Genomic DNA, 835,000 nt, shown 5'->3' with positions numbered 1-835,000 from the left:
TACACACACAATCCTTTAACAACAGATTCTCACAACTGCAGTGAAGCACCTGAATCAAATGAGGAAAAGGAGGAGAGAGTATGAAAGCTTATTATTGGGAATAATAGCCTACGAAAGGGCAGAATTGGACACTGTTGGCCATTGTGCCCCAAGTGCCATCAAATCACCGTGTGATTTCAAGCATGTTTCTCCTAGCTTCTGCATGTAGGACCTCCAATCTAGGACCTCTCAGTTTGAAGAGGGAGAGACTGGGTCTGGGAAAGAGGAAAGGTCAGTGTTGAGTGATCATGACTGATAACTTACCTTGTGACCAAAGCAGAACAGCAAGAACACACAAGATTATTTTCCTCATTGTTTTTCTGGAAACAGATTGCCTGCAATCAAGAGTTGGAAATCGGGATCGTTAGATATTCAGAGTATCGTTTTTTTTACATTTTCACAAAAGATTCTGTGTTCAATGAATCTGGAAGACGCACCTTAGTACATAACACAATTTAATATTCGGAGATATTCAATATGTTTAAGATCAATTAAAATATATACCCTCACAAGACCATTATCTTAACTGTGTTTTAAATGCTTTGTGACATTATGTTTTAAGAATTCTCTATATTTATAATGGGAAATGCTCCTCATAAAAAGATCCTGATTCTTAAATAGAAAAGGTAGCAAAATGTAAACCTCCAGCCTAGCCAATGTTAATAGATGCTGGAACGTGTGGTCCACCATCATCTGGAAACAGTGCAACAGCCCTCCTTAGTTCTTGCTATAGGATTTTTCTCTAATATGTTCAGGCTAAGGAATATGAAATAATTCAAAATAATACTAACAATCATAATAATTGTAACACAGTAATAAAATTAAAACCTTGTTTTCTTTGGCATAGTAAGCTTGGCTTTCTTCCTCTAATTTAGAATATGAGGTCCACTCTCTGTAAGAATTTTTGTTCTATATATTTATGGTATAAATAAGAACAGAACGAATTAAATCTATGCCCGAAAAAAAACTGAATCTTACCTTTGGTGCAGCTGAGGTAAAAACCGAGCTATGGCTAGCTAACCCTTTGTACAGTTGCATATATATGTGCATTGATTCTACTGCAGGAGTGGTAATAGAAACAATTCAATGGGTAAATAACTTTGCACAGATCACAGTGCAAAGTTTTGGACTTGCAAAGTTTTATCTATGGAGCTCGGCTGATAAGATATCAAAGAGTTTCTTATTGCTGATTCTTTGCCTATTCCTGACTGCTTAAAATGAAAATATTTTCTGAAGTATTCTAAATATTTGATATCCTGTTAAATATATACGCTATGGCCATTTCCTCTTTAGATTGAATTTATGTGCAAACACATAAGCTATACTTAATGTAATGGAAATTATTCAATAAGCTGTAACTGGAGGGCTGTCATTGTTTCAAATTTCTCGTCCTGGTTAAACAAAGATTAGCAGTGAGGTGATTCAAGAACAATGTCTTGCAGTCAGACAGAGATCTGGATTATGGGGCCATTGTTGTTGAGGGTCAGGGAATAAAATAAAGGAGCATGTGGTTCAATTAACCCTATAAAGAGCTTAATGGGTCTTCTAATACTATCTATCTAGTTTAGGGTCTCAATGATTTGGAAGAGGTCAATGGCCACCTGTCCTCTGAATATTTAAATCTTTCCAAACTCAATTCATTTGTTCATTTGTGTATTTGTTTATTTATTTGTACAGTGTATTGGCCACCCAACATAGCACAAGAGTAACTATGAGCGTCTTACAATATTAAAAGATAAAACTATGCAAAACCTAGATGATAGAAATAAAATACTAGGATCCAATTATTCAGCCCTAACTAAAAGATGAGGAGGGATGGAGAGAGTAGGATGAGAAGTGAGGAGGTTGTATCTGTTATTAATCTATCAACCACCCCAAATTTGAAAACCCTCCACTGGAGCTCCAAGTCAACAGGCAGAGTCAAGTCTTTAAGCTTTAGTGGAAAGTCAGGAGGGTTGGAGCCAACCCCACTCAGGGGGAGGGAGGGCAGGATGTTCCAAAGGGAAGGCTCAGCCTGTGCTGGCAGAGAAAGCCCTTCTCCTGGACCCCACCAGCCAGAACACTCTGGCTGATGGGGCCCACAGCACATCTCCTCTGCCAGCACAGGTTGGGCGTGCCAATCCCAGTGGGATGAGATTGTCTTTCAAGTAGCCTGGATGTTGGACCAATGCCATGAAGGGCTTTAAAGATGATTACCAACCCCTTGAATTATATCTGAAAGCAAACCAATAGCCTGGGCAGCTCACTTAGTGGTGTTACATGGGCCACCCTTTGGGCCCCAAGAACTGCCTGCCCTGCTGCACTCCGTGCTACCTGTAGCTTTCAAATATTTTTCAAGGGCAGCCCCATATAGAGTGTGTTGTAATAGTCCGGCCGTGAGATGAATAGGGCTTGAGAGACCAAGTGCAGACACTCCTGACCCAGGAGGGGCTGCAACTGGTACACAACATGACATTGTGTAAAAGCTCTCCTAGCTGCAATTGCCATCTGTTCTTCAAGCAGGAGTCACGAGTCCAGGAGACCCTCCAATTTGAGGTCTGGATCTGCCTGGGGTAGTGCTAAGCAATCCAAAGCTATAGATGTCAAAATCCTGGATCTTGTGACACCATGCACCCAAAGCCATTTGGTCTTGCCAGGGATCAGTCAAAGCCTGTTGTCCTCCTTCCAGGCCTACACAGCCTCCAGGCATCATGAGAGGGTAGCAACAGCATCACGTGGGCCACCAGAGGTGAAAAGTAGAGTTGGATCATCATAATTTAGATACCTTAAATAATGGTTACATATGGTCTGACCCAGTGACTTCATGTAGATGTTAAAATGGAATGGAGACAGTACTGAGCCCTGCTGCATGCCACAGGATAGTGGCTGAGGGCTGAATCTCTCACTCCCTATTGACACTGATTGGGAACAACCTGGGAAAATGAATCAGCACAAAACAATGCCACCCAGCCACAGCCCTCATAGGCAGCAAAAAAGGATACCATGGTCAATGGTACTGAAGGCCACTGCCAAAGAGTGAAAGAGAGCAAGGATGGTTGCATTACCCCAATCACACTTTCATCAGAGACCAAGCGTGACCATTGTCCATTTTGGTCCAATAACCAAGCCTGAATCCTGATTGAAAGAAGTCCAGGTAATCTTTTTTATTTAGGACCCTCTGAAGCTGCCAGGCAACCACATTTTTCACCACCTTACCCAAAAAGGGAAGATAGGAAACAAGGTGAAAATTGTCCAAGCAGGCGGGTTCAAGTGATGGTTATTTAATGGGGGGGTTGAGCCAGGGCCTCTCTAAAATGCCCCAGAAATTTCCCCTCCTGTAGTGATGTGTTAATCACTGCCTGAATTAACCTGCCAGTCACTATCTTGGAAGCTTTCACCATCCAAGTGGGACAAGGATCTAACTGACAGGTGGTGGTGCTGGCAGCATCAAGGACCTTGTCCACTTTCTCAGGTTCAACAGCGTCAAATCGTTCCCGCATAACTGGGCAAGACTACTCCTCAGGCATCTTGCATGAACTTGCTCCACACATGGGAATGAATCTGGTTGACTTTATCTGTCAGAGGTTAAACAAATTCTGCTGCACAGCCTGGCTGAAGATGATCACCTGAGCCGCCCTGTCTCAGGTGGGGCCAAATGATCTGGAACAGGGCCATAGAGTGACACTCCGAGGACACAATAAGCAAGGAGAAATAAAGCTGTTAACCACTTGTAAAACCATGAGGTAGGCCTTAATAGCATCTCTATGTTGTGTCTGGTTGGAATTATCCTTCATTGATCCCTAGAAGGCCATAGTTCTGTTAGGGGAACATCTCATTCTCGGCACAGCCAGAGATTCATTCTAAATGTCAGGTTTGCTCCATATCCCCACCAAAATGGTAGGTTTGAGACAATTTATTGTAGACCAACTTGGCATTTAAAGGCAGCATCTGAAGCCCAGGGCTTCCCCAAAAATCTGCTAACCAGCTATTGAAGTTGGTAAAGAGTAAGAAAAATGATGGAGATATGAGCATGCATATTGCTGTGAAATAATGTTGAGGCTCTTTTTTCCTTTTCATCTTGAGTTTTGATAACTGGCATAGTGTTGTGATGTTCAGGCATATTATGTACACTTGTGTTAGCTTTTGGTGCAACATGATCAATACCTGAGGAAACTCCAAAAACATGATTTGGTGTAGACACAAGATAGATAAAAACAAATCTTTATTCAAAGTTCACAATGAAAGATGACATGCTTTATTTATTTTCCCATTCATATAGGACGGATTGAGAATATTACTGAGCAACACATTCCAAATCGCTCTTCAATTTCAGACAAATCACAAACAATGCAATCAGTTGAAGCCAATGATGTCATCAAGAAGGTCTCCAGTTGAAAGTGAACACTAACGGTTGCATCTGTCATAGCCACAACAAACGGCTCTAACTCCTGCATTTGGCACTGAATTCAGAACTTGACACTCATACTGAGAGCCGCACCTCTTAGCATACCTTGGTGGCTGGAATCCTACAGAAAAAAAGCCGTTGTGGTTGCTTATGGAAAAAAATAAATTTAATTTTTCACTTCACCAACATTGTTCTTTGTTAACAATGGAAGCTCCAGATAGATTACCCTTCCTTCATTTTGGAAGCTGGACCAGGCATGCAGCACAACACATTATTTGAAATTCTTGGTTCTTTCATGTGAAAAAAACATGTTTCACATTAACAGCAAGACTGAGACTGTGGAAAAGTGGTGAGATTTGAAAGTGATCTTGAAGTACTGTATTTTTCAGACTATAAGATGCACTTTGTTCCCTCAAAAAAGAGGCTGAAAATCTGAGTGCGTCTTATACACTGAATACAGCAGGTTTTTTTCCTCCCCAAACTCTGCCCCTTCACCAAAATGGAAGTGCAGAGCTTCTAGGAAGCTTTTAGAGAGCTCCAGGGGGCTGGGGAGGGCAGAAATGAGCAAAAAATGGTCCATTTTTGCTCAATTTTACCCCCCAGCCCCCAGGAGCACTCTATAAGCTTCCTAAAGGCTATCCATGCCCTTTTTTAAAATGAAAAACAGACCTGCTTTTTCAAAAAAAAATAGGCTGTTTTTTTTTTGCTTGCTTTTGCGCCACCTCAGGAGCACTCTGCAAGCCGCCTAAAGGCTATTCATGTCTTTTTTTGGAGGAAAATGGGCCGTTTTTGGGAGAATAGCATCCTTCATAGAGCTGCATCTTTTGTAAAGTTTGTGCAATTTGGAAACTTGGAATTTTCTCCCAACCGGTTCTGTCCATTAATGATTCTCCATAGCCTTTTTCAAAGCCCAAAATAATTAAGGAACTAAATATAATTTTTTCACACTATTATACTTACCAACTCCTTTAAAGAATATGGACATACATTGATCTTGATTACCAGAGCAGGTAGTTGTGCTAAAACACCTTCCTCCATTGGGACAATAATAACATTCCAGAGCATCCACAGCTGAAAGAGAGGAGGCAAAATAGCAACTCAATTTCTAATTTTCATCAGTCATATTTCCATATTTTTAGCTAATATCACACCAATGGTATTTGCTAGTAAAAAAGTTTAAAATTATTTGCATCAAAGATTTTGGTAATTTCAAAAACTCCATTTCAAATTCGTTAAGATTTTAGAATTCAGACCTGGGGGAGAGGGGAATGGCAAACTGAAGAAAGCTGTGCTAAAAGTGGAATTGTTGACCAGGGCAGAATGAAAAGCCACACAGTAGACGGCTCTTTGTAATTCCACTCCAGAAAAAGAAAGGACTTGAGATTGCCCACAAGGACTCCAGACAATTCCTGCTTACAAGAGACCCATAAGACAGTGTTCTCTCTGGCATGTTTATGGCTATGGGAGAAGAGGGAATAGCCATCTTGCTCAAACTGTTAGAACGTTGTGTTTGCATACTTCCTTTTCAATTCATATTTAAAAAATGTTTGTTAACTGCTTTTCAGCTCTTGGGAACTTTGGGATAAACGTCTAAAAACACCAAATGAGTCTCCTACACCTAGTGAAAGAACTGCAAAATACAAGTTTATTAATTATTATTTTTTTAAAAAAACAGCGTAAGGATGATTAGAATTTTGATTTGGAAACTTATAAATGGAATAAAGGTCCATGTTGATTTAAAATAAGAGATTGGAATTAATTGTAAGAATTCTTCCTGTGGGACAATGCTTTTGCTTTTAATTCTTTTGATTTTTAAATGATAGGATGGGAGTTTGAAGATGGGGCAGTAGGGAGAAGTAGAACAAAGTAAAGATTACATTCAAAGAGAAGAATGCTTAAATTTGATTTGTTTGTTTCAGAATGGGGTAAAATATTTTAATATGGAACATGTTGAAGGATATTTCGGAACAACAGACCCAGAAGTTAATTTTAAGAGTTACGACCTAAATAGATAGAATGTGTGAGGTGGCATATGGGAAGATGGGATAATCTGTTGTGTTTTAAATAAAACTGATTAGTTATTATAATTGTTTATATTTGTTGAGAAGTGGGAAGTCATTTTTTATATATTTCTTTTCTTTTTCCTTATTCTATTCTTACTCTTATTTTTTTCTCTTTCATTTTTTCCTGACACTTTCATTTTCTATTTATTATTTTATTTTTTAGTTTGTATGTTATTTTATAATTGATAGTATAAATTTTATTTAAAATTTCTATTAGATAATTCAAATATGAATCTTCCTATTTAAGAATCTAACAATTATAAAAATACATTTTCTTCTGATGTTATATTATTATTGAAGGTATAAATTTTGACAAAATTGCTATTAGAGATTTATGATATGAAACTTCTCTTTAGGAATTTAACAATTTTAAAAAATAATGTATATACTTTTTCTGTTATACATTCTTCTGCATATGTTACATGTCACACAATAATTACATAGGGCCCCAGGGAGGCAATTTATACCACACAAATGTATGTGCTAAATATGCTGATGAGGAGAAGGGGAAATACAGATTGGAATCAGAATTGTACATTCACAACTTTCCTGCCTAGCAGATTAAAATGTTAAAAATGTTATTTCTGACATGTTTTAAGAAATGGAGAAGGCATTCTAGACAGATGGTCCATGAAAGATACTAGGTGGAGACAATAAATAGCCTAAATTACAGTTTTCAGTGGAAAGCAGTGGACAAAATCATTAAAAGCAAGAGATAAGGAAACTGTCGTATTTAAATAATATGCTTTGAGTTCTTTGACATTCCTTGACTATGAAAGTTTAAAAAGTCAAGTCCATATAGCTTTAGGCAAGGCAGGAAAAATATTCATCTTTGACGTAGCTCTGTTGTACACAATACTTTAACAACTGGTTCTTGTAATTGCAGTGAAGCACTTGAATTGGACTGCCATGAGTACGGTAGAATTGGTGAGTGCTGGGCATTGTGCCCCAAATACCACCAAATCTCCTTCGATCTCAAACATGCTTCTGCTAGCTTCTGCATGTAGGACCTCCAATCTAGGACCTCTCAGTTTGAAGAGGAAGTGACTGGGTCTGTGAATTGGAAAAGGTCAGTGTTGAGTGATCATTGCTGATAACTTACCTTGTGACCAAAGCAGTACAGCAAGAACACACAAGATTATTTTCCTCATTGTTTTTCTGGAAACAGATTACCTGTAATCAAGAGTTGGAAATCGGGATCATTAGCTATTCAGAGTATCATTTTTTTTTACATTTTCACAAAAGATTCTGTGTTAAAAAAAAAAAAGAATTTGGAAGACCCACCTTAGTACATAACACAATTTAATATTCGGAAAAATTCAATATGTTAAGATCAATTAAAATGTATAGCAATACCATTATCTTAACTCTGCTTTAAATGCTTTGTGACATTATGTTTTAAGAATTGTCTATATTTGTAATGGGAAATGCTCCTCATAAAAAGATCCTGATTCTTATATAGAAAAGGTAGCAAATGTAAACCTCCAGCCTAGCCAATGTTAATAGATGCTGGAACGTGTGGTCCACCATCATCTGGAAACAGTGCAACAGCCCTCCTTAGTTCTTGCTATAGGATTTTTCTCTAATATGTTCAGGCTAAGGAATATGAAATAATTCAAAATAATACTAACAATCATAATAATTGTAACACAGTAATAAAATTAAAACCTTGTTTTCTTTGGCATAGTAAGCTTGGCTTTCTTCCTCTAATTTAGAATATGAGGTCCACTCTCTGTAAGAATTTTTGTTCTATATATTTATGGTATAAATAAGAACAGAACGAATTAAATCTACGCCTGAAAAAAGCTGAATCTTACCTTTGGTGCAGCTGAGGTAAAAACCGAGCTATGGCTAGCTAACCCTTTGTACAGTTGCATATATATGTGCATTGATTCTACTGCAGGAGTGGTAATAGAAACAATTCAATGGGTAAATAACTTTGCACAGATCACAGTGCAAAGTTTTGGACTTGCAAAGTTTTGTTTATTTATGGAGCTTGGCTGATAAGATATCAGAGAGTTTCTTATTGCTGATTCTTTGCCTATTACTGATTGCTTAAAATGAAAATATTTTCTGAAGTATTCTAAATATTTGATATCCTATTAAATATATACGTTATGGCCATTTCCTCTTTAGATTAAATCTATGTGCAAACACATAAGCTATACTTTATGTGACTTGAATTTATTCAATAAGCTGTAACTGGAGGGCTGTCATTGTTTCAAATTCCTCGCCCTGGTTAAACAAAGATTAGCAGTGAGGTGATTCAAGAACAATGTCTTACAGTCAGACCCAGATCTGGATTATGGGGCCATTGTTGTTGGGGGTCAGGGAATAAAATAAAGGAGCATGTGGTTCAATTAACCCCATAAAGAGCTTAATGGGTCTTCTAATACTATCTACAGTTTAGGGTCTCAATGATTTGGAAGAGGTCAATGGCCACCTGTCCTCTGAATATTTAAATCTTTCCAAACTCAATTCATTTGTTTATTTGTATATTTGTTTATTTATTTGTACAATGTATTGATCACCCAATGTAACACAAGGGTAACTCTGAGTGACTTACAATATTAAAAGATAAAACTATGCAAAACCTAGATGATAGAAATAAAATACTAGAATCCAATTATTCAGCCCTAACTAAAAGATGAGGAGGGATGGAGAGAGTAGGATGAGAAGTGAGGAGGTTTTATCTGTTATTAATCTATCAACTACCCCAAATTTGAAAACCCTCCATTGGAGCTCCAAGTCAACAGGCAGAGTCAAGTCTTTAAGCTTTTGTGGAAAGTCAGGAGGGTTGGAGCCAACCCCACTCAGGGGGAGGGAGGGCAAGATGTTCCAAGGAAAGGCTCAGCCTGGACCCCTCCAGCCAGAACACTCTGGCTGATGGGGCCCACAGCACATCTCCTCTGCCAGCACAGGTTGGGCGTGCCAATCCCAGTGGGATGAGATTGTCTTTCAAGTAGCCTGGATGCTGGACCAATGCCATGAAGGGCTTTAAAGATGGTTACCAACCCCTTGAATTATATCTGGAAGCAAACCAATAGCCTGGGCAGCTCGCAGAGCAGTGGTGTTACATGGGCCACCCTTTGGGCCCCAAGAACTGCCTGCCCTGCTGCGCTCTGTGCTACCTGTAACTTTCAAATATTTTTCAAGGGCAGCCCCATGTAGAGTGTGTTGTAATAGTCCGGCCGTGAGATGATTAGGGCTTGAAAGACCAAGTGCTGACACTCCTGACCCAGGAGGGGCTGCAACTGGTACACAACATGACATTGTGTAAAAGCTCTCCTAGCTGCAATTGCCATCTGTTCTTCAAGCAGGAGTCACGAGTCCAGGAGACCCTCCAATTTGAGGTCTGGTTCTGCCTGGGGTAGTGCTAAGCAATCCAAAGCTATAGATGTCAAAATCCTGGATCTTGGGACACCATGCACCCAAAGCCATTTGGTCTTGCCAGGGATCAGTCAAAGCCTGTTGTCCTCCTTCCAGGCCTACACAGCCTCCAGGCATCATGAGAGGGTAGCAACAGCATCACGTGGGCCACCAGAGGTGGAAATGTAGAGTTGGATCATCATAATTTAGATACCTTAAATAATGGTTACGTATGGTCTGACCCAGTGACTTCATGTAGATGTTAAAGTGGAATGGAGACAGTACTGAGCCCTGCTGCATGCCACAGGATAGTGGCTGAGGGCTGAATCTCTCACTCCCTATTGACACTGATTGGGAGCAGCCTGGGAAAACGAAAATGAATCAGCACAAAACAATGCCACCCAGCCACAGCCCTCATAGCCAGCCAAAAAGAATACCATGGTCAATGGTACTGAAGGCCACGGCCAAAGAGTGAAAGAGAGCAAGGATGGTTGCATTACCCCAATCACACTTTCATCAGAGACCAAGCATGACCATTGTCCATTTTGGTCCAATAACCAAGCCTGAATCCTGATTGAAAGAAGTCCAGATAATCTTTTTTATTTAGGACCCTCTGAAGCTGCCAGGCAACCACATTTTTCACCACCTTACCCAAAAAGGGAAGATAGGAAACAAGGTGAAAATTGTCCAAGCAGGCGGGTTCAAGTGATGGTTATTTAAGGGGGGGGGGTTGAGCCAGGGCCCCTCTAAAAGGCCCCAGAAATTTCCCCTCCTGGTCCTAAGGTGACCAGATTTTCAGATTGGTAAAGAGGGAAACCTTTGACCAGGGGGGTGGGGGGGCTTGGTTAAAAATTTTATATGGAGCAACAAAAATTTTCATATAATGCAAAAATAGTTTGGAATATTTTTTTTTTATTGCAGCATAACTACAATTTACAAATATAAATTGTAACTGTTGCCAAACATCAAAATTTTCATCACGTGACCATGAGGATGCTGCAATGGCTGCTAAGTGTGAAAAATGGTCATCAGTCACTTTTTTTCAATGCCATTGTAACTTTGGTCACTATACCACCTTTCTTGCCATGTTCTTAAGTGAATAACTGCAGCTGATAAGTTAGTAACATAAGTGAATCTGGTTTCCCCATTTGACTTTGTCAAAAGGTCACAAAAAGCAATTGCATGACCCCAGGACACCGAAACCATCATAAATACGAATCTGTTGCCAAACATCAAAATTTTGATCGCGTGAGGATGCTGCAACGGTCGCTAAGTGTGAAAATGGTCGCTAAGTGTGAAAATGGTCATCAGTCACTTTTTTCAATGCCATTGTAACTTTGGTCACTATACCAGCTTTCTTGCCACAGTTCTTAAGTGAATAACTGCAGCTAGTATTTTGTATTTTGGATAGAATCTTTTTTAAATAGTGTAAGACAATTTAAAAAAAGAATCCACACAGAATAAATTGAAGTAAAATATTTCAAACTATTCCACACAGAATAAATTTAAGTAAAACTATTTTTAAAAATTCTATGCACAATATATTTCAAAGTATTAGCTGTTCAAAGAATTATTTTTAAAAAATCACAAAAGATTCTGTGTCCAATGAAAGACCCACCAAAAACACCCACCAAAAAACATAACACTATTTAATATTCCAAGCTATTGGATATGTTGAGATCAATTAAACTTTATATCCTAGCAATACCATTGCCTTAACTGTGCTTTAGACTCTTCAGGATATATGTTTTAAGAATTCTCAACATTTGTAATGGGAAATGCTCCTGATGAAAAGGTCCTGTTTTTTACATATTAAAGGTAGAAAACTGTAAAACTCTAGTCTAGCCAGTGTTAATAGATGCTGGAACATGTGGTCCACTATCATCTGGAAACACTGCAACTGCCTTCCCTAATTCTTGCTATAGTATTTTTCTCTAATATGTTCAGGCTAAGAAATCTGAAATAATTCAAAATAATACTAATAATCATAATAGTTATAACACAGCAATAACTTTAAAACCTTGCTTTCTTTGGCATAGTAAGTTTAAGATTCTATTTTAGAATATATTATTTTCCCCCCCTGTGTAGTCATTGTATAAATATGCACATAATGAATAAAACATATGTGTTAGAAAAGCTGAATCTTACCTTTGGACAGCTGAGCTATGGTTTGGTACCTGGTGGTATAACTGCAAGTATATATATATATTTCTCCTCTCTCTTTTTTTCTTTGATTTTGGGAAATTCTTGGGAAATTCTTACTCTAAAATCCCTTATTCTGCAACAATTGTGACGTAGGAGATCTTAACATAAAGGGAAATCCATTTCTTACACAATGGGTAAATAACTTTGTAAGGATCATAAAGCAATGTTCTTCAAAGCACAGGGCATGTTGCAATCAGGTGATTTGTAAAAAATTTATGGAGTAAGCTGACAAGCTGACAAGATGTCAAGATTACTGCTGATGCTTTGTCTGTTCCCAATCGCACAAAAAGAAAAAAAAAATTCCTCCACCTGCCCCTCTAAAGTACTCTAAATATTTGTTCTCCTGTTAAATATATACTGTGGGAAGAATTTATAAATTTGTATAGGTTGTAGAAATATATAAGGAGTCATATGTTAACTAACCCAGGACTCCACAGATTTACAACAGCGTCTGAAATCCTTTAAACCCAAACATAAGAATTAAACACTTATTTCAAGTTATAAAAATATACAAGCAAACACCCAAAACTCAATTAACACAAGGTAAATGTAATTATAATGATCACAGTTCAAACAAATAGACTCAACCCAAATCACTTGATCTAATCAACCACTTCACTGGCTCAACACATACACACGCCCATGCCCTTCAAGTGTCATCCTAGAATCAGCACGTACACACTTCCACACGCAGGAAAAGCTCCCCTATAAAACAACTTTTATGTACCCCATTTTCTACCGGTATGTATCTACCCCCATAGGCAAACCACTTTGCTTTTGGGAATAAAAGAATTCTCCTTTCCTCACAACTATCTGGATTTCATTTTATATTTATTCTTGCACAACTCTGGCTTAGGTTGCAACCTCAAATTATTCTTCTGAGAATAATATATGGCCACTTCATCTTTGAATTGAATTGGCACAAACACACAAATCTGTGTTTCACTTAACTAGGGCTTACTTAATTAGCTATAGCTGGTATAGCCTGTACAAGAATTTTGCCATGGTTTCATGGTTTCCCAACTTGATTAAAAAAGACTAGCAGTGAGGTGCTACAAGAGTCCCAGTCTGAGCCAGACACAGATCTGGATTATGGGGCCATTGCTGTGGAGGGTTGGGGATAATATGAAACAGTGTAGTTCAGTTAGCCTACCAAAGAAACCTGACGGTCCTTTTAACACCACCTGGAGCTTAGATTACTATGTGAACCTGGCTTCTGTCTAACCTGAGGCTACTCTCAAGCTTATGTTGGCTGTTCCACCGTGTGAACGGACTTAACCATGCTAATGTATCTATATCTTTGCAAATTATCTATTATGTTGATGGGAAAAGAAAGGTGGATATAAGCAAAGAATCTATAGTAGTGATGGCTAACCTTTTTATCATTATGTACCACAAGTGTATGTGCATGCTTGTGACACCCCCCGCATGCCCCACCTTCCTGCACACATGACCCCCTGTGCTCCCCCGCCCTGACGTATGCACACATGTCTCCTGCATAAGCCCCACCCCCTGCGCATGCGCAGCAGAGACCCAAAAATCAGCTGGCTGGAGGGGGCATGTGTGCATGCCTGGTGGAACTGAGCTGGGCAACAACTTGAATGCCTGCAGAAAGGGCTCTGTGTGCCACCTGTGGCATGCATACCATAGGTTCGCCATCACGGCTCTAGAAAAAAAATCTGGATATTTTTTTTATAACTACTGGTAATTTTTATCTGAATTATAATTTTTGTGAAAATCTATGTTCTCGAATATAAAATTATTCAATCTTGTGTCTGTGTCAATGCGTCACTATATATGATCAAGTGTATCTCCACAAACACATATATGTATAAACAATTTATTTGTTGTTTCTTCTTTTGTTTCCATATTGTACTAAGATTGGTTCCAATATTTTGACACACTGAGTGATCTTAAATAAATGTATGTTTGAAATTCATAGTAAAAGAAAAATGGTGAACCAAAGCAATCAGATAAAGCGAATAAACTCTGCTTCTCAAGATTTCAGATATGATTGAGATTGCTCTTCTAGGATTTTTATTGTTAAACTAAATATACATGGTAAACTAAAGGAATAAATGATCTAATCTCAGTAAGAACCTGCTTTCGTTGGGATGTGATACAAGTAAGTTATGATCCCTTTCTGTGCATTTTTCAAAGCAGAAACACTTAATACATACATATTCCTCTGTTATAGTATTTAATATTTTCTTCAATTTGCTTTGGCTTTTGTCTCTGCTCATTGTTTTTTCCCACTGTAAATTATATTTTATATTTTGTTGGTTGTTCCTGTTAGATACCAGAAACATTGGTAATGGTTTACACCAAGGTCCTCTGTTCTGGTGGGAACAGAGATTCAGTCTGATTGGTCGAAGGATCTGACAGTTCCCTATAAAAGAGCTGCTGTCAGACTGAACCTTCGCTGGATTGTACATAGTTGACTTGTGCTAATAAAGAGCTGTTTGTTACTCTGAAGCCTGAGTGTGCCTTCATTCACCCGATTTAACACTGGCGACGAAGATGGGATTGGAAGGCAACTAGGCAGACAAAAAGAGCATGACAATCCAGCAAGTAAATCCAGCCTCATCTTTGAGTGGCAAATTCAAACGTGCTCAGGAACACAAGATGACAACGCACACCCCACCGACTCCGTACAACCAAGCCACCGAGCACTGGGAATCTTACATGATGAGGTTTGATTGCTTCCTCTAAGCCAATGACCTCATGGGCTTTTCTGAAGGCCGGAAAAAAATATATGTTCCTGAGCTACTGCAGACCAGAGGTGTTTGAGATGGTGAAGGATTTGTCCAAGCCAATGCCACTCCAATCGGTCGCTTGGTCGGTTCTACAACAGACATTGAGGACACACTACATTCCCAGACCATCTAAATACATCCAGAGGCACAAATTCAACATCCATAACAAAAAAGAAGGGGAATCCATCAACGAATACGTTGCGGCGCTCAGAAAGGCTGCAGCGTACTGCGAGTTTAGAGATCTTGATGAACTACTACTTGACCGCATCATATGTGGTGTTAGGGACATTGGCCTGCAGAGGAGGTTATTAGCAAAAACTAATCTTACTCTCCAAGTTGCCCTAGACGAAGCCAGGGCTACTGAGTCTTCAATTAAATCAACGGAAACCTTGCAGTGCCAAAATAGTCTAAAGAGCGCGCGGAAGAGCGCAGGCGGGCATCGTGAGGCCACAGAGCCTGAAGGCTCGGAGAGCGAAGATGACAGCTACCACATGCGCAGTAATTGCACTAAGCTGGCACGAAAATGTGAACTGCGTTTCTCGCCTTGTTCCAGCTGTGGAGGAAACCAGCTCAGAACACGTTGCTGTTTCCGCAATGCCATCTGTCAATGCTGCGAACGCAGGGGGCACATCATCAAGGTCTGCAGAAGCGATCACCCCGCTACAACCTGGAAGCCCAGAAGCATACCTAACCACCATCAGAGGCCCAACCAAGGGGCATGGCAGCCTCCACCACGGCGAACAGAAGGCGATACCAGAGTCATCTACCACACCTCCGTAGGCCAAGTCTGCACGAAGCGGCCAAAAAAGCTGAAAGTCACAGTCCTCATTGAGGACTCTCCATGCAATATGGAGATTGACATGGGGTCGTCCTTGACCATAAGGTCTTGGGCAGCGCTCAAACAGGCTATCCCTAGCCTTAAAAAGTATCAGCTGTGGATTCCAGACATCTGCCTTCGCGACTACCAGGGGAACTGAGTCCCCATTGTGGTCCAGGGGACCTTCCGGGTGAGGTTAGGGTTAGGGTTAGGGTTAGGGTTCGAAGCCCTGGGCCTAGAAGTGACGGGAATCAACGCCATACGAGACGAAAGCACTGAGGAATTTGAGGAGGTCTTTGGCACCAGTCTAGGTAAGTATGAGGGGACTCCAATATCTTTTAACTTGGACCCCAATGTAGCCCCCATCAGGCTAAAACCCAGGAGAGTACCTTTCGCTCTCCACCCTAAAATTGATTTGAAACTCGACAAATTGATTGGCCAGGGAATCCTAGAGCCGGTAGATCATGCACACTAGAAGTCCCCTATAGTGACACCTGTCAAGCTTGATGGATATGTCTGCATCTGCGCAGATTACAAGTGCACAATAAACAAAGATTTGCAGCAAAGCACTTCTCCTGTATCCATTGTACAGCATTTACTGCACTCATTAGGCCCCGGAAACGTTTTTGCAAAATTAGATATGGCTCAGGCATACCAGCGGTTGCCTGTAGATGGCACCACGGCAGAGGCTTAAACCATCGTGATGCACAGGGGTGCATTCAAATGCACCCACTTTCAATTCAGAGTTAGTATCACCCCTGGACTGTTCCAAAGCGTCATGGAATGGCTTTTGCAGGGGATTCCAGGAGTTGACATATTGGTATCGGCTGCAAATAAGGCGCAATTATTTAAAAGATTTGGAACTGTTCTGGCCAGAATCAGAGACAAAGGCCTCCACCTCAAAAAAGAAAAATGCCAAATTAATGTGCCAAGGGTTGAATTCCTAGGGTACCTCATTGACAGCTATGGGATTCACCTGACCAACAAAAAAATTTAGGCAATCCAGAATGCCCCTACACCTCGCAATCAGACCGAACTGCAGGCGTTCCTCGGGCTCCTTAACTTCTACAGTGTTTTTCTCAAGCAGAAAGCCACAGTTGCTGAGCCTTTGAATCGGCTTCTCAGCAAACATGCCAAGTGGTCCTGGGGCAGAGCTAAAGCAGCTGCATTGGCTGCAGTGAAGAAACTGCTGTCAGCAGACACGTTTTTGGTCCAATATAGCCAGACCCTGCCACTTGTCCTAACGTGCGACACTTTCATGTTTGGCGTCGGAGCTGTCCTCAGTCACCGCATGCCCAATGGAACCGAGGCGCCCATTGGCTACTACTCATGAATATTGTCTGCTGCCAAGTGGAACTACAGCCAACTGGACTGTGAGGCTCTGACTGCAGTCGCTGGTGTGAAACAGTTCCACGAGTACATCTACGGCCGTGACTTTGAACTTATCACGGACCACAAACCATTGCTGGGATTGCTGGCTGGGGACCGGCCTACCCCTGTTTCTTTGTCACCGCTAATGACCAGATGGACCATCTTCCTCGCGGCCTACAGTTATCGCCTCGTCCATCAACCTGGCTCTACCTTGGGGCATGCCGACTCCTTGAGTCGATGCCCACTGCCTGAACTGCTTGCAAACCTACCCCCGAGATGCCAATTCTCCTCATTGACTGTCTTAAGGCTGGTCCTGTCTCGTCTTGTGATGTCACCTGCCACTCATCAAAAGACTCTACATTCAGACAGGTTTTGAACTGGGTGTGGAGGGGGTGGACAAAGGGGCCTGCGGGGTCTGAATTTAAAATGTTTTACTGCAAATGTGATGAACTGTCAGTAATAAATGGTTGTCTACTGTGGGTGGACCAGGTCGTTGTTCCACCCAAACTGCACATTGTAGTATTAGAGGCCTTGCACATGGGGCATCCTGGAATTGTCAGGATGAAATCTTTGGTCAGGAGTTACGTGTGGTGGCTTAACATGGACAGGGAGATAGAAGAATGGGTGGCTACCTGCACTTCATGCCAGGAGTCCAGACCAGCTCTCCCAGAGGCGCCTGCTAAGCAGTGGGAGCGACATCAAGCACCATGGTCTAGGTGCACATAGATTTTGCTGGCCCTGTTCATAGCCAGACCTTTATGGTAGTTGTGGACGCCTACTCAAAATGGATAGAAGTAGTCCTCATGACCTCTCCACAGCAGAAGCAGTCATCAAGGCACTATGGAGACTTGTCTCTACTTACAGCCTACCCGATGTATTGGTCTCTGACAACGGGTCCCAATTTACGGCCATTCAATTCAAGACCTATTTAGCAGCACAGGGAATCAGACATGCCCTGGCCGCTCCATTCCATCCGACATCCAATGGTCAGGCGGAGAGAATAGTGAGATCTGCCAAAGAAGCCCTATCCAGGATGGGCCCGGGAGATTGGCAAACATGAGTTGATCAATTCCTCCTCATACAGCACATCACCCCAAGTGCTACCACTGGTAGAAGCCCTTCCGAGCTTTTAATGGTCACCGGCTAAGGTCCCACTTAGGCCAGCTACACCCAAACTACTCTGCCGTGTCGCCCCCAGATTCAACCAGCAAAATAAGAAACTTTAGCATAGGGGATCAAGTTTACGGCCACAATTATGCTGGGGGAACTCTTTGGATTCCTGCCACAGTAATAGGCATCACCGGGCCTTGCTTTTACCTATTAGAGCTCGAGGTCGAAATTGGAGATGGCACATTGACCAACTCTGTGGCCGCATCTCCAACTCCAATCTTAGGCAACCAGAGGTAATTCCTGCACAAGTTAGCTAAAGCCTTACACAAAAGAAGCACGAATTCACGCCTTCCACAGATACATCAATCCCGAAGGTACCGGGACATCTGTAATTGTTGCAGGCCTGCAGCAAGTTCCAAGCGAACCAGCTCCAGAAACTCCAGCCAGGGGCTATGAGAAGTTTCAGGAGCTTCCACCAGGCAAAGCCACGGAAACAACAGGTCCATCCGACCCTGACTGAAGAAATCCACCAATTGAACTGCGCAGGTCTGGGCGAGCCACGAGAAAGCCCACCTATCGGTGTGATTACGTCACAAGTCAGTTGAGCCCATCTAAGAGGGGATGGGTGTTAGATACCAGAAACATTAGTAATGGTTTATACCAAGGTCCTCTGTTCCGGCAGGAAGAGAGGTTCAATCTGATTAGTCGAAGGGTCTGACAGCTCCTTTAAAAGAGCTGCTGTCAGACTGAACCTTCGCTGGATTGTGCATAGTTGACTTGTGCTAATAAAGAGCTGTTTGTTACTCTGAAGCCTGAGTTCATTCACCCGATTTAACAGTTTCCTTCTTTTTTTTAATTAAAAAATGCATTATGCTAAACTTTGGGAATTGCTTTCCATCCGCCTATCCTTCATTGAACATGTGGATTTTTTCTTAAATTCATTCTTTTATTACTTTTTAAAATAATGTTAAAAAGAAAGTGTATTGTACTTTCAGCAGTTCGGCAGCTGAATGTTTGTTTTGCAGAAAAAGTGGGTCTTGTTACAAAGCTAAAAGCTAATTTGTTATTAGATAGGCTTTCACAGACTACAGTCCATAAAACGTATACAAAATATATTTGCACATGATAATGGTAAATGATTAGCCTTTTGCTATTTACAATACTTAATACTTTTAAAGAAGTATAGATACCATAACCTTTCTCACTTTTTTCTGTGGCACTTGTACACATTAAAAATGAAATTCTGATGCCCTCTTTCAAAAGAACATACATACCACATTTTTTGCAGTATGAGACTCACTACCCCCCCCCAAAAAAAAAACCGGTGTGGAAATGTCTGTGCATCCTGTTTTGGGCCTCCCTGGCCCCAAGAAGCACTCTGCTGGCAAAAAAACAGGCACGTTTTTGGCCTGCAAGGTGCTTCTGGGGGCTGGGGAAGCAAAAAAAAAGGATGTGCGGAGGGGTTGGGAGGCCAAAAATGGGCCCATTTATGGCTGACAGTGGTTCTGGGGCCCAGGGAAGGCTGAAAACGGGACACACAGAGCTCAAAAACTATTTTTTTCCTCCTCTAAACCTAGGTGCATCTTATGGTCCGGTGTGTCTAGTGTAAAAAATACGATCTATACCCATACTCACACACACATATACGTATGATATATATGACACACAGACACACACACAGACACACACACACACACACAGAGTATATATTAATCACAGTCCATTTTGAGTACATAGCAAAAAAAAGTCTTGAGAGTTAACAAGGTTGATACTGTATGATACAAAGCTATTACAGAATGTGGTTCTTCTGCTTCAGATACTACAATTCCTCCTCCCAGAAAGTAACAAATAAAACCAGACAGGGAGAGACGTGGAGTGTCCCTGACCATACTGTGGACCTTGATCAAGCAGTTATGCATATGCCATGCCTTGAAAAGAAGGAAGTGAACTTCGAGTAATCTTTTCCCACATCCTAACCACTTTCTGCATAGCCTTCCTGTCCGAAATAGTAACACTTCCAAACCACACAATAAAACTATACAACAGAATGCTTTCAATCACCTCTCTATAGAAAGGGGTAAGGACAGGGGAAGGAAGATGTTTTCTTCTCATATGACACAGAAAATGCAGGCACTCCTGCCCCTGCTTCACCAGTGTCTCACTGTTGTGAGACCAAGACCATAATATTGAATTATGAGTTCAAGAATTTTAGAGAGCAAAGGCTCAAACTGCAAGCATATTATGTCAACACTGAAGGGAAGACTCCACTTTTACATCAACATTATTGGATTTGCGACTAGCTAACCAACCACACTCAGCATATGGAATTGCTACAAGGTGGGAAGCATGCTGTGGGCTATGTCAAGTTTCTGTCTTAGCCCAGTACTCTTCAACATTTTCATAAATGATGTAGATGGGGAGACACAATGGGCACACACCCAGAATCCTCAGTTACCATAACTCAAGGTGGCGCAGTGGTTAAATGCAGCACTGCAGGCTACTGCTAGATCAGCAGGTCAGCGGTTCAAATCTCACCGGCTCAGGGTTGACTCAGCCTTCCATCCTTCCGAGGTGGGTAAAATGAGGACCCAGATTGTTGGGGGCAATAGGCTGACTCTCTGTAAACCGCTTAGAGAGGCCTGAAAGGCCTATGAAGCGGTATATAAGTCTACTGCTATTGCTATTGCTATTGCTGAGAATTATGTATATTTGGAGGGTGGTGCCCAGCAGTGGTGGGATTCAAATAATTTAACAACCGGTTCTATGCCCTAATGACCAGCTGGGTAGGCGTGGCTTGGTGGTCATGTGACTGCATGGGCGTAGCCATCTCAGTGTCACTCATGTCCATGGGCACTTCGCCTTAGCTGTTACAATGTAATAAGGGTTAACCGGAGAGGCAGTTTCTGTAAGCAGGGCAATAAAGATTAGGCTAAAAACAACAACAGAATGTTTCCTTCCTGCTTTCCTTACAGGATTAGCCCTGTGAAGTGGGAAAAAAACAAAAGATTTCTTCCAACAACTGGTTCTCTGAACTGCTTAGAAAGTTAGCAACCGGTTCTCCTGAATAGGTGAGAACTGGCTGAATCCAACCACTGCTGCTCAGGCTGAAAAAGGCTATTTTTAGGCAGATAAAATACTCCTTCAAAAAGTAGTCAGAGCTGTTCACTGGAAGAAAGCACAAGTGTATGCACACCTATTGCTGTCCAATCTGGGATGTCCCCCTGGTCTAAATCATGCCAGTTCTTCTGTTATTTCCCTGCACTCTATCAAATCAGATCATATTTGATCTGGCATCTAATGTACTAATTACATTTAATACATTAATTGGGGAGTAAATGGCTAAATAATTACCTCATTCTCAATAAAAGGGGCAATAACAGCTAGACCTCAATCACCTAGCATTTGAACTGAGTCTAAATATACAGGTAGTCCTCAACTTACAACCACAATTGAGCACAAAATTTCTGCTGTTAAGCGAGACATTAGTTAACTGAGTTTTGCCCTATTTTCGTGCCATAGTTATTAAGTGAATCACTGCAGTTGTTGTTAGTCACATGGTTGTGAAGTGAATCTGGCTGTCCCATTGACTTTGCTTGTCAGAACGTCATAAAAGGGGATCACGTGACCCCAAGACACAGCAACCGTCACAAATATGAGTCAGTTGCCAAGTGTCTGAACTTTTATTATATGATCAAGGGGAAGCTGCAAGGGTTGTAAGTGTGAAAAATGATCTTATCACATTTTTAGTGCCGTTGTAACTTCAAACAGTCACTAAATGAATTGTTGTAAGTCGAGGACTATCTGTATATAAATAATACTGCTAGTATATAGCTGTTGGGGGTCGGGGAATAAGATGAAGTGGCATATGTAGTTCAATTAACCCTGGAAAGAAACCTAATGGGTCTTCCAATACCATCTATGATTTGCAATGCATCCATGGCCACCATCCTCTGAATATTTTAACCATTCCAAACTCAATTTCTTTCTTTCTCTTTCTTTCTTTCTCTCTTTCTTCCTTTCTCTCTTTCTTTCTTTCTCTCTTTCTTTCTCTCTCTCTCTCTTTCTTTCTTTGTAAAATTTATTGGCCACCCACCTTACCACACGGTAACTCTGGTCATCTTACAATATTAAAAGATAAGACTACGCAAATCCCAGATGATATAAATCAAATACTATAAAATTAAAATCCAATTATTCAGCCCTAACTTTAAGATGAGGAGGGGTGGAGGGAGGAGGATGAGAAGTGAGGAGGTGGCATCAGTTATTAATCTATCAACCACCCCCAATTTGAAAACCCTCCATTGGAGCTCCAAGCCAACTGGCAGAGTCAAGTCTTTAAGCTTTTGCCGAAGGTCAGAAGGGTTGGAGCCAACCCCACTCAGGGGAGAGGGAGGGCAAGATGTTCCAAAGGGCAGGGTCAGTGGCAGAGAAGGCCCGTCTCCTGAACCCTGCCAGCCAGAATACTTAATCTAGTCAATTCTACTGTTTGGATTCCTGAGTCACTAATGCAAATTTTGGTGTGCTGTGAAAGCTACTTATTCCAGGATTCTTTCAATCCTGAAAAGTGCATCCTGGGCCACCTGGACATATTATTGCCACAATGACTCATTGACCCCATAATGATTTGAGTACAGTATTGCCTAAATCCAGAGAGAAGCAGAAATAAAATCTACCCCACGACTCCTGGGCCTCTTGAAGTGAAGGTTATTGCCTTAATAGAGCTAGTAAAGATCAGGAGTCAGAAGGCAATGTACTCTGCAATCACTTCCAGGAGAAAATTCAGTCATCATATTGGTGGAAAAAATTATCTTTAGTTTGGAAAGTCAGTTAACAGAGAGTACCTTTCATGTTCAAGCCAAGTCCTTATGTTTTGAAGGTCATTTATTTGAGTCATGCATGTGTGGGACTTTCCAGAAAGTAATTAGGTGTATTTTTCCCATATATTGTTGAATACGTGGCACGACAAAACCGCGCTACGCAAAATAGCGGAGATTAAATCGCGTCACTAAAGTCGCGACGTCATCACCGCGCGTCATCACCGCGGGGACAACAGCGCGGTGACAGAAGGGCGTTCTACATGCTTCGTTCTTTGCCTCCAAAGGTAGCCCTCCTCCTCCAGCTGACAGCGGAAGCGGGCACGGGGCAAAGCGGGCTGCCCAGCAGCAGCAGCCCGCGGGAAGGGTCCAGCTCAGCCGCGGGGGGCAGCAGGAAGCCCGCGGGGGGCCCGAGCAGGGCCGCCGACGGCGGAGGAGGACGCAGCGGCGGCGGCTGAGGCTCTCCCGGGGCCGGCGAAGCGGGCTTGCCCGGCAGAGGCAGGCCGCCCTCTTCTTCCTCAACAACATCTCCTTGGATGGGCGGCCGCCGCCACCGGGCAACCTGCTTCGCCGGCCCCGGGAGAGCCTCAGCCGCCGCCCGCCCGCCCGCCCGCCCTGCCTCTTCCTCCGGGGGAGGCGCTGGCGGTGGAGGCCGCCCGTCCAAGGAGATGTTGTTGAGGAAGAAGAGGGCAGCCTGCCTCCGCCGGGCAAGCCCGCTTCGCCGGCCCGGGAGAGCCTCAGCCGCCGCCGCTGCCGCGTCCTCCTCCACTTCCTGCTGCCCCCTGCGGCTGAGCTGGACCCTTCCCACGGGCTGCTGCTGCTGGGCAGCCCGCTTTGCCCCGTGCCCGCTGCCGCTGTTAGCTGGAGGAGGAGGGCTACCTTTGGAGGCAAAGAACGAAGCATGTAGAACGCCCTTCTGTCACCGTGCTGTTATCGCGGCGGTAGGGTCGTTTTTTTCTTAGCGCTTCAGACGCCGCAGATTTGCCTCCGCACTTATGTCGGCGCGGATAAGGACATCGCGGTTTTGTGGTGGAACCGTTGAATAAGGCCTTATAGAGCCTTTGAAAGAGGCATTCAAGTGGAAAATAGCATCCTTCATAGAATCTTTTGTAAGGTATGTACAACTTGAAAACTTGGAATTTTCTCCCAAATGGTTTCATGCATTATTAATGAGTCTCCAGAGCCTCCTTTGAAAGCTCATTGAATTTGTATTTAAAGAACTAAATATAATTATTTTTTCACACTATTATACTTACCAGGTCTTGCAAAGAACATGGTCATACAGTGGTCTTGATTACCAAAGCAGGTAGTTGTGTTAGAACATTGGAATTCTTTGCAGCAAATATAACATACCAGAGCATCCACAGCTGAAAGACAGGAGGCAAAACAGCAACTCAATCTCTAATTCCCATCAGTTATCTTTTTGCTAACATATTGCATCAATGGGATTTGGGAGTAAAAATGCCAAAAATTATTTGCATCAAACATTTTGGAAATTTCAAAATCTCAATTTCAAATTCGGTAAGATTTGAGAATTCAGATCTCTGTGAGAAAAATGGCAAACTGAAGATAGCTCTGTTAAAAATGGAACTGTTGACCAGGACGGAATGAGAAGCCAGACAGTAGATGGCTCTTTGTAATTCCACTTCAGAAAAGGAGAGGACTTGAGATTGCCCACACAGTTCCTGCTTACAAGAGAACCACAAGATAGTGTTCTCTCTGGCATGTTTATGGTTCCAGGAAAAGAGTAAACAGCCATCTTGCTCAAATTGTTAGAATGCTACGTTTGCATCATTGGCATTCTTCAGTCTCAAAAGACAATTGTGCTCTGGAAAGAGGTCCTAAATCATCATCTGGTTTGGCTAAAAAGACCAATTCGAGAGTGGCAATCCTTTCCACTCTGAGGGCAGATACATTCTGTCTTCCTACCCAGCCCCAGATTTTGCAGGTTCTGGGACTGCCTCTTTGCCTCAGCCTGGTGAACGAGTGTCTCTTGGAATTGGAGAAGACCATGCTGTGTCTTTAGCCTCCAAGCTGAGGGTTTCCCAGCTGTTAATGTCCATTCCCAAGGCCTTTAGATCACTCTTGAAGATATCCTTATATCGCAACTGTGATCTCCCTCTGGGGCGCTTTCCCTGCACTAATTCTCCATACAGGAGATCTTTCAGAATCCAACCATCAGCCATTCTCACGACATGCCCAAACTAGTGTAGACGTCGCTGTTTCAATAGTGTATACATGCTAGAAATTGCAGCACATTCCAAGACTGCTATTTGAAACTTTGTCATGCCAGGTGATGCCGAGAATACATTGGAGACGGCGCATATGAAAGTTGTTCAACTTTCTCTCCTGCTGTGCAAAAGGGTCCAAGACTCACTGCAGTACAAGAGTATGCTCAGGATGCAGGCTCTATAGACCTGGATCTTTGTATATTCTGTCATGTAGCGGCCACGTTTATTGAGTTAGGTATCTAAAGAGAGACTGTCGGAGATAGTTGAGCTGAGGTACACAAAGTCATGGACAACCTCCAGTTCTTGTGCAGTGATTGTAATACAGGGAAGTGAATCCACGTCCTGACCCATGACTTGTGTTTTTTTCAGACTAGACTTTTTTTCCAGGCTGATTGTTAGTCCAAAGTCTTGGCAGGCCTTGCTAAAACAGTCCCTAAGTTGTTGAAGGCTTCAGCAGAGTGAGCAGTAACAACAGCATCGTCAGCGAAGGGGAAATCCCGTAAACATTTCAGCTGGACTTTAGACTTTGCTCTCAATCTAGAGAGATTAAAGAGTTTTCCGTCTGATCTGGTCTGGAGATAAATACCCTCTATTGCAGTTCCAAAAGCATGTTTCAGCATGACAGCAAAAAAGATCCCGAATAGAGTTGGCGCGAGGACACAGCTCTGTTTCACTCCACTTCAAATGTCAAAGGAATCTGATCTTAAGCCATCAAATGAGTTTGCATACTTCCTTTTAAAACATATTTTAAAATGGTTTCTAAACTGCTTTTCAGTTGTGTGGAACTTTGGGATCAACAAGTCTAAAACACAAACTGAGTCTCCTGCGCCTAGTGAAAGAACTATAAAATACAAGTTTAAGATTTTTTATTATTATTTTAAATTAACAAATGGCAAAAGGATGACTGCAATTTTGATTTGGAAACTTATAAATGGAATAAAGGTCCCTATTGATTTGAAATAAGAGTTTGGAATTAATTGTAAGAATTCTTCTTATGGGAAAATGCTTTTGCTTTGAATTGATTTTTAAAGATAGGATGGGACACTAGGGGAAAGTAGAACAAAGTAAAGATTACAATTAATGAGAAGAATGCTTATGAAGGAGTATAGTGATCAAACTAATATTGGCTTGTTGCTAATGCCACCATATATTTGTTAAATTTGCTTTTATTATGGATTGCCTATGCATATATATATATAGCAATAGCAATAGCAGTAGACTTATATACCGCTTCATAGGCCTTTCAGGCCTCTCTAAGCGGTTTACAGAGAGTCAGCATATTGCCCCCAACAATCTGGGTCCTCATTTTACCCACCTCGGAAGGATGGAAGGCTGAGTCAACCCTGAGCCGGTGAGATTTGAACCGCTGACCTGCTGATCTAGCAGTAGCCTGCAGTGCTGCATTTAACCACTGCGCCACCTTGGCTCATATATATATATATATATATATACACACACACACACACACACATACATATATACATACATACATATATATATATATCATACTGCTTTCCTTTCTCTGTCTATCAGCTCATCACAAGAGACCATCCAGACAGAAAGCCATTATTTTTACATTTGCAACACAAAGGTAACAAAGGCAACAGTAAAAATAATGGCTTTCTGTCTGGATGAGCCGATAGACAGAGAAAGGAAAGCAGTATGCTTCCTCCCATATTTGGGCATACCAGGGGTTGTGACACAATATACATATCTATTTCCCTGGCTTAGCTGATAAAGGAGAAGAGCCTGTGGCTTAGTGGCTAACACAACTGCCTAATATGTAATACAGCACAGGTTCAAATCCCAGTAAGGGTATGGCTAGCTAATGAGAGCTAAATAGCTTGAAATAGATCTATACTAGTCTCCCTTTATTTATTTATCAGCACAAATGCAACACACACACACACACACATGTTATTGATTAAACCAATATTTGCTGTTTTCTTCTGATATGATATATTGTTAGAAATCATTTGTTATGAATTAACCTTTGTTTTTAGCTCCTGATCAGAAGTGGGTTTCTGCTGGTTCTCTCTGGATCCGGTGAAGTGGTGGTGGCAGGAGGCTCCACCCACCCACCCGAAAGCTTCTGCTCATGTGCAGAAGCATCGCGCAAGCACATGCACAACTGTATTAGTAGTAAGATAAATTGAAACCCACCTCTGCTCCTGATTATACTGTCAGAAATTAGCTGTTAGGAATTAATCCTGGCTTGGTAAGAATTGTAATTTTGATACTGGTTGCCATTAGTGCAAAACTTGTTATCTCGTTTCTGTGTCTCTCTTCTGTCCTTTGCTACTTACATCCTTGAAAACATAAATTGTTACCCAGGAATAACAGGCCCATAGATAAAGGAACAGAGTAGAGAATAATGCAGCAGGGAGTTATCTGAAAACACTCTGCTGAATAAATAACTTGGCCAGGGAGAGAAAAACCCCCCCACCTTATATAGGGCTATAGGGATGCACCATAAATAAAATACACAGAGATAGAGGCCTGAATAAGGAATGCTTTGAAGATAAAGACCTATGTTGATAATGAAACTTTGTCTCTGATTGGGTAAACTTTGTCTCTAATGGGCCACTCTCACAGAGGCGTGGCTATTCCTTATATGCTTTTGCCTGTGTTTTGGACATAGAATTCCACCCAGTTTTTGCTTTTAGCCAAAAATAAAAAGCTGCTGCTTTTTTTGCAAGCCTTGTCTTGAGTCTTGCACTCTTTGGAATCTTGGTGGCGCGGGAAACTTCTGGGACCTAACACTTAAATTTGATTTGCTTTTTCAGAATGGAGTAAAATATTTTAACATTGAACTTGTTGAAGGATATTTTGGAACAAAAATATTAATTTAAAAGTTAAAAGTTAATTTTAAAAGTTACTACCTAAATAGATAGATTGTGTGAGGTAGGATATGGGAAGATGGGGTCATCTGTTGTGTTTGAACAAACCTGATAAGTTATTAAAATTGTTTATATTTGTTGAGAAGAGGGAAGTCATTTCTTTATATATTTCTTTTGTTGCAGAAAATCAAAGGACCCAGACTTTGAGATCAAGAAAAGCTTTATTTTGACCAAAAGGCTCAGACAGTGTAAACCCACATCTGACGTCTGAGAGAGGTGCTTCAAGACTCAAAAGAGGCTTTTGCACCTTACAAATAGATAATCTAGTCTGACCCTGGACAATTTCACTCTTATGTCCAAATCTCACTTTACGTCATACTTTACTTTTCTTTTGCCTTACTATATTCTTTTTTTTCTATTTTATTTTTTCCTGCATTTTCATTTTCTATTTATTCTTTTTTTACTGTGTATGTTATTTTATCATTGATGATATAAATTTTAATTATAATTACAATAAGAAAATTGAAAGTATAAATTTTGATAAAATAGCTGTTAGAGATTTAAGATATGAAGTTTCTCTTTAGGAATTTAACAATTTAAAAACCCAATTTATATTTTCTTCTGTTACACATTCTTCTGGATGTGTTACATGTCACACAATATTTACATAGGGGCCAAGGAGGCAGTTTAAGCATATACATAAGTGCATGTGCCAAATATGCTGATGAGGAAAGGGGGTAAATACAGATTGGAATCAGAATTCTACATTCACAACTTTCCTGCCTAGCAGATAAAAAATTATATTGTTGTTATTTCTGACATCTTTTAAGAAATGGAGAAGGCATTCTAGACAGATGATCCATGATATTGGCTCCACCAGATACTAGGTGGAGCCCATACATAGCCTAGAGAAGAGTTTATAGCATAGCCTAAATATAGTTTCTAGTGGGAAGCAGTGGACAAAATCATTAAAAACAAGAGATAAGGAAACGGTCATATTTAAATATGACATCATGAGAGGGCAGCAACGGTATCACGTGGGCCACCAGAGGTAGAAATATAGAGTTGGATATCATCATATTTTAGATATCGTAAGTCGTAGTTACATATGATCTTACCCAGTGGCTTCATGTAGATATTAAAATGGAATGGAGACAGTACTGAGCCCTGTTGCATGCTACAAGATAGTGGCTGAGGGCTGAATCTCTCACTCCCTATTGACACTGATTGGGAACAGCCTTGAAAAATGGAGCAAAACAAGCACAAAACCATCTCACCCAGACACAGCCCTCATAGCCAAGAAAGGATGCCATGGCCAGTGGTACTGAAGGCCACTGCCAAAGAGTGAAAGAGAGCAAGGATGGTTGCATTACCCCAATCACACTTTCATCAGAGATCAACAAGCACGACCAATGCCATTTTGGTCCAATAACCAAGCCTGAATCCTGATTGAAAGGAATCCAGATATTCTGTTTTATTCAAGACCCTCTGAAGCTGCTAGGCAACCACATTTTTCACCATCTTCCCTAAAAAGGGAAGATAGGAAACAGGATTAAAATTGTCCAAGCAGGTGGGTTCAAGTGATGGCTATTTAAGGAGGGGATGAGCCAGGCCTCTCTAAAAGGCCCAAGAAATGTCCCCTCCCTGTAATGGTGTGCTTGAATCCACCTGCCAATCACTGTCTTATAGGCTTTCACCATCCAAATGGGACAAGGATCTAACTGACAGGTGATGGCGCTGACAGCATTGAGGACCTTGTCCATTTTCGCAGCTTCAAAAACGTCAAACCATTCCCGGATAACTGAGCAAGACTACCCCTCAGGCATTTTGCATGAACTTGCTCCACACATGGGAATGAATGTGAGTAACTTTGTCTGTCAGGGTTTGAACAAATTCTTCTGCACAGCCCTGAAGATGATCACCTGACACCCCCACCTCCCATCCCAGGAGGGGCCAGATAATCTAGAACAGTGCCACCAGGTGACACACTGAGGACAAAATAAGCAAGAACAAATAAAGCTGTTGCCCACTCTTACCACCATGACGTAGGCCTTGATAGCACCTCTGTGTTGTGTATGGATGGAGTCATCCTTACTATAGTTCAGTTACGCAACATCCCTTTCTTAGCCCATCCAGAGATTGGTTCTACATGCCAGGTTTGTTCCATAATATCCCCACTAAAACGGTGGATAAGAGACAATGTATTGTAGATACTTTTAAATTTGGCATTTAAAGGCAGCATCTGAAGCCCAGGGCCTCCCCAAAAAATCTGCTGACCAGCTATTGAAGTTGGTAAAGAGTAAGAAAAATGATGGAGATATGAGCATGCATATTGTTGTGAAATAATGTTAAAGCTCGTCTTTTCCTTTTCATCTTGAGTTTTGATAACTGGCATAGTGTTGTGATGTTCAGGCATATTATGTACACTTGTGTTAGCTTTTGGTGCAACATGATCAATACCTGAGGAAACTCCAAAAACATGATTTGGTGTAGACACAAGATAGATAAAAACAAATCTTTATTCAAAGTTCACAATGAAAGATGACATGCTTTATTTATTTTCCCATTCATATAGGACGGATTGAGAATATTACTGAGCAACACATTCCAAATCGCTCTTCAATTTCAGACAAATCACAAACAATGCAATCAGTTGAAGCCAATGATGTCATCGAGAAGGTCTCCAGTTGAAAGTGAACACTAACGGTTGCATCTGTCATAGCCACAACAAACGGCTCTAACTCCTGCATTTGGCACTGAATTCAGAACTTGACACTCATACTGAGAGCCGCACCTCTTAGCATACCTTGGTGGCTGGAATCCTACAGAAAAAAAGCCATTGTGGTTGCTTATGGAAAAAAATAAATTTAATTTTTCACTTCACCAACATTGTTCTTTGTTAACAATGGAAGCTCCAGATGGATTACCCTTCCTTCATTTTGGAAGCTGGGCCAAGCATTCAGTACATCCACATTATTTGAAATTCTTGGTTCTTTCATGTGAAAAAAACATGTTTCACATGAATAGCAAGACTGAGACTGGGACAAGGTGGTGAGATCTCAAAAGGACCTATCTGCTCCCCTGAAAATAACCCCAATATCTGAAAAAAATCAGCAGGCTGTCTGGAAATGCATTGGCAATACCACTATTAAGCATTTTGCTTGCACTATCATCAAAGTCTTGTAGAGGAGACTGAACTTGAAGAAATTAGTAACATTGCATAAACTGTTGATAAAGAATTGTCCATTGTGGTTCTTCTTGAGCAATACTTAGGGCAACATTTGCCTTTGTTCCAGGGTCCAGAATAATCTAGTCAGTTCTCTTTGTTTGGATACCTGAGACACTAATGCAAATTTTGATGGGCAGTGGAAGCTAGGTATCCTAGGGTTCTTTTGATCCTGAAAGGTGCATCCTGGGCCAAATGATCCCTGGACAATGGCTGGCTTAATAACAATAATAAAAACCTATTGCCTAGGTTCAGAGAGAAGTTGAAATAAAACCCACCCCAGAACTCCTGGGCTTCTTAAGGTGAAGGCTATGGCCCTTACACAGATAGAGCTAGTAAAGATCAGGACTCAGAAAGCAATGTACCCTGTGACCATTTCCAGAAGAAAATTCAATCATCATATTGTTGGGGTAAAAAACATTTTGTTTTTAATTTGGGAAATTGGTTAGCATACTGAGTTCATTTCAGATTCAAACCAAGGATCATTATGTTCCATGTTTGAAGCTCATTTATTTGATTCATCTATCTGTGGGACCTTCCAGAAGGTGACTACATTCCACCCAACCATTATGGAATAAGGTTATCTTTGAAAAAGGCTTAGCAACTCAAGTGGAAAATAGCATCCTTCATAGAGCTTCATCTTTTGTAAGGTTTGTGCAGTTTGTAGTGCTGGAATTTTCTCCCAACTGATTCCTTCTGCTAATGATTGACCATAGCATTTTTCAAAGCTCATTGAAGTCCCTGTCCCCACCCCCAAAATTAAAAAACTAAATATAATTAATTTTTCACACTTATACTTACCAATTCCCGCAAAGAATATGGACATACATTGGTCTTGATTACTAGAGCAGGTAGTTGTGCTAAAACATCTTCCTCCATTGGGACAATAATAACATTCCAGAGCATCCACAGCTGAAAGAGAAGAGGCAAAACAGCAACTCAATCTCTAATTTCCATCAGCTATCTTTTAGCTAATATTACACCAATGGTATTTGGGAGTAAAAATGCTGAAAATTATTTTCAGCAAAGATTTTGGTAATTTCAAAATCTCCATTTCAAATTCAATAAGATTTGAGAATTCAGACCTGGGGGAGGTGGGGGGAGAGAATGGCAAACTGAAGACAGCTCTGTTAAAAAATGAAACTGCTGATCAGGATTGAATGAAAAGCCAGACAGTTGACCGCTCTTTATAATTCCACTCCAGAAAAGGAGAGGACTTGAGATTACCCATAAGTGCTTCAGACAATTGCTCCTTTTAAGAGAACCACAAGACAGTGTCCTCTGGCATGTTTATGGCTATGGGAGAAGAGAGAATAGCCATCTTGCTCAAACTTTGTGTTCTATTTCCTTTTCAAAACATATTTAAAAATTGTTTATTAACTGCTTTTCAGCGGTTTGAAACTTTGGGATCAACAAGCCTAAAGTCTCCTACCCCTAGTGAAAAAACTGTAAAATACACATTCAATATTTTTTAAAAAAATAAAAATAAAAAGCAGGATGATTAGAATTTTGATTTGAAAACTTATAAATGGAATAAAGGTCCATATTGATTTCAAATATGAGTTTGGAATTAATTGTAAGAATTCTTCCTGTGGGACAATGTTAGGATGGGACTTTGAAACTTGGACAGTATGGGTAACAAAGTAAAGATTACAATTAATCAGAAGAAAGTTTAAGTTTGATTTCCTATTTCAGAATGGAGTAAAATATTTTAACATAGAACATGTTGAAGGATATTTTGGAACAACGGACCCAGAAATAAAGTACTATAAAAATAGTAATAAAAATAGTACTAAAAATACTATATTCTTATTTTTTTCTATTTTCTTTTTTCCTGCATTTTCAGTATTGTGCGGAGCAGCTCTCCCTCCTCCTTCCGCACCATTGACTATCTTAACCGTACTTGCGCAGTGCTCCGCACATTTTAGGAATGTAGTGTGAATAGTGTGCCTGGCTGATGTTTGTACCCACCTTTTTAACCTCATATTGTTGTATTTTTTGTGTTTAATTAACATACGTGGGGAATGCATGGATGAGTGCCTGTGTATGTATGAGAGGATTGAGAGTACAGCCTGGTGCCTCCTCCACTGAGTGCTATTGCAGAAGTGGTAGGGGGGGGCAGGCCTACCTCCCGTCCCAGAATGAGTGACAAAAATCGCCTGCCGGAAGGAGCAGAGGCTGTGGGGGGAGGGATATGGGGTCTACGGGCGCGGGGGTGGCCCAGAGCATTACGGTCACTATGGGGAGAGGCAGGTACGACGGGAACTTCAGGGCTAGCCATTACCGGGGAAGGAGGGTTCGCTACATCACAGAGATCCCTCCTTCCAGCCCTGCTAGTTCCACTCCAGGGCCAGATGGCGAGAACTGTCAGGGCCCTGGTCTCAGGCTGTTGTTGCTAAATGCCAGGTCTGTGGTTCACAAAGCTCCCCTAATTTTAGACGAGGGGGCAGACCTGGCATGTATTACTGAAACCTGGCTGGGCCCGGAGGGAGGAGTCCTCCTCACTGAAATGTGCCCAGAAGGATTTCAGGTGCTTCATCAGCCGCGACCCCAGGAAAGGGGTGGGGGAGTGGCGGTCATCGTCCGAAAGTCTTTAGTTACTTGTAGGATCCCTGCTCCGGAGCTTGTCGGGTGTGAGTCCCTGTTGATGAAGTTGGACCTTGGTGGTCAAGTGGGTTTGTTGCTAACGTACCTACCTCCCAACAGCGTTGCAACAGCCCTCCCCTCGCTCCTCGAATCAGTAGCCGAGTTGGCGGTAGAGTTCCCCAGGCTTATGGTTCTGGGGGATTTCAACCTGCCTACACTTGGTGAACGCTCTGATGGGGCGCAGGAGTTCATGGTTTCCATGACAGGCATGGACTTGACCCAAGTAATTCGGGGTTCGACTCATTCAGGGGGTCACATGCTTGACCTCGTATTCCTCTCGGAGCAGTGGAGACGTGATCTAGAGTTGAAGGGCATTAAGACCTTGCCCTTGTCATGGTCTGATCACTTCCTACTGAGGCTTGACTTTCGGAAACCAATCCCCCACTGTAGGGAGGTGGAGTCGATTAGGTGGTTCCGCCCCAGGTGCCTGATGGATCCTTTGGGATTTCAGACGGCGCTTGGAGAGATACCTGACACTCTTGTCCACAATCCGGTGGAGTCCTTAGTCGCTGCCTGGAATACAGCGGCGGCGCGGGCTCTAAACCGGATTGCGCCTTTGTGACTTCTCCGAGGCAGCGGATCCAGGAGGCCCCCTTGGTTCACTGAGGAACTCTGGGAGATGAAGTGCCAAAAGAGACGCCTAGAGCACCGCTGGAGGGCCAGTAAATCTGAGTCAGACCGAGCACTGATGAGAGCCTTTATCAGAGCCTATCTCGTGGCAATACGGGCGGCGAAATGTTTGCATTTTGCCGCCCTTATTGCATCTGCTGAATCGTGCCCAGCCACCTTGTTTAGAATAACCCACTCCCTCTTGAAAGGGAGGGATGCGGATGACCCTTTACAAGGTAGAGCTGAGGAATTTGTTCAGTATTTAACGGATAAAGTCGCTCGGATTCGGAGAGAGCTGGACTCCAATTGCACGGTACCAGCCGAGGTACCGGGGGAAGGTCTTGAGCATACTTTATGGATTGAGTTTCAACTTGTCTCTCCTGAGGAAGTGGACAAGGCCATGGGAGCGGTGAGTACCTCCACTTGTATACTGGACCCGTGCCCCTCCTGGCTGGTCTCGACCAGCAGGGAGATGACACACGGCTGGATCCGGACGATAGTTAACACCTCTCTCCAGGAGGGAATTTTCCCGCTCCTCCTAAAGGATGCGGTGGTGAGACCCCTCCTGAAGAAACCATCTCTGGACCCAGCCATTTTGAGCAACTATCGTCAAGTCTCCAAGCTGCCCTTTGTTGGGAAGGTTGTTGAGAAAGTGGTGGCCTCTCAACTCCGATGGTCCTTGGATGAAACCGACTATCTGGATCCCTTTCAGTCAGGTTTCAGGCCTGGTTACAGCACGGAAACTGCTTTGGTCGCGCTGATCGATGATCTCTGGCGAGCCAGGGATAGGGGTCACCCCTCTATCCTTGTGCTCCTTGACCTCTCAGTGGCCTTCGATACCATCGACCATGGTATCCTGTGGCGGTTGCAAGAGGTGGGAGTGGGAGGCACTGTTATTCGGTGGTTCTCCTCCTACCTCTCGGACAGGTTGCAGTCGGTGTTGGTCGGAGGGCAGAGGTCGACCCCAAGGCCTGTCAACTATGGGGTGCCGCAGGGTTAGGTCCTGTCCCCGCTCCTATTTAACATCTACATGAAGCCGCTGGGTGAGATCATATGCCGGCATGGGATCAAATACCACCAATACGCGGACGATACGCAGTTGTATCTGTCCATCCCGTGCCAACTCAGCGAAGCAGTAGAAGTGATGTGCCAGTGCCTGGAGGCTGTTAGGGTCTGGATGGGAGTAAACAAGTTGGCACTCAATCCAGACAAGACCGAGTGGCTACTGATGTTCCCTCCCAAAGATTGGCCAAGTATTCCATCTCTCAGGCTGGGGGCTGAAATTATAGGCCCCTCAGAGAGGGTTCGCAATTTGGGAGTCCTCCTGGATCCCCAGCTGACTTTAGAACACCATTTATCGGCTGTGACCAGGGGGACCTTTGCTCAGGTTCGCCTGGTGCACCAATTGCGACCCTACCTGGATCGGGAGGCCCTTCAGACAGTCACTCACGCCCTTGTGACCTCAAGACTGGATTACTGTAACACGCTCTACATGGGGCTGCCCTTGAAGAGTGTTCGAAGACTTCAGGTAGTCCAGAATGCAGCCGTGCGAGCGATCGTGGGTGCACCCAGGTACACCCACGTTACACCTATCCTCCGCGAACTGCACTGGCTACCCATTAGTCTCCGGACTCGCTTCAAGGTGCTAGTCATTACTTATAAAGCCCTACATGGCATCGGACCTGGGTACCTGAGAGACCGCCTCCTGCCAATTACCTCCCATAGACCGATCAGATCGCACAGACTAGGCATCCTCTGGATCCCATCTGCCAGCCAATGTCGGCTGGCGGCTCCCCGGGGGTAAGCCTTCTCTGTTGCAGCTCCAGCCCTCTGGAACGAGCTCCCCGTGGAGATCCGGACCCTTACTACTCTCCCGGCCTTCCGCAAAGCCACGAAGATCTGGCTGTTCAGGCAGGCTGGGGGGCTGTTGAAATAGCCAGCCCCATGGGAACTATGAATGTTGTGTATTTTAAATTGTTGTTTGTCTATTTATCTATTTACCCCCTTCCTTTGTTATTGTAAGCCGCCCAGAGTCCTTCGGGAGTGGGCGGCAGACAAGACTAATAAAACTAAACTAAACTAAACTAATTTTATATTTACAACTTTCCTGCCTAGCAGATTAAAAATTACATTGTTGTTATTTCTGACATGTTTTAAGAAATGGAGGAGGACAGATGGTCCATGACAGATACTAGATTTTAGAATTTAGAATTTTATTAATATTTATAGGCCGCCCTTTTCCCTGAGGGGACTCAGGGCAGCTTACAAAGTATAGGGGGGGGGGGACACAAAAACGATGAACATAAACATTACATGAGTATAAAATAGTACACACCATTCATTCATCATTCGGGTGGGGATAGATTACGATCTTCATCCCCAGGCCTGACGGGATAGCCAGGTCTTAAGGGCTGTGCGGAAGGTCTGGACGGTGGTGAGGGTACGAATCTCCACGGGGAGATCGTTCCAAAGGGTCGGAGCTGCTACTGAAAAGGCTCTCCTCCGTGTAGTTGCCAGTCGACACTGACTGGCGGATGGAATTCGGAGGAGGCCTAATCTATGCGATCTGATAGGTCGCAGGGAGGTAATTGGCAGGAGGCGGTCTCTCAAGTACCCAGATCCACTACCATGGAGGGCTTTAAAGGTGGTAAGTAGCACCTTGAAGCGCACCCGGAGATCAACAGGTAGCCAGTGCAGCTCGCGGAGGATAGGTGTTATGTGGGCGAACCAAGGTGCGCCCACAATCACTCGCGCGGCCGCATTCTGGACTAGCTGAAGTCGCCGGATGCTCTTCAAGGGCAGCCCCATGTAGAGCACATTGCAGTATTCCAGCCTAGAGGTCACAAGGGCCCGAGTGACTGTTGTGAGGGCCTCCCGGTTCAGGTAGGGTCGCAACTGGCGCACCAGGCGAACCTGGGCAAATGCCCCCCTGGTCACAGCCATCAAATGATGGTCGAAGGTCAGCTGTGGGTCCAGGAGGACTCCCAAGTTGCGAACCCTGTCTGAGGGGTATAGAGTTCAGTATAGAGATCAGACAATACATAGCCTAAAGAATAATTTATAGCGAGAAGCAGTAGACAAAAACATTAAAAGCAAGAGATGAGGAAACTGCCATATTTAAATAATATGCTTTGAGTCTTTTGGCATTCCTTGATCATGAAAATTTAAAAAGTCAAGTCCATATTGCTTTAGGCAGGGCAGGGAAAAGATCTTTGACTTAGCTCCATTGTACACACACAACACTTTAACAATAGGTTCTCACAACTGCAGTGAAGCAACTGAATCAAATGAGGAAAAGGAGGAGAGAGTATGCTAGCTTATTAGGAGTGGGCAGAATTAGCCACTGTTGACCATTGTACCCCAAGTACCACCAAATCTCTCTCTGATCTCAAACATGCTTCTGCTAGCTTCTGCATGTAGGACCTCCAATCTAGGACATCTCAGTTTTAAGAGGAAGGGACTGGGTCTGTGAAAGAGGAATGGTCAGTGTTGAGTGATCATAACTGATAACTTACCTTGTGACCAAAGCATTACAGCAAGTACACACAAGATTATTTTTCTCATTGTTTTTCTGGAAACGGATTGCCTGCAATCAAGAGTTGGAAATCTGGGTCATTAGCTGTTCAGAGTATCTTTTCTTTTGATTTTCACACAAGATTCTGTGACCAGTGAGCCTGGAAGACCCACCTAAGTACATAATACTATTTAATAATCTGAGATATTCAATATATTAAGATCAATTAAAATGTATATTGTAGTATAGAATATGAGCCTCAGTGGCACAGTTGTTAGGGTGCAGTATTGCAGTCTATTTTTGCTGATTGTCAGCTGCCTGCAATTTGGCAGTTCAAATCTCACCAGGCTCAAGGTTGACTCATCTTTCCATCCTTCCAAGGTGGGTAAAATGAGGACCCAAATTGTTGGGGGCAATAGGTTGACTCTGTAAACCGTTTAGAGAGGGCTGTAAAAGCACTGTGAAGCGGTATATAAGTCTGCTGCTATTACTATTGTTAGTAAAACCATTATCTTAACTCTGCTTTAGACTCTTCGTGACATTATGTTTTAAGAATTCTCTATATTTATAATGGGAAATGCTCCCAATAAGAAAGTTCTGATTTTTAAATAGAAAAGATAGAAAAAGTGTAAGCCTCTAGCCTAGCCAGTGTTAATAGATGCTGGAACGTGTGGTCCACTATCATCTGGAAACACTACAACTGCTCTCCCTAATTCTTTCTATAGTATTTTTCTCTAATATATTCTGACTAAGGAATATGAAATAATTCAAAATAATATTAATCATTATAATTATAACACAGCAATATCATTAAAACCTTGTTTTCTTTGACATAGTAATCTTAAGCCTTTAATTTAGAATATAAGATATATAAATAAGAAAGTTTTCTTGTATATTTATTGTATAAATACCACATAATGAATAAAAAATGTGTGTGAGAAAAGCTGAATCTTACCTTTGATACAGTTGAGGTAAAACGAGCTATGATTTCCTACCTGGGTGGTACAACTGCAAGTATTTATAGAGTGAGGTGCTTTCTCGTCTCCTCCCTTTTTTTCTCTGATTTTGGGAAATTCTTGGGAAATTCTTACTCTAAAATCCCTTATTCTGCAACAATTGTGATGTAGGAGTTTTTACCAGAAAGGGAAATCCATTTCTTACTCAATGGGTAAATAACTTTATAAGGATCATAATGCAATGTTCTGGACTTGCAAAGCACAGAGCATGCTGTTGTCAAGGTGTTTTGTTTATTTATGGAGTAAGCTGATAAGATGACAAGCTGACATGATGTCAAAATTACTGTTGATGCTTTGTCTGTTCCAGACTGCATAAAATGACAATATTTCCTCCACCCACCCCTCTAAAGTACCTTAAATATTTGTTCTCCTGTAAATATATACTGTGGGAAGAATGTATAAATTTGTATAATTTGTAGAAATATATAGGGAATCATATGCTAACTAATCCAGGATCCACAGAGTTACTGATCAACAGCCTCTGAAAGCCTTTAAACACAAACATAAGAATTAAACACTTATTTCAAGTACAAATATACATAAGCAAACACACAACACTCAGTTAACACAATGTAAACATAATTATAATGCTCACAGTTCAAATGAACAGACTCAACCCAAATCACTTGATCTAATCAACCCCTTCACCTCCTCAATGCATACACACAAGCCCATGCCCTTCAAGTGTCATCCTAAAAGCAGCACGAACACACTTCCACACCCAGGACAAGCTTCCCTATAAAATAATCCTTCTCTACCCCATGTTCTAGGTATCTACCCCCATAGGCAGACCTCTTTGCTTTTGGGAATAAAATAATTCTCTTTGCCTCACAACTGTCTGGTTTTCCTTTTTTAATTATTCTTGCACAACTCTGGCTTAGTTTGCAACCTCAAATTCTTCTTCTGACAATACTACAGTGTTTCCCTAAAAATAAGACAGTGTCTTATTTTCTTTTAAGATCTTATATTTTTTAGGTGTAGGTAGGAGGTGGCGAGCGTGGTCACCTCATGGCTGCTGCTGTGTTGCAATATTTTCAGGGAGGCCTTATTTTTTGGGGAGGGCTTATTTTAGCGCATGTGCTCAAAAGCCCGATTGGGCTTATTATCCAGGGAGGTCTTATTTTCAGGAAAATTGGGGATAGGGCCACTTCCTCTTTGAATTGAATTGGTATAAACATACAAATCTGTGTTTTAACTGGGGCTTACTCAATTAGCCAAAGCTGGTGGGCCTGTACAAGACATTTTGTCATGGTTTCATGGTTCCCCATCTTGGTTAAACAAAGACCAGCAGTGAGGTGCTACAAGACTTTATTCAACAAGCAACAGCAAGAACAACTTCAGAACACGGACAGTGCTCAGGCCGCCTGACAGCTATTTATATATGACAGCTGTCAGGCGGCTGGCCAATAGGTGGCCAGTGATTTTCCCGCCAGCCGGCAGGTGCACCTGGGCCAATCAGGAGCCTGCAGCTCTGGCCCCGCCTGCTGGCTGCATCGGAAGGACACAACACGAACAAACTCTGCTTCTCAAGATTTTTGATATGATTATGATTGCTCTTCCAGGATTATTATTGTTAAACTAAATATACATAGTAAACTAAAGGAATAAATGACCTGATCTTAGTAAGAACCTGCTTTCATAGGGATGTGATACAAGTAAGTTATGGTCCCTTTCTGTGCATTTTTCAAAGCTGGAACACTTAATACATACATATTCATCTGTTATATCTGTACTTAGTTTCAAATCTTCCTGTCACACAATTCTTACATACAATCAGAATTTTACCGCCACTTCCTTGTGCTTTCCCAAGCCATTTCATTTTAATAACTTAAAAAACACCTGAATCCAGTTTCTGAGATACAAAAGCCCCTCACTATCTAAAATATGTACACAATCCCCCAGAGCTTACAAAAACTAAATGTAATGGTTTTCTCTCTCTTGCACAAATTTTTCTACAACATGACGTATCAGTATTACTTAATCTATAGTATATCCCCCTGGTCTAAATCATGCCAGTTCTTCCACTAATATGTTAGTTCCCTGCACTCAATCAAATCAGATCATATTTGGTTTGGCATATAATGTATTAATTATATTTAATACAATGATTGGGGAGCAAATGAGCTAAATAATTACCTCATTCTCGATAAAAGGAACAATAACAGCTAGACCTCAATCACCTAGCATTCGAACTATGGAGTCTATATATATATACAGGTAGTCAATGGCATGCACTCAGGGGAGGCAGGGGAGGCAGGGCCTCACCACTGTCATCATGAAAAGAAAAGAAAATGTAAAAGGCTGAGGTAGTTGCTGCCAGAGTCACAGTGGATGACTCTGCTTAGTGCTTAATTGTTTTAAAAAGCCTCTAAAAAAAGTGCCCTCTGCAAGAGGAGGCGAGAGAACCATGTGCCTCATTTAGTCTATCTTTATGATCACTTGAGCAGAGTTAAGCAAGGGTTAAAAGGCGAAAAATTCCTTATGTAGATGAGGCACATGGTTCTCTCGCCTCCTCCTGTAGAGGGCACCTTTTTTAGAGGCTTTTTTTAAACAGTTAAGCAGAGTCATCCATTAGAGACTCTGGCAGCAGCTAACCCAGCCTTACTTCAGCAGCTCTTGCTTTTTTCTTTTTACATTTTTTACATTTTCATCATGGCAGATAAGAGAAGAGTTGAAATCCTCTGTGAAACAGCTGGAAAAGGTATGTGCGTTGGAGGGAGGGGGGAGGAATTCAAAATTATTGTAATTTGTAAATAATTGTAATTTGTATTATTATAAGTAATGTGTGTGTGTGTGTGTGTGTGTGTGTGTGTGTGTGTGTGTGTGTGTGTTTTACCCACCTCTACTGGTGCATGGGCTGGCACTTTATTTTTAATTTTTTAAAGCCCTGCTGCCGCGCCCACCATAGAGCAGGACACGTTCTGCTCTATGGCCGGTGCAGCGCTGGGACTTTAAAGCCCTGCCACCGCGTCTGCCATAGAGCGGGATGTGTCCTGCTCTATGGCCGGCGTGGTGCCAGGATTTCAAAGCCCTGCCGACACGCCCGCCATAGAGTGGGATGCATCCCGCTCTATGGCCAGTGCGGCGCCGGGACTTTAAAGCCATGCCGCTGCGCCCGCCATAGAGCGCTCTATGGTGGGCGCAGTGCCAGGACTTTAAAGCCACGCTTAGAACTAGATCACCTTCGGGGAGAAGGTAAACGATTGCAGGCTGCAGCCTTAAGCCCTGTCACCTGGTATAAATGGCTTCAAGCAGCCTCTGATAGAGAAGCTGCCTTCACGGGAAGCGGTGGCTGGATTGGGGGTGTTCCTTCCAGCTGACCGGCCTGAGGCGGGGCCCTTTGTGGGAGCGGTAGCCTTTGCAGCGGCTACGAGGCAAGGATCACACAGGAGACAGTTGATTTTGGGTGCGGAGCCTGGGAGAGCTGGAGCCATGGTGCAGGTCTACAACTTGCACCCCTTCGGGTCGCAGCAAGTCGTCCTTCTGAAGTAGGAACCAGCGCTCTTCTGCTGCGGGAGGATGTACTCCTGGTGGCCTGCAGCTCCGTCACCTGCAAGGTGGAAGTGTTTGCCCTGTGGGGCGGGCAAAAGCCGAAAGAAAGCGCCCCGCCACTTCTGTCTGACATAGAGGCGTCCGTGCCCCGCAGCTGGGTCGGACATAGCTGTGGGGTGTGAGACGCCTCTATTTCGGACATAGCTGCGGGGCGGGCAAAAACAGCTTTCTTTCTTTTTGCCTCACCAGCCATAAACTTCACCGCACATCACTGCAGATAGTCCTTAACCTACGACCACAATTGATCACAAAACTTCTGCTGCTAAGTGAGTCATTTGTTAAATGTCAGTTTTGCCCTATTTTACGACCTTTCGTGCCATAGTTGTTAAGTGAATCACTGCAATTGTTAATTGCATAGTAGTTAAGTGAAATCTGGCTGTCCATTGACTTTGCTTGTCAGAATGTCACAAAAGGGGTTCAAAACAAAATAAGATTTCTTCCAACAAACGGGTCTCCAAATTACTTAGAAAGTTAATAACTGGCTGTCCCAAATAGCTGCGAACTGGCTAAATCCCACCACTGTTCAGGATTTTCAAGTCTGTGCTGTGGCTTTAGTATCACCAATTGCAAACGTTTGGGGAAATGTTATGTGGTCGGTTTTAACCAGTCTTTTCTAGAGTTCTCCTCCATTCCCCTCTAATATTACTTCTTCTTTGATAACAGGAATTATATTATGACTGATCCTAAAGCAGTCTCCAAATTTCTATATGTGAGTTTCTAATCTTTTGTAATAAAAAAGACATTTGGCATCTTGTTTTATTTATATGACTCTATTTTAACTAAATATAATGTAAAATACTTTTTATAATGTACTCAATTTTGTGTACTCTTATGCTTTATGCTTTCTAAAGATAATTAGATCCACAATATCTTGGAAAGTAACTCAAACCTCTCAAGAAAAGAAAGAAGAATGAAGGAATGGGAAAAAAATCATAAAAGAGCAAGTGTTTCAAATTCTACAAAATCATCAAAGCTATCAAAAATCAACAGATATGCTGGCCCAGGGAAACCTTCAGTGTTACCGTAAGTGGTTTCACAGAATATCAACAGCTCCTGAAAGCACATCCTCTGTGTAAACATTTATCTTGTTCTGACAGAAGAAGGGGGAAGGATTTGGAAGTCTCCCTCTCTCTCTCTCTCCCTCCCTCCCCCCCTCTCTCTTTCTTTCTTTCATGGTGGGCGTGGCCTAGTCCGCCTCCTGCACCACCGAGGGGGGGGGCAGCATTTTTGTCTTCCCCAGGCTCTGGAGGCTTTCCTTGAGCCTCTGGGACAGTGGTGGGTTCCTACCGGTTTGGACTGGTTTGGCCGAACTGGAAGTAGTTTGGTGGCCTGGGTCACTGGAACCAGCAGTGACCTAGACTTGCCACACCCCTGAACCAGTTTTCCAGGCGGCGCCATCGGTGACACCATCCTGTTTTTTGCTTCTGTGCAGAACAATTTTAATTGTATTGCACATATGCATGCATGAGGACATCAAGTGCGCAAAGTGTGCACGCATGCACACCGTGCACACGAGCGAACTGGCAGTAGTGCCTGCTGGAACTCACCCCTGCTCTGGAAAGGCAAAAACTGCTTCCCCCAGCCTCTGGAGGCTCGCAAAACGAATTGGTACCAACGCCAGTAGGAACCCACCCTTGGACAGAAGGAATATCTTCCAGAGGATGGGTGCCACAGCAGAAAAGGCCCTTCTTTGACACTCCTTGGCTGATGGTAACTGCCAGATTGGATGGGTCAAGTAGAAACAATCAGGAAAAGGCAGTCACATAAGTAAGGTTTCTATACTGATTTTAACATAAATCTAGGCTTTCTTATTTTAAATTTTTTTATAGAAACACAGTAAGGTTCTGGCAATATCTAAAACGAATCACTCTGCCGAAACCTGTTCTGGAATTTTCTACCTCTCATAAAAATGGAAAAGCTCACATGTCATTTATGCCAAGTCAAACTGTATGAGATGTGGGGGATCTGTAATCAAAAAGAATTTTTGGAAGAAGAGAGGCAAAGAGGAGTTTTGAAAGTATTCTAAATTAGCTCAATAGCTCCCTCTGGCAATGCCTTTTTCCAGTTGCAATCATAAGAAAACTATTAGTTCAACTTTTTCTACAATATAAGGCAAAATAAAAAGAAGTTCTTGGGAACTACATTAATTGGTATGTTAAAATATGATAGAGGCTGGCAGCATCCAGCACCTAGTTGGGTAGAATAGGAATTAGGCAACATGATCAGCTAGCAGTACCTGAACACACTTGTAAGTAGATCACAAGCTTCCTAACAGACAGGAAGCAGCAGGTGAAGCTAGGCAAAATCACATCAGATACCTGTACAATTAGCACAGAAGCCCTCCAGGGCTGTGTGCTCTTGCCACTTCTCTTCTCTCTGTATACCAATGACTGCATCTCAGATGATCCATCTGTTAAATTACTGAAGTTTGCAGATGATACAACAGTGATTGATCTCATTCAAGACAACGATGAAACCACATACAGACGGGAGGTTGAACAACTAGCCTCGTGGTGCGACCAGAACAATCTGGAACTGAACACACTCAACACCATAGAAATGGTAGTAGACTTTAGGAGGAACCCTCCCATACTACATCTTACAATACTAGACCTACTACAATAGAGACCTTCAAATTTCTAGGATCTATCATAGCTCAAGACCTAAAATGGACACCTAACATCAAAAACGTAATCAAAAAAGCACAACAAAGAATGTTCTTTCTGCGCCAACTCAGAAAGCTCAAACTGCCCAAGGAGCTGCTGATACAGTTCTACAGAGGAATTATTGAGTCTGTCATCTGCACTTCTAGAACTGTGTGGTTTGGTTCTGCAACCCAAGAAGACAGACACAGATTTCAGAGAATAATCAGAACTGCAGAAAAAACAATTACTACCAACCTGCCTTCCATTGAGAACCTGTACACTGCAAGAGGCAAAAGAGGCCCATGAAAATAGTTATTGACCCCTCACATCCTGGACATAAATTGTTTCAACTCCTGCCTTCAAAACGATGCTATGGAGCACTGCACACCAAGACAACTAGACACAAGAACAGTTTTTCTCTGAACACCATCACTCTGCTAAACAAATAATTCCCTCAACAATGTCAAACTATTCACCAAGACTACATTACTATTACTATTAATCTTCTCATCGTTCCTATCATCCATCTCCTTCCACTTATGACTGCAGGACTGTATCTTTGTTGCTTGTATCCTTACAATTTATATTGATATTGATTGTTTCCTGATTGCTTATTTGTACCCTATGACTATCATTAAGTGTTGTACCTTATGATTCTTGACGAATGTATCTTTTTTTATGTACACTGAGAGCATATGCACCAAAGACAAATTCCTTGTGTATTCAATCACACTTGGCCAATAAAGAATACTATTCTAGTCTATCTATTCTATTCTATGATTACAGATTTCCTGCCCTATTTGACTTTTTAAAGACTATTTTTCCCTTAAAAGAATGAAATTGAAATAGGAAGATAGCTTTCTTCAAATTAAAACATCAGACTTTAACACTGTATTTATTTACATAACTTTTTTAATGCTTTGAGTCAGCATTGACTCTTGGCAACTACATGGACTAGTCTCTGGAGTTTGCTTGGTAGCATTTTCCAAAGTGGTTCATCACTGTTTCCTTCCTAGGGTTGAGAGAGAATAACTCTCAAGTGCATTTCATTCCAATACCATTCATCCAATTCTCTGTCCAAGAAGTACAAAACTTTCATTAATATCAGCTGATTAAAAATGATTGATCAACAATGAGAAAGAGGGTCTGGAGCTCACTTACCCATCTGTATATCCATTTTTTTCTATACTCCCACAAAAGTTATTTCTCTGAGACTGGAAGAAAGGACAGACATCAGAGGAGCTACTCTCCCTCCCACCTTACTGTTTTTCATGGAAGGAGAGAAATGAAGCAGAGCAGTTCTTTCACTACCAGCATCAAAATAGCATCAGATAGCATCAAAAACCAACGTAGGACACCTACTTTCTTTTGTTTTCTATAGTAAGAAATCAGGATATTTTGGTGCTGGAAAATACTGGTACCAAAAGATTCACTTCTCATCCTGATCTTCTTTCTTTGCCTGCCACTCATGAGTTGGGAAGAGAAGTAGGAGAGATGGCTTTCTGAATTGTGGGAGAGTATAGTTTCTTCTCCTGCCAAAATGCAAAGGGGCCTTGAACATCCATAGGAACCAGAGAGAATGTGTCTGCACCCACCTTAGGTAGTCAATGCATCAGGGGTGGGTTCCTGCCAGTTCTAACCTCTTCTATAGAAGAGGTTCCACAAATCTACAGTGCCGTTTAGAACTGGTTCCAGCTCCCTCCCCCGCCTGTCTACACATCATCAAGATGAAGCGAGAGGAGGAATTCTGGGAGTTGAAGTCCACAAGTCTTAAAGCTGTCAAGTTTGAACACCCCTGGGGGCTTTTTTCTAAAGGGTTAGGGGTGCAAGGATCTGGTAACTTGACAGCTTTAAGACTTGCGTGCTTCAATGCCAGAGTTCCTGAGCCAACATGACTATCAACTTAAGAGTTCACTATGAAAAGATTACAGAGAAGCAATATCCAGCAATTAATAACTTTATTTTGGATTTGCTATTGTATCCAATGAGAAAGAAAGAAAAAGAAAGAGGGAAAGGGAAGGAAAGAAAGGAAGAAGAGAAAGGGAGAGGAAAAATAGAGAAAAACAGAAATGAGAGGGGAAGAGGAGAGAGACCCCATTCTCACAGAAAACATTGAGCCATGAAACCTTGGTAGGCATTTCTGGAGGGGGGGATGTCATGTGACTGGGTGGGAGTGATCTTGAGTTGGCCACACCCACCCAGGTTTTGTGGCTCCCCGTGTTACATAGTAGCAACGAAAATAATTTTATGGTTGGGGGTCACCACAACATGAACTGTATTAAGGGGGAGCGGCATTAGGAAGGTTGAGAACCACTGCTGTAGGCCATCTAGTCCAACCCCCTGCTCAAGCAGGGGATCCTATACCATTTCTGACCACCAAAACACTCCTCCTTTTCCTGATGCTCTCTGGGTGGGTTACAACTCAACATCACCCCCAGCCAGTATACCCAGGGACACTTCCGTTTACAAAGGACCTTCCGGTTTCTTGCCCAGCGTCTCCATTCCGTAACAAACTTTCCGCCTGCACTTTCCTGACCACGCCTCTTGGGGGCGCCTCCTGTGTGCGCCTGGTCCGTCGAGGGTTACTTTAGGCAAGCGAGGGCGTGGTCCGGAGCCCGCCTCTGCTTTTTCCTTTGCCCGCCCCGCCCTGCCTCCTTCTCCGAGGACTGTCGCGAACTTCGACGCGAGCAAGGGGGGCGAAAGTTCTTTGGTGGGGCGAAACCGCGAGCCGGTTGCGGAGGTAAGTCTGGAAAAAGTGGTTTAAAGGCTTTGGGGTCGCCGGTGGGCTTTTCTCGGAGTCGTTTGGTCCGCTGGGACTGAGTCTTAAGGGCTTCGCATTTATTTAATTTATTTTTCTTTCGCCCTGGCTTCAGCCGAGCTCCGCAGAAACTTCTCAGGGCGTTTCGCTTTAATATGGATAACAAACCTAAAGGGGCGCCGTTCCCTTTGGAAGGGGTTTTTGTGCCCGTTGGTGTTTGCTTTCGTTCGGAAATCCACCGCGGCGACGGGCAAAAGCAGAACGGGCGTTCAGCGGGTGCCACAAAGCCTGGAGCTTTGACGTGGCTGATGGGAATCTAGACTGTTTCAACAGATGGGGCGTAGGAGCGTCTTGCTCTTGTAAAACGTAGTATTAGGAAGTTTATGACCGTCATTGAGCCCAAAATTTCTGTTGTTAAGGGAGACATGTGTTAAAGGAGTTTTGCCCCATTTTACGACCTTTCTTGCCACAGTCGTTCAGTGAATCACTGTAGTTGATGAGTTAGGAATCCAGTTAAGTGAACCTGGCTTCCCCATTGATTTTGGTTGTCAAGAGGTCGCAGAAAGGAATCACATGTCACACACACACACACACACACACACACACACACACACACACAAACACACACACAGAGGTATACTGTGACCATCATAAATTTTAGTCCGTTGCTAAGTATCCAAATATCGATCAGATGATCATGGGGATGCTACAAAGTTTGTAAGTTTAAAAAATGGTCACCAGTCACTTTTTTTCTGGGGGCCTTGTAATTTTGAATAGTCCCTAAATGAGTGGTTGTAAGTCAAGGACTACCTGTACTTCTGTTGCCCCAGGTCCATACGAGGAAGCAGTGTGTGAGCGATTACTTCTGCTGGCAAGCTTTCTGCACATGCTCAGAGGCTCTCTGGTGTTTCTGTTTAGCTGACGTAATTATGTGACTTGTGACACAGACTTTGTCCAGAATAAGCCTAGCTCAGCGGTTGTCATTTTGTCAACCTTTTCTTCACCACATACATTTTGTGCACCACCAAGGTTTAAGATTAAAATCATAACATTTATTTAATCTTTCCTGGACCCCCTGTGACGACATTGCCCCCCCCCCCGGGGTCCGTAGACCACAGTTTGAGAACCACTGGCCTAGGTGATTTCCTCAGGGGTCTCCTGTATAAGAAGCTGTAGTTGTTAATAGGAATGGGAGGTTCTCCATTTTGCTTGCTGCTATGGAAATGTTTCATGGTTTGTTTGAGATATTGGACAGTGGCTTTATTTTGATTTGCTCTCTGGCTTTCTTTATGATGGGTGTGGTAGCTCTATCAAGGCCAGCCTCCGTGTGCTCCCTATCGCCTTTAGTAGGCATTTATCACCAGGCTCCATCCAGGGTATGGCTGGAAGGGAGAGGCATCAATTCTAACTGCAATGCTGTCCCTAGGGAAATTCACGTGCTTCCTATTGTGATATGGCTTGGGCCCAGGGAAACATTTATACTTACGGCTCGATTATCTAATTGCCTGATTTTAATCCTGGCTTTGTAAATGTGGTATAAATTCCAAAGACAACTAACAGAGTTGGACGACATGCGTATACCTATTTGACCACATTTAACTTACATGTTTTACAGTAGTTTTGTGAGCATATTATTTATATGTGGCGGTTCTAATGTTGATAGCTGCCCAAATAATTCATTGAAGGGTGAGTATCAGTTCTTCAAGTCAGGGCCATGGGCCCCTTTCACACCTGTGTTCTCCAGCCTGGAACTTCCATCCTGAGTCAGTGGTGGCTGGTAGGCATGAAGGAAGGCTTAATAGTTTATAATAACATCCTTGGGTTTTCCCGTTGGGGCAAGGCTCCTTTATGCAGCAAGAAGTGTTGATTGGAAAACGGAAGGAGAAGGAATCTGCATTTCCTCTATGGAAAGTCCCAGGAGCAATAGCAGCAATAGCACTTGGACTTATATACCACTTCACAGTGCTCTATAGTCCTCTCTAAGCGGTTTACAGAGTCAGCCTATTGACCCCAACAAGCTGGGTCCTTATTTTACCCACCTCGGAAGGATGGAAGGCTGATTCAACCTTGAGCTGGTAAGAATCGAACTGTTGAACTGCTGGCAGCTAGCAGTCAGCAGAAGTAGCCTGCAGTATTACATTCTAACCACTGCACCACCATGGCACTTGGAGGCTTCCAAGCTAGACTGAGCTAATGCAGAGTATCTCAGAAACTAATAATTAGGGATAGAAGACGCCACCCCAAACTTGGTGACCATTAAGAATGATGTAATGGGTGGAACAGGACCTTCTCTGAATTTCATTGGCCAGCATTGCCTAATCCTTAATTTTGCCACATACTAGCAAGAGCAGTGAAGTTTCTGACTTATCCAACCTGATCCTAAACTTGGTAACTTTAGGTTTCTTTTTCAGTCTGTTACACAACAGCGTACCTGGAGTTATGAAACCAGCGAAAAGTGTCTAGGGAAATATGGAACTACAACTAGAAGACAATTTGTTTAATGACATCTAAGTTATGATGGCAGTGAAATAAATGACTTGCGATGGGTCCACTTAAAACTGTTGCTGTGTGCCTGCAATCACATGATCAGAATTTGAGCACTTGGCAACTGGCATGTATTTATGCCAGTTGCAGCATCCCAGGGTCACGTGATTCATCATTTGCAATTTTCTCGGGGGAATTCACACAGTGATGTGCTTTAAGTCATCACAAGGATTGTCCGGCTGCCATTGTGGAAGTATTGGCTGACTGTGTCATTACTCAGGGGACACCCAAGTGTACGATTCCTATACATTTGGGGAGGCTTCTTCCCTGTCCCCATATGAGCACATATCGGGGATTGGGGGGGAACCCTGAGACTTTCTGTTTGCAACTCCATCTTGTATTAACTATATAAATAGTCTACCTTTGGATTTGTAAATAAAGTAAATCGTTTCATATTTGCTCATTGGGAGTGTCACTGTGATGTGCTTTTTAACAATTGTTAACATGTGCTAAATAAATAAAAACAGGGGACTTCAGACAAGCAAAGTCAATGGGGGAAGTATTTCTATTTGTTTATTAACCATGAACTTAAAGACCAGGGCAAAAAAAGTCATAAAAATTAAGTGCAATGCAAGGACTGCATTGCTTAGCGATAAACATTCCAGACCCATTTGTGGGTTGTAAATCGAGGACTACCTGTAATGTTTTGAGACTGAAGCTGCTTCATTGTGGATTTTAAGAAACTAGTACAGTGGGTGGGTGCTGGCAATGCTGAGAACATGGATGCTCTGGTCAGCTCTCCTACATAAAGCATTTGGCTTGTTCATACCAGTTTGACCTCTAGACATTGGCAGGTGTAATTGTATGTTACGTACAACTTGTAGTAAATTTAGGAAGTGAGCTACAATAGTGACTTGAAACCAGACTGGGGTTTCCAGACAATTAGCTTCCTTTGTCCCTTTAGAATGCATTATGACAACATCATTGGAAGAAGTCAAAATATAGTGCAAAACATGAATAATATATGATATGATTTTAATGCAAAGCCCTGCTGGCCACCTTCTCAGTTTGAAGCCTGGGTCAGATTGGACCAGACTTTTTCAAGATGATAAATTTCTATTAACCAGAATTCCTTCATGGAAATAGTTCTTCCTTATATGTGTTCTCTTCTCTCTTCCTACCTCCTGAATAAGAAGAAAAGGAGGCAAAATAAGAAAGGCGGAAATACGTCCAGATTTTTCATTCTGATTTACTCCACCTTGCCTATTAATCAGAATACTTGTTTCCCTCTGTGGGCTTTGTAATTAAACTCAACTAGGGAGCAGGGTTGAAGGACTGAACACTTTCCAGTTTCTAAGATCTTCAGAAGCGAGCATAGAAAACAACTCTTCCGGTTTCTGGAAGAATGACACATCCATACCGCACTTAAAAGCAGGAGGTGTGCTATTGTTTCTTTCTCCTGAAAGAGTCAATGTGGAACCACACCTTATGCTGAAGTTTTCCTTCACGAATTCAAATATTGACTTGCTTTTGATTTTTAAAAATCTCCATTAAAAAAAAGGCGAGGAAAAATCAAATTCTGGCCCCTTTAATAAGAATCTTGTCCCTGCGTGGCACCCTTTTTTTTAAAATTAACATTTTTAAGGGCAGAGGAATTGCCCTTTCTGTCTCTTTCTCTGTGGTACATGAGTGTTTAGTCGATTTCATATGTCATCTAAAGTCCTAGTCTGCTAAACTGGTTTATTAAAGTAGAACTGCCAGGTTCACGCAACGTGTTCAGTCAGAATTTTAAAAATATTTTATGCCTAAACATAATGGTGATCAGACATGAATGTAAGCAGCAATAAGCAAGGGGAGAGGAAATCAGCATTTTATAAATTCACATGGATCTAATGAATGTAGATGGAAATACACTTATGAACAGAAGTATATAATAATAGACCATAAGCTGCATCTAAATAAGGTTTTCCATCCAGTGGTTTGGGTGTATATAAGAGGAAGCTGTTCAGACAGAACAGTGGATATGCCCACTACCCTACCTCTCACTCATGCACTGTTTTTTTAATTAGTTATTTTAGAAGAATATAGTTATACCACATGGTGCTCAATATTTGAAAGTGATAAGAAGCAGGTGGCTGAATGAATGAGGAGTGAAATTCAAAGGACCAAGGTTTAGTGAGAGAGGAATGAATCAATAAGAGTCCAGCTTTTAACTATTTCTGATATCTGTTACATATGTTCCATGAGTTACATTTTAAAGCGCATGCTATGTTTATAGTCAATCACATGCAATACAAATTTGCAAGCATTCCTTGTTTTTAGACATCTCTCTTCTCCTGCTGTTCTCGGATAAGATGGGAACAGTCTTGAAACAGGAACTTGTGAAGAAATGCAACCAGTGTCCCCTCCAAAGCTTTCTTTTAAGAATGCTTGATTGTTTCAGCCGCAACATGTGTGGAGGTTGGAGTGAATAACATTCATTAATGGAAGTGAAAGATACTATGTCAGAGCAGAAAACCATGTTGAGATAAGCAGAAAGACTTCTTTCAGACAAATTCTTATGAGAGCATTTCTTAGGGCAGAAAACCATTAAAAAAAATGATGCCAGCATTTTGGAATCCTTTTTCTTTTTTCTTTTCTTTTCCATTGGATATGATGATTGTACCATAAGACATTTAAGGGGAATACATACAACCTTGTGAATTTTAATAGCTGTTAAATAACTACCAGCTCTAACTAGTTTGTGGCCATTTCAAAGCAGATGAATTGGATGCATTCACTGTGTCTGTAAACATTTAGTTGTTTGTATGACTCAAAGGAACTGCAGACTGCTTGTAGTTATATAAGTAGGTCTGGCATTCTTTGGGGGGAAAAACATTTTGCATGGTTGGCTTCCAGATAGAGCAGCAGAATACAGCTGAAGAGGATTATCCATCCATCAATTCTTTTTAGCTATGCACAATTTTTCCCCCCACTAAGCACAAACTTAGACTTAAAAAAACAAGACGGAGAAAAAAATCATCATATGAAAAGGCCCAATTTTGCATGGATTTCTTTTGGACAAATAAATGCCACGTGTCTATCACATGTAGGTGCATTTCAACAATTCCTGCATTTGTTTAATCTGAGCAGCTGCCTACAGGTCAGAACATGGAATAACAGAGTTGGAAGGGACCTTGGTATCATGTGCCACAGCTCTTGGGTCAAAATATCTCTTGCTGTGTAGTTTTCCTTCTTGAATTTCATCCCTTTAAAAAGTCACAGAGGTTTGCCTGGGAAAGAAGAATTTGGATTCCAGTTCATATTTTGTCTTTTAGGCCTCAACCCCCTGTCTGTGGACCAGCACCGGTATGCAGCAGGCCAGCGATTGGACCGCAGAAACAACTGAAGCCCCATCTGCGAATACAGGAAGCTTGCAAAACCATGCCCCCTCCCTGTGGTCCATGGAAAACCTTTCTCCACGGAATCAGTCCCTAGTGCGCAAAAGGTTGGAGGCCACTGTTTTAGGCCGTATAAAGGTGAACCTTAGCTTGGGGCACTTTTCCTCCACTGAAACGTCCACAATAAAATGGATTATAAATCCTGTCAATCTCAGTTTGAGATTGCATTCTTTCTGCATTTTTTTAAATTATATAGTGACCAGAACTGGATGAATTCTCTTCTAAAATGTTATCCATCTGTAGTCCATGGGATTCTTCTAAGGCAGACCTGAGCATTTTATAGCCCATGGACCACATCCAGCTCTTCAACTGTCTCTCTCTGGCCCACAGTGGTGGGTGGGATGTTGGCATGGGTGTCGCAGGGACATTGGTGGGGGAACTGTGTTGGCAGGGGCAGGGCAGTGTCGGCAGCCTTCCACAATACTCCCAGTTTCTCATTTGGCTTCTTGGGAAAATTAATTACCCATCCCTACCCTAAGGAGTTGCTGTTTTATTTTATTTTTTATTGTATAAATAAGAGAATGACTAATACTTGAGCATGTATGCTGAGCACATGAAATTTTTGTAAAAGACACTAATGTTGTATGGATATTCTTTTTTCTTCTTGGGTTTGGAATAGTATTTGTATTAACGGAATCCCATGGCTTGGAAAGAATGACAACTTTCAATGAATTCAGTGAATGTTGCCCCACTTTATTTGAGACTAATTCAGTTTCTAGGCATCAACATCAACAGTTAGCAACAGTTAACTTCTTTATTATTGTGTCCAGTTCATAACCTGAAACACAATTTATTTCCAACTCTTGATTTAGCTTTGATAAGGAAACCAGCTGACATATAAAACCAGAAGACATTTATAAGAAATATTTTCTAAATGGTTTCTTATCAACATTTTTTCCTGCTTTGCTTTTGTTTCTAGAATTAGCCTCTGTTCATCTGTGCCTGTGGTGTGTCCACTATCCCCCCAAGTATGTAAATGTATGTATCACACTTAACTATCATGGCTTCACTTACTGAGGAACAGATGAAGCTGCTATGGTGATAGAATGTGGCCACACATGATGAATAATTTAAAACAACTGTATATTCAACAAATAGCTTAATCAGATGTTTGACTATACAGTATGCATTTTACCTAGTTAAAATTCAATTGACTTGAATTTGTTGGCAATAATTATTTGTATAGGATTAAGGTAGCTGTTAGTTTCCTGTTCCCTGCACCCCAGTACTGTATGGATGAATTATTTTATTGGTTAACCAATGACTTTCAGTTGCGACTGATTGCCCAGGGTCAAGGCAGACTCAGCCATTCTTGTTGCTACAAGTAGCTTTTGTAATGAGTGCTTCAACAAGCACAATAATCAGCCTGCATTCTGAGTTGCTGTTTTGAACTGAGATGCAATATTCTCATAGCCTGTAATTAAACCAAGTTGTTTTGGTCAGTGAATACAGTGTTGGATTTGAGTTCAAAATTTAACTTTTACCATGAACATAGTAAGTTGTTTGGGATAATCAACTTACCAGGTTATTAAGAATAAAAAGTCGGTGGTCCTCAACATTTTTGGACTGGTGGGCACACTTGGAATTTTGAAAGCATGTTATTTTGAGTGCTCTCATAAAATAGTTGCCACTGTGGATATAGCCAATCACAAAATAACCAAATATCAGAAGGCAAACAATGTCATGGAGCCCAGCCATCTTTAGTTTTTAGAAGAATACCTTGTGGGTGTTGTTACTACACACTGCAGAATTTTTGGGAGAGTGAAGAGGAATTCTCTTCTTAAAAACATATAAATAGAGAACAATGGATACAGAGAACCTTTATCTTCTAAATACACTGCAAAATTACAGCTTCTATAAACTCCAGGAGGCATTTTAAGATTATAAGAGGCATGAGCTAAAAGGAATAAAAATATTGGGCAAAGAGCAGGTGTCAATTACACTGGCATCATCTCAAGATTTCATCAGCATAGAGCAGGCTTCAAAATTAGGATAGTGAACAGCAGTCCAGCTGCTGACAAGCAGAGTAGCTAGCAGTATGTGCTGAAGAGCCAGTGAATACTGCCCATCAGATTAAAGTTGCTCTGGGTGAGGCATCCTAAAAAAGTAGCACCCTTCAGATGTTTTGGACTAGAATACTTAGTCTACAAGATTATTATGGAGATGATAAGCATTGCAATTCAATACAACCTTCTCTCATGATGGGTTGGTCATCATTTCCCATAATTCCATGGCACCATTGATTGATCTGGAAAGATTGATCTGTCACATTGTTAGATACAGAGAAGTTTCTCTAAAAGCACATTGGTTTTCAGGTTTGTAGCGTTAGTGCTAAAGTGTTAACTGAACCATTCCCTGAATTCAGGGTCTGGTGACATTCAGTAATTCATGAAAAATAAACAATTGTTGATTAGGAGCGTCATAAACTATAGTGGTTGGAACACAGTCCTGGAGTACAGAAGGAGAGAGATGCTACACATAGATGTAGAGGTGGTATTTTTGCTTTGTTTTACCCTAACAAATAGTCTATTATCTTCTTCTGCCAGAAGCATGACTGTGAGTTGAAACCATGCTTTGTGTCAGGAAACAATGGTTGTCTCAAGAGGAAGAGAAAGGCAGCTTGTAATAGACTAACCTGGAATGTGCAACAGAGCTTTTGAAAAGGATGGTAATGCAGGAAAAGAAGGCAGCAAGAATCACCAGGCTCAACCCTGGTAAAGCTTAATGTTTGGGAGATTGTTATCCCACCCTTATTATTTTTATAAATAACTCAAGATGGCAAAAATGCACAATACTCCTTTCTCCTCCTATTTTCCCCAGAACAACAAGCCTGTGAGGTGGGTTGGCCTGAAAGAAAGTGACTGACCCTAAGTCAACCAGTTGGCTTTCATGCCTACGGCAGGACTAGAACTCACTGTCCCCTGGTTTCACTGCTGTGCCAAACTGGGTCTCAGCTATGTTGGCTTAGGACTTCAACTATATAGTGTGATGAAGTAGTAACATAAAATGCACCAAACTTCAACTGTATAGTGTCAACTATATATGACTTCAACTATATAATGTCATGAAGAAGTAACATGAAATGCAGCAAGTTAGACAGATGGATTTTATTCAGGGTAAGATGGAGCAGTCTTTTCCAACCAGTGTGTTCTGACCCAGCTTCTCAAACACCACAAACCTTCTGAAATTAACTCAAAGATTTTTTTATTAGGAGCACCAGCAGCCCTGGCAAAAAGTTTCACCACAGGCTAACAAGTCAATCCGGCAGGGAGATGAATAGTTGTCTTCCACATCTATTTATCTCCGCTCCCTGCCTTTTATACTCAAAGCTAGGGTGGGGCTTCGCTAGTGGTGGCTCTTCCTTCCCAAGGATTGGCCCACAGATTTCCATTGCTCTCCTCTCCTCTGCCTTCTATACATCCGTGCGTCAGTTACTGGACCCAGCTGTTCCTACTCTTCCTCATCAGCCACCCCCAGACCTGGGGGCTGTTGACTCCCATCTGAGAGCTGATGGACAGCCCAGGCTCCGCCTCTGTCTCTCTCTCTCTCTGCCAGCTTAATTCCCTCTTCCCCCTCTGAGCTCTCAGGTTGCCTTGATGCTGACTCTGACTCCCATGCCGCCTCTTCCTCCTCCTCTGATTTGGCTGCTGGAGGGGCCAGCGGCCGGCAGGCCACAACACAGTGTGCTGACCTCGGTGCCCCGAATGCCACAGCTAATGTGGTCATTGCTGAGAGCTGCAGTACAAAGAAAGGCATGAGGATGGGAATGGCAGGTTTAGTTGCTGTACTCACTCACTTTTGGGAATTTGGTTGCACCCTGGCCTTCCTCCCCACCCCCCTCTGGGTTTCTGCCACAGAGAGATATTAGTTGTTTTGTCCTCTTTCAAAACTCTGCCTGGGGAACTGTTGTGACATGATTAACACAGCTACTGTTAGAATGAGTATGCAGTTCTGAGATAAAATATTGAGTAAACCAAGATAATTTGCAATGAACAAGTTGATGTGGGTCTACTGGTTTTACAGCTGACAACACTTCTTTAGTGCTACAATAGTGCCTTTTTTTCTTCCTATAGCTACAGGTAACCTGAGCAATTCTCACTCTTTTTAAATGTTCTTTAAGGCAGAAGCAAGGAACTTTTGAGGACTTTGGACAACAGTATCCACTGTTATATGTCAGAGACAAAATCCCTGAGTTGAACTTCTAGATTGTGGATTTGCCTGTTGAAATATATAGATTTTAACTGTACGTGCAATTAAAATAAATTAATGCAATTATTCAGCATACATGTAATAATTTCGTTCTTCTCAACTACAACTCAGCAGGAACTCCTTCCTAGTTTTCTCAAAGCAAAAAATTGTACATCCTTGTTCCTAAAACCATATGAATCTTCACACTCTATCTGTTCATTATCTGCTTTGTTAAAGTGTGTCATTTCTTTTTTAACCTGTAAAAAGTTAGAAAAAACACCACCACCCCACTCCCCATGTTCTGGCATTGGGAGAAAAGAAGCTTCCTGGGGAAAATACAAAAGTAGGAAATAAGCATCCTGGCATACTTGCCCCAAATGACTGTTTTTCCTCTCTCAGAGCTTGAACCAAAGAAAGGATAATATATATATTTGAATTAAATATATTTTGCCATGGATTCAGTGGTAGGAAAAGAAAGTTAAGTCTGGACAAATACTCTGGTGTCAACTTGTGTTTGGTGGACTAATTACATAATATTTGTTTACATGCTGTCACATGGATCTGTGCCAGTCTTCTAACTTGGCACTTCTAGATGTGTTGGAGTACTGTATGACTCTCAGGCTGTTCAACACATTTTGATAATATCAGATTGAGCAAGACTGGCTCAAATCTGAGAATCTGTGGGAAGTGTAGTCTTTGGCATCAGGTAGGTGTCAAATTAGGAGGGAAATAGATATATAGCCTAACCTAGGAATCAGCAACATGCGGCTCTGGAGCTGCATGTGGCTCTTTCATCCCTCTGCTGCAGCTCCCTGTCTCCAGTTGGCATCACAATTTTGAGAGGAGCTTCCAATTTGGGGGGGGAAGCAGGGCACGCCAGGAGGAGACTCCATGGCAAGGGCAGGTTTTCCAGTCAGCTCCACAATTGATAGGGCTTTCAGTTAGGACAGGTAGAGGAAAAAGAACTCTATGGTGGGGAAACTGGACCCCCAGAATTGAATGGGGGACTTCCGGTTACGACCTTTGTGGCTCTTTTAGTGTTTAAGGTTGCCGACCCATGGCCTAATTTTGTTAAACCGCTGAGTCAGTTTCCCAGATACTGAATTGCCCTGAAATTCTCTTAGTTTTGTTTTATCTTCCATGGTCCCGTACGGCATCCTGAAGTTGAGTTGCAGAATCTATAGTCCTTCCCTTAATTAAACATTTTCTCTGGGCAAAATGTCACACAATCAATCATCTTCCTGAGTACTTTCCCCCCATCACCAATTTTAGTCAGAAAATCAGGCAGCCTGGGTTGTAATCAATTACAAACCTTCCAATTACTAGCCAAGCCTCCTCTGTAAATGGGGGAAGCTCTCTTCTTTGGATTATAGTTGTAGTGCACCAAAGCAAAGAATGCAACATATTGTGCACAGTGTGGTCTGAGTGCATACCAGGGAGACTTTCAGTATACAACTCCATCCTGTATTGACTCTAATAGTCTACCTTTGAATTTGCAAATATGGTAAATAGTTTCATGTTTGCCCATTGAGGATATAATTGTGATGTGCTTTTTAATACTTTTGCCATACGCTAATTAAATAAATAAATTAGTTGCAATGTATGTCTATGAAAGTTGGACCATAAGAAAGGCTGAGCGCCAAAGAATTGCGGCCTTTGAACTATGGTGTTGGAGAAGACTCCTGCGAGTCCCTTGGACTGCAAGGCGATTAAACCGATCAACCCAGACTGCTCCTTACTTTGGCCACCTAATGAGAAGGAAGGACTCACTGGAGAAGAGCCTAATGCTGGGAACGATTGAGGGCAAAATAAGAAGGGGATGACAGTAAATGAGGTGGCTGGATGGAGTCACCGAAGCAGTAGGGATGAGCTTTAATGAACTGCAGAGGATGGTAGAGGACAGGAAGGCCTGGAGGAATGTTGACCATCGGGTCGTGATGGGTCGGACAAGACTTCGCAACTAACAATAAAATTAAATAAATACCCTTTTACCAGACAGACCAGGAGAATCTGTTTGCAGTAGAAAAACACGGACTGCAAGGCCTCCAAGCAGCATGCTCTCCATTGTGTTCTGCCTTGCAGTTGCTGCTACCACTGCTATCATCTCCTGAGCATTTCCCCCCGCCCTGTGCTCTGTGTGCTAGGAGGCCACTCCCTTTGCTCAAGCAGCCAAATGCTTTAAGCGTGACTCAGAGGGGTGGGCCCCTGGGTAAGGGAAGCCGGGAATAGAACAAACTCTGTAGGAAGAGACAACAGTAGTGCATTTGGTAGCAGTGTTCATAGCAACTGAACGTGCTTAATAGTTTTAGGAACTCAACCTCCCCCCTCCCCAAAGTCATTGTGTACTGGGCTGTATCCGGTAAAGAGTTAATCTTTCCAAAGTACACATTTAGAGACTCAAATGCCAGAATGCTTTGTTTCTAAGTTACAACTGACTGCTGCAATATATTGAATAAAAATGTTTGGTGAAGACATAAATATAACCCTCATATCTAATTCTGGGACAAAAATATATAATAAGGGCAAATATGCCCTTATTATAAATGTTTTTAGAATAGCAAACTACCTTAAGAAACTTTTATATTGAAAGATGGCACGTAAATTGTTTTTAAAAATTACCACCTCCCCTCTGTCATAAATTGGACTTCCAAGGCAGTGATCAACAAATTCTGTTAAGCAAAGAATATACAAATGATAAATTAAAAGGGCTGGAATACATCAGCAGAAATATCTGATATTTCAAATTTTCCAAAATTATTTTTATTTGGAATGAGGAAAAGCTTTAGAAAAACTGAATAACAATAGCAATAGCACTTAGACTTATATACTGCTTCACAGTGCTTTACAGCCCTCTCTAAGCGGTTTACAGAGTCAACCTATTGCCCCTAAAAATCCGAAGGATGGAAGGCTGAGTCAACCTTGGGCCTGGTGAGTTTTGAACTGCTGAACTGCAGGCAGCTGGCAGTCAGGAGAAGTAACCTGCAGTACTGCATTCTAAATAGAGCGCCACGGAGGCTCTCCATTAACTCACCAAATGTTTTCCTTTAACTTGTTTGTGGACATTTTCCCTCTTTCTTATAGACCATCCCTGAGGTGTCTCGAAGGCAGCATCCAAAGTAAACTCAAAAGAATTCTAGATTTTTTTAAGGACTTTTAGATCTATGGCAATGATTGTTTTACCTTATTTGGTCAGTTTTCAAGGGAGTGGATATAAAAATAAACAAGTGCCTTTTTTTTAACCTGTGCTAAATATTTGATGGTAGGTCAGGGTGGTAAAAGAGTCATTGTGGAAATATCCAGTTCTTGCTGTGTAAGAAAACACACCTAGACGTATGGTTTCTGTACAAATATTTTGGGATGAAGAACATCCACCCATCCTTGCGCCTCTCTATTCTTGGTTTTAGGAGCCAACATTGAAATTTAATTCTTGGATCAATGAGAAGGTCATGTCAGTGTTTCCCAACATTGGCCCTTGAAGAATTGTGGATTTCAACTTCAATTCTGATCCTTGAATCCACACCTGTTCAAGTGGAAATACTGTCTTAATTAGCAGTAGACTTATATACCGCTTCATAGGCCTTTCAGGCCTCTCTAAGCGGTTTACAGAGAGTCAGCATATTGCCCCCAACAATCTGGGTCCTCATTTTACCCACCTCGGAAGGATGGAAGGCTGAGTCAACCCTGAGCCGGTGAGATTTGAACCGCTGACCTGCTGATCTAGCAGTAGCCTGCAGTGCTGCATTTAACCACTGCGCCACCTTGGCTCTTAAGTGAAGGCATCACTTCACTGAAGTTTAGTTATTGCCTCATCGTTAAAATATTCTTAGTACTTATTTTGCCTTGATCCTCTTTATGTTGCTTCTTAGTATCTCACAGAACAAACACAATACATGGAATAAATCGCAGTGGTGCAATGATTAGAGTGTAGTGGTACAGGCTACTTCTGCTGCCTGCCGGCTGACTGCAATTTGGCAGTTCAAATCTCACCAGCCCAAGGTTGACTTAGCCTTCCATCCTTCCGAGGTCAGTAAAATGAGGATTCAGATATGTTGACTCTGTAAATCACTTAGAGAGGGCTGTAAAGCACTGTAAACTGTAAAGTGTTATATAAGTCTAAAGTGCTATTGCTATAAGGCCTGGCTAGACTCAGAATTCTGAGGGTTGTTCCTTTTATGCAGCTTGTGTTTTAGATCTGCAATCTCCAATATATCACCATTAGTCTCCTGTGTGCCCACAAAATCTTGAATCAGTCAGTCCTTTACTCCACTGAACTGGTCATGCTATATAGGTAGCCCTTGATTTACAATCACATTTGGGACTGGAACATATATCTCTGAGTGATGTGGTTGTTAATTGAGACATCACATGACTGTGACCAATTTTATGATTTTTTTTTGCCACAGTTGTTAAGCGAATCCAGCTTCCCCTATTAACTTTGCTTGTCAGAAGCCAACTGGGAAGGTTGCAAATGGTGATCAGGTGACCCTGGGGCACTGCTACCATTGTAAATACAAGCTAGCCACAATCCCATGAGCATAGGGATGCCCTGATAGCCATAACTGCAAGGATTGGTTATAAGTCCCTTTATTCAATGTTGTAACCTTGAATGGTTGCTAAAGAAATGGTCATAACTCAAGAACTACCAGTAAAGGACTATCAGTACAAGTGAGTCTCTCAAAGGTGCCTTTTTTCCAAAAGGCATCTGGACTTTTCTTGGTTGCTTTTCCTTGAAAACATTTCACTTCTCATCCAAGAAGCTTCCCCAGTTCTGACTGAATGATGGAGAATAGAAGGATTTATATTCTTTGCAGTCATCTGGTCATTAAAACTCTGAAGGTCAGATCGTTAGCTCTGAGTTGTTGAACTCACTTAGGGGTTTATCTGTACCCTCAGAGTACCTGAATCAGATAGCCATGACCTGGATGATTGAGGATCTCCATAGAGTCTCCATAGACATGTACAAGTTCTTTATTTTTTTATCTTTTTTTTACTTTTTTTTGTTCTTTTTTATTATATTTTTTTAAACATATTTTTTAATTTCCATTTTCACAACATACAATCACATGTATACTATACATAGCCAGTATCATATAGTAACAAATAATGATCACATCAGTTCCTCTTGTCCACCCCCCATAAAATAAAAACCCATGTACAAGTTCATAGTTCTACTTAGAATGCAAATGGAGTTTGCCATTTCCCTTTCCTTTAACAAATGTTTGTGCATGTCTTCTTCCATGCAGGAATTTTCCAGTTTTGTTTAACTGGCATCATCCTTCCCCTTCTGGTACTTTGAGCTCTGCTTGTACATTAGATTTATGACACCAGGAGTTGTTTATTATTATTATTATACAATTGTATCACAGCGGCCAGTTGTTTCGCCGGATTTGGCATTGGTTACTAGTCGGGCCCCACCCAGGGGCCTAGGACGTCGTAACGTATTTTCGTAATATGCGTGCAGATCCAAGCAGTGCGGCTTTTTGCATTTGACTGATGGTGATTTTGTCAATTTTTAACTGTTTTAAATGTAATTCCAGTGCTTTTGGAATAGCACCTAGTGTGCCAATTACCACTGGAATTACCACTGCTGGTTTGTGCCATAGTCGTTGAATTTCAATTTTTAAGTCCTGGTATTTTCTGATTTTTTCATGTTCCTTCTCAGCGACCCTGCTATCACCTGGTATTGCGATGTCTATGATTGTGACCTTATTTTTCTCAACCAATGCGATGTCTGGTGTATTATGCGCCAGTATTTTGTCTGTTTGTATGCGAAAATCCCACAAGATCTTGACCATCTGACCCTCGGTGACTTTTTCAGGCTGATGTTCCCACCAGTTTTTTTGCTGTTTTAATAATAATAATATTATTATTATTATTATTATTATTATTATTATTATTATTATTATTATTATTATTATTATTATTATTATACAATTGTATCACAGCGGCCAGTTGTTTCACTGGATTTGGCATTGGTTACTAGTCGGGCCCCACCCAGGGGCCTAGGACGTCGTAACGTATTTTCTTAATATGCGTGCAGATCCAAGCAGTGCGGCTTTTTGCATTTGACTGATGGTGATTTTGTCAATTTTTAACTGTTTTAAATGTAATTCCAGTGCTTTTGGAATAGCACCCAGTGTGCCAATTACCACTGGAATTACCACTGCTGGTTTGTGCCATAGTCGTTGAATTTCGATTTTTAAGTCCTGGTATCTTGTGATTTTTTCATGTTCCTTCTCGGCGACCCTGCTATCACCTGGTATTGCGATGTCTATGATTGTGACCTTATTTTTCTCAACCAGTGTGATGTCTGGTGTATTATGCGCCAGTATTTTGTCGGTTTGTATACGGAAATCCCACAAGATCTTGACCATCTGATTTTCGGTGACTTTTTCAGGCTGATGTTCCCACCAGTTTGTTGCTGTTTTAATATTATAATTTTTGCACAAATTCCAATGGATCATTTGTGCTACTGAATTGTGCCGCAATTTATAATCAGTCTGCGCGATTTTTTTACAGCAGCTGAGTATGTGATCAACACTTTCATCAGCTTCTTTGCAAAGTCTGCATTTGGCATCATCAGAGGATTTTTCGATTTTGGCCTTAATGGCATTTGTGCGGATAGCTTGTTCTTGCGCAGCCAGGATTAGTGACTCTGTTTCTTTCTTTAATGAACCTGTTGTTAACCATAACCAAGTTTGTTCACTGTCCACTTTATCTTTTATTTTTTCCAGAAATTGGCCATGCAGTGCTTTGTTCTGCCAACTCTCCATTCTTGATTTTATCACATCTTTTCTGTATTCTTGTTTCGTCTGTTGGGCCTTCAGTAGATTTTTGTTCTTTACTTCGATTAATAGATGTTCTTGACTTTCTTTTAAATAATCAGCCAGTGCATGTTTTTTATTATTATTATTATTATTATTATTATTATTATTATTATTATTATTATTATTTGCTATTTAAGAACTACCAAACTTTATATTGCTGCTGGTATTTGGGAGAGAGAATAAATGTGCTTCAGAATACCCACTTTTTCATATCACTGGATGGGGATTTCTTTTACCCCACTTTTGTTATTTTGTTATATATCAAGATGGCTAACCTATCTAATATTCCTTCCTCCTCATCCTATTTTCATGTTTTGTTCATGTTTTGTAATACTTCCTATGTTGACCAAAACTGTAAACATTGAAAGACGCAGTATTGGGCATATATATATGCCCTTTATTTATTTATCAGCACAAATAAAACACACACACACACACACACATCTATCTTTCTTTCTTTCTTTCTTTCTTTCTTTCTTTCTTTCTTTCTTTCTTTCTTTCTTTCTTTCTTTCTTTCTTTCTTTCTTTCTTTCTTTCTTCCTGGCTGGACTTTCATAATTTGCCTGATTTACGCTCAAAAGTTCTAACAGGCACTCCATGTGCTCTAAAGGGCCACATCTTTCTTCTTCTCTATAATGTTAGTTTAGGAAAGTGTTACATTTTGAACAGCTCTCAGAAAGCAAATTTGTTTCCCAAGTTTTCTTTAACAAGATAGACCTTTAGGAGAAGTTCCAGAAATCTCAAAAACTTAATTCCTTTCATTTTAGATTCTGGGACAATAAACATCTCCCATCAATCTCTCTAACATGGAGATTTATTTGAGTTTTTAATTCATGGGTTTCTACATGAACTGATAATGAAACTGTTTTTATAAATGATAAGTAAGGTGTGTCAGAATGTGAAACTCTCTCAGGCAGTGAACATGCGAGCTTTATGAATCACTGACATTACAGAATAGATGGAAATAGACGTCTTAAAATAGCACATGCTCCCAGCGATTGTACCGTCTGTATGAGCCCACACACTTTGCTTTGCACACATCCACAATGCATACTTTCATACACACAGAATTCTCTCCAGCATATACCATTCATTCATTTCTCCTTTACCTTTCTTTCCCGCTATTGGTTTTGATGAAAATTTCTAAAGGAGAGCTGAAGTGAGGCTTGCTTTCCACTTATGGATACTTCTTCCCAGAGGCCTTGCCACTCTGGAAAGCCAGTGGTCCCTCTCACAACAGCTGGTTGCCTGCAAGACTTCTCTTTATTCTACTCATCTATTACAGATTGTTAGCTTCCTGCTGCAAGCAGTAGTACTTAAGGATAAATACAGATAGTATTTGAGTTATGAAGGCAATTAAGCTGAAAATTTCCATTGTTAAACAATGTGATCATAAAGTGCAATATCATGTAGCCACATTACTTAGCAATGGCAATCCTGGCAGTTCCTGTTGCCATCATTAAGCAAGGACTTCACATGATCACCACAAAGAACAATCTCAAGCAAACAGGCTGGTAGGCAAGAGTTACTGGTGGGTTGATGCCTCAAAGTGCAGGTGGCTGCCATGGTTGGGCACCACAAAGAACAAGATCCCCATTCTGATGGGAGCTCCTTGGGAGAAACAAAAAATGGCAGCAGCAACTTGTGACTTCCTGCCAGCTTCCCCATTGACTTTGCTTATGGGAAGCCGGCAGGGAAGGTTGCAAATGGCAATTTTATGACTGTGAGATGCTGCAAACATCATTGTGAGCTGATTGCCAATTGCCCAAATTTCTTAGAGTCAGTTTGAATAGCGGGATGGGCAGCATATCAATTTAATAATATGTAAATCACAGTCATGGGACCACAGGACACTACACTGTCCTTGCAGCAGCTGCAATTTAAGAGCTGATTGTTAAATTCCCCTCATTCAGCACAGTCGTAACTTTGAACAGTTAGTGGACCTAACCCAAGGCCTGCTTCCTATGGAGAATGGCCTTCCTTGCCATTCTCCAATAAGCTGACCGACAGAACCCTGGATGTGATTCCCTGGCAGGCAGGAAGTAGTAGGTTGCTGCTTGTGGGAGGGGCTCCCCAATTCTCCAATGACTGCACCTGTGAGCCATAGATTGGTCTGCCATGAAATAAGGGCTGGCTTAATCTTAAACGTCTAAAATAAACTAAGTCTCTAAAACATATATTGCATCCAATTTTGTAGATTTATAATGCTTTTATATTTTAGCACTGAGATACTGTTTTGATTGTAGCCACAGAATTGATGTGGCCCAGGAGTCTTTGCTTAGTCTAGGACAGAACAGTACCATCCGGCACTGTTCTTGATCCTGCATTGGCTCCCAAATGCAGATTTACAATATCAGGGGTTAAACTAATTAGCAGTCTGAGTGGATAACATTTTTATACATCATCCCAAAAATAAGATAAAAGAAGAGTTTATATTATGCTACTTACTTTGGTAATGAAATGTCTGCAAGAAAACAACCAATCTCAGAGAGCACCAAGGACTCCTTGTATTATATTAAACCTGTGAATCCCATTGTGTAAACACAATGGTTATTGTTTCAGTAGAAAGATAGCATGTATCATCACGGCAGGGAAAGTGTGTAATCCAATTATTAATGGTCCTGTTATTGATGGGCCACTTTGAGGCTGCCATTCTTTGTTCTGATAGCTGATAGCCCTTTAAACAGAGGATGTTTCCTCTTGAGCAGAGCATATGTGATGGTGAACTTATGGCACGCGTGCTCTCTCTGTGGGCATGTGTGCCATCGCCAGCTGCTTTTCTGGTTTCCGATGCGCACATGTGCGCTGGCCAGCTGGTCTTCAGAGCACCTGAAAATGCCCCCCAAAACACCCCAAAAGGCAAAAAATGGATTTTCAGGCCGTTATTGGTAATTTTGGGAGGCTAAAAACAGCCTGAAAATGCTCCCAAAAAACCAGCCCAAAAGCAGGCATGTGCGTGCCGACCAGCTGGTCTTCGGGTTTCTGGTGCTCCAGCATGCACGCACACACACATGCACGCACACACACATGCATTCCAGTTTGGGCACTCGGTACCAAAAAGTTAGCCATCACTCCCCTAGATCTTATTCATATCAGGAGTAGGATCTACCCTACTATGCAAGTGGTTTCATTAACCATTTCAGCCATGTTATTTAACACATACTTCTAATCTTTAAAGGATCAAAGGTGTGCAATGTATGGTCTTTTGCATATTAATTTAACATAATGGCAAACCATACATGGAATAGCAATGTATATTAACATTTGCACAAATGTTGTTTGCATAAATGACTCCATTATGCATCTGTTCAAATTTTGATTGTGTAACCTTTGCAAATCTGCGGCTTATACCTTATTTCTTCCCTCTTTAGCTCTGTTAAGTGTTTGATGAAGTGAGATCCTTGTAGTCCTATCTGAATGATATATGTGGTCTATCTTCCATTGGTCCAGAATGCAGCTGCGCGAGCGATTGTGGGTGCACCCCGGTACACCCACGTTACACCTATCCTCCGCGAGCTGCACTGGCTACCTATTGGTCTCCGGATACGCTTCAGGGTGCTAGTTATTACTTATAAAGCCCTACACGGTATTTGACCTGGGTACTTGAGAGACCGCCTTCTGCCGATTACCTCCCACAGAGCCATTCGATCCCACAGATTAGGCCTCCTCCGTATTCCATCTGCCAGCCAATGTCGGCTGGCGACTACTCAGAGGAGGGCCTTCTCTGTGGCCCTTTGGAATGAGCTCCCCGTGGAGATTTGGACCCTCTCCACCCTTCAGGCCTTCCGGACGGCCGTGAAGACCTGGCTGTCCCAGCAAGCCTGGGGTTGAGTTCCCCCCCCCACTCGAATTTGCTGTGTCTGTTGTGCTTTTAAACTGTTTGTATTGTCTGATTGTCTTTGTCTTACTTTTTGTAATTTCCCCTCCCTTGGCTTTGTTCAGCCGCCCTGAGTCCCTTCAGGGAATAGGGCGGCCTACAAATTGAATCAAATCCAAATCCAAATCCATTAGCTCCAAGAGTAGATAGATATAGAAGTGACATTATGTTGGGCTCCTGAGCCTCGGGTTGGCGGGGAGATAACTTTTATATGATTACACAGTACATGTAGTCCTCAACTTACAACAGTTCATTTAGTGACCATTCAAAGTTACAGTGTCACTGAAAAAAGTGACCGATGACCATTTTGCACAGTTGCAACCTTTTCAGTATCCCCATGATCATGTGATCAAAATTCAGATGCTTAGCAACTGGTTTATACTTATGACCATTGCTGTGTCCCAAGGTCATGTGATCACTTTTTGCAACCTTTTAACAAGCAAAATCAATGGGGAAGCCAGATTCACTTAACAGCTGGGGTGCTAACTTATCAACTGCAGTAATTCATTTAACAACGGTAAGTTGGGGATTCATTTAACAACTGTGGCAAGAAAGGTTGTGAAATGGGGCAAAACTCACTTAATGTCTCACTTAATAACATAAATGTTGGGCTCAATTGCAGTCATAAGGTGGGGACTACCTATATGTACACAGAATGTAACAACCTTTTGCCTCTTTTTAAATGTCAGCCCTTAGTCATGCTAGGCAGTCCAGAAATGAGCTTGCAGTGTTCTTGGGTGCTTTACTTCCATGTAGTTACACAATAGATAAGATATGCTAAAAAGGCCATTTTCCGTTTTCTGTGATAGATACTGTATATACTCGAGTATAAGCCTAGTTTTTCAGCCCACTTTTTGGGCTGAAAAAAGCCGCCTCGGCTTATACTCGAGTCAGTGAAAAATTTGCCCGAAATGGAGGAGAAAAAAGGGCAGGGCCATGCCGCTGGGTGACACTCGTGAATGGCCCAGTGCCCCTGTGAGTTTCCCCTCCCTCTGTGTCAGTTTGCCGCGCAGCGCGCACCGCACCATCCCCCCTCCTCACGTTCTAATGTAATGCAGGGCTGTCTTACGATTCCCCTTCCTCCCCCTCCTGCCGCTCTGCAACGATGTCCCACCTCCTCCTTGTTATGGCAAGCAGCCACATAGCGATGTCCCACCTCCTCTGGTACAGTGATCCAATGATAGGAATCACTGTGCCGTGTGTCATAGGAGGCGGGACATCGCTCCTGCGGCTGCACGGGACATCATCATCACAGCGGGACATCATCATCATGAGGTGAGTGAAGTATTTCATTGAATACACCGCTAGTTTACTGTTTTTCTTTGAAATAAATATTCAAAAACATTATTGGTATCTATTTTTATTTTTGAAATTTACCGGTAGCTGCTGCATTTCCCACCCTAGGCTTATACTCGAGTCAATAACTTTTCCAGTTTTTTGTGGTAAAATTAGGTGCCTCGGCTTATATTCGTGTCGGCCTATACTCGAGTATATACGGTAAGTGATCCTTTCCTGGCCTGACTTCCTTGTTCTTTTTTGTTTAACTTTCTGAATAATTATAATGCTCTTTTGTGGTGCCAAAGTCTCTTCCACAAATGAGGAAAATTAAATAATGTATAAACCAATTCTGGGTGGAAGTTGAAGGCAGCGTCAATGCAGCCTCACCTTGGAATCATTCTGATAAACTTTTCACTGAAAACTTTTCTGTTATGATGCCAATTACTTTCCCTTTATTGTTCCCTGCCTTCCCCCTTTCTGTTTTACTTTCACACACACACACGCACACACGCACACACAAATGCTTGTGCCAAATTTCTCCTTCATATTATCTTCCTTTTCTGGATCCATATTTTCATGTGAAGTAACTGTTCGTTCTACATGTGACCAAAGATTCCTACTTTCCTTCCACTGTTCTCTTACTCACAATTAACTAGTTTGTTGGGGGAAAGACCTGTGAAATATTTTGCATATATGCCACTTGTCTCCCCTTTGCAATAAGCCCATGTTCTTGAAATAGAACTGGGTATATATAACGAAGAGGAAGACTAGGGGTGACATAGTAGCCATCATCCCATATTTGAGGGGCTATCACAGAGAAAAAGTGGGTTAACATATTCTCCAAAGCACCTGTGAGCAGGACATGAAGCAATGGATGGAAGCTTATGAAGGAGAGATCCAGTGTAAAACTTCCGGACAGTAAGAACAATTAATCAGTGGAAGAGATTGCTGCCAGAAGTTGTGGGTTGGAGGTTTTTAAAAAGAGATTGGACTGCCATTTGTCTGTAATGGTACAAGGTCTCCTGCTTGAGCAGGTAGTTGGAGTAGAAGACCTCAAGATCTCCTGTCTGTTAGAAAAGAGAGGAAGAATGGCTAGTTCCTAACCACAAGGATGCCAAAATGCATTTATAATCACAATGCAAGCATGTTTCTTTCATGCTAGCGTTGCAACCTCACATGCAAATACATCAGGGGTGTAGTTTATGTTGGGATGTCGTGCTGTGTGTTTCACACACACACACACACACACACACACCTTGTTCCTTCTATGGATGCCTATGAATGGATGGCGTAGCTTGGAAGATATCAAGGCTCGTTCCTGTAGTTGCTTCCTCTGAAGAAATGTACATCCCCTTTACAAGGTGCTCTTGGTTGAGCTCAACATATGCCACTTTCTTCAGATATACTTCTGTTTAAAGCAGAGTTCCTTAAACTTTATGTCATCATACTTTCTTTTAGCATAATCTTAATGTTTATACTTCTTCTCAATTCCAGACATCAAAATGAACATACACATGAACAGTGAAAACAATATGATGAAACTTTATTTATATTTTTAATAAAAACATTAAAAAATATTTACACTATTCTAAACTCTGTCTGAACCTAATGCGGTTACAGCCTCCAGTTTGGGATATCTTGGTTTAAGAAGAAGGAATCCGTGATGAAATGAGTTTTGTTTTTTCCCTAAAGGGAAGCAGGAGCTGCTATATCCATATAGATGAATTTTAAGTAGTGTATTATTTGTTTCTTGAATTTCTGGTAACTAATTATTCATGAAGTGTGTAGCTCCAGTAAATTTACTCATAAACTGTTTTTCTCTAACAATGTAACATAAACATAAGATATAAATGTAAGAGTTTCCTTTCCAAAGAAAAATGCTTGTTGATTTTTCCAATTTAGAAAAGAAATTTATAAAAGTATCAACTGGGCTTGTGAATGCTTTCTATGTGTATGTTTAAGTTTGGAAATGTTCCACAGGTTATCTACACGCAAATATGTACCTGCCATTCTCGTATCTTCTCACTTATTTTTTTTTAATAATTTATTTCAATTAAAAAAGGAGGACACGGAATGTGGCAAAGCCCCCAAACCCAGCATAACTTCATTTACAAGAATGCCTCTTAGGTATGCTTTAGAAATTGGTGGATGAGGATAGGTCAGTGGTCTGTTAAGAAGTTACCCTCTGCCAGAAAAAACAAAAAAATAAAAGGATCAGTTGAGATCGAGAAGTAAGATAGTAGGAGTAGGAGAAGGTGCTTTATGGGCTTGACCAGCACGTATGCAGATAACTGAACTTCCCTTGGCAGACATTTTAGATGAGTGCCCATAAATATGCTATAAATTCATGTAAATGTAAAAATTGGCTAAAAAAATTAGGAACCCTTGGTTTAGAGACTGATAACTTATCAATGCTCTGACCCAGAAGCAGCAGAGTGAGGGAGGAGAACTAGCTCTCTCCACCCTCCCAATTCTTTCATGTTCCACTTGAGGTGATTCAGTTTCCAGGAAAATCATTGCACAAAATTTGGGAATGAAAGCATTCTAGATATCTATTACAGCAGGGGTTCCCAACCCCCGGGCCATAGACCGGTACCCTATCTATGGCCTGTTAGGAACCAGGCTGCACAAGCAGTGGGCAAGCAAGCAAAGCTTCATCTGCACATGCTCAGGATCTAGGCTGCATGCGAACCCCCGCCCCCGGGGTCCATGGGAAAATTGTCTTCCACAAAATCAGTTCCTGGTGCCAGAAAGGTTGGGGACCGGTGTATTACAGCACAGTCCCACTAGGGAGAAGATCCTGAAGCAGTTTATATTTCAGTCGAGTTAGACCACGATGTGTGTCAGCCTTCAAATAAACCAGACAAGGAAACACAACAAAATGAACGAATTATATTTTATTGCAAGGCTAACTTAACAAAATCTTGCAAGTCTGAAGGCACACATTTTCTGCCTCCACTTTGAACGGCTTGATCCCTTAGGGTGGGTCCTTCCTAGGTTTCTCCCTCTGACCGTTAATCGATTGCTGCGCTCCTGCCTCTCTGGTCCGATTGTTTCCTAGGCAGCGCCTCTTCCCCTCTTTCCCCAATGTCATCCATTGACATTCCATTACAATTTGTCACCGGGCTTCTCTTTGCTCTGGTCACACAATGTTCCATGATAATTGAGGAGCGCCTGATGGACTTTCCCTGGAAGATGGCGTCCCAGTTCGTTAAGTAAATAAATGCATCTGTGCGTCTATTCTGGGCATGAATAGCCCCTTTGGAACATTTTATAGGTTTGCTTAAAAGAACAAGGATGACATGAAACATACATTTAGATAAGCTACTGCCAAAGGACTAGATATGAGATATGCTAACAAGAAGAAATTACCTGTTTTCTCAATTCACCCAGGAACTGTGACCTGTTTCTTCCCCTCTGCCCTAGTAATAATTCCTAATTGCCACCATTTACAAATGTCACAATTGTGTTACATTAGTAATACAATATCTCACATGCCTAGCAAATCTTCTAAGACTACTAAGTATTTTCTGCATTGCACCCTATGTTGAAGGAGGACTGTTTAACATTTTGGCTGATCATACAAGTGTTTGTAATAAAAGGAGGAACTGCTACATTGGGTCTGTTGAAATGGAAATGGGGAATGAGTTTTTTCTGTAGTTCCTGTTCAGATGGACTGCCCACTGGGCAGCCAGTTGGCTCAAACCAGTGTGTCAGTAAAATAACTTCTTAAAGTCTTTTTATTTCCAGAGGTGCCATATTTCAAATGTTTGAATAAGCTGTATTGGTCTAGGACGCTTCTATAAGAACAATGAAAACAGGCTGTTCTATCTTCCAAAGATATTAGGATAAAGGGTCTAATTATGAAAAAGAAATAACATTTATCTAAGGGACATTCCTGAACTTTTTCTGTGACTACAGAAAAACATTCTGTTTTTTAAAGAAACATTGATTGTTTTCTGCATTTAATAATACTATAAAACAAAATGCATCATATTCTGGCAGGTTACATAGTGTGTACGTGTGTGCATGCACATGCATAAATCTATATATATAAAAGTGGCTGTGTGTGTGTATGTCCGGCAAAACTCTGGAACGCCTCGAGCAATTTTGATCAAACTTGATACACAGATGACTTACTCTCTGGAAAAAAATACTGTGGGGGTAAGACATCCCTAACACCCCTCGGGTTGTGTGTTCTGTTAATATACAGCCTGTTGTGCCTTAAATGACTTCTTCTGTATTGCCATAAAATGGCTTCTACTGTACAGTGCAGTGGAGTTACCATGGTAACAGCTTCATAGTACTCCACAAGGGGGCTCCCTCTGGTAAGGGAGAAAATCCAACATTAGAAATTACATTTGGTCAAGACATTTTCCCCCTATAAATAAATACCTGGGCAATGCTGGATTATCAATTGGTACATAATAGAACATTCACTTAAGGAAGAAAAAACTTCCACTCATTCCCAGCATTCAGAATAATGTCTGAACAATAATAAAATGATAAAAATCTAGCATAATCAGCACTTCAACTAAGCAAGAAGAAAAGCAGCTTGAAATCAGTCATACCCACCTTCCTCATTTTTAAAAACAAAAAACTATCCTGTATCTTCTTTGTAAACCTTACGCCTTCTTTTCCCCCAAGGATTTATATTTTTTCTACCATATTATTTATTTTTGTTGGTTGCACAGTAAGCCAAATGTTTAGAGTGAAATGAATTTGGCATTTTTGTCAACCGAATTCTTCTCATGGACCTGGAATAGGCAGATGTTGTTTGATGGTGCTTAAGGTATCATTGCAAGATGTAACCTGTTCCAAGTAAAGCTACCTTTTGCCATTGACTGATAATTGTCAATACCTGTGGTGTTCAAGAGGGACACGGTGGCTCATTGGCAAAGACGCTGAGCTTGTCGATCAGAAAGGTCGGCAATTCGGCAGTTCGAATCCCTAGCACCATGTAATGGAGTGAGCAATTTGGCAGTTCGAATCCCTAGTGCCGCGTAATGGAGTGAGCTCTCATTACTTGTCCCAGCTTCTGCCAACCTAGCAGTACGAAAGCATGTAAAAATGCAAGTAGAAAAATAGGAACCACTTTTGGTGGGAAGGTAACAGTGTTCCGTGCGCCTTTTGCATTTAGTCGTTTAGCCACATGACCACAGAGATGTCTTCTGACAGCACAGGCTCTTTGGCTTTGAAATGGAGATGAGCACTGCCCCATAGAATCAGGAACAACTAGCACATATGTGCGAGGGGAACCTTTACCTTTACCTTATGGTGTTCAAGTGGTGCTCCAGGTTTTTTCAAATTGCACCCCAGGCACTGATTACCATTAGTACTATTTTTACTTTAGTTTCCCACAGTTGTTCTATTTCTATTTGTGGGTCTATGTAATTTGTGAATTTTCCCCAGTTCTTTCTCTTTTATTCTTCTGTCTCTAGGCAACTGCAACATCCGCTATCCATACTTTTTCTTATCAACAATTATTAAGTCTGGGGTGTTATGTGGTAGGTGCCTGTAGGTTTGAATTTTGGATCCCAGAGTACTTGAGCTTCTTCATTTTCTATGACTTTGTCTATTTTGTTCTTGCTTGCAGACAAATGGCAGTTCCAATGCATGTTGCTACTTTGTCATGCTGTTGTTTGTAGTCTATGCAATCTTCTTGTGGCAGCTAACTGCTGGTGCATTGCTTCTTTCACCTTCGTTGCAGAGACAACACTTATTGTTTGTTGCTATCTTCTAAATTTTGGGTTTATATAATTTGTTCTTAAGACTTGGTCTTTTGCAGCGCCATCTTTATTCAATTTTCTTGCTCTTATTCATTACTAGGTCTTGTTATCTGCTTGCCTATATTTTTTTATTATAAAAAAAGGTTTTATTTTTAGACAAACATAAAACATACAGACATAAACACACACAAAATAAAAATCCTTCTCCAATTACTTACAGTATGTCGATTGGTTACAAAACGTTTATGCTTTCTCACAATAGTCTTCACTTGCAATTTACATAAAGACTCATATCATCATTCTAATATATATGTATACAGTTGTTATGGTTATTAAACATTCATTTGCCTATAACTATTATTACATCCTTTTTATTTAAAGTATTCTGAATTTAAGATAAATTTATATTATGGCATTCTGAAATCATCCAATAGTATTACAGCTTTATATTCTATTCTATATAGAATTATTTATTTTTATAACAAAGCTTTGAAACATCCTCTCCATAGTCCTCACTTACAATTTATATAAAATGTCATACTATCAATCTAGTGTATATACATGCATTATTATCATTATTAATCATTTATTTAGCTATAACTATTATTACTTTATTTTATACATAATACTCTAAATTTAACTAAGTTTAACTTAATTTTTATTCTAACATTTCATTTCTCCATCCTGTATCCTTCCAGTAGTAGTGCAGTCCTATATCTCTTGCCATTTGTGGTATTTGTATTCTAATTATTTTCTTGATAAGTCTTATGTGGACTTCTCTTGGCACCTTGTTGTTCCTTGCATATCTTGTAAAAACTCAAAATCTGCCATCTGTTCCTTCCATCCGCTTGCCTTTAGTTATCACCGGTGCTTCTGCCAAAATTTCACTCATTGTTTCTGCCAAATCTTCTCCCTTTTCTTCTTTCATGTTTTGAACTTTGAGATAGGGTTCCAGTTTGTTAATCTCTCCTTTCAACATTCCACTCCTGTCGTTTCCAACCATGCTCGATTTGCTGTCAATATCAACAATTTTCTTATCACTTTGTTCATATTTTTCTTCAATTTTTTGAACTCTATTCTCAAATTTCATCATCATTTTATAAATATTCTCAACTCTTCCCTCTATTTTTTCTGTTTTTTGTTATATGTTCTCCATCCTCTTTTCAATGTTTTTTGTACTTATTTGTACTTTTTGAACTTCAAACATAATCATTTGCAATGTTAATTCTTTTTCTTCTTCATGATGCGCCATTCTTCCAGGTTATAAACACTGCCACTAAAACATCCAAAGCTTTTTGTTAAGTTTCAAACAAGTTCACTATAAACTTTCAAATCAAGGTTTTCTCCTTATTCCAGTCCAGCTATTGATAGTACTCCAGAAGAGCACCTGCATAAACAATCCGTACTCTTCCCACTATCCTTTTCAATAAACAAAATCAGGAGCTTTGAAGTATTAGATATAAGTCAAATGTTCAAAGAAATAAAAAAGGCAATGTTTCCATGCCTCCAGCCTCTAGATGGCAGTGTTGCTTCTTTTCCCTCTACCTCTACCCCTCTTTTTAAATTCCGGACTTAAGAAAAAAAAGGTGCTTAAAAGCAAACAATCCAGCCGAGCGTTGTAAAAAGAAAAGAAAGAAAATCATAATACATAAATATGAAAAAAGAGGAAAAATAGAAGAAGGAAAAAAGAAACCAGTTCAATTTAAAAAGTAAGAGGCATTTGTAAAAGTTCCATTCATAAAAAAAGCAAAATTAAAAAAAGATAACACACTAAGTTTAATTCAGGTTTAATTCACCGCTTGCTCTCTTCTGTCTTCAATTTTAATTTTACTCTGTCTTTTTGAGTGTTCTCTAATAGTAACATTTATCTCATCATTTCGACACACTCTCTCTTCTGCTTTTCTTCCATTCAGGGGCTGTCCCAACCTTCTGCAGCTTAATAGCTGCTTCTCTTTCTCCGGAAAAAAGAGCTTCTCCTGGATCAATCAGGGACTTTGCAATGTCCCTGAGATCAGCAGGAAGTGCCCTTCTCTATCACCGTCTCTATGGGATGGTTTAGGTCCAAAAGGACCATCCAGCAGCAGATATCGACAGCAGTCCTGGAACTCCAAGATTGCAAGTCGTGTCATAGCGACGTCAGCCCTGCCCTCTCGCCTATATTTTTTTAATGTACTGGCCAAGTAATATTTTATGTCTCTTTTGCATTCTTCACTTGATCTTTCTTGTAGGCCAGTTTGGTCTCTCCAGTAATCAATCAGCATTTGTGATACTGTAGCTTCCGTGCCTCTTCTTCAATGTCCTTTAGATATTCTTCCAATGCTCTTTTTTCTTCTTCAACTGTCTGATGTACTTGTAATATTCCACTTCCACTTATTTTTCTGACTAAGTAGAGTCTGTCAACATTGTTGCATGGATGAAGGACATGAGTCATTGTCATTATTTTTCTGCTTTCCTTATACAGGGCTTTTAGTTCTGCTTGAATCCTATTCACTGCCCCAGCTGCATCTAATGTCTGGAAATCCCCACATGTCAATTGAACTTCTAACCTTCTTCTTAAGTTCAGTGTGCTTGATGCCATCAGCTTGAAGTATGCCGAAGTATTTGTGGTGATTGTGTTCAGGTTCTTGATGGTATTTCCATAGGGCATCTTGATTCTTTCAGTTTGCTATTTTCCCCTCTTGATGGTAAGGGTGACATATTTCTCCAGTCCAAACTCCTTTGCAATATTTTGGCTATATATGTGGACAATATGAGCAACTATTCTATTTCAGATTGTGTTTTTCCATACAACTTCATATCATCTATGCAAAGTGATAGCTTGGCTGTTTTTGAGGTATGATAGCTATAACCTGACTTGTTCAGTATTGTTGACAGAAAAGTCAATGCAATAACAAACAGTAGTGGTGAGAATGAATTTCCTTGAAAGATTCCTGTCTTGATATTAGCCTCTCCTGATCCATCACCATTGACCCACAGCCATGATTTATGTTGAATTGTTAATCTTTCCACAAAGATTTGATGTTTCTACTGACCTCTGTTATTTCAAGCCACCTAATTATCTAATCATATAGCAGCAAGACAAATGCCTTCTTGTAATTAATCCAAGGAACATTCAAATTGGTCTTATTACTGATATTATTCTTCAACAAAACAATTCCAAATCAATCAAAAAAAGTTAGCCCGGTATCAAATGAGCAATTCAATATAACAGTAAGTTTAAAACAGTACCATGAATTTATACTGTATCTATGATTATTTAAAATAGGTGGTAACTTGGTGCTGACAGCCAAATATGAGTAGGCAACCACCGGACCCTGCACTAACCCATTAATCGAAGAAAAAGCTGTTTAACCACTTTAAAATCTCAAATGGCATTTCCAGGGATGAAAGGAACTGGTTCTAGAATTGTGTGGCCACATCTCTAAAGCTCAGATTCTGGATACCCTGATGCTAGAGAAGGACTCCACTAGTTTGGTCTCGTGGTTAAGGCAGAATTCTAGAAAGCAGAAGACTCTGAGTTCAAGTTCCACCTTAGCCATGGAAGCCAGTTGTGTGACCTTGGGCCAGTCATTTTGTCTCAGCCCAACTTACATCACAAAGTAGCCATTGTGGGGAAAATAGGAGGAGGAAGAGATATTGGATATGTTCACCACCTTGAGTTATTTGTAAAAATAATAAAGGGTAAATATAAATAATATATCTAAAAAGGTCTCCACTCAGAATAAATTAAATAATTGTATGGAGGGCCTGAATTATAGTAAAGGTAAAGGTATGTGCTAGTTGTTCTCGGTTCTAGGGGGTGGTGCTCATCTCCATTTCAAAGCCGAAGAGCCAGCACTGTCCGAAGACGTCTCCATGGTTATGTAGCCTGCATGACTAAACGCCAAAGGCGTTTAGTCAATCTTTCTGATTGACAAGCTCAGCGTCTTAGTCACTGAGCCACCACGTCCCTTTATTATAGTTACCAGCAATTTAAAATAGACTCTGCATTGTCTGCATTGAGACATGAAAACAATGGAGATGATCCAGAATAGCTCAAATGCCACTACTCTGATCTAAGAGCAAGGGACAGTAGGAGATTATTACAATAATCCAGGCACACAACAAGCAAGACACACACCAATAATGTTGCAGCATCCTCTGTCAAACAAACCAACCCTGCACCTAACAAATATCCATCAAGTGAAAATTAGAAAACCCTAATAAGATATTCCATCAACTGTTGATGGTAGGCTGTTATCAAGGCCACAAAGTACTAACAGCTGTGTAAATGTTATAATGAAGTTGAAAGCTTTGATCATGAATCAAGGGAATCAAGGGAAGAACATAAAAAGTGCACTAAATATTACAGAACCTTTGATGAGGGTGAATAAAAACATTCTTTGGATTGCAGGTTTATTATTATTTTTTCTGTTCCTGTCTCTGGTTTTGTTTTTGTCATCCTTGCTTTCATTTAAATTGCCATCTAATCAGTGGTGGGATTCAGCCAGTTCGCACCTATTCGGGAGAACTGGTTGTTAACTTTCTAAGCAGTTCAGAAAACAGGTTGTTGGAAGAAATCTCATTTTGTTTTTTCTCACATTACAGGGCTAATCCTGTAAGGGAGGCAGGAAGGAAACATTCTTGTGTTGTTTCTAGCCTAATCTTTATTGCCCTGATTACAGAAACTGTCTCTCCGGTTAACCCTTATTACATTGTAAGTCCATCGATGTGAGTAATGTTGAGTTGGCCATGCCCACACGGTCACATGACCACCAAGCCACGCCTACCCAGCTGGTCTTTAGGGCAAAGAACCGGTTGTTAAATTATTTGAATCCCACCACTGCATCTAATAAATAAATAAATGAATGGATACAATAATAATAATTAAAATAATAAAAAGAAAAGAAAACAAGAACAAACAAAAACCTTAAAGACTTGATGGACCACTGGGTCTTTTTCAGCTGTCAGTTTTCTATATTTCTGTTTCTGTGTTCCTTTACTCTTCATTTTGTCTATTGTTGCATTTTTTGCAGCAATTTTATTTGCAACCACCCAGAGCTGTTGGAGTTGAGCAACGTGCACATTTTAATCATCATCATAATCATCAGAGAAAGGAAAAACTAACTTCCAAATCCACCCCCAAACTTAACCCTCCTTGTGTAAATGATGTCATCCTAACATTGACCTTCTCCATCTTGGAAATGTTAAGTATGGATCCTGGTTTCCAGAGGGTATCCTTCCTTAATCTAATAGGAAAAAGACAGAGAATTTAGATCTGGCCAGCTAGGACATTGCATTCCAAACAGATCTGTGGTTGGGCAAAACAGAATGCCTCATTAAAGGGCTATTATTTCCTTGAACTGCCAGCAAGTGGAGGCACATGTTGTGCTGTTCTCATTGCCTCTCGTTATTCTGCCATAGGAACATTCTGAGGCCATCCTTGCTGATTTAAAATGGGACAAAGATTTGTCCTGATTTACGGGAAATGATTGGTGGAGTCCTCTGATTCATTTTGTTGTTGTTGTTATCGCCTCCCTTCGGGAGGGGTTCTTTCCCCCCGCTTTAAAGGCGGCGGTGGTGAGACCCCTCCTGAAGAGGCCATCTTTGGATACAGCCGTTTTAAATAACTATCGTCCAGTCTCCAACCTCCCCTTTGTGGGGAAGGTTGTTGAGAAAGTGGTGGCCTCTCAGCTCCGCGGTCCTTGGAGGAAACCGATTATCTAGATCCCTTTCAGTCGGGATTTAGGCCTGGCTACAGCACGGAAACTGCCTTGGTCGCACTGACTGATGATCTCTGGAGAGCCAGGGATGGGGGTCATGCCTCCGTCCTAGTGCTCCTTGACCTCTCAGCGGCCTTCGATACCATCGACCATGGTATCCTTCTGCGACAACTGCGGGAGGTGGGGGTGGGAGGCACCGTTCTACGGTGGTTCTCCTCCTACCTCTTGGACAGGTCGCAGTCGGTGTTGGTCGGAGGACAGAGATCGACCCCTAGGCCCCTGAATTATGGGGTGCCGCAGGGTTCGGTCCTGTCCCCACTCCTGTTTAATATCTACATGAAGCCGCTGGGTGAGATCATTCGACGGCACGGGATAAAATACCATCAGTATACGGATGATACACAGCTGTATCTGTCTGCCCCGTGCCAACTCAGTGAAGCGGTTGACGTGATGTGTCAGTGCCTCAAGGCTGTTAGGGTCTGGATGGTGGTTAACAAGCTTGCACTCAATCCGGATAAGACTGAGTGGCTGGTGTGTTTCCCTCCCACTAATTGGCCAAGTTTTCCATCTCTCAGGCTGGGAGGTCAAACAGTACGCCCCTCAGACAGGGTTCGCAATTTGGGTGTCCTCCTGGACCCACAGCTGACTTTTGAACACCACTTGTCGGCTGTGACCAGGGGGGCATTTGCCCAGGTTTGCCTGGTGCACCAGTTGCATCCCTACCTGAACCGGGAGGCCCTCACAACAGTCACTCGTGCCCTTGTGACCTCAAGACTGGACTACTGCAATGTGCTCTACATGGGGAAGCCCTTGAAGAGCATTCGGAGACTTCAGCTTGTCCAGAAAGCAGCCGCGCGAGCGATTGTGGGTGCACCTCAGTACACCCACGTTACACCTATCCTCCGCGAGCTGCACTGGCTGCCTATTGGTCTTCGGATACGCTTCAAGGCGCTAGTCATCACTTATAAAGCCCTTCATGGTATTGGACCTGGGTACTTGAGAGACCCCCTGCTGCCAATTACCTCCAATAGACCGATTAGATCCCACAGATTAGGCCTCCTCCGAATTCCATCCACTGGCCAATGCCGACTGGCGACCACCCGGAGGAGGGCCTTCTCTGTGGCTGCTCCGGCCCTCTGGAACGAGCTCCCCGTGGAGATTCAGACCCTCACCACCCTCCAGGCTTTCCGCAAAGCCCTCAAAACCTGGCTGTTCCGACAGGCCTGGGGCTGATGAGTTCCTGTCCCCGCTTGAATGGTGTGTCTGTTGAGTTGTTTTTAAAATTGTGGTATTGTTTGTCTATGTCTTTTTCCCCCCTATTTGTACCCCCTATCCCCCCCCTGACTTGGGTTGTGAGCCGCCCTGAGTCCCTTCTGGGAAAAGGGCGGCATAGAAATATAATAAATTCAATTCAATTCATTTGTCTTCTTATTAAGCATCACCTGCCAGTGGAAAAACAACCACTGTACTAAGCACTTTAATCTAGACTCAGGCAAGAAAAGGCAGGTGTTTATAATCACACATTTGTTTTTATTTATTTATTTGAGGTGTTTTGCATACTTCCTCAAACCACAGGGACTCTAAAGTTAGAGGTCCTAAACCTCGAGTTGTCAGTAGGATTATTTCTGGACATAGTTTAGTGCTCTTCTGAAGCTAAACTTGTGTTTAAAATTAATCTGACTTATGGGTAAACAGTGTGTTGGTCATCATAACATTAACAGATTTTTTAAAGAAATACAGGTTTAATACTCTTTCAAAAAAGCTCTAAACTATAATTGAGAGCACTGGCAGTGCAGAGTGCAGTATTGCAGACTACTTCTGCCGGCTGCCTGCAATTTGGCAGTTCCAATCTCACCAGGCTCAAGGTTGACTCAGACTTCCATCCTTCCAAAGTGGGTAAAATGTGGACCCAAATTTTTGTCATATTAACATTTTCTTTTATAAACTTTCTCCCCCTCCCTCTTCCCTTCCTCTCACAATTGTAGTTAATAAAATATATTATGAAAGAAACTGAATACTCATATGTTCTCATCAAAGCAAGCCTATAACAGACTTCATCTTCATTTTGGCAAACAATGACTTGATTGTAACTAGATTGATAGGTATGTCCTGGTCCAAAGCTGGGGGGGAGGGGTCTTCAAGTATATTTGCATCGTTCATATTTTGCACTCTGTTTTAAAATAGATTTAGACAGTGCAGAACCAACCATTTATTTCATGAATCAGCCCTGAATCCAAGTGTGACCCACAGGAAGCATCAGAGAAAAGCCCCTTTTCTGACGTTTCTATTGCCATCTCTGGCCACACTGAACCAGGAAACAGTGACAAACTACTGCGTAAACCTTACAAGACACCTCTTACTTTGATGGTTTGCTGTTGGCTCCCTCTTCTGGCCATTTTGTGGCATGTTCTTGGAATGACAGGATGTATAAACAGGATACAAAGGGTGGGAAGGGAGATTTGGATGGTATTCATTTATGGCAGTTCTGCTTGATAAAGAAATGCCTGTTTGTTTTTCAGTGCTGAGACAATATGTCACGCCCCTCTGCTCCTCCAAGCTATGAAGATCGAAATCCCCTCTATCCTCCACCAGGAGGAGGATATCCTGGATCTTATCCGCAACCACCACCCTATAGCGGTGGGTATCCTGAGCCTGGAGGCTACTCCCACCCAGGAGGGTATCCCCAGCCATTTCCTCCTGTGCCTGCAGCACCTATGAATTTTGGTAATGCTTAGTTTTTTCCTTCATTCTCTCTTGATAGGATGTGCGGTGTAATGAGTGGGGCAGTGGCAAAGGGAGAGAAGAGAAAGAAGTGGAAGCTTCCATAATTGCAAGTTTTAAGAGCAGACAGGGTTAAAATTTGACACTCTGGTTTTATCCTTAAAAACCAACCATTTAGACATGCAGCAAAGATATTCAAAGGCAGGAGACTGTCTGCATCCTATTCTAAAGTTTGCATTTTTAAAAAAGATTTAAAAAGAGAGTGTTTGGGAGAGTAAAGAAGTATAAAGGAGTATATATATATGTATATAATATGTCTGAATATTTAATTTCATAATTTTAACCCAAATTATAGAGAATACATTATGTCATCTGCGGCTGTATCTGTTTCCTCTCCAATCACTTCTCCTTGCTTAAATTGCAGTGACTTGCCTTATGCAAACAAAGAATTAATCTCAATTTACTGATTCTTCTGCTTGTCTTGCAAAGCAGAGGCTGAACTCCAGCATTGAGGAAATGGGTTTGGTTAGGTCAGGGGTTGGCAACCTTAAACACTCAAAGAGCCACAAAAGTCCTAACTGGAAGCCCCCAGTTCAATTCTGGAGCCACCCCACTCCTCCTGTGCTTCCCCCCCCCCCCCCAAACCGGAAGCTTCTCTCACAATTGTGGCATGATTGGAATGTCTTACATCACTCTAAATATGACAACAGAGATTAGTTCATTCTTATCAACTTTTAATCACCCAGGTACAGTTTCAGTCAGACTGGTTAAAACCTAGTGTTTACTACAGTATTCCATGTATTCTGACTGGTCTTAGCACTTTCTAAACATGAAACCATGAAGTAATAGTAATAAATTTCAGCTTATTATTAGTAGGATCCAAGATTAATGTAAAATTAAATATGATACAATATGAGTTTATATTTAAAAGAGTTTGTATAAAGATAGTCCTTGATTTATCACAGGTTGCTTAGTGACCATATGAAGTTACAACAGACCCCTCCCAAACCAACAAGTCTAAAGTTCTGATAGATGCCCACCATCACATGACCATCTTTTGGGTGCTCATGACCTGGCCTGTGTTTTCAGGCATTTGTAGGTGCCATGGTCACATGACTTCATTTTACAACATTTTTGCCAAAATCTGTCCCCATAATTTCCATTTGCTGGATAAAAAACATTGAAAAACCAGGTCTCTTTATGACTGTTACAGCTTACAACCAGCATAGGCAACTCCATTATGGTTATAAGTTGAGGACTACCTGTAAAGATTTTATCTTCTTTTGTGAAGAAAGAAAAATAAAAGTTTAGGTAAAAACACCTAGCAGTCGTTCCTAAGAACCAGAGGAATGACCCACTGAATATACGGTCCCTCAAAACAAAGATCTTGAAATAGAAATGCCTTTGAAAAGGAACTTTATACAATAAATTTGTGTGAAGAGAATTTGTAAGGAAGAAGATTCTGCAGTTGCGAGCAATAACTTGGTGCTACCTAATCTTGTGATCCATGCGAAAGGAGCATGAGGCAAATTAATCTGTCATGGATGTCAAGGAGCTGCTGTAGGTAGAGTGAAAAGTCCTTTGAATTATTACGAGCCTTTTATAGAAGTAGTTTTGTATATGCATCTATCTCTCTGTGTTTACGGTATGCCAGTTTTCAAAAAGACCCTATCACTTTAGGAGAGAAGAGCTTGCCGGCCTATTCTTCTTTTTCGTTTGAAGAATGGCATTAATATGCGAGGCCATGAAATCTTGTCTCTCTATGTCATTGATTCAGGAGGCGACAGTGAGTTCCATGCGGCCGATTGGGATGATAAGAAAGTGAGGCACACTTTTATCCGCAAGGTAAGCTAAAAGTACCTGCCGTGCACTGATCTTGTTGAAAATTGCTTTTTTGAATGCTGCTTTTGAAAAACTCTGGGTTCACATTTTACACACTTGTCCAGGGAAGATCAGTGTTTCAAATAGTCTTTGAATACAAGACCAAGATATCTCTACTTGCACTGGAAGATGAAAAACGGTGATCAACAGGAGGGATTTGTTCTTGGAAGGTTTGGGAATAACTACTGGGAAGTGAAACAGGGTTATTAATAAGAAACACTATTGTACCAGTGTGCATTTGGGATTTTTTTTTCTTTTGGTTTTGGATAACCCACTTTCCCAAGTGCTTGCTCCAAAACCCAGGATTTCAAGAAGAAGCAGCTTTTAAAATATCTTGGGAGACAAAAGGCTATTTGAAACTGCATCCCTAGCTTTTCGTTTGAATGAACATGATAGATGATAGCCATATAGATTTGCCTGCCTCTTAGACAGGGGTAGTCAATCTGCCATTCTCCATGTTCAGGCCTACAACAAATACAATCCCATGCTGTTGTCATAGGACTTATAGCATCTGAATTCCAAAAGACTTATAGCATCTGAATTACAAAAGGATAAGAGACAAGGTTAAGGAAACAGTGGTTTTTAGCCCAAAGAATTTGTAGTCAATAATGTTTATATAAAAAAGGAGTGGTTGCAGCAAGCCAAATTCTCTTTTTCCATGCTGTTTTTATGTACACTCAGAGCATATACACCAAAGACAAATTCCTTGTGTGTCCAATCACATTTGACCAGTAAAGAATTCTATTCTATTCTATGTTAGTATAACATTGCACATAATTCTAAGGAGGTCCTTCAATTATAGTGGTATAACTGAAAGGCTTTTTGACTATTTGAAACAATCCATTCTTACACAGATGCACTTTATCTGTTGATTCTCAGGTTTATAGCATTATCTCCGTGCAGTTGCTTGTGACAGTAGGCATCATTGCAATCTTCACCTTTGTGTAAGTATTTCTGAGATCAGTTCTGCTTTTCTCTGGCTGTGAAAGTCTGTCAACTATCCTTCCACGTCCTGCTACAAACCATGATTGAATGGAGGCACGTTTAGTGAGAATAGAAACACTGGATACATGTGCATTTGTGTGCAAGGAGGAGACAATTGGATTGTTGCAGGGCCACCTCTGATGTTTGTCCAAAAGGTTTTTCACCCCCAGGGCATCGTCACATTAGGTGGCAGCAGTGGTTTCCCAGTGCTTTGTTCTTCTTTTTATTTTATAGGACACATCCAGACTCACAGATTAGTAACTAGGTGGGCTCCTTCTGCTATCATTCTCATCATGTGGCACCAACCTCTCCCATGTCATGGCACCTTTGTGCAGTGCATAACTTGCATACCTGCTTGTGGTGCACTTGGCCAGGTTGTGTCTGCTTTCGGCACTTACTAAATATATATTATGTGATTAAATGCGGCTTCTGGCTGAATTTTGACTAGTGTCAGTTTGTTTCTGAAATTTTTATGATACATGGGAAACTTAGTGTAGGTTTGGGTTTGGGGTTGTTGTTGTTTTAAACTGGGAGAAAGAGATTGGAAAATCTCTATTTGGAAAACAACCAGATATTCTTAGAATACCTGAATGGAGAGGGGAACAAAATATTATTTGTTTAAATCATATCTAATTTAACCATTGGTAACTTATTTTCTATGTGATTTTTCAATCTTCACAGTAAACCTGTGTCAGATTTTGTGAGGAATAATACTGCTGTGTACTATGCATCCTAGTAAGTACCATTTTTTAAATCTTATATGCTTAGATGATTTGTTCTATGCTTCATATCTTTATAGCAGAATTGGGAAACCCACAGCTGTATAAAGGTTTTGCAATCTCAACTCCCAGCATTTGTGCCCATTGCCTATTCTGGAAAAACCTATGATAAACTTACAGTTTAGCAACATTTAGAGGGCTAGAGCTTTATACAATTTACCTGAACATTGGCTTAAGTTATATTATGTAAGTTCCCTTTGTACAGAGCATGACTATAGTGATGCATCCATATCTTGGTAGATATGAATGGATGTGTTCTACCATGTACACCTCATGGGAAGCTGGTTACTTCATGCTGGAAATCTTTGCCGCACTCTATAATATTCTTGTTATACTTTCAAGGCAACCTTGACTCCTGGTGACTACCTTTTCATAAGTAGCATGCTATTGCATACTTCCCCTAGCTGAGAGTGATGGCCCAAAGTCCCCACACTGGCTTTTTCCTAAGACAGGACTAGAACTGATAGCATTCCAGCTTCTAGCCTTTAACCACTGTGCCCAGGCACTGAGATAAGGGTAAAGTTAACACTGAATTTTTCCTAGGAAAAGGACATTATGTTAGAGATGATTCTTTATGCAAATGTATTCTGACTCCCCCACCCCCCGGCACGGTGAGTCACGCCGACACAAGATTACTGCTAGACAATTTATTCACAGTAAATTAACACACTGACAAGATTTTGGCAGCAACCCAGACTTCCACAGATAAGAAATACACACCAGAGCTTCTCCAGTTTTAGTATAATAGTTGAATCCTGCAAACAGCCTCCTCCCAAAGTATCTCCTTATATACTCTCTTGGGAGGAACCCACCTGGGTCCAATTATCTTCTGTATCTGCGTAGTTGCTGTCGGCGCTTATCTGCCCGCCTTTGCCTGGCGTCCGGGACCAACTCCCTTAGCTCCTCCCCACTGCTCCAGGGCCTGACGTCAGGGACCAACTCCCTTTGGCTTTCACCACTGCTCCATGCCTCAGGTGCCTCTTGATGGCCAACCAGCCTCTCTGGTCCCTGCTCGGAATCTGAACCGTGTCCAGGGTCCTCCACATCTTCCAGAGCCAACTCATAGGGCCTCTCGCTGTCTGAGTCTGTTTGCAGCTCCAACAGCTCCTGCTGGGCCACAACACAAATGTATGAGACTTTTTCTATCAGAGACATCACACACAAAAAAGGGTTTCAGAAGCTTATATAATCGCATACCATGTTGCAAATTTTTAACTGTATTTTGATAAAAAATTAAATTTGTGTAGTCCTAGAGCTATTAGTATCTTCTGAAGCTTGGTCTGTTTAGGTTAACTGCTAGCAGTAGCTGTCCTTCTAACCAAGAAAACTATCTGCTGCTTTGACCTTAGAGGCAAAGAAGAATTTATCCTGCTTCTTCTATCAGATGATGTGACTGAAAGATTTTCTGAGCTTCTCGTAGTAATTATAAAAGCACTCCCCCCTCCCTTAAAACCCCTTCTTGATATCTACAAAGAGTTGGTGAAAACTGGATGAAACTAAATATGGGACTTGGTCATGACCTCAGGTTGGGCAAAGCTACAGAATAGAGAATACCAGAGTTGGAAGGAAGTTTTCTAGTCCCAACACCCTGCCCATGTAGGAGACCCTGAGAAATGATTAGCCAGTCTTTTCTTAAAAACCTCCAACCCACAACTTCTGGAGGCAAGCCCTTCCACTCATAGTTCTTGTTGTCAAATTTCTCCTCAGTTCAAGGTTGGCTCTTTCTTTGATAAGTTTCCATCCATTACTTTTTGTCCTGCCCTCAGGTGCTTTGGAAAATAGGTAGTCAACTTCTTTATGACACCCTCCTAAATATTGGAAGACTCTTATCATGTCACTCCTAGTCCTCTTTGGCAGACTAGACTAGGGATGTCAAACTCACGGGCCGGATGCATCACACACTTGTCACACCCACCCACAGTTTAGCGAAGAGGGGAAAAGTCACAATACGTCACGTGATGACAACATGACACCACGAGTTTGACACCCCTGGACTAGACATATCCAGTTCCTGTAACCGTTCACTTGACTCTGTGCTATAGCCTGTCACCCACAAGTAATGGGATAAAAGCTAACATTAAAAAAAAATATTTGCAGTGAGGCCAAACTCTGCTGAGACATACAGGATGCAAAGAAAAGCACAGAGCACTTCTTGATGTTGAAGATGTGAGGCAAAGTGCTCTCAAGTCCCCTGATAATACCACGGTGTAGAAGACTTGCAGAATGATTGTCCATGGGCTGGGCTTTGTCATATTATAGCCATTGTGTTTTTGCAATAGCTCTTGCCAAGGATGTATCGAAAATAATATAATGCTTGTTTTACTTTCCCAGTGCTGTTTTCCTGGTCACTTACCTGGTGCTGGTGTGTTGTGAGGGCCCACGGTGAGTTAATGTTAGATATATTGGCATTTTGATTTGAGTGTGAATCAATTCACTTTACTTGATTTATGTTAATTGATCAATACTTTTTGACATAGATGGACATCTAAGAGCAGAAATCGTAACATACGTCTTGTATCCCCTTGAAATAACCCTATTGCTGAACTGATCTGGTTTTGTTGATTTCTATGCAGGAGACGTTTTCCATGGAACCTCATCCTTCTGTCTGTCTTTGTAAGTGAATGCTTTTGTTGTGAATTTTGGCTGGAATTACATAAATTTCCCTTTGGTAGGATGGTTGGATTTTAACAATGTTTCATTACTACAGTAAGGCATTGTTTTGCCCTCTTTTTGAAATATTGCACTGTGCTTTTCAGTTTCCCATGTATCTCAAAAGTGCAAATAAGGCCAAATTGAGAGGTTCAAAGTTGAAATCAAGGACTATAGTATTAGGGCACAGATCCAGCCATGGCCTGAAAGTAGAATGAGATGGATATTTAGGGTGATGCATTTTTGACACTGAAATGGACAGCAGTAAAACTAAGTACTATGGACTAAAAAGGTCATAGAAATATTGGTTTGAGAGGGGGGAAATCAGAGGTTGCTAATGGTAATAAAATTCAAGGATAATACAAATTTACCCTAAAACCAAACAAAAATCCATAATATGAAATACATACTGAAAAATAGTAGCCATCAAGTCAAGAATTGCTTCAAGATAGTAGTCAGCACAGACAACCAGTATCATCTTGGATAAAGAGAAGTTTTCCTGCATGTACAGACAAAGGGAGACATTTGGCCTGCCATTTGAAATCTGATGTTTATAAATCAAACAGACTAGATAGTAGAAGCCAAGATTATTGGTGTATATGGGTGCCTATGTGCATGGGGACCAGCTGATCATCATTTTCTTGTTCTCCCTTAGACACTAGCGATGGGATTCATGACAGGAACCATTGCTAGGTAAAGTACAACAGTAGTCTATGTTTATTCTGCTTCTGTCTGCTCAATTAATCTTGGTTTCTGTCTAAATATTTTTAACATATAGTTTGTGAAAGGCTATCCAATACTTCTATGAAGAAAACAAACCTCAGTTCTGGGTACCCATTTAACCAACATCTTTGTTATAATTGTATTCAACACTTCCCTAGCAATTCAATTTTTAGAAAATAACTTTACTAAACAGATCCCTAAGGGAGAATTGTAGATAAAATGATGCCCCCTTTTGCTATATAGGGAAGTTCCATTTCCATAACAGCTCTTCCCTCATTTGTATCTCTTGGTTGACAGGGAGATGATACGCACATTGTTACTACTGTGTTCACTTCCATTTTATCCAAAATATTTGGGTGTGTCTTCAGATCTTTAAAAAAGTGAAGAAAAATCACCCTCCTGATCTGAGATGCTGCAAATCCTGAAGCTCTGAAGCAAGCTTCTTTCTTCTCTTTAGAGAGGAAAGGAAATAAGCAAGTGATTAGCCATCCACTCACTGATGACTCAAACTGGCTAGTAAGGTTAAAAGCAACAAAGAACCAAATAATTACAATCCAGGGAGGAAAAAGAAAATGGGAAAAAAGAACATGTGTACATCTGTAGTGTTGAGGCCAACATTCATTTCACAATTTATGTAACATTCTGGGCCTATGTGTGGAGGAAGAGACAGGCCTCACCAGCAAGGTTGCACCATTTAGATCTGAGGGGGAATACTGTTCTGCAGGACAGAGAAAGCATGCTTTGTAGATCCTATCACAGTGTTGGTGAACCTTTTCAGCACCAAATGGGAGAGCTGGGGGAGGGAGGTGACGCCGGAAACCAGAAAAGCAGCTCCCTGGCTCACACACGTGGGAGTGCCAGTAACTGGAAGAGCAGTTCCCCAACATGCATGTATGTGCTGGGAAGCCAAGTTTCTGGTGCTCATGAGTATGCAAAGATCAGCTGGCTGGCGCACATGCACGCACTGGAAACCAAAAGCTAATCTTCCCGGCACACACATGCATGTCGGGGAACTGCTCTTCCAGTTACTGGAACTCATGTGCACATGAAGAGTAGCTGGCCGGCGTGCATGTGCATGCCGGAACCTGGAAGTTGCCTGGAGAGAGGGCTCTGCATGCCACTTCTGGCACACATGCCATAGATTCACCATCATGGTCCTATCAGATGGTACTTGTTAACAAATGGGACCTAGAGCAGGCCGATCCCATCTAATTTTGTTAAGTGGAGACAATGGGCGATAGATCCTTAAATCCTGGTTCTGTGCGAGATCTGGTAGATGACAATCAGCACCTTAATTTTCAACTGAACGTCTCAAAGTCATCATTGCAGTTCACAGAGAACTGCAATGGTATTTTGTGAACCTACTCTATGGCTGCATTCTAGATTTGTGTAGTTTTCAAGCGGTCTTCAAGGGCAGCCCCACATAGTACATTGCAGTAATCCAAGCAAGAGGTTACTAAGGAATTCTAGCAAAGAAGCTCTATTCTCAAATTGAATTGCCTATTTCATATTCCACCATGCATATTTATTCAGAATCAGGATATAAGTGAAAGAATCTCAGGTATCCCAAATTGTGTATGAACCCGAACAGACAACTTTGCCTAAAGTGCCGTTTTATTACTATATAGTTCCTCCATATCTAACTAAGAAAATAACCACTGAAATTATCATGTGATGAAATTATTCTATTTGACTTTTTCTTTGCAGCATGTACTCTACCAAGGCTGTTCTAATTGCTCTGATCATTACAGCGATTGTGGCCATAATTGTTACCATCTTCTGTTTCCAGACAAAGGTGAGAAATGTCTTTCTCTGAGGCAATATCAGTATGGTTTGATGATACATAGATTGGATTCCTCCACTGTGACACAAAAAGTTTCTTGTCTCTTTTTGATAAGTGAAAGTTGAAAATCTGTGCTTTGGATGGGCTGTATTTGGATCTTAAAATTTGGCTGATTCAAAGTCAGAACCTTTCTGCTGGAGATGAAAGATGGCTCAGATTCAAGGATTTCATACACTTCTATAGAATGACTATGCAAAAAAGGCAACTGTCTTATAATTCCCAATATACATTAAATATAATGAAGTTCCTTTGCCATTAGGAAGAGCATATGGTCAGTCTCAGCAATGTAGAAATAATGAGAACACTTTCTAATATATTTTTTCAATGTTCATCACAATCATAATCTTCTCAGTTTAAAATAATATTTAGCAGGCATAGTAAAATGTATATGAAGTATTTATTGTATTATGGTTTTTTTTTAAAAAAAAGTTCCCATTCCTTCCAAGATTCTTACATAGTTTCAATGTTTCTTTAAAAATTATTGGTTGCATAATACATATGAGAACAAAAACTTAAAAAACTTCCTCCTACACACTTTGCATTTTGTGTACCATTTCAGTAGGGTGTTAATGTTTCTATGCATATGCATGGGCACTTTTTACATAATGGAGTGGTGAAACTAAGGAGTTTCCTACAAGGGACACTAATACTCTGTGCCCAAAAGGTGACCTGCTATCTGCCAACTTCTCCCAAACCATGTCTTTTTTTCATTGGCAGGTGGATTTCACATCCTGCTCTGGTTTGTTCTGTGTGCTGGGCATTGTTGTCATGGTGACTGGAATTATCACAGCCATAGTCCTGTCCTTCAAATACGTAAGAAATTATTAGAAATCTAATAGGTTTGTGGTCAATGGTCATTTTAGATCAGGGGTGTCAAACTCAATTTCATTGAGGGCCGCATTAAGGTTGTGTTTGACCTGGGGAGGCTGGGTGGACGTCAGAGGTGGTATTCAGCAGGTTCTGACCCGTTCGGGAGAATGGGTAGCAGAAATTTTGAGTAGTTCAGAGAACCTGTAAATACCACCACTGACTGGCCCTGCCTCCATCTGTTCTCTGCCTCCCGAGTCCCAGCTGATCAGGAGGAAATGGGGATTTTGCAGTAACCTTCCTCTGGAGTGGGGAGGGAATGGAGATTTTACAATATCCTTCCCCTGCCATGCCCACCAAGCCACACCATGCCCACCAAGCCACGCCCACAGAACAGGTAGTAAAAATGTTTGAATTCCACCACTGGTGGGCTTGGCCAGGGTGGGCCTGCGGGCCTTGAATTTGACATCCCTTTTTTAGATGTAAGACCTTGAAAATTTTTATTGCATTTTGAAGGGTATTCCTTTCCTGGAATCTCTCCTAAAACAAGGATATAGTGGTTAACATGTCGCTTCTGAACTGGGATACAGTTTCCAAGTTCATTTATCCCATTTTCAACAGCACAGTCTAACCACTATGATTCTCCCACAGTATGGAGATCAAAACAACACAATCTTATGACAGCTTATAAAGATTAATAAATAAACAGAAGCATATACTATTTCCCACAGCAAAGATGTTTAATGTTGATGTTTAATAAATGTATAGGCTGCCCAATCCCGAAGGACTCCGGGCGGCTTACAACAATACATTTAAAAATAGAAGTTAAAAACACAAAAACATAGATTAAAAAAACCACAACATACACCCAGTCTGATCTGGGCTGGAACTCAATCGTGAGTTCAACAGCCCGGGGCCTGCCAGAATAGCCAGGTCTTAAGAGCCTTACAGAAGGCCATGAGAGTGGGTAAGGTCCAGATCTCTGGGGGCAGTTTATTCCAGAGGGTCGGAGCGGCTACAGAGAAGGCCCTCCCCCGGGTAGTTGCCAGACAACATTGTCTGGCTGACGGCACCCAGAGAAGGCCCTCCCTGGGCGATCTTATCGGTCGTTGGGAAGTATGTGGCAGAAGATGGTCTCACAGATATCCGGGTCCTAGGCCATGTAGGGCTTTAAAGGTGATAACCAGCACCTTGAATTGTGCCTGGAGACCAATGGGAAGCCAGTGCAGCTCACGGAGGATAGGTGTGATGTGGGTGTACCTTGGTACACCCAATATCGCTCGCGCGGCTGCATTCTGGACTAGTTGTAGTCTCCAAACACTTTTCAGGGGCAGCCCCATGTAGAGCACGTTACAGTAGTCAAGCCTCGAGGTAACAAGGGCTTGAGTGACCGTGTGAAGTGCCTCCCGATCCAGATAGGGCCGCAACTGGTGCACCAGGCGAACCTGGGCGAAGGCCCCCCTGGTCACAGCCGACAGGTGATGTTCTAATGTCAGCTGTGGGTCCAAGAGGACCCCCAAGTTGCGGGCCCTCTCTGAGGGGAGTAGGTTTTCACCCCCCAGGCATAAGGATGGACTGATCGAACTGTCCTTGGGAGGCAACATCCATAGCCACTCGATCTTGTCAGGATTGAGTGCGAGTTTGTTCACCCCCATCCAGACCCTGACAGCTTCCAGGCACTGGCACATCACTTCCACCACTACACTGAGTTGGCACAGGGCGGACAGATACAACTGGGTATCGTTCGCATATTGGTGGTATTTGATCCTGTGCCGGCGAATGATCTCACCCAGTGGCTTCATGTAGATGTTAAATAGGAGGGGGGACAAGATCGAGCCCTGTGGCACCCCATATTTAAGGGGCCTAGGGGCCGACCTTTGTCCCCCAACCAACACCGACTGCGACCTGTCGGAGAGGTAAGAGGAGAACCACCGCAAGACGGTGCCTCCCACTCCCACCTCCTCCAGCCGTCGCAGAAGGATACATGGTTGATGGTATCGAAGGCCTCTGAGAGGTCAAGGAGCACAAGGATAGAGGAGTGTGCTCCATCCCTGGCCTGCCAGAGATCATCAGTCAGCGCGACCAAAGCAGTTTCGGTGGAGTATCCAGGCCTGAAAGAGAAGCACAGATGGTTAAATTGACTTTTTTATCCAAAGAAGAGAATATATTTAATTTTGTTTCTATTTGGAAATTGCTTCCGGATTTTATGTTTGCACTGGGGGGGGAAAAAGAAACTTTGATTTTGTATCTGCTGTTTAGATAGGTCTGTTGCTATAGAAATGCCTAGTGTATATTGTTGTGTAAAAGTAAAAAGTTGAGTTTGTAATGTTACCTTCTACTATGCTAAAGAGAGTTGGAAGTCGGTGTCTTTTTCTTTCCTTTTTCCTCTTTACACCATGTTTTCTCCTTTCTTCTTTTTCTCTTCCCTTCAGTTTTCTATTACATTTTAAAATTTCTCTTTGTATTTTATACTTCAGTAAACTAATAAAAATGTATTATAACAAAAACCCAGCAATCTTTGTATCTACTGCTTTAAGAGAGCACTCTTAAGAACAAACAGGGAGACAGGATCTATTGTTGAGTAATTAATAGCCTTAAACTTTTGTCTCTGAAAATGAGTGATGAGTTTGATAATAGTTTCCTTCTTGTATTATTTGTGCTGTACTCTGGAAAAAATCTGTTGTTACAGTTAATTCAATTCAAACCACTAAATACATGTAGATCACATTCATTTTTTTCTTCTTCTTGCAGGTTCCTTGGCTCCATATGCTCTATGCATCTATTGGTGCAATCGCTTTCACCCTGGTTAGTAGGAACTTGCCTTCTGTTGACTTAGTTATCCATCAGTGGTGGGTTGCAGGCGGTACCCCCCGATATGCACATACCAGTGCCTGCCAGAAGCAGCAGCCACCATACCGGAACGGTGCTTTGGAGGGCCCGCCCGCCCTCATTCCTTACCTGTATTTGAAGGAAATGGGCCATTTGTGCCTGCGTGACACTCCGCCGAGCAGCTGGAGTGTCGCAGGCAGTGGGTATGCATACGTGCTCAGCGCACATGCCTGTGGTACATGCCCGGCTCCCGTTGTAGTGTACCAGTTGCAATGGGAGCCGAAACCCACTACTGTTACCCATCCTCTGTCACACAAAATAAAAATTAAGCAAAATATGTGCAAAACTAGAATTATAATTAAAATCATAATGGAGAAAAGGAGACAGGGATTTTGAATAATGGAATGAATCAATATGCTGTGATTACAAATAGAACTGGAATAATTTTCTTTTATTACTCTTTGCTGCATCTACTCTTTGCTGTGTAGATTAAATCCAAGTGCCGGAATAGTAAATTCTGGGTTTATTTTTACATGATTCTATTTTTGGCTTCAGAATTATACTATTCCCAAGTGTCTTTTGAAAATATTTTTATCCAGTTGTAACTTTCCTGTTGTCTTTAAAGGAATTCGTGCTTGTTTTGTTTCAATTAAATTTTGTTTGTTTGTTTTGAGCATTTTGTAAAAACTTGCATTTGAAATTTGGAGGAATGGGATGGGGATGCAGAAGGGAAATGGCTCTTCTTTAAAATTGAATGGAAGTAAATATGGAGAGAGAGAAGAACTTTTGAAAACTCTTGGATAGATTTAGGCATCTGCCCTTGCCATCCTGCATCCTTTCTCCTTTTGACCTAAAGATATTGGGGGGGGGGGGTGTTCCTTCTTTCGTGATGCAGCTCTTGGCAAGGAGAATGTTTTTTTATTGTTGAATAATTTGTTGCCCCTTATAACTAACTGTTACCTTGTGGCTTTTTACAGTTTCTTGCCTATGACACTCAATTGGTTTTGGGCAACAGGAAGCATACCATCAGCCCTGAGGAGTACGTCTATGGAGCCCTCAAGATCTACACAGACATTGTTTATATCTTCACCTTCCTCTTGCAGATTGTGGGCAGGAGCGATTAGATGGATGAAACTATTTAAGACTTTTGACAATCTTCCCCAGAGATCAGGAAGTAACACCTTTCTGGCTCTAATGTACTGTTATGTGCTTGCCTGCAGTCCATGTATAAATGCCAAGAAAGGATTCACAGAGTGGACCCAGAAACATAATGAGGAACCATATATTGTATTCAGTGAGATATGGATCTTAATCTTTTTGTTTTGCTTCTGCATTTCCACATTTCCACATTTAACTTGTGCCCGGGAATAATGAATGTAGTATGTATTACCACTCTGATATGATGTATTGCAGTCTTTCAACTTACCCATTTATTTGTATTTTTGTCAGCCTTTAAGGTGCAGACGATTCTTCTAATTAAAGAAAAAACCTATTGTTACAAGGCTCTATTACATAAGTGCAAATAAAAAAATATATTTTTGAATTAGGCTTTTGTGTATTTATGTAAGGAATCATCTGAATTATCTGAAGGAGAGGTTTATTTGCCTTGCCTTGAAGGAGGAATTTACTGTGTGATTGGAAACCAATAACCAAGCTTATTGAAGTCCTTATTCACAGTTTCAGTTGCATTCAAGACACAATGAGTATAGCCACTCCTTTGTCAGCTTATATGGCAACATTAAAAACTGAGGGAATTGGAACAAGCAGACATAGCCCAATGTCTTTTAGGCAGATTTAAATTTTTGCTAAGGCATATTCCTGATTACCTATGGTTTAGCTTTGTTTAGTGCTGAGCATAATTCTTAAACTACGGGTCCTTTTTTTACTAGAAAAACCTATTTTGGCCAAATTTCCTCTCCCGCCCCCCATCTTTCTCTCATTCCTTCCTTCCTTCCTTCCTTCCTTCCTTCCTTCCTTCCTTCCTTCCTTCCTTCCTTCCTTCCTTTACTTCTTCATTGTTCGATATGGTGCTTACTATCAACTTCCAGAGTCATCTGCCAGGGTTCTCAGTCTACTTGTCTCACCTTGATTAGCAATGTGGATTGTAACCCAAAGAAATAAGGATGTGGGCAAACAGTATCATCATGCAAAGAGATGGGCTATTCAGGAGATGGTTCCAACACTCCTCCAAAATCTGGAACTAACATTAGTAACTGGATTTTAAGAGAGACATCTAAAATGATTCTCACTGGGATGCATATCATAATCATAAATGTGTGGTATGTCATTTTCTCAAACAATAGGACAACTTGCAAGTTTCCACTAAATGCTAAGATTAGTAGAAGACAGTTGTTGCAATTACATTTTTTGGATACATCAAGGGGTTTTCTGACCAGCAAATTACTGCATCAAGTTTTGACTTTTTGACTTTAGATAAATCTTTGAAAATATAGAGGGATAAATGTGGAATAAAAAGCAAGGGCAATGGAGAACAAAACCCAAAGTCTTTAATAATTGTTTCAGTTTGTAGGTTGATTAGAGGATTTAAGCACATGCAATATAATTCTTTTAACTTGACAATTTACCACTGGATGGACAGCCAGTGTAGGGAATGTATAAAGATGTTGATTTGAGATGAACTTTGGAGAGAACCAAGTTATGACAGCTTCTCCCTGCTTACCACAATAAACAAAACAGTCTTCAATGTGTCTTGGCTGGTTATTGGCCAGGCAAATTTGCCATTTGTTGCAAAGTAAAGTAGTTGAGAGCATAACATTGAGGTACTCCATCATTTAGGCTTAAGACATCAAATGGCTATAATAAAACAGTGTACGCATGTAGGTAGTTCACAGTTGAAATGTTGAGATTTGGGTGTTCCTTGCTTACTTTTTTCCTTGCCAATATTTAACGGCCAAAACTAGGGAATATCAGTGCTTTGCAGGAACAACCACAGATCACACATACAGGCAGGCTAATCAGTAATAGGCATAAAACAATTCTGATTAAGATACTAAGTCAAACAGATTGGCAATGAATGATTGGAAAGAAGAAAACTGAACTGAGTAAAACGTCAACATCCCAGGTCTAACAGTTGTTGCAATCGTTCTGCATTGCTTACACTATCTTTTGATTTAAGCCATTTGGAATCTTAAGGCTAAATATCTCAAGAATCCTTAATATCTCTTGGCCTCAACACTGCACAGAATCGGGTGCAGCCTCACAATTCTTTGTTCCGAAATCCTATTGAATAGGAGCTTGCAACCATTACTTTCGCCTCTTAGAGGCACTGGAGTTGCATCTCGGGGTTTCGCTTTCTCTCTCCCCCACCCCAAAGAAAAGCAATAGGAAGTTGATCGAAAAGTCCCTTGAGCGGGGTTCCCCACGCAGGCATATTTTTGCTCCCCAGTTGTCTGAATTCCACCAATCCACGATCGACCGCAATTTAAAAGCAGCAAAGAGCTTCCGTGGAGGCCTGGAGGAAGGGACGCGCCGCGGGTAAGGATTCTGGTAAGGAATCATCCAAACAAAGGTTACTATGCCTAGGAGGAGGAGGAGGATGGGAGCCTTTCGCCTCGGCGTGAAGAGCTGGCTCTTTACTTCTTATCTGGGATTCGAGAACGATCCCAGAGTTCGATCAGGTTCGATTCCACGGGGGTAGCAACTAGGCTGCCGTTACTGGAGCTTCGCAAGTAAACAGACCGTACTCGGTGTCCGTGCGCGATCCCTTTAGACTGGGTGGTACGTAACTTATCCTGCGGAGCGGGGTAAGAGGTGGCAGAAGTTGCCTCATGTAACGGATGCAACTTGAATTGGGAGCCTACGGTGGATTCAGTATTGGGCTCCGTCGCTCTTTTCTCGCGGTGCAGTCCGTTAAATTAAAGATTAGATAGGGATGGAGGAGTTCACTCAAAAGGCATCTTGTCTTTCCCTCTGTAACAAATGTTGAACTTGGGGAAAGGAAGGAGGGGAGGGAAGAAGTAGAGTGAGAGAAAAAAGGAAAGAGAACCAACAGGAAGGAAATTCTGGTAAAATACCACTAATGATTTACAGCAATTGCATGATAACCACTGGTTAGCAAAGTTAGATGTGGTGGTAGCAAAAAAAAGGTGGGGAGGGGGAGTCAGGCTTAGTCATGTTAGACTTGCATTAGGTTGTCCCAGGGACTCCTTGGATAAAGGAACACAACATTGTTGATTCTCAACACAAGGATGGGTAGAACTCACAGGCTAAGAGATGGTTCCCTATAGAACATTATACAGTGCCAACAGATTTTGGGTCCTAACTTTGAAATCTTTTATCAGAAGATGTTTAAATCTGATACTTTGACAGCTTCTTTTAATGAAGTTTATCCCAGATAAATATGAATTATACAAGTGATTGGCCTGTTTCCTTACTGAATCTGATTGTTGGCATACACCTATATATTTTTATTAGAGATCTGAAGTTTAAAATGTAATATTGGTTCCTGTGATGTAATCAGTACAGTAAAGTTTCTTTTTAACAGACATACGCTTGTTTCATGCATTACAGTAATTTTATTCTGGAAGGTTCATGGGATTTTCTAGAAGATTTTTCGAAAGTGTAAGAGCATAACAGAGTTGGAAGGGACCTTGGAGGTCTTCTAATCCAACCCTCTGCTCAAACAGGAGGCCCTATACCATTTCAGACCAATGGCTGTCCAATCTCTTCTTAAAATACTTCCAGTGTTGGAGTACCCACAACTTCTGGAGGGCAAGATCTTCCACTGAGTAATGAATATGTATATGAATTATCCATCCTTCTGAGGTTGGTAAAATGAGGGCCCAGATTGTTGGGGGCAATATGCTGACTCTGTAAATCACTTAGAGAGGGCTGTAAAGTACTGTGAAGCAGTATATAAGTCTAAGTGCTATAATTGCTATATGAATGGTTTGGAAATTGATAAGAGAGCAGTAGAAACGGATGTTGAACATTCTTATAATTGTCAAGAAACATTCAAAATGTAAGTCTGGAAAGTCCTGCATTTGTGATCATATCACAGCTGCAGATTTTACAACAGAGATCCCTCCAATGACACTTTCTCTTTCTCACTTGTGTGATCTGATATTTATGTGTGGTCAATTTCAGGAGGTAAAGCTTATTGGGTTCAATCCTTATATCTAAAGTAGTTGTTACCCAAGAGGAAGCATGACGAACAAAAATCTGAAATTTGGGTGTATGCTTCATTTTTACTTTTGCTTCCTTAAAATGGAGTTAGAAACATTCTAACCCACAAGTATGGTGGGGGAGGTTTCCTCAGTTGCTGTGATTTCATCTTTTTATGGCAAGTAGACAATAGGTCACAAATAACTGAAAATAAGTGAATGTACTGAATAGATACTCATATTTATTTAACTGGCCTGTTTTTCTTTCTTTTCATTTCTTTTCATTTCTAATAGGAGAAACATGCCGGTAGGAAAACTGTGACTTAGGACTGTAAATAGAGGGCCAAACTAGACAGGAAGTGTTAAATGCATATTTTTATTTAGAATTGAGATGAGGCTGTTACTGAGGTTTCAGTGTACTAATCCGTGGATAATCAATTATTTTAAAAAGGAGTAGGTTCAGCCATTGTCGTAATTTGTATCCAGATAAATACATAAAGCACTGCTACAATCATGCCTAGGAGATCTACTATGGAACCATCCTATCACAACTACAATTGCCATTTTTTATCATAGATAGGGTTCATCAATGTTGCCCTTTTTCCTCCTCTCTTAACAGGTGATAGAATTTGCGAGATGGAAGAAGGGGACCTCCGAATTGCATATTGGGAGGAAAAAAATGTTAGGCAAGCGTTCATTCGCAAGGTAAGTCTGACACCAGCCCTCTGACTTAGGCCAGAGCAGGCAATCAACTATGAGATTGGCTAAAATAACAGAATTTTACAAATCTGCTTTTCCTGCTTTTTATACCGTAATCCATTGAATGGAGGAGGTGTCTGCCTGAAGAACTTTCAAATGTTAGTGCATTATTCTGGGCTTAAAAAATGTTTCAAACCCTTTTGCTTAGGCAATAGCTCCTGTTTATTTCCCTCAGGTAGTCTTCCTTACATTCTACGTATATTTATGCAAACTACAGAATAGAGCTGAACAACGTACGGCCCACCAAGCAGCCTTGTGTGATCTGCTAGTATTTTTTTTAGTCAGTAATTTTGCCCCAAAGATGTGTACCTAAGTGCTTCCAGTGCCTTGATGTTGCCACTCTGCTAATAGCTAAACAGCTGACTGACGCACCGGGTATTTCTCACTTGAGAAAACATGGCAAGATTAAAATATTCCATATAATTCAGCAAAAGGCTTTCATTCTTGTACCAATTCTTGCTACACTGCTGCGGGAGCATCTGAATCTGGTCACCCACAACTTTGTTTTGGGTCTTTGTTTTGCATTTTGAATTCGCATCTCTTTTGTCTTCACAAACAGGTTTACAGCATCATCACCCTTCAGTTACTACTGACTGTGGCAATTGTTGCTATCTTCACCTTTGTGTAAGTGTTCATGGGTCCCAGAAAGACAAAGCCATGTGGGTGGACATGGGACTGAGAACGTGTGATGAGCAATGACTAGTGATACTCCTCCAGACTTGTATCTGTCAGGCTCAAACACAGAGAAGGGATGCATCTTTCCTCCATTTTTGGCTTCCCCCTTCCCCTTTATCTTACTACTGTGTCTGATTGTATGAAAATAAATTATATTAACTCCAGGGGAGCAGGGGGAACCTTAGCTCCTGATGCTCCAAAGCCTTCTGAAGCTTGCCATGTTATCAAAGAAGCAATGGTGATAGCAGTAGCAGTTATATACCGTCTCACAGTGCTTTTACAGCCCTCTCTAAGTGGTTTACAGAGTCAGCATATTGCCCCCAACAATCTGGCTTCTCATTTTACCGACTTTGGAAGGATGGAAGGCTGAGTCAACCTTGAGCCTGGTGAGATTCCATCTGCCAAATTGCAGGCAGCCGGCAGTCAACAGAAGTAGCCTGCAGTACTGCACTCTAACCACTGTGCCACCACAGCTTATCATTGTATGATGCTTTCAGTGGCAGACTTCCCTCTCTATTTTTGGACAATAGATTTTTTTAGATTCCTGCAAAGATTATTATTTCTGAGATGTTCTAAAGATAGGGATTAGAATTTGTTTCTTTACTTTCATTTGGGTTTTTTAAAATCCCACCTTTATTGTTTTATAAATAACTCAAGGTAGCAAACATACCTAATGCCCCTTCTTCTTCCTATTTTCCTTATAACAATAACCCAGTGAGGTGGGTTGGTCTGACTGGCCCAAGGTCACCCATCTGGCTTAGATGGCCTAAAGCCATAAATTAGAACCCTCTATGGACTAGAAGAGCCATTGGTATATACAGTGCATTCAAGCAACAGTGAAGAAATGTACTTCCCTTTGGCTCCTTTTTATTCATATACGAGAAGCTTATAGACATGCAAAAATGTAGGTAAACTTGGTAAGGAAATATCTATTTGCTTGAAGGTCTCTTCTTTGCATTAGGTATATGTTTCAGCAATTGCATAGGAAAAATCCATAGTGAATACAGGCTAATCAGCAGCTAGATACAAGCCAAGTTCTGGGTGTAGTCCAGTTAATGGGTAAGTTATTAGTGTTCTTGACCACAAAAGGGAAAATGAAACTGTAAAATAATCTTAATGGAATTTTGGGCTAATTTAGGTCAAAAGTGGTTGACAGTCCAGTAATACTTGATCTCATGTCATTCTTCTCCACAGGACTCCTGTGAACACTTATGTGATCAATCACATTCCAATCTATTATATATCTTAGTAAGTATTAGTCAAAATGTCATTGGCGATCTATTTCTTTGCTGTAATCTTCCCTAACTTAGTGCCTTTTACATATATTGATAATACAGTCAAAGAACTCCAAGCCATAATGGAAAGTACAGGTAGTCCTCAAATTATGACTGTTCATTCATCAACTGTTCAAAATTATAATGGTGCTGAACACGGGGACGTATAACTTTCCACATGAATTTACAGCCATTGCAGCTGCCCTGCAGTCATATGATTGTGATCTGGACTCTTGACAACCTATTTGCATTTAAAATGGGTTGGCAAGTCCTCCATCATATACTTGCCATTTGCAATTTTCCCTGTTGACTTCTTCAGAAAGCAGCAAGGAAGCTGGCAAGGAAGATGGCAAGCTGCTGCCATAGGACATCTTCTGGTTTCTGGGGGTTGACTGGAAAAGGTCCATCAGGATCCTTCAGGATCTTTTTTTCAGGGAACATCTTGGAAAGTGGAAGGGCTTTCTGCCAGATTGATTTCACCCCACGTGGGGTGGAATGCCTCTGCAAAGCAGCCCTTCTCAAAGAAGATGATTGGAATCGTTCATGGTGAAAGCAATAGCAATAGCAGTTAGACTAACATACCAGTTCATACTGCTTTACAGCCCCTCTCTAAGAGGTTTACAGAGTCAGCATATTGGTCCTAACAATCTGAGCCCTCATTTTACCAACCTTGGAAGGATGGAAGGCTGAGTCAATTTTGAGCTGGTCAGAATCAGACTGCTGGCAGTTGGCAGAATTAGCCTGCAGTACTGCATTCTAACCACTGTGCCACCACAGCCAAGAATAATTTTAGCCTGGGGTGGTTGTGGGGAGGCTGGCTGCAAACACCTCATGCTTCAAAGACTCCCATGTTAAAATCCCTCTTGACTTTCACCATGGACTTTTGCAGCCATAATTTTTGAGAGTGACAGCTGCCTGTCAGATAGATTTCATTGCTCCAATTCAGTGCAAGAATTCCCTTCTCTGCACAAAGGGGACCCTCCTCCTTCTATTGGCAGGCAACTCTTTCCCTCACTGTTTAATGACCCACACAGTTGCCTAATGATTGCACCTGGGAGAGCCAGGATACCAGTCACTGAGCTAAACGATCATGTGGGTACCTCGCTTAATGATCCCCATGACTTACAGCTACAACGGGCATGCTCTAATATAGTTGTAAGACAAGAACTTCTTGTACCATAATGAATACTTGACAAGTTGTATCCTTTAAGATTCTCTGCTCTACTCTGACTTCCTTCACCACCGCTTGTAAGTACATTTGATATCACTTTTCAGAGGAAATACTGTATTTTTCAGAGTATAAGACATACCTTTCTCCCCCCCACCCAAAAGAGGGTGAAAATCTGGATGCGTCTTATACACTGAATACAGCATTTTTGGCCTCCCAAATCCCCACCCCCCTTCACAAAAATGGACATGCAGAGGGTTTGGGAGGCCTGCAAAGAGCTCCTGGGGGCTGGGGAGGGCAAAAATGAGTGGAAAATGGACTGTTTTTTCCTCATTTTTTGCCCCCAGGAGTACTCTACAAGCTTCCTAAAGGCTATGCATGACCTTATTTTGGCCAAAAAATGCGCCCATTTTCATGAAAGACAGGCTGCTTTTTACTCATATTTGCTTCCCCCCCGAAGCCCCCAGGAGCACTTTGCAGGCCTCTTAAACTCTCTGCCCCATTTTTCACAAACAATGAGGAGTGCAGAGGGTTTGGGAGGTCTGCAGAGTGCAAAAACTTTTTTTTTAATTTTACCTCTTCAATATCATGGAGCATCTTATACTCTGGTGCGTCTTATACTCCGAAAAATATAGTATGCCCTACCTTCTTAATTTGGCATAGTCTCATAAAATCTCTGATAAAACTGTAATATATATGTTCAATTGTATGGAGTAAAGGACTTTCATTGAAAAAAAGTTTACTAAATGTAAGAGGGCAGCTTGCTATTTGCAATAATTTGTCTTTTTCTATCTTCCCAGTGCTGTATTTTTGATTTGTTACCTGGTGCTGGTGTTTTGTCAAAAGATCCAGTAAGTATCCCTCACAGGTACCATCTGTGATTTTATGATGAATCACATTCTAAATCTGCTGGGAATTCTAGAATGAAAGATAGAGAAATGGTTTAAAAGGATGGCATTCTGGCTGTGGAAATACAGCCTTGATAGATGATTTCTACCCCCCTCCCCCCCTCCTTTTTTTTGCTCTGCAGTAGAAACGAGAGATGTAAAAAAATAAATAAAGGTACAGTAGTCCTCGACTTACAACCACAATTGAGCCCAAAATTTATGTTGCTAAGTGAGGAATTTCTTGAGTTTTGCTCAAGTTTTATGACTTTTCTTGCTACGTTTTTCAAGCCAATCGCTGCAGTTGTTAAATTAATAACACCGTTGTTAAGTGAATCTGGTTTCCCCATTGACTTTGCTTGCCAGTAGGTCCCAAAAGATGATCACATGGATCCAGGATACTGCAACTCCCATAAATATATAAACCAATTGTCAAGCATCTGAATGTAAATCATGGGGGCCTGGGGATGCTGCAACAGTCATAAATGTAAAAAAAAGGTCATAAGTCACTTTTTTCAGTGCTGTTGTAACTTTGAATGTTGTAAGTCGAGGACTACTTGCAATGCAAATTTTGTCTATAGGATGGTTATACACTAGTATTGCAATGAAGGTGCACTGTCGAAACCCAGCGATCCAAAAGACTTCAGGAAAAAAAGTTCCGTATTCAGAGGAACTGTAGTGTAAAACAACTTTCTATCATAGGGAATCACCTATATAATCCTTTTAAATATTGTGTTCCTCTGAAAATACGACCTCTCCTGAAAATAAGTCCTACCCTATTTTCTGTATGCACCTAATATAAGCCCTACCCCCCAAATAAGCCCTAAGTGTAAGGGGTGGGCCTGGCCAGCATAGGAGGTGGCAAGCGTGCAGGGACCAGCGATGTCTGGTAGCAGCTGCAGCCTGCACAGCACAGGTGAGTTGAGTACATGTGCAAGCAGAAGCAGAGGCAGGCCATCCAGATGTGCTGCGCAGGCTGCGGGAAAGCCGAGTGGCGGTGGGCTGATCTTTGCACTTCTTGACTTGCCTGCAACTGACACAGCCCATTGGGATCACCTGCTTTACGCTTCATGCGCAGCCTGAGTGCTCTGACCAAGGGACCAGCGGGCTGCGGCTGCTGCCGAATACCGTTAGTCTTTAGTAGGGAAGCCGTTAACTTTTTTTTCTAGATGACTTTAAAAGATTTTCATTCTATTACTTTTTCCGCCTATTGTTCCTTTTAGTTTTTACAGTTTCTGTGCAGGCTTTTAAAATATTTTTTTTAATTGTTTGTATCCTTTAACAGCTCAAGGTGGCAAACATATCCAGCACACCTTCCTCATCCTATTATCCCACAACAATAACCCAGTAAAGTCAGGATGCAGAATATTTTTCAGGTTAACATTTTAAAGTTACAGTGGCTTTTCTTATGAATGATGAAGCCAGAAATCAAAACGTAGCTTTTTAAAATCTTGGTTTGGGAGCTTTCTGCTGCTAAATAACTTACCAATTTTGCTCTGAAGAAGCTTCTAATAGAATTGTCCTGCTAAGGAAACTGCTTGGAATAGAATAGAACATGTGGAAGTCTGGTATAACTTTGAAAACATTTTACCAAAATATACTTTTCCTTAAAGTGGGACCATTTGTATGGGCACTGACTCATTCTTTGGTCTTTTTCAGGAGACGATATCCATGGAACATAATCCTTATGACAATTTTTGTAAGTGGTAGATTGATGTTACAGGTTGGGCTAGATTTAGTAGATATGATATCCCTAACATGGGGAGATCTGAATTATTGGCAAAAGAGCCTATGATAGGAATTAAAGGGTGAATTATTATATTTGCATTATTACAAAATATTCAAGTAAAAAATAATTTCAGATTATTATAACACTTGGCAGGAAAATGATTTCATTGCCTCCAAACTACGAATGTTTCCTTACATTCAGAGAAATTATCTATCTAAACAGTGTGTCTTTCTCTTTTAAACAAATACATTGACAAAGTTTGTTATTGAGGGGGAAAATGGCACAATCTAATGCTAACAATTTGGAATTGGGTTAAACTGGAACACCTAGGCCGTTAACCAGTACAAGTTTTAGAAATCATCTAATATCTGTACAGAAAGATCAGTATTAATTGCCAGTTGTTAACTGCCCAATTTAAGGTATTAATATTAATGGTATATGACCTAATTAAGAATAACCATTTCTTTCATTATGGGAGAATGGGAGATGCCTCGGGGTCCCTGGTCTAGAATACATATAGATTTCGCTGGCCCCTTTCACGGTCAGACTTTCCTTATAGTTGTGGACGCGTACTCGATGGGTGGAAGTATTGCTCATGCACTCCACCACATCTGACAGTACTGTGCGAGCCTTGCGACGATTGTTCGCAACCCACGGATTGCCGGACACAGTAGTGTCCGACAACGGCCCGCAATTCACTTCCACAACGTTCCAAACATACCTGGCCGAGCAAGGGGTCTGCCACGCGCTGGTTGCCCCTTACCACCCGGCCAGCAGTGGCTGAGTGGAAAGCGCGGTTAGATCTGCCAAGGAGGCTTTAGGCCGTCTACACCGTGGAGACTGGCAGGCAAGGGTGGATGCTTACTTATTGGCACAGCACTCCACACCTTGCCCCCTGACACAGAAAAGCCCCGCGGAGATGTTGATGGGCAGGCGCCTGCAGACCACCCTGGATAGATTGCATCCCGTCTATTCAGGAATTCAGTCTGGCAACCTGGGGCCTCCAACCCCCTCCCGCACTTTCAAACCTGGGGACCTGGTTTGGGCTAGAAACTATGGAGGAGAGACGAGATTGGTGCCTGCAGTTATAACCGAAGTAACAGGGCCCGTTTCCTACAGGATTCGAGTTTCAGACGGATCAACCTGGAGAAGACACCTGGATCAATTGAGACAACGACGGTCATCAGAAAATAATTCTCAAGCCGACACGCAAGGTCCTGGCTTAACCGTTTCTCAGCCAGACCTGAATCCGCAACCGCAGTTAAATAACCACAACTCTCCAGCCTTCTCCAATCCAGGCCAGCCTAGCTCAGTATCACAGCCCAGCGTTGCTTCTCAATCCGGAGTCGAAAACCCCAACCCATTACGTTTAGGCCAACATAGACCTAGCCTTCCCCTTCCAGAGGCCGCCTACCGGCCTAGTCACAAGCTGACAACATCCTCGGCCGTGCCCCCTTCGCCCAGCTTACCATTCAGTGGGAATCATCCATTCAGGGTTCCTCGGCCATCAGACGTCACCTGGAGCTTCACTCCCGGAGGGGAGGAGCTCAGACAGGGACATCACTGCGATGATCCGCCTGCAATGCAATTGCGGCGTTCGGGGCGTGTCCGCCGTTCTCCTATTTACTTACAAGACTACGCGTGCGCAACCATCACGCATGCGCACAGCTGGGGGGGAAGAAGTGTTGTATAGTTAAAGTTAGTCCTCGCTGTTACGAATGACATTTCGGCAGCAGCCAGTTCGGCGGAACTATAAAAGGCAGACTTTTTCAAACTGTCAGTTGTTCAACACCAGAGCAGACGAACTCTCCGGTCCAGCTGGAGCTGCTTCGCTGCCTCTCTACACAGAATATCCTTCTGTTTGTTACATTGTTCAACCAGCACCATTGCCTGGTCGTATCCTGTTAATGTTACAAGTTGTGTTATAATAAATTGGTTACAGAGTTACCGGACACGAGCTTCTGTCTTCATTCCTGAATATATAATACTGGCGACAAAGGTGGGATACCTGTAACCAGAAGAAAAAAAAAATCAACTGCCACTTCTAGTCAGATCGTCTACACTTCAACCAACTGCCATGGCCGGAATGCCAACTTTTGCCCCCTTTGGGGTTGGAGGTGAAACGTGGGAGGCATTTCTTGAACGATTTGAATGCTTTTTAATCGCGAACAACCGTCAGGGTTATTCTCAAGCGAGGAAATGTGGTTTCTTCCTTACGGCTTGTGGTCCGGAAATGTTTGCCACCGCAAGGTCCTTTGCCACCCCAAGAGAGGTGTACGACCTCACCTGGCAAGAACTAACAGACGGACTTCAGGCATATTACGCGCCTACTCCCTCTCAAATAGCCAGATGCTTCGCTTACCGCAGGCGAGTCCAAAAGCCTGCAGAGACAGTTAATCAATTTTTGCAAGCCTTGAGAGTTGCTGCAGCACAGTGTGAGTTCCCAGATCTGGAGGCAAACCTCGCAGAGCAATTTGTCTGTGGCCTGAAGGATATTTTCCTTAGGCGTAGGCTTTTGGGCAAGCCTAAGGTCACATTAGTCTATGCCATAGACGAGGCTCGCGCTGCGGAGTTGGCAGATTCATCGTCCAGCGAAATAGAACGCTACCTCACGCAGATGACAGTTGCTGGAGGGTTACCTGCCACTCAAGCCTCAACCGCTCCAACGCCTCCTCCGCTCCAGCAGCCAACTTACATTACAAATCTAATTGATGAGTTAGCCCCCCTGCCTATCTACAACAACTTCAGGTAGATAGACTCGGGGCACAACCCCGCCGTCAGCAGCCTTGACAAAATCAAGCCATCAGCCGTTTCCCTTCAAACTCCTCTGCTTGCATTGGCTGTGGCGGAGCACACGCCCGGGCTAATTGCCCCTTCAAGGCAGCGGTTTGCCGCCACTGCGGAAAGAAAGGACATTTAGCCCATATCTGCAAAGCCTCACTTCCTACTCCTTCTGCAGCAATTGAGCCACCTCCTCCATATGGTCCTCCTCCACCCCCGCCGAAGAGCTCGCAGCAGCGGAAACCTGCTCAGCGTCAAGACGAATGTTTTAATATCAATCAAGCTTCTTCGTCTCTGCATGACACTTCCATCAACTCATCCTCACAGGGTACGGACAAAGTCAATATTAATATACTGATTGAAGGGAAGCTGTGTCAGATGGAAGTGGACTCCGGCTCCTCAAAATCCCTTCTTTCATGGGACACTTTTTCTCTGTTGTGCCCCCACGTAAAACGTTGTCACTTGTCACCCCTTAACGCAATTTTAACAGACTATCAAGGCTCCCATATCTCTATCCTTGGTTCATATGCCTTGAGGGTTTCTTATGGCAAGTTTTGCGCTGTTTTACCTGCTTTAATTGTTCAGAAGCCCTTACCAGCAATTCTGGGGTTAGAATGGTTTTCTCCCTTGGGTATCTCCCTTCAGGGGATTCATTCTACTGTGGACACGCCCCCAGACATAGCAGCAGTCTTGTCAGACTACGCTGACATTTTTGATGGCCAGCTAGGCCATTACAAAGGTAGCCCCATTTCCCTTAGCTTGGATCCCCAGGTTGCACCAATCAGACTGAAGGCCCACAGGGTGCCCTTTGCCTTAAGGCCAAAGGTTGAAGCGGAGCTTGATAAGCTCGTGGCGCAGGGCATACTGGAGCCCGTCGACCACTCACCTTGGGAGACCCCCATTGTGATTGCAGTGAAGGCCGACGGCTCCATTAGGATCTGCGCCGACTATAAGTCGACCATCAACCTTGGCCTTCAGGCAAACCCCTATCCAGTCCCTGTTGTACAGCACCTGCTCCACTCCTTGGGGCAGGGCCGTATTTTCGCCAAACTGGATATGGCGCAGGCCTACCAGCAACTCCCTGTGAATGACGATGCGGCGGCTGCCCAAACCATCGTCACCCACCGGGGGGCTTTCCGTTGTCGCCGCCTTCAATTCGGCGTTTCCGTTGCCCCGGGGATTTTCCAGAGCCTCATGGAACGTCTGCTCCATGGGCTCCCTGGAGTGGTACCTTACTTTGATGATGTTCTGATCGCTGCTGACAGCCGCTCAGACCTCATCAAAGTACTGAGGAAAGTCCTCGACCGTTTCAGGGGCACGGGTCTTAAATTTAAACGCAGCAAATGTTTCTTTGCTGTGCCCCAAGTGGATTTCCTGGGCTTCACAATTGATGCCCAGGGAATTCATCCTACCCCTTCTAAATTGGCAGCTATCAGGAACGTTCCCACTCCTACTTCAAAGGCGCAGCTCCAATCGTTCCTGGGGCTTTTAAATTTCTACGCGCCTTTCATCCCTCACAAGGCATCACTAGCCGAGCCGCTACATCGGTTGCTCGACCGATCCGCGCCTTGGCAATGGGGCAGCCGCGAAGCGCATGCGTTCGCAGCTGTCAAATCCCTGCTGACGTCAGAGGCAGTCTTAGTGCAATATAGCGACAAGATGCCCCTGACTCTAGCATGTGATGCCTCCCCCGTCGGTTTGGGGGCTGTTCTGAGTCACGTCCTGCCCAACGGCTCAGAAGCTCCCATAGCTGTTTATTCCAGAACACTGTCCTCGGCTGAGAGGAACTACAGCCAGATCGACAAGGAGGCTCTGGCTGCAGTGTCAGGAATCAAAAAGTTTCATGACTACCTATACGGGCGGCACTTCACCCTATTCACAGACCATAAGCCACTCCTTGGGCTACTGGCTGGTGATAGACCGACCCCTCCTATCCTGTCCCCAAGGATGACCCGCTGGACGGAGTTCTTAGCGACGTATTCTTACGCCCTGTGCTACCGTCCGGGCAAGCAAATAGGGCATGCAGATGCCCTTAGTCGCTGCCCTCTTCCGGACACGGAAGATCAAGCGGTTCCTTGCCGTTCTGTTCTGGCAATTGCTCAGTTAGAATTGCCATTGACTTCTACCGATGTGGCCGCCTACTCTCGGTCTGACCCTACACTGTCACAGCTATTGAACTGGGTCCTGAGAGGCTGGCCTGCGGGTGAGTTACCACCACAGTTCAAGCACTTCAAGAACAGACAGTGGGAGCTTTCTATACATTCAGGCTGCCTACTGTGGGGTGACCGTGTGGTCATCCCAACGGTCCTCCAACAACAGATTCTGCAACGCCTCCATGAAAGTCACCCCGGAGTCAGCAGAATGAAGGCCCTTGCTCGCAGTTTCGTTTGGTGGCCAGGTTTAGATGCAGAGATCGAAGCCTGGGTCGCCAAATGCGAAACCTGCCAGCAGTCCCGACCATCTCCTCCTTCCTCTCCCTCCAGGAGAGGATAAAATACATGGATAAAATACATGTGGAAATCCCATTGCCAATGAAAATGAAATTAGGATTAGGGTTAGGTCTATTTGATGTCATGGCCGAAAACTAATTCTAGGGATAGATTCTTAATAGTTTCCTAAGGAAAGGGTCAGTTGCGGCTTTCATTTCAAACTTGTTTGTGGCCCAGAATAAAATACATGGGGAAATCCCATTGCCAATGAAAATGAAATTGAGTTTAGAGTTAGGGTTATGTCTACTTGGCATCATGGCCAAAAACTAATGCTAGGGATAATAACAGTTTTCTAAGAAAAGCTTCAGTTTCAGACTTGTTTGTGATCCAAAGTAAAATACATGCGAAAATCCCATTGCTAATGAAAATGAAAGTAGGGTTACGGTTAGGTCTTTTGGCTTCATGGCCACAATGTAATGATAGGGAAAGATTCTCAACAGATTTCAGTTAGGATTTAGGATTAGGGTTTCAAAGGGTAGGATCAGTTACAGCTTTCATTTTGGAATTGTTTATGGTCCACAGTAAAATACATGGAAAAATCCCATTGCCAATGAAAATGAAAGTATGGTTAGGGTTAGGTCTACCCTACCTATAGGTAGATCTAACCCTATAAGTCATAGCCGAAAATGAATGCTAGGGATAGATTTTTAATGGCTTTCTAAGGCAAGTATCAGTGATGGCTTTTCTTTCAAAGTTTTTTGTCGTCCAGAATTAGATACATGGGGAAATCCCCTTGCCATTGAAAATGAAAGTAGGATTAGGATTAAGTCGGTTTGGAGTCATGGCGAAAACTAATGCTAGAGATAGATTCTTAGCGGTTTTCTAAGGAAAGCTCAGATAAACCTTTTTTTCAGATTTGTTTGTGGTCCAGAATAAAATACTTGGGAAAGCTGCATTGCCATTTCAAATGAAACTAGGGCTAGTGTTAGAGTTGAAGTTAGGTTTAGCGTTAGGTCTACTTAGAGTTAGGACGGAAAAATAATGCTAGGGATAGATTTAAGAATTTTTCTTAATAAATTGATATTTGCACATGTAAAACAGGCGGCCACTCCTGCAGTATTTTTCATCTGCACTGAATTAAAAGAATCTCTAAATTAATTATTCAGGTGTCATAAGTTTTATATTCATTCCATTTTTTGGTTACTATTTCTTCAGCAAAGGTTAGTGATTTCATCTTATATTTTTCAAAAAGAGACGTGTTTAATTTTGTATAATTCACTCCTCCAACACAATATTTTGAATGAAAGTTCTTCAATCTTTAGCTATATAGTAATGATATTTTTGAAATTATGAAGTGATGTGGGGAATTTGCTCTTATTATTACTGTCTGTATGGCAGCTCAATTTCTATGGAATGTATTTGATTAAACAAACTGCATTTTTAATAGGACTGATTATTCTTATTTCAAATGATACAAATGCTTAAATCTAGGCTTCCTTGTTAATTTATGTATGTTCACTTCTGAATGGGGAGGGAAAAAGCTGCAATGGAATAATAGATATAGCCAATATTGTACTATATACATAATACTTTGCTAATTTTCTATTTTGTTTTGCTTTTTTCCCTAGACATTGTCTTTGGGATATATGACAGGCACCATTGCTAGGTACTGTACATTGGGAGTAAATGAGAGTGATAAGTGTACAATGGGGATAAGCAAGCTGGATTTTCTCAAAAGATAATGGCACAGTGTTGAATAATTATTACTAGAAAATGGATAATAGTCATAGGCTTGGCAAATAAAGCCTCTTATTTCCTTAAAAGTACCAACAAGCTCTTTTTTCATTTTTTGTTATAAATACATCATTGCCATCAGTTATTGGGCATTATATTAAGATACTTTATAATGGTTTTGTTATTAGCTGTTGGATGGCTAAGGCCTCTTTTAATATAAAAATAAAGCAGATTTCCTTCCTGTGTAAGATTTTGTACTAAAAGCATTATAGAATTTGCATCTGGAAACATTCTGAAGAATGATTGAATGGCTTTATTTAAGAGACTGTTGTGAACGTTTTAAAATAACTGTTGAAAAATAGCACAGTATCATTTCTGGAAAAGTTCTGCCTTAACTTGAGTAATATGTTTCTTAGTAAGGTGAGATTCGAATGAGTCACATGGTGCATAAGAATATCTTGAACGTTTCTTCAGAAACTATAGTGTCTTAGATTGATGTGGAGAATATTTAGGTCATCTCTTTATCCTACAGTAGTGCCAGTAATTGATACCAATTGGTAGTTTTTATTTTTAAGAAGTATACTGGCTTGGATTGGAAATATCTACCAGTTTTGCAGTCAGAGAGGCCTTTCTCAATATCCATTGAAGATTGCAAGTAGAAGTTTGGATATCCTTATTATGATCACTATCTATGTGTCTTATAAGAATTTTTATAATCTTTGTAAATCTTATATAATAATAAAATTGATTAATGATATCTTTTTTAAATAAAGTTTTTTATTTTTTCATTTTCATAACAAATAACCATATGTATACTATTACATAACCAACATTATATTATATTGTTAAATGTTTACATCAATTCGTCTTACCATCAACTCCCAAAAACAATTATTGGCTCTTCTGCTCTTCATACACTGTATTTGTACCCTATCCACCAGTATCTTCTCCCTCTCTCCTCCTCCTCCCTCCCTCTTTCTTCCCTCTGTCGTCCTTCTCTTCTGTACTTCTCCTTCCTCTCTCCTTCTCCTCTCTCCCCTTTCCACTCCTTTCTCTCCTTCTCTTCCCCCCCCCCCGCCCTCTCTCCTATCCTTCTCTTCTTCCCTTACCTTTCCCCTCTACTTCGCACTCTTCATTTCATTTACTTGGTGCATTTCAGCCTCTGAGAGAGCTCAATTTTATGTTGATGGTATTTATAATTCCATTTCAATATACATATTTAAAAGAAAAAAGGTATACATATATAGTAATTATATTTTTCACACACCAGCCTATTTTTGGCCAAGGTGTAGATCTGGTTACGATTCCCAGCTATTCTCATCATATTTAGATAGTTATGCATCCTTACATGCCCCAAATTTGTAGTTCTGTCTTTATAATCTCAATAATTTTCCATTATAAGTATATTTCATGTTCCCCCTCTATTTTTCTATATCTTAACTTACCCTTAATTATCTTTAAATAACAATCCTTACTGTTCAATGTTCATTACAATTCCATTAATCTACTATGTAAAATAAGAAGCGGTACACACCTCACTTTGTTCATCATCTTATGTGTCCATATTTCAGATATTTTAACCTTTATTTAATTATCTTTCCATTATCATATTCAATCAGTTAGCAAGTCAGTTTAATTATCATATACAGGAGTAAACCACATATCTCAACTTTGTATTTCCCATATAACAATTTCTAATTGTCTGATTTTTTTCCTAGTAAGTCTTTTGTCCCACTTCTCTATTCCTGTCTTCTCCCTTTTCTTTGTTCTGACATGTCCACCCTCTTCAATTTTCCCCAAGCCACTGTCAAACCCAGTTAAATCTTTTGTATTTCCCTTTGTTGGGGCATAACCCTGCTCTTCAGTTTTTCTTATGCCACTGTCAAACTCAGATCTTTTGCCTGCTTTTTTATTTCTTTTTGTTGGGACACATCCTCCCTTTTCAATTTTCCCTATACCACTGTCAAACCCAATGAAGTTTTTTGTCTGCTTTTTATTTTCCACCATTTCTACTCCTTCATTATCTCCCCTATTCTTCCTTTACTTCCTGCTTCTCCTCAATATCTAACTTCAAAATTCTATTTAGACTGTATTTTAATGATTTATGTATATTTTTTATAATTTCACGTAGTTCTTCAAATTCCCACCTTTCCATAATGTCCAGTTCCAAAATTACAGTTAGTTATACAGTTCTTATTTCAGAGTTCTGATACCACCTTAAATTTAGCTAATTTAGTTAATGGGAAGAGGAAGAGAGGTGGGAGCCATCTTGATCCTTTGTTTTCCCTCCAGCAAAAAAAAAAAAAAAAAAGCCCTTCGTATTTTACCAGCTCTTGATTTTATCCCCCACCCCCCCTTGTTACCTTAATGTCTAGTTCCAATATTACTGTTAGTTATGCAGTTCTTATTTCAGAGTTCTGGTCCATCTTAAATTTAATTTAACTAATGTGAAGAGGAAGAGAGGCGGGAGCCATCTTGATCCTTTGTTCTCCCTCCGGCAAAAAAAACCTTCATATTTTCCCAGTTCTTGATTTTATTATTATTATTTTCCCCTTGTTACCTTCCACCTCTCGTTGGTTAGAGTTACTTAATATATATCAATCGGAACGAACTCAAACATGGCAAATCTCCTTGGTATGTTTCTCTTTGCCTCCTGCTTTTTCCAAATTCGGATTTATGACAATTGGTTAATTAAAACTCCTGCTCAGGGTTTCATATTTCATTCGCTGCACAGACAAGATTATGTTATAAGTGAGAAAATAGTGTTTTTTTCTTGATTCCCCCCCCCCTTGTTACATTCCATCTCTCATTAATTGGAGTTGCTTAAGATATGTTAGTAGAAATTAGAACGAAGCAAATCTCCTTGGTATGTTTTTTGTTTCTGTTTCACCCTCCTAATCGCTTTTAAAGACACAATCTTTTCAAATCCAAATTCAAAGTTTGTGTTTGAATGGGTTTTCACTTCTCTGCTTTCTCCTTTCTCCAAATTGTTTAAAGCAAATGTCTCATTTTGGGCTAGTGATTTAACCCTCCATTTCCCCCTCCTTTCTTTCTTCTCTCTCTCTCTCTCTCTCTCTCTCTCTCTCTCTCTCTCTCTCTCTCTCTCTCTCTCTCTCTCTCTTTCTTTCTTTTTCTTTCTTTTTCTTTCTTTCTGCCAAAATCCTGATCTGTCCATCAATATTATTTATACTCTTAAGGTTCTTTGCCTTTTCCAAATTCTGATTTTTGACTGTTGGTTAATTAGATCTTCTTACCAGGCTTTTCATCCCGTCTCCTGCAAGCTCCTGCTCAGTTGCTTTGGCCAGAAGCCAGCTTATTGTGCAGCCATGCTACCTGCCACGACGCCGATTCAGAAAGCAAATCTCTAACCTACGAGGGACCTGTTGCACTCCCTCTGGGTCTGATGAGACGCTGCCCCTTCTTCACCCATCCCCCACAGGGAGGTTCTGATACAAAAGGATCTCAGCATTGGTTTGTCAGACAGAGTTCATGTGAGGCTCTTCAGAGCTCACACTTCCCTCGTCTGTCCAGCTGAAGAACTTCCGGTCAAATCTGATTAATAATATCCTTAAAGCATTTTTTTAACATTCTTATTTTGCAGCATGCATGACACCAAAGCTGTAATCCTTGCCATGATCATCACTACGGTTATAACAATCACTGTCACTGCTTTCTCTTTCCAAACAAAGGTGAGTTGTCTTTGTCATTTTAATATAGTGTAAAAGAGCAAATAGGATAGTCAAGAATGAGTAAAACAAGAAGGGTAATCAAGAATGAATTGGCTGCCGGATACTGTACAAAAGTGAGCAGCTAGTATGAAAGAAGTACTTCGAGAATATTTAATTATGTCACAAGAACTAATGAAGATCAAATTACAAAATAAGCATATGAAGAAAGAAAGAGGAAGAGGAAAACCAAAGAGGTCGCGATTGGATGGTGTTGAAGAGATCCTGAAAGAGAGGCAAGAAGTTTAAGGAACAAGAAAGTGTGTGAAGCAGCATATGAACATGATGGAAGCAAGGATGGTTTTCAAGGATGAAAAATGTGAAAAATAGTGCATGGTGTTAGTACAAGCTAGATCAACTTACATTTGTTTTTTTTTTCTTTTCTCATGACATGACTTTAAATTCTGTGTCTCATTTCTTACTCATTTTGCATATATTGGCTACTGTATGTATGTATACATGTATCAATGTGTGTGTAAGGCATTAAAATGGTGTCACTTATGCTATAATGTATCATTCTCATTGACAGGTGGATCTCACAACCTGGACTGGTTTTTTCTGTATACTGTCAATTGTCCTCTTTGTGACGTCTATCACCGCTATTATTGTCCTGACATACAAATATGTAAGTGGCTGGAATGGATGACTGGCTTTCATAAGTGTGTGCATTAATTAATATTTACATGTGTTTATATTTGGAACATATCTGCTTTAGTAGCCGCTGTGGCGCGATGGTTAGAGTGCAGAACTGCAGGCTACTTCTGCTGACTGCCAGCTGCCTGCAATCTGGCAGTTTGAATCTCACCAGGCGCAAGGTTGACTCAGCCTTCCATCCTTCTGAGGTCGGTAAAATGAGAACCCAGATTGTTGGGGGAATAGGATAACTCTGTAAATCGCTTAGGGAGGGCTGTAAAGCGGTATATAAGTTTAAGTGCTACTGCTATTTAATTGGGAAGCTATGACAGATAATGCCTCCATTTTTTCCCCTAAATAATTGTTTCCCCTTGATTGAGGCATTTTGAAATTGAGCTTTGGCCTTAACAGATCCCTTCTATTCATAAGTTGTTGTCCCTTAATAATTTCAATGGGGATTCTCACAGACTGCTTAAACTTCCTCTTGCACAGCCCTGTAATTAACTGGATCTTACTTATCTTCTGCAGATCTATTGGGTCGATATGCTTTATTCAGCCATTTGTGCCATCATCTTTACCCTGGTTAGTAAAGAATTACTTTCTATGCCCCGAGATGCTTTTTATGAAAATAATAAGTTTGCAGCACTTTGTATGCTCATGTGCTATGCAAAATAAGTTTATATAGATAGTCCTCAATTTATGACCACAATTGAGTCCAAAATTTATATTGCTAAGTGAGATATTTGTTAAATGAGTTTTGCCCCATTTTAGGACCTTCCTTGCCACAATTGTTAAATGAATCAGTTCAGTTGTTAAGTTAGTAACCCTGTTGTTAAGTGAAACTGGCTTCTCCATTGATTTTGCTTGTCCGAAGAAAAAGTGATCACATGACACCCCCCTCCCCCAGGACATGGCAACCCATCACAAATATGAGTTAGTTGCCAAGCGTCCAAATCGCATGATCGTGGGGATACTGCAAAAGTTATACGTGTGAAAAACTTTCATAAGTCACTTTTTCCAGTGCCATTGTAACTTTGAACGATCACTAGGCAAACTGTTGTAAGTCAACAGGACTTCCTATTTCTCAGTAAAACAACTCAGCAGCTCATTTCCTGACTGCCACTGATTCATTAGAACCAGCCTTTCACTGACCTGTCGTAAATGATAATATGCAATGCCTAAAAGACAGATGAAGTTTATGACTTTAGCCTTTCAAAATATCAAGATTTGTTCATTAACCCCAAATTACATATGTATGTATGTATGTATGTATGTATGTATGTATGTATGTATGTACACACACAAGTGGGGAACTTGCTAAAATTGTAAATTATTTGATGTGATGGAATCACTTCTTTGAGCACTTCCAATTAAAATATGGAGAGTGATTAAAAAGTGGATCATTAAGAAGCATCTCCATCCTTGACATGGATTATAGGATTGTTAGACACTTGTATGTTTTCTGTGAGTGTACCACTTTGGTACATTAAAAATTGACTGCATTAAATAAAACAATGATCTGGAATTTTGAAATGAAGCTAAGGAATTCAACAGACAAAGAGTGTGTGGATAGGATTACAAAAAACATATTGATCTACACATTTAAAATGAAAATTAAGGAACTGATGAAGGATGCATGACAAGAAATGATTGGCTGGACACTTGCATCTTTAGAGGTTAGGGTTTTTTTTGAACTATGAGACTAATTGTTTCTATTTGATTTCCTACAGTTCCTTGCATATGATACCCAGTTGCTCTTGGGGAATAAGAGGTTTTCCCTCAGTCCTGAAGATTACATTTATGGAGCAATTCAAATCTACGTAGATGTCATCTACATATTCCTTTCTATTTTAAGACTTGGGAGCAGACGTTAGGGATTTTTTTAAATGGCAACTTAAGGGACATGTTTTCAGAATATTAGTATCTTTGCCTTCCCCCATATGAATCTTTTTTGAATAATATTATCATATACACATACTTATACATTTCCATATTGCTCTTATTTTACTATGCTGTGTGCAAGCTTTGTATATTGTATGGAAATATATTAAATATTAAGTTTATTCAACCCAAAATTCAATAAACTTAAGTCTCGTGACATAATTAGTACACTGTCAAAGTGAACGTATGTCCTATGACAGGGATGGCGAAATCTTTTTTTGCTCGTGTGCCATAAGTGGGGGAAGTGCAGGGGGGGTTGTGTGCAGGCTTGCCATACCCATAATGCAATGCGCGACTCCCCAGTGCGCATGCCCGCACTACAGGTGCGACCCCCCCACTTTTGCATGCTTTTTTCACCCTCCCCAGGCTCCAGAGGCTTTATAGGATCCTGGGGAGGGTGTAAACAGCCTCCCCCACCCCCCAGAAGCCCTCCGGAGGCTTTGGGGACCTTCAGGAGGCTTCCCTGAAGCCTCCGGAGCAGTCAAAACGACCCTCTGAGCAAATCGGAAGTGACTTCCGGTTTGCTCAGAGGGTCGTCTTGAGCACTCCAAAGGCTTCAGGGAAGCCTCCTGAAGGTCCCTGAAGCCTTTGGAGCAGTCAAAATGACCCTCCGAGCAAACCAGAAGTCCGTTTTCAAACTTCCGGTTTGCCCGTAGGGGTGGTTTTTTGCACTCCGGAGGCTTCAGGGAAGCTCATGAAGCCTCCAGAGGGCCTCCAGGGGGGCGGGGGAGGCTCTTTTCACCCTCCCTAGGCTCCTATAAAACCTCTGGGGAGGGCGAAAAATGGCTTTAAAAAAGGGTGAACTCAGCTGGCCAGTGCAGTCAGCTGACAGGGCAGCGCCTTGCATGCCCTGACAAATTGCTCCGCATGCCACCTGTGGCACGCGTGCCATAGATTTGCCATCACTGTCCTATGAGATTCATTTGGATTTAATAAGTTTTCCTGCATCAGCATCCATGCCAAAGCTCTTATCTATTAAAATTAATTCTTCAGTTAACATAAAAGAATACAAGTAGTACATTAATATAGCATACAGCATATAGCCATTTTTCTTTTTCTTTCATAGTACATTACATTGTACATCTAAATCTCCATGTATTATGTTCATAGGAGGCTTTGTCTAGCTGTTATCTTTATTAGAATTCTTAAATTAGACCAGAGGTTCCTGTAGGGACTGCCAAACTTGGTAACTCTTATGACTTGTGTACTCCAACTCCCAGAATTCCTCAGCCAGCCATGATGGCTATGGATTTCTGGGACTTGAGGTCCACAAGTCTTTAAGTTTCCAAGTTTGGAAACCCCTGCTCTAGACCAAGATTCTGTTTTACATAGAGGATTCTTGGATGCTGTTACCTGTTTTACTTTTGCTGTGAGCCGCCCAGAGTCCCAATGGGAGTGGGCGGCATACAAATCTTATTAAAGTTGAAAGTTGTAAGAATCTCACAGAGACAGAGCTGCTGTTGTTTTTCAGTGGTATGACTCCCAATAAGGAAGGGACGAATCCTCTAATAACATAATTCTACCCTGCACTTCCCGGAAGTTACTGTACCAAGGGTGGGTTCCTACCAGTTTGGACCGGTTCGGCTGAACTGGTAGTAACTTGGCAGCCTGTGTCACTGGAACCGGCAGCGGCCCAGGCCTGCTACATTCCTGAACTGGTTCTGTTGGGAGCACTATAGGTACCACTATCTTGTTTTTTGCTTTTGCATATGCGCAGAGCATTTTTCGTTGCATTGCACAAGCACATGCATCAAGCGCGCATGCGTGTTGCGTTCTTGAGCAAACTGGCAGTAGCGGTAGCCAGAATCCACCCCTGTACTGTACACTATAGAAACATCTGAGAGAGACAGTGTTGAAGATTCAGAAGGTTCTGGGTTGAAACCTCGTCTTCCAGCTTGTAGGCTGTCATTTGTTATATTAGTATAAATAAATTGTATGTTCTTATATATATAATGCTGGCATTTTTATTTGTAATTCCTTTATTAATGATTGTCACAATGAAAAAGATGGTAGGAGTAACCTCCAAGACAGACAATGTGAAGATCCAGAGGGTTCTGCGTTGAGATCTCCAGTCTTCCAGCTTGCAAGCTGACATTTGTTATATTAGTGTTACAAATAAATTGTATGTTTTTTCATATATAATGCTGGCATTTTTATTTGCAATTCCTTTATTGGTAAAAAAAAAAGCAGGCTAGCTACGGTAATTCAGGATAAGGAAGGGATTACAATGGATAAATAACTATATGGTTGGTATTCTTCTATCATTGCGCTTTCTTCCCCTTCCCCTGCCCAACTAATTTTACAAGAAACCATTAAGGTGCAAACCACCTTAGATTTATTTCTGAAAGTGCAATTCAGTTGTTTGTTTTTTTAACATGTATTGGTCTGAGAAGTTACATATTAGTTGTGAAGTAGGAGGTGTTGATTGCTTTTATATTCAAGTATCCAACTAAGAATAATACATTTTAAATGAAATTTAAGAGTATTGATGGTTTGGGGTGGGGGGAGAGATGTCCTACTAATGAGAATAAAATCCATGTTCAAATAATGAGAAGAATATTTGCATTAAACTATGTTATTTATTTCCTATACTCCTGCAGGTCCAGAGAAAGTAAGATCTGGGCCATAATGTTCGGAACAGTGGTAAAGACAAAACAGGGCAAACATCAGTTCCCAGACTAATTAAAATTCACCCATGAACACTGGTCTGTGTCATATAAATTCTTTCCCATTATAACCATTTGGGAGAAATTAGGCAAAGAAAATTTGCAACAGGAAGAACAAATCAGTGGGGAATAAATCCTTCGAAGTTTTGAAAAAGCCTTAGTGGTCTCATTTGCAGTCAACTGTTTTTTCTTGTGCAGTATCTAAGCAATGAATGGTTTATGGAACTGTCTAAAGTGACATCTGTTCCTTTTGTCTTGTGTCATAGGACCGTGTTACCATGATACTACGAATTGGAAGCTGTGAGTTTAGCTGGGCCAATGTTGCATTTTCATGAAATAAATGAACATAAAACTTCTGTAGAAAGCAGAAAGTTTAATGAGATGGAAAAACAGTAGTAACAATTTAACAGCAATTACTGCAAACAGAATTTTATTCCTAACAATGTACTGTTCAGTTTGATACATTAAAAAGGACCCTATAATTTTATCACTATTTTTAGGATCCTAAGACTAGGCTAAAACCTGCAGGTAAAATCTGGGTGTTTAGCTTGCCTAACTCTTGGAATGGAATCAATTAGCTTGCCAATCATTCAAAATTACAAATTTGCTTGGATTCTTCTCAAGTATCTATAATAAACTAAACTGCACTTTAAAAATTTTCAAGTATTTTAATAAGTTCAATGTTTCACATACATTTTGGTAAAGTAGAATGGTGTGATCTGGTTTCATTTGCTAGCCCCAATATGAAGTGGTATAACTGAAAGAACACACAATTATTCAGGGAATATTGCTCACAAAGTAGGAAAAAATAAAGTACAAACTGCTTTGTTGAGTTCTCATGACCCACATTATCACAACTCCTGCGATTTCATCTTCAGTTATCCAGATTTAGCATAAAATGCTTTGGATGCAAGAAACCATAATACATCTAAAGCAGGCCACTGCTTCTTGCTTGAGATACCTCTAATGTTGAGGATTATTGTGGTAATCTTGATGATAATTTATTGTTAACTTTGATACATAGAAATGCAGACTGAGAAATCAGAAACGCTCTGCAGCACAGCACTATGCTCCAATTAAGTATTAGAATTTGAGAATCTGAAGATAGTAACTTAATGATTGAAGTATACAGTTCAACTGGTCTTCGTGTCTAAATGCTTTCCTGTTCTTTGTGTCAAACTATCTTCTTTACTGGCTGCCATCATCTGTCGGCGAGCTTTCATCTGTTTCACACGTTTGTTTTCCACTTGTCTCTTAGCAAGGAAGAAAAGGGCAAATGCAGAGGGCAAACCAATGACCCTAAGGAGATGAAAATGAGCTAAAATCACCTGGGATGTAGGTTGCAAAAGACATGTGGCTCAAAAGAGACAATGATTTCCTCCCCTTGCACTAAGAAAAAAGTTGGAATTGTATTTAGTTTTCTATTTATTCAATATAAGTTAAGGAATTTGTGGGAAATATAAGTACAATTTTAGAGTGGGAAGATGTAGGTTTTAGGTCACTATGGACTTCAACAGGGTGATTTTTGGCCAGTCGCTATCTCACAATTGATTCTGAAGATAAACATACCTACCATCCTTGGTTTCCAAAAGGAAAAAAGACAAAGATCATTCTTTTTGCTAAGCACTAGGATTAAATCAAATTTTATCATCTTGTTTTTAAAATGAAAAGATTTTAGAGTAGAATGGGGGAAAAAAGCTGTTTCCATTCCTACTCTAGGAAGCTCCCAAAGGACAAATTTCCACTGTTAAAATTCTCCAAGTTTTTTATAGTTTCTTCAGTGTCAAAATGGCCAAATGTTGATGAACAAAAGTTCATCAAAGTTGGGCCACTGCAAGAGATTTAAAGGGTGAGAATTATAGGGATTTGCTTCCTTACCCCATTTTTAAAAAATGCTAAAAGTGAGCCATTACAAATCAGTCGTTTTGTCATTGAATTCTGCCAACACAACCTCAGAGGGAAATCATGGGATGCCTACCTTGCTTTGGATCACAGAATGATAAAAGCAATGCTCACCAAGCAATAGCAACGGGGTTAGGACCGATCTTGAACCTTCTTGGGGGATTATATTCTACATGTCTGTATGTTTGTTCACCAGTCTGTGCTTTCTTCTGCATTTCTTCCAAGCATCTTCGGCTACTGTGAAAAGATTGATTGTCCATTCGAAAAGGCACCATTATGCATGATGACTGTTTCAATATGGCAGGAAGGAAGTCTGTAAAGGAAATAAAAAAATAAAAATGCCAAGATGTGAAAAACCACATTAAACTTGGTATGCACAGTAGTTAAAATGCAGTAATCTGGGCAAACTGTGCCCCCAGCCAATACTGACTGGGCTCAATGTTGACTCAGCCTTCCATCCTTCTAAGATTGGTAAAATGAGGACCCAGATTGTTGGGGGCAATAGGCAAATAATGCTTCTACATTGTGCTGCAGTGCTGCAAAGTGCTATGGGGGCAGTATATAAGCCTAAATACTATCACTATTCTTTTCTTACAGTGATTAGTAGCTCAAAAGCCTTGTTTTACTCACCTATTTATTTTGCCTGACACTCTACAAAGAAAAATGTCTCATCATAATTATTTCCAGATTTTGAAAAACAAGCCTCAGTTTTTACATGTGGAACAATTATAGGATGTTCTAATAGAAATGTATGTTTTTAGCTCAGGGTTGAACTGTGGAGTTCTTGCTATGCTCTGAGATTGGTTGAGCTTGGAAGACATTTCATAAATCAACTAGGTAATATCAGTGCAAATGGGGGGGGGGGGGTGTGTGTGCCCTGCCAGTTTTCATAAGATGTACTTCCCTCCTAGTTGGGTTCTTGATTGGTGTATTGCCTTCTCCTGATTGTCTGGTGCTGATTCCTGCTGCTTATCTGCTGCTTATCTGAATGTGGGCTGCTGAAGGAGATGTGTTCTAGTCTTTCTGTTTATCCTTCCTCGGCTTTTCATTGCCGTTTTGAATGGTGTATAAATGTGGTTTCTATAAGTAAACCAAACTTAGAACACCAAGAATTTCATACCGGTAATTATAGCATGTGGTCATAATTGGAACACTGTAGTGGCACATTACAAAGCATTAAACAATGGTTGCAGAATATCCATCATACCATTCTCTAAGTCAGCCATGTGCAACTTGTGGCCTGGATAGCTAGTAATGTAGATGGCTAGTAATGTGGTCCCACAAGGTAGTAAATATATTTTAAAAGTTCGTTATTTATTACATCAACTTGATTATGTATTTTATATGCAGCCCAAGACATTTCCTTTTCACAGACCATGCAAGTCAAAAGATTGGTGTCCCATTCTCTAAGTCATGGCTTGCATATATATAAATGCTATTGCTATTAACTAAATGGCTGGATGCACATGACAACCTAAGGCTAAGCCATAATCCCGTTTCCCAAACCTCAGTATCTGGCATCTGGCTCTCCTTCACACACATAAAATATAGAAAGCCAAAGCTGCCGCTTTATTTGAACAAATAAGTCTCTCTCTTAGCTACTCTACCTCTAGGGTAGAAAACATGAGCAAAGCCTATGACCGTCCTCCTGAAAAGCAATAAAAATTAGCAAGCAAGGGGGAAAGGTCTCTCTTTCACCAGCAGATACCCCCGGAGATTACCTTGGAGAAACTTTTGGGAGATTTTACAACACGTGCAAAAAGATGCTTTGAGCCTGAGAAACAGGAAAAATTAAGAGGAAGAGCCGTCGATTGATTCTCCCCTGATTCTCCCTGAGAAATAAAGAGGGAGGAAAGGACGGAAAAATAACAGCCAGGCTTCTCAGGAATCTATCAGTTCCTCTATAGCCTATATATTAATAAATGCAGTTCGGGTCAAATTTGCAGAGTCTGTTCCAGATCACTCTCAAGAAACAATGAAACCTTTCCCTTAACTCGCCCAAGCCAACCTCCCTTCTTTCCGCTATAGGGACACCCAAAGGTCGCGCCTTTCCTACCGAGCTTCCGAAAGCAAAACGATGCCATCTTGACGGGCACCTCTCTCCCCTACTGCCTGCTGGGTAGCAAACTAACGGGGAGGAGGAACCTGAAACTACAACTCCCATGACGCCCTTCGCCTCCTTGGTAAACGAAGGCCGGTGAAAGGGCGGGGGGGGGGTCTTCCCAGGCACGTCAACTGAGAAATACACCGAACCTTCGTTTTTCAGAATGTGAAAGTAGCCAATGAGGGAGAGCGTGTTGGCCGCTCCGATTGGCTAGTGGGTTGTTTTATTTGTTTCCGTTCCTTCGTGAGATTGGCACCCGGGGCTCTGGCTCCACCCCCGCCACAGTGGGCGGGGAGCAAGGAAGAGAGTCCCCAGCAGGAGACGCGTGTCCTCTGACGGCGGGAGTCAGCATGGCGGATCCCGGAGAAAAGGAAGAGGTAGAGCCGGCGCCCGAAGCGCTGTTGCTCATGGCCGGCGGCGATGGGGAAGGGGATGCAGAGGAGCTCGTGGAAGTGGTGGATCTCGAGCCGCCCGGACCGAGTAAGGGAAAAGAGAGCGACTGGGGAGGGACCCTGGGAACCAAGGGTTTGACACAAGGCACGAGACTTGGGACATGGGCTTTCCTCGTAAGAAATTTGGGGATTGAGGGAGAAAAACTGTCCCGGAAGTCAGGAAAACTAAGAGGATAAAAGTTTTGTTTTTTATTTTCTTAGAGGGAAAGATAATGATGATATACAGTTGTCACTGTTTAAGGGGTGTCCAAACTTGGGAACTTTAAGACTTGTGGACTTCAATTCCCAGAATTCCCCAGCCAGCATGGCTGGCTGGGGAATTCTGGGAGTTGAAGTCCACAAGTCTTAAAAGTTCCCAAGTTTGGACCCCCTGGTTTAAATTGTATTCTTATAGAAATACTTCCTTTTACAAGGCATGCAGCAAAACAAGTAGTGTTTCAGAAGTGTCCAGATAGGTTGACTCAGCCTTCCAAGGTCGGTAAAATGAGGACCCAGATTGTTTGAGGGCAATATTCTGATTCCGTAAACCGCTTAGGGATGTAAAGGACAATGAAAGTGGTATATATATAAGTCTTAAGTGCTATTGCTATTAGTTTTCAAGAAACTTACAGTCTAACATTCTTTGTAACGGAGAAACAAGCAAGATCTTCTTGGAGGTAGTGTATTTTGGAAGTAGAGCAGTTTCCAAACTGCTTTTTTTCCTGTTTGTGATGCAGCTTTTTGACTTGTGCTTTTTTAATGAAAAATAGTGAAGCAGTTTCGAGTTCGAGTTTCGAGTTTCATTTTATTTATATGCCGCCCTATTCCCGGCGGGACTCAGGGCGGCGCACAAACTCAAGGAGAGGAAGGGAAAACACAAAAACTACAAAAGTACAGGGCATTTAAAAACAACCAACAGCCACACGATTCGAGAGGGGAAGGGAACTCATCGACCCCAGGCCTGCCGACACAGCCAGGTTTTAACGGCTTTTCGGAAGGCCTGGAGAGAGGTGAGGGTCCGAATCTCTGCGGGGAGTTCGTTCCAAAGGGCCGGAGCCGCCACAGGGAAGGCCCTCCCCTGGGTAGTGGCCAGATGACATTGGCTGGTAGACAGAACCCGGAGGAGGCCTACTCTGTGTGATCTAATGGGTCTTTGGGAGGTAATTGGCAGCAGGCGTTCTCTCAAGTACCCAGGTCCAATACCATGAAGAAAGAGCCAATGGAACAGAGCTTGCCTTCGGAAGTTGTGGGACTTCATCACTTGAGATTTTGAAGAAGAGATTGGACAGCATCTGTCAGAAATGGTGTAGGGTTTCTTGGGGTGGTGTTGGTGTTGGACTAGATGTCCTATAAGGTCCCTTTCAGTCTGTTAATCTATTATCTGTTAATCAGCCTGCTTTATTTTCCCTCTTTAGAAGGGTTCATGGAGAGATGAAACAGATTAGGGAGAGAACAGAGAGATTTTTTACTACATCTGTTTCACATATGACTCTAAGAAAGAAGAGTTGGCTGATGGGTAATTTTAAATTACCTTTTTCTCTCTCCCTGCAGATGATCTGGCTGATGAAATAGAAGATGTGGATTTAGAAGAAGACTCTGCTTGGGAGGAAGATGAGGGGGTGGAAGAAGGCATGGAGGCCCATGATGACAGTGAGGTCACATTCTCTAAGCATACAGGTGAGCTATTAAAGGGATAAAGGAAAGGCTTTTTCCCAAATTAAATGTTTCAAATTAATTGTCTTGTCATCAAGAAACTGAGGAGGATTCTGGTTATTAACTGCCAAGGCAGGAATTGAGCAAGAAGTTTGGGGTGAAAATCTCTCTCCATGAATCAGAAAAATGGATGCTTCTGTATGAATGTGTATATCAACATATTTTCCATTGGCAATATTTGTGACAGCCAAATGCATACACACAGACACATTCTGTGCTGTCTCTTCAGTCATTTATTTAGTGATCATGGTGTGTACATCATATACACCAATATTTGTTATGTATATGTGCAGTATAATGGTCACTGAGCAATAGTCTCCAACACAATTATCCTGGTTGGCGTGAATCACTTGTCTATCGCTGACTTGTGTCAGTACTTATTAATGGACCAATTGTTATTTATTATAGTTACTTCCATCCACAGTTTAAGAGAAACCTCTCAGACCAGCTTACAAGAAATATAAACACTTTAAATAAAAGTACAATAAATACTTTGCAAAACTCAAGGAAAAACAGTCTTCTAGGATTTTTGTCACATAATAGTTGGCAGTTAACAGCAATATGCCTGAGAAAAGGGATCTATGGTGGTTTTCTCTCTGCTTTCCACTGGACTGTTGGCAATAAGGATCTTTAGGTTGTAAACCATAAGAGCTAAACTAAAACCAAATCATACGATGGCTTGCATTAATGTGTGAATCAGGCCACTAGCTAGTTAGCTTGCTCTGGAGCTCCATCTTGGCCATTGAAGTAAGTGGTAAAATGAATTGCGCTGAATTCTAAGCTGAAAATAAATGTCTTAAATGACTAGCTATTCCTTAGCAACAAAACATGTGAAATTTCTTATAGAAAAGATTAGCACTTGAAGAACTATGTCAGATTTCTTTGTTGCTTTCCATAAAGTGCTTTTGGATCTTTGAAACAAAAAAAGAGGGGGTGGGAGAGCTGGCTTCTATAATATTTTGCTAGGTTTCTATTTGGTGACAAAGACAAATCCAGTTCTAGCTTTAAACAGATAAATTTAAAATAGTAATCCCTGAGAGAGGACAAGAGTCCTTTCCCAGTCTCTGGCTTTCATTGATTTGATTGTTCTGAATTCATTGACTACATCTGTTTATAAGGAGATTTCTTCTATTGCCATTGTTCTGTTGATTCTCCACAGCTTCAGTTTTCTGTGTCAGTCTTGACCCGAAAACCAACACGCTTGCTGTGACAGGTGGTGAAGATGACAAGGCCTTTGTATGGCGTGTCAGTGATGGCGAGCTCCTTTTTGAGTGTGCAGGTGAGGCGTGCCAAAATTAGTTATATCTGCAGAGTATTGACTGGCAACATTGCTTCCAGTAGGTCTCATATTATCACACTTGCAAAAATGACTGGTACAGTAAACATCTTTCTTGATACCTCTCTTGATCTATTGAGTAAATGGCAAGACATCAAAACAGAAGCCATCTCCCATAGTTCTAAGATGGATTCATTAGTCCCCACCCTCATTTTTGCTTTTCACATTTGTGTCATTTACCACAGTAGACCATGTGGAAATGGTGAATTCCCACATTTTCCCCAACTTTTGCATTCCCTAGATGTGTGGGGTTACTGTTTTCCCAGCTTTGTACAGGTAGTCCTGGACTTACGTTCATTTAATGACCGTTCAAAGTTACAACAGCACTGAAAAAAGTAACATAACTGTTTTTCATACTTACAACCGTTGCAGCATCCCCATGGTCACATGATTAAAATTCAGATGCTTGGCAAGTGATTCATATTTATGATGCTTGCAGTTCCCTGGGGTCATGTAATCAGCTTTTGTGACCTTATGACAAACAGAGATTCACTTAACCACCACATTACTAACTGAGCAAATGCAACTGCAGTTGTTCACTTAACAACTGTGGGAGGAAATGTAAAATAGGGCAAACTCACTTGTAAATTATCCAGATTATCTGGATCCCTTTCAGTCGGGTTTCAGGCCTGGTTACAGCACCGAAACTGCTTTGGTCGTGCTGATCGATGATCTCTGGGGGCCCAGAGATAGAGGACATTCCTCTATCCTTGTGCTTCTTGACCTCTCAGCGGCCTTCGATACCATCGACCATGGTATCCTTCTGCGACGGTTATGGGGGGTGGGAGTGGAAGGCACCGTCTTACGGTGGTTCTCCTCCTACCTCTCGGACAGGTTGCAGTCGGTGTTGGTTGGGGGACAGAGATCAACCCCTAGGCCCCTCAAATATGGGGTGCCACAGGGTTCGGTCTTGTCCCCCCTCCTATTTAATGTCTACATGAAGCCGCTGGGTGAGATCATATGCCGGCACAGGATCAAATATCATCAATATGTGGACGATACTCAGTTGTATCTGTCCGCCCCGTGCCAACTCAGCGAAGCAGTGGAAGTAATGTGCCAGTGCCTGGAGTCTGTCAGGGTCTGGATGGGAACGAACAAGCTTGCACTCAATCCAGACAAGACCGAGTGGCTATTGATGCTGCCTCCCAAGGATAGTCCAGACATTCCACCTCTTAGCCTGGGGGGTGAAATTATACACCCCTCAGAGGGCCCGCAATTTGGGTGTCCTCCTGGACCCGCAGCTGACCTTAGAACACCATCTGTCAGCTGTGACCAGGGGGGCTTTTTCCCAGGTTCGCCTGGTGCACCAGTTGCAGCCCTACCTGGACCGGGAGGCACTTCAAATGGTCACTCATGCCCTCATCACCTCAAGACTGGATTACTGTAACGCGCTCTACATGGGGCTGCCTCTGAAGAGTGTTCAAAGACTACAGTTGGTCCAGAATGCAGCCGCGCGAGCGATATTGGGTGTATCTAGATACACCCATGTTACACCTATCCTCCGCGAGCTGCACTGGCTCCCCATTGGTCTCCAGAAGCGCTTCAAGGTGCTAGTCGTTACTTTTAAAGCCCTACGTGGTTTAGGACCTGGCTACCTGAGAGACCGCCTCCTGCCATTTACCTCCCAACGACCAATAAGATCGCACAGGTTGGGCCGCCAACGACCCAGGCCTGCCATACCCCTGAACTGGTTCCCTCACTGCCACTGGGCTGTCGCCATTTTGGTTTTTAATGACTGCGCATGCGCAGTTCACTGTAAATTGTTCTGCACATGCACAAAGAACAATTTACATTGAACAGCGCACGTGCGTGCTGAACAGCGTTGCACATAGGTTGCAAACCATAGTAAAACTGGCAGCAGCCCACCCCTGGATGGCATGTGATAGACCTGTCCACATTGAATTTATCTAATCCCTCTTTAAAGTCATCCAAGATACTGCAATAGGTTTACGCTTGTAGCCAACGTAGAAATTATGGCATATTGATGGAATAAGGAGACACCAGCTGGACATTCTGGACTTATGGCACAAAAAATAGTAATGCTAAAGCTTAAATTAAGTCTTGATTCATCTCACTTTTGCAGCTGTTTGCTGTACAAATCTGTCTTCCACCGTTTGGTATCTCTAAGACCCGGCTGCTCCAACACATGATCATTTTCTTCCCACTATCTCTAGGTCACAAAGATTCTGTCACTTGTGTTGGTTTTAGTTATGACTCCACTTTCGTGGCCACGGGTGACATGGGTGGACTCATTAAAGTCTGGAGAGTCGATGCCAAAGAAGAGATTTGGTCATTTGAAGTGGGTGACCTGGAGGTGAGCCTGTGAGTGCCATGGCAAAAGCTTTGCCTGAAAAAGACAACTGACTTTCCCAATGTGAAGCAAACTTGATAAACTATGGAGGCGTTACCATAGTTAGGAGTGGGTAATTCGCGACCCACGTGAGGAACTGCTAGTACCTTTTTTGTAACCCACATAGTTTTGTTAGAGTTATACTACCAATAAAGGAGAACATTTGTAGCTCCAGGTTGAATTGACAGGTCTTTGATGCTCTCTGAGTTTGGTTGTTTCTTGTAGATGTTGCATGAAATATCTGCAAGAAAACAACCAAGGTTAGAGTGCACCAAGGACCCCTCATTTGCTAGAGTGTGTATATTTTATCCTCTTTTTCACTCATGGGGGGCTTTAAGGATCAAAGCTATTGTGAATCACCTAAAGACATCCAAAACATCCTTTAGAATCCCTGAAGCATTCCTTCCCCGTGGAGAGGTACTTAAGGGACAGAATAGATGCCTAAGCTTCTGCAATTCTTAAAATACCAATTCCACTCTTAAAACCTCTCCAAAGCTGAAAACAATTAAATGTCCCAAGAGAGCCGAGGTGGCGCAGTGGTTAAATGCAGCACTGCAGGCTACTTCAGCTGACTGCAGTTCTGCAGTTCGGCTGTTCAAATCTCACCGGCTCAGGGTTGACTCAGCCTTCCATCCTTCCGAGGTGGGTAAAATGAGGACCTGGATTGTTGTTGGGTGCGATACGCTGACTCTGTAAACCGCTTAGAGAGGGCTGAAAGCCCTATGAAGCGGTATATAAGTCTAACTGCTATTGCTATTGCTATAAAAAATTTGTCCCCTCTTACACTTATGAGATGAGATCATCTCTGCTCTGCTCTCTATAGCTCCCAGATGGAGTAGGAAGGGAAAGATGGTCCACCTGCCCTGATTAGCTCCCCTTGCACCAAGGAAAATGCTGGAGAACTTGATAGACCATAATGTACTGATGTGTTCAAAATCATATTCTTGGACTCAAGAAGTTGCTGTTATATGCGGTTTTCTCCTTGTTGAAGAAGATCACTTTCCTTGCATGATTTTCAGGCAATGTAAAAAGTGGCCTTTTCAGAATTGGATGAGATTAGTCATTCCAGGACAAAATTGTCACTACAAGTGAGGCAAGGAAGGAGGGATGAGCATGTTACCCCTGCATCGACCACCGCCACCATCCAGTGAAGCTCTCCATACAACTTAGAAACCGGACTTATTTCAAGCCTCTTTCTACTAAATTGTTCTTCATAATAAACTGTATCTTTCGGATGTTATTTAGTCTAAATGCATTAGAATAACCTTGTATGATTATGATCTTCCTGGGTGATCTTTAGGAAGCCTGTAGCTCTTTAAGATGCTATCTGAATCCCAGATATTAAACTTTTTAGAGATAGGTTTAGGTTTTAGCTGATGATTTCTCACATTGACAAGAGTTCACACTTGGCATTAAGCCATAGTGTATATATGCGTTGCTTTGACTTAGCACACATGAATCCAAGCATTAAATGTTTTATGGTTTAGCATGAAGTTTGACTCTAGCCAGTGTAAAGTATTCAAAGTTAAAATAAATCAGATCATAAGTGAAACAAGTGAAGAATGGGTTGACTGACTATACAAACAGCCATATCCTTTCATTTCCCAATCTGTTGCTTGCTTTCTTCTTCCAGTGGACCGAATGGCATCCCCTGTCCCCTGTCCTTCTGGCTGGCACAGCTGATGGCAACTGCTGGATGTGGAAGATCCCTAGTGGAGAATGCAAAACCTTTCAAGGGCCAAATTGTCCGGCTACATGTGGCCGTGTCCTTCCTGATGGTGAGGAGTATTGTTTTTGCTGTTAGAATTGCTTCAGGAATGGAACTGCCCCATTGCTTGGCACTTCCAAACACATCCTCTATTTCCTTTCACAACGAGAAACGGCATTGTGTTGCTTGGAATTTTGGTATGGGATGGGAAGGTCCTTGGGCCTCTTTAAAACTAAATTTGCCTGAGTACCCTAGAAAATAACTAACACAAAAATGCTTCATGCAGGAAGAAGGGCCGTTGTCGGTTATGAAGACGGAACAGTGCGCATTTGGGACCTGAAGCAGGGCAACTCACTACATGTTCTGAAAGGTACTAAATATTATGTGGAAGGAAGCCTATTGAACCTCTGGCTCACTGGAACATAATACCTGTATCCTGGTCATCTCACCTCTGCATAAAAACCTGGGTGTTTTGCCCATTTCTGTTGCTTTAGATTTCCTGCAAAGTAGGGTCAGCCTCAAAAAAAACCCACCATGTTCTCTTTGGAAACAAGATACAGGTTCTCAAGGAAATACAGGATCCAAAGATACTGATAGGGCAGGTGACTAGTCATACATTTCATTTTGCAACCAGCTCAGGTTTCCATTTCTGTATAGTTCAGCAAGTTGGAGGTACCAGAAGAGCAACAAAACCTGGCTCTGATAGGATCAGTTGTTTAATTGTAGAAAAATTGTATTTGTATTTAATAAATTTATAGGCCGCCCAATCCCGTAGGACTCCGGGCGGCTTAATTAAATAAATCAGCATTTCTTGTAACTTTGCATCATTAACATGGCATTGTGGTGTTTCTGTTCACAGAAATCGGGAGTTTGGGAATCAAGATGTTAGCCAAGATAGCACATGAAAAAGGAAAAGGAACCTTTAACAGGGTCTTTCATTGGATGTGTCTTTTTTGTCTTTCCAGGTAATGAGGGGCACCAGGGCCCTTTAACATGTGTGGCCAGCCAGAAGGATGGCAGTCTAATCCTGACAGGTTCTGTTGACTGCCATGCCAAGCTGATAAATTCTGCAACTGGAAAAGTAAGTGCTTCCCTCCCCCTTCCTGTTACTTGTCCAGCTGTGCAAAGTATCTGTTTGGTTCATTTGGATAAGGTTGTTTAGTAGTGCTGACATTTATATTTTTGACCCAAGTTTACTTCAGAGTTTGAACTTTCTTCCCCGTTATTTATCCAATTGCCCTATGAACTCATTTGAAGAGAAGGAAAAAGCTGGTTCAGAGTTACCCAATAAACTTCTCTGGCGAGTAGGGATTTGAACCTGGGCTCCGCAGTTCTTGGGCCAGTTTGGTATAGTAGTGCCAGGCTAGAAACTGGGAGACCTGGCGTTCTAGTCTTGCTCTTAGCACAAAACCAACATGGCGCCTTTGTGCCAGTTGCCCTCTCTCTCTCAGCCAGTGGCAAACCACTCCTAAAACTAGTATAACTTGAAAGCACACACTTTCTCACTACTGGAAAATTACTTTGGCATCTGAGAAGATTATCCCATTTCAAACCTGGAGAAAAGTTTGCCGTGTAATCAGGCTCACCCATGATTGCCCCACATTTTGTCACTTCGAGTAATGTCTGAGCAGAAGTTAGCTTTCATTTCCTATATCTCCAGATCCAAATTTAAGATGTGGAATTGTAGATAAACATGAAATATTTTTTTTGCCATAAACTCTGATTATGAATGGAGTCCTGATTATAATGACCATTTTGTAAGCTAGAAAATCCATCCAGAAATTTGTTGATGCCCAGTAACAATCGGTGTGTACTTTTCCAGACTTATGTTTTGCGTTCTTGGCCAAGATTATAGCATTGTTGATTTTATTACATGCAGCATATCTCCAGCCTGTACTTGCGGCAAAGTATCTGTCATAATGTTCTGCTTCATGAATGCACAGAAAAGCTATTGTTGGCTGCCTCTTTCATGCAGGTGGTGTCTGTGTTCAAGGCAGAGAGCAAGCCTGCAGCTGAGGAGGAGGCAGAATCCAACTCAGTGGAATCCCTGGGTTTCTGCAATGTGTAAGTACTCAAGGGGAAAGGATATGAGTCTGGTTACAGATGGCTATTTATTTTTTTATTTTTATTTATTTTTTTGAGATAGACACAGTGAGTAAGAGTAAACAAATAGTCAGTTTGGCCCAGAAAGGCACATTGTTTCTCTGACTTGGCTGAGGTTCTAAGTCTCCTTCCCAGATCTTCATGATAGCGGATCTGGACACGGACCGCAAAGATGAAGGAGATACGTATTTTCTGGCATCTTATTTCTTTCTGATTCCAGAAAAAAATTACTCAATTCCTCTTTGGCTTTTAGAAACTCCTGCGAGTTGATCACATTCAGAGAAGGGAAGGAACAATTGCCATGAAATCCTCGCTGTATATTGGTTTGCATTTGGCAATAACTACATGCTTTAAAACCATTTCCGCTCTTAGGGCTAGTGCGTTGTTTTGAACCAGCTATCCGCAAGCCAGCTGGCCAAGTCATCTCTAACCATCATCAATCAGACAGCAATTGAAGGAGGATCTTGGGGAAATGATCTGTATGGCCTGTAACCAGTTCTGCCCTGGTAGACATCTGCTGATGTTCCTCAAAGCCAACATCATATGATACATATCTAAGCTTCCACAAAGGGGGGGGGGGGGAGGCTGATAATGATGTGAACCAACCTAGATAATATGCTTTTCTGATGATCATGAATGATTTCCCTCCCCACAAAGTGTGCAAGCCATATAAATTCTTAGTGCCCACCTTATGTGGATGAGCCAAGGATCTCTTTAGCAAAGCAAGAGGGACTAATGCTCTGATGATTTATTTAATTACTGTATATTATAGGTAGTCCTCGACTTACAACCATTTGTTCAACAACCATTCAAAGTTACAACAGCACTGAAAACAGTGACCTATGACCGGTCCTCACAATTATGACCATCATTAGCATCCCCACAGTCACACAATCAAAATTTGGGCCGTTGGCAACCAGCATATATTTACGATGGTTGCAGCATCCTGCAGTCACCTGTGATCACCATTTGCAACTTTTCCAGCTGGCTTCTGAGAAGCAAAATCAATGGGGAAAGTCGAATTCACTTAACAAACATGAGATTCACTTAACAACTGCAATGATACAGTTAATCATGGCAAAAACAATCACGTTTGTCACAAACAAACCAACATGCAGTTAATCATGGCAAAAGGAAGGTCATTTAACAATCCTCTTGCTTAGCAATGGAAATTCTGGTCTCAGTTGCAGTCGGACGTAAGTCAGGGACTACTTATATCTTTCCTACAATACTGTACAAGTTCCAGTAAAAATCCTTCTCTACTGCTTTCCTGTTGCAGGATGCCACTGGCAGCAATTGGCTATTTGGATGGGACCTTGGCTATTTATGACCTTGCCACGCAGACTCTGAGACATAAGTGCCAGCATGAGGTAATGGAGCATATCGTGATCACCAGGGGGCACACTAGAAAGGAACATATTACTCAGAGGCATTCTGGCATAGAAGCACACTAGCATTTAGAGGCTGCTTCTCACAATTTTCTGGGTGCTACTTGAGAGTCATGATCAGGAGGAAGGAACTAGATAAGCCTTCCTTCCTTTTTTGATAGAGAGAAAAAATAATAGGCGTCTGAAAAAATGCTGTGGTTTAGGAAGAAAGCTTTGTGTAAGTTGCTACAGTTCAAGGCATGTCAGCTTTACCGATTGGCCTGTCTGCCTCTACTTCTGCCTCTGTCATTTCCCCATTTGTATCATGATTTGGTGCTTTTTGCCTTTCAGAAGAGTAAATGTGGCAAACATTTTGGAATGGCCAGACTTGTAGTTAAGCCCTTGCCTGGTGCCATTGAGTAGAATGAACTCTGTGAAGACAAAGGAGCAGGCTGGCAGGGAAGGAATAGCAAGGTGCATCCCTCTATTCTGGGCCACCTGAAGACCAAATGGCCGAAGCAACTCAGAGGTTGGCATTCATCCTAGGCATAGTGTACACAGGCAAAAGATACGGGTTTCACTCTTGTTTGCTTCTCCCAGCCAGTTCAGTAGAGATATTTGCAAGCTGTTAACTTTAATGGTCAGAGTGTCATATGTCTGTTTCTATTTGATTCATGTCCTGTTGTTGTTTTTTAATTAGCATCGCTTTCCCATGCCAGCCTTGATTTTGGCATGCCCTGGGTTTATAGGCCAGACATTTTGCTTATTAGGCAATTATACACATATATGCATACACATACTCTCACCATGGCTACTTCATTCATTTATTCCTTCATTCATGTCTACTTATTTCCATAATAATTGCTTGTGCAATTTCATTGTGCAATTAAATTTCAAAGAAAGCAATGTATATCAAGGGAAAGAAACACAGCTATTTGGAAAATAAATAGAAATCAACCACCATCCTAGCCCAAAGGAGTCAGGCCCTGTGTCATGAAGACCTTAATAGGTAGTAATCAACAACTTGAACCCCCCCAGAAGGCAATTTATAACTAGTGCAGGATACATGAGCATTATCAATCACTGTCCACACCTCTGCTCCTGGACCAGCTGTAGCTTCTAATTGATCTTCAAGAGCAGTCCTGGGTAGGAGTGTGCATTACAGTAGTCCAATCCGGAGCAAGGCTGATTGCCTGAGAGGCCTCCTGGTCAGGATGGGCGCAAATAGTGTATCCCATATGCCTGGGCAAAAGGCCTCTTGGGCACAGCTGTCACCTGCTCCTTGAGGTGCACTAGTTTCTCATTGGGAATTGCAACCCTTTGAAAGACTAGAGACGGGAATGTTCTGGGATCAGACAAACAAAGACACTCAATCCTATCGGAATTGAACTTAATCCAGGCCCACATGGCTTCTAGTACTGGGTCAGGATTTCAATAGCATCGGCTGGTTGGTTACACATGAGGTATAAAGTTGTCTTCAGACTGACTCCAGTCAGATGACCACATCCACCCAAAGCAAGTCCTGTAAGATATTGTGGGCTGGAAGCCACAGAGAGATCAAGGAGTACTAGGATGAACACACACTGCCACTGTCCCTCCTCCATTACAGGCAGGGGTGGCCTTCAAAAATTTCAGCAACAGATTCTCTCCCTGGTTGCTGGGTGGGCGTGGCCAGGGTGGGCGTGGTCAAGTTGGCCTCCTGCACCACAGTCGGGTGGGGGGAAGGGGATTTCACCTTCCCCAGGCTCTGGAGGCTTTCCTCAAGCTTCTGGGAGGGCAAACACTACTCCCCCCAAGCTCCGGAGGCGTTTCTGGCGTTCCGGAACTTCCATGAGGTCCATTTTTCCCCCACCCTGAGCCTCCGCAGGGGCCCTGCACTTACCTCGCATCCAAAACGGGCCGCGTGGAGATTCCTGGGAGGGGAGGGGCCAGCCAGAGGTAGGATTTGGGTTTCCAGCCATAACGTTAGCTAAGGAGCTCTCCCGAACCCAGGCGAACCTGTAGCAGCCCACCCCTGATTACAGGTCATCACCAGGCAGGGCTAGTGCTGTCTCCATACTGTCCTGACACTCAGTTGAAGGAAAGGTAGTCATCTGCTTTCTCCAGGGCCTTCTGGAGCTGAAGCCCAACCATTCTCTCCACCACCTTCCCTAGAAAGGGAAGGTTGGAGACTAGCTGGAAATTTGATGTGATGGCCTCTTGAGGAGTGGGCAATCAAAAGAAAGTATGATGAATTTTCCTGGATTCATACCAAGAGGATGGGAATGCTCCTCTAATGCCTTTTCCACCTCCGTTTACAGTCGGGTATTGTGCAGCTCCTTTGGGAAGAAAGTTCACCTGTGGTCTACACTTGCAGTCTGGACGGGGCTGTGAGGCTTTGGGATGCACGCTCGGGAAAGCTCATTAGCGAATACAGGGGCCACTCGGCTGAAATTTTAGACTTCGCTTTGAACAAGTAAGTACTTCAAGAGCAATTTTTAGATTGGAGGATGCTGGTGGAAGGTGCTGTGGGGGATAAAATGGAAAAAGGGATGTAGAAAGCTGTTACCTCAAGGTTTAGGTTAAGTAATATTACTCCAGTAGATGGGCACTGGAATCTCACAACAGGCTATGGTTTCAGCAGGGCTCAGACTGAAATGTGTAGCAGGTTGAGATATTTAGGAATTGGATTGAATGGGAAGAAGACATGCTGTTTCTGGAGTGATTCTTTTTGTTAAGGTAATGACGATTTAATAGCTGACCAGCTATTAATGCTGTAAGGCTGTAAACCGAGATGATGCAATGAGAATGAGGTAACGTGTTTGTGTGTGTGTGTGACACTTTTCATAGTAAAATAGTTTTCTTCTTTCCAATTCCCTTGGTGGCTCTCATCGTTTATTTTCATGTTAGAATTGTATCCCATATTTTCCTAAGTGGCCATGGCAGTATATATAGTACATTGTTCCATCCTCCCATTTTCTCGCCACAATAACAACCTTATTACATGCTCAGCTGAGAGAGAATGATTGGCCCAAAGTCACCCAATAAATATCTGTGACTGAAGATGCACTAGACTCCAAGTCTCTCTAATGCCAGCCCAACACCTCTCAGTAACGGCAAGAACAAGAAAATAAAATGGACGATTTGTCAGAATCATTGGCTTAGCACAGGGCCTCCCGAGCTCTATGACTTTTTGACTTTCAGCTTGTGATTTCTACTATGTGATTCTTTTTTTTTTTTACCCACACTGGTGTTGTGAAGATTAATTACATATCTACTTGGGAGTAAGTCCTGCTGAATTCCATTGGATGGATAAGCATAAATGACTGTGATTATTGGTCAATATTTTAAAGGACTTTTCTCTATTAATGGTTTTGATAAATCTTAGTTGAAAATTTTTTCCTGTTTTTTTTCTGAGGCTGATGCTGCATTCCTGCATCTAAGTATTGATTTTTAAGGCATACTCATTCAAAGCCTTTTGCCGCATCTTTTAGCCAAAGAGTCCCCTGGCTTAGAAATATTGTCATTAAAATACTGCTTGCCTTTAGATTTACAATTAAAAAGACAGGATGTGCAAGGAAAGGGAAATTGGATGAAAGTGGAGAAAAATAAGCTGATTATTAAAAACCAGCATTGTTTATATTATCCAGTGGGATGAAAATACTTTGTATAATTTGATAAAGAGTTGCTGATAGTTGTTAATTGAGGAATTCCCTAAACTAGCTGGAGTCTCAGCAGAAATAATAGGAGCCTATTTCTCTTGCCTCCCTCTTAGTATATCTTAATGTTTTATTTCCAGTATCATCATATTTTTTTCTTTTTCCTTTTGTTCTTTGTTTGGTTTAAACATACATATTAAGACATACAGTATATATGTGAGTGTATGTGTATTTATAGGACGCAGTGGCTCAGTGGCTAAGACACTGAGCTTGTTGATCAGAAAGGTCGGCAGTTTAGCGGTTCGAATCCCTAGCACCGCGTAACGGAGTGAGCTCCTGTTACTTGTCCCAGCTTCTGCCAACCTAGCAGTTTGAAAGCACTGCAAGTAGAAAAATAGGGACCACCTTTGGTGGGAAGGTAACAGCTTTCAGTGCACCTTCAGCATTTAGTCATGCTGACCACACGATGAGGGAGACTTCTTCAGACAGCGCTGGCTCTTCGGCTTTGAAATGGAGATGAACACTTCCCCCTAGAGTCAGGAACAACTAGAGCATATGAGGGGAACCTTTACCCTTATACGTATTTTAATAATTTCTCTCTCTCTCTCTCTCTCTCTCTCTCTCTCTCTCTCTCTCTCTCTCTCTCTCTCTCTCTCTCTCTCTCTCTCTCTCTCTCTCTCTCTCTCTCTCTCTCTCTCTCTCTCTCTCTCTCTCTCTCTCTCTCTCTCTCTCTCTCTCTCTCTCTCTTTTGCAGAGATGCTTCGCTTGTGGTTACTACTTCTGGTGATCACCAGGCCAAAGTGTTTTGTGTGCAGCAACCTGACCGCTAGCATTTAGGTGACTGGGCACTGCAAGAAAGCGTGCCATGGGACTGATGGCAGATATACCCATGGGACTGTGAGCAGGGTGGATGGAGTTAGCCTAATAACTTCCTGCAGGGATGCAACTAAGCATTTTATGATCATCCTTATTTTGAAAAGAAAGCTTTGTCACCTTATCCCCAATTGATTGCTGGAGTTTTCTACAATTATTTACATCCCTGGTGCTTCATACACAAAGCGATGAGAAAACACAAGTGGGTGGGGCCTGGATCAAGATCTGGGCAGCGGTAGGCATTGAAGTGAGGTATCTCAGAAGAACCTCCATACTTCTCCCAGGTTCAAAGAGGCCTCCTTGCACATAATTTTTGAAGATATGTTCATGGAGGTCAGAGATATCACCTATGTTCCTCCCGTTAAGATGGGGACAAATGGACTGTTACGTAGCCTGTGAAGTGACAGTAAGGCTCATCCTTCCCTTGGTCATTTTGAGCTTGTGCTTCCCCTTCAAACAAATCATGTGGATTTGTTCAAAGCCAATCAAACGATGTTCCTGAGATGATGCACAGGCTTTGGAACTCTGGTGGAGACTGAGCACATCGTCCTGGACTTCAATGCGTGGACCTCTCAGTGACAATAACAAGACAGCTCGTTTTTACGTCACTAGATGTTACGACAAAATAAAAAAAAGGCTGTCATTTGGAGGGCTTGTTTGAATTTGTGGCTTGCTAGACTATTATTGCTAGATATCTAGTCTGTTTGGTAACCAAAGACCAGCCTATTGTCCTGGAACGGGCAAGAGGGAAAAACATAATAGCGTTGCATTGAAATATGATAGTAAGGAGTGGAACCATGTAGCCATTCATTTTGTGTGAAAATCTTTCAGGAAGGCTGGGTACAATGGATACCTGAACAATGGAAGGGGATGTCACACAAATACTCCCCACTTCTCAGAGAGCTGCTCGTTGCTAGGTAATGTAAACTCAAATTAGCCAAGTACTGTGTTTTCCTTGGTGTTCAGATAAATTTAATTCCAGACCGAAACAGAAGGTAAAAAGGCTAAGAATATAAAAGCAATTCTACAATGTGCTTTGGGTGGGAGATGTTGGTGTGTAAGAAATCACTACAAGATATAATTGATATTTAAGAGCCTACTCAGCTAGAAAACCAAAAGCTAAGAGTGAAACATCTTACCTGTGGGTGATCAGGGTTTGCTACCAAGCTGTCCTTTATCTATCCCTGCAATCTATGTCATTGAGTGCAGTAGGCCTGGACTGCATTTCTGCCATGGACCTTCTGGCATTGCACCAGCCATCTTTAGCAGCTTATTTCAACTTGCTGCTAGCAGCCGGGGGTCCTCCTAAACATCTTGTGCCATCTCGAGTGGTTTTCCTTCCTAAAACTGAGAACCCAACAGCTCCGGGGACTACACTGATCTCTTGGAGGGCATACTGAATGAATTGACCCAGGCACCGCTTAAGCCTTATCAACGGCTTAGGCTATTGAGATAGCATCCATACTATTGTGGGCTTTGCATAAAACCTTTGCAAAGCGTCTCTGTGACACGCTGCAGCTCTCCCCATTCCAACATGCTTTCCTTCAGCGGGATGGCTGTCTCGAGGCAACAACCCTTCTCCATACCATCTTACGGAGGGTCCATACCAGTCAAGTGCCTTGTGCGATGTTGTTTCTCGACGTTGCCAAGGCATTTGATAGGGTTTCACATCATTCCCTTTTTAGGGTTGCCACTGGGGCAGACCCTCCTCCTCCGCTGCTTTCTTATTTGGGTAGCCTTTATCAGTTTTCCACCATTCAACACACAGATACAGTTATTCAGTGCGGGAGGGGTTTACGGCAAGGAGATCCCCTTTCGCCTCTTATTTATTCTGGTCATTGATGACATCTTACGGCTTCCCTGCCCACAATTGGGTTTAACCTTGGTGGCCAGAAGATTGACTTTCTGGCTTATGCAATAGCAATAGCAATAGCAGTAGACTTATATACCGCTTCATAGGCCTTTCAGGCCTCTCTAAGCGGTTTACAGAGAGTCAGCATATTGCCCCCAACAATCTGGGTCCGCAGATGACCTAGTACTCCTGGCAGAACGACCAGCAAAGTTACAGGAAAAACTTGATTGTGTGGCAAATGCCCTCCATGCAACTGGATTGTCCTTTGACCTTACGATCGCCAAAAGTGGGAAACGTAAGTATATGGCCCTATTACCAACTTCCTATACTTACACAGGTGCTTCTATTAGCCCGTTAGGGCCAGACAACTCAGTGTAGTATCTGGGCATCCAGTTTAACTGGAAAGGCCGGGTTGTCCCAAAGCACACTGATCTCTTGGAGGGCATACTGAATGAATTGACCCAGGCACCGCTTAAGCCTTATCAACGGCTTAGGCTATTGAGATCTTATTTGGTGCCAAAGTTCACACGCGAGTTGGTCCTTGATCACGCACACCGTAATACACTTACGAGGCTGGACAGACTGATGAGATCTGCGGTGCGGGTCTGGCTCCGTCTGCCAAGTGATATTCCATTGGGATTCTTCCACTCCCTAATTAAAAATGGGGGGTTGGAAGTGCCCTGCTTCTCTACCTCGATACTACTCCTTCAGAAGGCACGATTCGAGAAAGTGGCATCAGGAGCTACCCTGGTGCCTACTGCCGTTTTACAACAGGAGGCGTTCCAGTCACTGATGACTCAGATAAATTGACCGTGCATGATGGCCTCTGCGTCGTTCCCACCAAGGTGGAGGTCCAATTAGAGTAGAAAGATATCCTCACACAATCCATCGATGGCAGAGACTTATGTATCACAGATGTTGATAGAGCTAGCCACGAGTGGCTGTTGCACCCCTCTCGGGTGTTCTCCGATTGTTTATACGGGGCATCCAATTGAGGGGCGGCATACTCAACACCAAATCTAGGAGTGTGCGTGGTTCCAGTCACCAGGTGGTAGACAAGAGTTGTTGAGGTGCCTGCTGATCCCCAGAAACTCTGAATCATATTCTACAGGTTTGTGAGATCGCCCACAATGCGTGGTGCGCCCATCACAATCAAGTTCTCTGTCACCTTGCGTACCTATTACAAGGGAATGGAGATCGTTGTTGGGTGGAGCCCATTATACCATCTGGGCCATCTTTTATTAAGCCAGACTTGGTGGTGGAGCATACAAAGGAACTATGGGTCCTGGACGTGGCCATTATCTCAGAATATAGGCTGCGAGAATCCTGGGACCTTAAAATTGCGAAATATGGCCGGGAAGATCAGGACAGAGATATCCTGAACTGGACAGCTGCTACAGTTCTACTGACCCAACTGCCAGTTATCATTTCACATAGAGGACTATGTTTTGAGCCATCTGGTGGAGGCCTGCGGACACTGGGCTTGAGCCGCAGGGACGTTATGGACCTTTCGCTTTTGACGGTTCACAGCTCGCTCCAGTGCTACGATTTATACCATTGCAGAACTAAGCTGGGCTGAACCACGGACTGGAAGACCATCATACTGGAGTCTTCAATGGACAATGACTTGCCAAAAGCAAAGCATAATGATGAAAGTCACCTTGGGGGATATGGTATGGTGGTGGGTTTTTCCTTTCCTGTACAGACCCTTCCAAAAAATAAATGTAAATTAATTAGAGGTAGTCTGGTAAAGATTGCTGTTGTTCAATGTCTTTGCTTTTCAAATGACTTTAGGCAACCCAAATACACTACCTGTTGGGTTTGCAGAAGTGGTCCAGTACAGGACATTGCTCAGATTACTTTATTCCAGTCTCACCAGGGAGCCCTTGCAGTATTAGCCTTTTGGAAGGTAGGGTTTAGAAGGGAGTTTTATTTATATAAATATAAAGAAAAACATGATGGGATGCAGTGGCGCGGTGGCTAAGACGCTGAGCTTGTCGATCAGAAAGGTCGGCAGTTCAAATCCCCAGTGCCATGTAATGGAGTGTGCTCCCATTACTTGTGCCAGCTTCTGCCAACCTAGCAGTTCGAAAGCAGGTAAAAAATGCAAGTAGAAAAATAGGGACCACCTTTGGTGAGAAGGTAACAGCATTCTGTGTGACTTAGGCATTTAGTCATGCTAGCCACATGACCACGGAAACATCTTCGGACAGTGCTGGCTTTTCGGCTTTGAAATGGAGATGAGCACTGCCCCCTAGAGTTGGGAATGACTAGCACATATGTGTGAGGGGAACCTTTACCTTTACTAAAGGAAAACACAATAGTTGCCTAGTTTTGAGTTCACATTACCTAACAATTAGCAGCTGTCTGAAAAGTGGAGAGCATTCTTGGTAGTTCCTGGATGTCTGTTTTTGTCAGATGGAGCCCAATATTTCTGATTCTGGCTTTCCCTGCAATCCAGTAGATTGTACTTAAGAGGATTTTTGGTCTCATAAACATCTTTCGGTTTCTACTTTCAGCTTTCACCTACTATTCTAAAACTTTTATCATTGACTGAAAAACAGGAATATGTATATCCCAAGACAATGTACCAATCAATATCACAATTGGGTTAGCCAGAATTTCTCAGTAGAGTTCATCTTTGAAGTACTTATCCTTTCTAAATTTGGCCACCTAAACTCTTGTGAAATCAACAAAATGCAGTTTCCCCTAACACTGATCAGCAGATTAATTGCGATTGTTTACATAATCTGATAGTTTAAAATCCTTAATGAGACTGTCCTATGAGATTTCCTAATCTTTTGACATCATTTTCCTTTTCATGAATAAGATTCAGTTCATAGTATGAAGAATAGGTTCAATATTCTTAATTCTATGCTGGTTAATGACTGCAATAAAACTATTTGAATTTCAGTATTGTTAATTATTATAAATAGCATTGTTCCATATACAGTATGCTTTATATCTTCAGATCTATAGGAAGGGTAGATGATTTTGACCCTTTAGACTTTTTCACTGGCAGCTCCTATAATTCTTTGCCATTTCTATGACGGATATAGCTGATGAATTCATTAGTGTGAATAAAGAATTCCCCTAATAACTTCTGCTAAATTGGACCCAACAAATTAAATTAACTGGTGGGAAATAACACCTTGACAACTACTATATGATCTGAAAGCATGATGCTAGAATTACCCCTTTTCCCTTTTGAAAATAGAATATGTCTCAGTAGGGACCCAAAGAGTTTTAAGTCTTTCCAAATTAATTAAGTCTATGAACAGAGTTTGGATTAATATAACAGGACCTAATGGGATGCGGTGGCTCAGTGGCTAAGATGCTGAGCTTGTCAATCAGAAAGGTTGGCAGTTCAGCAGTTTGAATCCCTAGTGCCGTGTAACAGTGAGTTCCCATTACTTGTCTCAGCTTCTGCCTAGCAGTTTGAAAGCATGTAAAAATGCAAGGAGAAAAATAGGAACCATCTTTGGTGGGAAGGTAACAGCGTTCAGTGTGCCCTCAGCATTTAATCATGTTGGCCACATGACCACGGAGACGTCTTCAAACAATGCTGGATCTTTGGCTTTGAAATGGAGATGAGCACCACCTCTTAGAGTCAGGAATGACTAGCATATGTGTGCGAGGGGAACCTTTACCTTTACTTATGAAGAAACGAGTTGCAGAGCTCATAATTAAAAACAGACGTGGAAGAAAATACAAAAGCCTTCCTCTGCTTAAGCTTTGCCTCACACACCACTGCGTTTAAAAAAAAAAGATGAGAAACTATTAGATGTGATTGGAGGCCCAACAGCCAGGCCTGAGTTTGCTAACCCCAAACTGCCCAAATGCTAGGATGAAGGAAATAGGAAATTGGTTTGATGTTTTATCGCTAAAGATGGAAAGTGGGAATTCCTAATCTGGAAGATTGCAAGATAAGAGGTCGTAATGGCTCCCAACCTCAATTGTTTAAAAAGGGAATTAGACCAATTAAGATCATGAGAACTATATTAGCTCTTTAATGAGGACATTATGTCTCGGTCCTAAGTATTAATAAGCATAAATGGCAAACCAGTTTGCTTCTGACCTCACAAAGCATCTGCTTCTTCTCAGAAAAAGATTATGGTAAATGGATGTGTAAGTAAACCCACAGGCTAAAAAAAAAAACCCAGCCCAATTTCACCTTAATTAAATTTGTCACCAAGTCATCAATCCTTAACTATTTCTTGCCTCTCTTGGCAGCCTTTATCATCAAGGTTCACATCAAGAACAGCTATAACAATGTTTTTAGAAGTTTAATCCTCCGGTCAGTAGTTAGCAGAAGCTTCATTGACTTAAGACAGTTTTAAAAATTCTTTTATTGCCAACAAAAACTGGTATTTACAATGAAGAGTTAATTATGGCAGGACACAACAAAGGAGCCTAGCATACAGTATTAGCTTTATAAGGTATAAATTCTTAAGCTTTTTATCTTAGTATTTTCAATCAGTGAACATTTGTCCATTCTCTTCCCAGCCTTGAGTTGGGAGTTTTCTGCTCAGGGTTGATCCAAGAATTCAGATTTGCTGAAATAGCATTAGCTCCTTCCTCATCTGTTTCGGTCCTTAAAGTCTCAGGTATCAACTACAGACCTCAACTACAGAGGGGGGCATGTGTTGTTATTGATGATGTTGAGAATACCAGGAAAATGGGAGTGTGCCTCAGTGTAGTTTTCCTTATTTGTAAACATGTGAATAATTGGGCCTTGTCTATCTCATGGGGTTGTTGTGAGAGGCAGCCAAGGCCAAGATAATGGGAAATGGAAGATTTATTTATGTACTTGCATGCCTTCATAATGAATGAATCTAGATCTTTTCAACAGAGATTAACTTACATTGTAAGGGTTTGATTTTAGAATGTGGTCAGTATTTGGTTTTGGTTACTCTGCTTGTGATCCCATTTCACATATTCATATGAACCTATGGTTCATTGTAAATCCAGCCTACTTGATATACAAATGTCCCAATATCCTTCAATTGCACTGCAAGGAATTTAAGGAACAAGAATTGCTAAGGCTGCTGAAATTCAGGTGTTATCTTCTATTCTGACATTATTATAATGGAGAACCAGGGACTTTTTTCCATGTCAGGAGAAAGGGGGGTTAATGTAAGCAGCAGGTCTAGAAGTTAGGGATTTAGGAGGAGGGGAATTCAGGAATAGAGCTGTGTAGGAGAATCTATTCCCAACTGTTCATTGTTTTTCAACTTCTCCATTTTTTGATAGCAAATCAAAGTTAATGTGTTTTCAAGGCATTCCAACCTTCTTTGTGTTCCCAGGACTGCCAGCAAGGAAAAGAAAAAGAAATGTCCTTTCTATATTTAGCTGAACCTTTGAATGGCATTAGATCCCCAACAAACAGCAGAATTCTGATCTAAGTTATGGGAAACCATGAATGGAAGCACACATTCCCATTTCATTCCAAGCAGAAGGGAGAAGATTGAAGCATTTGTGCTGCTAAATGGCTGGATGAGGGATTCGATGACTTCCCACTGCAAAGCATCAGTCTGCAATTGTAGGAATTTCTGTATTATTGCCACGGGGCTGATTATTTTGTTTTTGTTTGCACCCCTGTCTTTGGCAGCAGGTTCTATAGGCTTTCATGGCCATGTCACTCCAAAATTCAATGTATTGATGATTGCCAAGACTGAGGATGATGGGTATTACAGCAGCACTGGCAGTTCCTATGCAGATAACAATAGCAAGAGTGCTATTACCTTTTATTTCTAAATGTAGTGAGATATTCAAACAAACAATATATGGCACCCAGCAGACCAGGAAGATGAGAGAGACACTGGCGATACTCTTTGCATGCCTCAGTTCCAGTTGTTGTTCCAATTCCGATGGGGTCTGACTTTGATTCACTGAATTAAGCAGTTTTTTAATGTTTTTAAGCTGCTTTCTGGCTATACAGAGTATTCGGATACCCATTACAGCTATTGCAAAGATGATTGGGATGATGAACACATAGGTTTCTACAAAGAGGTAAGGCAACGTTAAGACTTGTTCAGCAGAGCACTTCTGACTGGAATTCCCTTGGTACCAAGCCAATGGCATGGAAGCAAAAGTCAAGGGAGACACCCATGCTAAGCATATGTAAAGACCAGACCAGCGATAAACCCAGGACTGGCGGTAGTGCAGTGGTTGGATGATGCATGTATATTTAGCATAATGCATCACCAGCAGATTGGCTAAAAAAGAGAGAAAAAGGAAATTGGGCACAACATAACGTGCTAAGCACGAATAGCTCACATGATCCTTCTGAAAGACATGGGGAAGAGCTCCCGCAGCCAAGAGGTCAGCAATGAGCAGACTCAGGAAGAACCAGTTGATGGTTCCATGGAGCTTGCGATTAAACAGGATCCCAAATATAATGAAAACATTGGCCAGAATGATGAAAGCTGACAGGAGCCGAGATAATATGAATATAAGATGTTCATTCAGTTGGGAGCCCATCTGAGCGTCTGATAAAGAATCCACAATCTTCTGGGCTTCGGAAAGGACTTCCTGAAGGAAATAGTCTAAATAAATAAAACCAGGAGATGTATGGCTTAGCATTTATCTTTCTTTTTAAGATAATGACCGTAGCTATAGAAAGAGTTCAGTTATGATGCATTTCTTAGCTATGGTAATACATGTTATGATAAATTACACAATGATATACATTATATAAAAATAAAATAACTCTTGATGTGAATAGCATAATAATGTACTAATTAAGTATAAGTATAATCTTTATTGTCATTGTACTTAAATACAATGAAATTGATTAGTGCAAAACTTCCATGACTTTAGGTAAACCGTGTAAAAGAAATCTTTTAAAAAGTATTGCAAAAATGTTAAAGATATGATGAACCACAACAGAGAAGTGAATAATTGCAACTCGACATTTCAGAGATTTAAATGCAGTCCTATTTAAAACAATCCCACTAATAAATTGTCAACCACACATATGTACAGTAAATACTACTACAGAAACTTTGCAACAAATCTGTTCCAATTACCTCCACGGTAACCACTGTGACATTTTTGGAATTTCAAATGTGTCTCCTGTCCAATCCCGAGTTTTATACATCTAAAGGAATTGTTATTTTTAACACTGAAGAAAAGCATGATGTTAACTTAAAATTGCCAGTTTCATTTTTGAACTGGCCTTGAAATCTAAACACGTCAGAGAACAGATCAGAACTTGTGTCTTCAAGAGGCTTTTCTGGTTAAGGAAATAAGTAAGATAAAAAATATCTCCCTTTGCTCTTCCTGTGAACTCCACTGTTTCTTAAATCCCCTTTCACATACCCAGCTATTGCCAAGTCATGCTTTCCTTTGAGGCACACATCTACGCACTTAAGAAAGCCATGGAGGACATCCAGATTCCAGAAAAGATTGCTGAACATTTAAACTTATTACTTTTATTAGGACATAGATGTGCACCATGCTAAGGGTCAAAGACCGTACATGGTCTTTTGGAATGTGACTTCACATCACCACAAGAAAAGTGCAGCCAGTGCAAAAACAAACTAGTGAGCGGTATGCAGATCTCCTTCGGTCAGATTTTCGATATCATCCCATGTGGTTCTTTGCATAAATAGCCCTTTCCCACTAACTTTTGGAACCAGAAATTTTAATTTTAACTTACTTGGAAATCACCAGAAGCAGCTGTTCTATCTATAGCTTGACTTCTCCGAGAGCCATCTACTTAGAGAATGCTCTTGAGTGTAGCCATGTAGGAGAACGAGCAAGGGCGGTGGGGAGGGCAGATACTGTGCACCTACTATCTTTGGTAGTAAAACCTCCACTCTTCTTAGCAGTGCAGGAATAGATCAGTTGCTAAGAAAGGTGTCAGGAAATTGGGGTGGGGAGGAGACTTCCATGGCATCACCTGTGGTTGCAGTCACTCTACAAGGAAAAACCACAAACATCAGGAATGTTATTTTAACAAGCTCATAAAGAAGCAGCAAAAGGCACTTAGAAAGAAACTCTTACCATCTGGCTAGGTATAACAGGAGTCAATTAACCTATTACACTGACTGAATGGCCAGCAAGAGAAACCATCCTCAGTGTGATCCCTTCTCAAGAGGGAGAAAACAAATTGGGACTTTCTTGATGGAAATGCTCTGAACATCGGGAAAGAGAGAAATGTGGAAATTCCCACTTGTCCTTTGAGAAGCCTGGTAAAAATGGCTGTTCAGGTGAGACTGTCTTCTGTCCTGTTGAAGCTGCTTTCCAAATTTCTAAGGAATGAGAGATGTTTCATTTTGTTTTTTTTCTGATCAGAAATGGGGACCCCAATTCACATTTACATCACTAAAATATATATTTTATAGGCTGCTGGTAGTTAAAGTGTGAGGCAAAAGTTGCTTCTTAGGCAGAGGTGTTATCTCACAGGTTAAAAACTAATAGTGGAATATGGCACTTGGATGTTCCCATTGCTCATTATTTTCTCCCTTTTCAAATGTAAATCCGATTGACCAGTAGAATATTCAAATAATTGTAGCTTAGGATATATTGTGGTAAAAGTACTTGTAGAATACAATTATGTATTTTTTTTACTTTGCAGTAAACTATATTGTAATGTACTCAGTAGGGCTTAACTTCTGACGATTATGCCTAGAGTTGAATGAAAAATTCAGTATTGAAGCAGGTGAAATTAGCTGAGAAATATATATTTTTTCTGCATATAAACACTATTATTCTTCTTTGGAAGATTCCCAGCTCGACTCTCTTCCTCTGTATTAAGCATAAAGTTACTGTAACTCTGTTTTAGAAGTGTTTTCTTAAGCACTCTCTTTGAATTATATTATCCCAAAGCAGCAAGTACAGTGGGATAATATGATTCGCACATGACAGGAACTGTCATCTGTCAATGATCAAAAGGGCTACTGGAGGCTTGTGTGCGCTTAATCCCAATCAAACCCAATACTGTATTCAGAAAATGATAAATTAACTTACCTTTTGCAAGTCTAGGCACAACAGGAATCCTGTGGATAACATCATCACTCATTGCATCCTAAATGTAAGGAGAAGGGAGTCAGCACACTCTGGGGAGACTTTCTTCTCTGCCAAAAGATGATCTTTCTTCAGCTTTAAAACAGTGACGCCACCTCCTTAGTCAACCCAGAGAGCAGGCAGTCAAAAAAAGTCCTTTCTGAGGAACAGGAAAAGTCTAGATTGCTATCAAAGGACAATGCGTCTGTTTCTCGTTCACTTCCCTTATTATCTCTCTAGCCCAGCCTTGAACATTGCTTCCCTCAGATGCTCAGATGCCTCCTGGTGGCTCTCAGTTATAGTAGAAAGTGCATTGTTGGCAGCGAAGAGATGGGAGAACATTCTTTTTAGCGTGAGGTGCCATCAACATCTGTCTGCTGAGTAGCAGACTAGTGATGTTATATATTATTTGCTTTAGTTATCATTTTAATCTAATGAACCAGTTAAAATCAATCTCTAGCTTTGCTGAGATATAGACTGGGATGTCCCTTTACTTGTGCTCTCTGCCACACTGAGATTTTGGATACTTTGCCCTTGACAAAAGACCAGCTAAGAAAGAATAATCACCTTTGGGGTTTCAGTCTGAAAGATGGGAGAGAAGCAGCCATTGATCTTTGTTCTGCAAAGTAATTAATATATAAACAGAATATGTAGTAGATGTAACATAAGTAGGGCAACACTACCAATGTATTGCAGTCTCCATGTTAAAAATTCATTTTGGACAGAAGATGTTTGAAATAGCTGCCTAATTTTGGGGGTTTTCTCCTCCCTTTAAAAAAAAATCTGATAAAAGTTTCTGAAGAACTCAAAAGTCTGCCATTTATGCCATTTGATTTTTAAAATGGATATTGTTATGTATTGAATGTATGTATGTATGTATGTATGTATGTATGTATGTATGTATGTATGTATGTATGTATGTATATTATGTGTTAAGCCCTGCTAAAGTGAAACTAACCTTTATATAACCCTGTTAACTGCAACTGTTTTGGAGGGAAACTTATAACATTCATATTTGGGCCTGCTTTTTCAAGTATTGTGATTGGTTAAGGCCCTGTGGGCCCCAGTATAAATTACAGGAATTTGCCAGTTGTTCCATAATTCCAGTTTTGAGTCAATACATGCTGTTGTAGCTGTGCTGGTCTGTTCTTGCCTACTGAAGCCCACTACACAACAGATATTATTTTGTAAAAAATTCCTCTAGAGTGCTTTTGCTTTCATAAAGGAAAACACTTAAAACAGAACTTAAACTGAGTTTAACACTCAGCTGAGAAGCCCCAATCAGATCTTTCTTTCTCTTCTGCTTTTATTGAGATTTTGAGTTTGTTGATACCCTCTTAAAAATTATTTTATTTTGCAACATGTTTGGTTTGCAAGATAGTTTGTTATTTCGTTCTCAAATAAATAATCAGAGAGGGATGACACTCTTTTCTCCATGTTAGATGTGGGTTCAGCCAAAGCAGTCCTACCTCTCTCTTTTTGCAGCTTCTACCCTTTACTCTTGTCTTCCTGCTGAAAGCAGAGGGAGATTAGAGAATTTCTGGTTATTCAGTGTAATTTAACTATTCTGCAATTTATAAGGCTCATTTAAAACTTCACAATTGTTTCTTTTCATTTTGCTTTTGAATCAGTGTTGATTTCTGGTGATAGCCTGGACAAATCCCCCCAGTTTCTTGGTAAGGTTTTTTAGAAGTGGTTTGCTATTGCCTCCTTCCTAAGGGAGAGGGAGAGGGAGGGAGAGAGAGACTGGCCCATGGTCACCTAACTGACCTGCCTAAGGTGAAACTAGAACTCACCATCTCCCAGTTTCTAGCCAGGGCCTTAATCATTACCCAAGCTGGCTCCACATCTAGAAAGCCATAAATGCCACATACACCATAAGGGTGATTTGGCAATTTAGATAAATATTGTGGTTATTCCAGAGATGAGGGTTTTAGGATATAAACATCTTACCTCATTTACAGAGTTTTGGGGAGTTTGTGGCTCAGAGAGAAATTACTTCGTATTTGCAATATGTTTGAGTTTTCGTTTCTTTTATATCTATGTGTGTGTTCATTCTTTCTATAAAAATAAACATTCTTCCTTAACTGAAGGAGAAAAAATGGAATCCAGTATCCATATGATGATATGGTTTCCATAGGACTATGAAATTGATGTCTTCCTACAACATATCGAGCTGCAAGCTATCCAACTGTATGTTACCCTAGTCTGCAAGTTGTGTGAAGCAGGCAATAACTTTTAATTGGTAATCCACCAAGATACACTCAAGGTTTTTAAACCACTGGTTGAATGCAATAGAAAAAAATAAAAGTGACAGGTTATGGCTATAAGACTAAAGCGAGTGAGTCCCACAGTGGTTTAAGGAACAGTGCTTCCATTTATAGAAATGCAGTTTAGTATCATTTAACTGTACAGATAATGCAGTGTTCTAATTTTCATAATCTGTCAGTCTGCATGGCTACTGGCCAGGGAACCTGGCCTTTAATGGGAGTTGATCAGGGAGACTGACCAGTGATTGCCTAATACTTTTTAAAAAGCCTTTTATCTTCCTTTATTTTCCTGTTATATTCTCAACTCTCAGTTGTTAAAGAAATTGATTAAACATATTTAAAAAATCATAATGGTAAGTCAGTCATTATTCTCACCTACATCATTCTTTTGAAACCTTCCTAAATATTAATATCTGTTTTTATCCACATCTTGAAAATTAAACCATCTCTTCCAATGTTGTTCTTAAATTTCCTATGAACTCAAAACTATGTAGGTTGAAATAACCTATTATTCCTACAATGATTCTGTTTACTTCTATCTCTTAGTAATTTCAGAAAACCTCTTGAAAGACAACCTCAAAAACTTTAGAGTCAGATTGTTATTTGTCAGCCAAAGTTTGATAATTTCTGGTTTTTAAAGGAAAGGAGCTTGCTTCTATTTTGTCTTTATAGGATGACCATATGCCCTATTCTTGTAGGGAAGGAGAAGACAGTCAACTGCCTCCTCTCCTTCTCCTAAATGATATAATGGTGATCTGCTTTGCCCTCACTTTCCCATTTCTAGAAGTCTTCAAAAAAGTTGGTGTCAAAAACATGTTTAGGGAAATGGTGGATGTAACTAGAACTTGGGAAATCAAGGCTAATGGACAGAGTTAAATATTGGGGGGGGAATGGCAGAGGTAGAGGCTGACCTCCTGACCCCTTGCTGGTCACATCCACTATTGGTCATTTGAGTTGGCTTCTAAGATAATGGATAATGAAAGATCACAGGTTTTACTAGTTTTGGTAAATGCTTTTTCTAAACCAGTACAGATAATGATAATAGAAGGCATTCTTCTCGTGAAATATGGCAATATCATAGAGACGAAGAAGAAAGATGACTTTATGTTACAGTTAAGTATAAATGGAGACCAGGATTCAGTGATTCCTCTCTTCTTCAGATTCTTTACCAATTTTCTCTAGAGGACTTTCAAGACAAAAACCTCAGCTTTTGTTTACTCAAGAAGCCAAGTCTGTTTTACAGTCTAGCTGAGGAGGAAAACAATTCAAAAAACATGAAAGATCTAATTGATGAATATGAAAGGCACCAAATTCAGAGCTTCTGAGGCATCATTATTGCTTTGGGAAGGGAATGATGTCTCAGAGAGTTAGGGCTGAAGGCCTGTGGCCAAGATATCTGGCTTCGATGTTTTATCAGAGGGAGAAAGTCAGCCAAAGAAGCCTAGACTTTTAAATTCAAAACCTCTTCAACAGGATCAAATCAGTTGATTGAAAAGCATGAAAACAATTCTTTGTTCTACCTCAAGTGTGTTTGCTTCCATTTGCAAAACAGGCAAGAGTTCCATAAAAGTCAAATGTACTATTTTTAAATTGAATGAAGAAAGATTGCTTCCATTGCTTCCATCATCTATTCCACAGTTGGGGGAAGGGGCGTCTTATAATATGCTAATCTAGACTAAAATGGAGCTCTGTGTTTCATCATACTGTGGAAATTCAGTCATTGCTTTAGCATGTTGGATGAATATTAAACCGCAATACAGTTTGTTTGGGCATATTGCAATATGACAACATCAAAAAAGCATTTTCTTAATTCAAGTTTATGATTAAATATGAGGCCACAGTATATGAACCTTCAGCTCTGCCTGAATGCTATTTATGCTACATCATTTCCTGAAAAATGTTTTCTACTCTCCGTGTCACTGAACTGTGGTTTTGCAGCCACTGTAACTTTTTCACATATTTCCACATATATCTGTCTCCACTTCTGAAAAGGAAAACATTAATTTGTAAGCTTGCTTCTCTTATGCTTTTTTCCATAATAATTTATTTAGGCAATTTCAGTTTGTGATGAAGCTTCATAAGAATGTAAACATTTTTATTTATTGTTCAATTATATATAAGCGCTTATCTCACAAAACAAGTGACTCTGGGCAGAGTACAACAAAGTTTTTAAAAAAAACCAATTCACAGAGCTTGAAAGAAAATTTGGAACTTTGTTTCATACATGTTGACAATGGTGATAACTTATATACACATAAATGGAAGGACTCATTAATTCCCACAATGGAAGAACAGATGGTGAAGGCAATGGAGATGGAAGAGATGGCAAAATTGATTGTTCTAATTAAAGAGAAAATTCTATCTACCGTTTTGTTTGGAGTATAAGATCAACCTCAAAAAAGAGGTTGAAAATCTGGGTGCGTCTTATACACTGAATACAGCATTTTTGGCTTCCTGAAATCCTGCCCCCTTCACCAAAATGGCTATGCATAGCTTCAGGAGGCTTTCAGGGTGCTCCTGGGGGCTGGGGAGGGCAAAAATGAATGAAAAACAGGCCGATTTTTGCCCTCCAGCCCCCAGGAGCACTCTATAAGCCTCCTAAAGGCTATGCATGCCATTCTTTTTGACAAAAAACGGGCCCATTTTCACGAAAAATGGGCTTCTGTTGGGAGGTCTGCAGAGTGCAAAAACTTTCTTTAAAAAAATTGCCTCTTCAAAATCTTACTGCGTCTTATACTCTGGTGCACCTTATATTCTGAAAAATACGGTAGTTTTGTTTTGAAAACCCCTTCTGGACTTTGTACTCAAAACTGAAAAAAAATAAATTTTATTTTTATTTTTTGATGACTATATTGACTTTATTGTTATAGAAATGACTTGAAATTATTTAGAAATGTAAAACATAATTTTTTCAACAGTAAAACATCTGCTTTGAATGCAGATAGTCCAAATTCAGCCCATAGACCCAAAACTCCTGAATAGTAACAAAAACACTGTGAAATACATTAATACTCTAACTGAGAAGAAAACATCTTCTTGAGCTACTGTTTCTAAAAAGTCAGTATAAAAATATGTCAGAGGAAGATATGTGAAACATTTCAAAGTTTGTGTGTTGTTTTAAAAAGGCAGCTCTCTAAAATAGGTTTATTTTCTCTTCCATTTAATCCCCTACTTGAATGTTGTAAACATTTTAAATGAAGACTGTTGTTCTTTCTTCCCATTCTGTGGCTAGTGCTCCTCAAGGGCTGACGTGATGCAATACTTCCATTGCAAAGGTCTAATTAGCCTTTTAAGGACAAATAATGGCTTTAGCTTCTCAAACTGTCCTGAACAAAAAAGAAAAGCTCTATTCCTGCTCTAAAATAAACTTACCTACATCACTACAAGCAATGTGGTAACACATTGTCCATGATGCCTTACCATCTTTCATCTTTCAGTACCCAGTCACAGTTGTTGTCACAAGAAGAACATGACCTGTCTCTTATTTGCTCTGTTCTATCAATCTTAGAGTTGACATGGAAGACTTAATTACCTGACTAGATACCACACTCCTTAAAGTAGGGAGAGGAAAGTTATGGAGCTCCAGCAGAACTACAAGTCTCAGCAGGCCCAGATGGCATGAGGCATTCTGGGAGTTGTATTTTCAAAAGATAGGGAGGGGTTCAGGGTCTCTTACCTTTTACATTCCTGCCTTTTCATATTGCATTGTAAATTGGTAGTCTCCTGTGTTCTTAGCCTTTTGAACCCTCTTATAAATCGAAGGGATAGACACAGACAGGCTATAAGTATTTTAACAACCATCATCTCTCCACAAAACTCTGGGATCTAGTATTCCATAACAATATTTAGGAATGTGCAGTGTGATTTCTGCAACCTCCCTTATTTCTCTCTATCTTGCTTTCTTTTGACACGATTATCTACACACACCCAATATAATTCCCAGGTTCTTAGAAGTAACTATTATTTTGTAACATTAACAGAAATGTATACCATAGAAATACCTTAATGTTTGATCTTTCACACAGACATGGCAGGAATTTAACTGATAATTTGTCAAAAAGAAATAAGAAATACTTGCCTAGGCTGCGTCAAGCAGGAAATCCAGATCAGCCTTCGACAAAGATGGACCAAGTGCATCATAAAAGCCAAAAGCTTATTCAAGGAGGCAATAAATAATTAGTTTATCTGGGCTGGTTTGTTTGTAATTGTATATTTATGTGATTATTAACTTCACTTGTTACCTTTCCATTTTTGGTATATTTCCCCATGCCCAATAAATTCATTTTTATGTCTAGAGATTTGGCATCACTGGCTTTATATACAACACTACATGGTTACACAGCCACTGCTTGACCAAGGCTGATTTAGTTCTATATTCCTGGCTTTTGAGCTGGAAGATCCCAAACACTTTTCTTCCAACAAGTTTAACTAAGAGTTGTTAGGAAGACCAGACTGATGGCTGCTTATTATAATTAAATTTAAATACCAGGAAACTCTTAAAAACTGCCCTCCCAAATTGTAACAATTATATATTATAATTGTTATTATATATTAACTTACTATACTACTATGTATATGTATATGTATATGTATGTGTATGTGTATGTGTATGTGTATGTATGTATGTATATTATATATATTAAACTTAAAATTATTTTGATTTTAACTCATAGAGCTGAACAAGAGTCTTTGGAACTGAGTTTCTCTGATCCTGTTAGTCTATTTATGGGTTTGTCTTCCTAGTCATCACTAGATGAGGCCTCTCTCAAAATGGCTCCTGAAATACTTCTGGACCATAAATTTCGTCACTTCTACTAATCTGGATCCCAAAACATCCAAGGTCAAGATTGGGAGAGACTATAATTAGGTATAGCAAAGAGACACAGGAAATAATTTAGTACAGTAACAAATGTCTGGGTTGCAGCAGAAGGAATGCTATTCATATAGGGATGTATTTTTTCCTTCAGCTATTTCCCAGTATATTCTCCAGGCTTCATTTTGTGGCAGAAATGATCTTATCTTGAAATTTCCACTCCTCTTAGAATCTGAGAATTTGTGTTCTTGGCACACTTCTTTGTATATGTCTCACTTAGAAAGATCAAAACTTCCTTCCTTAACAAAGAAGAGAATAAATATATGATACAAACTACGAAAGGAAGTCAGAATATGGGGTTGAGCAATGGTGTGCATAGGGCTGCTGACCAGTGGTGGGTTCCGGATTCCGTTCCAACCAGTATGGTTGGAATGGGCCCAGCGTCACCCAAATGGACCCACACGGGTGCATGCATCGCACTTGCCTATGATGTTTCCCCAGGCCCCTGTGACGCTCCAGCTGCTCGGCGGAGCATCATGCAGCCGCTGTATGCGCCATGTGCATCCGTGGAAGCGCCAAAGGCTTAAAGCACAGGTAAGGAGCTCGGGCGGGCGGGTAGGCCCTCCGGAACACTGTACCGGAATGGTATCTGGTGCTCCGGGCAGGCTCTGATATGCCCGTACTGGGGCGTACCACCTGCTACCCACCACTGCTGCTGACAGAACCCATGAAGAAACTAAGACCAACAACACATTTTTCAGCAGGTTTAATGTAAATTGGTAAATAGAACATTATCTGCATTGTTTTATTGGGAAGGTCAAACTGAACCCTTGTAGCTTGAAAAAGAAACAGCACTGCCTGGGAGAAAATGTGGAAAATGTGGAGGTTATCATTAGAGGTTATAAAAACAATCCATTTTATGAATTTAAGATACATTTTTGCTGCTTCTATTCCAGTCACTTCTCTGAAAAATGACTGGCCTCTGAAATGACTTTCCCATCCTTGGTCTCAATGGTCTTGATCATCAAAGGCCTTTTCAATGAGCTGCTGTTGGAGACCAAAATCCCTGCAGCCCCAATGTGAGAGGGAAGAGTCAGGAATCCAGCTGCAGAAGCAATGGGTGGATTTCAGAATTGATAGAGGAATCAGAGGAGGAGGAGGTCTCAATGCAGAAGTTTTTGATTGGCTCACCAAAACAATTTGGCAGAAGAGGAAGCCAGGGAACTCATGCAAATTAAGTCAGCAGGCCAATGTAACAAAACAAAAAGAAAACAAAATGTCAACTGACCACATGCAATAAGCAACAGCTTCCTTAAATTTTCCTTCTCCATTCTGCTGTTCTTCAAATGTGTTGGGCTTCATCTGTTATTATTCTAAACTATGCTAATTGGGCTGGCCTTGATGAAACTTGTTTTCCCACACACCTGCTGAATGGTTTCTTGGTGAAAGGTGGTTTTGACAGAGAAAGTCAAATGCAGGCAATAATTTCAGACTGAGAAACATTTAACCAAACACTGATTCTTCACACTTTACAAGACTCACAGAAGAATCTAGAGTTCTGGTCCATTATCTCAAATGGGCAATGCAGAGAAGTTAGCATTATTCAACAATCAAAAAGATTAGATGAATTAGATTGAAAGCATTATTTTGCATGAATAATAATACATTTTTGCAGCATCTTAAGCAATGGAGAAACATTTAGGCAATAACTTTGAGAATAGGTTTTACACATTTCTGCCAATTTTTGGAGAACATTTCAGTGGTAATTGCATGCAGTATGAAGCAGCAGCAAAGTATACTACAAACTACTGTATATACAAACTATACTTCCAGCTTTGACTTCACCCATTTCATTTATTAACAGAAGGCTAAGTGGCTGGCAGTTCTATTATCACTAATTCCATGGACATGCATCGAGTGAGATTCAGAGGCAGAACAAACATGTATAAGTTTATATTGGGCTAATGTCCCATTCAGTCTTTAGATGAAATCTGCAACTTCAATATTTGAATTCAGACTGCTAAAATTAAAAATCCATATGCTTTACATTTCTTTGTATTTGTTTGTTTTGACTGGTTTCAAACATTGACTGTGAAATACTATTTCTCATTGGTTATCTGGTTCTAAATAACATTACATGTCCTCCATTAAATGCCATCAATATATAGCAATGGTCTTTCAACTAAGATTTTAGAGACTTCAGAGCTATCCTAAAAATGTAACAGCAGTTCTTCAATGAACTAATAATTAATAAATGTCTCTCAAAATCCTGTTATCCAACATAGATGTTTTTCTACAATATATAAGTAAAGAACAGCTTCCCAATAGATAATGGTAATGTTTATGTAGGCAAAATATTCTCCAGATAAATCCTCCAACATGGGCAAGAAGCAGATATGTTGAGATCTGTGAAAGTTTAATGTTAACTACTGCCACTGTTTATCACCAATTACTAGTGTTAAACTGCACTGTACACCAGTTTTTGAATTTGTAAATTAGATATCATTGCAGCATACAACAAGTGATACCTGTATCTAACACATAATTTAAAATTCAGGGATATGGAATGGCAAAGGTGGCAAAAGAGGATTTTAGGTAAGCCTTTGCCCTCAATTTGTTTCACCTTTTTTCAGGACATGAAATACCCAGATGAAACTCAGGACACTGCAAAAAGTTCACAGAGAATTGGGAGGTAGAATAAGGCTTCCATAATATCAACAACCTCAGAAGGAGAAAGATCAGCAAGAGACAGGTGCTTGATTTACCTCAACCCATCAGAACAGGAAGGCTACTTACCTAACGTGTTAATGGCATTGACCCGTTGTGGTGGAACCTGAGCAATCATCCTGGGAGAAATAAAAGGAGCATGTTTGTGAAGTTGGAAAACATGTAAAAGACAGCATGGGTTCTTTTGGAGAAAAAGCCTTACCTTATTGGTACAGACTGTAAAAAAGGTTCCAGGGCCAGTTTGGGAACCTCCAAGTAGGACTAGAAAATATGTCTGAAACCTTGGAAAACTTTATCAGATTAATGGTAAAGGTTTCACTCGCATATACAATATGTGCTAGTCATTCCCAACTCTAGGGGGCAGTGCTCATCTCCGTTTCAAAGCTGAAGAGCCAGCACTGTCCGAAGACATCTCTGTGGTCATGTGGCTGGCATGACTAAACACCGAAGGGACATGGAACGCTGTTACCTTCCGACCAAAGGTGGTTCCTATTTTTCTACTTGCATTTTTACCTGCTTTCGAACTGCTAGGTTGGCAGAAACTGGGAAAAGTAACAGGAGCTCACTCCATTATGCGGTGCTAGGGATTCGAACTGCTGACCTTCTGATCAACAAGCTCAGTGTCTTAGCCACTGAGCCACTGCGTTCCTTTTTATCAGATTATACTCTCCTAAAATGCTCTTGTTATCCCATTCCAAATGACAGTAACAGTCTAGATTCACAGCTGTATTTCTGCTACCTGTTCTTGAAGGAATCAAGTCCTTTGTGTCCTGATTACATCCTCATTTGGGATGGGATAATCTGTATGTTAATATATTTGCAAGCCAGCACATGACAGCATCAAAGGGCCTATCCAAAGCAGCATACCATCTACCGAAGTTGTCCCTTAACCTGCCTCAAAATGTTATCCTCCAGCACTATCTGGAAACTGACATCCAACTTTTTGGGAGGGCCCTAGGCTCTATGTTGCCCTTAGGGGATCAAGTGCAGAGGAATCCATTCATATCCATCCACAAAAAAGTCCAAGCTGACTCTTGCTTACCGGTTTTCTTCTCCTTCCAGCAGCTTTCTGTAGGTGGCAATTTCTATATCAAAGGCCAGCTTGAGGTTCATCAGTTCTTGGTATTCTCTCATTTTGGTGGCCATGTCATGTTTGGCTTGCTTCAGAGCCTCCTCCAGATCTTGGACGGTACTTTTAGCACTTTGCACAGCCTGTTCTCCTTGTTCTTCTGCTGAAGCCACAGCATTTTCCAAATTGGCTCGCTGGGCAGGACGAAAGAGGAACATTTCCATCTCCACTGTCTGGGTGGAAAGACTTATGGAGAACTCAGCAACTAAAAAGAGGCAGCAAAGCCTCAGAAGCAAAGCCTCTCTCTTTAAGTATGGTGGGGGGGGGGTGGACTGACCTCTTTTGAGCTGCATCTGCTTGCCTTCCATTCTGCAAAGGTATTGTGAATAGCCAAGAAGACTGTGAAGACGTTTCAAGGGAAATAACCTCCCAATGAAGAAGCAGATAAAAGTCAGCCAAGAAAAGAAGGTATGGTGTATGGCAGTGATGGCGAACCTATGGCACGCGTGCATGCGCGCGCTGGCCAACTGAGTTCACCCTTTTTTAAAGCCATTTTTCGCCCTCCCCAGGCTCCAGAGCCTTTATAGGAGCCTGGGGAGGGTGAAAAGAGCCTCTCCCGCCCTCCCGGTGGCCCTCCGGAGGCTTCATGAGCTTCCCTGAAACCTTCAGAGTGCAAAAAAACCAGCCCTACAGGCAAACTAGAAGTTCAGGAACGGACTTCCAGTTTGCTCAGAGGGTCGTTTTGACTGCTCCGGAGGCTTCAGGGAAGCCTCCTGAAGGTCCCTAAAGCCCCCGGAGGGCTTCTGGGGGGCGGGGGAGGCTGTTTTCACCCTCCCCAGGCTCCTATAAAGCCTCTGGAGCCTGGGGAGGGCGAAAAAAGCATGCAAAAAATGGCTGGTCATGTCTGTAGCGCTGCATGCGCACTGGGGAGGGGGTTCACGCATTGCATTATGGGTGCAGCACACCCACACAACCCCCCCCCTGCACTCCCCCCACTTATGGCACGCGAGCCAAAAAAGGTTCACCATCGCTGGTGTATGGTATGGCATATGGTATGGTGTATGGCCATGAGCCCTCTCTGTGGGCACGCGAGCTATCGCCCCAGCTCAGCTCTACCACACATCCGTGTGCCTCCCACCGGCCAGCTGATTTTTGGGTCTCTGCCACACATGCGTGGGGGGTTCATGCGGGAGACGCACATGCATGCGGGGGGAGCAGGAGGGTTGCGTGCAGGTGTGCAGGGGCGGGGGGAGTTCAGGGGATGCGGCACCCTCCCCATGGCCCGTTTTTGCTCCCAGGAGGCTGCAGGGAGACCTACTAGGCTCAAAATGGGGTGCTTGCACCCATAATGCAATCCACGCATTGCATTATGGCTGCACATGCACATGCACATGCTTTTGGCATGCGACAACAAAAAGGTTAGCCATCACCTGTGTATGGTGTATGTTTAGTATGGTATCCAAAGCTATGCAACTTTTTTTTCGGCTGACGGCTGTACTTGATCTTTGAATAGTATGGCCATGTTTGCCTTCCAAAAAGTGGTAGGATCAATAACTACTTCCAATCTGTATTTGTTTTAATGCCTTTGTCACATTAGCAAATATTATTGGTAATCACTGTTAGAGGGGAATAGCAATTTGTTTGTTTTATATCTCATAGGAGCTCAGCACGATTTACACAAGGATCACTCATCATTTTAACTTCCTAACAACCTTCTAGGACTTGGGCCAAAATTGCTCAGCAAGTTTCCATAGCTGAATAGACTGCATCCAAGACTTTGGAGGCACAGAGGTTGTTTATCCCTATGCCTATTCCAAACTACACAAGCCACATCACAGCTTCACACAATGTATGAGCCCAGACAACATTTGGGGTTAGAAGACCTTTGGAATCAAATGCTGGCCTCCTGGATTCATCTATAGTAGTGTTAATGGAAGAGAGTAAAATTTACAGCTGGAGATTTTGAGAAGCCTGTCCCGTTCTAAGAAATTGTGCCCTCTTGCATTTTATTTTTTAAAAAAGGAGAGGACATGTGCAGCTGGACAAACTAAAGACAGATAGGAAGATAGTTACAAAAGAGAACAAAATGAACCATTGGCTGGATCCCAAGGCTGGATCACAGAATGGGTTGTAGCTAGAGCCTCTGTGGCATTTCCCCACCAGCCTTGTGTGTGCTCTGCTGTTATGAATATTTCTGGTTAAGATGTGTGATTCTGTCTAGAGACGGGCAGCTTACTTGATTCTTTAAGGCTTCAATTTCTCCATTGACATGCTGAGCATAGCGAGTCAATTCGGCAATTTGACTTTTGATGCTTTTCATCTCATCATTATGTTTCTGAGTTTGTCTTACAATGTCATCAATCTGGAAGGTAAGAGAGGGACAAACACGAATCATTATGATAGTATATTCAGAGGAGTAAGACACAGCATCCATAGCAAGAATACCAGGTCTCAGGTAGGCAAACACATAGGCAGATTTTGCATCCTCAGATCTTCCAGATATGCGGGATATCATATCACATACTGGATTCCTTCTAGAACAAGCATGGAATAAAATCTAGGGCATGGATGGCATTAGAAGTCAGAGAAGTTTCAGGCATCAACCAAAGTCCTTTCTGGTTGTGCAAAAGATTGGGTCCAAGTCATGATACTACAACCATGTTTAAATATGCATATGCTTCGTTATTACAACTAGATGAGAATTGACTGGCAGTAGACTATGGAGCATTATTAGCCCCCGAAATATTACAATATTAGAATGAAAGAACTATCCTGAAAATTCAGGCATTGGTTGAAGGACTCAGGTTGGAATGAGGAAAGTTTGTTAAAGGAATTGCCAAGGCAGAAAGCTGCAGCTGTGATGAATATAACGAGATTAGTAATGAATGGTGGGACACTATTGCCTAGCAACAAGAAAGTTACAAATTAGAAGGACACAGAAGGATGCTAACTAAGGGACATAGTGCCAACTTTGGTAACGTCTAGCTTATTATAATAATAAATCACACACCTCTTTTGATAAGAAAGCTTATTAATGTATGAAGGAGGATAAAGTAGAAAAAACAATCAAAAGAAACATGTGTCAAGGAATCAATGATTGATTCTTAGGGTGTTAACTTCCTTAATCATAACTGTATAACATTTGTGTTTGTGTATTGTTTGGGGTCCTGGCTCCTTTAGCTGCTGAGGTCCTTTTGCTCCAATAAAAGCAGCTGAAAATACTATTCCTTGTGTCTGGTGATCTTTATTGGCTTCAGTGCCTGACTGGGACCCATATTGGGAACATGTTAGGCCTTACCTAGAAGATTACAGTAGCTTAGTTGAAATAGCAATAGCACTTAGACTTATATACCGCTTCACAGTGCTTTACAGCCTTCTCAAAGTGGTTTGCAGAGTCAGCATATTGCCTCAATAAACAGGGTCTTCATTTTACCCACCTTGGAAGGATGGAAGCCTGAGTCAACCTTGAGCTGATGAGAATCGAACTTCTAAACTGCTGGCAATCAGCAGTCAGCAGACATAACCTGCAGTACTGCATTCTAACCACTGTGCCACCACAGCTTAATAGACCTCTGCTGGTTGTGAAAATTCTGAAATACTTTCCTAGACTCCCCTGAGTTGCAAAACATTGCCAGATTCTTTTTTCCTTGTTTCTAGAATCTGATTATTATGTGTATTTGAATCTGAAACTAGTTTGCTTTAATCTTGTAACAGTTTGTATTGGGAAGCTGGATTTCTGAGTTTAATATGAAAGAGATAGCAAAATAAGATTGCCCTTTACCAATGTTTGCATGTGTATAGTTTATACTTTCATGATGTGGATGCAGGGATATAAGTGAACCAGTTACCTTGTTTTTGTACCACTGTTGAGCCTCATCACGGCTCTTGGCAATCATGGTTTTATATTGTTCTTTCACCTCATCAATTACATTTTTCATCTCCAGTTCATGGTTGTTGTCCATCTCCACAGTGATCATTGCATTTTGTATCTGAGATTGCAATTCCTTGATCTCCTGGATGCGGGCAGGAAAGGCATAATACATTGTGTATAATATTGCAATTGTAGCCCTTTTTGGGGTAGGGCAGGGGTGTCAAACTGGTGGGCCCATGGTCCAGGCACAGGCCACGCCCACCTCACCATCATGAAACATCATGTGACAGCAACATGGGTTGACACCCATGGTGTAGGGGAAGCTTAATCATGAGGTAAAATTTGATCCCAGCCACTACAATATCTGTTCTTTACTCAGGGCTCTTGCAAGGAGCTACTAGCAAACAAATAAAAAGGAGAGAAAAATAATGCTCCCAATAATTTTCATCACATATAATGAATATATCAATCATTTGTTCATTTTTGTCTCTGGTACTCACCTCTTCAAAGAGCTGCTTGAGGTATTTGATTTCATTTGTGATGCTCTCCAGCTTGGATTCAACATCTATTTTCTGCAAGTAAATATCATCCAGGTCCTGCCAGAAGAGAAAAGTACACAGCAGGATTCGCCTCTGGATACCTATCATATGCCTTGAATTTCACTAAGTACTGTATGAGGTAGAAGTTTTCCAATTTTTGAGTTAATACAAGGTCAAATGTATTATCCTAAACCTTTTGGTGAGCCTTTAACTTGCCTCCAAATCATAATATTTAATGTGTGATTGAAGAGGAGAATTATTAAATGCACACTGTGATTAATCAAAATTATGGTATGTAATTTAATTTAATTATAACTACAGTTATATTTCATTGAGTCAAATTTAGTTCTTTTCCTGCTCTTATCCATTTTTTTTTCATGGTGGACATTAGCAGTTCATGCAAAATTTGGCAAGCCCGCACCTTTTTAACCATTCAGAAGGCCATTACCACTCAGGTGTTGGAGTAGACATAAGATGTCTGGAGTGAGGCGTCCCAGGAGATGATTGAGGCACTGAGTTTTTATTTGGGTTTGGGTTTTTTATAATGATTGCGAGTTGCCTAGAGTTGGGTTTTTTTTTTAGATGAGCAGCCATACTAATATTTTAAACAGACAAATACAACTAGTTACAACAGTTCATTTAGTGACCATTCAAAGTTACAATGAGCACTGAAAAAATGGACTTTTGACTGTTTTTCCTACTTATGACCATTGCAGTATCCCCATGGACACATGATCAAATTCAGATGCTTGGCAATTGACTCACATTTAAATTGATTGCAGTTGATAACTTGGGGTCATGTGATCACCTTTTGCAACCTTCTGACAAGCAAAGTCAATGAGGAAGCCAGATTCACTTAACAACCGTGTTCCTAACTTAACAACTGCAATGATTCTCTATTTGACAAGCTTGGCTGGAAGCCTGAGCCATCTTGCATATAGCAAAACAATGCTGTTTTCAAAAATTCTGGAATCTTGAGCAAATCTATGCATTTTCTCTAGTGTGCAGGAAGAAGGAATAGTTGAAGTGAACTTCACTTGGTTCTCTCTAGTTAAAGTTAAATGAGAATGGAAATCGAGTCAGGCTAACTCTAATCCTAACACATATATCCACCTTGTGTGCACTTTTCCTATTTCACAGACGGGTGTGCAGTGTGGAAGCAAAAACATTTAACAATCCCCCTTCCGTCATACCAACAGCCCTCTGTCATATTGCTCAGAAAGAAAAGAAAAAGTAAGGGGAATGGGTGAATATGGAGAAGGAAAGCTGACACTGAAAACAGTTTGAATTCCCCAGGAAAGAAAGTTGTATTAGCTGGAAGTTGCAGAAGAGAGAAAAACAATCCCAGATTAATCAAAGGTAAGAAGGGCTGGTCCCACTAATTTTTAGTGCTCCATTACTCCTTTTACCTTTTTCGTCACCACAAATTCATTTTCCAGTTGGTTACGGTGATTTATTTCCTCTTCATACCTATAGATTAGAGGACAAGAGACAATAGTTGTGAGGTGCAGTGGGGAACAAATTAATGTAATTGTTGAATTGGCATGTACCAATTACCAACTTCCTTTTCTCTAGCGGCCTCTACAAGACCTGTCTTCAAAGCATCCAACTTGTACCATTTTATATTAATGTTATAAAATAAACAGGAAACTAGCTATTTATAGTTGTAATTGGGAATTCAATATATGGCATATTAAAACTGAGCTGAGGTAAAATAAAATGGAACATAAATTGCTTTTCCAAATTTTTCATCTAATGTGCGGGCAGGGAAATGAGTGGGTGATTTTTTTTTCCAGGCAGAAGAATAAATGCTCAATAACTTCACAAGGGAACAACCGTCATCTAGTGGAGACATTTGCACTGCTCCTGAAAATGCCCTCTAGCTGGATTCCCCTCATTAGAGTATGTCTTCCCTTAGGATTTAATGGAATGTGGGAAGCCAAATGTCAGTTTTCTGCCAGCATGCTGAACTGGAAACAGATAAGCTCTCAAGTTTCAAAACCTCTGCTAAGTAAATGTTCTGTAGAAAGGCTAAAGAACTCCAGTATCTGTTGTGTATCAATTACAAGACCTATTTATAAATAAATTATTGTTCAAATTTTTGCATCTCTTTTTCTTATCAGTATAATATAATGGTTGGCCTCTTCTGGGAAGGAAGGACATTTTAGTAACAGACAGATCTGCTATCAGGCTACGTGCATTTCAAAAGCAGTTCTCACTCCAAAGGAGCTGCAGATGGATTGGTGTGCTACCCTTCATTATACTTTCACCCATCCTGAGCACTTTATACACTAAAGACACACCTACCACATTCTACTCATAAGTTCATTGAAAAAAAAAAAGCTTGTTCCCTTGAAAAAAATTCTGAAGTCAATTCCTGACACACACATGTACTCATGCATACAAACAGAATACTAAACTAGAAATCTCCCATTCTCTCTCATGATTTGCTCACTGGCTTTTTAATTCCTCCAGAAAGGTCTGTGTTTGGCCCAGCTCATTTTGCAATTTCATCTTATCTTGATTGAGCAGGTCTATCTGCTGCTTAAGGGGCTGGCTGTGGGCTGTCATAATACGCCTCACATTGGATTTGTATTGGTCTTTGCCCTTCAGAAGTTTCAGCTGTGTCTCCAGCACTTTATTCTGCTGCTCAAGCTTGCGTACCTTGGAGAGGGAAAACAGAGAGACAAACTAGAAAGAGAATCAGGAGAGGCATTTAAAATTCTTTGATCAGGATACAAGAGTTTTATTTGGCCATTTATGTGTAGTCCCAGACATCCACTGTATAAGAATCTGTGGAATTTGCTATCAGATGGAATTACTTTTAACCACTGGTTTTCAGTTATTTACACTTTTGCTTGCTTCCCACATCAGTTTTCTGGTTTTCAGTTATTTACACTTTTGCTTGCTTCCCACGTCAGTTAAACTTTAACAGAAGATATCCTTAGCAAATTCTTTTCTAAACATAAAATCCCAACTGGCCCAGAATGTGGCACTATGAACATTTTTGGCCACCCCATTGTTCACCTGTGTACACTGTTGCTGTGAGAGCTATACTTGATTATGATTATGAACAATCAAGTTGTTTCAACTCCTAACAACCACATAGCTAGATTTTTTTCCATGATTCCCAAGTTAGGTTCTTAACCTTGACCTTCAGCACTTCCAATGATCCATCCCTTAAGTAACTGTATCTACCTTGTTGGTGGTTATCCCCTCTTTTCTCTGTCCTTCCACCTTTTCCACCATTACATTCTTCTACAGGAATATAACTCTTTGCATAATGGGCCCAAAGTAGGAAAAGTTGGACCCCATCATTTGTGCCTCAAACCAGAACTCTGGGTTGATTTGTTCAATGACCCATTTGTTTGTTTTCTTGGCTGCCTACGATATTCTTGGGAGTCTTCTCCAACACTGGAATTAAAAAGCATCAATTCTCTTTTACTTCTTCAAAATCCAACTTTTTCTTCCATAATCACAGGGAATACAATGGTTTGTATGATTCTGATCTTTGTAGCTATAAAGACATCAAAATATTTGAATATCTTTTCCAAGACCTTCATGATCTACCAAGTGCTAGTCAGTGACAGATATCTAGGCTGCTCATTCCTTTATTGTTGATGGTTGATCCCAAAAGGCAGACAACCATCCACCACTTTGATCCCTTCATTGCCAGTTCTAAGCTGGTTATTCTATGTTTCTATGTTTTGTCATTAGTTTGGTGATCAATTGCATTGGCTTCTAGATTTTACTAAGTAGAATTCAAGATGCTGGTTTTCACGTTAAATCCTTTAAAAGCACAGAGCCAGTTTATTTGTGGGACCCCCTCTCCCTGAAGGTATCTGCCTGTTTCACTAGGTCTTATAGGGTGGGAAGTTCCAAGTTACTTCCCTTAAATCTAGTTGAACCTAGACATGCACTTTCTCAGTACCCATCCCCTGCCCTTTGGGATATCCTTCCACTTGAGATCCTGCTCCCACTTAGTCTTCCAAAAAGACCTAAAGAAAACGATGGGACAGTATGAAGCTGCTGCACAGAACTGTGGATATATAGGAAAGTGTTATAGTTGGAGGCACTGCAAATTTCTCTCGCTATTTTAAAAAAAATATTTACTTGTGTTTATGTGCCATCTAAAATTAGAACAACAGCTATACTGTGTAACATACATACTATTGGCAGTCAGGGAATCTGCAAAGAAATTGAAAGTTGTGTGCAGAAAAGGAACCTTATGAGGGTTCCATCTATCCTGTTTTTTTTTCAAGCTAGCCTTGAAAATCATGTGACACTAGAACCGTAGTGAAAAGAGAATTAACCCTGTTTCCTGCACCTCTTTGGTCACACTACCAATGTCCAGTTTGGAAACTTTTACGGTATATTGGTTTGCATCTTTTCTCTTCAGTTATTAATGGAAAGGAGGATTCCTGAAAACTATTATTTTACCCTCCCATGTTGTATCACTGTCTGTGTATAGGTTTATTATACATTTTTCTTCTTTTTGCACTATTTTCACTCTGCTCCATGGCTGCTGGAATCCTTATGTCAGTGCTTATCAAATCTGCGTAAATTATTCAAAATTGGGTAAAAGAGTGAGTTGGGGGGGGATAACAAATGAAAACTACCCAATCACAAGGATATTTAAATGAGGACTTTCTTCTAAGTGGCTTTGGATAATAAAGGAAATGGTTTGGGAAACATTCCATCTACTGATTATAGTTGCATCCCTACATTATTATGGTCACTTTCTATTATATTCGATTTTGCTTTAGAGATTTTTCTTGGGGAGGGGGGATAAGCACCATTCTTTTGCAATAAAAGTAGCTTTAAAAAGACCACAGTTCTTAAACTTTAATGCAATCCTTGATGACTTTATGGAGATATTTAAGTAGTTTTCTGCGTTACAAAATATAAGAGAATTACCACTTCCCTTTTTTTCCTGGACTTTATTTTCTTTGCAATCTGAAGTACAGCTTTAAACTACCCGTATTAAAACGGTGTCTCGGCTAATGGAAACACTAAACGTGACAAACAACTTCGAATCCATGCAGCTCTGTATTACAACTTTTTAGACATGGTGTCTCTTTCACTACCCTCTTTATTACCAATCGCGAAAGCTCCAAGCAAGCACGGATGCAGTTACTCTTCCCTCTCCCACACACGCTCGCCTTTAGCCCATCTGCGAAGCCGCACCTTGTCAATGAAGGAGGCGAACTGGTTGTTGAGCCCCTTGATCTGTTCCTTCTCTTCCGTGCGAATCTGGTGCAGCTTGGGATCGATCTCCAAAGCGGACAGCGAGGAGAGGAGGAAAGGCGTCGAGGTAGAGAGGGGAGAGTTGGACAAAGCGCTGAAGGATCCTCGGAAGAGTCCCGGCTGAAAGCTGCCCGAATTGGCTCGGTAAAAAGAGCTTCGATTCGGAACTGATCCGAGGGATCGGCTGCTAAAGCTCGTACTCCTCGGGCTATAGTAATTGATGCTCATGGTGCAAAGCGCGCTTGTGAGTCTCCAGAGGCCACTAAAGCGAAACACAGAACTTCGGTGCCCTATACGAAATAAATACCTGAGAAGCTCTTGACCCCCACCCCACCCTGGCGTATCGTGGCGTCTTATTGGCTGAGACGAAAGCCCACCCAATCTTCACCCCACCTGCCTATTTACTTTCGCCTATAATTGTATCCCGCTTCCTCATTTGCATACCTCATTTGCATCCCCAACCAGTCACGCCCACGGGGGGGATACCTGAGCAGCCGGACTTATCCCAAAGCAAGACGAGTCTTTTTCCGTATATCCCACCCCATAGAGTCTGAATGTTGAGCTTCTCCCGACAGTCTCCCTAACTTGGTTTTCCAAAGGAATCTTTTATGAGATCTCAATAAGTTGCTTGAAAACTCTCGGTTAAGGTGCTGACTTAAAGATGCTTTTTTTCCTTCTCTTGTCACTAATAAAAGGCTTATGCAAATAGAACGCCTCTTTATTGGCTAGCTTCCCTGTGTGCATGCAAATTGCGAAGATCTGCGGATGTCGTTCCACCAAAGAAAATCGCAGCGTTTTCCTCATTGGCTGACCGCTACCTGGGCATGCAAATTAGAAACCCCGGAGATATAACAAGGCAATAGGGCCCCAAAGGCGCTCAGGTAGCAGCGCAATGGCTTTCTCTCTTCCCCATCCTTGGAACGGCTCCGGGCGACTCTTTCTCGGTTCCTCTAATGCCTCCGTGCGTGGCAACTCCGGCGGCTCCGACATTCTGTTAAGCCGGCTCCGCGCGGCGCTCCCGGCAGCCCGAGTGAGCATAGCGGCGGCTCCTCCTTTGCTGGGCCCGGCCCGGCAGCAGGAGGCGCTGCAGGGGTTGAACGAGCGCCTGGCTGGCTATCTGCAGCGGGTGCGGGGGCTGGAGGCGGCCAACCGAGCCCTGGAGGAGGAGATCGCCGCCACCCGGTCGAGCAGAGCCGGGACGGTTGGCCGTAAAGACTGGGAAGCCTGCGAGCAGCCTTTGGCCGCGCTGCGCAAGCAGGTGAGGGGAGTAGTAAAATAGGACGGGCTGAAAGAGCTCCCCAGTTAAAAACCGGAGAAAATAGGATGCAAAGAAAGAAACGCGGCTGCGGCGAGAACTTTGGGGAAAGCGCCGGAGTTTGAGCAAAGGATTATCTTCAACCTGGTTGAAGTTATGGGGATCGAAATTGAGGCTGAGTGGTCAAAACAGAATCATTGGCAATGATTGGATTTGGGTCACAAGTAATGGCCCAAACACAGTGGGAGAGAGAGGAAAGGCAATTAGGCTAACTGTTTATAACCATTCATTTTACTGTGTTAGTTTTACTTTAACTTTTCTTCTTAAGCAAATTTAAGTATTAGGTGGCATAAGCATATCCCGTTTTACTCCTGTAGTGATTTTATAATCTATATCTCTATATAATCACAACATACAATAATTTTTAAATAGGTGGTGGTAAGTTACATGAGTTATGCCTACTGCCTTGGGTTAAAAAAAAATATAAAAAATAAAAATGCTACCGTGGTCTTATATGCTCTTGGAGCTTTCAGTGTTGGATTTCAAAGACTTCTTTATCATATTTATATCCTATGGCAATCATAAATAGTCTCTTGGTGGCTCATAACACAAGAAAACAATACCTAATAATAAAAATTAAAAGTACAGAAGTGTGTAAATGATCAGATAAATGATCATATTTTAAAGAAATAGTGAATCAGGATCCTCTGTCAAATCCAGATGAGTCAGACAAACAAGCTGGGCATAATGGAGTTGCAGGAAGGGTATTCTTAATCTCAAATATTTCATAGTATTTTAAAATGCCATTGAACAGATTGTTCTACCTGGTATTTCCAGATGTGTCCACCCCATCACTCAGGCTATGCTGATTAGAGAACAAAGATTGGAGAAAACTGTTCCAGAGTCTTCAGAATCCTTTAGATACTGTTGTAACCTCAAAACAATCCTAAGAACTAGATGAAGCTGCTAATCGGGCAATTAGTAGAGAAAAAGTTAGAATAAACACATTCCAAATTCTATGTAGGAAGGGGAAAAGGGAAACTTCATGGGAAATCAACATCTTATAAATGATGGGCAACAGTATATATTGAGGCTGCAGAGCTACAATTGAAAGATTTAAATTGGATGCACATTTTTTAAAAAAATATGAATATGAAAAAGTGGGAACATCTCTAAGGAAGACTTGGTTTAAGATTTAAAAATACAAACAGTAACTGTGTGGGATGAGAAAGATGCATCTCTGCACTGAGCTTCTTTAATAGATATTTGCTTATCTCAATGATTTGTTTGTAGCAATGAGGATCTTTTGGTGAATTTGTGGTGACTGTAACAAACTGTTGGGTGATCTGTTTCTATACTTGGAGGAACCACTCTTATCACCGCAGCTCTGGAGACTGGGCTGCAAGTCTTTTGGAGGGATGAATAGCTTGTTGTTTTTCTTTTAATCCTAATTCATATGAACAGCAGGACGATTCTTTTTGCAGGTGCCTGAACAAATGCATAGAACAGGAAGGTCATAGGCAAGTGGGTAGATTAAGGGGAGTTTTATTATTTCAGGACCTACTGCAACTCAGGGCAATGGTGGTGATATTTGTTCTTTGCTTGTTTTGTGATTAGCAGGTTGGATTGCTTTGGAAAACATGGGGAATAGGAGTGGTATACGTATAAAACTGCCCTTAGTTGTGACTATGTCCTGTTGCAGTCAACAGAAAAGCACTCATGCAAGATACCACACCCTGTTTTCAACCGGATTTTGCTATATAGTAATATTTACTTGAATAAGCCTCAAACAAAGAAGGGAATTAAATAAGAGGGCAGCCCAAGTACAGGATGATTTTTCCATTTTTGCCCAAGACAAAGTTTTTTTTTTTTTTTAAAAAAACTGACTTTCTTTTCTTCCTTGTAGTTTGCCAACCCTCCCCCCCCCCAAAAAAAGGATCTTGGATTCAGACTCACATTATATCTTGCCTGTAATTACTTATTTGGCATCAAGTTGTTCTCAGCTCCTAGTAACCACAGATAGATTTTCTCCATGAGGCTCCAGCCCTAAACTCAGGTCTTCCAATCATGCCTCTATCACCATTGTAATGGAGTCCATCCATCTTGCTGCCTGTCATCCTTTTCTCTTACCTTCCACCTTTTCTAGGGTTAAGGGCTTTTCCAAGAGCTGAGTCTTATGTGGTTAAATAGTTGTGTAAAAAAGATTGCAATCGTATTCTCTAAAATACCCTTCTTTCCTGCCTTAAAATACAATCATTTTAGTTTACTTTAAGCTTACCAAATCTGGACTGCAATAGAGAGTAGAGTAGAGTAGAGTAGAGTAGAGTAGAGTAGAGTAGAGTAGAGTAGAGTAGAGTAGAATTGAATTCTTTATTGGCCAAGTGTGATTGGACATACAAGGAATTTGTCTTTGGTGCATAAATTCTCAGTGTACATAAAAGCTATAAGTGATAATAATCATAGTCATAAAAATACATTCATCATAAATCATAAAACACTTAGTGATAATCATAGGATACTAAATAAGCAATCAACATAAATCATATTGGGAAACTAAATAAAACAATATAAATCATAAAGATACAAGCAACAAAGTTATAGTCATAAGAGGAAAAGGAGATAGGTAATAGGAAAGATGAGAATAATAATGGTAATTCAGCCTTACTACAGTAAATATTTTGACAATGTTGTTGGAATTAGTTTGTCATGCCTGGAAGTCATCTTGGGAACTTGATCTTCACACCTGTCACATTTAGCCTGTGAGAAACTGGAAGGGGCATGTATAGAGCTGGAGAGATATTGAGTCATAATAACATTCCTTTCTCTGAGAGTCAAGGACATTCTGCCCTGCACCTTGAGGGATGTGACTGGGAGGCATCTCCAGTTGGGATGGTGATTTGATTGGACCATGTGATGGGCATGTGGGTGCTGGGTAGGTGCTTAGACTTTCTTTTGGGTGGGGAAAACCTGGAAGCTTTCAGATTTGGGTTTTCCCAGATGTGCCAATATGACATCTCTAATAAAATGGAACTTTGAGGAACTTCAAGCCTCAGAGTCTTCTTTTGTTGGGGGTGTTGCTTGGAACCCTGACATACCGTATTTTTCGGACTATAAGAAGCACCTTTTTGTCTCCCAAAAGGGAGTGAAAATGTCTGTGCATCTTATAGACCAAATATTGCCAAAGTCCCGCCCACCCATTAGCCATTTTTGGTCTCTGAACGCCGCATTTTCGGGTCTTTTTTTGGCCTTTTTCAGGCCTTATTTTGGCCCATTTTTGAGGCTTTTTTAGCCTGTTTTTTTGAATGAATAAAATAATCTAATAAAGTAATAAGCCATTGGACAGATTCAAGCTGCCAATAGAGGCTGATGATTGGCAGACACTGAAGCCCTGTCCTTTGTGTGGGAGCCTGACTGAGGCGCAAGCCTAGTGATCTGCTGCTTGCCATCTATTCCTATATTTTAATTTCAAGAGATATATTTAATTAGAATAAATTTTCAGTGAGAATTCAATTTATTACAATTTACTGTCTCACTTGGTAATTTAACTACAGCTCCTGATATTAACTTTTAGCTCAAAGCTTAGCCATGATTCATAGTCTTTTACAGTGATATTTCAAATTATTCATAATTCATTAATGATATACTGCATTAGGAAATTTTTAGATCCCTTGTGTGCTAATATGTATTTTACTTATTCTTTTTGCGAGTCATTTATTTCTATTTGATTATACTTTTTCTTGAAAATGTCTATATAAATAAATACCCAAAACCTTTCTCTCACAACCAGACTTTCATACAGATAGTTTATTTATGCAACAAGGATGATGTTTAAAGCATGGGCACCTTGAACAGCAGGGCTGATTTAATATGCTGTGAGACATAATCCAGTTGAGATACTATCAGCCTGTAGGATAAAGTTAATTTATGTGAGAGAACAATTTGAATGCTTGAGTTATTGATAGTCTTACCAGCTAGGTTACTTATCAACCAGATGGCATTTCATAAGTGCCTCACTCTGGTCAATATAATAGTTAATCCTCCCTAGATTTTAATAAAGCAGGCCGTGCAGATCAAAACAAAGATATTAGTTTGTTTTGCAAATATTTCACATTATTTGGATAGCAACCCAGTGTTTGATTCCAAGATCGGACTGGTTTCAGCAGGAGTCGAGATTGACCTGGAGGATGGCATAATACGTCAAGGCAAAGTCATTATAGTAAATTAAATCAACCTTACATCTTGGACTACCTAGCTCCATATTGTTGACCCTTGATTGGCAAGAATTTCCTAAGGTTTTTTTCCATTCTTATCTGAGGATCCATGGAATGAACTTGAAGGAATGTTACATGCTCCTTTGGAAATAAGAAAAACAAAGTTTGAGAAATTGCAAGCCAAGTTTCAGTGCAGCTGTTGTCCAAATACAACAGGATTTGTTCCGAAGACTTTCTGAAATCAAGCAATATACAAACTTCTCATTGCTAGTCCCACAAAAATCATTATGTTCAGGAATTTTAAGTATTCTAATGAATACACCACTGACTTAAAAGACATTTGTGCATCTTCTGATGGAAGAAGAATGCTTGACTGTATATACTTTATAGATTAGATCCCGGCCCTTAAATATGACATATGTATACCATTATTCTGGCTATTTTATTAGAATTCTACACATCAATTTTAAGTAAAACAATGTTTCTATAGTCTCACAATTCATACAAATGAAAAAATCAGGCTTAGGACATTTAAACAAAATGAATAAATAAATCAGCTGTTTATTTGGACAGATCTAAAGCATGAGAAGACGGTAAATTTGCCATGAGTGTTCTTTATCTGGAGCTAAAATGGAGTGAATGCAGTGGCCCTGTTTTTACCTAGGTTGTGCCATGATGTTATATTTTAAGAGTTCTGTCTCTATGACAGGTTGAAGAGCTGAATATGGAGAATGTCAGGCTGCTTCTGCAAATTGATAATGCCAGGCTGGCAACAGATGACTTTAAGCACAAGTAAGCAATAATGTTCTAGTATCTTTGTTTACACTGTCAGTAAGTGCTGTATCATACAGGGCTGCCTATATATTCATCATGGCTTCCTTTTGTAATCTCTTACTCTTAGTTATATTTGATTTTCCCATGCCAAAATTCTGATCTGTGCAGTTCAGGAATAAACATGTATTTTGGCTTTGAATTAAAATCAGTTCTAGATTAATGTTTAAATCAAAGTTAGGCTACCTCTTGGAGGCCAAGAGCTACATTTAATAATTTTTTTGGGGGGATCATTTTTATTTTAATTTGCAGGAAACTCTGTGTTGACTAAAAAGAACTTGGTTGCAGGATAAAGACTTTTGAAGAGCTGATTCAGTTCTTCAGACATCTCAATTATAGGGTGCTAGTCTTGTTATTCAGCACCTTGAGAAGTTGCATTTCCATTAGCTAAAATGTATATTAGCTGACAACTTGGCAGAAAAAATGAGATACTCTATACTTTGTAAATATACAGTAGTTGTTGACAGCCTCTTTTTCAGATCTGTAGTAATAATTTATGTTAAAAAAAGACATGCATCTACATTGCTATGCTTTTCATCCTGAATGAACTAAGTCCTGTATCTCGTTTGGATTTCTGACCTCCCATTCTAGGTTGGAAGTAGAACAGGTTGCATGTGACACTGTCCAGAAAGACACACAAGGATTGCGCAAAATCATAGATGACACCAACTTCCTACGTTTGAAGCTAGAAGGAGACCTGGACTCCCTCGGGGAAGAACTAGCACACTTGCGCAAATGCCATGAGGAAGTAAGGCCCATCTTTGCACTTCATTTCAAAAGATGGCTGTCTGTCTCTAGTCCATGTGTCCATCCAGCACCCATGACCTCTTAAAAATGTCAGAGATAGCTTTCCTCTTAAAAATGACAGATATAGTTTTCCTATCCAACCAGAAATCAAGAACAGAAGAAAGGGAGCAATTGTAAACATAAAAGAACCTGCATTTGTTTCAATAAATTCATGGCATAATACACAGGCTGGTTCCAGTAGGTGATAGGAATTAGGGTGTGATGTTGGAAGCTGCTTATTCCACTTCTGCCCACTGCAGGAGGTGGAGGCTCTCACTGCTCTGGTGGCCAACTCTGATGTAACAGTTCAAGTAGACAACCCACAGAAGAATGACCTGAGTGAGACTATTGCTGAGATACGCAACCAGTATGAGCAAGTGGCTGAGCAGAATCGTGCTGATACCCAGGACTGGTACAGAACCAAGGTGAGGACTGGCAGAAAGTGGCTAAAAGAAACAAAGGCTGGATTTTTTTTAAAAACATCCACCTACCCAATTTCTGCTGTCTCTGGCTCTTGCAGGTTGACACCATGTCCCAAGAAGCCAGCATGAACACTCAAGCCCTTGAGCAGGCCAGGAATGAGTTGTCAGACCTTCGAAGGCAGTTGCAAGGCCTGGAGATTGAACGCCAGACTCTCCAGAAAATGGTACGGAATGCTCTCTTCCCTTTCGGTCTCTGTAACAGTTATCGATCCTGTTGGGCAAAGCGTTTTTCCTTCCAGAATGACAAATAACTTGAGTGCTAGAGCACTCTACAAGTTGTTGGGTCTTGTTTAACAGAATAAGAGAAGACCTTGGAGGTCTTCTAGTCCAACCCTCTGCTCAGGCAGGAAACCCTATACCATTTTAGACAAATGAAATTAGGCTGCAATTGTGAACCCATCTAACTGAGATAAATCTGGAGAAAATCAACAACATTTATCTTATTTTCACTTCGTGCCAGGAGTATTATCATTCTGAGGATGAGTCTAACCTGACTTCTTGTGCTCTTAATTAATTGCACACACCTGTCATTTTTGACCATCGTCTGTTTTGTACCAAATTATTTCTGGCTCCGCTGCGGCAGCAGTGTGTGGTAGCAATGTGCGGCAGCAGTAGCAGCCAAAAGAGCTAATGCAATCCTTGGTTGTATAAACTGAGGCATAGAATCAAAATCACATGAAGTATCTGTACCACTTTATAAATCCTTAGTAAGACCACATCTGGAATACTCCATCCAGTTTTGGTCACATTATAAATGTTGAGACTTTGGAAAAAGTGCAAAGAAGAGCAATTAAGATGATTAAAGGTCTGGAGGCAAAAATATATGAAGAATGGTTGCAGGGACTGGATATGGCTAATCTAGAGAAAGGAAGGACTAGGGGTCACATGGTAGCAGTATTTCAGTATCCAAGGGGCTGCCAGAAAAAAAAAGGGTGTGGGTCAACTTATTTTCCAAAGCACTAGAAGGCAAGACAAGAAACAATGGATGGAAACTACTCAAGGAGAGAAGCAACCTGGAATTAAGGAGAAACTTCCTAACAGTGAGGACAATTAACCAGTGAGAACTTCAGAAGTTGAAGGTGCCTCATCACTGGAGGTTTTTAAGAAAGGACAGGACATCCACCTATCTGAAATGGTATAGGATCTCCTGCTTGAACAGGGGGTTGGACTAGAAGACCCCCAAGATCCCTTCCAGCTGTGATTGATATTTGAATCTGCATTATTTTTTTTAAACCAAATACCTGTGGATATTTTGTTTTCATATTTGCCAGAAATTATGCCTCAACATACCATTGGCTCCAGTTGCCCTAACTGATCTTTCAAGAGGAATGCAGTTTTAGACCCCTTCGTAGCAAAATTGGGGGTGGGGATGAGTTGCATACAACCAGATATATGCTTCCAAGTTTAGACATGGGTTTGTGGGTATTTTTTTTAAAGATTCTAAGGCCTTGCATTTTTCAACTCTAGATTAACACAAGGTACTCTATGATACAGGTGGATGCTCTGGAGAACACGCTGAAAAACACAGAAGATCACTATCTCAGTGGCCTGGCCAATCTGAACCAAATTATTGCTAAACTGCAAGAGGACTTAGCAGCCTGCCAGGCTGATCTGGAGACCCAGTCCCGAGACTATGAGATACTTCTGGACCTCAAGACAAAGCTAGAGAATGAGATTGAACACTATCGTGTTTTGATTGAGGGTGTCCTAGACAGGTGATAATGGGATGGGTCTCTCTTTCCCCTATTCATCTTTCTTGGGTCCAAACCCATTTTGGAGGCATTATATTTCCTGGTTATTCTACTAGGTCCACAGAGAGTTGCACAAAACTGCAGCCAAGGGTTGATCCAGGACTATTTTCTAATATTAGCCATTAAATGGAGTAACTGCCTAACATAGCAACAATTACAGTAGCTATAAAGTGAGCCCTCGCAACATTTGTTTATTTAAAATAAAACTTTTAATATAAATTTGGCCCTGCATTGTGATATAAGACATTTGCTTACTCAAAGGGAAAACCAAAAAATATATGGTTATCCCAATGAAGGCTATATGTACTTCTCCATTTACAGATAACAATAGGGCAGAAAGTATGTCAGGGTAGGCATTTCCAAAATCGGAAAATTCTAATCAGTGAAAAGAGACATCACAAACTCTTTGTTGCTCTTAATGTAAAAAATTAAGTCGTTAAAATACTTAACATAAATTTCTTTGCTTCCCCATTCAGATATAAATAAATTTTTCTATGACTCAAACCATGATTTTTTTCCATTTCTATTTAAGGTTGCAGCCAAGTATATGATTGAACAAGTGCTCCCTAATTTAACCATTCTCTAATCAGATCAGATATGAAGGGGAGAAAACCATTCAACTTATCAATGGAATATATGTTCAGATGCAGAGAAAGATTATATATATTTTAGAATGGCAGAGATAAAAAATAATAATCTCAAGAGTCTTTCTTTTCCAACCTTTAGAGTGAAGCTGCTCTCAAGTGAATTTTATCCTATTGATGGTTTAAAGACTCTTGCAGGATTTACTTGTGGCTACCTTGTGAAGTCAGGAGTGAACAGTTTTGTCAATTATTCTAAATTTCTTAAATAGCACCTAGAAAACATTCTGTCTTCACTAAGGTAGCAGGTGTTTGTAGAACCTGATCTCATGGGTTTTGTAACACAGGGATAAACAAATATGTAGCAGGAAGCACTCCGAGTAAGCAAATTGTCTGGTGACAAAGCACACAACATTTGCCATGTTTTGTATTTGCAGAGGGGATGTGTTGAGCTCAGGAAAAGCAGGTAAGTAGCAGTGGAGACATTAGCACACATAACTATCTGCTTCTGGCATCTGCTATTTGTCATTCTCATGGTCCATTCTCCTGAGCTTTGGTGCTGCTTTCCTCAGTCATTTTAAAAAGGCAGAGGCTAAAGATTGTTGGACTGAATCAGTTCAAGTCCACAGGGACTGTAAGCATTTGCTCTTGCCAGAAAAATAGCACTACTTCTTTTAAGAAGTCAAAGATTGATATCCATATGCTCACAAAATCAATAAAGCCAATGCATTTGATAGTAGTTTCCTTCCGAGAAGTAGTGCATGTAGCCTCCATATAAATATAGAAAGATTAACAAAGCACTCTTGCTCGTTTTTTAAAGGGGAATTTCAAACTCAACGTTAATTCTTTTAGAACCTGTCTTAGTCCCGACAGCACACACCTTTTCAATTGGTTATTCAGTTAGCAAATCTAGCTTTAAAGGATCTACATCATCTGGTTCAGATAAGGGGCCTATGCTTGCCAGATGTTCTTCATAGTCTGTAATTCTTATCTGTTCCTTATGGCCTTCTTTCCAATCACCTCCCCCATATGCCTCAAGAAATCCTACTTAATGGGAAAGGACACAGACATACAGTATACAAGTTTTAGGGAAACTTAAGATTACAAATGAAAGAGGACAATCAGTGTAAGAGGAATTTGTTATTCGTTTCCCCTGCATACTGTCCTTCCAGCATCCATGCAAAAAACATTAGTAGCATATTCCCAGATCTGCTAAACCTTTGGGAGGTGACTTTGCTGCTGCTGCTGCTGCTACAACTGCTGACTTGTAAAAATACTATAGCTAATTTAATCCTAGTTCAAACATGGTCTGTCTCTAATCAATTCATATTTTTTCCACTTTCTGCAGAGATCAGGAGCCAAAGAATTAAAAAGGTGGTGGTCTTCACACACAAAATTGTGAACGGGCAAGATGTGACCCAGAGATCTGAAGAAATAACTCAATAGGACTTCCTAATACTTTACCATCAACATTTTTTTCTGTTGACTAAAATAACAACAAGGAATTCAACATCCTGTTGCGATATTTGCTAACTGAGTCATGCTAAGTTTTTTAAATTTTTTTTTTACTTATAATAGAGATTGAAAGTTACTTAAATGATAATCATATTACTACTGATATTGTGTTGTTTATTTCTCTTCTGCTCTTCATAATCTTTTGAAAATGTGGGCATAATTCTATACATTTAAAAGGAGTGGAACCCTCAAGTCCATATATATCCTCCAAAGACACAAAGAAATCCAAGTGTTTCAATGTAATTTTTTTCAGAGTTAGTACATACTGATAATTTTCTATTGCACTGAAAATACAAAATAAACCTGACTTACAAATAAAAGGCATCTTATTCACTATAATAGCATTTCACTTATTTACGTGTATAAAGTCTTTGGTTCAAACTCAACAGATTTTTCCATCTTTGCAACCTGAGATTTTTATCTATTGAGGGCGTGCATTAAATTTTATATACACAGTTTTATATTTCTTTCCCATAAACCTTTTCTGATTCTGTTGAACACAAACAAGTAACAATGAATACCCCATTAACCATGCTGGGTAAGATAGAAAGATCTCCTTTATTAATGAACCCAACAATATTTCTTCAGATACAGGAATTGTGAACTCAAAATACTTGGAAGAAAAACAAGTTAATATTGCATTATTACCTTAAGAAATACTGCAACTCATAACCGGTAAACATATTGCAAAGCAAAACAGCTTGAAAAAAGGGGAGAGGGAAGGAGGAAAGAAAAGAAAGAAAATGGATCAAAATGGAATTAAAGGATGTTTCATTTTTTTAATTAAGTCCTTGCAAGCACAGCTCGATGCCACAGATCACTTTCCAAACTTGTGTAGAAAACATCACCCGATTACTTCCTTAAGAGCCCAGAGAGGTGCAATATTAAAAAGCTACGATTATCAGGTAGCAAGTGCTCCAGCCTTCTACCGCAGTTGTTCGATTCCACCTTGCCTCAGGCTTTAACGGGACGCAAAGGTCTTCCCCCTGGCAAGAAGTCAGAGAATGCAGGGTGAGGGTGGTTTATGATTTTGGGGTTCTAAGATTTACCCATGTCCCATTCATTTTATCCAGCAACAATCATTCAGAATATCATAATCTTACATTTCAGACTTAAATACCTACTATTCTTCTTGCTAACGTAAAATTTCTTCAATGAGCATGAAGACAGGAATGGAATGGTTTGATTATCAAAAATACATACTCAACATGAGTAACTCATAGTCATTAAGAATTGTGGCAATCTAGTACATTTCACTTTCCCTTCTTTTCAAAATCAGTAGTTACTTTGACCCCTTTCATTTTCATTTCACCCCAGTCTTGTTCACCCCATATGTTCAATAGGTCTTTATAAATTAGAGATGAGTACATATTAAGCTATTTTGAATGAAGTGTCCTTATGTGGTACAGATAGGTCCCTGACTTATGACCAAAGACAGTTCAAAGTTGCAACCTGTACTCATATTTATGATGGTTGTACCACCCCAGCAGGCATATGATCGCGATTTGGGTATGTGACAACTGGCTCGCATTTATGATCAGTTTGCCACTTTTTTGGCAGTTTTCTGTAAAAAAAAAATCTCTACTGGGGAAACTGGGTTCACTTAATGACCAATGTGATTGACTTAACAATCATGTGATTTGATTTATGACTGTCCTAAACCTGGTTGGATTTGGTCACACAGTGACTTCACTTAGAACTACACTGACTTACTACTGAAATTCTGGTCCTAATTTTAGTAATCGTAAGTTGTGGAGTACCTGTATCGCAAAAAATTATGTGCACCGCACTTCTAGAAATATTCTTATATTTCTAGTTTACACATATAGACTGTGCCTGAATTCATGCACTTTGGTGAACAAATGTGGCTAATTACAAATATGAGAGTGAAGGTTCATTCTCTGAGCTTGTGGGTTGGTTTCTGAATGTTTCATATCCAGGCTAGGTAACATCTTCAGAAGAGTTTAGGAAATGTCAGTGTTCTTCTGTTTATAAGGGCTTCAGGTGTGTGGGTGTGTTACATCAGGTCAGGGTCATTGGAGGGTGAACTGGTGGGTGAGAGGGTTGCATGGGTTGGTTGAGGGCCGGTGCTGTCTCTGGTTGGCTATGCAGTTGATTTGGATTCTGAGGGGTTGGTACCCCATACAACTCCCCACCCCCCAGCAGTTCAACCCTCAATAACCTTGACCTGATGTAACTTCCTTATTACAAGACTCACTGACAACTCACACCTGACCCATCACAAGACCCTCACTTGACACACCCACACCTCAAGTCCTTATAAACAGAAAAACATTGACACTGACATTCCCTAAAATCCGCTGAAGATGTTACCTAGCCTGGTAACAAACATTCAGAAACCAACCCACAAGCTTGAAGAATGAACCTTCACTTTCATCCTACACCCGAGCTACAAATATTCACCACTATTGCAAATTACCAATATCTTTTGTTGTTTTTTTCTAATTTCAATAAAAATAGCAACTGATGTAACCCCAGGTCCTTAAAGCTTTTTATTTTAACAAAGAAATGAACAATTATCTGTATCATGAACACTCACACTTCTTTTGTACTCTGGTTCGCTTGTTAAAAGATTAATGTAGCATAAATTTCCAACTGAAGGGAGCAGCAAAAGAACCATAGTGGCAGTGTAAATAATATCTAGTTGGGCTGATCTTACCAAAAAGAGTTCGTATTTATAATTCAAAGATGAAGGGAATTCAGGAATATAAAGCGTTATTCCCCCAAATAAGAGAACTTAATTTTTACTTAGTGAATAAGACTTAGATTTCAGTCTCTCTCAGCAACAATATTAGGGATTTATGTGAAGTAAGTGTCATGAACTTAAAAGCCTGGAAATATCGTACAAAGGGGGTACTAGAAAAGCTAAAAACACACAAATTATGCATTGACACTTTAGCGTGCAAATATTTCGGATTCAAGGCTACAGCTACTAACCCAGCAAGATAATGCAATGGAGGTGGAGTTCTACAATTCAAAAAGAGCTTGCTAAAGTAGTTGCATTTTAGATAACCAATAATGATTTAATTTGTAGCATTTATTCTTCTTCTGGAAAATTAACTGTGTGATCTATTTTGGTAAACACTGACTTGTTTGTGAACTTGTTCAGTTTCAATTCAGTCCTATATGACATGAGTGAATTATTTTATTTTGATCATCTATCCATATATTACTGCACTAGGTTAGCAGGAAGTTCAATCAAATTATTTCATTAGCTGAACCACAAATAAAGCAACTGTTTGGGGGATATATACATACATGCACCAACATAGATGAAATGTGAGCAATAATAAAATGTTAAGTCTATGTTGTTCACATTGTCTTGTTTTTAAGCAGATCCAATTTATATATGCATTATCCTAATTTAAACACTAAAACATGACTATATGCGTTGTGTTCTTCAGGATTGCATTGTATCGGCTATTGAATAGATCATGTAATGCTAAGAAAATTGAGTGCACTATCCTGCAGATTTTGCAATAATTTAAAATTGTTTTACTGCTTTTTATTGTTTTTAGTTTTGAATGATTTCTTTTTACTGTGCACTATTTTATGTTTTTCACTTTGGACGCCATTCAGACTAACATATTTCAGATGAGCAGCTATGCAAGTTTACTCCATAAATAAATCAGAAGAAAGAAACCGCCCCTTTAAAACTCACGTGATTGTTTTCATTTCTTTCTTTTCTGCATCAGGCCGGGCACGATTCAGCACTTTGAGAAAATCTGATGTTTTTGCCCTCATGCGCGTGTGAATGTAAGCCTGCATAAAAGAAGAAAAAAACATATGTAAGGGCTCTTCATATTTCTTAAAATTCAAGCTACCGTATTTTTCGCAGTATAAGATGCACATTAGTTTTGGGGGAGGAAAATAAGAAAAAAAAATCTGCCTCTGCCTACCAGCATCCATCTGGCTAGCGTCCTTAGCCAACAGCCTGGTCAGCTTCAGCACATTAGCCTGATTCCGCACGAGCAACTGATTGGCAGGTGGATCAGCCTCCCGGAATACCCCCAATCAGCTGTTCCCAGAGGTGAATTTTAGCAACAGATTCGCTGGTTGTGAGCACATGCTCTAGCAATCCACACAGCCTTGAACAGGTCTGAAATGGAGTATTCAGAGGCTGAAAATATGACGTGAGGAGACCAGCGGGTGGATGGGGCTACATTCGGTGTATAAGACACACCCAATTTTTCACCTTTTTTTGGGGGGGGAGTGTGTCTTATACTCCGAAAAATACAGTAAATGTAAATATACCCTGTGAACACATGACCACACAGATGGTGCAACAGTGGTAATTTCAAGGGTGGGATGTAAGTAACTTTTTAAAGTTACTGTCATAACCAGTCATTTCCTTTTCCCAAACTACATGAGGCATTTGCATCCCCGGGACTCTAGATACCATTCCTATACCTTGGAGCATTTGATGTGATAGTGCAGGTAGTCCCGGAATGTGTGGATCAGATTTATGGTATTATCTCTTGCGGCAGCATTGGTATGGCGGGGAAATAACACTGCAAAGAGAAGGCATCAAGAAATGTTTATTCTTTAGCAATCACTGCATAGCTACATTAGACAATGGCTAAACTGACATATCTTATTCTTTGGCTCAATATTCATCTGCATCATCTGCATAATTTCCATAATTAATAAAGGCATTTGTACAGAACAGATATAATCAAGTTTTCTCCAATTGGTTTCTTGAAAACCAATTACCAACTGCATTTTGATCATTCTAATTGTGTCAGGTACACAACTAAGAGAACACTTAGTTATATCAGGTAGACAACTAAGATAACACTGAGCCCAACATTTTCTTTATGCAGATTTTCATTAAGTACAGTTATAATTCAGCTAGCACTGATAGAAAGAGAGAGAAAATTACAATAATCTATTTGTGACAACAGTGCTAAGTATTCATCTCATCTGTATGCAGACACTGAAATAATTCTTGGCAGATTGTGCAACCTTTTTCCAAGATTCATGACAACATTTTAAGTTAGTCCTCTTTTATGATTTATTAAAACAAGCTAAGTACCTCGATACTATTTCATTTTCTCTTTGTCACAGTGGTATGGGAAACTTTACTATTTCAATGAAATACACATTTCAGTTGATGAAGGCCCCCTCTCAAAATATACAATTCTGAAAATTCAGGGGTTTAACATCGTCCAGAAAGCCTTAAAAAGATAATAAATGATTTCACAGTACAAATATGGAAAGATAGATAAGCTATGGAAAGAGAGAAGCGAAGTTAGCCGTCTCATTTTCTCTCTGCCCACCCCACAAATCATGTAGTTGGAAGGGCCCACGTAGGATAAGTTCAACTCTTTGCTTAGTGCAGGTATCCAAGTTATGGTATCTATAAGCATTGTGCATTTAGGCCCTGCCTCAAGACATGCTATGGTGGGAAGCTCCCTACCTAACTATAGAATTTGTTTTACTATACAAGGGCTTTCAGCATAGCTGTCAGCCTCTACCTTGCTGCTGCTTCGGCTGCCATTGAAACGGGGAGGGGAAGCATGGTATTTGGGAGGGGAATCATTATGTGCTGGAGGACTATTCTAGAAACTGTCCTGACCATCTCATTGCGCATGTGGAGGAAGGGAGTTTCCCGCCAAGGTTAACTGTCCAGCATTCCACCCTGATTATGTTTTTTGAAGATATCTCCCACCTGACAGTTGGGTGAATTATAATTGGACTATGGACTGGGGTGCCAAGGGGAGGGGATTGACCTATACATGATATTCATTGTTTTCACACCCAATTAACCAGACTCAGCTTAGCTTTGCTACTATTCGTTTGTAATTAGTAAAAGTACACTTAATTTCAAACAAATGGAGTTGAGTGGTTTCTTTCCTGATTATTAAATGAAGCAGCACCTGACATTAGCATTCCAGTAACTAATTTTTCCACATTCTGCCTGTCCGTCAATACAGAAGAGTTGACTTTCTTTTGTGTGACATCCCTTCATGTACTTCATATTCCTCCCCAATTATTCACTGAATGCTTTTAACAAACGCCAAATATGACATCTCTGAGTTATTCAATATTTTGAAACTGGACATTTTGTGCAGTGATGACACATTAAAAAAAAAAGCTAAAGAACAAAGGGATTGCTATGCAAGAATCAAAGGCTTTCCAGTGGAAGGAAACTGTCATTCCCTGGTGCCTGAGACATATTATAACTGACCATTATTATTACTGCATTCTCTGATGATATACCGCTGTTGGGCTGTCACAGATACGACCCAGCCTATACTGGAATTAAATGCCGCCTGACTCCCAAGTTCCAACAAGTGACTTTTGCTGCTTTGCAAACCAGCTATAATTCATGATGGGCTGTACCCAACATTGTATTATGGTTTTAGGGAAGCAAGCACAAAGGCTAATCTCTCAACATATTACTTTTTATATGCAGAAATTCAAAATATACTAAAATTTCAAAATATACTAAATTTTCTTAATTTGAGTGAATTAATAAGATGGGATGCACACAGTGCAGCAAGCATATTTTAACCTATGAACTTTCTACCAAAGTTACTGGTCTTTAAAATATTCAGATCAGCTAAAAATCAGGATCAAAGAATCATAAATCCTTCTATGAGCAACATTAACCTGTAAGATCGATCATTACAACCAGATCAGAAATCAGAAACTTGGTCCTGAAAACCCCCATCAGAAAACATTGCTTGGAATTGCTCAACAATTCAATTGCTCATTTAACTTAAGAAATGGAATACTTATGATCGAATGATAGCTCAGGCAATCTTCAAGGTTCACACACAAATTCCTTACAGATGGTTTCATAGGTACTTTCTTGAAGACAATTAGCCCTTCTTAGGAGAAATACTAAGTCCTAGTGCTGGCTGATCAATCTTAGTTTATAAATTTACCAAAGCCAAATGAAGTAATCTTTATTTAATCAATGATCAGCTCAAAGAAAACAAAAAGACAAAATGCATAGAAAGTACAGAGCTACAACCCTGACCTAAAAACATTTAAAGCAGAATAAGTAGCGTAATAGTATATTACAACATCAATAGAGTAAATCTCAGGAATACAACATTGTTAGCATTAAAGTTATAATCCTAAAGAGTCAAAAACAATAAAACTGAAACCCATACAAAATCCAAAAATATAAAAAGGTAGTGTTTTCACAACATAATCTGTAAAACTACAGAAAAATGAGACCGGGGATTGAAGGGGGGGGGTCAATAAAATTACCTCTGTACCAGCTTTTGCTTTATTCCCATTGTGGCAATGTAAAACCTAGCTACTGAGCAGGTAATGAAGATTTCAACTGCTCAAAAAGGAACTTCAAAAGGTATTTGACCAATTTTCCAACATGATTACATAACTGGGTAAAATTAAATCAATCTGATGTCCTATAAAATATACAGTGCAGTAGTGAATGGCTGTCTGTTTCTAGCTCATTAACACCACATAGGCAGGTATACACAATTTGTGGAGTTTCAGCATTAAAGCAATCTAAAAGGCAGGATGTTATGTCCTGGCTTTAAAGAATCTCTTTCTTAGTTTGGGAAAGATGAGAGGATATAAATAATTTGCTGGTTTCCATACACCCGTATCAATCTAAATTCTATTATTCTGGAACAGCCTATTTATTTCAGCCTGATGCTCCATAACATTCACTCTTAAGAGTAGAACCTGCATAGCCTGATTGTATCCGAACAATATTAAAAATGGTTCCAAAAGCTACGTGATGCAACTTTCGGCTCCACAACCAATTTCCAATTTAAGAAGTAATCAGCAAAAATTAAAGGTGGCAACCCTATTGGAAAGAATCGAGTTTTCACGAATAATTAGTCATCAGCCTCCAAGATCATACCTGTATTTTGGAAATTTCTGCCTCCAATCTAACCTGGGCATTTACTGTCCTGGTAGGGGCAACAAGTATAACTCTCAAGAAAGAATAATCTTTTCTTCAAGTATCTTGTCAACAACAGAAGAGTGGCTCAGTGATAGTCTATAGATGCAATTTCTGAGGGCATTTGCTTAAGTAGTGACCTGCAAGGTACAGCTATATACAAAGCATATTAAGAATTGTGTATCACAATGCTTTAAAAGAAACGTGTGCAGCTATGTTGTTTGGACATAGTTTGGTAATTTCTGAGAAACAAAGAATGTTTTGGGAAAAACAGCTCTTATATAGTTACCATCCAATCCTAGCCTGGCTGGGAACAAGTTCACTTACCAAATGTGATATATCCAATATTATCTCCAACTGCTGCGTCTGTATCTTTCAGTTCCAAGGGAGGTTCCCTGTGACTGAAGAGCACTTGAGGGGCTGTGTGACTTGCACGACGGCCCTCCTTAAATTCCTAGGGTAGCAAAAGGCATGAGAGTGTTGGGATCGTGAAAAATAACACACTGAAAACATGGAATACAAGTTTAATAAAGATTAAAAACTATACTGTTAGTTGTTATTTATTAGTTAACATAATAATTTGCTTGTTTAAATCAAAGTGAGAAAATAGGTCACTTTTCTTAACACGGAAGTAACTAAATTCAAAAGCTCGGGTATAGTTGATAAGAAAGCCAAACTCCTTCACACCCTTCCCAAATAGCTTTATTGAGGGACACATAAAATCATGCGCACTACCCGTGCCATGACTATACTGATAACTAAATTATGGGGTTTTATAAAATATGCTATATTTCCTCAGTAATGTAAAGAAAGCAATTTTACTGTTCTCCCCAATGTTTATTTTATTTAGATTTAAATGATATTTTTGTCCTATTTTTTCTTTTCGTTATTTAAATTTATTCCTTACATTAAAGTTCTTACACCTAAACATAAACATGATGAAATAGTATTTGGCTGTTCTAGTAAAATGGGAGTAGAGAGCCCCCTCCCGTGGAACAGTTTACCTGCTGAGCTGTAGGTGAGGCCCCAACCTTTATGGTTTTTGAGAAGGTAAAAATATGGCTTTTCTGAAGAACCTTTGTATATTAATCATACCCACTGTTCACCTTTTCTGTCATTCTAGCTTCTCTAACTACTCTTCTAAGTAATTTTTTCCTGATTTTTGCTTTTGTTATCTTGACTTTTGCTTTTATTATATAAGTACTATAAAAGGCTTACATCCAAAAGGTTTCAGGTGATCAGATAAATGTTATAAATAAATTTCATAAATATGTAATTCAAACCACAGGAATGGAAACAATTCAGGAAATCCAATAAAAGAGTCTCCAGTATCTGATACTGGGATAGTACAAAACACAATTGTGCCTCAACAGAGCAATTGAAATTCTCTTTTTCATCTTCCACTCTGCATCCTGCAGGAAATGTTGCCAGCCAGCCAGCTGTTCAGAGCAAACAGATAATGTCTCAAGTGAGCATTTGCTCTTCTATTCAAACTCCCCCTTTTCTTCAGTCTTCATGCAGATAGCAAGACAGATGGTAAGTATTCTTTTATTTGTATAAAAAATAAGTAAATTTCAAGAGGCACCAGTATTAGCAGTTAGTTTTAGTGGAGAAGAACTTCACTTTAAGGGCAATAGCAAACTTCTAAGAATAGGAACGTCAATCACAATCCACTAAATCTCTACAAAACAGAAATGGTCCTACCTGCATAAACACCTTTCCAATCACAACGTCATCGTCATCCTTAAATACCGTGCTGAAAACCACTGTGACACGATCCTTCTTTGATTCCACGTACCTAGAGGGAGGGATCAAAAAAGCCAACACCTTAAGAAAGTTACTTCAATACTAAGAGCTTAGTTTACAAACAGAAACGTTTGTAAACACATACCTCAACTCCAATGTGAGTATACACAACAGCCTGAGAACTAGTACAGTACCTCTTTGCAGTCCTTAATCCTTTTGGAGTTTGGCATATGCATTTCTGGAATGTTGAGAAAGTGGTAGGACCACCACCACAAAACAAAAGTTTTTACACAATATGGTTGTCCTTGTTAACATGGCCAGTAAAAAACCAACTTCAGTGAAAAGCTAAACAGAGAAAGATCCTACTCCCAACTCTTTCCTTCTCTCATTCTCAATACATACACTTGCCATTCAAGATCCTCTCAAGAACTGCCCCTCCACCCACTTCTTCACCTTTCCTCCTAAAGCATCTCATTGTTCTTCATAGTTTTCTTCAATACACTCTTCCTCCCACTTCTTCCTTTTTCATGTTGGCTGCTGAGACTCTGATTATGCTACTTCCCCCTCCAGCTGCATGAGATCACCTGCTACAATCCATGTGTACATTTTTCCTTCATATGAAAGCAAAAATTACAGGGTTAGGGCTTTTTTTTAAAATTCTAGGCAACCAGTAATATTTCAAAACTGAGCTCACTGGACTTGAGTTCCTCAGCATCCTCAGTAGCAGTTGGAGGTAAGGCTGAGGAAAGAAAGTGGGCAAGACTATTTTGTTTTTAATATGCTACTGTATGCTTATTTTAAGATCTACAGGGATTCTCTGATTCAACAGCAAGAAAATTTTAGTTTTTAGCAATCAGGGTTGGAAGAGACGTAGAAGAATAAAATTGGATTCAGGGACCACAGGCTACCATTTCTACTCCAGTATAGGGGGGACAGTGCTTCATGATTTTAATCCAATTGGCGTTAGTGTATAGTACCCTACATATGATGATGTATTTGGGAAATCCGTGTATGTTGATTTGTACTGCATGTTTCAGACAGGCTTTAGCTTTAACCGGCTGTCTACATTTATCTATTAAAAGATTTGCCATTTCCTATCTAAAAGAGCTTTTGGATGCCAAGTGATAATGGATAAATGAAGATGGAATGTTTTGAACAACTTAAAATCTGAGGGTCTGGAAACTGACTAAGTCGCGAGGCAAGAAAAAGACAGCACTTCTTACATTGTCTCATCATCTCGGTAGTGGATGACTGCTCTTTTCTCTCCATCTTTGCCTTCCTCTTGGAACTTGAAATATTTCTCAAACACCGAAGCAAAACAGTTGCGTTTCAGCATGCCTGCTTGGTGGACAATGGAGTCTTTGGTAGCCGGGAGGTTTTCCAAATCGTACAACAAAGAGACATTGTAACCTAGAACAGGTAAATAATAAGAATATTTGCAGATTTCCTTTTCAATCTTAATTCTTTTTGGAGAAAGCAATACTGGCCAGTCATACACAGGTTCTTTCCTTCCAATTCCCCAACAGGAAGATATTCAAATAAAGTATTGGCAACATTAAACATGCTTTTCTCCTTCAATCAGGCAACTGTTTCTCCTCCTTTCACCAACTGTGAGAGAAAGCAATTCTTATCCCTGCATTTTGGGACAAATGAGTGGGAAGCAGTACTGTTGAAGGTAACCATGGTTTTCCAGAGCTTCTGAATGCCTGTCACTCTCTTTACACAGTACAAAGAATCCCTAACTAGATAAGCGGGGCCTTGCTTGGGGGTGGATCCAGAAGCTTATGCGGCAGAGAAATAGAGCTCTGATGTTCTCAGATCTCCATGAAGAATGCTGAAGGGAGGCGGGTATTTTTTTAAAATAGCACTGCAACAAGAAGAGCCCAACTGTGAGCTGGATTGAAAACATGGAGAACAATTTCTCTGTTTGAAATGCAGATAATAATTACAATTTAACAACAGGTTGAATAAGAATTAAGGCACAAATTATGCTTAGGCTTACCCGACTCTGGAGTTACCAAGTAGTTTCCATACACTCTCTTTAATAACTAGGAGACAGAAAAAAAATATTATGAGCCTTAACATGTCTATTTATTTGGTCTCTTCAGAATTTCTTGTCCTTAAAATCTCTAAATCTTTTCTAGTCAATTCTAGGACAAATCATTTTTTGGGATGCCCCAATTATTAGTTCTAATCATCTCAAATTAAAATTCAATTAAAGAATGGAGATAGATCTAAGGCACAATGGGAAAAAACATCCTGTCACCACTGTTACTCTATTCTCAAGATTCATTTCGATATTGCTGATCTCAAGATATGACATATAAATGTCACAATTTATTGCTGCTAGTGAGGGCATGTCTCCTTTCATTTCCAAAAAATGAGAAGCCAAGAAGGTGAGAAATAAATAGGTGAGCTCTATACAACCAAATCTACCAATAAATTATTTGTGATACAATTTGCATAGTGCATAATGTCTCTTTCTTCATTTTCTCCAAGGAGGAAATGAATATAATATATCCTTCAAATTTTAGTATTTCTCATACTCAAGTCTTGAGAATATGAAATTAGGCTTTTCCTTTCAAGTTAACAGAACTGCAATTTTAGGTTATCACCCCATAAATCACCTCCAAAGAATTCTATAGTGTTTTAGTTAAATACACCCAGGATGTTTGCTATCCTGAAGTTATTTGCTGGTCAATGAGTTTTTGAACAATGAATTTTATATGTATACCGTAAGTACATTATTTACCATAAAGTTTTCATTTGAAAAAAAAAAGGCAAAAGGGAGGGGCAGAGATTTTTCCAGTGTTTGTGGAAGCCAATCATATCCTGAAGTGGAAGAGAACCATTTTTTTTTCTCAGAAACAAATCAATCTCAAACTGACTTTCTCAGACAAAACAGGCACCAGGTTTTCATAGTAGGTACAGGGGTTGACATGGGCCTTATCTCCTGGACTTTCTTTTGGCTCTTCTTAGGTGACCCTCAAAACGAATCTAGCAATGTTATAAGTGTCTATGTAAACCGACACCAACTGCAGCACGAACGCTACAATTATGAAACATCTGAAAACCATTTCAGGAACTGAGTCACACTTTCTGCTGAGACATTTAACCACACAACACAGAAAGGAGTATTTTTTCTACCATAAATGGTTATCTTCAAGAAACCTGCAATACAACACAACTTTATCAATTCATTCTTCAGGAGCAGAAAGAGCTAAATTTAAGCAGACCCGTAGTATGAGTCTCTCTATTCTAAATGGTTCACTAGAAGCTTCCTGGTTTAATACAGAATACCATTTAATGCTAGTGCACCGGTGAACAGGAGAAGGACTGAGGTCCTTCTCTCCATTTAGTTTTTACTTTGCTGTCAGGACCAAAGTTATTAACCGAAACACACGTAATGTTGGAAATTCAGCTTAGCAGATAGCAATACCAAACTGACCCCTGTGATTCAAATGCTAAGCAAGATTCTCCTGGCTGATGCTTAGATGGGGTACGGGGAGAGACATAATTTCAAGGCTGTAGGCTAGACAGGGAAGTTGAAAAAGACATCATAGCAGAATGTCTATGGAGATTCTCAAACATTCAGGTCATGGTTGTTCCAAGGGTTTTTTTTTTAATAAAAAAAAGGCAACTGTACTTTCTTCATTTTTTCCTTTGAAAACATTTTGCTTCTCATCCAAGAATCTTCCTCAGTTCAGGTCAGTCCAGTTCATTTGATGAAAAGCCAAACATTTTCAAAGGGAAAAAAAAAACCAAGAAAGTCCAATTACTTTTTGAAAAAAAGCACCTTTAGGAAGAAGGCAGAGCAAACCATTTATAGAACACAGGCAAGAACATCGCATGGATGCAATCATAAGAAGTTTTGTTTGTCTTGAAGGTGTATTTACCATTGTTTCATACTTGGAAATAAAATTTAATTTGTTTAAGAATATGTTTGTTCTACAGAAGGGGGGGGGCACGAAACCACTGAACTTTCAGCAAGTCAGGAAAAGGAGAATGTCTAAGGCAATGCTTTCACAAATATTGCACTTAAACAACTGAGTCAGACCTAACATCCTAAATGTTGTAATATCTACCTATGTAGCTACCTATACCTACCTACTACATATTTTATATTACTGATTGTATATGTACACACCAGTTTATCCTCCGTTTATGCAAATGAAATTTTAGAACACTCCTTTTTAGCTGGATGTGTCAGCCTCTGCTTCGCTGCTGTTTTTCGGCTGCCATTGAAACGCGGAGGGAGGACATGGTAATTGGGAAGGGAATCATTCTGTACCGGAGGACTGTTTAATTAGGGAGTTATTCTCACCATCTCTTTGCGCATGTGGAAGGAAGGGAGTTTCCCGCCAAGGTCAACTGTCCAGCATTCCATCCTGATGATGATTTTCAAAGATGTCTCCCACTTGACAGTTGGGTGAAATATGATTGGACTATGGACTGGGGTACCAAGGGAAGGGGATTGAATCTTGTATTGATATCTATTGCTTTCGCGCCTTTTATTCAGATTCAGCTTTGCTTTGCTTCTTTTCGTTTGTAGCCAGTAAAAGTACACTTAATTCTGAAATATGGAGTTGAGTGGTTTCTTTCTTGGTTATTAAATGAAAGGGCAGTGACAGGATGCATCTGTTTAGTTATTTATTTAACTGTCTTAAAAATTCATATATGACCACCCCCGCCCCAAAGACTTTAAGGAGGAGGAAGCAATGAAGTTAATGCATTTAAATACTAATAGCAAAATGCATATAAATAGAGACAATATTGATGACATCATGATTAACTTACAAATAACTAATTGATGAATATGGGGAAGCTTTCATATAAGACATATGGAATACACCTAATCTCACCTCATCAGCGCCATGTTCCTGGAGCTCTTTGTAGAATTTCAGAGAAATACTGACCATAACCTTTGTTTTATCACCATTTGGATTGGAAATATGGTAAAGAACTCCATCAAAGTCTAGAAACAAAAATTTGAAAATTTGAAGTGCTTGCATATTTTCAATTTAGGCATATATTGAAAGATGAACCTACCTAAACAAAGACAAAACAACTGTTTACATTGTGAATCTGTTATCAATACAGAGTTTATAAAACAGAAATTTAAAAAAAAACAATTACGTGTACCCATTACCTATAAAAATATATAAAAACCCATTGGTCCCTGGTGCCCAAAAGGTTTGTGTATGTGTGTGTAAGTAAAAATACAACATGCCATTTTCTGGATTTGCATACTTAGCTTTGCAGACTCTGGATTGTGGTTTATGGACCTTGTGTTGAAATCTCTGCATTGGGTTGGTGAACTGACTTTTGTTCTGTTTAGGGGCTTGGTTCTGGAGACTATTGGACCCAGTTAGTGAGACTGGGTTACACTGAGTGTTGGTGGTTGTTTTGTAGGGAAAAGTATAGTGGAGTTTCACCAACATCCCTGTGGCTGGAGGACCCTCAGTTGTATTTAAGAGTGTAATCAACAACGTAATTGGTGCCTGCATCCGCCTATGCAATCTTGTTCAGAACATTTCTCTTCCTTTTACACCAGTAAGTTTTTTAAAATAAAAAAGTACAGAACGTACCTGCGAATGTTACTTCTACTGCCTCTGGTTTGTTTCTGGGGAAGGGAAGAGGAAAATAAAAGGTGCATTACTTATAAAAGGTTGAAAGGAGTGAGCAAGTTTTAGAAAGGTTGAAGTTTAGGCTTTCCTCTATAGCACCTTTTCAAATATGCTCATAACTATTATGCATTTGTCATGTTCTAGCTTTTAATTAAATCCTCTCTGCCTCCTCTACAGTGAAATGACAAAATTGTAACTTAATACTGCCAAATACATTTTTATAAAAGTAAATAGAAATCAAATACCCTTTTCCTCTCATTTATACAGGTGGTCCTTGACTTACGGCAGATTTTTTTTTAATGAGTTCACATTCACAGGTGCTTTACAACCCACAAAATATTGTAAAGCGCTTACCTGTAGCCCATTCACCACCACCACCACCACCACCATCACAAAATTGCATTTTGGTAATTGGCAACCTGTTTGCATTTATGACTGGTTGCCAAATGCCTAGGAATCATATGATCATCATTTGCAATCTTCTCTGCTGGCTTCCCCAGAAAGTCAATGAGGAAGAAGGCAGGGAAGGTTGCAAATAAAGGGAACACTGTATTTGAGGTCCATTCCCCCAGTACATTGAATGTTTTCCCCTCCTCTATACAGGGAGGAGAAATCCTCCTCAGTGTAGGAGGAATGGAAATAAAATCTTGTGAAAACACTAGTGAATGCCACTGTTCTAAGCCTTTAAGAATGCAGGCATTTGCTAGTGTTTCCCCTGCCAGAGGGGGATAAATATTGGCTTGTTCTGTCATGTTTTCCCTGACGGGGGGAAAATACTAGCATTTGCCCCTCTAGAAGAAAAAAGGCTAGCACATACCATCATTATTGCATACCAGTTGGGGGGAAGGGAAGTCAGGTTCTCTTTCCACCCCATTACACCGAGAGGCCTGGCCCTTTCCCCAGTGCTCCACTTAACAACTAGAATAACCAGGATTGCAATCATTAAATGAAGTAGCCATGTGACCTCTCGCCTAACTGTCAGTTTGCTCAATGACCAAGATTCCGGGCCCAATAGTGGCTGTTAAGTAGAGAAATATTTGCATAGGACAGCTTATTGAGAAAGATTTCTAATATATTTTTGTCTGGATTAAACAAACATACAGAGTTGTAAAGCAGCCTTGGAAGACCAGAATTTCATATACCATATCAACAAATTTGAGTACTGCTTTCCTGACTGATAAAATTTATTGTTTGATTACTTAGAAACCAGGATACATTGGCTACCAGCAAATTAGATCTGCTTGTTCCATTACATTTTCTACCAAATGAAGCTTCCAAATACTCTTCAAGGGCAGCCCATGTGTAGAGTGCATTACAGAAATCCATATAGGAGGTGGACACAGAATGAATGATAGAGCCACCCGATCCAGATATGGGCGCAACTGGCACACAATCTGAAGCTATGTAAAGGCCTTCCTAGACATGATGGCCACCTTTTCTTCAAGTTATAGTCATGACTCCAGAAGGACATCCAAATTGTATGCAGGGTCTGTCTAGGGCAATGCAACTTCATCCAATTCCTAGATCCCAAAACCCAAAGCCACTCAGTCTTAAGAGGATTGAGTCAATGCCTATTGTGCCCCATCCACTTACACAGAATGTTGGCAGCACTGTTTATTTCATGGGTGTGGAGATTTAAATGGATGATCTTACTTAGTGGCTTCGTGTAGATGTTAAACGGGAGTGAAAATAGTACTAAACCCCAAGGCACTCAAAAATTAGGAGGCCAAGAGCAGGACATCTTGCCACAAATTAAGATCAAGTGACACTGGCCATTGGGAAAGGAATAGAACCAACTCACTACAGTGCTGTGCACCCTCAATCCCCACAGCTATTATCCAGAAGAATATTATGGTCGATGGCACTGAAGGCTGCTGAGAAGTCCTGAAGAGCAAGGATGGATATGTTATCCACATCCTTTTCTCACTAGAGGTCATCAAAAAGCGCAACCAATACTGTCTCAATCCCATAACCAGGGCTGAAGCCCAACTTAAAAGGGGGCTAGATAAACCATTTCATTCAGGACCTTTTTAAGTTGTTGCACAACCAAGTTCTCAACAATCCTCCCACATTTGCACACATGCATACTTTTATAGCATTTGTAGAATAAGAGGTAAGGAGAAAACCAATGAAAAATAGAAATAACAGAAATAGAAATAAGGCATGAATTATGGAAATTAACAACACTCTTTTTATACTAATTACAGAAGATCCATTTCAAACTTCCTTGTTTTAGCATATAAGAATATACTATCTATATCTGTGATGGTGAACCTATGGCATGCATGCCAGAGGTGGCACACAGAGCCATCTATCCAGGCATGTGAGCCATTGCCCATTGCTTTTCTGGTTTCCGGCATGCGTTTACACGCCAGTCACTTGGTCTTTCAATTTCTGATGTGCATGCGCACTGGTCAGTCTTTGTGTGTGCATGCATGCCAGAAATTGGAACATCAGATGGGCGGTGCACATGCGCACACCAGAAACCAGAAGATCATCTTCCCGGTGCACACATCTGGTGTTCCAGTTTATGGCGTGCATGCATGCGCGAACACCAGCTGGCTGGTGCGCATGCCAGAAACAGGAAGAGCAGCTGCCCAGTGTGCATATGTACACTGGGCTTCTGGTTTCCTGTATACACGTGAGCTCCCATTTCAGCACTCAGTGCCGAAAATGTTCGCCAACACTGGTCTATAAAGTCGGTGCTTGTAATTCAGAATTATATGAAATGAAGAGGCAAAGAATTATCTTGGTGAAATCCCCTTCTGCCTATATCAATAAGTTCTCCAGACAGTTTCTGCAAAGAAAATACTGAACGAAAGATATACACTAGGAAAGACTCTCTGCATAACCGTCTAGTTTTTCAGTTCTCATAACTGTGCAAAAAACAGTAGAAGTAGTTGGATGCCTTCTGCTATTAAAAGATGAGAAAATGGTTTCCTTACTTAGTTTTTCATACCATGCACAGAACGTAATCACTTGCAACCACTTCCTGTTACAATTTCACAAAAAATTTATTTGTTCTTCCTGCTCGTTTATTCTATGTGGAAAGTTCCCTGGAATCTGGAGAAGGATTGTATCATTCCTGATTTATCAATAATTAATGTAGCAATTTACTTAAATAACAAAAACACCTTGCTAGAGGACTGTGCACTAACACACATAATAAAGACTAAGGAAAAGAATGAAAAAATTATTCCTTCATGGCCTCTTTCAATAAACACTCCGATATAAAGATCTCTAGATTCAAGAAGGCAGAATAAACAATATCAACCTATCTATAGTCCACATTGTTCCAATAATCACCAGATACAGACACCTTATCTACAAATGATCCACTATGAAAAACAGCAATTAAGGTATGAAGTCTAAGCCTTTGTCCCATTTACAGTGGATAAGATAAAGTGGTACATAAAATATTAAAATTAAGATGTGGGATCTTAATTTTTCTTTGGACAACATACCACATGTTCAGTACAATTCTTATATTTTCCGCATTTTATGCTAGACTTTGATGAGGTCTTCTGCCAGACTATGAAAATGTGTTGGTCATACCCAGAGAGATTCTACCCTGTATTTATTGCATTCTCTGGAATATTCCTATCATATTCATTATACATTCACAACTCTACCAAGATAAATTATAATTTGTATAGGCTTCTTTTCCATTAGCAATTCCATTTTTCCTAGAATCGCAACCAGTTATATATAGCATTTTTTCTCCCCAGAGGAAGGCAATATCTGGGATTTCATTTTCAATCTCATATTTGCAAGTGTATCAGCGAAATCCAAAAATAATAGTCTTTATGTCTCAAAACCAACCTTATTCTTGCATAGCACAACTATAGAAGAAACACTGTTTAGGTGAAATTATAAAATACTACCACTTTTATAAAGCAAACTCTTGAATATGTAACTATTTTAATAAGCTACTGTCTAGTTAAAGCCTAGATCATTTATTTTCACAACAGGAAAACATTATACAATTAAAATGTTGTTTTATATAATTGGGAGCTACTGGAAAGAAACTTGTGATGATCTTTTTTTTTTCATTTGCACTATATCTTTTGGGATTCCATAGGATAGCAAGAAAATGCTAATTAATAAAATGTGGCTTCAAATGTGATATTTGAAGCTGATACTGGACAATTGGAAAACACTTAACATTTCCAAGATTCATTACAAAAAAAAGCTGGTAATAAGTGTCAAAAGTTCCTTATATGTATAGCCTCCATAAAAGAGAATGCCTGTGAATGAAAATGTACAGCCCAAAGATATTTTTAGTAATATTAGTTATTTAATCATATTTAGAACAATATGCAGGTAATCTTCAATTTACAACTGGTTGCTTAATCTCTGTTTGAAATTATGACAGGCTAGAAAGTACTTTATGCCCTATAAAGCACTTCTGGCGAATGCCCCTTTAGAAGAATAGGTTCACACTTAGAACCTTGCCTTTCACTTAATAACCATAGCTTCACTTAATGGTTGATTCTCTAAATCAAGGGTGTCAAAATTACAGCCGGCGCCCCAGATGCATCACACACTGGCCATGCCCATCCCTTGTTTAGCGAAGGGGGGGGGGAGTTGTGATATGTCATATGACAATGTGCTGTCACAAGTTTGAAACTCCTGCTCTAAATGATTGTCCCCCAAAATGTCAAAAAATTGGGACCAATCATATGGGTATCTTGTCCTGTCTTACAACCTAATGACTTACAACCAGAAATCTGGCCCCAACTGCATTCATTCTGCATGCTGGGCTCCCCTTCTTTCTTTTGGCCCCACTGATGAAGGAGGAAGGCTAGGCTTGGGCGATGGCCCACACCCCTCAAGATCCGCCCCACTGTTCTCTCCCAGCCCTTTTTGCTGGGGGCAACAGCAAATTCCACAACCAAGATGGAATCCTGTTGCTGCGCAAAGGCAAGTACAGGGGTGCTTCACTCCCACACTAAGACTCCACCCATTGCCACCGCCTTGACAGGGCAATAGCTCTTTCATCCCTGTTGCAACAGGGATACAGGGAGCCACAGCAGAGTGGTGAAAGAGCTGCATGCAGCACAGAGCCACAGGTTGCAGACACCCAACGTATACCATCAGCTCTCTGCTTGAAGGAAAAACCAATAAGGCATATAAACCCAAAATACCACTCAGCAGGCAGCTGCCTTCCTATTTCTCACTCTAAATGCAAGAAAGATGTGTTTTGACAAGCTCATCTGGACTCAGAAGATAAGATCAGCAGACTTTTTTTGGCTAAAGGTGGTTCTCCATTTTTCTCATTAGCATAAACAAACATTGTATCCTTTTAAAGTATTCCTTGAATCCACATTTACCCTACTGCTGGGATGAGAATAGGATCTGGCTGGTCTACTCTCTTCCTGCTGTCCTCTTTCTCTCTTCAATCAACCATAATTGCATACTATTTTTATACAAAATTACTGATCCACAAAAGGGGTATACTGGGTTTTGGAATATATGGTACTGGCAAGCTTACATGTTACAATCCTAAGCAAAATTATTTGGGGAAGAAATTTTTTGTTCCAAATGATAAAGATACAAGGCAAAATCAATCATATTTTTTTAAAAAACAAGGAATCAACATGAGCATTATATTTTTGAGGAGGAAGATGAGTCAATGCATTCCTCTAATAAAAGAATAATATTGCTAATTCAGCTATCACTTTGCCATCTCTTCAGTTGAGTGCTTCTAGTAGATTTACATATTCGTTATACAGCAAGCTGATATCTCCAATCAAAGGATTGATTGAAACCTTATATTAAAGCGTCCACATGGCAATAAGTGCCAATAGTTGCATTTTCAATTCACAGTACATTTCAGAAATCAATCACCTGAACTGCAGTGCCTAGCAAGGATTATAACATATGTTGTGTTCTTTTTCATTACATTTCTTTTTTATTCATTTCAATATTTTTCTTTGATATAGTTGTTATGCAGAAAATGAATTCAGAAGTCACATAAAAAAGGAAAAGCAGAATGGCAAGCAAACAAAGGAAAATATTTTTTAAAATTTATATGCTTTACAAATTACACTTTTTCCTTTAATTGTGCTCAAACTAATAATTGCAGTCAATATATTGTTAAACATTAGGAATTGCTTCTGATTTCTGTTTAAGACCTTCTATTTTTCTCTCTCTTAGAAACAGTAGTTTAAGATTTTAAGTTTGCCTTGTTGTGTAATACAAATGTTGCAATTGCAACTGGATATTGAAGTGTCTTAGCAAAGAAATTACCGTATTTTTCAGAATATAAGACACACCGGAGTATAAGACGCACCAAGATTTTGAAGAGGCATTTTTTTTAAAAAAGTAGGAAGGTAGATAGAGGGGGGGGGGAGAAAGAGAGAGAAATATAGTAGGGAGGGAGGGAGAGAGAGAGAGTAGTTAGGTAGATAGGTGGATAGAGAGGTAGGGGGAGAGAGCGTGTAGGTAGGTAGATAAAGGGATAGAGAGACAGAGAAATAGAGATAGAGAAATGCAGTAGGTAGGGAGGGAGTGTGTGTGTGTGTGTGTGTGTGTGTAGGTAGGTAGGTAGAGGGATAGATACAGAGAAATAGAGATAGAGAGAAATACAGTAGATAGGTAGGTGTTTCTGCTGGAACAGCACTTGATCAATGTAATTCTCATCAATCAGTTAAAGAGCTTTCCAAAAGGAAAAAAAAGTTTTTGACTCTGCAAACGGGCCCATTTTTTAAAAAAAGGCCATGAATAGCCTTGGGGGACTTGCAGAGTGCTGGGGGGGGGAAGCAAAAAATGACCTGGTTTTTGTCAAAAAAATTGCATGCATAACCTTATGGAGACTTATAGAGTGCTGCTGGGGGCTGGGGGGGGGGGAAATGGCTCCGGTTTTTTTGTTCATTTCTTCCCTCCCCAGCCCCCAGGAGCTCTCTGAAAGCCTCCATAAAGCTATGCACAGCCATTTTGGTGAAGGGGTGGGGCTTCAGGAGGCAAAAAATGCTGTATTCGGTGTATAAGACGCACCCAGATTTTCAGCCTCTTTTTTGAGGAAAAAAAATGCGTCTTATACTCTGAAAAATACAGTACATATTTGGAATGCTAGCATAAGCATTCACTTTATTGACATTCTTATATACTGTAAAATTCCTTGTGAGAAAATGAAGACACCAGCTTCTATGCAGAAGTTCTAATATTAAAAATTTCCATTTGGTCATTTTTAGCAGACTTTCTAAGATAAACTACAATAAACTGAAACTAAACTGAAACTGAATTTGCAGACTAATCAATGACAACTGCCTATATTCAAAGCTATCAATCATTTGTGATTACAGCGATCAAGCAACTGTCAACTCTTGCCAACTACATAGTGTTTCTCCATTATGATCTATCCTACCTAACCTAATAGGCATGGCAAATTTGACAATTTTTTTACTTGTTAATATTTTTAAATAACCAGATTTTGTCCTAAATTGATTACAGTAAATTATTTATAATTAAGCCTAAATAGAATCTGATACTATAAAGCTTAAAGAACCATATGGAGTATTTTTTTTAAAAGGTATGCCAGGAGCTCTGCAGATAGATTATCATGAAATCTTAGAGCCGAGGTGGCGCAGTGGTTAAATGCAGCACTGCAGGCTACTTCAGCTGACTGCAGTTCTGCAGTTCGGCTGTTCAAATCTCACTGGCTCAAGGTTGACTCAGCCTTCCATCCTTCCGAGGTGGGTAAAATGAGGACCCGGATTGTTGGGGGCAATATGCTGACTCTGTAAACTGCTTAGAGAGGGCTGAAAGCCCTATGAAGCGGTATATAAGTCTAACTGCTATTGCTATTAAATGCTACACTTCTTCACAAAAATGCAAGATATTTCATTGTGTATTACTTTCTCATGTTAATTCTAATGTGGGAAAGAGTAACATGTGCCCTTTATAAATACACTAAAATTAAAGTGAAAATTGCTAAATAAAGCAGCAGGGTATGACTTAGCACAGCATAAGAGGTGTGGGCATAATGTTCGCAAATTAATACATCCACCAACACTGGATGATTAGCATTCTGGGCTGCTCTAATGCTCTGACTTTAATTTTTAAAAGTACCTATTATTTAATATTCTTGGACACTGAAGAAGTCATGCAAGTGTTCCGCAAAAATGCAAAGAAAGCTAAATATTAAAAAAATGTAAGCCAGATATACTTCCTAGAACTTCTTTGCCCTTTGTTCTCTATTATACAAATTTAAAGTTTAAATTTGTTGATTTGATCCAACAGTGAGCATAACCCTTCTATAACACGATTCAAAAGAGATAAGGAAGAATGCCCTTGCTCCTCTATCAAACAAAGGGAATGAGGGGGTTCCAAATTTTTAATAAGAAATGTAATCATTGAATCACAACTGTTACATATTAGTCTTATTACTGGATTTTATCTAAAAAACCCTATTAAGAAGCCAGCAGCCTCAAATGTAAGTCAAATTTTATACTCATGTTTCTCAAGTGCATTATAGCCTCCTATTTTGTAACAGTTACTTGATTCACTCAGTTCATATTTGCAATTATAAATAATCTTATTATTTTAAGGAGACTCAAACCAGTACAATATATTGTTTACAAATTTAACGAGTAGCTTTTTTTAAAAAGCACCTTGAATATAGGGAAATGTGGCTGATTTTTTTCTCTAATAAATATAGGAAACAGCTCACTGTACACACCCATTAGGTGTATTTTAAGAAATGACTCAGCTTGAAGCAAATAGATTAGCATTCATTTCAGTTCTTTGTCTTGGCTCTGAGCTTGTCAGGACATGGTTTCTGTCCTTAAAAATGCAGAAGTAATAACTTCCTTTCCGTTTATATACTAGTAGTATTAATGCTTGTTCTCAAGAATGCTTTTTGTATTAACAGGTAGATGTGTTATTCAACTGGATGCTACTAAAAGTTGCTTAATAAAAATTAACCTCACCAAACATATAAATTAATAAAATAAAGATGATACTTTGAATTAACCAGAGCAAAGGCAGTGTAAGACAATAAGCACACACAACTGCATGTAATAAAGAAGGATAATCATAAGCTCTATAGCAGGGGTGTCAAACTCAAGGCCTGGACTTAGATCTCGCCCACAGGGCTGCCCTGGAAACAGCAAAGGACCGGCCTGCGGTGCCTCTGCCAGCGAAAACTGAGCTCAGGAGGACCATGGGAGGCCCTTGCAAGCTCCATTTTCGCTGGCAGAGCGCTCGGGCCACCCCCGACACGAGTGATGTCGAGCTGGCCATGCCCACCCCGGCCCTATGAAGTCAAACACAACCCTGATGCGGCCCTCAGTGAAATTGAATTTGACACCCCTACTCTATAGGACTTCTGGCAAAAATGAGTTTAGTGCATCAAAGACATTCATTAATTTTCTGCAATCTTCAGAAGTATCCACTGCAAGCAACAGAGGAATTTGCATACATATTTACCTGAAGCAACATCTATGTGAAAAATGCATGCCTACAAATATGAAACTTCCAATGACATGATTCTCCAGAATCTCATGTTATTTGGGACTGTTGCTACAAACTTGTGAATATTCAGAACCAGCAGATATGGCTACAGCTAATAAAACAGTTGAATTACATATAGGACTGCACACTTCCCAGCAGCCCAGTAAAAGTTTCAGGTAATCAACAGGGCATCTCTTCTGATTCCCACAACAGATGCATTGGACATGAACAGTTACAATAACTACATTCTCTAAGGCTGAGAATACATTATGGAACAAATGACACTAAAGATGATGAAACTGCCCAGAGATGTTAAAATAGTTGGCACTAGCATTTTTAAAATAAATCTAGATTTCGCTACACAATATTATCATAGGATATACTGTAGTGTTGTATTGCATGGGAAATGAACTTAAAAGTGCTGCAAATTCAGCTATATCTACAGCATTAGAGAAACGGCTCTTTTCCATTTAAGCTAAGTTCCTGAATATATTGATTTATTTAATAGCTTTAGTTAAGCAGGTAATATTTATGCATAGTTGGTAGATGCAATAATTTTATCAAAGTTAAATTTAATGTTATCAAACTTAAATTTATCAAAATTAAGCATCAAAGATATGCTTCTATTAAACACTGGAATATAACATAATGCTGGCACAAATATTTAGAAGAAAAGTGACCCAAACGGTCTAAAATCATGTTTTAAGTACCACTAGAGGGGTATGTAATAGACTGCATCCTAATTTCCAGCAAACCAATTAAAATGGGGGTGGTGGTTTTTGATGAATAGTGAAATATATATTTCATTTTTATCCTGCAAGGCGTTTCTTGACTATTCATTATAACAAATCCCTTGCTAGATATGCCTTGTTGACAGCTATGTCACACAAAATGTTTTCAAACCACAACATTTGTGTACATTTGATGGTATGTGGACCACCAAAATTTTCTCATGGACCACCAGTGGTCTACGGGCTACCAGTTGGTGACCACTGGTGTATACCACACACAAAACAGCCAAGAGACTAGAAGATAACAGATCAGGGAATAGAGAAAGACAAACCACACCCAAGATATATTCAGTAGGCAAAAAATTGGGAATTTGAATATTTGTTTGCATTTTTCAAGTGTGACTATTAAGACCTCCCTCTTCTAGATTTTCTTAGATGCTTCACTCTCTCCTCTTGAGAAAATGCTGAAAACACCCAACTTTCCTATTGGGTTAAGTGAGGTATTATCTAAAACAGCGGTCACCAACCGGTGGTCCACGAGAAAATTTTGGTGGTCCGCAGAAAAAGTATTTGCATTTTTAAAAAATATTGCACTAAATACTATTTATCTTTTTAAAAAATTCATATTGGTGGTCTGCGGGATTTAAAATTATGAATGTAGTGGTCCCTGTGATCTGAAAGGTTGGCAACCCCTGATCTAAAACATATACACCGTTCACATAAAGGTGGGAACGCACCCAGATTTTTAAAAAAGGTGACCGACTCAATTCGGGAAAAGGGCACTGTCTGAGGAACAGAAAATAAGAAGAAGCAACACTGAAAGTCTGTAGAGATTCTCAGCCATCCAGGTCATGGCTGTCATTTTTTCCCAAAAACACTTTTGGGACAAGCAGCCCCCCCCCAAAAAAACCGCACCCCAAAACCCCCGACCAGGAAGCCGGGCAGCAATGTGGTGCGAGTCGCCCTTCAGAAGCGCTTCTGATACCAAGTACGGTACTTCTCTTCCTAAGGGAAAAAAAACAAAAAACTTCCACCGACTTGAATCTCTTTCGAGGCCCGGAAGGAGAGCTACCAACGTGTTGACAGTGGGAGGGGAGAAATGCCAGAGAAACCGCGCCTCTCTCCGTGCTGGGCTTGATGGTTCAACCACCGAGTCACTTCGAAATGGCGAGCGGAAGAGCAGCAGCCGGGGCCTGGCTCCGCGCCCTTCCCCCTTCATCGGGGCCAACAGTCGGTGCCTCCCCCCACCCACCGAACCGTTCCCTACTCGAAAGGGTCTCTCCCCACCAAGAGTCCCACCAGCGGGCAGGGAGAGGGGAGCTAGGCCTGATCACATATCCCCGTCCGGTCGCTCGGGAGCCCTGACAAGCCTCGTCTTCCTTAGCGGGCAAGCCGGCCGGTGGTGGCGCCTGGGCCCCGAGCGCCCGTTCCCTTTTGCCCGCCCGTCCGTCCACCCGCTGCCACTCCCACTCTCCCAGCCTCTCTCACCCAGCGGCCGCGCCCTCGAACTTGAGCGCGAGCGTCTCCTCAATGATGCGGTTGTTGACCTCCAGCAGGATCATGGCGATGGCGATAGTGAGGAGGGGGTACGGAAGCCGGGCGGGGGAGGAGGAGGAGGAGCGGGGGGGGAAACAGGGAAGGGGAAGGGAAAAAAATCCACCTAAGCCGAGGAGCGCGCTGCACCGGGGACCCGCCCGACTCCAGTCGCTTCCGCCACTAAGGGTTCTACCCCACCTTCTCCGAGCCGGCACTGTGCGTCACTTCCGGGTAGGGAGGGGGGGGAGAGAGAGAGAGAGAGAGAGAGAGAGAGAGACGGAGTTGTGCGCACGCGCTCTTTCGCCTTCTCCACCTGAGACTCGCCTCGGGAAGTGCAGGGAGTTTTTCTGCGGGCGCTTCTTCTCTTTACCGAGCTGCGCGCGCGCAGTTTACTTAATCGCGGGCTTGGAATCGCAAAAGGGAAGTCGCCCCTGCTTGTTGGGTCGTCTGTCCCCTTTGACATCGCACGTGGGATTGGATAATCCTCACATTTCAAGAGACGAAAATTATAGAGATAAAGTTGAACTGTAGATCCCTTGGTGCTGAGCTGTGTAAACTGAGTTATGAGCTCTGAGCGTTCCACAACCCTCTCCACAAACACGCATGCTTGCCTTTCCTGACACTCCTACGCCTGCAGTCGCACAGGCTATCGGGCACACGTGATCTTTGTGAATTGGCAAGTGGAGACATTTCCTATCTGCAAATAAATTATTTCTGTATCGTGCAGCTGAAGCGACTGCATACTGGATTTTCACCGATTCTGTTTCCTTGTCCTTTTGTATGGCAAGAGCCTTAAGTTAATAATTGTATTATCCTAATTGTACAGTTCCTGTTGAGGGAATTATTAATACAAATAAAAGTGTATGTTTTTCTCACTAAATTATTGCAACGTTAAATAAGAGGGCCGGGTATTATTTATTGTATTGTGCAATCAGGGTGTACTTTCTAGAACCAAACAGCAAATATTGACAGACACTGAAAAATTAAAAGGTATGTGAGATGATGTGAGAAACCAAGAGCAGTAAAACCTGGCTGGTATTCTTTCCCATTGATTAGGTGTTTGTTAATTTATAAATGAAAATAAATCAATTTTACAATAATGAAAGGATTTCTTTATCATTTTATCAGACAAATTTATTTAATGAATAAGAATGGAACATATACTAGGTCAATACAGAAAGCATAGTTAATTCATATTTCTATATCTTTGGGGAAAATGTATAATAGTAAGAGTTGGAAGGGACCTTGGAGGTCAACTAGTTCAATCCCCTGCTAACGTATACATCTTTTGGATCTTCTATCTGTTATATCATGGTATATTTAATATACAATTATTGAATACAATAAAATATACTGGTAGTTGGTTGATTTACACAATGTAAATCACAGTACCTCTTAAAGCATTGTAATACACAGCACTTTCTTTGAGTTTATATTCCAGAGGGAGAAGGGAATTGAGGGTTTGGAAGGTATGAGTAGAAGATTGAGTTCAAGGGAGGCTCAGACTTGTATCCCAAGGAAAAGTTTCTATCTGTCAGAGAGACAGGGGAAGGCAGAGATTGGCAGCCTATGGATATATTGTAAAATCCAGATTCACTATAAATGTTCTATCGAACTTAAGTTGAATTGTAATAAGGGTACCTGATACCTATCATATTTAAGTTGTTAAATAAAAGTTAATTAACTTTCTTGTTTAAACATTAGAAAGTGAATATGTAATTTGATTTCTTCCCCACATTTCACCAAATCACTGGTGGAAAAAAGAAATTCGAAATTAGAGATGGATTAATAGGATTATACTTTAATTTTTGAATTAAAATATATAAAAAAAGATCCCCCATGATGAAATCTCCAAATCTGGGTGGTCCACATATGAGTAGCCACTGTCAGAGTTGAACGTAGTGTTTCTGTCCAGACAGACTAGTTCATCTTCCAAAGACTTGGACAACATTTTTAACAGTATCACCTGGTTGGCCTAATGTTAAGATATTACAGCTAGGAATCATCTACATATTGGTGATATCCAATCCCAAACTAACAGGGTTTGTAATTAATCACTACATTCACTGTTGAAGAATATGCCAACTCTCTTTGGTATAGATCAAAACATGCAAAACAGGTGGACAGGGACCTAAATGACACTACGAGACAGGTCATGGGGTGTCTAAAATTGACCTCAATACAAAAGGTGCATTGTCTACCTGCTATCCCCCCTCCAAAGTTCCACTGGGAAAAGTGCTGTGCAGAAAGAGTGGGTTAAAGCAACATCTACAGAAACACACTGTTACACAGTCATCAATCTTCAAGGTAGAGACTGAGATTGAGAAATAGCTTCCTCAAAACTTCTGCTCCTCCTAACAATGGTCCTAGAATTATGGAAGGCAAGTAAGGAGCTACTAAATATCTGGGCACAACCACATAACTGTTTGCCACCTACTCAAGAACAACATTGACTTGTATAGAAATAACTAAATATACTGCAGGCCAGGTGGGAAGATCAAAGGACAATGTAAGAAAACGGCACTTCCCTATAGAAGATATTCTGTGAATGTGGAGAAGAACAATTTCTCACACGATATCTTTCAACATGTACTGAGGAAGACCTCATGCTGGCAAAAGAAAATGCTCTTAGTGTGGCCTAATAGTGGGTGAATAGTTTTAATCCTATTTATTTTGAATATTTTTTACAAGTGCTATATTTTTATGATCTGTTTTATGCTTATTTTACTTGTGTTGAATATTACATGTCCATAATTTGAAGGTGCTTTTGATAAAAAATTTTTAAAAACACACATTTACTTTTTTATATGTACATGCTATTTGATGCATACATATTTTATTCCACTGTGAAATTTTGAGTTATTGAAAAAACTACAGTTGGTTGAATCACACATTGTATTAAGTCATAAAGTAGGTTCATACAACAGGTTAAGCCAAAATCAGATTACATTATAGCATGATATTGAATTGGATTATTAGGAACCTTAACTTCTTCCTTTTATTGGTTTAAATACATTCCATTAAATACATTCCATGTAAATATCAAATAAATATTTGCTTTGATTTCTGTAAAATGATACTGCAATCTTATCTTCTGCTATATTTGCTGTCAAAATATTTATGGTACCACTCCCAAAGCAGATAGAATTAATTGATACTGAAACATTTGACGTCCTGAAAATTTATTCCAATATAATATCAGATGTTATTTGTATAGTTATAAAGTTTTTTTGTTTTCTCTAACTAGAAAGTGACATGTTTAAACTTTGATTTTATCTAACATGACTGCAACAATGCCCTCAAAAACAACAAAAATGGTCACCATTCAATGGGAAGGCTCAACAACTCCTTCATATTCTAAGGGTCTATGGTGATTTGCTGATTTGTGGATATCCATAATTAAGATAGGAAGACATGCTGCCTCCTTCTAGAACTGAGAGAACACCTTCAAGGAAGCCAGAGAAAGGAACCCTCATTGGCAGATACACCAATGGACAAGGATGAGAAGATTCTGTCTCTTTCCTTCTAGTTGAAAGTCTATTGGCTGTGGCTTCTGACAGCAAGTTCACATAGGAAGCTACAGAAAGGCAGATAGGATGCCAAGTTCATGGAGAAGTTGATGATACATCAAATGCATTTTAGGATCCGACCACCAAAATGAGCATACATATAGAGAGGAGAATATGCATGACCTTTATTGTTTGGGTGCCTCATATTTCAATGTGAATAGCAATAGTACTTAGACTTATATACTGCTTCATAGTGCTTTTACAGCACTCTCTAAGCAGTTTACAGAGTCAGAATATTGCCCTCAACAATCTGGGTCCTTATGCTAAATGCTAAAATAAATTTCATTTAATGCCCTATGATGAATATTCAGTACTTGATTTTTGTTTTGCAAGATTATAATTCTGTTGCTGCAAAATAAATTTCAACTGAATCCCAGTTTGAAATCTTAAAGTTAGGGGGTTAGATTTAATTTTTCAATGACATTGAAATTGTTAACCAACATGGCTTTAATGAACAAAAATATGCAATCAATTTTTGCCCTATTTGCATTCACTGTTCATTTTTTTTTAAAGTGTGGCATATTACTCTGTTTTGAAATGCAGTACCTGATGTGTGTAATTCAAGTGCCTATATGGTGTTCAGTGTGACAAAGATTATGTACACCTAACTTAGTGTATAATTGTGTAGTCAGGATTGTTGGGATTAGTTTACCATTAGCCGGATGGCAGTTATAACTATGTCAGCTCTGCAATGACCAACTAAGTAGCTTACAGTGTTTAAGAGCTTTTGTCAATTATAATAATAATATTGCTATATTATTCTGTACTTTGGAAACATCTTGAGAAATCGGAGCCAAACAAGAATCTGTCTGCCACAGAGTTGGATCTCTCCTCCTTTCTCCAACAGCTTTCTTCAGTAAGAAAACAGGTGGAGACTAATTTCCTTAGTGTGTAAAAGGGTTTGCCTCATGGGAAGATTGTTCTCCTTTTTATTATTATTAATAAACCAAATAAATATTTATTTGGATACTTAACAGATAAAAAACACTGCCATTTACTCTGAGGAGGGATGGGTGGGATAAAATTAGTAGATCTGATGTAAAATTAAACTAAGTCAATAGTTCCAGCAAATTTAGCAAAGATATCAAACATTGTAATGCCTTAGGCTTAGGGAGTCTCAGTCCTGGGTGAACTTTATGTATTCCTCTGAATTTAGAAGCACCTATATCTGTGTTCAGAGTTAATATGAACTTACTCAGAAGTAATTCATCATTGAGTTCAGAGACTCTTACTCCCAGTAGCAAATATGCAGAAAAGTGTTTCTCAACAGCAATAGCACTTAGTCTTATGGTATATACCGCTTCACGGTGCTTTACAGCCCTGTCTAAGCAGTTTATATATTGCCCCCAACAATCTAGGTCCTCATTTTACCCACCTTGGAAGAACGGAAGGCTGAGACAACCTTTTAGCCAGTGAGACTCGAACTGCCAAACTGCTGGCAGCCGGCAGTCAGTAGAATTAGCTGCATTACTGCATTCTAACCACCATGCCACTGCAGCTCTCAACCTGGCACCCTCAGTGTAATCAAACTAATTCAAATATTCCCATTTCTATAAGCATAATGATTGTGGGAATGGGTTTGTTCTCTAATATATTGTAAAGTTTAAATTGAAAAAGATTAATGAAAATGATTACTGTCTTTAGGTGGATAGATGATAGATAGATGATAGATAGATAGATGGTAGATAGATAGATAGATAGATAGATAGATAGATGATAGATAGATAGATAGATAGATAGATAGATAGATAGATAGATAGATAGGCAGGCAGGCAGGCAGGCAGGCAGGCAGGCAGGCAGACAGACAGACAGATAGATAGTGATAGAGATACAGAGAGAGATAGAGAGGTGATAGATAGATAGATAGATGATAGATAGATAGATAGATAGATAGATAGAGATAGACAGACAGATAAATAGATAGATATTGATAGAGATAGAGACAGAGTGTCAGGTGCTCCTTCATTTAATAATCAGGAAAGAAATCACTCACCTCCATGCTTAGAATTAAGTGTACTTTTACTAATTACAAACGATGAGTAGCAAAGCAAAGCTGAGTCTGAGTACATTGGCGCGAAAGCAATGGATATCATGTATAATTCAATCCCCTCCCCTTGGCACCCCATTTCATAGTCCAATAATAATTCACCCAACCGTCAGGTGGGAGATGTCTTCAAAAAGCATCATCAGGCTGGAATGCTGGACAGTTGGCCTTGGCAGGAAACTCCCTTCTTCCACATGCGCAGATAGATGGTCAGGACAGCTTCTAATAACAATCCTCCAGCACATAATGATTCCCCTCCCAAATACCATGCCCCCCTCCCCGTTTCAATGGCAGCTGAAAAGCAGCAGCGAAGCAGAGGCTGACACAGAGGGAGATATAGAGATGATAGATAGACAGACAGATAAATAGATAGATATTGATAGAGATAGAGATAGAGAGATGATAGAGAGTTGATAGATAGATAGATAGATAGATAGATAGATAGATAGATAGATAGATAGATAGATAGATAGATAGATACTTAAATATATATAAACTTAAAGCAGATTGTTTATGTAATGTATGGGACAAATCAACTCAAAAGTTCTCACTTGAGGCACAAATGTCCAGGCTCAATTTTAAAAAATGGTGAAATATAGCAACCATGTTATAGATCCGTGATGGCGAACCTATGGCACAGGTGGCACAGGTGGCACACAGATGGCGAACCTATGGCACAGGTGGCACAGGTGGCACACAGATGGCGAACCTATGGCACAGGTGGCACACAGAGCCCTCTCTGCAGGCTGTTATCCAGCACTCGTGCCTCCCACCAGCCAGCTGATTTTTGGGTTTGTCCTGCAGGCAGGAGACATGCGCTCATACATTTCTCCTCACTTTCTGCAGCCCGTGCTCTCCCAGATCTCTGGAGATTCCCCCCCCCCAAGTGCTTCTTTTGAATAGTGAGGCTTTCCCCCCTCTCAGTGCTGTTTTGAGACAGGAGGCTTTCCCCCCTCCCAAGAATTGTTTTGGGATGGGAGCCCACCCACCCCTATCATTTTTAGCCAGTGGCTACATGAACTTTGGAGCAACACTTAGAAAACAACAAGCTGAAGAAAACGAACACTATAGGATTGTTATTGCATCCATCAAACCAGCATTTTGTCACATATTTCTATTTTAAGAAACTGTGCAAACTGCCTGACTATGGCACAGCAAGGGAGAGACAGAGTTCGTAAGGAAATGAGAGCCTTCTCTGCACATATGTTAATTTGCACATTGGAAATAAGCAATCTGTTGCCTCTCGGTTTAGGGGGAAGCAACTCCCCTCAGCTTGCAAATGTGACCTTTTGCACAGGTTTAATGCTGGTGCTGCCTATCAAAATACAACTTCCATTGTGGGAGGGTGCAAATCTGCACAAAGATACTTGTTGAAAGTTAGTTTGGATTCTTAAGCTCATTGATGTTGATCACCTTAAATGCAAGAGGATGAGGTTATTTTAAAGTCAATGATAAGACAATCAGTTTGGAGATAATTAGAGCTGGGAAGCATTTCATAAATTTGCCCCTGGTGTAGGAAGGTAGCACCCACCCCTCTCCCAGGAGAATGAAATATTCTAGGTAATGTTAAAAAGACAGAATATTTCCCCTAAAAAGAGAAGTAGAAACTCAAGAGAGGCAGAAACTGAGCCGCCCCACCTTTGTCAATGGCCTTAGGGGTCTTGAGCCACTCTATTCTACATAACAAACATCTACTCACTTTAGGCAGAGCCATCTAGAAAACAGAAACTCTGGTATCTGGGAACACAACCAACCTTGGGATTCAAAAGACACACAACCTACAAAGTTAGCTAAGACCCCCCCACCCCACCCCTGGGAGTCTGGCAACCAATCATAATACATTTCTTACACAGGAACAGGAAACAGAGAGGTGGGGCTGAACAGAGAGTATAAAAAACTCAGGAACTCTAAGCAAGCCTCTCCCCCCTCTTTTCTTCTTCACCCAACATCTTGAAGCATGTGATGATTAAGGTGACCAGATGTCCCGCTTTTGGCGGGACAGTCCCGATTTTTTAAAAAAATTGCCCTGCATCCCATGGCGTGTTCAAAAAGTCCCGATTTTCCAGTGCTCGGTCCGGTGCCAAGCGGTTCAGCCATCGGAAGTTTTTTTTTTTTGCCCGCTTCTCTTGGGCGCTGCTCTCCCTGCAGCCATGCCGGTCTTCCACACCCGCACCATCGAGAACATCCTGGAGCCGGTGGCCCAGCAGATCTCCCACCTGGTCATCATGCATGAGGAGGGCGAGGTAGACGGCAAGGCCATCCCAGACCTCACCACCCCGGTGGCCGCCGTGCAAGCTGCCGTCAGCAACCTGGTCCGGGTGAGCCAAGGGGAGGCAGGCGGTGATCCGGTTGGGAGAGGCTGGTGATGGGGGTGGCTTTTGAAAGGGTTGGGGGCGTTGGGGGAAGGCAATCGGGGGAAGGCTGCTTTGCAACCGCCAGCGAAGTCCCATCTAAACTTCTTGGTTCGCCCTCCCCGGCCAGGAGCAGACCGTTCTCGGGAAACCCGGGTTCTTCCTCCCTCCCTTCTCTTCCCTCCCTCCCTTTTCCCTTCCTCCCTTTCGCCTCCCTCCCCTCTTTCCTTCCCTCCCTTCTTTCTTTCCTTCCTTTCTTCCTTCCTTCTCCTCCCTTTCTCCCTCCTTTCCTCCTTCCCTCCTTCTCTCCTTACTTCTTGGTGCTACTTACCATCCATAAAGCCCTCCATGGTAGTGGATCTGAGTACTTGAGAGACCGCCTCCTGCCAATTACCTCCTTCGACCTATTAGATCGCACAGATTAGGCCTCCTCCGAGTTCCATCCGCCAGTCAGTGCCGACTGGCGACTACACGGAGGAGAGCCTTTTCAGTAGTAGCTCCGACCCTTTGGAACGATCTCCCCGTGGAGATTCGTACCCTCACCACTGTCCAGACCTTCCGCACAGCCCTTAAGATCTGGCTATCCCGTCAGGCCTGGGGATAAAGATTCTAATCCGCCCCACCCGAATGTTGAGTGAAAGTTGTGTTTTATTGTTTATTTTTTTATTCACGTACTGTCTTATGTTTTGTCTTGCACACCCCCTCCCATGAATTGTAAGCCACCCTGAGTCCCCTCAGGGAAAAGGGCAGCCTATAAATAATAAATAAAATCTAAATAAAAAAATCTAAATCTTCCTTCCTTCCTTTCCTCCCTCCTCCCCTTCCTGCTTCCCTCCTTCTTTCCTTCCCTATCTACCTTCCCTTCCTTCCTTTCTTCCTTCTCCCTTCCTTCATCCTTCCCTCCTTTCCTTCCCTATCCTTCCTTCTTTCCTTCCTTCCTTCTTCTCCCTTTCTCCTCCCTCCCTCCTTCCCTCCTTCTTTCCTTCCCTACCTTATCTTCCTTCTTTCCTTCCTTCCTTCCTTCCTTCCTTCCTTCCTTCCTTCCTTCCTTCCTTCCTTCCTTCCTTCTCCTCCCTCTTTCCATCCTGTAAACTGTTCAGAGAGGCTGTAAAAGCACCATGAAGCGTTACCCCTGCCGCCACTGTCTCCTCCTCTGCTGTGCTTTTGAGGAGCCATGAGGCCGCAGGAGCCAGTGGGAAGGCAGCGGAGGGGGCGGGAGCAGGAAAAAGAAAGGCCCCATGGCTCCTCAAAAGCACGGCGGAGGAGGAGGCGGTGGCGGCAGGGGTAACGCTTCATGGTACTTTTGCAGCCCTCTGTTTTTTTTTACAACTCAGGTGCTCTGAGCCCCCCCCCCCCGTCAATGGTGTCCCGCTTTATCCATCTTAAAATCTGGGCACTTTAGTGATGATCCCCCTTTTCTGTTCAGGAGCTCAAGCCATGTGATCCTGTCCATCATTAAACCATCTTTCCAAACAGCCTCCATGTTTTCAGTGTCTTTTTCCCCACTTGGAACTGAACCCAGAAGGACATTTCTTCCAACACTGGCAAAGGAGAGAACTCAGAACTCCCCCCAAAGATCAACATGTGATAGGTATAGAAAAACACAACTTAAAAAAAATCTCTCCACCAATAATTAAAGTCAATTAAGAAAACTACAGGGTTTGACTAGCCAACACCAAGCTCTCTTCCCTTTCCTCTGTTTATCCTGGGGAGGGAAAAACCTCTTTGAGGCTTCTGTAATATCCAACCACTTTGTCAGAGACTTAAGTGGTCATCATTTTGGATATCCATATTCACTCTAGAATCCATAATTTTAATTTTTTTGCCATTAAAATATCTTGCTTATGTAGAGGTGGTCACTGAATAAAAGTGACTTCTGAAACTCAATTACAGAGTCCCTGGCAGAGGACAAATTTGTACTGTGGAGTTCTTGACTTGTAGCTTTCTTTCTTAGGCATGTTACTAGATACTTCCATTCTGATTAGTAGTTGCATTTCTGTGCAGAGGAAAGCACTTTAATTCAGAAATCAATAACTCTAATGTAGTCTCTAGTAATACACTTTCTTGGGGAAAGAATGGAAAAATATGTACAGGAAAGTATAACATATAGTATATTAACTAAAGGATCCTGTCAAAGTCTTTCCACTTGGTCTGCCTTGTTCTTAACTTTAGCACTTTGACCCTGGCTTTTGCTTTCTGGAGGAAAAGAGGTTGGCTGCATTCCCATCTGATATCTTGTGGCATCTGGTTTAAAAGCTCTTCATGGTTCATTGGCTACAACTTCACTTCCTTGTTTTGTGACTCAGAACAGTGGTGCTCATAAAACCAAGTTATGCATATAGTATAAAGGTTTGGCAATGTAAGAATGTAGCTTTATTGGTTTAGAAATCCATTCCTTTGACTTTGATTTTAATATGGTTTCTGGATGCAAGTTTTTTTCAGAACTGCTTGGTCGGAACTGGAATATACAAGGTGCTGGTTTTGACCTTCAAAGCCCTACATATGAGATCAGGTTATTTGAGGGAATATCTTCCTAGTTACATCCACCAATCCCATCAGAGCAGCAGAAGAGGCATGCTCCAGATCCTATCTGAGAAGAAGTTCCATCTAATGGCACCCAGGAGACATACCTTTTCTGTTCTAGCTCCTGCTCCCTGGAACATTCTTCCTCCTGAAGGGAGATTAGCTCCATCTCTGTTAGCCTTTCAGAAAATCTTGAAAACATGGTTTGTCTGTCAGCCCTGGCAATCCATGGTAAGCCTGCAAAATGGCTAAATCAAGATATAAATAAAATAAATAAAAATGTAAATGTTTGTTTGTTCAAAATCTTAAATCTCCGAAAGTTCTTCACCGATTGCTTTGAAATTTTAACACAATGTTGCATTCGAATACGCACGTGTTTTTATACACCTATATTTTATTCACCTATATTATATAGGCTTTAAAGTGACGGCAGGGCCCCGGCGGCATCCGCCATAGAACGGGACCGGGTCGGGACTTTAAAGTCCTCCCGCCAGGGCTCTGAAGTGGAGGCCCACTCATCTCGCCGGCCAGCGCATGCACGCTCCGTGAGGGAGAAGAGGGCGAGCATTCAGGTGCTCCCCAGGGAGGGGCTGCAGCAGCTCCTGCGGTCCCCTGGCTGAGGAAGCACTCGCTCGGCGGCCACTCCGATTGGGCAGGGAAGCCCCCCCACACACCAACTCCCCTTGGCGCACTTGAACGCCTCTCCTGCCGGCCCAGACATTGCCCTTCCCCAGGTGCCTGGCCAGGTATTCCAGGGTTAAAGTCCCCCACCACCGGGGAGATCGTCCATCTCCCTCCGGGGAAGAGGTGCAGCCATGGAACCCATCTCGATGCGCAGGGCGCGGGGAGGGGCGCAGGCCTTCTGACAGGCCCTGATGGCGGGTGATGGCTGCACCCTTCTCTGCTGCCTGAGTGACCCCGAGAGCGGTGTGGGCCCCAACTCCATCTTCGACACTAGCGATTCCCACGAGTGGCAGCAGTATCGCTCCAGTGCCCACCAGCTGAGTGCATGGGGAGAGAGCGTGCGGAGTGGGGCCGGCCAGCTTCACGGAAAAAGAGAGGGCAGCAGCTGTGGACGCGGAGGTCCCACTCCCAACCTGCCCCTTCTCCCTCTGCCGGGGTAGGGAGCTGGGGCTGGGAAGGCCGCCCACCCCCAGAGGCTGCCCCATGGCTCAGGCGGCTGACCCTCCACCTTCTCTCCGCAGGGCTGTGGTCTCTGACCTATGAGCAGGAGCTCATGACGCTGCTGCACATCACGGCCAACCGCGGCTACCTAGACTGTTTACACCACCTGCTGCTGCGCGGAGCCGAGGTGGATCTGGCGCCCGGTGGACAGACCGCCCTGCACGCGGCTTGCACAGGGGCCACCACCGACTGCATCCGGCTGCAAGAGCAGGAACCGAGTGCTCGCCCTGAGCAGCTAGCTGTGGAAGAGGAGGGGAGGGGGCTTTGGAAAGCTTTGGGGTGTTTGAAAGTACCCAGCTGTTAGGTCGCCAGAGCCGGGTTTCCCTGCCGCGTTTCCCCCCTTTTGGCTTTTTGAATTGTTGCAAAATGGGGCAGCTGCACTCCACGCAGGCAGGCAGGTAGGCAGCCCCCTCCCTCCCTGCCACTTGCTGTTCGCCTGGTCGAGATCGAGCCTTGATCATCGAGGTCTATCTTGACATGCCCCTGAAGGCCAAAAAGGCAGCATGCCGTTCCCTCCGGCCAGCGCTCCGCTTACCTTCCGCTCGGGGTGAAGTTTGCTCGAAGAACTGACTCCTCCCGCCCAATGTAAGCATGCTCAACCAAGGCATGATTCGCTGCTCCCCGATCAGGAGGCGGGAGAATCAGTGCCTCCTTTGCATATGAAAGTTTTTGCTTTTTAACCCTTTCTTAACTTTTAAAAGGCGAAAAATTCCTTATGCAAAGGAGGCCCCGAGTTCTCTGGCCTCCTCCTAGTTAATACTGAGAGCAGACACCAAGCCACTGTGACTTGAAATCTGGTAGCAACTACCCTGGCTTTAATTATTTTTAAAAAATTATTTAAAATTCTTTCCTTTCCCTCAGGACACTTGTGAGGCCCCGCCTCCCTTGCCTCTAGTGACTGCACGTCCCTGCCTCCTTTGTAGGTGTTGCCAGATATTTCCCTCTCTGTGTACAATAATTTGGGTTCAATTATCATTTAAAAAAAAGTAAGTTCCATGACTTTTTTTTCAACTTTTTATCCATCAATCCTGAAGAAAAAAATATGGCTTCAGTTGTATATTAATTTTTTTAATCCTCTGAACCAGTGTACCCATTTGAATGCAAAACCTTCTAGCTGTTTTACACATCCACCAAGCATGATGGATGATATAATGGTCCTTCTTGTTTTTTAGACTTCCAACCTCGACCCGAAATACCTTTATACATTCCAGACAATTTTTTGATGTCATATACCAATGGTGCATCATTTTATAAACTTTTCTTTATGATTGAAACATAGTGTAAATTTCAGTCCTTTGAATAATAAAGTTTCCCATTGTTCCAACTGTACACTATAACAAAAAAAATTAGCCCACTTTATCATATATTTTACTAGTTCTTTTTGAATTTCAATAAAAGTATATACATTTTAACAATCACGTGTTCATTATTTGTACTCACTTCTGTTTCAAAAGCAGTCTTAAAATATACACTATGGTAAATTCTTTTGTCTACTTTGAATCTTTTTGATAACTAAATCGAAAAACTATTTACAGCTATCTCTCTTTACCTTCAGATGTTCTCTTGATTTCATTTTGTCTTCTCCGTGATGAAATTCTAGTATCTCACAATATGTTAATCATTTCTCTGTGTGCCTATTATTTCTCCTTTATAAAATGCTTTTTTGTGCTGGGAGCCACAAAGGTGTTTTCAGTCAAAACCTGGATTTATATCTATTCCATATTCTCAACATGGCATGTCTAGCATAATGATTTTTAAAATCATTATGACTAAAACTAAAAAGAACATGTTTCATTGTTGTAGCTGAAATGAGGAGACTTGTAACTCTCTAAAGATTAACAGATGTATAACAATTCATAGATTAGAGCAGCGGTCCTCAACCTTTGCTGTTTGGCGGCCCAGCGGAGGGGACAGAGGGGAACGGGACCAGTGTGCACACAGCTTGACTTGTGCAAGCTGAGCTGCATGTGCATTTGCATGTGTGCCAGCCTGCCACTCCCACAAGTTGAGATGCGCCCGCATATGCACTGGCCTGCTGCTCGCATGGCCCGGTTGCAAATAGGCCATGGGCCAGTACTGGGCTGTAGCCCGGGGGTTTGGGACCCTTGGATTAGAGGTCATAGCACAATACATGCAAAACATACCACAGCAATTCCATTTATATTATATGTAAATGCATGCACAGAGTATTCACAGACTGAACAATAAATCCATTTGGTTTATTTTTCTGTTCATTTGATTTTTTAATGTAGAGATGCTCAGAAACAAAAGAAGCCAACTCTTGATACATTGCAATGAATGAAAAAAGTGGAACCATTGTTACATTTTTCTAAAAAAAAATTTTTTTCCCCGTTTTGTGAGTGTCATTTAGTACAATATTCCAATCAGCCATAGACTTCCTTCGGGAGTGGGTGGCATACAAAACTAATAAACAACAACAACAACAACATTTCTTGCTATCTGAAAATCTGTTAAATTAACCAACAGTTCCCTCTGCTGGTTAGAAGGTGCTTTGTAAATGACTCAGGCAGTTCTGATATGGAAATGATTGCCTTAAACAACTTTGTATAATCTCTCTATTCCTAGCTCTGTTACTGCTTCATACACATGTGCTGAAAGGACAATTCTGATAAACAATTGTAATCCTAAAACATCACAGGACAAAGTGCACTGGAAAGTGGAAACTTCAACTGTTCCACAATTTGTCCCACGTTTTCTGTGAATGTTGGCCTAGAATCTATAAATAATATAATCTATCAATAATAATTATAATACATATGAAATAATTTAAGCTTCAGATTGGTATGCCTTTGAGCCAGAAAGGTATTTCCTTCAACAAAGTTATTCAGAGAAAGATGCAACAAAATATACAGCTGGATAGTGGATCTCATATTCCTTAGGACTACTGCATTTAACTTCCATTCTCCTATTATTGAGGCTTACTTTGCATTCTTTGATTCTTTTCATGTATGTGATTTTATTGCTGAGAGAATCCCTCCTTTTGAACTTTGATCTGAAACTTCCATCTTTTCATGAATAATTTATCATTCTCACTCAAATTCTGTGCCTAGATGGGGGATTTAGACTAAGGTGACCAGATTTTCAGATTGGTAAAGAGGGGCACCTTCGACCGGATTCTCCTTCTTTTATAAAAGTAAGTAAAATGGGTGGGTGGGGGGGGTCCATTTTCTTGCTTTAACATTTTATCTTCAATGAAAGTACTGAGACAGAGAGAGGGTTTAGACAGAGTGTCTTTTGTCTTGCCTCGGTTAGGATTTCTTAAGCAAATCCACTGGGATTTCAACATGAAGCCAGAAAATCGGGACCTTTTTAAAATTCCCCGGGACACGGGAAAAATTGTTATAAATCGTGACTGTCCCGCCAAAATCGGGACGTCTGGTTCACCTTAATTTAGACAGAAGACCTTATATAACCATTGGATTTATCACAATCTTATGTTTTTATAATTATTGGCAGGGCCTAGAATTAGGCTGAATGGGATCACTGTGCTGGTGTTGGCCAGTAGAAGACATAGGCAATGAAAACATCCGGTGCCTCCTAACAGTAGATAATGGTACAGCTAATGTAGGTGACTGGAATGATCTGGATTGAATGGTCTTATGTTCCCCATAGTACTTAATCACACATTTGTCTCTTATTCCTCTCTGCTGTTCTATGAACTTCAACTGTGTTTCCATTCCTGATCTTTCAGAGTAAACCAGAGAAACTGTTTGCCACTTTGGGGAGGGAAATATTGTAAAAAATTTCAGTTTCATAATTTAAATGCCTCCCCCCCACCCCTGTGGCCCATTTTTGCTCCCAGGAGGATGCAGGGAGGACTAATAGGCCCAAAATGGGGGGAGGGTTAGGGCGGGCCCATTTTTGGTCTCAGGGGGCATGAGGCTGAGTGCTGCCTGTCACTTCCCCTGGCCATGCCCACAATGGCCACGCCCACCCAGCCAATTATTAGGGCAGAGAACCAGTTGTTAAATTATTTGAATCCCATCACTGATCCCATACCATTCCAGACAAATAGCTGTCCAATCTCTTCGTTAGAAACCTCCAGTAACAGAGAACCCACAACTTCTGAAGACAAGCTGTCCCACTGATTAATTGTTCTTACTATCAGGAATTTTCTCCTTAGTTCTAGGTTGGATCTCTCTTTGATAAGTTTCCATAAGGAGAGAGCTTTAAATCAAATAAATGTTAAATGCAGTTGTCCACTGCTGAAAAAGTTGGCACCAAGTATTAGTCAAGCATTTAGCAAACTCCTAGAGGGGGCAAACTGCAACTCCATAGTTACAAGTTTATATTGCTGCTTGTTGCCTAATTTCAGTTTGCCTTTTCTCATCTTCCCACCTAGAGATGAAGCATTGAGTGCCAGTTTGAATAAGAACATAGGAAAGTCACAAAGCATATTGTTTTCACTCTGCAATCCTTGAGCAAAATAGTCATCACTTTTTGCAACATAAATAGATGGTGTCTCATTTATTCCAATAGCTTTCCCTTTCCTTTCCTTTCTTGTTCTTTCCTGTCCTGTCCTTTCATTTCATTTCATTTCCCCCTTTCCCCTTTCCCCTTTCCCCTTTCCTTTCCTTTCCTTCTACAGCAATCTTCCTAACCTAGTACCTACATTGGTAGCTAAGAAATTCAGAGAGGTGCAGATCTCAGGAATCCATCTTGCAAAGATTAATCTACAAGCACTAGAGCAGCTGTGATGTCCACCTGCTAAACAGTGTGAACAGCTTCCTGTTGCTTTATTCACCAGTTCTCTGAAGAAATACTTAAAAGGGTCTAATGTTTTTTTCTGAGTAATGTGGAGGGAAGTTTTGCAAGGATCAGTTCCTCCTGGTAAGGTTGAATGTTCAGAATCAAAATTTGTGTTCTGATAAAAGGACTCTCCAGAGCAGGCAGGTAAGTAAGGAACACACTCTCGATCATTTTACTTAACTGTGTAATCAAGAATAAGCAGGAAATTTGGGCAGATAAGAGTGAAATTGAGTGTGAGTGTGAATTATTCAGTAAAATGTATTCTGTGGACAGGCTTTTGAATGCCAAAGGTATTAAAGACTCAAGCTGTTCTCTCTTTATACCTCCAAATGCAATTATTACAAAGCTAGAGCACCTTTCCCCAATATAGTACCCTTCTGGTGAGCTGGATTACAAGTCTCATCATCTGCAGCCAAAATACTTAGATCACACAGGATTCTGGAAGACATTTGTTCAATGCATCTGGAGGATATCAGGTTGGGAATGATGATTAAACATTTTGATGAAAAGATGGCTAATGAACTACTACTGCAATAGTAATTAATTGCAATTAATCTGTAATTAAGTGTTAAATATTTCATAAGGTGGGATTCCCTTCACTTGGTTATGCATTTTGCTTGCATGGTCAATCTTACCAATAGATTAATTGAAAAAGCAGCAGGGGTGAGAATTGATGGAAAAAGAGAAAGGGAAAAGCTACTGGGCTTATAATGACGAATCCATGTTTTTCTGTTGAGCTTTTTAAAATCCTTCATTGCATTGAGAAGAAAAGCTATTGTTCTCATCTGGAGATTGTTGGCCACTGGAAGTATTTTAGAGCCACTAGATTGAAGAAAACCTTTGGAAGCCTTGATCTACAAATCGTATCATTTCCAGTGTCTGGTCATATTGTCTGGTTTTAATATCTGATTGGAGAAAGCCAAATATTTAAACAATTCTTATGTACTATCTTCTGGATTGTTTATGTTCTCTATTTATCAAATACATCCAGAAGATAGTAGTTATAATCTGGACCTTAGAAGATATCATGCTGAGGAAGACAAGTTGCCTGAGAGCTCACATCCCATTAAGAAGCTGGCATGAAGGCAAAATCTAGGATCCTTATCTCAATCCTTCCCAAAGATATAAAACATCAATGATACTGCTAATGCAAGCAAGGCAAGACATGGGAGTCAAAACAATCACAATATAAATTTAATAAAACAAGAACTCAATAAGCTTTCTTTACAGAATAAGAAAAGAATTTGCATGATGTTGTGGCAGTAAATAGCAGCAGTGAAATCTTCCAGATGAGGGTAGTTCCAGAACCAGCTTCTTTGGTGAATATGGCTTGTCACCTTTGTTCTCACCACTTTTTTTTCCTAGTCTAAGTAGAAAAAGAGCTGCACAATGTCTTTTAATTGTTGGTGTTTGTGTTTGGAATCAAGCATCCTTAGGTAGATAGAGAATTAACCTTTACTTTAGATTAAAAATAAGGATTTCCAAGGATAAGCCCTTGATTATTTCTATTATGAAGGATCCTTGGTGCTCTGTGAGCTTGATTGTTTTCTTGCAGATGTTTCATTATGCGTTTTTTAAGTTTTTTATTGAACACAAATTAAAACATTGGACACAGTCCTGGCAAAGTCTTTGCCATACATACGTACAAGATATAAAGTTATACATTATAACCATCATGCTTATTTACATTTGGTCTATTCAGTATTTACAAATATAAAAATATCATCTTTCCAACCATGTTGCTTTGTTTTTATCTTATACATTTTCACTGTTATAGTTTCATACATAATTCTAATATCCATTCTATAAATCTTAGTCATTGCTTATTTTGGGTCATTCCTTTTTAGTTCGAACCATCGATCAAATTTGTCCCAGATCTTATAATATTCTAATTTGTCTTTATTCTTCAATTCCCATGGCAGACTTTTCATTATGGATGATGGCTTGCACAATAAAACATCTGCAAGAAAACAATCAAGCTCACAGAGCACCAAGGACCCTTCATTTCAACCCTGAGCTAGCAATATTCTCATCAGTATTTCCATTATTTCATTAATGCTGAAAAGAAATATTGAACACCAAATTTGCAAAACAATAGGAACATCCCTATGGGACATAAAGTTTTTAAAATCACTTCAATCCATATTAAAAGAGAATTTCCTTGTTTGAAAGTAGCTGTAGAGTTTCTTCAGATCTCATAGTAAGATAGCTGATTGTGGTTCATCTTTTGCTTTTGGGTTATAAGGATAATCCAATATCTCTGGAAGTCACCAAGATATTATACAAAGCTATTCAGTCCCCCCCACCCACATCATATGATACACAACAGTTGTAATTATGTACAGAAGATGCTCTGAAGTGCCATTGAATATTTGCGTAGTAATTTCTTTATATGCATTGGAATTGAACCCTCATTTGTTTTAGTGTGTATTGATTTACCAGATCTATAGTGCTGCTCAACACAAACAATGTGGCTTTGAGTGATATACAACAAGAAAAAACTAGCCAAAACCTTAAAAAACCCACATAACATTAAAACATACAGTATATAAATATAAAATATAAAGGATTGTTAGGACCTTTCCATTCTTAAACTGTATGGGAAAAACTTGGCTGGATGCTTTTGTTGGAAATGCTATCGTATAGTTTAGACTTCCTTGCAGGACTTTGTTGTCTTATGAAAGATCTTAAATGGCCATGGGCTTATCAATTGTCAAACTCCCACTTCATGACTATTAACTAGGCAAAATAGTGCATCATAGGGCAACAATTTTTGAACCGAGGTACCTCAGATGGGCTGACTTATAGAATATACCAAAATCCAGGACCTATGACTCTTGAGGATGTGAAAAATGGGGGTGTTGTGTCTTCTTCAGTGCTATTGGATGTTTCTACACTGCTGTGTTGCTATTGTGGTCATATGATTTTCAATACTCCATGACAGTTTCCCAGCCAATCTCTCAATCCCTCACTTCCTCTCCTATCCAGTAGGCTACATGTCTAGGGAAGGGAAGGGAAGGATGGAACCTCAGGGTACCTTTTCCAACCTATGTAGCCCAACCCTCTCCCCTATGCATTCTGTGCTGCCCCTGCGCTTCCCTAAGTGCCTTCCCTAACTGATGCAATGCCTCTTGCATGCCCCTGTGCATCAATTGCCTATGAATCTACTTATAATAATTATATAAGCAATAAATGTCATAGTCTGGTAAAATCAGAGACTGGAAAAAAAGAAAAAAAACACACACCAAAACAACTATGATTTATAATTGTTATATGTCAGAATGAAGCCAAAATTGACAGTCCTTCTCTAAGTAGTGTCTCTTATCATGCATGTTTCACAATTTAAACCTGTCAATCAAACTCTGTCAGACTGAGGAAATGAAGATGGTGTAATGTTTCACAACACATCATTAAAAGCTCCTTACCTTGATGTTAAAGTGTTTTGTGATAACATCCTTGCACCAAAATCAATCTAAAAACCTAAAATCAATCCCAGATCTATGGGATCCCATGTTGTTTTCTTTGTTCAGCCACTGAGCTGATTTTTTAACAGCTACAGGGTATCCAAAAATGAGGGTGGTGGGGGAATTTTTTTTTTCATTTGCAAGTTTGAGTTTCTGCAGAGCTTGTATATGCTTTCCTATTGGAAGGAACCTGCCTCAGTCTCATTTAGTCAGCCTCTCCATACCTCCCTTCAACTACCTTAGTATTTTGGAGTGATCTTTTACTTTGACCATACAGGATATCATAGAAGGAATCTAGAAAAGCTGCAGTGTTTCTCTCCTGCCCTCATTTATGATGCTATAAATAAACCCAGCCTTCTGCAGTCATCTGTGATTTCAGCTGGGTCTTGGTCATGTAGAAGTCATCCTTCACACATGTGCCTACATCCTGCACATATTTATGCTGGATGCCTAGATGATACACTGGCTTAGCATCATTAACAGAGAGGCAGGGTTTGCCAGTGGCATTCATGAGATGAGCATTCTGCAATTTTAACAACTATATGAAATTGTGTATGCCCAGTGCCATGTTCAAAGTCTATTAGCTTAACTTTCTTTTGACCAATTTTGATCTCTGTTGGATGCCTTAAAGAATCACTTTATGATCAGGAGGTTCCCTTTTGTCTAGAAAAAAGTTATTGACCTGTCTTTGCTTCATGTTCTACACAGATCTACAGCAAGATTCAAGATGGGGGACAACATATTCAATTGGGACGATATTGTGCTTTCAGGCATTCTAGATAACTATAGTTATTCCTTGAATGATACTCCAGATTACCTAGATGGACTTACAGAACCTTGCAAACTACAGCATACAACAGTTACAATGAAATATATTGTAGCATTTATCTATTTTCTAGTCTGCATTTTGAGCCTGCTGGGCAACTCCTTGGTGATTCTGGTGGTGAGCTACAGCAAAGGAAATCATTCTGTTACTGATGTTTATCTCCTGAACCTGGCTATTGCCGACCTTCTCTTTGCAGTCACCTTGCCCATCTGGGCTGTGTATCGAGCTCATGAGTGGATCTTTGGCACCTTCATGTGCAAAATCGCCTCAGTCCTGAAGGAAGTCAACTTCTACAGCGGTGTTCTCCTATTGGCCTTTATCAGTTTTGATCGTTATTTGGCAATCGTTTATGCTACTCGGGCAGCCACTCAGAAGAGGCACTGGGTCAAATTTGTCTGCATCGGCATTTGGCTCTTTGCCTTCCTCTTCTCACTTCCTGTGATCCGCTTCCGGGACGTTTTTACAGTCTCAATTTCCCCACACAGGGTTTGTTATGAGAACATTGGTGGGAATCAAACAACTAAATGGAGGGTAGTACTGAGAATTTTACCTCAGGTGTTTGGTTTTCTCCTCCCCTTGGCTATCATGATGATTTGCTATGGAATAACAGTGCACAGACTCTACCAGACAAAAAATAAGCAAAAGAAGAAGGCAATGAAAGTAATCTTGGCCGTAGTGCTGGTCTTCGTGATCTCTTGGCTGCCTTATAACATCGCCCTTCTTTTTGATACTTTGTTGAGGGTTAATTACATTAAGGAGACCTGCTCTATTCGAGACAGAATTGATGATGCTTTGTCAGCTACCGAGATGTTGGGAGTTGCTCACTGCTGTATCAACCCCATCATATATGCCTTCATAGGACAGAAATTCCGGAACAACTTCCTCAAGATCTTGGTCTCACAAGGTATTATCAGCAAAGAGATCCTGATTCGATATAGGAGGGGATCAGGCTTTTCATCTTCATCTGGTAACACTTCAACTACCCTGTAATAAACTTGCTTGGCAGAAGAAAAGGCAACTGAAAAAATTCTTTGTCTGGACAACCTGGAATCTTCTGTGGTGATACATCAAAAACTGTAGAGATGACATTTTGCTTTGCTCTGGGAATGCTATTAATGTTGTTGTTAAAAGCTCCGTTTATTTCTCTGAAAAGAAATTTCTCTGAGTTGTGTGATTGGTCTTTTTATTTCCTTCCTTCCCCTAATTTTGATCACTTTTCTTATTTTAATATGGTGGTTGAGGACAGTGGCTCCCTAAGCAATGTATTAAGAACTGTACCTACTTTGATATAAAAGCTTGACTTATGGATTGCAGCTGAATAGATTTTGCATATAATCAAACTACATTTAGTTTTGACTTCATCTCCATTAAGGATTTGTCTGTTAAACAGGTTTTATTGCAAATGGACCCATTTGTATCAAATTATTACACAAATGACCTAACTTTAATCACATGACATGCATTTGGTTTTAACAGAAATTTGGATTTAATGGTCCCAGCCTCACCCACATACTGAGGAAGTGGGGGGAGATGTTTTTTTAATTCATTTATAAATAAGCTTTAATTGACCACAAGTGCAATTGCAGGCACAAGCTGGTTGAATATTGGAACATCTGTTAAATCAACCAGTACTTCCCTCTGCTGATAGAAGGTGCTTTGTAAATAATTTAGGCAGTTCTGATAGGAAAGAATTGCCTTGGACATCTTTCTATAGTCTCTCTATTTGTATCAATTCTAAAGAATGATTTTAATCCTAACATGTCATTGACAAAGTGCAGTAATTCAACTTTCAACTTATTTCATAATTTGTCCCATATTTTCTATGAATGCTGTCATAGAATCCATAAATAATTATAATACATCCAAAATAATTTAAACTGTAAATTGGCATATCTCTGAACCAGAAATATATTTTCCTCAAGAAACTATTCAGAGAAAGATGCAACAAAAGATGCAGTGTGTTTCATACTATTTAGGGCTACTTGACTTCCATTCTCCTGTTATAGAGTCTTACATGGCAGCTCTTCATTCTTTAATATGTATGATTTTTTTAGCTAGGAGAAGTCCTTCTGAACTTTGATCTGAACCAGAGATGCTGTCCTCTCAAGTTCCATCTTTTCATAATTAATATCCCAGAGGGATTACTAAAATTCTGTGATTGCTTAAATGGGGGAATTTAAACAGGTGACCTTATATAACTCTTTGATTTTCCACAATCTTGTGTTTTGTTGATTAATGGCACAGCCTAGTATTAGGCTAAATGAGGCTACCACTGTTGGTGTTGACGTAGAAGATGTAGCATTGCATTGCATCAGCATCCTTCAGTCTCAAAAGATATCATGCTCTGGAAAGAGGTCAAAGCTGGAGTGTCCTCTCCAGCACTGGGTAGATTAATATGGAGGATAGACTATTACCCAAGCAGCAGATCCCTCCTTTCGACATTGCTGAAATAGTCCAAAGGAACGGCAGAGCCGATATGATTGGTTCCACCTGCATTGTAGATAACAAAAATATCCTGTGCTTCCTACTGCATGCACAGTGGAAATTTGCCTAGTTTTTATTAGCTTATTAATAAGTAATTAGAAGCTTTTTGTAAGCTATGAATTAACTTTAGACAGAACTATTAGTTGTCCTTTGCCTACTAGGGGACAATTTTAACACCTGCCAGCAAGAGCTAGAGGGGGCGACCAAAAACACTCCATAGGCTGACCACAAATGTCTACTGTATAGACTAACAGGTTGTAGATGTGTCACTCAACTACGACACCTTGCAAGCAAACCCATTACTGGATTCAAGGAAGGTGACATGGAATTTAGCTTAAGCAATGGTTACAGGTGTCCAGAGAAGAATCCCTGGAAGTGCAAAGTCTATCATTAGCATAATAAAAAATATACTGAGGGGTAGTCAATGTATATGATAATGAAGTAGGATTAACTAATTAATAGAATATTATGGGATGACTTTGTTTTGTGCACATCAAGTAACTTTGTAACCAATTGGCAATTCTCTTACTTCAGTTTCCAGTGGTAAATTGTATAAAAAAAACTAAACCTGATTTTTATTGTGCTCCTTGGATGTGAAACTCAGAAGTGTCTTCTTCTGCTTCTGAACAGAAATAAAAGAATTTCCTTGATCTTGTGTGGACATTAGCTTCTTCACAATGGGTTCTTGTATCTAGCCAGCCTTCTGGCCAACACTATAGCAATATAGGAGATAGCGGTACAGGTAATGTAGATAACTTCAGAATCTGGAATGATCTGGGTAAATGGTCTTATGTTCTCCACAATACATAATCAAACATTTCTCTCTTATTCCTGTCTGCCATTCCATGCAGACTTCAATTGCTTCCCTGTTCCCGATCTTTTAGAGTAAATGAGAGAAACTCTTTGCTAGTCTGGGGAGGGAAATATTCTAAAACTTTCTGTTTCACAATTTAAATTCACCCCAGTGAAAGGACTCTAAAGAACACTGCTCTTATGCGAAGCATAAAGTATGCACTGTTTATTCCAGAAAAGTTTAAGCTATCTAAAAAGTTTAAATAAAAGAAAGCCTCTCCAACCATGCACATGATGTGTGAGTTTTTTCCTAATTATAAGATTTTTGAAAATTAAGATTTTTTTAAAATAACAAGAAAATATTTGGTTAAGACAGTCTAAAGTGCTGTCACCAAACATATTAGACCTACCACAATTATCTGCTGCTATTTAGGTGGTTGCTTGGTGTCTACTGGGCAGTAGGCTGGAGCACAGAAATCAAGATACAGGTTTTGTTTCAATAAATATACAGTATTCCTTTTCCCACACTATACAACCACATCTCGACTCAATTTCGAAAATAAACAAGACACTAAACGTCTTCTAAATTTCTGGAGCTGAAGGTCAAATGTTGGTTATGGGCTATATTATGCATGCTAGAAGTTCTAGCTAGGGTAATAAGAGAGCAATCATTTTTTTTCTAAAAAGCCCCTATAGATATTCAAATAAAACAATAGGAATGACAAAAGAGTTCTGAGTGAGACAAAGGAGAGAGTTTTGAATCAAATAAATATTACATGCCTGTGCTGAATTGTTGTCCACTGCTGAAAATGTTGTCACAGTATTACTGACTATTTGCTGGTCAAGCATTTAGCAAGCTCCGGATGTGTGGTGTTGAGATAAACTGAAACCACAGATTAAATGAAACCAAGTTTTACAAAGCAAAATGATTTTTGTGCACCAGTCAGAAAGTGATTTTCTAGCTCTAAAAAACACAGGGAGAAAAAGTTTTACAAATGAGAAGTCACTTCTGAAGAGATTGTCATGTGCTACTAATAAATTCAAGAACCTGCTGAATACCACCTCTTTTCAAACATACGTTTGGTGAGTGGCCTTCTATTACAACATTCATGCCACCCAAATGCTTGTGATAAGCAGGCCTTGGTTGAAGAAATGTTTATCTGTCTCAGAGGTGGTATTCAGCAGGTTCTGGCAAGTTCTAGAGGACTGGTAGTGGAAATTTTGAGTAGTTTGGAGAACCGGTAAATACCACCTCTGACTGGCCCCGCCCCCATCTAATCTCTGCCTCCTGAGTCCCAGCTGATCGGGAGGGAATTGGGATTTTATAGTATCCTTCCCCTGCTATACCCACCAAGCCATGCCCACCAAATCACGACCACAGAACTGGTAGTAATTTTTTTTATTGAAAATTTTTGAAATTTTTTTTTTACAAATGTTTACCTCCCTCCCCCTCCCCTCCCCCCCCAATCCCCCCCCCCCGGACTTCCCAGAATAAATACAGGGTATAAATCTTTAACAAATATATTCTAAAATAAACTTTAAAAAAGTTAGTATCATCTTTCATTTGACCTTTAACTCCTCTTTGCTAGGCTAACTCTAAACAGATTATATCATTCCTTGTTTCTTCAGTCATAAACTATCTGGAATTTCTTAGTCCCATATTTATTTTGAGTATAGTCAATCCATCTTCTCCACTCCAGTTTATATCTTTCATTTGACTGATCCTTGAGATATGCTGATATTTTAGCCATCTCTGCTAGGTTTGTTACTTTTAATGTCCATTCTTGAATAGTAGGTAGATCTTCCTTCTTCCAGTATTGCGCCACCAACAGTCTTGCTGCAGTTATTAAATGCAGAATCAAGTTAGTCTCTGTAACTGTACAATCAGTAATTATACCTAACAAAAATAACTGAGGGGTAAACTTTATCCTTTTTTAAAGAACATTTTGCATAATCCACCATATTTTTATCCAAAATGCTTTTACCTTTTTACAAGTCCACCATATATGATAGTATGTAGCATCGAGACAATCACATCTCCAGCATTTAGGTTGTAAATTCGGATACATAGAGGCCAGTTTTTCAGGATCTAAATGCCATCTATAAAACATCTTATAAAAGTTTTCTCTCAAATTTTGGGCTTGTGTAAATTTTACATTTCTTACCCATATCTTTTCCCATGTATCCAACATTATTGGTTCTTCAAAATGTTGTGCCCACTTTATCATACAGTCTTTAACTAATTCTGTTTCTGAATCCATTTCTATTAATACATTATATAATCTCTTTATATGCATTGGAATTGAACCCTAATTTGTTTTAGTAAATTATCCTCATTTTGCATAAAACCAATTTTTTAATCTTTTTTCCATCTGGCCTGTAACTGCCCATACTGAAACCATGTTTGAATTACTTTTTCCTCTTTTAGTACATTTAAGGGTTTTAATTGTAATACACCTCTTTCTAAAGTGAGAAGCTGTCTGTATGTGATTACATCCTGTCTTTGTACTATATTTATGTTTTCTATTGCGTGTCTAGGAATTGCCCACATAGGTATCTTGTCGTTTAGTTTGTATTGATATTTTTTCCAGACCCGCAGTAGAGCATTCCTTAAAATATGACTTTTAAAATTCTTATCTACCTTTTTATCATATAGCAGGTAAGCATGCCAACTATATACCAAATCGTGCCCTTCTATATTAAGTATTCTATCATCTATTAAGTTAATCCAGTCACTGATTACTGATAAAACTACTGCTTCATAATATAGTTTTAAATTTGGCAATTTCAAACCTTCTCTCTCACGCACATCTTGCATTATTTTTAGTTTTATTCTCGGCTTCTTCCCTGCCCAAACAAATTTATTAATGCCCTTCTGCCATTCTAGCAAATTTGCGTCCTTTTTAAGTATTGGGATCATTTGAAAAAGAAATAAAAATATAGGTAGAACATTCATTTTCACTACTGCTATTCTTCCCAACAAAGATAATTGTAATTTTTCCCAATTTTTCATCTCCGTCTGTATGTTGCGTCATAGTGGCTCATAATTATACTTATATAGTTTCCCATTTGAGGTTGAGATATAGACTTCTAGATATTTAACCTTTTTAACTATTTCACATCCTATTATTCCTTCTAATTCTTCCCTTTAATTAGTGTTCATATTTTTAACTAGCATCTTTGTTTTCCCCAAATTTATTTTAAATCCGGACACTTGGCCATATTGATTAATCATATTCATTAAAACCTTGCTAGATTCCTGTGGTTGGGTTAATGTTATAACCAAAACATCAGCAAATGCACATAGTCTATATTCTTGATGCCTAATCTTGATTCCCTGTAAATCATCTGATCCCCGTATTTTATTCAACAATAGTTCCAGGGTTATGATAAACAGTAATGGGGATAGGGGACAACCCTGCCTTGTACCTTTCTCAATTTTAAATGGGTCTGTTAAACTTCCATTGACTATAATTTGTGCTGATTGTTCCTGATATATTGCTTTAATTGATTGTAAAAAATGTTCTCCTATTTGCATTTTTTGCATTACTTTCATTAAAAATTGCCAGTTCACTCGATCAAAGACTTTCTCGGCATCTAAAAATATAAGCGCTACAGGGATTTGATTATTCTTTCCCAAGTATTCCAGTATATTAACAATTTGTCTTACATTACTTCTCATTTGTCTCCCTTGTATAAAACCAGTTTGATCACTATGAATCAATTGCTGAATAACCAACATTAACCTATTCGCTAGTATTTTAGTGAAAATTTTATAATCTATGTTAAGTAATGATATAGGTCTGTAATTTTTTGGTTGACTAGGATCTTGATCTTCTTTAGGTATCAGGGATATGAAAGTTGTCTTCCAAGATGGGGGTACCTTCCCTTCCATTTGGATCTTATTAAATAGTTCCTTAAGGGGTTCTACCATTTCTAACTGTAAATTTTTGTAGTAAGCCGCTGTCAGACCATCTGTACCTGGTGCTTTCCCTACCTTTAGCTGTTTAATTACCTGAAGAATTTCTCCCGAATTTATTGGTTGATTCAATCTCTCCCTCTGCTCATCATTAACTATGAGTATTTTTTCTTTATCCAGGTATCTATCTATAGCTGAACCTTGTATTTTGTCATTCATATACAATCCTGTGAAAAGTTCACGAAAGACCTTTTGAATCTCATCCTGTTGATACATGCGTTTGGATATTTTGCAGGAGACCCTTCTTATCTTTCTTGGTATCCAAAACACTGTTCTACTCACCCAATAATATGCAAGATCTATAGTCCCAATGTATTAACAGTATGGAGCATTTTGTAAAATTTGTCTTGTTGTTGATTGGGAGCATATATTCCCATCTTTTTCCCTTCTAATACCAGTTCTATTGCAATATATCTTCCTTGAGAATCTGCTTCAATTAATTCAGCTTTCATGTCCTTTCTTAAGTAAATAACTACACCATTTTTCTTCCCTGGGGCGGAGGCTACAAAGTGTTGTCCAAGTCTTGTATTGATCAAATATTTCTGGTCCGTTGATCTAATATGAGTCTCTTGCAGGCAAATTATGTCATTCTTAAGTTGTTTCAAATAATGATTTATTTTCTTCCTTTTCTCTGGGGAGTTTAAACCGTTAACATTCCAGGTTAAGAACTTAGTTGCCATCTTTAGCTCCCTGAAGCTTTTTAAGAGCCATCTGGAAATCCTGTAGTTTGGCTTTCGGCCTGGCTCCTCCCACTGCTTCTGTTACTAAAACCTGTGAGTTCTTCGATGGTAACGTGTGTTTGTTGCAAAGCTTGTTGCTTTTTTAACTCTTGTTCCATTCGCCTAGTAATCGCGCGGGTTTGTCTTTGCTCCTTCGCTCCTTCTAGTTCTGAGAGAGGAAGTTGATCCAGCCTTGGTGATCCTTGGGTAGCTTGCTGTGTATCCTGTCCTTCTTGTTCTCTTTCTCTAGGTCCTGGGGGGGGGATGTCCAGCCTTCAGTATATTATTATAAAAATCTTGAGCCTTCCATACTGAGTTAAGATGATATCTTTGCCCCTGATAAGTAACTGCTAACCCGGCTGGGGCCTCCCATCTGAAACTGTAGCTGACGATTTCTGAGCTCATTGACTAAGAAGGCATAGTCTTTTCTCGATCTCAACATTTTGGGTGGTATTTCCTTCAAAACAGTCACCTCCTGACCCCCAATTTGAAGCTTAGTTTTGTAAGACTCTTGCAATATCGAATTCCTCATATCTCTCGTAGCAAAATACACCACAATGTCTCTTGGGAGTTGCTTTTGTCTGGCGAGCCAGGAATTAACACAATATATCTTGTCAATCTGCCAATCAAAAATCCCTCCTGACCGTCCCATCAATTGATCAAAAGCTTCTGAGAAAATCTGCTTCAAATTTTCTTGGTTTTTCTCTTTGAGGCCTCTTATCCTTAAGGCAAATTCCATCTGTCTATACTGCAACATTATAATTTCATTTTCTGCATCACCAGCCTTTTGTTGGACCACATCCATTTTCGTTACCAGGTTAATATAGCAATAGCAATAGCAGTTAGACTTATATACAGCTTCATAGGGCTTTCAGCCCTCTCTAAGCGGTTTACAGAGTCAGCATATTGCCCCCAACAATCCAGGTCCTCATTTCACCCACCTCGGAAGGATGGAAGGCTGAGTCAACCCTGAGCCGGTGAGATATGAACCGCTGAACTGCAGATAGCAGTCAGCTGAAGAGGCCTGCAGTACTGCACTCTAACCACTGTGCCACCTCGGCTCTATTATATTGGAATAATTAAGATCTTCCAATTTATCTTTGATTCCTGATCCTGTATTTTAATTTCCATCGCAGCTGCATGATTTTTTAAAGCCTCAGCTAAGGTCACACTTAGTTATTTTTGCAGTATTTCTTGAGTCAAAGGTTCCCCTGTGGGGGTAGGAGGGGGTTGGTGGGGGAGTAGTGACTGTAATTTAGTTCCCAGAGCAGGTGAATTACCAGCGCTTTTAGAGGCGTTTATTTTTTGCTGCTTAGAGGCCATTTCTCATTTAATCTTCTCCACCCAATTACTAAATCCAAGCAAGCCGCTTGTCCAGCAATTACTATTTAGCTTAGTAATAAATCAAGAAGTTCTCCAGTACTAGTCTGCCCATGTTGGAATCAGTAATAAATCAATCCTTGAGCTGAGGGTGGACGTATGCCTTCATTCTGCAAAAAGGCAGAAAAAGTCCTTGACGCGGAGAATTCACTGGGTTGCAGGGCGGCTCACACCTTCCACCCCCAGATTTATGTTCGGGGGGGGAGTTGAATGGAGCACTACCCAAACACAGCTTTCTCACCTCCTTTCCTATGCCTGGAGAAGAGTGTTGCTATCCTATTTCTCTGAGAATGCCTTTCTTTGGAAAAGATTAGTAAGTGGCCCAAATATTTAAGAGTTACTAATAACATTTACTTGGTCATCCATTTAATTTAGTGGCATTTATTTCTAAGAATCACCATAGTCTGATAAGAGTAAGCACTGTAATTTGTCCTAATGCTTTGCATGCCTCCTTCTATAGGAAATGGTTTAGACAGCACATCTAGCCACACAGGACGGATGTAGCCGACCACAAATTGTTCTTGACACCTGTACAATTTGCTTGTTTTGTACTTGCTTGAAAACAGCTAAACTAGGGCGTACACGTGAAACTTAGGAAACACGCAGTTATTAATTCTGTTATTGGTCCAGATGCATAATTTGTAACCAATGACATTTGCAATGTTTGAAAACCTCATTTGCGTATGAAAATTTATATATTCAGCCTTGCTACATAATAAAGTGGTCATGTCATGTCATTCACCCAGAGAGATCTCGCGTCCTCAAGTTCTTTCTAGGATTAGCTTCGTGGGTGACCCCCCTTGATTGTTATGCCCAGGTGCCACCCTGGAGCCGTTTTCTCCAGGGACGGACTGGGGCACTAACAGAAGAGATAATCAAACTGTCAAACAGTTGATGGATACTGTTTAGACAGCTTAACTCAGCCAATGATCTGGAGCTGTTAAAAACAACAACTCGTCTCAGACCATGCCCATCCGGAAGTCCCGGTAGTAAAAAAATTTGAATCCCATCACTGACCTGTCCCATGTTCTCAGTATCAATTAATCAAATGCATACCATCCCAGAAACATAGATTTCATCTCGGTGATTGATCGTGCATAGGTTTTTTCCCCCAAATGAACATCTCCAGGAGCATACAAGGCCATTTTAGGGCTGATTACACTCACAAGACCTCATATACACAGTATGTAAATAACCATTTCCAAGAGGATTGTGTATGTGCTGTGACCACACTTTCCCCAAAGGATCACATGTAACTTATGAGTCAGAGTAACTGTAGAAAGGCAAAGTTCTGTCTGGACATCTGTCCGTTCCCCCCCCCCCCCATCTCTATCTTTACATCTCTATATTGCTGCCTTTAATGCGGTTCCTCTAAATCTTACTGCTTATTTCATTATTGTGCTAAAGTACCTGTTCTGGTGATCTTCTACTTTAATCCTTTTAAATATATTTCTAATAATGCTATTAGCTAAAAGCAGAAATGTACAATTCTATGCTTTCATCTCTAACAGGATAGGGTAAGTGCATATGTTTAAAAAAACAGTGATAGGAGCACAGGAGAGTTACAAATGGAAAACAGCAGTATTGCATTGTAAATTTCTCTACGAATAATACAGGAAAATTGCAAAATAAGAGGCTTATCTAAAAGACCTTCTGTTTCTTTGTATGATCTTCTTCCACAGTTCCAAATTTATATTGCACCTCTCCTTTTCTCATATTCCTACCTAGATATGTCAATGAAGCATTGAGATTCAGAGATGCCAGTTTGAATAATAGCATAGGAAAGTTGCAAAGCATATTGTTTATTTATTTTATTTATTTTTTATTTTATTTATTTTATAAAGCATGAATTAGACAACAGATATTAATATAAACATGATTATGTATACATGATTATGAATACGAATACAAGGGAATATTAGGACAGGGAAGAGAATATTAGGACAGGCACACTGGTGTGCTTTTTTTATTATACTCAATAATCCTTGAGCAAAAGGGTCATCACATTTTGCAGCATAATACTTGATGTTTCATTCACACCAATAGTTTCCCCCCTTTTCTTTCCTTTCCATTCCATTCCCCTTTCCTTTCTTTCCTTCCTCTTTCTTTTCCTTCCTTCCTTCCTTCCTTCCTTTCTTTCTCCCAGCTCTGCAGCAGTCTTCCTAACCGTGGTACTTGCATGGCTACCTAGAAAATTCAGAGAGAGGTGCAAATCTCATAGATCCATCTTGCAAAGGTTATTCTACAGGCACTAGAACAGTTGAGATGCTCACTTGCTTAAACTGTGTAAGCAATTTCCTGTTGCTTCATTCACATGTTCTCTGAGGAAGTACTTAGAAGGATCTGATGTTCTTTTCTGGCTACTGTGGAGAAAGGTTTTACAAGGTAAGGTTGAACCTTCAGACTCAAATTTGTGTATTGGTAAAAGAACTTTCCAGAGCAGGCAGGTAAATAAAGAACATGCTCTTACTCATTTTACATAAATGTGGAATGAATAGGTAGGAAAGTGGAGAGCCTAAGAGTGGAATGGAAGGTGAGCAGGAATTATTTAATAAAATGAATTCCGTGGATAGAGTTTTGGATGGTAAGGCTATTAAAACTCAATCTGTACTCCCGTTATGTCTCAAAATGCAATTATTGAAAACCTAGAATATCTTTCCACAATCTAGTGCCCTCCAGGTGAGTTGGACTGCAGTCCTCTTCATTTGCAGTTAAAATATTTATGGGATTCTGGAAAACATTTGTTCAGTGCAGGAGGTTTGTTCAAACATTTGTTCAATGAAGGTTATCAGGCTGGGAAATGCTATTGTAGAAGGTGAAACATTTTGTTAAAAAGATGGTTAATAGACATAGAGACTATTGCTGCAGTGTATATGTAATTAAAATATTTCATGTTGGGATTCCCTTCACTTGATTATGCATTTTGCTTGCAAAATCAATCTTACCAATAGAGTAACTGAAGCAGCAGCAGGTTCTGCTTCAGTTACAAGACCAGGACAGAAAATATAGTTCTTGACTTGCAAAAATTCATTCAGTGACCATTCAAAGTTACAAAGGCACTGAAAAAAATGACATAGCATTTTTTTTAACACAACCATTGCAACAACCCCACGACCAAGTGAACAAAATTTGGACTCTTGGTAGCTGACCCATATTTATATGATGGTTTGCAGTGTCCCAGAGTCACCTTTTGTGAGCTCCTCATAAGCAAAGTCAATCTGGAAGCCAGTTTCACTTAACAATCATGTTACTAACTTAACAAATGTGGTGATTCACTTAACAACTGTGGTAAGAAAAGTTGTAAAATCGGTATAACTGACTTAACAACTGTGTTTCTTAGCAACAAAAATTAGGGCTCAGTTATGGTTGTAAGTTGAAGACTACCTACCTGTATGCCTGTTTATGTTGAACTTTTTAAAAACTACTCATTGCATTGGGAAGGAAAGCAGTTGTTCTCACCTAGATGGGAACAATTGGCATGCGGGAGAATTTGAGAATCAACAGATTTAAGAAAGCATTTGGCTGATCTTTTGGAAGCCTTGATCTATAAATCCACTTTTCATTCTAGTCTATTAAGTAGGAAAAGAGCTGCACAATGTCTTTTAATTGTTGGGACTTGTGTATCTGGAATCAAGCATCCTTGAGGACACAGAGAGTGCCTTTGCAGAATCATCCCCTACCTTAAGTTAAAAATAAGGATCTATCCAGAATAAGTACTTGAATGTTTCCATTATGAGGAGTCCTTGGTGCTCTCCAAACTTGGTTGTTTTCTTGCAGATGTTTCATTACTAATGATGTTACCTGGTTTGGGTAATGAAATAGTATCCACAAGAAAACAACCAAGATCAGAGAGCACCAAGGACACTTCATTTCAACACTGAACTCTCAATATTCTTCTTTATTGGTATTTCCATTATTTCATTAATGCTGAAAAGAAATATTGAACACTAAATTTGCTAAATAATAGGAACATCTTCATGGAACGTAAAGTTTTTTAAATCACTTCACTCCATATTAAAAGAGAATTTCCTTGTTTGAAAGTAGCTACGCTTAGCTGTAGAGTTTCTTCAGATCTCGTAGTAAGATAGCTAATTGTGGTTCATCTTCTTTTGCTTTTTGGCATAAGGAAAATAAGAATAATCCAATAGTTCCGAAGTCATCAAGGTGGTGTAAAGAGTATTCAGGTTTTTTTCATTATGTGACACGCAGCAGTTGCAATTATATACAGAAGATGTTCTGAAGTGGCATTCAATATTTGCCAAGTAATTTCCTTATACAGAGATTCCCAAACTACTTTTGGCTACTTAATAGCTGTGTAAATTCTGATTTGCATTTTTTGTAGGAATGATTTAAAGCACAGGTGTCAAACTCGCCGCGTCATGTTGCCATCATATGATGTTTCACGATGTTTTTTCTCTTCACTGAGCTTGGGTGGGCATGGCCTGCACGTGATGCATCCGGACCGCCAGTTTGACATCTCTGATTTAGAGAGATTATAAATCAAGCACTTTCACTGCCTAGGTCTTCAAGAATATGAGCACTGAATTAAAATTATTTTACACAAAAAACCCCCAATACGAATTGATTAAAATTAGAAAATATACAGGTTCAAAGAATGATATTAATTTAGTACAAAACAATAAAAAAGAGATTTCTGGATTGTATTAAAGTATATTTTTCTTTTTGTTTCTTTCTGTGAAGTTAAAAAATCCAAGTTTGTGTTTTCATAATTAAGAATAAAGATTGATGTGGCATACAATCACAATTGTGAGTTATTAATCAGTAGCTGTTTTCATGTATTATTTATTTGCTTATGAGTTCTATGATGCTGCCCAACTCAAACAATGTGTCTTTGGGTGGTATACAACAATAAATAACTAGCCATAAATTAAATTAAATAAATAAAACCACATAACATAAAAATGTACAATATATACAGTAAGTATAAGGTATAAAATGTAAAGTCCTTTCCCTGATCATTGCAGCATCTCTTGCGTACACCTATGCATTATTCCTTTATGAATCTATTCATAAGCATATAATGAATATAATGAAAACTTCATGGACAGAGGAAATGAGAGAGAAAAAAGACACACCCAAACTAACAACTGTGCTTTGTAATTGTTACATTCTTTATATGTCAGAGCTAACAAGAGAAAAAACAGTCTTTCTGTCTCTGATCATGTATGTTTCAATATTTACATGTCATTTAAAATCCCTAATATCTGTCACATTGAAATGAAGAATACTTTTATCATGATGTTAAAAGCATTTATTTGTGGATAGCGATAATTTTCCAGTGAGGTCCTTGCCAGTCCCAGATCTATGGGATCTCATGTTGTTTTCAGAAAAAAAATTGAGTTGGGTGTGGAAAATAAAGGGGTCTTTTTTTTTTCATTTGCAAGTTTGAGTTGTACATATTTTCCTGCCTCAGTCTCCATCATTAGTCAGTCTCACTTCACAAGTGCATCTACCTTAATATTTTAGAGTGATCTTTTATTTTGTTCATACAAGGACAGAAGGAATCAAGAAAAGCTGCAGTCTTTCTCTCCTGCCCCCATTTATGATCCTATAAATAAACCCAGCCTTCTGCAGTCATCTGTGATTTCAGCTGGGTCTTGGGCATGTAGAAGTCATCCTTCACACATGTACATCCCTCCTGCACAAATTTATGCTGGATGGCTAGATGTGGCTTAGCATCATTAGCAGGGAGGCAGGGTTTGCCAGTGGCATTCATGAGATGAGCATTCTGCAATTTTAACAACTGTATGGAATTGTGTATGCCCAGTGCTATGTTTAAGTCTATTAGCTTTTCTTTCTTTTGACCAATTTTGATCTCTGTTGGATGCCTTAAAGAATCACTTTATGATCAGGAGATTGCCTTTTGTCTAGAAAAAAGTTATTGACCTGTCTTTGCTTCATGTTCTACACAGATCTACAGCAAGATCCAAGATGGGGGACAACATATTCAATTGGGACGATATTGAGCTTTCAGGCATTCTAGATAACTATAGTTATTACTTGAATGATACTACAGATTACCTAGATGGACTTACAGAAACTTGCAAACTACAGCATACAACAGTTACAATGAAATATATTGTAGCATTTATCTATTTTCTAGTCTGCATTTTGAGCCTACTGGGCAACTCCTTGGTGATTCTGGTGGTGAGCTACAGCAAAGGAAATCATTCTGTTACTGATGTTTATCTCCTGAACCTGGCTATTGCCGACCTTCTCTTTGCAGTCACCTTGCCCATCTGGGCTGTGTATCGAGCTCATGAGTGGATCTTTGGCACCTTCATGTGCAAAATCGCCTCAGTCCTGAAGGAAGTCAACTTCTACAGCGGTGTTCTCCTATTGGCCTTTATCAGCTTTGATCGTTATTTGGCAATCGTTTATGCTACTCGGGCAGCCACTCAGAAGAGGCACTGGGTCAAATTTGTTTGCATCAGCATTTGGCTCTTTGCCTTCCTCTTCTCACTTCCTGTGATCCGCTTCCGGGAAGTTTTTACAGTCTCAAATTTCTCTAACAGGTTTTGTTATGAGAACATTGGTGGGAATCAAACAACTGAATGGAGGATAGTACTGAGAATTTTACCTCAGGTGTTTGGTTTTCTCCTCCCCTTGACTATCATGATGATTTGCTATGGAATAACAATGCACAGACTCTACCAGATGAAGAACAAGCAAAAGAAGAAGGCAATGAAAGTAATCTTGGTTGTAGTACTGGTCTTTGTGATCTGTTGGCTGCCTTATAACATCACCCTTCTTTTTGATACTTTGTTGAGGCTTCACTACATTAAGGAGACCTGCTCAGTTCGAGACAGAATTGATGACGCTTTGTCAGGTACTGAGATTTTGGGAGTTGCTCACTGCTGTATCAACCCCATCATATATGCCTTTATAGGACAGAAATTCCGGAACAACTTCCTCAAGATCTTGGTCTCACGTGGTATCATCAGCAAAGAGACCCTGAATCGATATAGGTTAGGATCCACCTATTCAACTTCTGTTAACACTTCAACTACCCTGAAATAAACTTACCTGGTGGAAGAAAAGGCAACTGAAAAAATTCTTTGTCTGGGCAACCTGACATCTTCCATGGTGTTACATCAAAAACTATAGAGATCACTCTTTGCTTTGATTTGGAAATGCTACTAATGCCGTTGTTAAAAACTCTGTTTATTTCTCTGTAAAGACATTTCTCCAAAATGTGTGACTGGTGTCTTGATTTCCTTCCTTCCCCTAATTTTTATCACTTTTCTTATTTTAATATGGTATCTGTTTCATTAAACAAAAAGAGTAAGGAAGCTAGAGTCATACCCAGGCTATCCTCCATCCAAACAATCTGAAATACCACATTCTGAACATCTGAAAATATTATTCTCTAAGAACAGGCTATTGTCCCTTTGCAAATTAAGTCTGCCAGTTTGTATCTATGGAATGTTTTTTATAAATGGAACATAAAATCTGTTTTTTCTACAGCCCATCTGTCCAAAATCAAAATCTAGCATGCATTTAGGTAGATGAAGCCACCATTTTCATTTGAGCTTTACTAAACATAAACATTAGAGAGAAGTTGAAGAAGCAAAAATGTTGATTCCCCCCCTCCCCCCCGTCTTTTCAATATTGTACATTCGGTACACTTGTGAATCTGAATAAAAATAATTTTGCCTGTGCAATTATGACTAAATCAATGCAGTTTTGCTTTGTTTTTTAAAAAATGATACAAAGACGTACTGTCCTAATCTGGAGGGGGGGGGGAAGAAAGGTATTTGTCCAGTGGAGGGATGGGGTGCACTGCTGTCTCCTCCCAAGATCAAAATGCTGCAGAACCAAGTGTCTATTGGGTAACCAAGGATAGTTTTGATCTTAGCATGAGCTCTCTACACTGAATAATTATATTGGTTGATGGTGATGGTGGGGTAAAAGTTTCTCTTCTTTTCTTCTCAGGAAACTTGTCATTAGTGTGCAGGTATTTCAAATTTGAAAAACTGGCAGACATTAAATACACTTTGATTTTCCGGTTTTTTGCTAGCCTTGTCTAGGCAAGATATGTCTTATCAGATAACATGCTGCATTAATCAAGATTCTTTCCTTTTCTATTTTATATCTCTTATATTTTCTGGGTGTTTCTGAATTGTTTCTGAAACACACACAACTGGTAGAATCATAAGAATATTACATTTATATGAGCTATTCTATGTATCCTGAACATGTTATAACAACTTGCTCATTTGGAAGACTGCGCCAGAGGAAAACTTCAGGTAGTATACACTTTCTATTGAGAGCATTTAAAATTAGGTAGAACCTGGTGCTTGGCATGTAGAAAACGGACACATTTCACAGTAGCACAGACTGTACAATTTTATGCTTTGCTCCTCTGTCTGCTCCTGTTTTTCCAATAAATGAAGTTCAATTATGAAATATGTCAGGTTAGGTGGAAAACCCAGAAGCACAACTACAAGCTAGTATCTGGCTCAACAGTAGTACTTTTGATTAGGGTCCTCCCAGAGTTGGTTGAAAGATGGATGGCGCTATAAATCAGAGATCCCCACCCCTCTGGGCCACTACTCACTACTGGACCATGTCCTATTTGGAACTGGTCTCTGCGAACAACAGGCTGGTATGCATATATGCAAGCACAGCTTGACCTGTGCGAGTGGCAGGCTAGCACCCATGCAGATGTGCATGTTGAGCTGCTTGCACAGCCTGGTTTCCCTGTTCCACCCACTGGGCCACCAAGATGCAAAAGTTGGGAAAATGCTGATATAAATGTTTGAATAAATAAAGTCAATATTTGTGAGAAAGATCTGGGTGTCTTGCTCACAACAGGTTAAGTCTTAGCCAACAATATATTCCAGTTGCCCAAAGAGGTAGTGCAATGTTGAACTACATCAACATAGATACAGTGTTTAGATCATGCTAACTGATAGTTCCATTCTATGCTGCACTAGTCAGACATAACAATCAATATTGTGTCCGGCTTTGATCACCACAATACATGTGCTATAGTTTAACAGAATAACAGAGTTGGAAGGGACCTTAGAGGTCTTCTAGTCTAACCCCCTGCTCAGGCAGGAAACCCTATACCATTTTAGAGAAATGAAATTAGACTGCAATTGTAGTTTTGACTTATCATTACAATTGGGACTGGAATCTTAGTAGTTGCACAAAGTGGTTGTTAAGAAAGATGCCCATGTGACTGCTGCTTTGCTCAACAACTGCAATCCTGGCATTTCCAGTTGCAGTCATTAAGCCATCTTCCATGTCATTAAGTGGATGGAGCAAAAGGGCTGCTTGCTGAGTTCAGCTCCCATCCATGTGTGAAGGGGAACTCCTCTGAGGACTACAGAAACAGAGCTCAGATCTTTGGGATTCGACTTCCATGTCTGCATTTTGCATTCTGCTGGAAGAGTTCCCCTGACCTCTTTAGGCAGCCCTTTTGTTCTTGAATGTCTACCTTTCAGGGGTGGGGGAGAGAATCATAGCTCCACACGTAGCTCCACACGTAGCTCCACACAGAGCTGAGATTCCTTCTCAGTTGAGATTCTTTCTCAGCAAACAGCCATTTCACTCTCAAGGAGCTCCCTTTGTGGAAGCTGGCAAGGAATTGTAACCTTCCTTGCCAGTTTCCACAATGACTTTCTGGAAGCCAGTAGAAAAGATTGCAAATGGCGACCACATGATTGCGAGGTACTTGGCGAGCAGTGTTAAGTGTGGACAGATTTCCAAGCACCCAGATCATAATCATGTGAGCACAGGGGTGGTGATACCTCATTTTGCGATACCAAGAAATGCTTTACGGGACATAAAGCACTCATTCCATGGCTGTTGTAATTCTGGATTAGTTTTAAACGAACAGCCATAAATTGAGGACTATCTGAGCAAGGGGCCACAGAAGAATTGAAAACAGTGCATTCCTCCCTCCCTCTACATTTTTCCCTTTCCTTTGCACTGTGCCATGCCCCTGACTCTGAGATGGAAGACTAACACCTGACAGAGAGGGGGTAGTGGCTCCCTTGGCTGTGGAGGAAAATGGGGAAGGGTGAAGTCAGGTTGGGCAGAGCAGGGAAGAGATAGAAAAAGGGAGAGGGGGTTCAGATGAAGACCAAGGCCCACCCTCTCCTCATCCTAGGGCATGCAGGGAAGAACGCAGAAGAGAACAACGTGGGTTTCATGGCTTACGAGAAGGAAATGGTCCCGATTCCCTTCACAAGGCACACCTAGGGATGGAGTTTAAAGGCAAGGCAGTTAGGAGGGGCATTTGTCGAGAACAAACACTGAATTCATCTAGTGTTGTGGCCTGCATTCCCGGCATTCCTCCTGACTATTTATATTATTGCTGTGCTACTGTGTGCTTATCTTGCTTTGCTGGAATTATTACCTTCACTTCTTAGACTCATTATCTTGCCCTGCTGGAGTGATTGATTGCATCTGCTTACAACATTTGGACTGGAGTATCTGCAGCTAGAGGCTGCTGCAGGTTTGTGGAAGAGCTTTTCTCCAGGCTGGAGAGTACACAGGATATTGGGAGCAAAGTTGGAGCCAATAAAAGGTCTCATACTGGTTCTCTGACTGTGTTTCCTTTGTGCCATGCCCTGGATGATCACACACTGTCAACTCTGAAGTGAACCTGGCTGAAGCCATCTTTTCCTCATTCATAGTTGCCACAAACTTAGAAAGGGGGAAGGGAGGGGGGAAATAGACAGAGCAGTCAAAACAAAAAGTTTTCTTGTGGGAACCAAGGTCATCCCAACAGATGACAAGTGAAGGAGGAGAGGAGTGACTGAGCAGCCTCCTAGCTGCTTTCATTGGACAATGTGACCAGTGACATCTGGGGAGGGAAATATTTGCTCTTTTAATTAGGGGGAAAACTGTGGGAACTTTTAGAGTTGGTTTTCACTAGGTGTGCCGATATGACAAAGCCAATAAACATGTTCTTCGAGGAATCTACCTGTCTTGGAATTCTGCTTTTGATGGATGCATTACTCGGAACCTTGACATGCAGTTTTTACTCTTTTTTAGTTTGTAATAGTTTTTACTACTTCAATTATAATCTTTAATTAGTTTTTTTTTAAAAAAAGGAAATCAACTCAGAGAAAGATTAGAACTATAATCTTTTTTTTTTTAGATAGGCTATAGTAACAAAATATTGCAAACCTGGCCTCCTCTCCCTCTTACATCCCACTAAATGAGGAGGATTCTACCTGAGTCTCTTCCAAATATAATCTTGCTTTCCAGGACTTAAAGAAAGTTTCAGCCTTCCTTGCTTACAGAACCATTCTTGCCTCTTTCCCACAAGGGAAAGCATTTCCTTGACTCCGTAGAACAGTGAAGTATACCTACCTTGTGGAATTGCAGACAGAGTCCAGGGAAGATTAAAGAAGCTTTTAGTTACATTACTACGCTAAATCTACCTTTCTCAGAGTTTCATGACATTGTTTTCATTGTTCATTTTGGTGGTTGGATTCTTACGATACCTATGTACATTAAGATTAGACTAAAGCGAGGTGTAATAGCAAATGTTTAAGAACGTCTGCTCTACAACCAACCAATACACTTTGCCTAATGTTAAGGCCAGTCCTAATAGTTCTATTTGTGTTATGTACTGTAGTTGTTGCAATTGGACTTGGATGCATATCCAAACCCCACATCCCCCTTCAGGCCCAGAACAGACTGAGTCATTTCCCCCCCCCTAAGTACAACTGACTTCACAGAACTGTGATTGCAAGGATAAAATTATGGCAGTCCACAGAGTTGTTTTGAATTTTCAGAGAGCAAGTGGGCTCTAAATTCAATAAATACATAATATTTATATTATATAAATTATATTATATTAGGATTGTATTTGTACTGGAACCCTGGATTTTAGTACAGGTCAATAATTTAAGGTGAATTGAGGTAGAAAGGAGAAGGGAGGGTTGTGAGATTTTGTCTTAAATTATTCTCAAAGGAATGACGTGTGTAGCAGTTCAAAGAGGTAAATTTGTTTTCTTTCAATTTTACCCTAGTTTTTCAATATAATTTTGGGGCTGAAATTATAGGAAGTGTATAGGAAGCATGAAATACTTTTCTTCTCCTTCCCAGCTACTGACTTTGTTGTTATGTTCTGTTGAAAAATATGTGTCCTCATTGCCTGCCTTCTGAAATCAGTTGTGTTGCCACACTAATTTCAAAATTTGTGACATGGGACAATGTTGCCAAGATATGTATCTCCTCTACAACCTACTAAAAAAAGAACTGCAATCCTACTCAGAATGTATGGTAGAGTTTCAGATATTTATATCAAAATAACAATTGGTTTAATTTGTTCCTATCACCAAAGCCAATGGAAGAGAACATTTGAATCAAAATGAAAACTCTATACCTTTCTGGAAATAGGTAAATGGAATATTACATTTCCCAAGTCAACTACAATTGGTCAATTAATTAATTATCCCATTTAGGATTTTAAAGGAATAATTTCCCAAAACTTTGTTGCAGGTGCTTTAAATGGAGGATCCAAGATTTTAATTCATAATACTAGTGGCAAGGGGACACCAAATGTCAGACTAATGGATTTTAAAAAGGATTTGGAAGTGTAGATGCAAAGCCTCCTTTTGTAAAATAGGCTGTGTTAACAAAAATATTAAAATTCTAAAACTCCACATTCAGAGTTCACACAGTTCATAAATGTATTAGTCCAATTTGTGGAGGTAATCATTGCGATTTGTAAACCATAATTCAGGACTCATAATTATTTATAATCTGATCATTCTGACTTGTTCAGTAGTGAATAAAACATATTATTTGAATTTGCACCAAAGTGTCATGCAACTGAATGAAGAAGCCTACTTTAGAAAATACCATGAAGAGATAGTTAGAAAATATGTCATTTGAACTCTCTTGCAAGGTTTTTAAAAAAATGTTGATGCTAATATGCAAATATAGTGTATGTATGGGTATGCTTGTCACAAGATTTCCATGGGTGGATTGAGAATGGAGTTAATAACCATTCACCATGAAACTGCTGTTGAGCCTGTGGGAGATGTTTATTTGAAAAAAAAAGATATCACAAACCATTATTCTTTGCTGTCCTCTAATAATTTTCTGGAGCTTTGCAGGCAGGAAAATCAACTTAATCATAAATTAGTAAATAAAAAAATGCATGCAAAACACAGATTACAATACCATATCTATTTGCAGAGAACTGTAAAAATTAGTTGCAGAGTTATTACAGAATGAGAGAATAATATCCACTGACATAAAGCTAGTCTAACTTTCATACATTGCAAAATCATTTTCTTAGCATATATTCCCCGTAATGTATAATATAGCAAAAATGATTAATTAAGAGATATGTAATCATTTACGTTATAAATCATATCACTATAATCTTTTGAACATGAAGATTCTGAGTAACAGTTTTATCAGTCCAGCAATTCCAGATGTCTGGTATCTATCTGCTTCAACAGGTTTTTAAAAAAATTCTTTCTCACTTGATCTCACTAAGCCATACTTTAAAACTCATGGCTTACTGGATTAACGACATGGCTGTGTTTACATATGATACATACTCTACTATGAACCATGGATTGCAGATTAGATGGCTAGTTTACAAAAACATGCTAAATGTAAATAAAAGAAATTATATTGTTAGGCCTAATATGTTAGTTAAGCCTTATCTCCATTTTCTTTGGATAGAACAGTATTATTTCCAAATCTTGACCATATGTGATTTTTTTCCTGCTGTTAGAATGGTGTATATAGCTCACATTCCCTTAAGTTCTTGGAGAAGATTTACATTATGTCATCTCCCTGTATTTGGGCTTTTACATGACTTCTCCATACCCTTCTTTGAGGGTGGGAGAAATTTCTCACTTTTTACACAGTCTACCGTATATTCTGTGTGGTATTTTGGTTAGAATTACTTATTTGGGCTATGAAAACGCACTAGATGGCAGGAAATAATTTGTCTGGATGACCATTAGTTGGCAGTTTAGAGGTTCATCTTTACTGCCAACTAATGGTCATCCAGACTTTTTCAATCCAGACGTGAGTTGTCTGAACTGGAAGTGATTCTTTCTGTGGTGGTAACAAGGTTGTCTACAGCTAGCCAAGGGCACTTCCAGCTATGGCTGCTTTAATCAAATAATGGAAGCAGCATCCATTCTGTTGCACTTCAAACTCTGTTCCTTTCGAATGTGCATATGACGTCAAGTTACACATCCAAAAGATATGGACTTGCATCACAATGATGGGATGTTGCTCTCATCAGATTGACTGGATTGATCCCTCTTGTAGACATCACTGCAGTTGGTTATTTTTGTAATAGTACCTTGAATCTTTACTGGATTGAGAACCAGTTCTTACAACAGATAGAATAGCTTGCTGCAATCAAGGACCGTAATTTCCCCCCATCATCCCCCCCCACACCACAAGCACTGAAATCTGGGGTTCATAAGGCTACAGACATAGTCATTTCCAAGATAACCAGTCAACTGTTACCCAACAGTGTTTTCTTTTTTGCAAACAACCCCTCACATCCTCTTCATATACTGTAAAATGTTGATGTCACCTTTACAGCACAGATTGAAACACACATCTTGGGAGAGTAAAGGGTTGTGATTAGCAGGATAATTTTCAAAAGAAAAAAAAAGAAACCTTCCCAAGGTTTCCCCAACAATTCTGATGGCAGGTGTAGCCAAATTTACAAATTGGTAACCACCTATAGGAACTGTAAAATTAGAGCCACCAGATTTCTTGGCCGGAGTCCCCAGGACCACAGGGGGAAGATGCTATTGCCTTTGCGGCCTGAATGTCACTTCCCTAGACTCTTGAGAAAGATTGTTTAATTACAGCGCACATACTCAGTGTTAAAAAGTGGGAAACAATGAATTAAAAGCAACTTACCCTAATTTGAAAGCAGTTGAGTAATGATTTATAATACATACCGATACTATTTGAAACCACAGAATACTGTAGGTAAACTTTGTAGAATATGGAGCAAATGTAATTGCACAGGAGGAGAACATCTAGTTTCTGCAAATGAGATCTCAGTTCGTTTTCTGATATATCCATTGGGACGGGATAACATCTAGCTGAAATATCTGAAATCCCGGAGAGTGGAGCTTAGTACTAAGAATGATGATCAGCTCTGTGGACCAATGAGATCTCAAGTTGCTTCCTATGCCCCTCTAAGTGTACAGGATTTTATCAAGCCAAGCAATGTAACTGTGCACCAGACTGCACTTTAAGGCACTGTTGTGAGTTGGTTTCTTTTTTAAAAAAATAAGGCTTTAAAAAGTATGCAGCAATAATTTACCAGCCTTTATCAGCAATAATACAAAAATATTTGGGGTAGGGGAAGGATTTAAGAAGCATGGGGAGGGCTACATTTTCATTTATCATATTTATATTGCCACCCATCTCACAAATGCTCTGAGTATATAAAAAAATAAAACCATAAAATAGCAGAATAAAAAATAGCAGTTAAAAGCATGATTAAAAGGTACGAAAGCAGCATTTGATATTGCAAAAAATAGTATCTTCTCATCAACTCATCATTTCCTTGAGATCCTAAGCCTATTGACACAGCCAGGTTTTGATGGACTTAGAGAAGGTTGACTCTACTCTGGGTCATGTGACCTGGAGGGAGGAAGAACATAGGCGTATCTATATATATAAAAGCAAAATGCTACTCACAAAACATCATGAAATCTCCAGAACTGTAAAACCTACAAACTTGAAATTTGGCACATAAGTTCCTCTTGGCTTCTAAGAGCTCGCTATGAAAGGATTTTTTGAAATGACCATCAGATCATTAATATTTCTTATACAGTAATTAACACGGTGTGTTGCTAAGGAGTTCTACTCCTCCTCCCCACCTGAAAAGAATTCTGTTCCAACTGCTAGTTGCCTGACATTCCGTTACCACAGTTCAAACTGGCAGACGTTCCACTCTTTCACTCAGGAGCAGCCTGGGGCTCCTTACAGGGCGGGGCATAACCTTTTCCTAGGGGGTCACAGCAACACTTGTAATAACAACACAAATAATTCATACACCATTCGAAAGCCCATCAAAAACTGAGTTTATTGACACGATTTAATAGTCAGTATGACCACCATTAGCCCTTCGAACAGCATTCAAACGAGGTGGATAAGAACACAACAAATCTTCAAACAGTTCCGTTCGATTTTCCAGATTTTTCAACACAGTTTCCAAATTCATTCTCAAAGTTTCAACCGAATATCGATTTTGACCTTGCTCCTGAATCATCAGAGCTTCCACTTCATCCTTAATTATGGCCCCAATGTTCTCTGCCGGATTGAGATCTGGCGAATTTCCCGGCCAGACGTCATTGCCCCAAAATTCGACATTGTTTTCCTTTAACAATTGCTGAGTCGCATTTGCACGCATGCAAGGAGCTTTGTCATGAAGAAAGACAGCCTCACCAACCACCAAGACATTGTCTGGATCACTGAGAAATGGAATGACATTCTCCAATAAAATTTTCTCACGGAAATAACTGCCATCCCAGGATTCCCCTTTATCCTTCAAAACCCAATGCAGTTTCTTGGCTGTGAAAATGACGAAAATCCCGATGCAAGTCGGATTGCGAACGATTTGTCGATATCGTTCATGTTTGGCGATGTCGTCGACGTCTTTAGCCCAAATTCGATCGTTCTGGAAATTCGGTTTTCGAATGGCATAAACGAAGAATTCGTCAGATGGCGCCAAATGAAGAAAATCTTCCTCGGTCCATTCAGACAACCAATCGCACAACCAAAGCCGATCTTGAACGTGTGTTTGAGTTTTCAATGGTTTGCAAATGACGTGGAATGGCTTCAAACCTTCTCGTTCTCGATATCGGCCGATTGTCCTTTGATCAACTCGTTTTCCACGAATTTGAAGGATTTCTTGGGCCACTTTTCGGTTTCCTTTTCGTTGTTTGCGACTGCCAGTTGCAATGATGGCTTTGCTTTCTTGGGACAGTTGCAGAGGACGCCCTTCTCCAAATTTTGTGAAACATTCTTGGGCTGTTTTGTTCCAATTATCAGTAACCCAATCCGGATGACGTTTCAATTTGTTTGCAATCCATTTTCGATTGATAAACGTCGCTCCAGCATCGCGAGCCTCTCGAAAGGCAATGCATTTTATTCTGTCAATGATCCTTTGTTCTTCCGAATCGAATTTTCCAGCCATTCTTAAAGCAAATTTAACATTTAATAGCTCATTCAATTCAGTTTTTTATGGGCTTTAAAATGAGGTGTCGCGGAAGTTGTAAACTGCTGTCGATCTTGCTGTGACCCCCTAGGAAAAGGTTATGCCCCGCCCTGTACAGTACTAAACATGAGTACCTCACCAAAATGTCTATGTCTTCCACCTATGAAACTGCTTCTGGACTCAAGGCAGCAGGAGCGATATTCCCTTATGTGTTTCAATCACCAACCACCACTGAGCCAGTGGATTGTGAACAGAGTTTTTCCTGCGTAGTCCGGTCACATAGTTTAATCATGAAGCACAGGGATCCAGCTAGTAACTAAATACTCACCATCATTCATTGCCTACCTGTCTATACCACAAAAGGGGATGCTTTTCCCTTCACAGCCTAAGTCGGATCTGATCTATATTTGGACTCAGTCTTTCTTTTTCCTTAATCCTAATTTGATCCTGTTCCATTCAATTTTTGGAGAAGTATTATGTTGCTAGATGAACAGACTCCTGCTCCTTCCCTTTATGTTACTTTTCCCAACGTTTTAGGTTGGAAAGCATAACAAGATTCATAGTTAGAAAAGTTTCAGCAATCTCCCTAATTTAGCACGTCCTGTTCTGTTGGGGCTATAATGGCCCAAATTCCTGGCAAAAGTGTACTCCTGGTGTATTTGGAGAGGGCATAATTGGAGAATTCAAATGTGGAGGGCTTAAAATTATCCCCAATTCTTCTGACCTATTTTACTACACTAATAGTAAATAGAATTGGGCTGCAACAACTCATATAATCATTGCATCAAATAATTAAAGTTAGAATTGTACTTCCATCTATTAGTTGTCCAGAGTTTTGTAGCTTTGATCTGGAACTCATTTTGAAGGATGAGGCAGCAAGAAGCACGTTCAGACTTACAAAGTTCAGTTACTAGAGCTGTTACAAAAAAACCCCACAATAGTGCTGATCTATCTTGTAAAAATGTTGTATGAAGAAGGAAGGCCCTTGAGGGACAAGTTGCAGAGCTGGTACCAAAAGAAAAGTCAGATAAAAGAAACCTGAGTAAGGGGCTATCAGCCCTCCCAGGTAAACCAGGCAGGAAGCACAACTAAATGAATTAATTCTACTTTATTGTAAGGTTAAAGGTAAAGATTCCCCTCGCACATATGTGCTAGTCGTTCCCAACTCTAGGGGGCGGTGCTCATCTCTGTTTCAAAGCCGAAGAGCCAATGCTGTCCAAAGATGTCTCCATGGTCATGTTGCTGGCATGACTAAATGCCGAAAGCACGGGGAGCACTGTTACCTTCCCACCAAAGGTGGTTCCCATTTTTCTACTTGCATTTTTACGTGCTTTTGAACTGCTAAGTTGGCAGAAGCTGGGACAAGTAACGGGAGCTCACTTCATTATGCGGTGCTAGGGATTCGAACCACTGAACTGCCCACCTTCTGATTGACAAGCTCAGATCTTAGCCACTGAGCCACTGTGTCCCTCAATTGTAAGGTTACATTATTCCAAAGGTGCCTTTTCAGGAGGCAGCTGGACTTTCTTGATTTTTTTTCTTTTGAAGACATTTCACTTTTCATCCAAGAAGCTTTTTCAGCTCTGAAAAGATAGTGGGGAATGGAAGGGCTGTCAGAGCTGAGGAAGCTTCTTGGATGAGAAGCGAAATGTCTTCAAAAGAAAAAACAAGAAAGTTCAGTTGCCTCCTGAAAAAGCACCTTTGGGACAACCATGACCTCTGGATGATTGAGGATCTCTACAGAAGGTTACATTAGTAGAGTTTTGCAAGTCTGAAGTCATAAACTTCCCATTTCCACTTGATCAATTGCATGATTGATTAGAGTGGGTCTTTCCTAAGTTTTTTTTCTCTGATTATGAAATGACGGCAAGCACCTGCCTCAGATATTTGACGGTTTCCTAGGTAGCATTTCCTCCTCTCTTTCCCTAAGGTCATTCATTCATTCCATTCCATTGGCAAAACAGTAACCTTAGAGAAGTTCCTTCTTAGATCTCACAAAGATAAAGGAAGGGAGGGGGAAGCAGATTCAGACTTCCAAGATTCTGTTAATACAACTTTACAATAAAAAATATATCCCTGATCTATATAATATCTGCTCTATCTTGCAGAGCTGATAGCAATCTTTCAAGTCTGAATGTGCACATTCTTCACTTTAACTTCATGTGGACCAGAGAGCAGCTTATCTGAGATGTTTTCTCATTATTTCCTTGGCTCAGACTCAAGCCCTGCTTATCTGATCATTGCTTTGGCAGTGTTTGTTCCTTTGCTCATTGCATTATTTTCTATTTATTGGCTTAGCTAATCACTTGGTGCTAAGTCAGACTCAGGGGGATTTCCTTCTAAGAAGACAATATATCTTTCCTGCCTGCCTGCCTGCCTGCTTGCCTGCCTTCCTGCTTGCCTGCTTGGCAACCAATGGATTGGAGTGCAACCTCCCCGTATCTCCCAGGGTTAGGCAAAGCTAAGATGTACCAGTGATGAATTATATACTGGCCTCCTACATACATGTTTAGTTTTAATGGGTGGTAGGTTGGTTGGTTCCCAGCGCTGTCTGAAGACGTCTCAGTGGTCATGTGGCCGGCAGGACTAAATGCCGAAGGCACACAGAGTGCTGTTACCTTCCCACCAAAGGTTGCATTTTTACATGCTTTCGAACGGCTAGGTTGGCAGAAGCTGGGACAAGTAACAGGAGCTCACTCCGTTATGTGGCACTAGTGATTCGAACCACCGAACTGCTGACCTTTCTGATCGACAAGCTCAGCATCTTAGCCACTGAAACACCACATCCCTTGGGTGGTAGACAGCTTGACAGAAATAATGTTTTCTCTTTTTCTCCAGCAGAATGGAGCCCCTTTGTCCAAATATTTCCTGCTAAGAATGCAACTTCCATCCTGTGCCTTCTAAAGAGAAACAAATCCTGTTCCCATTCTCTTAAGATTCTCTTAACACATTCATGTTCATTTGCAACACATAAATGCAGTTGTCTCATATTTATCTAATTTAGCAACTAGGATTTGTTCAATGACATCCTTGGTATGTTTACTCACATAACCTTTCTTGCCTGCAGATATTGTGCTTCCCTTCCAATAGCTTCTGGTAGCCTCTTACTTAAGAGATTAAGAAGCTTCTGCAATGGCACCAGAAACCTGCAGAGGGAACTAACAGTTGGCTAAGAACTTAGGCTATTGCACTCAGTTGCTTAATTGCCCAGTTAGACAAGAAAAAGCTAGATAAAGGATGCAATGGATGCCTATTTTATCTCTTGCAGAGACTGTTGAGCACCAACTACAATCTGTTTGAGGTTTGTTTCCCACCCTGCTTTATACAGCTCTATTTGTTCCATCAGACTTACAATGGGAGAATATAGAAGCTGTAGCCTTTCGGTATTGATGGATTCTAAGCCCCATCAGCCCTAATCCTTAGCCAGGTAATTTGGGATTTAATAGGAATCAAACTCCAATAACATCTAGAGTTTAGATTCCCCATCCCGATTCTTCTGGCAGTTGAGTCTTCACCAATGGAAACCTTCAGTTGATGATTTTTACACATCCAGCCACTGTTAAAAGGTAAAAAGTCTGATCCCAAAGATGCTTTTTCAAAAGGCAACTTTGTTTTTCCTTGAAGACATTTCACTTCTCAGCCAAGAAGCTTCTTCAGTTCTGACTGAATGGGGGAGGATGGAAGGATTTATATTCCTTGCAGTAATCTGGTTGTTAGCCCTTGTTCTGAGAGTCACTGAGGCCAATTAGAGGTTTATCTGTGCCCTCAGAGGTCACCTGAATCGTACACATGGGTGTGGAACTCCTGAAACCACTGTGCTTAAACAGGAGATAGGTGGTGTTGTATCCCTCTCTTTTCATTGAGAGAGGGCTGTTTAAACTTAATGGCCTCTTTGATCTTTCTTTTTTTTTATTATTATTATAAATTTTTATTTTTATTACACAATACATACAAATAACAAGAAAAAAGGAAGAAAAAAAAAACAAAAAAAAATAACGAGAAAAAATTAAAAAACACACACACACACACAGAAAAGCATCATCACAGGAAAAAACAAAACACAGGTATCTATTATAAAAGAAAAAGAAGTATATCAACTGGTTACAACATGCTTTGGTGCCTCTCTTCCATTGATTCATAATAATTCAAATATCTTAACTCAAATGTTTACCATATTGACATCATTATACATCCAGTCTTAATTAAACTATCGTTATTTAAACATCCTTCATCCTTAACTATGCCAAAGAATTATCCCATAACACATGCTGACATTTCATTTACTTACTTGTAAAATCCTCTATTACCATCAATCCTCATATTCTATTTTAGCTGAACATCCATAATATTTAATTATGTCATATATCATAGCATTTTCCCAACATTAATTAACATTTAGTTGTATGTATTTTATTTTTAATCTAATTTTTATAATAGTAATAATTATTGTAAATAATACTCTTTATGTATAATCCAAAGATATTTTCTCATATCCAATTGTTATTCATCATATCAACTCCATATTATATACATTACTATCGATATTAATTATTATTCATCTATATCTGTTACAAAAGAGGATAGTTAGATTTAGCTAACTTTCAATTGTATTTTTCAATCCATTTACACATTATATACATTGCTATCAATATCAACTCTCTTCCATTGATTCATAATAATTCAAATATCTTAACTCAAATGTTTACCATGTTGACATAATTATACCTCCAGTTCTGATTGAACTATAGTTATTTAAACATCCTTCATCCTTAACTATGCCCAAGAGTTAATCGATAGCACATGCTGACATTTCATTTGCTTACTTGTAAAATCCTCTATTACCATCAATCCTCATGTCCATAACATTTTCCCAACATTAATTAGCATTTAGTGTATAATCCAAAAATATTTTCTCATATCCAATTGTTATTTATCATATCAACTCCATATTATGTACATTACTATCAATATTAATTATTATTCAGCTATATCTGTTACAAAAAAGGATAGTTAGATTTAACTAATTTTCAATTGTATTTTTCAATCCATTTGCACATTATATACATTGCTATCAATATCAATTATTATTCAGCTATATCTATTAAGAATAAAAATAGTCAAATTTGACTAATTTTAAATTGCATTTTCCAATCTGTCAGCCTGTGTCTCTCCAAAAGCAAAATCTTCTCAGTCCAATTACTGTTCGATGGGGAGATTTACCAAATGTTTTTATAAGCAAGTCCAAACAAAGATATCTTCGCACCTTTTGACTCTGAATGTCAGTGATAAAATAATAATGTTGTCCTAGGCTTGTAAAACTTTTCAAGTTGACTTTAATTCTCAAGGGTGGAGTTTTAGTTTTTCCTGCAGACTGTTTTTTAAGATGGATCTTTTCCATAGTTCCTCCTCTTTTCAACAGCACATTCCCTTCCTCCTCTGAGTTAGACCAGACGCCATTTCTCACATTTTGCATTTGCATATCAGGGACATTCAAACATTCAACGATCTCAACTCCTGCTTCATGTGTTAAGATCAAATGATCAATTTTCCTTTCCAATCTTTGAAAAGAATCAAACAATTCTTGACATGCGGAGAAGAGAATCTGAAATGGAGATTTAGAAAAATTTTCCGAGGCCATGTTGTGTCGCAGCTAAAAATTGAAAGTGAAGACTCACTGGAAACTGTGGAGCCTTATCTGATCGTAAACACAGTCAGATAGTAAAAATGCCAGATCGTAGAAGGCTAATTAATAGAGAGTTAAATTTATGATCCACTTAGAAGAGAAAGATCAAGGGAGGGGATGCCAAAGGGTTCCTTGAAGCGTTTTTAAAAAAAAAATAAAGTAGCCACCAACCATAAATCCATTAAAAAGAGACCAATTCGCCGCTAAATTCTTCTATTCTTGGGTTTCAATTAGCTTAAACGTTTGATGCGGACTGTTTCTTTTGAATAATAAAATCAGCTTACCAGATGACATCTCTTCTACCATTCTTAGGGGCGTCCTGCAGTTTCAGTTAGCAATTCAGCTAATCCGACAAGGAGTTGGCAAGAAGGGTTAATACCCCCCCCCCCAGAGACTTGCGAACGTCTCTGAGGTCGCGGGGTCTCCCTTCACCTTTCACTGCCGTCTACGGGGCAGCTAGAGTCCGAAGACCCGTCCAAAAATCCTTCGGTGTAGAGGAATTTCAGGAACAGCCTGAAACTCCATCTTCTCACTGCTCAATGGCCTCTTTGATCTTTCAAAGTCCACATTCTTGATAGAGAAGACTGCTGATTTGAATACAATAGAATCCTTTATTGGCCAAGTGTGGTTGGACACACAAGGAATTTGTCTTTGGTTCATATCCTCTCAGTGTAAATAAAGAAAAATAAAGAAAAATAAAATACATTCATAAAGAATCATAAGATACAACATTTAGTGATAGTTATCGGTTACTAATAAGCAATCAAATCATACTAGAAACAAATAAAACAATATAAATCATAAAGATACAAGCAACGTTGTTATAGTCATAATTGGGAAGAGTTAGATACTAGGAAGGATGAGAAGAATAATAGTAATACATTCTTAGAAAATAATTTGACAGTGTTGTGGGAATTAGTTGTTTAGCAGAGTGATGGCAGAGTGATGGGAAAAACTGTCCTTGTATTTAGTTGTTATGTTGTGCAGTGCCCTATATTTTGAGGGTAGATGTTGAAACAATTTATGTCCAGGATGTGAGAAGTCTGTAGATATTTTCACAGCCCGCTTTTTGACTTGTGCAGTATATAGGTCCTCAATGGAAGGCAGGTTGGTAGCAATTGTTTTTTCTGCAGTTCTAATTAGAACGAGGTCCCCTAACTTGCCTAGAACACTGGCTGCGTCACCTAGGCTCCTGCTGCTACTGCCGCTCCCCCCCCCACTTAGTTGAGGCCACGTGGGCAAAGCGAGCCTGGAAAGCTTGCGAAGGCCTTCGCGAGGTCCCCGAACTTGCCTAGAATGCCGCCTGCGCCACCTAGGCTCCTGCTCACGCTGCTGCCACCCCTGCCCCCATGCTTAGTTGCAGCCACATGGGCTAAGTGAGCCTGGGGAGCTTGTGAAGGCCTTCGCGAGGGCCCTGGACTTGCCTAGAACACCGGCCACGCCGCCTAGGCTCCTGCTGCTGCCCCCCGCTTAATTTACTTCAGTTCAGTTTTCAGTTCAGTTCAGTTTATTAAATTTATATGCTGCCCTTTTCCCCCGAAGGGGACTCAGGGCGGCTCACAACTCGAACCGGGGAGGGGGATACAGACAAAAGATTTAAAAACAACAACATAACAATATATAATTTAAAACTCACAACAGTCATACCATTCGAGACGGGGGCAACAGCTCTTTAGCCCCAGGCCTCTCGGAACAACCAGGTTTTGAGGGCTTTGCGGAAGGCCTGGAGGGTGGTGAGGGTTCGAATCTCCATGGGGAGTTCATTCCAGAGGGTCGGAGCAGCCACAGAGAAGGCTCTCCTCCGGGTAGTCGCCAGTCGACACTGGCCGGTGGATGGGATTCGGAGGAGGCCTAATCTGTGGGATCTAATCGGTCTAGTGGAGGTAATTGGCAGCAGGCGGTCTCTCAAGTACCCAGGTCCAATACCATGAAGGGCTTTATAAGTAACGACTAGCGCCTTGAAGCGTATCCGGAGACCAATAGGCAGCCAGTGCAGCTCGCGGAGGATAGGTGTTACGTGGGTGAACTGAGGTACACCCACGATCGCTCGCGCGGCTGCATTCTGGACAAGCTGAAGTCTCCGAATACTCTTCAAGGGCTGCCCCATGTAGAGCACATTGCAGTAGTCCAGTCTAGAGGTCACAAGGGCACGAGTGACTGTTGTGAGGGCCTCCCGGTTCAGGTAGGGACGCAACTGGTGCACCAGGCGAACCTGGGCAAATGCCCCCCTGGTCACAGCTGATAAGTGGTGTTCAAGAGTCAGCTGTGGGTCCAGGAGGACTCCCAAATTGCGAACCCTGTCTGAGGGGCGTACTGTTTGACCCCCCAGCCTGAGAGATGGAACACTTGGCCAATTAGTAGGAGGGAAACACACCAGCCACTCGGTCTTATCTGGATTGAGTACAAGCTTGTTAAGCCCCATCCAGTCCCTAACAGCCTCGAGGCACTGGCACATCACGTCAACCGCTTCATTGAGTTGGCACGGGGCGGACAGATACAGCTGCGTATCGTCCGCATACTGATGGTATTTTATCCCGTGCCATCGAATGATCTCACCCAGCGGCTTCATGTAGATATTAAACAGGAGGGGGGACAGGACCGAACCCTGCGGCACCCCATAATTCAGGGGCCTAGGGATCGATCTCTGCCCTCCGACTAACACTGACTGCGACCTGTCCGAGAGGTAAGAGGAGAACCACCGTAGGACAGTGCCTCCCACCCCCACCTCCCGCAGTTGTCGCAGAAGGATACCATGGTCGATGGTATCGAAGGCCGCTGAGAGGTCAAGGAGCACTAGGACGGAGGCATGACCTCCATCCCTGGCTCTCCAGAGATCATCGATCAATGCGACCAAAGCGGTTTCCATGCTGTAGCCAGGCCTAAATCCCGACTGGAAGGGATCTAGATAATCGGTTTCCTCCACGGACCGCCGGAGTTGAAAGGCTACCACTTTCTCAACAACCTTCCCCACAAAGGGGAGGTTGGAGACTGGACGATAGTTGTTTAAGATGGCTGGATCCAAAGATGGCTTCTTCAGAAGGGGTCTCACCACCGCCGCCTTTAAAGCAGGGGGGAAGAGCCCCTCCCGAAGGGAGGCGGTAACAACCACCTGGATCCAGCCCCGTGTCACCTCCCTGCTGTTAGCAACCAGCCAGGAGGGGCACGGGTCCAGTACACATGTGGAGGCACTTACAGCTCCCATGGCCTTGTCCACGTCCTCAGGGGTAACAGCTTGGAAATCAATCCAGTGGTGTCCTTCCAGATTCTCCCCTGGTGCCTCGGCTGGTTCTGCGCAATTGGAGTCCAGGTCCATCCAAAGCCGAGCTACTTTATCCGCGAGAAATTGGACGTAATCCTCAGCTCTGCCCTGCAAAGGATCGCTCGCATCCCTCCTATTTAGGAGGGAACGGGTTATCCTGAAGAGGGCAGCTGGGCGCGACTCAGCGGAAGCAATCAGAGCGGCAATGTGAGTTCTTTTAGTCATCCTAATTGCCCGAAGATAGGCTCTGATGCTGGATGTTAAAAGCGCTCGGTCTGACTCGGACTTACTGGATCTCCATCGTTGCTCTAGGCGTCTCTTTCGGCGCTTCATCTCCCAGAGTTCCTCAGTAAACCAAGGGGCCCTCCTGGATCCACTGCCTCGGATTGGCCGTAAAGGCGCAATCCGGTTAAGAGCCCCTGCCGCTGCTGAATTCCAAGCAGCAACCAGAGTCTCCGCCGGACTGTGGGCGAGGGTATCAGGAACAACTCCAAGCTCCGTCTGAAAGCCCAAAGGGTCCATAAGTCGCCTGGGGTGGAACCACCTAATCGGTTCCTCCTCCCTACAGTGGGGGTTTGGTCTCCGAAAGTCAAGCCTCAGTAGGTAGTGGTCTGACCATGACAGGGATAAGGTCTCACTACCCCTCAACCCAAGATCACAACTCCACTGCTCCGAGAGGAATACAAGGTCGAGCATGTGACCCGCCGAGTGAGTCGGGCCCCAAATTACTTGGGTCAAGCCCATGGCTGTCATGGAAGCCATGAACTCCTGCGCTCCATCAGAGTGTTCACCGAGCGAAGGCAAATTGAAATCCCCCAGAACCATAAGCCTGGGAAACTCAATTGCCAGCTCAGCTACTGACTCGAGGAGCGAGAGGAGGGCTGCTGCAACGCTGTTGGGAGGCAGGTACGTTAACAGCAGGCCCACTTGACCCTTGAGGTCCAACTTCACTAGCAAGGACTCACACCCGACAAGCTCCGGAGCAGGGATCCTATGAGGTACTAGAGACTCTCGGATAACAATAGCCACACCTCCACCCCTTCCCTGGGATCGCGGCTGATGTAGCACCTGAAAACCCTCTGGGCACATCTCTACGAGGGGGACTCCTCCCTCCGGGCCCAGCCAGGTTTCAGTAATTTGGTATTTTTTTTGGTATTTATTGGACATTTATAGGCCGCCCTTTTCCCTGAGGGGACTCAGGGCGGCTTACAATCAAAAAGGAAAGGGAGTGTAGGACAATACAAAAAGAAATGTGAACAAAAGTAAATTAAACAGTAAAACTCAACATTCACTCAGCATTCGGGAGGGGCGAAAGTAGACTTATCCCCAGGCCTGACGGGCTAGCCAGTTCTTGAGGGCTGTGCGGAAGGCCTGGACGGTGGTGAGGGTACGAATCTCCACGGGGAGATTGTTCCATAGTGTCGGAGCCGCAACAGAGAAGGCTCTCCTCCGAGTAGTCGCCAGTCGGCACTGACTGGCGGATGGAATACGGAGGAGGCCAACTCTATGCGATCTGATGGGACGCAGGGAGGTAATTGGCAGGAGGCGGTCTCTCAAATAGCCAGATCCACTACCATGGAGCGCTTTATAGGTGGTGAGTAGGACCTTGAAGTGCACCCGGAGATCGACAGGTAGCCAGTGCAGCTCACGGAGGATCGGTGTTATGTGGGCGAACCGTGGTGCGCCCACGATCACTCGCGCGGCCGCATTCTGGACTAGCTGAAGTCTCCGGATGCTCTTCAAGGGCAGCCCCATGTAGAGCACATTACAGTATTCCAGCCTGGAGATCACAAGGGCTCGAGTGACTGTTGTGAGGGCCTCCCGATTCAGGTAGGGCCGCAACTGGCGCACCAGGCGAACCTGGGCAAATGCCCCCCTGGTCACAGCTGAGAGATGGTGGTCAAAAGTCAGCTGTGGGTCCAGGAGGACTCCCAAGTTGCGGGCCCTTTCTGAGGGGTGTAAGTTTTGTCCCCCCAGCCTGAGTGATGGTATGTTGGTCAAATTTTTGGGAGGAAAACACAACAGCCACTCGGTCTTATCTGGGTTGAGTATCAGCTTGTTTGCTCTCATCCAGTCTTTAACGGCCTCAAGACCCCGGTTCATCACGTCCACCGCTTCATTGAGTTGGCACGGGGCGGACAGATACAACTGTGTATCGTCCGCATATTGGTGGTATTTTATCCCGTGCCTCCGAATGATCTCGCCCAGCTGTTTCATGTAAATGTTAAATAGTAGGGGGGATAGGACCGACCCCTGCGGCACCCCATAAGTTAGGGGCCTCAGGGACGATCTCTGCCCCCCCACCAACACCGACTGCGACCTGTCCGAGAGATAGGAGGAGAACCACTGCAAAACAGTGCCGCCCACCCCTATCTCCCGCAGTCGTCGCAGAAGGATACCATGGTCGATGGTATCGAAAGCCGCTGAGAGGTCCAGGAGAACTAGGATGGAAGCATGGCCTCCATCCCTAGCTCTCCAGAGATCATCGGTCAATGCGACCAAAGCGGTTTCTGTGCTGTAACCGGGTCTGAAGCCAGACTGGAAGGGGTCAAGATAGTTAGCTTCCTCCAAGGTACGCTGAAGCTGGAGAGCCACCACCTTCTCAACAACCTTCCCCACAAAGGGGAGGTTGGAGACTGGACGATAGTTATTAAGAACAGCTGGATCCAAGGACGGTTTCTTCAGGAGGGGTCTTACCACCGCTGTCTTAAGCGCGGTGGGGAAGTACCCCTCCCGAAGAGAGGCGGTAACAACCGCCTGGATCCAGCCTCGTGTCACCTCACTGCTGTTGGCAACCAGCCAGGAGGGACACGGGTCCAGTATGCAGGTGGAGGCACTCACAGCTCGCATAGCCTTGTCCACATCCCCAGAGGCAACTTCCTGAAACTCAACCCAGAGATGGTTTGCCAAGTCTTCTCCTTGTGTCCCGGCTGGATCTACTGGGGTGGAGTCCAGGTCCGCTCGAAACCGGGCAACTTTGTCCGCCAAGAACTGGACATACTCCTCAGCCTTACCCTGTAGGGAATCCCCTGTCTCCCTCCTATTTAGGAGGGAGCGGGTTATCCTAAACAGGGCGGCTGGGCGGGACTCGGCGGACGCTACCAAGGAGGCAATATATGTTCTTTTTGCTGTTCTTAAAGTCCGAATGTACTCCTTGGTGCATGCTGTTAAAAGTGCCCGCTTCGACTCGGACCTATCGGACCTCCACGAGTGCTCTAGGCGTCTCCTCCGGTGCTTTACCTCCCGGAGCTCCTCAGTGAACCAAGGAGGCCTCCGGGGGCTGCTGACCCGGAGGGGCCGTAGCGGCGCAATCCGGTCTAGAGACTCCGAAGCTGCCGAGTGCCAGGCAGCGACGAGGGTCTCCGCCGAACTGTGGGCGAGGGTATCAGGAATAACCCCAAGCTCCATCTGGAACCTAACAGGATCCATCAGTCGCTTGGGGCGGAACCAGCTGGTCGGTTCCTCCTCCCTACGGTGGGGGTTTGGCCTCCGGAAGTCTAGCCTCAGTAGGTAGTGGTCTGACCACGACAGGGGTATGATCTCATTACCCCTCAGACCAAGATCGTAACTCCACTGCTCCGAGAGGAATACGAGGTCGAGCGTGTGACCCGCTGAGTGAGTTGGGCCTCGGATTACCTGAGTCAAGTCCATGGCTGTCATGGAAGCCATGAACTCCTGCGCTCCATCAGAGTGTTCACCGAGCGAAGGCAAGTTGAAGTCCCCCAGAACTATAAGTCTAGGGAACTCAACTGCTAGCTCGGCTACTGACTCGAGGAGCGAGGGGAGGGCTGCTGCAACGCAGTTGGGAGGCAAGTACGTAAGCAGCAGACCCACTTGACCCTTGAGGTCCAGCTTCACTAATACATGCCAGGTCTGCCCTCTCGTCTAAGATTAAGTCCCGGACGAGGGGAGCCTTGTGAACTGTAGACCTGGCATTTAGCGACAGCAGCCTGAGACCAGGGTCCTGATTACTCGCGCCATCTGGCCTTGGAGTGGGACTCATAGGGCCGGAAGGAGGGATCTCTGTAATGTAGCGAGCCCTCCTTCCCCGGTAATGGCCAGCCCTAAAGTCCCCGCCATATCTGCCCCTCCCTGTTAAGACCGTAATGCTCCGGCCCACTCCCGTGTCCGTAGTCCCTCCAACCACCCCTATGACCCCCGCATTCCCCGACAGGCCCTTCGAATCAGTCATCCTCTCACACAAACACAGCCACTCATCCATGCATTCCCCACATAGGTCAGTTAAAACACAAAAAATACAACAATAATGAGGTTAAAAAAGTGGGTACAGTCATCAATCAAACATACCAGTCACACCGCATTCCTAAAAAATTTTTGTGCACTGTGCAAGAGAGAAAAAACTTAGTGTTCTTAATCTTCTCCTCTGCGGAGTCCAGCAAAAAGGGCAAGGCCCAAGAGTTTGAAATGGCTGGAGGGTTAATGTCAATTGGGGGGAGGTGCTGAGCAGCCCCCCTGCCCATGTCCTATTCGTCCCCTGCCTTCTCTTTCTGCATAGATTGAGGTGCAGGATAGTATGCGGGATAGTATCTGGGACTCTCAGCGAGGCCGGAGGTGGATTCAAGTATCCCAGCTCACTCCAGAATTTTGGTCCTGAGGGCGAAGGCAGGGGTGGAGACGGTCGGAAGGCGAGGACAGTCAGGAGTCTAAAAGGGGGGCTCCTAAAGCAACCACGGATAGCAGCGGCAACAGCAACAGGAGCCGAGAGGCAAGCCATGATAGTCAAAGGAGTTGTGATGGAAGGGAGGGGGGGTGCGTTTGGGTCGGCAGCAGTAACGGCAAGAAGCCTAACCCTTAGGCCCTAACCCTTACTTACCTGATGGAGGCAGCAATAGCAGCAGGGAAGGCAAGAAAGGTGAGGATCTCAGAGGCAAGGCGGGGTGATTGGCGAGCCAATCAGTTAGTGGTGGGTGGGGCAAACATGGTGCGGATGGGCAGGGCGAGCGAGCGAACAAGCAGTGACAGGGTGGGCAGGGGAGCGAGCGTTTGGGTACGGTGCCACAGGACAAACGGGTACGCAAATGCACGGTAAATTTGACCAACATGCATACTTGACTGTACCGGCAGAAACTCACCCCTGCTCTGTAGAACTGAATCAGCAGTTCTTTGGGCAGTTTGAGCTTTCTGAGTTGGCACAGAAAGAACATTCTTTGTTGTGCTTTTTTGATGATGTTTTTGATGAAAAAGGATTAAAAAAAGCTATCTACATTAAGATTGAACAGCCCTGTCTCAACAGAGCGGGGTGGGGGATGGATACCACCTATGTCCTGTTACAACACGGTCCTTTCAGCAGTTCCAAGAAGGTTCCACACCCATTTGCACTATTCAGGTGACCCCTGAGGGCAGAGATAAACTTTCAAGTGGCCTCAATGACTCTCAGAATGAGTGCTAACAACCAGATGACTGCAAGGAATATAAATCCTTCCATCCTTCACCATTCAGTCAGAACTGAAGAAGCTTCTTGGATGAGAAGCGAAACGTCTTCGAGGAAAAAACAAAATCCAGTTGCCTTTTGAAAAACGCACTTTTGGGACAATCACGATCTGGATGATTGAGAATCTCCACAGACATGTTACCCTAGTAGGGTGAAATTCCTCTTCTAGTACGATGGGTACAGTGCAAAATCATATTTGAAATAGTAAACAGTAAATTAGGGAATTATGTTAAATTCCACCAAGAAGGCAGAGGGGTGGGTCAATTTTAAGGAAGCTGTCCTAGCAAGATGTGACAAAAGGAGAACAAACTGGAGGCATTGCTTTTGTTACTAAGATATCCAGGATCTTGGATTCTTCTTTTCTCTCATTTATCACATGGCAATGCTAAGTTCCATCAGGCTTCCTGAAGTATTTTGATCTCACGGGAACACTTCAAGAACTGCAACTGTACTTTGAAGACCTAAGGGCTTCGCTTCTTGCCTTCTCTCTGTTCACATCTTTCTTTTTGTATCATCCGGTTTTCCTATAAATTTAGAAGCAGGGACTGTTGCTTTGTTTTTAAAATAACACAAGCTGCTCTGGAAGGGGATATGGGTGAAAGTTTCTTCTTCAGAAGGAGGGGAAGGACCATTTTAAAAGAGAGAATGAAAGTTTTTGCTTTTTAACCTCTTTTCATAAAAAATACTTATTAAAAGCAAGTATCTTATTGGTTTTAAGAGGAAGCAAATAACCACACGGTTTAAAAAAGGGATGGGGACAAAAAATCTGAACATTTGCCAAACAACCCATCACATTTACCCATATATACCAAGCATATCCACCTATAACCAGTAGACCTTTTTCAATTTAACTGACATCGAGGACAAATGGGGTTGTGTTCTTGACCCTTTCAGATGGCTGTCTAAACAGACAATGCTATTTAAAATGCCATTAATGACCCTTTTGTTTCTGGCAGATGGGAATTATGGTATGAAAAATAAATGAGGGAAGCCTGAATTTTGATGCCAAAAGATAAATCTGCTGTCAACCCCAGGAACAAGTCCTCCTTTCATTGTGCTTCTTCTGTTTCTGAGAAAGAAGACATCCTTTGCCCTTTGACAACAGAATGGTTATTTTTTTAAAATTTTCAAGTCCATCTCCCCCCCCCCTATACGTGTGTGTGTGTGTGTGAGAGAGAGAGAGAATATATATAGTGATAAGGAGGAGGACCTTGTGGCTCAGTGGTTAACACATCTGCTTAAGATGTAACACAGCACAGGTTTGAAACCCAATAAGGGTATGGCTAGCTGATGAGAATTAAATAGCTTGAAATAGATCTATACTAGTCTCCCTTTATTTATTTATCAGCACAAATACAGCATATATATATACACATACATACATACATACATACATACACACACACACACACACACACTATCTATCTATCTATCTATCTATCTATCTATCTATCTATCTATCTATCTATCTATCTATCTATCTACCTACCTACCTACCTACCTACCTACCTACCTACCTACCTACCTACCTATCTCCCTGTTTTTCAGATCAGCTGATTCAGAGAGAGAGAGAGAGAGAGAGAGAGACAGACAGACAGACAGACAGACAGACAGACAGAGAGACGCACATATACATGTCAAATCCATGTATATAGGTGTATGTGTCCATACACACACACACAGACACACAATATAGACAGATAAATATGACAATATACAATTTGGAAAGTGTCCCATTTTTGTTACTTTTTCATAGTAATTCTGAAATTATTTAGATGATGGAGATGTGTGTCTGACTCTTCAAGAAAAATATATTCCCATTTTTTTCGTAAATAGCATGATCTAAAATTAGATGCTGCCCAAGTTGATTTTTTAGAAAAGCCCCTGAAACATGGCTTTTCCAGAGACTTGGAAATGTGAGTTATCCTTGCTATGAGTGATTTTTGTATGATACTTTGGATGTTCCTTGAGCATCATGGGAATTATTGTAATTTAGCCATCATTTTAAAAAAATGTTTTTAATCTTCTTACTGTAAGCCATTAAAATTTTCCTAGGACATGAGTGGAATATAAGCCCCTGTAAGCCGATAAAATCAATACTAATCAGCATAAAATATATCTTATTTCTCTAATAATTTTTATTTTCATTTTTTATCTTTTCCATACAAGCCAGGGGCCACACCAGAGTTGGTATTCAGCAGGTTTTGACCAGTCCTGGAAAACTGGTAGTGGAAATTTTGAGTAGTTAGGAGAAGTGGTAAATACCACTTCTGCTGGCCCCGCCCCCATCTAGTCTCTGCCTCCTGAGTCCCAGCTGATCAGGAGGAAATTTTATTAGGCTATCATGGGAAAATCTGATTTTTTTTTTTTAAAAAAGAGTCTGATTTCCCAGATCATTAATCCCAGGCCAGAAAACAGAAGCTAGAGGCAAATCATGTTTCATCTCCTCTTTCTTACTACTCACTTCCAAATTATTTAACCAACTGTGCCTGAAGTCCCAGATTGATGTATTGCTTGTCATAGAAAAATGATGGGCAGGTAAACAAGGCTCTATGGTCTACAAAGTCACGTTTATCCAATAGAAAGCAATGCATGAATAATGGGCCAACTCATGAGAATATGTAGAGCAGCAGGATTAACTTATCTTTTTCAGTGCTGTTGAAATAACTTTCCCACTATTTCTAAAACGGCCATGAAACAACCTAAGATACAAGTGCTATCTGAATTTACAACACACCAGCCAAGTGATTTTCATTACATTTTATTTCTTAAATACTTAGCATAATTTCATAGCAAATACATAACTAGTGATACAATTGTATACAGGTTTCTCCTGAGCAAGACTCTTTCAATCTGCATTCCAATGTGATGAGCATAAGAATGCAGCCTAATTATGATTCCCAGAGCTAATGGTAATATCTCCCCTCCACCAGAATAAACATATTATGTACCAATTGGTAACACAATTATTATTCATAGAATGGGACTCTTTCCTAGCCACAATTCCCCTAGTTCATTTCCCCAATTGTGCAAGTGTTCTAACTCTGTACTAATAATTTAAATTTCTGCTAAATTTACATCAACTTCCCATAAGCTGATGTCTTGCGTATATATCCCAAAGCACTAGGGTCCTGGTCCTGGTTGATGGTCCTGGTCCTGGTTGATGAAGACCATGGGAGTTGTAACCCAGCTAATCTTATCAGCACCAAGTATTGGAGACTGAAGCAAAACTTTTTCATGGGCTATCTGAGAACCTGAATGCTTTCTCCTGAACAAATTTGCTCTGGAATAATAGATGACAGAGAACAACTTGGAAGCGTATGTCAGCAACATCTGAGTGGTCCCTGAGTGGGGCAGAGCAAAAAGTGGGGATTGGAAGAAAATCTGCTTTGGCCAAAACACTCACTAGTATTCTCTCTTCTGTCTTTTTACCTTAGCACTGCTGTTTTGAAGTGAGGATAGTGTTTCCCATGAGATCATTCCGTTCCACATTCCCTTTTTTTTCTTTCTACATATTCAGAGTGCTGATTCTATATCAGAATAAATTAATTCAGTCTCTTCCATGCCTCTACTGCAGGGGTCTCCAAACTGAGCAACTTTAAGATTTGTGGACTTCAACTCCCAGAATTTCCTGGGCCATGATTGGCTGAGGAATTCTGGGAGTTGAAGTCCACAAGTCTTAAAGTTGCCCAGTTTGGAGACCCTTGCTCTATTGCATCGCTCCAAGTGACTGAATCACAAGTACATACTTATTTCTCTATTACTTAGTCTGGATCAAATGCCTTCTGCTTTCCAAATGGTTTAATGTTTTATTGCTTATGTAGGCTGGTTGGGAGAGTATATACTGCTCTAAGGGCTGAAGGCAGACTGGCTTCATATCTCATTGAAACACCAATTAAAGCAAACAATTAATAGTGTTACATCGTTTAAAAAATAAGGGATGCTCCATACCACTTCAGTGTTTTGGTTTTTTTTTTTGTTCAGGCTCAGTCTTAATCTGAACAGAGATATGCAGATCTCTTTTATCACCACCGAGTCCCTTTGCTTTTATTCTTCTGGATCTGATACCTCAAATCCACTCATAGCCAGCCCGCAGACAGGTAACTGAGCTTGCAATGAGGCAGGGTAGTATAGGATGACTTGATGAGAGCAAGGATCATGTGCTCTGACCATTTCTCTTCTGGTAGCATGCTATGCAGTAGCGCTCCTTGTGCCCACCACTCACTGAACAAGCATGACAAACAGTGTTCTTGCACCACCTGTGGGAGTGGAAGGGAAAGACAAATTTAGTGACCTGATTCCCAGCCCATCTCTCTCTCTCTGATCTGAAAGGAATTATACAATCATGGCTGAACGTTCAGCTTCATCAGTATGCTGCCTAATTGCTCTAACTCACACAATAGCAATGAGAAGCACAATTTAATCTTGTTTCTTGGTTTACACTATGTACAGTGAAGTTTATACACCAATGCAGAAGGCAGCCATTATCTACCAAAGAAGAGAGAGTCAAGCTATTCTCCAAAGCACCTGAGGGCAGGACAAGAAGCAATGGATGGAAACTAATTGAGGAGAGAAGCAACCTAGAACTAAGGAGAAATTTCCTGACTGTTAGAACAATTACCGGTAACCAGTGGAATAATTATCCAATCTCTTCTTTAAAACTTCCAGTATTGGAGAGTGGACAACTTCTGGATGCAGGTTGTTCCACTGGTTAATTGTTCTAACTGTCAGGAAATTTCTTCTTAGTTCTAGGTTGCTTCTCTCCTCGATTAGTTTCCATCCATTGCTTCTTGTCCTGCCCTCAAGTGCTTTGGAAAATAGCTTGACTCTCTCCTCTTTGGTAGATAATGGCTGCCTTCTGCATTGGACTGGAAGATCTCCAAGGTACCTTCCAATTCTATTATTCTATTCTATTCTATCTCCCTGGGAAGCAGGCCATAACCCAAAAAAGTCTAATACAGTTGGTCCCAAAGTGGGCGGTACCGTCCCCTGGGGGGGGGGGCGGTGGGATGGCTTAGGGGGGCGCTAAGAGGCAAGGGGGGCGGCAGAGGAGTGCTGGAGGTGGCCCCCTCTAGTGAGCCATTTAGAACCAGTTCGCTCACTCACCCCCGCCCATCCGGAAGCTGCATTAACATTAACTACAAAGGTTTTTAAATTGCATTTTGAATAAATGTGCAATTAATTGTTACAGTTTTGAATTTTACTGTTACTATCTTCCTTCTGTCGTGCAAACCGCCCAGTCACATGACTTCCCCAGCCACGCCCACCAAGCCACGCCCACAGAACTGGTCGTAAAAAAAATTGAATTCCACCACTGGGTGGAGGGCACTGAGGATCAGTTTGTAGCACCAAGAGGGCGGTGGACTGAAAAGGTTTGGGAACCACTGGTCTAATACAATTAATTGCTTTAGCTTACCTCAAAAAGCATGAACCTCTGTAAATCTCAAATACGTAAACATTGAAGAGTCCTGCTAGATCATACAAAGCTTAATCCAATATTTCAGATGCCAATTGAGCCCCACAAGCCAAGTTTGTGTTCCCAATAACTGGCATCCTGCTACCCACAATCAAAACATAAAGTATAGCTATTATAACCACAAGCCAGGCGCCACACCAGAAACCTATCTTACTAGTTTATCTCTTTTAAAACTATTCTAACCCATGCACACCAAAACTGTTGATAGCAAAGTTCACAGTTTAAGTGGTATGTGAAAAAAAGTGTTCCTTTCCAGTGTCCTAAATCTTGTGTCAATCTTCTTAACTGAGTAATTGTAGGACTTATATTATGAGAGGGGAGGAATGTCTACCTTGATGCCATTTCACACCTCTATATCATGCAACATTCTTTCACAGATGAGTAACTCTAACCTCTTCTTTTTAATTGACCCTTAGCTGCATTTTCACCAAAGCGACAATACAGTACCCTTTAGAGGTGCAGAGAACAGAACTGGACGCTATACTACAATCATGGATGCACCAGAGATTTGTGCAGAAGCTGTACAGTATCAGGACTTTCCTTTTTTATCCCTTTCCTGATGATCTTTGATACAAAATTTACAGTTTTAGCCAAACATTGAGCAAATCCTTTATTTGAACTATTCAAATACAGGTCTACTGTCAGAGAGCTATTAACACATATAGACCCGGGCTGATTAGCACAGCTGCCAAAGGAACAATGAAGTGTATTGTAAAAGTACATCACAAATGGATGTCTATGGGCCCATGATAAACAAATATGATGGCCTCACAGCTGCCCCAGTTTCTGCGAGCCTCTGCAAAAGGCGTGGTATGCAAACAATAGTGTGGTACGATAAAGCCCAGCTGATTAAAGGTTAACTCTCTCTGTTTTTATCTCATGAGATATTTCTTATCACACTTGTTTTCTCTGCTTCTGAAAATGGCAACATCTAGAGTTTAGACTTCCCTTTTCTGAGGTTTCCTGGAAAAGAATAGCCAACCTCTTGAACTGTTGAAAGCACCCAATGACGTCCCAAAGGTGTTTTTTTCAAGAGGTAACTGGACTTTCTGGTGTCAGACCTGGAACCATCTTTTACATTGGGCCTTCAGGTCTCCCACATTTTTTCCAGGAGAAAATGTGAGGGGGGAGTATGGGTGATATATATAGTCAAAATGACATTCTTTTCTCAGTGTGTCAAGGACACCTTGCCTTGCAGCTGCAATGATGTAAGACACACTCCGCCCCTCAAAGGCGGAGTAGAAATTCAATAAATGAAATGAAAAGAGGTTGAAAATGTGGGTGCGTCTTATACACCGAAAATGGCCCCGTGCGCTCACAACCAGCGAACCTCTTACTAAAGTTCACCTCTGGGAACAGCTGATTGGGGGTATTCTGGGAGGCGGATCCACCCGCCAATCAGCTGCTCGTGCTGAATCAGGCTAAAGTGCGGAAGCTGACTAGGACACTAGCCAGGTGAATACCGATGGATGCTGGTAGGCAGAGGCAGATTTTTTTTCCTTCCCCAAGCTCTGGGACAGGTTGTAATGTGCCTGCTTAGAGCTCAATATCTGTTTTGATCATGGTATGCATGTTTCCATGTTATATTTACTTTATAGTCATTTGTAGATATTATATCTGGATAATACCACCAATAATCAGAATTGAACAGGGCAGTTTTTATAAATCAAAATTAGTAATAGATGTAAATAAATACGTCACCTGCACTGGTATCGGCGTGACATAAGCTTGAACTCTTTTTTGCACTGAGCGCACAACCCTGTGTTCTGAGGAGCAACGTTCACAACTGGCAATGTGATACCTTCCGTCTTCTGCCACAAAGCATCCTTCTCCCTAAAATACACACAGCAAAATACTTTAAATTTACTTCAAAATGCTTTTTGGCAGTTTGTTCCACTTAAACATTTGTATTTGGCTCGTTCAGTTAACATGCTATTGCTGTTTTTTAAGTACCTCAGTGGTTGGAGGTTTTAGAGGAATCTACTGTAACTTCCTTTTTAGAGGAAGTTGATGAAATTGATTTACATGACCTCTGGCATAAGAAACCTGAATATCAAAGGAAGGTAATTTTATACAGCAGCAAAATTGTTTTTCTATAATCTTAAAATGACTGGCTACAACAAAAAGTTTGCTTTGTGTGTATTTGAATGTCTCAGAAAATGTTTAACCAAGAACCAGCTACAATAATCTTCCTGTTCAAATGGTTTGGTCGTGTCCTTTTATGGTCACATTTTGGGCCAACTCCAGAAGGATTTTTAATACAATTTTGGATTAAGCCTTGCATGCTAAAATGATTATGTTTTTCTTCCCAATGGATGGCATCTATCATGAATTGTAGATATTTTGGATATGAGGGCTGATTAAAAGAGCTACCATTCAACACTAGAATAAGGAATGCACACTTAATTTTCAGTGATGGCCTTTTGAAAGGTGTTGTCTGTCAACGTTAGAATTAGCTTCTTTTGGACAAAGGGACGAGGAATATAAACATGGTTTTTGGAATTGTTCTATATATATGACATACAGGTAAGCACTTTTTGGTTGTCTTTTCCTTAACCGCCATCGTCCATCTTCTGAGCAAATATGCTCCATTGTCCAGCAATTTGTACTGTTGAAAAACCTCTATCATTTAGTAAAAAACATTTGCTTATAACCAGTGGTGGCCTGCAACTGGTTCGGTGACCCTGTGCTTTGCGCACATGCCTAACACGCATGCCTAACGCGCAGAGTTCAAAATACAGCAATTTGAAGCTCAGCTGCTTACCTTCTAAGGCAGTCCAGGAAAATAGAACAGCGGAGGCGTGGAAATCAACAGCGCGAATCAGCTGAGCCAGAAAGAAATACATATAGGACAGGATAGGGTGGGCGGGGCCAGCTGATCGTTGAAACTACCAGTTTGCCAAAACCGGTTCAAAGTGGTAACAGCCCATCACTGCTTATAAACTGTAATTTTGGGGTTGCTTATTACCTTCTGGAGCAACAGAAAATTTTTTCTCTATTACCTATTTAATAGCTTTTAAAATATTTATCAACATGTAACCAGGTTAGACTAAACATACCCAACTCTTTAAAGTTTTCTTAGATTAAATAATGAGGATCTAGTCAAATTGTATGCATTGATCCAATATCTGCTAAGTTTCTGGTTTATGCTTTCTTCAGTGACTAACTAGGAAGCTTGCATAATAATCAAACTAATGATAAATCTTTTTCCCCTCCCTTTTACCGCTGCTAATTCTCCATCAACAATATATCAAGTTGTATAAGGTAACTCAGGGACAATGAATATGTCATCGGCCGGGACCTTGAAATCTGAACTAGCTTGGCAAAATCGGTCATTCATTATTACAGAACACCTGGTTGAAAATGGCTTCATACAATACAGCAGACCTGTCAGTGGATATTGTCCTCTGCCAGTACAAAATGACATCAATTTGATATTCACAGGTCAAAACACAGGTTGGACTATGAATGTATCTGTGCAAGGAGAGCACTGATTGCTGTATCTCCAGCTTCACAAGAGAGTTTTCTCATGGACCTCCTATTTCAGAGAGACGAATAGGAAAGGCAATACAATCTCTCTTAGCAGGCCAAAAAGAAAATTACCATAAAAACTGCTTGGAAATAATTAACAGCAAGATCAAATGACTCTGCTACCTTCTGGAGAGCAGTCACAGTGAGAACATAGTCTTCAGTCTTTCAAAATGAATGCTACATTGCAATGGTATCAGGGAGTCACACTTTCACGGCCTTTACTAAAGAAGAACATCTCTCTGTCCCATCTCTTTTAAAGTGGATACTGATCATCTTCCCCCATTATCATCTCCTCCTAACTTGATTCAGAGATATATGAATAGTTTAACCATCCAAAATCTGAACGGCACCATGAGGTAAATCTATTCCCCAGAGCTGATTAAAAAGAATTCTGTTTAGAGGATGACAATTTTACCCTCATGTTCGCCCTCTTTTTTTGAATTAGCTCAGATTCCTAATAATTGACTATCATTTTTCTCATCTTCAAGAATACAGTAGTAGCAAAGATGAGCTGGCTAATTATCATCTAATTGGGATCTGAATTGCTATTTGTAAAAGCAATGCCAGGTATTATGAAGGCCTACCTCTGTGATAGTGCTGGGAAAGAACAGAAAAAAAGGACAGCCAACTATAAGGTAGCTTGACTCAGTTACAGAGGCAACAGGATGCATCGTTGGAAAGCTTGAAGGATCAGTTTAGGGGCAGATTGTCATGGAGAAAAATCCAGTGACATGCAGTCAGGTGAGGCACAGCCTTTCATCGTGAAAAGAAAAAAAATGTAAAAGGGAAAAGGCAAGTGCTGAGGTGAGGCTAGCTAGCTGCTGCTTCACCATGAATGACTGCCTAACTGTTTAAAAAAGCTTCTAAAATAGCGCCCTCTACTATGAGGCAGGAGAACTGCATGCCTCATTTAGTCTGACTTTTTAGGCGTTTTATGATCCCTCAAGCAGAGTTAAGCGAGGCTTAAAAGCCTAAAAAGGCCCGAGGTAGTTCTCCTGCCATAGAAGAGGGCGCTCGTTCTTCCTGTGACTCAATGGCACCGCAGCTACCCGTCTTCCCTTTTTCTTCCCTTCTCGCTTGCAATACAGTGACAATAAAGGGGGAGCACAGAGATGTACCTTCATCTCTTCATTGATTTCCCTTTTTATGGGATGAGCCGGCTTCCTGCTTCTTTTATTTTCTGGAGGTCTCACTTCTTTTTCCATTTTTGCCATTTTTTATTTTATTTTTTTGTTTGGTGTGCGTGTATGTGTGTGTGTGTGTGTGTGTGTGTGTGTGTGTGTGGTGCGCACGCGTGTGTGTATGTATCTACTTTGTTGGAGATGAAATGGCTGCTGGTATTATTTGGGAAAAAGCTTTCGGGGGAAGGTTGTGGAGAGGAAGGGAGGGAGGACAGGGATGGCTTTTAGCACTGATTTGTTTCCCTCTCTTTTCTCTCTCTCTCATTCTCTCCCTTCAGCTCTCTTTCATTTCTCCCTCCCTCTCCCCCTTCTCTCTCTAATTTGTTTCCCTCTCTTTTCCCTCTCTCCCATTCTCTCCTTCCAGCTCTCTTTCATTTCTCTCTCTCTTTCTCCCCTTTTCTCTTTTATCTCTTTCTTGCACGTGCAAGCAAAATACCCCAGGATCACGGTGGCAGGGACAGCGACTCCTTCCGCTGCCGCCACTGAGAAGTGAATACCTGACTGCGCTCCGGAGAAGAGCCACGCTGTGCAGGAGACTTCTTAGTGCTAGAGAGAGATGAAAAGGGGAGAGAGAGAGAGAGAGAGAGCTGGAAGGAGAGAATGGGAAAGAGGGAAAAGAGAGGGAAATAAATTAGAGAGAGAATGGGGAGAGGGAGAGAGAAATGAAAGAGAGCTGAAGGGAGAGAATGAGAGAGAGAGAAAAGAGAGGGAAACAAATCAGGGGGAAAGAAAGGAAGAGAAAAGAAAGAAAGAAAGAAAGAAAGAAAGAAAGAAAGAAAGAAGAAAGAAACTTTCTCAGACTTATGACGAAAGCAATGGCAAGCTAGATCTCTTGCCAAGAAACTGTAGTTTGCCAGAAGGCACAAATTGGAAGCAAGTCTGATTTTTTAAAAAGAAAATAACAGAGATGGCAAAAAAAATGCATCTGAAAATAAGATTATTTATAATTTTGGATAACGTATTATATTGTCAAACTCAAAAGGCTTTTGATACTTAATTGTCATCATCGTCATCATCATCTCTCTCTCCTCCCCCTTCTCGGAGGGACTGTTGTCCCTTGTGGAAAACACAAGGAACTCCTCGGCTCCTTGCTCCCCCCACTAAATCTTTTTTTTTTGTTGGCCGCTGATGGTCACCGCATATGGTCCTCGGCGATACACTCTTGCCCGCCACCCCTTCGAAACGCACAAAACGGCACGGATCCTTTTATTAAAACCCTCTGTATTACAAAGGCATTTAAAGATTGTGATGACGTCAGTGCCTCACCAGCCATAAACCTCACCACACGTCACTGGAAAAATCTATCCGTGTGATTATAAAAGTCAATTCTAACCTGATGGCATATAATCACTTATAATCAATGTCAGGCATTTGTAATGGAAACAATGACATTCATTATCTGGATGCAGAAAATATCCTGTCAGAGACAAATAAGTAGGCCATCTGTTCTGTAGTGGATAATGGCCTTGTACTATATCATATGATGGAAAAACATGCCACAAGATCTAAATGGGCTCCATTTGCTGTTTTTCCATCAGGTTTTTTAAAACTCTATTTCTAAGGTAAAAGTATAGTGTACGGGTTCACCAATAGAGAACGTACAGGAAAAATTTAAATTTGACACTAAGGAAATAAAGGTCCAGGACATACTTGGAAATAAGGCAGCATGAAAACACTGGAGACCAAAAGGATTCTACTGCATGCAGCTTGCAAGTCAAGAAATTCAACTGAGGTAAAAAAAAAAAAAAATAGAGAGGAGGATAAGTAAGCTGGATTCAGATCAGCCAGAGGAAAGGATGAGATCCAGCAGACAGAGAAGAGAGTGGACGGATCTGTTACACGAGACTCTGGCAGAGAGCCTATGTTCTGTGGTCATTTTTATTAGGGAAGGGGTACAGTTATTTTGTTTCAATATGTCCTGTACTTTCAAGCAGTGGTGAAATTCAATTTTTTTACTACCAGTTCTGTGGGCGTGGCGTAGTAGGCGTGGCAGGGGAATGATATTGCAAAATCTCCATTCCCACCCCACTCTGGGGCCAGCCAAAGGTGGTATTTGCTGGTTCTCTGAACTACTCAAAATTTCTGCTACCGGTTCTCCAGAACCTGTCAGAACCTGCTGAATTTCACCCCTGCTTTTGAAATCTAGTGCATTTTTAAGGAGCAAGCTTCCTTTCATTTTTGAGCAAGCCTCTCAGCACACAGGGAGAGTCATTCCACTGAATTCATTTGTTTACTATTATTTAAATGATTTTCATGTATTGGGTTAATATTTCCTGTATATTGTTTTCTTAATGCAAATAGTAAAGTAAAGCTGATCATGTGTCTGATCATAACCTAGAGATTTAAGAAAAAAATTGGAGCCCCAGGACAAATGGAGAAAATTAAACCTTGGTGTCATCCTCCAACCCCTTGGTAGCAAGCTTATTTAATTAAACTGAATTAGCTAAAAACTAGAAGAATCTCCTTGGGATCTTGTTGCGAAGCTAATTCTAAATGAGGATCTACATACTTTTAAAGTTTCATTGATTACCTTGGATACACTGGAAGAAGTGTCCAAGGGCAACATTTGAGCCTTCCTGGCCTGTAATGTATGTAGTATGCTCCCCCCCCCCCCGCAAAGTATGCATTTCCAAAGCTAAAACAACATGAAAGAAAACCAATATCTATTCTTGTTGGGCTCCCTTTACTCACTGCAGTAATTCCAAAAGTTTGATTTTCATATTGTTGATGAGCACTCCCTGTTCCAACAGATCCTCTTTCAATTTCTCCTTCTCCTTCGATTCCTGGCAGTTTTTCTCCAGCAAAAGTTGCAATTGTTCCTTTTCTTGCTGTGAGCTAAGGAAAAGAAAGTTCTCATGTAACTCAGGGTCTGAATATCAGAGCTGTGGAATGCTCCACAGTTCCTTCCCAAAAAGTGCTTTGAATCTCTTTCTAGTAGAGAGAGGAAACCTATGGATTTTCCATACAGCATCCCCCTCTGATTCCTTCTTTTCATTCCATAGGTAATTCTAGTGATATCTAGCAGAGGTGGTAGCTCCCAGCAGCTCTCATTATTAGTTACCATGGCAACTCCACTGCGCTGAACAGTAGAAGTCAGTACGGCAGTAGGGCACAACAGGCTGTATCTTAACAGACCACACACCCCGAGGGGTGTTAGGGGTGCCTTACCCCCACAGTATTTTTTTTCCAGAGGGTAAGTCATCTATGTACCAAATTTGATTGAAATTGCTCGAGGCGTTCCAGAGTTATGCTACACACACACACACACACACACACACACACACACACACACACACACACAATTTTTATAGATAGATACTGGCCAGCTATTAGAGGTTGTACTTCAATAATATTTGATGAATCATATAGGTTCCCTGCTGTAGTTTAGAAGCAAGAAGAAATGCTACTAGAGCAGTTTAAGCCTTGGTTTAGAATCTCTTCCAGTGTTTTAGACTGCTGAATGCCTATTGTTGTGATCTCTGTGATCCCACTCCATTACAAGAATCAAACAGCAAATAGACATGCCAAGACATATAATTTAATTGAGTCTACATTGATCATTGCTGATGGCCTTCTTTTCACTGGTAGCAGCCCACTGTCCAATGAAATTGTGCCTCACAGTTTCAGGCTCATTATACCGGAAGTTGTGTTTGTGTCCTTACCATTTAAAACAAATGAAATGCATTATTAGAAAGCTTTATAAAACATCAACACAGAGATTTTAAATTTATTTTGCAAAATATAAGTGGGATGAAAATGGGAAGTACTCGATTGGTGAGAAAGCTCCCTGCTCTTTATGTTTCATAATGATGAGGAATATAAGGGAGTGCCTCACGCCCAGTCAAACCTTTTGATCTACAGCCCCTTGGTAGTGTTTGCAGGGACAAGTAATACATCTCTGATATTTTAGATAAAGTTGTTTTCTTCAAGCATGACTTGAAGATGCCATGGTTTGAACCTTGAGCTCTGAATGCAAGACATGTGCTCTGTCACTGAGCTATGGCCAGTTCCCTAAATATAGCTTTAAATATAATGGGTTCATGATCTCACCGGTTCAGCTGTTCCATGAGATGACTTATTGTTTTATCCTTGGCTATTAACGTATTTTTTGTTTGCTGGACATCTTCTGTCATTTTATCCAAATGGCCAGCTAGACTCTGGGAAATCAAGGATGACAAGAAAGCACAGCAGAAGATCAGTGACTGTTAGATGCTGGACTGATCTGATCTGATCTGAGTGCCGTGGGCACACACAGTATCTCTGAATGCTGGTTTGTGTGTTCTCCAACACAACTCTCACAATGCTTCTCTGAACGTACTTGCTCTTCCAAAGGGAGAATACGCAAACCAGCATACAGAAGAGACACTGCAGTTTAAATAGGCTTTTACTTTTGTGGAAATAGGGGTATCAAAGTCCATCAAACAGTCCAAGTCATACACGGATAATTCAGTCAGTCATCAACGTCTCTCAGTAAAGGGATAATCCAAATAACATAGTCCAGTATCATATAATCAGTCCGGTACACAAAGTTTGCTAACAGTTGCAAAACTTACAATAGCTCATGGCACTTAGATCAGTTCAGCCCAGCATCTAAAGAACAGAGAGAGAGCTAACAGACATTCTGGCTCCCTCTTATGGCCAATTGAGGAAAACAGCACCCAATCACATTTACAGCATGATTTAAAGAAACAGTTACAACATTGTTACATGATTTATATATTGCCAACCCAACCGTTAGAATTATATTCCTAACAGTGACTATCAGACAGAGAGAATATACACCCATCTCCCGGGAGTAAGGATTATTGTCAAGATGTCAGCTCTAGCAGTACTAGTAGGTCAAGGTTTTTGTTGTTTTTTGCCAATTAAGACTTGATTTTGAACCCTCAAATTCTTCAATCATGTAATTGCTACATGCTGATTTCCATTCCACCAAAATGCAGAGAACTGTGGCTTTTGCCCCCATCTCCATGTCAGCTTCATTTTACATTAGCTTTACAGCAAAACTCTCTTAAAACTCTTCCATTCTGGTAAAGTCTGTGACCTCTATGCATACCAAAAGGAGCTAATTTTCCAGAAAGCTAGCAAAATCCCTTTAATTTTCTAGAAATAAACATACGGCATCCCCCACTGAAGCCCTGTTTTCATTCTATAAGTATTCCTAGTGATATCTAGCAGAGTTAATATCCTTAACAATGCATGACATCTAGGAATCCTTTAGTAAAGACATGTCAGTTCCTTATAGGTTTTTTTTTCCCTATAAGCTTGCCATGGGCTTATCTTATTTAAAAAGATAAATATCAATTACATGTGGAATCATCCTCAGGGTTGTTGGTGATATCCTATTCCTTGGCTGTCATAGAATAATAGGCACCTACCTTCTCATGCACTTCAATTCTCTGTGTGGCACTGTCACCCGTCTTTACAGGTCCATCCAAATGCTGAAGCATCTCAGTCTGAATCTTTTTCATTGTCAGAGGTGATCTCGCTATTCCCTCTGTGGCAATGTCTCTTTCCTTGACAGGAGCCCTGGCTTCCTTGCTTTTGCTCTCATATGCTAGATGTGTCATTGTGATGGAAGAAACTGGCGCTATCTGCAGAACAGCATCTTCTGTGGGCCACTTCCAGCATTGCTCCAGTTCCTCACTCAGCTGTTTTGCTCTATTGGTGGTTTGCATTTTCTCCAGCCGCAGCTGTTCTACTTGATTTTTCAGCTTCTGGCACTTCTCTCTTAGGATGGAAGTGATGCTCTCACTTTTCTCCTGTTGGGTTTTCTGTAGAGTTTGGCTGGTGGCCTTCAATGTCTCCAGCTCACTTCGAAGCCATGCTATCTCCTGAGTCTGCTCTTTCAGACTAGCGTTAGCACTTTCTGCCTGTTTTACCAAGACTTCTCTTTCTTCAAGGGCTTGTTGCAGGATGGCCTGGAGCTGTTGCTTGTCCTCTTGAAGCCTGACTACTTCTTTTTCAAAAATATTTAGCTGGCCTGTGAGCGTCTGCAAAGTTCTTTCCCATCTCCTCTGATCCTCAAGAGTTTCTGCTTCCAGCTGGAACTTTTTGCTGGCCATTTCCTCTAACTGGGCTTCCAGGGTTGTGTTTTTCTCCAAACTTTCCTTTAGGCAGGCAGAGTGGTCATTCAGCTCTCTTTGCAAACTCAGGGCTGCTTTCTCATGGTCCCTCAGGGCCTTTTCCTGCTTCTCCAGAGACACTTGGAGGGTGACAAGTTGCTCCTGACACACCAGCAGATCTTTCTGAAGGTCTTTCATTTCAAGCTTGGAAAGCACCAGACTTTGTTCTTGAGACACAAAAGTTTCCATAAGAGTCTCCTTCTCTTTTTCTAAATTCTTTACTTCAGCCAAACTCCTCTCTAGTTTCTCCTTCAGCGGATCTATTTCTTGCATGGTTGAATGATCTTCTCTTTCCATCGCCCTGCAACATTTCTTGTCTGTCAGCTCCTTGACTGTTTCCAGTTGGCCATGTTGGCTCTTCATGGCCGCCACATGTTCTTCCCACCTCTCCAGGCTCTTTTCAGATACTTTTAATTTCTCCTGCAGCCCCCGACATTGAGAAATCAGTTGCTGTTGCCTCAATTCTTGGGCCTCCATATGTGCCAGATGCTGTCTCCTCTCTGCCTCCTGAGTACTCAATCTCTGTTCAGCCTCTTTGAGAGCCTTCTCGGCACCATCCTTCTTGGCCCAGGCCTCTTGACATTCCTCAGTCAAACTGGCAATCTTACATTCTGCTTCTCTGAGTGCTTTTACTACCTTGGCTAATTCTTGTTGCTGTTTTTCCTGCTCGCCCGTTTTTTCTTTCTGTTGTTCTTCATACTTTGTCAGCTCTTCTTCTAGAGAGCGGTTCTCTTTAGAAAGAGTTTGCTTTAGTGATGTGTTTTCCTCTTGTTGCAAGGCTAACTTTTGCTGCAGAACACTGAACTCCCCTATTAATGTTCTCAAGCATTCTTGTTTCTGTATGCTGTTACCTTCCGTTATCCCATCTACTTTCCTGCAGAGGCATTGTTTGGGTTGAGGATAACATAATCCTTGGGCGGAAGGCATGTTGCCTAGCTGCTCCTTTTCCAAATGGACCTGCAATTCACCATCAGCCCTCTTCTGCTCCTTGCCAGAAGGTGGAGTCTGGACATACCTTTCCATAAAGGGATTCAGTTTCAGAAGGGAACCCATCTGCAAGAGACTGTTTTTTCTGCTTCTCCAGACTCCGATCCATTTCTCCAATGGCTGTTCCGGCCCAAGCCTTGACTGATCATCCACCCTTGAATCAGGAACAACATCCATCGTTCTGAGCCTGCTCCTTTGTACGAAGGTGCTTCCTTGATGAAGCCCATGTTCTTGGTTTGAGTTTCCAACCTAGGATTAATGAATAAATATTTGGTGCGAGATGATATTACTACCCTAATAGAAATACTCAAAGATTTCAAGTTACGGTCGCCAAAGTGATGCTCATATTCATAAACAAAGTGTGATGGAATTCTCTTAGCCTGGGAACAAAAAGGGATTTTTCCAAAATATTGCAGATCAAGAACAGATGGGCATATTTTGTAGTGTAAGCTGCCTGGAATCGCCATGTGCGATTTGGGCAGCCATTTAAATAGGTTTCATAAATGAATAAAAAGTAATATCAAGTAAACAATTATCATCTTCCCCATTAAACCAAGACCAGCAAGAAAGAGGATCAAATACATTGGGTAACATACGTACTGATAAATGAGGGCCAAGATACACACAGCCAAGATTTTGCAACCTATCCCCATTTTTATTTGCAATAAACCCAAGGGTGGGATTCTACCGGTTCGGACCAGTTCAGGTGAACTGGTAGCTCTGGTGATTAGCTGGGAGAGAACCAGTTTGCCCCGATGATCAGATGGGCCCAGCTGCCAGCTCACGCTATTTTTCTACCTTTATTTTTTTCAGCTGATTCACGCAGCAGAGCAGATTGCCACAAGAATCAGCTATGTTACTCCTCCAAAGAAACTCGGTATCTCAAATTTTGCGCAACCACCGAACCGGTTGTTAAACCGGGAGGATCCCACCACTGAATAAACCTGTCTACTCTGACTCTGTGACAATTTTGCTCTATTGGCTCTCTGTCTGAACAGAAATAAAGTCTTGTCTGTCTGCTTTCTTGTTTAAAAAATTACTGTAAAGAAGTACACATTTGCAGAGCAATTTGCAACTACAGATAGTCCTCAACTTACAACAGTACATTTAGTGACCATTCAAAGTTACAAAAAGTTACCTTTGCACTGAAAAAAGTGACTTATGACCATTTTTTCACACTTACAACTGTTGCAGCATCCCCATGGTCATGTGATCAAAATTCAGGTGCTTGGCAACTGGTTCATATTTATGACGGTTGCAGTGTCCCAGGGTTATGTGATCAATTTTTGTGACCTTCTGACAAGCAAAGTCAACAGGGAAGCCAGATTTCCTTAACAACCAGGCTACTAACTTTAACAACTGCAATGATTCACTTAACAACTATGGCAAGAAAAGTTGTGAAATGGGGCAAAACTCACTTAACAAATATCTCACTTAGCAACTTAAATTTTGGGCTCAATTGTGGTCGTAAGTTGTGGACTTCCTGTACTCTCACTGTGCTTGAACACTCATTTTCCTACAAACTCTACAAAGCCGATGTTGTAAAAACAGAATGGGAAAGAAGATGGCTAGGAGAGATACTGATTACAGAAGCCATGATATCTCCCTTAATTACTTCTTCCCTTAATTACAAAAATGAATTTGTAACTTTTTCTAAATGTTTGCCTTTATATTCACATAAGAAAAGGGATTGTCTGGAATTTTGGGAATTGTTCCAATCATTTCTACAGGACACCAGATTGGGAAAAATGGCTGTAGGTTTATCTTTTATGGGAAATAGCAATAGCATTTAGAGTGGTTTACAGAAGACAGCATATTGCCCCCAACAATCTGGGTCTTTATTTTACTCACCTTGGAAGGATGGAACACTGAGTCAACCTTGAGCTGATGAGAATCGAATTGCTGAACTGCTGGCAGCCAGCAGAAGTAGCCTGCAATACTGCATTCTAACCACTGTGCTACTGTGGCTCTAGTAATGGAATAGTGATCTAATTTGAACTTTTGAAAGCCTGTTCCGGCAGTTCTAACTCTGAATATAATATACATCATGCATATTATTTATTTATTGTGAAAATGAATAGGTACCATCTCAACCAGAAGGTTCACAAAGCAATTTATGAATTTTTGTCCTTGAGTCCATAATCACTATTGTGGGGAATTATGTGGAAATTTCTAAGTTTCTTTCTTTTAATAGTACAATAAAAATCCTGGGATGAACCAAGAATCCAAACAATTGCTGATATCTTCTTATAAAGGAGGCAGAGGAAAAACTGGTATAGCCTCAAGACACATATTACACAGCTGTTTACTGAAGAAAAGCAAGTGAGGTTTGGTCATTGATTACACTTGGAGCCCATGATAGAAGAAAGGTTAAATAAATAAACTGTGTACCTTAGACAATCCATCCTCTGATTGGGTGTACTGTATAGCTCTGGTAAAAAATTGTGGCAAAACTCTAGAAAAAATAACAGTAATAGATCAAGGAAGAAACTGCTGACTTTTGCATCTAATTTCCTATTCATGCTCTGTTTCATAACATTTCTGGAGGAGATCTCTCAAGATAAGCTACTTGAAGTCAGTTTGAATTGTGATCTTCCATTGCTAAACTGCAATGTCTGGTATTTCCTTTCACAGATTCTTCACCACTACCATGAAGAGAGCATTACAGATTATGACATGGCTTAAGTCTGTGAGAAGGGTAGAAAGGGTACATACACAAGAGCATTGTGGACTATTGCATAAAGGGACTGCAAACAGTCCACAAGGACATATAAGAATTTGTGCAAGTTTCACAGGTTTCACTAGCAGAAAAAGTACATGCATCTGAATATGGAGAACTAATCTTGTAAAGTTATGGAGAATGATGATGAAGGAGGAAAGAAAAGAAAAACATAAATGTTATAATACTAGAGAAGCATATTTGTAAATAAAGAACACAATAGCTAAAGCCCGATTATAATTTCCAGTGTAGCTATCCTATCAAAAATATATGCTTCTTATGGCAGCATTTTGAAGGTTGGAGGAATATACATCCCATAGTACATAGTATAGGTACTTGAATAATAAGCCACAGAACTGTTCCCTTATATTGCTCCAAAATGCCTTATTCAGAAATATTAGTGTGAAGTGGCTAAATGTGAATCTCTAGTTCCTCACATTGGGGAAGGCTTGCGTATTGTTACTCACTCTGAGACTGTGGGCCATGCAGCATCCAAATCTTCTCTGCGGAGGGCCAGGTGGAAGGCAATGCCATCCAACTCATAGAGGGAGCTCAAAATTTCTGTCCGTAGCTTTTCGTCCAAGAAGGGACTACGTGCATAGTACCACTCACTGCAAAGAACAAACCACAGAACATACTAACTCCCAGATGCCCGTGGTACCTCCATTTCATTCCCACCATGGATCAGAGCCAAATGTAACTGTCTTAGAAGACGGGGGACCACCTATGTATCATGAACCTTGAGAATGCAAGAGATGCTAATACCATTAACGTACATCTATCATCCCCTTAACTCTATCAACCAAGAATCGTGCTTTTAAATCAGGGTTAACATTGTATCGAGGCCCAGGGCAAAAAGCGAGCTAAAATCATTAGTGAGATTCTCAAAGCCTATCTAAAAATTACATTCATTCATTCATTCTTGATTGTATTTACTTGTATTTTTCGGAGTATAAGACACACCTTTTTCCCTCAAAAAAGAGGCTGAAAATCTGGGTGTGTCTTAAACACTGAATACAGCATTTTTCGCTTCCCGAAACCCCACCCCCTTCACCAAAATGGCCGTGCAGAGCCTGTGGAAGGCTTTCAGAGAGCTCCTGGGGGCTGGGGAAGGCAGAAATGAGTGAAAAATGGGTGGTTTTTTGCTCCATTTTGCCCTCCCCCAGCCCCCAGGAGCACTCTATAAGCTCCCAAAGGCTATGCATGCATTTTTTTTTGACAAAAAAGGGCCAATTTTCATGCAAAATAGGCTGTTGTTTGCTCATTTGGGGGGGGCATCCCCAGGAGCACTCTACAAGCCCCCTAAAGACTATTCATGCCTTCTTTTGGGGGAAAAACAGGCCCGTTTTGGCAAAAAAACATGCCTTTTTGAGAGGTTTGCAGAGTGCAAAAACTTTTTTTTTAAATTTGCCTCTTCAAAATCCTGGTGCGTCTTATACTCTGGTGTGTCTTATACTCCGAAAAATATGGTAAATAATAGCATTTAAGTATAATTCATTTAATTCAAAAGTAATTTGTATCTTGGCACTAGCTGTTTCTTTGTTCTGATCCCACCTCTTAGTTTTTAAAAAGTTTACCCTGTGAAGATAGTTAGGGAATTCTCTGGAAGCATTTCCATTCTGCCATGCTTTTCACCCCATAAAACCTCAGAAGCAATTTGGTTTCTAACTTTATTTGAGTTGACTTGAAATGTTGAGATGAAGGGTACCAGTACCAGTGTCCTCACTACAACAGTCTCTGCAACAACAAAAATCTCATCACCCGCCCTCCACACCAAATGCAAGAAAACAAGAGTGGCAAAAATAAATAAGGAGCCTTTATTAAATCTTGTAAATTTGACACCTTTTAATTTTTAAAAATTGTACAGAAGGGGATTTATGACAAGTCTTGTAAAATCACTGGACTGGCATTTTCTTACAGGTCTTAAAAGTCAGCAATCTGGAAAACAGATGGAGGAAGAACTCTCATCAACGTGGGTAGTCAAATTTTACAGTAGCTTTCCCTGCTCTGTACCTCAACCAGAAATAAATCCGCCTAACTCTCCAACACGGTTGATGTGGTGCAATACAGAGATCAAACTGCTTCCATACCTGTACCAAATACTTGCAAGGAAAGGTTCTCACCTATTGACTTCTGGTTCCATGAAGCAGAGCTGCAAGGTCTCAGCTAACAGTTGATGGACTAGGCAGTAGCGGATGAAAGCCCGGCCTTTCCCCACAGCAGTTTTCAGCTATCAAAGAAACAAATTTATGTTCCAACAAAAGACCAAAGTAGTAAAGAACTCCTTAAATTGCCCTATTTGCTAAATGTTTTTATTTATACACTCCTTCTAGGCTATCCAACTTGGCTTACATCTTCTTCTAAGTTATAGCAATAGCAATAGCAATAGCAGTGGACTTATATACCGCTTCATAGGCCTTTCAGGCCTCTCTAAGCGGTTTACAGAGAGTCAGCATATTGCCCCCAACAATCTGGGTCCTCATTTTACCCACCTCGGAAGGATGGAAGGCTGAGTCAACCCTGTAATTTGTCTTTCCCACTTGCTTCCACTGCAATGATCAATTGTGCCAATGTCCTAGTCTTGGTGCAAATCAACCCATATTGATGTTCTTCACCAGAGTCTGAATAAAGAATGAACTATCATCAAATTTCCTTGAGAACTGGGCTACCTTGCTATAGAATTATGACTGACAGGTTCTAAACAGTATAGTGCGTATGTATTTTTGTAGGAACACGTATGTATCAGAGGTGTTATGCCGCTGGTTTGCTGGTAGTGGTGGCAGCATGAGTCTCTGCCCACCCACCCTGACGTCATCAAGGACATTCTCTGCATGCCCAGATACACGCATGCTCCCACTAATGAGCCAGTAGTGAAGAAAATAGAATACTATCTCTGGTATGTACTGTATGCATTTGTGTGTGTGCACACACATACTCAGGTATATATACATACAGCACATATATAGGTAGTCCTTAGATAATGACTGCCCTATTTAGTGACCCTTAGAACTTAAAATAGCACTGAAATTTATGATCGGTCCTAAATCTAGCAATTTAGACTTATATACCGCTTCATAGGGCTTTCAGCCCTCTCTAAGCGGTTTACAGAGTCAGCATATTGCCCCCAACAACAATCCGGGTTCTCATTTTACCCACCTCGGAAGGATGGAAGGCTGAGTCAACCCTGAGCCGGTGAGATTTGAACAGCCGAACTGCAGAACTGCAGTCAGCTGAAGTAGCCTGCAGTGCTGCATTTAACCACTGCGCCACCTCGGCTCTTATCTTATTAAATTTATGATGGTCACAGTATTTCTGCTGTCATGTGATTACTATTTAACCAGCTTCTAACACACAAAGTCAAAGGGGAAGGAAGTTGCAAATTATGCTCACATGATGTTTGATTTAATGCCTGAATCTTTTAGTGATGAAGGTGCTGGTTCCAATTGTTAAGTGAGGACTACTTGTATAAAGAAAGCAATGTAATCAAACAATGTTAAGTATGTCAGGGAAAGCTGTATCTCCTTTATATGCACTCTTGGAATAATCTATGTTCACAATTTCAACAGTTTCTTATCAAGGGAAAAAAAACACTTCAAAGAGTTGCAACCCAATCTTCAGTGCCTGTTAGCTACTCCAATTATAGCTAGGTCTCGATTAACATTGAAAATGAGTCCCACAATGGAGTCACATTATTTGAGGGTGCACTATTCAAAGTGATATTTCTGTGGGGAAAATGGCAATTGGTTCCAGTTTGCTAAAAATAAGCCATAGGCATTTTTTCAAACCAAGGATAAAGAGATGGAACCCGCATGTGCTCCAGATGGCTTCTCCCTAGGCTGGACAGTGGTCCTCCATTGGTTTGAATGCCAGGAGATAAAGGGATTAATTATCAAATTCACAATCATCACAAAGCCTTTTAAAGAACACTAAGTTTACTCATCTTGCTTCTATCTGTTTTGGGAATTGCTTATCTAACTATCTTAAAGCTATAGAGAAATTGGGATGACAAATTTGAAAAGGCACCTGGTAAGTCTATCTTCATTTCTTTACACAAGGAAAACTATAAGTATAAGAACTTAAAGAATTTGAAATAAATGGCAAAATGTTAAATAAGATTTTGAAACAAAAATGTTATACATGAATTAAGGGACTAGAGAAATTTGGAATATTTAAACTTTTATTATAAAATGTTAGAACCAACTACATGAAATAAACAGCTTTTTGGGGAAACCAGAATTATGTTGTCTACTGTAAGTCATAACAGAAATTAGAGAGTTTATGATTTAAATTGGACACTAGAGGGGACTAAAGATGCAAGGCAGAAAGAAAACTGCCTTTGGTGTTGATAAAAATTGGGATTTATGAAATGACACAGGAGATTTACAGGAGATTTTTGAAAGAAGGACCAGAATAGCAGTGACAATGTCTGCTTCTATCGATGGAATAGGTTTAAAGGATGTTAATAAAGGAAAGACAGATGTGAAATCATTCCTTCTTCCATTTTGCACCCACAAAGATTAACAGTGTCTAAAATCCCAACTGCAACAAGATATGAGTTAGCCTTAACTGAGCATGGGCAATCTTTGCAATAATTGAATTTTGGGTCACATTAAGCAGGACCTGGTATCAAATTACATTGTGCACTAAATAGAATATTACATTAATCAAATCCACACTAATCACAATCTGTGTGTATTATCATTGCTAGATGTCAAAATTTCAAATTTTTCTTCTTTAAAGGTAGAAATTAAAGTGAAGAAGATTCTTTAAAAATACTAGATACCAGGGGTCTTTGAAGTATTTCTATAGCTCATGGATATTAGCATAGGGACATTATTTCCATTTCTTATTGGGATCTCTTTGTCAAACACAAAGACTAATTCCTATTTAAAACACAGAGCACAGTTCTAGACCACATCATCATTTTACTGGAAAAGAATGTTTTTGAAAGAAATGCAGTATGAACTCCTGGGCATATACAGGTTGCCAACAAGGGATGTAAGGTAAAGGTAAAGGTTCCCCTCGTACATATGTGCTAGTGGTTCCCAACTCTAGGGGACAGTGCTCATCTCCGTTTCAAAGCTGAAGAATCAGTGCTGTCTGAAGACGTCTCCTTGGTCATGTGGCTGGCATGACTAAACGCCAAAGGTGCACAGAATGCTGTTACCTTCTCACCAAAGGTGGTCCCTACTTTTCTACTTGCATTTTTACTTGTTTTAGAACTGCCCAGGTTGGCAGAAGCTGGGACAAGTAACAAGAATTCACTCTCCGCTAGGGATTCGAAACACCAAACTGCCGACCTTTCCGATCGACAAGCTCAGCATCTTAGCCACTGAGCCCCCCGTCCCTTATTCAATAATTCCATTCAACAAATTCCACAACTGTACCTAAGAAATAATGTAGCGGATTTAGTTTTGTTAATCACAGTGTGCAAACCCAATTGTTTCAGTTTTATAAACTTTAGTTTATGACTCAAAATTATTTGTAAAGCAAGTGAAAGGGGGTGTTCAAGAAATTATGATTAGAACAAGCCATAGCAGTTTGGTTATTTTATATGTACATGTGATCAGTAACAGAATGCTCTTGACATAAAAGGCTGAAATGCAGCTTTGTTCAAATTGAGAAAATTGCAATGAGATTATCTTGGTCCCAGACATTAAAAATAAAAAGAACACTGTATCTGAGTGGATCTTTAAAAGCTTAAAAATGGAGATGTAGAAAGAGATAAACGTGAAGAGCTAATCTTGGAATGTATTTTTGGCAAATAGTTTTGACTAACCAGATTGCTATAGTAACTACATTTCCTTTTGATAGATGTTAATGTTTCTTATAATATGCACTTATATGCACTTTCAAATAGGAACAATTAATTCCCTCAATCTTTCCAAACCTAACAACCTGCAGATAGATGAATTTGACTACAGTTCCCAGAAACCTCATTCAGCATGGTGGATTTGTAACACATAATATCTGGAAGCTACCAGGCTGAAGTAAAACTGTAGAAACATAACTGCATTTAATGCCATCGTCATGAATATCATCTTAATGTCTTGCTTCTGGAAAAGTGGGTTATTTAAGCCACCATTGGATGACTCACAGATGTTGCTAAATTACTACTCACAATAGCCCAGCTAGCAGTGATGAATGATCATTCATCATTAGCCTTGCAGTTTAAGATATTAGAAATTGTAATCCAAAAATATTTGGAACATTCCAGAGGTGGAGAATTCCCTATACCTCCTCTATGTTTTCCTATGGTAAAGCAGCATAATTGATTTGTTCTCGTCAGTCCATATTGCCCCATATTCCACAATAAACTCACATAAAATATAAGCTAGTCTTACTTTGTCCAAAGAAGTGACATGTTGAACCCCTGGATGTGGGTTGCTGTTTATCCGGGTAAGGTTTCGGCTCAGAAAATCCCAATAATCTTTTTTCTGTCCAAAGAGATTTTTCTTTTCTTTCAAATCATACTAGAATATGGAGGAAGGGAAGTAATAATAATTTATATGTTCTTCATTGACGTTCTCATTAATTGTTTAGTAGCTGATTATAAGCTGACTGGTGACAGAACTGAAAAATAGGAGATTATATATTTTCTAAATAAGTATGTTTTTAGGGAATACTATAAACATATTGGAAATTCAGATAGGAATGCTGAGGGAAAATAACTCTCTCCTCCTCCTCTTCACCACATAGCAAAAAGTAAATTTCTGTTGGGGCAGCACAGAGATGAGACTTTGCCTCAGGAGTAAGGAACAACTTCAAAAGCTGGGAGTGCACCATGTTACAACATTAGTAGCTAGAACCAATTTAAATTGTATTTCTTGTGATGTACTCTATAATACATGAGTAGAAGACCAGTTTTTAGTTGGGGCCTATACAGTATTTCTTTGGGGTTATCTATGAGATAGTGGTGGCTACCGACACATTCAATGAGCAGAAATTAGTCAGGACAGCTCTCTCCCTTACTCTCTTTCTCTCCCTTTCTCTTTCTCTCCCTTTCCCTCTCTCTCTTCCTCCCTTTGTCTCTCTCCTCTTCCTTAGTCTCTCTGCCTCCCTCTCTCCCTTACTCTCTCCCTCCCTCTCTCTCCCTTACTCTCCCCCTCCCTCTCTCTCTCCCCCTCTTACTCTTTCTCTCTCTCCCTTATCCCCCCTCTCTCACACACACACTCCTTCTCCTCCCTTTCTACTCTCTCCCTGCTTCAAGAGAAGCAGATCACATTGTCAGAGATCTGAACTAAGTCCTAGCAGAGGGTTTCTGAAACTGGAGCAACCCCTGCTATTATCTCCAGGAGCCCAAGAGTCCTATTACCAAGCAAAGTCCTAGAATTGACAATTGAGTCTCATACCTGCAGTAGAAATTCCAGTTGGGCACAGAAGGGTTGCAGTTCCTGGCTACCATCTGTCACTGGGAGACCCCGCTCCCGGTAGTTTTGGTTCAAATCAACCAGTGTATCTAGTGGGGGAAAGAGGGAATTCATAAAAAAAAATCTGAGTCCTGCTGTAGCATTTCTCCTCCTAAAGTTAAAATCAGGTGAAGATGGTGTGCCTAACATACCCATTACAATCTAGGCGAAATATCAGAACAAGGAATAAGGAGGAAATATATTTGGGAAGACCCAATAAAGGGACTTGATAGTCTAGGAACAAAAAAGGGAGAAAACTTTTTAAAGGCCGCCCACAGTTCTCATGTACAGAAAGGAAGATGATGGAAAGAACATAAAAGAAAAGCTCATTCAGCAAGGTTATGTATGCCCTCCTCTCTTGCAAAGGAACAGATTTTAAAAGCAGTGTAATCTGTTCTGGGCAGAGAGGCAATCAATCAATCAATCAATGGTAGATTGACTTACAGAGTAAAATATGCTCTACTTATTGTTTTATTATTTAGCTCAACTTTCAGGCATACCACTGACTGGGAGGGTTTGTACTTTTTATCATTGAATTTCTGACAAGCTAAGTCTACTCTGAATTTAATTTTATTATTCCAGCCCTGTTAATCTATTTGGTGAATAGCCCATCTACGTCTGGGTTAGGATCTTATCCGGTGATCCCATCTCTGATGGCAATCTGTTCGAGGCCTATATATGACAGTGTCATAGTCACAACAATATCAACACAAACAGCATTGAGATCAACACTAATAATCTCCTATGTGTAAAGTCTGGTATAAGAGTATCAGGGAAGCATCAGAATAATTTATTCAGTTTATGGGCATCCCTGCTAGATACTGTAGATGCCGTGAGTAAGGCTTAGAATAATCTGTCTTTTATTCTTCCAGACATCTTTCAAATTGCAGGAAGGCATGTTCTGGTGAGCAACTCCAAATAAATGCAGTGAGGATTCATGAGGTTTGCCACAGAAGCATAACTGAGGCCAGTATAAGACTCGGATGGGCACACATGATTCCACTGGGTTAATTATCCCGTTCTGAGTGGTTTCTTTTATAGCTTGTGGCATGATAGGCACTTATCTTAGGTTTTCTGGCTAATTCTTTCTAGCTAGAGATTTGACCAGAGATTATGTTAATCTCCCAGAGAGCAAAAGTGAAAACCCATTTTAATTTTAACAGGCTCTCTTCAATGACTGGTGGTCTGGTCACTCTTTCTAATTCTGGCTGGGTTCTAAGTAATTCTCCTAAGGGGAAGATCAGCAGAAACTGCCTATTCCCCAGCCATCAATTGTGCTTTGTTCAGAGATCAGGTAAGAAACATAATATAATACAAAAGAATACCATTCCAAGGGATATGTGAAAAATATGCCCAACATTCAAACAGAAGCCAGATAATGCTCATCATTTTAGTAATGCCTACAGTGAAGAGAGCAGCCATATATACTTACTCTTTAAATCCTTAATCACATGAAGTATCTCTCTGTCAGCAGCCATAGTTCCATATCACCAATCCTTCAAAGGAATCAGCTATTAGTTAAGGAAATTCCATGCTGGGTCTACAGTCAGCAGGAACAGTAAGGGTATTTCAAGGAAACAGATTCTGGTGTCATAAACAAATAAAATTATTTAAATATATATTATTATTTAAATATCTACTGTTAGGGATCCCTTATTCTGGGAATTTCATATCTTGACGGCTGCACAGACATGCATTTTAAGAATATCAGTATAAAAATAGGTTGAATGTAATGCACAGTATATAACCTTCAGAGAGGGGAGTTGAATCTTTGTGTATTCATAATAGTTTGCAGATTATCGATATTCAGTGATTACTAATCCTGATAAAGCAAAATCTTTTTTCCACCCAGAAAGCGCTGAAAACTCTGAACAATAATTCTTCCCTAAAACATACAAGGAACTAAACTAATTAATCTCACATGGCCAACATTGGTTAGGATAAGTGTTTCACAGCAGCTGCCTTCTGAAAACAAGGAGCCACTTGTCCTTTCTTCCTACCTCACAAGAAGGAAGCCAGGAGGCTGAAAACACAGGCAGGAAACTACTAAGTAGGTTTTCCTGCTCCTCCTTCATCTGCTGTTCTAGATGCTCCTTCAATTGATAATACAAACAGTTTGCTATCTGATGGATTCAGGTGGAGATTCCCCTTGCAAGATCATCAAGCAGTGCAAATATGCCTCTCCATGGAGATCAACCTTGGAGACATCCCTATTGTGGTGATGGAAACTTCTGCTATCACCTTTTTCTTGGTAGTGATTCCTGGACAGTGGAAGCTGAGTCTCCCTTACAATGAGTTTAGCTCCTGGGGATTTCTCAGATAGATCTAAGCAGTTATCTCCGAAGCAGTGATGACGTGGTTTGCTAATATCTTCTTCTGGGAAGGTTTTCCAACTTCTCAGTCTAGTCCACCCTCCTAGTATTTCTTAGAAGATTCCCATCCAAGTCCTAATCACCACTAATCCTTCTTGTTTTACTTGAGTTTAGGACTCAATTAAAGGAGACTTTGAATTCCTAAGAGTCCAACCCTCCTCTGTTACGCTAACAATTTTCAAAGAGGTTAATATGATAGCCTTGGAAATGATGTATTTTTCTTCCATCTGCTACTTAACTCCTTTCTGTCCCAACTGATGTGAACTCAGGAGGAAGTAACACTTCCTCAGTTAGTTTCTCATTATTCACCCGCAGCTTTAAAGGGCTTTTCAGCCCTTCTGTGTCAACCATATTTCTATTCTTCCCTTCATATATTCCTTTATTCCCCACCCTATTTTCCATCCTGATCTGTTCTTCTGAAAGTAACAATGGCAGGTGTGGGTGTGTGCAAACAGACACCCCTCCCTAATTTGGATAAATATTGCACTAGAAAACAGAAACAACCATCACAAAATCAAACTTCATTTCTCTTCAGCTGTGGAGCAACCATTTTTCCTCCATGCCCCCCCCCCCATATTTTCTAGCTACTTTTGGAACCACACAAAATACCCCAGTGACCAAGCCTGCCTTCTGTTATATTTGCCTAATGATTCGAAAGATCTTAGTCCCCAATCAAACTGCCTTGCACCTTTGGCCTATTCAAGGAACATTGACAAACCATTTCAGGCCTTGTAAGAAATCAAGAGAGACCTTGGTAACTCCCAGCTTTTGCAGCCCATGGGTAGAACAACAAATGATGACCTACTGGCACAAAAGAAGAAATCCAAAAATCAAAACCATTACTTAACTGCTGTTTTTCAAAATGCAAATTTATAAATTTGAGCCAATTCTGAGCTTAAGATTCAGGTCAAATGACGTCCTCTCCTTCCCCACCCTTGACCCTGTGCCTTTCAAACCTGTGGAAGATCTGGCTCTCTCAGTTCTGCACCGTAGCTCTGTAGAAACCTTTCAGATGTTTTCCCTGTAGGCAAGTTCAAATGTGGACCTCATGAAGTCTGATAATTAGCTGCCCTGCCTGTGGGCAGTTTTCAACAGCCTGACAGAGAAAGCTACCTATTTACAGTTGCTTCCTTCATGTTGGCCCCCAGGGCAGTTGCTACTGGCAATCCTGTCATTTGCCCCCAATTTCTGAGCAGCCCAGGGTACACATACCTGATTTGAGAGGCTGGATCCTAGCTGAGGACTGGAAAAACCAGCTCTAACACCGGACCTCTGGATAGCCAGGCAAAAGTGGTTTCCTCTTTCCACTGGAAGTCACTCCTTCCCTAAAGGGAAAATGTGATGTTAGAATCGCCACGGTTTCCAGAAAAGGAAGCACTAATGTAGGCCTCATCTAACCCTTTTAGATTCAGAAACAAGAGGAGTGGCTGCAGTCACTTGGACTCTCTTCACTACTTTCTGCATTGTGATTTGGTGGGCAATTTGCAATTTGGAGCAAAAGGGGAAGTCAGGAAGTCTTGAGGCAAAAACAAAAGTCAAGTACCACCACGATTGCCAGACCTTTCAGATGATACTGTGAACCATTAGGCTGCCTAGTAGTGTTATTGGGAAGGCTGCTTCAGTTTCTGAACTAAATGCAATCATAATCTTAAAAAGCTGCTTTGCAGATAAAGGGAAGACTGAAAAGGAGCACTGCAGACCTTCCCCTCCAGAGGTGTATGTGAACGATGGTATATTCTATTTCCTCTTTTTTTTTATTTCTACACCAGCTCCTGTGAAGGAAAGTAATTATTTCCATTAAGTATCTCAAGGTGCAGGAAAGTTCCTAAGTGCTTACTTAGGAATCTTCCTGCACCTTGAGATACTTAATGGAAATCCAACCCCGGATGGGGTGAACGGGCTAGCTGGAAGATGGCGTGTGTCAGTTTCATCGGAAGCCCGGCCAGCACGCTTCCCGGTCTGTCAGGTCAGGTTAGCGGCGTGGGAACCGAGAAGAGCTTCTCGACGTCCTGAGTTGAGCGCTGGCCGGATTTTGGGGCGTGATCGAGAGAGAGCTGGACTTTGAGGCGGGATCAAGAGACTATTGAATTTTGGGGCGCGATCAGGAGACAGCGGAGTGTCTCTGTCCGCCCGTCCTTCGGCCAGATGCAAAGTGCCTGCAGCTGCGAGACTCACCGCCATGTCCGCCCCTCCGGCCCTTGGCACTGCGGTTCCTTTGGGACCTCCCGATCTCCACCGGTAAACCGAAAGTTTCTCAACGGAAAACCTCTTTCCGGGTTCGAGCGTTTGGTGCCCTTTCCTCCTCCGGAGGCGCAGCGCCACATCGTCCCCTCCTTAGGGGGAAGGGCGAAGTCGAGAGTCGCGGACCAAGAGCATGTGAAAAGGAGGACAGCAAGACCGGTGAAACAAGGACCCACATATTTCCCCCCTTAGATCAGGCCCCAGCCCCCCCCCCCGAAGGAATACACCTACACATCTGAAAAGGCGCAGGGTCAAGAGCCGTCGCTATTAGTTTTAAAATTGTGAAATGTTTATGTGAAAAATATACCTTGAATATGCCATACTTGAAATAGCAGAACTGCAGTAGATATTGAATGGCTAATATAGTAGGTGGTGTGTATGTGTGTAGAACACACACTCACACACACACAAATCCACACATTTTTATGCAGTTTTAGTCCCACAATTTTATTACCTCCACTACAAGTGTGAAAGTTCTAATTCTCAAGCTCAGAATCTGTAAACATAGCTAACTCAGAAGCAGACGTCTGGTTCACACATCATGCTAAAGCACTGCTCATTTAATAAACCACAAATGGTGCAGTGAACAGTAATAAATTATGAGTTACAACGCAGACTACCCAAAGGCAAACAAATTACCAGTACTTTATAGTTTGCATTCTTGTGAACCCAATCCAACCCTGGCCCTATAAATAAAAAACAAATTCTTTGTGCTCCAGGAACAATGTTAGCGCACACATCTGAGAGCCATTCTGTTGAAAATAAACAGGATATGGATATATACTAGGTTGAGCTCAGTGTTTATGGGATCTAGACACATACTAAAGAAAGCATATCAATCTCAGCGACCTGTTGAAGGAAAGAAAGACCATGCTTCTATACATTTATATATACTTCTATATGTACATTTTACTTAAATGTTCGTTTGTGTTATGTTTTGTGCTCAAAAATATATTCCAAATGTAAAAGAAGCATCCTAAACAGTCCTTCCTTGGAATTTTAAGCTTCAAATCCTTGTATGGATTTATATCACTACAGTAGAAGCATATTAATATCTTTGTATATGAATTTTTGTAAAAGTCGTCATTACCTAAACTGTTAATAGCTAATATTGTATTGTCCAAAATGATGTCTTTGCAGCTTGCCTCAATAGGCACAGAGCTTGAAATATACCAGATCTATAAATTTCCTTTTCATGTGCTTAATGCATATCCCAGATTCATTTGTGCATACACCACTAGCACCACCTTCTGGAAGTTAAGAGGATATCCTAACAAATCCATAGTTAACAGAAAAAAAGGGGACAACAGTAAAAATAAAATGAAGACATTCATTGAAGACTGGGCCAGAGGTTGTGGTGGTACTGTATGCCTCATACTGAATATTAGAAAAATCAGTGCAGTATAAGAGAACCAGTTTGGTGAAATGGTTAAGGCATCAGGCTAGAAACCAGGAGAGCATGAGTTTTACTTCTGCCTTAGGCACGAAGCCAACTGGCCAGCCTTTGGCCAGTCACTCATTTTCAACCCTGGGAAGGAAGCAAGGGCAAGCCGCTCCCAAAATCTTGCCAAGAGACTTGCAAAGACTGTCCCAGGCAGTCACCAGGAATCAACGCTGACTTGAAGGCATGCACACATGCAATATGGTAAAAGAATAGAATAGGGGTGGGCAATCCTCAGGTTGGGTGCAGCACTTAGTTATATAAGAACTTGCGACATAACTAATTTGCCATTTGCGGACACTAGGGGGACCTTGCTCGCTTTCCCCACCTGTCAGCTAATTGGCTGAGAGTTCATGGCAGCAGATAACAAGTAATTGTGACCAGGATCCCTTAGTGCAGTGGTTCTCAACCTGTGGATTGGGACCCCTTTGGGGGTTGAACGACCCTTTCACAGGGGTCACCTAAGACTATTGGAAAACACATATTTTTGAAAAAATACGGAAAACATAAAATAATTTTATGATTGGGGGTCACCACAACATGAGGAACTGTATTAAAGGGTCGCGGCATTGGGAAGGTTGAGACCCACTGCCTTAGTGAGTTTGCAATGGGACCCTCCCAATGGCCTTATTGCTGATTTCCTGCAGTGGAAACCAGACAGTCTGGTGAAGGGGAGGAAGTGAGAGTCTTTTTTACTGTTTCTGTTTTCTCAGCAAAGGTGCTCAAGATCTCGAAGGAAGGGGGGCAGTGTGTCTGTGTGTGTGTTTTGCACTATATCCATTGCAGCTTTTATCCCCCGAATGGCAACAGTGGAAATCTCTAGGCCAAGAAAGCAACCCAGCCTGGAGCTGAACTGCTGCATGAAAAATCAAAACATGCAAGGTTCATCTTGTCAACAACCACTAAGTAATATTGACTTTGGGTAATTTCGTAGCCTGATCTATCTCACTGGGTTATTAAGAAATACAGTGTATAAAATATATGAGGGTTGCCTTGTAAATATTTCTTTGTAGGTGTGGCCGAAGTAGGAAGGAGCTGCACTGCATCGCAGCACCTAAACAAATAATTCAGGGTGCTTCTAAATGGATCATTTCATTTCTATAAACAAGCAGGCCCTGTGCACTTTTCCTCAATGGTTTTTTTTCCCTCCCCAGTAAGAAAAAATAAACAGCAGAAGCAGTGCCAAATTCAGGAAGATTACTAATGGAAAACAGCTTTCATCTCACATCTGATTCCATGAATGAAGCAAGATTTCTTTCATAAGAAAACTGCCTCAATTAGCCATCTTTGTTGCTTTTATTTTTCACTGTGTTAGGTGCCTACTTGGACATGTTTTTATTATGCAATAGGAATGGGCAAACTAAATGCTTTGGATTTCTGTTCCCATCCTCTCTGTTGTCATAGCACACCCTGGCTGGAGCTGGAAATCAAAACAATTATAGAGAGCCAAGAGTTGTTTCCAGGCTTGTACACAAGAATATGGCATGTGGGATGATCCTGTGAGTATTCCTTGCAGCCATCGCAGACCATTACAGGAATCCACTGAGCACAGGATTACATGTAACCCCGAAAAGCTGCTCCCTTTCTTTTGACCAAGCTTTTCAATCGTTGACAACTGTGTGAGAAACAGGAAGCATGGAGAGGCAGGAATGTAGAAAGTTTTACTAATATGCAAATTGCCATCTTCACACTCTTTAGTTTTTAAACTTGCTATATTATTAATACCCTTAGTCTTGCAGGACTAGTCCGAGAATAATACTGCATGTAACTAGCAATGCCTATGCTTCACTAGTTGAATTTCTGCCTACAGTATCTTGCAGCTGGTCTGGACACACTCACTGTCACTTTGCTTTTGAGGTCACCCATCCCTGTCTTAGTACTTATTTATTTCAAAAAGCCCTTTAAAGTCTTGCAAACTCTTATGTTTTATTCTTCTCTAAGGCAAATTCCAGTTTCTATCTTTGCACTCAGATATTTTTGTTTGAGTGGCAACAGGCTAACATGACTGATACTTAGGAGATGAAAATATGGGGTGGAACCAATGCATGGAATTATGAAGATTTAATATATATAACATTATATATATATATATATATATATATATATATATATATATATATATATATATATATACACATACATACATACATACATATATACATACACATACACATACACATACACACACACACACACACACACACACACACACACACACACACACACACACACACACACACACACATATATATATATATATATATATATATATATATATATATATATATGTAGGTCTCTAGTTGTTCGGGTTTTCTCCCGCGTAGAATTGGAGATGTCTTGGCGACGTTTCGATTAAATTTAATCCCCTACTGGCAGTTAAAAGGAACAAACAGCCGAGATCTCACACTACTCCTGGAAACACCAAACCTGAAGTAGTCTGAAGCAGCCTGAAGATGACGAATGAGACTTCGTCGAAACGTCGCCAAGACATCTCCAATTCTACGCGGGAGAAAACCCGAACAACTAGAGACCTACATACTTAACACGCGCGAAAACCTCAGAAAACATATATATAGTTATATATAGTTTGTTATATTTATGCTGATAAATAAATAAAGGGAGACTAGTATAGATCAATTTCAAGCTATTTAGCTCTCATCAGCTAGCCATACCCATGTTTGGGAATCGAACCTGTTTATATATAGACCTAATTATATATAGTTATATATATATAGTTATAGACTGCCCATTTGTTTCAAGGAGGGACTCTGAGTGGTGTACAGTATAATCATAAAAACAGCATATAAAGTTAACATTAAAGTATTAAAATTAATAAGATTAAAAATTCTGAAATCATGAGATTATAACATAAATTTCAAAGAAAAAAAAACCTAAGCCATTTTACAGTAATTAATAAGGTGGGGGGGGGGGCTTCCGTGGTGATTCAGATTTTAGTAAAATGAAATCAACAGATGGAACAAAAACCTTCTTTAATTCGATGTTGGGACAGCTTGCCCTTAAGGATTTGAAAAACATTTACAAAATGAAAAAAGGAGAGCTGAGAAAATATAGTATATACCAGTAGGTAGACCTCATTTAGCAACTGCCTTGTACAGTGACCATTCACAGTTGTGACTAATGAAAAAGCAATATAGTGAGCATTCCTCACATTTGTGATCTTTGCAGGTCTGTAAAGCAAAGGAAAACTAAAGTTAAGATCATAAGCACAGTTCTGGCTTCACTTAGTGACTGCTTTGTTTAATAATTCCAATTATGGTTGCTAAACAAGTACAACCTGTAGTCCATAGAGATATGGAACTCTTTGATCCTCCAGATAGTTACTGAACAATACTTTCAGGAACCCAATCCATATGGCCAATAATAGGAGATGGTTAGGCTTCTGGACAGCCACAACTTCCTGACACCTGCCTTGGATTCAGCTGGATCACTGCAACTGTATTCCCATGAAGGAAGGACTTTTCTGATAAAATTGTAATTTCGATTCTGTATAACTGATTTATTTTTAACCTAAGAAATAACCAATAGGACATGGTACAGAGAAGGACCGGAGGAGGTGGAAGATGGGAGGGCGAGAAATAAGTGTTCTGATTTCTTTTCTGCTCCTAGAAAGTCCAGACATTAGCATTCACTACTTTTTAACAGGAATTTATATTCATGCTGGCTATCTACCATGGCCAATGGGAAACTATGATCTCAACACATCTGGTGCCAAGAGGTTGGGAAAGGCTGATCTGTAGATTCAGATATGTTAGATGGAGAATGGATGTTTACAGGACAATGATTAAAATATTGCACTGTTCTAGTTATTAGTCTAGGCTACCTGCTTTGTTTCTTGTCAAATGAAAACATACCATACAACAGAAGCTACCAATAAATATCAGCGATGGAAAAAGTCTTGATTGCTTCAACCCAGAGATATTTCACAGAGACAAGAGCTGTTTTGAGCCTTTCCCCATCTCAAAAGAACAGTTTCTATAGGAAAATGAAGAAGAATAAAAGAGTTACGGATAGCAGCCCTAAGCTGTTGGCCCACTTTCTCCTCTGTTGTGTTAATCTCCCTTCCTTTAATTGCATTTCTAGCTTAATCGAGCTCCAGGTAGGAATTTTTTATTAATGTTTGACTGGTGTAGCTATTTGTGTAAATTTCCATTCAGACAAACAGGTTCAGCTTTTATGCGTTCTCCTGCCACCTCCACAGCAAAACCAGGGGGAGAGATTGCTTTGCAAATATTTCTCTCCTTGTTTGTCAGCTGGCTGGCATGAGTGACAAGCACAATGCTTACAAACATTTGATATGTGACAAAAATGTGCCTGCTTAGCAAGCTGGCTAAATGAGGAATGATGAAGGAAGTTGTGTCTCTGTGGTAGAGCTAGTATAAAAAGGTTCAGATTCAGTCGCAGATATCATCATCTTCATCTCCTCCTCCTCCCCCCGCTCCTCCATCTCCCATCTCCTTCTCCATGTTTGGGTAGTAGCCCCATAAAAAGTTCAAGTTACTGCAATGGGAAAAGCCACTTTCATCCAAACACCTGAACAGAATAAATAAATAATCTTCTCTCTCCCCCTGCTTCTCTCTCCAAATTTTCTTAGTTTTCTATCCTGAAAGTATGTGTTGTCTATTACCTTTTACTTGCTTTAGAAAAATGCAAGTAACCTACCATTTCAAAGCAGAACTCAATTGCCAAATGCAATGCTACTGTATTTTTCAGAGGAGGAGGAAGAATAGGAGGAGAACTATTGAATAAAACCTAGGTTTTCAAGATTTGGTCATGTTTTCAGAAACATTGAATTCTCTGAACACTGTTTTCATGTGGTGGAATAAATTGCAGTGTAAGCCTACCTCACATCATGCAAACTTTATAAAGCATTTAATTTGTGATGAATTCCTTTTAAAGGGCATTGATTTCTTAAGCGCCAGTGCCTAAATAGCTAGCTTTTGGCATTCCATTCAGAAAGCATTGATATTTAACATAGGCACAGAGCCTTTCATTTGTAATGCTCTATATGCCTTTATTCACAAAATTTAAAGATGAAATGAATCCTCTTTGCCTCTCCACCCTAAACACTCATTTATTTTAAATTTGCAGAAAGTCACAGCTGGTGTAGAGGCTGTTCAGAAAGGTTTTGTTCTGGTAGATCTGGAAAGTTTTGAATTAATGATGGCTGTTTTTCTATCCTGTTCAGGCAGGAGACATTCTCCATTTTCCTCTACTTTAAAAAAAAATACTAAATTAATATACTCCTTTCAATTGCCATGTAATGTTAGATTGTAATTTAAAAAATAATTTAGGATTTCATTTACCTTATGGTTTCTTTGTCAGATACTAAACATGCCTAAAAGCAGTAGAATAATCAGCCAGAAGGGCAGTTTGCTAGAGTTCCTAGAGTCCTCAGAGAATCCATCCATCTTTGACCATCTACTGCCTCCTCTCTTCTTAATTTTGCTTATGAACTCTGAATTTGGAGGGTGAGTTTTTAGTCAGAATCAGAGCTGAGGTTTACATTGCTTTATTTCCATATGGAACTGTCTAGAACAGGAGACAATTCCCAGCCTTAAATCAAGTTAGTGCTGTACTTCAGTGGTCTATCTGTCTCTTTAGAACATTAGGCATATTTTTTAATATGTGGGATTCAAAATTTTTACTACCGGTTCTGTGGGCGTGGCTTAGGGGCAATAGCAGGGGAAGGTTACTGCAAAATCCCCATTTCCTGGGTACTCAGGAGGCAGAGAATAGATTGGGGTGGGGCCAGTCAGAGGTGGTATTTATTGGTTCTCCGAACTAATCAAAATTTCCGCTACCGGTTCTCCAGAACTGGTCAGAACCTGCTAAATACCACCTCTGCTTATATCATGTCCATATATCACCTTGTGTGCTGGCTCTTATTTTTCAAACTCCTGACCTCTATTTTTGGGGAGATCTCATAAACTCCATTTACCGGTATCTTCTTCCTCTTGTTTCGTTCACTCTTCATATTTTTGTTCTGCAGTTCAATCCTCATTCATTCTTCAAAGCACATTCCTACAGGACCCATTATTTCTTGCCCTATCTTTTTGTTTTATCTCACTCATTTTTAAATACCCATTCTCTGACTGAATTTACTTTTGATTTCTCCTGACATCCTCAACTCTTACTTCCATATAGGAAGTGGGGGGAAAGGATCTCATCTTCCGTCCCCACTTCTCTTTTTGTAAAGGAAAGAGCCAGTTTGGTCTAGTGGTTAAAGCACCAGGCTTGAAAGCAGGAAACTGTGAGTTCTAGTCCTTAGTCATGAAAGGCAGCTAGGTGACCTTGGGCCAGTCACTCACTCTAAGCCCAACTCACCTCACAGGGTTCTTGTTATGGGGAAAGGAGGAGGAGGAGGAAGGTGTGTTGGGTATGCTCGCTGCCTTGAGGTATTTGTAAAAATAATAAAGCTGGGATATCAATCAATAAATCAATATTAAGTGAACCGTCCCCCTCTATAAAATGAAATTAAACATACACATATGAATCTAATTATCTAAAACACAATTTTATTTCATTGGTCAATTTTCTAAAACCTTTCTCTACTTGATTACTGGGCTGTGATCAACGCCAAAATGGAAGATAATCTGAACAATATTCAATCTTGAGGTAACAAAATAAAAGAAAATAGAAACATGGATTTAACATTTTTTGTTCAGAATTAAAAGAGATCCCACTGAAAACCACCCAAAATCATGATTGTTAATATGCAAAACAAAGTAAGTTAGAGAATACCACAGATGGAGAAAAACTGAGCTCTATCTTAATTATACATTTACATTGAAATAAAGTTTCATTATTTCACATTTAAGTTTTCTTATTTACCCCCCCCCCCAAAAAAAGTGAAATAGAGCAGCAACACTCCCTCCAAGTTCTGTGGGATTTTCCCAGTAGTCCTGATAATAACTCCATAAATTAAGCTGACCTTCATGTGGACTGAACTGAAGATGGGCTCACTCTATTTTTAATCTACTAATTTTCAATAGTTGCATTTTGGTGTTTTGAGTTTTACCCTTCTCAAGTGTTCTTTTAATACAGGAGTAGATCTTTAGAGTCATAGAAACTTACAGTTGTAAGAGATTGGATTGGATTTATTACATTAATATGCCGCCCTTTTCCCCAAAGGGGACTCAGGGTGGCTCACAATTCAATCAGGGAAAGGGGTACAGACGGGAATAAAAAGACGAGACATAACAATACAAAATTTAAAAACACACAACAACCATACCATTCGAGAAGGGGGGCAAAAACTCTTTAGCCCCAGGCCTGTCGGAACAGCCAGGTTTTAAGGGCTGTGCGGAAGGCCTGGAGGGTGGTGAGGGTTCAAATCCCCACAGGGAGCTCGTTCCAGAGGGTCGGAGCAGCCACAGAGAAGGCTCTCCTCTGGGTAGTCGCCAGTTGGCATTGGCCGGCGGATGGAATTCGGAGGAGGCCTAATCTGTGGGATCTGATCGGTCTAGTGGAGGTAATTGGCAAAGAGTAAGAGATCATCAAATCCAACTTCCAGCACAGTGCAGGATTCACTACACCATCTTCAATGGATGACTATTCAGCCTCTGAAAAAGCATCTTGGATGAGAAGTGAAACATCTTCAAAGAAACACCAAGAAAGTCCAGTTGCCTCTTGAAAAAGCACCTTTGGGACAACCATGACCTGGATGACTGAGAATCTCCGTAGACATATCCAGCCTCTATTTGAAAACTTCTACTGAAGGGGAAGAAACCATTCAATGTGGTGATTTTTTTCCACTGATCGGTAGGTCTTCTTCCATTACATGTTATTAACTTTCCTAACTTTATATCTTTAGATATTTAGGAGCGAGATGGATGAGAAGACGGCATTTGAATAGCTTTATGTATAGTGACAGGCACAAAACTGTACTAATTCAACACATTCTGCCCCTGCCAACTCTAGCATCTTGCCAGCATTAGGAATAGTGAAGTGTAATGTCAGGTATAATAACTTGCAGATTTCAATGTTGCATTTTATTAACAGTTCCTGTTAATGTTTAAATGGATTTGCTACATAAAACATTTGATTTTTGAATAAATTCTAATATCCCAGCTTTTTCCTGTGTATCATTCTTGGGTGATGAACCTGTTTGTGTATGTACATACACACAATCATTGCAGTAATAGATATATACAAAAGATAAATCATGACAAGGATGTTGATGCCAAAGCCTATGTAAACTTAAGTGTTGTTAGGAATATAATTCTAACGGTTGGGTTGGCAATATATAAATCATGTAACAATGCTATACCTGTTTCTTTAAATCATATTGTAAAATGTGATTGGTTGCTGCTTTCCTCAATCGGCCATAAGAGGGAGCCAGAATGACTGTTAGCTCTCTGGTTCGTTAGATGCTGGGCTGATCGAATCTGAGTGCCGTGAGCTATTGTAAGTTTTGCAATTGCTAGCAAACTTTGAGTTCTGAACTGATTATATGATACTGGACTATGTTATTTGGATTATCCCTTTACTGAAAGACATTGATGACTGACTGTCTTATCCGTGTATGATTTGGACTGTTTGATGGACTCTGATACCTCTATTTCCATGAAAGAAAAACCCTATTTAAACTGCAGTGTGTCTGTATGCTGGTTTGTGTGTTCTCCAACACAACTCTAACAACGCTTCTCTGAGCGTACTCGCTCTCCCAACGGGGAGCTTACCTAACAAGTGTAAAAGAGGAAAGAGAAGCATATTCCATTAAGGAAAAGTGTTTTATTGTGTTGTTTAGTATCAGGTTCTAAAGTGAGGGGGTAGTGATATAGGAGGCTGGATGAGAAGAATATGTGAGGGATGGAGATAAACTGGAGGAGGAAGAAAGAAAAGGAGTTTTGAGAGGGTGGTACAGAATACAAGGGTGATCAGTTCTCAACATTTGTATAAGAAAGATCGTTGTAATTCCCTCCACCATTTAGTCCCCACTGATTCCCTTGATTGACAGCCCACAACCCATCAAAAGGTGGCTTCCACAGCCCTGGTTGCAGAAAGTGAAGATTCAAATTTCTCTAGAATTTTGGAGTTCTGAAATAGCAGGCCTTTGCTCCACTGTGTCCTATAGTCTGTTGTATCTGGAGAGAAAGGGCAAACTTTTGAATTAAGTAACTGCAAGCAGCTTAACTAGGAATGGTCTGCAATCTCCACTGTCAGAATAGGAAAAGGGTATTCTTTAAATTAATCTGGGTTTTATCTGTTTGCATGTTGTTCTCTACTTAAATAATATGATGTCATGAAAATGAAGATATTTGGTACCAATAGAAGATAATATTTGTAGCTCACAATTGAATTGTGGAGTCCTTGGTGCTCTCTGAGCTTGATTGTTTTCTTGCAAACATTTCATTGGCCAAACTAGGTAACATCATCAGTGCTAATGATGTTACCTAGTTTGGCAATGGAACATCTGTAAGAAGACAACTAAGCTCAGAAAGCACCAAGGACCCCACATGAAGATATTTAAATAACAAGTAGTATATTTATCTGGAATTGGTGTATGATATCAACTTTCAGTAGGCTGTTGATACCTACCATGCTTAAAGTTGTTAACATCATGCTACTGCATGGTTTGATTAATACAAAGATATAGAGTAGTTTGCTTTCTTTAAGATTTGTGGTTTGTGTAATTCCAAGCATTATTATTGCATGGATGGTGCTTCTGTGTGACATGTGAACTCTGTCAATTGTGATTTATTCAACAAACTATGATTACAAAACCATGCTTTTGTGCAGTGTGTGTCCCACTGTCCTCTGTTGCCCCTGACACAGATTTATTACTTAATGGATTCCAAAATTTTGGTATATAATTTTACAGTAAATTCATATTTTAAAATCTTATTTCTCTTTCCAATGCTATATTAACAGCTTTATTAATATTAAGAGGGACCCGTGGCTCAGTGGCTAAAATGCTTAGCTTGTCGACCAGAAAGGTCAGCAGATCAGCGGTTCAAATCCCTAGTGCCATGTAATGGAGTGAGCTCACGTTATTTGTCCCAGCTTTTGCCAACCTAGCAGTTCGAAACCATGTAAAAATACAAGTAGAAAAATAGGGACCACCCATGGTGGGAAGGTAACAGAATTCCGTGCCCCTTTGGCATTTAGTTATGCCGGCCACATGACCACGGAGACGTCTTTATACAGTGCTGGCTCTTTGGCTTTGAAATGGAGATGAGCACTGTCCCCTAGAGTCAAGAATGACTAGTACATATGTGCAAGGGGAACCTTTACCTTAATATTGAACCAATCCAGCTCACCTGCAAAACAGCCCCAAACATGAGTCTATTTCCCCTTCATAATATTATATTTTCGAGCATAGGGGAGTTAAGACATACCTCTTGCTAAATATCATCTGCATTGTCAAATATTTTTTTTAAAACCCTTTTAGTTGAAATAATTGCTATTACTATTGTATGATACAAGGGTTACATTTTCACTTGGTAAGGGAATATTTCTTGTCCAGGTCTCCTCTTATTAGTGCAACTCAAGACTATTTTCACCATGTCTTTGAAAAGGATCTTGCTTTCCTGTTGAAACTGTGCAGTATGCTATAAACAGAAGAGAGATATTGCCAGAAAGGCATCTGTACTTTCTCAGTGTGGCAAATTGAAAAAAACAAAGCTGATGACAGTGGACTGAACATTATTTACAACAGGGTCTAGAACTGTAGTGCTTCCTGGTTGGCTGCCTATTAGGCCTTGAGAAAGAGTGATGACTCCATTGTTTGTTAGCTCTTTGAAAGAGTTTATATAAACCCCTTGTCAGATAGTTGGTATGCAATCCTAAACACAACTTGCCTTCTAGGAGTCAAAGCTCCCGCTCCCATCCCATTCCCATGGCCTTTGGTGGCTGGCGACTCCTGATTTCAATTAGTTGAAATATGGCAGGAATGTATCCCCCTGGCAGGGAACTGACCTGGGCTTTTACCCTCTGAAGTCAATGGATGGTGTAATGGTAAGTCTTAGGGGTTGAGGAAAGACATGAGGGCATAGTCTACATGAGGTAGACATCCTCCCTCCCCAGCTGCATTCTTGGTCAAAAGAGGACGGCTTAAATCAGTTAATCAGTTGTCTGTCTGGGATTTTCTCCCAATTTTATTTCTACTAGAATAATTATCATTTGAGACACAACTATCCTAGAATTGTGATGAAAGGAGGATTGGGAGTGGGATTAGATCCCATTGCATTGGCCCTTCCCTTTACTCAACACATATATATTTAGAGGGTCTTTCTACATAAAGTAATGTCAATGAGCTAAACTCTGCCCTCTGAAAAATCTTAGATGACATGAACCATAATAATATATCCATAATGCCATGGGGTGATGAGAAATATGAAAAGCATGGGGATTTAGTATAATAAGGATAGGAGGATACCTGCCATTTTTCCTGTTTCCTTATAGCATGCCACTATACTACAGTAGCATTTTTCATGTTACCAATCAGGGCTAACTTCAATATAGTTTATGTAGGCAGAAGAACTTCTAGAGAAAAAGAACTACAGGTTGCAGTCATGATTCCACATATATATTTGCAGTTGTGTATTACAACATGGAGGGTAACTCAGATTAGGCTCTGAAGTTAACATAGCTCTAGAATGTTAAAATCCCGCTAATCAAGGCTATTATAGGAAAAGTTGTAGAACACATCTATCATGTTCTAGATGTCATTTCTTCTAGACCCTTGTACAATTTTAAAGCTTTTATATTCTACTCTTCACCCTGAAAATCTCCCTGACATAAAATAGTAAGAATGGAAGTCCCTAACATCAAACTTGCTCACAGAAAATATGATACAAAAAGAAGATAAGATGAGCAGGAAAAGGAAAAATGCTGACTAAGGAGTTATGGGAACTAAGAGTCCAACATGTTTGGAAGCCAAAACTCTGCAGAAGTTGGAAAGACAGATCCTGTGGAAATAACCCTCTTTGATTAAAGAACATATTAACTATGTTGCCAGGTTCGAAATGGTTGAATATGAAGAATGGAAGCTGTAGGAGATGTAATGCTGGTTTCTATATTGGCTAGACAAGAAGGGTAACACACCTGGACAGCATTAATTTGACAACTATTTCATAAAGGAGGCATATATGAATGATGTAGGTATCCATTGTTATTGTCCCAGTCTTTTGCTCCCTTAGCTTCAGGTCTTTCAGTGACTCAGAAATAATTGATAAGAATGACAAGTACTAGATTATTATTTGATATTCAAGTGTTGTTGTTAATTCTTTTTTTAAAAAAATCTAGCAATCAGCATAGGCCCTGACCAGGGAGGGATGTGAACCTAGTTCCCTTGGACAACTGTGCCTTCTAAATGTTATTGTTAGTATCTAACCTATAATAAGAGTTGATGGTTTAAGTTGTAGCAGCAATATTTAAAAGGTGGGCTGCCTAAATTTCCACTCCATAATGAAAAATTATATTATTAGAATGGGAAAGATATGTTTCTTTCATTGGACTAAGGTTTGAAATAATTAGATACAGAACTATAATTTTTCATTTTTAAGTCAGGTGTGCATCAACTCCCCCCCACACTTCATTTCTTTTAAGTCATGTTTTTACCCATCTTGTCTACTTCTTTAAAAATATCTGTAAAGGACAGGACATATTTGAGGAATAACAATTGTGCAAAAGGCAAAAAAAAAAAAAAAAATCACTGGGAAAGACCAGCCAGAGGTTTCTTGCCAAGGAAGGGGAGAAAACTTTTGAGATTGGGCCCATGTGGACTGGAGGAGGGTTGAATTAAACCTATGGACTGGAGAACTCCCATCCTTGCTTTTGTCATTTGATCTAAAGTTACTACTTGCAAAGGGGCTCCTCCTAAGTCTTGATGCTCCAGGCTACAACTAGAGATTACAGGAGGGAAGGTTTGCTTCCGCTAAATTCATTCACAAGTAGGTGCTGAAAGCTGTTGGTTCAACCGCACATGTAAGTACATTTAGCAAGGAGTTAGTACATCACACTTGTGCTTGAAATGGCACATTAAAGACTCATCACAACTTCCTAAATGAGTATATTCTCCTGCCTGTAATTTAACGAGAGACTTTACAAAAAAGTTAGACTTTCTTGTTATTCTATTCTATTTAAAGAAGCATCAATCTTTTCCAAATGCAAAACTGGAGTCCTATTCAAACAAAATGGAGGCCAACCAATTAGTTCCTATATGTCTTAGGCTGGGACTTTCTTTGGATGAAAGAGCTTAAAAGTTCCTGAAGTTGTACTCAAAGTATCTGTATTCATTTTACAATTTTTGAAGAATGGTAAATCATTACACAACGAGGCAAAAAGAGATTAACTCTTGAACACTTTTTGTTGTTTCTTTCTTTTGGAGGTTAGGGTTTGGTAAATGAAGTAATGTGACTGCAGAAAATAACACTTTTCTCCATCCATCCATCCATCCATCCATCCATCCATCCATCCATTTCCAATTACCAATATAGAAAGAAGGAAGGAAGAGCGGTAGATAAAATGAATATTTGTTCATCATTTTCTAATATAAAGATCTCAGGCTAAAGTTCACTGAGTTATTTTGGGGCAAATGTTATGATGTTCTTTCTAAATTATCACAGAAAAGATTTTTAAAAATCACCTGTAATTGTACTTCTGTAGGATTACAGTATTTCAATGCTGAATACACTCTTGGCTATTTCCAGCTTTGCTTTCTCTGACATATTCCAATTGACAATTAAAAGTAAAAATTAATTGAAGTTAGTTAATAAAATTAAGATACTTCTCTTCAAAAGTAGTAGTATTCTTAGCTTATATGTGAGCATACCAAGTTGCTTTGTTCTGGGGTGGCTCCCTGGTGTTTCCAGCTCTGATAATGATTTCTTGCCTATTAGGTAGACTCGTCAATCGTAATAATACAAGAAAGAATTCTGAGATTCTCTAAATGCTTATTTTGGTTGAAGCTGTTGCAGTCTGCAGTTCATTTCATTACATCGATGAACTGTCATATTGAATTAAACATATATGCAGCATGATTATAAGCCAACACTGCTTTACACACAAAAAGCTTTCTAAGTCCTGACATCTCCAGGTTGACCTTGGAAAGGATTTTGCCTGAATTTATGGAGAATTACTGACAGATACATTAAACTGGGAAATTAAAAAAGACAAGACCCAAAAGAAAGCAATATTAAGCCATTTTTCCAATACTGCTAAGAAAATTGCATGGGTAGAACTTGAGCTTAATCAAAGACATCTTTATTGATCAGTTGACTGGTTAACCAGTTGTCTCTGAGGTAAAGCTATATGGTTTTGGTTTTTTTTTTTGCCTCTGTCAACTGCTATCGAAGTTTTAATCCAACAGAACCTTTCACTTTCAAATTTAAAAATGTAGCAAAGTACTGATTGCTTGATTTCTATTTAAAAGATTTATATAGCCGCCCATCTTAAGCAATTCTGGGCAGTACACAATACAAAGTAACACTACATCAATAAATAAGATGCACATCAACAGCTGTCTCACAAAGCAGTGGGTGTTGCTCACTATGTTCTGTGCAAAGGACACAGAACAATTTCAGTTCTCAGAGACGAAAATGAAGGATAGTTTGTATTCATGAAGTATCTGCAGATATTACTATAGTATATAGTCAGTTCCCACGAAGAACGCTGATGATTCACCTTGGGAGGTGGCAGTTGTATCCCCCTGTCCACAAACACAGTCTGGCATGGAGACTCCTGATGTATCCGGGCAGACAATCCTTCACTTCATTACAGAGTTTGCTTTTCTGCCCCCATCAACATCGTGTGACCCTGTGTCCTTCCTCTCCTCTCTCCTCTTTCTCAGTCAGGGACAATTTCTCTTTGTTGCTCTGAGCCAGGAGCTGTAACAGGTGCCAATTTCCTGAACTCTGTCTCAGCTCTCCTTCTGGGATACTGTCAGAAAATAGATCCTCTTCATCTCAGTATCTCTGGGCTTTCTCTAGGCACAGTGCCACCTAGGTTGGGAGCAATGGCTTTCCCTCCCTGAGGCGTAATGGTGTGGGTAACGGTGTGTTTATGTGTGTGTGTGTGAGAGAGAGAGAGAGAGAAAGAGGGAAGGAGAGGGAGAGAGGAAGGGAGAGACAGAGTAGGAGAGGGAGAGAGAGAGAGAGAGGGAGAGGCAGTGGGAGAGAGAGGGAGAGTTGGAGGGAGAGTGGGAGAGGAAGAGGAAGAGAAAGAGTAGGAGAGGAGAGTAAAAGAGAGAGGGGGGAAGAGAGGGAGTGTAGGAAGAGAGGGAGAGGGAGAGGAAGGGAGAGAGTGAGAGAGAGGGGGGGAATGAAATATATTTCACGAGAAATACAATTTAAATTGATTCTAGTTATGAATGTTGTAACATGATGCACTTCCAGCTTATTCCTTAGGCTTAGACAAAGTCTCACCTCTGGGTTGCCCCAACAGAACTTTACTTTTTGCTTCATTTTTGTGATGAAGAGGAGTATAGATTTATTTCCCCCCCCCCCCAGCATTCCTATCGGTATCTCCAGTATGTTTATAGTATTCCCTAAAAACATGCTTATTTAGAAAGAGAAGAACCACACGAAGAAAGGTAGTTCAGGCAGGCCCAGGGTAGGGAGGGAATGAGGGAGGGAGGAGCAACGGCAGCCCAGAGGGTGAGCCGACCAGGCAGTCTCTTCCACTCTCAGTGGTGCCCACTTGCGGAGCTTGCAGTTGGGCATGGGGAGGATGGCTTGAACCTCGCTGTCCGATTGGCATCCAGAGCCCCAGAGACCGGGGTCGGAATCACCCACCATCACCGCGAGAGCCTGGTTGGATGGGATGTACGGTGAATCTAGGGTGCTGTGAGGGAACCCCTCGCCCCCCGCAATCTTTGGTGCCCCCGAGGCAAACCCCAAAGCAGCCGGGCAAAAGGAAGAGGAAACAGCTGCCGAGGGTAAGTAGAGAGAGCCGTGCGGCAGCGTGGAGAGCCGCTCCAAGCCGCAAGAGGAGGCGCGTAGGGAGCCAACCGATGGAAGCAGCCGGGGGCAGGCAGACGGCTAGGTCGGCGGGGGGGGGGGGGGGGGCGGCGGCGGCGGCAGTGGAACAGGGAAACTAAACGAGAAGTTTTCTCCCAACCTGGAAAGAGGTCTGAACGGAGAGGAGGAGGAGAGTCGACATCTAGATCTCCTTAGAATCATCCTTCTGTGGTCTTGTTGTTGCGTCGGCATAGGGGCTCACTCGGTGTTGCTTTAAAACGTCGCAAGTCCCTAGGGAGGAGCAGGAGCCGAATTATCCGACGTAGCTAGGGGGAAGAGGAAAATAATAGCAGGAATGAAAGAGAAGAGGAAAGGGGGCTGTTTCATATGTCCGGAGGGGGTGGAAGAAAATACAGGTAGTCCTCAACTTACGCTGAGCCCCAATTGTATGTTGTTTAAGTGAGAAATTTGTTGAGTGAGTTTTGCCCCATTTTACGATTTTTCTTGACACATTTCTTAAGTGAATCACAGCAGTTGTTAAAATTAGTAATACAGTTGTTAAGGTAATCTGGCTTCCCCATTGACTTTGCTTGTCAGAAGGTCGCAATTGCATGACTCCAGGATACAGCAACCGTCATAAATGTGAGCCCGTTGTCAAATCTAAATCACGTGGCCATAGGGATGCTGCAATGGTCATAAGTGTGAAAAGTGGTCATAAGTCACTTTTAAAGTGATGTTGTATCTTCGAATGGTCACTAAATGAATTGTTGTAAGTCTGGAGTTACCTGTAAAAGAAGGGTGAGAACAGGGATTCCTTGCACAAGGATTGAACAGCCATTTGTCTGAAATGGTACTGTATAGGGTCTCCTGCTGAAGCAGGGGGTTGGACTAGAAGACCTCCAAGATCCCTTCCAACTCTGTTATTCTGCTGTAAGCATCCTTCTCAAGTACTATTGGTTTGTTTGGCATGTGGCCCTGGGGTTTCATTGGCAGTGTGCCTCACTGGCACATTCCTCCCTCTCTCTTTGTTAGTGGCACGCAAGGTAGTTTGAGTTGGGGGAAAAGTATTCTGTTGGCTACTTCAGAAATGGCCCAGTGAATTATAGGATTCTCTATTTTCTGTGGCATGCTTATCCATGCCACATGTTTAAAAATGGATGGTCAGGCATAGGAAGCATTTATCTGAAGTCCAGGAAGAATTAAAATATAATTGAGGGCAAGTTTCTCAGCTGATTCTAAATTTTGGGTTATTTTGTAGTTTACACAACTTTGGACATTTTAGAATACCTCTTCTCCTCAGGAGAGACTGTCTTACCTAACTTTTTAAAGGCAGTTCAGGACTTTTATTTTTCAGTCCACTACCAAAGAGCTGTTCCATCCAATCAGTTGTGCTTCATTTTACCTTGTTGTATTTGAATACTTAAAAATAAGAAGGAATTGTTCATTTTTTGTACACTGTCATCAGCACAATTGAAAAACTAGAATCAAATATTCAAATAAATATATGAAGATAATTGACTGGTAATCAACTTTGCAACCTCCACTGTTGTGTGTCTTAGTCAGCTTTCAGGGACTGGCCAGGTGTGATAAATTTCAGCAGGGGTCTCCAATCCTTGGTGTATGGGCCAGCACCTTTCTCCATGGAACAGGTCCCAAAAGGTTGGGGGGCATTGAATTACAGCATCATCTTCCCTTCATTGTTAGGAATGGTAAATATTGTGTCACATCTCTTAGAGAGATGGGTTCAGACAGATTGCAATATAGGTGGCTCCTGACATATTTTTGGAGGACATTGTTACAGAGGTTGAACGAAGTCCCTTCCTTTGTGTCATTACTAGTCCTCAGCTCTTTCAAAATATGAGAATCACAATGATTGTTCCTTTCCTTAGATAACTGGCATTTAGGAAGAAGCAAGAGTCCAGAATAAAAAGAGGAATTTAAGGAAGGGAAAGGAGATGAGCTACCAAAAATGTGAATAAAGCACAATATGGAAGCCTGATATATAGTTCTGGCAAACATGTGGAATGCAGAAGAGTCGAGCAATAAGCAAGAGTTCTTATTTAGAATTTTAAAGGTGAAGTGATGGCCCAATTTCCTCGCCAAACAAAAGAACACATGTAAGAATGTAAAGTTTAAGTTGCATCCTCATAACCACTGTATAGTCCTCAATATAATTGGTCAGAACCTCTAATGATGATTTAAAACACTAAAATAGTTTGGTCTGTTGGTTAAGGCACTAGGCTAAAAACCAGGAATCAGTGAGTTGTAGTTCTGCCTTAGGGATTATAGCTGGTTGGGTGACTTTGGGTCAGTCACGCTCTCTTTCAGCCCAACCCACCTCAGAGGATTGTTGTTGTGCAGAAAACAATAGGAGGAAGGAGTATTAGGTATGTTTGCAGCTTTAAGTTATTTATAAAAATAAATAAAAGTGGGTTAAAAAAATTACCCCCCCCCCCAGTAATTTTTCTTTTGGAAGTTTTTGGGCATTCCTCAATTAAAAAATCTGTTTGATAAATAGGCTAATGTGGAAGATAGCTTGCCTACAGCCACTGGGAAAGAAGATCCCAGGATGTTTTAATTTTTCTGTGGTCTTAGGTGCCCTGTCAATTGATGCCATATAATGATGAGAGATCCAATGGACAGTGACCATGTAGTAAATAATGAACTACGTGGGCCTTAAAATTTACCTCGGAAGGAATACTTCATCATGTGCACAGATTCTGTAGGTGTCACTGTTAAAAAGTCTTTTAGTCTTTAGTCTTTTTCCCTGACTAAATATCATCAAAACATTGGAAGTACGGTAAGTAGAAAGGCATTGTGGTATGATTGCCTTTACCTGGGGAGGTCCGGATTCCAAACTAGGTAGTATAGGCAAGGTCTCTTCTCTCTTCCTTTTTAAAAATATCCTATCTTTCAAGGCTGTTTGAAAATAAAATGGTCTTTATTTAGGTATGCAGCTCTGAAGAACATTGGGGTGAAGCCAAGATAAATAAAACCTACAAAGGGAGCAGCTGCTGAACCCGCCGAAATGCTCATAAAGTATCTATGAGACTTTTAGCTTAATCCTGTGTAGAGCTGTGGAGATCCTATGTAGAGCTATTTATGTACACGCCCACACACACACACACACACACACACACACACCCCAAATAAGTTAAGAAGTGTTGTTATACAATGTCCTTCAGGAATGCATAGAAAATGAAAGGTGTGGGGTTCTTTTTGATGGAATCAAGGGAAACATTTGAGAAGATTCTTGGCAACCTCCGGCTACCTTGTCCTTTCTCCTGATTAAGCCATCCATGGTTGTGGGGGAGTTTCAGGGAATACGATTACCTAGGGAAACAGCCTCTGAGTCATTGGCAGATAAATATGATCCTCCACACTCATCACATTGCTTATTATCACACATTATGCAGCATTTATCTGTGTGCAAATGGAAACCTACAGGCAATTGGCATGTTGCCCTCTCAGGTACTTACAGCAAAATCAGGTTCCCCCCCCCACGATTTGCTGACCAACATGCCAACCCATCTAAAAAACTCACACCATAATTAGAATACCACCAGATGCCCTGCTGAGCCAATGTATAGTTCAATGCTTGGTTTCATGCATGCAAAAGTTTAAGCCCAGGTGCAGAAGGAGCAAAGTGCCTACCTGAAGGGTGGAGAGCTACTACCAGCCTTTGCCAGCAATACTGAGCAAAATTCTGATGAGGTCCAATATTACTGCATTGCCTCTATCAAGGTTCTTCTACTGCTGATCTGGGACTCTTCTTGAGAAGAGTAGGACAAAATGGTTGGCATTGTAGATACCCAAGTTTGACCACAAAAATCCCTCTCAGTTAATTCTGAATTGTTTCACATTGCTGTGTTTAATTTTCAAAAGCAAGCATGAAGTGGCATCATCATGCCAATTTACAGTCTGTGGAGCTCAATCTGCTGTTGTTTCTGTATGATTTTTCTTAATAAAGAATACAGTAAGCAGAAATCAAGGAATGTTTCCCCTGGGTGGCACAATGCAGTTGGGCTAATTTCCTGCAATTATGCTATTAGCTTGAGTAATTTCAGGAGATTTATGGGATATTTAACTCTTTCCTTGCCTATCTAGCATTGCCCCATAGAAAGGATCCTAAAGTCTTGCTCAATGTTGACAAACTGTTGATAACTCTGAGAGTGCTTACTGATTATGGAGACACTTACAAGCCATGCTTCTCTGCATGTAGATGTAGTTCACAGATTATGTTTCCTGAAAGGCAAGAACTAAATAATTTAAATAAAGAAATAATAGTCTTGGTGCTCTGATCTAATTAGTATTCTGTTCATTTGAGAATCTAGATTCTTTCTGCTTGAGTGGGATTTCTCCTCTTTGGCACAAGAACAATCTCTTTTCAAGTTATAAGGGAGCTTTTGTGTGCAACCAGATTAACCAAGATATTTATATTGCGGTTGAAAGCATTAACTGATAGAACTCTCCTCCTTACTAAGAGCGCTATGCTCAAGAACAACCTTGGATATTTATTCTGCGCCAGGAAAGAACAGAATGGGAAAAAGATAACCTTAATCTGTACCAGGCCAAGAATCTGCTTTGAACTTCAAAGCTAATTCTGAGTCAGTGCCAAGTTAGCCATTGAATGTGTGCAGAATGCCTTGTCCCCTTGCCAAGAAACATCCTTGGCCTGTCCACACAATTAAAGTATCAAGAAGTCATATGGTGCCACACTTCTGGCACAAGATGGCATATTTCTGGGGCAGCCTTGATTTCTATATATTCTACCCTCTTGATTTAGCATTAGGCAACTGACATGCTAGCTAAGAATGCTGATTTGTCTGTCTGCACATAGGCTGGGCACCCCCCCCCCCAAGGCATCATTGGCTTGTTATGAGATTAATTTCACTGCTTTCTGATTAATCTCAGCCTGGCTTTCCTTTTTTTACTTTTAGACATCCCATTTGCTTTAGAAATCATTAGGATCCCCCTTTGCTTATTGGGGGGTGAGTAACCAGAGAAGAGAAAGAAGGATATATAGAGACACAATCAGTGTATTAGAACTACTGTGTCTTCAATATTGGACCTGTTGGATAAAATAAAACATAGGAAAACCATTTCTTTTCAGAAGATGTTAGTCTTAAAGCCAACCCCTGCCCCCGGTGTCAATTTATGATAATTAATGAATTAGAGTATAAATATAATGAAAGATGAAGAATATTTATTATATATAATAATTTATAACAATAAGATGTTACAAAAATATAAAATGTAAACGTGTCTAGAATGATAACTATATAATGTATACATAATAGTATATATAAATGTAAAAAAAATGGATATAAACCGGTGTAGAGTTGTTGCAAAGTTGAAACTTTGATGTAAAATGAAGAAAAGTGTATAATAATCCCGTAAAAAAACCCCCCGCCAACCCATACAATATGGTGAAAAAAACGAATAAGAATTCCATACCGCATCGGTCGTCGCGCGGGTTAACAAGGGCCGCGGCGGATGTTGGGGTCCCTGGACATCCGTCGACAAGTGGGCTACAAGTGGACCAGCCAACAAAACGACAAAAATATAGTGCAGATGAAAACCGTGCCATAATGGCCTGTTACTACAACTCAGAGCCAGAAAAAAGAGGCTATTTAAAGCGAATGTATGAATTATGGAAACAACAATATCCAGATTCAAATGTTAGTGAACAACGACTAGCAGATCAAAGGCGATTTATTATACGGAATAAAGTGTTTAGTGAAGTTGAACATGAGGAAATTCAGGCAAATTGCAAAACCCAAAAAACAATATCACAAGCGGAAATAACTGATATTCAAGACACAACTAAAGACACTATAGTAGAACTCCCAGAAGAAGCTCTCAGGGAGGAAATAACATCACCACCACTAGAACCAGTTATCACTGAACCAACTGATGAACTAACTCAAAAACAAAAAGAATTGAAGGATAAGATCATGGAGCATTTTCTGCTTAATGAGGAAAGGCAACGTTTACCATCACTAAAAACTGTGCCTAAGAAAATTTTGGCCCCTATCATGAAAATGGTTAATGCAGTGTTTTCAACAATTGAACCGGGATCCATCTTGGAAACAAACCAGTTAATGTACAGCGCAGCTGTAATAGTCACTAATGAACTAGGCATTAAAATTAAAGTACCTAGTCACACAACAGAAAAAGCATCAAAGCCAAAGTGGAAAATCCGTCTAGAACAAAAAATCAAAAAATTAAGGGCAGATGCTAGTAACTTAAAGAACATGCATGAGCAACGGCTTAAAAACAACAAAATCATAGATCGGCTAATCAGAAGATATAGATTGGATACAAGAAACATCAATGAAGCTGTAGAGATTGTAAAACAGCAGATAACAGCAACAGCTAGAAAAATTGAAAGATATGAGGCACAAATCATCCAATATAAACAAAATCAGCAATTTCGATCAGACCAACGGCGTTTTTATCAAAGTCTTAATGTGAATGGTGACACCAAAAGTGAAAAACCAGAAAAGCAGGCCACAGTTGAATTCTGGAAAGAATTGTGGGAAAATGCAAAGGACTACAACAAGGAAGCAAAGTGGATACATGACTTTGAGAAAAGCATTGGCAACAAACAAATGCAAGTATTAGAAATAACAACTGAGATGATCAAAAATCGAGTTAAAAAGGTAAAGAATTGGACATCACCTGGAAAGGACCAATTACATGGTTTCTGGCTCAAATATCTGACCAGTTTACATGCAATATTGGCCAGGCAACTGAATGAAATTTTACAAAAGGGCCAAATTGATGAATGGTTGACAACTGGAAAAACATACTTGATTCAGAAAGATCCAACTAAAGGAACAACACCTGAAAACTATAGACCAATAACATGCTTACCAACAACCTTCAAATTACTCACAGGCATTATTGCAGATAACATGATGGATTATTTGGAAACAAACAACATCTTGCCAGTAGAGCAAAAAGGCAACAAAAGAAGGAGCAGGGGCACAAAAGATCAGCTTCTAATTGATAAAATGATATTAGAAAATTGTAAGAACAGAAAAACAAACTTGAATATGGTCTGGATTGATTACAAAAAGGCATTTGACTCACTGCCACATAGTTGGATCATAAAATGCTTAGAAACAACTGGCATTAGTAAAAATATTACATCCTTTACTGAAAAGGCAATGAAACAATGGAGAACTGAGTTGGCAATAGGGAATGAGAGCTATGGAATGGTTAATATCAAGCGAGGAATTTTCCAGGGTGATTCACTTTCACCTCTTCTCTTCATCATCGCAATGATCCCACTATCAGTAATCTTAAAAAAAATGAAATTAGGCTACCAAACAGCCAAAAAAGCTGAAAAAATTTCGCATTTACTATATATGGATGATTTGAAACTCTATGGAAAGTCAGAAATAGAAATCCAATCATTGACAAATACAGTCCGAGTATTCAGCACCGATATTTCAATGCAGTTTGGCATGGAAAAATGCGCCACTGTATCCATAAAAAGGGGCAAAATCACTGCATGTGAGGGAATTGAAATGCCCAATGGCCAACTAATTAAATGCAAAGAAAATGAAGCCTACAAATACTTAGGCATTCTGCAGTTGGATAACATCAAGCATGGAGAAGTAAAAACTATTGTCAGGCGAGAGTACACCAACAGAGTTAGGAAAATTTTGAAATCTAAATTGAATGGTGGAAATACAATCAAGGCCATAAATACCTGGGCAATACCAGTTATAAGATACACAGCTGGCATAGTTAACTGGACACAAGCTGATTTGGACCTTTTGGACCGAAAAACCAGGAAACTAATGACAATGCACTACAGTTTACATCCACGTGGTGATACTGATAGACTATATCTGCCCCGAAAATCAGGTGGCAGAGGATTATTACAAGTGAAGCAAACAGTTGAAGAAGAAAAACATGCACTGGCTGATTATTTAAAAGAAAGTCAAGAACATCTATTAATCGAAGTAAAGAACAAAAATCTACTGAAGGCCCAACAGACAAAACAAGAATACAGAAAAGATGTGATAAAATCAAGAATGGAGAGTTGGCAGAACAAAGCACTGCATGGTCAATTTCTGGAAAAAATAAAAGATAAAGTGGACAGTGAACAAACTTGGTTATGGTTAAAAACAGGTACATTAAAGAAAGAAACAGAGTCACTAATCCTGGCTGCGCAAGAACAAGCTATCCGCACAAATGCCATTAAGGCCAAAATCGAAAAATCCTCTGATGATGCGAAATGCAGACTTTGCAAAGAAGCTGATGAAACTGTTGATCACATACTCAGCTGCTGTAAAAAAATCGCGCAGACTGATTATAAATTTCGGCACAATTCAGTAGCACAAATGATCCATTGGAATTTGTGCAAAAATTATAATATTAAAACAGCAACACACTGGTGGGAACATCAGCCTGAAAAAGTCACCGAAAATCAGATGGTCAAGATCTTGTGGGATTTCCGTATACAAACTGACAAAATACTGGCGCATAATACACCAGACATCACACTGGTTGAGAAAAATAAGGTCACAATCATAGACATCGCAATACCAGGTGATAGCAGGGTCGCCGAGAAGGAACATGAAAAAATCGCAAGATACCAGGACTTAAAAATCGAAATTCAACGACTATGGCACAAACCAGCAGTGGTAATTCCAGTGGTAATTGGCACACTGGGTGCTATTCCAAAAGCACTGGAATTACATTTAAAACAGTTAAAAATTGACAAAATCACCATCAGTCAAATGCAAAAAGCCGCACTGCTTGGATCTGCACGCATATTGCGAAAATACGTTACGACGTCCTAGGCCCCTGGGTGGGGCCCGACTAGTAATCAATGCCAAATCCGGCGAAACAACTGGCCGCTGTGATACAATTGTATAATAATAATAATAATAACAACAACAACAACAACAATAATAATAATAATAATAATAATAACAACAACAACAACTCCGCCATTGCCGGTCCCAAGCCCGGATGAGAAAGGAGGAAGGTTGGGGTCAGGTTGGCATCTGGTCCCGTAAAAAAAACCCCGCCAACCCATACAATATGGTGAAAAAAACGAATAAGAATTCCATACCGCATCGGTCGTCGCGCGGGTTAACAAGGGCCGCGGTGGATGTTGGGGTCCCTGGACATCCGTCGACAAGTGGGCTACAAGTGGACCAGCCAACAAAACGACAAAAATATAGTGCAGATGAAAACCGTGCCATAATGGCCTGTTACTACAACTCAGAGCCAGAAAAAAGAGGCTATTTAAAGAGAATGTATGAATTATGGAAACAACAATATCCACATTCAAATGTTAGTGAACAACGACTAGCAGATCAAAGGCGATTTATTATACGGAATAAAGTGTTTAGTGAAGTTGAACATGAGGAAATTCAGGCAAATTGCAAAACCCCAAAAACAATATCACAAGCGGAAATAACTGATATTCAAGACACAACTAAAGACATTATAGTAGAACTCCCAGAAGAAGCTCTCGGGGAGGAAATAACATCACCACCACTAGAACCAGTTATCACTGAACCAACTGATGAACTAACTCAAAAACAAAAAGAATTGAAGGATAAGATCATGGAGCATTTTCTGCTTAATGAGGAAAGGCAACGTTTACCATCACTAAAAACTGTGTCTAAGAAAATTTTGGCCCCTATCATGAAAATGGTTAATGCAGTGTTTTCAACAATTGAACCGGGATCCATCTTGGAAACAAACCAGTTAATGTACAGCGCAGCTGTAATAGTCACTAATGAACTAGGCATTAAAATTAAAGTACCTAGTCACACAACAGAAAAAGCATCAAAGCCAAAGTGGAAAATCCGCCTAGAACAAAAAATCAAAAAATTAAGGGCAGATGCTAGTAACTTAAAGAACATGCATGAGCAACGGCTTAAAAACAACAAAATCATAGATCGGCTAATCAGAAGATATAGATTGGATACAAGAAACATCAATGAAGCTGTAGAGATTGTAAAACAGCAGATAACAGCAACAGCTAGAAAAATTGAAAGATATGAGGCACGAATCATCCAATATAAACAAAATCAGCAATTTCGATCAGACCAACGGCGTTTTTATCAAAGTCTTAATGTAAATGGTGACACCAAAAGTGAAAAACCAGAAAAACAGGCCACAGTTGAATTCTGGAAAGAATTGTGGGAAAATGCAAAGGACTACAACAAGGAAGCAAAGTGGATACATGACTTTGAGAAAAGCATTGGCAACAAACAAATGCAAGTATTAGAAATAACAACTGAGATGGTCAAAAATCGAGTTAAAAAAGTAAAGAATTGGACATCACCTGGAAAGGACCAATTACATGGTTTCTGGCTCAAATATCTGACCAGTTTACATGCAATATTGGCCAGGCAACTGAATGAAATTTTACAAAAGGGCCAAATTGATGAATGGTTGACAACTGGAAAAACATACTTGATTCAGAAAGATGCAACTAAAGGAACAACACCTGAAAACTACAGACCAATAACATGCTTGCCAACAACCTTCAAATTACTCACAGGCATTATTGCAGATAACATGATGGATTATTTGGAAACAAACAACATCTTGCCAGTAGAGCAAAAAGGCAACAAAAGAAGGAGCAGGGGCACAAAAGATCAGCTTCTAATTGATAAAATGATATTAGAAAATTGTAAGAACAGAAAAACGAACTTGAATATGGTCTGGATTGATTACAAAAAGGCATTTGACTCACTGCCACATAGTTGGATCATAAAATGCTTAGAAACAACTGGCATTAGCAAAAATATTACATCCTTTACTGAAAAGGCAATGAAACAATGGAGAACTGAGTTGGCAGTAGGGAATGAGAGCTACGGAATGGTTAATATCAAGCGAGGAATTTTCCAGGGTGATTCACTTTCACCTCTTCTCTTCATCATCGCAATGATCCCACTATCAGTAATCTTAAAAAAAATGAAATTAGGCTATCAAACAGCCAAAAAAGCTGAAAAAATTTCGCATTTACTATATATGGATGATTTGAAACTCTATGGAAAGTCAGAAATAGAAATCCAATCATTGACAAATACAGTCCGAGTATTCAGCACCGATATTTCAATGCAGTTTGGCATGGAAAAATGCGCCACTGTATCCATAAAAAGGGGCAAAATCACTGCATGTGAGGGAATTGAAATGCCCAATGGCCAACTAATTAAATGCAAAGAAAATGAAGCCTACAAATACTTAGGCATTCTGCAGTTGGATAACATCAAGCATGGAGAAGTAAAAACTATTGTCAGGCGAGAGTACACCAACAGAGTTAGGAAAATTTTGAAATCTAAATTGAATGGTGGAAATACAATCAAGGCCATAAATACCTGGGCAATACCAGTTATAAGATACACAGCTGGCATAGTTAACTGGACACAAGCTGATTTGGACCTTTTGGACCGAAAAACCAGGAAACTAATGACAATGCACTACAGTTTACATCCACGTGGTGATACTGATAGACTATATCTGCCCCGAAAATCAGGTGGCAGAGGATTATTACAAGTGAAGCAAACAGTTGAAGAAGAAAAACATGCACTGGCTGATTATTTAAAAGAAAGTCAAGAACATCTATTAATCGAAGTAAAGAACAAAAATCTACTGAAGGCCCAACAGACAAAACAAGAATACAGAAAAGATGTGATAAAATCAAGAATGGAGAGTTGGCAGAACAAAGCACTGCATGGTCAATTTCTGGAAAAAATAAAAGATAAAGTGGACAGTGAACAAACTTGGTTATGGTTAAAAACAGGTACATTAAAGAAAGAAACAGAGTCACTAATCCTGGCTGCGCAAGAACAAGCTATCCGCACAAATGCCATTAAGGCCAAAATCGAAAAATCCTCTGATGATGCCAAATGCAGACTTTGCAAAGAAGCTGATGAAACTGTTGATCACATACTCAGCTGCTGTAAAAAAATCGCGCAGACTGATTATAAATTGCGGCACAATTCAGTAGCACAAATGATCCATTGGAATTTGTGCAAAAATTATAATATTAAAACAGCAACAAACTGGTGGGAACATCAGCCTGAAAAAGTCACCGAAAATCAGATGGTCAAGATCTTGTGGGATTTCCGTATACAAACCGACAAAATACTGGCGCATAATACACCAGACATCACACTGGTTGAGAAAAATAAGGTCACAATCATAGACATCGCAATACCAGGTGATAGCAGGGTCGTCGAGAAGGAACATGAAAAAATCGCAAGATACCAGGACTTAAAAATCGAAATTCAACGACTATGGCACAAACCAGCAGTGGTAATTCCAGTGGTAATTGGCACACTGGGTGCTATTCCAAAAGCACTGGAATTACATTTAAAACAGTTAAAAATTGACAAAATTGCCATCAGTCAAATGCAAAAAGCCGCACTGCTTGGATCTGCACGCATATTACGAAAATACGTTATGACGTCCTAGGCCCCTGGGTGGGGCCCGACTAGTAACCAATGCCAAATCCGGCGAAACAACTGGCCGCTGTGATACAATTGTATAATAATAATAATAATAATAATAATAATAATAATAATAATAATAATAATAATAATAATAATAATAATAATAATAATAATGCCAAATGCAGACTTTGCAAAGAAGCTGATGAAACTGTTGATCACATACTCAGCTGCTGTAAAAAAATCGCGCAGACTGATTATAAATTGCGGCACAATTCAGTAGCACAAATGATCCATTGGAATTTGTGCAAAAATTATAATATTAAAACAGCAACAAACTGGTGGGAACATCAGCCTGAAAAAGTCACCAAAAATCAGATGGTCAAGATCTTGTGGGATTTCCGTATACAAACCGACAAAATACTGGCGCATAATACACCAGACATCACACTGGTTGAGAAAAATAAGGTCACAATCATAGACATCGCAATACCAGGTGATAGCAGGGTCGCTGAGAAGGAACATGAAAAAATCGCAAGATACCAGGACTTAAAAATCGAAATTCAACGACTATGGCACAAACCAGCAGTGGTAATTCCAGTGGTAATTGGCACACTGGGTGCTATTCCAAAAGCACTGGAATTACATTTAAAACAGTTAAAAATTGACAAAATCACCATCAGTCAAATGCAAAAAGCCGCACTGCTTGGATCTGCACGCATATTGATATATTGAATAATAATAAAAAGAGATAAAATAAAACATAGGAAAACCATTTCTTTTCAGAAGATGTCAGTCTTAAAACCAATCCCTGCCCCCTTTTTCAATTTTTTTAAAAATTTCTGTCCAGTTGATCAGATTATCCAATTTCAGATACATGTTCTTTCTTTTGAATTCTGTTTAATAGTCCTATACTAATGGATTTGCAGTTGACCAACCACACTCAGTGGGTAGTCCTCAATGGAGTTACATCTATATGGAAGGAAGCATGCAGTGGGGTAATTCAAGATTTGGTTTTGGGCCCAATGCTCTTTAACATCTTCATAAATGATCGATACGAGGGGATAGGAGGAGAACTCATCAAATTTGCAGATGGCACCAAGATGTGGGAAGGGGGGGGGCATTGCTAAACTTCGAAAGATAGGCTCAAGATCCAGAAGGATCTTGACAGACTTGAACACTGGGCCTTAAATAACATGCAGTTCAATGGTGAGAAAAGTAAGGTCCTGATATGGGTGCTACATCACTGGGGGTTTGCAAAAATAGACTGACAACAATTTGACTGGGATGGTAAGGTTTCTGCCTTAACCAGGGTGTTAGACTAGAAGACCTCCAAGGTCCCTTCCACCTCAGTTATTCCATTAATGGCTTAAAACTGGTACATTAAGAATTAACAAAATGAAGGCTTGATTTTGGTTGCTCAAGCACTAGTTATTCAAATTAATGCAATCAAGCTCAGAATTGAAAAATCACCTAGTGATTCAAAGTGCTGATTGTTCAAAGAAGCAGAAGAAACAGTAAATCATATACTCAATTCATTCAAGATCATATAAACTGATTATAAATGACATAACATACCAGTAGTTGCCAAAATGATTCACTGGGACATCTGTAAAAAGTGTCATGTGCCATTAATAAAAAAAAATGGTGAAAACAGAATTGAAAATGGGCAGATTGAAATATTGTAGGACTTCACAACACAAACTGATAAAGCCTTGGCTCATCACACATTAGATTTAACTGTGATTGGAAAAAAAAGAAACTATAGATAATTGATGTGGTGAATATCAGGGGAGAGAAGACTAGGAGGCAAAGAATTTGAGAATTATATCTACTATATTGATACATTACAATCTCTTAGATTCTTGGGAAGAACTTGAAGTGTATGAAGGCCAAAACCATTATAAAGAATTGGCAGCTTTGATTTTACATTATTGTGTATATAATATCATCGTAATAATCAAGGTGAAGAGGAGTGGATGTTCAAATTGGGAATAGGATTCACAAGCACACACAGCTTCTACAGTATACTTTCTGGTTTTACCTTATTATTTTGTTTTGTTTTTAAACATTTTTCTTTTTTTTATGGATATTTTATGATGAGATTGTTAACTGTCTACAACCCCTGTAATTGGATGGCATATTAATGAAGTAAGTAAGTAAGTACATACGTAAATAACGATTTTGCTAAATATTATTCTTGAGGAAGCTTATCTTTTCTGTTTTGACTAAAACCTATCGTTCTGTTTTGCAAAGCTACACAGCAAAGCTATTATGTCAGAGAAAACTATTCTACCTTTATGTTTTTGTTATTGCTTTGTTCCTTTTCAAGTAAATTTCTTTCATTTGATGTGGGAAAATTAAACAACTACAATTTTCATCAAGATTTCTTTGCACTTTTTTTTTCTTTATTCTGTTTTATCTTCCATATTGCTTTCTTATCATCTGCCTGCCATAACACTGTCATTCATTTACTCCCTCCCTCATTCCCTCCCTCATTCCCTCCCTCCTTCCAGATTAAATCATTTCCTTTTGATAATGCAGAACTTTTTGTGTTTACTGAATTGCTTTGCTTTTTAAACAATCTTAGAGAGAATAATTAAAATCTCGTTTGGGAGAATAAATGATGGCAAAGATTGCAATAGAAAGCTGTCTTGAACAGAATCATCACTTGACTGTGACTTATGATTTTACTGCTGGCTTCTCCATTAACTCTGATTGTTGGAAGCCGGTCTGTGAAGTGCACAAATGGTGATAATGAAGGTCATAAATGTTCACTGGTTATGAAGCACCAGAGTTTTAATCACATCATTGTTATAAAGTTACTTTTTAAGCATCTTCATAATTTCAAACTGTTGTTAAACAGGACGGTTATTGTGAGTTCTACTTGTAGAAGATTCTCAGGTTTGAAGCTGTGGACAGAATTACAACAGCTGCCCCGAGAACTAAAAACCTGCAGGGTTTTTCATCATAAGAGCTAAATCTTTATTATAAAAATAAAGTCTCAGGATCATCTTTAATAGTTTGGATTCTTTGGTAGAAATCTTGTTCCATACTTTGCAGCCATGTTAAGTACCTCCTTGTTCACCTCCAGACTACTTGAATACAGTATTTGATAAAGTTTTGATTTATGCAGCAGAATCAAAATGAGAAACAAAGCATTAAAGGAAGAGAAATATCCCATTAGGGGTGTGGCCTCCTAACCAGGTAAAGGTAAAAGGTAAAGGTAAAAGTTAAAGGTTCCCCTCGCACATATGTGCTAATCATTCCCAACTCTAGGGAGCAGTACTCATCTCCGTTTCAAAGCCGAAGAGCCAGCGCTGTCCTAAGACATCTCCGTGGTCATGTGGCCGGCATGACTAAACACTGAAGGCGCACGGAACACTGTTACTCTCCCACCAAGGTGGTTCCTATTTTTCTACTTGCATTTTTTACGTGCTTTTGAACTGCTGGTTGGCAGAAGCTGGAACAAGTAATGGGAGTTCATTCAATTACACGGCGCTAGGGATTCGAACCACTGAACTGTTGACCTTTCTGATCGACAAGCTCAGCGTTTTAGCCACTGACATAGGATTAATCTTAGAGGACTAACCACTGTCTACACCAGCCTGTTTACAGTCACAAATTATATATATATATAATCCCTCCTCTAAGTGTCTATTTTCTGCAACAGATCTCAGCTGGGTAGGATTTCTCATTACCTTGCCTCCTCCACCATTTTCTAAAATGTGTTATTTTCTTTTCTTTTCAGTTTCTCAGTGAAAAACAACGTGGCTCTATATGCCACAGTTATAAGCACAAAAGAGAAAGAGGGAGTTATTATGGTGGCAAGAGTAATATCATAGGGATCTTTTCATGTGTCCAAGTGTCCATGATTAGCAGCATTGAGTGGCCATACAGGTATGGTAGTCCATAATGTACAACCATAATTGAGCCCAAAATTTATGTTGTTAAGTGAGAAATTTGTCTTTTCTCCCTTTTACAACTTTTCCTGCCACATTTCTTAAGTGAATCGCTATGGTTGTTCAAGTAGTAACCCTGTTGTTAAGTGAATCTGGTTTACCCCAGATTGACTTCGCATGTCAGAAGGTTGCAAAAGGTGATCATATGACCCTGGGACACCGCAACCGCTGTTAAATGTAAGTCATTTATCAAGCATCCAAATGTAAATCACATGACCATAGGAATGCTGCAATGGTCATAAGTATGAAAAATGGTTACACAGTGACTTTTTTCAGTGCCGTTGTAACTTTGAACGGTCATTAAGCGAACTGTTGTAAATTGAGGACTACCTACCGGTATAATCTCTACCCATCCATAGATTAATTCCCTGCTTTGGTAGCTTCTGAATATTTCCATCAAACAGATTCATGGACCGCTATTGCACAGCCAGAGAACCTACTTGCACTCATTCTGTGCAGTGCTTGTTTTGCAGCATGAAGGCTCTTCTCCTTTGCTCAGCTGTTTTCACTGCACTTCGGTAATGTGATGCACTGGCAGTGGAGACACATCCACTTCATTGCCTGTATTTAAAAAAAGAGGCCTTTGAACATGAGCCAGTGGGATGTTGATGTTTCCATTGGCCTTCATGATAGCATTTATCTTTCTTAAATCTAGTAGTGGAAAAAATAAAGCTGTGCCAGCATGAGATGACCCAGGTGTTAAACCCGGTGGAAAAACAAAGGAACAGAACTCTGAATGATGGCACAGTTGCACTGTCAAATTAATAAAACATTCAGGTCAAAAACTCATTGCCATGGCGCCTTGAATTTGATTCTTGAGTTTGCCACAGATTTCCCATGTGAGTTTTGTTTCCTTTTTAAAGCTTCAACAAAAAGAAAAATGAAGGGATTATTTTGCTATTAGACTGGAGACACTGCTACTCTTCTGAGCCTTATGCTGTATTAGCCCACTAATGTCTAAACAACATTTGGGGATCTGCTTTGCTATGCAGCGCACTCACATAAATTTTGTTCATTCAGTCAAGTTTACCTCATTGAGGCCTTATCATGCATCCCACATCTGATTTAAAATGCTATCCACCCATCCTTGAGTAGATAACCATACCATTGTATTTGCTACCATGCTGCTGATCCTAGTCTGCCTCTATTCTAAGTAACAACCAGTATACCGGTAGTTTGTCCAATGTCTGAAATGGTATAAGTTCTCCTGCTTGAGCAGGGGGCTGGACTAGAAGACCTCCAAGGTCCCTTCCTATTCCTATTCTATTCTATTCCATTCCATTCCTCTTTGGCAGGTCACTAGCCGGCAAGTACAACATCTACCAATACTTCTGCTGCAGAAAGAATAAGGCATTAATAGAAAAGAATATTTGTACCTCAGGTTTGAACACTGAGGATGTTTAGTTGGATAATGAAACATCTACAAGAAAACAACCAAGCTTAGAGAGCACCAAAGACTCCACAGAAAAGGTGGCAAGACTTTATCCATCATAACTTGACTTCATTCTCCCTCATATGTTTTAACCTGTTGTTTTTATTCAAGGGATCTTGAAGATCTTCTACTCCAACCCCTTGCTCAGGCAGGAACCCCTATACCAGTTCAGACAAATGGTTGTCCAATCTCTTCTTTAAAAAGTGAGTGTGAGGTTTGCTGCCTGCTTAAATATAGTAGTTTGCCTTGCCAGTTTTGATAGGGGTATAGTTTCTTCCTTGGTGACTCCTTGATTAGGGTATTACTTTCTGCCTGATTGTTTGTCTGGTGTTGATTCCTGCTTATCTGGATATGAGTTGCTGGAGGGGATATGTTCTAGTCATTTTTGTTTCTTTCTTAGGATTTTTATTGTCTTTTTTTAATGGTGGGTAAATGTGGTTTATCTCTATGTACACACAGTTCTTACACTACTACTAGGTGAGCAGTTCTCTTTAATCAAAAGAATGATGCAGTTGGTAATATAGTCTAGGGGGACCAGTAAACATGACTATGAAATGCATAGCTGACTCACTTCCATTTCAACAAGTTCCTTTAAGGCAGAGGCAGGCAACTCTTACAATTGCTGCTGTACTTCAATTGTTTTCAAATTGACCTCTGAGGAACAAAGGGCATAATAGATGTGATAATATTTTCTGGAGAGTGCAGGGCTAAACATGTGGGGCTATTTTAGGAATTCTATAGGAAGAAACTATTTATTCAGTCTTGCAGCTTCCTCCTCTGCGAGTATATTTTCAGAAAATTGCAATTTGCCACTGAATATTAACAACATAATTCTGAGAGACTTTGGGGGCTACAGTAATGGGATTTAGAGCCTCATGTAGCTAACTATGAGATGCTAAGTGTGATTGATTGATTGATTCTTTCATTCATTCATTAAGTGCCATCAAGCCATTTTTGACTCCTAGTGACCATAAAGATAGTCAACGCTAGCCAGATTAGAAAAAGGTGGCATTACAGATGGGGCAACAGGGGTGGATTCTTTAGTAATGGGCCTTCTTGATATTTTCTGCATGTTTCTGTCCTCCTACCACATCACATCGGGCATGACCTGATATATGTGAATACATAAGAGCTTAAGTAAGTGATGGATTTAGAGGAATTCCCTACCCTGTGTAATATCAATGAACAGACAAGTAAATCTTGTAAATGGTTTAGTATAAACTGGGTTATACCAAAACCTTGAAAAATAATAGAGATTCAAGCATAGTTATTCCATTGTAAGTTTGGTGACTTTGTTTGGATTCTCCTTGTCTGATAATATACAGATCTTAGCATTGTAAAATGTACAACATAGCTTAACAAAATAATTGCCAAAATTACATATCTAAGGAAAGAGTCATTAACAAAATCAATCCTGAATGTATGACTCAATGTTTTGCAAGGTTTTCTTTATATGTTTGCACTTTAATTCCCATCATCCCCAGCCATTTAGCTAACTGCATCCCTTTAGGAAAAAACAACTTACTGGAATAATATACAAACATTCTGATAATGGCTACTCCCAGATCCACCCAAAATGGAAAGGAATTCTATAAAACCTTGTATTAGCCTATATTTTTAGTGTAAGCATGTCCCATTCTAGTGCTTCATGGCTGAAACTACTGTTTCAATGAATCAGCATTTTCTCCATGTACCAAACATGTTAGCCATGATGAGACATGATGTAAATCAAGATAATTTCTTCCTCCTTTTTTGCATTAAATAAGCGGCTATTGACAAGAGAGTTGGCTTGTACCCAAGTCTGCTACATTTTACAGCTTCTATGACATTCTTCTCTCTGATTTCAGAAATAAAGGGAATTCCCTTCCTTTTCCCATTTTCCAGGAAAGATTGTGGGATTTTTCATCTTAGACTGACCCAATGCAAATGGTTAAACGTAAGTCATCTGCCTCCCAAACTAGACTGACTATTTATTCCAATTTATAACTTGCACAATCTGGATTCGTCATTTATTTTCAACTATACATTTTAAAAAGGCCAACACTCCCCTTCCTCTGTAATTCCAGAAAACTCAATTTTAGTAAGCATTCTAAGATACTTCATAATGAGCTGTGACAGTGCAGTGGTTAGAGTGCAGTACTGTAGGCTACTTCTGGTGACTGCCAGCTGACTGCAATTTGGCAATTCAAATCTCACCAGGCTCAAGGTTGACTCAGCCTTCCATCCTCCCGAGGTGGGTAAAATGAGGACCCAGATTGTTGGGGGCAATAGGCTGACTCTGTAAACCGCTTAGAGACAGCTGTAAAGTACTGTGAAGCTGTATATAAATCTAAGTGCTGTTGCTATTGCTATAATGCAGTGATTCTCAGAGTGTAGCACCCCTGAGGGTCCCTGAAACCCTTTCAGGGGATCCACAGAGTCAAATAACTGTATCTTCTAAAATTTCTTAATTTTAGTTTCTAATACAGTACATATCATTAGATATAATCCACATAAACCAAGGCTCTTTGAAGTTCTCAATCGTATTTTAAGAATGCAAAAAGGTTCTGAGACTAACATTTTTTTATAAAGATTTTTTTATTTTTGAATAAACACAAAGAGACAAAACACACACAAAAAACCACAAAAACATCTTCCATTACAAATTGTAGAAAGTGTGTCGATTTGTTACAAAAACCTCCGTGCATCCCTTCCACAGTCATCACCTACAATTCATATCACATCATATATTTTAAATCAAATATATTTATATATATATTACTATCATCATACCTCAACCTTCATTTGACTATAATTGTTTTTACATTCTTTTATATAAAATATTCCAAATTTAAAGCAAAAACACATAATGACATTCCATTAGCTCTTCCCAATATCATTTAGTAACATTACATCTTTATAACATGTTCTAAATAAAAATTGGTTATATTTAATAACAGAGTTTCTAAACCTCCTTTTGTAGTCACCATTTGCAATCATATATCAAATTTTCTCTTATCAAACCAATACATATATATGCATTATTATCATTATCAATCAATTTTTAACTGTATCCATTATCACTTCATATTATACATGCTGCTCTAAATTTAACTAAATTTGACTTAATTTTTTATTATAAGCTTTCATTATATCATCCTATGTCTTTCCAGTAATAGTGCAGTCTTATGACTCTTGCCATTTGTGGCATTAGTATTCTGGTTATTTCCTTAGTAAGTTTTGTATGGACTTCTCTTCGCAACTTATTGCTTATTGCATATCTTGTATAAGCTTGAAACCCTCCATCTGCTTCTTCAATCAGCTTATCTTTGGTTATCACTATTTGGTTATCATTATTCTTCTGACAAAATTTATCTCCTTAGTTCCATCAGTTCTTCTCTCTTTTCTTCTTCTATACTTTGAAATCTGGAGTAGAACTCCAGTCCATTTATCTCCCCTTTCCATATTCCACTCTTTCCATTTCCAAACACGCTCAGTTCACTGTCAATATCAGCAATTTTCTTGTCTCTGTTTATTTTTTCCTTCAATTTTTAGAACTCTGACCTCCACTTTCTTCATTTGATGAACATCTACAATTTTTCCATCAAATTTTACTGTTCTACGATTTATATTCTTCAATCTCTTCTCAATTTTCTCTGTTACTTCTAATAATTTTTGAATTTCAAACATAATCTTTTGCAATGTTAAGGTTTCTTTTTCATGTTGTGCCATTCTTCCAACTTGTAAACACTGTCACTCTGGCATTCAAAACTTTTTATTAAATTTAAAGCAAGTTCATTTATAATCTTTCAAGACAAGGCCTTGTTTTCACTCAATTCCAGCTGCCAATAAAGCTCCCAAAGAGCACCTGTATAAACAACCCATGCTCTTCTCACTATCACTCTCTGTAAACAAGCTGAGGAACCTTGAAATGCAAAGTCAAATGATCAAAGAGAAAAAAGAAAAGATAATATTTCCAAGCCTTCCAAGTCTCCAGCCTCCAAGTGGCAGTGTTACTTCCTTTTCCTCTGTTATTACAGCCCTCTTTGTATTCCTTTTATATCTTCTTTATATTCCAGGCTTAAAGAAAACAAAATTCTTAAATGGAGGGAAAAAAAACATCCAATCCAGCATTATAAAAATAAGGAAAAAGATTTTAATCCATAGGTATAAAAAAAAGAATATAAAAAATAGAAGAAGAAAAACTAATCCGTTCAATTTAAAGAATAGGAAACATTTGCAAAAGTTCCATCCGTAAAAGAAAATTTAAAAAAGGATAACACACTGTCTAATGTAGCTTAATTTCACCGCTTGTTCTCTTCTGTTTTCAAATTTAATTTAGCTTTAATTTTTTGGGGATAGTCTCTTTTATAATAATATTTCCTCACCAGATAGACACACTTTCTCTTTCCATTTTCCTCCCATTCTGGAGCTGTCCCAACTTCAGAAGCTTCAATGACTGCACTTCTGTCATTAGCAAAAAGAGATTCTCCTGGATCAATCAGGGACTTTGCGTTGTCCCTGAGATCAGTAGGACGTACTCTTCCCTGTCACCATTTCTTCAGGATGGTTTAGATCCAAAAGGACCATCCAGTGGCAAAAGTATCGACTGCGATCTTGGAGGGCCAAGATTGCACATTGTGTCATTGAGATGTTAGCTCCTCCTTCCTGAGACTAACATTTTTGAGAATTGTTGCCATAATGAATAATCTGGGGAAATCCAGGATTTTAGCTGCTGCTGGCATCACCATCATTAAACTTAGTATTACTATCATAATACCCAGGTGTCCAGAATTGCTGCAGATGAGATGGGCAGCCAAAGTGGATGAATTGATGGACGGATGGGTGGACGGACGGATGGATGGATGCCCAAAGTAGCAAGTAAAGTAAAGCACCCAAAACTGATCTGGGCCGCCCCAGTAACTGCACAACAGAAGTTATTTTGGACCAAAGTTCACTAGAAAGGGTCATGAAAGGATTAGGATAGCATTAGACTGTTTTGGTTTAGTGGTTAAGGTGCTAGGCTAGAAAGCAGGAAACCATGGGTTCAAGTCCTGCCTTAGTCATAAAAGCCAGCTGGGTGACTTTGAGCCAGTCTCTTTCTCTCAGTCCAGTTCACCTCACAAGGTTGTTGTTGTGGGAAAAATAGGAGGGGGAAGGTGTGTTGAATATCTTCATCACCTTGAGTCATCTGTAAAAATAATAAAAGCAGGATACAAATAAATAAATAAAATAAACATTTAGAAATCCTTGAAGCATCCTTTAATGAAGAAACTATTAGAAAATAAAAATGCTGTGTACCTGAGAAGATGGTGGAGTGACTAAGTTTGTCTTGCAAAAGTAGTGCATTGTTATGTCCAAATATATGTACAGTATCTAAGGCAGATATATTTTTGAACTATGTTGGAAGATAGCCATGGCCCTGTCAGGAATTTTCCACAGAGCGGTGTCAATCTGTAGCATCTTTTCCAACTGATCTTCAGAGACTGCAATCCTTCACTCTGCAGATTTTCTTTTTATTCATAATGATACCTACCATATTTCCTCCATTTCCAAATGGTAGACTAGAAACTGTTTAGAATGAAGATTCTCTTCTGTGTCAATATATAACTCTGAAACCCAAGCTGGATATTCAATTCAGCAGTCATTCGGCTGCGACTGGTGCATGGAAGCAGAAGTAGGAATTTTAATGTTATCCTGTCCTTTGCCTCAGACAGCAAAATACTTTGGAATGGCTTGACTATGAGTTAGAATACTAGATTTGAAGGGAAAAAAATAGGGATGAAAAAAGTAAAAGAAGTGTGTGGGGACTTCAGCTACTGTTTTGTTGTTAGTTGCTAAGTCGTGTCCAATCCATCATGACCCCAGAGACAATGTTCCTCCAGGCCTTCCTGTCCTCTACCATCTTCTGGAGTCCATTTAAGATCACGCCTGTTGCTTCGGTGACTCCATCCAGTGACCTCATACTCTCTCGTCCCCTTCTTCTTTTGCCCTTAATCTTTCCCAGCATTAGGCTCTTCTCCAGTGAGTCCTTCCTTCTCATTAGGTGGTCAGTTGGAACGATCTCCCCGTGGAGATTCGCACCCTCACCACCGTCCAGACCTTCCGCACTGCCCTTAAGACCTGGCTATCCCGTCAGGCCTGGGGATAAAGACCACAATCTGTCCCCACCTGGATGATGAATGAATGTTGTGTACTATTTTACTCTCATGTATTGTTTTATGTTTATTGTTTTGTACCCCCCCTCCCTATTTTATGTAAGCCGCCCTGAGTCCCCTCAGGGAAAAGGGCGGCCTAAAAATGTTAATAAAATCTCTAAAATCTCTAAAATGGTCAAAGTATTTGAGTTTCACCTTCAGGATTTGGCCTTCTAAAGAGCAGCCAGGGTTGATCTCTTCTAGGATTGACCAATTTGATCGCCTTGCAGTCCAAGGGACTCACAGGAGCTTCTCCAGCATCATAGTTCACAGGCCTCAATTCTTTGGCGCTCAGCCTTCCTTATGGTCCAACCTTGACAGCTACACATTGCAACTGGAAAAACCATAGCTACTGTTTACAGCCTTATAAATCTCCATTTACTTCATTTATATCCTACTCCATGATCCATCCATTTTGCACATATTTCTATGTATCTGTGACCCAGTGGATGTCAAATGTACTCTTTAAATTCCAAAGAGAAAGACTGATGTTCTAATGGAGTCCAAAAGTGTGTTGGACATTTTGGGGAAGACCATATGGAAGTATAATGAAGTCTCACATCTTCTTGCAAGTGGCCCTTTGCAAGCTACTGACGGTTCTTCTTCAGCAGATATTTTTCAGAACCTGGGCTCAGGAAATGTGTTGAAATAAGCACATCCCATACAGGAACATTCCCTTGTCATGAGGCCTCCTTCTGTATACTTTCCTCAATTAGGCCTTCTCAAAAGAGGGGATGTGAAAAGCTTGCACAGTCCAGCAACACTTTACAAAGTGCAACTATTGCACACACCAAACATCACCCGTATTTATTTCCATAGGGCTGTTCAGTTCTTTTTGGACATGCAGGGAAGACCCTCTTAAGTGGAAATACTTGTTTAATGAGAATGAATTCAGTGACAAGAAAAATTAGGAAAAGAGCAAATATGAGTTATGAACCCTTGCTTTATCAGTTTAATTATGCAGGATTACGCAGTGCTCTCATAATAAATAACAGAAGCCTTTATGTTCCATCAAAAACTCCTATGTGCCATTTCTTCAATAGAGCAGATGATTTATAGCCCTGACATCACAAGGATGCCCACCCAGAATTTTTGTGTCAGAAATCCTGCCTCAAGAAGTGATCTGGGGGATTACAAGGACAAATCATGTTTTTAGTAGCAGAAATAATTTTTCTTCTGCACACCTGCACTGGAATATTTCCAGCTACAGCATCTGTCACCGTGCTATTGGACATATTGTTTGCACACTAGTTTCCTCAGGCTTTCCAGGATCCTGTGCATCTGGTCCATTCACAACTGATTTCCTAGAAAATTTCACATCTTATTTACCGAGACTTCCAGCCATATTTAGTGAGCATTTCCAGGCTGAAGATATTGCAGGTCAAGACATTGATTTTCACCTGCATTTCAGGCAAATCTCTTGGTGTCCAAAAGGAAGATCTTGATAGGGTGGTAGGATGCCTGTGTTTGACAAGAATGATGCACCCTAACTATTTAGAGTCACCAAGGTGGGTTTGGACAAGTCATTCCTTAGTTTCATCTTTCTCCAATCCAAAATGTAAAAATTATACTGACAGGCCTATTTTAGAGGGATGCCTTAAGGACACTTTTGATTTGTTCAAGAATTACTACCAGACCAGGAAAGGTTTTTTAAGCTTCTTCACTTGAGGACAGTCATAACTTAATGATTATCTCCTGAATCTTGAGGGCGAAGCAGAGTAATATTGAAGGTTAGTCTTATGGCCAAACATTTATATAAAGCTTTGTACACTCTGATAAGTGTAATACAGATAGAGGCAGACTTTTCTTTAAATCTCCAGCACTTATTCCTTACCAATATGTTTTAATGTCTCATCAACTTGCTTGTCCTACATTTTGGTTTATATCGCTAATAATAGAAAATTCTGGGATGGTTGCACGAACTACTTAGATCCCAAATCCCTGTGCTCCAAAAGAATAAGGGCTAGTTCAAGGTCACCCAAGTGGCTATAGTTATGAGATGTAAAGAAATGACCTCAGTGAATTCATTTTCAGATTTATGATAAATATGCCTAGGAGGGAAAAATTATTGTCAGGCCTGCATTTATATTCCTTTTAGAATTTTGGCCTGCCACACTTTTTCTTATTTCATTCTGCTGTTTCTTTAAGTATAGTCAATGGGAGGGGGGATTAGAAGGAGTAGAATTTTGGAATGTATTGTTTTCATTCTTTGCTAGAAGTCAAGATCATCCTTTGTCTCCACACTTTCACACCGGACCGGAAGAAGCTGGGCATGGACGCCAGTGTGGAAGAAGGAGATTGGACCATGTGATGGATTGAGACAAGATCATGAACTTTTAACAGGGTGGAATTCTGATGTCATTTTGAGTATTAACACAGATGTGCCTAAGAAGTCTGTCTTATTAAATTGGAACAAAAAGGATCGTTTTGCCTTGGACTCTGATTTAATTCTGCATGATACTTGGAACACTGATATTATCCCAATACTCCCTTCAAAATAAATCACCAGCACACCTCCCTCGTGGGGGGGGGGGGCTGGTGAGGTTTGCTTTTTCTCCAACGCTGAACCACACCGGCCAGCGTAAAACATCAGTGAACAATTAGGAGAAAGCCTTTTGAGATAAGAAGCTGAGATGAGACACTCCTCTGCAAATATCTGCAAAAGCAAAAGCAGTTTCACTTTTAAAAATCATTGCCGCTGGCAAGAAGCCCAGCCTATGGGGGATGAAAAGAAGAGAAATGAACGCGGTCAGCTCCAATGGAGATCCCGGACCATTCCGGACAACTAAAAGTGAGTGCATTCTACCCCTCCTTCCCCACAGCCAAGGCTTGGGAAAAACCCTGGAGTGGAGATTTTGACTCCTTCCAAATGAGCCAATGCCCTGCAACTGAGTTGAAGACAGAATCCCTAGCAAGATGGGATTTTCAACCCAGCCAGCGAGAAGGAATTTGGCAAACAGCCTCCACTTACCAGCCACCAGAAATTGGGCTGCAGCTAGTGGATGAGCCACCACTAAATTGGATTTTCTTCCCAGAGTGTGGATGGTTAAGATGCCAGTGGGCACCTCCAGGGCCATCAACATGGGAAAGTCCCCCAAGCCAGCAGAAAGGCCCTTGGGCCAGAAATCCTTCAAGCCAGCAGAGGGGCCCTTGGCAAATAAAACCCCTAACCCGCCATCATTGGGTGAACTGCAACCTGTGAATCAGGCACCCTCGGGATGGGTCTTAATCCCAGGTCATGGATGGAAGGGATTCCAATGGGTACCTACCCTTCCTCAGCAGATGGCAGCATGGCAGACAACTGGGCAGTGGCCAACCGAGCGATTGACCTCCCCACCGGTTCCAGTCTCCCCTGCAACACCTCAAAAGGTTCTTGCCCAACCTTCCTACAGAGAAAGGTTCTCAACAATGGAAGAAGGGATTACCAAGGGCCTAGCTACAGAATGGATGGTGGGAAAATGCGATGAGGTGGTTCCTAAGTTTAGAAATGTAACTAGGTCCCTTTCCTCATGGGGGCAATTAAAATGCCACCTTTGCTGTCAACTTGGCCACAAAGCGTCAGAGTGCTTGGCTCCAGCCCCATTGCCACAAATGTGCACACCAACCGCCACGGCGGAAAACAGAAGGCCCCAGATGCCACCACAAAAGAGTCATCTGGCCCAACAACCTCTAGAAGAGGATCCCCAACTTAAGGTGACAAAGAGTCCTACCAAGGGGGAGGCCTCGGAGGAGGAAAAGGGTCAACAACCTCTGGAAGAGGATCCCCAACTTAAGGTGACAAAGAGTCCTACCAAGGGGGAGACCTCTGAGGAGGAAATTGCTGAAGATGACCCAATGGTGAATGCACCCATCTGCCCCTTCGCCTTCCAAGTCAACCTCCAAGTGCCTAAGACGGGGTTGGAGGGGGAAGTTGAAGCAGTTGTGAGCACCAGTTGCGCTCGATGCTTAATCAGCACGTGGATTGTCAAGCAACTAGGCATAAGCACAAGACCTCTAGCCTGTCCCATTCAGGGTGAACAGGTAGATGGAACGCTAATTGGAGGGGCCCAACTCACACTAGTAACTGAATTGGTGAAGTTACAAGTGGGCCGCCACTGCGAGCTTCTCAGATTCATTGTTGCTCCAGAAATGCCGGAGAAAATAATATTGGGGCTTGCATGGCTTGACAAGTGGAAACCTATGATAAAATGGGAAGACGGTGGTAGGAAATTGATGATTGTGGATGAGCCAATACCACCGATGGAGAAAAAGGATCAGCCAGGGATGATTGAATCCAAGAGCCCAGAATCTGCAGCAAAGACAAAAAACCCAGCTGTCCAACAAGAACCCAAAAACTTGTTGGGGGATGTTTTGTCAAGAAAACTGCAGCGTAATGGAAACCAGGATAAGCTGATGACAGCTATGAGATTGGTGCTCCCAACAGACCAGTCTGGACTGCTACAATGGGTGACCAGCCCTAACAGACTATGGGAAGAGGTCGCAATAGATTTCATCGTGCAACTCCCAGACAGCAGTGGAAACAGAGTAATCTGGACAGTTATGGACTTGGTTTCTAAGCAGGTGCACTTCATTGCTTGCTCAGAGTTGCCGTCCGCAAAGAAATTAGCGAAAATGTTTGTGAAACACATTTATCGCCTGCATGGATTGCCAAGAGGATCATTTCAGACCGCGGAGTCCAGTTCACAGCCATGTTCTGGAGCCAGGTCCTGAGATCCATGGGGTCCACACAAGAACTGAGTTCAGAGGTTCATCCCAGCATGAACTGTGCAGCAGAGAGAGCCAATGCGGTAGTGGAACAATACATCCAGTGTTTTGTGGACTATCAGCAAGACTACTGGTCAGACTTGCTACCCTTCGCCAAAGTGGCGTACAACAATGCAAGTCACAGCAGCACTGGATTCACTCCACCCCCTTGTGATAGACAGAAATGTAGCAAGTTGAACTGACCGTTCATCTTAATTTTAAACCCAGAAAGACACATATTAAAATTCTAGTCTGCCAGGCCATGTATTAAAACCTAAGGGTCTTGACCAAGAAAAAGAATCAATCTGTCACACACAAACCCCTGGGTGCAGGAGCTGTTTTTTCCATTTTTAATCCTTGCATTCTGCCCTCTTTCCCAGCCACCTTTGCCTTGGCAAAGCCCTTCCATAATGTTCCTGATCCGTTCTTTAGTTCTAAGTGAGTCAGAGTCATCATATTCTTAAAAGGGCCATTCTGATCTCCCAGTTAGATATCCAGTTGTTCTCCTTTCTCTCCTTATTGCCTTATCTCCTGTCCCGGATGGAGTTTTTTATGTCCTGGCCAAGAGCTTTTGTTCCGCCCATTCCCAGGGTGAGCCTTCTTGCAGTTTTGTTCCCAGTTCCTTTTGAATGGGGCTGTTGCCGCTGGACACCATCCAAGAATGAGGCAAACAGGTCTGATGCCCGCTTCCCTTGTGCTCTGTGGAGAGAAGCAGTGACAAGCCCGGGGGTAAAGGAGATCGGCAGCCTGAATCGAAGGCCTGTTTGGCAAGGCAGGCACTTTTTCTTTCCCCTTTTCCCAGGCCCTAGAAATGACCTACTTCCATTGTTCACCTCTGTCTATCTCTTTCTCCTAATATTTACAGGTGATTTACTCCTCAACCCACTCCGCTTTCAGATGGATCGTGACAAGGCAATTCCGCTAGGATTTGTCAGATTAACCTGACGGCCTCTGCGAGATTTGTTGGTGGCGGAGAGGGAATAAAAACTTTGGGTTGTGTAATAGCTGTATGTTGCCACTTCCTTCCCAACAAAGGCTCTGAGCCTTAGCAGCTGCAGGAGAGAAAGGAATGCAAACGGCGGCCTTTCCCAACGCTTACATCTGCGCACCAGAGAAAGCGGCGCTTTGAAAGTCTGTGTGGCAGCTGTTAAAATCTCAGAACTTCTGTCTTGCACACTGTGCTTTTTGGGATAGACATGTTTATGATATTAATTCCTTGTTTGATCAATGTACATTCCAGAGGGAATGTTCTAATTGTTGTACCATGTTTAGTGACTGTTGGAAGTTGCAACAGCACTGAAAAAAGTTACTTATGGCCATTTCTTACGCTTATGACCAGCCCCAGGGTCACGTGATTTACATGTTGCTTGGCAACTGGCTCATCTTTATGACGGTTGCAGTCTGCCAGGTTCATGCAATCCCCCTTTGCGACCTTCTGTCAAGCGAAGTCAATGGGGAAGCCAGATTCACTTAACAGCCAGGTTGCTAACTTAACAACTGCAGTGATTCACTTAACAAATGTGGCAAGGGAAGTCATAAAATGGGGCAAAACTCAGTTAACAAATTGCTCATTTAGCAATGTAAATTTTGGGCTCAATTATGGTCGTAAGTCGAGGACTACCTGATTTACTGTTATCTGCCCCAGATTACAAGGAATACAAGTGTAATAAATAAATCCATACATAAGCAGGGACACTTGTATATAGGAAATGTTGTTTATGTAGTAGGTTTAGAAGCCACTTGACTGCAGAATGACTCCGGGTGGCTTATACTTAAAATAGGAAAAGAAGAAAGAAGTGACCAAGCAGACTAAATAGCAGTCAATCCCGTCCCACAAATGTCATCTCTTAAGGCCTGGGAGAACAGCCAGGTTTTTATGACCTGTAGAGGGCATCATCCGGGAGGGGACTAAATGAACCCCTGGGCTCCCGTATTACTGATCTTTGATAATAGCAATACATTTTGCTTTATTTCATTTGCAAAGGGCACCTATTCTGCTTAAGGCAACAATACTTTATTTTTCTTCCTAGGGAATCTTTTTTCCTTCTTGGCTCCTCTTTGCAGGGTCGAAAAACCTGTGGCTGTTAGAAAAAAACTGCTACTGGGATTACTGCCAATGAGGTTGCAATTTCCCCACCTCTGCCCAGAAAAAGTGGCCCTGATCTCAGACCCATTTGCCTTTCGTGGTGCGATTTGAACACCTAGTGTAGGAGTGTCAATAGTTGGGTTTGTAGGCAGTCTTCCCCCAGGCTGGACCTACAGTTCCATGACCCCAGGCCACTTGGCTGATGTTGGGTGATGGAAGCTGTATTCCAGGGGAGGCCAGGCCAGGAAGCTCATGAAAATGGGGTTCTTGCAGTGGAAACTTCAATCGTTTTGTAGGAAAAGGCCTGCTGTTCCCTGTCAACAGCACCTTGACTCTGATACAGCCAGGATCTCCTACACACACACACACACACACACACACACACACACACACACACACACGGAGGGAGGGAGGGAGGGAGGGGGAGAGAGAGAGAGAGAGAGAGAGAGAGAGAGAGAGAGAGAGAGAGAGAGAGAGAGAGAGAGAGAGGGAGTCATCTCTCACAAAGTCTCACAAACCTTTTGGAAAAACAGCTCAATCTACTCAGCCAACACATCTCGCCTTTTCACACTTCGTGTCACAGTCTTTAAAGAGGTTTTATGTGTATATTTTTCTTCTGGAACTGTTTCAGCTGAAATTCTTTTCTGTTTCATTCTCACATCTATTCTATGTGTGGAAAAAAGAAAACTTTTAAGGGAATCAGTGAGGATAAGAATTTTTCTGTTGCCAGACTAAATGATGCCACATTGCTCAATTTTCAGAAATGACCAATATAGATGATTAGCGAACATATGCTTAAACAGTGACAAAAAACAAAAGGAACATATAATGGTGATCCTGTATCCCTATCATTGATTGAAGCTTGCTATCCTCTTTTAAGATGTTCCCATCAGCCTGATTGTTCTAACACTTTTGTGTACTCCTGGCTGATGTGTTTTTGCTGTCATCATGAAGATGACAGAGAAGAGAGGTCACCAAATTGTTTCTGGACAGAAGATGCCAGGTATGACTTATCAAAAGCAATGTGTAGCTATCTTCTTCCTCAGTGGGTTTTCCCTGAGAAGATGGGAAAACAAGAGAGGGCTGCAAGTAGAATATGATAGTCTCAAACCTCTTCTGTAAAATGTTCTTACAAATGAGAGAATACAATATTTAATTTTATCTGGAAGCATCTCCTCTTTCCTACATCACTATAGACTTCAAAATCCAGCTTTAAAATGAATTCGAAGGTCAGCAATCAACAATATACAAATAGTGCCTAAATACAGGGGTGGGATTCTACCAGTTCGGAGTGATTCGGTCAAACTGATAGCTCTGACTATCAGCTGGGAGCTAACTGGTTCGCTCTGACTTTGAAGCGGGTCCACCTGCCCACCTGCCCCTGCGCTATACTAACCTATATTTTCTTTTTCAAAGCCCAGCTGATCAGTGCGGCAGAGTGGATTGCCGCCCCTCAGCTGTTTTCCTCACCAGAAGTAATGCTGAAGGTGAGTTTTCAGTAAACTGCAGACATGAACCGGTTGTTAAACCAGTAGAATTCCACCGCTGCTTACATGCTATAGCCTTACACGGCACTGAAGGTGTTTTGATATCTTTCAGTAAAGATGGGAAAAACACTCCTGATAATGTCCATGGCATAGAGGCCAATGGTACCGTATATTCTGCCATATAAGGTGACTGGGCATATAAGACAACCCCCTACTTTCAGGCGCCCGCGAGCTGGCTGAAGGCCTCAGCGCTGCTGGGCTTTTGTAGTTTGAGCTCAGCGCCTTCCTCCTCCAGACCTCCAGCCAGACCTTACTAAGCCATCCCAGTGCTCATCCATCCACGTGCCCAGGCGAGGAGCGCCGAGGTTATCGATCAAAAGGCCGGCAACTGCGCTGGTGGCGGTGCGGCTTCTTGCTTAGCGGCATTGCTTTTTCTTTTGTTTCGTTTTTTGGTATACCTGGCATATAAGATAACCCATGATTTTTGAAATAATTTTTTGGGGTTAAAAAGTAATCTTATACGCCGGAAAATAGGGTACACACTGAAGTCTTTTCTACCCTATTAACTTACAGCTTCTTCACAGCATCACCCAGCTATTGTTGAAGTAAGTTTGTAGCTGTTTCTATTAGTGCAGCGAGGGTTGGATGACTCCAGAAGATACTATTTATTTATTTAGAAAATTTATATTACTGCTTATTCACACATGGCGATTCAAGGTGGCTTACATGAGTATAAAAACACATATATATGTTTGTGTGTGTGTGTTTGTAGATTTTCACGGGTGTAGGTGTGCTGGTCTTGCTGTATTCGGATCTTTTCCCATGTAAGATTGAGATTGTCTTGGCAACGTTTCAGCGAGGTCTCACTTGCCATCTTCAGGCCGGGTTTTGGGCTTAAAGTGTGATCGGAGCTGCCATCTTTCTTTAAATCTTAGAGGGGGGATATGGAGTGCTGGCTTTGTTTCAGTAAGTAGAGTGATTGGTTGTGTGGTTGTATCATGATTGGTAGATTGGTGCTGACTGTGTGTACATTGTTGTTTTGTGTTGTAATGGCCTGAGTGGTGGGTGGGGCTCGTTTGTTGACTACGGCTGGTTTCCAGATGTTTGGTAGGCAGGAAGTATCATCACGTTTATTCATGTTGTGGGGCTGTTTCTCTATTTCGATAGCTTCCATAATTATTCTCTTGTTGAAGTGTTCTGTTTTGGACATTAACATGGTTCCTTCAAAATTAATCTCATGTCCTGTAGCTTTAAGGTGCTGGAAAAGGGAGGAAGTTTTTTCTTTTTTCCTTACTGCATTCTTGTGTTCTGCGATGCGTGCATTTATTATCTTATTCGTTTGTCCTATGTATGTTGCAGGGCAGATTTTGCATGGTATTTCGTAGACTCCAGCTAGAAAACCGCCTACCAAACATCTGGAAACCAGCAATAGTCAACAAACGAGCCCCACCCACCACCCAGGCCATTACAACACAAAACAACAATGGACACACAGCCAGCACCAATCAGCACCAATCTACCAATCATGATACAACCACACAACCAATCAATCCACTTACTGAAACAAAGCCAGAACTCCACACCCCACACCAAGATTTATAGAAAGACAGCAGCTCCGACCATGCTTTAAGTAAAAAACACCAGCCTGAAGATGGCGAGTGAGACCTCGCCGAAACATTGCCAAGACAATCTCAAACTTACACGGGAAAAGCCCCTAATACAACAAGACCAGCATATACATACATACATACATACATACATACATACATACATACATACGTTGCATTTGTGCTGCTAAATAAATAAAGGGAGACTAATATAGATCTATTTCAAGCTATTTAGCTCTCAGCAGCTAGCCATACCCTTACTGGGAATCGAACCTGGGCTGTATTACATATCAGGCAGTTATATTAGCCACTAAACCACAGGCTCTCTTCCTTTATCAGCTAGGCCAGGGAAATAGGTATGTATTGTGTCACAACCCCTGGTATGCCCAAATATGGGAGGAAGCATACTGCTTCCTTTCTCTGTCTATCGGTTCCTCACAAGAGACCACAACAACAGAAAGCCATTATTTTTATTGTTGCCTTTGTTACATTTGTGTTGCATTTGTGCTGATAAATAAATAAATAAAATAAAATAAATAAAAATAAATATATATATAAAATCATAAAAGCCCCCCACCCCAGCCACAACATATTACACAAGCCATTTAATGGGCTCCATCACGCTTTGGGTTCCCCAGACTCGCTGGCAGAACCAGATCTTCAGCGCTTTCCTAAAGAGTGTTAGAGTCGGGGCTATTCTAATCTATGTGGGGATGATGTTCCAGACAGAGGGAGCCACCACAGAGAAAGCTCTTCTTCTGGGTCCCCCCAGGTGCATCTCCCTCTGGGATGGGACCCGCAACATTCCTTGCCTCCCCACTCTGGTGGGTTGGGTAGATGTGACCGGCAAGAGATGGTCCCTCAGATAACTACAGTGTATATACTGCAGTATCTTAAAATTCTGTGCAGCCCAAAAGTTCCCCAGTTTCAAAACATGGTTGTGAAACTAATGGCTCAGTTCCCACACTGCACTAAGAAATAATTGTGACCTGATTTTGACACAAGGCACATTGTATGAATCCAACTGATGAGATGGTCATTCTGTTTACTAAATATTATAGGATATTATTAAACTGATTGAACATATATACGGGCTTACAATGTCCCATCTTTTCTCCTAATCCTAGAACTTCAGTTTGCTGAATGAATAAAAATTAATATAATTTATAATGAGATCTTTTTTAATGGACCTGTTGAAGCATTGTGTATGAAATCTCGTGATGGGAAGGATAATGATAAAAAAAAAAGCCAACAATGCTTTTCTGGGACTTTTTTTTGTTGCTCCTGCTAAACCCATTCCAGATGTTGCTTTTTATGCCAACCTTCCTCAATCTAGTGATCTCCTCATTAATCTAGTGTCTTGAATGCCAGTCAGTGATCCTGTTGGCTGAGAATTTGGTGAATTGTTGCCCTATCCTGTCTGGAGAGATTTGGGGAAAGAGGTTGCATGCCATGATAATTAAAGTAAAGAGTTCCCAATATCCAGACTGTTCCTTAACAACCAAGGCAAGTCCCCCAGATGTTTTAGTCTAGGACAGCAAAACAACCTTTTAACAGGCTCTTGGAGTTGTACTCCAAGGTGGAGGGCCTCTTAGTATGGTTCTGGGGATCATCTCCCCCACCCCATTAGTATTCCTGCAGCTTTATTCCTGCTGGGATTGCTTGATCTTCTATTGCTGTTTGAGAAAGAACTCTTATCTAGATGGAATGTTGGCTGTTTGTCCTTTTAGTAAGAGTTTTGCATTTTGCAATTTTCTTCTGCAATTTCTTTGAAAGTGATGTTACACTTATAAAGTGGCTTTATCAAAGGTAGCTGGGTGAATTGGGAAAATGTTTTTATTTTTTTTAATCCATACTATTTTAAATGAGTTTCTTTTTGTCTAAAAGCAAAATAATTTGAGAGGACTTAAGATGAAAGAGAGAACAACTGCAGGAATATGAAGCTGCACATGGAAAAATAGAGAGATTATTGCTGCCCTCTAGCGGTTGCTTAGATAGTGAATATAACCATTCTTGCACTAAGAGTCCCATTGAAAACACTCAGCCTTTGGGCAGTCTTTCAACAGGACTCTCTTTTTTCCATCATGATTATGTCATTTCTTGACGTCATGTAATAGATGGTGAAGAGGAAAAGACTGCATATACTATAGATCAGTGAGGGCTAACCTTTTTCAAAAGGTGTGCCAAGACTGTGTGTGTGTGTGCTATCGCGCATGTGCGTGCCCACCCACCCACCTGCGCATAGGGATCACTTGCACATGTGCAGGTGGGTGGGAACGCATGCACGCAATAGTGAATGACTCCCCACATGCACATGGGCGAGTGAACCTCCTGACCACGCATGCGCAAGTGACCCCTGCGTGTGTTCTTTCCCAAGCCTCTACAATATATACGGATGCAGACTTGGCTGTCTGCCACAACTAAGGAGGTGTCAGCATTGACTTCACTTAGTAATCAGGAAAGAAACCACTGGACTCCATTTGAATTGAAATCAAGTGTACTTTTACTAATTATAAATGAACAGTTGCAAAGCAAAGCTGAGTCTGGTTAATTAGGCGCGAAAGTGGATAATATCAAGTACAATTGAATCCCCTCCCCTTGGCACCCCTGTACATAGTCCAATTATAATGCACCCAACTGTCAGGTGGGAGATAACTTCAAAAGGTGTCATCAGGATGGAATGCCGGACAGTTAGCCTTGGCGGGAAACTCCCTTCTTCCACATGCGCAGTAAGGTGGTCAAATCAGCGACTAGAAACTTCCTCCAGCACATAATGATTCCCCTCCCAGATACCATGCCCCCCCTCCCCATTTCAATGACAGCCGAAGCAGCAGCAAAGCAGAGGCTGACATCCGGCCCTCCTCCAGAAAAGGGTGGTCAGACCTGCAGAAACGAAAAGAACACAAACAAACAGACAGACAACAAGACACCGAAAAGGGAAAGGGAGAGGGAAGAAAAACAAGAAAACGAAAAAGGAAAATTAGGAGAATGTCCAAATTCAGGGCTTGTCAGGATAAGCAGAGTAGAACTTGCAGAGCAGACGAGGCGCCCGAACATGGGACCCATCAACCCATTCAGTGTGAGAAGGTGGGAAATGCTTCCAAGCCACCAGGTACTGGACATGGTTTTGGCACTTACGAGAGTCTAAAATCTCACAGACTTCGAAATGTTGCTCACCGTCAACCAAAAGCGGAGCAGGCGGAGGAGGGAGAGGCGGCCTCAACAACGAAGTGCAGACAGGCTTCAGAGGTTAACATGGAAAACAGGGTAAACCCGGTTGAGGTGCTTGGGCAGCTGGAGCCGGACAGAAACAGGGTTGATGATTTTTACAACAGGAACGGGCCAACATACTTAGGTCCTAATTTCTTCGACTGCTGGGGTGTTTGAGGAAATTTAGTGGACAAATATACCTGATCACCAGCCTTGTAGTCATAAGGCTTAGTCCGTTTCTTGTCAGCCTGTTTCTTTTGAGCGTGGTGCGCAGCATCTAGAGTCCGCAGAGCCAAAGGCCAAATGCGCCGAAGGTGGTCACTCCATTCGGACAGCGATGATACCTGGGGCTGTTCACGGGGGACCTCAGGAATGGACACAAAGTCCTGGCCAAACACCACATGGAAAGGGGTGAAACTAGTGCTGCTATGCACGGAATTGTTGTAAGCCACCTCCGCATGCGGCAACAAATCCACCCAATCATCTTGCTGGTAGTTGATGAAACAACGCAAATATTGTTCTAGAACAGAATTAGTCCTCTCACAAGCCTCATTAGTCTGAGGGTGGTGGGCGGAGCTTAATCCCTGGGCGGAGCCAATCCGCTTCAGAAACTCCTTCCAGGAAACGGAGGTGAACTGCACACCTCTGTCCGATATAATGCGGTCAGGCACCCCATGTAAGCAGTAAATATGGGAGATGAACATCTTAGCAAGAGACTTAGCAGAAGGAATCTTGGAGCAAGGGATGAAATGGAACTGTTTGGAGAACAAGTCGGTAACAACCCAGATAACAGTGTGTCCCTGACTCTCAGGAAGTTCGACAATGAAATCCATAGAGATCTCCTTCCAAGGGGCCACTGGGCGAGCTACTGCCTGGAGCAACCCTTGCGGCTTTCCCGGTGGGCGTTTAGCAGCAGCACAAACAGGACAACTGGCAACATATTTCTCAATGTCCTTTTTCAAAGAGGGCCACCAAAACTGTCTCTTGACGAGGTGGAGTTTCTTGACGAAACCAAAGCGGCTTGCTAGGTTTGGGTTTCGTCCCACCTTTAGACTTCAAAAGGTTAGTTATGGGAAGAGCAATCTTAGCAAAAGAGGGGATGAACTGGCTATAGAAATTAGCAAAACCCAAAACTTTTTGCAATTGCCTGCGTGTACGAGGCGCCTCCCACTCGGTGACCGCTTTTACCTTAGCGGGGTCCATTTCAACACCCTCGTGGGAGATGTGATAGCCCAGATAGTCAACTTTCTCCTGATGAAACTCACACTTGGACAATTTGGCGTAAAGTTCAGCTGCCCGGAGTTTCTTCAGCACAGTACGAACCAGCTTCACGTGTTCTTCACGTGTTTCCGTGTAAATAAGGATATTATCTAAATATACGATAACGCCCTTGTAAAGATGGTCATGTAAAACCTCATTAATTAGCTGCATGAAGACTGCTGGTGCCCCCTGTAGGCCAAATGGCATTACTCAAAAGTGGAAACAGCCAAGGGGACAGTTGAAAGCAGTTTTCCATTCATCCCCCTCTTTAATCTTGACTCTATAATATGCCTCCCTTAAGTCCAATTTAGTGAAGATGTGGCCCTTCCCCAATTGGGCCAGCATGTCCTTCATCAGTGGCAACGGGTAGAGGTTCTGAGAGGATATCGCGTTCAGGTTTTTAAAATCCACACATAATCTCAGGGAGCCATCTTTCTACTCTCTGAATAGTACAGGAGCCGCTACCTTGGGTCTCGCCGGTTCAATGAACCCCCTCTCCAAGTTCTTATCGATGAATTTTCTCATTTCCTCCATTTCCCTAAGGGACATTAAATATATTCGGGGCTTTGGAAGCTGCACCCCAGGTAAAATATCAATGGTGCAATCAGTGGGTCTGTGGGGGGGGGGGTAATTTATCAGAAGATTTTTCACTACGCCCCCCCCCCTGAGATCCCAATACTCCTTTGGAATTTTTTCTTCCCCTTCGATTCTCTCCTGCCCCCTGGCTGCCAATGTGGGGCTAATAACGGCAGAATCTGGAGTCTCAACCTTCCGTTCAGGGGGTATGTTTGTGCGAATTCGTAACCAACCCTTTCTCCAGTTAATGCGAGGGTTCCATCTACGAAGCCAGGGGAGTCCGAAAATAAGGGTCTGGTCCATTCCAGGTGCCACAACAAAAGTTATTAACTCCCAATGGGTCCCCATTTTCATCTCTAGGGGCTCAGTAGAAAAATGAGCAGGGCTGCCTCCCGCAATAGAACCATCAATTTGGCAAAAAACAATAGGGGTTTTCAAAGTCCTCAATTTTAAGCCTAGTTTCTCCACCATTTCAGGGCTTATCATGCAGCAGGAACAGCCTGAATCGAGGAGAGCTAAAAGTTTCTCAGTTGCACCAGAAGATGGCACTCTCATCTCAATTGGGATAAGCATGGGGCCCGTTCTGGAACTTACCCAGTGATGAGAGTCCTCCTCATCCGATTCGTCAGACAAGCTGGGGCTCATGCCTCCCTCTTCCTCTGGCTGGAAATGCTGGGGAACATTCTCAGCAGCGAATGCAGCCTCCTTTCTCTTGCCTGGAGTTTTCACTGCCTTCCTCTCTCTCCGGGCAGGTGGGGCGGTCTGAGCCAATTTTACATGGCAATTCACAGCGTGATGGCCTTCCTTCCCACAGCGGAAACAAGTGAAAGGCTTGGCTTTGCCTGCGAGAACTCCTCTGCCCTCACTCCTGGGGCGGGGGGATTTTGGGACTGCTGGGGGGGATTTCTCCACATCTTCTTTCATGCATTGAAGCCTGGCTCAATCCAGCTCCATGTTAGCGGCGTGCTCATACCAAACGGCTACACGGAGGGAGGGAGATAAGCAACCCTTGGCTGGGAGCCCAGAAAGCTATCTCTATGAAACAAGGCTTGAGCTCACGAAAGTCTCCCAATCTTTCTCTACGGCTGGTCAGTAAATTGTTATTTCCTGCAAAATTTCCTTCCCGTCGCCCCACCTATAAGCTCTCCGGGAGGGGCCACTCAGTAGCCACCTGTTCCTATTTCCTTCTGTGACCCTTTTTCCAAAGCTGCTCCCTCCTCCTCGCAGTCCTATGCATATGTATGTCAGGGACAGCCTCCCTCTGTTCTTCCTCACTGCTCCCTGACTCAGACACCACCTGGTGGCCAACAGGCCTCTCTAGTCCCTGCTCTGACTCCGAACACCCTCCAGAGTCTTCCTCAGCCTCCAGGGCAGTCCCATAGTGTTCATCGCTGTCAGATTCCACCAACAACTCAACCGGCTGCTGTTGGGCCACAACAGAGGAGGGGGGGATTTTGCCTTCCCCAGGCTCTGGAGGCTTTCCTGAAGCCTGGGGAGGGCGAAAATGGTCTTCCCCTGCCCACCGGGAGGCCAAAAACCACTCTGGCCCACGCATGCACGCAGGAGCTGAGGGCTGCCAAGTGCTGCCATGCCGGCAAATATGGCTCCACGTGCCACCTGTGGCACACGTGCCATAGGTTTGCCATCATGGCTATAGTTGTTGGAGGGGGTATCAGATACAGAACAGCATCTTGAAACTTTATGGGTAAAAACTGAGGAGAGAAAGCGAGAGAGAAAGGGGAGAAAGAACACAACACACTTTTCTCATTCTGAACTTGACAAATTGCATCTGAATAATCCCCTCTGGGGCCTTACACTTAAAAACACCAAAAAGAATCCTTTAAAATTTTGTAAGATAATGCCTGTGCGTTGAAGAGGTAAACTACTTAAAAAGTAGTTCCTTCACGCATGCAGAAATCAAATGACTTCATGCATTGTGTTAAATGGATTAGTGTAGGCATCCCCAAATACTTTGGACAAGCGGGAGTCATCGGACATTTTGAGACCACTTTTTATTGCTCAAGAAAATAGTTGTCATGGGAGAATAAGCATTTACAAATGCCTACTCCAGTGGAAATGAACACCCCTTTGCCGGAAAGCAAATTGTTGAAGTTGCTTCCTGTCATTCATGACACTTAGTACCCACTTCTGATTTATTTGTTCTAGACAGGCAGAGTCCAACTACTCAACACTTTTAGTTTCTGTGTGGAATCCAAGGGAATCCTTGAAAATAAAAATAATTCTTTGCCTTGCAATATACCAGTTTCCTTTTTGACTCTGTTTAAAATAAAACAATTTCAAAAGCAGAACAGAGAAAAGAATTTGATAGGTAGCAAAGTTGGTGCCTTCAGGCCTTCTATCACTCATGGATAAGCCCAAGCTTAGAGTAATATGTTATGTATAGCTTAGGGGTATGTGAACCATGTAAATCGTGGCTTATTCAGGAATTCCTTGAAAAAGTTGTTCAACACTGAAAGAAAGAAAAAATTAGCTCAAGCACTATAAATGAGAAGGATAATTAGTTTTCACACAATAAATTGATTCTGTGCATCCTGTTTCATAAAGAAAAGTGTTTTGGAATTTACATGTAAAATTGACAAAGGTCTAATCTCTCTTTCATTACAAATTACCTCCACTAGACCAATTAGATCCCACAGATTAGGCCTCCTCCGAATTCCATCCGCCGGCCAGTGTCAACTGGCGACTACCCGGAGGAGAGCCTTCTCTGTGGCTGCTCCGACCCTCTGGAACGAACTCCCCGTGGAGATTCGAACCCTCACCACCCTCCAGGCCTTCCGCAAAGCCCTTAAAACCTGGCTGTTCCGACAGGCCTGGGGCTAAAGAACTGTTGCCCCCGTCTCGAATGGTATGACTGTTGTGTGTTTTAAATTATGTATTGTTTTGTGTCGTTTTTTAATTTTTGTTTGGTATCCCCCTTCCCTGGTTTGAGTTGTGAGCCGCCCTGAGTCCCCCTCAGGGAAAAGGGCGGCATATAAATAAAATAAACATTCAAACATTCAACATTCAAAAGAAAAACAGGTTTTGTGAATTCAGAACTAAGAATTCTAGCTGTTGCTTAAATACTTCAATTACCCCTTTGCATTCCTGCTTAAAGTTTTTACCATTCCTATGCAAACCTCATAGCAACGTTAGATTTCCCCCAATTGAAATCTCAGTGGGAAAATGCAATGACCCTCCTGTCCTTTTGTCTTCCACACTAAATATGAAAGCTGCATAGCCATCCTGAACAGTTTCTTTCCAACTGTGACTCCCCCCACTGGCCTTCTTATGATTAAGTCTCTCCCCCCCCCTTAGATTACTGTGTGAGTTAATTAGTTAAATTACAAAATTGTTGGGTGCCCAGTCAAGAAAGCTCTTGGAATTGTTGCCAATAGCCAGTCTTAAAGCTCATCTGCAGAAAGGTTTTTCTGCTGCGTCAGGACCAGAATCCAGACTGAGAGTGATGATAAGCTAACGTAGGGCACATTATTCCCTAAGCATTCGGAGCAATGGATGCAAACCTGAGAAGCCTTGGAAGCAAAAGAGGCAATAGCAATAGCACTTAGACTTATATACCACTTCACGGTGCTTCACAGCCCTCTCTAAGCGGTTTACAGAGTCAGCCTATTGGCCCCAACAATCTGGCTCCTCATTTTACCCACTGCAGGAGGATGGAAGACTGAGTCAACCTTGTGCCTGGTGAGATTCGAACTGCCAAATTGCAGGCAAAGATGCTGTGTATGTAATGATAGTAATGGAATTAAAAATGGTGTGTGTGTGGGGGGGGGGGGAAATAAACACTCAAATTTTATTTAATGTATCCCATGTTATTTTTGAAACACATCCAGTCATGTAGATATTGGTGGTAGAAGTGAATGCAGAACGATAAAGTATTGCCAACACAGGTAGTCTTCAACTTACATTTAGCGAGTGTTCGAAGTGACGATGTCACTGAAAAAAGTGACATGATGGTTTATCACACTTATGACAATCGCAGTATGGTCCCCATGGTCATGTGATTAAAATTCAGACAAGCCAGGTTGAAGCCAGATTCACTTAACAATCCTGTTAACTAACATAACAACTGCAGTGATTCATTTAAACAGCTGTGGGAAGAAAGTTTGTAAAATGGGGCAAAATTCACTAAACAACTATCTCGCTTAGCAACAGAAATGTGGGCCCCCACTGTGGTCATAAGTTGAGGACTACCCGTATACCTTGAAGCGCTGTGCAAATCCATGATTAGAAAAAGCTGGATATGAGCATCATTTGGCACATTATAAAGCAAGCATTATTTTGCTCCTCTACCTACCCAGCAGGCACTTACTACTACAGGTAGCCCATGATTAAGTTCTGTTGCTAAGCGAGACAGTTGTTATGTGAATTCTTCCCCGTTTTACAAACTTTCCTGCCACTATTGTTAAGTGAATCACTGCAGTTAAGTTAGTAAGACAGTTGTTAAGGGAATCTGGCTTCCTCAGTTACTTTGCTTTTTGGAAAGTCACAATGATCTCATGCCCCCAGGATACTGCAACCATCATAAACACACCTTGACTTACCGCAGTTCATTTAGTGACTGTTCCAAGTTACGACAGCACTGAAAAATGACTTATGACTATTTTTCACATGACTGTTACCACAGCCCCAGCAGTCAACTGATCCCAATTCTGATGCTTGGAAACTGGCTCATGTTTATGACTGTTGCAATGTCTTGGGCTCACACGATCCCCTTTTGCAGTGGTTCTTAACCTTCCCAACCCTTTAATACAGTTTCTCATGTTGTGGTGACCCCCAACCATAAAATTATTTTCGTTGCTACTTCATAACTGTAATTTTGCAATTTTCCAATGGTCTTAGGCGACCTCTGTGAAAGGGTTGTTCGACCCCCAAAGGGATCCCGACCCACAGGTTGAGAACCACTGTCCTTTTGCAACCTTATTGACAAGCAAAGTCAATGGGAAAGCCAGATTCACTTAACAACCATGTTACTAACTTAACAACTGCAGCGATTCCTTTAACAATTATGTTAAGACAAGTAGTAAAATGGGGGGGGGGTCACTTAACAAATTTTGGGCTCAATTGTGATGGCAAGTCAAGGAATACCTGTATATGCCAGTTGCCAAATGTCTGAATTTTGAGCACGTGACCATGGGGATACGGCAATGGTTGTAAGTGTGAAAAATGGTCATAAGTCCCTTTTTTCACTGCCATTGTGACTTTGAACAGTCACTACATGAATGGTTGAAAGTTGAAGGCTACCTGTATTTTAATGCAATGGGGGAAATGTGTTTGGGGTGTCCATCCACTTCCTTTAATTTCCTGGATTTGTCTTCTTTTTAGACCAAGGCCATTGCATGCCATAGAAAGGGCAGGTGTAGCCTTTAGCTGTTTTGACCTAGGCTTCCCAAGAGCATGAAGCAAACTCCTTGTCCCGACAAAAAGCCCTTCTATTAATTTACTGTGAATTCTGTCCAGTCACATCCAGCAAAGACTTTCAAGGGAGGATTTACAGTCATAGACCTTATCTGGCTTGGAGAGTTCACAGGCCGATATCTGCAAAACTTGGCAGGATTCTCCGAGAGTCACAAGCCAATTAAGCAAACTAATTGTCTCCTGCAAACTCCACTCCTCTTTTGCTCTTCTTTTATTTCCTCTAAAAGGGCCATTTAGCAATAGCAATAGCAATAGCAGTAGACTTATATACCGCTTCCTAGGGCTTTCAGCTCTCTCTAAGCGGTTTACAGAGTCAGCATATCGCCCCCACAATATGGGTCCTCATTTTACCCACCTCAGATGGATGGAAGGCTGAGTCAACCTTGAGCCGGTGAGATTTGAACCGCCGAACTGCAGATAGCAGTCAGCTGAAGTGGCCTGCAGTACTGCACTCTACCCACTGCACCACCTCGGCTCTTATTTATTGTCCACCTGTGGCCTTACTCCCAAATCAACCCCTGTTCTTTAGCTGTTCTCTTCATCTGGTAACTCTGTTCATGCACACACTGGGAACAGGCTCCAGCTGTTCGTCTGCCTCACTGATGTCTGACTCTGAAGGCAGCTGATAACTGGCATAAGGCTCTGGCCCCCTCTCTGCCTCCGACACAGAGCCCTCCTCAAAGCCTTCCCCAGACTCCAGGACTGGCCTATGTTCCTCCCCAGCCTCCTCATTGTCCAAATCTGCTGCCAGCTCTGCTGGCTGCTGAGAGGCCACAACATTAGCCTAGAAGAAATTGTGCATCTCTGCTCTAAACTATGGTCTGACATGCACATAAGCCTCAGCCTAGCTTATGTTTTTCTCCTCCTCTGGCATGGTTGCAAAGAGACGACGATGACGACGACGACGATGATGATGATGATTTGCTTCTAGTTAGAATTGAGGTAGCTTTAGTTAGTTTAAGATAAGCTAGAACTAAACAACCAGTGCAAAGTCATATCAAATCATGCAACAGCAAACTGTCTTAACTCCCTAGAAAGACACTGGGTGGAGAAAAAAAGAGATGACAAGAAGGCAACACAACATATTATCTTGCCACTTTTGCTACAGGTTCCCACACTTGGGAGAGGAAAATCCATTTGCCACAAATATAGTAATAAGGGGTTGGTGAAATAAACTTCCTGCTGAGATTTGAGTGATGTGCGCTGAAAGCAAAGACAAAATACATTTGTGATATCAGAAGCATGTAGAATTTGATGTCTATTCCCTGGTGTTTTCTGGTACTTAAAGGTTCTCTGTTTCATCATCTTGATTCTGCTTTTTGCCAGAGATAATCAGGCTTGCAAGGTCTACTTCAATTGTGTGCTAGAACCCACATCATTGATTTGAGCCAGGAAATAAACTCACATAATGGTAGGTTAAGACATTAAATGCCTAATCCACAATAGTGGATTAAGATACTAAACACGATGACATGGGTTTTTCATCATCTCTACTTGCAACACAGGGTTTACAGTTTATGGATACATGTCAACCAGATTATTATGGTCCATTCAATCACTAGAGTGAAACAACCCATGTTTTGATGCAATGCAGAAATATACAGTTTAGTGCCTAGGGAATATTTAGCCAAGTACATTATTGGCTCCAGATTTTTTCCCAAAAACCCGTACCTTCCTTTTATTCCCTCAAACTGAAATGATTTCACAAGACCTGAATTACTTTTTTTAAGTTTCTTCTATTGTTGCTATTGTTAAGCCACTGAAAACTAGAATCTCTTGCTGATGTATAGCAAAACATTAGAAATCTAACAATGGATTCCAACTTGCTTTTTCTGCCAGTCCCATTCTAAAGTTATATTTCTCAGGTTCTAGAAGTAAATATGTAACAAATTACCTCTTTTTCCTCACACACATCCAGTAGCAACTTGATTGTGTCCCCATCAACTTGGTATGGACTCTAACAAACAGGAAGTGGGAATGTAAGAAAAGGCTAGCTCAGATATTTGCATTGTGGTATTCTTCTGCTTGCTATACTAGGCAAAAACAGTAGGAAATAAAATGTGTGAGTAGTTGAGGCAAACCTAGTACATATGAGGTTCTGCACTAAGGACAGAGAACAAATGATTCTCCAGAATGGCTGATCCAGATGTTCCAGCGTTCCTGATGATTGGCCATACATTGGGTGAACTGCTGAGAGTTGTGTTCCAGCTTTGAAGTTCTGAAAAGTAAAAGATTCCCTAATCTGCTGTAAAAGAAAGAATGCCATCATATTCTTTGCTTACCTGGTCACAAAGCTCTATGTGGGCTCACCACAAATCCATTCCTTGCCCTACTTCACAGAAAATCCTAGCAAATCTAGGATATTTAAATTTCCTACAACACTCTTGGCATGAGTAGTAATTACCTTCAAGGCAATAGAATAGAATAGAATAGAATAGAATAGAATAGAATAGAATAGAATAGGATAGGATAGGATAGGATAGGATAGGATAGGATAGGACAGGACAGGACAGGACAGGACAGGACAGGACAGGACAGGATAGGACAGGACAGAACAGAACAGAACAGAACAGAATAGAATAGAATTCTTTATCGGCCAAGTGTGATTGGACACACAAGGAATTTGCTTTGGTGCATATGCTCTCCGTGTACATATAAAGACAAGATACATTCATCAAGAATCATAAGGTACAACACTTAATGATAGTCATAAGAGTACAAATAAGCAATCAGGAAACAATCAATATCAATATAAATCGTAAGGATACAAGCAACAAAGTCAAAGTCCTGCAGTCATAAGTGGGAAGAGATGGGTGATAGGAATGATGAGAAGATTAATAGTAATTAGGCATAATAACAAATTCAGATGACAGCTAGACTCCACTGCTTGATATTATTTGGAGATCAGTTAGTAGTGCCAGTAATAAGCAGGTCTTCCCAAGGATCCTGCCCACTTTCTCAGGTCCAACAGGATTAAGCTGTTCCCAGACAATCTGGCAAGTCCATAATCCAGGCCTCTCCAAGGGGCCTGCTCCACGCATGGACTCACATTGAGAATGGATCTGAGTGGTTTTATCAATCAGATGTTCAACAAATTCCTTGGCACGGCCCCATAAACGATTGCCCAAGACCTCCTTCCCAGGGAGCGGCCAGATGACCTTGAACAGGGTCATCAGACAACACTCTGAAAGACATCCTTTCTGCTCGTCTGGTTTCTGCTCATTACCCACAAGAAATGTGGGCCTTTTACTTGGGATGAATCTGAATAACATTTCTTTGGTCACCTCGCCATGTTCAATTCATGTATTTAGTGAAAGGGGGAACTCAGCTCTGAAAGCTTAGGGGTGGTAGCCCCAGAAATAAGCAGGAGGGGTATCGACTTAAAGGAGCTCTTCCCTCCTTTCCCCCCCCCCGCCCCACAGAAGCCAGAGGACCGCTGTGTGTCCTTGGTCAGAGTGCAAAATTAAATTAGTTGGGCCTGAGCTCTCTGGAGACAATAAAGCAAATGGGCCAGGGCTGACAAGGAAGGAGTGGACTTGCCGGTGAATTCTTGAGCAATGGCTGTGTGAGCCCACAATGGCATTTTCCTGATTAAAGTGCCTGGCAGAGTCATTAGCCAAGTGTTTCTGGAGGTGAGGCCAGGCTGAAGCTGTGACTCCGCTCTGTCAAAAACACTATTAGCTAAGCACTTTTATGGCTGTTGTTGTTATTGTTATTATCTCAACAGTTATTGCTACCGTTAATAGCTTTTTTTATTTTAGTACATAGCAAACACATTTCTTGGTTTTTTTTGGCACTGTGGCCGTGTTCCTTCTGACTTGTCGTATTTTAAACCACAGAAGTAATTTTTCTTTCCTCGGCAAATTTTACTGACAAGTTTGTCCATTAGCTGTGTCGCATTTTGAAGTCTGCCTGCATAATACCAAGGGTGGGGAGATGGTTACAGTGCATGGCAATGAGAATTTTGGTTGTGTGATCATGCAGAAGATGCACTAAAGAGACCAGTAGAAATTTGACTGTCGCGGGCTCAAAATCTGAATGGGACTGACCCATTGAGCTCTCCTCCATCCTGGCTGAGATGATTTACTCTTGATGCTAGAGTAACTTCCTAGGGCTGTCATAGAGCAGGGGATGCACAATGGTCATGGGCTGAAGATGGTGATGAGTTTCCTTCACTCAAGATCCGGATGATCACCTGCCAGAAAAGTTGTTCTGGATTGTACATTGAACAAGATTGAACTGAATGGATTTCTAATAGCCTTCCCAATTGCATTATTCTGTAAGATGAGGATGTACAGTAGTCCTTGTTTAGCAACTGCCTTGTTTAGTGGTCATTCATAGTTACAATGGTGATGAAAAAGTAGCTTCACACAGACAATCCACACATTTACCCCCTTTGTAGTTGTATAAAGCAAGGGAAAGCTAGGGAAAATAGGAGGAGGAAGAGAGTGTGTTGGATATGTCTTCCCCCTTGAGTTATTTGTAGCAATAATAAATGTGGGAAACAAACAAACAAACAAATAAATAAATTCATTCTCACTCACTCAGTTTCATTTAGTGGCTCCTTTGCCTAATGACTAAATTGCTGGTCCAAGCTGTGGTCACTGAATGAGGACTATCTGCATAAATATTCCAGGGTGCCTGTTTTCGTGTTCATGCATGCTATTTGTTGATTTTGCTCAGAAAGTATAGCCTGATTCAGATACAATGCTGGGCCATCATGGTTTTTTTTTTTGGGGGGGGGTCACTTAGTACAGTGAACAAACCTATCTTTATGGATTGAGATATTCATTATGCGAATATTGGGGTGCCAAGGTATGTTCAATAATGGCTTTTTTTTTAAAAAAAAATGTGGCTTAATTCAGGTTACCAGATCTGAAGTGCAAAAATCTGAACAACTACTATGTGATGCCAGAGAGATGCAAGAATTTCTTGGGTGCCATCTAGTGTTCTTCAGATTTTTGTAGCCCAGCTCTAGTAGCCATTAACTTAAGGCACATACTGTAGAACAGGGGGGTCAAACTCAATTTCATTGAGGGCTGCATCAGGGTTGTGTTTGACCTCAGGGGGTTGAGGTGGGAGTGGCCAGAGAGGGCATGGCCAGCTCGACATCACTCGTGTCAGGGGTTCCTGTGGTGGCCTGAGTGCTCTGCCAGTGAAAATGGGCTACCAAGCTCCATTTCCGACTGCAACTGCCTCCTGCAACCATCTACCAATGAAAACGGAGCTCGGGAGGGCTGTCTATAGCCCTCCCAAGCTTCGTTTTTGCTGGCAGAGGCACCATGGGCCAGTCCTTCGCTGTTTCCAGGGTGGCCCCACAGGCCAGATCTAAACACCAAATGGGCTGAACCTGGGCCTTGGGCCTTGAGTTTGATAACCCTGCTGTAGAGCGAGGGGATGTAAATAGGACCCAATGGTATCATTTTAGGGTCATGCTTAGCATAATTTGTCATACAAGCAGGGCAGTCCAACACTGAATTGCCTTCTGCTGTTGGAGGTGATTTAGTAAGGCAGTTACTAGTTTAGTATTCTGCATTCGCTTAGCAGGGAACGAAAGGGAAAGATTGAGGTCAGAATCAAATCTAGCAGTAGTGCAGTGCTGAAGCCAGTAGATGGCTTTTCCACTAAACTAGCATTTTCTGGCAAGGTAATCAGTAGCATTGATCACAGCAGCTCAACTTAATTCCTAGTGATGGATTTATTGAAAGATTGGCTCAGTACAATCCTGCTTGGGCCATTCAGATGAATGCAGACCTCTGGCTTTTCCATTGTAAGAATCAACCAGTTGACAGGACAAGATAATGCCAGATGCCAAACCGGAATCCCTCACACTGAGAATGGATCACGGCTAGCCTGTTTTCTTTGGGAACTGAAATAAATGTATAAGGGCCAGGAAATTAAACTGTGATCCAGGAAATATCTCCGATTGAATGAATTCACCAAGTTCTTGACATATTTCTTCACAGGCCTCCAGGTCTGTCTCTCAATGTGGTCAATAAAAGTAGCCTGTTTCCGAAAATAAGACCTCCCCTGATAATATGCCCAATTGGGCTTTTGAGTGCATGCGCTAAAATAAGCCCTTCTGGAAATAAGCCCTCCCCTAAAATATTTAACTGCATGCACAGCCAGTTCCCTCCATTTCCTGGGGGGCAGGGAAGAGGGGGAACATGCCCCATGCACCCCACATGGACTTTGTTGCTACCACAAACCCCAGCTACTGCACCCCATTTCTTAGTGGTGGCCGCAAAAAGATCAGCAGGGCCAGCAACATTAGGGCTGGCAAGAGTGAGCCAGAAACAGGGACAGAACCTCCGGCCCTCTCTGGATCAGCTGATCCGCAGACTGCTTAGGTTAAGGAGCCTCCTGAACCTAAAAAATTATAAGTCCTCCCTGAAAATAAGTCCAAAAGCTTATTTTTGGGGGGGAAGGGTGTCCAAAAGAAAATAAGAGACCCTGTCTTATTTTTGGGGAAACATGGTAGCTATAAGGATTATTAAGAAAATCTAGGTTGGGGAGAAGGGAATATAAGGTGACCAGACGTCCCGCTTTTCACGGGACAGTCACAATTTTTCACAATTTGTCCCGCGTCCCACGACGTTTTTAAAAAGTCCCGATTTTCATGGGTGAGTGGACGAAAGGACATCGGCAGTGCAGCCAGGACCCGCTGTGCGAGGGCTGAGGGAAGCCGGAGAGAGGGGGCTCGGAGGCAGGGGGAGATAAGATGGCAATGGCTGAGGAGGAGGAGGTCTTGCGGCCGCCGCTGCCACCGACACTACCAAGGAATTGCAGGATGTTAGTGGCTGTGCGCCGGGAGGGTGGCCTGCGGGGCTGGAGGCTGCGTGGCGATAGCGTGCTGCCGAGCACTAACAGGAGTGGCGGGGCAGGCTGGCTGAGCAGCCTCGCATACGTAGCTTGCCTCGCTGCCCGATGGAGGCTGCCCTGCTGCTGGCACTGCTGTGCCTCTGCTCCGCCGCAAAGATGCCACTGCCACCCCCACCGGCTCTTCCTGCCCGGACACCCGCCATCCAGGAGGGGCCCGAAGCCCTCCTGTCACCACCGGCTGCACCGCAACCGACTCACCCCGGGCGGGCTGGAAGGCTTCGGGTGTCCAGGTGGGAAGAGCCGGCGAGCGGATGGTGGTGGCATCACCACCCGGGAGCTGTCAGAAGCCTTCCTGCTTACCACCGGCTGCACCGCAGCTGACTCAGCCCGGGCGGGCTGGAAGGCTTCGGGCGTCCGGGCGGGAAGAGCCGGCGAGCGGATGGCGGTGGCATTGCCACCCGGGAGCTGCCAGAAGCTTTCCTGCCCACCACTGGCTGCACCGCAGCTGACTCTCCCCGGGCAGGCTGGAAGGCTTTGGGCATCCGGGCGGGAAGAGCCGACGAGCGGATGGCGGTGGCATCACTGCCCGGGAGCCGCCAGAAGCCTTCCTGCCCAACACCTACTCTCCCTGGACTTGTTTTGATGAGCGTGGGGCAACTGATGGTAGTTTGCGCCGGCCGCGCCCAGTCAAACTATGGTCAGTTCCCCCATGTTAAAATCTGGCCACCTTATCATAATCTTGAGTTTCCGCGCGAAAGGGCCGAACGTGGAGGAAAGGAAGGCGCGTTGGGCATCCAGATCGCAGCGAGGAAAAGGAGGAGGAAGGGGAGGAAAAAGGTGAGGGTGGAGGGAAGCAGGCAGAAGCAGCCGCAGCAGCAGCAGCAACAACCATGCTGCCCGGGGTGGGCGTGTTCAGCACCAGCCTGACCGCCCGGGTCATCATCCCGCTTCTAAAGGACGAGGGCTTCGCGGTCAAGGTGCTCTGGGGCTGCACTCAGGAAGAGGCGGAAGAACTGGCCAAGGAGATGAGCATCCCCTTCTACACCAGCCGGATAGATGAGGTCCTGCTGCACCAGGATGTGGATTTGGTCTACATCAACCTGCTGCCTCCCCTCACCAGGCAGATTGCGGTGAAAACTCTGGGTGAGTCTCCGCGGAGAGCTTGGCGGGCAGCTGGCTGGACTTCCAAGAGGTGGGGAGAGAAGGAGGCCATGGAAGAAGTGGCAGTACCTTGAAATGGAAAAAGGCCTGCTGCGTTGCACACACACGTGGGCATTCAAGGAATCCGGCGTTGTTGTTTTTTTTAAAATCCCAATCAACCCGATCGCTCTGGCTCTTCCCGTCTGGATGCCCGCCGCCCAGGAGCCTCCCGAAGCCTTCCAAGAGGTCGGGGGTGGGGGGGGGGGAAGGAGGCTGTGGAAGAAGTGGCAGTGCCTTGAAATGGAAAAAGGCCTGCTTCCCCCACCCCCCAATGGTATCCCACTTTACCAATTTTAAAATCTGGTCACTTTAGGGGAATAGAGTCAAGCGCTCTATAAATACCAAACATTGCAAATATACAGTATGCTTTAATTTTATCAGGAAGGCATTTGAGATCTTCTGATTCAACCTATTTGTGCTTGGTGCCTCGCAGATGTGCCAAATTAACTTTCCCTTCTCAGCTTCATTATCTGAAATTATTAAATTGCTTCTGGCAGCCTCCATATCGCTTAGAGACAGTCCTCTACCTAATCTGAGTTTAAGGCCCCCTGTGTTTCCACTGCACATGTTAAGCTGGTCGTTTGTCTCATGGGTTCTACCTCTCAGCAGAAATGGGGCCTATACTGAGCACTGCAGCCACACTGACCTTACTGCTAACAAGGTGCAAAAGTGTTTATGTTTAGTGTTTATTAGGATTTGTATGCCGCCCATTCTCGAGAGACTCAGGGCGGCTTACAGATAAAGCAGGAAGGGGAAACATATAAAAATTTAAAAACAGACATTAAAATTCACAACATTCATAGCTCAGAATGGGGCTGGATATATCAACAGCCGCAGGCCTGCCGGAACAGCCAGGTCTTAATCGCTTTGCGGAAGGCCGGAAGAGTAGTAAGGGTCCGGATCTCCACGGGGAGATCGTTCCATAGGGACGAAGAGCAAAGCCTAAGGTGTAGCTCGGCCAACCTAATGAATCAAATTAGGCTGAATATTCAGCACTGGATGAGATGACTCCCAAAACTCAGGACAAAAATCTCTTCTCTTCAGCTAGGAGAAAAAAACCACAGTTGATTGCACAAATAGTAATCGTGAACCCTCTTTGGATTTTGGGTGAGGCTCTGTTGAATCTGTATTACAGTATATAGTCTGGTCCCCATGGACTGCCTGCATTCCTTCAACTCGTACTTAGCTTTGCCTATAAGGGTAGAAACACAAATAGGAAGAACGAAATAATTCTTCATTCTTTTGTATAATTTGTCATTCAATTATTTCTAAGCTGTAGGAGATTTCCACTCCCCCCAATCCATCTATCTCTAGCTATACCAAGGTTAAGTAGCTCTTTTAATGAAAGTCAGGATCAAAAATTAGACAGTTCTAAATTAATGGTAAATGTGTCTGTCTGTCTGTCTGTCTGTCTGTCTCTCTCTCTCTCTCTCTCTGTGTGTCTCGTTTTTAAAAATCAGTATCATTTAGCTGGTTTATACATAACCTCTTTTTAAAATGCTGCTGCTGGACAAAGCCTAAAACAATAGAAAAGCGAGTTGCCAAATTTCTGCAGCAACAAAAAATTTCCAGAATCTGAATCTGTGCTCAGTAATCCAGAGTCTTATTGTTGGCCATTAACTTCTAAGAAAGAGGTTAAAAATTGTTTGTGTCCAGAATAAAAAAATAAAACAGGAAACTTTTGGTAAAGAGAGATGAACTTGTGCATTTATTAAACCAATCCCAAATCTAACCGTGAAAGCTAAATGTTGACTTCTAGTGCAGGCAGAAAATGCATGCTTAGAGTAGTGTTACAAACATTAGCCAAGTTTAAAACATATTAATGTATTTGGATCAAAGTAATCCAAATAGAAGTCTGAGAAACATTCCCATTTTTAAAGCAAATCCTGAAAAAGCTTCTTGAATAGAAATTTGCTGTAGTGTATGATAAATAATCTTTGTGGATTATAGTCCATCAGATACATAAAATGTTATCTTCAGCTAACCGAGCGAGAGATCATTGCAAACAATGAGGTCAGATGAGCTGAACTTCCTTCATAAAAAAATTACATCTTAATACATTTCTTGATCATTAAAATGCTAGAAACCTCTGGTGTTTGTTTGTTTTTGCAACAGCAGACTGTTCTGGCTAGCTATCCATTTGGAAATAGTTTTTATTTTTTAATGGAAACATGCAGGGAATACTGTACAATTGTGCTGGGAATATCATTGTTTAAAAGGTAAAGGTTCCCCTCACACATATGTGCTAATCATTCCTGACTCTAGAGGACAGTGCTCATCTCCATTTCAAAGCCGAAGAGCCATCGCTGTCCGAAGATGTCTCCGTGGTCATGTGGCTGGCATGACTGAACGCCAAAGGTGCACAGAACACTGTTACCTTCCCACCAAAGGTGGTTCCTATTTTTCTACTTGCATTTTTATGTGCTTTCGAACTGCTAGGTTGGCAGAAGCTGGGACAAGTAACAGGAGCTCACTCTGTTACATGGCGCTAGGGATTTGAACTGCCGAACTGCCGACCTTTCTGATCGACATGCTCAGCGTCTTACCAAGGCTTTTATTGATTGATTTACCAGAACTAGGTAGTTTTTCAACTTAATTTACTAGAATCAGATTTTCACACTTAAGGAATGACAGTATCTGCAGAACCACCTAAGACAAGAGAAAACCCAGAGCCTTTTCCCAGTGCTGAGTTAAAGAACTACCTCATATCCTTAAATTGGCAGAAATTATACCCCATGAAATCTGTGTCTCTTTTAACTCTCTCTTGAATAGTTCTGTTCTGGTTTTGGATGTGAGGCATACGATAAGTAAAACAATTAGCTGATTCTTACTCTGGCATGTTCTCCTCCCTTTTTTTCACATGACCAGCTGATGGGAAAAAGATTTGCTTAATGCAGCACTGGCTATATAGACTGTCATCTCTGGGCTCCTTTCTGTGTTCTTCCTACATCCCTTTTCCAAAACCAGCTAGAAAATCAGACTTGGGTAACAAAGGTAGCCAAGTTTTCAGCAACACATTGATTTAGGATTTCTGTCTCCTCCTTCCCTTTATTTAAACAGATGCTGACTTCTAGAAGCCAATTTGCTTCATCTGGGAGGATATAGAGGTAGGAGAAAGACGGATCACTTTATCCTTTCAGCCTTGTATTAAACTTGTGAAGGCAAAGAGTTAAAGCAGCCAGATTACAGACAGCCAAATAGCCTACCACTACAGCCCCATGTAGTGGGGACGGGGTGGTTCAGTGGCTAAGACACTGAGCTTGTCAATGAGAAAGGTCTGCAGTTTGGCGGTTCGAATCCCTAGCACCATCCCCGCTTCTGCCAACCCAGCAGTTCGAAAGCATGTAAAAATGCAAGTAGAAAAATAGGAACCACCTTTGGTGGGAAGGTAACAGTGTTCCGTGCACCTTTGCCATTGAGAAGTCCTTGAGCAGCACTTGCTCTTTGGCTTTCAAATGGAGCTAAGCACCGCCCCCTAGAGTTTGGAACGACTAGCACATATGTGCGAGGGGAAACCTTTACCTTTATCTTACAGCCCGATGTCATCCTGATAGACTGCTGGTCCGGTGCTAGTATCTTTGGCTTTTTGGACAGGTAACAGCAGAAAGGGGAGCTGATGAAGTTGTCAAAGGACTGGAGGAGATACACCAGCATCAGGCTTAACTAGGAAGCCCCCACTATGATGTCACCGGCCTTTATACACAAGGTAGATTTTATACACTTTGCAGCTACTGTTGCACATTCTCAGTTTAAGGGGAAAAGGAATTCTTTAATCCCAGCCCAGCTAAGGATGACTTAAAGCTGTCTCCATCATGAACTGGAGAGGTGGAGAGGAAGGCAGCTTCGTGGGGAACGTGGCAGAAACACATTGATGCCAGGCCTGTTTGTGCTGTGCGGAAAGCCTGATACTGTCTGTCCACCAAGGCTCATGTGATTATAAGGAAAGGCTGTTTGGTGGGAAGAAACAGTACATTAATTAGGTAATTGCTTTCTTTGGCCTGGAAGAAATTATATCCCCAGCAGGCCTTTTTATTGCAGAGATGAGACTATGCAGAAAACAAATGTAGGGGGAAAATGCTTCTGAAGAATATAAATCTCTGCATAACTGCAGAGGCAGCTTGTGGGATCCATCTAATATGGATGTTCTTAAGACAAGAGGGAATCGGGAAGAAGATGCACACATTCTCTCATGACACAGGGTTCAGGAAAACACAAAATTTGGTTTAATGAAATTGACTACAGATACAGTGTTAATACATTGCACCAACGCCAAGTGACTAATTAAATTATTGGTGGCTTAGCAACTTGTGAGCATTCAACCTCAGTGGCTTGCAAAGATGGTTTGTGGCTAAATCTAGGTGTTTGGAGGTATTGGCGAATATCTGTAGCTCTGGTTTAGGATGAGAGGGGAGGTTCAATCTCCGAGCTTTATGGGTTGGTGTCTGAACGTTTCTTTACCAGGCTAGGTAACATCTTCAGCGGAACTTAGGGGAGGTCAGTGTCGGTGTCCTTCTGCTTATAAGGGCTTTGTGTGATCAGCAGGGCTTGTGATGGAGAGGTCATGTCAGGTGAGGGTCTTGTGGTAGGTCTGGTGATAGCAATAGCACTTAGACTTATAGACTACTTCACACTGCTTTACAGCCCTCTCTAAGCGGCTTACAGAGTCAGCATGTTGCCCCCAACAATTTGGGTTCCCATTTTACTCACCTTGGGAGAATGGAAGGCTGAGTCAACCTTGAGCCTCATGAGATTCGAATAGCCAAACTGCAGTCAGCCGGCAGTCAGCAGAATTAGCCTGCAGTGCTACATTCGTTAACCACTGCGCCACCATGGTTCATGGGTTTTGTAATGGGTCAGGTGTAGGTCACATCAAGTGAGGGTCTTGTGATGGAGAATGAACCTCCACCCTAGGTATATATCTACATCCTTTTCTGATTGCACTAAGAAGTTTGCTGGATGACTGAGCCAGTCACTCTTTCGTAGTTCAGACCTCCTTAGATCTGTTGTGTAGATAATTCTGGAGGAAACAGGTGCTTTAGCTCCTGGACAAAAGCACCACATAATAGGTAGAGAACAATTGGTGTTTCTCATCCTAGACAGCTTCTCCCAAGTCTTTCCACATATTGAAGTTACCTATACATTTTGACTATAGAGATTCTCAGTCATCCAGGTTATGGTTGTCCCAAAGGTACTTTTTCAAGAAGCAACTTGACTTTCTGGTTTTTCTTTGAAAATGTTTCGCTTCTCATGAAAAAAAGCTTCTTCAAAGCTGAAGAAGCTTCTTGGATGAAAGCGAAACATCTTCAAAGAAAAAAACTATACATTTTGACTTCTGGGAGAATGGGGAGGGGAGGATGAGGTCAGGAAGGAGTTGCTGCATCTTGTCCTGTGGAAATCTGCATTAACGACCACTTTGGGGCAGTTTTCCAGAGTGATGTAGAAGATGAAGAAGTGGAGCTCAAGGGCGGGGTGAAATGTGTCATCAGTCTGGAGTGGTTGCATTCCCACGAGACCCAAGTCCAGCCCCATGAATTCCAGTGACCCTTATTTAGTGCCAATTTAGCTTGACCATTAGTAGATCAGCAGATCCTTCTGCATAAGCAGCATATAATAAACTTTTAGTGTTTTGAATTCAACTCCTGTTCCTGGTTACTTGTGCCTGACAGATGAAGACCCTATAATTTGCAGCATTCTGCAAAGTTTGGGACCTGGCGACTTTAAACAAACAAGATCCCTGTTTTTAGAATCTCATGGTCTCCTGCTAATCTCCAAGGAGTTTCTCCCCTTGTGTTTTTGGAAAGGAGAGAACATTCACGAAAGGTTCCTGCATACTTGTCTGGTTACATTCTTCTCTAGTATGGATGTTAGCTGCTGCAGCAGCAATCCCTAGGTTTAAAAAAAAAAAAAGCTTGCACTGATGCAGGCTGAGAGATGAATGTTGCTGCATTTAGTATGAGTCTCAGGTAACAGTAAAAATTCTGTTACAGAAACATAATTTCTCCTAGCAACCAGGACATGGTTCCATTGTCCCCCTCTGAAATCCAGTTCCTCAAACTAGGTACCCCACGTTTTCCAAGAACAAGAGGGAGGTTTTAACCTTATGGGTTTTCTGGGGAAGTTATCTTGCTCTTTCCTCTTGGTCTTGCCTGCTACCCACTGAGAAGGAAGGACTCACTGGAGAAGAGCCTAATGCTGGGAAAGATTGAGGGCGAAAGAAAAGGGGGAGAGAGAGAGAATGAAGTGGCTGGATGGAGTCACTGACTCCAGTTAAATGGACTCCAGAGGATGGTAGAGGACAGGAAGGCCTGGAGGAACATTGTCTAAGGGGTTGCGATGGGTCCCACAGGACTTAGCAACTAACAACAATTGTTACATTTGCCCTACTGTTCACTCTTTCCCAAAGCAAAAGGCTCCACCTGCTTGAACCAATAGGTGCTTCTTCAGAAACCAAAGTGGAGCACAATAAGCATTTGTGTGCAGGTGGGGACTGATGGTCCTGTTCATCCACACACTAATCTACCCCGCAAAGGGTTGGAGAACTGCTTTTTTCATAGAGCAAGCATGTCCCTGGCCAGGTCACCAGCCCATAAAGAGGGGCAATCAGATCAGCAGAGAAAGGGGGCAGGAACCTGGGCAGAAAGTTTGGCAGGCTCCTTGACCATTGGAGCCCCTTTAGGAAAAGTTTGAATGGGTCGATAGATGAATCGAGGGGAGACCACCGAAGGCAACGCGGCGGTGTGTGATCTGCCCGCCCGAGTACGGAGGGGGGGGGGGGAAAGGTGCGCAAAGGGGTGTGAGCGACCGCGCGTGCCATGATTGAAGTCCAGAGGCAAAGAGGCTGAGGATTATTGATTAGCTCAACCCCGCAGGACGGCCAGGCCAAGCCAAGCCTCAGAATCTGTTAGGATGAAGGCGAGGTGGGGAGCGGAGGGGAGATGCTGCTCTCCTCCGCCCGAGGCGGATAACGCAGCTGGACTCCGCTGTCCTTCGCGGTCCGGTTGAGCGTCAAAGCAGGTCCAGGTTCCCGAATGCGGCACGTGCTTCTCCGCCTACCGCCCTCTTCTCTCTCTCTCACCCCTCCCCTCCCCACCTTGCGCTGCCCGGAGTGAAGCCCGGCTGGTTGAAAGGAGCTGCTCCAGCCCGGCGTCCTCCCCGCTCTCACACACACGCACTGCGGGGCTGAAGTGGCCGCGCCATCGGTTGCCGTCGCCGCTGCCGGACGGCGGGGAGGCGGAGGGCGGCAAAGGAAGAGAAGGAGGAGGGGGCGGTGTCGTCGGCTTCGCCACAGCGCTCAGCAGGTCGGGAAGCCGCACTCGGCGTGTCAAAGCTGCGGGGGGATCCATCGGGCCAGCGCCGCCGCCGTTGAGTCCAGAGGATCCGCAGAAGCCCTCGCTGCCTTTTCCTCTGGCGCCGCGGCGCGCAGCGCTCTGCAGAGGCTTGGGATCCAGAAAACGAGCGGGAACGCTCCGCGGCTGCAGCAACGGGACCAGCAGCGGTTTCCCGCCAGCTTCTTTCTTGCCCTCCCCACCCCCCCTACTTCCCAGGCTGGAAAGACCCCCTTGCAGAAGTCACGCAGCCGTGCGCCCCCTACACACACATACACACAATCCCTGAAGGGCCAGGAAGACTAAAGGGGATTCCCACTCAGGAGCGAAGTGGGATCCTAGCTGTCCAGCAGCTGCTGCTGCAACAATGACGCGCCTGAGCTGGTGTTTTGCTTCCCTGATCCGCTGGGGAAAATACTTCTTCTCCTGCCTCCTGCCCCTGCGTTTCTGCCTGCACCGGGAGGTAAGAGAGCAGGGCCCGGAACGCGCGGGTGAGGGTGTGTGGGTGTGAGTGGGTGGGAAGCGGGATGGCCTCAAAAACCGCGGGCGAGGAGAGGCGGCCAAAGCGGTGCGCCTTCGGATTGCTCCGGCTTCTCCCACCGCTGAGCCTGGGCTCTCGCGCCCCTTGCCCGGTTGGCCCGTTTGTGGCTTCACTTACGTCTGTTTCTCCCCCCTCTTCCCCCCTTCCCCCATCAAGTTTTCATTCCCCCTCCCTCCTCCCCTCCCCACGGCCCGGTCATCTTTATGGATCATAAGCTGTCCTTCTCCCGAATTAACGACCCACGTGCGGTGCCAATCTCTCGCTTGGACGCACAAGCGCCCCGCGCTGTCCTGCTGGCGGGCGCACAGACTGCAGAAGCCTCGCGTTCAGCCGCGGACAGAAGCGCGGCACGCACAACGTCCCTCTCTTATTCACGCCGGGGGCGGGGGGGGCGGGGGAAGGCAGCCTCCTATTGCCTCATTCCGCATACTCTGAAATGGGATTTTCTTCGGCGGACGCGGCGGGCGCAGGTCCCTCTACGCGCCTCACGAAAAAAGAAAGAAAAAAAAGAAAAGGTCTCCAAGACATCGATTCTTCTCTTGCCCCACTTCTACAAGAGTCCCTGGTGTCGCCCAGTCTTCCTCCAAGTGTAGCGTCCAGCTGTGGTGGGTTACAGTTCCCATCACCGGGATGTAAGGAATGGTGATGCAGGCACAAGCGAGGCCTTTGGGAAAGCGGTAGTATATACACAACAGCCTGACTAAGGAGAGACGTATGTCCCTTACCTATCTGCCTCTAACGTTGCTCCAAGGATCCGTCTCATTCAACCCTATATGGTTCCCAGGTACTTTTGGCCTTCCCTGGGTCCCTCTCTAGAAAGTCTCTAGTAAGGGATGAAGAAGGATGAGACTACTGTAAAGAACTTCTCTGCTGCATTATGGGGCAGGCCCTGTATAAATGGTTAAATCTGCAAAGGTAGCTCTATCCATCTCTGGTTAGCTTTTCTGAATATGAAGCTCTTCTAAAAACACATTGCAGTCCTGGATCTCTGATCTATGCCATTTCTGCCCTGACGAATTCCTTGCGTACACCCTGGGCCAAGGGAGAACATCCCTCTCCACTGCACCTTACCCGCTATGGGAGTCTTTTGGAGGCAAAGTAAGAGTTGCCATCTGTTAAGAAAAAAAAAAACAACAATCAGCCTTTGATTGTTTCAGGTTTTAGAGAACAACTGGGTGTGGTAGTCCCAAAGTTAGGGCCATTTGGGAGGAATGGTCACACTTCCTACAAGATCTTCCTACAAGAAAGAACAGAACTGAACAGGTTCAGATGTTCATGCAGTTCTTTGTCATGAAAGGATACTGAGAAAGCATGGAGAGGAAAGAATTTCTTTGGAATGGTTCCCCAAAGCTTGGTAAAATGCAGAAAAGAAGCTCAGTCAGCAAAACCATGTCATTGTTTCTTTTTGTTCCTCTGTCTTCCTGACTTGTTCTTCTTTGATTCCCTGTCATGAAGGAGGAGGAAATTTATTTCCCACTTTCTCACTGACATCAATGTCTGGACCATGGGATGGTTAGCTAAGGTGCTCATGTCCATGATTCCACCGAGATTCTTCATTCTGCAGCCTCTATCAGTGGGAAAAGAAAATAAGGGTTTTCTTGTGTTCTTTATACCTTTTAAGTCATCTTTTGGAAGGGATCTTAAAGACATTTAAAATCATGGGTGCTTCATCACTGCAAGTTTTTAAGAAGCGATTGGACAGCCACTTGTCTAAAATGGTTTAAGGTCTTTTGCTAGAGCAGGGGGCTGGACTAGAAGACCTCCAAGATCCCTTTCAGGTTCTGCCCTGCCCTGCCCTGCCCTGCCCTGCCCTGCCCTGCCCTGCCCTGCCCTGCCCTGCCCTGCCCTGCCCTGCCCTGCCCTGCCCTACCCTATTAACATCTTGGTTATGGAACTCATCTTGCTTGCCTTTGATAGCTACCAAAAAATTATCTCCCCTAAAGGCTGAATAAAGAAGGTTTTTTCTTCCCACATTAGAAGTGCATAAGTCATGCAACTTGTCGGGGCTCTGAGAAACCCAATGGCTGAAAGACCAAGGAGATTTAGGAGCTGTAGTCTTGCTGGAGAGTACAGATAGTCCTTGACTTACAACCATTAGACTAGTGGTATTTGAAGTGACAATGGGACTGAAGAAAGTGGCTTATAGCCTGTTTTCATGCTTACAACTATTGCAGTATCCCCATAGTCATGTGATGGTGCTTGGCAACTAGCATATATTTATGAAAGTTGCACTGTCCCAGGGTCACGTGATTACTATGTGTAACCTTCCCAGCCAGTTTCCAACAAGCAAGGTCAATGCGGGAAAGTCAGATTTGCTTAATGACTGCATGTTTCATTTAACAACTGTGGTCATTTGCAGAAAACGGAGCAAAACTGACTTAACATTTCTCACTTCTGTTTGCCTTGCTTAGCAACTGAAATTTTGGTGCTGAATTGTGACTGTATGTTGAGCATTACCTGAACCGTTATAGTTTATTAAATTACCTAAGTTGTAAGTGTTAAACCCACTACATCATACATTTACAACAAGACCGCAGACTCTACAGGGAAAGAAACCAGAGTCCTGTCAAAGTGGAGCAGGAATTCTGAATCCTGTGTTCAGAATAAAATTAATAAATCAATCAAATCCTTGTTTTGCACAATTTTTCTATCTAAGAAGGTGGAACAAAGGTTTTCCCTTCTTCAGAATTTAAATTGCTATTCAGCAATTTGAACCCTATTCAGTTTCTGTGCTATGGTCGAGACAGCAAAAGCTAACTTTGGCATCTTGCATCCTTTCCAAGCAGTCTTCTCTCCGAAGACCTAAAATATGCACAGCCATGTTAACTGTAGCTGAATTGGACTGTAGATTCTAGTCCTAGCTGAGTAGAGAAACCCACTCATATTAATGGCTAACATCTGTAACCAACACCGAGGTATGATTCTGTGGCATGAGTTGGCATGCAAACCTGCTGCTGGTTCTTAATCATTTCACCACTTATATGGGAATCATTTTCAATCTATCCCAGGCTTCCGGTTTCCGATCACCAGTTCCATTTTGGGGGCTTTCTTTTGCCACCTTAACTCCTGGAAATTCTGATGAATAAAATTTGAGAATCAGTTTGAAACATTAACAACAGTCTGCTCAATGAGCAGCAGTTCTGAAACATCAGATTTTGTGTGGGTTTCCAAATTATGCCTTTAAAGTGCACTGCAGTTGTGAAATTACATAAAATCACGCTGGTTGCAAAAGGCCATTTGCTATGCAATAAACAGGCTGTTATTATTGTGTTTAGGGAATTAAAATCTCAGCTAGCACAGCTGTTATTGGGAAAACATATGTTTCCAGCAGTCAGGATGTAATACGTTGTTCTTAAGATGCAATTTTCCTTCTTTTCCTAATGGCTATGTCTTTTGGATTAGTGAATGCCCTGTGAAAGTCATTGGGTAAGCGTCACAAATACTATTGGATAATGCCTGTGACATCACTGCTGATGTGAAATAAATTTCTCTATCTTCACATTTTATGGTCCTAAGACATACAGAAACCCAAATACATTATATTCCTTAGAAAAATATTTCATTTTAAAGAACAGAAGTCCCAGAGCTCAGCAAAAAGCTACTTCCCCTGCAGCGTTACCCACAAACAGAATTTCATTTAAACTTTTCTTAAACTTATTTTCTGCAAACCATACCTCTGGTTTTGGCAACACATCCGTGGGAGTTTGATCAGATTAAGAATAGCATTATTTATCCTCTTTTGAAAACCCCTGAATGGTGGCATGGATTTCATGGAGTTAGGAAACATTTTTATTCTGACAAGAGGCAGGTTAGGTTAAGATAAGAGAGAATGACTGTCTCAAGGTCAACCAGCAAGTGGTGAGCTTGAGCTGATATTTGGAAACTGGTATGAGCCTCCATCCAATACAGCATAATGCTGGTTCTTAGCCTATCAGCAAAGCTTCAGTTCTCTTCATAGTTTCTTGAAAGTAAGAGCTGCTGAGAACAGAAGACTCCAAAGTAAAGTTGCTTAGAAATCATCATCATCTTTTAATGACCCCATAATCCCTTGCGTGGTGGAGTCTGGGCAACTGAATGGAGCTGAGTGTTTATTGACCGGATGCCTTTCCTGTTGCCAATGCGGAGCTTTGTTCAGCAGATACATTCTCATTGTGCCCAGAGAGAGAAATATCTGACTCTACCTAGAATTGAACTCACAGCTTCCTGATTATGTGTGAGGCGAGAGCTTCACCTCTAGGCCACTGCACCACTCTAAAGATGCTTAGGAATGGCCCGAGAAAATAGAATTTGGGGGATTTGGGGGGGGGGTGTCCATATGAACATGTGCAAAAACTAATTTGGTACATCCTTTGAAAAACAGAGAACTGTACAGATTTTGAACCATTACATTTCAAAAGATTTGATTGAAGTAGAACCCTTCTTGGTAAAGGCTGAGAGGCTGAAATGCTAAAAGGTTGGGCAGAAGGCGAAGGCCAGGGTGGCTTAGAATGGGGGACTGAGAATCTAACATACAACAATAGCATGATGCTATCCTATCTGACCGTTTTGGGAGACGAGATATTAGGCTGCATTGATTATTGGCCTGATCAAGTAGGTTGGCTTTCAGGTGGTGGGCTAAGCATGGGGAACATGATGGAAACTTAAGTGGGAAGACTTGTGCCCAAAGAGGGCGTTCAGAAAAAACCATTATGGCACAGCAGTCCTGGGACCAGCTTTGCCTTCATTCTTTTTGCCCTTGCAGGAACCTTTAATAATGAAATGGTTTGTCTTTTGACTGTGCAAAGCTGAACTGAACTGAACGAAGAGATGCTTTGTATCCCTGTCACTTTGCCTCCTGGTTTCCCATTCATTGGCTCTTTTCATCAGAGTGATTAGCTCTTTCCTCTGCTTGCCTAGAATGGAATCCAAGTCAGAGACTGTACTGCATCTCTGCTACAAATCATCTGCTCTCCATCACCAGTGATATTCCAGAAGTCCAGACGAATGGGTGTTTGCATAAAAAGGGGATAAAGGATGCAGTGGCTCAATGGCTAAGACGCTAAGCTTGTCGATCAGAAGTCCGCATCCCTAGTGCCGCGTAACAGAGTGAGCTCCAGTTACTTGTCCCAGCTTCTGCCAACCTAGCAGTTTGAAAGCAGGCAAAAATGCAAGTAGAAAAATAGGAACCACCTTTGGTGGGAAGGTAATAGCTTTCTGTGCGGCATTTAGTCATGTTGGCTATATGACCACAGAGACATCTTCGGACAGCGCTGGCTCTTTGGCTTTGAAACGGAGATGAGCACTGCCCCCTAGAGTTGGGATCAACTAGCACACCTTTACCTTATAGGAAGGGGATATTGTAAGCACCAGCTTTTGGAAAGGGGTATCTTTGAAAGAGTTTGGGAGGGCCGCAGACTTCTTGCTAAGTGAGGGCTAAGTGTCTTGCTAAGTGAGGGCTAACAGCATATTTTGCAACTACGGTACTGTAGAACCACAAAGGTTTAGTAGCAAACTCTGTAGAGAAGGGAAAGACATCAGCTCTGGCCCTGTGCTGCACTGAGGCCTTGGAGAGGATGTTAGACATCACAGATACCCTGTAAATTTGCTGCAATGACTCCAGTGAAGTGCTGATCATGGCAGCTACCATAGTGTGACAAGTAAGAATGACAGTTTTGTCAGACCATGCTCTCTTCGGTGCTCTTCCAAGTGTTGCTGCTGCTAATTAGGTCTGCTAAGGACCCACTTATGTAAGTGGTTGAAGGTCGAAAGCACTCTCACTGATGAAGGGATTGAAGATTGAAGGCACTCTTACATCCAGAGAATATCTGGATGCCCTACCCGTAATGGGACATTATGGTTAGGGCATTTGTGGTTTTTTCATCATCTCCTTTTTTAAAAATAATGTTTTTAAAAAAATGTTTATTTTAAAGGAATGTCATTTTCCAGCATTAACTAGACATCCACTTCCACCCTTTCCAGCCAAAAGGTTGAAAATTATAGTTTAGCTAATATCAAGAAGGCCGCAGGTTTCGCATGGCTTTCATTAGTCTACATACTTAGAAGATTATGGTACCTTTCAGATTAAACCCTTTCCAGAGGCTGAGAATGCATAAGCTGCTAAGTGGCTGATGGGAGCTTGGACATCTATCACAAGCAACATTTCCTGCAACCAGAAATTAGGGGTTTCTTTCTTCAGGGGTTGTTTTCAGAGAGGAGACGGTTCATGTGAACCCATTTATGGATGTGTATTTTCATTATTTCTTCTGAAATCCTACTTTATCATGCACTTCCCCTCATAGTTGCAAAAGGTTATTATTATTTATTTATTTATTTATTTATTTATTTATTTATTTATTTATTATTTCTATGGCTGTTTCCATCTCAAACAAGTAACTCTGGGTGATTGAGAAATTGTGTTAACTTGCTTCTCGGAAAGCATTTGGATTTGAGAAGAGGATTTATATAAACTCACTAGCTGATAACCCGGCATTGCCTGGGTATTTATTTATAGGGGGGAAATGTCCAGATCAAACGTAATGTCTAATGTTGGATTTTCCCCCTTACCGGAGGGAGTCCCCTTGTGGAGTACTGTGAAGCTGTTACCATGGCAACTCCACTTTAGGCTTCTACAGCAGAAGCCATTTTACGGCAGTACAGTAGAAGTCATTTTAAGGCACAACAGGCTGTATCTTAACAGAACAACCCCCCGGAGGGGTCTTAGCGATGTCTTATCCCCACAGTATTGTTTTCCAGAGAGGAAGTCATCTGTGTACCAAGTTTGGTTGAAATTGCTCAAGGCGTTCCACAGTTATGCTGGAACACAGACACACAGACACACACACACACACACATGCACACACACACACACTGTAAATAATATCCAGCATCTAGTTATAAGAACAATTATAATGAGAGGTTGGCATCAGAACTTGGGGTATCTTGAAGTGAAGTGGTCTGATTTGGAAAATCCAGGGATCATCTGAATCAAAATGTTGCCTCTTTGAAATCATCTTTCATTTGAACCATTGTAAAACTATTTGGTTGATCACAAAGATATAGGCAGGGTTTCTGCAGAAAGTGATACTTTTCTTCTCAGGATTTCCATTGGAGAAAGACTCTAGAAGGGGAAATGAGGCCAAGCAATGTTGAACCAGGAGGAGTTTTGTGACTATCAGCTCTAGCTTGTAATCACAATGAGTGATTTTACTGGATTCTTCAATTAGAGTGCTTGATGGGAAAGATGTCAATGTATTGTTTATTTCTAGTTACAGTTAATAGGCGATAACAAGATGCAGATTTCTAAATCAAGATTCAGAACTTAAAGTAAAATATGTATGTAAAGGGAAGGCTTGAATTGGAGACAAATTCCTAGTCGCAACTGGTGGGCCCAGAGGCATAATGGAATTTATAGATGACTAACTGATATCCTGGCATTGCCTGTGTATTTATTTATAGGGGGAAAATGTCCGGACCAAATGTAATTTCTAATGTTGGTTTTTTCCCCTTACCAGAGGGAGCCCCCCTTGTGGAGTACTGTGAAGTTGTTACCATGGTAACTCTACTGCACTATACAGTAGAAGCCATTTTATGGCAGTACAGTAGAATCCATTTTAAGGCACAACAGGCTGTATCTTAATAGAACACACACCCCAAGGGATGTTAGGGTTGTCTTACCCCCACAGTATTTTTTTTTCCACAGAGTAAGTCATCTGTGTACCAAGTTTGGTTGAAATCGCTTGTGGTGTTTCAGAGTTATGCTGGTATATACATGCACATACACACAGAGCATGCACACACACACAGTAACACAGTGCATCTTTGTAATTCAGCGAGGCGAGGATTATAGGTCAATTTGGTAAACCCAATACAATAACCTTTTTTTTTTTTTGCAAGCCTGATTTGGAGACTGCATTGAAGAACTATCTATGGTCTGGCCATCTTTTATGGAATTAATGATCTTATATGGATAGTCTTTGACTTACCACCATTTGTTTAGCAACTGTTCAAAATTGTTATAATAGCAACAGCACTCGTAGGCTTACATATATACTGCTTCACAGTGCTTTACCACACTCTCTAAGTGGTTTAGAGAGTCAGCATGTTGCCCCTTACAATGCTGAAAAAAAATTGACTAACAATCATTGTAGCATCTGCCTGCTCACATGATCAAAATTTGGGTGTTTGGCAACCGGCATATATTTACCGATGTTTGTAAATTCCCAGCAACACATAATCTTTAATTTGTGACTTTCTTGGCTGGCTTCTGACAAGCAAAGTCAACGGGGGAAGATGGATTTGCTTAACGATTGGGTGTCCCAAAGTTACTTTTTTCAAGAGGCAACTGGTACTTGTACTTGTACTTGACGCCTCTTCACCCATCGTGGGTATAGGCGACTTCCATGGAAATTTGACGCCACTGTATTGGAATGGATACGGCGATCCATGGAAGCTGTTTCGGCTGGATATACCCAAGGGGGCGCCAGTCCCAAGGGTCGACAGAGCCCGATTGGTGGGAACGGGGGGCACCACGTGAAGGCCGGGTTGTCGTTTGATAGCTGAGAGGCTTTGCAATAGGCGTTGCAATGTATATTTTGCGCATCAGCTATCCTTGCCCACCCAATTAACTGATTAACCAGATTAACCAATTAACTGATTAACCAGAAAGTCCAATTGCCTATTGAAAAAGCACCTTTGGGACCACCATGACCTGGATGACTGAGAATCTCCATAGACATTTAATGATTGGGTGATTCACTTAAATACCCTGGTGATTTGCTTAAGGACTCTGGCAAAAAAAATCATAAAATTGGGTGTGTGATTCATTTAACGACCATCTCACATGGTGTTGGAAGTACTGGTCCCAATTGTCGTCATAAGTAGAGGAGTACCTGTAGTTCAAAAGATGGGAAGGACTCTAGCGGCTTAATGTCTTATGTGCAGCCCCTTTGATTTTGGCTCTCCGCCTTTCCTGTCCTTTAATTATCTACTTTGTGCTCCTTTTGAATCCACTGCCAAGCACGTTTAGCATCAGAACTTGGCTTCAGCACCTTGCTTGAAACAGGTATCTTTGCTTACGTGATTCCCCTGAATGGATGACAGTCGATAATTGCTCACTTATTTGGCCGTGTGCCTGGGATCTCCTGAAGGGAAGGTGGTGGGGAAAAGGACCAGTGTTTATCTTGTTACTGTCACTGGCTTTTAATTCAAAATCACAGCAGAGTGCATTTGCATACATGACATTGTTGATTTGTACTCCTGTGACACATCTGGTCCCAGGGCTAGTTAATGCTTCTCTACCGCAGATCCTCAACTGCATTGCCATCTCCGGGGTGACATTTTCCTTCCTTCTGCTTTATTCTCCGACATATTCCACTACTTTCTGTAAGCCCACTTTCTCCTGTGGTTTTTTTCCCCTCCCACAAAATCATGCTCTGTGCAGGAAATTAAAAACACCGCCGGCACCATCAACAACTTCTATGCTTCTTCAAGGGGACCCTATATTATCTTGGAGCTCCTGCTTGCAATCTGCTTGCATCTTAGAACTTAGGCAATTTGCAATGAAACTATTCTTAGTATGGAATGACTAATGTTGTCATTAGGTGACAAAGTAATCAAGTGAAGAGAACTTTCCAAGCCATGCCATGGAGAGAAAAAAAAACACGAATATCAGAATCAGGAGAGGAGGGCAGGTATTGCAGATTACAGAACATTTTTTTTCCTGAACAAGGAACATCCAATTTTGGAAAAGGTGCTTACCTTGCCATTATCTTGATTCCTTCTGCCTCTTTTATAGAACGTGGCTTGGCATGCTTGCTTGACTTACCTGGGAACTCTTTGCTTGGCTGGTGCTTTTATGTGTACCTGTCTTAATTATGGTCCAGGTTCTCTCAGCTAAGGTGTGTGCAGTAGACCAAAGCATGAATGAGCCTCTTTAGTGAAAAGAATAGGATTAGATAGTTGTTTTATGTCTTTTAAGTCCACAAACATCAGAAGGATGAAGGAGCTTGGGAAGACTAGAGTTGTGTTTAAAAGCAAACCCAAATAAGATGGATGTCCTGGTCCAAATGCCATGAACATGTAGTAGTTTGGGGGCAGGAAAGCTGTTGCCTACTTCACAAGAATGTGGACAGGAACTTACATACAGTGGTAAATGGATATAGAAAGATGCTGACACATCTACTTCATCCTCAGTAGCCAGGGAAAAACTGGCTAGGACACAGAGGCAGATGAAATATCTAGAACCCCATGTATTGGATGCTCTTATCAGGGCACAGGATGAATAAGGCCAGGCTGAGGATGATTCCTTATAAAGGAGCATGCACATCTTATAATAATTTTCACCAGTAAGTTCAATCTTAAATTCTGCTGCATATTTCAGCTGGGCAGAGTTGGGTTCAAAGGCAAAATCATGCAGGGGACTCACCTACATTTGATAAATATTAACTGTAGATTTTAGTTGAGTGCCTTAGCTTAGCATATTATGGAAATCCAGTCCTTTGGATAGTATATGTCTCCGTATACAGAGCAAACTCAGAAAATAGGTTAATGTAGTACAGGGATGCGGATCGTATGTGCTGTATATATGAAAGTGAAAATGGCATGAATGTGAATACAGTTAGGACTGTTGCTTCTTTTGCATATATATCTTTATATATCTCTAAACCAGTTGCTTCTGGTTCATGCCTTAGTGAACATTCAAGCTTTTCAGATTCCTGCCTTCTCATTCTGAATAACCTTGAGACACTCAGGCAAGGTGATGGAGTCCAAAGCAAGTCAGGTGGTGGAAAAAGCACCTCAGACTTGACCCTCCCTAGAACTCTGAAATGGAATGGGACAAGTCGCCACAGCCAACTCGTTGCGGCTGACTCGTCACAGCGGGCTCAAGACAGCCACCTCATCGTGGGACAACTCACCATGGCCAACCTGCTGCACGACAGCTCACTGAGGGACAATTCAATTATTTAAAATAATTCTAAAAATATTTTAATTTTTGTCCTTCACATTTCATTTTGTCTCTCCTTTGGCATCCTTTTTTAAAAATGATTGTCTCCCATCATTTCTTAGATATTAGTATAACTCTTGTCCTGTGGCAAGTTGGCCATGCCGAATTGTCCTAGACTAGTGGTTTCCAACCTTGGCAACGTTAAACTGGCTGGGAAATAATGGGAGTTGAAGTCCGCTAGGCTGAAAGTTGCCAAGGTTGGAGATCACTGTCCTAGACCTCTCTGGAACATAAAGGCAAAGCAGGTGGAAGAATTTTCAGACTTACAAGATATGGTTACTATAACCTTAAAATACAAAATAGCATTAGTATTCTTGGATTTAGTCCTCTGGTATGGGCTATCTTGAAGCGCTGACACATTCCCATAACAGCTGACACACTTTCTTCTCCAATATCTTTTTGTGTGGACAGTGAATGATCTCCTATTTTCTTCAGGACTTGATGTAAAGCTGTGCCTTGAGATTTGTCTTTACTGCCTGGTTCGAGGCCCATGATATTGGTGTATAGAGATTTTTCTCTGCCCTTTACCCTTTGGTATGTCTTGCATAGATGAGAATTTATGGACAGAGTGCAGTGTCATGCCTGATGGGATATATCCGCTATCTGATATTCTTTACATCATATTCTTTATTTTCATGTACGTGCCATTAGACAATATTTCAGAGAAGCAGAAAGTATATAACCTGTCCCTTCAATAATCATGAGTGTCAACAGAATCATTCTCATCTCTGTTTCTCATCTCATCTTTGATGCTCTTGGAGAATTTGAGAAGGTAAGTAAGGCAGGATTCACCTTATTTATTTATTTGCTTGCATCCCTCCTTTCTTATTTTTACAAATAATTCAAGGTAGCAAACATATTCATCAGCACACTTTCCTCCTCCTATTTCCCCCATAACAATAACCTTGTGTGGTGGGTTAGGTTGAAAGAGTGACTGGCCCGAAGTCACCCAGCTGGCTTTCATGCCTAAGGTGGGACTTGAACTCATGATCTCCCATGTTCTATCCTGGGGCCTTAACCAGTAGGCCAATCTGGCTCTTTGTGCAACCCATGCTGATCTTCTTTCAGCAAGACTTATTTCTCAGTGAATTTAATTATTTTTCCTTTGATTGCTACAACTTTGATCAAAGCAGACATTAAAATGATTACCCTACAATTTTCCAGCTTTTTCCTGCTCCCTTTTATAAAAACTGGGTTAGCATTGGCTACCTCCCACTGAACCTGATTGCAGTGACAGTTACATATTTTTGCTAGGAGATTGATAATTTAATCCTGAGTTCTTGAAGAACTTTCAGGCAGATGCTGTTAGGGTGAAAAATATTAAAGCACAAATAAATCAATTGAACAAAAGAGTTTTAAACAAACTAAATTTGACTTTTCATTGGTCAAATGGTTGGCTAATAGGATAACCCGCTCCCTCCTAAATAGGAGGGAGACGGGGGACTCCTTACAGGGTAAGGCTGAGGAGTATGTCCAGTTCTTGGCGGACAAAGTTGCCCGGTTTCGAGCGGACCTGGACTCCACCCCAGTAGATCCAGCCGAGACACAAGGAGAAAACTTGGCAAACCATCTCTGGGTTGAGTTTCAGGAAGTTGCCTCTGGGGATGTGGACAAGGCTATGCGAGCTGTGAGTGCCTCCACCTGCATACTGGACCCGTGTCCCTCCTGGCTGGTTGCCAACAGCAGTGAGGTGACACGAGGCTGGATCCAGGCGGTTGTTACCGCTTCTCTTCGGGAGGGGTACTTTCCCACCGCGCTTAAGACAGCGGTGGTGAGACCCCTCCTGAAGAAGCCGTCTCTGGATCCAGCTGTTCTTAATAACTATCGTCCAGTCTCCAACCTTCCCTTTGTAGGGAAGGTTGTTGAGAAGGTGGTGGCTCTCCAGCTTCAGCGTACCTTGGAGGAAGCTAACTATCTTGACCCCTTCCAGTCTGGCTTCAGACCCAGTTACAGCACAGAAACCGCTTTGGTCGCATTGACTGATGATCTCTGGAGAGCTAGGGATGGAGGCCATGCTTCCATCCTAGTTCTCCTGGACCTCTCAGTGGCTTTCGATACCATCGACCATGGTATCCTTCTGCGACGACTGCGGGAGATGGGGGTGGGCGGCACTGTTTTGCAGTGGTTCTCCTCCTATCTCTCGGACAGGTCGCAGTCGGTGTTAGTGGGGGGGCAGAGATCGTCCCTGAGGCCCCTAACTTATGGGGTGCCGCAGGGGTCGGTCCTATCCCCCCTACTATTTAACATTTACATGAAACCGCTGGGCGAGATCATCCGAAGGCACGGGATAAAATATCACCAATATGCGGACGATACACAATTGTATCTGTCCGCCCCGTGCCAACTCAATGAAGCGGTGGACGTGATGAACTGGGGACTGGAAGCCGTTAAAGACTGGATGAGAGCGAACAAGCTGATACTCAACCCAGACAAGACCGAGTGGCTGTTGTGTTTCCCTCCCAAAAATTTGACCATCATACCATCACTCAGGCTGGGGGGACAAAATTTAAACCCCTCAGAAAGGGCCCGCAACTTGGGAGTCCTCCTGGATTCACAGCTAACTTTTGACCACCATCTCTCAGCTGTGACCAGGGGGGCATTTGCCCAGGTTCGCCTGGTGCTCCAGTTGCGGCCCTACCTGAATCGGGAGGCCCTCACAACAGTCACTCGAGCCCTTGTGATCTCTAGGCTGGAATACTGTAATGTGCTCTACATGGGGCTGCCCTTGAAGAGCATCCGAAGACTTCAGCTAGTCCAGAATGCGGCCGCGCGAGTGATCGTGGGCGCACCACGGTTCGCCCACATAACACCGATCCTCCGTGAGCTGCACTGGCTACCTGTTGGTCTCCGGGTGCACTTCAAGGTCCTACTCACCACCTATAAAGCGCTCCATGGTAGTGGATCTGGCTATTTGAGAGACCGCCTTCTGCCAATTACCTCCCTGCGTCCCATCAGATCGCATAGAGTTGGCCTCCTCCGTATTCCATCCGCCAGTCAGTGCCGACTGGCGACTACTCGGAGGAGAGCCTTCTCTGTTGCGGCTCCGACACTATGGAACAATCTCCCCGTGGAGATTCGTACCCTCACCACCGTCCAGGCCTTCCGCACAGCCCTCAAGAACTGGCTAACCCGTCAGGCCTGGGGATAATCTTATTTCGCCCCGCCCGAATGCTGAGTGAATGTTGAGTTTTTATTGTTTAATTTACTTTGTGCACATTTCTTTTTTTTGTATTGTCCTACACTCCCCTTCCTTTTTTTGATTGTAAGCCGCCCTGAGTCCCCTCAGGGAAAAGGGCGGCCTATAAATAAATAAATCCAATCCAAATCCAATAAATGGTGGAAGTTGGCTATCCTAAGAAGAAAAGAAAGGAAATTTGATGGAAAAACAGATAATCTTATGCATATGTACATAATCAGTCCCATCCATCTATGACTGTACCTCTCAGTAGCCGTGCTGAGATTCATTATCTTTCAAACAAGGAAAATAGAAACATAGTGAAATGGTCTTCTGGGAGGGCTCATGTCACTTAATAGTCCTCCAAGTAAATTACACCTCTCCACACAGGCAGAAGAACTCAAGCTGAAATGCTCATATTGGTATTCTAGGGAGAGAGTTTGTTTTATGAAAAAGAAACATTCAGTCATGTGCATTCCAATCCACAGACCAAAAAGATATTGTTGAAGCACAAGTTAATCTTCCTTTTCTCATGGTATGCGTCGAATACATTGTGTGAATCATCTACTCCAGGGGTGTCAAACTCGTGTTGTCATGGCGGCATCACATGACGTATCATGACATTTCCCTCCTTCGCTAAACCGGGCATGGGCGTGGCCAGCGTGTGATGCATCCAGCCCGCAGGCCAGAAGTTTGACAGCCTGGATCTCCTAAGCTTAGGACTTTCCAGAATACACATTTACCATTTTACCTAGATAAATAGCACTTTGAACCTGTTCACTTCCTCCCAGATAGCAAACCAGAACAGGCTGCTTATTTGTTCTATGAATTGCTTAATTCAGCTATCACATCAGGGATGAGTTGCTATGGGTTCGGGAGAACCCAAAGCTAACATGGCCGGTTTGGAGAACCTCCAAATCCCACCCCTGGTTGGCCCTGCCCCACCCACACCACACCCCCCCCATCCCTCCCACACCTCCCCTCCCAGGAGTTTCCACGCAGCCTGTTTTAGATGTGAGGTAAGTGTAGGGCCCATGTGGAGGTTTAGGGAGGGGGGGGTAAATGGGTGTCCTGGAAGTTCTGGAAGGCCAGAAATAGGCCCATTTATGGCCTCTGGAGGATCTCCAGAGCCTGAGGGAGGCAGTTTTCACCCTCTCAGAAGCTCGAGGGAAGCCTCCAGAGCCTGGGGAAGGTGAAAACGTTCCCTTCCCGCCATGGTGCAGGAAGCAGACGAGGCTACACCCACCATGATCACGCCCATCCAGCAACTGGGCAGAGAACCTGTTGCTGAAATTTTTGAATCCCACCCCTGTATCACATGCTAGTTGCTTTTCTGTGTAACTGCATGTCCACATTGAATAATATTAACTAAAATACAGGCTTATAGAAAAAAGGTCTTGTGCTAACTTAATGCGTCCTTATAAAAAGTTGTAAACTGGGTTCACCCCCCCCCCCCGACTTTAATTAAAAAGGTACCTTAAAATGGCTTACCACAGAGCATAATTTCAATGAATTTACAGTGGTGATGGGTGCAACCATTGGAAGACCTGAAAGAACAGATCAGGGACAGATTCGTTTGGGAAGAAATCTATTTGGTCGCTAAGAGCTGACACCAACTTCATGGCATATAATCAATCAACCAGTCAATTAATCAAAAACCTCTGAAAGGAAGAAGATTCATAGAGTCAGGGCTGCTACCAAGGAAGTCCTGCTGCGTGTACAGATATTTGTGAAATCTGAACTGACAGTTTCATTTGGTAACTAGAAGACAAGCCCAGGAGGTGAGCAAGGCAGATACAGAGATTCCTACCGAAAAAGACAGCCCTTTGTCCAGATGTTGCTATTCTGTAGTATCATACGTCATGTAGAGATCAACAGAAATCAGCATGGAAGCATTTTTGGATGGTCTGCAAATGAAGACTATTCTGGAGAGCCATAAATATTGTCTTAGTTCTAAGTTCAGATCCAAACTAGCCTGAAGGGGTTGCATCACTCAGAAAGCTCTAAGGTTGCTTTATCAGATAGAGGCTACCTTCTTTTCTTGCCAAAGATATTTTTTTTAAAAAAATATGGCAGTGATCTCAATCAATGAAATACAGAAAATTACATCTCTTCTCTCATAGTGGAAAGTGTAAAATATTAATATGAATATTAATGCAGATATGTTTGGGAAATATTTGGAACTGCTTAGAAACAGCTGTGGCTGGGAAGGTGATCGAGCCAGTTCCTTTCCAACAATTCATTTAGTTATATAACCATTTAGGATGTTGGCTTCCTTCCATAATAGACTTGCCATTCCCTGCCCCCCCTTCACTGCCCCTCCCTTCTCCTGTGTCTAAAAACTGCATGAGAAGCAGAAGGAGCATTATTTTTTTTACTGATCTGCAGAACATCTCATGTTGAATTTGTCTCCCCTACAGAACCATTGCTACCATTGCAAGAGTTCTAACAGAATAAATAGATATCAGGGCTATATTTGGAAAACCCAAAAACTGGCCTCTTTCAGCCTGAAGATATTTCATTGCAATATAAGTTTGCTATTTGTTTTTTAGCAATTTGTAGAAATCATCGAATTTTCAAGTTGGCAAGGGGACTTAGTGATCACTTGGTCCAACCCACTACTTGTTACAGACACGACCAGTGAAATTCATTATTCCTAGAACCCTCTGCTTCATTATAAGACTAGCTTTTAGCAATTAGAGCCTTTCACTAATATTTAGCTGAAATCCGCATAAGTGTATTTGCAATTTCCACTCATTAATTCTAGTTCTGTTTTCTGAGCACGTCTGATGCATCTCATAGATGAAGACAACTAACATGACTTCTACTTTTCTTTCCTCCTAGCTAAATATATCCACTCCTTTCAATTGTCACTTCCAGAAATCATTTTCCAGTCCCCTCTTTTCTCTGCCCTCTGGTTAGGCTCTAATCTATCAATGCTGTTTGTAACATGTGGCTTCCAGATATGGCCATGGTTGCTTCAGATAGAGCCAAATTTGTTTGTAATCAAGTGAAACAATTACGTTCCATGAATTGGATGCAGTGTTTCTGTCAAGATTGCATTTATTTATTTTTATTAGCAGATCACTGGGAGCTTTTCCCATGTTGAATAATGTTCAACATGGACATGGACATGGAATTTAGATATATTGCTTCCAAGTCTTAACCAACCTCCCCTGCTTCAAATTATACATTTCTACCTTTCTCTGGTCCTTATCCTGCCTACTCAAAGAGATTTTCAAAGGAAAACAAACAAAGTGGGAATAAAGGTTTGCTGTTAAGTATATGAAGACATTTTCAGTAGAAACTTTATCTGACGGCCCCCTGGTCCAAGACGGGGTGACTTCTATACACTTTGAGTACAACTCAAAGACTCTTTAAGAGTAAATTAAAGAATCAGGAGATTAGATATTTTAGGTACAATTCCCCCCCTTTTTTAAAAAATAGTAATATTTTTTAATATTAAAATTTTAATTTTTTAAAGATCACTCCTTGAGATAAAATGTATAGATCATAGGTTTATTTACAGTACCTACTTGCCCCCAGATGAATTTTTCTGCAGCAGTTTCAAAGTTTTCTCCTTATGTTACCTCAAGCAGTTCTTTCTGTTTTATTTCTTCAAGCTAGGCCCACCAGTTCATTCTCTTCATTTGAAAAGAATTCCAAGTGTTTTTAAGAAAATCCTTTTCTACCTGAGTTACAATCCTATTGCAGTAGTACACTAGTTAGAACTCTTGCTTCGCATGAAAAGTCCTGCAAGTTTCTGAAGCAGAAACACTTAAAAAAAAAAGAACTACTGTTTTTCTTTCTCTTAGTAGTCTGTTTTCTCCTGGACTCTTAAAAAGTAAGTCCAGAGATGTAATGTTATGCCACTTCAAAATTCCAAATTGTATACTGGGTTTAAAGCTGGGTATATTCTATACATGAAACAAATGTCCCAAATGCCATGCCAGTGATATACTATTGCAACAACAGAAGCAAACAACATTCTTTAAAGAAATGCCTTGAAAACGGAACAAATTTTATTTTAAAGCTGATAGTTTTGCTTGCATATATGCTTCAATTTTATGTATACAAGATATGTGTGTGTATGTCTGTATATGTGTGTGTCAGGGGTGGGTTCCTGCCAGTTCTAACCTCTTCTATAGAAGAGGTTTCACAAATCTACCGTGCCGTTTAGAACCGGTTCCAGCTCCCTCCACCCGCCCGTCCGCACATCATCAAGATGAAGAGCGAGAGGAGGAATTCTGGGAGTTGAAGTCCACAAGTCTTAAAGCTGTCAAGTTTGAACACCCCTGGGGTTTTTTTCTAAAGGGTTAGGGGTGCAAGGGTCTTATAACTTGACAGTTTTAAGACTTGCACACTTCAATGCCAGAGTTCCTGAGCCAACATTTTGATTGCTAAGCAAGAGCGTTGTTAAGTGAGTTTCACCACATTTTACATTGGTCACGCCCACCCAGGAACATGGCTGGCAAGCCTCTCCCATCTGGTCATAAGCCACTCCCACAAAGCAGGCCACAACTACAGAAGAGGTTCTAAACAATTTTGAAACCCACCACCGTCTATGTAGGAGATGATCAGTCTGAGCCCGAGTGGGGCGATAAATGTGTCATCAGTTTCGAGTCCCTTCGCGCCCACAGGAGATCTAAGTCCAGCCCACCTTCTATTCCATTGACTCTAATTTACCACTGATTTGCTTTGACCGTTAGAAATTCAGATTCTTGTAGAGAGTGTTAGCATGTAATAAACCTGTAGTCATTTGAACCTCCTTGCTTCCTGATTTCTTGTGCCTGAGAGTATATGAGTGTGTGTGTGTGTAATTTAATATATTACATTATATTCTCATATTTGTGTTTTATATGCATGTAAAATCCTTTCCAATTTTTCATGATGTGTACCATTAGATCATTGTTTCCCCATAAATTTCAGATTGGTTGTGACTTCAACTTTCAGTCACAAGAGACATCTCAGTGGGTCTTGAAGAAGGCCACCATGGTAGGGAATACTGGTATAAATCACAACTCTGATTACTATCTTGAGTATCAGGATTTCCTCTGAAGTTTATATGGCTTTTGTTTACAGTTTTGTTATTAGTCAGAGACACAAAGGAATAGAATCAGCTAATGAACTTATTTTTCAAAAATGCACGAAGGAATGTGCTAGTATGGAGCAGATTGATATGTGCACGAAAGGTGTTTTATTTCCCTGGGTTGAAGGACTTTTATGTTAAAAGATTGTTTGATTATATAGAGAGTGGGTGGGAAAAAGATACTTTCTTCTTTAAAAAAAACATTCATTCTTGACAGTGAGGGAGCAGAGACAAATGGGCTAGAAATTCCTGTCACATGAGTTGCCTGTGCAAAAAGCGTGAAGGTGAACAATGTTAGTATCTGGGATTCCTGTTTCTGACTCACTCTCCCGAATGCCTGTCTTTGGATTCATCTGGAAGAAATCTTCAGCTCCCCAAAACACAGGCACAAAGAGAGGTTGCTGGGGAATATAGCATATGCATATGTGCACTGAGTTATCCAAAGATGTAAAACATTGGGGGATGTTCCGGCAATACTGTGTGAAACAAGCTTTCTCTGCAAAGCAGCATTTATGCCAACTGCCTGCAAAGAGGCCTCCTTTATGTGTTGTGCTGCAAGCCAGCAGGAGGTGTACATGGTATAAATTACTGAGCTCTGTTGAAAAAAACAACATGGAAAGGAGAATAAATTAAAGCAACCTGGACACAGTCACCATCTGAGTGGAAGAGGCCAAGGAACTGAAATAATCTGTTTTTTTAATGGATGTCTTGCAGAAATGAGACGCAGCATAAGAAAACAGCACCGGATGGGAAAGGGGAAAGGTTATTGGCAAAGGGGGCTGGATTATTGTCTATTGGATGTGATTATTCTGTACCAGGCAGAACAAGCATCACATCTACTTGGATGAAATGAACATTCTCAGACTGCTTTTTTTCTTCTCCCAAGAAGAGAATACTCCCCATGTTTTCTAGTCCTCATAATTGTAGCCGACAGCTGGATGGCAGGCAGAACATGTTCTGTTTGCGGTTTAGAGAACCAGAAGAGATCTAAGGGGACCCTCTGTGTTGCTTTTGGGTCTGATTTCCTCGTGCTTATTCCAGGACCTCTATTCTCATTAGATTTGTATTTTAAGAACTTGGTTCATATACATGCCTATGAAATCAGTACTGCTTGGTAAGTGGAAAATACGGAAAAACCCTATAAGGTTGTAGCTTAGTGGTGGAGTACAAGGACTGCAGGCAGAGTTCAACCCCTGGCTTCTCCAGTTTAACAGGATTAACTCAGAGACTGAGGCCTTTGCTTGGTGTCCTGCTGTTACATAAAATAGAAAACATTATACAGTTTGTAGTCATCTGACTTGGCATAAGGTGGCTGCCACTATTCCTAAGTACCTGAACTCCTTACGAACTCTTTACGAACCCGTTTATAGACGCTGCGCAACACCAGCTGCTGCACAAACTTTGTATGTGGAATGTATGTGGAATGTATGTGGCATGTATGTGATTGAGTGGTCTCACGTTTTTTAATTTATCGTAATCTATTTTATTGTATCTCTGTATATTTTTAATATTAGTGGGGTATGCATGTGGAGAATGCCTGGCCAGCATATATGAGGGGATTGAGAGTGCGGCCTGGTGCCCCCTCCACTGAATGCAGAAGCAGGAGTGGATGAGGACCCGGATCTGCCTCTCGTCCAGAATGTGTGGTATGAATGGCCTGCCGGGGAGAATGGAGGCCATGGGAGGGGACGTGGGGCCTATGGGTGCGGGGATGGGCCGGTGCATCCCGGTCATAGTTGGGAGAGGCAGGTTTGACGGGAGTTATAGGGCTAGCCATTACCGGGGAAGGAGAGTTCGCTACGTTACAGTGATCCCCACTTCTGGCCCTATTAGCTCCACTCCAGGACCAGATGGCGAGAGTTGTCAGGGCCCTGGTCTCAGGCTGCTGCTGCTAAATGCCAGGTCTGTGGTTCACAAAGCTCCCCTCATCCGGGACCTAATATTAGACGAGGGGGCAGACCTGGCATGTATTACTGAAACCTGGTTGGGCCATGAGGGAGGAGTCCCCCTCACTGAAATGTGGCCAGAAGTGTTTCGGGTGCTCCACCAGTCGCGACACCCGAAAGGGATGGGGAAGTGGCAGTCATCATCCAAGAGTCACTAGTTCCTCATAGGATCCCTGCTCTGGAGATTGTTGGGTGTGAGTCCCTTCTGGTGAAGTTGGACCTCGGGGGTCAAGTGGGTTTGTTTCTAATGTACCTACCTCCCAACTGCGTTACAACAGCCCTGCCTGTGCTCCTCGAGTCAGTAGCCGAGCTGGCGGTTGAGTTCCCCAGACTTATAGTACTGGGGGATTTCAACCTGCCGTTGCTCGGTGAACGCTCTGATGGTGCACAGGAGTTCATGGCTTCCATGACAGCCATGGATTTGACCCAGGTAATTCGGGATCCGACTCATACAGCGGGTCACACGCTTGACCTCGTGTTTCTCTCGGAGCAGTGGAGACGTGATCTTGATTTGAAGGACATTAAGATCTTGCCCTTGTTATGGGCAGATCACTTCCTATTGAGGCTCGACTTTCGGAAACCAATCCCCCACTGTAGGGAGGTGGAACCCATTAGGTGGTTCCACCCCAGGTGCCTGATGGACCCTATGGGATTTCAGACGGCACTTGGTGAGATACCTGACTCTCTGGCCCACAGTCCGGCCGAGTCCTTGGTCGCTGCTTGGAATATAGCGGCGGTGGAGGCTCTAAACCGGATTGCGCCTTTACGGCCTCTCCGCGGCAGTGGATCCAGGAGGGCTCCTTGGTTCACTGAGGAACTCCAGGAGATGAAGCGCCAAAAGAGATGCCTAGAGCGACGCTGGATGGCTAGTAACTCTGAATCCGACCGAACACAATTAAGAGCCTTCATTAGGACTTATCTAGTGACGATACGGGCGGCAAAATGTGCGCATTTTTCCGCTCTTATTGCATCCGCAGAATCGCGCCCAGCCGCCCTGTTTAGGATAGCCTGCTCCCATTTGAAAGGGAGAGATGCTGACGAGCCTCTACAGGGTAGAGCTGAGGAATTTGTTCAGTTTCTGTCGGATAAAATCGCTCGGATTCGGACGGACCTGGACTCCACTTGGACGGTACCAGCCGAGATAGCAGTAGACTTATATACCGCTTCATAGGGCTTTCAGCCCTCTCTAAGCGGTTTACAGAGAGTCAGCATATTGCCCCCAACAATCTGGGTCCTCATTTTACCCACCTCGGAAGGATGGAAGGCTGAGTCAACCCTGAGCCGGTGAGATTTGAACCGCTGAACTGCTGATCTAGCAGTAGCCTGCAGTGCTGCATTTAACCACTGCGCCACCTTCCCCCGAGATGCCGGGGGAAGGTCTTGATCGGATTTTATGGAGCGAGTTTCAACTTGTCGCTCCTGAGGAAGTGGACAAGGCCATGGGAGCGGTGAGTGCCTCCACCTGTTTACTGGACCCGTGTCCCTCCTGGCTGGTCTCGTCCAGCAGGGAGGTGACACGTGGCTGGCTCCAGAGGATTGTTAACACCTCTCTTCGGGAGGGATCCTTCCTGCACCCTCTAAAGGATGCGGTGGTGAGACCCCTCCTTAAGAAACCTTCCCTGGATCCAGCCATCTTGAACAACTATCGGCCAGTCTCCAACCTCCCATTCGTAGGGAAGGTTGTTGAGAAGGTGGTGGCTTTTCAACTCTGATGGACCTTGGATGAAACAGATTATCTGGATCCCTTTCAGTTGGGTTTCAGGCCTGGTTACGGCACCGAAACTGCTTTGGTCGTGCTGATCGATGATCTCTGGCAGGCCAGGGATAGAGGACATTCCTCTATCCTAGTGCTTCTTGACCTCTCAGCGGCCTTTGATACCATCGACCATGGTATCCTTCTGCGATGGTTACGGGAGGTGGGAATGGGAGGCACCGTCTTAAGGTGGTTCTCCTCTTACCTCTTGGACAGGTTGCAGTCGGTGTTGGTTGGGGGACAGAGATAGACTCCTAGGCCCCTCAAATATGGGGTGCCGCAGGATTCGGTCCTGTCCCCCCTCCTATTTAATATCTACATGAAGCCGCTGGGTGACATCATACGCCGGCATGGGATTAAATATCATCAATATGCGGACGATACTCAATTGTATCTGTTCACCCCGTGCCAACTCAGTGAAGCAGTTGAAGTGATGTGCCAGTGCCTGGAGGCTGTCAGGGTCTGGATGGGAGCGAACAAGCTTGCACTCAATCCAGACAAGACCGAGTGGCTATTGATGCTGCCTCCCAAGAATGGTCCAGACGTTCCACCTCTTAGCCTGGGGGGTGAAGTTATACACCCCTCGGAGAGGGCCCGCAATTTGGGTGTCCTCCTGGACCCACAGCTGACATTAGAACACCATCTGTCAGCTGTGACCAGGGGAGCCTTTGCCCAGGTTCGCCTGGTGCACCAGTTGCGGCCCTACCTGGATCGGGAGGCACTTCGAATGGTCACTCATGCCCTTGTCACCTCAAGACTGGATTACTGTAACGCGCTCTACATGGGGCTGCCCCTGAAGAGTGTTCGAAGACTACAGTTGGTCCAGAATGCAGCCGCGCGAGCGATAATGGGTGTACCTAGATACATCCATGTTACACTTATCCTCCGCGAGCTGCACTGGCTCCCCATTGGTCTCCGGACCCGCTTCAAGGTGATAGTCGTTACTTTTAAAGCCCTACATGGTATTGGACCTGGCTACCTGAGAGACCGCCTCCTGCCATTCACCTCCCAATGACCAATAAGATCGCACAGGTTGGGCCTTCTCCGGGTGCCATCGACCGGCAATGCCGGCTGGCGGTCCCCCGAGGGAGGGCCTACTCTGTAGCTGCACCGGCCCTGTGGAATGAGCTACCCGCAGAGATCCGGACCCTTACCACTTTCCCGGCCTTCCACAAAGCGATTAAGACCTGGCTGTTCCGGCAGGCCTGGGGCTGTTGATTAATATCCAGCCCCACTTGACTGAATGAATGATGTATTAATTTTAAATATTGTATTTTTTTAAAAAAAATTAAATGCTTTTATTTTGCTGTGAGCCGTCCAGAGTTCCAATGGGAGTGGGTGGCATACAAATTTTATTAAACTCAAACTCAAACTCAAACTAAGAGTTTGGGATGGAACTTCTGAAAACCTAACAACATTCTATATACACCGGTTTGTTTCAAAGCAAGGGTGTCAAACTTGCAGTCCAGGGGCCAGATGCGTCATGTGCTGGCCATGCCCATCCCTGTTTTAGCAAAGGGAAAAAAGTTGTGATACGTCACGTGATGCCTCGACTTTGACACCCCCTGTTTTAAGGGGTCCTTGGTGCTCTCTGAGCTTGGTTGTTTTCTTGCAGGCGTTTTGTTATCCAAACCAGGTAACATCAACAGTGTTCATATGGAGTGGGGTTTGCTCAACTGAGAGGAAACTTCACTTTTTACTAGCACTATGATATTAGTTTGGATAATGAAAAGTCTACAAAAAAAATGAAGCTCAGAGAGTACCAGGGACTCATTTCAACCCTGAGGTTTGTTTGAATTCTGAACTGCAATTTCTTCCCAAACTGAGCTCAGTTTTGAGGACAAAATGGTGCTTTTTTTTTTTTTTTGCTATAAAATGCATTGCCTATTCTAACCTGGGTTGATTATTTTTTATTACATATACTACCTCTAGTCTATGAACTTTCACACTTTTGGTATGGTTCCATAACATGGGAAAATCTCTCTGTCTCTAAATAAATAGGTAAAAATCCTCACATGCCACGTTCAGTTGAAAAGAAATGACAAAACTCGATGTTTGCGAATGTTCATTATGGTTATCTTGTTAATTTATATTTGCAATACATAGACTGCCATACATTGCTATTATTTTTAAGTACAATATTATTACACAAGAAGGAGTACCTGTTATAAAAAAAGAGGCTACAGCTAACCAATTTTAAATTTAAAGACGGCTTTCCTGGGAATCTGTCAAGTGATCAGATTTTGAAGAATGGCATGCACATTTTTAAAAAAGCTGGATTTTGGCTGCAAGAGGGAAGGGTGGCAAACACTCTGAGCCATATTTAGCCATCAACTTATATAAGCAATAATGCTGAGATTCCCAGAGTTGTACTCACGGTAGCTGTATTTCTGCAGACACCTGCCTTAGACCTTGACACCTTAAAAATAAGACTTTCTTTAAATGTAGGCGCTAGCATGCTGTAAATTTAGGGCCAGCTTCCAACAACTCTCTTCTTGTATTTCAGAGAATGCCTTTGGGCCCCAAATGGGATCCCATAAACATTCTTAGGAAAGTTGCAGTTGAGTTGATTTTGTTGCAAGTGTACTCAGAAAAAAAAATTAAATAGAGGTAAAAGCAAATGTCTTAATTAGAGATGGTGGCCCTTTGCTAAATCAGATATTTGTTCCTCATTTTAGAAAAGGACTGCCCCTCCCCCCCATTTTTTTCCAAGGGTGTCCCACGATGGCACGCACTTTAACATTCCAGACAGAAAAGCTGGGGGCAGCTTTCTTTAGTTTTTTCTTTCCCTACCCCACCCCAGCAAACCCAAAATGTTTTAATTAAGGCAGGAAACAGTGGGCCTTCATGCATGTTTGACTGGGAAACCGTTCCCCCCACCAGGACCCCCCTTTTCTTCACCAAAGGAGATATTTCAGGCTTTTAAAAATAAAAGCCTGGGCATTAATCTTTTGCTTATTGGCAGCTGAATGGTTTGCCCAAGATGCTATCTGCTGTTGCTCCTGGTGTCATTTTTCTTCTGATTAAATAAGACGTAGGGTGGAGAGAAGTGCTCTTTGTTAGGGGCGACATTGATTTACTCTGGTTTATTTCATTTTCAAAAGGTTGGAAGGGATAGGTTGCAGAAGATTAAAGACTGGGAAAGAAAGGGGGTGGGTGGGGTGAGGAGTAAACAAATCGCTGAAACCTCAGAGCCTAATAGCCATCTCTGATCTTGGCTCTTTCTGGGAGCATGTTCTTAGAGCCCCTACAAAGGTGGGTGTCCTTTTCTTGTACAGCATAGACTTCTTGTTCTCCTGCTCAATAGTTTACCATGTTTGTGCAATTACGTATGTGTCTGTTACGTTGTGTGCATAAGCTGCACAGACCACCCTGGACTGACACCCCCACTCCTCTTGAACAAATGGGAGCTCTACAAAGAACTTGAAAAAACCCTGTTTTTGCCCTGGTGAGCCTTATTTTGGGCCTTGCAAATCCAAAGCAACTGATAGCTGTTAACCAAGGAGGGTATCTCTAGAGCAAGAATGAAGCTTTGCTCCATCATTTCCTTTGACATCAGATGGCAGGGAAATAGAATTGCAAGCTGGGAACCTTGAACTCAAAGTTTTCAGACTCTGCAGGACCCTGTAAAATGATAAACGGATCTGTAGGGCTGTCCATGAATAAGATGGAGACCCTTACAGATTGATCCCATTGGTTTCATAGCAATAGCAGTAGCAGTAGACTTATATACCGCTTCATAGGCCTTTCAGGCCTCTCTAAGCGGTTTACAGAGAGTCAGCATATTGCCCCCAACAATCTGGGTCCTCATTTTACCCACCTCGGAAGGATGGAAGGCTGAGTCAACCCTGAGCCGGTGAGATTTGAACCGCTGACCTGCTGATCTAGCAGTAGCCTGCAGTGCTGCATTTAACCACTGCGCCACCTTGGTTTCATGGTTAGCAAAATGTAAAATAAATTATGTTTAATGATTTACGGTACTTTTAATCTCCCTATCACAGAGGTTCGGAAATATTGGCCACTTCTGCAGGCAAAACAAGGAGTCAACTCTTGGGTGATTGTTATATGCCTTGACAAAGTGAAAATGTCACCCAAAATTACGCTACACTGTTTGAATAGGTCTGCAGCTGGCTTATATGGGCAAAGCAAGGAACAAAGCCCAAAAGAGTACAGGTAGTTATGGATTTATGGCATTCATTTAAAGATGGTTTGCAATTAAAATGGTGCTAAAAAAACGTGATTTACAACCTCTTCTTGTAGTTACAACCCACAACCCCAGTTTTCATGTCATTGTGATTTGGGAGCTTAGCAACCAGCTCATATTTTCAATGGTTGCAGAGTCCTGCAATCTCGTGATGTGATCTGCAGCTTTTCCATTCAACTTCTGACAAGCACACACCATGGTAAAAATGGTTGTAAGCTTGGGTCCAATTACGTGATGACTTGCTTAACTACCACATCGCTTAGCGACCAAAATTCTGGTCTCAACTGTCATTGTAAGTTGAGGCATATGTGTTTGCCTGCACAAGCCTCACCGGATACTTTTTTAAAAATTGTGGCAATATCCCCACTCAGGTTTCTGTAGGGAGAGACAAAGCAACATTCACATGAGGAACGCCTAAAGTTGTGCCTAGATGTTGACTCTCTTGGATGGCCTTTTTTGGTCCTTGGGTTTGGCTGGCCCTTGACAGCAGTAGCACCACCATCAGCAAGATGTTGCAAAATATCTTTTATGGATGGCGGCCCTTGGCCCTTGCTTTTGGGGAAAATCCTCAGAGAATCTTTCCTCAGAGAATTCCACCATGTAGTATCCATTGAATTCTACATTGGATCCTTCAACATTAGCTTGGGACATGTATATTGGCTTTCATTTGCGATAATCCATTCTGACTGTTGTTCTTAGAGACATGCAATTGCAATTAGACTAGAATAGAATAGCAGAGTTGGAAGGGACCTTGGAGGTCTTCTAGTCTAATGCTCTGCTCAGGGAGGACACTCTATACCATTTCAGACAAATGGTTGTCCAATCTCTTCTTAAAAACGTCCAATGTTGGAGCATTCATAACTTCTGGAGGCAAGTTGCACTACTGATTAATTGTTCCAATTGTCAGAAAATTACTTCTTAGGTCCAGGATGCTTCAGTCTTTGATTAGTTCCCACCCATTGCTTCTTGTCCTGCCTTCAGCTGCTTTGGAGAATAGGTCAACTTCCTCTTCTTTGTGGCAGCCCCTGAGATATTAAAAATTGAAATGACAGACATGATCAGAGTATCAAATCTTTCAGGATTTTAGTCAGTATGGAATTTTATTAAAGTATTTTGGGAAAGAGACTTTGGCTGACACTATCCCAACAAAGGAGAATATTTGAGAGCAAACCTCACTCCCTACTAGCATTGATGATGGTACCTAGTTTGGGTAATGAAACATCTGCAAGAAACCAACCAAGCTCAGAGAGCACCACTGTCTCAACAGCTCTTAAAAGTGGAAGCACTCTATTTATGCACTGAAAATAAATGGATGCACTGGACTGTCCCCGAGTGGAACACACTGGAAGGGAAGGCAGAACTGTTTTGGGGGCTGCCAGTTGCTGATCTCTTCCACAGGATTGCCTAAAAACTGAGGCTTCCTGGGAAGAATATGTAGAAATACCCAAGAGGGAGGAATGGATTGTGAAGCTGGCAGAGCATGCAGAAATGGCTGAACTGACTTGTTGGATTAAGGAAGGAACAGCAATTTTAAACGAATGGAGGCCCTAAATGAACTTTTTGTGGAACATGGATAAAAATGAATTGGTGATTTTGGGATTTATTGATTGAAAAAGGTTGTTTATGGGAAGAAGGGAACCATAATATATAATTTGGGAGGGTGGAGATGGTAATTGCTATGTTGGTAATTGCTGCAAAGAGGAACAGAAGTTGCTTCTTTAGATATTTTTCTTTTTCTCTTTCTCTTTTATTATCTTTCACTTTTCTTTTATGCTTTCATATTTCTTTTTTTCTACTTTTCTTTTGTATTTCTTGGTTTTTTAAAATCTCATATAATTTATTCATTTAATAAAAATTATATTAAAAAGAAAAAGCTCAAGGCTTTTTGGCTAAGAGGTGTCCATTACCTGAATATCCTGTCCTGTCTATAAGGAATAATTTCAGATTGGTCTGCATGGATATTTCTTATCCACTAATACACAGGTCAGCATGTAGATGAACATCCATATTTACAGTGTTAAATCATTTGAAAGTGATGGAATATTTTCACTTTTCTCTCTTGGTGAATTTTTACATGTAGCGAAATAAAATGCACCTTCAGATAAGGAATTGATTGTGATTTAACCAGTATTTAAAGTATTTCATTAGACATATTTGATATGCATGAAATCTGATCTGATTCCACCCCCACCCCCTGCCCATAACCAGAACTCTATGATGTAGGTTGAGTTGAGAGGGAACAATTGGCCCAAAGTCACCAGCTCCATGGTTCAGCGAGAACTTAAAGCATTTCAACTAGCAGGGTTCAGGATGCGACCCTTCTCTGCTGCTGCCCCCTCCCTTTGGAATATCCTTGTCAAAGGCAGCGAATCAGGACTCAAGCCGGTTCAAATGAATGCATGCTAACAGTCTCTACAAGAATCTGAGCTACTAAAGACAAAGCAAAGTAGATGGTTGATAAGAATTTAAGATGGATTGGACTCAGATCTCTTGTGGGCGTGAAAACACTTAAGACTGATGACATGCTAGACCCCTTTCTTGGGCTCAGCCTGGTTATCTCCTACAATTTTCCTCCCTGAGGTGAGACAGATTCCCACCCTCCTGGCCTTTCAGAAGTACAGGTACTCCTCAAATTATGACCACAATTGAGCCCAAAGTTTGTGTGGTTAACAGTGACATACGGTGAGGTTTATGGCTGGTGAGGCAGTCCTCTCCCCCGACACCCCACTGAGTAAAGCACTTTCTTTCTCTGCCGCAAGCTCAGGTGGGTGAAAGAAAGTGCTTTAGTCAGTGGGGTGTCGCGGGAGAGAAGAGAATGCCTGAGCATTGCATTTATTAAAGAAAAAAGAAAAAAAGGAAATTTGAAGGAAAAGAGGGAGCGTGGGGTGGGGGGCATCAGAAATGGAGAAATATAGGAGGAAGAGTGAGCGTGACGCTGCAGCTTTAAACAGAATGACAGAGTTGAAGCCTCTAAAAATGCGCCCTCTACTATGAGGCAGGAGAACTGCGTGCCTTAACTACCTTGGGATTTTTTAGGCTTTTAACCCTCGCTTAACTCTGCTCAAGCGCCCAAAAAGCCAGACTAGATGAGGCATGCAGTTCTCCTGCCTCATAGTAGAGGGTGCTTTTTTAGAGGCTTTTTTAAACAGGCAGTCATTCACGGTGTGGCAGCAGCTAGCTAGCCTCACCTCAGCACTCGCCTTTTCCCGTTTACATTTTTTTTCCTTTTCATGATTGACAGTGGTGAGGCTTTGCCTCCCCTGCCTGCACATCACTGGTTGTTAAGTGAGAAATTTGTTAAGCGAGTTTTGCCCCAGTACAACATTTCTTGCCACATTTGTTAAGCGAATCACTGCAGCTGTTAAATTAGTGACAGGGTGGTTAAGTGAATTCGGTTTCCTCATTCACTTTGCTTGTTGGAAAGTAACAAAAGGCAATCCCATGACTCCGGGACACTACGACCGTCATAACTGTGAGTCAGTTGTCAAGTATTCGAATGTAAATCACGTGACCATGTGGGATGCTACAACTGTCGTAAGTGTGAAAAACAGTCATGGCATTTTTTTCAGTGATGTCATAACTTTGAACGGTCACTAAATGAACTGTTGTAAGTCGAGGACTATTGTTTCTGAAAACCTGGTTCTGCTGGTTTGCTTGGTGCTCACAGAGCAGTCTGCAACCTTGGAAGTGCCTTAAAGGCCTTCCCTCCACCTTATTAACTTTAATTATCCTACTCCGGTTTTAATTGCCTCCTATTGGTACTTATATGGTTTTTATGGTTATATGTTTTTAATTGTACACCGCACAGAGATGGGCACTCTCTAAATTTGATAAACAAATAAATAAAACCTCCCCAGGACCAGTCCAGCATCTCAGCCACTATACAAACTCTGTTGAGTTTTACAGGAATCAGGCACCATCATCATTTAACTTCCTAACCCTTCTACCACCATCTCTTTCCAGTAAAAATACTAACAATAATAAAGGAAGAAAAATAGAAATAGTTGCAGAATGTCTTTGGTTGAATAACTTTAGGAGGAGCATCCGCTACGGTATTCTTTTCTTTTCTCTGTGAAAAGATCTTTGCTAGACAGAGGGAAAGAAAAAGATGAAAGAAACAGGGAGAGAAGAGGGAAGACGCTAAAGGAAAGATCACAAGACCTACATTCCTTTCCCCCAGTCATTTTGGCTTATTAACCCTACCCATGGCTTAACATGCTGTGCCAATCCGGTCATAGGAAGGGAAGAAGGGACAAAAGTATTCAGCAAAATAATACACGCTGTCTTGGATGCTATGAAGGCTGAAGAGTTCTTTTTTTTTTAAAGCAATTTGGAAACCGGGCCAAGACTGGTCCTTTGAGAAGCAGATCTGTATGCTATCCCTTTTAGCCCCAATGGTTAAATTTAGGCGGAATCCTGATTTCTCTTTTTCTTTTGCTGAATAATTTAGAATCTTTATTGGGAAAGCCCTTCTAAGGATAAGGGTTCATATTTAAGAATGGGAAGATCCTTAGTACGACCAGCCATAGAAGCTTACTGGGTGACTTAGGTCAGTCGCTGTCTTACATTGCAAATTTATTGTTGTTGGATAAATATGGGTAGTCTTCGACTTACAGCAGTTCATTTTGTGACAGTTCAAAGTTACGACACTGAAAAAGTGATTTATGAGTGTTTTTTCACACTTAGCGACCGTCACAGCATTTCTATGATTGCGTGATCCAAATTCAGATAAATTCATATTTATGACATTTGCAGTGTTTGTGTGGGTGTTCCATGATCATCCTTTGTGATCTTCTGACACACAAAGTCAGTGCGTAAACCAGACTCACTTAACAACCGTGTTGCTAATTTAACAACTGCAGTGATTCACTTAACAGTTGTGGCAAGAGAAGTCTTAAAATCGAGCAAAATTCACTTAACAAATGTCTCACTTAGTAACTGATGTTTTAGATTCAGTTGTGGTCATAAATGGAATACTACCTGTAATTTATATTCAAAATATCTCCTGTTCTAGCATTTCCAAGTAGTCACACTTATGTTATGAAGGATGTGGATGATACCCCTACTTTCCAAATAGCTCCTTGAATTTTGTATTCTAACATACTTCTCTTTCTGATTTTCAAATATAGAATAGAATAGAATAGAATGAGCTGGAAGGGACCTTGGAGGTCTTCTAGTCTAGCCCCCTGCTGAAGCAGGAAAACCTACATCACTTCAGATAAATGACTATATAGGCTCTTCTTAAAAACACTTAGTAAACCCACGATTTCTGGAGACAAGCTGTTCCACTGGTTAATTGTGCTCACTGTTAGGAAGTTTCTCCTTAATTCCAGGTTGCTTTTTTTTTTGCTTAGTTTCCAACCATTGTTTCTTGTCCTCTGGTGCTTTGAAGAATAATTTGACGCCCTCTTCTTTGTGGCAGGCCCCTCAAATACTGGAATACTGCTATCATGTCACCCCTAATTCTTCTTTTCTTTCGACTATCCAAACCCAAATCCTGCAGCCGTTCTTCATATGGTTTAGTCTCCAGGCCTTTGATCATCTTAGTTGCTCTTCTTTGAGCTTTTTCCAAAGTCTCAACATCTTTTTTTGTAGCATGGTGACCAAAATATTTAGGTATAAGGGAGCCTCTGTGGGTTTAGATGGCAAGGATCATACCAGGATTCCTGTTATGATGTAAAGCAATAACCATATTCATACACTAAATATGTATTAGATAGAAGGAAAAGATGAAATTGAAAAAAAAATGTAGCAGACTGTTATGATGTAAAGCAATGACCATATTCATACACTAAATATGTATTAGATAGAAGGAAAAGATGAAATTGAAAAAAAATGTAGCAGACTAATGTGCCAGCTGCAAAAACAAATACTTGCTTAAAGTTCTTGCAAATTAAACCAGAAAGGCTTAATCAATGAGAAAAGAAAGACCACATCTAGATGTCATTATCATAGCTTCTTTATACTACATATTACCAAGGAGATGTGAGCTGATGTTAGCCATGAATCTTCTTTTAGTTCTGGAGAGGGAAAATAATGTAGGCTAATTAAATACATTCAAATTAAATTTGCATAATTAGTAGAGTAGAATGTTAGTTTCCATCACACAGAGAAGAGAAGACTTATTGTTTGGCTTCTCCTAAGTTTAAATCAACGCTTCCCAACCAGAAACATCCAGGTATGTGGGAACTGCAACTGCCTGGGAATTCTGGGACCTATAGTCCCAATGCATCTGGAAAACATAAAATTAGGAAACACAATCTTAATCCTTATAATATTTTTATGCTATTAAGAATGGCCTGAAACAATAATTGCTGGGTTAATAGAAGGTATAGGAAGTTCAGTTTTCCTTTCGGAATGTGTTAAAAGACACTTTTCAAAGATTCCTGTAGTTGCAAAATCAGGAGACTTGCTGTAATGATAACTATATACAGATAATCCTTGACTTACAACAGTTTGTTTAGTGACCATTTGAAGTTACAATGTCACTGAAAAAAGTGATCTATTATCAGTTTTCCCATTTATGTGTTTGGGCATCCCCATTTTCACATGATCAAAATTCAGACATTTGGCAATTGACTGATATTTATGACGGCTGTAGTGTCCCGGGGTCATTGATCATCCTTCTGACAAGCAAAAGCAATGGGGAAGCCAGATTCACTTAAGAACCATGTTGCCAACTTAACAACTGCAGTGATTCACTTAACAACTGTGGCAAGAAAGGTTGTAAAACGGACAAAATTTATTTAACAAATGTCTCCCTTAGCAACAAAAACTTTGGGCTCAATTGTGGTCATAAGTCAAGGACTACCTGTATTAACTACTCTGCTCTCCTAAACTAACTGCATCATGTATCGTGCTTTGGATTGAGTCGGATCATTGAGGTGTCGGAGAAGGGGGGATTACATCAGTTTAAGATCTCATCTGGCTACATTAATGGTTGTTTTATGATTCTGACTGCTGTGTACTTTGGGATTTTTTTTTGTACGGCATGTATTTTATTTATCTATGTTTATGTTAGGCAAGCGTCTCCTATGTCAGATGGGTGGCAATATAATTGATTAAATAAGTAACTAAGATCTCGTTTCACATCCTACTTTATGTTGCATTGGATGTCTGGCAACAGTTTGGGACATGCAAAGTCAGTCTGAGTTTGGGTAAAGGGATTTGACAGTCATGGGTGAAAAGGGCAAGGGAGAATCAGATTGCCCAACTCTTCTTGGTTGCTAAGTGGCTGGAGTCATTCCTGTTTGTGTGGGAATGCAATGATGGCTAATCTGCCCTTCCTTCCATTACACCTCATAATGATTCTTTAAATCATGCTAATGAACTGGGTCTCTACCCCCCATCCAGCTTGACCCTGGAGGGCAGCCTAGATCCATTATGTTAGTGAATGGGTTGTGGCTAAGATTTATAGAGCTGAAGGGGGGACTGTGAAGTGGTCTAGCTGTCTCCTTGGGCCTTGCAAGAGACACCTGGGCTGGTCTTAAAGGTAATTAGTGAGCCAGTGCTGATGGATGAGAGGCCCTGATTGCTGCTGAACTCAGCAAGGGGGTCTTGTTGGCCGGAGGCGCTCCTTTTGATGCCCTGAGTGTAATGAAGTCTCTGATTTGAAATCTTCATTAGGACTCTCGATCTGTTTGGCTTGTAATTTTATATGGAGGGCCATTTGGGTGTCGAGCAAAACAGGTCTCAAATTTTCATTCAGTTATCATCTTCTCTCTGATGTCTTCTCTCCAAAGGAAAATTGGTATGGGAAGAGGGGGAAATGACTTCTTTGTTGTTTTACAGTTATTTATTCTGCCTTTATCCTAGACATCTTCAAGGGGTTCAGGTTGTGTATCTTGGGTAAAACAAAACCGTTTAAAAAAGAACCATCAATAAGTTCACACTGATGCACTTCATTTTTTAAAAGGCAAAAAAAAAACAAAAAAAACCCACCCCCATAGCACCAATAAACCAGTGTTAAATTATTCCCACCTCCAAATAAGTTCAACTAAAAAAAAGTTAACCCACCCAAACAAACAAGTAAATAAAAACAAAAATAAATATATAAAAAAATATAACATCAGACTGCAGCCCTGTGAAAAAAATTCCAAAACAGAAGCACCATTTTAGGACTATCTCTTTGGCCACGTTTCTTGATTTTTCTCATTCTCCAAGTGTTAATTTTAAGTCCAGAAATTCTAGCTGCATGTGGGTACCCCAAGAAAGCAACTGCTTACTGCCACAACAGCATGGCACTCTCTCTCCCCCTCTCCCTCCTCTCTTACTCTCTCCCCAACTCTGAATGAGGTAGGATCCTTCTTCTCCATCCATCCAGAATTTGCAGAATTTTTCCCATCTCCCCAAGCTGGAAAGGCTTACATGCAGTTAGCCAAACACTTCACTTGTACTCTTAGAGCAGTGTTTCTCAACCTTGGCAACTTGAAGATGTCCGGACTTCCCCAGCCAGCGAATGCTGGCTGGGGAATTCTGGGAGTTGAAGTCCAGACAACTTCAAGTTGCTAAGGTTGAGAAACACTGTCTTAGAGGATCTATCACTTCTTCTGTTACTGGGGCTGATTGACAAGTTCAATTGCCAAACTTCAAGCAACCAGTTTTAAGACCATTGGTCCTTTTGCTACAATCTCTGACTGTGGGAGTTTTGGAGCAAAAAAACAGGTTGGAGGAGTTTCGTGTCTGATGCACAAAGGTATAAAGATCAGTCTCTCTTCTTAGACCACGACTCTGGTGGGACAGAGTGATGGTCTTTTGGCTACTTTCCCCCCACACCCTTTTTGGCAAATATGCTGTGTAGTGGAGAGAATTAAATGATATTTTGAAAACAAGTAAGCGATTAGAATAGAGGAACAAAAGTATTGCTGACACTACCATTTTGTTGACCTTGGTAGTCCTTCCTGAACTGGCCAAATGCATGTTTCAATAATTGCACTGGGTATGAAGTCATTCTCAAATGGAATTTTACATGAACACATAAAATACATGGGAGATTCAGTCACTTATGCCATTTATACCCTTTTAGTTTGACCCCAAGGCAGAAACAACAGCTTTCAACTATTTTTTTCATCCAAATATCAAATATTATACAAATTCTGGTCAAATTGTCTTATTTTGAGATTTGGAAAGGCATCTCAAGGGACATTCATCTCCATCAGAGGGGAATTTCATTTTGAAGCATCTATAAACTAATGCATTGTTGAGTTTGCCATCTGAGATGTCCTAATCTCACATATATTTTATATCAGTGAATATCTTAAGAGTTGTAGACCTTAGTCTGATTTCCTTTGGGGACATAAAAGAAGAACTTTATTTTGCAGGCCAAAAGTTGTAGTAGAAACTCATCATATACATCATTTTTGTGATTACAATTCTTTATTGGACAAATATGATTGGATACAAGGAGTTTGTCTCTGGTGCATAAGCTCTCAGTGTACAAACAAGCAACAAATGATCATAATCATAAAATACAATCATCATAAATTATAAGATACAATAGTCGTAGGATACTAAATAAGCAATCAACATTAATCATAAGATATAAACAACAAATTTATAGTCATAAGAAGCTAAGGAAATAGGTAATAGGAAAAATAAGAAGGATAATAGTAATACAGCTCTACTGAGTGGTTTGACATCGCAGGGCACAAGACAATGTGGGAATCAGTTGTTAAGCAGAGTGATGACATGGGGGGAAAACACGCACACAATAATGGCATGCAATTACTCGTGGAGGTGGAAAAATGAATTGGACAGAAAATCCAGGGATTTCCCCCTCCCCTTCTCTGGATATTGTTATGTTGACTTGGCACTATAAGCATCAGCTGCTGGTTAAAAACAAAACAGTATTATCCAATCACAAAATGGCTGCTGCCATTGTCCTACACCAGAGTACACAAGGAGGACCATAATAGATTTAAAGCAGCATGCTGAAGCTCTGCTGCTCTCAAGGTGAATGGGAGCAGAAGATCCATTTTGTAAGATGCCAAAGGTTTTCTGAGGTAAAATGCTTCAGAATATGCAAGGCTATTTCCGCTCAACATCCCCAGAACAAAAAGAGAAATAAATGTTGCCCCATGCTGTACTTTGGAGGCCACAAAAAGATATGGTCCTGGGGTGTGCCTCTTACACCTCTGTCCTATGGTATTGTAGACCACAACAACAAAAAAGGAGCCCAAATTGTACAGTTCATCTTTAGTATTATATATGAACAAATAGTAACAAAGTGTTTTCAAAATAGACTGTCACAACAATAAAATAGATCCCAACATTGTGGGAGAGGCAATGAATTTCCAGAATCACAAAATCCAGATTCTGGTATCATTTCCAGATCCTATTTTGCAATGAAATTACGATGATATGATCTTAGGGGATGCTGAGGTTGGATGAGGTTAGGCCCCTCTTGCAGGCCACAGATTGTTCCTCCTTAGCATAGGATTATGAAACTGAATTGAAAATCTCTGAATTAAAAAGTCATGCCTTAGCTATAAACTGAACATATGACACAAGGTAGTGCAACAAATAAATGTTGGATAGTTTGTGTGTCAGTGTCAGGCCAAAAAAAAAAAAGTCCCCTTGTTTCTCAAAGAAAGTGTCTCAAACTTTCTCCTGTAGCCTTTCCAGGAGGTTGAAACCTATCTCACTAGGCAATGAAGTCAGCTGGGCTATGGAGACTTGGGTACATCTAACACTTTGTAAAGTTTTTAAAGAGGAGGCGAAACAGTAGTAAAAACACTTACGAGGTGATAAAGGGCTTTAATGAGTTGGCTCTTTGATAGCACAGCTGTAAACTGATAGGGCCTGGGGGGGGGAGGATTAGTTAAGGGGAGGTGGGGGGGGAGGAGAAAACTCTAAATCTGTCAAGAATCATATTAATGTCTTTTTGCTGGTTATGAAGGACAACTAATTGTAGACATTTTCTGAATTTGCCCCACTTTAAGGACAATGGACTCTTCATATATTTTGGCTTGTCGGGCTAGGATACAATTAAAAGTTAAATTTGGGAAGCAAACTTCACTGTCTGAATCTTTTTAATACATTAACTATCAAATAGCAGTAAGGTTTCCGTGTGGCTAATAACCAGAGTTGGTACAATTTAATTCATTTTCTGGGAGACACAACAGACTGATCAGGGATGCGGGATTTCAGAACCTGCTAAGCTACAACGTCGCTGCTTCTTTGTGGGTCAGTGCCTCTTACAACTATGGCTGCAGTGTTATAATAGTCTCTATGGCAAAGTGCATATGGAACCCCTGTTTTTGGAAGTCATGGAATAGAGTTGAGATGCCTCTCTGAGAGAGCCTTCAAATACTGAAATCACTGAGAGTAATATCTCTAACAGAGATTTCTTCAGAGATCTCCTTGGATCCAAAGAAGGATAACTCTGTGAAAGTTAACATTCTTGGAAAACTGTTGAAAAGGAATGACATCTTGGGCAACTGGTTTGCTGAGAATATTTGTAATATATGTCTGTATTTTCCTTAAGATGTTGGGTATATATTCTGAATTGCAGACTGTATGTCCAACAATCCAACTTTTGGTTATTCCCTGTTCCAGAATATAAGCAAATAACATAGTTATGGCTTCTAAGGTTCAGTAGAAGGCAGAATCTCTGACCTGCCTGATGGGAGATATTAGTGGCTGTTAGGATGTACATAGTTAAATGCCTTTTTCTTGAGGTCTGCTGCAGCACTATAGAAGATGAGCACTCTCCTGCAAGCTAATTATCAGGATACACTTGCCAAAATGTCAGCTGCAAATCAATTATAATCAGAACCTATATGCAGAGCTGAATGAGAAAGATGGAAACTTATCATCTAGCCTTCAAACTTGGCAGTAAAAAGTCCCTTGAATGCAAAATGCAAAATATTTAATCTTGTTTTACTGGCTTTAATTTTCAGAATGGTTTAAGGAACATTGATAGGATAGGCATGGGGTAGAATACTAAATATATGTCCCTTTCATTTTCAATTCTTGCTTCCCTTTGCCTATTCATCCTTTGACCTGTACTCAGCAATAGAATAAATCTATGTAATTAACGGATAGATTTGTTTGTACCGGGTGGCAGAATTCCCAAAAGATGCCCTAGTCTTTTCTTTTTTCAATAGGAATCTGCAACAATTTCCATACTGGACTTGATGTGTTGATTCCTCTTTCTCACCTGCAAATGTACTACTGGTAGCAAAATTGGGGAAGAGTGTAACTCAGCCTGCTTAGGGAATAAGCTGTGGACTAGAGTACTTGATGCTGGTCATGCAGTGGGGGAGAAGCATTTGTGACAACACTAGATAGAACTAACCCACCCTGTGCACTCATCTTGGATGGTGGTGTTTCATGTCACTCATTCAGAGGTGGTATTCAGCAGGTTCTGACCAGTTCTGGAGAACCAGCAGCAGAATTTTTGAGTAGTTTAGAGAACCGGTAAACACCACCTCTGACTGGCCCCACCCCCATCTGTTCTCTGCCTCCCGAGTCCCAGCTGATTGGGAGGAAATGGGGATTTCACAATCATGTTTAAACTGGATTTGACATTTTTATCCACCTATTGAGTTCTTTCCAAGGGCCTGAGATAGGGAGGTGTAGTTTTTTTTTGATGGTGTTAAAGGTAAGATGGTGGGATGTAAGCTGTTCTGAATAAAGCTGCCTTTTACAATTAACTGGTGATTTTGTCAGTGTTGATGGGTTCACATGATGGTCCAGATGTTTTGGGTTTGCACTCAAGGCACCTATTACTATTGGTACTACCTTTACTTTCTTTCCCCACAGTCGTCCTATTTCTATTTGCAGGTTATTTATATTTTGTAATTTTTTTCAGTTGTTTCTTTTCACTTCTGCTATCTCCAAGTACTGCCATGGCCAGCTGTCCACTGTCCAAACTTTTTTGTTTTTCTTACTGACAGTTGTTATATCTGGGGGGTCATGTGGCTGGTGCTTGTCTATTTGAATTCTAAAATCCCAGAGTGCTTTAGTGTTTTAATTTCTATTATTTTGTCTATTTTCTGGTCCCACCAGTTCTTGCTTCCAGGCAACTGATATTTTTTGCAGATATTCCAATACATCATAGTTGCTATTATGCAGAGGTGGGTTTCAAAATTTTTTAAAACCTCTTCTGTAGGTGTGGCCTGCTTTGTGGGAGTGGCTTGCCAGCCATGTAACTGAGTGGGAGTGGCTTTGCAGTCATGTGACTGGGTGGGCGTGGCCTACTTGTAAAATGTGGTGAAACTCACTTAACAATGCTCTTGCTTAGCAATCAAAATGTTGGCTCAGAAACTCTGGCATTTAAAGCACGCAAGTCTTAAAACTGTCAAGTTACAAGACCCTTGCACCCCTAATCCTTTAGAAACCCCCCCCCATGGGTGTTCAAACTTGACAGCTTTAAGACTTTAAGATTTAGATAGGACTCTTGGAAGCGGGTTGGGCGATTAGTGAGCCAGCCAATCAGTGAGCGGCAGGCGGGGCAAGCGTGGTGCGGACGGGCGGGGAAGGGAGCTGGAACCGGTTCTAAATGGCACAGTAGATTTGTGGAACCTCTTCTATAGAAGAGGTTAGAACTGGCAGGAACCCACCCCTGCTACTATGTCATTCTGTTTTTTGTGGTCACTGTGCAATTTTCTTGCAGCAACTAACTCAGGGATCCACTGTTTCTTCCGCTTCTTTGCAGAGACAGCATTTTCTGTCTGTTGCTGTCTTCTCAATTCTGGTTTAGTATGCATTTGTTCTTAAGGCTTGGGTCATGTACAGCCATAATTAGCTGTTCCGTCTCTTGTTTCAACTTTTCTGCTCTTAGCCATTGTCAGTTCTTGTTGTTATCTGCTTTCACTTTTTTTTCTGTGTGTGTGTACTGGCCAGTGGTGGGTTCCGGATCCTGTTGCAACTGGTATAGTGCAACAGGGCCCAGTGTCCACCACATGAATGTGCACAGCACGCGCACAGCGTGTGCCTGTGTCCTCATCTCCTCTGACGCTCCGCGATGCCTCTGCAATTCTCCAACTGCTCGGCGGAGCATCGTGCAGGCACCATACCCTCTGTGTACATGCACAGAAGCGCCAAAGAGCTCAAATACAGCTAAGGAGGGTGGCTGGGCTCTCTGGAGCACCCTACCGGAACGGCACCCAGTGCTCCCAGCATGCACCGGTACGCCCGTTCCGGGGGCATACCACCTGCAACCCACCACTGGTATTGGCCGTGTAATACTTTGCCTTGCCATGTTTCTTTTCTATTCATGTGGTCTTTCTTGTAGGCCAGTTTGGTTTTTCCAGTACGCAGTAAGGCTTCATGGTATATTAGCTTCAGTGCATCTTCTTAACTATCCTTCACATATTCCTCCCCTTTTATTTCTTCCACTATCCAGTATGCTTACAATATTCCACGCCCACCTATTTTCCTTGGTAAATAGAGTCTGTCAACATCTATCTAATGACGGGAACAGCCTAGCTGTTAATTACCTTGAGGGTATTTTCTCTTAGTTTGGACTTTAAAATCTTCACCTTCCTGATGATCTTTTCTAACCTTCTTATTGACTTCAGTATTGTTATACTGTCAGGTTGAAGGATGCCCAGATATTTGTAGTGATCATCTTCATTTATTCATTATCTCCATAGTGCATTTTGAATCCTTCAGTTTTCATTATTTTCCCCTTGTTGACGGTGAGAGTGGCAAATTTGTCCAGTCCCCAACTCCTTTGCACTTATTATTCCTCTTAGAGACTATTTTTATAATTGATGTTGGGTTCTTTGGGGAGAGGGGAAAGGTTGTTTTGCATTTATATGGTTCATCAATATCTTTATTGCTGTATGCCACTGGGAGTTGTTATTGATTTAGCAGTATATAAACAGGGATCGATAAATTCTATAGCTTTAATTTTGATTTACAGCAACTTATTAATTTAAGTACAACTTAGGCTGGCATATTCTTAGAGAAAAAATCCTTAAAACTATGGACTGAACTTTATCCTAATATGATAAGTTACGGTTGTCTGGATTATTTTCTACACAGTATATTAATATTGCCTATAGCTGTGAATAGTCCTGGAAATCATTAGAGAGCAACTTAGCTCTCGCTTGGTAAACATTTTTAAGTATTATGTTTGGTTTTCCTCCCCTCCCTCTTCTGTAGGGGATGGCAGATCTGGGTTAATTTTATGCTGCCCAGAGGGCAGTATGATTTAACCAGAAACTCCTTTGGTACCACTTCAGAAGAGGACCACGCCTATTGAGAAAGTGCTAAGCCTATACTCCAATTACAGATTATTTCCTGTGCAGGTTTATTCTGTTCTGTCCAGCTAATTGTATCCTTGAGGACTCAGAATATCCCCCCTAGGTTACCAAGGAAAGGGAAGATGATTTTTTCTTTTAGTTTGAGTTTCTGTGTCACAAATTTAGGTGATTTAAGGACAAATGGGTTAGTAATATCTGTAAACGAATTTCCAAGACTATGTTTATTAATTTGTATAATTGAACAGATGGAATCTCCTTGTGCTCAGTCATATACATTAATGCTGAGCGATGCTTTCTTCCCTAACATATTGACCTTTATACTATAACTCCCATCACCCAAAGCAACATGTCTGTACTCCAACCCATCTGGAGAAGGTGGTTTTAGGCCTTTTAGGTGGAGTAGTACAAGCCTATATTGTTGCTAAAACATCCCACTTCACAGCGCATCAGCCAATGCATGCAAGCCTTTATTTTCAGCAGAATAAGGATAATATATTTTGATCCCCCTCTATGCTTTGGGAAAAAATCCAAAATATGATGACGGTTCATTTCTCTGCCGTTTACTTTTTTCTTTCTTTCCAAGCAACCAGTGATTGGTCCACCCCCTGCTGGGTTCCTCAGGCTTGTCTAATTTGGAAAGTGAATGTGAACCGGGCTGGTGAAAAATAATAGGAACCAAATGCCAGCCTGGCTGTTCAGGACAGAGTTTCAGAACCAAGCTGTTCTCAGTTGGTCGAAATCTAGCAGTATGAAGCTGGCAAAAAGTAACCCAGTGTTACACCAGTAGTACACAGAAGACCCATGCACTGAATTCAATGCTGCTGTTGCTTTGCCCACTAAAAACGCTGCTTAGCTTATTTCCCCTGCCCTCCTATTACTTGCCCTTCTTTGTATGGACGCAAGCTCTCCAAAGCTGAAAAGTCACATTCTTCTTTGAGCCTCATGCTGTTGCTTGAAGTTGTTATCAAAAAGGAGTTATGGTACTTTTTCTGAAAATTGTGCTGATTGCTTTGGAAACCTCCAGGGGCACATTTTGTTCATTCTCCTCTCTTTCATGTAATTGAACACGGGACCCCTTCTGGGTAAGCCACCAATTAGTTGAGGAGTGAGAGGTGTGGTAAAGCATATTTTTGTTAATGGGTTACACAAGACACCTTGTTGCACACTGAGTAGCCCTTTGGAGAAGCTAAAGCCCATTAATATCCCTCTTACAATCTCCGTCACCCCTTCCAAGCATTTCCACTGCTTTATTCCCCCATCCTGTGTTTAATTTTGTTCCTGGTTTATTTCACTGGAGAAGTGAAGCCCTGAGAAAGTTTTGATGTCTCTAGTTTCTGCTTACAGTTATGTGATTATGTTTTTCCTTCAACATCACAAGGAATTATGGATAGATGTCCTTAACGTCAGGTTTGATTCTTAAACCCAAACAGGAGAGATGCTGGGACTGATGCTTGCCTTGTAACTACAATCTGTAACCTAGAAAATGTGCAAACAGTCCACCTTTCCCCTTTGTTTGCCATTCCAAACCCTTCCTTTCTCCCAACTCTTCCTTGAAAGTTCATTCTTCTGCAACTTTTCCTTACCATCCTCAATCTCTGTCCAATTCTTCCCAGTGATACTCCCCGTCACACACACAAGCTGGAAGTTTTCCCATCCTACCGGCCTGGTCTGTTCCACCTTCTTCACTGCCTTCTCTGCTCATTCTCTCCCCCAACCTCTTGAGAAGCTGCAGCTTCCCTGTTCCTTCCAAAAGAAAAGAACCTGCAGCAATTATTTTTAGCAGAGAAAGCCAGGACACTGGGATTCTGTTTCATATTCTCTTCTACTAATGAAAAAGGCTACATTTTTTAACCCCCTTTCTGATGGATTGTTTGTTCCAAAACCATCCAACCAAACAAAAAATGCAGTCCTTTTCATCAGGATAAATGGCTATGAACATCCAATATTGCAACACCCTCTACTGATGAAGAAAAAAGTTACAGCTTCTTTTGAAAGTTTGCAATTACAACCCTCCCAAATATTAATAAAGGAGTATGAAATATATAAAAAATAAAATACAAATTAAGTTTAAAAAAAGGCTCCACCCACTTTTGGAATGTACACATGGCCACGTCATATCAATCCTGCTATGGCCCTGAGGTCAACGGTAGCTGAGATCAAGATGCTTTTTTGAATCCCAGGTGTGCAGTGTTTCTCTAAGGGTAGGTGGGGATGCTGATGGTAGATCAGTCTGAACATGATTCCGAGCAGGATTTTTCCTTAAGATTACTTCAGTTATTCCCTGGAAAGTGTTCCTGATGTCTCTTTCCATTCCCTGATCTTAATCCAGAACAGTTTATAATAATGCTGTTTTCACTCTTCTGGAGCTTTTATACCATGCTCATATCTTACGTCATTGTGAGACTCTGTTTTAAACAAGGGGGCTTGTCTTTAGAGTCCTCTGCTCACAACATCCAATCACACCACCCCCCCCCAAAGTGTTGATGCTTATGTCTCCCTGTAGACGTGGTTGATTTTTATGTTCCTCTGAGCAAGTCCTTCTGTTCCTTCTTCCAGGATCAATCTCCTGATTGCAGACTTACCAGGTCCCTTCCAGGTTCTTCAACTCTGGAATTAGGTTGTCCCTTCATCTCCATGTTTGAGCCTACTTACTCTCTCCAACCCTGGCAATTGCTCAATTACTACTTGTTTTATTTTAATTATGGGTGTATACAGTCCATTGTATTGTATGATATTGTTTTGAGTGCTTTCTTTCTCTTTGTTAATATGCTTTTTTTTTGGGGGGGGGGGGGGCAGCCAGTAGCTTGTGAACATGCCCCGATGGAAATCCCAGTCTCAGATAGTCTATGTGTCTCACTTGGCAATAATGAGATTGTGCGGGTATTTGAACTTTCTGTGAAAGCAGAAAGTCACAAGCAAGATCTAGTATTAATCAGAGGACAGATCTCCCCAATGAATATTATATGGGATCTCCTATTTCTCTTTTAATAAACCATGTTCTATTTTCTCCATCCCTTTCCTTTAGATAAAGATAGTAAGAAACGTCTACCGTCTTGCTCTTAAAATAGAAGTGTATCCAAAATTTCTACTACTACTATTTTTTAAAAGCAAAAACCTTCCGAGACGCGGAGGGGGGGGGGGGGACTTAGATTGCAATAATTGTGCCGGCAGCCATACTTAAAAGTTTTTTTTAAAAAAAAACAAAAACCCAGCAGTACCGTATCTCCTCCTTTAAAAAGAAAAGGATCAGCCTCTTCTTCTTATGTCCCTCGTGGACTTTGATCTTTTCGGACTAGAACACTCTCGTTTGCAATGAAACTCCCGTGTCCATTCGGGACATAAACTCTATTATTGATAAAAAATAAAATAAAACAAAGCATTACGGTATTGTACGTTTAACATCAGAATTTGCTTGGTGCAATGTAAGCCAGAGAGCCTTTTATCCTAGCCAAAGAATTTCAGTTGTCTTGAATATTGATTTTTTAATCAATATTCAAGACATAATAATCTGATTTTGCCCCCCCCGAATGCTGAGTGAATGTTGAGTTTTATCATCTAATTTTTACTTTGTGCACATTTCTTTTTTGTTATTGTCCCACACTTCCTTTCCCTTTGTGATTGTAAGCCGCCCTGAGTCCCCTCAGGGAAAAGGGCGGCCTATAAATAAACAAATTCAAATTCAAATTCAAATTTTTTGACTGATCAAACGCTTAGATTTCGCTAGAGACGCTTCCTTACCCTTCTGTTGCTTAGGGGGCCCAAATCCACCTAAATCTCCCCAAAGCCGTTTGGGTGTTCTTTGGCAGTACGTAGCCGAACCGATCCTGGGTCTTTCCTCCCCCCTACCCCCACCCCACCCCCAAGATCCAGACGCGACGCTCTGCCCCGCGCTCCCCTTTCTCTGGTGACGCCGCCACCGCCGCCGCGATTTGCAGCGGGACCCATTCAACGTTATAAAAGCGCGGCAAAGTTCTGCAGCTGGCCAGGCGGGAGGGGTTGGGAAAGAGGGGAGGGGTTTTGTGCCCATAAAGAGAAGTGTTCTGGTCCCAGGCCCCGCCCCCTTCTCCCCTTCCTTAGGAGAGGTGAGGAAGGCTGCCCTAAGAAAGCAGGAGGGGGAGGGACCTAAAATAAAAACTCCGCGCCGATACTAGGAAGGGAAAGCGCTGGTGGGCGAGAATGAGCTGCCTTCTCCGCGTCCGTGCCTGCCCCTCCTGCCCTGGCTTAGCCGGAGGATGTGAGCCGCCGGTGCTGTAATGCTCTGTTTCCCTGAGCCTCTCCACGGCCGATCGGATGACAGGATGACCTGGGTTTGCCTATCCTGCATGCTTTGGGTACGTAAGAGCGCCCAATCTGAAGTGGGATGGGATGGTGGTGGTGGTGAAGAAGGATCTCGGTTTGCAACCGAGGGTAGCCGAGGAGAGAGTTGGAGAAGAGTTGTCCGCGGGATGGAGGGATTGGAAACCTCCGCTCGCGCAAGCGTTGCCCAAGGCTGGCTGGAAAGAAAGGCGTCCCGGGGCGGGAGGAGAGAGGGAGAGAGAGAGAAACAGGGAAGGGGAAGGAAAGCCCTGTTAAGGGATTCCATCTGGATGCAGGGTTTGTGAGGAAAGCCTTTGATGCTTGCTGGGAAGCAGATGTCCGGCTCTCTCTTTTTCTCTGCGGCTTGCCGTGCTGCTAAAACTGCTGGCGACCAGAGATCGGGCCTTAAAAAGCACGTTCTCCTTCTTCCCCCCTCTTCACTCTGCCCTTCGTTTCCGTGTCAGGGACACGTTTCTTTATATTGGTCCAAATCCCCTTCCCCCTCCTTCCACATTATCTGGACTTGTTGGTAAGGAAGGGGGCGATCTATAGATAGATTCAGAGAGGAGTGGGGAGAAGAAAGGGTGATGTTAGGAGGCCAGATGGTGCAAGCAGAGGTTGGCTTGGTCTTAAGGGGTGCTTGAAAGAATGAAGAATGCTGGCTGAGCTTCAGTGGAGGATTGGGCTGGGATTTTTTGGAGAATGGCAGTACCAAAACATCTGGAAGGTGTCCAGTTGGGAATCTGAAGGGGAATGCCAGGTGTTATAAACCAGCAGAGTAGAGATGTTAATGTGATCTATAACATGTTCCCCTCTGCATGAGAACAAACAGGAGACTTGTTACTTAAGCTTATCAGAACAGAACTATTGCCTTTTATGGGAGAGGAAATTACAACAGCAGCATTAGGATGTAACTTTAAAATGAGTAGAAGATGGCAAAAGAATTCTGGATTTTGTGTGTCCCTGGTACAGCACCCTGATTGATAACGCTGCTAACCAAATGCTGATAGGAGACACAACTGCAATTCCTCTTGGATATCCATTTATTATTATAAAGGAAGATTTGTGTGTTGCTGTGTGCGGGTGGGGGAGAATCAAATATAACTAACGGAGGATACATTTGCATGAAAAGAGAACTTTGCTTCTTCAGAGCTCAGCCTGTCTGCTTGGTCCCAGTTACAACCCACTGTTTGTGACATCGCTTTGTTTCCATAGTGATACTTTGGGTGGTCCCAAAGGCGAACTGGGATGGGTGGGGGTGGGGGTGGGAAATGACAGAATGAATTTAAGTAGATGCCCCCCCCCCCAATAATAAATAATCAACTCATTATGGGAAATAGTCTTGGAAAATGAGAGAGGATAGTGCTTAGATAAGAGGTTTCTAATTGATTGAAAGTCCAGAATTAGTCAAGAGACTTTCAGACTTTTAGCATTTAATATATAGGTCGATTAACTCCAAAGAGATATTGGTGTGTTAAGTTTTTCATACTGATGTTTATGTTAAGTATGGAGATTAAATATCTTGGTGTATTTCTTACTGTAGTGGGCTGCTAATCTTTCCCTTTAGAAATGACCACAGAGGGGTACATTCTTAGAGAGCTGATACAAATAAACATTTGTAACATTATGGCTGTCTTCATACAACAAACGTAGGTCTGTTAAAAAATAATGGCTGCATTTTTGCGGCTAGCTTTATTTCTGCAAATTTTGTCCATTTGGGAAGTTTATGTTTATGTGTATTGTGTCAATCAAAAACACTGATTAATTCAGTGACTAAGTTAAGTGTGTTGTGTAAACGTGGCCTTTTGTGATCATTTACTGAATGCTTTGGCACGGTAACTTGTCTTGGGGCAAGTTAGACATTTATTTTGAATTCACTGCATGCTTGAAATATGAGGGTTGAGCAATTTTGCAAAGGAGTTTATTTCTATCTTGTTTACAGTTACAGACTAGCAGTTTCTGTGGTTGAAGCCACTGCTCTCGAGAACAGCCCAAACTCTTGAAGCAAAGAACCAAGTACTTTGAAGGCTTTGTAAGAAAGTATTTTTCAACCATCTTTCAAAAGTGCAGGACTTCATGTCCCATAATCCATAGTCAGTGTGTAATTGAAAACTTAAGTCAACATATGTGTAAGGTGTAAGGTTGAGAAATCTTGTTTTACTGTATAGAACATGATGCTATGTTTGAAGAAGAGACAAATTTCAAACTTCCTTGGACTCACGGGAATAGTTTTTGATGTATGTCCTTGCGTATAGAGAATGACAAAGCCATTTGTCTGCCGTTACAGTCCCATATTAAGGAATTACAAGGTTCAAGATCTATGATCCCTCCCTTGACATCAGACATCATGATAAATACATAGCTTTGTAAACTGTGATCGCAGGGTGTCTGGAGATAACACAGCCTTCTACTTCTTGCCTTCTGATCCCTTAATGGGCTAATGAAACTCTTTGGAGTTTAAACCTTCCAGTGTACATGTGGGGCTTTACCCTGGTTCCAGGGGGAGGAGGGAATACATACACAATTGGGATGATTTACATGAAGTGATGTAATTTATCATTGTGGACAAGAGCAAGGGAACAGTCTGATTAGGTCAGAGAGTTCACTGTAGTCAGCATCCTTTCTTAGATAATGGTTACTTCCAGATGCTTTAGAAGTAGAAAGGTGGAAAGGTTTCAACCACATGGGGTACTGACCAGGAATTCCAGTTCCTCATGATCACTTCCAGCTTTTTATAATCTGACAGTTCTGGCAGTTCTCAGGAATTTTATTTATTTTCAAAAACAGCAGAATAATCAGTGGCAGCCTTCTGAGAAGTGTGGGGTTAGAAAGAAGAAATCCATCTAATAATCAGATACTAGTTCAAGAGCAGAAGCATCCCTTTCTAATTTAGTACTATGTCTTTATAATCAAAGGGATTTTAATAAGGGCTCCTTGGTAGGGCTGTTTTCCTGGCTGTTAATTATTTTAAGACTCCTAATCAAAATTTGGGCCAGGTGTTCAATTAAAAAAAATAATAAAAGGATAAAAATCGATGATCATTTAAAATATCAGATAGTATGAAATAATGTTTATCATGATTGAATTTTTAAATTAAGAAATGTTCTTAAATATAGCTTGACCTTAAACCTGAATTTAACAGATAAGCTAAAGGTATAATCAATAATTTCTCAAAATTAGATATGTGACTTGCTACCAAAGATCCTCCTCCTAATTTTTTTTAATTTAAAGTATCTTCTAATTGAAACATGAAATATGGACGAAGCATCTGACCAGCTTACACACCATCCAACTTAGATGCCATCTAAAATTGAACTGGTCATGTGTTTGTTATTGAGAATTTCCCAAATATGCAGAAATATACACACCATAATGCCATGACAATTCACTTTAAGAAAAAAAAGGTCAATCCACTGCAAAAAGCGCCTGTGATTTTGGAAAGTGTTGTGAATTCATTCAAAATGCTAAGGAACTTCTGAGGCTCACAATCTAACCCGAATCATCAACATCATTGTGAATTTTCAGAATATGTCAAAATGGCTGTCAAAGGTAAAGTGACCAGATTTTAAAATTGGTAAAGCGGGATACTATTGGAGGGGGGGGGGGGAAGCAGGCCTTTTTCCATTTCAAGGCGCTGCCGCTTCTTCCACGGCCTCCTTCTCCCCCCCACCTCTTGGAAGGCTTCGGGCGGCTCCTGGGCGGTGGGCGTCCAGGCGGGAAGAGCCGGAGTGATCGGGTTGATTGGGATTTTTTTTTTAAAAAAAACACGCTGGATTCCTTGAATGCCTGCGCGTGTGTGCAATGTAGCAGACCTTTTTCCATTTCAAGGCGCTGCCGCTTCTTCCACAGCTTCCTTCTCCCCCCACCTCTTGGAAGTCCAGCCAGCTGTCCGCCAAGCTCTCCACGGAGACTCACCCAGAGTTTTCACCATGATCTGCCTGGTGAGGGGAGGCGGCAGGTTGATGCAGACCAAATCCACATCCTGATGCAGCAGGACCTCGTCTATCCGGTTGGTGTAGAAGGGGATGCTCATCTCCTTGGCCAGTTCTTCCGCCTCTTCCTGAGTGCGGCCCCAGAGTGCCTTGACCGCGAAGCCCTTGTCCTTTAGAAGCGGGATGATGACCCGGGCGGTCAGGCTGGTGCTGAACACGCCCACCCCGGGCAGCATGGTTGTTGCTGCTGCTGCTGCGGCTGCTTCTGCCTGCTTCCCTCCACGCTCACCTTTTTCCTCCCCTTCCTCCTACTTCTCCTCGCTGCGATCTGGCTGCTGGACGCGCCTTCCTTTCCTCCGCGTTCGGCCCTTTCGTGCGGAGCCTCAAGATTACGATAAGGTGGCCAGATTTAACATGGGGGAGCTGACGATAGTTTGAGCGGGCACGGCCGGCGCAAACTACCGTCAGTCACCTCGCGCTCATCAAAACAAGTCCAGGGAGAGTAGGTGTTGGGCAGGAAGGCTTCTGGCAGCTCCCGGGCAGCGATGCCACTGCCATCCGCTCGCCGGCTCTTCCCGCCCAGACGCCCGACGCCTTCCAGCCCGCCCGGGGCGAGTCAGCTGCGGTGCAGCCGGTGGTGGGCAGGAAGGCTTCTGGCGGCTCCCGGGTGGCGATACCACCGCCTTCCGCACGCTGGCTCTTCCCGCCCAGACGCCCGAAGCCTTCCAGCCTGCCCGGGGCGAGTTGGCCGCGGTGCAGCCGGTGGTGGACAGGAGGGCTTCGGGCCATTCCTGGGTGGCGGATGCCCGGGCAGGAAGAGCTGGCGGGGGTGGTGGTTCCTTGGTTTATCGAGGAACTCCAGGAGATGAAGCGCCAAAAGAGACGCCTAGAGTGATGCTGAAGGACTAGTAACTCCGAATCCGACCGAACACAATTAAGAGCCTTTATTAGGACTTATCTAGTGGCAATACGGGCGGCAAAATGTGCTCATTTTTCCACTCTTATTGCATCCGCAGAATCTCGCCCAGCCACCCTGTTCAGGATAGCACGCTCCCTCTTGAAAGGGAGGGATGCGGGCGAGCCCTTACAGGGTAGAGCTGAGGAGTTTGTTCAGTTTCTGTCGGATAAAATTGCTCGGATTCGGACAGTACCAGCCGAGATGCCGGGGGAGGGTCTTGATCGGATTTCGTGGAGCGAGTTTCAACTTGTCGCTCCTGAGGAAGTGGACAAGGCCATGGGAGTGGTGAGTGCCTCCACCTGTTTACTGGACCCGTGTCCCTCTTGGCTGGTCTCGACCAGCAGGGAGGTGACATATGGCTGGCTCCAGAGGATTGTTAACACCTTTCTCCGGGAGGGATCCTTCCCTCACCCTCTAAAGGACGTGGTGGTGAGACCCCTCCTTAAGAAACCTTCTTTGGAACCAGCCATCTTAAACAACTATCGTACAGTCTCCAACCTCTCGTTCGTAGGGAAGGTTGTTGAAAAGGTGGTGGCCTTTCAACTCCGACGGACCTTGGATGACTGTCCCGCGAAAAGCAGGACGTCTGGTCACCTTAGTCAAAGGGGAGTACTCACTCACTGTTTAACTGTCATGATAGGGGTGGACAGTCACAAAATGCTCATATGTATTAAAAAGGACTATAAGAGAAAGACTTTCCCCAAAACTAGAGTACAAGGCAGAAGTGAAGACATTTGATTTTTAAAGTGAACTTTTACATATATGTGGAATTGTGATTCAAAACAAATGTTATACTCTATGATCAAAGGTTTTGGAATATAAGGATACAGAAAGATTCCATTAGAATGAAAACTGATAGGTTAAAGCAATCAGACAGCATATCTTCTTTAGGAAATATGTGATGTACAGAATAAAAATGTGATTCAAATTATATTCTTGGTTATTTAAGATGAGATTTAAATTGTAAATAAATGATACCTGTTATGCTGAATGCACTTTTCTTTGCTCTTCAATAAAAAAAGACTTGCAGAGCAGTTTTCAAAGAATAAAATTGTCCCTTCCTGGCAGCTTGCAAAGGGGAAAAAAGATAGGAAAATAGGACAAAAATACTACTGCAAAAATTGAAACATTTATATATGCAGCATTATGCTATATATTGCATTGCTGGATATTTCATCTTGGGTAATTGTTGTATTTTGTTTCTAATAAGCTCCATTTGATAACACTTTTAAAGGCAAAAGTAAATTACAGAATCTTGAATTTGTACTTGCAATGTGTTTTTGAATAACTTAAATATAAATTGGAATAATTTAAATTTAAATTAGAATCCATTGATCATATATAATATCTGAAAGCAACTATATGAATTACTTTTGCCTTCTTTCCTGTAGAAGATAATAATACATGAATGCAATTTCCCCCTGGTCTTACATTAAACAACAGGAATTAACAATATGGGTAAACAAAACTTTCCAGGCTTGAAATATTCTGAATATTCAACATGATGGGTTTGCAATTTTGTCTTGCATTTGGGACATGTAAGGCATTTGATTTGAAGTGTTTTGCCATAGGGTACAAGGACTCAAAACAACCCGTTGCTTCCCCATTATTTTTTTCTGGCACCTAAATGTGCAGAGAGTGACAGCTTATACTGAAATGTGCCTACCACCAAATTTATAGAAAAAAATGGCCAAGTGGCTGATTTTCAAAAATCCCCACAGCAAACAATGCAAGAATAATTACATTTTACTCAAACATTTTATGGTTTTAAAATATGTAAAAGATCTCCCCTAAGTTGTATCCTCGCTATACACTTAACAATAAAATACTATTTAACATAACATATTTTGTTATTAAAATTATTTCATTCACGGAGTAAAAAAAAAAAGCATGAATTTCAGGGGTCCTAATCTTGACCAATGTTGAGAAAGCAAAGCAGAGTAAGATATGGTTAGTATTTGGCTGGAAAACCACTACCAGGTTGATTTACTAGGCTGCATAGTAAAACCAAAAACAAACATAACCCCTTAGCAGACAGCTGTGGCAGACTAGATCCATATTGGGCCCAAGAAAACAACATTAACCAGGAATTGAACTCAACTTGAGAGAGACTTAATTTTTTTTTAAAAAATACCTTGACCTTATAGCATTTTTGAGGGTATACAGGTAGCCCTTACTAACTAAGTCCAAAATTTCTGTTGTTAAGTGAGACATTTGTTAAGTGAGTTTTGTCTGATTTTACGACCTTCCTTGCCACAGCTGTTAAGTGAATCACTGCAGTTGATTAGTTAGTAACCCGGTTAAGTGAATCTGGCTTCCCCATTGACTTTGCTTGTCAGAAGGTCACAAAAAGGGATCACATGACCCTGGGACACAGTCATAGTCATAAATATGAACCAGTTGCCAAGCGTCTGAATTTTGATCACATGATCATGGGGGAATGCTGCAATGGTCGTAACTGTGAAAAATGGTCATAAGTTACTTTTTTCAATGCCGTTGTAACTTTGATTGGTCACTAAATGAACTGTTGTAAGCGGCTGTCCTAAACACTAACCTAGTGTTTGGGGAATTATACGTTTGTCCTCATCATCAATTGCAGGTTGGATTGATTTCCAGCCAGTATAAGTTAAGGATGATGCAATTTCTGTGTTTCAGTAAATCTCCCATTCCATTTAAGGGCAGTCATGGCCTGTGAACTGAATGAGAATAATCCCTCTTAATTAGATAACAATGTAAAAGGAAGCAGTTTTGCTCATGATTTGGCAGTCTTACAGTAAAAATGTGCTTGTGAGTTGGTGAAGGAGATGTGACAAGAGGAAAACTGTTTGGATTGAAAGGAAGAATTAAATGAGTACACAAGACAACTGCTTCTTTGTAAATAATTTTTTTTGAGAGAAGAGAAAGCAACTAGTTGGGCAGCTTTTCAAAGCAAACAGAATGGGAAGTCAGAGGAAAGTAAAGTCCTTTTTCCTAAGACTAGCTAGAGGGCACTTCAGTTGAATCTCATCTATGCTGAAAGCCAGTTTCATGCTTCCTCTTTACTTACAGATTTAGGATAGTGGCCTTCTTGAAGGATATTTTCTGCTGAACTAGTTTTATTAGATATAAGTTGCTGGTATTTTTGGTCTTATGATAATATATATACATATAAAAATCATTTGACCAACATTTTGCCTTGTTTTTAATAATCTTTTCAAAAGCCCAAAATGAGCCCACATTTGAACAGCTTTTGACAGCCAGGCTGAATTTATAGTGTAAAGTACTTGTAGTGATTCTTGGTTCAATCAACATCTTGATCGCCCGAAATAGTAGAGGGAGATGGGGTTTACAGATCCTGATTGTAAGACGAAGAAATACATTTTTCTGATGAATCTCAAGAAGGCACCTTAAGGCAGTGGCCCTTGAACCTTTTGGTCATCAGGGTCCAGTTCTGTGAGGAGAGGTTTTTCTGGAGTCCAGTGGAGACCTGGTTTCGCTTGCTGCCTGCATCCCACAGATGGGACTTTGCTTGTTTGCATGGCCCAGTTTCTGGCATGCTGTGGCCCAGTGCCAGTCCACAGATCAGAGGTTGGGGAGGCCTGCCTTAAGAGCCTCAGTTATTTATCGTGGTTTTAGTTCCTTGAGGTGGTACCTATTCTGTTCTGTTCTCTCCTTGGTTAGCTGGATTAACTATTAATTGTAGAGCAACAACAGTAGTTTTCTTGTGCCTTTATCTGAAGAGAGACTACTCTCTTCTTCACTTAGGACACTTTCTAACTTCGCCTGTCACGTACACAGTCTCAGACATTTAAGGTAATGGCACTTTTCTCTCCTCTTCCTGTTCCCACTTCTCTGACTGAATTTTTCCAGGAAAGCTTTCTGATTTAGTAATGTCGGTCCTAGGGGGGCTGGAGGTCACAAGGCCAAGGGAATGATTGACAAGGTCAACAGGCTAAAATGTTGGAGAAAATGTCTGGGGATATTGAGCAGACTGAGAGAAGGATGTCCAAGAATCCCAAGGGGTATGCCATTATTACAAGTGGGTGGGGTGAGGATAATTGTTGGATGGAGTAGAAGCCATCAATGCAATTATTTGCCAGGTTCTTAGCTAAACAGTTATATGATCAATATTTTTCATTGTTTCTACTAATGATAAAAAATGAGATTTCTCTATAGATGATAAAAATGAGACTTCCTTCAGATCTTAGATGATTAATGGTAGGGCAATAATCTAGTCAACGTATTCACAACGACTTCTTTACTTCATATATGGTACAGTTTTGTTTAACTGTCTTCGTCATCTTGATACTAACCAAGTTGAGGCCATCTTCCTCAACTTGGTATTATCCAGATACATTGTGTCTTAACTCCTACTACTCCTGGCAAGAATGACTAAAGGTTGTGCTGCTTGGGACTTGTATGAATTATTATTAGCATATCTGAAAGACACCAGGGTGAGACTAAGAGAAATCAAAGGGATCTACAGACTGATATCTTCCATTACCAGATCACAATCATCCTGTGATAAAAGAATGTGCTGTTGCTTGGGCCATCAGGGACTTGGGACAACTTCATGGGTTAAGGTTGGAATAAAAGAAAGGATTCCACAAAAGACTAGGAACCATTGCCATTCTCTTTCCCTTCTTTTGCTGCCGATGTCTGATTTGCTGAAATATATGGAGATTTAATAATGACTTATTTATGTATTTGATTTGTATAGCTGCCCATCAAACATGCATGACTCTCTGTGGCTCACATAATAAAAACAATTACAAAAATCTCCAAGCAAAAAACAAATGTCAATAAAACAACAACCCCATTCAAACCAAATTAAAAACTACATGGAAGCCAGTTTGGTGCAATGGTGAAGGCTGGGAAACTGAGTTTGATTCTTGCTTAGGCACCTACCCCTACACAAACTAGCTAACAAAAGAAGACACCCCAAAAACCCTTTCCTGTCATAGGTAACACTGAAAAAGCAAACTTGCCCGTGTTAAGTTTGAGTAGAAACTTAATTACATTTCCCTCCCACCCAGGAAAAGTTTTGAAAACATACCACATAAAGCCCAAAGATGTTCCACCAGGATTATTTTACTGAGACAAATCTCCAAATTTACCCCTTTAAACTGGTGTAAGGGAAAAGAGAAAATTGGGGTGGGGGTGGGGGGAAATCTAAGAATGGATTATCATATTCTTTTTGGCATGATGATGTCCATTGTTTTTCCTGTATGAGATCATTCAGCTTTTCTCAATATAGTATTCTTCACATATTTTGGAAAATAACTTCCATCAATTCTTGGCTAAGTGTGTGCAGTGATCAAAGATGATGCAAATTGTAGTTCAAAACATCTGGTTTACATGGAATGCTGTGCCTCCAGATATGAATTAGCTAGGAAGAGGGGCTGGTGGAAATAGCAGATCATATTGCTTAATGGTAAGTAATGGTTTTCATATAGGTCTTCAAAGTATTTCCATACTGACATGCCAGTTGTGGAACTTTTGTGTATTTCTCTGTAAAGCGGCTATATATATTTTAGATTATATTTCCATCTAATCCAAGTTGCTATCAAGACAGTTTAGATTTCATAGTTGCCTTTATGGATTGCATATGTCAGGGGATGATTAATTGTAGAGAGGCTTGATATTGTCATGGGGAACTTAAGGTAAGTTCCCAAATACTATCTAATATCCTGAAGAAAATTAAAATGTAAGTACACCAAGATACAGCACATATTTGGCCCATGAGCCACAGGTATTTCCTTTAGAAACAACCTCCTGTTCCCATACTAGTGATGCTTCTAGTAATTATGAGATATATTCAGCTAATTGGCTGCTGTAATTAGATACAGATTGAACCCATTCATTATGGAAGGGGGAAAGGAGAAAATCCCTTCTGTGGATTGGCTCTGAGCCTTTGGCTTCTGCCTGATCACAGCTAGTTGAGGTTGCAGGCTGTCGCAATGAAGGTAAGCCTTTGCTCTTTGCTGCTGTTACCTGCTTTTGCTGATAAGTGTAAATTGGGAACAGGCAGAATAAGAGGAGTCATTTTTCCCTGATCAAGAAGCAAGGGATATATGTGAAAAAGTGGGTTTCTTTGAAGCAGAAGGGAGGGAAAAGGAAAAAGAAGGAAACTTAAATTTTTGAAGTTATGTCATATCTTGGGTGTATACTTTGATTAGCCATTTAGCTTTCTTTCTGTGTGATAGGAGTTTCTGACATCAGGTGTGTTCTTAGACTACCTAAGCAATATTCAGATGAAATCCTCTTCCATAACAATACATTGGATATTTTAAAGAACTCCTTTCTATCATCTTATTCAAGGCTAATCTATTATATTTTTTTTAAAAAAAGCCTAATCATCATCCTCCTCCTCCTCCTCCTCCTCCTCCTCCTCCTCCTCATCATCATCATCATCATCATCATCATCATCTCAAGCAGAATTAGAAGCCCTGGACAGGAAGACTTGAAAAATAATGACAATAAATCATGACCTTCATCAATGCAGGAACATTGATAGACTCTATCTACCAAGGAAAATGGGTGGGTGCAGAATGTTGCAAGTGCATCAGGTAGTTGAAGAAGAAAAAAAGGGCATTGAAAACAGTGAAGAAGATGAACTGAAGGTAGTACTGTGTTTCCCCTAAAATAAGATGGGGTCTTATTTTGTTTTGACCCCCCCTTATTTTTGGGGAGGTCTTATTATTTTTGAGGTGCAAGAGGCGATGAGTGTAGTCACCTCATGGCTGCTGCTCTGCTGCAAAATTTTTGGGGAGGGCTTATTTTCAGGGGAGGGCTTATTTTAGCATATGCACTGAAAAGCCCAATTGGGCTTATTATATGGGGAGGGCTTATTTTCAAGGAAACAGGGTATATCAGGAAGGCATACTGAGTACTGGAGAGACCAAACTGGCCTACAAGAAAGATCAAAAGAAGGAGAGAAAGGAGGCATAGCAAGACAAAGTATTACATGGCCAGTACTTTAAAAAAATTAGCAGGGAAAGCAATAGTAATAGGACCTGGCAATGGCTAAGAGCAGGAAAGTTAAAGAAAGGGATAGAGGGGCTATTTCTGATTGCACAAGACCATGCTTTAAGAACGAATACATACAAAGCCAGAATCAAGAAGACAGCAATGAATGGAAAATGCTGCCTCTCCAAAGAAGCTGAAGAAACAGTATACCCCCTGGTTAGCTGCTGCAAGAAGATCACCCAGACTAACTACAAGCAGCAGCATGGCAAAGTAGCAACAATACTGCATTGGAAGATCTACATGAAATATCATTTGCCTGCAAGCAAGAACTGGTGGGACCATAAAATAGAGAAAGTCATAGAAAATGAAGCCAAATTGCTCTTTAGAATTTAGAATTAGAATTCTAAACTTTAGAACTCAAACTGACAGGCACCTGACACAAAACACCCCAGATTTAATAATTGTTGATAAGAAACACAAAAAAGGCTGGATAGTGGGCATGGCAGTACCTGGAGACAGCAGAAGAAAAGAGAAAGAACTGGGGAAGATAATAAAAAGACTACAAATAGAAATAGAACGACTGTGACAAAAGCAAGCAAAAGTAGCATCAATTGTAATAGGCGCCTTGGGGGTGATCTCAAAACATCTGGAGCACCACATGGACACCATCGCCACTGACAAATTCATCATCAGTCAATTGCAAAAGGCAGCTTTACTCAGCTCAGCTTACATCCTGCAACAATATCTGTAACACCATCAAACATCCAGACCTGCCAATCCCAAATCCTTGGAAAGGATCTGATAGATAGACAAAAATGTCAGATCCGGTTTCAATATCTGGCTGACTTTGTGACCAACCGTCATAATAATAAATAACCCAAGGTTAGCAAATATACCTAATGCTCCTTCCTCTTTCTATATTCCCCATGACAACAATCCTGCAAGGTGGGTTGGCCCCAAGTCACCCAGTCAGTTTTTCATATGTAAAGCAGGACTAGAACTCACTGCCTCCTGGTTTCTAACCCGCTGTCTTAACCACTAGGCCAAGCAGGCTTTCTAATAGTTCACATTTGTATGTAACATATAAATTCATCTTCAACTTTAGGTATATATATATATAAAATATGGAAAGTATACAGATTAGAAGATATTATTCCCAAAGCAGGATTGCATCATAGAAAGTCACTGGAGAAGGCCTCCTCCTCCTCCTCCTCCTCCTCCTCCTCCTCCTCCTCCTCCTCCTCCTCCTCCCCCCTTGCTCTTCTGGGGGGTAGTATTCCGTAACCACCCCTGCATTTTCTTCTTGGCCTAAGAAACAGGCTTTGTTTATAGCACATGCATCTTGTGGGATTGGACTGAATTGGCACTGCAGGAGAGGTTCTCCCTCTGTTGAAGAGTCTTGTGGCTTGGCAAACTAATCTAAGGCATGACAAATGGATGCCATTGTTCCCATTCTTTTTTCCAGGGCGCTGCTCAGGAGAGTCCAAGCAAGGGTTAAATACAGCCAAACTGCCCAGAACTGAATTGAAACTTTAAGCCACGCCTCTGGTGCTGATTATCCCCAGATTTTTTCAATTCAGATAGCCCAGTGAACGCGCTTAAAGTTTCTCTTCATTTATTTTACTAGCTTGGACTCTCTTGAGCATTTATTGTGAGTATTATTCAGTTTAGGATGTGAACAGGCTGAGTGAGTGTATTTAAGATTCTTTAATTTGTTCCTGATTCACTCTTCTTTCCCCCGGCGTCCTGTTTAACTCTCAGGCGCCGCTCGGAACACAGGCAGCTGCTGGGGCAAGAGCGCAGGTTGGAGTTCCAACGCCAGCGCTGTTGCGACCCTCGCTGGGGAGGGGGAAGCCCCGCTGAGGCTCCTGTGGTTAGCGTCCGTGCCTTGAATGACCGGCGTGCAGGTGCAGGGCCTCAGAGCTCCGGATTGCTTGGCGGCAACTTTTAAAGTGATTAGTTTCTTTCCGGCCGCCATTTTGGAGCTATTTATAGTTTCGGTTTCTACTTTACACCCCGTGCCGCAGCTGCCTGCAGCCTGATTCACAGCAGGAGCCACGAGGAGCCACTCTTTGTCCGGCCTGGCTGGCAATTTGGTGTGTGTCCCGTTCACCTGAGCGGCAAGGATTGGGGCCGCTGGTCACAAGCCTCATTCCTGCAGTGCTGGGAGCTGTTAACGCTCGCGCTTTATTCCACCTGCTGGATATTGGTGCTGCGACACCCCCCCACGTCTCTTCAGAGCGTCTGTTGGTTTGCAGGGTTTTTGCAAGGTGGTGAGTGGAGGTAGCCCCTGATTCTCTTGGGCCACAGTTTCCTATATGGCTGAGCAGGCTCCCGAGGATTCCATCCAGGCAGGAGGTTCCTCCAGGGTTTTCTCCAGACAGGCTGGCATGGTTGCCAGGGAGGCCATCGGGGACTCCAAACCATACTCCAGGCCCGGGTCTAAGCAGGGATCAGGGCCAGACAAGGATGCAGTGCGTCGCCAAAAGGCCCTCGAAAAGCAATTCTCCAAGGCCCAGCACCAAACGCAATCCTCCCAATCGGTGTCTCCTGAGGAGCCCGCCATGGAAGTTCCTCTGGCCCAGCCTAGGCCTGTTTTAGACAGTGAGGATGAGGGCCAGGAATTTTTCCCCATGGCTTCCATGTCTAGGGCAGTATCACCAGGGCCCTCGATGGTAGATCAGGCTGATCTTTTTGCTTGCCCTTCGGACCTCGAGGAAGGCCCTGCCCCGGGTCCCTTGGCCCCTCAACTTCCGCCTTCAAGGCCCAAAACCAGGGCTCAGCCCATGGAGGATCTTGGGCCTGACCTTTCAGTGGAAATGCAGGAAGTTATCAACAGGGCCATTTCCCAGGGCATCGAAGCGGGCATGTTGCACAAGGGCAAACACACCTGCAAGACTAAGCACCTAGAGCCCCAGCCAGTTCCTGTGGTTGCTTCTCCTCCACGTCCCTTGCATTCCCCCCATTCCTCTTCGGGTTCCGAGGCTTTGGACTGGGAGGAGGGGGATGACATTCTGCCTGTTCAGGAGGCTGAATTCTCGGGGGAGGAAGGTGCAGTGGCTCAAAAGCCCACTTCTTCGGGGCTATTTAACATTGCAAATTTCAAAACCATTTTGAACAAGGCCAAGCTGGCCACCCGTATGGGATCCACTCCACCTGTTCAAGCTCCTGCTGAACTGGGTGACTTGTCTGGGGATTTGTTTGAGGAACCGGTCTCGGTCCAGGAGATCATTCCTATCCCCAAGATGTTTCTTAATTTGGTTCAGAAACTATGGGCCCAGCCTGCTACCATGGCTACCCCCTCTAGCAATGATAAGAAGCTGTACACTGTGGATGCCAGCCTGGAGGATTTACTTAAGCTGCCGCCTATCGATCCTCCGGTAGCGGCCCTCACCTCAACGTCTGTGCTTCCGCCTGATCTGTTAGAGGGTCTTAAGGCTGAGGATAAGAAATCTGAGAATGCCTGTCATAAGACGCACCAGGTGGCCGCATGAACAATTAATAGCAATAGCAGTTAGACTTATATACCGCTTCATAGGGCTTTCAGCCCTCTCTAAGCGGTTTACAGAGTCAGCATATCGCCCCCACAGTCTGGGTCCTCATTTCACCCACCTCAGAAGGATGAAAGGCTGAGTCAACCTTGAGCTGGTGAGATTAGAACCGCTGAACTGCAGATAACAGTCAGCTGAAGTGGCCTGCAGTACTGCACCCTAACCACTGCGCCACCTCGGCTCGATGTCTGCCTCGGCTTCCTTTCTTTCACGGCCGCTCTCCTCTGGTTGAGGAAGTTAATGGCGAGGGTTCCAGTTAAGGATACCAAGTTGAGGCAGGAGATTAATAAAATCATGGCGGCCACTGAGTATACTGCTGATGCCACCCTCAGTGCGGCTACGTTCGCTTCTCGGGCCCTGGCTTCGAATGTTACCACCAGGCATCTCTTGTGGCTGAGGCATTGGAATGTTGACATGTGTTCCAAGTGGAAGTTGGTTTCTGCCCCTTTCAAAGGGGTCAAGCTTTTCGGGGAGGTCTTGGATCCAGTCCTAGTGGAAAATAAGGACAAAAAGAAGGTGATGCCATCGGTTTCTAAGAAATCCGATAAGAGGGGCTTTTACTTCTACAGGAGGCAGTCCTTTCGGAACTCGGAACCTTCTTCCAGTTCTGCTCAGTCGCATCGCCCGTTCAACCAGCAGGCGGACAAGTCCCAGGACCGTCAGTCCTTTTGGGACAGAGGTCGCCAACCGTATTACTCCAGACGCCCCTTTTGGGGGGGATCTGGCTCCCGCCCTTTCAGAAAGTATAAGTGACTGTCGGGAATCAGCTCCCATAGGAGGGCGGCTCCAATTGTTTCACGCCCAATGGGAGCAGGTCACGTCGGACCAGTGGATATTGCAAATGATCTGGCTGGGTCTCACCCTAGAATGCCTCTCTCTTCCTCCCCGTCATTTCATCAGGTGCCCTGTTCCCTCGTGCCCAGTCAAAAGATCCCTCATGGAACAGGAAATAAGACATCTCAGGGAGATCAGGGCCATAGAGCCGGTACCTTTTTTCATTGCCATCACCTCAGCTAGACATATCTCTGAGCTGGCTGCCTTGTCTGTCCATGAGGACTTGTGCTTGATTCCAGGACAGGGTGTTCCTTCAGCTGGACCCTTCTTTCATGCCTAAAATTAATTGCTGGTTCCACCGGGCCCAGGAGGTCATCCTTCCTGACTTCTGTCCGCATCTGAGACATCCTCGCGAGGAGCGCTGGCACAAGCTGGATGTTCGCAGGACGCTACGCAGATACATCAAGCGTACGACCAGTTTTCAACGTTCTGAGTCGTTATTTGTATCCTTCCAGCTGTCGTCTCAGGGCAGGAAGGTTTCCTCATCTACAATTGGTGGATGGCTTAGGGCCTGCATCATTCTCGCTCATGTTCTGCAGTCTTGACCGGTACCCAGTCGCATCACGGGGCATTCGACCAGAAGCGCTGCCACCACTGTGGCCTGGGCGACGCAGGCTCCCATTGAGGAGATTTGCAGAGCGGTCACATGGACTTCCTTATCTCCGTTTGTGCGGAATTACAAGTTGGACAAGTTTGCTTCAGCGGAAGGGGCCTTTGGGAGGCGTGTGCTGCAGGGTATTCATTCCAGCGGAGAGACCCTCTCTGCTTCTGCTTCCTGCCCTAGTGACATTTAGCTTGGGTATGTCCCTTGTTTGGACTCTCCTGAGCAGCGCCCTGGAAAAGGACCATTGACTTACCTGAAGGGTCGTTTCCAGGGCGCTGCGAAGGAGAGTCCACCCCACCCTGAGGTCTGGCTCTGCTGTTATGTTTATTTCCTTGGATGTTCCAGTTGGACTTGTTCCGGTTGTGTTTCTTGTTGATTCCATGTTGGACTTCTGAGCGTGCAACAGTTCTACATCTTCATTGAAAAATCTGAGGACAATCAGCACCAGAGGCGTGGCTTAAAGTTTCAATTAAGTTCTGGGCAGTTTGGCTGTATTTAACCCTTGCTTGAACTCTCCTTCGCAGCGCCCTGAAAACGACCCTTCAGGTAAGTCAATGGTCCGTTTCCTGTGATTGCAAACTCAGTGAATATATTGGATATATATACGTATGGGAGGCAGACCCGCATGCTGGCAATCTGTTTTATTTTATCCCTCCTCCTGGTCCTCTTCCCACCCCCTCCGCTTGGAGAGGAGAAGCAGTCCCTACCTTTATTTGCTCTGATGTCATTTGGTGGCTGGAGCCAGCTCTGGGGGAATGGAGTAAATTGTCCAGAAACAAAAGTAGATTAATCTCCCTCCACCCCAAAATGCCTATTGATGGGGTTGGGTGGGGTGTGAGAGTAGAGTACAAGAATAGAGGCCTGCTTGTGGGTCATAAGAATTATTTTACGTCATCTGAAAGCAGAGCTAGAGGGGAAAGGTCAGCAGACATACCCTAATGTACCCACTGTTGAGTTCCTGATTAAAAAGCAACTCACATTTAGCAATCCTGCAAGACTTCGGCTGCTCCGCTCTGCAATCTCGCTTACTTACTTGCTCAGTCAGTACATGAATGAATCAGCTTGGACACAACTGGGGAGGGAAGGACTTTGAAGGGCAACCTTCCCAACAAACGGTATATTCAGGATCCAGCATTCTTTCAGAGTTTTTTCTAGGCACTGCTGATTTTTACATAGAGAACGCAGAGGTCTTTGCTAATGCTTGGCAGAGGAAACCGGACAGCAGCCCTCCCAGTTAGATCAGCCTTTGCAAGAAATCACATTTTCTTTCCATGCAAATGAGTTACCAAGGAAATGTTAGTCTCTCTCTCTCTTCCTCATACCCCACCCCCCAAACAGGGCTTTGATCAAAATACAGGCTCTGGACTGATTCCGCTTGTTGTCATATCATCAATCCAAGTCACTTTTTTCACTGGCTCTTTTATGTGTATTATAGATATTCTTTATTTGTCAGAAGACTATCGTTCTATCTTTTTCCCTCCTTGGACTTGCCTCCATTCATTCAATTTGGAGCTTCCTGGTGTTAAAGTGCTTTTTCCTCCTGCCAAATCCTATTGCCAAGATCTTTTCTAATCATTTGCAGCATTTATACATGAGGACATGGAATATCTTCTCATTGGAAGGGACGGAGGCTAGCGATTTAATATTTGAACATTACAAAAAAAATTTGCAGAGGATGGCTGCAACATCATCTAGAAAGGTCCTGAGGTCTGCATGTCAGTGTAGTAGGTATCTTACGATTAGGGTCTTATTAGGATTGAATGTTATCTTTTGATTCTAATAACCCCTCTCCTGATTTTCAGTGGCTTGCCTAAAATTCATCTACTGTGATTGAAACTTAACTTATGATTGCCAGTAACTTGGGGGCTTGATACACTATGGATGTAGTGTAGGCAATATATTCTCTCTCTTCCCCCTCTCCAATGTAACGTTGGTTTCTCAAATATTTGTGTTGGATGATCCTCCCCTGCTGTTCGAAGTTTGTTTTAACTTAACATCAGAACTGAAACAGCCCCGATCCTATCCTGGTCTGTGAAGTCCTTTAGCTGGCGATTGTAGATTTCTCTCTTTTTCTTTGTGTCCCTTTCAGTTTTTCTGAAGAAAGCTGGGAGATTCCAAGGGGAGAGCCTAGATACTGCAAACAGTATAGTGGGTCTCCACCCTCTTTCTTGTACGGGGAAAATAGTACCTTTCTGAGAGATAACTACTAGGTTCCCTGTCTGACTGTAGGCTGTCTGATTATAATCTTTTTGTTAAGAAGCTTTTACAAAAGCTTCATTTTGAGCAGATTTGGGGAATGGCTGACCTGGAATAAAATAACTGTCAACCCTGAAGCGAACCTAGTAGTGGGGCCATCTTTGAGGTTTCAGGGCTGCCACTAGATGGGAGGGGGAGGGAAATAGTTAGCTGGGGTGTTGTAGTCAAAATAATAAGTTTTCCTGTGGGAACCAAGATCATTCCAACAGGTGGTTGGAAGAGGAGGAGCAAAGTAACCAAGCAACTGGACAGCACCTCGATTGGACCATGTGACTGATGACTTGGGGAAGGAGGGAAACATTAACTTTTTAATCTGGTGAAAGCCGCAGGAACTTTCAGAGTTGGTTTTCATCAGTTGTGCCAATATGATGCATCCAATAAATCATTCCTTGAGGAATCTTATCTGCCTCGGAGTTCTGCTTTCTATGGGTGCATTACTTGGAACGCTGGCAATAACACCATATTGTCACACTAGAGAAAGGTCCATTTCTTTGTCATTCTAATGAAGGAAGGAAAAGGATTGGTGGGATCCCATTGTCAGACCTGCAGCCATCTTTTCTTTTGGATCTCAGCCCTGTCACACTTTCTATTATTCTACTCTGCATTTTCTATTGTGGGAGAATGGGAGGGAGGATTATATGGAGTTGGATGATATGTAGCCATAACAAAATTCTTTCTAGAAAGCCAAGGTCATCCTTTGTCTCTGCACCTGGCAGGAACTGGATGTGGGGGAACTGCCAGCATGGCAGTGGAATATTGGACCATGTGATGGGCTTGTGGGTGTGGGGGCAAGGTCTTGAACTTTCAACTGGGTGGGAAATCTGGGCAGCTTTCAGATTCGGGTTTTCCCAGATGTGCCAATATGGCTCTCTTAATATATTGGAACTTTGAGGAATCCTTTGCCTCAGACTCTGATTTACTTTTGAATGCTATTTGGAATCCTGACACCCATCTGGGAAGGAATGCCTTGTGGAACATTGCTTAATTTTTCCAGGAGGATCTCAAAATCCTTAACTTTTTGCCCCAGCAACAATCTAAGACATGCTGTGCTTAAATTCCTGGTCTGACTGAGTCTTTTACCCATCTTAAAAGTAGACCAACAGATGAAAAATCCCTGAACAATCAAGGCAAAAATTACATAGCAATTCCTTTTTATTTATTAATAACACTTCTGGAGTGCAAATAGCCCCATCTTGAGCCAAATCTTAGATTCAGTGGAAGTTTCACCCTATGTTAGACTCAACCTCAACCCCAATACTCATTCACTCATTGGCTAAATCTGCACAACACACTAGATGAGGGTAAAATGGAAATGAATGGCTTATGGCTCAGTGACTTGTTGGAGCCCAGCCATTATCTTAACATGTTGTTTAAACTAAGCCATTGCATGGTTGGCCAAAAAGACGGAACTTGCAGAGTTGACTAAACTAACTTCTTTGATTAGAGAAAAGACAATATCTACGTTTATGGCTGACTGGGAAACCCTTTTAGACTTCTTCATGAAACAGAAAAAAAAGTACTTATTTCTTGTGGTTTCGATGATCAGAAAAGAAAATGCATAGTAGAAAAAAGTGAGCTTTTTTGTATTTGTAGAATAAGGGATAACTTTGTAAACATACTTAGGTTTGCAGCAATCTTCTTTCAGAATCTTCTTTCTACTGCTTTTTATTCTTTTCTGCATTTTGAGGTTTTAAAATAAAATTATGTATGTATGTATGTATGTATGTATGTATGTATGTATATACTAGGCCATTGCATTGAGATGGAACATAATTTATTTTGTTTTGGAGAATAGCGTGTTATGTGAACACAGCAACTGAAGTTAGAGAACTTGTTTCAGTGTGCTGTGTGACCCAGCCAGTTGTGTTTGGCCTTTTCACATTCCAGTATGTAATGAGTTCACAAGTTACGATAGTGATAACACTCTCTGGTAGACTGATGGATTAATATATTAATGCATGAAACTAGATCACCATTTCTTTGTTTTTGGTTTGAGACAAAAGAAATTTCCTTTGCAATAAGAAAAAATACTTATGTAATCAATCTAAACAGTCACTCTAATCAAAATCAAAACATTTATAACCAACCATACAAAAAAAATGCTCAAGTGGACAGCATTACTTGGAGAATGTGGGCCTTCTGACTGATTAGCTGTCTGCTCTTGGATGCCATCCATGTTCTTCAGTGGAGATATGCATGTGGTCTCCCTCCTTGTAGGCTTTAAAACTGACAGTTCTCAATCACTCTTAGTGTTTGGTCAGATGGAAGAGTCATAGAGGAAATGCAGAGATTAAGATGTGGAACTGAGACTTGAAAGATTCTAGATCAAATATCTCTGTTGACATTATTAATATTAATTTTTGATTCCATTTTCAGTGTTGGGAAATTTTTCACCACTCTGGGCCTGTTAGATAAGTCTATGTATTCTTTTCCTTTAGTAGAAAATCTTTAGTTCCCTGTAATGTCCAATTTATAAAAGTTTGATGCACAAGGAGTTTGTCTTTGGTGCATATGCTCTCAGTGTACATAAAAAGACAAGATACATTCGTCAAGAATCATAAGGTACAACACTTAATGATAGTCATAGGGTATCAATAAGAAATCAGGAAACAATCAATATCAGTATAAATCATAAGAATACAACATCAAAGTTACAGTCCTGCAGTCATAAGTGGGAGGAGATGGGTGATAGGAACGATGAGAAGACTAATAGTAATGAAGCCTTAGTGAATAGTTTGACAGTGGTGAGGGAATTATTTGTTCAGCAGAATGATGGCGTTCGGGGGAAAAACTGTTCTTGTGTCTAGTTGTCTTGGTGTGCAGTGCTCCATAGTGTTGTTTTTGAGCGTAGGAGTTGAAACAATTTGAGAGTTGAAACTATCTGGAACTCTCGTGGTTGATCTCTGGCCCTCTTTTTTTTTCCAGAGAGATTCAAAGAATTGGTCTACTCGCCAGCTCTTTGTTCTTTGTCAGGCACGTTGGCTCTGCTTTTCATGGATTCATCTTCAGTCTACAATTTCTTTGTCTGGAAGTTATCTAGTTTCTGCTTGTAAAAAGTCCTTGACTATTGTATTTAAAAAATCTTTGCTTAGCCTGTTTGGATTCACTTAGTCAACATTTCTCAATGTTTTTAAATCTCTGTGTAAATGTACATGTATATAAACACACACAATTTCATGGCTAGTTTAGTATTTGGTGGATAATAAATTTAAATTTAGATAAATAAAAATAATAAATATTTGTGAATGAGTTTCACCATTATGGATTCAATGGGCAACTTGTACTCGTGGTATTTCTGACCAATCTGCACATTTATATCCTTCACGGGTTTGAAAAGCAAAAGATAGCTGAAATAAGATCATAAACACACTTGTGGTTTCACTTAGAGATTGTCTCACTTAATAACTGAGGTACCAGTCCCAATTATGGTTGCTAAATGAGGGCCACCTGCATTTTTTAATTTAAAACATTTATATTGCTTTTCATTAAATACATCTTGAGGAAATGGCAATAAAATTCAGAGCAAACAGTTGGTTAAAACAGCTGAGTGAAGTGATATTAAAATATATATTATGTCTTGCAGATGACAATTATTACCCAACTAAGTAACATCATCAGTGCTAGAGGTTTGCAAACTCCACTCCCTCCTGGCACTGATTATATTATCTAGTTGGGTAATGAAACATCTGCAAGAAAACATCCTCAGAGAGCGCCAGGAACCCTGCGGTTCAACCCTGAGGTACAAATATTGTCTTCTATTGGTGATTTTAGAATATGGACAGGAAGATAGGAACAATAGAGTTTCTAAGGCACAAGAACATTCATAGGAGTGGAAAGTCTTTATTTCTTTTTAAGGGGGAGGTGGAGAAGAGGCAGAAATAATAAAATACAATTTGCACATGCAAGTTGCATCCCCATGGCAAACCTCCTAAAGCAGATGCAATTTGTTTTTCTCAAGAGTTACAGGACTTTGTGGTGTGCCTGAGCACTGCTCAGCAAAGATGCTAATCTAATTAGCGTTTGAGTCATCAGGAGGGAAGATTTAGTTTTACACTGGTAGCTCCGTTTTTGGTAAAGTGCCAGATTAATTTCCCTTCATCTGTAAGTCCTGGATCTTTTGCTTTTGCCTGACTGCCCCTTATAAACTCACTGAGGAAAGGAGACAGGGAAAGGGAGATTTCCCCCCCACAACAGTCTTCTTGGAGCCAATAGGAACCAAGCAAGATTGGGGATCGTGGCCTGAAGACTTCCTTGCCAACTCAACTTGCAAACAGCTGGATGCCTTTGGAACACGGGTCAGGGAAGCTGACAGAGGTCCGATCACCTTTAATTCTGCACAGATTGCCTCCTTTTTCCATACCAACCATCAATTATAAAATGATCTAATCTAAGTATGTGTGTGTGTGTATGTGTGTGTGTGTACACACACACACACACACACACACAGAGAGATAGATGATAGATAGATAGATAGATAGATAGATAGATGGATAGATGATAGATAGATAGATAGATAGATAGATAGATAGATAGATAGATAGATAGATAGATAGATAGATGATAGATAGCATTATGTGTTTGCCAGAGAAGGGGTAGAATTACTCTTCTGGGCCTATCTCATAAAACATTCAGGCCTGTGGCGTAACCCTTTCCTAAAAACCAAAACTGCTGCCTTCTTCATCCTTAATGTATGGTGTGAGACTCAAGTCATAGCCTTGATCCAAATGTTGGAAAGAAAGGGAGGAAGGAAGTCTGGATCTCTTCAATCTTTTTTTTTTCCTCCTATCATTCCCCAGTAGAATTTCCAGTTGCAATTTTTATCATCTTCTCTGCAGATCTTATAATGGACAGGATTTAGAGGTTTTAGTTACTTTGGAAAACTCTATTCTTGCCTCCTTGTGGTTTATTTTGAAAATGACAGAAAGGACTGTTTAAGTGGGTGTTTCAGTGGTGGATTCCGGATCCCGTTGCAACCAGTACAGTGCAACGGGGCCCAGTGTCCACCACATGAACGCGCGCAGCACGCTCATGCGTACGTACCACCTGCGATGCTCCATGATGCTCCACGACGTTCCAGCTGTTCGATGGAGCATTGCGCATTCGCCGTATGCTCCATGCGTGTGTGCGGAAGCCTCAAAAAGTTCAAATATCGGTAAGGAGCGTGGGTGGGTGGGTGGGCCCTCTGGAGCACCATACCAGAACGGTACCCGGTGTTCCCGGCAGGCACTGGTACGCCCGTACCAGGGCATACCAGTCATAACCCATCACTGGGCTTTTGCCTATGTCTAAGCATAACTGTGGGAATGGTTTCCTTGCTGCTGCACTGTTCAGGGGTGGGATTCAGCTGGTTCGGATTGTTTCAGGTGAACCGGTAGCTCCAACGATCAGTTGGGGAGCAAACTGGTTCGCTCTGACAATCATCTGGGCCTTCCTGTCTGTCCCTGCACTTTACTTACCTGTATCCTCTCAGCTGATTCACATGGCAAAGTGGATTGCCGTGCCTCAGTTGTGTTTCTCCCCAGAAGTAATGTGGAAGGTACGTTTTGTTAAAACTGTGCACACGCATGAAGCATGGAATCACCGAACCAGTTGTTAACCCGGCAGGATCCCACCACTGCTATTGATGTCCAGTTTGCTTCCATGTGAAGCTCTCCATGTATGTAATATAATGGCCCCTATTATCCCTTTAAAGGACATGGTGGTCTGAGATGAGCAGAAGCTATGATGCAACTAATCCGGAGGCCACCAAGTTGAAAAAGGTTTGTCCAGACTTTCTGAAAAAAATATTGGAGGAATTCCCAGTACCAACACTTACATCTCGCAGACTTTGAAGGATTGTTCTTCCATAATAGATCCCTCAAATCAAGACTTCTTATGCTATGGTAGATTTGAAGGTTCTGGTCTCCATCATTTCTTTGCAAGATAATTTTATTTATATCTCAGATGTGACACACATGATGATTAGTTCTCTAGAATGTGCCAATAGCATGGTTATATAGAGAAGAATATACTGTGGGGAACCCCAAAGGTGCTTTTTCAAGAGGCAACTTGACTTTCTGGTTTTTCTTTGAAAACATTTCGCTTCCCATCCAAGAAGCTTCTTCAACAGAAGCTTCTTGGATGAGAACCGAAACATCTTAAAACAAACAAACAAACAAACATAAACCACCAACTAACCAATCAACCAACCAGAAAGTCCAGTTGCCTCTTGAAAAACACCTTTGGGACAACCATGACTTGGATGACAGAGAATCTCCATAGACATCCTGTGGGGAAGCCCTCCCAAGGACTACCAGCTTGATGTGACTGAAAAAAGCATTCCTTATTTTACGTAAAATTAGAACACAGAATCTGCAAAGCATAAACCAAGGAAAATCTAAAATTGTCAAACTGAAAATGCAGGGTACTAAATCACATGTTTTAAAATAGGTGAAGTTAAATGGATGGAAATGGTTAGGTCAGATATCTAAATGATATACAGATCATATAAGAAAACAATGATACTTTAAAAGAACACTTGATTGCATGCTGTTCCAATGTTTATGGGGTATTTCAGTGTGGGTGGGTGGGTAGGTAAGTAGAAAGAGATGGTCAGCCTATTTTCCAAAGCACCAAAAAGCAAGACAAGAAACAATGGATGGAAACTAATCAAGGAGATTAGCCTAAAACTAAGAACAAATATCCTAATGGTGAGAGTAATTATTCAATGGAAAAACTTGCCTTCAGAAGCTATGAGTGCTCCATCATCGAAGGCTTTTAATACGAGATTGGATAGCCACTTATCTGGAATGGTATAAGATCTCCTGCTTGAGCAGGAAGTTGGACTAGAAGGCCTCCAAGGTCCCATCCAACTCTGTGATTCTGTTGTGTAGACATAGTCAACAGGTAAAATAAATCTGTATGCTGTGCTGGAGGGTGTAGTGAGTGGGACAGTGCTTGTAGTACTGGGCTACAAAATTTGCATTTAAATTTACAAATTGTGAGAGTTAGTTCTCACACTGATAGGAATGGCAGCTGTCAAAACAGTGGAGAGAAGACAATCGCCTTTCCTTCAGAAAAGAGGTCCATCTCTTTATATAGATAACATGAGGAAAATGCAAAAGACTGCACTAATAGCCTACATATAGATATTTTGTTTGAAAGTGGGGAACTTATTGAGATTCTTGGTTTGCAACTTTAATCTGCTTTCTACTATTAATCAGAGCAGTTAGAATCTTGTTCTTTAACGTTTTCAAGTTCAGACCTCAAGGATGGGGACTCTGACACTTCTGAGTAATTGTCCTGAGAGCCCACAACCAGACCTAATCTTACAGCAGGAGTATCAAACTCAATGCCCGCGGGCTGGATATGGCCTGCGGAGTGCTTAGAACTGGCCTGCAGAGCTGCCTGGAAACAGCAAAGGACTGGCCCACGGTGCCTCTGCCAGCAAAAATGGAGCTCAGGACGGCTGCCCGCTGCCCTCACAAGCTCCATTTTAGGTGGCAGAGGGTTGCAGGAGGCTGTCGCAGCCAAAAATGGATCTCGGGAGCCCATTTTTGCTGGCAGAATGCTCGAGCCACCACAGGCATCCCCAACATGAGTGATGTTGAACTGGCCACACCCATCCTGGCCCCTTAGGTGAAACCCAAACCTGATATGGCCCTCAATGAAATCGAGTTTTACACCCGTTTCTTAGAGGGAATAGAGATTGGCCTTAAAGGGTGGAAGGAAGACCATTACGAAGGCAAAGTCCCATAAATAGGGCTTGAGACCAGACTGACCTGAGGAACAAGCTAAAGCAAGCCTCTCCCTAGTTTAAGATAAACTGAGGGAGAAGGAAGCACATTCAGACAGATTCTGTTACTGTAGCTGCTACGGTAAAAATAGTCCTGATCTATATGGCATTAGTTTTTTAGTCTGTTCTACCTTGTAGGATTGAGAGGACTTGGCTCTAAAAATAAAAAACTAGTGAATTTCACAATTTGTGGAAAATTACTTTTCTGTTTCTTAATTGGCAAATATAAAAGAAAACAGAAAAATCACCAACACACAATCTACTTTCTCTGGGAATAATTCCTTCCACTTAGCCTCAATTTGGATTTTCCTTTTTCACTGTAATAACAATCCTTAGCTGTTACTCTGAAGGTTCCCCTCTCATGTATTTTTCTGCAGTGACAAGAATCATGGAAGGGAAATGTAGAATCACAGCTGATTAAATCATTTGGAGTTTCTGTAAAATTGTTTCCAGGAGGCATTGTGATCTCGCATTGAATGTGTCTGCACAACACATATGTTAGCTAATGGAATTATAGCTTAGTTCTATTTGGGAGTTTAGAAGAACATGTTCAACAATAAAACTATCACATGTTTAGCATGTTATACAAGAGGCTAAATTATGGTTGAGTAGCTTATGAACACGGCTATTAAAAGCTTCACCTGGAAAATCTCTAGGTTAGAGAAACCAACCAAGTAGGAGTGGGATATGGAATTATTTGTCTTGTCAACACGATTGATAGTGGTCAGGCCTGAGGAGAGTGGGGGGGGGGGGGTTGCAGCCAGTACATTGTTCCGGGGCCCACAGACTTCAAAGGGGGCCCATGAAGGAGATTTTTTAATAAAATGTTTACAAAACCAAATTTTAAAAGAGAAAAACAATATTGGATATGTAGTTCATACTCTGTACTTTGTGTGTATAGCAAAACCGCCTTGCAGGCTCGTTTGACATAACCTTTATTAATCTGAAACTCAGTGAACCGTTATTTATGTAATTTATTGAATTTTAATTTCATTACTTGTTTATTTAAATTTGCAAGTTTAGTTTCATTTCATTTATGAATATATGTTATATTTCATTTCAGTTTATGAAATGTCATCTCAAAAATCTGGAGCTCAAAAATGCAAGGAAAAACAGAAACGTGTATAGGTGAGGGGGCCCATATTAGTCTTTTTCCAGCACTCAATATTCCTCTTGGCAGACCTGATAATGGTTTCCAGGGAACCAATGATTATTAATCCCATTTATTTTCATGTTCTGTTTGCCCATCTTCTAACCTTGCATCTCTTATGGAAGTGTAGCACAAAAAGATGAAAAAAGATCAGGGGAAAGAATGGGTAGCAAAAACTGTGGCTGTTTCTAATTTCAAATTTAAGGATTCTTGCTGATGGACATGTTACAGTGCTATCCGTCAGTTCTTTAGATAGCAGAAAAACATGCTGGTATAAACTGGGTTTATTGTGATGAAGAAATGAGACAAACACTTTGGTGCTGTCTGAGCTTGGTTTTGCTTGCAGATGTTTCATCAGCTGACTAAATAACATCAGTGTTAGAGAATGTAGGGTTGGTCATATCGTGCCCTGCCAGTGTTTGTGAGGGTGTGGTTTTCTCTCTAATAGTTCCTTGATTAGGGTATTATTTTTTGTTTGATTGTTTCTCTGGTGTTAATTCCTGCTTATCTGGGTGTAGGCTTCTGGAGGGGATTAATTCTGGTCTTTTTGTTTCCTTTTTAGTTTTTTTATTGCCTTTTTTGAATAGTGTCCAAATGTGGTTTATCTCCATATGTCTATCGATGGCTGATTTATCTGAATGCCAGACTCCCTGGAATTTCCTAGCATTTTTCGATTTAGCTTGGTCTAAGATGCTCATAGTTTCCCAGTTGAAACTACAATTAAGTCTATGTATTGTGAGATCAAGGAGTTTTCATTGTGCCTTCATTCTGACTGCTGGTTGGTGTTTGTGGCTGCCAGTCTTCTGCCAGAAATGTAGAGGCTGTTACAGTTCTTACACTGTATGTTGTAGATGGCAAACCATGTGCTTGAAGCAACTCTACTTTTATGCTTGTGGTTTGTCAATGGACCAGTTTCTGAACATGGATCTAGCATTCTTCTAAAAAAATTCAAAAGTAATGTTTATAAGGAGCCAACTTAAGAAATGATGGTCAGACATTGCATGCCTAGATGCCTCTCTTAAAGCCAGGGAACCAGCCTCTTCAGCAACCATGCAGAGTAGCTGCTGGGAATCCCCCCCCCCCATCCTAGAATGGTCAGGAGCAGCTGGGAAGATTCCAACTGTTGACCATGATAGCAACCACATTGTTAGTGAAACATGTCAGATAGTATTCATGGCAAGAATTGCGTAAGGAAAAGAGGGGAAACGTAAGCAACTACTTTAAAACTGGAGCAGCTCAAGATGACTTAAAGATGACTGTGTCCCTGTGGGTTGGGGATGAGATGAAGGGAACGAGATGGAAGTAATAACATGAGGAGGTGGCAGAAAAATACATTGGACATGGTGCAAGTGAGCTTCCTTTGTGCAGTTGATTGGCCAGTAGGAGAACAGACTGCTGGACTGGATGGGCCAGAGGTCCAAACCAGCATGGCACTGCTTATGTTGCTATGTATGTTTGTGGGGAGGGCAGAGAAGACCCCTAAGACTCTACTTTTCTGATTTGAATTGGGAGGCCAAATCCATGCCCTGTACAATGGAGATTGGCTCACTGTTGCATTTTTTTAAAGGAACACAGGGCATGACATCAATATCTGAAGTGTCATATTGAAAAGATATTACCTTAGTCAGTGGTCCCTAACCTTTTGGGCTCCATGGAGCGGTTTAGATGGGGAGAGGTTTTTTTTCCATGGACTGGAGAGGTTGTAGTTTTATGTGCTGCCTGCATCCCACAGATGGGGCTTTGCTTGTTTGCACAGCCTGGTTTCTGGCATTTTGTGGACGGGGACGGGGACGGGGACGGGTTGGGGGACCTGCCTTAGGTGGTATAAGAAAATACAACAAATAGTGGCAGAGCCTTCTGGAAGAGGAGTGTGTGTGTGCGTGAGGGAGAAACAGAGACAGAGACACACACAGAGAGAGACAGAGAGAGACAGAGACAGAGGGGGGAGCATGTGTTCGTGGATTGAAGCGGGAATGTGGTTGCAGCCCAGGACATAGACATAGGGTTTATCAGGCTGACAAAGCTTCATTCTTCATGTTCAAATTAAATAAACAGCCTTCTCCCCTGCTCTATTCAACTTTCCCTGGAGGTTAATAGGATGAGAAATAGTAGAAGCTTGGGGAGGGGAAGGAACAGAGGTCATTTCTGCCTAGGAAATTTAGGATCAAGTAAACTTTTTAACTGGCATGCTTGGCTTGGCTGGGCTTGTATGGGAAAGTTGCTACTCATTCAGCTTCCCTTAGAAGCTTTAGTAAGGCTTGAATAATAAAAAGGAAGTTAAATTATTGTAGATTTCCTTTATCGTGTGTCATAATCCAAGAGCTCATTCAAATGCACTATTTAAGATATTTTAATCTTGCATCTTAAGAATGATCAAAAGGAAGAATGGAAGAATGTGTTTGTTCTGTGCTCTTTCAAGACCCCCTTCTGGAATGATGTCATCCATGTTACAGATCATGAGTTTGAAATGCAGAGTGCTGCTGTGAGATGGACATAATGAAGGCACCAAATCATGAGTAAACTAAAAGGGCAGTGTTTGGCCATCTCGTTTTTAGACCTGGAAGCTAAACAGGGTAAAATCTTGGTTAATATTTGGAAGATTACCAAGAAAGTTTAGGGCAGCAATCCAGATTGGCAATTGCAAATCAACTTCCATCACATTAACAAGAAAACTGCATGATTGAGTCTAGCTTGACTTTAAAGGACATCTTTTAATGGAAAGTAAATACCAGGAGTGATTCATTTACCTAAAGCAACCCTTGACTAGATGACAACATAGCAATGTTAGTCTGGGGGTCCTCTTTAGTTGAGGCATTCAATCAGTTACCATTCATATTTCCATGGATGTTCCTCTTGCAAAGTTTCAGGGCACATGTACGTAACATCAAGAACAGCAAGGATGTTTATGTCAGATGGAGCAATGGAGGCCGACAAATATTTGCTGCTGGACAGAGTAACTTAGCTATCCAAAACTAGATGAAGACATGGAAGAATGGCCATAAATAGCAATTGGACTAATAGTACTATTTCAGTCCCAATGTTTTGGGTGATGGTGGGAGGGGGGAGGCAGAGGGGTAACAGTCAGAATGCAGAATTGATTTCCTTTCCAACTCGCAGATCATGAAAGGTGATAGATCCTCTTCTTGACCTAATCTTGCAACTTGAGTGGAAGCAGTCCCACCCTTCTTTCTGTGTTGGACAGAGAATGGTTATGACATTTCCCTTTTTACTGTAGGAAAGATAGAAGAAAAGAGAATGAATGGTGAATGATGTCATTAAATGTGGAAATTGCAAGGCCATCGTATTTCGTTAAATTGCTTGGCTGCAAAGTCTTAATTCCAGAGGTACTTTATAATGAAATTTGGTCTCAATTTTCACATCACCAATGATGAGGTTACCTTCTGAACCTTATTTTTCATTTTCCCATTATTTTTTTCCTGGCAAGACGTGCCAATTCACTTATAAAAATAATTCCAGTAGTAGGAAGGTAATTCTTCTCTCGGCCCCATTTCTTTCAACCTCTGCAGTAATTCCTCTATAATTTAATGACTTACCAGGGCTTGTCTTTAAACTGCGAGTAAACCACTGGCTCCTCCTGACCACAAGTGGTTGTATGTGGTATGTTCAGTCTAGTTAACATGAATTATGAATTTCGAACTATGACTTTGCTGCTTTAAAGCTATAGTTTTAGTTTTCAGTCTTCATTCTTAGGCATTTTGGGGGGGGGGGGATAAATGAAGCCACAAGCCAGCATCCAAAGAGCACAGTGAGTTAGGCTAAATAAACAGCGAGTAGTTCACAAGCCAGTGGATTATACTTAGGTTTGACCCAGAAGTGGGAATTTGTCCCTTTACACACTAAGATTTATTCATCTGTAGAATGATTCTGGGAATACATTTGGGCTGACATGCATATGATATGTCAGATGTGGAGGCTTCTCTGAGTATATCTTTCTTCATATTACTTTCAATGTTCCCTCTATTTTTTTTTTCAGTGTGAGCATAAAAGTATAGTGTTTGAGCGGCACATTTTCATGCCTGAGCACCTGAATTTTTTTCACAGATGTCACCTAAGACAACAACGAAATCAGTATTATTTGAAACTCAAAGTTATGTTTATTCAAGGTACCCGCTTAATTAAAAGTGTTATATAATATCAGTATCACTTAACAACGCTCCTGCTTAGCAACCAAAATGTTGGCTGAGGAACTCTGGCATTGAAGTGTGCAAGTCTTAAAGCTGTCAAGTTACAATATCTTTGCACCTCTAACCCTTTAGAAAAAAAAACCCAGGGGTGTTCAAACGTGACAGCTTTAAGACTTGTGGACTTCAACTACCAGAATTCCTCCTCCAGTCATGTTGCGACGACGTCATCTGCATGGATCTGTGCCATCTTCGGGTGTTTTCACCGGGGGCAGGGCTGCCACTGAAGATGCAGATGAGCCCCTGCCGCCACTAGAATAACTGCTGCTGTCTCCTCTTCCTCCAACAGCACCACCACATTTGCTGCCCCGCGCTGCGGCTGAGGTGAAGCCGCCAAAGCTCCCGCTGGAGCCCCCGCCTGTGGCAGCGCAGGGGGCGGCTCCCCCTCTGCTTGGAGCACCTGAGCTGGGCACCCCGTTACCCCTGCCCCCTCCTCCTCTGCCATGCTTTTGAGGAGCCATGGGGCCTTTTTTTCCTGCTCCCGCCCCTTCCGCCGCCTTCCTACTGGCTCCTGCAGCCTCAAAGATCCTCAAAAGGAGGGGACAGGAGTAACGCAGGGCCCAGCTCAGGTGCTCCGAGCGGAGGGGGAGGCGCCGCTGCCATGGGAGGGGCACTGGCAGGAGCTTTGGCAGCTTCACCTCAGCCGCAGCGCTGGACAGCAAATCTGGCAGTGCTGTTAGAGGAGGAGGAGGAGATGGCAGCAGTTATTCTAGTGGTGGCAGCGGGGGCTTTGGGGCTTCACAACTACTGTCAGTTGCCCCGTGCTCATCAAAACAAGTTCAGGGAGGTCCTTTGCGGGTGGCCAGTTCTAGCCGCCTGCAAAGGTCCTCCTCCACAGCTTCTGAGCCTGTGGCAGTAGAAATCACTGTGCGGTAGTTGAAAAGTGTGCGGTGTTTTCTTGCCATGTGCACGCCCGCGCAGCCGCGCACCTTAGAGAGAACATTGATTACTTTTTAATAGCAGTAGACTTATATACCGCTTCATAGGCCTTTCAGGCCTCTCTAAGCGGTTTACAGAGAGTCAGCATATTGCCCCCAACAATCTGGGTCCTCATTTTACCCACCTCGGAAGGATGGAAGGCTGAGTCAACCCTGAGCCGGTGAGATTTGAACCGCTGACCTGCTGATCTAGCAGTAGCCTGCAGTGCTGCATTTAACCACTGCGCCACCTTGGCTCTTACTCTGTACTTTGACTACAACTCCCAAAATTTTCCAGCTAGCACAGTCTTGACCAGGGGTGTCAAACTCAATTTCATTGAGGGCTGCATCAGAGTTGTGTTTGACCTTGGGGGGCTGGGGTTGGTGTGGCCAGGATGGGTGTGGCCATCTCAACATCATTTGTATCGGGGGCACCTGTGGTACGCTCTGTTTTCAGCTGCAACAGCCTCCTGCGCACTCTGTCCTCCCAAGCTCCATTTTCACTGGCAGAGGTACTGCGGGCCAGTCCTTTGCTGTTTCCAGGGTGGCCCCATGGGCTAGACCTAAGTAGCCTGCCGGCCGGATTCAGCCCCCAGGCCTTGAGTTTGACACCCCTGGTCTTGACTATAGTGGCTGAGAATTTGGTACCGCTGCAGAAGATGCTAGGTTAAGACAGCTCTAGAAGGATGTGCAATCCAATTAGAAGGCTGTTTATTTAGGCAGGCCCTTTGCTCTGGTAGGAGGTTGATATGTAGATAGGTAAAAATGGTTGACTAGCTGATGAATACCGCTAACAGAAAGTCAGTGCAGCTTTTTTCTGTTATGAAAACGATGCCATTTACCCATGTAAGAAACGATGAACCAATCTTCAAAATATTTTTTATTTCAATTTTTATTTTTGTAGTAACTGAAGTATAGGCCTATTTCCCCAATTCAACAAGATAACGCTTTTAAGATTTTTGCCTGCCCTCCTTATTACCATATCAGATAATATTATAATGATAAATATGCAAATTGAGAACAAGAAAAATCATGAACACTTATGAATACATTTGAACTTGGAGAACTTTCCCGTGAATTTCCCTCTCATGCTATTTCCACTCTGTTCTTTCCCTGTTTCTTATCTTCAAGAAAGGAAAGGAAAAACTATGCCTTCTTAGTTGAGGAGCTTAGAAATCGTCAGCTAAAGTTCAGATGGGAGGCCCCAGCCAGGTTATCAGTTACTTACCAGGGAGAAAGATATCATCTTAACTCAGTATGGAAGGCTCAATATTTTTATAATAATATACTGAAGGCTGGACATCCCCCCCCCCCTCTAGGACCCAGAGAAAGAGAACAAGAAGGTCAGGATAGACAGCAAGCTACCCAAGGATCACCAAGGCTGGATCAACTTCCTCTCTCAGAACTAGAAGGAGTGAAGGACCAAAGACAAACCCGCGTGATTACTAGGCGAATGGAACAAGAGTTAAAAAAACAACAAGCTTTGCAACAAATACACGTTACCATCCAAGAACTCACAGGTTATAGCCCAGAAGCAGTGGGAGGAGCCAGGCCAAAAGCCAAACTACAGGATCTCCAGATGGCTCTTAAAAACTTCAGGGAGCTAAAGATGACAACTAAGTTCTTAACCTGGAATGTTAATGGTTTAAACTCCCCACAGAAAAGGAAGAAAATAAATCATTATTTGAAACAATTTAAGTATGACATAATTTGGCTGCAAGAGACTCATATTAGATTAACTGACCAGAAATATTTGATCAATACAAGACTTAGACAACACTTTGTAGCCTCTGCCCCTGAGAAGAAAAATGGTATAGTTATTTACTTAAAATAAGACATGAAAGCCGAATTAATTGAAGCAGATGCTCAAGGAAGATATATTGCAATAGAACTGGTATTAGAAGGGAAAAAGATACTTCTAATGGGAATATATGCTCCCAATCAACAAGACAAATTTTACAAAACGCTCCATACTAAGTTAATACATTGGGACTATAGATCTTGCATATTATTGGGTGATTGGAACGGTGTTTTGGATACTTAGAAAGATAAGAAGGGCCTCCTGCAAAATATCCAAACGCGAGCGAAACTACCCAAGTCCTTTTTCGATATGATGGATGATTTTGAACTGAGAAACATTTGGTGAGAAAGGAATCCAGAAGAACATGACTTTACATTTTTCTCTGATAGACATCAATCCTTTTCTAGGATTGATTTTATACTAACAACAAATGATTTGCTTTCTAGGGTAAAGAAGACAAAGATATGTTCCAGAGCTTTATCAGATCATAATCTGGTTTGGATGGAACTGCAATTTGGGATGGAAGCAAGAAGGACTTGGAGATTAAATGAAAATTTATTTAGATATGAGAAAAATATTAATGAATGTAAAAAATTGTTAAGAGAATATTTTGTTTTTAATATGAATAAGGGTACATCTATGGAAATGGTCTGGGACGCAAGTAAAGCGTACATGCGAGGAGTTCTAATAAATTTAAATAGGATGAGATTCAAAAGGTCTTTTGTGAATTTTTCACAGGATTGTATATGAATGACAAAATACAAGGTTCAGATATAGATAGATACCTGGATAAAGAAAAAATACCCATAGTTAATGATGAGCAGAGAGAGAGATTGAATCAACCAATAACTTCGGGGGAAATTCTCCAGGTAATTAAACAGCTAAAGGTAGGGAAAGCACCGGGTACAGACGGTCTGACAGCGGCTTACTACAAAAATTTACAGTTAGAAATGGTAGAACCCCTTAAGGAACTATTTAATAAGATCCAAATGGAAGGGAAGGTACCCCCATCTTGGAAGACAGCTTTCATATCCCTGATACCTAAAGAAGATCAAGATCCTAGTCAACCAAAAAATTACAGACCTATATCATTACTTAACATAGATTACAAAATTTTCACTAAAATACTAGCAAATAGGTTAATGTTGGTTATTCAGCAATTGATTCATTGTGATCAAACCAGTTTTATACAAGGGAGACAAATGAGAAGTAATGTAAGACAAATTGTTAATATACTGGAATACTTGGGAAAGAATAATCAAATCCCTGCAGCGCTTATATTTCTAGATGCCGAGAAAGCCTTTGATCGAGTGAATTGGCAATTTTTAATGAAAATAATGCAAAAAATGCAAATAGGAGAGCACTTTTTACAATCAATTAAAGCAATATATCAGGAACAAACAGCACAAATTATAGTCAATGGAAGTTTAACAGACCCATTTAAAATTGAGAAAGGTACAAGGCAGGGTTGTCCCCTATCCCCATTACTATTTATCATAACTCTGGAATTATTGTTGAATAAAATACGGGGATCAGATGATTTACAGGGAATCAAGATTAGGCATCAAGAATATAGAATATGTGCTTTTGCAGATGATTTTGTTATAACATCAACCCAACCACAGGAATCTAGTAAGGTTTTAATGAATATGATTAATCAATATGGCCAAGTATCTGGATTTAAAATAAATTTAGGGAAAACAAAGATGCTAGTTAAAAATATGAATACTAAAGGGAAGAAGTTAAAAAGTTCAAATATCTAGGAGTTTATATCTCAACCTCAAATGGGAAACAATATAAGTACAATTATGAGCCATTATGGCGCAGCATACAGACAGAGATAGCAATAGCAATAGCAGTAGACTTATATACCGCTTCATAGGGCTTTCAGCCCTCTCTAAGCAGTTTACAGAGAGTCAGCATATTGCCCCCAACAATCTGGGTCCTCATTTTACCCACCTCGGAAGGATGGAAGGCTGAGTCAACCCTGAGCCGGTGAGATTTGAACCGCTGAACTGCTGATCTAGCAGTAGCCTGCAGTGCTGCATTTAACCACTGCGCCACCTCGGCTCTTGAACAATTGGGAAAAATTACAATTATCTTTGTTGGGAAAAATAGCGGCAGTGAAAATGAATGTTCTTCCCAAATTTTTATTTCTTTTTCAAATGATACCAATACTTTAAAAAGATGCAAATTTGCTAGAATGGCAGAAGGGCATTAACAAATTTGTATGGGCAGGGAAGAAGCCGAGAATAAAACTAAAAATAATGCAAGATGTGCGTGAGAGAGGAGGTTTGAAATTGCCAAATTTAAAACTATATTATGAAGCAGTAGTTTTATCGGTAATTAGTGACTGGATTAACTTAACAGAAGATAGAACACTTAATATCGAAGGACATGATTTGGTATATGGCTGGCATGCTTACCTGCTATATGACAAAAAGTTAGATAAGAATTTTAAAAGTCATATTTTAAGGAATGCTCTACTGTGGGCCTAGAAAAAATATCAATACAAACTAAATAATAAGAACCCATGTGGGCAATTCCTAGACACGCAATAGAAAATATAAATATAGTACAAAAACAGGATGTAATTACATACAGACAGCTTCTCACCTTAGAAAGAGGTGTATTACAATTAAAACCCTTGAATGTACTAAAAGAGGAAAAGGCAATTCAAACATGGTTTCAGTATGGCCAGATGAAAAAAAGATCAAAAAATCAGTTTTATGCAAAATGAGGATAATTTACTAAAACAAATTAGGGATCAAAGTCCAATGCATATAAAGAGATTATATAATGTATTAATAGAAATGGATTCAGAAACAGAATTAGTTAAAGACTGTATGATAAAGTGGGCACAAAATTTTGAAGAACCAATAATGTTGGGTACATTGGAAAAGATTTGGGTAAGAAACGTAAAATTTACACAAGCCCAAAATTTGAGAAAATTTTTTTTATAAGATGTTTTATAGATGGCATTTAGATCCTAAAAAACTGGCCTCTATGTATCCGAATTTACAACCTAAATGTTGGAGATGTGATTGTCTCGATGCTACATACTATCATATATGGTGGACTTGTAAAAAGGTAAAAGCATTTTGGATAAAAATATGGTGGATTATGCAAAATGTTCTTAAAAAAAGGATAAAGTTTACCCCTCAGTTATTCTTGTTAGGTATAATTACTAATTGTACAGTTATAGAGACTAACTTGATTTTGCATTTAATAACCGCAGCAAGACTGTTGGTGGCGCAATACTGGAAGAAGGAAGATTTGCCTACTATTCAAGAATGGACATTAAAAGTAACAAACCTTTCAGAGATGGCTAAAATATCAGCATATCTCAAAGACCACTCAAATGAGAGATATAAACTGGAGTGGAGAAGATGGATTGACTATACTCAAAATAAATATGGACTAAGAAATTCCAGATAGTTTATGACTGAAGAAACAAGGAATGATATAATCTGTTTAGAGTTAGCCTAGCAAAGAGGAGTTAAAGCTCAAATGAAAGATGATACTAACTTTTTTTAAAAACGTTTATCTTAGAATAGCTTTGTTAAAGATTTGTACCCTGTATTGGTTCTGGGAAGTCGGGGGGGGGGGAAGGTTTGGGGGTGGGGTTTGGGTGGGGAGGCTAGGGGGAGGGAGGTAAATATTTGTAAAAGTTTTGTTTTCAAAATTTTCAATAAAAAAAAAGAAATGTAGTCCCAAAGTCAGGGATGAGCTTCAAAATTTTTAGCAAGGGGTTCTCTGCCTGGTGCTGGGTGGGCGTGGCCATGTTGGCCATGGCCTAGTCGCAGGGATGGGTTCTGGCTGCTGCTACTGCCAGTTCGCTCAGGGACACACTTCAAGTGCACATACTTGATGCACACTATCGCATATGCACCATACTAAAAATGCTTCTGTACATGCGTAGAAGCAAAAAACACAATGGCTCCACATATGGCGCCGATGAGGGAACTGGTTCAGGGGCGTGGCAGGCCGAATTACTACCTACTCAGCCGAACTGGTCCAAACTAGTAGGAACCCACCTCTGCCTAGTTGGCTTCCTGCACCACGGTGGGGTGGGTGGTGTTTTTGCCCCCCCCCCCCCTGGACTCCAGAGGTTTTATTTGAGCCTCCGGGAGGGCGAAAATGGCCTCTCCAGGCTCCGGAGGCCCTCTGGAGGCCAGAAACAGGCCTGTATGTGCTGAACTTCCAGTAGGGCTGTTTTTCGCCCTCCCTGAGCCTCCATGGACACCCTGCACTTACCTGCATCCAAAACGGGCCGTGTGAGGACTCCTGGGAGGGACAGGGCAGGGCCAGCCAGGAGTGAGATTTGGAGGTTTGCCAAATTGTGGAGAATCTTAGCTAAAGGTTCTCTCAAACCCCTCTGAACCCCCAGCAGCCCACCCCTGCCCAAAGTTTGATGTATTTTTTCCACTGCAAAAGATCTAACCGTAGTAGCATGGAGTTACAAAAGAACAGTTTACTATAAAAAGTAACAATGTTCTTATTCCTTTGTTGGTTATACTACTAACTGGGAATCACTTGCTAGATAGATAGGTTGATAATCTTTATTATTGTCACTGACCAGCAAATTGTGAAACCAATAACAGATTTTTTTTGTTGTTGATTCATTTGCGTGAAATACTGGCACCTAGTGGTGCAGCAAGGAAATGCTTCCCCTAATATAATTGGAAAATCTGTATCAAATGTATTGGAGCAGTATTTTATTTGGCCAACCAACAGTTACAGCATTTGAATTCTTAAGAAAAATTGGAGTGGTAGTGGTGGAAGAATTTGCTCTTTAAGTCAACAATATGCCTTTAGTTAGATCTGAAGGAATGCTAAATACTGTTTATTCCACATGCTGCTTTTCCACTAAAAATTGACATCAGGAATAAAATAAGTAAAGCAATAAAACTCATCAAATTACTAGAAAAAGCTGCAATTGCACCCCTTCCAGATAAAGGATCCCTCAAATGTTTCCCGTAAGATTTTTTCCAATGGTCCTGGTGAGACTCTCCAAGGATACAGACGATGTATCAGATTTTCCTCGGTTACCCTCCAATGTAAACCTTTGATGTTTAAGGAAGTACAATAGGTACAGCTCGATTAAAGAGAACAAGAAAATTCAATCAAGAATATTATGCACTGGGTAGACCACAAGATGGTGCTGATCTGCTACAAAGAGGATTTCTCCGATCCAATTATTATTACAAAACATATTAAAAAGGAAAATACTGTAACGGTGGGAGCACACTTGATGTGGGATTCAAGGCTGTGATGAAACAAAAGGTCTCAGTAACGTAATTACTAAATTAGAACAGAGATATAAGTGATGCTAGACTTAACAATTTCATAGTAAAATTTAATATTTTACTTTTGCCTAAAGTATTAACTATTTATCTATCCATTCTTGTATCTTCTTTGGTCTCTTGGAATAATTCTAACCATTTATCAGAGCTGCTTCTTTTCCCAGCTCAAGCACAGCAACTCTCCTAAAGAATTGCTTTAAGTTTTAAAAGAAAAAAGCTTTCTCCTCTGTGAGAGGCGGAACTGGAGGGAGGCCATACAGGTATTCAAATTCTGATGTTGTCCGACGTTTAGACTGGCAGGGAGGCTGCTGTTGTGTGAATGTAGGCTACCTACTCATCAAAGTACAGATAGTCCTTGACTTACAATTACAATTGAGCCCCAAATTTACGTTGCTAAGTGAACCATTTGTTAAGGGAGTTTTGCCCCATTTTACAACCTTTCTTGCCACAGTTATTAAGCCAATCACAATTGTTACTTTAGTAACATAGTTGTTAAGTGGATCTGGCTTCCCCACTGACTTTCCTTCTCAAAAAGTCACAAAATGACTCTGGGACACAGAAGCGGTTCCATATTAGCAATGATCCAGAAGTTGTGAATGCTTCAACACTGGAAGTTTTTAAGAAGATGTTGGATAACTATTTGTCTGAAGTGGTGTAGGGTTTCCTGCCTAAGCAGAGGGTTGGACTAGAAGACCTGCAAGGTCCCTTCCAACTCTGTTATTCTATTCTATATCCCCAGATATACTTCTTTAAAAAACAGAAACCTGGGACCTTGTGTGTTGTAATAATTATAAATAATAAATAATAATTAAAGGGTTACAATGGAGCTAATGGGGCCTCTGTACAAATCCACTGAGGATACATTTTGGACCAATGAGGCGTTTTCAGCCAGCCTACTTTACAGGATCATTTTAGTGGGGATGTATGTATGTATGCACTCCTAAAATAAGTCATCTGCCTCTTGGAGGAAAGGCAGGTTATAAATATAATAAATAAGTAATTATTTCCAAAGAAAAACCACATAGGAAATAGTGAGTGAACAAGACAGGGATGAAAATCAGGAACAAAGACTGTCTAAGTCCTGATGTAGTCCACATTCATTTTTAGAATCAGACCGGAAGGCCGCAAACATAACTTTCAATAGGTAAACCTGTTTCCACCCCAACCCCAATACTTTTTCAATTTTAGCAATGGGTGTTGCTAATCCGAGGTGGCACAGTGGTTAGAGTGCAGTACTGCATGCTACTTCACCTGACTGTTAGCTGCAGTTTGGCAGTTCAAATATCACCGACTCAAGCTTGACTCAGCCTTCCATTCTTCCAAGGTGGGTAAAATGAGGACCCAGATTGTTGGGGGCAACAGGCTGACTCTGTAAACTGCTTAGAGTGGGCTGTAAAAGCACTATGAAGCGATATATAAATCTAAGTGCTAAGTGCTAATGCTAATTGCTAGGAATCAACCGGAGATTTGCCTATTTCCTTCCTGATTCTGGCTTAATTTTTAATCCGTTTCTCAATTTAAAAGTGAAGTGTGTGATTTCCCCCCAACCCCCACCTGACAATATTGTATCTCTTCTCTGCAGCCTCAGGACCTGGAAGCATCTACATCCCACACTTTCAAAGTGAAGAGTTTCAAGAAAGTAAAACCATGTGGGATATGTCGTCAGGCGATTACCCGGGAAGGAAGTACTTGCCGAGGTGAGTGATGGTGACTATGGAAGGGTAAAGTTCAAGCTTTCAGACCAAACACAACTACAGGTTGTCTTCGACTTAATGACTGTTTATTGAATGAAGATTTGAAGTTATGACAACCTTGAAAGAAGTGACTTACATTTACAATGGTTGCGGTGTCTCGTGATTACATGATTACAATTTGCAACCTTCCCAGCTGATTTCTGACAAAAAAAGTCAATAGGGAAGCTGGATTTGCTTAACAAACGTAACAATTACGGTAAAAGTGGTCGTAAAATTGGGTCCAGTCTCATGATGATTCAGTTAATGACAGCATCGCTAATGACCAGGTCTCTGGTCCATTGATGGTCATAAGTCGAGTACTATTTGTAGTTTTCTAATAGAGAACAAATTACAGGTAATCCTCAACTTTCAACAGTTCTATTAGTGATCGTTAAAAGCTACAACAGCACTGAAAAAAGTGATATGACAATTTCTCATGACTTTTGTAGCATCCCCATGATCATGTGATCAAAACCCAGATGCTTGGCAAGTGGTTCATACTTTTGACCATTGCTATGTCCTGGGGTCATGTGATCGCCTTTTGCAACCAATTAAGCTCAATGGGGAAGCCAGATTTTACCGTGTTACTAACTTATCAACTGCAGTGAGTTACTTAACAAAGGTGGCAAGAAATTGGGGCAAAACTCACTGAACAAATATCTTACTTAGCAGCAGAAACTTTGGGCTCTATTGTGGTCCTACGTTGAGGATTATCTGTATAGAATTGTATTGGCCAAAAATAATGTGAGTTAATGTTAGCCTTTCCCCATTAGAAAAATACTCCTGGTATGGAAATAAAGAAAAATGTCTCCATTTCCCATTATAGATTAATCAGAGAATGCTGACCAGTGATTATGGCTAACATTTCTGAAAACATGGATGCAAGAGCTTATATTTGAACTTACATCCCTTTTGTGGGCTTCTTATGGATATTTTCTCAGATAGTGTGTGATTAGAATGGTGGCTTGAATGGCCTTTGATGTAATCCAGAGTAAAACTTTCCTCAGGTCCTTCTGTTCTCATCCATATGTTCTAGAAGTCCAGCAAGTAAGTATGTTAGATTGCTTGCTTCATGGTGATTTTTCAAAAATATAACAGCATGCAATGGTGGGTTTATACCAGTTTTACTACCAATTCGCTCGTGTGCGTGCTCTCTCTCTCTCTCTCTCTCTCTCATGTGTGTGTGTGTGCGCGCGATGCTTCTGTGTATGCACAGAAGTGTCTGGGTGGGTGGGCAGAGCCTCCTTCCGCTGCCACTACCAGTTCGACTGAACTGGGAGTGACCTACCTCTGGCAGCATGCATGTAATATGGAGCCCCCCTTCTCCTCCATCTTCAGCCTTGCAATGAAAAGAATGCTATTTTTGCTTCCTGTGTATGGAAGTGTCAGCCCTACAATTTAGAAGTCAATGCCATCTCGGTCAGGACTATTTTTGATGTAACAGTTATAATAACAGAATCTTGAAAGTTTGAAAGTGCTTCCCCCCCCTCCCTTTATCTTCATCTGAACTAAAGAGTGGCTGATCTGAGACATTTTCTCAAATTTTGTTTTTGGCCTGGATTCAAGCCCAGCTTACCAGACCGTGGCCTTGGATTTGACTCTTCCTCTTATCCTTCCAAGGCAGGAGTGTCAAACTCGCATGTCACATTGTCATCATGTGACAAATCACAACTTCCCCCATTTCGCTAAAATGAGGATGGGCGTGGCCAGTGCATGACGGATCCGGGCCATAGGCCACGGGTTTGACATCTCTGTTCCAGGCCATTCCCTGTGCCCTCTTATAAGGAAGAAAAGAATGTGGTAAAATTCCCTGATTGCATTAATCAAACACGATTGACTGAATCAGCTGCTTCACCAAAGTAAAGACTTATCCTCATGTGTCAGTAGTACACAAACTCTGATTCTGACTCTAAGAATGACCATCATTAATATCTTTCTCCCATCCATTCAGTACAAAAGAGACTGGGAAGCTATTACATTTTTTAAATAGAAAGAACATCGAATGGAAGAATACTTCATGATAGGCTCATTGAAATAGCTCTTCTGTGAACAGAACAATGGAGATTCCTACTCAACTCATCTACTCAATGAGTAGATTCCTACTCATTTCTGTAAGCCGCCCGGAGTCCTTCGGGATTGGGCAGCATAGAAATTCAATAAATGAATGAAATGAATGAATGAACTGTTTCTTCTAGTTTTCTGTCTTCACTTGTATAACAATAGAAAAATGCTAAAAGAACAGAGTCAGAATTTCTGGAGTATTTTGTTTTACAAGGTCATCACAGGCATAATAGCTGTTCCAGCATTTAGACAAGAGAGTTTTAACCATCTATTGGCTGTGATTGAGGAGAGTTACCCAGATTCCCTCTAATAACTCTTCTAACTAGGTTCACCAATTTCTACAACATTCCAGTTCTCCAGTTTGGTTAAATGCTCACACACCCTGTGGTTAAATGCGATATGTTTACAGTGATGACTTTGAATAGTCATCTATAGCCACAGAAAGTCATTTTTAGGCAATAGGGAACCAGAGATAAACAGGTTCATTTCCTTCTTATCCTGTAATGATGCTGAGATACCTTCTTATGCCTTCCAAGGACAAGGTCAAAATATTTTATGTAGGACTTTTGTGTTCAAATGTTCAAAAGCACAGAGTCTCATGATTCTGTGGCCAAAAGCTGAGTTGATCTGTTGAAATAATGGCAAAACTATTTTTTAAAAATAGCACTGTAATAATGCAGAGGTTGGGGGAATCTGTTACCCACTGGCAAACTGGAACTAGGGGAGGGGGGGGGTCTATTCTTCTTATCTCAGCTTATTGTATCTCTATAACACTTCCACCATTCATGGCTTGCTTCCTCTTGTCTCATTCCTGCTCCTTTCCTTCCCTTCTCCATGTATTGACAGTGAATTGTAGGGCAGATTCGCAAAGCATTTGAAGAGCTAGGGACTGAAATCATAGAAGACATTTCCGGAAGTAGCCATGCAATCCCTTCACAAAATGTATTGACAAGGAATCTTGTAGCCTGAAATTTACAGATTAATTAATAAAGATAATATCATGGCTCTTAGTCTAAGGAAGTGAATTATGATCCATGGATTTTTTCTGTGATCAGGTTGTTAATTTTCAAGATGCCATAAGATGCCACTTTCATCAGTTTTGCAACTGGCCACAAGATGCCACTATTTCCACGTTTTTATCTTTATTTTGTGCAGTAATGTATGAAGTAGAGTTATTGCTGATGACTTGGCTAACAGTTCAAGCAGTAAAAGTGCTTAAAGGGACACTTTTAAACATTTTGTTCAATCTTTCTCTCCCTTGCCAGGAAGATCTCGACATGATCAGTGTACTGAATAATTCACTCCAATTAGTTGACATAATCAGAAATATGGATAGGTTTGCAACTGTTTTCCCAATGCAGGGTGCCCCATTCTAGTTACTTCAGAACTGTTGGATTTCGTGTCCCACCATTCATAGTTGACTGCGAAAGTAGCATAATGATGATACTTAAAAAAAGCAACAACACTTGACCATGCATTGATTTTTAGCAGATTATCAGTGGTGGGTTTCCATTTTTTTTTTTACTACTACATGTGCACTTGTGTGCTTGCGCAATGCTTCTGGGCATGCACAGAAGCATCCGGGCAGGTGAGTGGAGCTTCCTGCCTCTGCTACTACTGGTTCGGCCGAAGCGGGAGCAACCCACCTCTACAGATTATTTATCTGCTTTTTATGATAACAGAAATTATGGGAATGAATCAGAATGTACATCTAGAAATGAACAATCAAAACCTGGCTAAGTGCATCGATTAATACAAGTTTATGCAATCCATTTTGCCTGCATTTTTAGTTGAACTACAGTTATATATCTTAATCCACGCTTTGCTGAATGCTGTATATAATTTGCAACTTAAAACTTAGAAATTTTAATTTTTTTAAACTGAACATTTAGAAAATAGAATTGTACATTTTTCTGCCTGATTTTATGAAACCACAAACTAGTGTAGGAATGGCACAGAACAAACTTAAAACTGGAGAAATGAGAACAGCTGAACTCAACTAATTTGCCCAGTTGTACAATCCACAGCAGCAACAAAAGTAATAATAATAAAAAATCAGCATTGATGAAGCATAATCATAGAAAAGCAAGTACAAAATAATATCCAGATGTGCAGCCAACATATTTGACAAGACAAGTGGTGTGACTCAGAGTTAGTCTCTTTGTGAATATAATGCAAAAGTTTGAAATGGAAAATGTACTTACTAAATGATCACAAATGAAGAAGGTGGTAGCGAAAGATCTAACATGTTAGAAGCACATGGCAGAAATTGTAGATGAACTTAAACACCGCCAAATGGATTTCTGCATGAGGTTAGTCAACATTTAGACCTAACTTGGAAATCTCTGAAATAAATAGAATATACAATAGTAGCTTATAAAAATGTGATTCACATTTAACCCAGTCATATGAAGCATCTATTTGTATAGGTGTTGCTTATGACTACTGACTTCTTTAAAGATGCCTGATTTGTTGCTAGACCAGACTTGTGTAACATTTTTGGGGCCAGCAGTCTCTGGACCCAGAAGATGCTGAATTGTTATGCCACTAGTGTTGGTTTCCAAGTTGAGATGTTGGTCTTTCAAAATGTGGTAAGCCCTAGGACCATGTTGGCGAACCTATGGCATGCGTGCCACAGGTGGCATGCGTAGCCATATTTGAGGGCACGCAAGGCGTTGCCCTAAGACAGCTCCAGAGACATGTGCGCCTTCAGGAGGGCGGGGGAGGCCGTTTTCGCCCTCCTCAGGCTTGAGGAAAACCTCTGGAGCCTGTGGATGGCAAAAAATGGGCCCGATGGGCCTACCGGAAGTTTGGAAACGAACTTCCAGTTTGCCTGTTGGGCCATTTTTTTGCCCTCCCCAGGCTCTGGAGGCTTTCCTGAAGCCTCGGGAGGGTGAAAAATGGCCCAACGGGCCTACCGGAAGTCCAGAGGCTTCAGTGAGGGCTGTGAGCATGCGCGGGGGAGGGGGGAACATGGGGGTTGTGCGTGCATGCGTGTGGGGAGGGCATTGCATTATGGGTGTGGGCACACATGCACACCCTTTTGGCACTCAAGCAGAAAAACCTTCGCCATCACTGCCCTAGGATATATTACCATTTTTTAAAACAAAAAAAGGACAGGTGGTCCTCGAATTACAACAGTTCATTTAATGACCATTCAAAGTTACAAAGGCACTGAAAAAAGTGACTTATGACTATTTTTCACACTTACAACCATTGTAGCATCCCGATGGCCACATGTTTAAAATTCAGATGCTTGGCAACTGGTTCATACTTATGATGGTTGCAGTGTCCCGGGGTCATGTGATCCTCTCTTGCGACCTTGTAACAAGCAAAGACAATTGGGGAAGCCGGATTCACTTAACAACCATATCACTAACTTAACAATTGTAGTGATTCACTTAACAACTCTGGCAAGAAAAGTTCTAAAATGGGGCAAAACATCTTTAAATGCTTCACTTAGCAACATAAATGTGGGGTTCAATTGTGGTCATAACTCGAGGACTACCTTTAAAGAGGAAGCCTCTGTTTCCACAGCTGTAAATCAAACACGGAAAATGAAATGGTACTCATACCCAATGAAATTAACATTTTCTATTTCTATTATTATTCCCTCATGTCTAAACCTGAATTTGTGAATCTCTCTCTCTCTCTCTCTCTCTCTCTCTCTCTCTCTCCCTCCCTCCCTCCCTCCCTCCCTCCCTCTCTCTCTCTCTCTCTCTCTCTCTCTCTCTCACACACACACACACACACACACACACACACACACACACACACACACACACACAAACCATACACTCAGCCTCTAATTCTGGAGAAATAGTAATAGCTTTGTGTCCGGTGAACAAAGTGTGATTATCCATAGATTCAGAAAAGTGAAGAAAAGTTCAGTTTTTAAAAAACAGTTGCTGTGGGCATTATAAACGGCAGAAAAAAGCAGGAATTTAGTGACCTCCTGATTCTTCAATGAACATTTCCATGTTCATTGAACATGGAAAATGAAAGTTTACAGTAGGGGTGTCAAACTCTCAGTGTCACATTTGGTCACGTGACTTATCATGATTCCCCCCCCTCGCTAAACTGGAGGTGGGCGTGGCCAATGCATGACGCATCCATCCCACGGGCCACGAGTTTGATACCCCTGGTTTACAGCATCTGGAAGGCTTCAGTTTGCCTACTCTTGTGTTAAAGAGTGATGAAGAATTGGTTTTCCTTCTTCTCTCAAAAGAGGGGAATAATTGGTTTGGAAGTGGATACTGTAAACTATAAGACTCTGTTTTCTGAAGTTATTTTCTCCTTCATGACTTTTAGTGTTTTAGAACACTACCCAGTCATCAGTAAACCAACATGACAGTATTAAAGACAGGATTTAGATCACCATGATAATAGTTGGATGACTATGAATTATTACTGAGAAAACAAACTTAGTCTCAAAGGTAGATAGTCCCTGATTGTTCATGAAGCACCAAAGTAAAGAAATAGGCTGTTAAGAAGGCAAAATTACATCTACTGCTTGATTGTTGAAAAGACAAGGAGTGGCATAGTTGCCACCTTGTAGACAACATAAACTTTTGGTTATACAGTTGATTGACTTTCTAAAATTTTGGAGGATAACACATTTTTGGCAACAGATGGGCAGGGGATTAGGTACAGTTGGATAATTATGCTGCAAAAAAGGGATATTTAAATTAAATTAGGGATTTACTGCTACCAGGGAAAATGTCCATCCATTTTTCAAAGATCTGTTCATTAAGTACAAACTCATCAAGGTCTAGGTTGTGCATTGAATTGGAAAATATTTAGACCCTTATTTGCAATAGCTTGATTGGCTATGTTATCAAACATTATCAAGTAAGATGTTCACACACATATATAATTCATGTTTACATTTCTAGCATAATGGGAGAGCAAAGTGAGCCACATAAAGTCTTCTGAATAAGAAGTTAAAGACAGTATCCTATTTGTAAACTGTATATTCCTTAAGGGGAAAAATCCCTAATGTCATAGAAAATGAAATATGAAATATGAAAAATTAAAGGCCTTTCCCAAGAGTTCTTGTAAGAGGCATCAAATAATCTGCTATAAATAAATAGAAAAAGAATCAAACAAAAATTAGGCAATCTTTTTGAATTCAACACTGTTTTCCAATACAAAAAGCTCCAACGTATTCTTTTGCATGCCATCAGCTAAAATTTGTCATTCCTTTCCAGAAGTTTGAACCAATCTGGGTTTTGTCCTGTGCTGTTTAAGGAACAGCCATGACCATTGTTCACATGTATACACATCAGTATTTTTTTAAACATTTCATTACTTTTCAATCTCCACTCTACTTTGAATTTTAGCTTACATACAAACCTGGGTGGTTATATCTCTACCAAACTTCTTAAACGCCTATCATTTCAGCAAAAGTTTATCTGTCCTTGGCGTGCAAACTGCAGATGTGTGGAAAGCCAGAAAGAGAGACAAATTTCTACAGTGAAATAGATTTATGTCTGTTTGTAGAAGATATACAACATCCTGCGATCAGCTGAGATTTCCTGTTACAGTACACACAGCAAAATAGATGTACATCTTACTTTTTTTTTTTAAGCATGCAGCCAACTTGTGGGCCTGTGGATGTACTAAAGTTGTATGCATGTGAGAAACTGAGTCTGAATAGGCCAAGGATATAGAATGAGTCTGAGGTCAGACCATGTCCTATTCTTATTCCTGAGTGTCATTTCAAAGCAAATAGCAGAATATTCAAGATCTGGCAACATTCTTAGAAAAGAACTGGGGGTATGAATTATCCTTCTGTGTTTCATCAACCACATGCTTGTCTTGTTTCATAGACCTTCTAAATAAACATTGTTTCCAGCACGTACCCTATTTTGTGTAGGATGTCATTGCTTGTTGGGAATGCTAATGGTAAAATGCTTGTAATGAGCAGTTCCCTGTCTGCTCCATTTTTTACATTAGATGTGAAATCAGCACCCACACCTAGCTGAAACAAATATTCTTTTAGTCTGCATTTGCCTATCTAAGAAACTTCATAAAGTTCCAAACACACAATTTGATTCTTGATAACAACTCATGGTCTGTGTTGGAAACTTAATCCTTATACAATCTCAGATTCTACTGATGCTTAAACTAGATCCAGTTAAAAGCAGTGTGAACGTAGTACAGCATTTAAAACACTCAGCTAGTACAGAATTGACTTGTCACGTTTATAATTTGCTGACCTTAATAGACAAGATGGCAACTTTATTTAGGGCATGGCCTTGCCACCTTCAGATTGTGGGCAAAGAACCAATTTTTCCTTGTTACTTTGCACAGTTTCTAAACGGTCTGAGAGATAAAATGTGAAACAATGAGGTACAAAACACTTGTTCAGCTGGATTAAGAAAGATATTTAAGAACAGCATCAGACCAAAACTTTGTCAAATCTAGCACCCTTTTTTGTCACAATAATCTCTAAGAAAAAGATAGTTTGGTTATTATGCCATTAGGCTAGAAGACCATATTTTGTAGTCTTGTTTTAGCCAGGAAGCCAGCTGGGTGAACTTCAGCCTGTCCCCCTCTTAGTCCTAAGAAGAAACAGGCAGCAGCTAGTGCAGGCAGTCAACTCTCAGCTGAAGGCATGTAGACACCTTTATATATAAACAAAAGACCCAAGAAGAATCATCTAGTTCAGGGGTCACCAACCTTTCGGACCTCAGGGACCACTAAATTCATAATTTTAAATCCGCTGGACCACTAATATAAATTTTTAAAAAGATAAATAGTATTTAGTGCAATATAAAAATGCAAATAATTTTTCTGTGGACCACCAAAATTTTCTCATGGATCACCAGTGGTCCACGGACCACCAGTTGGTGACCACTGATCTAGATATGCTCCAAGAGATATGCTGCCTCTTTTCTATGAAATAGTACAAGGCCATCAAGAATCATAGTCACTGAAAACCTTATCTGTTACATCCTCACGACGCAGCCGGCAGCCGCAGCTAGAGCCCGAAGCTGCTGATTGGCTCTGATGCAGCTGCCGGCCGGCGGGAGAAATACGCGTCACTGATTGGTTACCCGCCTGACAGCTGTCAAGTATAAATAGCTGTCAGGTGGGCTCGGTTCCCTGTTCGTGTTCTGTTCCAATGCTGTTGTTCCTTCAATAAAGTTCTGTTGCAGTTACCTCAGGCTTCGAGTATTTAAAATTGGCGACGAGGATGAGTGACACGGACCCCGTCCACGTCCCTGCCATGGCTCCGACTTCTGTCTTTGCCACATTCTGCCCTGAGGCAGAATCGTGGGATACGTTCCTCGAGCATTTCGAGGTTTTCCTTCAAGCCCACGACTTGACGGACTTGCCTGAGGGAAGGAAGAGGGGCACCTTCCTCCACTATTGCGGCCCTGAAATGTTTGCCACCGCCAGGGCTCTTTCAGCACTGACGCCGGTGCATACCATGCCCCTTGATATTTTGCTGGCCAGGCTCAAGCTTCACTATGAGCTGACGCTGTCCCAATACGCCTGCTGGCAGTTCTTCAGGCGATGCATTCAACTCGAGGGCCAATCCATCAGCCAGTATGTGGCTGCTCTGAGGGCTGCAGCAATCCACTGTAAATTTGTGGATCTGGAAGACGCCTTCCTGGAGCAGTTCATCTATGGCCTCCTTCATTGCCGCATCCTGTCCCGCGCCGAGCTGTCTATGAAGATCGCGGTGGACAAAGCCCGCGCCTACGAGATGGCCGGCCAGTCCACCCCAGACGTCTGGAGGTTCCCTGCGTCCGCTTTGCCGTCGCCTCATTCCGCCGTTCAGATGGCGGCCGCCGAATTCCGAACTGAATTCGATTCCTAAGTCGACCGTCTCAAGTCGCTGGCCATTAGGAATGGCAGCGCTTGCCTCAGCTGTGGCAGCCGCCACTCGACAGCCTCTTGCCATTTCTGTTCGGCCCTTTGCCACAAGTGCGGGAAGAAGGGCCACATTGCGGCCGTCTGCTGCTCGGCTCCTGGAAACTCTCACAACCTGAGGCCTCCTGCTCCTCCTTCTGCTGCCAGCCGCCGAACAGTTTCTGTCTCTTCTGCCACCCGCCTGGGGTGCTACGCCATCTCCGACCTGGAAGCTCCGTTTCCTGAGTGGCTGCCGGACTCCGCTGCCTCTTCTTTAGGGAGCCGGGGTAAGATGCATCTCCGTGTCTTACTCGCCAGCCGCCCATGCACGATGGAAGTGGAAACTGGCTCAGCCTGCTCGATCATGTCCTGGGACAATCTCAAAGCTTTGCTGCCGCATCTTCAGCCTAGCCAGCTGTCACCCGCCTCCTGTCATCTGAGGGACTACTAGGGCAACCCTATCCCCATTCTGGGTTGTGGGACATTCCCTGTCCAGTATGGGAAGTTCAAGGGTTCCTTGCCCCTCGTAGTGGTCCGCAGCCCCCTCACTTCCCTTCTGTGGCTCGACTGGTTCCGAGCCTTTGGCCTCTCTATAGCTGGCATTAACTCCCTGCGCCTCACCTCCTCCCTGGATTCCCTCCTCTCCGAATTTTCTGATGTCTTCTCAGATGCCTTGGGTTGCTGCAAGGGCACCCCTATCTCCTTAAATTTGGACCCTATGGTGGCGCCCATCCACCTTAAGGCACGACGGGTTCCCTTTGCCCTCTGGGCTCGGGTTGATGCAGAGCTGGACAAGCTGATCGCACAGGGCATCTTAGAGCCCGTGGATCACTTCCCTTGGGAAACCCCTATTGTATTGCCTTTGAAGTCCGACGGATCCCTGAGGATCTGCGCAGACTATAAGACAACTATCAACAAGGGCCTACAAACTCAACCCTATCCAGTGCCAGTTGTGCAACATGTGTTGCACTCCTTGGGCCAGGGCAAACTTTTTGCAAAGTTGGACCTGGCCCAAGCTTACCAGCAACTGCCCGTGGACGAGGCCACTGCAGTTGCCCAGACCATAGTGACACACCGTGGTGCCTTCAAATGCCGCCGACTACAATTCGGTATCAGTGTTGCTCCTGGCATCTTCCAAGGATTGTTGGAGCGGTTGCTCCATGACATCCCAGGGGTTGCCCCTTATTTTGACGATGCCGATCAATCAGGACTCGTCAAAACTCTGCAGGCGGTGCTGACGTGCTTTAGAGACACTGGCCTCCACTTAAAGCGCTCTAAGAGTCAGCTGGGTGTTTCCTCTGTAGAATTCTTAGGTTACCTCATAGATTCCAGAGGAATCCATCCTACTCCCGCCAAAATTGTCTCCGCCCCCACCCCCTCCTCCAAGGCGGAGCTCCAGGCATTCCTGGGTCTCCTTAACTTTTATGCTTCCTTCATTCCTCATAAGGCTTCCATTGCGGAGCCTCTTCACAGGTTATTGGATTCATCCGCCCCTTGGGTTTGGACGGACCGCGAGGCGCATGCTCTCACGGCTGTCAAATCCCTTTTGACAGCTGCCCCCGTGCTCGTCCAATACGACGAGCACCTTCTACTCCTCCTTGCATGCGACGCCTCCCCCTTTGGTGTCGGGGCTGTCCTGAGCCACTCGTATCCTGATGGCTCTGAAGCCCCAATTGCCTTTTACTCCCGCACCTTGTCCAAGGCTGCGCGCAATTACAGCCAGTTAGACAAGGAGGCCCTTGCGGCTGTTGCGGGGGTAAAACGCTTCCATCCCTACCTTTACGGCCGCCCCTTCACCCTCCTGACTGACCACAAACCCCTTCTAGGCATCCTCTCTGGGAACTGCCCCCCCCAAACCTCTCGCCCCGCATGGGCTGGTGGTCTGAGTTCCTCGCCTCCTACTCCTACTCTCTCCTCTACCTCCCTGGCAAACACATGGGCCATGTGGATGCCCTTAGCCGCTGCCCGCTGCCCATTCCTGTTTCGGATCCTGCCCCTGTGGCTTCTGTTGTCTCGTTGACTGATGAGCTCGCTCTTCCTCTCTCCATGTCCGACATCGCCCACGCCTCCCGTTCTGACCCCCTCCTCCAGAGAGTCCTGGATGCTGTTCGCCAGGGCTGGTCAGCGGACACTCGCCTGGCTGAGTTCCTGCTGTTTTTCTGCCGCTGGGACAAACTATCCATCCTGCAGGACTTCCTGCTCTGGGGCTCCAGGGTCGTTGTCCCTGTGGCCCTCCGCCAGCAAGTGCTCCACTGCCTCTATGAGGGCCACCCTGGCATAGTGCGAATGAAAGCTCTTGGTCGCAGCTATGTCTGGTGGCCCTCCATGGATGCTGACATTGCTGCCTGGGTCCAGCGGTGCCCACCGTGCCAGGCCGTCCGCCCGGCTCCACCCTCCGCCCCTGCCTGGAACTGGGACACCCCCTCCGCCCTGTGGAGCCACCTCCACCTCAACTTTTTCGGCCCCGTTGACAGCCGCACTTTTCTTCCTTGTGGTGGACACGCTTTCTAAATGGGCTGATATATTCCCCATGCGGTCCACCACCTCCGGCGCCACCATCCTAATTATCGATGCCCTTTTTACCACCCATGGCATCCCGGACATCATCGTCTCAGACAACGGTCCTCAATTTGCCTCTGCTTCCTTCCACTCTTACCTCGCCAGCCTGGGCATTCACCATGCTCTGGTGGCACCCTACCACCCCACAGGCAATGGCATGGCGGAGCGTGCTGTGCGCTCAGCCAAGGAGGGCCTTGTCCGTCTCTCCCACCTGCCCTGGCCGGCCCGCCTCTGGACCTACCTCCTGGCACAACATACCACCCCCTGCCAGGCCTCCGTCAAATGTTCGGCTGAAATTCTCATGGGGCGGCACCTCCGGACAACCCTCGACCTCCTGCACCCCTCTTTCGCCCCCACTGCCAGCCCCCTCCCCATGCCCCCTAGGTCTTTTCTGGTGGGTGAGGGGGTCTTCGCGCAAAATTACTCTGGAGACCCTAGGTGGCTGCCGGGGGTCATAACAGAACTAACTGGGCCCTGCTCTTACAGGGTCCAGCTCGACGACGGAAGACTATGGTGGCACCATATAACCCAGCTGCACCGCCGAACACCTACGGTGCCACCCCAGCCGGCCACTCTGTCATCACCACCACCGCAGCTGGGGCCTGCCTGCCCAACGGCTGCCCAGCCTGCCCAACTGCGGCCAACCACGGCTCACCAGTCTCAAGCCGTTTTCCCTGCTCCGCTCCTCCGCGCACCACCCGCTGCCGCCCCGGATGGACACTTACTTTGAACGTTCATGCTTGTCCGGGGGCCGGGCCTTCATCTCTGCTGCGTCACAGCAACAGAATTCCTCCTCCGATGACGATGGACACTCCTCTGCCTAGGCGTTCCCAGTGCGTGCGCAGAAGACCTCAATACTTAGATGATTACGCATGCACAATCTGGGGGAAAGGAGTGTTACGTCCTCACAATGCAGCCGGCAGTCACAGCTAGAGCCCGAAGCTGCTGATTGGCTCTGATGTGGCTGCCGGCCGGCGGGAGAAATACGCGCCGCTGATTGGTTACCCGCCTGACAGCTGTCAAGTATAAATAGCTGTCAGGCGGGCTCAGTTCCCTGTTCATGTTCTGTTCCAATGCTGTTGTTCCTTCAATAAAGTTCTGTTGCAGTTACCTCAGGCTTCGAGTATTTAAAATTATCCTCTGTGAATCCCCTTTTAAAGGTCTTCTGTTACTGGCCATCATCACATCTTGTAGCAATGTGATGAACGTTGACAGTGACAATGAACCAGCCTTCCCAGCTTGGGGTCGTACAGATGGGTTAGGCAGGTTACACTGGTGGAGAATTTAGCAAGTTATAGTCTCGACCCATCTGGAGGGCATTAAATTGGGGAAAGGCTGCAATAAACAGCCTCCCAATCTGGCTCATTATCGGCACAATGGATGTGTAAACAGCCCTCAAATTAGCTCTATAGGGGGCAAAACAAGTGGCAGGTTTTAATTTAGTAACCCACCCACAAAGATCAGTACCCAGGACAGGGAGTAGCTTAGCTAAGCTAAACATGGCCTTTTTTGTGCCCTGTTTTCATGCTCTGTAGCTCTCCCAGCTGGAGCTGACTGCATATCACTCCTGGAAGGATGATGGCTGGGAAGTCTTCCCAAGTATTACATGGAATGTCTTCCACCATGTAATTCTTTTCTTAGTAAAGCTGAGCTGAAGGTTACTAAAGGGATAGGGAGGTCATTACCTTCCCATCTTGCACGTGACTCAAATAAAACTTGTGTGACGGAAGGAATGGGATGGCCTACTGCAGGCCCAGCCGCTCACGCTGTCATTCTGACACAGCTGATACAGATCAGGTGGAAGTCACTGGGCAGCCAATATGTTCTGCCAAGTTCTTTTTATCAGACCTGGTCAGGTGCACAGCTCTGTTTCCGATGTCTCAGACAAGGGAGGAAATGCTTATTGAACTTCAACAATGCCCGTTTCCTATGTTCCCTCAGGCAGGAAACAACCCCAGAGTCAGAGAATGCCTAAAGGCAGATTAAGCCACCGATCTCTGCTTGGAAATCTAGACTGATTAAAGGTTCTCTGCAAGCTAATGTGTGGCGGCTTCATGGTGACTTGCATGCCCTAATCCTGCTCAAACTTGGGCAGCCCCTGTAAAGGTGAAGTTGCAAGCAGAAAAGAAATCATTTTATACTTTAGGTAAAATTGACGGAGGGGGTCGGATCCCTTCCTCTCTTGTTTGGAACTGAATGGGCAGCAGATGTTTTGTTGATGTTCTCATTGTGTTTGCACATGTTGTCTAATTATGCAGATGGCCTATGGATAATCACACCATTATGCAGGAGTTCCCTCAGGGCTCCAACCTAATACTGTGGAGATCTCTAAATGAACTTGAGTACTAGCAAATACTTTTACCTTATGGCGATGGAGGTTGAGCTAAAACCGTATGGGGCTCTTCCTCTTCGTAAGGGCAAGGAGGGTAGGATGCTGGCTGGAGGATGCAGATGTTTGAGAGAAGGAGGCGTTGGGGAGACCTTATCACAGTTAGGAAAGATGACTGGAGATGACCGGGAACAGACACAAAAGAGGCAGGTTAGGAATCAACAGTAGAGGCAACAAATTTCATGCTGCAGTTGTTTGTCTTCAATTCAGTAATACTGAAATGTCTCCAAATTATCAGATTTTATACCGGATTGCTCAGAAGCCTCAGTTTGTTTCATGCTATTCTGTTTTGGATTCTTAGCCTCACCAACCACTCTTACTTCTTGCTTCTCCTTTCTTATCTTTATACTAGTTTTCTTCTGGGTTTTCCCCCCCCTTCTTCCAACTTCCTAGACAAGCCGGTGCTGCTGGAATACCAGGTAGTTCCCTATCCAAGCACTTAGGGTAACCCTGTTTAGGGATCAGCCGGTGTTAGTAGGTGGTACTATCTTATGGAAATACTTCCTTGATCTGTTCAATACTATGAACTACATCAGCCTTACCAGGTAGACCACATAGAAAAAACAACCAGATAACTAATTCTACTTTATTGTAAAATTGCATTAATAAAAATGGTAAAAGTCTGAAAGTAGAATTCTCCTACTATCACCTTTGTATACACTTAGGGAAGATCCCTCCTGAGCCTCATTCTCCATCCAATATGTGGATGGGAAACCTTTTCGGCACTGAGTGCCTAAACCGAAGGGTGTGTGCATGCATGCATGCAGGAGCCACAGAAACTCAAAAGACCAGCTGGCTGGTGCGCATGCGTGCACCGGCCACCTGGTCTTTGGGTTTCTGTGGCTCTGACATGCATGAAGACCAGCTGGTGTGGCAGAGCCCCAGCTGGTCTTCAGGTTTCCAGGGCTCCGGCATGTGCAAAGATCAGCTGGCCAGCACGCATGTGCATGCTGGAAACCAGAAGAGCAGCTGGCAATGCTGCGTGTACCCACAGAGAGAACTCTGTGTGGCACCTCTAGCATGTGTGCTATAGGTTTGCCATCACGGCAATATACAATCGTGGACTATGCTTCATCTTATCTGGCCATTTCCTAAGTAACATCACTTTACCTGGTCTCCTAAGGTTGTGCCCCAAAACCATCATAAGGTGTGTCCATCAGGTCTAACTGGAATATTCCCAGCATCCCTCATGACTTATTGGCTGAAGCTGCTGAAATTAGCAAAATCTGGATGGCATGGTCATTATATTCTTGAGCCAAAAGAATTGTCTATCCTTTCATAATGAAAATGGCTATGTTCAAGCAATATGCAAAAGAAAAAAAAAAGCCAGCCAGCAAATTTTAGCTTAGTGTGTGGTTTCAAGTCAAATTTGTTTGCAGTATGTCAGATCAAACCCAAAAAATTGGGGCTAATTGCTCTGCAGTTAAATGTGGGTAAATGTGTGATGTAAGAATACATCTAATGTCCCAATGGTGCTTTCTTCCCCCCCCCCCCCCCAAAAAAAAAGGCAACTGGACTTTCTGGCTTTTCTTTGAAGATGTTTCTTTGGCTCTGAAGAAGCTTCTTGGATGAGAAGCAAAACATTTTTTCAAAGAAGAAACCAGGAAGTCCAGTTGCCTCTTGAAAAAGCACCTTTGGGACAACCATGACCTGCATGACTGAGAATCCCCATTGACATTTAGCAATACATCTAATATTTTCTCAAATTGGAAAGCCCTGCAGAATCACACAGCTTTCCATGGTGCAGCCCTTTATCTGATTTCCTGACCTCGCACTCCTACTTCATGGTTCAGTGGCCTTAGTGAACAATCACCACTTTCACTTCTTTAATGGCAGGCCATCAGATACTTAAATTTAAACTACACCCTGTCTTCACAGCACTGGGTAGCATTGCTGCCACCCCTTCCCCTACATTTTCTCTTTTCCAGCAGTTTAGATTTTTGTGACTCTCCTTTGAGTGGTTCTCAAATGTCCCTACAAAGGACCTGGAGGGGGCAAGAAGGAGATGCTGTGTCCTCTTTCAGCTGGAATGCTCTTCACACCATGCTGAATGTCTGGAATGTATTGCCATGGGGTGCAATGATGGCCATTGGCTTAGCAGGCTTGAAAAACAGCCTAGAAGGACTCGTGGGAGATAAGATTATTAAGTACCATTACGGTTTAATTTCCAACCTGGGGGCAAATTGCTAACAACTACTGGTTTGTGTTGATTTTAGGAGCTGGGTGGGGCTGAGGAAGGTAAGAGTTGGCAAAGCCTGTTATGACTGTGGTGGTCTGACTGGAAGCCTCTGATCAACTCCTTTGCTTGTGGGAAGCAGGATGTTGGACTATAGATAAATAATTAAGTATAGCTAAAAATTTGCAGCCTTTGAATTGCATGAAAGTGTGCAAAGTAACATTTCAGTTGCTTGTTTTCTAACCCTGAGAATCCCTTGAGCTCTTAGTTCTGTTCATAAATTCAGGCTGCGGACTTTTGCCCTGTTAAAAGGCCGTTTCATTAGTAAACATGTTATTCCTCAGTTTCTTTGTCTTCAGTTAGATGATTAGTATCTGAATTAATCTGCGCTAGCCTGGAATTAATCTGATTTAGCATGCATTTACTGTATTTGATCTGCAGTGATTTCTTTTACACAAGCAATTTGGTCCCTTGATGCTGCAGTTGCCACATTAGGGACATGGATGCTGCAAATCAGGGATTTGACCCCAGTTCTTCTTAAATACCAGTACTCAAAACCAACCTCTTTGCTCTAGCTTCCTATATTTTGCCTGTCTATGACCTCGAACAGCATTTGCTGCTTCCTGTTCTGCTGGAGAGCTAATAGAAGCTGGCTTTACTGGCAAACATTTCTTGGCCATTAGATGTACAAGTGACTGAACTGTATCAGCAATGAGGGTTTAATTCTGAGTAAAATATTAACAAATAGAAGTGTTTCCGGAGACATTCTCAAATGCTTGCAATTCCAGAATGCTTTCCACGTCTCCCAGGAGGTTATTGCTGTCCCTTCTCAGATAAGAATAGTAAAGCCTTTTACAAACAAGAAATGCTATAGAAAACCACGGAAATTAAACAAGAATAAATGGAATTCAAGAGGAATGATAATGTGTCTCTTTGCCTGTTTTCTTCCCCGGCTTTAAGGATTTTGGCTCTTCTGGGAATGTGGATAATTTCTTGGCCATCCTCCAGCTGGTTGAGTCGCTGAGCCTTCCAATGTGCCAACTCAAGTGAATTTTGGGTACATTGCCATGAGTGAAATATACAAACGATAATACTGCAGCAGAAACAGCATGGTCTTTCACAGCCCCTGCGGCGCTCAGAGTAGCTGCTACACAGAGTCATATTTATGTGACTTATGCTTATTTACACCCCACCTTTCCTTTGAGACCTAAAGACAGCACAGAGGGTGGTGTATTTTCCCTTGTTTTTCTTTTCACAAAACAACCCATGAAATAACTTAGTCAGAAAAAAAGCAAGATTGGCCCTATCACTCCTTGAGCTACTTGAAGGAATTGGGGAGCTGTCACTTGGTTTTGAAGAAGATTCTCAGGTTCTCATGATAAACTGCAGCAAAATGGACAACTGTCTTGGCACACATGTGTTCTCCATCGCAGTGATGGTGCCATAATTGCATCTGGTCACAACATGGAAGCTAATCAATGTTAAACATATTCCAAAGAGTATCATGCCATATTCACAATTCAGTGGATTTTTAGGACTAGAAAAAATCCCCAAAGTTAAACAGCTTAGATATCAAAGAAATAGTATTATAAATATTCTGGAAGTGAGATGGGCTCCTTTTATATCAGCCTTCTGAAACAACCCAAAATGGAATTCTTTCAGAGTGATTTTGACTGAATAGGGATGTCTCTGTTGTCACTATTGTGGTACTGTTTTATCATACCATGGATGACTGAGTTGATGTTCAGAGTACTTTAATTTGATAAGCCACTGAAAACCATTCAGGAGGGTCAATCTATGAATTTGATAAATAGAACAAATATATGTAACTTTTAATGATGATAATACATTTTACCCCCAATTTTCCAAGAATTTAGTTTTTTCGGAGATCAAATCATCCTAAAAATTTCATGCATTTTAAATGGTGAGATTAGATTGTCATTGCCATTGTTAGTTCTTCTTTTTACTGCGTGCATTATAATTTCATTATTTTATAAAAGATGCATTAAAAATTGAAGGTCTGAGGAACTGATGTGATTGAAGAACATCAAAATGTTCCCGATGGGACTGAAAAGATCCAATAATATTTTTTGTGTGTGTTAACCTGGAAGAAATGTATTATTAATGTTAATTCTAAAGTGCAAATACTAATCCTAAAGAATTCACCCTATATTCAAATTAAAGAGTGTGGAGGGTGACTGAGCCATTATTATGCCCAACAACATAGTGCAGTAACTGTAACACCCACTGTTTGGGTCAAGGGGGAGGAGTGTTTGGAATTTAGGAAATATATGATAGATATCCTTTCAACATGGTGACATTTGAATGAATTGTAGAATTATTAGAATAAATCTGGAAGGGACCTTGGAGGTCTTCTAGGTCAGCCTGTTGCTCAAATAGGAGGATCTATACTATTTCAGATAAGTGGCTGTCTAGTTTCTTCTTAAAAACCTCCAGTGATAGAGCACCCACCATTTCTGAAGGCAAGCTATTCTACTGGTTAATTGTCCTCACTGTTAGGAAGTTTCTCCTTAATTCCAGATTGTTTCTCTCTTTGATTAGTTTCCAACCATTGTTTCTTGTCCTGCCCTCTGGTGCCTTGGAGAATAATTTGACCCCCTCTTCTTTGTGGCAGCCACTCAAGTACTGGAATACTGCTGTTATGTCACCTTTAACTCTTCTTTTCTTTAGACCAGCCAAACCCAAATCCTGCAGCCATTCTTCATATGTTTTAGTCTCCAGGCCTTTGATCTCTTAGGTGCTCTTCTTTGAACTTTTTCCAAAGTCTCATCTTTTTTGTAATATGGTGACCAAAATTGGTTGCACTATTCTGGATGTGGTCTTACTAGGATTTTTTTAAAGTGGTACTAGTACTTCACATGATCTTGATTCTATGCCTTTCTTTACACAACCCAGTATTGTATTAGCTTTTTTGGCTGCTGCTGCACATTGCTGGATGTTGTTATTAAAATAAAAAGTTATAAAACTCCAGTGTGTGAGAAGACGTACTGTTAAAGTGAGTCTCTTCCATTTCTTTGGCCTCCCTCTCACCCCTTCCCATGCTGTCTACAAGTCAGCATAACTTTTCTGGACTAATGAATGCCTTTACTGAGAAAGTACCGGTTATGTAAGGTCCACAAACATTTGTAGACATAAACACTGTCTAATGGTTGAAGTTGATGTTTTCTTTGCAACTTGATAACTTTACTTTTAAAATATTTTTTAAATTAAAAGCCCTTTAACAAATATCCACCCAGCCGAAAGTGGTGTGAAAAAAAGATTGGAGCTATGGTAAGGAAGATATGGCTGGATACGTTGGTTGGTGACTCACTGCTTAGCTATGGCATCGAGTTGTAGTTTGAGTTAACCGATCAGTCCTCATAGAGCTTATCATAGCAATGAACACTTGAGACTGCTTTAGATAAAGCTAAAGGGAACAAAGAACATATTTAAAGGTAAGAATCAAAAGGTGTTGGGAGAGGCAAATCATGACAGATATTGATAGTTTACCTCCCCTCCTAAGTACAGTTAAGCATGTCTGGCTCCTTGTCCCTCTATTTGATTCAGAAAAAAAAACAGCCACCACAAAATGGAGAGAGAGAGAGAGAAAGAGCAGAGTCCAAGGCTCCCCTTCTTGCTAGTCAACCAACCAGGACTCCCCCACCCCTTTCTGTACAGATTTTGGCCTAAAAATGGAAAGGTAACATATCCTGTGGAGCAGTCCCTTGCTCCTGTAACCTTCCCTTGCTAAGAACAATGGCTGTCTTGTGTATCAAAGTAACAGATGCTGTTTCTGGCAAGGGCTGCAGCCACCAATGTAAACCGCTCAGGGTTGGTTGAACTTGACCCAACCCAACCCAAGGCTTGGCTGGCAGCAAATCAAACTTTTGGCTGTTTGAGTGGGGTGGGGTAGAAAGTGGATAGAGTGGGTCTCAGAGTATAGAATAAATCCAGAAGTGTGGCCCCACTGCCAATTCAGCCAAACAGACTCAGATTCACAGCTACCAAAGACATTCTTATCAACTGGTGGTTTCTAAAATTCCACTTCCATAGCTAAAAGAATTCAGCCCTGAGGTGAAAGGAGATTTCTTCCCTTTGAATTAAGCAGCCTCATAACTTGCTCTATTGATTTCTGTTGTAATAAATTCAGTATCCTCTCTATGAAACAGTTCAGGGCATTTCCAAATGAAGGGCAAGACTCCTACAGATGGATGAGAAATGATAAGGATATTATGTGCTGGGAATGCAGGATTCAAAGGAATGAGTTATAATGTCCATTTGCCTCCAACTCTATTAGATATTTGGTGTCGAGGGAAGTAATTTTATTGTGGGCCTCACTAACCTGCCATTCTGGAAAAAAAAATGCAACTGTATAGGGTTCTCCATAGCTGCCCTTTTGTTGATATTCATGTTCCTTTGACAATCATTTTCAGTGGGGATCTAGACAAAATTCTAAATGTACTCACAATCTCTTTCTTTCTTTCTTTCTTTCTTTCTTTCTTTCTTTCTTTCTTTCTTTTTTCCTTCCTTCCTTCCTTCCTTCCTCTTTCTCTCTCTCTCTCTTTCCATCCATCCATCCATCCATCCATCCATCCATCCATCCATCCATCCATCCACCTATCCATCCAACTCATGTATTAACCTTCTGTTGGGAATTAAATAACATGACTTTAACGGAAACATTACCACCATGCATGTTTGTTTGTTTTGTTTATTTATGTCAAGCATCACAGTTAAAATAAGGCATACTATATGACATAAAATTTAAAATTATAAAATGCACAATTAAAATAGGTACTAATTAAACACATCATGCCCAGAAATTAGCAATTGCTTTCTGTAACACTGCCATGCAGTCCTCAAGTGTACACTGACCGGGAGACAAAGAGCAGGTATACTTATGTGTTGTTGTTTGCACATCATCATAATCACAAAGAACAGAAGCCACCGGATAACCCCATCTGTTCAGAGTGTCTCTGGATCAGTGGTGGGTTCCGGATCCCGTTGCAACTGGTATGGCGCAATGGGGTCTGGCGTCCACCACAGGAACACACTCAGCGTGTGTGCACATGCATCCATACCTCCTGCAACACTCTGCAATGCCTCCGCAGTGCTCCAGCTACTCGGTGGAGCGTCTCGCAGGTGTTGTACGCTTTGTGCGTGTGTGCCAAAGTGCCAAAGAGCTCAAATACGGGTAAGGACCGTGGGTGGGCAAGCAGGCCCTCCAGAGCACCGGAACGGAACGGTACCCGGTGCTCCCAGCAGGCACCGGTATGCCTGTACCGGGTCGTACTGGTCGTAACCCACCACTACTCTGGATCTTGTAGCCATGTGCAGTTTCAGTGATTTCCATACTTCCCAGCTTTCATTAGACCTGGTTGCCAGCTCCTCCAGTGGTTCCATCCAGTGTTGGTTTTTTGTAGCGTTCCATAGATCCACTCCGTTTTCAAATTCTTTAAATTCTTCCATCAACCATGTATGTTATTGTTAATTTATTAATAATACCAAAATCTGCATTCCCTATTAAACTTGTTCACTCTGCATTATCAATAAATCTCAGAGTGTTCCATGAAAATGTACCTTATTTGATCAACTTGTTAATGATAGGATGTATAAAATATAGTCACTCTTCTCTTACTTTCAATCATTGCCATTATCATGGGATGCCAAGTAATGAATGATGCCATGATGTCAATATAGTGATAATGCATGTGAAGTACTTTAAAAATTGAAATAGAGTTTGGAATATGTACATTGCAGACCCTTGGATTTTTTTGATGGAGACAAATACTGCAGTTAGTTTAAAATATAGATAGTTAAACCAAAGGGAGACTCAATTTGGTTAAATGCTCATTCATCAATCCCAAGATCAAGCAAAAGCACATTTGAAATAATTAATCAATCCATACTTTCAGTAAGAATGAATTACTCGTTCAGCAATGCAGACCCTCCTCATATCATATCAGTGACATTTTCTAATTATACTCGAAGAAACAGCCCACTCCCACTCCTCCCCAAGGAAAAGAAAGTATTCCAGAAATGTGCTTTTCTATGTTATTTATTACCAAGACATAAATGGGTGGAGATTCTGGACTGCTGCTTCATCAGAGCAAAACGAGGAACCCAACCCTTCAAGTCATGAAAATCACTCAACACTAAATCATTTAAGGACAAGTAGTTGTTGTTTTGACTGCGGAGCCAATGGGAACAGAACTGCCGTCTAGCTTTTGTCAATGCACTGAGTTGGCAATTGTGGCCCTTTTTAGCTGGCAAATGGATGGCCTCTGAGACTATTGCTAAAGTATTGCTATTTTTTTGAATGTCTGGAAAAAAAGAAATTTGAATGGTGCTTCTACATGGCACATAATACACAGCTCTATCCTCCTATAGTCTTACTTTGCATGTTCATAAGGCAGAGGTTATCAAGCCAGAAATTTAGTTGTAAATTAAGCTCTTAAGTATATACGTAACCCCATTGACTTCATTGATTTTTAAATGGTGGAAAGATCTGTATCAGAGGTGGTATTCAGCAGGTTCTGACCAGTTCTGGAATACCGGTAGCGGAAATTTTGAGTAGTTTGGAGAACCAGTAAATACCACCTCTGACTGACCCTGCCCCAGTGGGTTTCAGGTTGTATGGGCGTACCGGAGACTGCCCAGAGAACTGGGTACTGTTCTGGTACGGTGCTCTGGAGGGCCCATTCGCCTGCTCTCCTTACCTGTCCTTTAAAGCCTTCGGCATTTCTGCGCACGGGCATGGCATGTACAGCACCTACGCGACACTCTGCCGAGCAACTGGAGTGTCGCGGAGGCTTGTGGAGGCATTGCTGGAAGGTACAACACAAGCACGCACTGCACGCATTCATGTGGAGGATGCCGGTACAGTTGCAATGGGATCTGGAACCTACCACTGCCCTGCCCCCATCTATTCTCTGCCTCCCGAGTCCCAGCTGATCGGGAGGGAATGGGGATTTTGCAGTAACCTTCCACTGGAGCGGGGAGGAATGGAGATTTTACAGTATCCTTCCCTTGCCACGCCCACCAAGCCATGTCATCACCACCAAGCCACTCCCACAGAACTGGTAGTAAAAAAAAAAGAATCCCACTACTGATCTGTATGATAGTTATTAGTCCCCCCCCCTCTGGTTTTTTGCCAGACCAAGCCAAGATTCAAATATCACTATAAGTCATGGCATGGTCACCATGATACATTTAAGAAAGCAGAAATGAGTAAATATACAATATGCCCTGATTTACCAAAGACAATGCTTGAGTGTGCATATCCCAAACCAACCCAATTTGTGGTTTAGAGTTGGCTTTTCTGGCTTTTCTGTTTCAGTCCAGGTCCTTGCAAAGCTTAGGCTGGAAATGTACTGTATTGTATAATTGTAGCAGTTGGGCAACAGTGCGTATAATTTTCAGAAATTTTAGTAAGTGGGAGATATAAAATAGCAATTTGAAAATATTTTTAAACCCCTTTATATATTTAATATTACACCACCACATTCGCAGCATAAAATGTGTTATGTATAACTTTAACATTCAACAGAGTTGGTATATGAAATTTTAACAGGCCCTTTAAAAGTGATGGGGTGATTTTGATAGAAAATTCTGGATCTGTAAGAGCTCAATTCTAATTGACAAATATAAGTAGAGTTTACTATGCTGTATCCTCTCCTTTCTATAGAAAGTCTAAAGTCCTTTTGTTTAGCTTCTTTGTGCTGTTCTGAGTTTTTGTGGGTCTCCAGGGTGCAGAGAAGGAGGAGGAGAATTCCTTCCTCCAAAACCTTCCAATTTCAATTTTCTTAAAGAGGCAGTGAGAACAGCCTGGTTTCTCATTTGTAATCTAACCTCTCCAAGGATACATTGGCTGCTGCCTGTTTCACTCAAGGGAGTTTTCAAACCAAGAAGGCCTTGTCTTATGCTTTCCTCCTCCTTTTGAGATAATGACAGAAAGCAGACAGGAATGTGGTACTTGCAAAGATGGCCTTGCTTCTTAGCATGGGAATGGAGTCATCTCAATCAGGGAAGGAACTCTGTACTTCTGAAGGAGTCAGTCAAGTCTTCTTTGAGTTGAGTTCCACTCTTGATGACTTTGTGGGCAAATCTATGTATTTTTCTTCATAACAGAATGAAAATGCTTTGCAATTGCCTTTGCTGGATTTTTTTTTTACTTCCCATCCTAATTTACACCATTTATACTGTATGTGGCCTTCTATTCACATACTATCCGTATGAAACTGTTTACTTTTATGAGATATAGCTTCAAAACATTTTAGTCAAAGCATTGTTATCTTCATTCTAGAATAAAATATTCTATATTTTTCCTCCTCCTCCTTCTCCTCCTCTTCCTCCTCCTCCCCCCCTGTTGTCACAGCATATTTTGCCATACCAGCCACTAAGTTAAATTCCCTCACTCATTTGGCAGCACTCAGCCCTGTTTACTGGATTCCAAATAGTTACTATTGGGAACACAAAGCCCCCATCCACTTTCTCTTATTAAGTGCCTAGTGTCTCATGAATCTTCATGCAAGGAGAATACTGGGTGGCTTCATGATATTTCTCACTTATTCTGTCCTGGCCAGACAAGCAACAGTAGGCAGGACTTGACACTGCAACCAATTAATGCTTGAATGGTACGTTCTGTGCTACTCAGACTTAGTGTAAAATTCTGTTAGTGTGTTATGTGTGAAAAATCGTTCAGTTGACTTGATTTAGATACAGTATTCCCACAAGATTGAGTAAGTGAGGCTGATTTAGCTCTGCAAAGGACTTGATCTTTGGATGTTAATTTTAACCCCTCAGTATTTAGTTGACTAGATAATTAACTTCTTTCCGGTGTTCCTATAAAATCTCTTCTGATTCTATTAAATATTTTATAGAAACAGGGCCACTATCATGCCACAATATCTAACAGCTCTGCAAGCTTCAGGGAGGAAGTCTTCATAGGATTGCTGCAAATAAAAATTAAATCCCCCTGAGATAATTTAATCAAAGATGTGTTATTACTTTCTTTGCACAAATGTTCCAGTTTGCTTTTGAGAAATGGAATAAAACAAATAAGGACATTTAAAGAAGGTAGAAATGAGAGAATGGGTGACTTTCATTATCTTTATGGCAAATGAACCATGTGTGTTCTAATAATGACAAACGAGATACATGTTATAAATAAATACCCCTAAAAATGTGATCTAGAACTATAGACTATAAACCCCCAGACAAGTGGCGGTGTTGGATTTCACTGTATATGGCACATATACTATTGAACCACTTGGAAGCAATGCCTAAAGAACTGCCAGATTAATTGATTGATTGATTGATTGATACATACATACAAACATATCCCAGTGAAATTGGATTAAATTAACAGAGTTGGAAGGGGCTTTGTAGGTCATCTAGTCCAACAAATGGCAGTCCAATCACTTCTTGAAAGCCTCCAGTGATGAATCTCTCAAAACTTCTGAAGGCAAGCTGTTCTATTGGTCAATTGTTCTTACTGTCAGAAAAGTTCTCTTTATTTCTAGGTTGAATCTCTCCTTGATCAATTTCCATCCATTGTTCCATGTCTGGCCTTTGGGTGCTTTAGAAAATAGATTATCCTCTCTGAGACAGTCCCTCAAATATTGGAATGCTGCTATCATGTAACCCCCCATCCTTCTCTTCACCAGACTAGCCATGCCCAGTTTTTGTAACTGTTCTTCAAATGTTTTAGCCTCCAGTCCCCTAATCATCCTGATTGCTCTTCTTTCCACTTTTTCTATAATCTCAACATCTTTTTATAGTGTGGTGACCAAAACTGGATGCAATATTCTAGGTGTGGTCTTATTAAGGCTTTATAGAATGATATTAGTACTGCACTTGATCTTGATTGTATCCCTTTATTAATGCAATTTAGGATTGTGTTGGCTTTTTTGGCTGCCGCTGCACACTGCTGGCATATTTAATTGGTTGTCCAAGATCCCTCTCACAGTTACTGCTATTAACCCTGGTTTCACCCAGTCTATATGTGTACTTTTTGTTATTCTTGTTGAAGTGTAAGACTTTAATTTCTCTACATTGGATTTCATTTTGTTAGATAGGGGCCAGTGTTCAAGCCTGTCATGATCCATCTGGATCTTGACCTTGTCTTCTAGGGTGTTAGCTATTCTTGCCAGCTTAGTATCATCTGCAAATTTGGTAAGTTCCCCTTCTATTCCCTCATCTGTCATTTATGAAGATATTGAAGAGTACTGGGCCTAAGATGAAACCTTGTGGTACCCATCTGCTTACTTCCCTCCATGTAGACATAGACCTGTTAAGGACTACTCATTGAGTATGGTTTGTCAGCCAGTTACGTATCCATCTGCTATCTATCCCACTTTTTTTCTAGCTTTGTCTACTTTGTCAAAAGCCTCGCTAAGGTCTAAGTATATTATGTCCACAGTATTTCTCTGGTCTACTAATTTAGTCACTATGTATGGAATAAATTCTATTGTTATTTAATTCATAGAGAAGTAGAAAGTTGTCAGTGAGACCAAAGTAGAAAGTTGTTAGTGAGACCAAATATAATGACATTTGGCATCAAATAGGAAATATCTGAAATTTAGTGTTTGCTAAAAAGGACATCGAAGGAAAAAAAAATCAAATCTTGCCACAATTATTGGAGGTTTCTTAAAATCCCAGCAATGTATATTTAGCTGTATATTGTGGACCTCTGTAAATCTTTTTTATGTTTAAACTAGAAGGATGTTTGTCATATAAAACTCAAATGAAAATATCTTTTTAATTTTTCCATGAGGTTGACATACAGTGGCATCTACACGATTGAAGAGAACAATCTATCAATTTGTGTCTCTCAGATTCATCCTAGACTATTGATGGCAAGGTAGCAGTTTCTGGCAGTACAGATTTTTAAAGGAAGCAATAAAATAGGTTTGTGAAGATCTTGGTAGAGTTCATAGCATTTAGACATATACCACTTCACAGTGCTATGCCCTATTTTATAAACTCCCTTTCCCCTACAAAAAAGGATAATAAATAAAATCTGGCAACATCCCCTCCAGGGATGTCAGTGTGTCATCCCTGATCTCCTATTTTACAGATGTTGGATAGAGATAGATAAAATAGAATCAAAACGCAACATGGCCACAAATGTCTTTACTTAGTGCTGTGAAGAAAAAGAATAAATTCAACGGCTGACATTGCTTCAAGGGCAACATTGAGTCCTTGACTTACAACATTCATTTGGCGACTGTTCAAAATGATAACAACGCTGAAAAAAGTGATTTATGATTTGTCCTCTTATTTACTTACAACTATTGCATCATCCCCTTATATACAGCTATTGTAGCATGACCAACATTTGATGTTTAGCAACTGCCATCTATTCACAACATTACAGTGTCCTGAGGTCATGTGACCACCTCTTGCAATCTTCCCAGCCAGCCTCCAACAAGCAAAGTTAATACATTCAACAACTGCAGCAATGAAAAAAGTCACAAAATTGGGCAAAACTCACTTAACAATCCCCTGGCTTAGCGACAGAAATATTGAGCCCAATTGTGGTAGTAAATCAAGGGCTACCTTTATTAGTTATGCTAAGGTTCTACAAAATGCAATCAATTTCAGCCATCAGGTTTCGAACAATGTTTGGTTAAAGCAGAGTTCCTCAACTTTTCCAGCTTTGCAGACCAGCCTGGGGAGGGCGGACAATTTGGTGCAAGTGATGGGCAAGTATGTTTGTGTGGGCTCACCTGCTTCTCGCACAAGTGGGGATGCAGGCATGCACTCGCTTGCCACTTCTGTGGCCTGATCAATAATCATGCCCGTTTCATGGCTTAAAATTAATGGGAAAAGTTTGTTACCAGGCTGAATCCATAAGGAAGTTTGATGAGACAAAACCCTACTGTATTCCACTCATTGCTGATCTTCCCTGAGTACAAGGGTGGTAGTGGGAATTGACAATGTTGATATTGCATGTGGATGTCAGGGAAGCTTGCAATACAAAACTTGTTTTCTCTTTAGCAGGGATTGGCCAAAATGTATTTAGCTCTTTAACGTTTAACTTGTTTATTTGAACTTTTGGCTCAGTACCTTCAAACTTGGGTAGCATCCAGCATTGCACTGGTAGAAAGGAATGTGTGGAATCCCTCTGGCTTCCAAGTGTTCCTGAAAAGCCTTTCCTAAGGTTTCTGGATCCACCTTTAAGGTGTGAATGAAGCGAGGCAGCCTGTGAGGTAAGGAGAGCTCTGAAAACCAGGCAGAAAGTCTACCCGTAGAAGATGTATCTGCCTGATTTTGGGGAGGGCATTCTTCCTGGTGGACTTTGCGTGCAATTCACTCGCTTCAAGGCCTTCTGTTGACTTTGCCTGAAGCCAGATTTTTATCAAATATATATTTGATGTGCATAAATCCAAACAATGAGCTGTGTGTATCTGTGTGTGCGTGCCCATGCATTATCATGCTATGCATTGTTGTTAGAGGGATAACTCCTTGTCACTCAGCTAATGTGGCTAATATTTTTGCTGTTTTTGTCTGACCATCGCCTGGGAAGGTTAGCACAAATAAGATTTGTTCATTTAAGTAGGACTTTCTGAAGTAATGAAATAATGATTTCCCTTCCTCCTCCATTAAACGAGGGTACCCAATTTAGCTGAAGTGGAAGCCACTACTGTTAATTGAGCCCTTGTAGTTTTCTACTGTTTCTGATCGAGAATTGTAATTCTGTCACTAAGTCAATTGATCAATTCCCATTCAGGAGGAATGTGGGTGAACTCTGACGGCCAGAACTTTCTGTGAACATTGAGGAGGGCTGGGGAAGGCGAGGAAAAAAAAACCCTGTGAATTTCCTGTGTTACTAGAACTCCCAGTTTGGATTATGGAAGATTTAAGAGATAAATTGGAACTCCAGAACTTGAATATTTATTTTGTAGCTTGTTTGACCCAGATCTATTTCCTTGTTCAAAGTTCTTTACTTATATAGGGACAGCCATTATGTATAAGAGTTTTTGTGAGAATATAGATTAGATCACCACTCCTTTTTTTTTCTTTAAGGGAAATAACTTTTGTAAAAATAAAATATAATTTCTTTTCTGGTTGCCCAGCTTACACAATAGTTTCAGTGAAGCAAAGTTAGGTGAGACTATCGGGCTGAGTAAGTCATCTCTTTTTGTTTTCTAACCTAGAGTTTGAGAAGGTAAAGAACAATTCCCCTCTTTTTTTGTTTTTCCTTCTCTCTCTCTCTCTTTTTCTGGTCGGGTTCCAAATCTATACAATCGAAAAGTGATGCTGCCTCCCAAGGAGGGGAGCATTGCCTGTACATTTTCAACATTCTTTCTGGAGTTAATGACTTAGAAACTTGACTCCCCAAAAGAGGGAGGGCTCAGCCTACTGGTGTATGTGTATATATGTGTGTATGTGTGTGTGTGTGTGTATGTGTGTGTGTGTGTAAAGTTTAGTCACGAAAGGTGGGGGGTGTAAAGAGGAGAAAAATGCAGAGCCCCAGGGCAGCCTCTGACAGCGCAGTGGGCTGGCAGGCAGCTCCCAAACAATGTGCTTAGTATTATCTGCAAGATTGGAGTTGTCGGAGCGGGCTGGCTGCTGTGGCTGTACCTGTGCAACCTGGGCTATCGTTGGCTAGGTGCCAGCGTGCCGAGAGGGTAATTTCCCTCCCTTCTTTCTCCCTTACCTCCCTCCCTCCCTGCTGCATACATGGTATGTAGATCTTCTCCCCCCCCCTTGTGAGAGTCCTTGAAAAAACAAAAGCAAAAACCGCTGAAAGCGGTTTTAAGGACTTGTTATTGTTGGTGATTGTGTTGTGCTTCTTGATGTTGGTGGCTTGAAAGTAAAGTGGAAGTGTGTATGTGGTGGGGGGGTTGCTCATTGGTTGCTCTCTCTCCCACTCCCCAGGCTTCTGTTTTTTTTTCCTGGGTGAGGCTCCTTTTCTTCCCAGTTCTTGCATGTTTTGGTTTGGTAAGGCAAGATTTTTGATTTTAATTTCCCTCTTCTTTCATACCTTCCCTCCCTCCCTCCTTCCCTCCTTTCCCTCCCTTCCCTCAACCCCGCTGCCCTTGTTTCTGTTTCTGCACAGGTTGCAAGCTGTCCTGTCACAAGAAATGTGAAGCCAAGGTAAGGATGGCTTATTCTGTCTCTTATTGTCTTACAACAACGTTGTAGTTTGGGCTACTCCCCCCCCCCTTTCCCGTTGATGATGCGAATCTGCTTTGTAAAGCACCGGGATGAGGAACTGGTGGCTTCAGTGGTTCTAGCCTTTCCTCCTTCCTTGCACGTCTGTTGGTTTCTAAAACGGCAAATCGTTGTTCCAAGCAGTTTTGTCAACTTCTCCCCAGATTTCAAAGCTCTCCTTCCAAGTTATTTCAGGGCACTTATCTCCTAAGACGTTGCAAGGACAGCCATGTGCTTGCCTTGATATTTATTGTTTAAACAGTTAATGGGACTTTTGAAAAATTCCTTCCTGGTTTACGTTATGGCGGTTTGTCTAAGTTCCACCCTCCCCCCCCCCATCCCCATGTACACACACACTCAGAGGAGGCATTGTGCTAGCGGCAAAGGTTTTGAAAGCTTTTGAGGTGATCCATCTTCCCTTGTGAGAGGGCAAGGTTGTAAAATAAATGCACGAACCTGAGAATCAGTCCATCCTTCTCATTCAAAGTAAGCAGTAAGATGCTTGGAGAAGATGGAACTGGGCTTCAGGAAAATCCTTTGCCTGCTGTGTTCTGTAGTACATCTGTTCAAGTTGGCTCCTCTTAATGTATCTTCTGAAGAGTGCTTTCTCATTTTTGCATTATGTTAGTTCCCGTGACAACCTTCCTGCTTTAATGTGCTGGGTAAGGAGGCCAAATTCAAATCCATCTAAAGGGCTCAAGGTTGATTTGAACATCGGTCCTCTTGTCTCTCTCTTTGCTGGATTGCATGGCTTCTTAGAGATTAGACAGATTCACGACAGCAGTTTCTTGCATTTATCAATGACAACCTCAAAAGAAAGAGATATTGAAGATCTGATGTGATTTAGAATGGGGACAACAGCCAAGGTTAAACTGGGATGACCACATTCCAGAGTATGAGACAATGTCCACAAAATTCAATCCAAATATTTCCGAATAACAGAATAACAGAGTTGGAAGGGACCTTGGCGGTCTTCTAGTCCAACCCCCTGTTCAAGCAAGAAAGCCTATATATTTCACACAAATGGTTGTCCAATCTCTTTTTAAAAACTTCCATTGTTGCAGCACCCACAGCAAGTTGTTCCACTGATTACTTGTTCTAATTGTCAGGAAATTTCTCTTTAGTTCTAAGTTGGTTCTCTCCTTGATTAGTTTCCACCCATTGCTTCTTCTCCTGCCTTCTGGTGCTTTGAATAATAGGTTGACCCTCTCTTCTTTGTGGCATCCCCTTAGACATTGGAATACTGCTATCATATCACCCCTAGTGCTTGTACTTAGTCCCACCACAGAAGCTGATGCTACAAGAGGATTTTGAATGCTTGGACTCCTGCTGCCCAGTTTCCTGCTTGGTTTTTTTTTTTTTTTTTACAGTGTTGATTAAAAACTGATGGGAATATACAGAAGTCTACTGCAGAGGCACTTTAAAACCTTCTTGGCTTCCAGCTTATGTAAAGCAGAGATGTACAAGCTGAGGTGCAGGGATATACATTGCCTCCTAAAGCCCCTGTTATGGTTTTTTGTCTCCTCTAGAAGTTGATGATGGATATTTAATGTGTCATTTAATATATGAAAAATAATCTTTACTTAATAAAGTTAATTTCATCCCCCCCCCCCCCCGGTAGATTGCTAGCTTTTGACTGCCCCACCCATTTATATATCCTGGCACCATCTATATTTTCTGAGCAAGCCCAGAACCAAATGCTGGGTAAGGTCTTCAGGATAATGATAATTGCATAACCCTGAAGTATAGGTACCTGGCTGCATTCTCTTGGTGGTGGATGCCTGAACAATGTAGTGGCTCAGTTTAGAAGATAATACAGAAGCTACATCATTGACTAGGGCACAATTGTTTCTTCTTTCTTCCATCTGATACTTTCTTCCTATATGTCCTTGTTAAAGGTGTATATGCAATTGCCAAGATCACATAGTTTTCTGAGAACAAATTGCCTGATTCCGGTCTTTCATGCATGCTGCAATCTGGTGTGTGTGTGTGTGTGTTTGTGTGTGTTGTGTGTACAAGGTCAAAGAAGAGGGAATGATGTGTTACTCCATGCTTTTGCCAGATCATTATTCCACAAGACCCTTGCTTTTTCAGCCTGGTTACCCAGTAATGTTTTTACATTTTTGCTGATATAGCTAGGTTGATTGCATAAACCTTGTTCTTGATTCTTCCCTTTCTTTTCTTGACATTTCTTCCTATTCTGTGTTGAAAATTGCACTTAAAAACTTTCTGTTAATAAGCATGTTTCCATATATTTCTCCTTTAACTCAATCTTCCCTAATCTGATGCTTTCCGGATGTGCTAGATTACCACTCTCAAAATGTTATTGAACATATTGCGTACTTATCTCAAAATGTGTTAGAAGCTCTGCTCATGCTGGCTGGGAATTCCAGAAATGATAATGTAACATGTCTAGAGATGCCAGGTTGACTAGAGGTATATTTGCCATTGTTTTCATATTTTTACTGAATTATAAGATGGCCAGAGTCACTTTGGATACTGAGAAGAGTAGCACATAAATTTAACAATCAATTAATTAAAAACAAATACTTAATATTTCATGGGCTACCTCAGGAAGGTAATCTGTAGGTCTTAAACAGAGTATCTAACTTAGTGAATGAGCCATGGCAAAGATGGATTTCACAACCAAAAGCATTTTGAAATAGACATTACAATGGATACGTTCAATGTGATTAGTAGAAAGCTTTGAAAACCTGAGATAGGTAGCCAGGTTTAGTTCTGGGGTGTGATCAGATACCTTTTTACAGAAGGAATTATATGAATATTGAAGAAGTTACATAGATTCTAGAAAGGAAAGTAGAAGTGCAATGGTTAGAAAGAGCAATAGCACTTTGACTTATATGCTATCCTACATAGAGCTTTACAGCATTCCCTGGGCAGTTTACAATGTCGGCATATTGCCCCCAACATTCTGGGTTGTCATTTTACTGATCTAGGAAGGATGGAAGGCTGAGCCAACCTTGAGCCTGTCAGGATCAAACTCCTGGCTGTGGACAGTGTTTGCCTGCAATATTTCACTTTAACTATTGTGCCACCAGGGATCTTGTACCTATGCATATGTTTTTCTTCTTGCCTAAATGGACAGCTTTTCATTATTTTACCTCTGAAGAACATTTTATTGAGTAAGACCAGTATTCAAGTCTATCAAAATCTTTTTGAACTAGAACCTGTCTTCTGAGATGTAGCAATATCTCAAGCTTTGTATCATTCACACATTTTATAAATTACCCTTCTATCCCCTCATTTAAATAATTTAGGACTTAGTTGAAAAATACTGGGCCCATCCAGGCCAGGATCTTTAGTTACCCCATTGATTATCTCTCTCAATGTGGAAATAGACCCATTTAGGACTATGCATTGGCTATGATTGTTCAGCCAACCTGGGGAACCATTTGATAGTGGGACCATCTATCCTACAGGATCAATAAATTTTGTTTCTGGAGAGCAAACACTTGTCATGAAAGAACAATATATTATTGCCTTGTTACTAAGGAGCAGTGATGGCTCAGTGGTTAGAATGCAGCATTGCAGACTAATTCTGCTGACTGCCAGCAGGTTGATTCTCACCAGCTCAAGGTTGAGTCAGCCTTCCATCCTTCGGAGGTTGGTAAAATGAGGACCCAGATTGTTAGGGACAATATGCTGACTCTGTAAACTGTAAAGCACTATGAAGTGATACATAAGTCTAAGTGCTATTGCTATTACTATTGCTGCTAAAGGAATGATCTGTGCTGTCAGTAGAAGGAAAGTTTCCCCACCTCCTAAGTCCAAGCACTCATCACAGAAGCCTGATGGCACAATAAAGCCCAAAAGCTAGCACTAAAGTTTTTAGAAGTCTTGAAGATGAAAATGTTTCCATTATGGTAACCACAGGAGCAAGGGTAATACTAGTAATTTATCATTTTCCATTTTTATGAAGAGGTGAAAGACAGACATAGGATTTAGTTCACATTTACTGACTACCAAGTGTTTGGTGGATTGGCAATTCTCTGAAGTCAGCCTGAAATTGTAAACAATAAAGTTTTGCAGAAAGTTTCATTTTGAATTGCCACAAGTTCAAAACTTGATCATAAAGTGGTTCATTTTGATATTTTAGGAAATATTTGAACTAGTAAGAGCTAGTCCAAATTTTAAATACTATGTTTCAAGCTCAAAACACAGAAAAATGCTCAATACAGTCATCTCATATTCATGCAATATTTTTGCCCTTGAGATGGGTAGCTTCATGCTCAAAATATTTTGAAATGAAACATTTTGTGGCATACAAAGAAGCATCGATTGGCTAGTAAGCTTTCAGAATGCTCCAGAGATCCCCAAACGTGTAAATACACCTTTGCTGATAACAAATGGACCTAAAAATTGCAAAACAACGCAAATGGATCTTGCATATGTTTAAAATTGGATTTGGAAGGTAATGCCCTTTGTTACAAGATGTGAAAATTAGAATTTGATTTGCAATACTGCCCTATTTTACTATTAGATGGATTATTATATTATATAAAGTGACATATCATAGGCATTTGAATTTTAAATTATAAAAAATATGTTAAACTACTAACTAATCAGTTTATGGAAATCTCTTTTTTCCCCAATGTGGGACAACACTGTTTCTCTTCTTACCAGTGATAGCCACTTGGTTGTCTACGGTTCTAATAAACATATTTCCATTTCAAGATATTATTTGGCCTTTGAGGCAGATCCTGTTTTGGCATCTGCTAGATTGTATGAATGCTTGGAACTTTTCAATCTGTCAGAGAGATTTTAATCTCCAGTCTCACTATTAAAAACATTACATTTTCCCTGAATACTAGAATATTCAACCAAGGGCTTTATATTTGGCTGTATATATGTTTTTGTGAGTTTTAAAAAAATCCAAGTTTGAGTCAAACTCGGACCTGGGTACTTGAGAGACCGCCTTCTGCCAATTACCTCCCTACGACCAATTAGATCCCACAGATTAGGCCTCTTCCGGATTCCATCAACTAGCCAATGTCGACTGTCGACCCTCCGGGGGAGGGCCGCCTCTGTGGCTGCTCCGGCCCTCTGGAACGATATCCCCGTGGAGATTCGGACCCTCGCCACCCTTCAGGCTTTCCGCAAAGCCGTTAAAACCTGGCTGTTCCGGCAGGCCTGGGGCTGATGAGTTCCCAGCCCCACTCGAATTGTTGTGGCTGTTGACTAATTTTTAATCTATTTTTTGTATTTGTCTTGTCTTCTTGTTTTTTGTACTTCCCCTTTTCCCTATTTAGTTTGTTAGCCGCCCTGAGTCCCCTTGGGGAATAGGGCAGTATACAAGTTCAATAAAACTAAACTAAACTAAACTAAAATGAAACATCCATTATAGGCAAATGAAAAGCATAATCATTCCTTTAGGTAACTATCACCGGCTATTCCTGACAGGCTTAGAGCCAAACATAGCCAGAGAGAAATGAGGTTAAGCTATAAAATGAGAATTTAAAAAAGTATATATACTGTATAATACAGAGGGAAGCGAATATCCTGAAGTAGTGGAACTAAAAGGCAAGATATTTGTTAAAAACTCACAAGAAGACAGGGAAATTTTCTAAGCCAGAAAATAATGATTGAGTATACTCAATAGCCACAGAATTTTAATGACATTTTGAGGGGAACCTAGTGGAGTTTGTTGGAGGCATAAACATAAGTTGCATGAATGAATGGATTTGCTTCAATCCCTTATATTTTGTAGTAATCTGGAAGAGGATGTGGTTGGTTCATTGGAACAGTTGTGCAGAAACACATCCGCTGAGGAATATGGTGGAAGCTTTTATAGTGAGTCTCCTGTGGGTTTCAATATCAAGATTTATTGTATATCTACATCTATGTTATATTGAAAGTCTGGAGAGAGAAAAGAGAGACCCTTTCAGTCAAGATGTACCTCTTCATGGTAGTTTGCAAATTAGAAGCTCTTTTTTAACATGGGTTTGTGCATTAGAGTAAGCTAAACAAGCAAACAAGCCTCACTGTATTATGACTTAGCATGGCAGGTGAGCCAGGTAATCTTAAGGGAACACAGTGTTCCTTAATTGACGATACCCCTCAAAGCATTTCTAACTAGAGACTCAAAACACCCTCAGAATAGAAGTTTTATAATACCAACCAAGCAAGCCATAATTTTACAGCTGTAGGTCCAAAATCAGATCTTACCCTGAAATGTGAGCATTTGAAGAATGGAAATGAATATTATGCTGAAGCAAATTGGCAGGAATTTTTAGGATTTCTGGTTTCTTTGTCAATATGTTACACACCTGCATGCTAAATTGTTTCCTTTTCAACTTCTGTTTTTTGCTTATCAGTGATTCGAGTTCCATATCAACAAGCTTAGAACTTTTCTGCAGAACAGAATGTTCAATTCAAATCCATCTGTTATCCAGCCATTCTCATATTTTCTTTTGGGAATTGCACATCAGGAGTCTTTTACATATATAGTTTTCCCTTCATGATGTAAGTGCACAGAATTGAGAGTGGACAGGAGTGGATATACCAGAACTACACAAGTACTTGTGTTTTTTCAACCTGGTGCCACCTATGGGATTAGGGGTTTAAGCAATGTAGTTCTGGTATATCTGGAGATTATTAAGTTAAGGAAATTAATTTAATAATTTGTATAATCAAGAATTACAACCCCAAATTCTTCAATCTTCATGCCGTCATGCAACAAAGATGATTAGGGGACTGGAGGCTAAAACATTTGAAGAATGGTTGCAGGAACTGGGCATATCTAGTTTAATGAAAAGAAGGACTAGGGGAGACATGATAGCAGTGTTCCAATATCTCAGGGGCTGCCCCAAAGAAGAGGGAGTGAAACTATTCTCCAAGGCACCTGAGGGTAGAACAAGAAGCAATGGGTGGAAACTAATCAAGGAGAGAAGCAACTTAGAAATGAGGAGAAATTTCCTGACAGTTAGAACAATTAATCAATGGAACAGCTTGCCTCCGGAAGTTGCCCCAACACTGGATTTTTTTAACAAGATGTTGGATATATATTTGTCTGAAATGGTGTAGGGTTTCCTGCCTAAGCAGGGGTTGGACTAGAAGACCTTCAAGGTCCCTTCCAACTATGTTACTCTATTCTGTTCTATTCCTACACTGGGACCACTTTGGCCTTTACTTTCCACGTTCTGTTATTCTCCACAACCATCTATAGAATCGCTTGGGAAAGTCTGTGCAGACTGTGCATACACTGTGCAGATATTCCTGTACACAATGCCAGTTTGTTGCATTGTTCAGTGCATTTTCTTTCTATCTGCTTTTTATACCCTGCCACTATGTGTTGGATTACCTCAGAGACTGCTCTGCATAGTTTGCACTTAGAGTCCTGATTAATGTGATATTCTATGGATCTAGAGCTTAGTGCCTGTTCTTGTGCTGCTATGATCAGTGCCTCAGTGCTGTTTTTTAACCCAGCCCTTTCCAGCCATTGGCAGGATTTCTCAATATCTGCCACCTCAGCTGTTTGCCTTTGGTACATCCCATGCAGGATCTTGTCTTGACGTGGCACTTTCTCTTCTTGATCTTCTTCCTATGTCTCCTACTATCTCAGGCATTCTCTCAGCAGCTCATCTTTGGATGTCAGCTTATTCAGGAGTTGCAATTGTACTTACTCCTTGCTGCTCTGGGAGTTGTACTGTTGATTTTGTATAGAGCCAGGTATTAACAGATCCATTGTATGTGGCATTGAGTCATAGTTTTCCTGTAATCAATGAAGACTGTGTCTGTCTAGACCATGAGTCTTGGGTGATTTCTTTTCTAAAAGTGTTTTGAGCCTCTGGTGTTTTGCTCATATGGTTCTAGAGCTTTGTGGCTAGGACTTTTCATTTTATGAAGAGGCAGGTTATTGGCCAGTACTGGGGCAAAGCTGTTCTCTTTTGAGCATCTTTCATGATCAGCATTGCCTGTTCTTGGGTTAGCCAGTCTGGGTAGGAACACTTTGCTAGCAGCTGGTTCATCTGTGCTGCTAGGTGTACCTTTGCCTTGATTGTGTAGTGAGGTATCTCCATGCTTACGGCAGCTGTAGTGTCAGTTCTTTGGTTTGAATTATTGTGGTAGTAGGGATTGTTGTGAGGGCTCTATTGACATCTTCTGACATACTGTCTGATGGTACTTCTCCACTAACACTTGGTAATTGATTTTAAGGGTTGACTTTAGCTAATTTATTCATGATCTCACACCTTCTATCAACTGCTGTGCCCTTTAATGGAAGGGGTGGCAGTGACATTCCAGGTTCAGATGTTGGTTGCACATCTAGTTGTTATACCACGTCTTCTTGTGTCTGAGATGTAATGTATAGTTGGTCTATCTCAAATTCTGAGAGCAGCTTCCTTTTCCTCTGTTGAAGCATTGGATAAATAACTGTTTCTCAGTTAACTGTGGATGTAGGACTTCTGTTCATCCATATTTCCCTTATATGTTTCTTACATTCCCTTTATGTTCTAGTGGCATTCCATCAATTCCAGGTTCTCTGGTTTTGTCCATGTATGGTTTGTTCCAGTAGCCCATTTATCATCAGATTGTCCTAGTTCCCCAATATCTGGAGCAGAGGTGGTATTCTGCTGGTTTGCCCCGGTTCGGGCAAACTGGTAGTGGCAGGAGGCTCCGCCCACCCACCCAGAGATCATCATGAATGCTCTGTGCATGCACAGAAGGTTCTGTGCATGCGCAGAAGCACCACACATGAGCGTTCTGAACCGGTAGCAAAGGTTAGAGGATTTCATGCTTGATCTGGAATACCTTGTTAATCTGGGTAATGTCCAGGTCAGCATGAATTTCATTCATATCATTTTGGATATGGATATCCAAGATAGGCAAGTGGTTAGGGGGGCTTTGCTCAAGGGCCCTACTGGTATGGTAGATTCTAACTGGGATTTGAATATATCTGTTCCACAGTCAGCCCATGATCATGTCTTTGATGCAAGAATTGAACGTCAAACTGAGCTTTTCTGGCAGAGAAATTTTACAATATCTATCTTTCTGTCCATCCACCCATCATCCATCTATGAAAAAACAATGAGGTCCTCTGCCAGTTCCTGAGTGTATTCCTTTGATCCCTAAAAAAAAGAATTTCAGGAATAATAGCATTTTGTAATTTGTCTTTACGGCTGTGTGTTTCTTGGACATGTATAAATGGAAAATGGAAACATTTGAGTTGATGGCATTCAGGATCAATTAGAAGAGTTTGTAAATCTGTAGGATCCAAAAATGTCTCTTTTATTAATATATTCTCGGAATGGGGAAAACTGATATGAAACCTGCAATTTAATTTAATTTATTCCTCTCCTATTAGTCAGAGTGGAGGGAAAGAAAGATGAAAGGCATCTCTTCCCTGAATTTGTGAGGGCATAAAAGTTATGGCTAATCCATCACTTTATCTGTCTTTTCCTTTCTGGTATATTAGAGCCCTAAACTCTACATTAGAACCCCAAGTTCTACATAAAATATACACAGGGAAACAAAAAATAATGGCGATTATAATGATCTAAAAGTACATTCTTTGCATACTCTCCTAGAATAATTATTTCTGAGTCCCCACTTACTGGTCTTTTATTTTTCTTCTGAATCACATAATGTGATACTTCTTTCCTAGTGTTTTCACCATTCCCCCATCCCCCTGAAGATAATTTAGATTCTTTTTAGTAGTTTTCAGCAACAAATCCCACACAAATATTCATTTCATTTCTCCCAGCTTCGTAAAAATTCCCTGCACTTTACAATAGCATACAATCTACGAGGATATAAAATATCACGTTCCCCCTATCCGTGGCCCCTGATGAAGGTAATTTCTTTACCTGAGATGATCTAATATTTGCATACATTCCAGACTCGTTCCTGATAGATTACGATACATAAATTCATATCATGTTTTATGGATGACATATGGTTTGTGAAAGTTTTATTCTTTCCAAATGCATCTTAATTGCTTTTTTGCAGACCTCCTCTGCTGATTGTAATCTATAGATAAAAGGCAGAGCTGCAGAAAAACTGTAGACTGAAAGAAGACATTTCTATTTACAGTGTATTTACTTATCTCACATTTGCCTCTGATAAATAAGGTTGATATCTCTCTATATAAAAGTGAAATGTCACTCACCGATCATCATGAAATCTCCAGAACTGTAAAGCTTACAAACTTAAAATTTGTCATATATGTTCCTCTTGGCTTCTAGGTGCTTGCTAAAAAAGGATTTTTTGAAATGACTATCAGATCATTAGTATTTCTTATATTATTATTAAGACACTCTGATGCTAAGGAGTTAGACATTCTACTCCCCCTTCCCACCTGAAAAGAACTCTGTTCCAACTGCCACTTGGGCATGGGTGTGGCCAGCACATGACTCATCCAGCCTGCGGGCTGGAAATTTAGACATTCTGCTCCCTCTCCCCACCTGAAAGGGAGAGAAGGGGATAACATAGGAGAGGCTTATGTGGGGCAAGCCGAGGGAGAGAAGGGGATAGGAGAAGATCAATAGGGGCAGCCTGAGGGAGAGAAGGGAATAACATAGGAGAGGCCTCTGTGGGGCAAGCCTGAGGGAGAAAAGGGGAGAGGAGATGCTGATCGTAACTACTCATTAATGTTCAAGCTTTAGCTATCAATTTATTAAGCCTGATTACATAGTTCCATAGCGAAACACGGGTATCCAACCAACTAGTATTTTTATATTATGGCAATTGTTTACCATATAGACAGCACATATCAATGTATGTATATGTGTGTTTACACACATCCACGCACACATCCACACACATGAGTATATATTGTATACTCTGTGAAGTGAAAGAGTACATGCCTCTGCTACCTTTAATGGGCCTGCTGAGAAGTTGAAGTCTTGCAGAGAACCTTAATTTGATTTAGCAGTTACTTTGTTTTTGTTTTCATGACTAGTGGAAGCACCAGCATATAATATTTGTATGTTTGAAAAAAATTGAATAGATTGAGAGCATGTGGCATGGTGAGTGACCTGATAGAAAGGATATAATAAAACAAGATGGAGCTTGTTTTAAAAATACAGTAGAAGGATTTTTCATTCTTTGCTTTTATCTTAATTCATTCAAAAGAAATCATAATCTTTCAATATAATTTTCTGGAAGGTCTGCCCCATATCTAAACTTGATCAACCATCTTCATAGGAAATATAAGAACGAGATTGTTGGACCAAATTTAGTAGAGAAGTTGGAATGATGGACTAACATTGGGTAGAGCTAGGTTCAAATCTATCCTTAGGCATGGAAGTTCAGTTGGTGATTTGAATCTTCCCTTCCCTTCCCCTTTCCTCCCCTTTCCTCTTTCTTTCTTTCTTTCTTTCTTTCTTTCTTTCTTTCTTTCTTTCTTTCTTTCTTTCTTTCTTTCTCTCTCTCTCTCTCTCTCTCTCTCTCTCTCTCTCTCTCTCTTTCTTTCTTTCTTTCTTTCTTTCTTTCTTTCTTTCTTTCCAGACTGCCTTACAGGATCTATACTAAATAGGTATATACTGTATAATATACATATTACAAAATATACAAAGATTTTAAGAGGTATTGGTTCCTTTTCTTGATTTTATGGATGTTTCCCAAACTAGTGCCTTCCAGTTGTGTAAGAACAACTGCCATCATCTCAATGGTCATGTTGGAGAGTAGTGGGATAAGGAAAGTTGGCATATCACATCAGACAGAATTAATAAGCATAATGCAAATTTTCTCAGAAAATTAGGTCTAGAAAGGCCTACCTGGGAGGTTAAAAATTTGTCACTTACAACATGAGGGAGAGAATTTACCAATTTAATAGTTTATCTTATGGTTGTCTTTGACTAATAGTTTTCCTATCCTATATTATATCATCCTGGTTGCAGTAATATGAGTACCGTTTTTTTGAAGATGGGCATTAAAGCCAGCTTGGAGATGGCATTTGGCACACACATTGGGGGAGCATTTCTGATGAACATAATATATTTTCTAGCTTTTCCAAATCTGCACATTAAATGACTGGATTGTGAGCGAATTAAAAAAAAGACAAAAATACTTCAATTAAGAATTAATATATTATATTCCTTCAAGCTCTAACAGTCCATTAACTTAATGCATTTGAACTCAATTTCGGCATTATGTTTTTAACCACAGATACATTATTCATGCTTTGACATATTCTTATCACCTTAGCCTGCAAAGATATTATGCTGAAATAAATTCCATTGATTTCAGTGGAATGATTTCCCTTGTACTGTAATGGCTTATGATCATAGCCCTTCGCGTATATTTTATTTGAAACTGAATATAAGTGCTTGTGTTTCTGTAGATGCCATTGTCACACGCTCTCAAAAGTTAAAGTATATCTTCAGCCTTTCTCAGTTTGATATCTGCTAGGTTCATTGACTATAAATTCAAATTCAAATTTAATGAATTTATATGCCGCCCAATCCCGAAGGACTCCGGGTGGCTTACAGAAATACATCTCTAAAAGAATAAAAAAATTAAAAAATAAAGAAGAAAAGCAGATTAAAAAAGACACATCATGCACTCAATCTAGGTGGGGCTGGACCTCATTCATGAGGTCAACAGCCCTAGGCCTGCCGGAATAGCCAGGTTTTAGTAGCCTTTTGGAAGGCCGAGAGAGTGGGAAGGGTCCAGATATCTGGGGGTAGATTGTTCCATAGGGCCGGAACAGCTACAGAGAAAGCCCTCTCCTGAGGGGCTGCCAGACGACATTGTCTGGTCGACGGCACCTGGAGAAGGCCCATCCTGTGTGATCTTATCGGAGGTTGGGAGGTATGTGGCAGAAGACGGTCTCACAGATATCCGGGTCCTAGGGCTTTAAAGGTAATAACCAGCACCTTGAAGCACGTTCGGAGACCGCTAGGGAGCCAGTGCAGCTCGCGGAGGATAGGTGTAACATGGGTGTATCTCGGTACACCCAATATCGCTCGCGCGGCTGCATTCTGGACCAGTTGTGGTCTCTGAACACTTTTCAGGGGCAGCCCCATGTAGAGCGCGTTACAGTAGTCAAGTCTTGAGGTGACGACGGCGTGGGTGACCATTTGAAGTGCCTCCCGGTCCAGGTAGGACCGCAACTGGTGCACCAGGCGAACCTGGGCAAAAGCCCCCCTGGTCACAGCTGACAAATGATGTTCTAGTGTCAGCTGCAGGTCCAGGAGGACACCCAAGTTGCGGACCCTCTCTGAGGGGTGTAGAGTTTCACCCTCCAGGCTTAGAGACGGAATATCTGGACTGTCCTTGGGGGACAACATCCATAGCCACTCGGTCTTGTCAGGATTGAGTGCAAGCTTGTTCACTCCCATCCAGGCCCTGACACCTTCCAGGCACTGGCACATCACTTCCACCGCTACACTGAGTTGGCCCGGGGTGGAGAGATACAACTGGGTATCATCCACATATTGATGGTATTTAATCCCGTGCCGGCGAATGATCTCACCCAGCGGCTTCATGTAGATATTAAATAGGAGGGGGGGACAAGACCAAGCCCTGAGGCACCCCATATTTTAGGGGCCTAGGGGTCAACCTGTCCTCCAACCAACACCGACTGCGACCTGCCCGAGAGGTAAGAGGAGAACCACTCTTCCATAAAACGGTGCCTCCCACTCCCATTTCTTCCAGCCGTCGCAGAAGGATACCATGGTTGATGGTATCGAAGGCCGCTGAGAGATCGAGGAGCACCAGGATAGAGGAATGTCCTCTATCCCTGGCCCGCCAGAAATCATCGGTCAGCGCGACCAAAGCGGTTTCGGTGCAATAACCAGGCCTTAAACCAGACTGAAAGGGATCTAGATAATCCGCTTCATCCAAGGTCCGTCGGAGTTGGAAGGCCACCACCTTCTCAACAACCTTCCCTACAAAAGGGAGGTTGGAGACTGGATGATAGTTTTTGAGGATAGCTGGGTCCAGAGAAGGCTTCTTAAGAAGGGGTCTTACCACAGCTTCCTTCAAAGGTTGCAGGAAAGATCCCTCCTGCAGAGAGGTGTTGCGATCCTCTGGAGCCAGCCTCGTGTTACCTCCCTGCTGGTCGAGACCAACCAGGAGGGGCACGGGTCCAGCAAACAGGTGGAGGCACTCATCGCTCCCATGGCCTTGTACACTTCCTCAGGAGTGACAAGCTGGAACTCACTCCAAAAAATCTGATCAAGGCCCTCCCTCGGCATCTCCGTTGGTACTGTCCAAGTGGAGTCAAGGTCCGTCCGAATCTGAGTGACTTTGTTCGACAGAAACTGAGCAAATTCCTCAGCCATTCCCTGTAAGGGTTCCCCCGTATCCCTTCCTTTCAGGAGGGAGCGGGTTATCCTAAACAGGGCAGCCGGGCGAGATTCTGCGGACACAATAAGAGCAGAAAAATGAGTACATTTTGCCGCCCGTATCATTTCATTTCATTTTATTGAGTTTGTATGCCGCCCTATTTCCGAGAGACTCAGGGCGGCTAACAATAAAAAAGGGAGGAGATACAAAAAAATAAAATAAAAACAACAATTTAAAATTCTACAACAGCTGTAACCTCGAATGGGGCTGGATAATTCAACAGCCCCAGGCCTGCCGGAACAGCCAGGTCTTAACTGCTTTGCGGAAGGCTGGAAGGGTAGTAAGGGTCCGGATCTCCATGGGGAGATCGTTCCAGAGGGCCGGAGCAGCCACAGAGAAGGCCCTCCCCCGAGGAGTCGCCAGCCGACATTGGCCGGCAGATGGAATTCGGAGGAGGCCTAGTATCGCCACTAAATAAGTCTTAATAAAGACTCTTAGTTGTGTTCGGTCTGATTCGGAGTTACTAGCCCTCCAGCATCCCTCTAGGCGTCTCTTTTGGCGCTTCATCTCCCGGAGTTCCTCGGTAAACCAAGGTGCCCTCCTGGATCCACTGCTGCGGATAGGCCGCAAAGGCACAATCCGCTCTAGTGCCTCAGCTGCCCCTATATTCCAAGCAGTGACCAAGGACTCTGTCAGATTGTGGGCAAGGGAGTCAGGTATCTCTCCAAGCTCCGTCTGAAATCCCAATGGGCCCATCAGGCGCCTGGGGCGGAACCATTTAATCGGCTCCACCTCCCTGCAGTGGGGGAGTAGCTTCCAAAAATCAAGCCTCAGCAGGAAGTGATCTGACCATGACAAGGGTGAGATCTCTATACCCTTTAGTTCCAGATCACGTCTCCACTGCCGCGAGAGAAACACAAGGTCGAGCATGTGTCCCGCTGTATGAGTCGGACCCTGAATTACCTGGGTCAAGTCCATGGTTATCATGGAAGCCATGAACTCCTGGGCCCCATCTGAGCGTTCGCCGAGAGATGGCAGGTTGAAGTCCCCCAGTACTATAAGTCTGGGGAACTCAACCGCCAGTCCGGCTACTGACTCTAGGAGCGCAGGCAGGGCTGTTGTGACGCAGCTGGGAGGTAGGTACGTCAAAAACAAGCCCACTTGACCCCCTAGGTCCAACTTCACAAGAAGGGACTCACACCCGACAGTCTCTGGAGTAGGGATCCTGCGAGGAACTAATGACTCTCGGATAATAGTTGCCACTCCCCCACCCCTTTCTGGTGTCGTGGTTGGTGGAGCACCTGAAACCCTTCTGGGCACATTTCTGAGAGGGGGACTCCTCCATCGTGGCCCAGCCAGGTTTTAGTAATACGTGCCAGGTCTGCCCCCTCGTCTAATATTAAGTCCCAGACGAGGGGAGCTTTATGAATCACAGACCTGGCATTTAGCAACAGCAACCTGAGACCAGGGCCCTGACTTCTCTTGTCACCAGGTCCTTGAGTTGAGCTTTCAGGGCCGGAACAAGGGATCGCTGTAACGTAGCGAACCCTCCTTCCCCGGTAATGGCTAGCCCTGTAGCTCCCGTCATACCTGCCCCTCCCAGACTACAGCTATTATAATTCTCAGAGATCATGACCTTGCTGGTTGCAAATGTTGGCAATTGTAATCTAACATCCTTGGGAAGGGCAGATTTATCCAAATGGGCTTTTAAATCTCTGGCATACTAAGTGCAGGAAGTGCTCATTGATAGCCTAGAAACATTTTGGTGAATTTGAATCTTAGGCAAAACTTTTTACAGGGGTTTTATGCACTGGATGTAGGACAGGTCTGATATGCCTCATCTTTCCGTCCATTTTTCTCCTATCAGCTTTGCACTGGTCTACCCTCCAATCTTTCACCTTTTCTTTCCCCACCACCACCACTTAGCTGCCAGTGTCCTTGACTGCAAGTACGGAATATTCAACTGGTCAGCCCAAACCTTTGATCTATCCAACTCCTTCTTTTCTCTAACCTCCCCTTGGTGTGAGATAAATCCTTCAAATATAATTTATCCAATTAGACTATTTAGCATTTTCCTCAATCTTACAGAATCATAGAATTGAAAGGAGCCTCAGACCATCTTTCTCAATCCCTGCTGAGGTTGAACCTGATAAAACATTTCAGAGAGATATCTGTCTCCATTCCTTTTGAAGAGCTTCAGTAAAGAGAACGTACATTTTTGTGACAAGGCTTGTTAACAGCTCAAGAAATTCCTTCTTTTCTAATCTGAATCTTCTTCCTCATAGTTTCACCTTGTTGGTTTTGATTTGGCTTTCTAGAGCTGTGGGGAGCAAGTCCATTCCCTCCTGTGTATAACAACTATTTAGCTATCTGAAGGCTGCTATCATCGCCCCTTCGTCTTCTTTTCTGGAGACTATGAACATACCCTATTTTGTCAACTGTTCGTCCGAGACCTTTATTTCTATTCCTCTCACAATTTTGCTAATTGTCATCTAAATTCACTTCAGTTTGTCACTGTCCTTTTTACATTCAGATGGCCAGAATTAATTGGGCCTGACCAAAGCAGAGTAGAATAGGACAATTGTTTCCTATGATATGGATTTTATACACTGGTTAATACATTCCCAGATAATACCTGTCTTTTAGCAGCTGTTTCACATTGTTAGCTCAAGTTCAGCTAATGAATTTGAACATTCAGTTCTTTTTCACATGTGTTACTTGTAAGCAAATTTGTTAACGGAAGATGAAAGGAGCCCCCAACCAGGGGTCTCCTGGGCAATGGTGATGTCCTTTCACCCTGGAAGTGCCTTGGTGCTTCCAACATGAAAGCAGCATCTCGGATTTCTGCCTTTCATTTTTTTCTCTCCAGAAGTAGGACTTTACATTTATTCTTATTAAATCTCATTCTCTTTGTACTAGTCCACTGTTAAAACCTGTTTAGATCTTTTTGAATCCTCTCTTTGTTTTCTGGAATGTTAGCCATGCAGTTTTGTGTCATCTTCATATTGAATAATTGTCCTCTCAGTCCCTTGATCTTGGTCAATTATAAAGAGCCCAGGACATAGCTTTGTTGACACTCCACTCATTAATGCTGTCCCAACTGATGCGGAGTAAGTTATGTATGCCATCTGGATGTAGTCACTCAGGCATTTATGAACCCTATTGACATTTGTATCATCTAACCCATATTTTACCATTTTATTATATGTTATTATGAGAAAATTTATTGAACATTTATTTATTTATTTATTTATTTATTAGACTTATATACTGCTTCATAGGGCTTTCAGCCCTCTCTAAGCGGTTTACAGATTTTTTAGCAAATTGAGTCAGCAAATTGCCCCCACAGTCTGGGTCCTCATTTCACCCACCTCGGAAGGATGGAAGGCTGAGTCAACCTTGAGCCGGTGAGATTTGAACTGCTGAGCTGCAGATAACAGTCAGCTGAAGTGGCCTGCAGTACTGCACCCTAACCACTGTGCCACCTCGGCTCTCTCTTTATGGTTTATTCTACAGTATTTCTATTGCATTCCCCTGATCTATAACTGTGTGTATGGGGGGGAAGAGATAAAGCAAAAAGAGCGTTTGGCATGACGTGTTTATAATCAACTTGTTCATTGTTGCATTCCAGTCCAAGAGCTCACCCATATGTTGTTTAATAATTTGCTTAGCATAGGCAACAAGCTGGCAGATCTGTAATTTCATGGGTTTTCATCCTTTCTTTTCTTGAAGACAGGGGCATCATTTATCTTTCTCTGCACTTGGGCCTCACTGGTTTTTTTTGGGCGACCAGAAGTTCTAACTATTTGTAGCTCTCTGAACTAACTCTGCTACTTTCTTTGGTATCCTGGGATGTAAATCATTAAGACCCTGGAGACCTCAATTCGTTTCAATTAACTAAGGATTCTTTTATACCCTCCTTGTCTCTTCAGATCTTCCAATAGTAGGATAATGACAGTCAGTTAGGACTGTTTTCTTTTTGAGAAACAAAATAAAACATGAGTTAAACTGTTCTCCCTTCTCACTATCACTTGTTATGAATTCACTTCTTCCTCGTAGCATGCCTCTGACCTCTTTACTTTTAGTTTTCGTTCTGATATATCTGAACATTTCTTCTTATCATTTTGGGCATTTTTTCAAGCTTCTGCTCATTAACTTTTTTTTGACACAGTCCCTACAATTGCTTAATGACTTTCTTGTACCTTTTTTTTGGGGGGGGGGTATGTATATTTGCTATAAATTTTCTTTTTGCTTTCTCTTTTAGAGAATTGGGTGTGTATCCACACTGGTTGCTTTAGAAGTTGCTCATTTTTCAGCGGTAAGCATTGTTTGCCACTGCGCCTTCAGTACATCTAAGGGCACCCTTTGGCAGACGAAACCTTAAATGCAAACAAAAAAAAAAGCTGAATTTTGTGTTTGATCTGTATTGACTCCATGTAACATGTACAGCTTTCTCCTTTGTAGAAAGATAAAGATCACCTCTTTTAAGCCTTTGTGACATGGCCTGCCCCTTTCTCCTTTCATTGCCTTTTACTATAATAGCTGCTAACAATTCTTTGTTGCTTTCAGGAGCTGCTGCGATTATTATAATGCCAAAACCTTTGACTAGAGTCGCCATGTTGACAAGGATTGGAAATAGTTTCATGCGCTGGCAGCTGCTGAAAGAAAGTACACAGTTTTAGAGAAGCACATTCCATAGCTCAAATACCTGGAGGAGTCCACAGCTCCACCACCAACTTCTAGAGATGCTTTGGTAGAAAGTGCCTTTCCATGCCACTGAAGAAAACGTCTCTTACGTGGTTGTAAAGAGGAGCTACCATTGTGAGAATAATTTTTTTCTGAATAATTTAAGAATGGACCACCAAACTGTTGACATTTAAATATATGATTTGTATCTATTGAGCACCAGTAGCATATCTGGGATTTTACAGAGTGACACTACAAAGACAATTTACAATCTAAATTTTAGAAGTAGGCAGTGGGGAAGCAAGGCTGAATTAATGTAAGTGCACATAAATTCATTGGATCTGATGCATATACAAAGCTGATAATACTTAGAAAAAAATATCAACGTCAATTGTTTACTCTTCTCCTTCGTGTGCCATTCTCCTTGGTAGCCTAGGGCAGCAATATGTGAGATCACCTGACTCTACTTTATAATAGTTCTTTGAAGTAGTCCAGATGAAGTGATTTGTACTTGTCAGATTAAATGTGGAATTGTATGTACTCATTCAAACGGCAGCTAGGGTAGTTTGATGATTGGATTTGTATTTTTGTTTCCTGTCAGTACAGAACATTAACTGACAAGATTCATATACGCTAATTCATAATTTGTTTAATTTTGCCTTATTGAACAAATCATGTTTGGCCATATTTACACAGTACAGTGTGTCATTAATCATAGTTTACAAACCTGAACGAAACATACTGAATCCAAATCAGATCACACAGTAGCTTAGTACTATATTTGGCCCTATTTGGTGCTTAATACTTTATATTAAATATCATTGCTAGGAAATGTTTGGAAATACTTCCTTTTTCTGATCTGATCTCTAAATATATTATGCCTACACATTACATAAGTTTTTAAATTGTCTTCATTTGTTTTTTTAAAAAGCTCAATTCACACACCCCCTCCTCCCCCAGTATATCTTTGATTATTTGACAAGTTTGTACCATACTATATAAACAGGAATTAATTTTGGATGGAAAATTAAAATGACCAAAATGTGAAGAAAGTTTTAATGATCCAGCTATACTTATTTGGTTTTAAATTGGGTTTAGATTTAGATTAATTTTAGATTAGGGTAAAAGTAGAAAGCCCAAGGTAGGTATTCAGACATGGTCAAGGTCACCCTGGCAATTTATGGCTTAGCTGGCCTTTCAAAGCACATGCTTTCATTGCTGAGGTCACCTTTTATGTGTTTAAACCAATGCATTTTTCATTGCTAGTAATGTTCTGCCTGTCACATGGCTGGAATCTATTGAATGCTGATGTCTTCTGTTTGTTCTTTGTTTTTAAAAGGATTCTGTATTTGCTTTACTTATATTTCTTAGCTTTTCATATCAAGGGCAGTGCCTGCAAATGCAATATACTTGGAGAAGAGATGGTAGGGAGAATTCACGAGGAGAGAAAAGGAATGGGGGTCAGAGGTGAAATAAATAATTATTGGATCAATATTTAGAACAAGTTTAAATTGTGGAGTTTACTCTCTTGGTAGGGGCTAGAATTATAGCTGGATGTTCGGTGAAATGAGCACTGTGGTATATGTGGGACTGCTTCTCCCTGAGGGAATTGGTTCATCTTATCAGATCCCTTCCTTGAAATGTTTCCATCTAATGAGACCTTGGAAACGTCCCTTTTCTGTGATTACTCCTGCCTTATGGAACACCTTTTTCCTGGTGGTCCTGCCACACCCCTTTAGACTTCCAGAAGGCCATCAAGTCCTATTTTTTACCCAGAGGCTGGGTGGGGGAGAATAAGGATGTTTGGGGCATCCCAAAGAGATGTTGAGGTGCTAGGTTATGGTTTATGATTTTTAAATAGTTCAGCATTTTACTGTGGTTGTGAATTACCCAGTGTTTTAAGATGGGTGGTTCTGCAAATCCCATAACTGAATGAATGAATGTGACTACAGTTTTTGTTGGGTTTTGAATGGCTTGTTGGGCATTCTAATGTAATCCTTTTGTGACTGATGATGAATACTGAAAGCATAAAGAGTGCATAAGGCTATAAGTCTGGGTTCATAGACTTTTCCTTAGAGAACAGGATTACCAAGCTTTGCATTCTTAGTCAAACTTTTGTCTTGGTCATTCTTAGACAAAATGCACAGCAGGACTTAAACCCATTTTCGCCACCTTTCTTATTGCCATTCTTTAATTTTTGCTCAGTCCTGAAAAGTACCACTGTAGATGTGCCTCTTGAAGACGTAATGCAGGAAGCACTTGAATTCCTTAGTTGCATTTATCCCATTCCTCTTCCTCAAGTTAATGACAGCACATTTCTGAGCCCTTGTGCTGAATGTAAAAGAAGTCCTTAATACAGCTACATCAGAGGTGGGTTCCTACCAGTTCGCACCTATTCGGTAGAACCGGTTTGTCAAATCTACTGAACCGGTTAGAAGAGGTTCCACCAGTGGACCCGGAAAGCAGGCCACACCTACGGAAGAGGTTCCAAAAATTTTTGAAACCCACCACTGGTGCTTGGATATGATTATTCTACACTATCATGCTCATATTTATAAAACTCAGTGCCTCTGTGAAAGGTAAGGATGACTACTGCGTTTGTGGTACAATCAGAACATTGCATGTGTTGAAGTTGCCTTTTAAAAAACAAGTTTACATCATATTCTTATGCATGCCAGTGCTGTGTGTGAGGTAATTTAAGGTGGTTCTGACAAGTGTCGTCGGCACCTTCATATCCGGTCACATGGGCGGCAAGCCACTCCCACAAAGGAGGCCACACCCACAGAGTAGGTTCAAACAATTTTTGAAACCCACCACTGAGCTACATGATGCTAGCTTTATTGTAGAACCTAAGCTATCACAATGAAGTTAGATCAATCTGTTTCCTGAAATTATATCTAGGGAATAGAATGGGGCCCCAAGAAAGAGAAATGTGGCTGTGCCTGGCATAGAACACAAGTGATTTATGTCGTTGTCTGATTATTTGACTTCCATTTGGTGCACATTTCTCTTTTCTTTCTCTAAGCAGGGTTAAATTTATTATGAGTGGGATTCCCTCAGGAAATTTTGATCGCAAGCATCTATTTAATGGGAGACATTTTAAAGAGAAAAGCTCCTTTCCATGCATAAAACACACAATTTCTGTTGGAAGGCTTGCAATCAACTTCTCCTGAACAGTGGTGATGTTGTGGTGGATTTGGGCCTCTGTTCTGTTCTACATCCATATAAGGGAGCCAAATTTCCACACCAAGACAAACATCATGTTAATCATGAATTCAGATAGTGGATCAGTTTGTGGTGCAGGATTGGGTAAGGAAGGAAAGGAGATTAAGTCACTAGAGAAAGATGAACAGGGATTTGTAGCTCTCTACAGATAACCAGCAAATAAACCACCAGTTTATTTCACTGGAAATCTGACTCATGCTAGCATTTATTTCTGGTTTGTATTCATTTTACATTTTCGTGACTGTGAATGATTAAACATCATTTTAAATAAATTCAACTGAAGCTAAGGCTGAAGTCATACTGAATTCCTTGCTTCTTATGTTTAAATTTCCTGAAGATTTCAGGGCTAGAAAGGTAGCTTTAAAAAAAAAAGAGGGAAAGAAAAATTTAAAAAATGACTTGTAGAGGTAAATATCTAAGTAAGTATTCCAAGGGTCTAGAATAATTTGAAACAAGCGGAGGGTTATTTTTTCCTTTTCCGATATGAAGCTATTTTGTTATGAAACAATAGCAGATGACTCTGCTAAGTCATCAAATTTGTTTGAAAGTAGAAGTAATCTGTGTTGTCCTCTCCTGAAGTTTTTTCTTTTACTTTTCATCAGTGTCTTCCAAGAATAAAGATTTTGCTTGACACAGTTAAATGAATACTACTTTTTTAGAAACAAGCATGCCCTAGGTCAGGGGTCTCCAATCCCTGGGCCAGATTCCACTACTAGGTCTTGAGCCATTTGGGTGAGCTCATATGTGCATCCCCCCACATGTGAGCAGGAGATGAGGGCATGTGCAAAAGCTCCATTTGTGTGACCGGCGGGTGCAGCATGCTCGTGCAAATGGAGCTGTGTGTGTGTGCCAGCCTGCCATTCAAGTGGATCCATCTCCTCTCCCCCTGCCAGTCTGTAAAACCTGAAAGTTTGGGGTAGTCTGCCCTAGGTGATGTGTTGGGAATTCCAATGCAGTGCTAGGAAATTACTTTAAGAGCCGAGTTGGTGCAGTGGTTAGAAAGTAGTATTGCAGGCAAACTCTGCCCATAGTCTGGAGTCTGCAAACTCTGTCCACAGTCTGCAGTACTGATGGTTAGAAAGTAGTATTGCAGGCAAACTCTGCCCATAGTCTGGAGTCTGCAAACTCTGTCCACAGTCTGCAGTACTGATGGGCTCAAGGTTGACTCAATCTTCCATCTTTCTGAAGTCAATAAAATGAGGATCCAGATTGTTGGATGACATTGTAAACTGCACAGAGAGTGCTTTAAAGCACCATGGAATTGTATATAAGTATTATTGTTGTTGCGTGTTGCTTGCAATAGAGTTACTGGGTTGCCCATCTCTCTCTCTCTCTCTCTCTCTCTCTCTCTCTCTCTCTCTCTCTCTCTCTCTCTCTCTCTCTCTCTCTCTCTCTCTCTCTCTCTCCCTCTCTCTCTCTCCCTCTCTCTCTCCCCCCTCCCTTCCCCCTCCCTCCCCCTTGTGTTCCTGTTCATGCGGATATAAAACTGGTCTTTCTTTTTTTATCTCCCTCCCTCCTTGTCTAACCCTATCCCTGTTTCCCAAGAGAGCATCTCTCCTTGAATTGGCTTCAAATTTACTTGGCATTTGATTGCTAAAAATGCTGACATCTGGTCAGTGTTATGCTATAAACATTGTGAGATTGGTTGTAAAAAAACAGGCCCCAGAAGCAACCAATAGGAATGAGTTGAAAGGGAGCAGAGGAGTTCTTCCTTATGACTTTTATGAAGGCAAAAGCATGGAACATTTGGAAAAGCCCATTTTGCTAAGCAAGTGTTTTGTGGAATTGTTCAGCTGTTGGTTTACTTTGCTTTCCTCCTTCGCCCAGAAAGTTTTGGTTCTGGGACCAGCTGTTAGCCCTTGTAAGCATACATTTTTGGCCAGAATTTTGTTTTGAAGCTGCATGAGATAATATTATAGAACATAGGAGGTGAAGGTGTGGCTGCTTCACCTATTATGGAGTTGGCCTCTTATCCCTTTGTCTCTCTTGCTGGGTTTTTGAATGAACAGATCTCTAGCCCTCACAAGTAACTCTAGGATAACGCTAAACATACTGCTGATATTGGGCACTTAAGTTTCATGCAGAACCCAGGTATAAACCCAGTTTATTGCTAGGATCAATACCCCAATATTCTGGGTTAGATCAAAGAGTGGAATTTCAAGAAAGTGATACTGTCATTCTGAATCTCCTAAAAGCTACTTCTTTTATTATTTCATAAGCTTCAAGGGCCACTAATTTCCTCAAAAGCAAGAGGAAGAATAAACAATCCTTTGGCTTGTTCTAGTCTACCATGATGTCAGTGCCCTGGCCTACTTAGTTCTTGAGGAGAGCTTTACAACATCTACAGAACGTTTGCAAGCTGAGTTTTCAGAATATCTAATTCCTACTTGGTGGCTTGTGCTCTGTGAGGTTGATTGTTTGCTTGCAGATGTTTTGTTACTAGACTAGTAACATCTTTGATGCACTGAAGATGTCTGGTAAAAAAACATCTGGTCTTGTAAAACTGCAAGCAAACAAACAACCTTGAAGAGTATCAAAGAGTCTATCATTCAGCTCTGAGCTACAGATACTCTCTTCTGTTGGTAATTCCTATTTATCTGCAGGGTTTCTAAAGCCACTAGATGTGATCAGTCATTTGGAAGAAAGCCCCCAGAGTCTGTTTCCAAACAGGAAAGACAATAGGGTTGTACTAGATATGGATTAAGGAACCAGTTTACAATTGTCTAAGGTCCCTATGTAAATAATAAAGGGTAAAAGCTTTCTTATGAATCCTATAAGTCTCTTCCTGCTATCAAACCTTCAATAAAAGGAGATAAAGTCCTCCACAATTCCAAAATGGTTATTAAATATAGTTAGTCCCTGGCTTACAACCACAATTGAGCCCAAAATTTCTGTTGTTAAGCAAGATGTTTGTTAAGTGACTTTTGCCCCATTTTATGACTTTTCTTGCCACAATTGTTAAGTGAATCATTGCAGTTGATAAGTTAGTAACTTGGTTGTTATGAATCTGTCTTCCTCCATTAACTTCGCATGCCAGAAGGTCACAAAAGATGACATGACCCTGGGACACTGCAACCGTCATAAGTATGAACCAATTGCCAAACGTCTGAATTTTAATCACATGATCAAAGGGATGCTGCAAAGGTTGTAACTGTGAAAAATTGTCATAAGTCATTTTTTTCAGTGCCGTTGTAACTTTGAATGGTCACTAAATGAACTGTTGTAAATCCAGGACTACCTGTAATAGCAAAACCAAAACCAAACAAAAAACTGGCATGCCAAATGGAAACACATTTCTTATGTTGTTTTTTAATGGACAAGAGTCTATCATGTGTACAGTACATACATCTAAAAGGAATAAAAAAGAAATTCTTTGCAGAAAATAGAGCCAACGATAGCATGAGCATATTAAGGGCTGTGGCCATTTATAACACTAATAATTTACAATAACACAAATATTATTAGATTAATCAACACCTGTAGTGGGGTTCAAAAGCTTTGTCCTATTCAAGCTAGAGGGGAAAGGGAAAAAATCATATTTGGATAAGTTGGCACCTGCGGTTTCATGCTGCAATCACGCCTTTGAGGTTCCTTTTTGAAAGAATGGCTTCATCTCAGGTCAGCACTAGAATGCAGGAGAAGACCAAACTATTCTCTCACTTCTTCTAAGACTTGCCAGATTTTGATGATGGAGTGGGGTGGGGGATGGGGCAATCCCACCTCCTGTGTGGCCAAACATCTAGATAACTTGCTTGTCAAAATGCAGAACATGGAACGCAGAGTGGCATTGCCAACATGAGATTAACATAGATTTTAGCCTTGCTATAAAAGAAGCAAGTGAAAGAACCTTGATAATAGAGAATTGTCATAATGCGGCTGGCTTATTTATCGATTGATTTAAAACATTTATGTAGCTGCCCATCTTATAACCAGCTCCTGGCGCTTCCCAATCAGAAGTAAAACCAACCTAAAAAGCATAATAAAATTGCAAAACTAAACACATTAAATGCATTAAAAACAACAAAAACCTGGCACCAAGTTATTCAGTCTTTTATCCTAGTGCCGGGGTGGGTGGGTGGGTGGGTTTCTTCAAAGGTTCATGGAAGGCTAGGAGGGTGAAAGGCTGCCAAACTTCAGGGGGGCAGAGTGTTTCATTGGGCAAAGGCTGCCACAGAGAAGGCACACTTCCTGTATTGCATCGGATGACAATATTTAGGGGGAAAGGACTAGAAACGTTATCTATAACCTTATCGGACCTGGGAGGACAAGGAGATGTCCTAAATATGAGACAGTTGGTTTTTGTGATCTGTGTGACAAATGTGACTGCAGAATGCTAGAATATGTAGGTTTGTCTACATGGAACGTATATCTTTAGGCACTGACTTCTAGCTTTCTTGCAGAGACTGGTGTGTGGGTTTGTCTTTTTGCTGGGTGACCTATGGGAAGACATGGGCAGAAATCCATGTTCTCCCTGGCCAAACGGTACTCTGCATGGAAGGAATGCAAGATGTGCAGAACAAAAGCTCTGCATGGAAGAAAATCAGATTTGATTCCTTCCTACGTCAGTAATCTCTGTCTGAAATGGCTGTGTGCTATTTAAATTATCTTTCACCAGAATCCTACCTTTCACCAGAATGAGCCATGGTGGCACAGTGGTTGGAGTGCAGTACTGCAGGCTACTTTTGCTGACTGCTGGCTGCCTGCAAATTGGCAGTTCAAATCTCACCAGGTTCAAGGTTGATGATTCAGCCTTCCATCTTTCTGAGGTGGGTAAAATGAGGACGGAGATTGTTTGGGCCAATATGCTGACTCTGTAAACCGCTTAGAGAGAGCTGTAAAGCGGTATATAAGTCTAAGTGCTATTGCTATCCTTTCTGCCATATATACAAATACACGTAGCCTTCAACTTACAACCGTTCATTTACTGACTGTTCAAAGTTACAAAGGGATTGAAAAAAGTGATTTACACTTTTTCACGCTTACTGCCATTGCAATATCCCCATAGTCAAGTGATCAACATTCAGATGCTTGGCAACTGGTTCATATTTCTGATGGTTGCAGAGTTCCAGGATCATGTCCTCCCCTTTTGCGACCTTCTGACAAGCAAAGTCAATGGGGAAACCAGATTCACTGAACAACCATGGTACTAACTTAACAACTGAAGTGATTCACTTAATGATGGTGGCAAGAAAGGTCATAAAATGGGGCATAATTCACTTTTAACAACGGGCTCTCTCAGCAACAGAAATTTTGAGCTCAATTGTGACTATAAATTGAGGATTACCTGTAGTCCATGTATCTTTATTAAAGAAGAGGGAAGTATCTCATGGCCTTGTAAAACCATCAATGCCTAATGGCAGAGATCAACAATTCTTTGGTGTGATTCTATCACCCCTGAGGCTTCAAGGTGAAAGATGCCTTTGAAGACCAATAAAATATATATGTATTTTTCTTGAATTAAGGAGTAGCACACTCAATCCATTTGAAACTACAAGGGGTGCGGTGTGGTGTGTGTGTGTTATTATATCACAGCAAAATGCTGGCAATGAGATGGATTAAGGCTCAAAAGGGTGGGGACCGAACTCACTGGGCAAATACTAGTATAAACAGGTAATGGAGCAGACCCTCAGCTGCATAAACATATGGGCAGAGCAGAGTCCAACAGAAGGAACATTGTTCTGCCCTCTTAAAACCCACAGAAGCCTTGGTGGGTTTTTTTTTAAAGCATCCTGGCCTAGCTTATAAGGAATGCAGAAAGAACTGTGCTTCTCCCATATATGATTTTACAACGCCCTCTTCCTTGAATTAAGGCTTGTCACATTACTCATTTATCTTTGGGAAGATTTTTTTTTTTTTACACAAATGTATCAAAATGTTGTACTACGAAATTCTAGCTTTTGGATCTACCGCTTTCTCATACTGCATTAAACTAGTAAAATACAAAAAATGTTTTGGAAAAATTTGCAGTTGGATTTGAGTGTTTGGTTTAGCAACTAGGGTACAATTTGTTTCCTTTCTAGCTCTATTCTTCTTCTTTATTTGTATTTGTATTTGTATTTGTGTTTATTTGTATGCCGCCCTTTTCCCTGGGGGGACTCAGGGCGGCTCACAATCCAAAGGAAGGGGGGAAAACAGACTTTTACATATAAGACAGTACATGATTAAAACGCAACATTCATACCATTCGGGCGGGTTACAATCTTTAGCCCCAGGCCTGACGGGATTTACCCTGTATTCCACATCTCCCAAGGGTTTCTTTTAATTAGGAGTTCATGTTGAATGGCCAATAAGTTTAAATATCAGTGAATAGAATAGAATAGAATTCTTTATTGGCCAAGTGTGATTGGACATACTAGGAATTTGTCTTTGATGTATATGCTCTCAGTGTACATAAAAAGACAAGATACATTCATCAAGAATCATAAGGTACAACACTTAATGATAGTCATAAGGTACAAATAAGCAATCAAGAAACAATCAATATCAATATAAATCATAAGGATACAAGCAACAAAGTTACAGTCCTGCAGTCATAAGTGGGAGGAGATGGATGATAGGAACGATGAGAAGACTAATAGTAATAGTAATGCAGCCTTAGTGAGTAGTTTTACAGTGGCAAGGGAATTATTTGTTTAGCAGAGTGATGGCGTTCGGGGAAAAATTCTCCTTGTGTCTAGTTGTCTTGGTGTGCAGTGCTCTATAGCATCATTTTGAGGGTAGGAGTTGAAAAAATTTATGTCCAGGATTCGAGGGGTCTGTAAATATTTTCATGGCCCTCTTTTTGACTTGTGCAGTGTACAGGTCCTCAATGCAAGGCAGGTTGGTAGTAATAGTTTTTTCTTCAGTTTTCTAGTTTTCTAAAGAAGTTTTCTAGTTTCTTTGCTTCTTTCTGTTCCGCCCTCACGTTACTTATGTAGAATTAGGCTCATATACCACAAAAACACAATGTATGATTCGTATAAAAATGCATCAAGGTTTCTTTTTGTTTAGCATTCATGTACAGATAGGTCCCTTTGCTAAAATACTACAGAAAATGAATCTTGAGTACTTGTTATTTATTTAAATATTTTATAGAATCACCCGTCTCACAGCAAGGACTGTGTATGGCATACAAAGAATAAACTCGCATAACACAATATAACCCCATGGCACCCTGATTAAAACAATAACTTCCAAAATAAAGAGTCATATAAATGATAGCGCTCATTTAGCTTCTGGGACAAGTGCCTGGGGGAATATCCAGGTTTTTGATGTCTTATGAAAGGTTAATAGGGTTGGTGCCATCAGTATTAATAGGTTGATACTATTCCACAGAGAGGTTAGAGCCCAGAAAGACATGACTCTGAGAACAGGAGATGACCAGGCTTAACCTGAGGGAGGGGTCAAGTGTGTCTTCAGTTTGCACCAGAGGTGGTATTCAGCTGGTTCTCTCTGGTTCGGGTGAATCGGTAGCAGTGACGGCGGAGGCTCCGCCCACTTACCCCTGATATAATGCACAAGCACTGCTCATGCACAGAAGGTGGTGCTCATGAGCAGATGTGTGTACAAGCGAAGCGCGCACATGCACGTGCACACTCACATTTGCGAAGCAGTAGGGAAGGTAAGTGAATCCCACCGCTGCTTCGCATCCTCAAAAGATCTAAATCCAGTCCTTCTTGAATTCCATTGATTCTTAGCTACTATAAATTTGCTTTGACTGTTAGTTCAGATTCTTGTTTAGGGGTAGCATGGAATAAACTTGCACTCATTTGAACAACCCGGGTTCCTGATTTCTTGTGCTTGAAAAGGTTTGAAAAAGATGATATTGTGTGATGGAGTATACCCGGAGCATGGGGTGGACAGAAACAATGGGGGACAGTTCCACTAATAGGCTGGTCCTAGGCCACGTGGGGCTTTTGGTGTAAACCAGCATCTAGAATTGGACCAATGCAGCTTGTAGAGCAGAGGTATGAGAGTATCAGAAGACATCCAAAACATCTACTCTAGATTGTGGTATGATGCTGAAGAAAATCTCTAATTTACCAGAATCCGATTAGATTAGTCATTTCTAAGTAGTAGTTTACTTTGCCTTCAGTATTAGACTTTCCATCCCATGTAGTTTGAGTATTCAAGTGGAGTAGTATATGTACTTTAGTAGGTGTGTAGGAATGCAGTGTCACTCAGCGTTTGGTGTTTGAGAGGTGGTCAACTTACCGGTACTCTTTTTACTCTTGTCAGGACTGGCTGCACCAGATCTAAGAAACAATGTGGGCCATTCATAACCATTTGTCTAATAAGTGTTTCATTATAAGCCTTAACAAGGCACCTTCTTTTTCTCACTTCTGATTGATACCTGCTTTCATGTGCATAAAAAAGCAAAAAGTGGTCTCTAGGCATATACGCAATAGACCATTCATTTTCACATCAGAGAAGAATGAAGAGACAAACCATTGGCATTACATGGTGTACTTAGCCTTGCCTGGTGCCAAGTCATGATCTTCAGGGCTGGTTGTGATGAAAGAGGAACAGGATAGAACAGAATAAGGGTACGGTAAACACCTAAATTTCAGAGGTCATAGAATTAAAATGTTTATTTTTATGAGATTATTTTCTTGTTTAAGTTATCTAAAACAGAGATAGCTCCTCTTCAGAGCATAATCTCTGATTTGCAGGATTTTACAATCCTGTCTGTACTATTGGACTTTGGGAGCTGGTTAGTGAAAAAAAAAATTCAAGTAAGAGAGCAAGATTTGTGGTTTGGAAAGTTTCAGTATTCTATACTATATGACATATAGAATAAATAGTATTCCTATTTAGTGCAAAGAAGATTCCTTGCCTCAGTTTAAGAGCCTATTTATTAAACAAGCACATAGCACATGCTAAACAAGCATATAGAGGGGCTGGAGACTAAAACATATGAAGAGCAGTTACAGGAATTGGGTATGTCTAGTCTAATGAAAAGAAGAACTAGGGGGAGCATGATAGCACTGTTCCAATATTTGAGGGGCTTCTACAAAAATGAGTGGTAAAACTATTTTCCAAAGCACCGAAAAGCAAGCCAAAAAACAATGATTGGAATTAACCAAGGAGAGGAGTAACCTAGAACTAAGGAGACATTTCCTAATTCTGGGAACAATCACCCAATGAAATAGCTTGCCTTCAGAAGCTGTGAGTGCTCCATCACCAGAGGCTTTTAAGAAGAGACTATCATTTGTCTGAAATGGTCTAGGGTCTCCTACTCGAGCAGGGGGCTGGACTAGAAAACCTCCAAGTTCTCTTCCAACTCTATTGTTCTATGTTCTGTGTTCTAAACATTCAGCTTGGCTTCAGGATTCAAATCAAATTCATGATGGGTGCAGAAGAAAGCAGGTTTTGACTGGGCAGTTTCTATAGCTGGACCTGTGTGGGTGAATTAAACCAAGAACAGGCAGTCTGAAATCAACCAATTTATCAGGAAGAAAGTTGTTAGGGAGAAAAACCAATTGTGCATGAAAAGAATTTATACCAGTCCAGAGAAAACACAGTCTATCAGTTGGGAACTATTAAGAACTGAAAATGCCCATGTAAGGCTGTTCGTATAAGGTTGTATCCCAAAGGTCAACACAGTTATGAGAATTCTTGCCTGCTGACAAATGCCTGGGGTTGTACATGATAGAGGAGCTAATTCATTTGCAAGAGGCTGCATCTCCTCCTGTCCTCAAGTCCATTCTGCTCTGTTTTGATTTATTCCATGATGGCTCATCTGCTTGGTTTTTTTTTTTTTTTTAAAAAAAACCTCTACCTTCTTCCTGCAGAATCCTTTTGCTCTCGGCCAGCTGCAAAATGCTGAATATTTGAAAGTAAATTGATTCCTCTCTTTGGAGGCAGGCAGAGATGCTGGGTGAAAGAGAAAGAGGGGGTCATTTTCTAGGGTAAAATACTTCCCCAAGATGCACATGTAGTAAGTACTATACATCTTGTTCTACCCAGCTAAAACCTACTCAAATTTCCTGTTAAACATAGGTTTTTTATTTTATTTTCATGTGTTTCAGGAGAAGAGAGAGAGATTTGAAGTTGGGTGCATTCACATTTCAGATTTTTATCTCTAAAACAAGAAAAATATATAGTTTCCCAGTTTTGGAAATTCATAGCTGATCTTTGCAGGGTACACATGATAAATGTCCCCCCCCCAATACATTCCTCTGTAAATATGCCCTAAGGGGAAAAAATTCCTTGATAGGTTATAGGTTAGGATAGCGATAGGCAACCTGTAGCCCTTTAAATGTTGCTAAACTACAGCTTTTAATAACGCCAGCCAGAATGGACATGATGAAAATGCCTATTCTTGGGTGAGTGTAATTAATAGCTTGTATGTTATTTTGTTCAGCAAGTGGTAACACCTGGCAACCCATGTATGAGCTTGGAAGCTAAGCAGAATTATATGTGTTTAATACCTGCTTCGGAGACCATCACAGAATACTAGGCCTACGAAGTTAAAAATAAATAAACCCAGAAGAATATAGCGCCAAACCACTACTATTCGGTTGCCAAGAAAGCCACTCAGATGCAGTCATGAGGAATCAAGCAGAACTTGAAGGTGTCTTTATAATGTTTCAACAACAACAAAAAAGGCATAATTAAGAAAACAATTTTTGATGGAAGCGGTTCACCCCAAACCCATAAAATTTCAGCTCTGCAAGGTCCTTTGATGTCTTGTTTCAAGTTAGCTAAACCCACTCACACCTCCCCCACCTCCCGTACACACATATGAATTCGCCAGTTGAATCAAGACCACCAGAGATTCTTCTGAATTATATCAGTAGGTGGCACACTCCTATTTATTCATATTGAAGTTGTTTTGTAACTATGCAGTATTATTTGTTTTCATAACCGGAAAGTGGATTTTATTTATTTATTTATTTTGAGGTGGAGTAAAGGCACAGATGTGAACACTTTTGGGTAGCCGAAATGAATGAATTCACTCTGTCTGAGCCAGTTATCTTTGACGGCAAATGTGATTAGCGGAAATGCCCAATGAGCTGCACATTCAGATGTTTTTAAATTACACTGTCGGGGATACATTCAGATGACTTTGTGTGTCTATCATCTATTTTGATGACTTTAGTTATTTAGTTATTTATTTAGTTATGTAGTCATTCATTCATTCATTCATTCATTCATTCATTCATTCATTCATTCATTCATTCATTCATTCATTGTATCTTGGCTTGGCCCAGTTAGATTGTCCTTTGTGAGGAAAGACCTAATGTTTGGAAACAATGACATGGAGATATAACTCTGGGCAGGCGTCTTGATACATTTAAAGTGAAGCTAGATCATTTGGTCAGGAGGAAAAAAAGTAGCTGAATACCAAAAAAATATTTATTTGAAAGTCTGAGCATTTTTTACATTTGAAAGAGGTGCTATTTTAAAGCACTGATATTCTAAAGTTCCTAAGCTAAATTGCTTGGCACCAGGAGCCAAGAAACTGAACAAATACATCTACTCAGTATTATTACCATCCTAGATTTCTTTCAGAGCTGAGTAGTGTTTGAGATTTAGAGTCTTATATAATGTGGAAAACCTTCTCAGTTTGGCGTTTGTCAATTTTCTCAGCTGTTTCTAGATTGACAGCTAAGGTCTTCTAGGTCAGGGACCATCCTAGGCAGGTTCTTGTGATCATGTCTACTCTTGACTTTTCCCTTCCTCTTTCTTTAAGCTAATGAAACGGAACTTCAGTGTAAGAGAGTTTTCTCTGTTTTGAACAGTGGAGAGGATCTGATGGTTGTTGGCATAAATGTCCATGTGCTGGCTTCGAGTTGTCAACTTCAGATGTCTTTGGGCTAGGTCTTGTGATGATAGTGCATCCACCAGTTTTGAGATATTTCCACTCCTTTGTCAGTACTAGTAACATGTGAGCATTTTTTCCAGAATGGGAGGAGGGAATGGTCACACGTGGGTTTTATCACAGCCTGATTGGTCCAAGGCTGAGAGGAAATCTATAAATACCGGTGCCTGTCCATTGCTAGCCCAGATTCTCTCTCAGCCTGGTCCAAGCTGTAGAGTAGTTGGATAGGTTCTGTTTGTTTTCTCCTTTTGGGTGAGTTCTATTCAATCTGATTCCTATTTGGCTAATTGGGCACTTTAAATTTAAATTCTAAATTGATCTGCTGCGGCCCCAAGGGACAGATCTCTGCCTCGGGCGGCTGGGGGAGAGCCCAGTGGGGCACTAGTCTCCCCCCCGCAGGCCAGGAACCTTTGCCCGTCCCCGGGTGCGGGGGTGCGGTTCCATTCAAACTGCTTCGTTCAAACTACTTGAAGGGGCTGTTTTTTTGCAGCATTCAAACTGCTTCGTTCAAACTACTTGAAGAGGCTGTTTTTTTGCAGCATTCAACTGCTTCGTTCAAACTACTTGAAGAGGCTGTGTTTTTGCAGCAGGAAAGTGAAAGAGAAACTTAAGCCTCGAGGCTCCAGCGTGCAGATCGCTCCGGAGGCTGCAGGCTTCCTTTGTTTGTGTTGCCGGGGAGACAGAGCAGGGGGGGGAGAGCGGCTCTCCCTGCTCAATTTAAAGTGAAGCCGGCTAGAAAAGGCCTGGCTGGGCTGCTGGTGATTATTTCCAGCCCTTTTCTCCCGCGCACGGAGTTCCGGTGGCCATTTTGGAGGCTGCCACGTGCTTGAGGCCTTGCCTTTATTGACGGGCCTAGTGCGGCCTAGTGAGAGGCCTTGAGCCTAGGTCTCCCCACAGGCTTCAGGCCCTGGTCTCAGGTGGGACTTTGGAGGCCGATTCCTGCTCCTTTCGTCAGACACGTGAGTGGGGCATGGACGAGGGAGCGGAGATTCCCCAGGGGCAAGGGGCAGGCCCTACTGGGAGTGAGGAGGCCTTGGATCAGGAGGTGGGGAGGGGGGCTCCCCCTCAGAGATCCCTTTCTTCAAGGCGCCCCTCCAGTTCTGTCTCTAGGGATGAGGCAGCTCGCCATAGGGCGCTGGAAAGGACCTTTGCCAGGGCAGAAAGGCAGGCCCAGTCCTCCAAGCCTTTATCTAGGGACAGATCCAGGTCCCCTGTTAGGCCCATTTCAGAAAGGTCTCTACTTAGAGGTTTTAGCCCGGCTTCTTCATGCAGCTCCCCTGGTAGGTCGCAGGCCTTCTCCAGGAGGGGGCGTTCTCCATCCCCCATAGATGATCCTCTGGAGGGCACGTCCAGAGGCCCCTGTTCCCCCCAAAGGTTGGCCCCTCAGGGTCCTGTTTCTACTTTTGGGGATGTGGAGGATCTGGATAATCTCCCTGAAGGGATTAAGAGGCTTATTTCGGCAGCCATCACTCGGGGCATTGCCCAGCGGGACAAAGGCTCCCTTTACTCTAGGCATGGGGGGCTGAACAGGGCTCAGTTTCGGGCTTCCTCCCCTTCCATGATCAGTGAGGCTTCCTTCCTGGGTGGGGGGGAGTTACCCCAGGAGATGGGATTCTCAGATGATGAGAATACCACTGTTTCGGAGGAGCCTTCTTCTAAGGTCCTATTTATGCCCGCCTTGTTTAAAGTTCTCTTGGATAAGGCGAGGCACACCACCAAGGTTGGAACTGGGGATCCCTCTGTGCCCCCCCCAAGGGATCCCGACATGGTCATGTTCTCTGCCACGGCCACCAACAAGGAAGAGATCCCTGCCCCTCCCTTGTTCCTAGAGGTTCTGACCGACCAGTGGGCTAAACCTTCCACTTTCTCTTCTCCAGGTAGTACCGACCGTCGGCATTATAACATGGAGCAAACCTTTGCTCAGGCCATTCAGCTCCCGACGGTTGACACCCCTGTGGCCGCATTGGTGTCCTCCTCCCCGGTGGTGTCGGGCGATGCGGCAGATAAGATGAAGCCGGAGGATAAGCGCGCAGAGCTTACGTTGCGGAAGAACTTCAACGCCACAGCGTGGGCCATTAAGGCGGCGGCCTCGGCTTCCTACTTTAATCGTGCCACGGTCATGTGGCTCAAGAAGCTGCAGGCACGCATTCCCATACAGGAGGACCGGATCCATCAGGATCTGGTCAAGATTCTGGCGGCGTGTCAGTTTTCAGCTGACGCGATCTTGGACACGGTCAAGTTTGCTTCTAGCGCCCTGGCCACCTCGGTCACCTCCCGTAGGCTCCTGTGGTTGCGCCATTGGCAAATGGACAACAAAGCGAAATGGGATTTGGCGGCTGCCCCCTTCAAGGGGTCCGATCTCTTCGGGGAGGCTCTTACTCGCATCCTCGTGGAGGATAAGGACAAGAAGAAGGTCCTACCCTCCACGGCTAAGAAGGCCGAGAACAAGTCTCGTCCCTTCCGTAGGCAACGATATAGGGCCCCTAACTTCGGCTATAACCAGCGCTTCTCTTCTTTCTCTTCTGACAGGCATTTCTTGGGGCAGCCCTTCCAGGACAGGAGCCGTTTCCAGGGCCAGGCTCGGCGGCCCTTTCGGGGGGGAGGCGGCCGTCCCTTCCGCAGGGGGAAGTGACTCGAACCCGAGTCATCCCATCGGCGGCCGCCTCGCTCTTTATGCGGACCGGTGGGACGACATCACGTCGGACGCCTGGGTTCGAGCCACGGTTCGTTACGGGCTCAGGTTAGAATTTCTCTCCACTCCTCCAAATCTCTTTCGGTCGTTCCCTCCATCTCGGAGTCGAGAGCGCCGCCGCCTGATGAGTCAGGCGATCGCCCACCTCCTCGAAATCCATGCTGTGGAGGCGGTTCCCGCAGGGGAACGGGGCCGGGGCCACTACTCAAATCTCTTCGTGGTCCCGAAGAGCACGGGGGGTTGGAGAGCAATTCTAGACCTCAAGCGCCTGAACAGGTTTCTGGTCTACAGGCGGTTCAAAATGTCATCGCTCAAGTCCATCCTTCAGGGCATCAGGAAAGGCGATTTCCTGGCCTCCGTGGATCTCACGGAGGCCTATCTTCATATTCCCATCCTGCCCGTTCATCGCCGGTTCTTGAGGTTCTCCCACGGGCCCCACCATTACCAGTACAGGGCTCTTCCCTTCGGCCTGGCCTCGGCCCCGAGGACCTTCACAAAGGTCCTGGCGGCTCTGGCGGCCCATCTGAGATCGGTCCCGGTCCGCCTCCAATGTTATTTAGACGATGTCTTGCTTCAGGCGGGCTCCCTGTCTCAGGCCGTTTCAGATCTTCAGATTACCATTCGAAGCCTCCAGGCCCTGGGGTTCTCGGTAAACTTCGAAAAGAGCCATCTCACTCCCTCCACTCGCATTCTGCATCTGGGGACAGTCATAGATTCCAAGTTGGGGGAGGTGCGTCTGTCTCAGGAGAGGCGGGTCAGCCTTCGTCGGCTGGCAGAGAGCGTTCGCACAAAGCGCTCCGTTTCCATCCTCTCTCTGTCGCAGTTATTGGGCAAGATGGTCTCTTGCATAGGGATTGTCCCGTGGGCCAGACTCCATCTTCGGCCCCTTCAATGGGAGCTTATCCCCTATCAGAGGGGACGAATGAGCAATTCCCTTCGGACTCTCCGCATCTCGACGGGGGTTCGTGCATCCCTGGTGTGGTGGCTCTCCCCGGCCATCCAGCGGGGGTGTCTGTTCTGGGAGCCGAACAGGGTGACCGTCACCACGGACGCGAGTCTGTTCGGGTGGGGGGCCCTGGTGGGCTCTCGGATGGCTCAGGGCAGATGGACGGCCTCGGACCTCCGTCACAACATCAATTGGCTGGAACTGAAGGCCGCGCGTCTGGCTCTGAGCCACTTTCGCTCCTCGGTGGAAGGGAGCCACGTTCTCCTCCTGACGGACAATGTGGCCACCAAGGCGCACATCAATCGTCAGGGCGGGACCCACTCGAGAGCCCTCTGGCTGGAGGCTCTGCGATTGGGGTCGTGGGCGGAGAAACACTTACAGTCCCTGGTGGCGGAGCACATCTCGGGACTCTCCAACGTCCAGGCGGACTGGCTCAGTCGAGCAACTCTGGACAACGGCGAGTGGCAACTCCACCCGTCGCTGTTCCGGGAGATCTGTCGTCGGTTCGGGTCCCCCCGGGTGGACCTGTTTGCGTCTCCCGAGAACACACAACTCCCGCGTTTCTTCACCCGTTTCCAATCCAGCTCGGCAGAGGGCACGGATGCCCTCAGGAGCCGGTGGCCCCCGGGCCTTCTCTATGCCTTTCCCCCCATTCCACTCATCCCGGGGACCGTCAGGAAGGTGGTGACGGAAAGGGCCCTGGTCATTCTGGTGGCCCCGTTTTGGCCCAGGAGACCCTGGTTTGCGGACCTGGTTCAGCTGTCAGTGACTTCCCCGTGGAGGATTCCGCAGGGGGAGGTGGTCTTACGGCAGGGGGCCCTGATTCACCCAGAGCCTCAGTGGCTTCAGCTGACCGTTTGGCTCTTGAACGGCGGCTTCTAAGGGGGGCTCATCTGTCTTCCGGGGTCATTCGCACCATCGAGGCGGCCCGTCGTCCCTCAACGACCCGCATTTATAACTCCACCTGGGCAGCGTTTGTCCGCTGGTGCTCCCCCAAGGGCATCTCTCCCGTCAGAGCCACCATCCCCAACGTCTTGGATTTCCTTCAGAAGGGCCTGGAGGACGGGCTCTCGCAAAACACCTTGCGTCGCCAAGTGGCGGCTCTGTCCTCGGTCTTGGGGGGGGCGGGATCTTCTTCTCTTTCCCAGTCTCCTCTGGTCAAGCTGTTCCTCAAGGGGGCGGCAAATCTCAGGCCTCCCCCCGTTCATAGATTCCCCACGTGGGATCTTCCGCTTGTCCTCAAGGCATTAACAGGAGCCCCGTTTGAACCTCTCCGCTCGGTGCACTTGCGCTTCTTATCACTGAAGGTGGTCTTCCTGGTGGCCATCACTTCCGCCCGGCGTATATCCGAGCTGGGCGCCCTGTCTTGTAAGGACGACCTCTGTCATTTTCACCAGGACAGAGTGGTCCTTCGCCTTGACCCGGCATTCGTCCCCAAGGTGAATACCCCCTTTCACAGGGCTCAGGAGATCGTCCTGCCTGACTTCTGCCCGAGTCCGTCCACTGACAGGGAGCGTCTTTGGCATCGTCTGGATGTCCGCCGTGCCTTGCGGATCTACCTCCGGCGGACCAAGGATTTCCGCTAGTCGGAGGCCTTGTTTGTCTCCTTCCTACCTGGAGCTCTGGGTTCGAGGGTGTCCTCGGCTACCATCGGCCGTTGGCTGCGTCAGGCCATCTCGGAGGCCTACGTGGCCTCAGGGCGGCCGGTTCCGTCAGGCGTCACGGCGCACTCTACAAGGAGCGCGGCAACCTCGGCAGCGTGGGCCACGAGGGCCCCGTTTGAAGACATCTGCCGGGCGGCTACCTGGGCCTCTCCAACCTCGTTCATCCGGCATTATCGTCTGGATGCTTTCGCGTCAACGGACGCGTCTTTCGGTCGTAGGGTCCTACAGGGGGTGGCAGCTGAGGCTCCCCTTGGTTCCTAGAGTTCCTGTTCTCCCTCCCTGGGACTTTAGCTTGGGTATGTCCCACGTGTGACCATTCCCTCCTCCCATTCTGGAAAAAGGACGTTGGTCTTACCTGAACGTCTATTTTCTGATGGGAGGAGGGAATGGTCACAACCCGCCCTGAGTTCTGTCTGTTGGGGCCAAGGGGAGGGCCCGGGGGGTGTTTCCCGGGGTTTGTTGTTGTTTCTTGTTTTTCAGTTGTACCGTTCATGTTCGAGAATCTGGGCTAGCAATGGACAGGCACCGGTATTTATAGATTTCCTCTCAGCCTTGGACCAATCAGGCTGTGATAAAACCCACGTGTGACCATTCCCTCCTCCCATCAGAAAATAGACGTTCAGGTAAGACCAACGTCCTTTCTAGCATCTTTTGGTAGTTTGGTTGGTAGGATAGTAATAGCGCTAGCTCTTAGATCTATATACACTTCATAGTGCTTTATAGTACTCTCTAAGGCAGGGGTGTCAAACTCAAGGTTGGGGGGTTGGATCTGGCCTTGTGGAGTGCTTAGATCTGGCCTGCGGGGCCACCCTGGAAACAGTGAAGGACCAGCCCGCAGTGCCTTTCCAGTGAAAACAGAGCTCGGGAGGGCTGCATGTGGCCCCCCCAAGCTCCATTTTCTCTGGCAGAGGGTTGCATACAGCCATTGCAGCCAAAAACAGAGCTCGGGAGCCCATTTTTGCAAGTAGAGAACTCGGCCCACCATAGGCACCCCTGACATGAGTGACATTGAGCTGGCCACATCTGCCCTGGTCCCTCAAGGTCAAACACAACCCTTATGTGGCCCTCAATGAAATTGAGTTTGACACTCTGCTTTAAATGGTTTACAGAGTCAGCATATTGCTCCCAACAATCTGACCAACCTTGGAAGGATGGAAAGCTGAGTCAACCTTGAGCTGGTGAGGACTGAACCTCTGGCAGTGGGGAGAGTTAGCCTGCAATACTGCATTCTAACCACGGCTCATAATGTCAGTGAGATGGCAGTCCCTGTACTAGTATTCAAGAGCAGCTCATGATACCAGTAGCTAGTGTTTAGTATTAAAGTTATTGACCTCAGGCTGTACTTCATTTCAGAAAATTTCCACTGTGTGGCTTTCTGCCATGGATGTTTTGTGTCAAGAGTTAGAGAGAAAGAGAGAGTGGGAGAGAAGCCTGAATAAGCATAACAAAGATGACGTTTCTTGCACTCATTCACATCCACCCATCTGCCACTGGAGCTAGGTTTCTTCCCAGATTCCAGGATGGAAAGAGCATGAGAAGTGATGAACTCTGCCCTTGTGCCTTCTCCCTTATGGGACTCTGAGATGCTCATGAGTTTGAAGATTGAGAGAGGTCAGTAAAACAAATGCATTCTGTATTCATGGGTCATGGAATGCAAGGTTATGAAGGAACTTGGCTTGCTTTGAATTTGTAATATGCAAGCATATTTTTCCATTTCCTGGCTTTCCTCCTGCTCCCCCTTTCCCCCCCATCCCAGGTCATAGATCTGAGTGAAGGATCATTTCATTGTAGAATATATCGCACAATAATTCAGCTGTGGTTTTTCCTATCACTGATTCCATCTAATGTGTAGTTGAATTGCCATTTATATTTTGCTGCCAAAGAGAGTCAGTATAGTATAGAGTGGGATGGTGAGTAGGGAGGCCTTGGTTCCAGTGACCGCCCAACCTCAGTGCTCGCAACACAAAGTAATGATGTATTCTCAGCTAAGTATACTTTCTTATATTGTGAATATAAGATTGGGAGGAAGAATTAAACAGTGTGTATTACTTATGAGCCATGTTGATGGAAATTGGACTGAAACTGAACTGAAAAACATTCAGACAACTTGTTTCTCTTGCTTCTTTGGAATATTACTGAAAAATTTTCCTGCATGCTTTTTGATTCTCAACTATAAATAGAATATATAAGATACTAATAGGCTCAACTTAATGTTCATCTTTAATGTATAATCTAAAATAGCTATGATCACACACATGCACCTATAGAGAAACCTAATTCTATTACTGTCAGATATCAAATATACTGTATATAAGAGCCGAGGTGGCACAGTGGTTAGAGTGCAGTACTGCAGGCTACTTCAGCTAAAGTTTGGCAGTTCAAATCTCACCAGCTCAAGGTTGACTCAGCCTTCCATCCTTCCGAGGGGGGTAAAATGAGGACCCAGATTGTTGGGGGCAACATGCTGACTCTGTAAAAACCGCTTAGAGAGGACTGTAAAAACACCATGAAGTGGTATATAAGTCTAAGTGCTATTGCTATGATCAAATAATTCATATGTTTTGGGTGACAAAAATGTACTCATTTTTGTACTAATGACATTAGTAGAAATTTTGTATTAATGCCATTCCTTCAAAACTGTTGTCGAAAAACACTGTGGCATAGTCCAGTTCTGAAGTTATTTCATGTTTCTTAATGGAAGCCTGCCTTAATAAGATAAGATCCAAATAAAAACTATCATAATAGAAATAGAGAGTTTTTAACATCCAAAGGATATTTGCGTTACTATTACAAAATGCCCCATGTTATTTCTGCCTGCATTATAGTGTACAGATCTTTTGTTCTAGTTTATTCTGTTATGTCCTTAGCATTTCCCAGAACTTTCCTTGGCTTCTGGAATAAAATTTCTAAAGACAAGAGTACGTACTATGTACTGATCTTTAGGTTGGATTCTCTGACTATGAAATTCTGACTGTAGATGGAGCTCTTTTGGTGTGATCTATGAATATTCAATGAACAAAGAATTACAGTTCTTATTTGCTCAAAAACATTATTTGCTCCATACTGTTATATCATGTATTCTAGAATAAGTTAAATAGGAAGTTCTAGATTAGAGATTTCACTGGTTCTAGAGTGTGCTTATGTTGAATGTTGGCTTATCACCTTACATGAAGCTCTGTTTATGAAGCTCTGCATTTTATGTTTGAATGTTTGATTTCTAAACTATAGTTCCAGTAAAGTTTCTATCTGCAGATAAACTCTGTGATTCTTCATATACTTTGGGACCATTTGAAAATTAAAAATTGAGATATTCTGCAGTTCTGGCATACTTTCTGGCTCAAATCAGGATCAAATTAGCAAAGCACCTTGTAGAAATGAGGTTTTTCAGGCTGGATACTCATCCTCTTTACTGTAGCCTTAAAATGATCTCAAATTCTCAGTGGAAGGCACAGTGAAGAAATCAAGAAAAAGGAAACTAATTACTATGCAATTACTCAACTTTTAAGATGCTTTTTTGGCCTGTAATATTGGTTATTAAGGGACACCACTTATTTAAATTATTGCAGAAGAAACAAAAAAAAAAGGTTGAAAGTTCAAGAGTGTTGCCAGTCTTCCTGGAAACAGAAAAATGAAGACTGCCATTGTTCTGATGAAGCTCGCATAGTTTCCTGGTAATATGGATATGACTTTTGCAGGTTTTCTACCAGCAGTAATAGATGCAGATAACACCATATTTCCAATCAGGCCCAGCTCTAGATATTTTGATGTCCAAGACAAAGTCATATTCTTGTGCCTCCTATAGTTTGGCTTATCTTCCAATTTTAGGAATTTTATAAAGGCACCATCTAGTGTGGGGGAGTTCTTCCATATTTTTGACCTTTTACATTTATGATTTTTAGTCACTGGACATTTTTCCCCACCCTTTCTTGGACATTTTTACTCTACATGTGCAGTAATTTTAATTACATCAGCACCCACTGTTGCAACAATTCTAAAACTATTCTAACCCTCAAGTGGGCAAGTTTTTCTACAATATGCACCTTAATCTCTTTTTGCTTTTTATTGTATTTTTTTGGCAGTATTTCCATTTTAGTGCTCCCCCCCTCAAACTTAGTCAAGGTAGGCTAGTGCGTACTTGGCCTTAGCATAGACCCATCTACAGTATGTTCCCATTGAGGATACAGTAGAAGAATCGAAGTCCCCTTTAAAAAAGGAGGAAAGCATTGCTGTGTAGAAAAGCACCAGCCTCTGCCAACTCTTTCTTCTCTGCTTGAAATATGGGTTTGTGTTTCTTGGAGACACATGTAAAACAAAAGCTGTAGAGGCAGCAAGAATCTTCATTTGAAATCAGGGCAGTTTTTAAAGTGCTTGATTAACTATGGCTTACCTCCAAATAATGTTCTGAATTGTGCCTCCTCCATTTTTTTCCCCCTGAATGAGAAATTTTCTCCTGTGCTTCTATTTCATTTCTCCAGGTGCTTCAGAATTTGCGGAGAATTGCAGCCTCTCCAAGGTTGCCTTAGAGGGGCTTTTATTGATTGTCTCGGGGGTGGGAGTGAGGGACGTATGATTACCCATTTATCTGCAGTTTTGCTGGTTCCCTGTGCTGAAGGGTGTTTTTTTTGAAGGGTATCATGGGGAGGGACTTTAGGCCAGTGGTGAAATTCAATTTTTTTACTACCAGTTCTGTGGGCATGGCTTGATGGGCGTGGTGTGGCTTGGTGGGCATGGCTTGGTGGGCGTGGCAGGGAAGGATACTGCAAAATCTCCATCCCCAACCTACTCTGGGGTCAGCCGGAGGTGGTATTTGCTGGTTCTCCGAACAACTCAATCTTTCCACTACCGATTCTTCAGAACCTATCAGAACCTGCTGGATTTCACCCCTGCTTTAGGCTAAAAACTGCCTACCGCCCTGAGGAGTGTGTCAGCAAAAATGTATTTTACTTCGGAGGAACAAAAAAACGAATGAAAAAAGGTTGAATGAAAATGGCTGAAAAATGCAGAAGAAGGGTCAGGCCCAGCACTACTTATGGTATCAAATTCCTCCTCTGGCCTCTTTTTGCATCTGTTTTTCTTCATGCTATTATTAATAGTCTGAACATGACAAGAAACCATGTTTTATCATGTTAGGCATTTTTCCTTCCCCCCCCCCCCATCTGCCCCCCAACCCATTTTGGCCACAAAGAGGAGAACTACGGCTCTCACTTTTAATGAAGTGCAGTTGGATTTTTACATCTGCCCTCTGAACAACAGTTATTCTTTATTTAGGTTTGTTGAGCCAAGCCTGTTTCATAAACCATGGTGTGAATTTGGCTTGCTTCAAACAAAACTTACCTCAGATTAGTAATACTTTTGTCCTGATTTGGATGGCCAACTGCTGCTCAGAAATGGGAAAAGAAAACCTTCTGTATTTATCACACCAATGTTCTGAAGCAGAGAATAATGCGTAGCAGTGTGAAGTTTCCTTGGCTTACTATCAGGACTTTACACCATGGCTTATTTTGACATCCCGTCACTTCCACTGGATTATTCTTGTGGATTCTGATTTCCATTTGGCTAGAAATCTGGCGGGCTTTGTAGCGGACCATTGCTTTGATAACTGTGCTGCCTGCAAACATTTCTCATCCCAAGAGCTAACGTCTCTTCTGAAATTTCTTATCCATTCCTCCTTCTGTCCATTTATTGTAGTGGTTTAGCTGCATTGCCTGGTCTGTTATTGAGCCACAAGCTGTTTGTTCCACCCCCTCCTGTGTTTTCTTCTGAAATCTAAGTTAACAGCCATGTGTATATTATTAAACAGGCTGTTGGACAGCAGCCAGAGAAGACTGGGTGCCAAGATTTAGTGGAGCCTGAACATTGTGTTCTGAGACAACAGTTGTTCAAGAAAGTCAGGTAAATTTGAGCAACCTTCCTTGCGAGAGCAGAGTGAGGAGCAGTATATAGGACTCCCCACTGCCTTTACCTGCGCCCCTGCTTAATTTGGGAGGTGAATAGGAAAGTATATTTCTATTAGCATTTGGCACAAGTTCAGGCATTCCTCTCCTGGGAACTCCAGACACGTGTTCTCATGCCTAGCAAAGTGGCCCATGAATGGGTTTCTGTCCTGAGACTGAAAGGAACAAGTTTGAGGTTTGTCCTTTTTTTTTTTTTTTGAGTGGGGGGGGGGGGGCATTTAAAACATTTGCAGAGTTTCTAGACCTTATTTGTGGCCTTAACAGCACGAAGAAAAAGCAACAGAAGCAAGGACATCATTTTATATTTGCACTGTGATACTCTTGTTTTTTTTCCATCCAGCTTGTAACATGTTTGATTTACAGTTTTTATTCTGTAAGATGAAAAACCCTCTTTCTGTTCTCTTTACGACTTACATTTGGGTAATTCTTTCAATAACGGAAAAGGAAGAGGCCTCTTTCTGCTGCTTTCAACTTTTCTGTCCTTCAAATCTATTCTTTTCTCATATTTATAATAGGCAGATAGCAGAACTTTGGAATGTTAAAAAAGGCAGACCAGAGCAAGGTTACATCTGTCTTGCATTTTGTTCTCTTAACTAGCAAATGCAGAAATAGGACATATGGACAATTGCATCCTTTTGTTTGCATTCTTCTGGAAATACTGTCTCTTGAAATATATAGCCTTCATGACTAGCAGCCACTAATGGCTTTTCCTCCTTGAATGTATCTGGTCTACTAAAAGTAGAGATTTGTCGATTTGTGACCACAATTGACCCCAAAATTTCTCTTGCTAAGGGAGACATTTGCTAAATGAATTTTGCCCATTTTATGACTTTTCTTGCCATAGTTGTTAAGTGAATCACTGCAGTTGTTAAGTTAGTAACATGCTTGCTAAGTGAATCTGACTTCCCCATTGACTTTGCTGGTCAGAAAGCTGCAAAAAGTGATCCCGCGACTCCACTGCAGCTGTCATAAATATGAGCCAGTTGCCAAGCATTTGCATTTTGATCACGTGACCGTGGGGATGCTGCATCGGTTGCAAGTATGTGAGTCATCAACTCACTTTTTTTCAGTGCCGTTGTAACTTTCAGCAGTCACTAAATGAACTGCTGTAAGTTGAGGACTACCTGTGTTGAAGCTGGTGGCCACTACAATATCTTGAAGTTGTACAATGTAGAATCCCTGTTGATCCATTAGCTTTATTGTGTAATTCTACTTTCCCCACATTGTTTTATACAAATTTATCAAATCTTGTACTAACAATCTTTTTCAGTGGTTGCAAACCTTATTTCCATAGGAAGTTGTACCATCTTCTTGAAAAATCAGTACTTTTCAGCAGCTCCAGGCCCCTGAAATCCTAGTATTTTTAAGCCTACCATGTTTACCCAAAAATAAGACAGGGTCTTATTTTCTTTTGACCCCCGAAAAAAGGCCTTGGCCTTATTTCCGGGGAGGTCTTATTATTTTTGAGGTGCAGAAGGTAGCGAGCGTGGTCACCTCATGGCTGCTGTTGTGTTGCAATCTTTTTGGGGAGGGCTGGTTTTCAGGGGAGGGCTTATTTTAGCTCATGCGCTCAAAAGCCTGAATTGGCTTGTTATCTGGAGAGGTCTTATTTTCAGGAAAACAGGATACTTTTATCTTTCCAGCTTAGCACCATTTTTCAATAGCAGCTTTGCCCATAGTCTTATTCTCCCTTATAATTCTGTATCTTCCATAACCCCAGCTTAGGGGTAACCTAATATGTGGCAATCATTCCTCACTGCATGAATTTAGTCATGCTCAATACACGTAGTCCTTGATTTACAACAGTAAATTTAGTGACTGTTCCAAGTTATAACTGCACTGAAAAAAAGTGACCTATGGCCCTTTTTCACACTGATGACCATTGCAGCATCCCCGTGGTCACATGATTTACTTTTGGACTCTTGACAACTGGTTCATATTTATGCAGTGTACCGCGGTCATGTGATCCTCTTTTGTGACCTTCTGGCAAACAAAGTCAAGGGGGAAGCCAGATTCACTTAACAACGGTGTTACTAATTTAATTGCAGCGATTCACTTAACAAACATGGCAAGAAAAGTCATAAAATGGGGCAAAACACAATAAATTTCTCACTTAGCAAGATAAATGTTGGGCCCAATTGTGGTCGTAAGTCAAGTACTACCTATACTAGGGGAGGAAATTGAATCTTTGTCCATCTGAGGATGATATCTTAAAGGACAGAATCTCAGTTTTGTCTCTTTGTTTATTTAGGGCCTTTCTGAATGGACTGTGCCCAATGGTCCTTCACATGCTCTGTTAGATAGGGGGAGACAGGGGCTAAGGTGCACCCTCAGAGGGCAGTCCTGGATTACTGAAGAAGCTTAGAAAGGCAGCATCTCATATTCTTTCTCCATTGCTTTTTCGTACTTCCTCCTTCCTCCTCCAATTTTTCATGCAGGACCATTGTGCTTGAAGTATATTACAAACCGAGGAAAGGAAGAGATTCCCCCCTCCTTTTGGTAATTTGTCAGAGGCATCTTTTCTCCTCCCCATCCGCATCCTCTGCTAAATGTCCAGAAGAGCGTCTCCTCTAACGTCAGTGGCTATTCACATTCCAGGATTTGGCCTAGGTCTTGAGAAAGGCTGGGAACAGGAAATAAACTTCTGGGTCATTATTTGGCTCAGAGGGAATGTGTCCCTCCAGTGAGCTTTGGGAAGAATATTTCTGGAATGTGTCATTGGTATTCAATTATGAAGACAACTCTGAAATACCTAACCTCAGCTATTTGGGGCTCCCAAAGTCTATTCATAGTTATGTATCTCACTGTTACTAACCTTAGTTTTGTCCATACTATTTTTAATAGAAGAGCCCCTACTGTATATTACAAGTTGAAAAAAAGAACAACAAATAATTAATCTTGTTCTGAATGAAGGCCATCTTCCTTTTTCTCCTGCCACTATAAAAATATATCCCCATTGACCTAAGTAATGGAAGTGGATTGGTTAAGAAAAACTTTGAATTATTTGTATTATGCTGTTGTTGGTCAGGATGGTTATAAAGCACCAAAGTTTTGGTCGAAACTAGAGGTTAGGCATTATAAAGATGTGTTAGGATATCAAAAAACATTCAAGAAAAGGAAGAACCAGCTTGTATGGCTTTCCTCAGATACAATGCAGCGTAGGTAGTAGATGCATGAAGAGCCATGAAATTTATGGAAATGAGATGGCCTTAGTCACATCAATGCAACTCTGTAAACTTCTTCATATTGACATTTCTTTGGAAATACATGAAACCGTGAACTTCTTTGTGTTTGTGTGTTGTTGTTGTTGTTGTTGTTGTTTTCCATTTTCTCTCACATAATCTTAATTCTAGCAAAGTAGGGACAGCAAGGAATGGGCACATATAGTTATTGGTCTTTGCGCTCAAGTATGGAGCAGGTATGTCTTGCAATTTCTCCAGCCAAGAAATCTGACATTCTAACAGCCTTTATGAATTATGTAAATGAAGCACATGTGCATATTTAACATAATTCTGTTTGTTTTGTTCATGAAGAAAGGCAGCTCTGGATAGCAAACCGAAACCCTGGCCCTTAGTGATTGGAAACATTGCTTGGCCTCTTCCATTGCCTGAAAGAGTCTGTTCAACTTTCCTGTCGAATTTTCCCTCTGCTGAGATCTCATCAGATGCTGCTAACTGATTCCAGAAGGAACCATATATTTTGGCTGGCTTTGTGGGAATGATATTCCGAGGGATCACCTTTTCCTTCCAGATTCTGAAGTTTTGTTGCTATTAGTGCAGATGCATTCTTTCAGTAGGAGGATTTTTGCTTTCTCCCAGAATTTCTCCCTCCCTATATTTTTGGGAAGCCATAAAGATTTTATATATTTTTCTCAAGGAAGTGGAGTTCAGAGAGATCTGGAAAGCAGCTTCTGGAATCTCAAAAATGTTGTCACACTTGGAGAAATGGAGTGTTCTCCGATCCCTGGACACCCACTTCTCTTTTGCTCACTTCATTAGTGACAAGTCAAATGAAAGTAACTGCTAATCCAGTTCAGAATATCATGTGGAATCTCTGGCCGCAGAGACTGAAATCCAGTCTGCATAAAACTGAGCAGAGTTTATGTAGGAAAGGAGAATATCCATGTAAGCAGTTACTATTATCCTAGGTTGAATTTTGTAAGTGTTTATGATAGATTATGTAAATTGTTTTTACCCAAATGGTTGCCAGCCCTGATTGCTGTTTACCATAGTTTGATGTAATCTATTTGCTTCTATATAATGAGAATCCAATTTATAAGCAGTTAGTAGGCAGATATCGCTTTCCCTAGCTGGCTGCCTAACTGTGGGCTGCACTTCTTAGAGAGAATTGCCTAGTGTGCTCTTTGTAGTTTCTTGGCAATATATGTTTTTTCCAGGCATCTACATTTTAGTGCCTTTGAATGTCTTTGCAAATGTAGCAGCCCAGTCTGTAAGATGGGAAACTGGGGGTCTTAAACCACTTGTAGGATTCATTTTTTTTACTACTGGTTCTGTGGGCGTGGCTTGGTGGGTGTGGCATGGCTTGGTGGGTGTGGCAGGGGAAGGTTACTGCAAAATCCCCATTCCCTCCCGATCAGCTGGGACTCGGGAGGCAGAAAATAGATGGGGGCGGGGTCAGTCAGAGGTGGTATTTACCGGTTCTCCGAACTACTCAAAATTTCCGCTACCGGTTCTCCAGAACTGGTCAGAACCTGGTGAATGCCACCTCTGTCTTAAACCTTGTCTCTCAGAAGCTCTTTAGATCAACTCTCTCTGACCCCACCTTCCTCCCAGGTGTAGGGGCTTTGTAGTCTGTGCCACCAACACCTCAGGGTGACAGAGTCTGGTATCATTTTCTCTAAGTTTGGTCTTTAAGAAGAATGGGGCTTCCACAACCTCCACTGCCATTCTGGTGAATATACCCTCTTCTCATTTAGCAGCTGCAATTTGTTCCTTAAATGTAAGCCAAACGGTTGCTAAACAACATGTTCACAAAGTGAACCGCATGACTGAAAGCAATTGACAGAGAGGGACTGCAAAGATCATGGGTTGCTGCTACTTTGTTCATATAAAGTTTTCTCATGAAGAACATTTAAATACTACTCCCTCTCAGGTGTAACTTGTGGTCCAGTGTAGAGATTTAGGTGTAAGTGGATGCATTGGTCAGAAAATGATTTAATTGTTTTATTCTCATTGTATTCATGAATTGTTGCTAAATGAGATAGCTGCGAAACAAGGAGTAAAAATAAAAAGGGAATAAAATGTATTTTAGTCTTTATTATACTTTCGTCCTCCTTCTCGAGATAAATCAACCTCATAAGAGATAAACACATGTTTTTTTTTAAAAAAAATCCTCAAAACCTAGTCCTAGGATATATGAAGCCTGATTTACAATGTATCTGCAGTGCTCCAGGCAAACCACAAGATAGGACTAGTTTGCTAGTGAACCAGCTGCATATCCTGGATGGTCTTTAAGAGCAGCCCTCTGTGTTTCTTTGTCCAGGGACATTCCCTGGCTTCTCAGGGTTATTTCAGCCATTTATTAGATTTATTACACATTGTCAATAAAAGTCAGAACACAAAATACAAGTTGGACAGAAATGACTTCGTAGACAGCCCCCAGTCTGTCAAGAACCTAGGAGTACTAATCTGAAATTATTTGCCCCGAGCCCACTGTAACAGCAAACTTTTAAAGCCCAAAAAGGCATTAAGAGTTGTTAACCTAATTTTGTGACGCTTCTTCTCCAGCAGCATTGTACTGCTAACCAGGGCACACAAAATCTTTGTCAGACCAATTCTCGAATACAGGTCATCTGCCTGGAATCCACATTGTATATCGGACATTAATACTATCTGGGATGAGTTTGACCCTGTGACCCCTGAGGGTATGGACAGGATTATGGGGAGAGTCAGTGCTGCCACTTGTGTGCTGGACCCGTGTCCCTCTTGGTTAGTTTCGGCTTCCTGGGAGCTGACACGAGACTGGCTCCAGGCGATTACCAATGCTTCATTGAGAGAGGGGTTCTTTCCCATCGCCTTGAAGGAGGCGGTGATGAGGCCCCTCCTTAAGAAGCCTTCTCTGGACCCAGCTTCTTTAGCCAACTATCGCCCGGTCTCCAACCTTCGCTTTGTAGCGAAGGTTGTCGAGAGTGTGGTAGCATGTCAGCTTCCCCAGTACCTGGATGAAGCTGCCTACCTGGATCCATTTCAGCCGGGTTTAAGCCCTGGCTACAGCACAGAGACAGCATTGGTTGCGTTGGTTGATGATCTCTGGCAGGCCCAGGACAGGGGCTGCTCCTCTGTCCTGGTCCTATTAGATCTCTTGGTGGCTTTCAATACCATTGACCATGGTATCCTACTGCGACGACTCTGGGAGTTGGGAGTGGGCGGGCACCATTTTGCGGTGGTTCTCCACCTACCTGTCGGATCAGTCACAGTTCGTGTTGACTGGAGGACAGGGATCAACCGGAGGCATGTCACTTGTGGGGTGCCCCAGAGGTCGGTTCTCTCATCCCTCCTGTTCAACATATATATGAAACTGCTGGGCGAGATCATCTGTGGTTTTGGGGTACGGTATCATCAATATGCTGATGATTCCCAACTTTTCATCTCTACCCCAAACCACCAAACGATGCCCTCGACGTGATGCCTGATGCCTGGAGGCTGTGCAGATCTGGATGGGGAGGAACAGGCTCAAGCTCAATCCCTCCAAGACTCAGTGGCTGTGGTTTCCATCATCCCAATTTGTGCATTTTGTTCCATCTTTGATGATAGGGGAAAAAACTTTACCCCCTTCAGAGAGGGCCCGCAATGTGGGAGGTCTCCTGGATATGCGGCTTAGTTTAGAAGAACACCTAACGGCTGTGACCAGGGGGGCCTTTTACCAGGTTCACCTGATAAATCAGTTGCGCCCCTTTCTGGATCGGGTTGCTCTGTGCACAGTTACTCATGCCCTCGTCCTTTCCCGCCTGGACTACTGCAACACTCTCTACATGGGGCTGCCCTTGAAGAGTACCTGGAGGCTTCAGCTGGTCCAGAATGCGGCCGCGCGGGTTATCATGGGGGTACCTAGGTGCTCCCATGTTACACCCCTTTTAGGTGGCCTGCACTGGTTGCCGGTTGTCTTCCAGGTGTGATCCAAGGTACTAATTATGACCTTTAAAGCGCTCCATGGCTTAGGCCCAGGGTACCTGCGAGACCACCTACTGCCACCAGTAGTCTCCCACTATCCAGTGCGATCCCACAGAGTTGGCCTCCTCAGGGTGCCGTCGGCCAGTCAGTGTCAGCTAGTGACCCCCAGGGGGAGAGTCTTCTCTGTGGGAGCACCTTCCCTCTGGAATGAGCTGCCCCCGAAGCTTCGCATCATCCCCGACCTCCGGTCCTTCCGACGTGCCCTAAAAAGTTGGCTTTTCCAGCAAGCCGGCCTGGCCTGAATAGAATAAAATATAGGATTAATTTGGTTGTTAATTTTAATTTAATTTTTAAAATTTTATTGTAAATATCATTTGGTTTTTTTTGGATACTTTATTTATGTCCCTTTTAATTTTTGTAATATGTGTTTTCTTTTATGTTGTACACCACCCTGAGTCCTTGGGAGAAGGGTGGCATATAAATCCAATAAACCTAAACCTAACCTAACCTAACTATTGATCAGGTCCAGAGTTACTTCATGAGAAGAGTACTCCACTCCTCTACTCACAATAGAATCCCTTATGCCACCAGGCTTGAAATTTTGGGCTTGGACAATCTGGAACTGCTCCGCCTGTGGTATGATCTAAGCACAGTAGACAAAATTGTTTGCTACAACGTCTTACCTGTCAACAACTTGTTCAGCTTCAACTACAATAATATATGGGCAAACAATAGATACAAACTCAAGGTAAACCACTCCAAACTCGATTGCAGAAAATATGACTTCTGCAACAGAGTGGTCAACGCCTGGAATGCTCTACCTGACTCTGTTGTTACATCCTTAAACCTTCACAGCTTCAACCCCATTCCTAAAAGGTCCGTAAAGGGGGCGTGCATAAGGGCACCAGCAGGCCTTCCATCCCCGTCCTACTATTCCCATTTATTTGTATTCATTTATTTCGTTCATGTCCATGTTTATATTAATGCCTGCTATCTTGTACGTTTGACAAAATAATAAATACAGATACAAATATTAGAGCTAATGAGGAGATGATGCATTCTTTCCCCCCGCCCTCAGCTCAGGCGCGGAAACTTCTTTTTCCATATCCTCAAAGTTCTGCTTTACTTTTATTTTTAAAGGATAACTTATTTTTCGGCTTAAGAGATGAGAGTTTGAGAGAATCTCCTGAAGGTATATGCTAATGCCTGGGCCTGAAAGAAGAGGCATATTCAAACTCAGACATTCTCTGGCATTTAGACTGGCAGTGTTGTGAATGTAGGTTGGCTGTTCACAACATAATTATTGTTTGCACTGCTCTTTAACCTGTTTTGGTTTACAGCTTTTCTTTTTCAGTTATGAATCATTCAGTGAATGTTTCATTGATAGAAATGTTTATTGACAGAAATAAATAAATAGCTACAGATTTGTATATCAAAATCACATTCAGGAACGATCTGGGCGAACCGACTGTATGTAGTGAAATCTGGACGTCTTACAGCAATCAGCACATGAGAAAAAGAAAAAAAAGAAATTTGTAACAGCTCCTTTGCAAAGCCAAGCTGTTTCTATTTGCAAGAGACCACCCATATCTGTAAAATGTAAAAGCTGGATGGGCTGAGATGTTTTGGGGATGCCAGCAACATTCTTAGGCCAGGCACTACAAGACTCCTTCAAATGTGTGAAAGTAATCATTGAACAAATGGGCCTTTGTTCTTTTTACCTTTGTAATGGGGGTGGAGAACCATGGTCCTTGTATGACTTGTGGACTTCAACTCCCAGAATTCTTGAGCCAGACATGCTGACTCAGGAATTCTGGAAGTTGAAGTCCACAAGTTGTTTTTGGTATTCTTGGTATTGTCGTCATTTTTATGACCCTGCGTAAAAATGCTTTAAAGTGTGCTGCTTTGTTCGCAGCTGCTCTTCCATATCACTTGGTAATACCCACGTACAACTTTACACGTCGTTCCACAGCTCTTTTCATTCCTCTGATTCATTTCATCATCTGCATTGCTGGAAATCTCTTGCTGGCTGGCAGAATGAGTCAGAGGGAATATGCCATCTGAGTCAGCATTGTCTGCTTATGCGTGTTGTGCTCCATACAGACGCTTTGACTTGGTGATTTCCAGGAGGCTATTGCCAGACAGATAAGTGGTATATAGCATCTTAAAGGCCTCCTCCCTCTGTTGTACACTTTGATCCAGGGGGAGAAAAGAGCTTCAAATAGGCAGGGTCGGAAAAATAATAATCTTGCCTTGGATCGGACCCCTAATGTTTCCTGTCCTCACAAGGCTTTCCAATTGTAGCTGTAGATAGGAAGAGACCTTATATGGCATGGAAGGAAACAGGAGACATAAAATAAAGAACTGATCATCGTGTATATATACTTCAGTGAAAAGTAGAGGGAAAGATTGACCATTGCTGAAAGCTGGGGGTGCTGCAGAGGTGATATTCAGCAAGTTCTGACCAGTTCTGGAGAACTGGTAGCAGAAATTTTGAATAGTTCGGAGATCCGGTAAATACCACTTTTGACTGCCCCTGCCCCCATCTATTCTCTGCCTCCTGAGTCCCAGCTGATTGGGAGGGAATAGGGATTTTGCAGTAACCTTCCCCTGGAATGGGGAGGGAATGGAGATTGTACAGTGTCCTTCCTCTGCCACGCCCACCAAGCCACTTGGTGTCTCGCACTGTTAAAATTTTAATTTAATTTGTAATTTAAACATTGGTAACATGAATGTGGGATATTTTAGGGAAAGGGAGAAATACAATGAAAGGAGGGTCACACAAGAAAAAAACAGTGGCATGATTCTGCTTGAGTAGGGGGTTGGACTAGAAAACCTCCAAGATCCCTTCTAACTCTGTTATTCTGTTATATTAAACTGACAGATATGAGAATATTAAGAATAAAGACAAGAGGTGCCTCATACTAATAGATGTGACCTGTCTACAGAAAAGAAAAAGAAAAAACCCCGCAGAGAACAGAATTTGAATAGATGTATAACAAACTGAAAATAAAATAGGAAAAATTGCATTGGTAGGAAGGAATGAAACTGCTTCAGTTTGATCAGAAAGAACCCAGTGACCCACGAGAATAGTGTATATTGTGATCTTTAATAAAACCTAATTGTAAGCAAAGCAGAGATATTCTGCAGAAAAAGTACAAACACGGAGCCAAGAAACATTTGGAGAAAGTCAAGGCTGAGTGGGGAAAAATGATGCCATAATTGAGCAAAATAACCAAGCATGAAAATGCAGAGGTGCGCGATGAAGTTGCAACATCCAGAAAGGAAGTAACTATCACAAAAGATTTAAAAAGTCATGAAGTCAGAAAAATCTTGGGTTCAAGAGTTGCAAAGAACAATATATGAGACATTTGTGTAGAAAAGAAAAAGATGCAGAAATGGGGATGGAAATTGATGTGCAAAGGGATATAATAGATGTAAAAAGAGAAATGGATATGAAAAAGGGATATAATACATATGATTTAGGAAAAAGAAAAAACAAAGGAACCATGGTAACTAGGATATGATAATTGTGTGATGGTTTTAAACTTCCTTTTTTGAGGAGGTGTGAGGAGAGGGAATGTACTTCAACAATTTAATGGTCAATTTATATACAATTTAAGCTCAATCCAATGCTAGTTAGCAATAACAATAGCACTTAGACTTTTATACCGCTTCATAGTGCTTTTACAATCCTCTCTAAGCAGTTTACAGCATATTGCCCCCAACAATCTGGGTCTCATTTTACCCACCTCATAAGGATGAAAGGCTGAGTCAACCTTGAGCTGGTGAGATTTGAACCGCCAAACTGCAGCTAGCAATCAGCTGAAGTAGCCTGCAGTCTAACCACCTCGGCTCACTAACTTTAGTTCTCAAAAGCTTCCCAGATAACAATGCAAGACACCACCTCTCTCATCTCAGAAGATTCTATCCATTTGGCTGCCAACGTGGAATGAATACAAGCGATTTTGTCCATGAAATACCTGGTCAAATAATCACACATTTCACAGACTAGGTCTTCTTGCCCATGCTTGCCAAAAAATGGTTAAGGACAGTTGAAAGAACATAGCTGGCCAGCAGATGTTTTGCCTACATCTAATGCATGATCATCACATTGAAGGCTGCAGACAATGAATAACAGGTGTCTCCAGACGCAAATCCAGAGGTGGGATCCTACCAGACTGGTTTGGCTGAACTGGTAATGCTTTGGTGGCCTGGGTTGCTGGAACTGGCAGCGACCCAGGCCTTCCAGGCCCCCAAACCGGTTCTTCTATGGGGCCACCATCTTGATTTTCATTTCTGTGCATGCACAGAACAATTGTAATTGCAAAAAAAAATTTTTTTTCTTTAACATTTTGCGCATGCGTTGACCTATTTTTGTGCAAATGTGCACACATTTTTGAGCACACCAAACCGGCAGTAATGCCGGAAGCAACCCACCTCTGTGCAAATCCAAGGGTCTGCACATGTAACCCATAGTTCCAATTCAATAGACTCTTGGCAGATGTTTCATCTCAACCATGGCTCAGAATAAAAGTGAAATGGAATGACAGCCTTTGGAAAAACAGGCAAACTAAACCAAACCAAACCCAAATATTGTGGATAAGTAAGTTACAACAGTACCTTGGTACTCAACTGCTTTGAAACTCATTAAATTTGGTACTCAATGGATTTTGATGTGAAAAGTTTGCCCTAGTACTCATTGTTTGTTTGGTACTTGGCGCAGAAGCTAGAACTTGTTGGTGTCAGCTGCTTTGTGACTCGCTACATTATTTCTTATGGGAAAAATTTGGTACTTAGTATTTGTGGCACTCATTGCCTTCCAGGACCAAATAACAATATGTTCCAAGTTACCACTGCATAATACCTCACTATATGAGGTATTTGATTTTCTTCACCTTTGGTTTTCTCCATCCATACTATCCTGGTATGTTTACTGTCCTTTTCTAAATGATTCTACCATGATTAAACATTTTTGCACGGAAATGCCATTTTCAAGACTTTACAATGAAGCTGCAGTCTACTGTAGCCTCTCTTGAGGAAGCTCAGGGACAGCAGAAATTCTTTCCTGACTAAGTAGCTTTTAAAAAAATATAAAGAAATATTCCTTCTTCGAAACAGTTGGTTGCTCAAGCTTTTATAGGCAGTCATCTTTGAGTGCCCCTAATGTTTAAGCCACAAGTGGATCCAGATGTGCAGAAAGTCTGTCCTAGGGATGAGAAGAGGGGGAGGCACCCGGAAAGCTTGACTCATCAAGGCTGGATCTGTTTTGTGAAGGAGGCTTTTAGCCAGGGAGGGGTATGCATGCATTTTGTGTGGAAAGGGTGACACAATGCATGCTGAGTGATTCCCCTTCAGCTGATGGAATTAAAAAGTAGGCAAATGAATAAACAAATACATGAAGGAAGGACCATTTTTATTTTATTATTTTATTTTATTTTATTATTTTATTTTATTTTATTTTATTTTATTTTATTTTATTTTATTTTATTATATTATATTATATTATATTATTTTATTTTATTTTATTTTATTTTATTTTATTTTATTTTATTTTATTATTTTATTTTATTTTATTTTATTTTATTTTATTTTATTTTATTTTATTTTATTTTATTTTATTTTATTTTATTGAAGTGCATTTAAAGGAGGCCTGAGGAACTACAGCCCTTTTGTGACTGGTGGATTTCTACTGCCAGAATTCTTGAGACAGCATGGCTGGCTCAGGGATTCTGGGAGTTGAAGTTCACAAATCATAAATGGTCCATAGCTCCCCCATCTCTGACTTAAGGGGATTTTGCTGCCTAGGTACATGAGCAAGTTTAAAGAAGCTCCATGGATTCTTCCTGATGCTCATTATACCAATGGAAGAGAATATTTGTAGCTCAGGGTTGAAGTGTGGAATCTTTGGTGCTCTCTTAGCTGGGTTATTTGCTTGCAGACATTTCATTGCCCAACTATATAACATGACAACAACCAAATGTGGAGAATACCAAGGATCCCAGTCATTGTACTATATGCTAGCATCTGTCCCAGCTAAGAGGACGTGTTCCAAAGGGGTTCCTTCAAATTATAGTGGCATACAGTAGATATCTGGTAGAAACTCAATGATAAGTGACATTGCTTGCATGGTGATATCACTGCATAAATTCTGTGATTTACTGTATGTAATACAATGGAATCTGATACTGATTTTTTTTTCCTGGAAGATTTCAAGGTGACATCTTAAAACAAGCAAATGGTATTATTCCTTGTCAAACATTTTTAATTGCAGTCATGGCCTTCTGTATGATCAGCAGTTAAAGGTCCTTTGTCATGAAAGAGTATAAAGAATAAATCTGTGCTGGGAATATATTTGCAGGCAATGAAAAAAATATATGGTAAAATATAAAGCTTTGGTGTGTAATAAGAACTTTGTCACTGAAAGTTGTCCTTTTCTATCCCCTCTGTCTCAGACTTCCCTAAATTTTAAGCATCTAATCTTCATTGGATTAATAATAATGAATAACTCAGACATTCTTAATTTTACCAGGTGGTCAAGGAAATACCAAATATCTAATCTTACAAATTATGGTTTAAGGAGGAGGACGCTTTGGCTTTCTCAATTTTTCTGTGCACAATCTGACAAGAATTGCCAGGTGTGTGTGTGCGTGCGTGTGTGTGTGCGTGCATGTGTGTATTTCCATAATGATCTCTTCTTCATGGAGTAATTATGAAAAAATATGAAGATAAGTTAAACTTGGAGTCTTTTATAACCAATATGTCCATTTGTATATTAAAAGCGAATCTTTTGTTTTTATTAGATCAGAATGTACAATGTATAGACACAATTGGCTGTTATTCAAAAATTAGAGATTTCTTTTTCCTTTTTTTTTCTTTTTACATATTAAGTTTTTTATTTTTCCATTTTCATAACATATAATCACATGTATACTATAAGGTGACCAGATTTTCAGATTGGTAAAGAGGGACACTTTTGACCGGGGTGGGGAGGGGTGGGGGCTTGATTAAAAATTTTATACGGAGCAACAAACATTTTCATATAACACAAAAATAGTATTGTAATTTTTTTATTTCAACATAACTACAATTTACAAATATAAATTGTAACTCTTGCCAAACATCAACATTTTGATCACATGACCATGAGGATGCTGCAACAGTCTCTAAGTGTGAAAATGGTCGCTAAGTGTGAAAAATGGTCATCAGTCACTTTTTTCAATGCCATTGTAACTTTGGTCACTATACCACCTTTCTTGCCACAGTTCTTAAGTGAATAACTGCAGCTGGTATTTTGTATTTTGGATAGAATCTTTTTTTAAATAGTCTAAGACAATTTAAAAAAAGAATACACACAGAATAAATTGAAGTAAAACATTTCAAAGTATTGTGCATAGAATTTTTAAAAATGGTTTCACTTCAATTTATTTTGGATAGAATCTTTTTTTAAATAGTCTAAGACAATTTAAAAAAAGAATCCACACAGAATAAAACTTTTTAAAAATCCTATGCACAATAAATAAAATATTATTTTAAAATACATTAAAAACAAACAAACCCAGTTCACTTACCAGCAGGCACAAGTGAGCATTCCAAGTCAATCCAGAATGATATAGATGTTAATACAAAGAACTGAGCAAATTAAAATGGTGAAATTAGTCAGGGAAATATTTTTCAAAGAAACTTTGCCACCATTTTTTTCCACACGAGCCGACCTCCAACCTTCGTGCCCCTCCCCTCCGGAAAATCCAGGAAGTAACACTCGCGGCTTCTCTAGCCAAGCATTTCCTGGAGCTCTATGGTTCTTGGTCATTTTTTCTTATAAAATGAGGTAAAAGGGGCGGCGGGGGGGGTCCGTTTTGTTGCTTTAACGTTTTAATATCTTCAATGAAAGTACTGAGACAGAGAGAGAGGTTAGTTAGACAGAGTGTCTTTTGTCTTGCCCCAGTTAGGATTTCTTAAGCAAATCCACTGGGCTTTCAACATGAAGCCAGAAAATCGGGACTTTTTAAAAATGCCCCAGGACACGGGACAAATTGTTATAAAGCGTGACTGTCCCGCTGAAATCGGGACGTCTGGTCACCTTAGTATACTATTACATAGCCAACATCATATTGTATTATTAAATGTTTACATCAATTCACCTTACCATCAGCTCCCAAAAACAATTATTGGCTCTTCTGCTCTCCATACACCATATCTGTATCTTATCCATCACTTTCTTCTCCCTCTCTCCTCCCCCTCCCTCCCTCCTTTCTTCCCTCTGTCATCCTTCTCTTCTCTACTTCCCCTTCCTCTCTCCTTCTCCTCTCCCCCCTTTCCACTCCTCCTTTCTCTCCTCCCCCGCCCTCTCTCCTATCCCTCTCTTCTTCTCTTACCTCTCTCCTCTACTTTGCACTCTTCATCTCATTTACTTGGTGTATTTCAGCTTCTGAGCGAGCTCCATTTTATGTTGGTGGTATTTATAATTCATTTTCAGTATACATATTTTGTATACATTATTATATACATATAATTTTGACATATATACCTTCCAAATTAGAGGACATTTCTATGGTGGTCAGTATATACAAAAAAGAGAATATAGGGAATCCTTGCATAATAGGTAGAGAGGTAGTTGAGAAGGTAATATAAGTGGGGGGGGAGTGTTCAGGCTAAATCTGTTTTATTTTTACAGGAAAATTAACATCTTCAGTATATGAGCCTCCCATCTGTAACCAAAAGTAAACCAGTCCATTTTGGCTCCTCAAAACTCATCTCCAGCTTTGTGGGAACACTTGCACAGTGCAGACACATTTGAGGGTGGGGGAAACGTGACTTTCTGAAAAGGGAGCGTTGGCGATTACTGGCCGAGGGTCTCACAGTCCTGTCAGGGCTGGTAGAACCTCTCTTCCATCACCCTGGCACGTCTGCCATGCCAGGCTTTCCAGCCTTACGTCTGGAGAGCCTGATAAGGGCAGACAGGCAGCCAGTTCGTGCAGAACTTTTGCAATGTTTTATTTCACTCCCCTTTCAAGCTATTCTGGTTACCTTCTCCTTTGACTCTGTACGATTCTTCCTGCAGGCTGGTTTATGGATGCCATGCCCTTTAAAGCTGAAGGGGGAAAGAGAGAGAGAGAGAGAGAGAGAAAGAGAGAGCCCCGCGCAGCCAGTGGTGTTGTTTTTGGGCGTGTGTGATGTTGTACTTGGACAGCGATGCATGGAGGGGGGTGGGTGGGAAGAGGCTGTGCTAATAAGGTGGAGATTGGAGAGGAAAATCCCTTTTGAGACTGTTCTGAAAGCTTTTTCCTTTCTGCTTAATCACTGCACACTGCTCTCCCAAGCTCACCACCCCCTGACAGCCTCGGGCAAACAGGTCTGCTGCCCTTTCACCAATCTCTGAATCTAAGTCCCTGGCTTCTCTCCATTTTCAATCGAATACTGTGTAACGTCTTTCACTTCTGCCAGCTTTGACTAACACCATCTGCTTGGGTTAACTTTTTGCACACATGATGGCTAGCTTTTGCTCGTCACTAAGGAAGGAGAAGCTTAACTAAGGTGAGACCCACCGTTTCCTGTCCCCTTGGAGGTAGTCACCATCTTGGAGGTGACAATATTTAAATAAAACAGCCAGAAGGATGGATTTTGGAAGTGTAATGAACCAGGTATTGTTCTTCTGTCAATTCTTTTTCCTGTTGTCTAAAGAAAGTGGGGAAAGTAGCAATAAAGGGTTTTGGGAGTTGCTTTTGGAAAGAAGTTATGTACTTGTTTGAGATCTTTGGTTCCTGGCCTTAAAAAACCTGAATATCTAGGGTGGCTGGAATTGGGGGTAAATATTTTATGAATGATGAGAAGTTCTGAAGGTAATGGAACATTCTAAGGAAGTAGTAAACTTTCTGAGAAAGTTTGGATTATGGAAGCTAGTTTAAACTTCTAGAGAAAGTTTGGATTGTGGAAGCGAGTTTAAATTGGCATTGGTGTTTGTGTGCTGGGAAAGAGTCAGCTACTACTACTAAGCTGAGTTTTGCCTGTTGAATGGTTGAGAAAATAGTAATGCCCCACGGGAGTAACTGTTTAGCCGAAAGATTATGTTCTGTTCCTCTGTTTCTGTTCCCTAAATCTATTTTCAGTGTGGTATATATGTATAACTTTCTGCTGGAGCAGCATATCTCTTCCTTGGCATTTGGAAACGGTGATCTATCTTTCTGTACACTCAACAGATAGCATCACCATTATTCGGAATAAAGGAATGCCAGGATTGGGTAATTTCAGTTTTAACAATCGCTGCAATAAGAAGGTGAAGAGGAGAAATTAGGAGTTGGGTACCTTCACTTAAGCTCTACATCTCTACATGTTTTTTTTAATTAGATGAAGACAAAGAATGGTAGCAGATTTCTTGCAAGGATATATTAGGCTTGGCAGAAAGCAATAAGAAGAGAGTATCAGAGGTAGAATTCAATGCAACATTGTTCTTTGTTGCTAGGAATTTTTATTTCCCCCCAGAGCGCTTAAAAATGAGACCAAACTTATAGAGCAAAGTTGAAATTTTGATTTACCATAGATTTAAAACATGGAGACTTCAATGCATATTACTTATTAAGATTGTTTATGTTGCAATTAAAACAGAGTTGCAAAAATTCTTAGGATTGTTTAGATTTTTCCAAGATAGGTGTGCTAAAGTAGCATGCCTAATTAGTAAATGTTGGTGGCAGAATCAGTGGGACACAGATAATTGATAGGGAGTGTTGTTGTTTTTTGGTAGCAGTTGTAACAAGTTGCAGTTATCACATTTTGAAATATAGGTCTGTAAAATGCACAGAGCCTGTGAATCATTCACATTCGTATCAGCTATGTTTTGAAATAGCAGGTTGTATAGCTTTTCAGATTTTATTACACTCTTTTCATGAACTCTTACAGACAGCCGCTACTCAATACATGTTTGTATCCAACTTGTAAAACACTCCCTGCTAAACCAGAACAATAAACTCATTTTGAGTACAACCCTGATTTATGCAGATACAGAATAAATTTCCCCACTCTTGGGATTGGGATGTCCCTGGGTAAAATTACTCTTTTTCAATTTTGGCTGCCATTGAGGGTGGTTGATATCACAAGTTCAAGGATTCTGAAGCCACCTGGATCATGAAACAGAAGAGTTTTCAATTCCACAGCATGGCAGAAAACTTTCTTGAGTTTAGTTTCCCTCCCTCCCTCCCCCCTCTCTCTGTCTCCCCCCTCCTCTTATGCCACTCCTTAAGAGACAGAAGAATGCAATAAAACATCTGGCTTGGTTTTGCACTTTAGGGTAAAACTTCAGCACAGATGTATTTAGGTTTCAACTGTACTTTGAAAAAGGAAACAGTTCTTGGAAGCCTGGAAAAGGGATGCATTAGTTTTCAGGGGGGAAGGAAAAAAAAACAAAAAATAAATAAATAGGTAAAGGCTAGTTAGAAGCAGTTAATGATTGGCTGGAGATTGTAGAAATCAACAGGCTGGAGGCAAAATAATGCCCAGTATATGCTAAAAAGAAAAAAAAAGTTTAATGACTGAACATTTTATGCAGGAATTCTGGCCACATTGCAGAACAAATGAGTTTTCAGAGAAGAATCCTGTGCTTTCAGTCTCAAGGTGGATACTTTTGTTTAGATGAAATACTCTGCACAGAGTATCCCTAACACAGGCGGGGAGAGGTTAGCTTTTGTAAGTTCACCATGAACCTTAAGTCCAGGTGTAGGCAACCTAATGCCCTTCAGAATGTAAGTATTTCAGCATCATAATCAATAATACAAGCAGTTCTCAATTTGCAACCATTCATTTAGTGACCAGTCAAAGTTATAATGGCTGATGGCCGTTTTTCACACTTACGACTGTGGCAGCATCCTCATAGTCACATGATCGAAATTCAGTGGTTGGCAACTGGCATGTATTTATGACTGTTGCAGTGTCCCGGGGTCATGAGATCACCTTTTGCGACCTACCGACAATCAGAGTCAATGAAGAAGCCAGGTTCACTTGACAATTTTACTAATTTAACAACTGCAATGATTCACTTAAGTGTGGCAACAAAGGTCATAAAATGGGGCAAAATTCAATTAACAATGGACATTTTTGGCTGAACTGTGGTCATACATTCAGGACTACCTGTAGTACATTTTGGGAGTCATGCAAAAACATCTAAACAAGATTAACTGATCCTGGTCTAGAAACTTTAATCCTAATTTGTGCAAACTTTAGAGAGAATATAGTTTCACTGAAATCACGAGAAAAATTATGCCAGCTGAAGATTTCTTCAAAGTGACTTGCACGTTGATGGATGGAGTTTAAGTCACATTTAAATCAAATTGCAAGTAAGGACTTGCACTTGTCTGAAGCTTCCATAGTTTTCTTCTACAGGTAGTCCTCAAATTATGACCACAGTTGAGCCCAAAATTTATGTTGCTAAGTGAGAAATTTGTTATGTGAGTTTTGCCTCATTTTATGACTTTTCTTTTGAGATTTGTTAAGGAAATTACTGCGGTTGTTAAACTAGGAACATGGTTGTTAAGTGAATCTGGCTTCCCCATTAATTTTGCTTGTCAGAAGATCGCAAAAGGGGATCACATGACCCCAAGAAACTGCAATTGTCATAAATATGAGTCAGTTGCCAAGCATCCAAATAAAAACCGCATGATTATGGGGATGCTGCAATGGTCGTAAGTGTGAAAAATAGTCATAAGTCACTTTTTTCAGTGCTGTTGTAACTTCAAAGGGTCATTAAACAATCTGTTGTAAGTTGAGGATTACCTGTATTTGACAGGAAAAATTGAGTTCAATGATATTAAGGGTCCTGGTCCTGATTTGATTCTAAGGCTTGTGTATCTGAGCACATCATGGCTGTACTCAACTTTATAAGGATCTATAACTAGTAAAGGCATATTCTTGAATTTTTAAGGTTGTAGTACGTGGCAAGGAACAGCTTAATTTTTAGAAGCCTTAATATAGTTTGGGCTTTTCCCTGGTTCTTAAAGTGAGCTGAAAAAAGGCAAGTTACAGCAAGTGGTCCAAATATTTAGCCAAGAGCTACATTTATTTTAAACAAATCTGCTTTGGCAATTAAAACAGGGCGGTTGGTGCATTGTTTTGTGGAAGGGTGTAGCATTAATGAGACTTCCTGGGATTGCTGAAACTTTTTCAGAAGTTCCGTTCCAAGTTTTTTTTTCTTCCCTGCCTGCTTGGGAAGTGTTTTTATGCTGTGCTTACTTAAGCTGAACTTTGATATCTTCTAAGCCTGTCCCACTATGCACTCCAGCCCTTGGTTACTGCATCAGTGCTGCTCAAGATCAATGCTAACATTTTTTCAGTATTTATAGTGATATAGCAATAGCAAGAGCATTTAGACTTATATACAACACATGTACAGTGCTTTCCAGTCTTCTTTAAGTGGTTTACAGAGTCATCATATTGCCCCCAAACAATCTGGCTCCTCATTTTACCGGCCTCGGAACGATGGAAGGCTGAGTCAATCTTGAGCTGGTGAGACTTGAACTGCTGGCAGCCAGCAGTCAGCAGAATTAGCTGCAGTACTGGATTCTAACCATTGTGCCACCGTGGCTCTTCTACATGTGTTGTAAGACAAACATAGGTAAAGGTCTTCGGTATTAGAAAATATTCCACGCTTTTGAAATGGGTCTGGGCAATTACTGGAATGGTGATAGGAAAGAGATTTAAGAACTAGAATGATTGGGCAAAAATCTAATTAATTGAACAGTGAAGATTGGCATACACAGATGAGGGCTTTGCAGTCTGCTTCAGTTATAATTTATTCAAAGACCCAGATGCTTTGGGATTTCCCGGAATAAAACTGTAAAATGAAACATGTTGATCCCTGAATCTGTTCTTGACCCCTGTCTCATGTATTGGAAAGAGACATTAAGCAGCCATCATGTTAAAAGTCTCTCTGTACTAATCTTCAAAGCATAGCACAAGCCTAAGTGTACTTATGTATGATAAAAGCCTACTCATATCAGGCTCCTTTTACCATTCATGTCTTGAAAAAGCATGGCTTTATATAATTGTCTTCCTTGAGCCTGTTCCTAACCACTTTCTCCCTAAGTTCTTATTAAAATATGGAGAGAAAATTAACTCTGGCTTTTTAAATTACTTTTCATCCATTTCAAATACGTTCCCATTAGGAATGGCTGTATAAAAGTCTTCTGTAGAGACTGGCATGTTTGAGATAGGGTAATGGTATTTGCCTTTTTCTTTCCCAAACTTGCTGGTTCTTGCAGTATGTTAGCTCAGATCAAATACCCTCAAATTGCTTTAGTTTATGAGAAGTTGCCTGCTTACTCCCAATGTACCTAGGTGGAGTCTCTGCACCTCCTTATTTGACCTGGGAAGTGTCATGTATTGTAGAAAAGATACTGAGATTTTAAAAAAATTATTTCCCCCTATATTCACCCAATGCCCTCTTGTTCTTTGCTTATTTCGCATTGTAACTGGGATATATGCATATAGTGTTCATCTTCCTCTTGTAAAAAACATGTGTAATATCATAGTTTATGCAGGCTTTAAAAAGTTTGGAAAGAGTGCTTTAGATCTTGTGGAAGTATAGCATCTCCTTGCTACTTATGAGAGCCAGACATCTATGTGAGTCTGAGGTTTCAGGGGTCCACTCATTAAAATGAACACAGTTCTTAAAGCATCTATATCTCCCCCTCCCCCCTTGGGTTGACATTTGAGACAACTATTGGTTTGTATTCAGTCTTTCATTTTGGAGAAGTTGTTGAAAAGATGGTAGGGTTACAGCTATAGGAACTCCAGAAGAAATGGAATTCAGGCAGTGTTCAGGCCTGGGCATGGAACAGAATCTATGCTGATTTCTGTTATGGTGACTGGTGTATCCTGGACTCACTCTCCAGGATAGAAGAGGTAACACCTTCTAGGTTTTGCTTGATCTTTCAGTGTTTTTCAATACCATCTATTATGGTAATCTACCAATCTATCTGGATTGACTGTGAGGAGCTGGAATAGGAGTGCTAATCCATAGTGCTGTTCTAAGTTGGAGGTTCAAATTGGTAGTAGTGGGAGATGGTCAGATAAGATATCAAGATCTGGGATCTCAGTTGTAGGGTCCTGCAGGAATCAACATTTTCTCTCCTCTTATTTAACATCTATATGAAACTACTTGGAGAGGTCATGATCTAGCCTGGTGTTAGTCATTATCAATATGCAAGAGATTGCTTGATGATGTGCTAATGGGTCAGTTTTTATTCCTAGCAATTACAGATATTTCTCCATGGCAATCATGCCGATGATACTTTGCTGAATATCTGGATTCCAGGCCAAAGAACTTTACTTAAGTTAAAATCTATAGTTTAGGTTGTGTTCCAATGACTAAAGGCAGTAAGTGTCTACATAGGAATGAACAGGCTTAGCCTGAATCCTAATAAAGCAGAGTGGTTTGGGTTCAGAAACCATTTGACTCCAGAGATATTAAAGAGAGTAAGGAAGATGACCTCGAGGGAGATGAAGTGGAACCTTTCATAGACAAAAGAGGCTGAAGCATTTTGTAAGTGCAGGACATGATAGTATTGGGAAGCAACTCAGCAGATACCTCCCTAATTCACTGAAGGAGGAGGAAGTACAGCATAGATTTTGCTGTATAATAATAGCAAAATGCCAATTCCAATAAAACAATATTTTTTCTTTCCCATGGAATGATTTCTTGATCTAGTGGGGCTGACAGATATTTCTTCACCTTTGGCTTTGGATGGGGTTATGCTTCTCTGTGTAGACCTACTTTATAAATGCCGGGTTGTCCTGGACTTACAGCTCATGTTTGAAGAGCACATGGCAATTGTGGTTAGGAGGGCCTTTGTAGAAATCCACCGTGTGCATCTACCCATTTGTATTCTTTTCTGGATTAGGAAGTTCTTCTTACTATGTTTATACAGTAAACACTAACAGAGTTGGTACTGTGGTCTCCTGTTTAAATTACTACAATTTGCACTATATGGGGCTTCCCTTTGAACATCACTGAGAAATTTCAACTTTTCAGAAGCAATTGTATCAGTTGATTTGTTCAAGTAGCACCTCCGTTTTGGGAGATTACTAGTTTGTTTCAAGATGCTGGTTGTCCCTTCATAGTTCAGGACTAGAATATATATGAGGTAGTTTTATCTACTCATCCTTTGAGATCTGGAAGAGAAGATTCCTTCCAGGTCTCTATTCTCTTGAAATATCAGTCATAAGAATCCCAGGGTCAACTTCTTTGTTACAATATTGTTCCTGATATTAGACAGACATAGACTCTGCTTATTTTTTCGAAACCCATCAAGACCTGGCTGTCTCAGTGGGCTTTTGGGGTATGGAAAGCTGCTCTTGTCTGTCTTGGGGAAGGACAGACAATCATATGTGTGTTTACATTGATTGGATAGTTGTTCCTCAGTGCCTGGAAGGTTATGTTGTTGTGTTTTAGTATTTAATCTTACTAATATTTTGGAAGTCCGTAAGGAACTCATGATGTAAGCCTAGTAAAATAAATACAGATAGTCTTCAACTTACAATCATTCATTTAATGACAATTCAAAATTGCAATGGCACTGGAAAAAGAGACTTACAACTGGACGTTGCATCTACACAGTCACGCGATCAAAATATGGGCACTGACAACCAATATGTATTTACAACAGTTGCGGGATTCCAAGTCACGTGATCACCATTTTCAGGCTTCCCAGCCACCTCTTGATAAATAAAGTCAATGAGGGAAGCTGGATTCCCTTGACAATTGCATGCTCCACATAACAGCCACAGTTATTTGCTTTGCAACCATGGGGAAAAGGTTATAAAATTGGCCATGACTCACTTAACAACTGCCTTGCTTAGCAATGCAAATTTCTCAATTGTTGTGATGTCCAGATTATCTATTAGTCATTCAAGTTTGTTTTTTATAAATAGCAGAAAGGCACTTGGCTTGTGTGAGATCCAAAGTGCTTCTTCCTAATATAGGTAGTCCTCAACTTACACAGTGACTGTTCTAAGTTACAACAGCACTGAAAAAAGTGACTCATGACAATTTTTCATGCTTATGACCATTGTAGCATTCTCCCCCCCACATGGTCATGTGCTTTACATTCAGATGTTCAACAACTGGTTCATATTTATGATGGTTGCAGTGTCCCAGGGTCGTGTGATCCCCTTTTGTGGCCTTCTATCAAGCAAAGTCAGTGGGAAAGCCAGATTCACTTAACAACCATGTCACTAATTTAAGCAACTCATGCTGTAAGCCTAGTAAAATAAATAGATACCTTTCAACAATTTGTTTAGTGACCAAAGTTACAATGGTACTGAAAAAAGAGCGATTGCAGTGATTCACTTAACAAATAAAATGGGGCAAAACTCACATAACAAATTTCTCACTTAGCAACATAACTTTTGGGCTCAGTGGTGGTGTGCCTGTACTTTGATATGCTCACTCTGTTAAAAGCTTCAATACTTTAACTTCTGGGATCTAAATTTAGTCTGCGTAAGGAAGATAGAAAGGGCGTTGAGTTTGAATTTGAGTTTTATTTCATTTGTATGCCGCCCTTTTCCCTGAAGGGACTCAGGGCGGCTCACAACTCAAGGGAAGGGGGATACAGACAGTTAACAACAACACAGAAACAATACATAGTTAAAAACGCAACAATCATACCATTCGAGATAGGGGCAACGATTCTTTAGCCCCAGGCCTGTCGGAACAGCCAGGTTTTAAGGGCTATGCGGAAGGCCAGGAGGGTGGTGAGGGTGCGAATCTCCACGGGGAGTTCGTTCCAGAGGGTCGGAGCAGCCACAAAGAAGGCTCTCCTCCGGGTAGTCACCAGTCGACACTGGCCGGCGGATGGAATTCGGAGGAGGCCTGCTCTGTGCGATCTAATCGGTCTGGTGGAGGTAATTGGCAGCAGGCGGTCTCTCAAATACCCAGGTCCAATACCATGAAGGGCTTTATAAGTGACGACTAGCGCCTTGAAGCGTATCCGGAGACCAATAGGCAGCCAGTGCAGCTCGCGGAGGATAGGTGTTACATGGGTGAACCGACGTGAACCCACAATCGCTCGCACGGCTGCATTCTGGACAAGCTGAAGTTGCCGAATACTCTTCAAGGGCTGCCCCATGTAGAGCACGTTGCAGTAATCCAGTCTGGAGGTCACAAGGGCGCGAGTGACTGTTGTGAGAGCCTCCTGGTTCAGGTAGGGACGCAACTGGTGCACCAGGCGAACCTGGGCAAATGCCCCCCTGGTCACAGCTGACAAGTGGTGTTCAAAAGTCAGCTGTGGGTCCAGGAGGACTCCCAGTTGGTACTTACGTGATACGCCTCTTCTCATAGTGGGGGAGGAGTATCCAAGATGGGTTGACTTTATCCTCTCGTTGATTGGACTGAGTCAGATAAGTTCTTGGGACACGCCCCTGGTCCACCAGGCACCTCCCAGTTATCGGCGAAGAACTCTATCTGACCCGTTGTGTCATCCACTTCAGACCTTTGTTCTGGTTTCAGACTTTTTATTGAGTTATAACTTTAACATATTAGTGCAACAACCATCATAACACATGTTACATTACCATGTCAGGGAGGGTCTGGATACTCCTCCCGCACTATGAGAAGAGGCGTATCAGGTAAGTACCAACGCCCTTCTGCCTATAGTGGTGGAGGTCACCTTCTTGCCCAGAGACCCAGGTTGGAATGAGACAAGCAGGGCCTCGGACTTTCTATTCGGATGGGTTCTTCTGAGGTAAATCCTCAGAGCCCTCTTTACGTTTAAGGTGTGCCACTTCCTTTCTAGTGGGCGAGAAGGGTCTGGACAAAATTTGGGCAAAATCAGCTCCTGCGACCTGTGGAAGCATGAACACACCTTAGGTATGAAGGAGGGGTCTAATCGCAACACCACTCTGTCCTGGTGAAAAATGCAGTGGTCCTCCCTGGCGGACAGGGCCTGCAGTTCTGATATCCATCTGGCGGAAACGCCACCTTAAGGGTTAAAAAATTTAGTGACACTGTTCGCAATGGCTCAAACGGGGCCCCTATCAGAGTGTCCCACAACTTGTGCAAGACCCAGGAGGGGTACCTATGTACTGTGGGTGGTTTGAGGTTGGACGCCCCTTTCAGGAACTGCCTGACCAAAGGTGGTGAGTGAGTGTCTGGGCTTTGCCACACAGAAGCGCAGATGAGATGGCCGAGACTTGTCTCCTAATTGTGTTGGGAGCTAACCCCCTGTCCAGGCCCGCCTGGAGAAATTCCAATACTAAGGGAACGGTGGACCTCATCAGATTGTGTCCCCGGGAGCTGCACCATGTGGAAAAGTCCTGCCAGGTTGCACCGTAAATGCGTTCTGTGGAGGGTCTTCGGGTGGCCTGGATAGTCTCTATTACCCTGGGGGAGAATCTTTCCTCCCTCAGGATGCTCCACTCAGCCTCCAAGTGGTCAACTGGAGCCATTGGGGTTCCGGGTGCTCCAGTGACCTCTGGCTGAGGAAGATCTTTTCCTGGGGAATCCTCCAAGCTCTGCCCACCGAGAGCGATTGGAAATCGGCAAACCATGGCTGCCTGGGCCAGTGGGAGGCAATCAGCACCACCTCTGCCCCTTCCTAAATAATTTTTTTGAATGACCCTGGGAATCAGGGGCAAGGGTGGATATGAAGAAGGAGGCAGTGGTAGCTGCCTTCACCCCCCAGGCAGCTGCTTGATGCCCCCTTTGGAGGGTGAGGTCCGCCTTCCTGTCCTCCAACTTCAGAGATTCCTCTGGTTCCCCTGGCAGATTAGTGGGGGTATGCAGTGCCAATACCGGAGCATCGATGGAGGGCTGAGATAGCACCCCGGCCATGTCCTGGTCCACATTGAAGAAGGTCTTGTCTGTGGATGTGGGCATGGATCCCGCTGTGGGGGCTGCCCATTGGCACTTGACTGACTCAAGAAAGTCCTTTGGGGTTGGCACCGTGTTGGTCTCAATGGCCTGCTCATCAAAGATGGTTTCTGCAGAGGACCCCTGGGATTGAGGTGGAACTTTTGCTGCTCTGTTTCTGAGCTTGGCTGCTGTCTTGGCTTTGAACAGTAGTGACTTATACAATGAGGGTTGGAACAACCCGATGAAGGGCAGCTTAGGAGGGGGCATGCCTTTGTCTTTGGATAGTTTATCCTCCCTAACTTCCCCCTCCTCACAATCCAGGTTACTGTCCTCTTGTAATGAGGCTGAGGAACTAGAAATGTCTTCACCCCACGTTTCCAGGCCCTCTGGTATCCTAGGAGAAGATGCCACTTGAGGCTGCATTTGTGGCTGCTGAAATGCCACTGTCATGCATTGCTGGAAGGCCCACATCATTAGGTCCTGAAAGATGGGAACCCCTGTGGGGGGTTGCTGGCTGGTGCCCATGCCCACCTGTGTAGGGAGAAATCCCAGAGGTGGTAGCCCCATGGGCAGGGCTGAACCCAGTGAAGCCGTATGTAGGGGGGATTGTCACCCTGGAGCAAGACCCCAAAGACCTGATGTGTCAATAGGGATCCTTGCTTGCAATGTGGGTTCCTCCCCTGTACCCCCCCCCCCCTGGTGCAGGGACTCCAGGGGCATTCCCCTTCTGTCCCAGGCCTGGGATGGACTTATGGCCACTTGCCTTCTTGTAGAGCTGCTCCAGCTTCCTGTGCCTTTGCCTTTCATACTTAGAGGGTTTGGAAGGCTTGTGACCACCCTTTGCCTCCAGCTCCACCCTGGGGGAAAGGTGATTTTTCTTGTCTCTAGCCTTTGTCCCCCCCCCTTTCTGGGCAGCTTCTGGGGTGGCCACTAACCTGGGTTGATCCTTTGCCCCTCTGGTGGGGCTGCTGGTTGTCGTTATAGGTACCTGGGTCCTGCCGGTCTCCTCATTGCCGCTTGGTGCCTCCATTTTTGAACACATGGATCCTCCTGGATTCAAGATGGCGCCCGCACCAGGAGACAAAGGGCGCATCTTTAAAATTTCCTCTCCTGGCGGCTTGTGCTCTGAGGAGCTGCTGCGTGCCCCTGCCACCGGTTCTTCTGCCTTCTGCCTCTTTCCGGCACCGCTGGAGGCTTGGCTCTGCCCATGGAACCCCTCCAACAAGATGGGCCATGTGGACAATGGCGCGGGCGCTCTGCGGCGTTTGGGAAAGCCACGGTTTGTTGCTCAACCCTGCGGGGAGCAGCGGAGCACTCCGGCGCCCAGCAGATTTTCCGCGGCAAGGCTTACCTTCTGGGCCGGAATCCAGTGCCTCCTTTGCTTGCCGGTGGCCTGAATCACTCGGAATCAGTGCGGGCACTCTGCGGTGTTTGAGAGAGCCGCTCGACCCTGCGGCCCGGCGCTGCTGGAGACTCCGTGGCAGGGCTTGCCTTTGGAAGGCTTGTGCCCTCGTCTTCTGCTTGCCCAGCAGAGTTTTTTCTGAGTGATGCTTGTCTCACTCAGATGCCTGGGCAGCGTGCCGCCCCCGAGGGGGCTTTTGGTCGTCCTTTCGCAGCTCAGGGAGCTGTCCAACTCTCATGCAGTTGCTGCAGTAGGGAGACAGATTAATCCTTTTGCTTTCTTCAAATTTCTTCAAATTTATCGGAGATCCAGGATGGCAAACCGTCCAGTTGAGGGACTGAGTCAATAACTGGGCGGTGCCTGGTGGACAAGGGGCGTGTCCCAAGAACTTATCTGACTCAGTCCAATCAACGAGAGGATAAGGTCAACCCATCCTGGATACTCCTCCCCTCACTATGGAGAAAAATATTTCCTACCAGCCAGTCAGCTCTGCAGATCTTTCTTTGTTGTCCTGCTTGCTCCTGCTTAGTAGTTCTCAGCTGCAGATTCCTCCCCCAACTGCTTGGATTCACACAGCCCCTCCAGTCCACATATCACACAACACCTGCAATATCCAATAACAGCCAGTAACCTCCTCCATTGTCTATGAGACCTGCCCTTTTATATACTTAATATTCTTTCTCTAAAAAAAAGATTGCCTTTTCTCAGGTGTCTTAATTACTGTAGGCAATTTGTTTCTAGGTGGGGCACATTTCATAGTTTTGACAGGTAGGTATCCCACCACTCAAGTTTGTAGCCTTGTCTGAATCAGGTCATCTCATCTTGTCATAGATTTGTTTGATAAAATATAGCATTGTAGTCAATATTTTGATGCACAAATATGACAGTGATACAGAATTCTTAAGACTCCGAGCTTATAAACCAGGGGTGGTCAACCTTTTTATAATTACCGCCCACTTTTGTATCTCTGTTAGTAGTAAAATTTTCTAACCACCCACCAGTTCCACAGTAATGGTGATTTATAAAGTAGGAAAGTAACTTTACTTTATAAAATTTATAAAGCAGAGTTACAGCAAACACCTACCGCCCACTATGAAAGCTGGAACACCCACTAGTGGGCAGTAGGGACCAGGTTGACTACCACTGTTATATTGCTTATAACAGTGATTATATTGCTTATTTTTGCCCCTTTGTTCCTTCTGCCATTGAGAGTGGCTAACATGGAATCACTTGCTATTCAGTTGGCAGCAAGCTACATACTTTGTATGTAGATTCCTACAAGTATACCTTCCGACTCTGGTTTGTTAGAAGGCAAACAAGCCAACATTTTCAGTTCAAATCTTACGATAAATAAATAAAAGATTGTTTTTGAGCCTCAATTAGCCACCCCTAAAGCAGGAAGGGCCAAACAGAAGTGACCAGTCTTGTTCACACCAGAACTATAGAGACAGAACTGTTCTGATTTGCAAGCTGAACCATGACTGACTTTTCCATGGTGAATTTCATACTTGCAAAACAAGGTATTCTCGGTATGAAAATCACCACTCAAATGCTATTAGAAATATTGCCATTGGGTTTCTGGCTGTTAGGAAGTTTGTGTGTTGTTTGACTTCAATGGCTTTTAGCTTCTTTCTTTGGTTCTTTTCCCCCCCATAAGGAGTTGTCTTGGTGCAGCTGCTGCCCTGGATACCGTTCTCTATGACAGCTTATGACTAAGAATGTGAATCTCTCATTTGGAACTGTGTGCTATGTTAAGTTTATGAGGTGGGAAAAATGAACTGCTATCCTCAGGGGAGAATGCATATATTCCATCTGCATGGGCCATTCATTACATAGGGTCGTGCTGTTTATTTTATTACACAACTAGGGTGGGAACGTGATAGTTAAAAACCACACTGGCTGGCGCTATTGAAAGTATTGGCAAATCTATGTCAAATTATTGGACAGGATTTGAGTGGATTGGACATGATCCCTTGCATGAATTTCCAATGGGGTATATAGATCCAAAACTTCTTGCAGCTCAGAACAGAGGAAACAAGAAAATAGGAATACACTCCAGCTAAGTCGCTGAACCTGGCACTCATCGGGAAGCTGACTGGGATGTGGTCCTTGGCAGAGTTTCTGTGCATTGCCAAAAAAAGACACACCGCTGCAATTTAATTTTTTATTATAGGACAGGCATATTTCTTTGTTACATGTTACCAGAGAGGACTCCCAGTTTGCCTGAGAGCTATACATATTTTCAGAAGACAATAAAAGATAGTTCATTTAAGGATTCCTAATAGAATGAAGGCGCAAGGAACTTAAAGTTTCAAAGAACACTAAAAACCACAAGATTGGTGCCGTTTTTGTACTATCAGAGTTTGTGGGCGCAATAAGCAAGACAGTCAGTCTCCCTGCCTTATCCATTAAAAAATGTAGCTAATCCAAGTAGTTTATAATCCAATTCTTCTGACCTTTGGAGGACAATATGGGGTAGTCCTAGACTTACAACAGTTTGTTTAGTAATTGTTCAAAGTTACAACGATACTGGAAAAAAGGGACCTACGACCATTTTGCACACTTATGACCATGCAGCATCCCCATGGTCACCTGATCAAAATTCAGACACCTGGCAACTGACTCATATTTATGATGGTTACAGTGTCCCGGTGTCATATGAATCACTTTTTGCAACCTTCTGCCAATCAAAATCCACAGGGAAGCCAGATTTAATTAACAATCATGTTACTAGCTTAACAACAGTAGTCATTCACTTAACAATTATGGGAAGAAAGGTCATAAAATGGGGCAAAATTTGTGTAACAAATGTTTCACATAGCAACATAACTTTTGGGCCCAATTGTGGTTGTACGTCGAGGACTACCTGTATAGAGAAAGTAGGAGAGGAGGTTTGGTTAGACATCAGAAATTAAGGGGTTAAACCAAGGCTATATTTTGTGAAGGTACATTGTAAACAATGGATATTCATATTAGTTTGCATGTTTTGGAGTAACTTGGGGATAAGAATGCTGGGTCCTGGGTCTATTATAGGCAGGGTGTTGGACTAGAAGACCTCTAAGGTCCCTTCCAACTCTACTATTTTATTGTATTGTATAACAGGCCTTGCTTCCTCTAGAAATAGTTATTGTTGTATGAACTTCTTCTATTGGCCTATACCCAAAGGTGGTATTCAGCCAGTTCTGACAGGTTCTGGAGAACTGGTAGCTGAAATTTTGAGTAGTTTGGAGAACTGGCAAATAGGCTGGCCCCGCCTCTGCTGGCTCCCAGTCTCCCAGCTGATCTTCTTTTGTTGCCCTGAACAGGAGAACGGAGCTGGAAAGCAGGTTAGTGGGGCAAGGAGGGAATGCGGACTTTGCAGTATCCTTCCCCTGCCACGCCTACAAAGCCACACCATACCCACAAAGCCATGCCCACAGAACTAGTAGTAAATTTTTTTGAATCCCACCACTGCCTATACCAGCTGAGTTAAGAATGTGGAAAATAAGAAGATATAATAAAAAGTGGTTGGAACTTACTTAAGATCAATTACATACAAATACAAAGAATGGGAAAAAATATGCTGCTGGTGGAAAAGACATTGGATTAGCCTTGTACTCAAATTCTTTTTGTCTGTCTGAGATTTCTCACTGAGCATGTGTATTTGAGTGAGTAAAGGAAGGGTAGGTAAAGCTTTCTTTGTGGAAGATGTAAGTAACATCCCCTGAGGCTGTGTTCTGACCTGAAATAAGCAGAGGAAACTGACGCCGATTTCCTAGCTTCATACAATATGTCAGCATGTTGATTTCTGGCCGTTGCTTCTGCTATAGGAAAATAGGGTTCAGCCTGGGAAGTCATCAGGTAAGGCAAGTGTTGGAAACTAAGACTTCCCCCTTCTTGCCTCTTTCAAAGGTCACCTGGTAGTTCTAGTACTTGAGATAAGTCAGACCTGGTAAATCATTTATCTGGAAAGACAGACATAACAAACTCTGGACCTGCTTAGCTGGGAGAGTTGGAGCAAACAGAATTTAATTAGCATATTAAGTAGGCTAAACCTCTACAAGTGCCTTTGTCATCTTTTTCAACTTTTTCTTCCAAAAGTTAGAATTCACAGGTGTTTGGGGTGAGTGTGTCAAAACATTACTTCTGAATGTTCAGATCCATTCTAATGGTAAAAGATTTCCGTGTTTTCCCTTTGTAAAGCCCCTATTTTTCATAACATGTAGTGATTGCTAAGATATAAATAATCCTGTACCTGCACTGTTAATGTTTTTTTTTTATAGAGTGTGGCTGGTGATAAAAATAACTGGGGGGTTGGGGGGTGGGGAGGATTGTAAAAGAGATATCCAGCTACTTTGCTAGCATATGTTGAGTTTTGAAATTTTGCAGAAAGGGGTATATGGGAGTTAACTTTCTAAGCCTCCAGAGACTAATGCAGGCTTGTGATCTTAGATGTTGAAATGGGCAGAGAACATTCCATAACATTTAAGCAATCTTGAAAAGAAGCCCACAGAAGTTGCTAGCCTCCTGAAATGTTTGCTAGGACTCTTTCTGACACACATATCCATGTGAGTCATTAATGGCCTAAAATGGACATGGGGATCCATGGGAAGTGAAGATTCCCAGCCTAGTCGTCTTCAGATAATTCCTGGAACAGGCAAGTGGTTATTTACAAATATATTTTCTTTTAATACTGTACTCTCGCTTCCATTTGACATTAAATAGAAATAGTTTTCTCTCTATAAGAAAGAGGATGGGCGGGGATCTGTTTGTGTAAGGAAGGAGATAGATGGGTAATTGGATGACAATGTTAGAAATAAAACTCCCTAAAGCTTGTTTTGTATGTGTTGAAAGGGAGTGAGGAAGGCTATTGCTCTGAAGATCAGTGATGGGATACTTTTAGTGTTTACCCAGCGAACTGTTTTAAGAGTTAGAGATTTGTAGGTATGTAGTAGAGCACAAGTGTAGTGGAAATAACAGAGAATAGATAATATTTCACAAATTAATTTCAATTTAATTAATACATGAGCTTCTGTTTCCTTTTCCTAACTGCAGTAGGACTCAGGATAGTTAAACTGGTTCCTAAGTATAATTCTGAAATTTTCTATGAGGCACGCATGCACAATATATATGACAATGAGAGCTTGTCAGAGAATGAGATGCAGCTGTTGGGCTGCAGAAGGAAATGGTCACATATACACATTAATTGCTTTTATACGAGTTTGATATTTAGCAATTAGAGGAGACAATTTTTCACATAATAAAGATGTACATGATATATGTTGATACAATGTTGTCATTTAAAGGATTGCTAGTCACCTCTTAAAAATTTAGCATACCTGGGTGGGAACATCATTGCTACACCTTGGAAAATTGACTGAAGAGCATCTATAAAGGAAGATTTCATTTCCATCACCCGTGAAAATATTTATGTGAAGTACCTCTTGTTTTATGGGTAGGTCAGATCTAAAATCTACAAGAGTATAAATGCCAGTCAGTTTTATTTAACCAATAGATTTTAGTCTGAAAGGAAGGTGAAACCTACATATATTTCTAAAACAAATAGTAATTTCACCAAACATGATCATACAGCCTCAGTAAGTCCTTCATATATGTTTGAGTAGTGTGGTGGCCCAGAGGTAAAGATGCTTGCCTCTCACACATAAAGTTGAGAGTTCAATCCTAGGCAGCGGCAGATGTTTATCAGGGTGCAAAGAGAAAATATCTGCTGTGAACTATGCATAGATGTGGGGAAAGGCATCCAGTCAGTAAATGTTCAATTCCATTCAATCACCCTAACTCTACCTAAATGATGGGATTACAGGATTGTAAAAAAAAAAAAGAAGAGTCCTTCATATATGTTTAATTTATTGTTGTTATTTAGAAAGAGACATGACTGTATGGTCTGTATTATTTTATTATCTACTTCTATGTTTGCTTTGTTCTGATGTTCTCAGTTCTTGGAAATACCACTAATCTGTCATCCTTTCACAGCTCTTTATAATAAATATACTATACTATATATATAGAGAGAGAGGTAATTTCCTCTAGATTGTTTGTCGCATGGCTATAAGCATAGGCTATTTCAAGGCAGGATTCTGCACAGAGTGGATTTTGAGAAATAGTTAAGACAAAATGGCAGGTTCCAGGTGAGGAACTCTTCTGAAGACATTGGAATGGATGGGTCCAAGCCAATGTTCAGTGTCATCCTGTGAAAGTACCAAGGAGGAACTCGGAAAACTTTGTCTTGTTAAGGCTTGGGAACCAACAACAGAAAACTTAAAGGAATGAAATGCCTCATCTTATGCAAACTTTGAGTGGTAGGGAGAAGCTACTTGCTGGAGTCTGGTTTAAGGGAGCACAACAAATGGGATATTTTTTTTAAAGGAAGCATTCAGTTTTGCTATTTTGTAGATACCAGAGGTGCTGGGCAAGATGTATAACAACCCACAAATATGTGGGGTTTTTTTCTTTCCCCTTTCCCCTTTCCCCTTTCCCTTTCCCTTTCTTTTTTCGTTGTTAGTGTTGGATGTTCCTTTTTCTGTTTTTTGTTTTGAATTTTATTCTTGTTGATAAAAGAAAATAAATATATTAAAAAAATGTGTAAAGGCCAGAAAACAAAGCATGAATCTGACAGCAGTTGGTCCTTCTGACTTGAAGTTTCTTATTATTATTTCCAATATATATATTTTTTTTGAAAAAGAAAAAAGTCTTGGGCTGAGCAGAATCCTTTTTGGAGATTACATGATCATTCACTTAGCTTCTGGACCTTGAACTGTAATACTAGTTATTGTTTTCTATTAATAACCAGGGAGACAATAGATCTGGTTGCAGATCTTCTTCAGCTCATCATGTTTGGGCTTTGAAAAACACCCTTGCTGTATTTTTGCCTTCCAGGAATCAGAGTATTACTAGCTGTTGAGGAGAGCTTACATTAAGTTAGAATTAGTAGCTAATAGAGGTGGTATTCAGCTGGTTCTCTCTGGTTCAGGTGAACCGGTAGTGGTGCCTGTGGGAGGCTCCTCCCCCCCCTGCCCTGGCATAATGTGCATGCGCAGAAGACGGTGTGCATGCGCAGACATGGCACGGCTGAGCACAGTGAGCAAGTGCGCTCACATTTGCAAACCAGTAGGGAAAGTAAGTGAATCCCACCGCTGGTAGCTAAGCAGGGTTTACTTGAACCAGAAAGATCCTTGCCTGACACTTGATCTTGGAAGAGTGGCTTAATGGATGTTGGTAGATTAACTGAAATAATAACCTAAGATGAAAAAAATAAAATATATGCTCTTTTTTTCTTGCTTTTTCTTGTAAACACTTCATCAAGTCTTGATTTGGGGTAAACAGCAAGCTGCAAATAAATGTAAGTTCCCAATGCCATTTATAATGGAATGGCTCAAGTTCAGATGACAACTCTTGAAGCACCAGTAATATTTTACTAGAGATCCTGAGTAAAATAAATAAAAGCATCCAAAAGGAGTTGGGATTTCCACAGCAGGCCAAGTTACAGCTTGGCAGGAATGAAACAATTTGAAACGAAAGTCGTAGAGATCAAGCCAGTTTAAAATGGGAGATTCTAGGGGCATGGCTGGGTCAGCTTCATTTATTTATTTTGTTCTCTAATAAAGCACACAATGGAATGCAGTGGATTAATCATTTAAAAATATAAACAAGCCACACTTTATTAACTTTATTAAGAGCCAGTTTGGTCTAGTGGTTAAGGCGGAGGCTAGAAACCAGGAAACTATGAATCCTAGTCAAACCTTAGGCATGAAAACCAGCTCTTAACTTTGGGTCATCACTCTCTCTCAACCCTATCCACCTCACAGGGCTGTTGTTGTGGGGAAAAAAAGGAGGAAGAAGGAATATTAAGTATGTTTGCCACCTTGAGCTATTTATAGCAATAAAGGCATGATTAATTTTTTTTCTAAAAAAAACACCCTATGGCAATGTAATAAACTATTATTATTCAGCTTACTGATGTAGGGTTGGGTATTTCCTTTCAGTTAAATGCTGATTTGCTAACAGGCTTGTTGAACTACTAATGAGAGATGGTGCTGGAGAAGTATGAGAGGATTCCAGATACTTCCCAACAACAGAGATTGATATCTAAATTCCTGTATAGATAGAAAGAGGTTGTGGGCCAGGGGAGGCATCTTCTGCATGAATTAATAGCTGTGGCAATTATTTTTTCACTGTAAATTATGTGGTGGTTCAGTGGCTAAGATCCTGAGCTTGTTGATCAGAAATGTGGGGGCAGTTCGGTGGTTCGAATCCTTTGTGCTGTGTAACGAAGTTGGCAGAAGCTGGGACAAATTGCTTGTCCTAGCTTCTGCCAACCTAGCAGTTTGAAAGCACGTAAAAATGCAAGTAGAAAAATAGGAAACACCTTTGGTGGGAAGGTAACAGCATTCGTGCACCTTCGGTATTTAGTCATGCTGGCCAAATGACTACGGAGACGTCTTCAGGCAGTCCTGGCTCTTTGGGTTTGAAACAGAGATGAGCACCCCCCCCCCCCCGAGTCAGGAACAACTAGCACATATGTGCGAGGGGAACCTTTACCTTTAAGTTATTTAGCTGTGTTCATTGCTGGAATAGCTCATTAATATGCATGCAACAAAGGCATTGTTAAATGAAAGTTTGAAATGGGTTCAGAACTTCAGAACTTAAATGTTAGGTGGAGGGTTTGAGGAAAGGATGAAGAATAGGGGCTATGCTTGCTGAGAACAGGCATCCCAACCTTGTTTGCTGGAATTCTGGCTGCCCTTTGATTTCATAATCTTTAGCAGACACCCTTGCATATTTTCAGAATTTTTCCCCAGATATTATAAAAGCCAGAAATTTGCCTTTTTTGGGAATCGTAATGTAGGCTGAGATTCCTAGGGAGTAGAATTCGGGCTTGGAATGCGCACTCTGTGCTGCCCAGCACCCATGGAGTCATGCTGAACCTACGTAATTAAAACTGCTTTTTCTAGGAAGGCTTCCTTTCTGCACTGAAATCATTACTGTGTAGCCTTAGAGGACAGAAGGAGATAGATAGAGCTTTATGTGGTTCCTCGGGCAGTTTTGTGTCCTTGCCCATGACTATTTGTCATACTTTGGGGGCGGTGGTGGCAGCGGCACTTAGTAATTGCTGATGTTGCCGTTGTGCTTTTCTGTCTCCAGCTAGATTTCAATTTTCAGGGTAGCTTCCTGAGGGTGAGGGACAAGAGGTGAAAACATCAGCCTTGGTTCCTGTTATTTTAGATGTTTGTACATAGAACAAGGAAACAGTTCCATTGCGTACAAAGGACATTTTCCCAAGCGCAAGTAACCCTTTCTACAGTGACTTGATTCACAAGGTTCCCTGTTGGTTTCTCAAGACCTACGCTTAAATTGAAAGCAGTTAGAAATGGTGGATGTGCTATCTTCTTCAGAGAAATTCATCTACCATTACTGAGCTGGAGAATTTGCAGAGAACAATATCTCACCATTATTTATATTCTGATTACTTTCACATTAGTGCCTGTTAATAACGTATAGATCCCCCCCCCCACAGTTAGTTGGAAGCGGAATTCAACTGCGGTACTTACAAGACTTTTTTTTTTTTAGTAGTGCTAAATAACATGGTTCTCTTAATGCTGGATCCACTCCCTGGACATTTATATTCAACTGTTTTATTGCTTCTCTTTTCACTGTGGTTGGAGATGAAAGTTGAATTACACTGTATTGGGCCAATTTCTTGTTGGAGAGGAATTTATGACATATGTCTTTGTTCCCATTTTTCCTTTTTATAGGAAAATATTGTTGTTTAATGGAAAGAAACATCAACATTCATTTTTTTTAATATTTGTTGGTGAAACCAGCTGTTCCAAACAAGGATAAATTATATGGCTTGTCAGCATAGTCTGCCTCTTAGCTAATAATAATAGTCACAATTCTCCTTATCTCTTTGTATAAACATGCCAGTCAAGTCATCCTCTTCTATCAGTACTGGGCACAAGACTCTGTGCTTATCACATGTACAGAAAAGTGATGGCCATGTTGTACATGATCTTCTTGTGGACCCTGAGATTCCTATCTGCTGTCATCATGGCCTCGTGCCTACACTCACAATTCTTTATCTTGCATTTAGGCAAGCAGAAAATTCCACCATGTGGCTATGTGCTGTGCTGCATTAACCCTGCTATGTAAATCCCCCCCCCCATGCAAAGAAAAACATCCCAACAGCCAATAGGATACTTTGCTTAGAGCCAGATTGTTGTCACCACTGCATTAAACAGTTTTCATATGACATCATATATGTAAGTATAAATTCAAAGGAGACCTTTCTCTGTCCTCCAGCACAAATATATTCCTGTTTCAGATCTTCAGACAGGAAAAAAAAGCCTTTGTAGTGTTCACATCTGGATCAAATTGAACCTGAATTTGAATGGTGCCTTGCTACCAGCAGAAGAAGGGTACCAGAACAGTGTCTGGCAAATGCAGTGCAGTCATGTAAATTAATGATGCATTAGGTGAGTAGTGAGTGGTCATGAGGTCAGCAGAAATGCATGCAGGTTTGTTTCTGAAGGGAAGAAGATATAGAGAAAAACAAACTTTCTTTTTCTATTTCAAATTATATTCTTCTTTGTGGGCTGCTCAAGGCACGCAACAAAATAGCATGTAATAAATTAAAATGGGATTAAAATATATGATTAACAGTTAAAATCACAAGCAGCTAACCGAAAAGGTCTAAGAGAGAAAGTGGAGAGAGGGAAGTGAAATGCCTAATGGAATGTGTTCCATAAAAAATATAGTATCTTCTCTGTACAATGATTACAAAATCTGCTGAAAACTTTTGGAAATTAATATGATAATGTATTCCTATACTCGTGAAGATTCTGGCAAAAGCCATATGCTTTTGTGTGAAAAGGAAAATTATTTTGGTCTTATAGTTTTTTCATGTTTTTTATTTTTTGTTTTTTCTTCTATCTCCTTTTTATCTCTCTTTTCCTTTCTTTTGTTTTTTTTAATCGTTCACATATACTGTATCTTTTTGTTGGAATGTACTTTTACACATATAATATATAAAACCTTTTAATAAAAATAACTATTTAAAAAAAGATTAAGGAGACTAGTAGGAGAAGCAGTCAGTTGCAACTTTCTCCCATGATCAGTAGAAAGACCTGCTCCCTTGCCATAGTAGGAAGATGGTAGGAAGGCTATTAGAAAGAAAATAAAAATGTCTGTGCTTTAATGTAGACAAAGTTTTAAATAAAAAATAGTTCAGTTACTGGAATTCTTATAACCCCGTCTCATTCTTCTCTAATTGATCTCACTAAAGAAAACTCTTGGAGAATCATGCTTGGAAATGAATAATCTTAGGCGGCAACCAGAGTCTAACAATGAGTTATGTGGACATTTGCATGGAACTGACATGATTATCTTACAGAGGTCATCTTTAAAAAGGTCTTTCCTAGTAACTGTAATATCTTGACAATGTTTTTAATGCGATAGGTAGTCCCCTCTAATAATCAAGCCTTAAGCTGCTTAGGGGTTCAAGGCTAAAGCCAGAAGCTCAAACTGTGTCTAGACACTGGCAATAAATGAAAATCTTTCTTTACAGAAACAATATGTCTGTAGTGTTTTGCACTACTAAGCAACCAAACTGCTGTATTTTGCACCAGTTGAAATATTCAGATATTCTTGAGGGAGCCTTATTGAGAACCCAAGGAAGTAGTCTAACTGTGCTGCAACCAACGGAGACCATTGCCAAATCTAAGTAATTTAGGAACAATTGTGTGGGATATGCACTTGTGAAAATTTATTCCTTGACTTGTCATATCTGGAGATCTAAAGCAGGGCTCTCTACACTTGGCAATTTTAAGTTTTGTGGACTTCAACTTCCAGGATTCCTCAGCCAGCCATGCTGGCTAGGGAATTCTGGGAGTTGAAGTCCACAAGTCTTAAAATTGTCAAGTTTGAAGACCTGTGATCCAGACGAACTGTAGCTAGGTTCAAAAAGTACTCTCGGATTGGGCAAAACTGAATTCCAGTTATCCAGTTTGATTCTACTTAGTGAAAAGCTTGTTCTTCTCTGATTTTTGTTGTATTTAAGTACAATGACAATACAAAATATACTTATACTTAATTTCAATTTGTTTATTCCCATCAAACTGATTATTGAACCAAGGTAGCATTTAGAGAAATCACTTCCATATTTTCTATCTAAATGCATCAAAACTGGGATTTAGCACAGTTGATTCACTTCTTATTGAGACAAACTGATTAGAGAAGTTGGGTTCAAACAGAAAATACGACTTTTCACCTGTCCATGTATGTACCTTGCAAAATTCCCTTCATTGTACCTTAAAATGACTGGGGCTGGTATCTGATAACATTGAGCTGTATGAATTAGGAGTTTAGCATCTTGTTTTAATAATTCAGAAAGGATATTGTATAGGGTGTGGTGTTTCTAAGGAGGAAGGGGAAATCTCTATAGATCCCAAGTCATTGACTCATTCTCTAACTCAGGCCAAACTATGTCAGTTTCAAAACATGGTGTGGAAAAGTGTGGCCCTGTTCAGAAAGCAGATTTTAGGCCCTTAGTAACAAAGGCATATAGTATAAGAAATTTCAGAAAGGTTTTTACATTTAAAAAGGTGCTTTTATATGAATCTTAAATAAATAAATTTATCTGATCTTGGAATGGGTATATCTACTCAAAGATTTGAGCATTTGAATATGCTCAGGGTGGTAATGGAAGCTGCACCTCACATTTCAAGGAAGAAAATAGCTGAGAAAATCACCCATGTATGGAAAGAAACAATTAATGCACAAACAATCCTGTACTTCTGTTGTTATAAACAAATGATTATTCAAGGCTGTAAGAAAATAGTTCATGCATAATAATAAAAAGGATGGAGGCAGATTATTGGGATAAAGAATTCAGAGGGAGAGATGCTGACAAACTGCTGATGGAAACATTATTGTATAGCCAATATGAAGGTAGAGGGTAGATCAAAGAATTAGGGATGGGGAAGTCCCTGGAATACACTCAGATTCTGAATGTTTTACTTCAGTGAAACACCATCTTTTCTTTCAGATTATGACACTTAGGAACAGTTGTTCAGTCATTAAGTCATTTCCAACTCCTTGCAACCCCATGGACCATAGCATGCCAGCCCCCACATCCTCCACTGTGTCCCTGAGTCTGCCCAAACTCTTTTCCACTCCTTTGATGGCGCTATCTCACCTTCTCATCCTCTTCTATTCCCTTCTCTTTTTGCCTTCAATCTTTTCCTAACATCAGGGTCTTTTCCAAGGAATCCTCTCTTCTCATTAGGCGGCCAAAGTATTTGAGCTTCAGCTTCAATATCTGTCCTTCCAAAGGTTGATTTCCTTTAGGATCAACTGATTTGATCTCTTTCACTGTCCAAGGGACTCTGAAGGGTCTTCTCCAACATCAAGAGTCCAAAGTGGGTTGTCAACAGTCTCAGATTTCATATCAGAAAGATAATATTTAGACAGACCACGTATCCATAATAATTGCAGACTCCATTTCTGCAGGAAAAATAAAAGTGGAGAAAGCATAGTTGAATATTGTTAATAGAGCTACAGAAATAGTTTCTTTGTATCCCAAAGATTAATAGTATATGGAGGCCTGCCAATAGATTTCTCGCCAGCACTTTGAAGTTCTTTGAAAATGTCCAGAGGTATGAGGCCAATCTGACATTTTTTTCAGTTGCAGTTTCAAAATGGATCTATACTGGCACTGTTGGTATTTTGATGTATTCATCGCCTATTTGCAGATATTAGTGCATTATTTATGATGATGAAAACCCAGGCTGAGCATGATACAATCAATAGAGATTTCCCCCCCACAAAAAAAATCTGTATTTAAAGGAAGAATGATGCACCATGTGTATAAAGGAACATCTTGGGCAAGTGACCTTGAGGTCTGATACTAGAATAAAATAGTCATATTTGATACTACCATGACTAGTAATTTTTTTTTAAAATGCTAATTCTGTGTTAGGGTTTATTTGGAATTGAACTCCCAATGTAATAATGGCAACATCATTTATGCACATTATTTGGTTGCTGGATTTGAATTTTGTATACATCCCTGGTTCCCTTATTTCACAAAAAGTTCTGGGGGGGGGGGCGCAAGTCATTAAAACCCCCAAAGAAATGAACAATAAATTATAGTTCATGTTTATAAGGGAAAGTTAAAACATTTAGATTTCTTTTCTAATGGCCAAGAAGAAATATTTTAAATGTAATTATTCACGATAGAAAGCCAGTTCTTGCACCCTTAATTAGAATTTGGGGTAATCCAGTGACCTTAGACCAGTAAATTCAAAAGTAAAAAAATGGACTGGTTTATAGTAAGAATATAGAAGACAATGTATGAGATCTAAAATATATAATAGAATGGAAATAAAATGAAATTCTTCACATATATTTAGGACTTAAATATCAACCATTGATTGTCTTGGATCCCATTTAAATAGAATAGATATAAAGCCCCTCTCTGAGAGAGATGTGTAGTTAGAAATGTGAAAAATAAATAAATATATAGGTTTGTCCCCGCTTCATACTGAAATTATTATTTTTAAATCTAATCTGTGAAAAGATACATAAACCAGATATGATAGACTGTTGACTTTGGTACAGTTTTGACTTTCCTTTTTTCTGAAAACATGCATCATTTGGAGGAAAACATTAATTATTACACATGTATTTACATTTTCTTATAAGAAGCGTTCAGGAATTTTCCATTTAAACATTGGCTGAGATAATTTTATTTTAACAACTGATGATGTTATCTAGTTGAAACTTGTGCAAGCAAACAACTAACCTCAGGGAACACCAAGAACTCCACAATTCAACCCTGAGCTACAGATATTATCTTCTATTGGAACAAATTTAACAAACACCTTACATCCAACCTTTTGTTTTGCCCTGCCTCCAGTTGAATGTTTCCAGTGGGAAAAATTAATGGGCTGTTAGAAGTCCCATTTCAGGTTCAGCAATAGGAATACCTGTTCAGTTCAGAAGTTTATTGTATGGTCTTGAACAAGTCTTTGGCTCTTTCAGTCTAGCTCTAATTGATTCCAAGGGCTGCAAAAATAAATCAAGGAAAAGAATCATGACAATTTAATTTGCCAGTGTCTTCTTAATGTTGGATATGCACAATTCCATCTGGTTCATCACTTAATTGTACGAACTTGCATATTTCTAGTATCACTAAGATACATTGGGACAGTGTAATAAAAAGTGTTTAGATTAGATGCATTGAAAACTGAATCAGTGACAGGCATGCTTTTTAGTTGCATTCCATATCAAGGACTCTGGGCTGATTTTACTTTGGTTAATACTTTCTTAAAAGCTTAAGAGAGAACATGAAAAAGCAACTATCTTGCGGAGAAAGACACTATTCCATTCTTCTGCAAGGATTTTGGAGACGACATACATAACCAATCTGTGTGAATGTGGCATTTGGGGTCTCTTTTAACCCGGCATCAGTGGTAGAGTCCTACTGTTTTGGACCGGTTCAGCCGAACCAGTAATAGTTTGGTGGCCTGGGTCGCTGGAACCGGCAGTGACCCAGGCCTGCCATGCCTCCAAACTGGTTCTGCGGGCAGCGCTGTAGGCGGCACCTCTTGCTTTTCAGTTCTGCGCATGCGCAGAACAATATTAATTGCATTGTGCATGTGCGCACAACATGCCCATGAGCAAACCGGCAGTAGTGCCTGCTGGAACTACTTGCCTGGCATACTCCAAAAATCTCTCTTATAAGCCTCAGCTAGAAATATAGCTGGCAAAGCATTCTAAGAACTATATCCAATATTTCTGGAGACCGTCAGTTGAGTGAAAGGTGGAATTAATATTTGGTTTGCATAGGAGCTGCATTTTAGGTTCAACTTCCTCTTCTATTTAGCATTTTGTTTTTACATTTTAGGTTTTCTTCAGTGCTTCCCATGTTCTAATTAATGCTGTGAAGTACTTGAAGAGAGGGAGAAAGGGAGGAAGTCTATTCTTATCTAAAGTAGGAAAGGACAACTTATATACTGAAAGCCATTTGCAGTGCAGGAGTATCCTATATACAAACCAAAGGGGGAAATGTATTTAAAATGCCAGAAAATATTTCACAATTCTAAGGTGCTTGAGGAATTCGATCAATTTGTACCTAACTTAATGTGTAATAGAAATTACATTAAAATGTGAACACAATCATGCTATGTTTTCCTCTATTTTGTCCTTTTTTGTTTGCTCAGATTATTAGAAGTTTCAATATATGTGTTTTACGCTCATATATCTCAGCGTTCACTTTTACCAATGCAGTATATCAGATCAGCATGGTTATATTGTGGCAGCTAGGAAATGCTGAAATGCTGAATGTTTAAAACTGGGAGATTCATTATTGCAAACAAAAAACCAGGGAATTCATTCTAGAATTCAGGGGATCCAGACCTTTAGGATTTTGACAATAAAAAGTAACTTTATTAATTTCTTGGGGAGGGGAAATCGTGTGTGTGTGTGTGTGTGTGTGTGTGTGTGTGTGTGTGTGTGTGTGTGTGTGTGTTTATGTAGGCAGATTCACTGAATATTTCTTTCCTAACCCCCGCTTTTGCTTTGCAGCATTTCTTAGCAACTCCAAAATGAGAGGAAATGTGCTGTGCATAAATGACCATATTTCTTACTGTTTTCCTGTGAAAGCAAGCAGAGGCACAGGAAGTTCACTGGGTTAGAGGATTGACCACCATGTGACATATAGGGCAAGTTTCCGTCTCATTTGTTGCATTTATACCCATGCTAGGGTATAAAAAAAAATATTAACAGAAAAACGTATTTCTCATTCTTTCCCTGAATTTTCTCCTGGATCGTTCAAAGTTGCCATTTCCCATTCCCATTTTTTTTCATGTTCTGGAAGAGCCAAGGTGGCGCAGTGGTTAAATGCAGCACTGCAGGCTACTGCTAGATCAGCAGTTCAGCGGTTCAAATCTCACCGGCTCAGGGTTGACTCAGCCTTCCATCCTTCCGAGGTGGGTAAAATGAGGACCCAGATTGTTGGGGGCAATATGCTGACTCTCTGTAAACCGCTTAGAGAGGGCTGAAAGCCCTATGAAGCGGTATATAAGTCTACTACTGCTATTTGGAGAACACCAAAATAAGCTCCCATCAAAATGAAAACATGTTTCATTCATATTTTACTTTTTGTCTAGTTTGACTCGCTATTCATAAGCCAGGCTATTCTTGAATAAATGGCTACAATCAGAAATTTAGAGAGTAGTGAAATTTAATCAGGGCTAAAAAAGCCACTATGAAGCTGTGGTCAAGGTTATTGGATTAGACCCAGGAGGACTACACCTAATAGGTAAAAGTCTTCTGTCAGCAACGAAGGCTCCCTGAGTGACTTAAAGCTAGTTTCTGCCCCATCTACTTACAGGCTTGTTGTAGGAGAAAAATGGGAACAGGAAGGCTAGTTATATTATCTTAAGCTCCTGGAAAAAAAGATTCCTAAATAAATCTAAATAGGAAATATAGCTAAAGTTTTTAGGTATGTAGGAGGGGCAGAAGAAAGGGAAGTTCATTTTATAGTCAAGAGACAGAACAGAAGACATCCAGTGCCCTGGATCAAAATTGCAGTGCAAAGCGATTGATAGCTTTTCATTACGTCTTGGCTATTTTTCTACAAACCAAGAATTTATATTATCAATGGTGTGGCACACTGGTGGAATATCTAAGACAATGGCGGGGGGGGGGGGGAGAAAAGAAAAGTTTGTATTTGCATCAGAGGTAGGTTTTGGGTCATTCATTGTGACATAAAGGATATTTTGGAGGCCTTCCAATATGTTTAAACTAGAGGAGTTCTTGGCTACAGAAAATATTTCTCCTCTACCCTGTATTGTCCCAAATTCATCAAAAACATAGCTCAGTTTCTCATTGTCCAAGGCTGCTCTCCTTCTTTAATTGGTTTGTTTTTACTACTGCCTTGGGTCTATATAAAAACATCTATTCTAACCAGCAAAAATCCACAAACATTGCCATAACATCAGATTTGTTGGAATTTAGTAGAAGATGTTAGCCAAAGTGGAAAAAATTTTAACTAAGCCTTTTTTGAAGTCTCTGGATATATTGGGACTGCCACTCCCAGGAACTATCCAGCCAGCTGAGTTTTGTGATTTAGATTCCCACCACATCTGTAGATTGCCAAATTAATGGAAAGGATGCTAATATGATGGAATTTTTACAAAAAATGGGTAATGCCACACAGACATAGTGCAGTGCTTGTTCAATGAGCTTACAGATTACATAAATGGAAAGAATATGCAAGATACATAAGAGAAGAGGCAAGCAAATAAAGAGACTATAAGATGAATCAACCTTTTTTTTGGATAAGAGGAAGTTTTGAGAAGGAAATGGTTGAGATGAACTGAAGTAAAAGGAAATAGTTTCTAGCAAAAGGAGCAATGTTCATCCAAAGAATATTGGATATAGAATATGTTTTCTGCCTTATCCTTTTCATCTTATTGCATCTTAATACTTTGCTGTAAGAAGGACTTTAAAATCATAAGGTAGGTGAGCAGTCCAAACACTGTTTGATGAGTTGGAAAACCAGATGAAATCAGCCAAGCTTATGCTCAATCTTTTCTCTAGTATTTCAGTATATTCACATATGAGAGACATCATGGAGAACAGGACAGAGACTGCACACTGCAAGAATAAATTAATTTTAGAAAATGAGTGGGTTCCCATTAAAAAAATTCAAGTTCTGTGCACAAGACTCTCTACTATACGAACTGACTCATTTTGGAATTTGCTATACTGTAGGTTGAGTCTGGAATGATAGCTTTCTGCAATGCTGGGACAGCTTAATTTAGGAGTAAACTAGCAGCATGGAAAATAGTACCATAGAAGGAGATACCAGGGTGCATCTGAGTTTGGTCTGTTATTCTATAGGCTGCCTTAATCTTTTCTTCTTTTAAATCCCATTCCTATTATATTGAGTTACCCTCTGTGGACCGTCCATACAATAGTAAATAAACAATTGTTTGGTAGTGCTCACAAAAAAATATTTAAGGAGCTAAGGAAGCAATTCATGACAATGCCTGACAGTATCCCAGTGAAATAAGTACAATTCATGTATTCATACACATATAATATCCTTTGCTTTTAATGGGATTTGGGAATCTGTATTTAGAATTCATGTACATAAGCACAGATACACAAGTGGAACTTCAAAAAAGGACAGCTTGTAAAATAGATGCATACATGAAAACATTTACTTTCTATGAACCATTTCCTTCCATAAGCCATTTGGCAGAATAGAACTTGCACAAAGATAGAAACATTATCTTTGCACATTTGTGTGCTTCTGAATTTATACTGTAAAGGTAAAGGTTCCCCTCGCACATATATGCTAGTCATTCCCGATTCTAGGGGGCAGTGCTCATTTCCGTTTCAAAGCCAAAGAGCCAGCGTTGTCCGAAGACTTCTCTTTGGTCATGTGGCCGGCATGACTAAACGCCAAAGGCACATGGAGCACTTTTACCTTCCCACCAAAGGTGGTTCCTATTTTTTTACTTACATTTTTACATGCTTTCAAACTGCTAGGTTGGCAGAAGCTGGGGCAAGTAATGGGAGCTCACTCCGTTATGTGGTGCTAGGGATTCGAACTGCCGAACCTTTCTGATCAACAAGCTCAGCGTCATAGCCACTGAGCCACTGCATCCCCCTTTTTAAACTTTTTTTTAACCTATACTGTACATAATGTTATATCTTACTTTGAATTTCTTATAGATGTTTGGAAAGCAGAATTTTGAAACAATTTAAAAAAATTTTAAAGCAAAATTTGATCCAGCAAGATTTGTATCTTTCTCTCTGTGTAGGTGTGTGAAAAAATGTGTGTGTGTGTGTGTTTGTGGGAAGAGGGTGTGTGTGTGATCTAAACATGTGACAAAGCTGAATTTCTTGATTACATGGGAAACCTTTCTGAAGATCAAGGCAAATATGGAGATGGTTGGAAGATGAACAGTTTGCAATTTGATGCAATGGTCATGCCACTTGATTCTTTGCTTTTTTCAGTATAGTTTGAACCATAAGTGAGAAATGATCCTCAACGGAGGCTCTAGTCATTTTAAAATGCTTTTAGGAACGATGCTAGGAATGTCTCTGTATGTTGACCTAGTATGTCTCCAAGCAAACTTTTGAAATATTTGTACAGTAAACAGCTTCTAAGTGTGGCCACTTGCTTTTATTTATAGGAAAGAAAGTCAGATCATTTTGTTGTCCTATCGGATTGTAAGAGAACATTGAAATAACATGGAAAAGTTGCAGAGTTTACAGCTACACTTCTTACATCCTCTGTGAGGGATTGAATAGCAACAGTAACTGGGACCTTGCAGAGCTCTGACTTGTCTTATTAGGCACTGTGCTTGGTCTCACGAAGTGCTCTGATGCAGCATTCCAAATTCATCACATTTTCAACATACAGTGTTCTTTTAAAGTGTTGGCCTGCAAGGCAGCCCTTCCCAAAATGTGCTTTCCTGGCTTTGCCTCCCCCCTTTCCCATCTTCCCTTGTCAAATGTGGGTGCCAGATTTCAATCAACCTGCATGCATCATAAGAATTACATTCCTGTGGCTCCACATGAAGCCCTTCGCAAACAAATAAGCAGCAGGTGCAATGCCATGTTCCAGCTGTGGATTTTTTCGTTCCCAAGTTGAGCAGGGACAACCAGTTGGGTGGTGGCCTTGACCTCGAGGAACAATGTTTCTCTTGCATGTTTATTCTTTTCCTTTCCTAATGCTAACAGGGGAAAAAAATCTATATAAGGGAAGGAACCAGCAGTTCAGAATAAAAGGAGCAGGACTGAGGCGGAGGAGGATAAGAATTATAGGGGAGCTTGATGGATGAGCAGTTCCAAGCCAAATAGCACGATGTTTTAGCATCCTGGTGCCATGCCTTTACTCAGCAGTTTGACAACAGAGAGGCAGCAAAGCAACATCACACAGCCTGCTTTCCATCAGCACTCTGGAGCGCCCCCCCCTCCCCAAAGAAGCAAGCTTCAGGCCTTTATAAAAAGGCACAAAGAAAAAGTGAGGAAGACAGGGATGCTTTGCTTTTGATTTACAGAGACTGACCATGTATTGGGGAAAAATTGCTAGTCTTCAAATTAAGTCTTGACAGTGAGGATCGTATGGACTAGGCTTCAAAGCAGATGAAGTTTGGACAGATAGGTTGACCATGCCTATAAAGATCAGTTCCTCAGGGTCAGCTGATAAAATATGATCTTCCTTGGTGCCTTTTCTGCCATGTTAATAAAATAATGAGAAATTCACCCTGCAATGTACAGAGGCAAATATGTGAATCAGAAATGTATTTCCATGGCTGGTTTGAATACCAAACCTTGTGAATTTTTGAAGAAACTCTCAGAATTGAAATAAGATGGTGCAAACTCAGGCCAATGGGTATGTGGTGTTATTCCTCAGAGCATTTAAATTAATGTGACTTTCCATTATACCCATGCAGAAGAGAATTCATCATGCCTTTACATATTAAGTAATTAAATGTTGTGCATAAAATTAGAAAAGGAAAAAAAATACTCAATTGTGATAGATGAGAGCTTAGGCCAGATGACCACTGCAATTATCTTGAAACTTTGGAAATCTCTGAATTGGCTAATTGTCTCAGTTGTAGAATAGCCAGTATTGTCTAAATGTAAAAAATGTGCTGTGCTGCTCAATCCCCAAATACCCGATGCCACCCAGAGTCCCTACTTCATTTGCATAATGCAGATTGCATATGCTAACCTTTCTATGATTTCTGCATAAATTTGCTTCTCTCGAATATGGAATAGCTGCCCATTGTACTATCAATACTGTTGTGTATATGGCTCAGAGATTGATGAATTCCATATGTGCAGCGGCTTTTATGCTGAGCCAGTAATCAGAAGTACTGCCGACTGTAGAGAGAGCCTGGGTGAAGTGGAGATTATAGGAACTTTTTGAAGATTTACTGGTGCTATTATGAGATCGGTGACAGAGAAAAACAGTTAGCAGACCACGGAGGAGACATCTGGATCAACATGAGATATCGTCTCCCCAGTGGCCAGCAACAAGATTGAAAAACATTACCAATGTGCCTCAAAGGAGATGGAAGGCTGCTAAGAGTTTCATGTGTATCCAATGAGAGAGCTCTTTTGATCAAGAACAGAAAAGAGATCGCTCTCTAGATATTGTTGGACTACAACTCCCATTATTTCATTCTTTTGAATGGGTAAAACCTTTGGGAGTTAGATTTAAAGAACATTTGAAGGACCACATATTGTTCACATCTCCTTTACATAAAGTCCAAGGCAGGGAACCTTCTTAAACAGATTAGACTCTAGAATCTAAGATTAAAAATCTCCTCAGTGGGAATAACAATGGTATCTTTATTCTCTTCCTATCTCACATCGTTAAATGACTGCTCACACTCATCCTCTGACTGTCTCCTCTTCTATTTTCAGCAGGTTTTCAAAACCTGCTCCAGAATCTATGAAATGAAAATGAAATGAATTTCATTTTCTGTTTGAGGAGAAAGAAATTTCAGAATTCAGCCCTAAAGTCCAAATATATATAACATTAAATTATTGTATTAATTTTGGAGTCTAGAGCAAGGAATTGTATTCATTCTACATTCTGTAGACGCTGTGAATGTCCTTTTTCTTTAGCTGAACTTATACATTTATCAAATGTTTAATGTTTTCTGTCCGAAAACCTACTGTATTACCAGAAATGATAACAAAAAGAGAGGCATGTGTCACTAATTTGGGTTTATTTATCTGCACAATAAATACACTTATCAAGTGCACTGACATCTTGCTGCTAGTTCATTTGAGGTTGGTTAAAATAATCAAACAAGCCAATGGTAACCATAGATGAAACAGTGTCACCTTAGGCTAACTAATGATCCTCTCTGATGCCATTGGCCTGAGCGTCTTTATTTTGATATTCTCCTGTGCACTGAGGTCTTAAAACAACCCATGGGATGGAAGGATATTACCTGTGTCCCGTGTGATTCTCTCAGCCCTTTCTAGTAGCCAGTAACATGAACTCCTTTGTTTTGGTTTCTGTTTTTCCTCAGCCTGTACATGATTGATTAGTGTTATTAACTCAATGTCAATTCTGTGATCACAGATAGATTTTCTTTGTTAGGGTTCTGTCCCTAACCTGGTCTTTCAGGTCTTCCGACAGGGAACGCATCACTGCTATAAATGAGTCCATCCACCTTGCTGCTGCTCATCTCCCCCCTCTTTTTTTCTTCCATCTTCCATCCCAAGCATTAGAGCCTTCTCCAGAGAGCTCGATCTTCACATTATGTCTATGGAAGTTCTCAATCATCCAGGTCATGGTTGTCCCAAAGGTGCTTTTTCAAAAGGCAATTAGACTTTGTTTTCCCTTGAAGATGTCTCGTCCATTTCCTTGAAGATGTCTCGTGTCTCATCCATCTCATGGCTTCTTCAGTTCTGACGTTTCTGAAGTTTAGATGTTCAGATGTGTCTGAAGTAGGATAATTTGAACCTGGTGCCCGAAGTGCAAACTCTGGGTTGATTTTTTTCAGTGATGTTATTGGTGTGTTTTCTTGGCTGCTCATTCCCAGGGTCCATATTTTAGACATGTGAAATAATGATGTAATAAAGTCAAATCTGTACAGTTCGAATATTGTGGATTTTGTACGACTTTCCTATAAAGGGAGAGGCAGGCATATCTAGATATTATGAATAAGAGCAAGATGCAGACTCACTGTGAACCATCACGTCTTTTACTTTGAAAGCAATATAGACTAGAGTTTATCCTCCCAGTAGATGAATATTCCAGAGGCACTGAGAGGGCTAATGCTAAGAGTTCTAGTGACTATGGAGAATTCCAGGTTAGAAAAAAGTGCGGAATACCACTTGTCTGTTGAGCTTGTTTCATTATGATGTGTTAACCTGCTTTTATGAAAAAGACACAAAGCTGCCTGGATTTATCTCATTGGCTCTTGAGTACATGAGATGAAGTGGAAATTAATTACCACCACTATGTAAATATAGTTGCAGGCCCGTAACAGTTGAGGCTGTATGATAGATTTTTGACATCTCAGTGGGACATTTTTATGTTTGATAAATTTCAGGGAAACATGCCTCATTTGATTCTTCAGAATCACCAGGATTAACTATGTAATAATGCATGGTTTCACTGGGAGGAAGAACAGTTCTGGTCACCTTCCAACACTACTGAGTATAATACACAAACTCAGTTGGGGTTTTGGTTTTGCACTGTTGCTATAAAGTGGATTAATGGATTGAGATTTAGAATTTAGTTTGCATTTTGCTACAATCTTTTATTTTCCCCTCTGTCCTTTTAAACTCCACTTTTCTAAGTCCTTGACCTGAGCAAATTCTTTCCAGTAGTTGATGCTGTAATACTTGTGTGATAACTTGACAAGTTTTGTATGTACAAAATCCAGGGAAAATATGTAATAAATTTACAAAAAGTAGATATAACTATCTGTCAGCATCATTGGCAAATACATGATTAGTAAAGTTACCAGCACTGCCCCTTATTTTTGTTAACATTTTACTTAAGTAATTTTCAGAACTAAAGCATATGGTATTTCCATCTAAGGTTAGAGATGTACAGTCGAAGCAAGTTTGTAAAAGGCCCTTATTATCTAGACCACATTCTTGTAGGAGAAAATGCCAAGCTTTTCTTATGGGTGTGTGCCTATGTGGTTTGGTTATGAAATTCTATTGTTACATGTTCTTCTAATGTATTACAAAAATGATTTTGGAAAAGTAGCATAAGTCTTCATATAAAACTACACACAGTTGTTTAATTCTGCAGAATAGAGATGGCACTTCATAAGGGCTCCATAGTACTTCACAACAAAGAAGAATCCCTGTTTATGTAATGTCCCTTAGCTATTGTATTATTTAAGGAATATGTGCCCCGATAGTCCTCTCCAAAAGAGGAGTTACTTTTCATACTAACAAATATAAAAACATAATAACAATAATCAATCCTTAGGATCCATTTAAAATACATTAAAAGCAGCTGGAAACCCACAAGAGATTAACTCTAGCAGTCAATAAATAAAAGGAAAACAGAGTAATTGGCTTGTTTCAAGTAGCTGAGCTCCAGTGAGATTGCATCTAAAAATTAGATGACCAATCAGATAGGCCCCAAGACAGTTTCAACATCTCAGTTGCGTCCTATCAGTTCCTATGGGAAAATCCATAATTTGTCTTCCTTGATATTGGAACTTTGATGTTGGGAAATGTATGGATGGATTATGGGAAGCTTTGGGTATAAAGATCTTTCTTCCCAGAAAGAAAGTTGACCCAGTGGAAGATTGAGGCGAATCTTTGCCATGGGAGGGAAACTGATTTCAAAAAGTCTGGGAAAGGAAGAAGAGATTAATTTTTCTTTCAGTCCTTATTTCAGCCAGGCCAGTGGTGGGATTCAATTTTTTTTGACTACCGGTTCTGTGGGCATGGCTTGGTGGGCATGGCAGGGGAAGGATACTTTAAAATTCCATTCCCTCCCCACTCCAAAGGAAGGATACCTCAAAATTCCTATTCCCTCCCAATCAGCTGGGACTTGGGAGATAGAGAATAGATGGGGCAAGGCCAATCAGAGGTGGTATTTACCAGTTCTCCGTACTACTCAAAATTTCCACCACTGGTTCTCCAGAACTGGTTAGAACTTGCTGAATACCACTTCTGAGCCAAGCATGGTGCTGGATTCGCCAGATATCCCAAAATTGGAGAATCTGGAGAAGGTTTAGTGGGCTTGTCATGACTATTTTGAAGGCTACTATTCATATATTTATGGTGGATTTGAATGGCTGCTGGGTCCTTTTTTAAGAATGTAAGAAGCATTCTGTTTGATCAAATAACGATCCAATAAGCTATTTTCACATCCTTATGTCTCTGCAATTCAGGAGCAGGTTATCATATTGGTGGTATTCGTTTTCTTGGTGTTTCCTATATTCAAAAGGAAATGCCACCTCTTGATACAGAAGTTCTCTTTGCTACATGTCCATGAATTTCTCAAGTACGTAAAAAAGTTACCCAGTGCTGCCATGATTTGAGGAATCTTACCATCCCGGGAGAGACTATCTCAGTGAAGAAATGTGTTGCTGCCCAAATTTTATGTGATTCAACCACAATTTGAAGACATAAATCAAATCCACAAAGGAGAGGAGCTAAATGCAGGTGTACAGCAGGACCCCACAGTGATGCTTCTGAAACGTTGGCCTTCTCTGTGCAATTGCCTGGAGATGCTGTGTAAACATAATCTCTTCCCTGAGCCAAAATCTCTCCCTGTTTGTAACTCACAAGTGGGTCCAAGCAGAACATTCTTTGCGCTTTGTGGATCAGGGCCAGCCCTGAAGGCTAGGAGTAGGCCCTTTTATGGTAGCATTTCTCCATCAGGTTTTTTCTTTTTAAAAAAAAGCCACAACCACTCAGCCCATAACAAAACAGAGGAGAGAACACAAACAGAGACCCTGGAATGTGTAGAGTGTTGGCCAGGGAACAGTTAGGCAGCAGGGAGCCTTTGGGTGGGAAGGGAGATCAAATAATTAGGACTGCAAAAACCCTCTTCTCTTCCCTGAGTAGGAAGATAATACAGGAATGTGCATCTGATGGGCAGGTTGCTACATGCGGAGGGAAGAGGAAATGTTTCCTAATGAGCCTTGTTTGGTCACTTGGGTAAATTATCAGAGATGTTTTTTAGTGGGTACAGCAAATAGTTTTAGCCCCAGGAAACATTCTTTATTGTGTATTTTCAGTGCTATCAGCTACTTAGCTACAAATAGCATCTGTAACTTTGCTGCAGTCTGAACCGAAGGTCTAACTAATGAAATGTAGGCAGTAGGAAAACAGTACTATCATCTCACTGTTTTCTGCCTTTCTCTTCATTTTAGCAGAAGGGAGGCAGGTTCTTCCTGGGCTCAAAAAAGCCAATTTCAAAGACATCCTCCATGCAGTCAGTGAGAGTTACCCAGATAACTTGGTATGTTGATAATTTAATAGTGGCTTGCCACTAAAAAATTAATCTGCCCACAAATTGTCTGTTCTGTGGGAATGTAGAATTTATTTGTCTCTTTCTGGAGACCACAAAAAGGACCTGGAATGCCTGTGTTTTAGTCCCATCTAAACACTTTGTGGAAACTGGCAAGACAGAGGGGAACGAAAAAGCATTCCTAGGGTGATTAAAACCTGTAGAAATAGAGAAGGCATAGCTGAAAAGATAATTATAACAGCTGCCACTTAAGATGACAGGTACATACCCTGTTTCCCTGAAAATAAGACCTCCCCAGATAATAAGGCCAATCAGACTTTTGAGCTCATGCGCTAAAATACCCCCCCCAAATAAGCCCTCACCCAAAATATTGCAACACAGCAGCAGCCATGAAGTGACCATGCTTGCCGCCTTCTGCACCTCAAAAATAAGACCTCCCCGAAAATAAGGCCAAGCGTTTATTTCCGGGATAAAAAAAAACATGGTAACAAATAATTTTAGGCCAGCCAATAGGTGCCCCAAATGGACATGTTACTTGTCTTGTGAAGGTTGCTCCAAATCTATTTTGTTGAATCTAATGGATTGTGATGTTGCAAGCAAAAATTGTGTGATCCACCTGGGAAAAAAGGAAGGAAAGTTTTGACTCATTATTTATATGTCTAGCATGATAAGGGCAGAATCAAGGGCTTTTTTCCTCTAAACTGAAATTCAATTTGCAACAACCTAGAGCATCTCTGTTCCCTAAATTAGTGTCCATACATTAATAGTGGATGTGAACAGATGCTGGATGCTTTTTTGAAGAACATAGAAAGCTGTCTATCCAAATAATGATCCATTATGGTGGCTTCAAAGCCTTGTGCCCTGCAACTCAGGAGCAGGATATTATCCAGTATATAATGAAACTTAGCACAAAGGATTTATCTCTATGCTCCTGCCACCATTGTGGCATCTCATCAACCTTATGAAAAATACGGTGTCACGGTTGTTTCAACCTGCGATGTGGCTAAACTAAGCCAGTTTATATTTTTATATTCCTTAGTGATCATCCTTATTTCCTATTCATGGTATGAATATGCCCTGGTAGATAATTTTATGTTAAGCAACTTCATAACGTTGTCTTCATCTCATTCCCATTTCATTGCTGAGGCAGCTTAAAGACATCTTAGGTAATATTTTCAGTATCTCCCAGCTGTTATGATTTGGGGTGCAAGCGTGGATGGTTGAAGCAATTATTTTTTCAACTACTATTGGCTATTTTAGGTGGAATTCTAGCTAGGAATTCTTCCAATGTTCCCTCTAATTTTTTTTCCAGTGTGAGCAGAAAAGTATAGTGTTTGAGCGGCACATTTTCATGCCTGAGCACCTGAATTTTTTTCACAGATGTCACCTAAGACAACAACGAAATCAGTATTATTTGAAACTCAAAGTTATGTTTATTCAAGGTACCCGCTTAATTAAAAGTGTTATATAATATCAGTATCACTTAACAACGGTCCTGCTTAGCAACCAAAATGTTGGCTCAGAAACTCTGGCATTGAAGCATGCAAGTCTTAAAGCTGTCAAGTTACAAGACTCTTGCACCCCTAAACCTTTAGGGAAAAAAACCCAGGGGTCTTCAAACCTGACAGCTTTAAGATTTGTGGACTTCAACTCCCAGAATTCCTCCTCCAGTCATGTTGGCTCAGGAACTCTGGCATTGAAGCATGCAAGTCTTAAAGCTGTCAAGTTACAAGACCCTTGCACCCCTAACCCTTTAGGGAAAAAAACCCAGGGGTCTTCAAACCTGACAGCTTTAAGACTTGTGGACTTCAACTCCCAGAATTCCTCCTCCAGTCATGTTGCAGCGACGTCATCTGCGTGGATCTGCCCCATCTTTGGTTTTTTTCCCAGGGGGCAGGGCTGCTGCTGAAGATGCCAACGAGCCCCCGCCACCACTAGAATAACTGCTGCCGCCTCCTCCTCCTCCTCCAACAGCACCACCACATTTGCTGCCCAGCGCTGCAGCTGAGGTGAAGCCGCCAAAGCTCCCGCTGGTGCCCCCGCCCATGGCAGCGGTGGTGCCTCCCCCTCCACTCGGAACACCTCAGCTGGGCACCGCGTTACCCCTGCCGCCGTCTCCACCTCCACCGTGCTTTTGAGAAGCCATGAGGCCTTTTTTTCTTGCTCCTGCCCCCTCCGCCCCCTTCCTATTAGCTCCCGTGGCCTCATGGCTCCTCAAAAGCACGGAGGAGGAGGAAGGGAGAGGGATAACGTGTGGGCCAGCTCAGGTGCTCTGCGTGGAGGGCTAGGCACCACTGCCACGGGCGGGGGTGCTGGCGGGTGCTTTGGCGGCTTCACCTCAGCCGCAGCATCGGGCGGCAAATCCGGCAGTGCTGTTGGAGGAGGAGGAGGCAGCAGCAGATATTCTGGTGATGGTGGGGGCTTTGGGGGTTCACTTCAGCTGGAGAGCCGGGCACAAGCAGCTAGGATTGGCCGCCCACAAAGGACCTCCTCGGGCTTGCTTTGCTGAACATGGGGCGACTGATGCTAGTTTGAGTGGCCGTGGCCGGCACAAACTACCGTCAGTCGCTCCATGCTCATCAAAACAAGTCTGGGGAGGTCCTTTGCGGGCGGCCAGTTCTAGCCGCCTGCAAAGGACTTCCCCGCATTTGCTTTGCTGAACATGGGGTGACTGACGGTAATGAGCGGCGCAGCTGGCGCCTAGGAGGTCCTAGCAGACCGGCTGTGCCATGTAAGCTGCTGCTGTCCCCGCGCCCGTGCTAACCCTAGATTTTCTGAGGCCCCTCAGCTTCCGGAGCCTGTGACATAAATCACTGCGCGGCAGTTAGAAATGGCTGCACGGTGTTTTCTTGCTACGTTCGCGGCCATGCAGCCGCGCACCTTAGAGGGAACAGTGAATTCTTCTCTAAGACCATTTTTGACTTGTAGGGCAGGAGAGACTAGTAGACACCAGGTTCATGCAGGACATTGCTTCCATAATTTCTGGATCCTGTTTTTCTGAACTTCTAAGAACTATGTTAGATCTTACAGTCTGGTTACATATACAGGCATTTCTTGTTTAGTGACTACCTCTATTTGTAACTAATCACAAGCCAGCTATAATGGTGATGAAAAAGAAACTTTATGAACAATCCTCGCATTTACAATGTTTGCGATTCTGTAAAGCAAAGGAAAACTGAAATAAGATCATAAGTACAATCATGATTTTGCTTAGCAACCACCTCACTTAATGACCAAGTCCCAATTGTGGCCACTAAATGAGAACTACCCTTTTATAACCAGTCTGTGTAAGACCTAGCACAGTTAGGTTTAAATTACTATATTATGAAAGGGTGGCAGACCTATTTTTTAAAATGTGGATTTAGTGCCCTGGGAAGAGTGCTAAATCTATGTTTCGTTTCATTTCGTTTCGTTTTGTTTATTCAATTTGTAGGCCGCCCTATTCCCCGAAGGGACTCAGGGCAGCTGAACAAAGCCAAGGGAGGGGAAATTACAAAAAGTAAGAAAAAGACAATCAGACAATACGAACAGTTTAAAAGCACAACAGACACAGCAAATTCGAGTATGGGGGGAAACTCAACCCCAGGCTTGCTGGGACAGCCAGGTCTTCACGGCCGTCTGGAAGGCCTGAAGGGTGGAGAGGGTCCGAATCTCCACGGGGAGCTCGTTCCAAAGGGCCGGGGCAGCCACAGAGAAGGCCCTCCTCCGAGTAGTCGACAGCCAACATTGGCTGGCAGATGGAATATGGAGGAGGCCTAATCTGTGGGATCGAATGGGTCTGTGGGAGGTAATCGGCAGAAGGCGGTCTCTCAAGTACCCAGGTCCAATACCATGTAGGGCTTTATAAGTAATAACTAGCACCCTGAAGCATATCTGGAGACCAATAGGTAGCCAGTGCAGCTCGCGGAGGATAGGTGTAACGTGGGTGTACCGGGGTGCACCCACAATCGCTCGCGCGGCTGCATTCTGGACCAGCTGGAGTCTCCGAACACTCTTCAAGGGCTGCCCCATGTAGAGCGCATTGCAGTATCCAGTCTTGAGGTCACGAGGGCATGAGTGACTGTTGTAAGATCCTCCCGGTTCAGGTAGGGACGCAATTGGTGCACCAGGCGGACCTGGGCAAACGCCCCCCTGGTCACAGCTGACAAATGGTGATCTAGTCAGCTGTGGGTCCAGGAGGACTCCCAAATTGCGAACCCTGTCTGAGGGGCGTATAATTTCACCCCCCAGCCTGAGAGATGGAATACTAAGCCAATTTGTGGGAGGAAAAAACATCAGCCACTCGGTCTTGTCAGGATTGAGAGCCAGTCTGTTCACCCCCATCCAGACCCTCACATCCTCCAGGCACTGGCACATCACGTCAACTGCTTCACTGAGTTGGCACGGGGCGGACAGATACAATTGAGTATCGTCCGCATATTGGTGGTATCCTATCCCGTTCCGTTGGATGATCTCTCCCAGTGGCTTCATGTAAATGTTGAACAGGAGGAGGGACAGGACCGACCCCTGCGGCACCCCATAATTAAGGGGCCTAGGGGTCGACCTCTGTCCTCCAACCAACACCGACTGCGACCTGCCTGAGAGGTAGGAGGAGAACCACCGAAAAACGGTGCCTCCCACCCCCACCTCTCGCAACCGCCACAGCAGGATACCATGGTCGATGGTATCGAAGGCCGCTGAGAGGTCCAGGAGAACCAGAACGGAGGTATGGCCTCCATCTCTGGCTCTCCAGAGATCATCGGTCAGTGCGACCAAAGCAGTTTCCGTGCTGTAGCCAGGCCTGAAACCAGATTGGAAGGCGTCTAGATAATCGGTTTCCTCCAAGGACCGATGGAGCTGAAAGGCCACCACTTTCTCAACAACCTTCCCAACAAAGGGGAGGTTGGAGACTGGACAATAGTTATTTAAAACGGCTGGATCCAGGGACGGTCTCTTCAGTAGGGGCCTCACCACCGCCTCCTTTAAAGGGGGGGGAAAGACCCTTCCCGGAGAGACGTGGTCACAATTGCCTGGATCCAGCCCCATGTCACCTCCCTGCTGTTCGCGACCAGCCAGGAGGAACACGGGTCCAGTACACAAGTGGAGGCACTCACTGCTCCGATGGCCTTGTCCACTTCCTCAGGGGTAACAGACTGAAAATCAATCCAACAATGGCGCTCAAGATCCTCCCTCGGTACCTCGGCTGGCTCTGCGCAATTGGAGTCCAGGTTTGCCCGAAGCCGAGCCACTTTATCCGCGAGGAATTGACCGAACTCCTCAGCCTTACTTTGCAAGGGAGTGCCCGTATCCCTCCCTTTAAGGAGGGAACGGGCTATCCCAAACAAGGCGCCTGGGCGTGACTCAGCGGAAGCGATCAGAGCAGCAATATGGATTCTTTTTGATGTCCGGATAGCCCGGAGGTAGGCTCTGATGCAAGATTTTAATGAGGCTCGGTCTGACATGGACTTACTGGCTCTCCAGCGGCGCTCTAGGCGTCTCTTTTGGCGATTCATCTCCCGGAGTTCCTCAGTAAACCAAGGAGCCCTCCTGGATCCACTGCCGCGGATCGGCCGTAGAGGCGCAATCCGGTTAAGGGCCCCTGCTGCCACCGAGTTCCAAGCAGCGACCAGAGTCCCAACCGAATCGCGGGCGAGAGTATCAGGTCTAACACCAAGCGCTGTCTGAAAGCCCATAGGGTCCATAAGGCGCCTGGGGTGGAACCACCTAATCGGTTCCTCCTCCCTACAGTGGGGGATTGGCCTCCAAAAGTCGAGCCTCAGTAGGCAGTGGTCCGACCACCACAGGGGCAGGATCTCAATGCCCCTCAGACCAAGATCACAACTCCACTGCTCCGAGAGGAATACGAGGTCAAGTGTGTGACCCGCTGAGTGGGTCAGGTCCCGAATTACTTGGGTCAAGCCCATGGCTGTCATGGAAGCCATGAACTCCTGCGCCCCATCAGAGTGCCCACCGAGCGAAGGCAAGTTGAAATCCCCCAGCACCATAAACCTGGGAAACTCAAGTCCTGTTTCGAAGACAGGACTAGTGGTGTGCTGCACAGACAGTTGAAAAAGAACCAAGTTCTTCTGGTTGTGTTACTGATTTAAAATTGTAAGGACAGTACTCTTCACTAAGTTTGTTACTTAAGACAAGGGCTTGCTGGGGCAGCAAAATTGCTGGCATTCTTTTCTTTTGGCTCAAGGACTGCTAGACTGAACTTTCATGTGGCTGTCTGGTGATGCCCTTTTGTTGTTGTTGTTTAAAGATATAATCCATTATAGACAAGGGGAAAGGGTTTCTCTCCTGGCACAGCTCAGCAAACAACAAGAACATTGTACGGGGCAACACGTTCACGCTTGCTTGGAACTGTCACTTGTTCAGAGATATCCCAATTCCCATGTGTTGCCTGACAGGACTACAAAAATATGACCAAGCGAAGAAACGTAAGCATTTCTCCCATCTTCAACTGATTAGCTCAGCTCTTACTTTCTGGTACTAACTTCAGTCTCCCTTGTATGGCAAACGTATTTGTCCACTCATAGCCCAAGCAACTCTTGTGTGTCCTAAGATGAACTGTCACTGCCTTTCAACTCTGCAAGCTTCTTATGGGCAGGAAATGCATGTCTTCACTTACTCAGTCCTTTGGAGTGCTTATTTTTCTGAGATGTGAATGTTATGCAGTTTGGTATACTAAATGAAACCATGTTCTGTAGTCTGTGATGTGGGAAGTCAGGGATTGTTTATGGAAGTCAACTCATGGATAAAAGAGATAGGTTATACTGTTTAATTGGGTTCTTAATTTGTACTACTGACACTCTCCCCATGACACCACCCAAAACTGGACTTCACTCACAGATCTTCAGTATTGGAATGCATCTTGAAAGCCTCTTCAGAATTTAAGAGAAGTATTTAAAAGTACTTCATTTGTAATAATTCATTACTGGCAGCTGAGTCCCCTAATGACACCTGCGTGTGGCATTGGCAGATTGTTGTCAACAATTTATTTATTCTGCTTGTCAAAATCTGGTCATTACTATTCAGTGATGGGTTTCAAAAAAATTTAGAACCTCTTCGGTAGATGTTGCCTGCTTTGTGGGAGTGGCTTGCTGGCCATGTAACTGGGTGGGAGTGGCTTGCCAGCCATGTGACTGGGTGGGCGTGGCCAACTTGTAAAATGTGGTGAAACTCACTTAACAACGCTCTTGCTTAGCAACCAAAATGTTGGCTCAGAAGCTCTGTTGTTTGAAGCACACAAGTCTTAAAGTTGTCAAGTTACAACACCCTTGCACCCCTAACCCTTTAGAAAAAAACCCCCGGGGTGTTCAAACTTGACAGCTTTAAGACTTGTGGACTTCAACTCCCAGAATTCCTCCTCTCGCTCTTCATCTTGATGATGTGGGGATGGGCGGGTCGAGGGAGCTGGAATCGGTTCTAAATGGCACTGTAGATTTGTGGAACCTCTTCTATAGAAGAGGTTAGAACTGGCAGGAACCCATCCCTGTTACTATTGCATTAAATGTTTTCAAGTGTTTTGGAAGGGGACATTTGGAATTTTGAATATGTGTTGTTTGTGCTCTCACAAATTGGTTGCTTTGAGGGCTTGCCCATTCACACAAAACTGTTGACAGGTAACCTAGCCAGTTACAAAACATCAGTTTACCAGAATTTTACCTGCTTGCCATTCTAGCATCTCATGGAAATCTCTGTTGGCCCTGCAAACACAGAAGTGGCTTGTCAGACTTGTAAACCAGGGGTCCCCACCCCCGGCCTGCAGCCCACTACCAGTTCTTGAGCCTTTTGGAAATGGGCAGTAGAAGTGGTGGGTGAGCACGCACATGCCCACTTGCACAAGGAGCGAGGGTGTATGCACATGCCTCATTTGTGTGAGCAGCATGTGGGTATGCCTGGCGCTTGCGCAAATAGAGCTGCTGCACATGTGCACACGCTTGTCCACTGTGCATGCAGAACCATTCCCAACCCCCATTGGTCCCAAAAGATGAAAAGGTTGGGGAACTCTGTCCTAAACAGATCAACTCATTTTTTTAGTTCTAGACTGCCAGTAGAAAGAAGAGGATACAAGAGAAAACACAAAAAGTTGAGATAGATTTATGCTATAATGAGATGTAAGTGTGGAAAGGCTCTAAGAATATCTTTCTGGGTACTGAACGAATGAGGACATAAGGCAGTGATTCTTAACCTTTTCTTCATCAGGGACCACCTTTAAATTTTTTGTGGCCACAGACCATGGCCACCAACCCCCCCACCCCCAGGTTTAAACTCAAGGTTTAAATTATAACATTTCTTCAAGTCTTCAGCAACTCCTTGTGATGACATCACCCCCCCCCCCCCTCAAGGGTCTGGACCACAGGTTGAGAACCCCTGACGTAAGGCATTACAGTGACAGGACACATAGTACTGTGAAATAGGGTGATGGGAGTAGAGTAGACCTAAGGTTTTTGGTGCTGTGTTGCCTTCAACCAAAGACATACCTATGTAATCTGGCAAATGAATCTGCATCTATTAATGAAGAGGCAAGAGTAGTTTGTAAAACAAAATGTGATTCGATTTCATGTTCTTTCTCAAGCTAATCTATTGATGCCCTCTGCTGTTTGGAAGTCAATAACTTCATTTTTTCTTTCTGTAAACAGTAAAGATTGTAAGCAGTTTCGAGTACAAAAAAGGGAGGGGGAAAAAGAAAGAGAAAAGAACTGGCACATTATAGAAGAACATCTCCCAAGGACCAAAACTGCAGTTGCCTCTGGAAAGGATTGAAACTGAAGTTTGGCTGGATTTGATGTTTACATGGCATTTGTGGGGGAAAAAACCACATACCTCCCTTGTCCCCTTTTGTTCTATAAGCATTCTGTAGCACGGGGGTTCAATTAAGTGGATATGAGACTTCTCTCAGTTGAGGCCAACTTTCTTTTTTTATTATTACTTATTTTAGCACTCAAATAGTTTTTCCACATAAAGGGGCCTCTGGGGATCAGATGAGCTAGTTGTGTTGTGGAAGAGGCCTTCTTGTTCTTCTAGAGAGCCCCTGTGCTAGGAAGGCAATAGGGAAACATTCTTTTAACCCTTAACTTCCCCCCACCCCGTCCAAAGAATTCCCTGAAATTCACACTTAATGATGGCTCAGGAAGAAAATAGCAACCCTGATCAGTTGCTTCAAAATCAAGAATCCTAGTGAAGAATTCTCAGTATTTAAATATTAATACTAATAACATATTTTGATTACTTCAGTGGTGGGATTCAAAAATTTTTACTACCGGTTCTGTGGGCGTGGCTGAGTTAGCGTGGCGTAGCTTGGGGTGTGTGGCTGGCTGGGCATGGCAGGGGAAGGATACTGTAAAATCTCCATTCCCTCCCCACCCCACTCCAGGGGAAAGTTACTGCAAAATCCCCCTCCCGATCAACTGGGACTCAGGAGGCAGAGAATAGATGGGGGTGGGGCCAGTCAGAGGTGGTGTTTACCGGTTCTCCAAACTATTCAAAATTTCCACTACTGGTTCTCCAGAACTGGTCAGAACCTGCTGAATACCACCTCTGGATAACTTGCTTATGATATGCATATGTCAGGGTTATTTGTCAATTCTGAGATGATGTGGGAATATGTGGCTAACAAATTCATACCAAAAACTAAACCATGATCCACAATCTAGGGTGCTTGAGGTCTCTGGCTATCATGTTCTAGTGGAATTTAGGGCCTTCACACTAGTGTTATTTTCCTATATTTTTCTTCATCTTAAGAAGTAGTCATGGCTGCAAGATGAAGCAGGTTTGTTTATTGCTTTAGAGTGGTACCGTGAAACAAACTGATATGAAAGAGAGATTGCAGAGATCTTTTCTGATCATTAATCTGAAACATCTCGTGAGCAAGGTATGCGACTATTCAACAGGATATAATGCAAAGCGGAGAAAGATCAGTATTATATTTTAGAATGTTAGACATATCAGGACTTATACAAAAATATTCACTGGACTTTTCCATCTCTTTACTGCTTACTAGAAGATCCGGATGTACTTGGTGTATGTCCGCATACCACCATAGATTTCATTGAATGGTTTTGGAGCTATCACTTTCTCCCTTTCATCATCTTCCCATTCTGAAAATAAAAAGAAGGGAAGTCTGAATGTAAGCCTCATTGAATTTAATAGGATACAAATATAATAGTAATAGGTTTTGGTGGCTCGATGCAACACATTTTGTGTGTTTAACTCAGAGACACGATAGGCAAGAGACTGACGCAGTGGTTTTCCCCAAACAGGTTGCTATTACCCATTGCATTTTATCCTACTTTTATTTTTGTTGTGACATTTTTTAAAATAATTTATATTTGCTTCATGGTATATGAAGCACATAGGTGCTATTACTACTAGTACTGCAATTACTACTATTATTTTTCAGCCAGACATTGGGATGTTTTCGAAAGCTGCCAGTAAAATTTGGCAATAAAAGATGAAAAAAATGGGGTTCAGGGTCTCATCAAAGCCCATAATTTTAAGTCCTGCCTTATTGTCGAGCACTGTAGTTGCTTTCTTTAAAATTGTAAAAAAAACTAAAATAAAAAATTAAGTGTTAAAACTGCGGTATCCCTCCTTTTGCTCAATAATAATCTAGTATTCTTATAATACTAGACCTCTGGCCTTGGACGTCATGTTGTCTAGTGAACAAATCCTCTGTAGTACAGCCTTGATAAGCTTTCATTCAATCCTGAGCAGTTGCTTGAGAAAGCAAATGTTGATGGGTTCTTACTTTCCAAAATGCCTATTCTAAAATCTGCCTGAACGTTCAGTTACTTTAGAGGGAGCGAATAATTTCCATGCACAGATAGAAAAGCTCAACATCAATGTTTGGTGTATTTGGTTTATTTTGGACACCAAAATAAGTATTTAAGCCAGTTTGGTGCAGTGGTGAGCCATAGGTATAGAAACCAGGAGACGGTGAGAGTTCTAGTCTCACCATAAGCATGAAAGCCAACTGGGTGACTTTGGACCAGTCACTCCCTCTCAACTCAACCAAAGTAAGTAAGTAAGTAAGTAAGTAAGTAAGTAAGTAAGTAAGTAAGTAAGTAAGTAAGTAAGTAAGTAAGTAAGTAAATGTGATTGCTGTTAGATGGTAAGAGGGAGGTACATCCAGTGCTCAGGTGAAATGTGTGTTATCTTGCTTTTTTCTGTGTTAAGACTGCTAATGTTGGGTCTCCTTTGTGTCTTGCTCTTTTAGGCTGCCACACCTTGTATGCCTGTTGGCAATCATGAGCTGGTAAGTGTGTTTCCTTTTCTTTTTCTTTGTCCCTTGCTTTTATCTATTGTATCTCATTTTTCTGCCCAGAAAATTGCCTAAAGCACTTAACTGTTGAGATGAAAGTAGGTAGGTGAAGTTTAGGAATTAGAAGAGACAACAACTTGTTGGAAAATACACCCATATGTATGCACACTCTGCTGCATATTTGGGTGTTCTTTATTTTAAATGGATTTTTCTGAATGTTTGCAAAAATACTCGATTTTCAATATTGATCTAGATTTACTCCATGCCATTTTGGTATATTTCTAAAGTTGCTGGATGAGAAATCAGCAGATAGCGTATTCAAGTCCATTCTTAGATGTGGAAGCTGGCTTGGGGTCTTTTTGCCACTTTTTCCTTTCTCTCTTTTAGCCCAACTCAGCCTTACAAGATTTATGTTATGGGAAAGATAATAGTCTGGGGAATGTGCCCTCCTGTTGTAGAAAATGAAGGCAGGAGATGATGATGATGATGATGATGAGGAGGAGGAGGAGGAGGAGGAGGAGGAGTGTTATACACAATGAAGTAACAAAATGCCAGGCAACTATTATAGATGCAGCAAGAAGCAATATTGTCTTTGTTTACCTCCCCCCCCCCCACCTTCATCTTCCATGCCAGAGATAACTGAAACTCTGTCGAGATTTGCCTTGTTTAAGAGATCCTCAGACATTCTCTCATATTACGGCTGAAAACTCACAATGGCTCAGAAGCCTAATATTAGAAAATTATACCCTGAGATTTCCTGGGTAATATAAATCTTGGTTGATGAGTTGGGATGGAGCCCATATAAAATCTTCCCCGTATTGGATATTCTCAAGTAGACAAAAAGCCATAAAAACAGATGTCCAAGAATGCCAAATCTTTAATAAGTAGATTTATAGTAGCAAAGGTAATGCTACAAAATTACAAAAGAATGCCAGTGATTGCCCAATAACTGCCCATGATTGCCCAGTATTCAAGGTTTGCAGTGAATACAAAATTCAAATTATTGTGTTTCTCTTGTCTATGTGATACAGTGGCCTAGAAACCACTCCCTTTTCAACAGGAGGGACTGTAACTACTGGTAACAGACCATTTCCTTGGGACCATGTGAGAATTTAATTGTTACATACTGACAGACAGTATAGTAGTTTCCACCAAGGTCCTCTGTTCTGGTGGGAACTATATTCAAATCTGATTGGTTGAATGGTCTGACAGCTCCCTATAAAAGGGCTGCTGCCAGACAGAGCCTTTGTGGATTGTACATAGTTGTCAGTTAATAAAGAGATGTTTGTTGCTGAAGCCTGAATCTGCCTCATCCATTCACCCTATCTAACATTAATGTTTCAATATTGCTTTCAAATCTTCCTTGTTGTAAAAAGTTGTTCAATTATTGGCAAGTGACACATGTCAACAATCCATTGTTACAGATCAAGTGTAGATTTTAGGTATTCAGAGATAACTTTGTTAACTCTCTGAAAAATCCACCATTCTTCTTTCAAGAGCCGAGGTGGCGCAGTGGTTAAATGCAGCACTGCAGGCTACTTCAGCTGACTGCAGTTCTGCAGTTCGGCTGTTCATATCTCACCGGCTCAAGGTTGACTCAGCCTTCCATCCTTCCGAGGTGGGTAAAATGCGGACCCGGATTGTTGTTGGGGGCAATATGCTGACTCTGTAAACCGCTTAGAGAGGGCTGAAAGCCCTATGAAGTGGTATATAAGTCTAACTGCTATTGCTATTCATGTCATTACATTTATTTAATATCTATAAAGGAAAGAAGAACGCATGCATATTTAATACTGCAATCTATACAGGGTCATATTAAAAATATTATTGATTTCACACTAAAATGTGGCAATAATAGCATAAGTCCAAATTGTATCTTAATAAGCCATCTCTTTGAAAGGTTTAATCAAGATAAATGAAGTGGTTGGAACACAACCTAAAACCACAATACTATACTAATTAGTGTTGTGATTATTGCTATTGGAAATAAATTCACATTTATTCCATTTTACAGAATAATCAGGCAGGATGTGAAACGTATATATTAATGAAAGCAGAAATGTCCTATTGGCATAAATTCTGATTTATTCTTGTTTATAGAATAATCAGGGTATGAAAATCATGTATTAATGAAATAAGATTAGGAATAGAGAATTTTGGTCTATCTGTAAAAGTTATCATGTGATCTATATATGGAATTTTATTCCCTACAATCAAGTCAACTCACATTAATGTTTTCAGTGTTTTTAATTGCCTAGACAAGACGTCCTTACGCCATTAAAAAGGGGCATTTTTGGTAGGTAACTCATAAATTTCATAAAGGAAAGGCACACCATTAATCTTAATTCCTGATTTAGGAACTGAGTAAATTATATGATTCAAGATCTGAGTAAATTATACTAATCCAAACAAAAACATTTTTGAGGAAACTCCCATAAAGTAAGAGCATGTTAAAAAAAAAAACCATACAAAAATGTTTTTTCAACATTCAGGGCTGTAGCTGCTGAATCCTGTTTATTTTAAGTTAAAACAAGAACATTATAAAAATCAGAAGCCTAATCCTGTATAAATCTTGGTTGAGCTGGGTACACAGTAGTTGGAAGTAGTTGGATAAACTGGTTCCAAATAGAGGTAGTCCTTGACTTATGACCAATTGAGCCCAACATTTCTATTGTTAAGTGAGTTTTGCCCCAGTTTACATCTTTTCTTGCTACAGCTGTAAATTGAATCACTGCAGTTCTTAAATTTGTAACACGATTGTTAATGAATCTGGTTTCCCCATTGACTTTGTTTGTCAGAAGGTTGCAAAAGGGGATGACATGATCTGAGGACATTACAATCGTCGTAAATATAAGCCAGTTGCCTAGCCTCTGAATTTTGATCACATGATCAGGAAGATGCTGCAAAGGTCGTAACTATGAAAAATGGTCATAAGTCACTGTTTTCAGTGCCGTTTTAACTTTCAACGGTCACTAACTAAACTGTTGTAAATTGAGGACTACCTGTAGCTGTTAAAATCCTTAGCATCCAATTGTTTAAGGCAAATGATAAACAGTTAGAATGTATGGTAATATCCTTGTCTGGTTTAAGAATAATTATAATATTTGCCTCATTAAAACTGAAAAACGGATTTATTTGGGGGGAAAAGTCACTCAAGAAAATAGGAGATTATAGGGCCCAATATACAATATACCGAACCATCAAAGATCAGGAGTTTTCTCCAATTCCATAGATTTATCTTTAGTGATTGTTTCTTAAACTAAGAAAGTGAACCGAGATTAGTAATCTGGTCTTTGTGATAATTTTACTTTTTGTTAAAAGCAAACTGTCTTGCCATCTTTTGTTGAAGAATGGGAATCTGCATACCATTTGCATCTCCAATAAATGGTGCATTTATGTTTGCCTGAAGAATATGCTACATTTGTTGGTCTTTTTCAATATTTCTGCTTTGCTTGATGTAGTATAATAAAATTCTACTTTAGAAGCATAAAACAGTATTAAATTCATCTTTAACGGAGACTAAACTGTAAGATATTGGTCAGGAAATGGGTAGGATAATGAACTAATAATTCAATTACTTTACCTTTTAAGCTTATTGCTTTACTTTATAAGCAGCATATGTGATCATTCAACCCCTAAATATTTTGGAAATGGTCTATATCAAAGACAGTGATGTAACTGAATCACTGTTAATAAAAAAATTCTGCCATTTCCTGTTCCATCTGTTTAGCAAGGTCTGTATTGTTCAACAAAGATACACTCAAGGACCATGTAAAGAATGCATGTACTTTTTAAAGCAAATAAAATAGTAAGGATCACAAGAGCATGATTTGAAATTGTACTAGAATCACATGCTTTAAGTTTAGATATAGAAGAATGAACTATCAAGAAATAATCTAACCAAAAAGAATTTCTCTTATGTGGAAGACAGGAAAGTGCATTCCCTTTGGGGAAGATTTATACAACACAACATATTCATTCAGCTAAATTCAGACATGTAGTCTTGGAAAATATGAATCTGAGAATATAATTTAGTTAGTGAAATGTTAAGAAAGATTAAAAGTTTGATTCATATCACTTCCATCTATTACATGATCTGCTCGTTTAGTTTACAGATATTCAAAACATGTATTTGTGATTTGACCATAGAAATTCAGTTTTCCTAAATCTTGATATATGGCAATAAGTATTTTTTTTTAAAAAAAGACTCCTGCGAGTCCTTTGGACTGCATGGTGATCACACAGGTCAGTCCTAGAGGAGATGAACCCTGACTTCTCTTTAGAAGGCCAGACCTTGAAGAAGAAACTCAAATATTTTGGCCACCAGTGACGTGCAGTCAGGGGAGGAAGGGGAGGCAGGGCCTCACCATTGTCATCATGAAAAGAAAAAAAATTAAAAGGAAAAAGACTGAGGTAGTTGCTGCCAGTCACAGTGAATGACTCTGCTTAGTGCTTAACTGTTTAAAAAAGCCTCTCAAAAAAGTGCCCTCTGCAAGAGGAGGTGAGAGAACCACATGCCTCCTTAAGTCTATCTTTATGATCACTCGAGCAGAGTTAAGCAAGGGTTAAAAGGCGAAAAATTCCTTATCTAGAGGAGGCACATGGTTCTCTAGCCTCCTCTTGTAGAGGGCACTTTTTTAGAGGCTTTTTTTAAAACAGTTAAGCAGAGTCACCCATTGGAGACTCTGGCAGCAGCTAATCCAGCCTTACTTCAGCAGCTCTTGCCTTTTTCTTTTTACCTTTTTTACATTTTCATCATGGCAGACAAGAGAAGAGTTGAAATCCTCTGTGAAACAGCTGGAAAAGGTATGTGGGTTGGAGGGAGGGGGGAGGAATTCAAAATTATTGTAATTTGTAAGTAATTGTAATTTGTATTATTATAAGGTGTGTGTGTGTGTGTGTGTTACCTACCTCTGCTGGTGCGCGGGCTGGCACTTTATTTTTTATTTTTTAAAGACCCACCGCCGCGCCTGCTATGGCTTTAAAGTCCTGGTGCCGCACTGGCCATAGAGCGGGATGTGTCCCGCACTATGGCAAGCGAGGCAGCATGGCTTTAAAGTCCCGGCGCTGCACCGGCCATAGAGTGGGATGTGTCCTGCTCTATGGCCGGCGCTGCACTGGGAATTTAAAGCCATGCCATGCTGGCCATAGAGCGGGACGCATCCTGCTCTATGGCTGGCGCAGGGACTTTAAAGCCATGCCGCCGTGCCGGCCATAGAGGAGGACGCATCCTGATCTATGGCCAGCGTGGCGCAGGGACTTTAAAGCCATGCTGCCGCACCGGCTGTAGAGCGGGACGTGTCCTGCTCTATGGCTGGCACGGCGCTGGGAAGCCCCGGTGCTGGCAGACATAGGTCGACTTTTGCCCCCTTGCCTCACCGGCCATAAACCTCACCGCACGTCACTGTTGGCTACCTAATGAGAAGGAAGGACTCACTGGAGAAGAGCCTAATGCTGGGAAAGATTGAAGCAAAAGAAGAAGGGAACGACAGAGAATGAGGTGACTGGATGGAGTCAACAAAGCAGTAGGCGTGAGCTTAAATGGACATCAGAGGATGGTAGAGGACAGGAAGGCCTGGAGGAATGTTGGCAATGGGGTCATGATGGGTCGGACACGACTTCGCAACTAACAACAACATTATTTAAAAATGACTTATCTTTCTGATACTTTTTCACAGAAAATTTAGAAAATGTTAATTAAAATGACATTTCTTGAATGTTTAGAATTCTAAATTTTTTCCATCCAAACATTCCATTAAAGGGGAAAAAGGGATACTATAGAAAACCAAATTGAGTTCTTTTCCTACCCCTTTTCTTAAATTTGGTCAATACTTGTTTATGCTTAGTTGGACACATAATCCTTTAATATTCCAGACTGCTGTTAAATAGTTTTAAAAGCAACAATTAAGAAAAATGGAATGTTACTTTATCCAAGCATGCTGCATCTGGATTGTATCAAAAGATAAGCTACTGCTTCCCAAAATAAGAAAAATGCAATGATTAAAAATAATAATAAATTTTAAAATAAATAATAAAATAAAAAATAAAATCTCTAAATCCTGTTTTCCTATAGTCAAAAATGTTAGGTTATTAGCTAACTGGATAATAAAATATTACAAAAACTATCAGGGCATGGGAAAAAAGTTCTACCAATTAGCCCATTAAAATATATGGATTTTTAAAGAAGGTAAATTTAGAAGAAAAAAAGGAAAAGCAAGGAGGAGGGGGAGAAAAAAAAGAAGGAAAAGAAATACAGGTTGGTTAAAAAAAACCTCTGCTGTTTGTAATATTTCCCTTTAGACAAGGTCATATAAAAAGAACATGTAATTAAGAGACAGAGATAAGTTTAAAAGCTTGGATAGAAATAATTATAATGACAGGAAAAAATAAATAATCCTCTCTCTTCTACAGGAACTTGAAAGGATAAGATTTTTATTTATTTATATAGAATTACATATTGTTTTCTAAACGCCACTTGATAATAATGATAATTTTAAAAATTGGCTGGGTACCAGGTGAAATAAGGAAGATTCTTTTCTCATGCAATATTTTTCGTAGTGTTGAACACTGGTGTCATTGAACTTTAGTATAATCAGGAAAAATATAATATGAAATTTATGATCCCCCCTTTCAATTACTCAGTGGGATCAGGCCTTCTTGTAAAATGTCATTCCTGACAACAAATATAGGAAACTCGATAATGAATGGTTGAGGTTTATCAGCTATACAAAAAGGAGAAGCCAGAATGCCCTGAAGACTCTCAATATCTAGCTGATAATCTACAGACATAGCTATTACTTCCTGTGTTAAAGCTTCCCTGAAAACATCAACCTACCTGTTACATGTGGGCAAAGACCTTGCTTCCACTTGTCTTTTTGAGGGGATACTTTTGAGTACAGAGACAAGCCTGTCTATGAAATTTCTTGAGATTTTGGAAATGGTTTGCCCTTGCCTGCTTCCTAGGGCAGAGAAACAGGAGCTGACCCAAAGTCACTTAGCTGGCTTCATACCTAAGGCAGGACTAGAACTCATAGTCTCCTGATTTCTAGACTGGTGCCTTAATCACTACACCAAATGACCCTCTCTACCTTCCTATCTAGTAGTAAGTGACAGACCTCCCCTTTCAAAATGCTTCCCTTCCCCATTGAGAGCTATCTGTGGTCAGGTAAAATGTTAGTTTCTAAATAAGCAGCAAGTTCAACTTTCCAAGATTTAGTATCACTTGTTTCTTCCCATCCCATTCCTCACAACCTCCAGGCAAAGACTTTTACATGGTGACATGTAATTTGTTAGTATCAGCATATTGATGATGCTTCATGCTGAGCTGATGTCTTCTCAAGTTCATATAGCTATTAAGCAGCAGAGGAGAAAGGTATGATCTCTGAAATAAACCATGTGAGCATAAGACATTTGTGGATGTCTTCTCTCCTATATTGCATTGCATTGCATTGCATTGCATTGCATTGCATTGCATTGCATTGCATTGCATTGCATTGCATTGCATTGCATTACATTACATTACATTACATTACATTACATTATATTATATTATTATATTATTATATTATATTATTATACTATCCTTATATTATCTGTTTAGGAAGAAGTGGAATATGCTATCCATTCCTAATCCTTGCAGAGACCCCAGAAGAGTATTGCCATCAGTGGTATCAAAGGCCACCTGGGGGGGGGGGGGGCCTAAAAGGAACAGGACATGTACTCTCTTATCCAGAGTTCAGCTGTCAGGGTGACCAGTTGGTTTCCATTCCATGTCCAGTTTTGAATCACATTTGGAAAAGAACTAGATAATCTGCTTCCACTAGGATACATTATTCCAATTCCATTATTTTCTCAACAACCTTGTTTTAAAAAAAAGGATGATTGTGAATGAAATACTATTTTCCCAAGTCAACTTCCCCTAAAAGACACTTTAATCTAGCCATGGTCCTACTGCATTGTGTTTCCTGAATAATCCAGTTTGGGCATGATTGAGACCACATATGGTAGAATTCATCCCACAGATCACTCTATCCACTTCCACAGAATCAAGATGCCAGAATTAATCTCATGTATCCAAGATCTTGAGATACCTGCTCAAGGCACAATAGTGAAAAGATAGCCAAAGTAGGTTGTTAGATAAATTAGAGCTGAGCCTTTTTCATTATCCATACACCCACCTGTACATGCTCACAGCAGTTGATCATTTGGTTCCACCACAATATCGCGAAGCCCTTCGGCGGAGACATAAGCGCGAAGGTCTAATCCACGGCGTCGGAATCGCTGAAGTGAAATCGACCTTAGCGCGGAGACATAAGGGCTTAGGGCAAATCCACGCCTTTCCATATTATCTATTAGCAAAATGGGACGCTAGCGTGGCGTCATCATGCAGGCGCAATCGCGCTAACATGTTGCAGCTGTCAAAGCTGTCAAATGTCAAAGAATCACGCGGACGTTGCAAAGCTGTCAACTGTCAAATAATCGCGCGCGCGTTGCAAAGCTGTCAAAGGATTCAAACCATCGCGCGCTGTCAAACCTTCGCGTGCACGTTGCAAATGTCAAAGCTGTCAAATGTCAAACCATTGCGTGGAACTTATTTACTGACATAATAAACTGATTTATTAAACCTAAATAAACCTAAACCTAACCCTAAACCTAATCCTAATCCTAACCCTAAACCCCTAAACCCCTAAACCTAATCCTACACCTAATCCTAAACCTAATCCTAAACCTAATCTTAAACCTAACCCTAAACCCCTAAACCTAATCTTAAACCTAATCCTAAACCTAATCCTAAACCTAATCCTAAACCTAACCCTAAACCCCTAAACCTAACTTATTTAGTGACATAATAAACTTAATAATAAATAATAATAAATAAATAATAAATAATAATAAAACTAGTCCTAAACCCTAAACAAAACCCCTAAACCTCACTTATTTAGTGACATAATAAACTTAATAATAATAATAATAATAATAATAAATAAATAATAAATAAATAATAATAATAAAACTAGTCAACAAAACTGATTGATTTGGTGCAACAAAATAAACTTTTATTTACATTTCATTGTTTCAAAACATTCAAAAGCTGCATTTTACATTTAAAACATTTAAAAAATACTAAACTCAAAGCATTAAACGTTAATTCAAAGCATTCACTTTTCGCGCTGCCGTCGTCGCGCTGATATCGACGCGGTAATGTGGGTGCGTTAATGACGACACGTACTTGTCGACGCGTATTTGTCGGCACTCTTTTGCCTAGTGCGGTTTTGTCGTGCCACGGATCATTTAATGGGTGTAATTTTTCTATATAGTTCTGGGCAAACTGTATCCCAAGGGCTCATGTTTGCTTCTTGCTTGTCATCCACTTTGGGTTTTCCTGCATTTTTCAGTGGTGTGGTAGGTTTGGACAATCCCCTTGGAATGATCTCTTTCATTGAAGGTTGCTGGTATACACATTGGATCCCCTGCACCAAGGAAATTGGTGCTCGATTGCAATGTTGCCCTTCTATTATTTTTACATTGCATTTCACTATGTTTAATTTAACAATAATAATGCAATGGGTTTTTAATTTTTTTTGCTTCATTTTCATATGGGAAGCGTCCAGCTTTCAAAGGCAGATTCTTTTGGCTGACTATATTCCACTGAGTCTGGGAGGGTGGGGTCTCTCTTAGCAAAAGCTTCAAATTGCTTGGGAACTCTTGCATATTTTAACCACCCACTTCCTGGGCCAATCATATTTTAGACCCCAGTCTGGTTCTGCCAACTCTGACTAAAGCAGAGTTTAGCAGTGAAAATGCTGTCCTTGTATCACCCAGGGAATGGGGCTGGGTGGGATGTATCCTTGGGTCAGCCCCCTTACCAGTTATATAATAGAAAAGCCACTTTTAGAAGAAACCTGAAGATTAAGCATTTCCTTGATTGGGATTACTAATATTCTCTGTTCAGGGTATGAACATTTTCTGAGGCTTGCGCTTAAAATAAGCACAGCCTTTCATGAAGTGGGAAGAATTTTCACCATGTAGTAGCATCTGGAAATCACAGGAATGACAAATTGGATGCTAATGTAGGTTTGCTTAAGCAATGTGTGTTAGATCATTCTGCACATAATTGAGTAGATCCTGGATTGCCAGTCAACAACAACAACAACAAAACAACTTTGCTTTTATTATTGTGGTTATCCAGGGAAGTTTTTCAGGAAACTGACGAGTGCAGGTAGAAGCTTTCTGGAGGAATATCATCATCTTTTGAGGGATTCCGCTCTGTGCAGTTGAGAGATTCAAGTTGCTGCAAGATACTTAGTTGGTGTTTTAGTTTTGCAAAAGGGATGAGAAATCTGAAGCAGTCTTAGGATGCTTGAGGATACAGTGGGGGAACAGGTGTCTTCAATGGTTGGTCCATGTGTCACCTCTAGGTGACACAATTCCTCATTTGCCCCATATCTTTCCAGAAACAGAAAGGGAGTGGCAGCTCATGTCCTGTGGGTTGCTCTGTCTGTATTACAAGATGAACCTGCATCTCAGCCTAAAATCCAGTGTAAGGACCCAGGGAGCATGTTGACCACAACTTCATATGGCAGCTGAAGAAGCAGGCATTTGCTGTTAAAAGAGAGCAACTGTGAATCAGAATCTGCTGCACTGAATCAAAGATGTAGTGTGCTTTCTCTTAACATATTTATTTGTTACTACCCTGATAATTGCATAGCAGCAAAATGGAATGGCTTTATTCAGGGGCCATGTATCTTTCATTATTGGAGTAGATAATAAAAAAAAAGAGGTGTCTATCTCAGAAACTCCATTTAGCAGTACAAAGTATTGCTTTATCTTACAATTATATCAATAAACAGAACAGGTACAAAAGGCAAAACCCAACTTTTAATGTTCTAATCTCGCAACTTGAGATAAGTGTGTCTCCATTTTTGGTGACTATATGGAAGTCTTCCAAATATGTTGTTATTCTTTGCCAGAAGCATCTAATTTGGGACACTGTATTGAGAGTGTTTTGGAGGATATCACTGTTTACATGCAGAAAGAGAATTAGGCAAGTTATTGTATGGAACATGTCTTCTGATGCTTATGGAAAATCTGCCGCAGCCCCGGATAAATTCAGTGTTCCTCCAAATTCAACATTTCTCCCCAAAATTTGACTGTTATTTAGGATGCATGAGGGTTTCAAGCTTCTCTTGGCAAGATGCCCTGTAAGGCTATTTCCATAACCGACTTGCTTATTATCGCAGTACAAGATTAATCTTTATAAACATATTGGCATATTTAAATATTAAACATGCCAGATGTGGGTCCTTGAGAATGCTTTCCAGTGTGACATGTAAGTTTATCTGTAGAAGGCACATTCTCTAGTCACTCTGGAACCGTTATTGTGGGTTTGACAAGGAAGCTGCGAGATATTAGAAGTTCTCCTGGAGAACTCCCTCTGGAGATCTGTCCCAGGTCCAAGAGTAACAGTCGTGCTCTAATAATATAGACAGAATGTTGTCATGTTGAGAGTTCCTTGACATGAACAGAGTCTAACTCTGCTTCCCAACCTAAGTAAGGGAGTGCTCTTCCTAAAAACACCCCCTGCACCAAATTCCTAATGTTTAGGAACCATGATTCCCTTAGTAAAGACTATTCCCCTGAAATAGATATCTCCTTTCTTTTCTTCCCATCCTGCAGTATTTGCACAGATCCCTGCCCCCTGTTGTTGGATTTTTACCTGTTTATAATTTACCTGAAAACTCCATGTTGGAGATGAAAGCGATGGTCCTATGGGATCAATGTCTCCTCCTGAATTTGTCTTGTATATTTTTAAATGCATGGGGGTTGAAATGTTCACATTCTGTTCACAGAATTAATCTGTGACTTACAGGGAGAAACAAAGGGCCAATAACAGATTAAAAAGAATGTAAATTGTATTATGAATAATTGTAAGCCAAGACAGGTCATTACATTTTCCTTGTCTGAAGATGCTTTTAGGTATACTTACATGATAGTGTTCCTACAGTCCATACAAGGTGTTTTGAATTGATCTGTGAAATCATCTTCACACCTGCTAATCTCAGGACAATGAAAGCAAGCAGGAAACATTGTAATACATTCAAGACAACCAATAGAAGGAGAGCTAATAAAATTATCAAACGGTTTTATATTTTTATGGTTTTATAGCCAGGCAATGTCCTCAACAGATGCAATCATGGTTATTGCTTTTAGTGTAAAGTATGCAATATATATGCATGAAGCAGAGCAACTTAATGGCTGGGAGGCAGAATAGGCAGCATACATGCTGGATCAGTACTAATGTCATGGGTGTAGACAACTTGCCTTGCAATTATTTATGAAATTTATTGGCCATGCAGACAGTGGAGTCCTTTGTACTCTCTGAGCTTGGCTATTTGCTTGCAAAACATTCCATTATATGACTAGGTAATATCATCAGTGCTAGTGGGTGTGGGGTTTGTTCCCTATTTCTATATAGTAACTTGCCTTGCCAGTGTTGATGAGGATACAGTTTTTTCCCTTTGGCAGTTCCTCGATTAGAGTATTGATTTCTGCTTGATTGGTGTTTATCTCCTTACTGGTTCCTTGATTAGGTTATAGAGCTGTGCTACATATATTCATTTTTAGTAGTGCAGACAGTGTTATCTGCTATTTCTAGCCTTCTTATTTTCCTGTTCATTTCCCCCTCCCTTTTTTTTCTTTCCCAGAAAATCTGTTCAAGAGAGGAAAGACAGAATAACTGCCTCATGGCCTTTGTCTAATAGCAACAGGAGTGTTCCGTTCGGAACATTCCTTTGGACTTGCATGTCTAAATTTTATTGGCTGGAGTTGAGATATGGAGAGCCTGGCAGGAATTTGCAGGATATTGAGTTGATTCCATCTATTCTTCCCTGCTATGGATGCATCTTCATTTTGTGATGCATTGTTCTGAACTTTGAAGAGAAAGAACAGGAAGGTACTGAGGCTGCAAATAATGAACTTGAACTGAACAAGAATGATAAACACTGACTCAATCCTCTTTCTTACTAGCAGAAGCCAATGGATTTAGGACTAATTCTGGGGAATTTAAGGCATGATTTACAGTAGCTGTAGCAGCGTGCACAAGATGTATGGTATGGGGAAGCAATAACTGAACTAAGAAAGAATGGACTTGCTTAAAAAATAACAATTAAAAGTTTGATAAATTAGCTATGAGGAAAATATTACAAAGAGGCCTTAATGTACGCACACAACATGAAATTTATAACACTAAGTGGAACCTGGAACGGTTGCAGAATTTAATGTGTAAAGCTTTATTTTTAGTATTTCCATTTTAACTAAGACTCTGACAGCACAGCACATAAACCACAGAAAACACTGGGCCATTGAAAGCCTCCAAATAACTTTAGGCATGGTTGATATTTTATGATTGCTGGCTTGGAGAAGTGCAAGTCCCTTCAATACCAGTGAGCCTAAGTTGCTTTTGTTATTTGTATCAATTCAGCAAAGAGGAACCAGTTTTTAGAAGTAGTTTGGATGAGCTAGGACTGCATGCAACTTTGCATCATCAAACTTCAGGTGGCTAATTGCATTATGCATGGAACATTTAACAACATTCTGGGCGAAGAACCAAGCAGAAGCAACTGAAAGGAAAAAAATTGTATTTATTTACTTACTGATTTGTTTTGTTAAAATAATGGTTTTGTAATTAGCTGTCAAGATGGTTTTTAATAAAGTAGATTTTAGGTACTAATTCTAATATTACTCATGCTTTGACTGCTATAACTGCATTGTTAAAAAAAGGCAATCTCATCTCATAAACTTCCTAGAGAAACAATATCTGAGTAATATTACAATGAAATTAAAGGACAGATGAAAGAGTAAGAGAAATGATTTAGTTAGCCAATAATAAAGCTACATCCAAATAAAATAGTCTTAAGTGTTGTTCTAATATCTGAAAAGAAGCTGCCAGACTGCTATAGTTCCATCTTAAAACAAAAACATTGCAAGAAGTCTTAAATTCAATTTCTTCTTTTTGAATAATTTTATTATATTTTTGAAAGAAGATTAAAAACTAATACAAGCTAATAAAAAGAAAAAACCCAAAGAGAAAGCTAAAAGTGAAAGAAAGAAAGAAAGAAAGAAAGAAAGAAAGAAAGAAAGAAAGAGAAAGAAAGGTTAATAAAATATAAAGAAGTGTCTTCTTTATTTTTTTCCCTTTTTATTATTTTTCTAAATTCGGTTCCTGATCTTTCTAACTAAAAACTGAGAGATACTTCAAACTGAAACCCTGAAGTACCATTCATGGTAGTGCTGAGAGCATTAGGCTAGAATGTATCAAAGTTCTGGCAAGGCATCTTTCTAAATTTCTTGTCATGCATTTCAGCTGCCCATGGAAATAGTTTTGCAGAAACTTTTCAAATTGGGTGGCATGCACATAAAGTAAAAAAGTGAATAAACAAATGTCCCCATCCTCATAACCCACATAACTGGGATTAATCTGGTGAGTAAAAAACAACCCAGAATATGGAAGACTATTTCAATTTACAACAGAAAAGTTGCAGGAGATAAAGAGAAATTCTCATAATAGAAGGAATGCTTCTATGTTTTTTGTAAAGCCCTTCTTGTTACCCTTTCTCTGCTTGTAGGGTGGAGAGAGGGAGAACCTCAGATTAACCATCTTTTCAGAGTTAAGATAACATGACATGACTTGGTCAAGGAATAGTACCCACAATTGTGTTATTATAGAAGGCTGTTCTTGCCTGTAGCAACTTTAAATTATCTGTTTAAGGATGTCATATGTATGAGCTTTGTAAATAATACTCATATTGAGGGAGAACTTGGGGTAATCAGGCAGTCTGAAAAAACAGAGAGCATTTGGTATAGTCAGTCCAAAAACATTTGGGCAATATTTTCAAACAGGCTTTTCCCATTTGTGTTCATCCCACTTTTCCCAGGTCTCTTGTCATCATTTGCAATATGATTTTGGATTTTAGAGAGTCCTCATGTTCTACCACCTTTTATTATAACCAACAACACAGTATCAGCAGGAGAATCTTTCAGGTTTTTGAGTTCTATAATCGCCCAGGACTTGAAATGGACTCCTAACATTAGAACCATCATTTAAAAAGGCACAACAAAGTATGTTATTCTTTCATCAACTGAAGAAATTCAAGCTGCCCCAGGAGTTATTAATAAAGTTCTACAGAAGGAATTATTGACTCTGTCATTTGTACTTCTATAACTATCTGGTTTGGTACAGCAACTAAACAGGACAGGTACAGACTCCAACAGATAGTTAGGACTATCAGAAAAAAAACAATTTCTGATTTTCCATAGAGTTTCAAATCATCCATATATAGTAAATGTGAAATTTTTTCAGCTTCTTTGGCTGTTTGGTAGCCTAATTTCATTTTTTTTAAGATTACTGATAGTGGGATCATTGCGATGATGAAGAGAAGAGGGGAAAGTGAATCACCCTGGAAAATTCCTCGCTTCATATTAACCATTCCATAGATCTCATTCCCTACTGCCAACTCAGTTCTCCATTGTTTCATCGCCTTTTCAGTAAAGGATGTAATATTTTTGCTAATGCCAGTTGTTTCTAAGCATTTTATGATCCAACTATGTGGCAGTGAGTCAAATGCCTTTTTGTAATCAATCCAGACCATATTCAAGTTCGTCTTTCTGTTCTTACAATTTTCTAATATCATTTTATCAATTAGAAGCTGATCTTTTGTGCCCCTGCTCCTTCTTTTGTTGCCTTTTTGCTCTACTGGCAAGATGTTGTTTGTTTCCAAATAATCCATCATGTTATCTGCAATAATGCCTGTGAGTAATTTGAAGGTTGTTGGCAAGCATGTTATTGGTCTGTAGTTTTCAGGTGTTGTTCCTTTAGTTGCATCTTTCTGAATCAAGTATGTTTTTCCAGTTGTCAACCATTCATCAATTTGGCCCTTTTGTAAAATTTCATTCAGTTGCCTGGCCAATATTGCATGTAAACTGGTCAGATATTTGAGCCAGAAACCATGTAATTGGTCCTTTCCAGGTGATGTCCAATTCTTTACCTTTTTAACTCGATTTTTGACCATCTCAGTTGTTATTTCTAATACTTGCATTTGTTTGTTGCCAATGCTTTTCTCAAAGTCATGTATCCACTTTGCTTCCTTGTTGTAGTCCTTTGCATTTCCCCACAATTCTTTCCAGAATTCAACTGTGGCCTGTTTTTCTGGTTTTTCACTTTTGGTGTCACCATTCACATTAAGACTTTGATAAAAACGCCATTGGTCTGATCGAAATTGCTGATTTTGTTTATATTGGATGATTTGTGCCTCATATCTTTCAATTTTCTAGCTGTTGCTGTTATCTGCTGTTTTACAATCTCTACAGCTTCATTGATATTTCTTGTATCCAATCTATATCTTCTGATTAGCCGATCTATGATTTTGTTGTTTTTAAGCCGTTGCTCATGCATGTTCTTTAAGTTACTAGCATCTGCCCTTAATTTTTTGATTTTTTGTTCTAAACGGATTTTCCACTTTGGCTTTGATGCTTTTTCTGTTGTGTGACTAGGTACTTTAATTTTAATGCCTAGTTCATTAGTGACTATTACAGCTGCGCTGTACATTAACTAGTTTGTTTCCAAGATGGATCCCGGTTCAATTGTTGAAAACACTGCATTAACCATTTTCATGATAGGGGCCAAAATTTTCTTAGGCACATTTTTTAGTGATGGTAAATGTTGCCTTTCCTCATTAAGCAGAAAATGCTCCATGATCTTATCCTTCAATTCTTTTTGTTTTTGAGTTAGTTCATCAGTTGGTTCAGTGATAACTGGTTCTAGTGGTGGTGATGTTATTTCCTCCCCGAGAGCTTCTTCTGGGAGTTCTATTATAATGTCTTTAGTTGTGTCTTGAATATCAGTTATTTCCGCTTGTGATATTGTTTTTGGGGTTTTGCAATTTGCCTGAATTTCCTCATGTTCAACTTCACTAAACACTTTATTCCATATAATAAATCGCCTTTGATCTGCTAGTCGTTGTTCACTAACATTTGAATCTGGATATTGTTGTTTCCATAATTCATACATTCGCTTTAAATAGCCTCTTTTTTCTGGCTCTGAGTTGTAGTAACAGGCCATTATGGCACGGTTTTCATCTGCACTATATTTTTGTCGTTTTGTTGGCTGGTCCACTTGTAGCCCACTTGTCGACGGATGTCCAGGGACCCCAACATCCGCCGTGGCCCTTGTTAACCCGCGCGACGACCGATGCGGTATGGAATTCTTATTTGTTTTTTTCACCATATTGTATGGGTTGGCAGGTTTTTTTTTACGGGACCAGATGCCAACCTGACCCCAACCTTCCTCCTTTCTCATCCGGGCTTGGGACCGGCAACGGCGGAGTTGTTGTTGTTGTTGTTGTTATTATTATTATTATTATTATCCTTCTCATCTTCTCTACTACCCCTTCTTACTGATATCATTGTTATAATTATTATTACTCTGTTGGTTTGCATGTACATTGAGAGCTTTTTACAGTGGAAACAATTTCCTTGTGTGTCTAATTGCAGTTGGCAAAATATTCTATTCTATTCTATTCTATTCCATCTCACTCCACCCCACCCTACCCCATCCCATCCCATCCCATTGCATAAAAATATGGATTTTATTGATGGTTTTTCTTATTTGTAAATGGATGCTATTGTAGACAACATGTCTGGTTTTCTAACTCAGGGAACCCCCTTATTGAACCCCCTCACAGTTGTGTCAGGCTGTTACAAACTTTGACTGGCATGGGTGAAGATAAGGAATTAAGTTGTTTTGAAGTAAATTTTTCAATAGTTGCAAAACCAGATATTCCCTCCAGCTTTGTACTGTCTGTTCTGACCTAGCAGTAGTTTTCTAAGTTCTCAATATTAACCCCGAGTTGTTTTTAACTGGATAAGCTTAGGACTGAACCCGAAAGCAAACTGAATGCTGTGTGTCATGTTTTACCCATAAAAGGAGAAGCATGCTCTTGCTCCTGGAAATAGGGCTTATGATACTGTACTGCCACAGCATTTCAGGACAAACAGTGTTGCAGAAACGGCAAAAGCTGGGCTTGCTGTGCTGTTATCCCACTTTACCATGCATTCTATCTGCAAACATAATAGTCTGAGCTCAGCCATCCGGCTGTTTAAAAATACCCATGTGGGTAGAGTTGTAATCAATGATGGGGGGCTTTTGGAAACAAACTCTTCCAGTTTTCTAGGATATCAGCTATATGCCATTAAAAAAAAACAGAATTATGGGTATTTTAACCAATTCTGCTAAGCCTCTGGCTTGGGATTTGAAACTTTTTTTGCTGCCAAAGCCAACTGCAGGAAACCACCAGAACCTTCAAACAAATTTAATGGCTTGCACTTCCTCAAAGGAAGGACTGAAGAAACTAAGAGCCTAACCAGCTGAATTGTTTTATAACCTTAAAAAATAAACATGTCAATGAGAGATCCACTTTGATCCCACCTCATAAAGATATTAGCCAAGCAAAGTGGAGATTTGAAGATGAGGATTCAAGTGAGGGTCATGTACTGGAGAGAATAATTCATCCCTCTGTTCATGCCAATGAAACTGCCCTTTTTTTAGATAGATGCCACATGAGACTTTAATGCAGAGACTTCTGCATTCTGTGGAATGCAGAAAAAATGCAAAGGCAGAAATAGAATAGAGTAGAATAGAATAGAATAGAATTCTTTATTGGCCAAGTGTGATTGGACGCACAAGGAATTTGTCTTTGATGCATATGCTCTCAGTGTAAATAAAAAGACAAGATACATTCGTCAAGAATCATAAGGTACAACACTTAATGATAGTCTTAGGGTACAAATAAGCCATCAGGAAACAATCAATATCAATATAAATCATAAGAATACAAGCAACAAAGGTACAGTCCTGCAGTCATCAGTGGGAAGAGATGGGTGATAGGAACAATGAGAAGATTAATAGAAATGCAGACTTAGTAAATAGTTTGACAGTGTTGAGGGAATTATTTATTTAGCAGTGTGATGGTGTTCGGTCCTTGTGTCTAGTTGCCTTGGTGGGCAGTGCTCTATAGCGTCGTTTTGAGAGTAGGAGTTGAAACAATTTATGTCCAGGATGCGAGGGGTTATAATATAATATTTGCAGTATATGTAAATATTTTCATAGCCCTCTTTTGACTCGTGCAGGGTACAGGTCCTCAATGGAAGGCAGGTTGGGGTTGGCAAGATATGGGGACTTTTGTTATAAAATACAAGAGATAAGGAATTGCTGGCAAAATTGGAGCAGAAAGAGAAGTGGTACTGTAGAGAGAAAAAGAGCATGGTAGAGAATTTGGAAGTGTGGTATCTCCCGGGGATGAAGGAACCAAAGCAGAAGGACTATGGGAGGGAGTTGTTGAGGGCAACTAAGTGAGGTTGAACTTTGAAAGAAATGGCAGAAAATGGACTAGCCAGAAAGTGCAGAGTTAAAATTGTAACAAAACCCTTTAATGCAGTTATACAGTAAGGCCCCTTTTGACCTCATAACATGTTTAAAAGTGGTTTGGATGATTTATATTGCACTCAACATTAACTTCCTCTCTATCCTTTAAAATTTGAACTTTTGTCATTAACTGGGGAGCTTGGCCAGCTTCCAGGGATTCCTGACCTTTTGAATCTCCTTGCACAGCTACAGGAGGGAAGAGGGATGTAGGAAAGTTGTATGGGAACTTGAAAAGTTTGTTTTATAAACATGTAAGGAAGTTTTACATTTGAACTTGGCTTTCATGCTTTCTTTGTTTTTTCTTCTCTGTGCAGCCATCCACCGAAGAGAGCCCTGCAAAGCATGTAGATACCCCGGTAAGTTTCTCTCTTTTAGAGTTTGCTGTGACTGACGCTACATTTCTTCTGTTCCATGTCAAATAGCTCCCCAACTAATTTTCTGCAACCACATTAGTCTTTCTGGCTATGAGAACTGCCCAAATCCCTGGTTCATACAGCTATTTCAGCCTTTCCTTTGTGTTATCATGTTTCTAACCCATTTAGCAACAAAACTACAACTTATTTTCCAACTGAACTGAGCGGTGGTGCTGGAGACTGTCCCTAAGGCCTGTCAACAATAGTGCAGCTCTTTGCTCTAGCATCAGGAGTGAAACATTTAGTGCTAAGCAATTTGCAAATTATATGACTTAGGAAATGGCAAGTGATATGACTTAGGAAATGGTTTTTCAAACATTGCATTAAAGTCAGCTTAATTGAATCCATCTTAATTTATTTACATTTTCACTGTACTCTGCCTTGCTTTTCCACTCTTAGGAAATGGAAGAGGGAAATAGATTTAAAAAGCAAAAGCAAAACATAGAATAGTTACAATCTGATTAAAACAGCAGCTAAAAATCATGATTAATTTGATGCATTAATTGATTTAATTAGCCCAAATGAAATAATATTTCATTTAGTCTATAAGTTCAAGTTGAAGGGAAAGATTTTGCCTTCTTTCCTAAAGATGGAGAAATTGGGGGATAATAAACATAATTCCCAAGGGAGCTGTTCCTAGTCTGGGAAGAATGCAAGGGAAACCCAACTAACACAATTTAAACCCAGCTCCAGCCTCTCCTAACTGTACTCAAGATTCAGTATATATAACCTTGCTTAAAACCATTGCAAGCTGAGTTTATTAACAGTTATGTTCGGAAGAGCCATCTTGAATTTTGTGTTTCTCATTTTCCCCCAAAATGATTTGGAAAATAGTGTCTTGGATCTTGCATAAACCAGAGCCCTTCACTTCTCTGTTCTTCATTAAAGCAGGCTATTTTTTCAGGCTTTCAGACACAACCCTTTTTTTTTTTTAGGTTGGCACAGAAACTTGAAAAATTATGGGCTGCTTTTATGAAGTGCAGAGAGGTGCTGAGCTCAAGTTTATGCAAGATGCAAGGCATTTTTCCCGAATTATTTTGGAACATGAACAGTCCTAATTTATTTAGTGAATGTACCATAAATCTTCATTGAAATAGACTAGAATTGTAACATCAAGTTCTAAATAGAAAATGCAACATTGTTTTTCCAATGACAGTGCAATAAATTCATCCTCGCATATTCCAAACATAATATTCACTGATTTGGGAAGAAATGTAAGGAATTCAGTATGGAGAGCCACACAAAACACTTACAAAGAAACCAGAAGTTAAATACACTGACCCTAGATCTTACATGAAGCCTACATTCACTCTGTTACTACAAGAAAAGAAAGCTGTTAATAACAATAACAGAGTTGGAAGCGGCCTTGGAGGTTTTCTAGTCCAACTCCATTCTCAAGCAGGAGACCGTTCACCATTCTGGACAAATGGTTGTCCAATTTCTTCCTAAAAACATTCAGTGATGGAGGACCCACAACTTCTGGAGGCAAACCATTCTATTGATTAATTTTCCCATGGTCAGGAAATTTCTGCTTAATTCTAGATTGGATCTTTCCTTGATAAGTTTCTGTCTGTTACTTCTTGTCCTGCCTTCAAGTGCTTTGGAGAATCGGTTAACACCCTCTTCTTTGTGACAGCCCCTAAATATTGGAAGATTGCTATCATGTCATCCCTAGTCCTTCTCTTCATTAGACTAGACATACCCAATTCTTACTTTCTCCAATCCCCTAATCATCATCGTTGATCTTCTCTGTACTTTTTTCTAGAGTCTTAGCATCTTTTTGTATCACGGAAACCAAAACTGGATGCAATATTTCTAATAGGGTCTTACCAGTGGGATATAAAAGAGTATTATCACTTCTCATGATCTTGATGCAACTTTCTGCTGATGCAGCCTAGGAATGCATTGGCTTTTTTTTGGTAGCTGCAGCACACTGCTGGGTCATATTTAAGTGGTTGTCCACTAGCACTAGATGCCTCTCACAGCTGATATTGCAATAGTACTGAATTGTTGTTGATTATTATTTTTTGCTTGATAATATTATTCACTTCAGGATTGTGAAAGTGATATTTTTTCATTATTGATTACATACAGTGAAGTCATTCTCAACTTTTTAGCAACCACATTTTTTTCATTCTACATTTGAGAAATATCGACCTTGATAAAGTCATTGTCAAAATACAATGAAAAATTGTTCCCTAGGCACTTAGCAGCTAGCTAAAAGCTCCTCTGGGTGGTCTAGTTGGATGTAGCTGTAATAACTGGTAGGGAATGGAAATTCACCAAGGTATCTTTTATAACTAGATAAGCGCAAGAAACATTTTTTTCTAGTTACAGAATTAGCCAGTACAATCTGTGATTTCCTGCTCTAAAGAAGGAAGTATGAAAAGAGAAAAGGCTCGGTCTTTTGAAATGTAACATCTGGACCCATTCTGAGAGGATGGAAATTTCTTGAGAGTCAAGGAGTGTCTGGAAACAAAACTGTTTTTCTTTGAGAAGAAATGAAAAACATCTTGCCTTAAGCCCAATGCCCTTCTTTAAGGACTAGAGTAGGAAAAGGCATTCTCTGGGAGAAGAGCCATCCATTTTCCTGAGAAAAATTATTCATTTATGTAGACAATTTATACAACTGCTTATTGTAAATACATAATCCTGGACAGTGAGTATTCCATACGAAACAATATTTAAAAAAACCCTCCACCCCATAAAGAATTTAAAGTACTCTGATATAAGAAAAGACAACCGGGGCACTATATATGAATGTGATAAAAATAAAGACATGTATACAGGTAGCCCTAGCTATTCAACTATTTGTTCAGCAACCGTTTAAAGTTATGACAATGCTGAAAAGGAGACTTATAACCTTGAAGATCTGGTTGCCCCAGCACTCCTGCAGTCATGTGATTGTGCACTGTGGGTTTGGCAACCGCCAAGATCCCCACAGGATCCCCATTTGCAATCTCCCCTGTCAGATTCTTACAAGCAAAGTCAATTGGGACACTAGCTGAGAAGGTTGCAAGTCCCTCTAGTCCAGGAGTTCCCAACTGGGGGTGCGCAACAATATTCTAGGGGATGCAAAAACGTGGGTTTAGAAGTTTCAAAATTCTATGTGTGTATGCATAATGATATACATATAATTATGTACTTTTGTAAGGGGTACGGAAATATATCAGAAGCATTCTAGGGGTGTGGGGTGTAGAAAAGGTTGGGAACCTCTGCTCTAGTCCGTCTTCCCCTGCCCAGTCCTGCCGTGCCTTACCTGCCTACTGGGTTTATTGCAAGCTGCCTGGGATTTGCTTAATGATCCACGATCCTTACTTAACAGCAGTGATGTTGGAATGCAGGGATTGCTGTTGCTAAGTGATGTCATCATGTGACATCTCAACTTTATGACTGCATTGCTTAGCAGTGGAAATTCTGGTTCCACTATTCATAGTTAACTGATAGTTACCTGTATTGTGTCCCATAACATTCTGACTATAATGCTTGGGAGGTGGTGGTGGTGGGGGAGCCGGATTTTAGCAGCTTTCCAGGAGGGTTGTGACTTAGATCTTCACCTAAAGGCTGCCCAGATTGGTGGGTTAGGTTAGCAGAGCTCTTGCATTACTGCTGTCTGTTCTTGTGGGATGTTATGTTTTTGCCACTCCGGATAAGCATATCTAATCATTTGCAGTTGTCTTGGTATCACAGGACCTTTGATTGCATTGCTTGGGGAAGGAGGAGATGAGTTGGCTGCTACAGCTCATGAGATTCCTTTTTTCTTTTCTTGGCAACCTATCCAAATATTTAACAATTGAAGAAGCTAAAATGAAATCATGTGGGTGTGAACTGAGCAGGGCTTCTGTGTGCTCTGGAAAATAAGAATTCTCTGGTGCTGACTCTTATATATATATCTTAGATATGTAACCTATAAACATCAACAGAAGCCCCTTGGTATGTTTGTTGTCATCAGCATCTCCTGCCTATTAGCAACATCTTTGAAGAGCACTGTTCTAATTTGACATGTGATAGTTCATGTTGTTCATTTGCCTGATTAACAACAGGGTCTCATCTGTTTCTGGTTTTATATAGTTGGTTGAGATCATGGGTTCATGGGTTCTAAGGCAGCATGTTAGGGTTTCCTTGTAAGGAAAGCACCAGAGGTGAATTATTTTCTCAGAAAAAAAAAAAGCTTTGGACTACCCATATTTACCTGCAATTGTAGTGGCTTCAGTCTAGGAAACATCTTGTAAGAACCTGATAAAAGGAGACTGCCTTTCCCTCTTCTCTGGTGCAACTAAGGAATTTTGATTAAGTGTTGACTAGGGATGGCAGAACTATGAAGAATTGAGCTCAGTCACCTGTCAGCAGAAAAAAAGTACCATTGATCCAATGAAATACAGCATATTTTATCTCCATTACTTTGAAGTGAAAGTTCAACATAGCCAAGGCAAGCCAGTTTAGCCTGATACTCAGGCAGATAATTCTACAACTTCCATTGCTTGCATGGTCTTTCATTAATTATATCATGCTTTTGGCCATGAGATGAGACATCATGCTTAATAGTAAAATCTAAGTTAATCAAAACAGTATAACACAGAGGCAAAATCAGAACGTGAATCTCATTACCCTTCAAATGGATTAAGCATACTTAAGATCTCACCCTTAATTATGATACTATTTCTGTCATAAATCAGACCTCAGAATTTACTAACCTGCATCAATATTTTACTCATCTCCTTTTTCTCAAAAAAAGGGCCCTTGGCCACTAGAAAGAATTCTAATTCTATTTTCCAGCTAGTTTCCTGCATTGACAAGAAGTGAGACTCTTCCCACTACGACCAACACAAAACCTTAGTGTTTGTTGAAGGAATTGCAGATGCTCTGTTTAGTTTCTCCAAAATTCCTGTATGGAATACTATATCACCTAGAGAGACTAAGCAGGTGCAATACTAATAGACTGCCTTTAAAAAATGAATACCAGAATTCCAAAAATAATAATTGTATTAAAACAATTATTAGTGAATGCTGTTGTAGAAGGATCACTTCTGGGGTACCTATGTATACTTTATATGTTTCCAATGTATATTTTGCTTGTTGATTTTCTAAGGTGGTTCACTATTCAAAATGATGTTGTAATAAAGGCACATCTGTTTGAAATCAATCATTGCCAAAGATTGCTCAGTAGCTGCCTGTGTATTTACAGGAATAAGTAACCATGGATGAATTACAAGGACAGTAAAGAAGTCCTGGAGGGAAATCTGTTGCTTTGGTCCTAGATGAAATTAAATACTGGGTTGTATGTGTTACTAGAGGACCATAATATGTCTTCTTCTCTGATCTCTTCCCCAGTTAGCCAAATGCAACTAACTCCAATAGTGGTGACAAGGGGAAAGGATAGCAACTGCTTAATTATAAAATTGGATTTACTCATAGTACGAATTGTTATGTTCAGTCTTTTAAATGTGAATACAGATAGTTCTTGACTTAAAATGATTCATTTAGTGACAGTTCAAAGTTACAACATCACTGTAAAAAGTGACTTTTGACTATTTTTCAGACTTACAACTGTTGCAGTATCCCCATGGTCACATGATCAAAATTTAGATGGTTGGCAACTGACTCACATTTATGACAGTTGCAGTATTCCCGGGATCATGTGATCACCTTTTGCAAACTTCTGACAAGCAAAGTCAATGGGGAAGCCAGATTCACTTAATAACAGTGTAACTAACTTAACAACTGCCATTATTCACTTAACAACTCTAGCAAGGAAGGTCATAAAATGGGGCAAAATTCACTTAACAAATGTCTTGCTCGGCAACATAAATTTGGGGCTCAATTGTGGTCCTAAGTCCTGTATATAATTTAGTTGAACAATAATTAAATTTGCTGGCTACATTTTGAGTTTGAGTTTATTGGTCTTGTATGCCGCCCACTCCCGAAGGACTCCGGGTGGCTTACAATAAACAAGGGAAGAGGATAAATAAACAAAACAACACTTTAAAATACACAACAGTCACAGTTTCTGTGGGGCTGGATATTTCGAAAGCCCCCCGGCCTGCTGGAGCAGGCAGGACTTAACGGCTTTACGGAAGGCCGGGAGGGTAGTAAGGGTCCGGATCTCCAAGGGGAGGTCGTTCCAGGGGGCTGGAGCTGCGACAGAGAAGGCCCTCCCCCGGGGAGTCGCCAGCCGACATTGGCTGGCAGATGGGATCTGGAGAAGACCTAACCTGTGAGATCTAATCGGTCTATGGGAGGTAATCGGCAGGAGGCGGTCTCTCATTTTTACAACTTACTCCTCTGTAATGCTTCTGTTCTGTGATGCTTAAGGAAGACACATCCACCAACCTCTAGAGCAGTGCCCCCACCCCTGTCTGGCCAAATACTCAGCCATAAACAAGCTGAATATTTTTTTCTTGTTTGATGAACATAGGAGGTCCTATCTGCAAAGAGCATCTTATTTTTGCATCCATGCTGCTTGTCCTCACTTTGCAACTGTAGATATAAGTCTTCCTAATGCAAGCTAATAGGAAATATATTTGGAAGAATAAAGAACAGTAGAATATGAACATAGGGGTGTGATGGCTTAATGGTTAAAGACACTGAGCTTGTCAGCTCAGCAGTTTGGGTTGGAGACCTGAGCGCCTTGTGATGGGGTGAGCTTCTGTTACTTACCCCACCTCCTGCCAACCTAGCATTTTGAAAGCATGCAAATGCAACAACTTAGAGTGGTACCACTTTGGTGGGAAGGTAAACTGTTCCATGCGACTCGGCATATAGTCATGCTGGCCACATGATCTCAGAAATGTCTTTGGGCAAAGTTGGCTCCCTTGGCTAAGAAACAGAGATGAGCAGTACCCCCTAGAGTTGGAAACAAATGCACAGGAGAAACATTTACCTTTACCTACTAGTCCCAAAGATGTTTTTTTCAAGAGGCAATTGGGCTTTCTGTTTTTCCTTTTCTTTGAAGACCTTTTGCTTCTCATCTAAAAAGCTTCTTGGATGAGAAGCGAAACATCTTCAAAGAAAAGGGGGAAAAAAGTCCAGTTGCCTCTTGAAAAAGCACCTTTAAGACAACCATGACCTGGATGACTGAGAATCTCTATAGACTTTACCTAGGGTAAGAAGAATAAATATGCATTAATCATTTTAAAAGAAAATAGTTTTTTGGGGGGAGGGGTGTCGTTATTTTTAAACAAAACTCCTTCCACAACATTTCAGTTTTCCAGGTTTGTGGGAGCAGGAACGGACAAAAAGGGCCTGGAGGATTCTTCACTCACCTCTATTTTATATAACATGAGCTTATTCTTGAGGATTTACCCTGTTATTTCTGTTTTTGAAATTGTAGCTACTTGATCAATGATTTATCTGTTGCACCACAATGAATGTGGTTTGGAAGCTGCATGTGGCCCAGCCCTATTTTATACAATTAGCGTTGGCGTCTCATTGGCTTATTTTGTGGCTTTTGTTGATTAGCACAAGTTTTCTTTTCAACAAAGAGGGAAGTGATGTTGCGAGCAATCCCAGCCTTTCGAAAGATTAGTTAGTCCCTCTAATCTTTCTGCCTGGACCTAAGTTCTGGATAGGATCTCTTCTGACCTCTTAATTTGCCTAGAAGCTGTTATTCCCATCAGCTGATATCTGCCTGACTATTTCTCGTGGTGTGTGTATGTGTGCGTGCACATATGTTAGAGGGAGTTTCAGGAAGGGTAGGGCTTCATTTCCACTGGAAGTAATAACAAGGGAGCTATTTACAATTAGGATGCTGCCCTGCGAGACCCAGGGACCAAAGCCGTTACATCAGAGGCTCTATCTGTCACAAACATGATGCCTGCTGTATGCCAGGCTTATGTTGCTGCTTAATAAAATACTCTGCTTGTATTATTACTGCGTACTTGTTCGGACTGATTTTTGGTATCAAAGAAAAGGATTGTTTTGGATGGAGTTTTCAGAAAGATGGGTACCTTGGCTTCAAACTGGCTTAGGAAAACCCTATCTCTGCCTAAGGTAAGTCTTAGTTTAAGGCCAGATATGGGGTGGGGGGGAGGTATATGTGGCAAGGAGATGCCAAATTGTACTCTGTGCTACTCTCTGAGGGTAAGTGGGAAATAATATTGACTATCTACCAAAAGGAATATGCATTCCTGTTTGGTCCTCGGTTGGCAGGATAGAATTTTTGGATCAGAGTTTAGGATTTTAGGATAATTATAGGAAATGTGGGGAAGATTGCCCGGCCTATTGATCTGATTATAGATAGGTATGTTCATAAAATTTTTGGCTTGGTTACATCTTGTGGGTTCATAATGTATGTTGATTGCAATCTATGCAGACTGGTTTTGGAAAAGGGCTAACCAAGGTTTGTGTGTTGTAATTTAGCCAGCATGTTTTTAAAATCAGATCCCTTTCCAAATCTACAGGTTGTGGAAAAGGTAGTTAATGTCTATGCATTAATACAAGCCAGGTAATATTGTTTCATTGGAGAAAGAACGTTGTTTTCTATTTGTAAAGCACTAACTTCCGCAGAAAAAAATGTAAATGTGCATTTTGCATGTATGTGATAATATTTCACATCCATGTCTATGCATGTTCATTTAAAGAATTTGTGCATCCATCTGCACATGTATGGAAAAAAACTATTCATAACATATATAAAAGAGAATGCTTAACTTCGTATTAGAAAGTGAAAGAAGGTGCATAGTATCACTCTGAGCCATCTGCATTACATTTACTTTAAATTAAAATGCTTCCAAAATTTTCATTGAATTCTAAAGTTCTGTAACACAGTACTTTCATCTTGTTCTAAAATAGACCAGATGTATGAAGTATTGTTTATTCTGATCACTTTTGCGAGCTTTTGTCTATTTATAAAAGACAACAGTTTTAATATTTTAGAATTGTAAACTGCCCAGAATTACCTAGTAAAGATGGGTGGCCCTAGAATAAAATAGTAAAATAAAATAATCTTCACCTTAATTCACTGTCCCCTTATGAACCATCAGATACACTGGAAGTGCACAGAGGTACCTTGGTAAAACAAGAAAAGATGGACCTGATAATATTGGCAGTATTGGATTTTCTAGGTTTGGTGCGGCCATTCTCCAAATGCAATAGTTCAAGAGTTTTAATAATATTTTCTACTTTTCAGAAAAGTAGACTGTGTAATCCTGCTGCTTTATATGTGTTTGATTCTCATTCTATGTTTCAAAGCTCTGGGATAGAGTCATTCTTGAAATGAATATGCATAGCTTTTGCAATATTGCTAAAAACTCATTATGTAGCAAATGACAATCCAGTCTGGGGTTCCCAAGGAGAAGAGCATAAAAACCTGTATTTGATATCAACACTATTTGGTGTCCTTCCTGATTCACACAACATGCTAGACTAGGAGAAAATAATAGGGTTGGGTAGTTTGCAGTTCGTGTTATGCAGTTAGGCAGTCTTTTATCTTAGCAAGGCCATCAAGTGAAGCTAGAGCAAGACAGTCTATGAGATTGGGTATAGTCTCCCAAGTTTTGAGTTTCATCTCCATAATGCCCAAGATCATGTTGTTGAAATTGCCTGGCAACATGTGTAAATCTGATTGATGCATATTTTTGTCCTTTATAGGCAGGTGAAGATGGAAATGGGAATAGAAATTGTTTTTTTTCTGGAAGGCTTCCTGCTTCTGAACTTGTTAGCTACTTGCTAAATCCAAAAAATATCAGGCTAAATGGGATGGCCTCCTGTGACCCTTGCAAATTAGGATGCTAAATTGCAGCACGTGTCCCTGTGAATGTTGCCCACTCTTGAGTGAAGCCAACATCTAGATCGTTTCCTTGGGAACAGCTGTGTAAATATCCCAATTGGGTGTGGTTAACTCAGCTTTAGAATTTTAATGTGAAATGGACCCAGCCCATGAAATAATTTTGTCTTGTGTGCATCACTAGAGGTTTTTAAGAAGAAGTGGAACAGCCATTTGTCCAGAATGCTTCACTAGGAGGTTGGACTAGAAGACCTCTAAAGTCTCTTCCAACTCTGTTATTCTGATGGAATGGGACAAACTCATCCATATCTCTCTAATGAAAATGTAACATCTTGTAAGAAAAATAGTATAGGTACCTAACCATGAATTGTATTTGGGAATCCATCATGGGAATTAATTTTGGTTTATCACAACTATAAAGGTTCAGAAAGAATAAACCCATTTGAAATTCTAAAATGTATAGATTGATAGTTTTAAAAGTATGAATCACTGGATAAAGTTAACTTGATATTTTTAATTTATTGTATTTTCTATATATCATGCTTCTTTGTCTTCACTGCTTTATATGATTACTTATAATTCAGCTAGTATTTGAAAGAAAATGATTGGTTTTAATGATATAAATTAACCCCACATATGTATACACCCCCCACACCCACACTCTCACACAACCTCATGTATTTCTTTAATTCGAACCCCCACTTAGTCTTCCTGCTGGGGTTATGAAGTCACTGAATAAAATAAGCACACAAGGAATTTGGGGAGTGGGGGGAAGAATGGGAACAATGTATAAATAGACACCTCCTGCTCCAGCAATGTAGACATTTCCTCCTGATATTTTGTTCTGGGAAAGTTTTGGATAAGGCAAAGCAGAGTACAGTTCTAGGGACATGAAGAGATCTTGTTATGTATTATAATACATTCTACTGGTGCTTAGTAAGATCATGTTTCTCCAGGAGAGATCTAAAGGATTCTGTGAAATTGCCTTCTCTGAATCTGCAGTACTTGCTGGTTTATTCTAGAATTAAATCTAGAAGCCAGATTTCATTCAATCCTCCTCCCCCGCTTCTAATCTCTAAATGCTACCGGAGGTTGAATTCTTCAGAGGAACACTAACTGTAAAGGTCTGCTTTGTTCCGTGTAGTTTAAGATTGCAACTTATAAAGTTTCCAAGTCTTTTTAAAAACTGGATTTATCTCCATTCCTTGTTCACAAATGTTGCTAAGAGATTATGCTACTATCAGATAGCATAGTTTTCTTTTTCATGCCTACATATTCCCTCCACTTTTCTAGGGACACTGTCAGAAAAGATCTGTAATTAAGTGTAAGCATCTTACTGAAACACCCCTCCCCCCAATATATTTAATATCTTCTACTCGAATTTTGATACAGATGGGAACATCAAATTGGGACTTGCTCTGGATTTTATTTTCTCCACTTCTCTGATTTTTCTCCTGTGTTATCTTTAATGAGTATCTTCAATATGTTATGAAATGCAACACTATGCAATTGTGTAACTGCAGAGAAATGAGAAAACAGCACTTTAAAAATAAATTCTCCAACCAGGGAATATGGGATGTTTTTCAAAGTGGGAGATTTATAGTACTTTTTATGATCCACCACAAATTCACAACCCCTCCTATCCCAACACACATCAGATGTTATCTTTGCTATTCATATGGGGTTTTGAAAATCAGCAGAGGCTCGGTTTCTTCAGTTTTTCTGCTAATTGTGTCAATCTGTGATGGACAAATATGACATTTTCCTCTTTATCTCCCTCTCAATTTTTCTACCTTAGGTATTTTCAAGATCCCCTCAAATTATGCAGGCACAACGTAAACCTTCAAGGTAAACCTCAAGAGTTGACAAGATTTTTGTACAAAGTATCTTATCTATGGAGCTCCAACCACTGTGATATTAGTACCATTTATGTTTCAACCTTGTTGTAAATTGATATGGAAAACAAAAGAAAGAGAGACCAGATTAGACTGTGAAGCTGCACTCAATGGTCAACCAATGTCTTCAGGAAACCCACAGGAGGACATGAACATTATAGCATCAACAGTTCTAATTCCAGAAATTACTATTCTGTACTATTCACTACTTTCAACTCTGGAGGAACATGATGTGTTGTAGAACCCAAAAGTTTTGTCTTCCATGAATTTTATACTTACACAGAACCATTAGTATAGATCTGTGTTTCTCAACCTCAGCAACTTTGAGATGTGTGGCCTTCACCTCCCACAATTGTTGAATGAATAATTCTGGTTGGGGGATCTTGGGAGCTGAAATCCACATCTTAAACTAGCTGAGGTTCAGGAACATGGATGTAGATGTTATTCTACTTCATAGAGAGTCTCTAATTCAGCAACATTTGTCTCACAATAGTTTTATAAGTGCTAGTAGACTATTCGTTGCGTTTACTGAACATTTAGTTCTTTCCTACCCATTTGTACAAATTGCTTAATTTTGATGTATTCATGTTAGATTTGTATTCTGATCTACCATCAGGAATTCAAGGCAATATACTCTGCACACCCTCCTCATTTTTCCTTGTCGCCTTCTCCTCATCCTATAATGCCTTAGGACTTCTTGAAATGATTATCTGGAGATGAATTTTCCCTTCTGCAGTGATCTCTGGGAATCCCTTGGTTTCATATCCTATTTAATCCCAGCCATACTTCTTTATGGAAAAGTGATCTATATTTACCAGCATTTTAATTAAAAAAGGAAGCTACAAATACCATCTTGCAGAAAAGTGTAATTTTGAAAGGAGTATGCTGTTTCCCCAATTCAGATTCAAAAACGTACATACAAGGAAATTTAATTAAACGTTTTCGTGGAAAAAAAATGTTGAGAACAGAATCTGAGAAGCCAACTTGTTAACACTCCAAGAACACACTTTAGAATTGACAACACAATAAAGTAAAAAAGTGCTTGCTGATGTGTACAAAGGCAGATCCTTCACAACTTAACATCTTATATCTCAACTGTTGATTATTGAGTTGTTTTTCTTTGGCCTAGGAACTTGAGCCTAAACCAGGCCATGGAAGACACTTGTGAACTAGACCTGGTATATGTCACAGAACGGATAATTGCTGTCAACTTTGCAAGTTTGTCAGAAGAACAAACCTTTTGCAGCAACCTGAAGGAGGTGGCTCAAATGCTTAAATCCAAGCATGGGGACAGTTACTTGGTAAGAACTTTGGAAGGCTGTGACTCAATTTCATAACTTGCTTTAAAAAACTTTCCAAGAAGGGAATGTTTTCTGGAATTCTGTCTTGGTGGTTTACTCCAAAAAGAGTTGTAATATCTTATGGATACTGACCTGAATTTTTTTCCAGAACTTATTTTTTTTCTAATTATCCTTATTGCATGAATTGTTATTTTGTGATATGGCATCCCTTTGCCAATTCATCCATTCACCTTTATTATCAATTCTGAAAAGTATGTTTTATTATGAAGTAACTCTTAACAGGGCCAAGATCCTAAAAACAAAACAAAACAAAAACATTGTCTGTCATAGTTTCTTTTCAGTTTTCATTTCAATGAGCTGCATGCAATATAATTAGACTGCTTGGTGATGTCAGTAATGAAAAACTTAAAAATCCATATTTGAAGTTTTTGAAAATTTGGAAAGACAAAATTTTGTGTGTAGGTATTTCACTGACCTGAAACGATGTATTTTTGTTGTCTGGGTGTTTTCCACCATTCTGTACAAAGCCCAAGGTAAAGCACACAAGCTAAATCTTCTAATCTTGTATATTTCTCTTCTCTCAGCTTCTTAATCTGTCAGAGAGGAGGCATGACATCAGCAAACTGCATTCCAAGGTATGGTGGACTGTCATTAAGCAAATAATATTTCCAGTAGAGTGGTTAGATGAGAAAGGGAACTGGTCCAGGACAGGGGTGTCAAACCTGCAGCCCGTGGGCCAGATGTGTCACGTGCTGGTCACACTCACCCTGTTTTAGCGAAGGGATAAAAGTCACAATACGTCACGTGAAGGCAACATGACACCCCTGGTCCAGGACAAAAACCCATTTATAACTTTTTCACAGCTACAAATTAGTTACCAAGTACATTACATATACTATCCTATGGATTTATTACCTTATCGTGTCCTTTGATTTTTTTCCCGCCCACAACATCTTCTTCTTTCATCCTTAGTAATTAAAGTAGTAAATAAAAATAACTGTATTCACTCATTGAATAATGAAATACATTCCGTAAACAGGTATTGTATTCCCTCAAATTTGAGGTCATCAGAACCTTGGGGTGCACCTGTGGACACCTGTAACCAGAAATACAGTATGTCTGCAGGACCTCATGATAAAACTACTTAATGTGATGTTACAAACATTTTTCAAGAGGTTGGCGGTCTTTATCTGAAATCCCATGAAACCGCAAGGAGTCAAAATGCCACAGGTCTGCTAGAGTTTGTACATTTTAAGGTGTTCTTCCTTCTCCATTAGTGACGACTCAGTGAAAATGAATTTGTGAGCATTCTGTAATTCAGGAAAAACCAGCTTTTGGAGCCTAGGTTCCAAAATCCCAAACCGTTTCTCAGAATGGAGAAATCAATGTTTGCTAGGAAACGAACATGTCTGATTCCAGTTGCTATTTTGAATAATAAAAGAAGTGGCTTCAGTTGCCAAGGAAGGCGTGGGTAGATTTATGTACATTGATTGTGCAAATTTTCCTGTATGCATCTTTTTGACAGCTAGACAGTGCACAGTATCTGCAAAAGAAAGGCTATAATTTTTTTCAGACCCTGAAATGAAGAAACAGGCTCCACTGTTTACATATGATTCATTGGACTACATTCTAAAAAGTTAATGTTAACTATGAAGCCATGATCAATTTTATTTACTGTAAACTTACAGTCTTTTAAGACTACAGCCAAGGCAGCAGCTCCACTTCTCTTGAGCTACTTTTTGCCTCCTAATTGGGTAATCATAGAGAGCTGCCTCCTCTAGGTGTATCCCATTCATTTTTAGCCATTAATTACATTGTGTAGTCTTTGTCTTTGTCATCCAAAGAGGTTGTTCTGCAAGCTACAGCCAGCACTTGCCTCTGCTCTAAATTCTGGAAATGGTCCTAGCATTGTAATCTAGGTTTGCCACTATATTTATCAGGTGATTATGGCCAGAGGTTATTCAGACTGAATTAGCAAGCTAGAGGAACAGAAAAGAGGAATGAAAGGTGAACACTATGACTGAGAGGCAGAGAGAGGAACAGGAGCCTTTTACTAAAGTGGAATGCAGCAATAATACATGGAAAAGTGAGATGAATTATATATTGCATTTCATGGCATTTACTTCCTTGATTACTCAGTTTTCGTACAATACATTTAGAGCAAGAAATTCAATTATTTATTTCAAACAACCTCATTGTTTCAATGTTAAAGAAACAAATCCCAAAGCTTATGGGATAGTAATTTGCTAAAATCTTCAGAGATGTCATGACAGAAGTTTTCATGTTCAGAGTCAATCAACACTCATCTCCCCCTCTACAGCCGAGGTGGCACAGTGGTTAGAGTACAGTACTGCAGGTTACTTCCCTTGACTGCCAGCTGCCTGCAATTTGGCAGTTCCAATCCAATTCTTCAGCTCTGAGCTGAAGAAGCTTCTTGGATGAGAAGCAAAATGTCTTCAAAGAAAAACCAGAAAGTCCAGTTGCGTCTTGAAAAAAGCAACTTTGGGTCTAAGATTAGTAATTGCTTTTCTGAGAAGGAAGTTACATTTTTACTTAGAACTAATGCCGATTCTCCTTTGCTTTCTCTACTTTTCAATCAACTAATAGAAAATAATGTGCTCCTTTGACAAAATACTGTACTGATGAAGTTACTAGATGAAGATGGAGTCCTGGTTTTGACTTAAGATATCCCCAGGTGATTAGACAAGATTGTTACCAAGGACTCACTATTGGACAAAATCTTAATATATCATTGCCATTTCCATGGACAGGAAATTTCCATTTTGAGGAAGCTGCTGTCTTGGAAATTGATGAGCTGTGAAAACACCCAGAAGGAAACTAAAAGTTCGTTTATAGCTAATTAACTCTGATCAGTTTCACTCCTGCTCCCCTTGCTTGGGTTGCTGGATGTGTGGAAGAGTTGGAAGGAAGCGAAGAGAGAAGCAAAGCTCTGCAAGCAATCAAGATTGCCTGGATCAGTTCTCAAATGTTTATTTGTAATGGAATGAGGAAATGACCTTGGAAGACCAGGGAAGGGAGGAAGAGATGCTACCTAGGGGATGATCAAATAAAAGGAGGGAAACCCAGCAATGAGTAACCAGGCAGAAGGAAAAACTTAGAAAGGAACCACCCTAACTTATCAGGTCATAAAAAGAGACAAGAAGGAGATTTATATTTTCAGACCTGCTATATTCTGTTAATGTCCTCTTGCAATAAAATACATTTAGTTTATCTGGTCATGTTTTCTGTCTGGTCTACTTAAGAGGTTGACATCAATCTTGCAAGCCTGAAAATATAAATCTCCCACCATCTTTTTTCTTTTACTGCTTGTTAAATTAGGGAAGAGCCTTTCTAAGACTTTCTCTGCCCATTACTCATTCTTGGGCTCCTATCCCTTTTATCAGATTGCTCCCCAGGCAGCATCTTTCCCTTCCTTCCATCTTCCAAGGTCATTCTCACATTCCATTATAATTTCAAACCAGGATCAAAAGGATTGGGAAACAAACAAACAAACAAAAAAAGCTTGGCAATCTCCAAACTACTGTAATCATATTCTGATGGCTTCTGGAAATTAAAGTCTCTATGACATTATGGTAGTGAACATGGTGAAACCAACAAACCATGGTTGACTTTACATTTATTATTAGCTGACCTAAAATGTTTTGGTGTGCCAACTGAAAGATAATGACCCTTCTTTTTTTTTAGCACTTCTCCAAAATTTGTGATTGAATTATCCAGTTCAAAATACCCACATTAGGGGAAAAGCCATGCAAATATGTGTTTATTGGGGAAGAACCTACAGAAACATTAATTTTCACATGAATTCTGCCATCAAAGTTTGATGAAAGAAATGAGTCAAACACGCTTTGAAAGTCTCAAAAGCAATTAAAAGTGAGCCAGTGAAATCCATCTATCCCTCTCCAATTACAACTTCACATTCTCTGGATGCCGAACATCTTTGTGGCATGCAACTCTCTATTCTTGCATAGAATCTGTTTGCAGGGATGCTCCCAGCAAGGATTAAGTGAAGAAAAATTGAGAAAGTGCCAAGGAATTAGGCAAGGCTCCACTTTTTAAAATTGTGTGTGTAATTTGAAATGAAAACGATTCTTGAGGAGAGTTCTTTTTTCAAGGAAAAAGATTCTCATTTCATATTATCCACCTGGATTATGTGCATTATTATTATTTTCTTTTTAAACTTTTTTTTGGGTGGGACAACAAATTTCTAAGATAAGGTTGATGTAGTTTTGGTCCAGCTTGATTTACAAGGGAAGGTGCCACATCTTAATTTCATTCCTGGTTAAGAAGGTGCCCCACCAATTTCTAGCAAGGATTCCTAAGAGTTGTCAGGCTGTTAATGTTTGTCACTGCATAACTTGGCTTGCCCTTTTTTGCCAACCCAGGCAAGAAATTATTCACAGTTGTGTCTTAAATGAATGAAATAGAAAATCCAAAAGATGCCTTTGTCAGCAATCATAAATAATAATAAAGAATTGGAAAATAGCTGTCTTAAAATAGAATAGAATTCTTTATTGTCCAAGTGTGTTTGGACACACAAGGAATTTGTCTTTGGTGCATATGCTCTCAGTGTACATAAAAGAAAAAATACATTCATCAAGAATCATAAGGTACAACATTTAATAATAGTCATAGGGTACAAATAAGCAATGAGGAATCAATTAATATAAATCGTAAGGATACAAGCAACAAGTTATAGTCCTGCAGTCATAAGTGGGAGAAGTTGGGCGATAGGAACGATGAGAAGACAAATAGTAATAGCAATGTAGCCTTAGTGAGTAGTTTGACAGAAGAGTGAGAGAGAATTATTTGTTTAGCAGAGTGATGGAGTAATGGTAGAACCAATCCTGCAGATGTTTTTGTTCTGGGATAACTTGTGAAAGTTGTTGTCTGATAACCAAAAGCACTTAAGATAGAAATGCTTTTATAACAGCTTTACGTCTTTCTTCTCATGTATGGAACCCCTCTTTCTCCCTGTACCACAGGTCCTGGATTTTGGGTGGCCTGACTTACACACTCCTGCCCTGGAGAAGATATGCAGTATCTGCAAGGCCATGGACACATGGCTCAATGCTGACCCACACAATGTGGTAGTGTTGCATAATAAGGTGAGAGGAAAGAAAGGGAAATCCCTGGAGGATGGTTGTAGAGAGAACTGTGGGTTGTTGTTTTTTTGCCTCTGCTTAAATATCACAATTAAGGCAAATAACATTTAGCACAGGAGTCCCCAACCTTTCCAATTCCGTGGACCAGCAGTGGCAGAACTGGTGGTGTGGTGGTGGGGAGAGTGGATGGTTTCATGCATGCACTTGCTGCTTGTGCAAATTGAGCTTCGCATGCTCACACACTTGCCCACCGCTTGTGCGGCCCAGTTCCCAATGGGCTGTAGAGACCAGTACCAAGCACGGACCAGGGATTGGTGAACCCTGATTTAGCAAACAGATTGAATGTGGCAACAGGAGCTTCTGAATAGTTTTTATTCTGATTTTGTAAAGCAAATACGTGACCAGTGTATGTGATCTCAAGGCCAGCTTTGTTTATGGCTAGGAGGACTCCCTCATTCTCCTGATTGTAACTGTCTTGCTTATGGCTAAAGAATCATCTCCTGAATTGTTATCCACGAACAGAAAGTGTATTCTTATTTTGGCAATGTTGTATCTGCTATTGCCATGCTTGTAAGCAATTTGCTATGCACACAGTTGTGTATTCCTCCCCGTCCCCGATTACTGTAAAGCAGTTTTTGCAAGCTTTGTGCTAGATATGGCCTCAGCTGGATGTTCAGCCTGTGCTTCAGATAGTGATGAAAACAGGATGTGTAATCTCAGCCCTGCTTTCTTGTGATGGGAATATTTTCAGCTTTTTCCACCAAACTTCCTGTTCTCACTGTTTAGTTTTCAGTTTTATGGTATTATTCAGCACTCTTATATAATCGTTTGTTGCTGTGCATTTGTGATTGGTCTATGCGTGCTTCTGCATTGCTGGTGCTTCCATTATTTGAAACTGTTATGCTTAAAGATGTTCTTCTTCTATATCAGACATTCCTAAATTATATCGGATTTGATGTAGTTCAAAAGTTGATTCCTCTCCCCTGGACATTATTTTAAGACTTGAAAGGCATAAAACATGAGTTTTAGCAACTGCATCAGATAAGGCTTCCCAAAATTTTTTGAAGAAAAATTGAGTATTGAAACCAGGACAACATTCAGTTAAGTCTATATGCCTAAAACTTCAAGAGAAGCTTTCTGCGGTTGTGTTAACGTAACATGTATAAGCAGTCGGTTGAAGAGCTGTCAACTCACTTTGCTTGCTTTAACCTTGGTCTGTCTGTCTGTTGGTTGACTTAGCCTGCTTGCAAACTCAGCCTATTTATTTAACTTATGGTTCAGTGTCGTGTGGTTCTATATGCAGGTCTAGGAAATAGATGGATTCACCAACCAAGGTTGTGTGAAACTTATCCTTCATTGCCAGAACTTGAAAATGAGTTTTTACTGTAACTGTGAGTTTTTACAATTTTTACAGTGGGGTGCAGTGGTTAGAATGCAGTATTGCATGCTAATTCTGCCGACTGCCAGCAGTTCGATTCTCCCCAGGCTCAAGGTTGACTCAGCCTTCCATCCTTCCGAGGTTGGTAAAATGAGGAATCAGATTGTTGGGGGCAATATGATGACTCTGTAAACCACTCAGAGAGGATTGTAAAGCACTATGAAGTGGTATATAAGTCTAAATGCTATTGCTATGGCTACTATAACTAATTTGTTCTTATTCTTTTGGAGCTGCTAGGTATTGAGGCCATAGCTTCCATTCTCTTGCTATTATGGTGTGATTTGTATTACTCCAGTGAAGCAGCATTATTTGAACTTTTTGTTTTTTCTATTTGCATTCTAAAGCACAGTTTAAGTTTCTCATAAAATAAATACATATATGTGTTATTACTTCTTTGTTAAACATATTAGCCCCTGGGTTAAATTGCAGAAAATGGAAAAAGTAGGTATGTTGTTCTCCTAGGAGAGTAACATTAAATAAGGGGATGAGATGCGAGTCGCAGAAGGGTGAAGTTTGTCAGTACATTCCATGTGTCTCAAGGGATATAGGGTAACTCCAGGTAACAGGCTTTCCTGCCCAAAATTCCATAGGTAGTGGTGCATTTGGGAAAATTTCTAAAACTGCACACTTCACCCTCTGGGGAACTGCAACACCATTGCACATCGCTTTGATTATGTGATTGTGAGTACATGGAAGACATTAAGTTTTGATGAGTTGTGGATTGGATTGGATGACCATTATGACTGTTTCTGACTTCATGGTCGGTGGTTCAATGATTTGATGTCTTTTATGCTTTGATATTGTGGTCTATTTGGGCACGAGTAAAGGAATACACAAAAGGGCTCAGTGGCTAAGACGCTGAGCTTGTCGATCAGAAGGGTTGGCAGTTTGGTGGTTTCCAATTTCTAGGCCCCCCCTCCCGTAACTGAGTGAGGTCCCGTTACTTGTTCCAGCTTCTGCCAACCTAGCAGTTTGAAATCACGTAAAAAATGCAAGTAGAAAAATAGGAACCACCTTTGGTGGGAAGGTAGCGTTCCATGTGCCTTCGGCATTTAGTCATGCCGGCCACATGACCACGGAGACGTCTTCGGACAGCGCCGGCTCTTTGGCTTTGAAACGGAGATGAGCACTGCCCCCTAGAGTGGGGAACAACTATCACATACAGTATGTGCACAGGGAACCTTTACCTTTAAAGGAATATACAGTACAGGTAGTCATTGACTTACTACCATTCATTTAGTGATTGTTTGAAGTTACAACGGCACTGCAAAGAAGTGATTTCTGACTTTTTTTCATAGTTATGACCCCATGGTCATGTGATAAAAATTTGGATATTTGGCAGCTGCATGTATTTATGATGGTTGTAGTGTCCTGGGGGTCACGTGATCAGCTTTTGCAACTTTCTAATAAGCAAAGTCAATGGGGAAGTCAGTTTCAGTTAACAACCGTATTACTAGTTTAACAACTGCAGTTATTAAACAACTTAATAACTGTGACAAGGAAGATTGAAAAATCGAGCAAAACTCACTTATCTTGCTTAGCCATAGAGATTTTTTGTCTCAATTGTAGTAGAGGACTACCTACGGATACTTTTAAATACTACAGATTTTTTTTTAAAAAACATTTTTTTACACTTCTTTATGATATGATTGATTTTTTACAGAAGGCTCTTGAAATAGAGGACCTCATGAAATTAATCTGTAGGCTGCAAGTTATATATCCCTGAAACATGTAAAGGCTGACAACAGATTCACAGCCAAATTTGTCATGATGGGGCAGCTGCTCGCATATTTGCTCTGCTCCCAAGAATAGGATCAGATAGGATCCCTGCTTTCAAAAATAGGAAACTGCAACAGAGTACTAACAATTTATCAGATACATCTTCTTGTGTTCCTTTTACCTCTGTCATTTGTGTTGAGATGAGTTAAACATGCTTAATGCAAGAGAACGTGGAAGGAAAGGAGAGCTGAATATCTCCATTAGTTCACACCAGGGTAAAAAAAAGGGAGATATTCTACTGCCAATGAGAATGGAGGAAAGAAAATAGATGTAGCTGCCCAATCGCACTCTGTTCCATATTGTTCTTGGTCCATTGTGTTTTCCAGGTAGTCCTCGACTCTCGATCACAACTGAGCCCAACATTTCCATTGCTAAACATTTGTTAAGTGAATTTTGCCCCATGTTACTACCTTTCTTGCCACAGTTCATTGGTGGGCTATGACCTGTACACCCTGCTACGGGTGTATCGGTGCCTGCCAGGAGCACCAGGTACCATTCTGGTACGGTGCTCCAGAGGGCCCACCCGCCTGCCCGCGTTCCTTACTGGTATTTGAGGTTTTTGGGGCTTCTGCGCATGCGCATGGAGCGTACGGCGCCTGCATAACACTCTGCCGAGCAGCTGGAGCGTCACAGGCGGTAAGTACGCAGGTGTGCGCTGTGCACATGTGCACACCCATTGCACACGTTCATGTGGACGCCCGGCCCCGTTACACCGTACCAATTGCACTGGGATCCGGAACCCACCAATCCCACAGCTGTTAAGCAAATCACTACAATTGTTAATTTATTAGCAGGGTTGTGCTACTTAACTTAAAGTGAAAGTGGTTCTCTCATTGACTTGGCTTATCAGAAGGTCACAAAAGGGAATCAAATGACTCTGGGACACTTCAACCATCATACATATGCTATATGTCTTAATTCTGATCATGTGACCATGGGGATGCTGCAACGGTTGTAAGTGTGCAAAACCGTCATAAGTCAATTTTTTCAGTACTGTTGTAACTCCGAATGGGCACTAAATAAGCTGTTGCAAGTCAACGATTACCTGTACTGGCTTTCTAATTTTAAAACGGCCCTTTGATGATGCCCCAATTTGTTCTTCTTCTCTGTGTTCAAGGAGTAGCAGAGGTGCACAGGTTTTCTCCAGAGTTTTTCGGAGAAGAAAACTCTGAAATAGTGAAACCTGCCCCAAAATCCAACCAGCACAGTTATTATTCAAGGGGGCAGTGCCCTCTATTGGTTAATTTGCTCCATCGGACAACGATCCAGACACATTTATGGAATTATAATATGTGTTGGTCCTTATAGCTCTCTTAATAAATTTTCCTTCCCTTTGGAAACCATTGTTCAATTATGCCTTCCTGTAAGACATTCATGGTTGCTTATGTTTGCCGACTTACTTGAGCTGTGCCTCTGTTAATCTGTCTTACTATTTGACACTAGGCCAGGTGGCATCTGTTCTCATTCAAATACATCCATGTTGTGGGGAGTTTATTCCTGGAAACTTGCCAGGAATTTAACCTTTTAAAATTTCAAAACAAATCAATGCCACCCATACCAGACTTTTCTCACCTGATGCCCTCCAGACGTGTTAGAACTGAAGCTTCCAAAATTCTTAATCAGGTGACGGATGTTAACAAGGCACCTGGGAGCTGGGATCGCAATACAGCTGGAAGATGCCAAATTGGGGAAAAAATTATGCTGCACCAGTGCATGGAGTTTATTGAGGATTTGCTTTCAATTTCTCAAAAAGTTCTGATGTATTTTATGACCAACACTAGAGCAATGTTCCCTCTAATTTTTTTTCAGTGTGAGCGGAAAAGTATAGTGTTTGAGCGGCACATTTTCATGCCTGAGCACCTGAATTTTTTTCACAGATGTCACCTAAGACAACAACAAAATCAGTGTTATTTGAAACTCAAAGTTATGTTTATTCAAAGTACACGCTTAATTAAAAGTGTTATATAATATCAGTATCACTTAACAACGGTCCTGCTTAGCAACCAAAATGTTGGCTCAGAAACTCTGGCATTGAAGCACGCAAGTCTTAAAGCTGTCAAGTTACAAGACCCTTGCACCCCTAACCCTTTAGGGAAAAAACCCCCAGGGGTCTTCAAACCTGACAGCTTTAAGCCTTGCTGACTTCAACTCCCAGAATTCCTCCTCCAGTCATGTTGCAGCAACGTCATCTGCGTGGATCTGCTCCATCTTCGGTTTTTTTCACAGGAGGTAGGGCTGCTGCTGAAGATGCCAACGAGCCCCCACCGCCACTAGAATATGCATTTGTTTAGCATGACATAGAATAGTCTTTCAACCAGAAGTATGGAATAAAAGAGAGACTGATAAATATTTAAAAAAATAAAACCAAAAAGCAGCTATTTATTTGAGTTCTAGAGAAACATTTAGTTCAGATTTAATAGTGTTTCAGAGATGTGGCTGTCAGCTATTTGTGTATGTATGTTATTATTATGGAAGGTTAGATGAGATTTCACCAACATTATTCACCCCTGATTAATGCATTCATTCTAATAATCGAGTCTGACTCTGAATTACAAATCTATGTCTGAAGAATCTGGGTTAAGTTTTGGATTGGAAATTTGGGGAACATGAAAGTTTATGCATAATTTTTGTAATTTTTTCATTGGGTCTTAATAATGATTTTATTCATTTGGGATTTTTTTCACAGGCTTAACACAGCTCTAATTTTGTCATTAGGAGCAATGTAACATTGGCCACTAATGTATTGTATACAGGTTGCCTTAGAAGGTAATATCTTTTGTATAGTAGGAACTTAAGATAGGCAGACTTCATACAGATAAACAATTGAGAAATATTGTTCTTTTTAAAAAGCAGTGTTAATTGCTGCACCTTTCTCATATTAAGTATATTAGCTCAAGTTCATGTTAGGAAAAACTTTCAGTCTTAAAGGTTTGGTGAGGAGAAATCCAAAAATTCTTTTAAAGAATTTAAATTAAATTTGAGGCTACCTCTGCTTTCGCTCTCCCTCCCTCAGTTGTGCAGCAGCGGCAGCGGCAGCTCTCAGCCTACGGCGGCAGCATCACACAGGCTGTGGAAGGAGGGGGAGGAGGAGGAGGAGGAGGAGGAGGAGGAGGAGGGAACCAAAGAGAGGCTTTTACCGGGTCTGCGCCCCACAGCCAGGACCGTCCTTGCACCTCAAGCCGTGTTTCTTCCTGCAAAGCCCTTCGGGCAACCCGAGAGTTCCGCTTGACGCCAGAAGGGCTTTGCAGGAAGAAACGCAGCTTGAGGCGCAAGGACGGTCCTGGCTGTGGGGCGCAGACTCGGCAAAAGCCTCTCTTTGGTTCCCTCCTCCTCCCGCTCCTTCCACAGCCTGCGTGACGCTGCCGCCGTAGGCTGACAGCTGCCGCTGAAACAAGTTTGGGGAGGTCCTTTGTGGGCGGCCAGTTCTAGCCACCCGCAAAGGACTTCCCCACGTTTGCTTTGAAAGAAACCTCTGCGCGGCAGTTAGAAACCTCTGCGCGGGGGTTTCTTGCCATGTGCGCGGCCGCGCACGCGCGCACCTTAGAGGGAACAGTGCACTAGAGGCATTGTATGGGGAAGCGTAATTGCAAATAGAAATTTGAGTACACATTTCTGAGTGACATTTAAAAAATCATTTAAACGCTGTTCTTCAGAAAGTGCTATCCAAATGGCATTAGTGAAGATACAAGGCCTGTAGTCTTTCCTCTTCCAGGCATGATTACTGAGGATGCTGATTTATTACTTCCTTTCTCCTTTTCTTTGCGTCTGCAGGGGAACAGAGGTCGAACAGGGGTTGTTATTGCTGCTTACATGCACTATAGCAATATTTCAGCCAGGTAAGAAAACTACATATTGGGGTGTCTATAAAGAGCTAGAAAAGCAGTGGCTTTAATTCAGACAGGGTAGTGATGTTCGAAATCTGCTTATTTAGAAACTTATGAAATCCACTTTGATAATAGAATCCCAAACTTTAGACAAAGCCTGATTTCCCTCCCAATACACACTCACAAATACACATCTTTGCCAAGCCTTCTGACATGATTACCAAACAAAATGACATTATTACATACTCTTAGCATGTTGCCTAAATTTCTTATATGGATAAGGAAATTGCATGGAGATTTTATCCACAGCCCTTTTTGCTGTTAGAAAAAGCTTCTCTATTTAGTTCATAAGGACAGGATGAGTTTTGCTAATCACAAGTACAAAGTAGAGAGACCAAGGAGGGAAAATGAAAACACGAAATACATATTTACATGTAAAATTACTGAGCTGGGGTGTATGTGTGTTATTTTTAGTATTGGACCTTATTAATGATTGAAGGATGCCGTGTTTCATTTCTACAATTAAGTAACCCATCCCCACTCCAGACTAGAAGTTAGAACTTCAAACAGGGAGCAAAATAATACACTTCTATTACAAAAGACATAGAGTCAGTATCTCATGGTCTAGAAGCAAATATAAAACACAATACTTTTCTCAAATCTGGTACTTTCTTGATGGGTGGGAGTTAACCCAACTGGAGGGCACTGGGTGGAGAAAGACTGGAAGGAGATGATTAACTGGCCCAATGTAGTTTTAAATTTAAATCAAATATTATTTTACAGATGCAATTATAGTATTTGTGATTGAACACAAACAATGGTAGATGGGTGGACCAAAGTACTGCAGAAAGAACTCCCAAGGAAACTCTTATCATCCCAGAAGTAGAACTTGTACTGACACTTCTCTTTATTCCACAGTGCAGATCAAGCTCTGGACAGGTTTGCCATGAAGAGATTTTATGAGGACAAGGTGATCCCAGCTGGGCAGCCATCTCAGAAGAGGTTAGTCTGCCTCTCCTTCTGGGTGCTTTTATGGTGCTTTCAACACATACATGTAGAGTTGTTCAGAGGACTCACTGAATCTCTCCATTCACATTAGTATTACACTTTTTCTTTGTGTACCTTAGTAGGCCTCAGTATTTTTTATTCATTGTTTGTTCAGAACCAAAATTTAACAAATCACATAGTTATTAAAATTAGACATAAAGTAGGCTTCAACACCAATCATAACTGGTAGGTAAGCTCCCTGTTGGGAGAGCCAGTACGTTCAGCGAAGCGTTGTGAGAGTTGTGTTGGAGAACACATAAAACAGCATAGAGAGACACTGCAGTTTAAATAGGCTTTTACTTTTGTGGAAATAGAGGTATCAGAGTCCATCAAACAGTCCAAGTCATACACGGATAAGTCAGTCAGTCAGTCATCAACGTCTCTCAATAAAGGGATAATCCAAATAACATAGTCCAGTAATCATATAATCAGTCCGGTACACAAAGTTTGCTAACAGTTGCAAAACTTACAATAGCTCACGGCACTTCCAGCTTCCAAAAACACTCAGATCAGATCAGCCCAGCATCTAACGAACAGAGAGCTAACAGTCATTCTGGCTCCCTCTTATGGCCGATTGAGGAAAACAGCAACCAATCACATACTTAGAGTATGACTTAAAGAAACAGGTACAACATTGTTACATGATTTATATATTGCCAACCCAACTATTAGATTATATTCCTAACAATAAACCAGTTCAGAACAATAGCTTCCAAGACATATAAGTTTCTGTTGGGTTCTGGACTTCTTCTGCAGTTAGATATGACCCGTCTGTTCATAAAATAAATTTATTTAACTAATGTAGAATCAACTGATTTTGCTTGGAGAACTTTAATATTTGCAGATATTGTAGTAATGTAGTTGCAAATGCAGATAATTATCCTCAGAACATATGCAGTGCTGAAATTCCTACTGAATTTTCTTCAGCTTCTAATGCATTTCCAGTCAATTTCACTTGGTGGTGCTGAGCCAACAAAAATCTGTGTGCAGCATTTTTGATGGGCAAAAGACATCCAAACTTGTAGCCTCTAAAGCTTCTTTGCATGACTTTCTTTTCGAAGGACATCATAAAAACTTCAATATCGGTATCTGAACTTTGAGGAAGAATCTTTCTTATGGCAGTCTTTTCAGTGGTGAAAATAATTATCATTATTATTTCTTACACTCATATATGTGTAATTGTTGAAAATAGCAACATCAAGAGAGATTGAAAGAAAGAAAAATATGAGAATGCATTTTAATTTTTCTTCACAAAATGATATGACTTGAAATAATAAAGAAATTTTAATAAATTATTTTATCAAAAGAAGCACCCTCCACAAATCCTTAAATTATTTGAGAAGGCAGTCTCTCTCTCTCTCTCTCTCTCTCTCTCTCTCTCTCTCTCTCTCTCTCTCTCTCTCTCTCTCATCTCTCTCTTTCTCTCTCTCTCTCTCTCTCTCTAAATATTTGAAAAACTCCCACACAGAAGTTTTAGACTTGTGATGGCATAAATGTCCCCTTCAACTCTAGTGACTCATTGAAGTATAAATATTCCAAGAGACTCTTTCTAAATACCCTGCTACTATTTTGGTTTCTACTCTAGATATGTCTATTACTTCAGCGGTCTGCTGTCTGGCACCATCAAAATGAACAACAAGCCCCTTTTCTTGCATCATGTCATCATGCATGGAATACCCAACTTTGAGTCCAAAGGAGGTAACTGACCTTTCCATCACACATTCAATTATAGGTTGCCACAGGGTGGAAAGATACCATATGGGTCCTTACAACTTTTATTTTTCTTCACTGACTACCTTTCTGACTAGAGGGGTTCCAAAGGAACAAGGTTGTAAACATACTGAAGTGACGGAATGGACTACACCATTTTCAAGAATCAGTGGGAGAAAGCTGTTCTTGAATTATCATGTATGGTACAGTCTCTATAGAAATAGAAAGCCAGATGGGAAATGGGATTTCTCCTACGGATGTTCTAGGGTTGTGTTTAAAAGGATTTCGTCTTTCCTGGAAGCAACACTCCACATTTGTAGCTGAAAATGGTGAAGCTTCTTCTACTGTTTCTGCTTCCTATTCCTATTCCACAGACTGCCTTCAGTCTTTGTTGCTACAAAGACATACAGCTTAGCTGTATGAATAAATAAATCCAAGAAGGGATGAACAGAAAGATGTAAAATCTGGTTTATTGTCTGTGTTAAAAGACACAACGATTACAATTTACTCAATGCAGTTATAGAATGATTTGTATCCTAATGAGTAGGATAAGCTTTCAGCAGTCTAAAAAGTACATGGTTAGATTCATCAAAATATCTGTCTCTTTGTAACTTGATTGTGGCTGGTCTGGATGTTGGGCATATAATTCACAAACCGAAAGCTATCTTAGTTTATTTAATTTTCTATTTCCTGAGTTTTGGCACTTAACAGAGTCTTATATCAGACTTGAGCAGAGAAAGCATTAAGCCAATGTTAGTCGCTCAAAGCAATTTGAAGATGTGTGAACTTCAACTCCCAGAATTTGCACAGCCAGCATGTGTCTAAACACTGTAGTTAAACTGTGTCTCAAAATAAAGTATAAACCTACTGTTTGACCACGCTTTACTGCTTCTCACAACTTCTAGCACTGACACAAACCAAGTGTTGTTTGTTACAAGGAGGGTATTGTCATTCTCCTCCAGTGAGACTGTTTGCTTTGGTCCCTTCATGTTGCATTCTCTGTAACTAATTTGTAACGAAGGTCCCTTTTTCTCTGTCTGTTTTGTTTCTTAGGCTGCCGGCCATTCCTCAAGATATATCAGGCAATGCAACCGGTCTACACATCAGGAATCTAGTAAATGGAGTTGCCATTATTATTTTGATTTCCAGCACTCAGATTTCTTCTTGGTCCTGATGCAAAGCAGAGTAGAACTTTCTATGAGCTTTGCAGTAGAGTTGGTATCCTGCAGACCTGGTTCCATGTGTTATTCTGAGTTTTGATCTAGAATATGTGGCTGGCACAGAGACCCATGCTGTTCCTGGGGCTGCATTTATTTGTTTATTTATTTATTTATTACAACTGAAGCATGTAAAGACTCTCAGGAGACTTAGCAGCTCTATATCATTCTTTCCCACTCTTCTCTTCATAGCTTTCAGCTTAATTTTATTTATGCTATTTTACACTTATATATTGGCTCGGTTATCCAGAGAGAAATAACTTCACTGATTAAAGTTTATTTTCCTCTTCTATCAACTTGAATTTAAATCAACCGTTTATTAATCAGTTCGATGTATACATGCAATCAATCTCCATGAAACCTTTTTTGAAGAAAAAATATATGAAACACGGCAACATCTTCATTGCTTTCCCTTCCATTCAAATCAGCAAATGGTACCATTAAATCATAATGCCATCAATCACAATTTACCTTGGCTGATATTGATCAACTAAAATTGAATTTATTCAATGAATTTGCTCAGTGAAGCTCTGGGACAATGAAAGAACAGCAGGATATTGGATGAAATGAAAATTTTGGCAAACCTTTGTCCACGTATATATAAGAACTTCTTGCTTTTGAGGTATTCATGTGTATAACAGAAAGCTTAGAAGTGGAAATGCTGACTAGGTCCAGATATACTAGCTGCTCACTGTAAATTCTGGAGCAGATTGCATGAAGGATAGATACAACAAAATTTGATAAGGTCATTCCCGGAAAGTCATCATTTTTGTGGATCATTACCTTTTTGCTACAGGTAAACTACTGGATCAGTTTCTAATGCTGATCACAGCAGATCTAAGCAGTGTTTCAGGATCAGTAAAAATGATTTAGCAATTGTAGCACAAAGCAAAAATAGACACACTAAAATAATAGAGTGGTTTCTTCTTTTAAGAAAATAAATTATCAAGAAGTTCAAGAGGTTATGCAAAGCAGTTGTTTCTCTCATATATTCCCCCAAACAACCCCGTGAGGTAAATTGGGCTGAGGAAGAGTGATGGGCCAGTAACTTGAAACCTGGGTTTTCCTGGTCTTGGTCTGACATTTTATGACACCGCCTTGACTGATGCCTGGACATGGAAGATGAAATGAATCTTAGCTATCGAGTTGCTTGGATTGTCCTCCACATTTTGTTTCTTTTTACAGCAATGTGCAGGGGGACAGCCAGACAAGCATCTGTATCACCATAGAACCAGGACTCCTCTTAAAGGGAGATATTTTGGTAAGAGTCAAAACTTGCACGCTTTTATTTTTATCACTGTGGGCTTTTATATTGTAAAAGTTGGCACCCCATTTAAAGACTCCAGAATAGGAGGCTTAAGAATGTCGCAACCTGTAGTCTGCATTCCTATGTACTTAAGCAGAGTTCACTGTCTTTGTGGGGAAATGCAGAGAAAGGATATCTTTGCAGCACCAAGTATAGAATTCCTGCAAGTGGCTAGAATCATTCCTATTCTCAGGTAGGTTCCCAGGCGATGGCATGTTTCATTTTGTCTCCTTTATGCCCTCTTTCACTGGCAGCTGAAATGCTATCACAAGGAATTCCGTAGCCCGACTCGGGATGTAATCTTTCGGGTGCAGTTCCATACCTGTGCCATTCATGATTTGGCTATTGTCTTCAATAAAGAGGACCTGGACGATGCCTTTAAAGGTAAAGACAATGTTGTTCAAGGAAAGAGAGTGAGTGGGTGACACATAGTACTAAAATGCATGACATTGAGGAGGCCTTTGTAACCAAGTTGTGGCTTTTCTAGAATGGTCCACTCTATAGTACCAGGGTGAATGCTTGGGAGGCAAAATCAATATTTTTAGTATATCTTCAATTTAGAAGGCATTTCACTTTATTTAGCGAGCACTTGTGAGACGTTCAGATAAGAAATTATATGTACTGTAATTGTAACTATTACATGGCAGTCCATTGTTTTATATTATCACCCTCAGATACTCTATGTAGTTTTGGATTATGTTAAGTTAGATCATATCTGAAATGTACCAAAGTTGGTATTTAGGCCTATGATTCCCCCCCACCCCCCACACACTCTTTATTTTACCATCTTTATCTTCTTTTTGTTTGCTGAATGAGATTCTAGTTGGTCATTTTTGTATTGTATGTACAGGAGTCTGCAAAAGCAGTCTAGGAGATTTTTAATTTTTTTCCCCCTCAGGTTTTTATGGAGCACTGAAATATCAGACAGCAGATCCTACTCTAATTGTTCTGCCAGTAGTAGACAAAAATCAGTGCTTGAGGAAAATAATGATCGTATGGCCATGCGCCATTCCAGGGCCAATGCTATCCAAAAGGAAATTCTTCTTTGGATAGCACAGTAGGCCCCTGTGCTTTGTTAACAGTCCCTGTGTATGCTTGAAGAGGATAAGTTCCCCAAATGAATTTATTTTTCATTTTGCACATGAAGCAAGATAAATATAATATAATGTAATGTAATGTAATGTAATGTAATATAATAATATAATATAATATAATATAATATAATATAATATAATATAATATAATATAATATAATATAATATAATATAATATAATATAATATAATATAATATAATATAATATAATATAATATAATATAATATAATAATATAATAATATAATATAATATAATATAATATAATATAATATAATATAATATAATATAATATAATATAATATAATATAATATAATATAATATAATATAATATAATAATATAATATAATATAATATAATATAATATAATATAATATAATATAATATAATATAATATAATATAATATAATATAATATAATATAATATAATATAATATAATATAATATAATATAATATAATATAATATAATATAATATAATATAATATAATATAATATAATATAATATAATATAATATAATATAATATAATATAATATAATATAATATAATATAATATAATAATTCTTTATTGGCCAAGTATGATTGGACACACAAGGAATTTGTCTTTGGTACATATGCTGTCAGTGTACATAAGGAGAATAAAATACATTCATCAAGAATAAAAAGATACAACACTTAGTGATAGTCAAGGTTACTAATAAGCTATCAAATCATACTAGGAAACAAATAAAAACAATATAAATTGAAAGATACAAGCAACATGGTTACAGTCATAAGTGGGGAGAGATAGATACTAGGAAGGAAGAGAAGAATAATAGTAATACTGTCTTAGTAAATTATTGACAGTGTTGTGGGAATTCATTGATAAGCGGGGTGATGGCATTCAGGAAAAAACCTGATCTTGTATCTAGTTGTTCTGGTGTGCAATGTCCTATAGCATCATTTTGAGGGTAGACATTGAAACACTTTATGTCCAGGATGTGAGGGGTCTGTAGCTATTTTCACAGCCCTCTTTTTGACTCATGCAGTATACAGGTCCCCAATGGAAGGCAGATTGGTAGCAATTGTTTTTTCTGCAGTTCTAATTATCCCTTGAAGGGTTAGTGTTAGGGTTAAATGGGTCCCTTTGGGAATAGGGCGGCATACAAGTTTAATAAAACTGAACTGAACTAAATGGGTGTTGCCTCCTGTCAGAAACATAGAAAAAGGGCAGAGACCAAGTCCAGGTGCAAAAAAACATTTTAGAATTGGAATTGGATTGGCTCAACTGATGCTGACTGAGGATGAGCCATCGTGTAATGGAGTATAGAGACAGACAAAACACTGAAGTTCTGAAATCCTCAACAAAGAAATAGCCAAAGAGAGGCCTATAATCTTTTTGGTATGAGAACCCTAAAATCAATTTTCAGGAAATGGAGAATCTTCTGTTCTGCAATACTTCTTATGAATTGCAACAAGCCCTGCAGACTAGGCATTACCACTATACTATTACCAGCCTGAGTATATTTATAAACTGACATTTAGAAGTGTGGACGAAAGCATTTGTCTTGCTTCATGCACAAAACAAATGCATGGTGGTTTGGAAGTTTGGAGACATTGGTTTGGGCAAGTCATGACTCAGCCAAATGGAAACTTGGAGCATTTTGGTGTTCTGGATTTTGGATGAAAAAATATATATCTAGAGGAGCGGTATGGATGATTCAGGGCAAAACTGATGTATTCTTCTCCACATGCTCTGTGTGCCAACCCACCAGCTAATCTGCTCAGAGCCTTACCTTCCTACCACTGTAATTGAATTCAGGCTTGGAATCACCAGCTGATCAAACTTCACCTGGTCTTCCCAGTATCTTCTTTCTTATCTCTGCTTAGACACTGATTGTATCACCAACAATGGTCTTGTATGTTTCATTCTATGCACAGGCCACTCTATAATGCCTCATCTGTTCAAAGAACATACCTACTGAATACCATTTTGTCTTTTCTTTTTTTTAAAAAAAAACAAATCAGATGAGCGATTTCCTGAGTATGGGAAGGTGGAATTTGTATTCTCCTATGGTCCCGAGAAGATTCAAGGTATTTACTTTTTTGTAATACTCAACAATTTGCTTTCTTTTCCCCCCTCTCCATTTATAGGTCTCAGAAATTCTACATTTGTTTTGTTAAACTTGCTGCCAGGATAGGTGGCCTGATATAATTATTTTTGCCCTGTATCAGTACTGAAAGATTCAAAATCCACAGGAGAGTCAATATTAGCAGATAATTGCTGAGTTACCAGGGACAGCAAGTCCTCACAAACGGATGGCCATTTCCCTTTGCCCAGTGAACTAAAATTCAGTTCATTACATTCCTAAATAACTACTGTTCTTACAGTAAACAGAGGAGTTCCTTTGTGTGTAATTGTTCCCTGGTCTATATACTACTTACTCCTTTGGCGGGTTCTTTGGCTATTGCCTCGATTCTAGATATGGTTCCTCCTTGCTTCAATACCTTAACTGGTTAATCTAGCTTCATGTCTTAACTTTTTCATACTGAGTTGTATAGATTAGACCCTCTATGCTTTTATCTTATTTCTTCTGATTTCTCTGCTTTATAATGTTATTCCTTTTTTCCTCACTGCCCCGACACCAAGAGCTCTGATCCTGAAATTATGCTATCCTTGTTTCTCAGGCATGGAACATTTAGAGAATGGCCCAAGTGTCTCAGTAGACTACAACACATCAGATCCGCTCATCCGCAGGGATTCCTATGAAAACTTCAATATACGTCGTGAAGACAGCATGGACGGTAGGTGATGCAGGTTGCCATCGCATGTAACTTAGCTTTGGGCACAAACACCCTGGTTCACCATCTAAATAGATCCCAGCTCCATGCAAGCAAGCGTTTGTTTCTTTGCCTTTACTTATGTTGTATGATAGCAGATGTTCTGGGTTTTCTCAATTGCACAAGGTTACACCAGTTTACATTTTTTTATCCATCTGTACTTGATACAAGAGAGCTGCTTCCTCTGGATTATACAGCAAAACATGAAACACAACATGCTTCCTTGTCATAGCAGAGTCCAGTCAGTTTTTTTAATATATATTTATAACAAATTGGCTAGAATTAAGAGGTCCCTGCTCTCTTTTTCCTAAATAATATGCACAAAAGAGGCCCAAAAGGTATTTTTAGCCTCTTTATAAAATTCCTCTGAGCAGACAAAAATCAAATGGACAGAAATACACAAATGCAAATGCTAATAGCCACAACCGATGCAAGCATACTTCCTGGGAGAGCTCATTGCTTTGAGCTCTGCAGCTAGAAGAATCCTTTTGGATCTATTTCATTTACACTTTGCTTCTTCTGTAAGACTACACGGACTACACCCTCCAACATAGGGTCAATATTAACTGAGCCCATTAAGCAAAGCTCAACAGCTGCATTTTATTTGCCTTTTCCCCCCCACTTGCTAAGTCATGATTGCTCCTGCCGTTGCCTTCAATCTATAGTAGAGGCTCCAACCAGAGCCTGTCTGGGAGCCAGTGCAGGAAGAGGAATGGTGGGAACAGATGTATTTTCTGGACAGCATGAAGGTCATAGGCTTCTGCCTGGGGAACAGATGGCATGAGTCAAATGTTTATAGAGTGCCAGAGTGATGAGTACTATAGAATAAGTCACAGAAAGTAAAGCCAAGATGTCTCGTGAAGTCTGTCACCTGAGTTCTTGGAATGAGCAATGGGTGCTGGGAAAAAACAACAAGATTCCTTGTGTGCCTATGATGTAGAGAAAGTGAGTTTATGGTCCTCAAGGTGCATGGGATTTAATGGCATAGTTTCTCTCCCATATTCTTAAGCGGGGTTTAAGAAAACTGGCATTGGATAATTTCTGGATTCCGGTCACATAGCGCAAAATGGGAATGCAGGCTTGGGTGTGTAATGGATATTCAACTATGAGACTGTTGCTGCTAGTGTTGCTGCAAAAGCAGATTTCCATTGTATCCTCTTTGTCAAACAAGGTTTCAGTGTTTTCACTTGGGTAGGTGTAAACACCTGCTAAAACCAAAGGAAGATTTCACTGAAAGGGTTTTTTTAAAATATGAAATGTCCTGATGTCTAACTCAGCAGCAAAGTCACTGCAAAGTAAGAAAATTCAGCTCCTCCCCCAGTGCTCTTTGGCACTAAGAAGATTTAGCCTCTGCTTAGTTCATCCAGAGAAAATCTCATTAGTTGTTTCCTTCAGGAACAAGAAATTGTATTATTATGGTTGGTTACACAGTTAGCCAGATGTTTAGATTGGCTTTGGCATTTTTATCCAAGTCCTTCCTGAGGAACTGGGATGGGCAGATGCTGTTGATTGATGGTGTTAAAGCAATCGTTGCAGGATGTACCTTTAAGTTGTTTCAGGATGTTACCCCCGGGGATGTGGACAAGGCCATGAGAGCTGTAAGTACCTCCACCTGTGCTTTGGATCCGTGTCCCTCATGGCTGGTCAGGGACTGCAGTGAGGTGACACGAGGCTGGATCCAGGCGGTTGTGACCGCCTCCCTTCGGGAGGGGAACTTCCCCGCCGCACTGAAAGCGGCGGTGGTGAGACCCCTCCTGAAGAAACCATCCTTGGATCCGGCTGTCCTTAATAGTTATCGCCCTGTCTCCAACCTTCCCTTTCTGGGAAAGGTTGTCGAGAAGGTGGTGGCCTTTCAGCTCCAACGGTCCTTGGAGGAAGCAAACTACCTAGACCCCTTCCAGTCAGGCTTCAGACCCGGCTACAGCACAGAAACCGCTTTGGTCGCATTGATGGATGATCTCTGGAGAGCCAGAGATGAAGGACACCCCTCCATCCTGGTCCTCCTTGACCTCTCAGCGGCTTTCGATACCGTCGACCATGGTATCCTTCTGCGACGACTGCGGGAGGTGGGAGTGGGAGGCACCGTGTTACGGTGGTTCTCCTCCTACCTCTCGGACAGGTCGCAGTCGGTGTTAGTGGGGGGGCAGAGATCATCCCCTAGGCCCCTAAATTATGGGGTGCCTCAGGGGTCGGTCTTATCCCCCCTACTATTCAACATCTACATGAAACCGCTGGGAGAGATCATCCGCAGGCACGGGATCAGATACCATCAATATGCGGACGATACTCAATTGTATCTGTCCGCCCCGTGCCAACTCAATGAAGCGGTGGATGTGGTGAGCCGGGGTCTTGAGGCCGTTATGGACTGGATGAGGGTTAACAAACTTGTGCTCAACCCGGAAAAGACCGAGTGGCTGTTGTGTTTTCCTCCCAAAGATTTGACTAATATACCATCACTCAGGCTGGGGGGTCAAATTCTATACCCCTCAGAGAGGGTTCGCAACTTGGGAGTCCTCCTGGACCCGCAGCTGTCATTTGACCACCACCTAACGGCTGTGACCAGGGGGGCATTCGCCCAGGTTCGCCTGGTGCGCCAGTTGCGACCCTTCCTGAATCGGGAGGCTCTCACAACAGTCACTCGGGCCCTAGTGATCTCTAGGCTGGAATACTGCAATGTGCTCTACATGGGGCTGCCCTTGAAGAGCATCCGGCGACTTCAGCTAGTGCAGAACGCAGCCGCGCGAGTGATTGCGGGTGCTCCTCGATTCACCCGCATAACACCTATCCTCCGCGAGCTGCGCTGGCTACCTGTCGATCTCCGGATGCGCTTCAAGGTGCTACTAATCACCCATAAAGCCCTTCATGGCAGTGGATCTGGATACTTGAGAGACCGCCTTCTGCCAATTACATCCCTGCGACCAATAAGATCTCATAGGTTAGGACTCCTCCGTATTCCATCGGCCAGCCAGTGTCGGCTGGCAACTACGAGGAGGAGGGCCTTTTCAGCAGTAGCCCCGGCCCTTTGGAACGAGCTCCCTGTAGAGATCCGCACCCTCTCCACCGTCCAAGCCTTCCGCACAGCCTTGAAGAACTGGCTCGCCCGTCAGGCCTGGGGATAAGGATAGTCCCCTCCCGAATGATGAATGTATGCTGTTTACCATTTTAGTATTTGTCTCTATTTTGTTGTCTGTATCCTCCCCCCTCCCTAGTTTATGTGAGCCGCCCTGAGTCCCCTCAGGGAAAAGGGCGGCCTACAAATTCCAATAAACATTAAACATTAAACATTAAAAACAAGTAAAGCTGCTTTTTTTGCTATTGACTGATGGTGATTGTGTCAATGCCAATAGTGTTTAAGTGGTACTCCAGATGTTTTGGAATTGCACCCAAAGCACTTGTTAGTACTGGTACTATCATTGCTTTCTTTTGTCACAATCTACTCCTATTTCTAGATATTTGTATTTTGTGATTTTCGTCTTTTCAATCTAAAGAAATACGAGGAATGCAGCTTGAATAAAGGAGGAGGAGAACAAGGAAAAGTTGAAATGAAAAAACTTGTAATAACAGCAGATAGATCTTTGCACTTTTTCCAATTCTACTTCTGTGAATACTTTATTTTGTATAATAGACGACATTGAACTACCAGCCTTGTTGTATTACTTCTGATTCTGATGTTGTTCTTTCTAGAACTGGTGCGTTCATTTCATATATCATCTTCTCATTGGACTTGATTGGTAATAGCAAATCATTATTTCTTTGTTTTCAATCTTCATTTATTTGCTATGAGTGAGCAACTTTTCTTCTAGTAATCTTGAAGCTGCTGGCCCTGTTGCTCAGCCAACATTCCTGAGTTCTGTAACCAGATGTGCAGGAATCCCAGTACCTAGCATAATCCTTGTTTACTAAAGTGATGACTGATCTGGGACAGGCTTCTATAAGTTATGTCTCACCATATTGTTTATGGGAGAAACACTTTTCATCTAACTTCCTCTGATGAGACCTGTCCATTGAACCTCTGCCCTAGCTCTCATCTTCTTCAGAGCATGCAAGCCCCACAACCATGTCAAGGGAAAGCCTCACTGGGAGATGATGGTGTTGTTTTTGATGATGATGCTTTTAACAGCTAAGGCATCCAGTACCAGTTGGATGCTGGTCTAGACTAGAGAAACAAGAATGAAATTAAATCTCTGTAGCTATATGAATGTGTGCCATTACCTAAAACGACCAGAAGAAGAGAAAGCGATTTCAGCATCTCTGTTGGCAAACAGGAATCCACTCAAACACCATAAGGAAAACAGAATATTTGAAAAGCAATCAAGATAAAGCACTTTGAATAAAATACTTTGACTGTTATAATAAATGAATATTAATAAACACAATAGTGAAAGATTTAATTGAGGTATGAATACTGTGAATGATACCATAATAATCAATTAACTGAACTGAAGAAATGAAAAACTAAGTGGCTAATATTACCCTGTTTAATTCAGAATGCATATTATCTCAGTTTATATTTTCAGTGTACTTTGAAATGGGAGTTGATTGCCCTTCCATTTGAATCTCAGGGATGATTACAAAGGATCATAATGCAATGTTGTTTTTTCCTGGCAGCTTGAGATACATGTTATTTTCACACAGAAGTACATATACACATCTGTTATTTCAATGAAGAAATTAATCCCTTGTGTGTGGCTTACCTTTCACTACTACACACATAAATATATACATTCCTATTATCCTGTCCCTTTATGAGTTATGCAGATTGTAGAAAAGAAGTAAGAAATACTATGCCAAAGAAATTAAAGTCTTGAGATAAGAAATTTCACTTTTCAACCTATCACTATCATTCCCATATAAATCTCTAAAATGCCCTTCCCTCATTTGTTTAATCTCAAATCATTTAATCATTGTAATTTTAAATTCCATACAGTATGCTAAATGATTCTTGTTTAGCTCTCTTCATTTTCAAACATCATTTTTTAAATTTCCATCAAGATGACTGATTTTTCTTTTTTAATGTTAACTATTTGCTCTCATTTTCACTATATGCCTTGCAATTTTTTTCTCTATATCATACAATATTCTTTCATTCTCATGTAAAATTGCAATTGCCTATAAATTAAATGAAAAAGAGAAATTTAAAACTTTTCATTTCTTCCTTCCTTCCTTCCTTCCTTCCTTCCTTCCTTCCTTCCTTCCTTCCTTCCTTCCTTCCTTCCTTCCTTCCTCCCCCCCTCCCTCCCTTCCTCCTCAAACTGTAACTGCTCTTATTAATTGTTGTTGTTAGTTGCAAAGTCGTGCCTGACCCATCGTGACTCCATGAACAATGTTCCTCCAGGCCTTTCTGTCTCTACTATCCTCTGGATCCATTTAAGTTCACGCCTACTGCTTCGGTGACACATTCTCTGTTGTCCCCTTCTTCTTTTGCCCTCAGTCTTTCCCAGCATTAGGATCTTCTCCAGTGAGTCCTTCCTTCTCATTAGGTGGCCAAAGTATTTAAGTTTCATCTTCAGGATCTGGCCTTCTAAAGAATAGTCAGGGTTGATCTCCTCTAGGACTGACCAGTTAGATCACCTTACAGTCCAAGGAACTCGCAGGAATCTTCTCCAGCACCATAGTTCAAAGGCCTCAATTCTTTGGTTCTCAGCCTTTCTTATGATCCAACTTTCACAACCATACCTTACAACTGGAAAAACCCTAGCCATGACTGTTCTGACCCCCATCTTGTCCGTTCAGAAACGAAAGCCAAACAGAATGTTCAAAGGAATGTTTTTTATCAGTCCCGGCTCTTACTGGCTGCGAGCCCAAAATAAACACAGATAAATTGCTCTGGCAATTTATCAAAGTTGGCTTTACTCGATGTTTGCACATGAACGGGGATCGCAAACAAGACCCAACACTAGAACGGAATGGAACGTTGACTTCTGCAACCAGGGCGTGGCACCAGCAGTCTCTTTATATTCAGGCGAGGATCCCAATGAGCAACAGCTGCTTGCAATCATCTGCAGTTCCTCCTTTGTCCTTTACGCTGAGTAGACCTAAGCCTGCTTGCCTCCTGATACAACTCCCAAATACTTTCAGGAACATTCCCTTTGATCCAATGCTCTGCCGCCACCTGGTGGCCAACCAGTCTCTCCTCGCCCTGCTTCTAGTCGACACCCTGTCCCGGGTCCTCCACCTCCTCCAAGGCCAACTCATAAGACCACTTGCTGTCGGAGTCTGGCGGCAGCTCTAACGGCTCCTGCCGGACCACAACACCCTGTCCAGGGTCCTCCACCTCCTCCAAGGCCGACTCATCAGCCCCTTTGCTGTCGGAGTCTGGCGACAGCTCTAACAGCTCCTGCCGGGCCATAACACATGACTATACGTACTTTTGTTGGCAGGGTGGTGTCTTTGCTTTTTAGTATGCTTTTTAGTATGCTGTCTAGATTTGCCATAGCTTTTCTCCCCAGGAAGCGTAATTTCTTGACTGCAGTCCCCATCTGCAGTGATCTTGGAGCCCAGGAAAATAAAATCTGTCACTACCTCCATTTCTTCCCATCAATTTGCCAGGATTCATTTTGGAGGGCGCTAAATCACTTTTCCTGTATTTTCTAACCTTATTATCATATCATATCATTCATGTTGCCTAGCAGATAATCATAGAACTTTTCTACAACATATTTCTGTCTCTTACAGTATCAGCATTTATGGGAGTGTAACATGCCCCTTTCTCCATTCTATCAATTCCCATTCTCATATGCACTCACATACAGCTTAGCTTTTTTCATTGAGAATTGGAACTATACCTTCATTCCCCTGCCTGAATTCATCACCTCTACTCTGTAGAATCAGTCCAAAATAATATTCCTTCCTCTCAAATTGTCAGGAATGAGAATGATTATCCTTCTCTCTTCATACTGTGGAAAAAGAATACTGTTACATTCTCTTTATCCTTGTTTTTTCATCAAAGCAAGAACAGTATTTAAGAGGACTGACAGCCCTTGTGTCTAAATCACTATTTAAAAACACTATATCCAAAACAGTGTATTTGGACGCAGTTAAGCTTTGGAAAGAACAAAAGGGAATACTTTAGGGACAATATTTAGCTGAAGATTTCCGCAGATGTAAAAAAAAGCCTTCAGCCTTTTGGAAAACCACATTCCATATTCAAAAAGCATTGTCTTCAATTTCTACTCTATGTAGAAATATTCAGACATGGGGAAGCAGCAAACTTTGTTTTATTTCTTAGTGGTGAATAGCCCCTATAACTTTGCCCAGTATAGACCTTATTCTATTCCTTGTAAAGTCACAAAGTTTCCCATACAAAGCATTTGCGGGATTTTCATTTGCTAATTCTGAACTTTTCATTAATGATGATTATCTTTATGTGGCAGTTAAGTAAAAAGAATTTCAGATTAACTGAGCCAAAAGTCTGTTCAAAGGACTTTGGTTCATTTTCCTTTTGTGTTTGGTAGTGACACTGGAAACTTTCTACTTAATTAAAAAAAGAGAGAGAGAGTATGAGCAAAAGTAGTAAGGGTTTTGATTTGTTTTTAGTTTCTGTGTGTAGTGAAGTTAACTCCATTGCCTTCATTAAACACCATTGTGTAGATCTTTTGTAAAATCAAAGAACTGCATCATAACATTTGAAAATATTCCAGATTAGAAGTGGTATTTCAGTTCATTGATTAGTTTGGAAGGGGTGAATTTCTATGGAAATGCAAGCCACCCCAGTTTTGTCTCTATCCAAAGCAAATGACCTGAAGCTTCTTGTGCTTCAGATATTATGTAATGTCTGGAATGCTCTGCATTTCATTTCTCAGTGTGGCAAGGAGCCCTGGCTTTTTGTTAAAGTGCCTCTCTCTGTATATTCTATTTTGCAGAAGAGATTTGAAAATGAAGAAATATGGTTGGTGCAGGGGACTAAAAGTAAGAGGCAATTGTCTTATTAGATCAGATAATTAAATATTATCCATCTTGTCCAGGAATCAGCATGAGTTTGGCTGTTAGTTGTGGAGTACCTCTGAAGAAATCAGAGCAAAAATGGACAGATGGGATCTTCTTTCACAAAATATGTTGTTGATAGGAAAGACACAAAGCACCTGGCTTTCATAAAAGAGGAATGGAAAGGCTTTGGGTCATGGTGGTTTAATTCTCAAAGTACAACATTCAACCAGACCTTGTACTTTAAGGAAGGCTGAAATGGGATAGATGTAAAAGTATATCTTTAATTTATGAGGTCAGGAGCTCATAACAAGTAATTTGTCTCTGAAATGTGAGGATTTTCTTTAATGAAGCAAGAAGATTCAGAAAAAAACAAAAACAAAGGGATGAACGTTGATGGAGGTTGATTATCAGAGAATGAATTACCTATTTCTGTTGCAGTTCAAATAATGACATTATCTACAGCCAGAAATTGCTGTTTGGCTATAAGCTATGGTACTTTCTTTCAGACTGGAAAATCTCATCTTGCAGGTGGTAAGTTACAAATACTAGCAAACCCACCCACCCCCCTCCCCGGTCTAGACTCACAATGGATTTGCAGGGTCTTAAATGAATTTTCAGCCCAGGACCTGCCAGATGTGTTAGTTTATAACTACTGTCATTTTGGTGAATGAGATGATTGAGGGAAATGGGTTGTTATACAACAGATTTGGAGGTGCTAGATTTGATAATATTGTCTTAGAGATAATATAGCCAAGATTTCCTATGATGACTGTACCTGAGCCATTTTTTTCATGCAAGATGTGGTCATACTGTTGGAACAGATTTTCACTCTCCTGGTATACTTCAAATCTTCTCGGGAGAATTCCTTGGATCAGATTTGGGTTTGCCTGAGAGGTACAGAAAAAGGAGAAGCAGCAAAATGATTGCATGAAGGACTGTTGCTACCACAGTGGATGTCTGTACTACATTATCCTTAGCCGCATACTGCAAAACAGCAGTACTATTATCATTGAAAATGGGCCAGAAAATAATAAATGACAATGAGTGAAGAGATTTCTTAGTTAAAAGGTGTCCTTAAAACTATAAAGATCTGGTTGTTCTGTAGCTTCAGATTCCAAAACTTTGAATGATATATATATATATCAAAGTGACTTTAGCTAGTATATAGCTTTTCCAGATCTAATGAGAGAAAACCTATATCAAGTTGGAGGAACAACTCCAGGAATTTTTGAGTAAGTCCAGAAGACATGGGGATCTTTTGTCTGCCTAGAAAAAGACCCAGAGCTTACAACTCTTACCATCTTAGAGTTTACAGTTTTTAAGAGATGCCACCCTTTTAGGGTTAAGTTCCCACTATATTTTCTTTCCCCTAAAGCACGTATGCCATTTCTCTCTGCTACTGGCAAGTTCTTTCACTTCACTTGCAAATTTATTTTGGGCATGTGACTTAGGCAATGCCAATAATGTTCCAAAAGGAAGAATTGTCACAGATGCTACATTGTTTTCTAGAGCTTTTCCTGCTCCACCTGAGTCTTGGGAGGAAGGCTGAATCTGGTCCCATACCTGGCTAACTTGATACAATATCAGTTGTGAAACTGACCTGCAGCGCTGAACAAGGGAGGATTAAATGCTGTCCATAGAAACCATACTAGCCTACCAGAGTACTAATACAGATGTGTCTTAGATCCCAAAAACAGAGGCTGGCAGAGATCCAGAGAATTGCCCCTTTTCCTTCTTTCTTGGGAAGACCACAACCAGTTAATGCCAAATAATTTGGGACTTCAGAATTTCAACAAGCGATTGGCATTGAGCTTAGAGATCACAAACAATATAGATGTGAATATTAATACCAGTATCATGAAGCCTACAGTATACTCTTTAACCATAAATTCTAGAAAACTACAGTCTGGCATAGTGATTTAACAATGCTGTGGTATGCAATATAAGAAGAGGAATGCATAAGAATTCATTGTGTCAGAAGCACTGAAAGGTGGTTAGAACACAAGTTCTGTAATATATTATAAATGACAATGGAATCCTCCCTCCCATCAAAAGAAACTAAGACCTGGTGCTAATTAAAATTACCATTGCCTTAAAAAAGGATCTAGGACAACTTGTTGCAGCCAACTCACCATGGCCAACTTGTAGCAAAATCACTTCTAGACAACTCACCATTGCCAACTTGCCATGCAACAGCTTCAGAAGTGGGTTGCTACAGGTTCTCACCAGTTTTGGTGAACCGGTAGTGGTATTTTGGCCTGGGTCACAGAACCGGCAGCGACCCAGGCTGGCCACGCCCCAAACTGCTTCCCCAATCTCTGCTGCCACTGCCGGCAAGTTTTTTATTAGTTTTTAATGGTCCCTGCACATGCGCAGAACAATTTACATTGAACTGTGAATGTGCGACCAATACGCGAAGCAAGCAGTATGCACGTGAAGCGAACCGGCAGCAACGCCTGGACAGCTTGCTGTAGGAGAAGAGTTACACTAATATCAAAGAAAGGGTGGAATAAAATTATTAAAGAAAAGATGCAAAAGAAGGGATAAAATGAAATGTGAATGACAAAAATTAAAATATTTTTTTATTATTTAAAATAATTAAATTGAAGTGTTGAATTGTTTCATGGCAAGTTGTCCCATGGCAAGTTGTCCCATGGTTAGTTGACCATGGTGAGTAGGAAGTAGTGATTTGCCCATAGTGAGTTGTCCCATTCCGTTTAATAGAAAGGGCTCTTGTTCACAAAAAACTTAGGGTTTGGATAGTTTTCCACAGGACTTTTTAATTTTCCAATTGCAACAACAACAAAAAAGCAATTGAGCTAGTTAATGTGGGGAACCTGTCCAGTAGTAGCTTGAGGATATCTACAAAAAGGGAGCAGATTTTTACGTGTCAGCCTGATTTATCAAGCAGCATGTGGGTTTTTCAATTTATTATAACCTGACTTTAAATCTGGCCCTCGGGTGAGTAAATTGAGAAAGAAGCAATGAGGGGGAGGAGGGACAGTGAATTTCAATCCCAGAAACCTCCCTCCACATTTCAAGAAGCCTTTTGCAGGTATAACTCTGTGGTAGGATCCTTTGACAAGTTCCATGCTTGCTCCTCTGAAACACAGGATTAGCAGCTTGAAGAATGTATCTTTGCTCAAGTCCTGACAAGCAGCCAGAAGCAATCATTCCTGTTGCACTCTAATTATCAAGTAGTGTCATGCCAACAAGCGTGTTTGCCAGGAGAGCTTGCTGTAAGGCAGGCAACAGCACAATTTCTTGTATCTGTATGCCTTGAAATGGGTTTTGTTGGGGGGGGGGAAGGGGTTTCACTAGGTGGTGAACCAAAATGAGGTGGGAGGATGACTGTAAATCCATTTGTATATGGTGACAAAACAAAAACCCAGCACTTGTGTCATCCAGTATTAATTCTCAGCTGTGAGATGTGCAAATGGCTAATAATATTCCTATCACTGTGTAATCGTTCATTACATTACCTTGAATTTTAGTATTTTCTCGTTCCAGGTAGGCAGTGTAGTTTAATTAAAGACTCCTCCTTTTTCTGATTTAGCTCCCATGAACTATATGAAGTATAGAACTATATGAAGTATAGAACTATATGAAGTATAGAACTATATGAAGTATAGAACTGTTTATAGTGGGTTAGAGAAAGATTGAGGAGTTGCTGGTTCAGTCAGCCATGAAATTTAACAGGTGACCTAAGAAGATTCATTATATATCAATTTAACTGGCATATTAAAAATAATGGAGGAGGAGGGGGAGGGAATCATGTATGCCAACTTGAGCTGCCCTTGTAAAAAAGGAAGGGGTGTATTGACTTATGTATTAGCATCCATTGTATATCCGGATAAAATGTTATAGGCACTAAGCAAGCTATATACAGATAGTCCTCAAGTTAGGATCACAAAATTGGGACTGGAACTTCCATTGCTAAATGAGATGGTTGTTAAGTGAGTCATGTCCAATTTTATGACCTCTTTTGACCGACTCAACGTTGACTCAGCCTTCCATCTTTCCGAGGTGGATAAAATGAGGACCCAGATTATTGGAGGCAATATGCTGAGTCTGTAAACCGCTTAAGAGAGAGCTGTAAAGCATTATGAAGTGGTATAAAAGTTTAAGTGCTATTGCTATTTTGTCATGATTGTTAAATGAATCCTGGTTGTTAAGTGAATCACATGGTTGTTAACTTTGACTTTGCTTGTTGGAAATCAGCTGGGAAGGTCACAGATCAGTATTGGTATCCTCTTTTCTTCATTACTGGTTCAGTAGTGGGAGCACGTCCACGTCTGGGCATGTGCAGAAGGTCCGTGATGATGTCTGGTGGGTGGGTGGAGCATTATGCTACCGCCACTACTGGTTTGCCCGAACCGGTGTGAACCAGCAGAATATCACCTCTATCACACATGGCAATTATGTGAGCATCCTGCAACTGTCATAAATACATGCCTGTTACCAAGGGCCCAAATTTTGATCATGTGACCATAGAGATGCTGACAGTTATAAGTATGAAGGCCAGTTTTTCAGTGCTGTCATAACTTTGAACAGTCACTAAACAAGTGGTTATAAGTCAAGCTCTATTTAGCTTTTCCTTAAACTGTAAGCTCAGACACACACTCTGGTTTCTTGGCATTTATGGGAACAACTTTAGCTCTTTTGGCTTACAAGATAGGGCTTATTGTTTGTTTCAAGTACTTCATTGGAGTTAGGTCTCAGCAACTTGCATAATGTGAGCGTGATCTATATTGCTATTATGTCTTATTCTATGTGACTGTGCCAAGTACATAATGGATCCCTCACCATTATGTACCTAAAAGGGTTAAGGTAGAGCAGGGGTGTCAAACTCAAAGCCCGTGGGCCAAACCTAGCCTGTGAGGTGCTGCTTAAATCTGGCCCGTGGGGCTGGTCTAGAAATATCAAAGGACCAGTGAGTGGTGCCTCTGCTGGCTAAAACGGGCTGTTTACACCCCCCATAGGGAGGCCTTCGCACAGCCCATTTTTGGCTGGCAGAGTGCTGCTGGAGGTTGGTAAGGTTGGCAAGGCTGAAAATAGGGCAGAGGGTGCCTTGCATGGCCCCCCGTGCCCCGTGCTACAGGAGGCATCCATCTCATATCTTCCCCCGCCCCCGCTCCACCCTGGCCCATGGATGAGAACTACAATGCTGATCTGAAGAAGAAATCCAGTTTGATACCCCTGAGGTAGAGTAACCAAGAGTCAGACTACTTCCTTTGGGACTGTCCATGCTAATTTACCCACAGTATGGTTTCTAGTGGTTTGGGGAAGTTCTGCCCCTTTTGATAGCTGTAGATGATGGTTGCTCGTGCCTGTTGTTCATATCTTTCTTCCCCTTGTTTTCTGCCTGTTAAACGTATGTTTAGCAAATAAACTTCAAGCTATGTGTTTACTAGATGTGCCGAGTGGCATATGTGCTTGCTCTGAACATGATATAAGGATTGTCTGGGAATGTGCTTGTCGAAACTTAACTGGAAATTACCTACAGTAATTTTCCAACATTTTCAAGGCCCTAGTAAAGTAAGCTTGGTAATTTTGTCTATAATATAACCAGCTAAGAATTTAAAATTCCCCAGGCACACAAAACTCAGCACAAAAAGTTTTTAACCCAGGAGTACCTTGTGTTTTATTGTCATGTGAAGATTGTGCCGTGCATTCTCAGATAATCTCTCACACATATTAAGAAACAATGGTGTGTAGCAGCTTTCTTGTACACATATTTATTAAACACATTTATATGATTTCCCAATCACACATGGTGACTGAGCATCTTATACCTTTATAATTCCACAAGATAAAATTACCTCTTAACCACACACTCTCACCCTTGCAGTAACAACAAACACAAGCATACTATTTGATTGATTCTATGTCTATCTGGGATCCCCAGGACTGCTCACAGAACCATATTTTCAGGATCTTCCAGAAAAATATCAAGATGTGGGTGTAACCTATATCTGGGGGAATGATATTGCAGAGGGTGGGAGCCACTGTAGAGAATACCCTTCTGGTTCCCTCTAGATCAAGGATGTCAAACTTGATTTCATTGAGGACCGCATCAGGGTTGTGTTTGAGCTCGGAGAGGAGGGCATGGCCAGCTTGACATCACTCCTGTCGGGGGTGCCTGTGGTCGCCCGAGCGATCTGCCACCAAAATTGGGTTCCCAAGCTCCGTTTTCAGCTGCCATAGCTCCTGCAACCCTCTGCCAGTGAAAACAGAGCTCAGGAGGGCAGTGTGCGACCCTCCTGAGCTCCATCTTCACTGGCAGAGGTTTGCAGGAGGCCATGGCAGCTGAAAACAGAGCTTGGGAACCCATTTTCGCTGGCAGAAGCACTGCCGGTCAGTCCACTGTTTCCAGGTGGCCCAGCAGGCCAGATCTAAGTAGCCCGTGGGCCTGATCTGGCCCCCAGGCCTTGAGTTTGACACCTCTGCTCTAGATATACTTCCCTGATAGATGTGATCCATAATGTATTTTCCCACTCTAGTACATCCACACATACATATTGCTACTGCAATAGGCTGAGAGGTTACAGAATTGTTTTCCAGCATAATTGATTTCATCTTATCTTCACTCATTAAGAAATGAGTGAATGGAGAATTACTCCTGGATGGCATACCTGTAACTCTCTTAATTTTAAATGCTGTGAAACATGCTACTTGGTCCTGTGCTAATTCTGCAATCCCTAACCAAAATATATTACAAATTAAATCTGTGATTCAAAACACTCATGCAGATTGTCTACATTCTACAGCAGAGATTGTACATTTTCCACAATAAATTTGATTATTAGAAATGCATATATAATGAAGAGTTCAAAAGATATTTGGAGAGGAAATTATTAAACCTTGTGGCTTTTCAGAATAAACAGAAATATCTCTTCTGTGTCCTTTGGAGACATCCTTGATGGATGAAAGTGTATGTTTTGTAAGCATTTCCTTGCTAATCAACATATTTGTGCTATGAACTCATACAATAATTGTTCCTATCCTATCCATCCATATTTTTTCAGGCAGGCCCTTTGCCCTTAGATATCTTCCATGCCTTCCTTGCTGAGTTCACACTGTTATTTACAGCCCAGTATGTTGATATCTCCCCATTGTTGGTATCAGTTTTAATTCACTAAGTTAAAGTACTCACCTCCCTGTAAATCATGCCCCTTCACACCAGGGGAAGGAAGAGTGGTAAGCGCAACTATATCTGGTTTGTGAGTGAGGTCATGGCAGGTTGTGGCATGGAAAATACACACAACAGCTGCTTAAGACAAATAAGCATTTCGCTGCTCTGGCTTGCTCCTACACATTGCGATATAAATATTGGCTTTAGGTAGGATTTCAAATGTTTTTGAGTATCACTATGGAACAGACATGCTTGATTCAAGTCACCTAGGTTTAAATGTCCTTGTCTGTTAAATGGAAACCATGATTATACTCCATGGTAAATGTCAGGATAAATCCCGTATGCCTACTGCTTTTCATGATTAGCAATTGTTGTTAAGCATGTGTATTGGAATGAGGATTACCGTAATCAAAATTCACAAAAAGCCTCAACCAGATGAAATTGTAATCATGAGCTAGGACAATAGATAGGAAAGGAAGAACCATGAAATACATTGGTTCAGATTCAGATTCTTCTGTCATCTAGAGATCATGGTTGTCCCGAAGGTGCTTTTTCAGGAGGCAACTGGACTTTTTTTTTTAAAGACAATTCGCTTCTCATCCAAGAAGCTTCTTCAGCTCTGACAGGATAGCAGGGAAGATTCCTTAATCTGAATTTGATCTAAACAGTCCAGTTCTGCAGAATTTATCCCAGGATCTCTATAGGAACCTTTTGACCAGCCTCACCCTTATAGCTTTTATTAGAAGAAACTGCTGACTTGGAGCATTCTATGTGCTGCTATGATTACCCTTTTCTGCTTTGTATGTGTATAAATTACTTACTGTAGCAAGTATCAGACAACTCCTTAGTTTGCATTAGACAATAAATATGGTAATGTTGCAACAATTGATCAAAGTTCTCAACCTTGGCAAAGGGCTCATCTGCTTGCCCTGGTTTTGAAATGTTCTGCTTATTATTCTCACCACAGAACCTCCCTCTTGGTCCATTGTATTGATCTGCGTTCAAGGTGATCCAGCACAAAATAATTTTTTCGTGAAAAAGCAAACATTCCTATGCAGATCATCTACGCTACAATGAGCATTGGAAGTAAACTACTGCCGGGAGGAGGGGGAGAGTAAGGACAACAAAAGAACCTAAATTGTTGTAGATGATGATTTTTGGAAGTTTCAGAAAAATTACAAGGATCACACAATCTACAAAGGAGCATCACAAGAAAATAAAGTCTCAGCCTTTGCTGTTCTTTACTTTTCTGTAATCCTGGTTTTGTCTACTGTAGTTTATTATGAATAAATCGGTATTGGTGGCTGAGATACATGTAGAAATTCACATATATTAATTGCTGGCTGTCTTCTCGCAGTTTGCAATTTTTCTATGTTTTGCCAGCCACTTCTTATTTTTACTGGTTTCATTATTAAATGCATAGTTCTGTCAAACATGGCACTCTGGAACCTCAGGAATATTAGCACCATAACTGTCTTATTAAGAAGCATGCATTTTTATTTGCATATACCATATTTTCTGTGGGAATTCAAGAACGCATCTTGAATTTTGCTCCTCATTTTAACTTCCCTACCTGATAATAAGCGGGATGTGGTGGCTCAGTGGCTAAGACCCGGATGTTGTCGATCAGAAAGGTCAGCAGTTTAGTGGTTCGAATCCCTAGTGCCACGTAACGGAGTGAGCTCTTGTTACCTGTTCCAGCTTCTCCCAACCTAGCAATTCAAAAACACGTAAAACTGCAAGTAGAAAAATAGGGACCACATTTGGTGGGAAGGTAACAGTGTTCCGTGTGCCTTCGGCGTTTAGTCATGCCAGCCACATAACCACGGAGAAGTCTTTAGACAGTGCTGACTCTTCGCTTTGAAATGGAGATGAACACAGCCCCCTAGAGTCAGGAACGACTAACACATATGTGCGAGGGGAACCTTTACCTTTAACATTGCCTGATAATAACTTAGTGCAAAATCACTAAGTGATTTCCATAATTGAGTGGAATTTAAACCCACACTTTCCAATCTCAGCAAATAAAATGTTTAAAAGAAACAGTTAAAAAAAGTAAAAAACAAATTTAGACAAGATAGGAAAGTTTAGACAAGTAATAAAACTCCTAATCTCCACACTGTTGAAATAGAGAAGCTTGTAATATTATTCTAAATAATAAATTTAGCTGGTCTGGAGAGCCTCTTTGGGGAGCCAATTTCACCACAAGAAAGAAAATTGTAGCTACTGTCATCAAAGAGTAGGAGGAGATGTTCTTTAATGTTAAACTGGATCAAGGCCCATTAAAGCTATAAATGTTTTCAACACTACTTTGAATTGTGCTTGAAAACAAATTGGAATTATAATAGTTCTTTTAACATAAGTGCTCCCTATTTGCATTGCTAAGAATGAAAGAATTATAGTGAAAGCAACCAAGCTGTTCTAGGGAATTAGAGATTCAGCTTTTGTCTGTCTGTCTTCTAGCATTAATAATTTATAGCAAAATTACCAAATTTGCCCAGAATTCAGACTGGCACAGACAAAAATAATATATGATTTAACCCATTTCCATTATTTAGTTCCACATAAATGCAGTTCAAAGGAATTTACCAACATTTTTTTTAAAGGAATGGTTTTAAATTATTTAAAACACACACACAACACAGCTCCTCTGATGCCATGGAAGGGCTAAGAACTAACTTGGTCTGTTATAGTGAGGGTAATCCTGTCCCATATTAAATGTCAAATAGCAGAATAGCTAATTTTAAATTAAGCGAGATCAAATTTTAAATTAGTATTATCCTCAAGACCATCAGAATCAACTCAGAAATATAGCTCTAATAGAAATACAAAGGAAGTTAACTGTATATAGATAATACATTTATTGATTGCCTAGTAAGTCCTAAACAGGAACCTCTGTCCTTTAAAAGCTTTAGTATTCTGAATTTAATTCAGGACATTACAGAATTAAAACTTCAGCCTGATCTCTTCTACCATTTGGCGGGGTGGGGGGAGAAAATAAATCTGGCCTCTGTCATTTAAGTCTAGTTGAAATAGATATTCCTTGGCGTTTATTTAAGGGACTTTATCTGTAAGACACCATATTTATCCTGTTTGTTCAGGATTTTATGGCTCTCTCATAAATAGCCTGCAGGACAGACAAGAGTGGGAACTCCTGTAAATGTCCTATTGATGCTGGGATACTGAAGAAATGGAAATGATTAAGGGACATTCATGGGGGAAGCATATAAGATTGAATATCAACAGACCATTCCTAGCAGCAACTTCAGTCCCTGTGTATTTGTGGCCATCCTGTATTGCTAGGCTGGGTTGCTTATCGTGGGAAATGTATGAAATCTCATATGCATCATATTTAAGGGACAGTGGGGTTGGGGTGCGGGCAAAGAATCATACTCATAGCTCATTTGTATATGCCACCTTGTTTAAATGCTTTTTAAGTACTGCATTACTGCGGGTGCTGTTCATATTTAGCCACTGATTTATGCCAAATACTGGTTGGATAATTACAGCACCACTATATAGAGTTGATTACATCTCTAGGACCAAATGTCCACAGACTATTTATTTTTAAAATTTCCAATGCAAGTTTAAGAAAAGGTGAAATGATTTTCTTTATAGGTCAGTTTTGCTAGGAAAGGAACCTATGATGTAGATTCACTGAAAAAGTTCGATTTGTTTTTCTGTGTTTTTTTCCCTGTGATTTACTATCACTCTAATGGTATTATAATTCTCTAAATGTTCAGCGAAGGAGCTTGGAATTGTTGTTGTTTTAATTCACCATAGGGCACTTACCTGCAGTTCTCCATTATCTAATTCTAATTCCTGTTGACAGATGCACTTCACAAACACCTCGAAGTGACTTCAGTAGTATTAGTTCGCTACAGCTCTACCCAATTTTGAAGGAAGCTTGTTCATTCCAGGCATGACTCATTCATTCTCCTCTCTCTTCCTCTTTTACATCTTTTATGCCCACTACACTCATTTTATTCCTCAGATATTCCCAACTGCTCCAGAAAAGTTGTAAGGAGATGGGCATGAGTTTAATATATCATATTTAGTATAGACATGACATGCTCTGAATTCCATTCCATAATTTAGACTTTGTCAATCTGGAGCCTTTTTGGACTTTAGTTCCTATAATTCCCACACCTTCATGTGTAACCTCGTATATTTTCCTTGGTCATCCACAAACAAAATTCAGCCGCAAGATATTCTAAACAACTATACTTGCTTTTTATAATCTACAACTTGTCTTTTATGATATCCTCATAAAGTGACAATATATTGGCTCAATATTATTAAATCTCAACTCTAGTGAACCCACTAGATCAGAGGTAAATGTACTGCAATGGTAAGCCTTAGTAACAATAAAGAATGGGTGTGCTTTCTGTGTCTAACTCTTATTGGCTCTATGATTGGCTTTCTGAATAATGAAATGGGTTTTAATTTAACATTTACCATTCAGATCACATGTAGATAATCTGATACTTTTCTAAATTATCAAACAAATCTGCATATGGTCTGGCAAATTTCGAATCACTGGTGTAAATAGGACAGAGTTTACTGAAGCAGAAGATTAAAACATTCCTTGATAGAATTTAGAGAGTAGAAAATTGCACAGTGACACCTATAAATGCAAACTCTTTAATGAAATTTTGTACACACCTGAACAGTAATTTGCAAGGGTGGTTAAGTTCCACCAATGAGAAAATCGCTAATCAATGGAATATTCACTTCTTGGGGATAATAGAGCCTCTCTTTGAGTGAGATGGGCAGTTTAAAAATATGAAATATAAATATAGATAACTAATAAGCTTGGGACAATTTTTATCCTTCAACACAAAATAATTGAATGTAGATTGAAGTTTAGTAAACGATCTCTCTTGCTAACCATTACTTCTTTGCACAATACCTAGATTCTTCATTGTTATTATTAGTAATTGTGCCTGTAATTGTGAGTAGGAGGTATTTGTTCACTTAAGAATTTTATGAGGGACTATCTAGTGTTCCTACAATAGTCTTATTGATTACTATCATATATAGATGAAGTGGGAGGAACTCTGTTCGTCTTCTGGCATCTGCCAGAAAGAGAAGGGGAGCCAAAACAGAAATCTGTCTCACGCGGGGACACAAGAACCAATAATCTCATGAGTGAAAAGACCACAAGAATCAATACACTTTCAGACCACAAAAAAGCAGAAGGCGCAGGACAGAGAGTGGTTGGCTGCTGATCATTTTGAGTACTGTAGTGGCTTTGGTCTGCCTCGCCTGCTAAAGCTATCAACAATCCATATGAAACTCCCATTAGCCAGGGCTTTGTTTCCATCATTACATTTGACTCCTTTATTCTTTCTGCCTCTTTCCCCCCTTGTTCTTGCCTATAGGGAGACGGGAGCTGTCTCCTTGCCATTCAGCAGATGACTTAAAAGGAGAGGAATCTACCTTCTTGGTTTACATCTCCTTTTGTTGGCATGGATTTAAACCTCCTCTGTGGTTTAAGATGTCAAGGTGCAGAATGAGAGGCTGGCAGGGAGGCTTCCAGATTGTTGGAGTGCAGAAGGCTAGAAAAGCACACAGCCCAATCCCAAAATGTAATGCATTATGAGGGGGGGACTGCAAATATGATGTCTTCTCTGAAAATAGCATCCAAGCTTGGAGTTATGCTAAGGTCTCCCAGGATGGGGGAAACTATATCTATGAAGTGCTCATCTTCTAAGACGTATAATGCTGTAGAAATAGTTGAGGTTTCTCAATAATTCCTCTCTTGGAACTTTAAGAATTTCCCCATTCCATCTATTGTGAACATTTTGCATTAGTTGTGCTGGATTTCAGAAGCACAGAAAAATAATGAGAGAAAGACTTCAAGGAAGAAGTCGTTATTATTGAGGCTTTGTAGCACTGGCATTACAACTTCAGTGATTGCTTCCTTCCTTACAGCAGTTAGTGTGGGCATGACTTTTCCAAGCTGGTGCGCTAGCTCAGGGATGGGCAACAATGGTCTCTTTAAAAGTCCACAGTTCATTAAGGGGCCATAGTTGCCCATCCCTGCTCTAGCTAGAATTTTGGTATTATAGTTTCAAGATATCTGAAGGACACCATACTGGGCAAGACTGGCACAATGTTTTGATTGCCACCAATATGTATTTGAATTGGCAATACAATGGAATGCAAATTGAATGCAGAATCTAGAAATGAGTTGGCTCACAACTTGGTGAGAAGGCTTTAGGCAAAACAACCTCAATGTTCTTCCGCTCTCAAGAGATTTCTGATCCTTTTTGATGACCTGTGAAAAATTAATAGTTGAGTACATTATTGAAGTGGAATTGAGCAGAGAGGCGCATGCTACTATGAGGAAGTCACAAGTTTGACTCAGTCTTCCATCCTTCTGAGGTGGGTAAATTGAGGACTCTGTAAACAGCTTAGAGAGGGCTGTAAAGCGGTATATAAGTCTAAGTGCTATTGCTATTGCTATGCTGTGGATTAGCCCCCACCTTTCTGCATAATTTTTGGCATTACTTAATTTTAGATCCAAAACAAAAGGGAGATGGCTTCTTTTCCTTGTTATACTGCAGAAATATCGGCTTTCACTTTATGAAGCTAAATACTGAGTTTGCTGGAATTTAATTTTTTTTTAACCCAAATCCTAAAGATTTCCTTTTTTTTACTGCTGGCTGTTAACTGAAGCATCAAATTGCTCTGCCAGTCAGTAGGGTCCAAGGTTCAAATTTTTGAAAAGCAGGTTGTAAACTCCGCAGAAGTACTGCTGTCTCCTGTAGGCACTTCATAAAGAATTACAAACTCTGGACTGGTAAGCTACATATGCGAGTTAAAGCATTGACATTGTTAGATAAAGCTCCATTATTAGCACTGATGGGAATGCATTAGAAGTATGATAAGGAGGAGGCAAATATCGCATCAAATACCAGTGCCAGGAAATTAGAAGAATGTTATGTTTCGCTTTGGACTTTTTCTACCCTCCTGGATGAACTAAATCCATCAGATTAGCCTAGAGGAGTCGGCTGTCCTTAATGCCATATTTTTTATTGTTATTCGTTTTTAAGAAATAAATCCCTTCCTAAGTCTTTTTTGTTTAGCAGCTGGGAAATGCTGCTGTGGTTGTAGGAGGTCCCTGTGGAAGAAAGAGAAATGTTTTGGCGAGTATGGAATGGAAAGGAATGATTTGGCCGTGCCTCTGATCTCCTCCCCTTAGGTTGGAGCTCTCTTTTCACCCTCCCTCCTTCCCTCTTGCTCCACTGTCTTTCCACTCCCTTCTGTCATTCTGCCTCTTTTCTCCGCCTCTTTTCCACCTCTGCCAAACACCCCCCCCCTCTTGAATTCTCTCGTTGACTAGAGAACTGTATTTGAGTGGCTGGGAGCTGAAGAAACTCTTTCTGCACTTCAGTCACTCAGCTTTTTCTGTGATGTCATCCTGAAATCACATAACTACGGGATGATAAGTGAACCCCTCGGGATCTGACTGGCTGAAATTACAGACAGGGTTTTTATCCCACTCGCTTCCTACAAGCCAAGGGAAAAATAAGCCTCATTCCCATGCCTGAGACAGATGGAATGACAGTGTGCTCCGGAGAGCTCTTTTAGGAGCACCCTTGCACTTCAACTCTGAAGAATAAACAAACAAGCCCAGTTTCTCTCCAGCTGACTTCCCTCCCTAAGTGGTAAGTTTGTCTTGCTGTGATGGGGTTTAGTTCTGCTCCCAGGGTGATCCATATTCAGAAAAATGGCAAATGGGACCGATTTAGGCATTTCCTGCTTGGAAAAGTGCTCCTCCTGGTCTTGTGGCTGAGGTAAGGATGGGCTTCTTGGTGCTGCCCACTTCCCAAAGCAGAAGACAACACAACTTTTATGCGGGCAATGAAGGTCTCTAATACAGACTTAAGCAGAACTGTCTCCAAGAATCTGCTACATGGCTGGATCCCAAGTGCCAGCAGAGTATCTGAGGCAGGGAGGATGAGTATCCAGAGATGCTGTTCTTCTTCCTATCTAAGATAAGCTTTTTTGTGTGAAAAGCATCGGTGTTTTTTTATAAATTTGCATGCACAAACTCTGAAGATGAAACTTGTAGAAGTTAACCTTCACAAACTCGATCAACTTATTTTTTATTAACCTTGGGTCAGTGACTTTTTCTGAGTCAGAAAATTTCTGAGTAGAGCACAAGGGAGAAGGGGTGCAAATCTTTACCTAGATTGACAGATTAGGAGGAAGAACTCCTGCCAATGACTACTATAGCCAACGGTGTGTAATTGACCGATCAGTTGATTCAGTTGCTCTTTACTAAGCAAAACTTGAAAGCTAAACTTAAAACAACTTGTTTTATTTTCGTTTAGGAAAGTAAAATGTACCTACCCGAGGTTTTGCTCCAGAGTTGCTGTTTGCCATGTAACTGATTCCTTTTTTATTAATATTTTTTCTGCAGAGTAAATTGATTGACTGACGCCATCTAGGCTTGCAGAATTATAATTGGATTTGACTCCCATCATTTCCAGAAAGCTGGAAGTGGTCCCAGCTGGCAGTACCTTTTCATTAGAGATGCTTTTAATAACTTTACACGAACCTCCATTTAGGAAGAATGTGGGTGGTGGTAGATATATAGGAAAAAAAAGTGGGGAATAACAGCAAATAATCCGGCCATATTTCTACATGATACAGCTCCTGGTATTATCCATTTGGGTGAAAGGTGAGACATTCAAGAGCAAAATATAGAGTCTTATCCTCACCTTACTAGGCTGTTAATTTCCATCAGCAGAGCAAGAAGGGGTGGGTAGAAGACAGAAGGATTTCTCTCCCCCCCCCCCTTTTTTTATTTTTGCTCTTGGCATTGAAATCTTTGCTGTCTGAATCGATACAGATAACTTAGCCGCTTCCCTCTTTCATGCCCTTGCAGTATCCACTATCTTTGACAACTCTGGCAGCTGCGTCAATAAACAAACAGGTGTTCTTCCTCCTCTCTTCCCTGCCTGTCACTTGACTGAATGGGTCTGTTGGCCTTCGTGATTGGAACAGAGGAGATCAACAAGGGAGGCACCTGTTGCTACTAGACTGGGCATCAGAGCAAGGTTTTTTTTAATTTATTTATTTATTTTACAAAAACGGCTGAGGGAAAACCTGCCTCACCTATGCTTGGTTTTTTTCTATTAAATTTGGAAAAGAAAGAGGGAAATAACATCTAATCAAAGTCAGCGACAAAGGTTTTCGCAGGTTGGGATGGTTTGTAAGTGTTTAGATCCTGTTCGTGGCACTATTGTGTGCATATATGTGTGTGTGTATGTATGTATGTATGTATGCATGCATGCATGTGTGTGTATGTATGTGTAGATAGATATAGATATAGATGATATAGATATAGATATATACACACATATATCTATAGATACATATATCCATCTATAGCCTTTGCTGTGATAAAAAAATTACTATATATATATATATATATATATATATATATATATATATATATATATAGATATAGATATAGATATAGATATAGATATAGATATAGATATAGATATAGATATAGATATATATATATATATATAGATATATATATATATATATATATATATATATATATATATATATATATATATATATATATATATTTATTTCTTGCCAGCATTTATATATTCTTTTTTCAAGTAGTGTTGTTGTTGTGTTGATGTCCTCTGGAACAACTCCCCGTACCTAATTCCTTATGAAATTAGTTCCTTTCACATGTTGCAAATTAAGTAACGAAGTGCAATTATCTCACCAAGTCAGAGTTTTCAGTGTTTAAGCATTGGAGATAAACCTGCTTTATCATCATATCGGTAATGGGTATAGGCTTGGTGGGAGTGAGATTCTCTTGTTTCACAATTCTGGGTAATATAGAGCAGACAGGACAGAATGTCACATCTACTATGTTGCATGGTACTCCCTATAGAAGACAAAGGACCTCCATTCTTCCTTAATGCTTGTGGGCACTTGCACTGTTAACAACCTCACCCCTCTGACTTTCTGGATGTTTGTGTGAATACCATCATGGCTCCCATCTGGGACTTTGGTGGATAAGGAAGGGAAGGAAAGAAAAAGCTATTTTGTTTTCAGTGAGAAAATGGGAAAATCTATACCTCTATACACTCACTTTAATTTCCTTGGTGCATTTTCCTTCATAAGAAGGATACAAGGAAATTTAAAAGGAAATAGCAAAGCTGGATACTCTGGATACTCTGGTAAGTAGAGTGGGGATGGGTTGGGTGGGAAACTAAGCACCACAGCACCTTATTTCATGATGGAATTGGGCAATCTCAGGAGATGAAAAGAAATTTGTACAAGTGAAAAGCTATCGGCAACCTAGTGTTTCTGCTAGATCTGAGATAAAGGTTTATTGGCCCAGTTACCCAAGTGGGGAATGGGGAGGGGCTGCCACTCTCAGATACCATCCCTAAAATGGAAAATAAGATTGAGGCATAGGATGGCAAGAAAGTGACCCAAACTGTATTCTATATATTTGTAAGAAAATAATGATAGATTAATGACGAGTAGATAAATGTTAATAGTAATTGCAAGAGTATATTTGTGAATGAATTTGGAAGAAGAAAATAAAAAACTTTCTAATAAAAAATAAATAAAATGGAACAGAAAGTTATCACCTCTCTGAGGACTCACTGTTATCTTGGGAATATATTGAACAATGCCGGCAGTAATGGGAGCAGTATATTATTCTATACCCATGATGGTGAACCTATGGCACGTGTGCCGGAAGTGGCATGCAGAGCCACCTCTCCAGGCACGTGAGCCCATTGCTCTTCTGGGTTCTGGCGTGCCAATCAGCTGGTCTTCACACGTGTAGGAGCACCAGAAAGACCAGGCGGACGGTGCGCATGTGCACCAGGCGGCTGCTTTTCTGGTGCATGCATGCACACTGGCCAGCTGGTCTTCATGTGCGCATGCACACGCCAGAAACCAGAAGAGCAGCATGTGCACCAGGCAGCTGCTCCTTCCGGCTTTTGGCATGCTCATGCATGCATGCATCGTCCCGTTTCGGCACTCGGTGCTGAAAAGGTTCGCCAACACTGTTCTATACCATAACACTGGCTCCTCTGGGATATGCTATATGGTTCCCTGGACCCAACCTGCTATTTTTAGGGGCAGCTTTGGTAGAAATACCCCAAGGACAGAACAAGGTCAGTTAGGTATCCAGAACATCCTACCCACCATTCCTTTAGTGAGCATCCTAAATTTGTGGGTGATCCTCTTGAAGAGGTATTTGAGGACAAGATTAGTTTCTCTCCTCTTTGCCCCTCTCAGTTTCCCAGGGACCCTTGAAATAGAACGATATGCAGGATGCCTTCTGGTATGTCTTCTGGCTGCATTTTCAAATTAAAAATAATTGTTTGGCAGCAAGATGGCGTTGGGAGAGTTCTACTGGCACCAGAGAGCAGCTTTTGGACCTGTTAACTAAATACAGATGTGTTTTGTTGTATGCTCAACAATTCATTTCTTAAGATGAAATCTGTACCATCAGCTTATTGTGACCACCATCAGTTCTCCTGGTTATGCAACCTCACTAATGACACTTAATGGCTCCAGAAGACTTATAGAGGAAATTTGTAGGGCAATGGAAGGATAATATGACTCCCAAGAGGAGAAGGTTTTTCTTCAATCATTCTTGTGGCTTCCCCACAAAATTCATCAGTTGTTCGGGGCTTGTATGTGCAGCCGCCCAAACTTTGGGAAGAATGGGAGAGGCTCATTCCATATTTGTAAAGCAATGATTTCAGTTGGGCAACCTGGACTCCATGTAGCCCTTTGAGAAAGGTCAGTTATGACAAATTATGTTGATAATTTAACTGAGTTTAGAAAAGATTTGGTAGGTTTAAGTGTTGATCAGTAGAAAACCCTGGAAAGTATTTTTATGATTGCCGCTTTGCAAGGATGCGTGCATTGCTCCCTCCATCTAATAGTTAGTGTAAACAAATTTTGAATGAGTGATTGTGCATGCACACTACCAGTATGCAGCTAGCCATGAAATGAACAAGTGCCTTTTGCATTTTAGATTCTGAGCACTATTGTGTATTTCTTGAACATTGTCTCTCTGTTAATGTGTTCTTGGCGCTCTGGTGATGGTTTTTAGTGTATGTATAATTACTTTAGCCTCCTTTTGGGGCAATCAAAGGAAGGTAGATGCTGGATTTATGTTTTTGCTTACATAAATTCTATATACCATGTTTCCCTGAAAATAAGACAGCACTTCATCTTATTTTCGGCGAGGTATTATTTTTAAGATGCAGGAGGCAGCAAGCATGATCACCTCATGGCTGATGCCGTGTTGCAATATTTTTGGGGAGGGCTTATTTTTGGGGAGGGATTATTTTAGCACATGCACTCAAAAGTCCGATTGGGCTTATTCTTTGGGGAGGTCTTATTTTCAGAAAAACAGGGTAGTTACTGCTGCGTAATGGTTGTTAATAGTTGCTATTTGGATATGTGTCTATGTGTATCTGTATGTGCATATGCTTCCATGAGCTTCATGAGAAAGAATTGTGGTAGACTAGAATTGTGAGTCCATTTTGGAAATGCTTGATCTTTGCAGATAAGTGCTTTTTGATCTACGCTCTTCCATTAGTTCATCTTTTGTTCCTGAATCAATCTTTGGCTTTTTGCCAAAGAGAGAAGTCATTTTTCCTCCCTGAACAAGCACATTCCATATTGTATTCAAACAGTTCCAGGAAAATTCACAGAGGCTTCAAAATAGAAGAAGAAAAAGAATATATTTCCTGATTCTCTCTCTCTCTCTCTCTCTCTCTCTCTCTCTCTCTCTCTCTCTCTCTCTCTCTCTGTGTGTGTGTGTGTGTGTGTGTGTGTGTGTGTGTGTATGCTGGTCTTGTTGTATTCAGGTATTTTCCTGTGTATCTTGTAATCTTACATGGGAAAAGACCCAAATACAACAAGACCAGCATACCTGGGTCTCTGTGCGCATGCCCAAGATGGTGTCCTGTCGTGTTTGAGGAGAGCTTCGGGGAGATGATTGTCCTTCTCAGGGGCTTGCAGGGGTACCCTATTCCATCATTGGTTCCAGGTCTAGCTATGAGAACTTCCTGGGACCTCGGGGATACCCTTGAGCTGCGATTTACTGCTTCATAGCCAGAACATCGTGAGTGAAAGGGGGTGGCTGCTGGTGAGAGGAGAATGAAGAGCGTCAGCAGCTGCCGATGTGGGTGCAGTCAGCAGCGACGGTGGGATGCCCGGCTTGGGATCTCTGCAGCCGGCGTGGATGGGCTCAGCGCCAGCTTCCCGCTATCCCCTTGAACACAGCTGGCGTGGGTGTGGTCATTGGAACGCACAGCCTAGGGTCTCTGAAGCCAGCATGGATGTGCTCAGTGGCAGCGGCGGCAGGTCGCCTGGCTTGGGATCTCTGCAGCCGGCGTGGGTGTGCCCAGCAGCAGCCTCCCACTACCCCCCTTCAACACTGTCGGCTCCCTCCCTCATGGACATGTCATCTCCTTGTTCCATCTCCCCGTGATGTCATCCCATTTGGTTGATGCCACACTCTCCTCTATGCTATACTGTGACAGAACTTTATTCCCTTCAGGAATCCCCCCTTTCCCGGGAATGGCCTTCTTGCCTATCAAGACGCTTCCTTAATGATGGATCTTGGAATCCTGAGAGGTGGCATGGGAAGAAGAGACTTCTTAGGGGTTTTTTACAGGGGTTTTTAAATCAATTTTTAAGGGGAGTGCGGGGGGGGGGGGTGTTAATACAGATTGCTCAGACAGGCTTGGGGGGGGGGGAGTCTGCCAGGGCACAGGTCAGAGCTAACTAACTAATGGGCATGGGTCAGGAGTGCTGGGAAGGGTTGGGATTCCAGGGGAGACATTAAGCCATTCCATTGGGGGGGGGGAGTTCACCATCTCTACTGTTTGTGGGAGAGGCAGATATGGTGGGAACCGAGGTCCAAATTATGTTTGGGGGACATGGGTCCGCTGTTTAAGAGTGATTGCGCGTTCCGGCCCTCATCACCTTTCTCACACCCCTGGGTGCTCGGGATGACAGGACCCTGGTCTCCGGCTGGTGTCGCTTAACGCCAGGTCCGTGGTACATAAGGCTCCCCTCATTTACGACCTCATACAAGAGGGTAGAGCAGACCTGGCGTGCATTACGGAGACCTGGTTGGGCCATGAGGGGGGTATTCCCCTTAGTGAATTATGCCCACCAGGCTTCCGAGCGTTTCACCAGCTGAGAGCCCGGGGCAGGGATGGGAGTGTTGGTGGTTATTAGGGAAAGTCTCAGACCTCAGGAGGTCACTGTGCCTCAGATAGGTGGGTGTGAGTCCCTTTTTGTGAAATGGGGCCTTGGAGTTCAGATGGGCCTTTTTGTTACGTACCTGTCTCCCTGCTACGTTTCATCTGCCCTGCCGAAGCTGCTGTATTTGTGTTAGCTGGATTGGCGGTTGATTTCCCCAGGCTTGTGATCCTGGGGGATTTCAATCTGCCATCCATTGGCGAGACATCTGAGTCAGCTCGGGAGTTCATGGCTTCCATGACGGCTATGGATCTAACTCAGTTAATTCAAGACCCCACTCATAATGGGGGACACATGCTCGACCTGATTTTTGTCTCTGGGCAGTGGATGAATGATCTAGATTTAGGGGATATTTCTATCCAACCCTTGTCATGGTCGGATCATTTCCACATTAGGCTTGACTTCCATACTGCTACCCCTCACCGCAGGGAGGCAGAACTGACTAGATGGTTCCACTCCAAGCGCCTGATGGATCCTGAAAGGTTCCTGATGGAGCTTGGGACTTTTCCTGAATCCCTTGCTCACAACTCGACCGAAGCCCTAGTGGAAGCCTGGGATAGGGTGGCCGCTCCTTACTTAACCGCTCCTTACTTAACCAAGGAGCTGGGAAAGACCCCTTGCAGGGTAGGGCTGAAGAATTTGTTCAGTATCTGCAGGATAAAATCACTCAGATCCGGACAGGCTTGGACTCTGACTGGGTAGACTCGGGTGAGTCGATGGGGATGAATCTTGTGGAGACTATCTGGGATGAGTATGATCCTGTGACCCCTGAAGGCATGACAGGATTATGGGGAGACTTCAGTGCTGCCACTTGTGTGCTGGACCCGTGTCCCTCTTGGTTAGTCTCGGCTTCCTGGGAGGTGACACGAGGCTGGCTCCAGGCGATTACCAACGCTTCGTTGAGAGAGGGGTTCTTTCCCACTGCCTTGAAGGAGGAGGTGGTGAGGCCACTCCTTAAGAAGCCTTCCCTGGACCCAGCTTCTTTAGCCAACTATCGTCCGGTCTCCAACCTTCGCTTTGTAGCGAAGGTTGTTGAGAATGCGGTAGCACGTCAGCTTCTCTAGTCCCTGGATGAAGCTGTCTACCTGGATCCATTTCAGTCGGGTTTCAGGCCCGGATACAGCACAGAGACGGCATTGATCGCGTTGGTCGATGATCTCTGGCGGGCCCAGGACAGGGGCTACTCCTCTGTCCTGGTCCTATTAGACCTCTCAGCAGCTTTCGATACCTTCGACCATGGTATCCTACTGCGACGACTTGAGGGGTTGGGAGTGGGGGGCACCGTTTTACGGTGGTTCTCCTCCTACCTGTCGGATCGGTCGCAGTTTGTGTTGACTGGAGGGCAGGGATCGACCCTGAGGCGCGTCACTTGTGGGGTGTATCATGATCAGTATCATTAATATGCTGATGATACCCAACTTTTCATCTCTACCCCAAATCACCCAAACGATGCCCTCGATGTGATGTCCCGATGCCTGGAGGCTGTGCGGATCTGGATGGGAAGGAACAGGCTCAAACTCAATCCCTCCAAGACGGAGTGGCTGTGGTTTCCGTCATCCCGATTTGTGCATCTTGTTCCATCTTTGATGATAGGGGGAGAAATTTTAGCCCACTCAGAGAGGGCCCGCAATCTGGGCGTCCTCCTGTATACGTGGCTTAGTTTAGAAGAACACCTGACGGCTGTGACCAGGGGGGCCTTTTACCAGGTTTGCCTGGTATGTCAGTTGCGCCCCTTCCTGGATCGGGATGCCCTCGTCTTTTCTCGCCTGGACTACTGTAACGCTCTCTACATGGGGCTGCCCTTGAAGAGCACCCGGAAGCTTCAACTGGTCCAGAATGCAGCTGCGCAGGTTATCATGGGGGCACCTAAGTGCTGCCATGTTACACCCCTTTTAGGTGGCCTGCACTGGTTGCCGGTTGTCTTCCGGGTGCGATTCAAGGTACTAATTATGACCTTTAAAGTGCTCCATGGCTTAGGCCCAGGGTACCTGCGAGACCACCTACTACCACTGGTAGCCTCCCCTCGTCCAGTGCAATCCCACAGAGTTGGCCTTGTCAGGGTGCCGTCGGCCATAGTGTCGGCTAGTGACCCCCAGGGGGAGAGCCTTCTCTGTGGGAGCGCCTTCCCTCTGGAATGAGCTGCCCCCGGAGTTTCGTATAATCCCCGACCTCCGGTCCTTCCGACGTGCCCTAAAAAGTTGGCTTTTCCAGCAAGCCAGCCTGGCCTGAACAAAACAAAAGAAATTATTGACCACTGTTAATTTTAATTCAAATTTTTTTAAAAAAAATGTCATTGTCAATTTTAATTGGGTTTGGGATATTCTATTTTTTTTTTTTTAACTTTTGTATTTTGTGTTTCTTTTAATGTTGTATGCCGCTCTGAGTCCTTGGGAGAAGGGCGGCATATAAATCTAATAAACCTAACCTAACCTAACCTACACCCGTGAAAATATATGTATGTATGTATGTATGTATGTATGTATGTATGTATGTATGTATGTATGTATTGTATGCTCAAATATGGGAGGGAGCTCACTCTGGGAGCCATCCAAGCAGAAAGCCATTTTTTTATGTTGCCTTATTACATTTGTGTTGCAATTGTGCTGATAAATAAATAAAGGGAGACTAGTATAGATCTATTTCAAGCTATTTAGCTCTCATCAGCTAGCCACACCCTTACTGGGAATCGAACCTGGGCTGTATTACATATTAGGCAGTTATATTAGCCACTAAGCCATAGGCTCTCCTCCTTTATCAGCTAAGCCAGGGAAATAGGTATGTATTGTGTCACAACACCTGGTATGTCCAAATATGGGAGGGAGCATACTGCTTCCCTTTTCTGTCTATCGACTCACTCTGGGAGCCATCCAGGCAGAAAGCCATGTTTTTTATGTTGCCTTGTTACATTAGTGTTGCAATTGTGCTGATAAATAAATAAAGGGAGACTAATATAGATCTATTTCAAGCTATTTAGAAATAGATCTATACTAGTCTCCTTTTATTTATTTATTTATCAGCACAATTGCAGTATGTATGTATGTATGTATGTATGTATGTATGTATGTATGTATGTATGTATTTATTGCCCTATTCAAACTTGCCTAAAATCCACACAGAAAGTAGTTTTGAAGCATCAGATATGTGAACTATTGCAACTATGATTTTCTGTACAAGAAAGTAAATAGACATTTAATCTTACTTATCTGACAAGATCTCTTACTGTGTTCTATTTATTTAATGTTAAAACAAAACATACTATCCTATGACCTTTATGACCAAAGTCCTATTTAAGGCAATGGCAGACAACTCACCAGTCTCTTAGTTGGCAGAAAACTTGCTGTGTTGATCACCAAGATCAATTCCCGTAATAGTGGACCTATGGCATGTGTGCCAGAGGTGGTACGCAGAGCCTTCTCTGTGGGCACGTGTGCCATCTACTCTTCTGGTTTCTGGCATGCATGGTTTCCAGCAGGATTCCTGAGCACAGAAAATGGCCTGAAAATGCCCCCCCCTCAAAATGACCAAAAAACAGGATGTTTTTAGGGCCATTTTCAGACTGTTTGTGGCCTGAAAATACCCACCAAATGCCCTGAAAACGGCTCCAAAAATAGCCAAAAAACAGGACACAAGTCCCAGCCAGCTGGTCTTCAGATTTCTGGCGGTCTGGCGCACGCACATGCACAGGCGTTCTGGTTTAGGCACTCTGTGCCGAAAAGGTTCGCCATCACTGTTCTATTCTATCACTATAAATGGGATTAACTACTGGTGCTGCACATATTATTTTAATGGACAAATTAAGGCATATGGTTAGTGGAGTCTTTCATTTCCCTTCCTACCAAATTTCAGCTGTTTTCACCTGGAAAAACAGCCACTAATTATTGCCATTAACAGGTTGGGCAAGTATAGGTAAGTGTGAAGCAGTGTGTTTAACCATCTGTCAAATTTCCTGACTAACACATCACAGATACATATCCTTAAACTAACATTGGTTCCCACGGTGGTGGATTAAATACATACTCACAAACAGAATACTGGAGATAAAAGTGTCCTCTCATTTATGTTCCCCAGCAACCAGTAGAGAGGAGCATGTGTATTTAGCCAACTTTTTCATTATATTCTCCATTTCAGTTGCCAAGATCCATTTTCTGGCCAAGTAAAACCAAACAAACCTGTATAGGGGCCCAAAAATCCTCCTGCATTTTGTAGTTCCAAGCATACAGCAAAAGTCAGAGGTTCGGCTCCTCCTACAGAATGCCATTTATGGGAAACTGTTTATATTTTTGTAGTTTTACATCCCCCTCTCAAAACTTCCCCCACCCCCCCGGGTTTCCTATATCGTTGGATTGGTGTGAAATGCATCTGCTATAAAAAACATCCTGTGTTCAGATAATTTGGGGGGGGGGGAATGGAGGGAAGCGTCCCATGCAATTGTTTTGGCTCTGTTTCATCAGTGCTTCTTCAGCTGCAATGAATTCCTATGGGAATTGGATATGGGGCAGACTTCAGGGAGGCAGATTGGTGCACAGAACATGAGGACATGTTTTATAAGATAGACAGCTAGATAACTTTTTATCGTCATTTTTTGTACTGTGAGCACACTGGTCCACATTAAAAATGAAATTCTATTGCCTGCTCTCAAGAGAAAATGTATACACTTTCAAACACATATATAACACACACATGCACATGAAAGAGGAAACTTGAGAGTTCACAAGGTTAGATGCTATATGGAATGAAAAACTGTGAATGAATCTAGATGTTCTGCTTCGGATACCACGAACACCATATGTTCAATTGGCAGAGTAGCAAAGTTTATTCTCTTGGTAATCAAAAGCGGACACCAGCCCAGAAATCATTTTAAGTTTCAACTAGGACAGGGGTCTCTAAACCTGGCAACTTTAAGACTTGTGGACTTCAATTTCCAGATTTCCTCAGGCCAGCCATGCTGGCTGAAAAAATACTGGGAGTTAAAAATCCATAAGTCTTAAAGTTGCCGGGTTTGGAGACCCATAAACTGGCAGATCTGGCTTAACTGTTGATTTCCTTGACTTCTTTTTCTGCTTTTCAATGCAGAAGTTGGGCACACCCAAGGACCTCTGGATGGAAGCCTCTACGCCAAAGTGAAAAAGAAAGACTCCCTTCACGGCAGCACTGGCACTGTCAACCCCAACCGGCTTGCCCTCTCTGCTGCCCCCAACCACGTTGAGCACACGCTGTCGGTCAGCAGCGATTCAGGGAACTCAACTGCTTCCACCAAGACAGATAAGACTGATGAGCAGGCAGCACCTTCGGTTCCCAGCAGCAGTGGAGGAAACAACCCTATTTTGACCCCTGAAGAAAAGCGAGAGCTTGAGAGCTTGCTCAGTGGATTTGGTTTGGAAAACGAAGCCACCATGCACAACCACAGGCCCAGTGAGATAGCAGCGGCTGTTTCTGCTTCACCGGGACGCCATATCATACCAGCTCAGATTCATGTCAATGGGGAAGCTGCTGGCTTAGTGGCCGAGAGGGAAACTGACATTTTGGATGATGAGTTGCCCAACCAGGATGGACACAGTGTGGGTAGCTTAGGTACCCTCTCCTCTTTCGATGGCACTACCAACACCAGTGACATTGGCTATCATGAGGCTCCCCGGATGGAGAGCCTCAATTCTTTACCCAATGGTTCATCCAATTTCAATGGCTTAGACAAGCTGCATGATTCAGAGATGGTTATCAACGGTGGTTATCCCTACAACAACCAGAATGCCTTGCGGAACATTATGGGACGTCACCCTCATGATCCTTATGCGCATATCAGGCCCTCAGTGTCTGCCCAAGAAAATCTGGCGGATTATCACCAGCATGGCTTCCCCACCCCTGGCTGGTTACAACCCCAGCCTCCAGCCTCCAGCCAGCCTTATCCATATGGCTGCGACTCAAATAGCATATACCGCTCCCAGTCCTTCCCCACAGCTACTGTTGAAATCTCCCAGCTTCCTCAAGCACCAGCGCGGAGCACAAGTAGTCGCGAAGCTGTCCAGAGGGGGCTTAACTCTTGGCAGCAACAAGGTGGAGGTAGCAGACCACCATCACATCAACAGGATGGTGCCCGAGACAGCCATAGTTCCAGTCTTGCTAGTGCAAGTCCCCAATCCAGCCCTTCACAAGCAGCACCCTCTCAAAGCATAAGCATCCCTGAATTCCCTAGAGTTGCCTCCCAGAAGGAAATAGAACAATCCATTGAAGCTCTCAATATGCTCATGCATGACCTGGATCCCTCTGTCTCCATGATGCCTAAATCCCAGAGTGTTCCATTGGCTACCAGAGAAGACAGGCCACACCCAGTAGCCCTTTCAATGTCTGCCCAACCTGTGATAGGACCTCATGTGGTACAACCAAAGGCTACCAATGCGTTTGGCTTGATTCCAGGAAGCCCTTCACAAAACTCTCTTGGCTCCAGTGTGCCCCAGATGGCTGAACCAATACCCAAAGCTCATCCTATGAAACTATTGCTCAACAGTGTTGGAGAACCAGAGTATCCAACACAAGATTTCAGAGAGGCCTATTCTCCATATGGTTATCAGAACCAACAGCCAACTGTAATACAAGGAAAGAGCCTTGGGCAGATGGCAGGAAGCCCACCCACATCTCCCAGGCCTCATGCAACAGCATGCAAGGTCTTGGAAGGGCAGCATCCTCTGCTGACATCACCTCCCTCATCCACAACAGCAGTCCAACCCCAGATGCCCTTAAACGAGGCTGAGCATCAGGGGGAAGCCTCTCAGGCTTCAGGGGAAGAGCCGTTGCATCTTGAAGGTCTGGTGGCTCACAGAGTAGCAGGTAAGGAAGTCTCAGTGGGGGTTTTCCTTTGAATAAATCACCTGTTTTAGGGGCTTAAATATGGACTTTGTAAGTCATAGGAGGTGTGCTTTTTCAGGAACTTGATTTTGTTGAAATGGCTTCATGCACATTAAGAGGCATAAACTCAACTCTTCCCCTACAATGCAGAATGAAAAGACTGCAGTGCAGATAATATGGGAAATGTTTCATTTTCACTCACAATAGCCTTTCTCTAAGTATGACCAGATTTTCAATAGCTGCTATTGACTATTTATTCAGTTCCTAAACAATGGCCTGGGTACGGTGCCTCACCCTGTGTCTGCATGCCATGCCCAAGGAGGTTGTGTTCTAGGAGGTTAAGGATTGAGAGGTTGGAAGGGCCAAATGGTGGCACAATAAATGAAATTTTAAGCATTGATGGAGCTAGAGGAAGGGCTGCCCTGGCAATTCGTGAAGAAAAATGCATAGCTAAAAAATTCCCCTAATTATGCATAGCAATGCATGAATCAGTAGGGGGGAAGAGTGAAAAGATCTCAAGTATTTCACATAGGTTATTGTCTTGGGCCAGGAATGGCTAGCATTTTTAGCAAGTGTGTCGTATGCCAATGCCAAGCTTTTGATAGGACCAGCATAGCTCAGATAATCTGCCTCCTTTGCTGGCTAAACTGGAGGAATAGACATTACTGCTGCTTTATAAAGCCTTAGTAAGGCCACACCTGGAATACTGCATCCAGCTTTGGCCACCACATTACAAAAAAGGTGTTGAGACTTTGGAAAAAAGTGCAGAGAAGAGCAACTAAGATGATTAAAGGCCTGGAGACTAAAACATATGAAGAACAGTTGTAGAATATGGTTTCGGCTAGTCTAGAGAAAGGAAGGACTGGGTGGACATGATAGTAGTATTCCAATATTTGAGAGGCTGCCACAAAGAAGAGGAGGTCTGTTTATTTTTCAAAGCACCAGAGGGCAGAACAAGAAACAATGGTTAGAAACCAAGCAAAGAGAGAAGCAACCTTGAATTAAGAAGAAACTTCTTAACAGTGAGGACAATTAACCAGTGGAACAGCTTGCCATCAGAAGTTGTGGGTGTGCCATCACTGGAGATTTCTAAGAAGAGACTGGACAGCCACTTGTCTGAAATAGTATAGGGTCTCCTGTTTGAGCAGGCAGCTGGACTGGAAGACCTCCAAGGTCCCTTCCAGCTCTATTCCGATTGATTGATTGATTGATTGATTGACAGCAGCTAGAATTGTCCCATGTGAACACTAGAGGATCCCTCACCACCACTTCAACCTAGGAGTAGTGTGAATCCCTATAGCCTAAATAGCATTACTATATGTTGGCGATCTGTAATCTGTACTTAGTGTCTTTCTAACATGAGATAACAATGAGCACCACAAACCTTTCCTCCTGGTTTTTTTTTTTAGAGAACTCCCTTCCTTCCTTCTCCCAAAGGGAGAAAAAATGATTTTGGGAGTCACTGGACCTACTTCCCTGAATTTGGGTGCTCTCCCTGGGTTCTGATAGCCATAGCTAAGTCATGGGCTGGTACCGTGCTTCTATGCCTCATTTGCCTTAAACTGACATCTTTATAAACACAAGAAACCCTGAATTTCTAATGTATAATTGTTAGCAGCTGACATTAAAACATACAATACAACATTGTTGGATAGAGTGGATCCTAGGGAGAAATTACCCAGCAACTGCTAGGGTGATTGTGGCAAACAAGACAGGGCATTGATTTGATTTTATATTCAATGAATGAGGGAACTGGCAAAAAGCTTTTAGTGTCTTTGCTGCAAGTTGCTGATTTAGGAAGGAAATGTCCACCACACCCACAGCTCAATATTCCATTGCCTCGGGTGCTTTTTTCATGTCTTTTTCTGAAGCTCAGAGGACTGGAAGTCTTGGCCACGGCTCTGCATCCTCTGAACTGAGAGAGTGGCATTCAATAAGAACAAGCAGCGTGCATGAGTTTAAATGCATGAAATTTCCATGGTTGTTTCCCTTTTGGTGGAAAAGGCTTTGCTGAAGACATTTGTCTTTGCAATTCTAGATATCTGAAAAAGCAGTGGAATTCCACATGTTTGCTAGAGTTCTTATGGCATAGAAAAGACACGGTACTTTGGCCTATACACCTAAAGCACCTTTGACTCTGTTATAATCAGTAGAAGGGAATCATAATAAACTGGAAATCTTTAGACTATAAGATCCCTACTCCTACTCAGTGGTGGGCTGCTATCAGTTCGTCCGGGTTCGGGAGAACCTGTAGCTAATGTTATGGCTAGTTCGGAGAACTCCAAATCCCCTCCCCCACAGCTGGCCACACCCACCCACCCCTCCCCTCCCAGGAGTTTCCATGCGGCCCATTTTGGATGCAAGGTAAGTTCAGGACTCAAACGGAGTCTCGGGGAGTGGAAAAATGGGCCTCCCAGAAGGCCTCCGGAGCCCGGAAGAGGCAGTTTTCGCCCTCCCAGAGGCTCGAGGCAAGCCTCCGGAGCCTGGGGAAGGTGAAAACACACACACACACACTGGCCATGGTGCAGGAGGCTGACTACACCACGCCCACCATGGCCATGCCCACCCAGAAACTGGGCAGAGAATCCATTGCTGAAATTTTTGAAGCCCACCCCTGTTCCTACCCTATCACTAATGGCAAACTCAACAGCCTGTTCTTCCACTCCAGTGATAATTTTAACAGACTAACAGAACATTTTTTTAGACATTTTATTAGGATTTATAGGCCGCCCTTTTCCCTGAGGGGACTCAGGGCGGCTTACAATCGCAGGGAAGGGGGTGCAATACCAAAAGACAAACAATATGTGAACAGAATAAAATAATAAAACACAACTTGCATTCAACAGTCAACACTCGGGCGGGTAAATTGGGAACCTATCCCCAGGCCTGATGGGAGAGCCAGGTCTTAAGGGCTGTGCGGAAGGTCTGGATGGTGGTGAGGGTACGGATCTCGACGGTGAGGTCGTTCCACAGGGTCGGAGCTGCAACAGAAAAGGCTCTCCTCCGTGTAGTCGCCAGTTGACATTGACTGGCAGATGGGATTTGGAGGAGGCCCAGTCTGTGCGATCTGATCGGTCGGAGGGAGGTAATCGGCAGAAGGCGGTCTCTCAAGTACCCAGATCCACTACCATGGAGTGCTTTAAAGGTGGTCATCAGTACCCTGAAGCGCACCCGGAGATCGACAGGTAGCCAGTGCAGCTCGCGGAGGATGGGTGTAATGTGGGCGAACCGCGGTGCGCCCACTATCACTCGCGCGGCTGCATTCTGAACTAACTGCAGTCGCCGGATGCACTTCAAGGGAAACCCCATGTAGAGCCCATTGCAGTATTCCAGCCTAGAGATCACAAGGGCTCGAGTGACTGTTGCGAGAGCCTCCCGGTTCAGGTAGGGCCGCAACTGACGGACCAGGCGAACCTGGGCAAATGCCCCCCTGGTCACAGCCGACAACTGATGGTCAAAAGTCAGCTGTGGATCCAGGAGGACTCCTAGGTTACGGACCCTATCTGAGGGGTATAAAATTTGACCCCCCCAGCCTGAGTGTTGGAACATTGGCCAAATTGTTGGGAGGGAAACACAACAGCCACTCGGTCTTGTCCGGGTTGAGTACCAGTTTGTTAGCGCTCATCCAGTTCTTAACGGCCTCAAGACCCTGGTTCATCACGTCCACCGCTTCATTGAGTTGGCACGGGGTGGACAGATACAGTTGCGTATCGTCCGCGTATTGGTATTTTATCCCGTGCCTCCGAATGATCTCGCCCAGCGGTTTCATGTATATGTTAAATAGTAGGGGGGATAAGACCGAACCCTGCGGCACCCCGTATGTTAGGGGCCTTAGGGACGATCTCTGCCCCCTGACCAACACCAACTGTGACCTGTCCGAGAGGTAGGAGGAGAACCACTGCAAAACAGTGCCTCCCACCCCCACCTCCCGCAGTCGTCGCAGAAGGATACCATGGTCGATGGTATCGAACAACAGAACAACAGAGTTGGAAGGGACCTTGGAGGAAACTCAAGCAGGAAACTCTACACAGTTTCAGACAAATTGTTGTCTAATCTTTTCTTAAAAACCTCCATACTAGTTCTTCATATGCTTTTTAAACATCTCTCTCCAAGCATATATGTGAGCACCTTAAAAAACATGTTTATCCAAATCCTGATGACAAAAAGCTTGCCATCTTAAAACAGATTTGAGTTTTTATTTACGCAACAGAACCTAAATTTCATTCCATGCAGCACATGACAAGAACTAAGTATGTTCTGCCTTGGATGCCATGAAGGTTTTTAAAATATATTCAGGCAAGCTTTCCTTTTAATCGAGATGGTTATTTTGAAACAACAGTTCCTTCAGTAGATGCCTTCATCATTTCAAACAAGGTTGCATATTAAACAGGCTTTTCCCAAGCAGAAATTACAGAGGATACATTTTCCAAAACTGTCTTTGGGATTAAAAGCTCTGGAATTCTCTTTAAACTACAATGTGTAATGGCAAGGAAATATTGTGATCATTGCACTCAGTATGCAGGATCAGCCTCAGCAGTCTCCGAGATGGTAATTAGATGAAACAGTATTTAAATGTCCTGGATCTAATCTAGCCATCAGTACCACTCATAACCGGTGCTCTGCTTCTGCTTTAAAATATTTAGCAAAGAGAAAATGGTTTAGAGAATAAAGAAAACAGTAAGATGGGGGAAAAACAGGTTCAAGGCTGATCCACTGTGCTATCTTGGAATATGTAGAGATGCACATAATTTATATGTGATAGAAATATGTTCCCTGTGTTTATTTTTAGTGTTCAATGTTGTTACACGGGCTGAACTCAGATAAAAGGAATTGTTTTCGTTCACACAAAACATAGCAGTAAATAGTGCTCCTTTGCCTCAGTTGGCAGTAATGCCCATAATCCACTGATTCTTCATTGTCTTCAGAACAGTGCTTTAGTGTTTTGCAAAATAATACTTTTTAGAACACGCTCGTAATCTACATTTTAATAAAGTTGCAAGAGAAATGAATTCAGTTCTGAATGGTGTGAACTTGTCCAATGTATGTGAACAGATGCACGAACGTGCCAAATACAGGATTCTGGACCTAGAGATGTAGTTTTGACCATTCAAAACAGGAACCAGAAAATGCATTTATTAAGTAAAAGAGCACATTAAAATGTACCCATTAGGAAAAGTATGCACAAAGTCACTTACTATATCAGACTGCTGGGGAGACGGAAAGTACATGGTATATGGAAAAGCATGTATATTTTTTAAAAATGCACACAAAGTGCATATGAAATTTCATGTTGACTTTTTATTTTTAATTGAAAATCACATTTGTGCAAGAGCACAAATATATATGATTGGAAAAATGAAGAATTGGGGAGGGTGGGGAATGAAAAGTTGGAAGCAAACAACCAGCATATGCTAGAGAATGATGAGAAGGAAATGTCCAGAACAAGCTGAAAGAGCAAGGGCCAGCATGTTATTTACAGTGACTTGCTATAAATTGCCTGTTTGTTCCAAGGCAAGTATGGGTGGAATTTCACAGATCAACCTCCTGCCTGGTTCTCGCTGTCATGAGAACTCCAGTTTCCTATTCAGGGGCAGGGGAACACCCCCTGCAGTGGTTACAGCAAAATGTCTCTAAGAGGATTTGCTTCCAGGAAGAACTGAGCATCCCTTTTAGCATCACTGAAAATTCTGCCCATCCCAAGAGAACTCAGGATCTAAATGGAAGCCCTGGAACAATTAGCAGGATTTGCTTGAACCATGCTTCATAATCCATTTTACTACTGTTGGGTTGCGTTTGCTAGATCTAACCACTCTGTCATCTCCTCTGGATCCTTTACTCCAATGTCTTGGAGACCTGCATGGCCCTTTGAGAGCTGGATGCAACAAAATTTCATTTTAATGGATGCTGATTAGCGTACATTCAAAGTCACAATAAAGTTATTCTATTCTATTTTCAAAACTTGGTAACTTTATGAAGTGTGGGGCTTCAGTTCCCAGAAATCCCTTACCAACCCTTCTTAAAGTTGCTGAGTTTGAGAAACGCTGCTTTAGCCATTCCAACCATTTTAGAAGATCCCGGGAGGCTCTTGCTTTCCTGCCCTCTTTCTTGTTTTCAGAAGTGGAAACAATTTGTGGTGTGTCAGTGCAGAAAAACGTAAGGGGGAAAGTCTTACGTATAACACTTTCCACCACCACCCTTTTTTGCAGCTCCCAATTGCTTCAGGCAGATGGAAACCATAGATGAGTCCCTACAGAGGAGTTGTTTTTACTGTCTAGGACATCATCTCAGTTTCTAAAACAAGAATGAACCAATTCCCCACTAAGCTATCCACACAACATGAGAGGAAAGCAAAGTATTTTAGATCCCCACCCCAAAGGACTGGGATAGTTGGGACTATATTTAACCTCCTCTGAATCAATGGAGTTATTTATACAATTTAGTTTGTATTATATACTTGCCTTTTCTATGAGAGCCTGTTGCAGTGGGGATGGAACTGCATATTGAAGAAACTTGCAAATTCCTTGATGCTTAGGATTGATTAAAACCTTGAGTCCAGATTTGCTATCTGGGTGTAGGAAATTACACATGTTTTGAAGTGTTATTATTAAAATAAATCATATTATAGCATAAACATAATTTTATTTTTACCAAATAACAAATGTAGTATGGTCTTATATATGTCTGTCCTGCAGTAAATTCCACCAAAAGGAAACTTTTAGGTATAGGATTGTGGCCTGGATGGAAATACTGAATCAGAGATAGAGAGAAATGCTTTTAATATTAATTAATTAATAGTAAAGGAATGCAGTGGCTCAGTGGCTAAGACACTGAGCTTGTCGACAGTTCAGAAGATCGGCAGTTCAGCAGTTTGAATCCCTAGTGCCGCATAATGGAGTGAGCACCCGTTACTTGTCCCAGATTCTGGCAACTTAGCAGTTCGAAAGCATGTAAAAATGCAAGTAGAAAAATAGGAACCACCTTTGGTGGGAAGGTAAAGTGTTTTGTGCGCCCTCAGCATTTAGTCATGCCGGCCACATGACCACGGAGATGTTTTCGGACAGCACTGGCTCTTCGGCTTTGAAACGGAGATGACCACTGCCCTCTAGAGTCAGGAATGACTAGCACATACAGTATTTGCGAGGGGAACTTTTACCTTTACCTATCAATTGACTTTGGCCAGTTGCTTGAAGACCATTTGAAGTTACAAACAGGCTTTAAAAATATATATAACTTGTCCTGGAAGTTAATCACTGCTGTATATACACATTTGCAGACATGTGATCTCATTTCAGGTATTTGGCAACTGGCTTGCATTTAAGACCAGGAGCGGTGTCCCATTGTGAGATGACCACAATTTGTGACATTTTTTTTTTGCCAATTTCCAGCGAAACCCGCCGCTCCCCACCCATTGGATGTGCCGGATTTGTTTAAGGACGACACAGTTTGCTTAATCCCTATGCTATTTGTTTAATGACCATGATGATTCACTTTATGACCATTGTAAAATGGTTATAAAATTGAGTCCGGTAATTGTAAAGAATTTTGATTGCAAATCATTACAATTGCAATTAGAATTGCAATGATTTGCAGTCAAAATTCTGAGCTCTCCATTGTGGTTGTCGTCAAGAAGTACCTGTATGAAGACAATCTCAGTTATTCCTACTGATTTTTTTGGGGTACTTTCCAAGTATGAGTCTAATCTTTTCTTTAAAAGTATGGAATGATAATAGAATTATAATTAAGCTGCCACCTTAATTTTTTCCATATTCACTCTTAGCTAAATAACGCACACTGTCAGAACTAACAGACATGCAAAAAGTACTTGATAAAGACAGTACGAGAGGATTGTATCAGGCTTGTGAAATACAGGTAGTCCCCAGGTTATGACTACTATTGAGCCCAAAATTTATGCTGGTAAATGAAATATTTATTAAGTCAGTTTGCCCCATTTTATGACTTTTCTTGCCCCTATTGTTAAGTGAATCATTTCGTTTATTAAATTGGTAACACGGTTGTTAAGTGAATCCGGATTCCCCATTGACTTAGTTTCTCGGAAAGTCACAAAAGGTGACCACGTGGCCCTGGGACTGCAATGGTCATGAAGGTGAACCACTTGCCAAGCATCTGAATTTTGATCATGTGACCATGGGGATGCTGCCATGGTGTGAAAATGGTCATAACTCCCTTTTTTTTCAGTGCTATCTTAACTTTGAACAGTCACTAAATGAACTGTTGTAAGTTTAGGACTACCTGTAGATGTATTCTGCTTAAACTATTTAGTAACAAATGGATACTTAGATGAGTGTTAAAAGAAAGAGCACATCGCTGCAATGGCAAAATATTTTAACAGAATCATTGAAATGTTAAGTGCTAGTGATGGAGAGGAAGAAATGCAGAACAGGAAGGTGAGATAGGTTGATCCTTTGGTCAGGAGGAAGTGCATCTACATTTGCTGAATAAGGTACAGGTATCTCTGTATTACACATACTCCCTTTCTTACAGTATGAGTAGATATAGAGCCACATTTACATCATGGCTGCTTTTGCATTTCGTCCCTATCCTGTCATACTGTCAGCTCTTTAGATGAGATAGCCACAGGGCCTTTCACTCCTAGTATTATTGCTGCTCTGTTTTTAATTTCATTTATTTCTTCCTCTGGGCTCAGTCTGTACCAGGGGGATCAAACTCGCAGCTTGCGGGCCAGATGCGTCACCCACTGGCTACGCCCACCCCCGGTTTAGTAAAGGGGGAAAAAAGTCACAATATGTCACATGACAACAACGTGACGTCCCACGGTTGACACCCATGGTCTATACCATTGCTCAGCGAAGGTCTTCTTTTCCACTCTGTTTATATTTGAGAGGAATACAGATAAAGAAGCCACAATAGACCACATCCTGCGCAGCAGTTAAGGATGCTGAGTTAGTCAGCTGGAAAAGCTGACAGCCCGGGTTCTCACAATGGGGTGAGTCCCTGTTACTGTTCCCAGCTCCTTCCATCCTAGCAGTTCAAAAGCATGCAAATGTGAATAGATAAATAGGTACCAGTTTGATTGGAAGGTAATAGTGTTCCATGAGCCTCGGTGAATAGTCATGCTGGCCCCACTCACCATGGAAATGTCTTTGAACAATGCTGACTCTCTTGGCTAAGAAACAGAGATGAGCAGCACCCCTGAGAAGTGGACATGACTAGACCTTTGGAACACCATGTGTCTTCCTTCATTTTCTGATTGAAATGCCAGGTTTATCAATCCCAGGTTGATAAAGACTGTGTCCTGAATAGAAAGTTAGCAGTCTGAATGGTGTTTGTGATTACCTCCAAATTTTCATTCCTGAGGTTACCCTCTCTATCGAAGGTACAGTGAAAGAATTAATAATTGAAGAGCTCTCTTCAGGTCATGTATTATATGACCTGCTCTCATGCCACATCACAATATCTTAAAGTCTTGGGGTAAGATTTCAACTAATATTTTCTCTTGTGTTCTTTTTCCTTTTCCCCCTCCTTTGTTGTAATCTTGTTCTCTCTGTGTGTCCTTTTTGTCCCACACACTCTCCATGATGGATTTTGTTTCTTCCTTGGTTGACCTTCTGCTTCTCTACTCCTATCTGCCTTACCTTCATCTCACCTTGTCAGAATACAACGCCAAACTCCGGGATCTCCGGAACAGCATGAAAAGCCCCCATCCTCCTCTTCACCGACAGCGATCCTTCTCCTTTTCTGGTTTGTTCTGTTGCTGCTTTTCCATCTTTCTCCCCAGGCTTTCCTGCTATAGATCCTCCTAGCATGGCACTGGGCTCCTTCGCTCCGGCATGAACTTGAAATTGGGGAAGTGCAGCTTTTTTCCAAACTGTGGGTGGTGGTGGAAAGATATGGCTAATTTAGAGTCCTTTCCAACATGGCACCATTAATTTATTTATCACATCACTTTTTAGAAAGTAAGGGCTGAGAAATTTATCTCCTGCTTTTTCAGTGTAAGGGATTACTTCACACCACAAATAAGCTCCCCCCGCCATGTATGTACATTTGGAAAGCATATAATAGGTGCATTCACAAAATGGCAACTTTGCCTATTCACAAACCGTTTTCTATAACTTAAAAAAAACAAAAAAAACAACCACCCATAAATTAGAAGGCCAGCCTCCTCAGAATAATAGCACTATTCTGTTGTGTTATTGTGGGACAAAAGACATTCCTTGATCCAATCGACCATATTTCATTACCATCCTCATCTTTCTCCAAAGACTTTAAAAAATAATAATAATAAAGGGACTAGGAAATCTGGTAAGCAGACTCTGTAGACTACCATGAATAAAACAATTCCCATATTTATCTTTCTCAAATCAATGTGCTGACCAGGTTTGGACTCTAAAACAGCCTTATGAATTCCAACATTTTTGTTTCTATCATTGTGTTTTCCCCTCCTCCTTCTCTTCCCCCCTCCCTTCTCTCCTCTATGACAGTGTGTCTAGTGAGCTCGTTGAGGTATCCATTTGCTCTTTGTGATGCTCATCCGTGGTCTGTAGCTAGAAATCACTCAAACAAGGTCTGGCTGGGGAGAGCTTGGCTTCTCCAGGGCGACCACTCACACCACTGCTTTGTGATTGGCACTGGGTCAATATTTCCATACATGTTGAAGTGTGCATGGAACTGATGAAAAGGGGGGTGGTGAAGTTTGCATGGGATTGTTATGGAAAGAGGCAAAAGTTCAGGAATGGAATATTCACTTTCAATACAGCTTGGCCAGATGCCAAAGTTATTTGAGGGCCTCTGTGTGTTCTACAGCACTGCTGTGACATTTTACTGCAGATCTTTCCATGGAGCCTGGCAGCACTGAATGCAACCAGGACAGAGTCTTCCAGTTCTGCATGGCAAACGGAGGGAGGGTGAGCATGTGGGTGTGTAAATTCTAGAAGTTTTGGTTCATGGGGGCCATTCTGGGGGAAACGGAGGCTGGATTTCAAAAGTGCAGTTGCTTCCTAGTGTCCTGTTACATATTGTTACACACATGTATGGGACAACCAGCTTGAAGTTCTACAGAGAAGAATGACCTTTTACTTGAAGTTCCTTTTCAGCAGTTGGGCGGCCTGAACATTTTGTTGTTATGTTTCACCATTTTTTTAAAAAGATCCAATTGGTATATAAATGTTTGTGGTTAGTTTTGCATCATGGTTAGGTAGGACTGGTTCAAAAATCCATGTTGAGTTGTGTCAATCTTTGTGTTACAGTAAGAAGGACTACCATTTGAACAGAAGATGCTATTGTTTAATCTGTTTAATTTGTACCAATTACAGGATACTTGGCCCTTCTGAATCCACCCAGCTCTGTCCCTACAGGTTTGGAATTTGCACTCCTGCAAAATTTCACAATGCTTTAGTTGATTTCGAAAGTGGCTTTTCGCCACTCCACTCTTTGCTTTCGGAGGGCCTGGGGAGAGCGATCTCATGCAAGGCATTGCTTGTCTGACAGACAGCTCCAGAATTAATGCAAAAGCATGCCGTATTATGCCTGATAGCCTGTCACTCTGGCCTCACTGAGGAATGAAGATGTATACGTACAAACCTTACTTTCCTTTCCCCCAAATTTTAAAGGAGTGGAAGGAAAACTGGAATGGGCACCACAGCATGCATGATTTATTTCACACTTTGGGACCCCTGGCACATAAGCTTTATAGAATATTGTTAGAATGATAGAAACCATTCATACATTGGAAAAACCTTCAGCACTAATGAATGTTTTTCCCCAAAGATTTCTCTAAGTGGTATTATCTCTTCTACTGAGAGGCATTAGTATTCCTGGGGTGTGGGAGGGGCTCCTACAGTGAGTGAATGAATAGTTGGCTGCTCTTACACTGGCCATATTTCTCCCCAGCATGAGTCCAATCTTGCTAATCTCTTAACTACTCAAATGACTGGTGAAGGCAGATCAAGCTACACATTTGGTACTGTACTGTAAGGGTTTTCTCATAAATATTGTAAATTAAAATATTATTTTCCCTTTAATACATTTAATAATTGAAAAAAGAGAGTTTATGGGATGTTTTTACTGTTTAGACCAGGAGTCTCCAAACTTGGAACTTTTAAGACTTGTTGGCTGAGGAATTCTGGGAGCGGAAGTCAACAAGTCTTAAAATTGCCAAGTTTGGAGGCCTCTGATTTAGACAAGGACAACATGGGAATGGTTATGATTTGTTTCCTTGCAGGTGCTAGTAAAGATGCAAGAGCTAACCTTCCATTTCTGGCTAGCAGATGAACACTGAAATGTCACATACAGTCTATATTGGAAGGCCTGGCATGTCCTCAGTTTTATGCAATTCCCCTTGCTCCTTTGTAAACATCATAAAATAATTACACTGCTGGCATCACTGTGCATTATGGAGGGAAGCCAACACACTCTATCTGCTATGAAAGAATATTTTTTTCAATTACCGTATTTTTGGAGTATAAGATGCACTGGTGTATAAGACACACCAAGATTTTGAAGAGGTAAGTAAGAAGAAAAAGATTTTGTCCTCCCTTGCCCCTTGGAGACGCTGCAGGCTTCAGCAGGGCTGGGGAAAGCAAAAATGCCTACATTTTTGCAAAAAACGGGTTGAAAATGGGCTGGCCTTTTTTTGCAGAAACGGGGGCATTCTTGCCTTCTCCCAGCCCTGCTGAAGCCTGCAGAGTGCTTCTGAAGGCTGGAGGAAGGGAAAACCTCTGTTTTTGTGAAAAACAGCCTGTTTTTCACAAAAATTGGATGCGGGGGTGGGGCTTCGGGGGGCAAAAAATGGCTGTATTCGGTGTATAAGATGCACCAACATTTCCACGCTCTTTTAGAGGGGAAAAAGATGTGTCTTGTACTCTAAAAAATATGGTACTCCACTTTTGACTCAGCTATCATACTAAGGTCCAACAAGCTGGGAAGCAGGGTGAACCAGGCAGCCCCATCAGTGGGGGTACCCAGATTGTTAATGGCTAGAAACCTATACAAAATCTAGTTGTTTCTGCTACAAAGTTCGCTGCTTGCAAACTAAAGTTTCCTATTTTCAAGAAACCACATGTCTAATGGAGAAAACCAGGACCTGGTGCACGTAAGTGTCCAGTAAGTTTTCTGAGTAATATGGGGCTCAGCCTGCTCTTCAAGCAGATGTGAAGCAACATCTGGTAATTCTGCATTAGCTTCCAATGGTCATGGGAAATTCACAGTAATCTGAGAGTTTAGTGCCATTTCATATCTCTTCTTCTTTATTACTCCTTAGATAGATTACTTAATTACATCACATCCTGGCTTGGTTCATCATTACACTAAGCCAATTATGTCTATTGTTTGTTTACTAAAATGTGTGGATTCTCAACCCACCCCACCCCCATTATGATTTAGTACAATATTATATGTGAACCAAGTCATTGTGGCCTGTTAAAAAGAAATCATGGTTTAAAAACCTTCCTTGCTGCTCATACATGAGACAAAGCATGAAGATAATTTATCAAATACTGTGTTTCCTGTAAAATTTAGTGATATGTTTAATGTCAATCTAAAAACAAGAAACATTGTCAATATTAAACACAACATTAGCTTTTCTTTGCAGTTTGATTTGGTAGAGGAAAATTAATCAGGAAAACTAATCTCTTTGAGGGTACTGCTATTCCGGGATTCCACCTTGCTTTTTATGCTCTCATTTTAGATACTGTGGAAACTCTTCTTCCTGTAAAGATTATTATGATTGATTTTACTATTTCTCATATGCTATTTGACACTGTTTATTTTTAATGCATTTTTATTACTGTTCTGTTTTGCAAAAACCACCTCGGAGAAATGTTTATTTTTAAAGACAGGACACAGGTGAGGGCCTCAATGATGTTAATTATACTTATACACTTGCATTTCCTTCAAAGAATATATCCTCCTCTTCCTTAGAGAGTGTGACTGACTCAAGCTCACACAATGTGTTTTAGGGCTGAATGTGAGGATGAAATGCTACAGGTTTGGGCCAGTTCACCCAAATCGGTAGTAAAAGTGCTACTGGTTGCCCGAACCAGTAGTAAAAAAATGCTTTAAAAAGCTATCGTGGGAACCTTTTTTTGTGCGTGAAGTCCAGCTGCTTTTGTATTGTGTGTATCAGTTGGGTAGCTTTTGTGTTATTTTTGTGTAAAGTGTGATGCTTAGTTTTTGAGGTCTCTGTGACTCTGTGAGGTTTCTGCTTGTTGCCTGCTCGATCACATGACCACCAAGCCATGCACATCCAGTCACATGACCACCAAGCCACGCCCACCAAGCCATGCCCACAGAACCACTAGGGAAAATTTTTGAATTTCACCACTGGCTGAATATTTGAACTTTAGTCTTGTGTTCAGCTGCTTTTAGATATGGTACTTATTATGAAATTACCATGAGGAGGAGGAAAGTGAGTTATATGAGACCAACAGCCATCTATACTGCTCACATTTTCCCTGATTTGCTTTTGCAAATTTGTTTTTTTACTTTAACGCTTGACCTTTTTTTTTTTTTTGAGAAGGACAAAAGGCTAATGCTTCCCCTTTCACTAGAGAATAGGTGTTCAAACATCCATTTAGCTCTCCTTTTTAAAAACTGAATCTCTATAGTTCATGATGCCATTTCAATGAGTGTTACACATTCTACAACTTCACAATTAAGTGCTTTTTCGATTCCCTGCCATTTCAGTGATTGCACCAGATCTCATATTTTCTTTTTTGCACTTATACACCAGTTCTTCTGCATTCTGTAATGTCCATTGTTTAGTTGGAATTGTACCTTCATAAATCTAGGTTCAGTCACTGATATGAAACCAGACAAAAAAGCATATTACAGAAGGAATGTCTCCTACGTGAACAAGTGTGGGTTTGTGAATTAGACTTCTGTTCTCTTCTGTAACAAAAAAAATGCAGATTATTTTTGAGAATGAAGGAGGTGGTCTTGGCATCTCTGCTGGAATGAATGACAGAAGAAGTTTTTATACAAAATGCACTTCAAAATATTTTTGAGATCTGTGAAGAATCAAAAAAATATAAAATAGGATTATTCAGTCCTATTTTGCAGTCCTAGTTATTAGCTAGGACTGCAAAATAGAAGTTTCCCTGTTGCCCTTTTGAATACCAATTAGCTATTTTCATGTCTAGCCATGCTAGTTTCTCTGGAGTATCTGTCTGGTTATTGTTGGAAGTAATACACTAGATTAAATGGACCTGTGGTCTCATCTACTGAAGCTGCTCTGACGTTTTTAGAAAACCCCTTACATCACTAGGTTGGACTTTCCTTTCTACCTAAATGAGAATAACATAAAGTATACATATGATTTTATCACACTTGGATACAATTACATGGAAACTTTTTTTGGTTGCTTTTGCCATTTCTCACTGTATTTATTTCTGGAATCAGAGCTATGCAAAGTCTTTTAAGCAATGGGAGAGAGGAAGAAACAGAAAAGTTCAACAATCATGCTTCCACTGCTATTTCATGTGCTTTATTCTTTGTTTTACAAAATGATAACACAGAAAGCACTTCAATTAATACGTGCACCATCCTCCATCATGCCTTATTGGCCACAATACGTAGGTTTCTTCTGGAGTCTTTTGTGGTACAGCTTGAAGTTGCTTCCAAGATACGAATTTTAATCTCTATCTACCTATCATCCATCCGTCTGTCTGTCTGTCTGTCTGTCTATCGTCCGTCTGTCTATCATCTGTCTGTCTGTCTGTCTGTCTGTCTGTCTGTCTGTCTGTCTGTCTATCTATCTATCTATCTATCTATCTATCTATCTATCTATCTATCTATCTATCTATCTATCTATCTATTGTCTGGCTGTCTGGCTGTCTGGCTGTCTACCTATTAAATTTATATGCTGCCCAATTGCCCTATAAGGTGACTGTAAGTTTAATTATGATGGACAGTGTGCTTTGTTTGACTTGCTGGAGGCCCCCATTGTTTCTCTACCACCGGAGAGCTTAGTTAAAGATTACAGTACTTTATGGCCTTACCCTAAGGACATGCATCACTAAGCTTGTAATTTTGCTAGCAAATATAATGCAGAAGGGAGAGAATGCCAAAAGTACAATTCACTAAATGAACCCATCTTTTTCAGCTGGTCTTCAATCATTCCCAGCAAGCTTGGTTGCTGTAAGCCAAGGCATTGTCATTCTTGGCTCTGAAACACTGGCTCTGTTCTTCCTTATCCTCCCTCCCCCTCCCCACTGCCTACACACTTTAAAGGAAGGGGGAAACAAAGCACAGAATGGCAAGGGGGAAAATGAAGTTGGAGCAGGAGGAGAGGATTGGATTCTGGTGCAAGAGATATTTGAAGTAGGTCTGCAGCAGCAAGACCACCAGACCAGTAATGACCATTTTCTTGAGGTGGGAGGAAAGTGGAATGGGTCCCCTTGAAGGACACTGGCATCATCTCAGGGTTTTCCTTCACACATGAGCAGCTTCATTCTGATTCTTTGCTCTGGTTATAATGGGTATTATCTCTTGCTCAGGCCTTGCTGCTTCCAATACACACACAGACACACACACAGACACATACACACACACACTTACTTTCTCTACTTGATAGCTTAATCTTCCCTCTTTTCCTCAAGAACATGCTTAGGGCTTCCCTCAAAGTCTCTTGGGACCCTACCACAAGTTATTTGCAGTGATTTAGTGCTTTGTTGGTTTAGGATTAACCATAAGTTGACCCTCAGGTTTTTGCCAAGTAGGCTACAAATATGTAGGAAATGGAGGGGAATTGGGGTTTGTAGTTGGGTTAACTGAGGAAATCAGCTTCCATCTACAAGTAGACCTCAACATATGACCACAACTGACCCCAAAATTTCTGCTGCTAAGCGAGATGGTTGTTAAGTGAGTTTTGCCCCATTTTGCAACCGCTCTTGCCACAGTTGTTAAGTCAGTCACTGCAGTTGTTAAGTTAGTAACACATTTGTTAAGTGAATCTGGCTTCCCCGTTGAATTTGCTTGTCAGAAGGTTCCAAAAAGGGATCACATGACCTCAGGGCACTGCCACTGTCATAAGTAAGAGTCAGTTGCCAAACATCTGAATTTTGATCACGTGACCATGGAGAAGCTACAACGGTTGTGTCAAAAACGGTTACAAGTCACTTTTTTTTAGTTCCATTGTAACTTCTGTGACTAAATGAACTGTTATAAGTCCAGGACTACCTGGATACAACTTTTATAGTTTATATATGAATTGAAACCGAAAAAGGCATTATTCCTAAAGGTATAGAATGCATTCATCTTTGAAATTTAATTCAAGAAAGGCACAGTTCAGAGACAGGTGGAAATGGATCTAAATCCAGTCTTTACTGGTCCTCTTGCAGCTGCATAATGGTATTTTGATTATGTGCTGCTCCAGCCATAAAGCTTCAGAAAAGGAGGAAAAACAGTGTGTGTTTTGCATTTATTAGTTCACTGAAATGTGACTATGTTTAAATTTGGCCATTGAAGGTAAGGCTTTAAAGGAAAATGGCTTTGAGGAATGTTTAAAAGATTTGAAGCCTGGCAAATGTAGAAAATGATCTGTCTTCTTTTAAAGAAACAACTCTGCCGGTGCCTTTCTTAATGATTGTTACATGTGGTGCTGATGGAGTTTTCTTTGTCTCTAGATGGATAGATTTCCCCCCCTTTGTTCTAGCTGATACAGTTTGACTGTTTTAATCTCTTCTGCTTAATTTTATATTGGGGTTCCCCAAAATCTGACTTATCTATTTCCCCCCCACTGCTTTCTCTTTGCTAGTCTAGTGAAGAGAAGGACCAGGGGAGACATGATAGCAGTGTTCCAATATTTGAGGGGCTGCCAAAAAGAGAGGAGGGGGTCAAGCTATTTTCCAAAGCACATGAAGGCCAGACAAGGAATAATGGATGGAAACTGACCAAGGAGAGATTCAATCTAGAAATAAGGAGGAACTTTCTGACAATGAGAAAAATCAACCAATGGAACAGCTTGCCCTTGGAAGTTGTGGGAACTTCATGACTTGAGACTTTCAAGAAGAAATTGGACTGCCATTTGTCAGAAAAGGTGTAGGGTCCTTTGAGCAGGGAGGTGGACTAGATGGCCTATAAGGTCCCTTCCAACTCTGTTAATCTGTTGATCTTGAGAAGGTGGTATGGCTGGTATGAGTTAAAGAAAGATCCAGACCTGTCAAGGGATCAAATGTAGATCAAAACTCCCACAAATGTGTTTGATAAACATTTTAAGGATCTCACCTACTACTTTACCTTCCTGGCTGCTTTATTAAGAGCAAAACAAACACAAATCTAAACAAATGTAAGAGACAGGTTGCATGAAGAGGGCAATCGGCTACTGTTTTTGTAAACAGGAAGAAATAGGTAAACTGGAATGAGACCCAGGTGCCCAGCTCTTTTCTTTAGCTGGAAGCTGAGTGGGTTTCAAGGCAGTTTCTGCAAAATGTATCCCTGCAAATTTAAGAAAGGGGATGAGGAGACTTTCTCTCTGTAAAAAAATAATTATATAAAGAGCCAGTTACTGCAACAAACATAATTTGGTTTCATAACTGAACCTTTAGTTCTTCTTTGAATGGGTTCCTTCCCTGCATTGTTTATTCTACAGCAGTGGGACACATGTGAATGGTTTTTAGAATCTTGTTGCTGTGAATCAGACATTCCTTTTGTTGTTGGGAGAAACAGAACTTATTGTTGAACATTGTGAAGAACTAGATGTACAGTATATTCGCAGGAAAGAATTTCCTTGGGCTCAATCTTAAAGAGATTGGTTGGTTGACTTGATTAAGCAAGCGCTAGCCTGTTCTTTAGGTTTTGTGGCACCCTGGGGTCTTGCTGTAAAAATAGTCAGATGGGTTGGAGGCTTCCCAACTCCTTAAAAAACTCTTGCTTTTCTCTAGCAAACAATCTCTTAATTCAATTTAGATCTTAAAATGCTGCAAGAACAACATCCTAAGATTTTCCTGATGTTTTCCAGTTCTTAATGAAGACCTTTTTTCAGGAGTGTTTATTGGAGTGATTATAATTCTGAATAAAGACAAGCTCGCTTACTTTGGAGAGGGCATTGCCTGGCATGCCACTCAGAGGCCATATATCTTTCATGTACAAAAAAGTTTATGTACACCTGACCTAAAAGATTTTCCTAGACTATATGAATTAAATCAATGACATCCTAAATTGTCACAATAATAATCTGCTGTTAAAGAGACATTTTTTGAAGTTACTAATACATTATTAGCTCTCACTGCCTCTTTCTTTCCCATGCTAATACGCAGGCTAAAGAGCTGAATGCCAACTTTCCAAGATCTTCTGTATATATTAGAACTCATCCCATACTTTGCATCTTCCTTCCTCACATCATTGAATTTGCAGGAGTGCAGCTGCCCCAGGAGAAGTCACCAGATGAAGGTGAAGCCCTTGTCCGGAGACGTACCACCAGTGAGGGTCAGTATGAGAACAGCCCCCAGGAACCCAGTTCACCACGAAGCCCGACTGTCCGATCACCGATTCACTGTTTCTCACCAGAGGTGGTCAGCTCCATCGCTGCCAATCCTGGAGGAAGACCTAAGGAGGTACTTTTTTAAAATATGATTTTCTTTTTAACTCATCACATGGTGGAAGACAGAGAATACCAAGGTATTAAAGGGAAATTTCATTTGGCAGTAAGGTGGAATAAAATAAAAGAGCTGAGGTGTTGCAGTGGTTAGAGTGTAGTACTGCAGGCTACTTCAGCTGACTGTTAGCTGCAATTCAGCAGTTCAAATCTCACCAGGCTCAAGCCTTCCATCCTTCCGAGGTGGGTAAAATGAGGGCCCAGATTGTTGGGGCAATAGGCTGACTCGGTAAAACTGTTTAGAGAGAGCTGTAAAAAGCACTATGAAGCAGTATATAAGCCTAAGTGCTACTGCTATAAACAAATGAGGCAGGTATAGGAGGCCCTGCTCAAACATTAGTTGGATGGAGATAGAAATCAAGAGTATTTAATTTTGAATTTAGATACAAACCTACCCAACTGTCTAGTGTACCGAAATCCTCATTTTCACAGAATATTATGAAGCACTCAAACAACAAAAAAAGTAAGAGTTGCATTTCAGATATGCAACTATATGAGCCATGGTGGCACAGTGGTTAGAATGCAGTATTGCAGACTAACTCTGCATTCCCTCTGCCAGGAGTTTGATTCTGACTGACTCAAGGTTGACTCGGCCTTTCCATCCTTCTGAGGTTGATAAAATGAAGACCCAGATTGTTGGTGGCAATATGTGGACACTGTAAACTGCTTAGAGAAGGCTGTAAACCATTGTTAAGCGGTATATAAGTGCTGTTGCTATTAGATTTTTAAAAAAAGAATGCATGAAAGCATTAGGGAATCCTTGGAAAGGCACTAAAATATCCTACACACAAAAATGCATACTTTAGAAGAAATTCATATGACAAATTTTCACACATTTGCTTTGAAATCTGTAAAACAGAGAGGTTGCATAACATGGACATGCCTATGGCTGCCTCTTCCTTCAGCTTGGGGATTAAATTGAACTGGCTTGTGGCAGTACAATTTGCATGCTTATTCCTCCTCCTAGCAAAATAATTTATGGAATACCTGCTGCAACTTGCTTCCTCTGCTTCCTCCCACCCCCTACATCTTACTGCCAGTTGAAGAACAAAATTGTAAGTGAAAAATCTTTGATGAAAAAAGAGGTGAAAACAACGAAAGAAGAAAGAACTGGAGCAAAGGGGAGAGGAAGGCATCTGGAGAAAAAGGAAATCCCTGCTGTCTAATGTGCTAAGAGTTGGAATAAATGTAAAGGAAGGGAGACTACAGGTAGTGCTTGACTTATGGCCACAACTGAGCTCAAAATGTCTGTTGTTGAGTGAGTTTTTCCCCATTTTACGACATTTCTTGCAACAGTTGTCAAGTGAATCACTGCAGCCTGGTTGTTAAGCAAGCCTGCCTTCCCCATTGTTGGCTTTGTTTTTCAAAAGTTTGCAAAAGAGGATCTCATGACCTTGGGACACAGCAACAGTCATAAGTATGAGCCAGTTGCCAAGCATCTGAATTTTGATCACACAATCACGGGGCTGCCACAAAGGTTGTACGTATGAAAAATGATCATAAGTCACTTTTTTCAGTGCTGTTGTAACTTTGAACGGTTACTAAATGAACTTGTAGTAAGTCAATGACTACCTGTATCCCAGGTCTGGAAACTAATTATATTTTCATTCTCTCTTTCACAGCCCCATCTTCACAGCTACAAAGAAGCTTTGGAGGAGATTCAAGGGACCTCTCCAAGCAGTCCACCTTCCAGTGGTGGTGAGACTTCTCCCCAAACCCCTGCTTTCCCTGTCTCACCACAAACCCCTTACAGCAACCTGTGTAAGTTCTGTGGCTTAGACAAAGGGCTGGGAGAGGGAGGTTGGTTGGCATTTGGTTTTGGTAAAGCCATACTTAGAGGCAAACCGTTCTCAGCTTCCTGACACCCACCACCATTTTAATCCCACTTTCATATTCTCCCTTCTATCCATTGGCCCATCTCAGCTGTTTCCCCACCCACTTTCATTTCTGCTTTGTGCACCCTTCTCATGAAATCACCATGAAATACGCATCCTTCCATCATAATAATCCCAACGGCATAGTTTTGCAAGTACTACAAATATAAATATAGCCAGCAGCTCCCAGCTGGTGATAAAGCCATATTTCTTTCTGATCTGTCCTCTGCTTGTTATTGCCCATAGTAAATAAGGGTTCATGATCATTTACCAGAAAAATACAATTAAAATAGGGCAGTACTATACCACTTATTGCTATGTAAATGACTAACCTGCTGGGTATCTGCTCTATTTTGCTGCATCTTTACCCTTCTTGCTGGAGATAAGGTTAAAATACAACATATGATGGGTTTTACTTAATTCTGCATATCATTAATTAAGCAGGTCAGCTAGTAGTAGTAATGGAAGCAGTTATTTTAAACAAATCATTCTTTTAAGCAAAAGGCAAATAATATAATAATTTAAATGAATCTCCTTTTGATAGTTAATTTAGTAATGTGGGTCAAAAATGTGTTCCCGCTAACTGCAGCAAATATGTAATTATCAGAATAAGGATGATGATGGCATACAAGGCTGACATTCATCATCAATCCATAAAAAAATACAAATTTCTCTAACAGAAATATAAATTATTAACCTCTTTAAAAATACATTGGCTGGTTTACTAGGGAAATATTATTCCTCAGTGAAACCTAATGCACAAATTCTACAGGGGAATGTATTATCCTTGCTCTGGTCCTTGTTATTAGCATAATGATGCTAATATGGCATAATCATGAACTAAAACAATAATTGTATATCCCTCATTGACATTTAAAATCCTCATGTGGCTACAGAAATTCGTTTGCTCTGATATTTGACAGATGTTCCTTTTAGTGCATAGATTCTAGACAATCACATGGTTCCAGGAAATCAAATTGTTGCATATATGACTTTGACTGTCACTAACAGTCTTTCTAGGTAGAAAAATAATATCCCAACAACATTTATGGGAGAATAAGAGGGATCCTTCTTAATTAAGCCTAACCCCTGAGCGTGGCCCCAGAGGAAAAATTATGGGGTTTTTTTGGCAAGAAGATCCTATTTTAGGTAATAGTTGTGATTCTTCCTCTGAGCCTCTTATTATGTTGGAAGTATGGAGGGAGGTGGGAGGTCAGCTGAACTCTGCAGGTGGGAGAAAATGAAAATTTATCCATATCCTAAACTTATATTTGAAATATTGTAGATGTGTCAGTAATATACACCTCCGTTAGGGAATGCATACTGACGGAGAGCAGCCAAATGAGTGCATTAGATTTTTGTATCATAGAGTCATAGAGCTGAAGTGACCTTGGAGGTTTTCTAACCCAACCCCCTATCCAAGTCAGGAATCTTCATATCATCTTGAATAAATGGCTGCCCAAATTTTTCTTGGAAAACTCTAGCAATAAAACACCCACAACTCCATGAGGCAAGTTGTTCCGTTGATTACTAATTTTTAATGTCAGGAAGTCTTCCTTATTTCCAGCTTGGATCTCCCTCCCTCTGACAAGCTTCGACCCATTTCTTCTTGTCCTACCCTCAGATTCTGTGGAGAATAAATCAATACCCTCGTCTCTGTGGCAGCCCTTCAAGCTAAACAAAGAGAATTAAAAGATCCCTCCTGAGTACACAGGATTTAGCCCTACTTTGCCAGTTCATAAAATAAGCATTGTTAGATGGGAAGGCATGAAGTTACCAACACAAATAACTAAAAAATAAAGCATATATTCAAAATTCCACATTTTATTCCACAGTTATGCCTCTATGCATCCTATAGAATGCACTTGTAGAACAAAACATGGCATTTTGAATATATCAATCAGCAATGGTGTGCAACTCACCTTGACGGAGATGGCTTTTGGGCAATTATTATGCCGTACATCTCCTAATTCTCCGAAATACAAATGAAAGCTTCCATTAGGAAGGTGGGAGGGGACCTGTCTATGTGAAGTACTCCACTCCAATGCCAACAGCCATTCCTAGGAAGAATGTTGATTCCATAATATTGATAGCTGTCTGCAGATGCAAATTCAGGCAGTAAACACACCATTTGAATCATGTTGTACCACTCAATATTAATCTAATTGAAGATATATGGAGTCACACAGCCGCTAAAACTACATGCAAAATTTCCTGCAATTAGATCGTTATTTCCACTGTTGAAATTCTGTTAGGCTGCCATAGAGACACTTGCCCCGCCCCCCCTCATGTGAGGCACTTGTTATGTTAACTTCAACTGTCCCAAAGTTGCTTTTTCAAGAGGCAACTAGACTTTCTTTGGTTTTTCCTTGAAGTCATTTCACTTCTCATCCAAGAAGCTTCTTCAATTCTGACTGGTTCTGACAGTTTGCCTTTTGAAAAAGCACCTTTGGGATAACCATGACCTCAGTGATTGAGAATCTCCATAGACACTCAACTGTAAGACATGCCATTCATCCAATGGTGTGCTGGAGTCATCTCACACTGACTTGCAAGAGCCAACTGTTAAATATTTTGGATATTTTTTTTTGAGCTGTTGAAGGGCAGAGGCGAGCCTCCATGGCATGCCTAGTGGACCAGTCAGGTTTCCATGATTGAGAGAACTCCAGATGAACAACCTGATTCATAGCAGTCCTGCCTCTCTACAAACTCTAATGCAGTAATTGAATTTGCAACCAGATCAGCCCAATTACTTGAATAAGCTCATTCTCTTAGTCCGTGCACATCTGGTATGGATTCTGTAGCTGTTTACGTGAAGACATAACAGCCCAGATCAGAATTAGATCTCATTTAGCTGCTGAAAGTTGGTGAGAACCTGACCTGAACCTACCTGTTGCATGCTCTCTTTTTCTTCCTCTTTTGATCAAGCATGGTTCTGAGTGACTAATCTTTGGTATCTTGGTGGTGGGTTTTTAAAATTCATTAGCTTTGAACAGTTCTGCCAGTATTTCATCCGGGCAGAGCTAACATGGCTAAGCATGAAGGAACATCAATGAGCCACTAAGCAACTGGGAAAGAGCAAAGACTCCAGAATGGTAGAAGAACCTTTTCCTTTAAATAACTGGATTTTTTCCCCGAACAACCTGAGTACTCTCAAATGTCAAAGTGCTGGATATTAACATGAACTGTAAACTTGTAGATTTTAAATAAGACATCTTTTAAAAAGCTATCCTTCCTCTCGGTACATTGTGAATCATAAAATATGAATGTTTAAGTAGTATTAAGAGGAGCACAATTCTGAAAAATAAAAGCAACCAGCACATGGATAATTTCCCAGGTTTAATGATGGTTAAAGAATAAGACAAGGTGTTTTTTTCCCCTCCACTCATATTGTCTTCTTTCCTGGCATCCTGACATGTAAGGACCTGGCTCTTTTCCAAGGTTGAGCAGGACCATGGGTGATTCTTACAAATTCATACATTCTGATTTTGTGCCAGTCCCCCAAACTAACAGAGATTAATATAAGATTGCCTGGACTGTGTGATATGCCTGGCTTGCAGCCCATTGCTAGAGCAGAAGCGTCTGGAGGGTCTCCAGACATTCACAGGGACATTTATCTGCTATCATTGATAGAGCACAAATGCAATCAAGCCAATCTAGTTTTTACTAAACCCATTCATTGCTTTCTGTGGCCCATATCCCATGGAGATTTACTCAATGTCTATTCATTCACTAAAATGTAATCTCAGATAAGTGTAAGGCTATAACTTTTATAACACTATCCCTTGCTTGATATGCTTAGGGACAACATCCATTCTAATTCAAGTTACTTAGTTCCCCTTTCCTAACCTTGTGCTCCCCAGTTGTGTTAGAGTAAAATTCTCCAAATTCACACTTCTTATAGTCAGGTATTGAAAATTAGAGGCTATAATTTTAGAGGTTTTATTGGGGATGACTATGTAAGAGATATGCCATCTTAAATTATTCTTAGAATAACAGGCCAAAACTGTCTTTAGTATTCAATATGAATATTTATGGCTCTTCTGCGAACTATTTGATGAAGATTTATCTTCCTCACCAGCAAACTAAAGTGCTTGAGACTTACAGAGTTTGGGAACAGAAATGCAATGATATATGTACTGTTTGAGAATCTGGGTTACCTAATATCCTGAACATGAACTTGCTTGTTTCCCCTTTGCTCATTGGCCCTTAGCAGTGAATGCTAGCCAGCCAAGTTAATCCATGATGAAATGCAAGCTCTTGGTAACTGGCTTTTCTTTAATGTGCCTGCCTACCTTCCTCTCTCCTCCTGCTGTGAGCCCCTGCCTGGGTGCCCATCTGAAGCCGTAAGTCAGATGATTGCAATTCAAGTCATGAAAAGATGTGTTAAACTCCCCCCATTCATTTGTTTGCTTCCAACCAGTTTTTTTTTAAGAGTTTCAATTAAAAAGCCTGAATTGTTTAGAATTGTCAGCACCAAGCACAACCAGCAGTTGAACGAAATAAGGAAGGCTGGAAAGTACTTTTATGAGACTTGCTGTTTTAAACACATCTCACATATACATCTGCATCTGTTTTCTTCATTGCTCCTTGCTGCATATCTACTACGGGTATATATGCAAGAATGGCCTACATGTTGTTCTCCTTTTAGACTGGGAAGGCATAAAATCTGATCCACATTGATGTAATTGTGCAAATATTTTGTTGATGTACATGCTATAAATATAGACTTCTGCAGCTGTGTATATGATGTTGCTATTTATGATATACAATGCTTTGATGAAGTGTTTGTGGCCCCTCTGTCTCATGATCATAATCTTTGCAGTTGCCGTATCTGCCTTTAGACAAAACTGTGACATGAGATGATGTCATCCATTCATTCATGGACATTTTCCAAACCTATTGGTAATGGGAAGGGCAGGCTATGGACATTTATTGCCAAGAATATGTTTCCTTTTTTATGGTTCATACCAAACAAGTAAAGAATAATCTGGAAATTGATAGGTATTGTGTTTTGCATTGTTCTGTAAATTCCTAAAGAGCTGCTAATAGGAAGGATACTTAAGAAAGCCAAGTGAAAGCACTCTGAATTTTTATAAATGAGAGAAATGGAAACGAGGATGTGTACATTCTCTGGATATCTTTTGCATAGAAAATTGCAATTAATTGCAAGTCAGGAAAATCAGGTATGCTTCAGCCTTGTCCAGCTTTGCAATGTATACTCTAAATTCCATATCACAGGACTAAATTGTTGATGGCTGCTGTTGGAGGCAGCTAAATATGGAAGAGACCATTGCAATGATATCCTTGGTGTTAGAACTAATTGAATATGTAGATGTCAGGTAAAGAAGTTAGATAGGAATAACACGGAGCCCCAATGGTGCAGTGGTTAGAATGCAGTATTGCAGGCAAACTCTGCCCACAGCCTAGATTTCGATCCTGGGAGACTCAAGGTTGACTCAGTCTTCTATCCTTCTGAGATCAGTAAAATGAGGACCCAGATTGTTGGGGACAATGTGCTGACATTGTAAACCACTCAGAGAATGCTGTAAAGCACTATGGGGTGTGGAATATAAGTCTAAGTGATATTGTTATTGTTATGGAAACATTTTTATACTATTAAAAAGTGGGGATGAAAATTGCTTCATATGGTTATAGGTTATGCTCTGCCGAAAGTCTTATCAAACTGGGATTGTATAGACACCTAGGGTTTTTTTTGTCTCTTTTTTTATTAGCCATGATGTTAAAGGCATAGTAATGTGTGGCATATATTAGGCAAACAATAACCTGGGGTGTCTTTGACCAGTTCTGCTAAGAGTAAAAGGGCAGTAGAAGCAGCTGTGCCTGAGAGAGGCTTTTGTCAAAAGTTCATAACCAGTATTGGTGAGACCATCTTATTAATAAATCTTCACTCCCAATATGCCAAGAATATTCTTGTTCTTTTTTTATGTTGAATGGCCATCTCGATTGTTTTAAGAATGTACATTTTTCTCCAAAAGAAAAGCGGTTTCTTAGTCCAAGGTATTTCTGCGATAAGGGCCAATTCTCTTGTGGTTTCACAGGACAGCCACACCGAGCATTTCCAGCAACCCATTTATTCTTAAAATCATGATTAGATTTTGCTATATCTTGGTAATTAGCATCAAACCAATGTTTAGCTTTGTTACTAATTAATCTATTCATTTTCTGGCTTGTTGATTTCTCTCTTTCTCTTTCTGTATATCTGAAACAGTGCGGTCTCCACCAGGACTGGCTAAAACTCCACTTTCAGCACTGGGGCTGAAACCTCATAATCCAGCAGAGATTTTTTTGCAGCAGACAGGAGGTAAGTGAAAGTATTAATACAATGGAAAAATTGGTGGAACAGCAATAAGGCAGCTAGGTTGTTTGCTTGCAGGCATTTCATTACCCAACTTGGCAACATCAGCAGTGCAAATGAATGTAGGGTTTATATCCTGTTTATATTCTGTATAGTATTTTGCTTTTCAAGTATTGGTGGGGATGTTTTCTCCTTGGTATTTCTTCATTAGGATATTGTTTTCTGCTTGACTGCTTGTCTGCTGTTTGTCCGTGCTTATCTGGATATTGGCTGCTGAAGAAGATGTGTTCTGATTTTTTAGTTTTTTATTTTCTTTTTCAATGGTGTGAATATGGTTTGTTTCTATGCATCTATTGATGGCTGATTTGTCTGAATGCCAAGCTTCCAGGAATTCCTGAGGATTTTTGGTTTTAGCTTCGTCTAGGATTCACTTAGTTTCCCAGTTGAAACTATGGTTGAGTCTGTCCATGAGTTGTAAGATTAAGGAGTTTTCATATTGTCTTCTGACTGCTAGTTAGTACTCATGGATATGCTCTGCTAATTTTCTGCCTTTCTGCATGCCTAAATCCAGGACTGGATATTCAGATAAATCAGTTTTGTAGCTCATTGCTTAGTCACATATCCAAGGACAAGCCTTTGAAGGAAGTAGCTTATCAGATCCACTGCTAAATGACACAAATCCCCCAGGGCCTCTTTATGGCATAACTAAAATGCAATTAACATGATAAAGCAAGGATACATATTTGCTGGTTTATTTTGTTAATTTATGTATATACCTTAGTCTCCCAACTAATGCCAGAAATGAAAATAATACACAAACAACCGTGTCTCAAATGAGATCATAGGAATAGCATGATAATAACAGTAACATGAAATAATACATCAGAGAAAATTTAAAAAATGGTTAGGTTTGTTTGGCACCAACAATTAAAACCTGGCAGAAAAATAAACATACCTACGATGTAGCGGAATGTTAACAAATGTTAACAAAATATTTTAAAACATAAAAAGGCCTGATAAATGGATTCTGAGGGGACATTCTGCAATATTGGACCTGCTACTCAAAAGGCCCTGTTGCCAATTCATTCCAGACAGCCTCTTTCATCACCTGTAGAAGATCCATACCCGCAGAATGAAACTCTTAGGTAACAATATAAGGAGGAAGCTGCTCCTTCAAGTAGAGGGGGCCTGAGCTATATAGCAAAATGTATGCAAAAACTACCAGCTTGCATTTGGCATAGAATGCAAGCGGAAATCAATGTAACTGACCTAAAAGAGATGTTAAATGCTCTCAGTAGGATATCCTAGATGGAGCCTTGTTGCTGTTGTTTTGGACTTCATTCAATTTCCTGTCCTCCTTTCAAGGGTGTCCCCAGGTAGAATCTTTTGCAACCCAAAGATACATCATCTACATTTGATAATAAGCCTTCCTAGCTGTCACATTGATCTGAGCCTTTGGAGCAGCACAGGGTCATCCCAAAAGTTGCTCTTTGGGGAAGAACGTTCCTCTCAAGGATAGAAAAGATTCCCTCAAATTGATTGAGGCTTTCCTGACATCAAATCTGTTTGAATCCAATTTCAATTGGAGCAGTGGGAGTCAATCAGGAAACTTGCAACATCTGGAATCGATCTGAAAATGGCAATTTGTGTTTTGGTAGTTCTTCCTGTCCATACATTACTAACCATGTAAATTTCTCTCATAACAATCTTTAAAAAATGTGCCAAAAGATGCATAAAAAAGAATGCATATTATAATTTAAAATGCATACAAGAATGCACAATTCTGGTTGAATATTATTTAAGGTAAAATAAAGACAAATGTTTGTATACCTTATAAATGCAGGTTGCTAGAATGGAGTGGCTTATGTAGTAATCAGAGAAGAGGAAAACAGATTTAACAATTCTGCAACTGCTTTTTTAAGAGGATTTGCCTCACTCTAATGTGACAGCTCTCAGTCTCATTCTTGGGCATCAGGTTATTTTTATCCAATAATAATTTTGCATCCAGAGAGCTAATATAGACACAACCTGCTTTAAAAGTCAAGTCTGTTCATTATTTTTCTCTGATATCCAGAACTCTAAATCCAAGTATTGTGTTTCTGAGCTTTCTGAAGAATAGGGTAGAAATTTCTGAAGAAAAAAGAAACTTTAACCAGAGATGACCCTCAATGATTGTATATTGTATTTTTTTCATACAATTACTTTGCGAGCATTCAACACATGTTGTCTAGTGCATATATAGCTCTCCTTCATAATAATAACTTGCAAGTCTTCTACTATATAATAAAGAAGATATTTTCATTAGGCCCAGGTATTGCGATACTCCTAACTTTTAGCAAACACTTCCTAATATCAGTCTCTTTCTTTTCCTTCTTTCCTTGTCCCCCAGAGGTATATGGGGAAACAGTAGTTGAATATGATCAAGGTAAGGAGGGCATTCTTCTCATTTTATTAGAACATTTTGGATGAACTGTGAAAAGTATGCAACAATTTTCAGTTACCAAGATATCTGGTTGGCTTGCCATGGGTTATCGAAAAGCTAAACAAAACAAAATGTTCATCATAGATTGAATAGCATCATAGATTGTTCAAGGGTTGCTGTACACACACATTAACCTCAAATAAATGATGACAGAGAAATGGCAGGGAAACTATTATTTATCTAAGAGTAGTATTTTCCATCTCCTCGATATAAACATGGGCAGACTGCTTTTCCTTCTTCTAAAATATTTCCTAGGTAAATATTCTTGTTCTACTAACCGAATCTTTAGTAGACACCTTTTGGTAATTTCCTATTGCAGAGTTAGTACTTCTGGTGAATGAGCCTCAGTCTTAGTTAATATTTCCCACTTAAAAGTTTTCCAGAGAACTCTCCGTGTATTGTTGATTATAAGGTGACCACTGGAATTTTCGATACATATATGTGGAAGAAAAACTGCAGTGAGCTTAGTTATTCCCAACTATCTATGTACATTATCCTAAACAATGTTAGGCCTGATTCAGACATTAGCTGGGCAATGTCTTGATCTTTCCATGAGTCAGCTATGGTATTGGTAGATAAGATGGGCAGTCATACCAGACGAATGAATGAATGAATGAATGAATGAATGAATGAATGAATGAATGCCCTTCTGTCCCTGCCCTTATTTACTGTTGTGGGTTGGTATGGTTGCCTATGTTCCCATCTTTGAATGGGACTAACTTGCACAGATGTAGCAGCTATAACATGGTGAAAGTACACCCTAAAAGGGTATTTCTCCCAAAATTGTAGGTTACTTTTTCCAGCAATCTTTGTATTTCCTTAAGCAGATCATCAGCTTTAAAGAAATATAGCATTTATATATTTAAACGCATTGAGAATTCTGATAAGGATTGTGGGATATTAACCAGAGTAATTCAGATATAATCCTATACAAGTTTACTCAGGGTTAAGCCCTACTGTATAGAGCAGCATTTACCCATCTACTATTTTTTGTTATTCGCTGCTGCTTCCCCCAAACAACACCATGTTAGAAAAACAATAGCTACATTTCCTTTTTCCCCATACAAGGTTCCTATAGCTCCATTTTATAAAAATAAGTAAAAATAGGAAGGGAGTAAGGCTAGGAAACTAAACCACAGTTCAGCTTCAGGTGCAGTTTGCCTTAAGACATCCTGTATTCTCTTAGTTGACTTCTTATTTAGTCATTCCTCTGCAACTATATAAGGAATCGGCATTCATATTCATTATTTTCTTCTCCTACCCCCAAGCAAGGCCACTGCTGGCTTTAAGAAAATCTATATAAACAAAAAGCCAAAGCAAGAATTTACATTTTTAAGAAGTTGTTTAGGACAGAACACAGCTGGGATACAACTTAATCTTTTGGAAAGCAGCTGCATTTTTAGGTATTCCAAATAAACCAAAATAGAATCCTAAATATTTTCTGAACAGGATGTCCATATCATTATAGATTGTTGAGGCAAACTTTATGGAAGTTAGTACTGTTGGTCAAATATATTCAAAAATCATTATTTTTTTATTTTTAAAGTCGCCATCTATACTGAGGGACCTTAGTCTAATAACATAATCTAACATTACACCTTTTAAAAACCTCCATATTGATTTAATTTCAGAACAAATGATAATAATGATGATGGTCATGACGATTAAAATTGTCATTCTCTCTCTTGCCTAATTGGCTTCTCTTGCTGCATTCTGCTAATATCATTACAATTAAACAGAAATTGACCTCTAGGTTTTTATTTATTTTCCCAGTTAGTGCTATAAGAACCAATAAATATTACCACTAAAAGGCAGCAGTTCTGTCCTATCAACAGAAAATTCTCTTGGTGTTAGGGTTGGTAAAATCACAACTTTATTTTATTTGTTTTTTCTTAAAATGATCATTATTGAACAAGTCATTAAACCATTGTGATATTAGAAGTTTCTCTGGGCTACACATGTACAACAAGAGATTTTATTAGCCAGGCTCGCTAATAATAATGAAAAAAATGCTGGCTGTGGAGAGTGCCAGTTAGTGCAAGGTGAGAATGGAACGAGGTGAAAAATAATTATAATAATTATGCTGTGGATTCACTTGTTTTGTAAGATGGAAACAGCAGTTGAGTAGAAAATTTACCAATGGAAAAAAATAAAAAATAAAATTGTCATGGGTACTTATTTCATAAAATGCGGAGGATCTAATAATATCTAACTATGCAATTAAAATAATAACAATGAAGCATAACCACCCAGATTAATTAATAATCATAATAATTTTAAAACAATAGGGACTCCACAAACACATTTAACCCCTGATGTTTTTGCAAGGTGTAGCATGCTTATCTAAGCAAATAAGAAAAATGAAAAAAATAAAATAACAAACATTCATTGATTCCATAGTCCACCTACTTCAAAGGTTTTTTACTTGCAAAATAAAGCAATTGTTTTCTTCAAATCTCCAATCCATTTACCAAGCACCATTAAAGATATGGGGGGCAAACATACCAGTTTCCATTCTTTAATGATAACCACTATGAAAAGGTTTCTATCTGATATTAAAAGATAAAATGGTGTGTCAGTCAAGTGGCTATCTAGGTAGTTCAAAAATTGTGCTGATAAGTAATAATCAATTTTCCTTCATCATTTGATGTCAGAAGATTTAATGTTCAATCTTAATACTATTTAACATTTTTATTAACAACTTGGATTATTACTATTGCTCTACCTATGTTCTATGTAGAGCGTGAGGGATTGCTTATCAACCTTGCAATTGATCTAAAATTAGATTGGACCTAATAGCTAATTCCATAGAATACAGATCTAAAATTCAAAACAATCTGAATAAATTAGAGAAAATGGCTGGAGAGAACAGAATGAAATTAAATAGGCAAGTATCAATTTCTTGATATAAAAATTCTTCACATGGACAAGATGATAGGTAACTGGCTTGATAAGACTACTTCTGAAAGGTCTTGAAGTAATAGACAGTTACCAGAAGAATCAGCAGTGTGACATGGTCTCTCATATATACTTATAGAAGCAAAAACAAGGGAGGTTTTAGATTTCTTAAACAGAAGTATGCTTTTCAAATTACAGAAGAATTATTTCCTTTTTTCTATATTTGACAGACTCTATCTCAAATGTCATGTCGAGTCCAGAGCACCATACTTTAAGAAGAATTCAGAGAAACTAGAATTAAGTTTGGAGCGGAGTAATGATGATTATCAAAGTTTTAGAAGCTAATGCTTATGAAAAAAAAGAGTGAAGGAAAAGTTTAGCATTTAGAAGAATAAAATTGGAAAGTTTAGCCTTTGGAAGAGAAATCTAAGGAATGGTAGCACTTTCCATATACCGAAAAGAATGTCACAGAAAAATATAAGACCTAAAGTCCAGGACAGGGTAATAGCTTTCTTACTAAATATTAGAACAAATGTCCTAACAAGAAGAGATCAATAATGGTACCAATTGTCCAAAGTATTGATATATTTCTTTTCACTGGTTGTGTTGAAGCAGAGGTTAAATAATCAAGTTCCTGCACTGGGCAAGGAATTGGCCTTGATGGCTTTAAGCCTTCTTTCAGCTTTATGGTTCTATGAATTTTTTTTTTTTTTCAGATGGGAGAAATGGGGAATACAGTATGTGGCTCTCCAATGCTGACTGAAGTTTTTGTGAACCAAAATTCAACAATATCTGGAGAATGTGCGTTCCACCATTAGTATAGTCAAGCTGAAGCTCTGGATTTTAGCAAAATTGCCTATATTTGGATTATATCTTCATAACATCAGTATGCTGCAGGAAAAAATCATGCTTTTATGGCAAACAAAAATATTAGGAAATATTTATTATCACCTACAATCTGATGCAGGTGATTAAAAGTATGAAAGTTTATGCTGTAATAATGGATTTATTAACTAGGATGGCACCAGACTCTTGTATTTTGAGTGTTGCTATTATTAGATATGCTTTCTTGTTAATAGGATAAAGAAAAGAATGAGGCAGAATATAATTTGTGTAGTTAAAATGTTATTAGTCATCCCTTTAGAGTAGACCAATGTTTTTCATCTAATTTAAAACTGTGGACTTCAATTGTCTGACTGAGGAATTCTGGGAGTTGAAATCCAGAGTCTAGTATTAGTAAGGTTGAGAAACACTGCTTTAGACGCTAATCCTAAACCTAACTCATAGATTCTGCTGTGCAACACAGCAAGAACTGTTCACTTGCTCAAATTAATCCTAGGAAAGTTGATTCTTTACACTGTTTGATATGGTGCAGAATTTGGGATTTAATTGAGGAATCCCTCATGAGTTCTCATTCTCCTGTTTGGCAATGAGATTCTGGTGCTATTTCTTTCCCCAGTTACCTTCTAATAATTTGTAGGCAGCTGAGGTTTGGAGCGTAGAACTGGTATATGCTTTAGTGCACATTGAACAAGATTTTAGCGTACTTATCAGGCCAAGAAAAACATTCACAAAGAGAAAAAATACTCTAAACAGTGAGCAGATGACCCTTAACTTTTATACATGAGAAAGAAACAAATAGTGTATTCCAATCTGGTATCATTCCTCCTTGTTGGATTTTTTCCTGCAATCTTTGAACTTACTTGCTTTGGAATAAACAAGAATGGTTTTTGGTTTATTTTGTTTTTCCTTTTTCCATTTCATAGAGGTCTTGGCTCTCCCAGCAGTTTCTCATTAGTTTGCAAGCTAATGCCCAACCATGCTATTTTTAGATAGGGAGGGGAGCTGGAAATGTGTAGCAGCAACAGATGTAATTACTATAAGTGGCATGCTGGCACATAATACACATTGCAAGCCTTTTGAGGTTGCATTTCAGCCTAGCACCAAAGTCTTCCCAAATTTGTTGGCCTTTCTAAGTTTGGCCAAGCTAACTGTCCTGGGCTTTTGCCTCACAGAATGTTCAGCCCAGCCTTCTTCAGCCTCATTTTCTTTCCTTCCCTTCTTTCCTGCCTCCTCTGCCAGTTGGCAAAAGTCAACCTTGGATACACCAGGAGAAGGCTTGGCCACCAGCCTGATCTCCCCTGTTCCCAAATCTTGCTTCATCTTCATAAAACTATGTCCTTATTTAACTGGTTTCCATCTTGGATGTGTTAAAAATATTCCCAGCATACTATTTACAATACTATCCTATGTAATTTACATAAACTAGGGGAGGATACAAAATCTCACAAACTGAGAAGATTAACCAGCTACTCAGAACGTTTAGGATAGAACTGTGTAAACTGGCTAAAACTCCAATGGGCCAAGAGTTTAGCCACATTGACGTGCAAAGCCCTGTATGTGATAAAGGTGTTTATCAATCATTAATTGGTAGCTTATCGTATCTGAGTAATTGGTCAAGGCCCGACATAGCATATAGTGTAAATCAATTATCCAGGTTTAATGCTGAATCAGCCAGAATCCCACCCAGTTTAAAGTTCATGATCTTGCCCCCACACCCACAGTCCATCACATGGTCCAATCTTCTTCTTCCACGCTGGCGTCTATGCCTAACTGCTTTCATCCAGGTGTAAAGGTTTGGGAGACAAAAGATGACCTTGAGCTTCTAGGAAGGAATTTCTTATTTTGAAAACAACACATTCTACCCTTTGCTAAATCCCCCCCCCTTTAATAAGAGTGTGGCAGGCCAAAGATTCTTAAAGGAATTGCTGCAGGCCTGACAGACAGCCTCTCCTCAAAAGAAAAACATTTTCTGGAAAAGAAAATTAAAGAAAGGTTACTATATATATAGTAATAGTAATATATAGTATATATATATTATATAGTATAGTATATATAGTATATATAGTATATATAGTATATATAGTATATATAGTATATATAGTATATATAGTATATATAGTATATATAGTATATATAGTATATATAGTATATATAGTATATATAGTATATATAGTATATATAGTATATATAGTATATATAGTATATATAGTATATATAGTATATATAGTATATATAGTATATATAGTATATATAGTATATATAGTATATATAGTATATATAGTATATATAGTATCTGGTATCTGGTATCTGGTATATAGCATATAGCATATAGCATATAGCATATAGCATATAGCATATAGCATATAGCATATAGCATATAGCATATAGCATATAGCATATAGCATATAGTATATAGTATATAGTATATAGTATATAGCAGCTATGTATGTATGTATGCATGCATGCATGCATGCATGCATGTATGTATGTATGTATGTATGTATGTATGTATGTATTTAGTGTCACAACCCCTGGTATGCCCAAATATGGGAGGAAGCAGACTTCTTCCTTTCTCTGTCTATCGGCTCGTCACAAAAGACCATCATGACAGAAAGCCATTATTTTTACTGTTGCCTTTGTTACATTTGTGTTGCATTTGTGCTGATAAATAAATAAATAAAGGGAGACTAGTATAGATCTATTTCAAGCTATTTAGCTCTCATCAGCTACACCATCAGTAAGGGTATGGCTAGCTGATGAGAACTAAATAGCTTGAAATAGATCTATACTAGTCTCCCTTTATTTATTTATTTATTTATTTATCAGCACAAATGCAACACACACACACACACACACGCATATGTAGTATTTGTGCTGATAAATAAATAAAGGGAGACTAGTATAGATCTATTTCAAGCTATTTAGCTCTCATCAGCTAGCCATACCCTTACTGGGATTCGAACCTGGGCTATATTACATATTAGGCAAATGTGTTAACCAGTAAGCCACAGGCTCTGATCCGTTATCAGCTGAGCCAGGGAGAAAGGTATATATTTAAAGTCACAACCCCTGGTATGCCCCAATTATGGGAGGAAGCTAATGGAAGAGAATGGAAGCAGCTAGCTTCCTCCCATAATTGGGGCATACCAGGGGTTGTGACTTTAAATATATGTGTATGTATATGTGTATGTATATATATAGTCTGGCTGATAAGGAGTCGAGCTGTAGCTCAGTGGTTAACACATCTGCCTAAGAGGCAATACAGCACAGGCTCGATTCCCAGTAAGGGTATGGCTAGCTGATGAGAGCTAAATAGCTTGAAATAGATCTATAATAGTCTCCCTTTATTTATTTATCAGCACAAATATAACATATGTATGTATGTATGCATGTATGCATGTATGTATGTTTGTATGTATGTATGTATGTATGTATGTATGTATGTATGTATGTATGTTGTATGTGTATATCCACCCCTTCCTCCCCCAGGGGGACCCTTTGGCTTATCAGGGAACTTCTCATGGAATTGTTTCACCAATTCATCTGCTTTTAAATTTCATCTTTTCACCCATGTAGCTTCAGACAAAGGGTAACCCTTCCAATGCACCAATATTGTAAGCAACCTCTATACCAGTGACGTGCAGTGACGGTTACCGTTGGTGAGGCAAGACCGCAGCAGTGGCGAGAAGCAACGTCCCCAGCACTGTGTCCGACAGGCGTCTTGCATTTATGGTGGATATAAACGCGAGACGCCTGTCGGACACAGTGGTGGGGGTGTTGCTTCTTGCCGCCGTCGCGCTCCACCGCCTTGCCCCCCCCCACCTCCTCCGACAAACAATCCTGATGCCCCGGCCTGCAGCCAGCCCAGCACCGAGCCTGGACTCACCGCTTTTCTCCTCCTCCTCCTCCTCCTCCTCCTCCTCCTCCTCCTCCTCCTCCTCCTCCTCCTCCTCCTCCTCGTCCCCGCTCGGTGCTGGGCTGGCTGCAGGCCAGGGCATCAGGATTGTTTGTCGGAGGAGGCGGGGGCAGGGGCAAGGCGGTGGAGCGCGACGGCGGCGAGAAGCATCTCAGATGGAGCCAGGACACCCGGAAGACAAGCCAGCACTTAAAGGCATGCCGAAGTGCCGGCTTGTCTTCCGGGTGTCCTGGCTCCATCTGAGATGCTTCTCGCCACCGTCGCGCTCCACCACCTTGCCCCGCCCCCCACCTCCTCATACGGACAGTCACAATCCTGCTGCCCCAGCCTGCAGCCAGCCCGCCCGACCTGCTCCCTGCCTGGACTCACCGCTCTTCTCCTCCCCGCTCGGTGCTGGGCTTTAAAGGGGTCTCCCCTCCCCAGCCAGCCAGCCCACCCAGCCAATTCCTCCCACCACCACCACTGTGTCCAACAGGCCAGGTGTCTCACGTTTATGGCGGACATAAATGCAAGACGCCTGGCCTGTTGAAACACAGCGGCGAGAACGTCCCTGCCGCTTCCATGCTCCGCCGCCTCGCCCCTGCCTCCTCCAACCCCACCGCTGTAAAGAAAGAAAAAAAACACACACACACACACACAAACCTCACAATAAAAAAATATTATTTTTTATTAAATTACAAATTAAATTACAATAAATTTGAACACCCCCCCTCCGTCTGATCCACCTTTTCCAGCTGTGGAAACTCTCTCAACTCTCCTCTTGTCCGCCCAACGTAAGCGTGCTAACATAAGCGTGCTCATAAGGCATGATTTGCTGCTCCCCGATCAGGAGGCGGGAGAATCAGTGCCTCTTTTGCATATGAAAGTTTTCGCTTGTTAACTCCTCCTTAACTTTTAAAAGGCGAACAATTCCTTAGGCAAAAGAGGCCCTGAGTTCTCTGGCCTCCTCCCATAGTTAACACTGAGAGCAGACACCAAGCCACTGTGACTTTGAATCTGGTAGCAACTACCCTGGCTTTAATTATTTAAAAAAAATTATTTTAAATTCTTCCTTTCCCTCAGGAGACTGGTGAGGCCCCGCCTCCCCTGCCTCTAGTGACTGCACGTCCCTGCTCTATACATCCTGGAATCCAAGATTTTTTTCACTTCATAATGTGTTTCCCCTTCTACCACTATAGGGGGAGGGGGAGCATGGGCAGATGGCCTTATGCTAGATCCCCTTACAGGTTTTAAAAAGCTACAATGGAATACTAGGTAAATTTTCTCTAGAATTCTAGGTAGGCTGAGTCTAACTATAACTGGGTTAATTATCTTTTTTATTGGGAAAGGTCCTAGGAATTTTGGACCCAGTTTCTTACTAGGCATCCTCAATCTTATGTATTTTGTAGATAAAAAAACTTTGTCCCCCACCCTAAAGGGGGGGGTTGGAGGAAACAATGTTTATCAGCTTGCTTCTTGTAGGCTTCTGCCGCATCGGTTAGAGCCTTCTTCATATTTTCCCATCCCTTCTTCAGTGTGTTCATCCATTCATTCAGAGACATGGAGGAGGAAGGTTCTTTTGGTAGCTCAGGCATGGGAACGAACTCCATGCCACTGGTAATCTGGAACGGAGTTAAACCGGTACTGCTGTGGACCGCATTGTTGTATGCCACTTCAGCGAAGGGTAGTAAGTTTGACGAGTTGTCTTGCTGATAGTCCACATAACACCGGAGGTATTGTTCCACCATTGCATTGGCCCTCTCTGCTGCGTCATTGGTGTTGGGATGAAATGCTGAGCTGAGCCCCTGCATGGACCCAATTGATTTGAGGAACTCTCTCCAGAACTTAGCGGTGAACTGAACTCCGCGATCTGAAATGACCCTTTTTGGCACCCCGTGCAGCGATAAATGTGTTTCACAAACATTTTCGAAAATTTCTTTGCGGATGGCAACCACGAGCAAGCGATGAAATGCGCTTGCTTGAAAAACAAATCAATAACTGTCCAGATTACTCTATTACCGCCGCTGTTTGATAGCTCGACAATGAAATCCATGGCGATCTCTTCCCACAGTCTGCTGGGGCTGGCCACTCGTTGTAGTAGTCCAGGGGGTTTTCCCGGCCGGGTTTTCATTGTGGCACAAGTAGCACAGCTTTTGACATAATCTTCCACTTCTGATTTCATCTTTGGCCACCAAAATTGACGTCTGGTGAGGTGGAGTGTTTTTAGGAATCCGAAATGGCCTCCTAGTTTCGCATCATGGCTCTGCTGTAGCACTTGCAGCCTCATCTCTGCAGGAACGTATAGCTTGGACACTTTCCAGGCTAAGCCCTCGCTCACCTTTAGGATGTCCTTGTTGTTGTTGAACCACAGGTCTGTCTGGAGAGCTGCCTTCAGCTCGGTCGTCAACTTATCTTGGATCCAAGCGGTGACTAGAGCTGCTTTTTGGTGAGAGGGAGATATGATGGGGTGGACGACTTCTTCCTTCTTACTGTCATATTGCGGTTTTCTCGACAGAGCATCTGCTAACAAGTTCTTTCCTGCTGGGATGTGTTTAATTTCGAATTTGAACCTTTGAAAGTATTGTGCCCAGCGAACTTGCTTAGGGGATAACCTCCGATGAGCTAAAAGTGCTTTGAGGTTTTTATAATCAGTCCAGACCTCGAATGGTATGTCCCCCCCTTCTAGGAGATGTCTCCAGGTGAGCATGCTCCACCTGATTGCGAATGCCTCTTTCTTCCAAATGGGCCACCTTCTTTCAGTAGGGGTGAGTTTCTTGAAGATATAAGCGCAAGGCAAGAGGTAGCCTTCTTTGCTTTTTTGTAGTAGCACTGTGGCTATTGCTACATCACTGGCATCCAGATTATAAAACGTCGTTCTGGGTCGGGATGTTGCAAGATGGGCTCTTGGGCAAAGAGCCGTTTTAATTTCTCAAAAGCTTTTTGACAGTCCATCATCCACCTTAGTGGTTGGTTAGCTTTTGGCTTTGTTGGGAAAGGACCCGTCTTTAGCAACTCAGTTAATGGTAGAGCAATTTCAGCGAAAGTTGGGATGAACTGCCTATAAAAATTCGCAAATCCAAGAAAGCTTTGTAGTTGTTTGTGAGTACTGGGAGGTTTCCAATCCAACACCACTTTTACTTTTCCTGGATCCATTTCTACTCCTTCGTTGGAGATCCGATACCCCAGGTAATCTAGCAAGGTCTTGTGGAATTCACACTTTGACAACTTGGCATACAGCTTGGCATCTAGAAGTTTTTTCAGAACTTGACGCACCAGTTTTACATGTTCTTCTAGGGTCTCAGAGAAAATCAAGATGTCATCCAAATAAATCAGTACTCCATGGTACAGGTGGTCATTTATGTACTGCATGAAGACTCTGGGTGCTCCTTGTAGTCCAAAAGTCATGACTTTGTACTGGAAGCTTCCCGGGGGAGTGTTAAATGCAGGTTTCCATTCATCCCCTTTCCGGATTCATATGCGGTAATATGCCTCTCTCAAGTCCAGCTTCGTGAAGATTTTGCCTTTAGCCAAGTGGTTCAACATATCCTTCATGAGGGGGAGGGGATAGGTGTTCTTTTCGCACACTGCATTCAAAGCTCACAGATCTCTCAGAGTCCTCTGGGATTGGGCGGCCTATAAATTTAACAAATAAATAAATAAATCTACAAAGAGGTGAACTCCGCCATCTTTCTTTTCTCTGAAGAGCACTGGGGCCGCTACCTTCGACCTGGCTGGTTCAATAAAACCCCTTTTTAAATTGGTGTCGATGTACTTCCTCAATTCAGTCATCTCCTTAGGAGTCATAGAGTACATTTTTGGTTTTGGTAAGGCTACCCCTGGTTTGAAGTCTATCGCACAGTCTGTGGGGTGGCGAGGTGGAAGGTAGTCTCCGTCTTCCTCACTGAACAGACCCGCCAAGTCCCAGTAGACCTTTGGCACTCGTTGGATCCCTGGAGGTTTGGTGTCTGCTGCGGGGGCTTCAGGTTCTGGATGGTTTGGGCTGTTGGTTCTAATTGTTCCTGGGTGGCCTTTAGGCTCCACAGATGGTAACGGCCCAAAATCAATGATCAATTTTCTAACACCGTCCTCCCACTTGATAGTAGGTGCCCACTTGTCCAACCATGAAAGTCCCAAGATAATTGACTCCTGCATTTTGGGGGATGCAATGAATCTGATGAACTCATAGTGTCGGCCTATCTTCAACTTCATTAATTCAGTGATCTTTGTGGCCCTGGCGCCCCCAATTAGGGTTCCAGCTACTTGCTCGAACCAAATAGGGTGGGTTAGGGGTCTTGTGTGTATACCTAGCTGCTCCACTATTGACATGCTGACTAAGCATCTGGTGCAGCCGGTGTCTATGATTGCCCCAACTTCCCCTTCTACCTCTGTTCTGGGCACTTGGAGTTGGGATTTTATGGTAAAGGAGGGAATAGGTGCACTCACCATTGGGTCGTCTTCGGCATTTTCATCCTCCTCCTCTGAGGCCCCAGGGGCTTCTTCAATAGCAGGGTTCTCTGCCTCCATTGGCTGCTGTAGTAAACGGCTCTTTTGGGGTGGCTTTTTTGGTTTTTTCTTCATTGCGCTGGCAGGTGGCTGGCACTGTTGTGGAACAGGAGCTGGAGCCAGGCATTCTCTTGCTCTGTGACCCATCTGACCACATCTGTAGCACTTTATGAAGGCCCCACGGGAGGTTGGTAGAGGCCTCTCAGCTCGCTGCCTCTGTGTACGTTGGCCCAAAGGCTTTTTGGCAGGCGTTCCGGTACCAGGCTTTCAATAGGTATTAATCTCATGGTCTAGTATGATTGCAGTGGTATACCAATCTTGGAGACATTCCGGGATCCCCCTTACGGCACAAGCTTCTTTAAGTTTGGGATCTAAGCTTTTTTTGAATGTGTAGACCAAGAGTCTTTCTGGCCAATAGCGTAATCTCCCAGCTATTCTCTGGAACTCCCAATCTAATTCCTTCACAGGACGACCAGCCTGTCGCAATTTATTTATTTATTTATTTATTTATTTTATTGTCACTTATAGGCCGCCCTTTCCCCTGAGGGGACTCAGGGCGGCTTACAACTCATGGGAAGGGGGTGCAAGACAAAACGTAAAATAATATGTGAATACAATTCTGGTCTTCAGCATCCACATTTTGGGCCACATCGCTAAACCTGGCGCGCATCAGTTGGATGAACCCATTTATATCATCCAGCTCAGGAGCTGCTTCTTCGTGGAGCTCTGCTATCCACTGCGCAGCCTCCTTTTCATTCATCCCCTCTGCTATCTCTTGGATCAATTCTCGATCAGATGGGTATTGAGGTTCCACTTGATCAATGTACGCCCATACTCGATTCAGGAAACAAGCCAGCTTATCTGGGGACCCATCAAATGTTGCACGGAACCGTGGGGGTGTGGGAGGAGGGGCCGCTGGTGGTTGAACAGGGGCAGCTGGTTGGTTTGCTGCCAGGGGTGGTAAGCCCCTCCGTTGACCCACACCCATCGGTTGGGCAAAAGCCTGGGGAGGCATTGCTGGGGGGGGCTGGACCTGGTGGCGGTCCCATTTTCTGGGTTTGCCCAGTAGCAGTTATCTGGGAAGGCGCCATCTGCTGGAAGAGGGTAGGCGTCCATTGACATTGAGCCCATCCATGACCCGGGATGAATGCCCACCCTTGGTTTGCTTGATTCATGGGTTCGGAGTCACCCCTTTGCAGCTGTGGGGAGGTGCATGTATTCCAGGCCTCTTTCTGCCGGCTGGATTGACCTCCCCTAATTGGAGGGGGGGTCTGGTTGCACTCCAGTAGGAGGGAGTGGTGCTGATGTGACTGCTCTAGGCATCAATTCAGCCGCAAAGGTGTGAGTTGGTTCATTAGCTACTGTATGGAAGGAGGCCATGTCTCCGCTTCACTTGGCAGAGATTTCCCTATGAGGAAAGGAGAATGTGGGGGGTGCCAGGTTCCACTGAGGGGTCTCTTTAGAGGAGAGGGGTTTTATTTCACTCACGTTTAGCCATAGGAAATGGTCTGGGAGGCCCATTAGAGAAGGACTGCGTGAGGGTGGCTGAGTTCTCCATTCATCAGTTCTTCTGGTAATCAACTAGTCGTCTGTCGAAGGTTCCCTGGCAACCCCTTCTTCTTCTAGCAGGCATTCCTTAGAAGTCATAAATCTTGATGTCTCCTCCTGGAATTCCTTTCGCCGGGCCCACAATTCCCTAATCTCTGCAGCTTCTATCAATTCCTTAAGAGGCACCTCTTGAGTCTCAGCTCTTAATTGAGAGGTCAAAATTAGCTTTCTCCATCTTCACTGAATTTTCGTACTGCCCAGGGTTGGGTCAGAACTGGGATTCAGTACCCCTGACAGCTTCCCAGATTGGTATGCTGATAATTTATCTTAGAGGGGATTCGGAATGATGTTAGCATTCCAAATACCATGTAAAATTAAATCAGAGTCGAAGCCAAAACTATGCTTAAAGTTCCAATTTAATAAAGCAGGCATGTTGGCATAGTGCTATGGGATTCCGACTCTGGAAGTTACATCAGAATCCCACCCAGTTAAAAGTTCATGATCTTGCCCCCACACCCACAGTCCATCACATGGTCCAATCTTCTTCTTCCATGCTGGCATCTACGCCTAACTGCTTCCGTCCAGGTGTAAAGGTTTGGGAGACAAAAGATGACCTTGAGGAAGGAATTTCTTATTTTGAAAACAACACATTCTACCCTTTGCTAAATCCCCCCCTTAATAAGAGTGTGGCAGGCCAAAGATTCTTAAAGGAACCGCTGCAGACCTGACATATGGACTATGTTATTTGGATTATCCCTTAACTGAAAGATGTTGATGACTGACTGTCTTAACCGTGTATGACTTGGACTGTTTGATGGACTCTGATACCTCTATTTCCACAAAAGTAAAAGCCTATTTAAACTACAGTGTCTCTGTATGCTGGTTTGTGTGTTCTCCAACACTACTCTCACAATGCTTCTCTGAATGCACTCGCTGTCCCAACGGGGAGCTTATCTAACACTGGTTATGGGCCCAGGTTATACCAGACATAGCCAAAGGAGAGTTGGTGTTGATACGCAATAACACATACAGACAATGCTTCGTTAGTGATTGTTACTATTTTGGAGAAGATGGTGAGCGACCCATCATCAAGCCTATCGATAATAACCTGGTTAGATGGAACAAACTATGTTTCCTGGTCTATGAAGTGCAATCTACTCCTGCTTAGGGAAGGTGTATGGGATGCTGTACAAAATCCACCGGATGTAACTGCTTGGAATCCAGATAACTATGATGATGCCAAGCAGATTTTCAGCGATGCAACGAACGGGCGTTGTGTATAATTGGTCTAACACTGAATGATCAACAATTAGTACATATTTGTGGAGAAAATTCTACTGCAAGATGTTGGGAGAATTTGATTTATGTACGTGACACTGTAGGTGCACACATACATCTCACACGCAAACTGTTTAGGGCACGTCTTCTGAAAGGTGGAGATATGTTAGCTCATTTAAACTTTATGAAAGGGGTTTTCCAGGAGCTACATGAAAAAGAACTATTTTTTTCTGAGCTACATCAAGTTTATATCATACTCTCCTCACTGGATGAGAGTTAAGATGTTTTTGTATCTTCTCTTGAAGTCCTAACCCAAAATGAACTAACATTGACTGGCATAACTGCACAACTGTTGGAAGAGTCAAGAAGAAGGATGGAAAGAGAACAACTGAGAGAGAAACCACCACAACATGAGAAGTCACCTTCTACTGCCTATACTGTTTGAAAATGTTTTTCTTGTGGGGCTAAGGGACATATAGCTAGGTTCTGTAAAAAGGCAAAACAACAGGATGCTGGAAGACCTAGAAAAAATGCTAATGTCAACTTAGCTATGTCTACTTTGGCTATGTCTAGCAATGCACCTGTAAACCATGATTTGTGGGTTGTTGATAGTGGAGCATCACAGTGCATTGCTAGAGATAGTAAAACATTTGTAAAAATGACCACGAGCAAGGAACATGTATTTTTGGCAAATGGATGGAAGGGCGTCTGGTGAAGGTAACGAATATTGTTCATTCCTAAATGAGCAGTTATCAATGTTATATGTACCTAACCTGAAATTCAACTTACTATCGGTTAGGGCTCTGGTTAACATTGGCTATGTGGTAACCTTTAAGGGAGATATCTGTATTATTGAAAAGGAGGTTAACAGGGTTACTGCTACTTTAAAAAAACGGTTTGTATGTTGTACCGCATGGCCAGATGGCTAACACAGCTTATCATAATGTTAAACCCCATGATGCATGCATACATTTACTTCATAGATGCATGGGGCACATTAATTTCAAGTTGCTGCAACAAACTGTTAAGTTGGCAGAGGGAGTAAAAATAAAACCATGCGGAAAATATTTAAACTGCAATGTTTGCAATCAGGAGAAAAGCAGAGTTACTCCAGCAAACAGACTGAATGGTTTTAAGACAAAGGAACCTCTGGAGGTTGTTTTTGCTGATATAATAGGACCTAAGAAACCCAGTTTGGGAGGTTCCTGTTATGTTTTGAGTATCATGGATTCACGATACGGTTTCTGTTACTTAATGAAAAACAAAACAGAAACGTTTCAGAATTTTTTTAATTGGCTGAGGTTTGCGGAAAGAAAGATGAAAGCAAAGGTTACTACTGTAGTTACTGATAATGGGACGGAGTTTACCAATTATAAATTCCAAACAATGTTAAAAACAGCTGGAATCGAGCACAAACGTTCTTCTCCTTATAGGCCACAACATAACTCGTTTGTAGAATGAAGGGGGCAAACATTACAGGCCATGGCTTGAACTATGATAGCTTATTCAGGTTTTCCGGAAACACTGTGAAGTGAAGCTATGATGTGTAGTAACCATGTTTTAAATAATGTGGTGAATACAACAACCAGTGAATTGCCATTCACTAGGTGGCATGGCAGAAAACCAGATTTGAGTTACCTACATACATTCGGAGCCCCAGCATGGGTGCATATACCATCACAAGTGAGACTGAAAGAGCAACATAGAGCTCGACAGTTATTTTTTGTAGGATATGAGGCTAACCATAGATCATTTAGGTTTTGGGAGAAAGACACAGTTAAGGTTTATAGAACACTTGGGATGGAATAAATTAGAAACAAATGATAATGTAATTTTCGACATAGCTAATCCATGTTTGTTTAAGAAAGAAAGTGATGGTGTGATTTCATTGTTGCTATTGTTCACTGTTAGGAATATAATTTAACAGTTGTGTTGGCAATATATAAATCATGTAACAATGCTGTACCTGTTTCTTTAAATTATGCGATTTAAAGAAATCATGTGATTGGTTGCTGTTTCCTTTTTATACCATAAAGTTTCAATTTTGATGCTTAAATCTTGATTCCTTGTGAGTTTATTCAATTCTTTGCTTTCTATTCTACTCTCTCCTGGTATTGCCACATCAGTTATCCACACTTTCTTCTTTTCAAACATAATTATGAACAAAGACTATATTCGTTTATATTCAGAAATTCCACAATATGTGCTCATTTAAACTACTTTTTCAAATTTATGTTTCCACCAATTTTTCATTACTTGCACATGGTAACTTTTACAACTGTTCCAATGATTCATGTTGGTGACCGTATTATGTCATTGTTTGTAATCAGTTTGTGTGATCTTGTATGAACTGACTATATGATCCACTGCTTCTTCTGCTACTTTGCACAATTTGAATTTTGGATAATTTGAATCATTACTACTACTACTACTACTATTACTACTACTACTACTGTTGTTGTTGTTGTTAAAATTAGCTGTCCAAAGGAATCATGATTATTAGTGGTTAAAAATGGTTTACGGTTTTGAGCAACTCTGGCCTCATTCTTCTCTTTATTTGTTTTCTCCCCGCATGTAAATTTAGAGCCCCGGAGCTATGTGGAATCTGTGGCTCGTACAGCAGCAGCAACAGGCAATAGCAGTGGGAGTGGAATCAGCCTTGCTGGGAAGTTCCAGCCATCTTTGGCTTTAGAGACCTACAGCACTGAGACATCTGGAAGGAATGAGTCCCTCAATAACTCCTTCACCTTGCCTAGCCCAGCCTCTGCCAGCAGCCCCATACATAGCATGGATGGGTAAGTTGCAGGAGAGACATGGCTGTCAGATAGCAATAGCAATAGTAATAGCAATAGCACTTAGACTTATATACCACTTTACAATGCTTCACAGCCCTCTCTAAGTGGTTTACAGAGTCATTGCCCCTAACAAATTGGATCCTCATTTTACCCACCTCGGGAGAATGGAAGGCTGAGTCAATCTTGAGCCTGGTAAGATTTGAACTGCCAAATTGCAGTCAGCTGGCAGTCAGCAGAAGTAGCCTGTAGTACTGCACTCTAACCACTACACCACTGACCAAGATCCGTGGAATGAAGGACTGAAAGAACAATTTATCCTTGGTTTTGATTATTATAGCACTGGAATAAGACAAACGAGAGAGAAAAGTTTGCTTTAATGTCAGAGGAAAGAATATGGGAAAGAGATATTCTTTCCCTTTTCTTTGCTTATGTTCATGATCCACTCATGATTCAAGAGGAAGAACGGTATTTGTGCATACACATGCACACACACACAAAAGATAATATATACAAAATATATAATATATACAAAAGTAAAAAGAACTTGTTTTCCCAAAATAGGAAATGCAAAATTGTGTCCAATTATGATCAGGATAAATGTTTCATAGAGTAAGAACCTCATCAGAGCTTCTTCAATAACTGAATGTTAACTTGCTCCTTCTTGTAATATATGCTTAGCGATCAGGACAGTGTGCCCAAATTCAACTAGCTCATTATTTCTTTTTTCCTAAAAAATATTATGAAGCATTTTCCCTACTGGAAAAGATTCCATGTGTCAAAGTATGATTTTACCAAACTGTTTATAAATCTATAAGTACTGGCATGCTTTGGCCACATGAGGATATCCACGGTTCACATTTCTCCATATGCACAAGTGTATTGTGAAATCCTTTCCTCTCTGAAATGTTTGCATTTTAGATTGTGTGTGTTTCATAATGGCTTATAAACAGTGAAATTACAAGATGAAGTAAAATGACTGCCTCATAGGCAATTGCTCTATAACTTTATTTAAATATTGTTTCAGAAAGAGGAACACAATTGAAACTATCCCCCTGAAAACAAATAACTATGGTCACTTACCTGAATGAATATCAAGGATAGAAGTGCGAGCATGATTTTAAATCACTATGACTTAAAGTGGGAATTCCCACAGGAGAAAACATTTGGGAACCACATTAGAGCAGTGGGTGGTACCAGCACGGAGAAAGAAGTTTCTTTTTCCTCCATTCCTTTAGCTCCCTCTCATTCACCCACTTTCACCTTTCCCAGAGGGAAATCAAGGAAACAACACAAGTTTCATATCTGAATTCCAAATCAGGGCTCTACAAACTTGGCAACTTTAAGATTTGTGGACTTCAACTCAGCTGGCTGGTAGAGGAATTCTGGGAGTTGAAGTCCATAAGTCTCAAAGTTGCCTAGTTTGGAGACCCCCTGTTCTAAATCAAAGAAAAATGTTAAAAGCTTAGGAAGTGAAACTGAGGACTGCACATATTCCAAGAGCCACAGCATTTTAGCCCGTGATTTTGTGAGGAATTCATGGATCACTATGTTTATGCTCCAAACTTCTTGCAACTTAAAATGCAATTCCAGGCTATGAATGAATCCTTTGATAAAGTACTATGTTTCTTTGTTTCCTCCAGGATATCTATTGGTAGTTTCCCATCAGAAAACAGTGCCAGCATAGCCATTTCCTTCCAGCCATCTGCCGAGTCCAGCTTCCAATCCACTAATCTTTCTCAGGGTCCTTCAGCACACAGCAGTTACCAAAATACATCTACATCAACTCAGGGCCTGCCGGTCTCTATCAATGCCGACTTCCCTGAAATCCGAACCAGCGCTCAACAAGATAACCATCCAACTCCTCAAGCCCAGATCATGGCATCTGGGGTCCAAGTCATGCCTGGAAGCCCACACGCCCTTCATAGAACAGTAGCTACCAATACTCCCCCCAGCCCAGGATTTGGGCGAAGAACTGTTAGCACAAATATGGTGGTCATTCCAGGAAGCCCAAGCATGAACAGGCACTTAATGGGTTCCCATAGCACTGTTGTTTCATCACCTGGGAGTCCAAGCCATGCTCGTCACCAGCCCTTAGCCGGGGGTAGCACAGCCATGATTTCCGGGAGTCCCAGTCTGGACCGACACCTGGTATGTGGGTACTCAACTCCAGAGGAAAAGCAACAAACCCTGTCTCGCCAGAGCAGTGCTTCAGGTTATCAGGCTCCCTCTACCCCATTATTTCCTGTCTCCCCCGCATACTATCATGGAATTAGCCCACATTCCTCTTCCCCTGACTCGGCAGTATATAGACAGGGCAGCCCCACCCCACCCCAACCACTGCTCCCCGAGAAAAAAAGGATGTCATCGGGGGATCGATCAAACAGCCTGCCCAACTATGCTACAGTGAATGGCAAGACTTCATCACCCATTTCCAGTGGCATGTCCAGTCCCAGCAGTGGGAGCAGTATGGCCTTTCATCATACTCTGCCAGATTTTTCCAAATTTTCAATGCCAGGTAAAGCTTTTTTCATGTTCTTTCTCGCTTGAGAGTTAAGCATGCAGATAGTTCTCGACTTGCGACCACAACTGAGCCCAACACTTCTGTTGCTAAGCGAATCAATTGTTTTGCTCCATTTTACGACTTTTCTTGCCACAGTTGTCAAGGGAATCACTGCAGTTGTTTAATTGGCAATACAGTTGTTAAAGTGAATCTCACTTCCCTTTACTTGTCAGGTCACAAAACATGACCTCGGGATACTGCAACCCATCATATATATGAGCCAGGTCTGAGCTTTGTTGACATGACCATAGGGATGCTGCAATGGTTTTAAGCATGAAAATGGTCATAAGTCACTTTTTTCAGTGACGTCGTAATTTTAAACGCTCACTAAACAAATGATTATAAATCAAGGACTACTTGTAGAGCAAAGGTAGCAAAGTTCTCCAACTTTGTGGTATCTTTAAGGAAATCAACTTGTGGGATATGAAACTAAACAAGTATATAAAACTAAATTTATCAGAAGACTGCAACTACCTACTTTAGATAAACTAAAAGCAGAACCTCAAGCAAGTTTGCACAGTAACTCCAGTTTTTTACACAAGCCTTAACACATTATTTAAATATCTAAGTTTCTCAACACCATCAAAAGCTCCCATACCACAGTTTGAGAACCCTTGAGTTGCTTTCTTATCTTTCTTTCTATTTGGATGAAAGATGTTTACCATTAAGAATTTTCTTAATATAACCATAGTTTTGTATGCGCTTTGCAATGAGAGAGGAATAGTTTTGCTAAATATCAAGTATCAAGAATAGATGTTATGGATTTTTTGTTTGTTCCAAGTGTTCTTGGAACTTTGGAAGAATAGATCCACAGCTGATCTGCAGCAATGGGTTGCTGGTATGAGTTTACTTATCAGTGTTTCATTAACTTCCCTTCTACAGAAGGGCAAGAAAAAGAATTTTTAACTATCTCTCAAATTTTATAACATTGCTCTGTTTTATAAAATTTCCAGGCCTCTTATTCCATTCAGCCATCTCTTTCCAATTTTAATCTTACATTACATTATATGGCCTGTTTATAAAAGTAATTGTATGATGTGGTTTTTAACACTGAATAATGAATTTGACATTTCTAATTGTTTTTGGCAAGACTATTTTTGGCATCACTATTATTCTTTTCCTTAATAAACACAGGAGAGGTTATTGATTATCAGTCTTAGCAATAATAATCATAGCTTCATAAAATCATTTATCTCAAATTAATCGACTTCGATTAAAACTGGGGGTGGAGGAGTGCATGGTAGCTGGATTCAAAGGACAGCTTTTAATAGGTTCAGTTAGAGGCCTAGTAGTTCCATTCATAGAGTTTGCAAAGCCTGGTTATCTGCAGTGATTTCCCTTTTTTGTCATTGTGTAAATTGTATGAACTCAGTGAGTTTGGTTAATGTACTTTTGAGTATCTTTTGCAAACCCAGAAATAGACTAGTTCATTAAGCAGGTTGAGCATGTGGTACAAATCCTATCCACAAAATTTCTATTGCACAAATGTGTTCAGTTCCGCCTTGTTTCTCTTTTCCTGTTTCTTAGACAGCAGTCCTGAAACAAGAGCAAATGTAAAGTTTGTCCAGGATACTTCGAAATACTGGTACAAGCCAGAAATCTCCAGAGAACAAGGTGAGGTTTTTTTTTTTTTTTAATGGCTCACTGAAGCTCCTTAACAGCTAGAACAAGTTCTGGCAAGCATAGAAACAAATCAACCACAAAACTATGAGGGACACTAAATTTTCTGTTAGAGCCCTTTTTCTCCAAGAACCCTCAATGGTGACATGGTTTATAATAACTCTTTTTGGAACTCTGTGGATAGCTATAGTTATTCTGAGATACAAGATAGAAAGAATGGTTAACTTCTTCCAGTTTTTGCAGCTCATGTGATAACCTTACCTTGACAAGTTGGCAAAATAATGCCAACTTGTCAAGGTAAACTTCAGGATTCAAACTTGGGAAAGGTCCCTCCCTCCCTCCCTTCCTTCCCTGACCATGCAAGCAGACAGAGTGATTACCCCATCACCATGTGTCACATGCATCTTCTCCTCTTGTCCCGCCACAAATAAAAAAAAAATGGGATTTATTTATTTATTCATTCCTTTATTTTTATGTCACCCCCATAAGATCATTTTGGGTCACTTACAGGTTATAAAACAAATAGAAAAATAATTAAAACATATCAAAATATTAAACTACCCAAATTAAAACCAAAACTAAAAAAGAGCAGACAGCATGGAGATGAGGCCTTTTTATCCTGTCAACCACCTCCAGCGGTGCGTGCCTCCCTCAATAATATGGATACTCTCTATACAATTAAGAAGTTGAGAAGGTTTCACAGAAGCATTGTCTCATGGAAATAGAGACAATCAGCTGCAGGTCTAATGAATACACATTTCAGTTCCTTTGCCTGATATATAGCTGTGCACTTAGAGTTCAGAGACAATGACTGGGGTAAATGGGATGCACTCACTGAGAGAAAAGTGGGTAAATATGGGCACTGTCTCCCATCACATTGAAGTTACAATAAAACCTTGATTGAACAGTTCATTGGTAGAGAGGCATATCTGCTAAAGCCAAATCTATATTAAATCGCAGAATATATGATTTGCAATATTTTGTGTGATTGCATAGAAATCAGTTACATAATGAATGCAAATGGATGCAGAAGCATAAAAACATCAGTGATGGAAATGACATCAATTGACACAAAGGACATAAATTCTGTCCATTTTATAAACCCTTTCAGAAATAACTGTTGGCAGTCAAAGTCCCAAGTAAAATTCCATTCATTGCATCCAAAGTGTACTGAAGGGAGATCTGTAGAACTGAGCGTTTAATTTTATATTATTCTTCCAGTCAAAAAAGCACACTTCTACATTTGAATTGCTTAGCACTTGAGCATGCAAGGGTATCTCTCCCAATTCAGGATGGCATGGCCCGAAGGTGTACAAAATAGATTCCCCCCCCCCAATTCAGCGTTCAGAATGGCAACCTTCTGTCCTCAGCTCGTGCTGATAAGTTGTCTGTCGTATAATTGGGAGTGAGCCCTTTAAAAGAGTAAGTTCATGTATCTGTCAACAGCCGTTCTTTTCATCCATTCAACAGCTGAAGCACTTGGCACATCCCTCATTTCCTTCATATCTCCCCTTTCAAGGGTAGGGTGACTGTTACTGAATGAACATTGGCGCTATTTCAGATCAGATTCTCAGGGACAGGGTCATTCCTGTCCCTGCTGTAATTCAGGCTTCCCAGAATCAAAACCACAAAAGAGCTTTCACATTTAAATCTTAGAAGTCAATGAGAAGCACCCCCCCTTTAAAGGAGGGGGTGGCAGGGACTCATGCCAGGGCCACGTTTGCTCCTTATTCATGACATTGCTAAGGATATGCATTTTTCCACTTTCACTGAATGCTGCTACTTTTTGTCCCCCTCCCCAAATTATACAACTGACAACATTATTCATAACTACCTTAATCTCCAGATGTCACATGGGAAACTTATAAAGGTGAATTCATCTCATATTTCCAAAAGAAAACTGAGCTATAAATTAAATAAATTAAAGAAGAAATGGAGAAATAGCTGGTGTCCCAACCAAATGGCTTTGGACAGGGCCATCACATCTAATATTTTGGGGAGCTCTAGCTACTGAGCTTTCAAATGATCTAAAACCACATTAGTATTACACCGAACAGGATAGAATAGAGAAACTTTTTATTTTTTGCCTTTCCTACGGGGTAAAGGAAACTTGGGGCATATCTACATTTCTCCCTCTACTCCCTCTACTCTATGTTTGGTGCTCTAAAGGTGGTGTGTTTTAATGAAAATAATTCTTTCCCATTATTCCTTGACAATGCCCATGGATTCCTCTCTCTGTTTGACATTAGAGAGGTATGAGATGCAGATGTTTCTAAAAGGGTTGGGAAGAAGATTCCAAGGTTGCATCTCTTCCTCCAAAATCAGAGCTCTCTCTCTCTCCCCCCCTCACTCTCCTCTCCCTCCCTCCCTCCCTCCCTCTCTCTCCCAGTGGAAGAAAGTAGCCAACCTATTCTGGGGTTTCGTTACCAAACCTAGGAAGAAATGCTACTGAAGACAACACAGATTCTTTTTTAAAAGTTTAGGAATAGCAGAATGACAGATGTAAAATACATGGAAAATCTTCCCTATTAGAAAAGGTTACAGCACTGGGTTTACAGAAATGTTGATGGGGGTAGGACATGTTAAAGATGTGAGTTTCTGTCATAAACCTCATAAAAGTGATATCATAAAAGTATGAAAGTTTCTCTAGTTCCTGACGTTTTATGTTTATTTCACAATGACATGGAACCTGAGATTTATTAGGTATCCTCATTATGGCTTACTCCTTGTTGATTGGTGGTGGTGGTGGTAATGTATTTAACCACAATTGACCACAAATTTTCCATTGGTAGGCAAGACAGTTGTTAAGTGAGTTTTGCCCCATTTTATGACCTTTCCTGTCACAGTTAAGTGAATCACTGCGGTTGTCAAGTTAGTAACACGTTTATTAAGTGAATCTGGCTTCCCCATTGACTTTGCTGGTCAAAAGGTCGCAAAAAGTGATCACAAGGTGATTCCAGGATAGTGCAACTGTCATAAATACATACCAGTTGCCAAGCATCTGAATTTTGATCAAGTAACCATGGGGATGCTGTAACGGTCGCAAGTGTGAAAAACAGTCATAAGTCACTTTCTTCTTTATACCAAGAATCCTATTATTCGTTTCTTTACATGTTTTCTTATTCAAGGTTTAGATCCGTTTATGTTCACGTAGTATGCTCTACTTCTTTCCCAGCCATTGCATTGCTAAAAGACAAGGAACCGGGGGCCTTCATCATTCGAGACAGCCACTCTTTCCGGGGAGCCTACGGACTGGCCATGAAAGTAGCATCACCACCTCCAGGTGTTATACAGCAGAGCAAGAAAGGTAGAGCCATTCACACAACTTCTCACTAACCCCCCCCCCCCCCCCAGTGGTGGGATTCAAACATTTTTTACTATCGGTTCTGGAGCTTTGTGGCAGTGGTGGGTTACGGATCCTGTTGCAACCGGTACAGTGCAACGGGGCCCGGCGTCCTCCACATGCATACCGCCTGCAACCCGCCACTGCTTTGTGGGTGTGGCAAGGGAAGGATAGTGCAAAATCCCCATTCCCTCCCCACTCCTGGAGGAAGGTTATGGCAAAATCCCCATTCCCTCCCCACCCCACTAACTGCTTTCCAGCTCTGTTCTCCTGTTCAGGGCAACAAAAGAAGATCAGCTGGGAGGCAATGGGGGCAGGGGCAGCCTATTTGCCGATTTTCTGAACTACTCAAAATTTCTACTACCGGTTCTCCAGAACCTGTCAGAACTGGCTGAACACCACCTCTGCCCCTTGCCCTTTTGGAACATGTGCATAGCAGGCTGCTTTCAAATCAGCAACCAGTTTCAGTCCACATGGGAATGGTTTGAGTTAGGACCAGCAAAGATGCTATTGGGTGATAGAAAATGCCAGTTTTTAATACCATGAAAATATATTCTATAGTTGCAACCTCAGAGACTAAACTGTTTGTAAAGCTGTGGCATCAGAAATTTGGAAGGTGATTTTTTCAAAAGGCAACTGGACTTTGCTTTTCCTTGAAGACGTTTCGCTTCTTATCCAAGAAGTCTTCATCAGTTCTGACTGAATGGTGGAGGATGGAGGGATTTATACTCCTTGCAATCCAAAGGACTAGTGACCGGATGACTGCAAGGAATAGAAAAAGTTCCATCCTTCACCATTCAGTCAGAACTGATGAAGCTTCTTGGATAAGAAGCAAAACGTCTTCAAGGAAAAACAAAGTCCAGTTGCCTTTTTAAAAAAGTACCTTTGGGAGAACCATGACTTGGATGGCTCATAAAGCTCCATAGACATGAGAAATCTGGGTTCGTGATTTATGGAATCATAAGACTGGTTGGAGATGTTCTAGTCCCAGTGAACTTCATACACTGTAGAAGCTTTTCCTCAATCTGAACTATAAACAGCTGTGACAGCATGTGGACTGACACAGAGAATGTATTGTTGGGGACAAACTCAATCTTTTCTTGCTGGAAATAGCTGGTCTTTAGCTTAGGCTATCTTTTAGGTGGCAATTTATATGACAAACCATCTATATTAAAATTCTGATTGATTCCTTTAGGAGATATCACCAATGAGCTGGTAAGACACTTCCTGATAGAAACCAGCCCTAAAGGTGTGAAACTAAAAGGATGTCCCAATGAACCCAATTTTGGTGAGTGCCTACATTTTTGTCTCCACAACTTCTGTCTTAATCTGCCCTCTTGTGGAACATATAGCAACAACATGTGTTGTTGCTTTTAAACTCGGTAGACTTTCCAAGTAAGGAACGGAAATATTAATGTTTAACTGACATGAATCTACTGAAGCTTTTTGGTTAATTTCTCTGAATTTCTGAAGGCTCAGAAACTCAGTCAGGGTTGTTTGCAAAAACAGAAAGCATTATTGTACAATATGCATTTCTTTTAAGCATAAATGAAAATGTCACAGTTGCAGTGATTCTGTTTAGTATTGCATGTATATTGAGGTCATTTAATTTCGTCTTCTGGCCAGAGGTATTGTTTTCATTTCTCTGCAAATATTCTCAGTCCTTTCACTCTTCTAAATTAATGTGATGAATTATTCTTTGTCACGAATGAAGCTAAATATTCCATTCTTTGCCAGCATAAATTATGCTATGTAATGCCAAGTATAGCTTGCTTGTTGCTTGCTTGCTTGTTTATTTATTTATTTAATAAAATTTTAAAAGCTCCCACCACTGTGGGATGCTGGGCAGGGTACAAATAAAATAAACAAGTTTGTAAAAATCTATTTAATTCATTCATTAAGTTTATAAGCCACCCATTGCACTATCCAAAGCTTAGTTTGCGAATTGACTTTGTATGCAGATATTTCTTGATTCTGCTTTGAACAACAGATTGCCACAGAATTTTGTGTGATTAATATAACTAAGATGAAATGTAACCAACAGTTACAGGCTTTAAAATGAGTCTCTGAGCATTGAAGCTTAGTTTAGTGAACATCCTGTTTATTTGTAGTGTGTGAGCATCTGCAAAGAATGCTCACATCATGCAGAATACAGTTGGAGAAATGTGGTTCATAAATATGAAGCTATTATTTTTAGAATGGGTAGCCCTAATAAATTTAAATAAACAAATATCTCAGTTTATATGGTTCATCTATCTTAGTGTTGTGATTGTGGGCTGTGAATATATTCCAAATAAATACATAAACTGCAACCAGATTTTTAAAAAAAGTTTGACACATCAGTGCAACTATCCCCAAACTCTGTTATATATGCTTGGTGGCAAAACCAGGTCATCAAAGTCATACAAAAGGCAATCAGAGTTGAGATTAATTTAATCTCTAGGCGGATGATGTTCCAAAAACAGATGTCATGACAGGATCACATCCTCTGTTACCTTCAATTTTGACCAGATCTCTTTTTTTCCTTTCTAGGTTGCCTCTCTGCTCTGGTGTATCAGCACTCGATGATGCCTCTGGCATTGCCTTGTAAGCTGGTCATTCCTGACAGAGGTAAAGTTCCCCACATTATTACATGGGCATAATATCATTTTATTAGGGACGTGGTGGCTCAGTGGCTAAGATGCTCAACTTGTCGATCAGAAAGGTTGGCAATTCGGCGGTTCGAATCCCTAGCGCCGCGTAACGGAGTGAGCTCTCGTTACTTGTCCCAGCTTCTGCCAACCTAGCAGTTCAAAAGCATGTAAACGTGCAAGTAGAAAAATAGGAACCACTTTTGGTGGGAAGGTAACAGTGTTACGTGCGCTTTTGGCATTTAGTCATGCTGGTCACATGACCACAGAGACATCTTCGGACAGCGCTGGCTCTTCGGTTTTGAAATGGAGATTAGTACCATCCCCTAGAGTCAGGAATGACTAGCACATGTATGTCCGAGGGGAACCTTTATCTTTACCTAATGTCATTTTATAGAGTATTTAATCTTGGCAAGTTCAGGGACACCACCAAGAAAGTTTGAAGTCAACTTTAATTTCAGAAAAATAGAGGCAGCAGCAAGAATATTCTGCAAATGGAGAGGAATGGAGATTAGGTAGAGTGTATCATGTTATGAGTCAGTTGTGTAGCCTTAGGGATTCAGGTACAGAAAGTTTTTTTTATTCCAGAGCTAGCAATCATGCTGCATCCATAGAGGAGGAAAGCAGATGCCAAATACTGTTTCAGCACTATCCACTGCTATAATCTGCTGATTATATATAGGAGGGTACCTGCCAAAATGACAGGGAAAGGATGGGGTGGGGGTGGGGGAGATAATATAATGTGTTATCACTGCAAAACCCATAATTCATTACTTTTCTCCTTGCACCATCATTTCTTTGGTACTTGTATCTCATCCAACCAGTTGTAAATCTTCAAATGCTAACCCAGAAAAAAGGACTGTTCACAAGTTGTACCTTACTCTTGAATAGATTACTCATGCACATTGAGACTTTTCCGTGCATGGAAGCATTTCTATACCCACCTAAACTGAACAATTGGATATTCAGTCATGAAGCTCGTAAGACTCCTCATTCTCTAGTGAAGATTCCTGGGGGTGGCTTATAATAACACAGTTTAGAAAGATCTCATAAGGATTTAGGAGATACTGCAGTGATATTGAAATGTTGGTAAATGGGCACATAGACACAGGTATTATTTATTTTTTATATATAATGTTTTATATCCATTGTAATTAAAAGACCAAAATGGTATACAATAAACGTAATAAAAACAATAGAATATTTTAGTGGGTGATGAAAGAAATGTCCTTCTGGGTTCGGCTCCAAGTGGGGAAAAAGACACTGGAGACATGGAGGCTGCTTGGAAAGATGGTTTATTGTGGACAGGACCACATGGCTTGAGCCCTGAACAGAAAAGGTGATCACATGCTTCAGTGTTGGTGGAGAAGAAGAGAAGGGCTGAGGAAGGGGCTTGGTAGGCTTTTTATAACCTGTTCAGTCCCACTTCTCTGTTTCCTGTTCCTGTGTAATAAATGTATTCTGATTGGTTGTCAGACTCCCATGGGGCCATGCAGGGGCAACTTTCTAGACTGTGTTTTGAATCTAGGTTTGGTTGAGTTCTCAGATGCCATGTGGTCAATTGAGTAAAGGGCCAATATTATCATGCTTTTACTCCCATCCCCCTGGAGCTGCAGTGGAGAAGTCTTTATTATGTAAAGAGACTAGCTTGGCCATCTTAATGGCCCATTAACAGTGGAGATGGGCAGGAAGCTACAGGCAGCTATTCTGTATTTTAAAACATGTTTCTTTCTTTTCACATCCAGAGAAATATTCTGCCTTTTCAATATTTCCTAGGATATTTCATTTTTCTGGGAAAGGGCTGGGTGATAACTTCCTACAATCCCTCCTTTTTTTTCAAAACATGTGAGTGGAACGCACATGTTTTTGACAAAAGATTAAAATTGGTCAGATCAGGGAGACTTAATTCTTCTGATGGAAAGGCATTGAGAGAGACAGCAGAAGGACCTCTTAAGTGGCTCCCAGAGAGCTTTCAACCATGAAGGTCTAGCAACCAGGGCACAATTTCTGGAAAGAAATGTACAGTATACAATTTTCCATGCCAATTAATATCAGATATCACTTTCTGTGAGCTTCCAGACAGGTTTTAAGCAAGCAGTAATCCCAAAATTATTCACAGCCATGCTTCCCCTTTAAGTTACAGGCTGCCCATTTCAAAGGGATGGTTCTTGAACCTGCCCTAGCTCTTATTTTAGTGAGGCCAATTTGAGTTTAGCTAGTGTGCAATCCAGGCTATTTAGTATTTGTAAAATTACACACAATGAGCCTGGGGACTCCTACTCATGAGACCACCAGTGCAACATATCCTGCTTTACTGGGCAGCATGGAGTTTTTTTTGTTTGTCACAGTGAGGGCTTGGGGTTTTTGGGGAGGTCCTCTCTGCTAGCTCTTCAACTGGGGGAATTGCCTGAGGGGAATTGACCCTCCCCCATGGGATTAAAAGGGAGAAATCACTGTTTAGGCTTTTGTGCCGGGGCAAAAATCAACCTAGGAAAAACTTTGTGTGGAGGAGATAGTTTCAATCTAATTCTGAATAGTCTCTCTCTCTCTCTCCCTCTCTCCCTCTCCCTCCCCCCCCCTCTCTCTCTCTCTCTGTGTCTGCTTCTACAATACAGAAAATTCAGACATTTTGGACAAACTTTCCCTCCCACTAGACAGAAATCTAAGGTGTTCAGAACTTGCTGTGCTAGCCATTCGCATTAGGCTTAGCTTGCTGGTAAGAGTGGTCAGTCAGGCTTGGTAGAGTCTGTCCCAGGCTTGGCTAAGTTTTTTCCTCATGTCAGGTTTTATCAGGATGCAATCACCAACAGCCAATTCAAGAGTTATGGTTTGAGCTAGCAGTTCTTTGTTTCTGAGGTGAAGAAAAGAGAGGCCAAGAATACAGTTCTTTACAGATATATCTTTAGTCTCATTTTGGTGGAATCTCACCCATTCTGTCCAAGTATGGAAATCCAAACATTATTCCAGAAGGCAGGTGATGTACCCACTGCCTCTATGATTGAAACACTTTTGCAGTAAGATGAGTAAATTTCCAAAAGGGACAACAACTTGTGTTGCAAACAAACAAACAAAATATCATAGGGCAGAGCATCTTGACTCATAAGCTTTTAAAAATGCACTCAGGTGTAAAAGAGGAAGGGAAAAAGAACAGCTTTTAAAAAAATGCAATTAAAAAAGAGGTACTTTGAGTCAACACTCCAAAATATTAGATTCCATTCAGATGGAAGCAAATTCTCATTAAGTATGTTAAAACATTTACAAATGTAAGCAAAATATCTCAAAATCATTTCTTTTTATATGTTTAATTAAGCATTTTAAACCTCAAAAATTTCCAGAAGAAAAAAATCAAAATTGTATTTAGAGCAGAAAAAGAAATGTAACTGCATAACTTTTATATGCAGATGAAAAGATCACAACAGTGAAAAGTAAAGGTGCAGGAGCAGGTCACCCATTTACTCCAAATTTCTCAGAAGAGAGAAGGAAAAAAAAGTGGTTAAAGTGAGCAGAAAAACTTCACCCCCCTTTAATGACCCAAAAGGAAGGAGGGAAAGAAGGAGAGGGGGTTGCACAGAGGCATTCACATGTATCACTGGGGGCATTTCATACATACACTCATGGTAACTCCCCACCTTTCCGCCTCCTCCAAAGAAAGGGAGGGATTCACGCAGGCACTCACAGGTCTCTGGATCCCTTCACTTATCACTCCCTGGGGCATTGGGGACACACACATTCATACTGCAATCAGACATTCATGCTTGCTCATGCCAACCATTCATAATAAGTATTTCAGGAAGCTTTTTTCACAAGCCACCAAGCTTCATTTTATTTTATTAGAGGATCTCACCCTCCCTTCAGGTTTGGAAATGATAACACACAAGCATACACACACATACCATTAAACAACCTTGCAACTTACTGTTTCTTTATATGAAAGGGAATCAAAGTACATTCACACCAACTTTTACCATCAACATACTCACATTTGCACTGCAATCAGACTGTTTGTGTAAATTAATTTCACATACAAAAATTCAATTTCATTCTTTCTTCATGCAAAGCAGTTATTTCAATTATTTCAGGGAGCTGTACATAAGCCAATGAGCTCCATTTTCTATTATTAAGGGATCTCAACTTCCCTCCAGGTCAGGAAATGATTACACACACACACACACACACACACACACACACACACACACACACACCATGGAACAACACTTTCAGGCCTGGGGGAGGTTCTGTCCCTTTAAATCTTCATTTTTCTTTCCTTGGGGAACATGTGGCCCATTCTCCAAGCATAGGAAAATTCAGAGAGCAGTTTAAATCCTAACTACACTCCCCTTCCCCACAGCTTCAAGCCCAAGCTTATTTATTTTGCTAGCTGGTCAAACATATCATAATCAATTCAACGCCATTCAATTCTACATGTTATTAGTATAGATGCACATCTAAGAATTTTTTAACAGACATTACATCAAATTAATCAAGTCCAATTACCTAGGTCTTCCCATTCAGACAGGATTTACCTTATTACCTGCTAATTTTCTTACTTTTGCTCAAAGTTATACCCGTTGTTCTATCTCCTTAAGCACTAGATTGTTAATACCTGTCTCTGCCCTGGGGTGTTCCGTTTCTATCTACCTGCGCTGGCATATTTTTAAAGATCAAGATTTATAGAGACAATGTATAGAGATGTTTGTCCACACATTGTTTGCATTGGCCAGGGTTCTAGGTTGAATCTCCCAGCGGAGCGCTGGCATATTTTTAAAGATCCAAACTCTTAGCTCTCCCAGCAATCGCTGGCATAGTTTTAAAGCCCAAGATGTATAGAGACTTTCATTAACACATCGTTTGTATTTGGGTGGGGCTCGAGCTCTACTTTTCTTTTTAAAGACAACTATTACTGCTGCAACAGCTTTCTAACATATCCCTGTGGACTCCTTAGTCACTTTGGGGAAGAAACTCAGGTAGAACTTCTCTTCATTTCATCTGATGATGGCCAGAAAATCAGCAAATTTGTTGACAAAATCTAAATCAAAACTGTCTTCTGTAGGCCAGGTTTCTACTTTAGGATAGAATAGAGTAGGTTGGTCAGATAGATGTGCAGAGGGTTTTTATTCAGGTTGAAGGCAAATCTTTAGTAGGAATTTCCTTCATCTCATACATGCACACACAAGGCAACACTCTCCTCCTCCTCCCCAAAAGGAAAAAAAAATCTATACTCACTTGAAGAGTACAATCTTCCAGGACTGAAAGATATGAAAACAAGGTTCCTTCCCCCACAGAAAAGGCATTGTTGGGGGATTAGATGTAAGGGAGGGGCATGGGGGTGGGTAGAATGCTTGCAGGCAGAGTTTAAAAAAAAGTAAAATCATCAGTTACTAAACAGATAAACTGGTAACATTATGGAGATATCACGGATGAGAAATGGGGTCTGGATTCACATGCTTCAGGAAAGAAATAAACAGGTAACATAATTTAAACACGCAATAAATGCAAGGATGAAACTTTTCTTGTAAATGAACTTAAAACATTTCCTGGGTTGTTACTTTAAGGCATAGGGAAGGAAGGAAGGAAGAAGAAAAAATACTTCTCCTTACTCTGTTTCTGTTGGCCAAACAGACACAAAATAAAGACTACCATCCCTTCACTCAGTTTTCTGGGCCTAACAAAGGCAATTTCTGCCAGTTTACTCTTTTCTTTCTTTGAACACTTTAAAATTCTTGTCTTTTGGATTGGAGACATCTTAGTTACAATTACCTTGAGGGTGCACAAAGACTTAGACACACATTTCCACAAGGACAAGGAGAAAATAAGAGGGGGAAAAAGGAGAACTCTCAGGATTATACATCCTAATCATTCCCAGCACAAATCTCTTAAATTAGGAAAGGCACAAATCTTAACAAACAAACCACGTAGTTGCATAGAAGACAGAGAAATAGACAAACAGACAAGAGAAAAAAAAAACCCCCCAACATTTTTGCCTTTTCTTTTAAGTACCTTTATGTAGCCAAATTAGTTTTCCTGTATTATCTTTCAGCAAAGCCCATTTCTCACACAATTTCCTTGCTCTCAGCCAAAATCTTGGCATCTAAGGAAATCTCCGAGGGCACTTTTGGCCACCCATGAGCTAAAGCTTCCCATGACCCTTTACATGCAGGGCTCACTTTGGCCTAGCCAGGTGTCACCCACCGTAAGTTTCAGAAAAAAAAGATTCTGGAAAGGACTTCGATTCCTTCACGAAGTATTCGGCCCCTTTCTCTTGGGGAATCACCTGGGTTTTGAGGATCAAAAAAGTTATCCTTGAGGACCTCTGCCCTTCTGTACGTAGTACCAGGCACCTTAACTCTTTACACACAATGGGCCTTTGCTTCTTCTTCTTTTCTTTTTTTTGCTTTCACAGGACAAAAGCAACAACAACCATTCACTTTTCCATTTTCACACACACTCTCCTTTCCATAAGAGAAGGTCCTGTGCTCTCGCCTGACCCTAATACTTTCCAGGCTCTCTTGATAAAACACACAGAGGAACCAAGATCCAGCTGTGATCAGGAGAAGGATCCGACACATGCAGGCATACGCACATTTCCCATGCTTTGCCATGCTTTAAAAATAAATTTTAGAGAATTAAAATTTAGAGGTACTCACTTTCTTTACAGGCAGCCTTTGAACTCAAACTCAAAACCCCTTTAAAATCTAGATCCAAATGTTTAAGGCCAAGATAAAGTCCACCCACAGACTCAATGGGGTCTGTGCCGGCATGGGGGGGGGGCTTACCTGGGCCATATCCATTGATTAGGCTAGCTTGGAGTCCCATCTGTGGGTCGCCAATTGATGAAAGAAATGTCCTTCTGGGTTCGGCTCCAAGTGGGGAAAAAGACACTGGAGACATGGAGGCTGCTTGGAAAGATGGTTTATTGTGGACAGGACCACATGGCTTGAGCCCTGAACAGAAAAGGTGATCACATGCTTCAGTGTTGGTGGAGAAGAAGAGAAGGGCTGAGGAAGGGGCTTGGTAGGCTTTTTATAACCTGTTCAGTCCCACTTCTCTGTTTCCTGTTCCTGTGTAATAAATGTATTCTGATTGGTTGTCAGACTCCCATGGGGCCATGCAGGGGCAACTTTCTCAGATGCCATGTGGTCAATTGAGTAAAGGGCCAATATTATCATGCTTTTACTCCCATCCCCCTGGAGCTGCAGTGGAGAAGTCTTTATTATGTAAAGAGACTAGCTTGGCCATCTTAATGGCCCATTAACAGTGGGGATGGGCAGGAAGCTACAGGCAGCTATTCTGTATTTTAAAACATGTTTCTTTCTTTTCACATCCAGAGAAATATTCTGCCTTTTCAATATTTCCTAGGATATTTCATTTTTCTGGGAAAGGGCTGGGTGAAACTTCCTACAGGGGAAAATGGAAATAACAAAAATAAACATTGCGGCAGCTGATCATATTGGGACAAATAATTCAATTTCTAATGAAAATATTTGGCATTTCGCTTGGGAGTTTGTTTCACAGAGCATGTCTCAGTCAACAGAATTCTCACCACTGCACTACAACTCAAGAATATAATTAATCTGTGGTAAAGGCAGGGAGATCTCTTCTCTAGATACAGTGACACAGAAAACTTCTTTGAAATTCCTACTTGGGTCAAGATGACCCAATTAGAAATCCCAAAATCCCTTTTCTTCAAACAGACATCAGCCTTTAATCAGATGATTAAGGGAGTACACAAATGTTCCATATGTTAATCTTTCCCCAAGTTCAAGCACTCTCAGCAAGAAATACATTGGGGATTGCTGATTTATAATGAGGGAGGAGAAGATAAGAATCTCTCCCTATTTTATTAAAGCATTAGCAATTGTCATATCTTCCGTAAACAAATTCTACTGGCACATAGTTAATTGAAAGCCAGATATATTTTTAGTCCATAACAGTTGGGTGGTATTTTTGTGGCATTCGTGTACATTCCCCCCCCCCCCCCGTATAGGCTTTAAGAGCCATTAAAATATGATATTTTGGGACTTCCAGAGGAGGTCAGAGATCAGGGGAATGAAGAAGAATTAAGAAAAGCAATAAAAACTAAGGAACTGTCTGTAAAGTACTTTCTTCTTCTTCTTCCAAAAAACAGCTGGAGTTTGTTTTTTCCTTGAAGACTTTTCGCTTCTCATCCAAGAAGCTTCTTCAGCTCTGGAAGATGGAAGGATTTATATTCCTTGCAGTCATCTTCTACTTAACATTCTTTTGAGAGTCATTGCAGTCACTTAAAGGTTTATCTGTGCTCTCAGGGCCACCTGAATAATGCAAATGTGTGTGGAACCTTGTTGGAACTGCTGAAAGGATTGTATTGTAAACAGGACATAGGTGGCATGTATCCTCCCCACCCTTTCTGTGGAAAGAGAGCTGTTCAGTATTTAATGTTGATGGTCTTTTTAACTCATCTTTCAAACCAGTGGTCCTCTCTGAGTCAGTCAATATAAACAGATTTATTTTGGCTATCCTATCTATTGCAAGTCATAGTAAAAGCCCTTCTCTGAGAGAAATGGATGGTTAAGAAGTATATTAAAATAAAATAATAAAATAAAACACAACAAAACAATAAAATAATTAAATTAAATTAAATTAAAATAATATAATACAGTAGAACCTCTGGTCACAAACGCTTCTGACCATGACCAAATCGCGTTCCGATAAAAAAATTCACTTTTTTTTTTGCGCGGCCAATTTCCCCTTCTGTGCCATTTTTTGTAAGAGCCAAATTTCCAAAATTAGGTTCAGGTCATGGCCAAATTGGGTTACGACCAAAGATATGGAATGAATTATGGTCATGACCAGAGGTTCTACTGTAAATTGTAAATGATTATTTTTAGAAATTGAACAGTAGAGGGTGCTAGAGATTTTAAGGAGAAGAGAAAAACATTCAAGCTTCCTCTTGATGTCATTTAATACTGGGACTTAACAATGGAAATACAAAACTTTGTAGTTATAACATCAGATATATTAAAGGATAACTTTAAGGAATGGAGTCCAAAATTATTGGTACAATATCAACACTGTCAGTAATAAAGTTTTCTTTCTCTGTATAGATTATGTTTAAAATGTTCAGCTCCAAAACTGAGAAAGACTTGCCGAGGTTCTTCTGAACAGTTTCCTTTATTGAGCCCTATCTATAGACAGAAATCTTGCCAAGCTAAAGCAAACTATTTGCATTATTAATGTTACACTCTGAGAACGCCTAGGTAGGGGCTGCATTATTTTTTTCTCGCAACAAAACTAAATCTAAACTTTATTGTTTCTTGCTCCTCTGGAATGCAGTTCCTCCTTCCTGGAAATCCGTGTTACATTCCCCCATAAAAAGTTGTTAATGAAAGAATGACAGATGCGGAACAAATCTTAACTAAAAAGGCAGAGAAAGTACAGAGTGTGGAACCATAAATGACAGGCCAAGAGAATGATTTGGAAAAGGATGCTTTTGTGTACAAAAGAAACTGGTTGAACTTTTAAAAATCCAAAGAGTACAAATGATAAATTAAAAGAGTGACTGGAAAATGTGTTCTTATTTCACCTACATTCCATCGAAAAAGAACTTGAAGAAACTTTGTAATGAGATAAAGAATTGAAGAGAAATCAAATTCTGCAACAATATTTGATGGAATGTTTGAATTAAAATTTAAGACTGTTAAAAGTAAAAGAAAGGAGCATAAAGTTGGCTTTAAAAGCTCAAAATAAGACATATTTTGCAATAATCTGGCAACTATTAATAAACTTTCTGTTGACAGCAGAACTGAAAAGATGGTGTTTTATGGATTTATTTATAGATGAGGCATCTGATATGGGATAAAGAGCTATTGTTTAATTTTATAGAGAGTTAAGGATTATTAAATTTGTATATACTTGTGAAGAAAGTTGGAAGTGACTATATTTCTTTTCTTTTTCTTTATTATATTCTTTTTCTTTTTCCTGTGCTTTTTATTTTTTCTTTGCATTATCTTCTATTTCGCTAAGTGTAGTTTGTATTAATTTTTACTACTGTAATTGAAATTAATAAAAAATAAAAAATTAATAGCAATTATATTTAAATATACTGTCTTTGGATCCCTGCATTGTAAATCAAGACATTCCCTTTTAAAATTAATTTAGTTGTCACCATTTTATTCAGTTCCAGAAATATGAAATGAAAATGAGTGTTCTACATAAATATAGATTGTTAGACAATCCAGAAAAATGATATACTATAGATGTCTATTTATAGACAATAATCCACTCTGTGTTTTTATTTGAAGATCCTATGGACGAAACAAAAGAAAGAGCATCATCCAGCAGCTCAGCAACTGATTTGCTCAAACAGGGAGCAGGTGAGCGATTTAAGATTACATTTTGAATGAACTGAAATGAAAATCAAAGGCACCCTAAATGATTAGGATGTTAGCTTATTGCGGAGAATTTGCGGGTTCAAACTCATATAAAGCCAAGAAAGCTCACTGAATCACTAAGTTAGCCGCTTAATCTGAGCCCAGTTACTTCATGGAGCTGTCTTTGAGGGTAGAATTGAATTTCTGATTTAGATTTATTCTGACTAGTGTGAGTCTTGTGTTAAACTTACCCATCACAAACTGTTTCTGATTCTGACATTGAAAAAAATGGAAATAATGTGAAATGCGGTCAAGTACTAAGTTCTTACTATATATATATATATATATTTGTACTTATTCTTCATTCTACCATACCAAAAATGTTGGCCTCAATTTCCCTCTTTTCTCCCACAGCCTGCAATGTGCTGTTTATAAACTCAGTGGAAATGGAATCATTAACAGGCCCTCAGGCCATCGCCAAAGCAATCACTGAGACACTGGCTGCGGATATCCCTCCCTCTGCTACTATTGTCCACTTCAAAGTCTCCACACAAGGCATCACCTTGACAGACAACCAGAGGAAGTAAGGGAACAGGATGGAGGGTCGGGGTTTTGAGAAGCCTGAGTGCATCCAAAACTAGTATCTTCTTAATGACAAGTTCCTCAACACATTCTTCATTTCACTACAATATTTATTAGCATCATGTTGCAGAGTTCTTTATGGCCACATTGAGTGAAATAATAATATGTGCAAGGTATCAAAAAAGGTCAGGACATTTTGAACAAATCAAATCTCTACCAGGAGGATTTCATCAGCTTTGGATGTTAAAAATCTGGAGCCCATCCAGGCCGTACAGTACTGTGACTTCCTGCCATCTTATCAGAACTTTCTCTTGCTCATGTAGATGAGCTGCCTTGGGGTGGTTTAGTTATCTGTGTGCACAGATTCACTTTCCTTCCACTTCAAATGGCTGTAGAATTAATGCTTACTCCCATTTCTGTTTCAGGCTGTTCTTCAGACGACATTACCCTATCGTTACTGTCACCTTTTGTGATGTGGACCCACAGGACAGAAAGTAAGTGAAGCTGTTTGCTAAATTCTTATGTAAACTCAAGCAATAAAACTCCTGGAATCAGTATGTATGTAGATATGGGCATATTTTTATTCTCTATGTCTTATCTTTAAAGAGTTTTAATCAGAGTTTAACACTTGAAACAGCAACATTAAAAGAGGAAGTAAAATTCATCATGAATGAAAAAGAAAGTGTTTTGGTGTACCGTATGTTTTGGAGTATAAGACGCACCTTTTTCCCACAAAAAAGAGGCTGAAAATCTGGGTGTGTCTTATGGACTGAACACAGCATTTTTTGCCTCCTGAAACCCCACCCCCTTCACCAGAATGGCCATGCATAGCTTGTAGGAAGCTTTCAGAGAGCTCCTGGGGGCAGGGGAGGGCAGAAATGAGCAAAAATTGGCCTGATTTTTGCTCAATTTTGACCATCCCCCATCCCCCAGGAACACTCTATAAGCTTCCTAAAGGCTATCCAAGCCCCTTTTTTTTGACAGAAAACAGGCCCATTTTCACAAAAAATGAGCTGTTTTTTGCTCGTTTTTGCCCCCCCCCAATTCCCCCAGGAGCACTGTGCAAGCCTCCTAAGGGCTATTCAGGGCCCTTTTTTGGAAAAGAAACGGGCCCATTTTCGTTTGGGGGATGTTTGCAGAGTTCAAAAACCTTTTTATTTATTTATTTGCCTCTTCAAAACCTTGGTCCATCTTATACTCCGAAAAATACGGTATTTAAAAGCTAGTGGAGATGGAACCAATTAAAATCTCTTTAAGATATTTTACAATCAAAAAGCCACCTCTAAAAAGACCTTGCCACTTCTGGATTGGGAAGAATGCCTCTAATTCATTGAAGAAACATCTTCATTCATGGGGTTAATATGTGGAGTACTTGGTGCTCTCTGAGTTTGCTGGTTTTCTTGCAGACATTTCATTACCTGAACTAGGTAACATCATTAATGCTGGTGTCATCTAGTTTAGGTAATAAAAGGTCTGCAAGAAAACAAGCAACTTCTGAGAGGACCAAGGACCCCTCATTTCAAGTCTGAGCTGAAAATATTTTCCTTTATTGGGTTAATATGTATTTAAAATTATCTAATTTATACTAATACCAGACCTTCTGTACATATCAAGTCCTCACTATGAGCAGCAGTTTCTACCTGAACATATTGAGAGATGGAAATGACAAGACATATAAGAATGAATAAAAACCATTGGCTGGAATGGAAAGATAAGAACACATAATGGGGGAAAATGGGAAATTGCCCAGGGTTCTTAGAATCCTATTTTCATTTCTGGTCTTGAAAGGAACTAATCATTCTTGCGGACTCTTTGTTTCTGTGTTTGAGCACAAACCTCTGTAATTAAACATCTGTTCCCCTATGTTGCTACTGCCAGATCTCTTTGATTTCCAAGAAATGAGATTGTTCCATGTTGAAGCAAATATGCAGGAAATTATCAACAGCAGTGGAGATTTACAGATGTCTCCCACAACTTGTTCTGCAGAGAACTAAATTGCCAATGAAGAACAGAGAATTGTTCATCTGTTTCTTTGCAAAATAATGAAAACTCAGTTTGAGATCAAATGCACTTAAAATGCTGACTTTTACTCATGATAGGTCAGTGAAGTTGCAAATGTGAAAAAAAATACACGATTGTTCATTTATTTTTTAATTGTCACTAAGCACTGTAGTGAAATTTCAGGGTTGAATTTCAGAATATTTCTAAAAGTCAGATCATGATACTTTTTAAAGCAACAGATAATTTCTCAGAATAGTTAAGGAACAAGATTTTCAAACTATAGGGAATTATAGAAGGATTCTGTTCCCTTTCCTAGTTGTTGTAGGCATTTATTTACAGAAGAAAGGCTCTATTGTCAATGAATCAGTGGAATTCCATTCAGAGCTTCCTAATCTCTTAGCTACAACCTGTATTTAACTCGCCATTTTAAAAAAAAGTATTAAATTTTCCTCAGTGTAAAAGTTAAATAGGGTTTTTTGTTTGTTTCTCCTCAGGTGGACTAAATCAGAATCTGGTGGTGCTGCCAAGTAAGTTGTTACTTTGATTAATGTCAAAATTAGGAAATATTTTTTACACACACACACACACACACACACACACACACACACACACACACACACACCCCATAGGACAGGGGATTGTTCTCGTAGTCCTTAAATCTACCAAAACTTTAAGAGATGCTTTCAAAGACATTGACCTAGCCTAAGAAAGAATGTAGAGCTAAATTAAGTAATTTTGGCCTGAATTGTTATCTTTACAATCCAAATATGCCTTCCTAACTCTGACCTCTCAGAAGCCTGTGGTCATGAAAAATCAAACTGCTTAGTTTTTAAGTTTCATTCGATTTATTTTCCCGTTGGACCTAAGGATCACAGTACAAAGTTGGTGACCTCTAGTTGCTGTTGATTTTCTCAGAAATTCTTGACTAAAGGGAGGTCTCTTTCTTAGCAAAACTGCTTATACAGTTAGGACATACTTTTCTTCTGTGGCCCATAAACCATCCTGTTAAGCCATCTTCAATTGTTCTTGATAACATATTCATATTTTATAAGCTGAGGTGGTGCAGTGGTTAGAGTGCAGTACTGCAGTCTACTTTTACTGATTGCCAGTAGCCTGCAATTGGGCAGTTCTATTTTCACCAGGCTCAAGGTTGACTCTGCCTTCCGCCTTTCTGAGGTGGATAAAATGAGGACTCAAGATTGTTGGGGGCCATATGCTGACTCTGTAAACTGCTTAGAGAGGGCTGTAAAGCCTAAGTGCTATTTGCTATATAACCACATAGTGGAATTAGCTGCCTATCATAATGTGAAGGAAATTTATAACTTCGGGTAGATAGCTCAGAGTTAATTAATTCTGTATGAATATTCTAAAGAAAACCCTTCTGGTTGAATTCTCTGTTTCCTGTGAATTCTCAGGATTGCTTGGATTTCATTTATTGTTCACTTAACAAAAATATATAATACACATAATATTTACAGTGGGAAATTTTAATTAGAATAATAGCAATATAAAGCACGTATTAATTAGCAGTTATTTCTCTTGAGTCCCTGTGCATTTCAAGTGGCATGGTAGAAGGAATATCAAGAGTTTTACTTGATAAAGTAGGGTAGTGATCACAGGGAGCAGTGGGCAATTCCTGTCTTCTCTGGCATGATTTTATCACTCCTTAATTTCTTTGTCATCTTGCAGACTCTTTGGCTTCGTGGCTAGGAAACAAGGCAGTACGACGGACAACGTTTGCCACCTCTTTGCTGAGCTGGACCCAGATCAGCCAGCGGCTGCCATTGTCAATTTTGTTTCCAGAGTTATGCTTGGCTCCTCTCACAAGAGATGAACTGTGGCTTCCCCTTTGCAGGGGGCTTCTTGCCCTTGAATTTTGACAAAGGACTTGGAGTTGTTCCGAGAAGTAGTGTGAGGAAGTGCATCGTGAAGGAGTGATGTGAACTGATGGGGTGGGAAGGGGAAGGTTTATATATATATATAAAAGTGATCTGAATTGTTGGAAGGCTGAAACCAACCAAACACATGTATGTAGCAGAGACCAAGGAACTGACACCATTGTCTTTCCCTGCCAAGATCAAGAGATGGAAATAATTTTGGCTTTTGGATCAGCACAAAAATCAGAGAATTCAGTCCCACAGGCCAAAGTATGAATCTTAGTAACTTTGTGGGATAGGCCTATCTAGTAGTTGCTTGTTTAGAAAATAAGGCAAAAATGAAACCGACTCCAATATCCATGACTATATGAGCTTCAGGAAATAATATCCAGAGAGATGCTAAAATCATTTTAAAAAGCAAATGCTCCCAGTTCAACTACTGCTGAAAGTATGAAATATGTCTGTATGAGTGTGTGTGCACATGCATGTGGTCTGTCTGTGATATGCACATATTTTAGTATTTAACATGAGGCTTTACTCTTGAGGCTTCTTGCCTCTGATGGCGATTCAGAACATGTATCTCATTCCCCAGAGGTCACAGCCCTCTGTAACCTGGGAAATAAACTTACAAACAACAGTTAGCAGTACGAGAATTGCAGTGCAAGCAGAAAGTATTTATTTTAACCAGTAGTCACACTCATCCCCACATGCATGTGCACCTACCAATCTGTACAAAAGAGTTTCAAAGCTGAGAATCTCTTTTTCAATAATAGTTTGTGGAGCATGCTAGCCAAAGCAAAATATGCTAGTATTCTGTCAGAGTCTATGCAATGGGACTCAGAATAAATTGTCTGAAGAATCTCTTTCCCGGAAATGTTAAAACACTAGGAGTTGGGGAATGCCCTTCCTTTTGAGTTTAGGATAAAAACAGTTCTGACCAAGCTTATCCTTTGGGAGACATACACGTTGTTTTGGAAGTTGCATGGAAATAGAGCAAAGGCAAGATGAATAATCCAATAATTGGGAGGGGGTGGGAATTCTTTTTTTTGAAGCCATGAAGAATAACCATTATAAAGACTTACCCTGTTAATGGCTCTAGCTGTTTCAGAAAGACAGTGGCCATATGGAGATTCAGTATGTAGCAAAATTAGCTCATTATTTTTGCATTATTAAGCTTTATTTTTGCTTCTGGGGGCATCAACCAGTAGATTTTTGCACTGACCTGCTAATAATGTTACATTAGATTGACATTTATTATAAAAAGGGAGACTGTTCATTTATGTTGCATATCATTTCATGCAAAGCAACTTCATATCCTTTTCAAAGTAAATGAGAAAAATGTAGCAGTTGCAGAAAAATTGTATTTTCTTATATTTAACACCATGGTTGAATCCTTCTACTAGAATGATTTTTGCCATTTCTAATGGAGGCCACATATATACTATTTGTAAACTGTTCATGCTTGGTATCTATCAAGGAGAGAATGAATAATGTGGATTGATCTATCACATAGAATTTCCATAATGTAATGAGAATTTCTCACTATCTTCCCAAACTTCTGCAATTGGCAATTTTTAGATTTAAAGATGTGCTGAATAGATAACAAGAAGCTTTTTCTATCATCCATTCTGCCTATGGGTTTATTGTGAAGTTTTCAATATTAGGCTAGATTCAAGAAAGCCACCGTTGTTTTGCAATATAGCAACTCACCCAAACTGGTTCAAAAACCACATGCATGGAAATAATATGAAACATTCTACCCCAGATTCTATTAATAACCTAAAACCTATAAAATTTTGTTCACTGCTACTGAAATGGCAGGTGCAATTCAACAATATGTAATTGAAATCATTGGAAAGCAATTGTTGACCAAAATGCTATATAGCAAGGTGGACCTAAGTCTTCGCAGGTCTCCAACACCACTGATGTCCCCCGACACAATTCAGTGGCCTCCACTAGAAACCATGAATGGAAGTTGGTCTCTCCATCAATTTTGTTCTAGCACAAATAGTGAAGAACAGAAATATTTTTGGGATGGAGACCATGTTGATGAGACCCTTCATACAAACTCATGCAGTATTCATTAAAAATCAGTACGACAACTTGCAAGACATACAGTCACCTAAATTCCCCTGGCATTTTCATTGCCTTCTTATATAATATATATGTATGTATGTATGTATGTATGTATGTATGTATGTATGTATGTATGTAAGTATGTATGAAATATACTGACAAAATAATGTAAGCTAATCAATATTTTTTTTTCTAAAAAAAATGAAATTTACACAAAGTATTTATTTTTTTGTTTTGGGCCCTGTTGCTTTTATTTTTTAGCTTTGATTTTTGCAGCTCCCTTAATTTCTCCTACTCTGTAGAATATTCTCTGTGTGACTAACCTGTCACCTCCAGATGCACTAGGATTCCCCCCCCTCCCTAAAATTCTGGGATTCTTGGTCCTAATATATCTGGAAAATACCAGGTCGGGGGAGTGGTGACAGTATAAATTTTTCATTTTGTTAATGTGATTATCCTGAGCAAAGTGTCAAAACACGAGGTCAGTTTCATCTTCTGAATGCTGTAAAAGCAGCACCTTCTAATTTTATGCCCCAGGGCAATGTCATTATGCAATGTTCCTTATCCACCCCCCTTTGTTCATCCTCTGCCTGAGCAAATGAGCACGAATGCATTTTTACTTTATTGCTGAATGATGTGAGGGGTAACGGTGCACGTATGTGTGAAAGTGTGCGAAGAGATATTCATTTCTGGATATTGTTGTATAAAGCATGAGTTTTGCAATGGAGAATTGTTGAGACAGGTACTTGGATGGAGTGGGAACATCAGTTTTTGGCATCATCATCATCCAGGCTCCAAGCCCCATCCCTAGCCAGATGGGATACTGGAGACTGTGAGATTTATTCTTTATGTTTGTTCTAAATGTCTCCTTCTGAAAAATTCAAGCAAGATGATTCCCCCCCCCCCTGCCTCACCTGCAACTGTCTCACCCTGCCATTAACCAATTAGAAAACGACTGTGTCTATATAGATATATAAATATTATAAATATATATATTTTTTGAAAGTTTCTATTTTTCAGATTTCATTTTTTCCCCATTGCTTTCAAAATTGTCCCCGTACTCAGTGCTTGCTACCTTGTCACAGGAAAAGTATATTGAAAGTTAATGGTTCATGCCTTTTTTTGACACTCAGATGAACAGTAAGTTGATATAAGTATCCACTAGTCACATATCAGTAAATACATTGATAGGCACATGCATGTGAACAAAATATCTGCTTCCAGCCATGCCTTGCGCACTGTTCCTGTACTAACTCACAAGCTAAAGATGGAAAGTTTCTCTTTTTAGCCTACTTGCTAAGGCAAAGCCTAATCACATTATATAGCTTGTTGCTTGTCCAGCTTGTATCAAGACAGTGCTGCGTTTTAGGAATAAACTTGTACTTATGTAGATCACCTTCCTGGCCCTTCTCTCAGTCAGGGTTCTTAAAGTGTATGTGAGGCAGAACACCCAAAAGGACAGTTTCTAGAAAAAAATGGGAAATTTGACTCACCTCTAAATGCTACGATTTTTTTGCATATGTTGGTTGGGTCGGAAAATGATGACTTTAATAAACTTTCCTCAAGTGGCATGTTGAGCTATTCCCGTAATGTGTGAGGATGTAGACTAAAGACTAAAAACTCAACCCTTCATAAGAACTGAAAAGGGCAACTAGTTTTCATTTTATTGCCACAACTTTGGTTTTATCTCCTCTTTTTCTAGAATCTCTAATAGAAGGTTGTTAGGCTAACCCATTTTCCATTAACCTGATGTCGTCTCAATGGGACTATAAGTCCCAGAATTTCCAATTAGCCTATGGGTTAATGTGATCAAGGAGTTCTAAGAGTGCCCAAACCACACTAGCTAGTGAGCAGCCAATTGAGAAAGGCTGGTCTAATTCATGTGCCTTATTCACTGGTTCATCTAATGATTTGCTCCAGATGTGAGTGAATGACTGGCTATATCAATCTTCTTCTTTTTTTGGACTTAATCACAAATCCAACTTTATCAGTGGCACAAAGAAAATTTTGTGATGCAGGGCAGACAGCCTCTGGTTCAGGCTCATTTACTTTGCCTTTCTTGAGCTTCAAACCCTGAGAGAGCTGTTGTTTGATTCTGAGATTTTAGGGATATCAGCAAGCAGGCTTTTCTCTGGAAAAAAAACCCCTCCATTCATGTCCAACGCCTGGGACTCAGGTCTAATGTAATTTTAGCACATGTATGTTATGTAATGATTTAGAAGATGTTGGATTTTATACAGAATGCACTCAAAGCACCCTCTGCGCACAGAGTATTACATAATCTTGCCAAAGAAACCTATTTGAAATGCACTTTTCTTCGTTGTACATTTATTCTGTGTGGCTCTGCCCTCCCCCCCCCCATTTTAAAAACTCTTTTGTTTAAACTGTGTTTGCTAGTGCATTTTCCTCTAGCAATTTCTGAAATTTTGTCTTGGAATAATTGGGTGATATAGCTAATTGTATATGTAGCTTGATATTTAAAGAAAGTTCCTGAGCAGTAAAACAGCCAAATTATATTGCATTTGTGAGAGAGAGAGCAGGAGGTAAGCCATTATAAACTCACCGACCTTAAACTACAACATTACTTCCCTTCGGGCTATTGTATGAAACTCTCACAGTGGTTTGTTTAAATCTCATGTCTAAAAGTAGCTATTTTCTAAATTTCCTTCTCAGCAGCATTAATAAATAAAATCTGACAAATAAATAACATTTAAGCAGGCCCAGGCTTATTAATAACACAGCATCTTCGTTTAACTGGGACAGAACGTCAGCAGACCGAAGAGTGCTCAGGAGTATTGTCTCTTCTCAGTCTCCCCTCTTGCCACTATGTCCTCCTGTTGTCATTAGATGTATCCTCAGTGTCAATATGGAAGAAAAACAATGTCCTGATTTGTCAGTATAGATTAAAGAAGCCACCATCTTGTCCTTTCTCATTAGCAGCAAATTGGTCTTGGATTAGCATAATGTTAGAGTCAAGAATGTGCCTTTTGGGCAGACATTGGCCCAAATGATTAAAAAAAAAACCCAGCCACATTGGACCAATAGCCCAACAGGCAGCTTATATATCTGTTTCCATCTGCAGTTAAAGTGAATGCACTGGAGAAACAAATGGGAAGAGGAAACAGGACTGAGTTACATCTTCTGGCAGTAATTAGTTTGAATAGTTCATAAAAGGTTGATTCGAAACAGGCTCTATTCAAGTTATTTTTGTGCTGTGTATTTAAGAAATATTTGGCAAAAGAGCAAGCTGGTGATAAGACGTATCCTGCTAAATTTCAGGGCAAATGTTACACTGACTTCATGGAATATCTATGTAAGGCACACTGAAAAGTAATCTGAAATACTAGCTTTTGATCTGTTGCCCTCTGCCATTTTTCACTATTAATAGCAAGACTATCTCTTCGCTAACATGATCAAGGACCACTGCTGGACCTTTCTTCTATGCATTAAATGAAGTGGTTTAAACAAATAAACACACAATTATATTATCAGCATTCTTGCCATTCTTGGGTAGTGTCTTCTATATTAATCATGCATAGTTATCTAGAAAGCTGCAGGACTTTTGCTGGATGTCTTGAAATATTGGCTGGACATCCTTTTGATAAGGATTTCTTTTTCTGAATTTCCTGATTTGAACAGGAAGTTAAAACAAATGGCTCGAAGCTTCTCCAACTTGACTTCTAATAGCATGAAACAGGTGGGATGTGAGTTATCACCCCTTTCATCATGTTTCCAGAACTAGTAATTTTTATTCCAATGGATGTACTGCAAAATAATAGCACTTCAAAATCAATGGTGTGATCCAAAGAGAACCTTGGCCACCTTGGCCACATGGCCATTGTCCACCTATGTGCCATGGTGGCACAGTGGTTAGAGTACAGTACTGCAAGCTACTTCTGCTGACTGCCAGCTGCCTGCAATTTGGCAGGTCAAATCTCACCAGACTCAAGGTTGACTCAGCCTCCCATCTTTCCGAGGTGGGTAAAATGAGGACTCAAATTGTTGGGGCCAATATGCTTACTCTGTAAACCTTTTAGACAGGGCTATAAAGTGATATATAAGTCTAAGTGCTGTTGCTATTGCTATTGGCATTAGAACTACTCAGATTCCACTTCTTTGGCTGTAGGGTACTCTCAATGGACATACCAGAACATAATTTAATCTTCATAATTATGTTTAATTTAATAAGAATTAGGAATCAACCAACCATCTGTTTATGAAGTTTCTAGATATAATTTTTTTTAAAGAACATTTTAGATGTTTTACTGTGGAAGATTGCTTTGAACTATATAGAAGAAGCAGAAAACAACTTGTCAAATCAGTTCCTATCAAGAAATATTCCATCTAGTGAGTTTCTTTTTTATTTTTTTCAAAAGATATCCCATTTTGCTTAATTTTATTTGCATTTTAAATGAAACACTGTACATGATTTCAATAGTATTAGAGCAATAAATACTTAGAAGAAAGTTAATTTTGGAAAGGAGGGAGTCTGTCCTAACTGAGCTCAGAAAAATCAATTAAAAGTTAGCAGAGGGACAGAACTATCCCTGAATAGGTTGATTGCCTGTGCATTGTTAAATTCTCGGCCTTAGATATAAATAGAAATGTTTCTGTATATAATGCAAGGCAATGAACATCAACATTTCTTCTATTTGCATAGTTCCCATCTATTTTAAAAAATGTGGTTCTTTGCTTTCCCATCAAAGTTGTTTCACAATTTCTGATCTCCCCATCCTCATGATTTAAAATCCAGAGGTCAATAATCCAGAGCTCAGTAATAATGAGATAGTAATATATCTATGAAGGCTCTTATAATTGTCCATATATGCCATTTATGCATCTCACTATTCTTATCTTCTATTCTCTAAAATGTTGAGAGCCGAGAAACTGAAAAATGACATTTTGTTTTTAACTACCAAATACCATCACCACCCCGGAAATAACAGAGGCTAAACAAATAATGTGTTTAGGATTCTGCTACAGCAGAGCCTTCCCAAACCAATGGAATCCTCATTATTTACCTCAGGGTTTCCCATCCATGGCAACTTCAAGACGTGTGGACTTCAACTACCAGAAGAAGTCCACATGTCTTAAAATTGCCAAGGTTGGGAAACTCTGATTTACATGAATAATCCCTATGTATATCATCAACTTATTTCATGACTGCTGTGATGGAAACTTTCAGAATAACAACACAAATCAAGCATCTAATTTATCTCCATGAGGGGAAGAAATGCATCCAATGAATTTTGGGTTTATATCTAGTAAGACTGTCATTAGAATTTGCCAATATAAACTGGGGAAAACCTTATTAAAATTGTGACTTATTGACTTTGTTTTGTTACTTGCCTGGATTGTTGTTATTACAGATTTCTTGCCAGTATTTATGACTATACGAAAACATGTTTCTTTTCTTTCTTGCATCTCCACATTTTTTAAAAACCCAGACAGAAATGTTCACTTACACGTATCATAGAGAATAGCAAGAAGGAAGGGAAAAATAAACCCAGATGCAATCCCCTTTTTAAGTGTTTATATAGACAGAATTCTCTCTATATTTTACCGCCCAAGCTTTCCTTTCTATTTGTACAATAATTTCTTGCCTCATTGCGGTTCCAAGTATGGCTTTATCAACAATAAGATTTTAAACCAAATCAATTATATCAAATATGCTGTTGCTTGAATTGCCCAGTTTGGTATCTGGATTCTTGGAATTATATCTCAAACTTTAAGGGAGTGAAGGAATAAAGATTCTCTACTTTTTGCACAGGGTACTTGTGATGGTGGTTGTATTCACTCTTGCAACCTTACACTGCAAGTTTGGTTCACCACAGAACTTCACACACCCAAACACTATGATGAGAAGAGGTTTATCCAATGAGAAATTTGAGGTGAATCTGCTATTTCTAAACAGAGGAAAAGGATTAGAAGAAAAACTAATTTGGTAAAACCAATGCAAATTACGGAAGACCTTTTATACCCAAACAAGTATAACAGTAAGCGCCAAAGTTGCCCAGTCTGACATCTCCATCATACTTTTTACAAATGTTTTTGGTGCAAACTCTTTGGCAAGTGGTCCAGAGAAGGTGACTGACTTATCTTTCACAACACTGACAAAGCTTTTGAAGGGAGTGCTTATTTCTTTTACTAAAAACACACATGATTTTCCAAGGCTCTAAATACATGAGTATGCGTCTTTCAGCATTGCATATAGAAGCTAAAGAAACTTATGGAATTCTATTACACCTGAATTCTAAATCAAAGGTTACACAAAGTCATAGGAAGCTACAGTGGCAACACAGTATACAACAACTCAGATGAAGATACTGTATTTCAATACAAGAAGCATCTGTAAATGTATAGGTCACCCATCTTGTTGTCCAAGGCAACTCTGGGTGGCTTACAATGCAGTAAAAGATATAAATATTAAAACAATTACCAAAATAATTTAAAATTCCAAAAGTTGAATATAGAGTGAAAAACCAAGGGGTCAAGCAGAAAGGACCTCTATCATTATACCAACCATCTCCAGCCTAGACCATTGGGTCCCCAAGCCAACCAGCAGAATCAAGCTTTAAGCCCTTCTGGAGGGCCAGATGTGTAGAAGTGATCTCACCACCTGTGGTAAGATAATCCAAAAGGCATAAACCATAATGTGCCAATAGATAATTTAATGAAACTGTATTGAAGTGATAAGATGATGGTGGACAAAAAAAATGATGTGTTGATATTTTTAATTCCATCTTCTGAATGCCACTATAAGGGAAGATCACAAGTATATAAAACAATATCAAGTGATATATTAAAATAAGCTACTAAAATAGAAACCATGTCTGCCTTTCTATTTTGCATTAAACCATAATGTGGGTTAATTTTGTTTCACCCAGCATGCACCATAGTGACTAAAGTTTTGTATTAAACATTGGTTTTCAAATGTGGATCTAGCTTAATGTATTAGCCTACCAGAGTAGTATTTAAGTAAGACATATTTAGGAAAAAAAGGTGGAAAAAATACCAGAATGAGATTTACTAGGGCAAACATTCAAACTCTAGTCAGTCAACAACTTAAAAGTTGTTCACTTTGGCAAGATTTAACTAAAGATTCCTGGCTTATAACTTCATAGTCACTCTATTGTGTCATCCAATGGCACACAGGTTACTAAGATGTCTGATTTCCTTTAAAAATCAGACTTTCTCCAACAATAATTAAAATGGTTTGGATTTGGTAATTCCATCTGCAGTTATGAAAACATGTCTCAATTCTGAATGAATGCAGAGGATTTGGGAATCATCAGTTTAAGGAACTTCAGCATATCCACAAAAAACCCGACATGTTTTAGTCGGCAATTAGTTGTCCATTTCCTTTCTAGTGACCTATCAAAACTCCACCAACTGTTTGTGTTACACTGTCTAGGCAGAGAAATCCCAGAAGTTTTAGATTCACATTTAAATTATTCAGTTATGCAATGATTTCCTTTTGAAGCCATCTTTTCAGGTCAGATGTGGTCAATTCTCTCTCACCCTGAAAGAATTTCATTAAATAAGCTACTGTCTAAGTCTCTGTATACTCAATTGCCAGAGATAGCTGATGTGAGATATGACTAATGTATTTACTCTGAGCTTGCACCAAATCAATCTGTGGCATAAATAAAGACATTTTAATAAAATACATCAAGGTATGTGGAACAGTTCAACAAAACTGACACAATGATTTCAGTTGAAGAGAATTAACACAATAATAGAGTTGGAAAGAACTTGGAGGACTTTCTTCTAATCTAATCCTCAGCTCAAGCAGGAGACACTATAACATTTCAGGCAAATGGTTGTCCAATCTCTTCTTAAAAACCACCAGTGTTGGAGCATCCACAACTCCTGGAGTCGTCATTCCACTGATTAATTGTTCTAACTTCAGGAAATTTCTCTTTAGTTCTACATTGGTTCTGTACTTGATTAGTTTCCATCCATTGCTTCTTGTTCTGCCTTCAGGTGCTTTGAAAGAGTTGTTATGCAAGCCATATGTCCTAAGTGAATAAGGTCCTTAAACATTTTATTGCATTTTCCAAAGAAGTACAGTGTCAGGGTTCCAAGAAACATCCCCAACAAAAGAAGACTCAGAGGCTAGTAGTTCCTCAAAATTCCATTTTATTAGAGAGGTCATATTGGCACATCTGGAAAAACCCGAATCTGAAAACTTCCCGGTTTTCCCCACCCAAAAGAAAGTCAAAGTCCCTTCCCCTGCACCCATATGTTTATCACATGGTCCAATCACTCCACTGTCCCAACTGGAGATGCCTCCCAGTCAGGCCACTCCAGGTGCAGCCTGAATTGTCCTTGACTCCCAGAGAAAAGAATGTTGTTATGGCTATATATTTCTACCACTCCCATGAAATCCTCCCTCCAGGTTTCCCACAGCATTAAGTGTGGCAGCCCTGAAGATCCAAACGAAAAAAATGGCCTCCAGGGCTGACATACAGTATAGGACAGTATTCATCAATCTTAGCAACTTGGGACTTCAATGCCCCAAATTCCTGAGCCAGCTATCCTGGGAGTTGAAGTCTACACATCTTAAAGCTACCAAGGTGAAGAAACATTGATTTAATGGAACAAGAGATCAAGCATGTTTTTTTCAACAATGGGGCCTACCTGCTCTTCTCAGGTAAACGCCATTACATCCTTTCAAAGTGACTCTCGGTTTACCGGTATCTGCATTTTCTCAGAAAGTAAGTGAAGCAGGACATACCTTTGGCAAAACCATGCAGATTCTTTCTCAAATCATTTCCTCAATGTATAACTGGATGGTGAGAGATCACCAGAAAAGAGTAGTCTTTTTTAAAAAATGAGAAAAAAGTATCAGAAGAAATGGAAAATACTGGTGTACTGTTGCCAAGAAAACTATATAGACCTGTTCATATAGAAAGGAGGAGGAGGAACGAGTATTAGTTGTGTTTGATGCCTTGAGTTACTTATAAAGTAATACAAGTATGATAAAGAAAATATATTAAATTCTAATCACCTGCTTCTTTGTACAGTAAGTAAAGCAGAATTGATTTTTTTTCCATTTAGTTTTCTTGGAAACTTGCGCTCAGTGGAAAGACAACATAGAAACGTACTTTACAAAGATATATGTAACATGACATTTCCCAACCCTTTAAATCAACATATATGTTAATACACAATATTTGCCTTAAAGTATGTAATTTTGTTTGTTTAAAACAGTGTTTTTCAACCTTTTTTGTGCAAAGGCACACTTTTTTCATGAAAAAAATCACGAGGCACACCACCATTAGAAAATGTTAAAAAAAATTAACTCTGTGCCTATATTAACTATATATAAAGTAATTTTCCCACGGCACACCTTACACTATGTCACGGCACACTACTGTGCCGCGGCACAGTGGTTGAAAAACACTGGTTTAAAACATACTAAATGTTTGCATTTTTTTCATTGTAAAAATCATCCAGTTTGATTGTTTTTGTCTATATGAAAGATTCTAATTCTGCAGGGTTGTTGTTGTTGTTGTTTTGCTGTGATTCAATTGTTTCATTGCAACTCCAATACCTATGACAACCCTTTCAATACACTGATGATTTTGTTCAGCCAGTTTATTTTCCTTCTGCAACTTCTCATAGATTCTGCATTGTTGTATTAGTCTTGATTTGATTTTTGAAGTTTATTGTCTGCTTCAGTTTCCTTTTCCTGATATTTCCTGAAGGACTCGAGAAGCCTTGAATATGTTCAGTCTTCTGGTCAAAATTCCTCATATTCATATTTACCACTTTACCACTTTTCTCAAGCTCAATCCAAATCCTTTAATGACTCAGTCTAATTCTTGTTCTGTTTTGGGAAATTATGTCAGTTCAGCCTTCATGTCCTTCACAAGGAAAGCATTTTAGATTGCTACGTATGTGATTTACACACTTCAGTAATTTCAAGCTGTTTTGAAGTTGGTTATGCCTTTGCTTTCATTTCTGACAACTTCAGAGCACTGAGAACAGACACAGAATATCACCAGCCAATAAAAGCTGTATGAAGCTGCAAAGACTCGCAGACTTGGTTTTGACAAATTTGAATGAAATCTGTCACGGCTGCTTTACAAAATGCCATGGTCCCATGGATAATGAGAGCAATATGTTCCTTCTCTTTGTTCTGCTTCAGAGCCCTTCTCAACTTTCTCCTGCAAAGGTTGTATTGTGACAGAAGGCTGAAAAGGACTTTCTTTGGTGAGAAGAAAGATGAAAGGAGACCTCTCATAGGGCTGGTCAAAGCTTTTCTGGGTTGGGTAGTCTGAATGAACTCTGTGGCATTGCCTGCAAGTGGCAGCCTAAAGCTCATGGTTGCAATGAAGGTGCATCCTGGAAACTGGCCTCTCCAAAGGGCTTCCTCAGTATCTCCATCATGTGGTTCCACGAGGCAATTCAGTAGCTGTACTCCCCCTCTTCATCACAGTCTGTCAACCGCCTTTCACGCCAAACATTCCTCTGGACTCCTGGGGTTGGGGGTGGCCGAGCTCCAGTCCCAACAGTCATAGATTAACTAAGCCACCAGTCACTCCTCTGCTCATAAACCATGGCTAGTTGTCCCTGCATCATCAACTTTGCAGTTCACCCCTCGTGCTCCTTTGGGCACACATATGGCACCCCGGACTCTGTGCCCTGCTCTGGCGTGGTTATCGCCTCTGCAGCCTGCCGTCACCTCAGCTGTTGGAGCCGTCCCTTCAGCCATTCCCTCCTACCTTCAGACAAGCAGCAGGGACAAAGGTGGGGACCAGAAGAAGGAGTGCCAACTTTCTCTCAAGTTATCCAAGCTCCGGACCTACCCCTAGCAGGAACAATGCCAGACATGTGGGCGAGTGAACAAACCAGGTTTATTAGGCCAGACTCAGCCACGCAAATGAACTCTGTTGAGGATCTTCTGAGTTGGGTATCTTGGCAAATGCTCTAGACAATCGGACAGTAAGCATTAACATTGCCCAGTCTGATGTCTTCATTATAATTTCCACAAATGTTTTGGTGCAAATTCTTTGGCAAGTGATCCAAAGAAAGTGACAGACACCTCAGTCTGCAACTCTTGTGGCATTGTTCATATGTTGATCTTTTTTCTGTCTGTAGACTCAAGATAAAATACATAAATAAAAAAGGAAAACGCCAAGATGACAGCATTGCTTATACATGTGGAGCTTCAATCACATTACTATGGTGGATCCTTGTCACTTTTGAGAGTCATATCCTACAGACATTTGTGTCTTCCATTGGCAAGACCTTCCTTCTATTTCATATTTCAATTTAACCCTGTCTTGTCCTTTGTTATATGACTCATGGCTCCAAAGTCAATAGGACACCTTGAAAACAATTCATTGTTATACCGGGAATACAACTATTCCACTTTTCTTAGGAAAATTAAGTTCTTTGGGGTTTCATTCTTTTCGTTAATGTTTCTGAATCTTGTCTCTGTTTAGCTTTCATCAAGTGCCCCACATTTCTATAACAAAAACATATTCTTTCTTTGTTTAATTCAATCTTTATGGCAAATCTCGGTCATAAATGTCATAATCTGTCTTGTTTTTCTTCAGAAAGGAAAAATGTAATTTCCTTAAATCTGCAGACAGGGTGAAAGGCAATAAGTGGGTTGCCATGTAGCTTTCTTTCCTATCTTCTGCAATACTACCAAACAGTTTCACATTTCTAACATAGTATTCATAGGTTTTTGTGTGTTTGCATTTCTGTAATGTTATGTGATAATAAGTTTCCCGAGAAAACCAATGTGTTGTTTAGATGAGCACATTCATGCAGTTTTTGTAATGAATTCCAGGCTCCTTGTTCTCATTCTGGAATATTCCATTTTTCTCCCCAAACATCCTGGGACTGGAACACAAAGTCTTACCCACAACAAATGAATCCCACATCCTTTTCCTGTACTTTCATTTCAAATGGAAATTAGCAAACAGAGGGTTTTTCCACCCTGTGCTCTTAAGATGCTTGATCCCACGGCATAAACTAGCTTTAAATCCCTTTTCAGATTTCTACCTCTTTCTCTACTTTATCCACTATGGTGCTCTTATATTCTAGCCAAATGTTTACTATGGCCCCTGATCAATGGACTGACCAGCTTCTTTGTCTCCAATGCATAGCGGCAAACAAGCATCAACTACTTTCCTTTCGTGTGTGTGTGTGTGTGTGTTTGTGTGTGTATGTGTGTGTATGTGTGTGTAGGAGTTGCTATTTCTATTGCTAAACCTTTTGTTTGAACAGATGTCCCCATCAAGGGATCAGTTTTTTTAAACTCCACCATTTTAACATTCTCCTATCTCATCAGCTGCAAAAAGGAAGGTGGCAGAATGCTTGGCAACTTCACTGGGGAGGAGGGAGGGAAAGGTCTAATATTACACTGTCCCATCAGTGAACTTCTATACAGGCAAACAAACCATAAACCCACTGTTGCACAACTTCACAATTCCATCAGTAAACTTGCGGTGCCTCTATTCAGTTCCAGGAAGAAGAGAGTGGTAAACTATTTCCAAAAACTTAGCAAGAAGTCTGCAAGACTGGTCCAGGCAGTTTCCAGGAGTTAAAATAGATTCAGAGGAAAAGAAAAAAAAAAGAAGAAGCAAAGGACAGTAGAATAGCATCCCAAGAAAGATAACACATAGAAAAACTATGTATCTATATTGATGACTGGTCCATTCTCAACACAGATAAACAGGAAATGGGAATTTACAGAGGTTACAGCATGACTCAAAAAGATGTTAAGAAAATGAATATGTTTAGCAAAGGAGGAAGTTTAAGGTCAGAAGCAGGTAATGTATTCTGCCTACCAATCCATTTCTGGGTCTTGTAACCCCACTGAAGTTTTCATAGTAATGGCTTTATTCTTTGAGTTTATTCCTTTAAGAACCTAAAATAATGAATTGGTACCATCTCACCATCTTTCCCATTCCTGTTTAGCTCTTTGTGCAATTTTAGTGGACACAAATGAGCATAAAAAATAAAGCTATAGGGGAGACCTTTACTCAACACTCTTAGGATCCATATGAGGAAGATCATATGGGAGAAAAAGACTCATTGGGTCCAGATTATTCATTGTTTTAACATATGGATGAATTACATTCTGATGTAGGTCATTTTTATGAATACTCTCCATACAAAGCACACTAGAAATCAGTGGTTCTGATTTTTAGTGGGGGCAATCTGAACCTTGTTTAAACCAAGTTAATGGCCTATTAGGCTTCCTCCCCATGAGTAGAGTTCACTTTTTGAGTAAAGTAAGAATTATATGTCACAGGGAGGAGGTGGGGCATCAGGGTTTTAGAGATGATTAGGTGGACATGGCCCCCAAAAGATTGGGAATTGCAAAAAATCCTGGATTCTTCTCAAATTTGTCTTTCACAATTTATATCCTATTTTGACAAAATTTCTTTTTATCTGGAGTGCTGATACTGGTCAGTACAAATACTGAAGATGGGGGGAACCTTAACATCACATGTCAATTTAATACTACATGGCAATGCTTCCTCTAACGAAGTATTAAAATAAGAAGTATTAAAATAAGAAAAGTCCAAATCCTTTTTTTCCATTTTCATTTGCTTTCCATTAGATGGCAGCATTGTACTTCATGCCTGCACAACAGGAAGGTAAACTCTCTGATAGAGGCAGCTTTGGAATTGTTTGTCAGTGAGTGAGACTTAAGCATTCACCATTATTCCAAATAAACCATGTGCTTCATTCGAGCCAACACATCTGGAGGATACCAGGTTGTAGAAGATTGGTCTGGGTTTACTGATTCTTCTTCTGTTTCCTCTTAAGGACAATTAGAACTGATCTTCTCACTTTATCCCTTCTTGATTTATTTCCATATTCATATTCGGTAGGATTATCCGTTGAATGCGGGAGGATCTCTTGAGCCTTCATCGGACGTGGTAGCACTGGAGGAAGTCACACCTCCTGCAAAATGGTTAAGGAAAGCAAAACTATGTCTGTTTTGCTAGATCTGGGGGCAGGCAAAAACTTACGGTATATTCACATTTGGTTTTCCTGGCAGAGTACTGAAAAACATTGCTATTTCCTTTTACAGTGGACTGTACTTAATCCAAGCCTTTGTCCAGACTTGTCTGTCATGTCTTAGACTGTCAGCAGTCTAAGCTCATAGGATCATTTTGACATAAGTATCCGGAAGCCTCAGCTGGTGCAGAATGGGCCCTGGCAAGCTACACTGGGTGTCCATAGAAGGGTACAAACTTCATAGGGTGCCATTTTGTTTCCAAGTCCAATTCATGGTGTTAATTGTAAGCTTAATGAGGCCAGGCTATCTATGCAACCAGCTGTTCTGACCTAGACTTCTCCAGCAGCACGAAGCCGAGTCCTCATCCCGATAAACCCCTTTTATTTAATTTACAGTGAATTCCTCTCCAGCAAAGTCCCGGTCCACAGTCTTTCAAGGTAGTTCACAATTACTGACTTTTATCAGGCTTGGAGAGTGGCTAGGCCGATATCATTCAGATGCCGCAATAGTTGGCAAGAATGCAGGAATGAATTGTCTCCTGCAAACACTCCTCCCTTTTCACTCCTCTTTTATTCCCTATGGGAGGAGCCATTCACCATTCACCTGTGGCCTTACTCCCAAGTCGAACCTTGTTCATTAGCTGTTCCCTTCGTCTGGCAACTCTGCACATGCACACACTGGGAACAGGCTCCAACCGTTCCTCTGCCTCACTGTTGTCTGACAGCTGATAACTGTCAGATGGCCCTGGCCCCATCTCTGCTTCTGACGCAGAGCCCTCATCAGAGCCTTCTCCAGACTCCAGGACTGGCCCATGTTCCTCCCCAACCTCCTCACCATCTGAATCTGCTGTGGCCGGTCACAACACCAACTTTGTCCCATTACTTTGGCCTATCCCACCCATCAGGCAAGGAGGGTATGTTGCAGACCCTTTCATTAAAAAAAATCCTGACTGGTGGATTCTAGAAAGAGAACCTTCTTTGCTGTTATCCCCACCCTATGAAATATTTTAACTCTCCCGCCTGGAGGTGAGGTAGGTCCCCCACTCTCCTGGCTTTCTGAAAGAGAATGAGCTATGGAACTGGTTGGTGTCCAGTGAACTCTCCCTTCTCCTTTTTAAATTAACTTTATTGTTTATTTATTTATTTATTTATTTGTTTGTTTGTTTATTTATTCTTGTCTCCTCCTAAAAACCTTCATTTTGAAATTTTAATTCTAGCATTTGCATTTTTGCATACTGTTTATTTTTTTGATATTGTATTGTACACGACCCACAGTCCCCCTTTGAAGGAGATGGGTGGTTCAGACATATGAGCAATCAATCATCAATCAGCCATGTGCAAGCCCATTCACCTCTACTAGTCAAGATTTAACAGTGACATTCTGAGCATCAGTGAACTGAAATGGACTGGAATAGGACACCTCACATCCAAAATAAATATGATCTGCTGTGGATAAGTAAAAAGAAGAAATGTAGTAGCCAATGTTATTAATAAAAGGGTGTCCAAATTAGCACTCGCCAACTCCCCAAATGATAAATTATCTCCGAATCTGAATCCAAAGCAAGCTAATAAATCTCAAAGTAATTTCTCTATGGCCCAATGTATAGAGGCAGAGGAGTGCAAATTGTGGTAATAACTTACAAACTGGGAGACTGAAATGGTTAAAGTTAGAAGTAAAATAGAATCTGGAATAAAGAGAAATTCTGTCATTGGTACGTACAGATAGTTGTCAGTGGTGGATTCTGGATCCTGTTGCAACCGATACGGTGCAACGAGGCCTGGCGTCCACCATATGAATGCGCGCAGCACATGCACAGCATGTGCATGGGTCCTTACCTCTTGTGATGCCTCCGCAAGCCTCCACGTGCTCCAGCTGCTTAGTGGAGTGTCGTGCAGGTGCCATACACGCTGTGCGCGGAAGCACCAAAGACCTCAAATACAGGTAAGGAGGATGGGCGGGCAGGTGAGCCCTCCAGAGCACCGTACCGGAATGGTACCTGGTGCTCCCGGCAGGCACTGGTACTCCTGTACCGGGGCATATCGCCTGCAACCCACCACTGCTGTGGACACATAATCTAAATTTGGACACTTGGCAAAGAGCCTATTTTTGCAATAGTTGCAGTGCCCTGAGGTCATGTGATCACCATTTCCAACTGTTTTCCAACTGTTTTCCAACAAGGAAATTCAATAGAGGAAGCCGGATTTGCTGTAATTCACTTAACAACTGCAATTATTTGTTTAATAACCAGATTGGTTGCAAAATCAGACACAAGTCACCTAACAACCAATTTGCTTAACTAGGAAATTCTGATTCCCAACTGTGGTCTTAAATCAAGGACTACCTGTATAAGGAAATAGGAGACAGACAGATACGTCTTTGGCAAAAAAATAAAACAAAAGCCAAGATTTATACTAAATATCTTCTTCTAGCAATTTGAAAAATGACTGCAGATAGACATCACTGAATGCACTAAATCATGTTAACTGTAGTCTCTGCATGTAAAGATAGAGGAGCTCCATTTAATCTGTAAAAGTGAAAAAGGCAACTTAAACTAAAGAAAAGAAATTTATTCAGACTGACATGATCCAACTTCAGCAATATTCTATCTGATTGTATAGTGATGGTAAATCAAATATTTAATGTGTTAGACATGTTTGCTAGAATGCCTGAATAATTCTAGACTGAAATTTGTGACTTCATTAAAAATGAGTCATGCAAATATACCCTGAAATGTAAAAAAGCAAAAGAAGGTAAAATGGCTTTCTGCTAAGACAAAACATGTTAAAACAAACAACAAACAAACAAATAAGCAAGCAAGCAAACAGAAGCAAAGAAGAAACAAAAGTCAGAAAAAGTTTTCTCAGCTAAACTGTGAATTACAGAATAGCAAGAAGAGACAAGGAATTGAATGTAATGAACAATGAATTGCTCTGCGTATTTAGTTGCAGCTATTTGTCAAAGAAACCAAGAGAAATAAGCAACGCATGGAACTTGATGATCATAATTGAATGAGAAGGATCAGAGATTTGAGAAAATTACCAAAAACAACACAAAGATGAACATAACAAAAAGCCAGGCAAAGAGCTACAGAAGGAAGAAGCTATTAAGAACAGATGGTGCAAATATAAAAAAGAACACTACCAAAACAAAAACAACTCCCTAAAAACAAAAACAACCACCCCCAACCTCAAATTGATTATATTATATAAGATGTCTTGATCACAACTAGGGTCAGACATTTTGGAAAGTGAATCTTAATGTGCCCTAAAATATATTGCTAACAACAAAGTTACAGGAGGTGATGAAATACAAGCTGTTCTGCTTGCTATCTTACATGCATTGTAAGTTAGTATGGAAAATAGAGCAGGGGCCAAAGAACTGGAAAAGATCATTTTATGTTATTCTTTGGCAGTGCTAAAGAATGCTCCAACTACCAAATAGTTGCATTTATCTGACAAACTAATAATGCCAGTAATAATTCTAAAGATTTTGTAATTCAGATTTCAACCATACATGGAATGAGAATTGCTAGATGTACAAACTGGATTCAGAAAAGGTAGAGGCATCCAAGATCATATTGTTAGCATCTGATGAAAAATGGAAAGGGCAAGGAAACCCCCAAAATATGTCTCTCTTTTCTTTATTGCTTATATAAGGCCTTTGATTGCACAGATCACAATAAATTTTGGATTACTGTATTTTTCAGAGTATAAAACGCAACTGTTTCCCTAAAAAAAGAGGGCGAAAATCTGGGTGTGTCTTATACACTGAATACAGCATTTTTTGCCTCCCCAAACCCTACCCCCTTCAACAAAATGGCCATGCATAACTTTTAGGAGGCTTTCAAAGAGCTCCTGGGGCTGGGGAGGGCAGAAATGAAAAAAAAAACGGGCTGTTTTTTGCTCAATTTTCCCCCCTGGCTCCCAGGAGCACTCTATAAGCCTCCTAAAGGCTATCCATGTCCTCTTTTTTGACAAAAATTGGCTGTTTTTTTTAAAATCATTTTTGCCCCTTCCAGAGCATTCTACAAGCCTTCTAAAGGCTATTCATGCCCTTTTAAAAAAATGGGCCTGTTTTTCAAGAAAAACGGGCTGTTTTGGGAGGTTTTCCAAGTGCAAAACCTTTTTTTTTAATTTGCCTTTTCAAAAGCTTGGTGCGTCTTATACTCCGGCGCGTCTTACACTCTGAAAAATACAAGTACTCTTAAAACATTAGTTTACTGGTTCACCTCATCTGTCTATTGACAATTTTATACAATGACTAGAAACAAGTGAATATGAAACAACTAAATGGTTCAAAACTGCGAAAGGCTGTGCCTTAGTTCTACACTCTCCTCTTATTTAACTAATGTAGGTAGAATATTTCATGAGTATTACTACTGGATTGACTAGAAACAGAAATTGGAATTAAAACAGAATCATTAGTGAATTTGTTTAGCAGATTAGGGTACCACTTCAAAAACAATGATGATTTAAGGATATTACTGTGGGAATTTTAAAAAAGACAATGGAAAAGACATTGGTTTGTTGCTACTTGGAAGAAAAAAAAACATGACATATCTAGACACAGTACTAAAGGGCAGAGACATCATTCTTACAAGAAATATATGTATTTTCAAAGCTATGGTTTTTCCAGTTTTACATATCGCCGTGAAAGCTGAGTCACCAGCAAGCTAGAAGGTGGGGGAGGAAATTTGAATTGTAGTGCTGGTAAAAATTGATGAGAAATCTCAAGTTACCAGAAAAAGAAAAATAATTCTGTAGTAGAGGTAGTAAACTCAAATTACTCATTGGAAGCATTAATAAACAACATCTAAAATATTTAGAACATTTGTGATTCCACAAATATGAAATCAGTGAAAAAGATCTTGTTGCATCAGGGACAACTGAAAAATTCGTAATTCGTAATTTAATAAATTTATATGCTGCCCAATCCCGTAGGACTCCGGGCGGCTTACAAATACGAGAATAAAACAAAAAATAAAAATAGAGAAAAGACAAGGTTTAAAAGGAACACAACATACACTCAACTTAGATGGGGGCAGCCCCAGGCCTGCCGGAACAGCCAGGTTTTGGTGGCTTTCTGGAAGGCCGAGAGAGTAGGGAGGGTCTGGATCTCTGCAGGTAGATCGTTCCACAGGGCTGGAGCAGCTACAGAGAAGGCCCTCCCCTGAGGGGCCGCCAGCCTGCATTGTCCGGTCGACGGCACCCGGAGGAGGCCCGGCCTGTGACTTCTTATGGGCCGTTGGGAGGTATGTGCAGGAGGTGGTCTTGCAGATATCCCGGTCCTAGGCCATGTAGGGCTTTAAAGATAATAACCAGCACCTTGAAGCGTGTCCGGAGACCAATAAGGAGCCAGTGCAGCTCGCGGAGGATAGGTGTAACATGGGTGTATCTAGGTACACCTGATATTGCTCGCGCAGCTGCATTCTGGACCAACTCTAGTCTCCGAACACTCTTCAGCCCCATGTAGAGTGCGTTGCAGTAGTCGAGCCTTGAGGTGACGAGGGCATGAGTGACCGTTGAAAGTGCCTCCCGGTCCAGGTAGGGCCGCAACTGGTGCACCAGGCGAACCTGGGCAACCAACACTGACTGTGACCTGTCTGAGAGGTAAGAGGAGAACCACCGTAAAATGGTGCCTCCCACTCCCACCTCCCCCAGTCGTCGCAGAAGGATACCATGGTCGATGGTATCTAAGGCCGCTGAGAGGTCAAGAAGCACCAGGATAGAGGAATGTCCTCTATCCCTGGCCCGCCAGAGATCATCGGTCAGCGCCACCAAAGCAGTTTAGGTGGAGTAACCAGGCCTGAAACCCGACTGAAAGGGATCTAGATAATCTGCTTCATCCAAGGTCCGTCGGAGTTGAAAGGCCACCACCTTCTCAACAACCTTCCCTACAAAGGGGAGATTGGAGACTGGACGATAGTTTTTCAGGATAGCTGGATCCAGAGAAGGTCTCTTAAGGAGGGGTCTTACCACCGCATCCTTTAAAGGCTGCGGGAAAGATCCCTCCTGTAGAGAGGTGTTAACAATCCTCTGGAGCCAGCCTCATGTAACCTCCCTGCTGGCCGAAACCAGCCAGGAGGGACACGGGTCCAGTAAGCAGGTGGAGGCACTCACCGCTCCCATAGCCTTGTACACTTCCTCAGGAGTGACAAGCTGGAACTCGTTCCAAGAAATCCGATCAAGGCTCACCCTCGGCATCTCGCCTGGTACTGTCCAAGTGGAGTCCAGGTCCGTCCGAATCTGAGCGATTTTGTCTGACAGAAACTGAACAAATTCCTCAGCTCTTCCCTGTAAGGGTTCCTCCGCATCCCTCCCTTTCAGGAGGGAGTGAATTATCCTAAACAGGGCGGCCGGGCGAGATTCTGGGACGCAATAAGAGTGGAAAAATGAGCACATTTTGCCACCCGTATCACCACTAAGTAAGTTCTAATAAAGGCTCTTAGCTGTGTTCAGTCAGATTCGGAGTTACTGGCCCTCTAGCGTCGCTCTAGGCGTCTCTTCTGGCGCTTCATCTCCCAGAGTTCCTCGGTAAACCAAGGTGCCCTCCTGGATCCACTGCCGCGGAGAGGCCGCAAAGGGGCAATCCGGTCAAGAGCCCCCACCGCTGCTATATTCCAAGCAGCGACCAAGGACTCTGTCGGATTGTGGGCAAGGGATTCGGCTATCTCTCCAAGCTCCGTCTGAAATCCCAATGGGTCCATCAGGCGCCTGGGGTGGAACCATTTAATCGGCTCCACCTCCCTGCAGTGGGGGAGTAGTTCCTGAAAATCCAGCCTCAGTAGGAAGTGATTTGACCATGACAGGGGCAAGATCTCAATGCCCTTCAATTCCAGATCATGTCTCCACTGCCCCGAGAGAAACACGAGGTCAAGTGTGTGTCCCGCTGTATGAGTCGGACCCTGAATTACTTGGGTCAAGTCCATGGTTGTCATGGAAGCCATGAACTCCTGCGCCCCATCAGAGCGTTCGCCAAGAAATGGCAGGTTGAAATCCCCCAATACTATCAGCTTGGGGAATTCAACCGCCAGTCTGGCTACTGACTCTAGGAGCGCAGGCAGGCTGTTGTAACACAGCTGGGAGGTAGGTACATTAGAAACAAGCCCACTTGACCCCCTAGGTCCAGCTTCATCAGAAGGGACTCACACCCGACAGTCTCCGGGGCAGGGATCCCACGAGGAACTAATGATTTTTGGATGATAGCAGCCACTCCCCCCCCTTCTTTGGTGTCGTGGTTGGTGGAGCACCTGAAACCCTTCTGGGCACATTTCCGCGAGGGGGACTCCTCCCTCATGGCCCAGCCAGGTTTCAGTAATACATGCCAGATCTGCCCCCTCGTCTAATATTAAGTCCCGCACGAGGGGAGCTTTATGAATCACAGACCTGGCATTTAGCAACAGCAACCTGAGACCAGGGCCCTGGCATCTCTTGCCACTTGGTCCTTGAGATGAGCTATCAGGGCCGGAACAAGGGATCGGTGTGACGTAGCGAACCCTCCTTCCCTGGTAATGGCCAGCCCTGAAGCTCCCGTCGTACCTGCTCCTCCCAAACGTAACCGGGATGCTCCGGCCTGTCACAGCCCCCGTAGACCCCCCTCCCCTCCCATGGCCTTCATTCTCCTCAGCAGGCCATTCACCCCATGCACTCCAAGACGAGAGGTGGCTCCGGGGCCCCATCCACTTCTGCTTCTGCACTCAGTGGAGGGGGCTCCAGGCCGCACTCCCAATCCCCTCATATATACCAAGCAGTCATTCTCAACATGCACACCCCACTATAGCCTTAAAAACATATAGGTACAATAAAAACAGGGTATAAAAGTTAAAATTAATAAAAGTGAGATCATTCACTAGCATACATACACACACACTCCACATACAAAGACAATTAGCACAGATCTTAGTAGATTGTGCAGATAACTCTTGAAAGTCCAGAATGGTTGAGAACCAGCAGTGGTCTATAGATGGTATGCAGGAGAAATGTCTGTCTTTCCCCTCTCCTGTACGCCTGAAAGAGGTCCAAAAGTCCGGGGTGGCTGAAGCAGGTCTGAGAAAAAGGGGAGGGAGGTGCATCAGTTGATAAAATGTTAAGGCCCCACCTGTGTTTCTGCCATCCTCCGTCACTCCGTCCACAGAACAAATGCACCACAAATAAATACACCACGGGGCAAACCACAGTCCATGGCGCCGTCACAAGCTGAATTAGATGGGTTAGATGGGCGCTGTCCAAGTTGGTAGTCCAGGGGCCATGGTAGGTGGCAATGATGAAAAAATGGTGGGGAGTCCAGGGGCCCCGAGATTGCAGTTGGAGGAGGTCAGGTATTCAAAGACCGAGATAGCAGGAGACCAGATGCTAAGCAGGGGAAACAAGAGGAGACTCTGCAGCAGTGAGGGCAGGCAGAGCGAAAGGCTCGCCAAAAAGAAAAACCCAATCACGTAGAAAGCAGCGGAGAGAGGAGGCAGCGTTGGTGAGGAGGCCAAGCCAACTGGAGAGGGGGGAGGGGGCATCCAGGGAGGGCCACAGCGGCAGTATACACAGCCAGCCGCCCGATTTGCCCAATCCCAGCGAGAGCCCAGCTCGGTCACCCCCCCCCTCCAGGGCGATGGTCATGGCAATAGCTGTTGAATAAGGTCCCTAAAGGCTCACCAAAGCAAACAAACAAAGTCAAAAGGCCTCGTAGACGCCGAGGGTTGATGAAAAACACTGCCATCGTCACCGCGCCACCGCCATCTTCACCGCTGCACTGCACCGAAGATTTCGTAGTCCGGGGCTGTCCGAGGTTGGCAGATCCCCCAGGTATCTGGGCTCCTCATGTCCTCTGGGTCTCAGTCATCCCAGGGGACCTCTTTCAGGTAGTTATATGGCAGGTTCCAAGCGTTTTCCAGCACTTTTTCGCTGAATTGAGTCAGGGCGAAAAAGCCTGGCTGCCATCCTGATCCCGCACATGCACAGACACCAGAAAACCTAGGTGACAGAGAAATAATTGTATATTATCGGTGATGATACAAAATAAAAGTACAAGACCTGAAAGAAGCAATTGCTGACTATCCTGGTGAACTGATGTCCATCTAGTCATGAAGATTCAGATGTGATTGAACAACAAAGGAATGCAGAAACAATGGATTCTGCCAGTGGACCTCTGTTCTGATATAGTGGGGCATCTCTTGTTGGTTGGGGCCACATCTCTTACATGGGGTTGAAGGCCATGTTGCATGTGGTAATAATGAAGGAACTAGATACATGCCTGTGTCACACAGATAAACAAATTTTGGATGTTTTCTTTCTTTTTCCAATTATTTTGTCTTGGGTAAGGATTTGGGTTTATTTTAAGAACAAAAATGATAATAAAAGATGCCATCAGTTAGGAGAAATATCATCTCTAAATTCTGGAGATGTTGACCATCACTTTCTCACACATATTTATACAAACATATACATATCTAACCTCAGCTGGAGAAGCTTACTAAGTTACCCTGGGCCATCTTTTCTCACCCTCTCTTTCATAATACCAATTTCCTCCCGTACCTTTACATTTCTCTAGTATATTAACCATCTATGTTTTAAATTCTAGTTTCTTTAGAATTTATTCTCTAAATTCCATTTCTCCCACTGAGTTTAACTCAACATGATGGGGTTTTTTTGTCTCTTAGAATCCTAAAGTGCAGGATTTAGTCAAATTTGTCCTCTCTGGTTGCCTAGTAACAGTTAAGGCTATATGCCAACTCTCCATGAGATGCATTAAACAAAGGGAGGATATTCACAACTAAGACAGTATCCCTTGCCTACTTGGAAGGATGTCAACAGAAAAAAATCAAGATCTACTTTCCTCATGAGGAACATAGTCCTCAAAGCATCTATCAAGGATGCTTACATTTGGAATCCTGCACTGAGTGGAACACATGGATCTAAACAGCCTTTTCTAACTAAGATTCCAATTAATCTGGTCTTTCAGTAGCCTCTCACTCTATACAAAGAAAAAGAAGGGTTCCTGAAATACAGAATAAGTACTGTTGGAGTTGTTACCCATTTGGATTATAGAAGGTAGCATAGGGCGAATAGAATGTTAAATCACATAGCCTTTTCTATCTTAGCTTCTGTCTCTACTAGTGCAAGAAAAATGTGATGTCTTTTTAATGACCTGGAGTGAAGAGCCTCTGTTCAACAGATATCAACAGATACTGAGGCTTGACTTCCGGAGGCCAAACCCCCACCGTAGGGAGGAGGAACCGACCAGGTGGTTCCGCCCCAGGCGACTCATGGACCCTTTGAGGTTCCAGACGGAGCTTGGGGTAATTCCTGACGCTCTCGCCCACAGTTCGGTGGAGGCTCTGGTTGCCGCCTGGTATTCGGCGGCATCGGGGTCCCTCGACCAGATTGCGCCACTACGGCCCCTCCGGGCCAGTGGATCCCGGAGACCTCCTTGGTTTACCGAGGAACTCCGGGAGAAGAAGCGCCGGAGGAGACGCCTAGAGCACCTGTGGAGGTCCGATAAGTCCGAGGCGAACCAAGCACTTCTGACCACCTGCACCAAAGACTACATCCGGGCATTAAGAGATGCCAAAAGAACGCATATCTCTGTCTTGGTTGCGTCCGCCGAGTCACGCCCAGCCGCCCTGTTTAGGATCACCCGTTCCCTCCTTAATAGGAGGGATCTGGGAGACCCCTTGCAGGGTAGGGCTGAGGACTATGCCCAGTTCTTGGCGGACAAAGTTGCTCGGTTTCGGTCGGACTTGGACTCCACCACAGTAGATCCAGCCGAGACACAGGGGGATTACTTGGCAAGCCATCTCTGGGTTGAGTTCCAGGATGTTGCCTCCGGGGATGTGGACAAGGCCATTCGAGCTGTAAGTGCCTCCACCTGTATTATGGACCTGTGTCCCTCCTGGCTGGTTGCCAACAGCAGGGAGGTGACACATGGCTGGATCCAGGCGGTCGTGACCGCCTCCCTTCGGGAGGGGCACTTCCCCGCCGCACTTAAAGCGGCGGTGGTGAGACCCCTCCTGAAGAAACCATCTTTGGATCCAGCCATTTTAAACAACTATCGTCCTGTCTCCAACCTCCCCTTTATTGGGAAGGTTGTTGAGAAGGTGGTGGCCTTTCAGCTTCAACGGGCCTTGGAGGAAGCTAGTTATCTTGACCCCTTCCAGTCCGGCTTCAGACCTGGTTACAGCACAGAAACCGCTTTGGTCGCATTGACCGATGATCTCTGGAGGGCCAGAGATGGAGGCCACGCGTCCATCCTGGTTCTCCTTGACCTCTCAGCGGCTTTCGATACCATCGACCATGGTATCCTTCTGCGACGACTGCGGGAGGTGGGGGTGGGAGGCACTGTTTTGCAGTGGTTCTCCTCTTACCTCTCGGACAGGTCGCAGTCGGTGTTGGTCTTGAGGCCGTTAAGAACTGGATGAGCGCTAACAAACTGGTACTCAACCCGGACAAGACCGAGTGGCTGTTGTGCTTCCCTCCCAATAATTTGGCTGACATTCCAACACTCAGGCTGGGGGGTCAAATTTTACACCCCTCAGACAGGGTCCGTAACTTAGGAGTCCTCCTGGATTCACAGCTGACTTTCGACCATCAGCTGTCGGCTGTGACCAGGGGGGCATTTGCCCAGGTTCGCCTGGTCCGCCAGTTACGGCCCTACCTGAACCGGGAGGCTCTCGCAACAGTCACTCGAGCCCTTGTGATCTCTAGGCTGGAATACTGCAATGGGCTCTACATGGGGTTGCCCTTGAAGAGCATCCGGCGACTGCAGTTAGTCCAGAATGCAGCCGTGCGAGTGATAGTGGGCGCACCGCGGTTCGCCCACATTACACCCATCCTCCGCGAGCTGCACTGGCTACCTGTCGGTCTCCGGGTGCGCTTCAGGGTATTGATGACCACCTTTAAAGCACTCCATGGTAGTGGATCTGGATATTTGAGAGACCGCCTTCTGCCGATCACCTCCCTCCGACCGATTAGATCGCACAGGCTGGGCCTCCTCCGAATTCCATCCGCCAGTCAATGTCGACTGGCGACTACACGGAGGAGAGCCTTTTCTGTTGCAGCTCCGACCCTGTGGAACGAGCTCCCCGTTGAGATTCGTACCCTCACCACCATCCAGACCTTCCGCACAGCCCTCAAGACCTGGCTCTCCCATCAGGCCTGGGGATAGGTTTCCAATTTACCCGCCCGAGTGTTGACTGTTGAATGAATGTTGTGCTTTACCATTTTATTTTGTTCACTATTGTTTGTCTCTCGGTACTGCACCCCCTCCCCTTGTGATTGTAAGCCGCCCTGAGTCCCCTCAGGGAGAAGGGCGGCCTATAAATCTCAATAAAATGCTAAAAAAAATATTATTCCAACTTCTTAGCTAACTTGGGCAACCTTCAGCGATATCTGCAGGGCCACAGGTTCTTCACTCTTGGAGGACTGCATATAGTGAAGGGCTGTTCCTTATCCCCAACACAGCTGTGTCATTTCAACCATAGGACAGAGGCAGGGAATTTAGGCAATCGAAAAACTTCTGCAAGCAAAACATGTGCTTTATCAATGAAGAATACTTCTCCCTTAATTTCCACTGTTAAAAAATAGGCCAGATTAGAAGAATTTCGGATAAAAATGATCCTTCTCGGTCTGTCTCAAGAACTACTTGATCTTGGATTCCACGACCTGCTACCAGAAGTGGAAAAACTTGTGACCTCCCATATGTCATTTGAATCTCCATCCTTCCTGATAGATAGCCATGCTGTGAGGGATTGCTTGAACAACTGTGCAGCGCCTCAGCTTTACCTCTTTACCTTCTTCTGCCACAGACCTTGCCAGTACTCTTAAGAGTCTATACTTGAGAAGCAGGATTATATCTACATCTACATCATCTACATCTACATCTACATCTACATCTACATCTACATCTACATCTACATCTACCTCTATCTATCTATCTATCTATCTATCTATCTATCTATCTATCTATCTATCTATCTATCTATCTATCTATCATCTATCAGCAAAAGAAAGTGCAGGGGATCACCTTCAGAGCGTATTCTCCCTCCTTCACTTTTCTCCTCTCAATGTATTTCACATGGCCATTTGATTGTCAACAGCTATATAATTTCACATTCCTTTCAGATTTGTTGATGGGGTTTTGCCACTAGGGGTTAGTCATCTGCTACAAATGAGGCGATGCTGGAAGGGCCAAGTGAAAATAGTTTGGCCGAGGACACACTGAATGATATGTGGGTGTGTGCATGGAAGTTAGCTACTTCCTTTCAAATATTTTTTTTCCTTCTTCAGGCCAGCTTTCTAGGGTTGGTGCTATTCCTGCTATGGTTTCTATTCCTTTGACAAGATGGAAAAATTGAGACCTTTAAAAGCAAAAGAAAAGGGGGTTGCAAAGCAGGCTGCCTCCGATATTGGCTGGAGGGAGGGAATTGATCATGTAGCGGTTTCCAAAGTGGGCCAATAGAAATCCAAATGACCACTAGATCAGCAAAGGAGAAGCTTTTTGTTTCTGTTTTCTGTCATCTACTGGTCCTCTGGAGTTTTGCAGCTCCAACCTGGGGACCCTACAAATACTAGAACAGCCAAGAGTGAAGCTCTTCCCTTTCTCACCATATTCTGTAATGCGTGCTTGTGATTTACCACCTGCAACTAATTTAAAAAGTACACTGGAATTTGCTTTCCAACTAACCCTGTTCCAAAATCTGTTTCCATATGTGTTCCAGGCAATCAACTATCCAAAAAAGGATGTCAGTCAAATGGGTAGAGAGTCATCAGTGTCAAGAGCTTTCAACCTTTCCTCTGGGTCAATTGCCAAAAATGCAATGTAGTAGGACCCTAAGAAAGACACCTTTCAAAAATATGATTGGTAACCTGCAGAGTTCATGATAGTTCAAAAGGTTGTAATATTTAACATGAGACTTGACATAAAATCATTTTTCATAAGATTTCAGGAAATTTAGGAGCCGTTGATCACAATGAGAGTTGCTGGAAACTTGCTGTGCATCAATTCTTCAAAGTTAGTGGAAGCACCAACATTTAAAAGCAACAGAAGCATTATAATCCTGTGCAGAGGATGCTTTATTTTTGTCTACACAAGAAACCTGGCACAAACTTTTTTGTCCCACTTAATTCTAGGCAATCTGAAGGCAGAGTAACTAATTTGTTCTGTACAAGATTAAATCAGTTACCTTTTTCCACAATCATAACTTGCTCATTAAGTTTTTAGAATAGAGAGAATCCAGTTAAGATCTCTTTTGGATATGGAAGTCTTAAGAATGGAATGGAATGGAATGGAATGGAATAGAATAGAATAGAATAGAATAGAATAGAATAGAATAGAATCTGGAAGGGACCTTGGAGGACTTCTAATCCAACCCCTTGCTCAAGCAGAAGAACCTGTACCATGTCAGAAGCTCTTGCAAGTTGTTCCACTGGTTAATTGTCCTCACTGTTAGGAAGTTTCCCCTTAATTCCAGATTGCTTCTCTCTTTGATTAGTTTCCAATCATTGTTTCTTGTCCTGCCCTCTGGTGCTTTGGAGAATAATTTGACCCCCTCTTCTTTGTGGCAGCCAGTTAAATACTGGAATATGGCTATCATGTCATCTCTGATTCTTCTTTTCTTTAGACTAGCCAAACGCCAAACCTGCAACTGTACTTCATATGGTTTAATCTCCAGCCCTTTGATCACTTTAGTTGCTGTTCTTTTAATTTTTTCCAAAGTCTCAACATTTCTTTTTGTAGTATGTTGACCAAAATTGGTTGCAGTATTCTAGATATGGTCTTCCTAGGTTTTTATAAAGCGGCACTAATATTTCACGTGATCTTGATTCTATGCCTCTGTTTATACTACCCAGGATTGTATTAGCTTTTTTGGCTGCTGCTGCACACTGGCAACATATTGTCTGCCTGGCTCATATTCAAGTGATCACCCACTAGGACTCCAAGGTCCCTCTCACAGTTACTGTTTTTACCTAATCTGTACTTTCCAGTGTCCCCATTACCATTAGTTCCTAAAAATTGTTGCCCTGATTTAACTACTGCTATCATCTGAGGAGCATTTCTACTAAGACTGACTAGAATACTGAAGAAAGATTCAGCCAAGGTAGAATAAGAAATCAGCCGGAAGGGACTGTAAATATATATCCCTGCCAAATACAGGTTCTGTCTTCCATCTTCTTTGTCCAAGGAAACACAGAAGCGATTAATTCAAGAAATCTCCCAGAGATAGAGAAATTACTAGCATCTGCCTTAATCCCAACCCACAAATGGTTTAAGATGGAATACTTGGATTTAAAGCCACTTTACTTTCCTTGACTCACTGGATCTAAACCAACTCCATCTGGCTATAAGACTTAACTAATTTGTGGGTTGGTCTGCCTGGCTCATAATTCCCAATTTATACCTTTGTTCCAACTCTGGTCAATTTTGAACAGTATTTCCTCATCTATTTGTTGGCAACTTTCAAGTTATGGCTATCCTATAGCATGGACAAAACACCCAAATCTCTTTAAATATAGGTGTGATGTGCAGAATGGTATCTGGGAAATGTATCCTTTTCTTTCCATCTGGAAATGGCTTGGGGTGATTTACTTGCTTGTGTCACTCACATGTGAGTTGCCTATACTTGGATGATTGACCCGAGAGAGCCAAGCATTTTTCATTTGCTTGGGTTGTGCTTTCTTAAAACTGAATCACCAGAAATGTTTTTGGAGTGAAATCATTTTTTCCATGGGCTAACTCAGAGAGACGATGAAGAATATTATTGTTAACAGGAGAATGGCCAGGATGAAAGACAAAGAGAGGAAGAAAAAGCTTATAATTCTGTAAACAGAAATTGAGAAGAACATGGAATTAAGGAGAAACTTCCTAACAGTGAGGACAATTAACAGTGGAACAGCTTGCCTTCAGAAGTTGTAGGTTCTTGATCACTGAGGTTTTTAAGAAAGGTTTGGACAGTCACTTATCTGAAATGGTATAGAGTCTCCTCAGTGGTGGTTTGCAGGCGGTATGCCATGGTATGGGCGTACCGGTGCCTGCCTGGACCACCGGGTACTGTTCCGGTATGGTGTTTCAGAGGGCCCACCTGAGCTCCTTACCTGTATTTGAGCTCTTTGGCACTTCCATGCATGCGCACAGAGTGCACGGCACCTGTGCAATACTCTGCCGAACAGCTGGAGCGTCCCAGAGGCTCACGGAGGGGTCGCAAGAGGTAATGATGCATGTGCACGATGCACACGTTCATGTGGTGGACGCCGGGCCCCATTGCACCGTACCAGTTGCACCAGGATCTGGAACCCACCACTGGGTCTCCTGCTTTTTCTGATTGAATGAATGATATGTTTTATTGGATTTCTGAGCACCCAATTTGATCTTTCTGAAAATATCTATTGGCAATAATTAAAAAGCCAACAAAAATAAATAAATAAACATACACATTTCCATTGTTGCCTGCTTGGATTTTTGGATCAGGAATCAAATCACTAAGTTCAGCCCAAGGTTTTCCTAGGAAATGTTTGACACATTGCAGCTGTACTGTTGTTGCAACAACGTGAAACACAATCAACATTATGCTGGTTGTATCCAATTCCTTGCTCAGGGCAGAAATCCATAGCAAGGGGGAAGATCCAAACTCCCACCAAAAGGGTGCTCACCACTAGATAATTGGTTCCATTTCCAATTTCATTGATTGATTGATTATTTGGTTAGTTTCCATCATTCCACTAGTAAGTTTCTTCCTACTAAAAAATTCCCTTTCAGATTTTCAAGAGTATATAGATAGGAGATGATTTATCCACTGGTTCCATTTTCTCCACTTGTAAGCTCTGTGGTAGTTCTTCAGTGGAACCAAAGTAATCAGTGGAATCAATCAAGATCACTCCTGTAGTCTTTCTGCTAAGTAATTAGTATTAGTTGGATCTTGCTCTGTTGAAGTAGAGATGGGAGGAAAGCACATTATGGTTTAATTTCAGTATACAACTTTAAACATACTACAAGAGGTCAGCGAAGCCAAATAAATTTGTGTTATCTTTTTGTGTCCAACATGTTTAACATATTCTCCTGCTGTAAACATCAACCCTAGTCTATTGTATTGCATTTCCATTCACTTAAAGCATCTCATTTTTTTTCCTTTATGTACAGTTTTGCCAAGTTCAATCTGCTTATTGAAACATTCTGATAACTCCATGAGGGCAGTGATTAGGCAAAGGATAGTTTATCTAAAAGGCTTTTGATTATCATGACTTAGACTTAGAGTAACTTTATTGTCACTTTGAATGTATACTAATTGCCATACATTAAAATGAAATTTTGTTGCATACAGCTCTCAGAGGGTCACCACTTCCAATATACACTACATAAACATGACAAAATAAATACATACATACACAATTATGCATACACCAACATATATTGTATGACACAGAGAAACAACACAGTCTAGTTCGGATGTATACATGTACATGGCAAGAAAAAACGAATCTTGCAAGTTTACCAGATGGATGGCATAGGGAACAAAGCTGTTACAGAATCTGGTAGTCCTGGTAGAAATACTTTGAAACCTCCTCCCAGAGGGGAGCAACAAAAGCAGACTGTAAAGTGTGTGTGTGGTGGGTGTTTCTAACAATGCTTTGCACTCTAAGCACATAGTGCTTATAAGCAGTATCCTGAATAACAGGAAATGAGCTTCCTATAATATTCTTGGCTGTCATTACCACTCTCTGTATGGACTTTCTATCTGAGGTATTACTGCCACCAAACCAAACAGTGATACAGTTTGTTAAAACGCTCTCAATTGTGCATCTGTAAAAAGTGGCCAGGACAGGAGAAAGAGATCTGATAACATGAAAACATTTTCTCTTAATATACAGTAAGTTTTCAGCTCCCCCTACTATTTTATGTATAGAGATTCAGAATCAATTTAACAAAAGATTGATGTCAATTAATGGATTTGGATTTAGAATGTCCTGATGCCCTCTGCCTTCTGAACATCTAGGAATTTGGCTGTTTAAATGGCCACATTTAAGGAGAATGACTATCTATCTCTGATTGACAGAATGAATGTCCAATGGGTTTGAAAAGGGCTATTTTCTCAGCTGCCAATCACTTATATACAGTAGCAAAATCATCCAGAAATTCTAAACCAAGTTTGACATTTCAAAATATGCACCTATGATTAATACCAGAACATAATTCTCCCCCCTTAATTTATTACTCTATCTGAGATTTAAAGAACGAGCCAAACCATTTAAATCAATAAGATTTCCTTCCGAGCAAACCAGGATTAGAAGCAGATTCCATGTGTGCTATTATGCAATTGCAATGTGTAACTGGTTCTGTATTCTTCCTGTGTGGTAAATAAGATGAACTTTATTTGAACATTTCATTCTTAATACTCTAAAGAAGATTTGTTCTGAGGTTCAATCTATTCATCTTGAAGTAGTCTGAAAACAAGATTCAAATAAACTCAAACTGTGATTTAAAGCCATTTCTTCACTGGTCCTTTAACCTTCACTTAAAAAAATAAGAATGCTACTAGAAAAGAGAGACCATAATCAAGAAATCAGATTGGCTTTAATATTTAGATGGAATGAAATAGTTTGAACCAGTTTTAGTCAACTTTTAGTTTTGCCAACAGTCATTCCTTTGTTTTGACTTTTGCTGAACATTTAATTAAGACAAGTGAGGGGAAGTGAGAAGCATATTTCATCCGCCCTTTACAGAAGCTGGAGATGTAAGGAATGTCATTACTTTCACTGAGAGGGTTTATACTCCGACTTTATCTAAACTGTCATGTCAGATTGAATTCAGTCTGACTTACTTTTAAGTAAACCTGTGTAGGATTGCATTGCTAACTACATGCTTATAACTATGGTACTTTGGAAAGTCTCCTAAGCTTGTAATCCTTAACTTTGGGTAAATGTGTTCACAAGTGTTTTATTTCCTGGGCTGCACAACTACACTTTATTTGAAAAAGACCCATGCTAAGACTCTCCTTTGTCAACACTCTCTTTGTAAGTTGGCTCACTGGCTTTGGTTACTGAGTTGGGTTTACTCATTCACCTCCTTTCAAAAATCTGTCCTGAATGTTTGCTTTCAGCCCAGTCTTCCTCTCTCACCTATCCCAGCTCTGCCACCATTCAGCTGTAAAAATATCCCTCACTGAAATGGAGACAGAAAGCCCCCCAGTGGACACCAACAGATGGCTTGATGGGTGATGAAAGCTAGGTCTGTGGGGCTGCCAGTGGAAATTGGCTCAGGTGGTTCGTGCCGTCATCCATCAAGGCTCTGATAGCTGCTTGGCTGTTGGCAAAGAGCCATGAACTTTGTGCAACCAGAAGTGAAATCTGAGGTTCCTCTGGGAGACGCAAGTAGGTGGGACTGGGGTTCTTTCATCACCCTTTGCTATGATCCAGCAGTCTTCTCCAGTCTGATGAGGACCGCTGCCAGCAAAGTAGATTCCAGTCAAAAAAGTCATTTTCCTTCTCTTGTTACATCTCTCTCTCTCTCTTTCTCTCTCTCTCTCTCTCCCTTCTCCCTCTCCCTCTCCCCCCCTCTCTCTCTCCCACATGTTCTTTTCCTCCTCCTCCCCTCCCCTTCCATTTTAACTGGAATACACTTCCAAATGGTCACAGCCATTTTCAGAGTAATCTTATGCATCTTTACTCTGGAACAAATTCCTCTGGTTGCAGACTCAATTTACAAAGCAGAATGTGGAGTTATGCTTTTATCTCTTCAGGTTTAGATTTGGGCTCAATGACAAACCAATCATCCTTTTTCCTTTTATTACAATTGTACACACATATTTTTAAGGGTTGGGCTGCTCATTTGTTACAAACAGATAACCTTTAGCCAAACCTGTGGACCATGAGCATTTGACATCAAATACACTTTTCTCTTTCAATGAAATGCAATGCTGTTTTTTAAAAAATAAATCAAGTATAAGGGAGGTAGGAAGGCATTTATGAATAAATGAAAGCATTAGCATTTCTTTTTCAATTCAATCCAATCTCCAAAGCAGCTGAAACACTCCTCCATTTTTAAAAAAAGAAATAGGTGATATTTAATATTGGAATGAATTGGAGCTGCAGGCTTGTATTGGGGAGGGAGAAGGGAAATTGGAAGAAAGTCTTATAAAGAATGGATGTAAAAAAATCTAAATTTTAGGCCTGCAGGCACTCATGAATTTTTTTTTAATTCACTATGGTTAAAGTAAGACTGGAATATCTAGGCTTACCATTTTTAAAACAGTTCATCAGTAACTCTTGTGGTACAAACTTGTGATTGTTGTAGTTGTTGTTAGTTGCAAAGTTGTGTCCGACCCATCGTGACCCCATGGATAACATTCCTCCAGGACTTCCTGTCCTCTATCATCCCCCAGAGTCCATTTAAGCTCATGCCTACTGCTTCAGTGGCTCCATCCAGCCATTCTCTGTTGTCCCCTTCTTTTGCCCTTAATCTCTTTCAGCATTAGGCTCTTCTCCAGTGAGTCCTTCCTTCTCATTAGGTGGCCAAAGTGTTTGAGTTTCATCTTCAGGATCTGGCCTTCTAAAGAGCAGTCAGGGTTGATCTCCTCTAGGACTGACTGATTTGATTGCCTTGCAATCCAAGGGACTTGTAGGAGTCTTCTCCAGCACCATAGTTCAAAGGCCTCAATTCTTTGGTGCTCAGCCTTTCTCATGGCTCAACTTTCAGAGGCATACATTGCAACTGGGAAAAACCATAGCCTTGACTATACAAAACTTGTGGTACAGCAGCTTTTCAGAATGGGAAAAACCTTGGTACTTAGAGCTGAGGATTCTGGGAACTAAAAGTTCCCACATTTGGAGCTATTTCCCTGGGAGCTGGAATTTTCCTACAGGATATGTGCAACAGCATTTTCTTGATTTGTCCACTAATTACTATCTGTATCTCACATTTCCTTTGCCTGAGAACTAAGAGTACACAGGATTTTTCACCAGCCAAGCTAAAGAAATTTGGCTGCGTCGCAGGCCATCAACCTACAAAAATGACCTCCTATTTTTTAAAAAATAACCAAAAGTAATTTTCATTGTTAGCCAGGCATTTTAAGAATGTCAGTCCCAACACATCTGAAAAATGCCAAGTTGGGGAAAGCTGTTAGAGAATGAAGCTTAAGCACATATGAAATGCCAAATTGCATCAATAGATGGATAGCATTTACTGTTTTTCCATTTTTTTAAAGAAAAGAATTATTTGGCAATTGTGATCTCAAACCATCATGAAGGGTATTGAAAGAGATTATACAAATATCTTGCTATTTTTCTAAGAACTTTAAAGTCCAATGCTTATAGCTTCAATCTCTATCTTTCAAGGAGCCATCCCTATTTTTGTTGATCTCATCATCTTTCCAATCTGGAATTAGAAATACAACCCACTCTTAAAGTCTACATATTTTATAATTTGGCCATCACAATCTCACATCAAATATGTTGTCCAAGAAAAGATTTTTCCCCTACAAGAATGTTATTCTTTAAAAAAATATGCAAGAATTGTTCCTTGGAAACAACATCAAAATAGGTTCTCTAGTGGCAATTTCACCTAAAATTGTTGCCATCCTTTTATTCCAGCAGACAATGTAAGTCTCAGCAGAACTTCCCACTTAGGAAACTCCTCAAGCATCCATTAGAAGTTGTTCTATTAGATGTTGCACCACTTCTGTAAAAAAATAATAATCCCTAACTCTATAAAAACTAAATCCTAATTTTATTTTCAAGATTAGGATTTAGTTTTTATGGAGTTAGGGATTATTATTATTTTTTGGAGAAGTGAGAAGCTTCTTTACTGAAGCTGTAATAACAGCAAAACGTGTTCTGGAGTAGATCTCTTCCCTCCTAAAGAGGCAGTCCAACTTGAGGATGATGTGGGAGGGGAGAGAGAAAAACTGAGCTCCATGCTTCCCCAACTACAGGGTTTGATGGAATCCATGCTCTTTCTATTCCCATTCAATGTTTGCATTAAACTATTGATGAAGTCATTCTTCAGTATAGATTAGTTTCATCAATCTGTTGACAATAGAGATGGTGTTATTATGTGAAGCAGTTGTGGTATTTTTAATTTTTTTATCCCAAATGAAGGAGGAATAATGCTCAGAGTTGGCTCAAATAAATTCAAGATAAACTCTGGAAGACCTGCATTTAATCAATGTTTCCATGTCCACCTCAACCCAAAGAAACAGGCTGAGTGAATTAGATGTCCATTCACCTTCATGGGCAAGATTAGATCACAGTAGAGACAATGCCCAATAACCAGGCAGGGAGAGAACAATACCAAATCAGACTTTTCTAGCCACTTGTAGATGAGAAGACCACCCTCCTTGACCATATTATTACAAGTTCAACTTCAACATGCCCTAGTTTGTCCATATTGGAAATTTCTGTTAGGAGTAGAAGGAAAATACCATTACCAAACACGACCAAATAAAGACAACTTTATGTTGTGTTAGCAACATGCTGGGTTGAGATGGAGGCAATTTTATGAGAATATTTCCCTTAGAAATTGTTGGTAAGGCATCTTTGTTCTATGGCAAACAGATTTATCAGGATGAGCTTACAGTGTATACAGTCTAACCTAGTGGTTTCTTTTATGTTACCCATTGCCTTTAATTCTATTTCTCACTATTTTTTATTCCTTATCTGTTCTTCGTATAATAAACATTTACCTGGAAGAGAGTAGCATAATATGTATCTATATACAGGGCGGGGCATAACCTTTTCCTAGGGGGGTCACAGCAACACTTGTAATAACAACACAAATAATTCATACACCATTTGAAAGCCCATCAAAAACTGAGTTTATTGACACGATTTAATAGTCAGTATGACCACCATTAGCCCTTCGAACAGCATTCAAACGAGGTGGATAAGAACACAACAAATCTTCAAACAGTTCCGTTCGATTTTCCAGATTTTCCAGAGGGCGGGGCATAACCTTTTCCTAGGGGGTCACAGCAAGATCGACAGCAGTTTACAACTTCCGCGACACCTCATTTTAAAGCCCATAAAAAACTGAATTGAATGAGCTATTAAATGTTAAATTTGTTTCGGTTGAAACTTTGAGAATGAATTTGGAAACTGTGTTGAAAAATCTGGAAAATCGAACGGAACTGTTTGAAGATTTGTTGTGTTCTTATCCACCTCGTTTGAATGCTGTTCGAAGGGCTAATGGTGGTCATACTGACTATTAAATCGTGTCAATAAACTCAGTTTTTGATGGGATTTCGAATGGTGTATGAATTATTTGTGTTGTTATTACAAGTGTTGCTGTGACCCCCTAGGAAAAGGTTATGCCCCGCCCTGTATGTCCAATAAAGGAGAATATTTGTAGCTCAGGGTTGAAAAGAGGGGTCCTTGGTGCTCTCTGAGCTTACTTGTTTTCTTGTAGATGTTTCATTACGCAAACTAGATAACATCATCAGTGTGCTGATGATGCTCATGTATGGTGGGGTTTTGGGGGAAAGGGTCCTCACGTTCATTTGCCACTGCACTTTTTTTAAATTTAGTAATTTACTAGTCTGGGTCTTGAGACACAGACTAGTATCTTCCATTCTAATCCTTTGTTCCCTCTCCATAACCTTGAGGTTACTCCTGATGGCCACAATAAGAGTGTAGTCAGGCCTTTTCTAAATTAGTGGTAAACCATTTGGCGTGCCCCCAGCACCTCCATATGCTCATAAGTGTATGGGTCTGCTTTCTCTTTGACACAGCGCCTCATTTGTATTTTATTTTAATTCTCTTTCCACAGCCCAATTGGCACAATATACCAGACAGGCAAATGAAATCTCAAACCCTTGAAAAAATACAACTTGCACGGGATTGCTTCTTTCCACATGTCTTAATGACCACATGACTCACATCGATTTCTGTCAGGGCAATTGGCCAAGCCAACCTTTTATATGAATTGCTGACGGCACATTTAGCAACTGAATAAGACCGTCACCCTGTTTCTTTCTGGGACACTACACATCTTCTTCACCAGAGGTGGGTTCTGTCAGGCACTACTGCCAGTTTGCACAGGTGCATGCTTTGCATGCACTTGATGCATGCTGCGCGTGCATGCACAGTACAATTAAAATTGTTCTGCGCATATGCAGAACGGAAAAACAAGATGGCAGTGTTGCTGCCGCCGCCGCAGGAACTGGTTCAGAGGCATGGCAGGCCTGGGTCGCTGCCAGTTCAAGTGACCCAGGCCACCAAACCACTACCATTTTGGCCAAGCCGGTCCGAACTGGTCTGAACTAGTAGGAACCCACCACTGCTCTTCATGATCTGTTTTCCTTGTTACCTTCTGGGAGAAGGCTGTATCCAAAGCAGAACATTCAGATTCAGTCACAGTTTAGTTTCATAAAGCATCAACCTTATGAACGCTCAAGTTTCTTCTTTCCTATTCAAAATGGTCAGTGATTAATGTGTGTGTCTGTGTGTGTGTTTGTATGATGCAGGTATATGTTTATTTATGTATGTATCTAGGATGTGTATATGTGTGTTATGTATGTGTTTGTGTAGATATACACTTTCTCTTGAGAGCAGGCAGCAGAATTTCATTTTTAATTGTGGGCCAGTATGCTCACAGTAAAAAATATGACAATAAAAGTTATCTTATCTCTTACACACACAAACACACACACACACACACACACACAATCAAGATAATTTAGAATGTCTTTGTGTCACCTAGTGCTGAATGTCATTTTCCAATCTCCTTGAAAATAGAAATGTTTAGTCATTTAATATTATATGCACTATTTTCAGAGATCATGCCTGTTATCTATCAGCAGGTATCCCACTGACGTTAATATGCCACTATGCCAGCAATGCATGATGCTCTATAAATGCTATTTCAGTTAGATAGCCGAAAATAGGCAGGGTAATATCTGCACAGAATCATAGGGAATGCAACTCAAGCAATCAAAGTATTCAGACCCTGTGGTTGTCTTCTGACTTGGGCTCCCAAGTGGAAAGATTTTGGACATGGCCGCACAGGACTAGCAAAGTGGCCAGGAAGCTTTCCAAGATACTCTTACTTCCTCTGCTTTGCTGCTGCTTCGGCTGCCATTGAAACGGGGAGGGGGGGGCATGGTATTTGGGATGGGAATCATTATGTGCTGGAGGAAGATTCTAGACACTGCCTGACCATCTTACTGCACATGTGGAGGAAGGGAGTTTCCCACCAAGGTTAACTGTCCAGCATTCCATCCTGGTGATGTTTTTTGAAGATATCTCCCACCTGATAGTTGGGTGAATTATCATTGGACTATGGACTGGGGTGCCAAGGGGAGGGGATTGAATTATACATGATATTCTTTGCTTTTGCGCCTAATTAACCAGATTCAGCTTAGCTTTGCTACTGTTCATTTCTAATTAGTAAAAGTACACTTAATTTCAAACAAATGGAGTTGAGTGGTTACTTTCCTGATTATTAAATGAAGTCGCACCTGACAATAAGTCGCACCTGACCTCGCACCCAACCCGGAGCGAACAACTACCGAGGGGGGTGCCCTCACAGAAAGAAAAGAAAATGTCTTTGCATGAAAGCGACCAGGAGGAAGACTTGGGTGCAACGGCAGGACCATCTCTAACAGAAAGACTAGCCGAACTGAGAGTGGAAGAACCTGCCGTCCATCCCAGATAGATTTGGGGTGTGGGACAGAAAGAGGAACCTGAGGAATTACAAGCTGGAGTCACGAGAAGGAGGCCAAAGAAAAAGCCAGCGGCTGACTGGAGTGGTTCTGGAGAGGAAGACTACAAAATCTCCCACGCCATGAGGCTCCTCGAAGAGGCATGGAGTGAACGCCGAATTTGAGAGAGAGCTGTGGAAAGGGAACCAACAGAGGAACTGGAGAAAAGGTACTCGCTGCCTAACTTAAGGGAGACTGGAGGGGCCGAAGGAGGATGTGCACAAGAAAACCCAGAACCAACCTCCCCCCCCTGCAGCTAGAGACATCCCGAGGGCAGGGGGGGCAGGCAACGCCGGATGGCTAAGGTCCCACCCTTAAGCATAAAGTATGATGGAGAACCCAGAGGTCACGGGTTGTTTATTATTCAGGTCTGGAATTATATGGAAATATATGGGCCTGATTTAGAGACAGATGAATCTAAAGTGAGAATGGTGTTAATGGCCTTGGAGAAGAAAGCAGCCGACTGGATGGTCAAACTACATAATAGCAATTCCCCTCTCCTGAGGAATTTTGATGAATTTAGGGCTGCCATGAGGAGGAGGTTCGACGACCCTTTGACCGAGCATCGCGCTAGGCTGAAATTTACGGCCCTTAAACAGGGAAAGAAAACTGTGCCTGACTATGTGCAGAAATTCCAGGAGTTATTGGCCTATATGAGGCCTTGCTGGATCGTTTCGCTGATGGCTTGGATAAAGATGTTTACCAGCAATGCATAAACAGACACCTTCCCCGTCATTTAGAAGCTTGGTATGAGAATGCTGCAGACATTGAGTTAGATTTAATCAGGCTTCGTTGCATGGAAGAGGGAGAAGTTGAGAAATCCCCTCCAGCACCCCCTAAAACCCCCTGCCCAAGAAGTGAGGGCAGGGGAGGTTTTGCAGGCAAAGCCAGGCCTTCCGCTTGTTTCCGCTGTGGAAAGGAGGGGCATCGTGATGTGAATTGCCGCGTCAAACTGACCCAACCCGCTCCACACACCCCCGGAGGGAGAGGAAACCTGAGAAGGCTCCAAGCAAGAGGAAGGAGCATTGTCAGGAGCCTTTGCTGCTGACAATGTTTCTCGACGCTTCGAGCCAGAGGAGGAGGGAGACGGAAGCCCCAGCTCTTCTGACAAATCTGATGATGAGGATTCTCATCACTGGGTAAGTTCCCGCTCTGGCCCTATGCTTATCCCAATTGAGCTTAGAGTGCCCTCTTCTGGCGCAACAGAAAAACTTCTGGCTCTATTGCATGATAAGCCCTGAAATGGTTGAGAAGCTGGGCTTTATCCACGTGGCGCCATTTTCTGGAGGGCGCCAAGCACCTTTTCGAGGTGTGGACTGACCATAAAAACTTGGAGCCATTGAGAACTCCCAGAAAACTTTCTCCTAAACAAATGCGCTGGGCTCAGCATTTCAATAGATTCAATTTTACCTTGAAATACATTCTAGGAGGGAAAAACTTTATGGCTGATGCCAGGCTCCCTTAGTACAACTGTTCAAAGCTCAGTGTTGACCAGCCTGTCATTCCCACAAAGAGCCTCGCTGCTCCTGTTGTTACTAGAAGTCAAGCAACTTCTAAGGTGGAAGTCACTGAGGACTTTCTTTCTAACCTAAAAAAAGCCCTTACTGAGGATGAGTGGTTCCAGCAACACATGAATGAATGCACTATGAAGGATGGATTGCCTTGGATGGATTGGAGCAAAGTTATACATTCCTGTGTACATTAGAGCCATTATTCTTCAACGGGCTCATGACTCCCGGATGGCTGGACACTTTGCTTTTGTCAAGACTCTACACCTCATCAAGAGGCAATTTTGGTGGCCCTCATTGAAAAAGGACATTGAGGCTTATGTTGCTAGTTGTCCCTTTTGTGCCGCTGCTAAATGCCCTCCGGGTAAGCCCCAGGGGTTACTCCAGGCAGTGGCTCGCCCAGTGGCGCCGTGGAAGGAGATTTCCATGGATTTCATTGTTGAACTTCCAGAGAGTCAAGGACACACAGTCATCTGGGTTGTTACGGACTTATTCTCCAAGGAAGTCCATTCCATCCTTTGCTCCAAGATCCCTTCAGCTAAATCTCTCGCTAAGATGTTCATCTCTCACATATATCGCTTACATGGGGTGCCCGACTGCATCATTTCGGACAGGGGTGTTCAATTCTCCTCCCTATTCTGGAAAGAGTTTCTGAAGCGGAATGGCTCCGCCCATGGGTTAAGCTCCTCCCACCACCCTCAGACTAATGGGGCTTGCGAGAGGACTAATTCTGTACTGGAACAATATTTACCTTGTTTCATTAACTACTAGCAAGATGATTGGGTGGAATTGTTGCCTCACGCTGAGGTAGCTTACAACAATTCCGTGCACAGCAGTACTGGCTTTACCCCTTTTCGTGTTGTGTACGGCCAAGATTTTGTACCCATTCCTGAAATTCCTTGCGAGCAACCGCAGGTGTCTTTGCTGTCCGAGTGGAGTGATTGCCTTCAGGACATTTGGCCTTTGGCTCTCCAGACTCTAGATGCTGTGCACCACGCTCATAAGAAACAGGCTGATAAGAAACAGAGTAAACCCTATGAATACAAAGTTGGTGATCAAGTTTATTTATCCACTAGATTTCTTCAAACACTCCAGAAGTTGAAGAAATTGGGCCCCAAATATGTTGGCCCGTTTCCCATTGTCAAGATCATCAACCCTGTTTCCGTCCGGCTCCAATTGCTTAAGCATCTCAACCGGGTTTATCCTGTTTTTCATGTTAATCTCCTGAAGCCTCTCCTCACTTCTTCTTTGAGAACACCTCTCCCTCCTCCACCTGCACTGCTTTTGATAGAGGGAGAGCAACATTTCGAGGTCCGTGAGATTCTGGACTCTCGTAGGTGGCGAAACCGTGTCCAGTACCTGGTGGCTTGGGAGCAGTTTCCCCCATCTCACACTGAATGGGTTGACGGATCCCATGTTCGAGCACCTCGTCTGCTCCGCAAGTTCTACTCTGCCTATCCTGATAAGCCCTGATTGTTGGACAGTCTCCTAATTTTCCTTTCTTTTGTTTTTCTCCCTTACCCTTTCTCTCTTCCATGTGTTGTTGTCTGTCGGTTTGTTTGTGTTCTTTTCGTTCCTGCAGGTCTGACCGCCCTTTTCTGGAGGAGGGCCGGATGTCAGCCTCTGCTTTGCTGCTGCTTCGGCTGCCATTGAAACGGGGAGGGGGGGCATGGTATTTGGGATGGGAATCATTATGTGCTGGAGGAAGATTCTAGACACTGCCTGACCATCTTATTGCGCATGTGGAGGAAGGGAGTTTCCCGCCAAGGTTAACTGTCCAGCATTCCATCCTGGTGATGTTTTTTGAAGATATCTCCCACCTGACAGTTGGGTGAATTATCATTGGACTATGGACTGGGGTGCCAAGGGGAGGGGATTGAATTATACATGATATTCTTTGCTAATTAGTAAAAGTACACTTAATTTCAAACAAATGGAGTTGAGTGGTTTCTTTCCTGATTATTAAATGAAGTCGCACCTGACAGATGTGGTCTTACCCAACTGGCTGTGCAACTATATCCAAATATAATATTTAAGAATTTTGATTTTAAGGAGTGGATCCTGAATAGGAGTTTATCTTTATTAAAAAAAAAACCTGTTTTCTGAGAATGAGAAGATGGCATGGTAGATTGCTTTATTTTGCTATATGTGCTATATGTGATCAGTGGCCCACAACCTTTTGCACACCAGGGACCGGTTCCATGGATAAAGGTTATTCCATGGACTGGAGGAGGCATGGTTTTGCATGCTGTCTGCATCCTGCGGATGGGGCTTTGCTTGTTGACGTGGACTGGTTGCTGGCATGCTGCGTGTAACTCGCTTAACAACTGCCTTCCTTAGCAATGGCAATTCTGTTCTCAGTTGTGGTCATAAATAGAGGACCACCCGTAGCTGCTTTAATGATCTGAAGATATTATTCATGCTTCCATGTATTGTGAAGCACCTTATTTGGACACTTTATGCCCTTAAAAACAAACCAGTGATTCAAGCCAGCCATGAGAATTGACCAATTTCAGCACAGGACAAATCTATCCATGTAATCATGTCAGGATACCAAATGTGATCCTCTGCCACTGAAGAGAAAACCCCTTTAAATTCCAAACAACCAGGTATACTTGTACGTCAAATGTTTTATTCGTACTGGGCTGGGTATTCGTGGATAGTGCTTTTAAACTACCACATTTTTTTGCTCCATAAGATGCACCAGACCATAAGATGTACCTAGGTTTTGAGGAGGAAAAGAAGAAAAAAATATGAATATGGAGCGCTGTCTCATTGTCAATATGGAGCATCGAATATGGAGCAGCAGCGTAGTGAGGGACGGAGGCGGAGCCTGAGAGGACCACAGACAGATGTCCTCTCACATGCCAGCTCTGCCTATTGACTCCTGCACTGTGGAAAGGAGACAGAAGAGCACTAAGGACCTCCCCCTGCCGCGGTCTGGCTGCTAAGTACCATATTCGCTGCATAAGACACACAGAAATTCGGGGGATAAAAAAGTATGTTTTAGGGAGTGAAAAATATGGTAATACTGAAATGAGAAATTTGACTGCAGTTTCTTCCTTTACTCCGTATCCACAATTCTGCATCCCAGCTGTAGGAATCTAATTGCTTTCTGACTGAAAAAGTGATTTCTGCCCAGATGTTGAAACAAGCTGGAAAGATTTGAAGGGAGAACTGACAAGAGAAAATGGAAACATTGGCTTTTAAGCCTCAAGTTCTTTTTTCACACGGTTTTCAGAAGCAGCAATCTGTTCCCAGCCTTAGGGTTCTTTCTAAAGCTATAGGACAAAGTAGCCCAAATTCCACCAGTTGATTCCGCCAGTATGGGCTTGGTGATGTGTCTCCGTTAGAGTGTTGTCTGAAAGAAAACAATATCTGAACATCCAGCAATTCTCTGACAGCCATTATCTATGTGCAGACCAGTGATGATGATGGCTATTAGGTGTTGATTGCATTTATAGAGAGCAACATGAAAGCAAAGAACATCCTTATGCAGAATGGAGCCATTCTGGCAAACTTTACTGGACAGGAAAGAAGAAGTCTCTGCCTCCATGTGGCCACTTCTCAAACAATCTTTTCTGACACTAGGATCACACTCCCTGGGTTAGAGAAAAGTGATTTGAAGACCCTGAAACCATATTCTTTATGGCCTCATTTGGATCACATGGAGGGGAAAAATGTGATCTGGAGAAGGTGCAATATGGTTTCAATCACTAATGCTGCTCTAGGGGTCTTGGTCCTAATGAGCAAAGGGTTTCCATACAAGTGTTCCCCTTGCCATCACCGGCTATTATTGGCTATTATTATTCCCCATGCTGACTGGAGAATTCTGGCAGTTGTAGTCCACAAGTTGCTAAGTTTGGAGAACCTGGTATTTTAGAATAAAGAGAGGGCATGGATCAACTTTAGGACTGGTGTGCCATTTTTTTAAAAAACCCAATAGTTTAACATATAACGTTTTAAATCAGTTTTAAAATTTGCAGGGAAGAGCCTTGTATTTTTAAGGTGTGATTTGGTTTAATTGATAAATTATTTTGGCTATAAAACACCATTTGTCGATTTACTAAACCATCAATTCTAAGAAGCAAGCTAAGAGTTCCTTTTGCCTCAGATTAGAAGTTGAGCTGAAATCACCCCTTTCTCATTTGCACAAGGGGTGGATTGCTGCTGGTTTTACTACCAGTTTGCAACCCACCCCCTACCCACATGTGTACTATTCGCATGTGCTGTTCAATGTAAATTGTTCTTCGCACATGTGCAAAACAATTTACAGTGAATTGCGCACACACAGTCACTAAAAACCAAAATGGCGGCGGCCCAGCGGTGGTGAGGGAATTGATTTAGGGGCGTGGCAGGCCTGGGTTGCTGCTGGTTCTGTGACCCAGGCCTGAATTCCACTACCGGTTTGGCTGAACCGGGCCAAACCGGGAACCCACCTCTGATTTGCACACTTTGTTCCCTTGAATGGGCAGGTTCCTGGGTCTTTCCCCCACAGTTTCTACTTCTACTTCTCACTTGGGGAGACGAATATCTGGTATGCTAACATCAGGCACTTTTCTCCACAGAAATCCTCTCTTGTGTTGAATCACTTGGGATTAAGTGAAGTGGTGACTTTGCTCCCTGCCTGTCTTTCCTTTTGTAACATAGCCATGATGAGAGATGCACATCCTTAAAACCCTTTTGGAAGGAGGGAGCTGAGTCAGCAACAATTCAAGTCTTTATTATGTGCATCAAGGATAAAGAATGAGACAGGAGTTGAAAGATGAAAGAAGTTCCAATTCTAATCATTTTTCTTGCCCAATATGTCACTTCAGCACTTTACTCCCAAGATTATTTCATATTAAGGAAGGAGAACTAAACTTGACATCTGCTGTCTCTTTTCCAAGCCACTGATTCTCCCCTTCCTGTTCAATACTGGAGGGCCTTTATATTTTGGTTGCATGTTTAAATATTTCTTCTGGACATCAAGCAAACTTGCACTATTACATATCTAATGAAGTTACGGTAATGCTGGGTTAGCAGAATTGCAGAATTGGATCACCTCAAGGTCTATAAGCCCCATTTGCCTAATATGCAAAGGGCTAATAATGGCTAGTTTGTTTGGTTTCATACACTGTGCAAACCCAACTAATCTGATTAGTTCATGGCTCAGTGCCCATCAGCTAGAATTCTTTCCCCTGCAGGAAATATCCTAAGTTTGTTATTATTTTATTTAAAATAGTATACACATATTGTATATTTGTTTGTTATTTTTCATATTGCTTGCAAGGTTCTCTAATAGCACTAGCACTTATATACCGCTTCACAGTTCTTTACAGCCCTCTCTAAGCAGTTTTACAGAGTCAGCCTATTGGCCCCAACAATCTGGATCCTCATTTTACCAACCTCAGAAGGATGGAAGGCTGAGTCAAGCTTGAGCCTGGTGAGATTCAAACTGCTGAACGTCTGGCAGCCAGCAGTCAGCAGATATAGCCTGCAGTACTGCTTTCTAATCACTGCGCCACCATGGCTCTAATGCTGCATGGTGGAAAATGATTAATTATGAAGTTCTCTATATTCACAGAATGGGGTAATTCAATAAGCAAACTACTGCAAGCATGGATAAGGTGACTAGACGTCCCAATTTCAGCGTGACAATCATGCTTTATAACAATTTATCCCGTTTCCCGCCGCGTTTTTAAAAAGTCCCGATTTTCTGGCTTCATGTTAAAAGCCCAGTGGATTTGCTTAAGAAATCCTAACCGGGGCAAGACAAAAGACACCCTGTCTAATCCCTCTCTCTGTCTCAGTACTTTCATTGAAGATATTAAAACGTTAAAGCAACAAAATGGACCTCCCCCCCGCCGCGCCACTTTTTTACCTCATTTTATAAGAAAAAAATGATCTAGTACCATAGAGCTGCAGGAAATGGCTAGAGAGGTTACTTCCTGGATTTTCCGGAGGGGAGGGGCATGGAGGTTGGAGGTCTGCTCCGAAAAATGGTGGCATTTTTCCCTGACTAATTTCACCATTTCAATTTGCTCAGTTCTTTGTATTAACATCTACATCATTCTGGATTGACTTGGAGTGCTCACTTGTGCCTGCTGGTCTTTGCTGTCTTAGACTATTAAAAAAAAGATTCTATCCAAAATACAAAATACCAGCTGCAATTATTCACTTAAGAACTGTGGCAAGAAAGGTGGTATAGTGACCAAAGTTACAATGGCATTGAAAAAAGTGACTGATGACCATTTTTCACACTTAGCGACTATTTTCACACTTAGCAACTGTTGCAGCATCCTCATGGTCATGTGATCAAAATTTTGATGTTTGGCAAGTTACAATTTATATTTGTAAATTGTAGTTATGTTGAAATAAAAAAAATATTACAATATTATTTTTGCATTGTATGAAAATTTTTGTTGCTCCGTATAAAATTTTTAATCAAGCCCCCCCCCCCCCCCCGGTCAAAGGTGTCCCTCTTTACCAATCTGAAAATCTGGTCACCATAAGCATGGATGCAGTGCAAACATAGCATTTAGATGCATGGTCCTCCAATTACTCCAAGTTGAACCTTATATATCCTTGGCTAATTTCTACTTTTCAATAAATCATAAGATATGGCATGGCAGCAGGTTACCTAAGGTGATAATGAGTCTCTGCCCTTCCATTTGATCATTAAGAAAGCTGCTGCTCATAATGGTACCATCATGGCAAATGGGAGTCATATGGACCTGAGGACAGGCCTTTTTGGTTATGTCCCTAACCCTATGGAACATGCTCCTGCTGGAAATGGATTTGGTCCCATTCTTCCTGGTTTATGGGAAGCTTTTGAAAGATGTCTTTTCTCTTTGATGGATTTGAGGCCTAGTGGGGAAGGAGGATGGCCATCATTTATTATATTTCTTTATTTTTATCGATTACATTAGTTTGGCTAAGATTGCTTGTGAGATTCTTACATGATAGCAAGAGTTGTGAGATGGAGCAGTATAAAATGTTATTACCGACCAACCAGAAGATTGATTCAGCCCTTTTATGAAACTGGATCAACACAGTTTACTTTTTCACTCCAAGTCATGTTAAGACACATATTTGAAGATTCAAGAGAAAAGAAAGTGGCAGAATTAGAATTTATCTGATGAAAGGAAAAGAGTGATGGATTCCACCAAATTATGCAATTAGCCTAAGCCTTTGCCATGTAAAACCAAATGGTTAGCTTCTGCAGGAACAGCAGTTTCTCTTTGTCCCTGCTACCCCTGACAAAATATGGTGTCTTTGTTGGGGAAACTATTAAATCTCCTTCTTTCCCTGGAAATATCTTAGAGATCAGTCCTCCTCCCCACTCCCCAGCCTTCCTTCTGCCATGCTGACTGCTATAAGAGACAAGGTTGGTGCTGAACCTTTGGCCTGATCACCTGGAAGCATCTGCACGGTTGGTTCACAGCTGCATTCTACATTGAGCACTACTTCCTCACTGAACAAGCTCTTGGCTTATCAACGTGGGGCAGGATGTGGATTTTGAATCCCCGTGCTGATTCTCAAGGGCCTCCCATGTCCTGCTTCAGCTCATCAGTAACCGGATGCCACAGAGATATTGTTAAGCATAATGGGAGACCTGCCAAAGTTCATCCCAGATGGAGCAGCTGTTGTGGAGAATTATAAGAAACAGAAGTGGTGTAGAAGGGATGCAGCTTGTCATGTCCATCTAAGAATACACAACATGCCTGCCAGTCACATGTAAAAGCTGAGATGAGAATCTGAAAGCAGGGATTTTTCTTTCTACAAGAGGAAAGGAAGGAGAAGAATACAGAAAATGAAAAAAAAACAAAACACCACCACTGGCATGATAAATGATAACGCATTTCTTCCCCCCTGCTGATTTTTTTGCTCAGGCTTGTAATCTGTCAGGGCTGCTTTGGGTTAAGAAGAATAACAAGGATTGATGGAAAGTCATATGCAACTAGAATGTAATATCTAGTCTGGCCGTGAAATGCATGGTGGCTTTTGTTTAGTTTGAGTTCGGTTGGTTTTCCAAATGGGATTCATTTTACTCAGACATGAAATTGAAAACTCCTTTTTAATGGTTTACTCTGCTGACATTTAGGTCAGAATGAAAATAAGTATTATTTTCTGTTGTTCTGTTTAACGTTTGCAAAGAATGCCCTGCATACTTTTCAAATGAAGGCAGTGACAATGAAGCAGCGTCTGACTGTATAACCTTTCTTAGATGGGTATGGGAATGGCAACAAGTGGCAAAGAAAACTGGTTTGTCAAAGCAGAAAGGATGAGTCCACGATAGTTCAGGAATGACATCACAAAAGATATTGGATTCCTTGAGAGATTTGAAGAAAACTACATGAAGTAAGTCACAGCCAACCCAGTTTATGGCTACTCTATACATGTAGAACAGGGATCAGCAACCTTAAACACTCAAAGAGCCACAAAGGTCCTAACTGGTCTCCTTCTAGTGCAGTGTCCTTTTTCCTTTTACCACCTAGTGACAGGGAGCCTCAGCAGAAGGATGAAAGAGCTGCATGCGGCTCCAGAGCCGCAGATTGCCAACCCCTGGTGTAGGATTTGGCCCAGATTCGAGGGGTTGCTTCACTTCTGGAAAAGTGTTTTTCCAAACTATCTGTTTCTCCCCCAATTCCTGTCATCAAGTTGCTCCACTTAGTTGTTCTTTCTGGGCATGTGCAACATTTATGAAAAAGCTTCCTCTAGTTAGTGAAAATGGCGGATGAGACTTCAGGAGGTCACAACATGTGTCAACAAAAAAAAGAGCATCACTTCTGACCTTACCAAGGCAATAAAGTAGTGAAAGTCTTTTGATGCCCTTTCTAGTTCTGTTGCATTTTCTTGTGTTATTTGATGTCATTGAGGCGACATCTTTCTGAACAGCATGATGTCCAGACTAGACAGTGCAGTACTTCTGCAAGCTCCAAGCTTTTAAGACATGTGTATAAAATCTTATCACATATGGAAAAAGGATGGGGCTTCAATCACAATGTTACAACATTGCACACATCGCTCTGATGCCTCCCACAAACACCCTAGGACATGGTATACATTCTGGTATTCTTTTGGTGTGGTTCCAACCTTCCAGTCAAGCTATGTTCAGAAGGTAGTGCCGAGGGATTACTGTTTGGCACCAAGGCCATTGGTCTGTAATAACACACAAGCCTTGTCTTATTCCCTGTGTTGTCCAGAATCTACATTGAACTGCCTGTGAGTTTATTTGGAGCTTTGGAGAGTTGTACATTCACTATGCTGATGGCATGCAGTTACTGCTTCTTGGCACGAACCAGTGCTAAATTTATTAATGGGCTGGATGAGAGTAGAGAACCTGAAACTAAATCCAGGTGAGTCAGAAATGCTTTTGGTTGACAGGTGATCAAGTTTCAATCTCTTCTGAATTGGTTTGCAGTTTTTGCAAGAATAGTCTGTGAGGGCTTCTTGATTTTTAGATGCCTCTGAATTCCAGATGGCAGTGGGAGAAAGAAGTATATTTGTACAGCCTAGCACATTAACTACCATTGTGTCTGAGCCAATCAAAAATAGCAACAGTTACTCAATGCTCCATTCCCCCTCCTATTGCAATGTGACAATTGCAATGTATTCTAGGTTGACTACTCTTAATGAACTTCCAGATATTTGAATTGAGGTAAAGCATAGCACCCAGACTATTCAATAGTATACACCTTCATCCAGGCATGACAAAGCCATGCCACAGGTGTACTGAAAGTCCTGAATTGATTACTAGTCCCTTTCAGAATAGAATTTAAAAAGTTGGGTTAATCTTTTAACATCTCAAATGATTTGAGATCTTGCCCAATGCATTCCCTCTTGACAGAACATTATCACTGCATGGACCTTAAGGATACGATACCATCACTTTCCATGATCGGCTTGCCACCTGTATGGATTTTCTCTTGTGTTGTTCCCAAAATACGAAATATAATTTCTTGGGAGTTGCCCTCAGCTTCCTCTTTTATTTTTATTTTTCTAAAAAAGAACTCAAAGCATTATCTTTAACCAAGATCTTCATTGGTTGGTTAATTGCACTCTTTCTATACTACTATTTGGAGAATATCTATTTTCTAACAATATTTAATTTTCTGCAAAATTATGCACACAGTAAAGCTACAAAAGCAAAAACCATATCCACTGTTTGTCCATAAGACTTTAGGGCCATGATGGTGAACTTATGGCATGCGTGTCAGAAGTGTCACATAGACCCATCTCTCCGGGCATGCGAGCTGTCGCCCATTGCTCTTCCGGGTTCTGATGTACTGAGCGGCTGGTCTTCATATACACAGGAGTGCCGGAAACTGGAAGAAACACCTGGTTCACCTGCACGTGCTGGGCAGATGATCTTCTGGTTTATGTCATGCGCATGCACACCAGTCAGCTCTTTTCGCATGTGCATTACGCACCAGAAACCGGAAGACCAGGTGCAATGAGCATGCACGTGATGCAAACCGGAAGGTCAACTTCCCAGTGCATGCATGTGCACTGGGTGGCTGTCCTTCCAGTTTCCGGCATGCATGCACATGCACACACCTGTTTCGGCACTCGTTACCAACACTGCTCTATAGTATAAAGTGGAATTAATGGCTTTATAAAATGCAAACCAGGGGCTCCACCTACTTTAGGAGGGACAAGTCATTTAATAATGTGGAGACCCCTTAAGAAGGCAATTGCTAACTTCTTAACATCATGGGGCTCAAGGATGCAGAAATCCCCCTCTTGGAATGAACACAAAGATGGCCTAATGCTGGTCAAGAGAGACAAGACTGCAAGGGACCATCACACTAGAATATTGCTTTCCATTTTTTAAAATTAAAAAAAAAGCTATTGGAGAAGGGAGGCTTCTGTCTCAGATGCCTACTTTCAATATCGTGCAGATATCACCTATGCTCCTACCTCAGAAGCAGTATGCTCCACTCTATATTTGGGTAGAACAAGTTGCCTGATAGACCGGTCTCCCTGGAAAAACACTCCTACCTCAATGTTTTGACTTTTGGTTTTGGCCATCAAAACTCCTAACATGCTTCCCATCTTGGTAATTGTTGCTTCCAAGCCTTTCTTATGTTTTAATCACTTTGTGGATGCATCATCCTCTTCTTCTTTTGGCTGTTGGACAGCTCTCTGCCTATGATTGCTTTTTCTTCCCATTTCTCAGTCTTCAGCTCCTTTGGTTCTTGGCTTGATATAGAAGAAAAACAGCTCTACGAGGGATGGGCTTGCAATGTAAAATGTCCAAGGGTAGCCAAAAAGCTTCTCTACAACTATGGATTGGTTGATTTCCCAAAGTCAGCAAAAAATCTGATTGGACAAAGTACCTTCACTTGGTTAAACACCACCTACCCAACAAGAGAGTAAGCATGCTCCACCTGATGGCTTTATGGTTATGGGTGGGAATAATTTGTGCCTGAACAGATCTCCCCAAGTACTAATTTCCCCTTGCTAATTAAGAATAAATATGTATTTTTAAAAAATATTCCTTCTCCTGCTTTCCCATTGCAATTCATCTCCAGCTCTAAGCCTTTTCCGCCAGCTGGCTTCCAGACATGTGTTTCCAATCTTCAGCACTCCTTTGGAACCCCAGTGGAAGGGTTAAGCCTCATCTCAGCCGACCTGTTGCAGCTCCTCTTTCCAGTTGGACTTTGCAGGCTGCATCTGGAGTAAGAAAGAACAATCCTATCATTTGGGTTTCCCTTGATTTATCATTTCTGTGAATCTGTTTTGGTTGCTTTCCATTTCTTCCTCTTTTCCCCTCCCTTAGATCTGGCTTACT

At 41.2% G+C, this 835,000-nt stretch overlaps 14 protein-coding genes, 1 non-coding gene and 1 pseudogene across 42 annotated transcripts in view; 9 read left to right on the top strand and 7 right to left on the bottom strand.

Moving 5' to 3' along the window:
* LOC106549205 (uncharacterized) overlaps positions 1 to 1,115 on the bottom strand; it is a 7,479-nt gene extending 6,364 nt beyond the window's left edge. The window contains exons 1-2 of the transcript XR_015696337.1: positions 1,018 to 1,115; positions 304 to 374 (exon numbers count right to left, since the gene is read on the bottom strand). This is a non-coding gene — a transcript (uncharacterized LOC106549205). The remainder of the gene's footprint in view (positions 1 to 303; positions 375 to 1,017) is intronic.
* A 3,108-nt stretch (positions 1,116 to 4,223) lies between these two features.
* LOC148049423 (CD59B glycoprotein-like) lies at positions 4,224 to 12,039 on the bottom strand. Of its 3 annotated transcripts, none has more exons than XM_087712729.1 (4): positions 12,004 to 12,039; positions 7,589 to 7,659; positions 5,384 to 5,494; positions 4,224 to 4,544 (listed from the first exon to the last, which is right to left on the bottom strand). In XM_087712729.1, the coding sequence occupies exons 2-4, from the start codon at positions 7,635 to 7,637 to the stop codon at positions 4,423 to 4,425; spliced, it is 282 nt and encodes a 93-aa protein (XP_087568855.1). In that variant the 5' UTR covers positions 7,638 to 7,659; positions 12,004 to 12,039; the 3' UTR covers positions 4,224 to 4,422. The 3 variants fall into 3 exon arrangements, with proteins under 3 accessions (XP_087568855.1, XP_087568850.1, XP_087568859.1); XM_087712724.1 differs by lacking the exon at positions 12,004 to 12,039 and adding an exon at positions 8,304 to 8,410; XM_087712733.1 differs by lacking the exon at positions 12,004 to 12,039 and having other exon boundaries at positions 7,589 to 8,234.
* Positions 12,040 to 30,500: 18,461 nt separating this feature from the next.
* LOC106549204 (CD59B glycoprotein-like) lies at positions 30,501 to 60,224 on the bottom strand. Of its 2 annotated transcripts, none has more exons than XM_087712715.1 (4): positions 60,070 to 60,224; positions 37,996 to 38,066; positions 32,027 to 32,137; positions 30,501 to 30,821 (listed from the first exon to the last, which is right to left on the bottom strand). In XM_087712715.1, exons 2-4 carry the CDS (start codon positions 38,042 to 38,044, stop codon positions 30,700 to 30,702), a joined length of 282 nt encoding a protein of 93 aa, XP_087568841.1. In that variant the 5' UTR covers positions 38,045 to 38,066; positions 60,070 to 60,224; the 3' UTR covers positions 30,501 to 30,699. The 2 variants fall into 2 exon arrangements, with proteins under 2 accessions (XP_087568841.1, XP_013922265.1); XM_014066790.2 differs by lacking the exon at positions 60,070 to 60,224 and adding an exon at positions 38,950 to 39,035.
* On the top strand, positions 47,792 to 98,249 carry LOC106549203 (protein lifeguard 3). Of its 3 annotated transcripts, none has more exons than XM_014066789.2 (13): positions 47,830 to 47,947; positions 53,767 to 53,936; positions 84,010 to 84,214; positions 85,989 to 86,056; positions 86,972 to 87,036; positions 87,758 to 87,811; positions 90,187 to 90,237; positions 90,429 to 90,468; positions 91,160 to 91,197; positions 92,935 to 93,022; positions 93,788 to 93,883; positions 96,629 to 96,682; positions 97,684 to 98,249. In XM_014066789.2, exons 3-13 carry the CDS (start codon positions 84,022 to 84,024, stop codon positions 97,828 to 97,830), a joined length of 894 nt encoding a protein of 297 aa, XP_013922264.1. In that variant the 5' UTR covers positions 47,830 to 47,947; positions 53,767 to 53,936; positions 84,010 to 84,021; the 3' UTR covers positions 97,831 to 98,249. The 3 variants fall into 3 exon arrangements, with proteins under 3 accessions (XP_013922262.1, XP_013922264.1, XP_013922263.1); XM_014066788.2 differs by having other exon boundaries at positions 53,767 to 53,967; XM_014066787.2 differs by lacking the exon at positions 53,767 to 53,936 and having other exon boundaries at positions 47,792 to 47,947.
* A 4,203-nt stretch (positions 98,250 to 102,452) lies between these two features.
* On the top strand, positions 102,453 to 121,969 carry LOC106549209 (protein lifeguard 3). The gene is made up of 10 exons (XM_087712693.1): positions 102,453 to 102,534; positions 103,148 to 103,212; positions 104,458 to 104,511; positions 106,506 to 106,556; positions 108,249 to 108,288; positions 115,157 to 115,194; positions 118,864 to 118,951; positions 119,517 to 119,612; positions 120,149 to 120,202; positions 121,351 to 121,969. The coding sequence occupies exons 1-10, from the start codon at positions 102,466 to 102,468 to the stop codon at positions 121,492 to 121,494; spliced, it is 699 nt and encodes a 232-aa protein (XP_087568819.1). The 5' UTR covers positions 102,453 to 102,465; the 3' UTR covers positions 121,495 to 121,969.
* A 6,563-nt stretch (positions 121,970 to 128,532) lies between these two features.
* On the top strand, positions 128,533 to 144,401 carry AAMP (angio associated migratory cell protein). The gene is made up of 11 exons (XM_087712689.1): positions 128,533 to 128,713; positions 130,216 to 130,341; positions 131,537 to 131,656; positions 133,888 to 134,027; positions 135,697 to 135,841; positions 136,058 to 136,141; positions 136,737 to 136,852; positions 137,747 to 137,835; positions 139,154 to 139,244; positions 141,542 to 141,696; positions 143,634 to 144,401. The coding sequence occupies exons 1-11, from the start codon at positions 128,584 to 128,586 to the stop codon at positions 143,707 to 143,709; spliced, it is 1,272 nt and encodes a 423-aa protein (XP_087568815.1). The 5' UTR covers positions 128,533 to 128,583; the 3' UTR covers positions 143,710 to 144,401.
* A 6,199-nt stretch (positions 144,402 to 150,600) lies between these two features.
* Positions 150,601 to 153,548, bottom strand: GPBAR1 (G protein-coupled bile acid receptor 1). Its single transcript, XM_014066780.2, has 2 exons — positions 153,268 to 153,548; positions 150,601 to 152,138 (listed from the first exon to the last, which is right to left on the bottom strand). The coding sequence occupies exon 2, from the start codon at positions 152,085 to 152,087 to the stop codon at positions 151,134 to 151,136; it is 954 nt and encodes a 317-aa protein (XP_013922255.2). The 5' UTR covers positions 152,088 to 152,138; positions 153,268 to 153,548; the 3' UTR covers positions 150,601 to 151,133.
* Positions 153,549 to 154,580: 1,032 nt separating this feature from the next.
* On the bottom strand, positions 154,581 to 175,463 carry LOC106549198 (keratin, type II cytoskeletal 8). 4 transcript variants are annotated; one of them, XR_015696329.1, is made up of 11 exons: positions 175,093 to 175,463; positions 172,361 to 172,569; positions 171,315 to 171,375; positions 169,867 to 169,962; positions 169,344 to 169,508; positions 167,732 to 167,857; positions 165,469 to 165,689; positions 164,496 to 164,545; positions 156,086 to 161,038; positions 155,184 to 155,235; positions 154,581 to 154,638 (listed from the first exon to the last, which is right to left on the bottom strand). XR_015696329.1 is itself a non-coding variant. In XM_014066777.2 (9 exons), exons 1-9 carry the CDS (start codon positions 175,378 to 175,380, stop codon positions 160,965 to 160,967), a joined length of 1,290 nt encoding a protein of 429 aa, XP_013922252.2. In that variant the 5' UTR covers positions 175,381 to 175,463; the 3' UTR covers positions 155,975 to 160,964. The 4 variants fall into 4 exon arrangements, 3 of the variants coding, with proteins under 3 accessions (XP_013922252.2, XP_013922251.2, XP_013922253.2); XM_014066777.2 differs by lacking the exons at positions 154,581 to 154,638; positions 155,184 to 155,235 and having other exon boundaries at positions 155,975 to 161,038; XM_014066776.2 differs by lacking the exons at positions 154,581 to 154,638; positions 155,184 to 155,235; positions 156,086 to 161,038 and adding an exon at positions 161,535 to 162,804.
* Positions 175,464 to 176,004: 541 nt separating this feature from the next.
* LOC106549201 (keratin, type I cytoskeletal 18) lies at positions 176,005 to 186,897 on the top strand. 2 transcript variants are annotated; one of them, XM_087712640.1, is made up of 8 exons: positions 176,005 to 176,410; positions 181,328 to 181,410; positions 182,041 to 182,197; positions 182,496 to 182,660; positions 182,756 to 182,881; positions 184,212 to 184,432; positions 185,487 to 185,515; positions 186,398 to 186,897. In XM_087712640.1, exons 1-8 carry the CDS (start codon positions 176,045 to 176,047, stop codon positions 186,493 to 186,495), a joined length of 1,245 nt encoding a protein of 414 aa, XP_087568766.1. In that variant the 5' UTR covers positions 176,005 to 176,044; the 3' UTR covers positions 186,496 to 186,897. The 2 variants fall into 2 exon arrangements, with proteins under 2 accessions (XP_087568766.1, XP_087568769.1); XM_087712643.1 differs by lacking the exon at positions 185,487 to 185,515 and having other exon boundaries at positions 176,007 to 176,410.
* A 206-nt stretch (positions 186,898 to 187,103) lies between these two features.
* On the bottom strand, positions 187,104 to 213,758 carry ARPC2 (actin related protein 2/3 complex subunit 2). Its single transcript, XM_087712651.1, has 10 exons — positions 213,522 to 213,758; positions 201,808 to 201,842; positions 201,082 to 201,194; positions 198,222 to 198,267; positions 197,443 to 197,629; positions 196,178 to 196,271; positions 194,801 to 194,927; positions 190,996 to 191,096; positions 190,247 to 190,347; positions 187,104 to 187,550 (listed from the first exon to the last, which is right to left on the bottom strand). Exons 1-10 carry the CDS (start codon positions 213,593 to 213,595, stop codon positions 187,526 to 187,528), a joined length of 903 nt encoding a protein of 300 aa, XP_087568777.1. The 5' UTR covers positions 213,596 to 213,758; the 3' UTR covers positions 187,104 to 187,525.
* Positions 213,759 to 224,931: 11,173 nt separating this feature from the next.
* Positions 224,932 to 235,362, top strand: LOC148049422 (C-X-C chemokine receptor type 2-like). Its single transcript, XM_087703494.1, has 3 exons — positions 224,932 to 225,085; positions 225,262 to 225,442; positions 234,184 to 235,362. The coding sequence occupies exons 1-3, from the start codon at positions 224,932 to 224,934 to the stop codon at positions 235,289 to 235,291; spliced, it is 1,443 nt and encodes a 480-aa protein (XP_087559620.1). The 3' UTR covers positions 235,292 to 235,362.
* A 14,371-nt stretch (positions 235,363 to 249,733) lies between these two features.
* On the top strand, positions 249,734 to 251,231 carry LOC148049421 (C-X-C chemokine receptor type 1-like). The gene has a single exon (XM_087713037.1). It carries the CDS (start codon positions 249,746 to 249,748, stop codon positions 250,694 to 250,696), a length of 951 nt encoding a protein of 316 aa, XP_087569163.1. The 5' UTR covers positions 249,734 to 249,745; the 3' UTR covers positions 250,697 to 251,231.
* A 27,675-nt stretch (positions 251,232 to 278,906) lies between these two features.
* RUFY4 (RUN and FYVE domain containing 4) lies at positions 278,907 to 307,384 on the bottom strand. Of its 6 annotated transcripts, XM_087712623.1 has the most exons (15): positions 307,237 to 307,384; positions 306,274 to 306,386; positions 306,018 to 306,082; positions 305,812 to 305,865; positions 304,122 to 304,185; positions 302,633 to 302,739; positions 301,625 to 301,753; positions 297,404 to 297,510; positions 295,748 to 295,891; positions 294,953 to 295,016; positions 290,828 to 292,810; positions 289,500 to 289,606; positions 288,141 to 288,284; positions 282,439 to 282,570; positions 278,907 to 279,520 (listed from the first exon to the last, which is right to left on the bottom strand). In XM_087712623.1, the coding sequence occupies exons 5-15, from the start codon at positions 304,165 to 304,167 to the stop codon at positions 279,418 to 279,420; spliced, it is 3,066 nt and encodes a 1,021-aa protein (XP_087568749.1). In that variant the 5' UTR covers positions 304,168 to 304,185; positions 305,812 to 305,865; positions 306,018 to 306,082; positions 306,274 to 306,386; positions 307,237 to 307,384; the 3' UTR covers positions 278,907 to 279,417. The 6 variants fall into 6 exon arrangements, with proteins under 6 accessions (XP_087568749.1, XP_087568758.1, XP_087568743.1 ...); XM_087712632.1 differs by lacking the exon at positions 305,812 to 305,865; XM_087712617.1 differs by lacking the exons at positions 305,812 to 305,865; positions 306,018 to 306,082 and having other exon boundaries at positions 304,122 to 304,273.
* Positions 307,385 to 324,392: 17,008 nt separating this feature from the next.
* On the top strand, positions 324,393 to 785,536 carry TNS1 (tensin 1). Of its 14 annotated transcripts, none has more exons than XM_087712547.1 (35): positions 324,393 to 324,644; positions 473,438 to 473,552; positions 504,705 to 504,742; positions 616,593 to 616,631; positions 636,429 to 636,470; positions 648,050 to 648,099; positions 649,276 to 649,447; positions 650,032 to 650,082; positions 654,451 to 654,573; positions 661,559 to 661,623; positions 662,530 to 662,613; positions 664,244 to 664,356; positions 665,422 to 665,482; positions 666,771 to 666,846; positions 667,146 to 667,275; positions 669,994 to 670,059; positions 670,654 to 670,770; positions 705,239 to 706,987; positions 716,639 to 716,725; positions 718,297 to 718,338; positions 726,335 to 726,534; positions 728,198 to 728,273; positions 734,682 to 734,774; positions 737,158 to 737,193; positions 754,800 to 755,010; positions 756,651 to 757,525; positions 759,098 to 759,184; positions 762,366 to 762,497; positions 763,729 to 763,821; positions 765,066 to 765,143; positions 775,441 to 775,512; positions 775,924 to 776,092; positions 776,517 to 776,585; positions 778,587 to 778,619; positions 779,782 to 785,536. In XM_087712547.1, exons 1-35 carry the CDS (start codon positions 324,525 to 324,527, stop codon positions 779,924 to 779,926), a joined length of 5,709 nt encoding a protein of 1,902 aa, XP_087568673.1. In that variant the 5' UTR covers positions 324,393 to 324,524; the 3' UTR covers positions 779,927 to 785,536. The 14 variants fall into 14 exon arrangements, with proteins under 14 accessions (XP_087568673.1, XP_087568638.1, XP_087568682.1 ...); XM_087712512.1 differs by having other exon boundaries at positions 324,394 to 324,644; positions 728,198 to 728,336; XM_087712603.1 differs by lacking the exon at positions 324,393 to 324,644 and adding an exon at positions 356,966 to 356,989 and having other exon boundaries at positions 728,198 to 728,336.
* Positions 332,718 to 337,128, top strand: LOC148049420 (uncharacterized). The gene is made up of 2 exons (XM_087715960.1): positions 332,718 to 333,057; positions 336,149 to 337,128. Exons 1-2 carry the CDS (start codon positions 332,718 to 332,720, stop codon positions 337,126 to 337,128), a joined length of 1,320 nt encoding a protein of 439 aa, XP_087572086.1.
* Positions 442,452 to 444,211, top strand: LOC148049419 (uncharacterized; annotated as a pseudogene).
* Positions 785,537 to 835,000: the final 49,464 nt, after the last annotated feature.

This window comes from Thamnophis sirtalis, unplaced genomic scaffold (assembly GCF_051295495.1).
Source record: "Thamnophis sirtalis isolate CommonGarterSnake01/CBP01778 unplaced genomic scaffold, rThaSir2_p1.2 scaffold_1, whole genome shotgun sequence".
Taxonomy (NCBI): Eukaryota; Metazoa; Chordata; class Lepidosauria; order Squamata; family Natricidae; genus Thamnophis; species Thamnophis sirtalis.
This window is presented reverse-complemented; position numbering and strand designations above follow the sequence as displayed.

Coding starts and splice junctions, on each gene's coding strand:
- LOC106549209 (XM_087712693.1), top strand. CDS start 102,466: ATGGAAGAAGGGGACCTCCGAATTGCATATTGGGAGGAAAAAAATGTT. Junction 106,557..108,248: donor GTGTTTTGTCAAAAGATCCA/GTAAGTATCCCT, acceptor GGTCTTTTTCAG/GAGACGATATCCATGGAACA. Junction 108,289..115,156: donor TAATCCTTATGACAATTTTT/GTAAGTGGTAGA, acceptor TTTTTTCCCTAG/ACATTGTCTTTGGGATATAT.
- LOC106549204 (XM_087712715.1), bottom strand. CDS start 38,044: ATGAGAAAAATAATCTTGTGTGTACTTGCTGTAATGCTTTGGTCACAA. Junction 32,138..37,995: donor TGTAATGCTTTGGTCACAAG/GTAAGTTATCAG, acceptor CTTCTCTTTCAG/CTGTGGATGCTCTGGAATGT. Junction 30,822..32,026: donor CATATTCTTTGCGGGAATTG/GTAAGTATAAGT, acceptor TTTTTTCTGTAG/GATTCCAGCCACCAAGGTAT.
- LOC148049423 (XM_087712729.1), bottom strand. CDS start 7,637: ATGAGGAAAATAATCTTGTGTGTTCTTGCTGTACTGCTTTGGTCACAA. Junction 5,495..7,588: donor TGTACTGCTTTGGTCACAAG/GTAAGTTATCAG, acceptor CCTCTCTTTCAG/CTGTGGATGCTCTGGAATGT. Junction 4,545..5,383: donor CATATTCTTTAAAGGAGTTG/GTAAGTATAATA, acceptor TTTTTTCTGTAG/GATTCCAGCCACCAAGGTAT.
- RUFY4 (XM_087712608.1), bottom strand. CDS start 302,845: ATGGGTATGTTAGGCACACCATCTTCACCTGATTTTAACTTTAGGAGG. Junction 295,017..295,747: donor GCATGGCCCACAGTCTCAGA/GTGAGTAACAAT, acceptor TATTTTTTCTAG/AGTTTTGCCACAATTTTTTA. Junction 279,521..282,438: donor TCACGCCGATACCAGTGCAG/GTGACGTATTTA, acceptor CCACTCCCACAG/GTGGTGCAAGAACACTGTTT.
- LOC106549203 (XM_014066787.2), top strand. CDS start 84,022: ATGTCACGCCCCTCTGCTCCTCCAAGCTATGAAGATCGAAATCCCCTC. Junction 90,238..90,428: donor GTGTGTTGTGAGGGCCCACG/GTGAGTTAATGT, acceptor ATTTCTATGCAG/GAGACGTTTTCCATGGAACC. Junction 90,469..91,159: donor TCATCCTTCTGTCTGTCTTT/GTAAGTGAATGC, acceptor GTTCTCCCTTAG/ACACTAGCGATGGGATTCAT.
- LOC148049421 (XM_087713037.1), top strand. CDS start 249,746: ATGAAATATATTGTAGCATTTATCTATTTTCTAGTCTGCATTTTGAGC.
- GPBAR1 (XM_014066780.2), bottom strand. CDS start 152,087: ATGGGCTCCCAACTGAATGAACATCTTATATTCATATTATCTCGGCTC.
- ARPC2 (XM_087712651.1), bottom strand. CDS start 213,595: ATGATCCTGCTGGAGGTCAACAACCGCATCATTGAGGAGACGCTCGCG. Junction 201,843..213,521: donor TTCGAGGGCGCGGCCGCTGG/GTGAGAGAGGCT, acceptor TCCCTTCCCCAG/AAACAAACCAGAGGCAGTAG. Junction 198,268..201,081: donor AGGAACATGGCGCTGATGAG/GTGAGATTAGGT, acceptor TCTGTCTCCTAG/TTATTAAAGAGAGTGTATGG.
- TNS1 (XM_087712512.1), top strand. CDS start 324,525: ATGGGATGTACGGTGAATCTAGGGTGCTGTGAGGGAACCCCTCGCCCC. Junction 666,847..667,145: donor TCTTAAAGGGAGATATTTTG/GTAAGAGTCAAA, acceptor TTTCACTGGCAG/CTGAAATGCTATCACAAGGA. Junction 775,513..775,923: donor TTTGCTCAAACAGGGAGCAG/GTGAGCGATTTA, acceptor TTTCTCCCACAG/CCTGCAATGTGCTGTTTATA.
- LOC148049422 (XM_087703494.1), top strand. CDS start 224,932: ATGGCGGGTGATGGCTGCACCCTTCTCTGCTGCCTGAGTGACCCCGAG. Junction 225,086..225,261: donor ATGGGGAGAGAGCGTGCGGA/GTGGGGCCGGCC, acceptor TTCTCTCCGCAG/GGCTGTGGTCTCTGACCTAT. Junction 225,443..234,183: donor ACCACCGACTGCATCCGGCT/GCAAGAGCAGGA, acceptor TGTTCTACACAG/ATCTACAGCAAGATTCAAGA.
- LOC106549201 (XM_087712640.1), top strand. CDS start 176,045: ATGGCTTTCTCTCTTCCCCATCCTTGGAACGGCTCCGGGCGACTCTTT. Junction 182,661..182,755: donor AGGACTGGTACAGAACCAAG/GTGAGGACTGGC, acceptor TGGCTCTTGCAG/GTTGACACCATGTCCCAAGA. Junction 182,882..184,211: donor GCCAGACTCTCCAGAAAATG/GTACGGAATGCT, acceptor TCTATGATACAG/GTGGATGCTCTGGAGAACAC.
- AAMP (XM_087712689.1), top strand. CDS start 128,584: ATGGCGGATCCCGGAGAAAAGGAAGAGGTAGAGCCGGCGCCCGAAGCG. Junction 128,714..130,215: donor TCTCGAGCCGCCCGGACCGA/GTAAGGGAAAAG, acceptor CTCTCCCTGCAG/ATGATCTGGCTGATGAAATA. Junction 131,657..133,887: donor GCTCCTTTTTGAGTGTGCAG/GTGAGGCGTGCC, acceptor CACTATCTCTAG/GTCACAAAGATTCTGTCACT.
- LOC106549198 (XM_014066776.2), bottom strand. CDS start 175,380: ATGAGCATCAATTACTATAGCCCGAGGAGTACGAGCTTTAGCAGCCGA. Junction 172,570..175,092: donor TCGCCTCCTTCATTGACAAG/GTGCGGCTTCGC, acceptor TCCCTCTCCAAG/GTACGCAAGCTTGAGCAGCA. Junction 171,376..172,360: donor CTGGAGGAATTAAAAAGCCA/GTGAGCAAATCA, acceptor TCTAATCTATAG/GTATGAAGAGGAAATAAATC.
- LOC148049420 (XM_087715960.1), top strand. CDS start 332,718: ATGGAGAGTTGGCAGAACAAAGCACTGCATGGTCAATTTCTGGAAAAA. Junction 333,058..336,148: donor GAATTTGTGCAAAAATTATA/ATATTAAAACAG, acceptor GTTTACATCCAC/GTGGTGATACTGATAGACTA.